This window comes from Pseudorca crassidens, chromosome 2 (assembly GCF_039906515.1).
Source record: "Pseudorca crassidens isolate mPseCra1 chromosome 2, mPseCra1.hap1, whole genome shotgun sequence".
NCBI lineage: Eukaryota > Metazoa > Chordata > Mammalia > Artiodactyla > Delphinidae > Pseudorca > Pseudorca crassidens.
In genome coordinates this window covers 179,591,278-180,520,905 of record NC_090297.1, presented here as the reverse complement: position 1 = coordinate 180,520,905, position 929,628 = coordinate 179,591,278, and the positions used below count along the sequence as shown (strand labels likewise).

The 929,628-nt window shown below is 36.5% G+C and overlaps 4 protein-coding genes, 1 non-coding gene and 4 pseudogenes across 34 annotated transcripts; 2 read left to right on the top strand and 7 right to left on the bottom strand.

Annotated features, from left to right (window-relative positions):
* The first annotated feature begins 4,438 nt into the window (after positions 1-4,438).
* On the top strand, positions 4,439-71,874 carry ASPM (assembly factor for spindle microtubules). Of its 3 annotated transcripts, none has more exons than XM_067729814.1 (28): positions 4,439-4,915; positions 15,315-15,458; positions 15,613-17,107; positions 25,899-26,003; positions 26,406-26,552; positions 28,260-28,505; positions 28,784-28,851; positions 31,166-31,307; positions 31,860-31,990; positions 32,503-32,678; positions 34,721-34,866; positions 34,956-35,041; positions 35,485-35,706; positions 36,752-36,959; positions 37,064-37,206; positions 37,326-37,454; positions 42,488-42,682; positions 50,690-53,017; positions 58,758-58,924; positions 60,395-60,491; positions 61,791-62,000; positions 63,306-63,458; positions 64,297-64,485; positions 65,120-65,312; positions 65,443-65,597; positions 67,442-67,618; positions 68,868-69,037; positions 71,617-71,874. In XM_067729814.1, the coding sequence occupies exons 1-28, from the start codon at positions 4,631-4,633 to the stop codon at positions 71,717-71,719; spliced, it is 8,010 nt and encodes a 2,669-aa protein (XP_067585915.1). In that variant the 5' UTR covers positions 4,439-4,630; the 3' UTR covers positions 71,720-71,874. The 3 variants fall into 3 exon arrangements, with proteins under 3 accessions (XP_067585915.1, XP_067585913.1, XP_067585914.1); XM_067729812.1 differs by having other exon boundaries at positions 50,690-55,399; XM_067729813.1 differs by lacking the exon at positions 25,899-26,003 and having other exon boundaries at positions 50,690-55,399.
* A 6,583-nt stretch (positions 71,875-78,457) lies between these two features.
* On the bottom strand, positions 78,458-119,516 carry F13B (coagulation factor XIII B chain). Of its 2 annotated transcripts, none has more exons than XM_067729809.1 (12): positions 117,970-119,516; positions 110,087-110,287; positions 101,537-101,722; positions 100,239-100,415; positions 99,693-99,869; positions 96,830-97,009; positions 96,552-96,737; positions 95,266-95,448; positions 91,574-91,774; positions 90,662-90,844; positions 79,850-80,060; positions 78,458-78,679 (listed from the first exon to the last, which is right to left on the bottom strand). In XM_067729809.1, exons 1-12 carry the CDS (start codon positions 118,031-118,033, stop codon positions 78,646-78,648), a joined length of 1,983 nt encoding a protein of 660 aa, XP_067585910.1. In that variant the 5' UTR covers positions 118,034-119,516; the 3' UTR covers positions 78,458-78,645. The 2 variants fall into 2 exon arrangements, with proteins under 2 accessions (XP_067585910.1, XP_067585911.1); XM_067729810.1 differs by lacking the exon at positions 117,970-119,516 and adding an exon at positions 111,671-112,059.
* A 1,669-nt stretch (positions 119,517-121,185) lies between these two features.
* Positions 121,186-131,248, bottom strand: LOC137220146 (abnormal spindle-like microcephaly-associated protein homolog; annotated as a pseudogene).
* LOC137220156 (abnormal spindle-like microcephaly-associated protein homolog) lies at positions 125,633-126,864 on the bottom strand (annotated as a pseudogene).
* Positions 131,249-146,143: 14,895 nt separating the features above from the next.
* On the bottom strand, positions 146,144-278,023 carry LOC137220140 (complement factor H-like). 3 transcript variants are annotated; one of them, XM_067729781.1, is made up of 25 exons: positions 277,869-278,016; positions 273,026-273,110; positions 247,552-247,645; positions 245,172-245,399; positions 237,302-237,487; positions 236,755-236,860; positions 233,136-233,212; positions 224,491-224,682; positions 222,088-222,258; positions 216,315-216,488; positions 212,616-212,795; positions 212,000-212,176; positions 182,298-182,480; positions 180,279-180,455; positions 176,165-176,341; positions 174,973-175,155; positions 174,686-174,865; positions 172,169-172,348; positions 167,325-167,507; positions 153,294-153,503; positions 152,396-152,569; positions 151,517-151,693; positions 150,289-150,462; positions 147,021-147,203; positions 146,144-146,561 (listed from the first exon to the last, which is right to left on the bottom strand). In XM_067729781.1, the coding sequence occupies exons 4-25, from the start codon at positions 245,227-245,229 to the stop codon at positions 146,353-146,355; spliced, it is 3,711 nt and encodes a 1,236-aa protein (XP_067585882.1). In that variant the 5' UTR covers positions 245,230-245,399; positions 247,552-247,645; positions 273,026-273,110; positions 277,869-278,016; the 3' UTR covers positions 146,144-146,352. The 3 variants fall into 3 exon arrangements, with proteins under 3 accessions (XP_067585882.1, XP_067585883.1, XP_067585884.1); XM_067729782.1 differs by lacking the exon at positions 277,869-278,016 and adding an exon at positions 276,834-276,873; XM_067729783.1 differs by lacking the exons at positions 146,144-146,561; positions 147,021-147,203; positions 150,289-150,462; ... (2 more) ...; positions 153,294-153,503; positions 167,325-167,507 and adding an exon at positions 169,101-169,213 and having other exon boundaries at positions 277,869-278,023.
* A 94-nt stretch (positions 278,024-278,117) lies between these two features.
* Positions 278,118-650,371, top strand: KCNT2 (potassium sodium-activated channel subfamily T member 2). Of its 25 annotated transcripts, XM_067729792.1 has the most exons (31): positions 278,118-278,739; positions 305,489-305,546; positions 308,274-308,341; positions 385,188-385,267; positions 387,476-387,575; positions 411,213-411,261; positions 413,647-413,706; positions 423,238-423,312; positions 424,541-424,624; positions 427,413-427,507; positions 468,089-468,269; positions 469,689-469,853; positions 471,614-471,750; positions 475,455-475,518; positions 495,763-495,871; positions 521,923-522,033; positions 540,546-540,714; positions 542,094-542,323; positions 549,534-549,747; positions 552,145-552,250; positions 556,144-556,316; positions 564,213-564,284; positions 567,785-567,919; positions 580,510-580,621; positions 595,053-595,154; positions 599,569-599,652; positions 600,550-600,678; positions 608,685-608,705; positions 624,271-624,571; positions 642,890-642,974; positions 647,582-650,371. In XM_067729792.1, exons 4-31 carry the CDS (start codon positions 385,207-385,209, stop codon positions 647,691-647,693), a joined length of 3,336 nt encoding a protein of 1,111 aa, XP_067585893.1. In that variant the 5' UTR covers positions 278,118-278,739; positions 305,489-305,546; positions 308,274-308,341; positions 385,188-385,206; the 3' UTR covers positions 647,694-650,371. The 25 variants fall into 25 exon arrangements, 24 of the variants coding, with proteins under 24 accessions (XP_067585893.1, XP_067585894.1, XP_067585895.1 ...); XM_067729793.1 differs by lacking the exons at positions 305,489-305,546; positions 308,274-308,341 and adding an exon at positions 311,154-311,238; XM_067729794.1 differs by lacking the exon at positions 305,489-305,546.
* Positions 296,391-297,027, bottom strand: LOC137212263 (large ribosomal subunit protein uL11m pseudogene; annotated as a pseudogene).
* LOC137220306 (U6 spliceosomal RNA) lies at positions 348,322-348,426 on the bottom strand. The gene has a single exon (XR_010941610.1). It is a non-coding gene; the product is annotated as a U6 spliceosomal RNA (small nuclear RNA).
* A 232,048-nt stretch (positions 650,372-882,419) lies between the features above and the next one.
* Positions 882,420-883,020, bottom strand: LOC137209797 (rRNA-processing protein FCF1 homolog pseudogene; annotated as a pseudogene).
* Between the last annotated feature and the right edge of the window lie 46,608 nt (positions 883,021-929,628).

Here is a 929,628-nt window from a genome sequence, read left to right as displayed (position 1 = left end):
ATCTGGCACCATAACTGAGCCTCCACAGGCAGCTGGTAGAAGACTAGTGAATTCCAAGCCTTCCTACTGGAGGCGGTGTTGTGTGGGACACCTAATTCTCTATTGCTGTGTAACACATTAGACCAAATGTAGTGGCTTGAAACAACAGACATTATCTCACAGGTCCTGTGGGTCAGGAATCGACTGGCTGAGCTAGGTGGCTCTGGCTCAGGGCCAGAGGTTGAAGTCAAACTTCATGGGACCTGCAGTCTCTAGAGGCCATCCTGGAGCAGACTTCACCTCCAAGCCCACTTCTGGCCATAGTTCCTCCCAACACAGCCTCTCTCTACAGGGCTGCCTGGTGATAGATACACAGCTGGCTGCCCCCAGCTGAAAAAATGAAATAGAACACAGGCAGGATTTAAGTTGCAGTCTTTTATAACCTAATCTAGGAAGTGATAGCACATCACATCTGCCACTGTGAGTCCCTAAGTCCACACCACTCAAGGGACACAAATTAAGATTCCCCTCTTGAAGGGAGAAGTGACCAAGAATTTTTAGACACATTTTGAAAACCTCCACAGATTCATTGGTTCTAGAGAAAGCATTCTGTACGTCTGTGCATGGATAGTGGGGGCAGGTACAGCAATCTATACTCAGAAAATGCATCTACTCCAGAGAGGAAAATACCACCTCTTCTGTGGTAGAAAGGGTTTAATGTAACCGACATGCCACAGGTAACTGGTTGGTCCCTGGGGAGTGGAGTCACACTGGGGGTTCTGCTTGGCCTCTGTTCACAGGTCAGGCTCTCAGCGGTGGCACATCCAATCAGCCTTGGAAGGACGGAGACTGTTTAAGCTCTTTCATAGCCCCCATATCTGCGGCTATGGCCATTGTATACATGGGTTCACCAAGGAGGAATGGGGTCTCTGAGGAAAGAGGTTCTAACACCTAAGCAGGACACGTTGTCTTGTTTGCCTGATTTTTGAGCTCTTCCTTTGCCTTGGATATTCTCTGATGGCATTTACTAGGGACACAAATTTCTTAACTTCCTGTCCCTATTTTTCTTTTAAATTAATTAATTTATTTTTGGCTGCATTGGGTCTTTGTTGTGGTGCACGGGCTTCTTACTGCGGTGGCTTCTCTTGTTGCATAGCACGGGCTCTAGGCGTGCAGGCTTCAGTAGTTGTGGCACATGGGCTCAGTACTTGTGGCTCACGGGCTCCAGAGCACAGGCTCAGCAGTTGTGGCGCACGGATTTAGTTGCTCCGCAGCATGTGGGATCTTCCCCGACTAGGGCTCAAACCCATGTCCCCTGCAATGGCAGGCGGATTTCTAACCATTGCGCCACCAGGGAAGTCCCCCTGTCCCTATTTTGAGATGTCCTTTTACAAACCTCTCCTCCCCAGACTTAACTTGTCACCAAGTTTTCATTTTGCTTTTTCCAAACCCTTGACCCGCTGCCCAACCTGTTGACTGTGCCCTTGAGTCAGCAGAGAGCAGAGATGTGTCTTCTCCCCTTTGAAGTGGACTAGATGTACCATCCAAACTTCTGCTCCCTGAGTGTTCTCATCTACCCTGAGGGGAGGCTATAGCGCAGCTCTGCTCACATCTGGCCTACCATACACATCCGTCCATAAACCAGGCTTTGTCTTCCTTTATGAAATGGTCAAGGAGATCCCCGATTTCCCCGAGGTACAGCCTGAGAGAGACAGTGTAGGAGGAGGAGATATTACAGGACCCGTGTCGTCTGTGCAGCTTGTGAACTTGGGGCCTGCTCAGCCCTGGGCTGGTGTTCACCACTTTGACTTGATAATGGAATGTTGCTTGTCACATCCAGTTGTTTGGTTCCTTGGATTAGATCCCAGGTCAGCAAACTTCTTTGTAAAGGGCCAGATACTAAGTAGTACAGGCTTTGCAGGCAATATGATTTCTCCTGGAACTATTCGACTCCACCTTTGTAGTGTGAAAGCGGCCATAGATAACATGTAAAGGAATGGGTGTCTCTGTGTTCCAGTACAGCTTCAGCGGGGTAAGTCTCAGACCCTCCCAGCTCCTGACAGCTGTTTCTTGCTCATCAGATTTAATTAGCAAATGTTATCAATATAAAGGACCGGTGGAGGGGCTGCCTCTGCTGGTGAGGGAGGTTTGTGGGAATAGGGAGAAATACAAGCTCTCAGCCTTTAAAATTTTGCCCAAATACCGTACTCCTTCCCAGGGTCCCCCTCCCTCCCTTTAGCTAGGAGGGCTGGTAGGGTCGAGCATTTCATCAGTGTTGCCACATTTACCAGCAGCCTCGGGATTAGTCCTCGGCCATGTGTTCCCTGAGACCACAGGAAGTGAGGGGCTTCTTCAGGCCTTCCGTCCACACATTCTTGTTCTCAAGATATGTTCTTAGTGGTACCCTTGGATGTTCAACAGAGTTTCATTTTCTTTTTCCCTATGTATGCTCTCCAGGGTGGTCAGGTGAAACCAGGTGACACTCTAAGCTTTATAATCATTTATAAAGTGTTGGCATAGCCACTGTGTGCCCCGGCCACCTGATCTTTGAATAAATTGCCCTTCATATGCACTTCATCTCATGCTGCCGCCACAGATAGATGATTTGAGGACTCAGGATGCTACCGCATCCCGTGGATTATCATGATGTTTCTCGCTAGCAGGAGTTTATCCCTGTGCTCCTCAGATAGGAGCAACTCAATTCAGAATTCGATCTTAAAAGGCAATTTCCTAAGGCCACTATTGCATCAGCCAGGGACACTAAGGAAATAGTTGGCCCTCTCCAATTTAGTGGAATTCAAGGAAGTTTAATAAAGGGACCATTTGCAAAGATGTGACAGGGATGCAGGGAAACAAGCAATAGTGCCATATCCTGGGACTAGTAACACCATGGTATCCCCACACCCAGATCCCCAGAGACCCATGAGGAGAGGGCATCTCTCCAGCTACTTGTGATTTTAATGTTGAGATGGAGCCAGCCCAAGAGGGGCAGGAATGGGGGAAGTACCCTTACCTCTCTCTTTGAGTAAAACAGCAGCTACAGAGTAAAAAAAACTATGGATGTAGCAAATACAGAACACAGGCCAGCATCCCACAGCAAAGAGCAGGCTGGAAAAGGGTGGAGGATGGAAGTGGAGGGCAAATAAAAAATAATCCATACAGTTCATTCTGGATTTTCTAAAATTGTGCGTCAACAGCTTTGCTTTATGAAGAGAAGCTGTGAGGGGAGAGCATAGATAAACAAGATGTGTTACTATCATGTTAAAAAGGGTTGAAACAAACATTTCAGTGACTTAAGCTTAAGGGCTTATATTTGTAATGTTAATTTGATGAACAACATTCACAGTATGAAATAATAAATATAAATTAAGTGTATATGAAGGTTATTGTTGTTCACATTAACATTTTGCTAAAAAATTATGGAGTAGTGGTCTCATTGTGCATCAATCCTAAATTAGGATTTTAAGAAACCTCCATGAACACTTTTGATTCAGTATCGTTAAGATAACCAGGTTCAACATCAGGTCAAAATGGGTGTCAGCGAATATAATTTCAGATCCCACCTTCCTCATTTTGGTTTTCCACCCAGGGAGATTTCTTTTGATATATTTCATGCACGCGTACACACATCCTCACGTTATTTTTTAAAGTCTTCTCCTGTCTTTAGAGGCAGTAGGTGCAGGGGTGAGAGCAAGACCAGCCGAGCTGCCTGTGTCCGTCTCCTGGCTTTGCCACTTCCTGGCTGGCTGGACGCCGGCCTCGCTCATCTGTGAAGCACGAATCATGGCACCTCCCTCACAGGGTTGAAGTGAAGGTTGAGATAAATATGTGCAGGGCTTAAAACAATGCCTGGCAAAGAGTAACATGTAAGCGATAACCATTATTATCGGATGTCTACAATTAAAATGAAAACCGGAAGTTATTTGTCAGGGGCAATGCCAGTCAAGACCATCACTTATGAATTTCTGGGAATCTCAGGTTTTGTTTGTTTACCTAGTTTTGCTCCCTGTATCACTGAGGCCCTGCTGGGGTCAGGCACTGACATCAGCACGTTCACACTAACTATACATTTAATTTTCCTCATTTTCTCCCATTTGGGCCCAGGAAGCCTCTGCGGGGAGCTCAGGGTTGTGACCCTGGGCGGGGATACTGGGGGAGGGAAATCACTGTCCCAGCAAGGCAATGACTGCTGCATTTACGGTGGAAGTGCTGTGACTCTCTTTCTTTCAAGCAGCCTGTTCACAAAACCGAAAGGCGAATTCCGAGTCTGAGCCCCGGGCCTCAGGGGCCACCGAGACCTCGAAGCCACTGTCGCCTCCGCGCGCAGAGCCAGGCGCCGCCGTCATCACGTTTAAATAAGGCGCCCTCTTCTCATTGGCCGGGACTGCTGCCCGATGATTGGCCCCGCGGGGAGGTGGGCGGGTCCGAGCGCCCCCATTGGTGGCGGCGGGAAGTTTAAACAGAGCAAAGAACCTGCGCTGTTTGCTCCTGTTTCCAGTTTGCGAGTCTGTGTGTCCGGCTTATTTACCGGGTCCCGGCGATCGCACGAGAAGGGGGGCGAATTCGCTCCAATTCTCCCAGCTTCCCGAGAGGACACGGTGGGCTTTCCTGCACGGCGGCTCGGAGCAGCCCGTTGGGCCCAGAGGCCGCCATGGCGACCAGGCGTCGGGGGCGCGACCGCTGGGAACGGAGCCCCCCGGAACCGAGGCCGCGGGGCTCCCGGGCCGAGGAGGAGGCGGCCTCCCCGCCGGTCCTGTCCCTCAGCCACTTCTGCAGGTCGCCCTTCCTCTGCTTCGGGGACGTGCGCCTGGGAGCCTCGCGGACGCTGCCCCTGGCCCTGGACAACCCCAACGAGGAGGCGACCGCCGTGAGGCTGTCCCGTGGCCCGGCCGCCGAGTGCGGCTTCACCGTCTGGCCGAGCGCCTTCGTGCTGCAGGTAGGAGGGGAGTGGGCCCTCCGCGGTCTCCCCGCCGCGCTCCGGGAGGGGCCTCGGAACAAGCAGCAGCGGACCTGAGGGCTGGAGATAAAGCCAGGTCCTTCCCTCTAACGCTGGGTGAGCCCTGGTCCCCGGGGCAGAGGAGCCTGGTCAGCGGGGACTTGGGCGGTGACATCGCGTCCACGCACCTGCGCGGAGCATCCTTAGAAGCCCTTTCCTAGTTTCCTGTTGCAGAGAAGCGTTTTTCATAGACTTCAGGCCTCGAGAAGACTTGCGGTTCCAGAGTAATGGATAGCACTTTTAAAATCAATATTCTTATCTTTCATCTGTCTCTCCATCCATCCATCCATCCATCTGTCTGTATTTAAAACTGCCAGGAGTACTTTGGTTAGAGCAGGGTTTTTTAATTGCTTTCCATCAGTCATCTTAAATATCCACTTCAGTTTCCATAGGGAAACTGATTCCACAGGGTCAGGGTAACTACTATTCCGGTGAGCTTTGTTTTGGCCAAACGTCTATAGCAACAAAACCAAAAACACTTCCTCAGTGTTGTTTTCAACCAGTATGAACACCTTATTATTTTAATCTTATTTTTGTTTGTTTGCTGTAGTGTAGTTTTAACGGTGATTCAAATTTAATTTTATGTTGTTTCAAGAACTTCGTGGGTAGCTTTTCTTCATTGCATTGGCCAGAGTAATGCTCCCATTCCTGTCACCAAAATCTAGAGAATTTACTTTCTTATTTTGATTTCTGTGGTCTTTCCATTGATTAGAATCTCTGAAAGGGTGAAAAGAAAACAAAAATTAGCTGAGGGAGTCTCACTCCTTATGTAAATAACCGCTTCCTAAGGCAGTGAGAAGAGGCTTTAATCTGAGGTCTGTTGACTTGTGCTAAGCAGTGGTTCAGCTACACTTAAGAACCTGCCCCTTCTCTCTAGTTTATAAATGTTTGCTTTTCTTTTCGTGAAAAGATATATACATTTTTCTATCTACATAATGCTTCTACTTGTTCTTTTTTGTTTTGTGGAACTAAAGTTTTTGGGTTTTGTTTTTTTAGAATTATACTTTTTATACTGTAAAAGTTAACTGTTCTTATATTTTAAACCATCTGTTTTATGATGTTTTATGGTTTCTGCTTTAAAACAAAACTTGTCTTTTATTAGCTGTTGATTTCCCTCAGCTTCAGGTCTGAGTGTGCTGATTCCACTTAACCCACCAAGCCACTAAGATAATACATACAAACATAATGTTCACCGTTTACAAATTCTTTTAAACTCTGTTGCCTTATTTAATCCTTACATCAAACTCATGGAGTCCTTATCCACATTTGTAGATAAGGCAACACTGTCAAAGGGTTTGTGTCCAGTGGATCAGGGTAGGCAGCTCAGTTCACTCTTCTGAGTCTTCCGTGTCTATTTTCTCATCCATTGGTTGGAAGTAATGCCAACTGCAGCTGTGCATGGTGCTCAAATGAGAGAAAGCTTCAAGCAAAAGTCTGGACTCTGTGTCCTGAATAAATGTTCTCTTCCTGATTTTTAATGAGGAAATATGCTCAGAGGGTGGAAATATTTATGCATGGTTTTATTCATAGCAATTGACAGAGCTGGGATTCCCATCCAGGTCTTATAATTTTAAATCCCATGCGCTTTCCCTTATATTGATTTATAGACGTGAGACATGGTTCCTTCCTAAAGACATGTTAGGAGGTTGAGGGAAAAATTCTAAGAACAAGAAGAAGCTACATCAAACAACTGTCAAGGAGATTGTTTTGAGGAGACCGGTGGTTCTCACATTTAAGAATGCATCAGAATCACCTGGAGGGCTGGTTAAAGTACTTTTGGGTCCCCACCTTCAGAGTTTCTGATTCCATATGTGTAGAATAGGACTAGAACTTGCATTTCTAAGAAGTTCCCAGGTGATGCCTCTGCTACTGGTCCAGGGACCACATTTTGGAAAGCACTGTAGTAGAAAATAAATATTAGAACATCCCTTAACTACAACACACCCCACACCTTCAGTGAATTAGCGTGTCACGGTATGACTAAGCAGCGTTTCTCTGAGATGCCTCAACCACGTGCGTCAGATTTGTCTGGATTGCTTGTTAAATGAGGGAGATTTCTACTCACCACTCCACACTCACTAATGTGAATTTCTGGGGGTAAATGCAGAAAACTCGATGTACGCAGATGGCATCTAACGAACCACTAGGTAAAGTGTTATACTTGCCAAATAGTGACAGAAATTCACAATTAGTATAAAAATAGGTCTACAGTACAATGTATCTAGGCCTAATAAGGAGTGAGGACCAGAAGACTGTCATTTGGGATATTTTTGTAGAGCAGATTTACTGGGGCCAATCCAAGGAAAACTTTTTTAAATGATCTTTTGGGTTTCTTTTAATCTCCTAGTCATTCTTTTTAAAACTTCAATAATACTGGTGTGTTAGAATCTGCATAGGACTGCTCTAATGTAGGGAATTTGTCATTTGGGTCTGAGTCTTCATAATGACATTCAGTTAAAATCACCAGCCATCCTACTGAATGGGATTAAGCTATGTGGTGTTTCCATCCTGACTGCACGTTACCTCAGTGGTGAGCTTTGAAAAAACCACCGGTGGTACCAGGACCCCACTACAGCATCACTCCTGGGGAGGACATAGAGGAGGGTCGGGGCATTTTTACTTTTTACAAACCCCTCAAATGATCTCTGTAACCAGGGTTATGAACAACTCAACTGGATGGTTTAACAGACTCATTGGTGCCAGTTCTGGAAATAGGAGCTTTTGCTCTGCAAACGAGTAGAGGCTAACATGAGGCAGCTCGCACTTCTTCAAGAAAATAAGCCACCCGTCTGTTGTGCAATGAGTTTGATGCTAATTTGATGTGACTGGGAGACTTGGATGAACTGACTGGCAGGGCAGCCCCAAACCTGACTCTTCCCTCCTCCTTCACAGCCAGGCTTCTCAGACAGTTATGGTCATTGCACTTATGGCCACAAGGGGGCGGGCCAGATCCATTTAATAACAAGGCAGCTTCAGTTGTCACTGGCTGCAACTACCATTTTCTGATTTGTCACTAATAAAAAGTTTGTAAACAAAGACCACAGAATCTTAGAACTAGATGGAATTATGAGAGATCATCTTGTTTATTGATTGACAACATTTTTTTAATCTTCTCCCAAAGGAGGGAGATGCAGTCCACTTTTTTTATTGTAATTCTGACTTTCTGCTGTCTTTCAGAATCTAGATAAAATAGTAAGATTCTTATCTCAGACACATGGCAATGCTTCTGTTCAAAAAATTAACAGTGATGCATATCCAAGAATGCCATTACTGAAGATAATAGAGGCATATTTAAAAGAAAGTAGTGTAACAGATCTGTTCCTTCATTTGTTTGAGTTACTGAAGAAATTTTTTTAAAGGGTGGAGTTGGGGGGCAGGGGAGACCAAATAAAGATTTACAAAAGGGAAAAAGTAAAATGATTTATGTTTTATTTCTGTTTTTACACCTCTGAGGGTATTTGTCTCCATAAAAGGTGAAGTTTTGTAGCTAGACTATCACTGCAGTCCAAAAAGCATGTATCAGTTATAAATCCCTTGACATATTTTTCAGAACTGAGTCGCTCTCACTGTCTCAGTCTATGGATTGTTACAGATTAACGAAGGGCTTCCTCATGGGAAGGTGGATGGAGGAGGGGGCATGGAAAAGGAAAAGGGGATGAGCGCTCTGAGCATCTTCTTCCCAATGTGCTCTCCTCCTGAGTTAGCTGATTAACCTTTCAGTTAAGGATAAAAAGACTAGCACTTCATTTTGGTATGCCTTAAAGAAAATAGGCAAACAAACAAAACAAAACAAAGCCTCTGCAGCCACAAAATGTACACCTAAGTAATGCTGTTTATAATGTTCAAATCTGTTAAAGAGATTACGTATATACCATAGTCCTCTGCTTCTCTCTCCAACCTCATGTATCGCAGGTCATTTGCCTTCCCGCTAACATGAAGCCACACTGGTCCTCTGTTTGTTTCTAGGGATACACTAAGCAATTTCTTGTTTCAGGGCTGTGTACATGCTGGCACGTTCTGCTGAATTGCTCATATACTTTGTCTTAGCTTAAAAATTAGTAGTATACTCTCTGATCACCCAGTTAGAGATTATAGGTCCCTTCACTCTGGCTCTCTCAAACCTTTTTTTTGTTTTATTGATAACAGTATTGGGGACTTGTATTTTTGTATTTATCTTTTCACTTAGATTTTGTAATTTCTTTTATTGAGAAGAATATAGTGTCCCTGAGGCCAGAGACCATGTCTACTTTTCATTCATTCAATAATTTTGTCAGTTAAATATTTAATGTATGCCTATCCTGTGTCAGGCACTATGTATGCCATTAGGCACTCAATAACTATTTGTTAAATAACAGTAACTCTTTAGAAGGGACACCCCCTTTTAAAATTTTCTATATATAAATTGAGAAGCAAGTAGTAAGAGTTCACACTCTTGAATTTATCCTAAACAGATAATTTCATTTGAATCTCAATAAGAACAAAATTTGATAGATATGCCCATTAAGTCAGTTGTACAGGCAGACCTTGGAGATATTGTGGGTTCAGTTTCAGACCACTGCAATAGAGTGAAAATCACAGTAAAGCGAGTCACAAGAATGTTTTGGTTTCCCAGTGCATATAAAAGTTATGTTTACACTATACTGTAATTATTAAGTGTACAATAGCATCATGTCTAAAAAGACAATATACATATCTTAAGTTAAAAAGACTACTACTAAAAGATGCGAACAATCTGAGCCTTCAGTAAACTGTAATCTTTTTGCTCATTGGAGGGTTTGCCTCGATGTTGATGCTGCTGACTGATCAGGGTGGTGGCTGCTGAAGGGTGGAGTTGCCGTGGCAATTTCTTCAAACAAGACAACAGTGAAGTTTGCTGCATTGATTGACTCTTCCTTTCATGAACAATTTCTCTGTAGCCTGCGGTGCTGTTTGATAGCATTTTAACCACAGTAGAACGTCTTTCAAAATTAAAGTCAATCCTCTCAAACCCTGCCTTTTTTTATCAACTAAGTTTATGTAATATTCTAAATCCTTTGTTGTCATTTCGGTAATCTTCACAGCATCTTCACCAGGAGTAGATTCCATCTCAAGAAACCATTCTCTTTGTTCATCCATAAGAAGCAACTTCTCATCCATTCAAGTTTTATCATGAAATTGCAGCAATTCAGTCACATCTGCAAGCACCACTTTTAAATCTGTTGTCCGAGTCCAAGCTCGTACTACTCACCACACAACGGGACAATAAATCTAGAGACAAGTCGTTAGGGCAAGGAATAGTGACTTTATTTGGAAAGCCAGCTGACCAAGAAGATGGCGGACTAGTGTTCCAAAGAACCATCTTACCTGAGTTAGAATTCAGGCTTCTTTTATATTAAAAGGGGAGGGTCTCTTGTTAGTTGTTGCAAACTTCTTGGTGTCAGAATCCTTTGCTCTCGCAGCTGTCCCTGTAGGTCAGGTCATGATGTTCCTATAAACCTCCAACAAGACAAATGTTATTCTCTGTTCTGCAGCTTTTGAATCTCTATATGAATGGAAAAGTGTTATGCCTTTAAAGGTCAGAGCCTTGAGAATGGGCTATCCTGTATATTTCAGGCTATAGGCAACATTCTTAACTTGTAGCAAAAGCAATAGAGTACAAAGTTTAAAGTAAAAGAAACAGATCTAATATGGAGTCAGATTTGTTCTTCCCTATTACAATTCTAGTTCTCTTGCTATTTCTACCATATCTTCAGTTACTTCCAGGAAGTAACTGAAACCCTCAAAGTCATTCATGAGGACTAGAATCAACTTCTTCCAGACTCCTGTTAATGTTGATATTTTGACCTCTTCCCATGAATCATGAATGTTCTTAATGGCATCCAGAATGCTGAATCCCTTTCAGAAGGTTTTCAATTTACTTTTCCCAGATCCATCCGAGGAATCACTATCTATGGCAACTATAGCCTTATGAAATGTATTTCTTAATAAGATTTGAAAGTCGAAATTACTCCTTGATCTATGGGCTGCAGAATAGATGTTGTTCTAGCAGGCATGAAAATAACATTAATCTCACTGCTACATCAGAGCTCTTGGGTGACCAGGTGCATTGTCAGTGAGCAATAATATTTTGAAAGGAATTTAGTCTTTTTTTCTGAGCAGTATGTCTCAACAGTGGGCTTGAAATATTGGTAAACCATGTTGTAAAGACATGTGCCATCATCCAGATTTAGTTGTTCCATTTACAGAACACAGGCAGAGTAGATTCAGCATAATTCTTAAGGGCCGTAGGACTTTCAGAATAGTAAGCGAGCATTAACTTCAACTTGAAGTCACCAGTTGCATTAGTCCCTAAGGAGAGAGTCAGCCTGTCATTTGAAGCTTTGAAGCCAGGCATTGACTTTTCCTCTCCAGCTATGAAAGTCCTAGATTGCATCTTCATCCTGTAGAAGGTTGTTTCCTCTACACTGAAAACCTCTTGTTTAGTGCAATCACCTTCATTAATTATCTTAGGAGATCTCCTGGATAACTTGCTGCAGCTTCTACATCAGCACTTAGTGCTTCACCTTGCACTTTTAATGTTGTGAAGATGACTTCTTTCCTTAAACCTCATGAACCAAGCTCTGCCAGCTTCAAACTCGTCTACAGTTTCTTTAATTCTCTCAGCCTTCATAGAATTGCAGAGAGTTAGGATCTTAACTCTGGATGAGGCTTTGGCTTAAGCGAATGTTGTGGCTGGTTTGGTCTTCTATCCGGACCGTTAATACTTTCTCCATGTCAGCAATAAGGCTGTTTTGCTTTCTTATCATTCTTGTGTTCACTGGAGTAGCACTTTTAATTTCCTTTGTTAACCAAGAATTCCAAGAACTGATTGAAATAAAGAGGTGTTTATTTGGGTTTGTTAGGACTCCAGCCCAGGAGACACAGATCCAAAAAGTACTTGAATTGTGTTCCATCAGACTACAAAATGAAGAAAGCTTATTAAGGCAAAAAACAGGAAGGTGACGTAAGTTGTTCATCAAGGATTAGGATTGGAGCTGGCAAGAAGTAAGGGTGCTTGTTAAGCCAGGATTTTTTGGGGTCCAAAAGGGTTGCAGAGTTACAAGGGGAGGCCTTGAGACCATAATGTTACAGCTGGCAGTTCTAGCAGATACTGTTTTGAGAACGGCTGGTAGTAGTGATTTCAGAGAGACAGAAGTGAGCCGTGGCTTGAAGCAAGATCTTAGTTCCCTGCCCAGGAATTGAACCTGGGTCACCTGGATGAAAACCAGGAATCCTAGCTGCCAGACCACCAGGGGCCAGAGACTAGAAGCAGAGTGGCCCTGGCTCTTACCCCCGTTTGAAAGCGAGAATGTTTCAAGGAGGCAAAAACTGTAAAAACAGGTACAAAGTTTATTATTAGAGACACAGCACAACAAGTGGGAGAGCACACAGAGAAGCAGTTTGTTTATTTAAGACTGAAGCAATACACACCTGGGGAGAAAGGGTGTGGGTGTCCTTCCTAACGAAGAGGAGTGCAGTGAAGAGGCGATTTAAACCCTTTATATAGGACAGTCCTTCCGGGTCTTTGTTCACCTTTGGCCAATTATCTCACTTCTTTTCCCACAAATGACCTGTTCTAGGACCCTCCCCAACATGTGCGTGCATCTTTTTTCCAAGATGGGTTCCATCACAGGGGCTGTGAGAGGCTTGGCATCACCTATTATGGGGTGGTGCCCCCTCCTTTTTGACCCCCAAGGAGTCAGGAGTGGTCATCTTATCTTGTTACTCCAGCAGAGCTCAGCTCCTGCCATTAACTTTGTCCTTGGAGTGTCCAGGGAGAACAGATTTTCCTCCGCTTACAAACACCAGCTGTCCAGCCCAAGGGCCCGTCTATCTCCTACCTCAGTATCCTTGAGTCTGATACCGTTCAGAAAATTCAGGTTCTTACTGATGCAGGAATGTGTCTAAAACCACATCCACGATGGCCACCAGGTTCCATTTTGGATGCCTGAACAACAGTTGCTCCATTTTGAGTTTTAAATGATCTTAAATAGGTTATCACCTTTAAGAACGTTTCCTTTTCCTTCACAGCTGGACGCAGGAGGCCCACCTTTCCTCCTGTCAACGCTTCCGACGTGCCTTCCTCTCTCAGCTTAATCATTTCTAGCTTTTGATTCAAAGTGAGAAACATGCGACTCTTTCTTTCACTGGAACACTTAGAGACCGTCGCAGGGTTGTTCATTGGCCTAATTTCAATGTTGTTGTGTCTCAGGGAACCAGGGAACAGGGAGGCCGAGGAAGAGGGAGAGACGCGGGGGAACAGCTGGTCAGTGGAGCAGTCAGAACACACACAGCATTTCTCAGTGATGGCTTCTGTCTTCTATGGGCTCAGTTCCTGGACCCCAAACGATTACAATACTAACATCAAAGATCACAGAGCACCAGAACAAATATTATAATGAAAAAGTTTGAAATATTGCAAGAATTACCAAAATGTGACACAGAGATACAAAGTGAGCAAATGCTGTGGGAAAAATGGCACCAGTAGACTTGCTCAATGAAGGGTTGCCACAAACCTTCAATTTATTAAAAAAAAAAAAAATGCAGTATCTATGAAGCGAAATAAAGAAAAATAAAACAAGGTATGTCTGTATATGACAAAAAAAGGAAGAACATTCACTGACCTAATGATTTCTATATGGGGAGCACACATCACAGAACCAGAAACATCCTAGCCTGGAACCAAAATGATCTAGCCTACCACAGATGTGCTGTTAAACATTAATTTAACAAAGTGATGAGTTGATATTTAGTGAAATGAGACAAAGCCCATTTAAGCTCTAAATTCGGGGGATCTTCCAACCCTAACCTTTGCTTATAATCCCCTTTCCTTTTATTAGAGTTGTGTGAGTCTGATCTGACCTAGGATAACAACAGGTGGGTTGAAGATGGTGTGTGTGGTCTCTGGGACTGAGATTTTTCCAGTTTATCCATCTACTGAGGCCTTCAGAGCTCTGAAAGTGAGTCTCGGACACTCACCTAATTATGGATAGTCAGTTGTTGAGAAGCTCAGGAATTCTGCAAGGCCAGCCAAGGGGGAGGCTAGCCTTCACCAGAGTTTTTCTTATGATTTTATTCTTGTTGTTTTTGCTGTAGCTGGTCACTTAACTGAGTTAGCATAATTCAACAAGAAAGATCCAAAGATATTCATTCAGTATCATGAAACTGGAGTATGCTTCTACTGGGCCCATGGCCAAGCATAGAGAAGGGAATAAAAGACAGATATCAAAGTAAGGACTTTTATTATATGGCAGGCAAGCTTGGTACTAAAAACAGGCACCTGTATAACTAAACTCTAGGAGTATGAGTTCTGAGAAGCCCAGGTACTATGAAGAGGACAGGAGAATTGCTTTTTCTATCCAGGGGAAAAGCTGTAAAGGTCTGACCTCCTCTGTGAGGCTGATACCAGTTCAGCTCCACTATTTCTTGTCTTTCGGGTTGTGTGATCGTGGGTCCTAATGTTGGTAGTTGGTCTACCATCTCTCCTCCCTTCCAGCATTACCATAATACAACTTCTGCAGTAAAACTTCTATTTTAATTTGTCTAAATACATGCATACATACATACAAACAAACAAAACTTGTCTTTTTTTCCCCCTGAAAAACAACAAAGACAGAGTTTGTTTTGTCATGTGAGGGTTTTGCATTTTGCAAATTCCTGCCAGGCTGTAGGGTGTAGATGTTAAGGTTTAAACTCTGGACTCAGGCTGCCTGGGTTCTAATTACTAGCGGTATGACTTTGGCAAAATACTTAAAGCATTCTGGACCTTGATTACTTCATCTGTAAAACGTGCATCATCACAGTATCTGCTTCCTAGGGATGTGAGGATTTGACTAGTTATATTAGATACCTGAAACTATGCCTGGAACAAAGTATTTAACAAATATCAATAATGATAATATGGACTTTAGAGAAGTGGAGAGCAAGGAATTTAGCTGATCATCTTTACATTGCTTTTTGAAAAATTCTTTCTAATGTAAGGTCATTATATTTGTACATTATATTGTACATTATATATGTACAGAGGTTCTGTACATATTCTAAAGAAGTGGAAATATGTGATTAAATTTTTAAAAACCACTGAGTGATTATTATAATTTTATTTTGTTGTGAAGCTTGTTATTGCTAGTAACTTTTTTCCTTATAATGAAATGAGATAGGGTAGGAAAATATATTTGATTTCTAAATGTTGTTAGGGTATAGAGTGTTGGTGAGTAACAATTATTAATCATCTACTGTATTCTAAGTTGCATATAATATATTTTGGTTATTATACATCACTACTGTTATAGTCATTTAAAATGTATTCTTTTGATTATAGCCTAAAGAAAAAATTGTTATTTCTATTACCTGGACACCGTTAAAAGGAGGCCGAGTAAGAGAGGTCGTGACATTTCTTGTAAATGATGTTCTGAAACACCAAGCTATATTACTAGGAAATGCAGAAGAGCCGAAAAAGAAAAAGGTACTAAGTTTTCATCATTCTGTAATTTACTCTAGGAAAATAATAATATGTAAAAATTATTTTGTTAACAGTCTTGAGGTAGCATACATAATTTTGCTTAAAGGTACTATTCAATAGTTATCAACTTAATCTGTATGTTTTCTTATTTTTGCAGAGGAGTCTTTGGGATACCATTAATAAAAAGAAAATATCAGCCTCTTCAGGTCATAACCAGAAGATTTCAAATATTCAAAATGTAAATAAAACATTTAATGTTTCCTCAAAATTTGACAGAGTTAGGAGCCCACTACAAGCATGTGAGAATCTGGCTACGAACGAAAGCTGTTCCCCAACAGAAAACAATTCTTTAATCCTTGAAGAAAATAAAATACCCATATCACCTATCAGTCCCACTTTCCAAGAGTGCCATGGGGAGACCTGCTTGCCAGTTTCTGTCCATCAGTCTACTACCTACACATCCCTTCCTGCATCTGAAAATGGGGAAGTATTAAAAGTAGAAGGTGCCAACATTGTAAACGATTTTCATTTTAATGAGACAGTCATAACTGAAACTTCCTTTGACTCCATAAATAATCTTAGTGGCCAAATTGAAGAGAACAGTAAACTTACTCTTACCCCAAACTATTCTTCAACGTTGAACATCACACAAAGCCAAGGAAATTTTCTAAGTCCGGAGTCCTTTGTGAATAACAGCCGTGCAGCTAATAATGAACGAGAATTAGTGATGTGTCTTTCACCAGGTATGTGTGTGAAAGGTAATTCAAGGCCTGTGATTTTGGAGTCAAAAGGTGTATGTGAAATTTATCGGACAATTTTAAGTCCAGATTCTTTCATAAATGATAATTATGGACTAAATCAGGATCTAGAATCAGAGTCAATTAATCCAATTCTATCCCCAAATCAATTTTTAAAAGATAATATGGCATACATATGTGTATCTCAGCAAACATGTAAATTGTCACCATTATCAAATGTAAATTCTCAGGCCTCACAACCTTCTCAGGATGAGAGAAAAAATGAAGTTTTACCTTGTATTCCTGAATGTCAGGGTTCAAAATCTCCAAAAGCTACTTTTGAAGAATCCAAAGCTTTAGAAATGAAGTCAAGTTGTTATACTTTTAAGAAACGGAACCAGCCTAAATTTTCTGCAGTTCAGGATATTTCTAGTCACAGCCACGATAAACCTCTTAAGAGACGCCCAATACTTTCTGCCACTGTTACTAAAAGAAAGCCCACCTGTGCCAGAGAAAACCAAACGGAGGCTGATAAACCGAAGGCAAAAAGATGTCTCAGTATTGTAGTGGGTGAGTGTGAAAAAGAAACAGATGATCACAAAGAGAAAGGTGATTTTCATTCTTTTCTTCCAGCTAGAGATTTAATACTGAGTAGACCTAAGAGTTGTAAAAATGTGATAACTCCTCCCTCAAAGGTAGCTTTAGTTGCTCGTAAAAGAAAGAGTGAGGGAAACACAGAAGATGCAAATTTGAAGGTTACAGTTACAGAATACGCAGAAGTACAAGAAATCAAAAGGATCCATTATTCTCCTGTGGAGTCCAAAACATCAACTGTTAAAAACACAAAGAAAGTGATAACCTCCACCTCGAAACGTATTAGCAACAGAGAGAAGTTAAAGCTGAAGAAGAAAACTGGTGAGTCTTGTTAATAAAATCTTTAATGAAAGTATAGCTATGCAGGGCATATTTTCTGTTTCTTTTGGTTTAGTAAATTACTATCGATAAGCTTGAATTTACTTGTACTTTTCATTTACCAATTTGCTTAGTGGAAGATGGAGCAAACGTAGCGCAGGGCTGAATTCTGCAGTCACTGTGATCTCGTTCTTTTTTAAACTTTTAACGTTTTGTTCATCGTGATTTTTCTGCATTAACTTTGATTTTTAAAAAATTTTGCATTAAAATACTTGATGACTGAGTTTTTTGGCCCCCGCCTCTAGTGTTGTACTTTACGTGCCTCACCTTAGTCCAGGCCCTGATGGGAGGACCCAGTGAATGCCTGGCCCCATCACACCACCTGGGGGGATGCAGAGGAGGCCTTTACACTCCCCGTGCTCCGGGGACATCATTCTGCTCAGCCTTTACTTGGCCGTTATTTAGGAATGAAGACGGGGCACCTGAGCGCCTCATTCCTTTGGGGAAAACTTCACCATTCCTTCCCTAGCGCTCACAGCCGTACTACCGCTGTCTGCCTTGAAAACTGTTAGGGCCAATCCCATCATGACCTTTTAATCCCAGTTCCCTCAGACGCCAATCAAGGTCCCCACAGGGAAACAAACCACACAGGTTATTTAACAGGTAATTTTAAAAGAGTTCTAGGACTCCTAGGAAATATCCCCCTCTGTATTTTATCTCATTTTTCTTTGCACACCGCCTAAATGGGACCATCTTCCACTCCTTCTCCGCAGCTCTTTACAGGGTCTGTGCCCTGTGGACTCACTGCCCTTCCTTAGCACCTGTCTTCTGGATACTCCTGTTCCCATGCTGAGCCTGGCCCTCCCCCGAGAACACTGCCCTCATGCAACCCTCTCCAGCACTGGCTGTCTTCTCTCCCGCTCCTCTGGCCTTGAGTATCTCGGTGGGACAATGGACCGCCCGCCGTCTCATATCTGCTTCCAGACTATTGCTTCTCCTTCCTTCCTTAAAAACAAACGAAAAGAAAGCAAACAGCAGCAAACAGCTTGAAGTTCGTTTTTCATACTATCCCACCCAGAGTTCTCCTTGTTACAGTGAGAGATAACTCGAGATTTTTACATTTGGCTCACGAGACCTTCTCCAAAACTACTACTTTACGATGATTCTTTATGATCCCAAGATTCTTGTAGGAGAGCCTTCCAATATCCTGGCGTGTTAGCTCCAGCGTACTTAGGCCACACTGTCCTAAAGGCGTCTCCCTCGCTATGATCTCAGCATTTTCTCTAGAACCCAACTAATCCAGCCCCATTTCCCCAGCCCTCACCTCATTATATCCTCACTTTCTTAGTTATTCAGCTTGGATTCCACAGTTCCTCATAATCCCTTTGTTCACCTCTCTTACGTTCATTGTGCTTGTCTGGCACATTCCAATCTCAGCCCAAGTCTGCCTGCTCTGTGCCTGGACCTTGCTGGTTGGTCTTCAAATTCCTGACCACTAACCGCAGTGAAGCCCGTAGCTCCTCTTGGCTCTATCCTCCTGGCTTATTGACTTTATCACTTTGCTGCAGCCTATCTCATCCCTCCCTTCTTCTCGAGCACCCCCTCCCTCCGCTCAGGATGGATAACAGCAGTGAACATTTACTGACTGCATTCTCCGCGGCCCTGGTTGTAAGTGCTTTGCTATTTCCTCCTCTCATACCTACCTACAGCAATCATACAGAGTAGATGTTGTCATGAATACATGTTGAAGATGAGGGAATGTACGCATCCAGACGCTGAGTAATTTGCCTAAGGTCACGGGTGGTAAGTGGTTGGGCTGGGGTACCACCTGGTCAGGAGGGCTCCGGAGCTGGCGCTCTGCTCCTTCCCCAACCTGCTTCCTGCCTCACTGAGGGAAACTTCTGCAGCATCCACCACCCCGCTGTGTTTTCATGCACGGCTCCCTTCCCTCCTATTACAGCCTGAAAGGTCTGCACGCCCAGTGAGGCCGGGCTCTACCGGCACCAAAAGCCCGACGCCCTCTACACGGACGTTGCTTTAGCAGCTGCCTTCTCTCTCCCACATCTCCAGTGTTTTACTCCCTACTGGGTCATTTCTGATTGACACACAGATGTGCCGTTCTTACCTCCAGCTCCTAAAGAAACAAAGACTTTTTGCTGATACCACTTACCCGTTCAGGCCCTGCTCCTTTCTTTTGATTTCTTTTAAGCAAAACTCTTCGAAAGAACCTAGGTATCCACTTTGTGATAGTTCACTGAGTTCTGTATACTTTTCCGGGTAAACATCGTGCTTGAATTAAAAGGTGCTTTCTAGTGTAAAAAAAAAATCACTTTGAAGGTTGCTTATGTTAGCTGTTTCCAATTCCTCACCTATTGGCTGAAACCGCTTCAACCAGATTTTGACGACTCTACTAAAACTTTTCCTGTCAAGGTCATGAACACATCCACACTTTGAGTCCAGTGGTTATTTCTCAGTCTTCATCTTGAACTCTTAGGCAGACTGATGCTTTGAATCTCCTTCCTCTCGAAATGCTTTATCCTGCCAGCCGCACTTCCTCCTGGTTCTTTTCCCGCGGCACTGGCTGCTTCTCAGGTTTCTCTTTGGAGCACTGTGTCTCTCCAGCCTCCCAACCTTGGAGTACACGAAGACTTAGTCACTGAACCTTGTTTATACTTTCACTCATTCCCTTAACGATCTCAGGCCATCTCACAGCTTTCAATACTATCTGTACATGGAGGCCTCACAATTTTATATCTTTGGGATGGACCGCTAATCTGTAGACTCATTTATCCAACATCTAATATTTCTACTTGACTGCCAAGTAAGCATCTTTAATTTGTCCAAAACCAGCCCTTTGCTATCCCCACTCCCGTGACACGTGTACCTGGTGTATCACTCCCGACACAGCACTTCTGTTATGACCTCCTCTCATTTCAGGCCCCAAAGCTTGGGATTGTCCCTAAGTGTGTTTCTCTCCTACCCTTTCTCTATAAATGCACACGGTCTGCCTGATTCCAAATTCAGTCCATTGACAAATCCTATCTTCTGTTCCTTCCAAGTATCAATACATTCAGGATTGGATCACTTCTCACCATTTCTGATGGCACCATCTGAGCCTGTCTGTGACTCTGCAAGCCCCCTAACAGATCTTGCTTTCACCCTTGCCTTCTCTGGAGTCTATTTTCCACGTAGCAACCAGGGCCATACTTTTCAAATATTTGTTAAGTGGATGCTAACATTGTCCGTTACTATGCCCCTGATGACCTTTCGTCTCACTGGAAACCAAGTTCTTACACTGATGATGCACAAGGCCCTGTAAGGTCTGTGTTGCCCCAATCTCCTCCCAACCTCCGTCGTTCCTCTCTGTCCTTCTTGCTTCTGTCACCCTGGCTTCCTTGTTATCCTTGACCCTTCAACATTCTCTTCCCTCAGGGTATTTGCTGTTAATTGTCCCCTCTGTATAGAATGACTTCCTTCTCTAAGTCCCTTATATCAGCCTCAAAAGGTCCAGTAACTTGCCCAAGGTCACAAAATCTCCTAAAATAGAGCCACGGTTTAAACTCAGGTCTCCCTGTCTACAACATACATGTTCTACCACATCTTTCTATCCTACTGTGATTTGAGAAAGAGAGAGAGCGGGTAGACATGAGGTTTTTATTTTGGGCACTGACCAAGGATGACAGTTTTGGAGATCCACCAACCTCAAACTTGTGATGTGCCAGTTAGCTCGAGGCACTTGGTGTCCAGGACGTGGCTTTACCTGCTTCCTGCCTCAGAACCTTCAGCGGCCCTCTGCTGTCACCAGATGATTTCCAAGCTCCTTATTCTGTCATTTAAGATTCTCTTCATGTGACCTCCCCTTATCCAGCCTGCTGTCTTATTATTCAACAACATTCTCGCCATGCTACTCTTGCCATTCTGTCCAGGTATCCTCTTTTGTTGTTGTTCTTAACATCTCTCAGCATACATAATTATAATAAAAAATTGTTTCTTATTATGTGGGAGCTTTTCAGATTTGCTCTCACGACAACTTTCAAATACACAGCGCAGTCTTGTCCAGCCGCCCCACTGGACATCACACCCCCAGGACTTACTTTATAACTGGAAGTTTGTAACTTTTGACCCCCTCACCCATTTCACCACCACCCCCAGCCCCATCTCTGGCAACCACCAATCTGTTCTCTGTATCTATTTGTTTTTTTTTAAAACAAGTTTATTTTCTGTTTTTTAAATTTTATTTATTTTTGGCTGTGTTGGGTCTTCGTTTCTGTGCGAGGGCTTTCTCTAGTTGCGGTGAGCGGGGGGCCACTCTTCATCGCCGTGCACGGGCCTCTCATTGTTGCGGCCTCTCTTGTTGCGGAGCACAGGCTCCAGACGCGCAGGCTCAGTAGTGTGGCTCACGGGCCTAGTCGCTCCGCGGCATGTGGGACCTTCCCAGACCAGGGCTCGAACCCGTGTCCCCTGCATTGGCAGGCAGATTCTCAACCATTGCGCCACCAGGGAAGCACTGTGAGTTTGTTTTTTGTTTTTGTGTTTCCATCAGATGCCACATGTAAGTGAGATCATGTGGTATTTGTCTTTCTCTGACTTATTTCAGTCAGCATAATGCCCTCAGGATCCATCCATGTTGTTGAAAATGGCAAGATTTCTTTTTTTCTTATGGCTAATTAATATTTCATGGCATATGTATACAACATCAGTGACCACTTAGGTTGTTTTCACCTTGGCTGTTGTAAATGATGCTGCTGTGAACATGTGTCTTTCCAAGGTAGTGTTTTCATTTCTTCAGAAAGTACCCAGGAGTGGAAGTACTGGATCATTTGGTAGTTCTGTTTTAAATTTTTTGATAAATCTCCATAATGTTTTCCATAGTGGCTGCACCAACAAGGGTTCCCTTTTCTCCACACCCTTCCAAACTTTTTATTTGTTGTCTTTTTAATAACAGCCGTCTGACAGGTGTGAGGTGATTTGCTCAATGTGCTTTTGATTTGCCTTTCCCTGATGGTTAGTGATGTAAGCATGGTTTCATGTATCTGTTAGCCATCTGTATGTTTTCTTTGGAAAAATGTGTATTCAGCTCTTCTGTCCATTTTTTAGTTAGATGGTTTGCTTTTTGCTGTTGAATTGTATGGGTTCTTTATATAGTTTGGATATTAACCCCTTATCAGATATATGATTTACAAATATTTTCTCCCATTCAGTAGGCTGCCATTTCATTTGGTTGGTGATGTCCTTTGCTGTGCAGAAGATTTTTATTTTGATGTAGTCCCACTTGTTTATTTTTACTGTTGTTGCCTTTGCTTTGGATGTGGGATCAAAAAAATCATTGCCAAGACTGATGTCAAGGAGCTTACCCCCTATGTTTTCTTCTAAGAGTTTTATGGCTTCAGGTCTTGCATTTAAGTCTTTAATCCATTTTGAGTTATTTTTTGTGTGTATGGTATAAGATAGTGGTCTAGTTTCATATTTTTGCATGTGGCTGTTCAATTTTCCCAACACCATTTATTGAAGAGACTCTTCTTTCCCCATTGTATATTCTTGGCTCCTTTGTCATTAATTAATTGGCTATATGTGCATGGGTTTTTTTCTGGGCTCTATGCTGTTCCACTGATCTGTGTGTCTGTTTTTATGCCAATATCATACTGTTTTGATCACTGTAGCTTTTGAGTCTAGTTTGAAATCAGGGAGCATGATGCCTCCAGCTTTGTTCTTTCTCAAGATTGCTCTGGCTATTTGAGGTCTTTCTTGATGGTTCCATACAAATTTTAGGATTGTTTGTTTTCATTCTGTGAAAAATGCCATTGGAATTTTGATAGGGATTGCATTGAATCTGTAGATTTCAGATAGTATAGTCATTTGAACAGTGTTAATTCTTCAAATCCATGAACATAGGAATATCTTTCCATTTATTTGTGTCTTCTTCAATTTCTTTCAACAATGTTTTATAGTTTTCAGTGTACAAGCCTCTCACCTCCTTGGTTAAATTTATTCCTAGGTATTTTAGTCTTTTTGATGTGGTAAGAATCTTTCCGATAGTTTGTTATTAGTGTACAGAAATGCAGCAGACTTTTGTACATTGATTTTATATCCTGCAACTTCATTGAATTTGTTTATTGTTCTAACAGTATTTTGGTGGTGTCTTTAGGGTTTTCCATATATATAGCATCATGTCATCTGCAAATAGTGACAGTTTTTACTTCTTACTTTCCAATTTAGATGGCTTTTCTTTCTTTTTCTTGCCTAATTGTTGTGGCTAAGATTTTCAAGATTATGTTGAATAAAAGTAATGAGAGTGGGCATCCTTAACTTGTTCCTGACCATGCATCCTCTTATTAACTTTCATATATGTTGTTTTCTCACTAACTCAAATCTTTCACTGATTTCTAGTACTTTATTCCCTGATGACTTTTTCCTCTATGTATATTCCCTTAGCAAATTTGAATGCAGCATACGAGACATCTCGTATCTACCTGTTAACTCCATTTCTTTGCTCGCATCATTTTATTTCCTATAGAAATATTCTGACCAGATAACAAATTCTTTGAATGTAAGGAACATATCTGTTTTGACCTCCTACAAGGTGTACACTAAATGATGAATGAATGACAGTAAATGAATGAATGAGCAAATAAACCACTGATGTGTTGACACTTGAACCTGCAGTTTGTTTGAGGTGGCTGCCTAGCTGAGCTGAACCTCTTTGCAAGGTTTAAAGAGAATTGCACACACTGGATATCTGATTTATGAGCATGGTAACTCACTAAGAGTGTCTGCCTTCTTTCTATTCTGACAAACCCAGGAGAGCAGAAAAAGAAGTCAGTTTTTCAAGACGCATTTATTCAACCTTGATAAGGTACCTACTATGTCCTATGCATTGTTCTAGGCTCTGTGGCTACAAGGAGAAAAGGTATCATTCCTGTCCTCAAGTTGTTCCCAGACCTTTGAGTTATGCACAGGGAATCATGAAAGCACAGAAGTGGGGGCACTTTACTTGGCTTTACGTGACTGACAAGAAGCTGTGAGACCTGTCCAAAGAAGGTTCCCACAGAATAAAATGGTTCTAGGTGGAGGGGCCAGCTTTTGCAAGCCTTCAGAATGAGGAACTTTTCCTCATATTTTTATTTTTAAATATGTTACAGTGCAAAGACCCTTATAACCTAATAACTATTATGTAACAATTTGGTCATACTCCTTATTTTGACAGTTGGAGTAGATTTGCAACTCTTCTAAATCAAAGCTGAGCAAACTTTTTCTCTAAAGGTCCAGATAGTAAATATTTAGGTTTTGCAGGACATACGATCTCTGTTACAGCTGCTGAGCTCTGCCATTGTGGAAGGGAAAACAGCCATGGACAATATGTAAATGAACAGGTGTGACTATTTCATATCATCTTCATGTGTCATGAAATATAATTGTTTGGAGGGTTTTTCTTTTTTTTCCAACTAGTATTTATAAATGTGAAAATTCTTCTTAGCTTGCAGACTGTACACAAACAGCCATGGGCTGGATTCTGCCCTGGGCCTTAGCTTTCCCTCCTCTGTCTTTATTGGCTTCTTGTTTGTATTGAGCAGCAGCGCGAGCTGGTGTGAAACCTGCCTTTGAGGGAGTGAACTGCGTTCGGACAGGTTACTTGTAGGGACCACCCACTGTCTCCCTCATCACCGGGGTGAGGCACGGGGACCCATCGGGGCTCTCATTCTCCATCACTTGCCTAGTCAGTTGACATTAAGCCTTGTTAGTTCTGCTGTGAAAACAACTCTTCTCTAATCTGTCTCCACTGCTTCCGTGTTCCTTTAAGTTCTCATCATAGCTAACTTAGGCCCCTGGGATAGCTTCCTTTTGGCTTCCATCTCTACGCTTGACTCCTTTCACTCCATTGTCCATTCTGTCTTCTGAAATATATATGATGGTGTTACTGCCTGGACTTTAATCCTTCACTGGCCCACCAGGTACTTCTAACTGAATAATAGTGCAGGCTCTGGAGCTATACTGTCCAGCTCTGCCACCTACTAGCATGCGTGACTTTGACCAAGTGGCTTAGTTGCTCTAAGCTCCAGTATCCTGATTCCATAAAATGTAGAGAATAAAAGCGCACTTCTCATAGGTTTCTGGTGATGACTGCATGAGGTAACCTAAATTACAAGACTCTGATAGTGCCTGGCACAAAGTATTCGACTGTTAGCTGTCACTGTTATTTTTCATAGTATTGAATTCTTTTCTACCTCTTCCAACCTCTTTTTTGTCTTGTTTTTCTTATCTGTGTTCTTGGCTCCGGGCACTTTGCAGTTCAGTGGAAGGCCCTGTTCCTGGTGTGTCACGTCCACTGCAGGGTCAGCTCAGGGTCACCCCTGCCAGGAGGCTGGCCTGCCGTTTAGGTGACTTAGCTCTCCCTCCCCTTGTCCCATGACTCCTCATGTGTACTTCTCCTTATGCAATGTATTGTGATTCTTTCTACACTTCTGTGCTAGACCGAGAGCTTCCTGAGGGCCGGGACCACATCTTTCCATTCTGCGTTCTCAGCACCTGGCACGGAGTCTGCTGTATACACACACACAGTGAACTGGTTGAATCTGAACCCTAGCTTCTGTAGACACAAAATATACTGTAGTTTCTGGTCTGTAACTTCAGACATAAGTTTTATTACCCGAGTTCATACCCTGGCACATAGTGTTTATTCAGCATTTTCTAAACGGATATGATTTTGGAGAGCCCAAACCTTAACTTGTCAGCAGTTCATTCACAGAATTTATTTCATTTTTTTAATGCTATTGTTCTGTTTTCTCATATATTTTAGAGTCTTTAGGACACAGAACTCCTAATTTTAAAAAAAACAAAAAGACAAAACCCATTGTTCCTGTGGCACAATCTAATTTGACCTTCATAAAACCACTAAAAACAGGCAAGTGTTTAATATCTTTAAAGTCTATGAAAAACTGACATGGAATGAAGCATTAATTGCATTTCAAATGGAAATGAATTGATACTTTTTTGTCAAATAAAGGCTTTGAAAAATTGTTAAAGTGTGTATTCAAATAACAGGATATTTTCTCAGAGTTCAATGAAATTGACCCACTTTACTTGGGATTTTTAAAAAACCAGGAGGTATGGCCATACCTTTTCTCTTTTACTTTGACTACATTTTATACTCAAAATGCTTTCAACTATTTCTAGGAAGTAGTGAAAAAGCAAACATTGTTCAGTGTTTTAAAGGTGGTTTTGCTGGTAAAAATGGTCTTTTGCTATAGATTGTATAATAATTTAAAGGAAAATTTCTTATGCCATAACCTAATTGTATTCTTAGGTATTCCTAGACACCCAATGCCGTTTGCTGCAAAAAACATGTTTTATGATGAACGCTGGAAGGAAAAGCAGGAACAGGGCTTTACTTGGTGGCTAAATTTTATATTAACTCCTGATGACTTCACTGTAAAAACAAATATTTCTGAAGGTAAACATTTAGTTAATGTTTAAATTAAATAATACTTTTGTTTTAACAGGTAGTTTTTAAAAATACTTATTTTTATTTTAATATATATTTTTTAATTTATTTATTTATTTTATATTTATTTTTGGCCGTGTTGGGTCTTTGTTGCCACATGTGGGCTTTCTCTAGTTGTGGCGAGCGGGGGCTACTCTTCATTGCAGTGCGTGGGCTTCTCATTGTGGTGGCTTTTCTTGTTGCGGAGCACTGGCTCTAGGCACGCAGGCTTCAGTAGTTGCAGCACGTGGGCTCAGTAGTTGTGGCTCGTGGGCTCTAGAGTACAGGCTCAGTAGTTGTGGCCCACGGGCTTAGTTGCTCTGCGGCATGTGGGATCTTCCCGGACCAGGGCTCGAACCCGTGTGCCCTGCATTGGCAGGTGGATTCTTAACCACCGCGCCACCAGGGAAGTCCCTTAACAGGTAGTTTTTTAACGTGATTCTTCATTCTTTAGTTATACATGTTTATTATATTGTAGTTAATGGCATGGCTCGCTAGATCATTAACACAAATACTCAAGATCGTGCGGGTGAGAATTTTGTGCTGAAAGTTCCGAACTTTACTTTTTCTTTTTGCTTTATCTTCCTGCTCCTCAGCCAGTTCAATTTCTAGCCTTTGCAGTGAATGGGTTTTACTTTAGTATAGATTCAATCTGCACTAACAGTGAGACATGGCTGCCTAGAAATCCAGTTCAGTCTTAGCTGCATTAATAAAGTGTAATGTCCTGGTGAATCAATTTAAGTCTTATGTGGCCTGATTAGGGATGTTGTCTCCACTGTACCTTAGTTTAAGAAGTTTGTAGACAAGTATATAATTATGAGGGCTCTGAAAACCAGTTGATATGGGGAATTTTAAAAATATTTCAGTGTTTGTTCTGGAAAAGAGAGAAACTCAAGTATAGAACAGGATGGAAACATGATATCCTTCAAATATTTAAAGAGTTTTCTCCTGAGAGAAGGAAGCTTCACTTGGGCTGCTCTCCCATGGAAGTTGGTATAGGGATCAGTTCTACTCAAGTTAAGGAAAAACCCTTTAAAATATTTAACTTGCCAAAGCAACACCCAGGCTGACTTTAGGGAGATGCTTTCTCCATTGCTGCAGTGTTCCAGCAGACACTGGTCTGTAAGTGTCAGAGAAGTGTGTATGGGAATTTTACATTAAAAGGCCCTTTGATTAGATGATCTCTGAGGTACTTTTCTTTATTTTCCAAAAGTAAACAAAGCATGATTTTTAGTTCTCTTTTTGAGAGAAAATGTGTTTTATAAAAATTCAAATTGCATTTCAAAATTTAACTGATTTTAACAAATCACATTCTTTAGCAGCTTAGCTTTCTAATTTATAAAGAGGGTGGAAGCAGCGAAACCAGTCAGGGAGGCTCTCCCATTAGTCTGGGTTAGAGGTGATCATGTTGGAACCTGGACAATAGTGGTTGTGAGAAATGGTTAGACTTGGGGTACAGTTTGAAGGCAAGAGCCAAGATGTTGCAATGATAGCATGGCCTAAGGTTCTGAGTGAATGGCGACACCTTTATTTTGAGGTGGGAAAGAGAAGAAGCAGGCTGGAAGGGGCGGGGAATAGGTTCTGTCTTGGCCATCTTCAATTGCATTTATTGCAGGGTTTTAAAATGTATATAAATATTGTTTAACCAAAAACATTCTTTCTTTCGTTTTTACCCAGTAAATGCTTCCACTCTTCTTTTGGGACTGGAGAGTCAACATAAAATAAGTGTCCCGAGAGCTCCTACCAAGGATGAAGTGTCTCTCAGAGCTTATACCGCTCGCTGCAGTTTGAATAGATTACGTCGTGCTGCGTGTCGCTTATTTACTTCTGAAAAAATGGTTAAAGCTATGAAAAAGCTTGAAATTGAAATTGAAGCTAGACGGTTAATTGTTCGAAAAGACAGACACCTCTGGAAAGATGTGGGTAAGAAGATTATAGAAATCTTGACATTAATTGTTTAAAAATACTCTAGAAATTTTTTATTTCAGAGTCAAATATATGTACATGGTTTCACTTTGTGGCCTAAACTTTCACAAACTTAAATGTGATCATGTACGTATATTAAAGAGTGGAAGTATACTTTAACTTATTTCATATATGTGATTTGCCATTTTGGCCACTGATTTCTCTCCATGAAATTTTATTTACTGTCTCTATTTGATTAGTGATCTGAGCTTACTTGCTTTTCACATGTATTCCAGGAGAACGACAGAAAGTCTTGAATTGGCTGTTGTCATATAATCCTTTGTGGCTACGAATCGGCCTAGAGGTAAGTACACCTTTCAGTTTTTGAAAAAAGGAACATCTTTTTATTATATACTTTTAATAGACTCTTTAATAAAATGATGGTTTCACTTATAAAGTCATTTGGTTAGCTTAATTGATCTTTCAGTATGAAATTTAAGGTCCCTTAATAAATGCTCATTAGGTTAATAGACCCCATCATTATATATTATTGTCATTTTGTTATACAGCAATTTTCCTGTTAGTTTCTTAAATATATACAATATATAATTTGGTACCAGATGTAATAACAAGTATAGTTAGCTCCTTTCTGAGCATTTACCAATGACAATGCCAGGGTGTTGTAAATACATTTCCATATTTAAATCTCTATAAAACCCAGTGAGGTATGTATTATTATTTCAACTTCACTGACAAAACAGAAGCTCAGATGTTAAGTGACTCGCTGAATGCCAATGACTGGTCGGGACTGGAATCTACACCAGTCTGATGCCTTTGGAACCATTTTGATGGAACACCTCTCATGGAAACGTCATCGGAATTTGAGTTTTTTACGTGGGGCATGGTTCAATAATATTTAGAATGTTAAAACTAACTGAATTAGAAAGGCACTAGGAGTTGACTCTTAAAAATATTCTTTTATTACAATCCTCAGTGTTTCCATTTCCTTCAGTCTTTTACTGGTGTACTCATATTTTGTTCAGGCTTTTTACTTTTGTCATGTGGGATATCTCATTCTTGCTTCAATTACTTCTAGGCTTTTGAATTAAAAAACTTTGGTACTGAAAGGAATCTTTACAATAATCTGGCTATTTATCAAGGAATTGAGGCAATGAATAAGAAGCCTACTCTGGTCACTCAGCTCGATAGTGTCCTTGCTAAGACTTCTTACTTTAATTCTTATTTCAATTGATTTGAAATTCAATTCAATTTCTTATTTCTTTCAGTGAAAGATTAATTAGAAAATTATATATCACCTGGCTGTGCTTTCACATGTCAAATAGTTCCAGAACCTCAATTAAAGTAGAACCTGTCTATTTGGGGCATAGCTTTTTTGTGGCAGAAGTAAAACATAGGAGAGTTCGGTGGAAACATGCAATGCCTTTGAAAACTTCTGCTTACATGTAGTGTGCATCACTACCAACCGTATTTCTGGCCAAAGTGCATTATCTGTCCAGACACAAATGAGGCAGAAATATTTGTTCTCTTGCAAGAGACACAGCAAGTCTATGCCATTTATTGGGAATAAGACCTTTTTTTTTTAATTTATTTATTTATTTTTGGCTATGTTGGGTCTTTGTTTCCGTGCCAGGGCTTTCTCTAGTTGCGGCGAGCGGGGGCCACTCTTCATCACGGTGCGCGGGCCTCTCACTATCGCGGCCTCTCTTGTTGCAGAGCACAGGCTCCAAACCCGCAGGCTCAGTAGTTGTGGCTCACGGGCCTAGTTGCTCCACGGCATGTGGGATCTTCCCAAACCAGGGCTCGAACCTGTGTCCCCTGCGTTGGCAGGCGGATTCTCAACCACTGCGCCACCAGGGAAGCTCGGGAATAAGACCTTTTAAAGGGAAGGAAGGGATGAATAATTGTGGACAAAACATTCTACTTTACACCACACCTTAGGGTTCTGCTAGTGGGTGTGACCTTTGAGGATCTTAAAAAAGCATCACAGGCCAAAAAAAAAAAAAAAAGTAAATAAAGATAAAATTTCTGTATTTTGGCAGATATTAATACTTTCCCATGCTTTTGTCTAGTTTTGTCAGTGTAAGATTATAAAATATAATTTGATATATTTTTAGTTTTTTCTAATTGCTTTAAAAATCGTTAATACTAATCATATTGATGTTAAATTAATGACATATTTTAGTCATTGATTATATACAGATCTGAGCGTCCCAGATAGTTTAGAACCATGGTTTACAGATGGTTTTCCATTTGTTAACTATTCGAAAGTTTAGAATTATTTACGTGTCTGTTGTACCTTCATGATATACTCTGTGGGACAGTTATAATTAAATTTGAGCAACAGGCCTACATTTGATAGTTCTTAAAGGAAAAAATTAAAATGTAAATATTACTTGTCACATGATTTTTAAGAATTTGTCTTAGTCATGAGCTTTCGTCTCTTTTTCATTGTGAAATATACTATATGCACTAAAAATTGCACAAAACTTATATGTTCAGTCCAAAGAGTTGTAGCAAATATTCCTATTATTCCCATGCTATCTAGGACGTAAAACAGCGCCAGTTCCTTAGACCGTCATTGTCTGTCTTTCCCCTTTTGCATCCCACTGCCCCTTAGAGCTGACACAGTCCCAACTCTAGCATGAATTTCTTTTTAGACAATATATGGAGAACTCATCCCTTTGGAAGACAACAGTGACGTCACAGGGTTGGCAATGTTTATTCTGAATCGCTTGCTTTGGAATCCTGATATTGCAGCCGAGTACCGGCACCCGACCGTTCCTCATCTATATGGAGATGGTAAGTGGTTCTGCCTCAACTGCAGATATATCTATATGTCTATATATTATGTACATACCACATCTTCTTTATCCATTCGTCTGTTGATGGACTCTTAGGTTGTTGCTTCCATCTCTTGGCTATTGTAAATGATGCTGCTATGAACATTGGGGTGCATGTATTTTTTTGAATTAGCATTTTTGTTTTCTTTGGATGTATACCCAGCAGTGGAGTTGCTGGATCACATGTAGTTCTAGTCTTAGTTTTTTGAGGCATCTCCATGCTGTTTTCCATAGTGGCTGCACCAATTTACGTTCCCCCTGCCAAAACAAAGCAACCAACCCAGCCAGAAAAAAAGGTAAATATAAGAAGTTTTATAATCTTATAAAGAATTCCAAGATAATTTGACTTTAAAATATAAAACACATCTCAAGAATCCTTAGTAGGGATATATAGACTAAAAGCACAACAGAATAAATAAATATAGAAAACTAGATTCAGAACCAAAAAAAAAAAAAAAAAAACAACTTGGGTACAGGTTAACTTGCTAGGCTTTTTTGTATTTTATTTCAGGTCATGAAGAAGCTTTGTCTAAGTTTACATTGAAAAAGCTATTGCTGCTGGTTTGTTTCCTTGATTATGCTAAAATCTCCAGACTTATTGATCACGATCCTTGTCTCTTCTGTAAAGATGCTGAGTTCAAGGTATAGTTTTCAGTTTATATTTGGTTTATATTTCACAGTTAAGACTTTTGCCTGTTTTTATTATATATTTCCTCCTTAGAAAAAGTGAGTTTCCCAAAGAACAGGACTCTGGAGTAGAATAAGAACGCCTACCCAGTAGTTCTAACCCTGCCTAACTTTTTATTGGTTGACATTTCACCAGCATATCACCCTGTTCTTAACTTTGATTTGAGAATGAATGTCACTATGCTTCTGAGGAATTAATTTGGGAGAAAATTTCTTTCCTAATTTAGTATGTTATCAAATTAATGCTAATTTTTAGAGTGTATTATTAATTATGAGCACTTTCTTTAAAGGTCTTAAATTGGAAATATATGAGTTTCGCATTGTTACTACGGGATATGAAACTGACCGTCTTTTTATACTACTATTAATTTTATTTCTATATGCACAGAATGATTTGAAGAATTTGTTTTCATTGTAAATAAAATTATAATTCTAGAATATAATAGCTGCCACTTGTTTTTCCATAGGCTAGTAAAGAAATTCTTCTGGCTTTTTCACGAAACTTCCTAGGTGGTGAAGGTGACCTTTCCCGTCACCTGAGCTTCCTGGGATTACCTGTGAACCATGTTCAGACACCTTTCGATGAATTTGATTTTGCTGTTACAAATCTTGCTGTAGACTTGCAGTGTGGGGTGCGTCTTGTGTAAGTATAAGAAATGGAATTATTTTGCTCACTAGAATAGACTAAAATTTTCTGGAAAACACTTTTTTCTGTACATACACAATCTTTCTTGCTCCTTTACGTAATGGGATAAATCTAGGGTTTAAAAAAGTTGGGATAAGTTTGGGAAAATGTTGTCAATTTTAGGCCCAGAAACCTTGTCTCCTATCCACATTTTTTTCTCCCTGCTGGCATGTGACAGTGTCTGAGTAGGAAGCACTGATACCCCAGAATAGGAGTTGGGGAAAGCATGGAACTAATTAAATTAGCAGACATTTAAATGATGCTTTACGTCTGCAGTGGGTTCATGAGTGCATCGTTTGAGACCAGTTTTAGTCGTGTTAACCTTGTTTTACACGTGAGGACATGTGAGATGAAGACATAAAGTGGCTTGCCCAGGTTTTATACAGTGGTGGTGGAAATCAGCTCCGGATGTCTGGCTTCAGATCCCACGCTGTTTCCTCAGTAACAAACTGGAATCCTCAACATTGGCTTTGGTGTGACAACAGTTACCAGGGCCTGCTCTGGAAGGAGTGGCCTTTACACTGTGCCTTGGTTGGCTTCTTTAGGACAGGTGGATTGAAGACATCCGTCTTGTTTCTAGGAAACTCTCTAATTTATATTACGTTTGACATTTGTGAGGAAGGGATCCCTATATCTCTGTGAATCCCCAGTTCTTCAAAAACAGCATGCATGTCCCTTGTTGCCTTCTAAATTAAGTCTCCATGAACTTTCTTTTCTTTTCTGATCATATATTCTCATGGCAAGGTAACAGTCTTTTGAACTTTACTGTAGCTTCCTCTCACTTGAGTAATTTCCATATAGGCCAGAGCGTTTGCTGATAATGTTTTCCATATTATTTTTATATTTAATTTTTCATTTCATAAATCCAAGCCACCACATCTGTTTTCTGGCCAGTAGGAATTCACGATTTTAGACTTTTTCCACTGTCCAGGAGGAGCAGTGATTGGCTTTATGTTCAGTGCTATTTTTGACAATGAAGGACATTTTTGTGCTTTTATAGGAGTTACTGAGGATTTCCCAGTGTTGGGTGTTGATGCTTTGTCATTGGTCAGGAACTCTTGCTAGTTAAGAGACTCGATCTTGCATACCAAGTTTCTGTTTTCTTCAGTGTCAGCAAAATGGCCATAGGTCTTCAAGGTCATTTGAGGATACTTGGGAACGGTTAATCCACTGATGCTGTAGGTGGCAGTCAGTCTAGTGTTGCAGAAACGCTTCAGACGTTGACTGAGTGGTTGGCCTACAATGATCGTACATTGCTTCCTAACCTTTAGAAATACGGTTCTGTAAACAATTCTGCGAAATTTTAACTATATATGGTAATCAGTTGGGGCTTGATTTTTCTGTGGAAACAGGGATCTTTGTCTAGTGTAAAACACTACATGATACTAAGAGTTTGATTTAAACTGTGGTATAAATGACTTCTTAAGGTAGGCACTCAAGCATTTTTATCTTATCTGGTATAGGTATAAGAGCATGGCTTTGGAAACTGTAAAACTGGGTTTTAGCTCTGATACAGCTAGTCCTGTCATTACTAGCTGTATGATCACAGGCAATTTACTTTACTTTTCTGGGCTTTGGTTTCTTCATCTGCCAAAAATGGGATAATAATGCCTGATTGTGGGATTTGCCATGGGGACTAAAATAAAAGAAAGCACTTACTTGATGTGTAGAATACAGTAGCCCCTCAATAAATGTCCATTTTCCTTTCCTTTCCCTATAGAACCTTGTTGTTCTGTTCCTGTGTGCATTTGTGTGTGTGCATCTTATTTTTCATTCTTACATTCTGTTCACAGACCTTAACCCCCCGACTTAAATGAGAAATAACTCTATTTGCTAACTGTGGAGCAACCAGAGTTTTGAGATAGTATTTTGGGGTCTTTCTAACCTAAAACCCTTTAAATCAGGAAGATTGATGTGGGTGATTACTTTATTTAAATGAAGTTCATTTTTCTTGTATGTTTTTATCTAACAATTTCATCTGAAAATTCCTCTATTGTTAGGCGAACCATGGAACTTCTCACACGAAACTGGAATCTCTCAAAGAAACTCAGGATTCCTGCAATAAGTCGTCTTCAAAAGATGCACAATGTTGACATTGTTCTTGAAGTTCTTAAATCACGAGGAATTCAGTTGAATGATGAGCATGGTAAAAATTGAGTAACTATAAAACTTTTCTTCTCACTAAAAATTGATGTGTACACATATTGTGCTAACGGACTATCTTTCCATTTGCAGGAAATACAATCCTCTCTAAGGATATTGTGGATAGGCACAAAGAAAAAACTCTGGCTTTGCTTTGGAAGATAGTATTGGCTTTTCAGGTATTGTACATTTGGTACATTTTGTACTTTTTATCAATTTTCAATATTGATTTATAAAAGCATTTTTCATCAAATAAAGACTAACAGTAGTAGTTATTACTAACTAGACTTTCTTCTGTCCCAGGAACTGTGGTAACTGCTTTAAGTATATTCCAGTCTAATCTTCTCAATGCCCCTATAAGGTAGCTAATTGTCATTACTTCATAGGGAAAGGAGGAGACTGGAGTTAGGGTTCAGCATTGAACAGAAGCAGAGAGGAGATTAGAACCCAGGCTTGCGTGGCCGCAGATCCCATGCACTTAACCACTTACACATTCCATCACTTCCACGTAGATTGTATTTGCCTTAAAAAAAAAATCATGATAATAGAAGACTTTAGCTTCTGTGGGTCAAAAATAATATATGAAAAATATAAAGATATGTATCCTCTTTTCGTATTTCAGGTGGATATTTCCCTTAATTTAGATCAGTTAAAGGAAGAAATTGACTTTTTAAAGCACACACAGAGTATGAAGAGAACAATGTCTGCACTGTCATGCCATTCTGATGCTGTTATCAGTAAGAAAAAAGACAAAAGGCATAGTGGTCACTTTGAACAATATAGTGAAAGCGTAAAGCTACTGATGGATTGGGTAAATGCTGTCTGTGACTTCTATAATAAAAAAGTAAGTTCTTTGTTTTAGCCCAGTTTCTTTAAGTAAATTTTGGTTAAAGTCAAACTTAGCATGTGAAATATTTTCTTTAATTTCTTAAATAATTTAGTTGATATGTATAAGCAAACTTTTCCTCTAATGAGTAAGCGTACTGTCACATACCTAGTGTCATCTAATCTGTCACCAATTGTATAATGCACGATTATTTTATGTATCACCAAGAAAAAAAAATGTCCTAGTTGGGAGTCTTAATAGGAGATGCTTGCATTGAACTGTGGGCCAAAGGATCACACCCTCATTACAAGAGGGAATGCAAATAAACCACAGAGGGACGTTAGAGAGGAGGAGATGAGTCTAAGCTGTGTCTTTTATAATCATTTGTTAGATCGATCCTGTATTTCTGTATGAAATGTACGTTTAAGTATAAATACATGAAAATAAATGGTCCTGACACACATGAATAAAATATCTGGTAAGGAATATAAAACAGAAAAACCATCAAATATATGGGTAATCGTCTATGTTTTAATTAAGCACTAGAGAGCCCTGAAGACCCTAGTGCTGAGGCTCTAGGGGAGAATGTGTCCCATGCCTTTCTCTTAACTTCCGGTCCTGCTGGCAACACTTGGCCTTCCTTGCTGTGTAGACACATCACTCCCATCACTGCCCATCTTCACACGGCATTTTCCCTGTGTGTCTGTCTCTGCGTCTCTCCTTTTCTTATAAAGACACCAGTCACGTCTGATTAAGAACTCGTCTTACTCCAGTGTGATCTCACCTTAACTAGTTAAACCTGCAGTGACCCTGTATCCAAATAAGGTCACATCCAGAGATTCTGGGAAGGACATGAATTTTTGATGAACACTGTCCAACCCAGAACAACAATATGACTGATATTTTATAGGTGAGGATTTGGCCGTGCATGTGGTATTATACTAGGCGCTACTAGAAATTAACGTGATAGTCAGCTATTCAAAGGAAATATGGACTACAAAACCATTAGAATCTATATTCCTATCTAAATACAGTTCATTCTTTTTCTGATATTTCCAATCAGGTGGAGAATTTTACAGTGTCTTTCTCAGATGGCCGGGTGTTATGTTACCTGATCCACCACTACCATCCTTGCTATGTGCCTTTTGCTGCCATATGTCAGCGTACCACCCAAACAGTAGAGTGTACGCAAACTGGTTCTGTGGTGTTAAACTCATCATCTGAATCTGATGAAAGTTCCCTGGATTTGTCTCTTAAAGCACTTGATCAGGGTTAGTCCCTTTTGGTTGATTAACTTTTCCAGTTTTTTCATTGGCCTGTCTGATTTCTGGCAAGAGCAGTCTAATCTGATCTCTCTCTTTTACTTGCATTGCAGAAAATACTTCGGAACTATACAAAGAACTCCTAGAAAATGAAAAGAAGAATTTTCAGTTGGTCAGGTCTGCAGCTAGAGACCTCGGTGGAATACCTGCTATGATCCATCACTCAGATATGTCAAATACAATTCCCGACGAGAAGGTAAGTAAAAGTTTCTTAACCAATGATACCTCTTAATAATCAGAGTCTCAGACGACAGGAAGTTTTATATTCTCTGTCTCATGGAAACTTCTGTTTTCATCTTTTATGTTATCTCTTAGGTGGTTATTACCTATTTGTCATTTCTTTGTGCGAGGCTTTTGGATCTTCGTAAAGAAACGAGAGCCGCTCGACTTATACAAACAACTTGGAGAAAATATAAGCTAAAAAAGGATCTAAAACGCCATCAGGTACTCCTCAAAAATGAAAAAACACTATAACCTAAACTGTAGTTCATAAGATGTCAGCTGATTGATTCTTGGTACTGTTCTTACGTTTTACCGAGGTAGGAAATTACTGAGGTAATTTTCATAATTGTGTGTGTTTCGAGTTGGGGATGAACATTTTCCCCTAACTCCTCATGTTTCCTTCATTCAATATTTCTTCCAGCCTCTGCCCCAAGGGACATGGAGTACCTTAACCACGTTGTAAATTGGTGAAAAGTTAACTGGGGAGGTCTGACTCAGCTCTTCCCTCCTTCCTCCTGGACTCTGACTTGCCTCCGGGAAACAGGAGTTTTCCTTTAATTTTTCATGCTGTGCTCTGGAAGGCTTGACCCCAACCAGTGCCATTCGGGCCTGGGTGTCGCCTGCCTGATTCTGCAGTTCAATTAGCCAGCTCATTTTGTCTGCCATGGAACTGTCTTCTAGGTTATCCTTTGTTAGTTTAAAAGCAGCATTTTGGTTTCCATCGTTTTATTTCTCAAAATGTTTAGGACCTGAGCACAGGGAGAAGGATGTTATTTACTGTTTTCCTTTGCAACCCCAGTAGTATGAATTTTGCATTAACATAAAATAAGAGTTTTCTTGAGTTCTGAGAAAAATATCATTTTTAACAATCTGAGAAATGGTCTCCTTGATCAAATTGAAAAAACTATTTTAATCCTTTTATCTCAGTACTCTTTCCACTAATGATGCTGTATTTATTTGGAGAAATCAAAGAAGCAGCCATGCTTAAGAAATTTTATCAGATCTGTTTCAGAAATACATTTCACCCAGGATTGCGCCTCGGTTTTGAATTACAATGCACTTACGATAAAGTTCTTAGTAGCTGTAAAGTAGCTAAATTTTGGCGAATCATAAACATACCATGTTTTCTCTCACACCATATCAGACCTGGAAATAACACTAATTGAAATAATCTGCTCTGGCCCCACTAAGTCTTGGTAGTAACTTTTGGGAAGTAGGCAGTGGCTTACACTCGCAAGGGGTGTTCTCTGCTGCCACGTATTCTCTGTGCCTTCTTTCACCCCTTATCTTCCCAGGGTCCGCCTCCTTGCCCACATATCCTTGGAGGATAACTTGCACTTCTGGAGGCTTATCGGAGAATTGTTTTAGCAAAGTTTTCAGGGAGGGCACCCTCCTGGCCAGTCCTCAAATTAGTTCATTAATTCTTTTTATATGGCAATAAATGAGACAGTTAAGATTTTAAGAAACAGGTATCAATTAGTTTTTAGTTTTTTTTTTTTTTTTTTTGGTAATGAAATCTTAGTTTTCTGCTCAAGGTAGTCTTGTATTAATCACACATATCAATTGCAGAAATTTCTTAGCTTTTTCCTCACAAGATTCCTTTTCTTGATTTATTTCCTTTGTCCAAGTATTGGAAATTTCCCTTTTTTTTTTTGAAAACCACTGCTTCTCTCCTTTCTCCAGGTGACAATACTCCTTTTCTTATACAATTACACTGAGATCCAAGTATACCTCTTCATTTGCTATTGGGAACATTAAGCAGCAGGTTCCCTTCATATTCCTGTAGAAATATCACAAGGTAGTAAGTACATAAACATTACCTTGAGGTAGCTATTTTCCAGGTTCTATATTTTCCTTTAGTCATTATTATAATTTAGATAAACTATTTATTGAGAATAGAATGGTTCAAGCTCTTGTTGTGATGGAGAAGCATTGGCTAAACAGCCCAAATTCCCTGACGAATGAAGCAGGGTTATCCAAGGGTCCCCGACACATTCTACCTCTTAGTTCTTCCTGAGTGAATAGGCACCAGTTCCAAAGCAAAGTAAATTCTTTACATATACAAAGCAAAATAAAAATAAACTGGTAACACGTTGGCTCAGCCACACGGTAGAATTAAAAATGATGACATGTGGTCAGTGACTGTGGGTATGGGAACTTTTGCCATTGGTTTATGTAAGTTTTCAAATAGTTGCTAGTTTTTGTAATATATTTGGCTCTTTGAACTTATCTACTTTCCTTCTGTAGCTTTTCTAATGTCACATACAATTGTTCCACATTAGTTTGCTTGAGATTGAGATGATCTACAAGCTGAATTCAGTTTCATTTTACATCAACTTATTGCATCCAAAAATGCCCCTGGTCCTTAGAGCTTTTGACTCAAAAGCTACTTTTGAACTGCATTGTATTCTTTATTAAGCTAATCAGTTGGGTGCTTTTTATTCCCCTGAAATATTTTTCTTTTAAACTGTGGTAAAGAACACATATCATAAAATATACCATCTTAACTGTGTTTTAGGTTATTCCTAGTTTTAAAGTTTACAGATCACTACCATTTGTAGTGTTAAGTATATTTGCATTGTTGTGAAACAGATCTCCAGAAGTTTTTCAATTTGGAGAACTGCAACTTTGTACTCATTAACCATTCCCCATTTCCTCCCCCACTTATCCCTGGTAACTACCTTTCTACTTCCTATTTTGACTACTTTAGACACCTAATATAAGTGGAATCATACAGTATATTCATCCCTGTGTGACTGGCTTCTTTCACTTAACATATGCCCTCAAGGTTCACCCATGTTGTAGCCTGCAGCAGAATTTCCTTCATTTTAAAGGCTGCATAGTATTCCATTGTGTGTATATACCACATTTTGTTTATCCATTCAATGGGCATTTGGGTTACTTCCACCTCTGGGCTATTGTGAATAATGCTGCTATGAACAGGAGTGTACAAATCCCTCTTTTCGACCCCGTTTTCAGTTCTTTTGGAGATCTACCTACAAGTGGTATTGCTGGATCATATGGTAATTCTATTTTTGAATTTTTTTGAAGAACCACTATACTGTTTTCCAATAGTAGTCACTGTGGGTTGCATTTTACAATCCCACCAATAGTGAACAAAGATTCCAGCTACTCCATGATCCCTGCCAGCAGTTGTTGTTTTCTGGTTGGTTGTTTGTAGTAGTTTAGAGATATCTCATTGTGATTTTGATATGCATTTCTCTGATGATTAGTGTTGTTGAGCATCTTTTCATATGCTTGTTGCCCATTTGTATGTCATCTTTGGTGAAATATCTTCGTTTGCCCATATTTTAATTGGGTTATTTGATTTTTTATTGTTGAGTTGTAACAATTCTTTATATACTCTAGATACAAGTTCCTTATTAGATATATGATTTGCAAAATTTTTTTTCAGTATGTAGGTTTCCTTTTCACTCTGTTGATTGTGTCCTTTGATGAACAAAATTTTTTGTTTGATGTAATCCCATTTTGTCTAATTTTTGCTTTTGTGCCTGTGCTTTTGGTGTCATATCTTATAAATCATTGCTAAATCCAATGTTATGAAATTTTACCCTATGTTTTCTACTAAGAGTTTTATACCTTTGGGTTGAATGTTTAGGACTTTCATCCAGTTTGTGTTAATAAATGCATAGGGTGTGAGATAAGGGTCCAGCTTCACTCTCTGATATGTTGGTATCCAAACACCAGTTTTCACAACACCATTCATTGAAGAGACTGTCCCTTTCCCATTGAGTGGTCTCGGCACCCTTGTTAAAGATCAATTACCCAGTTACATGGGGGTTTATTTCTGGGCAGTCTATTCTATTACATTGTTCTATATATCTGTCTTTATGCTGGTTCCACACTGTTTGATTATTGTAGCTTTGTGATATGTTTTGAAATTGTGGGTGTTGGTGAAGGGGGGTGTGCTTTTAACTTGGATCTTTATAGCCTTAAAGGCCACAGGCTTCACAGGGCACTGACAATGACGTTAGATGGCTTAATCCACTTGTTGGACATAATTCCTCAGCCTAATTTTAGAACTTTCTAGTCTTTCCTCACTCAAGGGTGTGATCCAATATATGGCCCCCGCCATTCCTTAGTATATGTTTCAGTCCATTAGTTCCCTTTTTCCTCTGTCAGAATAGCAGTTTGATCCCTTCCCTAGGAAACTGCTAATCTCTGTGTAGAGGCAAACTGCTAATCTCTGTGTAGAGCCCACTCTTGCGTAGTGCGTGGTCCCAGACAGCAATGCAAAGGGTTATCAGACGATCTCTAAGTTGTTCCTTTTCACTAGATGAATAATTTATATTCCAGTTTCTAATTCAGGTGAACTGAAGTGATAGATCTAGCCTTGAAGAGTATAGCAAAATGATTAAGAGCACGAACTCTGAAGCCAGACTACCTATGTCCAATCCTGGCCATCCTCCTGGTGGACTGACTATCTACCTGAGCGCTCAGCCCCAGTTTCCTCATGGCCATGAGAGTAGTGCCTGTTCATCTGTTCTTAATGGTTGTTGTGAGGTTGGGTGAATCATTCCTGCAGTGTTTAGAATGGTGCCTGACACCTGGTATTTAATCTTTTATTATTCATACTAATTCATGATTAGAAGTAAGAAGTAGAGATGTGCAGGGCACTGGCCTCTAGTGCTCCCGGGGCAGCCAGCTCCTCTCTGGCCACCGATGCTGCAGGGCAATGCTGGCATCAGTTATCACAACCCAGTACTCTGTTCTCTTCAGCCTGTATGGCTTAAAGCCACCATGTATTCTGGGGATAAAGGAGGGTATTTTGCCTTTCCTTTTTTGTGAATTCCTTTCTACAAATTGTAGCAGAACAGTACCACCTTATACTGTAAAGCATTTGTTTTAGAGTCTCTTTTTTTCTCCTACAGTCCATCCCTTTCTCAAATCAAACATGAATTCACTGCACCATAATGAGACACATACCACATTTAAATTGACTTTATATTGACTACCGATGATCTGTGATAAATCAAACATGTCTGTGATCATTATTTTAGGATGATATTTCCTAGGAATCTTTGTTTTATCATATAAATATATCTGCACGTCTATTCAATATGTTCAACAATATATCAGCTATTTCAACATGCCCAGAAGTGATGAGCATATTTTACAATAAGTCTGGGGGACATTTTATTTCCAGGATCGATTTGATTAATATTTAACAGGTGATTTTCTTACAAATAATGGTTTAGGGTCTTAAGTGAGTAAGTGCTTTTTTTTTTTTCTAGAAGAGAGACAAAGCTGCAAGAATTATTCAGTCAGCTGTAATCAATTTTCTAACTAAACGACAATTCAAAAAGGAGGTCAACGCAGCATTGGTCATTCAGAAATATTGGCGAAGACTCTTAGCGAAGAGAAAATTATTAATGTTAAAAAAGGAAAAACTAGAAAAAGTTCAAAATAAATCAGCATCTGTTATTCAGGTATAGTATTCTGAATTTTTGAATTTAAAAGGGTTTAATGACATTTTTAAGAAAGTAAAATATGATAAAGTTTTAAATTATTATATTTTAGGCTTCTATATTTTATGTAGTACTTAAGCTTAACAAATATTTGATACCTCCCTGCTACATGTAAAACTCTTGGCTGTGTTCAGCATAAAGGTCAAACAAATCGAAACACCTCCTTTGCTCTGAAGGAGGGAACAGTCTAATTCTGTACCCCGTGCTGTCTTCTTTGCTTTACATTAGAAGTTTGCAATCTTCCACTGTGGGTCATGCTGGCACACTGTATCCTTCTACCTTGTATATCCATAAACCCAGCCACACTCTCTTTTGCATCTTTACTATGAGTCCTGGAAATTTTTCTTTGGGGATAACAGTGTACATCTTCCTCTCCAACCCACTTAGTTGGCAAGTGCTGGAAATACTACTTATCATCAGTTTATAGAATGCCTATGTAATTTTTCTACTGAGTAAAAAAAAAAAAAAATTAACTTATCTACTTTACTTAATGGACATATTCCTTACATCCAAATGTTAGTCTTTGATATTATATTCTATTTTAATAACCTAAGAGAGGTGTACTATTTAAATTTACCCTATGTAAATGCCATTGAATTTTATCTATTTTATAAACTTGGAGATTTGTTTCTGGCTACTACTACTGAAAGTGAGAGATTCTGATTTAATAAATTCTCTTTCTCTGAACCTTTTTTTTAATGTGGAATATTACACATAAAAAATTGCACAAAACACAAATGTAGAGCCTAATGGTTTTTCACTAAGTGAATACTTACGTAACCACACCCTAGGTCAAGAAATAGAATATTGCTAGCCTCTCAGAAGGCATTTCTCAATCAGTTAATCCCCCAGCCCAGCCGAAGGTAACCATTATTCTAATGTATGCTAATCATGCCTTTTTCCTATACATCTTTCTTAAATGCTCTAATATTGTCTTGCCTGTTTTTTGAATTTTACATAGAGGGGTTCAGACAGTGTGAATTCTCTTATTGAACATGAAATTTGTGGAGATTTATCAGTGTTGTTGAGTGTAACTGTGATTTAACTTTCATTTTATAATATCCTGCAATTTATTTGTCTGTTCTGTTGTTGATGGACATCTGGCTTTCTGGTTTTGAGTTGTTATGACTAAAGCTTTTATGAACGTGCCTTTTGGTGTGAAATATATTCACTCTGTTTGGCATATACCTACGAGTACAACTGTTTGTCTTAGAGTATATATATTTCAGTTTTAGTACATACTGCCAAGGACTTTTCTAAGGTGGTCATAGCACCACCAGCTGTTTATAATACTTGGAAGTTATCTCTTTAATTTTAGCCATCCTGGTCACCATTCTGGTCGTTGTGTGGTGGTATCTTAGAATAGGTTTAATTTGCATTCCCTTGATAATGAATGACATTGAACACATTTTCATATTGAAAGTCTTCTTTCATGAAGTGTTTCTTCAAGGATCTTTTTTTCCGTTTCTTATTTTGATTGTTTGCTTTCTTGTGGATTTGTAAGAGATCTTTATCTATTCTGGTTATCAGACCTTTGTTGGATATGTGGGTTTTAAATGTCTTCTCCCAGACCGTGGTTTATAGTTTTATGTCTTCAGTGAAAGATCTTAATTTTCTTTTATGGTTAGTGGGTTTTGTTTTTTTTTTTTGAACCATTTAAGGAGTGTTTTTTCAACCTAAGGCCTTGAAGATATTCTCCTGTATTATATTCTGAATCCTTTAATGTGTTGTCTTTCACATTTAGATCTCTCTTGAAATTAATTTTTGCATATGATTTGTGTTAGGGACCATTTTTCTTTTTGTATATATGGATAGCCATTGTTTCAGTTACAATTTACTGAAATGACCACACTTGCCTCATTGCTGTGCTATCTTTAATTATTTTTTATTTTTTTTTTATTTTTGGCTGTGTTGGGTCTTCGTTGCTGCGTGCGAGCTTTCTCTTGTTGCAGTGATCGGGGGCTACTCTTTGTTGTGGTGCGCAGGCTTCTCATTGCGTTGGCTTCTCTTGTTGTGGAGCACAGGCTCTAGGCGCGTGGGCTCAGTAGTTGTGGCTCACAGGCTTAGTTGCTCCGCGGCATGTGGGATCTTCCCGGACCAGGACTCGAACCTGTGTCCCCTGCATTGGCAGGCGGATTCTTAACCACTGCCCCACCAGGGAAGCCCTGCTGTGCTATCTTTAGCATACATAAAATATTCTTATATGTGTGGTTCTGTTTCTAGAGTTTTTTCTATTTCATTGTTCTTTTTGTCTACCAGTGAGCCATGTACTCTAGTTTTACAAGAAATCTGGATGTCTGGTAGATAAAACTTTCTTTGTTTTCTTTAAGAAGTTTTTGGCTATTCTAAAGTCCTCTGCATTTTCACACGTTTTGAATCTGAAGTTTAAAAAATATTGGAATTTGATTGAGATTTAATTGAATAGGTCAGTTTAGTTAGAATTGATATCTTTAGCTACTAAACGTGGTATTTATTTCCTATTTATTTAGGCCGTCTTTAAAAGTCTCCTAAAATGGTTTTATGATCTGATGCAAGAGGTCTTAAATATCTTCATTTGTTCCTAGGTATATTATAAATTTTTTTAAATTTAAATTTAATAAATTTTAACTTTACGTTGATTAAAATTAAAATTTTTAAATTAACCCTCAGTAAAATGTGCTTTTCTTTTTTTGGTGTGTGGTTCCACAGATTTAAACACACATACACATGTGTTTAAACACAGTTGTGAAATCATCACCTCAATCAGGATACAGAACAGTTCCATCTCCCAGAAGAACTGTTGCATTCTATTTCTTTGCGGTCCTTTCTCCCTCCTCACCCAGCCCCAGGCACCCAAGCTCTGCTCTCTATTCCCATAGTTTTGCCTTTTTGAGAATGTCGCATAAGGGAGCCATACGGTAGGTAAGTTTTGAGACTGGTTTTTTTCCCTCTCTGCAGGATGCCTTTGAGTCTCATCCAAGTTGTTGCATGTATCAGTGGTTTATTCTCCTTCATTGCTGAATAGTGTTCCATTGTATGGATGTACCACAATTTGATTATACATTAATCTGTTGAGAGGTATTTGCATTGTTTCCAGTTTTAGGTGATTTCATTCCATTAGGGTAAACAGCTGGGAATGAGATTGCTGGGTCATTTGGTAAGTGTATGTTTAGCTCCATAAGATATCACCAAACTGTATCTAGAGTGGCTTAACCCACTTTGCTGCCCACCCCCAAAGTGTAAGGATGCTAATTGCTCCATATCCTTAGCAACACGGATTTCCATGTTTTTCAGTCGTTCTGATGGATGTGTAGTGGTGTCTTGGTTTTAGTTTCTATTTTCCTAACGGCTATGTATATGTCTTCAAATGCTTAATTGCCTTTCGATTATCTTCTTTATGAAGTGTCTCTTGAAATCTTTTGCCCATTTTTATAATTGAGAGCTTATCTTATTGAGTTTTGAGACTTTTTCTATATTCTGGGTACAAGTTGTTTGTCAGTGATTTGCAACTATTTTCTCTTAATAGGCCTTTTACAGACAGAGTTTGCTGGTCTTTGATCTTGGTGAATGTTCTGTGTACTTGAAAAGAATGTGTATTCTGTTGTTGGGTGGAGTGTTCTATAAATGTCAATTAGATCTACTTGGGTGACGATATTTAACAGTTCTTTTATATCCTAACTGGTGCTCTGTTTATTTAGTCTTATACCAAGAGAGCAGTATTTAAGTCTCTAACTATAATTGTGGATATATCTTTCTCCCTTTGGTTTTATCCACCTGTATTTTGAAGATGTTTTGTTAGGTGCATACACATTTGGAATTTTTATGTCCTCTTGGTGAGTTGAGTTTTGTTTTTTATCATCATTTTTTATCATTGGTGAGTTGAATTTTTTTAAATCATTTTTTATCATTGTGTAATGTTCCTTTTTTATCCTTCAAAATTTTCTTTGCTCTGAAGTCAACCTTGCATGCTCTTACTATAACCACTCCAGCTTTCACTTGATTATCATTCGCAGGGTATATTTTTTTCCTTTCTTTTACTTATTATTTGCTTACATCATTATATATGGCTTAAAGTTTTGACATATAGTTTTTATGTTTTGAAAATCTCTATCTTTTAATTGATGATTTATACGATTTATATTTCAGATATTTATCAATATGCTTGGATTTGGGTCTATCATTTTATTGTTTCGTTTTCTGAATGTTCACTTTCTTTCATTCTTCTCTTTCCCCTTTCCTGTCTTTTCAATTATTTGAATACATTTTAGTGTTACATTTTAGTTTATCATTTTTCTTTTTAGTTATTATTTTATCCCCTTGTACAGGGGTTTGGTTATTTGGGGTTTGTTTGTTTGTTTGGTTGGTTGGTTTTTTGCCTTTTTTTGGTTGCTATAGGCATTTCAGTATACAAAACTTTTAATCTATTTAGAATCAATATTTTATCCCTTTAAATGGAATGTAGAAAACTTACCACTATCTAGGTCCCTTTGCTCCCCCCACTTTTATGTTTTAGCGGTCTTATTTATTAAACCTACATACAAATAAAATCACATCAGGTAATGTTATAAGTTTTGCTTTCAATCATAATAAATATTTTAAAGAGTACATGAGAATAATATCCTGTTAATGCAGATACTTTTCATTTCTGTAGCTTTGCTTTCTTTTTTTATAGTACACTTTTTGCAATTTATGAACATTTTAATTAACTAAAGTCCTTAGTTTCCATAGGTTTCACTCTTTATGTGGTATAGTTGTGCTTTGACAAAAATCCTGCCCTAAAAATCCTTTCTGCTTTACGTATTCATCTCTTATCCCTCTGCAAAATCCTGGGCAGCCATTGATCTTTTTACTGTCTCTATACTTTTGCTTTTTCCAGGATGTCCTATAATTTGAACTCATCAATATGTAGCCTTTTCAGATAGGTTCTCTCACTTCACAATATGCATTTAAGTTTCTTTTATGTCTTTTCCTGCCTTGATAGTTTGTTTCTTTTTATTGCTGAATAACATTCTATCATATTGATGTACCACAGTCGTTTTTATCCTTTCACCTATTGAAGGACGTATTGGTTGCTTCTAATTTGGGGCCATTATGAATAAAGGTGCTATAAACACCTGTGTGCAGGTTTTTCTGTGGACTTGGTTTTCAACTTCTTTGGGTAGGTACCTAGGAATGGGATTGCTTGATCATATGACAAAATTATATTTAGGTTTGTGAGAAACTGCCAAACTGTCTTCCAAAGTGGCTGTACCATTTTGCATTCCCACCAGCAATGAGTGAGAGTTCCTGTTGCTCCACTTCCTGGCCAGCATTTGGTGTTGTCACTGTTTTAGACTTTACCATTAAAAATAGATGTGTATAGGCATCACATTGCTGTTTCAATTTGCAATTCCCTAGTGCATTTGATGTTAAGCATCTTTTCATATGCCATTTACAATCTGTATATCTTCTTTGGTGAAGCATTCAGATATTTTCCCCATTTTAAAATTCTTATTGCCCATTTTTGAATTCTTTATTGTTGAGTTTTAAGGGTTCTCTGTATAACTGGATACAAACCCTTTATCAGATTTATATTTTATAAATATTTCCTCCTAGTTTATGGCTTATCTTTTTGTTCTGTTAACAGAGTCTTTCACAGGGCAGATTTTTTTTTTTTGATTTTAATAAACTCTGACATCAATTTTTTTTCTTTCATGGATTATACTTTTGACATTATATCTAAAAAGCCATTGCCAAACCCAAAGTTACTTAGATATTCTATTGTTATCTCTCAGAAGTTCTATAGTTTTGCATTTTACATTCAGATCTATGATCTATTTGAGTTAATTTTTGTGAAAGGTTAAGAGTTAGTGCTTGACTCACTTTTCTTTCATATGGATGTCTACTTCTTCCAGTACCACTTGTTGACAAAACTACCTTTTTTTTTTTTTTTTTTAACAGTACATGGGCCTCTCACTGCTGTGGCCTCTCCCATTGCGGAGCACAGGCTCCGGACGCGCAGGCTCAGCGGCCATGGCTCACGGACCCAGCCGCTCCGCGGCCTGTGGGATCCTCCCGGACCGGGGCACGAACCCGTGTCCCCTGCATTGGCAGGCAGAATCTCAACCACTGCACCACCAGGGAAGCCCGACAAAACTATCTTTTATCCATTCAGTTGTGTTGTTTGTTTATCAAACATCAGTTGACTATGTTGCATGGGTCTATTTCTGGGCTCCTTATTCTGTTCCATTGATCTATTTTTCTATTATTTTGCCAGTATCACACTGTCTCAATTACTGTGGCTTTATAATAACTTTTGAAGTTGTATGATGTTAGTCCTCCAACTTTGTTTTTCTTCACTATTGTATTTGCTATTCTGGGTATTTTGCGTCACCTTATGTACTTTAGAAGCAGTCTGCCAGTGTTCACAAAGTAACTGGATGAGATTTTGATTGAGACGACATTGAATTGATAGATCCAGGTGGGAAGAACTGGCATCTTAACAAAATCCAGCCTTCCTATCTATGAATATGATATATCTCTATTTATTTAGATATTCTGTGTTATCTTTCAGCACAGTTTTGTAGCTCTGACAGATCTTGTGCATATTTTGTTAGAGATATTCTTAAGTATTTCTCTTTTTTTTGCTAGTAATGTTAATGTTTCCATATTCTACAAATTTGCTATAATTGCTTATTCCAGGAGGGTTTTTTTGTCATTTCTTTGAATTTTCTACATAAATGATCATGTCATCTATGAACAAAAAAAGGGTTTATTTCTTCTCTGTCTGCATAGCTTTTATGTCCTTTTCTTATTGCATTAGGCAGGACCTCTAGTAGATGCTAAATAGGCTTGGTGAGAGGATACATCCTTGTATTATTCCTGGTCTAAGAGGGAAAGCATTTAGTTTCTCACCGTTAAATCTGATGATAGCTGTAGGTTTGTGTAAATGTTCTTATTATACTGAGGAGGTTCCCCTCTACTCTTAGTTTGTTGAGACATTTCTTTCTCTTTTTTTCCCCAGTCATTTTTTTTCTTTCTTGTTCAGCCTAGAGAATTTGTATTGATCTCCAAGTTCATTGATTCTTCTGTCATCTCCATTCTGCTACTGAGCCATGCCAGTGAGGTTTTTTGTTGCTGTTGTCTTGGTTATTGTGTTTTCAGTTCTAATATTCCCATTTGGTTCTTAGTTGTATCTTTGATGGTTTTTTTTCTGAGACTTTTAATCCTTCCATTAGTCCCCGCCACATCTTAGCAATATTTGGAGTGTTTTGGACAAAGGAATGGTCTTATTGCGAGAAGAACGTCCAGAGCTTGATGACCAGTAGCCAGGATCCGCTTGAGACTTTGTAGCTCGCATGTTGCTGGGATAACTAAGGAGTTAGGGAATGTGGGGTGGTTGGGAAGGAAGCAAGAGGAAAAAGCTTTATTACTTCTCAAGTCTTTCCAGAATCCTACTTTTTAACCATGTATCTATAATTCCTAAATTTTATTCTTAATGAAAATACTGACTCAGAGAGTGCTGTGACTCAGTGATATTTCTCAAAATCCTGTGTTGATGTTACCAGGCCTGTAACACAGGGTCCCTCCTATAAACAGTTTTCAATCATTATAAGATAGCTTAGCAACCTTGATAAAAGGGGAAAATATAAGATCCAGAGATACATTCATAGGAAATTACTTAGTATCAATAGATAGCAGAATATTACTATAGTTTCATTTTAAATCTTCTAATATATTATTCTAATATAGCATAAACTTGTTTATATTTCTTATGTCTCCTGAATACAAATGCCATATAAATATCATTAGTTTGGATTGGCTACAGTTGTATCAACACAGAAACTAAACTATAAACAAAAGAGATAAGTATCTTCTTTAAAAATATATTGCTTTTAAAATTAATGTCTTTGTTTTTAAGCAAAATGTTAGAAACGTTAATACTTTCAAGGGTGTTAAGTATAGAAAGATGTGTCTATTTTACTTTGTGTCCTTTCTTACCTTTTTCAGAGATATTGGAGAAGATATTCCACTAGAAAACAGTTTCTGAAGCTGAAATATTATTCAATCATCCTGCAATCTAGGATAAGAATGATCATTGCTGTTGCTTCTTACAAACGATACCTTTGGGCTGCAGTTACAATTCAGAGGCATTGGCGTGCTTGTTTAAGAAGAAAGCAGGATCAACAGAGATATGAAATGCTAAGATCATCAGCCCTTATAATCCAGTCTGCGTTCAGAAGATGGAGGCAACGTAAAATGCAGCTACAAACAGAAGCTGCAATAACACTGCAAAGAGCTTTTAGAGAACGGTGTGTCAGGAAACAGGTTAAAGAAGAGAAAGCTGCCATGGTCATACAATCCTGGTACAGGATGCAGAGAGAATTACGGAAATACATTCATATTAGATCTTGTGTTGTCATCATTCAGACAAGATTTCGGTGCTTTCAAGCCCAAAAGTTATATAAAAGGAAAAAAGAGTCTATCCTCTCTCTCCAGAAGTACTACAAAGCATATCTGAAAGGAAAGGTTGAGCGCACCAGCTATTTGCAGAAACGGGCTGCAGCCATCCGACTACAGGCCGCTTTCAGGGGAATGAAAGCTCGTAATTTACGCAAACAGATCACCGCTGCTTGTGTCTTTCAGTCATACTGGAGAATGAGACAGGACAGACTTCGATTTCTAAACCTTAAGAAAAATATTATCAGATTGCAGGCACACATAAGGAAGCATCAACAACTACAGAAATATAAGAAGATGAAGAAAGCCGCCCTTGTAATTCAGATTCATTTTCGAGCTTACATTTCAGCCAAGAAAGTTCTAGCTTCTTACCAGAAGACACGATCTGCTGTCATTGTTCTGCAGTCTGCATTTAGAGGGATGCAGGCCAGGAAAAAGTTTATTCACATCCTCACATCTGTTATAAGGATTCAATCATATTACAGGGCTTATGTTTCCAGAAAAAAATTTCTGAGGCTAAAAAATGCTGCAGTGAAGTTACAATCCATCGTCAAGATGAAGCAAACTCGTAAACAATATTTACATTTAAGAGCAGCTGCACTAAAGAGAGAAGAACACATGCGGGCATCTTGCATCAAACTGCAAGCTTTTGTCAGAGGGTACCTGGTTCGAAAGCAAGTGAGGTTGCAGAGAAAAGCTGCTGTTTCACTACAGTCTCATTTCAGGATGAGAAAGATGCGCCTGTACTACCTGAAAATCTATAAAGCAACTGTTGTCATTCAGAGTTACTATCGTGCATACAAAGCGCAGGTCAATCAGAGGAAGAACTTCTTGCAAGTCAAAAGAGCAGTTATCTGCTTGCAGGCCACTTACAGAGGTTATAAGGTACGCCAGCTAATCAAACAACAATCTACAGCTGCTCTTAAAATCCAAACTGCTTTTAGAGGCTACAGTAAGAGGATGAAATATCAATCTGTGCTTCAGTCTACTCTCAAGATTCAGAGATGGTACAGGACACACAAGACTGCTTCTGACATAAGAACACATTTTTTAAAGACAAGGGCAGCTGTGATTTCTCTACAGTCCGCTTACCGTGGCTGGAAAGTTCGGAAGCAGATCAGAAGGGAACATCAAGCTGCAGTGAAGATTCAGTCTGCTTTCAGAATGGCCAAGGCCCAGAAAGAGTTCGGGTTGTTAAAAACGGCAGCATCCGTCATCCAGCAACATCTGAGAGCGCGGGCTGCAGGGAGGAGGGAACGGATGGAGTACACTGCGCTCCGCCTTGCAGCAGTGATGCTCCAGTCCACGTGGAGGGGCAGAGCAGCGAGAAGACAGGTTCAGAAGCAACACAAATGTGCTGTCCTCATACAGTCGTGCTACCGAATGTACGTGCAGCGAAAGAAGTGGAAAATCATGAAAAAAGCGGCTTGTCTGATTCAAATGTACTATCGGGCTTACAGTACTGGGAGAAAACAGCATCATTTGTATTTGAAAACCAAAGCAGCAGTAGTAATCCTACAGTCAGCTTACCGAGGTATGAGAGTGAGGAAAAAAATAAAGGAGCACCACAAGGCGGCAGCCGCTATACAATCTAGTTACAGAGCTTACCAAACCAAAAAGAAGTACGCCACCTACAGAGCGTCAGCTGTTATAATTCAGAGGTGGTATCGAGATACTAAAATTGCAGACCGTCAGCGTAAGGAATATCTTACGTTAAAGAAGGCGGCTGTGAAAATCCAAGCTGTTTATAGAGGTGTTACAGTAAGAAGACAGACTCAGCACCTGCACGCAGCAGCCACTCTTATTAAAGCCGTGTTTAAAATGCAGCAATCAAGGAGGCGATATCATCAAATGAGAACAGCAGCCGTCATAATTCAGGTAAGGTACAGAGCATATCATCAGGGTAGAACTCAACGTGCAAAGTACCTGACAACTTTGAAAGCTGTTACCATTCTCCAGGCCAGTTTCAGAGGAGGACGAGTTAGACAGACCCTGAGAAGGATGCAGACCGCAGCAACACTCATCCAGTCCCACTACAGAAGACACAGACAACAAGCTTATTTTAATAAGTTGAAGAAGGTGACAAGAATGGTGCAGCAAAAGTACCGGGCAGTGAGGGAAAGGAACATACAATTTCAAAGGTATAACAAACTGAGACATTCCGTAATCTGCATTCAGGCTGCTTTTAGGGGGATGGAAGCTAGAAGACACTTAAAAGTCATGCACTCAGCCGCGGCTATGATTCAGAGGAGATTTAGGACTCTGATGATGAGAAGGAGATTCCTGTCTCTCAGGAATACCGCTGTGTGGATTCAGAAAAAATATCGTGCAAATGTTTGCGCAAAGCATCGCTTACAACAGTTACTACGGTTACAAAAGGCAGCCCTCAAAATCCAGTCCTGGTACAGAGGGTGGGTGGTGAGGAAGAAGGTGCAAGAGATGCACCGGGCTGCTACCGTTCTCCAGGCGGCTTTCAGAAGGCACCGTGCACGTGTGAGATACCAGGCCTGGAGGCACGCCTCGCGGGTCATCCAGCAGCAATACCGGGCAAGCAGGGCCAAACTGCTGCAGAGGCAGCTCTACCTCCAGCAAAGACACTCTGCTGTGGTCCTCCAGGCTGCATTCAGGGGTATGCAAACCAGAAGACATTTGAAAAGGATGCATGCCTCTGCAACCCTGATTCAGAGCAGATTTAGATCTTTAGTGATGAGGAAAAGGTTCCTTTCCCTCAAGAAAGCAGCTATTTTTGTTCAGAGGAAATATCGAGCCACCATTTGTGCCAAACATCACTTGCACCAATTCTTGGAGTTACAGAAGGCAGTCATTACAATCCAGCCATCTTACCGAAGGCTGATGGCAAAGAAGAAGTTACAGGAGATGCACAGGGCCGCAGCCCTCATCCAGGCAACTTTCAGAATGCACAGAACACACCTTACCTTTCAGACCTGGAAACACGCCTCGATTCTCATTCAGCAACATTACCGAGCATACAGAGCTGCAAAATTGCAAAGAGAGCATTATGTCCAACGAAGGCATTCTGCAGTGGTCATTCAGGCTGCCTATAAGGGGATGAAAGCAAGACAGCTTTTAAGGGAAAAGCACAGAGCTGCTGTCATAATACAAAGCACATACAGAATGTACAGGCAGTATTTTTTCTACCAAAAGCTTCAGTGGGCTACAAAAGTAATACAAGAAAGATATAGAGCCAATAAAAAGAAAGCTCTTCAACACAATGCACTCAAGAAAGCAGCACCCTGTGTCCAAGCCGACTTTCAGGATATGATTATAAGGAGAGAGATTCAGGAAAAGCAGCATCAGGCTGCCATTACTCTTCAGAAGCATTTTAGAGCCTTTAAAACAAGGAGGCACCATCTCCACTTTAGAGCAAAGGTAGATTTTGTTCAAAGAAGGTACAGAACACTAGTTGCAGTGCAAACCCAGGCAGTCATTTGTATACAGTCTTACTACAGAGGCTTTAAGGCACGAAGGGGTATCCAACTCATGCACCTGGCTGCCACCCGAATTCAGTCATTCTACCGAATGTACAGGGCCAGAGTGGATTATCAGGCAAAGAGAATGGCAATTGTTGTTATACAGAATTATTACAGGTCATACGCCAGAGTAAAAATGGAAAGAAAAAAATGTTTAGCCATTCACAAATCTGTAAGACCTATTCAGGCCGCGCTTAGCGGGATGAGACTTAGACAGAAATTTAAAAACATGCCCGAAGAAGAAATGGCAGTCCCTGCTGCCCAAACTGCATTCTGCTGTCACGGAACTGAAACTCAGTATGAAGCTGGCCAAAGCCCAGCACTTACGGTTCAAAGGCGGTGTAAAGCTTCTCTGGTTGGTCCCTTACAGGAAGCAGAGTATCATTCTGAAAGAAAGGCTGCAGTAACAATTCAAAAAGCTTTTCGTAAAATGGTCACAAGAAGATTGGAAAAGCACAAGCGTGCTGCTGTGCGAATTCAGTCCTTCCTTCAGATGGCTGTGTATCGAAGAAGATTCATTCAGCAGAAAAGGGCGGCTATCACTTTACAGCGGTATTTCAGGAAAAGGCAAACCAGAAAACAGTTTTTATTGTATGGAGAAGCAGCAGTCGTTTTACAAAATCACCACAGAGCCTTTTTGTCTGCAAAACATCAAAGAGAAGTTTATTTACAAATAAGAAGCAGTGTTATCGTTATTCAGGCTAGAATGGAAGGATTTATACAGAAACGGAAGTTTCAGAAAATTAAAGATAGCACCATAAAAATCCAGGTATTTATATATTGAAATATAAAGCTTTCATTCTTTCTTTGGCCAGTATTTCTTAGAATTTATAAAATGAGCTTAAGCAGGTTGTAAAGATTAATACTTAGTTTACGTGGCCTTTTCATTTACCTTCCAAAATGGAACATTTTTGAGGTTGGGCAAAGGGTGCCAAAAATAATTCACCGCAGACGGCACAGAACTGGGATTGTTCTGAGTGTGACACCCTAAGCTTGTTGCAACTAGGGTTGCACAGTTAAAAGCAGAGACCTTGAGACCATCAGGTTGCAGCTGGCAGCTGTGAGCAGATATTGTTTTTGAGAACAGCTGGTGGTGTCCTTGAGTCTGATACAGTTCACGTTCTCAGTGATGTAGGAACATGTCTGAAACCACATCCACAATGGCCACCCGGCTCCACTGTGGATGCCTGAACCACAGTTAATCCATTTTGATTTTTAAATGCATTCTTTTCTTTAATGGTTAAAGCAGATACACAGTATATGTTTAATAGGCCACAAAAGAGGCTGTTCTAGTTAACATAAAGTTCAAATTAAATCCTGTATTAGCCAGAATGACTTGCCCATACCTCAGTGTATGGAAATTTCTTCATGATAATACAGAACGAGAAATGTATGTTGCTGGGAATGCAGAGAAGAGAAACCTAAGCTAGTCACAGTGATTTAAGTTGAGATGTTAAGCTGAAGGATGAACTGGAAACAGCCAAGTAAAATGTATGCAAGGAGTATTCCAGCTGTAGGAGGTAACACGGAGTTCAAAAATGAGAGAGAACAGGTGTGCAATAAAGGGTGACCGGCGACCAGGATGCGATCCAAGGAGTGAGATGTGGGCAGCTGTGTAAGAGAGAAAAAGTTTAGTCTTTATCCTCTGGACTAAAAGAAGTTCTAGAGGAGTTTAAGTAGGAGAAGAGCAGAATCATAGTTTATTTTTTTAAAAATTACTCAGATGGGATTTCCCTGGCAGTCCAGTGGTTAGGACTCAGCCCTTTCATTGCCATGGCCCGGTTTTAATCCCTGGTCACAGAACTAAGATGCCCCAAGCCATGTGGTGCAACCGAAAAAAAAAAAAAATTACTCAGGCAGGGATGTGGAAGATGGACTGAACTGAATGCTGGGCGGCTAGCCAGGAGACTGCAGGCAGTAGGTCAGGGAAAGTGAACCACCGTTTGACAGCAGGGTTGTCAGGGTCAGTGTGAGTGGAGGATGGGATTGGTCTTGTATAGAGCGTAAACAAGGAGCCAAGCCATCTTTATGGCTGAGGTGACTCAGTAGATTGTACCCTTCACTGACGTGGGAACAACGGGAGGAGCCGGTCTGGAGCCCGATGAGCTCGGCCTGGGGTACGTGAAGCTGACGTGACCACCACGCGTCCAGCGGGGCAGCTGCTATGTTTGTTGTAATTCGGACAGCAGTACGGATTTTGGAATTTGACTTCTACGTTGTTGGCATACACTGATAACTGAACTTGTGGGAGATAGGGGGTCACGTAGGGAGAATGCATGAAGTGGGCAAAAGAAGAGGGCCCAGGACTGGAGCCCTAAAGAGCATCAAAATTCAGGGGTGCTGAGAGGAGAAGCCAACATATGGTATTAAGAGGGAATGAAGAAAGCTAAAGATTGTGGTATGAAGAAACCAAGGGTTGAGGGAGGAAGAAAGGAGCGCCCAAGTTCCAGACGCTGCCAGGAGTCAAGGACTGGTGGGTGTCAAGCGCGTGTGTTAGTTGGGGTTATGTTAGAAAAGCCAAAATAACAATCTTAGGAAAATTCAACTGTTATTTCTTTCTTCTTTTTTTCTTTTTAGTAATTAGTTGTTGTTTTTTGGGGGTTTTTTAAAAATTATTTATTTTTGGCTACATTGGGTCTTTGTTGTTGCACAGGGGCTTTCTCTAGTTGCTGCGAGCAGGGGCCACTCTTCGTTGCGGTGCGCGGGCTTCTCATTGCGCTGGCTTCTCTTGTTGCAGAGCACAGGCTCTAGGCGTGCGGGCTTCAGTAACTGTGGCTCGCGGGCTCAGTAGTTGTGGCTTGTGGGCTCTAGAGCGCAGGCTCAGTAGCTGTGGCACACGGGCTTAGTTGCTCCGTGGCATGTGGGATCTTCCCGGACCAGGGCTCAAACCCATGTCCCCTGCATTGGCAGGCGGATTCTTAACCACTGCGCCACCAGGGAAGCCCTGTTTTTTCTTTTATATAACTAAATTATAAAAGTGCATGTTGCACATCTAGTTTTTAACACATACCAACCAGTGGTCTTAAACTTTAGCACACATTGGAATCACTTTGGAATCTTTAAAAGTACTGATACCTGGCTTCCACTATGAATACTACTATGTTGGTATTTGGTTTTGTTTACATAAAAACCATATAGAAATACTCTGAGTTAAGGACATCACAAGAGTTCAGTTTGACCATATATATCATTCTCGCCTGTCAACTGAATTTAGAGCCTGATCCCCATGTTAGGTGGAGCTATTGTATTTGCTGTAGGTGTTTTGAAGTCAGATAGACTCAGGTTCAAATCTTGACTCTATCACTTACTGGCTATGTGGTAACAAGTCTCTTGACGTTAATTTCTGTTTTGTATAGAGATCTTAATAATCATCTCACAAGATATTTATAAGGATTAAATAAGATATGTCTGTCACTTATTACCTGTGACATCAACAAGTAATTTTACTGGTGTCAGTTCCTCTGGGCCTTCATTGTTTTCATCTCTAAATTAGAGATAATAGTATTACCTACCTATGTTACTGTAAAGAATTATAGTGCTTAGTATAGCGCTAAGCACTTAAGAAGTTGTAGCTGTTACTTAAGCTTTTAGTCAGCCACAAGGTTGCCAAAGTCGGAAAATCTGGTGGTCCTCAGGTAGATGGATGCCCTCAGGATTCTGCAACAGGATGGACCCAGAACCCAGGATGTGTCTGCAGTGTGTGGGGAGGGCAGTGGGAAGAATTCCCATCCCTTCCCTGGAATTGGAGGCATCAGTGTGTTCATTTCCTTTCGTTCCTTCACATGGACTGAGAAGGTGAGGGCAGTGCACACACCTGGCTTCCCAGGCTTTGCGTGCAGCTTACAATTTAAATACTTTCCAGGGTTGTATTGGGCTTAGCCAGCAGCCAGCCGCAGGGTATGTGCTGAAGCAGGTAGTAGGAGGTCACAGGTCAGCCCGCTGTTCTCAGAGGGCTCACGTGTCCGGAGTGAGCGAGTCCCACAGTGGAGCTGGGGTGTGACTGCATTTCTGCAGTTGATCCTATCTGCTTGACCTTATATTAACTGTTATCAATACTGAGTCTTCCAATTTACAAAAAAATAATTAGACATCTCATTGCATATTTGTTATGTTTATATGTTTAATAGACTGCGTGGAGGAGACACAAAGCCAGGAAATATTTACGTGAAGTGAAAGCTGCCTGCAAGATTCAAGCCTGGTACAGGTGTTGGAAAGCACGTAAAGAGTATCTGGCTGTGTTAAGAGCTGTTAGAATCATTCAGGGTTGCTTCCGTACCAAACTGCAGAGAAGACGGTAAATGTGTCAGCTGCGTGGGCGAGAGCGTGGGGGGGGGGGGGGCGGGGTTGTGCATGCACGCGCGCATGTGCCGTAACCAAGTCTGTGTGTCAAGTAATACTGCTTGTTGGGTTTTCTTTTAAATAGTTGCTATGCTTAATTTGTATGGTTTGCTGGTGTTTCCTGCAATAATGTAACAAAATTATCTCTGAGACTGTCTTATTTTTTGAGATACAGCCTTGATGGTATAATCCAGGAGAAAATATTAAACTTGATTAACTCAGGTTCATAAGGATAAGGGACTGAGGGACTCAGTAGGGACTGAGGATGGGAAGTTAATAAAATGATCTAGTAAGTCTTGTTTTCCTTGTTAGTGCACGGGTCCATTTTGTCTGTTGATTTAGCTACTGGCAACGTTTGTTTTCTTATGCTTTTTTTTTTTTCTTTGTATTAACCCCTGTACTCTTTATCCTTAATGACGAAGACCTAATTACCAACTTATCTATGTTACTCGTATTTCCCTATTCCTAGTTCATTTCTTTTAAACACATTTTCAGAAGTCTATATTATTTTTTTATTTCATAGTGTAAGAATTTTTTCATCAGTTCCCAGAATTGATGAGTTATTATATCAGTGATGGTTTTAAAGATCGTTTTGGGAGAGCACACTAGTGTTACAGGCGTTTCTTGATCAATTCCATGGGCAGAGTCAGGGCTTAACAAATAAAAATATAATTGCTGCTCTCAGCTATTAAGGACCAGTGTCCAGTTTTTCCCATTGATATTCAGCCTTACTTTCTAGGAAAGGTGGCCACATGACATAGGTTAATCTCTCTCCCTTTTCCACAGGACCATGAACAGATGAAAGAGCCTGCCGATTCTCGATTGTTGTCACTGCTATGTTGACGCCTAAAGTTTAATCTCTAGCCCTCACATTTAAAATTTTTCTCCAGTTCTGTTTACAGAATATTCCTTTTTAAATCTTTTGATGATGCCATCTTTCCTTTCAAACAAGTGTTTGTTTCTCATTTGCCTGATGCCATTCCACCCTCCCAGGCTGTCTTCTCAGCCACACCTGTGTGCTCAAAGACTCACTCACAGTGTGGACTCAGACTTTATTCTCTACCATTTTTTCTACCACCTCCCCTTTATCTAGGCTTTGTCTAGATCTGGCTAATCCTACTTTCTTCTGATCCCGTTCAGAATTTTTTGTCATTCTAGAACTTAATATTTCTTGACCACTGAAATATTGCCAATTGTAAAACTTGTTTTGCATTGTGTTACCGTGTGTGTGTGTGTGTGTGTGTGTGTGTGTGTTTGTAAAGTTCTGATTGCTAGAACCTAAGTATGAATTATCCTTTTCTACTTTTTTTTATTCTCTCATTGCCTTTCTTATATTTTCTTTCTCCTCTAGTATTTATAGGGGGTGGGCAATGAATACTTACTAAATGAGTTAATTTGAAATTGCTTTCCAATAATCACTTTTTAGGTTTTTGAACGTGAGAGCATCAACAATCATCATTCAGAGAAAATGGAGAGCTGTACTTTCTGGAAGAACAGCTCATGAGCAATTCTTAACGACAAAAGTAGGTGTTAAAAAAACAGTTCATATGTAAAGAACTACTTTAAAAAACAGAAAACAAAAAATGATATAAAGATCTAGCTATACATTTGCTTTAAACACATCATTGCAGTCAATTAAAAATTATATTCACTCGGGCTTCCCTGGTGGCACAGTGGTTGAGAGTCCGCCTGCCGATGCAGGGGACATGGGTTCGTGCCCCGGTCCGGGAGGATCCCACATGCCGCGGAGCGGCTGGGCCCGTGAGCCATGGCCGCTGAGCCTGCGCGTCAGGAGCCTGTGCTCCACAATGGAAGAGGCCACAACAGTGAGAGGCCCGCATACCGCAAAAAAAAAAAATTTTATTCACTCATAAAAATACTATTTGTATTTTTGTTTGTGTATATGTTTTTATAACATATTCTCAAACCTAATTTGAAGTGATTTATTTGAAGAAAATCGTAATAGATGTAGCATATCCTGTCTGTATGAGTCAACACATACTCTTTAAGCCACATTTGGTAATCTATTTAAAATATTTAACATTGGTTCTAGAACAGTGGTGGTACCTATGGTCTTTTATTAAGGAAATCAAAATTAAAATTTTACTTGTAAATTTTGATGTTCATATTCACTATGTATGATTATATACACACTATTATTACACCTTCTATTATATATTTACTAACTAATCAGATCCTCATGATAACTCTGTGAGGCAGCTATTATCAGCATTCCCATTTTATGGATGAGTAAACTGAGGTCTGGAGAGATAATGGGGTTTGTTCAAAGTCACTCAGCTAGTAGGTGGGGGGGTCTATGTTGTAAAACAAACCTAGTTTTCATTTCAATCCAGATGCTTTATGTGTCTTGGAATTTGATTGTCAGGATGTTCTAGAATTGAGGAATCTAAGATGTGCTGGGAGTACACTGGTTCTTGAAGCAGCAGACAGCTTCCCTCACAGCTGCTTACAATGCCCATTCTGTTCTCTAGAGTGTAGCTAGCTTTTGTATTAAATGCATTTGTCCTGTAGTAATACTAGTCCTTTGCTCATTCACAATGAAAAGTATCAGGAGGAAGGGAGGGAAAAAACACCAGGTATCTATGGTCCATGGTTTGCACCTTCATAAAAGCTTCTTTTTTAGCTGTAGCCCTCTGTGGGTTTCAAAATCTGTGAAATATGACATTCTTAAACTAAAAATGTAAAAAAAAAAAAAAATCATAATTATACCATCTTATTTTTCATTGAGAAATTCCAGAACCTCCAGTGGGTTGAACTATTATTTCTATCTATTAGTGTCACTTGCAAATTTTTCCTTATAGAGATTTCAAGCTGCTTGTTTGATCCAAGCAAATTTCAGAGGATATAAAGGAAGGCAGGTCTTTCTCCAGCAGAAATCAGCTGCTTTGACCATACAAAGATACATACGAGTCAGGAAGACTGAGAAGTCTGAAAGGAGAAAATATGTTGAATTAAAAAAATCTACAGTTGTTCTACAAGCACTGGTGCGTGGTTGGTTAGTAAGAAAAAGGGTAAGTATTTTTAAGTAGGATATCTCAGTCTTATGAAGTGGAAATACCTGATGTTAAATTGTGTTAAGAAATTTGAGATTTTGGAGAATAATTTCAGAACTGATATAGCCATTAACTAGAATTTATTCAGCTTCTGAAGAGCCCCATGTAACAAGATCACTGGTTGCCATAGATTTTTGTTCTGTGATCCTATTTCCCATAGATGCTCACCAAAAATGCAAAATAACTTTTCTCGTGTAATAAATCTTAACAAAGGAACTGAAGTATGAGGAGGGCTCCACATGTGAAGGAGTTTTTTTTTTTTAAGTTTTTAACATCTTTATTGGAGTATAATTGCTTTACAATGGTGTGTTAGTTTCTGCTTTATAACAAAGTGAATCAGCTATACACATAAATACATCCCCATATCTCCTCCCTCTTGCGTCTCCCTCCCACCCTCCCTATCCCACCCCGCTAGGGGGTCACAAAGCACCCAGCTGATCTCCCTGTGCTGTGCTGCTTCTTCCCACTAGCTGTCTGTTTTACTTTTGGTCGTGTATATAAGTCCATGCCACTCTCTCACTTTGTCCCAGCTTCCCCTTCCCCCTCCCCACACGTGAAGGAGGTTGTTATTCAAGTCACCTTTTGCTACCACCAAGCAACTCTCTCAGGGGTTGTAGGACCATTCCGTTGATAACTTCCACACCTTCAGCAGGAGAGAATCCTCCCTAGGGAATTCTTGACGTTCTGAGCATCCAGTACATGAAGCAGTGGTAAACAGAAAATAATTAAATTAAAGGAGAAATCTTTTGTGTTTTGTTCACTGAGTATAAATTGAAATTCTGAAGGCCAAAGGCCCCTCCCTGGAGGGAGCTTCTGCTGCAGAAGCCTTGTGCTGGATGTGGCGAGACCACTACTGGAGAAGTCGGGTCAAATGTTTGCCCGATTTAACGTCACCATCTTCAACGGTTCTGCTTGGAGCTCTCTAACCCTTTCTCAGTTTACTATTCCTAGACTTCTCCCATTATAATTAGTACCTTCAAAGCCTTATCTAGCTGCCCTTGGGTAGTCTAATTAAATTCTGCAGTGAAGTGCCCAAATATAATTGTGCTTTCTATATCCTCAGTTAGGGGTTACACCATTGAAAGTGTTGTACAGTAAAGGAGTATAATTACTTCAGGTTACAATGTAGATAATTTTAATAGTTACAAGTTAGTTTACTGTTGCTAATTTATATAATTTGGTATTAAGGATATACAAAAATAAACATTGGTTGATTGTCTTAAGAGTCAACTATTTGGTTGTTAATCTTTTTTTCTCCTTTAGATTTTAGAACAGAGAGCCAAAATTAGGCTTCTTCACTTCACAGCAGCTGCCTTTTATCACCTGTCTGCTCTTAGAATTCAAAGAGCCTACAGACTTCACAGGGCTCTGAAGAATGCTGATGATAAACAGGTTAACTCAGCCATCCGTATTCAGGTTAGCTTTTCCTTTGCAGTAAAACTATGGCCTAATTTTTGTTTGAAACTTTTTAATATTTCGTAAACAATTTCCAAATACCTCTGCTAAAGTTATGTAGTATTTAGCTTTTGCCATGTGGCCATCAGGGTGGTTGGCCGGCTTAGAGGTGAGTTGCGTTTTATGGCTCAGGACTAAGGCTGTGGGTTATCCTCTGGCGCATTGTACGCATTCACCCCTCATGTAGCGACACCCAGGGCACCTGTCTCTCTCTCGACCTCCTTGCCAACCCGTGACATTACAAGACTTTGTGATTTTGTCATTTTGATGAATGGCAAATTACATCTCATGTTTGGTTTGGATTTCCTATGATTGCTAGCAATTCTAAAAAATCTTTCCTCTGTGTTGGTTATTCAAATTTTTATCTGTGTACGGTATGCTTTTTAAATTTTTTTTCCACATACTTTGCTCATTTTTCTTTTGAGTGTTTTATTTTTCTTAATGATTATAGGAGTTCTTTATTCTGGATAAGAATCCTGTTTGTACAGTATATGTTAATATACTTACATATAAAATATTGAGTAAAGAAACAAATTGAAGAATAATATACAGCTTGATAAGATTTATATCAATTATGAAATGAGGAACATGTTGTGCAGGGTTAAATTCTCAGACACACACACACACACACACACACACACACACACACACACTTAAACCCACTGTGGCCTGGAATTTTCTGCACCAACTAGAGTAGAGTGTAATGCCACTGGGGAGGGTTGAAAGATATTTCAATAAATGTTCTGTTTATTTCATTAAGAAACCTGAAGTAAAAAAACTATTCGTATGTTTTAAACAGAGATGGTTTCGAGCAAGATTACAGCATAAGAGGTTTCTTCAGAAACATCGCTTCATGAAAATTCAGAATGAAGCTCAAGAACGTATAAGCCAGCAAAATAGGGCTGCATCAGTAATACAGAAAGCCGTACGCCGTTTCCTCCTCCGTAAAAAGCAGGAAAAGCTTAATAATAGAGTCACTAAAATCCAGGTAACCGAAAATATTATGATTTTAGTTCAAGACTTTGGTTTGCAATTCATCTACACGATATATAACATTTTATTGAATTTTATTTTTATTTATGTATTTTATTTCTTGGCTGCGCCTCACTGCTTGCGGGATCTTAGTTCCCCAACCAGGGATTGAACCCGGGCCACGGCAGTGAAAGCGGCGAGTCCCAACCACTGGACCGCCAGGGAATCCCCAACATCTAACATTTTAAAAAGCACAGTCATACTCATTTTAAAAAGCTGTGATTGGCCAATAGAATAATTCATATGCACTATGCTACCATAATTTCATTGTTAAGCCCTTTATTTTCACATTCCAGAGAGGAAGTTGATGACTGAAAGATGCAAAAGCATTTTTGCCTTTTGAATCGATTTAGCCGTCTTTGGCCAGTGAATGATGCTTTAACTTATATACAGGAATATTATATGTATTTCTTCCTAGAAAAATTGCTTTTGCTATTTATTAGAACCTGAATTGAAGTTGTAGTTGCAAAGTTGCAAAGATCACATCATATAATTTTACTGAAAACATTTACTTTGTGGAAGTAGATGTAGATGTTAAGTCCACAACATCAGAGGTTGTAATCTTAAAGTTACTGGTTTGTCTCTTTAAGGCGTTATGGAGAGGATATTCTTGGAGGAAGAAAAATGATTGTTCAAAAATTAAAGCCATTCGACAGAGACTTCAGTGTGTTAACCGGGAGATTCGAGAAGAAAACAAGCTCTACCACAGAACCGCACTTGCCCTGCACTATCTCCTGACATACAAGTACCTTTCCGCTATTCTTGAGGCTCTAAAGCACCTGGGTTAGTTTGTTTTAACAATATCTTGTATAAGGTTAGAAATGCGTTTTTACCCTTGAGTCGTACAAAGAATATAATAATACGATACTGATTTTGTTGCTGTGAATGTATCTCTTTTTTTTCCCCCTTTCAGAGGTAGTTACTGGACTGTCTTCACTTTGCTGTGAGAATATGGCCCAGAGTGGAGCAATTTCTAAAATATTTGTCTTGATCCGAAGCTGTAACCGTAGTGTCCCTTGTATGGAGGTCATCGGATACGCTGTGCAGGTCTTGCTTAACGTCGCCAAGGTAGTTTCCGTCTTGATAATGAAGAGTTCCTTGGTCAAGAAACCTCCCCTAGCAAGTTGGGTTTATGCTTGCTCATCACTAGAACTCAGATCCCCGAGTTAAAGTTCATTTACTATGTGCCAGAGTCTTCGGGGGGGAATGTTTACTCTGTTAACATACCTGTACATAGAAACTATAATTTTTTATGATTTATTTCTCCTGTTTTTATAATATTAATAACAGCAAGTTAGTTAAGGCCTTGCTAACTATGTGCTAGTTCTTTTCATGCATCATTTAATTTAGTGCTCCCATTCATCCTCTAAGATGGTTCTTATGGTATTATCCTTCCCATTTTGTAGTGAAGGGATAATCGTCTTTACAGGAGGTAAGGTCCTCGCCCGAGGACCAGCCTGTGGTCAGTGGTGGAGGGTTCATGTCCATCTCCCTCCGGAGCTGACAGCCTGTACACTGCGCTGTATCAGAACAGCAGAACCTCTTCTGATCACGTCTGGCTTCCTTTTTGGTTGGTGTTTCTAAAGTACTGGGTTGGCCAAAATGTGCCTTTGGTTTTTAAGTGAAAATAAAGGACACATTTTTCATTTTCACCAAGAGCTTTATCGAACAACGTATTCACCCTTTTGTTCCACTACCTTCTGCCATTTTTCAGGCAACTTCATAATTCTGTCTTCCCAAAACTTTTTATCCTTTTGAGCAAAGGACTGTTCCGGGTGCCTTTTACAGTCTTCCAGGGAATTGAAATTTTTTCCATTAAGAGAATTTTGTAAAGACAGAAATAAATGGAAATCCGAAGGTGCGGTGTCTGGTGAATACAGTGGTTGAATCAGAACTTCCCAGCCAAGCTGTAACAGTTTTTGCCTGGTCACCAAAGAAACATGTGGTCTTGTGTTATCTTCATGGAAGATTATGTGTTTTCTGTTGACTAATTCTAGATGCTTTTCGTCAAGTGCTGCTTTCAGTTGGTCTAATTGGGAGCAGTACTTCTTGGAATTAATCGTTTGCTTTTCTGGAAGGAGCTTATAATAGAGGACTCCCTTCCAATCCCACCCTATACACAACATCGTCTTCTTTGGATGAAGACTGGCCTTTGGTGTGGTTGGTGGTGGTTCATTTCACTTGCCCCACGATCTCTCCCATTCCACATTATTGTACAGTATCCACTTTTCATCACCTGTCACAATTTGTTTTAAAAATGGAACGTTTTCATTACATTTAAGTAGAGAATTGCATGCGGAAATAGGGTCAAGAAGGTTTTCTTCGCTTAACTTAACGTAGACCTAAAGCGATGAACATAACCAAGCTGGTGCAAATGATTTTCAGTGCTTCATTTGGATATTTTGAGTATGTCAGCTATCTCCCACGTGTTATAACACTGATTGTTCTCAATTAATGTCTCGATTTGATCGCTATCAACTTCAACTGGCCTACCCAACCGTGGAGCATCATCCAGCAAGAAATCTCCAGCACGAAACTTCACAAACTACTTTTGACACGTTTGATCAGTCACAGCACCTTCTCCATGCACTGCACAAATCTTTTTTTTGCATTTCGGTTACATTTTTACCTTTCTTGAAATAATAAAGCAGAATATGCTGAAAATGTTGCTTTTTTTCTTCCATCTTCAATATTAAAATAACTACACAAAACTTCATCAATTTTGATTAGTCTTTTTTTAAATGCACGCTGATATGACAGCTGCCATATACAATCTAACAAAATTGTTTTGAATGAAGTTAAAGAAAACTGATACTACTAGATCCATCTTACGGAAAAAACCGAACGAACCTTTTGGCCAGCCCAGTATCTGTGTTTATTATAATTTGTAACTTGGTTCTGTTCTCTTCCAGTATGAGAAAACGACTTCAGCAGTTTACGATGTAGAAAACTGTGTAGATACACTGCTGGAGCTTCTGCAAATGTACCAAGAAAAGCCCGGTGACAAAGTTGCAGACAAGAGTAGAAGCATTTTCACAAAAACTTGTTGTTTGTTAGCTGTTTTACTGAAGAGGACAAATCGAGCTTCTGTAAGTATTCATCAGTTGTTTTCCTTTGAGGTTATCTCTACATGTTCTAAGTCCAAGACTTTTAAGCAGTTATCACAACTTAAATAGGGCTTTGCGTGTGTTCACACCTGCTCTTTGTGCTGATATGAGTTGTTTCTTATGTGTCAGAGAAGCTGAATTCTAGAAGTAGAATTTATCACAGCCCTAGGAGCAACCAGCTCCCATGTACTTGAGAGAAGCAACAGCTGTCCCAGCAAGGTAGAAATCCAGATGTGCACAACTCCTCACCCCCTGCTGTGACATAAAGACGTGACAAGCGTTTCTCCGGTGAGGCCTCTGAGCATCCTCTCCAGGAGTTACAGTCAGCAGGGGTGACTGCAGGCCATGATAGGACTGTGGCCTTTATCCTGAGAACAGTGGGAAACCACTGAAGGATTTTAAGCAAGGAGATATGTTCCAGTTTAATTTTTAACATCACTTTGGCTGCTGGTCGAAGAATGGATTTGGGAGATCGTGTGGGTATAGGGAGACCATTAAGGAAAGAGGCACGTGTAGACACACAGTGGTCTGGGCAAGAGACTGTACTTGACCTGGGGTCGCATCAGGCAGAGGTAAGTGGGTAACGCTGGAAACTTTAAGAAGGTAAAATTCGGGGCTTCCCTGGTGGCGCACTGGTTGAGAATCTGCCTGCCAATGCAGGGGACACGGGTTCGAGCCCTGGTCTGGGAGGGCCCCACATGCCACGGAGCAGCTAGGCCCGTGAACCACAACTCCTGAGCCTGCATGTCTGGAGCCTGTGCTCCACAACAAGAGAGGCCGCGATAGTGAGAGGCCCGCGCACCGCGATGAAGAGTGGCCCCCGCTTGCCACAACTAGAGAAAGCCCTCGCACAGAAACGAAGACCCAACACAGCCAAAAATAAATTAATTAATTAATAAACTCCTACCCCCAACATCTTCTTAAAAAAAAAAAAGAAGGTAAAATTCACAGGACTTGGTAACCATGTATAATAGGTATATTTACTTTAATGTTTGCTTTTTTATTTAGTATGGAGTTAAGTGTACAATTTTTGAATATTTGCCTTCTTCGTAATTGTCTTATAAATTCATAATTTAAACCAATCTAACTACTGAACTTGGAGAGCTCGGCTTTTTTATTGTTAAAAGCTCTTAATTTACTGCATAGTGTTTGTATACTGTGATTGATTTTGCTAGCATAGAAGGGATATAGAATTCTTATTAGTTTAATAAATGCACATTTTCTTTTGTAGGATGTTCGAAGTAGGTCCAAAGTTGTTGACCGTATTTATAGTCTCTATAAACTTACAGCTCATAAACATAAAGTGAATACTGAAAGAATCCTTTGTAAACAAAAGAAGAAATCTTCTATGAGCATTTCCTTTATTCCAGAAACACCTGTAAGAACCAGAATGGTTTCAAGGTGAGCAGTAAATGTACTCTATAGTTTTGTGTCACCATTCATTCATTCATTCATTCATCCACTTAGCAAACATTTATTGAGCACCTACTATGAGCAAGAGACTGTGCTTGACAATGGAGAAACAGCATGTGAACAAGAAGAAAATCTTTGGTAAATCTAAAGGAGACGATCTCAGCAGTTAATGAAGTAATAACACTGCAGCCAAGAATATTTAGTAGTTATTGGGTAAATTCCTGGTTCTAACAAGGTACGTGCTAAGGCTGATAATTAGCTCTGAATAAGCTTTGCCGTATCATTTTTTCCCTTCCATGTAGGACAAGCTGCACTACTGGGGAGGTGGCGAAGGTCTGGTGGCCAAAACGTCAACCTCCAACTCCTTGCATAATCACCCCGATGCCTGAAATTTCTCCTCCTAGAGAAGTTCTTTTTGACCTTGTATTAGTTACCTAGCACAAACTTAGTGGCCTTAAACACCAGTAACTTATTCTCTCACAGTTCTTGAAACTGAAAGTTTGAAATGCAGGTTGTCAGCAGGGCCTCACCTGGTCTGAGGCTCTGGGGTGTAATCCTTCCCTGGCTCGTCCAGTTTCTGGCGGCTAAGTGTCCTTGGCTTGTTGCTCGATAGCTCTGTCCTCCGCCTAAGTCTTCACAGGGCTTCTTCTCCCTCTCCCTCCTCTGTGTTTCTTGTAAGGACATTCGTTGTTGCTCTCTGGTTCTGGGCAGAAGAAACAGTCTAGAGATATAAATTAGGGAAATGGTCTAGAGATATAAATTAGATGCAGGAATCATTAGAACCCCTCCCTCTCTCTCCCTCTCTCTCCTTCCTTTCTATGACTGGACAATTGTCTACTAGGTATAAATCCTGCACCACTGACAATGCACTATTTCTTGACCTGGGTTATACAGCAGTTAGCTTTATAATTACTCATAATTATAAACTGTATAATAGTTGTAAATTGGTTTTACTCTTGCATGTTTTACAGTATAACATAAAAATAGTCTGCTTAAAATTTATTAATGGGAACTATTTCTACATACGGTTTTTATTTAAGGACTTGGCATATTATAATATGAATTACGTTGTAAAACTATTAACATATGAATGAGTAGATTCTTTTTTTTTTTTTCTCCCCTTTTGACACTGTCGGGGTTTTTTGAAGTAAAACTCCCAACAGTATAAATGTACCCTTTATTTAGGTATGCAATTCAATGAGTTTTGACAAACGTATACAGTTGTGAAACCACTACCACTGAAATAAAATATTTCTGTCACAACAAAGTTCCCTTGTGCCCCCTTGCAGTCAGTTCTCTCCCATTAACCCCTAAGTTCTGGAACCTGCTGATGGGAGTTCAGTACCTTTAGTTTTGCCTTTTCTGCTTTGTCCCATAAATGGAATCACACAGAGGTAGCTCCTTGTGACGGGACTCTTTTACTTAGCGTAATGCTCTTGAGGTTCATCCATGTCGATGCATGGCTTAGATTGCATCTCTTTCTTCACAGACTGCTGTTCCACGGTAGGGGGATATATACCCGCTCTGTTTGACCACCCCCCAATTCATAGATGTTCGGAATTTTCACTGGAAAGAACAGGAAGATGGAAGTGCATATAGTGGTAGGGATTCATGTGAGGAGGGTGGCTGTGATGCCGTTTCCTCAGTGAAGAAGGAGATCATAAACATTAGCTCAGAAGCAGATGGGGGACGGTGTGGAGGGGACATTTGGAAAGAAGAAAACAGTCATCTTGGGGAAAGAGAAAGGAAGCAATTTCTAGGTAATTTCAATCATTGGCATAAAATCAGCCAGCCTGGTTGTGCAGGTTTTCTTTAGCAACGTCCAGCTGTGCAGGAATGGAGAAGGCAGATACCTGGATTCAACTTGGAATCCACATAGAGCTTTCCAGTTGCATTCAATAGGGAAGAGCACCAATGGCGTTAACGGCATTTGCAATGGAGATTATACTGAGGGACCCAAGCTAGATGGGAGGGAAAGGAGACCAGCATTGTGCTGGGTGACAGGCACGTGCTGAGGTCCCCTGAAGTGGACACCACAGTGGGAGGAAGCTGTGAGCCGTGGAAGTATTAAGTCAAAGGGCGTGGATGAACCCCAAGAGGTGGTTCGGGCTGGAAGGCTCAGGCTGAGCAGTCGGTGGCCGGGCACTTTCTGAGGGTGACAGCGGCTGTCTTGTGATTGTGTGACGGGGGGTGTGCTGAGTGGACCCAAAGGAAAGGGGGCAGAAACGGAGAGGTGAGGGGTCGGCTCTTTAGCTACAAGGCTGCTGAAGTTCTGAGATGGGGCAGGAGTTGAGGGAAGACCAGGAACCAGGTTTACAGACAAAACGCTGGGGTTTGGTAGCTGAATAGCCTGAGCTTCAAAGGAGCCAGGATCATCCTTCAGGGAAGATGGAGAGAAATAGTCTAAAATCGTAAACGGCCATAACATGAAGCCTCCCACCTGCGTGAGGGTCTGTGAGGGAGGTGATGCGTCCAGGAGGGACCACATTTCAGTTAAGACAAAGCGATGGACGTGAGTCTTCTAAGAGAGGAACTGGGTTAATGCAAGGTTTCTATTCTTCTCACAGACTTAAACCGGATTGGGTGTTGAGAAGAGATAACTTGGAAGAAATCATGAATCCTCTGAAAGCTATTCAAATGGTGATGGACACACTTGGCATTCCTTATTAGCAAAGGCAAATGTCTCAGTATGTACAGGAAAAGAAATAGGAAAGCTGATCACATGTATGGAAAGTGCTTTTGGCTTGCTTTGTACAACTTTTAAAATCTGACTTTGTATTAAAGTTCAAAAAAGGTATGTAACAAATAAACTTTTTATATTCTTCGTTTCTTTTATTTAATAGCTTTATGCAGATAACAAACTAATGTCATGACATGATTCCAACACTGTTATCTATGTCTGTTGTCTTAAAATATTATATTAGTTTGAATATAATCATATTCCTAAAGGGAAAAGATTAGCTTATTATTCCTGTTTTATAGGTAAATTGAGGCATTTATCTAAAACAAATGTTGAAAATTTAAGATTCTGCCAACTCACATAGAAGTGAGGATAAAATAATCCCACAAATGCCATAGACAGCACCCCTGTTTCCTGACTGACGGGACCATCAAGATGGGCAAATGAGCCGCTCTGAGGAAATTAGACAAATTCAGCCTACCCCTTCATATATTAAAAACTCCTGACTTTGAACTGAGTGGGGCTGTAATTTGACCTGGGAAGAGCAAGGTATTGCTTGTAGTAGAAACTCATTGTCTAGTCACTGAGCACAGACCTGAAGATGATTCAGGTGTTGAAACATGACTTGTTATTTTCAGTAGCTTTGGGTCACTGTTACCAATACTGAGCCGGTGTGATTCCAGAGCCACAGAAGGCTAATTCCAGTGGCTGTCTGCAGTCTGATCTGGTCCCAAAGACTGTCTAGCTATGGGGGCCAGGACAGCTTTAAAGTGCTTGAAATAAATCATTAGTAGCTAGAAATGGAGAGACCATTTAACTACTTAACTTTATTATTTTGTTGGAATGAGGATTAAACCTAGTCAGAGACTGTTGAGATTTGGTTAGAATAAAGACCATATTGACATATTAAAGAATATATTGAAAGTAACTAGACATTTTTGGATTTTTTTTTTTCTTCCAATGAAGTGTTTGGAGTTTGGAGAACTCTTGTTACTTAGAATATGCCAAATACTATAGTTTTTGTTGACTCTCCCAAATGGTTCGTTTTTCTCTTTCATTTAACAGAATTTTAGTGTAAGCAATTTATTTACTTGGTAAATTATACCACTAGGATATAATCAACATAAAATGTTATTGGTGTTAATTTCCTCTAAGATGGTTATAACCAATTAGTATTTGCACAAGAAATATTTCTATGAAGTTATACGTGAAAGGTGAGTTCTAGATGTTCAGTTTTTCTATTGTTGGAACTCGGACTAAAAGTTTTTAAATTTTACATAATATTCTATTTTCATGTGAAGGATATTCCTCTTAAATGTATGTGATAAATCCATATCAGGATTCCAAGGCTTCCTGAAGGCTGGAAGGCTTGTGTGTATGTGTGTGTGTGTGTGTGTGGTTGGAAGGAATGGTTGAGGGGTAATTAAGCCTTTTTCTTTAGAAGTTGCTGTTTCCTACAGAGAGATTACATTGTATTAAAGAAGGAATATAAATACGTTAACTCCAATCTAGTTCTGTGTTAGGTGAGTTTATTACTGGTGAAGTTAGGTGAATTTTATTCACCTTCTTGTCTGTAATTAACCCAGATTTCCAGTAGATGTCATTATAACCATAGAGTGTCATTTTTAATTTAGTGGGGTTTTTTGGTTGTTTTGTTTTGGTTTTGGTTTTTTTGGCCGTGTTGCAAGCCACGTGGGATCTTAGTTCAGTTCCCAACCAGGGATCGAACCCGTGCCCCCTGCAGTGGAAGCACAGAGTCTTAACCACTGGACCGCCAGGAAAGTACCTAATTTAGTTTTAAATGTATACATATATAAAGTTACATAGTTATGATTTTCGCAAAAAAAAAAAAAAAAATCCATACTTTTACAACCTTGGAAAATTTTATCTATCCCTCATATAGCTTGTTACCCATACCATATTTTGGCTTCATGTTTGAGAGGAAGAAATTCACATTGTGCAATCTGTTACGCAAAACTGTTGAATTTTTCTCAATAGGTGATTTTTTCCAGGTTTTATTATCTTTATAACTTCTAATTTTTCATTGTAGCAATGAAAGCCTAGAACATTTAAAAATCTTTGCGGATTAAGAAAATACTGTCTTTTGGATTACTTTTTGCTAGTAGCTAAGCTTGCTAACAGGCTTGCTTTTAATTTTAATATTGTTCAGCTGCCACTGTTTCTTGGTATAAAGAAAGAGTGATAAACTATTGTAGTTCTGCTTTCAACAAAGGAAGAATTCCAGTGAAATTCTTACACAGGAGGTAAGAGTAATGCAGATGAATATTTACAATTTACATTTGAGGGCGTGTGTATTTGTGGGTGTGTGTAAAAATTTCCAACCTATGTAAAGGAAGAAGAAAATAGTCCAAAAACCTGCTTATTTCAATAAATGCTTATGGAGGGCTGCATAAAGCAGTGCTTCTGCATCTTGCATAAATTATGGACCCTTTTTTTCTCCAATTATACAGAAGCCTATTTCAGAAACCAGTCTTAGAGAGTAGAGTTTTATTCTATGAATAATATTCCATTATTACTGCAGATAACTTTTGTATTTGGAATAGTGATGGTTTATTTTGAATTATCTAAATGAGACCAAAATGAAACTTGATCTAAACTTTGCCCTTGCTTTGCCAAAGCATCATTAATTTTCATACCTGCTGAACATTGTTGGAGTATTAGAAACAGGCTCTTCCTGCCGTCAGTAATTGTGATGGATCTTTACTGAGGTACATTTGAAGAACAGTCCGGTGACATTTATATTCACCTTAACAACGTTATTAAAGACATAGGTTACTCAGTGTCTTCCTTCTACTGTTACTGTCTGTCTGAGGCTGTCTGGGTTCCATGGCCGCTTTCCTACAAGATCTTTCGATTCCATGTGTGTTCCTATCTGCTCTAAAATAAGTGCTGACCTACTGGACAGGTAGCAGTGATCTGCTTCCCTCACACCCAGTCAGCTTTCAAGTGAAAATCCATCCTGATTTGTAGCCTCGCTCTCAGCATGTAGGTGTTTGCTCTTCAACAGCCTCCGTGAGGTGTGTCTGGACCACATTCTTCTATTTGTATATCACATAATTTTGTCTTGTATCCTAGACATATTGAATGTTATATTGTGGAGGCTCTGGATTCTCTTCTAGTCCTCCAAAAAATAATGTTTTTAACAACTTGGTCGGCTCAAGCTGAACACTGATTTTGGGGTGGCAGCTCAAATCTTTTTTCAATTATTTTTTATTCTTATCTGAGTTACTTTGAATTTGCCCAATACATAGATATCCAAGAGTCATTTAGAGATTTATGTAGAATTTACACACGAAATTTGGGGCCCTCTCTTTGCTCTCACTAGTCTGATCTACCCGTCCGCCTCCTTTCTCAGTGGATGTGACTGCCCCACACCCACTTCACTGGTACCTCTGGCTAGAATGCTGTGGGCTTTTTCTTTTAGTCCAAGGTTTAACTCCATTGCAAACGTGTTGATTGCAGAGCTCTCTCAGGCAGTAACCTGTAAAAATGGGTTACTGCCTGAGAGAACTAGCTCCATTACCTTCTTTCAGCTGAATCCTCCCGTCCACAATCTGCTATTTTCCATTCTGCTGTGCATCCATGTATTTGGTTTTCTGTTTGGGGTTGGGGGTTAGTTTGGCTTTTGTTCAGAGCTTATAGTTGTTATCTCTTAGAATTTTACTTGTGCGTATTCATAGCAGAAGTTGAAGAGGTTGTTTATCATCTGTTGTATTCTCCTTCAAAAAATACAATTTTACTTTTAAAAAATTAATTGAGGACATTAAATGTGAAAACTCAGATACAATGCAAGGTTGTGAATGATGTCATCTTCTCCAGAGAGTTTATTGTGCTCCCAGCTGACAACTAGGCTAGAAACACCAGCTACCTCACATCACCTTTATCCAATTTAGGTTGAGACAGTTTCGAGATGGATTTCGGTCCCTAGGCAGGCTAGTCTATGTCTACTTCTCACCTACTCTTATTTTTCAAGGCCCTAGAGTTTCCTGTTCTCTTACAGACTCTGAAAACCACTGTTCGGTTTTCTAAACCCCAGGGTCTGTTGATAGCTCTGCTCATCTTACTCTTCTTTTTTTTTTTTTTACATCTTTATTGGAGCATAATTGCTTTACAGTGGTGTGTTGTTAGTTTCTGCTTTATAACAAAGAGAATCAGTTATACATACACATATATCCCCATATCTCCTCCCTCTTGCGTCTCCCTCCCACCCTCCATATCCCACCCCTCTAAGTGGTCACAAAGCACGAGCTGATCTCCCTGTGCTATGCAGCTGCTTCCCACTAGCTATCTATTTTACATTTGGTAGTGTATATATGTCCATGCCACTCTCTCACTTTGTCCCAGCTTTCCCTTCCCCCTCCCCGTGTCCTCAAGTCCATTCTGTACGTCTGCGTCTTTACTCCTGTCCTGCCCCTAGGTTTCTCAGAACCATTTTTTTTCTTTTTTTAAAAAAAAAAAAAAAACACTGTAAGCATCTCATTTCGGTCACTGACTTCCGGCATCTTTAATTTGGCGGACAAAGGCCTTCCCTCCTTTCCGCTCAATCCAGTATGCATTTTTATTAGCTTCTTGGAAACACCATGCTCTTTGCTGTTTTCTACGTGTTCTTTCCTCTACCTGAAATGCTTTCTTTTCTCCCTTCAAATAGCCTCCGTATTACCTCCTCAGAGGAGCCTTTCTTGGGCATCCAGGGCTAGGTTGTCCCTCCTGGTCCTTGCTGCCTAAGACAGGATCTTTCCTGACACACTGCATCTTGTAATGGTTTGTTTAATATCTTTTTTATCTACCTGGAGCACAAGCTCCTAACAGCAGAAATAACGTGTCCTATTCAGTGCTTTACCTCCAGTGTGGAGCCTCAGGCCTGGCACATAGCGTGTGCTCAGTATTTGATTCTGTGTGTGCCATTCCTTCCACTTGGAATGTCTTCCCTAGTCTTGTAAACTTAACTTTTTCCAGGAATCTTCCTACAGCCCAGTTAATACCAAAAAAGTTAATTACTGCTTCCTCAATGCCACTCCTTTTACATGCTCCATCGCTGCACTTTTCACACTTTTGTTGCTTTAGCATTTGGAGTTTACAAATTGGCTGCTAATGAGCCACGATGAGTCACAGATTTTTTATGCACCCCCTCCCCATATAAAAATCAGTAGATTTCACAATTAACAAACCAGAAGATACGGCAATGCTGGATACAACATTCCCACATGACAGTTATCCTCCCTGAGCGAAACTTCTGTTTCCTGGGATAAAGCAGGTACTCAACATCATTTATAAATGGATTCATTGATGAATTAATGGAAAAAGATTAATACCTTTTTTCAACTTACAAAACTTTACATACCATTGCTAAATTACTTTTAAAATGCAGAAACCCACATTTAAAAACTAAAATCAGGAAGCTAGCAAGCTACCCAGGTTAAAGAGAGCATGCCGTGAGCAGTTCCCCAGAAATACCACTAGACCTGCTTCACCCATCCACGTGTTGTGCCTGTCCCCAGGCATCAGAGTTTATGACCAATAATACAAGTTTAACTCTTTTCCTAAACTAAGTAGTTCATTATTGTGAGTTCCTTGAAATAATGAGCTGAATTTTATTCATCTCTGAATCCTGCATTACCTAACATGTTTCCTGGGACACCACACCTGATCAGTATCATTTCTTAATGGATTGGTCGAATTAATTGGAAAGGATTAATACTTTCCTATTGATATTTCAGTCAAATTTCAATTTTATGCGATCCACTGTGAAAAACTACTCTTGGAGATTAATTGAAATAATGCATATGAACTCAAGGAAGGACAGTTCTAAAACATACATGCTTGAACATTAAATGAATTCATGTTTAATCCACAGAGGTAAGTCCAGGTGTGGCTTCATTTCCAGAGAAACTCTCATAGCCCAGGAGCAGGAATTGTACGTTGGGGTTTGAAGAATGCCATCATACTGGGAAAATAAGGTCTTGAGTTAGAAGAACTGAAGACCTTCTAGGGAGGAAAAATGTGCTGTTCTGGGAACAACAACTGGTCCTAACAAGGGTACTAGAACCAGGTAGTGCTTATGAATGAGCCGTAATAACAACTGGGTGAGTAACTCTCTTTCACACTGAACGCAGTATTTCAGGCCTCTGACAGGCCCTAGTATTATTGACACACCCTTTTTTTTGGTGCTTGAAGGTCTCTCTGACTTCAGGTTTTATTTTTCAGAATCTGCATGATTCCATTAATTACCCAATCTAAGAAAAAAATTGACGGTGTATAATATAAAAATAGTAAGGGTTGTTCTTTTTTATAGCTGTGTTCTTTGGGCAACATTTAAACATGTGGAAGGTTCACTAATTCACAAACCATTTGATTATTAACAAATGGTAGCTAACAGTACAGTTAATTTTAAAAGTTCTTTACACTTAGAAAGTCTGAAGGGCAGTCTCGGCTCATTTAATAAAGTAAATCCTCTAACATGATGTATAGTTTCTCAGCTCTAGTGTGCTGGTTCTTTTGAATAAATATTGAACTCAAAGTAACAGAAAACCCTGATATTAACAAAGACGATTAAAGACATGTGTGAATTTTTGCACATATATTGAAGACAGTATAGTCCAGTGAACTGGCATTAGGAACCAGAAATATTTTGATGTGCAGATTGATGTTTTAATAGATGAAACATGCAGCAAAGATGAGGTCACATGTCAAGTCATCCAAACCAGAAGTGAAACAATAGCATGTGTAGCTTTTATTTATAAATAAAGAAAATGTCCAGCGTAAACAGTTTAGATTCAAATCTTCATGCAAGTAAAAAATCAGAGGTTTTTAATTCAACATTTTTCTTCTAACAATTATGTTTTATAAAGGATTTTATGATGTGTCAAAATGTTGTTCTTCTTTTTGCCATTCATTTTCATGTTCTTAAGCGTTCTTGATAAGACAACATCCTTGATAAGAAAAAAAGAGAGAGAAGGTGGGGGTTGAAATAAGCATCATTTCTGGTCAAGTATTTATTACAGTCTTAGCCCTTCAATATTTCATATAACTGGTCCTTGTTTTAATGAGGTACTGATAAAAGCAAGTAACCATCCCTGGTAAATTATACCACCAATTTCTTTTTAAAAACTCAATGTCGTTAACTACACTAACACCATTTTCTACATTTTTTTTTCTAAGTTACTTATTCCTTTTTCTCTTAGAAATAGGAAATGCAAGATATAATAAAAAATTTAAATAGCACATACATTTTTCTACTCTGATTTTTCACTGCAATTAAAAATAAAAAAGTTTTCCACTTGTGTGTCTTATGAATTTTTTTTCTAGAATGTTCCAAGTATCTAAAAAACTGTCCTTATGTAGTTCATACAGCTCATTCTTTATAACCATTAGAAGAGTACCACATGCACTTTTAAGTCATTTAAAAATGTTCTTAGTTGAACCTAGAGTATAATTCCCATTTTATAATGTATCTTCAAAGGGGGCAAAACTCTGACCCAATAAAATGAATTACATTATTTTATTGCATTCTTTTAACATTTCTCTAAGAAAAGAACAGGATTGTTTTCCATTGATCAAGTAGTAGAAAATATATGTTAAAAATTGCTATATGAGAAAACACTTCAGAAATAACTTCCAAATTCTTATATAGAACCGTGTTCCTGAAAACAAATACCATAATTTTAATCTTTGTTATTGACATGCTCTTCCCTCAGTATCAAGTTTGTAAAACTGTGTTTCCCATCATTATTACGAACCTCTAATGAGAAATGGGAGAAAATGTGATTTTCTCTTATCTCAGAACATGTAGGTTAATTTTTCCACATTTAAATATTGCTCAAATTGATTTATTTACCTGATTGCCAAAGAGTCACAAATATCCAATAGCAAACAGTGCTTTGACTTTAGACCACTCAGAAAGCTTGTTGAATTAGTTAATACGTCTAGGAGTTGTCTTGGTTTTAAAAAATAAAGACAACGTGATTTTTTTCCCTTTATAATGACCATAAAGTAGGACTGTTGTAGAACCTAATGTTTCTAAAATTTATAACATAATGAATCTCATGAATAACAACCTGAACAGAAAAAAAAAATAGTTGCAGGTACAAGCCTCTCCTTACCTTTCTCTTTGAATACATGTTGGATATTTTAACTGCCCTCTGTCACATTGCACTCTCAATTTCGATCCGATAATAGGAAACTCAATGTAAGTATCTCTCTTACAAAGAAACTCAATATACTCGCCGTGCAAAATATATGGCCTATTGTCAAAACTCCATTTCAGGAGCAAATTATTACTTTCCATTGTATCAAAAGATAATGTGCAAGGCTCTGAAAAAAATAAAAAACAAAGAAAACTATCTTGATACCTCTCAGTATTAACAGGAACCATTGTGTTGCTTTCTCATAATAACCTTAAAATTCCCAGGCATTAGAGCAGCAAGTAACTTAGAATTCATATTCAAGTCAGAAAATATGTTCAAAGCTCACAGAAAACAGCCTGCCATTTATCTCTGTTGCCCTGAATTTGGAAAAAGGGTATGTCCTGCCAGTTACTGAGCTTTTTGCCATTAAGATTTGCAAAGACAGAAGGCAAAAAAGGTGTTTTTTAAAAAACATTGATAGTTAATAATAGTCATTGAAATAGTGTTCTTTTTCTTTTTTCTTCTTCAGAAAGTGCAAATAAAACACCCATGAGACAAACCATTGATGGTTGGATAGATAATATTTTATGGAAATGTAGAAACAAGCTAGAGTTTCGACACTGACTCAGAATTTATGACCTGATGTATAAAGTATATCCAAAGTAATTAACAGTTTCTTCTCTTTTAAATTTCAGTTATTAAGGATTATTAAGATTGGATTGAGATGCTTTAAATTTTAAGCGTTGACAGTATTATTGTGTCCTTCTCCTTATGCATTAAAACAAAACAAAATAAAAACTTAAGATAAGAACTAGGATACCCAACAAACTTCTCTGGTTTCTTTTCCTTGATAAAAACATTGGTATTTTTAAGATACCAAATGTCAAATCATGTCAGAAAATGGGGCTGCTTGTGTTCATATTTGCCTCCTGGATGACTGAGCGCACCAAGCAGTTGCTTCTGAGATAAATAAAAAGGTCCAGAGTTGCTAACAGAGCAAATGAATCATACAACTGACACGCTAAAATACTTCTTTATTCAGTCGTTCTCAAGTGAAGGCCTGTGTGTCAGATGTCATCCTAGAAACGCTATAGATAGAAAACAAATGGCAGGAATGATTAGAAAGAGTCTAACAGGATCTTTATAGTCACTGAAAAATAGTTTTGAAAATGAGGTCAAATGGTACTGTTGTTTAGAATGTTCTACAAAACATGCAATTTAAATTAAAACAAGTTCAAAATTGTTTCACGGAACTTCTGCTCTCAACCATGACAGAGTAACCTATATCAGACCAGCACTTCTACTAAGAACTAGAAACTCTGAAAACAGACCCAAAGCAAGTATTTCAAGGGATCAGAGAATTTTCAAGGCAGGCAGTACTCCAGAGGCTAAGGGTCTGGTAAAAGCCCATTCAGATGAGTTCCACACTCTGTGCCATTTTTCTCTTGGGGCTTTGTTGATTTTCAGCGCAAGCTGAGAGACTAGATACAGATGGGCCAGCGACAAACACAGAGCCAGAAGAGCTGCTGGAAATCCCACGGGGTTGAGGATAGAAAAGTGGGTCAGCCAAGACAGCCAGGACTTGACGTGTCAGAGCCCAGAGAGATGGGAGGTAGGATGAAATGAGCTTGATACTCTGCCCTGGCTTTGCCAGGGGGGCATCTGCCTATTCTTGATTGTGCAGAGAGAGAATGAGGAGCTCAACTTGAAGTGAACGGAAAGCTACAGTGAGCAGTGGCCATCTCCCAGGAATATCAGAGCCAGGCAGGAAGGGGGACCTTGGTATATACACCAAACTCTAGTGAAGAACCCTGCAGGGTACATTCTATGAGCAGGAGCAAACAAAGTTCTGAAAATAAGCTTAGAGAAAGCTTTGTCTCTCACTGAATAGAGAATAAATTTCCCTACACTATCAGCCAGAAGATGGGATGAGTATTGTCTGGAATAAGATGGCATCATTGTCTCAAGATCCTAAAATTTCATCCACACATAAATATTTGATATTCAATCAACCATTAACAGAAATAGCAAGAAATGGATCTAGAAAATAGATATAGCTTACAGATGATCCAGATATTGGAATTTGCAGACAAGGAGTTAAAAATAAATAATTGCGACTAATATGGTCAAGAAATAGATGTTAAGATGAAGTCTTTCATCAGACAACTCAAATCTACAAAAAAATATGAAATGGATATTCTAGAAATGCAAAGATAATAGTTGAAATTGAGAACTCAGTATACAAGTTTAAAGCAGACTGTACACATCTAAAGAGAGGATTCATGAACTGGAAAATATATCAGCAGAGAATTACCAAACTGAAACAATGAGAAGATAAAAGGAAAGAAAATATTGATTTTAAGAGACAGGGGACACTGGAAAAAGATGTAACATGTGTTTTATGGAATCACAGAAAGAGTGAAAAGAGAAAATGTTAAAAATATTTGAAAAGACATTAACCAAACATTTCCAAAACCTATGAAAGATATCAAGTCACAGATTCAAGAAGTCCTACCAACTAGGAGAATAAAGTGCACAAAGAAACCAACATCTATGTCGAACCAAAATAACCTACTGAGAAGGCAAAGAGAATCTCAAAGGCAGCAGAGTAAAAGATGCTTACTTTCAAAAAAGTACTATTAAAATGATCTTTGACTATTTAACAAAAAGTACAAAAACAGAAAAGGATGAAATGACATCCTTAAAGCATTGAAAGAAAATAATGGACAAGCTAGAATTCTATATCAGGCAAAAATATTCCTCAAAGGAGAAAAAAAATAAAGAGATTTGCAGACAAACACAAACTGAGAAAATAATAAAGAACTAATTTTTTCAGGCATACAAAAAATGAGAAACAGAGAAAAACAAGAAAAGATGAGGTAGATAGCCTCATCCACCAGAGGGCAGACAGCAGAAGCAAGAAGAACTACAATCCTGCAGTCTGGAACAAAAACCACATTCACAGAAAGACAGACAAGATGAAAAGGCAGAGGGCTATGTACCAGATGAAGGAGCAAGATAAAACCCCAGAAAAACAACTAAATGAAGTGGAGATAGGCAACTTTCCAGAAAAAGAATTCAGAATAATGATAGTGAAGATGATCCAGGACGTCGGAAAAAGAATGGAGGCAAAGATCTAGAAGACGAAAGAAATGTTTAACAAAGATCTACAAGAATTAAAGAACAAATAAACAGAGATGAACAATACAATAACTGAAATGAAAACTACACTAGAAGGAATCAATAGCAGAATAACTGAGGCAGAAGAACGAATAAATGACCTGGAAGACAGAATGATGGAATTCACGGCTGTGGAACAGAATAAAGAAAAAAGAATGAAAAGAAATAAAGACAGCCTATGAGACCTCTGGGACAACATTAAACACAACAACATCCACATTACAGGGGTCCCAGAAGGAGAAGAGAAAGAGAAAAGACCCGAGAAAATATTTGAAGAGATTATAGTCGAAGACTTCCCTAACATGGGAAAGGAATAGTCAACCAAATCCAGGAAGCTCAGAGAGTCCCATACAGGATAAACCCAAGGAGAAACATGCCGAGACACATAGTAATCAAATTGGCAAAAATTTAAAAAGAAGAAAAATTATTGAAAGCAGCAAGGGAAAAACAACAAATAACATACAAGGGAACTCCCATAAGGTTAACAGCTGATTACTCAGCAGAAACTCTACAAGCCAGAAGGGAGTGACATGATATACTTAAAGTGATGAAAGGGAAGAACCTACAACCAAGATTACTCTACCCGGCAAGGATCTCACTCAGATTCGATGGAGAAATCAAAAGCTTTACAGACAAGCAAAAGCTAAGAGAACTCAGCACCAGCAAACCAGCTCTACAACAAATGCTAAAGGAACTTCTCTAAGTGGGAAACACAAGAGAAGAAAAGGACCTACAAAAACAAACCCCAAACAATTAAGAAAATGGTCATAGAAACATACATATCGATAATTACCTTAAACGTGAATGGATTAAATCCTCCAACCAAAAGACACAGGCTTGCTGAATGGATACAAATACAAGACTCATCTATATGCTGTCTACAAGAGACCCACTTCAGACCTAGGGACACGTTCAGACTAAAAGTGAGGGGATGGAAAAATATATTCCATGCAAATGGAAATCAAAAGAAAGCTGGAGTAGCAATACTCATATCAGATAAAATAGACTTTAAAATAAAGAATGTTACAAGAGACAAGGAAGGACACTACATAATGATCAAGGGATTAATCCAAGAAGAAGATATAACAATTATAAATATATATGCACCCAACATAGGAGCACCTCAATACATAAGGCAATGGCTAACAGCTATAAAAGAGGAAATCAACAGTAACAGAATAATAGTGGGGACTTTAACACCTCACTTACACAATGGAAAGATCATCCAAACAGAAAATTAACAAGGAAACACAAGCTTTAAATGACACAATAGACCAGGCAGATTTAATTGATATTTATAGGACATTCCACCCAAAAACAGCAGACTACACTTTCTTCTCAAGTGCACACGGAACATTCTCCAGGATAGATCACATCTTGGGTCACAAATCAAGCCTCAGTAAATTTAAGAAAATTAAAATCATATCAAGCATCTTTTCTGACCACAACACTATGAGGTTAGAAATCAATTACAGGGAAAAAAGCAAAAAAAACACAAACACATGGAGGCTAAGCAATATGTTACTAAATAACCAAGAGATCACTGAAGAAATCAAAGAGGAAAGCAAAAAATACCTAGAGACAAATAATAATGAAAACACGACAATCCAAAACCTATGGGATGCAGCAAAAGCAGTTCTAAGAGGGAAGTTTATAGCTATAAAAGCCTACCTCAAGAAACAAGAAAAATCTCAAATAAACAATCTAACCATTCACCTAAAGGAACTAGAGAAAGAAGAGCAAACAAATCCCAAAGTTAGCAGAAGGAAAGAAATCATAAAGATCAGAGCAGAAATAAATGAAATAGAAACAAAGAAAACAATAGCACAGATCAATAAAACTATAAGCTTGTTCTTTGAGAAGATCAACAAAATTGATAACCATTAACCAGACTCATCAAGAAAAAGAGAGCGAGGGCTCAAATCAATAAAATTAGAAATGAAAAAGGAGAAGTTACAACAGGCAGCGCAGAAATACAAAGCATCCTAAGAGACTACGAAAAGCAATTCTGTGCCAATAAAATGGACAACCTGGAAGAAATGGACAAATTATTAGAAAGGTATAACCTTCCAAGACTGAACTAGGAAGAAATAGAAAATATGAATAGACCAATCACAAGTAATGAAATTGAAACTGTGATTAAAAATCTTCCAACAAATAAAAGTCCAGGACCAGATGGTTTCACAGGTGAATCCTACCACTTACAGAAGAGCTAACACCCATCCTTCTCAAACTCTTCCGAAAATTTGCAGAGGAAGGAACACTCCCAAACACATTCTATGAGGCCACCATCACCCTGATACCAAAACCAGACAAAGATACTACGAAAAAAGAAAATTACAGCCCAATATCACTGATGAATATAGATTTAAAAATCCTCAACAAAATACTAGCAAACAGAATCCAACAACACATTAAAAGGATCATACACCATGATCAAGTGGGATTTATACCAGGGATGCAAGGATTCTTCAATATATGAAAATCAATCAGTGTGATACACGATATTAAAAAATTGAAGAAGAAAAACCATATGACCATCTCAATAGATGCAGAAAAAGGTTTTGACAAAACTCAACACCCATTTATGATAAAAACGCTCCAGAAAGTGGGCATAGAGCAAACCTACCTCAACATAATAAAGGCCATATACGATAAACCCACAGCAAACATCATTCTCAATGGTGAAAAACTGAAAGCATTTCCTCTAAGATCAGGAACAAGACAAGGATGTCCACTCTCGCCACTATTATTCAACATAGTTTTGGAAGTCCTAGCCACGGCAATCAGAGAAGAAAATGAGAAAAAGGAATACATATTGGAAAAGAAGTAAAACTGTCACTGTTTGCAGATTACATGATACTATACATAGAGAATCCTAAAGATGCCACCAGAAAACTACTAGAGCTAATCAATGAATCTGATAAAGTTGCAGGGTACAAAATTTGTGAACAGAAATCTCTTGCATTCCTAAACACTAATGATGAAAAATCTGAAAGAGAAATTAAGGAAACACTCCCATTTACCATTGCAACAAAAAGAATAAAATACCTAAGAATAAACCTACCTAGGGAGACAAAAGACCTGTATGCAGAAAACTATAAGACACTGTTGAAAGAAATTAAAGATGATACCAACAGATGGAGAGATATACCATGTTCTTGGATTGGAAGAATCAATATTGTGAAAATGACTATACTACCCAAAGCAATCTACAGATTCAATGTAATCCCTATCAAATTACCAATGGCATTTTTTACAGAACTAGAACAAAAAGTCTTAAAATTTGTATGGAGACACAAAAGACCCCAAATAGCCAAAGCACTCATGAGGGAAAAAATGGAGCTGGAGGAATCAGACTCCCTGACTTCAGACTATACTACAAAGCTACAGTAATCAAGACAATATGGTACTGGCACAAAAACAGAAATATAGATCAATGGAACAGGATAGAAAGTCCAGAGATGAACCCACGTACCTATGGTCAACTAATTTATGAGAAAGGAGGCAAGCATATACAATGGAGAAAAGACAGTCTCTTCAATAAGTGGTTCTGGGAAAACTGGACAACTACATGTAAAAGAATGAAATTAGAACAGTCCCTAACACTATACACAAAAATAAACTCAAAATGGATTAGAGACCTAAATGTAAGACCGGACACCATAAAACTCTTAGAGGGAAACATAGGAAGAACAGTCTTTGACATAAATCACAGCAAGATCTTTTTTGATCTACCTCCTAGAGTAATGGAAATAAAAACAAAAATAAACAAATGGGACCTAATGAAATTTAAAAGCTTTTGCAAAGCAAAGGAAACTAAAAACAAGATGAAAATACAACCCTCAGAATGGGAAAAAAATATTTGCAAATGAATCAACAGACAAAGGATTAATCTCCAAAATATATAAACAGCGTATGCAGCTCAATATTAAAAAAAACAAACAACCCATTCAAAAAATGGGCAGAAGACCTAAACAGACATTTCTCCAAAGAGGACATACAGATGGCCGAGAAGCACATAAAATGCTGCTCAACATCACTAATTATTAGAGAAATGCAAATCAAAACTATAAAGAGGTATCACCTCACACCATTTAGAATGGGCATCATCAGAAAATCTACAAACAACAAATGCTGGAGAGGGTGTGGAGAAAAGGGAACCGTCTTGCACCATTGGTAGGGATGTAAATTGATACAGCCACTATGGAGAATAATATGGAGGTTCCTTAAACAACTAAAAGTAGAATTACAATATGAGTCAGCAATCCCACTCCTGGGCATATACCTAGAGAAAACCATAATTGAAAAAGACACATGCACCCCCAATGTTCATTGCAGCACTACTTACAATAGCAAGGTCATGGAAGCAACCTAAATGCCCATCGACAGACGAATGGGTAAAGAAGATGTGGTACATATATACAATGGAATATTACTCATCCATAAAAAGGAAAATGGGTCACTTGTAGAGACGTGGATGAATCTAGAGACTGTCATACAGAGTGAAGTAAGTCAGAAAGAGAAAAACAAATACTGCATATTAATGCCTATATGTGGAACCTAGAAAAATGGTACAGATGAACCAGTTTGCAGGGCAGAAATTGAGACACAGATGTAGAGAACAAACGTATGGACACAAAGTGGGAAAAGCGGTTGGGGGGGGTAGTGATGGGATGAATTGGGAGATTGGGATTGACATGTATACACTAATGTGTATAAAATGGATGACTAATAAGAACCTGCTGTATCAAAAAATAAATTAAAAAAAAAGAAAAGATGAGGAACAAATTACTGATAAATATATGGGTAAATCTAAAAGAATATTGTTGGACAACATAATATTAATATATCTTTGGGACTTAAACTATATGTACAATGAAAATGCATGACATAATAATACAAAAAGTGGGAAGAGTAAATAAAGTGTTCTGTGTCCTAGAGAAATGGTAAAACTACGAATTTGTACTCAATTGTAATAAGGCCATTTTGCATTATGAAATCTCTATGATAACAGCTAAAAGAAGTCTGGAGGAACGTATAATCCACAAGCTATGAGAGAGTAAAATGGTATAACAAAAAATTTGATTTGCCCATGAGAAAACAATAAAAAAAAAAGAGAGAGAAAACAGAACATAGAACAGATAGGATATATATCTAGTATAGTAAGGTAGTAGCTATAAACCCAAACATATCAGTAATCACATTAGTATGTAAATGCACTAAATAATCCATTGTAAAGGAAATGATTGTCAGACTGAATAAGTATAATTTTACATACACTAACTATATATTGCTTGTAAGACATACACATTACAAGTAAGAATCCAGAAAGTTGAAAGTTAAAGGATGAAAAATTGTACACCTTGTAAATACTTGGCAAACGCCAGTTGGTACAGCTAAAGTAGATTTTACGGCAAAACCAAACAAAAACAAAGCATTACTATAGGTAAAGAAAGACTCAAATTATACAGATTCAACATGTTTCAATCTGTGTGCACCTAATAAAATAGCATCAAAATACATAACCAAAATTTGACAGAACTAAAATGATAAATATTTTTAAATGTACCATGTGAGAGAATTTAACACACTTCTTTTGATAATTGGTAGAAAAATAAACAAATAAACAAACAAACATAAATCTGGACAGATAAGAATGAACTTAGTAACATGAGAAACAAAATTCAATTCAATTGATATGTATGTAACAACAGTGAACCCAACAAGGACAAAATTAATTTATTTCCAGTAAAAAGGTTTACCTGAAACAAGTATATGCTTGTAATAGACTAAGTATCAGTGAATTTCAAAGAACAGATATAATTCAAAGTATGTCTCAATGGATTTAGACTAGAAATCAACAACCAAAAGAAAACTAGAAAATCCTCCAATGTTTAGAATTTAAAAAATAAACTTCTACATAACTCAGAGTGCATAGAAGATATCAAAATGGGTATTATAAATTTTTAGCTGAATGATAGTAAAAATCAAAAATATAAAAATGTGTGGGATGAAGCTGAAGTTATGCTCAGTGGGAAATTTATATCCTTAAATTCATTTTTAGGGAAAAACATAAAGGATGAAAATTAGTACTCTAAGTATACATCTAAACAAGCTAGGAAAAGTATAGTAAAATAAATCCAAGAAAGTAAAGAGAGGAAATAATAAAGACAAGAATATAAATTAATGAAATAGCAACATTTGATGAAAGGATCAAAAAATGCAGATACTGATTGCTTATAAGGACCAATAAAATTTACAGACCCTCAGCAAGATATATCAGAAAGACATACTTCTTCACAGTAGTATAACAAAAGACACATCACTAAAGGCATTAAAAAGACCATTAAGAGGATGTCATGAACGTTATGTCAACAAACTTGACAATTTAGATATAATGGACACATTCTTACAAACCACTTCCTACTGAAACGGAGAGAAGAGAATAATAACCTAATATCTATTAAACAAATTGAAGTTGTCATTAAAACCTTTCCTCAAAAAAAACCTCAAGGCCCAGGTGGCATCTCTGATGATTTCTTACAATTATTAAAGAAGAAATAGTACCAGTCTTAGACAAAATCTAGAGAATTGATAAAAAGGGAATACTTCCCAACCCATTGTATGAAGTTAGCAGAAACTTGATACAAAACCCAAAAGGAAAATAACAAACCAATCTCCCTCATGAAAATAGTTGCAAAAATCCTACGTAGAGTATTAGCAAATAAAATTCAACAATATATAAAAAGCATAATTCATCACAACCATGTGGGATTTATTACAGAAATACAATCCTGCTTTAACATTCAAAAAAGAAGCAATGTAATTCCAGGGAAAAAAAAATAAATGTAATAATCATATGATTGTTTCAACAGATATTGCTAAAATTAAACTCACTGCACTGAAGGTTTTTTTAAACTCTTAGCAAAATAGAAATAGGTGGTTTCTATATCTTTATTTTGATTTTTTTAACGTATTTGTAACACCATATTTAAAGATGAATTACTGAAAGATTTAGTTATGAGATCAGAACACAGATACCCAACACTTATACTCAGCATTATACTGAAGTCCAAGACAGTGAAATAAGATAAGAAAATAAATGAAAGCCAGATATAAACACAAAGAAATATTTTCTTTTTATTTAAAAATATGCTATTTTATGACTCCTGAGAATTTTGGGAGATAGTGTTACTTTTATTAGGATGCCTCATCAACAAGGCATTATCATCTTTCAGATTGAGGGGACGATTCCTATATCTGTTTCCCGCTGTCCTCGTGTTTTCTAGCACAGCACCAATAACACTGAATGACCACTGTTAGACTGGTTACCCACAGCACACAGCTTAACCATCATATAGGTCCTACCAACCCAGTACCTCATGTATGGTTTGTACTTAAAAAGTACTTGTTAGAATGAGCTGGATTCTAGTTATTCATGATCTAGAGGAAAGAGTAGAAACCAGTAATTCAACAAGCACACTAATAAAATAACAAAAATGCAAAATTTAAATTTTATATTAGAGCTATATCAACTCGAAGAGACGAGGAAGTGAAAAATATGGTTTTATTTTAATAAATAGAGACATATGTGGCAGTACTTACCCAAACACAATGGTGGTGTAGTCCACACTCCCTCTAAACAATAGGACTCCTTAGACCCTTGTAGGAAATGGTGCTCGAAACATCTGTATTCCACTGAGGAACCATTTTCATAGGTCCTGACTGTTGAACTCTTAATAACTCCATTTTTAATAAATGGGGGAGATGCACATGTTCTTTTAGATTCTGCAAAAATAATAAAGTCTGCAATGAATTGCTACAATAGGCAGCCAGTGTTTTTATAATCTCTACAGAAATAAAACAATATATTTCATGTAAAAGCATTTTTAAGACATCTCTCAAGTAATTTTTAAATATCAAAAGCATTTCTGCAATAACTTCATACATAAAATTTATGATTGCCATTAGAATATCATAATATTAAATACATGTTTAAAACTAGCAAAGTATTAATTATTGGGATTTTACTTTTCCCCTTTCTGTTTGCCAAAAGTGAAAGCATATAAGATCCGTCTTGAGGCCATGCTTTCTGTATGCATTCTCTTCCTGTTTCTTTATTAAAAGTGACAGTCCCATGCCCAAGGAGTACACAAAGTCTCTCACTCTACCTTAAGCCCTCTTCTGAGACAATGCTCCCCTGCAAACCCTGAGGAGAGCAATGCTTTACAGGGTTGTTGATTGCTCACAAGAGGGTGATCCATCCTCTGAAAGTCTGGTGATATGTACAAAATCTCATGATTTCTCTCTTTATAAAACTGACTTACAGAATTAAAAGATGTCAGCATAGATCCTATTTAAGGGTATGTGCTGATTGGAAATTGATCAGGTCATTCCCAATTTTATAGATTAGATGATGAGGGTGGTGGATTGCTTAGGGTCTTATCCTTTGAACTCATACTGATCACCTGTGATACTGGTCACCCAAGAAATTGTCAGGAAGCACTACTGTTTTACCTTTTCTAATACATGAAGGATATTTCACTTCACCTCTGTTGCACTGCACCGATAATTCAGAGGGTGCAGTTGATGGAGACAAGTCATACCCCTGTTTACATACAAAATCTATTAAATCTCCATGTAGGATCTTTCCTTCATAATTCCATTTCATCTCTAGGTTATTTCTGCTCATGTCATCCATGTTAACTGTACACGGCTCTGTAAAACAAAGGGTCTTTTCAATTCTTTACTCAGTTCACAAGTATGAAAGTGATATATTTTTACAAAAAAAATTATGACAGGCATCAAAAGCAGTATTTTATATTTACCATTTATCATTATTAAAGCTCTTCACACATATACATGATAAAGGATACACTTTATTGCTGTCAAATGAATTTATATATTTTGTATTATCTTCAATATATCATAAATTAAAACCACTTAATTTGAAACATTAAAAATATTGTTTAAGGCAACAACCACTTAGGTTCATCCTGATTTCCTTCCTATAAAATAAAATCTTCAAATAGAAAATGTATTAACTGTGTAATATTTGTGGGACACTTACCACTTGATATTCGTCGGTGAATAAAACAAAGATCCCTGCCCTCATGGAGATTACCTTCTAACTGGGAGACACACACACACAATCAACAATAAATGTAATAAATATATGGATCTTATAATTTGGGGCCATCCTTAAACTACATATAATAAGTGCGATAGGAAAATTAATGGTGGAGGCGTGGGGGAAGGGGGGCTGTGCTTCTAGGTAAGGTGGTTGGGACAGGCTTAAATAAGTAATCTTTGAACAGACTTGCAGAAGGCTAAGGAGTGAACCAAGTCATTTCCTCTCATTGTTGTGGCCTCTCCCTTTGCGGAGCACAGGCTCCGGACGTGCAGGCTCAGCGGTCATGGCTCACGGGCCCAGCCGCTCCGCGGCATGTGGGATCTTCCCGGGCCAGGGCACGAACCCATGTCCCCTGCATCGGCAGGCGGACTCTCAACCACTGCGCCACCAGGGAAGCCCCTGAACCAAGTCATTTTTTGAGGGAAGGGCATTCCAGGCACAGGGAACTACCTTGAGGTGAGAGCACACCTGGCTTACTTGGGGAGGAGTAATGAGACTAGACTGGCTGAAGTAGGATAAGGGCAGGGAAGACCAGCAGGGGGGAGGTTGAGAAGTTCATAACATCTGGAATAATTCACAGATGGGAATTATAGCACCATCTTTCCCATTCGTAGTGAGAGTATTTTCAGTCCCACAGGACAAGTAAGATGTACAAAGCTCTCTCCTCTTGCCCTGATGACAATAAATGATCTTCACTCAGTATTTGCTTTAGGCTGTGGGCACCAAGCCTAAATGTCATGAGGCAATTGCTCCAGACAGAAAATGATAGGTTTCCTTAAACCTTATTGTTCCCTATGGGATTGTTCCATTACTAGCTTTTCCTTTACAATTTCGGTCCAGTCTCTATCCTCAGAGATGACTGTACTTCCATTCAATGCAATATCAATCACATCATCAAAAGCTTAACATCAAAATCATTTATGAAAATATGAGAGCAATAGAAAAACTACAGGTGAAGATATATCTGAATGTGAATGTGAACAGCAAACTAAGAATGACTTGAAGGAGAGAAACCACAAAGGAGATGCTGAAAGAGCTGACTTAAAACTTAAATTTATGTATATTAAAAACACTATAAATAAAAGGAAGAGGAAAACAAAAAATAGCTGCAATATACATAACTGTCAAATGGATAATTAATTTATATAGATAAAGCTCTTATGGGTATGGAAAAATCGCTAAACTATGAACAATCAGTTCATTGAAAAACCACCTATGGCCATTAGAAATTGAAAAATGTCAACTGTTTAATACCCAAATAAATCCAATTAAAGTAAGTTTAATTGCTTAATTAACAATATGTAAAGATTAAGATATTCAAGTTCACAAAGATTAAGAAACTACTTCATTAATTCACTGATGCTAGGATCATAAATCAGAATAAACTTTATGAAGGGCAGTTTGGAAATTATCAGAAATTTAATTAAAATTCCAGATCTCTTTGATCCAGAAATTCCTCTTCAGATAATCTGAAAACAAAAACAAAACATGTGAAATAAATAGAATTAATTTTATTTTATTAAAAAATAAAGATTATTTACATGTACAAATATTTAGTACAAGATGTACTGTGTGGAATATAAAAATGTTGAAAACACACTAAATGTCCATCAAAAAATAATTAAATTATGGCATATCTGCATTAAGGAAAACTGTATAGCCATTAAAATATAATGTAGAAATATAGCAAACCATGTTCATAATATAGTTTAAGTGAAAGAAACAAGATTCATAGCCTCTTCATGATATCATAAAGTTTTGTGAATATGTATGTTGGAAGCTGGTGTAGAAAAAGGTGTAAAAGACCATTATCTAAGTCACTGACGTTTCCGGCAAGGTTACTGATATTTTCTGTTTTCTTCTAGTTTATTCTGTATGTTTATTAATTTTCTTGTAGATAACAATGATTTGCTTTTGTAGTTTAAAGGGCTAATATTTTTAACTAAACGTCTTTTTTAACTTATAGGGAGTTTATCATGCAATTTTCTATTTGTAGAAGTCACAATGTAAGAAGTTCTTTGCAACTGTAGTGACCAGGTACGTTACTTTTAAATGTAACTCTGACTAGCAAAGTTAAAAAATGAGGCAAATCTATAGGCTTGAAATGAGAGGTGAATATTGTTTTCCCAAAGTAATTTCAATTTAGGTAATTATTTAGATAGCTGCCTCAGTTTTCTACTTGAAAACATTAACATTAATTAATCCATGCCTTAATCCAAAATATAGAGTAACTACAAACATTTTTATCTGCTCAACAAGATAAAACAAAAGTGAGGAAGCAGTGGCAAAGAAAGCTATAAACGACATGCTCTTTCAAGGAAAGAATTGGATTGATTATTCTTCTGTCCAAATGACATTCTGAGGACAATAAGAGAGACAACGAGGAATATAAACAACCAGGGGAAATTCCAGTTAGGAGAAAGACAACACAAATGTAATCAGACACACAAATGTGATTATGTTTAATGCCACTGAAGTGGACACTTAAACATGGTTAAAATGGTAAAGTTTTGTTGTTCTTATGTTACCACATTAAAAAAAAAAAAAATGCAGTGGGGTAAGAACGAGTATAGCCTAAACCCTAAGATACTAGGGATGTTTTTCTGCTGACAGAAACGATAAGGTAAAACACTTGAAGAATGAAAGATATATACAAAATTCTCTTTTCCATGCTATAAAACATTATATGAAAATCACGTAAGAATACAAACATAAGGGTAAAACAAATTCAATGTGTCCTGCTATAAGCAGAATAAGTTCCAGGGACCTAATGTACAAAACAATATATAAAAAAATAAATAAGATAAAAGTAAAAAATTTTTAAAAAACCACCCCAATGTTGTGCACTTAAAAGTTGCTAAGAGTGGATCTTGAATGCTCTCATCATAACAACAACCCCCAAAATTACATGAGGTGAAGGATAAATAAACTAACCTTATTGTGGTAATAATTTCACAATGTATTTGTGTATCAAATCATCACATTATACACCTTAAACATACACAAGGTTATATGTCAATTGTATCTCAATAAGGCTGGGAAAAATTTTTTTAATTCAATGTGTTCTCTATCTTACCTAAGCAAACAGGTGGGGATGACCATTTTCCTTGTTCACAATGAGATATTTTTGCTCCTCTCAATAAGTAATATTCATTGCATCTATATTCCACTGAGGATCCTGTTGGGTAGCTTGCTAATAATCCACCAATAACAGCTCCATTTATTACATCAGGTGGAGAATTACAATTCTCAGTATTTCCTAAGAAAAGAAGTTATTTTTAAATTAATACAAACATAACAACATAATGATATAATACAGCTGCGCATACAATAGTACTTTAATATTTCACTATGTAATTTAGGACAATTGATCTCTCAGTGTACCAGAATCAGAGAAACTTTATTCAGCTAAGTATTGTTAAAATTTACTAAGCCAAACTAAAGAGCAAATGTTTTGCTGAAGGACAAGTATGCAGCGGATTTTTCACTTTTCTTGCTTCTGAAGGACTCTTGCTATAGATACTCTTAAAATGTACAGAAAGGTAAACAGTGTTCTTTAACCTAACGATTATGGTCCATTTAAAAACTGACCTTTGTTATTATCCACTTTTATTTTTTCCTTCTCATCTCTCTTCATCTCAGATCTCAATCAGCCCATGGATGAAAATTTCCATTTTTCTCTCTGTCTTCAGAGTCTTTCTCCTACTCGGCTAATTTCTCTAGCATCTTTAATAGCTTTTCTCTTACACAACAGATATCCTCGGTAAACATGTCTGTGGTCTCTCTAGGACCTGATCAAGAAATGAGGAGAGGGCTTCCCTGGTGGCGCAGTGGTTGAGAGTCCCCCTGCCGATGCAGGGGACGCGGGTTCGTGCCCCAGTCCGGGAAGATCCCACATGCCGCGGAGCGGCTGGGCCCATGAGCCATGGCCGCTGAGCCTGCGCTCCGCAACGGGAGAGGCCACAACACTGAGAGGCCCGCGTACCGCAAAAAAAAAAAAAAAAGAAAAAAAAGAAATGAGAAGGATGGCAGGATGGGTAGCACCAAGGAGTGGTACCCTGGTTGTGCCCTTCAGTGAGATAAAAGAGCAGGTATATGGCTCAGAGGGTGGAGGGCTCAGAATGGCCAGATGCAAAAGTACTATCATCAAGATGTTAAAAACTTGTTTGTTTCCCAATTCTTTATATCCAGTTAAATTCTACAGAGAGCTCCATATGCTCAGGAAAAATAGCAGAGTAAGTGCTCTATCTGTGTGTTTCAAACTCTTCTAAGCAATGGACCGTTGCTGTAAGTGTGTGAATTAAACAAAGGAAAATGTTACACACTAGGCTTAGCTCTGGATGTGAAACGCAGCACACATACCAACACACTCAGGGGGAAGGGTCCATTTTCCACGTTTACAAGTTATCTCTTCTGGTCCCCGGAGGTGATACCCTCTTTCACACACGTATGTCACTTTATCCCCATTATAATAGACCTTGGAGGATAGGTTTGCTGCAGCATTCTCAACCAAGGGCGGGTCCTCACAGCCCATCCTCTGCTTTTCTTCTGAAAAGGGAAAATTGAAACAGAAGAGACCATTTAGCTCCACATGCACGCAGGTTGCATTTTAGGGAAAGCTCATTTGAGGTGCTGCTAACCAATGCATTTGGGAGGTTCTGTCCATTTTCCATTTTCACAGCGTATCTCTTCTGATCCCTGCCTCTCAAAGTTAAGTCCACACTCTATACGCACTGTTTCTCCGTGACGATAAGTGGTGGAGTACCTTTGGATTCTGGAGGTCAGAGGCACAGGGGGAGGAGGACATCGATTTCTTCTTCCTTTTATGGAGAAACATCAGTATATTTAGTCATATAATTACCAAAAAATAATAGTTAAGATTTCATAAGCACATTCATTGTGCCAAGGACCCTAAGAAGTATGGCAGACAGACTGGGGCCACCCCCTGGATCCCCACATCCTGAGGCTGACTTCCTTGAGTCATGCCCCTCCCCAAGAACAGGAACTGGGACTTGCTTCTAAGCAATGAACACAGCCAAGATGATGGGATGCATGTGACCTGTTTAAACACAGCCACAAGGATGGATGTGATGACCATGCACACATACTCTCGCAGCACAGTATGGTAAGGCCGTTCTTGCCGAGCTCTTTCGCAGCTGATCTGGAAGAGAAGCAAGCTGCTTCATCGCGAGCTTCCGAATGGGGTGGGTCAGAGGGCAGGGGGCACAGGGCTGCCTGCAGGGGCATCCAGGAGGAGACTGAAGCCCTCTGCTCCGCAGCCTGCCAAGCTCCAAATGCTGCCACAAACCACAGTGAACTTGAAAGCAGGTTCTTCCCGAGCCCAGCCCCAGATGACACCGCAGTCCCACCTGACACCTTGACTGCAGCTTTGTTAGACACGGACACAGAGCCAGGTCAGCTCCACCCAGAATCCTGACCCACAGAAACTGTGAGACACAGGTGTGTGGTTTCAAGCTGTTAAGTTCGTGCCAATAGAAAACTAAAAGAGCCAGCACGTTACATTCATTATCTCCTTTAATCTTAAAATAACTTTCAGTGGGGACTATTACATCTCCCATATTACAGACAAAGAAACTAAAACTTATAAAGTAAGTAAATTATTAGTAAGTGGTGGATCTGTTCCTAAACCCGTGTCTATCTGAATTAAAATCTCCTGCTCTTAACTATTCTAAAATACTGACTATATTAATTTCCCATGGCTGCCGTGACCAATTACCACAATGGAGAGGCTTAAAAAATAGCACACCTTTATTCTCTTACATTTCTGGAAGCCAAAGTCCAGAATCGGTTTCACTGGGCTGAAATCAAGGTATCAGGAGAGCTGTGTTCCTTCTGGAGCCTTTAGGAGACAAGCAGCTTCTTTGCCTCTGCAAGCTTCTGGGGGCTGCGTGCCCTCCTTGGCTTATGACCCCTTCCTTTTTCACTCCAACCTTTGCTTCCATCGTCACATCTCATACTTGATCTTCTGTAGTCAAATCTCCCTCTGCCTCCCTCTTATATAATTATGATGCTTATGATTACATTTGGGGCCCACATGGATAATCCCAGATATTATTCCTCTCTCCAGATCCTTAATTTCATCACATCTGCAAAGTCCCTTTTGCCCTATAGAGTAACATTCACTGGTTCCAGGGACTTGAATATGAATATTTTCTTTTGGGAGGGAGGGAGGCATTACTCAGACGACTACACTGCCCATCCTACATCTAAGGACTGTTTGCTAGAAAACGATAGCAGGAATGTTGGCACCTGACTTAATTTGGTGGGAGTGGGGCGAACAGGTGATAAGTAGGTAGGGGTCTGCCATTTCATTTTGAAATAATATGCTACAGGTAATTTGCTAACAATCTTCCTCTCTGCTGTTAGAGCAAGGCTGTTGGGCACCACTGGAAAGTTTTAAAAAGAATATTTCTAACAAAAAAAATTAAAGTCATTGTTTAGAGAATTTAGAGGATGAGCATTTAGAGAATGATGGCAGCATTTAGAGAATGATGGCAGTTCTGGGAAACCCCACTGCATAACACTGGTGACCCCTCTTTCGTTCCTCCCAGCAACTGTTTCAAATCTTCACTACTCTCTTCCAAGTTTTCCTTTCCTGTCTTTCTCCTGCCTGTTAATAATGACACTATTTCCTACATTACAGAGACAATAGAGGCTATCAAGCCCTTTACCTCTCCCCATCCTTCCCAATCCTCCAAGTCCTATTTATCTTTTAAGGCCCAGTTCAGACATTATCCATCACCTCTGTAAACACTGTCCCACACCATATCAATCAGAACCTTCAGTGTTTGTTCAAACACCTTATGCCTGACTTTATTACACCAGTTGTCACATTGTACCAATGATTTGTATCTGTTTCCTCTGCTAGACCAGGACCTCCTTCATATAACACTGCAGGTGTGATTATATGACTATTGAATTGATGTCTCTTAACAGATAATCATACCACCTGCTTGAACACAGCCAGTGATATAAATGGAACCACAGACGTCCCATTTGACAGTGGCTCTTACTGGATGACCTCAGTTTTCATTTTCAATCTGGGTAACATTCTGCTGCTTTTCCTGCTCTTTACCCCACTGTTCTGAAGACTGTATTTTCACATCAGGGAATATGTGGCTAAGTAATAAGAAAGTACCTCCACAAAGCTGCCAACTTGGGACAACTGGATCTAGTTAATTCCCAACAACAACAATTATTCATTATAATGAGAGATTTACAATTTATAATAGATTTTTAAAAATATATTTAAAAGATATATCCACTCTACAAACTAATGTAAAAATTAAGATTTCTTCAGATTAAATGTATTAAAGACTGTTGAAAATAGCACTGATTTAAAAGACAATATTTATTTAAAAAAATAGCACTCTGGAGAAGAATTAGATATCATCAGAGACTTTTTTCCATAGAAATTAAAGAAATTAAAGCTGATTCAGACATGATATTTTATTTGTGTGAGTATGAAATTTTAAAAATTACCTTCACAGACAGGAGATTCTGGGTACCAACCAAAGTTATAGCACTGAATTAAATCAGATCCACTTAGATAATAATTTTTATGACAGAAAAACTGAACTACGTCTCCTTCTTCATAGGTTTGCTTCACAGGATGAAAATAACCATTTTCTATTGATCTTAAAGAAGAACATATTAATTCTAAAAATGAAAGAACAAATAAAAAACAAAGAAGTGTTATTTTTCCTGCTAGAACAAAATTCACCCACTACTTACCTGCCATATCTGAATTAGAAATCAGCAACTTTGCCAAATTTTGTTATTCCTAGTAAAAGCTTGCCAATTTATATATTTATTGAATATCATTAAACTTATTTTAATTTAAGTATCTGAGCTAAAAGGATTTTTCCCTCTTTGAGAGCTTGAAATGATGAAAGCCTACTGTCAACATCATTAAAACCAGAAGCAAAAAAATATGAAAAAAGGAACATAATTCGCATAACAACTTGTACCCATTTCTGAGAGGGAGTTTTCAAAGTGAAAGTAGTCGTCTTCAAAGTGAGAACCTACTGGCACATCGTGGGGTGAGGGCCCATCCGTACGGGTGACACTCCACCTCCTCTGTCCTCTTCCCGGAAGCTGTGTGGTATCCAGAGGCACACTCATATCGTATTTTGTCCTTCACTTTGAACATCTTCTGTGTTGTGGAATAATTTCCGTGATGTAATTCAGGGGCCAAACATGTTTCTAAAAAAAAAAGAAATTAAAGTCATTTGTTTTATGAACTCCATCCCTAAACCTAGAATATTAAAAGGAAATCTCAAAAAGTATTTTCTATGAATTTTAACAATATATGACAGAATCAGCTCTTGGCAAAATTGAAAAATAATCAAAGTTTGCCTTTGTCTCTGGATTCCCTTTCTTCATGCACCCTGAATCCTAACTCTACCTGTCTTCAGTCTTTAAAATTCTACTCTAGTGTATTTGGCCAAAGGTCACAATTCAATAGAAAACTTGTGCAGTAGCGATTTTTTGATGATGTCCCATCTGTGGATTTGTATAATTTAAATAGATAACACCACACTAACTATATATATACATATATATATATACAAATGAGTGGGTTATTTTTAAAATAAATTTATTATTTATTTATTTTTGGCTGCGTTGGGTCTTTGCTGCTGCACTTGGGCTTTCTCTAGTTGTGGTGAGCTGGGGCTACTCTTCGTTGCTGTGCACAGGCTTCTCATTGTGGTGACTTGTCTTGCTGCAGAGCATAGGCTCTAGGAGCGTGGGCTTCAGTAGCTGTGGCATGCGGGCTCAGTAGTTGTGGCTTGCAGGCTCTAGAGCGCAGGCTCAGTAGCTGTGGCGCACAGGCTTAGTTGCTCTGCAGCATGTGGAATCTTCCCGGACCAGGGCTCGAACCCATGTCCCCTGCATTGGCAGGTGGATTCGCAACCACTGCGCCACCAGGGAAGTCCCTGATTGGGTTATTTTTAAGTTTATCTGATATTGGTTTGAGGTATAAAATAATGTGCATTATTTCAAACTCTTCTCTAATGAAGGAAATACTAATTTATGTATGTTGTGACAGAAAGTTTCATTAAGGGTCTTTCCTTTTATTCCACTCCAATTCTTTGTTTACTAGTAAAAAATAGGAACTGCTGGAGTAGGTGTGTGGTAGAGGTTGGGAATCCTTGGATTAAGGAAACACCCAGCATTAGAGGGAAACAATATAATAACTTCCTGCATCGAGAGACATAATAAAATAACAATTATATTTAAACAAGAATGCCTACCCATATAAGAAAGCATTGAACTCACAAGCTCTTACCTTCAGATTTAGGAGATAATTCTTAAACACATACCATGTTCCTTCCTACAGGTTGGCTGAGAAGACCATCCAACAGGGAGGCATTGAACCACTCCTTCATCCTGCCCTGTTGTGGTTTTGTACCCTGATGCACAACGATAACGCATGTTCTCTTGAATTTTGTAAAATAATTTTGTGTCAAAGACGTAACCGTTCCTCAGGTCAGGCTTAGGGCATTTTTCTGTGGGGAAAAAATATTTCTGTTCTAAATTGATGAAATTAAGCTTGTTCTTTACTAAGCTGTAAAACTAACAATGCAAAAGTTTATTATTCTTGGAATTTTAAGGAGAAAGAAAAATGTTCACTCCACAATTCCTTGATTTAATTTAATTTTGGAACTATCCTGCTTGCTCTGCATCAAATTTCTTTAAAAGTTGATTCAATTTGACAATAAAATTCTTGGATGTACTAACTTCGGTTCTCACAGTCATCCCACCCCTACCTCATCTACGTTAGAAAATATATCCAGGGATCTTCTTCTAACTAATTGTCATTAATGGAAAATAGAAAGAATTTCTTTTGGGTTTACTTCCTAATACTTTTGAGGCCACTGCATTTGATAATTTTTAACATGATGTAACTAAAGCACATATACCTACTCTATGCATCCTTAAAGAATCATGCAGACAATTTAATGTGAAAACTGTGTTCATTTATTTTTTAAGCCTCTGATCACCTACCTGCACAGTAAGACTCCATAGTCAGTCCATGTAAACTGTGACTGAGTCACAGACAGGCTACTCAAAACCTTGGAGTTCACAGAGCTAATTTTTACTAAATACTTGGAACTGTGATGTGTTGGACAGTACATTTACCTTAGCATTGTATGGAGTTTAATCATTTTTTAAGCCTCATTAACGGACCCTCATAACAAACCAATTCAGAAAGGCGAAGAGACTTGTCCAAGGTTAATATTAGTTTAAATATATGTTGTACTTGCTGTGTGGCGAGCCCTTTATAAAGATGATCTCATCGAAGCTGTATGATTTGCATTTTATAGGTGAGAAAGTCCAGCTCGGAATGTTTAAGCCACTTTTCAGTGTTGGAGCAGTATTCACAGGCGGCAGTCTGGCCACAGAGGGTGTCTCAATCCTGACACTGCAATGCTAACCCTGCAACATCCTTTTCTGGGTCCTACTTCACTGCTCTCACATCATCTCATCTAAGATGTTTAATTTACTTTTATGCTCTAGTTATGAGTGAGATGTATTTATTACAGTTAATCTGTGGTCCATGTTAATACTAGAAGTGCAATGCTTAAATTGATGCTCCGTCCACAAGTCATGGAGTGGATAATTATCCCAAATAGATATATTCACTGGACATATCGACCACCATAAGCAACATACCCACTTCTTCTGAATGAAACTGACTCAACCAAAGCGCCTTACTCTGCAAAACAGAGCCTGGGGAATGTGTCAATCAAGAGAGGTAACCTGACTCCATGGAAGCCAGCTGATAGTTTGACTCTAGTGTAGCCTCACATGAAATATTGAGATGAGCCGATCAGATTTCCTTTTCACAAATTTGAACTCAAAAAAACACATTTTTCAATGGATATTATGTGAGAAAAAGTTGTCATACAAAGGAGTCTTTCAAATGATAAAATACTAGAGTAACAACCCTATATATGCTTCCTAAGGCCAATGTCAAGCATTTTTCGGTCTCCTGCAGAACTCTCTGTAAAAGCCCCTCATTCTTTTTTTTTTTAACATCTTTATTGGAGTATAATTGCTTTACAATGGTGTATTACTTTCTGCTTTATAACAAAGTGAATCAGTTATACACATACATATATCCCCAAATCTCTTCCCTCTTGCGTCTCCCTCCCTCCCACCCTCCCTATCCCACCCCTCTAGGTGGTCACAGAGCACGAGTTGATCTCCCTGTGCTATGCGGCTGCTTCCCACTAGCTATCTATTTTACATTTGGTAGTGTATATGTGTCCATGCCACTCTCTCACTTTGTCACAGCTTACGCTTCCCCCTCCCTGTATCCTCAAGTCCATTCCCTAGTAGGTCTGCGTCTTTATTCCCGTCTTGCCCCTATGTTCTTCATGACCTTTTTTTTTTTCTTTTAGATTCCATATATATGTGTTAGCATATGTTATTTTTCTCTTTCAGACTTACTTCACTCTGTATGACAGACTCTAGGTCCATCCACCTCACTACAAATAACTCAGTTTCATTTCTTTTTATGGCTGAGGAATATTCCATTTTACATATGTGCCACATCTTCTTTATCCATTCATCTGTTGCTGGACACTTAGGTTGTTTCCATGTCCTGGCTATTGTAAATAGAGCTGCAATGAATATTGTGGTACATGACTCTTTTGAATTATGGTTTTCTCAGGGTATATGCCCAGTAGTGGGATTGCTGGGTCATATGGTAGTTCTATGTGTAGTTTTTTAAGGAACCTCCATACTGTTCTCCATAGTGGCTGTATCCATTTACATTCCCACCAACAGTGCAAGAGGGTTCCCTTTTCTCCACACCCTCTCCAGCATTTATGGTTTGTAGATTTATTGATCATGGCCATTCTGACTGGTGTGAGATGATATCTCATTATAGTTTTGATTTGCATTTCTCTAATGATTAATGATGTTGAGCATCCTTTCATGTGTTTGTTGGCAATCTGTACATCTTCTTTGGAGAAATGTCTATTTAGTTCTTCTGCCCATTTTTGGATTGGGCTGTTTGTTCTTTTGATATTGAGCTGCACGAGCTGCTTGCAAATTTTAAGAGATTAATCCTTTGTCAGTTGCTTCATTTGCAAATCTCCCATTCGGAGGGTTGTCTTTTTGTCTTTTTTATGGTTTCCTTTGCTGTGCAAAAGCTTTGAAGTTTCATTAGGTCCCATTTGTTTTTGTTTTTAATTCCATTTCTCTAGGAGGTGAGTCAAAAAGAATCTTCCTGTGATTTATGTCATAGAGTGTTCTGCCTATATTTTCCTCTAAGAGTTTAATAGTGTCTGGCCTTACATTTAGGTCTTTAATCCATTTTGAGTTTATTTTTGTGTATGGTGTTAGGGACTGTAGTGATTTCATTCTTTTACATGTAGCTGTCCAGTTTTCCCAGCACCACTTACTGAAGAGGCTGTCTTTTCTCCACTGTATATTCTTGCCTCCTTTATCAAAGATAAGGTGACCATATGTGCGTGGGTTTATCTCTGGGCTTTCCATCCTGTTCCACTGATCTATATTTCTGTTTTTGTGCCACTACCACCCTGTTTTGATTACAGTAGCTTTGTAGTATAGTCTGAAGTCAGGGAGCCTGACTGCTCCAGCTCTGTTTTTCTTTCTCAAGACTGCTTTGGCTATTCGGGGTCTTTTGTGTTTCCATACAAATTGTGGAATTATTTTGTTCTAGTTCTGTGAAAAATGCCAGTGGTAGTTTGATAGGGATTGCATTGAATCTGTAGATTGCTTTGGGTAGTAGAGTCATTTTCACAATGTTGATTCTTCCAATCCAAGAACATGGTATATCTCTCCATCTATTTGTATCATCATTAATTTCTTTCAAGTGTCATATAATTTTCTGCATACAGGTCTTTTGTCTCCTTACGTAGGTTTATTCCTAGATATTTCTTTCTTTTTGTTGCAATGGTAATGGGAGTGTTTTCTTAATTTCACTTTCAGGTTTTTCATCTTTAGTGTATAGGAATGCAAGAGAGTTCTGTGCATTCATTTTCTATCCTGCTACTTTACCAAATTGATTGATTAGCTCTAGTAGTTTTCTGGTAGCATCTTTAGGATTCTGTATGTATAGTATCATGTCATCTGCAAACAGTGACAGCTTTACTTCTTCTTTTCTGATTTGGATTCCTTTTATTTCTTTTTCTTCTCTGATTGCTGTGGCTAAAACCTACAAAAGTATGTTGAATAACAGTGGTGAGGGTGGGCAACCTTGTCTTATTCCTGATCTTAGTGGAAATGGTTTCAGTTTTTCACCATTAAGGACGATGTTGGCTGTGGGTTTGTCATATATGGCCTTTATTATGTTGAGGTAAGTTCCCTCTATGCCTACTTTCTGGAGGGTTTTTTATCATAAATGGGTGTTGAATTTTGTCAAAAGCTTTCTCTGCATCTATGGAGATGATCATATGGTTTTTCTCATTCAATTTGTTAATATGGTGTATCACGTTGATTGGCTTGCGTATACTGAAGAATCCTTGCATTCCTGGGATAAACCCCCCTTGATCATGGTGTATGACCCTTTTAGTGTGCTGCTGGATTCTGTTTGTTGGTATTTTATTGAGGATTTTTGCATCTATGTTCATCAGTAATATTGGCCTGTAGTTTTCTTTGTGACATCTTTGTCTGGTTTTGGTATCAGGGTGATGGTGGCCGTGTGGAATGAGCTTGGGAGTTTTCCACCCTCTGCTATATTTTGGAAGTTTGAGAAGGGTAGGTATTAGCTCTTCTCTAAATGCTTGATAGAATTCTCCTGTGAAGCCATCTGGTCCTGGGCTTTTGTTTGTTGGAAGATTTTTAATCATAGTTTCAAATTCTTTGCTTGTGATTGGTCTGTTTATAGTTTCTATTTCTTCCTGGTTCAGTCTCGGAAGGTTGTGCATTTCTAAGAATTTGTCTATTTATTCCAGGTTGTCCATTTTATTGGCATATAGTTGCTTGTAGTAATCTCTCAAGATCCTTTGTATTTCTGCAGTGTCAGTTGTTACTTCTCCTTTTTCATTTCTAATTCTATTGATTTGAGTCTTCTCCCTTTTTCTCTTGATGAGTCTGCCTAATGGTTTATCAATTTCGTTTATCTTCTTAAAGAACCAGCTTTTAAATTTATTGATCTTTGCTATTGTTTCCTTCATTTCTTTTTCATTTATTTCTGATTTGATCTTTATGATTTCTTTCCTTCTGCTAACTTTGGGTTTTTTTTGTTCTTCTTTCTCTAATTGTTTTAGGTGTCAGGTTAGGTTTTACATTTCAGATGTTTCTTGTTTCTTAAGGCAGGATTGTATTGCTATAAACTTCCCTCTTAGAACTGCTTTTGCTGCATCCCACAGGTTTTGGGCCGTTGTGTTTTCATTGTCATTTGTTTCTAGGTATTTTTGATTTCCTCTTTGATATTTTCAGTGATCTCTTGGTTATTAAATAGTGTATTGTTTAGCCTCCATGTGTTTGTATTTTTTACAGATTTTTTCCTGTAATTGACATCTAATCTCATAACATTGTGGTCGGAAAAGATATTTGATACGACTTCAATTTTCTTAAATTTACCAAGGCTTGATTTGTTACCCAAGATACGATTTATCCTGGAGAACGTTCCATGAGCACTTGAGAAGAAAGTGTATTCTGTTGTCTTTGGATGGAATGTCCTATAAATGCCAATTAAGTCCATCTTATTTAATGTATCATTTAAAGCTTGTGTTTCCTTATTTATTTTCATTTTGGATGATCTGTCCATTGGTGAAAGTGGGGTGTTAAAGTCCCCTGCTATGATTGTGTTACTGTCAATTTCCCTTTTTATGGCTGTTAGTATTTGCCTTATATATTGAGGTGCTCCTATGTTGGGTGCATAAATATTTACAATTGTTATATCCTCTTCTTTGATTGATCCCTTGATCATTATGTAGTGTCCTTCCTTTTCTCTTGTAATAGTCTTTGTTTTAAGGTCTATATTTTGTGATATGAGAATTGCTACTTCAGCTTTCTTTTGATTTCCATTTGCATGGAATATCTTCTTCCATCCCCTCACTTTCAGTCTGTATGTGTCCCTAGGTCAGAAGTGGGCATCTTGTAGACAGCATATATATGGGTCTTGTTTTTGTATCCATTCATCCAGTCTCTATGTTTTGTTTGGAGCATTTAATCCATTTACACTTAAGGTAATTATCGATATGTATATTCCTATTACCATTTTCTTAACTGTTTGGGGTTTGTTATTGTAGGTCTTTTCCTTCTCTTGTGTTTCCTGCCTAGAGAAGTTCCTTTAGCATTTGTTGTAAAGCTCTTTTGGTTGTGCTAAATTCTCTTAGCTTTTGCTTGTCTGTAAATGTTTTAACTTATCCGTCAATTCTGAATGAGAACCTTGCTGGGTAGAGTAATCTTGGTTGTAGGTTTTTCCCTTTCATCACTTTAAATATATCCTGCCACTCCCTTCTGGCTTACAGAGTTTTTGCTGAACGATCAGCTGTTAACCTTATGGGGATTCCTTTGTATGTTATTTGTTGTTTTTCCCTTGCTGCTTTGAATATTTTTTCTTTGTATTTAATTTTTGACAGTTTGATTAATATGTGTCTTGCCATGGTTCTCCTTGCATTTATCTTGTATGGGACTCTCTGTGCTTCCTGGACTTGATTAACTATTTCCTTTCCCATATTAAGGAAGTTTTCAACTATAATCTCTTCAAATATTTTCTCAGTCCCTTTCCTTTTCTCTTCTTCTTTTGGGATCCCTATAATTAGAATGTTGGTGCCTTTAATGTTGTCCCAGAGGTGTCTGAGACTGTCCTCAGTTCTTTTCATTCTTTTTTCTTTATTCTGCCCTGCAGTAGTTAGTTCCCCTATTTTATCTTCCAGGTCACTTATCCGTTCCTCTGCCTCAGTTATTCTGCTATTGATTCCTTCTAGAGAATTTTTAATTTCATTTACTGTGTTATTCCTCATTGTTTGTTTACTCTTTAGTTCTTCTATGTCCTTGTTAAACGTTTCTTGTATTTTCTCCATTCTATTTCCCAGATTTTTGTTCATCTTTACTATCATTATTCTGAATTCTCTTTCAGGTAGACAGTCTACTTCCTCTTAATTTTTTAGGTCTGCTGGGTTTTTACCTTGCTCCTTCATCTGCTGTGTGTTTCTTTGTCCTCTCATTTTGCTTAACTTACTGTGTTCAGGGTCTCCTTTTTGCAGGCTGCTGGTTCATAGTTCCTGTTGTTTTTCGTGTCTGTCCCCAGTGGGTAAGGTTGGTTCAGTGCGTTGTGTAGCCTTCCTGGTGGAGGGGACTAGTGCCTGTGTACTAGTGGGTGAGGCTTGATCTTGTCTTTCTGGTGGGCAGGTCCACGTCTGGTGGTGTGGTTTGGGGTGTCTGTGACCTTATTATGCTTTTAGGCAGCCTCTCTGCTAATGGGTGGGGTTGTGTTCCTGTCTTGCTAGCTGTTTGGCATAGGGTATCCCGCACTGTAGGTTGCTGGTCGTTGAGTGGAGCTGGGTCTTAGCATTGAGATGGAGATCTCTGTGAGAGCTCTCACCGATTGATATTATGTGAGGCCAGGAGGTCTCTGGTGGTCCAATGTCCTGAACTTGGCTCTCCCACCTCAGAGGCACAGCCCTGATGCCTGGCTGGAGCACCAATAGCCTGTCATCCACACAGCTCAGAATAAAAGGGAGAAAATAAAGAAAGAAAGAAAGAAAGAAAGAAAGAAAGAAAGAAAGAACGAAAGAAGATAAAATAAAATAGTTATTAAAATAAAAAATAATTATTTAAAAAAGTTACTTAAAAGTAATAAAAAAAGAAAGAAAGAAGAGAGCAACCAATGCAAAAAACAAATCCACCAATGGTAACAAGCGCTAAAAACTATACTAAAAAACAAACAAACAAACAAACAAAAAAAGGACAGACAGAACCCTAGGACAAATGGTAAAAGCAAAACTATACAGAGAACATCTCACACAGAAGCATGACATACCCAGTCAGAAAAAGAGAAAAAAGGGAAAAAATATATATACATATCATTGCTCCCAAAGTCCACCTCCTCAATTTGGGATGATTCGTTGTATATTCAGGTATTCCACAGATGCAGGGTACATCAAGTTGATTGTGGAGATTTAATCCGCTGCTCCTGAGGCTGCTGGGAGAGATTTCCCTTTCTCTTATTTGTTCGCACAGTTCCTGGGGTTCAGCTTTGGAATTGGCCCCGCCTCTGCGTGTAGGTCGCCTGAGGGCGTCTTTTGTTCGCTCAGACAGGATGGGGTTAAAGAAGCCGCTGATTCGGGGGCTCTGGCTCACTCAGGCCGGGGGGTGGGAGGGGCATGGAGTGTGGGGCGAGCCTGCGGTGGCAGAGGCCAGCGTGACGTTGCAGCAGCCTGAGGCGCGCCGTGCGTTCTCCCGGGGAAGTTGTCCCTGGATCCTGGGACCCGGCGGTGGCGGGCTGCACAGGCTCCCGGGAGAGGAGGTGTGGATTGTGACCTGTGCTCACACACAGGCTTCTTGGAGGTCTCTTGCCTCTTCGGCAGCTCCAGACCTTTTCCCAGAATCCCTCCCAGCCAGCTGTGGCGCACTAGCCCCTTCAGGTTGTGTTCATGCAGTGGTGCCTCTCTTCTTTGCAATGTGATAATAACAATTTCAATAACTATCAGTATTCTCTTCACAGGGTAATATTACAAACACACAAAGAAGATAACATTTTAATGAAAGACGTGATTTACAGAATTACAGTATATGCTTTCATTTTGTAAAAAAGACAGTTGGCCAGCAATTTTGTTCTTATCTACCAAAAGGTTTAGACACCTGCCATATCTTAGGGGATGCTAGTTTTACAAGCTCATTTATTTCCGTGTTATCACGTGATGTTGACCCCACCACTGACTTACTGAAGCACCGTGGTTCTGGGGACCATCCTGCTGCCGTACACGTGGTCTGGGCCTCTTGTTTCCCAGTTTCAGTTGTATAACCAGCCAAGCACGAAAATGACAGATTTTGGTTTATGCTCATTGGAAAGTAATAACTTTCAAAAGTATAGTAATATTGGGCAATCCTTCCATTTTCCACACTTGGAAGACCACAGGGTTTCTCTGAAATGAGAAAATATCAAGCTGAACACTGAAAAATATATTTAAAACCATACAATTTGTGATGAAGTGACAATAGGTTTTTAAATTCAAAGTGTTTGCAGACACTTTGTACCCATAAGTACCCAGTACTTATTTTTATTACTTAACATTTTAGGGTATTTTTTGCCAATCCTTTTCAATCAGGAAGTAATCTGCTAGCAACCACAACACCCAAGAGTCAGAACAAATCTGGGCAGGCCAGTTCCTCAGAGAAGCCTTTCCTAACTTTGTCAAACAGTACGTTCTAATAGGAACACAAGCCATATATGTATATTTAAATTTCTAGCAGGCACATTAATAAAAGGAACAGTTGAAGTTAATTTTAATAACAGATTTTATTTAACCCAATATACTAAAAGCATATTATTTTTTTCCTACTAAGTCTGAACTCCAGTGTGTATCTACACTCATGGCACACCCCAATATGGACTAGTCTCATTTCAAAAGCCACATGCGATTACTGGCCACTGTATTATTGGATGGGAAAGTTCTAGATTAGATGAGGTTCTCCTTAAGATACGCAGTTACAAGTTTTCATATGAATGGCTTTTGTCTTGTTTTGTTTTTTAAGAAAAAGACAGACAACCAACTGAAAAAATAAAAGACTTGAGTGAGAACCTTACATTAAACGGTGAGAGGTCTAGCAAAGAGGACTCAGCTTCATCAGTCACCAGGGAAAGGCAAATTTAAATCACTGTGAGATAGAACCATACATCCAGAGGAATGACTGACCTGGAAGAGACTGACTACCCCAGTGGTTGGGGCGGACATGGAGAAAAGGGAGCTCAAGACCACTGCAAGTAAGAGTGTAAACAGGTACGACCTCTCCTGAGAAAACAGTACGACAGAATGTGTACAAACCACGTTGAAAGCACATCTCTGTGCAGCCACATGTGTAAGAGAGTGTTCCTGGCAAGTCTCTGCATGTGGTACCAACTGGAAGCAACCAAGTGCCCACTGACAGCAGAAAAGACAAACACACGCCTGACTATCCACACAAGGGATATTACACAGCAACATGAGTGTTGATGCTCATGGTGAACCTCACAGACCTATGATTGTCTCCGCCGTGCCACCTAATTTCCTACTGAGTCCCCTCCTTTTTCTTTCTGCCAACCTCACCACCTCCCACCTTCCCCACTTGTGCCACTCCTGGAAGAAGGAGCCCCTCCCCCACTCATTCAACCAAGCCCCCAGCCACTCCGCCTGGGCCCTTGTCACCTCACTGGAGAGCTCAGTCATGGACCTGCTCCAGGTCCAATGCCCATCTCTCATCAGATATGCAGGCTGCCTGTGGGTACACTTGCCTGGAACCCCTCCATCAGGTGCCAGCTGGGTTCTTACCCCTCAGGAGGACCAGTCCGTTCTGGAAGCTGCCACGGCTGTCAGGCAGAGAGAGCCAGGAGAAATGTAGTAAAATGGGAAGTGAAGAACTGGCCCCACTGCAACAAAAGGTTGAAGGCAGGGATCGGTGCCAGTGGCAGAATGTGAGGGATGGATGGTTGTTCTCAGGTTCTCAGACTGCATGGTGGGAGGTGCTGTTGCAGACACATCAAGCGACCCTACACCCAGACTTGAGGTCCTAGGGTGGTTGGCGCTTTATCTTCTCAAGAGTATCGTGTGGTGGCAGCTCAGAGGATGAGCCCAGCGTCCGCCTCCTGTCCCATCAGACCTCCGACCATCAGGGTGAGGGGCGAGGGTCAACCAGGAACTCAGCAGAGATGGCCGAGAAAAATCAGGCCCAGGCGTTCTGCCCTCAATCCCAACAGGCACTGATGAAACACAGACCTTTACCCAAAGCGGTGGTTGTAGCCAATGGCAGCCTGGCGTCCGTGGGTCCTGACCCAGGCCACTACCCCTAGGCTCAGAGATCCTGGTGGCATCAAGCTCGGACACGCAGGCCAGAGGCGCCTTCCCAGAGCAGAGGCCACTATCATCACAGGCACCACCTCCTCCCACCTGCCTTCCCGTCTTCTGAAAGGCGCCACCACCCAGCTGCCGTGGGTGAGATGCCGCGGGGACGGAGCACGTGGAGGACCTGAGACCCGTCGGCGGTGCCAGGTGTGTGGGGGCGGAAGGTTGACTCGTGGACATTCAGGAGAGCCAGTGCCTGGATGGTCGTGCTGCGCTCCTGCTTGGTGAGCACCCAGGTGCCCTGAGCATCCCTTCTTCGCACGAGGCCGGGTGGGTCCTCCGGCAGTGCTGGGCGGACTGCACCGCTCTTGCCTCGGCTCCACCAGCGGCCACAGGTGGGGGCCGTCTGCATCTCCATCAGTTTGCAGAGCTTGAATGGTAACTCGGTTTCTCAGGCCACCTGCCAACCTGAGAAAGGCCAGAGGACAGTCTTGGGGTCCAGAGAGCAGTGTGACCGTGAGGAGAAGAGCCTGCCCGGAGCTTCCAAAGACACAGCGCGCGAGGCGAGGAGGCCAGGCTGCGCACCCGGGTCCCTGGCTCATCGTGCAGGAGGTCAAGCCAGGCAGCCGAGGGCATCCGTGCAGGGAAAGGAACCTCTCCCACCAGGACTGGGCTTCACCCAGAGCCGGCCTCGCCGGGAGCCGTCAGACAAGGTGCACACACCCCGCTGTGAGACCCGGAGAGGGAGGCCTGGAGGCAGCCTCCGAGGTTGGTCCCTTGCTCCTGATCCCAGGGCCTCCCGTCTGGACAGCCCAGGGGGCCGTGATGGGAGAAGCAGTCCTGGGCCAGGAAGGATGGGTGCTCGCAGAGTGAGAAACGGTCTACACCGCAGGGCCTCCCTGTTCTTTCGTCTCCAGCCCTCGCTCCCACAAGGGGAGAGTCAGGCTTTGGGAGCAAGTGGCAGAGGTCAGAGGGAAAGAGCCAAAGATGACGGCCCTCAGCCGCAGGAGCAGTTCCGATGTCTGAAGGACTTTTTCTTTTTGTGGTGGGAAGGCAGGAGGCCCCCTGGATATAAGAGGGTCCCCCCAGATTCTTCTTTTGGGTGCTTGTCGCTTTGATGTGTGGTTCTGTCCCAGGGTCTATGGCTGGGCTGGGGGCAGTTCACCCCCATCCACCAGCCTCTGCTTGATCCTCTGCCTCAGCAGTTCTCACGCCCCTTCACCAAGCCTCCCACCAAATAACTAACGTTATTTACCTTTGGATGGCTTCTGGAGAGGGTGGGGCTGGCAACAGCCTGGGCTTCACATGCCCTCCTTGGACCTGAGGCAAGGACCAGAACTGAGGCCAAACCCAAAGAACTCTACAGTCTGGGACCATGTCAGTCGTTCAGGGGAGAGTGCCACCTCCGGAGATGCATGTTGGGAGGCCCAGGCCCTGGCTCTCATCTTCGGCAATGCTGTTGCCGCATGATTGGCAGCTTTCAACCTCTGCAGATGGTCCTCTCCTGCTTCCCTGTGGTGAGGATGGGAGGAGAGTGCCACGGGGGAGAGGACAATGGGAGGAGGGTGCCACGGGGGAGAGGAGGATGGGAGGAGGGTGCCACGGGGGAGAGGAGGACGGAGAGGAAGGTGCCATGGCAGAGAGGATGGGAGGAGGGTGCCACGGGGGAGAGGAGGATGGGAGGAGGGTGCCACGGGGGAGAGGAGGAGGGGAGGAGGGTGCCACGGGGGAGAGGAGGATGGGAGGAGGGTGCCACAGGGGAGAGGAGGATGGAGAGGAAGGTGCCACGGGGGAGAGGAGGATGGAGAGGAGGGTGCCACGGGGAAGAGGAGGATGGGAGGAGGGTGCCACGGGGGAGAGGAGGATGGGAGGAGGGTGCCACGGGGGAGAAGATGGAGAGGAAGGTGCCACAGGGAAGAGGATGGGAGGAGGGTGCCACAGGGGAGAGGAGGAGGAGAGGAAGGTGCCACGGGGGAGAGGAGGATGGGAGGAGGGTGCCACGGGGGAGAGGAGGATGGGAGGAGGGTGCCACGGGGGAGAGGAGGATGGGAGGAGGGTGCCACGGGGAAGAGGAGGATGGGAGGAGGGTGCCACGGGGGAGAGGAGGATGGAGAGGAAGGTGCCACGGGGAAGAGGAGGATGGGAGGAAGGTGCCACGGGGGAGAGGAGGATGGGAGGAGGGTGCCACGGGGAAGAGGAGGATGGGAGGAGGGTGCCACGGGGGAGAGGATGGAGAGGAAGGTGCCACGGGGAAGAGGAGGATGGGAGGAAGGTGCCACGGGGGAGAGGAGGATGGGAGGAAGGTGCCACGGGGGAGAGGAGGATGGAGAGGAAGGTGCCACGGGGAGAGGAGGATGGGAGGAGGGTGCCACGGGGAAGAGGATGGGAGGAGGGTGCCACGGGGGAGAGGAGGATGGAGAGGAAGGTGCCACGGGGAAGAGGAGGATGGGAGGAAGGTGCCACGGGGGAGAGGAGGATGGAGAGGAAGGTGCCACGGGGAGAGGAGGATGGGAGGAGGGTGCCACGGGGGAGAGGAGGATGGAGAGGAAGGTGCCACGGGGGAGAGGAGGATGGGAGGAGGGTGCCACGGGGGAGAGGAGGATGGGAGGAGGGTGCCACGGGGGAGAGGAGGATGGAGAGGAAGGTGCCACAGGGGAGAGGAGGATGGAGAGGAAGGTGCCACGGGGGAGAGGAGGATGGAGAGGAAGGTGCCACGGGGGAGAGGAGGATGGAGAGGAAGGTGCCACGGGGGAGAGAAGGATGGAGAAGAGGGTGCCACAGGGAAGCTGGTGGCCCAGGCCAGTCCCACAGCTCTACTGGGGCTCCTGTGCTTTTTCTGGGGATGTGTTCAAGCTCAGGGGGTGGGTGAAGGCTCCTCCTTTGTCTCTGGGGAGTTGGAGCTTGGCAGCACTGGCTCCTGTTCCAGGATGGCTCTGGAGAGCATCCCTTTGGAAGCCTCTTCCACCCACCTCTGGCACGTCACCCTCGTGCCAGATAAACCATGGTCAGAGAAGTCAGGATGGTTACCTGAGGTTTAGTCCTTTAAAAAGGGACATTTAGGGGGCTCCCCTGGTGGCGCAGTGGTTGAGAGTCCGCCTGCCGAGGCAGGGGACACGGGTTCGTGCCCCAGTCCGGGAAGATCCCACATGCCGCGGAGCAGCTGGGCCCGTGAGCCATGGCCGCTGAGCCTGCGCGTCCGGAGCCTGTGCTCCGCAATGGGAGAGGCCACAACAGTGAGAGGCCCGTGTACCACAAAAAAAAAGGGACATTTAGGAGGCTTCTGAGTGCCGATCAATGTTCTATTTGTTGATCCGGGTGCAGTAAAATTTAGTAAACATTTATAGAGGGGCATCCTATGATTTTTTGCATTTTTCTGCATACATTATACTCCAAAGAAAACATTTATTTTTAAAAATCTGTCCTTACGTTGGAGACTTTAAAATCATAAATACACTTAAAAGAAAGCAGTTATTGAGCAGCCCCTAGGGTTTGTGTTGGGAGGAAGTGGCAGGTGTGTAGAAGACCCGGGCGGATGGGATTATTTTTCCTTCAATGCCTTGGGGACGACAGTCAACCCTCTTGCTACCCTGAGACATAAAATAATAGCAGTGCCCTCCCAGGGCTGAGGGAAGTGGGCAAGGAATTATGAGTAAAAGAAACTTTCCAGAGTCTGATGGAAGGAAGGAGCAGATAAAAACATGCGCAGGGGAGGTCCCGTCCCCTGAGAATTCTCACAATTTTCCATACCCATACCACCAGGGATTTACAAAGAAGACTCTTTAGAACTAGCAGAAACTATAGGCAAAAGTTCATGAATCTGATTATATGAAAATTGAGAATGTCTTTCCATGAAAAGTACTGTTGACAAAACACACACATCACACTTTGGAAGAAGGAATTTGCAATGTCTAAAAGTGACAAGAAGTTAAAATGTATTGTCTGCAAAGAGCTCCCACAAATCAGCTCTTTAAAGGCAGAAAGCAGAGGGAAATGCTAATCTGTTATAAATCAGGAAACAAAGAAAAGGAATTGAGCCCATAGCCCTACATGGGGGATATATACAGGCAAGAGAAATCGTCACAGAGAAATAAGGTGATTACATGAAAGCACTCATTTCAGAGTTACTTGAGGTTAGGAGGAAACTATGTGTCCATCCTTAGGAGAGTGGATAAGTAAATATATGAAGATAGGTAGCACTAAAGGGCAACAAACTAGATTCAGCAACAAGGAAATACGTTTAAACAGTAGCAAGTAAAATGAAACAATAAGGAGATAAAATCTATGGCCAGCTTCCATTTATATGAATGTAAAACACACAAAACCAGACATAGTTTACAAAGATATTTGCATATTTAAGGATATATCAAACATTATAGTGCGTCCCAACGTTGGGTTTTCAACAGTTGGGTTGAAAGGGAAATGGAATTCAGGGTCAGGAATGAAGAGGGAAAATGTGTAAATAAAACAAAAGTGACACTTCTCATAGGCCAGTGATGGTCACATGAAATGAGGAGCATAGTTAACTTGATCTTGCCCCCAAGATTCCAGATGGGGGTGGGGGAAGCATGGGAATATGAGGTCATGGTCCCTGTCTTCAGGCAGCTGACATTTCTTTGTTTGTGTGAAAGAAGATTATAATTACACAATAATTAGAAAATTAGCTAGAATATTGCAGTGTTTTCATGGTATAGATAATAGACAATTATATCAGCTGTTTTTTCCCTATTTAGACAGAAAAATAAAAGGAAACTTCACGCAAAAATTATCTTATTGTAGAAATAAACGTGTAAGATGAATTCTATTAATTTCACTTTCATAATTTTAATTGCAGAGCCTCTTCTGGCAGAAAATTTGTAGTAAACTATTCAACTAAGGCAATTATATATAATCTGTCAGATATTTTATTTCAAGAAATTTCCTAAGGTGTTTTAAAAGAGGCTTATGGCTGTGGTTTCCTACTTTGTCTACTACTCTTGCTGATACTTAATGACTTGCCTGGCTTCTTATCCCTACAGCCCAAGAACATCGTTAACTCTTCCTAAATAACCCACACTTGCACACTCACATTCACCTCACACATGAGGCAGTCTGGGTAGAAAGATTTCTAACAGTTAGGGAGTCCACAGGTATTGCTTGTCTGGACAGTACTGATTTACCCCTGCTGTCCCATTTGAGTATTAATAAAACCTGCTTTCACCCTGAGGCATGTCCTCATTTACATAAAGAATCATATGGTCCTCCTACTAATCATTACTTACCGTCTTCAACCAAAGAATAAAAATTAGGATAAAAATCAAGGTGTCAACAGTCAAAGATCTTGCTGATGATTTATGGTTCTTTTTAAAATTTCCCACATGAAAGCTCTCTCTTTAAGAGCAAAGAATTAAAATTGTACAAGCTGTGCAGTGTTAGGAATGAATTCTGGTCTGAAATTAGAATTAAGGTTAACTTACAGCTTCAAATGGTGGTACCGTTAGCCTGTTAGCCTGAAAACACTTTGAAGTCTTTAGATCCTGGTTTCCTATACCCTCAAAACTAAAGATGTAAAAGGTTTTTTTTTTTTTTGTCTTGTTTCGGTTTTCTAAGCTATGTTACTCTAAGAATAGTTTAGTAGTTTTTCTCAAAGGAAAAAGTCTGTCTAAATATTATAACAAATTATATTTATAAGTATCTTTTTTATAAAATTGGTACATAAAAATGAAAGACTATATTAAAAGCTCAAGAGAAATAATGTTAGAATTTCCCTTTATAATTATTAAAGAATAAAGAATATTTAAAGTTAACTTTACCTTCTGCACTGAGTTCTCCTGAGATGATTAATATGATAATCAGAGCCAAGCCTTTCGACCTCATCTTCTATGGTGTGCTTAATAAAGGGTTTAACCATTCTAAAGTACTAGGGACTCCTCATTAAGTACACAATGCGTCTCCTGAAAAAAGTTAATTATTTACAACATCTAAGTCCCTTTGTAACAAGCCTTATATTTGATTTAAAACAGTTTAGAAAAACACTAAAAATACACAACTACATTAATTGACAGTACTTTTCACGCCACAGTCCAATAAGAACATGACCACCGATGAGGTCAACGATAACAGCAGCAAAATAATTAACTCAGGCTGCATAAAAAACAGGGTAAATTTTCAATGTTAATTTCCCAAAGTAAGTCCATGGAGTAAAGTTCATTGGTGGCCATTGATTTCTTTACCACTGTAGATCAAATGAAGGGATGAACTTAGGTACATGAATTAATGGATCCCTGATATGAAAACAGTGTTGTCTAGACTGCACTGCTAAAGGAAAAAGTGGCCTTAATTGTCTCGAGCAGTGATAGAATAATGTTATTGATTGTAAAGTCTAATGTTGAGAGAGGTTGTATGCTGTGGCAGGTGATTAGAGAAGCACTGTGCTGAATTATCATTCATGAAAAATGCTTCGACTATCTGGTTTATATCAGGACATGCTCTAGTCTTGGGTTTATGGCAGTGAAAAAATAGATTCCAGTGACTGTCCTCATGGAGTTTACATTCTAATGGGTTTTAGTTTAAACTACAAAATAATACTGTGAGGTGGGAACTATTATTATTTCAGTTCAGGAACTTTTTATTAAAATTCAACATATTAAGAGAAAAGTGCATGTACAATTAGTGCACAGATCAATGGATTCTCACTAACTGAACACATCTGTGAACCAGCACCCAGAACAAGAGGATACACTAGTTCCCAGAGTCCCCGCTCCGGGTCATTGGCAAGGTCTACTCCCAGTATAAATACAATCTTGGCTTCTGACAGCATAGGTCAATTTTGCCTGGTTTTATTCTACATAAATGAAATCCTAGAGTTTTTTGGGTTTTTTTTAAATATCTGGCTTCTTTTGTTTAACATTTTGCTTGTGAGATTCGTTCTGGTCTTGGGCTGTAGAAGGTAACTCCTTCCCTGCAGTTTTCCACTCTGCTAATATGGCGCGAATTACCCACACATTCTACTCTTCATGGACATTTGGGTGACTTCCAGTTAAGGAATATAAGGTGGCCTCTGCTTATTTTCAAAGATTATTTTTTAATTTGAAAATTTTCAAACATAACCTCTCCCTGGATTCTACCGTTCACATTTTATTATACTTTTTAAAATCATGTACTTATTCATCTATCCATCTGTCCTTTTTTGACGCATTTCAAAGTAAGCGGTAGGTATTTGTGTGTGCTCCTCTAAAAACTAAAGCAAATATATCCTTAACCCAGTAATTTTAAAGATTCTTTTGCCATGAAATTTACAAAGAAATGCAGAATTTTTAAGTGTACATTCTGAGCCTTGAGCAAGGCATACAACGGGATACTTCAAACCGCTGACGTAAACAGCATCTCTAAACGTGGAGCACAGAAGTTGCTGAAGAGCAAACACCTGCACGCTGACAGCAAGGCTACAAATCAGGATGGATTTTCACTCGAAAACTGCCTGGGTGTGATGGAAGCAGATCACTGCTACCTGTCCAGTAGGTCAGCACTTATTTTAGAGCAGATAGGAACACACATGGAATTGAAAGATCTTGTAGGAAAGCGGCCATGGAACCCAGACAGCCTCAGACAGACAGTAACAGTAGAAGGAAGACACTGAGTAACCTATGTTTTTAATAACGTTGTTAAGGTGAATATAAATGTCACCGGACTGTTCTTCAAATGTACCTCAATAAAGATCCATCACAATTACTGACGGCAGGAAGAGCCTGTTTCTAATACTCCAACAATGTTCAGCAGGTATGAAAATTAATGATGCTTTGGCAAAGCAAGGGCAAAGTTTAGATCAAGTTTCATTTTGGTCTCATTTAGATAATTCAAAATAAACCATCACTATTCCAAATACAAAAGTTATCTGCAGTAATAATGGAATATTATTCATAGAATAAAACTCTACTCTCTAAGACTGGTTTCTGAAATAGGCTTCTGTATAATTGGAGAAAAAAAGGGTCCATAATTTATGCAAGATGCAGAAGCACTGCTTTATGTAGACCCCCCTTAAGTATTCCTAGAAATAAGCAGGTTTTTGGACTATTTCCTTCTTCCTCTATATAGGTTGTAATTTTTTACACATACCAACAAATACACATGCCCTCAAATGAAAATTGTAAGTAAATATTTATCTGCATTATATTTACCTCTGATAAAGAAGCTATAAATATTTCCATCGGAATTCTCCTTTTTTTTTTTTTTTTTTTTGCGGTACGCGGGCCTTTCACTGTTGTGGCCTCTCCCGTTGCAGAGCACAGGCTCCGGACGCGCAGGCTCAGCGGCCATGGCTCATGGGCCCAGCCGCTCTGCGGCATGTGGGATCTTCCCGGACCGGGGCACGAACCCGTGTCCCCTGCATCGGCAGTCGGACTCTCAACCACTGCGCCACCAGGGAAGCCCGGAATTCTCTCTTTTTGGTGAAAGTAGAACTATAGTAGATTAATTATCACTCTTTCTGGACTGAGTGAACAATATAAAAATTAAAAGGAAGCCTGTTAGAAAGCCTATCTACTAGCAACAAGCAATCCAAAAGACAGTATTTTCTTAATCAGCAAAGATTTTTAAATGAATTTTAAAAAGAATTTTAAATTTTAGATAAAAGAAACGAAGAATAGAAAAAGTTTGTTTGTTACCTATACCTTTTTAACTTTAACACAAAGTCAGATTTTAAAAATTGTACAAGGAAAGCAAAAAGCACTTTCCATACATGTGATCAGCTTTCCTATTTCTTTTCCTGTACATACTGAGACATTTGCCTTTGCTAATAAGGAATGCCAAGTGTGTCCATCACCATTTGAATAGCTTTCAGAGGATTCACGATTTCTTCCAAGTTATCTCTTCTCAACACCCAATCCGGTTTAAGTCTGTGAGAAGAATAGAAACCTTGCATTAACCCAGTTCCTCTCTTAGAAGACTCACGTCCATCGCTTTGTCTTAACTGAAATGTGGTCCCTCCTAGACATATCACCTCCCTCACAGGCCCTCACACGGGTGGGAGGCTTCATGTTATGGCCGTTTATGACTTTAGACTATTTCTCTCCATCTTCCCTGAAGGATGATCCTGGCTCCTTTGAAGCTCAGGCTATTCAGCTACCAAACCCCAGCGTTTTGTCTGTAAACCTGGTTCCTGGTCTTCCCTCAACTCCTGCCCCATCTCAGAACTTCAGCAGCCTTGTAGCTAAAGAGCCGACCCCTCACCTCTCCGTTTCTGCCCCCTTTCCTTTGGGTCCACTCAGCACAGCCCCCGTCACACAATCACAAGACAGCCGCTGTCACCCTCAGAAAGTGCCCGGCCACCGACTGCTCAGCCTGAGCCTTCCAGCCCGAACCACCTCTTGGGGTTCATCCACGCCCTTTGACTTAATACTTCCACGGCTCACAGCTTCCTCCCACTGTGGTGTCCACTTCAGGGGACCTCAGCACGTGCCTGTCACCCAGCACAATGCTGGTCTCCTTTCCCTCCCATCTAGCTTGCGTCCCTCAGTATAATCTCCATTGCAAATGCCGTTAACGCCATTGGTGCTCTTCCCTATTGAATGCAACTGGAAAGCTCTATGTGGATTCCAAGTTGAATCCAGGTATCTGCCTTCTCCATTCCTGCACAGCTGGACGTTGCTAAAGAAAACCTGCACAACCAGGCTGGCTGATTTTATGCCAATGATTGAAATTACCTAGAAATTGCTTCCTTTCTCTTTCCCCAAGATGACTGTTTTCTTCTTTCCAAATGTCCCCTCCACACCGTCCCCCATCTGCTTCTGAGCTAATGTTTATGATCTCCTTCTTCACTGAGGAAACGGCATCACAGCCACCCTCCTCACATGAATCCCTACCACTATATGCACTTCCATCTTCCTGTTCTTTCCAGTGAAAATTCCGAACATCTATGAATTGGGGGGTGGTCAAACAGAGCGGGTATATATCCCCCTACCGTGGAACAGCAGTCTGTGAAGAAAGAGATGCAATCTAAGCCATGCATCGACATGGATGAACCTCAAGAGCATTACGCTAAGTAAAAGAGTCCCGTCACAAGGAGCTACCTCTGTGTGATTCCATTTATGGGACAAAGCAGAAAAGGCAAAACTAAAGGTACTGAACTCCCATCAGCAGGTTCCAGAACCTAGGGGTTAAATGGGAAAGAACTGACTGCAAGGGGGCACAAGGGAACTTTGTTGTGACAGAAATATTTTATCTCAGTGGTAGTGGTTTCACAACTGTATACGTTTGTCAAAACTCATTGAATTGCATACCTAAATAAAGGGTACATTTATACTGTTGGGAGTTTTACCTCAGAAAACTTGCTTATGTCAAAAGAAAAAAAAAAAAGAACCTATTCATTCATATGTTAATAGTTTTTACAAGATAATTAGTATTAAAATGTACCCGGTCCTTAAATAAAAATCATATGTAGTGATGGTTCCCACTAATAAATTTCATGCAAGTAGACTATTTTTACCTTATACTGTGAAACATGCAGGCACAAAACCAATTTACAACTATTACACATTGTATAATTATGAGTAATTATAAAGCTAACTGCTATATAACCCAGGCCAAGAAATAGGTCACTGTCAACACTGTTGGATTTGCACTAAGTAGAGAACTGATGAGTTGTAGAAAGGAAGTAGGGAAAGAGGGAGAGAGAGGGAGGGAGGGAGGGAGGGAGGGAGAGGGAAGGAAGAAAATTAACATCATGAGTTAATCTAGTTCATCAAAATCAATTAAATCTTTTTGTTAATAAGCTAAAATCAATTAATCATTTTTAAATAAAATTTAACTGCCTGAACAAAATGTAAAGTCACAGCTGAAGTTCAGTAATGGAGAATACACCAACAAACAAACCATACAAGTTAAGCATAGCAACTATTCAAAGGAAAAACCAACAAGCAGTATTCTTTGATATACAGACTTGACTACCACAGGTACACCCTGGGTTTTGTGCCCATCCTGCTGCAGAATCCTGAGGGCATGCATCTCTCTGAGGACCATCAGATTTTCTGACATGACAATGGTAAAAAAAAAAACTAAAGAAAATAGAAGAATGCACCAGTTAAAAACTAAAGGAAATGAAAACATTGAGGATTTTAATAAAAGATTAATTTTTTAAAACAGTCAACTCCTAGTGGTTTTCTTTTTTTTTTTTTTTTTTTTTTTGCTGTACGCGGGGCTCTCACTGCGGAGCACAGGCTCCAGACGCGCAGGCTCAGCCGCTTTGCAGCATGTGGGATCCTCCCGGACCGGGGCACGAACCCGTGTCCCCTGCATCGGCAGGCAGACTCCCAACCACTGTGCCACCAGGGAAGTCCCCGGTTTTCTTTTTTGAAATATATTTTTATTCATTTATTACTTATTTATTTTTGGCTGCTTTGGGTCTTAGTTGCGGCACGCGGGATCTCTTCATTGCGGTGCGCGGGCTTCTCTCTAGTTGTGGCGTGCGGGTTTTCTCTTCTCTAGTTGTGGTGCGCAGCCTCCAGGGCATGTGGGCTCTGTAGTTTGCAGCACGCAGGCTCTCTTGTTGAGGCGCGTGAGCTCAGTAGTTGTGGCACGCATGCTTAGTTGCCTTGTGGCATGTGGGATCTTAGTGGCCTGACCAGGGATGGAATCCATGTCCCCTGCATTGCAGGGAGGACTCCTTACCACTGAACCACCAGGGAAGTCCCCCGAGTGGTTTTCTAATTCAGTTCGTTTTAACATTCTAAATATTATTGAACCATGCACCATGTGAAAAACTCAAATTCCGATGAACTTTTTATGAGCAATGTTCCGTCAAAATGGTTCCAATGGCATCAGATTGCTGTAGATTCCAGTCCCAACCAGTCATTGTCATTCAGCGAGTCACTTAACATCTGAGCTTCTGTTTCGTCAGTGAAGTAGAAATAATAATACATACCTCACTGGGTTTTATAAAAATTTAAACTAGAAAATGTATTTAAAACATCCTAGTATTGTCATTTGTAAATGCTCAGAAAGGAGTTTATTATACTTGTTGTTACATCTAGTACCACATCTTATATATTTAAGAAACTAACAGGAAAATTGCTATATAACAAAATGGCAATAATATATAATGACAGGGTCTATTAACCTAATGAGCATTTATTAAAGGACTTTAAATTTCATACTGAGAGGTCAATTAAGCTAACCAAATGTCTTTATAAGTGAAACCATATTTTATTAAAGAATCTATTAAAAGTATATACTAAAAAAATTATCTTTTTTTTCAAAAATCAAATGGTGACTTACCTTTAGGCTGATTTGTAGCCACAAAGGATTATATGACAACAGCCAGTTCAGGACTTTCTGTCGTTCTCCTGAAATGCAAGTGAAAAGCAAGTAAGCTCAGATCACTAATCAAATAGAGACAGTAAATAAAATTTCATGGAGAATTCAGTGGCAAAAAAGGAAAGTCGCATACATGAAATAATTTAAATAAAGTATACTTCCACTCTTTAACATACATGACCACATTTAAGTTTGTGAGATTTTTAGACAGCAAAGCCAAACTGTGAAATACAACATTTCTAGAGTATATTTGAAGAATTTAAAGTTTAAAGAATTAATCTCAAGATTTCTGTAATGTTCTTACCCACATCTTTCTTCCAAGAATTAACCGCTTAACTTCAATGTCAATTTCAAGATTTTTCATAGCTTTAACCATTTTTTCAGAAGTAAATAAATGACACGCAGCACAACGTAATCTATTTAACTTGTAAGCTCTGAGAGACACTTCATCCTTGGTAGGAGCTCTCAGGACACTTACACCTGCAAACTGTATCCCAAGTCGAACCACTCCTCACAACCTCTATTGTCCAGGTTCCAACATGATCACCTCTAACCCAGACTAATGGGAGAGCCTCCTAACTGGTTTCTCTGCTTCCACCCCCTTTATAAATTAGAAAGCTAAGCCCTTAAAGAATTTGATTTGTTAAAATTAAATTCTGAAATGCAATTTGAATTTTTATAAAACATTTTCTTCCCTTAGGAAGTTCTCGGTCTAGCACAGAAGTGTAGAAAGAATCACAATACACTACATAAGGAGAAGTACACATGAGGAGTCATGGGACAAGGGGAGGGAGAGCTAAGTCACCTAAACGGCAGGACAGCCTCCTGGCAGGGGTGACCCTGAGCTGACCCTGCAGTGGACGTGACACACCAGGAACGGGGCCTTCCACTGAACTGCAAAGTGCCCGGAGCCAAGAATACAGATAAGAAAAACAAGACAAAAAATAGGTTGGAAGAGGTAGAAAAGAATTCAATACTATGAAAAATAACAGTGACAGCTAACAGTCGAATACTTTGTGCCAGGCACTATCAGAGTCTTGTAATTTAGGTTACCTCATGCAGTCATCACTTAAGTTGTTTATTATGGCTGTGATTAGAAATATCCTGAACTGCAGAAAATTTAGGCTGGTTATGGTTTCTTAAAAGTGTAATAATTTGACTTCATTTCTAAAGCTTGGATTTTTCAAAAATAGCTTTTGGAGATTTTGAACCCTGACATTCAGGAATCAAGGTAAAACTTCATTTCTTCTCTCATCTTGAGGAGGTTGTGAGAATTTTCATCTGATGATGGTGATAATTCACATATATGCTGAGATATATATGCCATGTTATCTTTTACACATTGACTTGGGGGTAGAATTGGACTAATTGACTCTGATTCTAGATCCTAATTTAGTCTGTAATTATCATTTATGAAAGAATCTGGACTTAAAATTGTGCAGAAAATCTCATGCACACGTTTTGATTCCAAATGCATAGGCTTTGAATAATCTTTACAAACATATCTGGTGAAAGACATTCCACTAATTCTGGTTCATTATTAGCTACACAGCTATTATTCACAAAAAAATCTGGACTTAGAAAATTTCCTTGGCTTTGTGTGATGTTCTAAGTTGAAAAACAGTTTGGGGGTAAGAATAAGTTTACTATTCTCTTCGCTTTGGCCATTAACATTATCTATGGGGTCAAAGGAAGTTTCAGTTATGACTTTCTCATTAAAATTATATCTTTCAAAATGTTGGGGATGGTTGTATATATGTAATTTATTTAGTAGATTTGAATTATAAACATTACTTAGGTGTATGTTTTGTGGCTGCAAAGGCTTTTGATTTTTAGTTTGTCTATTTTCTTTCTTAAGGCATAAGAAAGAAAGGCCTTCTTTCTTAAGGCCTTTCTTAAGGCATAACAAAATGAAGTGCTAGTCTTTTTATCCTTAATTGAAAGGTTAATCGGCTAATCCAGGAGGAGAGCACATGAGCAAAAAAGATGCTCAAAGTGTTCACTCCATCTTTCTTTTCTCTGCCTTCTCCGCTTCCATCCAACTTCCCATGAGGAAGCCCTTCCATCATTTGTAACAATCTATATAGATTAAGGCACAGAGAGCGAGTCAGTTCTGAGAGACACAAAGGGATTTACGACTAATACCTGCTTTTCAGACTGCAGTGATAGTCTAGCTATAAAACTTCAGCTTTTATGGAGACAAATACCCTCAGAGGTCTAAAAACAGAAATAAAACATAAAGCATTTTACCTTTTCCCTTTTGTAAATCTTTATTTGGTCTCCCCCACCCCCCAACTCCACCCTTTAAAAAAATTTCTTAGGTAACCAAACAAATGAGGGAACAGATCTGTTATACTACTTTCTTTTAAATATGCCTCTATTACCTTCAGTAATGGCATTCTTGGATATGCATCACTGTTAATTTTTTGAACAGAAGCATTGCCATGTGTCTGAGATAAGAATCTTACTATTTTATCTAGATTCTGAAAGACAGCAGAAAGTCAGAATTACAATTAAAAAAGTGGGCTGCATCTCCCTCCTTTGGGAAAAGATTAAAAAAATGTTGTCAATCAATAAACAAGATGATCTCTCATAATTCCATCTAGTTCTAAGATTCTGTGGTCTTTGTTTACAAACTTTTTATTAGTGACAAATCAGAAAATGGTAGTTGCAGCCAGTGACAACTGAAGCTGCCTTGTTATTAAATGGATCTGGCCCGCCCCCTTGTGGCCATAAGTGCAATGACCATGACTGTTTGAGAAGCCTGCCTGTGAAAGAAGGAAGAGTCAGGTTTGGGGCTGCCTTGCCAGTCAGTTCATCCAAGACTCCCAGTCACATCAAATTAGAATCAAACTCATTGCACAATAGACGGGTGGCTTATTTTCTTGAAGAAGTGCGAGCTGCCTCATGTTGGCCTCTACTCGTTTGCAGAGCAAAAGCTCCTATTTCCAGAACTGGCACCAATGAGTCTGTTAAACCATCCAGTTGAGTTGTTCATAACCCTGGATACAGAGATCATTTGAGGGGTTTGTAAAAACTAAAAACACCCCGACCTTCCTCTATGTCCTCCCCAGGAGTGATGCTGAAGCGGGGTCCTGGTACCGGTGGTTTTTTCAAAGCTCACCACTGAGGTACCGTGCAGTCAGGATGGAAACACCACGTAGCTTAATCCCATTCAGTAGGATGGCTGGTGATTTTAACTGAATGTTATTTTGAAGACCTAGACCCAAATGACAAACCCCCTACATTACAGCAGTCCTATGCAGATTCTAACACACCAGTATTATTGAAGTTTTAAAAAGAATGACTAGGAGATTAAAAGAAACCCAAAAGGTCATTTAAAAAAGTTTTCCTTGGATTGGCCCCAGTAAATCTGCTCTACAAAAATATCCCAAATGACAGTCTTCTGGTCCTCACTCCTTATTAGGCCTAGATACATTGTACTGTAGACCTATTTTTATACTAATTGTGAATTTCTGTCACTATTTGGCAAGTATAACACTTTACCTAGTGGTTCGTTAGATGCCATCTGCGTACATCGAGTTTTCTGCATTTACCCCCAGAAATTCACATTAGTGAGTGTGGAGTGGTGAGTAGAAATCTCCCTCATTTAACAAGCAATCCAGACAAATCTGACGCACGTGGTTGAGGCATCTCAGAGAAACGCTGCTTAGTCATACCGTGACACGCTAATTCACTGAAGGTGTGGGGTGTGTTGTAGTTAAGGGATGTTCTAATATTTATTTTCTACTACAGTGCTTTCCAAAATGTGGTCCCTGGACCAGTAGCAGAGGCATCACCTGGGAACTTCTTAGAAATGCAAGTTCTAGTCCTATTCTACACATATGGAATCAGAAACTCTGAAGGTGGGGACCCAAAAGTACTTTAACCAGCCCTCCAGGTGATTCTGATGCATTCTTAAATGTGAGAACCACCGGTCTCCTCAAAACATCGCAACCTCCTTGATAGCTGTTTGATGTAGCTTCTTCTTGTTCTTAGAATTTTTCCCTCAACCTCCTAACATATGTCTTTAGGGAGGAACCATGTCTCACGTCTGTAAATCAATATAAAGGAAAGCGCATGGGATTTAAAATTATAAGACCTGGATGGGAATCCCAGCTCTGTCAATTGCTATGAATAAAACCATGCGTAAATATTTCCACCCTCTGAGCATATTTCCTCATTAAAAATCAGGAAGAGAACATTTATTCAGGACACAGAGTCCAGACTTTTGCTTGAAGCTTTCTCTCATTTGAGCACCATGCACAGCTGCAGTTGGCATTACTTCCAACCAATGGATGAGAAAATAGACACGGAAGACTCAGAAGAGTGAACTGAGCTGCCTACCCTGATCCACTGGACACAAACCCTTTGACAGTGTTGCCTTATCTACAAATGTGGATAAGGACTCCATGAGTTTGATGTAAGGATTAAATAAGGCAACAGAGTTTAAAAGAATTTGTAAACGGTGAACATTATGTTTGTATGTATTATCTTAGTGGCTTGGTGGGTTAAGTGGAATCAGCACACTCAGACCTGAAGCTGAGGGAAATCAACAGCTAATAAAAGACAAGTTTTGTTTTAAAGCAGAAACCATAACACATCATAAACAATTGGTTTTTAAAAAGAACAGTGAGCTTTTACACTATAAAAGAGTAAATTCTAAAACAAAAGAACAAAACCAAAAAAAAATAACACAGCAAACCTTTAGTTCCACATAACAAAAAAGAATAAGTAAAAAAGTATTACGTAGATAGAAAAAATATATACCTTTCCATGTAAAGCAAGCATTTATAAACTAAAGGGGAAGGGCAGGTTCTTAAGTGTAGCTGAACCACTGCTTAGATACAAGCCCATGGACCTCAGATTAGAGCCTCTTCTCACTGCCTTAGGAAGCTGTTATTTAGACAAGGAGTAAGACTCCCTCAGCTTTTTTTTTTTTTTTTTTCTTTTCACACTTTCAGAGGTTCTAATCAATGGAAAGACCAGAGCAGTCAAAATAAGGATGTAAATTCTTTGGATTTTGGTGACAGGAATGGGAGCATTGCTCTGGTCAATGCAATGCAGAAAAGCTACCCAGGAAGTTCTGAAACAAAAGTCACAAAATTTGAATCGCCATTAAAATTACACTGCAGGGCTTCCCTGGTGGCGCAGTGGTTAAGAATCCGCCTGCCAGTGCATGGCACACTGGTTCAAGCCCTGGTCCAGGAAGATCCCACATGCCGCGGAGCAACTAAGCCCTTGCGCCAAAACTACGGAGCCTGCGCTCTAGAGCCTGCGAGCCACGACTACTGAGCCCAAGTGCCACAACTACTGAAGCCCGCAGGCCTAGAGCCCGTGCTCTGCCACAATAGAAGCCACTGCAATGAGAAGCCCGCGCACCACAACTAAGAGTAGGCCCCGCTCGCCGCAACTAGAGGAAGCCCGCACGCAGCAAAGAAGACCCCAATGCAGCCAAAAATTAAAAAATAAAAAGTACACTGCAGCATAAAGAACTCTTTAAAATAATTTTGATAGATACAATTAATGGATGTATTATTTAACTATTGCATTATTACAGATTACTATTATCACAAAAGCACTGCAATGAAAATTATTCTGTTGATACATATATCTTTATTTCCCCATCTCTTTAGAAAAAAAAAACAAAAACAAAAAACTACACTACAGCAAAGGAAACAAAAGAGTAAAACACTGAAGTGTTCATACTTGTTGAAAACAACCCTGAAGAGGTGTTTTTGGCTTTGTTGCTATAGACATTCAGCTAAAAAGGAGCTCACTCTTTCTCTATGATAAGTATTAGAGTTACCCTCACTCTGTGGAATCAGTTTCCCTACGGAAACTAAAGTGGATATTTAAGATGACTGATGAAAAGCAATTAAAAAACCCTGCTCTAACCAAAGTACTCCTGGCAGTTTTAAATACAGACAGATGGATGGATGGATAGATGGATGGATAGAGAGACAGATGAAAGAATATTAATTTTAAAAGTGCCATCCATTACTCTAGAACCGCAAGTCTTCTCGAGGGCCGAAGCCTATGAAAAACGCTTCTCTGTAACAGAAAGCTAGGAAAGTGCTCCTAAGGATGCTCCGCGCAGGCGCGTGGACGCGCTGTCACCGCCGAGTCCCCGCCGACCCGGCTCCTCTGCCCCGGGGACCAAGGCTCACCCAGAGTTAGAGGGAAGGACCTGGCTTTATCTCCAGGCCTCAGGTCCGCTGCTGCTCGTTCCGAGGCCCCTCCCGGAGCGCGGCGGGGAGACCGCGGAGGGCCCACTCCCCTCCTACCTGCAGCACGAAGGCGCTCGGCCAGACGGTGAAGCCGCACTCGGCGGCCGGGCCACGGGACAACCTCACGGCGGTCGCCTCCTCGTTGGGGTTGTCCAGGGCCAGGGGCAACGTCCGCGAGGCTCCCAGGAGCACTTCCCCGAAGCAGAGGAAGGACGACCTGCAGAAGTGGCTAAGGGACAGGACCGGCGGGGAGGCCGCCTCCTCCTCGGCCCGGGGGCCCCGCCGCCCCGCCCGCGGCCTCGGTTCCGGGGGCTCCGCTCACAGCAGTCGCGCCCCCGACGCCTGGTCGCCATGGCGGCCTCTGGGCCCAACAGGCTGCTCCGAGCCGCCCGTGGAGGAACGCCCAACGTGTCCTCTCGGGAAGCTGGGGGAATTGGAGCGAATTCGCCCCCCTTCTCGTGCAATCGCCGGGACCCGGCAAATAAGCGTAGCACAGACTCGCAAACTAGAAACAGGAGCAAACAGCGCAGATTCTTTGCTGTTTAAACTTCCCGCCTCCACTAATGGGATCCCCAGGCCCCGCCCGCCTCCACGCGGGGCCAATCACCTTTCCCGGCAGCAGCCCCGGCCAATGAGAAGAAGGCGCCTTATTTAAACGTATCGGCGGCGGCGCGTCGCTCTGCGCGCGGAGGCGGCAGTGGCGTCGGGGTCTCGGTGGGCCCCGAGGCCCGGGGCTCAGACTCGGAATTCGCCTTTCGGTTTTGTGAACAGGTTGCTTGAAAGAAAGAGGGTCACAGCACTTCCACCGTAAATGCAGCAGTCATTGCCTTGCTGGGACAGTGATTTCCCTCCCCCAGTATCCCCGCCCAGGGTCACAACCCTGAGCTCCCCGCAGAGGCTTCCTGGGCCCAAATGGGAGAAAATGAGGAAAATTAAATGTATAGTTGTAAGGCCAACTGGCCCGAGGCAGGGGAACACAATCAGATTCACAGGTTGCATCAGAACGAAATTCTCCGGACCACCCAGTTCCAGAAACTGTCCTGGAGACATTCCGGACCACCCAGTTCCAGGAACTGACCTGGGGACTTTGAAACCAGCCCAGCCTTCCCGCCTTTCGAGGGGCGGGACTAACGGTCCCCCAGGGTACCCGAAAAGACCACCAAATAAGGAATACCCTGCGCCCTCCCAGATTCACCACACCCCTTTCCCTTCTTCCCCTATAAAGTTTTGCCCAACCCTCGCCCGGGTGCGACTTCTCTGGCCCCTTTCTATCGGACCAGTGAACCTCGCCCGGGAGCGCTCCTTAATAAAGCTCACTTGAAGCTTTCCTCTGTTTCGTGGTGCCGTTTGTTAAGATCCGACCTTACAATAGTTAGTGTGAACGTGCTGATGTCAGTGCCTGACCCCAGCAGGGCCTCAGTGATACTGGGAGCAAAACTAGGTAAACAAACAAAACCTGAGATTCCCAGAAATTCATAAGCGATGGTCTTGACTGGCATTGCCCTTGACAAATAACTTCCGGTTTTCATTTTAATTGTAGACATCTGATAATAATGGTTATCGCTTACATGTTACTCTTTGCCAGGCATTGTTTTAAGCCCTGCACATATTTATCTTAACCTTCATTTCAACCCTGTGAGGGAGGTGCCATGATTCGTGCTTCACAGATGAGCGAGGCCGGCGTCCAGCCAGCCAGGAAGTGGCAAAGCCAAGAGACGGACACAGGCAGCTCGGCTGGTCTTGCTCTCACCCCTGCACCTACTGCCTCTAAAGACAGGAGAAGACTTTAAAAAATAAGGTGTGGATGTGTGTACGCGTGCATGAAATATATCAGGAGGAGACTTTAAAAAATAAATTGTAGATGTGTGTACGCGTGCATGAAATATATCAAAAGAAATCTCCCTGGGTGGAAAACCAAAATGAGGAAGGTGGGATCTGAAATTATATTCGCTGACACCCATTTTGACCTGATGTTGAACCCGGTTATCTTAACGATACTGAATCAAAAGTGTTCATGGAGGTTTCTTAAAATCCTAATTTAGGATTGATGCACAATGAGACCACTACTCCATAATTTTTTAGCAAAATGTTAATGTGAACAACAATAACCTTCATATACACTTAATTTATATTTATTATTTCATACTGTGAATGTTGTTCATCAAATTAACATTACAAATATAAGCCCTTAAGCTTAAGTCACTGAAATGTTTGTTTCAACCCTTTTTAACATGATAGTAACACATCTTGTTTATCTATGCTCTCCCCTCACAGCTTCTCTTCATAAAGCAAAGCTGTTGACGCACAATTTTAGAAAATCCAGAATGAACTGTATGGATTATTTTTTATTTGCCCTCCACTTCCATCCTCCACCCTTTTCCAGCCTGCTCTTTGCTGTGGGATGCTGGCCTGTGTTCTGTATTTGCTACATCCATAGTTTTTTTTACTCTGTAGCTGCTGTTTTACTCAAAGAGAGAGGTAAGGGTACTTCCCCCATTCCTGCCCCCCTTGGGCTGGCTCCATCTCAACATTAAAATCACAAGTAGCTGGAGAGATGCCCTCTCCTCATGGGTCTCTGGGGATCTGGGTGTGGGGATACCATGGTGTTACTAGTCCCAGGATATGGCACTATTGCTTGTTTCCCTGCATCCCTGTCACATCTTTGCAAATGGTCCCTTTATTAAACTTCCTTGAATTCCACTAAATTGGAGAGGGCCAACTATTTCCTTAGTGTCCCTGGCTGATGCAATAGTGGCCTTAGGAAATTGCCTCTTAAGATCGAATTCTGAATTGAGTTGCTCCTATCTGAGGAGCACAGGGATAAACTCCTGCTAGCGAGAAACATCATGATAATCCACAGGATGTGGTAGCATCCTGAGTCCTCAAATCATCTATCTGTGGCGGCAGCATGAGATGAAGTGCATACGAAGGGCAATTTATTCAAAGATCAGGTGGCCGGGGCACACAGTGGCTATGCCAACACTTTATAAATGATTATAAAGCTTAGAGTGTCACCTGGTTTCACCTGACCACCCTGGAGAGCATACATAGGGAAAAAGAAAATGAAACTCTGTTGAACATCCAAGGGTACCACTAAGAACATATCTTGAGAACAAGAATGTGTGGACGGAAGGCCTGAAGAAGCCCCTCACTTCCTGTGGTCTCAGGGAACACATGGCTGAGGACTAATCCCGAGGCTGCTGGTAAATGTGGCAGCACTGATGAAATGCTCGACCCTACCAGCCCTCCTAGCTAAGGGGAGGGAGGGGGACCCTGGGAAGGAGTACGGTATTTGGGCAAAATTTTAAAGGCTGAGAGCTTGTATTTCTCCCTATTCCCACAAACCTCCCTCACCAGCAGAGGCAGCCCCTCCACCGGTCCGTTATATTGATGACATTTGCTAATTAAATCTGATGAGCAAGAAACAGCTGTCAGGAGCTGGGAGGGTCTGAGACTTACCCCGCTGAAGCTTTACTGGAACACAGAGACACCCATTCCTTTACATGTTATCTATGGCCGCTTTCACACTACAAAGGTGAAGTCGAATAGTTCCAGGAGAAATCATATTGCCTGCAAAGCCTGTACTACTTAGTATCTGGCCCTTTACAAAGAAGTTTGCTGACCTGGGATCTAATCCAAGGAACCAAACAACTGGATGTGACAAGCAACATTCCATTATCAAGTCAAAGTGGTGAACACCAGCCCAGGGCTGAGCAGGCCCCAAGTTCACAAGCTGCACAGACGACACGGGTCCTGTAATATCTCCTCCTCCTACACTGTCTCTCTCAGTCTGTACCTCGGGGAAATCGGGGATCTCCTTGACCATTTCATAAAGGAAGACAAAGCCTGGTTTATGGACGGTTGTGTATGGTAGGCCAGATGTGAGCAGAGCTGCGCTATAGCCTCCCCTCAGGGTAGATGAGAACACTCAGGGAGCAGAAGTTTGGATGGTGCATCTAATCCACTTCCAAGGGGAGAAGACACGTCTCTGCTCTCTGCTGACTCAAGGGCACAGTCAACAGGTTGGGCAGCAGGTCAAGGGTTTGGAAAAAGCAAAATGAAAACTTGGTGACAAGTTAAGTCTGGGGAGGAGAGGTATGTAAAATGACATCTCAAGATAGGGACAGGGGGACTTCCCTGGTGGCACAATGGTTAGGAATCCGCCTGCCAAGGCAAGGGACATGGGTTTGAGCCCTAGTCGGGGAAGATCCCACATGCTGCGGAGCAACTAAGTCCGTGCGCCACAACTGCTGAGCCTGTGCTCTGGAGCCCGTGAGCCACAAGTACTGAGCCCATGTGCCACAACTACTGAAGCCTGCATGCCTAGAGCCCGTGCTATGCAACAAGAGAAGCCACCACAGTAAGGAGCCCGCGCACCACAACAAAGACCCAACGCAGCCAAAAATAAATTAATTAATTTAAAAGAAAAATAGGGATAGGAAATTAAGAAATTTGTGTCCCTAGTAAATGCCATCAGAGAATATCCAAGGCAAAGGAAGAGCTCAAAAATCAGGCAAACAAGACAACCTGTCCTGCTTAGGTGTCAGAACCTCTTTCCTCAGAGACCCCATTCTTATTTGGTGAACCCATGTATACACTGGCCATGGCCGCAGATATGCGGGCTATGAAAGAGCTTAAACAGTCTCCCTCTTTCCAAGGCTGATCGGATATCCCACCATTGAGAGCCTGACCTGCGAACAGAGGCCAAGCAGAACCCCCAATGTGACTCCACTCCCCAGGGACCAACCAGTTACCTGTGGCATGTGGGTTACATTAAACCCTTTCTACCACAGAAGAGGTGGTATTTTCCTCTCTGGAGTAGATGCATTTGCTGGGTATAGATTGCTGTACCTGCCCCCACTATCCATGCACAGACATACAGAATGCTTTCTCCAGAACCAATGAATCTGTGGAGGTTTTCAAAGTGTGTCTAAAAATTCTTGGTCACTTCTCCCTTCAAGAGGGGAATCTTAATTTGTGTCCCTTGAGTGGTGTGGACTTAGGGACTCGCAGTGGCAGACGTGATGTGATATCACTTCCTAGATTAGGTTATAAAATATTGCAGCTATGACAGGCTCTTGGTGCTCTGGCTGGTGTCAGGGCTGTGCCTATGAGGTGGGAGAGCCAAATTCAGGACATTGGTCCACCAGAGACCTCCCAGCTCCACGTAATATAAAATGGTGAAAATCTCCCAGAGATCTGCATCTCAACGCTAAGACCAAGCTTCACTAAATGACCAGCAAGCTACAGTGCTGGACACCCTATGCCAAACAACTAGCAAGACAGGAGCACAACCCCACCCATTAGCAGGGAGGCTGCCTAAAAGCATAAGGTCACAGACACCCCAAACACCACCAGACGCAGACCTGCCCACCAGAAAGAAAAAATCCAGCCTCATCCACCAGAACACAGGCACCAGTCCCCTCCACCAGGAAGCCTACACAACCCACTGAACCAACCTTACCCACTGGGAACAGACACCAAAAACAAAGGGAGCTACAAACCTGCAGCCTGCGAAAAGGAGACCCTGAACACAGTAAGTTAAGCAAAATGAGAAGACAGAGAAGCACACAACAGATGAAGGAGCAAGGTAAAAACCCACCAGACCTAACAAATGAAGAGGAAAAAGGGAGTCTACCTGAAAAAGAATTCAGAATAATGACAGTAAAGATGAACAAAAATCTGGGAAATACAAAGGAGAAAATACAAGAAACATTTAAGAAGGATCTAGAAGAACTAAAGAGCAAACAAAAAATGATGAACAACAAAATAAATGAAATTATAAATTCTCTAGAAGGAATCAATAGCACAATAACTGAGGCAGAAGAACGGATAAGTGTCCTGGAAGATAAAATAGTTGAAATAACAACTGCAGGGCAGAGTAAAGAAAAAAGAATGAAAAGAATTGAGGACAGTCTCAGAGACCTCTGGGACAACATTAAATGCACCAACATTCGAATTGTTGGGATCCCAGAAGATGAAGAGAAAAAGAAAGGGACTGAGAAAATATTTGAAGAGATTATAGTTGAAAACTTCCCTAATATGGGAAAGGAAATAGTTAATCAAGTCCAGGAAGCACAGAGTGTCCCATACAGGATAAATCCAAGGAGAAACATGCTAAGGCATATTACTAAAACTATCAAAAATTCAGTACAAAGAAAACATACTAAAAGCAGCAAGGGAAAAACAACAAATAACATAGAAGGGAATCCCCATAAAGTTAACAGCTAATCTTTCAGCAGACACTCTGCAAGACAGAAGGGAATGGCAGGATATATTTAAAGTGAGGAAAGGGGAAAAACCTACAACCAAGATTACTCTACCCAGCAAAGATCTCATTCAGAATTGACGGAGAAATTAAAACCTTTACAGACAAGCAAAAGCTAAGAGAATTCAGCACCACCAAACCAGCTTTACAACAAATGCTAAAGGAACTTCTCTAGGCAGGAAACACAAGAGAAGGAAAAAACCTACAATAACAAACCCAAACCAATTAAGAAAATGGTAATAGGAACATACATATCAATAATTACCTTAAACGTGAATGGATTAAATGATCCAAACAAAAGACACAGGCTTGCTGAATGGATACAAAAACAAGACCCATATATATACTGTCTACAAGAGACCCACTTCATACCTAGGGACACATATAGACTGAAAGTGAGGGGATGGAAAAAGATATTCCATGCAAATTGAAATCAAAAGAAAGCTGGAGTAGCAATTCTCATATCCGACAAAATAGACTTTAAAACAAAGACAATTACAAGAGACAAAGAAGGACACTACATAATGATCAAGGGATCAATCCAAGAAGAAGATACAGCAATTGTAAATATTTACACACCTAACATAGGAGCACCTCAATACATAAGGCAAATACTAACAGCCATAAAAGGGGAAATCGACAGTAACAGAATCATAGTAGGGTACTTTAACAACCCACTTTCACCAATGAACAGATCATCCAAAATGAAAATAAATAAGGAAACACAAGCTTTAAATGATACATTAAACAAGATGGACTTAATTGATATTTATAAGACATTCCATGCAAAAACAATACAATACACTTTCTTCTCAAGTGCTCATGGAACATTCTCCAGGATAGATCATATCCTTGGTCACATATCAAGCCTTGGTACATTTAAGAAAATTGAAATCATATCAAGTATCTTTTCCAACCAGAATGCTATGAGACTAGATATCAATTACAGGAAAAAATCTGTAAAAAATACAAACACATGGGGGCTAAACAATACACTATTTCATAACCAAGAGATCATTGAAGAAATCAAAGAGGAAATCAAAAAATACCTAGAAACAAATGACAATGAAAGCATGACGACCCAAAACCTATGTGATCCAGCAAGAGCAGTCCTAAGAGGGAAGGTTATGGCAATACGATCGTACCTTAAGAATCAAGAAACATCTCAAATAAACAACCTAACCTTACACCTATAGCAATTAGAGAAAGAAGAACAAAAAACCCCTAAGTTAGCAGAAGGAAAGAAATCATAAATATCAGAGTGGAAATAAATGAAAAAGAAATTAAGGAAGTGATAGCAAAGATTGATAAAACTAAAACCTGGTTCTGTGAGAAGATAAACAAAATTGATAAACCATTAACCAGACTCATCAAGAAAAAAAGGAAAACACAAATCAACAGAAGTAGAAATGAAAAAGGAGAAATAACAACTGACACTGCAGAAATACAAAGGATCCTGAGAGATTACTACAAGCAATCATATGCCAATAAAATGGACAACCTGGAAGAAATGCACAAATTCTTAGAAAAGCACAGCCTTCTGAGACTGAACCAGGAAGAAATAGAAAATACAAACAGACCAATCACAAGCAATGAAATTGAAACTGTGATTAAAAATCTTCCAACAAACAAAAGCCCAGGACCAGATGGCTTCAGAGGAGAATTCTATCCAACATTTAGAGAAGAGCTAACACCTACCCTTCTCAAACTTTTCTATAATATAGCAGAGGGAGGAACACTCCCAAACTCATTCTACGAGGCCACCATCACCCTGATACCAAAACCAGACAAAAATGTCACAAAGAAAGAAAACTACAGGCCAATATCACTGATGAACATAGATGCAAAAATCCTCAACAAAATACTAGCAAACAGAATGCAACAGCACATTAAAAGGATCACACACCATGATCAAGTGGGGTTTATCCGAGGAATGCAAGGATTCTTCAGTATACGCTAATCAATCAATGTGATACACCATATTAACAAATTGAAGGAGAAAAACCATATGATCATCACAATAGATGCAGAAAAAAGCTTTCGACAAAATTCAACAGACACTTATGATAAAAACCCTACAGAAAGTAGGCATAGAGGGAACTTACCTCAACAAAATAAAGGACATTATGACAAACCCACAGCCAATATCGTCCTCAATGTTGAAAAACTGAAACCATTTCAAATAAAATCAGGAACAACACAAGGTTGCCAACTCTCACCACTATTATTCAACATTGTTTTGGAAGTTTTAGCCACAGCAATCAGAGAAGGAAAAGAAATAAAAGGAATCCAAATCGGAAAAGAAGAAGTAAAACTGTCATGGTTTGCAAATGACATGGTACTATATATAGACAATCCTAAAGATGCCACCAAAAAGCTACCAGAGCTAATCAATGAATTTGGTAAGGTAGCAGGATACAAAATGAATGCGCAGAAATCTCTTTCATTCCTACACACTAATGATGAAAAATCTGAAAGTGAAATTAAGAAAGCACTCCAATTTACCATTGCAACAAAAAGAATAAAATACCTAGGAATAAACCTATCTAAGGAGACAAAAGACATATAGGCAGAAAACTATAAGACACTGATGAAAGAAATTAAAAATGATACAAACAGGTGGAGAGATAGACCATGTCCTTGGATTGGAAGAATCAACATTGTGAAAATGACTCTACTACCCAAAGCAATCTACAGATTCAATGCAATCCCTATCAAACTACCACTGGCAGGCTTCCCTGGTGGTGCAGTGGTTGAGAGTCCGCCTGCCGAGGCAGGGGACATGGGTTCATGCCCTGGTCCCGGAAGATCCCACATGCCGTGGAGAGGCTGAGCCTGTGAGCCATGGCCGCTGAGCCTGGGCATCCGGAGCCTGTGCTCCACAATGGGGAGGCCACAAGAGTGAGAGGCCCACATACCGCAAAAAACAAAACAAAACAAGAAACAAACAAACAAAAAAACTCCCACTGTTATTTTTCACAGAACTAGGACAAAAAATTTCACAATTTGTATGGAAACAGAAAAGACCCCGAATAGCCAAAGCAATCTTGAGAATGAAAAATGGAGCTGGAGGAATCAGGCTCACTGAGTTCAGATGATACTACAAAGCTACAGTAATCAAGACAGTATGGTACTGGCACAAAAACAGAAATATAGATCAATGGAACAGGATAGAAAGCCCAGAGATAAATCCACGCACATATGGTCACCTTAATTTTTTAAAGGAGGCAAGAATATACAATGGAGAAAAGACAGCCTCTTCAATAAGTGGTGCTGGGAAAACTGGAAAGCTACATGTAAAGGAATGAAATTAGAACACATCCTAACACCATACACAAAAATAAACTCAAAATGGATTAAAGACCTAAATGTAAGATCAGATACTATCAAACTCTTAGAGGAAAACATAGGAACACTCTTTGACATAAATCACAGCAAGATCTTTTTTACCCACCTCCCCGAGAAATGGAAATAAAAACAAAAATAAACAAATGGGACCTAATGAAACTTCAAAGCTTTTGCACAGCAAAGGAAACCGTAAAGAATATGAAAAGACAACACTCCAAATGGGAGAAAAAATTCGCAAATGAAGCAACTGACAAAGGATTAATCTCCAAAATTTACAAGCAGCACATGCAGCTCAATATCAATAAACAACCCAATCCAAAAATGAGCAGAAGACATAAATAGACATTTCTCCAAAGAAGATATACAGATTGCCAACAAACAAATGATAGGATGCTCAACATCATTAATCATTAGAGAAATGCAAATCAAAACTACAATGAGATATCATCTCACACCAGTCAGAATGGCCATCATCAAAAAATCTACAAACAATAAATGCTGGAGAGGGTGTGGAGAAAAGGGAACTCTCTTGCACTGTTGGTGGGAATGTAAATGGATACAGCCACTATGGAGAACGGTATGGAGGTTCCTTAAAAAACTAAAAATAGAACTACCATAAGACCCAGCAATCCCACTACTGGGTATATACCCTGAGAAAACCATAATTCAAAAAGAGTCATGTACCACAATGTTCATTGCAGCTCTATTTACAATAGCCAGGACATGGAAGCAACCTAAGTGTCCATCAACAGATGAATGGATAAGGAAGATGTGGCACATATATACAATGGAATATTCCTCAGCCATAAAAAGAAAAGAAATTGAATTATTTGTAGTGAGGTGGATGGATCTAGAGTCTGTCATACAGAGTGAAGTAAGTCAGAAGGAGAAAAATACTGTATGCTAACACATATATATGAAATCTAAAAAAAAAAAAGAAAAAAATGGTCATGAAGAACGTAGGGGCAAGACAGGAATAAAGGCGCAGACCTACTAGAGAATGGACTTGAGGACACGGGGAGGGGGAAGGGTAAGCTGGGACAAAGTGAGAGAGTGGCATGGACATTTATACACTGCCAAATGTAAAATAGATAGCTAGTGGGAAGCAGCCTCATAGCACAGGGAGATCAACTTGGTGCTTTGTGACCACCTAGAGAGGTGGGATAGGGAGGGTGGGAGGGAGGGAGACGCAAGAGGGAAGAGATTTCGGGATATATGTGTATGTATAGCTGATTCACTTTGTTATAAAGCATAAACTAACCCACCATTGTAAAGCAATTATACTCCAATAAAGATGTTAAAAAAAGAAAAGTGTAAGCTTCATTGTATGTAAATTATACCTGAGTAGTATCAGATTTGTTTTTTCAGATGTTGAATATATACTTCTTAGCGTTATGATTTCTATTTAAATTAAAATAATTATGTAACCCTTAAAGTAATCTATTTTTATTATAGAAAAACTACATATACCAAACCTCAAAATTTAAAAACCTGCACTTGGAGTTTCTTCTGTCAATCTGTGTACTACATTTTTTATACAAATTTTATATCAACCTCTTAAAATATGGTATTCTGAGTTTTGTTTTCTAATTTCATGTTTGTGAATTACTCAATTAAAATTTATTTTTAAGAGTGATTGTGAAACCATTTTATTTTTATTCTATAGGTTTTCATAATTAATAAATGACCTTATATTAATTTTAATATAGTTTGATCTAATAGTTTTAATATAGTTTGATTTAATAGTTTGATATCTCATAAAGCATTAGTATATATCTAAATTGATTTATAGCTGTTAGACTTGGGATATATCATTCATCATTCACATTTTTATATAAGGATAAGGCGACTTTTCCCCCAAGAGAATTGAATTTCTGTAGGATGTGTTCATTATCCAGTCTGAGGTTTGTTGAGAAAGATTGTCACATTTGCATGGAATGAGATTAATCTATACATTAGTCTAGTTTTTTTATAATATACCTTAGCAGAAAATGCTTTCTTTATTTTTAATTTTTAAAATTTTTGTATTTTTGTTTTGGCCACCCAACATGTAGGATATTAGTTCCCAGACCAGGGCTCCAACTGGCACCCCCTGCAGTGGAAGTGCTGAGTCTTAACCAGTGGACCACCAGGTAAGTCCCTAGTTAATATTCAGCTTAGAAAATTATGATCTTTCACTGAAACTTAAAAAAAAATACTTTGTGTTCTTATTGTTCTGGTTCCTTCCTTACATTCTTTCTTTACTCTTTGTTCCAGATTTGCCATCTTCCATGGAGTCATTTTTCCCGGGGTGTTTCACATTGCAGATTCACGAAATATAACTAGATTCTCCTCTCTCACTTATTTAACTTGCCAGATACACAGTCTATTCTCTAGTACCTCAACTAATAATATTTTCTTTTTATCGTTTTCATCTTCTAGAACTACATATCTATAGATACATATATTATTAAATATGTGTTTTCCAAAAGTGCTAGACATCTCAGTACAATTGGGAAAAGACTAAAGAAATTTTTAGTGACTTTTATTTGTAACTGTAAAGTCTCTAGTTAATATTTACCTTAGAAAATTATGACATTTCACTGAAATTAAAAAAAATACTTTGTGTTCTTATTGTTCTTGTTCTTTCTGAAATATTGGTGCAATTGTAAAACAATTCCACTTTTATACCTCCCACCCCTGCACACTAGATACATGGGAAACAAGTTATACTGCACAGCTCTTCTTCTACTTCTTTAGAAATACATCCTTCAAATAAGATTATTCAAAAGCCATCTCAGCTTGGAAATGAATACTCCTCCCTCAATGTAAACAGATGAATTAGATGAATGTGACCCAAAGTTAAATCTTCTCTTCCCTAGCTTACCTGCAATAGCCAGGATGACACTGAAAGAAAAACCCAGTATGATTGTTTTCTTATCTTTATACCCAACTAGGTTTACCCAAACCCACCACACTGCATATGTATATATGTGTATATATAGACACATATAAACACACACACACATTGGAACAAGTCAGCCATAAAAAAGTATAAAATTTTGCCATTTGCAACAACATGGATGGACTTGGGGGGGTACTATTCTGAGTGAAATTTGTCGTACAGAGAAAGACAAAGTATGATATCACTTATGTGTGGAATCTAAAAAATATAGCAAACTAGTGAATAGTAACATAGCAGAAAGAGATTCACAGGTATAGAGAACAAACAAGTGGTTACCAGCGGGGAGAGGGAAAGGGGGAGGGACAAGATAGGGGTAGGGGATCAAGAGGTACAAAGTATTATGTATAAAATATATTATGTATAAAATATATAAGTTAAGTATGTGTAAAATATATAAGCTAAGCTATTATGTATAAAATATATAAGCTACAAAATATATAAGCTACAAGGACATATCGTACAACACAGGGAGTATAGCCAATATTTTATGATAACTATAAATAGAGTACAGTTAAAAATTGTGAATCACTATGTTGTACACCTGAAACTACTGTAAATCAATTATACCTCAATCAAAAAATATTTAAAAATCCAACTATGGGAAAAAATTTCATTTCTGTTTCAAAGGTCTGACAACCAAGAGACCCTGGAAGAAAAGACATTTCAGCAGTATTGAAAACTCCCATCTAGCACGAGTAACACAATTCTTGGGTTCTTAAAACAACTCTTCAATAAAAAGAATCAGACGTTTTGGAAATATAGATGATTACTGGTGTTGGGCATGGGAGGTATATAGTGAGACTGGATTATCGGTGTTGGGCTAAAAAGAAGAGAAATGCTCAAAGACCAACGGGGCTAGATCAGGAGCAATCAGAACCAGTTTCAAGAGGCACTCACTAGCCAAAATTTGGATCATTTTATCTTCAAAGAATGAGTATAATTGATTGTGATAAATTGAATAAATAAAAATGTAGGAATCCATGCTGATACAAACAACAATTTTTTTTAAAGGCAAAAAGTCTTAAAGCCACCATGGAAGGTTACAATTACATCAAGTCCTTCCTCCAAAAATTGGAAATTAATGGGCAAAAATAAAGATTTCCAAAACTTTTTAGGTAAAAGTTGAATGTGAACAGAGTCTGTAAATTAACACTCATCTGTATACAGAATGACAATGAATGAATGCAGAAAAATGAGAAGATTTATCATTAAAATCACGATTTTCTTATCAACAGTGAAATAACCGATTGTAGCCATGTGTCATAAATAGATTCTACAACCATTAGGTGAAGATTTTGGAGAAATAGTATATACACAAATGTTAACATTAACAGCAAAGATAACTTTCCAATTGTAACAATTTAATTTAAGGATGAGAAAAGCAGCTGTCACCAGTGATTCAGATTTAGATCAATTAGCTCCAATGGTGACAGCCATGCTTCTTATTCTAAGAAGGCCACTTGATTTGACGCAACATGGAGTAACAAGATATCACCTTAAAATATTTTAGCTCAATTATTTATATCCCTATTTTCATGTGAAAATTTTCATGATTTTTAGAAATTTATAATGTTTCTAGTCAACTGATTTAAACTAACTATGCTGTTTGAAATGTATGAACCTAAAGATCACACTTCAGACTCTTGTGGTTGAAAGTTTCCAAAACTCTCTATACCAGCAAAATCATGAAAATGTTATTAGATCTGCAGATCTTTACCAAAGAGGTCTCTACAGTTCTCAACACTGTATGTACTATATGTTGTCTTACCTTGTATACATCTTTATTTTAAAATAACATGCTATGGTTCAAAGGTGATATACAATGAAAATTTTACAATAGTGGTAAGTAAAACGGACTTAAACACCACGTTTTACCCCTATTGTCTCTAAATTCAACTATAGTTATTCTAAATATTCTATTGTAGAATATTCTAAATATTCTAATATTCTATTGTACTTGTTGCCAATATTTGTTCTATAAAAATGTATTCAGTGTTCAAGGCATAGTGTGTTTATATGTGTATGTGTGTTTATACTTGATGTTGGATTTTTTAAATCACTTATATGTCATGTGATTGGTTGCATAACTATCATAACGATAGTTATGCAACCAATTTGATTCTAATTCATCTTTTTTTAATATATTATTATTTTATTGATTTTAGTGTAGTATCTTTAAATATATTTAGTTATTTATTATTTTTGGCTTTGTTTGGTCTTCGTTGCTGCGTGCGGGATTTCTCTAGTTGCGGCGAACGGGGGCTGCTCTTCGTCGTGGTGCACGGGCTTCTCATGGCAGTGGCTTTTCTTGTTGCGGAGCACGGGCTCTAGGCTTACGGGCTTCAGTAGTTGTGGCACGTGGGCTCAGTAGTTGTGGCTGGTGGGCTCTAGAGCGCAGGCTCACTAGTTGTGGCGCACGGGCTTAGTTGCTCCGCGGCATGTGGGATCTTCCTGGACCAGGTCATGAATCCATGTCCCCTGCATTGGCAGGCAGATTCTTAACCACTGTGCCACCAGGGTAGTCCTCTAATTCCTCTTTATGTGAATTATAATGTGTGCTAGATAGGCGTCTTGTAAAAGATCATGTATTTCATTATTGTTTGGTATATTTATCTATTGACGGATGAGCAAAAGTAAGAAATAACTACTTACATGTAATTACTAATATAGGTATTACATAGTTTGCATTTTACATGTTTGTAAAGTGATGTTATTTTGAAAATGGAGACAAGTATTTCTTCCCATTTCTTCTGAGACAGAATCTTAGGAAACCTCAGAAGTTATGGAGAAATCTTTAGAAAGTTAGGAAACTGATGGATGAAAGGAGGTACTGAAGTGATTGCATCTAATTTCTTGCCGTAGATGTTTTATCAACAGGACACGTAGCATTTTGGTTTGCCAAGTTTTAATGAGGTGCTTTTAAGAAGTGATTAGTTGGTCTCCAAGATTATAATTACATCATCCTTATAATGTTTAACATGAAGCTGATTTATGAATAGAGATGAGTTAAACAATACTTGATAAAAAGAAACTGAGAACTGGAATAATAATGAAAAATTCTGAATACATGTACATATTTCAGTTTTACAACTGCACTTTAACGACAGTTTCGGTGACAAGTAGGATATGCCAGTTTTCCCTCCCGACAGGTTGTTCGAAGTGCAGAGCTAGGTGCCTTTGTACAATATCCTCTTTTACACTTAAATTCAACAGTGTCATCTGCTTTAGAATAAAGTTTTTTATCTCTTCTCCATTTTAATTCTATGTTATGTTTTTCCATCATTTCTTCTGAAATTACACATGCATCTGAAGTTAAAAAAATAAACATAAACTGTTAAGTAGTATACAAATATTTTCCACAGAATTTCAGGCTTTCAAGTAGAATCTCTTGCTCTGGTCCAAAAATTCCTTCTCAAAACCTTTTACAAACCAATTCATTGAAAATCCAGTATGTAGTTTCCATCATTTTAAACAGTTAATGTTGTAAGAATGAGGTATTATTTTTAGTGTAATAATTAAATGTTATAATCAAAGATTCATAATGTCAGTTATCATATGAAGAGCTTTCATTAAGGAATCTTTTGTTGCTATTGTTGCTTGAACAGGAAAATTTCAAAATTTATTTCCACACATATTATTAGTTGGTAGTCAAGCATGCAACAGAATGGTTGGTAGTTAATCCATGAAAATTCTATTATAAACAGCTAAACATCATACTCAGTACACCGATTTTCCCAGGATCCACAAGAAGATTGAAATATTTACCTAAGCATTTTGGTGGTTCTGACCACTCTCCATTCTGACATACTATGTATCTGTTTCCCTGAAGTTCATAGTAGGACTGGCATTGGTACTCAACTGTCGATCCTGGAGGATATACTGGTGCCGGGAATGAGGTAATGTCTCCATTGTCTATTGGTGGGGGAGGCCCACATTTTCCTTGAGAGTCTAAAAAATATGTTTGATTTATTGAAAGAGAAAAAACAGAAAAGGAAACCCCACAGTTTAAAATAAAAATATAAAAATGTAGCCTAGTATGTAATAATCAGGCTTTTGATTTCTGATGACAGAAATGATTTATTGAAGAAATTTGAAACACTTAAACGAAAAGGCACATTTTTAAGTCCCTACTTTTACCCCACAAGAAAGTACACATAATACATTAACAAATATGTCTGCTTTGCAGTGTTCTGGTATTAAAACATGTTTTCTTAGTGAATATATGCTGGACAGATGGATAACTAAGATAAAAAAAATATCCTTGTATACAACATACAGCAGTGTCTATTGAATCTCTAGTCATATTTATTGATTTTCATTTTTATTACAAAATGAACATCAGCCCCAACAGCTGCTTTTATAAAAGTCAAAGAATTACAGATCTCAACAGTGGGAGAGGGAATGCTTTCTTCCTTTTCTGGACAAGATGAGGTAGAAATATTTCTGCTTATTGCATCTGCTCTGTATTATTTCTGCTAACTAAAAATCCTGAACATATTATAATAAACCAACTCAGGAGACTGTGAAAGATGTAGAGAAGATATCTGGTTAGAGACATTGGGATTCAAGGAATTACACTCCAGAGACTTGTTTGGGTTTTCCTTTTCCCTTCTTTGTATCCTGGATGGACCACTGAGACTGCAACCCAGAAATGATAGCAAGTTCAGAAAGAAAATTAAAAAAAAAAATAGTCCCAAGAAGCACTTGGTCTCTTTAAGCAAAGTCCCAGGAAAGGATCAGCATAGTAAGACAGAAACAGTTTTTACAATCCTGACTTTCTCTAGAAATACACCATAGAACCTAAGACCAACCCATCCCCACCTTGATCAGCAGGGGCCACGTGAGGAGTCCAGACTTCCACCCACATGGTGAGGGAAGAAGACACCTCTCCCCTTTCTCCAGGAGCCAGTGGAGGCCAGGTGGGAACCCTGGACTTGCACCCTGCATGGCAGTAAGGGAGGTCTGATAAATAAAAGATTTCAATAACGTCCTTAATCTCAATACATAATACCCAAAATGTCCAGAATACATTTGATCATCACTCATCATACCAAGGATGAGGAAAAACCTCAAAAGAGAAAAAACAATCAAAAGAAGACAACACTGAGATGACATACATATTGAAATTATTGGGCAATGGTTTTTAAAAATCCAGTCAAATTGATAGAACTGGAAAATAGAGTAATATAACTTTTTAAAAAAACACACTGGATGGGCTCAATAATACATTGCAGATGGCAGAAGGATAAATAAACTTGACTATAGACTAACTTTGAAAATAGACTGAAAAGAAAATGGACAGAGCTTCAGGAACCCATGGGAAAATAGAAAAAGATTGGAGACCCAGAAAATGAAAAGGAAGGGGATGAGATGAAAAAAAAATGTAAAAATAATGGCTGAAAATTTCTGAAATAGGGTATAAGGCACAAATCTACATAATAAAACAGCTAAGTGAATTCCAAACAGGATAAATCCAAAGAAATCAATGTCAAGATACATCAAAATCAAATTGCTGGAAATTAAAGAAAAAGAAAAAAATCTTAAAAGAGCTAGATAGATATTATGCAATACTTATATGGAAAAGGGATTCAAAAACTGGTAGGATTTTCATCCATGAACATAGAACCAGAAAGAAGTGACATCATTTTTTCAGTGCTGGAAGAAAAGAATTGTCAACCCCAAATTCTATATTGAGTGAAATATATTTTAGGATTAAAGGGAGAAAGAAAAATCTTTCCAGACAAAGGAAAACTGAGAGAACTTGTCTCTAGCAGATCTATACCTAAAGAATTGCTAAAGCAATTCTTCAAATATAAAGGAAACTAGAAAAGGGATTGAGACTTTAGGAAGGAAGAAAAAACAATGGAATTGATTTTTAAAAATAAGGGTAAATATAATAAGAATATCTTTTCCCTAATGATTTTGTTAAATTAGGTGTAAAATTATGTCATTTGAAATGTTGCTCAATGTATATAGAGAGAATACTAAAGACACTTATGTTGAAATGTGGGGAGATAAAAAGAATCTAAATGGAAGTAAGGTTTCCACATTTCACCTGAAGTGGTAAAATGTCAATACAAGCAGGGAGTGATAAGCCGCTTATGTGGATCTTAATACTTGGAGCAACCGCTAATAAAAACATGACAAGACATATACTCCAAAGCAATGCAGATGTATAAAAATTAAGTTATTTATAATGTTCAAAAACCCACAGGGAAGACAAGAAAAGGAAATGGGTATGAGAAACCGAGGAAACACACAGAAAACAAAGAATAAAATTGCTGACATTGTCCCTATTATGTTAATAGATATTTTCAATGTAAATAGCCTTAATATATCAGTGGAAAGACTGAAAATGGCAGGGTGGACACATAAACAAGATTCATCTTTATGCTGTCTACAAGAAAATCACTCTAAACATGAAAACATGTTCAAGTGGAAGACTGCAAAAAATACATACCAGGAAAAAGTTAACTTGAAAAACTAGAAGTGGCTAATATATTTCTTGGTTTGGATTCCCTTACTTCCTGAATTCTAAACACTGAAGTGTCCCAGGACCAAGTTCTCAGACTTACTTTTTTTATGTGTATACTAATTCCCTGAATGAGTTCAGCTAGTAACATACCTTTAAATATCACCCATATGCTGAAGATGCCCAAATTTAAGTCACATTCTGTGATCAGGCCCTGGCTGCCTATATTCCATGTCTCAAAGTGGAATTTCTTGGGCTGTCAAATGTACTTATGGTATCGTTAACACATTTATTCACCAGGAAGTAACTGAATGTCTTAATATTTAAGATAAGAAGTGTTCCAAGATTCCAACTGTTCAAATCTGGTCAACTCTTTCAAACAATAAGTATGTCAGATTACTTATTCAGTCCACAAAAGAACTGGATTTTAAGCACCTTCATTTTATTTGCATCAAAAAAGAATTCCATAAGAACTACTTCATTATACATTTATATCAACATATTTTGTCCCTAATATATTCTCTAAAATTGGGGGGGGGTTGGCGGTGTAAGATACTCTACCTTTGCACTGAGGTGCTTTTGTCCAAGTTCCATTTAAACATATCACATCTACCTCCCCAAAAGGGTAGTAAGGCCAGATGCATTCATAATATACTCTCTCACCATTTTGATATCTAGACTTCTCATTTTGTATAATAGCATTTTCCACTTGGGGTGGATTCACACAGGAAACATCTAGATAGAAAGAAAAATAGTATCTCTAATATAATGATCATTATGAACAGCAAGCTACCAAGTGGGATGTCACATATATTCCATATGGTCATTTAAAATCAAGAGTTAATCTGTCATGAAAGACTGCTAATTTTAATAAACTCACATGTAAGTTTGAGGATAAGGAGATAAAGCAATATTTTTTAGTACAAATTAAGCTTCTGTATCTTAAATCTCTCCCCCATCCTTCACTAGAAGGTTGATACACATTTTTTAGGCCAGTGAAAATGAAAGCTTTTCTGGACATCTCTTTCTGAGTTTAGTAAATTAAGTGTTATAAATTATATAAATTCAAAATGAATTTATGAACCATAAGAAAATCATAATAAAAGGTCATTTGACATCAGGATTCGGTTTATAGTCATCCTGTTTATGAACTGTAACTTTAGGCCCTTAGAAAAATAAACACGTTAGGTAATTCTTTAAAGACTTGATCAAGAGTTAGCATACTTTTAAGAATACCGTAGTTGAAAGAAGATGATTAATTAAAAGATCCAAACAAAGATCTGGAAAACTAACAGAAAAATAAATGTATGTATTTATTAAAATGCTCTTTAATAATATACTTTTGCAAATGCTTCAGTATACAACAATGAGTAATATGTAATTCATCAATGAGATTCAGGTGGATATAAAGTACAATACACTGTAGCTATGGTTCCTAAACTGAAATGTGCATAGAATCCCTTGGGAATCTTTAAAACAGTTTCAGGGTTCCATCTCCAGAGTTTTTGATACAACAGGTGTGAGTGAGCCTGTGAATCTGTGCTTGCATGTCTAATAATCTTCCAGAATATGCTAAGACTGCTGTGTCAGGGGCTGTGCTTTGAGAATTATTGGGCTACAAGACTGAGCACTGAGTACACAATTCCATCCCTTTTTATGTTCAGGCATAAACCTTCTTTGACTTGACCTGAAAATAATCTGTGTCCATTTTATGATGGTAGAGGCACTTTTCTGTATTATGTTACTTAAGATACTTTAATAAATAAAGTTTTAAAATTTACCAAAGTACCTCTGCATGCTGGCCTTCCTATCCATTTGCTCTTAATACACTGTATGGTATTGGCTCCTTCCAATTGATAAGATGGTAGACATTTAAAAACCACCTGTTCTCCTGACCTATACGATTTCTTCTTCTGGTCTATGAGTACAGCATCATCAAAGCTGGGTACGTTAAAACAATCTGTGTCTGAAAAAAAGAAAAAAAGTATTTCTTTAGTACATCTTTAAAAATAATAGTGGCCAATAATTATATTCTAGAAAAATAGATATACACATATCAAACCAATGAATACTGTACAATATTTCTCTTACAACTTAAAATGTTAGAAGTCTTGACTTAGTTACATTGATTGTGTCTGTATTCATCAAAACTATAACATGGGAATGGTGATACTCAAAGAGACAGGGATGCCTTTGATGTTTGAGACCACACTTCTCACATTTAAATTATTTTTCCCCATCACAGGTCACCTACATTATGGATATGTTTCTTTTTTTTGCTTCTGTCAAACTCTGTTCCCTTGAATTATGTCAAATATCTTAGAAAATTGTATATCATAAAGAAATAACTGATAAATTAACAGTAAACTGAGTGCTGATAAGACTGATGAGCAGGGGCCAGCTATGTTATAGGAACAGAGACCAGAAGTCTGAGAATGTGTATCAGAGGATGTCCAAAGTGTACACAAGATGATGTGATAGTGAGATAATTTAGTTCATGAATCAAACTTTTATTATTACTAGGGTTATTAATTCTCTACCAGAATCCAGAACTTTCCAAAGACACCTTGTTTAATTCTAGAATTACAGCTTAGTTTCATACTTGTGCCATTTATGTCCTGAATTAAAGATATTTATCAGCCTCAGAATAAAATAAAATATACTATACTTATGCATTCCGGTGGAAGGGACCATTTTCCTCCTAAACATCTTATAGATGCAGGTCCATCGATCCCAAAACCTTCAACACAGTCGTATGTAACTTCTTCTCCATCTTGGTAACTGCCTTTCTCATTAGATACAACACCATTCTGAATCAAAGGTGGAAGTCCACAAGGAAGTCCTAGGAATAAATGAAAGAACGATTTCATGTTTCACTAACTCTGAAATTTAATTTGATGTACTGCTTGCCATATTTGATAGTTTTACTTGAAAATAATAAATGATTTTACAGGAACTTCCATCACATTGCAGAGAAATGCACAAATGCACCCCAAAATCACCATTCTGGTGTGTTTCCAGCTGTCCACTTGAACAAGAACTTGAAACTAAAAATACCAATATATTTATGAATGAGACTGTCAGTGCATCTCTAAGCAATTAGGATTAATAAAAGAGAACACACTGAGACTTCATCACCTTAAGAAAAGTACTATATATTGTAAGACATTAAAAGAGACATTGTAGGAAGAACGTAAGTTTTTTTTGAAAAAACTTGGTGGCAACGCATACATTGCAACTTATATGAATAAATAGGAATATAAATAGGTTTAAGTATATGAATAGGTAGGTTTACTTTTTTTACACATACAGCGTTAATACAAAAGAAAGTACCAGATTTAAAAGTGATTCTATACTGAACTGATGAAATTAACAGAAAATGAATATACAAAAATCGATTAAATGTATAAAAATATAAATTATATATTAATACATAAATGACCTATAAATATATAAATAATTGATATATTTAGGAATCTAAAGGATTCTGTTCCATGACTTTGATGATAATTGATTAGTAAAGAATGGTACTGAAAATAGAATTTTGGTTTGCATGCTGTCCTCACCTACACAACAAGGTGGAGAACTCCACTTTCCCATGTGGCATGTTATCACATTTTCTTCAGATATACTGAAACCATCTTCACAGGTATAACTTAACTTGGTGCCATGTGCATAAAGCTTGGGCTCAAATGTTTCTCTCCTTTCTCTTGCAGAGCTAGATGAATTAATCGTTCCATGGTCTATTTGAGGTGGTTGAGAACATGGAAGTTTTTCTACATGAAGAACAGAGATCAAAGGGTAAAGTATAAGTGTAATGTTTAAATTAAAAATACATTAAAATAAGAATAATTTGTGGCTTCCCTGGTGGCGCAGTGGTTAAGAGTCTGCCTGCCGATGCAGGAGACGCGGGTTTGTGCCCCGGTCTGGGAAGATCCCACATGCCGTGGAGTGGCTGGGCCCGTGAGCCATGGCCGCTGAGCCTGCACATCCAGAGCCTGTGCTCCACAACGGGAGAGGCCACAGCAGTGAGAGGCCCGCGTACAGCAAGATAAATAAATAAATAAAAAATAAAAATAATCTGAACAAGTTAAAGAATTTTAAAGCTGAAAAATATTTGAAACTTGCAAGGTATTTGTCTCCATAAACACTATGCTGCTATCCACTTGTTCAGTATGCCCCTTCATCCTTTTTTTAAATTTATCTTTATTGAAATATATTTGATATATAATAGTATGTTAGGGAGAGGAGTCAATATGGTGGACTAGGAGGACGTGGAATTCATGTCTCCGCACAATTAGGGCACCTACCAGGCACCATTGGGGGACCACGGACACCTAAGGGGACAGGAGGAACCCCCAGCAACCAGGTAGGACGTGGGTCATGGGGGGAATGAGGGGGGAGGAGAAGTGGAGGTGGGATGGGACTGGCGCCCCTGAGGGGTGGCTGGGGGAGGGGAAGGGATCCCTTGCCCAAAGGGGGAAATTGGGGAACCATTGGGAGGGCAGAGGATCAAAAGAGAGCATGGCCAGGTTTCTCCTGCCCTCTTGGGCCTCCAGGAGGCTACTGAGATCCCGGGACTGATCCTCTGGCAACCTAGGCCCCCTCCAGCTGCGGAGGTCCTGAGCGAGTGGGAGGGTGGGAAGGGAGAGCAAAAGTAAAGCCTGGATCTCTGGGACTGGCACCCTTGAAGGGCGGCTGGGGGAGAGGAGGAGTTCCTACACCCAGCAAGACCCACCAACAGTCAGGGATCCAGCAGGAATGGGGGAGACCCTGGGGGAGATGTGGGGGAACACAGAGGAATGGAAGGGAATGCAGCCAGAACTTTCCCTGTCCACTTAGGCACTGAGGAGCCTGTTGGGCTCCTGGGCCTAATCCACTGCCCTTGGAGCCTCCCTCCTGTGGCTCAGAGCCCAAGCCCCACCCCTACACCCCATCAAGAGCCCTACCTCTATAATTGGAGACCCCCTCTGAGACCCACTCTAACCACGCTGGGCCTAAATCCCACCCACACACCCTCAACCAGGGCCTTACCTCCAAACTCTGGAACTCCACACTCCATAGGCAGTCCTTTAGACTTGCTGTCTCTCTGCTTCCACTTGAATGATGCCCCACCTAGGCCCCACCCCCAAGGCCTTTTCTGGCTGCGTGGGTCCTGGGCCTAGGCTCTGCCTCATGCTCAAACGTCAGCCTCCCTGCCTAGGTCCCACTCCACCTTAAACCCCGCCCCTGCCTAAGTTCCATCTCTGCCTAAATACCTACTCCCCATAGCCAAGGTTTTTTCTTTTTTTCTTCCTTTCTTTTTTTATCTTATTTTCTTTTTTCTTCTTTTAGATTGGGGTTCTGTTTTACCTTGTTGTTGATCCATTTATATTTTTATTTTTTCTAATAAATCTTTTACTTTTCTAATTTTATTTTATTCCTTATACTTTGTCATTGTTCTGCTCCTTCTGGCTTGTTCCCCCACCCCCTTTTCTTCTGTTGTGGTTTTGTTCTACTTTATTGCAGTTGTTTCAATTATATTTTTATTTTTCCTAATATAGTTTTTATCTTTCTAATTTTATTTTGTCTTTTAGTCTTTGTTATTGTACAGCTCCTTTCTTTTATCTTTTATTTTTTTTATTTTTTTTATTTTTTTTGCCTTACCATGTGGCTTGCAGGATCTTGGTTCCCAGGCCAGAGGTCGGGCCCAAGCTCCTGTGGTGGGAGCTCCGAGTCCAAAACTCTGGATAACAGAGAACCTCAGACCCCAGGGAATATTAATAGGAATGAAGCCTCCCAGAGGTCCTCATCTTGGCACCAAGACCTGGCTCTATCCAACTACCTGCAAACTCCAGTGCTGGATGCCTCAGGTCAAATAGCCAGTTAGACAGGAATACAGGCCCACCCATCAAAAAAAAAAAAAAAAAAAGAAACGACAAAAAGTTATGTTACAGATGAAGGAGAAGGTAAAAACCTACAAGACCAAATAAATGAAGACGAAAGAGGCAACCTACCTGAAAAAGAGTTCAGAGTAATGATAGTAAAGATGATCCAAAATCTCGGACACAGAATGGAGAAAATACAAGAAACATTTAACAAGGACCTAGAGGAACTAAAGAGCAAACAAACAGTGATGAACAACACAATAACTGAAATTAAAAATATTCTAGAAGGAAGCAATAGCAGAATAACTGAAGCAGAAGAACAGATAAGGGACCTGGAAAGATAAAATGGTGGAAATAACTACAGCAGAGCAGAATAAAGACAAAAGAAGGAAAAGAATTGTGGATAGTCTCAGAGATCTCTGGGGCAGCATTAAACACACCAATATTTGAATTATAGGGATCCCAGAAGAAGAAGAGAAAAAGAAAGGGTCCGAGAAAATATTTGAAGAGACTATAGTCAAAAAATTCCCTAACATGGAAAAGGGAATAGTCAATCAAGTCCAGGAAGCACAGAGAATCCCATACAGTATAAACCCAAAGAGAAACACACTGAGACACATATTAATCAAACTGTCAAAAATTAAATACAAAGAAAAAAACATTAAAAGCAGCAAGGGAAAAACAACAAATAACGTACAAGGGAATCCCCATAAGGTTAACAGCTGATCTTTCAGCAGAAACTCTTCAAGCCAGAAGGGAGTGGCAGGACATATTTAAAATGATGAAAGGGAAAAACCTACAACCAAGATTACCTGTCAGCGATCTCATTCAGATTCAATGGAGAAATAAAAAGCTTTACAGACAAGCAAACGCTAAGAGAATTCAGCACCACCAGCTTTACAACCAGCTTTACAACAAATGCTAAAGGAACTTCTTTAAGCAGGAAACACAAGTGAAGAAAAAGACCCACAGAAACAAACCCAAATCAATTAAGAAAATGGTAATAGGAACATATATATCAATAGTCATCTTGAATATAAATGGATTAAATGCTCCAACCAAAAAACACAGAATGGATACAAAAACAAGACCTGCATATATGCTGTCCACAAGAAACCCACTTCAGACCTAGAGACACATACAGAGTGAAAGTGAGGGGATGGAAAAAGATATTCCATGCAAATAGAAATCAAAAGAAAGCTGGAGTAGCAATATTCATAACAGATAAAATAGACTTTAAAATAAAGACTGTTGCAAGAGACATTAAAGGACACTGCCTAATGATCAAGGGATCAATCCAAGAAGAAAACATAACAATTATAAATATTTATGCACCCAACATAGGAGCACCTCAATACATAAGGCAAACACTAACAGCCATAAAAGGAGAAATTGACAGTAACACAATAATAGTGGGGGACTTAACACCCCACTTACACCAATGGACAGATCATCCAGACAGAAAATAAATAAGGAAACACAAGCTTTAAATGACACAATAGATCAGGCAGAATTAATACTTTTAGTACATTCCACCTGAAAGCAGAAGAATACACTTTCTTCTCAAGTGCATATGGAACATTCTCCAGAATAGTTCACATCTTGGGTCACAAATCAAGCCTTGGAAAATTTAAGAAAATTGAAATTATATCAAGCATCTTTTACGACCACAATGCCATGAGATTAGAAATCAATTACAGGAAAAAAAAAAACAGTAAAAAACACAAATACATGGAGGCTAAACAATGCACTGCTAAATAATCAAGAGATCACTGAAGAAATCAAAGAGGAAATCAAAAATTACCTAGAAACAAATGACAATGAAAACACGAGGATCCAAAACCTATGGGACTCAGCAAAAGCAGTTTTAAGAGGGAAGATCATAACAATTCAAGCTCACCTCAAGAAACAAGAAAAATCTCAAATGAAAAATCTAACCTTACACCTAAAGCAACTAGAAAAAGAAAAAAGAAAACCCAAAGATAGTAGAAGGAAAGAAATCATAAAGATCAGAGCAGAAATAAATGAAATAGAAACAAAGAAAATAATGGCAAAGATGAATAAAACTAAAAGCTGGTTCTTTGAGAAGATAAACAAAATTGATAAACCGTTAGCCAGACTTATCACGAAAAAAAGGGAGAGGACTCAAATCAATAAAATTAGAAATGAAAAAGGGGAAGTTACAACAGACACTGCAGAAATACAAAGTATCCTAAGAGACTACTACAAGCAACACTATGCCAATAAAATGAACAACCTGGAAGAAGTGGACAAATTCTTGGAAAAGTAAAAGCCTCCAAGACTGAACCCGAAAGAATTAGAAAATATAAACATACCAATCACAGGTAATGAAATTGAAACTGTAACTGATAATTTCCAACAAACAAAAGCCCAGGACCAGATGGTTTCACAGGCAAATTCCATCAAACATTTGGAGAAGAGTTAACACCTATCCTTCTCAAACTCTTCCAAAAAATGGTAGAGGGAGGAACAATCCCAAACTCGTTCTACAAGGCCAGCAGCACCCTGATACCAAAACCAGACAAAGATATCACACACACAAAAACTATAGACCAATATCACTGATGAACATGGATGCAAAAATCCTCAACAAAATACTAGCAAACAGAATCCAACAACACATTAAAAGGATCATACACCATGATCAACTGGGATTTATCCCAGGGATGCAAAGATTCTTCAATATATGCAAAACAATCAATGTGATACACCATATTAACAAGCTAAAGAATAAAAACCATATGATCATCTCAATAGATGCAGACAGAGTTTTGACAAAATACAACACCAATTTATGATAAAAACTGTACAGAGAGTGGACATAGAGGGAACCTACCTCAACATAGTGAAGGCCATGTAAGAAAACCTATAGCAAACATCACTCTCAATGGTGAAAAAATGAAAGCATTTCCTCTAAGATCAGGAACAAGACAAGGATGTCCACTCTTGCCACTATTATTCAACATAGTATTGGAAGTCCTAGCCACAGCAATCAGAGAAGAAAAAGAAATAAAAGGAATACAAATTGGAAAAGAAGAACTAAAACTGTCACTGTTTGCAGATGACAGGATACTGTACATAGAAAATACTAAAGATGCCACCAGAAAACAACTAGAACTAATCAATGAATTTGGTAAGGTTTCAGGATACGAAATTAATGTACAGAAATCTCTGACCTTCCTATACGCTATCAACGAAAGATCAGAAAGTGAAAGTAAGGAAACAATCCTATTTACCATTGCAACAAAAAGAATAATATATCTAGGAATAAACCTACCTAAGGAGTCAAAAGACCTGTACTCAGAAAACTATAAAACACTGATGAAATAAATCAAAGATAACATAAACAGATGGAGAGATATACCATGCTCCTGGATTGGAAGAATCAATATTGTGAAAACGACTATATTACTCAAAGCAATCTGCAGGTTCAGTGCAATCCCTATCAAATTACCAATGGCATTTTTCACAGAACTAAAGAAAGAAATTTGTACAGAAACACAAAAGACCCTGAGTGGCCAAAGCAGTCTTAGGAAAGAGAAACGGAGCTGGAGGAATCAGGCTCCCTGACTTCAGACTATACTACAAAGCTACAGTAATCAAGATGGTATGGTAGTGGCACAAAAACATAAATATAGATCAATGGAACAGGAGAGAAAGTCCAGAGATAAACCCATGCACATATGGTCACCTTATCTTTGACAAAGGAGACAAGAATAAACAATGGAGAAAAGATGGCCTCTTCAATAAGTGGTGCTGGGGAAAATGGACAGCTGCATGTAAAATAATTAAATTAGAACACATCCTAACACCATACACAAAAATAAACTCAAAATGTTTTAAGGACCTAAATGTAAAGCCAGACACTATAAAACTCTTAGAGGAAGACATAGGCAGAGCACTCTATGACATAAATCACAGCAAGGTCCTTTTTGAGCCACCTCCTAGAGTAAGGGAAATAAAAGCAAAAATAAACAAATGGGACCTAATGAAACTTAGAAACTTTTGCATGGCAAAGGAAACCATAAACAAGACAAGAAGACAACCCTCAGAATGGGAGAAGATATTTGCAAGTGAAGCAACTGACAAGGGATTGATCTCCAAAATATACAAGCAGCTCATGCAGCTCAGTATCACAAAAACAAACCACCCAGTCCAAAAATGGGCAGAAGACCTAAATAGACATTTCTCTATAGAAGACATGCAGATGGCCAACAAATACATGAAAAGATACTCAATATTACTAATTGTTGGAGAGATGCAAATCAAAACCATGGTGAGGTGTCACCTCACACCAGTCAGAATGACCATCATCAAAAACTCTAGAAACATAAGGGGCTTCCCTGGTGGCACAGTGGCTAGGAATCTGCCTGCCAATGCAGGGGACACAGGTTCAATCCCTGGTCCCGGAGGATCCCACATGCCGCGGAGCAACTAAGTCTGTGTGCCATAACTACTGAGCCTGTGCTCTAGAGCCCATGAGCCACACTACTGAAGTCCGCATGCCTAGAGCCCATGTTCCACAACAAGAGAAGCCACTGCAATGAGAAGCCTGCACACTGCAATGAAGAGTAGCCCCCACTCGCCGCAACTAGTGAAAGCCTGCACACAGCAACGAAGACCCAATGCAGCCAAAAATAAATAAATAAATTTAAAACAAAACAAAAAAACAATAAATGCTGGAGAGTGTGTGGAGAAAAGGGAACACTTCTGCACTGTTGGTGGGAATGTAAATTGATACAGCCACTATGGAAAAGAGTATGGAGGTTCCTTAGAAAACTAAAAATAGAACTACCATATGACCCACTACTGGGCATATATCCCGAGAAAACCATAATTCAAAGAGATACGTTTACTACGATGTTCACTGCAGCACTATTTACAAAAGCCAGGACACGGAACCAACCTAAATATCCATCAACAGATGAATGGAGAAAGATGTGACACAAATTGAGTTATTTGTAGTGAGGTGGATGGCCCTAGAATCTGTCATACAGAGTGAAGTAAGTCAGAAAGAGAAAAACAAATACCGTATGTTAATGTATATATATGGAATTTAAAGAAGCGGTACTGATGAACCTAGTGGCAGGGCAGGAACAAGGATGCACAAGTAGAGAATGGACTTGAGAGCATGGGGGTGGGGGGAGGTTGAGATGAAGTGAGAGAGTGGCATGGACATATATACACTACCAAATGTAAAATAGATAGCTAGTGGGAAGCAGCTGCATAGCACAGGGAGATCAGCTTGGTGTTTTGTGACAACCTAGAGGGGTGGGATAGGGAAGATGGGAGGAAGGCTTGGGAGGTAGGGGATATGGGGATGCGTGTATACATGTGGCTGGTTCACTTTGTTGTATGGCAGAAACTAGCACATTGTAAAGCATTTATACTCCAATAAAGGTGTGAAAAAAATAAATTAAAAAAAATATTGTGTTAGTTTCAGGTCTACTACATAATGATTCGACTTTTACATATATTATGAAATGACCAGCAGGATGTCTAATAGCAATCTGTTCCTATACAAAGTTATTATAATATCATTGACCATATTCCTTATGCTGAATACACATCCCCCTGGCTTCTTTAGAGTCTACGTATATGTGAGATCATGTGGCATTTGTCTTTTTCTATCTAACTTATTTTACTTAACCATAATACACCCTAGATCCATCCATGTTTTTGCAAATGGAAATGTGTAATTTTTATGGCTCAGTAATAGTTCATTTTGTGTGTATATATAAAACATCTTCTTAATCCACTCCTCTATCAATGGACACTTAGGTTGATTCCAAACCTTGGCTATTGTAAGTGATGCTGCAATGAACATTGGAGTGCATATATCTTTTCAAATGTTTCTGGTTCCTTTGAATAAATACCCAGCAGTGGAATTGCCAGATCATATGGCAGTTCTATTTTTAGTTTTTAAGGAAACTCCATACTCTTTTCCATAGTGGCTGCACCAATCTACAGTTGCACCAACAGTGCACAAAGATTTCCTTTTCTCCACATCCTCGCCAACACTGGATGTTGTCTTTTTGATGACAGCCATTAAGACAGGTGTGAAGGGACATTTCACTGTGGTTGTGACATGCATTTGCCTGCCTTTTAATGATGTTGAGCTTCTCTTCGTGTGTCTTTTGGCCATCTGTATGTCTTCTTTGGAAAAAATGTCTATTCAGGTCCTCTGCCTATTTTCTAGTTATTTGTTTTTCTGATGTTGGTTGCATTAATTCTTTGTATAGTTTGAATATTAACCCCTTAATGGATATATCCTTTGCAAATATCTTCCCACATTCAGTAGGCTACCTTTTTCATTTTATTGATCGTTTTCTTTGCTGTGGAAAAGCTTTCTCATTTTTGAGTCCCGTTTGCTTATTTTTGCTTTTGTTTCCCTTGCCTGAGGAGACATATCCAAAAAACCCCCCAAAACCCAAAATATTGCTAAAACTGATGTCAAAGAGCATACTGCCTTTGTTTTCTTCTATAAGTTTTATGGATTCAAGAGTTACAATTAAGTCTTTAATTCATTTTCATTTTATTTTTGTATATTGTGTGAGAAAGTAGTCCAGCTTGCTTCTTTTGCATGTAACTTTCCTGTTTCCCCAACACCGTTTACAGAGGCAATCATTTCCCCATGATGTTCTTGCCTCCTTTGTCATAGATTAATTGACCACATAAATGTGGGTATACTACTGGGCTCTCTAATCTCTTCCCTAGATCTATGTGTCTGTTTTTGTGCCAGTGCCATTCTATTTTGATTACTCTAGCTTTGTAGTATAGTCTGAAGTCAGGGAGCCTGATTCCTCCAGCTCCACTTTTCTTTCTCAAGATTGCTTTGGCTATTTGTGGTCTTTTGTGTTTCCTTAGAAATAAAAAAAAAATTGTTCTAATTCTGTGAAAAATGCCATTGGTAATTTAATAAGGATTGCATTGAATCTGTAGATTGCTTTCAGTAGCATGGTCATTTTAACAATATAAATTTTTCCAATTTGTGAACATGATATCTTTCCATTTGTTTTGTCATCTTCAATTTATTTCATCAATTTCTTATAGTTTTCAGAGTACAAGTCTTTTACCTCCTTGGTTAGATTTATTCCTAGCTATTTTATTCTTTTTGATGCAATTGTAAATGGGATTGCTTTCTTGATTTCTCCCTCTAAAACTTTGTTGTTCAGGCATAGAAATGCAACATATTTCTATATATTAATTTTATATCCTGCAACTTTAATGGATTCATTTATTAGTTCTAATAGTTTTTGGTGGTGTTTTTCTATGTATAGTATCATGTTATCTACAGATAGTGATAGCTTTACTTCTTCCTTTCCAATCTGAATTTCTTTTATTTCTTTTCTTGTTTGATTGCTGTGTCTAGGACTTCCAATACTATGTTGAGTAAAAGTGGAGAGAGTGGGCATCCTTGTCTTGTTCCTGGTTCAGAGGAAATGATTTCAGCTTTTCACCGTTGAGTATGACATTGGCTGGACGTTTGTCATATATGGCCTTTATTATGTTTAGGTATGTTTCCCCTCTACCCACTTCACTGAGAGATTTAACATAAATAGATATTGTTTTGTCAAGAGCTTTTTCTGCATCTATTGAGATAATCATATCATTTTTATTCTTCAATTTGTGGATGTATATCACATTGATTTGCAGATATTGAAACATACTTGAATCCTTCTGAAAAGTCCCACTTGATCATGATGTATGATCCTTTTAACGTATTGTTGAATTTGGTTTGCTAATAGTTGATTGAAGATTTTTACACCTAAGTTCATCAGTGATATTGGCCTGTAATTTTCTTTCTTTGCACCGTCTTTGTTTTTGGCCTCAGGGTGATGCTGAACTTGCAGAATAAGTTCAGAAGTGTTCTTCCTCTTCAATTTTTTTGGAATATTTTGAGAAGAATAGGTGTTAACTCTTTTGTAAATGGTAGAATTCACCTGTGAATCTGTCTGGTCCTGGATTTTTGTTTCTTGGGTTTTAAAATTACCGATTCAATTTTAATATTGGTAATCAGTCTGTTCATATTTTCTATATTTCTCCTGATTTATATTTGAGAAATTGTGCATTACATGGAATTTATCAATTTCTTCTTGGTTGTGCATTTTATTGGTGTGTAATTTTTCATAGTAATCTCTTATGGTTCTTTATATTTCTGCGGTATCAGTTGTAGCTTCTCCTCTTTCATTCCTGATTTTATTGAGTCAGACCCTCATCTCTTTTTCTTGATGAGTCTTTCTAAAGGTTTATCAATTATGCTTATCTTTTCAAATGACTAGCTCTTAGTCTCATTGATATTTTCTATTGTTTTTTTTAAGTCTCTATTCCATTCATTTCTCCTCTGTATTTATTATTTCTTTCCTTCTACTAACTTTGGGTTCTGTTTACTCTTCGTTTTCTAGTTTCTTTAGGTCTAAGGTTAGACTATTTACTTGGGATTTTTCTTCTTTCCTGAGGTAGGCCTGTATCACTATAAACTTCCCTCTTAGAATTGCTTTTGCTGAGTCCCATAGATGTTGGACCATTGTTTTTCCATTTTCATTTGTCTTCAAGTATTTTTCTTAATATCCTCTTTGATTTCTTCAGTGACCCCTTGGTTGTTTTGTAGCATATTGTTTAACCTCTAACTGTTTGCACTTTTGGCAGTTTTGGTTTTTTTTTTCCTGTAGTTGAAGTCTAGTCTCATACATTTGTGGTCAGAAAAGATGCTGGCTATGATTTCAATGTTCTCAACTTTCTTTTGTGGCCAAGACGTAATCTATCCTGGAGAATGTTCTATGTGCACTTGAAAAGAATGTGTATCTGATGATTTTGGATGGAATGTTCTATATATGTTTAGTAAGTCCATCTGACTTATAGTTTAAGTCCAATGTTTCTTCACTGGATTTAAACTTGATTTTCTGTCTGGATGACCTGTCCTTTAATGTAAGTGGGAAGTTAAAGTCCTCTACTATTGTTTTGTTACTGTCTATTTCTCTGTATGTGTTTGTTAGTATTTTCTTTATGTACTTAGGTGCTTCTAGTTTGGGTGCATATATATTTTAAATTGTTGCATAATCTTGTTGGATTGGTCCCTTTCTCACTATATAATGTCTTCTTTGTCTCTTGTTTCAGTCTCTGTTTTAAAGTTTATTTTGTCCGATATAAATTTTGCTACCCCAGATTTGTGTTTATTTCTATTTTCATGAAATGCTTTTTTCCATTCCCTCACTTTCAGTCTGAGTGTTTCTTTAGATCTGAAGTGAGTGATTATAGGCAGCATATATATGCATCTTTTTGGTTTTTTTTTTTTTTAAATCAATTCAGCCACTCTATGTCTTTTGATTGGAGCATTTTGGTTCATTTATATTTAAAGTAATTATAGATAGGTAAGTACCTTTTGCCATTTCGTTAATTGTTTTTTGGTTGTGTTTGTAATTCATTTTTGTTCCTTTTGTTCTCTCTTCCTTTGTGAGTTACTGACTATATTTAGTGTTATGTTTGGATTACTTTCTTTTGTGTGTGTGGATCTATTATAGATTTTTTGTTTTGTTGTTACTATTAGATTCATATATAACAACATATATTCATATGGGTTATAAGTTGATAGTCTCTTAAGTTCAAACACATTCTAACAACCCTGCATTTCTATTCCCCACCTCATATTTTACATCCTTTTGTTTTGTGTTTCTATATTAACTACTTATTGTGTATACAGAGGATTTTACTATTTTTGTCTTTTAACCTTCCTACTAGCACCTACTACCTTTACTGTATGTTTGCTTTTACCATTAAGATTTTTTTCTTTTGTAATTTTCTTATTTCTAGTTGTGGTCTTTAATTTTCTCTTAGAAAGTCCCTTTAGCATTTCTTGTAAAGTTATTTTATTGCTGCTGAACTCTTTTATCATCTGCTTATCTGTAAAGCTGTTGATCCATCCTTTGATAGCCTTGCTGGATACAGTCATCTTGGTTGTAAGTTTTTTCCTTTCATCACTTTGTATATGTTGTGCCACTCCCTTGTGGCACGCAAAGTTTCTGCAGAAAAATCTGCTAATAGTCTTAGAGGAGTCCTCTTGTATGTACCTAATGGCTTTTTCCTACTACTTTTAAGATTCTCTCTTTATTTTTAATTTTTGCCATTTAAATGATAATGTGTCTTGGTGTGGCCCTCTTTGGGTAAATGTTTGGGACTTTCTGATTTCCAGACCTGGAAATCTGTATATTTCTTGTTAGAATGTTTCAGCTATTATTTCTTCAAATACGTTCTCTGTTTCTCTCTGTCTCTCTTTATTTGGGATCCCTATAATGGGAATGTTACTATAGTTGATGTTGTTGCAGATGTCCCTTAGGCTATCCTCATTTTTTTTTTTAATTCTTTTTTTCTCTTTCCTGTGCTATTGGGTGGTTTCCACTACCCTGTCTTGCAGATCACTGATCCATTCTTCTGAATCCTCTAATCTGCTGTTGACTTCCTCTGGTGTAATTTTTCATTTCAGCTGCTGTATTCTTCAGTTCTGTTTAGTTCTTCCTTATATTTTCTACCTTTTTCTTAAAATTCTCCCTGTTTTCATACATTCTTCTCCAGAGTTCACTGAGCATTGTTATGGTCATTACCTTGAACTCTATTGGGCATACTGCTTATCTTCACTTTGTTTAGAGTTTTTTCTGAGATTTTGTCTTGCTCCTTCATTTGGAATGTATTTCTCTGTCTCCTCATTTTGCCTAATTCTCTGTGTTTATTAATATGTGTGAGGCATGTTCCTGATCTTGGAGGAGTGACCTTATGTAGGAAAAGTCTATGGGACCCAGCAGCATGCTCCCCTCTGTAGGATCTATACACCAGATCTTTATGCTATAAGGGTGCCCATCTGTTGTAGCAAGGCCAATTACTGTGGGTGCACTGGTAGGTGGGGCTGGCCCCCCACCTGGTTGGCTATCAGACTCTGCCTCATGCAGAGTCTGTCAGCCACTGGTGGGCAGGACCAAGTCCTGGGGCAGCTGGCTGCAGGGCCCAAGGGTACCTGCGCTGGTGCTGTCCCACCCAGGAACAGGGCCAGGTCCCATTGTAGGAGCTGTGGGGCCTGGTGGGGCCTGGGGTTGGTGCTGTCGTGGGTTGGTAAGCTTCTGGTGCTAATAAGCTATAGGGAGAACTCCAAAGTGGCACTTGTCTCTTATAATGGCTGGCACCAGTATCCATGTCCCCAGTTGCCTCCTGCCTCTCTGGGAGGTTCACAAAGATCAGCAAGTCAGTCTAACCCAGACTTCTTTCTAATTGCTGCCTCTGCACTGGGACATGGAGCAAGTGAGAATTTTTGTGTGCCTTTTAAGAACAGAATCTCTGTTTCCTACAGCCCTCTGGCTTTCCTGTACACAAGCTACACTGGACTTCTAAGTCAGACATGCTGGGGGAATTATCTTCCAAGTCTGTGACTCCCAGGCTGGGCAGCCCAACTGCCCCTTCATTCTTGTCCTTTTGATCATTAGAAATAAAATGTGCATAAACATAAATTTTATCTTGTATTTACATAGTAGGCCAAAGATTTTGTCTGTATTTACTTCTCACTAGAAATGAAAGAATGTTCATTAATTTATATACTTAATTGTGATTTACCGTTTCAAGATAAAGTAGAATAGAGAGATCTTGACCTTGCTGATCCATACAAAGCTTAGAGGAGTATTATTCTTATTTAAAAGAATCTTATAAAGCACGTTATGCACTACTGACCAATACAGCGTGGGATTGACTGCCATCTCCCATCCTTGCACACAAGTTCTTCTTCATCTTCAATTAGATAATTTTCTTGACAGAGAATAGATATTTTTTCTCCATCCTGATATGTCACTGTAGTTGTCATATTTCGAGAATTGGGAATCTGAGGTGGGGGTGGGCATGATTGTATTTGTGCTTCTGAAAATATTAAAATTAGATTTCTTGATTAAAAACCATAAGTTAAAAATATTAAAGGAATAATTTTCAATAAATAGAAAGCTCTAATAATATATCATAAATGATTAAACAATATTAGACTCAATTATACTCTTAAGCTTGTTAAGCACTTTAATATATCACACTTGGTTTACAGTGTCATGGTCTTCCTTGCAGGTTCTTCCTTCTGTTATTTCTGTGGTCAATCTTGCATAATTTACATAAAATCGATTTTAATTACTTCTAACCTTTAGAATGTTCTAAGTGAATTGCTCACTCAATTACAGGCACTAAGTAAAAACTGACATCAGGGTATTTTTTTTTACACATATTGGTGATCAGATGTATTGGAATCAGCTTAAAATCCCCACAAGATTTTCTCCCAGTGGAAGCAGATTAGCCAGAGGAAAAATTACACTTAGGTAATGATCGATTAATTTGATGCAGAGTCTTGGCCAAGGTAAGAATTAGATATGTTCACTGGGATTTATAGTATACTGTTTACAGTTCAGAACTCTTCTGGAGGTACAATTTACTAGCTTTCCTGTGCTGTTAAGAGATATACAGATTGATGAAATACACCTGGTTTAACGGATTAGACAACCTGGCTTTAGTTACGTGACCAGCAGGGTATAAAAGACCCCTCTGTAAACTGTGTCTGAGTCCCATAAAATTGAGATACCTCAGATATATATTGGCAGTTCATAATTTGAAGACAAAGCCTGTCCTGCTTAACTGAGGGAAGACTCTGCATGACTATACCTGGAAGATTTTGGACCTCTCCGTGACTTCTTGATTTTGTTTTCTCCTGCCATACTGCATTTTTATTTCATTAGAAGCCATATGCAAGTATATACTGGAAAGTCTTGTAAATCTTTTCAATTGTTCAATATTTTGTATTAAATTCAGGGAAATATTTGACTGAATACACTTCATTCATGCTAACTAATATCATCAGATTTTCTATTTTGCTCTACATCAACAGAAGTATTTTATATTTCATCCAAAATATTTTTCTTATTTCTGTTTTAACTATCTTGACATTTTTTTCAACGTATTTTCAAGAATTTATTTTCTTTTGTGTCTGATGTTTAACCACTTTTGTCCTAATAATATTAATCTGTACTTCTTAATAAGTCTTGCAGAAGTTGGTCTATCCACTACATTTCCCTATAAACTGAATTAATATTCTGTAAATCAGCAATTTATGATTTTTTAGTTTATTATAATAATTGATATTTTAATTTTAATTATTCTTTCCTTCTATGTTCTTTGGGTGTATGTTCTTTTCTAGATTCTAGATTGTACTTCCTATTACTTTAAGTTTGTTCCTTGTTTTGTAATGCATGCTTTAAACTACAAATATCTTTGTTTTTGCTGTATCCCATAGATTTCAAAGTATACTGTTTTCCTTTTCATTTTACTTAATTTAACGTATTTTCTGTTAGTAAACCACCAAAAATGGGGTTTTTTAGTTTAGGGATTTTTGACATGTGTGAATAAGATGTGTAGCTAGCTCTCTTTTAATTTTATATTTGCTTTTACTTTAGAGAGAATAACTTGAGGACATTGATTACTTGAAATTTGTTGGGAATTCCTTTATTGTATGAAAGTAATAAATTGTTTTAAATTAATTAACTATATTTAAATAAGCTAATATAGATTTCCAGGCAAGGTGTATTCAAGAGCTATAAAGAAACAGTTTATAATTATAAAAAAGTTAATTCACAAGGACTAAGCAATCATAAATGTATAATGTATCTAAAAATATATCAAATAAATGAAGCAAAGATGGACAGAGCTAAAAGAAGAAATAGACAAATCCATAATCCTAGTTAACAATACTGATAGCCTTCTTACTCTGACTGATAGAACAACTAGAAAAAAAACATTTTAAGACATAGATAAATTTTTAGAACACTAGGAACCACTTTAACCTGATCTAGCAACTAGATTATACATATGCTTTATATGAAAAAGGAAATACCACAATGATAGGCAATATGCTGTGCAATAAAGAAACAACAAATTTCAAAATACTGAAAAATTACACAGTGTGTTCTGTGACAATTGAATTAGATTAGAAATCAATAAGAATAAATTTTCTATGCAAACACCCATGATACTCATCAAACTGTATACATTAAATATATTCAGCTCTCTATATAAAAATTATACCACAATAAAGCTCTTAAATGGAGAATAAATTATTTAGAAAAACATAAATATTTGGGAATTAAACAACAAACTTCTAAACAATTGCCATGTCAAAGAAGAAGTCATTAGGAATATTAGAAAATATTCCACATAGAACTAAATGAAAGTAAATTGGATGTATTTATAATTTTTTGAGACACAGCTAAAGCAGCACTTAGAAGGGAAAAAGGTAGTTTTACAGGTGTACATTTAGAAAGTAGGATGGCTTAAATCAATGTTTTAATTTTCTATCTTAAGAAATGAGAGAGTAAAATTAAAATCAAGAAAGTATAAGGAAGGAGAATTAAGTCCACAAAAGAGAGAAAATTGAGAAAGATGAATAGAAAAGAGAAAACAGAGAAAATTAACAGAGCTAAAAATTAGAGAAGAGAGGAAATGGAGAAAATTAAGAGTGTTAAAATTGGTTATTTGAAAATAATAATATTGAAAAACAAAACTCTTGGGAGAAGATCAAAATAAAGGAGAGAAACAACTATCAATACCAAGAACGAAAGAAGTGATATCACCAAATATACTGTAGAGTTAAAAGAAAAATAGAATGTTAAGTGACTATTAGAAAGAATTTTACATCAATCAATTTCATAAATTGGGTAAAATGGAGACATTTCTTGAAAAATACAACTTTCACACCTTGACAAAAGACAATATCGAAAATGTGAATAGCACACTTCCTATTGAAATTGAATTCTTCATCAAGGGAAACTTCCAAAAAAGAAAACTACATATCAGATGACTTCACATGTAAATTCAAAATTTTTTAGAACTATAAGTGTTTTACACTTAAGACATTACTGGAAAAATAGAAGCATAAATAAATAAAGAGACATACCATGTTTATGATGTGAATATTCAATATGGTAAAGACGTCAATTCTCCCTAATTTATTTCTCATTATAAAGCCATCCCTTTCCATATACAAAAAAATATTTTATAACAATTAATAAGCTTTCCCTGAAATTTCTATGTTAATGTAAAGACCAGAATAACTAAAACAATTTTGAGTAGGAGGAACATACTTGGAGACTACATATCAGTCTTCACAGACTTCAAGTCTACTAAAAAGCTAGTTACAAAGGCAATTTGGCAGGAATAAAGACAGATAAATAGATAAATGTACTGAATAGCAAGTCCAGAAATAAATCAACACTTCCATAGTCAATTGATTTTCATTTCAAAGTCTTTTCCACACATATTGCTAAAACAATTGGCTATCCATATATAAAAAAATCAACTTCTATTTTATGCAATACTTAAATGTTAATATAAGATGGATAATATACTTAAATATACATACTAAAACTATAAAGCTTCTAGAAGAAAATGTAGAAGAACACATGTACTTCACTGCCTCTAAATATTATTTGTTTCCTTAAAGATGCAGTTGTGTAGCAAGTTCTCTTTTAATTTTATATTTGCTTTGAGGACATTGATTACTTGAAATTTGTTGGGCATTCCTTTATCATATAAAGTAATAAATTGTTTTAAATAAATTAACTATATTTAAATAAGCTAATATAGACTTGCAGACAAAGTGTGTTACAAAAACTATAAATAAATATTTTATAATTATAAAAGAGTTAATTCACAAGGACTAAGCAATCATAAATGTATCATGTATAATATACAGTACACATTGTATATTGCCATGGCAGTTGTTTAGAAGTTTGTTGTTTAATTCCCAATATTTATGTTTTTCTATATAATTTATTCTCCTTTAACAGCTTTAGTGTGGTATGATTTTTACATAGAGAACTTCATATAAGAAAGAACTACAAGATGTTGAACACTAGATAGTAGATTTGTTTTTATATTGGTTTGAAGCTACTTTCTGTATATTATAGGCTTGTAGAAATTGGTAAAAATATTGAGGATAGTGAGTCAAGGTGTCCTACAGTTAGAGAAGAGAGATAACAGATGTGAAAGTAAAAAACTGAAATGAGCCTATTCAATTGGAATTGGTGGTGTCAATATGATTCAAGACTTTTTAAGATAGCTATAGATACACAAACAGATAAATAGATGACTTGATAGATACATAAATATATATAAATAGATAGATACATAGATTGATACATAAATAGATACATGAATAAATACATAATAGTTCAGCATAGACATAAACACATTTATGTGTAATGTAAGAAATCAAAAGCAATGGTTTTCCCATGCTAATGAGCACACCTACTGCCCAGATGTTAATTTAAAGCCACCAAGGCTCTGGGTGTTGTGTCATATAGCTGACTAATGCACACGATACAATTAATATTTAGAAACAGTGTTTTGGTTTGTTTCTAAATTACCTTTCAGATTGAAAATTATTTGTAATGATAAATAACTAAATTTCCTTGAAAGACACAAAGATACTACTTTTACAAGTTAGAAAGAAATAGAATACAGTTTTGAAAACATTATAAAGAAGAGTTTACCTTCTTTGCAGGTTGCTTCAGGATCCCATCTTCCATTTATACAGATTGAGTGTTTGTATTCTGATTTTCCTCGACATCTGTAACTTATGTTGGTGTTATGGTCAAATTCAATCTTATTCGATGGATTTCCCTCAGATGCAAATACTTTTGACCATTTACACTTCTTAAGTTCCTCTGTCGCTATAAAATGAAAATATTCCCTTGAAAAGACTAATTCTAAGAACCAAATAACAAATACAATAAATAGCTATGAAGTCAGTAATATAATGAACTTACAATTTATGCCTACAAGTTCCACCAACAAAGTTATTACTGATCAAATTGCATGAAATGGACTATTATATATGAACCTGAGTCCTGCATCCAGTTTTTGAAATTTCAGAGAAAATATCCATCCTAAAGACATTCTGCATTTTGGATTGGAACATTTTTGCATGAATAGTCATTGCATGAATAATCTGGTCCCAAACTTGAAACATGTGCAAATGTTCATATTCATTTGTTTTTAGATCTCAAGCATCTCTGCATTGCTTTTAATTCACAATCTTAAAACACTAAAATAAAAACAATTATGTGTGGATATAGAATATCAAGTTGCTAGTTTATATATATTTTTTCAAGAAAAGTAATGAAACATAATAAGAAAAGTACATTTAAGGGTTTTTTAATAGAATCTTAATTTTTAAGATCTTTTGAATGATCACCAAAAAATAACAAATACTTGGAATAAGAAAGTGGGTACTTAAAGTTAAAACTTGTTTTCTGTATATACACGTAGAGTCTTTGAGAAGCTATATTATACACCAGGTCATTCTATGATCCAATATAATGCCATAATAACAATTTTTTTTCTGGCTCCAGAAAAAAAGTTAAATATGGACTAAAAAAGCTTTTTATATAGCTACCTATTTCAAAAATCAATGCAGGTGGAAGTTCTTTTTGAATATGACAAAATATCAGTATAGGTCTTTGGTAGTATTTGTTATGATTTGTTAGTGATAAGAGTCAAGTGAGGATAACAGAATAAATAAAAGTCAAGTAGTTGGCTATCGAAAAGTAATGATTTGAAAATGCAACCCTGAAAAAATAACATGAAATAAGGAGATGAATTCAAAACACACTAGAGGCTTGAGAATCAGCCCTATTTTTAGGATTTGTTCAGAGTGTTGAGGGAGACAAAGCCGATAGTATTCTTCAGGGAATGGTAACCGAAGGAAGATGTATACTCAAAAGGAGCAGTGGTGGCTGCTGTCATCATCCTATGATTGACTGGTTTCTGAAAGGAAAGCAAACTTATTTATTAGGAGAAAATAAATATAGTAAGAAGAATGAAAAGCTAGACTAGACAGCGTTACAAAATAAACACTGAGAGGAGAAAATTGGAATAAGGTCTATTATAGCTGAGAGGGATTATGTTAAACTGAATACAGGTAGAGGATTAACCTTTGCAAGGAAAGCTCTGAGATCAGGGGAGTAATAATTGAAGCACATGTTTTGGTGTAAGGTAGAATGAAAAGTTAATGAGGCGAGGTCATTTGTGGAGATGGAAGAGGATAAAGATGAGGTTTGGTGAAGAACTGGCAATACCTTGGACCGGACTGTGTTTAGTAAAAATGTAGGGAGTAATAAACAATGAAATTTACTGATTAACTTAATAAGCTCCTATTGAATATCTCCCATCTGTCAGCCAGTCTTTTGGTATTGGCAATATATCAGTGAACAAAACAGGTATGAATCCCTGCTCTCATGGAGCCTGAGCCTAAGCTCTACTTTCTTCTTGGAATAATTAATGACTAGAAATCTGATGAATAAATAAGACCGGGCATCCAGGGCTCTCTTTGAATGCAGGACCCAGGAAAACTCCAGGAAAGAAGTCATCTAAGGGAAAAGTGAAGGAAGATAGTCATCAGTCATCAAAGACTTGGTCATCCAAAGGTCAGGATGATTCACTTACAGTGAAATGCATCAGTCAGGGCAGGTTCCTGGCCCCAGCCCAAGGGCCTCCTGTGACTGAGTTACCTACTGACTGGGAGGGCCTGAGCCCACCTTCCCTCCAGCACATTAACTTCTTTTTGCTGCATTTGAAACTGACTGAGAAATCATCATTGTTAGAAGTTTTGCGAGAGGCAAGATTCCTAAAGGAATGCATGAAATGGGTATTTTCTTAGCTATATTTCCCTGTTTTAAAGGTCCTAAAAGAAAGAGTATCATATAAAAACAAAACTGGTATTTCTGCAGAGATAGTTGTATTTTCCTGGTAACTAGTACTCATATTTTAAACATGTGAATATCAGTAAGATTTAGCTTCACACTTGTAAAGATAAACAATGTTAATATCAGGACAGAAAGATTCATAAAATTCTCTTCTAGTTTATACTTTTCCTCTTCAGACATATATTGAATTATAAACAACAAATGTTGGGAATCATAATTTAAGCTGACATTTTCAAGGATAACTCTAAATTTCAACAATATGGCTGCAAATGTTAAATGTCAATTTGAGAAGTGCATTCTCACCAATGCACTGAGGAGGTTGGGTCCACTTTCCACTAATACATGTGACTGATCTGGGTCCAATCATTGTAAATGCTTCTCTACAACTGAACTCTACCAAGTCTCCATGGTGATAGAGAGGGGCAGAATGGTTGACATAGCCGTGATCAAGTTCCGGTATATCTCCACAGGTACGCTTCTCCTCTGGAAAATTTCACAAAAATATGTTCGTCTTTATCATTTAAGTTTGTATAAGAATACAAATAAAAGTGTTGACTTACCTTTAAATATTACTATTTTTAATACTTTACCAATACACATGGGCAAAGCTGTCCATTGTCCATCAACACACTGAATTTTATGAGAGCCCTTCATCAGAAATCCAGGATTGCAGACATATTCCACCACCTCACTGTGTCTATATTCTTCTCTCTGTGTGTCTTTAACTTTCCCACTGAGCAGTTGAGGAGGTGGAGCACACGATTTTACTTGCCCTACAGTAGACATGCTGTGTAAATAATGGTCACGTGGTCTATTTTACAGCTTAAAAATCCAGCTAATGCAGAGATTTTTTTGTTAGTTTATTATTTATTACATAATTTATTTTAGCATTCTTAAACAATGAAAAAACAATGGTGTTTACACCAGACTCTGTTTCCTAGTTCTATTGCTCATCCTGAGCTAACATACTGGAAGTCTATGTAAGCCCAGAAAACATGTTCAATAATCCAGATACCCTAAATAGGTATGCAAACCAATTAATAAATATGGGTGTGTAAATTATAACAATATTCTTATTCCATGGAAACATTGTATCAAAACTTTTGGAAAAAATATTATCCTTTGAAACAAGCATTTGAGCAACTTTTTTTTTTTTTTTTTTTTTTCGGTACGCTGGCCTCTCACGGTCGCGGCCTCTCCCGTTGCGGAGCACAGACTCCGGACGCGCAGGCTCAGCGGCCATGGCTCACGGGCCCAGCTGCTCCGCGGCATGCGGGATCTTCCCGGACTGGGGCACGAACCCGCGTCCCCTGCATCGGCAGGCGGGCCCTCAACCACTGCGCCACCAGGGAAGCCCCTTGATCAAGTTTTAAGTTTCATTCCAGCCATACATATGATTGAATTGACTATAAGCTACTTGAACATTGTTTAGACACACTTGATGACACTTAAGGTAAGTCCCACATTATATAAAATGTCCAATATTAATGGTGGAATTGTAGGCAAAAGGAAACCTAACAAGAAATCCTGCCAGTGTCAGGTTCCTTATACATATCTGTGGATACTTCCACCACACACTTCAAGAAGCAACTGGAGATTAATTTCTTAAATAAGGAAAACTGTTTTATCTACAACCCAACACTCGTCCATGGTGGGTACACCTCTGGCTTAATGCATTAGATTATAGATGCACTGGAAGCAGACAGAAAATTAAGAGAGGAAAGAAATGGTTGATGTCTAAGGTTTTAACTCTTGTTCAGCAGCTGTAAGATAAATATTTACCTTTACATGTTGGAAGATTAGGGGACCATCCAAAGTGGTAGCACTGAATTGAAACTGCTCCAACCATAATAAGTCCTTGTATGCAGGAGAATTTCAACACATCTCCACATCTATATCTGTCTTTCTTGGGATTAGCATCTAAATTGTTTTCCATTTGTGGAATACTGCATTCTCTTTCTATAGAAAGAGACAAATAATTTAGTGAGAATATACAACTAATCATTGCCAAATAAATATTATATGTGTCATGTAAAAATGAGGTGCTGGGTACTGCATGCATATACAGAGGGGCAGCACATAAATGCTCTTCCTTGAAAAACATTACATATTAGGTTTTATACACCCTCTCCATTCATATGGGGCTCTTTGAGAAATATTAAGGTATTGAACAGCAATGTATGTGTCCTGATAATTTATTTGTTAAGTCAGCTTGTTTGAACTGGATATGATTTTATCACTGACATTTATAAAATTTAATGTTACTTTTCTGTCTCAAAATGTAAAATGATTCTCTCATGTTAAAGAAAACGAATGCTACAATTTTTAAATTGCACACAAATGAAAAATGGTATTTTTAAAAATATAATTGGGAAACCAGAACACATAAGGGAGACATTTCTCATGTATCTGAGTTACAGGAACATTAAAAATCCCTTAATTTTACAAGTGTGGAAATCAAACTGAAACATGATCAAATTGAAACATGAAACAAAATGAGGAACATGTTCAAGGCCATAGAGATAGGCATATTCTAGGTGTCATGATTATGTATAGGATATACAAGTATCTATTCTTGTTGTACCTGTAAATGATCTTACTATTAATATATTTATAATTATTCTGACTCAATTTAGAAATGTGTAAAATTATACCCCCAAATTTATAAAATGTATGAAATTTGTGACATTGCTACAAATTATGAAAAATTGCATTTTTCTTATTTGGAGTCTTCCTATCTTGTTAATTAATTTATAAAATTCAAAACTGGAATTTGAAAATTAGAATTTCACCAAAATGAAAATTCATACCATCTGAAAGTCAAGTCTTAACACATAGTCATAAAGTTAGATGTAAGTTAACTATTTTTAAAAGTAATGTCACAAAAAATAACTCAAAAAATAGTTTTCGTTTCGTGTTAATATTGAGTTTTGTAGCTTAGTTGAGAAGGTCACGCTTGATGAGAACAACTGAGATTCCTTTCCGAAAATTCTACTCCAAATTTCCACATAGCAATACTTTTATTGGTATGTGTCTGTTTATATATGTTGTGCGTATATACAATTCCTATTTTATCATATTGTGAAAAATGCTGCATTAACGATAACATCGGTTGTAGGCTATTTTCCAACTGCTGTCTTCACATAAAGACAGTGACTTTAAGAATGCCATGATCGTGTTAAGAGCCTCCCCTTTTACTTAGAGTAAGCTCCAAACACTTTACAATCCATTCCTTGCCTACACTTCCAATGTCATCTATCTGCCCCTGGAGTTGGAGTCAATACAGAATTTTTAAAATAGGTCAATTTCTTTGCTGCCTCGGCTGTTGCACAGACCCTTATCTCTATGCTGAATGAATGGTTTCCAACTTTTCTTTGCATAGATGTCTTCCTGTAGGAACTAGAGCCTTCAGTCCCCTCCTATTTTCTAAGCGCTTGGATTCTTTTGTTCTTCGAATACAATTACTTGGAAAATATACTAGAAATATTTTACCTTCTTGTTCATTATTTACCTTAATTATTTGTTGTTTTTTCATAGTGGAATGAAAGCTCTTGAAAGGCAGGTCCCCTGTTTGTATCTTTCACCATTTTTCTCTTAGCCTACTTCTAGGACATATTAGGTGTTTGTTGACAGCCTGAAAAGTGAAATTTGTGCCCAGAACACTGTTGAACAAGCCTGTCTCTTTTCCGTTATAAATTCACTCTGTGTGTCTGTCTGAAATCTCTATTTTTAATCTTTTCTACTCTGCCTAGTGTTCTTTCTCCTCCTTCCCCTGTGCACCACTTAATCTCACATGACTCTGTCTCCTACCTCAAAGGAAAATAGAAACCATCAGCGACTGCTTCTTTTCAGCATTAGATTTACACATCCATTTTCCTTCCTTCCTCCTGATAGGAAGTTGGAAGTAGAGCTGTTGCCACCAAAGCCCAGGATTTTCTCAGCAGCGCGGGCTCCTTTCCCTTCTCCTTCACAGGGAACTTCCTGTGTTCAGCCTCTGCCTGCTCCCCTCTCTAGCATATCCTCTTCAGCGTTCAACACACTCTCATCTTTCCCATTAAAACAATTCTTTATTCAGTGCGTAATTTCCCTAGCAATATATCCTGAACCTCCTCTTCTCTGCCACAAGCAAATCTTTTGAAAGAATTATGTCCACATGCTGTGATAAGTTTCTTATTAATCATTTTTTCAGCAGGTTCTATGTAGGTTTTTCCCTGTCTACTCCATCCAAAACCATCTCTGTTGCAGTTTTTGTTGCCCTCTATGTAGCCAAATCCACCACATTCTTACAGTCTTCTAACGGGACATATCTACTGAATTAGAAATATTCACCACTCTAACAATCATAATAATGTAATTAGATGACAATTTCCTTGATTTTATTGTATGGCAGGCATTATGGCAAGAACTTTATATGAATAATTTAGTCCAAAATCCTTTGAAATATTAGAACATTTGTAATTACTAATCCATTTTCCAGATTAGGAAGTGTGAACAAAGCTTCAAATAGGCTTGGTTGTTGCCCTAAGATACATGCCTAGCAAACTGTAGAACTGGAATTAGAACCCATCCAGGCTGACTCCACAGGATTCACCATTAGTTGATCTATTATACTTGCTTTACCTTTACACATTTTCTTCTCCCCACATCTATGAAACATTCATTTCTAAGTTTTTCCCCTAAATTCTCTGGGTTCTCCTTTTTCCTATCTACTTTGCCATCTATTCCTCTTTGTCTGACACCTAAATGCTGGAATGCTTCAGGGCTCAGTCTTGATCTCTCTTCTGTTTTCATTCTACATTCTTTCCCAATGTGATATCATTATTTATAGGGTGATGATCTCACAGGTGTGTCTCCTGGTTAGATCCATGTATTCAACTCTGTAGTGGATATATCCAATTCTTATGGTCCATGGGCAGCCCAATCACAATGTGTTCAAGTCAAAAGTTGCCATGTTCTTCCCAAAGTGTTCTCTCTCCTGCCAGTAGCACCTGACAAAGTCATTTCCATTTACCTGCTTGCTTATGAAGCAATGGAGAGCAAGCACGCGAGTCCCTTGACTTTTTGCTCTTTTTGACATCCACCATTTAGTGACATTATCTGTGTTTTCTGCCAACGAAATATATCTCAAATCTACCCTCTGCTGTGCATCTCTTCAGCCATAACCTTATCTAATCCCCACTCTTTCTCACCCTACATGGCTTCCTGAAAAAAAAAAACTTTCAAGAATCCAAATAAAATTATATCATTCCTTTCCTTAAAATTCCTTATGACTTTTCATCAATCATAAAATTAATCCAAAAGTGAACATGCCCTGAAGTAACCTGGATAATCTTTCCTTTGCCTCCTATCCAGCCTCAGCTCATAAAATTCTCCCACACCTTGAGTAGAATCCATTAACCTTGGTATTTCCCAAATATTGTTTTGTTGCTAAAGCTTTGCATATACTGTTCCTTTGGCTTGGAACATTCAACATCCATTCAGTTGGCCAGAGATTGAAGCCCTGTTTCTAGCCCTGGAGAAAAGACCGCTGATTGGCAAACATAAAAGACATTCATGTCACTGTCCTCAGAACTTGTCACGGTGGGAAAATAAAGAGCTCCTCTCAGTACCTGCAGAAATTAATACTCAAGCTAGGAGGTATAGAGCAGAAACTCAAGAGCAAAACAGTTGAAGAGGTTGTAAGACACTGTCACTTTGATAATGAGTGAGTCTTTGGACTTCAAAATTTCCCCTCCACCCAGTTTACATTAAAGCAGAAGGAGACATCTTGATTTTAATCATCATGCCTTAATAATGACTCTAGATCAGTCAAATTTGGTAAAAATAAAACATTTTTGATGATTATTGTTAATTATGTTCATCTTGAAAAGAATAACAGCTGTAAAGGAGTTCTTACCATAACATGCAGGTCTATCAGACCAGCCATTTTCACCACACACTATGGAGCCTGTGGTGTGTCCATCTCGGCTCTCATGCCCATCAAGGCATTCGTAGTCCAGGCTGTCATTGAGCTTAAACCATGTGCCATCACTTCTGGCTCTGGCATTCTCAAATACTGGCATATCACAGGATTCTAAGGGATAATGGAATTAAAATATTTCATTTCTAATATTATTTAGTGGGCAATCTGATTAAGTTTCATCTCAAGGGGAAAGGGGGCTTTACCAATTAGTATGTGCTAATAAATTATGATGCAAAAATAATCCAAGAATACCAGTGATAGATCACTGTCCTGGAATAGTTACTCAAAATGAAAAAAGTATGTTTCTGTTATTGTTTTTTTTTTTGTCTGCAACACACGGCTTGCGGGATCTTAATTCCCTGACCAGGGATCGAAACTGTGCCCCCTGTAGTGGGAGTGCAGAGGCCTAACCACTGGATAGCCAGGGAATTCCTGAAAAAATATGTTTCTACACAACATTTTTCTCAACACTTAATGTCTCTGAAATATTTCTTTTATGAACATTTTTCTCAATTTAATTATACTTATGCATTTTTCCCAGGCTAGTAATAAAATAAGCCATTACAGATGTATTGTACTATTTTTGTAACAGCATTTTCTGAATTAATATGCTGAACTTATTAGCAGTTGTGACATATATGCCAGAGAAAAATCGATTAATTGAAAAAAAGAGTAATTTCCAACAAGGTAAGTAAATTTTTAAACATTCTATAGAATTCTACTTTAAAACACACTAATATTTAAAGTCACATGCTGATTTTGCTTTCCCAAATATATTTCTAATGGTTGTATATTCTTTTATATTTATCAAGGTTGAATGCAGAAGTAGTTCTATTATTTATAACAATTTACAAGAAAGTAAAATGTTTCTTTACAAGAAAGTAAAATTGAACAGTATCAATTTTCACTAACACTGTAATAGAGTGATGTTAATAAAGGTTTAAATAATTAATCTCAAATTTCATAATGTGTTATGTAGCCAGCCAGCTTAAAACTTTAAAAAATTAAAGCAAAACTATACTAGTAAAAACAAAAGTAATAGAGAAGTTTTCTCTTCCATGAAAAGAGTGTTAGAATGGAAAATTGGTCGCATATTAGTACGAAGTGAGTTTGATATGGGGGCAAGTTTTATCATTTTCTCTTTGGCTAGTGCCCATATTAAGCATAGACATTGGAAAGAAAAAGAAATAAAATGTAAACAGTAGAAAGCGGTATTTTAAATATCCACTTCACTTGAAGTGACTATGTAAAATATCACTTCAAAAATATCATTGTGCAGCTTTGGGGTGAATAAGATAAACTCAGCAAATTTTCCTTAGAAAATCGTCGTAAACATCTGTGTGGTGGGACGGAAAAACCTCTCAGCACAGCAGAATTTGGTCCTATCTAGAAGTGTTTCTGTGTCTCCACTTACTAGATGTTTATGAAGATTTCCTAACAGAGAGAATTTTTCTCAAGTGGATCTACCCTACAGTTTCAAACATATAAATTTTATAAGTTATATTATTTGAAGATTATGCACTATGGACTCATATCTTCACTTAAAAACATAACCTTTAGGCTTAGGAGGAAAGATTCTGACATAAAAGTCTCAAAAAATAAAATCAGATGCAATCGGCATAAAGGATTCAGGTTAAAATAAATGAGTTTATACCAGAATATAGGTATGTCTCCTAGCTAAATTAGTTTATAATCACGGGATGTGTTAAAGTGAAAAAACCTTGAAGTGAAGGATGCAATGATATTCTACCCTACTAGTAATTAATCATAAAAGGTAAAAAATGATACACATTTTAAAATTTATCTTTTCAAATACAGCCATGGGACCACATCAACACCTCATACCACCCCACCCCAGCAAAAAAAAAAAAAACGGGTAAAAAGAATGAAGTTAAAGAAAACTTCTCTAGAGTGATCATTAGGATAATGAATACAAAATAATCAATTACTTACTAATGCATACAGGTTGCATTGACCATCCACTTTGCAGACATGTAATTAATCCTGATGTATTACCATCTGTTGTTACATATCCTGATTTACACTTATACTTTGTTTGTTTATTTAAAGGATATGTAAAGGTAGCTTCAGAAAAAAATCCGTTCTTAATTTGTATATCTGATTTTGAACATGTTTCTAAAAGGGAGAAAGCATAAAGAAAAGATAAGCGTATATTTGATAAACATTTTATAAGGATGCAAATAATATAACTATAGAAAAATGGGGAGTCATTTATAAATGTAAACCTAGAAAAATTCTAATCATTTAAGTTCTTGTGTGAGAGAAAAAAAATCTACGAGTTTCCAAAGATATTAAATCAAGACACTTTATTCATGTTTTTAGAACAAAGCAAGATTTAAAGTACTCAGAATCCTTACTAGGAAATTATTAGAAATCTGTTTGTCTAATGGATCTGGAATCCTACAGCATGTCAGAACTCTATTAACAATGGGTTTCCTTTCCTGGGACTTGTTCAAAACATTGCTTAGTCTGGATCTCTTAAGCAACCCAGCACACAGTTAACAAATTGGGGTATCTCAGATCAGGTGATGATCTCGGAATCTTCCACCACAGTTACCATAGCCTTTGTATCTGAGAATTTGAAATGTTTGTCATCAAAACTGGGTGCTTAAAGCCATGTCAATATATGGAGTTCAATGCAGATGACAATGATCAACACATGTATTCAGTCTACAAAGGACTAAATGATGCTTCGTCAAACTATGTATAACTAAACTTGAAATAGTAAAGTACATTTCTGTCACTTACTAGGTCTCTTCACAGAGCTCAGCTTCATTTATTAAATAACTCATGGATAAAGAAGAAATCAAAAGAGAAAACTTTGAATATTTTGAATTGAATGAAAATAAAAACATGATAAGTAAAATTTTATGAGATTTATGAAATGACACGAAAGTGTGCTGAGAGGGGAATTTTAACATTAAATAGCAATAATAGAAAATAATAAAGATTGAAAATCTGTAATAGAAAACAATGATTGAAAATCAATAATTCTTTTTACTTAAAAACTATAAAAAGAAAAGCAAACAAACACAACATATATAAATTTGAAAGAATAGAGTGACATTAGTAAGATGGTGGAATAGGATGCCTCGACCTCTCCCCACAGACACACTGAATTAACAGCTATGCACGTATCAGCTCCCCTTATTCAAAACACTGGTTGAGAGGCTCCTGCATTCAAGGCAAGTGAGAAAATGCTAAAATCCTAACTGTTAGGAAAAACTGAGACACACTCTCACAATAAATCCCACCTAGGCACAGCACCATATAATTGGGAGGGAACCCTCAACTCCCAGCTTCTCCTGGAGGAGCAAAGAGTTTGAACCACAATCTAGGGCTCCAGTTTTCCAACTGCTAGTCCAGGGTCTGGCTTCTAACTCACCTGCCTCTGGGAGGGCCCAGCATTTCCAGTCTCCTGGGACTACTGAGGACAAAGTGGAATGGCTGTGCTAGCACTGCTCACAGGTCATCCCCTACCTTAGTGCAAAGGGAGCAGCTCCCAGTTTCTCCATGGAAGGAGTTAGACTACACATCTAGACCCTCATCCTTTTTTTTTTTTTTTTTTGTGGTATGCAGGCCTCTCACTGTTGTGGCCTCTCCCATTGCGGAGCACAGGCTCCGGATGCACAGGCTCAGCGGCCATGGCTCACGGGCCCAGCCGCTCCGCGGCATGTGGGATCCTCCCAGACCAGGGCACGAACCCGTGTCCCCTGCATCGGCAGGCAGACTCTCAACCACTGCGCCACCAGGGAAGCCCTAGACCCTCGTCTTTTCTGGCTGCTGCCTAAGGAACTGGCTCCTAACTAACCTCTCTCTGAGAGCTGATGAAGCCCAGAATTTGTTGATGCCTGGGGACTACAGAGAGCAAAAGAATGGTTTGGAAGAGCACAGGGTTTGAAGGAGCATGCAGGCATTTCCACAGCCCTTCTCCCCAGCTCAGTGCAGAGTGAGTGAGGGGATAAAGTCCAGCTCCAAGCTTCAGCAGCTTTTCTGGCTTCTAGGTCACCTGTCTCAGGACATAGATGGGAGTTGGCATACTCTAGATCCCTGGAAGATGCTAGGTACAAAGACAGCAGTTTGGATGAGCATAGAGGTTAGAGAGGCATCCAGAATCTCTGGCCAGGCTGACTGATGAAGGCTTTCTACTTATGAGTCCAGTCTGTGAAGACTAGGAGGTGTGGGTGTTTCATCTAATGCACAGATATCAACACAGAGATTCGAGAAAAATAATAATAGAGAAATACGTTCCAGTCAGAAGAACAAGATAAGTATCTATAAACCAACACTAACTAAATGTAAATCACCTGACAGGTGATTTACATTTACAGTGATTTCCCCAACAGAAATTCAAAATAGCAGTCAGAGAGCAAAAAATTTGACAAAAGAGTAAAGCAGAGGTGGTTTGGGCCTGACATATGTCCCAGGTGAGTGTCACGGGCAGCTCCCATGTCCAAGCCTAAGTACTCAGCTTCTTCCCTTGCTTCTGATGTTCGCCCTCTTGTAACTAAAGCTTGTGGGTTTATTACTAGGGAATATTTAGAAATAAAATACATTTTTCAGTGGCAAAAAACCCCCAAAACAAACAGAAACCCCAAAACCCACAAAATAGCCATCATAAATATGCTTACCAAGGACAGGAGAGCAATACATGTACAAAGTAAGAATTTCAACAGAGAGATAGAAAATATAAAAATTACCAAAAGAGAAATGGTAGAACTGGAAAATGTGATAAATAAACTGAAAAATTAAACAAAGGGGTTCAACAACGGACTAGAACAAGCAGAAAAAAGGATCAGTGGACGCAGAGGTCACTAAAAGTAATTGACTCAGAAAAGAAAAAAGAAAAAAACAGTAAAAAAGTGATCATAGGTTACGGCACTTATGGGACACTGCCAAAATGATCACTATATATGTTACAGAAGACTGAGAAGGACAATAGAGAGGGAAAGGGGCAGAAAACTGAATCAAACATATTAAAACAACTGAAAATGCACTAAATCTGGGAAAGGAAACAGACATTCAGATCCACTAAGCCCGAATGAAGTGAGATGAACTGCAAAAAAATACAACCCCCCACCCCGACTGATACACATAATCAGATTGTCTAGAGTCAAAGACAAAGTAAAATATTGAATCAGCAATAGGAAACATCACAAAGAAGGGAACTGTAAAACCACCAGGTGACTTTACAGCAGAAACGCTGAAGGCCAGAAGGGAGTGGGATGATACACTCAAAGTGCTAAAAGAAAAAACTGCTAAGAATACTATACCAGCAAATTGGACCATCACAAATAAAGGGGAGGTACAAATATGACCAGACACACAAATGCTTAGGGAGTTTATCGCCACTAGATGTGCATACCAAGAAATGTTAAAGGCAGTTCTTCAAGTCGAAAAAGAAGGGTGCTAAACACCAGCACAATAGCATAAGAAAGTATGACACTCACTGGTAATGGTAAATATAGAGACAAATATAGAATACAGTGATGGGTAAATAAGTTTTTTTAAAAATAGGTCTTTATTGGAGTATAATTGCTTCACAATACTGTGTTAGTTTCTGTTGTACAACAAAGTGAATCAGCCATATGCATACATATGACCCCATATCCCCTCCCTCCTGAGCCTCCCTCCCACCATCTCTATCCCACCCCTCTAGGTCACTGCAAAGCACCGAGCTGATCTCCCTGTGCTATGCTGCTGCTTCCCACTAGCTATTTTACATTTGGTAGTGTATATATGTCGATGCTACCCTTACTTTGGCCTAGCTCCCCCTCACACCCCGTGTCCTCAAAGTCCATTCTCTATGTCTACATCTTTATTCCTGCCCTGCAACTAGGTTCATCAGTACCCTTTTTTTTTAATATAGATTCCATATATATGTGTTAGCATACAGTATTTTTTTTTCTCTTTCTGACTTATTTCACTCTGTATGACAGACTCTTAGGTCCATCCATCTCACTAAAAATAACTCAATTTCGTTTCTTTTTATGGTTGAGTAATATTCCATTGTATATATGTGCCACATCTGCTTTATCCATTCATCTGTCGATGGACATTGAGGTTGCTTCCATCTCCTGGCTATTGTAAATAGTGTTGCAATGAACATTGTGTGGTACATGTCTCTTTTAGAATTATGGTTTTCTCAGGGTATATGCCTAGTAGTGGGATTTCTGGGTCATATGGTAGTTCTATTTTTAGTTTTTGAAGGAACCTCCTTACTATTTTCCATAGTGGTTGTATCAATTTACATTCCCACCAACAGTGCAAGAGGGTTCCCTTTTCACCACACCCTTTCCAGCATTTATTGTTTCTAGACTTTTTGATAATGGCCATTCTGACTGGTGTGAGGTGATACCTCATTGCAGTTTTGATTTGCATTTCTCTAATAATTAGTGATGTTGAGCATCTTTTCATGTGCCTCTTGGCCATCTGTATGTTTTCGTTGTTGAAATGTCTATTTAGGTCTTCTGCTCATTTTTTAACTGGATTTTTTGTTGTTTTGATATTGAGCTCCATGAGCTGTTTGTATATTTTGGAGATTAATCCTTTCTCTGTTGTTTCTTTGCAAATATTTTCTCCCATTCTGAGGGTTGTCTTTTTGTCTTATTTATGGTTTCCTTTGCTGTGCAAAAGCTTTTAAGTTTAATTATGTACCATTTGTTTATTTTTGTTTTTATTTCTGTTACTCTAATAGGTGGGTGAAAAAAGATCTTTTTGTGGTTTATATCAAAGAGTGTTTTTCCTCTAAGAGTTTATAGTGTCTGGTCTTACATTTAAGTCTTTAATCCATTTCGAGTTTATTTTTGTGTATGGTGCTAAGGTGTGTTCTAATTTCATTCTTTTACATGTAGCTGTACCGTTTTCCCAGCACCATTTATTAAAGAGGCTGTCTTTTCTCTATTGAATGTTCTTGCCTCCTTTGTCATAACTTAGTTGCCCATATGTGTGTGGGTTTATCTCTGGGCATTCTGTGCTGTGGCATTGATCTATATTTCTGTTTTTATGCCAGTACCATACTGTCTTGATTACTGTAGCTTTGTGGTATAGTTTGAAGTCGGGGAGCCTGATTCCTCCAACTCCGTTTTTCTTTCTCAAGATTGTTTTGGCTATTTGGGGTCTTTTGTGTTTCCCTACAAATTGTAAAATTTTTTGTTCTAATTCTGTGAAGAATGCCATTGGTAGTTTGATAGGGATTGCATTGAATCTGTAGATTGCTTTGGGTAATGTAGTCATTATCACAATATTGATTCTTCCAATCCAAGAACATGATATATTTCTCCATCTGTTTATGTCATCTTTGATTTCTTTCATTAGTGTTTTATAGTTTTCTGAGTACAAGTCTTTTGCCTCCTTAGGCAGGTTTATTCCTAGATATTTTATTCTTTTTGTTGCAATGGTAAATGGGAGTGTTTCCTTAACTTCTCTTTCAGATTTTTCATTGTTGGTGTATAGGAATGCCAGAGATTTCTGTGCATTAACTTTGTATCCTGCAAGTTTACCAAATTCCTTTATTAGTTCTAGTAGTTTTCTGGTGTCATCTTTAGGATTTTCTATGTATAGTATCATGTCATTTGTGAAAACTGACAGTTTTACTTCTTCTTTTCCAATGTATATTCCTTTTATTTCTTTTTCTTCTCTGATTGCCATGGCTAGGACTTCCAAAACTATGTTGAAGAAGAGTGGCAAGAGTGAACATCCTTGTCTTGCTCCTGATCTTAGTGGAAATGCTTTCAGTTTTTCATAATTATGATGCTTGCTGTGGGTTTGTCATATATGGCCTTTATTATATTGAAGTAAGTTCCTGCTATGCCCATTTTCTGGAGAGTTTTTATCATAAATTGCTGTTGAATTTTGTCAAAAGAGTTTTCTGCATCTATTGAGATGATCAAATGGTTTTTATTCCTTAATTTGTGAATGTGGTGTATCACACTGCTTGATCTGCGTATATTGAAGAATACTTTCATCCCTGGGATAAATCCCACTTGATCATGGTGTATGATCCTTTAAATGTGCTGTTGGATTCTGTTTGCTAGTATTCTGTTGAGGATTTTTGCATCTATGTTCATCAGTGATATTGGCCTGTAACTTTCTTTCTCTGTGATATCTTTGGCTGGTTTTGGTATCAGGGCGATGGTGACTTCACAGAATGAGCTTGGGTGTGTATCTTTCTCTTCAGTTTTTTGGGAGCATTTGAGAAGGATGGGTGTTAGCTCTTCCCTAAAAGTTTGATAGAATTTTCCCATGAAGCCAACTGCCCTGGACTTTTGTTTGTTGGAAGATTTTTAATTACAATTTCAATTCCATTACTTGTGATTGTTCTGTTTATATTTTCTATTTCTTCCTGGTTCAGTCTTGGAAGGTTGTATCTTTCTAAGAATTTGTCCATTTCTTTGTGTTTGTCCATTTTATCGGCATATAGTTGTTTGTAGTAGTCTCTTATAATCCTTTGTATTTCTGCAGTGTCAGTTTTGATTTCTTTTTCATTTCTAATTTTATTGATTTGAGTCTTCTCCCTTTTTTTCTTGATAAGTTTGGCTAAAGGTTTATCAATTTTGTTTATCTTCTCAAAGAACAAGCTTTTAGTTTTATTGATTTTTGCTATTGTTTTCTTTGTTTCTATTTCATTTATTTCTGCTCTGATCTTTATTTCTTTCCTTCTACTGAGTTTGGGTTTTCTTTGTTCTTCTTTCTCTAGTTGTTTTAAGTGTAGGGTTAGATTGTTTACTTGAGATTTTTCTTGTTTCTTGAGGTGAGATTGAATTGCTATAAACTTTCCTTCCTCTTAGATGGCTTTTGCTGTGTCCCATAGGTTTTGGGTCATCATGTTTTTGTTGTCATTTGTTTCTAGGTATTTTTTGATTTCTTCAGTGATCTCTTGGTTATTTAGTAGTGCACTGTTTAGCCTCCATGTATTTGTGTTTTTTACAGTTTTTTTCCTGTAATTGATTTCCAATCCTATAGTGTTGTGGTCAGAAAAGATGCTTGATACAATTTCAATTTTCTTAAATTTTCCAGGGCTTGATTTGTGACCCCAGATGTGATCTATCCTGGAGAATGTTCCGTGTGCACTTGAGAAGAAAGTGTATTCTGCCACTTTTGGGTGGAATGTTCTATAAATATCAATTAAATCTATCTGGCCTACTGTGTCATTTAAAGTTTGTGTTTCCTTATTTATTTTCTGTCTGTATGATCTGTCCATTGGTGTAAGTGCGGTGTTAAAGTCCCCTACTATTATTTTGTTACTGTCAATTTCTCTTTTTATGGTTGTTAACATTTGCCTTATGTATTGAAGTGCTCCTATGTTGAGTGCATAAACATTTATAATTGTTATATCTTCTTCTTGGATTGATCCTTTGATCATTATGCAGTGTCCCTCCTTATCTCTTATAAGGCTTTATTTTAAAGTCTATTTTATCTGATACAAGTAACGCTACTCCAGCTTTCTTCTGATTTCCATTTTCATGGAATATCTTTTTCCATCTGTTCACTTTCAATCTGTATGTGTCCCTAGGTCTGAAGTGGGTCTCTTGTAGACAGCATATATTTGAGTCTTGTTTTTGTATCCATTCAGCCTGTCTGTGTCTTTTGATTGGGGCACTTAACCCATTTACATTCAAGGTTATTATTGATGTGTATGCTCCTATTACCATTTTCTCAATTATTTTGGGTTTGTTTTTGTGGGTCTTTTTCTTCACTTGTGTTTCCCACCTAGAGAAGTTTCTTTAGCATTTGTTGTAAAGCTGGTTTGGTGGTGCTGAATTTTCTTAGCTTTTGCTTGTCAGAAAAAGCTTTTGATTTCTCCATCGAATCTGAATGAGATCTTTGCAGGTAGAGTAATCTTGGTTGTAGGTTTTTCTCTTTCATCACTTTAAGTATATCCTGCCAATCCCTTGTGGCCTGTAGAGTTTCTGCTGAAAAATCAGCTGATACCCTTATGGGGATTCCGTTGAACGTTATTTGTTGCTTTTCCCTTTCTGCTTTTAGTGTTTTTCTTTGAATTTAATTTTTGATACTTTGATTAATATATGTCTTAGTGTGTTTCTCCATGGGTTTATCCTGTATGGGACTCTCTGTGCTTCCTGGGATTGAGTGACTATTTTCTTTCCCATGTTAGGGAAGTTTTCCACTATAATCTCTTCAAATATTTTCTCAGACCCTTTCTTTTTCTATTCCTCTTCTGGGACTCCTATAATTTGAATGTGGTATGTTTAGCATTGTCCCAGAGGTCTCTGAGATTGTCTTCATTGTTTTCATTCTTTTTTCTTTATTCTGCTCCTCAGCAGTTATTTGCACCATTTTGTCTTTCAGCTCACTTATTTCTTCTTCTGCCTCATTTGTTTTGTTACTGATTCCTTCTTGTGTATTTTTCATTTCAGTTTTTGTGTTGTTCATCTCTTTTTGTTTGTTCTTTAGTTCTTCTAGATCTTTGTTAAACATTTCTTGTATCGTCTCAATCTGTGCCTCCATTCTATTCCCGAGATTCTAGATCATCTTTACTATCGTTACTCTGTATTATTTTTCAGGTAGATTGCCTATTTCCTCTTCATTTATTTGGTCTTGTACTTTTTTACCTTGCTCCTTCATCTGTGACATATTTTTTTGCTGTCTGTTTTTTTAATTTTTTTAATGAGTGGGACTGTGTTCCTATCTTACTGTTGTTTGGCCTGAGGCTTCCAATACTGGAGTTTATAGGATGTTGGGTAGACCTGGGTCTTGATGCTGAGATGAGGACCTCCCTGAGACCTCACTCTGATGAATATTCCCTGCGGTCTTAGGTTCTCTTTTAGTCCCATGGTTTGGACTTGGAGTTCCCACGGAAGAAGATTTGCCCAACCCCTGCCTCATGGGGCATCCAAGATCCCCCAAGCCACGTGGGGTGGTAAATAAAAAGAGAACATTAACAAAGTAAAAAATAAAAGTAGACTAGGAAACTAACAGATATATTAGAAAGAATATAAAAATAAAAATACAGATGAATCAACAACCGGGAGGTACCTCAGTACCACAATAGTACAAAAGCGGAGGAGGGAAAAGAAGAAAAAGAAAAGAGAGAGGAAAAAAAAAGGAGGAGGAAAGCCTTGGCTGTGGAGGGTGGGGCCTAAGCAAGGGCGAAGTTTGGGTGGTGGGCAGGGCCTATGCTTAGGACCCACAGGGCTAGAAAAGGCCCTGGGAGCTGTGGGGGGTGGTGCTTAGGCTCAAGGAACAGAAGGGGCACAGGCGTGCCCCCCATCCCTGGTCTCAGAGGGCAGGGGACCTCACCTGGGAGCCCAGCAGGCTTCCTGGGCTCGAGTGGGTGGGGTCATTGTCCTCTGCTCCTCTCCTGCTCCTCGCAAGTGTCCCTCCCACCTGCCTCTCCTGATCTCCCTGACCTCTGGAGTGCCAATCCTGTCTGGCCTCAACTTCTCCTCCCCCTTCCATCCCCCCACATCCTAAACGTTCACTTGGGGGTTCCTCCTGTCTCCTGGGGGGTCAGAGTCCCCCACCAGCAGCCAGCAGGCACCCTAGTGGTGGGGAGATGCTAACTCCACGTCTCCACACAACACCACCTTGACACTGCCCCCCACATCACTTTTAATGCTAGTATAAAAGTTAAAAGGCAAAAGTATTATGAATAAATATAAAAAATTATATAAATGGTTGCAAACAAAATTGGATGTAAATTCTGGTGTCAACAACTTAACATGGAAGGGGAGAGCGATAAAAGTTTACAACTGTAAAAATTAGATATTTTATGTAAGCTCCAACAAGAGTATACCTATACATTACATCAAGGAAAAGAGAAAGGAATCAAAGCCTACTTAAACTGACAAACAAACAAATAAGGAAACAAACCCAATGAAACAAAGGAAGATAGCAAGAAAGCAAAAGAGAGACAAAAGAACTACAAGACAAACAGAAAATAAGTAATAAAATGATAAAAGTAAAAAATTATTGGGCTTCCCTGGTGGCGCAGTGGTTGAGAGTCCGCCTGCCAATGCAGGGGACATGGGTTCGTGCCCCAGTCCGGGAAGATCCCACGTGCCGCGGAGCGGCTGGGCCCATGAATCATGGCTGCTGAGCCTGTGCTCCACAATGGGAGAGGCCACAACAGTGAGAGGCCCGCGTACCACAAAAAAAAAAAAAAAGAAAAAGAAAAAAATTATCAACAAAAATACTTTAAATGTAAATATATTAAATGCAACACTAAAAGACATAAACTGGATGCATGGATAAAAATACAAGATCCACCTTTATGTTTTCTATAAGAAACTAACTTTAACTTTAAGGAAAAACACAGGCTGAAAATATAAGGATGAAAAATGATATTCCATGAAAATGGTAACCAAAAGAAAGCAGCGTAAGTGATATTTGTGTTAGACAAAATAGACTTTAAACCCTTACCAGAAAACATGGGATCATGGTGGCACAAGACATTCATTGTTTTTGTTCCTGATCTGACAACAGAAATTTGACATCCATCCACAAACAAACCTGTCTTTGAGGGAGGTGTGGGACTCAACACAATATGCCAAGGGACCCAGGAGGTGTCTCACCCACATACGCATGAAATAAAAGGCAGAAAGATCTCTGTCCTGACTGTGGTGTCTGCAGTGGCCCATGAACCAGCTCTATCCTCTCTCAGCCTCAGTCCAGTAGTCACTGGAAACACTACCTTAAACAGTCACACATGGAGGAGAGTACTTATGTGAAAGTCCAGGTTTTCACAGGAGGAGCTGCAGCACACACTGGAGAAAAAAATATATAAGTTTGGATTCATTGGACTGGGTAAGAGGAACAGCTCAACTTTACCTTCATCACCCCTCCCCCAAAGGAGGCACAGATTAAGGCTAATAGAAAACTTCCTGGGCCCCTGATTTCTCCCACAGGGGAAAGGGGGAGTGTGTGTATGATTTTGCAGCTTCCTCATCTGTATGGGATCTGCCGAAAGGCTCATTTCTCTTTCATTCCGTCCAGAGTACTAATAATGAGCTATATGTCTGGGAGTCAGGAAGAGGCTATGAAAGCAGAAGACAGGACACTTACAGAGCATTAAAGGGAGGCTGATCCTACTAACTGCATTGCAAACTCCATCGAAGAACTCACTCAAAAGCTGCTGGGAATACCTCACCTTCTTATTCACTCAACTGGCCCACTGGCCCCTTCAGGGCTCTGTCTGCCTCACTCACACACCCTCCCATCTTGTGGCCAGCCCCTGTGGGCACAACTGACATTGGAGGTAAAAGCAAGCTTTGATAGACAGCTAGTGAGCACACACAGAAATTTGGCTCAAATCTGTGGGCCAGGGAGAGAATACAAGATTAAGATGTAGTGCCATCTTTGGGGAAACAAAAGACAGGCTGTCAGCACCCATCCTGGTGCATTGTAGGATCTAGACAAGGCACACAAGCACAGAAGTTCTGCCACTAGAGGGAGAAGAAGTGTGAGCTGGTGTTCCCATAGAAGATCTGAGATAGTCTAAAAGTCTGTAGCAGGGCTGATGGAAGTTTTCTCACCCCCAAAGGAGACTGGTACTTCCAAAGCAAACACAACAACACTAAACTTCAAGGAACGTGAAATCAAGTAATATGGCATCAACAAAGTATCACAACAATCTTCAGTATTCAAACTCAAAGATTGGAGATCTGTGATTTACCCAATGGAGAATTCAAAATAGCTGTTTTAAATAACTCAATGTGCTACCAGAAAATACAGGAAGACAACTGAAAAACATCAGGAAAACAATACATGAACAAAATGAGCAGTTTACCAAAAAGATAGAAATCCACAAAAAGAACCAAAGAGAAATTCTGGTGCTGAAAATTCCAATGATGAAATGAAAATGCAATAGAGTAGCATCAACAACAGAATGAAACAAGCAGAAGAAGGAATCTGTAAGATAGATGACAGATATAATGAAGTTATCCAGTCAGAGGAGAACAAAGAAAAAAGCATGAAAAAGAATTAAGAAAGGCTACATGATATATGGTATGTCATCAACAGAACCAATCTGTGAATTATTGAAGTTCCAGAGGAGAAAAGGTGGAGATGGGGGCAGAAAGCTTATTTAAAGAAATAATGGCTGAAAACTTCCCAAATCAAGGGTGAGATTTGAATATCTAAGTTCATGACATTTTTAGGTGACCAAATAAAATTCAACATAAAAAGGTCCTCTACAACACATGTTATAATAAAACAGAAAAAATCAAAGAAAAAAGAGAAGTCTTAAAGGTATCATGAGAAAGAGACCTTGGAACTTACAACAGAACCCTCATATGGCTCTAAGTAGATTTCCCAGCAGAAACCTAGTGGGCCAGGAGAAAGCCAAGTGCTGAAAGAGAAAATTGCCAACCAAGGATACTTTATTTGGAAAATGTCATTTGGAAATGAATGGAAGATAAAGACTTCCCCAGACCAACAAATACTGAGGGAATTGAACACCAGTAGTCCTGTCTTACTAGAAACACTGAAAGGAGTTATTCAAGGTAAAGTAAAACAATGCTAATTAATAACATGAAAATATACAATACACTGGTAAATTTATGTATACAGTCACATTCAGAATACTATAGTACTTTGATATGGAATGTTAAACACTTAACATATTAAAGTTAAAGGACAAGAATATAAAAATGATAGCAACAACTATTGGCTAATAAGTACCCACTATAAAAAGAGGCAAATCATGACATCAAAAATATAAAAGGGTGGGACTTCCCTGGTGGTCCAGTGGGTAAGGCTCCGTGCTCCCAATATAGGGGGCCCGGGTTCGATTCCTGGTCAGGGAACTGGATCCCACATGCAGGCCGCAAGAAGTCCGCACACTGAAACTTAAGATCCCACATGCCACCACTAAGAGCCGGTGCAGACAAATAAATAAATATATTTTAAATATATATATATATAAAAGGGTGGAGGGTAAAAGGAAAGAGTTTTTGTATGTGGTTGATGCTCATGTTTCATCAGTATAAAATAGACCGCTGACTCTGTAAGATGTTTTATTTCAGTCTCATGGTAAACACAAAGCAAGAAACCACACTAGGTTCACAAAAGGTAAAGAGAAGTTTATTAAAAGCATACCACTATAAAAATCATTAATTCACAAAGGAAGGCAGTCAGAGAGGAAGAAAGGAATTAGGAAACTACAAAAGAGTCTTAAAAAAAGAGATGGTATTAGTAAGTCATTACCTATCAATAATTACTCTAAATAAAAATGGATTACATTCTTCAATAAAATGGCATAGGATGGATAAGATGGAGGAGTAGGAGGACACAGAGTTCGTGTCTCCTCATAACTAGGGCACCTAGGAGGCGCTGGTGGGGAACTTTGGACACCTAAGGGGAAGGGAGGAACCCCTATGTGACAAGGTAGGACGTGGAGGGGGTGAGGAGGAGGAGAGGAAAAGTGGAGGCGGGATGGGACAGGCATGCCTGAGGGGCAGCTGGGGGAGGGGAGGCATTACCATGCTTGGAGGGGCCAACTCACAGTGAGGGAATCAGTGGGAATGGGGAGAGACCTTCAGGGGATCAGGAGATAAGAAGGGAACATGGCCAGTGTCTCCCCTGCCCACTCTGACCCGGCAAACCTGCTGGAGGCCTGGGCCTGAAACTCTGCACTCCTGGGCCCCCTCTGGCAGCACAGGCCCTGAGCCTAATCCCCGCCACCCCCCAAGGCCTTTTCTGGCCTTTTTTTCTTTTCTCTTTTTTTTTTTTTTTTGCCATGCTGCATGGCTTGTGGGGTCTTCATTCCCAGGCCAGGGATTGGGTCTGAGCTCCTGTGGTGAGAGTGACAAGTCCAAACCACTGGACTAACGGTGAATTTCAGGACCCAGGGAATATTAATCGGTATGAGATCTCGCAGAGGTCCTCATCTCGGCACCAAGATCTGGCTCCACCCAACTGCCTACAAACTCCAGTGCTGGACACAGCAGGCCAAACAACCAGCAAGACATGAACACAGCCCTACCCATCAAAATAAAAAATGAGATGACAAAAAATATGTCACAGATGAAGGAGCAAGGTAAAAACCTAAAAGACCAAATAAATGAAGAGGAAAAAAAGCAACCTACCTGAAAATCAATTCAGAGTAATGATAGTAAAGATGATCCAAAATCTCAGAAATAGAATGGAAGAATGGATTAAGAAAATACAAGAAATGTTTAATAAGGACCTAGAAGAACTAAAGAATAAACAAACAGTGGTGAAAAACAAAATAATGGAAAATGGAAAATACACTATAAGGAATCAATAGCAAAGTAACTGAGGCAAAAGAAAAAATAAGTGAGCTTGAAGATAGAATGGTGGAAATAACTGTCAAGGAGCAGAATAAAGAATGAAAAGAAATGAGGACAGTCTCAGAGACTTCTGGGACAACATTAAAGAAACCAACATTCAAACTGTAGGGGTCTCAGAAGAATAGGAGAAACAGAAAGGGTCTGAGAAAATATTTGAAGAGATCATAGGCAAAAACTATAAGTTTTAGTTTTAGTTTATAAAACTAAACTACACGTCCAGGAAGCACAGAGAGTCCCATACAGGATAAACCCATGGATAAACATGCCAAGACACACATTAATCAAACTAACAAAAATTAAATTCAAAGAAAAAAATACAAAAAGCAGCAAGGGAAAAGCAACAAATAATGTTCAAGGGAATCCCCATAAGGTTATCAGCTGATTTTTCATCAGAAACTCTGCAGGCCAGAAGGAATTGACAGGATATATTTAAAATGATGAAAGGGAAAAACCTACAACCAAGACTATAATACCAAGCAAGGATCTCATTCAGATTCAACACAGAAATCAAAAGCTTGTCAGACAAGCAAAAGCTAAGAGAATTCAGCACCACCAAACCAGCTTTACAACAAATGCTGAAGGAAATTCTCTAGGTGGGAAACACAAGAGAAGAAAAAGGCCCACAAAAACAAACACAAAAAATTAAGAAAATGGTAGTAGGAAAATACATATTGATAATAACGTTGAATGTAAATGAATTAAATGCCCACCAAAAGTCACAAACTGGCCGAATGGATACAAAAACAAGACCCATATATATGCTGCCTAAAAGACACCCACTTCAGATCTAGGGACACATACAGACTGAAAGTGAGGGGAGAGAAAAAGTTATTCCATGCAAATGAAAATCAAAAGAAACCTGGAGTAGCAATATTCATATCAGATAAAATAGACTTTAAAATAAAGACTGTTGCAAGAGACATTAAAGGACACTACCTAATGATCAGGGGGTCAATCCAAGAAGAAGATTTAACAATTATAAATATTTGTGCACCCAACATAGGAGCACTTCAATACATAAGGCAAATGCTAACAGCCATAAAAGGGGAAGTCGACAGTAACACAATAATAGTGGGGGGCTTAACACCCCACTTACACCAATGGACAGATCATCCAGACAGAAAATAAATAAGGAAACACAAGCTTTAAATGACACAATAGACCAAACAGACTTAACTGATATTTCTAAGACATTCCACCCAAAAGCAGCAGAATACACTTTGTTCTCAAGTGCACACAGAAAATTCCAGGATAGATCACATCTGGAGTCACAAATCAAGTCTCAGTAAATTCAAGAAAATTGAAATCCTTTCAAGCATCTTTTCCAAAAACAATGCTATGAAATTAGAAATCAATTACAGGAAAAAACTAAAAAATACAAACACATGGAGGCTAAACAATACACAACTAAATAACCAAGAAATCACTGAAGAAATAAAAGAGGAAATCAAAAAATTCATAGAAACAAATGACAACAAAAACATGACGACCCAAAACCTATCAGATGCAGCAAAAAACAGTTCTAGCAGGGAATTTTATAGCAATTCAATCCTACCTTGGGAAACAAGAAAAATTTCAAATAAACAATCTAACCTTACACCTAAAGCAACTAGAGAAAAAAGAACAAACAAAACCCAAAGTTAGTATGAAGAAAGAAATCAAAGCAGAAATAAATGATATAGAAATGAAGAAACCAATAGCAAAAATCAATGAAACTAAAAGCTAGTTCTTTGAGAAGATAAACAAAATTGATAAACCTTTAGCCATACTTATCAAGAAAAAAAGGGAGAAGACTCAAATCAATAAAATTAGAAATGAAAGAGGAGAAATCAAAACTGACACTGCAGAAATACAAAGGATTATAAGAGACTACTACAAACAACTATATGCCGATAAAATGGACAAACACGAAGAAATGGACAAATTCTTGGAAAGGTGCAACCTTCCAAGACTGAACCAGGAAGAAATAGAAAATATAAACAGAACAATCACAAGTAATGGAATTGAAATTGTAATTAAAAATCTTCCAACAAACAAAAGTCCAGGGCAGCTGGCTTCATGGGAAAATTCTATCAAACTTTTAGGGAAGAGCTAACACCCATCCTTCTCAAACGCTCCCAAAAAGTTGCAGAGAAAGGTACACACCCAAGCTCATTCTATGAAGCCACCATCGCCCTGATACCAAAACCAGACAAAGATATCACAGAAAAAGAAAGTTACAGGCCAATATCACTGATGAACATAGATGCAAAAATCCTCAACAGAATACTAGCAAACAGAATCCAACAGCACATTAAAAGGATCATACACCAAGATCAAGTGGGATTTATCCCAGGGATGCAAGGATTCTTCAATATATGAAAATCAATCAATGTGATACACGATATTAACAAATTGAAAAAGAAAAACCATTTGATCATCTCAATAGATGCAGGAAAAGCTTTTGACAAAATTCAACACCTATTTATGATAAAAAATCTCCAGAAAGTGGGCATAAAAGGATCGTGCTTCAACATAATAAAGACCATATACAACAAACCCACAGAAAACATCATTCTCAATGGTGAAAAACTGAAAGCATTTCCTCTAAGATCAGGAACAAGACAAGGATGTTCACTCTCACCACTATTATTCAACATAGTATTGGAAGTCCTAGCCATGGCAATCAGAGAAGAAAAAGAAATAAAAGGAATACACTTTTGAAAAGAAGTAAAACTGTCAGTGTTCACAGAAGACATGATACTATACACAGAAAATCCTAAGGATGCCACCAGAAAACTACTAGAACTAATCAATGAATATGGTGAATTTGCAGGATACAAAATTAAAGAACAGAAATCTGTGGCATTCCTATACACTAACAATGAAAGATCAGAAAGATAAATTAAGGAAGCAATCCCATTTACCACTGTAAGCAAAAGAATAAAATACCTAGGAATAAGCCTACCTAAGGAAACAAAAGACCTGTATGCAGAAAACTATAAGACACTGATGAAAGAAATCAAAGATGACAAAAAGAGATGGAGAGATATATGATGTTCTTGCATTGGAAGAATGAATATTGTGAAAATGACTATACTACCCAAAGCAATCTACAGATTCAATGCAATCCTTATCAAATTACCAATGGCATTTTTCACAGAATTAGAATAAAAAATTTTACAATTTGTATGGAAACACAAAAGACCATGCATAGCTAAAGCAATCTTGAGAAAGAAAAATGGAGCTGGAGGAATCAGGCTCCTGGACTTTAGAATATACTACAAAGCTACAGTAATCAAGACAGTATGGTACTGGCACAAAAACAGAAATATAGATCAATGGAACAGGATAAGAAGTCCAGAGAAAGAACCATGCACATATGTTCAACTAATCTATAACAAAGGAGGCAAGAATATACAATGGAGAAAAGACAGTCTCTTCAATAAGTGGTGCTGGGAAAACTGGATGGCTACATGTAAACTAATGAAATTAGAACACTCCCTAACACCTTACGGAAAAATAAACTCAAAATGGATAAAAGACTTAAATGTAAGACCAGATACTATAAAACTCTTGAAGAAAAACACAGGCAGAACATTCTCTCACATAAATCACAGCAATATCTTTTTTGACCCACCTCCTAGAGTAATGAAAATAAAAACAAAAATAAAGAAATGGGACCTAGTTAAACTTAAAAGCTTTTGCACAGCAAAGGAAACCATAAACAAAATGAAAAGACAACACACAGAATGGGAGAAAATATTTGCAAACAAAGTGACCGACAAGGGATTAAGCTCCAAAATATAGAACCAGCTCATGCAGCTTAATATCAAAAAAAAAAAAAAACCCAACCCAATAAAAAAAATCAGCAAGAGATCTAAATAGACATTTCTTCAAAGAAGACATACAGATGGCCAAGAGGCACATGAAAAGATGCTCAACATCACCAATTATTAGAGAAAAGCAAATCAAAACTGCAATGAGGTAACACATCACACCAGTCAAAATGGCCATCATCAAAAAATCTACAAAGTATAAATGCTGGAGAGGGTGCGGAGAAAAGGGTACCCTCCTACACTGTTGGTGTGAATGTAAACTGGTACAACCATTATGGACAACAGTATGGTGGTTCCTTAAAAAACTGAATATGAGCTACCATATGATGCAGCAATCCCACTCCAGGGCATATATCTGGAGAAAAGTATAATTCGAAAATATACATGCACCCCCAATGCTCATTAAAGCACTATTTACATCAGCCAAGACATGGAAGCAACCTAAATATCTGTTGACAGATGAATGGATAAAGATGTGGTATATATATATAATACATATATATTATATATATATATACACACACACCATATATATATATATACACACACCATATATATATAATGGTATTTTATATATATATATGAATATTACTCAGCTATAAAAAAGAACGAAATAATGCTATTTGCAGCAACATGGATGGACCTAGAGATTGTTATACTGAGTGAAGTAAGTCAGACAGAGAAAGAGAAATATTGTATGATATCACTTATATGCGGAATCTAAAAAAATGATACAAATGAACTTATTCACAAAACAGAAACTAACACAGCATTGTAAATCAGCTATACTCCAATAAAAATAAAAAAAAAAAAAAACAAAACAGAGAGTACTACAAAAACAATGAAAAAACATGTAAGAAAATGGCAATATGTACGTACCTAACAATAATCACTCTAAATGTCAATGTACTAAATGCTCCAATCAAAAGACATAGGGTGGCTGATTGGATAGAAAAACAAGACCCAATTATATGCTGCCTGCTAAAGATACACACAGACTAGGGCTTCCCTGGTGGCTCAGTGGTTGAGAGTTCGCCTGCCGATGCAGGGGACACGGGTTTGTGCCCTGGTCCGGGAAGATCCCACATGCCTCAGAGCAGCTGGGCCCGTGAGCCATGGCCGCTGAGCCTGTGTGTCCGGAGCCTGTGCTCCGCAACGGGAGAGGCCACAACAGTGAGAGGCCCGTGTACCGCAAAAAAAAAAGATACACACAGACTAAAACTGAGGTGATGAAAAAAGATATTTCCTGCAAATGGAAATGCCAAGAAAGGTGGGGTAGCCAGAGTCAAAGTCTATAACAAAAAGACAAAGAAGGGCATTATATAATGATAAAGGGACTTTACATATAATCTTTAATATATTTTGAGTCGATTTTTGTATGTGGTGTGAAATAAGGTCCCAGTTTTTTTCTTATGCCTGTGGATATCCAGTTTCAGTAAAACTATTTGAAGAGACTATCCTTTCCCAGTCGTGTATTCTAGGCACCCTTGTCATAGATAAGTTGATTGTGTCTCAATTATGTATTATTAATAAATGCATGGATTTATTTCTGGGCTTTGTATTCTCTTCCATTGGACTGTATATTTGTTTTTATGCCAGTAGCATACTATTTTGATTACAGTAATTTTTGTAATATATTTGAAATCTGGAAGCATGATGTCCTCAGCTTTTTTTTCTTGCTCAAGATTGCTTTGGCTATTCAGGCCTTTGGTGGTTCCATACAAATTTTATGATTTTTTTCCATTTCTATAAAGAACACCAGTGGGATTTTGGTAGGGACTGAATTGCATCTGTCCATCACTTTGGGTAGTAGGGATATTTTAACAACACTCAAGCTTCTGATGCGCTAGCACTGGATATGTTTCCATTTATCTATGTCTAATTTCTTTTATCATTGTACTACAATTTTTTGCATCTGTGTTCAGATAGTTTTCTCTGCTTATGGTATCTTTAGCTATAGTTTTCTCTGCTTATGGTATCTTTAGCTTTGCTATCAGACTGATGCTGGGCTCACAAAATGAGTTTGGAAGTATTCTCTTTTCTTTGATTTTTTTTTTTTAATCTATAGTTTTCTCTGCTTATAGTTTTCTATAAGCCTATAGTTTTCTCTGCTTATGGTATCTTTAGCTTTGCTATCAGACTGATGCTGAGCTCATAAAATGAGTTTGGAAGTATTCTCTTTTCTTTGATTTTTTTTTTGTTTTAATCTGGGACAGTCATAGTCTAACCAAGTTTATTTTTTTAACATCTTTATTGGAGTATAACTGCTTTACAATGGTGTGTTAGTTTCTCCTTTATAACAAAGTGAATCAGTTATACATATACATATGTTTCCATATCTCTTCCCTCTTGCATCTCCCTCCCTCCCACCCTCCCTATCCCACCCCTCTAGGTGGTCACAAAGCACTGAGCTGATCTCCCTGTGCTATGCGGCTGCTTCCCACTAGCTATCTACCTTACATTTGGTAGTGTATAATGTCCATGCCACTCTCTCACTTTGTCACAGCTTACCCTTCCCCCTCCCCATATCCTCAAGTCCATTCTCTAGTAGGTCTGTGTCTTTATTCCCATCTTACCCCTAGGTTCTTCATGACCTTTTTTTTTTTTTTTCTTAGATTCCATATATATGTTTTAGCATACGGTATTTGTTTTTCTCTTTCTGACTTAACTTCACTCTGTATGACAGACTCTAGGTCCATCCACCTCACTACAAATAACTCAATTTCGTTTCTTTTTAGGGCTGAGTAATATTCCATTGTAAAGTATGAGATTAGAACACTCCCTAACACCATACACAAAAATAAGCTCAAAATGGATTAAAGACCTAAATGTAAGGCCAGAAACTATCAAACTCTTAGAGGAAAACATAGGCAGAACACTCTATGACATAAATCACAGCAAGATCCTTTTTGACCCACCTCCTAGAGAAATGGAAATAAAAACAAAAATAAACAAATGGGACCTAATGAAACTGCAAAGCTTTTGCACAGCAAAGGAAACCATAAACAAGACCAAAAGACAACCCTCAGAATGGGGGGAAATATTTGCAAATGAAGCAACTGACAAAGGATTAATCTCCAAAATTTACAAGCGGCTCATGCAGCTCAATAACAAAAAAACAAACAACCCAATCCAAAAATGGGCAGAAGACCTAAATAGACATTTCTCCAAAGAAGATATACAGATTGCCAACAAACACATGAAAGAATGCTCAACATCATTAATCATTAGAGAAATACAAATCAAAACTACAATGAGATATCATCTCACACCAGTCAGAATGGCCATCATCAAAAAATCTACAAACAATAAATGCTGGAGAGGGTGTGGAGAAAAGGGAACACTGTTGGTGGGAATGTAAATTTTCTTTGATTTTTAAGGAGTTTTTAGTAGGATTGTTACCAATTCTTATTAAATGCTTCAAAGAATTCACCCATGAAGCCATCTGTTCCCAGTATTTTCTCTTTTGGGAGGTTTTTTTTTTGGTGGAGACTTGCTTCAATCTCCTTATTTGTTGTTGGACATTTTAGACTTTATATATATTTTTCTTGACTCAGTTTTGGTAGGTTATATGTATCTCAGAATTTGTCCATTTCTTCTAGGTTATAAAACTTGTTGGCATATTTTTGTTCATTAGTCCCTATGGTTATCTTTATTCTTGAGTCATCCTGTATAATGTCTCCTCTTTCATTTCTGATTTTACTTGTCATAAATTTGAGTGGTCTATCTTTTTTAGTCTAGCTAAGCTTTTATCAATTTTGTTTATTTTTTCAAAAATCCAACCTTTCATTTTGTTGATTTTTTTTATTATTCTTCATTTGATTTATTTCTGTTCTTATCTTCATTATTTCCTCCTTTCTCTAACTTTGGTCTTAGTTTGTTCTTTTTCTAGTGCTTTAAAGTATAAATTTAGGTTGTTTACATAAGATCTTTCTTTTGTTTTAATGTATGCATTTATAATAAAAACTTCCCTCAGTACTGCTTTTACAGTATCTCGTTATTGTTGGTATGTCCTATTTTGTTCTCATTTGTCTTAAGATTTTTAAAAAATTCCTTATGATTTCCTCTCTGATCAAACTGTTGTTCAAGAGTTTGTTGTTTAGTTTGCACATATCTGTAGATTTTCTCTTTTCTTCTTTTTTTCTGTTACTGTATTCTTGTTTTATTTCAATGTGGTTAAAAAAGATACTTGGCACGATTTCTCTCTTCTAAAATTTGTCAGGACTTGTTTTGTGACCAAACAGGTCATATCCTTCCAGAGATTATTCCATGTGGACTTGGGAAGAATGTGTATTCTTCTGTTGTTGAGTGGAAAGTTTTGTACATATCTATTAGGTTCATTTAGTTTACAGTGTTGTTCAAGTCTGCTTTTTCTTTATTAAAATTCTGTCTGGACATTCTATCCAATATTGAAAATGGAGTATTAAAATCTCCTACTATTATTGTATTGCTCTCAATTTCTTCTAATCAGACCTGTGAATATTGGGTTTATATATTTAGGAGTTCTAATGGTGGGTGTTTATATGTTTATAATCCATTTTCCTGTTGATTTGACACTTTTATTATTATATAACAACCTTCTTTGTTGCAAGAAACAGTTTAGACAAAAAGTCAATTTTTTCTGACAGCCCCTCCTGCTGTCTTTTGGCTTTTATTTGCATGAATATCATTTTCCGTATGTTCATGTTTAGCCCATCTGTGTCTTTAATTCTAAAATAAGCCTTATATAGACAGCAAATTATTAAGTCTTGTTTTTTTAACCATTCAGGTGTTCTATTCCTTTTGATAGGTGAGTGTAGTCCATTTAAATTTAAATTAATCATTATAAGTGAGCACTTACTATTGATATTTTGTTAAATAGCTTACTCTGCAATTGCTTTTTCAATGTCTTTCTACCTTTCATTGTTATTTGATTGTTTTGTAATTTTTTACTTTCTTTTTATCTTTTGTGTATGTTGTAGGTATCCCCCTAGCTTAATTGATGTATAGTTAACAATTAAAACTTTGTATGTATAGTGTATACAATGAGATGATTTGATATACATATACATTTATCACAATAGGGTTAATTAACACATCTATCACCTCACATATTACCTTTTCTTTGTATGTGTGCTTGGAATGCTGTAAATCTACTCTCTTAGCAAATTTCAAGCATACAGTATAGTATTATTAACTATATCACCAAGCTGTACATCCCCAGAATTATTCATATTATAAATGAAACCTTACACCTTTGGACCAGCATCTCCCCATTTCCCTCACCTTCATGTCCTTGTAACTACCATTCCACCCTTTCTTTCTTTTCTTTCTTTCTTTCTTTCTTTCTTTCTTTCTTTCTTTCTTTCTTTCTTTCTTTCTTTCTTTCTTTCTTTCTTTCCTTTCTTTCTTTTTCTTTCTTTCTTTCTTTCTTTCCTTTCTTTCATTTCTTTCTTTCTTTCTTTCTTCTTTCTCTTTCTCTCTTTCTTTCTTCTTTCTCTCTTTCTTTCTCCCTTCCTTCCTTCCTTCCTTTCTCCCTTCCTTTTCTTCCTTCCTTCTCTTTGTTTCTATGAATTCAATCTTTTCTTTCCCTTTCTTTCTCTCTCTCTCTCTTTCCCCCCTTCCTTCCTTCCTTCCTTCTTTCTTTCTTTCTTATTTCACTTAGCATAATGTCCTCTATGTTCGTCCATGTTGTATCAAATGGCAGGACTTCTTTTCTTTCTTGTGGCTGAGTAATATTCCATTTTACATATATAGATCACATCTTTATTTATTCTTTTATTTATTTATTTATTTGCTGACCCCTAAGTTGTTTCCAAAGCTTGGATACTGTGAATAATGCTAAAATGAACATGGGACTGCAGATATGTCTTTGAGATATTGATTTTATTTCTGTTGGATACATACCTAGGAATGAGATTGCTGGGTCATGTGAAAGTTCTATTAATTTTTTTGAGGAAATTCCACACTGATTTCCATAGAGTTGTAACAAATTAAATTCCAACCGAAGTGTACAAGGATTCCCTTTTCTCCACATCCTTGCCAACACTTATATATATATATATATACTTTTTTTTTTTTTTTTGCGGTACCTGGCCCTCTCAGTGTTGTGGCCTCTCCTGTCGCGGAGCACAGGCTCTGGACACGCAGGCTCAGCGGCCATGGCTCATGGGCCCAGCTGCTCTGAGGCATGTGGGATCTTCCTGGACTGGGGCACGAACTCGCGTCCCCTGCATCACCAGGCAGACTCTCAACCACTGCGCCACCAGGGAAGCCCAACACTTATATTTTTTGATAAAAGACATTCTAAAAGGTGTGAGGTAATAACTCATTGTGGTTTTGATTTGTATTTCCCTGAAGATTAGTAATTGTTTTACTATCTACTCATGTATTTGTTGGCCATTTGCGTGTATTCTTCAGAAAAATGTCCACTCAGATCCTTTGCTCATTTTTAAATCAGATTATTTGATTTTTCTGCTATTGAGTTGTAAAAGTCCTTTTTTTAAAATATTACCCTCTTATTAGATATATGGTTTTCAATTCCATAGTTTACCTTTTCATTTGTTGATTTGCTGAACAGAAATTTTAGTTTAATACAGTCCCACTTAAATTTTGTTTTTGTTACTTGTGCTTTTGGTGACATATCAAAAAATATCATTGCCCAAACCAATGTCAAGAAACTAGTTCCCCAAGTTTTCTTTTATGACATTTATGGTTTCAGGGCTTATATTTAAGTCTCTAATTCATTTAGAGTTAATTTTTGTTGGTGTTTTCATATAGGGGTCCATTTTCATTCTTATTTGTACATATCCAGTTTTCCCAGCACCATTTACTAAAGACACCATCATTTCCCCATTGTGTATTTTTTTGTTTGTTTGTTTTTTGTTTTTGTTTTTTACGGTACGCGGGCCTCTCACTGTTGTGGCCTCTCCCGTTGCTCCCATTGCGGAGCACAGGCTCCGGACGCGCAGGCTCAGTGGCCATGGCTCACAAGCCCAGCCGCTCCGCGGCATGTGGGATCTTCCCGGAATGGGGCACGAACCCGTGTCCCCTGCATCGGCAGGCGGACTCTCAACCACTGCGCCACCAGGGAAGCCCCCATTGTGTATTTTTGATTGCCTTGTTAAATATTAGGTGACACATGGGCTTATTTCTGGGTTTCAATTCTATTCCATTGGCTATGTGTCTATTATTTATGCCAGAATAATACTATTTTGATTACTATTGCTCTCAAACTATAGTTTGAAATCAGGAAGTGTAATGCCTCCAGCTTTGTTGTTCTTTCTCAAGAAAAGGGGGTATTTTGTGTTTCCATATGAATTTTAGGATTATTTATTTTACTTATGTAAAATATGCCATTGGGTTTTGTTGAATGGTTTGAGAAGGTTTGGCATTTATTTAAATCCTTGGTATAATTTACCAATAAGATCATCTGGTCCTGAGCTTTACTTCATTGGAAGATTTTAAATTTCTGATTCAATTTTATTTCTAATTTTATTCTGTTCAGATTTTCTATTGTTAAATGAGTTAGTATTGTTGAATTATAAGTTTCTAGGAACTTATCCATTTCTTCTAGGTTATCCAATTTGTTGGCATATGATAGTTCATAGTTGTCTTTTATGATCCTTGGCATTGCTGTGGCATCAATTGTAATGTCTCATCTTTCATTTCTGATTTAACTTATATGAGTTTTATCTCTTTTTTTCCCTTAATCTAGCTTTAGGTTTGTTCATTTTGTTTATCTTTTTGCAAAAGCAGGTATGTTGTGATCTTTTCTGTTGTATTTTCTGGCCTCTATTTCATATATTTCTGTTCTGATCTTTGTTATTTCCTTCTTTCTGCTAACTTCATGCTTAGTTTGTTCTTTTTCTTTGAGTATAAAATTGGCTTGTTTTTTGCAGATCTTCCTTTTTTCTTAATGTATGATTTTATCACTATAAATTCTCCTCATAGGACTGCTTTTGTTGTGCTTAAATTTTCATTTCCTTTAGAATTTATTTTCATTTCTCCCTGATATCTATTTTGACCCATTGTTGAGAAATGTTTTGTTTCCACATACTGTCAGTTTTCTACTTTTCTTCCTGTTACTGATTGTTTAGTTTCATACAATTGTGGTCCAAAAAATGTTTGGTATACTTTCAATCATCTTAAGGTTTTTAAGGCTTGTTTTGTGACCTAGCATGTTATCTCTCCTGGAGAATGTTCTTTGTATGCTTAGGATGAATATATATTCTGCTGTTGAATGGAATGTTCTGATATGTCTGTTAGGTACATTTGTTTAAGTTTGGTTCCAGTCGAATTGCTCTTTATTGATTTTCTGGGTGAACGATCTACCCATTTTTGAAAGTAGAGTATTGAACTCCCCTACTATTATTATACTGCTATTTCTCTGTTTAGATCTGTTAGAATTTGCTTAATGTACTTAGGTGCTCCCATGCTGGATACATATATATTTACAGTTGTTAAATCCTCTTGATTTGATCCCTCCTTGTCTCTTGTTTACAGTTTTGACTAAAAGTCTATTTTTCTGAAATAACTATTGCTATCCCTGCTCTTTTTTGATGTCCATTTGCATGGAATATTGTCTTTTCATTCACTTTAGCCTTTGGGTGTCCTAAATGCTGAAGTGAGTTTCAGTTTAGTTTTACCTCTAGGTAGTTTATAGTTGGATCTTCTGTTTGTTCTCCCTTTTTTTTTTTTAATGCACTCTCTATGCCTTTTGATTGGAGAATAGAATGCATTTACTTTTAATGTTATTATTGATAGGTAAGGACTTACTAATACAATCTCATTAACAGTTTTCTGGCCACTATATAGTAAATATTGTTCCTTGGTCTTTCTCTTGCACCCTTTCTTAGAGAATTCATGAGAATTCATGATTTTCTGTAGTGGTACACTTTGATTCCTTTATCTTTTGTGTATCTAAAATAGGTTTTGTTTTGTGGTTACCACAAGGCTTACACAAAATATCTTATAGGTTTAACAGTCTATTTGTAACTGACAACAAATTCACTTTGATTGCATACACACTTTACCCTTTCACTTTCCTCCCCACCTATTTTGTTTTTGATATCACAATTTACGTTATTTTGTATGTGTTGTATATTTTCATGGGTTCACATTACTAATTAATATCCTTTTCTTTCAGCTTGAAGAACTCCTTTCAGCATTTCTTGTAAGACAGATCTAGTACTAATGAATTCCTTCAGTTTTTATTCGTCTGGGAAAGTCTTTATATTCTGTTCATTGCTACAAGACTGCTTTTCCAGGCAAATAATTCTTCAGTTGCAGGTCTTTTTCTTTCAGTAATTTGAATATTTCATCCCTCTCTCTCCTGGTGTGCAGTGTTTCTGCAGTTTTATTAACCTGCTTATATCTTTATGGGGAATCCCTTTTGTTTGTGGAGGTTTTTCTCTCAGCTTCAAAAATTCTCTTTGCCTTTGATTTTAGACAGTTTTTTACAATGTGTCTTGTATATAGAATACCTCTTGTTTGAATCTGTTTGGGGACTTATGAAATGCATGATCTTGAATGTCCATGTCTTCCCAGCCATTATTTCTTTAGATAAACATTCTGCTCTTTCTCCCATTCTTCTCCTGGGACACCCATAATCTCTACAATGTTTCTCTTGATGGTCTCCAATCATTCCTGTAGGCTTTCTTCACTCTGACAGGATACTTTCAAATGAGTTTTTTTTTCTGCTTGATAGTTTGTGGTTGATGCTCTCCATTGTATTTATCACTTCATTCATTGTATTCTTCACTTTCAGAATTACTGTTTTGTTTTTTTATGTTTTCTATCTCGCTGTTAAACTTCTTGTTTTGTTCAATTATTGTTTATCTGACTTCTTTGAATTGCCTGTGTTTTCTTGCATCTCAGTGAAGTTCTTTAAAGTAACTATATTGAAGCATCTATCAGATAAATTGTACATATCCATTATTTGAGGTCAGTTAACAGAAAACTAATATGCTCCTTTGTCTGTATTGTAGTCCTTTGATTTTTTTGTTTCTTGAAGTCGCCTGTTGCTGTCTTCACACTTAAAGAAGCAATTGCTTCCTCCAGTCTTTACAGACTGACCGGGGAGGAAAATACATTCTGTCACACTGCTACAGGCTTTTCCAGACCTTTTTTAAGGACACACCAGTTCCACACATCTTGATCCCTGTGGGAGAGAATTTTGAAGATTGTATGCTTCCCTCTATCTGGCAAAGCCAGTCTGTGTGCTGACAGCTTCCTGGTTGCTTTCCCTGGGGCAATGACAAATGCTCATGTTTGTGTATTTTCTCACAATCCCACAGGGTCAGGCTGGCTTCTAGATGTCTCACTAGTCATCTGCAAAAGTTTGCATCGCCACCTTGGGGACATACACAGGGAGCTGGCCATGGGGCAGGGGGATGTGGATGTGTTGAGGGTGCCCATGGGTGAGAAGGATTCACAAACTAGGTGTCTGCAATGGTTAGAGGGTGGGCTTCCTTTTTTTTAAAATGCCCAGAAGTATCAATTTTATTTGTCAGTGCAGTAGGGGGCTAAGGCATGACATGTTGCTTCTAAGAGTTAGAGAGCCAGCAGTGGAGGGGAGAAGCAAGCCCTCTTGGGCTCTGGGCCCCGAGGCTGCCTTCTTGTCTGGGGGCTGGGCCTCAGACCTGAGCCCCAGAAGACCCAAAGCTTTGTTGAAGAGGTTGATGGGAGTGGAGCCATCGGTGATGAGGGTTGATTTTAGGCCCAGGCTCTGGAGCAGTTTTACCTGCATCTCCAGTCCTGCCACAGCGAGGTCCCTGATGATGCTGGGCCCCAGGCCCTCTGTCATCTTCTTGAACTTCTTCACCTCTACCTCAGCCAGCTGGTGGTGTCTACAAAATGGTCAGTAGGATCCTTGTCTCTTGATGAATTCTAGCCCTGGATGCTGTACTCCTGGCCTCTCCCCACCCCTCAGTCATGCAGATTACCCCATTATTCCGGACGGGGTGAAAGAGAAGTGGGCCTTTTGATCAGTATTGCAAGTTGAGGAAGCTGGCCCTTACTCACATGCTCTTGTTTTCCCCCACAGGTGAAATCCTGTGCTGAGGGGGTCTCTCTGGGCACTAAGCTGTGCTACTTTAGGGGAGAGGTGACACAGGTAAAGTGAAACTGTTCCTCTAACCTTCTTTGATGCATTCAGTCTTGAATCTCTGTTCTCCAACAGTGTGCTATAATTTCTCTGCTAGACTCCTAGAATCCCACAAAGATATTCTTATCGATTCATGATTGTCAAAGTTTGTATCAGGAGAGACAGTAAAACTCCTATTCGGCCACCTTGCTGACATCTCTCTGTTATTATAGGTTTCTTCTTTGTGTTTTTTTTTTTCCCCTGTATTCTTGACTGATGTCTATCAATAGGCACATTTATTTTGTTATATACTTATCAAGAAGTCTGTACATACACTCACACACACTTGTAAAAAATAAAACTAAATAAGTCCTTTGGCAAAACAAGAAAAAGTTGATAAAAACACTTTGCAGTGGATAATATAGCGGAGTCTTAGAAAATTATAAATATACTGGGATCTTGGACCAGTTTACTCACTGACACGGATGCATCTGGGAGGAGGAGACCAGCCATTCTCTGTACAGGTCATTGTGTTCTGGTTATTCTGAAGACTGTAGCCATCATAGCAGCGAACTCTCACAGTTTTACCTTGTAACACTTTTTCTTCGTAATATGGGTAATGTCCATTGGGCAAGTAATTGAAAATACATTGTCCTAAGGATCATAAAGACAAGAGAAAAGAAAAAAAATAACATATATTTGGTAAAATAGCACATTAAAAATTAACTTTATGGTATTTACCTGACAATGCATTAGTATTCAAAAAGAACAAATAACTTAATGAAAATGAAAGCTACTACCAAGTGTTTGTTAAAAAAGAAAAAAAAATCAATATACCATGTTATTTATCTTTAGTTTTTATAATTACAATATGTGTAAATGATGCAGATATTCTTATAAAGTCTCTATATTTCTCATGTGATTTCCATGGAGAGCTCCTCATAAAAAGAAGGCTTATTTGGGTCTTTTTGCTCACAGAACTTGACCCTTGGCCTTATTTTTGTCGTGTAAGACTTAATTGTACTCACTTATGTACTATTGTTTCTCCACTCTTTGGAAGATTTATACACATAAAATTAAGAGGTTTACTTACTGAGGCACGGTACTTCTGGAGACCATCCATTTCGTGTGCATGTAAGGTAAGGCCGGCGATCTTGTGGCACAAAATACTGATCACAGTCAAAGCGGATCCAATGACCTAAGCTTACTGGAAAGTATCCCCTATGTTCATAAATGCTTCCATGTTTTATTACTGGAAAATCGCAAGGTTTAACTTGGAATAAAAAAAAAACGGTATGAATAATGTTTTACCTTAGTAAGCAATCAAATTAGAGATCAGATGTTTCATCTATGAATTATATTCCTATTAGCTTAATTACCCTCATTGCATTAGAGTTTCTAGGAAAAGAAAAGTTATAGAAAACTCAGATGACTGAGGTATGTAAGGAGGTCCTTGCTAATGAAGATCAAGTTATGTCTTGTGGGTCATATTACATAAAATTTATATGTGAGCTCTCTTGGTAGAAAACTATACAGAGCTATTGATTTAATTATCCTTAAGTACATAAGTCCTAGCCTTGGTTGACTAAATTAGCATCTTAATCGAGAGATGAAAGTACAAATTTTATCATGCAGCTCATCTGTCTTCTTTTTCTTTCTCTTTCATTCTCATCAAAAATCAGGATCCTGGCTTTTATTCTCAGACCAAGTCAATGTAGGAAAACAGTTTTTGTTTTTAGATTAACACTCATTAGTTTACTTTTCTATTTATTGGAAATGTGTGATAAGTGTAGAGAAGCACAACAGTTGATCCATTGATCCATTGATCACATTACACAGAAAAAAAACATTCTTACTTAACTCTCAAACTAGACATTAAGGCATATTTTCCCTTCTTTATCTAATCAGAGAAATGAACAATGAATGAATAATTCTTAATATCCAAATGGTTACGATTAAGGGAAACACTTGAATGCTTATTTCTAATTTTAATTGGAGAATGATGTTTTTTCACTGTTTCTTATAAATATTTTAAATGAGGTATAATATAATTACATTTATTGTTATTCTTATATATTGAGTGATTTTCACATGTATTCTTAAGTGTTATGTTGTTTATAACAGTTTTATATATAATATTTTTCAGAAAAATGTACCCTTTTTATTGGATGGTTTGGAGATAATCTAATACTTTTAATACTACACTAGTATTTATTTTACATCATGAAATATGATATTAAAAGAACACATATGCAACACATTAAAGAAATGTACAACATGCACACACAATATTCATTACCATTTATATCTTCCTTAAGATCAATGATCCGTTTTCTTTTTTGTATGATTACAGAAATCTCTCAAGCTGTTTTTACAGACTTGCTATGTGAATTAAAAACTTTGAATCTTTGCATATCCTAATGTCTTTCTTTACAAAGACTTGTGAATAATACCTTCTCTTGGTATAGATTCTTGTCCTATAGTCTGTATCTCTCATCATTGATAGATTTCCCCCACTTTTGTGAAGCTTCCCACTCTTTTAAGATTGAAATGCTTATTTACTCTCATTCTTTTTAAGTAACAGACTAGTTTTTTTCACACTACTTTTTGGAGATTCAGAAGATTTTCCCCTCATCCATGGATTTTACAAATTCCATCATGTTATGTCAAGATATGTATATTTAACAATAATTCTACATTGGGCAAGCTTGGGTCTTTGTATTTGCAAGAACCAAATCTTAAAGAACTCAATTAACTTTGCCATTAAATTGTAGAGCAGAGATTTGAATCCTGATGATCTGATTTCAGAACTAGTATGTTTATCCACTTCATTATGTTTCTTCATACAATAGGAATACAGTTAAATAATCCATTGAGATTCGTTTCCAAAAGGTATACACAGAGGGCATAATTGAAAGTAAGTATTATTACTATCACTGGCCCGAGCCCTGTTCCTATTCTTGTCTTTCATTCGGTCACATGTGAATGTGTTTGTATCTCTCTAACCAGATCATTTCCTGAAGCACGTGTACTATTCCACTGTGCTCAGATCAGCACTAACATTGGCAGGACTTACAACAGCCTCACTACCCTCTCACACTTCTACCAACACGAGCTCTGGTCTCATGAGCAGCTTTGGCTGTGCCATCACAGTGTTGGCTCAGACTGATCTCAAAACTGATTAAAATATTCACTTTTTTAATATTAATTTAATTTAATATTTAATATTCACTTTTAATTTTTAAAAGTGTTTCTAGTCTTTCTGTACTTGTGCAGCTAACTCCTATGGCCCAAACCCAGGATCTTACAGTTATCACTGTTAAACTTCATGTTATTAGATCCAACCTCACACATGGGAGTCTTTCTGAGTGATGAATCTGTCCTAATGCAGATTCTCTTTCAGCACCCCTGTATCATTCCAGCGGTGAACTTGTACTGCATCTCCTCTACACCATTAAACTAGAGGAATGGAGCAGGCCTGAGAACACAGTCCTGAATCTGATAATCAGATAGGCTTATTTAATGAAATTATGAATATCTGATAAACCATCTAATTGGTCAATTTCCCCATCTTGTCCGCAAGAACTTCGGAAGTTCCCTTGTGGGATAAACTTGTTGAGGTACAGTCAGGCTCATCTGCCATATTCATAAACCAAACTTTAACATGATTAAATATTTCTCTTATATTTCTTATGCACATTGAAATCTGTTTCATACTGATAATAGCTTCCTTTTTAAGGGACTCATACTTTGAAAAATCATTTTGGACTTATGCCTGGAATTAATATTGAGGTCACTGATCTATTATTTGTATCATTACATTTTTCTTTCATGCAAGATCGAGTTTAACTGTAGTGCATCTTTACAATAAACTGTGATGTATAAAGAAAAAGAATATGATTGTAGAGACAGAAAACACTTGAAAAAAGGTAAAGGAAGCATCCCTAGAAATAAAATACTCTGTTCAGTTGAGTGACATTTTTCTAAATGTGATAGTTTTAGAAAATTCCACAATGTCTTGTACATTCTTCCCTCCCAAAATTAGAGCCTAATTCCCCACACTTGAATGTGCTGGACTTAGTGACTCACTTCTAAAGAATACATATGGCTGAAGTGACGGTGACAGTGTGTGACCAGGTCATAAATGGTATGGAAACTTCCTGCTCTCTCTGGGATCACTAGCTCTGGGGAAAGATAGCTTCCTCTCAAGCAATCTGTGGAGATGCCCATGTGGTAAGGTATTGAGGCTTCCCGCCCAAAGCCAGGTGAGAGAGCCTAGGAAGCAAATGAGCCATCAGGTGACTTGCAGCCCAGGCCAGCACCCCGACTGCAACCCAAGAAGTGTGATTCAGAGCTAGCCAACTAAGCCACTTCCTAATTCCTGACCCATAGGAGCTCTAAGAATATAAAGGTGTGTTGTTTTAAGCCCATATGTTTTGGGAGAATATTTTTACACAGCACTAGATAACTAATATACTAGGTGTTAGGTGATGTAAGTCTTACTCAATGTTTTAGTTCAGATATTAGAATTATATTCGAGAATTATATATTCATACACACAGACATATATTTAACTTTGAGTAGCAAAAAATTTAAAGAGTTTTTAGTTTACAAAAATGTTTTTATTCCTCCTTAGAACTGTCTACTTTGAAAAGCGAAGAATGCCTCTAAAACCTCTACTTTGCAAACAAAGTAGGGCAAATACTTGGATTTATTCTGTCCCCATTTTTGTGTGTTTAAGAGATAGAAACTTCAGAATTAAGAAGTAGGTCAAGATGTGAGTGAAACTTACAGGAACATCTTGGAGCAGGTGACCAGCCCTGGCTGGTGCATGTTGCAACATTTCCCTGGATCGCAGGAGCAAAGCCACTTTTACACTCATAAGTGATTTTATATTCACCTCTGTATTTGGCTAATTGAGGTGTGTAAATACCATTTGGAATATAAGGAGGATCACATGTTATTTCTGAAAAGAAAAAAGATATGTGTACAATATAGAAATAACTATCCATTAAGAATAATCAAGCATATAAAAATATAAAAGTGGATGTTATTTGTTCTTAGTACAGCACAAAATGTCATTAAAATGAGCACAGCCTCATACCCTTCCTGCTGTATCACTCATATTTCCCTCCATTGTATTTCTCATCTAATGTATTTGTGCCCCCTGGATTCTTGAATCCTCTTTCTCCAAAGCCAACACATGCTTCATGATATTCCATACCTGGCAATGGATTCTTGGTATATCACTTCAGCTATTCTTTCTACTTTCTGCAAGTTCCTCAGCTTCTGTCATTCTCACAAGTACTATTTACAAATATTCTGAGTCTCCTCCCTCCAGACGCTTGGTTGGCTAGTATACCCCTGCCCCTTTGAAGTAGACATAAACACATGGCTTGCATAGGACAACGAAATGAATATGGAAGTAATATGTTTTCCTTTAGGGAGGAACAGTCATTGTGACTGTAACAGTCATTGTGTGAATTTTTGTGTTCTCTTCCCCACAGCTGCAGTGATTAAAGGAAGAACATAGAGGGCTTCCCTGGTGGCGCAGTGGTTGAGAGTCCGCCTGCCGATGCAGGGGACACGGGTTCGTGCCCCGGTCCGGGCAGATCCCACATGCCGCGGAGCAGCTGGGCCCGTGAGCCATGGCCGCTGAGCCTGCGTGTCCGGAGCCTGTGCTCCCAACAGGAGAGGCCACAATAGTGAGAGGCCCGCGTACCACAAAAAAAAAAAAAAAAAAAAAAAAGTATGCCTTGGCAATCAAAAGTTTAATGTCGCAGACACTTACACTACACTAAGGTATTCTATTCCTCCTCCCATTTATTCTTCAACCTGTTTCCATCTGGCTTCTCACACCACCATTGTGCTGACATTGCTCTGACAGAAGTCACCAATATCCTCCAATTTCCAAATTCAAAAATCTTTGTATTCCACATATTACAGTGTCTGGTGTATATTATTAGCTAAACTCTGTAATATTTGACACTGCTGATCACCGACTTCTTGAAGTTCCCCAGTGCATTACCTTTGTATGTCCTACTTCTCCTTACCTTTGTCTGAACAACACGATTTAATTTTGTTTAGTTTACTTATAGTTACTCCTCTTCTTCCACCACTCCACTTAATTCTTAGGCCCAGCCTACTTTTCCAATCGCATCCCCTACCACTTTCCTACTTATTTTCTGTGCTACCACCACACTAGCCTTCGGTCTGGTTTTCACACATGCCAAGCTTATGCCTATCATTTGCACTTTCTGCTCCTTGTGTCTTGAACAATTCTCCTCTAAATCTTCATAGCGATGCTTATCACCACGCCAGAAACATCTTCCCTGAAGACCCTGTAAGTGTTGTATGAATGAAGAGAGATGCCTTGTACTTGGATCTACATGAGTATTTGTCCTTGATTTTGTTGTTTTCCTCATCATATTCTCTGTGTAATTCAAGACTTGTCCATGACAAAAAGCTTCCCTGTTATGCTAATAAATTCTTCAGTCTATATATCCAGTTGCAGCTCACATTGGACAGGTCCATATGTAAAACTCAAAAGCATACTCAGCTTATCATATATCAAACTAAATCATCATCCTTCTTTCAGTATATGCTTTTCTTCCTGTATATAACATTGGAATTTGTGACACAAGAACCTCATGACAGAAGCCTGGAAATTTACCCCTATATTCCTTCCTCCACATCACTTCAAAATTCAGTCAAACACCATATTCTATAAAGTTGGTATTATTGCTTATATATCTCCTCCCTTTCATAAGACACCTCCACTGTGTATGGTCAGCTCTTAGAGGTAGTACAGTAGTCTCCTAATTGGTCTTAAATTTATATTCCATTCTGCCAGATAAGCTTCAGTATGCCTCTGTTGCTAACATGATAATATATTTATTAGCAACAATTATATTAGAAATAATAGAAATTACATGTGATCACCTAAACACAAGTTTTATGTGAAACAGATCTTCACTAATTAACACTAACTTCAAATGAACCTTGAATGTGTTCATTTATTCTTTTCTGTTTTTTCTCTTTCACTTCATTCTGCTATATCTATCATATTTTCATATACGCAGTGAAGTCCAGTTTACATGTCTTAGTTTTGTTTGTTTTCTTTTTTTTGCGGTACGTGGGCCTCTCACTGTTGTGACCTCTCCTGTTGCGGAGCACAGGCTCCGGACGCGCAGGCTCAGTGGCCATGGCTCACGGGCCCAGCTGCTCCGCGGCATGTGGGATCCTCCCGGACCGGGGCACGAACCCGTGTCCCCTGCATCGGCAGGCAGACTCTCAACCACTGCGCCACCAGGGAAGCCCCATGTCTTAGTTTTTACTTCATGCTACAGCTGAACTTAGTACCAAAGTTTGAACTCAAAAGTCACAATACATAAATAAACGTGTTTCACTAAGATACCTACTAAATAATATTGGGAGATTTTGTTAAATTAATTAAGAGTAGAAGAACTTCTAGGGATCTCCATTAAAATAATCATGATCTCCATTAAAATAAATAATGTTATTAAAACATTGCCAGGGCAATGTTTAAGAGAAGTTAGCCTAGGTAGGTGCTTCTATTAAAATAATAATAATAATAATAATATTTGAGACTGTCTGAATATGTAAGGCCAAATTTTTTCTACTTTTAGAAGCAACCATTAAGCACTTGAAATAAGAATAATTAATTCAAGGTTAACACTCTGTTGTGAATCGTAAAAAATCCAGTCTGTACAGGGAACAGAGAAATTTGCATCAAAGGTGGCTTTTATTTAACAGGTCTTGGTACTTTTATTTATTCCTGTGAGTGACTTGTTGTCAGAGACTATCCCTTATTGGATACAGAGACCAAAGTTTGGACAAATCACCCTCAAATAAAACCCCTGACACGTACAAATCATAGACCAGATAGAAGACAATTTAAGTGTTTTATCCTAGACTATTTTATTTAAATTTACTTTTATGACTTAATTCCAAATTTCTTGTAGAGTTCTACAAAATAAGATATGTAGATCTGGAATTTATCATTATCAGCAGGTAGATCCTTCCAATGTACCATGAAAATAGGGAGAGGTATTTGTGTCATTAGCTGAGGTAAGAGAGTGGAGTTTCTTTTAATAAAAGACTTCTCTATATCTAGTTCATGTAAACTGCATTTTAATAAAATGAAGCATCTTTAAGAGACAGAGCATGCTTATCTAATTTGGGGTGAACCACTCTTTACTTTTATTGATCTTTAGCAAATTATCTTGTAAAAGAGAGAGTACCAATCCTAATCCTGGTATCTCTCTCGCTAAAGAAAGCAGGACCTTAAAGCATACAGTCTTGAATTTTTAGGTTATGACTTGTGACTGGGAAAATGAACTTTTAAAAGGAAAATGTCTTATAAATGTGGATTCTTTAATGTGTGTGTGTAAAGGAGTCTAGTTTTAAGAGAAGTAAGCCTAGAAATTGTAGTAACACTGTGGGAAAAAAAAGAGATTTCCCACTACTAAAACGGATCTGTTCTAAGGAGGAGTTTTAAGTAGGTAGGTAAGTGACCAAGAAAAAGGAATAATTCAATAACTTCTACATCATGTTATCCTGAGTCCTATGTCCAAGTAAAATTGAATTCCTGAAGCTTTACTTTGAATTCATCGGAACCTGGAATTCATTGAAACTTTATTCTAATGTTTATCCTCAATACAGGACAAGAGTCCTGATATAAAATAAGTGGTTTATAAGCTCTATTTTGGTGATTGGATGGATAGAAGAGGGGCTCTGGAAGTAGCATATATGGCAGAGTTTGACACCAGAGAACTTGTGCCTCCACCTTCTTTGCTCAGGAGCCACGAATGCCATGGAGATAAACAGCTGGACTCCACACAGCATCAGCCTCACACAGATCTCATATGGTTGTGTAACCGAGCAGGACCCTGTGGGGCCTTCCTGGGACAGACCCCTCCCCCATATCATCTGCTGTAGTTCCTCTCTGAACTTCCTAGATAATAGTATCTGATGCACATTTCCTGAGTTGTTTTCCACATTTGAAAACCCCACCAAATGGAAGATGTTAACTACTTGATGACCATGAGCATGTAGTCCCCATGCCTGGAGCCTGAGGACTGATGATGTTAACCCCTGTGACACTGCCCTGTTACCTCACCATCAACCAATCAGATAACTGATTGGTTATGATCAGCAATTCTCCTGATTGATCAGCAGGAGCTGATCACATACCCTGAGACACCTCTCCCTCACCCGGCCTTTAAAAATGCTTTGCTGAAACCCATCGGGGAAGCTGGGCTTTTTGAGCACTAGCTGCCCTGGACCCCTTGCTGGGTGCCTTACAATAAATGCTGCACTTCCCTTCACCACAGCCTGGTGTCAGTAGATTAGCTCTCCTGTGTGCAGGGGAGCAGACCCAAGTTTTGGTTCGGTAACAGTTATCGCTGTCTTGTGTTCATTAACTTCTTTCTAAATATTTTCTTAACAATGCTTGAAAGTGAAGGTCATTCAGGAGGATGTATTTTCCAAGGAGCTGCTTGTGGGCTCAACTAAATTTTTTTAAGAATAAAATCAGCTCAAAAGCTATCTGTAGTTTTTGTAAAAGAGGATCACCAAAGCAAGGTTTATATATGTTATTACGAATAGCATGATTTAAAGTTCAGAGGGCTATTAAGAGGTGAAGATCACAGTGTGGCAATACCTGTAAAAGTCACCCTCTTAGGAAGTCACTTGTCTCGGATGTCATGTGTGACGATACTGTTACTTGTTTTACTCGGTGAAGCAGCCCTCATCAAAAGCTAACTCCTTCCTTTTCACAAGTGTTTGCAAGTAACTCAACACTGTTATTACCATGCTATAGCTGTATCTGCCTGCTCTTCTTATGACTTCTTACATTCCTCAACTATTTATTGATATATTTTTCTCTTCTAAGCCATGATAGTTGAAACTATCCCTTTCTAAATGAGGTAGGCTAAGCAGAAAACAAAAAAGCAGACATAATTTCTGGTGGGCAAAGAGCACAGTTGAAATGAACTCTTTGAGTCTGGGTAACATCCTTCCCTTACGAAGCCTGAAAGAGGAGCTGTTTTCAGCGCCATCACCACAGTTGATTCATATGAAGCCTGTGCTTAATGAAATCTCCAGTTTCTTCTACTTAATTCCATTATCCATGGAGGATTACCTCATCTGGTATTAATAGAATTTACTTTTTAAAGTGAAATGTTGGGCTTTATGAGAGGACTCTAATTATTTGAGAGGTATATATACCTGGGGATTGGAAAACCTGTTACAGTCCTGGCTCTGCTCTAGATTTGCTTTGTGACCATAGACCAAAGATTGAATGAGCTATTGAACTTTTCTGGTCCTGTTTATGTGTATCTTCAGAGTGAGAGAATCACACCAATTGATCTCAAAACAGGCCTTGCACACATAAAATGTTATGTCTCTGTAATAGTTGATTCCTATAAACATTAACACTCCATTGTGAGAAAAAATAAACTGCTTAACCAGAAGGAGTATATGAATTAAAACAACTGGTAAAAATATACAGCAAAAGATATAGAAGAGAAACATAGCATTACCTTTACATGAAGGAACTGGGGTCCATCCAAATTCAGTGCATACGGCATCTCCTCTTTCCCCATATCCGAAACCTCTTGCACATTTATATTGAACTCGTTCATTTGTCTTATAAATTTCCTTCTGAGATATAGGATAACCATTTAAAATGGTTGGTTGTTTGCAGGAAATTTCTAAAGAAAAGGGATTAAATTCCAACAGGTTTGTTATATATTAAAGGACTGTGTCCCAAACATAATTATATAAAGATACAACTCTTGTTTCCATTAGGTAAATCAGACAACTAAACAAAAGTCCTGTTTTGACTTGAATGCTTGGTGAATAATTTATCGGTTGTTCTTAACATTCATTTTTGAAGTAAGTAAAAATTCTGATTTAAATCATGTTGCTAATTTATTTAGTTTGGGGACAAATTAGTCCTCTTGAAATAAATAGTGGCCAGTAACATTCATCAACTGTATATATAAAATTGAATACAGAAATAGGTTTAGGGCTTCCCTGGTGGCGCAGTGGTTGAGAGTCGGCCTTCCGATGCAGGGGACACGGGTGCGTGCCCCGGTCTGGGAAGATCCCACGTGCCGCGGAGCGGCTGGGCCCGTGGGCCATGGCTGCTGAGCCTGCGCATCCGGAGCCTGTGCTCCGCAATGGGAGAGACCACAGCAGTGAGAGGCCCGTGTACCGCAAAAAAAAAAAAAAAAAAGAAAAAATGAAATAGGTTTAATGTGATATGTATTTTCACTGAGTGACCTGTAAAAATTACATATTTTTTTAGTTATTGATAATAGAGTAATTATTGACAAAACAGTTTGTCAAAGAAATTAATATATCTCATTGTTATTACATCTCCAAAAAGCAACTGATCAGCTTGTGTGGTTTTGCTATCCATCCAAGTTTTCCATCCAAAAAAAAAAATAAAGAGCTGGCCATCATCTTTCACACTATCGTCACTCCAAAATTTTTCTCTGGGACTCCAGCAACAGTGATTAATTTCCCAGATCTTATTCTCCCTTCATCTTAATCTTTTTTTCCTGTTTGTAACTTAATGATCTTTTCTTCTTGTCACTTTATTGTTCCATTTAAAATGCTTCATTGATTCCCAATTCAGTCTGTATAAAAGCCTAATTCTTCAGCATGGTGTATGTAGCCCCGCAGAACCTTGGACTGCCAATCTTCACTCCATCACTAACTTCTTCCCTGCCTGCATTCTAAGTTAAGGCCCCTGAGAACAGTGGGAATAGGGGAGCTTCATGCTCAAAGAGGCCTCAAGGCCATTGTCCCTTCCTCTCCACTAACTACTTCTGACTGGTTTGCTTTTGCCCTCCTCAGCTTCATCTGAAAGATTCTCATTCTTCCTTTAAGACTTATCTTCTGCATCAGTCATTCCAGAAAGGTTTAACTAACCACAGAAATTTAATTGCAAGAAATAAGTCCCATCCATGAACCTCTAGAGTATACAGTAATTGCTACACTGAATATAAATACGTTTGCCATTATTAACTCGAAGAACTAGTTTTGTAAAAAAGACTTCCTAGGAAGAGGGACGCTTCTCTCTTCATCTCACTGTAGGAGAGACTAGACTAAGAAAGTGTAAATAATTTGGGGATTTTAGATAATGTTAAAAAACAAATATGGCAGAAATTTCTGCCAAAGAAATACTGGTCAAACGAAGTATGGTACTTTTAAATAAATTGACCAAAATATATTATTACAAAAGCCAGAATCATCATATTGGCCATCAGGCACAGGTCAGTAGTATTGAAACTAAAGAAATGCTAACTTCTAGCTAACTATGGAACTTTTTTTTAAAGACAAAGATTTATTTAGTGGATTCAATTCAGTTCAGCAATATTTATGTTAAACTCCCAGTGCAAGTATAAAACAGGGGCACTTCCTAGAAGTGTTATTCAAAAACACAATGTTATCATGACACATCAATAGAAATAAATAATGATAGTTTTTCAAATAAAAAAACGACCTATTCTGGAGTTTTAATATTAAACTTGTAGCAGAAATGCTTAAGATTTTATGTTAGTCATAAGAGTCAATTACAATTTAATTATAGTTAAGAGCATGGACTTTAGTGTCAGATAACCTACGTTTAAATCTTAACCTCTACCATATATGCCATGATAATTTTGTACATGTGATTTAATTTCTTTGCACCATGAATTCCTCAATTATAAAATAATGGTGAAAACAGTACATGAATCACATAGTCATTTGGAAGGTAAAATAGATGACACGTGTAAAGAACTTAGATCACTTACTGGGAAATAGTAAGTGCTGAATAAATGCTAGTGAGTTAGTATTTCTCAGATTCTGTAGGATGCACAGTGTTTTGAAAGGCATATTTTCATGAAAAAAACTAAACTCATTCAAATAATCAAACAGTAAGTGTATCTTACCTACACATTTCGGTTTTTCTCCACTCCAAATACCATCTGTTGAGCAATGTATTTGTTTAGGTCCATCAAGTACGTAGCCTGAATTACATTCAAACTGTATTGCTTGTCCAAAAACATATACTTGGTCTGGGTCCAGGGCACCACTGAAAAATTTCCCATTCTCTGGTTCTGTTACTGGTAAACACTTAACAACTGTAAAAATAAATATAAATTTTTTTAACAGAATTGGAAAATTTTATTATGAAAAATGAGTATATAGAAATATAACATATATATAACCAATAGCAAGATTGGAGAAAATTAAATTTTTTAAAGATGTATTTGATATACCTGTTAGCCAGAAATAAATTCTACTAAGTAAAAAAACCCCAAAAAACAAACAAAAGAAAACTGTAAGTTTATCTCTGATTCTTTTCTATGAGAGTGAACAAAGAAAATTACTACTTTGAATTTTTGAATGACAGTTTATATATTTTGTAGTAGCAAACAAGTGTTTCTTAAATAATTGAGAAATATAAAGTTTGGGATAATTAAATACAAAATTTCCATTTAAGTCCCACAATAATGTAAAACTGTATCCCTAAAAGGTGTAAAAGCAAACTTTCTGATTATGTTTATTTCAATAAATAAATAGTTTTTAATTTTCCTTTTTCCATATCAAAATAACTTGAGCACTTTTTTGATTTTCCTTAATATTTTCCAGTATCCCTTAGCTTATGATATTCAATCTTTATTTTACAATGATCACCCAGGTTGCTTGTTAAATGGAAATTCTATGGCTGCCCTATCACCCCAGGGATACTGATTCCATACATCTTTACTAACCAAAAACTTCAGTTTCTAAGAAGCACCCCAGGTGATTCCAATGTGGATGTTCCTTAGAACATTGATGTCCTTCCCCTCATTTCCGCAGATGAAAAATCCACTCTCTTTTTCAGACAACGGGATTTTTGAGTCATCATGTTTTTTCTCCTCCCCCTCCCCCCTCCCCTTCTCCCTCTTCCGCTTCCTCCTTGTTTTTCTCTCTCTTTCTCTGTCTCCCTTTCCTTCTCTCTTCTTCTCCCTCTCTCCTTACTCCTCACCATGGAACTTTGAAAAACAATTCTGATTGATCTCTTATTTTCATGATGACTAGAGACTGGAATTACTAGTTCAAATTTTGGGAACAGGATGTACATTTTCTCATTCTCATTGTTTGCTTTATGGATCAGTAAGAAAGGACAGAGGTCTTCCTTAGTTCCTGCCTCTTTTCAGTACAACTAAGACCAGAGGAAAACTCCCCTTGCCAGGCAAGAGGGAGGAGGTGGCTAAATCATGTTCTCCACTTCAGCCGCTACCAGAGATCCCTGCACTGGGGTCGTTATTTGGGCGAGTGCCTCTTCATGAATAAAGTTGAAATTCTCAGCTTCATTTTGATGTGATACTTGTGTTATTTCTAGTGGTTAGAATCCAAAAGGAAAAAAAAATAGATTTTTCTAATCTGTAATACATTAACCATTAGATCAGATGAGCCTGTATTTATATTTGGTTATTGAAACACATAATACTGTAGCAATAAAAGGACTAGATATCCACTCTGTACTACAGTAGCATCCACAAAAATAATTTGAGTAAGAAATATTTAATTATAGACTTCCGGGAAGATGGCGGAAGAGTAAGACGCGGAGATCACGTTCCTCCCCACAGATACACCAGAAATACATCTACGCGTGGAACAACTCCTACAGAGCATCTACTGAACGCTGGCAGAAGACCTCAGACCTCCCAAAAGGCAAGAAACCCCCCACGTACCTGGGTAGGGCAAAAGAAAAAACTAAACAGAGACAAAAGGATAGGGACGGGTCCTGCACCAGCGGGAGAGAGCTGTGAAGGAGAAAAAGTGTCCACACACTAGGAAGCCCCTTCGCGGGTGGAGACTTCGGGAGGCGGAGTGGGGGAGCTTGGGAGCCGCGGAGGAGAGCACAGCAACAGGGGAGCGGAGGGCAAAGCGGCCAGATTCCAGCGCAGAGGATCGGGCCGACCGGAACTCGCCAGCCGAGAGGCTTGTCTGCTCGCCCGCCGGGGCGGGCGGGACTGGGAGCTGAGGCTCCGGCTTTTGTCGGAGCGCCGGGAGAGGACTGAGGTTGGCGGCGTGAACACAGCCTGCAGGGCGTTAGTGCACCGCGGCTGGCCGAGAGAGAGTCCGGGGAGAAGTCTGGAACTGCCGAAGAGGCAAGAGACTTTTACGTCCCTCTTTGTTTCCTGGTGCACGAGGAGAGGGGATTAAGAACGCTGCTTGAGAGAGCTCCAGGGACGGGCGCGAGCCGCGGCTAAAAGTGCGGAGCCCAGAGACAGACATGAGACGCTAGGGCCGCTGCTGCCGCCACCGGGAGGCCTGTGTGCGAACACAGGTCACTAGCCACACGCCCTTCCGGGGAGCCTGTGCAGCCCGCCACTGCCAGGGTCCCGGGATCCAGGGACAACTCCCCCGGGAGAATGCACAGGCGCGCCTCAGGCTGCAACGTCTTGCCGGCCTCTGCCACCGCAGGCCCGCCCCACACTCCGTGCCCCTCCCTACCCCCGGGCCTGAGTGAGCCAGAGCCTCCGAATCAGCGGCTCCTTTAACCCCGTCCTGTCTGAGCAAAGAACAGACGCCCTCCGGCGACCTACACGCACAGGCGGGGCTAAATCCAAAGCTGAGCCCCTGGGAACTGTGAGAACAAAGAAGAGAAAGGGAAATCTCTCCCAGCAGCCTCAGAAGCAGCGGATTAAAGCTCCACAATCAATTTGATATACCCTGCATCTGTGGAATACCTGAATAGACAACGAATCATCCCAAATTAAGGAGCCCTGTGGATGAAAGGCTCTTGGTGCTGCAGCCAGGAGTCAGTGCTGTGCCTCTGAGGTGGGAGAGCCAACTTCAGGACACTGATCCACAAGAGACCTCCCAGCTGCACATAATATCAAACAGCAAAAATTTCCGAGAGATCTCCATCTCAACGCCAGCACCCAGCTTCACTCAACGACCAGCAAGCTACAGTGCTGGACATCCTATGCCAAACAACTAGCAAGACAGGAACACAACCCCACCCATTAGCAGAGAGGCGGCCCAAAATCATAATAAGTCTACAGACACCCCAAAACACACCACCAGACGTGGACCTGCCCACCAGAAAGACAAGATCTAGCCTCATCCACCAGAACACAGGCACTAGTACCCTCCACCAGGAAGCCTACACAACCCACTGAACCAACCTTAGCCACTGGGGACAGACACAAAAAACAACAGGAACTACGAACCTTCAGCCTGCAAAAAAGGAGACCCCAAACACAGTAAGATAAGCAAAATGAAAAGACAGAAAAACACACCGCAGATGAAGGAGCAAGATAAAAACCCATCAGACCTAACAAATGAAGAGGAAATAGGCAGTCTACCTGAAAAAGAATTCAGAATAATGATAGTAAGGTTGATCCGAAATCTTGGAGATAGAATGGACAATAGAATGGACAAAATGCAAGAATCAGTTAACAAGGACCTAGAAGAACTAAAGATGAAACAAGCAACGATGAACAACACAATAAATGAAATTAAAAGTACTCTAGATGGGATCAATAGCAGAATAACTGAGGCAGAAGAACGGATAAGTGACCTGGAAGATAAAATAGTGGAAATAACTACTGCAGAGCAGAATAAAGAAAAAAGAATGAAAAGAACTGAGGACAGTCTCAGAGACCTCTGGGACAACATTAAATCTACCAACATTCGAATTATAGGGGTTCCAGAAGAAGAAGAGAAAAAGAAAGGGACTGAGAAAATATTTGAAGAGATTATAGTTGAAAACTTCCCTAATATGGGAAAGGAAATAGTTAATCAAGTCCAGGAAGCACAGAGAGTCCCATACAGGATAAATCCAAGGAAAAATATGCCAAGACACATATTAATCAAACTGTCAAAAATTAAGTACAAAGAAAACATATTAAAAGCAGCAAGGGAAAAACAACAAATAACACACAAGGGAATCCCCATAAGGTTAACAGCTGATCTTTCAGCAGAAACTCTGCAAGCCAGAAGGGAGTGGCAGGACATATTGAAAGTGTTGAAGGAGAAAAACCTGCAACCAAGATTACTCTACCCAGCAAGGATCTCATTCAGATTTGATGGAGAAATTAAAACCTTTAGAGACAAGCAAAAGCTGAGAGAGTTCAGCACCACCAAACCAGCTCTACAACAACTGCTAAAGGAACTTCTCTAGGCAAGAAACACAAAAGAAGGAAAGGACCTACAATAACAAACCCAAAACAATTAAGAAAATGGGAATGGGAACACACATATCGATAATTACCTTAAATGTAAATGGACTAAATGCTCCCACCAAAAGACACAGATTGGCTGAATGGATACAAAAACAAGACGCATATATTTGCTGTCTACAAGAGACCCACTTCAGACCTAGAGACACATACAGACTGAAAGTAAGGGGATGGAAAAAGGTATTTCATGCAAATGGAAACCAAAAGAAAGCTGGAGTAGCAATTCTCATATCAGACAAAATAGACTTTAAAACAAAGACTATTAGAAGAGACAAAGAAGGACACTACATAATGATCAAGGGATCGATCCAAGAGGAAGATATAACAATTGTAAATATTTATGCACCCAACATAGGTGCACCTCAATACATAAGGCAAATACTGACAACCATAAAAGGGGAAATCGACAGTAACACATTCATAGTAGGGGACTTTAACACCCCACTTTCACCAATGGACAGATCATCCAAAATGAAAATAAATAAGGAAACACAAGCTTTAAATGATACATTAAATGAGATGGAGTTAATTGATATTTATAGGACATTCCATCCAAAAACAACAGAATACACATTTTTCTCAAGTGCTCATGGAACATTCTCCAGGATAGATCATATCTTGGGTCACAAATCAAGCCTTGGTAAATTTAAGAAAATTGAAATTGTATCAAGTATCTTTTCCGACCACAACGCTATGAGACTCGATATCAATCACAGGAGAAGATCTGTAAAAAATACAAACACATGGAGGCTAAACAATACACTACTTAATAACGAAGTGATCACTGAAGAAATCAAAGGGGAAATCAAAAAATACCTAGAAACAAATGACAATGGAGACACGATGACTCAAAATCTATGGGATGCAGCAAAAACAGTTCTAAGAGGGAAGTTTATAGCAATACAATCTTACCTTAAGAAACAGGAAACATCTCGAATAAACAACCTAACCTTGCACCTAAAGCAATTAGAGAAAGAAGAACAAAAAAACCCCAAAGTTAGCAGGAGGAAAGAAATCATAAAAATCAGATCAGAAATAAATGAAAAAGAAATGAAGGAAACGATAGCAAAGATCAATAAAACTAAAAGCTGGTTCTTTGAAAGGATAAACAAAATTGATAAACCATTAGCCAGACTCATCAAGAAAAAAAGGGAGAAGACTCAAATCAATAGAATTAGAAATGAAAAAGGAGAAGTAACGACTGACACTGCAGAAATACAAAAGATCATGAGAGATTACTACAAGCAACTCTATGCCAATAAAATGGACAACCTGGAAGAAATGGACAAATTCTTAGAAAGGCACAACCTGCCAAGACTGAATCAGGAAGAAATAGAAAATATGAACAGACCAATCACAAGCACTGAAATTGAAACTGTGATTAAAAATCTTCCAACAAGCAAAAACCCAGGACCAGATGGCTTCACAGGCGAATTCTATCAAACATTTAGAGAAGAGCTATCACCTATCCTTCTCAGACTCTTCCAAAATATAGCAGAGGGAGGAACACTCCCCAACTCATTCTACGAGGCCACCATCACCCTGATACCAAAACCAGACAAGGATGTCACAAAGAAAGAAAACTACAGGCCAATATCACTGATGAACATAGATGCAAAGATCCTCAACAAAATACTAGCAAACAGAATCCAACAGCACATTAAACGGATCATACACCATGATCAAGTGGGGTTTATTCCAGGAATGCAAGGATTCTTCAATATACACAAATCAATCAACGTGATACACCATATTAACAAATTGAAGGAGAAAAACCATATGATCATCTCAATAGATGCAGAGAAAGCTTTTGACAAAATTCAACACCCATTTATGATAAAAACCCTGCAGAAAGTAGGCATAGAGGGAACTTTCCTCAACATAATAAAGGCCATATATGACAAACCCACAGCCAACATCGTCCTCAATGGTGAAAAACTGAAAGCATTTCCATTAAGATCAGGAACAAGACAAGGTTGCCCACTCTCACCACTCTTATTCAACATAGGTTTGGAAGTTTTAGCCACAGCAATCAGAGAAGAAAAGGAAATAAAAGGAATCCAAATCGGAAAAGAAGAAGTAAAGCTGTCACTGTTTGCAGATGACATGATACTATACATACAGAATCCTAAAGATGCTACCAGAAAACTACTAGAGCTAATCAATGAATTTGGTAAAGTAGCAGGATACAAAATTAATGCACAGAAATCTCTGGCATTCCTATACACTAAGGATGAAAAATCTGAAAGTGAAATCAAGAAAACACTCCCATTTACCATTGCAACAAAAAGAATAAAATACCTAGGAATAAACCTACCTAAGGAGACAAAAGACCTGTATGCAGAAAATTATAAGACACTGATGAAAGAAATTAAAGATGATACAAATAGATGGAGAGATATACCATGTTCTTGGATTGGAAGAATCAACATTGTGAAAATGACTCTACTACCCAAAGCAATCTACAGATTCAATGCAATCCCTATGAAACTACCACTGACATTTTTCACAGAACTAGAACAAAAAAAATCTCACAATTTTTATGGAAACACAAAAGACCCCGAATAGCCAAAGCAACCTTGAGAACGAAAAATGGAGCTGGAGGAATCAGGCTTCCTGACTTCAGACTATACTACAAAGCTACAGTAATCAAGACAGTATGGTACTGGCACAAAAACAGAAATATAGATCAATGGAACAGGATAGAAAGCCCAGAGATAAACCCACGCACATATGGTCACCTTATCTTTGACAAAGGAGGCAGAACTGTACAGTGGAGAAAGGACAGCCTATTCAATAAGTGGTGCTGGGAAAACTGGACAGCTACATGTAAAAGTATGAGATTAGATCACTCCCTAACACCATACACAAAAATAAGCTCAAAATGGATTAAAGACCTAAATGTAAGGCCAGAAACTATCAAACTCTTAGAGGAAAACATCGGCAGAACACTCTATGACATAAATCACAGCAAGATCCTTTTTGACCCACCTCCTAGAGAAATGGAAATAAAAACAAAAGTAAACAAATGGGACCTAATGAAACTTAAAAGCTTTTGCGCAGCAAAGGAAACCATAAAGAAGACCAAAAGACAACCCTCAGAATGGGAGAAAATATTTGCAAATGAAGCAACTGACAAAGGATTAATCTCCAAAATTTATAAGCAGCTCATGCAGCTTAATAACAAAAGAACAAACAACCCAATCCAAAAATGGGCAGAAGACCTAAATAGACATTTCTCCAAAGAAGATATACAGAGTGCCAACAAACACATGAAAGAATGCTCAACATCACTAATCATTAGAGAAATGCAAATCAAAACTACAATGAGATATCATCTCACACCAGTCAGAATGGCCATCATCAAAAAATCTAGAAACAATAAATGCTGGAGAGGGTGTGGAGAAAAGGGAACCCTCTTACACTGTTGGTGGGAATGTAAATTGATACAGCCACTGTGGAGAACAGTATGGAGCTTCCTTAAAAAGCTACAAATAGAACTACCATATGACCCAGCAATCCCACTACTGGGCATATACCCTGAGAAAACCATAATTCAAAAAGAGTCATGTACCAAAATGTTCATTGCAGCTCTATTTACAATAGCCCAGAGATGGAAACAACCTAAGTGTCCATCATCGGATGAATGGATAAAGAAGATGTGGCACATATATACAATGGAATATTACTCAGCCATAAAAAGAGACGAAATTGAGCTATTTGTAATGAGGTGGATAGACCTAGAGTCTGTCATACAGAGTGAAGTAAGTCAGAAAGAGAGAGACAAATACCGTATGCTAACACATATATATGGAATTTAAGAAAAAAAAAATGTCATGAAAAACCTAGGGGTGAAACAGGAATAAAGACACAGACTTACTAGAGAATGGACTTGAGGCTATGGGGAGGGGGAAGGGTAAACGGTGACAAAGCAATAAAGAGGCATGGACATGTATACACTACCAAACGTAAGGTAGATAGCTAGTGGGAAGCAGCCGCATAGCACAGGGAGATCAGCTCGGTGCTTTGTGACCGCCTGGAGGGGTGGGATAGGGAGGGTGGGAGGGAGGGTGACGCAAGCGGGAAGAGATATGGGAACATATGTATATATATAACTGATTCATTTTGTTGTGAAGCTGAAACTAACATACCATTGTAAAGCAATTATGCTCCAATAAAGATGTTTAGAAAAAAAAAAAAAAAAAAGAACACACACAGAAATGTGACCTGAAAAAAAAAAAAAAAAAGAAATATTTAATTATAGACTTTATGAATATTTGATGTAAGACATTTCAAAAAATCCTAATATTTTAAGTATATGTTTTAATATACTTGTAAATCAGTTTTACATCTACCTTCACATATGGGAATATTATTGGTCCATCCATTTGATTCACATTCACGGAAATTCACCTCGCCCAGCATCTGATACCTGAAAACCAACAATAACGGAGTTGTGAGCTAATGCGTGTTTATGCCCAGTTTTAAGTTTGACACCATTTCATGGAAAATTAACAGCATATACTTCCCTCCTTCCTTTCTTAAGAAAGGCCCTCAAACCCTCAGGTGTATGGACTTGGAATAATCATAACCCTTGGTTCATGACACAAACTCATTACTGTTTCATGCACAATGCACTTTTATTCCTTCATTAATTTATTTTTTCACTAATGAGGTACATTTAACAATGTAATAAGCTCCACGAACAATCACCAAAAACAGAAGGTAAAAACATGATAGTAAACAGCAGGTCACTGTATGTTACCCCCGTCCACTCTTTTTCCATATTTCTATCCATACTCCTACTCTCCATGATTGTGATATTTTCTGGATGCTTTGGGCTTTTTACATGATCAAGGATAGTGCTAACAAAAATGTCTTAGTGTGGCTTATTTTCAGCACTGGTCTCCATCTCCCTATCTCCATCCCCGAGATCCGAGATGCTTTCCAGAGTGCAGTCACTGAGTCAAGTTGGCTTACAGAAGTCATTCAATGTCGAATTATAGTAACTCATCAAGTCTGATCTTAAAACCAAAGATGCTGTACTTTAACGCAAGGTCCTTGGGCAGGTGTACAGTGTCCAGTCATCCCCAGATGCTTCAGATGAAGGCAAAGCATCCTTCTCAATATTTATTACATTGGACGGTTGGAGGCAAAAAACAAAACAAACAAACAAAACCTTTTTCTCAAAAAATAAATAATGGAAGGCATTTTGATAACCACAAAAGAGAATTTTGAAAAATGGTCTTTCATGAACTTCTAAAGAATTCTACAAGAACAAATATTTCCTTTGTCTGCAAATAAGAGTTGTTCTGCAAATTACACAAGTAAAAGAAATTTTCTCCTTCAAAAAACACTGTGTCTTTCTTGGATTGGGATTGATTTGTTCCTAATTCTCTACAGGAAGAAAACATTTCAACAGAGTAAATGGGAGTCACAGAACTTGAAGTCAAACTTTTACTCTGTGCCTCTGTCACACGAAGGAACAAAATAATTGGTTATTAAAGGTTCTTCTCTGGTTCCTCTCTTGGCTCTACCTTATAATGGAAAAAGATGATTTCCTGGTGAATATTTTCCATCTACACCAGGGACTCATCCACTCGCCCAAATCTCTCTCAGGAGTTCTGCAAAATTCTACACAAAACCGCCTAGCGTCACCAGCAAAGCCCATTCACAATTCCTGGGGAATAAAACTAGAATCTGGGGAATAAATCTAACCTTTCTCCCTCCCCCACCCCCGCTGTGCTTAGTCTAGTTTCACTGGCTCACAGGGTCGCACCTGCAGAGGAATTGCACCTGGCTCTTCAAACTAGAGTTCCTCCTTCAAAATGGCTGCCCCTAAACGTCAGCTTAGGGCCATGTGCAGACCCTGCACACGACACTCCATCCAAGATGGCGGCATCAGGCCATGTGCAGAGATGCTGCACCCAGCACTGTGGTCTGGATCCTGAGCAGAGCGGCTGCCCTGCCCCCTCCCAGCTGACAAGACCCTATAAAGCAGCCCTGCTCACTTGCAACCTGTTGGGAGAATGAAGCATTCCTGTGCTATACAGTAGGTCCTTATTAATTATCTATTTTATATATAGTAGTGTGCATATGTCAATCCCAATCTCCCAATTTATCCCTCCCCACTCCCCTTTCCCCCCCCCCGCCCCGAGTAACCATAAGATTGTTTTCTACATCTGTGACTCTATTTCTGTTTTGTAAATAGGTTCATTGATACCCTTTTTTAAGATTCCATATAAAAACAATATCATATGATGTTTTTCCTTCTCTGTCTGACTTACTTCACTCAGTATGACAATCTGACCTATATGTGAATAGAATCTAAAAGAGGGGATATATGTATATGTATAACTGATTCACTTTGCTGTACAGCAGAAACTAACACAACATTGTAAATCAACTATACTCCAATAAAAAATAATTTTTTTAAAAATGAAGCTTTCCTTTGCTTCTGAACCCAACTAAGTCTCATTCTATTGGCTGAAAGAACACCGGGCAGAAGGACCCTTGTTAAGACGACTCGAAAAGGTCAGTAATGCTAGGGCCCATGTACATCGAGGGAGAGAGAAAGATAGAGAGATTGTCCAAATGTTGGTTTGGAGAAAAGTAAGGGCTTGTGTTTCTGCAACCCCAAGCTGGCAAAATACAAGAAACACTGTGCAGAGGGCCTCTTATAAGACTCCCTCCCTGTAGGAGGATCAAACTGGTCTTCCATATTGAGTATTCTGTTAAGTGGCTAGTATTCAGCTAAATGGGTACATAGCAGACAAAAGGGGGATGGGACAAGGGGACACACAGGGTGGGTTGGCTGGCAGAAACCGTGGATACAGTAAACCCACTCTATGTTCAGATTCCACTATTGGGTCAGAAGACTTATATCCCCTCTGATGCTGACCTTACAACAGTCCAAGGACTTTTATTTCACTGACAATTATCTAGTCCTGTTGAAAGCCCAAGCTGGGTGGTGGAAAGAGTTGCTCTTACAGGGTCTGTGACAGTTTATCCATAGTTAATACAAGACGGACGTGGCAAAGATGAGTTAAACAGAGCCAGAGTCAAAGCATGTATGTCACTAACCTCTTTATTATAGATATTATAATTATAAATATATTTATTACTGAGATTTTATAAATATTATTTATTACTGAGATTCAGGGAATCTAGTAGGAGAAGTTTATGAGTTTTGACCCCTTTTGCTAGGTCAAGGGTGGAACTTAAAGGGACAAGATTAGCCTGGATTGGAAAGGGATATTTCGGAGATTGGGGCAAAAACTCTTTGAAAAATCTCCCTCTGGTAGTGACCAAGGAGAGACTAAGTTATAAGAACTAATACTTATTGGGTGTTTACAATATCCCAGGAACTCTTCTAAGGGCCACAAGCATGTGTCGTATTTATTTCTCCCACCAATCCTGTGATGCACTTGATATGTTTCTGCTTTTATAAGTGAGGACATGGGAGTAAAGAGATATTTTAAAAATATACATATAGTTATTAAGTGGTAGAGTTTTGGAATATAGGCTTACTCCAAAGCCTAAGCTTTAAAATATTTTATTCTACTGCCTCAATTCAAGAAATAAATGGAAAGAGAATAATGATTCCATGTGTAATTTCTTGATCCCCCTGACATATCAAACTCCTATAATACTCTGCACATAATAGAATGTAGTGAGGGCTCACTGCAGTGAATTTTTATTTATATGCATGCTATTTTCCCACTCTCCTATAACTACACTCTCCCAGAGTAATCATAATTCATTTTAATTTTTCAGTGTTGAGGAGATGATAATTGTATCAATATATAATCATTTCCATGATAGTTTAAATTTTCAGGTTGCTTGTATGTTACTTATAAATATGTTCATAGAAAAATATAGTAACCTTAAACACATAAATTAGTACAGTTTCTATTTACTATTTCCATTATGAATTATCTGAATTAGAAGGCTCTTTTTCTATTGGCTACATACCCCTCATCACAGGTATAAACAATCTTTGCACCGTATTCAAACCGAGTTCCTACTGCAAGATGGAAAGAACCAAATGGAGTGTCTCCAGGGTGTCCGCAGGGCTTTTCTAAAATTAAAAAAAAAGGATGTAATGTTAGTATGCAGCACGGGGACTAACAATTTACATGAGTTCGAGGACAGGGATATTTGATATTGTATTAGAGGACAGAATTGAAAATATGGAAAAGTGAAAAATGGCAAAGTTATCTGTACCTTTTGGAAGATGACAACACCTTGTTAAGAATAATGACAATGAAGAATTTGAAAAAGAATAGATACTTGTGTATGTATAACTGAATCACTTTGCTGTACACCTGAAACTAACACAACATTGTGAATAAACTATACTCCAATATAAAATGAAAAGTTAAAAAGAAAATAATGAGGATGCATCATTTTGTATTTAAATGACAATAGTGATAGAATTCAGCCAGCGTTTCCATAGTAGCACCCAGCATTTTCACAACTAAAAGTTTTCACAGATTTCACAAATGTAGGAACGACTTACTCTGACATATCCTCGAAGGATGAAGAGATTGCCACTTTCCATCCTTGCATACCATTACAATACTCCCAAGAGTTCTGTATCCAGGGCGGCATTTATACGTAGCCTGAGTGCCCTCTGGATATGTTTGTTCAGTCCAAGAACCTGACAGAATTTCTGTTTCTCTTCTTGGAGGGGGTTCTTGACAATCTACAAAAAAATTAAAACACAATAGGTGTTTAAATAACTATTAAAAATGCAGTAGGTTTAGGTTATTTTTTATTAAAAAAGAAACTATACAGGTCCATCCAAATGTAAGTCTTTTCTTTTTTTTAATTTACTAGTTTACTAGTTTGTTATGAAAGGATACAACTCAGGAACAGCCAGATAGAAGAGATGCATAGGGCAAGACTTGGAAGAAGGGGTGTGGAGGGCCAGGTGTGTCACTCTCCCAGCACCTCCCTGTGTTCACCAACCTGGAAGCTTCCAAATGCCATTCTTTAGAGATTTTTATGGAGGCTTCATTACATAGCCACGATTGATCAAATCGCTGGCCCTTGGTGACTGACTAAACCTCCAGTTCTGCCTCCCTTCCCAGAACCCCTGAGACTGGGGACTGGGGGAGGGTGGGGAGGGTGGGGCTAAAAGTTCCAACCTTCTAATCAAGTGGTTGGTTCCTCCTGGCAACCAGCCCCCATCATTTGGTTCTCTAGGGCCTTTCCAAAAATCACCTCATTAACATAAACTTAGGTGTGGTTAAAAGAAGCTTGTTGTGAATAACAAAAGACACTACTTTCACGTCTGATCCTCTGGAGCTATTTCAGGACTGAGAACAAAAGACCAAAAATTATCAACCAAAGATACTTCCTTTGCTCTGTATTCATTAGGAAATTATAAGAGTTTTGGAGCTGTGTGCCAGGAACCATGGATTAAGGCCAAAATGTATATTTCTTATTATTAATCATAATATCACTGTTAGCCTTCATTTATCTGCAAATGTAAGTCTTAATATATATAAGATATATATTTTACTGTACAGAAATTAAATCTACATAGATTTGTAAGAATAACTTTCCAGATAAATAATTATACTTTACTATATTATTCTTAACTGCTGCACCACATTCTCTAATACTATTCTTTCTTAAATTCAGGAAATATTGGGCACTAATATAAGCTCTGAAGGAAAAAAAAATGGATAAAGAGAGAAAATATCTGCTCTCAAAGTGTTTTCACTCTAGTAAGGAGGTTAGTTATTAACTACAAATTCAAAGAGATAATGTGTCCGGGTTTCCGAAATCTTCATCAAGCTCTTGTACCGGCTGCTATACTCCTATTCTGTATTATCTCTTGAAGCTCAGTAACCTTGGAACTGGAGAGGTCAAGTGTATTGTGTAAATGTGATTGACAATCTCAAATTGAAACCCACTCTGGCAGGTTAGCAATTAGAAACCAGTGGAGGTGAAATGGAATAAAATTGAATCCTTACTTTTTTCAGAAAATTGTAGTTATGAACAGACATATATAATAGGTACGTGTATATAGACGGTTAAAAAGTATTAAAGAAGAGCAAAAATATAATTACCATAAATATTACGGTAATGTTTTCTTCTAGAAGAAAGGAAGGGGTATTAATCTAGAAGAAACGCAAGGGTATTTGCGGGATGCTGGGAATGCTCTACTTCTTGACATGGGTAATTATAACTATTTTAAAATACAGTACATTCATATTTTATTCACTCATATACTTCACAATAAAGATACTAAAGTAATAGAATCTGCATGTACCGTATGATTCTTTTTTTCCAAAAAAGTAATTCCTTAACAAAATGACATATAAAGAAGGGAATACATAAAATTAGTAATGAAGCTCATGCCTACTGATTATAATTGCTAATCTTTTTAATACTTCTTGCTGCTTAGTTTAGATACAACTACCCTTGATATTAGGGTGATTTCATTAGTTGACTTTTAACATATTACTTTTAAATTGGCAAATTCAGATACTTCTCACCATATATATATTTATTGATATAATTTTCATTGTTAAACTCCTTTTCTTACTTGGTTTTATAAGAATGGTTTAACATTCTATTCTAGAATTTCTTTTTGTAAAGGCAAGGGGAAAAAATAATCAACGGAGCTGGATCCCATTACAAACACATTCTACATTTCGTAGAACAGAAACTCCATATGAAACTTCATTTTTGTGTAATAAATAGCACTTGTGTGGGCTTTCATATGCACTAATTTTTCTCTGACTTTTTTGCAAATGTTTAGCACATTTGTTAGGAAACTTTGTAATCGATGATTCCACATTAGTTTTGATTTCTAAAATTTAAGTAAACATACTTTTACTCCACTAGATGGTGCTAACACCCTACCATAAAACAACACAAACCGCCTGTGCCTCTTCTTACCAGCAACTGTCTTTCCCCAAAAAAGCCCGAGTTTTTGGGTTTGTTTTTTCAACTTAAGGATCATGTTTTTACATGGAAATTTTGTGTTTAACTACAGGATAATATGTGTGTTTTCCACTTTCTAAATTCAGATCCATTTCATGGCGTTTAGGTTACTGGAAAAATTAATTAGTTAAATTTCAAATGTAGATGCCAACATTGTGAGTGGAGTTGAACCACTTTTCACTAATATATTAACATTTTGATAAACTTAATTCCTATCCTTTTATTAAGCTCATGCAAGGAAAAAAGTAATAAAATTTTCTTATCAATTAACTTATTCAATTTAAATGATTTTTATTAAAGCAATGCATTTACCCAAAGAGTAATCATGTGTGTTACTTGCTTTTAACACCCAGACATAAAAGACAAGGATACACCTCTTTCATACTGTCTTTCTACCAGATTCTCACAATATTTACTCTGTGTATACATATTTACTACATATAAAGAGCTCTCATATTCATTACATTTTTTACTTCAAATGATATTTTAAAACTCTGGTGCTTTTTCCACAAACTTTATTTATTTATTTATTTTGGTGTATTTTTCTTTATTTTTTTATTGGAGTAAAACTGCTTTACAATGTTGTGTTAGCTTCTGCTGTATAATGAAGCAATGGACAAAGGATTAATCTCCAAATATACAAACAGCTCACGGAGCTTTCAGCCACTTCCTCCAAGTGGTCCACTTACCTCTAGGCAAGGTAGGCAAGACACCCCACTACCCCATCTCTGTTATTTCCTCTCAGCACCTACTTTACTTCCTTCACAACATAATTCATGGTTCATAGTTATGTTTATGTACCTATCCTCGCATCAGAATGTAACTTCCCCAAGAATAAGGACCGTCACCACAATCCGTCAAAACCTACCCATGATGTCATCACAACCCTGATATATTTCTCTCTCTTCATTGTACCTCTTACAAACCAACTTCTTAGCACCACCCTACTCCATCCTTTCATTCCAATTTGAGCATCTTGCCTTCCCTAAGTGACCCTACAGTGTTTTCAGTTATCTCCATCAAAATACTTTATATGATAAAATACAATAATCGTCCCTTCTGTTTTGCCTCCTAAGTGACCTCCTGTCGGAAAGTGCTTGTCACGGTGCCTGGTACTTACTTAGCAGTCACTCGAAAGAAAAAAGATGATCATTGAATGAGCAAATAAATAGATGAATGAATGGATGAGTGAATGTGAAGCTATCCCGAAGACTTTCAATTTTATCTGTAGATTATGGGTAACCTGGGGAAAAGGCATTGTAGACGGCAACAAACATAAAAGATAAGATAAGGGAACAAATGTTTAGTGCACTTAAACCTCTGTTGCATGAACCCAAGAAATCTAACATCTGTAAAATTCCATTCTACCTCCTATGTGTCCTATGTTGGAATGTATGTTATATTTTTTGAAGTCAGGAATCATTTTAATTTAGCTCAAAAAACTTCGGGGAACCTTTGAAGGAGCATTTCTATAATCACTTTTCTATCTATTACAGTTCTGTTTAACAAGGGTTAGGAGAAACTTGGCTCTCTCGGTCAAAATGTCAAAACAAATAAAAGTGCTCTGTCACTTCTTTTTCTTTCCCTTTCTTTTTATTAGTTTTGTGATTTTTTTCTCTGTCCCATTACTTTACTCTCTCTGAACCATTTTTTATAGTGTTTCCTTATAACCTTAAGCTAGAACGTAACACTTTAGTTTTTCAGGGGCATAGCGTCCGTTTTGTACACTGTGTTCTGAGACTGGTTAAAGCTGTTAAGAAGTGGGCAAAGTGCACGTTAGTTAAGTGAGCACGGGGTAGGCTGGTTGGCAGACTCTCACAGGCAGGCAGGTGGGGATGGTGTGTGGGGTGAGGAGAAGGAAACAGAGCTGGGAAGAAGGAAACATGCCCAAGGCTGTGAAACCGTCAGGGATGGAGGGGATAAACAAGTGGGCCAACTCGGACCGAGGCTCCAGCCCTAGCACCCAAAGGCCCCAAATAAAGAATGCTCCCTAAACTGTGCTTCCACGTATATTTGAAAACTTACTTCTAGCTAAGAATACTGTTAGCAATACTTAAATAATTTAGTTCTAATTTGAAATTACGTGCAGGCAGAAGAGTAGCAAGTGCATCCCCAGGCTGTGCCTAAACTTAAAGTCAGCAAGGCTCTCGCTCTCGTGACATTCCTGGGGGTGTTTCCTCTACCCCTGGTCAAAGTACCCACGAGACTGCTTCCCCTATCAGATCTTCCTTCCTGAGAAAACCTCATCTTCCAGGACTGCTGGGTCCTGTTCTTACCTCATCCTCATTCATTTCTACCTCTGCCCATTAAAATTGTTGCAGAAAATTTATCAGACAGAAAACTTACTGTGGATAATAATTCACATAATTGTGGTGCATAATACTAAATTTAACTGTCCCAACTCTTACTCAGAGTATTGTCACTCCACATAAGTTTCAGACTGGTTGAGTTTATGGTATTATTAATAGGTAAAACATTTTAGGAGAAGGGAAGATGTTGAAGACAATTGGGCCATTGCTCCACTTTAGATCCCACCGTATAGGTAAATACCCACACTACTACCTCTGAAAATGTGGGATTTTTTTGGAGACGGGGAATTCTTATGTATCACACTGGAACTGAAACATAGAATTTAGGATTATAAACCGCTATCACAAGTTTTCTGGATTAGATGAATATACATAATATTCACATCTATCCTTAAAAAAGAGTAACTTTTATGAATTTATAATTAATTCTTATGATCATAATATAGATTTTTTTGTATTAGTTAATTCAAATTCAAAACCATCTTGTACTTGAAACAATATAGTAAAAAGAAATAAATTCTCCTCTCTCTGTTGGAATAGAAGCTCTCTGATATGTAACATATTTCAGGTCCTGAAAGAACATTTTTGCCCTTTAAACCTCCAGAATTAGGAAACACATCTCTCCAAACAACATAGCCAGCATGCACTTGGACATATTTCAATTGTGTTTTGATTTATTTACTTTAAGCAGCCTGGAATTTTGGGGCCGTGGCTAATTTCAAAGAGTATACGCTTTTTGGATCTTAAATCTAAAAGTTCTTGAAAAGCTTGGTCACAAGATATTCCAGAAGGCAGAAACGATGTGGTATAACTCAGGAACGGTTACTCTGAACTCTGTAAATCTGACCCGGCTCTTAGTAGCCTGGGGTGAACTACCCGGCACGCAGCTGACGTTCTTATACAGCTAGGGATGAAGACGCAGACCACCCATTGCGTTAAAAAGGTACTGCTTGGTCTCCAATATCCTTTTCTAAAAAGGGGGAAAAAAATAGAAAGTTGAGCTTATAAATTCTTGCTGTTGGTTACTACTCCTCTTTAGTAGTGATTAGTATTTTTGAGGAATGTTCACTCTTAACAGGATGGAGACCACTTAGGAAAGGCTGAAATGCAGTTTCTAGTTGAGTAAAGCAGATCGTGAGAGTATACACAACCGTCTTTTCTCACTTTCTCAACTTAGCATTCAGTATTCAGTTTAGGATTTCTCAGTTTCTCAATTTGTATTCCATCGTCATTTCTACGTGGGAGACAAAAACAGAGGCAAATGTTGAAGGAGATGTGGATAGTTTTAAGGATCAAGGCCACTCTGTTGAGTAAAACTTCTGTTAGGGCTAGACTGATGGAATTGGTTGTGCGTTGTGTGTGCTTTTGGGAAAGCCATGAGGCTAATGTAAGTGTTACTTTAAATACCAAATCTGTACTTTATCTGGGAAGTGGCCAGATTTACAGCCACTCTCACTGTAATGCGTGTAGTGCTAAAGCTCAATTCACCAGCAGAAACTGCTGTCACATTCCAACATACGTTCATGAGATATAAAATACAAGTGAAATGAATCAGCTGGAATCAATTAGGGACGCAGGGAGTTTTAAAATCACTATTATTTACTTTTTATCACTTACACTTTGTAGCACCCAATTTTAATAATGTGTCAAATTCCACTTTGTCATCACTGAAACAGTTTCATTAAATTTAGCATGGGTTCTTAGCTTTAAACCTGAGCTAGGAACCAAACAAGTCTTCCGTGCATGACAAATGCAATCTATGTAAAACCTCAGCAAACAATATGGAAATCGTGAAGCACTAAGAGTATTCCTATTAAAGAAAAGACAAAAACACTTGTGTAAAGAAAAAGATGTTTGCTATTGGTAACATTAACACTGCTCCAGAACTCTTTGCCAATATAGTCATATTTTGGTATATTGTGTTGTAATATTAGTTATTATTAGTTGTAATGTTCTTATGGACAGGGAAATGATTGTACACCTAGTTTAAAAAGTGGCTGGATATAAGGTTTACAAGCTAAAAATCAAGCAATAGCATATTAGTGTGTATAACTGAGAAAAAGACTATCTTTCAAAAACTCTTAAACACATTTGAGAAAAGCCTGAAAAAAATTACTAAAGGATACAACTTAAAAAAGACATCTGGCTTTATTTTCTAGATTGAAAGACCCTCAAGGACAGGCGTTTTGTTTTGTTTGCTAATATTCCTCACTGCCTAGAGGTTGACTTGAAATAAGCATTCAATTGAAATTTGTTGACCTAGTGAAGAATGTTGGGAATTTATGAATAACTTAAAAAAATGTCAGTCAAACATGTATCACATTATTGGTTACCTATCATGAACTAGGAAACCAAATTTGCTCCAAGAAGAAACTTTTTCATCTATCAAGGAAAAGTGATAGAAGTAAATTTAATTATCCATAAATTCTTACTGGTATCAGCAAAAAACTCCTGCACTCAGATTCACTACTCCTAAAGGCTTTCCTACTAGCATATCTTATATCAACCATAGGGGAAGAAAATCCTATTGAGTAACTTTTACAAAGGTTGCATATTCAATTTTTTTTCAAATTTATACATTTTCATTCAAACGATACAAGTGATGGCTGTCTCCAAGACTTTTAAAGCCATGGCAATATCAATTGTAAATGATAAATCAATTTTTCTTTAGCAAGAGTTCACATCTCTATCTGAAATAAGTCCAATCATTGCAGCTTGAAGGCTTTTATTGTCTAATTCATTTTCTTGTTCTATGTTCACCTACTTCTTAATACATTCACATAGGCATTTTGGTGAAAATTCTAGGCAAAAAAATTAAATGACATTTTATGATAATCACAAGGGAAATGATCATGACATGTCACATTTTTTGAAGATAATTATTAAAACATTTTCTGAACTTCTACATTAAATAAAATTATGATGAATAATTAGATGTGCCATTCAAATAAGCTGCTTATATTTTTCAAACTGAACAGTGTCAAAAGCATCTCACATACTAGGCTACAGCACAGTAATTAAACACATTTTCTAGACCAAATTTTCATTACCACCGTAAAAAGCATGTAAGCAAATGTTTTGCAATATAGAAAAAAAAAAGCCTTCCTTTTTTAATCTTACCTTTTGCGACACAAACAGTCCATAACATAAACCACACAACTGTTGCTGGAAATCTCATGTTGGGGACCCTTCAGGGGCACATCTAGTAGTTGACAGTGCTTAACACTGTGTCAGGCTCTCCTCTGTTAAAAACTATGGAAAGTGCAGGAAACTACTTGCTCCAAAAGGAAGTCCAAACCCAGCTTAGGGATTAAAGCCATTGCTAGATGTCCCGCCCATCAGAAACTTCTGCAAAGTAAAAGAAAACAATCAGCCAGGAGCCCCAGCAGTGCCAGAGTTTGAGCCTGCACTCCCACTGAAAGCTAATGTCCTGACCTGCCCTTGCTTTGTTTTTATAAAACCCAGGCATGTTCTTCACTGGAAACGTTCAGGTTCTTGGAATGTGCATAACTGGTGATATTCTCTGCATTTCATAAACCCTCCAATTATTTAGACCCCATTCAGATCTACCGTCGGTAGACCTCAGAAGATTTAAATAAATAAATAAATAAAAGCTCTTTCGGAAATCATTTACAGAACTTGAGGTTAAGCAATGCTTTCACAATCAAGACCCAGACAACAGAACTAAACTTTGGCAGGAAGGCAGTGCTGGTTGATTTGGGGAGACTGCTTCACCTGCAGTCCATGAAATTAGTCTTTTAAGGACTTGTTATAAATGTGTGTATAAAGCAACAGGCTCACTCTCCTTAGGTATGAATGAGTTTAATAATTCAAAAATCAAGAAACTGAAATGCTGAATTTTTTAAACTTTGTACTGAAATATAATATGCGTAAAGAGAATGTAAGCAAATGGTTTGCTGAATACGGAGAAAGTGAAGACACACGTGCTAAGAGCACAGAGGTGAAGAACAGCAGTCTCTGAGGAAAGGCCCAGCCCCCGCTTCAGTCCCCCCTCCCCCCTGCCCCATGACACACTCTCCTGATCTCTGTGAACAGGGGACAGATTTGCCTGGTTTTGTACTTTGTATACATCAGAGAATAAGACATTTATTCTTTTGTGCTTGGAGCCTTCCATTAAAAACTATGTTTAGATTATTCCAGCACACTGTTGGGTGTTGCTGTAGATTATTAACCCTTATTGCTGTATGATATTCAATTCTTCGAATATGCCACATTTTATTTATCTGTGTGTCTGTCAGTGGGCATCTGGGTAGCTTCTAGTTTGGAGACAATGCACATAGTTCTGCTGTGAACATCAAATTATGAGGTTTTGGGGAAACACGTGTTCTCATTTCTGATGAGTACATACCTAGGAGTGGAATATTAGGACATAATGTATGCATATCTCTAGGTGTGATAGGGACCATCAGACACTTTTCCAAAAGGTCTATATCGATTGACATTCCCATTAGCAAGTGTGTAAGTTGCTCCACACCCTCAACACACTGATGTCTTCCATCTTTGTAGTTTTAGACATTCTGGTGAGCAGGCAGCAGTAATTCTCTGAGGTTTTAATATGCGTTTACTGATAAGGAATGAAGTTGAGTGACTTTCATGCCACAATCGGTCATTTAGCTGAGCCGCAGGCCATTTAAGCAACTTCCTCAAAGTCAAAAGACATTGTGCTACAACCACAATGGAACCCAGCCATCAGATTCCCTGAATCTTACTTTTAACCCATACAGATCTGCCTTTCAAATGATTTGCTTCCCATACTATTAAATGCATATAAATTAAATTGTCAATAACTCCTTTATATAATTTAAAATGCTATAAATATTTGCAAATGTATTTTAGTAAATACCTTCACATTTATGTGTTTATTTTATAATTATGTAAACATATTACCATACAGGTTTTTAATGTATGTACACAAACACATATATGTTTACGGAGAATTTAAAGTATTTTCAGAAGTGATTTTACTTTACAGATTTTCACTTTATTTGCAGTTGTTGAACATTTAAGATGCCACTCCACTGTTCAAGTGAAAATAATGGCTTCAAATTAATTTCAACAATATCTATTAGATGTGTTATTTTTACTGTTTTTTCTCTTCTATTTGATTTCAAAGACTGATGGCCAAGTCATCAGTTGAGTGCTTTTGTTTCCTTTTTATTTTCATCAATATTTTTAAAACCAAGTATTTATTTCAAAGATATTTAGAAGAACATAAGAAAATTACCAACATGTTATTATTTCATAACACAAAGTTGTTATATGGTACAGTAAGTCCCCTAACGAGTTCCATTTCGAGAGTGCATTTGTAAGTCCAATTTGTTCATAAGTCCAACAAAGTTATTCTAGGTACCCAACACAATCAGCTATATAGTACTGTACTGTACTGTAATAGGTTTATAACACTTTTCACACAAATAATACATAAAAGACAAACAAACACAAAAATAAAGAAAACATTTTTAATCTTACAGTACAGTACCTTGAAAAGTATAGTAGTGCAGTACAACAGCTGGCATACAGGGGCCCGTTCGCATCTTTGAAAGTTCGCAACTTGAAGGTTCCTATGTAGGGGACTTAACCATATTAGATTACCATTAGCAAGAACAGACTGCAAATAGTTAACCGTTAGTACTAAATTTAAGCCCCAAACACTTGTATTTATTCTCAATATCCATGTTGCCACATTCTCAACAAATGTGTTCTATGTATTTATAGGGCAGAAAGTTAGGAAAAATTTATAAGACTTAAGAGACTTTAAAAATTCTCCTATTTTAAAATTATAAGTAAGTAATATCCATACTAAGTAACAAATGACTATTATGGTCAATATGTACCACAGGAGTTGAAGGAAAGAGAAATTTCTTCCAAAGACTTGATTTGGGAGGGTCTCAAGAATATTTACTTATTAAATTCTAATTTAGGGGAAGAGGACATCCAAGCAAAGACTCTGAGGTATGGAAAAGTGTAGAGAGTATTCTAGAATTAATGAGAATATCGACAGCAGAGCAGTGGTTTTGCACAAGGAAGCTGTGGAAGAAGTAAGAGGGGCTTTGAATGAGGAAAGGTTTGAATTCCAGATAAAACATTTGTAAATTATTTTATAAGCAATATGTAATCATTGATAGATCTAATTAAGGAAAAGGAATGTAGGAAATGCAGTTTAAGTAGCATTGCTTTGGCCGTTGTGTTAGGATGGATGGAGAGAAAAGGACATAGGAGAACAAATTAAGCAGATAACTGGATGAATTCAACATGCAACAATTATACAGAAGCTCAATGGATGGAAAAAGGGAAAAACTGATGAAAACAGTTAAGAGCTTGATTTCCTTTGAGGCTGGTGGAGTTTACACTTCAGAGCTTATCGTTTGAACAGACACCATCAAGGACCTGAGAGGGACCCTAGTGATGTTGTTTCAAGGTCGTATATTTTTGTAAAAATTGGAAAGATGTCTGAATTGCAAGAGAATAAACTACTGTCTTTTTCTACTCTAATTTCCCCCTTCATCATATTTCCACTGAGTTAGTTGGCATTACAGGCTTTGGAGGCCTCAACCAAGAAGTCAAGGAGAGAATACATGTAGTTGGAGATGAGTGAGGTATATTTTGCATTCACAATTGTATATAATTTGGTAATTGTTGTCTCACGTCTCCCTCTTTTGAGTATATATCAATGTCAGCCTATAGAAAATGTTGCCTTCTTTTTCATACAACCATTTTGAGAGCACCACTACTATTGCAAATACAAATTAGAGTTGCAAAAAATAGGAAAAGAAATTGTGAAGAGTTCATTATCCTTTCTCTAATTAATTTAAACCAGGAACAGCTTGTCATTTTCTATCACTGTTCCTGATCTGAGGTTAACTTTTCCTCCCCTTACCTACTCAGGTGTGTAATGATCTCCCTTAGGAAAGAGCTTAAAACATCCTGACACATTTCCTTGTCATCTTTCCTCCTTGATATCCTGAAAAACAATGTACAAGTTGCACTATACAAGCATGGCCTTAGATAAAGATCATCCTTCAGATTTATTTTAGAATATCTCCTCACTTGCATGGAGAAGCCCTAAACATTCCAGAGTTCCCTTTCCCACTCCTTAGGAGGCTAGTACCTTTACTTCTTCCTATGGGAACACCGCCAGCATAATCCAATTTAATAATTTGCATAGAAGTGAAGAACAGTGACTCTGGATTTGTTTAATTCTAGTTGTAAGGAAGTGAAAACACATATGGCCTCAATTCCTAATTATTGCATTTATTTTATTAGGTGCATTTCTAAAACTAGATTGCAAGCTCTTCCAAACGTTTCAACCCTTTAGAGGAAGAAGAAAAAACAAGTTGCTGTCTCCTTGGCAACTTATTCAAGCATATGGAGCACATGCAGAAAGCTCTAAAAGCCTTCAGAGAAAACTGGTTGTCCCTTCCCTAATGTCCTTTTTCCAGGCATTCACCATAGGGTACAACACACAACGTAGTTGCACATTTATGAGGCTTTTCTAGAAATCTGTGAGCAAAGTCACTTGATTGCCCCTGCACTAACACTGCTTCAACCTTCCAGACACTATTAATCTGTTAATAATTAATAATGATTAATTTTTGTGTGTATTTTGTGTGTACTGTATTACGTACTTTAACTCCCTCAGAAACCTTATGAGATAGTTCTATCATTCCCTTTTTACACATAGGGTGGCTGAATTTCAGAGAGGGTTAAGCAACTTATTTAATTATATTAGAACCCAAACTGTCTGATCCCACAGTTGAATATTTAAACACTAGACTCACCACCTTTTTGACTCCAAGTGTGTATTATTCCAAAAACTTCATCATCAATTTTTCCTCTGGACAGAGGAAACTCTTAGAATCGGTCTTTTTCCAGTCTCTAATGAGGACTCATAGAGATTCAACACAGTATTTTGTATAATGATATTAAGCTGCATTTTGGTAGACTGTAATTTTATTGAAAGTTATCCTAAAAATATCTAATAAGTTATGTACTTCAAGATGGAAATAATAATTTCTTGGGGAAAATAAAGTGAGTCTTGCCTATGATGTGTAGTTAACATAAATTATTTTTGGATTGACCACTTAAAAATTTTTGCAGTAGTGGTTTATGATCACGTAATTATTTTCTTTACCTGTCATACATTTCCCAGCTGTTCATAATTTTGGCTTTTGTCTTCCCTCAAAAACAATTATCTGGAACACTCCTAGTACTCTCTAATCATTTAGTCCCTTTCAAGGTATTGGTTTCCTGGGGCTACTATAATAAATGATCACAAACTGGGTAGTTTAAAACAATAGAAATTTATTTTCTCACAATTCTGGAGGTCAAAAGTCTGAAGTCAAGGTGTCAGCAGAGCCAGACCACCACCAGAGCCACTGGGGAAGAATCCTTCAGTGATTTTTTCTAGCTTCTGGTAGTTGCTGTCAATCCTTGTGATTCCCTGGTTTGCAGTGGTATCACCCCAATCTCTACTTCCATCACCATGTGGCTGTCTTCCCTGTGTGCTGTCTCTGTGTTTACGTGAATAAACCTTCCTCTTCTTTCTCTTATAACACAAAGCACTGGATTAGGGACGCTACTCTAGTTTAACCTAATCTTAACTTGATTACATCTGCAAAGTCCCTATTTCCAAATGAGGTTACATTCACTGGTATGGGGTTAGGACTTGATCGTACTATTTTGGGTGACATGGTTCAACCACAACACTCAATCTTAATAAAAATTCCCCATCTTCTCTTTGATGCATTTGAAACTACTGACCTTTTCTCTTGAAACTCCCCCTTCTTGTTTTCTGTGATACTGAGTTTTTCTGTTCTTAATCTTCTCTAACCTTGTTTGGCTCTGTCTTCTTGTTTTATCTTCTTGTTTCCTCTATTCCAGTAACTTTGGCTTTAGTTCTTTTTCTTCCATAATCTGAATCTCCATACATTTAATAAGCACATACCGGTAACTACACGTACTTATGTTTGCTGGACACTGGCTATGTAGAGAAAATTAATCATAGTCCCTGCTTGGGAACTTACAGTAAAACTGGGACATAGGTAGATATATCAATAAGTATAAAACTGAATAGAAAAGGGACATAAATAATACATTAAGAAAGCCTACAGAATTGAGAAGACACTGAAACTGAATTTTGAAAAAAATGAAAAAGTGTTTACCAGGCTAATTTTCATGAATTTCTATTACACTATTTCTTGATGGACAGGTTTTAATGATGTAGAATATTTCTTTAATAGATATAGGAATGTTCATATTACTATTTCTCTTTGTGTTAACTTTTTAATAACTTTTTATAGAATAGTTTTAAATTCATAGAAATATTGCAAAGACAGTGCCAAGAACCCCTGTATACTTCTATTGTTTCCCCCATTGTTAGCATCTTACATTACCATGGTACTTTTGTTACAACTAATGAACCAATATGGATACATTGTATTTAACTAACCTCCATGCTTTATTCGGATTTCCTTAGTTGTTACCTAATGTCCTCTTTCTTTTCCAGAATCCCATCCAAATTATATTAAATATAAATATCACATTATATTTAGTCATCATGTCTTTTTAGGCTCATCTGGACTGACAGATTTTTAGACGTATTTCCTTGACAATTTTGAGGGGGAACGATCAGCTGTTTTGAAGAATGTCCCACAGTTGGAGTTTGTCTGCTGTTTTTCTCATGACTGTTTTGAGGTTATGGGTTTGGGGAGGAAGATTAAAGAAAGGAAGTGTCATTCTCATTACATCATATCAAAGGTACATGCTATCATCATGACATCATTGATGATGCTAACTTCAATTAAGCTGAAGTGATGTTTGTAAGGTTTCCACACAAAGCTATTTTCCCCCCTTCCTATATTGTATTCATTGGAAACTAGTTACTAAGCACAGCTCATGTTCAAGAGGTGGGGAATGAAGCCCCACCTCTTGATGGGAGAGTCTTTACATAAATTATTTGGAATTCGTCCGTACTGAAAATTTGTTCTTCACTGCCCTTTATTTATTTATTCGATCATTTACATACATCAGCATGGATTTGTGGATGTTTAGTTTATTCTTTAGGTGATAATCCAATACTACATATTTATATATTTTCTCAAATTGTTCCAACTTTGGCCATCGAGAGTTCTTTTAGGTTGACTCCAGTGTACTTTTGGCATGCCACCATCATCTTGGTTTTTTAGCACTTCCTTACTTTCCAGTACTAAAAGATGATCCTGGACTCAGGATCATCTTGTAGATTTCTGCCCCAGCCCTAGAATCAGTGATTTCTCTGAGGAGCCCTGGTTCCTTTTATTGGAAAATAGTATTAGAAACAAAGATCTGGATACTAACTGTGCTTGTTTTACTGGAGTGTTATTTCTTCTAGGATCTTGCAGCCGGCAGAGCTAGGAAATATACGTGTGTATCCCAGTCTATGTTTATACATATACCTATAATAACTTCTAAATCTACCCATCTATGTATTAAGCCAAACATGAATTCAGGCTAATGGCTCTGACTATAACCCTGTTCTACAAGGTTTATTCTAGCCTTCCTTCTTGCTTATCTATAATCTCCCTTTCCAATGGTGAGAAGCCTGGTTCCCACATCTAACATCTGTTTAGTTTTATTTAATTCCAGTATACATGCATAGCATTTTCAGAATTATTAACCCACGTCCACATGAGAAATAATTTTACCAACTAGAGTAGAGCTTACACACAGTTCCTTTGCCTTTAGTCTTACAGGTCCAATAATTTCTAAAGTTACTTAGGTCAGCAGCTTTTCTTCCCTGCCACCCCCCCACAGTGAGGTTCGGTCACACATTTGTAATATACTTAATAACTTTTACATTCTGCATTTCATTCTGAGCTCCCTCAACCTTGTAATTTTTTTGAATTTGGATATATTAATGTTTACTCCTTGTGATATAAAGTTTTATGAGCTTTTGACAAATGCATGTCATCATCTACCACTATAGTACCATACATAATAGTTTCACTGCCCTAAAAAATCCCCTGTGTTTCACCTAATCAAATTGTGAATTTTTAACTCACTAATTTTTATTATCTGGCTCCCTTGTTCCCCAGTAAATCTCTTATTGTCTTGGCTAAAGTCTTAAATTGTCTCTCCTCTGAATTATTATAATGAAGGCTGGGAGAGAAGGGGAGTATAATATTGAAACATTCACTTTGCTAACATATAAGGAATTCCAGCTCTGAAAAACTACTTTCTTTTGAGTTATATTTCTTAATGCATCAATGGAGCTATTCAATGAAACAAATCTGGCTACAACAAGATTTAATGAATTTTTCACCATATCCATATTTTATACACATTATTTACCTTAATTTGTTTGCTAAAGCTTGTCATAATTGTGGCTATAGTGTCATATCCTGACATTAATATATATTCTTGCAGTGTTTCATCATTAAACATCAAATTTCCATCTATTCTTATTTAATTGTTTCATTAAAAAACCAAATAACTGAAGTTTGCCAAATATCTGTTATGATCTATGGCACTATCAGTGGTGTCTTGAATTTTGCTTTATTAATATAGTTATGTCAAGAGACTCCCTGAATTGAAGCATCAATGACTACTTAATAGACATCTTAAGCCTAACATGTATAAAACAAAGTTCTTGATTCACCAACTCCATCCCAAGAAAGTCTACTTTATCCTCAGCATGTCGATACAAAAACCTAGACTGAACTTCAAAAAAATTACAGAGATGGGATCAGGAATAAAGATTAGGTATATGATCTGGTCCCCCACTTGCCTCGCAGGTGGAAGACTTCAAACATTCTTGAACTTGCCAGAGACCAGATTTTATATGGCTTTTATTTTGTATTTTGTGTCTGGACTGTACTTGCAGTTCTTCGGCCATGCTACATAGCTGATCAATTAAAAATAAGAAAAACAGATCTGCAAGAGGGAAGACATATGGGAACATATGTTTATGTATGACTGATTCACGTTGTTATAAAGCAGAAACTAACACACCATTGTAAAGCAATTATACCCCAATAAAGATGTTAAAAAAAAAAAAAGAAAGAAAAACAGATCTTATCTCACCTTCATTTCTTTCTTCTCTGATGCTCTTCTTTGTTTATATAGACCCAAGCTTTTGGCCTATATTATTTTCCTCTGCCTAAGGAAAATCTTTTAACATTTCTCATAGGGCAGGTCTATCAATTATAAAATCCCTCAGCTTTTGTTTGTCTGACAATGTCTTTACTTCTTCGTTTTTGAAGGCTAAGTTTGCTGGGTATAAAATTCTAGGTTGGTAGATTGTTCTTTCAACACTTTAAATATTTCACTCCACTCTCTTCTTCTGTGTTTTCTGATGAGAAATCAGTTTTGTTTTTTTTTTCCCTAGACTCTAAAATTTTCTCTTTATTTTGTCTTTTTTTTTTTAAGTTTGAATGTGGTATGCTTAGGAGTAGTTTTTGGTATTTATTCTGCTTGCTATTGTCTAAGCTTCCTCTATCTGTGGTTTGGAGTTTGTCATTCATTTTTGAAAATTCTTGACCAGTGTTTCTTCAATTATCTTTTCTGCTCTCTTCTATGTTTCTTCTCCTTCTGGTATTCTAATTATACATACGTTATTCCTTTTTGTTTTGTCCCAGAGTTCTTAGTAGTTCTGTGGTTTTTTCAAATTATTCATTTTTTTATCTTCGAATTTTTGTTTGGAAAGTTTTTATTGACCAATCTACAAGCTCACCAATTCTTTCCTTGGCCTTATTCAATCTACTGATGAGCCCACCAAAGGCATTTTTAAATTTGTTACAGTGTTTTTGATTTCTAGCATTTCCTTCTGATTCTTTTTCAGAATTTCTATCTCTGTTTACATTACCCCTCTGTTTTTGCATGTCTATTTTATCCCATTAGAGCTCTTAGCATATTAATCACTGTTATTTAAGATATTCTGCCTGATAATACCAACATCTGAGTGTGGTTCTAATGTTTGCTTTGTCTTTTCAGACTGTTTTTGTTGTTGTTGCCTTTTGGTGCAGCTAGTAATTTTTTTGTTGAATTCTAGACATGTTATATCAGGTAATAAGAATTGAGGTAAACAGGCCTCTACCATGAGAATTTATGATCTTATCAGGATCTGAGCTTTGTTTCATATTTAATCAAGCTATAGGTGCCAGGGATTTCAAATTTCTCTAGCATCCTTGGTTTTGTCTCCCTTCTGGACTTCAGGCTTTCCTACATACCCGTCTACGGAAAGAATGTGTCTTATAGCAGTTTCATCTGTGATCAACAGGAACCCTGTTGGTGTGGTGGCAAAGTGTGTGTGTGTGGGGTGAATGTTCTGTAATTTTCCATTTAAGTCTCATTCTTATAGTGAGCCTTAATCTTTGGCTGGTGACTTTCACAAGTGATTTTTTTTTTTTTTCTTGTATAGCCTTTAGAAAAATCCCTCCTCTCAATGTAAGACAGGAAGGACAGAGGGGGCTGGAGTGAGAGGAATGTCCTTCCTATGATTCTGGGATAAGGCTCAGGTCAAGTTTTTCCTCTTGGAGGGAAGGGCTTTGTTATGGAGAAGGTCTGGGCATATTTTGCAAGGATTACTCTCCCTCTGTCCCTGCAGATTCAGGAGGGGAATAATTCTCAGATCTTCATTTTGAGAACCTGATGGGGTTCCGGGAAGTAAAGCCCACAAAAGTGTGGGGGTCTCCTACAAGGCTAAAGCCCCCAGGAGCTTCTCATCTTACTCTAGTCCATACTTAGTCTCCAACAATTGTCAACATTATCAATTAAATCTTACCAGTTCATGGTTCAAGTGACTTGTGCTCCAGATAAGCAGATCTTGGTTGTGATTCTCTGGATTTACCTCTCTTTCCAGATTTCAGGGTAGTGGTTTGTCTGCAAACTCAATTCTTTTTCGGGTTCAAGAAAAATTGTTGATTTTCAATTTATCCAGATTTTCTTCTTGTAAGGACAGCAGTGAAGACTTGCTGGAACTAAAAGTTCTCTATATTGTTTTTGGTTTTTGTTTGTTTTGGGTTTTTTTTGTTGTTGTTCTTTTTTGTTTTGTTTTGCTTTTGGCCCTGCCACACAGCTTGAGGGATCTTAGTTCCCCAACCAGGGATTGAACCCATGCCCCCTGCAATGGAAGCACAGATTCCTAACCACTGGACTGCCAGGGAATTTCCAAAAGGTTCTCTATATTGTTGATACAAATGTTCCAGCTGCTTAAATGCAAAAATATCTTGATTGGATATAGTTATTGGTGACCTCTGTCAGAGTAATGCATGACTGAGAATGGTCACTGGGATGCTTGTCTAGCTTGAACAATTGAGACAATGTCTCAGACTAGAAGAAACAGTATTTGGTCTTTTCACAGAGGGATTAGTGGAAGTGGAAACACTGTCTCAAGTTATATCTGATTTTAACAGCCCTGACCAGACAATGGAGCCACTCCACACCGTAGAGGCCTATAGTGGTTATCGTTTCCACACTGAAATAACAGTGACTCTGAAGAAAGAAACTAAGTCATGTGAATGACAAATCATTAATAAGTTGGACAAATAGTAAAACAATACTGACTCAGTGTATGTTCAGATTTTCTTATAATGATGATTTTTGAATGTAACAATTCTGAGAAAACTCCTTACATCACATCATGTGCCATCCTAGCACAAGTGACAAAATGGATCAACCTTGAATGAAGCCAAAGTCCACGGTACCACCAAGTTACCACCCTGGGAACTTTCTGGACTGTAATTTATAGTTATGTTATAGACTGAATTGTACCTCCCCAAATTCAGACCTCAAAACCCTTACCCAAAATGTGACTGTATTTGGAGATAGGGTCTTATAGAAAGTAATTAAGATTGAGTGAGGTCATAAGAGTGGATCCTAATCCGATAGGACTGGTGTCCTCGTAAGAAAAGGAAGAGGCAGCAGAGATCCTCTTCCCTCCACACATGCACAGAGGAAAGGCCACCATCTGCCAGCCAGGAGGAGGGGTGTCACTAGAAGCCAACCCTGGCACCTTGATGTTGGACTCCCAGCCTCCAGAACTGTGAGAAGATGATGCATGTTGTTTAAGTTACCCAGTTTATGTATCTTGCTATGGCAGCCCTAAGTGACTCATACAACTGGTAGAGATGAACTGTTGGTTCTTCAGCCAGCAGGTATAAAGAAGTTAGGTCCAACACCTGACCGACTTCTTTGGATGTTGCAGATAGCATATAGCACAAGCGGAAATTTTGCTGCGGCCTCTGCACCATGCCAACAGACAAAAAGCCTAATCTCTTGAGGTAGAGGCCTTGAAATGAATCCAAACATTAATACCTCAAGTGCTGTCCTTAAGCCCATACCTCCTTCAGAACCCACGATATTACACACATCTGTGTATGGCCTCACAGCTTTTTGATTGGAACCTTTGGCAATAGACCATCAGTACCCCTCAGCCTCCAGGATTCTGCATGAAAGGGCCTATATATAGCTTACCCAGTAGATTCAGAGATTGTCTCACTACAAGTCATGACTCTCTAATGGAACCTCCAAATAAGAGCCGAACAGGGCCTTGCATCCTTGGCCTCCCTAACAAATCCACCTTTAGACACAAAGAGGATGCATTTAGTGGACTAATGCAGCCTTCCAACATAATGATGGACCCCCCAATAGCCCACAGCAGTGAGGCTCTGCAAAGTGGGCTGAACGTCAAAAGTGTTCTAGACACAGAGCACATCATCTCAACACTAACTGAAATTCATCTTTACACAGACTCGTGGGCCAACACTAAAAGCCTAAAAATTGTCAGGTTATTGGATACGAACTTAGGGCTATAATACTAAAAATACATCTATATGAAACCAGATATAATAACTTGTTCATGAACTTAAATCTTGACATCACACACATGTATGTCCAAGTAAAGGGACTATGTTTCAGTCAAAGTATTTTCCGACAAAGCCCAATCAAGAACATAGAGCTATTACTTCTGGTGTAGCCCACATAGTACACTCAGAGGTACCAAGAAAATGCAACCAGATAAGAATGCCAGTGTTATTTTCAAAGCCTTTATTATTTGTGATTATACAAGCAAGGACAAATGATCTGATTGTCTTCAAATTCTTGTAAGTTTCACATGGCCATACCCCTTCTGCCTTGGCAGTACTCCTAGAAACCCATGAATCAGGGAGTGGAGAATGAAAAAATTTTGAGAAGAAACAGTACGTCTTCCTCCTTTTCATAGCAGTGTTGTTAAATATGTGTAACATCTACTGTGTGTGTGTGCGTGTGTGTGCTTTTTCTGATCTCTGAAGATACAAGGAAAAATTTTTAAATGCTTGCTTTAACCTCAGTAGGTGGAGGCAAAGATTGTATTGCTCAAACAAGGACACCTGAGCAGACATGACCTTGGACACTGAGTTTGCCTCAAGTGGTTTTATGGACCCCCTTCTCAGCCCCATAGATTGCTTATGAGAACCACATGATGGCTTTATGTCCTTACTCAATTCATTATTCTGGACACAGGACAATCAGTCTGTCTCATTCCCAAGAGGGCATTCAGACTTTAGCTGGTTGGATATAAAAATCCCTGACCCTGGGAGATGAGTAGGGGGAAGAAAGTAAATAAAATATTTCCTCTTTCTATTACAGACATATACAAACAGCCTGAAATATCTTTCTACAAAGCTTTTAGGCAATGCCTTATAAATCTGAATCCCTCCTAAGTGTGGCTATGCCACATCCCACTTGATCCAGCTGCATGGCTTCTCACTGATGCTCCACTCTCAGAAAATAGTGGGCAAACATCTCAACTCCCAGACACACCGTGAAACCCACTAGGAGCTTGTGTCAATCAGAACCAATAGAATGACTTACAATTACTGAGTCTCCCCAGGGTATGAGAGACACATCAGGATGGTTTGGAGGCTCATGTCCGTGCCCCTTTTGATAGCAAAGCAAAGATCTGACTAGCTTAAGTGGAACAAAACCATTGACTGATGACAGCATTCCTGGCGTTCAAGGTTTTCCCTATAGCACTTGGTTTGCAGATTTTGGTCTTAGAATGACCTCCCTGTACTGTTCTTTTGGGGATTTCTTGAAACATTTTTTGTTAATTAAGTTATGCATTCGCAAGCATCCCTTAAACTAATTCAAATATATGTGACATGAAGTGGAGACAGGGCTTATTCTCCCTTCTGGAGACTCTCATCTTGCCCAGGCTCCTGGCTGTGGTCCACAGAGTCCATGCATGCCTCGTCCATGCTGTGAAATAATGAGAATTCTCGGGACTGCTTACAGTCAGCACGTGAATTTCAAATGAAGACTGAATGTCTTTAATGGTTTTATGGCTGTTCAGATTTTCTCTTTCTTTTTAAATCAGTTTTTATCAACTTCTACTTAAATAATAATTCTAGGAACTCTAGGAATTTATTTCACGTATTTTCAAATATATTGGCATACTTTTGTTCATAATAGCCTCATTATTTGTTTAACCTCTGTAGCATTATTTATGTACAATACTTCATTCTTAATAGTGTTTAATTCTACCCATTCTCCTTTCAGTTCTGATTAATCATAATCTTATCAAAGGTTTATTTACTTTACTAGTCATTTCAAAGAAATTAATTTTTTTTTTGGGGGGTACGCGGGCCTCTCACTGCTGGGGCCTCTCCCGCTGGGGCGCACAGGCTCCAGACGCGCAGGCTCAGCGGCCATGGCTCACGGGCCCAGCCGCTCCGCAGCATGTGGGATCTTCCCAGACCGGGGCACGAACCCGTGTCCTCTGCATCGGCAGGTGGACTCCCAACCACCGCGCCACCAGGGAAGCCCAGAAACTAATTTTTGACTTTATTTGTCATCTGTTTTTCCAACTTCATTATGACCTGTTCTTATCTTTATTATTTTCCTTTTATTTGGTTGCATTTAGTCTGTTTTTTTATTTTTAATATCATAAGATAGATATTTAGCTGATTAATTTTTACACTTCTTTCCTAATGCAAGAATTTTAGTCTGTCCATTTACCCAACACTCCAAGTTATGATACCTAGTATTTCTCTATTTTAAATGTCTAAAAATTGCCTAAGTTCCATAGTGATTTCTTCTATAAACCACGAGTTGCATGTGTTAATTTTTATATTTCCAAATGTAGTTTTATTCTAGTCATCCTTTGTTATCATTATCTTCCTTAATTGCAACGTCATCAGACAAGTTCCAATATTAGCAAATATTTGAAAGTTTTAAAAACTACTTTTATGACATGGCACACCATCACTTTTCATAAATATTCTATATGTGCGTGAAAAAATGTATATTTTTCAAGTGTGAAGGTACAATATTCTGTATATATTATTAGTTCTAATTTGGCAATGGTGTGATCAGAGCCTTCAAATTGCTTATTTTTAAAATAGATATAATAAAGTAACATGAATGATGATACTTTTGTCAATTTTACTTGCTCTCTCTTCTCTCTCTCTCAATCTCTCTTCCTCTCTCTTTTTTCCCTCCCTTTCTTCCTCCCTCGTATGTTGTTAGATAAAATTTAAAAGTTTTTATAAATTGTTAAATACACATTTTGCCATTACGTGCTGATCCTCTTTACCTCTGCTAATGTTTTGCAGTGTAATGGAGTTTTTTCTGTTCAATTCAACAACTCTGGCTTTTCACTGCTGAGTTCAGCCCAATTAGTGTAATTGTGATTTTCAATTGTCTCTATTTTTTTCCCTGCCATCTTATAATAATTATTCCCTATTTCTATAATTTTCTATTTCTCTCATTTTCTGAATTTTTCAGTGTTCTTTTCTTTCTTTTTATAGGAAGCAAAAACTTTATTACCATAGTACAATAATTTAATATTAAATTTGGCACTGAGCTTCCTAACAACCAGGACACAAAGGGAAACACTGGTTCACATATTTCTCCTTAACAACTGCAAATTCAGTGTGAAAATAGATGAAAATGCCTTTTCTAAGAAATGAAAGTACATTGATTTTTTTTTTTTTTGAGAGAAAATTTATCCAAGTACTAAAGTCTAAGAAGAGTGTCTGGTGTGGAACTCAACTTATATAGGGCAGTACAACATGATGGTTGTCACTAACAACCGTTCACAGGAGAAGGGCAAGGGTGGCTGGAAACTACTTTTTTTTTTTTTAATTGAAATATAGTTGATGTATAATATTATGTGAGTTTCAGGTGTACTAAATAATGCTTTGACATTTGCATACATTATGAAATGATCACCATGACAAGTCTAGTAACCATCTGTCTCCATACAAAGTTATTACAATATTATTGACCATATTCCTTATGCTTATTTGTTATCTAACTGGAGGTTTGTACCTGTAAATCCTCTTCACCTATTTTGCTCACCCTTCTCTCCACCATCCCTTCTGGCAACCACCCATTTGTTTTTTGTATATATGAGTCTGTTTTCCTTTTGTTTTGTTTTTTAGATTCCACATATAAATGAGTTCATGAGGTATTTGTCTTTCTGTCTGGCTTATTTCACTTAGCATAATATTCTCTAGATCCATCCATGTTGTCGCAAATAGCAAGATTTCATTTTTCAGTTTCCTTTTCTTATTCAATTTTCTACCTCTATTTTTATTATTTAAATGATTACCTTTAAATTTTATAAAGTTAATCCATATTTTACTCACCTTTCAACAAGGGAACATTTTAATACTTAATATATCTGTTTATGCCTTTCCCAATTTACATGCTATTATTGTTCAATAATTGAACAACTTTCCTTCAACACTGCTATTTAAAAATTATATAAATTTAAAAAAGCAATATTTATTTAAATATATCTATAGATTTACCAACTTAATGGCACCTTAGACTATCCTTCTGTTGTTATTTTATAGAAACATTCATTGTTAATTATATTTATTTATTGACAGGGTCACAGGAACACAAATATTTAGCTAGACTTTATATCTGGGTGTGTCAGTGAAGGTGTTTCTGGGTGAGCTTATTACTTGAATTGGTTATTTTTAGTAAATTCTTAGTTTTTTATCTAAAAATAATTTTTTAATATTTTTTCTTCAAACATAGTATTTCTACGTTCTCAATTAGAGGCTGATTTTATTTACTCTTAGCTATATAAGGAGAGCATTCCACCACCTTAACAGTTTCCATCTTCGCTTAAAAGGCATCTTAAGTCTAGTCGTCTTCATTTTGCTGGTGATTTGTCATTTATCTTTGCCTGCTTTAAAATTTTCTCTTTGTCTTCGGTGTCCTTAAGTTTTATGAATATATGCCAAGGTGTAGATGTATATTTAGTCATTTACATGCCTTCTGTGTTCCTGGCTTCCTATCTTCATTTGTTCTGAAAAATTCTCAGCCATGATCTCTTCAAGAGCTCTCTCTTTTTCCTTTTATATATTCTTTCTCAGACTCAGATTAGAGATACATTATGCCTTCTCTTTATTTCCTCTATTTCTCTTTCACATGCATTTTGGGTTATTCACAGTTACACATTCTATATTCTTTGATTGATAATTTCAGTATCTAAAGTCCACGTGATTGTCAATCTTTTGGTTTCGGTTTTTGATCATTCTCACTCTTGAAGGCAAGAATCTGTGTATGTTTGATGATTTTTGATTGTCAACTAATATTTTCTTGATATGCAGGAATACTGAAGGCCTATTTTTCTGCTAGGTTCCAGAAGTCAGCACTGTGCCTTGGAACATTTTAGAGCCCCAAGCAGCTAGATAAAGTGGCAGCAATAGATAATCCTAGAATCTCAATGGCTGAAGATGATATTTCTATTTGTTTTTATATGTAAAAATGCAAACATATACAAAATACTGTAATTGTGCATACCATATACAAAGTGTAAAACATTTAAATGAATATTATGTTTTATAAACAAGTTTCTGTAACAATAGTTTACACTTGTTTGTATTACCTCTCATTCATGCTACTTGTTTTTAATGGGCAACCCATGGATTGACAGTACATGTTGTTCTAGCCCCAGGGTCCAGGCCATGTGGGACTACCAGTCACTAGGACAGAGGGAAAGAGATGCAAATTGCATACAATTTCTTAAAGTTTCTGCCTTGAGATCACACAAGTCACCTCAGTTCTCGTTTCATCATCCAAGTCAGGTTCCAGGCATGTTTTTAATATAAAAACTGTGTCAGTTCTGCTGTGTACCTCCAACACCCTCCTTTCATCACTTCCTGGTTGTCTGCGGTTTAACATGTATTCTGTGGTTCTAACATTTATGCTCAATTTCATAACTAATTTTTCTATTTTCTGCAAATCTTAGTTTTACATCTGAGTGTATTATTTTTTAATCACTGGTACTTTCCAACTGTGGCTTCTCTGTTATCGAGATCTTAATTTTGATATTTTTCCTTGAAGTTCATAATCAAATTTTAAAAACAGGCTTTTGGACTCTATTTCTTGATTTCTTGCATATTCATGAATTTATTTCTTTTATACTAAAATGTCAACTTGACTGAATATAAAAAGTCTTAAAAAAGTCTTGAATTGCACTTCTTTTTCATAAGGACTTCATAAACATTATTTCACTCATTTTAAACATATGACTATGTGCAAGACTTTACTATTATTCTTATTTTCTCATTTGCATGATTTGTCTCCAGGATGCCCATAGGATGCTTTTTATTTTTTAAATAACTTAAATGTAATTTTATTTACCTTTTTAAGTTACAAAATAAGATGTGGTATTTTAATCATTCATATAGCACAGAGACAGAGAAAATGTCAATAGTCTTTATATCCTCCATCAATCTCCTCTCCTAAGCTTGTTTTTCTAAAAATATAAATATTTATTAAATTATAACACAGATACAGAAAACGTGCAAATCATATATATATAAAGCAAATTAAGTTTATAAATGTGAATACACCAATGTGAGCAGCATATAGATAAGAAAACAGTACAGCACCAGCATTCTAGGAGCCCCCTCATGCTCCATTCCTTCCCCAAGTAGTAACCACTATTCTAACAGCTAAAATAGTTTTGCTTATTCTTTAAAGGACTGAAAACAAAGAAGTTCTTTGGTAAATGAAATTTCACATAGGAACAAAGACAGATGGAACGTGACACGAAGTTTATACTTTTTATTAATAAAAGCATTTGCTTACAAAGTGCCATATCAAATGAAAAGAGGCATGCATAGTTTGAATAATCATATCTGAACTACATTTTGTGAGCAGTTTGAAAGAAGACTAAATTTCCATACCTTCAGGTGTCAATGATTGTACTTATGTGGGAAGGATGGTAGAGTTTTGACTCATTGCCGTGTGTTTAATGATGCTTCTTAAAAAAATCTTAAGTTAGTGATTATAAGTCTATTTAGCAAGGTCTTTTTGATAAAATGTCTTATTGAAGAATTATATATAAATGATCATGGGTCATAACTGTACATGACACAAGATCGTTAAACAGAAAACCACCAACATTCTAGAAGTCCCTCTTCAATATCCTGACTTCTAAAACTAGTGTTTTTGTACATTATATAAACGGTATCATATACCATGCACTCTTTTGTAGCTTCTTTCCCTCAACTTTATGTTTGTGAGATTCCTTTTCCTTGTTCTGGGTAGTTTGTACTTTGTTCTTTCTCAGTGCTGTATCATATTCAATTGGTGACTAAACAACAATTTATTTATCCATTCAGCTGTTAATAGGCATTTGGGTATTTTTTGACCATTATAAATAGTGTTGCCTTGGGCATTTTTGTACATTTCCCATAAAAATATATACCTAGGAATGGAACGGTTAGATTGTGGGATATACATGTGTTCAGATTTAGTCAATTATGCCAAAGGGTTATCTAAAGTAGTTGCACCAATGTCCATTTCTGTCAGCAATAAATGAGAGTTCTGGTTTCTCTAAATCCTTCTCAATGTTGTGTGAATTTTTCATTTTAGTAATTTTCTGTGGGTTTGTAATGATAATGCACTGTTTAAGTTACTTTAAGGTAACTTATTTAACAGTTTTATACTACTCAACAGTTTTTTTTTCTATACTGCTATACAAAGATATGCAGATTTTCCCATTTCCCCCTAAAATTTGTATTCAACATTTAAAACATATGCATTGTTATTTATAACATATAATGAAGAATAACTATGAAAAAAACCTACCCTTGCTTAAGAAATAGAACATTATCTTTGTAAAATTCCTTATCCATCTTTGAAAATCAATATTTTCAAAAACATTGGTTTGTGCTTTTTTTTGCTATGTAATCATTACTTTAAGCTTATTATGTATTTTTTAAAATTGAAGTCCAGAAGCAGTGGAGACAGTCTTACTCTCTAGTCCAAAGTCACTTTACCTGCTCTCCAGAATTGCTATACCTGTCTCTCTTCCCAGACAGCACATGTAGTTCCCTGTATCCTCATATCTCACTATTGTTTTAATTTGCATTGCTCTAGTTATTAATGTGTGTAAACATCTCTTTCTATACTTCATATACTTATTAGCTTTTTTCCTTTCCCTTCCAACAAAATTCCTGTTCATATCCTTTTTATGTTTTTAATGAGAAATCATACATTTCATTGTAAATATGCAGAAATTTCTTGTATCATATATTTCTAATATATTCTAAAGTTACCCCTCATTGATTTTAGGTATTGTAAATGTCAGATTCCCATTCTGTCATTGGTCTATTAACTTTGACCAGGTGATTTTCATTTCCCTGATGATTAGTGATGTTGAGATCTTTTCATGTGCCTGTTGGCCATCTGTATGACTTCTTTGAAAAAATGCCTATTCAGGTCTTCTGCCCATTTTTAACTCAACTTGTTTTTCTTTGCTATTGTGCTGTATGAGTTCTTTGTATATTTTGGATATTAAACCTTTAACAGACATATCATTTGCAAATAGGTTCTTCCCACTCAATGGGTTGCCTTTTCACTTTGTTGATGGTTTTCTCGCCCTTCTTACATTGCTCTTTTCCTACATGTTTAATTTTTTTTACCTATGAGTATGTCATCCACGCTTATTTCTTTCTGACTTTTACTAAGTTTGAATGGGGCACATATATCTGGTTGAAGTATCTGCTGAAATATATTAAAGCTGAGAGGTATAAACTAAAGCAGTGGAAGCTTAGGACACATCTTCATCACCTCTGTTTTGTCGTCTCCTTCGTAAATGTTTCCACTCATTATTACCTTTCCTATGTCTGGTAAGCAGAAAATCTTGAGTTTTCACAGTAAAGCCCTATGTTTCAGGTGTCTATGATATATCTCACCATTATTAATTTATTTTCATGGACTTTGATTAGCTGTCACCACAATGACTGTGGTGTATTCTCTGTCTTCTTGTTTGCTTCCTGAAAAGATGATGTATGTATGAATTTTCTTATTTAGCCTTCCCTCACTTCTCAGGCTTGCTTTAGACACCTGTACTCTGCTCACACCTCCATTCCAGGTATCTTTGATCCTTTTAGAGCTGTTCTCCCTACTTTGAAGGACCTCTGAATTATTTAAAGTGTCTCTAGGAGTTTGCATTTGTTCTTGTCACCTTTTGCCATTTTGGTCCCAATAATATTTTTCTTTAATTTCTTTTTGGAGGTTGTGATTTGGACTGTGACTATCTCCTGTTCCCGTGGAAGATACAGCAGCCCCTATTTTTTACATTTGGTTGTTCTTTCAGTTGGCATTACAATATAAAATAGATAAAATTACAGAAGGGAACGATGTTTAATTCTCTGAAATTGGGTAAAACTTCGGTCAGTAAAAATATTTTCTAATTTGCTCATCTTTTAAAGTCTGTTATTATTATGCAATTTTACATTTCTCTGTAGGATCAGGTGGTCTGCTGCTTTGTGGTGGTTATGTGAATACTGCAGAATGTAAAATTTGGGACTCGCCTATGGAATGCTGGTCCATGCCAATGATGTGAAAATTAGCATCCAAACAGCAGTGAAATTTGCTGAGAAAGAAAATGTAAAGTTGTTGTACTACTTAGTTTTATTAGGAAATGATTCTGGTATGGGACCAAAAAAGGACTGGTAATTATTCATAGCACTATTGAGGAGATTGTCATATGTGACATAAGTTTATTTATTGGTTAGGACTTTTTTTTCAGGTGCAAATGATAGAAATTCAAACCATCTTAAGGAAAAAAGGAGAGCTTATTGATTCCTATGACTGAGTGTTCTAAGAATGATGTTTACTTTAGTCATGGCCAGCCCCAGAAGCTTAAAAAATATCTTGTATTGCTGCAAAAGTCCGGTCAGTTCCAAGTTATTTACAAGAAGGACACACATAACTTCTTAGAAACCCCAGCAGAAAGAGAATTGCTCACTCACAATACCCATACATGAAAGATTCCCCTTTCCCATAGTCCATACTCTTTGACCCAACCTGGATCATACAGCTATGTAAGAATGTGTGTTGAATTCCACTGTGATCAAATGAGAAGAGTAGAACTTTTATGTACAACAACAGGATGTTGGTAGAGCAAAACTTAAGTCTAATATAATTAGCTGGGCTGTACTCTTTCAATATCCTGATTGCGATATAATCTTGGGAAAGGATTCGCATTTCTGCTTTAAGTATGTGCAGAGTCCCTGAAGCCTCTTCTGTTTTGTTTTGAAGAGGACTGGAGGAAAGAACAAACCACAAGACTAGGCTATTTCAGTGATCTTTATTCTTTAGCTGCAGATTGGAAAACCAAACACCAGGATATTTACTCTGGCAGTTTCAAGTTTTGCTTGGAATCCTAGGTTTCAAGATGTTCTCTTGTTTCTGTCGGAAGTGAATGAACTAGTCCTCTGAATTTCTTCCAGCATCTTGAAATCATAGGAAGGAATATAGAAGGCAGGACAAGTAAATGCAGAGGAACTAAGTCTTCTGTGATACCATTAGGTCACCACATCAAGCTTTGGCTAAAGACGTTCTACTTCTCGATTTTTCCATATATTAGACAATACACTTCTTTAATGTTTTATGGTGTAGTAGATCAGGTATTCTGTTACTAATAATCAAAACATCCTAAGTGATACTCCAGCTTATTTTGGCCCTTAGCCTTGACTAAGTGTCAGAATCTCCTTTCATGAGAATTAATAATCTGCTAATCTGGATATGTCATATTCACCTTAATGTTCTCTGATGTCCCTCTTCCTATAACAACTCCTCTTGCTCTATCTAACTAGACCCAGTACCTAGAATATTTCCTCTGTATTGAGCATCCTCATTTCACTTTTGACTTGATCTACTGACTTGGATTTTCTTTAGAATCCAATTCAGCTTTTGCAGAATCTCTAACATGGTCTCTTTATTACTACTAAGTTACGATTTTGGCAACTTTATTTTCTTTCCTCTTTGATTCATTCCTACTCACTAGCTCTCACATGACTCTAGCATAAAAGACCTAGCTTCTAGTTTGCTCTTTCTAACAACTGAATTTCACCTAGGAATTTGGAATCGGTCTTCCATCTGTGATCAGGGAGCTGAGGCTTAGCAAAGCAAAAAAGCATTGAAAGAAAATGAGAAGGTGGGAAATTTCAAAACAAAGCTATCTGATTTATTATTTTTATAGTCTTGGTCCTATCTGAACCATGTTCTAGTATAATTAAACTGGATAAATTGTTTTGGAAAGACTATCTGAGTAAAACAGGTAAGTCACGGAGAAATCATGATCTTAGAGAATTTGGTAGTCAACTCCTAGGAAAATTATCTACTAATGTTTCAAGAAATTAGTTGAAAACTCACTTTGGCTGTCAGGTCATTAACGTATAATAGCATTCAGGTTTTCTGTACTACCCTGTGCAACATGGTGATTTTCTCAGGGCTTAAATCCAAGTGAGTGTATAGGCTTATAGGCAAAACAAAAAGAAATAGAAGTGCAAATTAAAGTTGTTTCTTTTTTTTTTTTTAATTTTTTTTTTTTGCGGTACGCGGGCCTCTCACTGCTGTGGCCTCTCCCGTTGCGGAGCACAGGCTCCGGATGTGCAGGCTCAGCGGCCATGGCTCACGGGCCTAGCCGCTCCGTGGCATGTGGGATCTTCCCGGAGCGGGGCACGAACCCGTGTCCCCTGCATCGGCAGGCGGACTCTCAACCACTGCGCCACCAGGGAAGCCCTAAAGTTGTTTCTTATTCATGTTTCCTAAATCTGGGTGAATGTCTTGTTAAAAATGTTCATTGTAATATTCTGAAATACATATTGCATTTCTTCACACTAATCAGTATTTCAATATATTTTGTATTGATATTTGAGTAGGAGGTGGTCACCTTTCCTCCTAATTATTGATTTGGGTGTGACATCTCCAGATTGCTTTTTGCCATATCCTTATTTTCTGCAACTGTAAAGTTTGCGTGAAGCCAGCGTAAAAACTGCATTTCTCATGGAGCTCTGTAGCACATGTACAGCTTATTGCATCTGAACTCAATATGGTGTGTATTTTTTTCTGCTTTGCATGTGAAAATAATTCAAGATGCTTGTTTTAATTTTAAAAGCCTCCATGATCTGGCTTCTAACTAGAGAATATTTAAGGTACTTTCTGATTATCCATATTTATTATTTCCATGGGAGTTCAGAAGAATCACTGAGCAGCCGGATATTTTTTTCTTTTTAATTTTAGTATATTTTTACATTGCTTCAATTGCTCTGAGGGTACATAGCTTATCTCTTAAAAGGTAATCAAAGCTGTTCAACCAGTTGTGTGAAATTGGAAACGCGTAATTAAATTCATTAGTTGCTAAACAGCAAAGACGAGTTTATATTAAGGAAAAGACTCCTAAAAATGTGGATGCCTACATTTTGAAAAACACTTGTAATAAGAATGGCATAGTATGTGGTGAACACCCTTCTAAAATATTTAGACGTGTTAATGTATTTGATCCTCAAAAAATAAGTGCTCTAATTATTCCATTTCATAGATGGGGAAACTGAAGCACAGTGGTTAAGTTGCCCAAGGTCAAGCAACTGATAAATGCCAGTGTCAGGGTGTAAATCCAAGCAGTCCAGACTCAGAAAATGTATACATGATCACCAAAGAATATTGCTTTTCAGGTAGTTGGGTGGATGGGCTGGTGGGCAATGGGACCAGGTACGCGGGGAGGTCAAGCGAAAGGGTAGATTTTGTGCCAAACTATGCCCACTTCTGCAATTCAGAGCCTAAATGATGGAACTGCAGGAAAGGATTTACTAAGATTTTATTTGTGTGTGTGTGTGTGTGTGTAAAAGATAGGACACAACTTTTGTACCCCTCGGGTTGGAGTGACCTAGGAGTAAAAAAGGTAGCATTTACATTGAAAATGAGATACATACTGACTCACTACTTTCAAATAATAGCTTTTCAGATACCTACCAAGTGTGAAATCACTAATAATGTATCACCTTTTAAACGGCAACCTCTTCAAAGATATGTCTAATTTTCTATAATTTTGTTCTTTTCCTGAAGACTGAAAATAGAAGGCTCAATTGAGGCTGAGAAGTTGCTGCTAATGGCCATGCCTAATGATTCCCTCTCTTTTCTCAATCCCTAGAACGAGTATTCAACATCTTGTCATTAGTATCAGTATTTGTAGCTTTGTTTCATTCTTATTTTTATGACAATAGAAAAATGTACAGTAAATACACATTTTATAATTTGTATACTCAAATGGTACAAATCAAGATGGCAATGGACGCAGAGCTACCATTTAATACCTTAAAGTGGAGAGCTATCTGAAAATAAGATCAAAATTTGGTGTATGAAAGCAATATAATTAATATTTACAACATAACTTTATAGCTAAAGAAAATACATGAGTGTCCAGAGTCTTATGTATTCGTAAACACCAGTAACCTCAATGTATCTAACACTATTATTTGTGAAAAAAAAGTGTGAGATTTTTCTAATTTCTTTGATTTCTTTATTATGTGCTGTGTTTACACCATCATGTTATTTGCAATGAAAATTACTACTATTAGCTCATAGCCTAGGAACACTGCATGATAATCAGGAAAATTGGACTTCCATATCATTTATAGTGAAATGGGTATTGAGTGATTTATTTTAGCTTTCCATTTCCTCTATCTAATCATCTTCAGAATGAGAAGAATATCTATTCTCTTAATATAAAATATTGTCAAATTATTATAAATTTTGAACAAATGAGTCTGGGGTCATTTTTAACACTGGAATGGACATGCAGTAACTGTGTAAGTTGTTAATATATTCTAGAAATAACACAGAAATCACCAAAAGTTTTCCTCCTTGTAAATTAAATTTCTAATAGGAGGAATCAATAAAAAAATTAATGACAATGTTTCAATACAAGTAAAACCATTTTAATTGCAAAAATCATACCCCATATACTTTTTCTTTCTTGCAAGCAAGCATTACTCTATTTCTCAAATCACACCCTCATGAGAGAGGCCCTATTACACCTAATAAAAGGCTGTGATGAAACACTTTTTAAATTGGCATGCCTTACTTAGTTAAGCATGGCACATGCACATGCATGTGTACACACACACAGAAAAATAATATCTATATGGGCAATGCAATTTTCCCATATTGGAATTGAAAAATCTAGGCAATTATTCAACAAGATTATTGAATCATTTTCTCTTCCTTTACTCCGCCTTACTTTCCTTTCTATCATTGAGCAAACTCTGTTCTGGGGTCCATACTATATACCAGGCACTGTTCTGCATGCTGACAAGATCAACAAGGCCCCTGCCCTCATAGAGCTTATATTGATCACAGTGGGAGTGAAGGACTAGGGAAACACAAACACACAGAGCATCTCCATGTTGGATGATTAAAAGAGTCTGCTCTGATGACGTGACAAGGAAGTTATGAGGCAGCCGTGGCAAGAAGGGGGAATTACAGTTCAGGGAAAACAAACAAGTGATGGGAAGTCCCTCAGGGGGAAAAGGAGGTAAATGATGGTGGATCAGTAGGACTTTGACTGGGCAATCATAATTTTAATTTAGATGACCAATCGGGAAACACAGATATCTACTAGTTATTGACCATAAACCTTCTTTCTCAGCTCTATTGGGAAGAACATGCACTTTGGAGTCAGAAAATCAAGGTTCTGAATCTTGGCCTAGCACCTTCTATCTGGGTAACATTATCTGAGCCTAAGTTTTCCTACCTTTCAAAACTGGACAAAATTATTTGGTTTTCATAATTGTTGTGAATCTCCTACATAATATCTGGCACATAACAGTTACACTGCAGCTATTAATTTTTTAGCATTTGTGTGTTATTATGCTTGAAGAATGACAAGGAAGGATACAACCTAATCCATTCACATATGTAGCTTCTCACCCACTCACTAGACAGTTGTTGATCACCCACTAATTGACAACCCTTGTGAAAAAGGCCAAGTCGTAGCTGCCATTACTTGTTTTAGAAGGTTTGGAGATGACAAGGGTGAAGGTGGAGGAACGAACATGAACAGGGTGCTTTGTCTGATCTACCCGTGAGCTGGATTTGGGACCCTAGCAACATAAGGATGGGTAGATCAAAGATGAGAACTGGAGTTTTCCAAACATGCTGGAGATTTTTTTCCCTGCAGAAAATATATTTGTTTTGTAGGTAGAAGACTCATGTGGGTGTGATTCCTGGATTACTGTCGGATAAAATGCTTCGAAGGTATTGAGTCACATTTGATACTAAATAATTCCCCCTTTGGCTCTGTGTTTTTCCTCCAAAAAATCAGTCAAAGGAAGAGAGTTTAGAAGCAGGTAAAGGGAGATGATGTGTGTTATCATTAAGAGTGATGCTGAATAAGATGTGTGTTGAGGGAGAGCTTTGAGAAAAGGGAAGGAAGCAAGGAGGAAGCTCACAGAGGACATTGCTCTTAATATATTCATAATAAAAGATTATATTAATATATTAAATTAATATAACTCCTGACAAGCTTCCACCGTAAAGCACACACACAGATTTGCCTCTCGGGCAAGTCTTAATTTTAGAATGACAAAAACCACTAGAAGTGTTGGGTAAATCATGTTACTTACCACAATATCTTCATAAATCTCCAGATGGCCTTCCTCTAAACTACTTACCTGTGCTTTTCAGGTGGAATTGGTGAATCAGTTGTGATGGTCTGCCTTTTCCTTTTCTCTCTACTGCTTCCTCTTTTCAGTGTTGCTGAAATAAAAATTATTCTGCTCATGTGGCTGGACATGCTTAGAATATAGGGCAGGGTTTGTTACATTTTTCTTCCTGCAGATAGAATCTATTTTAGCTTGAATCAAGGGTCACAGAATAAAACTAATTAAGAAAATAGAGAAATGCCCGTCTCTATGCTGCGGGTAGAAGCTGAATTCCCTTCTGTCATCCCTCCCACCTCTCCAGCCCATCCCCTTTCCCGGGAACCTTTACAGGCTCAGCGTCTGCCCTGCTGTGCTCTCCCAGTGCCTCGAGTCAGGTGCATTTACCCCTCTATATGATGCTTCCTGATTTTTTCTGTCTGGATAAGAATTTGCTTCTTATATTCAGACCCACAGATTCAAACCTTCTTGACTTCTCCCTTTTGCAGATGGCTCACAGTGAACTCATTTTCTCACTCAAACCTATTTCTATATTCCTATCTCACCCAACAGTAAACTCTTCACGTGCTTACTCATCCCAGAAGCCTAGAAAGTATCATCGATTCTTCACTCCCCATTAAATTTCATAGTCTCTCTCTCACTTATCCAGTCCTGCCAGTACCATCTTCCTAATTTCCTACAAATCTGTCCTCTCCTTTACATCTGCATTGTAACCACTGCCTCATTTCAGACAACTGGCATATCTCTCCTGACATACTGTATGGCTCATAAATGGTCCCCTTTCTTCCCTTCCTGTCCTCCCCACCAATCAATCATCTGCACTGCTAACCGTGGCGGTCTTTCCAAACATAAACTGGGCTTTGTCACTTACTTACTTAAAAATCCTCAAGAGATTCATCACTGTCTACAAGTTGAAACCCAAACTTGTTGGCATGACCTGCCTGGCCTCTCCAGATGATAAATGAAGGCAGCTCCTGGCTACTAACCTTCCTGCCAATTTTCCTCCCTCCTCTCTGCCCCCTCCCCATCTAAATACAGACCCTGAGCTCAAATTACCATTGCTTTCTTATATCCATTGTCTGTACCTATATACTTGCTGATTCTTCTCTTACTCACTCACTTTTTTCATCCCTCAGTATAGATGTGAGCTCCTCCACAAAGCCTTCCCTGATTTTCCAAAACCAGAATATGTCCCTCTGAGCTCCTCAGCAACAGGGCTGCCAGTGCTAATGAGTGTGATCTGCCACATTCTAGTGTAACTATTGTATGGTCTTCCTCTCCCCCATTAAGACTATGAGAGGTTCAATTCATAGTAACTACTAGACGAATCTTTGTTTAAAAAAATTAATTGAACACATCTCTCTCCATTACACTGAGATGTTGCTATGTAGCTTAATGATGCTGAATAGATGTGGATTATCCTGTCTTTTTCTGCCTACACAAATGAAGCATCTATGAAGTAGGTAGTCTAACACGTAGAAAGTTACTTTTTTCTATTTAAAATTTATTTTCAAATAGCTTTTACAGGTCTAGGTAGACATAATCATTGACAGTTTTGAAAATGTTGTCATAAAAATAATATGTAATATGCACATATTTTTTGGGTAAAAAAATCCATCATATTCTATACTCACAACTATGTTCATTATTCACAAGATAATTATCAAGAAACTGTTTTTTTGTAAGTAAAATCATTCTTCAATCATGGGAATGACTCATTTCTTTTTATATTTAAATATTAATGTAATCAATCAGTGTACTGGAAATCAAAAATTTAAAAAAACAATTTTTTTTCTTTTAAAGAAAAGGAAGAAATTAGAAGATATTCTCAAATGTGTTTTCTGGAAAGAAAAATTCTTAAACTAGGGGATGAATCTTCTCCCTAATTCTCATTCTTAACATGCTCTACTCCATCACCATTGTAATTCAGAAGATTTTTGGTGAGTACTCTCTTAGTAGTATGGGACCAAATTAGTCTATTGCTCTAATCTACACTAGATGTTGATTAGGGTGCTTAAGAACACCAGTGAGTAAGGTGCAAAATTGTAATGTACAGAACCAAGTTTAAAAATGTTTCTAAAAATCGAATTTCATGTTATAGTACGATGAAAGCTTTCACACACACACACAGAGAAAAAGATTCTATGAAATGGGACACTAAAAGAGCACAATGAAAAAAGGAAACCAAGATAAAAAGAGTGAAAGAGGAAAATATATTTTAACAGCAGGAACTGACATGACAAAAAAGAGAAAAAAGTATAGAAAGAAAGGTGGGAGAGCTAAAAGTCAAAATTAATGACAAAAAATGAAAAGTCTGCCTTCAGAAAACTGACAAAAAAATAGAATGGAGAGCAAAGGATCTTCCAATTCTAAATTTAAGTTTCAATGTCCAAATATTGCTATATTTTAAGAAGTCAGGATAGTATTTGTTAGATTGCATTATTCTTTTTATTTTCTTAAACTTAGAAAGATAAGATTCTTCACTGTGACAGTTTTAAGGCACATAGTGGTCTCCACCTGCTTTGACACAGTACGGTCCTTTGTACCCTTTGTATCCTTAACAGCTGGGCTATGACACTACTAGCTGAGCAAGTTTTTACTTATTCTATTTTTTTTCTTTCTTCCTGAGGTACTTGCTCCCTCTTAAAATGTTTTCTGGGCACTTGGAAGCCAAATAATTAAGACTGCCATAAAAGTGACACCAAAATAAGGTGTACAGCTTTCTTTTCTTTTTTAAATATATCTTTATTGGAGTAGAACTGCTTCACAATACTGCACTAGCGGCATATAGCCTGAGAAAACCCTAGTTCAAAAAGAGTCATGTACCCCAGTGTTCATTGCAGCACTATTTACAATAGCCAGGACATGGAAGCAACCTAAGTGTCCATCAACAGATGAATGGATAAAGATGTGGCACAGATATACAATGGAATATTACTCAGCCAGAAAAATAAATGAAATTGAGTTATTTGTAGTGAGGTGGATGGACCTAGAGTCTGTCATACAGAGTGAAGTAAGTCAGAAAGAGAAAAACAAATATTGTATGCTAACACATATATATAGAATCTAAAAAAAAAAAAGGTACTGATGAACTTAGGGGCAGGACAGGAATAATGAGGTAGACATAGAAAATGGACTTGAGGATGTGGGGGGAGGGGGAAGCTGGGGCAAAGTGTGAGTAGCATCGACATATATACACTACCGAATGTAAAATAGCTAGTGGGAAGCTGCTGCATAGCACAACTTTCTTTTAAGTCAAATGCTATTGCTTTACTCTCTAATCTCTAGCATTGCAGGAGTCTAACACTCAACAGCTATTTTTTTCCTGTTTTTAGCACCTTGCTTCTGAGTCTGTTACTGATACATAAATATTTCAGATTTCTGCCAAATATATAAAGGCAGACTATAATAATATAAATAAAAATATAAATATTAGCCTGGAACATTAAAAAAAAGTAAACTTCACAGAGCTATCTTTATAGCAGATGATAAGGTCCAAAATATAAAACAGATATTCTCTCTCTCTCTTCTGGCCCCATCTCCCCCCAACTAACAATGTAGTGATATAACTTTCTCATTTGGCAAAGGGATGACAAAAGTTTATGCAAAAAAACATAAATACACAACTTTGGAGCTAAAGCAAATGTGAAAAAAGATTAATTTACTATCTTTAAAAGCTTTTAATGCATCTCAACATTGTTAAGATTTTACTCATTTTGAATGCACTGTCCTAGAGAGAGAAGCCACAGGAAGGGGGATAAGATGTAGAAAAATGCACAGCAGGCCATAATATAATAAGCACTACAAGCAAAATACTCACAGAGGGTATGAAGGGTTCAAAGGAAGAAGGCATTTTAACCAGCTGGACGCATCAGGAAATCTAATAGAGGAGATGTCATTTGAGATGGGTCTGGAAGAATGGGTTGGATCTGGACGACAGAGACATCTATTTCCACTGATTCTTCAGATTTAGGTAGGTACTCATTCTATTTTATCTGTTATTACCTTTTTGCTGATTTCTTCTTGAATTTCTAACGTTCTGTATTAAGCCCTCCACTACATGACCTCACTGAGAATTTAATCATACCAGATTAATCACTGTCTCCCGAATAAACCAAACATTTAAAAATATCCCTTTGCTTCTACTCATAGGCTTCTCTTTCCTCACTCCATTGCTTTCTTCCCTTCCCTTGAGTAAGTTGCAAACTAGCATAGAAGTCTTAGTTCACTTTCTATGTCTTGACCCTTCCCTGCATGAAAAAGTGTGTTATCTCACAGGTATTTCCAAAACTCTTTATATGTTGCTTGATTACTGTGTCTCATATTGTATCACTTCATTTATAAGCTTGTTCCTGCAAGCAAACGATGAGATCCTGAGGGCACGGGCCGTGATACAGTCTTGTATCCTCAGGCCCGAGTCTCTCAGAGGGGGAAATATTTGGTGTCTGTACGTACCCTGATGGAATCGGTTCTTGGTGGAAAAACACTATAGGCAAATAGGACTAGGGCTTGTATACACAGCAGGTTCCCATAAGCTGCGGTCCATACTCAAAAACAGGCTGTGTGTTTCATCCTTCCTCTGACCGCGTGGGCCACTAACAAGAGCACACCTGGCAAGGTGAAGGCCACTTGGAAGCCCACAGCACCACGAGTAGCAGCAGCGCTCATTTCCTAGTATGTCATCCTCCTTGCATTAATCGTTTCTCTGCAGCGGCCTAAAGTGGCCCTTCATTCTCTTCCAGGATCAGGGAAACACCTCCCTTGCTTTCAGTCAGTGAGAAAAAAGACTAAGACTTTCCTGGGGCTGGGAGCGGGGATTCCCTCTCCCGGAACGTGCCATTTCTACCCCGCCTACCTGGCTGGAGACGGCCAAGGAGAAGGAGCTGGGGGACCTGGGGACACTCCACGCGCGCGTGTCCTCCTCCTCCTCCAGAGAGGGGGTTGGAGCCCTGGAAGCCGCTAATTAGGCTCGCCCCCATTGGTCTTCCCCAGGCACCGCCGTCACCGTCATGCTAATGAGGGGCGTCTCATTGGCGGGGCCTCCGCGGCGGCCCCGCCCACGGGGAGAGCCCGTCCGCCGCGCGGGGACTCCAACCCCGGGACCCCCGGCGCCTGCGCGGCCGTGCGGGGCGTCCGCCTGAGGAGACCTGCTACCCGGAGCTGGTCCTCTGAGGAGGCTCTCGCCGCCCGCCGTGAGGGAAAGTGCTTCACCCTAACGCTGAGCGCACGCCCACCCCTCTCCCCTCCTTCTAGGCACCGCGCGTTTTTTCTCTTTTTTCTTTCGGGCGAAGTAACTTTTGCATTCCCGCCTCCCCCGAGTCCTGGGGACCAGAGGCGGCGCCGATCCTGGGGGCGGTTCCTTGGCAGCGCTGGTTCTTGTCAGAGCCAGACTTTTGCTCTTGGGCTGGGTTTGCATCATCCCCATCACACCCTCAGGAGAGAGGAGCCGGCCCCTTTCAGCCTCAGCTTCCGGCTGGGAGCAGACCCCCCTCCCCCATCCCAGGCCCCTTCCCCTGCTCCAGCCCATCTCCCGCATTTCGTTAGTCCTCGCCCTCTACTCCGCAATATTTTCTTTCTCTTGTCCTCCTCGCCTCCATTCGTTGTTTTACGTTTCCCACTCTTTGAGAAAGGATGGTTGATTTGGAGAGCGAAGTACCCCCTCTGCCTCCCAGGTACAGGTTTCGGGATTTGCTGCTAGGGGACCAAGGATGGCAGAACGACGACAGGTGAGTGGTGTGCTGCAGTGTGGTTCCGTAGATGCAGCTGGAAAAGGGAGGGATGGGAAGGCTGGAAGGGGAAAAGGAGGGAGAGGAGGGAAAGGAGCCAGAGGCTGGGGGAGGGAGGAAAAGGGACTCTTTGACGTGTCTCTCCATTTTGACTCTCTAGAGCAATTGCTGTAGGCAAGGAACTCTTTGCCTTTTCACTTTCTGATCCCTGCAATGTATTTGTTGCATTTATTTGTGCTTATTCTTTTGTCTATCTGTGCTTTCTTAGGGTGTGTATGAGGCTGGCGTGAGAGGTACAATTACATCGAAATGGCACGCAATATCAGTGCCAGTCAATTTTCATTTTTTTTTCTTAGGTGTTGTTAACCAAATTCGAAAATGCATCCAAGTTGATTGAAAAAGCACGTTAGAAACTTAAAATCACCTGCACCCACCTGTTTACTTACTCCGTGTCAGTCTTGTCTTGATTAGGTGTCAAGACTCCTGCCACTGGGAATTTTATGCTTTTTAAACATTTGAAGACGCAGGTAGACAATTGGTTTAAATATGTAACAGGTAGTTAGTGAAAATGACAGCGTTGGCAGTGGAAAATACTCACTTTGAACGGGTAACTATGACTATTACTAATAATGGTGTTCGTATAGTATGATCCAACCTTTTCATAAATAACGTACTTAACCTAAATAGTGTATATGTCACAAAATTAAAACTAAGTCTCAAAACTAAAATATTATTATTAGCAAAATGTTGCTCATGTGTTTTATCTATAGCATCACTGTTTTGCCTAGTTAAACTTCTGGAATTCCTCTTGCTATGTCTTATTATTATTTAAAAAGCACAGTTTATGTTTCATTGAATTTAGTATTTTCCAGAATAATCATTTAGGTATCACATGCCACATTTCCTTGTTTAAAAATAATATGTGTATACTAAGTAGTCTTTCAACTCAACTGAAATGTTTCCTTAAAGTTCAGTTTGGTATTGATGTTCTATTTTAATTGCATAAAATATCCATTATTGGTCCCATTCAGAATCTCCTTGTTCAACCACTGGGAAATACCTTCCTTCTTTTCCTTCCCATCTCAGCTCTCAATGCCAACCCCTACCCTACACACAGGGGATTTTATCTTGAGCATCAATTGTGGACTTCTTCTTTGGTCTCATGTTAGTAATTTAAAGGGGTATGGATGTTTTGTAGAGGATAATATTTCAGTTCAATCTCTTCTTTTTAGGCAAAAACATATATATTGGTAAAAAAATTAAAGAACAAATACCAGTTTACGAGTATGCTTGGAATGTAAGGTGTTCTGGTTGACTGAAGATGAAGAAAAGAATATTTAAACAAATTTCAATGCTAATTGACATTTAGATAAACTATATTAACTTAGCTCAGTGGCTCATCAAGTACAGTGAAGTGTTCATAGTAATTGGATCTGTATTTGTTACTTCAGGAGGTCAGGATCATCGTGTAGAATAGAAATCCTAATTGGAAAAGTGTGAGTTGGGCTGAGCACATGAAGTACACATTTTGGACTTGGTGGTGGTAGCACTGTTTGTTTGTTTTTTTAGCATCGTATCCAATATGCTAATTGTCCATGTGGTTGCCTTCACTTTTCTAGGGGTGCTGAAGTTATATTTCAGGAATTAAGAATTTTGGTTAGTTGACTGCTTCCTAAATGAGTCGTTGCTATGTTAAAAAAAGTTTTGCACGTTTATTTAAAATACGTATTATAATGAAAGTTTATGCTAGACCAACTTTAGCTTTAAAATTAGGCCATACGTACTGTTAAAATGAGGTATTGTTACTGAACCAAACGTGGGTCCGCTTTAAAGGTAATTTTGTGGCTCCGTGAAAACTTTGTTTTGGTTCTATTAGTTGTCCATCTTCGAAGACAAGAGCCTTTGATTAATAGGGACCCAGGTTTCAATCCTATGCTTATTTCTTCACTACCTGAGTGGCCTTGGGCAAGTCATTCAGCCATTATGAAATTCAGTAATCTTATTTCTGTAAGATATTTCTGTAAAACTAACACTTAGTTGGTACTAAGTACTTGGCGAGTGCTATATGTTAACTATGCTATATGTTATATGCTTATATGTATGTGTGTGGGTAACATATCTATGTCTATATCTATCTATCTCTCTCTCTCTCTCTATATATATATATATAAACACATGTATATGTTAACTTATGATATGTGTTATCTCAGTCGATCCTCACATAGTCCCTGAATTGTAGGTAATTATTTTAAGGACTAGGAAACTCAGTTTCTGAGAAATTAAATACTTGTGTTGGTGATATATCTTACAACTGTAAAGATGACTTTGTGACTGAAATTACTCAAGAAGCTCCGAAGTTCCCTCCACTTAATTAAATTTGAACTTATAAGAATAATTTTATAGCATCTAGCATAGGTGAGGTGCTCTTAATGTTAGTTCCCTTCTTCACCTACGACTTGAAGTTTGCAACTTTTAAAATTTTCTTCAGAATCTTAAATTAATATGCAATAAGTAAAGTCATCTCTTTTGTCTTTAGTATTGTCACAAATTCCTCTTTGCGATTAAGACTGAATAGCAATTTTATTCTGCTCAGTTATCTTGTGGACTCAATTCCTGCAGAGTCGAGGAGGAAGCAGTCTTTCATACAGGAATAAGTAGACAGTTTCTAACAACAGATGCATCTAGCGCTCTGCCCATGTTCTCTGGATATTTTCTATGAACACTCTCTGCCTGTCTGAGGTTTTTTGTTTGTTTTCTCCTGGCCTCAGGTGCACACCAGGGTCTCTTGGAGAGCAAGGCCACTGAGTAAATACGGATTTGTTAGACAAATACCTTAGCCTCCTAGTTCCTTGGTTGGGACCATTCTGGAGCATGTTCTCTACACTGTGTCCAATGGGACTCAGCTCTAGTTGGCTCACGGTGATAACTGGCTCGGTATTGCGAGTTTATTGGCTTCCTTCCCCCTCTCCCTAACTGGTATTTTCTGTATCATTTCCCAAATACGCTATTTAGGCTTTGATCCTTAACTCAAGGTCTTCTTCTGGGGGAATCTGGATCAGGCTGGGTACCTTCCCCATCTAGAGTCACATCCTAGAAATGACGGGGGAATTAGATGATAGGAAAGTAGACACTTTCTACCCTGCCCTTCATTTTAAGAATTTTAAATTCAATCTTAGTAGGATATGTTGGACTGGCATGTGAAAATGAGTGAGGCATATCACTGATGTGTGAAGGGGTATTGTTACAGAGGGAATATTGGTGGGTCTATCAGGATACAGGAAGTGTGTACTCCACACCGTAGATTGTCTGTGAACTAGCCTTGGATAATTCACTTGCGTTTATGTTGTATCACCTTTTGGTAGGGAAACAGACACACACTTAAAATACATGCAATATGTATGTATATGTATAATGTATATGTGATAGATCTGTATTCTATGTGAAATATATGGAATGACTATGTAACGTATAGGTCAGTGCGTCCTTACATAATTACCTCTCCCTTATTTGCATTCTGGTATCCTGTTCTAAGTAGCACGGAAGGGAAAAGAGTTAGAGCAGTGAAGATAATTTAGCACAGGAATAACGTTAGTTCTGGGAGGCCATGAATAAGTTTGAGAGTTGCTAAATGACAACACTGCTTATGCCTTAGGGATGTCTGTTGTATATATAATGCGTGTTTACTTTTTTGGCCTCCTGAATAGAACACAAAAATCTAATTTAAATGGTTTGTATAATATTTCTTTAATGGTCATTTATCCAATCAGCTAATATTTGAATACATGCTACATCTGAGGGACTCACTAAGTTAGGCTTTGGGAAGAATATAAGAAAGAAAATGAAACAGGGCTTGATCAGGAGGTGTTCACAGATATAATTAGAGGTGAATTTTCCCCCAGAATGTTGAAAGTATTGCTTATGTTATGATGATATCCTTGCAGAATTTCTGTTTTAAGACTGTCAAGAAGAGCATCCAGCATTTGTAGATAGGATATTCAGTGTTGGCTTGAAAATACAGTAGCTAAAATCAATATATTAGAGATGGCTCAAAATCTTAATATACTTTGAATTTAATATTTAGAATACTTAATATCATCAAAGTTACTCTATGATTGAAACCAATATGAATAGAGACAGAATTTAACTGATCTTATATGGGAGCCATTCTGTAATATGTAAAATTGTTGTAGTGTTAAAATACTTTTTTTTTTCTATTTTAATGTTTCTAAGATTCATAAAGCAATAAAAATTTAGAATATTCTCTTACAGTTAAAGATTGGTAAATTTCAGGTTTTAAATGCCTTTAGGCAGTTAGGACAAGCCCTTCTCATCCTTCATCATGACTCAGTAATTTTAAAGTTTGGAACACAATGCACTTGATGTGGATAAATTATCACAGCTGTGGATAAATTACTGTTAATGGACAATTCTCAGTTGCAGTCATATCGGAGCAGGCCATTTATTTAATTAACATTATTCTAGTTTTCAGATATTTGGTCAGGTGTTGCAACTCCAGTAATTTTAAGTATATCTTTCATATTTTGTAGGTGGAATTTAAAAGTAATGCAAGCAAGTCACCTAGTGCATTGTAGTAATTGAAAACATAAAAGAGATTGAACAAAGGGTACAGTTCAATCGATTAATAGTTTAAGAAGTATTTATAAAATGGGGAGAATGTTGGATAGCTTTTGGAGTATGTGTAAGTTTAGATATCATACAATGAAAATATGTAATATGACTTTATATAATCAAATTGAATTGGGAAAATGGGTTTTGGATTGGCATCTGGCACATTTATGTGTTACCAATTTTATCTTTCTTATTAAATTATATATTATTTTGAAAAGTAGCCATTTAATATAAAGTTCTTATTCTAAGTTTTTATGTTCAGGTCAGTAAATATACTTTTAAAATATTTTAATTGTTATTAAAAAGAACGAAATGTTATTTTTACTGTTTAATTATATAGTGGAACCAACCATGCATATGCAATATCTATAAAAATGATTTAAGCACTTATTATCAGAAAACCCAGACTATTCGGTGTCTTTTAGCACTATTATATTAAGAGAAATCTCCTTGAATAAGGCAATAAAAAATTACCTACTGGTGAAGTAGGTAATGGTGCAAAAATTGACTTTACATACATATATATATATATATATATAATATATAAAATGCAGAGAAAAAGATAGTGTAATAATTATTATTTTTCAATAGTTACCAATAATTCAGACATTCATATTTTATATAAAAACATGGATTTTTTCTTTTTACCTACTCTTATTAATAAAATTGAAATACGGCGTTTCAAATTTATTGGAATTTAAAGTTTGATTCCATTTAACCACTCTTATATATCCACTTTTTGTATATGGTTACTTATTTGTAATACCTCTTCTGTGAGTATTACACTTTTCTCAAGATACCTCTATGTACAATAAATCTTGGGTGAAGGAAGTTGGAATGTAGCAATTTCATTTTCCACATAAGGTATGTGACATTTTAAGGAGATTAAACTTTCTACTAAACAGCTTCTCCACTGCAGCTTCAAGTTAGTCTAGAGGATGGGTAGAAAGACATAAATCCAGATGGATGACCAAGAAAATGATTTCAGCTAACTTATTGTTTTATCAGAATTAGCATACTTTTTTCCTTCTCTGTTAGTAATGTAACTCAACTTCTGCAAAAATAGATTTGAAAGGTAGTAAGAGAAGTAATACAAATGAAAGCTTATTTTGGTCTTCATTATTGGTACCAAATAAAAAGTAACAATATCTTTAGTCATCACGTGTACCTGTAGCTAGGTTAATAGTGAATGCGATACTTTTATTGGCTTTTTCAAATCGTGCTCTTGTAGAGATGTGGGTGGACCTAGAGACTGTCATACAAAGTGAAGTAAGTCAAAAAGAGAAAAACAAATATCGTATATTAACCCATATATGTGGAATCTAGAAAAATGGTACAGATGAACCGGTTTGCAAGGCAGAAATAGAGACACAGATGTAGAGAACAAACGTATGGACACCAAGGGGGGAAAGGGGGGGGGATGAATCGGGAGATTATACATATATGCACTAATATGTATAAAATAGGTAAGTAATGAGAACCTGCTGTATAACACAGGGAACTCTACTTCACTTTGCTGGACAGTAGAAACTAACACAACATTGTAAAAGAACTATACCCCCCCCAAAAAAAAAGCAAAAAAAATCATGCTCTTGTTTATCGTTTATATATCATTTTGTCATTGATGGCTCATCTGTTTTTATTAGTGTATTTATGTGTTGCCAATGTTGTCTTATGTGCCATGCTTGTCTAAGTTGCCTTTAGAAGATGAAACAAGAAGAAATACTTTTTACAGTGAAATTTAACCAGTAGCTTTGTATATTTATAGTTTGAAATTTAATAAGGGTGGCCTTTTCTGAGCTGTATTTAATACCTTCAATCAAGATGTCTTTAAACTAATGCTTCTCCTGAGTCTTAAGTTGCTAATTTAAAATTTCTCTGTAAAAGTAATCAAAACAATAGGTAATAATCCAGAAGGACAATTACTTTTACTCTTTGACAATTTTTGACTGGATATGGGATTTTTTTTTAATAGGTCATGATTTTTTTTTTCACAAGTATCTTAATAATTAGACAGCAATCAAGTTGCAATTTAAGAGAAAACTACTTGGAGAACAGAGTAAAAAGAAAAAGGTGCATCTGTAGCACTGAGAAAATCTCAGCCTCAGTACAAATTCAAACTGGCTTGTGGAGTAGTAAAAACTAGGATGTGAGAGAAGCGGGTGGTGGGCGGGAGTCCCCTTTCATACTGAGTGTACCGCCCAAGTAGAGTGGATAAAGTTAAGCTGAGCCAGAAACTTCTTTCTGGTAGTCATGGTGGTGGTATGTAAGGTTTTTAAAGCTGTAAGCAAATGACCAAACTTTATGAACAAATTATAAAGACTGAGCATAGATATTTTACCCTTGCAATTCAATAAAATATAGAACATTGTTAATCTGTCAAACGTTTAATATAATCCGTATTAAATATTTATACCTAATACACATTTATAATGATTATTGTACTTCGATTCTAATTAACGTAGAAATGAAGAAATTTGCCACATTTTAGTATATGTGCTGCGGAAGCGAGCACTAAATTTGCCACATTTTGCAATCATGAGCTTTACTTTGCCAGCCAAATCACATTATTAGTTTTCTTTCGCCTACAACAATCATTAATCTTGATAACTTTTCTAATATTCTGTATTATGTCACTGTTGTTTTGTTATACTCATGTGTTACAGAGCATAGGCTGTGGTTCCTTAGGTTCCTCCATCGCTCCAACCCAAATCTTTGTTCGTGTATGTTAGGCCTCATAATTTGTTACAGTGTCTGGGTATTGCATGACCCTGAGCCGCTGTGATATTTGATTGCATATCTCTCATGTGCAAGAGTGACCATGTACGTGCTTGCAGAAGATAAATAAAAACCCAGGTGTTGTGAAGGCAAGAAAGCACTGTAAGAATGGCATTGGGTCCTTCATATCTGATCATCTGGAAGCAGAAGAGTGAATTCAAAATATCTGACCTTGATTCCTCAATAGTCAGAACTAGATTCTCTTAAGGAGAATCTGAGATGTAGTATAATTTCAAGGGAAGGAAGAACCACTGCACATACTCAGAAGAGTAAATCATTTGTGTAAGCTGAGTGCTCCAGTGGTATTAGATTTACCTGTCCTCTTTGGCTGGGAAGTGGGGATGGGTTTGGAGTTGGGAAAGGGATTCGGTAGAGGCTGGAAAGTCCTAGTCACCTGAAAGGAGTAGGGGGGAAATACTCCTGCGGAAACTGAGAAGAGGATCCGCGGAAAAGGGTGACCGGGGGCAGTGAGATTTCTCTCCCCGATTTTGTCTTGGATTGATCATATTTATCTTTGTCTTTTTTTGACAAATAGAAGCAGTGAAGGGAAGTAGAAACAGAAACCCAGGCTGCCAAGCTTGGCTGGTCTGTAGGGCACTGTTGCCTGACAGCAAGTCTCAACTCTTGGACCCCTTTCCTGTTCAGACTCGTAACCGGGCCTCTCTTTGGACTGTGCTTTAGTCTTCTCAGCACTGCTGCCATTACGCCACGGCTTTAAAGAGTGAGAATCATTTCCCTCTGTGTGCGCCTTTCTTAAACTCAGAGTTGTATTATTTCTACTTTTCACACTATGTATGTGCAAGAAATGGACTTTGCACACAAAGCCAAAAACCAGTGAATCTAAGGACTAAAGGACAGCTTGTTCTTGGCTGTCTTGCAGTGGACCTTGCACAGAAACAGAATGATGAATTATTACGGGGGCACACTTAGCCCATCTTGTAAATCACTGTGTGAATAGGGATAAAAGTGGGTTAACACATTTCAACCTCATTTAACTCCCTGTGGGAAGACTTGCAGATTGTCCACATTTTGCAAACAACCAGTTATTAACAAGAGGGACCAGATGTGTGGTTTAATAATGGACAGCCTGCTGTGTCAGGTCTGTCAAAAATTGAAATACCACTCCATCCGCTAGGAATTGGATCTGGTGATTAGTAAGCTGCACAAGTTCCAGTCAGGAGTGATGGCAATGACTTTAGTCACGACCACACCATGGGATGATGACACTGGCAAATTGTAGATGGAAGCTTTTGTATGATGTTTCTATTTCTTGCCTATCTCTCCACAAGAGTTCCTGTGCTCTTCCACCTCTTTACTGAAAATACAGAAGATGAAGTGAAAATAGGTGATGATATTGAAGAAGGTATAGAACGCCACACATTGTTCTATGCATGTCCCATGTATTATTTCACTGAATCTTCACACCAGCTCTGAGGAATCTGGTATCCTCCCCTTCTTACAGGATGAATGTCCTGAGGTACAGAAATTCATGACTTGTTCCAAATTACATAATCCTGAGAGCTAGAACCATAATCTAATTATTATGCCTACCCCCTATGTTTACAACTAAACAGATGTGATTTAATGCTGTGAAATAACAGAAGGAACAAAACACAAAGAAATGTGAATGCTTTGGAAGGGTAAAAGAATCACATAGCATCTGCATCCCTTTAAGCTAGCATCACAATGAGTAACTCGAGAAAAGTTATGGAATTTTTGAAGTTGGTAATATTTTCTGGGAGAAAATAATTTTTCCTCTCTCCATATAGAGCATTGTTCTTTTGACAGTCTAAATAAAGTGGATTGAAATAGGAAATTAGTGAAACAAACAAAGCAGAGATTTTGTTTATTTAAATATTTATTTATTTATAGTAGAAATAGGCTAAAGGTAATCGATATCCCAGGAGTCACAACAATTCACAACAATTACCTTTCTTTTGATATGGCTAGGTTTTTTTTTTTTATGTTTCTCAGTAGAACTTTGGGATTTTCTACTTATACTTCTACTCCTTAAGGTATTTGTACCCACCTGAAATTCATTTTTCTCAGTAATTGTGCTGGTGATCATGAAAATCCTCTTGCAGAGATGTTATGACATCTAAATGTGGTAATGTCAAATTACTTGATGGAGGCCTTAACATTTAGGTGTACCTATTAGTATGTTTCACCTGTTCCAAAAAAGATTTGCAGTGGTTCACATAACTATGTGCAATAGCATAAATAGAAAAAAAACAGCTGAAGAAAAATATAATAAGGGGGTGAAAATGAATCAGGTGTAGAGTTGGTACACGATATGAATTCCATGAGTTCCTATGTAGTTACCAGAGATGGACCACAGAGTTAGAGCAAAGACATGATTGGTCACATAAGATGAGAAATAAACCAGCAGTTCAGGAGAAATACAGCTTTTCTTGGTGTTCAAATTGAAAGGACATTGGTCCCGTGGATCTTGGTTAGTGTACAATATCCTCACCCACTTTCCTGTCATAAAAGAAGAGCAAATTTCATAAGACTTTTGTGACATCTCACTGTCAGGTGCTGATATAACTAGAAAGAATTATTCACTTAAAGTAGATCTACAGGACACACATACATGTATTTCAGATACATATTTTAGGACAAAAAAAAAAAACTCCTGAGGTTACTGAGTCTGTCATGTAATCTTCCTTAAAAACGTTTTTTATATAGATGGTTTTGATTAATAATTAAGAATGCAAAGAGTTTAGGGTTATATTCTTCGTTGTGAACCGGAAGTATAAATGTACTCAGTAGTAGGTAGGATGACTCACTTCATGGAGAATCTACGAAGATTCTAACCAAAACACAAGACTGAATTGTAGTTATTCTCACCTCCTCACAAAGGTTAGATTAATTCATTTATTTTCCCACAAATACCTAAAGTACATATCATACAATTTAACATTATATAAAGACTTTGTAAATATCCTGAATTTAGTTATTTATATAGCCCTATATATCTTCATATACATAGAAATATATATTAAGCACATAGTTTTTATAGCAGACTTCTGGTTGCTAATTAATTGATACAAATAACCTCAAACTAGAATATTTTTTCAGTTTATCCACCATCACCAATATCATTATAATCCTCCAGAATTCTGCATTTCAAAACTCACCATAGTTTTGTATTATTTTTCAGCTTGCTTTTTAAATTAGTGCTTTTTTTTTTTTTTTAGTTAGTTCTTGATCTCCATCTATTCTTTATCGGTAACATTTCATTCCTTCTTATTTAAATTAATATAGCTCTTGCTAGCATGCTTCATTGTTCTAAGCCTGTTCTTTGCACCCCACCTCCAATAATCTCCATGGCCAGCTCAAGTCTCATTCAACTTAAGCATTTTCATCAGAATCTTCTTAACATAATTTTAACATAATATTCATGTCACTGATGCTTATTATGTAAAATTTAAAATGCTCAGCCCAGTATTCAATGTTCTTCATTAACTGACTCCTCCATTAATTTTTTTTTCCTGGAAACACATTTTCAATGTCTTCAAACTGCAGGCCCAGTTTTTTCTTTTAAATAAATCAATTTATTTAAACTAAAACAAACAATTCACCCATTTCTCCTACTCCCTCTCCCACCCTCTGCAACCACCAATCTATTCTTTGTATCTATGAGCTTTTTCTTTTTTAAAAAACTTATTATTTTTTTAGATTCCACATGAAAGAGAGATCATATTTTATTTGTCTTTCTCTGTCTGACTTATTTCATTTAGCAGAATGCCCTCAAGGTCCATCTGACACCATTTTGGTGTCAGATACAAAATGATCACCAAAGCCTATGTCAAGGACCTTACCGCCTATGTTTTCTTCTAGGAGTTTTATAGTTTTAGGTCTTATGTTTAAGTCTTTAATCCACTTTGAGTTAACTTTTTGCATGGTGTAATATCGTTGTCCATTTTCATTCTTTTCAGTGTGGCTCCCCAATTTTCCCAACACCATTTGTAACAAATGGCAAGATTTCATTTTTTTTTTTAGCTGAAATATATATGTATATATACACACACACACATATATATTTGTTGCACTTTCTTTATTCATTCATCCATCAGGGGACTCCTAGGTTGTTTCTATATCTTGGCTATTATAAATAATATTGCTATGAACATGGGGTTGCATATATCCTTTGAGTTAGTGTTTTCTTGTTTTCAGATAAATACCCACAAGTGGAAGTGCTGGATCATATCATAGTTCTATTTTTAATTTTTTGAAGAATTTTATAGTGTTTTCCATGGGACTGCACCAATTTACATTCCCATCAGCAGTGCACGAGGGTTCCCTTTTCTTCAAAACCTCTCCAACAGTTGTTATTTGTTATTTTGATAATAGCCATTCTGACAGGTGTGAAGTGATATCTCACTGTGGTTTGATTTTTTTTTTTGAATTTTATTTTATTTTATTTTTTATACAGCAGGTCCTTATTAGTTATCTATTTTATACATATTAGTATATACATGTCAATCCCATCTCCCAATTCATCCCACCACCACCACCACCACCCCACTCACTGTGGTTTTGTTTAACTTTTTCCTAATGATTAATGATGCTAAGCATTTTTCCTTGGCCTTTTGGCCGTCTGTATGTCTTTTTGAAAAAAATGTCTATTCAGGGCTTCCCTGGTGGCGCAGTGGTTGAGAGTCCGCCTGCCGTTGCAGGGGACATGGATTTGTGCCCTGGTCCGGGAAGATCCCACATGCTGCGGAGCGGCTGGGCCCATGAGCCATGGCCGCTGAGCCTGCGCATCCGGAGCCTGTGCTCTACAACGGGAGAGGCCACAACAGTGAGAGGCCCGCATACCGCAAAAAAAAAAAAAAAAGTCTATTCAGATTTTCTGCCCATTTTTAAAATCAGATTGCTTGCTTTTTTGCTATTGAGTTGTATGAATTCTTTATATATTTTGGATATCAGCCCCTTATCAGATTTATCAGTTGCAAATATTTTCTCCTATTTGGTAGGCAGCCTTTTTGTTGATGGTTTCCTTTCCTGTGTAGCTTTTTAGTTTGAAGTAGTCCCACTTGTTTAGTTTTGCTTTTGTTGCTTTTGCTTTTGGTGTCAGATTCAAAATGATCACCAAGGCCTATGTCAAGACCTTACTGCCTATGGTTTCTTCTAGGAGTTTCAGGTCTTATGTTTAAGTCTTTAATCCACTTTGAGTTAATTATTTGCGTGGTGTAATATCGTTGTCCAGTTTCATTCTTTTCAACGTGGCTGCCTAATTTTCCCAACACCATTTATTGAAGAGACTGTCCTTGCCCTAATTGTATATTCTTGCCTCCTTTGTTGTAAACTAATCGAACATATATGCATGGATTTATTTTTGGGTTCCCTATTCTGTTCCATCGATCTAGTGTCTGTTTTTATACTAATACCTTACTGCTTTGATTACTATAGCTTTGTAATATAGTTTGGCATCAGAGAGCATGTTGCCTCCAGCTTTGTTCTTATTTCTCAAGATTGCTTTGCCTATTTGGGGTCTTTTATGATTCCATATACATTTTAGGGTTGTTTGTTCTATTTCTGTGAAAAAAAACCATTGGAATCTTGATAGGGATTGCATTGAATCTCTAGATTACCTTGGGTAGTATGGACATTTTAACAATATTAATTCTTCCAGTCTATGAGCACATAATATCTTCATTAATTTTTCCTAAACTGCTTTTTGAAATTTAGTCATTGTAGTTACTCACAGAAATCACTCCCCTCCTCCCATGCTGATATCCACTTCATTGCCTTTGCTGGTATCACACCACGTTCTGAGGCTTCCTGGCATCTCTTCCTGTTCATGTCATCCCCCTGCTTCATGATTGGACCCAAAATCAAACACAGAGCCAGAGTTACTAATGAAATCTTTGAAATCACTCAGGCTATTCAATATATTTTACATATCATGATGTTGTTTTATAATTACTGACATGTTATTTCAGGTATAACATATAACTTTCTAGGGAAAAAGTCATGTCTTCAATTCATTTTGGATCTTCCTATATTATTTAACACACGTGGTTTACACAAAGGTTCCAAGAATTTTAATTCTGTAATATAAGGAAGATATTTTTAAAAGAAAAAAAAGTCACAGCTATGAATATATATGTGCACCACATACATACATATATACATTATTATAATAAAAGTACAAGATCATTTGAATTTGAGATGTTTTTCTCCATGGAAACAAAATAGTTTTTTAAAGCTCCTTCTAAACCCAGGTATGTAGTTTAAATCATTTGACTTGAAAATGCCGTTCCCACTTCTAGTTTAATATTCACAAGAAGCTTTCCTTTTGAAATGGCAAAGCAGAATGTGCTTCAGTCCATAATTCATACAGTGACAGTTCAAATGACTGTTAAAGTGAATTCTGAATTTTACATATAGGGCTGCTCAGTGAAAGCCATCAGTCTGCTTGACAGCCAGCAGTGCCTTTGTCCAAGAGACTTGTGGAGGTGTTGAAAAGATCAGATAGGTAGTGGTGGTAGTAATACTTATATAATTGGGATGAACAGAAGGAATTCTTTTGGTCTTAAATACTGTAAAAAACAGGGTTTTTTTTTTTATTGAGGAACGGTGCTTATAATAGTTGAGTATGTTAAATTTTGCAGTGTTAGTGTGAATAGAATGATTTTCTAGAGGAATAAAAACTATGTGAAATATATCAGTGACAGTTATCTAAACATGTTCCAAGTCTTTGAATAGAAGGAGGCGCATTCTTCCAAAACGTGTATATTCCAATTATTATTCTATTTACCGAGTCAGATCTTTACCTGCTGTTTTTGTCCAATGGAATGAACACTTTTGATTTCACTTCATTCTCCTCTTCAGTATCAGAAAGAAGCTTATAATACATCTCTTTACCACATGGCAGGTAGGAGAGAAACATACTCTAGTCACTTACAGAAATATATAATTAAATGTGTTTTTAGAAAAAAGACTAGTTAAAATGTTCATTATAAAGTTGCTCTGACTTGCTTATTCTGTAACTTCTACTACATATTCCAAGAAATATCTCCTTTTAGTAAACCCGTATAATAAAGTGAGGGGAAGTTCCTCTGTGCATCTCAAATTGTGTTCACATTAAACTTATGCCTGCTACCATATGAGTTAGGATGATGTATATGAGGTACTTGAATGATACAATCCCACGCTCATACCATCCTTGAGCTTATATTGTGTGGGAGATATAAGACATGCAAAATAACTCCCATAAAGTAGAACATGGTACAAGGGACAGTATTATGGGAGTATTAGAAAGAGCTTCTTGGAGAGTTTTAGAAAGTAAATTTTATATATTAGGATTCATGTATTAGACATAAAGTAGTAATGGCTAGCCCAAAGGTATGGTGGGTCTTCCATGGGGCATGTTCTAGGAAAAGATGCAGTAAGTAGACTAGATGGGACATAGTATAAGATACTTGTGGATCAATAATGGATATCAGTAGTTTGGGGGAAGACTGTAGGAGAACTTATATTGCCAAGTTGAAGAGTGTGATTTTTTTTTTTTTTTCTGTAGACTGTGGGGAATTGTTGAAAGGTTTTGAATAAGGAAGTTGTGTGATTAAAATTGTAGCTTTAGAAACTACTGGAAGAGTAGGAAATTCATTAAGCTAGTTTAATGGGATAAAAGAGGTAGAGCAGTGATAGTGAAAATGGCCAAAAAAAAAAAAATTCAATAAAATACTTTGGAAGTGTCATTAACAAATGTGAAAATGGATTGGGTGAAGAATATCAACATTGTGAAATGAGAGGAAATATGAAAAGAGGATCAATTTGGGTTAGTGTTTGTCATGTTTGTGCAATGCAACTTGATATTATTCACTGGGGTTATAAATTCTAGGTAGCAAAATCTCTAGTATCTAATTATGTCTTGCAGAACATCCAAGGAAGGTACTCTTTAACATATTCATTTTCATTATTGATAAAATTGAATTCAATTCAACAAGGGATAGTTAAGGCCTGACCGTGAATTGTGGTCTGTGCTAAGCCTCTGAAAACAAAGAATAAGGTGTTCCCACCTTCATATATCTTAGAAAGGAGAGAAGGACAAATAAACAAGCAATTATTATATATCATACTACATAAAAATAAGTATGAGCAAATTGTGGAGCTAGCACAGGGGAAAAAGAATTATGTGACAATATTATGTGCATTAATACATAACAGCTATTATATTGTATTTAATCCTTTTAAAATTTATTGGTTTTGTATTCTTCACAACATGTATGGAAAGGTAAACCAATCTCATGTTGCATTTTATAGGCAGAAACTCAACTAAAGATAATTTTTTTTTATTTTTTTCTTCTATTTTTTTATTGAAGTATATTTCATTTACTATATCATGTTAATTTCATGTGTACAGCATAGCAATTCAGTTATACATATGTATATATCTATTCTTCTTCAGATTCTCTTCCATTATAGGTTATTACAAGATATTAAGTAGAGTTCCCTGTGCTATAGTAGGTCCTTGTTGGTTACATATTTTATATATAGTAGTGTGTATATGTTAATCCCAACCTCTTAATTTACCCCTCCCCCACCCCACTCTCCCCTTTGGTAACCATAGGTTTGTTTTCTATGTCTGTGAGTCTGTTTCTTCAACTAAAGAGAATTTAAATGCCTGACACAATAGCAGAAAGTCTCTATTCTCTCTGTGGCAAATCCTAAAAATCCCAGCTAAGATACACTCAATAAAACAAGATGTCTGGAACTACTATAGTTTCAGGGTTGACTTTAGACTCCAGGATATATCTGTTTTCTCCATGGCTTCCATTGACATGTGTTACTCTTATCTCTGTGTCCTGGAGCTTGTCCCCTTGGTCCCTGAATGGCTCCTCTGGTTCCAGTGACAAAGTCAAGAGGTAGAGAAAAGAATTGTCCTTGTATTAAGCCCTTCTTTAAAGTGAGAAAAGCGTTGCCAGAGGCATCCTGACAGATATGCTCTCATGTGCTGTTGGCTGGAGTTGCTTTGTGCTGTGCCCAAACCAAACCATGGCCAGAGCAATGAGACCTCGGGGGCTGGAGGTGGACCCAGCCTCCTCTGAAGAACTTTGCCACTTCAAGGTGTGCAAAAATCAGGTTTGTTTATGGGGAAAAAAAAAATCTATGTGTGTGTTGGTGGGTGGGTGAGGAGGGATGGAGGTTAGGCAAGTGATATGGCTATTGGGGTAGGGAACCCATAATTCCAATTCTAAGTGTAATTCTAACTCTAATTCTTTTTTTTTTTTTTTTTTTGCGGTACGCGGGCCTCTCACTGTTGTGGCCTCTCCCGTTGCGGAGCACAGGCTCCAGACACGCAGGCTCAGCAGCCATGGCTCACAGGCCCAGCCGCTCTGCGGCATGTGGGACCTTCCCGGACCGGGGCACGAACCCGTGTCCCCTGCATCGTCAGGCAGACTCTCAACCACTGCGCCACCAGGGAAGCCCTAAGTGTAATTCTTTAACTGTTTGATTGTTTGCCTTCATTTCTGAGCAGTTCTCAGAGGAAATCGTAATCTCAGCAGGTATCCTAAGTCTTCTCTTAATAAACAGAAAGGTCCAATATGGGAAGGTTCTTAAATTCCCTTATGAAAATTATAACGTTATAAGCACTTCCCTGGCGGTCCAGGGTTAAGACTCTGCACTTCCACTACAGGGGGTACGGGTTCGATCCCTGGTCCCGAATTAAGATACTGCACGCTGCGCAGTGCGGCCAAAAGAACAAAACAAAACAAACAAAACAATTATAATGTTATAAACACTGCACTAACTTGTAACTGGACCCTTTGGAAAATTCCGAGCCACTGTAAATCATCCCTATGTTATGGTAGTTAACAGGTCTTGAGAGTGCAAAGCTTCTTTTCACAGAATCAACATTTAATCATATAGGTGTTGAGGAAGTTTTGGTATTTTTGGTGCTGATAGTAGATAATAAGGAAGGGCATACAGATATATGGATAGATAGATCTATATCTATATCTATAATATAGATAAATGAGGTGTAGCTGAGGTGAATGCTTCCTTACTGCCAGGTGTTATTACTCAAAATATCAATTTAGAAGCAGGAAGTTTGTTTTATCTAAAATTTTAATGTAGACCAGCCACACCAACCCCCCTCACTGAAAAGTCATTCTTTACCTGAAAAAGCACATCCTACATTATCTGGAAGAGCAGTGGAGAGACTGAAGGTCCTGCCAGGTTATGGGGAAACAGGTGGGCTGAACTCTGCCAGGGAGAGGTCAGGTTGATGTGACCTCCCTTCCTCCCCACTGGCCCCGCCTTCCCAACTGGCCCCCTTCAAAATCCTGGAGGGTGGGGGACAGGGGTCACTTCTTGACAGCTTCTGCCTGGGCTGCCAAATCTGCCTCTTTCTGAGCAGCCAGGAACAGGGCTCGCTCCTTCTGGAAAGCTGCCAGCTCTTCAGAACGGAGGTCCTTCACCACATAAATGCCCAGGGAACCGGCAGATCCAATGACGGAGTGGACAACAGAGGATGGGGCACGTCCTGCAGGGCAAAGGTGTTATCCTGAGCTTTGACACCGGCGATCTCCTACACGTGCTTCAGTGGCACCAGGCCTGCCACTTCTTTCTCTGTGTGTGGGGCCCCCTTCTCAATCCCAGAAGCTGCCTTCAGGAAGTAGGAAACAGTGGGTTGGCCAGTTTTGATTTCAAATGCCCTGTCAGGCTTCACAAAAATCTTGGTAGGCAGAGAAACGCCTTCTTTGATGTCCTTGGTCTTCTCGTTGAACTCCTTACAGAACTGGTTGACAGAAATGCCTTGCTGACCCAGGACGGGGCCTGGCGGGGGCCCGGGCCGATGGTCCGGATCATGCCGCTGACCTCGGGCTTCCTGAGGGCCTGAGTGGCCTGGCTTAGCCTTGACATGATGAGGAGTTCCCGGCCTTAGTTCATTTCAGGTCTACAGCAAGGAGATGGGGGGAGGAGGGGGACAGGGACATCTTCTAAAACCTGGCCTGCATCCCAGTGACTACAGCACTTTATCTCTTTCTTGTAACAAGTCATCTGACAATTATAATATGTTCTGCTCATTAATAAATCTGGGGTCTGGCAGTAGCAGGCATCTCTTGATCACGTATGACAGGTGTGGAATTTTTATATAGTTCCTTTTATAATTTTGCTGATCTGGCATATTTAAGATGAATTATGAGAAGGAGGGACCATAACTGATCAGGTAATGCTTGAAAAGTAGTAGTGCACTTAGCCTTATTCCTTTTAATATCTTCTTTAACATTTTGGTGATTTCCCAAAGTCTAGCGGGCCATGCTGTTTTTAAAACAACAGTGGCTACAAAAATGTTTTCTCTGGTATAGGAATGAGGAAAGCCAGAGGAAAGCCATTTCTTTTATTTAAAAAATGTCTTTTAGAAGGTTTGTAGGAGCACATCCTAGGTAATGCTTAGTAAAAATTGATTTAACTATTTATATGCCTAAAGCCTTCTTTTAATGAAATGACATGAATATGATACGCTATCGATTCAATAACTGACACAATGAATAAAAGGGAAAGTTAGATATTTTCAAAACACCCATAGAGATCCAAGAATATCAGGGATATGCAGTGATAGCGAAATATAATGTGTCAATGAATATAATAAATGTCACAAACATACCTATTCATACTTTTATAAGGGAGGGGCAACTTCTTAGATTGAGAAGATGTGGCTGTTTTCAGAGAGGTTGTCTTTGGATTGTGTAGACACCCCAGTGATAGCTAGTTTTAGTTTTAGAACAGAAAAATGAGGCAAACTATTATGTTTAAACTTATTAGAAAACTCAGTTGATAATAGATCATTCAAATAATTTTATTCTTTTATTTAAAAAATCAAACTTTGGTCTTTAGTCCCAGTAATTTCTGGACTACAAATACTATGCTAAATAGTATTTTTTATAACATTTTTTAATATAGTTGGTACATTTTAATGTGTAAAATTGTTCAAAGAATACATAAAATGACTATTTGCATATCTATGTATACATATTGTTTATTTTATTTGTAGTGACTTTAATGGATGTTGTTTACATGAATGGAGTTTTACCCCAGAAGATAGGTTTTTTTTTGTTTTTTTAATTTATTTTTTATACAGCAGGTTCTAATTAGTTATCCCTTTTATACGTATTAGTGTATATATGTCTATCCCAACCTCCCAATTCATCACACCACCACCCCTACCCCGCCACTTTCCCCCCTTGGTGTCCATACATTAGTTCTCTACATCTGTGTCTCTATTTCTGTCCTGCAAAGCGGTTCATCTATACCATTTTTCCAGGTTCCACATAGATGCGTTAATATATGATATTTGTTTTTCTCTTTCTGACTTACTTCACTCTGTATGACAGTCTCTAGATCCATCACATCTCTACAGTGACCCAATTTCGTTCCTTTTTATGGCTGAGTAATATTCCATTGTATATATGTACCACTTCTTTATCCATTCATCTGTTGATGGGCATTTAGGTTGCTTCCATGAACTGGCTGTTGTAAACAGTGCTGCAATGAACTTTGGGGTGCATGTGCCTTTATGAATTACGGTTTTCTCTGGGTATATGCCCAGTAGTGCGATTGCTGGGTCATATGGTAATTCTAGTTTTAGTTTTTTAAGGAACCTCCATATTGTTCTGCATAGTGGCTGTATCAGTTTACATTTACACCAACAGTGCAAGGAGGTTCCCTTTTCTCCACACCCTCTCCAGCATTTGTTGTTTGTAGATTTTCTGATGATGCCCATTCTAACTGGTGTAAGGTGATACCTCATTGTAGTTTTGATTTGCATTTCTTTAATAATTAATGATGCTGAGCGGCTTTTCATGTGCTTCTTGGCCATCTGTATATCTTCTTTGGAGAAATGTCTATTTAGGTCTTTGGACCATTTTTGGATTGGGTTGTTTGTTTTCTTGATATTGAGCTGCATGAGCTGTTTATGTATTTTGGAGATTAATTCTTTGTCCACTGATTCGTTTGCAAATATTTTCTCCCATTCTGAGGGTTGTCTTTTCGTCTTGTTTGTAGTTTCCTTTGCTTTGCAAAAGCTCTTAAGTTTCATTAGGTCCCATTTGTTTATTTTTGTTTTAATTTCCATCACTCTGGGAGGTGGATCAAAAAAGATCTTGCTGTGATTTATGTCAAAGAGTGTTCTTCCTATGTTTTCCTCTAAGAGTTTTATAGTGTTCAGTCTTACATTCAGGTCTCTAACCCATTTTGAGTTTATTTTTGTGTATGGTGTTAGGGAGTGTTCTAATTTCAATCTTTTTTTTTTTTTTAACATCTTTATTGGAGTATAATTGCTTTACAATGGCGTGTCAGTTTCTGCTTTATAACAAAGTGAATCGGTTATACATATACATATGTCCCCATATCTCTTCCCTCTTGCATCTCCCTCCCTCCCACCCTCCCTATCCCACACCTCTAGGTGGTCACAGAGCACCGAGCTGATCTCCCTGGGCAGGGTGTATGCCCAGTAGTGGGATTGCTGGGTCGTATGGTAGTTCTATTTTTAGTTTTTTAAGGAACTTCCATACTGTTCTCCATAGTGGCTGTATCAATTTACATTCCAACCAGCAGTGCAAGAGGGTTCCCTTTTCTCCACACCCTCTCCAGCATTTATTGTTTCTAGATTTTTTGATGATGGCCGTTCTGACCGGTGTGAGGTGATATCTCATTGTAGTTTTGATTTGCATTTCTCTAATGATTAGTGATGTTGAGCATTCTTTCACTTGGTTGTTGGCAGTCTGTATATCTTCTTTGGAGAAATGTCTATTTAGATCTTCTGCCCATTTTTGGATTCGGTTGTTTGTTTTTTTGATATTGAGCTGAATGAGCTGCTTGTAAATTTTGGAGATTAATCCTTTGTCAGTTGCTTCATTTGCAAATATTTTCTCACATTCTGAGGGTTGTCTTTTAGTCTTGTTTATGGTTTCCTTTGCTGTGCAAAAGCTTTGAAGTTTCATTAGGTCCCATTTGTTTATTTTTGTTTTATTTCCATTTCTCTAGGAGGTGGGTCAAAAAGGATCTTGCTGTGATTTATGTCATAAAGTGTTCTGCGTATGTTGTCCTCTAAGAGTTTGATAGTTTCTGGCCTTACATTTAGGTCTTTAACTCATTTTGAGTTTATTTTTGTGTATGGTGTTCTAATTTCATTCTTTTACATGTAGCTGTCCAGTTTTCCCAGCACCACTTATTGAATAGAGTGTCTTGTCTCCATTGTATATACTTGCCTCCTTTGTCATAGATTAGTTGACCATAGGTGCATGGGTTTATCTCTGGGCTTTCTATCCTGTTTCATTTATCTATATTTCTCTTTTTGTGCCAGTACCATATTGTCTTGATTACTGTAGCTTTATAGTATACTCTGAAGTCAGGGAGTCTGATTCATCCAGCTCTGTTTTTTTCCTTAAAACTGCTTCGGCTATCCAGGGTCTTTTGTGTCTCCATACAAATTTTAAGATTTTTTTGTTCTGGTTCTGTAAAAAATGCCACTGTTAATTTGATAGGGAGTGCATTGAATCTGTAGATTGCTTTGGGTACTATAGTCATTTTCACAATATTGATTCTTCCAGTCGAAGAACATGGTATGTCTCTCCATCTGTTGGTATCATCATTAATTTCTTTCATCAGTGTCTTATAGTTCTCTGCAGACAGGTCTTTTGTCTCCTTAGGAAGATTTATTCCTAGGTATTTTATTATTTTGTTGCAATGGTATATGGGAGCATTTCCTTAATTTCTCTCTCAGATTTTTCATCATTAGTATACAGGAATGCAAGGGATTTCTGTGCATTAATTTTGTATCCTGCAGCTTTACCAAATTCATTTATTAGCTCTAGTAGTTTTCTGGTAGCATCTTTAGGATGCTCTATGTATAGTATCATATCATTTGCAAAGAGTGACAGTTTTACTTCTTCTTTTCCAATTTATATTCCTTTTATTTCTTTTTCTTCTCTGATTGTCATGGCTAGGACTTCTAAAACTATTTTGAACAATAGTGGTGAGAGTGGAAATCCTTGTCTTGTTCCTGATCTTAGAGGAAATGCTTTCAGTTATTCACCATTGAGAATGATGTTTGCTGTGGGTTTGTTGTATATGGCCTTTATTATGTTGAAGAAGGTTCCCTCTATTCCACTTTCTGGAGAGTTTTCATCATAAATCGGTGTTGAATTTTGTCAAAAGCTTTTTCTGCATCTATTAAGATGACCATATGGTTTTTATTCTTTAATTTGTTAATACGGTGTATCACATTGTTTTGCGTATATTGAAGAATCCTTGCATCCCTGGGGTAAATCCCACTTGATCATGGTGTATGATCCTTTTGATGTGTTGTTGGATTCTGCTTGCTAGTCTTTTGTTGAGGAATTTCGCATCTATATTCATCAGTGATATTGGGCTGTAATTTTCTGTTTTTTGTAGTATCTTTGTCTGCTTTTGGTATCAGGGTGATGGTGGCCTCATAGAATGAGTTTGGGAGTTTTCCTTCCCCTGCAACATTTTGGAAGAGTTTGAGAAGGATGGGTGTTAGCTCTTCTTTAAATGTTTGGTAGAATTCACCTGTGAAGCCATCTGGTCCTGGACTTTTGTTTGTTGGAAGATTTTTAATCACAGTTTCAATTTCATTACTTGTGATTGGTCTGTTCATATTTTCTATTTCTTCCTGGTTCAGTCTTGGAAGGTTATACCTTTCTAAGAATTTGTCCATTTCTTCCAGGTTGTCCATTTTATTGGCATAGAGTTGCTTGTAGTAGTCTCTTAGGATGCTTTGTATTTCTGTGCTGTCTGATTTAACTTCTCCTTTTTCATTTCTAATTTTATTGATTTGAGTCCTCTCCCTCTTTTTCTTGATGAGTCCGGCTAATGGTTTATCAATTTTGTTTATCTTCTCAAAGAACCAGCTTTTAGTTTTATTGATCTGTGCTATTGTTTTCTTTGTTTCTATTTCATTTATTTCTGCTCTGATCTTTATGATTTCTTTCCTTCTGCTAACTTTGGGTTTTGTTTGTTCTTCTTTCTCTAGTTCCTTTAGGTGTAAGTTTAGGTTGTTTATTTGAGATTTTTCTTGTTTCTTGAGGTAGACTTGTATAGCTATAAACTTCCTTCTTAGAACTGCTTTTGCTGCATCCCATAGGTTTTGGATCATCGTGTTTCCATTGTCATTTGTCTCTAGGTATTCTTTGGTTTCCTCTTTGATTTCTTCAGTGTTCTCTTGGTTATTTCGTAACGTATTGTTTAGCCTCCATGTGTTTGTGTTTTTATGTTTTTTTTCCTGTAATTGATTTTTAATCTCATTGAGTTGTGATCAGAAAAGATGCTTGATATGATTTCAATTTTCTTAAATTCACTGAGGCTTGATTTGTGTCCCACGATGTGATCTATCCTGGAGAATGTTCCATGCGCACTTGAGAAGAAAGTGTAATCTGCTGTTTTTGGATGGAATGTCCTATAAATATCAATTAAATCTATCTAGTCTGTTGTGTCATTTAAAGCTTGTGTTTCCTTAGTAATTTTCTGTTTGGGTGATCTGTCCATTGGTGTAAGTGAGGTGTTAAATTCCCCCACTATTAGTGTGTTACTGTTGATTTCCACTTTTATAGCTGTTAGCAGTTGCCTTATGTATTGATGTGCTCCTATGTTGGGTGCATATATATTTATAATTGTTATATCTTCTTCTTGAATTGATTCATTTTCATTATGTAGTGTCCTTCCTTGTCTCTTGTAACATTCTTTATTTTAAAGTCTATTTTATCTGATATGAGTATTGCTACTCCAGCTTTCTTTTGATTTCCATTTACATGGAATATCTTTTTCCATCCCTTCACTTTCAGTCTGTATGTGTCCCTAGGTGTGAAGTGGGTCTCTTGTAGACAGCATATAGATGGGTCTTGTTTTTGTATCCATTCAGCAAGCCTGTGTCTTTTGCTTGGAGCATTTAATCCATTCATATTTAAGGTAATTATTGATACGTATGTTCCTATTACCATTTTCTTAATTGTTTTGGGTTTGTTTTTGTAGGTTCTTTTCTTCTCTTGTGTTTCCCACTTAGAGAAGTCCCTTTAGCATTTGTTGTAGAGTGGTTTGGTGGTGCTGAATTCTCTTAGCTTTTGCTTGTCTGTAGAGCGTTTGGTTTCTCCGTCAAATCTGAATGAGACCCTTGCTGGGTAGAGTAATATTGGTTGTAGGTTTTTCCCTTTCATCACTTTAAATATATCATGCCACTCCCTTCTGGCTTTAGAGTTTCTGCTGAGAAATCAGCTGTTAACCTTATGGGAGTTCCCTTCTATATTATTTGTTGTTTTTTCCTTGTTGCTTTCAGTAAGTTTTCTTTGTCCTTATTTTTTGTCAATTTGATTACTATGTGTCTTGGCGTGTTTCTCCTTGGGTTTATCCTGCCTGGGACTCTGCACTTCCTGGACTTGGGTGGCTATTTCCCTTCCCATGTTAGGGAAGTTTTCGACTATTATCTCTTCAAATATTTTCTTGGTTCCTTTCTCCCTCTCTTCTCCTTCTGTGACCCCTATAATGCAAATGTTGTTGCATTTAATGTTTTCCCAGAGGTCTCTTAGCCTGTCTTCTTTTCTTTTCATTCTTTTTTCTTTATTCTGTTCCGCAGCAGTGAATTCCACCATTCTGTCTTCCACATCACTTATCCGTTCTTCTGCCTCAGTTATTCTGCTATTGATTTTTCTAGTGTATTTTTCATTTCAGATATTGTATTGTTCATCTCTGTTTTTGTATTGTTCATCTCTGTTTGTTCTTTAATTCTTCTAGGTCTTTATTAAACATTTCTTGCATCTTTTCGATCTTTGCCTCCATTCTTTTTCTGAGGTCCTGGATCATCTTCACTATCATTATTCTGCATTCCTTTTCTTGAAGGTTGCCTACCTCCACTTCATTTAGTTTTTTTTTCTGGGGTTTTATCTTGTTCCTTCATCTGGTACATAGCCCCTGCCTTTTCATCTTGTCTGTCTTTCTGTGAATGTGGTTTTTGTTCCACAGGCTGCAGGATTGTAGTTCTTCTTACTTCTGCTGTCTGTCCTCTCAAAGAAACAGTTTTGTCAACTGCTATTTTCACTTAACATATTGTTAAGTAGATCTAATTAAATCTGTTAAGTGAAGTGTATCTTTAAGTAGATTCCTGAAATGAGATTATTTATGATTGTGTAATATTCCATGATATGAGTGAGCATATTTATCTAATTCATATTGTTATTAGGCTGTAGGTTGCTTTCATGCTATTTCACATTCTTGTCTCTAAATATTTGTAAGCATTTCTAAGGCCTTGCTGATGATTTTCCTAAAATAAATTCCTAAATGTGGTATTACCATGTCAATTTTAAAGCTTTTAACGTGTATTTCCATACTGTACTCTAGAAATATGTTTCAGTTTCTAGATACAGTTATTATTAATTGGTGCCCATAACTATGCAGATTTTAGATCATTGTAAAAAAGAAGTTTATAACATGGTTGCCTAGGGAGTGCTATATTAGTCTTTTCTACATTCCTTGGGTATCATCCTTGTCTCATCATATATATTTACTTTCCTTATGTATTTTCCTTATATCATTATACATGCATATCATTGGCAAAACAAAAGCAAAGAAGAAAAAGCAAGGAAATTGACATGTCAGTGCATGTTTTAGCAATAACAATAAAAGCTACTGCTTTTATGAAATTTCAAAATGCTTACAATAAGATAATGCTTTTGCTTGCTAGTAAAGTCTCTATTTTGCCCTGTGCTGGTAGCAACAAAAAGAAAGGAAAAAGATGAACAAATCACACATAGACCTTGACTGCTAGGAAAAGCTAATGAGGTAAATGAATAATAGTCAGGTTTTTATTATTTCAAGTAAATCATCACATTTATGGCATACTACTCCCAAGACAATAGGGCAGCAGCTTTTTGTTTTAAATGTTTTATTTTTTTTCCTGTTTTTTGTTTTCCTGCATATTTCATCCCCATTCAAATACTATTTAATTCACATTCACATTGAACTATAAAAGCTGAGATATTCAAAAGCCACTCACTCTTGGGAATTCCCTGGCGGTCCAGTGGTTAGGACTCCATGCTTCCACTGCCAGTGGCCCTGGTTCAATCCCTGGTTGGGGATCTAAGATCCCGCATGCCTCGTGGCATGGCCAAGAAAAGAACAAAAAAGCCACTCAGTCTTGAAATAGTACTTAGTAACTGTGTGGTCTTGGGCAATTATTTAATCTCTGTAGTCTTAGAGTCCTCAACTATAAAATGAGGGTAGTAATCTTACTGCCTTTGGGAGTGAGATAAAGTAGCTTTGAAAAAAGTTGAATCTTGATAGTGAAAGTTTATTGCTGTTTTTTGTTTCCTAGGTTTTGAGTCTATTTTAACAAAATATGGTGATTGTGCTTTGGAGAGTCAAGCTCCAAGGTGAGGAATTCTTTCTTTCATTAGTCACAGACGACGAGACTTTTGTTCTTCCCTGAGCACTTATTAAATACTGCAGTTAAGAGATCAAGGGAAGGACCTGTGAAAACTATATAGTTTGTTATGGTGAGATATAGTGGAAGAAATTGTAAACTCTACTACTTACTGGTTAAAAATTTTTTTTTCTCAATTTTTATTTTAGTAGCTGTCTTGACTATTTTCCTCTGGCTGTATATTTCTCTCCACTTGTCTTCCTAGAAACTTAAGCAGAATTCCATTATAGAATCTTGAAGCCAAGTAATTTCACCCTAAGTCCCAAGGTTCCTATTCTAGCAAAGCCTATCAATTTACTATTAACAAAAAATTCAGTTAGGGAAAAAAGGCAGGATTTTCCTTTTGACAACAATATTTCTAGTCACGGCAATGTTTGGTGATATCCTTTCCTGGGAATATGTTCATTCATCTGTATTCTCTTTGTCTTATCCCCACACTCTGCTGATTTAACTGTGCAGACACTGTCCTCTCTGCTAACCCTACTTTCTTTGGAATCTTCTGGAATTCCTGCACCATCATAAATACATTTTCTTACACACTCAGTACTTTTCAAAGAGAGTCCACTGCATCTGCTTATTTTATTTTATTTTTTAAAATTTTTATTGGAGTACAGTTGAGTTACAACGTTTTGTTAGTTTCCCATGTACAGCAAAGTGAATCAGTTATACGTATACATATATCCACTCTTTTTTAGATTTCCCAAATAGGCCATTACAGAGTATTGAGAAGAGTTTCCTGTGCTATACAGCAGCTTCTTATTAGTTATCCATTTTATATATAGTAGTGTGTATATGTCAATCCCAGTCTCCCAGTTTATCCCTCCCCCCTCTTATCCCCTGGTAACCATAAGTTTGTTTTCTACATCCATGACTCTACTTCTGTTTTGTAAGTAATTCATTTGTACCCTTTGTTTTAGATTCTACATATAATCGATATCATATGATATTTGTCTTTTTGTGTCTTACTTCACTCAATATCTAGGTCCATCCATGATGCTGCATCTGCTTATTTTAAATCTTTTTCTAAAAAAATAAATTTATTTATTTATTGGCTGCGTTGGGTCTTCGTTGTTGCATGCGGGCTTTCTCTAGTTGCAGCAAGTGGGGGCTGCTTCATTGCGGTGCGCAGGCTTCTCATTGCGATGGCTTCTCTTGTTGCAGAGCACGGGCTTTAGGCTCGCGGGCTTCAGTAGTTGTGGCACGTGGGCTCAGTAGTTGTGACTTGCGGGCTCTAGAGCACGGGCTCAGTAGCTGTGGTGTACAGGCTTACTTGCTTCCCGGCATGTGGGATCTTCCCAGACCAGGGCTCGAACCTGTGTCCCCTTGCATTGGCAGGCGGATTCTTAACCACTGTGCCACCAGGGAAGAGAGTTCACTGCATCTGCTTATTTTAATAGGAACCAAGCTGTAATGTGAACATCTTTTCCATGAAAACTGCCCATTTTCACGCTGTTCTCCACATACCACAGGTCTGGGGGTGTGTTGCTGACCTTATAAATTATAGACCGTTACATCTCCATATCTTTGAGGTGCATTTTTTTTATTATGACCTTTGTTTTTTCCTTGTCGCTGTGTTCTCCCAACTTTTTAGTGGTTCTTTCATAGTCATGGAGGGTATGGGTACAGCTTCCATATTTTCTTCTCATCCCAGATTCTGCTATTCCCCTTTTCAGGTTCCTTACCTTAGTGAACGACCCTTTCTGGATCTTGCCTCTATGGTTCCTTTATTTTGATGACTTTCACGTCCAGCTTTCTTCAGCATCCTCTTATAAGGCTGGACCCTCCTGTGACCAGAATTGCTTTACTTCTGAGAACATACCCTGCAACCTCCCACTGTATGACTTCTTGACCTTGCAGCCCCCATGTCTTCACTGGCACCAAACTGATTCACTTTCACCTGTCAGCAAGAGCTTCAGTCCCTTTCCACTTTACTTCCAGGATTCTCGCCATTCATTTCTAGCCTCTGGTTTTCTTTTCTGCCTCTTATTTACCCTCCACTTCCTGTACTTCTTGTTGTCTTACTGCTCCACTGACACTTCTGTTAGAGTTTCTGATCATCTTTATTATGCCAGATCCAATGAACAGTTTTCTCTGATTCTCCTCTTCTTCTTTCTTGATACCTCTTTCTCTCTCTCTCTCTCTCTTTTTTTTTTTAAATTTTTTTTGGGGGCAGCACCACGCCGCGACTTGTGGGATCTTAGTTCCCTGACCAGGGATTGAACCTGGGCCCTGGCAGTGAAAGCACAGTATCCTAACCACTGGACCGCCAGGGAATTCCCAAAACCTCCTTCTCTTGATTTCTACAACATCATTCTCCTTTAGTTTATGTCCTGTACGTTCCTTCTTAGTTCTCCTTTATAGGTTTTCCTTTCTTTTACTTACTCCTAAAAATTATGGTTTACCAAGGGCCCTTTCTTCGTGTTTTGCTCTCTTCACTTCTTACCTCTTTCTAGTCCATTTCACTCAAATTTTAGTAACTGTAATGATGTATTGATGATTTCCAAATCTCTATATTTGTCTTGCTCCTCTATGTAAATTTATATATACCTAAAATTATATTTACCTTTTCCCACTGAGCGTCTTTGCATAGCTGACGTTCAAGAGATGCCTCAGTGTAGAATGTACAAAATTAATTTTATCTCTTTACAACTATCTCTTCTCTGGTATTTTGTTTTAGGGGAATGGTAGCAACACACAACCAGTTGCCCAAACCAGGAGCATGAAATTCTAACTAAACCTTTTTTGGTAAGGCAGCTTGCACAATTTGCCCTCTGTCCTTCTACCTAATTCCCCAAATCCTCTCAAATCTCAGCTTCACTTTTGCAAATTCACTTTGCCTGTTTGCATAAAAAGGAAAGGAACTCTTTTTGTTTAATACCGAAGGTGCCCACATTAGCGATTGCATTTTTGTTGTTGTTGGTGGTTTTTATTAAAGTGAAGTATAGTTGATTTACAATTTTGTGCTAGTTTCAGGTGTACATTAAAGTGACTTAGTTATAATTTTCAGGTCATTACAAAATATTGAATGTAGCTCCCTGTACTATATTGTAGATCCTTGTTACTTACCTATTTTATGTTATAGTAGTGTCTGTTAATCCCATACTCCTAATGTGTCTCTGCCTCTCTCCCTCTCCCCTTTGGTAACCATAAATTTGTTTTCTATGTCTGTGAGTCTGTTTCTGTTTTGTAAGTAGATTCATTTGTATTCTTTTTTAGATTCCACATATAAGTGATATCATGTAATATTTGTCTCTCCTTGTCTGACTTACTTCACTCAGTATGGCAATCTCTAGGTCCATTCATGTAGCTGCAAATAGCATTATTTTGTTCCTTTTTATGACTCAATAATATTCCATTGTATATATGCCACATCTTCTTAAACCAGTTGTCTGTTGATGGTCACTTGGGTTGTTTCTGTCTTGGCTATTGTATATAGTGCTGCTATGAACATTGGGGTGTAAGACCTTGCATTTTTAACCCATGACAATAATTATACATTATCAGAAGTTATAATTTATTTCTTACCATATTGAGTCTAAAGAGAGAGCTTAAAATGTCAGATAGGGTGATGTGCCTTTTCCTTGCGTTTTCCCACCAGATTTCCTCCCTCACATTTTTAAAAGTTTAAGGTAACATACAAATTTAAAGTAATAAATAGATAAAAGAATGTAGTGCCTTTGTGAGCATATGGATTTGGGAAGTTACAAAAATGAAATACTTAGGAAAAATATCTCCTGCTTCCCACTCCCTAAATATGTAAAAACAATTTTTCTATTATATAAAAAAGTGAAGCACTGCAACCTAATCTATATTTTCTTGCCACAGATTAGCATTTATGTGATCTTTTTTTTTTTTTTCGGTACGCGGGCCTCTCACTGTTGTGGCCTCTCCCGTTGTGGAGCACAGGCTCCGGACGCGCAGGCTCAGCGGCCATGGCTCATGGGCCCAGCCGCTCCGCGGCATGTGGGATCTTCCTGGACCGGGGCACGAACCCGTGCCCCCTGCATCGTCAGGCAGACTCTCAACCACTGCGCCACCAGGGAAGCCCCATTTATGTGATCTTATACTAAGCCTTTGTGATATTAATAGCTAAAAGCTAAATGCTAAAAAGATTGTATTCCATATAGACTGATGTTTAAAGTTTAATTTGTTGTAAAATCTTGCTTGTTTTGTAAATAGCTGTAGTTGCTGTAATTCCTTGAGAATAAATGACCTGGTTTTGAAAAAGTGTTTTTATCAAAATACATGTACATTGTTCAAAAAGTCAGCAGTTATCCTAAGGCTTAGAATAAGAAAACAAGACCAACAGAAACAGTTGGCCCGGGACTTCCCTGGTGGCGCAGTGGTTAAGAATCCGCTTGCCAATGCAGGGCACACGGGTTCGAGTCCTGGTCCAGGAAGATCCCACATGCCACGGAGCAACTAAGCCCGTGCGCCACAGCTACTGAGCCTGCGTTCTAGAGCCCACGAGCCACAACTACTGAGCCTGCGCACCCAGAACCCATGCTCTGTCCGCAGCAAGAGACGCCACCACAATGAGAAGCCCGCGCGCCTAGAACCTGCGCACCACAATGAAGAGTAGCCCCCACTGGCCGCAACTAGAGAAAGCCCGCGGGAAGCAACAAAGGCCCAACGCAGCCATAAATAAATAAATAAATTTATTAAAACCAAACATTTGGCTCCTGCCAACATGTTATCAACATGTTAAAACAACATGGTTTACCTTTCAGACAGAAACACTTTTCAGTCTTTTACCTGTTTCTTCTATAGAGTTTTTAACTCACTGTAGTATATTTCTTAGTTTTTTAGTCTCTGGCAGTATTTGTTGACTTCCTTCTGTAGAAGATGAGGAGTTAGAAGTCCGATTACACCACCACCACACACACCTTCCGTTCCCCATCTCCCCACTATAGTCCTGCTTGCTTAGGGGATGCCAAGGATGTATATTTTACGACTACTGAAATATTGCTCAGAGCTGAGTAATGTAGTAATGTATTATGATTAACTTTTTCTTATTCAGATTTTTTGCTCTTTAGGAATTTAATCAGTTTCATTTTTTGGGTTTGTTGGTTTGTTTGCCTAGCTTTCCCGCAATACTCTAACAGAACTATATATAAAGGCTTTCTCAGTGTGGTCAGACACATCAGGGATTGTATCAGTCAGGATGGTTCAGGTTGTGCTAAGGTCAGAAACAGCCTCAAATCCTCACTTGTTCTCTGTGGAGCTACTCAGGTACCCCTTGCCCTCCCACTGAACCATCTTCATGCTTCATTCTGGACTCAACTCTTTCGGCTTCTTTTCTCTCTGTTGATCTGGGACCTCAGTTCATCATTACTCCATCATCTTGGGGATTGTCCTCATTTTCTCATATTGGAGTCTCCTATTTTCTAAGTTTGTTTACTCCTTTCTGTTGGTGGAATACATCTTCCAGAAGCTTCCTGAGAAAGGGTTTTTAAAAGGAAAGATTTTTGAGCTGGGACATGTCTAAAAATATTGCTATTCTACCATTACATGTGACTAAATACAAAATTTATTTTGGAAAATTATTTCCTTTTAGAATTTGGAAGGAACTGTTCCACTGTCTGTTATTTTCCTGTGCTGCTGCTGAGAACCCCATGATCATTTGAGTGACTCGCTTCTAGGTATTGAAAACTTTCATCTCCATTCTTCTGATAGTTCATGATGATGTACCTCGGTGCAGGTCTTTTTATTATTACATTTCATTAATTTAGTAGTGAATGACCAAAAATTAACTGGAAGCTCTATGAATGGATGGGATTTGTTGCCTGTGGACTTTACTGGGGATGATACGAAGAGGAGCTGACTGTTTCTTTGTCATTTTCCCCTTCCCCCGCCCCCACCCCCTGCCCCCATCTGTAGTTCTTACCTCTTGGGCTAGTTTGTCCAGATTTGAATCCCCTAAATCTTGGAAAAGAAGTCATTTATACATTAACTTACAATAGCAGCCTTTAGCATAAGCCCCCTGTCTTGGACAGTGCCACCTCCCTCCCCACTTTCTGTTCTCCCTGGTCTACCCTGGTCCACCCTGGTGTAACCTCTGTCATCGTCCGGTGTTCTGGGGGTCAGGGAATGATATTTGCCTAATTGTGTGTGATGGAACAGGGGATGTTGGTACTAATAGACCTTTTATCCACTCTGTTTTCTCACCAGCCCTTCCTCTACTCCCAAGGTTCCCACTTCCCAATAACTTGGTCTTTCCAGGTACAAAGGTGCTTCTTGTCCTTCTGTGTTATCTAACATCTGTGTCAATTCTGGAGCAGTTTCAGTTGACTCGTTTTTCTGCTAATGATGGAGTCTGTAATGACTACTCATTTCTAAATTTTGCTTACAAATGAAAACTTTTTCTAATATCAATCTCTGTGCCTTGAGCTCTGTTCTCTTCCATCAGTGATCTAGGACAGCAAATAAGTAATATATAGCATTAAGTAAAATCTTACAACATCCCGAAAGCAGTGCAGATTACATTTCTCATGGTTTGTTGTCCTTTTTTCCTAGTGAGAAAAGTATCCACAAACTGTAAAATAGCACATGTGAGAAGGAAACAAAGAACTTGAACTTCAAAGGATTGTATTTTCTGGTTTCTTTGCATTTTTTTTGCGGTACGCGGGCCTCTCACTGTTGTGGCCTCTCCCGTTGCGGAGCACAGGCTCTGGACGCGCAGGCTCAGCGGCCATGGCTCACGGGCCCAGCCGCTCCGCGGCATGTGGGATCCTCCCGGACCGGGGCACGAACCCATGTCCCCTGCATCGGCAGGCGGACTCTCAACCACTGCGCCACCAGGGAAGCCCTCCTAGTGATTTTGTATTGGATTCCAAACATTGTGAATTCTGTCCTTTGAGACAGATATTTTATATTTCTGTAAATATTCCGAGCTTTATTTTGGAATGTTGTTATTTGGAAACTGTTTGATCCTTTCAGGTCTTGCTTTTGAAATTTGTCAGGCAGCCCCAGAGCAGTGCTCAGACTAAGGTTTATTATTTCCCACTACTGAGGCAAGACCCTTTGAGTCCTCTAGCCCTGGGCATCCTGAGTTTCTGCAGGCTATTTGGTGTAAGCCTGGGTACAGTTCCTGAGCCTGTGTTCTTTGCCAGGCACTGTTACTGCTGGTTCTTTCCCAGCCTTAGTTTCCTGGCATGCATGTGATAATCAGCAGTCAGCTGAGTACTTGAGAATGTCTGCTTATCTCCAGAGTTTTTTTCCTGTGCAGCCCTCTCCTCTCTGGTACTGAATCCTGTGATTTCTCGCTGCCTTGGTTTTTCCAGACACTTAGCTCTGTCTTCTCAGTTCAGAGGCTGCCAGGCTCCATCTGGATCTTACTGTCTGTGAGCAACTTTCTCAAAGCAGTTACAGTAAATCGAAGCAACTGTAGGGCTCACCTCGTTTGTTTCTCATCTTTCCGGGAATACCATCCTCTGTTGCCTGAGGTTCATTGCCTTGAAATTGTGTGTGTGTGTGTGTGTGTGGTCAGTCTTTTTGTTGTTTCTGGGGTGTGTGTGTGTGGATCTGGTGTCTGTTACTATATCTAGGCCAGTAGAAGCTACAGGATAGATGTTGTTTTTTTTTTTTGTTTTTGGTTTTTTTTTTTTGCGGTTCGCGGGCCTCTCACTGTTGTGACCTCTCCCGTCGCGGAGCACAGGCTCCGGACGCGCAGGGTCAACGGCCATGGCTCACGGGCCCAGCCGCTCCGCAGCATGTGGGATCTTCCCGCACCGGGGCATGAACCTGCATCCCCTGCATCGGCAGGCGGACTCTCAACCACTGCACCACCAGGGAAGCCCTGCTGTATTTCATAAAATAAAAATTAGGTATTATTTTCTCTTTTCTCCAGATTAGATAACAAAACTATTAATAACTGATTCTCAGCAAAACTAAATGATTTTCTCAGGACCATGTAACTATGATAGAGCTGGGATTCAAACCCAGGCCCACTCTACCGTACTATTCTATCGCTACCCAATTTTGTGTACTTAGTCGAGTTTTCTTTATCTTAGAAATGTCAGTCTATTTCTTTCTCTCTTTATCTCAAGAAATTTCAAGTACCTGCCTGTCAGGTACTATTATAAAGGAAACCATGCTATAAAGGCATTTACAGTAGCTGGGAAAGTAAATAAGAGTTCCATGTAGCATGGTGTGATCAACTTGCAGGTGTCGTGAGAGCACAAGGAAAGGAAGGACCAGGGGAGGATCTGAAGTGGACCAGTTGCTTGAGTGAGTCCAGCAGGTCAGTGTGGTAGGAACCTGCAGAAGGAATAAAATGTGCAAAGGTGCAGAACCACGAGAGAGCATGGAGAACATAAGGAACTGGCGAGCCAGGGGCTGGAGAATGCCAGGAGATAACATTGTGAAGGTAGGGAGCTTTCTGATCATGAAAGCACTCCATGCCTCTCTCAAATTTTTAGAGTTTTTTGGCTGATGGAGGAGGGAGACTACTGAATAATTTTAAACCACGAAGTGACCTGCTGGGAATCCAGTTTTGGATCTTTCTCCTCTGCGTGTACTAAAGGTTAGCTTTGCTTTAGCGAAGATTTGGATGATTAAGTCTGGCTGCGACACAAGATATATGCAAAATGGATATAATTTCTGGTTCAAATTTCTGTTGGGAAAGTTCTTTACAGTCAACGAATTATATCTTAGAGATAAAGGCACATTGCCTAACTGTGTCATTACATTTTGAGATTTTAATGGGTAATTTTTTGCCCTGGTAAGAGTGTGTATGTAGGTGGATGTGTGTGCACATACACGTGTATTTATGTATATGATTTTATGCTGTATTATATATGTTATCATTAGAAGTATGATGTATGGCAAAACAAAGCAAAAGAGAGGAGCTTCCTAGGGGAGAGCATTCCTAGTTTGTGTTGAAGATTCAGACACCCCAGATCTTTAAAAATCTGACATAAGTACATATAGATATTCCCTCATTGATTAAAGAATGGTTTCACTCATTCAGTGAACATTGTTGAGTCTTCACGATGTGGCAGGCACTCAAGTCAGGACTGTGGATACAGTGATGAATGATATAGTCCCTAGCCCTCTCAAGTGGGATTAACATGTATTTCAGCAGCTGTAATTATGATAAATGTTGTGATAAATTTGTATATAAAGGAAGTTATTCAGACCGGGATAAGCTTGTCAAAGTATCAAATTGGTGTAGATAATAGAAATTACCAAAAGCACTGGCTTAATTATGTAATACTCAAACATGACACCTCCACCTTAGTGCCTCACAGAGGTGTCAGTGTCCTGTAAAAAATGAATTTGGAAATAGTGAGGTTCAAGAAACAGTTTACACGTTCATGGATCAGAAGACTCAATATAGTAAAGATGTCATTTCTCCCTAAATTTATCTGTTGGGTTAAGACAATTTCTATCATCATTTCAGCAAGGTTTTTTTGTAGACATAGATGAATTCCAAAATTTTTATGGAACGGTAAAGTCTCTAGAATAGCCAAAACAGTTTTGTGGGAGGAATAATAATGTGGAAATAATCGGTCTTCTCAATGTTAAGGCTTACTGTATAGGCACAGTATTCAAGACGCTGTGGTCCTAGAGGAAGGACGCACAGAGCTGGACAGAACTGGATAGAGAACCCAGAAGTGCACCCATACAAATACGTCCAATTAATTTTTAACAAAGGAGCACAAGCAGTTCAATGGAGGAAGAATAACCTTTTCAAAAAACACTGCTGGAGCAATTGGACCTCCGTAGCTAAAAAAATGAACCTGGACCTAAGTCTCACACTTAACACAAAACAACTCAAAATGGTTCATGGAATTACACGTAAAACATAAACTAACATTTCTAGGAGAAGACATAGGAGAAAATCTTTGGGACCAAGAATAGGCAAATGGTCCTCAGACCGACACTAAAAACAACCCCCTGCCCCCCTGCCCAAATTGTGCTTCATCAAAATTCAAAGCTTTTGTCGGGAGGATGAAGTGACAAATTACAAACTGGGAGAAGATATTTGCAATCCACATTTCAATAAAGGACGTGTTTCTGGAATATATGGAGAACTCTCAAAACTCAGCATTGAAAAAGAAGCAAAAACAATCCAGCTAGGAAATGAGCAAAAGATAAAGATACGCACAGACATTTCACCAAAGAATATATACAGATGGCAGATAAGTGTATAAAAAGATGTTCAATATTGTTAGCCATTAGAGAAATGCATATTAAGACCACAAGGAGCTATCATTACATACCTCTCAGAATGGGAAAAAAAAAAAGTGATCCTTGCCATCAAATGCTGGTATGGTTGTGGAAAAACTGGAGCACTCTTGCATTGCTGGTGGAAATGTAAAATGGTACAGCCTCACTGGAAAATAGTTTGGTAGTTCCTTTTAAAACTGAAAATAGATTTACCATATGATCCAGCAATTTCAATCTAAGGCAGTCTTAGATTTTCATACAGAAACTTGTACACAGATATTCACAGCAGCCAGTCCCTAGTTATATAAACAGTGGTACATCCATACGATGGAATACTAGTCAGCAGTAAAAAGGAAAACTGATTTATAAATTCGACAACTTGGATGAAACTCAAAGAAATTATGCTGAAGAAAAAAAAGCCAACCTCAAAAGAATATATATGACATGATTACATGTATTTAACATTCATGAAATAATGTGATTATAGGGATGGAGAGCAGATTAGTGGTAGTGAGGTATAAGTGATGCCGGTTGGTGGAGAGACTCTAAGCAGATGGCAGGAGGGAGTCTTGTGATGATACAATTAAATATCTTGATTGTGTGGTAGTTACAGGCAGCTACACGGGTGATAAAGCTTTGCAGGGCTACACATACAACACACACATACCAGTGAGTGCATTTACAACTGGTGAAATCTGAATAAGCTTTTTGAATTGCACCAATTTCAATTTTTCTGGTGTTACTATTGTGCTATAGTTATGTCATATGTTAACATCGAGGGAGCCTGGGTGAAGGGTGCACAGAACATCTCTGAACATCTTTGACCTTCTGTGAATTTATATCATCTCAAGATAAAAGACTTAAAAAAAAAAAAGCAAGTGATAAACATAAATAAAATAAATGCCTCCTGGGGGAGAACAGTTTTCATGTCTCCTCCATTAGCACTGAAAATTGTTAGAAATAAAATGACCAAATCTTATGAATATTTTAGCCAGTTTTCTATGTATTAGCACATTCAGACGCTCCTCCCTCCCTCTTCTTCTCCTCTCTGTGCCTCCCTCCCTTTTTTTCTTTTAGTCATCAGTTATTTAGTGCTCAAAACACCTTGAAGGATACTGCATAAACATGTAGAAGGAAATATGAATATCATGTATCAAATCTTCAGTCTGAGTTCTACAGAGTGACTCATCAACTTAAGATCATTTTCACCTGGTCTGATTAGAAAGCAAGACTGTCCCTGATCAGTAAAACTAAAAGCTGATTCTATGAGAAGATAAACAAAATTGATAAACCATTAGCCGGACTCATCAAGAAAAAAAAGGAGAATACTCAAATCAATAGAATTAGAAATGAAAAAGGAGAAATAACAACTGACACTGGAGAAATACAAAAGATCATGAGAGATTACTACAAGCAACTCTATGCGAATAAAATGGACAACCTGGAAGAAATGGACAAATTCTTAGAAATGCACAACCTGCCAAGACTGAATCAGGAAGAAATAGAAAATAAGAACAGACCAATCACAAGCACTGAAATTGAAACTGTGATGAAAAATCTTCCAACAAACAAAAACCCAGGACCAGATGGCTTCACAGGCGAATTCTGTAAAACATTTAGGGAACAGCTAACACCTATCCTTCTCAAACTCTTCCAAAATATAGCAGAGGGAAGAAGACTCCCAAACTCATTCTACGAGGCCACCATCACCCTGATACCAAAACCAGACAAGGATGTCACAAAGAAAGAAAACTACAGGCCAATATCACTGATGAACATAGATGCAAAAATCCTCAACAAAATACTAGCAAACAGAATCCAACAGCACATTAAAAGGATCATACACCATGATCAAGTGGGATTTACCCCAGGGATGCAAGGATTCTTCAATATACACAAATCAATCAATGTGATACACCATATTAACAAATTGAAAGAGAAAAACCGTATGGTCATCTCAATAGATGCAGAGAAAGCTTTCGACAAAATTCAACACCCATTTATGACAAAAACCCTGCAGAAAGTAGGCATAGAGGGAACTTTCCTCAACATAATAAAGGCCATATATGACAAACCCACAGCCAACATCGTCCTCAATGGTGAAAAACTGAAAGCATTTCCACTAAGATCAGGAAGAAGAAAAGGTTGCCCATTCTCACCACTCTTACTCAACATAGTTTTGGAAGTTTTAGCCACAGCAATCAGAGAAGAAAAGGAAATAAAAGGAATCCAAATCGGAAAAGAAGAAGTAAAGCTGTCACTGTTTGCAGATGACATGATACTATACATAGAGAATCCTAAAGGTGCTACCAGAAAACTACTAGAGCTAAGCAATGAATTTGGTAAAGTAGCAGGATACAAAATTAATGCACAGAAATCTCTGGCATTCCTATACACTAATGATGAAAAATCTGAAAGTGACATCAAGAAAACACTCCCATTTACCATTGCAACAAAAAGAATAAAATATCTAGGAATAAACCTACCTAAGGAGACAAAAGACCTGTATGCAGAAAATTATAAGACACTGATGAAAGAAATTAAAGATGATACAAATAGATGGAGAGATATACCATGTTCTTGGATTGGAAGAATCAACATTGTGAAAATGACTCTACTACCCAAAGCAATCTACAGATTCAATGCAATCCCTATCAAACTACCACTGGCATATTTCACAGAATTAGAACAAAAAATTTCACAATTTGTATGGAAATACCAAAGACCCCGAATAGCCAAAGCAATCTTGAGAATGAAAAATGGATCTGGAGGAATCAGGCTCCCTGACTTCAGACTATACTACAAAGCTACAGTAATTAAGACAGTATGGTACTGGCACAAAAACAGAAAGGTAGATCAATGGAACAGGATAGAAAGCCCAGAGATAAACCCATGCACATATGGTCACCTTATCTTTGATAAAGGAGGCAGGACTGTACAGTGGAGAAAGGACAGCCTCTTCAATAAGTGGTGCTGGGAAAACTGGACAGGTACATGTAAAAGTATGAGATTAGATCACTCCCTAACACCATACACAAAAATAAGCTCAAAATGGATTAAAGACCTAAATGTAAGGCCAGAAACTATCAAACTCTTAGAGGAAAACATAGGCAGAACACTCTATGACATAAATCACAGCAAGATCCTTTTTGACCCAACTCCTAGAGAAATGGAAATAAAAACAAAAATAAACAAATGGGACCTAATGAAACTGCAAAGCTTTTGCACAGCAAAGGAAACCATAAACAAGACCAAAAGACAACCCTCAGAATGGGAGAAAATATTTGCAAATGAAGCAACTGACGAAGGATTAATCTACAAAATTTACATGTAGCTCATGCAGCTCAATAACAAAAAAAACAAACAACCCAATCCAAAAATGGGCAGAAGACCTAAATAGACATTTCTCCAAAGAAGATATACAGAATGACAACAAAAACATGAAAGAATGCTCAACATCATTAATCATTAGGGAAATGCAAATCAAAACTACAATGAGATATCATCTCACACCAGTCAGAATGGCCATTATCAAAAAATCTAGAACAGTAAATGCTGGAGAGAGTGTGGAGAAAAGGGAACCCTCTTGCACTGCTTGTGGGAATGTGAATTGGTACAGCCACTATGGAGAACAGTATGGAGGTTCCTTAAAAAACTACAAATGGAGCTACCATATGACCCAGCAATCCCACTGCTGGGCATATACCCTGAGAAAACCATAATTCAAAGAGAGTCATGTACCAAAATGTCCATTGCAGCTCTATTTACGATAGCCAGGAGATGGAAACAACCTAATTGTCCATGATTTGATGAATAGATAAAGAAGATGTGGCACATATATACAATGGAATATTACTCAGCCATAAAAAGAAACGAAATTGAGCTATTTGTAATGAAGCGGATGGACCTAGAGTCTGTCATACAGAGTGAAGTAAGTCAGAAGGAGAAAGACAAATACCGTATGCTAACACATATATATGGAATTTAAGAAAAAAAATGTCATGAAGAATCTAAGGTAAGACAGGAATAAAGAGACAGACCTACTAAGAGAATGGGCTTGAGGATATATGGAGGGGGAAGGGTAAGCTGTGACAAAGCGAGAGAGTGGCATGGACATATATACACTACCAAACGTAAAATAGATAGCTAACAGGAAGTAGCCACGTAGCACAGGGAGATCAGCTCGGTGGTTTGTGACCACCTAGCGCTGTGGGATAGGGAGGGTGCGAGGAGGGAGACGCAAGAGGGAGGGGATATGGGAACATATGTATATATATAACTGATTCACTTTGTTATAAAGCAGAAAGCTAACACACCATTGTAAAGCAATTATACTCCAATAAAGATGTTAAAAAAAAAAGACTGTCCCTGAGTAACTTTTTAAAAAAGATAATTAAGCGATGAAATGTAATGCTGTATGTATAACCGAATCCAAAGCACTGTGTCTACTCATTCCAACCACAAAAAGTGCAATTGATTTTGGATCTGAGTAAGCCATGAAGTGATTAAACACACACATGTATGTTCAGGAATTATATTCTCTACGTTCATAGAATTTTAAATGTACCTCTCAGAATTCTCTCTCTCTTGCTCTCTCTCTCTCTCTCTGTCAGCTTTATTTTATTCTTAAAACTTTACATTAGTCATAACTCTCACATTTTCCATGAAGACAGTTAAGGTAATTCTTTGAAGTTAAATGCAGTGGACGAAGTCTTTGTGACAGTTGTTTCCTAATCTTCGAATTAGAAGATTTGGTCAAATATCCACTGTGTGCCTTGCGGAAGTTAAAAACCTACACTCAACTTTTTCAAAATTCTGAAAAGACAAGGCCTGCTGTGGTTAAAAAATCCTGGAGATTCTTTCCTTTCTGATGTACATGGGTTCTTTTATTTCATCCTAGCATCCATCTAAACGTGAGGCACTAGAGCCCCTTTCCATTTATAGCCCCATTTATATGGAGTAGAACTTATGCCTAACGTTTTCTGAGAAGCACTAAAGGGTCAGCATGCATCCAGAAACAACTGAAAATCATATGCCAGACCTTCTTACTCCTAAAGCCTTTGCAGCAACTCTTTTGTTGGTGGTTCCCACGTGTTACTTCATTTTACAAGGTGTCTGGCCTTCCAGCATCTCAGGAAATTTCTCTTTTCCTTTGTCATCAGCTTTTCTTGAAAGCCTACGTTCACCTATCCAAATGCATCATGGTGCTCAATAAAATAAAACAGCTTTTTAATGATAATAGCTACACTCATTAGAAAGCATCTGGATGTCGTAACGATGGTGCCTTACTGATGATCCCACCAAACGCGGTGATGGTGGCTCTGATTTGCTAACAAGGTGACGAAGCATATTTATTTTTGTCAGTTGGATACTTCTTCCTCAGCCTTCTCTAATTCACTTCATGGCACTCTCTCACTCTCTTTACTTCTAGAAGGCCAAGATTAATCCCCCTAAGATCCCTTTTGTTTGTTGATATCTAGATCTGCCTTCCTTTTTAGATGCTGGGAGACACCCTCATTCACTTGCCCAGTCACTAGGTCATCATACCAACTTCTACCACCCAAGCTTAGGCTTCTCTGGATCTGGAGGATCCTGTGTCAGGCAGAGTTTTCCCTGCATTGGGAGAAATCCCAAGCCCCTAGTGGATCTTTGTATCAGATCTAAAACTTCAATTTGCAGGGTTTAATTTTTGCAAGAGGGTGAGTAAACTCTCAAAATATGTCACTACCATATTCTCTTCTTTTACAGTCAAGATTTGTTGTCATTTGCTAGTCCACCAGAGAAAGAGATTAAAAGGTGAGCACTTTTTAAAGCTCATTAGCCCCTTTCTACAGGATCTGAGCCTTATGGAGTCAGTTGGATTGTTTCATTCATGGTGTTGGAATACATTACCTCTCAGGTCCTGCTTCTCAGTTTTAAAATCTCCTTTAGGCAAGTTTTAGCATCTGCATAATCACACAATCAGCGTCAGACTTTTAGCATGGATATACATTCCCCCAAATACACATTATATCCATTACTAAAACAAAAGAATTGATATCTCTGCTTTGTGACATCCCCAAAACACACTTCAGCCCTCATTCCAAGCTATTCCGGACCCTTTCCATGGAAAGAGATTTCTGCATCTCTGGGGCAATAATGAAATTTACTGCATGTCTGGAAATACGTGTCTCTGCCATCCTATGCCTTCTGGATTTGTACCCCTGGGACTCTTATTTGCTAGGTATCAGGGCCTGATTGACCTATTGATCATAAGTATCTTGTTTATAGACAAGAATTCTACGGTGGAGGCAAACTCATCAGCATGGTTAATAACGAGGAACTGGGATCTCTTTTGAGGACACTTTTGTCTTGTGTTGAAAAACTACCTTAACTCCAGTCCCTCGAGTACCAAAAATTCTACGTCAAGGGGCTTATTTTATTCATTTCTACATTTCTTTCAGCTCTCTGTCTGAACTGAGTCCCAGTGCTACTGTATTCTGGGATGTTCCTCCAAAATAGCCGTGTCATCTCTTGTTCTTTCTCCTCCAAAATCAATAGCTTGAGCAGGGGCGAGTCGGGGGAGTTTTTCGTGTCTTTTCCCATGTTGCCCAGGTTCTTCCAACAGATACTGTAAATGGATCTATATTGAACTTATTTGTACCTTTTCTGTTTAATAGCAACATCCTGTCCATCTCTGCAAAAATATCTAATCTTAAAGCATTTATTATTTCAACCAATATGTGTTGAGCATCTCCTAGGTAACAGTCATTATTCAAAGTATTGAGGTTGTGCAGGTGAATAAAATAGGCAAACATTTCTGCCCTCATGGGACAATGAAAGGGGAGGGGAAGACAAATTAATATAGGAGGTTGGTTGTATGGGACCAGATCAGAGCAGTGTGGCAGGAGTAGGCTAGGGGAGTGAGCTGTCTGCTCCTGTAACTGACTTTTGCCTTCCAGGCACTTCCTTTAGAGGAAAGGATGAATGCTTGATTTTTTGGCCGAATGGATGGGATGCAACCAGTTATTTATGGGGCACCTTCAAGATGAATTCTCTGATGTTTAATGGTTAGACATTTTGTCCTCACCAAGATCTAGAAGCAAGCCAGAATCTTGCTGTTTCTGAAAAAAGGACGGTAGTTACTCATTCAAGGAAGATTTATTTTTGCTTCAGAATCCTAGGCATCCCTGTTTGGTTCTTCCTGTGAGAGCTTGACACACATTCTTTATAGCACCCTAATCTGCCGCAGACAACTTGTGTACCATTGCATCTGCCGGCTTATAAGATGTGTAAAGTATGTTCTTGCCTTGAGAACACTACTGCAAGTGGTATTCTCTACTCAAAACTCAAAACTTTTCAGTTGGCTTGGTATTGAGGAAGAGTGTGACACCAGCATGGTATATGAAAGTGTTGAGAGGAGGTGCCCACAAATAGGAACTCTCCAAGTCAGCAAAGCTTCAGATTCCTTTCTTTATAGTGCAGAAAAGTTTATCTGATTGTTTTAAAGTCAGGTTTATTTAGGCCCCATCAAAATTATATAATACAAACACCTTGTAAAAATCTGCCAACACAAACACTTAATAGGCTTTTATCAATAAGAATTATCATATTCCAGCAGTTCCTCAAAATGAGACTCTTCCTTTCACAGTCACTAAATTTTACCCTAAGAACAGGTTCTCTCTCTCTTTTCTCTTTTTAGCAGAATGAGGTGTTGTTTTGTACTTCATAGCCTACCATTACACGAAATCCTTTTACTAAAAGGGCTTTTTCTATTCTGGCTCAGACTTCTTGGACCCTGGAGACTTGTTGGTCAGAACTTCTCCTGCATGAGCAGAAGACCCTGTAATCCTTGAGTGACTTTGGAGATGACCAAGTTGGCTATAGATTTCGTTCTACCTCTGCCCATCACCCCTCCCCCCAGATTGTCCATTGGCCCTGTAATCAAAACAAAAGCATGACTTTATTTTTAATAGAAATTTCTCACGGTGTAGTGAATAGCAGTCTTTTACTTTTCTCCCCAGTCTGGCCAATTTGGATGAACATGAACCTCAGTTGCTCAGATCTGAATAGGGATCTGTAGCCCCATGTCTGCTATTCTTTTCCTTCCCTGTGGGCAGCCAGTATTACTTCCCTGTTGTTATCCTTTTGAATTAAGAATTCAGGGGCTCTTTGGGTCTCTCCAGAAGTCTGAACTCCTTCATTCATGTTTCTCCATAAATAGCAGAGCAGTAAATTCTTCCAAACGATCCTGAAGAAAACTATAAAATTTAATTGGGATATATAAATAGAGACTTACAAATGTAAGGCTGTAGCTTTATCCTAAGGAGGTCACCAAATATCAGATACATTTATAGCTTTATTACAATTCCAATAAAAGTTTTAAAATATATCCTTTATTGAAAAATCAACATATCACCATCAAAATAATCTGAAAAATAAATGTTGAGAATACAAGAGGTCATTTTGAAAAAATAGAGACAGATACTACCGAATATTCATTCACAATAGTTGTAGAGATCAATGAAACAGTTTTGATAGTCCTGACATGATAGAAAGTCATCAATTAACTTTTAAAGAAAAAATTTGGGACTTCCCTGGTGGTGCAGTGGTTAAGAATCCACCTGCCAGTGCAGGGGACTCGGGTTCAATCCCTGGTCCGGGAGGATCCCACATACTGTGGAGCAATTAAGCCTGTGCGCTACAACTAGTGAGCCTGCGCTCTAGAGCCCGCGAGCCACAAATACTGAGCCCATGTGCCACAAATACTGAAGCCCGCGTGCCTAGAGCCCATGCTCCCCAACAAAAGAAGCCACCACAATGAGAAGCCCATGCACTGCAATGAGAAGCCCGCGCACCGCAACGAAGAGTAGCTCCCCACTCGCTGCACCTAGAGAAAAGCCCACGCGCAGCGCCCACGCGCAGCAACAAAGACCCAACGCAGCCAAAAATGGATTTAAAAAAATAAAAAAATTAAAGAAATTTAAAGATGTAGTTGCCTATAAAAATCAAACCAGTTTACAGATATTTCAGTAGATTAAGAAGCTAAGCATAAAACAAAAGTGCTAGACAAACTAAGAGAAAGTAGAAATTAATTTGAGGATTTAAATGAAGGCATGGAAACTTATTAGGAATAAAATTATAATAACACTGACTTACTCCTAATAAGTTTCCATCCTTTCATTGATATCCTCAAATTAATTTCTACATTAATGAAAGGACTTTTTTTTTTTTTTTTTTTTTGTGGTACGCGGGCCTCTCACCGCTGTGGCCTCTCCCGTTGCGGAGCACAGGCTCCGGACGCGCAGGCTCAGCGGCCATGGCTCACGGACCCAGCCGCTCCGCAGCCTGTGGGATCCTTCCGGACCGGGGCACGAACCCGCGTCCCCTGCATCAGCAGGCGGACCCTCAACCACTGCGGCACCAGGGAAGCTGGACTTTTGTTTTATACTTAGCTTCTTAATCTACTCAGTGAGTTCTGCCCCATCCTTGCCCTGGATTATCATTTCTTTAAATGGATAGAAAATTATCACAAGGGAACACATCCATAGATTTGACTCTACATGCTATGAGCTCTTTGAGCCCAGAACTCTGTCTTTACATTCCTAGCATAGGGTCTTTCTGGCCTGCATTCAACCAACATTTACTACTTGCTTCAGTTGTGTCAGACTCTGGAGAGGAAAGAAAAGAAGCCCGTCATGCTACAACATAAAGCAGGCATTTTAATTTGTGGTAAATGCAGATCGAAATTAGTCCTGGGTATTAAGAGAGAACAGAGAAGGACTTCTTAACCTAGTCTAAGGAGGGAGCAAGTTTCAAGGTGGTTGTTTTTGTTTTGAGAGGCGATGCCTTCAATGCTCGAATATCAGAACTGCTGAGGATTGTGAAGAAAACCATGATCCGATCAACTGGAACCCAAGGCTCAAGGCATCGAGTTTTCCTAAATGAGATCGAAGTTCTGGGGGGAGGAAGGCTCAAGTACTGGGGGAGAGTCGGAGATTTGTGCTGCCCTGCGGTTCCTGTGCTGTTCCCTGACGTCCCGTTCCCATGCAGGCTCAGTGAGATGCTCTCCACTCTGCTCAGGAGTGCTTCTTCACTACATTCCTCTTTTTCTTAAAGAGGGATAAGGTAGAAGCCATCACACAAGAGAGTTCCTCAGGTTCTTAGACCTGGCCCTGGTGAGTACACCTCATGACACAAGAAGACATATCTTTCCAGGGGTGTGCAGTCTACCTTCCCTGGACCCGTCTGCTCTCCCTTCCCGGTGAATCTCAAGCATCATCAATCCTCTTTGTAAAGATTGTAGAAAAACGTGGAAAGTCCTAGGTTTATGCCAGTAGCATTAAAGATTCGATCTCATCACGCAGAGACTTACAAACTATGTCATCACAAGATAAGATGTCGGGGGAGAGGGGACATTTGAGTTTTGCTTTTGACAGATAAGGGGATTTCCAGGAGGTTACACTGTCAAGAAGGCACAGGGAACTCTACTCAGTATTCTGTAATAACCTATATGGGAAAAGAACCTGAAAAAGTGTGGATATATGTATACGTATAACTAAATCACTTTGCTGTACACCTGAAACTGACACAGCGTTGTAAATCAACTATACTGCAGTATAAAATAAAAATTTAAAAAAGAAAATTAAAGAAAAGAAGGCATTCCAGGTGGATGGAAGAGGGCATGCAAAAGTGAGTTATGTTCCAGAAATGGTGCTTAGTCTAGAGTAGCTTAATTAAAACACTGATGTTCATGGAGAGGAGGAGTGAGAGATATGAATGAGTAGACTGAACTGTTTTATGATTGATTTACTCTAAATTGAGGAATTCATATTTAATTTTGCAGTTAATATTCAGCCAGTAAGTTTTTGCTTAAGTGTATTGATTAATCACTACCTTTCTTAATTAGATGTTATATGAACCCCAAGGCTATTTTTATGTACTACTTATTTATGTGTTTATTTATACATTTTAGTATGTATTTTTGCCTGTAGACCTTACGTATATTTATTCATGTTGCAAAGTATTGTCTCATACATTTTAAATATATATTCAAAACCTATAAAATTTTTCTCACTTTAAAATATATCTTTTAATAGAACAAAGTGCTAAATCTGATTATTTACGTACATCTTCTACTTTTCCTGTAAGAGGTACCCTACTAAGTTGACTTCTCTGTGTGGCATTCACCGACCACATTTAGCTATGGTAACGGTATAAGATTTACTGCTTATCTTTAAGGAAATGTCCTGTAGATAGCTATTTGTCCTTTGGGACTAGAAGAGGATGAAACCATAAAAATAGCTTATTCACTGTGAAACTGTAGGTGAGTTTCCATGTAGATTTTGTACAATTTTTCTTTTTTCCATTCCTACTTTCACCATGTTAACCTGCCTCTTTACGACTTCATATCTGGTCTTGAAATAAGCCTCTTAAGACATTGGTTTCCTGCTCCATCCCATTTGATTAATCTTGCACACTGTTGCCATACTCCTGTTCATAAAAATTTCTTGGATCGTGTCATGTCTCATCGAGACAACTTTTATTGTTCACCCCCATGACTTTTTTATAGTCCAAAGGACACAGTCTAAACTCTGCAATTTAACATTTAAAGGCCACCAATTTTGATACCAGATTACCTATGAAATCATTCAAGCTGCTCTATTCAGGTAAATGTGTCCTTTGCTATTTGATTAATTTTTTCTTTCTGGAAGGTCATTTCTTCCTTTGTTTGAACCCAATGAAATTGGACCCACAGGCAGCCGTCCCACTCCCCTTGGCGGTAAGGGTCTTTAGTGATCTCTTGACCCAAATTATCTTTTCCTTCACTGGCTGTGATTAGAAAAGGAATGGTGGGGGCCAGGTTGGGGGGCACTGGGAGGAAAATTATTCCCTCAGAAAGAATAATGCTAACAAAAAATGCTTTCTCTTTTCCTCATATTCCTAACGCCGCCTTAATTTCCTGGGCAATTGGGAGGCTGATGAATAGGATATAGGTTAAAGTCCTTAGATTCTTGGCAACTGTTGGGAAGGGCCCAACGCTTAAGGCAAAGAATAATCATGGTTTGAAGCCTAAGTCCTAGAGGTTGGAAAGCTCAAATACTGGGACGGTGTCTTAAAGAATCAAATGCCTACCCTTTTATATTAATTCTCTACACTGATGGTAGGTGGAGAGCATGAATGAGTTTGAAGCAAAGATTCTGCATTAGATTTGGGTGGTGGAGTCTAGTTAAATTGAAAGGAAGAATACCTGGTGTGAAGGAAATAATATTCTTCTTGGGTTCTCAGGTTCTTGGTTTTGTTTTATTTGTTTGCATTTGGCAAGAGAGGACTTTGTGCATGGGACCAAGCTAAAATAGAACTTGCCCTGGAGGTAATTAGCTATTCAGAAAAAAAGAAAAAAGGAATAAAAAGTAATTAGGACCTTACTTCACTCACTAAAATATAATTCAAAATAAATTATGCAATGGTTAACTTTCTATTTTCATTTGACATTTTTTTAGTCACCTCAAATTCAGTATTTCCCCAACCAAGGGAAATGGCCATGTATCTGTGGCCATATTTCTTGCACTATCTATATTGTTATAAAATAATTTCGGAGTTATCTTTACACCTCTAACCATTATATCATATTCATTATCAGATCCTATTGCTCTTGTATGTGAGATATCTGTGAATACATCCACTTCTCTCCTTTACCATCCCCATCTTATTCCTAGCTTCTCCCATTTCTCCTCCACAATGTTTATTATTTGGGTGAGACTTCCTTTCCTCTATCCCATTTTCTTCTTTACAGCCAAAGAGATCATTCTGAAATATAAAAACTAAGTGTATTTTCCCTCCCTTCATACTGTTGGGGGAAAATGATTAAAAACACAGTCTTCTTCCAGTCCAGAAAATTTCTCCATGAAGGGAGGACAGAAAGAAAACACTTTTATCATTGAGTAAGCCTGAGACTGGAACTTGAGACACATCACAGGCACCCCACTAGGTGACAGAAAAAAGAGAAACCTCATCCTCTGATATAGCCAAGCAGATACAACCCATCACTTACATGTTCTCAAGATAAACAATAACTCATCCTCAAGTAATAGGACTTGACAGCACCATTTGTCACACACAGTTCATCTTAACTTTACTTGGTAATTGGAGTGACCATCTGTGTTAACTAAATGGCTTTACCCAGAGGACAGCCAAACTAACTTCCCAGGTCTTTATTACAGGAAGTTGTTTTGCAACTTGAAGTCCTGAAGATAGACTGCTGTCCTACTACAGAAACTGAGAGACAGGGGCTATCTCCCTTGATGTTCACATCTCAGAGAGATTGCTCCCAGGTCCTTGAGAAAGAATGACAGTCCGAGGTCTGTAAAGCCCACAAGAGGCTGACCTAGTTTTCAAAAGGATTTCTATCACTTCAGAAGAGCAAAGTATTTACAAGTACAGATTTTTTTAAGGAAATGCTCAAAGGAAAAGGAGGTTGGGGAAATCTCTTTATTTTCAACAGGGAGAATTAAACCTCTTATTTTTAATTTGTATTTGTCTTTACAACACCAAAAATGTTTCCATTCTTTCCATTCTTCTTAGGATAAAGACCAGAAATCTTAACAGGCTTGTAATGCTGCCTTACCTCGCTCTCCAGCTTTATCTCTGACTCCATTCTCTCCTCACACGCATGTTCAGCTACATTGTTCTTATTTTATTGTATCAGAATTCACACCACATTGCTTTAGCATAAGATAATTTTTCTGCTTCACCATCCCCTCAACAAATTTAGCCATGGTCAGATCTTTTACATCTTCCTTCCTTTCAGTAATAGCTGCCTCTTGCGTGAGATTTTAAGCTGCATGAGCCCAGGGGCTGTATCAGATTTTGTTCAGTATTGCTTTATGCCAAGTTTAAACTGTGTTTTCTTTATGCATAGTAAGCACCTATTTTTATATATATATATATATTTTTTTATTTTTTATTTATTTATTTATTTATTTTTGTGGTATGCGGGCCTCTCACTGTCGTGGCCTCTCCCGTTGCACAGCACAGGCTCCAGACGCACAGGCCCAGCGGCCATGGTTCACGGGCCTAGCCGCTCCGCGGCATGTGGGATTTTCCCGGACCGGGGCACGAACCTGTGTCCCCTGAATCGGCAGGCGGACTCTCAACCACTGAGCCATCAGGGAAGTCCAGCACCTAATATTTTTAAAGGAATTAATAAAAAAGAGTAACATTAAAAAGTTAGTAAAAAAAGTAAAAGAGAAATTGATTAAATACTTAGCAAATATTTGAATGGAGGAAAGCTTCTTAATGGTTAAAAAAAGACGGTAGAACCGGTTTCTTTAAGAAAAAAAATGATAAATTTGATTTAAAGTGTCCCATGTGTAAACACACACACACACACACACACACACAAATCAAAAGGCAAATAATACACTGGAAAAATACAGCAATGAATTAAGTACTGTATTATAATTTTGGGGGGAGGATATTTTACAAAGAATTAGGTAATAAAATCCAGAAAAGATGATATCTAAATAAATACCAACCACAGAAAAAGATACATCACCAGTAAGCTGAGAAATGCACATTAACGTTAGATGTCATGTTTAGCAGTGCTTTTTACAATTATACTATTTAATATGGAAGAGGATATAGTAAAACTTTCTTACATTCCTAGTGGGAATGTAGATTTGTACAACTCTTTGCAAAATGACTTGGTAATATTTATGAAGAGCCTTGAAATGTTGATACTTTTTGAACAAGTAAATCCACTTCTGGGAATGTCCTCTGGAATGCAGCAAGAACCTAGCACATAAAGATGCTTATTATTCACAGTTTGTTTTAATAGTGTGATACTGGAAACAAGCTAACTATTCAAAATTGGAGGAATGGTTTACTAATTTATAGAATATGTATATTTATGGGATGAATTTCTGTGCAGGCACAAAATATGATGTTTTCAGGTAGTTTTTAACAGCATGGAAATATGTCCTTTTGTATTTATTGCCAAGTTTAACAAATATATATACACACACGCACACACATATATAATAATATTAAATAACAAAAACATTCCACTTATTTACTATGACCTATATTAAAATTAGATTTTATATGTAAATAAGAATTGTTGAAAAGACACTTCACCTTCAGGTGATCTTAAAAAGCTCTTCTTTAGGTGTGATCAATTTAAGGAGAATATTCAGTGAATTTTTTTCCCCAAGTAAAACAACTATTGTTTACATCTTTAGTTTTTATTTAGGCATGGCTTTTCTTTATGTGTATTTCAAATAAATGTCCCTCTGAAGATATTATTTGCATTAAGAAGAATAACCATGTATTATCACCTTTTCATAAAACTGTATATAAACCTGTGTGTTAGAATTAGAGATTTATAACTAAATTTTCTATGCATACTAAAAAGAAATTCAGAAGCTGGTACATTTGATTCAGTGAATATATTTCAGTTTTACTGTATTTTCACAAAATAATTAAAAATAAATTTCGACTCTGAAAGAAAACACATTTTGACTGTGTAAAAAGAGAAGCAAATAGAAAACCATGAGAAAAATACTTGAACAAAAGGCAAGGATAAGAGATTGGTTGTGAGCTTATTTAATTCAGCATTTTGTCTTCTTCCTCTTAGTTCATAGCCTATTTGTTTTCGTTCTATTTCCTGGAAAATCATTGACCAGGTCCCCAAAGACATTAGAGATTCTGGTAAGTACATATTACTTGGCTTGTTGCACTGGTTGTGGGAATAGAATTGCTCCCATTTTCCTGCAACAGCTGCAGGGCAAAACAAAAACCAAAAAAAAAAAAAAAAAAGGAAGGGAGAAGAAGGAGAAAAAAAGAAAGAAAAAAACCCCACACAAGTTAAGGCAAATTTAAAAATTATAAAATAATAATACAGATATAATATCCTTACTTTATGATCTTCCTTGTTAAATTGGAGGTCGATTTTTAATAGATTTCACCATTTGATTCAATTTGACCTTTATGCACATTTTCCTATGGTATATGAGAGTTGCATATATAATTTCTTTGGCAATGCATAGGAGACTACAGTTACTGAAGAAATGTCTTCGGTTTCATTGTATCATGTTATTTTCTAATTAGAAATAAAAGTTAATCACTCACTCTATTACAATATCAGCTTGCGGTTAAAGAGTGCTTTGTGGAAAGTATTAGACATCCCCCACTTTACCAGGATGCTAATTTGTAACATTTTGGTGAAAACAGTGAGGTAACATATTATAGAGCATTCCCTGTCAGAGTGTGCAATCTCTCACATCTCTCCAGGTAAGAATAATTAGATCTCATTGCTTTTTCTTAATAATTCTGAAAGGTATTCTTTTTTTTTTCATTTAATTTTATTTATTTTTTTATACAGCAGGTTCTTATTAGTCATCCATTTTATACACATCAATGTATACATGTCAATCACAATCTCCCAATTAATCACACCACCACTTCCCCCGACGATTTCCCCCCTTGGTGTCCATAGGTTTTTTCTCTACTTCAGTGTCTCAATTTCTACTCTGCAAACTGGTTCATCTGTACCATTTTCTAGGTTCCACATATATGCGTTAATATGCGATATTTGTTTTTCTCTTTCTGACTTACTTCACTCTGTATGACAGTCTCTAGATGCATCCACATCTCTACAAATGACCCAATTTTGTTCCTTTTTATGGCTGAGTAATAGTCCATTGTATATATGTACCATATCTTCTTTATCCATTCATCTGTTGATGGGCATTTAAGTTGCTTCCATGACCTGGCTATTGTAAATAGTGCTGCAGTGAACATTGGGGTGCATGTGTCTTTTTGAATTATGGTTTTCTCTGGCTATATGCCCAGCAGTGGGATTGCTGGGTCATATGGTAATTCTGTTTTTAGTTTTTTAAGGAACCTCCATACTGTTCTCCATAGTGGCTGTATCAATTTACATTCCTACCAACAGTGCAAGAGGGTTCCCTTTTTTACACTGGCCTCTTGCTGTTGTGGCCTCTCCTGTTGTGGAGCACAGGCTCCGGACGCACAGGCTCAGCGTCCATGGCTCACGGGCCTAGCCGCTCCATGGTATGTGGGATGCTCCTGGACCGGGGCACAAACCCATGTCCTCTGCATCGGCAGGCGGACTCTCAACCACTGTGCCACCAGGGAAGCCCTGTAGATTTCTTAATGATGCCCATTCTAACTGGTGTGAGGTGATACCTCATTGTAGTTTTGATTTGCATTTCTTTAGTAATCGTGATGTTGAGCAGCTTTTCATGTGCTTCTTGGCCATCTGTATGTCTTCTTTGGAGAATTGTCTATTTATGTCTTCTGCCCATTTTTGATTGGATTGTTTGTTTCTTTAACATTGAGCTGCATGAGCTGTTTATATATTTTGGAGATTAATTCTTTGTCTGATGATATGTTTGCAAATATTTTCTCCCATTCTGAAGGCTGTCTTTTCGTCTTGTTTTTGGTTTCCTTTTCTGTGCAAAAGCTTTGACGTTTCATTAGGTCCCATTTGTTTACTAGTGTATAGGAATGCAAGAGATTTCTGTGCATTAATTTTGTATCCTGCAACTTTACCAAATTCACTGATTAGCTCTAGTAGTTTTCTGGTGGCATCTTTAGGATTCTCTATGTATAGTATCATGTCATCTGCAAACAGTGACAGTTTTACTTCTTCTTTTCCAAATTGTATTCCTTTTTCTTCTCTGATTGCTGTGGCTAGGACTTCCAAAACTATGTTGAATAATAGTGGTGAGTGTGGACATCCTTGTCTTGTTCCTGATCTTAGAGGAAATGCTTTCAGTTTTTCACCATTGAGAATGGTGTTTGCTGTGGGTTTGTTGTATATGGCCTTTATTATGTTGAAGTAGGTTCCCTCTTTTCCCACTTTCTGGAGAGTTTTTATCATAAATCGGTGTTGAATTTTGTCAGAAGCCTTTTCTGCATCTATTGAGATGATCATATGGTTTTTATTCTTTAATTTGTTAATATGGTGTATCACATTGGTTAATTTGCGTATACTGAAGAATCCTTGCATCCCTGGGATAAATCCCACTGGATCATGGTGTATGATCCTTTTAATGTGTTGTTGAATTCTGTTTGCTAGTCTTTTGTTGAGGAATTTTGCATCTATATTCATCAGTGATACTGGGCTGTAATTTTCTTTTTTTTATAGTATCTTTGTCTGGTTTTGGTATCAGGTTGATGGTGGCCTCATAGAATGAGTTTGGGAGTTTTCCTTCCCCTGCAATTGTTTGGACGAGTTTGAGAAGGATGGGTGTTAGCTCTTCTTTAAATGTTTGATAGAATTCACCTGTGAAGCCATCTGGTCCTGGACTTTTGTTTGTTGGAAGATTTTCAGTCACAGTTTCAATTTCATTACTTGTGATTGGTCTGTTCATATTTTCTGTTTCTTCCTGGTTCAGTCATGGAAGGTTATACCTTTCTAAGAATTTGTCCATTTCTTCCAGGTTGTCCATTTTATTGCATAGAGTTGTGTGTAGTAGTCTCTTAGGATGCTTTATATTTCTGTGCTGTCTGTTGTAACTTCTCCTTTTTCATTTCTAATTTTATTGATTTGAGTCCTCTCCCTCTTTTTCTTGATGAGTCCGGCTAATGGTTTATCAATTTTGTTTATCTTCTCAAAGAACCAGCTTTTAGTTTTATTGATCTGTGCTATTGTTTTCTTTGTTTCTATTTCATTTATTTCTGCTCTGATCTTTATGATTTCTTTCCTTCTGCTAACTTTGGGTTTTGTTTGTTCTTCTTTCTCTAGTTCCTTTAGGTGTAAGTTTAGATTGTTTATTTGAGATTTTTCTTGTTTCTTGAGGTAGGCTTGTATAGCTATAAACTTCCTTCTTAGAACTGCTTTTGCTGCATCCCATAGGTTTTGGATCATCGTGTTTCCATTGTCATTTGTCTCTAGGTATTCTTTGATATGCTCTTTGATTTCTTCAGTGTTCTCTTGGTTATTTAGTAACATATTGTTTAGCCTCCATGTGTTTGTGTTTCTTATGTTTTTTTTTCCTGTAATTGATTTTTACTCTCATAGCATTGTGATAAGAAAAGATGCTTGATATGATTTCAATTTTCTTAAATTGACTGAGGCTTGTTTTGTGATCCAAGATGTGATGTATCCTGGAGAATATTCCACGCGCACTTGAGAAGAAAGTGTAATCTGCTGTTTTTGGATGGAATGTCCTATAAATATCTATCTGGTCTGTTGTGTCGTTTAAAGCTTGTGTTTCCTTATTAATTTTCTGTTTCGATGATCTGTTCATTGGTGTAAGTGAGGTGTTAAATTCCCCCACTATTAGTGTGTTACTGTCGATTTCCTCTTTTTGAGCTGTTAGCAGTTGCCTTATGTATTGAGGTGCTCCTATGTTGGTTGCATATATATTTATAATTGTTATGTCTTCTTCTTGGATTATGTAGTGTCCTTCCTTGTCTCTTGTAACATTCTTTATTTTAAAGTCTATTTTATCTGATATGAGTATTGCTACTCCAGCTTTCTTTTGATTTCCATTTGCATGGAATATCTTTTTCCATCCCTTCACTTTCAGTCTGTATGTGTCCCTAGGTGTGAAGTGGGTCTCTTGTAGACAGCATATAGATGGGTCTTGTTTTTGTATCCATTCAGCAAGCCTGTGTCTTTTGCTTGGAGCATTTACTCCATTCACATTTAAGGCAATTATCAATACGTGTGTTCCTATTACCGTTTTCTTAATTGTTTTGGGTTTGTTTTTGTAGGTCCTTTTCTTTTCTTGTGTTTCCCATTTAGAGAAGTTACTTTAGTATTTGTTGTAGAGCTGATTTGTTGGTGCTAAATTCTCTTAGCTTTTGCTTGTCTGTAAAGCTTTTTATTTCTCTGTCAAATCTGAATGAGATCCTTGCCTGGTAGAGTAATCTTGATTGTAGCTTCTAACCTTTCATCACTTTAAGTATATCATGCCATTCCCTTCTGGCTTGTAGTTTCTGCTGAGAAATCAGCTGTTAACCTTATGGGAGTTCCCTTGTATGTAATCTGTCGTTTTTCCCTTGCTGCTTTCAATAATTTTTATTTGTCTTTAATTTTTGCCAATTTGATTACTATGTGTCTTGGTGTGTTTCTCCTTGGGTTTATCCTGTATGAGACTCTCTGAGCTTCCTGGATTTGTGTGGCTATTTCCTTTCCCATGTTAGGGAAGTTTTCGACTATAATCTCATCAACTATTTTCTCGGGTCCTTTCTCTCTCTCTTCTCCTTCTGGGTCCCCTATTATACGAATGTTGTTGAGTTTAATATTGTTCCAGAGGTCTCTTAGGCTGTCTTCATTTCTTTTCATTCATTTTTCTTTATTCTGTTCCACAGCAGTGAATTCCACCATTCTGTCTTCCAGATCACTTATCCGTTCTTCTGGCTCAGTTATTCTGCTATTGATTCCTTCTAGTGTATTTTTCATTTCAGTTATTGTATTGTTCATCTCTGTTTGTTCTTTAAATCTTCTAGATCTTTGTTAAATATTTCTTGCATCTTCTTGATCTTTGCCTCCATTCTTTTTCCGACGTCCTGGATCATCTTCACTATTATTATTCTGAATTCTTTTTCTGGAAGGTTGCCTATCTCCATTTCATTTAGTTTTTTTTCTTGGGTTTTATCTTGTTCCTTCATCTGGTACATAGCTCTCTACCTTTTCATCTTGTCTGTCTTTCTGTGAATGTGGTTTTTGTTCCACAGGCTGCAGGATTGTAGTTCTTGCTTCTGCTGTCTGCCCTCTGGTGGATGAGGCTATCTAAGAGGTTTGTGGAAGTTTCCTGATCGGAGGGACTGGTGGTGTGTAGGGCTGGCTTTTGATCTGGTGGGCAGAGCTCAGTAAAACTTTAATACACTTGTCTACTGATGGGTGGGGCTGGGTTCCCTCCCTTTTGGTTGTTTGGCTTGAGGTGACCCAACACAGGAGCCTACCTGGGCTCTTTGGTGGGGCTAATGGTGGCCTCTGGGAGGGCTGACGCCAAGGAGTACTTCTCAGAACTTCTGCTGCCAGTGTCCTTGTTCTCACGGTGAGGCACAGCTGCCCCCCACCTCTGCTGGAAACCCTCTAACACTAGCAGGTAGGTCTGGTTCAGTCTCCTGTGGGGTCATTGCTCCTTCCTCTGGGTCCCAATGTGCACACTACTTTGTGTGTGCCCTCCAAGAGTGGAGTCTCTGTTTCCTTCAGTCCTGTCGAAGTCCTGCAATCAAATCCTGCTAACCTTCATAGTCTGATTCTCTAGGAATTCCTCCTCCCGTTGCCAGACCCCCAGGTTGAGAAGCCTGACCTGGGGCTCAGAACCTTCACTCCAGTGGGTGAACTTCTCCAGTTTGTGTGTCACCCACCCAGCAGTTATGGGATTTGATTTTATTGTGATTGTGCCCCTCCTACCATCTCATTGCAGCTTCTCCTTTGTCTTTGCATGTGGGGTATCTTTTTTGGTGAATTCCAGTGTCTTCCTATTGATGATTATTCAGCAGTTAGTTGTGATTCTGGTGTTCTCTAAAGAGGGAGTGAGAGCATGTCCTTCTACTCCACCATCTTGAACCAGTCCTGAAACGTATTCTTTGATAAAGAAGTTTGATTTCCTAGGGAACAAAAGATGTGCTTGAAAATAGTGAATGATGTATGTTTTCATTTAAAAGAAGGTAGATAACCAGAAAACTGATTTTCTTAAGTAAATTACCTGCTCTTGTTCACAAATAAGAACTTTTTTTTACCCACTCCTCACTTTTGAGTGATTTTATAATTTTTAAAAAGTTTTTTTTTCTTTTTGTGTATTTCTCATCACTTTGATGTGATTAGGTGGGGCTCTGCTAAGCAGAATGGAATAACTTTGCTTTTAATTAATACATTCCCTGTATGTACTGGGTCAGATTGTCATTTTTCTTATCAGCCTACCATTTTTTTTTTCTACACAGAGATAATGTTGAATCATAAACTTTGTAAGAGGAGAATATCCACAGGGACCATGAAAAATTACATCATGACTGTTAATTAACACCAAGCTGCCTGCTACAGGTGATAAAGTTTGGTGGGAATGTACACCGAGATCATTATATTCCGTAAGAAATGGTGTAGGGTGATATTTGCTATGTTTTGGTTAATTCATAATCAAAATTATGATGCAAATACTGTTAGAATTTTGTAGAAAAAAGATTTTTTATGTCATCTTTATTTGTCTTTCTAAAACAGTACTATGAAGTATTTATGATCTAATACAGAGACACCCAGAAAGTGAAAAAACTCATGATTTTAATGATAGAACAGTCAGTAATTCCTGTTTTTAGGAACAAATATAATGTAGGGGTGGGCACAGCTGTGGAGAGAATTGGGGAGTGTTGTTTTAGAATTAGTGTATGGTATCTTTGTTTCTCATTGGCATAAAAATATCTATCTTGCTTTCTCTTTTTTTTTTTAACCTATTTTATTCTGATTCTAGGGTGGGGTTGGAATTGGGTAGGCAAGTACTGTGGTGACTTGATAGACAAGGATAGGAAGAACAGAAGAATTGGCAAGAGTTTGAGGTTCATCGTGTTTATAAATACTTCTGAATCCCAAATCACATGACTTTTAATCTAGTAATAGTGCCTGGATTCCTACTGCATTATGGACTCCTCAAAATTCGTCTCACATGTTGTGGTTAGTTATAGGTGCACCAATTCACAAAGGATACCAACCAGGGCAGGTAGAAGGGTGACACTCTCTGAATTAAAATGCAAGGGTGGAGAGTGTGTATGAGATCTGTCTATGTTCAGATGCCTGGAGATATTTAAGCTTCTCAGGGAAGTGACCACCATGTTTATTTAACTTGATGTGGTAGCCTTTTTACCTAGCACTAAATGTAGCTTACAGTGGATGTTCTTTAAATGAATGTAATTGAAGAAGGAAACTTATTTCTGTTTTTGTTTTGTTTTTTTTTTTGCGGTGCGCGGGCCTCTCACTGTTGTGGCCTCTCCCATTGCGGAGCAACAGGCTCTGGACGCGCGGGCTTAGCGGCCATGGCTCACGGGCCCAGCCGCTCTGGGGCATGTGGGATCTTCCCGGACCAGGGCACGAACCCGTGTCCCCTGCATCGGCAGGCAGACTCTCAACCACTGCGCCACCAGAGAAGCCCAGGAAACTTTTTTTTTTTGGTCATGATTCAGGGCAACACTAAGAGAGTAAAAAGTTGCAGGAAAACACATAGAGGAAGAATTATCTCGTATTTAGGAATGGACTTCATCCTTATGAAGGAATTGGGTTCCCTAACACTAAGTCTGACTTCCAATGCTGGTGTTCATCTTTCATGGATGATTTAGAAGATATCTCTCTGGGGCATAGAAGAAAGTACCTTTTAAAGAACGCCTGCATTTTAATTTTACATGATTCTAACTGTCATGTCCTTAGCTTACAAAATACTGCAGTCACCACGATCTAACTGAAATAGCAAAGTAGTCAGAGTTCAATTCTGTAATTCTCTCTCTGCACTTCAGAATCCCTCTCCTTTTAAAATTGTTCTCCCATCTTCAAAATCTCCAAAGCCCCACGTGTACCTGTCATGTACCAGCTCTCCTGTTCCCTCTAGTTCCACTGTTTATGCAAACAATTGAACATCTGTTCTGTCCCTCAAATCCAAACAAAAACAGCCCTTATTGCTCAGTGCTTTTGTGTTACAATCTGGTGAAAATAATTCAACAGAAGTTATGGATTTAAAATAAATGGAATGATCTCAGAGGGTGTTTAAGCATGAGTACATCCCCATCAATATCTAAGTGTTCAGTCCTGGAAGAGGTAAGAACAGGGAACTTCTAAGCTCGACATGTCTCCTGGAGGCCCTGATGAGCCCACCCACTTTTTTCAGTGACTCCTGCCCCAAGGGACAGTGCTGTAAAAACACACACCTTGAACTGAGAGAGCATGGTCTGGCATAACTTCTGCAAGTATCTGAACTCACGAATGATAAATATGTGAATGTGAACAGTTGCTTGTATGTAGGAAAAAAAAATTTCATTAGGAACATAGTTGTCCCATGAGGTCAACTTGAATTTACTCTCAACAATCCCTCTTCTTCCTAACATGTTTTTTGGTTTTGGTTTTGGTTGTTTTTCCTTTTACTGTCCCCAAGCCTCTGGTTCTGAGAACAGAAGTACCTACCTGAAGCAAACAGAGGTTTCCATGATAACTAAGGAGAAAGGGAATAGAAGTGAGAAACAGAGCAGATCTGGTGTCTGCTGGCTGATTTATTTTAGAACTTGTACACGTGATCTTGTGTTTGTTTTTAAGCCTGTGTACTTGGATAAAATATAAATGTGGTCTACATTCAAAATCCTAAATGAGGTCCTATATGTTAACATAAGTGATGATGTCGAAAGACTACAAGGCTGAAGTTATTTCCTTGATTTTGAATCTTTTAGTATAATAGTATATCTAACAGAAATTATATATAATATAAAAATCCACATTTTTCTGACAGAGTGATCACAAAATGTGTGATGTTTAAAATAACCAATCTTCATTTTGTGTTTTTTCTTACACATGGTACTGGAAGCAAAACACTTAAGAGGAATCTAGACAATCCAAATGTTTGATTTTCCAAATGATTTTGCCAGAATCTTTGAGTTAAAATTTTTTTTCTCTCACTCCTGCTGAGAAAGTACATACATTTTGAAATTTAGTCTATTTGAGCAATGCTTTTATTCCCCTTTAAGATGATAATAAGCATATGGGAGTGGGATTGAATTTGAGACAAGCTGTTGATTTCTATTGAATACTCAAAAAATGTAAGGTATCAAAATTTTTTTATAACTATCCAGTGATAGGCTAAAATATATTAAAAGTTCAGTAAAAAATCATCCTGATGTGGAGCTTATAGGAAGAAACATATGGTTGGAGTATATTTCATAATTGGGGTTGTGATTATTTTGCTTAGTCCTTAGAGTTATAAAGTTATGGTTTTCAAGGAAGAGAATTAAGGAGCAGAGAGGGATACTGAAATTCACATAGCGGCAGCAAGAATATTATTATTATTATGCCTATCCTATCACCATTCTTTTGTTATCTCTTATTTTCGGAACCATGTATTTAGAAATAACATACATATATATAATATGTTCTATTATATAATTATAAAATAACATGTATGTTATATGATAGTATATATATGTCATAATATATATAACATATATAAACATATATTATATGACAGTATAATATATTATAATATATATATAGTCCTATACTCCTAAGAAAGATTTTGAACAGATAGAGAATATACCCTAGAGGCATTAACTGATTTTAAAGGATATACTTATAAATATATTTTCTCCTGTATCTATTGAGAAAATAGACTTCTGAGAAATCAAGTGGTATATCTTAGAGGTATAGCTAAAAGGAGATGGAGACCTGGGTTTTGTTTACATCTTTATGACACTAGATTAGCACAACCATTTAACTTTGTGGGTTCTCAGTCTCTTCATTTGTAAACCAGTGGGACGGAACGGAAGACCATTTCTAGCTCTAGTTTGTTTGACTAAAGAAAGAACCAGGCTAGTCTTAGAACATCTGTGAGAACATGAGGTCTGTCTTTGGGGCCTTCTCATCTATATTTCTTTGCCACTCTGTCCTCTTTCTGGCTCATCTGCTTTCTGCTAAGAATATTCAGGTGTCAGGGCCCACGAGGTTTCCTACTGAACTTCTTCCTTCTTGCAAAGGTTTATGATGACTATTTTTTTTTTTTTTTTTTTTGCGGTACGTGGGCCTCTCACTGTTGTGGCCTCTCCTGTTGCGGAGCACAGGCTCCGGACGCGCAGGCTTAGCGGCCATGGATCACAGACCCAGCCGCTCCGCGGCATGTGGGATCTTCCCGGACCGGGGCACGAACCCGTGTCCCCTGCATCGGCAGGCAGACTCTCAAACACTGCGCCACCAGGGAAGCCCTATGATGACTTTTATAACTTGCTGTTTAGCTTAACCTCTACCAGAATACCCAGGCCTTATCCAATTAAACTCTGCTTTCAGCTAGCAATAAAAAATAAATACTCGAATGAATCTAAGTAGTAGACTTACATGTTCATGTTCTCAGTTTTTAGTATGCATCACTTGTTGAAAGCCCATATTTGGCGCCTGGTGCCCCAGCCCCTGAATGTCCATTTTAAACAAATTCCCTAACAGATTTGGAGGCTATTTGGGAAACATAGGTCTAGGATTTTTGTATATTGCCAGAGATTTAGAAGGATTTATTTCAAATTATAGATAGAATATTTGGGGTTTGTGACATGATGCTTCAAGTCACATAATAAAATTGTGTATACTTTTTATAGGTTTTACTCCTTAGACAGTTCTCACTCTCTGGCATGGGGCCTATTTCCTGCAGAATAATTGTTTCTTTTCTCCAATGAATTTTCCCATATAGTATTTCACCTAGAGTTCATGTGTAAAAAAATGGAGTCACAATTGAGAAAAATGGAAGAAAATGAACTTTCAAAATTACAAATTAGTCATCTATTCTATATATAGTAGTAACAATTTATCCCTCCCCTCACCCACCCCCTGGCAACCACAATCTTGCCTTCTACATCCGTAACTCTGTTTCTGTTTTGTAGATAAGTTCATTTGTCCCCTTTTGTAGGTTCCACATAGCAGCGATATCATATGATATTTGTCTTTCTGTGTCCGACTTCACTCAGCATGACAATCTCCAGGTCCATCCATGTTGCTGCAAATGGCATTATTTTGTTCTTTTTTATGGGTAATATTCCATTGTATATATGTACCACATCTTCTTTATTCATTCATCTGTTGATGGACATTTAGGTTGCTTCCATGACCTGGCTATTGTAAATAGTGCCGCAATGAACATTGGGGTGCATGTATCCTTTAAAATTATGGTTTTCTCTGGGTATATGCCCAGGAGTGGAATTGCTGGATCATATGGTAGTTCTATTTCTAGGTTTTTAAGGAACCTCCATACTGTTCTCCATAGTGGCTGTACCAATTTACATTCCCACCAACAGTGCAAAAGGGTTCCCTTTCTCCACACCCTCTCCAGCATTTATTGTTTGTAGATTTTTTGATGATGGCTATTCTGACACGTGTGAGGTGGTACCTCACTGCAGTTTTGATTTGCATTTCATTAACAATTAGTGATGTTGAGCATCTTTTTATGTCCTTTTTAGCCATCTGTATGTCCTCTTTGGAGAAATGTCTATTTAGATCTTCTGCTCATTTGATTGGGTAAAATAATATTTTAAAAAACTATGAAAACAGATCTTCCTTAAGTGACTTACTGTAGAAGTTCAATGCCAAGAATAGGTTTTTAGTATTTTTATTTATTAGTTACTATTGTTTTCTCTAATTCCCCTCATATACTCATTTTCATGGCATATAAAAGTTCTGCTTATTTAATGAGCAACTCCATGAAATTCCTTAAAATCTATTGTTCAGTGGATGGCCTTGGGCCTTTACTAGAAATGCTAAAAATTTGGACCCAGTCCAGACCTACTGAATTAGAACCTGCATTTTATGAGATTCCTAGTTGATTTGTATCTGTTTTAAAATTTGAGAAGTGCTACCTTAAAATACTTTTCCTTGGGCTCTACCAGACTGGAGTTTACTTTTAATATGTTACATTATGAAATGACAAATTTTTAATAATAATGTTTTAAAAAAATAGCTGTATTGTTTTTGTGTAAATTATACATGTTTATTTAAGATATAAAGATAATACAGAGAAATGGAAATAAGGAAACTCACTCAACCACTCAGAAATAACATTATCATATGATAATTTTAGACATTTCTATATACAGATATAGATGTAGCTATAGGTAGAAAGATGGATGGATGGATGGATGGGGAAAGGACGAGAGAGAAAATTTTACTGAAGTGAAATCATGCTATCTATAAAACATTTTAAAATGAAAGATACTAAGTTATTTTTTTCTGAAATCAGAATTATTGAGAATTTATAAATACGAAGAAATTTAAGTGAAATTGAAGGTATTGCTGAACTTGAAGCAAACCTTTCTTTACAAGAAGAGGTATTAGATTTTAAATGTCTTCTAAAATGTAATAACATTGTGTTTCAAGTTTGCACATCTGTTGTCTGTCCAATGAAGGATGAGGAAATAAATATCATTGCACTGCTTTGCACTTTCACCTCCCGATTTTGTTTCTTCAAAACAATTTTTTTTGCAGTGTCAAGGTTTCTAATATTCACGTTCCATTCTACCATCATGATTTTAATAATTGTTTAAGCTTACTACTTTATTTAGGGGTACAATTATCTTATCAGTAGTACTTACAGCATCTCCCATCCTGAATTTTTATTTTGATTCATCTCTTAAATGCAAAGATTTCATTAAATATTACTATTCTCTTCCCAAGACAGTCCAACGAGTATTGTTTCCTTTAGCTTCTTGCATGCTTGAGAAGGCATGTTGTCCTTCTCCTGGAAGGCCAAAGTGCATGGATATATACTTTGTTATTCTTTGATGCTTAATACTGGTGATACTGCTGTGCTTTCAGAGATTATTTTCTGGAAGAAATCTCAGAACAGTTTAATACACCTATCTCCCCCTTCTTGTACTTAGGGAGTATATATACAACTCTTTTTCTATGAAGTTTAGTAACTTTACCAGAATATCTTAGCTTTACTATCAATATTTTTGTGGTGCACAGTGTGCCGTAAGTTGCCATAGATTTGAGTTTCCTTTACTTCAGTACAGTTTTCTTTGATAAAGTTTAAAATTTTTTTCTCCATTTTACTTGTTCCGTTTCTTGGGAACTCTATCTGTGTGTTCAGATTTGTTTGTTTTTCTTCTGTTTCAACATAGTAATAACCAGCTTTTTTACGAATGGGAGATTTCATCACTCACTCGACCCTGATGTGTAGAGTTTTCCTTCTGTACTATGTCATTACCCTTAGGAATTATCACCAATGTTCTATTTCAGAGACCGATGAATGTTCTGAACTGTGGCCACAGGGTACAAGCAGAGGTGACTTGGAAAACACTCAGAGTTATGGGAAGATGTCCATCTGTTGATAATATAAATGTCACATTGTTGGCTGCTATCACTGGAAGGCCCATATGGCCCAGAGATGGCAAGTAGCTCATTAGGCTCCCCTCTCAGAAGATATATAGTTTCCTCTATAATAACGACACATGGTATGATATCAGGAGTACAAGCGACAAAAGAAAAAAAAATAAATTTACCTTATCAAAATTAAATAATTGTGTGTTTCAAAGGTCATCATCAATAAAGTGAAAAGATAATCCATGTAATAGAAGAAAATATTCCCAAAACATATATCAGATATTCTAGATATTTATAATCTACAATATATGCACAACTTTTACAACTCAATAATCAAAGGACAAATAACCCAGTTTTTAAAAATGGGCAAAGGATCTGAATAGGCATTTCTGCAAAGAATGTATACAAATTGGCCAAGAAGCATAAGAAAAGATAGCATTACAGCCATCATGGGCATGGAAATCAAAACCACGGTGAGAACCTCCTTTCCACCTACATCAGTGCCCTCATATATTGCTGGTGGGCGTGTAAACTGGTGCAGCTGCATTGGAAAGCAGTCTGGCAATTTCTGAAAAGGTGAAACACAGATTTACCATATGACCCAGGAATCCTAGGTGTACACTCAAGAGAAATGGGAACATGCGTTCATGCAAAAACTTGTACGTGGGTGTTTATAGTAGCTTTATTCATAATAGCCCCCAAATAGAAACAAGCTATGTGCCCATTAATAGATGAATGGGTAAGTGCAATGTGATATATCTACCCAAAGAATACTGTTCAGCAATATGAAGGTATTAAGTACTTGTACAAGGTACAACATGGATGAACCTTGAAAATATTATGCTAAATGAAAGGAGCCAGTCACAAAAGATTGCATATTGTGTGGCCCATTCATATGAAATATTCAGAATAGGCAAATCTATAAAAACACAAAGTATCGATAGATTAGTCTTTGCCAGGGTCTGGGGTGGGTTGGGAGTGGGATGTAGAGACATTGCTCATGGTGGATGGGTATAGGGTTTCTTTGGGGGGCTGAAAATATTCTAAAATTAGGTTTGGTGATGATTGCACAACTCTGCTAATATACTAGAAACCACTGAATTGTATACTTTAAATAGGTAAATTTTGTGCTATGAGAATTATATCACAATACAATCACTAAAAGAAAAAAGCCAAGTGGAGTGCAGTCTTGCTCCCAGGTTTCTCTTTGGTCCCTCATGATATTAGCAGCTTCCCAGTCAGACTGTTTCCCCAAGGTCATGGCTCTGCTTATACTCTGGTACCATTTTTCTGTCCCTCTTCCCCTCAGTCCAGGTGGTTCCTCTCATGGTCCTGGTGAAGATTAGAGCTAACACATGGAGGTGGCTTTATTCTTCCCTTGCTTTCTTTTTAATATTACAGTCACTGCATCATTATACCCTGCTTGTCTCCCAAAGCCTTCTTTTTTGCTTTCCAAAAACCTCTGGTGAAAGTAAAAATCCAAACCTAGACAATTCTTTTAATGGTTGTTTTTGGGATTAGGGTTGTGGGAAATATCTCATAATTCACAGGAATTGTAATTCCTGCTAGTAACTTTTGGCATGTTTGGAGAAAACAGAAATATATTTGAACCAAATCATGTTTTCCAAGCCTGCTAGGCTTCTTTGAGAAGTCCACTGGGCTTTTTTTTTTTTAATCTTTTGCTAAGAATGAAATGAGGATTGATTTTTTTCTCTTCCTCTTGTCCAGGAAAACATTTCATAAATTTCAGAGTTAAACCCACTCTTCTTATTTTGTGGTCAGTTTTTATTCCAAAGTTTTTTCCTCAACTGCTCACATCCTGAGAAAAATTTCACTGTTTAATCTCACAGGAGACATTATTTGTATTACAAAACAAATTTGATCATGTATAATGAGACATAAAAGTGCCAGGCCTGCTGATGTGTTTTAACACTGCTTAGGGCATTCTTTTTCCAGTGAATTTTATGTCTGAAAACAAATTAGGAAGAAAAGACTACTCAGTGAGAATATGGAATCATATCAAAGAAAGTGTTCAAACCATCAGAGAGTTTCTGACATCCAGCAGTTCACTTCCAGACTAGAGATGTATTAGGCAAATTTATTTCCAAATAAATTTGGAAATCTAAAATTCTAAATCTAAAATTCCCCAAGATGCCCTTTTACGTTTATAATTGTAACCCCATTTATAATTAAAACACTTCTGTTAGTTTGGGAAGAGGGTTATTAGAACTTGAAATATATATGTATAAATATTTTTACATAATTAAAGTTGTATAATATATATTATATGTTATAATTAAAATTATATAATATATATTATATATAATTATAAAAATTTATATAATTTTTCAAAAATAATTTTTAATATGTAATACATTCACATGGTTTAACATTTTAAAACTGTGCAAACAGGCATAGAAGAAATAGAATGAAAATTCTCCCTCCTCCCCCCCACCCCCTCCCAGTTTGCATTTCCAAAGACAAGCAGTTTAGCTGGTCCTTTGTTTCTGGTATATGGTTCAAGAAACATACTACAAATTTGGAAGGATATATATATATATACATATTTCTTTTTTTCATCTTTATACAAATGCTAGTGATTATATAGTCTATTTTGTACATTTCTTTTTTTCACTTTATACGAAGTCTTGGAGATGTCCATTTTTCCACTATGGAATGGTTCCTTAAAGATTAAAAAAACAGGGCTTCCCTGGTGGCACAGTGGTTGAGAGTCTGCCTGCCGATGCAGGGGACACGGGTTCGTGCCCCGGTCCGGGAGGATCTCACATGCCATGGAGCGTCTGGGCCTGTGGGCCATGGCCGCTGGGCCTGCGCGTCCGGAGCCTGTGCTCCGCAGCGGGGGAAGCCACAACAGTGAGAGGCCCGCGTACCGCAAAAAAAAAAAGATGAAAAAAACGTAAGTTAAATGTACTTTACAGTTTTTAAAAATTAAGTTTCGTTTTTGTCTGGACTCCTTTTGTCTCGCAATATTTTCTTTTTCATTATATTCTTACTTTCACAGATTTACCTTTGAGAGTATTAAGATGGTAGTGTGATGTTTTAATTGCTATTCAATCTGACAAAATTTATCTTTCTGTGGTTATACCAGAAGAAACTTCTGATTGATAATCCCTTGTGAGATGTACACAAGACATTTTGCTGAGATTAAACTTTAGTCTTCTGATTTCAGAATCCTCACAATTGCAGTATGTTAAAATGTTAATTCTCTAAGATATTGCTGAGAGACAGATGGGATAATTATCTACATATCAAATATAATTGTTTGGAAGTTACAAATTAAATCATGAACCAAATTTCTTATGCATGAAGCTTAACTCTAGTGAATTCCCTTGAAGAATTGTAAGTCAATAGCTTTCAAGACCACTACCACTATATTTTAAATGAATGGTTTGCTTACATGTTAGCTAAATAGTTATATTATCAATTTATAACAATACAAAATATCTCACAGTATTTATTTCTGTTTTCACTTTGTTCCTTGGTGTTCTACCAGCTTTTTTCTTTCTGACCCTTCGGATCTCTATTCCTTGGTTATTTTCTCGGCTTTGTGGAACTCTGTCATCTTTGCACAGGGACCATGCTTATCTTCTCTGCATGGTTCCAGTTCTGGTAGATCTGATGCCTAAGTGAGCATTCTGAACTCTGGACCAGGTTAAATCCTCCTTCTATATGTTTCCTTAACTCTCCTCTTATAACACATATGCCAGCATCTTCAGTATCCATCATCCTTTTTCTTTTTTTTTTTTTTTTTTGCGGTACGCGGGCCTCTCACTGCTGTGGCCTCTCCCGTTGCGGAGCACAGGCTCCGGACGCGCCGGCCCGACAGCCATGGCTCACGGGCCCAGCCGCTCCGCGGCATGTGGGATCTTCCCGGACCAGGGCACGAACCCGTGTCCCCTGCATCGGCAGGCGGACTCTCAACCACTGCGCCACCAGGGAAGCCCAGTATCCATCATCCTTTAACAGAACCTCTTGTTCATTGTCTTCAGGAGGAGGACCATGTCTCTCTTGTTCATTGTTTTCTCTCCACTCTCAAGCTGGGTGCCTTACCCATCGTAGGCACTCAATAAATTTATGTATTTTCGTTGAATGGTTGAGGGAATGAAATAACGGACTTGAAAATACCTCCCAACTTCTAAGTTCCATGGACATGTTCATGATTCTTTCTCAACTAAGTTATTTGTTCCTAATTCCCATTTCTTTGAGGCTGAGCAGGTTGATAACTCAGAAGGAAGATTATGTAAGAAGGGAGAACCCTAGAAAGTTGCCTGGAATTTAGTCTCCTCCAACCACTTCCAGATATTCCAGACTTATGTTAGACCTCTGACTCCTGTATCCAGTATTCTATATGTTAGGCAGAGTTCTATGAAAATGCCTACATGTTTACTCCAAATCAATGATCTCTGAAGTTTTACATACATAAATCAGATGTTATGAAGTTTTATATACAAAATCAAATGGAAGTTGCTCCTTTTCCTTGTCTTGAAAAGACAATATCACTTTGTGGCTATGTCTTTGGAAGGGTAATGCATATTTGGTTCAATTCATAGACGGTAATTAAGAAATTCTAATTAGATTAAAAAGTGCACCTTAGAAACTATATTTTTTTAATAGAATACGTTAGGTAGATTTTAACTCAGTGTAAGTGAGTTAGTTATTTAAGCCTTTTAAATCTTGATTTTTAAAATTATAAATGTTATATTTCTTCCTTTTATAAAAACTATACACAATTTTTTCTTAATTTGACAGAGGAAATCATTGTGCTTAAAGGGTTTGATCATCTCCTCTCTTAAAAAATAAGCATATACTTTGAATAGGTAACATATTTACATATATTAATAATCAATGACTGTACAAGAATGTTGTGAAAAGTCTTTCTCCGGGCTTTGTCCTCTACCCAATTTTCATCCATATCTCCATTCAATGAGCATTTTTTTCTTTTTTTGCGGTACGCGGGCCTCTCACTGTTGCGGCCTCTCCTGTTGCGGAGCACAGGCTCCAGACGCGCAGGCTCAGCGGCCATGGCTCACAGACCCAGCCGCTCTGCGGCGTGTGGGATCCCCCTGGAACGGGGCACGAACCCGTGTCCCCTGCATCGGCAGGTGGACTCTCAACCATAGCGCCACCAGGGAAGCCCTCAATAATCATTTTTTTTTAGTGTCCTGACATCATCTCATCTCATAGGATATGGATTAGTTAAAAGTCCAGGGTGTATTATCAGATAATTAAAACAAATCCTCTATAATCAAAAAGTGAGTCTCTTAAAGGTCTTGCTAAAATGTAACAAAATAGGTTATGGCAGAAGATAGGATATTCTGCTTGCTAGAACAGGAATCAGCAAATTTTTCCTATGGAAAGGACCAGATATTACCGTAATTAGTCTAGGCCCTGTAGGCCGTAAGGACTCTTTTACAAGTAGTCAACTCTGCTGTTGTAACTTAAAGAGCATCTGTACACAATATGTAGATGAATGAACATGTTTGAGCTGAAATAAAACTTTATTTATGGACATTGAAATTTGAGTTTCATATGCCATGAAATATTCTTCTTCTTTGAATTTATTCCAGACATTTAAAAATATAAAAAACATGCTTTGTTCACAGGTTATAAAAAAAAACAGGCAGTGGGCGAGATTTGGCTTCTGAGCTATTGTTTGCTGACCCCTGAAGTACAGCAAAATATGTTGTTGGGTTCTGAACACAATTCATTTCATTTTTAACTGATGTTTTTTGCTTTAGTGTATTCAAAATACTGATTATTAAATATCTTAATTTTTTTTTGTCTTATATGTTCAATTCAATATATTACTTAGGGAAGAAGACATAACACTTTCGAGTGATGATTAGATGCTAGACACTTGGTACTTTATCTCACTTAATCCAGTTACCAACACTATGAAGTAGATATTATTTCTATTTTATAGACGAAGTAATGAAGAAGAGGATTAGCAACATTTCCCCTATGTACTAGCTAGGGGATGGACTGTAGTGTTTTGTTTTTTCTTTTGTGGCATGTGGGCCTCTCACTGCTGTGGCCTCTCCCGTCGCGGAGCACAGGCTCTGGACACGCAGGCCCAGCGGCCACGGCCCACAGGCCCAGCCGCTCCGCGGCATGTGGGATCCTCCCGGACCGGGGCACGAACCCACGTCCCCTGCGTCGGCAGGCGGACTCTCAACCACTGCGCCACCAGGGAATCCCTGGACTGTAATTTTTAACAGAGGTGATCATACTCCATGGTTATAGAACTGAACAACAACAACTACTATTCAGTCACATAAATATGCTGCTTCCACTTGGCACCATTCTATGCTCATGGAACTTAGGTGTTCAAAGTTTTGTTGCTGTCTGTTGGTAGGTTGATGTTCAGTGCTGCTATTTTCACAAACATATAAACAGGAAAATTGAATTCATAGTGACTTTCATTACGTAATTTTCACTTGAGTGATTTTACTTTATCTAGCTTCCCTTTTAAGGGGAATTGGATTGGAAAATTGGCAAATGGAGTTTAAAATAGAGGTTTTTTTTTTTTTTCCAAATATGGTCCCTGACTTGCAGTTATATGTATAATTTAATTTTTCTTTCTGCAATTTCAGTCTGTTTCCTCTTGCATCCTCAGATGTTCAGAACATTGGATGACACCCCGATATCAGGGGATTGTTTTTCGCAGTGGTTAGAGGGAGAATGAAGTGTTTTTCTGGAGGGATTATAACATTTGTTAAAGCATGCGCTCTTTCTCTGGGACTTAAGATAATTAAGAGTGTGATCCTTTCATCCCAACAACAGCATTGAATTATAGCTATAATGTTGAGAGTAAAATTCAGCTACCCTTAAAAAGGGACTTCAACATAGGAAATGCATTTTACTTTATTACTATTTAAATTTAAACAAACCTTTGTTGAATAGATACTGATTTATTGCATAGAGATTATTTCAGAGTATTTTACGAGTTTATTAAATTATTTAAACAGGATTGTTTCAGTAAAAGCAAAAACTAGTAGCACGCCATTATAATTAATATTATCACTTGTTTGGAAAAGGTTAAATTTTCATTTTGCGTTAGAATCTTGCACTAATAGCTTGAAATATGCTAACCAATTGGATGATTATGACCTTCAACAGTCATCTGCCATGCTGTTAAGACATTCTCTCTTTAGCCCTGGCAAATATACATTTTAAAATCCTTTTAGAGATTTGTGGGTTTATCTCCGGTGTACCAGAGCATTCTGTAATTAAATAATTAAATTATTGATTCCAAATCATAGGGCTTTAGAGATCAGACAATTTCTTTAATTTTAATGATCATTTAAAGGCTAATAATTAGAAGGTTCACTTACTGACCTGTAGATGTCAGAGAAAAAATTTATTTCATATCTGCTTCCACAATTTAAAGCAGAAACTACTACTAAGATCATGCCATTGCCTTTTATTCTATTGATAAGAGTTGCAGTCATTACTTAATGACTATAAAGGAGGAGGAAAATCCCCTCTTTGTAAGAAGAGTAGTTTATTTAAAATAAAAACTAAATATTGTGTGTGATGAAATTGAAAATATTTGTCAAGAATGTGGAATAATGCCGTTCTATGTAAGAGACACTAATACCCTTAAAAACATTAGCTGTTCTTATTTTTAAACTTTTTTACAGAGTGTAAGATATTAATATTTTGATATTTATTCACAGAAGTCAGAAATTTATAGTTAAAACATGATAAGCATGTTGAAAATTATTAAATATACCAATGATTATACTTTATGTATGCATAATAATGATTTCAGAAAGCCCTGTGAGGGAGGGCATAGTATTCTCAGCAGGCCATACAGTGCCCAGTACATATGGAGTACTCAAATGTTTATTGGATGAATGAATTAATGGCACTGATACTCTATCTACTTTGTTTTATCCCCCCCCAATCTTTTTTTCTCATATCCTTTTGTCAATCCTCAGTAAATAGTCCTATTATTTTTTTTAATAACTGAAGAAGCTCAGTGAGTTTATAATGGATAATTTCTTGAAATATATTAGTTATTTAAAATTATTCTTTGTATTCATTTCTCATTTCTGTCTTCAGGAAGTTATTTAACAACACTTTGCAGGAAATACATGAAATGCCCTCACTTCAACAAAATATAAAACTGTAACATAATAAAACATGAAGAGGGAGTTAAAGCCATTTATTTATTTTTCATTCAAATAGAGATACATTTCATGGAAGTGCATATTTCATTTCTGAAGCTCTAATCCTCTGAATACATTTTAAAGTTAATTTTTCAGCTGGGTGGTGCTAGGATAGTAAGCAGAAGTTAGAAAATTTTGAGACTAATGAATCAAGATAGTCAAATGGTATATTGAAAACAGAGTCTTACAATTTAGTAAAATCTCATTTTAATATGGCTTGACATTATATACAGTTGTAGATACTTCAGATTAGGGTTCCCTATGAACATAATTACCTATAACTTGTGTTACATATAATATCCTTCTCCTATCAGGTCATGATGCTACAAAACCAAGGTTATAAAAATGTACGAAGAAAATGAGCATGACTCAAAAACATTTTTTGGACTGTTTTTAAAGAGCCCAATTTTACTACATTTTCTGAAATACTTATTAGAGTTGTTTTCAGTTGTCTTTTTTCATTGGAGTTGTCATTAACTGATTCAGGTGGTTTGGATTTCCCACTTCCTATATGCTACTGATACTGCCTTTATTATTTTTTTTAATTGAAGTATAGTTGATTTACAATGTTGTGTTAGTGTCAGGTGTACAGCAAAGTGAGATATATATATACATATGTACATGTATATATATTTATACACACACACACACATTGTTTTTCAGATTCTTTTCCATTATAGATTATTACAAGATATTGAATATTGTTCCCTGTGCTATACAGTTGGTCCTTGTTGCTTATCTATTTTATATATAGTAGTGTGCATCTGTTAATCCCAAACTCCTAATTTATCCCTCCCCCCACCTTTTCCCTTTGGTAACAGTAAGTTTGTTCTCTAAGTCTGTGAGTCTGTTTCCATTTTGTAAATAAGTTCATGTGTATCATTTTTTGTTTTTAGATTACACATATTAGTATGATAATCTCTAGGTCCATTTATGTTGCTGCAAATGGCATTATTTCATTCTTTTCTATGGCTAAGATTTCTTTGTGTATATATACCACATCTTCTTTATCCATTCATCTGTCGATGGATACTTAGGTTGCTTCCATGCCTTGGCTATTGTGAATAGTGCTTCTATGAACATTGAGGTGCATGTATCTTTTCAAATTATAGTGTTCTCCAGATATATGCATAGAAGTGGGATTGCTAGACCATATGGCAACTCATTTTTAAGGAATCTCCATACTGTTCTCTGTAGTGGCTGTACCAATTTGCATTCTCACCAACAGTGTAGGAGGGTTTCCTTTTCTCCATAAGAAGAGCTCATCAACTTGATTATTTATCAAAGCATATTAATAGAGCGGGATATTATCCTATAAACATCCCTTTTTACATGCAAAAGTTCAAATAGAAAGCAGAGGTAATTGATTTTGGCTCAGCCGCAGGGAATCGTTAAATATATTGAAAAGTGTGTTCTGATAAATTATTGGAGGTTGCAATATAGTTACAATTTTTTGACTTTTTCTTTGTATTTCATTTAATAAATATTATGCACACAGAATCCTGCTAGGTATACTGAACATTCTAGTATGAAATAAGAAACATATGGTGGTCTCAAGGATTCTGTCTGTCTTCTCGTTTGTTTATCTCCACATTTTCCTTCCTTTCTGGTTAGTAAGACTCATGTTCCAAGTTTGAGCTCAGAAATGTTAAAGGGCTCCAGCATATGAAGTTTAAAAATGAACTTAGCTGTTGAATGGCTCTGTTGATTTAGTTCTGGAAACTCAAATGATGTCCAAATACATTACATGGAAATGGTACAAATCACCTACTTTTCCCTGCTTCTTGCTTGGCTACTGTTGGTGTTGATGATACTATTCAGAGTCAGAATGAGTTGTTCCTGGCAGCGTGCACTGTTAGCCCAAACTCTGATGTTTTGAAAAGATATTTCATGGACTAAAGGTTTAAGTCAGAATATTATTTCTGTTGATCCCCATTTGCAGTCACTGTGAAATAAATGAATGTGAGCATGTGATAAGGCATTTCTTTCCTAAGAGGGAGAAAAGACTAATGAAGGCTTTGTTTACTAAGAAAACCCACTTTACTGTAGTATTGAGCAAACGAAGCTAAATCACCAGTTTGAGGATTTTGATGGCTTATGCATGGGCAGAGCAAAAAAGTTAGTTCACAGATAAGCCTACCTAGGTACTCTCTGCCATCACTTTATAAAACTTATAAATGCTAGGAAATACTGCTTCAGCTGTGCTTCTGCACTTCCACCAGCAGCCATATGGTCTAATTACATTAAATTGCTGAAATAAAGGCATCTCTGATTACTTCATGGAGAGAGACTGTAGTACAGCCTGACTAGAGATCCTGCTATAATCATCTCGGAACCCTTGAGTTATTTTTGTTGTTTCAATAAACTTACCACAAATCTACATTTCTTAGTGATAATACTGGGACGCCTTACTAAAATGTCTATTTGCTGTGGGGTAAAATTTTATTAGCCTTGTGTGATAATGATGGTTATCTTAAGAATACCAGGCTAATAAGGATATGAGAAAGAAAATCGAGAGGCTACTATGTCAGTTTCTATATTAGGTATTGCACACGCATTCTCATTTCGTTCTCGTTAACATTAGGAAGTAAGAATTACTACCCCCATTTCACCACTTCGAGGAAACTGTGAGTCTCAGAACAGTTAGGTAACCTTGGTTTGTTCAAAGTCCTATGGGACTAGCCAGTCTATGCAAGTCCTGTGGCTCTGAATTTTGTCCATTTCCCTCAACATTATAATCCTCAGATGGTAACCTGTTCTCTAGGAAGTCTGCTTGGGGATTCTGCTCTGAGAACTGTGGGACTCCCTGATGAGACTGGTGGAAAAGTATGGGTCCAGCTCCGTTGAGTTGAAGAAAATGCCTCCTAAGCTCTGAACAGCAAAGCGCATACATTGTACTAGAAGGAATGACAGAAGCAACCTCCAGAGACTCTGCAGAAGGATATAAGTTATAGGATAACTTAATAAGGATATTAGGTAATAAGGATATTAATAAGGTAAATAAGGATATTAGGTAATACAGTGCTTGATCTATAGTGATAAGGTCAAGAACTTATGTTTTGTAAAATTGCTATCTACAGTAAATATTTGGCCTTTGATTTATTCTTCTAAACTTCTTTTCTGAGCTTAGCAAATAACCCTGGGAAGCTGGTAGGGCCTGAAGTCTAATTAGCTGAACTAACTAGTAAGTAGCATTTAGGATGAGGAGCTCTCAATTCTGACTCTGGATGTCATGTGATTTCCAGCATGACGTACTTTAAAATGACCTCATGTCACCAGAGAGCAATTATTTGGATCTTTGTAAATGACATCCAGAAAGTGATTTTGAAGGGATACACATTTTAGGAAGTAAAATCGTGGTCAAACTTTGTGATAGTGATGTCACTTGGTACAACTGGTTCATTTTCTTTAGTTAGTGCTTTATTTATTTATTAATTTATTTTAAAAAAATTTTTTGCGGTACGCGGGCCTTTCACTGCCGTGGCCTCTCCCGTTGCGGAGCACAGGCTCTGGACGTGCAGGCTTAGCGGCCATGGCTCACGGGCCCAGCCGCTCCGCGGCATGTGGGATCTTCTCGGACCGGGGCACGAACCGGTGTCCCCTGCATTGGCAGGCGGACTCTCAACCACTGCGCCACCAGGGAAGCCCAGTGCTTTATTTTTATTACATAAGTAGTACGTGGTCACTACGGGAAAGGTGGAAAATAATTGATTAACAACAACCACCAGAAACTTCAAAAAACCTACAAAAGCATAATTTCATCAATGCTAATAACTTGGTGTATAATAATCCAGATTTTTTTTTTTTCTATTTTGAAATGTATGGGCTTTATCTAAACAGAATCAAACGACAATGGTATTTGGTAACCTATTTTTGTTTGTTTATTTATTGGTTTTCCACTTAATAATATATTATGATTAGCTTTCCATCATTATTTGTGATGGCTTACTATTCCATATTATTGATGTACCAAAAATATTTTTATCTGATTTTCTATTATTGGGCAGTTACATTGCTTTGATTTTTCACAATCCAAGCAAGATTATAATGAGTGAGGCTACAAAAGAAAAAAGTTTATATACTTCTGTGCACCATTGTTATCATATAAATTGCTAATATCTTCCTAACATTATCACTGCCTTTTAATGAGACTTGTACATTTTATGTATGTCTGTATTTTTATTAATTCATACATATATATATATTTTTTTCTTTCATATACTCTGCCATTCCAGTTATGCCTAGAAGAACCTGCTCCTCATTTACTGTGTCCCTCAATATGTCAGCCATTTTAAAGGGCCATGCTAAACAATAATGTCCTCTTGGAATTTAACATTTAGTGTGTATATATTTTTTAGTTGCAGAAAGCCCTTGCTGTTTGAAATATGATCACTCATATTGTTCTGAGTTGTAAGGCTTGTGTGTTTGGTAGCATGGTCTCAGTACCATGGACTTTTCTGAAAATTAGCATCTGAATTTGTTTTGTTTTCAGCATGAAAAGTCTGAATTTATAACAAAGACCTTTTTCTTGAGGATAGTGTGATACTTTCTTTTTTTTTTTATTATTGAAGTATAGTTGATTTACAATGTTGTGTTCATTTCAGTTGTACAGCAAAGTGATTCAGTTATACATATACGTATCTATTCCTTTTCAGATTCTTTTCTTTTACAAATCTATTTTTTTGAAATTCTTCATAATTTACCAGAGAAAAGTTTATGTATTTTCTGAAAGAAGTGATATTTCTATATTTTGAACATCAAACATCCCAAGACTAAATACAGATAAATAGAAGATTCTTAGAAAGAAATAGAGAGGAATGTGTGACAACTTATTCACTATGCAGTGTTCTGTGGAATAATTATGTTAACGTACGCTGGTCTTCCTGCATCATTAACATTTCCTTAATCGTCTGTCAAGCAACGCAGAATTACAGATCGCATTAAAGAAATTAGAATTAGCTTCTGGAGCCGAAATGTTGACACCCTATCAAATCTTTCTAAAGTCATGGTAAAAACAGAAGTCTTAATTCCTTTGATCTTGCAACTGGATGAAAGGAGTTTGTGGCTGTAAACACATTTCTTTCTCTTGAACAAATATCTGAGCAGAAGATCATAATGTCTCCACAGCTAGTTCCTTGTGGCTCCACTTTTGTGCCTTTTCCACGACTTCAGCCATCAATATCTGACTCACGAGAAAGGTACTGTAGGGTAAGCTACAACATCAAGGGGCTAAAAAAATGAAAACAATGTTCAAGTGCTTTTGTTGACATGGATAGAGCTATCAGTATTTGTTCTTTACTAATTTACTAATATCCCAGAGTACTTTTAATAATTCGTGATTTCAGTGAACTTATATTGCATGTTTTAATACATTTATTTTAATGATCAAAAAGAGAGATACATTTAAGAAAATTCTTTTAGCATTTAGTAATATTTAATTTAGTAATTTATTTTTGAGATACCGTAGCATAATTGAGTATATAACATATGCTCCCACTTTAAATCATTATCAAATTGCTCTGATTCAACATAATATTCTGTTTCTAACATTTTTTTTTAAATGGAAGATATTTTGAATATGTTAAGCCCAACGTTTGTTCTAAAAAAAAATCATTCAATCACATTATTTATTTTAAGATACATATTCAAGAGTTAAATATTTATGTATAGCATAACTGTAAGTATGACAGGTATGGGGCAATCTAATGCATAGATACGTCTTGCCTGACTTTTCCTGCTTTTGACTGACTACAATAGCCTTCTCTCAAATGCCAACTCCTGCTTCTGCTCCTTTTATTGGCACATTTTAGGCCAGGCTGTCAGCCTTGCAGATGGGTTGCTTCAGATACACTGATGTCACCAGTCAAGGGAATAATTCTACCTAATGGGAAAGCGAAATTCTAACCAATTTTTAGTACTGACGAGCAGTCTGAGGCAGTAAAAAGGAAACTCCCATAAAAGATATATCTCTACTCCATTAATGATTATGTATTTTATGATCAACACTTAAAACTAAAATGCTTCTTCCTTAAATGGACTGTAGTCAAGTAAAAGTTTGGGCGATAACCCATAGTGAATAAAGATTTATTGCATTTATTATTGGCTCTTAGGTCAATAATACCTTCTTTGGCTTGGATATTATTAGAAAATTAGAAGTTAATATATGCCATTTCTGTTTGATCCTTGCTTGAACAAAAAGAGTCACTCTGAGAGAAGTGAGGAAAGGATCACACATAATTTGTTTTTGCAATTGAAATGGCAGCTTAAGAATTTCCTGTTGCGCTCAGAGGAAAACAAAGAATAATAAAATTAGTTGTATCTGAAGATATTTTTCAGCATTTGTAAATGCTTGGGGCCACCCAGGGTTGTAATATTGGGGGTAAAATGTTTGTTCAGAGTAATTCCACATCTTATTCACTTTCCAGAAGGTATTATCTTATGCAAAATCAAAAGGACTTGTTTTCAATGATCATGTGTTTACAATGATCACAGCACTGATGTACTAAAGAAATTAAAGCATTGTTTAAAAATGAGACAGGCTATTTTGACTGACAAAGCATAACCTTTTAATTTTTTACCTGCAAGTGGTCATTTTCCCATAGAGATGATTACCGAGAGTATAAGACTAGTGACAGGATGGCTGTCAATCCATTATTGATCATTATCGTGTTATTTTTTCTTTAAAAATGTTTATTAGAGGTAGTTAATCAAAATTGATTTGAAGCTGAGAAAGTTGGTAAGTTAAAAGTAGGGGAGATATGGCAGAAGAAATCTAATACATCAGCGAGAGCTGTGATCTGAGAATCAGACTTGTGTTCGGTTTTTGCTCTGACACTATGTGTGAAAGGGATGCACCTTAGTCACATTGCTTATCTATTCTGGGCTTCAGTTTCTAACTATAAGTCTAATTCCGAAGAACTTTTGTGCAGAAGGACTTATGGCCCTTTACATGTAGTGATTTTATGAGATAAACTGTAAGGAATATGGGGGTAAGTCTTCAAGATTCATTTTATTTTCATTGCAAAGTTGCACTTCTTTTAGATTCCAGCTTCATGACTTACTAGCAGTGTGACCTTGGGTAAATACTGAACTTCCTGAGCCCCATCTGCCTCATTTGTATAATGAGAATAATAATTCTTAGTTATTTTGTAATATTAGAAAAAAAATACCAAGTGTGTGGCTAAAATGGTGGAGCAGGAAGACCCTGAGCTCACCCCCTCCCAGAGACACACCAAAATTACAAGTATTTATAGCGCAAATATTGATGAGAAAGACCTGAAGACGAGCAGAAAACATTTTCCACAATTAAAGTTATAAAGAAGGAACCAACCATAATGAGACGTGCTATAGTTAACACCCACACCCCACAGTAGGCAACCCATGAGTGAGGGGATAATCACAATTGCAGAGGTTCAAGGAGCAAGGGATCTGAGCCTCACATTGGGCTCTCCAGCCTGGAAATCCTGCACTTAGGAGACAAGTCCCCAGAATGTCTGGCTTTGAGGCCAGCAGGGCTTACCTATGGGAGAGCCAGAGGGCTGTAGGAAACAGACTTTGCTCTTTGCATGCACAAAATCTCACATGCTCAGAGTTTCAGTGCACAGGCAGTATTTGAAAGAAGCCTGGGTCAGACTGCTTGCTCATCTTGGCAGTCCTCCCAGAGATGCAGGAAGCAACTTGAACTCCCCTTGGGGATGTAGATACTGGCAGCAGTCATTTTGTGGAGCTCATTCTACCACAAGGACACGGGCTGGCAAGCACCATTTTGGGAATTCTCCCTCTATCTTATTAGTGCTGGGGGCTTACCCCCTCACCAGCAGGTCAGCACCAGCCCCAGGCTCAACCTGGGCCCTACAGCCAGTGACCAGGACCCAACCCTGCTCATCGGTGGGCCAGCACCAGCCAGGGGGTCCCTGGCCCCCATAGCCAGCTGCCCTCAGACCTGGCCACACCAAATAATGGGCCAACACAGCCCCAAGATCTCCTGGGCCCCACAGCCAGCTGCACTAGGAACTGGTCCTGCCCACCAGCTGGCCTGTGACCACAGTAAAGGGCAGAACCTGGCAGCCAACCAGGCCAGGGGCCAGCCCTGCCTACTGTGCACCCAGAGAAGTTGGACCTGCTGCAATGGGTGGGCCCACACAGTCCACATAGGGGGCACCCCTAGATCTTACAGCTCTGGTGACCAGATGGGAGAGTGTTGCTGGGCCTCATAGGACATCTCCTACATAAGGCCATTTCTCCAAGATCAGGAAATGTAACCAACCTACCTAATGCATAGAAATAAATACAGATAATTTGGCAAAACAAAGAGATAGAGGAATATGTTCCAAATGAGGGGACAAAATTAAACTTCAGAAAAATAACTAAATGAGGTGGAGGAAAGCAATCTATCCAATAAAGAATTTAAAGTAATGATCATAAAGGTGCTCAATGAACTCTGCAGAAGAATAGATGAGCACAGTGAGAATTTTAACAAAGAGTTAGAGAATATAAAGAATAGCTAAACAGAGCTGAAAAATAAACAATTGAAATAAAAAATACATTAGAGGGGATCAATGGTAGATTAGATGATACAGAGGAATGGATCAGAGAATTAAAAGAGTAATGGAAATCACCTATGCTGAACAGAAAAAAGAAAATAGAATTTTTAAAAATGAGGATAATTTACGAGACCTCTGGGACCAAACATGAAGGGAGAAATTTACAGAGACACAATAATAGTAGGGAACTTTAACACCCTACTCACATCAGTGGACAGATTATCCAGACAGAATTAATAAGGAAACACTGGCAGTAAATGACATGTTAGACCAGTTGGACTTAATAGGTTTTTATAGAACATTCTATCCAAAAGCAGCAGAATACACACTCTTTTCAAGTACACATGGAACATTCTCCAGGATAGATCACATACTGGGACACAAAACAAGTATTGATAAAATTATTAAGATTGAAATCATATCAAATATCTTTGGCAACCACAATAGTCTAAGACTAGAAATCAACTACTAGAAAAACTGCAAAAAATACAAACACATAGAGGGTCAGCAATATGCTACTAAACAACCTGTGGTTCACTGAAGAAATCAAAGAGGAAATTTAAAAAATACCTGGAGACAAACAGAAATACACTGGTTCAAAATCTATGGCATGAAGCAAAAGCAGTTCTAAGAGGGAAGTTTATAGTGATACAAGCCTACCTCAGGAAACAAGAAAAATCTCAAATAAATAATCCAACCTTAAACAAACTGGAAATAGAAGAACAAACTAAACCCAGAGTTAGTAGAAAGGCAGAATAAAGATCAGAGCAGAAGTAAATGAAATAGAGAGTTAAAAAAAAAAAAAGTAGAAAACTTAGTCTTTGAAGAGATAAACTTGATAAACTTTTAGCCAGAGTCATCAAGAAAAAAGGAGACATGGTCCAAATCTATAAAATCATAAATGAAAGAAGACAAGTTATGACTGACACCACAGAAATACAGAGGATCCTAAGAAATTACTATGAACAATTATATACTAATAAAATGGACTATTTAGAAGAAATGGATAAATTCCTAGAAACATACAATCTTCCAAAACTGAGTCATGAACAGATAGAAAATTTGAACAGATATTACCAGGAATGGAATTGAGTCAGTAATTTAAAAACTCCCAACAGACATAAGTCCAGGACCAGATGGCTTCACAGGTGAATTCTACCAAACATTTAAACAAGAGTTAACACCTATCCTCAAACTGTTCCAAAAAATTGAAGTGGAAAGAGGGCTTCCAAGCTCATTGTACAAGGTCAGCTCCACCCTGATACCAAAACCAGAAAAGACACCACAAAAAGAGAAAATTATAGCCCAATGTCTCTGATAGACATAGATGCAAAAATCCTCAACCAATATTAGCAAACCAAATTCAACAATACATTAAAAGGATCATAAACTCTCACCACGTGAGATTTCCTCTCATGATGTAAGAATGTTTCAATATCTGCAAGTCAATCAACCTAATACACTACACTAACAAACTGAAGTATAAAAATTATATGATCATCTTCATAGATGAAGGAAAGCTTTTGATAACATTCAATGTCTATTTATGATAAAAATTCTCAACAAAGTATAGAGGGTACAGAGAGAATAGGCTTCAACATAATAAGGGCCATATATGACGAACCCACAGCTAACATCATACTTAATGGTGAAAAGCTGAAAGCATTTTCTCTAAGATCAGGAACAAGACATGGATGCCCACTCTCACCACTTTTACTCAATATAGTTTTAGAAGTCCTAACCACAGCAATCAGTCAAGAAAAAAAGAAATAAAAGGAATCCAAATTGGAACGGAAGAAGTAAAACTGTCTTTGCAGATGACTTGATTCTATATGTAGAAATTCCTAAAGAGCTAAAGACCATGCAAAATTATTAGAGCTCATTGATGAATTCAGTAAATTTGCAGGATACAAAGTTAGTATACAGAAATCTGTTGAGTTTCTATATGCTAATGAGAAACTATCAGAAAAAAATTAAGAAAATCCCATCTACAATTGCACCAGAAAGAATAAAATGCCTAGAACTAAATCTAACCAAGGAGGTAAAACATCTGTACTTGGAAAACTGTGAGATGCTGTTGAAAGACATTGAAGACAATACAAACGGATATACATACTCATGGATTGGAAGAATTAGTATTGTTAATATGACTATACTACCCAAGACATATTCAGTGCATTCCCTATCAAAATACCAACGGTGTTTTTCACAGAACTTGAACAAATAATTCTAAAGTTTGTATAGAAACACACAAGACCCTGAATATCCAAAACAATCTTGAGAGAAAAGAACAAAGCTGGAGGTATCACACTCCCTGATTTTAAACTGTACTACAAAGCTACAGTAATCAAAATAGTGTGGTGCTGTCACAAAAACAGACACATAAATCTGTGGAACAGAGTGGAGAGCCCAGAAATAAAACCACACTTATGTGTTCAATTGACCCATAACAAAGGAGGCAAGAATATACAATGAGAAAAAGAGAGCCTCTTCAGTAAATGGTGTTGAGAAAACTAGACAGCTACAGTGAAGAATCAAGCTGAACTATTGGGTTGGCCAAAAAGTTTGTTTGGGTTTTCCATAGGATGTTACAGAAAACCCGAACAAACTTTTTGGCCAACACAATACTTTCTCACACTCTAAAAAAATTAATTCAAAACCGATTAAAGACTTAAATGTAAGACTTGAAATCATAAAGCTTCTAGAAGAAAACACAGGCAGTGCACTCTGACCTCAGTCTTAGGAATATTTTTTTGGATCTGTCTCCTCAGGCAAAGGAAACAAAAATAAACAAATGAGACTACATCAAACTGAAAAGCTTTGGGACAGGGAAGGAAACTATCAACAAGACAGAAAGGCTGCCTGCTGAATAGAAGATATTTGCAAACCATATATCCAATAAAGGGGTTAATATCTAAAATATACAAAGAACTCATACAAAAATGCAAATAACCTGATTAAAAAGTGGGCAGAAGACCTAAATAGACATTTTTTCAAAGAAGACTTACAAATGGCCAACAGGTAACTGAAAAGATGCTCAACATCACTAATCGGGGAAATACAAATCAAAACCACAATGAGATACCACCTCACATCTGACAGAATGGCTATCGTCAAAAAGACTACCAATAACAAATGTTGATGAAAATGTGGAGAAAAGGGAACACTAGTGTACTATTGGTGAGCATGTGAATTTGTGAAGCCACTATGGAAAGAAGTACGGAGAGTCCTCAAAAAATTAAAAATAGAAATGCCCTATGATCCAGCACTTTCAATTCTGGGTATTTACCTGAAGAAAATAAAAAACTAATTCAAAAAGATGTATACACTCTAATGTTCATTGCAGCATTATTCACAATGGGCAAGATATGGAAGCAACCTAAGTGTCCATTGATAGATGAATGGATAAAGAAGAGGTGATATATAGTATGTGTGTGTATATATATATATGTGTGTGTGTGTGTGTGTGTGTGTATGTATATATATATACACATATATATATACACACACAATAAAATGTAACTCAGCCATAAAAAAGGAGAAATCTTTTTGTGACTAGGGTATTATGCTGAGTGAGATAAGTCAGACAGTGAAAGACAACACACAAACTCGCTTATATGTGGAATCTAAAAACCAAAAGGAATAAGCAAAACAAAGTGAAAACAGACTCATAGATGCAGAGAAGAAACCAGTGGGTGCCAGAATGGAGAGTGGTGGGCAAAATAGGTGAAGGGGTTAGAAGGTACAAACCTCCAGTTTTATAATAAGTAAGTCACAGGGATATAATATATAGCATAAGGAATATGGTCATATATTGTAATAACATTGTGCGGTGAAAGATGGTTCCTATACCTATCCTGGTGATCATTTCTTAATGTATGTAAATGTCAAATCATTATGTAGTACACCTGAACTAGCTTAATGTTGTACATTAGTTGTATACAACAATAAAAATAATAAAAAATACATTCTTAGCATATAGCAGACATATATTAAGATGGTATTTATGACTAATCTAATACAAGTACATTTTGGAGATGAAAATTTTTATTGGTGATGAAAATTTTTTCCTCTTATTAGTCATTTGGGATTGTTTTTTCCTTCTGTTTCCTTTTACCCATATTTGTCAACTTGCCTTGCACATACTTAGGACAAAGTGCTTGAGCTATGTAATTGTTGAAGATGCATAAGTGTAAAAACAGGTTTCTTGAATAGTTTCTTGACCTACAGATTGGATCTTTTCATGGCAACTGCTGAACTAAACAAATTAAAAAATCATTTGAACATCTGCAGATTACAGTGAGAAATGAATTCAACTTGAAGCTTCATGTATTTCTTTATATGAATTATGTTCCTTCATGTGCATCAGGAACTTTGTTTCACATTCAATTATTTAAAGTAATGGAAACTTTTCAAATTGCAACTTTATTTTTTTATTTAAATGAAAGATTCTGCGTTATTAAGCATATATCCTTCATATGCTAGAAATATATGCTGCTTTCAAAGGACACATGCTGATTTATAAGCGGAATAATGGTTTCCTATTAATATTCTTCCCTGTGAAAGAAATTCAAGCAGCTTTTAAAGTACTTGAAACTGTAAAGATAACGGCCTCATTTTGGGGAAATTTGTTAGATTATTAATACCATTGATTTTAGGTCACCCTCTTTTGCTAGTAAAGTGTCATTATGTGTGAATAATTCGGAACACATTTCAGTTAATTTTAACCAACTTTATTTTCGTGTGATAGATTTCTATGTGTGTACTTTCAGCCTTTGTGGTAGTAAAACCTTATACTTTGATAACAAAAGACAAATTACTGAAGCTAATAAATGGCTCATAAATGCTCTGAGGTCTACCTTTTCCATTCCCATTAAAATGAATAAAAGATAATTTGCCATTTCAAAAAACCCTTTGTTTCTTCAACAGGAAATTTTGAGGAGTATACTGTAGAACCAACACACTGTGGGGAATGTAAAAATGTATAAGGCTGTTAGTGCCTTTGTGTTGGTAACATTTAAAGAACAGACAAGAATACATTATACTATCCAAGTATAACTACAAGATAGGTCCTGATCAAGGATTAGTACAAGTGATAACTTCATATTATAACTATGTTTATATAATATATATACAGTTGACCCTTGAACAACACAGGATTGAACTGCGTGGGTCCACTTGTATGTGGATTTTTTTAAATGGTAAAAATTACAGTAGTACGTGGTCTGTGGTTGGTTAAGTTCAAGGATACAGAGGGCCGACTGTAAAGTTACCAGTGAATTTTTGACCGATCTCTAACCCCTGTATTGTTTAAGGGTTAACTGTATATATAATTTGTATACAGGTATGCATGTGTGAACATCTCGTTGTTCACATCTCATGAATCCACACATTTAGCCAGTTTTCCAACTTTTCCATAGCTTCATCATACACTATAGATCTCAATTAGACATTTTCCAGAGCAGGCTCACATACAGATCAGTGAACTTCCTTTTTCTGAAGGAACATTGAACTCACAGCCAATAACACTAATTTATTCCTGAATGAAGCTTATCTAACAAGCATATTTTCTCCATAAGGTACATCCCAGCCTGGCATCTAGGAACCCAGACAGTACTTCAGCATTGTGGCTTGAGGGTTATTTTGAACAGCGAAATCACCAACAAAAAGCACACAAAATGCAAAAAACATGACACTAAATAGACCATAGAAAAGGCACTTGTTCAAAGTATGAGAAGTTTTATATATATATATATATATATATATAAAAAATATATTAAAATATATATATATAAAAGAAGTTAGAGCATCTTGTTCAACCTCAGCTGAAAACTCGCCCTAAAGACTCATATTTTTTTGCTGCTTTGTGAAAATCCACAAATGACCGTGAAACTACTGAGAATGTTGATTTTGTCATTTTCTATCTCTTCACTAGCTATTCTCCAACAACTAAAAATCACTGAAATATCACTTTTCTGATATTTGATTTCCTGTTAAATGACACCCACATCTAATCAGATGCTTGAGCTAGAAATCTGGGAGTCAAATTTGACTTCTTTTCTCCACAGGGACCTTGATATACAACAAATCACCAAATTGTCTTATTTCTAGCCCTAAATAAGTGTTCGTTTTTAAATTTACTTAACATCACCTTTTTCCTGGACTACTGGAGTTTCCTCATATTTAACCTTGACCCTTTAAATGCAATGTCTATACTGATTAGAACTATCAAAAACCACAGACATAACAAATAATTCTCTATCTAAATGGCTCCCCGTTACCTTTAAAGTCCAATTTCAAACTCCTTAATGTGGCTTATGAAACCCTGACACCTTTCCATGATCACCTTCCTTTGCTTTCTCTACTCCAGTCATAAGAATATAAAATAGATGTAAAAACTGAAGATTATATAACAAAACACTCCCTGTATTTATAAAAGTTGAAACCTGGCATTTTATTTAACTTAATTTTCTCTAAGCTAGGGGACAGTTTAACACAAAATTATGTCTAATTTGATTTTCCTATTTGTAGCTAGAGATGTATGCAAAATGAAATTTTGATAGCTAGGAACTGCCGTAATAAGCTGACACCCCAAATATTAAATCAAGATAGAAATGTCCTAATGCACTTCTAATGTCATTTTTCAATATTATTTATGATAACGATATTTAAGATATAGGAACATGAAGATCTTGCTTAGCACTGAAAATAAATCTGATTATGTGTGATTTTAATGTGAACTGTATTGTTTTACATCGTATAATTTGCATCATATCATACATCGTATTGCCACTGGCATCCAGTTGCTCTTTTTTTTTTCTTTTTTGTGGTACGCGGGCCTCTCACTGTTGTGGCCTCTCCCGTTGCAGAGCACAGGCTCCGGACGCGCAGGCTTAGCGGCCATGGCCCACGGGCCCAGCCGCTCCGCGGCGTGTGGGATCCTCCCGGACCGGGGCACGAAGCTGTGTCCCCTGCATCGGCAGGCGGACTCTCAACCACTGCGCCATCAGGGAAGCCCCAGTTGCTCATTTTTTATCTTGATTCTTGATTTCTCTCTGGAAAACCACCTATTCCTCCATCTCAGTCCATGGGCTTTAGTGCCTTCCTCCCTCCACCCCACCCCTAATTAAGCTCCAGATTTGAGACCGAAGAATATGGCCAAGGCTAAGCCAATCAGAGAACTTCATCCCCTGAACTCAGTGTTTATTTTAGGGATGGATATATGGCACAATCAGATCCATTGACACCCTGTGGTCAATGAGATTCTGGTAAAGACTTGCTTCTTCTTCTCTGCACTTCACATGAACAGATGCAATTTCTGAAGCAGTTGTAGAGATCTAATTACCATAAAGGAAAATCCGTTTCAGGATAAAGTAAGGGAAATGAAGCCTGGGAGATGGAGAAAAATAAAGTCAGTGAAATTGATGAGCTCCTGCTTCAAGCCATTCCGTCAGTCAATCCCAGGCTGGCACTTTTCAATTATGAATGAGTTTAAATTCCTTTTTAATTTAAGATAGTTTGAATAGGTTTGTTTCTTCAATTGCAAGCTGAAGTCTTAAGTGATATAACACATATCAAATAATATAGTCAATTCAGGCATCTGCAAGTTTTTTTAGTCAAAGCATAAATATGTGAGATTTAGTAACTTCATTACTGCAGATTTTACTGACTCTTTGTATAAATTATAACATTCTTTTGGTATATGTAAATCTGTTCTTCATCAGAAACTGCTGGCATCTCTATTAATAATACTTTTTGCATATGTAGTATCTTTCAGCATTTGTATATAAGAGACCTATAACATTTATGGACAACAAAATTAATTTTTTCACTTTAATTTTAACTTTTGTTAACATGAATTAATACCAAGTACATTTACAAACAAGTTTAATAAGAAAAAAAGGGTAGAATTGTCGGATATGCATGGAGAAAGTGAAAGCTGGTTTGAAATGGAATTGCCAAGTAGAGATTCTTTCTGCATAAACATATTGTTAAATATAATTATAGAGATCTTTATATTCTTTGGTTGTTAGATAAAACTACACATATTCTTTTCATTTCCATTTTTTCTTTAAATGAGGGAAAATATGATTCCATCATTAAGAAGAAAAATTCCATTACAATTGAATCTCAGTTATTTTCACAAGATGTATCTATAATCAGGCTTTAATTTCACTTCAACTTTTTTCTAATTCTAAGGAACACCTTCCTTGCTAATGGCGAGCCAGTGCTTGCTCAACTTTTATAAATATAAAAATGAAATATTCATATTTTCATAAATACTAGAGTGGTAAGCAAGTTTGCATGGTATTAGTATTCTTGAGCTTATCATCTATTTTATAGTGTAGAATGACTATCTTTTAACAGAAAACTAAAAGCCTTGTATTGATATTTAGAGTTGGAAGCCTTCTTAATAGGGATTAGAATGTGAGGTGGCAGCTTTCTGAGTTCTGGTGACAAACCTCAGGATCCTTGAAAGGGTCATGCTGTAGTTATACCCATAGCTGTGGTTGCTAGTAAAATTGCTTTCATCTAAAAAATGCTACAAATGCTTTACAACCATCCTCATAGTTCCTTTCCATGAATATTGTCAATGATGGTGAGCCAGGACCCAGAATTTTCCCCAATTTTTTTTTTTTTTAGTACTTTAAAACATATTTTTCAATTTCCCTGGACCAGAGACTTGGGTTCTGACAAGAGGTTCAATCCATCCATCTGGGATGGATTCTGTCATCTATTGTGGCTTTGTTTCATTTGTTCTTTGAGATGAGCTCTATTCATTTTTGTTTCCCTCTTAAAAACTGATGATTGTAATTCAGACTTATTTGATCTGAGAGATATCTTACATGTTTCATTTCAGGGGCAAATAGTTTCACGATTCTAAAAGCCATGTTTTGGCAGAATTACCAAAGTGATACTTTTGGAATTTAATGATTTATTAATATGTAAAAGAAAAATATCCAACAGAAATGAATAAATGGAAATCGACTATCTTATATTTTTTTATATAAATATAGAGATGCCACTGATTAGTTAAATATGTAAATTACTATTCAAATACTGTACATGTACTTATTTAAATATTTAAGTAAATATATAAGTCAATATTCACATGGTACACATTTTTAGCCACATTTTATCAGTAATTTTTGTGAAGTGCAATAGTTATTCTGAAAGTATCAGAAAGAAAAATATATGTATTTTCAATAGTACTTCTCCCACAGAGAAGAAAATATTGAGGAGTGAAGGTTGAAGGAAATACTGGGTGGAAATTTCAAATATGCCTCCACATCAGAATGTGTAAAGGAAGGATGATGGAAAATTAGAAACATCTTCAGAAGAGATTTTAAATTGACAATATGATTTGGCAGATAAGAATGTAAATAATAATGAGCAAAAAGCAAACTTTTATAGCAAAATTCATTCAACACTCAGCAAATATATTGAGTACCTATTATGTATACCTGGCACTGTGTTAGCTTCTGAGAACACAATCAAAATGAGCAAAATAGACATAGTTCCTGCACTCACAATTTTAGAGCCAAGCAAAGCCATTACTAGCAGCTTTGGAGGGACACACAGCAAGAAACATGCCCTCAAATCAACTCTTGATGAGGCTTGATGTTATTAATGATGCATTCCATCTGGTACTTGGTAGCTTCCTGTCTATTTCAGTCTATTTTTGTTCTTTATTCTTGCAAAGCACTAAGCTAAGCGGTTTCTGCTTTGCTCAAGGAGGGTATACATTTTCAAAATGTAAATGGACCCAATTTCTAATTATGTAAATATTGTTTAAAAGTTAACTTTTTCCTTCTTTTACATTTCTGTGTTCTATGCCATAGAACTAGGTTTGTGCTCTGTAAGGTTTATTTGATGGATAGACACCTTTCAAAAGATCATTCTGATACATTATAATAAGCACTATGGTCAAAGGAATCGAGTGTGCTAAGCAAAAATACATGTGTGTCACTTAAAGACTTTGGTGAGGAAGGAGGTTGGGGTGGCATCTGAAATGAGACCTGAAGGAAGCAGAGCAAGGTGGAGAAGGAAGGCAAAAGAAAGCTTAATTAGTTTGAGCTGTTCATTTTTCTTAAGATCCAGCTGAATATTTTTTATTGAAAAGTAGTGGACCCACAAATTTAAAAGCCCAGTAACTCGTATGATAATTAAGTCTGGTTGAGAAAGTAAAGAGGGACTATGGCATGCTAGAGTATCCATATTATCCACAGCAAATCAGAAGCATGCATTTGCAAACTGACAAATGTGTTCTTCCTTTTGGAGCAAGGTAACTTGGGAGTTCTTGTTGCCCAGCATAGATGCCAGATGGCAGTAGCCACAGATTGCCAGCCACTGCATGCTGATAGTTGTCAACTTTGGATGCTAACGTGGTGTCAGCAGCAACTACTGCCAAATAATTTTTCACTCCATATATATTAGTGAACATCCACTCTATTCTAGGCCCTGGGCAAACAGTTATAAGCAAAACCTGATAAGTATCGCTCTAGTGGAGCTTGCGATTTAGTGAGGCTTTAAGAAACTGTGCGATGACAAATTTTATCCTCAAACCAATCCTGAATTTTTATAGAACTCTGATAGAATTGGAATTAATTGGGGGGAGCGAGGGGATAGCATAGGGAAAATTAGCAGGTAGATCAGAGTATCTCCTTTCTCAGACACAATAAGGTGATGGGAAGAAGAAAGTGGGTGGTTATTTCCTTTCCAATACTTCCCTCTGTCTCACTATACATCCCTAGGTATCTAATCTGGCAGTTTTTGCAGTGGTATCTAATTAAAGGTCATGGCTCAGGATAGAAGACTTTGCACATCACAGTTCTTTCAGTGATGTGAAATATTTTGCACCTATTTTTCTAGATTGATACATGGATGAAGTTTCCAGTTGGGTTCAATATTTATATTTATCACTTGAAGTTTTGTTTCACTTTGTTTTTCCATACCTTGCCTTGAAAATCAATTTTAACCTGCAGGCAGGTTTAAATATCTTTAGGTCATTCTTGCAAGCTGGTGTTGACCAAACATGTTGATTATAAGCATTTTTTAAAAAAAGTTTCTTCTTTCTTATTCTGCTAAAAGATTTGTACTGCTCGAAGAACTCTGGAGAATAATATTAATATATGCTCAAGTGAAAAGAGGATTCGGGTATAACTACATGACTTTTGTGTGTACCACCAGAAGCATGGATTTAACATCAGCTCAGATTGGGAGAAGATTCCAGGAGAAAAAATCAGAAATTTAGGTCTTGGTTATGCCAAGTTGGAGACATCCACTAGAGATCCTGGTAGAAAAGTTGAGTAGGCAGTTGAATTTGAATGTATGAGTTTAGGAGAGAGGAGGGGGTGGGATATATAAATTTGGCAAACTTGGGCATAGAGATTCATTACTCTTTGAGTATAGCTGCAAAAGGATGGATTTTAAGGACAGAAGGGAATGAATGAGCCAAGGATACCCAGGAGGAGTAAACTGTAAGGTGGAAGAAAACCAAGAGAATAGAGTGAAGAAAGGGATTCAAGGATGAGGAAGTGATCGACTATGCCCAATGCTGATAGAATAGGTTAGATGACCTGATTTCTGCATCGTGCCACGTAGAGGTCACCGGTGACCTTGATGATTGCAATTTGGTGGAGAAGTGGAATAGGCTTAAGAAAGAAGAAGAGGTGAGGAATTGAAGCCAATGATTTTAGGTTTATTGTTTGTAAATGTTATGGGCTGAATTGTGCCCTACAACATTCCTTATGTTGAAGCCCTAATCCTCAGTACTTCAGAACGTGACTGTATTTGGAGACAGGGCCTTTAAAGGGGTAATTAAGTTAAAATGAGGCCATCAGGATGGGCCCTAATCCAGTCTGACTGGTGTCCTTGTAAAAAGGGGAAATTTGCTCACACAGAGGCAGCACGGATGCTTGAACTCAGAGGGAAGATCCCGTGAGGACACAGTCAGAAGGTGCCCTCTGCCAGCCAAGGAGAAAGGCCTCAGGAGAAATCAACCTGCTGGCACCTTGATCTTAGACTTCCAGCCTCCAGAACTATGAGAAAATAAATTTCTGTTGTTTAAGTCACCCAAGTATTTTGTAATGGCAGCTCTAGAAAATGAATACAGCAAGTCTCAGTGTCTCTTTATTTCTTTCAGTACGGATCAATGCATGGCCAAGACGGCTAAGTGCATTCACATCCTCTTCTGCTATAAGAGATTTTCCTTAGTTCATGCACTGATGATGTACATTGCCTTTTCAATAACCCTGGTTCTTTCTAGGGGATTTCTGTGGGAGATTTCTTTGCCAGGTCTCCTGTCTGTCAGAATAGAAACTCCATATCATCAAAAATTGGCAGAAAGCACCAGGGTGAACAGCAGATTTAATGCTAACTTATATCTCTGGTTTCTTAATTTCTTGTCTTTTCTGGCTTCTAAGGATTTCCCTTACTTTCCTACTAACTAAGATATACACGTTAAAAAAGTGGTGTGGTGTGTGTGTGCGTGTGCATTTAATAATTTATTTAGCTTCTCAAGGTATTTCATTTGGGAAGAGTTTATGGAATATGTTTTACCATATTGTCAGAAGCAAAATCCTGAGTTACTTTGAAGTCTTTTTTTGTGATAAAGCAGTTTGCTGTTATCTATACGTTGCCAATGTAATCACAATCAGTTGCTTGCTTTTTGATCAAGTTGAGTTACCATTAAACTCATAGACAATCTATCTAAAGTAATTTCCAGTGTCTCTTATCGGATTCTCTGGAAGCAGAGAAGATAAGAGTTTGGTAAGAGTTTGATAAGAACAAACTCTTGATAAGAGTTTGGGTTGTGAAAGGTGTGATCTCAGGTAGGCTGGCTCATTGCAACCGAGGCAGAGCCTGTAGCAGCTTAGAGCTAGCAATTATCCAGCTATCATTGAAGGAGAGTGGTCTGGGTGCCAAAATTCCATGTCTACCAAATTCAGTTATATGGTACTTAATCATGGTACAGTCTTAGGAATAATATTTATTTACTAAACTAAAATAGTTGAAGGTGAAATTGTTAGGCAGTATTTCTTGTGTAAATAAAATTTAATCCAATAAATTCCAAAAATGTCTATCAGCTATGGTTGTATATTTTATAATCCGTTTTACTATATTTTGTAATCAGAAAAAAAAATACAATAACTTAAAAAATAAAAAGTAAATTTGGGGTGGAGATGGTCAAAGTACAGACCTCCAGCTATAAAATAAATGTCCTGGGCATGTAATGTACAACATGGTGACTGTAGTTTAAAATACTGTATAGCATATTTGAAAGTTGCTAAGATAGTAGATCTTAAAAAAAGTTGCTAAGATAGTAGATCTTAAAATTTCTCATCACAGTTTACTCCTCCTGGGTATCCTTAGCTCATTCATTCCCTTCTGTCCTTAAAAGCCATCCTTTATCTCAGTAAAAAATAGCAAAAAGAAAAGTAAATTTGATTTATATACCACGATGTTTCTTTCTTGGTTAAAGCTCATATATCATCAGGCTTAGGCGTATGGGAGTTAGACTGCCTGGTTGTGAATGCTAGGTCCACCATGTAGGATTTGTGTGATTTTGGGCAAATGCCTCTGTCTCCTAATCTGTAAAATGGAAATAGTAATAGTACCATTAAGGGTATGTCTTGAGAATTAAATGAGGTAATACATCTGTATGTTCAGTGGAGTGCTTGGGTATTTTCAATAAGTAGCTCCTCCATGGTACTGTCACTGTTTATTAACACATTTCTTGGCTTCTATTCAAGTTCTTTTAATTATCTGGCTTCTTCTCTACCTCTCTGCTTTCCCATATTGCTATTACCTGATACACTTCCTGTGCTCAAGCCATTTTAACTTCTTTTAATTCCATAAGTGTACTATACTTTTTCTCACATTTTTTTTCCCTTTGTACCTGCCATTTCTTCTACTTTTTTTTTTTTTTTTTTTTTGCGGTACACGGGCCTCTCACTGTTGTGGCCTCTCCCATTGCGGAGCACAGGCTCCGGACGCGCAGGCTCAGCGGCCATGGCTCACGGGTGCAGCCGCTCCGCGGCATGTGGGATCCTCCCGGACCAGGGCACGAACCCATGTCCCCTGCATCGGCAGGCGGACTCTCAACCACTGCACCACCAGGGGAGCCCTCACCATTATTTTTTAATAAGAGTTTAAAAGTTTCCTTAATCTATGTAAAGGTGATTTAATCCATATGGTGTGAGATAGGAGTCCAATTTCACTTTTTTTTCCTATTTGGATAACTGTTTAAAAAATCAATTTATTGAAAGTTCCTCTTTTTACTATTGACCTGTCATACTCTTTTTGTTACATAATAATATTCAATATATGCATGAGTCAATTTCTTGACTGTTTTATTCCACGAATCAATTTTTCTTTCTCGGTGTCATACTTATAATCTTTTAATTACTGTAGGATCATAAGTCTTGATATCAGGTAGGGAAAATATCTACTCTTTATTCTTCTTCACAAATGTCTTATTTAGTTTAATCTTTCACCCTCTATAGAATCAGCTTATCAAGTTCCACAACATTGCCCATGTGATTTTGATTGGAATTTTATAGAACCTTTGGTTTATTTTATAATATAAATACCAAATTGTTTTCCAAAGCATTTGGGACAACTTAAATTATGCTGGTAATTAATAAGAAGCCCTTATTAGAGGAGGAACTGTTAGAGTACAATTTTCAAAAGGTTAAAAGATCATGTCCCTCATCCAAATACGAAATGAAAACTTGTCAAAACTTATATTCAACTCATTGATTAAGGAGGGAAACAGTACTAATTTAAAACTGGTAGAGTATTGAAGAAGCTAGGTATTTCCAGGCAATGTCAAAATAAGGTGGTTGGGTTAGCAGCCCCACCTCCAGAAGTCCTACGGGTCCATGTGCATTAACCTTTGGAGCTTTCTCTTTTGTTGGGTGGAGATTCTTTGCATGTCTACTTGACACAACTTTGCTTACTAAGGTCTGTTCCTCCATGGTGGTAAAAATGCACAGAAAATACAAAGTCAGCATTTTATTAAAAGGACATCTAGTAATCTCTTTTGCTTACTTCCAACTTTTGGATAATTTTCCTGACAAAACTGACAGCAAATGTTTCTGTAGTGTAACAGTTTCATGTTTTAACTATCATTTTCTACCTTCTTGGACAGTTTGGGAAAAAAGTATTGGGAAAGTACTCTGAGAGAAACTTATTTGACTGTTAAAATAAGATGATAACCAGATTTTTAGATTACTGCTATGTTGTTTGTCATATACATAGGTTTAAATTGATTTGACATTTAGATTTTATGTTATTTAGTAAAAATATAGACAATATATTTATTATTTATTAGAAAAGTACATGATTTTTTTCTTATTTTTTCATAATAAACCAACAAAACCTAAAAATCCATTTATGTATGTAAGAGAATTGTGAAAAAATGGTGCACTGTTAACATAGAGGAATATATAGAAGAATACCATGCAGTGTTAAAAATGACAATCTAGGCCTGCATCTTCTATGATTGAGTAAAAATAATTACGTTATAAATCAGCAGATGTAGGATAATTTCCTTTATACTGTTGTTTAAATAATTGACATGTCACCAGATGCTTGTAAATGAAGCAAAACTAAGTTTATTTAAACTCCCTGAAGTTAGTGAGTAAGCATTAGCAATGCTTCAGAAGATGATGTTAGAAGTGAGATATTTATTAGGCTTTGGAATAAGGGCTCAAGTGGTGTAAGAGGGATCTTTCATGGTGAAAAAGGATAAGTCACTTAGCATTGGCGGACACAGCAAAGTGAGGGTTTTGAACTCTTAATGAGTAATAAGTAAAAAGACAATGCAAGTCTTAATGTCTTATAAATAAGTGATGTGTTTGCCTAGGTAAATGGACTGTTGTCCCCAATAAATTGATCTGTAGGAGTTTTCTGGGGTAAACTGAAGTTATTTATTGCCTTATATCCTCATTTTTCCTAAGCAAATATCTTGGAGGAATCAACTACATCAAATTGGCATCAGTGATCCACAGTTTTTGTTTTTCCCTTTATAAGTGTTTATTCTAGGAATATTTTTAAGCTACCAACATACCAGAAAAAAGTTATTTGCCATTGTCCAGTTGTTTGTCTCACGTAGAAAGTATCTTCTTTAATTTTCATAATCTGTTAATGGAAATAATATCCACATTTTACAGAGAATAAATGTTAGGAAATCTGATAATCAGATGCATATCATCTGATTCCAAAGTCTGTGCTCTTATCCCTCTTAGCTGTTATACTTCACTACAAAATAAACAAATAAATGAACATACCAACAAACTATTGTGGAAAAAAATTCAGTTTCTCTAGAAAACCCATTAGATTTATTGTAATATTTATTGAGTGAAATTCTATTTGTGACTGTTTCCCCCTCTTTCTCCAAATTGTGGGACCATGTCTTTAACTGTATTCAACCCAGTATGATTTATCTATTAAAATCATATATGTTACTTAAGTAAGAATATTAAGTAATAAAATAAATCCTAAAGAAATGTGTGTCCCCAGTGAGCTGTGCCTATTACTGATCTATGACTTTTGAGGTGCAGAATGGGAGAGGGCTTGCAGAACTGATTTAAAATCTTATGACATTGGTGCAAAGAATTCAATAAAACTAAAAGGTGCTTCTTTCATTGCATATGGAAGTCTTTGTGTAATTTCCAGTTTCATACTAACAACTAGCATCTGTTGATCATGCCCTGACTATTTGACACCCAATAGCTTCCTCCCCCAAAACACACACATTTCTTCCCAAACTGGGCTTTGCTATTTAATCATGCCGCCCATTCCTAGCAATCCTGGGCTGTGGGAGCATTGTTATATTTTTCCTTCAAGGCTTTAAAATGACTGGTGCAAGAGTCCAATCTGAGTTAGAAATTACATGGTGTCTTCTATCCTCTTCTTATCTTATATGCATACAGAAAAAGCAAAGAGGGTTTACATGTTGTAGTTGTTATGAGTTTTGATTGGGAGGCCGTTAGGCTTGTGGTGAGGCCATGCTACCTGTAGTCGTTATTATGTAAGTTTATCCGCCTTCCTGTGGCTAACAGCTTTATACTTTACGAACGTATGTTTACATTTATGCATGTTCATATATTTGTGTATATATATATATCTTTATACCCTGTATGAGTATGTATATATACCTACTTGATCCAGACCTGCCCGCCACCATGCAGTTGGGCCAAGGTATGAAGAAGCAAAACCTTTTTGCAATTTAAGGGTGAAAAAAGTGTATCTTTATACCTAAATAAAGCTAAATACTTATTCTAGCTTTCTTTATGTTTTGCTTCCTGTGCATAGGCTTAAGTTAAATTGGGATTGCTTAAATTTAATTATTTTTAGAAAAATGGGGAAGTACAGAGAGTAGGTCCTGAAAATGAACATTGACATGAGGACATGAGTTTTCAAACTGAAGAGAGACTTGAATAAAAAAGTACTCCTGGGTGGACTTGTAAATTGTTTTCCCATGGAAACCACAAATCTGTTATTTCCAGCTACCAGCAAGCTGTGATTACCAAGGAGTGACAAAAGCATAAATGCTATTATTGAGGGGTATCAGCATTATCCAGAATGAAAGAAAATTGATGAGTGATTAGCACCCCAGGTTCTTTCCTCATTACCATTACATCTATCTATCTATCTATTTATCTATCGTCACTATATAAAAATATATATCTATTTAAACATATATATATGTACATGTACTATATATAAACATATATCTATTTAAACACATATATATGTGTATATATATATATGTGTATATATATATACATATGCATATAATAATAGCTGGTTTCCCTTTCTGAAAATGACATTATTTAAAATTTTATTTTTAAGATGCAGAGAATGCTATTGAAAGTCTCCAGAATTAATCTCTGCCTCCTTATAAGATGTTACCAACTAAAAGAGGTGGGAAAGTTAGGCTTGCATAATTATGAAAAGAATAAGATGGGCAAAAAGATGTTGGGAAATGCTTTAGGAAGGACTCCAAAGTATTTAAAGTGAGGTTATTTTTTGTGTATGTAGTAAAGATTGGAAGCCAGGTAGAAGGCCTTTGGAAGCACTTGAGCATGAACTGGTGAAACTAATTTTTTTAAATGAGAAATTAATGGTAGGCTTATTTTTTAATTTATTGTTTTACAAGGTTCCACTTGAATGGTAGCTCTGTTAAATAATTTAGTTACCTGAAGTTAAGAGTGAATATTTGGAAATGGACAGGAACCTGGTTTAGAGTCAATAATCAAAGGGCAGTATTAAACAAACACTTCTCAGTGCCCCTGTGTGGGTTTGGTGTTTGCAGTCCTCTTTTGTAAGACTTTGCAGGTGACCTAGAACTCTCCTAATAATGAAGAACTAACTTGATGAGGAGGCAGGAAGCAAGAAGTAGTAACAGAAGGACCAGTGTCCCAATTCTGTCTCAGTACTAGCTATAAATTTGGGCAAGTCGCTAAAATTATTTGAATTGAAGTTTTTTCTCTATAAAATAAAGTTGATGGTGGCCTTACCCAAGTCATAGCAACACTGTAAAAATTAAATCAATCAACAGTAGTGGATTTTTTTCTAAATGTTCATTAAATCATGGGGAGATGGTGCAAATAAACAAACACATCCAAATTAATAAAACTGAAAAAAAAAAAAAAAAACGCTGCAGGGAATGATCATTAATCACAAGGTAGACCAAGTTGGAATAAGAGCTTACGAGGATTCAGCTCACCACAAACCCAAGTTTTGCATCCTCAAAATAGTTATAACCTAAGGAAAGGAAGATGACTTTATCTATTCCACTACACTATCGACTCAGAGTCCTTAAGGTTTGTACCAAAGAAAGAACTGGGGACCTTCATTCAGGCATTGAACAGGAATAGGTCCCTAATAGGTCTCAAGTAACTTAAGAGATACTTAAGACATAAACATGAACAATATGGTCCCAACCCTCATGGAGCTTACAATCTAATGGACTTACTTCATATGACTAAGAAGCGCTACCGTCACCATCACAGAGAATGATTGGAAGGGAAGAACAACAGTTAGACCAGAAAGTCCAGGTAGATATTGCCTTGTTTGAATGCGTGTAGTAATAGAAAAACTGGTACCTGGACTCCATGACCAATATCACAGGATCAGAGGAAAGCAGGAAGGGAAAAGCACCAAGTGGACACAGAGGAAGAATTTTCCTTTGGTAATGATCTGTATGTAGCATAATTTCCAAAAGAGAATATCTGCAAAACTTTGGCATCCTAAACAGAGTCCAAGGCATTATTAGAGCAAAAAAAAAAAAGTGTTTCTGAAAGAATGGTGCACTGACAACCTGGGTCAGAATTATTTTTGGTATTTTAAAGAAAGTAAACAAGAATTTTAAGACTGAAACAAGGAAATTGCCTTTTAACAAGATCCTGCGTAATTTTTATGCTAAATTCAAGTAACCAGAGCAATGGAAAATGGGAAAAAAATAAAACATTTAAATCAGTATTAAGGCAGTTGATATTGTTAAGACAAATTGATGATGGTTATACAAAAAAATCTCTATATACTTAAAATTGTTCCAGAGAATAAAATATCTGGAGAGTTTTTCAGTCTGTATTTGAAGATATTAGAATAATCTAAAGGTAATAGCACATCAATCTTAGTTATGAGCATAGAAGAAAATCTCCTAAAATATAGGAAAATGAATCCAGCAGTAAATTACATGAATAGTTCACTATTACAAAAACAACTTATTCCACAACTGAAAAAAATAATTGCCTAATAGAAAAACTATTAAAATAGTTTACCAAATCAATAAATCAAGAGAAAAACAAAAATGTACCATCAACTAATAGATTCAAGACAGGTTTTTTTTAACATCAACATTCATTCATTCCTGTTATGAGTTTTAGTAAAACATAAGTATTTATTGCAATCTCATAGTCAACAATATAATTACTGCTACAGCACTAGAAGCCTTCTAAGAATGCACACCATGGTTATTTGATTATTTTTTTTTCATCAAAAGGTTCTAGTCAACGTAATAAGACAAGAACAATAAAATGGGAATACAAATATTGGAGATTTCCAGATGACATGATTGCCTAGAAAACTCAGAAAATAAACCTGAAAAATATCACTGCCTATGAGAGAGTTCAACATGGTAGTCAGTTACAGTATCAAAAACAAAAGTTAAAGGTTGGAACAAAACACTTTTAGAATAGCAAGCAATATAATAGGATCTGCCCAAATAAAACATTGTTGACCAACATAAAAATAATGTTATTAACCAATGGTAACATATGTCAGTAAGAACAGATATGGCCTAATAAGGATTGCAACTCCACTTTATTTTTTATTAAATACACCCATTTCCACTATTATATTAGGATAAATGTGACAAAATGATCTTAATTTTATTTTGAGTATAAACATGTGGAAAAATCACATTTTAAGGATTGATGAGGGCAGATTTGCCCTGGTGTATTGTTCAAAACCATATAGTTTGAGTCCACTAAAATGACCTCCTGGATGGAGGTAAGTTCAGATAAAGTTAGATGGGAGGAGGCAGGCCATAAAAGAGGAAGGAAGGAAGGAAGAGAAGAAGGAAAGAGGGAGAGCAGAAGAGAGGAAGGAAGGAAGGAGGGAAGAAAAGGAGGAAGGAAGGAAGGAAAAGCACATTTAAATCTGGAAAGGGAAATACTAGGAGGATGTTGAAAATCAACTAAAATCATGAAAAAAATGGGGAAAGATAAAAAGTAAACTCTGTCCTAAATCTCTGAGTACTAGAGAACTTTATGGTGCTGGAGAGTTCCTGAAAGTGTACAGTACACTAAGTGGCGTTGATTCCCAAAGAGTTGCCGTTGGATCAAATAAAAGAAAAATCCACTCCATATTATAAATAGTAAACCCAAAGGACATTTTTTTGTACCTGTTAGAAGACATGGGTCAAAAAGCATTTTGTTTGTTTTTTGTTTGTTTTTTTTCATTTTAGCTTTGAAAAGCATTTGTATAAATTTATGCTTTAATATCATCCATGGTCCTCAGTGATATTGACTTGGAGAGATCGCTAGATTAATTAAGAGTTTTGGGCTTCCCTGGTGGCCCAGTGGTTAAGAATCCGCCTGCCAATACAGGGGACAAGGGTTCAAGCCCTAGTCCGGGAAGATCCCACATGCAGTGGGGCAACTAAGCCCGTGCACCACAACTACCGAACCTGTGCTCTAGAGACCGTAAGTCACAACTGCTGAGCCCATGTGCCACAACTACTGAGCCCACGTGCCTAGAGCCCGTGCTCCGCAAAAAGAGAAGCCGCCACAATGAGAAGCCCATGCACCACAATGAAGATTAGCCCCTGCTCGCCGCAAGTAGAGAAAGCCAGCATGCAGCAACAAAGATCCAACACAGCCAAAAATATAAAATAAAATAACATAAATTAATTAAAAAAAGAAAGAATTTTACTTCACACGATATTATACTTAAAATGGAATTTCGAAGTCATTTAATGAGAGACCTCACACCATGCAAAATTGTTTTTACCTCAGGAAAAAAATCCAGTCACTTGCAAGCTCTTATCTAGTCTTTGGCACATTTATATGGATTGGCGAGCTCTCCACTTTATAATGATGGCCATTTCAAAATCGGGTAATATCATTCATAATCTCATATTTTTCTATAATTAATCCTATACAATAGAGCATCATATTATGAATCATCTCATTTTAGTAGTGATGGTCACTTCAGTATTTAAAGACAGCCATTTTGTTAGTGCATATTCTTCATATTTAGGTTAAACACTTCCAGTTCCTTAAACTTGTCATCCAATGAAATACTTTCCAGATCCCTCATTTTTTGCTTCAGGCTTTAGATGATCTCATTTTAGTTGAAAAATGCACCTCTATTATATACCCAGTACTGCACTCCTGATATTAACTGAAGAATGGACTCATATTTTTATAAATTGGATAATTCTAGGAAGCAAATCTACATGGCCTTTGCTTTATTACTTGTGTATTAGCCATATGTCCTCTCAAATTTGCTTTTGTATCCATAGCAAATATGAACTAATTTAGATTGATATCAGTGTTACAGTTGCTTTATTTAAAATAAAGTCCTTTTCATTTGATAAACAAGGGAAATAGAGCCAATCATGGCTTTCCAAGATACTAGTGGAGTTGTGGGACTGCATGTGTGTACATGTACTTTTATAGCATGTGAGTGTGAAGGTTTGCATATATGTGAAGTGGTATGTGCGTGCACACAGGCATGCATATAGAGGTGTTCTGCTAGAAGATATTGTTTTTTCATGGCTTCTTGCTAAAGAAATTAACAAGTAAAGAGAATCATGATTTATGTGTTGATTTTTGTGATTTTACATATAAAGTAAAAAAGAGGACAGTAAGTGAAAAAATGATGCAAAGAAGAGAAAAAATGTTTATGGGTGAGGATATTTTCTTTAGGAATAAGAGAAAAAGAGCAATTCAAGTCTTCTGGAAGGTGTAACAGATAAAACTTGTTTTGCAATTGATAACAAAAGCCCTTTTGTTTTTATGGCCTAAGAGATATTGCTTTTAAAACATTCATAGATCTTCTTGCACATGCAGCTTAGAATTTAGGAGTGAAATATTTCTGTAGTACATGTCAATTATTTTTTCTCCAGTTTTATCTCTTTTGTGTACTCCTGCAAAACAAAAAACAAACAAAAAACTATCTCATTTATATAGATTACCTTATCAAAATTCTGTCACATAAGGAAAAATGAAATTATGTCTTTGTTGTTTGTGTAAGCATTAAAATATTTTCTTAATTTTTTTAGAATCCTAGCCTATAATAAATATGTTTGAGACTATTTAACTAAGAAAATTTCAGATGATGATTATTCACAAGTTACCATGCACTGAACACAATGTTTCTTTTCACTCAGTATTTTGAAAATATTATTTAAGCCCTATCACATAAGAGAAGTTTGCTAGAATTTAGGGAGAAAGCAAATGCATTTATTAGAACGCTATTATGTTTTAGAGTGTTGGTATCAGTTTATAGTAGATTAAATGTAGAATATTCAGTCCCTTAACTGATTTGTCTGGTTTGTAACTTCTCTATGGTGACTTTAACATGCCACTTGCACTACCACTCCTTTGTTGATCCATATATATTTTAATATGAGCTAGATAAATAAAAAGGTAAAGTGTTCCATACGTGGTGTCCCAAATAGTCTCAAATAGTCTCAAGATAAAGTGAAGACTTGCTAGAAATAGATTTTCAGGCCCAGTCCCTTAAGTTTCAGATACAGTAGATCTGGAGTGATTAGTTCAACCTGAATTTCTTAAGCATGCAGTTGATTCTGATGACAGGGAAAAGAATTAGGAAAACGCTCATGAAAAATTATTCCAAAAACACATATGAAAGACTTTTGCATTATTGCTGTTTGGAATCACCCATACCACTCATCATATCCACTGATACAAATAATGAAATCAACTACATATGATATTTGAACTGACTATATCTTTAAAATTGGAAAGTAACTGCTTCTCTCAAAAATAAAAAATTAGCATTTTACTCAATTCTCCTTTTCTGTGGTGGGGATTCACTCAAAGTATACAATGTATCACATCAAATAATTTATTTTTATTTTCTTATATATTAGTCTTTAGATTAATTATGTTTTTATTTTTTGTTTGCAGGGTGCAAGTTGAATTTTATATGAATGAAAACACATTTAAAGAGAGACTAAAGTTATTTTTTATCAAAAACCAGAGATCAAGTAAGTCTTTAATTTTATTCCCCTGTGTATATATTTGTATATATGTTTACCTTAAAAAATTCCAGCTTTGCAATCCTTTTGCAAAATATCTTTTATAGAGAGAAGTAAAATTGATAGTCTTATCTGCTGGGCATTAAAATTTAGAAAACAATAGATGTTACATCTGGTGGTGTCAAGTCAAGGTTTCTTGACTATTTTACTTCTTGAAATCCCACATCAGTAAGTAGACTTCTGAGTGGACCATTTGGATTGCTAGGAACATTGAGGAAAATCATTTAAGTGAGGGTTCCCCATATTTTAACTGTGAGGGATACCAAAACTTGTTTTGAGAAGACTCTGGTGATTCCAAGTGACCATAATGGGGAATAATTTTCTGGTTTAGTGATTTAGTAGGGAAGAGTTTCCCCATCACACCTAATAACAAGAAACATGTAGGCTGTTCCGAAAGGTACAGATTACTAGCATCCTCCCCTGGAGATTTAAAATCAGAAAGTATAGAGCTAAGCTCAGCATATAACATCTCAGTGATCCTTATCATCAAAAAACCTTGGGAAACATTGGAACTTCAAGGAGGCATGAAATCAGCATAGTCACTGACCTCCTAAGCCTGTTCAGGCTTGAAGTGCCAGTCATACTTGCCTCCCCCTAGTACCATGTACTTTGAAAAAGCCGTAAATAATGAACCAATATGCAGTTTTTTCATGTGATTGTTGCTTAAGATGTCAAGAAGCATTGAGAGGTCTACATTAGACTGGTGTAGACTTTGCTCTTTTTGAATTTTGACCTCCTGGGGTGGTCTAAAGTAAGTTGTGCTTCTTTAGAGTTCATAGAGAGAAACTTGAGTTATGAGCAGTTACCCAAATACTGACTACAGGGAATATTTCAGTCTGTAAGGCACACAGGTTAGAGAATCTTAATGGCTGGTTAGTTTTAGGATTAGGCTAATAATAACTAATGCTTCTCTAATCCAGTTGTTTTGAATTCCCAAGGTGGAATCCCACCAATAGATGTTACCTGGAGAGGCCACATCATTTGCATAGAAGGTTTCCTTTATTTTAAAAATTTTACTAAAAATTTTCTTTCTCCAGGCCAGAAGGAATAGATGTATTATTTGAATACTTTAACAACAGCCAGCTTTGACTAAGCTGTCATTTGAAGAGATCCGTTCTATAAAACCAGGGCAATTTCATTAACAGTTTAGAAGACTTTATAAAGAAGCTAAACCATAAGTACCTAGCATTTTAGTAGGAAAACCCAGGAAAAATTGCACAATTAATAAGCATTAACCTTTTACTGTTAAGAAATATTACCTCAGGTACACTCACTTATAGCAGAGTAAAAACAAAATGGCATTTTATTTCCAGATTTTATTGAGAATTAATTATAGGAAGACCTCAAAATTTTATTCACAGTCTGAATCAGTTACCACCTGATAATGGCAGGAAAGGTAATGCTTCTATTAATCAGACTTTAAACATGTTTTGCTTAATATTAATTACTCTTCTTCATCATCAAGTATTATAGGCTGCATAACTGTGAGCGACACAGTTTCAAAGATACATACATGGCAGTCTTAATTCCCACAAATTTTTTTTTAAGATTTCATTGGTATTTAAACCTAAAGTAAAAAGTTGGTGGAGTCTCAAAAATGTGTCTGCGTGTGTGTGTGTGTGTGTGTGCTTGTGTATTTCCCAGCATATGCTATTAGGATTTCTCTATAATTATATAATTACTAATTAAATGTATAATACATAATTATTTACATGATTATAATTTCTCTACAATCAAACCTACAAGGTGCTCAGAAGATACAAGATTTATAACTTACCCTGTGAATTTGTAAGCAGCTAGATTTTCTGGCTAGTTAAAATTTATTCCAAAATTCATGGATCTATAAAATGCTTAAACTTCTAAGCATATCTGAACCAATCTTGATCGGACATGATTTTTGTGGCTTCTGAATGCTCAAATGTAGATTTACTCTTAGTGTATAATATTCAGTCATTTGCGGTTCATACATTCTGTCATTCTCATTTTTTGTTTCAATATTTAGCCACCTAGAACTTCAGAGTGGGTAAGCAATTATGGTATTGTAGATTCTAAACACAATTTGAGTGCTGTACTTAAAGCTGATATTTTTGACAATTCTTTTTAATCTTTTGTGGACTGAGTTCAAATGAAAATCCAATTTTTGTTGTTTGTTTAAAGGTCTAAGAATACGTCTGTTCAATTTTTCTCTCAAATTATTAAGCTGCTTTTTGTACATAATCCGAGTGCTACTAGAAAACCCTTCACAAGGAAATGAATGGTAAGGTATCTCTGTCTGATTTTCTACAATATTCTTTTGATTAGTTTAAATTGTATTATAAGTTTTGAGGTAAAACTGGTAAAAATAACATTATATTAGTTTCAGGTGTACAACGTAATAATTTGATCTTTGTGTACACGAGAAAGCGATCACCACCATAAGTCTAGTTACCATACGTCACCATACAATCCATCCCCTTTACCCATTTTACCCCATTCTCTTCCTTTTCCTCTGATAACCAGCAATCAATGAGTTTTGTTTTGTTAGCATGTTTTGTTTTTTTTATGTTCTACATATAAGTGAAATCATATGGTATTTGTCTTTCTCTCTCTGACTTATTTTACTTAGCATAATGCCCTCTAGGTCCAACCATGTTGTCACAAATGTCAAGATTTCCTTCTTTTTATGGCTGAATAACACATTTCATTGTGGGTGTGTATATATACATACACACCACATCTTCTTTATTCATATATCCATCAATAAACACTTAGGTTGTTTCCATATCTTAGCTATTGTAAACACTACTGCAATGAACATAGGGGTGTGTGGTTATCTTTTTGAATTAGTGTTTTGGGGGATTTTTAGGGGATAAATACCCAGAAGTAGAATAGCTGGATTATATGGTAGTTTTATTTTTAATTTTTTGAGGAACCACCATACTGTTTTCCATAGTGGTTGCACCAACTTACATTCTCACCAATAGTGTAAGAGGATTTCCTTTTCTCTGAAACCTCTTCAACATTTTTTATTTCTTTTCTTTTTAATAATGGCCATTCTAACAGGTGGGAGGTGATATCTCATTGTGATTTTGATTTGCATTTTCCTAATAATTAGTAATGTTGAGAACATTTTCATGTACCAGTTGGACATCTGTATGTCTTCTTTGGAAAAATGTCTATCTGGATCCTATGACCATTTTTATTCCAATTTTTTTTTTTTTTTTTTTTTTTTTGCTGTTGAGTTGAATGAGTTCTTTAATATTTGGGGTATTAACTCCTTATCAGATATATGATTTGCAAATATTTTTCCCATTTTAGGTTGCCTTTTCATTTTATTGATGGTATCCTTTCCTGTGCAGAAGCTTTTTAGTTTGAAATAGTCCCACTTTTTAATTTTTGCTTTTGTTGCCTTTGCTTTTGGTGTCAGATTCAAAAAATCATCACCAAGGCCTAGGTCAAGGGACTTACCACCTATGTTTTCTGCTAGGAGTCTTAAGGTTTCAGGTCTTACATTCAAGTCTTTAATCCATTTTGGATTAATTTTTATGTATTGTGTAAGAGAGTGGTCTACTTTCATTTTTTATGTGTGTCCTGTTTCCTGAACACAGTTTATTGAAGAGATTGTCTTTTACCCATTGTATATTCATGGCTCCTTTGTCATTAATTAATTGACCATATATGTGTGCATTTATTTCTGGGCTCTATATTCTGTTTCATTGATCTGTGTATCTTTTTTATGCCAATACCATGCTATTTTGGTTACTATAGCTTTGTAGTATAGTTTGAAATCAAGGAGCATGATTCCTCCAGGTTTGTTCTTCTTTCTCAAGATGCTCGGCTATTCAGAGTCTTTTGTAGTTCCATAGAAATGTGTAAATTGGTTGTTTTAGTACTGTGAAAAATGTCATTGGAATTTTGATAGAGATTGAATTGAATCTGTAGATCACTTTGGGTAGTATGGACATTTAAACAATATTAATTCTTCCACTCCATGAGTACAGAATAGCTTTCCATTTCTTTGTGTCTTATTCAATACCTTTTATCAATGTCTTAGAGCTTTCAGTGTACAGGTCTTTCACTTCCTTGGCTAAATTTACTTCTAGGTATTTTACTCTTTCTGATGCAATTGTAAATGGGGTTGTTTTCTTAATTTCTCTTTTTGGTATTTCATTATAATTTATAGAAATGCACAGATTTCTGTACAGTCATTCTAGGTATCCAAAGGGAGTTGCTGCCAGGACCCCTGCACAGATACCAAAATCCATGGATGCTCAAGTCCCTTTTAGGAAATGGCATAGTATTTGCGTATAACCCATGAACATCCTTCCATATACTTTATATCATCTCTAAATTGCTTACAATACTGAATATAGTATAAATGCTATGTAAATAGCTGCCAGCATGTGGCAAATTCAAGTTTTGATTTTTGGAAATTTCTGGATTTTTTTCCAAATACTTTTTATTTATTTATTTATTTTTTTGCGGTATGTGGGCCTCTCACTGTTGTGGCCTCTCCCGTTGCGGAGCACAGGCTCCGGACGCACAGGCTCAGCAGCCATGGCTCACGGGCCCAGCTGCTCCACGGCATGTGGGATCTTCCCAGACCGGGGCATGAACCCGCGTCCCCTGCATCGGCAGGCGGACTCTCAACCACTGCACCACCAGGGAAGCCCCTCAAATACTTTTGATCCATGGTTGATTGAATCAACAGATGTAAAACCCATGGATAAGGAGGGTTGACTGTACATTGATTTTCTATCCTGCAACTTTGCTGAATTCATTTATTAGTTCTAATATTTTTTTTGTGTAGTTTTTAGGGTTTGCTATATGTAGTCTTATGTCATCTGCAAATAATTCCAGTTTTACTTCTTTCTTTCCAATTTGGATGATTTTGTTTCTTTTCCTTGCCTAACTGCTGTGCCTAGGACTTCCAATACTATGTTTATAAAAGAGGCAAGAGTAGGCATCCTTGTCTTGTTCCTGATCTTAGAGGGAAAGCTTTCAAATTTTCATTGAGTATGTTGTTAGCTGTAGGTTGGTGTATATGACCTTCATGATGTTGAGGTACATTCCTTCTATACCTACTTAGTTGAGAGTTTTTAATCATAAGTGGATGTTGAATCAAAATTAAACAATGCCTTTTTTGCATCTATTGAGATGATTATATAATTTTCATCTATTTTGTTAATGCGGTTAATGTTTTTTTTAAACATCTTTATTGAAGTGTAATTGCTTTACAATGGTGTGTTAGTTTCTGCTGTATAACAAAGTGAATCAGCTATACGTATACATATATCTCCAAATCCCCTCAACTTGCATCTCCCTCCCACCCTTCCTATCCCACCCCTCAAGGTGGATACAAAGCACCGAGCTGATCTCCCTCTGCGATGCAGCTGCTTCCCACTAGCTAGCTATTTTACATTTAGTAGTGTATATATGTCCATGCCACTCTCTCACTTCGTCCCAGCTTACCCTTCCCCCTCCCCGTGTCCTCAAGTCCATTCTCTACATCTGCATCTTTATTCCTGTCCTGCCCCTATGTTCTTCATAACGTTTTTTTTTTTTTTTTAGATTCCATATATACATGTGTTAGCTTAAGGTATTTGTTTTTTCTCTTTCCAACTTACTTCACTCTGTATGACAGACTCTAGGTTCATGCACCTCACTACAAATAACTCAATTTTGTTTCCTTTTATGGCTGAGTAATATTCCATTGTATATATGTGCCACATCTTCTTTATCCATTCATCTGTCAATGGATACTTAGGTTGCTTCCATGTCCTGGCTATTGCAAATAGAGCTGCAATGAACATTGAGGTACATGAGTCTTTTTGAATTATAGTTTTCTCAGGGTATATGCCCAGTAGTGGGATTACTGGGTCATATGGTAGTTCTATGTTTAGTTTTTTGAGGAACCTTCATACTGTTCTCCATAGTGGCTGTATCAGTTTACGTTCCCACGAACAGTGCAAGAGTGTTCCCTTTTCTTCACACCCTCTCCAGCATTTACTGTTTGTAGATTTTTTGATGATGGCCATTCTGACTGCTGTGAGGTGATACCTCATGGTAGTTTTGATTTGCATTTCTCTAATGTCAGTGATGTTGAGCATTCTTTCATGTGTTTGTTGGCAATCTGTATATCTTCTTTGGAGAAATATCTGTTTAGGTCTTCTGCCCATTTTTGGATTGTGTTGTTTGTTTTATTGACATTGAGATGCATGAGCTGCCGGTATATTTTGGAGATTAATCCTTTGTCAGTTGTTTCGTCTGCAAATATTATCTCCCATCCTGAGGGTTGCCTTTTCGTCTTCTTTATGGTTTCCTTTGCTGTGCAAAAGCTTTTAAGTTTCATTAGGTCCCATTTGTTTGTTTTTATTTCCAATTCTCTAGGAGGTGGGTCAAAAAGGAGCTTGCTGTGATTTATGTCATACAGTGTTCTTCCTATGTTTACCTCTAAGAGTTTTATAGTGTCTGGCCTTACAATTAGGTCGTTAATCCATTTTGAGTTTATTTTTGTGTATGGTGTTAGGGAGTGTTCTAATTTCATTCTTTACATGTAGCTGTCCAGTTTTCCCAGCACCACTTATTGAAGTGGCTGTCTTTTCTCCATTGTATATTATTGCCTCCTTTATCAAAAATAAGGTGACCATATGTGTGTGGGTTTATCTCTGGGCTTTGTATCCTGTTCCATTGATCTATATTTCTGTTTTTGTGCCAGTACCATACTGTCTTGATTGTTGTCGCTTTGTAGTATAGTCTGAAGTCAAGGAGCCCGATTCTTCCAGCTCCGTTTTTCTTTCTCAAGATTCCTTTGGTTATTCAGGGTCTTTTGTGTTTCCATACAAATTGTGATATTTTCTGTTCTCGTTCTGTGAAAAATGCCATTGGTAGTTTGATATGGATTGCATTGAATCTATAGATTACTTTGGGTAGTGTAGTCATTTACAAAATGTTGATTCTTCCAATCCAAGAACATGGTATATCTCTCCATCTGTTTGTATCATCTTTAATTTCTTTCATCAGTGTCCTATAGTTTTCTGCATACAGGTCTTTTGTCGCCTTAGTTAGTTTTATTCCTGGGTATTTTATTGTTTTTGTTGCAATGGTAAATGTGAGTGTTTCCTTTATTTCTCTTTCAGATTTTTCGTCATTAGTGTATAGGAATGCAAGAAATTTTGTGCATTAATTTTCTATCCTGCTACTTTACCAAATTCATTGATTAGTTCTAGTAGTTTTCTGGTAGCATCTTTAGGATTCTCTCTATATAGTATCATATTATCTGCAAACAGTGACTGCTTTCCTTTTTATTTTCCAATTTCGATTCCTTTTATTTCTTTTTCTGCTCTGATTGCTGTGGCTAATACTTCCAAATCTATGTTGAACAATAGTGGTGAGAGTGGACAACCTTGTCTTTTTCCTGATCTTAGAGGAAATGCTTTCAGTTTTTCACCATGGAGAATGATGTTGGTTATGGGTTTGTCATATATGGCCTTTGTTATGTTGAGGTAAGTTCCCTCTATGCCTACTTTCTTTAGGGTTTTTTTTTTTATCATAAATAGGTGTTGAATTTTGTCAAAAGATTTTTCTGCATCTATTGAGATGATCTTATGGTTTTTCTCCTTTAATTTGTTGCTATGGTTTATCACATTGATTGATTTGCATATATTGAAGAATCCTTGCATTCCTGGGGTAAACCCCACTTGATCATGGTGTATGATCCTTTTAATGTGCTGTTGGATTCTGTTTGTTAGTATTTTGTTGAGGATTTTTGCATCTATGTTCATCAGTGATATCGGCCTGTAGTTTTCTTTCTTTGTGACATCTTTGTCTGGTTTTGGTATTAGGGTAATGGTGGCCTCGTAGAATTAATTTTGGAGTGTTCCTCCTCTGCTATATTTTGGAAGAGTTTGAGAAGGATAGACGTTAGGTATTCTCTAAATATTTGATAGAAATCACCTGTGAAGCCATCTGATCCTGGGCTTTTGTTTGTTGGAAGAGTTTTAATTATAGTTTCAAATTCAGTGCTTGTGATTGGTCTGATTATATTTTCTATTTCTTCCTGATTCAGTCTTGGAAGGTTGTACTCTTCTAAGAATTTTTCCATTTCTTCCAGGTTGTCCATTTTATTGGCATGTAGTTGCTTGTATTAATCGCTCATGAGCCTTTGTATTTCTGCAGGGTCAGTTGTTACTTCTACTTTTTCATTTCTTATTCTGTGGATTTGAGTCTTCTCCCTTTTTTTCTTGGTGAGTCTGGGTAATGCTTTATCAATTTAGTTTATCTTCTCGTAGAACCAGCTTTTAGTTTTATTGATCTTTGCTATCATTTCCTTCATTTCTTTTTTGTTTATTTCTGATCTGATCTTTATGATTTCTTTCCTTCTGCTAACTTTGTGGTTTTTTTGTTCTTTCTCTAATTGCTTTAGGTGTAAGGTTAGGTTGTTTATTTGAGATATTTCTTGTTTCTTAAGGTAGGATTGTATTGCTATAAACTTCCCTATTAGAACTGCTTTTGCTGCATCCCATAGGTTTTGGGTCATTGTGTTTTTATTGTCATTTGTTTCTAGGTATTTTTTGATTTCCTCTGTGATTTCTTCAGTGATATCTTGGTTATTAAGTAGTGTATTGTTTAGCCTCCATGTGCTTGTATTTTTTACATATTTTTTCCTGTAATTTATATGCAGTCTCACAGCATTGTGGTCAGAAAAGATACTTGATATGATTTCAGTTTTCTTAAATTTACCAAGGCTTGATTTGTGACCCAAGATATGATCTATCCTGGAGAATGTTCCATGAGCACTTGAGAAGAATGTGTATTCTGTTGTTTTTGGATGGAATGTCCTATAAATGTCAATTAAGTCCTCTTGTTTAATGTATCATTTAAAGCTTGTTTTTCCTTATTTATTTTCATTTTGGATGATCTGTCCATTGGTGAAAGTGGGGTGTTAAAGTCCCCTACTATGACTGTGTTACTGTCGATTTCCCCTTTTATGGCTGTTAGTATTTGCCTTATGTATTGAGGTGCTGCTATGTTGGGTGCATAAATATTTAAAATTGTTATATCTTCTTGGAATAATCCCTTGATCATTATGTAGTGTCCTTATTTGTCTCTTGCAATAGCGTTTATTTTAAAGTCTATTTTGTCTAATATGACAATTGCTACTCCAGCTTTCTTTTGATTTCCATTTGCATTGAATATCATTTTCCATCCCCTCGCACTCAGTCTGTATGGGTCCGTAGGTCTGAAGTGGGTCTCTTGTAGACAGCATATATACGGGTCTTGTTTTTGTATCCATTCAGACAGTGTGTGTCTTTTGGTGGGAGCATTTAATCCTTTTACATTTAAGGTAATTATCGATATGTATGTTCCTATTCCCATTTTCTTAATTGTTTTGGGTTCGTTATTGTAGGTCTTTTCCTTCTCTTGTGTTTCTTGCCTAGAGAAGTTCCTTTAGCATTTGTTGTAAAGCTGGTTTGGTGGTGCTGAACTCTCTCAGATTTTGCTTGTCTGTGAAGGTTTTATTTTCTCCATCAAATCTGAATGAGATCCTTGCTGGGTAGAGTAATCTTGGTTGTAGGTTTTTCTCTTTCATCACTTTAAATATGTCCTGCCACTCCCTTCTGGCTTGCAGAGTTTCTGCTGAAAGATCAGCTGTTAACCTTATGGGGATTCTCTTGTATGTTATTTGTTGTTTTCACCTTGCTGCTTTTAATATGTTTTCTTTGTGTTTAATATTTGATAGTTGGATTAATATGTGTCTTGGTGTGTTTCTCCTTGGATTTATCCTGTATGGGAGTCTGTGGTTCGTGGACTTGATTGACTATTTCCTTTCTCATATTAGGGAAGTTTTCAACTATAATCCCTTCAAATATTTTCTCAGTTCCTGTCTTTTTCTCTTCTTCTGTGATGCCTATAATTCGAATGTTGGTACATTTAATGTTGTCCCAGAGGTCTTTGAGATTGTCCTCAATTCTTTTCATTCTTTTTTCTTTATTCTGCTCTGCAGTAGTTATTTCTACTATTTTATCTTCCAGGTCCCTTATCCATTCTTCTGCTGTTGACTTCTTCTAGAGAATTTTTAATTTCATTTATTGTGTTGTTCATCATTGTTTGTTTGCTCTTTAGTTCTTCTAGGTCCTTGTTAAACGTTTCTTGTATTTTCTCCATTCTATTTCCAAGACTTTGGATCATCTTTATTATCATAACTCTGAATTCTTTTTGAGGTAGACTGCCTATTTCCTCTTCATTTATTAGGTCTGGTGGGTTTTTAACCTTGCTCCTTCGTCTGCTGTGTGTTTCTGTTTTTTCTCATTTTGCTTAACTTACTGTGTTTGGGGTCTCCTTTTTGCAGGCTGCAGGTTCGTAGTTCCCCTTGTTTTTGGTGTGTGCCCCCAGTGGCTAAGGTTGGTTCATTGTGTTGTGTAGGCTTTCTGGTGGAGGGGACTAGTGCCTGTGTTCTGGTGGATGAGGCTGGATCTTGTCTTTCCTGTGGGCAGGACCACTTCCGCTAGAGTGTTTTGAGGTTTCTGTGACCTTATTATGATTTTAGGCAGCCTCTCTGCTAATGGGTGAGGTTGTGTTCCTTTACTGCTAATTGTTTGGCCTAGGGTGTCCAACACTGTAGATTGCTGGTGGTTGAGTGTTTCTTGGTCTTAGTGTTGAGATGGAGTTCTGTGGGAGAGCTTTTGCTGTTTGAGATTATGTGGAGGTCTCTGGTGGATCAATGTCCTGAACTCTGCTCTCCCACCTTCGAGGCACAGGCCTGACACCTGGCCGGAGCATCAGACCCTGTCAGCCACATGCCTCAGAAGAAAAGTGAGAAAATAATAAAGAAAGTAAAAAATAAAATAGAATAAAATAAAATAATGTTATTAAAATAAAAAAGCAAAAAAAATATTAAAAATAAAAAAATTAAAAAGTATTAAAAAAGGAAAAGAAAGAAAAAAGAATAGAGCCACGAAACTAAAAAACAAATTCACCAATGATAAGAACACTAAAAACTATAGTAAAACCAACCAACAAACAAAAAAATGGACAGATAGCACCCTAGGATAAATGGTAAAACAAAGCTATACAGGCACAATCACACAAAGAAGCATACACATACGCCCTCACCAAAAGAGAAAAAGGAAAAATATATATATACATATATATATATATAAACAAAAAAAGGAAGAGAGCAACCAAATTATTAAGCAAATCTACCAATGATAATAAACTCTAAAAACTAAACTAAGATAAACATAAAACCCGAAAGAAATTAGATGCAGAAGGCAAACCCCAAGTCTACAGTTGCTCCCAAATTCCACCGTCTCAATTTTGGAATGATTTGTTGTCTATTCAGGTATTCCAGAGATGCAGGGTACATCAAGTTGATTGTGGAAATTTAATCCACTGCTCCTGAGGCTGCTGGGAGAGATTTCCCTTTCTCTTCTTTGTTCGCACAGCTCGTGGGGTTCAGCTTTGGATTTGGCCCCGCCTCTGCATGTAGGTCACCGGAGGGCGTCTCTTCTTTGCTCAGACAGGATGGGGTTAAAGGAGCGGGTGATTTGGGGGCTCTGGCTCACTCAGGCTGGGGGAGGGAGGGGTACGGAATGCGGGGCAAGCCTGTGGCGACAGAGGCTGGCGTGACGTTGCAACAGCCTGAGGCACACTGTGTGTTCTCCAGGAGAATTTGTCCCTGGATCACGGGATCCTGGCAGTGGCGGGCTGCACAGGCTCCGGGGAGGGGAGGTGTGGATAGTGACCTGTGCTTGCACACAGGTTTTTTGGTGGCTGCAGCAGCAGCCTTAGCATCTCATGCCCATCTCTGGTGTCTGAGCTGATAGCCGCAGCTTGTGACTGTCTCTGGAACTCCTTTAGGCAGTGCTCTGAATCTCCTCTCCTCGCACAACCTGGAACAATGGTCTCTTGCCTCTTAGGCAGTTTCAGAATTTTTCCCGGACTCCCTCCCAGCTAGCTGTGGCACACTAGCCCCCTTCAGGCTGTGTTCACACCGCCAACCCCAGTCCTCTCCCTGGGATCCGACCTCCGAAGCCCGAGCCTCAGCTCCCAGCCCCTGCCCATCCCGGCGGGTGAGCAGACAAGCCTCTCAGGCTGGTGAGTGCTGGTCGGCACCGATCCTCTGTGTGGAAATCTCTCCCCCTTGCCCTTTGCACCCCTGTAGCTGTGCTCTCCTCCGTGGCTCCGAAGCTTCCCCTCTGCCACCCCTCGTCTCCGCCAGTGAAGGGGCTTCCTAGTGTGTGGAAACTTTTCCTCCTTCACATCTCCCTCCCAGAAGTGCAGGTCCTGTCCCTATTCTTTTGTCTGTGTTTTTTCTTTTTTCTTATGCCCTACCCAGGTACGTGGGGAGTTTCCTGCATTTTGGGAAGTCTGAGGTCTTCTGCCAGCGTTCAATAGGTATTCTGTAGGAGTTGTTCCACATGTAGATATATTTCTGATGTATTTGTGGGGAGGAAGGTGATCTCCACATCTTACTCCTCCGCCATCTTGAAGGTCTCTTCTGATGTGGTTAATGTTAATGAGATGTTGATCCGCTCTGCATCTCTGGAATAAATCCCACTTGATCATGATGTGTGATCCTTTTTAATGTATTGTCGTATTTCGTTTTCTAATATTTTGTTGAGGGTTTTTGCATCAATATTTATCAGGGTTATTGACCTGTAATTTTCTTTTTGTGTGGTTTTCTTGTCTGGTTTCATTATCCGGGTTTCAGGCCTCTAAAATTGAGTTTGGAAACATTCCCTCCTCTCAATTTTTGGAAGAATTTTAGGCAGCTAGGTTTCAAACCTTCTTTCAATATTTGGAAGAAGTCATCAGTATAGCCAGCTGGTGGTAGACTTTTGTTTGTTAGGAATTTTTAAATTACTAATTAGATCTCCTTACTAGTAGTCAGTCTATTCAGATTTTTTATTTCTATATGATTCAGTCTTAGAAGCTTGCATATTTCAAAGAATTTTTTCATTTCTTCTAAGTTGTCCAGTTTGGCACATAATTGTTCATAATAATCTCTTACGATCTTTTGTATTTCTGTGGTATCATTTGTAATACCTCTCTCATTTTAGGTTTTATTTATTTGAGCCTGCTCCCTTTTTTTCTTGGTAAGTCTAGTGAAAGGTTTGTCATTTTTTTTTATCTTTTCAAAGCACCAGCTGTTGGTTTTATTCATCTTTCCTAATGTTTTCTAAGTCTTTATTTCATTTATTTCTACTCTGATCTTTATCATTTCCCTTTTTTTTTTTTACTGTTTCCCTTCATTTGTTCTTTTTTTCTGGTTCTTTTAGGTATAAAGTTAGATTGTGTATTTGTATTTTTTCTTGTTCCTTGAGGTAGCCCTGTATCTGTATGAACTTCCCTCTTAGAACAGCTTTTGCTGCATTCCATAGGTTTTGGAATGCTGTGTTGACATTTTCGTCTCACAATAATTTTTTATTTCCTCTTTGATTTCTTTTTTGACCCATTGGTTATTTGGTAGCATGTTTTTTTATTTTGATGTATTCGTGATTTATCCAGTTTTCTTCCTAAAATTGATTTTTAGTTTCATACCATGCGGTCAGAAAAGGTACTTGGTATAGTTTCAGTCTTCTGATATGTTTTGTGATCTAACATGTGTCCTATCTTGGAGAATGTTCATGTGCACTTGAACATGTATGTTCTGCTGAATTTGGATGGAATGTCCTGTATGTGTGTATTAAATACATCTGATCTAATGTGTCATTTAAGACTAATGTTTCTTTATTTTCTCTCTGAATGATCAATCCATTGATGGAAGTATGGTGTTGCAGTCAATTTCTCCCTTTAGGTGTCTTGATATTTGCTTTATATATTTAGATGCTCCTAAGTTGGGTGTATATATATTTACAAATGTTATATCATCCTGCTGGGTTGACCTTTTTATCATTATCTAATACCCTTCTTTGTCTTTTACTACAGTCTTTGTTTTAAAGTCTATCTTGTTTGATATAAATATAGCTACACCAGCTTCCTTTTTATTTTAATTTTCATGGAATATCTTTTTCCACTCCTTTACTTTGTCTGTATGTGTCCTTACATCTGAAGTAAGTCTCTTGAGGCAACATATAGATGAGTTTTTTTAAAATCCATTCAACCACTGTATGTATTTTGATTAGAGAAGTTATTCTATTTACATTTAAAGTAATTATTGATAGGTGTGTACTTATTACCATTTCATTACTTATTTTCTGGCTATTTTTGTAGTTTGTCTCTGTTCCTTTCTTCTTCTCTTGCTCCTTTCCCTTGTGCTTTGATGACTTTCTTTTTTGTTATGTTTAGATTTCTTCTTTATTGTTTTTGTATACCTACTGAAGGTTTTTGCTTTGTGATTAACATGATGTTCACATATAACAGCATATACATATAGCAGTCTCTTTTAAATTGAGAGCAAGTTAGGTTTGAACATATTCTAAAAACTCTACATTTTTATCACTGCCATCCACGTTTTATGTTTTTGATAGCATATTTTTCATTTAAAAAATTTTATGTATGTCATAACTAATTATTGTAGTTACAGTTACTTTTACTACTTTTTTCTTTTAACCTTAATAATAGCTTAGTAAATGGTCAGTCCACTAGTTTTATTGTGTATTTACCTTTACCAGTGAAATTTTTACTTTCTTTTGTTTTCTTGTTACTTGTTAGTGCCTTTTCTTTTCAGCTTAAAGAAGTCCCTTTATTTTTCTTTTAAGGGTGGTTTAGGGATGATAAAATCCTTTAGCTTTTGCTTGTCTGGAAAATTCTTTATCTCCCCTTGGATTCTGAATGACAACCTTGCCAAGCAGAGTATTCTTGGTTGGAAGATTTTTCTTTTCAGCAATTTGAATCTATCATGCCACTCTCTTCTGCTCTGCAAAGCTTCCTCTTGAAAATAAGCTGGTAGTCTTCTGGAGGTTCCCTTGTACATAAAAAGTTGTTTTCCTCTTGCTGCTTTTAATATTCTCTCTTTAACTTTTGACATTTTTATTGTAATGTGTCTCTCTCTGGGTTTGTCTTATTTGTAACTCTCTTGTCTTCCTGGACCTAGATGTCTGTTTCCTTCCCTAGCTTAGGAAAAATTTCAGCCATTATTTCCTGGCATAAACTTTCTGCCCCTTTTCTTTCTCCCTTCCTTTTTTGTCATCCCTATCATGTGTATATTAGTCTGTTTGATGGTGTACTGTAAATCTCTTAAGCTGGCTTCACTCTTAGTCACTTTTTTTCTTTTTGCTGCTCTTACTGAATGAATTCCATTATCCTATCTTTGAGTTTGGTTTTTTTTTTTTCTTCTGCTTGATCTAGTGAACCCCTTTACTGCATTTTTTCAGTTCAGTTATTGTATTCTTCAGCTCTATGACTTTTGTTTTGGTACTTTCTTATATTTTCTATCTCTTTGTTGAAGTCCTCACTGTATTCATCTGTTCTTCTCTCAAGTTTGGTGAGCATTTTCATGACTATTATTTTGAACTCTGTATCAGGTAAATTACTTATCTCCATTTCATTAAGGATTTTTTTTTTTAATCTTGCTTTCTTTTGAAACATATTCCTTGGTTTCCTCATTTTGCTTGCCTCTCTGTGTTTCTATGTATTAGGCAAAAGAGGATACCTCACCCAGTCTCGAAGGAGTTCTATTGTGTAAGCAGTGAACATTATTGTTTGACCTTGCCCTAGCTCTTGGTGGTCTCTCAAATCTTTGCGATTGTTTAAGCAGTGTGGTTTATTCTTGATAAGTTCCAGATTTTGAGGTTGTGCTAAGCCCTATCAGTGTTCAAAGGTAGGGATCTCAGTCAGCCCCTAGTTTCAGACTGATTTGAAGCCAGACTCTCAGGCAGCAGCTTTAAAATATGCAAATATATATAGTCTGGTGGGGCCACTGTTGTTATCTTTACTGACCTTCAAACGAGGTAATTTGGAGGTGACAGTTGCAAAAGTCAGGGCTGTAGACGAGTGTATATGCTCTTTTCTGGGAGGTACTGGTGAGCTGTAGCAAGGCCTGGGAGGGTGCGAAGATGGCATTCCCCTAGCCTAGGTTCCCTGAGAGCTCCTCTGTAACCCCTAGATGTGTGGAAAGCCTGAAGCTACTCCTTGCACTGAGGCTCTAGGACAAGAAAATGGGCCTTTTTTAGTGGAAAACTGGGGGTGTGTTTCAGTCTGCTATGTCATTGGGGTGGTAGCTGTGATGCCTAATTATTTCAATCTCCTTAGGCCCAGAAATGCAGGCCTCCCTGGCCACCAGGGCCAGGTACTCAAGGGGCATCACCTGTATTGACGCTCTGCACCTGCGGGCTTCATTGGGGCCACAAGATAGTGTGGGTGATGCTAGCAAGGAGAGGAAACACAAAAATGGCACCCACCAGTGCCTCTGTTTCCTGATGATGTCCAAAGAGAGCCCTGTGCCCTTGGCAGTTGCTTTAAGATTGGCTAATGAATCTCCTACATATGTGGTCTAGGTGCTTTTTAAACTGCTGCCTTTTCTCTGAGTCTTAGGGTGAGTTAGTCTGCATGTGAGCCCTTTAAGAGCAGACTTCTAGTACCCCACAGCCTTTTGGGTCTCCTGAACCTAAATCCTACTGGTGTTCGAAGCTGGTGGTTTTCTGGGCTCATTTCTCCAGGTCCCAAGGGTTGGGCGTCTGTGTGGGGCACAGACTCCCCGTTTCTCAGGGAGAAGCGCTGTATTGTGAGATTCCTCCCATCCGTGGGTCACTGCGTCAGAGGTGGGGTTTTTGATGAGACTGCATCTCTGCCTCTCCTACGTGTCTCATTGTGGCCCTTTTATCCCTTGTTGTGGAGGAACACTTCTGCTAGTTTTCAGGTCTTTTTCAGAGGGAATTGATCCATATGTAGCAATAGATTTGGTGTGTCCGTGGGAGGAGATGTGTTCAGGATCTTTCTACACTGCCATTTTGAATCACCTCCTGAATTGTAGTATAATTTTAAAGAATGTTGTATAGAATTTATTTCTTCAAGGACATTTTAGGTGTTTGTCACAATTAAATTGATCTGGTTTTCAGTTAATACATCAATGTAGTATTTGTAGTTTCTTTGAAAACATCTCTTATTTCGTTTATCTATTTGTCTAATGCTAATACTTGACACCTACCCATACAATTTTTATTGCTAGTCAAAGTACTCTATTTAATTGTTTGAAATGAATCAGTCTCTTTAAAGACCCAAATACTTTTCTGTTCTTGATTCACATATACTCCAAAAAGGTTTACTCTACTGTATACCAGTTTTGTAAGTATTTTCAGTTATAGTCTAGACATTACTTTTTTTTAAGGTTCCTTGAGGGCATTATTCTAAGTGAAATAAGTCAGACAGAAAAAGATAAATACTGTATGATCTCACATGTGGAATCTTAAAACAAAACAAAACAAAACAAAAACAAAACTGGTTATTTATTCTTGAATAGAAACATATCAGCATTTATTGGGATGCCTGATTCAAGTCGCAGATTTAGCTTGTGTAGTTCTTTATCTAATTTGAGTTAAATGACATTGATTTATTTTAACTTATTTTTCCCTTCGTTATCATGTTGCTTTTATTAAATTGTATTTCTATTCATTTATGGGTTTTCCTTTTACTTTCTGTCTTTTGCTAGAAGCAGTAGGGAAGGGGACTGGGTGTGCAATGGCCTAAATAATTATTATCTCAAAGCTACTGTGGGTCTCTGTCCAGCCTACAAAATTGAAAATAATTTTCAAAGCAGAAAACGAATTTGATGACTAACTTCTGTACAATTATTTTTTCATGTGGAGGCTCGCCCTAAGAAAAGTAAAGAAAAAAAAAGATCAAAGTTAAGTGGAAAATGAAGTCATAATATGCATTTAAATGAATTGGTTACTCTTCAGCTTGTTTAGATAGTGAAAATGATTTCATATGTGTTAAAGGGTTTGGAGATAAAGATTAAAAAGTGAAATTTCATTGTGTAATAATTTACATGATAATCCTTTATGATATAATTTATTCAATGAATATAATTATGGATATTTCACTATATCTGTTTTGAATACTTAGTATGTATTCATATTGCTGTAAATGAAGACATAGTTACGAAAAGGAACATTAACTACCCTCAGGAAATTTTCAGCCCTTTAAAAGGTTTTATATTTTAGAGTTCTTGTATTTTCTGGCTCTGGGCTAGTTGTTTTATATATGTTATTTCCTTCAATACACACTTAATGTTATTATTCCTACCTTACATATAAAGAAGCAGAAGTTCTCTCCTATTTGACCTCCACTTTGAGAACCTCAGCAGTAATTTTTTTTATCCCTGATTAACTTGTTGTCTGCAGGAAGCCAGCACCTCCCTGCCACTCCCCAAATTCTAACTACACGTTCACCTTCTCTACTTGGAGGTCAAATAGGCATTGCAAACTTGCCATGTTCCAGTCGACTTTTGTGCTTTTCTACATCTCAGTGAATGGCAACCCCATCCTTCCCCAAACCCTGCTCAACCCACAGCCTCCTACATTTCGGTTGATAGCAACTTCATCCGAACAGCTGTTCAGGCCAAATGTTTTGGAGTCAGTAAGTCTTCACTTCTCTTTTTTCCTCACATTCTGCAGCATGTGCAAAATGCGCAGAAAGTTCCATCATTTCTACCTTCAAGATAGTTCAGCATACGATCACTTCTCAATGCTACCATCCTGGCCAAGCCATCTTCTCTCCTCTGGATCACTGCAGGACCCTTCCTAATTAGTCCTGCTAATTCTGCCTTTTCTCCCTTTTGGTTTATTCTTAGTGAAGCAGCCAGTATTCCTTTAAAGTATAAGTCAGATCTTGGCACAGCTGTGCTCTGAATGCCAAAGTACCTGCCATGGCTATAAGAACCCCCATTTTCCCTGCATCTCCCTCCTTGTTACTCAACCCCCCACCCACCCACTTTGCTCCAGTCACGTTGGCCTCTTCTCTGGTCCTGGGTCACACCAGACACCCTGCCAGCTCAGGGCCTTCATACCTGCTGTTCCCTCTGTCTGGAGTTGCATCAGGTAACTCTGGCACATTTCCTCAGATATTTACTCAAAATCAAATTTTTAGTGAAGCCTTACCCAAACATCCTTTTTAAAATTGTATTCACCTCACAAGACTCTCTTGAATACTCTTTTTTCCTTTCTTTTTACATTTTTCTCCATTGCCTTTATCTCTTTCACATAGGGTATGTCTGTTACTTGTTTATTTTGTTTTCTGTGTGTTCCATGTAGATTGCAATAGAAATTTCACAAGGGCACAGATTGTTGTCTGAATCCAAAGAGGCTGGCACCATATGGCACTAGTAGTTATTAAACAAGTGAGTACTGATTGAGTAATGGGTGAGCATGAATAAATGAAGATCCTTTGTTTACTTCACCTCACCAGCCTCTTAGTCTGGCCATGCTGACCTACTTGAAGCTACTTACCTATACTCTGCTGTCCACTGTCTCTGGGCCTTTGAACATTTGCTCCCAGTTCTTGGGCCCATGATTTCCACTCCTGTCCCTCCTCATTCACTCTTTTTCAACGTACCTCAGGATCTTTGGACCTTCAGGACCACAATTTATTGGATAAAACTTAATCTGACACTCTCACTTGACATCATGCCCTATAACCCAGTGCCACTCTGGGTTAGGAGTGGTTTCTGGGGATTCTGCGAGTGTCCCCCACATATTTCTGTCACCACAGTTAACATGTTGCCCTTGATTTCACCGTTTACTTCTCTTCTCTCTATACATTCACCGAGGTCAAGGACCATGTTGTATTTGCCTTTGTAGCTTTCATATTTAGCATAGGACTTGGTGGGTCAGTGAATGTTGCTGAATTAATGGAATTATGCTCAATGGTTTTACTGATAATGTTGCACAATCCAGATGATTGAAGATCACTGCCTAGAGATGTCAGTTAGTATTACATTTATTACATTTTCTGTCTATGTGTTATTAAAAATGGATCACATTTCAAACCCTTCCAGAAACCCTCCAGCATTGTTTTTAAAACTTGGTGATTTATAAATAAAATGTACTTTAGAGAGACCTGGGAATCATAAAATGAGGCATGATAGAATCCTTCTAAGAGTAAAAGGGCATTGGCAGGTGATAAAAAGTGAGATAATATTATTTGAAAACATTAAGAGGAACAAAGTTTCCCATAATTAACTTCTATGCCATATTAGCAAGAATATTCAACTGTAATTACAGAGGATATACACTTGAAAAATCAGATTACCGCAATGAAAAAATACAACAAAAAAACTCAGGGCTCTATTTTGAATACAATGTTCTGTTTGGTTCCCATTGTCAATGTAATATTGGTTAATGAAAAACAGCAGTGGCCCTTATGAGCACAGGCTCTATTTTAAAATAATCAGGCTAATTCAGCAAAGAGATTTATTTAATTAGAGCTTCTGACATAATAAAGCTGAAGATATTTTGTGCCGCTTTGCTTTATTTTTAAGTCCCAGGGGTCCAAACTGATATGAAAATGTTGCAGGTGTGGACAAACTGAAGGATATGAAAAGAATTTTACTCTTAATGTATGGAATTGTGCAAATGACAAGCTCTCATGTACACCCAGTTTGTAGTAAATGATTTAAAGGCATTAGCAAAGGAAACACATCTAGCATGTAGTTCATGAATTTCATTGAGAGCTGAATCATCAGCATTGACTCATTGCCTGCTGGTGCTTATGGTGGCTCTTCAATGGGTCAAAACTCACGCATCCTTTCCCACTTTAAAAGTTGTTGAAGTGATTATTAATTTTCAACATCAAATGATAAAGACAAAAGTAAGAAGCATGTAAATGTCTTATATTTTATGGTACTTGGACTTACATTTAAAATCAGTGCCTAATAGAGCAACAAGTGTGTTGAGATGACATTCCAATTTTAAAGGGTATTTCTTCTTTAGGGTAACAACTATTCAAAGAAGGAATATAATTTTCACAGTATTTTTAAATATCTGATGACCAATAAGATTGAATATCATAATGTAGACCTTTTCTTCTCTCATATACCTTGGTTATAGTATAGATTAAAGCATCTTCAAGTATTGTAACATGTAAACCCAAAAATTCAAAAGAATTTCTTTGTTTACTAGAGTCTAATGCTGGTGCTCTTAGTCAGTATACTTCTCCATATGGCGACACACACACTCACACACACACACACTATAACATGGTAAGTTCAATATTATATATGCAAGCCACTTTCATTCTGTGGCTATGTGCTGTCCTAAGACCCTAGAATCCTTCGCAGTCAGCTTTCAGAAAGATGAAGAGAGCATGGAGAAGACACATACAGTTGTTAAAATTATTGGCCGACAAATGAGGAGCGTCACTCTTACTTGTATTTCATACTCAGATCTCATTTGAGAATCGGTCACATGTCATACCTTGACACAAAGCCTGAGAAATGTGGCCTTTTGATGAAGAGTCGCTTTTTGCACCCAGCTCTGTACCGTGGAAGGGGAGAACGAATGTTGATAGACGGAAAGCCACTTCTGCCTCAGCCCGTGTGTGTCAGATGGAAAGGCTCTTAACTTCCATTCTCTCAAAGGCTCAACATTTAGTTCTCTCGTCCACACTCCGACAGTTAGTGTAAAGTATACCTGAGTTTTGAAAGGATTTGGCTATTGGAAAATGTTCCTAATATATTGTCAAGACTCTCCTATGCTTCAGTATCCTGGTCACATGCTAAATTTTGTCTGTTTTTCAAAACGTGGACCCAGAACCACAGGTAGTACTCATTGCTTAGTGTTTGTTATGGTTAGGCGAGTGTCATAATTTTCCTCCCTGGTTTTGGATCTTACACTTTCGTTAATACAATACTAGCTTGCCTTCTGTGTTTGGAGCTCTGGCAACCCCGAGTTCACCTTGAGCTGTGACCCACAAGTCTTTCATATGAATTCTGCCCCATGTGGTGACCCTGTTACTTTCGCATGTTTACCAGGTGCTTGATTCTTCCGGTTAACATATTCACCGCCTGACCTCCACCTCTGTGGCCAAAGCAGTTCTGACATTTTCAGCAGCTCTTTTCTTACCTTTAGGAGAGGTATTTATTCACCATAAATAAGCGCGCTGTGAAGAGTGGCTGGGGCTGCATATTATTAATTTTCCATATTTAACTTCATTATTTCCATTGTTTGATATGGTTCTTCCAGTTTTCATAATGATGCTTCAACATGATTTTATCTATAGGCCTACTTTATTTTATTTTTTTTATAGGCCTACTTTAATTTAGAATAACTGAGTGATATAAATTTCATTTTTATGTTTGCTTTTGTTATTTTATTGTTATAATTTTAAAAAGTGAAATTTATTTTTATGACTTTATAAATGGTTCATGATTATTGCCATATAAATACATAGGGCAAGGAAAAGGAAGTAAAAGTTACCTAAAATCTCAATACCTAGAAATAAGTATTTTTAGTATTTTGACCACCAATCTTTTGTAAATTCTATCTATACACGTATACGCGTAACACACTCACACGGATACAATTATGACAATATTATCTACATCATTTTTATCAGTGAGTTTTTTCTCAGGGATGGTATTTTTGCTGTTGTTAACGATGAGGAGCCTACTTACTACTATTCTCTTTTTGTTGGTCGGGTAGACTCCAGTTACTTTCCTGCTCTAAATAATATTGCAATAAATATTTCTGTACAGCATTTCTTTCCTCCAAGTGCTTTTTTGTCAATGGGATTGAAGCCTCGTTTGGAATTAGTCTGTCTGCTAGTTTCAGTTTCAACTCTTGTTTGTTTTGATGGTTCTCTAGGACTGTGCAGATCAGATCCCACATTCTTTTTTCTTGATAAATTTATTTTATGCAGGAGAGTTTGGGCACTAGCTTTTTATTAGAATGTGTACATTTTCCTTCTATGCATTTATTCAGTTTAGTCCCTGGTAAATGGATATAAAGATGACTTTCCATTGGAGATCTTACTTTTTATCAAACTTTACATATTACAGTCTTGTAGAAACTTTTTTTAAGGCTCATGAAACGTATTCCACATGGCACAGTCTTGTCCAAAAAAATCTTTTTTTCAAAGTCTTATTTAAATTTAAGTATCTGATCTTTCAAGACGTATTAAAACAATGTCAGATCAAAGAAAAGGCCATTAGTTTGATAACTAGCTTTTAGTAAATCTATGCTAATTACCAATCTCTTTTTGAAAATGTTCTCAAACATCTTATTTGCAATTTATTTTATGATTTTACAGAGATTGCTATCTCCTTAATTATTTCATAGTTTTTGTAGCATACCATTTCTATCTGCAAAAAAACATATGTATTATCCCTCTTTGCTCCTGCATACTGTATTTTGGCCTGATTTCTCAAATGTTACTGAGAACATATGTGAGATGTGTTCTGGAAATGACAGTGTTGCTGAGTTCATCACTCACAATTTGCTTTTACTGGCACCATCCATTTGTTTGTATTGAATGCCTAGCCTACTATAGGCATGTACTTGGGAAGACATTAGGACCATAATGGTGGGTGAAATAGACATACTACTTCATCCTGTGGAACTTGCAGTTTAGTGAGGCGCCAACTATTCAAGAAATACATTTACAAACAAATACAAGGTTACAACCTAGATGAGTGGCAAGGGAGGTATGGTGAGTGACATGGCTACACATGGAGATTCATTGGCTACATTGATCAAGGGGAAGCCTTCAGGAAGGTTTCCCTGAGAGAGGGTTGAGCTGAGAGCCCTCGGATAAGGGAAGAACATGTGAAAAGGGCTGTGATAGGAAGGACCATGTCACAGTTGACAAAGTCTCAGAATGCCAGGTCAAGGGTTTTGGTCCTTATCTTGACAAAAGTGAAGTGTCAGTACACAGTGGAGGGACTTCCCTGGTGGTCCAGTGGTTAAGAATCTGCCTTCCAATGCAGGGGATGTGGGTTCAATCCCGCATGCTGCAACTAAGACCCAAAGCAGCCAAAAACAAATACATAACTATTTTTTTAAAAAAGGAAATGCTTTAAAAAAATACACAGTGGAGTGATGTGATGATGTGCATTTAGAAAGAATCTCTGTAGTTGTAATTTGGAGAAAAACTGTAGAAGGCAAAAGGAGGTTTAGGGTTCCAGTTGCAGGCTTTTGCAAGAGTCCAGTTGCAAAAAATGATTAATTTAGGTTAAGGTGGCTGTGGTAGTGGAGATGAAGAGAGGTAGATACAGTCTACAGATATTTGGTGGGAAGAATTGAAAAGGTTTGGTGACTCATGTATTAAGTATTTACAAATAGAGGAGAGGAAAGCATCTAAGACGATGCCTAAGTCTTCGGCTAACCAAACACAATGGAATTTGGGTCCATTTACTGAGATGCGAAAACCTGAGAGGACCTGTTTTGGTGAGAAAGGTTACGGGTTTGTTTTGGAGCAACTGAAGATGTTAATCACCCAGGTAGATGTTACATTCTAGAATCACAAAGAGTACTTTAGTCTAATATGCTTGGTAATTTCTTTGAATAGTTTTCTAAAGTTTGCAATTCTCTTTAAAACAAGAATTTTAAAGAGTTTCTTGCCCTTTATTTTTGTTTAACATATTATGAAAAAGAAAATGATTCAAAGATTTAAAAATACACAGTCTTTTATGGGATTCCTCGAATACTTCCTAACTCTAGTGAGTAGGCTTTGTTCTGCTTTGTATGTTTTTTATTTGCATATTTTGGGCAGTGTAATACAGCTATTTCCATCTTTTCCTAAGTAGAGTGTATTGCTGTGAATGACTAGTATTTAAATCAACTGTACACCAAATGATGTAGGTAAGGGTGAGGTATAAACAGTGAGAAATTATAACTAGTAGGACATTAGAATGTATGGTGTTCTTTGCAGACTATAAACAATTTTTAACGTCAGAGATAATAGGATTTTTAAGAGACATTTAAGGACAATTACTCCTTGTCCTGCATAATGGTTTTTTTTTTTCGTTTTTTGTTTTTTTTTTTGCGGTACGCGGGCCTCTCACTGTTGTGGCCTCTCTCGTTGAGGAGCACAGGCTCCGGACGCGCAGGCTCAGCGGCCATGGCTCACAGGCCCAGCCGCTCCGCGGCATGTGGGACCTTCCCGGACCGGGGCACGAACCCGTGTCCCCTGCATCGGCAGGCGGACCCTCAACCACTGCGCCACCAGGGAAGCCCCTGCATAATGTTTTATGCTAACCTCAGTCACAGGTTTTTGGGTGATATATTAAATATTTTATAAAGATTCAAATCTGAATATAAATGTGCTCTGCAATCTGAGTCACTGACTTTCTTCTGATTATTTCAACTGTTGAATGTGTGTTGCCGATATATTGTGTTAAAAATAACAAAGTCCGGGGCTTCCCTGGTGGTGCAGTGGTTGAGAGTCCGCCTGCTGATGCAGGGGACACGGGTTCGTGCCCCGGTCCGGGAAGATCCCACATGCCGTGTGAGCGGCTGGGCCCGTTGAGTCATGGCCGCTGAGCCTGCGCATCCGGAGCCTGTGCTCCGCAACGGGAGAGGGCACAACAGTGAGAGGCCCATGTACCGCAAAAAATAAATAAATAAAAACTAAAATGGGATTGGTAAATATTAAAAAAAAAAAAATAATAACAAAGTCCTAGAGTTTATGGAAAAGTCTTAAGTGGCTTTTCAATAGAGAGTTGATTAGCAGGTGGTTTGAGTTTTTCTACCCTGGCCATCCTCACTCCTTAAATAAGGGCCCATTGTCTTTTCTTACATGATTAACATGAGACCGAAAACAAAATTAAAAAGGGTTTTTTTTTTTCCTGGAACAGAGACGAGTATTACCAAAAAGAAAATTGAAGCAATATAAGATCTTTTTTCTAATTTTAGTTATGGTATTTTATTGTTTTTTTATGGTAACAACATTTAAATATTTCCAACTTTAGTGAAAATGTAAAAATGAATGCTTTTTTCATTAAAAAAAAACTAATGTCTTATTATTCTTTTCATAGGTCTCATATCTTTTGGGTGAACAGAAGTCTACCTTTATGGGGCTTACAGGTTATGTACAATTTTGTTGTATTCCTATATTTCTGGATTTATTTATATTTTACTGAGCAATACTACTGGGGAGAAAAGTTTTGACATTAAAAATGAGTTTTCGTTTATTGTTTAATTAATCTTGATGCACATCTTAAAATTTTTATTCCTTTCTTCATGTCTACGTGAGCCCTCCATTCTACCTTTTGAGAATTTCCTCATGATCAGGTTTAGACTTCAGAAAGCTTTTGAGGATCTGAAGGAAACTAAAGTAAACCCAACCTTGTTTGAAGGCACAACAAGTTCCCCAAACTACTTTAGGCATTCCTAAAGTCTTAGGTTATATCATCTTTGAAAAATTAATCAAAAGCCCATAACCATGTTTGCATTTTTTACCTTTTGTGCTCAATGTTGGGAACATGGTAGAATCTCAATAAATAATTGTTAAATGAATAAACAAATGAACAAACAGTTCGCATTACCAATAGGAAGAGCTTGGTCCCTAAGCAGATAATTTTGTAAATGAAACAAAAAGTGTGCCCTGGCATAAAAGGAGTCTTGAAGAAGGAGTAAGGGAACCTGTGGAGCACAGTGTGTCTGACCTACATTGTTGGGGTGTTCCCTGGAGTCCTCTGGATCTATCTTTGTTCCTTTTTTTGTTGAATTTCATGCCAGGCAAACTTTTTACAACTTCCCATCTCCTCTACTCGTGTCTCTTTCCTGCAGATACTTTTTAGTTTCTATTGTTTTTCAAAAGCAAAAATCATTCAAAGAGTAGAGTCTCTAAGATTAAAAACAGTTGAGTCTGGAAGAAATGGAAGGACTCAAGTCTCACTGTGTATAAACAACCTTTGAAATACTTTAAAATCAAATGTTTGGTTTGTCTTTTAAAGTCAGGTTGATTGTGAGGTCTGTACATTTTATATGTGACAATGAATTATTTTAATTATGTATGCATTGTGATTATAACTATGAATCAAGTCTTTACTATGTCTGCATATTTTGTATTTTATTGAAGTCAAGTTGTGTTTTATGTTTTTTTTTTACTGACTTTCATTTCAGTGCCGTACACACTTGTAAAGTAAGTTAATATTTTTATGAATAGTTATATATGACCTTGAAATATATTTTGATCTGTTCAAATTGCTTTTTATCTGATAGTGATATTCTAAAATAATAAAAACACTCATTTTCACATAGGATTTTGGGCAATTCATGCTAAAAGTGGTCTCAAGATCATCTAACAATGTGTACCTCTAGAAAAAGTAAGAGATTATGATTTAGAGAATTTGTGGAGAAAATTGAAAAAGTGAAAAATTTCTATTTTACTATCTGTCTACTGTATGTACTTCTGGACTTATTTTACTTAGATTTTTTACTTAGATTGTCATGCATTCATATGTTTTAAAATTCTCCTTATATTTTACCTAAATCAAAGTTTTCATTCCAACAGGAGTCAGAATCTAAAACTCTATGGTATCTGCCCTTCCCATGCAGATTGACTGTACTCTCACAAATCTACGAACAAATATATTTGTTACCTCAGTTATTTCATGTTGATGCTTGCTTATTTTGATTATATTCCTGTCTCCTGAAGTGCTTAGGGTCTTTAACACAAAATAATTTGGATGTCTTTACTGGTTACTTTTTCTGTTGCAATCATAGCTCTTTGGTAGCTGAGCAGAGGAAACTGTATAAAGAGTAGAGAATAGAGAGAAAAGTGGAAGCTTGTCTAGGGGGCTGCAGGATGCCCATGTCCAGCGGCAGAAGGGGAATTGGCTGCGAAGTCCATTCAAATAAAATCTGAAAGTATCTTGAAGTGCTGACATGGACTATTTTGTTTAGTGTTTGAGGATGTTTCATTTTGTTTGAAGTGGGTGATAGGATGGAAAGTATCCTTTAACTCCAAGCTTGTATTCTTTTATTTTCTGAAGGGAACTGCCATTTTTGGTGGGTGTACTGAGATGGTGGTGGTGTGGCTGGGGGAGAGCATTATTTGTGATGGGACAGTTGTGTGTGATTGTGTGTATTAAGAATACACACACAAACAAAACCTATTCTTTACATATGGTGAAGATTCCAGCCATCTGACTGTTCCAATCCCACATTTACATTTGTGGTAATAAACTTAAAAAGATTTATTGAGGAGTATTAGAAATTATAAAAACTAAGCTGTAGTGCCTGGAACAGCCTGCTGCCTACCACCTGTATATAGAAATTAAAGTGCCACATAGCACCTCCTATATCATACATATATATATATATACATATCATATATATATATATATAAGTATATATGCATATACACACATATATGCACATATTTATAAAGTTAAAAGTATTGTAATCAGAATATATATTTTGATTTTGTTGGATTTTCTCATTAAGGTATAATTTATATTTTAGGTTTCAGTGGCATTGATAAGTCTCTTTGAAACAATACTACTTGGTTATCTCAGTTATAAGGTAAGTTATTTTAATTAGAAGTTTTCTGCTGGTAGAACACATTACTAGCATTGACCCAGTATTCCTCTATTTATAATTCATACTCTGGGGATAAAGCAAGCTCTTCTTAAACCCCTTTAACTATTTTGAACCTCTCCAGTATGTGATAAAAAGCTGTGGTAACATAGTAATGTTTTCCTTGGTGGCTTAAACATACTTCGCTAATTCCCATGGGCTAATTTACCCATTACGTGCATGCTCATATGAGACAAGCAGATGGAATGGTTTGGCTTTTTATTGTTCTCCATCTCTTCTCCTGACCTGTACAGGAAACACTGAGGGAGAAAAACATGTCTGTTAGGAATTATTTTAATGAATTCCCTTCATTTTTGGCGAAGGTTTGCTTGGCTAACCCAATTTAACAAATGTTTATTAAGTTCTTATTTGATGAAGAGCACCACACTGTGCATTGTTTTTTTCTCAGTGAATTTACAATCTAGAAAGGGGGGTGGGCAGGAGAAAATTATATAGACAATAATAATACAAGGCTGAATAATAGGTACTTCCTATGAGGTGCAAATAAAGTCCTGTGGGGCTTCATAGAGAGAGGTGAAAAGACTGATTTAAGCAGAATCCTTGAATCAGTAACTTCACTAAAGAAAGATGAAAAGGCAGAACATCAGGGATTTATAGAATCAGCAAAGGCATAAACGAAGGAATGTGCATATAAAATTGGAAGAATGAATAACTACTTAGGTTTGGGCAGAGTATGGCATATGTAGGAAAATATTGGTGGAAAAAGATGGGACAATATAGTGAGGGCCTTGTACGGCAACTTACAGTGGGAAGTTGATGCAGGATGTTGAACACGAGAGTTCTATAATTGTAACTAAGTTTTAGGAGTATTAGTTCAGAACATCTGTGCAGCACAGGTCAAAGAGACATGACACTGAAAACTACATGCTCAGTTAAGATGCATTTGCAGTATGAAAGGAAAACTTCGAGTGAAGCTTTGGCTGGGTGAAAGGAATACATTCAATGCAAGATAAGTCATGAAGGTAGAAACTAAAGAAATCATCAACTGATTAGTTGAAATAGATGAGGAGAAGAAAATGTCAAAAATCATTTTAAGATTTCCTAAATCCAAATGACTGGGAACAAGGCAGTAAAACCAAGAAAAGTTACATCAAGAAAAAAATCAGACTGGGGTCGAGATAGGTGGAATAATGGAAATGGTTTTGGAAATGATGAATCTGAGGTATTTTTGGACAAATAGCTGTGACATGCAGGCAATTGAAAAGGAGGATCTGGGACTTGCAGGAGAGATTTATTAAGAATTGACAGTCATTTCCATAGAGATGATGAAGGAAGCATGCAAGTCCATTAAGGATGGGATAGTAGCCAATGGAGAAGAGAAGGCCCACGTTAATGAAGATGCTTATAGTGTGTCCATAGGAAGAACCAAGCAATGAGGACAGACAGAGGAATAGGTGAGAAGCGTGGAAAGTCATCAGAATGGTTGTCATAGTCATCACGGATTTCCAGTTCGCAGTTTCTGCATGTACGACGTCAACAAGTGCACTCAAGGTTCTGTTTTGGGGGAATTCTTATCTACCATATAAATTTCTTTCTCACTTCATAACGTAAGGTTTTGAAGATAACATTCCCTAGACTACTTTTTAATCCAAAATTCAGGGCAAGAAGTCTTTACAAACTCTTTCACCTTTTCCGCTGGCTTCCTTTTTAAAACTCTCATTAACTCCGCCTAAAGAACATAAGGCCAGTGTCTAATAAGGTGAGATTGATGAATTAGAAAGTGTAGAAAGAAAAGAGTGAGTGCCTTCCAAAAATAATACAGATGGATTGATTTAATATTTATGAGAAAAATAGGATGTTAGAAATGTCTAGGGAAGGAAAGTGTTAAATGAAAGCATGGGAACCTTGGAAAGTTTAGTAAGAAGCTTGAGAAAGGCTTTTGGGTTTACAATTTGGGAGATCATTTGTTATTCATCCTTAAGAGCCCAATTTCAATGGAATACAGTTGAGAGTAAAATTGTCAAATGAAGAATGTTGATTGACTGGTACAGGAGCTCCCTAGAGGCAATATAATGAGGTGGAAGATTGCCTCACGATGATAAAAATATGCATCTTTTAAAGAGAGCAAGTAGAGGGGACAGGAAAAAATGATGGATGAAGCAAGGTTTATAAAAAGTAAGAATAAGCTAGAACAGGAAGTTGAGGACTACTAAGTAGCTTTGGATACATTCTGTTCTTTTCTGAGAGCACAGGAGATGGAAAATGGTGCCTGAAAGAATATTTTGAAGTTAGAGGACGAAGCTCAAAGATCTTGCACATAGCTGGTCACTTAATCCTAAATTACTTAGAAAATACTAGCGTAGTGATGGACACTATTGAATAAGATGTTGAGGAGGCATCTTTTAATGGCTTATTAGTATATCTTCTTGTCAGAATAGGTGCTCTATAAATATGTTCTGATTGACAAATCTGGATTTTGGATACCTAGAAGAATAAAATAAAAATCAAGTAAATTAACATCCAAGATGTTATCTTCTAAGGTCTTTAGTATTCAAGTATGTGATAAATGTTGAATATGATACGCAAAAAGTGACATACTAAAAAATTAGGCATGTGGGTGTTTTTTTGTAATTTAATGAAATCTCTTCCGCTAGTACAAGAGTATGTACAAATGCATAAACTGGCCAAAATATTAATCTGCATTGGTGAATGTATGTGCTCCAAATTCAAACTAAAAAGTAATATGAAATTAACTTTGGTGCTTTGCTAATAGTAGTCATTTAAAAAGCACGAAGAGATTCAAGGTGGAATTATAATTTTCCATTGTAATTATGTGGTGCTGACATTCGTAATCAATTAATTCCTGCCATTTATAAAATGAGAGCAAAGACCTAGCAGGTAGAGCTAGATGACATATAATATTTTCATTCTGACCTTCATAAACATTAATGTCTAGATGGAGGAGAGGTTCATGGTGAGAGTCCTGTGTGTTACAACACAAAAGATAAAAAGGAGTTATGTGACATTGGAAGGACAGGTTGCTGTTAATTACCTTCTTTCCTTTCATATATTCAGTCAAATTCATGAACTCTTCTGACCCTTTCAATAAACTGTTGGATACATTTTTTGGAATGAAAAAATTAAATAATTGATAACTATTTATGGCATATATATAATGCAAATCCATACAGCAGAACTTCAAATGAGGTCCTTCTCTCAAATTAGACTTTTAAGAAAAATTATAGATAGGTATGCAGAAATGGATATTGTATTAGTAATGAAATCCATTTCTAATATTGCTCTTTGATATTTCTAGTTCTGAAATATCAATAGCAAATCAACATACAATTTTCTCATATTTGTTTACATCTGCATATATATATACAGATAATGTATATATTTACATATACAACATATATGTATATATGTGATATTTTAAAATAAATTTAATACTTTATTTGTAAGTACTTTATAGTTCTTAAAATTAGACTTTCTAAAATAAGCATGACTTAATCCTTAACAATTAAAAAAGTTTTAACTATCATGGAGACTATAGTTTTTTTAAATCAAAAGACTAATGAGTAAAAGCAAAATGAGCAAAAACTCTTAAAAGTGTATGTTGAGGTTAGCAGATAATAACTTACAAATCCCTGACATCCACTTATTTTGTCCTCTGTCATACAGAATTGCAGGTCTGAAGTTAAATCATCATTCAATTCATGTTTATTTATCGCTGTTTGTCAAAATAGTCACAGGGATTGCCCAACAGGGAAGTTCTTATTCTTCTGTCAGATAGATACCCTCTATGTCTTTATCAGCTGCTTTCAAAATAGAACTCTATTTATACACATACATTCATTAACTCAAAAGGAAACAAAAACACACCCTGGCATAATTTCCAAATCTCTGAAAACAAAAGTTCAGCACACCTAGAAGGCTTTGGTTAAATCTACAATTCTTTTTTCTATACAGTAATCGCTTTATGAAAAAGCAACAGTTTTGAAATGTTAACATCATGATGGGCTTATTTCTGGAAAGAACAAAGGATTTGGACTAGGACGCCTAGATCCTGGTGATTCTGCTTACCATGCCATGGAAATGGTAAATCTAAATGTTGTTGAGTTTACATTCAGAAATACAAAAGACTGCCATAGGGTTACTCCATAATTTAAACTCACTGAAGGAAAGTAAGTTATTAGTCTTTTTGGTTAAATATTTTAAATATAGGTATTCTTAATATTATAGAAGAAAATGCTTTTTAAAAGTCCCATGTTCCATCCTGGGCTAACAACTAAATTACCATAAATCTTATAATTTTTAAAGTGCTTTTTAGAGTTACCTAGATAATAGTTCCAAACTTGCACTTTCTTTTATGATAAAAATAAAAGCCTGGTACATCTTAGAAAATCACCTGTTGTCCTGCATTTTTATTGGTTAAGGAAGGTTACATCCATACCAAATGTTGTAGAATGGTTAGATTAGGTTTTATTTATATTTTACTGAATTCTGTCAATAAGGAGAGGAACACAGAGAGCTCTACACGCTTAGAACAGAAAAACCTACTTTTTAGAAATTTTTTTTCTTTAGGTTACCATTTGGAAGGAGACTAATGCCTTTCATCTCGTTCAGGAAAATAAGATTAAGTGAAACAGGTATTTAACTTAATTTTGAAAGGCATGTGCCTGCCTTTTGGATCTTATTTCATGCTTCTCTATGTAGCCGCATTCTCCAGATTTAGGCTTTCTTTTTCCACCATAATTACTTTTATCATGTGGATTTATATGATGCAGGCCGATGGGGACTCTCTAATAGCCAATGCAACTTTTGGATAATTTTTCTATCTATTTTTCGTCAGCTTATCTTAGGGGAGATAATTTATGAATGTTCAGAAGACAACCTGAGATCTTAGAATTAAACCTAATGAATATAATCGAAAAGTTATTCGCTTATTTTTAGCAATGAGTACATTGCCTCCCTGTATAATTTTATATTGTGAAAATTAGTCCTCAGGGGGAAATTCCTTTTTTGCTACAACACACAAATACACACACATTAGCTATGAATCCACAGGAGCGTGTTTGACATAATGCAGTTCTAGTTTTTATTGAGGAGCTTCAGGCTGTCAAGGACTGTGCTAGGAACAGAGCAAAGAATCCCGAACTAAACAGATGCTCTCACCTGGACCTCATGGCATTAAAATCAAGTGTTGATTAGATATATAAAAACAAACAAAAAAAGGAATGAGAAGGATGTTGATGAAGATAGAAAAACCTAGTGTGGGAATCTGATCTTGTCTGGTGTGTGTGCAATGAGGGGGCAAGGAAAGCCTCAAAACACTCAAAAGATTTTGAGTTAAGAGCTGAAAGATGTGTGTGAATTAACTAGACAAAGGGAAATTGGAAAGGAAGGTGGAGATTTTCCAAGTCTCTTAAAAAGCACGTGCCAAGGCCCTGGCATATATAAGGAGTGGAAGGTCTTAGGAAAGAATGATCTTTAAAATTCGCGGGGAGAGGACAAGGAGAGCTAAACGATTTGTTGCCTTTTGTAGGTTGTAATAGAATCTGTGTTTCGCTGTGCAAGTGTCTGAATTGTTCAAGAGTTACAAAGTGAGTGGGGGTGGCGTGCGGTGAGGGGTAGGGATTGGCACATGAGATGTGCCTTAGAAACATATTCCTGGTAACATTGTGGGAGGTGGATGGGAATGGGGCAAGAAGGAAGGGGAGGAGACCGGTTAGGAGGCTGGAGTGGGATTAGCATTAGAATGAGAACCAGAGGACTCAAGGTCCATATATGAATCAGGAAGTCTTATTGTCAAATTATTCTTGTTTAGCATGTGAAAGGAAGGTGTAAAGAGTTTCTCCAGAACTTTTGGTTTCTGTTACTGGAGAACCAGTCAGGGCAAACATCATAAATTTTACTTTTAAGTAGTCTATTTTATTGGCATAGAGTTGCTTGTTAGTCTCTTATGATCCTTTGTATTTCTGTGGTGTCTGTTGTAACTTCTCTTTTTTCATTTCTAATTTTATTGATTTGAATCCTCTCCCTTTTTTTCTTGATGAGTCTGAGTCATCAAGATGAGTCGTCTCTATTTCATTTATTTCGATCTTTATGATTTCTTTCCTTCTACTATCTTTGGGTTTTGTTTGTTCTTCTTTCTCTGGTTGCTTTAGGTATAAGGATAGGTTGTTTTTTGAGATTTTTCTTGTTTCTTGAGGTAGGATTGTATTGCTATAAACTTCCCTCTTAGAAGTGCTTTTTCTGCATCCCATAGGTTTCGGATTGTCTTGTTTTCATTGTCGTTTAAATTTTACTTTTAGACATATTACCCACAGGGTGCCTTTGAGGCATCTGTGTGAAGCAGTGGATTAGGCAGTGGAGATCTGAAAGAGATTCTCAGATAGAATATTGATCTCAGCTAGAGATACAACATTGGAAGTCATTGGTTTATTATTGACGATATGTTGAAGTTGACACATAGATGAGATTACCTAAGATGGGTATATAGCCAAGTACTCTTGAAATGCTTTCTTCCAGAAAACCTGTTGAGCTTTGTGGCCATAAGTTTAACAACTTATTTATAATTGCACCAGGAAGGCTTTAAACAATAATATTCTTTCAGGGGTTTCCATTTGGATCCAATAGAAAGAAATATAAATGTTTAAGGTCAAAAATTAATTATACCAAGAAGGGAAGAATATGTATAAGATATTTGAAAGTTTCATCTATTCATTCACATGCTTATTGAGTCCAAATGTCATATAAACAAATAAGTTTTATAAAATGTTACAAAGATATATCCAGGTAGTTAGTGGTGAAGGTATGGGGACTGAGACATTCCAAGCAGAGGGAGAAGTATGTGAGCAAAGTTGTAAAAGTATGAAATAGCGTAGTGTGTTCAGAGAACTGCCTCAAAATCAGTTTTACATGTGATGTATCTGTAGCTGAATTCAAGGTGGGCTAGGAATGTAGTAGGTACAAACCAAACCAGTAGCCAGAGTCCAAGTTATGAAGCTTCATATGATGTAATGAGGAGTTTGGATGTTAATATGATGGCAATGGAAATTTGGCATTTTAGAAAGAATTCTCTGGCTTTAATATGGAAGGTAAATCGGAAGGGAACCCAACCAAGTCACATACCAGTCATGAGACTCTTTTACTGGTTTGAGAAAAAATCATAAAAATCAAATTGGTGTGTTATAAATGGAAATGAAGAGGGACATTAGAGATAGAAAGACTTTTGGTTTACTACGAGCTAAACTTTCCAGTGTGCCACAGCTAAGAAAACCAACTAATCTTGCTGTGTATTCGTAGAAAGATCCTGCCCTATGACCAGTGGTAACTGTACTCATACCCCTCCCCACTCCACCCTGCCGTCTTCTTCTGGTCACATCGGTCTCTTTTCCTGTGCAGAATCATTGACATCAAGGAACGATGTACAATGACAAGTAAAAACACAGTAGGGAAAGAGTAAGCCAAGTGTTAAACATTCTGGAAACTGAGTCATATAAAAAACTGATGAAAGAAATGGTAATGTTAACCTGCACAATAAAAAATAGGAGCTTCACATAATTAAAATCAATTATAAATGGTTTGTTGAATAGGTAGGCCTGACTCAGTGCAAGTAGGAAGAGGCTTTAGTCTTCCTGCATTTCTCCTTCAAATCCAGTCATTTTCCTTATGAGCCATGCTCATCAGATGAAGTCTTGGGCAGGTATCTTAGCTTTTTTAGACTTTTCAATCGCAATGCAAATCTCAGTTTAGTACTTAAGAAATTATGATCAGTATGTAAAAATTTAAAATTCTTATCCAGTTTTAACTTTTTCTTGGCCTGGAACCACATGGGGCAGGGGATCATCTTAGGGGCCATCTCCTCTTTTCCCCTCCTCCCTTATTTGACACCAGCTGATTTTGGTCCCTCAGGGCTGAGGAGGCATGGGGAGGAGTGAGGTCAGCTTCTGGGACAAAGTTGCCTTACTGGCACAAGAACAGTCTGCGGTTGGGTTGCTCTGATGGCAGGTCCAAACGGGGCTTTTGTAGTTCTCCTGAGGCCTTTGGCCAAAGCTCCTTGATGCCTCAAGCCTCAGGCTGGCCATTAGGGCTCTGACCCAGGCCCTGGGGTCCTGAGGGCCACCGTCTGTCACGGTTCCATGTCCCCTTAGGAACACAGCCCTCCTGAGTGTGAACTTAGAATGGCCATAAGTTTCATTCTTTAGGGTCTATATCTCATCCGCAGAAAATAAGTACCTCTTAGGATTGGCATAAGTATGGCCTGTTCTCATCTCAACTCTCTTTGTCTTTGCTCTGCTGTTTTTTGATGATGTTTTAAGCATTGGCCAAATGCAGCCCCCATGTCTGAGCACAGCTGTCTGGGTCGTTCACCCGAGCTCTCCTCACTGAGCTGGATGTGGTGAGGGAAGTAACACAGCACCCTTGTATCTCTACACAGAGGAGGTCTCATTGCTTCTGTTTCTTCCACCTGCTCCCTCCTCCACTCTTTATACAGCTTGCAGACGGGTGATGAACTAATGATAACAAAACCTCTTTAGCACACAGATGATTGCTGATCTAGAACTTGCCTTGTGAAGTGGAGGTGTTTTATATCATTGTAATGTTTTAAGGCTTTGGGACCTCAAGAAAAATAAAGAATCCCAATATTATAGCCAGTGTCACAAAATAATTAGACATTACAGGGAGTCAGATTTCAAATTGCCTTACTAATGGGTAGTTCTTGTTTTCATAGACGAATAAACTGCTTTAGGAAGTTCTGAGTTCTTTTTTGCTAGACACCGTTCAAGAAAGTTTCAGGAATGACCTGTTAGCCAGTGCAGTTGCCCAGAGCTGCACAATTAGAAGGGCCTGTGCTTGTTTTAATGCTCTGATGTCACCTTCTTGAAATTCTTCATAATTTGTTAATAAGAGGCCCTGCTAAGAGGCCCTGCATTTTCATTTTGCCCTTAGCCCCACAAATTAGGTAGCCAGGCCTGATTAATATTGTTGCACTATGTGGGTTGGAAAATTAGAATCCAGAAGATTGAGAAAATCCTCCCTTTAAATTTTATTAATCTAAAAACAATGTTAATTCCAAGGAACATTGTTATATGTTTGTGTTTGCGAACTATTTGATATGCTTTAAAGTTTGTGAATGTAATTATTATAGTAAAAAAATTAAGATTGAGTCGCTTTTTCATTGATTCTGTAAGGTTTTTTAATGTGTTTTATTTTTACTAGTAACTTTTCTTCCATGAAATATGTTATGATTAAAATGTGTTATATGCAATATTCAAGGATTACTACAAACATTTGTTTTACTTCTTACACTGACTACAAAATTGAGAGGGCACAATTACATTCAGCAAAATAATCTCTAAAAGTCATTGCTACATTTCTAAATAATAATTTGGTATTCTATTAATATAAACATCCTTATTGCTAGAGAAATTCTGATGCTGTCTTTTTCCCCCTTTAATGGGATTCAGTTATAATTGACTTTCATTTTTACTCATTCTTTCTTGGAAGGGAAACATCTGGGAACAGATTTTACGAATACCCTTCATCTTGGAAGTAATTAATGCGGTTCCCTTCATTATCTCAGTAAGTCCTAAAAGAATCTTTAAAAGAAATAAGTTTTTAATTAGACATAAAGTCTTTAAATCTAAATAGTAATAGATAACATATTAGCTCAGATGGATGAATTTAGACTTTGTTATTGTTTTAAATCATGATATTAAAAAATAAATAGTAAAATCAGTTGGGTAACTGGATTGTGAAATTAAGTGAAAATTAATGAGATTTAGTACAATTGCAAAATGAAATGCTTTTAGAAATATATGCTCTAGAGGTGCCATTTTAACAAGTGTCAATATTGTCTAAACAGACCAGGAATTAATCATTCCATTTCTTGTGTATATTGTGGAATTAAAAAAAAAAATAGAAACCAAGTAAAACCAAGTATTTATAAAGATTTCTCATGCTAAGAATATGTTTATCTCGAGCTTAACCATAGGATTTCCTAAGTCCAGTTCTCTTTTTACTAAGAAAGTTGCCGTCAGCCAGACAACTAGTAATTTGCTTCTTTATCAAAGTCTGTGGAGGACCAATTCCACAGTGATCCTGTTTTAACTACAAAGTATGTAACTAGCACTTTCCCATTGCAAAATTAGGTCTTAATCTCTATTTGATAAAGTTACAGTAATATCTGTTGGTAATATGCTTTCTAAACCTTATTTGTTTGAATTTTATTTGGCAAATTATGAAAAGAAGTCAATATGATCTGAGGCTGTTGCTCAGTTCTGACAATTATTTTAATTTGAGTGATTTATCTAGAGGAACAACTGGCCCCAGATTGAATGGCTAATTCAACATAATTCCAGTGGAGTACAGTTCCCCAAAGTCAGTAAGAATGTTTGCATCTGCAGAGACTAAGTGGTAATGCTATGAAAAACTAAAGCTCTGTCTCCTTACATCTACTTTTTACTTCCAGCTGCAGGAAAGAAAGAGGTAATGTCTATTATAAACTGTCACACTAAAAGATTTAGTGATCTAATTAGCACATTATAGCTGACATCCAGTGAGGGCTGATTATTTTCATTCTGCTTCTACAATAATTTTCCGAAGAATTTTTCCTTAAGTAAGACTTAGAGAATGAATGAAAAGATCCTGTCTGCTCCTTGCATTTCAATAGTCATATGAGTTTAAAGTATTTGCCACATGTTTTAGATCATTCTATTGTTTTTAATAACTTATTTCTGTTTCACATTTCTTCTCAATCATATCGATTTCTTGCTTTGAGATAAAAGTTTAGTTTTGATTTGTTTTCCAGATATTCTGGCCTTCCTTAAGAAATCTATTTGTCCCAGTCTTTCTAAACTGTTGGCTTGCCAAACATGCCTTGGAAAATATGATTGTAAGTATAAAAGACAAGTGTAAAGACAAAAATATTTTTCAACACTCCATTATTTCTTACCTCATTAAAGTGATGTGTTGCATAACTGTCTAAGCTAATAGATCCCAAGTCTGCTTATACCCTAATGAGAATGAAAAGTCATAAAATACCCATATTGCCAAGTCCCTTCCTTCATAAGGCCCTATGAGCTGGTAAACAAAAATAGTTCAGATATTCCAAATATCACCAAACCAAAGCTAACTGCTGTTCGGACTGGTCCAACTAGTTAGCCAATTTCCTGAAGACAAACAGCCTTCCCTTCTAAGGCAATCTCTTGATGTATAACGGGACCCCTGGTTTTAAGGCTTCAGGAGGTAACATTGTTAAACTGTTCTTAACTGTAGGTAGTCTCACAGTCCATAAAAATCTATAGGCTTTTGTAAGACCCTATATTGCAGCCAGAAGGCCCTCATGTAAAGTCACCTTTTTAGGCTGGGTTGGGTTGGGAGTAGGATATTAGGAGGGAGAAGGGGAAGCAGGAAAGAAGAGATGTGCCACAGTTGCATTTTGCCCAAGGCTGACCCTGTTCAGAAGGACTGATTTATAACTATGACCAAAATCTCTTTGCTATAATAGACTTGGACACTTATGAGTGAGCTTGCTGCTTGGTCATTTATTCTACAGGTGTTAATAGGAGTCCACTCTATGTTAAGTGCTCTGATAAGATAAGCAAATGATTCAACTTCTTTGCTAATGTCTTCATCTTCACAAGAGAATAAAAGTACCTACATACAGGCTTGCTGTGAGAATTAAATGAAATTATATATACATGCATATATATGTATGTGTAAAATCTTGTATCTGGCATAAACATAGTAAGGGCTCAATATTATTAATTTTATCACACAGAAATTAAATTTGTTTGGAGGCAAACTTGCTTTTCTCTTAAATAGCTTTTTTTTTTAACATCTTTATTAGAGTATAATTGCTTTACAATGTAAATAGCTTTTTAACAGAAATTATGACACCAGTTGTGGCCAAAAGGAATATCTGGATAACATTTGAATATTCACAACCAGATGAATATTTCTAAACATCTGTGTTAAGCAACCACTGGAGCCTCATGAAAGTTCATGACTAAGAAGGGGAGACTGTAGCCTGTGGATGGTTTGTGGAAACATCAGTCTGTCTTAACTGTCCAAAAAAATACTATTTCACTAAATATAGATTGCCTAAATTCCTAATGAAAAAAAAATACTACAGGAAAAAAAAATAAACGTCTTTGCTAATTTGCATTTATTAGCTGTTGGAAAAAGTAACCTAACCAAGAGAGGAATTATTAGTCAATCGTTGAGAGTAGAAGTAGTGCTTGCATTGTTAATTTAGGATTCATTTTCCATCATAGCTCTATATTTTACTTCTCCTCTTCCTGGTTGCTAAATTTTAATTTATTTTTCTGTTCATTAACACCTCTGTTAGAAGAAAGTAAGAGATGCGAGGTGAAATTCTAGTCAACTTAGTTTGTTTTTGTTACAGTTTTGGTTAAATGTGTGGTAGAGAAAGATAAACTATGACTCATTGAGACTTTGCTTGTATTGATGAAGTTATCTATCTCACGCAGTCCTGATATGCAGACTGTTAAAATGTTACTATAAAAAATTTATACAACAGGAAACCATAAAATAAAACATTATGCAAAACTACAAACCTTCCACACAGACTAAGCACTAGTAATAACTTATATTCTTCTAATATTTTCTATGAAAACACACACACACAAAATAGTATGTTTAATTTTATAATTTAATTTTTTTGTCATATAATAGTATGTGGTGGACAGGTTCCTATGTCATTAAATATTCCTGTTCAAACCATTTTTAATGGATGCATTAAATCTGCTATCTAGTTTTGATCAATTTATTTAACCATTTTTCTATTGCATTTTTAGTTACTTTAATAGTAATGGACATTCATTATTTCACGTAATAAATCTTATAATTTTGTAATAAAGATGAACATACATAAGTATTTGATTTCCATCTCATAATTTTCATGTGGTTAGCTTTTAGAAATTATGTTATGGGGTAAATACTAATTAAATTAATGAAACCATGAAGTAGAAAGGGCATACCTTTGTGAATTTTGACTTGTATTACCAAATTACTTTCAAGAAATTTATAACAAATTACATGAGCAGTATTATATATGAGTGCTTGTTTTTTGCATATTAAATAACAGTGGGTATTATTATTTTCAATGTTTTTCAATTGGAAAATAAAATTATATCTTGAATTCACATTTCTCTTAATATGAATGAAATTAATCTAAAAATGTTCATTGGCTATATAATTTTTTATTTTTATGATAAATCACCTGGCATAATTCATGTTATTTTTCCTGATTCAGAGAATGAGATATGGTTGTAGTTTGATCCATCTATTACTTTCCCCTTAATTGAACATATTATTTTCTGATCTTTTAAAATTAGAATTTTCCACAAGAGAGCATACTCACCGTGGAGGGCTTTTGGGGAGTCAGTGTAACAACTCTACAGATGTTTGTAAGGCGAGTAAACTAAAATTTGGTGCTTTGGTGGTCTCCCATAGTATTATCTTGGTAATATGAATGTTACAGTAAGGTTATATAGACCAAGGCAAAAACGAAAATATGCTGCTATATCCATTTAAAGTATGTGTGTTGAGTATGCACAAGATAGTTGAAATGTAATACATAGTAATAAATGTAACAAAACTCATGAATATGTAGTATCTATCAAAATTTAAAATATGCTTTTTCTGTATTATTTCAGAATGATCTACACAGAGCCATTCAGCGTACACAGTCTGCAATGTTTAATCAAGTTTTGATTTTAATATCTACATTACTATGCCTTATCTTCACCTGGTAAGATCATACATATCAGCATTTTTATTATGTTTTGTTTTAATTATAGTTCTACAAAAACATATAATAAACCACTTTAATTAAGATTTGGCTACAGTAAATGAATAGATAAATATTCACTATAAAAAGTAATGGTCACCTATAGAAATAGAAGTAAAATCCTTACTTCAGTCTTAAGGAAAAAAACAAGAAAGCACGTCAACCATTTGGTATTGATATTTACTGCAGCTCTGAGGTTTTCCTAAATGCTGTAAACAACCAGATCACAAGAATTTGTACTGCAGGCCACAGTTGTCAAACAATAATTTTTCCTTCAAACTGCTGGCATGGGGGTGCCCTCATCTTTCCATAATCTTCAAAGCAGAACTGCTGTTGAGAACACTGTCCCTGCCCGTCCCTGTCTGCCTGCCCCTCCTCCCCCGATGTTCTCTCAGGCATCCAGGCAGAAAGCGAGGGCAGACAGGACAGTGGGAGGCAACTGGTACGTTGCTTTATTATAGAAAACAGTTTTTTTTTTTTTATGAACTAGTTTTTTATTTTTTTTAGACATCTTTATTGGAGTATAATTGCTTTACAATGGTGTGTTAGTTTCTGCTGTATAACAAAGTGAATCAGCTATACATATACATATGTTCCCATATCTCCTCCCTCTCCCATCTCCCTCCCACCCTCCCTATCCTACCATTGTAGGTGGTCACAAAACACCGAGCTGATCTCCCTGTGCCATGCAGCTGCTTCCCACTAGCTAGCTATTTTACATTTGGTAGTGTATATATGTCCATGCCACTCTCTCACTTTGTCACAGCTTACCCTTCCCCCTCCCCGTGTCCTCAAGTCCATTCTCTACATCTGCGTCTTTATTCCTGTCCTGCCCCTGGGTTCTTCATAACCATTTTTTTTTTTTAGATACCATATATATGTGTTAGCATACGGTATTTGTTTTTCTCTTTCTGACTTCACTCTGTATGACAGACTCTAGGTCCATCCATCTCACTACAAGTAACTCAATTTCATTTCGTTTTATGGCTGAGTAATATTCCATTGTATATATGTGCCACATCTTCTTTATCCATTCCTCTGTCGATGAACACTTAGGTTGCTTCCATGTCCTGACTATTTTGTAAAAAGAGCTGCAATGAACATTGTGGTACATGACTCTTTTGGAATTATGGTTTTCTCAGGGTATATGCCCAGTAGTGGGATTGCTGGGTCATATGGTAGTTCTATTTTTAGTTTTTTAAGGAACCTCCATACTGTTCTCCATAGTGGCTGTATCAATTTACATTCCCACCAAGAGTGCAAGAGGGTTCCCTTTTCTCCACACCCTCTCCAGCGTTTATCGTTTGTAGATTTTTTGATGGTGGCCATTCTGACTGGTGTGAGGTGATACCTCATTGTAGTTTTGATTTGCATTTGTCTAATGATTAGTGATGTTGAGCAGTATTTCTTCTTTTGGAATGAGAAATGATGCACTGCCCATATGGATTCATGCAGAGCCTTACTAGAGAAAAAAAAAAAGTGAAAATCAAAAAATGATGTAGAATGATATGTCTGTTTTTCAACTTAATTATGTGTATTTGTGCTGTGACCTGGATTCGACCTACTGAGAAAGAGAAAAAGCTAATTAGGAAGTACTGCAATAGGAAGAATGCCTTCATCACTAGTACAATACTATTTTTAGATTAAAGTATAGCTATAGATATATGTATGTAAATATAGTTGTAGGTACAGCAATATAACAACTATTACACCTAAGTAGTATGCAATTAATACCTCTTTTAAATGGATTTGAAATATGTTTTATTCCATACTTTTATATTTAAAAAGCACACATTTTAGGATATTCCATGCCTTTAAACATAAAATACCCCTTTAAAATGGACACAATGCCATCTTATCATTTAATTTTTTTTTACTCTTCACAAATTGTTTTTATTATTTACCTAGTAAATATCTAACTGCATAAATTTGAAATACTAACAGTAATGCCTTCTCTTCTAATGTCACAAAAAGTTCTTAATTTTAAGATACATAATTTAGATAATTTAGGAATTTTCTCATTTTACTTAAGGAAAAGTATTATTTAAAATTAAAATTTTTATATACCTATGCACATGCTACTTTCTCAATTACTGGAAAATTACAAAAAGTAAAATAAATGAGTCTAAATAATATGGGAGTCTGTTAAAGTAAATTTGCTAAAGAGGTAATCGAAATTTTAATGCAAAAGTAAGGACAGATTATTTTTGTATGATAACACTTAGTCCAGTACTTTGGTTCTGGAGGCATCCTCATCACAGTGAACTACCCACAATGGGCTCTCTATTTGCTATTACTTTCTGCCTATACATCTATTTCTTGAGTAATTTTTATTTTCAAAGGAAACAACTACACAAATTTTGCCACTTTCTTATGCCACAGTGCTGTGCTAGATAAAGGGCTTTCATGATCTATATGTAATTTCTATTATGCAGTTTATTTGTCACTTTAATCATTTGTGTTTCACTTTTTGTTTTATTTGCAATTATAGTTACTTTGTTGTTGTTGTGTGTATGTATGTTTAAACTTTAGACATTTGAGTGGTAGTTTTGACAGATACTATCTAATGTTAAAACTGTCACCAATACGTGGATATGAGTCTACCTTTTAACGTGCAATTATAATATAGAGTTAGTTTAGGTACATAAAATGTTATTGTTTTTAATCACACGTACTCAATACATTTACATTAATATGTTTTAAAATTATAATATCAAGGATGGAAAAACTGAAGTTTGATTTCTTTGTGTATTCTTCTCTAGCATTACAAGCGAAATGTCTTCATAAATCATGATAATCATAGTAAGGTAGAATAAGTCTTATTCAAATTCACCATTGATGGTTGGGTTACCTACAAGAAAAATATGAACAATGATACATTACTTATGCTGTATCATCAGGCTATTTTACCAAAGAATTACACTACACATATTATAAAAGACAAATATACACAAAGATACAAGAACTTACACAAATAGAAACACATATAATTCCATTGTGGTGAAATTAGTCATAATTAATTGCTGTTAAGTTGTTTCATAGAGCAAGTCTATCATTGCTTTACCAAATCAGAACTTTTAATACATACATTAAATTTTAAGCCCCAAGATTGTTCAAGATTGTTCCAAGATTGTTCCATCAGCTTAATACTGTTGGAGACAAAGTTTGCTTATATCTTGTTTTCAGCCATTCTCAAAACAGGGTTTCTGTGGTTTAGTATGGCTGCTTTGCTCTTGCCATTACATCCTAACTCCATCCTTAGGAAAGAAGAATATAAGGCACAACCCAGAAATTGTGTGCATAACTTAGGCTAGATTTGGTCATATACCCACACAATAGCTGCAGGGAATCTGCAAAAAATGTAGTCTGTCGGGGCAACAAATACCCAGTTGAATATTATACTATCAAGAAAAAGAAAAATGCGATGCTGTGGAACAATAAGCAGTCTCTGGCAATGATAAGTCATGAACGTTTACATGTACACTGTTTGTTTAAAACTCAAGGCTATACTAATTTGGAGGCCTTGGGCAAATTACTTATTTATCTAGCCTTGTTTTCCACATCATTAAATGAGTACAATATTAATCACCCTATAAGATTTTTGTTGTTTGTGTTTTTTCAAATGAGGATTAAATTGGATATGTTTATAAAATGTCTATCTAGCAGAGGGCATGGCATATGGTGTGAACACTCCAAAAATTTTAATTTCAGAAGTCCTCTTTATACAAGATGATTGAATTATCACGTGAACCTGCAAAAAGAGATTTACTCTAAAATGTTTAAGCATAGTAATTTGTTAATAATACTATGAAACTGAATCAGGATGCCTAAAAATGATTCTAGGCAGCAGACAGGGGACTGACTACTTTTTTTTTTCCTTCCAGTTTTATTGGAGAATAATTGACCTACAGCATTATACAAATGTAAGGTGTATAGGATAATGATTTGCTTATATACATCATGAAATAATTGCCATGATAAGTTTAGTGACTATCATCTCATATAAATATAAAATAAAAGAAAAAATTTCCTTGTGATGGGAACTCAGGGTTTATTCTCTTAACAGTTTTCATATATAGCAGAGCAGTGTTAATTATATTGATATTAATCCTGATTTACATTACATCCGTGGTACTTATTCATCTTATAACTGCAAGTTTGTACCTTTTGACCGCCATCATCATCCTACAAAGATACTACATTATTATTGACTATATTCCCCATGCTGTACATTTCATTCCCATGACTCATTTATTTTGCAACTGTAAGTTTGTACCTCTTAATTCTCCTCATCTATTTCGTACAGTCCCCAGATCCCCTCCCCTCTGGCAACCACCTGTTTGTTTTCATATATTTGTTTTGTTTTTTTCGATTCCACATATAAGTGAAATCATACATTATTTGTCTTTCTCTGTCGCACTTAACTTAATACCCTCTGGGTTCAGCCATGTTGCCACAAATGGCAAGATTTCATTCTTTTTTATGACTGAGTGATATTCCATTATATATATATGTATATATATGTATGTATATATATGTGTGTGTATATATGTACATATTTTTATATGTATATTTGTAAATATGTGTATATATTTGTATCTATGTATGTATAATGGTATATATGTATATATACACACATATATATATATTCCATTGTGGTGAAATTAGTCATAATTAATTGCTGTTAAGTTGTTTCATAGAGCAAGTCTATCATTGCTTTACCAAATCAGAACTTTTAATACATACATTAAATTTTAAGCCCCAAATGATTCAGGAACTAATATTTGATGAAATGGCTCTGTTGTTCATGGATCTCACAATCTTAATATTACCTGTTTGGAAAGCTGTTGTATGGTTTTAAAATGTATCTTGTCTTCAACATTATGAACATTAAAAAGGACTGTCATTAAGCATTCGTCTATAAAAGACACCGTGCTCAGTGCCAAACTGAAATAAAAATGAGGCTACTGACCCCTTCCTGTAGGGAATGTGCTCAGAATTGCTTTTCCTGTCATTGTAATGGAATTGGACTAATCTTCCCACATGTCGGCTGTGTGCCCCTCCAGCTCAGTAGTGCACAGTTCCAAGACAGCTGGAAATTGTGATTCAGCCTGTGTCTCTGGAACAAAGCAGAGACAACTGGTCCATCTGGTAATTAAGTGCATGACTTTAGCTTAATTATCAGCATATTCTAACCAATAGTAAGTACTCTAATTTATAATGCATTTGGTGTTTCTAATTTTACACTAGTAGATTTTTTTTGCACCTACTTTGATTCAAATTTTTTATTTGAATATGTATTACGTATTTTCATATTATTTTGTAGAGTTGTAAAGCAAAGAGCTATATTAGGTTAGTGGATATTTTGTGTTTTAGTCCAGTGTAAAAAAATTTATTTTACCTCCTCAGTCTTATTTAAGGAGAAAATGAACCTATTTATTTATTGTTTAAAATATGATCTAGTTAAACATTATTAGCATGCTTAATTCAAAAGTACTTGGGATTTTCTTGTGCATCTTTGATTAATACTTATTGAATACTGGATGCTTAAGTTCTTGAACTCAATTTACTGAATTGACTCTTAAGGCAAAGAGCTACTTGGGAAGTGGACAGTGAGAAGCTAAGTACTGTAGTTTGGAGAAAGTATTATAACATATGGTCTAGCAGTATAGCACCATCATGATATTTGATTACTAGTTTTGTTTGGTCACATTTGTTTTGCTTATATTACAAATAAACGACAGAAAGTGCATTTGTCTAAAGATCTGGCAACTGACTAACAGTCCCCAGGCTTGTTTCACACTAGAACAAATAGAAAACTATTTGTCCCAACTCAATTTTGCATACGTGAGCAGCCAAGTTTTAGGCAGTTAATTAACCAAGTAAGCTGAATTCAAATTGAGGAAAAGCAGAATATGGTTATTGAATACATATAAATAATAATTATGTAATTATTATTAATATAAAAATCTAAGAAACATGGTTTTGAATTAAAATTCTGCAACAAATAAGCAATTTTTGAAATACGACAATAATGTACAGTTATTTTCAAACATCAAATACTGAGAATAATGGCTAACATTTCAAGGGTTTCCTATGTGTTAGGCACTTTTCTGAGCACATGTATTAACTAATTTAACCTTTAACAGCTTATAAGATAAGTTCTATTGTCCTTATTTTATAGATGAAGAAACTTTGAGGCACAAAGTAGTTAAGGAATTTGCAAAAAAAGTAAAACAGCTAAGTATATCTATCTTAAATATCCACTTATCTACTGTAAGCTGTGCTAAAACTTCAGGAAAAAATAAAGGCATTACCTACAAATGAATAAGAATCAATCTGATATCCATGTTCTCATCTGAGTTAAAAGTTTCTAAAACACCGTTCACAAGTTTCCAAGAAAAATTGATTTAGAACCTAAACTTTAATAGAATTTAAGCCCTCACTGAATTATGAGGATAATGTAGTTATTTTCAGATATACAAGAACTTAGAAAGTATGCTACCTATGTAGTATTAAACATGTATTACAAAAATAAGAAAAAAAAAGGTAAAGGAAAAAAAAATACGTTATGAGAAGCAGTGGTATATGCAACAGCTACTCATTGGATCTGGCTCTGGGAAACCCCATCTCACACTTCATTTTATCAGAAGTGTAGTTGAAGATTTATCTAAGCAGAGGCAGAGACCTCATTTTTATTGTTCGTGGTGAAGACACCTAGCCAAGGGAGGTTTCCACTTAGAAGCTGGGGTAAAGGTGTGAGAGAAAGCCAGTTGTCATACTGCACTAGTTGAGAATCAACGACTTCTGATGGTCTTTAGGAGAATAATAGTTCTGCAGGAAAGGCTCTGTGACATTGGTTTTATACCACTCAAGATGGTCAGTTATGTATGAAAGCCATCAACTGATAACCTCAAAAATGAATACACGTAGGGAGTGTGACACATGTGAGGTCTCCTTGAAAAAATTACCTTAGGACAAAATCTACAAAATTAAGAAATAAAATTAAGGAAAATAAAGAAGTCTTGATAAAAGATTTGAGGTAAGAGATAAATCAGTTTACTTGTGGCAGCAGACATGAATGATCTGTTCCCAAAGAGATCCTAAAATGTCATCATAATAGTAATTACAGTTAATACTTATTTAATGTTTACCTTCTTTGCCAGCCAATTTTTTTATTGCTTTATGTGTAATAAATTGTTTAATTTTACACAACAACCTTCTATGGTAGGTATTATTCTCATTTTACAGAGAATAAATATAACATTCTTTTAATGTTAAAAGAAACTGAGGCACAGAAAGGTTAGATGGAAAGATAAGCCTTAGTTTATCCAAAGTCTACGATTAGTAAGAAGCAGAGCTCAGATCTGGACCTAGGCAAATTGGTTGGTTCCAGAGCCCACATCCTTAACCTTTGTAATATTATTTGTATGAAGTTCTAGAAGTCATTAACCTAGATATATAAAAATTGTAATCAAACTAAAAACTCAAATAGAATTATGATAATTTGCTCATTTCTATTGTGAATTTTAAATTACTGTTTGAAGTAGGATAATAGTTTAATAAGACATTAAGATGACACTTCCTTCATTTGTAAAGATATTTTGGATTAACTATAGAAAAATATTTTAGCCATTACTTTCTCTTTTGTGTGAATGGTTACTTTAAATTTAGCATGTTTCTAATCTTTATTTTTTTAGTTTTATCAACAACAAATATGATACATTTAGATAAAATTACCACATATATACATGATTAAAATCTGTTCAGATTATTTCCACTTACCTGTTCATCTGTCTTTCTATACTTCTATGTTTCTATAGAGATATAGATAAGAATATATCAAGTGATTCTATAAGGATATAGGATTTTTCTTTTAACTTTCTTATACTTTCTGCTATGGTTTAAATTTTCAAAATGAATGTGTGTAAGTTTTTAAAACGAAAGTCACAAAAATTAAGGAATTTAAAAAGAGGCAAAAAAATTTAACACAAAATGCAAAATGTAAGGATCACATTCAATATGACTTGTATGATTAATTTCTTTACATTTGTAAAATGATTCTCATGTTAAGTTTTTTTTTAATCTAAATTCCTCACCTTTCTCTCCTGCTTATCCTTTGAGTCTCGACTTTTAGATTGAAGCTCTTTTATGACGTTTTCTTGAAGTTTATCTGAATTAATGGGAGATGCCCAAGCTTTATGTTTCTCAGTGATGGAAAAAATTATAAAATATATAATGCTTCTTTAATTATCAGTGTTTCCTGCCAAATTTTTATCGTATATAACAAAGTTTCAATTTTCCTTTCTTACCATTTTATGTCCAGTATCTCTTGTGGTTGGAAAATATAAGATGCTTAACAAATGTTTGCGATTGATAGAAAATAACATTCCGGGGTTAAAAATCCCAGGACAATATCCTTATCAACTGAAGATACTTAAATATATTGTAAGCTAAGCATATTCAAACCATATATTCTAAGAATGTTCTTTTAAATGCCTTCTTTTCATTTTTGGTGTCAGGTGATGGAAAGAATCTTTATAATTTAACCTTCTATGCCACTATGGTTTTATGAAGACATTCTAGTCCTGTTCACTTGTCAAAGAGATATAACTGGATAGTAAAACTTCTACAACTTTTTTAGTTAAAAAGAGATGCTCTCTGAAATAATTTTTATAAATTGCATACACATACCTCATAAATAGGAGCTTCCAGATAAGTCAAATTTTGGCTGTTAATTTTGTCTCCATATAACTTCAGAATTTACATCTTGAGAATTTTTCTTTTAATGTTAAAATTTGAGAGAGAAGAACAATGTAATAAAATTACTGAAATTATCACCTCCTATGTGATACTAGAGAGCATTGGGATACATGTACTATCATGCTTTTCTCTTCCCATCATCTCTTAGGATTTTTGTTTGTTTGTTTTTTCTTCTACTTCTTTCCTTGATTTCTTTGGTTCCTGAAATCTCACTTTTGTTTCTCCCATCTGATCTAAATCCCAATCCTTTCCTGAAAAGTCTGTTTATCTATTATTTTGAAATAAAGAAAATGCATGTTTGTGCATCAGGGCATAGGGTAGGGTGTGGTCACTTTTCACGAACTACTAAATTGCAGTGTATGTTGACTTCAGATCTGTGGCCTGTGGTATCAGTTACTAACCTTTTTTTGTATAGACATGAAGACAATGACCAGCAGAGTGAGAACTTGCTTTTAACAATAGAAAAATGAGATTTATTATTACTTCAAAAGCAACAATTCTCTCTAGAAAATGTAAAATCCTAACATCTCAAATGATCTTAAATCCAATGGGAATCTTAGGTTTTAGGCAGACATGCTACAGGAAATGAAAATGATTATTTGGAACAATTTAATTGGTATTCATTCAGTAAATACCAAATTGCAAGTTGTGGGTTGATCTGAATGCTAATGTCTGAATTACAAGCATGAAATCAAAGTGTTAGATGCTTTCAGCACAGAATGCCATTGATAATTAAATTTTTCCAGTTAACTCTGCACAGCAATGGGATTCATAGGGAGTGTGTTGATATTTATTTATTTCTGCTATGTGAATTTTTTTTCCCTCTGAAAACATTTCGTTGTACAAATTGACATTTACCAGGTGAAATTTGTGGTGAAAAAGTTTACAGTCTCAATATTTCCTTTCATTCAAATTAATGTTTTCCTTATAAACCTTGCCAAAGCTTAAAAAGCTTGTATAACTCAATGTATAGGTAACATATTAAAAGAAGCACATTTTAAAAAGCACCAATTACAAGTGATTAGAAATTAAGGTGCTTTTGTTATTATATTTATAACCTATTTAAGTAAGCAAATCAATTACGATTTTTCAGTCGTTTTAAAGAGGGTAGCATGAGAATCTGTATTTTAAATCCTAAATAAATGTTGTTCACATTTTGTTTTAGAATTGTATAACACTAAAATTATTTTGCATGGATCTGTGTCAAAGACAGCACATAAGAATGTTTTGTAAAGAAGCAAAGCTCACAGTAGACTCTTAAATCCAGCACTCTTCATGAATCATTTCAAAAATAAACATTTTTCTAAAAGGCAAATAATAATAAGCTAACATTGAAACTTAAAAAATGTATTTAATTCATGTGAATGTAAATGAAGTATAAGTTTTCAGTGCCTATACTATTTTTCAGTATTGTTTTTTTAATGAAGCAGCCACATATTAACAAAACTCTATATATGTCATTTTAATAAGGTAGGTTGACCTCCTTGCAGGTTGGGGCTGAGATACTTGGTAAGTCTGATGCTGCATCTCTGTAGCTCCAACCATATGTGCACTGGGAGCTTTGTCTTGAACTGCTGCATAAGCCTTCCAAGTGCCCAGGGCCCTGTCTTCTAATTCTAGTTCTTATCATTGTTAAGAGCCCAGGTCCATCACTGCTGTGAATGGTGCAATTTGAGGCCATGACTCACCTGTACTGTCTTACCTGTATTCTCAAACTGTGAGTGCATTCCCCTCAAGGTCAGGACAAGCCACATACTGATTTATGTTACCTGCTGGCTCCTCCGTAAGAATGGTGTGTGAGACCTTGGCCAAAATAGAGAGCGTTACAACAATTAAGAAATGCTCCATTCTGGTTCAATCTGTGCTGAAACTTTTTCATTTTCTGTGTGCCTTTCGCTCAGGTTGGTCTTAAACACAGTTATTTTCCGTCATTTATTAAGAACTTCTTTAATTTCTATCTTAATGACAGCTGTTGTCATACCAGAGTGACTACAGAGTTGCTTTTTTTCGGTGAGCTCTGAGATGTGCTTGCTCTTTGGTATAATCGTAAAAATCATAAATTGGAGCAATACAATCCTGGGTTCATGTTATGCCTTTTCCATTGATTAATTCCATGACTATACCTTTAGATCATTTATTGTACACTTATAGATTTGTTAAGAGGATAGATCTCATGTTAAGTGTTTTACTCCAATATTTAGAAGGGTTAAAAACTGAAATCCAACTGAGTAAATCTGAAGATCAAATTGGCTTTCTTCAACAGTTCATGAATCGGGCGCCAGCCCATCTAGCAAATAGAAAGGAGCTCTGAAGAGCTGTAGAAAAGGAAAGGTTTTCAAAGGCAGAAAGAGGGTGGGGAAAGGAAGTTTATTAGCAAAGAGTAGATTGTTTCAGGCAAGGTCACTTTCCCATGGGGGAAGGCAGGGGTCTATCCAGCAGATGACCTCACTAGTGCTGACCAGGTGATTCCAGACTGACTGGTTAAAGAGTACATTCTTGGGAGAGACTAAAATTGCAGTTAAGTTTTGGTTTGCTGATGTGGGGCTCAGCACAAGTGACTCCATTTGGAGCCCATGGTTTCTTTTTTTAACAGAAGTAACACAGTTTTGATGACAAATTGGACGTAAGGTGAGAGAGAAAGGAAAATTGAAGATGGCTTTGAGATTTACATTTTGGGAAACTGACTGAATGTCATGCCATATGTGAGGATAAGGAAATCTGGAAAGGAACATGAAGAGGAAGAAAAAGAGTCCATTCTAGTTGAGACACATTTTAGAAACCTAAGGTAAGGTGTCGAGTAGCCATGTGTCTGTAGGAGCTCAGAGTTTAGGAGAAGGGTGGGGACCAGGTGGTGAATTTGGTAACCGTCAACATATGGATCAGCATTAAAGGCAATGGATTAGAAAAGAGCACCTAGGTACCGAAAAAAAAAAAAAAAAGAGCACCTAGGGAAGAACACAGTAGAAATTCTGATTAAAAACAAAGCAAAACAAAAACCTTAACAGAGTAGGAAGAGAGGATAAATGGCACAATTTACAAGGAGACGGGATCTTCATTTACCTCTGTATCCAAAAGAGGTGGCAGTTAAATATATAAAGTAAAAACTAGTGAAAATGCTAGGAGAACTTGATAAAAATATAATAGCAGCAGACGACTTTAATAAAGAATCATACTCAAGTGGATCCCAGAATACTTCTTATTTTTCACTTCTCCAAACATAGCCCTCTCTATACCATCCAACCAGATGGCTGCCTATTTCAAACCATAGTCAATGTCAGAGCTTTTATAGTACATTTTCATTATAATAAAAGCATTTCTTACCATCAAGCAACAAAGCCTATGCAAAATTCATACATCTTTTTAAAACACCATAAAATCTTTTTTTTTCTCTTTCAAAGTTCCTCCTCATTTTTTCATCTTCTCTTTCCCTTCTCATTAATTCCTTTTCAGTTACTGAACTCCTTAAATTGCTTAGACACTTTTGTGTTTCAACTGACTTTTAGCAGGGTCATGTATCATTGCTGTTCTTCTCACAATTTCCTGTTAGTAAATTCTCTAAGTTATTTTATGTTACAAAATATATAATATTTTACATTTATATTTTACTTAAATAGATAGAGGGTATTGTAATTTACCCTCTTTCTGTGCTTTTGAGTATTTTGATTCAGTGTTGAGAGCCTCATTTCAGCACTGTCTCCTTTCTCTAGACCCATTGCTTATTCTGGTGGTATCTCCTGCCCCAAGGTTATAATAACTTTCACCAACATTTTGCTATGCAAATGGTATACAGAATATTTCTGATTATCCCTAATAATTCAGGCTGATTCAACTACTTAAAATTCTTTCTCATTCCTGTCTGTTAGCCCACTGAATTATATTTATTACAGGCCCTTGTTCTACCTTTATATTTAAGTTTCTGGTATTTATTTTTAGGCTTCTCATTTGCTAGCAAATTGATTTTAGGATGTTCTAAATACCTCATTTGAATTTCATATGAGCTTCTTCCCTCTAGTGTGCCAGCTGGGAAGGTGAAAAACCACTTTCAATCCCCTGCTTTATAATTAGCTTTTATATTGACAATTGAAGCACAGTCTTCTTTTCTTCAAGTCAAATATCCCCCAAGTGCTTTAATTTTTCTCTACAGGACTTTTTTGGTTTGTTCGTTTGCCTTTCACTAAATCTTCTCTATTTTCTAATTATAAAGTCAAGCAAGACCCAGTGCTGAATAAACACAAAGATCAAGATCATTTATATAAAAGCGTTTTGTAAAGTACATGTAAATGTAAAGTAGTAATTTTCATTGCCATAATTTAGGGGACAGATTTTTAGTTTAACAAAGAAATCGTTCTTCTTAGGCTTTATTTCTCACAGGGACATATGCAGCTCTCTGGAGGGGCTTTAGGTAAAAACAGAAATTCTTTGGATTTGAAGGTTTCTTGGTTGTGTCACTTTTTTGCTGTGACTTCAGTTAAATTATAGCTTCTCTGAGGCTTGATTTATTCATTTGTCAAATGGAGACAGAAAAACACTGTATAATCTTCAACAAAAGTTGGAGGCAGTTTTCAAAACAGACATGAAATTGGGTCATTATAACAGAAGTAGAAGAAACAACAAATCAACATAGTAGGGATGAAGTATAAACCTGATATTAAGTTTTAAGACAGCTGAGGTGGGGAGAGAAATGAATTATACTGAGCTCTCATTATCAGAAAAAAGAAAGCACACACATCCCTCAATGTAATTAATGTCCTCTTTCCCTGTTTCCTGCAGAACTCAGGAACTCATTCTGTAGGCAGAATGATACAGAGACAATATATAAGGGTAGATGCACAATGTATATTATTTTTACAAAAATTTACATAATGGAAAGATAGCATTGGTTTTCTGCTTATTGGCTTAGTGTTCTACTAAGCCCCCATGACAGCCTTATGACACTCTGAGGTATGCATTATATCCCTAGTTTGGAGAGGAGACCAGTAAGGGCAGAGGAAAGAGTTAAGGAGTTTTGGAAGTAAGTGGGGCTCCAGGAGTGAGCTCAGATTTGTTTGATCATGACCTGTCATCTTTTCTATGCATATGAGGCCTTAACAGGTGCGTGAAAGCAATTCTTTCAGGAGACAATGTGTGGTGGTACAAATTATGGTGCTTGGCAGGGTTCAACTTTATTCTAGGAGATCAATTAGAACACATAGAGAGTGGAAAGATCATTTGTACTTTCACCTAACTTTCTCCAACATAAATTTTTTTTTCCAGACGTTTGCTAAGAATTGGCAGAGAAAGTTATCAAGGCTTTTCTTGATTTCCACGACCTGGCTACTCTATCTGCCTAGGTGAGCTCATTGATGCCTATGGCTTCCAAAACCATCTGTAAGCGGACAGCTTCAGCAGCCCAAAACATTTTTAATTCTTCTCTGTTTCCAGGCAGTTTTCACCTATGTGTTCTCAATTATCCCACTGTTGATCCATCCCTTAAGAAAAGCAAAGTACCTGGAGTCATCTGGCCCGCTCCTTTTTTCTCAGGCAGAACATCCAATCTATCAGCAAGCCTACTGGCTTAAGGGCCAAGATCCCTCCAGGCACCATCCCCCTCTATCTGCACTGTCTCTACCCCTCAAACAGCCATTGTCTCTTGCTTGGATATCTGGTCTGTCTGCTGACACCCTTGCTTTCTTACAATCTATTTCCACAGAGCAGTAAGAATATTCTTACAAGTTTAAGAACCTCCATCTTCCCCTGCAATGCACTTGGATCAAAACACCAAAAATAATTATGGGGCTGTCCACGGTCTGGCCCATGCTTACCTCTTTGACCTCAACTTACATTGTATTTCCTCTGAACCACTGGGCTGCCACACGACTGGTTTCTTTCTGTTCCTTGATGATATTATGACGATTCCTGACTTGGGTTTTCTTTTCTTTCTTTTTTTTAACATCTTTATTGGAGTATAATTGCCTTACAATGCTGTGTTAGTTTCTGCTGTATAACAAAGTGAATGAGCTATACGTATGCATATATCCCCATATCCCCTCCCTCTTGCGTCACCCTCCCACACTCCCTAACCCACCCCTCTAGCTGGACACAAAGCACCGAGCTGATATCCCTGTGCGATGCAGCTGTTTCACACTAGCTAGCTATTTTACAGTTGTAGTGTATATATGTTCATGCCAAACTCTCACTTCGTCCCAGCTTACCCTTCCCCCTCCGCATATCCTCAAGTCCATTCTCTGTGTCCGCATCTTTACTCCTCCCCTGCTCCTAGGTTCTTCAGAACCAATTTTTTTTTTTAGATTCCATATATATGTGTTAGCATACAGTATTTGTTTTTCTCTTTCTGACTTACTTCACTCTGTATGACAGATTCTAGGTCCATCCACCTCAATACAAATAACTCAGTTTTGTTCCTTTTTATGGCTGAGTAATATTCCATTGTATGTATGTGCCACATCTTCTTTATCCATTCGTCTGTTGATGGACACTTAGGTTGCTTCCATGTCCTGGCTATTGTACATAGAGCTGCAATGAACAATGTGGTACATGACTCTTTTTGAATTATGGTTTTCTCAGGGTATATGCCCAGTAGTGGGATTGTTGGGTCATATGGTAGTTCGATTTCTAGTTTTCTAAGGAACCTCTATACAGTTCTCCATAGTGGCTGTATCAATTTACATTCCCAGCAACATTACAAGAGGGTTCACTTTTATCCACACCCTCTCCAGCATTTACTGTTTGTAGATATTTTGATGTTGGCCATTCTGACTGGTGTGAGGTGATACCTCATTGTAGTTTTGATTTGCATTTCTCTAATGATTAGTGATATTGAGCATCCTATCATGTGTTTGTTGGCAATCTGTATATCTTCTTTGGAGAAATGTCTATTTAGGTCTTCTGCCCATTTCTGGATTGGGCTGTTTGTTCTTTTGATATTGAGCTGCATGAGCTGCTTGTTTATTTTGGAGATTAATCCTTTGTCAGTAGCTTCGTTTGCAAATATTTTCTCCCATTCTGAGGGTTGTCTTTTCATCTTGTTTATAGTTTCCTTTGCTGTGCAAAAGCTTTTAAGTTTCATTAGGTCCCATTTGTTTATTTTTGTTTTTATTTCTATTTCTCTAGGAGGTGGGTCAAAAAGGATCTTGCTGTGATTTATGTCAAAGAGTGTTCTGCCTATGTTTTCCTCTAAGAGTTTTATACTGTCTGGCCTTACATTTAGGTCTTTAATCCGTTTTGAGTTTATCTTTGTGTATGGTGTTAGGGAGTGTTCTAATTCCATTCTTTTACATGTACCTGTCCAGTTTTCCCAGCACCAGTTATTGAAGAGGCTGTCTTTTCTCCATTGTATATTCTTGCCTCCTTTATCAAAGATCAGGTGACCATAGAAAGCCAATGGGCTTTCTATCCTGTTCCATTGATCTATATTTCTGTTTTTGTGCCAGTACCTTACTGTCTTGATTACTGTAGCTTTGTAGTACAGTCTGAAGTCAGGGAGCCTTATTCCTCGAGCTCCATTTTTCTTTCTCAAGATTGCTTTGGCTATTTGGGATCTTTTGTGTTTCCATACAAATTGTGAAATATTTTGTTCTAGTTCTGTAAAAAATACCATTGGTAGGTTGATAGGGATTGCATTGAATCTGTAGATGGCTTTGTATATTATAGTCATTTTCACAATGTTGATTCTTCCAATCCAAGAACATGGTCTATCTCTCCATCTATTTGTATCATCTTTAATTTCTTTCATCAGTGTCTTATCATTTTCTGCATACAGTTCTTTTGTCTCCTTAAGTAGGTTTATTCTTAGGTATTTTTTTCTTTTTGTTGAAGTGGTAAATGGGAGTGTTTCCTAAATTTCTCTTTCAGATTTTTAATCATTAGTGTGTAGGAATGCAAGAGATTTCTGTGCATTAATTTTGTATCCTGCTACTTTACCAAATCCATTGATTAGCTCTAGTAGTTTTCTGGTGGCATCTTTAGGATTGTCTATGATTAGTATCATGTTATCTGCAAACAGTGACAGTGTTACTTGTTTTCTGATTTGGATTCCTTTTATTTATTTTTCTTCCCTGATTTCTGTGGCTAAAACTTCCAAAACTATGTTGAATAATAGTGGTGAGAGTGGGCAACCTTGTCTTGTTCCTGATCTTAGTGGAAATGCTTTCAGTTTTTCACCATTGAGAATGATGTTGGCTGTGGGTTTGTCATATATGGCCCTTATTATGTTGAGGCAAATTCCCTCTGTGCCTACTTTCTGGAGGGTTTTTATCATAAATGTGTGTTGATTTTGTCGAAAGTTTTTTCTGCATCTATTGAGATGATCATGTGGTTTTTCTCCTTCAGTTTGTTAATATGGTTTATCACATTGATTGACTTGCATATATTGAAGAATCCTTGCATTCCTGGGGTAAACCCTACTTGATCATGGTGTATGAGACTTTTAATGCGCTGTTGCATTCTGTTTGCTAGTAATTTCTTGAGAATTTTTGCATCTATATTCATCAGAGTTATTGGCCTGTAGTTTTCTTTTTTTGTGACCTATTTGTCCGGTTTTGGTATCAGGGTGATGGTGGCCTCGTAGAATCAGTTTGGGAGTGTTCCTCCCTCTGCTATATTTTGCAAGAGTTTGAGAAGAATAAGTGTTAGCTGTTCTCTAAATGTTTGATAGAATTCGCCTGTGAAGCTATCTGGTCCTGGGCTTTTGTTTGTTGGAAGATTTTTAATCACAGTTTCAATTTCAGGGCTTGTGGTTGATCTGTTCATATTTTCGATTTCTTCCTGGTTCAGTCTCAGAAGGTTATGTTTTTCTAAGAATTTGTCCATTTCTTCCAGGTTGTCCATTTTATTGGCATATTTCTGCTTGTAGTAATCTCTCATCATCCTTTGTATTTGTGCAGTGCCAGTTGTTACTCCTCCTTTTTCATTTCTAATTCTGTTGATTTGAGTTTTCTCCTTTTTCTTGCTGAGTCAGGCTAATGGTTTATCAATTTTGTTTATCTTCTAAAGAAACAGGTTTTAGTTTTATTGATCTTTGCTATCATTTGCTTCATTTCTTTTTCATTTATTTCTGATCTGATCTTTATGATTTCTTTCCTTCTGCTATCTTTGGGGTTTTTTTGCTTTTCTTTTTCTAATTGCTTTAAATGTAACTTTAGTTTGTTCATTTGAGATGTTTCTTGTTTCTTGAGGTAGGATTGTATTGCTATAAACTTCCCTCTTAGAACTGCTTTTGCTGCATCCCATAGATTTTGGGTCATTGTGTTATCCTTGTCATTTGCTTGCAGGTATTTTTTGATTTCCTCTTTGATTTCTTCAGTGATCTCTTTGTTATTTAGTAGTGTATTGTTTAGTCTCCATGTGTTTGTATTTTTTACATATTTTTTCTTGTAATTGGTATCTAGTCTCATAGCATTGTGGTCAGAAAAGATACTTGATACAATTTCAATTTTCTTAAATTTACCAAGGCTTGATTTGTGACTTGTGAAATGATGTAGCCTGGGGAATGTTCCATGAGCACTTGAGAAGAAAGTGTATTCTGTTGTTTTTGGATGGAATGTCCTATAAATGTCAATTAAGTCCATCTTTTTTAATGTATCATTTAAAGCTTGTGTTTCCTTATTATTTTCATTTTGGATGATCTGTCCATTGGTGAAAGTGGGGTGTTAAAGTCCCCTACTATGATTGTGTTACTGTCAATTTCCCCTTTTATGGCTGTTAGTATTTGCCTTATGTATCAAGGTGCTCCTATGTTGGGTGCATAAATATTTACAATTGTTATATCTTCTTCTTGGATCGATCCCTTGATCATTATGCAGTGTCCTTCTTTGTCTCTTGTAATAGTCGTTATTTTATTTTATTTATTTATTTATTTATTTATTTATTTATTTATTTTTTGCGGTATTCGGGCCTCTCTCGTTGTGGAGCACAGGCTCCGGACGCGCAGGCTCAGCGGCCATGGCTCACGGGCCCAGCCTCTCCGTGGCATGTGGGCTCATCCCGGACCAGGGCACAAACCCGTGTCCCCTGCATCGGCAGGCGGACTCTCAACCACTGCGCCACCAGGGAAGCCCTAGTCGTTATTTTAAAGTCTATTTTGTCTGATATGAGAATTGCTACTGCAGCTTTCTTTTGATTTCCATTTGCATGGAATATCTTTTTCCATCCCCTCACTTTCAGTCTGTATGTGTCCCTAGGTCTGAAATGGGTCTCTTGTAGACAGCATATATATGGGTCTTGTTTTTGTATCCATTTGGCCAGTCTGTGTCTTTTGGTGGGAGCATTTAATTGATTTACATTTAAGGTAATTATCGATATGCATGTTCCTATTCCCATTTTCTTAATTGTTTTGGGTTTGTTATTGTAGGTCTTTTCCTTCTCTTGTGTGTCCTGCCTAGAGAAGTTCCTTTAGCATTTGTTGTAAAGCTGGTTTGGTGGTGCTGAACTCTCTCAGCTTTTGCTTGTCTGTGAAGATTTTATTTTCTCAATCATATCTGAATGAGATCCTTGCTGGGTAGAGTAATCTTGGTTGTAGGTTTTTCTCCTTCATCCCTTTAAATATGTCCTGCCACTCCCTTCTGGCTTGCAGAGTTTCTGCTGAAAGATCAGCTGTTAACCTTATGGGGATTCCCTTTGTGTTAGTTGTTGTTTTTCCCTTGGTGCTTTTAATATGTTTTCTTTGTATTTAATTTTTGATAGTTTGATTAATATGTGTCTTGGCGTGCTTCTCCTTGCATTTATCCTGTATGGGACTCTCTGTGCTTCCTGGACTTGATTAACTATTTCCTTTCCCATATTAGGGAAGTTTTCAACTATAATCTCTTCAAATATTTTCTCAGTCCCTTTCCTTTTCTCTTCTTCTTCTGGGACCCCTATAATTCGAATGTTGGTGCATTTAATATTGTCCCAGAGGTCTCTGAGAGTGTCCTCAGTTCTTTTCATTCTTTTCTCTTTATTCTGCTCTGCAGTAGTTATTTCCACTATTTTATCTTCCAGGTCATGTATCCGTTCTTCTGCCTCAGTTATTTTGTTATTGACCCCTTCTAGAGTATTTTTAATTTCTTTTATTGTGTTGTTCATCATTGTTTGTTTGCTCTTTAGTTCTTCTAGGTCCTTGTTAGACATTTCTTTTATTTTCTCCATTCTATTTCCAAGATTTTGGATCACCTTTACTATCATTACCCTGAATTCTTTTTCAGGTAGACTGCCTATTTCTTCTTCATTTGTTAGGTCTTGTGGGTTTTTACCTTGCTCCTTCATCTGCTGTATATTTCTCAGTCTTCCCATTTTGCTTAACTTACTGTGTTTGGGGTCTCCTTTTTCAGGCTGCAGGTTCATAGTTCCCAGTGTTTTTTGGTGTCTGCCCCCAGTAGCTAAGGTTGGTTCAATGGGCTGCATAGGCTTTCTCGTGGAGGGGACTGGCGCCTGTGTTCTGGTGGATTAGGCTGGATCTTGTCTTTCTGCTGGGCAGGACAATGTCTAGTGGTGTGTTTTGGGGTGTCTGTGAACTTATTATGAATTTAGGCAGCCTCTCTGATAATGGGTGGGGTTGTGTTCCTGTCTTGCTAGTTGTTTGGCATAAGATTTCCAGCACTGTAGCTTCATGGTCATTGAGTGGAACTGGGTCTTAGTGTTGACATGGAGATCTCTGGGAGAGCTCTCACCAATTGATATTACATGGAGCTGGGAGGTCTCTGTTGGACAAGTATCCTGAACTCAGCTCTTCCACCTCAGACGCTCATACCTGACACCCGGTCAGAGCACCAAGACCCTGTCAGCCACACGCCTCAGAAAAAAAGAGAAAAAAAATGAAATAAATAAAGAAAAAATATATAAAATAAAAATTTTTAATGAAATTATTAAAATAAAGCATTTAAGAAAATTATTCATAATAAAAAAATAAAAAGGTAATGAAAGAAAGAAGAGAGCAACCAAACCAAAAAACAAATCCACCAGTGATAACAAGTGCTAAAAACTATACTAAAAACAAAATAAACAAAACAAAAAACAGATAGAACCCTAGGACCAATGGTAAAAGCAAAGCTATACAGTCAGATCACACAAAGAATAATGCACATACACACTCACAAAAAGAGAAAAAGGAAAAATATATATGTATTATAAAAATCAAAATACAAAGGAAGAGAGCAACCAAATCAATAAAGAAATCTACCAATGATAATAAAACTAAGATAAACATAAAACCAGAAACAGATTCAGAAAGCAAACCCCAAGTCTACAGTTGCTCCCAAAGTTCACCGCCTCATTTTTGGGATGACTTGTTGTCTATTCAGGTATTCCACAGATGCAGGGTACATGAAGTTGATTGTGGAGATTTAATCCACTGCTCCTGAGGCTGCTGGGAGAGATTTCCCTTTCTCTTCTTTGTTCACACAGCTCCTGGGGTTCAGCTTTGGATTTGGCCCACCTCTGTGTGTAGGTCACCTGAGGGTGTCTGTTCTTAGCTCAGACAGGATGGGATTAAAGGAGCAGCTGATTCGGGGGCTCTGGGTCACTCAGGCGGGAAGAAGGAGGGGTACGGATGCAGGGTGCAGGGCGAGCCTGCGGTGGCAGAGGCCAGTGTGACGTTGCACCAACCTGAAGCACACCGTGTGTTCTCCCAGGGAAGTTGTCCCTGGATCACGGGACCCTGGCAGTGGTGGGCCGCACAGGCTCCCAGGAAGGGAGGTGTGGATAGTGACCTGTGCTCACACACAGGCTCCTTGGTGGCGGCAGCAGCAGCCTTAGCGTCTCATGCCCGTCTCTGGGGTCCGCGCTGTTAGCTGCAGCTCGCAACCATCTCTGGAGCTCCTTTAAGCAGCACTCTTAATCCCCTCTCCTCGCGCACCAGGAAACAAAGAGGCAAGCAAAAGTCTCTTGCCTCTTCGGCAGGTCCAGACCTTTTCCTGGACTCCCTCCCGGCCAGCCGTGGCACACTAGCCCCTTCAGGCTGTGTTCACGCAGCCAACCCCAGTCCTCTTCCCGGGATCCCACCGAAGCCCTAGCCTCAGCTCCCAGCCCCCGCCCACCCCGGCGGGTGAGCAGACAAGCCTCTCGGGCTGGTGAGTGCCGGTCGGCACCAATCCTCTGTGCAGGAATCTCTCCGCTTTGCCCTCCGCACCCCTGTTGCTGCGCTCTCCTCTGCGGATCCGAAGCTTTCCCCCTCGGCCACCCACAGTCTCCGCCCCCGAAGGGGCTTCCTAGTGTGTGGAAACCTTTCCTCCTTCACAGCTCCCTCCCACTGGTGCAGGTCCCGTCCCTATTCTTTTTTCCTTGTTTTTTCTTTTCTCTTTTGCCCTTCCCAGGTACGTGGGGAGTTTCTTGCCTTTCATGAAGTCTGAGGTCTTCTGCCAGCGTTCAGTAGACAGTTGTTTTGTAGGAGTTGTTCCACATATTGTTGTTGTTCCACATGTAGATGTATTTCTGATGTATTTGTGGGGAGGAAGGTGATCTCCATGTCTTACTTCTCCACCATCTTGAAGGTGCCTCCAGGTTTTCTTAACAGTGTTCTCTTTGCTTTGTATAATCTCCACTTAGTTTTTGTCGTCCTTAAGGTCTCAGCTCATATGTTAAAGCCTTAATGGAACCTTTCTTAACAACTCAGTCAAGGGTCCTGACAGCTCTGCTGTATCATCCACAAGCAGTGGTTCTGCAGTGCACTAGCCTTCTGTTATCTTAATCATCTGTCTTTATCAGAAATTAGACTTATTTTCTTTTTCTTATATAAAATAGATTATGGAATGATACTGAGTTTGTACTGTAAGTCTGGGATAAAATACTTGATTGAGGATGTAAAATATAAAACTGATTTTAAGTTCAGTCATATCTAAAGATGCTAATACTAAAGATTGCTTTATAGATTATTATTCCCTCTTATCCTAGCCCTGTTTTACACTTTGACACAAGTACTAAAACATGTATCAAAATGTTTTATAGGTTTACATTTCAGATGGTTAAAGACAGAATGTAGTAAAAGGATTGATGTTACATGAGTCTTTTCCTCTTCGCCTTACCTACGTGGAAGATATTGTACACAAATTTGTCACTCAGGAAAGACAACATAGCTCAGTCAAATTTCATCTTATTTGGGACATTCACCCGAGTTAATTAGTAACTAAATAAATCATTAGTCATTTTGGTACAGGAAGGATTTAGAACCTACAACTTAAATTAACAAATTGCTTTGAGGTAATTGGTTTCCTTTCTAATTATTCTCTCAAACAAAAACATGTCTAATTTCACAGTTTTATTAAAGAAAGGTTGTGTTATTTAATCTCTACACAGTTGTGGGTAGGGGAAAAGAAACTTTGTTATATTCCTGGTGTTCCCTCTTAAGAGTATAGATAGCCTTGGTCAAGTGTTGGACTCTTTTCTCCCTGAGATGCTGCCTCGGAAGAGAAAGGAGTTGGACTAGATCAGTTGTTCTCAATCCAGTGTGCTATAGTACCCTGGGTGTCCCAGAACTTTCCCAGCAGGGTTATTGAAGTTATATCATTCTATGACATTCATAATTGCTAAGAATGAGGATAAATTCTATTAGGATGATGTATGTTAAATGAAATTTTGAACTGAATGAGTCTCATGATGAGTAAAAAGTAAAGGAAATGCCATATTTATTGTATAGGTTTGACCCTAAAAATGCTATTGTTTTGCTTAGTGAATTTCTTTTGGATGCCAAAAAATAAAAAATCAAAGATTTTTTTGAATGGTAGTACCTTAATTGCAATATTAATCCCTAGCTTAATCTCTTTGAGTATATATAATCTGATATGGGAAAGCTGGTACAAATTTTTAAAAAATTGAAGCCATTGGAGCAAGATGTGCTTTAGGTAAATGTTAATGCAAACCACGTTTCCAGTAAATTTCTTTAGTTTAGAATGTGTGATTGACCTCCTGAAACTGCTCTTTGAACAGATATTATCTATCAGGAAAACAGTTGTAATTTCCAGTGAAAACGAAAAATAATTATTTACCTAGGAGACAATTCTACATAGATACTGATATATTTGGCATTAACTTAGAAGCAGTAAATACACCATCAATTAGTCGAATGCTCAAATGAGCCAGTCAGATACTTCTCACGAGTATTCTGACTCACATATAGAAATATTTTATATTACAGAGTTTTCTGAAATATTAGCTTTCATAGAGTCTATGAAATGGTTATAGGTTCACCTCACTGTCTGTTAGGGGAGAGTTTTCAATTGCTTTTAAGCAGAGATTAAGTGTTATGAATGTAAAAGTGTTATCAGTATGACAGAGCTTTTCTGTCAATGAACATGATAACAATATTACATTTTAAAAATTGGATTCAAGTAAATTATTACATAAAAGTAAGAGTCACTTTCTCTATGGGAGTAATTCCCACTCCTTACAATATAAAGTAACATGTGAGGGTCTATGTTTTCTTTTATTTCTAATGGCTAATTAAATTTGGATCATTTCAGGTAGAATAAAATAAGCCTTGTTTTGTGCCTTAGTTGATTTCCAGAAACTGTTGACTAGTGACTAAATATTTGGGATTGGTCTTGTTATGTGACAGTAACTAGCAAGACATTCCTGTGGGAACACGTTAAATGAGTATAAATCAGCCTAAATTAGCTGATATTTATTTGGCACTGTTACATATTTCATATGTACAGAAACATATGAATTAGTGTTTATCTTACTAGCTTCCTGATAGTAAAATAGAAATGCATTGTAAATCAAATATTTTCTGAAAAGATTCTGGATGTATACATATTTTTATAAACCTATCTTACATATATAATGGGAATTAATGGTGTGTAAAACTAATATTTTATTGGTTATATACTTCACTTTTGAGAACTGAATAAGATAATTTTTAAAAAATCAAGCAAAAAAAAAAAAGTATATTGCAGAGAGGCAAGAGCTCAAACCTAGAAGAAACTTTAGGACTGAATGTAGTAGCCATTATTTCCTCTGCTCACAGATGGAACTTCACTTGGGTGATTTGCATGGGCAGTGTCTTAAAGGTGATTTGTCAGCCTGGAGACTGAGAGTCTAGTGTAAATGTTACTGCTTGGAGCAGTAGTAACCACTCAGAGTATCAGCAGACTTTATTAATGAGCTCGACACTATTTGATTTGATCACATCATTCATTCTCTTGCTTAAAATTCTTCATTCGTGTCTTTGGAGTCTTCAGTATAGTATAAATTCTTTGGTGTTGTATAGAAAGCAATTTACAATTTTTCCTGTCTTACATCACCGGCTTTATCTTCCCTTATTTGTCTTAGTCTGAAGGCTATACTGTAGGCAATTGCACTATAGCAATGCTTTTCACAGTTGAGGTTTTTATGCAAGATTCCATTTTATCTTCTTTGCAACCAGTAGAAGTTACTTTGAACTGTTCGTGACTTGATTGTGAAGCTTTTCCTATCAAGAATACCTTTTATTTTCTCTTTTAAAGTAAACTTATGGTTAGAAATAAAAAGTGTAAATCAAGAGGAAAGAAGAATAGGTATCATACTTTTTGTTTGTTTTTGAAATTTAAGCCTTAAAAATGAGGAAAAAATGAAATATGATCCTTAGAGCTATTGACTTTATTCTGTTATTCTATTACTAGAAATGGAGCAAAAATATATTTGAAGGAATCTCTGATATCACAGTAGGACTCAGAAAGCCAGCGTAAGTCACTGACTTTAATATTTCCAATATTTTAATATTAAATATTATTTAATATTTCCCAGTATTAAAGTCAGAAAAATTTACATGAAGAATAATTTACATGTACATGGGGGTTATGAGAATGCATTGGGCATGTGAGACACACATACACACACCCCATATGTGCATTCACACTCTTTTTATGTCTTCATTCTCTTCTATAACATTTCATTAAATGATGTGTTTTCTCAGCAGTCAGTGCTCAGCCTTTTTATTTTTATTTTTCTTCTAGGAATGTATCATATATTTTAGTTATATTTTCTGTAATCCCGTAAATATCACATACATACCACAGGACAGCATGGTATACGTGTGTCCAGACAAGTTAAAATCTAGGGATGGTTAATAAGTGTGTGAAGGATTCTCATCAGGGACTCATTATCAGGTATCAACAGATTAAAGCATCAATATCTGTGTCAGAATTTTTACAAATTAACATAAAGGGAATTAAAAATAGTTTTCTAGACATATAGTTGTCAAGAAAGTGTGGTTTGGTTATTTCTGCCCCTGCATAACTGGACTATAAGAATTTGGTGAGCACAGCAGCCTAACCCTTCAAGGAAGTTGTGCCTTATGTCTAGAGACCCTTTCAAACCTGTTCCTACTTAGAGCATTTTGTCATCTGATCCCACAGACCATTAGCAGAAACTGCCCTCAGTACGTTTTCAGGTTTTCTTTGGTATGATCATTTCTTTCAATGTATTTGTTGTTATGCACAGAAAGACAAGAGAACAGGAAGCTCTTGGATCTTGCAGAACAGGGATTCGTGAGTGTTTTATGTGGCAGAATTCAGTCTATGACTTGCTCTCATCGTGTCATGATTGGCAGCAAGGTTGTTAGGGAGAGATTCTGACACCACAACTTTTCCTCTTTTCATTGGAGGTTACAAGTGTGCGACAGAAAGAACCTAATAATTGTGACCAAATTGTCTTGGGCCAGTTTCTATGGTTTTAATTATGTCCTTTATAGTTAGCCGTTTCTGTGCCATTTCCTCTTAGATTCCTCAAACAAAACATGTTCAAAAGCAAACTTATGCTATTTCTTCCCCCAAATTGTCCGTAACTCTGAAATAGCAGCTACTGTCCATTTTTGGACAATCCCAAAGAATGGAGTCATTCGTCACACCTCCTGTTCTGTTACACAGTACATGATAAAACAAATCCCATACACTTTACGTCCAATATATCCTGGAAATCTTCCCACTTCTGTCCCTCTCAGTCTCACCTCACTCATCTAAACTGTCATAACCTTTTTATGGCAACAGCCCTATAACTGGTTTTCCTGTTGTCCACTCTGGTTCCCTTCCAAACCATTCATCTCATGTCCACCGCAGTGAGCACTGGGAAATGTAAATACAATTGTGTCACCACTTGCTTAATGCTTGTTAAAGATTTTCCATGTGTTGTGGGATGAATACAAAACTCCTTAATAAGTTCTAAATTTCCTGCACCATCGGGATTTCCCCCCCATCTTTTCTTTCTCAAGCAGAAACTCTGCTTTTCTTTTTTTCCCCCTGATTCCTCTTTCAGATTAACCCCCCCTCCTTCCTAAAATGCTCTGTCTTCTCTGCAGACTAAGGTCAGACTCACCTTTTTATGTAAGCATCACTTTTTTATTGAATCCTGACTCTCCTGAGTAGGTTGGATTCCATTATTACAGGAAATCATAGCACTAGAGGGCTCTCCTTTGTTATTTGTATATATTTACATTAGTCATCATTTTCTCTCTCTTCCACTGCACTCTAACTCCCATTGAGGAAGTAGTCTTGCAAGTTTTTCTATACCATTTTCTCCCCCAGGACCTGGTACTGAGACAAACAGTAACACTCACTAAATAGGAGAACAAATAAATGTAAAAACTTTTCAAATGCTTATGATCTACAACACAGTGGAAATGAAATTACAAGCCCTTTATTCAAGCTTCAGGAGAGAAAAATCCTAAAAGTTTTCCAGAAAGCAAGGAGTAGTAAGTAAAAAATGCTTTCACTTATTACAAGAATATAAGATAAGTATCACGTCTTTATTTACTGTCTTATCCATGTTATTTTGTTTTAAAAATATGAACATAATTTTAATAGCTTTCTGCTAGTGATACAGTTCCCCATTTTTTCCAGTAAGGGCTTAATCTCTGAATTTTGGAGTCTCCTAAAGTGAGATTTTCAAGAACATCATCCTGATTTTACTTGATTCTTGCCTATACCATGCTATTTATTACCTTTAACCATGATGATTTTGTCTCCTTGTTTTCACCTAGTTTAATCTGTTTAATCATCTTTCTTATCCCACTGCCTTGTTTCTTTATTTGCCTACTTCCTTCACAGTTTATAGTAGAAAATACATTTTACATCGACACACAGTACCCATTCTTTTAATAAATAATTATGGATGAGTAATGAATACATGCTCAACATATAACCTGAGGAACATAGAAAAAAAACACTACATGATTATAAATTCCGTCTTTCCTACCATGAGCAAAAAATCCTACTTCCATCTGTGTGCAATACACTAGTAATGGCCTATAGGCTGATGAGCCTGTGAGTAATTTACATAGACTATTGAGTAGATGCTTTTATTTTGTTTAGGTCATTATTGATGAAAAGAGAGGAAATGTAATAAACTGAAATTTAATGTAATTTTGTGAAAATAAATGTATTCTGTAGGACTGGCAAGGGACAATGTGGAATCTCTTTAATTGAAATATTTAATATAAGAAAGAACACTTACCATTTTGTTATGGTTAGTGTAGCGTATAGCCTTACATAATTTCCTTCTTTCACTAAGTCAGTGAAAGAGAAACAAAGTAGATTTTAAAATATATAAATTAAGATGTTAGCGTTTCTAAATGGAGGAGTATTTAGTGAAAGTGAGACTTAAGAAATAAATACTTTACATTAGCCTTATTTTTTCCTAAATTTAACTAGAAATTAAATGTGTGGTATACTATATATCATCGCTTTATATATTTAGTGTAAAATGGAGCCTAATCCTTTTTTAATTAATGTGATTATGATTTTTGCATGTGTTTGAATACTTTTGAAAAAATTATCCTAAGATTTAACACTATTTCAGTAAACAAAAAAGGAGAATTTATAAATTTTTTAATGAGATAAAATTTGGAGTCTTCTTTTTCATATAACATGCTCAATTTGGCGATCCACATCTAAATAATTACAGTGCTTATGAAAAAATTTGTCCTATTCTCTTAGCTTCTTTGTGAGCAGGAAGAAAGAGAGGACTCTTCTATGTATATCCAGCACTCAGTACAGCTGCTGTGGGCCTGTATTTATAAACTGTCCTTTGTCATATGTGCTCAAAGTTCAGTTTTGTAGGAAGTCGGTAAAGACCAAGGAATTATGAGCGAGGCATATTGATTTTTGTGGATCTATGGAAGGAATGGTAGGTCATTCCAAAATGCATATTTATGGGTTTTTAAGTAGTATTAAATAAATTGAGATTAAGGGTAGAGATGGAACACCTTTAAAACGTTGCATTTAAAAATTATATCTTTTGATCTCAATTAAAAAGACAAAAAACAAAACAAAGCAAAAAACTCCAGGGACTGAATGTTTCATTGTTAAACTTCTTCAAGGAACAGTAAATCCAGGGTGGTGTAATTCAGGACATGGACAAAGGTACAAAGTTACCCAAATCATTTAATGATTAAGCTAAACAGTTATTCTAAAATACTCAGAGCACAAATTATGGGCTGATGTTCTCATATTTTAGTTCATAAAATGCTCCTACTTCAAGATACTCTATCAAAAGTAAGAACTTTGGCAGATATGTTTGGTTAATCCTATGAAAAGTATTCTATTCTCAGAGATTCATGATCAACATTAACTCATTAAAGGGATCTGAAAAATCCTTTGCTAAATAAAATATACTTAACTCAGAGTTGCCAGATGTATTTGACTGTAGACCCCTATGTCTGGTCAGCAAACTGGCTTTTCAGGGAACATGGGTTGGGATATAAAACTGTAACCCGAGATCACTTTAAAAAGATAGATATAAAAATCCTATAGTAATAAATTGCCAAACTCAAATCAAAAGTGCATTTACATTAAGGACAAAAGCAAACAAAACAAAATGCCAAACAAGCAAAAGGGTATATACTAAATATTATTACCTCATGGATAGAAAGAGGTGGAATGATATTAATTCTTATTTATATCTTTGTTATTTGTCTTGTAATAACAAGTGCATATTACTGTTTTTTGGAATTGAAAATATTAGAACTGTAAAAAAATTACCATCAGGTAAGATTTACCCAAGGAGTGTAGGTATGGCTTCTTATAGGTATATATTAATAAACTACTTTATTGCAATGAATTGGACATAATATTTTACAGGAATGATAAATTCAACATATCCCAAAATTAAATAATTTATATCCCTCTCCATCTGCAGAATTTTTCCTACTGTTTCTTTTCTTATGCTGATATTATCTGTTGCCTTTATTCCTTGATATCTATAGGTCATATTGAAAAACAACAAATATTGGTTGAAAACCAAGCAAAACATTGTATCGTTCATGAGCTGTGTTTGTTCATATGGTTCTAGTCATATAGTCAGTCTTTGTCCTTATTGATCGTGGAAGTATTGGATGATATGAAATCTCGAGGGCATTTCTCTGTTTTTGGTGCATGTTGGTGGTAATCAAGTTCTGAGTTGGTATTTAAAGACATATTTGACTAGTTGGCATTTCATCCTCCAATCTGCATAGTTTAAATGCATGTCCACTTGATTTAAAAAAAAAACAAAAAACTTTCCAAAGTGCTTGCTATAAAATTCCTCAATGTTTTTTTATTCTGTGACAATGATCTTTAAAATAGACATTGTCACAAGTGAGTATTCATATAAAACTAAATTGCATTTAGGCAGAAATGGCTATGTGAAAGATTTTTGAAATTCCAGTTTAAGCCCAGTATTGTGAATACTGACTACAATTATGAAAAAAATATAAATATGTGAATGGCAGGAATACTCTATGGCAGGAATACTCTGCTTCTCAAAATGCATAGAATTTCAAAAACTAGGTATATTTAATCTTCATAAGATAGAAAATTCATAAGTTATATAAAATTAAATACATATTTAAATGATACCCTTGAGTATGAGTTAATATGTTAAATAATATAAAAAGAGAAAATTGTACTGTTTTTTCCAAAATATTATGATTTTAACATTTAAATCTTAAAATATTACCATATAATGATATGCTTAGTAGCTACCTGTCAGTGAATTTTAAAAATAGATACATATATAATATACATATGTACAGTCTTTTATATAATCACAATAGGAATTCTTTCATTTAAGCAATCTCAGGGATAAGCAGTCCTTTTTTAAAAATAAGTATTCCTTTTTAGAACAAGTCACTAGCCTGATATTGACATTTTGGCCCAGAAATAACACCTAACTTTTTTTTTTTTTTCCCTTACTGCATTACCAAGAATTAGTTGTCCCTTTCTGTAAATGACGACAGTGAACCCTCCAAAGGTCAACTAATATCAGCATGACCATCTTTCTAAATAGTTAAAGATTATAGGTTTACCTTGCAAATTGCCTAACTCTTGTTTTTGTTTTTTTTTTTTGTTTTTTTTTGCGGTACGCGGGCCTCTCACTGTTGTGGCCTCTCCCGTTGCGGAGCACAGGCTCTGGACGCGCAGGCTCAGCGGCCATGGCTCACGGGCCCAGCCGCTCAGCGGCGTGTGGGATCCTCCCGGACCAGGGCACGAACCCATGTCCCCTGCATCGGCAGACGGACTCTCAACCACTGTGCCACCAGGGAAGCCCCTAACTTTTCTTTTTAGAGCCTTCCACACTTGCCCATGTTTCCACTTCCCCTAGCAGTTAAGAGTTACAGGGCGGAGAAAAGATTGGACACGATTACAGATATTCATTAATCCATGAGTGGTTTTCTGCTGCTAACAACTCTGTTAGCTAATCCACAGCAAAGAGAACAGACAGGCTATTTTCTCATTGCCAGTTTCTTCCTCCACAGTCCCTGACTCTCTTGCATTTAGCTTTTTGTCAAGTGGAGAGGGCTTTTTAACACTTATGTGGAGATATTGGATCCTTATATTTGACTCATTTTTGTGTTTCTTTTTCTTTTATGCTGGGGCTGTCATATAAATAACAAAATTACTAATGAATTCATTGAAGGTTCTTAGGTGTCAGGCATTTCACTGAGCATTAGGCCGCTTAATTCTCATAATAACCAAATGAAGAAGTTAACATGATTACGTTTACTTTTCAGTTGAGGACCATGATGTTTAAAAAGCTTAAGTAGTTTCCCTAAGTTAGTATTAATCAAGTTATGAATTAAATGTTTGATTATTAATTTATGGTGTTATTGCTAGTAGTAATTAGTGTTATAAAGTTGAGGTCAGAATCATTCACTTTAGATTTTAGAAACTGTTTTTGTGTAGACTAAGATGTCATGTATCTGCATCTCTAACATACAGTGCAGTGCCTGGCACTAGTAAGCCATCAATAAGTGTATTTGTATGAATAAACATGACTTACCTTTATGATACTAGTTCACCCTTTTTCCATTTTAAACATTTGATTAAAATATTATAGCACTTACTGGTTTTATAGAAATCGTTTTTAAATTTAAAATTGATAGGTATTTTTACAGTAGAGAAATTATAAGAAAAATATATTCATTTGCAACTTTTCATTTCAAAGTCACTCACTACAAATGAATCTGAGTAACTTGTATGCAAATTAAAGAAACAAAAAGGCAAATAGAACATGGTGTGATATTGGTCTATTTTTATATCTTAGATTGTAGTAAATTATTTAATTTCAAATGTTTAGGCAGGGGATACGTGATAATAAACAAAAATTTGGTTACAATTAGGTATCCGTTAAAATTAAGCATTTAAGTGAGCTTTTTTTCTTAAATATTATGGCCCAGTCACAAAACAACATTAAATTTGATTACTAGGAAATTTGAAGGTAACAGAGTGTTTACTAATATCCACCAGCTATGATTATTTATTTTTTAATTCTATATTATTAAATCCTACTGCTACTTTCATTTCAGGATATAACTTGAATAGTTTACCTTGGGCTTTGACTGACTGAACAGATGTATCTCTTTTATAAGAAGGCAAAATAGGATATTTTGATTATGAATGTGCTGTATTTGAGCACATTCTTGGATTTAGTTTATCAGAAAATCTGTGCCATCATTAAAATCACTTCTGGGTACAGAGACAAAATAATAATTAACTGAACTTCATCAATTATGATCAGGGAGAAGCGGCAGTTTTCATTTAATAATGGCTCGAAAGACATCTGTGAATGAAATAAGATAACAATCTATATTAAAATGGATTATAATCACTGAATAGCTTCAAATCCTTATGCAGCACATTGTAGCATTCACAGTGCTAGGAAAAATAGCTAACGTATAAATGAAATATTAATGTTTATGCATAGTAAAATAAAATGGTATTTCAATGCTAAAACTGTCTTAGCCTCAAGAATTATATAATAAAGTAACAGTAAACTATCTGTGTATCTATCTCTCCTGAAAGTGCACTTTTTACGTTCCTTCGTAAAAGTAGCTGAATTATTGTTTAGAAAGATAATTTATATGAACAATATTAAAGTATTTTTATTTGAATGATTGACATAGAAGAGTAATATAAGTTTTCATATTTCTTTAAAACATTCCTAGTTGTGTCACCTATAACCAAAATGGTATGTAATAAGTTGGCAGATATTCTTAACATTCTCCACGTGTTGCATGTAGATGCTCTATAACTAGTATCAGAAAGTGATGCTGTGTCCATATAATGTGATCAGAGTAGTCTGGTCTCTGCCTTTTTATTAAGCTTCCCCATGTGTTAGTATTTACTTTTGTAAAATAAAAACATGCAACAAGTAATTTTCAAAATACTTTTAAAATCTAATTTTTATAATTCTAGAGGAGGTTTGAAAGACTTTTTTGTTTAAATAATGTGAAGATCCTATCTTAGAATTTGATGTTAGTGCAAATTCTGCAGAATTCCCTTCTAAAGTGTTTCTACCCTTCGAATAATGTGATTCTTTACAAGAGAACATAAGGGAAATAGTTGCAGAAGTTCATGTGAAAGTGAATCCCAACAACGAAGTCAAGATCATAAAGTTATTGTAGGCAAATCTCTCTCTAATGTTGGAGAGTAATTTGTTTCTTCCATAAAACATAAGCTGGATACTTTTGTTATTATGATAGCTATGTAACTAACCTGATTGACTGAACTTAGTATTAATGTATGCAAGATTCACTCACTAACATGAACGGGATTTTGGGTAAAATTTTGATTAGTAAATCGTGAAATATAATCAGTTTAATTCAGTAATTCAAACTGTTTTAAAATATGTTAGTGACAAAGTTTAGAATGTTAACAAGACTAAATAAATACAAGTTTTATATTTGAATATTAAATTTGATTTTATAAAAAGACAAATTTTTAGTTATACAATTTGCTCGCCTATTACCCAAGCAGAATGGGTTTCAATAAGTAAGTCAATGCATTTTAAATTTCCAAATTTTGTATTTATCATATTAAGTAATGCTAACTAAACAAATGATGGGGTTACAAAAGCGAATTACTAAGGAAAATAAAACCTAATTTACTTGTTTATAAGTACTCGAATATTTCAAAAGGTGGTGGGAAAGTCATTTGCCTGTTTTGACAAAGAAGTATTTAGCCTTGCCTCTTAGTTGTATTAGATTCCACCATTAAGACAGTGGTGAGATAAACATTTTTGTGTGCTCTTTCTTTAATGAAATGTATTTAGTTTATATCTATCTAAACAGGCTAAATAGCTAGGTGATTTAAATGTGGGCAACAGAGATCTGTGTATTTTACATTCAGACCCTCATTCATTCAGGAAATATTAATGCACATCATTATGTTCTTGGCAGTAATATAGGTGCTCAGGCAACATAGATGAAGACACCATGTGACTCTGTCCTAATAGACTCCATTCTTATAGAGGTTTATGGATAATGGGCCTCAAATCCAGCAAATGACTAAAACTATTATATATTTTTTTAATTAAGCAGTATAAGAAAGACTTGGAGTATATATGATGGTCAGGATAGAAGTAAAGACTTGAAGGAGGTGAGGAGATAGCCATGACAATATCTCGGCAATAGGGTCCAGCCAGAGAGAGCAGTCCATGACAGGACCCTGAGTCCGGACCATGCCTGTCATGTTGGTCAGAAAGCAAGAATGCCAGTGTAGCTGGGGCAGAGCAAACCACAGGGAGGAAAGTAGAAAATTAGTCCAAAAGGCATAGGGAAGGGTCGGATAGAGGAGCACGCTGGAGACAAATGAAAGATTGTTAGCTTTTAGTCTAAGTGAAAGAGGGAGCCCTCTCAGGGCTTTAAGTAGAGGAATAGCATGGCTTGACTCATGTTGTCATAGGGCAGCTCTGGCTGACGGGTCGACTATAAGCTGTTGGAAAAAGGGTGGGGATGCTTACTGCAGTGGAGGGAAAAAAAACTGATGGCAGGGATCATTGTGGTGGCAGTATAAATGGTGAGTAGTGATTGTGGAGTCTGGTTATATTTTGAAGTTAGAAGCAGTGGAGTTTGCTAAAAGATTGGATATGGGTTGTTATAAAAAAAGAAAAAAAAAGTCCAGGATGATTCCAGGATTTTGGTTCAAGAAAGCTCTCTTTGCCACCATCCAATGATGAAGAGTTTGAGAGGAAGTTTAGGATTCCATTTGGACATGTTAACTTTGAGATGTCTATTGGAAATAAAGGGAAGGCATTGAGAGAAGCTGGTTGACGCTTGACTGCAGTGAGGCTGAGGGACTAGAGGACAGTGAATTCGGGGTGATCTCGGAAGATGAGTTCAGAGAAGAGCCAGGTGTTTGGGATTTTATTCTGAATGTGGCATTGAGAGTTAGAAACAGAGAGGGAACAAGATTTGACCTATAATTTAAAAGGATTATTGTGTTCTCAGGCTAAATATTTAAGTATCCTCTGCATCATTTTCTCTTGGGGAGAAGGAACAAAAGTCATTTATTTATTACAAAAATATTTATTGACTTAGAAGATCAATGTTTTAAAAACTGTAGGGACATTGTTACTCATGAACCTAAGCAGTGGCCCATTTAATGAGCCCCTAAGAGAAACCAGCAGACGAGCCTATTCAAAATCAGAGGAAAACTCTAAAAGTAATTCAGTGTATTCATCTTTATTAGTCTTTTTTTAAAAAGTTGATTTTGCTTTTGTATAATTATACCAAATATGCAACAACTGTTTCATTTTCTTATCATTTTAGGGGTCTTCATTTTCATATCAATTTAGAGAGCATTAAGGTATACCAAGTCCTTCAAGTGTAAGTGTAATATTAACAAATAAGTGAAAGGCTCACATGATTTTCCCAGGTCAAGTAAATGGAATGTTGCATAAGGATTATAAAAAAATGCTTGTAAGTATAGATTTAACTACAACCATATCAAGGAAATTAAATACCTTGCAATATGGTTTATTCAGCAAAATTTATTAAGATTTACATAGGTTGTGATAGGTATTATCATGTATACAGTTTGGTAGATTGAAAAGCATAGCCATAATATTTTGTGGCTCCTCTCATGAAGACATGGAGTCTGTTTCCACACTCCTTCAATCTGGGAGGATCTTGTGACTTTGGCAAATAGAATGGGCTGATCAAAGCTAGGTCTTCAGAGGGCTTGCAGCTGCCATGCCAAAAAGGAAACTGGTTGAGTTGATCGGAGGCTGAGAGGTCTCATGGAGAGAAACTAGGCGCCACAGCCAACAATGAAACCTGACCATAGACCCCAGTGGTGGGAGCATCCTGAGCCTTCCATTCAGCCAGACTTCTAGCTGAACACAGCTGCAGGTGTGAGCCCAAGAAAACCAGAGGAGCTTCCCACCGAACCATGTGAGATGATAAATTGTTACTTTTTTAAACCAATAAGTTTGGGGGAGTTTGTTTTGCAGTAATATAAAACTGAAACATGCATGAACTATTTTTTGGAGTTTGTATATATTATTTGAGCAGGGTTTAATTAAGTGTTATTTTGTTCATTTAGCAGTTAGCTACTGGATAGCTGCTATGCACTTTGTTCTAAGTGTTGTAGGAAAATTATAAAGTATAAATACTGTCATCGAGGTTGATAATAGTTGAGTAGGGTTGATAAATATTTAACACTAAATATATATATATATATACATATTTGTAAAAGTGTAGCTATCTAAGACATGAACTCATATATACTTTAGAAATTCATCAGAAACACTGTAGCTTGGGATACAAAGAAGTCTTCATGAGGGAGGTTATATCTGAGCTAGGGTTTCAAAAAATGGGAATTCTTGTAGGTATTGGAGAAAGAGGATTTTCAATTGAAAGAAACAGATTGGGCAAAAAGTATACATTGGGCCATGGGTTATATATATTATGATAAGCAAACAGTCCAAATAACATGTAAAAGGGAGATAAGTGAGACAAACGAAGAAAAAACAGGTTAGATCCAGGTTTTGGATTCTAGTTAATTCTTTTTTCTTACAAAGCTTTGCAAAGATTTATCAAATGATTATTAATTATCTGCTACTTTTTCACCTTATTTTCCACCTTATTTCTCTTTACTAGAGGCACCTTATTTTATTTCATTTTCATTTATTTTCTTTATTTATTTTTGGCTGGGTTGGCTCTTCGTTGCTGCGTGTGGGCTTTCTCTCATTGCGGTGAGCAGGGCCACTCTATGTTGCCGTGGGCGGGCTTCTCATTGCGGTGGCTTCTTTTGTTGCGGAGCATGGGCTCTAGGCGCGCGGGCTTCAGTAGTTGTGGCACGTGGGCTCAGAAGTTGTGGCTCGCGGGCTTAATTGCTCTGCGGCATGTGGGATCTTCCCAGACCAGGGCTTGAACCCATGTCCCCTGCATTGGCAGGCGGATTCTTAACCACTGCGCCACCAGGGAAGCCCTTGGATTCTAGTTAATTCTATATGCACCACGTATCTATTGCTGAATAACAAGCCACTGCCAAACCCCAAACTTTGTAGTTTCTCACAGTTGTGTGATGGGTGACTGGGGCAGTTCTTCTGCTGTTCTCACCTGTGATTACTCTTTTGGCTTCAGTCACGTGACGGCCTCACAGGTGCTGGTGAGTCTAAGACGGCATCTTTCTGCTGTGCAGCTGTTTGTGCTGGCTGGCAGCTGGGACATGCTGTTTTTTCTCCGCATGGCCCCTCATCCTCCAGTTGACTATATGGGGCTGCTGCACAGCACCATGAGTGAGAACAAGAACTTCAGTGTCTTCAGAACTTCCAAGACTTGGAAGTCTTGGTCTTAGACTTCCAAGAAAGTGAGAACAAGAACTTCAGTGTCCTCTAAGGTCTAGGTTTATGCAACTCACACAGCATCACTTCCACAATACTCTATTGGTCAAAACAAGTCAATAGGCCAGCTTAAATTCAAGGTCAAGGAGAGACACACTGTACACCTTAGTGGGAAGTACAGCAATATCATGTTGCAAAGGAGAATGAACATAAGAATTGATTTATTGGCAGCTATTATAATAGTACGTCACACCACAAATTAGAAAGTGTTCTCGGGCTTCCCTGGTGGCGCAGCGGTTGAGAGTCCGCCTGCCGATGGAGGGGACGCGGGTTCGTGCCCCGGTCCGGGAAGATCCCACATGCTGCGGAGCGGCTGGGCCCGTGAGCCATGGCCGCTGAGCCTGTGCGTCCGGAGCCTGTGCGTCTGGAGCCTGTGCTCCGCAACGGGAGAGGCCACAGCAGTGAGAGGCCCGCATACCGCAAAAAAACAAACAAACAAACAAAAAAAAGAAAGTGTTCTTCAACAGTGAGAATCTAGTTGCTTTTTTGAACCTGAGATTGATATATCCAAGCTGTGTTTAAAGAATATGAATATGGCCTTTATGAGTGGGTCGCATTAAAAGAAGGACAAACTGAAGACCAGGAAGCAGAGCAGGAGATTTTTTCTGGTAGTTCTGGTCACGGTAACACATGTCTCAATTAGGAAATGTACATTTTATCTATAAACAGAGATTTGCTTTTAATGTGTAGTGATGCAAAATATAGTAAGCCCTTCAGTAACATTTGAATTCTTAAAAATATATAAATTATATTTTTCCTCATTCTATTTCCTACTGAAGTATAAAAGTGATGCAAAGTTGTTTACCTTCTCAAATATAAATTATTTTAAATAAAGTAAAAAACATATTCCACAGAAAGGTCTATTGTTATCAAACAGCTGTTCTCTTTGGTTGTATGAAGGCTCCATCTGAATAGTCTTAGAATTAACTTGGCTGGTATATTGCATAGAGGCAGCTGAGAAAATAAACTGACATGAGTCAACTATTATGACCTGGCAGCTTACACAAAATTTCTGAACATAGAACCAGTGAAATTTTGCTGAAATGTTCTGGAGACCTGGAGTTAAGAAAACAGAAAAATAACAGAACAGTTCCTGCCTCAGAAGCAAAATGATGACACGAACCCTACTGTTTCTCTTCTGTCCCTTGGTTTATCTACCTGTGTGCCTACCCATCTTCCTAACTATCCAGTGGCTTATATACTCTGCCTTAAAAAGATTTAAGTTAATTGAATATTTATGATATGTAACTTAGACAAATACATAGATATCTTAAAAGGCTGGAAAAGGAATTTCTGTAGTTTAAACATTGAATAGCACATCTTCTTTTTCATCACCCCATTCCTACCATCAGTCCCAAGCAACCATTAATATGCTTTCTGTGTCTTTTCTGGACATTTCATATAAACAGAATCATACAATATGTAGTCCGTCCTTTACATCGGGCTTCTTTCACTCTTTTTTTGGCTTGTTCATATTTTAACATGCGTCAGTACTAGATTCCTTTTTATTGCTGATTTTTTATGTTGCAAGTCTCATTTCCCTCCAACATTGCACATATATGCATGTTTCATAGCCTTACTTTTTTTTTTTTTTTTAAGCTAGTAGCAGTGCTATTTCTAATGCTATTTTAGGAATTCTACTTTGGGAACATCTTATAACAATTTCTATGCTGTTCCCTGACTTTCATATCATCAATAGCTTTGTACAGATAATCGATCTACTTAGAGACTCATTTTTAGAGGCACCTTGCAATGGTTAACTCCTCAAGCCTTTCCTGTATACAGTTGTCCCTCTGTATCCACAAGTTCCACATTTGTGGATTCAACCAATCACAGATTGAAAATATTTGGGAAAAATTTCCAGAAAGTTCCAAAGAACAAAACTTGAATTTGCCGCACACAAGCAACTACTTACATAGACTTTGCAACTTATTTATAGCTATTTTTATAGCATTTACATTGTATTAGGTACTATAAGTAATCTAGAGATGATTTAAAGTATACAGAAGGATGTGTATAGGTTATATGCAAATATCAATACTATGCCATTTTATATAAGGGACTTGAGCATCTGTGGATTTTGGTATCTGTGGGGATCCTGGAACGAGACCCCAGGGGATACTGAAGGATGACTGTGTATGGAACACACACACACGGAATATATACACGTATATCTATACCACATGTATATACTGAAAAATGTCTCTCTGTTAAAAAAAAAAAAAGACTACTGACTATTGCTATTTTCTTTTGAATTTTATTTTATTTACTTTTTTTATACAGCAGGTTCTTATTAGTTATCTATTTTAAACATGTTAGTGTATATATGTCAATCCCAATCTCCCAATTCATCCCACCACCACCCCCTGACAATTGCTATTTTGATGGGGAAGAGATCTAGTGAATTCTGGTGTCTGTGTTTCCTCGACACGCATTCAAAATGTTTGTGTAGGTCACCCATGAAATTCAGTCTATTTATTTTACATGCTATTCAAATATACTTTGTGATACTTTGGCTACAATTTTTGGCTACTAATGAAAATAAGACTATATCTGTTTGATGTAGGAAAAAAAGCTTAAAAATTATATTTCCTCAACCAAAATACTGTTCCATGTAAGTTCCTAACTACTAAGTGGATTTATGAAATGCACTTTGGTTTTCAAGAGAGTCATGATGAGAAGCAGTGTGCCTAATTTGAAAGTTTTAATTGTAATACACATGTGTTTCTTTAGCATTTGTGGAATCCAACATCTGGAACGAATAGGAAAGAAGCTGAATCTCTTTGACTCCCTTTATTTCTGCATTGTGACGTTTTCTACTGTGGGCTTTGGGGATGTCACTCCAGAAACATGGTCGTCCAAGCTTTTCGTTGTTGCCATGATCTGTGTTGCTCTCGTGGTTCTCCCCATACAGGTAAACACAACCATGTTAAATTTTATAGGAACCTGCAAAGTCTTATGAAATCAAATCTTCCACATTTAATAAAAATTGCAGGGTGGCTTGTTAATCTAACAATAATATATTAACACCTGCTATTGTTCCATCCAGTCAATTAATTACAATTGTATCAGAAATGCCTTTTTGCATGGTATTAGAAACACTGAGTTTTTTTTCCCTCCAGTCACAATTGATAGCTCACATTTCATTTCAATTCTTCAAGGTGCTTTCTTTCAAATGTAGAGTACTTATGTTAATTTTAGGATTGTAGGATAGTATATTTTTAAATTATAGAATGATAGCTCAAGGAAATATACTTGTGAAGGGTTGATTTCTCTTGAGTCTTGAAAATACATGTAAAAGCCATATGTTGTAATGAATAAAAATTGTTTCCATATGATGGTCAACTAAAACAAAATCTGAAGATGATACATAGCTATCATGCAGCATTTTGGAGAATGGATAAGGAGATAGCAAAGGGACAGAGATATAAAATGAGACTAAAGGTACATAGAGGCAATCTTCAACTTTTTCCTGCAATGAACTCTGGGTGTCCATGGGTGGGCAGGTCAGAAACAGGATGTGGTCAATACAAATAAATCTTGCATGTTCCGTTACAGAACCATTGGACACAGTGTATTGAAATATACTTTACATAGGTATAAAAATGATCTTCGGGCTTCCCTGGTGGCGCAGTGGTTGAGAGTCCGCCTGCCGATGCAGGGGACACGGGTTCGTGCCCCGATCCGGGAAGATCCCACATGCCGGGGAGTGGCTGGTCCCGTGAGCCATGGCCGCTGAGCCTGCGCGTCCGAAGCCTGTGCTCCGCAACGGGAGAGGCCACAACAGTGAGAGGCCCGCGTACCGCAAAAAAAAAAAAAAAAGATCTTCCCGTTCCTATCCAATCATACATGTCATCCTTAATGACACCCCTCCCCTATACACTCCACAACCGTTAGATACCAGCTACTAAATAACTAGAATGTGGCCTTTTGTTGGTGGTAAGGGTATCTCCCCTTGCAGGAGATGTGGGCTGAAGTTGATATAAGAATGTGGGAGAAAAAAGTGAGGCTTTTCTCTTTGACTCAGTGCATGACATATATAGCTGCATACCCTACTGGACAGAGCAGAGGCATGGAACTCTTAGTGCCCTGCTATGATACAATAGGAAAATCATATTACTGTGTTTCCTGAAGACCTGAAGGCCCTGGGAGGCATTAGCAAGCTCTGCAGCCATCCTGTGAAGAGCCTCTTATTGAAGGGAACACTGATCATTTGAATCTCAAAGACTTTCATCTAAGAAATTGAGTATACTTAATAAACAACAGATGTATTGCATTTATTTTTATTTTTATGTCCCGTGTCTTTCATTCACATGTGGAAAATGCATTACAGTTTGAACAGCTGGCCTATTTGTGGATGGAGAGACAAAAGTCAGGTGGAAACTATAGTCGACACAGAGCTCAAACTGAAAAGCATGTTGTTCTGTGTGTCAGCTCACTGAAGATTGACTTACTCATGGACTTTTTGAATGAATTCTATGCTCATCCAAGACTCCAGGTACCTTTAAACAGATCATACCTACTAACATTGTCAAGGTCAGTTAATCATAGTACAGCCTGTGTTCTGGAGGATTTTTATTTATACACTCAAATTTAGAATGAGAAAATGAAGAACTACAAATATAACCAGGAACATAGAAAAAAATGCTGGAGGAATACACAGTATGTTAAGTTTCCTTCTGTATCTATACTGAAAGACAGATGGAATTATGTTACTGCTATAAAGAAAGGTTTCCTCTGATTAAAATGATTGCTTTTTTTCTCCCTTGGGTAATGCATAAATGATATTTTTATGAAACAGTGAAATTTAACATAAAATATAATAAAACAATGAAAGAATCATTGCAATATCATCTGCTCACTTGAATATTTCAGAATTTTATCAAGTGTTGCTGATAGAAATGTGGAAGTCTGGAAGTTCCATTTTTCCTTTTGTTTCCTGGAGTGAAACTAGGTCTTATTTATAGTAACAATAAGTGACCAAAATTTGGGAAATAACTTGCTGATTGAGATCATAAATTCAGAAAAATCTCTTCTTCTGTCTATGCAGACGAACTCCTCAGATACTTCTTCCACTTGCCATGGTTCTGGGTCATTGTAGACTTAGGTCATCTCCTTTGCTGCTCAAGGCACTTAATCTAGTCCAAACAGCAAAGAGCTACTTGAATTTCTTGTGTTTCCCCAATAAATTAGTGGCAAGAGTTTGGATAATCCTGAGGTCAAGACAGTGCTGAGTACATCAATTATCTCTCCCTTAAATAAAGAGCTTTTTTCTTGAATATTTTAGAGAACTTTTAAAATACTACTTTTTTGGATTCAAAAAAATCTAATTTAGAAGTGATACTTATATAATATATTCTTCTGTTTTTGCATAAATTATTTTTCCTTTTTTGCAGGAATTCCAAATTTAATGGTTAGGTTTTTTATTATTCATATTAAATAATTTCAGATGCTTATTATAACCCACAAAGAAAATCTATTTTGGGGAAAATTCGATCCTTCCAGATTTTGATCCCTAGTAATTTATTTTGTCTAATATCAATATGGAGAATTCTTAGAACTCCAAAAATTCCTACTAGATATATTATAAAGTGATAAAATGGTGAGTGTTTACCAGAGAATTTGAATTCTTATAGATAAATTATTTTAAATTCTTATAGATTTTAAATTCTTACAGATTGTTTTTTATTTTCTCCAAAAGACCATTATTTTGAAATATTTTGATCTCAAACTTTTAAATTTAAGTTACTTTGTCAGTATTATCAATATTTTTGTGAATCTTTTTCCATTCAGATATTCATCAGAATATTTTCAATATTATCAGTTCATAATAATATTGATACAAATCACCATCACAGTTTTTATCTAAAAGTAACAATTCGAAGTATGAATTGATCCTTAGGACTTCTGGCTGGTATGCAATTTATCTTTTAGAATCAGCCTGAAGTCGTAACTGAAAACTTCGTAGACTGGAAATGTGTGCTGAGTATAAGCACCGATTACCTTCCCTTCCTGGTACTAATAAAATTGAAAAAGATCAGGATGAATATATTGATTTATGAGATTTTTATATGTCTGTTATGTTTATTACTGAATCATTTTATTTAACGCTGGGTTTTAAATGCAAACTTTTATTTGTTATAAGAGTTAATTTCTACTTTATCATATTTTGAAATGTTCTTAGATATTCTATTTACCTACGTAGTATAAAACAAAGCATTATTGTCTCTAACCCATGGCCCCCTTTGTTTTGAGTAGGATTATTATGTGGTGATTTTGTGTCCTACTGAAATGGATGTGCAGGTCCGAAGGGTCCTACAGATTCCGATGTGGTCACAAAGAGTCATCTACCTTCAAGGTTCAGCCCTTAAAGATCAGGATCTGTTGCGAGCAAAGTGAGTATATCTCTTCAATATTTTCCATCTTGTACTGTTTTAATATCTTTTCTCTCCTCCAAATTTTAGCAGTTTTCAGTGTTGCAAGGTGTGTTTTTGAATACAGGCTTTTGCTTTCATCCCACTGCTGGTCAAATCGGAAGGTTAAAAATATAAAATCCGCGTATTTGCTCCTCTTTCTCAGGGCAGGGATGTTTGGCAGACGGTGTCCACACAGCACGGTGAGAAGTGTGGTGTCACGTAATTATCTCAGGCTTCTGGGAGGTGAGCTGAGTTATCCAGACTCAAGGAGAGTCATCTCCAAATCCCTGGATACTGTTTTTATTCCCAGATAAAAATCTTGGGCTAAACATTGTGTGAGATGCCAAAGCAGTTCGTGTCAGGGTTTAAATTTAAGGAGCTTGTATCATATACGGGTCGGGTAACACTTGTGTTGCCCGGTGGTGTCTGAGATGAAAGAGTCCTTGGGAACTGGAAGAATCAGAAAGGTGACAGGGGTCTTAGTTTCTCTCTTCTTGTTGTGTAGGTGCCAGCCCACCAAGCTTAAAGGTGACATAGTCTTACACATTTGTCACAGGTCATGAGGGTCATTTCATGGGGGCAGAGTGAGAGGACGGTTGGTTAGGCTGTAGACACTGGGGAATCTGGGCATCTGCAAAACAGCATCCTTAGTTTCAGAAGCCAGAAGAGATCCTTAGCACAAGTAGCTTTGCTCAATGTTTTCTCTTGTTTTACAAGTTTTAAACATATCTTCATGTTTATCCTTGAGTTGTCCTACAAACTCTTTTAGGTTTAAAAGTATCTTCCCTCAATTTCATAACATAACTGTTTTTTTCTTTGTTGTTGTTTTGGTTTTTTTCCAGATCGCTTGAGTATGTGTGTTAGTGTGTGTGTACTGGTGCATGTTCTCCATGTGTTTGTGTATGTTCTGTGTTTCTTTATGCATGTTCTCTGTGTGTTTGTGTGTGTATGGGGGAGGGGGTGTGTGGGTGATGGAAAAGAACAGAAGAAAATTTCCAAACTCATTTTTGCTGCTTACTCCTGCAAAAGATGACTAGATAGCTCATAACAGGAACTCTGACATTAGTTTTGATTTATATATAATAGGTCAGTTTAACTGAGATTTTTCCAAAGATTTAATAACTTCTGAAACAAAAAAGTCAGTAGAAACTGTCAGGATATAATGAATGGTACATAATTGTAAAACTAAGCTTCTTTGAGAATATATTGGATGAGCCAAAAAGTGTCTTCAGTTTTTTAAGTAAAAATAAAAGACACATTTTTCATTTTCACCAAGAACTTTATTGAACAACGTATTCACCTTTTTGTTCCACTACCTTCTGCCATTTTTCAGGCAACTTCGTAATTCCATCTTCCCAAAACTTTTTATCTTTTTGAGCAAAGAACTGTTCCAGGTGCCTTTTACAGTCTTCCAGGAAACTCAAATTTTTTCCATAAGAGAATTTTTAAAGACTGAAATAAATGGAAATCCGAAGGGGCAATGTCTGGAATACGGCGGATGAATCATAACTTCCCAGCCAACCTGTAACAGTTTTTGCCTGGTCATCAAAGAAAGATGAGGTCTTGTGTTATCCTGATGGAAGGTTATACCTTTTATATTAACTAATTCTGGACGCTTTTCATCGAGTGCTGCTTTCAGTTGGTCTAATTGGGAGCAGTACTTGTTGGAATTAATTGTTTGGTTTTCTGGAAGGAGCTCATCATAGAAGATTCCCTTCCAATCACACCATATACACAGCATCACCTTCTTTGGATGAAGACCAGCCTTTGGTGTGGTTGGTGGTGCTTCATTTCACTTACCCCATGATCTCTTCCATTCCACATTGTTGTACAGTATCCACTTTTCTTTGCCCATCACAATTTGTTTTAAAAATGGAACATTTTCATTACGTCTCAGTAGAGAATCGCACGTGGAAACATGGTCAAGAAGGTTTTTTTCGCTGAACTTATGTGGAACCCAAACATCAAAGCGATTCGCATAACTAAGCTGGTGCAGATGATTTTCAACGCTTGATTTGGTTATGTCGGCTATCTCCCGCGTGGTATAATGTTGATTGTTCTCAGTTATTGTTTCAATTTGATCCTTATCAACTTCAACTGGTCTACCCGACTGTGGAGCATCGTCCAGCAAGACATCTCCAGCACGAAACTTCGCAAACTTTTGACACGTTCAATCAGTCGCAGCACCTTCTCCATACTAGAGCCATCTTACCCAAAAGACTGAACGAAACTTTTGGCCCACCCAATATTAGTATTTGTTGTGGATTACATACTTCATATATGTTGTCACTATACATGACAGTTCTAGAATAAGTCAGATTCTCCCATTACCTCGAGTAAAACACAGGTGTTTGCTATTTGCTATCTATACTCATTATTTGGGAACCGTAAAGAAATAGTTGCTTAGACAGTAATATAACTTGGATCTTTATATTCATCTGCATAGGTAATCAATATGCTTAATTTATTATAATGAGTTAAGTTCTTCATATGGTAAGAATGAGTCATGCACATATTATGGTCAGTATGAATTTCTGTGATAAATGAAGTCTTTTGACTACCTAATAAATTAATCTAAGCCATTAGGATTGGCTGTTAGTATCTTAGCTCGATACTACCTAGGATTAACACACTCATTTAGTATTAGTAGTGTTAATAATGGTTTCTTAGCAAAATCAGTCACATTTGCAAGAAGCATTCCTCCATAAGAATAAAAAAGAAAAGTGTGGATGAGTGAGAGGTAGCAGGGTGGTAATTCTCAAAAAGCTGAATTAAGAAAGAAGGCACCATTTCTATGTTCATTTCTTATCCTATGTCACATGAAGATTTGGGATTTAATGTTAACTAATACATTCTTCAGTACAATTCCCCATGCAAGAAACAAGGAGTAGGATTCTCCAAACCAGTTCCAAAGGTCAGTTGTATGAGTTTTGAATTGCTCTGTTGAAGATGACATTTAGAAAATGTTATACAATGCTCATAGTGTCTTAATAACCACGACTACTTCACATTTTTCCAAAACTGTTTGGTTTGGTCTAATTCCATGGATTTTTCATAGAAAATATTTTGGAGAAAAATTCTTTTATCATAATGAACCAGAAAGATAAATAATTCCTTATTTTGAAAATACACAGTTTTATGTTTTTAGAACATTACTTATCAAGCACTGAAGCGTAATTACTGTTTATCACTACATTTAAGAAATATAGAACTTTAGCATGAAAGGAAAGGTTTTCGAACAGTTGATGATTCATCTCCAGGAAATATAAATGTACGGTAGAGTTTGGCTTACAAATACTAAGCAGCTTTGTTTCCTCTCTCTTAGTTTTGTTGACATACTGAAGCCAAAATGTAATCCATCTAAACTAAAGGCTAATACAACTCCCTCAATTTACACAAAGTATATATATGAAAAAAATATACAATGATAAAAGAGAAAATAAAAGTTGACTTTTTTTAACTTCTGTATTATAAGCTCTTGAGTTATATAGCCAATCTACAACAATTATTTTGTTTACAGTCAAATATAGTCACGATCCTAGAAATCCTACTTTCATTTAAACCTAAGGATGTCCGTAGTTTACACGTACTTTATATGCACTGGAATTCTATTTTGCAGATAATGCATAGATATACACAGATATGTCAGTGTGTGATTATCTTATTTTTCCATCTGCATTTAGGATGGATGATGCTGAGGCCTGTTTTATTCTGAGCAGCCGTTGTGAAGTAGATAGGACATCCTCTGTAAGTTTCTAAAATCTCTTTTTGTAAATTGTTCTTTTTTCCTTAGAAGATTTTTAATTTATTTATTTTTTAATCTGCCAACATTAAATACTGATGACCTTAAAAATTTTGCTACATGGAAGTGAATATCTCTAAACTATCTTGCCAAAATATAAGAATAGTTGCATCATTGACTGTATCAACGAAAGTATTCTTGAAGTAGTTATCACTAATCCTTGGGTTTTCAGTTGATCAAAATGAAATGAGTCATATATAAACAGAACTAGATCATTTTTAATTAAATATATCCTATGCGATGTGATTTTGTTCAAAAGATCTCAATTTCTTCAACTTAAAAACAAGGCAGATGGATCAGGCACTCTGCATAAAATCAGTTGGAGAGTTTCTAAAAAAATATGCATTTGTGAAAGTTCTATTCAGGATATGCAGGGTGGGAATTGGGAAGCTGTGTATTTTTAAAAGATCTCCAGGTGATTTTGAAGCACCTCCCAATTTGGAAATCTCTGGCTTATATGATCTCCATGATACATTTTTTAGGTCTAAAGTTCTATAAACTCACAATTAAATTAAATCTTACAATTTACCAAATTATAACTTCTATTTTTTAAATACATTTTAATTTTATTACTTTTAAAAAGTGCTTTATTATTCTATGTTGAGGATGTACTGTTAACTCCTGTGTTTCTAAGCCAGTAAGTTCATCGGTAGTCATACCTGTGGTACACAGACAGATGAGAACCTTGTTGGCTTCTGTAGTGATTGGGGAAAAGGCAAAATATGTCTGGGTCTTTTAGGGACATGATTTGCACTTTTCTGGAGCATCTAATAGGCGTGCTCTGGTACATTACTTTAGAATTGCAAGTCCTGAATGTGACAGGCTTTGTGTTGTTCTCACTCTAATTTAACTAAAATTTTTACTCATTTTTAAACCAACTTACTCATCCTTCATTTGAAGAGGACTATTATGTGTTGAATTGTGTCCCTCAAAAACTCATGTGTTCCAAACCTCCAGTACCTCATAATGTGAACTTACTTGGCGATAAGGTCTTAATAGAGATAATCAACTTATAATGAGTTTATTAGAGTGGGTCTTAGTCCCATATGAGCCGTGTCCTTGTAAAAAAGGGAAATGTGGTGACTGACAGATAACAGGGAGAATGCCACATGCACATTAAGACAGTCTTCTCTAAGCCAGGAGAGAAGCCTGGGACACATACTCCCCTCACAGCCCTCAGGAGGAGCCAACCTTACCAACACCTTGATTTTGGACTCTGGCCTCCAGGACGATGAGACAATAAATTTTCGTTAAGCCACCCAGTTTGTGGTATTTTGTTATTGCAGCCCTAGCAAACTAATGTAAGGCCATAGACCAAACAAATGATTGCAAAGTTTGTAAAATATTTCTTTTTAAAAAATATATATTTTAAAATTCACTTGCTCCCCTCCTTCTCCACAGTTACTGTCTTAATTCAGACCAGATTCTCCTCGGTCCACTTACGCACTATTGCAATGGTTTCTTAATTGTTTCCACACATTGGATGCTCCAAACATATTTATTGAATAAGTGAACTGGAATTGAACATCCTCTACCTTATGTTTCTATAATTATTTAACTTATGTAATTGTGAATCTTGGGCCTCTCCAGTGGCAGCTTAGTTTCAGAAGACTTCCAGTCTTCCAGTATCTATGTAATAAGGGGAGTAAACATTAGGAAATAATTACCTAATGTCTTTTAGAGTACCCTTTACAAGGTGAATTTGGAAGCTTTCCATTAAACAGATGCATTCCATTTCTTCCTGATGCTCTAGAAAATTTGTAAGAAATGCATAAAAAGACTTCACTCATCAAGACAAAGGAGATGGTAGATGAGGAGACATTAATACAAGTTTGGAAGCTAGAAAGCAGATGGCTGGGTGGTAACTGACTTAACAGACAGAAGGAAGGTAACATTTAAGTTGAGAGAGGAAACAAATCAGAAGCAGGCTCTTTTCTGCAATGGAGCCTCAAAAGTTGCAGGAAATAGAGGCACCAGATGCCTCTGCAAGTAGGGTCTTACGTGGTACTAAATATATGAACAGTGATTAAAAGTCTGGAGGAGAAGCAGTTAGATTCCCTGAACCCCTCCACACATCTATGGCTGGTCCCTCTCCCCATCCTTGGAAAATAGGTTTACTGTTTGGCGAATTTGGCCAAAATAAACACTTTCTGGCTGCCCAGGAAGAAAGAGTGGGAAATTAGCCTGTGGCAGAGACTCCTGACCCACTGATGCCCCCTGGGAATGAAGCATTGGAAGCGAAATCCTCTGATTCTGTGCAGTTTCAGAGAAGGTCAGTGTGAGTTACTGAAGCAGTTGGGGGACAGGAGATGCAGGAGACTGTTTCCTCTGCCTACTTATGGTGGAGACAGCTCAGGTTACTGCGTGATCCAGATGGTGGGGTGGGGACCCTCCAGGAACACCCAGAAGGGCTCCCTTTGTATTGGGCTGGTTGGTGCAGCAAGACTGATTGGTAGACGCACATTAGGACTGGAAGCTTTCTTAGCCAAGCGTGTGTGTGTGTGTGTGTGTACATAGGATGTGAAAATAAGCTTCCTGCATTCACTCAGGTCCCAAACAGCTTTTGAGTACTTCACTCCTACATATGTTCAAACAACAGTGATCACTAGACATTTAAGGAATTTCCTAACAAGAAAAAGAAGGAACCAAGTAACGGACATACAAAAAGCATATAGAAAAGAGGAATTAAGGGAAAACACAAATACCACCATAGAATTCTGGGAGAATAAATAAATTTCAAAATATGTAATAAATATCCTATTTTTAGTCATTTAGTAATTGAGAAGATGAGAAGAGTATACATATATAAAACAAGAATAGTAGGCTATAGAACAAGACAAATCAAAACAAAACAAGAACATTCAGTGAACCAAAAAGAGCTTCTGGAAATTAAATATAGGTAACAAATGAAAAATTAAATAAAATATTTAGAAGATAAATCTAAGGACATTGAAAGAATGAAGAGTAATAAAATGAACAATAAAACCAAATAATGGAAAAGGGGAGTCAAAACAAGAGAAAATGAAAGGAGTAGTCAGGAAGAAACAATATCCATATAGTAAGAATTTAAGGAACAAGGTCTAGAAAATGGGGGAAATTATTAGCAAAAATATAAAACAAAATAAAAAATTTAAAAAACCCCAGAAATTAAAACAAATTTCTCAGACTGAAGTTGTCAGATCGAAAGGGGCCACTTATTAGAGATTAATGACTAAAAAATGTTATGCTTGCCAGAGAAATTGAGATACGAGAAGGACCAAGAGGAAGAAAAGAATGAAAATGAAGAGAAGGTAAAGTAGAAGAAAACACTCAAAACCAAGGATGGAGAATTAGAATGTTTTCAGACTTAGCAGTAATACCAGAAGCCAGAAGACAGTGGGTCAAGGCTTTCAAAATTCTGAGGGAAAGTACTTTTCCACTTGGAATTCTGTATCCTGGCAAAACTTCAGTAATGTTGTGGTCCGAGCATGGGTTGGAAGAAGACTTTCCAGGCCGGAAGTATTTTAGAAAAGAGAGTTTATTGAGAAGAAAGAGCAGAGTTAGTGAGGGGCGCTGCAAATACAGTGGGCCAACTTCCTGATAGACCAGGGAGAGCCGACCTCCTTTATGGGCTAGTGGCCAACTTTTATAGCCTCAAGATAAAGAAAATTCCTGCTGGCAGGATGGCATTAGGTGATTGGTCAGGATGCTACAAGGTTACTACATGGTGATTATTTTACCTAATATGGAGTTGGGGGGCTGTCCAGTTTAGATTAGGAGAGCGCATGGCAACAGTTGCTATGGGGGCTTGGTTAATTCCAGAATTTTTGTCCTGTGTCCTTGATGTAGGGCTCCACAAGTAAGAAGATAGAAAGATATTTACAGATATTAAAAAGTTGCAAAAATGCACAGTTTTCAGGAGGCTGCTGGGAGATGTGTTTTACCAAAACTAGGGAGTGAGTGAAGACAGAATACAACTCAGGGGAGGGAATGGGAATTCCCAAGGTTACGGTCAAAGCAGATTCTGGGACAAAAGCAAGAAGGGAGTGCAAGAAGGGAGGTCTGCCTCTGGAAAAAGATGAAATCAACGTTCCCTGATGTGGTTGAATATATGGAGAGGAAGTTTCCGCTTCTGGGCAGAAAACAAATAAAGAAATAATGGCTGAAATTATTGCAACTATGACAAAAATTATAAAACCACGGATTCATAAAACAAATCTGAAGTATGATTACTTAAAAGACTGCACTGGAACTTGTAATAATCAAATTTCTGAAAATCAATAAGATAAACTTATGTAGCTATAAGATGCATTACATACAGAGGAAAAAACAATTTTAATCAGAAGACAATGGGACAACTGTTTTAGAGTGCTTTGAACAATTGTCAATATACTATTTCATTTCTTGTAAAAATATCTCACAAAAAGGAAGCCATGATAAAAACATTTTTATACAAACAAAACCTATGAGCATTTATTGCCAGCAGACTACATTTTTTAAAAAGTTAAAGTTCTTCAACAAAAAGAAATGATGTCTTCTGAGAACTTAGATTTATATGAAGAAATAAAGAGAGCAAAAATGGTAAATATGTAGGTAAATATAAATGACCTTAATTTTTAAAATATAAATTATTGTTTAAGGCAAAAAAAATAATAGTCGTGGAACTTGTAAGAAATGTAGAAGTGAAATTAATGGCAATAATATGACAAAGATTGGAAAGGGACGGTGGAAATATACTGTAATAAGATTCTTGCGCTTTACATATTATTTGAATGAAGAGTTTGATAGAGATTTATGTTATAAAACAGAATGACCATGATATCTAAGATAAAACAGAAGACAAAATGGTATACTAAAAATATTTACTTAATCTGAAAAAAGGCAGAAAAAGAACAAAAAACAAATAGGACAAGTAGAAAACAACAAGATAGTAAACTTAAACTTAAACCATATCAATGACTCTGTGAATTATATGAATTGACTAAATTCAGTATTGAATGGTAGGGGTCTTCATACTGGATAAGTAAAAGAAAGACCAAATGAAGTACTATCCACAGAAATTTCACTCAAAAGGAAAACGTACAATTAGGTTAAAAGTAAGAGGATGGAAAAAGATATACTGTGTGCACACTAGTCATACAAAAGCTGGAATGGCCATATGAAATAGATAAAGAAGACCTCAAAGGCAGGAACTTTTAACAGAGATAAAGAGAAATATTTTATATTTATTAAAGGATTAATTCATGAAGAAGACATAACTCTCCTAAGTGTGTATGCACCTTATAATAAAATCTCAAAATTTATGAAGTATGAAACAACAGAACAGAAAGGAAACATAAAAAGGTGCAATTATTGTTAGAAATTTCAGTATTTCTCAGTCAATAGAACAAATAGAAAGAAAATCATTCAGGTTATTAAAAACTTGAACTCATTTTCATCAATTAGATCAACTGACATATGGAACATTACACTCAACTGCAGAATACACGTTCTTTTCTAGTGCATATGGAACATTCACAAAGATGGACCATGTGCTGGGCCATAAAAGCAATGACAGAAAAGATAAAAGAATTAAAAAACATGCAGAGTATGTTCTCTGATCATAATAGAATTTAATAAGAAACCAATACTAAAACTATAGCAGGAAAATACCCACATATTAAAAAATTAGATTATACATTTTTAACCCGTGGGTAAAATATGAAATAACAAGGAGAATTAGAAATATTTGAATTGTGATGAAAAATGCAACATTTCAAAATTTGTAGGATGCAGCTCAAGTAGTGCCTAAAGAGGGATTCATAGTTTTAAATTCTTGTATTAGAAAAGAAGTTTAAAAATTGAATAGCAAAGAGGAAGTGGAGACAATTACAGTCTTTAGAAGTGCTTTCTGTAAGTGGGAGCAGAGAAATAAGGCAGCAACTGATGGGTAATATTTGCCCATTTGTTTAAGTGGGAAAATTTTTTTCCATTTCTTTTTTTTTTTAATTTATTTTTTATCGACGTATAGTTGAATTACAATGTTGTGTTCATTACTGCTGTACAGCAAAGTGATTCAGTTATACATATATATAGATTGTTTTTCATATTCTTTTCCATTATGGTTTATCACAGGATATTGAATACAGTTCCCTGTGCTCTACAATAGGACCTTGTGGTTTATCCATCCTATACATAATAGTTTGCATCTGCTAATCCCAAACTCCCAATCCTTCCCTCTCCCACCCCCTTCCCCTTGGCAACCACCAATCTATTCTCTACGTCCCTGATTCTGTTTCTGTTTCACAGACAGATTCATTTGTGTCATATTTTTTATTCCTAAGTAGGAAAATTTTTAGCAAGTCTTATATGCTAAAGGAAGTGACCTACCAGAGAGAGTAAAATGAATGATGCAGGAGAAGGAAAATTGGAAGATTTTCCTTTGATAAATAAATGAGTAAAATGCTCATGTATTTTGAAAACTGGGAAGACAAGCTATATAGATCCAGAGACAAGTATATGGTCAAATATGATATGAGAGAGCTATGGAAGTCCTTCTCTTACCGTTTCTATGTTGGTTATTATTATTATTTATTTATTTTGGCGGTATGCTGGCCTCTCACTGTTGTGGCCTCTCCCGTTGCGGAGCACAGGCTACGGACATGCAGGCTCAGCAGCCATGGCTCACGGGCCCAGTCGCTTCGCGGCATGTGGGATCTTCCCGGACCAGGGCATGAACCCGTGTCCCCTGCATCGGCAGGCAAACTCTCAACCACTGCGCCACCAGGGAAGCTCGGTTTTTATTATTATTATTATTTTTATAGCAGTTGAAATCGTCAGATGGTAGAGGTTTGAGGTGAGAGAAGAAGATATGAAATAGTTCTCTAAAACAGTGGGAGAGGGGATGGACTGGACAGATGTGGAATTCCTGGACAATACTCACCTCCTGGATGATATTATGGACTATGAATTTAAAGAAGGACCTATTTATCATCTATTTGTGTTTACGCCCAACCAACCGTTCTTTGTTCTTTGCAGTAGATGGATCGTTGGATTCATCAAGGTTGTAATTTTGCCTATAGAGTAGGCCTGGGTGAGGGAGGCAAGCAAACGGACTGTTTATACAAGGGTTTGGTTATTTTGGTGAAACGTTTAATGTAAGCTGATAAGAAGCAAAACGAAGATGAGGGTATAGAGGTAACAGGGAATGAAAATTGGTAGTGTCAATAGATTGAATTTGTTTATGATGTCAGACACTCATTGGAATCACCGTCCTAGACAGTGAGCTGGGAAGTAAGGGACAGTGAGAGGACGGAAGGAGGGTGTCTTATATTGTGATATGTTTTCCAAGGTTCAGACACTTTACTTTTGAACATCTTGTTCACTCAATCTATCAGTAGATGTGCTCAATTTAAAGATTTGTTCAAAGCTAAGTCTCTTCTCTGAGTCATTATAATGCAGGAAGCATAACTGATTTACCTTCTAAATAGCCTTTCTTTGCAGTGGTGAAAGAATTTGATTTTCTTAGCTGAACTAGGCATATGAATTTTTACTTAAAGTGATCTGGTTCTGAAAAAACCAATAGCGTCTGCTTTTCTCTTTTAGCTTTTTTGGCACTACTGATTTTTAGACTTCTTGCTTCTTGGGAATAAAAAGAGACAAGAGGGATTCCCTGGTGGCGCAGTGGTTGAGAGTCTGCCTGCCGATGCAGGGGACGTGGGTTCGTACCCCGGTCCGGGAAGATCCCACATGCCGCGGAGCGGCTGGACCCGTGAGCCATGGCCGCTGAGCCTGCGCGTCCAGAGCCTGTTCTCCACAACAGGAGAGGCCACAACAGTGAGAGGCCCGCATACCGCAAAAAAAAAAAAAAAAAAAAAGAGACAAGAAATACACAATAACACCCTCATTTATTAGCCATCACTAAATATCAGTTACAGGCTAGAGACTACTTATATATATTTATACATATTATGCATGTGATGTATTTCTCACGACAATCCTGCAAGGAAGTTCTTACTAGCTCCAATTGGTATATTAACAAACCAAGGCTCAGGTTAGCTATTTTATTTAATCTTCTAGGGATATAGGGTTAGTAGCTCACAGACCTTATATTTATACCCTACTCTGTGTCAAAGAAAAGCTGTACCAGACAGAGTTAAACAGGCAGGAAAGACTACTAAAGGCTGTTGCCTCGGGGAGAGAGATTGAACTCAACTCTTCTGAAGCAAAAGGCTGGAGGATTTTTACCCTCTGGGGTGAGCTAGTGGAAAAGTCCTGGGTTGGGGAGCTTGGTCAGTGTGATTAGGCCATCATTTGCTGACTGCTGTGTATGAAAGTCCAGCTGTCTTCTGGCCACAGAGACTGGAGATCAGGAAGATTTCACCTCTGAAGGTCACATTTCAAAGAGATGACCTCCAGGCCCTTGAGAAAGACTTTTCTCTCTTGTAAATCTGCTGAGAGGCTAGGAGAAGATTTACATCTCAAAGGCACAGAGAAAGAATTTATAATTGAAAGTTTTCTAAAGTAAATGCTCTAAGAAAAGGGAGGCAAGGGGCCTATAGTTTTGAAGAAACCTGTCAGAAAGTCAAGCCTGGGGAACTTTAAGGCCATCTTGGTCATCCAACTCCAAAGACTTGGTATTCTAAGTCTCAGAAAAAGTTGTATCTTAGACCATATGGTTAGCTTTCCCTTTTTTTTTAAATTAATTAATTTTATTAAAAATATTTTTTTTGCCGCGTTGGGTCTTCATTGCTGGGCGCGGGCTTTCTCTCGTTGCGGTGAGCAGGGGTTACCCTTCGCTGCGGTGCGCGGGCTTCTCATTGCGGTGGCTTCTCTTGTTGCGGAGCACGGGCTCTAGGCGCGCGGGCTTCAGTAGTTGTGGCTCACGGGCTCTAGAGTGCAGGCTCAGTAGTTGTGGCTCATGGGCTTAGTTGCTCCACAGCATGTGGGATCTTCCGGGACCAGGGCTTGAGCCCATGTCCCCTGCATTGGCAGGCGGATTCTTAACCACTGCGCCACCAGGGAAGCCCTAGCTTTCCTCTTAAATGTCAAAGATTTTTTTTTTCTGATTATTACATGCATTTTGGAATATATGGGATCTTAGAGTAGAATGCAAATAATCATTGAGCGCTCAGACAGTAATTTCCCTAGATGACCCTTTCAGAGAGCGCGAGAAAAGAACTGAAATAAAATGTGTGCAATTGCAGGGGAAGAAAAATAATCTTCCCTTAACATTCTCTCAGTACCTTCCGTGGCTGAGAACCCCTGTAATAGAAGACTGCTTAAGGAGAGAAAAACAAACCGAAGCTTAGTAAACTCACGTGTACCTGGGCGATACCTAGGAAGACTGAGTAAAACTCCCCCAAAGGGTCCAAGCCACCACCTCAAATACTATCTTCAACTAAAGACAAAAGAAAGGAGCTGGGAGAGGGGAGGCTAGCTATGGGAGGTTATCAGGAAAGGTACCGTAAGGTTGTCATGCAGATTTAAGTCTGGTGCCTTCCTTACTGATATAGAGTTTCTTGTGATTTATAGTCATCCTTCCTGGTACAAAGAGAGAGATATCCTTAAAAATGGAGATTTCCCTTTTGAATATAAATTGCCCTTACAAAAGGATAAATTCTACTCTTATTTAAGAACTCCTCCTGTGTCTGCTTTTTCTCAAAAATAATCAGCTCAAAATAATCCTTATGCTAAAGAGGCGTATTTTGGTTAGCATATTCTGCTACCGTTCACAATTTAAACTTTTTTTTTTTTTTAAGTTTGTTTTGTTTTAAGCAGATCCATTTGGGGCATTAAAACACTGTAATAGGGGCTTCCCTGGTGGCGCAGTGGTTGAGAGTCCACCTGCCATTGCAGGGGACACGGGTTCGTGCCCGGTCCGGGAAGATCCGACTATGCCGCGGAGCGGCTGGGGCCCGTGAGCCATGGCCGCTGAGCCTGTGCGTCTGGAGCCTGTGCTCCGCAACGGGAGGGGCCACAACAGTGAGAGGCCCGCGTACTGCAAAAAAACAAAACAAAACAACACTGTAGTACGTAATCATTCTATTATTTTATTCCCTAGTTAAACGTACCTTAAATTCTTTAGAGAGGTTTTGCAATTTTATTTTGCTTTTTATTCAATCTAATGGTTAACCTGTTCTCAAAAAGACCTTTCTTACCAATTCATAAAATCACAGAATTTTAAACTGTGGTTATTTGTGTTTTAATCTGTCCAGAAATACCTTTTGGTAAATTCTTGACAGATCATCACTGGACTTCAGTTACAGTCTGGAGTTGGATTTGGTGTTCAGGGTGGATTCCTCCAGAACCTGGGAGAGGATTTAAATAAGCCAGAGGCACTATGTAGGGCTTTGAATAAGTGGCTGGAACTCAGACCAACAAGCACTAGAAAACAGTATAGGATTTCAGCTCTGAGAAGCACAGTCCAAAATAGATTCTGTATAGGAAAGAGAAGGTAAACATGTGAACTGACTATAGTTGACTTGCTTCTCAGTCCCAAAATGTCCAGTAACATTCTAAGAATACGTTATATCTAGAAATTCAGACAGGCAGTCAGGTTTTTGCCAGTACATATCTGTGAGAATTAGTATACTCTCAGAAATCAAAGGTAGGATTACAATCCCTGAGAAGTCATTGTCAAGAGCAAGGGAGTACAAGTAATCTTAAAACTGGAATCCAAAATAATTTTTCAGTCTGTCAAAAAGCAAAATACAACCCAGTACATTTGAAGATCTAATTGGCTTTAATAGGTGATCCATGAATCAGGCAGCATCCCATCTAACAAGTAGAAGGGAGCTCTGAGGAGTGGTAGAAAATGGAAGGATTTTATAGAAAGGAGGATGGATCCAGGAAGTCATTACAAAAGAAAGAAAGGGATATTTGGGGCCAGGAGATCAGCAAGGGGTTTACCTTGCAGATTACCTCTTCTTCCTCTGGTGGGGTTGGAGAAGGGCCCACATGACATCTTACCTCACTGGTGCTGACCAGAAATTTCCAAACTGATTAAGATTACACTTCTGGTAAAGGTCAAAAATGCAGGTTAGGTATTAAATCTAAGGTTGGTATCATGGACTTTAGCACAAGTGATGCCATTTTGGGCCTGGGGTTTTTCTCTTTAGCAGGTCCCAGACATAATGTAAAAACTGTTCTGTTTAAACATGGCAGGGAGATAAAAGTATGCTAACAGCTCTATGAGTTTTGATACCAAGGTCCAGAATGCAAGACTAAAGCTTCTTTAATTATTCTTGCCTGTGGTGCAGATTATTTTTGAAGACCAAGTTACTGCTGAGCCTATAGGTGTTTGACTAAAACTAGATGGCCTGATCATTTGCTTTCTAATAGTTTCTTAGTCTAAAAGGCAGCAATGTATTTTAATGTTTTTGTATCTTAAGGGTTTTGGTTATATGTTTTGTTTTCAAGTATTTTATTTCAGAACATTCTGAATTACTTTTGTATTTATAATAAGTATATATCAAATTTGAAGCCTGCTTCTCCAAAGATATAAATTATAATTAACTACAATGAAATCTTGTAGTTTTTAAATTCAGTCATAAAGTTAGACCAACTAATTATAGATGATATATGTTATAGGTACTTTGTATCAGAATTGCATTTCATCCCTTACATTATAGATATCTATATATGTAATCTTACCTTATAATTTATGACAACCTAAATGTGAATAAAACAGATCTATATACTCAGGTGCTTTTGAGTCTAATCTAATGCAAACTCTTTACAAGCTTTTCTGTGTGTAAATTGTTCTCTGGGCAAGGATTATATTTAACCAGAATTTTTTATAAAACAACACATTTGAGTGTTTCTAGGAAAGATTTGTTATCCAGTCTGTGGCAAGACTTTTTACTCTCTCTTGTATAAATGTTTTGTCTTTGTTCAGTTGTCTATAAATATTTATTTTCAAATATTAAGTTTCATAATTCAGTTTTAATTTATAAATTAGTGTCATCTTACCAAAGTATCCAATAGATAAATTAGCAAAACATACTCAGAATGTAAAAAAATAAGTCTATCATTTCTAAGGGCTACAGATGTATTTTATAAATTGAAAATTGGGTTGAAAGTGACCTTTGACCTTTGACCAGACCAATGTCTTACCATTCTCTGGGTCACAGACTCTGTTTGAGACTGTAATGAAAATTACAAATTCTTATGGAGGAGAGGGAAACAATCCATGTATAAAATTTCACTTGAAATGTCTCAATTCCTTGATGGTCATTTGGAGTTCCATTAAAAAAAAATACCTGCAGTATATATAGTGATTTATTTTAGGTCCTTAACATGCCAACGATAATTTTTACATGCTTCAAATTATTAAAGTTGAATTTTATGAAGACATTTTAGTCAATTTGATTTTTAGGTGAACTGAATATAGGTGAAATGTTCTGTTTTCACAGTAGCAATGGACACTAGGGTGCCCTAAACATACCCTATGCTACCTTCCTTTATTATCATAGGTTGCTTATTCCAAAGTTGGTACAGTTGGCACTTTTACTTTTTGGTTAAAATTAAATAGAGTATCTTTTTTGAAGATTAGTTTGTCAGCAAGGAAAGTTAAAAAAATTAATATCGTCCTCTTCTTTTAGAAGAATGAATTAAAAATCTTGTTTCTGTTCCAATTTTATTACCTGTAGTAGGAAATATTTATTTTCTGTTCCTTATGTGAAATTTATGCCGTAGTGTACTGATCTTTTTCTCAATGCATCGCTCACAGGATCATAGATGTTGCTTATATCTTGGTAGGGCACTGTGCATGAATAAAATAAAGAAGGCTTCTGGGCCTTTACGATAGGTACTTCATCCCATCTATCTGCTGAACTGAAATATTTGCTAAATGCTTTCTATGTGTCTGCTGGTCTTTATATTATTTCACTGAATGCTCACAATATCCCTATGAAATAAATATTGTTTTTCTTATTCATCTGTGAAATACAAATGAAAGCTAGGTGCTAGGGTTGTGCTTAGGGTGAGTAAAATATAGACATGGCCCTTGACTTCATGGCACTCATAGTTTAGTGGGGATAAACTCGAAAAAAAATATGTGGGGTTAATGGTATGATCAGGCAGAGACAGAATACAGTGGGAACAAGTACCGTGGACTTCAGTCCGAAGAAAGGACTTCCTAGAGTGAATGACAAATGGTTCCAGGTAAATTGTTCCATGTGGGAAATCCTGGAGTCTCAGGAGGGGAGAATGCCTTCTCACTGGAATAAAGAGTCCAAAGGCTGGGGAAGTAGTTTGGGGACAGTTGAGTAAACGGTCTTGCACGTCTTGTTAAGAAGTTTGGACTTGATGCTGAGAGTAATGAAAGCCAATGTTTCAGGCATACAGCAAAGTGATTCAGTTATACATACATACATATGTATGCACATATATGTATATACACATATACATATATATATTCTTTTTCAGATTCTTTTTCATTGTAGGTTATTACAAGATAATGAATATAGTTCTCTGTGCTATGCAGTAGGTCCTTGCTGTTTATCTAGCTTATATATAATAGTGTGTATATGTTAATCCCAAACTCCTAATTTCTCTCTCCCCTCCCCCTGCTATGCCCTTTGTTAACCATAAGTTTGTTTCCTATGTCTGTGAGTCTATTTCTGTTTTGTAAATAAGTTCATTTGTATGATACTTTTAGATTGCACCTATAAGTGACGTCATATGATATTTGTCTTTCTCTGTCTGACTTACTTCACTTAGTCTGATAATATCTAGGTCCATCCATGTTGCTTCAAATGGCATTATTTCATTCATTTTTATGGCTGAGTAATACTGTATTGTGTATATATATACCACATCGTTTTTTATTGAGGTATTTATTGATTCACAATGTTGTGTTAATTTCTGCTGTACAGCAAAGTGATTCAGTTACACATATATATATATACATTCTTTTTTATATTCTTTTCCATTATGGTTTATCACAGGATATAGAATATAGTTCCCTGTGCTATATATTGCTTTGTTTATCCATTCTATATATAGTAGTTTGCATCTGCTAACCCCAAATTCCCACTATATATATATATATATATATATATATATATATATATATATATATATATATATACATATACAGACTTGATGACATAGAGAATAGACTTGTGGTTATATATAAAAAATGCCCTATCTTCCTTATACATTCATCTGTCAGTGGACATTTAGGTTGCTTCCACACCTTGGCTTTTGTAAATAGTGCTGCTGCGAACTACAGACTCTCTTCCAGAGTGCCTGTGCCATCTTGCATTCCCACCAGCAATGAATGAGACTTCTACTGCTCCACAGCCTCACCAGTATTTGGTGTTGTCACTGTTTTAGATTTTAGTCATTCTAGTAGGTGTGTTGTGGTATTTCATTGTTGTTTTAACTTGCAATTCCTAACAACATAATATGTTGAGCATCTTTCCATATGCTTGTGTGTCATCTGTGCATGCTTTTGATGAGATGTCTGTTCAGATCTTTTGCCCATTTTTAAATTGTGTCGTTTGTTTTCTTGTTATTATCTACTTCATTTATCCTATCAGTAACTTTATATTTAAAATGCATCTCTTCTTAATAGCTCATAGTTGGGTCTTACTTCTTTTGTCCTTTTGATATTCTTTATGTTTCAGTATGTTTAGTCCATTAACGTTTAATATAATCATTCTTGTGGTTGGTTGTAACTCTAAATTGTTTTCTATTTTTTCCCACTGATTTTTGTTCCCCTGTTTCCTCTTTTCTACTTTTTAAAAATTATTTGAATTTTTTTTGGAATTTGAGTTTAATATACTTATTGGCTTTTTAGAAATACCTTTTGAATATTTTTTAGTGACTGTTCTAGGGACTACAATACACTTCACTAACTTTTTATAGTCTAATTCATGTTAATATTATACCACTTTTTAAAATGAGATACTTTGCTTTTATTCCTCTTCTGCTCTCCTTTATGCTGTAATTGTCAGATGTCAGTTATCTTTATAAATTTGAAACCCCACAGACAATTCTATAAATTTTGCTTTAGACAGACATATATTTTTAAGAAATTAAGAGGAAAATAGTCTTTTCTCTTCATTCTAATGGTAACCATTTCTAATACTCTTCTTTGGTTTCTGAAGTTCTAACTTTCCCTGTTGAAGGAGTTTCTTACACTTTTCTTGTAGTATGATTTTGATGGCAGCACATTTTGTTAGATTTTATTATTGAAAAAGTCCTTTATTTCACCTCTTTGAAGGATTTTTCTCTATATATAAAATGCTGATTTCACAAGTTTTTGTTTTGTTTCCTCATCATTCTGAACTTCAGGCTATTGTTTCATTGTCACCCGGTTTCCATGATTTCGATGAGAGTCCTTGGTCTTATGACTGTTTTTCTTTGGCTGCTTTTGAGATAGTATCTTTATCTTCGGTTTTCAACAGTTTGACTACAATGTGCTTAGGTGTGGTTATCATTTTGTGTACATAAGTTGGGATTTGCTGAACTCCTTAAACTTGTAAATTTGTGTCTTTCATAAAACTGGGAGGTTTCTGACCATTATTTCTTCAGATAATTTTCTGCTTTAATTTATCTTTTGTTTCTTTCCTGGGAGTCCAATTACATTACTTAAGATGTTTTCACATTTGCTCCAAAAGTCCCTGAACTCTGTTCCTTTTTCCATTCCTATTTTCTTTGTTTTTCAAACTGGATAAATTCTATTGATCTGTGATCAAGTTCACTGACTCTTTCCTCTGTCATTTCCATTCTATCTCAAAGTCCATCCAGTGAATATTTTTCAGATATTTTAGTTTTCTATTTAATTTTTAAAGTATTTTCTAGTACTCTACTGATTTTTTTTTCTCTGTTTATTACAAGCATTATTTTCCTTTACCTCGCTGATCTTAGTTATAGGAGCTGCTTTAATCCTTGTCTGATAATTTTAACATCTAGATCATCTAGAGGCTAGCAGCTATTGGGTATTGTTTTATTTGTTTGTTTCCAATGAAAATAGGTCACATTTTTCTGCCACTTCATATATTCAGTAATTTTGCTTTGTTTTCTGTTTATAGTGCTTTGTGGCGAAGCCTTGGATTCTCTTGTATTCCTCCAAGAGTATTGATGTTCTTGTTTTAGAAAGCAGTTAATTTGATCCAACTCAGTATCACCCTTGCAGTTGGCAGTGATTCAAGTCTTAGTTCAGATTGCTTTTATTCAGCCCCATGCATGTACGGTTCAGGGGTCAGCCAATGTTGTGTAAATTTTTACACACAGTCTGTGGTTTCTCTTCTCTGCCTCTCCATATTCTGGTATTTCCCAGTCAGCCAGAGCAATGTTTAAGCAAATACCTGGGCGCCCTGTGACCTGGTCAAGTTGATACATAAAATTAACTATCACACCATATTAGGCTCGTTGTTATGTTTTGGAAGACACACACTGTTCACGTAAAGAATTCTGGTTTACTCTTCATTAACTTTCATGCAACTTAAAGTTACAAACCATTGACAACAGTTTCTTCTTTCTGCACTGTAGTCCCTCAGATCTACCTATATTTTTAATCCTCCTTTTCCTTAATAGTATTGTCAGATAAAACTTTCTGTGATGATGAAAATGCTCTATATTCTATATCTCCACTATCCAATACAGTTTTGAATTTGCTGCATGTTGCTTTGAACTCTTGACATGTAGCTAGTGTGATAAAGAATTGAATTCTTAATTTTAATTAATTTTATTAAATTTAAGTTTAAACAGTCACATTTGGCTAGTGGCTATTGCATGGACAGTGCTACAGTAGAACATATTTTTGCTTTCTTTGTTGAAATGTATTAGTTATCTGCATGTCCTCTTTGGAAAAATACCTATTCAGGTCTTCTGTCCATTTTTTATTCAGGTTGTTTGGTTTTTGATGTTGAGTGAACTGCTTATATATTTTGGATATTAACCCTTTTGGGTCATATCATTTGCAAATATTTTCTCCCTTTCTGTATATTGTCTTTTCGCTTTGCTGATGGTTTCCTTTGCTGTGCAAAATCTTTTAAGTTTAACTAGGTCCCATTTGTTTATCTTTGCTTTTATTTCCTTTGCTTTAGGAGATGGATCCAAAAAAATATTGCTACAATTTATGTCAAAGAGTACTCTGCCTATGTTTTCCTCTAGGAGTGTTATGGTTTCTGGTCTTACAGTTAGGTCTTTAATCCATTTTGAGCTTATTTTTGTGTATGGTGTTAGGAAGTGTTCTAATTTCATTCTTTTACATGTAACTGTCCAGTTTTCCCAGCACCACTTATTGAAGAGACTGTCTTTTATCCATTGTATATTCTTGTCTCCTCTGTTGTAGATTAATTGACCATACATATGTGAGTTTATTTCTGGGCTCTCTATTCTGTTCCATTGATCTATGTGTCTGTTTTTGTGCCAGTACCATACTGTTTTGATTAGCTTTGTAGTATAGTCTGAAGTCAGGGAGTGTGATTCCTCCAGTTCTATTCTTCTTTCTCAAGACAGTTTTGGACATTTGGGGTCATTTGTGTTTCCATACAAATATTAAGGTTATTTATTCTAGATATGTTAAAAATGCCATTGGTATTTTGATAAGGATTGCAGTGAATCTGTAGATTACTTTGGTGAGTATGGTCATTTTAACAATATTAATTCTTCCAGTCCAAGAACACAATATATCTTTCCATCCGTTTGTGTGGTCTTCAGTTTCTTTCATCAATGTCTTATAGTTTTCAGAGTACAGGTCTTTTACCTCCTCATCCCTAGATATTTTATTCCTTTTGATGCGATGGTAAATGGGATTATTTCCTTAATTTCTCTCCCTGAAATTTTGTTGTTAGTGTATAGAAAAGCAACAGATTTCTGTATATTAATTTTGTATCCTGCAATTTTACCAAATTCACCAATGAACGCTAGTAGTTTTCTGGTGGCATCTTTAGGATTTTCTATGTATAGTATCATGTTATCTGCAAACAGTGACAGTTTTACTTCTTCCTTTGCAATCTGGAGTTCTTTTATTTTGTTTTCTTGTCTGATTTTTGTGGCTAGAGGACATGCAGATAGCCATCAGGAACATGAAAATATGCTCAGTATCACTAATCATCAGGGAAATGCAAATCAAAACCACAATGAGATATCACCCACACCTGTCAGAATAGCTGTTATCAAAGAGAACAAAAATAATAAATGTTGGTGAGGATGTGGAAAAAAGGGAATGCTCGTATACTCTTGGTGGGAAAGTAAATTGGTGCAGCCACTGTGGAAAACAGTATGGAAGTTTCTCAAAAAACTAAAAATAGAACTACCGTATGACCCAGCAGTTCCACTCCTGCTTATGTATCTGAAAAAAAAACTAAAACACTAATTCAAAATGATACATGCACCCCACTGTTCATAGGAGCATTATTTACAATTGCAAAGATATAGAAGCAACCTAAGTGTCCATCAACAGATGAAAAGATAAAGAAGATGTGGTACATATATACGATGGAATATTACTCAGCCATAAAAAATAATGAAAATTTGCCATTTGCAGCAACATGGATGGACTTGGAGGGTATTATACTCAGTGAAATAAGTCAGACAAAGACAAATGCTGTATGGTATCATTATATGTGGAATCTAAATAATACAACAAACTAGTGAATATAACAAAAAAGAAACAGACTACCATTTATTGAGAACAAACCTAGTGGTTACCAGTGGGGAGAGGGGGAGAGGGAGGGCAATATTGGGGTAGGGGATTAAGAGGTACAAACTATTATGTACAGATAAGCTGTACAACACAGGGAATATAGCCAATGTTTTATAATAACTATAGATGGAGTATAACCTTTAAAAATTGTGAATCACTATATTGCACGCCTGTAACTTATATAATGTTGTATATCAACTATACTTTGATAAAAAAGTAAATAAATAAAATAAATGTAGCTGAGTAGCAAATTTCTCCAATACAGTTGTCCCTTTGTATCTGAGGGTTTTGCATCCTCAGATTCAACCAACTGTGGATCAAAAATATTTGAAAAAAAATGCCAGAAATTTTCAAACAGTAAAATTTGAATTTACTGCCTGCCAGCAACTATTAACATCATATTTACATTGTATTAAATATTATAATAATCTAGAGATGATTCAAAGTATATGGGAGGAGGTACATAGGTTATATGCAAATACTATGCCATTTTATTTTTTTAATAAATTTATTTATTGTATTTATTTATTTTTGGCTGCGTTGGGTCTGTTGCTGCCTGCGGGCTGTCTCTAGTTGCGGTGAGCAGGGGTTACTCTTCATTGCGGTGCGCAGGCTTCTCATTGTGGTGCCTTCTCTTGTTGCAGAGCACGGGCTCTAGGCAAATGGGCTTCAGTAGTTGTGGCACATGGGCTCAGTAGTTGTGGCTCGCAGGCTTAGTTGCTCCGCAGCCTGTGGGATCTTCCCAGAACAGGGATTGAACCTGTGTCCCCTGCATTGGCAGGCAGATTCTTAAGCACTGTGCCGTCAGGGAAGCCCCCAGTACTATGCCATTTTATATGAGGGACTTGAGCATCCTTGTATTTTATTGTCCACGGAGAGTCCGGGAAACTGAGGGACAGCTGTAATTTGCTTTGATTTATTCAGTTAATTAAGTAATAATTTATAGGGTGACACTATGTGTAAAATTTCATGGTAAGTATGATTTTCACTGTCGTTCTCAGTCTTAGCATCTTTTTTAAAAGATCTTTTTTCTGTTATTTTTTTAATATCTGAACGTTATTGGTCTTCCAACACACACACACAGTCAAAATCCTTTTATCTTTACTGTCATATAAAAAGTAAACTAATGTGTTCTCCTCACAAATAGTCACTGCAGTCATTCCCCTTTTACCAGTCTTTCTAATTATGTTAAAATTATTTTATGTCCATATTTTTTTTCCATGGAAACTGTTATTACAAACTAACAGTTGTGCTGCATTTCTGAAGGTTTCTGCCCCTCCAGTATTTTCTGGGAAAATTACTTTTAAGCTTGTCAAGAGACTTCCCTCTTAATCTCTGCTAATTTCCTAAGTGTTGATAATTACTGCTGATTGAATTAGGTATTGTTGATCTCTTTTATAGAAATAATAACTATCTTTAATAGTAAGACCTCACAAAGAATGATTTCATATGCTTAATTTTAAACTGTAGATATGACCATTTCACACACTGACTGATGATTTTTACTTAATATATTATAAAATTTTCAATTTATCTCATGATATTTTGATTTTTATCATTTCAGGACCACCAAACAATTTTGAGAGCATGGGCTGTAAAAGATTTTGCTCCAAATTGCCCTTTGTATGTCCAGATCTTAAAGCCTGAAAATAAATTCCATATCAAATTTGCTGGTAAGTTTGGCCTTGAATGAGATCCTTTGAATTGCCTCAAATTCCCATTTTGATTGTAAGAGTTATGTCTCTGAAGTTAGTGGTAACTTATTACATTCATGTTTCTGTAGAACAGAAGAATTTCCTTTTTATCATCTACTTGTTATGAGGATTTATTCACTTTAAAATGTGAATTTTTGTGGTGAATTTTTACTTTTTTATATAATTTGGTGATTTTAGTAACCGAACTTGCTGGATACATTAGTAAGCTTGAATAGATTAGCCGTGATTAGTTGAGTACATAATATAGACACAGGTTTCAAATGTTATACGTACTAATTTATACTTATGTTTACATATAGATAGACAATACTTTGCTATAGATCATTTTATAAATATATAAACTTACCACGGAATAGAATAATATAATATATTCAAGGATTTTAAATAGACTTAATTTGGGGGTGGATTTTGAAAACAATTCAAGAACAAGATACATGTGAATTTTTCATTCAGGCGCTGCTTTTAAAATAATTATCCACAAGACATTATACTTTAAACTGTTAGAAAATTGAACAGTAAAATGGTACTTTATTTTTTTCTTAAGTGCTTCTGTAGGAATTGATTTTGATCCAGGCAGTAATTTATATACTTTTTTTTCAAATATAAGAACCATTTTTATAAAATTTCACCTTAATGGTCTAAACCTTCAAAAATCGTTAAAATGTAAATCATTTTAAGTATGCATTTGCAAAATGTATGTCCTTCAGAAGATGTATTCACATACCTTAAAATGCTTACCTATTAGCATATGATATTTAAAAGAAACATTATAAACACTAAGAAATTTTAAAATAATGATGAGAATCATGAAATTATTGCTATTCAATTTTCTCTGACTCTTATCTTTTAACCTTGCTGCTAATGACATCACTTTTTTCTAAAAAAGTATAGGAAACAACTTAAAGCAATGACTCTCAACTTTGGCAGCATTTTACAATCTGTTTTGAAGATTTTTTTAAAGTACTAACCAAAGATTCTGAGAATTTAAATGGTCTCTGTGAATTTAAATGGTTTAGATGGTGCCAGGGTTTCTTTAAGCCTGTTTCCTAAACCGAAAATTAAAAGTAACAGTACCTCCTTTGTAGACAGTCTTTTGAAATTGAATGGAAAAATACATGTAAAGTATTCCATTCTTGGCCAGTTACATTTGTTATTAACATTCAAGAAGTGCCAATTATTTATCTAAAAAAAGTTTGTAACTAAGCTGCCTTATTTTTAATATTATTTAGGAAAAGGAATATTTTGCGAAATCTTCATACCTCATAATGACTTGCTATGATAAAATTTTTAGGAAGATAGTAATGGCACAGCACTAAAGTTCTTAAAAATATATTTAACTTTGAGTGCCAACATTTAAGATTTAGCTCAACATATTAGTATTTTTGCTCCTATATTTTTCTCTTGTTAAATGACCATAATAATATAATGTCTCTATTCCATTGTTTAGAATTAGCAGTAAGGATTAAATAAATAATATCTGAAACATATTAGGTCTTCAATAAATGAATATTGAATGTGGATCTTAAAACAATATGTCGTTTGGGAAAACAATTTTTACTTTTGAATGTGCTATAACTAAAATTCAGAGCAGATTTTAGTTTTTCTCCCTTTAGCAAGCCATTGATGTGCTCACAACAGACCAAACTCACTGGAATTGTCTATTTTACAAACAAATCATTTTACAAAATGATTTGAATTGATTCTTTCACATTCTTATTTTGCTGTTATTTCGATAAATCCATCAAAATGAACAGTTTTAAAATTCTATCCCAATAGTTTATCTCATTATTTCTCATTTATGGCATCTGCTGAAATTCGTTTTAATAATGTCTGTATTCTTTTATGGCTGAGATTAAAACATCTCAGAGGAACTCTTTTTATAATATGAAAAGATGAAAGCACCCTGGTTTCATTAAAATGTCATAAGAAACAGTTTGGGGTGATGTATGAGACTCTCAAACCAATATAATGTGCTTTATATCTCAGCATGAGGTTAAAAAGATTATGGACTTAACCTTTCAAAAGGCAGTATATCAAGCTGTCATTTCGTTGGTGTGGTAGGTTGTTAAAATAATGGCTTCCAATGAGCCATGCTCCCTGTGTCTGTGTCCTGTTGTGATTCCACGTTGCGGCTTCTTCCATGAGGAGGTGTAATCTATTTCTCCACCCTTTGAGTATGGGTTGTCCTGTCACTTGGCTTTGACCAATGCACTGTGACAAAAGCGGCATTGTGTGACTTTAGAAACTAAGCCTTAAAAGGCCATCCAGCCTTTGCTTGCCTTTCATAGGAACACCACCCAGAGACTGCTTGTGAAGAATCCCGATTTAGTCTTTCCAAGGATGAAAAATCACATGGAAAGTGAGGCTCATCCATCCCTGGCACCCCACCTCCCTAGCTCCCAACTCACCCATCAACCAACCCAAAAATCCATGCTGACCCACAGAATGTTGAGAAATGAAATGATTATTTTAAGCCACTAAATTTTGGAGTCATTTGTTATACAGCAATAGATAATGAATACTGTTTGTAATAAAATAATAATTGCTTTAATCTTAAATCATATTTACTTGGTAATATTATATTTTTGTCCTTGTAGTCTCATGAGTATTAAACAGCATGATTCCAATTATCACAAGATATAAAATATATTTTTATTTCCATTTATTTAATTACTTTCTTCACGTCCCCTAAATTATAGAACTCCTAGCATGACTATCATTGATGTATTTTTTTAAAGTAAATCCACATTTTTAAAATATGAAAGGGAGAACTTCAAAAGTCAACTGACATGTATGGAAAATATTAGAAAGCAAAAACATATGTAGCAACCTAGTAACTATTACTTTATGCAGATATACCATTTATATAATTTATGGATCATTTTCTCCTGAACAAAAAGACTGTAGGCATTCATTAAAGTAAATTATGGAATTGTTACACTATTATTTGAATGAATTATTATAGTATTAATTATAAAAACAATTATTATATGAATTTTTATAGTATTAATTATAAATACAATTATTTTCTACATTTTGATCAGATTCACAGAAGAAAAGTCCATATGGACATGATTTCAGCAATAGAAAAGATATGCTCTTACTCATGTCAACAAGAGAGAAAGTTAACATAGTGAGCCTAGAGTTAGAAAGAACAAAATCCTCAGGAAAATAATAGTTACAATAAAAGATTTCTGAATATGAGCCCAAGTATAAATTGTAATGATTCAAGTAAAATAAAAATACCCTTCACAGATAATTTGATTAATTTAATCACAACAATTTTCAAGAAGAAAATAAACACAAATTGGTTCATAGAAAAACAGTATTTATTTTCAGCAGTTTGCCCTTTTTTATAATAAATTTGTCAAAGTGAATAGATATATATTGCAAATTCTGGAATGAGGCTGACCTCAGTCAAATCTTTGTTCTATTATGTAATGACTGCATGATCTCAGGCTTCTTGATCTCTCAAGGTTGAGTTCTTCAATATGTACAGTGAGGGTAATAAGAGAAACTATCCCATAGGGTTGTTATGATTAAAAAAGTTACTCAAAAGAACATCAGCCACTAGTAATTAGTACCTATCAAATTGATGATTGTCATGAATCTTGAATACCTATGTCTCACCCTCCTAATAGTCTGTATTATCTTTGTCTCCAGGAAAAGTAACTGAGGGTTTCCCATGAAGCTTTACAAAGAGCTTATTATAGACATTCAAAGAGCACATAATTTTCAGTTTGCACATGTTTTCCAGAGAACAGAAAAAGAAAGATGTCTCCCTAACTCATTGTATGGGATTATGGCCTTGATACAAAACTCATTAAGCATAGTATGGGAAATGATAATTAGAGACCAATTTAGTTGATTAACATGGTTGAAAAATTATAGAAAATATATTAGCAAAGTAATGTATTTAAAAAATAATGTATCATCACCAAGTTGGAATTATTCTAGAAGTAGATCATCATTTCAAAGAAGAAAATATTATTATTATTTCAATGGATACAAAAAAGCATTTGAGAGAGAATTCAACATCCCTTCAAAATTTTAAAAACAGAAAAATATAAAATGCTAGGAAGCTACAAGTAAGGAACTTCTTAACCTAAGGCAGATTATCTACAAAATAACCTAGAGGAAAACAAATATTTAGTGGTCACATATTGAGAGTCTGTCTTTAAGATTATGTACAAACAAGGATGCCTACTAAAACCACTTTTACTCAGCATTGTCCTGGAAATCCTAAGGCATGCATTAAGACTACAAAAATAAATAAAAGGAATAAGTATTGGAAAAAGAGAAATAAAATTGCCATTATCCACATATCATAAGATATTCTACGAAGAAAATTCAAAAGAATTTTCTTTTTTTCCTAGAATACCTTTTCCTTATGGGAGCTCATCCATTTATTTGATTTCCAAAATTGAGTCTCTCCCTCAAATATCCACTATGAACTCCTGTCTTGTTCCTCTAAATAAATAGTCAGTGTCTCCTGTTAGGTTTCTAATAGCTGTCTCAAAATTAAGATATCTAGAGATAGTTACTGATTTTCCCTGACCTAAAATCTGTTTCACCCCCATTCTTCCCAGCAGCATCTATTAATACTTAGAACTCAAGCCCAAAACCCATGAGTCTTTCATTATTCCATTGTTTGTATCCAATCCATCAAGTGGTATATGGTTCCACTCCCTGAATATCTCAGTCTTATCCACAGACACAACCCTTGTCCATGCCATAATCAGGTTTTACTTAGGCTGTTTCAAAACACTCCCTTTCCTTTTTCTCCTGAGTATTTACAAATTGTATCTATAAACTTATTGCTGCTCTCATATTCCCATCATATTTTCAATAATGAATGTCATTTGTGTATTGTAGGAGACAGTTACATCTTCATACCATCGATGTCAGCCTAAACTCACTGTTTCCTCCTTTCAGTATATGGATGCCAGCATTCTTTCACAGCTTTGTTTTTATTTTTTTATATGTTTTTTTAAATTTATTTTTGGCTGTGTTGGGTCTTCGTTGCTGCGCGTGGGCTTTCTGTAGTTGCGGCGAGCGGGGGCTACTCTTTGTTGTGCTGCGTGGGCCTCTCATTGCGGTGGCTTCTCTTCTTGCGGAGCACGGGCTCTAGGCGCGTGGGCTCAGCAGTTGTGGCGCATGGGCTTAGTTGCCCCACAGCATGTGGGACCTTCCCGGACAAGGGCTCGAACCCGTGTCCCCTGCATTGGCAGGTGGATTCTTAACCACTGCTTCATCAGGGAAGTCCCAACATCATTATTTTTAAATGACTCTAGTGGATTATTTTTTGTCAACCTCTGTAGATGAAAAATTGAATGGTAATATAGCTTTGGTTATGTTAAATCTTTTTTCCTGTGAGAAATAATTTTGTCAATGCACTTCTTTTTTAAAAGTGGGAATTGGTACTGAACATAGGAAGAGGTAATGGCAGTGTTCCCTAGCTATGACTAATAGAAAAATGTGGTTTTATAACATCTTGTACTCTTTGTCAGCCTCTTGTGGGACTAGCAATTCCAGTAAAGCCTCTCCAGGTCAAATATTTGACCTGAAATTACCTGGAAAAAAGATTCGCCTCCACATTGCTGAACTGTTCATAAATTGTCTCTCCTTAGTGACAAAACTGTGATGAAAAAGGCAAAACATTATAGTAGTTCAGTTTTTAGATGTGTTTCTGTAGCCCACGTTTTAATCAGAATAAAACCAAACCCATATCTTTTTCTTCACTGTACATTCCGAAATTCTTTAAAAAAAATACACAAAACAAAACAAAACAAATGGACAAGAAAAATATGTACCTGACTAGGAAAAGAACTCCTTTACTGCAAAGCCTTGAATGAACTTAAAGAATGAACTGTACTCTCCAGTTTGTCACTTGAATGGAAAATCTTTGCTGTTTGTCTCCTAATCAGATGAAATTACTCAGAAAATCTGTGAGAGGGTGAACCCCTATTATCTGAGTAAATTAATTGCTAAATTTAGGTTCCCACTCTATACTCCCCCTGCCAAATAAAGTGTTAGGTCATCTGTGACTATTCAATTCCCTTTTCTTTATCGACTAATTTTCTTTCAACTACTGGGTTCTCTGGAAATTTCCCACTTCATTTTAACAAATATAGGAAGGCATAAAAATCAAATTGATAAATTTTCACCCACAAGTAGGAGTAAAGAATGTAAACATATGTCTGTAAATAAATTTGTAGGAGTGAGGAACATAAAATCAATTTGTAAGTGATTTGTGAATTTTCTATGAATTTTATTTCCCATGCTTCGATGATGATATTTCCTAAGTAACAGATTTGAATTAAAGTTCATGAATGAATGGAAGAATCAGACCACAATAGTAAAGTGCTGAATGAATAAAATTCTTTCTCCTTCACCACTAAAGTGTGCCGAGAAGAATGATTCATGATACTAGAACTATAGGAGTGAGTTCTGGCAACTTAAAAAAAGAAACAAAAAAAGATCTTAATTGCAAGAAAAGTTAAAATGGGCAAAAGGAAATACTTTCTAACAATATCATTGACAATACTCTATAAACATATGTTTTTCTTATAGTATATAGTCATGGATGGCTACCGTTATAAAAACAATATTGTTTAAAATCACACACACACACACACACACACACACACACATACGCACATATTGGAGAAATGATTTGACTAAAAGTTTAGCCATCGGTTTTTACTGGCGCACCAGACACTCCAATGCCTCAATTTTTCCTCCCCAAAAAGAGAGTGGAAAAATATTTCTAAGCAATATAAATATTGGAAATTATCTTAGCTGTTTCTAGATAACATATGTATGCACAAGGCTTGGCTTTTACCAAATGGTGATGTGTGAGTTCTTCATGCTGAATAATTTCTTCATTTCCCATATACACCCACATAGACACCATGTTAAACTTCATTCTTTCAACCTACTTAAAAACATAATGCTTTGAATTCTTATATTTTCAAAGATAAATTACCAAAACTTTGAAAATTCTCCATTTTTAGATGGAAATATTTTCTTTTTGATTTTTGTCTTATTGTGAAGATTATCAGAAACCACTTAACATAAGGCCATCTTTAGACCCAGCACAATTTGGAGTTTTTACTTTTTTTTCCCACTATTTTTCACTTTGCAAAAAAATCAAACATACAGTTTTAAAATTATACAATGAAAATGTGTATTACCCCCATTTACATTCAACAGTGAACATTTCCACATTTGTTTCATCTTCTGTGTATTACACACACACAGGCACACACACACACAAACACACACATTTTTACATAAGCATGTTTTTCCTAAGAATGACATTCTGCTACATAGCCAAGATAACATTTTCACCCCTAAGAGATGAAAATCAACATTTTATTTTTAATTGCATTTGCTTTTTAAGTTTTTTTGTAGAAGTAATTTTAGATCAACAGAAGAATGGTATATATAGAACAGAGTGCTTCTATGTAGCCTTTCACATAACACCCTTCCTGGAATGTTAACTTCTTATATAGCCATGGCCCATTTAATCAAAAATTTAAAAATTAACATTGCTGTGGATTATTTTTAAGTTAAATGCATTCCTGTATTTTGCTCCTCCTAATAAAATATCAATCTTGTATTTGTTTTTCCTTTCTGTGACTTTTACAAGTTTAAAATATGGGCCAAACCATATTTCCTGCCTTTTCTCTTTGACACTTGATTAATTGCTGCTGACCATTAGGTTTTTAAAGCCATTTTCTTGAGGACCGCTTATAATTTAATTAACTCAAAGCATCTTTATGTTTTTCTCCATTAATTTTCTTATGGTTGTATATTTCTCAAAGATTCATTTTCATGATTCTGGAAACCAGAGAAGCGTGTTTCTTCTTCTGTCTTAGGAAAGTGCCAGACATATTCTATCACAACCCAGGCCTATGATTTTCAGTCTGTAAAGTAGTTTCTTGATATGAATGTTTCATAAAGAAAACCGGTATATCCTCTTTTATTCCTGCTTACTCATTCAAGACATTTTTATTGAGTCCTACTGTGAGCAATAAATTGTTCTAGGCACTAGTGGTATAATGAAGATGAAGATGGAGTAGCTATCTATTCCAATGGCAGATTTTCTAATTTTCTTTACCTCTAACCCTTTAATAACCAGGGAGTGCACCTTTACATTCATCCCAAGAATAGCATTTCAACTGAGCTTTTTCTTTCTACAGAGAACTTCATTTGTAACCTTAGAATTCTCCTCCTCAACCCTTGCCACCCTCCTTATATATCAAAACTCATGATCCCAATTATGTTCTAATTTAGTAAAGTTTTCATGATTTGATATAATATCCCTGTTCCTGGAATAGTTACTTCTGTATTGAAAAGAGTCTCTTAAAACACAATTTTTAACCCCAAAAGAATGAGATCCTAATACTAGGACAGCCAACAAGTGGAGAGAGCAAATATTATAATGGGATGTTTATTTAATCTAACATTGCCTCAAATCATACTGCGTAAGGACATATTGTAAACATGCGCATGTGTGGGTGTTGTGTGTGTGTGCGATTGTGAATTAGGCTTTACTAAAGAATTGGAATGTTGTTGGAGAAGCAATGAGAGGCTAATGAAGGTTTTAGGTAAAGGTGTAAATTTTTAACTAGTTAACAGAGTGACTCCAGGGGAAATATGGAGCGCAGGGAAGAGGACAAAAAGGACCTCATGGGGTGATTATTTAGGAAGTTATTATATTTGTTCAGGTGAGCGATACTGAGAGATTGAAGCTAATGGTCGTTCAGGGTGAGAACGGATTCACGAATCATTTCAGATGTTCTCTAGACTTCATAATAAGTTGACTGTGAGAGCCACAGAAGAGTGAGAAATAATTTTATCTTTGCAACTTTCCATCTCTTGTTTGTGTATTCTCATATTTAATATGAATTATACTATAACAGTTAATGAATCTATTTGTAGTTGCTTAGATGTTCATTTAACTCATATGATTTAAAAACTTAAATGATCTGTTAAGAATGTTGAAAAGTAATACTGTAACTCAGGAGAATGCAAAAATGTATGAAATAGTGAAAAGGAAAATATGCAAAAATGTATGAAATAGTGAAAAGGAAAAAAAAAAAAGTACAGTTTTCCACCTGTGTCGGGGAAACCCCAGGTCTTTCCTCCTGTTTCTCTGCTGTGACCTTTACTTCTCACACCAAGCACTTCGCTTCTGACACTTCTGGTCACCAAATGTGTGGTTTTTTTTTTTTTCCCCACACCAAGCAATTCTGTGCAACACCAGCTGGGTGTCCTACAATTCAACTCAATTCTGACACTGTCTATTCAAAGATAGCATCAGATCCCACAGGTTAAGGGACCAGACCTGCAAAACTCCCCCAGATGATGAGGTAAATAGAGCAAGGCCTGGGAGGGTCCTGAGCACAGGAGCCTCTGTCCCTGTGGATTTGGGGTGCATCAGCCTCCCAGGGTAGATGTGTTCACCAACCTGGAAGCCCTCCAGACCCCTGACTACTGGTATTTTATGGAGATTTCCTCACATAAGCATGACCATTTATTAACTCCACTTCCAGCCCCTCTACCCTCTCTGGAAGATGGGGTTGGAACTGAAAATTCCAAGCTTCTAATCACAACTTGGTCTTTCTGGTGACCAGTCCCATCCTGGAGCCATCCAGAAGCCCACCCAGAGCCACCTCATTAGGACAAAACATGCTCCGAGTACTCTTATCACTTAGGAATTTACAACAGGTTTAAGAGCTCTGTGTCAGCGACTGGGTTGAAGCCAAATATAATAACAAGAGATGTTCTGAGTGCTCTTATCAACCAGGATATTACAATGGTTTCAGGAGTTCTGTGTCAGGAAAACTGGGGATAGAAATCAATATATATCCTTTCTATTATCTCACAAAAAGCTTTCAAATAAGTAAGTAATCTTCCACCATGATGTGGTAACAAGGAATTCTACAGGAGAAGGAGTGACACAGGAAAAGAACACCAGAAATCTAGGTACAGACCCCGTAACTTTTTCTGCATCATTCGTTTTTTCTAGCAGTGTCATTAAAATATGTGTCCGTAGAATGCTACTCTGGAAGTATTGGGAAATGCTTGGTATGAGAGTACTGTATAAAGTAGTAAAAGGATGCACGTGCAGAAATCCAAAAAGGATGGATACATCAGCTAGTATCGGTTTATACAATTATGTGAAGCTTTCATGAGGAAATAATATGACCTGCACACAACATTTAAATAAAAAGACATCCATTACAGTTTTTATTGTAAGAATAGACGTAGAAAGAAGTAAAGTGTCTCATATGAGAACACATACATAAGATATACAAGATGTGGTGTGTATATAAATTATGCACCTATAATTCATTGTTAGAAATTATATTAAAATGAAGAGTAGTACAGATGAAATAAGCAAGATAGGAAATTCCTTAAAGTAGGGTAACAATTTTATTAATACTATTTATGTACATTAAATTGTATTTTATATGGAAATGTAATACTAGCTAGAAGGTAAGTTTGTTGAAGATGGTTGTTTTTAATTTATTTATGGAGCTTATATTTTCACATTTTTCCCACGAGATCCAAATTATCAAGTGTAATTAATGCCATGAAAAAATTTGCAAATAGTTATATCTAAGCAGGGAAGATGTTAACTTAATTACAACAAGGGGTTATGTTTGTATAGGGTATAATATGTTTGTATAGACCTGAAATATCACTATTATGTGGGTAAAAGATAATGTATGTGAACTTAGATCTGTGCAATTAGCATATTGTTATATAACCCACAACCAACTCTCATTTAATATATTGATATAATGACAACTTTCATTGGTGCCCAGTTCTCATTTAAACCATCAAGCTATTCTGTGTAGTAAATCATAAGGACTAAATCTGATGAATTAGCCAATACCTAGTTCCTCCTTGAGAATGTTAAATTCACCTTCCAATAAGGAATGAAAAATAAGTCAATTTAAAAAGGGGTAGCTATTTTTAAAACCACCAAGGTGAATGTAATTAGCTGAGATAAGTTATTTCCAAAAAATTTTGGAAGTTTACATGTTTAAAAATAAGAAAAAGAAATCTGTAATATGTTGAAATTGTAAATTAGTAATTTTGACAAAATCAGTTTGTTTTTCGATTTGTTATTCATTATTAGGTTTTCAGCTTCTTAAGATTCAGTTTTGTCTGGAACTAAAAAAAGTAAAATAAAAGCTCGATTATCATAAAAGAGGTTTTTGTGAACTTGTGTTATAATAGCCTTAAGATGATTATCTAGTTTAATTCCTAGGTTAAATGGTATGTGTACTTTTATGGTTTTTAATACACAATACCAATTTGCTCTCCAGAAATGAATAACTTATCATTGCAGGAGTGAGCAATATTCCTTTTAACTTTTGCCCCTTGGCTGAATGAAAAATAATATAAGAACTATATTATTATTATTGTGACAGTTGACATTTATTTAATGCTTACTATATGCAATGACTACTTTTTATAGATTAACTCAATGAATTTTCCTTTTTTAATTAATTTTTTATTGGAGTATAGTGGATTTACAATGTTGTGTTAGTTTCTGCTGTACAGCAAAGGGAATCAGTTCTACACATACATATATCCATTCTTTTTTAGATTCTTTTCCCATATAGGTCATTACAGAGTATTGTAGCTCAATGAATTTTCATCACAACCTTGTTAAGATAGTAGATTAGTTATCTATTGCTGATACTGAGTTAATGACTTCACATCTTCACAGTATAACCAGTAAACACTCATTGTCTCACAGTTTCTGTGGGTCAGGAATTTGGGAGGAGTAATAATCAGGTTATGTGTGATGTTGCAGTAAAGATGTCAGTTGGGGCTACGTTATCTGAAGGCTTGACTTGGGCTGGAAGATCTGCATCCAGGGTGGTCCCCTTTTCACTGACATGGTTGGCAAGTTAGTGCTGGCTGTTGGCAGGAGGCCTCAGTTCCTTACCTCTTAGACTTTTCCTTAAGGCAGAAGCCAGAATGTCCTTGCCTTGGCCATCACACTCTGTCATTTCCACAGTATCTTACTGGTCACAAGATCAGTCCTATTCTGTGTAGGTGGGAATGACACAGGATCTAAAGCCTGTCATAGAGGCTGTCTGGAAGGCTAGCTGCCACAGGTAGATTCCAGTATTATTCCCCTTTTACGGATGAGAAAACTGAGACAGGAAGATGTTAAGTAAAATGCTGATGGTACCATAACTTAGTGGTACAGCTGGACCTTAAATGCACGTTTTCTGTCTCCAGAATGTGTGCTGTTAAGAGACATGTGGTGTTGCCACTAATAGTTTGTTTTAATTTTAAAGTTTTGATTACTAACAGTTGCACATTTCCATGTATCTATTGTACATTTAATTTGTGTGTGCATTTGTGTATAAAACATCGCTTTACCGTTATTTTCTACAGAGGTGACTATTTTTCTCTTAGTGAATTGTAGAGATTTTTTGTATTCTAAAATTACTAACATTTTGACTTTTTGAAAGTTGCATTTTTTTTTTTCAGTTTGCCAATTGTCTTTCGGTTGTGTTCATGGTGTTTTTAACTAACAGAATTTTTGTCTCCTTCTTGCACAATCATCAATGTTTTCTTTATGATTTTTGCCTCTGGATTATCCAAGGATCCATCATGTAATAGTTCAAATCAGTTTATTTTTCCAATAGTTACTTTTCTTAAGACAGAGTTTTTAGCAACCCCTAGAATTATCTCCTAAGATCAAAAAGAATGTGTGGATCATGAAGGACTGAAATGCCTAACTTACTTCATTTTTTTGGAATCTGTTGATGTGAACATCATGTTGAAAAATTGTAGGGGCTGGTTGGTGGAAGAATAGTCCATAGTAGGCAAGGACTCAGCAAGACAAGACACATGCCTCAATTATCCCATTAAGTCAACCTCACTTTGCATTAAGAAACTCCTTTTAAATTGAATATGCCTCCTGGTAAAATTGAAATTTCAATCATCTTTTGTACGTCTCTTTATTAAGATTGTTAGATGAATATCTAATTGATAGTAGCGTCTATCTACCTGTTTATTTCTGTAAGCATGGACATTTTGGAGGGAAAGGAAAAGATTTGATTATTATGGGAGACTGCTGAAAAACAGTATTTAGGATACACTCATTGGCAGTGGCCAATGAGTGTATCCTAAATACCCAATAGAAGAGATGAGGTGAGAGTTTCCTTTGCAGTTTTGTCCAGAGTAATGACATGGCTGAAAACAGCTGTCTCAGGTTATACATGACAACTATAAATATGGCTATAGGTTGTCGTTTGCGTGGGTAGATCAGGCAGATCGTAGCATCTTCTGTCTTTGGTAAGGAAAAGGTGTGTACTCACAGAAGTGCATATTTCCACTTATTGTCTATTTTTATGAAAGAAAAAACTTTACTTATCATGGGAGTTTGCTGTAGTTTGCTGTATGCTCTTCTGTGTTATTTCAATCTGAAGTTTACATTTGTGTAAGACAGAGATAAATAACTATACCAACTTGTCTAATATGATACTAGGCATAGTTGCTCAAAGCCTTAACGTGCTTAAAGACGTGGAATTCGAACTTATGCCTTGTGGCTCCAAATGTAATGATTCTTTCAGTCAAGTACAGGAGCACCTTTGCAACATTTTCCTACTTTATAATGTATTTCTACAAATGCTGGGATTATATTTTAGTCTTCATAGAATGTGTGGTTCAGAAAGTCTGTTTTCCAGTTTAATTGACAATGATTTCCAGAGATTTAGAGTGAAAAAGATATGTAGTGGAGTGTATACCTGTCCCCTGACGTCCTCCCAAGTGATTTCAGGCCTATTTACACTATTCAGACCTCACAATACCCAAACTCAATCTTCCGTTTTGCTAATTCAACCATCTAGTGCTATTTAAAGCCTTCCCCTCCACTTCATTGATGCAATGCTTTTCAATTAGCTTTTTTTATTTTTTTTGATGTGAGACCTATTTAATTTATTTTATTTTATTTTTTCACTTTGCTGTACAGCAGAGATTGGCCCAACATTGTAAATCAATTAGCTTTTAACGCAGTGCTACTCAAAGTGTGGGCCAAAAACCAGTTTCAGTCTACAGACTTTTACTAGGCTATAAAATAAATACCAAATTGACAGTGAGCATTTAGAAACTTTGATAGCAATCTGCCATTGCTGTGACACCCTAGTGCACCACAGTGTGTTGTCTCTTTGATAAGCGAGTAGACTGGTTTGGATCATATCATATTCATAGGTGAGTCACGTATGGCTTGAGTTCTATACAGGCATGCACGTTAGAACTGCATATGTGTCTGCAATGCATTGGAAATTAAAAAGAAAAGAAACATCTGTCCTTCATCACGAACAGCTGAGAAGCATAGCTCTGATGCCTTATCGGTCTAGAGTCTTCTGTGCCTCACCTTCCTTTTTTCTGTCCTGTCCTCTTTAAACCACCTGAACTCTGTGGTCTGTCATTCAGCCAACCTCATATCTGTATATACTGCTTTCCTTTGTTTTAACTTTTTATGCCTCCTGATTGACAATAACAAACATACAAACAAACAAAATTCTTATCAGATGGATTCTTTTTTCCTGCTCCTTGACTGAGCCTTGCTAGGAAAAAAAAAAAATCACACGGTGGATCAGACTTGTATCACTGTGAACTCATGTTCTGGCAGCTCACAGGCCCTTAACAGTGTGGATTTTTTTTTCCTTATCAAAACACGCTCTTACTCTTGCAGTTACCATTTCAATCTTTAGTTCACCTCTTAATTCTTAGGTAGGGGAAGGCAATGAGTGAAAATTTCCTCAGATTTTTGCTACCGAATTTTCCTAGTGTTACTTCCTTTTCACTTACCATTTCCTGCTTTTCTCCTGTTACAATAGGATTTCCTTATCTCCAGGCTGGACCCCATCACGTTGTACCTTGTCAGCAACCTTGTGATAGTTTTCTCTCCTTAATCTTCAAACCTCTTTCTTTGTTAATTTATCTCCATAAAAATTTAAATATCCTCCTGCCTCTCTGATTTACTTTTAAGAAAATCACCTCTGCATGCTTTCTTCACCTTTCAACTAACTACTGTTAATTATCCTTAAAAATCTTAGTTTAAACATCACTTCTTTGGGGATACTATTTCTGATTCCTGCAGAGCAGGAAAGGTATCCTTTTGTATCTTCTTAGAGCACTTGCATTTATGTCCTTTATAAAATTTATCGCAGTATATTTGCTACTAATAAATTTTCTAGAGATCTTTCAAAATCCCTTTGAATCAGTGACTCAAATCATTTTAGTCCAGCTATGATTTTGGGGTGTGTGTGATTGAAAAGCAATGGAATTGATTTCAAGGTCAGATTTGGCCACATTCCTTCCAAACTCCCTCATTAAGTGATGGGGTTTTGGGATACGTGGTGTTTGTATTTTTTCAGTTCAATTAAGAGGTTGTTTGAACCACTTGTCCGTCTGGTAGCAAGTAGTAAGCTTTAAAGTAAGTTCAGGGGAGAGAAAAACCACTAGAAGATTCACTTATTGTAATGTGCTTCCTTAATCAATTTTAGACTTGTATAGCTTTTGTAGAGTTCTTTATAGGCTGTGTGAATTTAAGTTAATAATGGATTTAGGCAAGTAACTTGACCTCTCTGAACATCTAATTGCTTATCTGAAAACTGTTTAACACAATATATATCATAAAACTTTTGTGAGGTTTAATAACACACATGCATACATACATATATATGTACCATTTAGCATAAAACTTGAAATCCTATTTGGGATTAGTATTATTATAATATGTTAAGGCAATTCAATAACTATATCCTTAACTCTCATGACATCAATTACTATCATGAGCTAGTGAGAAATGAATACTTTCGGTTAGTACCTAAATAAATGGAGTTTTGAGGTCAGCAATTTTTCAAAAAATATTAAGACTGCTGTTTCTGTGACATGTTTTAAAATAAAGGAGGTTATTAAAATTTAAACTGTTTTGCTCTAGGATACAGGAAATGATTCCCCTTTGAGCACTTAATTAGTATGATACATTAAAAAAATTACAGCATTAACATAAGGATTCAAGCAATTAGAAACACACAAAAATGTGTTTTATACTCAATATTACTGAAGTGAAATACGTCTGTTTATAGAACGTTGCCAGCGTCAAACTGGGTTGAATTCTGTATATTTAATAAGCATCTTGTATTTAGATCTTGTGAAACTAAATGACTTTTAAAGCTTTACTTAAACCTATTCTTAGCCATTGAATGGTTCACAGTCCTAGAATTGGCAGAAGTATGATGTCTGCTCATGTACACACACAAACACACACACTCCGACTGGTATTTTATTGATTAAAGCAACAGGATCAAAATAAAACTCGATTGTTAGAGATTACTCTCCTCGAAGAAAAAGAGGCAATTTTCATGGCAATCAATCCACTCATGCTTATAAACAGAGTCTAATAAGCGAAGGCTATGTGAGAGGTTTATAATGCAATTTGTTCAGTCGGTCTATGTAATAAACTCTTTCCCTATAAAATAAAAACAAATAACATTCAATTTTTAAAATTTACCCTGTTTCGTGTTTCTCTTTAAAAGCTCTTTCTCCAAAGGATATTTGATTTCTGTAAATCAAAATCTAGGACTAGATTGGTTTCATGCACTGTCCACTGTTGCTTACTGCTTTCTGAAGAGCTGTTACCTAGCAACTGCATGGAAGAAGCTTCCAGTACTTTAAATCATAGACAAGCTCAAAAAATACTGTGAGGCAGACTTTTAAAAAAATATTCTGACTTGTTAAAATGTAATTAACAAATTGATTTTCCATAAAGCAAAAGGGCCTTGAAAATAGATTTGATCGTATCTATCTATAAATTTGTAGCTTTAATTGCAATTGCTTATCTGAAGAGCTTTTAAATCAAAAATAATAAAAATAGCCATAAAACAGAAACCACAAATCTCACATAATCCTGCTATTTTAAAAGTCGTAGCCCTTGAAAACTGTTTCCCATTCCTTAAGAGAGTTACTATTAACATTTTGATTCCCATTCTTACAATTTTTCATGCTTATTCAGACATACGTATGCACACATGAACATATATGCAGAAGTCAGCTTTTTTATCAATGGAGTTATATTGTATCGTTTTGCTACTTAAATTTTAAAACTGTATTATTGATGTTCTTTCAAGATGGTTTATTGAAATCTATCTTTTTATTTTTAATAATGTAGGATTGTGGTGATAAATAGTACCTGTTTAGAATTCTGATGAGCATTTTATATTCATTATCTACTTTTCTCCACAGAAAACCCTATGAGGTAAATATTATTATGATTTACAGTTTTAAAGATAAGGCAAGTTAGGCTCTGAGGGATCAGGACCTTGCCGGTGACCTGGCACACTTGGGGGCGACACCATTTGCTCTCGTGTGCTTATGCTCTGATGGCAAGCAACCCAAGAGAAAGAGCTGAGTCAAAACAGCAACTTTACAGGGACGAGAAGAAAATACAAGATTTCGAAAGAGGAAATGCTTTCTTCAACAAGGGAAGGAAATTAGAAAGAAAACATGGACAGATTTGATCATTGCTAAGGAGTCATCTCTGCATAATCAAAACTGGACTTTTGCCACTTATGTGGTCTCACCAGCAAAGAGGGACAGTGTGTAGGGGAAGTGGATGTGTCTACAAAATATTAATCCAGAAGTTTACAAAACCTAGTCTAGTAACCATATTTAACTAAAAGAGGAGTTGAGACATGTCATTTCTCCCTGGACAGGCACGCACCCAGCTAAACCTTGGGGATGGGTGAGGGAAAATGAAGCCTCTTACTAAAAGGAAGAAGGAGAGAATGAATATGGGGTGAGAGTAGTTTCAGCCACAGTTCAAATCTTTTTGTCCACCCAAGTATCCATGTACAGTGTTTTTCCCTTATACATTAAGATACTCATTCATTATTACGAAAAATACCCCAAAGTTGCCTCAATTGCTGAATCCAACTCAAAGTGCAGGATATCTCGATAATACAAAGTCATTGCTAGCTGTGGATCCTGATAGTCTGGCAATGAACACACCAATAAGTGAGTTAGTTACCTCTCCCCCACCCCATATGCATATATAATAGCAGAGCAAGATAGCTGTGATAAAATAGTGGGTTTTGGAAAAAGAAAGGGAGACACACAGCAGACATTGTTCCATAGGAATGGTGAAATCCTGTGGGACATGAATTGCAGAGACCTTGCAGTAATTTTTTTGATTAGACACCCATCCTGCTCTTAGAAAATAACTCCTTTGTCTATTCATAAGCATAGATCCTTGGTCACTATCTTCTGTGGCTACAGAGAACGTTGAAATTAGAACAGATTTCCTCCAGTCCTTTCTATGTGTCAATAATTGTGCTCAAAATTCTTTTCTAAGAACTTTCTTGCACTTGCCATATTTACTGGCTTTTGTTGCCGTGTCTGTATCACCCTCTTGGTTGTCATGGCAACTACCTCGGCACCATCTGAAACAATAGGTTTATTGGGTGGGAAGGCAGCACAGCACCTTTATCTGATCCCCACATTAGGTCCAGCTTTATTGATCTAGCTGAAAAGTCTTAAAAGGAGGTCACTGATAAAGATTCTGAAAGACAGTGTCATCTCCCATGATTTAGGGTACAGTTCACTGTTTTGGTTCTGCAACTGTCCGGATTCCTGGACTCCTAGGTTTCTGGCTTCAAGCAATTTTCCCTTTTCTCTCCGCTTGCAGAGTGATCGATTTTTGCCCCAGATCATCTGTCACCTTACTAAAATCAGCAAGGTGCTGTCACCCACGTTAGTATTCTTGCCCTTTCTGATACCTCTCCCATACGTGTCTCCATCGACAGGTAGTTTCTGCATTCAGAAGGGAAAATGGGTAATAGGGAAAGATAGCAATTTCTGTCACAGATATAATTCTACATTATGCATCTCTATAGTACTTAAATTTTATATAACTTAATCTTCTTTTTAAAAAAATTTTATTGGAGTGTAGTTGATTTACAGGGTTGTTAGTTTCAGGTGTACAGCAAAGTGAATCAGTTATACATATATCCACTCTTGTTTTTTTTTTTTTTTTTTAGATTCTTTTCCCATATAGGTCACTACAGAGTATTGAGTAGAGTTCCCTGTGCTATACAGCAGGTTCTTATTAGTTATCTATTTTATATATAGTAGTGTGTATATGTCAATCCCAATCTCCCAGTTTATCCCCCCCTCCTTATCCTGTGGTAACTATAAGTTTGTTTTCTGCATCTGTGCCTCTACTTCTGTTTTGTAAATAAGTTCACTTGTACCCTTTTTTTTTTAGATTCCACATACAAGTGATATATGATATTTGTCTTTCTGTGTCTGACTTACTTCACTCAGTATGACAGTCTCTAGGTCCATCCATGTCTCTACAAATGACCCATTTTTGTTCTTTTTTTATGGCTGAGTAATATTCCATTGTATATATGTGCCACATCTTCTTTATCCATTCCTCCATCAATGGACATTTAAGTTGCTTCCATGACCTGGCTATTGTAAATAGTGCTGCAATGAACATTGGGTTGCATGTATCTTTTTGAATTACGGTTTGCTCCGGATATATGCCCAGGAGTGGGTTTGCTGGATCAATCATATGGTAGCTCTATTTTTAGTTTTTTAAGGAATCTCCATACTATTCTTCACAGTGGCTGCACCAATTTAAATTCCCATCAGTAGTGTAGGAAGGTTCCCTTTTCTCCACACTCTCTCCAGCATTTATTGTTTGTAGATTTTTTGATGATGGCCAGTTTTTAATTAGAAAATCACTTGATAAAAATTGGCAGTTTGTGGCTTGAAATGTCCCCAAAAGGAAATGTAAGTAGCTGATGAAAAAAAATGAGCTGAAAAACTGCCCAATCTCCTAACTCACTGTCCCTCTTTTCCACACTGCTTGGTCATAATAGTTAATGGTATGGATAGCCAGGAAAATGCTTCTTTCAGTGCCCTAGGCTTGTGTTTCGGTGATTTCCCTTCTTTCAGTGTTTTTGCCCACGTCTTATCTCTGCACCCACTTCCAGAGACATATTCCCTAGATCATGTAAATGTGAGCCTTCTATCATGGCTATTCCTAGCCCCCTCCTCTGTGACCACCACCCCCTATCTTTCTAGTTCATGTCCTCTAATACAGAACTCCAACAATCTTTTGACTACACTGGGACTTGCAATTTGTTGATTCGACCAAGTTTTCACCTGTTGGTCCTGTCTTCCCTTCTTAACCTGTTTGTACCCCATAGCACACCTTTAGAACCCATAATTTCAATTCAGCCTAGTTCGTTGACCTTCCATTAGTTAGACTTGTTTGTCAGAAACCAACTCTAGTGAACAACTCTCTGTCTTCTAGGTGTTTACTTCCATGCATTTGACTGTGGCCAGAGGAAACCAAACAAAAGACGACCTGCAGGCTATTCCTCCATTAAATTCATGATCACTAATTTTTCTGGGTCTAGAAGCTGCCAAACGATCATTCTGTCCCTCAATTCTGTTTCTTCTCCCACGCTCTTAAACAGTGATACCATATTTTCTCTCTCACCTCCAACCTCTTCCCCAATCATCATTTCCACCTATTTTACTAAGAAAGTAGAACAATTGGAAGAAGAACAAAATTTTCGTAAACGTCTGTCTACACATCTACCCACCAACCTGAAGGTAGAACGCCCATATATTCTACCTTTTTTCCTGTTATTATAGATGAACAATTTTAGTAGCAATATGGCTGGGAAGAGGCATGAAAAGAGTGATATGTTAGTAAGATTACCCAAATTCTGACAATCTAGGAATGACATTTTAAGGAATTCGAAATATAGTCTATAAGCTTTAGGATTTATGAAAGGTCATTAATCCATTTGGCAGATCAAACAGCACTCTCTAGTTATTGTTGATAATGGAAATGTTCTGTATTTGCCTTGTCTAATACCTAGCCAGTAGTCACAAGTATTATTGAGAACTTAATTGTTATTGAACTTTTATTTCTGTTTAATTTTAGTTTATTTAAATGTAAATAGCCACATGTAGCAGAGGCAACTGTATTGGCCAGCACAGTTTCATTTTTATTTTATGTAATTAATTAGTTAATTAATTATTTTATCGAAGTATAGTTGATTTGCAATGTGTTCATTTCAGGTGTACAGCAAAGTGATTCAGTTATTCATACGTATATATCTATTTTTTCTCAGATTCTTTTCTCTTATAGGTTATTGGAAAATATTGAGTAGAGTTCCCTGTGCTATACAGTGGGTCCTTGTTGGTTATCTGTTTTATATATAGTAGTGTGTATAGGTTAATCCCTAAACTCCTAATTTATCCCTCCCCCTGCTTTCCCCTTTGATTATCATGTTTGTTTTTTATGTCTGTGGGTCTACTTCAGTTTTGTATGTAAGTTCATTTGTGTCATTCTTATTAGTACGGTAATCTCTGGGTCTATCCATGTTGCTGTAAATGGCATTATTTCATTCCTTTCTATGGCTGAGACAACTGTATTGGCCAACACAGTTTTAGAAGGGTGATAGGTGGGATGCTGAAGAATTGGAGAACAGGAAGAGCAATTCAGAAGCTGTTTTGTTACCCCCGGTGAGAGATTATCAGAGTTTGAATAAAGGTCCAGCATCCCTTAGCTGTAATCCCCAATCCAGAAAATTCTGAAAAAAGAAAACATTTTAGTATTTGTGTTGGTGTTAAAATCTGACCTGACCTGAATTATTTGGTAGCAATCCCCGCACTGAACTTAATTTTTTTTTAAATTTTTATTGGGGTATAGTTGCTTTACAATATTGTGTTAGTTTATACTGTACAGCAAAGTGAATCAGCTGTATGTATACATATATCCCCTCTTTTTTGGATTTCCTTCTCATTTAGGTCACCACAGAGAACTGAATAGAGTTCCTTGTGCTATACAGTAGGTTCTCATTAGTTATCTATTATATACATAGTATCAATAGTGTATATATGTCAATCCCAATCTCACAATTCATCCCACTCCCCCCTTTCCCCCTTGGTATCCATACATTTGTTCTCTACGTCTGTGTCTCTATGTCTGCTTTGTAAACAAGATTGTCTATACCAATTTTTTCAGATTCCACATATATGCATTAATATACGATATTCATTTTTCTGTTTCTGACTTACTTACCTCTGTATGACAGCCTCTGGGTCCAGCCATGTCTCTACAAATGACCCAGTTTTGTTCCTTTTTATGGATGAGTAATATTCCATTGTATATATGTACCACATTTTCTTTTTTTTTTAATTTTAATTATTTATTTTTTAACATCTTTATTGGAGTATAATTGCTTTACAATGGTGTGTTAGTTTCTGCTTTATAACAAAGTGAATCAGCTATACATATACATATATCCCCATATCTCCTTCCTCTTGCATCTCCCTCCCATTCTCCCTATCCCACCCCTCTAGGTGGTCGCAAAGCACTGAGCTGACCTCCCTGTGCTATGAGGCTGCTTTCCACTAGCTATCTATTTTACATTTGGTAGTGTATATATGTCCATGCCACTCTCTCACTTCATCCCAGCTTACCCTTCCCCCTCCTCATGTCCTCAAGTCCATTCTCTATGTCTGCGTCTTTATTCCTGTCCTGACCCTAGGTTCTGCAGAACCTTTTTTTTTTTTTTTTTAGATTCCATATATATGTGTTAGCCTACAGTATTTTTTTCTCTTTCTGACTTACTTCACTCTGTATGACAGACTCTAGGTCCATCCATCTCACTACAAGTAACTCAATTTCGTTTCTTTTTATGGCTGAGTAATATTCCATTGTATATATGTGCCACATCTTCTTTATCCATTCATCTGTTGATGGGCACTTAGGTTGCTTCCATGTCCTGCTTATTGTAAACAGTGCTGCAGTGAACATTGAGGTGCATGTGTCTTTTTGAATTATGGTTTTCTCTGGGTATATGCCCAGTAGTGGGATTGCTGGGTCATATGGTAGTTCTATTTTAAGTTTTTTAAGGAATCTCCATAGTGGCTGTATCAATTTACATTCCCACCAAAAATTCATGAGGGTTCCCTTTTCTCAACACCCTCTCCAGAAATTATTTTTTGTAGATTTTTTGATGATGGCAATTCTGACCGGTGTGAGGTGATACCTTATTGTAGTTTTGATTTGCATTTCTCTAATAATTAGTGATGTTGAACATCTTTTCATGTGTTTGCTGGCCATCTGTATGTCTTCTTTGGAGAAATGTCTATTTAGGTCTTCCACCCATTTTTTGATTGGGTTGTTTATTTTTTTGATATTGAGCTGCCTGAGCTGTTTGTATATTTTGGAGATTATACAATCATCCTTATTGATTACATAGATGTTTTCTTTATAAAAAGAGTACTGATTTTTCTTATTATCTAACAAGGAATCCCAACATTATATACAATTAACTCATTAATCTAAGACGATTGTTTTCAACGTATCTGATCCAATACCTCTTTTTTATGATAAATATTTTGTAACACTTCCTTTACTATCCTGGAGTGAAATTCAGAGTAAATGTAAACATCTATATGAATACATTTTAAATAGTTAATATAATGTCCTAATTGTAATTTGAAGGAGAAAGAGAGGGAAATAATAGTAAGGAAGTGTATATTTCAATATGTAAATGCCCAGGTATGAATAACCAAAGAGGGACAACGCAAGAGAGACAATTGCTTGCACCCATTAGTACGTGCCCACTACTGACACTGACAGTAGTGGGCACGTACTTATTATTAATGATCATATCTTAAATTTGTATTAATGACTCACATACAATACTAAACAAAATAAACTTTCTCTTAATTCATACAGTGGTTGTCTTTCTAAATAATTCAGTATTTACTAAAATAGTGCAGAAACTACTTTGTATTTATGTGTAAAATAGCCTCCAGTAATATGTACAGTGCTGGATAGGCTAATAGACACTGTAAAAACTTTACTTACTTGTAGAAAAAAGCATATACAGAAATAAAAATTAGTACCTAAAACTTACCAATCTTTCCCTTCTTTCCACTTCCCACAGATTAGTATAGTTTTTGAAAAATTAGCGAGTGCAACATGATCTTCCATCAACCATTCCCAACCAAACACAGATGAACACATTAAGTGAGGAAAAGGAAAGGAAGGGGACCCAATTTTTTACTTTTTAACCACTGAAGGGAAATAAGATGGAATATTTTTCAGCTATCACAGAGCTATCACATTTTCTCATGGTCCCCTACTAGAAGAAATACGGTTTGTACATTAAACCAAGGGAAAGTTAATCATTGCATGTGGTTTTGCATATATGGTAAACTTACCTTCTAAATTTTCTGGTAGTCTATCTCATGTCATAATACGTGTAAACATTTTTCTTAAATCATATGTTCAATTTTTGGTTTAAGATTTATGGACCCCATATGTATGGCTATCATATGATTCTAAAGTAATAACACTCTTCATTTAGCAGTTTTGTTACTTTATTTTCATAGATAGGTCATACACACTCAAAAATTATTTTGAGAAATATCGAAATAGTGGTTTAAGTCACTGTTATTTTGCAAATATTTTTGTATACTTTTCCACATTCAAAATTGGATTTTGAATCTACCTGCCTTCCTGCAATATATTAAGTATCATGGTTATGTATTTTTGAGATTTTCCTTAAAAATTATCATTATAATATATTTGACAAGCAAAAAAAGAGGAAAGAGAAACAAAGAAAGAGACATTGTTAGCAGATTCTTGATTTTTTTAAGAGTAAATCCTGATATGTAACCATAGCATAGAATTTCTTCCATAAAAGGTGAAAGAAAAAAAATGAATAAAGAAATGAAGGAAAAAGAAAAAAATAATGGGCTCTTTCATATGCTAACTCATGTTATACAAATTGGAGTAATGTTATTATTTATCTGTCTGGAGCATTTGATGAACAATTTCCCAAGTAATCTTGTTTCTTCATAAATTGTATGGTATATGTATTCATTTTATAGATCCGACTCACCTATTCAACCTTCTATTTCTTAATTTAGCTAAAACTGCTATTTTCTGCCTAAGAATATTTATTTAATTAGAACTTTAAACCGTCTTTATTTCCAATACCAGCTATAATAGTTTACTTGTAAGGGAAGTTTTTTTCCCCAAAACAAACAGCTTTTTTCCCAAACAAACTTTAATTGCTTCTCTAAAATATGATTTCTGTGGAAAATTAAGTGTATGGCATCCGGGCCCTCATTCTTGCATGAAAATAATATACTTGGGCTGAGTAGCATCACCCCCCTTTAATATGACTGCGCCCCCTTACGTGCCATCTTTTGTAACACTCTTTATTGTTTTTATGTCATTGGATTTCTTTTTATGCCATTTATTATCTTTTCTGACTGGACTCTATCATCTTTTGAATTTTTGACCTAGGTCCTGAGGTTAAAGTATAATTTAAATTTATATTTATTTCAGGATTAATTTTTATTGATTGGCAATTATGGTTGTTTTGATTATAAAAATCTATTACTTGTATGTTGTGCAAATATTATCTGCCACATTTTTTAATAATCACTTTCTGAGTCTTTATGTTGACTATGAAGTTGATAAATCAATTATGCTATAAATCAGTACTATTGTATTTCATACCATAGAATTATCAGAAGTAAAGGAGACTTTATATAGTCTTTGGTTTATTTTCCAGACTGTACCTCTAACCTACCTACATGTTACCTCCTTGTACAGATGAGGCACAGGAAAAATAAGCATTTTGCCAAAGGCTGTCAATTTTAGTAAAGACAGGTCTGGGGCCAGATCCTCCATACCTCAATAACTTACCTCATAGTCTAGTACTCTCTCTTATGAATCATTTCTCCTGGGGATAAATTTGCACATGTAAAAACCTCTCTAAAACAAGTGTGTTTATATGGAAAGTTTTGTAATTTTATTCATTGTTTTATTTTTCATATTATTTTAAAATACTACTATCCCAAGGTAAATTATTCTAATTTACCTATTTTATTTCAAACAGATCATGTTGTTTGTGAAGAAGAGTTTAAATACGCCATGTTAGCTTTAAACTGTATATGCCCAGCAACATCTACACTTATTACACTACTGGTTCATACCTCTAGAGGGCAGTAAGTATATTTTTTCTTTAAGATAATGCATTTTAAATTATAAAACATATAAGTGCAGTTATGTGATTTAGAAATACAGTAGTAAGCCTAGGTATACAGCTAGATATGTACCTATACTTGTATTTGTGTGAGTTATCATCATCTGACAGATAGATAGGTAGAGAGACAGACAGACAGATACAAAACTGTTATAGGGTCCAAGCCATATAGGAAATTGACAGTGATTTGCTGTCTTTTCTAACTAATCTTGATATAGTTTGTTTCATCCTAAATTTTATGTCTTCATCACTTGTCAGGCCTAGCATTAGGGCATTGTTTCTATTTTCAAGATTAGTAATTCTCAAATAAAACTTGTAAAAACAGGATGACAGCAGTCATTACTGTATGGCCTTAAAGCTGGTTTTTTTCTGTTTCTGAGGTAAGTTTTTATCTGAAAGCTACATGTGCACAAATGAGCTCAAAATTAAAATTTTATAATTATTATGGAATGATAACAAAGTAGTTGATAAAATCAGCTAATGTAGTATAAAAGAAATAATGTTTAATATGAATTTCAGGGTATTGAGGGAAATTATATCATCAAAACATTTTTTCCTATTTGTTTATTTTGATAGAGTTTCATAAAATATAGAGGTTGTTTTTGACTTGCATAATCGAGTAAAATACAATCAGCGAACATAGTCACTGCCCTTATTTAAAGACAAATGTTGCACTGAATTTCGTACTTTTCATATTCCTTACTTGATATTTTAGACAAAATGTTGATTTTCTAAGTAAATTCCACCATGGTGCTTGTAGTTATGAAAATTTAAATTTAGTGAGTTAATTAATAGTTATTTAAGTGAAGTGCCAAATCAGATAAGTCAAGGAAAAGGAAAATTCTTTCCTGGGATTTAGTACTGGACGGAGGAAAGTGCTAATTGAAAAATAGTAAATGCCCTCTGGTATTTTAAGTGGATTTTACTCTCTTACCTCTAGTTATGTCTCTGTTCTATTGAGACAGAAAGATTTTCCCAGGAGCAATTTTCTCAAAGTTCTGAATATAAATGTTTCTATTCTATAAATTTATAAGCCTTTAAGATTTACAGTGGAAAGGATGTAACAGGATCATGGATGAAATTGATTTTCTTTGATGGACATACTTAGCATTTTGATGGAATTAAATAAAATACTGAAAGCTGTTTTGTCACCAACTAATTGAATGTTCATAGAACTTATCATATGGCTTCATTATTTTGTCATCCATCTTTGTCATAGAATCATACAGCTTTAGAGCTGAATATCTAGCCCAGTGTCTCTCTTGCACAAATGATAAAATGAGGCCCATCACCACTAACACACATTAGTATTTATAGATCGGTTAAATTACATTTTCCAACTCCTAGTAAATATTATTTATTGGCACAAAATATTGCCTGGTGAACAAATTGCACTTAACATAAATTTAAAAAGAATTTCAGCGACACTTAAAATAGGACTTTTCCTGATATACTCTAATGAATTTTGTCATATTAAAAATGAAAGTGATGTTGTTGAATACATTGTTACCACATAATTAAGGATTTCCCGTAAGTAAGATTGACCTGCAAAATTATTTTCCAGTTAAGTGATACAATAAATGCCTTAGTCTACCAAAATAACCCTCTTTATAGCAGCTTTATTGAGATATAGTTCACATACCATATAATTAACACATTAAAGTATACAATGTAATATTTTTAGTATATTCATAGAACTGTGCAACTATCGCTGCTAACTCCTAATATTTTCATCATCCCATAAAGAAATTCTTTACCTTTTTGCAACCGCCCACACTGTATCCAAACTCTTTCAACCATAGGCTAATCTTACCCTGTCTCTATAGATTTTCCTATTCTGGACAATGCATATTGCATATAAATGGAATCATACAATATGTGCTTTTTTGTTTTTTGGACTGGCTTCTTTCACTTGGCATAATGTTTTTAAAGTTCATCCATATTGTAATATGCATCACTACTTCATTCCTTTTTATAACTGAATAATTTTCCATTGTATGGGTGTATTTCATTTTACTTTCCTATTCATCAGCAGATGGATATTTGGGCTGTTTACGACATTGTGAATAAGGCAGGTCTTAATATTAATGTAAAGATTCTTGTGTGGACATGTGCTTTAATTTCTTTGGGTCTATATCTAGGAGTGGAATTGCCAGGTCATCGGGTAACTCGATTTAGCCTTTTTTAGGAACTGCCAGAATGTTTTCTGAAGGGATTATAGCATCTTACATTGACACCAGCAGTGTATCATGGTTCCAATTTCTTCATGTCCTCATCAATGCTTGTTATCATCTGCCTTTTGCATCATAACTGTCCTAGTGGATGTAAAGTGCTGTCTCGTGGTTTTGATTTGCATTTTGCTGATTACTAATAATGTTGAGCATTAGTTCATGTGTTTATTGACCACTTTCATATCACCTTTGAAGAAAAACCTATTCAGGTCTTTAAACAGATAAATACCATCACTTGAATATAAATAGTCATCCAAACAGATCACTTAATTTAAAATACCTATTATATTTTATTAAGAATATTGTATGACTAAAGTAATTTGTATTGTCTTCTGTATTATGAGTTAAATGAAGGTGTAGTGAAGATTCAGTTATTAACAGAATATGTTTGAAATTTTGCCTTTGAGCATCAGCAGAAATCAGAGAGCTCAAACATATTGATTTAATAATAAGAGAACAAACTCGGGAGCTGAATTAAGTAGTATAATGGGGAAAATGTTGAATAGTCTAGGAAATGCTTTATGCAAAGATTATCAAACCACTAGTTGAAAAAAAAGCTTACGATAATACTCAAATTTCCCCATTAAAAAAGGAGAGAGAATAATATTATTAGAAGTTCATCATATCATAAATGAACTTTTAATGGTGATTTTTGACTAAAAATAGTTGATATTGACAAGCTAAACACATTAAGACCCAACAAACACAGACATAAATATAATACAAAACCTAAAATAGTCTAACTTAAAAATATATTTTAAAATTAAGTGCTCTGTAGATTATGGGTATTTAAGGAAAATAATAAATATGAGTTCTGGAACAAATAAAATAGACAAAGGAAACAGGAGTTAGAGATAGAAAGGTCAGCTCTTTTAGTGACAGACCTGCCTTAGGTCTGAGAATGGAGTTCCTAATTCAGCCTTAGAATTAGATTTGCTCACTTAAAAAACACCTTCGTCCTTTTCTTAGTTCTCTTCCTCTAGCCCGTGATAATGGGGAGAAAGATGGAAATCATATATTAAGTACGAATTGCCTACCTCTGTACTTTTCTATGGGGAATATTAATTTTAAAAATATTTTGGAGTCTCTGGAGCAACTTAGCTGGGACCCTGAACAATATCTCCCGAGGCTCATTAATGCTGTCATGATCTTACATTTTCTTTTCCTAGATGTTAGTGGACTCATCTTGTTCTATTTGATCTGTGAGTCAACTAGATGATGCTAACTTTAGGTGACTTTGAATAACTGTGCTCCTTTTGTTCATTCAAGTTTACTCTGTATTTTAACCCTTCATAGTTTTCCCCTCTCACTCACTTCATTTACATTTGAGGACTCAGTGCTCTTGGCAGAGGTATTTCTTATTGTCAATTAAATTAACATTTTGAATTATTTGGCAAACGCATTAGAAAGAGGAACAGAAGTTTATTCTTTGGATCGATATCACTGTAGGCTGTCAAACAGGTGATGATTTTAGCAAGGAGATGCCAAATTATCAGAACAGTTAGTAGACCTTCAATTGGCCCATCTTGATGACATTTTGTCTCTATCAAAATTTAATTTTTTCTTTTCCTTTCCATTTACTTCCATGAAAATATTTATTTATTTCATTAATCCCATCCAAGAGGTAATATTTTTGCTCTTAGTGATCCTCAATGGGAAGGAAAGAGAGAATTGATAAGAAAAATATTGCAAAGTTAGAATTTACACAACTTGGCCACTGATGAGTTATGGATGTAGAAAAGAGAAAAAAATCCCTTTACACACTGAGGTTTGACAGTAGAGAACTATAAAATGTGTGGTTTGTGCAGGAGAAAGGAGTTTGGTATTGGATCTATTTGCTTTCTGATGCGGGTATCATTGCTCGTGGAAATTACTGCTACTCTTGGTTCCGGAGGAGAGATCAGGGTTATTCAGGGCCACAGAGGTGAAAGCAGAAATGGTGGGGATTTGGGGAAAATGACCACTTAAGGCTTTTCCTTAGGAAACAGATGGAAGAAAAGGACAGCAACTATAGTATAGCCTAACAGAACAAAAAGGAGCAAGGATTTCTAGAAAGAACTGGATGGTTGACAATACAGACAGATGGAGAAGACAAACAGAATTAGTAGGTCACTGGTCTCTGGGAAGTTCTGAGAAAACAATTTTGGACGATGGAGACTTTCTCATTTTGAGATAGTGTGAACAAATAAGGAGATGATAAGAAAGTGAAGCCTGGTCGAAGGCCGCCACTTCATTAAGTTTGTCCAGGAAGATAAGAAAGAAAAATAATGAAAGCTCTATTGCACAGCAGATAGTTCTGCTGGTTCCACAGAAAGCTGCTTCTTTGATCATGGCAATTAAGAAAGATTGTCTGTATATCCCTGGTGGTCCTGTCTCCATTTCTCCCATCACACACACACACACACACACACACACACACGCACACACGCACACACACACACACTTCAAGACTGGAGGTCTGAATGGGGTAATTGCAAGAAAGGGAAACGATATACCTCTGAAGGTTACTCATTTTTCTTTTATATACACTAACATGGACTGAAAATCTCCACAGAACTACATTTTATTAGGTGTATCCAAAATCTGTTTGATTACCCGAGAAATGTTTTTCCTAATCACGCCTATTAAAAGATTAACTAGAGGGCTTCCCTGGTGGCACAGTGGTTGAGAGTCCGCCTGCCGATGCAGGGGACACGGGTTCGTGCCCCGGTCTGGGAAGATCCCACATGCTGCGGAGCGGCTGGGCCCATGAGCCATGGCTGCTGAGCCTGCACATCCAGAGCCTGTGCTCCGCAACTGGAGAGGCCACAACGGTGAGAGGCCCGCGTACCGCAAAAAAAAAAAAAAAAAAAAAAGATTAACTAGAACATTATTCTATTAAACGTATCTTGAGAAATACAGGTCCTGCTCAGTCTGACAGTCCTCTGCTTGGAAAGGCTTTAATAGCTCATCTTTCATTATCAAATTAGATTTAAGTATATCCATTTTATTTATTTAAAGCCCTGTATGCTCTAGTACTAATTTATTTTTATATCCTTATTTCTCATGATACTCATATGTATCGTGTTCTCCAAATAACATGATCCTAAATATACTTTGCGGTTTCCGCCTTCTACATCTTTTTTTAACGTTGTTCCCTCTGCCTTGAATTTTTTCTGCCTTCCTAGAGGGTTTTGCTAGAATTCGAAAATTCTATCTCCTCAAGAATATTTTTAAACTCCCCAATTTAATGTGATCTTTCCCTTCTACAAACTCACATAGAATTTTATGACGTTCTGCAGAGCATGTGTTATGGTCCTTTTATTTTTTCCTACATAATAGGGTATAATTTCATTTAAGGTGGAGAACATGTCTTACTCATTCTTATACCTTCTATAGTGTTTCACAGCATGAATGCTCAAAAAACACTAGTTAAGTAAATGAAGTAAAGGATATACTAAAGATGATTCATTGAGGCCCCTGGTTCAAAGTAGTTTATGATCCACTGTCTTCATCTGCTCTTCCTCATCTGCTCCATTGAAATGATACCAAATAAATAAAAGTCATAAGCTTTTATCAGTGAAAAAGAAGAGATTTCAGTGAATTTCTAGAAGATGGAAAGTGGGTAAATAAACTTGATGAAACCTCCATCCCAGCATATGTTTAGAAGGTGATACAGCAGGACAAAATCCCAGCCCCCAGTGAGGCTCTGGGGTGCAAGATACCTAGAAAGAAGAGGACACATTTTGATTGAATTTCTGTATACAGAACAAGTTACCCCTGTTTCATCCACCACAGTACCATTTCTCTATAATTAAGTTTAGTCAGACATTTACCACTGGGAAAAATCAGATTTTTCCTGAATGAATTAGTCTGAGTTATAAGCCAGCATATAGTTTGGGGTTGGGGTTCAACCCTCTTAATCTGGCATTTAGAGACCCCAGACTAGATAGTTTGAGCCCTTCTTGCTTAATATAAGATGTAACCTGTGTAACATGAATTAACAAATCATATTCACAGACAAGGGAATCTATTTAATATCCCTATATATTATACTCAGAACTTTGAAATATGGCTCCTGTCATTTGCTGACAGCCAGCATGCAGGTTGAAATGAAGGGAACAAATCCAGCTAGAAGAGAACAATATCTGTATTCACACTGGAATTGTTTTGGTGTAATAGGGATGTTGGGTCTTCTACTCACTAGGAAACAATTTTTTCTAAGGTCAAAAAACTATAACATTTGAAAGGAGAGTCAAATGTTTGGAAGCAAGGAGAGTCACAGTAAATGAGAACAAAAATACATTAAAAAGAAATTCAAATGTATTTTTGAACAGTAGAGAAGTATAAATAATAGTTCACAAGAATACTGAAGGATTATGAAAGGGTGATAATGATTGTTCAAAGGAATAAAATGCTGAGGAATTTCTTTATTTGTAGAGTTTAAAATTTTCAGAATATTTAACTTAAATTTGTTGATTATGATTCTGGAGTATATGATTTTCTCTTCAATAATAATGGGAAAAGCCATAATACATAAATACACAAATCCAGAATAGCTAAAAATAATTGTAATTATTACTCCCAGGAAGATACGAAAAGGAGTTATAGTAGAGAAATAGAAAGTAAAGACCTTTTGAAATTAACAGAGTGATTATAAAAACCTTGAAAGATAACATCATAGAAATCTTGAGGATTTCAGATTTTAAAAAAAGAGAAAGAGATAGAATATGTAGGAAAAATAATTCACAGTACACGAAATCAATCTTAAAGAGGTAATATCTGATTTGGTGGGAATTCCAGAAAGGATGGAGAGAATAGAATGCAAGAAATTATAACAGAAGAAGGGAGATTTAAATCTTTAAATAGACCGGGTTTCTTGCTTGTGAATGACAATGAATGAAAGAGAACCACACCTAGAGACATAACACTGCCAAATTATAAAGCAGTAATGATGAAGAAGAATTCTCTTAAAGTTGTAGAAAGGAAGAGAAATCTCAATATTGACTAGGATTCTTAACTTTAGGCAAGGATATTCATTGAGCTAGTCTGATTATAAAGAGGTGTATGGAGGAATATAGATAACTCATAGAACAGGAAAGTTAGCCTTTATTTAGGCTCAACATGCACGAACAGTTCCCACTACCCCACCTCACAGCTAACCCAATAAGGAACTTTGACCTCTGAACATCCTGGGAGCCAGCTACCTCTGCAGCCAGACATCTCAACAATATAGATGCCCCCTCGCCTGCCTGTTTCCTCATTTAGCTCACTTCCAGAATAAACTCTCGCATTTGTGTCCAATTGGTAGAACCTAGGTCACATGTCTGTACCATAGCTAAAACCAAAGATTTCTAAAAGCTATGGTCAAGATAGGAAAAGCCAGACAAGTCTCAACAAGAGACTGGACTAGATTAAAAGCAACATATACAATGGGATGTGGCAAAGGAAGTTTCTGTTTTCTCTCCCAACTGGAAAAAGAAAAGGTGGTCATAAACTCCAAGAAAATGAAAAAGAAACTATAATAAATCAAATTAAAATGTGCCATAATACTGAACAATAGGTTGTCAGTAAGTAAGGAATTTTTTTTTTTTTTTGTATTCTCTCTTGAATTGCTCAGGGAATACAGAGAAGTTCATATAATTATAGCATTCCACTGAACTCTTAAATGAACTATGTTGCAATAATCCGAATAATGTAATCACTGAACTCAGGTTTTCTGTACTTTTTTTTTCCAGCTTTATTATAATTGACATGTAACGTATAAGTTTGAGATGTACAACGGGTTCTCCACTTTTATCTGAAGCCATTGACTTATTTATAGCCAGGGAACAAAATACAGATATTTGCATTTTCAACAATGTAAAAAGGTACAGCAAATGATATTTTAGAGAAAAGTAGGGAGGAGATGTAGAAGGGAGAGTAGCTAATATCCTCAGCCTACAAAATGGAAAATCAAGAGACCTGTATCTATAGTCACTGCTACTCTATACTTACAGCCCTGTGGGGAATCTGTTGTGAGATAATTATTTTCTCTCACACCTCAGAGATGGTGGTCAATAGAAAATGCCTACAATGACATAGTAATAAAATTTGATAACACATTTTTATTGAGATACCTCAAAACTCTTTAAATGAAGCCCAGAATCTGGAAGCATTTTTTTTTTTTTGGTCAATTTAAGTTATGAATGAAGTCCCATGCTAAAAATAGCACTGAATAGAGTTAAAATATTGTTATGGTTTGGTCATTCATTCATTCATCCCACGATAACAATCACATGCATTCATACAGTGTAAGGCACTGTGTTAGGAGTTCGGGAAATACAAAAATGAAAACGTTCCATTCTGGTCACAAAAACTAAAAAAACCACAAGGCAGAACACAATGTAAATATGGCTTATGTATGTTTGCAATGTGTTATAAGTTTCCCCTAGTAGATTTATTTTATTAATGTAGTTTCTTTTAGCTATGGTAAGATTAGTTTGCATACCTTGAGAATAAACCAAATGACAACATGGACAGCCAGTGAAGAAACTTGCCAGTTACACATAATTTTAAAAGAGCAAAAAACATACTCAAAATGATAAAATGTGAATAACAACAATAGGAGCTTATGAAACTCCTATATCCCTAAATATTAATATTTATAGAATACAACTTTCCCGAAGACTTCACTATGATGTTCTCAACTAAAGTGACAGATACAGCAGAGCAATGCAAATGCACAAGAGCACGGAGCACTCGACCATAAGCTAAGCGTATGGTACTTATTCATAAGCAAGCAGGCTGTGTTCTGAGAGAGAGAGGGGGAAGGTACACCTTCGCTATGGATTTTTATTAACGCTAAAGGAGAACAGTTTAAAATCAGTGGGATACGACTTATTTAATAATGGAATTAAAGAGCTGAGAATTCAGTGTCATTATGAGAGATGAATTTATTTTTCACCTGACAGTTTAAGAAGCAGGTGAAAAGTCTTCACAGAATTTTAGGATTTGTGTGTGTGATAATTAGGTGGCTTCTTGAGTTGAGTGAGTACTTCAGAAAACCACACTAGAATTTTTGAAGAACAAACTTTAAGGGTAGTGAGTTTGGGCCACTTTCATGTGCAATCAGCCTTTCAGATTTAACGGTGGAGCTTTATTTCATTTCTCTTTGAAGTCTCTTTCAAAAGGGTGTTCACTGTTTATGTTCACTATTAAGAATGCTTGAAAGTTGTATAGCATTTCTGTACTCTCCTCACTTTCACAGCAATTTTTCTTATCCTGAGAATGGCAAACAGCTTTCTGGTTCCATCTAGTGGCTGAAAATTGATTATCATCCTCCACATGGTTTTAATGTTAGGACTCAGGTTTTTATTTTGATGTCTGATACCATAAAAAGCTGGGGAAAGTTCAGCTTAATCTTGAGTTTTATTACTTAATCTTGAGTTTTATTACCTCCTCTACTTAGAGTTCTTGACTACTTTTCTTTCTAGGTAAGATAATCCAATTTGTGTGTCAGATCGATCCCCAGACCAGCAAGAATAAACATTCATCCAAAGTTCTGTGTTAGCTTTCTCTTTTGTAGCCTCACCTGTAGTGGAAGTTTCCGTCTACTCTAATATGCCTTTCCATTCCATAAATTACAATTATGTTTTCAATGACACAGGCTACAATTTGTCAAAATCATTTCTTTTACTTGCAGTGTTCACTGTAGATTCCTGACATTAATAGTAAAGGGAATTGGAATACCATTTAAATATCTTAATTTTTAAATAAAGTAAAAGCTTGGGACAATTGTGAATTAATGTAATTCATGTATGTTTTCAGAGAGGCTCCTGTAAAGAATATAAACAATTATCTGGAACCAAGCTGACATTAAATTGGTGAACTACTAGAGTATGGAATTAAATAAAATATGTTAATTTCAGTTATATTAAAACCTTTGGGTCACTTGTTTTAGACTTTTTACATCTACTTTCAATCTAGTATAATGAGGTAATAAATAGATTTTCTTATGTTTAAAATAAAACATCATAAGGAAATTTTATCTTATGTAACTCTGCAAGTATAAATTTAAATGACACCTTTTCCTAAGGCAAAGATTTCCTCCAGTTATATGTAAAGCCTTTTATTACATTTTGAAGAATGGATTTTATACCAAAGATACCTTGTGACAATATGTTCTTTATTCCCATTGATGTGAAAATAATTTAGTTTGGTAATAAAAATAAATATATAAAAGCAACTAATTTGGCAATCTGTGTCAATTTTGGTGAATGTGAAACTAACCATTTTTTGTATATTTAAATGCCTTATTTAGGATTGAAGAGAACAAAATGTACTAGCAAAACTAAATCCAATAATTACGATGCAGAGGTGTTTAAAATGACAGATATAATATTGTAGAAGAGATGGATTTGCACTAATAATTTCATTGTACAATCTTGAAGGCAGTAATGCCTGCCTACACTTCTTGAGTTTACCTTTAGTTTGGTGGCATCTTTAAATACACAAAGAAAATATGAAAGTAAAATTCAAATTTTACCTTCTAAAAGTTATTAGTTTGAGTTTTACAAAAACATACATCTTCATAAAAATAGGGCATTGTCCATCAAATAAGCTTGTATGCTGTTTTTAAAAAAATGCAAACCACATTACTGAGCAGGGTCATTCAGTACATTCCTGAAATAGGAACAGAGAGTGCAGTATAATAAGACTTCAAGGTATTGTATCTGGAACAGGAAATTCCAGTTAGATTCTTATTTTCTCCTTTTGGGAAAATTTGATGTGGGGGAATTTTTTTTTTTTTTTTTTTTTGCGGTACGCGGGCCTCTCACTGTTGTGGCCTCTCCCGTTGCGGAGCACAGGCTCCGGACGCGCAGGCTCAGCGGCCATGGCTCACGGGTCCAGCCGCTCCGCGGCATGTGGGATCTTCCTGGACCGGGGCACGAACCCGTGTCCCCTGCATCGGCAGGGGGACTATCAACCACAGCGCCACCAGGGAAGCCCTGATGTAGGGAAATTTTGAAAACCAAAACCATGTCAGATTCTTTTACTGCATTCAGAGGCCTGTATGAAGCACGTTTCTGCAAATTGCAGACCCAAGCACTTATTAGCTGACAGTCCTGTTCCAACTGGTTGGTCGTGTTGAAGCACAGGAGACTGTATGGGAGTTAATTTGCTCTCCGGCAATAAAAACCCATTTGCCTTGAAAGTGTAATCGTGGGTTAACAAGGGATGTTCAACTTGCATTTGAAAGAAAAATAAAATCAGTTGTCAAATTTAATTTATGCACCATTGAAAAGTTAACTGGAGCAAATGATATTTCTAACTTGGGAACAATAAACAGGATAGAACGAACATACCTTTTCTTAAATTTTTATTTTATTTTTATTTATTTATTTTTTTTAAAGTGAAAGCAAGTTTATTTAGAGACAGAATTCCATAGACAGAATGTGGTCCATCTCAGAGAGTGAAAGAGGCCCTGAAATATGGGGTGGTTGGTTCTTTATGGGCTGGGTAATTTCATAGGCTCATTAGTGGGAGAATTATTACAACTATTTTGGGGAAGGGGCAGAGATTTCCAGGAATTGGGTCACTGCCCACTGTTTGGCCTTTTATGGTCATGAGAGGGACTTTTCATGTTGTCCCAGGATTGGTGACCATAACCTAAAACCAAGGAGGAAAAAGAGTCAACTATCCCATTTTCTAATCTCCCCACCTTTCTGTAGAAAGAGAAGATCAGAGAGGGAACCAGTAGTGCAGCAGTGTTTTTGCACCTACCCCCAGCCTCATGAAGTGAAGTCCAAAAAATGACCTAATACTCGTGGAGTATCTGCAGGAAGTGGGAACTAGCAATTCGTTCCCTAGTTGGACATCTGCGTATGTAGTTTTCTGTGATTATTTGAACATGAAGAAAAAAGAATTAGAGAGAGAGAGGTGGCAGAACCTTCCCTCCCATGCTTGGGTTTCCAGCAGCACAGCTGATGGCTTAAAAAGATTTGCACTCTCTCTCTGTGGTACCCCATCTAAGGGTTCTGCCTACAAGGTGAGGAAACCCAAGCAGACATAGGGTGGATGGGATGTGTTGCTGGGTAGTAGGTGAGATAGAGTGAAAGAGAGTTTCTTGCTTCCCAGTGATGGTGCCCAGAGGCCCACCCCTCATACCCCACAAAGTATGTTCACATGTCTCTACAAGACACCTTCACAGAGGCCATTGCTGACCAGTTAGAGTCACTTCTAAGCATCAGCATTCCAGGGAGAATTAGCCTGACCTGGGAAGATTGGAGTTTCAAATCAGATGGGATTGGGTTTTTTAATAACTGAACATGATTTGAAAGAAGTGGAATCTGCCCAAGACATTATTATTATAGGACAGGGATGGAAATTTGACAGAGCATGGCTGAAGGCTACAAGGTCGTGAAGATTTTAACATGGAAGTTGTAATTTACTTCAACGGACATTTGTTTGTTTGTTTGTTTTCTCATAAACAATTCTCTATCACCTGTCCTTACACTTTCCTTTTTTTTTTTTCCAAATATTTTTCTCACTAAGACCTTTGTTAAGGGTTTAAAATGCAGACAAGAGCAGGCACAAGCTTCTTTTCCTTCTAAGCTGCCCACTGACATTTTTCTAAGGCTCTCATGACTATGGTATTGGATGCATGGATTTCACAGCATTACCCTTTATTCAGGGCAAATAGAGATCTAAAGAGATTCAAGTACTGAGCATACACGTTCATTCTGTACTTCCTTTACTTTCTTAGTAGAATATTTTCTTTTCATATTCCTCTTCTTCCTTCTTTCCTTTTCTACTAACACCTTTACAAACAGCTGGAGCAGCCATTATTTTGAAAATAAAGGTGTACCTAAACCTGCCTAGGAAGAATTGATTACTATTTAATTACCAGTCAATATGGTAGAGCAGCCTCGAAAGTGTATGAAATAGACTACGGGCTATCCTACTTTACAGGTTGGGGTTTACTTCGAGGTTAACAGGAATTAAATGCACAAGCCAACTATTTTCCCTAAATGTTCATTTGATTAGTGTAAACACATAGTAAGTCTTTTTAAAAGGGCTTTTCACGGAGCTTTCCATTCTTTGCTTTTTTAGCCTTAATATCTTTTGTGTTGTTTACTGCTGCTGAGGTTAAGTTCATTTCATATCCATTTATGATTACGAAACTCAGTGAAGGTCCTCCTCGCATTCTAACAGCAAATTCATCATGGGGAAAGTAATTGGTGAGACCTAAAACATGATTCTGGTGAAGGAGAAAGGAATTATATGATTAGAAAAGCAGAACATTTAGTAACTGAGCATGAAGAACATTGTTAGGTTATTCTTTGTTCACTTAACAAAACATTTATTAAGCAGTTACTCTGTGTCAGAACAGATGTCTTGTCTCAGAGATACAGTGGTAAACAGGACATGATCCCTTTCCTCATGGGGCCTATTTCACAGGGAAGCAAGACATTAAGGATTAGTTAATACAATTTAGTGTTATAATATCATGAAGGAAGTACACCACCGCACAGCTGAGAGAGTAATGCCTGAGCTGTGGGTCCAGGAACGAGGAAGGCGTAGGAGGAAGAAAGAACAGCATTGTGAGAAGACCAAGATAAGAGAGTCTCTTCTTCAGGGGAAATTAAAGACTGCTCATGGCTGGAGAACTCAAGAGAAACGACACAGGAATGATATTTGAAATTTGGAAGACAGGCATGGCATAGGTCAGGAGGGCTTTGTAATGATGGTAAGAAAGTTCACCTTTTTCAAATGGAAGGAGGAAGCCCTTTAACTATTTTCAGCAGGAGAGTGACATGAAGTGATTTGAGATTTTGAAATTCACTCCTAATGTAGCACCAATCAACACAGGAAGCAAGGAAGCTAGGAGATGGGTTAGCACAGTTTTTAGGAGTGTAAGAGTGGATGGTGGAGAAATAGGTAAGTGCTACTTACGAGCTACTTAAGTGGTAGAACTAAAGAATTCTCTTGTATAAAATATTTGGAAATATATTATTTATTTATATGATACATTTCCTCTCATTCAAAAATAATCTTGAATTAAGTCTCCCCAGATACGTAAAGTGGGAAAAGACAAAGGAAAATTCAGGTAGAATGGTAAGTTGAAGACAAATCAGAAGTTTTTTATTTTGTTTTTGTTTTTTTACAAATCTACAGGCTATAAAATGCCTTCTATTATTAATAAGGGTAAAAGGAAAATTTGGCTCTCACATTCTAGTATCCTGAAGAAAAGTAATAGAACAGCTACACATTCACACTAAATATTGGAGTTACTCAGAACTGAAACTTCGGAGTAAGGGGCAGTGTTTGTAGCCAGACTGCCTGGGTTGAATTCTTTGGTCTGTCCATGCTGGCAAGACCAAAGACTTGAAACCATTGAGCCTCAGTTTCTTTATCTGTGTGATGGGCATAATACTAGCATGCATCTCACAGATTGTCAGAAGAATTAAATGCTGTCATTAAACAAACATTTTTTGAATATTCACTGTATTCTAGAAGATGTTCTATTTACTGGAGATCCCACAGAGATCAGGATAGACAATGGACTGAGAAGTTCTGGTGCTTACATTCTGCTGCAGGATGAGTGAGAGATGGTGGAAGAAATAGACAAGTAATAAACATACAAATGAAGATTGTCAATATCACAAGGCTGTCAATTTCACCCAAATTTATTAATCATCCCAATAATCATATCAAAGGTATTCTTTTTGAAGTAAACCAGCTGATTTTAAGTTCGTATGGAAAAATGAAGAGACAAGAATAGCAAGAAAATTTTTGAAGGAGAATAATAACGAGAGGGATTATCCTGATGTATTTTGAAACAATTTTATAGCTACAATAGTCGACCTAGTTAGTGTTAGGTAATGGGTAGAGGCAAGTCAATTTGACCGACTAGAAAGTTGAGATCGAGGCCCGTAGGCAACAGGAATTTGGTGTTTGATAGGGGAGTTATTTTAAACCAGGGTGTGAAAAGATGGACTATTCAATAAATTGAAAAACTGGGTAGCTTTTTGGAAAAAAATTGTTGATACATTCCTCATAGTAAGAGGGGAAAATATTACTTTCTGCCTAAATAAAATGTTAGTCTCAAAATGTTGGTAAGCAGGGAGGCCTTGTATAGGGCAGCCTGTAATGCTGCCTTGAAAGGTAGCAGTGAAAAATATAACAACAAAAAGCTTAAAATCCTTACTACTAGCCCTGGTTTGTGTTTTCACTTTGGTGATGCATTTTAGTTTTTATTTGTTAGAAAATATTTCAGCTATTCAAAGGTATAAGAATATTATTATGAGCATCCATGAACCTAGCATTCCAAATTTAGAAAAAATAAACATTCCACATGTTTGTGAAGCCCACATATACTATCTCTGATTTATGTGTCTTCTTCCCTAGGACCTGGTTAACTAAATGAGCCACCTAGAGCTACTTAATCCTTTTAACATTTCATATTTGAGATTTCCCCATGGTGCTTTATAAGCATTAGTACTTACATTTTCACTTTTATCTGTATGGATATTTATTCATTTAATTTTCATATTTCTGATGGCCATGGGCACTTAAGGTGTTTATTTTTATTTTTCTCTTCTATCAGCAGATACTTTCAGGTCCACTTGCAGAACACACCCAGGATCTCACCTGGTCCAAGCCATCATCTTCTTGCTAAATCATTGCAATAAACTCCTCACTGCTCATTGCTGCTGCTTCAGTCTATTCTCAGGACAATGACCAGAGGGATTTTTGCAAAGTATAAGTCAGAATCTTTTGCAAATTTTCCCTATAAAGGTCAAAGTAGTAAGATTTTAGAAATCCCTTCATGACCTGTCTCCCTGCCAGTTACTTCTCTGGCCTCCTTTTCTCCTCCTTCCTCAACCTCAGCCAAACTGGCTTCCTTGCTTCTCCTCAGCCATACCAGGCATCCCCCTGCCTCAGGGAAGCACTTGCTGCTGCTTCTGCCAGAAACAGTCTTCTCCCCTGTGACTATCTCTAATCCACTAATCTCTCATCCATTTCAAGATTTTTACTTAAATGGCATTCTCTCAGCGAGGTCTTCCTCAGTCATACTATTTATACTCCAATCCACCCCTGAAAATGATTTCCCTCTCTGCTTTATTTTTCCCCCCACCACTTATCACTTCCAACACATAATTTGCTGTATTGTCAGTTTTCCTCCACTAAAGGATTCAAGAAAGAAAGTAGGTCTGCCCTTTTTGTCAACTGTCATCGCCTAGAAATCTAGAACTTTTCTTGCCGCCTCCCACGTGCTCAATAAATATTTCATTAGGAATTAATAAGTGAGACTTGGACATACCCATTAGTAGTAGATGGAGTTGCTCATTTCCAACATTTCTCAAGTAATTAACATGAAGTGAAAGCAAAAAGAATTATATATTTACAATTAGCTGAATTTAGAGATTCATTAAAGATGTTTGGTAAAAAGGTGCCAGTATAAAATAGCATGGAACCAGCAAGTGATTTAAGGAAATTCATCAGAGCTGTCCTTGTCTGACCCCGTCCTTCTCTGTTTCCTTCCAAGTTACCATATTGTATTTCCATTTCAGCTGCTGGAATTAGATTTGTGATTCTCTTGAATAGCTTTTAGTGCCCTTATGTGACAATTATTTGACCCCATGAGGCCTTTTGGATGACAAACAAACCCTGATGAATTACTGGCACCTTCTCTTACATTTTCAGCCCTTTAAACGAATTCTATCTTTGCCAAGTACTATCTTGCCAAGTAGCAAGATTTGTTACCTAGCAAAAATAGTTTTATTTCTGTTGGCCAAAGGAAGAGTTTTCTCCACCAAGAACAATCATTCTTAGGAAGTAGTAGTTAGGTGTAGCCATATATAGTCAATAGTCAAATGTGTTTTGTTTTATTTTCCTAGTTTCAAAAATATGTTAACATTACAGAAGAAAGGGTGAAGATTTTAAGAGCAATATTGTTCATATTGTGACTAGGAATGTTGAAAGTGGCTCCCGAATTCAGCAATGAGGAAGATATAACAGCAAAATAATAATGGATGCTAACATTTACTGAAGATTACTGTGTTCCCAACATCTGCTAAATGATTTACTTGATTTACTGCATTTTCTCCAACCCAGTGAGACTGATAATGTTTTTTACAGAAGTAAAGTATCACAGAGAAGTTAAATAACTCACCCAACATTGCAGAGTTAGGGTTCACATCAGGCAGTCAGACTCCAAGGCTCAGACTCTTAACCCTTAAACATCCTTAAGAAGGAATGAAGTGCAAGTGAAACATACCTGGAAAATATATGGGTTTTTAAAAATTTATTGACACTTTGAAAATGTTTATAAATGTTTTATAATGTTTTCAGACAAAACTCAGAGTTTAAAATATGATAAATATGACTTGTCTGCTTTAATCCATCCAGAAGCTACAGAGGTTATGATGAAATATTTTGATTTTTATAAATTCATCTCTTTTCTTCTAGAAGGTTCATTTGTTGTACTTACAGAGTTCATAAACTTTATTCACCAAAAGTAAATGGAATTTATTGTACAAAATGGGAAAAATCATTATTGTATATTCACAATAAATTTTGTCATAAGTTGAGTTTTTAATAAATTTCCAAACTCACTGCGTAGAATATTCTAGAATAAAAAGGAAACTGCACTTTCTGTGATAAACTTATATTCTTTTAAAAAATACTTCTGGTAATCTCTTTTGGAGATCCTTACTTTTATCACAAAGAAGTATCTTTTCTTAACTGATACACAATTGGAAGAAATCCATTGCTATGATATGGATAGAAATTAAGAGTATGCTTTCTATAAAATCAAACTGATAATTTGAGATGTATGTATTCATAATTTTAAATACAAAGCAAAGTCAGTTACATACAGGAGCCAAGCAGGTATCATAAAGGGGATGAAGTGGGCTGTATTACTGAGACTATAAGACAAGTATTATATATAGGTCATGCATGACATGATATACCTAAACAAAGACTAAAAATCAGATGCTATAGCTCACTGGTTCATGATCACAATAAATGCTTTTATTAACTGGATTGTGAAAACCTTCTACTTTTTAAAAATTTGCCATCTCTCAAGCTTCTATGTTGTGTTAGTTTCGAAATTTTTATAGCAACTCTTTGTAAATCGTGTCATCATTTTGAGCACCACACAGATAACTTCTTTGAACTGTGCTTGTCCATTCTTACAGTTGGAAAACTCCAGATTATGTATGACAAGGACTTTTTTGAACCACATTCACTGTTTGTCTCTCTCTGTGTGTATGTGTGTATGCTTTTGTTGCAGAGAAGGCCAGCAATCGCCAGAACAATGGCAGAAGATGTACGGCAGATGCTCTGGGAATGAAGTGTACCACATCGTTTTGGAAGAAAGTACATTTTTTGCTGAATATGAAGGAAAGAGCTTCACCTATGCTTCTTTCCATGCACACAAAAAGTATGTTTCTGCTTCCAGAGTGGAATTAAAATATTAATCAGTCATACCTTTAAACACAGTTTTCCATTATATAACCCATATTGGTGCTCATAAGTTGCAATTATTCTTGAATTTTTGACATAATTATTGAGACATTTGAATTCTGGCCTTTGGTATGGTCTCTACGAGTTAAGATTCTTGGGTGTATCATATAACTTAGTAAGAATATTGACTTTAGTATCTTTTAATTTAACTTTAAAAATATTTTAATCCTGTAAAAATTCACATGAAAATGAATCTCCTTTATAAATCTAAATTTTAAAGTGGTGATTAAAAATTTAAACAAAGTAAAAATAACATTTATAAAAGCTAGACATTTTTTTAAAACTTGCTTTGTCCAGAAAAATAAGTTAAAAAATAAATGATAGTACCTTCCAATTCAAACATAGATCATTATTATTTTTGTTCTTTTTGAGAGAAATTCTTTACTTAAGAAATAAAAAGTATGTCTAACATGAAAATAATATATTATTAGTATTATAAAATATTAATATAACATTTTTAAGATTTGTAATAATCTAGTATATTCCAGTAATCTAATATCTAAAGTATTCTACTTTAATTCCCAACATGATTCTGTTTATATACTTTTTTTATATTTAAAAAATATTTTTAAGTTTGATTTATTTGTAACACTATAAGACATATTGAGATAAAAATATTCAGAAGGTTTTGTGTTTGGAACATAACCTGAAAAAGTATATAAGAAATTTTAAGTAACACCTGTTACATTTAGTGGTTATTATTTCTCCTAATTAAGTTGTGTACCTATTCAATGCTATTTAATTTTTTTTTCTAAATTTTTTTCTAAAATTCAAGACAGAACAAAAATAAATTTAGGGACCCTAATTCTTTCTCTTGTGACCTTGAGTAAGTTTCTTCCTCTCCCCTAAGCCAATGGCTGTCAAACTTTTTTGACCAAAGTAAGAAATACTGTTTTATCTTTTTTGACCAAATTAAGGTATACATTTTATGGTAAGACCCAGTACACACACACAAAATTTACAATAAAACTCTTACCCTTACTAAATGATATGTAGATAATATTTCTATTATCTTTTATTCCATTCTTTTTTATTAAAAACCATATATAGTCTTAATTAACTAAATTGATTTCACAACACACTAAGGACATAGTTGTTTTTTTTTTTTTCCTTTAAAAACAAGAGCCTTGAACTTTTAGGATCTTTTCAAGCTTTCAAATGTTCTTATTTGAGGTTTTAATTTTTCTCTGCCTTATAATAGTTTAATTATTTTCTTACATATGTGAACTTTAAAAAAAAAAAAACTAATTGCTGAATTTAACCCTTAAACTCTTTTATTTTTTTTTTTAAATTAAGGTTTGGTGTCTGCTTGATTGGTATTAGGAGGGAGGATAATAAAAACATTTTGCTGAATCCAGGTCCTCGATATATTATGAGTGCTACAGATATATGTTTCTATATTAATATTACCAAAGAAGAGAATTCAGCATTTAAAAACCACGACCATCAGAAAAAAAGCAATGTATCAAGGTCATTTTATCATGGACCATCTAGATTACCTGTACATAGCATAATTGCCAGCATGGGTAAGTATAAATACATTTGGAAATATCATTAGTCTCTGTCTTTGAAAAGAATAATAAATATACTTTAATTTTTCTTAAAATTCCAAAGCCAAATTTAAAACATACTTGTGTGTATTACAAACTTGGTATAGCTAAGTATTACAGAACAAAATTTCAAATCTGTTAAATTGGTAAGAAATTAAGCTAATTCAAAACGTCTAACGATGATTTCATATATCTGATTAGTATATAAGCACCTGACACTTCTATATTTCTTTGTCAGTTCTCTATTCAGTTATCAGTAGTGGTTCTTTCAAATACTCTCCATTTTTCTCAAAACTCTCCTATCCATCTAATTCTCATCATAGAACTTGGCTTCTGTGACACAGAAATTAAAAAAAAAAAGATTCAGACAAATAAGAATTTCCTTTAAATTTTGCCACCAAACCACCTACACACCTATAAGCATTTAGTTTCTATCACAAGGAAAATGAGTTTCTTCTTTTAACTTCTAATATTTTAGTATAAATGCATTCACTTATGCCATGGACCCTTCTCCATTTCCCCCTTAGGAACTTCAGTCTTTTATTCATCCTCATTACCTAAATTTTTTTTTTTTTTTTCAAATTCCCTGGTTCATTCTCTCCTCCCTCCCTCTGTCTCTCTCTCTGACTTCACCTCTCTACACACACACACACACACAACACACTTCTGGACCTCATGTTACGACATCATTTTCACAGATAAATTCCTCTAAAGAGCTGTCTGCAGTTGACAGCTTGAAATCTTATTGTTCCCTCATGTCTCTACCAGTTTAGTCTGAAATCTGCAATCATTATATTACTGAAACTCCTCTGGCAAGGCCACCACTCTCCTCTTTGTCACTAAATCCAGTGGACATCTTCGCATCTTCCAGTGGACATCTTAAAATGCTCTAGTGCTTTTCCTCTGCATCCTGTACATTCATTTTCCCTAAATAGTCACATCTGATCTCAGAGATTCAACTGTCCTCCATAAATTGATGCTTCCCTTACCTAAATCATTACCTTAAACCTCTCTTCACAACAATATATTCAACTGTCCGTGGGTTATTTCTATCTGAGTGCCTACAGGAAAAACCGACGCGGCATATTCAAATTGAACTAATCTTCCCCCCTCATTCAAAACCATTTCCACCTCCTTTTTTTTTTTTGCTAAAAACAAATGGGACATCATCATCCTCTGATTGGTAATGCCACAAGTCTGACTTTTACGATTCCTCTCTTATACTTCGTAATTCACTGAATTCTACTAAATCTGACCATTAAGTAGCCCCTAATGTCATTCATTTCTGTGTCCATTCTCAGTGCTATCAGTGTGGTCAGTCTGAACCTCCCTCATCCTTTCTCTCCACTGCAGCATCATCCCCCCAATCTTTTCTGCACGCCTCCGGCCTTGCTGCCCTACACTGTCCTCCACCTTGCAACCAGAGTAATAATGTTTACATAATGTTATAGTCATTTTCCTGCGTTAATCTTTTTAATTGCTTCCTATGAGCCATTGGAAAAAAAGTCTAAATTTTATAACATGGCTTATAATTGGATGATCAAAACCTCTTTTTTACATGAGGTAATCCCAGTTTTCCCAGGACAGTACCGGTTTATATACATTTTCCTGGTGTCATTATTAACAGAACTCTACTTTAACTCTCAGGAATATCTTAATTTAGAAGATAAATTACACTGTCACTTTACTTAAAGTTTTTTTTTTAATGATTCTTTCTTATATTTTTAGTCCCACTTACCATCCCTTCAATTGCTTTCTTAAGTCCCAATCATACTAAATTTCTTTCAGTCTTCACTAATGGTTTTTCATCATCTCTTCAATTGCTCTCCTAAGCCCCCATCATATTAATTCATTTCAATCTTCCCTAATGGTTTTTTCACCAGTGAACCTTAATGCTTTGTTTCTTCGGACGGCATTTACTCCTCAGCCCCCAACTTTGCCTATGTAACTACTTCTAATCCTTTGCATCTCAGTCCCAATATCACCCCCTCTGAGGCATATTTCCTGGTCCTGCTTGGACTTTGTTAAGTAAATCTGATTGTCATTGATATAACATGATTATTTCTCTTCCATAGCAGTTCTATTCATTTCTTTCACATATTCAAGAATTACTTATTGAGTACCTAGTGTGTGCCAGGAACTCTTATAAGTATTTGTGATTAGAGAACAAGCAGACAGAGATCCCTAGCTCCCAGAGCTAACATTCTATCATGGGGAAGACTTGCAATAAATAACATATATAAAAAAATTAAAAGTAAATTATTTAGTAGGTTAGAAGGTGATGAGTAATAAGATAAAAGAGAGAAGAAAACAGAGCTAGTAAAAGTGCGTATGAATTTTGGGAGAACTGGATTTTTGAGTGGATTGTAGGCCTCATGGAAAAGGTGACATTTGAGAAAATACTTGAAGAAAAATGAGGGAATTATCCCTGTGGTTGTCTGAAAGAAGAACATTCCTTCAGGGATAATAGCCAGTACAAAGGCCCTAAAGTAGGAGTAGGAGCCTGACAGATGTGCTCCAGGAACAGTAAAGAGGCCCTCGTATACAATGGAATATTACTCAGCCATAAAATGGAACAAAATTGGGTCATATGTAGAGACGTGGATGGACCTAGAGAGTGTCATACAGAGTGAAGTAAGTCAGAAAGAGAAAAACAGATATCGTATATTATCGCATACATGTGGAATCTAGAAAAATGATGCAGATGATCTTATTTGCAAAGCAGAAACAGAGACACAGACGTAGAGAACAAACGTATGGATACCAAGGGGGAAGGGGGGGTGGTGGGAAGAATTGGGAGATTGGGATTGACATATATACACTATTGATACTATGTATAAAACAGATAACTAATGAGAACCTACTGTATAGCACAGGGAACTCTATTCAGTGCTCTGTAGTGACCTAAGTGGGAAGGAAGTCTAAAAAATAGGAGATATATGTATACGTACAGCTGATTCACTTTGCTGTACAGCAGAAACTAACACACATTGTAAAGCAACTATACACCAATAAAAATTAATTTGAAAACATAGAAGAGGGCTTCGTGACTCAAACATGATGATTTGATGGTAAGAGTACAGGAGATGAGAGGGAAAAGGTAAAAAGAGGTCAGATCATGTTGGGCTTTTTAAGTCAATGTAAGAGTTGTAGCTTCCACTCTGAGTGAAGTGGGAGTCACGATAAAGTTCTAAGCAGAGGAACAGCGTGATCTCACCTGTGCTGAACTCCGTTTTAACACAATCACTTTGGCTGCTGTTGAGAATAGATGCTTTAGGTCAAGGATCCAGTGTATTTTCAAGTGGCATTGGTAAAAAAGAAAAAAAAATTCTGTGTATACTGTGAAGGTAGAGGAACCAGGATTTGCTGCTGAATGGGAAGTGAACTGTAAGAAAAAGAGAAGTGTAAAGAACTCAAGGTTTTTCATATAAGCAGCAGGAAAAAGGGAATGGCCATCAATGAGGGTGGGGGAGTAAAGGTTTAGTGGGAGCCAGGGAAGATACAGAGTTCAGTTTGGGACACAGTGAATTTCAAATATCTGTTAGACATTGAGAGGAAGATGTCAAACAAGAGATTAGGGGCTTCCCTGGTGGCACAGTGGTTGAGAGTCCGCCTGCCGATGCAGAGGACACGGGCTCGTGCCCCGGTCCGGGAGGATCCCATGTGCCGCGGAACGGCTGGGCCCGTGAGCCATGGCCTCTGAGCCTGCGCATCCAGAGCCTGTGCTCCGCAACGGGAGAGGCCACAACAGTGACAGGCCCGCGTACCGCAAAAAAAAAAAAAAAAAAGAGGTAAGAGTCTAGAGTTCAGGAGAGAGGTGTATGCTGAAAAAGTAAATTTTGGATTCCTGAGCTTATGTATTATATTTAAAGCCATGAGACTGAACAAGATCATTGAGAAAACGATTGTGGGAAGAAAAGGGATAAAGACAAAGGACCAAATCCTGCAGCACGTCAATATTAATATCAGGATGATGGGAAGAAACCAGCAAAGGAGACAAAGAAGGAGCTACTACAAGGTAGCAGGGAAACCAGATGAGTGTCCTGTCCTGGGATCCAAATGAATCAAGTGTATGCAGAGGGTGGAGTTACCAGCCATGTCTGATGCTGCTAGTAGGTCAAATAACATGAGAACTGGCCATTGAATTTAGCAAAACAGTGTTCTTTGCCTTGATAACAGCCCTTTCAATGACGTGGTAGTGGAGAATGCCAGGTCAGAGGGGTTTATGACAGAATGGCAGAAGACAATGTAGAGAAACTAGGTCTAGACGACTCTGAAAAAGTTGTGCTGAAAAAGAGTGCAAAGAAAAGACTTGGTGGCAATGGTAGATGTGCAAGAAAGTGAGAAGGGCAAGTTAATCAGGAGTATAGGTAAGAGAATGAGTACAGTGATGGACCATGGAACTTAACTTAGGTAAGGAAGTGAAAAGACATCTGTTGGTTGAAGGAGACTGAAAAGCTAGTGAATTTAATAGATTATAGTTCCAGTGGGAATCAAAAAGGAGGGAGCTGGCAAGAGAAGAGGTGACAATAAGTATCAAAGAATGAGATGCCAGAAATAGAGCTTATGTGTCAATAGTAATCATAAATCATAAATCAATAGTAATTATAAAATCTAGGGTATGACCGTGAAAGTGAATGGCTAAGAAATGATGGGAGAAAAGGCCATTAGTGGAGTATAGTCTATAAAAAAGCATGGAATCACTATGTGTACACCTGAAACTAATATAAAACTAATATAATGTTGTTAGCAGTACTTCAATTAAAAAAAAAAAAACACTACATGGGATGACAGACACAGGAGTGAACAAAGAATATAGTGAAAGATACTGGGTACAGAGCTGCGGTATTATAGGTGATGAAAGGAAAATGGTCTGAAAGAGGCAGTGAGAACATTGAGGGTATCTCCCCACTTCCAAAACACAGACATCTCTTTAGGTGTTACAGCCTTCAGAACTGCAGGGAAAGATGTCAGAGAAGAGCCAGGTTTTGTTAGGGGAAGGAAGGATTCAAAGAAGAGCTTGTTTCTGTAACTGTGACTGCTTTCTAAAATTGTGTCTTCCCTCTGCTAAATTCTGACTTTCTCTTGGTCATATCCCCCAAGCCCAGCTTGGTGACAGATATCAGTGTTGGCAGAATTGTCAGGGAGAGACCACATTTCCTGTGTTGGTCAGGAAGATGGTGAAGAGGTAACTGGAGGTGATGTGGAGACATATTTGGGAGGGGGTGGAATTCAGAGAACATGGTTCCTTAGGAAGCAGGTGGGGACTTATCCCCACCGCAAGAGTAGGGCTTAGTTTTACATAAATGGAGGTATGTCTGTTTCATTCCAAATGTAAATGAGGGGAAAAAAAAATGTCTGGTGAAACTCTCATGTTCATTTGCTTGAAGAAGTTGAAGGATTTCTTCTGCCGTAACTTCTCTTTTCTCTTTGAATTAGACGACGTGGTCATCTGTAGGGGATAAACGTCATAAATATGGATTTGGATTAATAGTATTAAGATGCAAATCATATCATATGGCTTTATTTCGATAAATCAACCTTATAAAATTTCATGTTTGATCAGATCCAGTCACCTGATTAGTGGAAAAGTCAATCTCAGTTTTTCTAAGATCCCCATCTCACCTCTAAGATAGATTGAATTATAAATTAATCCTTATTTATGGTGCTAAAACAGTGGCCAAGTGTACAGCTTCTGATGCCAACCGCCTTTGTCTCTGCTCAGATACTGGAATTGCTGACTGCTGGTCATCACGTCCTTTCCTCAGTCACAGCAGCTCTAGACATATTCTTACAGGCCCCTCGCAGGAGTATTCCCTGTTGACTGTAGACACACCAGCCCACCCCTCCCTCTAATCTGAGTGTTGTGTATAGTATATGAAGAGGTACTAGCCTCTAAAACCTGACCTCCCACATTTCAATGTTGAGGAATACCCAGATATTCTCCCCAGTCTCTTGTTTCTATCAACTTTCACACTCAGAAACATTGAGATGCCAAAACCCATGAGGTTTTTTTCCCCCCCTTTACAAACTTAGGCTGTTATAGTGAAGAAGGTGGCAAGGTCAGACAGAAGTCTGAAGGAAGTGGAGAGTGTTTTAATAGTTGCTTCGAAGAATGAGACGAAATGAGGACTAAGGGCTTTCAGAAGGATGACCGGCTATCCATAAAAGCATACATGAAGTGAGTTATCGTAAAATATGGAGGCAGTTATCCGTTAGATTGGATTATTTCTACCAGAAGGGGAGAGACATCCACTTTCCATATACTGATGTTTAGACTAGTTTTTAAATGTTAATTTAAAATCTCAAAGGAAGTTGTTTCTTCCGCTTACTATTCCTTGAGTATCCCAAGAATTCAAAAGCCTTAAGCTATTTAGATTCGCTCTTCTTATTGCCCCAAGGTATTTCCGTGGCTCCTGTGCTCGTGATTTTCTTTTAGGTCAAAAAAATCAAATGTCATGATTTCAGAGTAGCCCTTGTCATCGCCTAGTGAAAAGCTCATCCCTCCTCCCGCTTCCCATCCCCACTATTCCGTATCACATAATTCTGTTTTATTTTCTGCATGGTATTTGGCGTTATCAGGAATTACTTTTTTCACTTCTCTGTCCACTTGATTATCTTAAAGATAAATCCGTATGTGTAGAAACCTTGTCTGCCTTGTTCCTTGCATACCTCAAGTGCCTAGACTAGTGCTTGCCACACAGAGTACTTAATAAATATTTGCTGAATAAACATAAACATTAATGGTTCTAATGTAAAAAAGCGGTTATAAATCAGTAAGAGAAAGATAAAAAAATGGGGGAAAAAGATATAATGAGAAACCCACAAAATGCAAATGGCAAATATTTTTCATTAATTTTAAATAAATATAAATGGAAACAAGGTATTTTTTTAACTGAAATTTCTAAGTATTTCAGGATTTCACAAATCTTATGTTTCATACTATAGAGCTGGTTGCAGCAAATACACTTTTGCACAAATACAGAAATTGTTTTTATCCATGCGGGCAAAAATACCCATATTAAAAAGAAATAAATAACCTTTGAGATTAAAGGATAAACAGTATATCATATATTTCCTGGTTATTCTGGCTGTATTTCATCTCACTTTGATCATTAAATGATTGACAGGTCCTATAGGTTAGGCGGCAAATGCTTTGATGGATTTTCATGTCTCATTGTTCCAGGAACTGTGGCCATAGACTTGCAAGACACAAGCTGTAGGTCAGCAAGTGGCCCTACCCTGTCTCTTCCTTCAGAAGGAAACAAAGAAGTCAGAAGACCCAGCATTGCTCCCGTTTTAGAGGTTGCAGATACGTCATCACTTCAAACATGCGATCTTCTAAGTGATCAATCAGAAGATGAAACTACACCAGATGAAGAAATGTCCTCAAATGTGGAGTATGTTTGTAAGATTTACTGGGATTTGTGCTTGCCAAGAAAAACTAATATCCTTCCCTTCTGGACATCCTAGAATCAATCCTACATGCTTCTACCAAAACACCCTTCCTATTAGCCAGTATCTCTCTTGATGATAAAGTAACCTAAGTCCTCAAATTTCTGGCTTCAACAGCTATTGACAGCCTCATTTTTCTCTATATTATCCTTTATCCTTAAAGAAAAAAATAGGTAAATCAGCATTTCCATGATATAACCTATATTATATTTTACATATTTTTCTTTAAGGATACAGTTTGTATTTTCATAATTACATGATTTTGTTGAATTATAATGTACCTTCTACCTCTAATTTATTTTTTCACTTCCATATTGAAGTTCAATCAATTATTCAATGACATGTAATGCAGCTTCTTCCATTAAGCTTCTCTTATTTCAGCATTCAGCAATCATTTTTAGTCAGGATACATCAATAATATTTTGAATGAATGAATAAAGGAAGTACTAGTTCTCTTTACTAAGATTCCATAACAGATAGTATCAATGTTTAAGCTATTAATCACATTTTAGCCTACAGTAGAGGTTGTTTACTTGTCGTATATTATGTTGGCATTTCTTTTTTTTTTTTTTTTTTTTTTGCGGTACACGGGTCTCTCACTGTTGTGGCCTCCCCCGTTGCGGAGCACAGGCTCCGGACGCGCAGGCTCAGCGGCCGTGGCTCACGGGTCCAGCCGCTCCGCGGCATGTGGGATCTTCCCGGACGGGGGCACGAACCCGTGTCCCCTGCATCGGCAGGTGGACTCTCAACCACTGCACTACCAGTGAAGCCCTGTTGGCATTTCATGAGGAAAGCACAGTGTTCAACAGTCTTGACAGTGGAGTCTGAAGGAATTTGTGTCCCATGGCAGTTCTACCTTATACTGGTTGTGTGCCAGTGACTTTGATTAAATCTTCTGACCCACGATGCTTTATCTGTAAATAGTGTTCATATGAAGATTAATTGAGGTAATAGAGTAATGTGCTTAGGACAATGGTTTGTGCAGAGTAAGCATTCAATGAGTATTAAATACTATTTGGTGTAGTATTGGTCGTAGTGGCAAAGGTAACATCATTCAAACACTTCTAATATTTTTCATATAATAGAAGTTCAATCAATGTTGAACTGAACTAAAATGAACTGAAATATAATTGAAACTTAGAAAAAGCCTTCTGTTATTCCTTCACACTTTTAAATATTTATTACAAGAAACTTACCCACAGAAGACAAGTCCACTCTCCAAGAAATTAATAATACTCAAATAGATTTATGAAATATTTGACAGGAAGAAGAAGAGATTTGACCACCAGTATATTTCTAGAAATGGTGTTGTGTGGTGTGATACAAATTCTTTCTTTACGTGTACTGAAAAAACTGAGGTGGAATTTTTTTTTATATCTAGAAAAATGAAAAAGATGTTGAAGTAATAGTGGGAGACTATCAACTTCTAAATTTGCAAAATGTTCTCCATTTTACCGTCCTAGCTAATGATGTCTGGAATAACTAGATTTGAAAGTTCTTGGTTTGAAAGATAAATTTTCTTTATCAAAAAAGAGCTTTCATATTGGATAAAATAACTTTCCCTCTACTAAATTTTCTTTTATTTCTTAATTTTCATTTGTGCTGCTACTTTTTGATAGTTTCATTTTGAAAATTTTACAACCATAATGTGACTATATTTATAAAGTCAGCAAATAAACTGAGCATCTTTGATAATATTTAAGCGTGATTCCAGCAAAAACTCTGGCTTTTGTGTGGGTCTAATGGAATAATTTACTCAATCTAAAATGATTTACTCTTTTTTGGTTATGCATCCATGACTGATGAATAGTGATAGAGTGAATCATAATAATGCATTTTGCTTTAATGTATTTTGTAAAGATTAACATTACTATTTTCTAAAATGTGTCTAAATCTTTTAAACTGAGGATTGGCAAACTTTTTCTGGAAAGAACCAGCTAGTAAATATTTCCAGCTTTATGGACCATGTGGTCTTTGCCCCAACTACTCAACTCTGTTTCTGAAGCATGAAAGCTTCATAAAATGAGTGAGCATGACAGTGTTCTGACAAAACTCACTTCTGGACACTGAAGTTTAAATTTCATATAATTTCACGAGCTGAAATATTATTCTTCTTTTGACTTGTTTTTCCAACCATTTAAAAATATTAAAACTACTTTAGTTCACAAAACCATGTGATGAGCCAGATTAGGTCCATGGGCCCTGTTCTAAACTATGTCCGTATCAAAATAAAGAATTACTGCATCTAACTTTATCAAAGTAGAGGAACATGGCTATAACTTGATTGTCTGACTTTGCCTGCCTTAATTCAAAGCAATTCAGTATTTCCTATTGTTTTACAGATATGCTAAAGGCTACCCACCTTACTCTCCATATATAGGAAGTTCACCCACTTTTTGTCATCTCCTTCATGAAAAAGTGCCATTTTGCTGCTTAAGACTAGACAAGGTAAGCACTTACTGCTGTTATTTTCTGTAAAACTAAAATGATGGCATTGTGTAATTACATGTATTTAAATAATTTTGTATAGTCATTTGACTGAAATATGTTAAAAGAATATTATCTTTCAAATGTAAATGTAATACATAAAGTGGTGAATTTTACTTTCTTAACTGCACTAAAGGTTATCCAAGTGCTTTACCCTCTACTAATGTAGCCAATGAGTTGGTCAGTCATTGTTTCAAAGAGAAAAACAAAGATGCCAGAGCCTCAAACCAGAGTCTCCCCAGATCATTTTGGCCAGATGCGCTCTATTTATTTTACTAGACATTTTTGCCTCAAATCTCAAAGTGGAATCGCTTGACATGGTGAAATTAGCTAGTCATAATTCATTATTGAATTATTAGACTGGAAGTGTCTTGCTTAATGTCCCCTTTCTTAAAGATTTTATAGTAGTTCTTGGTTCCTGCCTTGATATTCAGGAGAAACCATCCGAAACAGAAAGATTCCAAGAAAGCAGGAATCTTTCTCTTTCACAGTATGGCCATTGGACATGACCTGGGTAAGAATATGTTTTCATGATGAGTCAGAGAGCAGATAAAGAGAAGACTCTCAAACCCCCAATCTCTCAGAAATTAAAACGTGCCACTAATTCTAACCAGGAATTTCTTCTTTTATTCTATATTTTGGAGTTAGCTGGAGTTAAAATCCCAGCTCTCTGCTTCCAGGCTCAGCCAGTTGGGCAAATAACATTATCATTAAACTTCAGTTTCCATATCTCCAAAATGCTTGTAATTTTAATATGAACCTTATAGGGTTCTTGTGAAGATGATATAAATTCGTGCATGGAGAAAGCTTTTCACAGTGCCAGGAACGTAATAAATGTATAGGCACTTAATACATTTTGTTAATATTTTTACTACTATTAGTTTTTCCATGTGATAAACATTATGAATCTTGGCTGTAGCTGTCACTCTTGAGGAAGATTAGCAGATCATTAGAAAATTTCTGCCTCTATCTTCCTAAAGATTTTTTGTGAACCCTTACCCCTGCTCCCAGATGTTCATCTGGGTCCATTAAGGTGGACAGTTCCGTCTCTCGATGCCTTATTTTTTGTCAGTCCTTGTTTTGCTTTCCTGCTTCACAGCATTTCTAGCACTGGCTCGCTCTGCATCTTTGGTAACCTTGATGCATCTTAAGCTTCAGAGCCCTTCTCCTGTATTGGCCCCTTCCAAGAACCTGTGACTGGTTTTTTATGTATGACTTTTGTGTTTTTTTCCTTAAAGAGGATTTCCAAAATAATATCATGTTCTCTGAGCCTTTTATTTAAAATGCCACATCTGGTGGCATTTTACTTTTTAACACACAAAGATGAAAGTAATGTTGGGAAACCAAAGAGTCAAAATGATTCCACAGATTCCCAAGAAGGGAACCTGATACAGGAAAAGTTAAGCTTTCAGAGATGAGGCTTGCTGGAGGAGAAACAGTCTTTTAAAGCCAAAAGACAAGTTGTCTCTTCACCAAAGTAAAAAAGCGATGTTTCCGAGTATTGTTGATTGGCCGATAACATCCGGGGTTATCCATTCTTTAGGTGGCGTTAGTCTGGCTGGAGGTGGTGGTCTGCTCTGTAAATGAGTGCCCATTTTGCGATTAGCAGATGGGGTTATGCAGCCAATCCTACTGTGTCCATGAAGTCTGTGAGCAGGTATTTTGTTGCCCAGTCCGTTTTGCATTAGTATCAGCAGGCTCCTTTTGGTCAAGGTTTATCAATACTAAATTCCCTGTTTTGTCCTTGTTCTATTTCTTTTTTTTTCTTACTAGTTGAGCTACTTCTAAATCTTCTAAATTAGTTCTTTTACCTCATTTGATCTCATAAAAATGAAGTTCTTAATAATCTCAGCCTCAGCCTGTCATCCTCTCCTTCCACAATCTCTTTGTAAGTGACCTAATTTCATGTGGCTTCAGATCCTGTCTATAGTACTAATTCTCCAATCATACTTCCAGTGAAGACTGCCTGTCCTTCTCCTTTACCACTCCCCATTTCTCCATTCTTTCTTATGCCTTAATCCTTCCTGCTGGATTGATCTTCCTACTTCCATGATTAGAAATCTACTTTTAGAAATTCTACTAATGAGGTCCTGTTAGTGGTAAACTCTTTCAATTTCACTTTCCCTAGATGTGTCCTTATTTTGTCCTCCTTCTTGAAGAATAGTTTTGCTGGGTGTCCAATTCCAGGCTCTGAATTTTCTTTTTCTTTTAGCCTGTTAGGATTCTATTTACTACTTTCTGTGCTCCACACTGCTGATGAGAGGTCGGCCATCGTTCTAATTTGCGTTTCTGGTAGTTAAAGCTCTCTTTTCTCTCTGGCTGCTTTTAAGATCTTCTTCTTGTCTTGGCTGTTCTGCACTATGACAATGTGTATGACACTGGATTTCTCTTTATTTATTTGGATTAGGATTCATTGGGTTTCCAGAACCTGAGGATTTGGATATTTCATTAATTCTAGAAAATCCTCAGTCAATATTTATGTGAATAGTGCTTCTTGCTGATTCTTGCATCTCTTTTTCAGGTATTCTTTTTAAATGTGTATTAGACATTCTCACACTATCTTCCAAGTATCTTAATTTTTCCATACTACTTTCTCTTTTCTTTCTGTATTCTGAGTAATTACTTCAACTCAATCATGCAGTTGATCCCTTCAGATGCATCAAATGGGCAATTTAAATCATCTTTTGAGCTTCTGTTTTTAATTGTTATATTTTTAGTTCCAGAATAGAGTATATGCAATTTCTTTAAACATCTAAGTGAATATTTTAAATACCCTCTTGTTCTTTGCTCTTGCTTTGAATGTTCTCTTTTATTTCTTTAAACATAGTAAACACGCTCATTTTCTATTCTGAATCTTATAACAGTGAAATCTGTAATCTTTGTGATTCTAATTCTGGTGTTTATTGCTTCTGCTGACTCAAAGTACCTTGTTCCCAACAATGTTCTGTAACTTTTTATTAAAGGATAAAGGCAGAGAACATTCCAGAGTTGATGATGAATCCACAGAGAATCAACAAATCTCAACCCAAATAAAAAGAAACCCTCATAAAGACATATAAAGATTAAAAACCCAGAACACTAAAGCAATTATCCAGGCAGATAATTTTGTTTAAAAGCATCTTGATTTAATAATGCTAAGTCCAGTAAATTCTAGCTCCCTAGGAGGTAGCAAAATATCCTCAGGAAACACATTTTGGTAATTTGTTGTTATTATTGTTAACATTAGTATTTTACATTTCAGTATTTGCATCGTTATCTTGCCAGCTCAGGTATACATTTAGACAATTAGGGTTTTTTTTCTTTTAATTTTTGTTTTTTAACCAAAAAAAAAAATCCCTTTCGATATTGATATCCATCCTTTTGGTATTCCATACTTGGAATGTTCCAAGGTTATTTAATTTTAATATTACTCTATTTCTGGAAATAAAGTCAGAGGCAGATGATTTATTTTTTTCCAGCTTTATTGAGGTATGATTGAGAAATACAAATTGTCTATATTTGAGGTATATAACATGATGCTTTGATATACATACACCTTGTGACGATTCCTTAATATTGATACCCAGACGTCATCTGGCAGCAAGTTTCAGTTTGCAGTGGAACATGTGTACACTGTGTTGCTGCCTTTTCCTTCCCCAGATCAAGCTGCATACCTGCAATTCATTTGTCTCGTCCATGCACACCTTCAGGCTGGAGAACTTGGCATAGAAAAATGTAACTATTTTCAAATTTGTTAGAAAACAAAGGATTTACTAGGTTAGATTAATTTCACATTTCCAGATCTTCTAAATATTTTTACCCAATATTAGTGGAGTATAAAAATGGCCTTTCTTTGTATAATTTTTCTTCTCTAGAGTTGCCAGCATAACTACTATGAGGACGCAAAAGCCTATGGATTCAAAAATAAGCTAATTATAGTTGCAGCTGAAACAGCTGGAAATGGATTGTATAATTTTATTGTTCCTCTCAGGGCATATTATAGACCAAAGAAAGAACTTAATCCCGTAATACTGCTATTGGATAACCCGTAAGTATATTTTTAAATGCACAAACAAGACAAAAATTTGTTAATATTTTATCAAAAATAATTTAATTTACTTAGAATATTTTAAATCAGATACATTATGGCACATGATTCATTGAGAGATATATTCTGTGCTGTGGTAGAAAACAACCATTGTATATGATTGTGTTTCACAAGTACAACTTAAAACGTCACTGGAGTACTCTGAGCCTTTTATTTAAAACTATTTTTGCAAGTGGTCATTGCTCTCTACCAGTGGGAAACATGCCACTGAAATAATTATAGTTATTTTCATTAAATTAATCAACGAGCCTAGAAAATCTCTGCCAAAACTGGACAATTTCATTGTCTTTGTGAAGAACCATTAATTATCAGAGGAGCATATTAATGATCTATTTTATATCATACCATTACACATCATCATAAGTTCCTACGATTCTTCCACTGTTAAAACATATATTCTGTAACATAACATAAATAGTTTGTGCTTTACAATGTTCATTTCTTTTGAAAATGTTTGATTGATATACTCTTGTGAAATAAGACTACTTAAACATTTCAAAATCCTTATATGAATGTAAATATACATCACTAAATGCTGTGGTCAAATCCATTGTATACTAAAATTGCAATATTTCTCTCTCTGACTCAGATTAGTAGCAGATGGTCCTTAAATCAATACCATGTTTTAGAATCCTCCAACTCTCCTCTTAAACTCTAAAGTGATGCAGATTTCAGGGTAAACCAAATGAGGCCAAAATCTTCTGCCTTGTCTCTGCTTTTAAAATTTATCAAAAGAATTTTTTCAAAACAGAGGTATCTCCCCAATATATTGTAACTTCATGACATTATTTATTCTGAATATATGAATATCAAGATACTGATTGATGCATCTTGTTTTAGAGTCAGTATCTCAATGGTAATCAACTCTAAAACTTGAGCACACCTTCAGAGGTTTCAGTTGAAGAATTTTCAGGTCTGATGACTCAATGACTTCTTTGATACCACTTTAGCATCCAAGGAAAGGTGAGATAAATTTAGGGCAGGTGTAGGGGAACAAAAACTTGGACCCAATGTCAGAAGAAATAAAAGCTTAATAAAACAAACCTTAGGAGAATAAAAATTGAACTACTGGATGGCTAGGGTGATAGAGTATGGTGGCAAAGCACCTCCAAGGCCTTGGGATATATCTCTTATTCTGGAAGTTTTCTGGTAGGAGGCTCTAAGAAACTGGCGAAGATCTGGCACATAAGAGATGCTCATCAACTATGTGAATTCAGAAGTGTCCAATTTTGGCTCTTTTTGCTTATGGTGTAATGTGTCCACTGCCTTAAAGATAAATTTAAGACAGGGGTATTTACAAGTTGATTGACTTAGAGCATTTCCATCTCGGCTGGCTTGGATCAAAGTGGATCAACTCAGGCCCCAGAATACAGAGAAGCAGATAGGAAGAGGCTTAGAAAGAAAGAAGTGGCACTGTGCCTACAGCAGCCCTGTGATAAAGCAAAGGGGAAAAACTATCCTTTCACCTTATTTATATTATTTCAAGGTATAATTTCTTGTCCTGATGTGTAAATCTCCTAATTGGGTTCTTGGACCCGATTTCAATGTGTATGTGTGTGTCAGAGGGTTTCTCCACACCTCCAGCAAGCAATTGCAGGACACCAGCTCAGTTCTGGGGGAATTCAACTCACTTCTGACACCGTGTACCCAGAAATAGCATTGGATTCCACAGGTTGAAAGTTCAGTCTTACAAAACTGTCCTACTCCCACTTCAGAAGCCAATCACAAGCCAGGTTATCACCCCATAACTGATCAGCTATAGATTGGAAATTTCAGTGACCCCCTCCTTGGACTTCAGATGCCAGTTGCATGTCTAGATTGTTACCTGTACTTCTGACTGAATGGCTGTAGATCGGGGGTTCCCACAACCACCTACTCAAGGTCAAGTTATTTGCTAGAGCAGCTCACAGAATTCAGAGAAACATTTTACTTACGAGATTGCCACCTTATTATAAAAGCATATAACTTGGGAACAACTGGATGGAAGAGATGCACAGGGCAAGGTATGGGGAAAGAGCATGGAGCTTCCATGCCCTCTATGTGGCCACCACTATCACCAAATCTCTACCTGTTCACCAGCACAGAAGTTCTCCAGACTCCATCCTTTTGGGTTTTTAATAGAGACTTCATTACATAGGCACGATTGATTAAATCATTGGCCATTGGTGATTGAACTCAATCTCCTGCCCCTCCCCCTTCCTCAAAAATCACAGGGTGGGACTGAAGTTCCAACCTTCTATTCAGGTTGGAACTTCAGTTTCCCTGGCAAACAGCCTCATCCTTAGGTACTTTCCAAACGGCACCTCATTAATTTAAACCCAGTGTTCCTGGAAAGGGGCTTGTTATGAAGAACAAGACACCCATTTCACCTTTTTTGGCTCTGAAGTGATTTCAGGAACTAGGATTAGAGACCAAATATTATGACAAAAGATGCTCCCATTGCTGTTATCACTCAGGAAATTGCAAGGGTTTTGGGAGCTGTGAGCTAGAAAATGTGGTGAAGACCAAATATATGTGAGAAATCTGAATGTGAATACCAAATATACATTCCTTATAAAACACAATAAAAGATTCAGTCTTGCCAAATTTGGGAGTGGAGTTTACTCCATGAAGTGGAGATGGGCTCCACTCCTTTTCCATATCCAGTCTTGCTAAGTAATCTTATCTCAGAGTCACTAATCCCCCTTTCTCCCCCTTATTATTCCAATGAACAGGTGGCAGGAGCTAGGATTTCTTAACCTGTGTACCTGGTGTAGACTTTGGAATTACCATAACTAAATCAGCCTCTTTCTGTTTGGTTTTGAATTAACAGGTTACCAAACTGCCCAGTTACTGAATGATTGATTGATTGGTTTGTATATTAGAATTAAAAAAATCAAGTGGTTATTTCTAGAGTCTTAATTCCTGAATCTGATCTATCACAGAAAAATCTGAAGACTCTGTTTCTCTTAGTTACTGGCAAACTGGTCAGTATTTCAATATAAATATAGATGTAGCTTTTATCAGAGAATATTTTATCTGAATGATACCATAGTGACTATTTAATAAAATTAATATTCTTTGCCACCACCCTCTGCTTATTATAGTAATAATTGTTGAGCATTTACTACATGGCAATCATCATAGTAGATACCTAACCTTTATTTCACATTGTATTTCTATAAAAAATATATCCATGTCATATAGTGATGATTTATCCTCAGAAAGATGTACCAAGCAGCTTAAGATCTCAAAGCTTGCAAATTACAATGATAACATTTAAAGAATTCAGTCTGTGTGACTTGATTACACCACTGCCTCTTATTTCATAGAAAGGAAAAAACAGGCCAAAGAAGTTAAATGATTTTTTCCAAGGTCAATTCTAGAATTAGAACCTTCTCTGCAATTCATAGTTCATTGATCTTTCAACTATGTGACCTTACTTTACTTACAGGTTTTTGATATATGCAAAAATACATTGTTTGTCAATTGTTTTTAGAAACAAGAATATTTTAACTTTAGAATATTTTGCATTAAATTTTTTCTTTGCTTTCCTAAGGACTTACAGTTTGGAATCTAGCTATTCACATGATGTTGTTTGTTAAATGATTTTAATGGGGTTTGACTTTTTTTCAAAGCGTTGAGATGAAAGCTCGGGCTATAAAATTTATCAGCTTCCTGTGCATTTCCTGAAAGCAGTATCTAACATTTTTATTTGTTGTTCTCTGTTCTTTGATTGAGAATGAGGAAGCAAAAACTAAACACCAATAAATAACGTTCCAGGAAATTTTATGCAATCCTCCTCTTTTTTTTTTAAACAATGAAATACTTGTTTCTCTGCTGTGGCTAGTATTTTTCAGTCTATCCTATAGTATTACAAAGAAATATGATGTTTTCTTTAAAATATTTCTGGGTTATAAGAATTTGCACACTAATAATTGTACACACTTCTACAATTATTAGCTTAGTGGGGTTTGACTTTATTTTAAATGCACATGAGCATTGCTGAAAATAATATCAATACATGGCTACTTAGGAAATTTAGTTGAAGACCAATTTATTCAATATACCAGAAACAAATAACAGATGCCACAAATATGGGATTTAAAAATGTAAATTAAATTTATGATATTCACATACATAATATGTCAAAATAAGTCTTCACAATGTTTCCAAATAGAAAGGCTTCTCCATTTCATATGGTAACTACATAAAACCCGGGTACATTGGAAAACATCTTACACTTGGTACTGGTTCATTAGAGCTGGTCTCAGTTCTGATTGATTGGCCATCTGTTCTCTTTGGCCTGTTGTTGGGCCACACTGATTTTAAATATTTTGATTACCATCTCACCCTTAAAGATCATCTAGTCATCTCCTGATACCATTTCATATGAGACATGGAAAAGAGAGTCAAACACTTTGGAATACATTACCCAAAGCTACACAAGGTTAAAGTACAAGATCCAGGCTTATCTTCTTAATTTTTACAACATCTTGTTTAAACTATCCCTTTACTAAATCAATCTTCTTTCCACATAGAGCTAAAAGTAAGCTCCAGTTCAGCTTATTTCAAAAATAACGATAAACTATCTGATATGTCAGGGTCCTTATTAAAGACGTTCAGACCTTAGACTCACACGGATCTGAAATAAGATCTAAGTTTACCCTCTTGATAGGCCTGTTGCGTATTACGGAATTTCTGTAAGCCTCAATTTTCTCATTTATAAAATGAGTAGAACATTTATCTTAAGTTATTTTGCAAGTCTATAAAATAATGTATATGAAGGACTAGTACCATATCTGACTCATAAAAGGCAGTGAGGAAATGTCAGTTTCCCCCCTTCTACCAATCAAGAGAAGGACATTGTCACTATTTAAACTGATGGGAGAATTTCTGTGAAAACCCAATTAACAAAAAAAGGGAAATTTATTTCAAGTTATTGAAATTAAGCTACTACTGTATTTTTAAGGGAGAGATAAACTTCTTAAAAGTGGAATTATGAAATGCTAGCAAAATAAACTCTCACTGCATTCTTTTCTCGAATTTGAAACAAAAAAATTAAGTTCATTATAGTTATTACTTAAATGGGAAAAAATGATCTTCAACTTGCAAATCCATGCAATTTCCCAAAACTTTTAACTTCCTATCAATAGCTAGCTAATTCATATTTGCATATAATGAAAATTTTTATATAATAATGAAGCTATTTTAAATATAATGAAGATATTTAGACTCATAAATAGTCATGTTTCTTAATAGAATTACAGTTAGGACTCTGATGAATGATGTGCTCATTTTTTTTTTCCTAAGCAGTTTAGTGCCATCAAAACCTTTGCTGATTTACTTAAATGAGCCAACATAATCCATATGAACGTATAGTTGATATATTCTTTATATTTCAGGTTTCCTTTTAAACCGCCTTTATCAGTAAAAGTAGTGGATGGATCTGTTTGTTCTATAAGTTAAATTTTGCAGGGTATTAGATATGCTTCATCAGGATTATATGTCTACCAGGTTTCAGGTGACTTGTCCTGCCTTGTAACATAGCTGGATTCATGTAAGGATGAATTGTGCTACCACAATACAGATGTTAATTTCTAAGGATTTGAAAGATTGTTTGTGCATTGTAAATACATGTTTGTGGCAGAATTGCATGTCAGTGAGATTCATGAGTTTCAGGAATATATAAGGCAATAATTTTGATGTCTACGTACTTTGAATGATTTCTACTGGACAAAACAAAAAAATACAAAGGCCACATCTTCAGTTTTAGCCCTAACAGAAGAGTTGGCATAACGTAAGGACTAGTGACCCCGGTACTTCTTATCACATGGAAAATTTTTGGTATCTTTATTAAGTTGAATTATTCAATAACATTAACTACTGTTGCAAGACTTTGGAAGACAGATATGTTACAGTGGACAGATGGTCAGCGAAGATAGTGTAAATAATTGAAATAATCTGAATTTTTAAAAAATGAGGAGGTTATTCCAGACAGGGTATAGCTCTGCAATTAATAATGAGAAATTATGAACCCAACTCTGCTACACAAGTTATTGAGCTACTCACTTTATCTGACTGGAACTATGTTGGAGCAAAGAGAGATAAAACAAAATAATAACCCCCCAAATGACACAGTCAAAAGGATCTTGAAAGCACCACAGAATCTCAGTGCTGTCCCTGTCTTGTGCCACTTGTATCCTGACGTATTATTCTATAATCACGAGGTGGGTAAGAGACATGGAGGGTCTTGAGTCAGCAGTGAGAATACCCGCTCTGAGCAGTGCCCAGAAAGAGAAGAACTGGAAGGCACTAGCCATGACCACTACTGGCACTGTATATGATTATGTTTGTTGAAAACAACCTACAGCATGAGCTTTAAAAATATTTGTAACCTGTGATTCACTAATGTGAAAAGTTTTATGAATGTTTTGGGGTCAATGATAAAAACAAATGCTAGAAAAAGAGTCATCCAAAAATGTCCAGACGAGTAACATTTATAATAGCAGGATATTGGAAATAGCTTGAAACTCCAGTAATTAATAGCACAAAAGTGAAAATAACATAAATGAAATAATTGAGGATTTTTATAATGAATTGTGGTACATTTATAATATGTAGTAATATGGGGCCATTTAAAATGGTTAGGAAGTAATTTATTGATGGTAGGAATGTGATCAACAGGGATAGTCTTTGGAAGTTTTCTTTTAATGCTTCACTGCACTGAGCGTTATTTTTCTTTAGAGTGGAAAAAGATGAGTAAGATCAACAGGAAGAAAATAAATCAGGGAGGACAAGACTTCTTCAGGCTGGGAGAAGCACCTGGGATATTGCAGGGGCTGTACTTCCCTTTGCCTAGAGGTTCCCTTTGCTTCTCCTTTACTGAGCCAAATCCTACTCGTTCTTCAACATCCAAATTAAATATTTCCTCTGTGAAATGATCCTGAACTCTGTCTCCTGAGTGCAACCTATTCCTTATTTTTTCAGATTACAATGTGTTGTAATTTTGTGCTTTTACTTATGTGTTCCAAAAGCTCTATTTCTTACAGTACAAGTTAACAACATATTCTTTTTGCATACACCTGCATATACCAAAATGTCTGTTAGATAAAACTTTTTGGATACATATATGCTGAGGGAATAGATGCATGAAAGAATTAATAATTCAAAATGAATACAAATTCGAAGAATTACAAAATGAATAAGTAGATTAGGTAATTTCTAAGGAAGCTTCCAGGTTCATGATTCTTTCCCCAAATATGCATAAAGAGTAAAGATTTCAGTTGCAGTACACATTTGCTCAACAATATATATTGAGGAAATCAGTAATGTAAAAGGTGAATTACTTTAATTTTAATTTTATATAATATATATAGATGGGTACATATTTATTTATTGATATGTTGATATATTAAGGGACATGTTGTGATTCTATATATCCCTTAGAGAAAATTGCTCTTAATAGGCATGATAATTTAGTTCCTTATGTTTTAATAAAATCATCAGTTCCCCATTTTACAAGACTCTCTCATCATGAATAATTTTAAACTCACTGACAAGACTTTTTAGTTATAAGAGTATCAATTCAGTGTTTTTGTAGAATAATGCCATAATGTTTCTGATTTAGAAAACAGAAATACAACTTGTTTTTATCATTGTTGAGCGCATTGTATTATTCATAACAAGTGCAAATGACATTTTAAAATTAATGTTAAGAGAAAAGGCACTTAAAATTAATCTTGTCAACAATGTTTAGTTTTGGAAATGAAAACTAAGTCAACTTACTTCCTTTCCCTAGAAGTGCTGCCACTGTTGTGACATTGTGTTTCATTTTGTAACCCATCTGCTACTTAGGCCAGATATGCATTTTCTGGATGCAATCTGTTGGTTTCCAATGGTTTACTACATGGTGGGCTCTATTGACAAGTAGGTGACAAAATCTTTGGCACACTAACTAGTGTGGTGTCCTGTGGTTTGTCATGTGCTGCACCCCTGTGTTGCATGATGAGTGTAATCTGCCATTTCAGTGTTGAAAATATGTTTATTGCATGTGGAGCTTATGTTCTTGTGTTATACATCTTGCATTCAAACTTCCTAAGCAGTAATCTGTTGTTGAATTAAAACAAATCTTGTTGCATGTCAATTTTGTTCCCTTTCTAAAGCTATTCCAGTTTTGTGTCATCTATAGCAGTAACTTTATTACTGTTAACATCTTTGTAGAGAAAACCTAGAATTTCAACATTGTGATGCATTGGTATCATTATCATAACTTCTGGAAACCTTCAAAATAATTTGGAAATGCTCATTTTAAATCAGATTTATTAATTGGAGCATTTCCTTGACAGTCTATTCTGGTAACATATCAGAGTCTTCCAAAAATTTGTTAATTAAAGGTCAAATGTGTGCAATGCTTCAGTTTTAAAATACAAATTGTTATATGCATAAAGATGACATTATAACAAATACAAAAACTAAAAGATCAGAAAACTAGTATGCTTATAAAATGTGTTAATTTTCCATTCTAAAAAAAATCAGCCCAAAACATTCCAAATAAAATGCTAAAAGTTATCCACTGAGAACTTTCATGCTTACATTTCATCTTGTAGATGCTGAAAAACAAAGCTTTGTAACTTTGACAGTGTTTATTGGTTGTGGACACATTAAAGGCCAAACAGATTAACATATATTTAGCTTCCATTCTACGTTAATATAATTTATGTTATCAGTTGCATAATACTAACCAACTAACTAAAATGTAGCTGTACTAAAACTATTATTTAAATCCATGAAAATGAAATCAATCCATATTTTATCAATAGTAATGTTTCTTTGTTGTGAGAGTATTCTATTAAAATTCATTAGAACATTATATTTATAAGATATAAAATAAACCTCTCATCTGTCTTCTTTGATGTAAACTATATAATGAATTCTCCATCTATAAAAGTATTTACGGGGAGGAAAAGAAGAATGGAAAGGATCAAATCCCTGGGATTAGAGATGAAACAAGATTGACTACAAGTTGCTAATTATTGAAGCTGGGTGATTGGTACAGGAGGTTCAGTATATAGTATTCTCTTCTGCTTATGTTTGAAATTTTCCTTAAACATAAATAAGCAAAGAAAACTATGAATGAATTAGAACACACTCACAAACATTCACCTATATTCATTCCTTTACATTCTGGTTCTCTTTGAAAAGGAAGTCAGAGAAAGGTAGAAAGAGGGGCAATGTCAGTTAGATTATCTGTAACTGTTTTTCATCCATGTTGACTTTTTTCTTGGGCCACCGTCTGGTGACCAAACTGCGTAAAGCAATAGTGCTAAAGAAAAAATGGGCAGTGGCTTTGTAGATAAGATAGTGGGGAGAAATTATGGTAGACACAGAATTATAAGAATAAATCGGTCAAATAAAATAAGCCAAATAAAAAAAGGAAAGAAAGAATACAATACAATATTAAATGAATATAAATAATTTAAAGTTAAGACATGAAGAACAAAAAAGTTTCTACGTGGTTCAGAAATGCCATTCCAATTTTATATATTTTCTATAGATTCTATAGATTTCTTTAGATTTAAACTCATATTTAATAATAATTACTAAAATCATTTGCCAAAGTTATGTGTCAACTACAACGGCCAATATTTTGAGTATGGAATTAACTGATATATACAGGTTTAGGTAGTTAGTGACTATTTAGTAAAGGAATTCTCATAGCTAAGTTTTTTGTTAAGTCTCAACTTCATTGATTTATTGCTGATGAAATATTCATATTTTATTATCACTTCTATTTGTGTATCTTTTTTCAGTCAAGCTTACCTTCTACCACCTTATCTTTCCCTTTTCCTATATAGAAAATTATAATTTTTTAATCAGGGAAGTAAAGATTGTAAGAAATGAAATATGAGAAAGTGCATTACCACTAAAATAAGGTTGGTGAAGACATAAGATTTAGGCATCATTTTTATGGTACATAAGGGACCATATCACATTCATTTTCCACCTACTTTTTTCTTTTTAAAAAATGTATTTTAATAGATGTAAGAACAATTATGAATTTCCTAGCTAAAAGGAATACCCTAGTAAAGTGTTCCTAGAGATTTAAACTTGGTCATCATATTGATTGGATGTTATGGTCCTGGCCCCTCTCACCATAGGAAATTTATTTGGAATAACATTCTGTTTCCACAGTTTTAGCCATAAAATCCCTGCCACAGAACACTGTGCCTGATTCAAGCGAAATATTTTTTTCTGGACTACTCCTGGGGATCTTTGACTCAAAGCTTTGGTAATACTCGCTCGCCATAGAAAAGAGTAAGAAATCCTGCCTCTCGCCTTCCCATAAAAGGAAAATTCCTTCTAGTGAATTAGTGAGATGACTAATTCAAGTGATCATGCACTTGGAGAAGATCCTTGGGGAACTGACTCTTTCATTTAAGAAGCTAAAAAGAGCTACTGTTCTTTAAGTTTTACACTTCTCATTTTAAATCAAAAGATGTAGAAATCAATTAGCCCAATTCTTCTTATCTATCTTCAATCAGTTCTGAACCTAGAATACTCTAGCACTCATTCAAGTTTTGATACAATCTCCCTTATCCAGTTCAGTCCTATTTTTATAGTTTGTATGAAGCAAAGGCAATGAGATAATGGTTTTCTTAATTCAGCTTTTATGGTAACATTGTTTTTAAATTCAGTGTTAGGTAAAATTTTTATCAGTGATAGGGGAGAAGACTGACTCTGTGGTAACTCATAGGAACTTGTGTCCTAGTTTAGCAATTATTTCCTGCAACCAACAAAATTACTTCTTTCAATCACTTGCTCAAAAGTGGCTAGAAGGTAGGCTTGAATGCATCCAATATTTATATATTTTACGTGCTCTTGGCTGTGTAGAACCAATCTATAACACATAGCTTTACACAAATAAATAATAGACATTTAAAAATAAGTATTTTTAATAAATATATTTCTTTATTAGGCTTGACCATCTAAATTAATATGTGTTCATTTCTATTCTTACCAAAAGTGCCTCAGGGATAAAAAGTGTGAATGTCGTGTCTTTGAAATAATGTGCTAATTGTAAAAACAAGGTTCTAACATGTTCTAATTCTATTTGATTGTAAAATGGGTGTTCCCATGTTTTATTTACAAAATTAATAAGTATTATTAAATAAAGATCCTTAACGCATGCTTTGAAATGGTTGAGATCTAATGAAACATAAAGAAACCCCAAATACAATTTACTTCATATCAGTAGAGAATATTGTCTTATATTATTTCCCATAACATCTACCAGTGTCCACTCTGTGAAAGCCACGTATAAGGGCAACCTATACGCCTATAAGCACAGGGGTGTAAGCAAGTTTTAGCACCATCCTAGTACTGAGATTTATTGAAAGTTCATTTTTCTCTGTTGGTTTTTATCAAAGTCTAGACGATTTACTCAGGTGTGGAGTGACTTTCGCTGCCAACATGGTGGTTGTGGACAAAGAAAGCACCATGAGTGCCGAGGAAGACTACATGGCAGATGCCAAAACGATTGTAAACGTGCAGACCCTTTTCAGGTAAGTGTCTGGATAACCCAGCCCTTAAACATCTGTGAGATATATGACTCTGTGACTCTGTGTATAAAGAATGAACATGAGACATTTATACTGCAGTTATGTCTATTCCTTTCATCATAAAACAAATACTTATTTAGGACCTAATGTATGGCTGGTACTGTGTGAAGTTTAATTTTTAACATCAGGTCAGCAGTTCTTTTAAAAATAAAAAGAGGGCTTCCCTGGTGGCGCAGTGGTTGAGAGTCCACCTGCCGATGCAGGGGACACGGGTTCGTGCCCCGGTCCGGGAAGATCCCACATGCCGCGGAGCGGCTGGGCCCGTGGGCCATGGCCGCTGAGCCTGCGCGTCCGGAGCCTGCGCGTCCGGAGCCTGTGCTCCGCAACGGGAGAGGCCGCAGCATTGAGAGGCCCGCGTACCGCCAAAAAAAATAAAAAAAATAAAAAGAATAATGCATTTGTTTTTTCATATAGTTTAAGAAATCCTAAAAAGCTGTGTGCAGTAGCAGTCATGATTTTTGCCAAACCACGCATGTTTAATTTTGGTTTTATGCCCAGCAGTAGCCAAAGGTATGCATTTACATACTGAATAACCAGGAAGAAAAGATCGCAAGGCTAATATACCCATGTTAGGAGCCAAGTCACAATGTTATCCTCACTTCCTCATGAAAGACACTTCCTGTCTTTCAATAATTAAACCCATCCTGGTAGGAATTCCCGTTAGGGTCATCTTTGCGTAAGAATGAGCAATACTGACCAGAGAAAAGTTCATGCTGTGAGCAAAGTCAAAATTGCCAATAAATCAAGACATCGGTGTCACTTGGAATGATTCTTCCTAAAATCATCTTAAAATTTAAATAACTAAAAGATCATTATTTCAGTTTTATGAATTTTGCAGAAGTCTAAAGGAAATATCTGAGCTACCAAATTATGAAAGTGAATAAAGCAATCTGAACTCTATCTTTATCTCTCCTCACTTCATACCTTTGTATTGTAGTAAACCATATATTGAGGATAGTTATCTGTTTATAGTTTGAGGTCAGAATTCAGGAGAGAGAGCCAAGTTGTGTATCTCACTTAAGTTGACTATTTATTATATGATCTTAGGCAAATTACTTTCCTTCTCTAAACCTTGATGTCTTAATCACAAGGTTGTTGGAGATTTAAGAACATATAATGCCTTCGTACCTGCCTGGTCGTTTTCAATTTCTCAATAAATGTTAGCTACTATAATTATTAGCCATAGACTTATCACTTATGTGGGGCAGAGTGGAAAAGCTACAGACCTTGGAACAATATAGCAACAAACTTCATCTGAAATGATCTCTATCCCAGAGGTTCCCGCAGAAAATTACTGTGACTTTGAGTATGTTTCTTAACCTCATTGAAATTCAGTTTCCCTCATCTATAAAATGCATGTGGAGAATAATTAACCCTTCTTACAGTGTCAGTGTGAGGACAGGAAATCAGGTATGTAAAGAATCTGTCACAGCAATTGGAAAAATCTACCCTAACTTGCATTAGAATCTCCTCCTGTTCCAGGAGTAATACACCCTCTAAAGTTACTGTAATGGGCAGTTCATTTAGAATATAGCTAACTAGTCATTGAGCTATGTAAATAGTACATTTAAAGGTAGCATAGCACATGTTGAAAATATGACATATATATAAGCATTCTTTTTTCTCTAGAGAATGAAAAAGGAAACCACAGGGTGGAAAATGAATTCAGATAGATGAGATTTATAGCCAATGAATAAAGTGAAATCATACTTTTTGATTCCATGCTTGGCAAAAGCTAATTATAGTTTTAACAGGAGAGGATCCTGGTCTTTTTGATTAAACGTGCCATTTTAATTTTCAGCTTATTGTGAGTTTATTTCTCTTATGGTGACAGTTCTATTGGTTTGACATATTCTCTGAATGAATTATTTTTATTTCAAGAGAATAATAAACTCCCATCTTACTGAGAGGTGCAAAGGCTCTAATTAATCTTTTTCAATGAACTAGATGACCAGAATAACTAAGGGCAGCTGCACATGCGGTTGCTGGTGGTGGGAAGGCCGCCTTCCCTGAGTACCTGGTGGAGGAGGCATCACATATTGAAAGAATGACTGGATGAATGAATGAGTGATTTTGGATCTTTTCACTATTAAGGTTACCTATCTTCAGCAGAACATTTAGAAATTATGCAATTTGTATGGCTCATAAAAACATCTAGACTGAATAGTTTCAAGCAGAAATTTGAGAAGAACTATGAAATACCCAGATTTTGTTCTCTCTTTTCCTGTGTCTGTAAAGGCATTATCATTTTTCTAAGTATATAACAATATTTTTCAGGAAAAAAAAATTATGATAGACCCACAGACATAGAAAACAAACTTATGGTTACCAAAGGGGAAAAGGAGGGGAGGGATAAACTATGAGATTGGGATTAACATATACACACGACCATATATAAAATAGATAACCAACAAGGACTTACTGTATAGCACAGGGAACTCTACTCAATATTTTGTAATAACCTATAAGGGAAAAGAGTCTGAAAAAGAATATATATATATATATATATATGTATGTGTAACTGAATCACTGTGCTGTACACCTGAAACTAACACAACATTGTGAATCAACTATACTTCTATTTTTAAAAATATGGTAATATTTAAAATAAACTTTAAAAAATCTATGAAACTTTTTTATGGAGTAATTCATCAGCTGTTAATCTAGGCATGCTAAACTAGGCTAGTCTTACATAATAAAAGAGTCAGTCAGATACAAGTGGGTCCCTATGGTATATGGAATACCATTTATGTAGATAAATGACCCAAATCGTACAGACTTGGTAGTTTCCTTTTATCGGTGCAGTCAGTCAGATATCACCCTTGAGGTCACTCTGCCACATTCCTTGAAGGTTTCATTTCTTGATTCACTGTGACTCTTGCCAACCCTGCTTCTACCATAATTCTTGATGTTTTCAAAAATCCTACCCAGATGGTCCTTTCGATGTCTGACCGTAGCCACCTATTCTCGTGGTCATTAGAATACCAATAGTTCCTCCCCGCCATATTCTGAATTTCATTCAACTCTCTGAGCACCACTACTTATTTTCTACCTCATTGCTTCCCATATCCCCCACTCCGAACAGTCGTTTTCTGCTGGAATCTACTGTCCACTGATTCTACTGTCCTTAGTCACCTGAGGGCTCTCTTCCCTCTTTACCTGGATTAAACTCCAAGATCAGTCATGAGAAACAGTCCTGTGCTGAAACCCTAAACAGCCAATTACTGATTATCTACTATGGGCTAACACAGATCTCAACTCTGTTTCCTTTTTCTGTCTTCCTCCTACTCCCAGTTTTCTGTCCTTTCAGATTTTCTACCCACCAGCTTGCATGAAATTTCCTAGAGGCAGATGACAGCACTCCAGAGAGAGGATCCAGTTACTCTTATAAGTAAGCGTCAGGCACCCAGAAGTCCAGTCACAGTGGGTGGATAGCAGACTATTTATTCAGGAGAAAAGCCTAGGGCCCCATCTCCAAGGCAACTAGATTCTTACACATCGAGTATGCAAGAGTAAATAGTGTTAAACATGATTAAAGAACACAACTTAGGTAATACAAACAAACTTTAACACTTCATGAAGTGGACAGTCTGCATTCCCAAGGGTACAGAGAACTCCAAACTGGGGTGAGAGGCAGAAAGTTTTTATAGCTTAAAGAATAAGAAACAAGGAAGAGAAAAAAAATAGGAAATGAATAAGGAACAAGGATATAAGTACAGAGCCCAGAGTTGGCTTGGCATTTGGGGATTGGCTGACTTGACTATAATCTATATCTGGTCAAGTGGGACATTTACAGGAACAGGAAGGTTTAGGTTTTGGTTTGCTGATGTGGCACCCAGGGCAGGAGCCACTCCATCTTGGGCCTAGAAATTATTTCAACAATAGTAGGTCTAAAAGATCTCAGCCAATCCTTGCATCTTTATGACCATCATTCATTCCTCAAACGAGAGCCAATTTCTTACTGGCTAACTAGTAAGGCTGGGGTGTTGATAGAAGTCTGGCTAACAGAAGTCATTTCAATTCTGGTATGTGTACTCTTATTACAAAAACAAACTGTGCCACCCCGGGTGGTGAAATAGAATGCTTAGCTGCACCTGGAGTTTCTCTTAAACCAAACCTTGAACCTATCACACTGTTTATGCTGAAGCATTTTAACGTAAAGTGAGAACTATCTTAAGAGTCATGCAGCTGGTATTGATGGAGTTTAGGATTTAAATCAGAAGTGTCCCAAAGTCTAACATTAAGTTCATTTTAATCTATGCAGCCTGAATGTGCCCACACTGTTGCATCATCCTGCCAAGCAAGGTTGCTAAAAGGACTAAGTGAGATGATTTCTGAGAAGCACTCAGCAGCGCCAGGCACATAATAGGCAGATAATAATTGGCAGTGTCCTCAAGTTGCAGTTTCTAAAATATCGTGGTCATGAAAGTGTGTAAGCAGACATTATGGTTACTTTACTAGTTAGAAAATTGGGGCAAGAATTTAGATGCAATATTTTCTTTGGCTTATTTATTTCTAGGAGACAATCAAATCTTGTGATCTCCATAGTATCTGGATGGTACTAGGCAAATAAAGAGTACTGTATACTGTTACTTTATATGGGGTGATGCTACATTTTATGCTAGCATTTCTGACTGTTTAGCTGTTTGGGCCATGCCATTTTAACTTGATTATTTTGACATTCTGTTTGGACGTGGGGTTTTTTGACTTTTACATTTTTTGCTTCTAAAACTGTGAAGGAATGTGTTAGAAAAGTCTTCAATCTGTGCTTATATTAGAGCTCAGGAGACAAGAATGAGATGGAATTCAAGTATGAAATGAAAGTAAGAGTGCTCTAGTTCACAACCTATTGATGTAACTGGTATGACCAGTCTGAAATAAGGTTAAATTTGTTATTCAGAAGCTCAGATTGATCGTTTGAGCCCCTACCTGCCCAGCTTACTAGGACTCACAGCTTTACTCAACAGGGCTCTCTTCTCCCCGGATTGTTCAAGGACCTTAAAAGTTAGTCCCCAAAGACCAAAGGCAAACAGAAGCTCCTTAATTCACTGGCAGTGTTTATGTGCATGGGAGGTGGAAAGGGGAGGAGAAGTTAGGGGAGCCTTGGGGGCATGAGGAGAATTCTTTTCCGTCTGCAATTGCATCTGTGACATAGTTTTGTGATTGAAAGCTGGAAAACACAGTTTAATGTGTCTTCATCCACCTTGTGTGGCAATTACCTGTTTGCTGGTTTGGCCCCAGAGAACTACCCAGGAAGTGATTCATCTTTAACATCCAAAGCCTAGAGCATGGTGTCCAGAGTTTTAATGCTCATTTAGTGAGCACTCTGAAGTGTGTGCTAGGATGGCTGGACCAAGAGGAACCTCCAGCCGTGCTTTGTGCCAGCATGAGCTGCCTCTCCAGAAGGACCTAAGTGGGTCCTTACCCAGATGTGTTCTTTCTCGCAAGGTGAGTTTTCCTTTATGGGTTCTTAGTGGCCCCATAAAGCAGCAAACTTCCTCTGGGATGACCTCTAGCCCAGAGGTTCCAGACCCCCTGAGGAAGGGAATGCCTCCACTACTTTGCTCAGAAGAGACTGTGAATCCTTTGCAGCTGGCCCACCACCTCCCCCAGAGAGCATTTCAGAGCACAGAAGACATTGGCAGATAAGGTCTTTGTCAGGTTAGAGCCTGTTAAACTTTCTCTCCTACCTGTCTAAGCACCTTTCCTTACATTTCTAAGAGAAACACTCAAGTGAGTCTCCCTAGCACAAAGATCCCCTGTCTGATTTCCAAATTAAAAGAAAAGCAGGGGGCTTCCCTGGTGGCGCAGTGGTTGAGAGTCCACCTGCCGATGCAGGGGACACGGGTTCGTGCCCCGGTCCGGGAAGATCCCACATGCCGCGGAGCCGCTGGGCCCGTGAGCCATGGCCGCTGAGCCTGCACGTCCGGAGCCTGTGCTCCGCAACGGGAGAGGCCACAACAGTGAGAGGCCCGCGTACCGAAAAAAAAAAAAAAAATAATAAAATAAAATAAGAAAAGCAGATCCTCACTTTCAAATTTAAGTTTCTCTTGCTAAAGTTTTACCTAACAAGGCGCTCGATACATTCGGAAAATATTGAACGTTTTCACATTTTTATGAACGAGTATTAGTATCTAAATTAAATTTAAATAAGCACATCAAAATGTGCCTTGAATGAAAAGCAACCACTTCAAATGCCCAAGACATTTTGGGGTAGGAAGTTTTGCTGTACTATCCAAGGAAAGTATTAAGCAAGTCATTTAAGGACTTAGCTAGAGGATTATAAATTTGGCAACTACTGAAAGAAAATAGAAGAATATATGTGATCTAGTCCAGTGGGTGAAGGAATGCCTCTCCCTGAGGAACTGGTCTTTTACTAAAAAGATAAAGGCAGTAAGTGGGCTTAAAAGATGAACAGAGCATTCCACAGGGGGGCAGCAAATACCAAGGCGCTAGGTACTAAACATCCAAGGACTTGGAGCAGAGCCAGAGGAAGGTACGCCAAAGGCTGAGATGGAAACCAGAAGCCAGACTATTCATGGCTTTGAAGAACACTTTAGTAAGTTGCCCTTTATTTTAAGAATAACAGGAAATCATTGAAAGATAGGAAAGTTTAAAATATTTTAGCTACAGTGTGAAGAATGGTTTGGGGAAAAGTGAGAGTGGGTGAAAACCGACCAGTTAGAAGACTTTTGAATTGCAAGGACTATAAGAGCATAAATGTCAAGTTAAAAATAAAAAAGGAATATCATCTCTAGCTTGGCAAAATAGTCATAGTCTTACTGAAGAAATAACACACATAGGCACTTGGGAAATGATGTAATTCAAAACATTGGTACCGAATACATATCAATGCAAGAGTGATTTTTTTATACAGTGCAAAAATTTTAATATTTTGTTCGGTTTACATGGATTAAAATTTTAAATGCAGGAGATATCTGATATTTATTATACTGTCATTTATTACTACTACCCCAGACTCAGATCTAAAGTGTTTTAAAAACATTTGTGAAAAAATATATTCATGTTTGTTTTAGTGCCAATATTCAATCATAGTCTAAAACTGGGGGCTCATGCATCTAAGTGTGTTTCTATACCTTTCATAATAATAGACACGCTTTGTTATTCAGAAACATCATTCCCAGCCACCACTGATCAAAATTTATAGTGTAACACACTAGCTCACTAAGTAATATTTTTATTAAAATATTGTAAATAATTTTCAGATTTGTATGTTCTGATGTTTGTTTGTTTTGCTTTAATATATACAGGCAGCTAGTCTCAGAGTTCTCCCAGTCTCTGAAATGAAGTATATGGTATGGTTTTCATCTTTGTGTTGGTTAACGTACCTGGGCATGTCAAAATTATTTATTAAATGAATTAATTCAAGCAGATGACAATTCCATAGATATTTTACACAATTATACTTAGGTCACCGAGTAAATTGGCCCATCAAAATGTGTCTTGAAGAAAAAACAACCATTTCAACTGCCAAAGACATTTTGGGATAGCAAGTTTTACTCCAGTGTACAAGGAAAGTATTAAGTCATTTAAAACTTAAACTAGAGAAGTAATTGTAGAACAATTTAAAATAGAACAAACTACATTATTTTCAATTACTATATTGCTTTATGATGCTCCTAGTACCTAGGGAAAAGAGACTTATGAGGTCATTTAATTCTAAAATGTTATATATTCAAAATGTATTTAGGTCATATTAAGGCTCAGAAATGGATGTACAGTATTAGTATTTTAAAGATATATAATTAAATCTATTAGACAACCAAATTTGCAAATATAAAGTATTATAACTGAATACAAGTAATATTTTATAGATACGAAGGGCACTACAATAAAATGTTTCATTATTTAAGTATTATTTAGTTCTAGATTTTCACTAGGTGGCAGACTTAGTGCAGTTTCTCAGTTTAACATAAATGGTGTAGGTTCAATTATATAGAACAGAAATGGCACATCACATAAATTTTGTTGTCCTATCTAATTTCAACTCTAGAAGTCACGTAAATACAATGACTAGATCACTCAGTCATTTTATTACTGACTCTTACTAAGACCTCAAATACATCTGGCTACATATATATATATATTTCTGTTTGATGTAATGTGTTAGAAAAGGATTATAAACAAAAGATTTCAAGTGGTCACAAATTTGTCTAAAGTTAGAAAAATAATATATGTGAAAGATAAAAGCCATATTTCTCAAAGAAAATAAAAATTTCCAAAAGTTGAGATACATTTTTCATTTGTTTACTCTGCTTCCTCAGAAATTCCTTCTCTGGCCATATATCTCAGTACCTTCCAAGATGTTCCTCACAAGCTATCCATTCACTAGCATCTTAAAGCTATTTAATTTTGAACCACAGATTTCAGTCATCCACATTTATCATCCTTAGAAAAATATGTACAACCTTATAATTTATGAATTTCTTGCAGTTTCCTCTATTAGATCATAAGAGTCTAATATAAAGGCAGGAATTTCATGTTCCACTTCTTTTTTATCTCCTGGAGACCAGAGCTCTCCAACAGCAAACACTTGATATTTATTTGCTAAATTAGATACTAAATATTGTCCTCAGTAAATTGAAACAACTATAATGAAGTTATGATCTAACAGCTCCTATTTCCGGATAGATACAGAAGTAGAGATTACAAAAGTTTAAAATAGAGTTGACTTGTAATATCTGAAACTCCAACATGTTACTAGATATTCTTAATAACTTACTATTTTATTTGGGTCATTTGAGTTTCCTTTCCTACCTACCTATTTATTAAAATAGGGAGGGGGGCAGGTTCGTGTTCTAGACCCTGACTGTTTGTGTGTGACCCAGGCTCTGCTACCTACTAGAATGTTACCTTGAACGTTTTATTTGGTTTTTCTGGGCCTCAGTTTCTTCGACTGTAAACTAATAACTGTAAGTAAATCATAGAGTAGTTTTTGGAATTTGAAGAAATGGTAAGTGACTCTCTCGATTTCCTAAACAAGTTGGTAACTATCGAGACCCAAAGAAGTCAGGCAGTTGGGGATCCCATGCTAGGCAGAACTGTGTAGCGTTGGTACACTGGCAGTAGTGGAGAACCCTGATCAGGAGCCCTGCTAGACAACCACTGGGCCTGCCCTGTAGGGCTGCGCTCACTTCATGGCCTGGCTCAGACCAGCACACACCCAGAGATACTGAAAAGGCAGAGTCAGGAGTGAGCCATATGTCCCCAGCTCCTCCCAGGGAACAGGGGGTGCAGATGGAAGCCCAAAAGAAGGAGGTCCTTAACCTGATGTTCTGAAGATTACATGAATCAATACATGGAAAGCTCTAAGAATAATGCTCTGTAAATTTTAGATATTATCGGGTTTTGGACCTTTCTTTAACCTTCCAAAAGATTTAAAAAAAAAAAAAGTGAAAAGACAAAGAGAAAAACCTCAGGTCAGTTAATTTTCCTTTGTAGAAGCTCAGATCATGAATATGGCATTTATTCTCTAAATGAGACTACATGCTTTATCTTCATTCGTCCATGTTGCTCTTATTTATTCATTTTAGTTTCTGTTTTGACAGCCAATTGACACACCATATCATGGTAAATATCTTTAGAGACATCGTTCTTTTAAGATATTTCTTTTTTTTTTTTTTTTTTTTTTGTGGTATGCGGGCTTTTCACTGTTGTGGCCTCTCCCGCTGCGGAGCACAGGCTCTGGACGCGCAGGCTCAGCAGCCATGGCTTACGGACCCAGCCGCTCAGCGGCATGTGGGATCTTCCTGGACTGGGGCACGAACCCGTGTCCCCTGCATCGGCAGGCGGACTCTCAACCACTGTGCCACCAGGGAAGCCCTGAGATATTTCTTAAGTGAATACTTGTGAAACTTCCAGATGGTACGAGATTTGTCATTTCTTAGGCTTACCAGATGGAGTTGCACCAGCCCAAAAGTCAATTGATATTTTTTTCTATCAGGCCACTCTTCTAATTTTTCAAAAGTTTCTGAGAAAATGAACTTTTAATCAAATGTGCTACCATTGGGGACTTTTGAGTGAGAATAGAGCTTCTAAAAGAAAGTCCTGAGGAATACAGATTATATGGTGTTTCTCCATAAACTAATCTAGTTAAATCACACCCCTTCTTCACCAAGATTTAATCCACTAAACCAAAAATACACAAATCAGAACTGCGAGATGTGTTTATTGTAACAAAGAATTATCAATTAGAGGAATATAATGTGAACTACTAGGACACTAGGAGGGAAACTTTGCCTTCCTGGCTGCTGTGCTTTAGTAGGAGGGCTGAGGTGTGGATGAAACCAACCAGAGTTTAGTGCAAAATGCAATGTAATAAGCAGTATTACAAATAAACCAAATACCAGGAGCCACTGTGGATTCTGACTTTAAGCAATGGTACAGCTTCATCTCAATGAGATTTGATAAGAGCTTTAAATAATTGTTGAGATTCCAAATATAGGGGTGGAGGAGGAAAGTAAGGAAGGAGGAAACTACATTTCAAGCAGAAATAGCAACAGGAGAAAAAAGAAAAAAGTTAAGAAAATAGTAATACCGCCACAACTAAGGAACAGGACCTGTTATGTATCAGACACTGTGCTAAGTCTTTCACAAACTGTATCTCTAAGTTTCATACCACCTCTCCTGTACAGGATCTGAGGTTTAGTGTTTCCTCAATCAACTCAAGGTAACAGAACTATTGTAAACCGTGATGAACTGCACGAATAAAATTATACTTTGCGGTACGCGGGCCTCTCACTGTTGTGGCCTCTCCTGTTGCGGAGCACAGGCTCCGGACGCGCAGGCTCAGCGGCCATGGCTCACGGGCCCAGCCGCTCCGCAGCATGTGGGATCTTCCCGGACCGGGGCACGAACCCGTGTCCCCTGCATCGGCAGGCGGACTCTCAACCACTGCGCCACCAGGAAAGCCCAATAAAATTATACTTTTAACATTAAAAGTCAACAAAAGAAATTATGTTCTGATTGTTCTTTTGCTGATATTATTTCAATCCAACTTATTACAAGTTACCTGTTGTACTTAAAGTACAATAATATTTGCTCTCAAAATGGAGATGAGGCCGTGTGGCTATATTTATTCCTCCGAAGAGTGGATCTCATGAAACACCTGATGATACCGTAGTTTGCAAAGGCTTTGATTAGGTAAGTCTCGATACCGGTCCAGCAATGTAATCAAGAGGGCACATGTAGTTTTCACAGATAACTCTGAAATATAGCATTTTTAAGCATTTTTTAGGTCTTAACTGATAGGGTGACTAAGCCCCCTGGAAATTGACCTGAGGGCCCCTCAGGGAAGGCCCAGCAAGCCTGCAGGCAGACCCTCACTCCCTGGGAGGAGGGAGAGGGTCTAGCAAACCATCCATCAACTTTAGGGAGTTAGAGCCGAGGAAAGGGGTAATCGCATCCGTCATTCTGGAGTTCAGAGTCAGGGCTCCCAGCTTCCTCTCTAAGACACCAAGCCAAGCGCTCAGGCAGATGGAGTAACAGTGCCCTCACTCCTGGACCCCGCAGATAATGCGAGTCAGCTGGAGATGCTGATTTGTTTCTGAGCCACGAGTCAGATGTTTCTGGCCAGCATATTTCAGTCAGTTCTAGTGCCTGAGTTCAAGGCATGGGTTCAGCTACTGGTAGGAATTTGAAGTGGCCATAACTGGGTTTGAAGACATATTGTATGGAGAGCAAAGCTGATTATCCCATGATGTGGCCGCCACAGCGAATCTCAAAATATTTGAGCCAGGACAGCTACCAGTGATCACGGACATCAGATCATCAGATCAGAGATCAGATCATCAAGCACAGCGACAATAAGAAGGTGTTTGCTGTGGTTTTATTTTGCCCGGTTTTTTGGGGGGGGGAGAAATCATGCATGTGCATGGGTATGTGTGCACTTGCACACGTGTGTGTTTTTGAGGGAGAGGAGGTAAATGGAAAGAACGCTAATGCAAAACTCTGGGCAAGTGGGCAGTCTCAGGATCCTTCTAGAACAATGCCATCAATTGAGCCATGGCCTCAATTCATTACAATGAGTTGTTATTTCAGTTAAAATAGCTGCTCTTCTCAGAAGTTCATTGTAGCAGGATTTGGCATTTAAAGGCACATACTATGAGGACAGGGAACCATAGAAGATCAAAGAACTCAATTATGAACAATAAGCTCATCATAGGAAAATTTTGCCAATCCGGATATTCATCTTACAAATTTCTATTTCAATATTATCCATGAGATAACTTCTTCCATCAGCTTTATGAATGTGTGGCGAGAAAATGCCTAATAAAAGCCAAATTACTGAATTTATTTTTCTTATGGTGCTAAAATGTTGGTTAAAATATTCTTTGGGAAAGAGGGTTTCATTTTTCTTGCACTGCACAGAACAGGTGATGTGGCATGGCCTGCTCTTATAATGGCATGTAGTTTTATGCCTACAGCTAGGTATTACTCACTCATAAATATGTTGTTCTAAAAAATACCATATTGGATTGTTAGCGTAATGCAAATGTTTCTTTGAAATGCAGGTTGTTTTCCAGTCTCAGTATTATCACAGAGCTCACCCACCCAGCCAACATGAGATTCATGCAATTCAGAGCCAAAGACTGTTACTCCCTTGCTCTTTCCAAGCTCGAAAAGGTAAGAATTCACATCATGAAGTAAGTTGCATTTAACCTTTTGGGTTGAAAGACGAACTCTAAAATTTCTACATGTAGAGAGAAATGCCATGAAATAGTAAAAATAAAAATGCTGTTTTGAATTCCTATATGGGGGCTAAAATCTTAATTTATAATTTTTTAAAAGTATGGATTGATGGATCTGAACCATTTATATCACAAGTGAACATGATGGAGGTATCTCGTTCCATCATCGGTAATCATAAATTGAAAGCATGATATATGAAAGAGTTAAACTCAACAGGAGTATATATACTCACTTATAATGTCCATTATTGATAATATCACGAGTACTATGTCAAGACATCTACATTTACATAGGAATTTGCAGTTTTCATAAATCCTTAAAGTCCTAGAAAACTTGTAGGCTTTGTTGAAAGTCAGTTCCCAAAGGAGATCATATGAGACACAAGCTCACAATCTGAGACAAAGCCAAGTTTATTGCTTATGTAAGGGAGGCTGTCACCTCAAGAGAGCTTTTTTTTTTTTGGTTTATAAATATTTATTAAAATTGAAAGTTGTTTGCTCTTCTATCCCATGAGCATCCATCCACCTGCCTGTCACCTGTTAAGATGCATGACTGCTGTCATAAATGCCTTTGGAATCTTCAGGATAACAGAACATCTGCCTTTGCTTAAAACTCCTTGTTCCTTGCCTTCCTAGCCAACACCGCTCTTCACAACTTTATATAAAAGTCTTCAAAATTTGTACACCAAGTGAGCCATCCATGAATAAAAACATATACCTGGGATCCAAAAAAAGTTGGCCTGGACATGTCAAAGACTCAAGTCCACCTAAGAAATAAGAGTGGTTTTATAATAGCCAAAGATGAATTTTCTCCCCACAAATCTAAAACATGCCTGCAATCAGATAGAGCTAATTAAGACTCAAGAGAGCTTTGTCAATGTCTTGGAGTGGGGAAAGGAAGGTCAAAGTTTATCAAGAGTTGGGAATTGTATTTAATGAGGCTCTTTTCATGTGGGGACTTACTAGGATTAGGAAGAGATGAGAATAACGCTAAGGAAGACAGTGGCATTATTGCAAAGTCATGTTATGGGCACAGAAAGGTGTGGTTTTCTTCTCAGTATCCAGGCTGAGTGTGGGGATAAATGGATTTTGCATTCCAGGTGTACTTGGTACTAGTGTACTGGGAGAGTTCGATGTAAGAGAAAAAAATAAGATCCAATCTTATACGTGAGAAAATGTGTTAAATCTATGCCATCTTTATTGTTTGTAATAATATTTATAAAATAGAGATAAGAATGGCTTACATTTTTTTTTTGGTTAGTTTTTTTCTTTCACTTCATTTTATTTTGATTACCTGTTACTTCGGGCACTGTCCTGATTCCTGGGTGACGTACTGTTGAGTGAGGTCACTTCTTGTCTGTGAGGTACTCTTGTCTGTTGGTTTCCATCTTCAATGCTGGTCACATACATTGTGTTGGTAGAGCCTTGCCACTGCCCCTTTATAGGCATAGTTACCTTGTTGCTAGGCACTGCTTCCAGATGAGGAAACAGAGTTTAAGACAGATTAAATAACTGTTGTGCCCAACACACAGTGAGGCCAAATACACTGAAAGGTCAGAGTTTGGAGCAGAGAAAGGTTTATTGAAGGGCCAAGCAAGGAGAACGGGGCAACAGGTGCTCTAAAGACCTGAACTCTCTGATGGTTTCTGGGGAAGACATTTTATAGGCAAAATTTGGGGAGGGGGCTGCAGGGTGTGTTACCCTCCTCTGATTGGTTGGAGGTGGTATTCCAGGAATCTCAATCATCAACCTGATTGGTTGGAGGTGGTATTCCAGGAATCTCAATCATCAGCCTTCTCGTTCCAACCGGTCTGGGTCCACGAGTTTATGCTCTGTCTGACGTTACCATCCTCCACCAGGGTGGGAGCCTTAGTTCCCACAGAACTCAGAGATATGTATGTAAATATTTTGTACGTCCCCCAAGGAGGAACCATGACCAGGCCCCATTGCTGTACTATCCTTTTCTTTTCTTTCCTTGCCTTTTTTCTTTTCTTTTCCTTTCTTTATTGAAGTATACTTGATATACAATACAGTGATTCACAATTTTTAAAGGTTATACAAACTAGTGAATATAACAAAAAAAGCAGCAGACTCACAGATATAGAGAACAAGCTAGTGGTTGCCAGTGGGGAGAGGGAAGGAGGGAGGGGCTATATAGGGGTAGGAGATTAAGAGAAACTGTAGGTATAAAATAAGCTATAAGGATATATTGGATAACAGGGGGAATATAGCCAGTATTTTATAATAGCTATAAATGGAGCACAATTGCTTCTTTCTGCATTCCCTCACTCCCCTAATTACTAAGTGAATCTGCCCTTTGGAACTCAGGGAAGGTCTAGGAGACTGAAAAACAAAAGGCAGTATCCTGCTCAGTTTCATTCAGTGAGTGCAGTAAGAGAAACTTAAAACCATTCATGTTTAGAAAGCATCCCTTATGTCAAACTGCTTTAACAGCATGGAAACGGTGGGAATCACAGCTGAATGGCTCAGAATCCAAAGGCAAACCCACGGATGGGAATCCAGTGGAACCCATGCTGGCCTGGTGTAGTACAGTCTCCTCCATGACAAGTGAGGGAGGCTCAGCCCATGATGAAGAAAACAGGCTCTACTACTTTGTAGGATTGGAACCTGGATAAATCTATGACACGTTTGTAGCCTTGGGATTTGTCTCTGGAAAATAGTGGTAATAGCCAAATGATAGGGTCATTGCCAAGATCACACCACACAATCTAGTCACAATATTTAGCCCAGTTTTGGCATATAATCAGTACTCAAATAAATAGCCCTAAACTCATAATTATAAATTACTCTTGTCGACATCATCACTAATAAATATTCTATTGTGTGTATTCAGTTTTATTCCAGATCAGTTGATGTAGTAAGGTCATAATTGTGGAAGATATTTTCATATTGGTAAATGTGTGTGTCTATATTATTGTGTATCTACTGCATGAGGGAAAAAGAAGAACAAAATGAGATTTTGATCTCCTTTGGGGAATTAATTAAAAATAAAATCTTCATCCAACCTAGAAGTCCTCTTCAGAAATGTAGAAAAGTTTTGTTTGAATAAGCATTAAACCAGACTGTGATATGCATCTCAGCAATCCACTAAAGACATTGCGAAGACAGAAAGACATCTTATCCTTTTATATAGCCAGGCAGATACAGTCATTTACATACATGATAACTGTCTTGATCCCAAGGAAAAATAAAATGTCTTCTAACTTTGCAGCAAGCAAAAAGTTACAACTTGGAGCCAGGCACCTAGGCTAAGCTCCCAAAGAGAGAGACAGGATACATTACATTCACATTTCAAAAAGATAGTTCCAAGGCCCCCACCCCCGCGAGAAAGGCATTCCCGGGATACAAAGCTAGCTAGAAGTTATTCAGACTTTGTATCCATCTCAAAGAGACATGGAAAGGATTTACAATTCCAAGTTATTTTTAAGGAAACTCTCTAGGAAAAAGAAGTGGGAGAGGGGAGTTTTCTTTCTTTTTTGGCATCAGGGAAATTCATTTTTTTTAGATTTATATTTACCCTTGCATCTTCTAGATATTTCCCAAGAAGAATACAAAAAAATCAATACATTACCTAATTATTAGGAACAGAGGAGTTAGGGGAAGTGGAATTGAAACCAATGGTTTGAATGCTATAAAACCATGGAAAATCCTTTTTTAATTCACTTATTATCATTTTTATCCATTGAAATAGGATTGTCACATAGAAATGTTTTAGACTGTTGTGCTATTGTGGGTTGAATTATGTCCCTCCCCCCACCAAAAATGATGTGTTGGTGTCCTAACCTCCACTACTTCAGAAGGTGGCATTATTTGAAGATAGGGTTTTTACAGAGATAAGCAAGTTATAGAAGGCCATTGGGGTGGACCCTAATCCAAAAAGACTGGCATCCTTATAAAAAGGGTAAAGTTGGACACAGAGACAGACACATTTAAAGGGAAGACAGCCATCCACAAGCGAAGGAGAGAGGCCTGGAAGAGACCCTTCACTTACCGTCCTCAGAAGGAGCCAAAAAGTGCCAACACCTTGATTTCAGACTTTGAGCATGCAGAACTGAGAGGCAATAAATTTCTGTTGTTTAAGCCACTCAGTTTATGATACTTGCTTATGGCAGCCCTGGCAATCTCACACACATGCCATCAGTGATAATGGTAACTGTTCATTTCTAATCAGTGCTTCTTATCACTTATACGTATACAGTTAGTTTACTGTTTAAAGTAATTATCTTCCTATATTTGTATTCTAAGCACAGGGAGGTAGTTTTAGTATTAGGAAACTGATCTTTGTTTCCAATATTCAAATACATTCCCAATAATGTTTTCTAGAGTTACTGTTGGCTGAGGAAGTGGTGGATTTTTATTCTTCTGAACGCAATTATGAATATCGTTTTATTCTACCTATAATTAGATGCACCTGCACCTTCACGGATGGGGCCTTCACCTTTAGAAACACAATCAAGGTTTTGAATTTAAAACAGACACCAACTTGGCTGCTTAAGACACTTTTTTTTGTCATGAAGTGGTTGTCATTCAAATTGAAGAAGTGATAGGATTTGCAAGAATGAGTATGGAAGGTTAGCTTGCATTCATCCTGGTAGCTGATGTGTTCTTGGTAGACCTTGCATTCTCGTAGATATGTCGTTGCCATTACTAATAGAAGGAATACTCTTCAAGGTTTCTCTGGAAGCGACAACTCACTGAAGAATATCCACAATAATAACTTCCTAATGGACCAGACCATCATGCTTTAGTTTGTATTTTTTTCATCTGATCATTCTTTCATCGTTGCTGAGTCGTTTTATTTTCTATTACATTATCTTTCTTGTCTTGGATATTGACATTACCTTACTGCTACTGTTTACTCAAAAGTAGAGTCGTCCCTCGGTATCCATGGGGGATTGGTTTCAGGACCCCTCCCTTCTCACCCCCCCCCACCCCACCAGGGACCAAAATCTGAGGATGCTCAAGTCCCTTATATAAAAGGGTGGTGTGGTGTCTGCGTATCACTTACGCACATCCTCCTGTGTACTTTCAGTCATCTCTAGATTACTTATAATACCTAATACAATGTAAGTTCTATGTAAATAGTTGCCAGTAGGTGGCAAATTCAGGTTTTGCTTTTAGGAACTTTCTGGAATTTTTTTTCTCCAGTATTTTCAGTCTGTGGTTGGTGGAATTGGCAGGTGTGGAACCTGCAGATACAGAGGACCAACTGTACTTCCCATGTTCAGTCATTGGTCATTGGGTCATTGACACTCCTCCTAAAAATCTGATGTAGTGGGCAGCTGAAACGCAGTATGAGAGCTAAGCAGAGATGGGAAATGTGATGGGTAACAAGGAACCCGAAGAGAGGAAAACAACAATAGAAAAAAAAGAGAAATTTTTTGTCTCCTCTCCCTCTAAAGATTTATTTCATTTCTCTTATTTTGACGCATTTCATAAAAATGAATTTTATTCACGCTTATGCTACAATTTGCTTCAAGACTGCTTTTTAAAAATTGCTTTTGAACCTTCTCCTGTGATGATCATAATTACACTTTAGCAATCATATGGTAATCACACATTGATGTAAGAAGCAAGGTAATGAAAAAGTGAGATGAATAATACGGTATAATAAAAAATAATAATTGGTCTCTGTCTGTAGTTCCTGACACAGCACTTCAAAAACTCTTGGAATTTCCTAAGTGATAGGAGTATCTTCTGTTATTCATACCTTTCAACCATGCCTGATTTTATGTTAACAAGCCAACTCATGGAGGGGCCTTGAAGATTGAAACTTTCAGTACCTCCTCACCTCCCTGCTTCCAGGGAGGGGAAAGGGGCTGGAGATTGGGTTTAATCATGTGGTTAATGAGTTAATTAATCATGCCTACATCATGAAACTTTGATACAACTCTGAAGAATGAGGCTTGAGAGCTTCCTGATTGGTGAACATATTGATGTACCAGGAGGGTGGTGCCCTCAGACTCCATGGAGACAGAAGCTGCTGTGCTCAGGACCCTCCCAGACTTGCCCTGTGTGCCTTTCATCTGTTGTTCATTTGCATTCTTTATATTAAGATGATAATCATTAAGTATAGCACTTTCACACATTCTGTGACCATTCTGGAAAATTATTGAAACTGAGGTTGTTATGGGAAGTCCCAGATTTGTAGCTGGATGGATAAGAAGTGCTGTTGGTTTGGAGACACCAAGGACTTGGAGATGGTGGCTGAAATGAGAGCAGTCTTGGGGGTCTGAGCCAACTCTGAGTAGTGAGCGTCAGGATTGAATTGTAGGACACCCTGTTGGTGTTAGAGAATGAGTGTCAGAATAGAAACAGTCATGCCTATAAATCATATATTGCTATGTAGTCAGTGGTAGAGCAAAATAATACACATTGGAGATATATTCTGGGAGAAATAGGCAAGAATATCATTTACTTTTTAACATATTCACCGTCTTAAAGCCAGAAGGCAAAATTTTACATATTCTCAATTTAAATTCAAGCCACTAAATATTCTCTGAGCACCTACTGTGAGCCATATGCCTTCCTCAATGCTAGAAGTTATGAAATTGAATAAAACACATAGAATTTGTAATTTGACGGGAGACAGATATATCGGAACAAACAAAAACACATTGCCGTATTCTTTTTTTTTCTGTCCAAACAACTTGGACTACTTTTTATTCATAATCTAAGTGCTATCGTGGCTGAGGGAGGGTTTGGTGCTATCTTCCGGATTCATTAGGAAAATTTCTTATCCAATTTTTAAGAAAATATTTACCTTCCCCCATATGGGTCCAGGAAGAATTTGAGAATGCTAATTAGTTTCTATTGCTTTTAAATGTAGTAAAGCACAGCCTGATCTACTCTAGAGGAGTGATGATATGTAATTTATATATGGATAACTATTTTAATGTACAAATGTATCTATTAAGAATGTGCATAGTGAAGTCCAGTGGTTAGCACTCGGCGCTTTCACTGATGGGGCCTGGGTTCAGTACCTGGCCCAGGAAGTAAGATCCTGCAAGCTGCACAGCACAGCCAAAAAAAAAAAGAAAAAGAAAAAACGAAGAGTGTGCATAGTATTATGATTTCACACAATAGTTTCAAAGTTGTCACAGGCTGAATGTTTATGCCACCCACACACACCAAAATTCACATGTTTAATCCTTCAACATCCTTTCCACATGTCTTCCAGAAGCTTCCACTTTTCCAAATTTCTCAATTCTCAGGAGCATCAGGGCCTTCACGGGAGAACAGGGTGCAGGAAGCCATTTGTGTGTATTGTTTGTAAAACACATATTTCTAACATATAAATGGCGTGGTTGAAGTCCAGTTTTGCCCGTCACTCCTAGTGTATGGCTGTTGTCTCAGTATAATTACTAGGAGCTCCTGTCAAGATGTCCTGATTTGGATGATTAACTGCATAATCACCCTATTTATAAGGCAAGGACCACTTGTATTTTAGTGTAGGAGGATAATAACATTGCTTAGAAGACCCTGCATTCCTCTCTAAGATAAGGAAGAGGGTCCCGCACACCCCAGACTCCTTCAGCATGAACTTGCCTTGGGTTGACTCAAGGGTTTTTTGGGACATGGGTCTGAGTTAGCCTTGAGTCCTCATAAACAAGGTGGACTCCCTGAGTGTCCATCAAATGCACCCCCTCTAAGCTGCCACTTAGACTGGAACAGATGTGCGTGTGCGTGTGTGTGTGTGTGTTTGTGTTTGTGTATGTGCATGTGTGCATGGGTGTAGTGGGAACCTACTCTTTCCAGTAAGAAGAAAAGTGGACATGCAGAAAGAAATGCTCTTTATTACTAGAATCGCCTCCTCTTTCTGTTTGCAATATAAAGAGAGGAGAAATGAAAGAAAGAGAAAGAGAGATTGATTTAAAGCCACCGATGGCCCAGGGTCCTCTCTCTCCTCAGTTCCCAAGCACACACTCCAGTGAGAGGCTCTGATAGGAAACCTGTTCTGGAAGAGCCAGCGCATCTCAGAGCTGCTGTGCAGAGCCCCTGTGATGGGGTACCTTCTGTAGAGACGAGTCTCTTTCTGGGGAAGGCTCTGTAAACAGGATACATAAAACCCTAGCAACTCATTGAAGGCTTTGGTATTTTAATATAAGGATTTTCTGTATTTGCATTCAAAAGGCCACTCCCTGGGCAAGCAGTTTTATGAAAGGAAAGGCACAGTTAGTTTGCCCAGGACCTGAGAATTTGGAAATAGGATTTGAGGGTTGTTGGTGAACTAGGGTAGGGACAGGGAGAAAGAGGGAGGAAAAGAGGAAAAAAAAAAGAAGACGTTATGTCAAACAGTGTAAAGAAGGTCAAGTAGGATGAATGGTGAGAAAAGCCAATCGCTGAGAAAATACGGATAGAAACCATTAATTTATGCCAATAAAATTCTTGACTTTTTTTCACCTCCCACACCGTTCTGCTAAGTCCAACAATTTTATCATCTATTCCATATGGTACTGGATGGACACAGTTTAAAAAAAACACAGTTTCTGCCAGAAACAGATCCCTTCTTCCAACAAAAGCATATGTTCATGATAACAAACCAAATGAAAGAAATAGGTAAGACCAAGGGTATTAAAGTGTCTGAGATCTTTTAATACTGATTTGGATTTCTCAGATTTCTTTTAGGTATTTTTAGATAAGTGGTTGTTAGGAAAACACAAAATCATCATGGAAGCTTCAGTTGAATCTAGAATTCTACTAAGGAAGCAAATACGATATGTCTGATAAAAAGGTATTATATATTTATACTAGAAGCAATCATAGAAATATTTACTATTGTATTTTATAAAACACAATAGTCAAAAGAAATACTAAAGTCAGAGAAATTTATATAACACAAACATTGCAGTTTTTCCATCTTCAAACCTAAAGAACCAAAGTGAAAAGAAGGGGTATTGAGTAAACCGCAAAGGGTTTCCTTCCTCCCTCTTAATATAAATGTTATAAACTTTATGCAACAAACTTTCCCTAGATGTAGGCAACTACTATAAGTGGAAAGGATTTATTCATTTGTTCAATAAAATTTCATTGACTGTGTGCCAGGCATTGTGTTAGGCATTGTCCTGGGACTCACTGAGCTACCTCAGACCAACAGAAAACTAATAAAAAAATAAACAAGGAATTATAGATTTCAGAAGAGCTCTGAAAGTCATAACAGGGTTATATTCAAAAGTAACTGGGGAACGCCTACTTTAAATAAGGTGATAAAGTAAGGTCTCTTTGGGGAGGTGATATTTGAGCTATAATGATAACACCAGACTAGTCCAGTCAAAACTTGGAAGTATCAGTACAGGAAGAAAGCAAGCAATATCAAGTCCACAACGTGATGCATCACTTGATGTGTTTGAAGAATTACTAGTAATAGAAGACAGTAAGTGCTTACTATACATAATACTTTTAGATGTTTTATCTTGTTTATTTATTAGAATGACAATGCAATGTCATCACCAATATGAACCAATATGAACCCCATTTCACAGGTGATGAAACAGAGGAAGAAGGAGCTTAAGTAACTTGTACAAGACCGTCCAACCAGAAGTGGCAATATTTGACTGGTCACCTTGTCTGTCTGTAGAATCCAAGCTCCAAACCACTGTGTGTTATACTGTCTGTTGGATCCATATTTTTAGCAATTGGACTTCTCTACTAACCTTGAAACTCAAGTCCAAATTAACTTATAGTCTTCTCTTCTTCCACCTTTCCTTTTTTTACAGAAGGGCACACTTATCCACCCAGTTATCCAGAAAGTGGGATATCATCCTCATCTTCTCTCTACTACCCAATTCAGTCAAAAATTCCCTCAAATTTAATGTCTGATGTCTAAATATATTTGAAGAAGATCTGTTTCTGTAAACCTTCATTTCTCACTAGAATTGCTGCCTTAACACCCTCGTTTAACTTGCTTGGTCTCCCCGTGCCACCTCCCCATTTCCAGTCCATTTTCCATATTGTCACCAGAATGACCATTCTAGAAATGTGGCCATATCACTCCTCCTCTTAAAAAATATGTAAGTTGTTTCTCATTACACTTAAGATACAATTCAAAATTGTTAACATGATTTCAAAATGGGTTCATCGTATGTCCTGTTTTTCCTGGAGCTGTCCCAATTTTCACCCTTGTTTTTCAGCGTAATTCTTGATAACATCCTTTTTCCTCTCAAGTGTCCTGGAACTTTAACATCTAATTCCTGGCTTCTGTTCCAGTCTCACCTCTGACCTCTCCATCCAGCCCGTACACTCACACTCAATGCTGTATTCAAACAGAATTGCTTATAGCTCCTTAAGTCTTTTAAGCTTTATTCCTATCCAGCTTCTAGCATATGCTGAACCTTTTGTTTATGACTTTCTGCTTAACACCTGCCCTTCCCAAATTTACTGGCTAATTTCTACTCATATTTGTGTCTCCACTTAGACATCACTTCTAATTCAGTCTCTCGACTTTTCCACCAGAAGACTACGGTAGACGCCCTTCCTACGTGCTACCCAAGCATCTACCCCTGTTTTGTTGCATATTCTCACCCCGGTGTCTTCCCTGTTTGTTTTTGGTATCACTCACAGTTAGTGAGTTCTTGTAGGCAAGGAAGGTATCCATATTTGTTTACTAGTGCCTGGTCCATATTCAATGCATAATAATTCTATATTAACAGAATTTATGAGTTCTAACAGGAATTCTGTATGCCTAGCACTAAGGATAATGCCCTATGTAGAGTAGACTTGTCAACACTATTTGTTATTTGTTAACTGACTAATTTAGTAAATAAATGAATGAGTTAGTGTTTGATTGGAACCTTTAATAATGAATGATTTATAAAATGATACTTATCGATAGGATTCAGATGTGTGGAAAAAGGAAGTGAGTACCTTTCCTTCAGTGTAAGCCCTGAAGGTAAAAGAATATTTCTGTATTTGGAAAATACAGTGTATGAACTGGAAAATGTAACTGAACCAAACTTTTTTTTAATTAAATGTGCTACGTAATGTAATTTAACTGAAGCATCTATGTAAATGTAGGTATATAATAAAAGAGAACATTTGAAATGTTGGTTAAACCTTTATTAAAATTAGAGAACAACCCACTGGATTTAGGAAATGTATCTTCTCCGTCAGTAAATCATTGAGCAGGGATAATGTGAGTGAAAGAAACCGCTATATGCCAAAGATCACCCTGCCTCTGATCCACTGAGCTTACCATAGACTCAAGTTTTCGTCAGGAAATTCTTAGGACAAGCTCTTTTCATGAGGATATGTTGCTTTTTCACAGAAATCTTGCCTTTGAGCTGTCCAGGCATGTATTCCGCAAGAAAGTCTGGATCTTAGAGTAAACTGATTTTAGATTTATGAACAAAAATTTACATTATTGCAATTGTTTGGCAGCAAATGAATTGGCAGCATCGTGTTGGATGACTGGGTGTCACAAAAGACTAGAGGTTGGCAAATTAATAGTCGGTTTAAGGCCCAGCAAGTACTGTAGCAGTAGGATGCAAAGAGAGAATAATTCTAAGATAATTCTAAGGATAAATGCTGGAGTTTGGAAATTTAATGGATGGACTGGGGAGAGGGATGCAGAGATGGTGGTCAGAGATTCTCTGATTGACTAGTCAGTACCTTTGATTAACTAGTTAGGCGATTATTCAGCATGATGAGAAATTCATTTTAGTAAAGCATGAGATTATGTTTACAGAAAGATATTCATGATCAAAGTTCATATGGTATTGTATAGACATGCTTTGTAGTGAACTATAGTAGCAGTAATTTCTGTACATGACCAAGGGTTTATTGAAGCATTTCTTTTCCTGCTCTCTTTTTTTTAAGGGTAGTATTAACCAATGACAGGAGTAGAAAAGTCAACATACAGATGTTAGAAGGAGAACTTACAGGACACAGATTTGTGATGCTTTGAATGCAGCACTTTTGGATGTGATTCTAAAAGCTTTTACTGAGCTTTGTCAAATGTGTAAGCTTCACAGGGATGGACATCATATTTATAAATGCCCTTCTATAAGTGCTACCATAGATGTGAAATTCTTGACCTTAATATCGTCTTTGAAAATGTTAAATTGAGAATTCTGTTGACTTATGTTTTAAGAATTGGCGTATTGTATTACTGCAAGAGATTTGATTTTCAGCACAGTGCAACCTTCTTTCAAATGCATATGTCTTTTTTTCTAATTCCATTTTGTTTTAAAGCACATTTTAAATGTAGTTTTCTCATTTAGTAAAAGTTGTCTAATTGGAAAAAAAAAACTATTCAGGCTGATAGCTGTAACTGAACTTTGGGAAAGATGTGAACGCTAATGTATGGGTTTAGAAGTCCTAAGATGAGATATTTAAAGCCAAAAACTAGACGGTTTCACACTGAGAGCAGAGGAGAGGCCGGAGTTGGAATCATGTTCTAATCACTAAATTATGGCTTTTCTCAGTCTTCCTCCAACTTGATTTTTGAACAGTATTTGAGACCACATCTTCCTCTACAGCTGGAACGTGCTCAGTGTGTCCGGCTCCTCGGATCTCCGTCTGTGCAGCCACTGTGCACTCCCTGCCTCCCACCCACCCCAGCCCCACGTATGATCACCTTGGGAACATTCTCCTGTGCCTCTCCATCGCCACCACCCGACCACCACGACTCTCTGAGTCTAACCATGAACAATTTAATTCCCTATCTAGTTCTACTGCAGCTAAGTCTGCATCAAAGAAAAAAAAAAAAAAAAGAACAAAACTTGATTTAAAAATTTTAAGGGATGAGAAAACATGCAAAAGCATAAAATCGTACTTTGCCATGTGTCCCAAGCCCCTTGTTAGCTAGAGGAATGAACAATGAACAGAGATGATGGTCCTTGGCTTAGAAGATCCCAGGCAGGTAACAGAGATCTGTCACCAAGTTCTGGGAAAGAAGACCCTGAATGAGCCGTGTGCAGAGCCCAGCAGTCTTGCTGTTTCCCACCTGACCTCGTGACAGATGCTGGACTTCAGATTCTTAGGGTCTCGGCACTTTATTTTGGCTACTTGCTTTAACATGGGCTGAAGATCTGTGGTTTTGGCAGTACACCTTAAGAACCAGATGTGGCCCCCAATTCACAGGAAAGCCTGCCTATCCCTGCAAGAAGACAGCTCATTCCAGGCATCTCCTAACCACCGAGGCGGTTCAAATGAAGCATTTTTGACACCAAGCCTAGTAAATCAGAGACCGCGTTGTGATGTAATGGACACGGACACCAAGGGGCCACCACTTGCACATCCCTCCTTCTGTCTACATCTCAAGTGAGGATGTCCTTATAGTCTGGATGGGCCTAGATGTGGTGGAATAACTCCTGTTTCTCCCTGAAAGGTTTGATTCTGAGCACCAGCCTCATCTGTCTGTCCAGGGGAAGCCCAGGGGTCAAGTCTCTCTAGTACCATCATGACAGCAAGCAGCAGCAGTGGCCCCCGTCCTCTCCAAGACCCCTTCCTTCAGCAATGCTCCCTCCCCTCCATTCTTAAAAAGGGGGACCCAGAGACGTCCCATCCCTTGAGATCTCCCAAATTTGCTACATTAGAAACAGGGGCTTCCTCCCATTGCCTCTGAGAGCGAGGGGTGATTTTTTTATTGGCTTGGCTGTGTCTTGTATTTCTTGTTAAACGGAAGCTGGCAGCAAAAGAAATGAACATTTTTGGAGTTACCACTTAAGTACAAGGTTAAGAAAGTCCTTCCAATCTTACACAAACATCTGGTCATAGGCCTTCATTTATTAGCAGGCACTAATAGCAACAGAGTTTTTCAAAAAAAACCCTCATCCACCGTAATACACACGCAAACACACACACTTTTTTTGTCACTTACAGAAGCTTAGCTGCAGATTGGTATGGTTGGCACAACTTTAAAGGCAGATGGGTAAATTAAAACTCGAATGACAGAAAGCTAGGAACCACTGGTTGTGATCGCCCTTACTTGCCTATGTTTTTTGTCCTCACATATGAGAATATTCAAAAGCAGATATTCTAGATGTTAGGATACGTTATGTGGCTTTAGGTTTTTTTATATTTGATGAAATAATGTTATTATGTGTGTTCCTTTTATTAATGTCACTTCAAATCCTGTTCAGAAATAGGTACTAAGAGTAAATAAATGTTTAATGTATGAAAGGATTAAGCTTTCTTTACTACTGGGTATTTTAACCAGGAAAACTTGGTTATGAAAAGTAAAGGGACATTAAAAATACAATTATAAGTGAAGTCATGACACATTCATAGCTAAGAACCACGTGATAAAAATGGCTTTCTTCACATATGTTAGGAAAATTTAAGTAAGTAGAAAAGCATAAAATAGAGAATGCTCACAAATTTTTCTTTTTCAAATTTCTGAACAGAAAGAAAGAGAGCGAGGTTCTAATTTGGCCTTTATGTTCCGACTGCCTTTTGCTGCCGGGAGGGTGTTCAGTATCAGCATGTTGGACACGCTTCTTTACCAGGTATGCAGCGTTTCTTGTTTCTCTCTAAAATGTTTATTTTCTATTTTCTTTAGATTCTATCAAACGCATAATACAACTAGTGTTTCTCTTGGAGCCGTTAACTTAAAATTGGCTCTGGAAGTAATCCAATATTTTACTTCATGTATTTAATGACATAAATGTGCCTATGAAACACACTGTAAGAAAAAATTATTTCTCAGAATAATCTATGAAGTGATATCAGGCATTCTATGACACCAGTGTCCTACAATGTTTAATGTGACATTTTAATACATTTTGCATATTCCTCTAAGCACATTACTAGACAATAAAAGCTAAGAAAGAATTACTAGGTTAAAAAAAAGACAGCTTTCTTTCTAATACATATTTTTTTAGTAAGTAATAGCAAATGATGTCAATAAACTGATAAACCAAGGACATTTTAAACATCTGCTAATTATTGCCTACTTCAGAAAAACGTAAGGAAGATTTTACAACCACTAAGAACCATTCGGTTTGTTCCTGAATGCCAGTTTTACATTGTCATTTTATCATTCTTAACTTTAGCTAAGAAGTTCATAGAGATTTTATTTTACACTAATATATTTTAATCTTTTTTTTAACTCTGTCAGAAACTGAACAAAAGCAATATTTCGTATTCTCTGAATCAAGTAATCAGATACTTTTAAAATATATCCATTAAGAGAAAAAAGATATTCATAAGGCTTTAAGTTATTTGATAACTTTAATCTCAAATTAAGCATTCAAGCATTGTGTTGTCTTTTTTGATCATGTATTTTATGTACCCTCATCCTCCATGCTTGAAGGAATAAACTAATCCAAAGAGGGTTAAGGCTTTTCTACTGGCCTCTGGGCTAATTATGCCTATGACTATGTCTCTGGCCGTGTTTCAAACCATCTGCTTATGCCAGATGAGTGCGGGAACAACACAGCAAAGAACCATAAACACTCCTGTTCTCCCGAAAGTTTCCAGACACATTATCTGGGTACTCCGGAAGCCAGGCTTCTACCCCAGACCCCATTGCCAGGCACACGTAATTCTGATCTCTCAAAGAGGGGGTTCAAGGGAGGGATTGTTTGAAGAGCAGTGTTGCCTCTGAGGGGATTTATATCCATAGCAGTCAAATGCTTGCTGTCATTATGCACCAGTGGTTTTCAGATATTTTAGCCACAGTACCTTATGTTTAAACGAAATCTCATGAGAAAGTCTTTGATATATAAGCTAAGTAGAAGGAAAACCACTCTGTAGAATTGGAGTGCAGTAGTTATTACTTTCCTTTCATTTTTGTTTCACTTTTTTTGTTACACATAGAAATACAGGAAATTGTGTTTTTTCCAAAGCTAGCAGCTGCAGAAAGAATGAACTAGAACAATAATTTTCAAAGTAGTAATTGCCCATTTACCTTCTGATGTCAAATGAGATATTTTAATGGTAGGTTTTTCAGACAGGTAAAGAGTATTTATTTACAGGTTAAAAAGAGATTAGAAATTTAAAATATTTTATTCTCTAAAATTATATAACATGCATTCTTCTATTCTTAAAATATACAATCTAATTCTTTTGGTTAACGATTTAAACCCATCTTCTTAAAGATAAATGCTTATATATTCAAGAACTATTATAGATGACTACAATTTTATAGTGATTTACTATTAATGTAATTCTATTCTAGACCTCATTTTATTTGCTTCCCCAAGGAAAACTATAACATAAGCAGTATTATCAATCATAATATATGGATGAGACAAGGGCTCAGGAAGGTCAACTGTCCAGTGTTTAATGGGAATACTCATCTTCAAGCCATGCATACCTCATTAGATTAATCCCGACCCTTTTCCTGTGGTAAATGACTCTGCGTTTGTATAATGCTTGAGTTTGTTTGCTTGTTTCGTTGGTTTTTATTATATCCCACTTGAAACACAGATCGCTTTCATATTTTTAATCATTTTTATTAATTCTCATCTGTGTAGATCAGGAAAACCAATTATTAAAAAAGTTATTACCTAAAATAACATTAAATAGATATTAAAAAAATCTTCTATGAAAAATGTTCTATGATTGTATCACATAAGACATAATGCATGGATTTGGTGATATTAAATGGGGCTATCCACATTTTTGGCTCACATCTAACTCTAGTCTATGCCCTGATGAAGTTACAGGACAGATGACCTCTGGACAAAGAATGTGTTGATGAAGAATACAGTAAACATTAGCTATATTACCACATCTGGCTCTAAAATAATTTAAAATAGTCATTTGCCAAATCTTCAGTTTAATTTCTCTTCCATGAGTGCTTTCTGTTTTTTATTTTGGAAATAATAGTTTTAAGTGCCCAAGAATTTGTTTAAAATTTTTCTTTAGCACACACTGAGTTACAAATGAAATTGAATGATGCTAACAGGGGTGCGTGTCACAGCTCCTCTTGGTGGCCCCAATATGTTCATGTCCTAATTACTAGGAGGTTAATACGCCTTGAAAACCAAAGAGCCATTTAAATAAATGGCCTGAAAAAAATGGAATAGATGTGTTTCCTTATGTTCTTTTTTAGATGGGTTTATTTTTTTGAAACTAGCTCTTGGTAAAAGAAATTAGCAATCAACAAAGTAGTCTAGATGATTTGTTTAAAAGGTGTTATAGGGCTTCCCTGGTGGCACAGTGGTTGAGTCCGCCTGCCGATGCAGGGGACACGGGTTCGTCCTCCGGTCCGGGGGGATCCCACATGCCGCGGAGCGGCTGGGCCCGTGAGCCATGGCCGCTGAGCCTGCGCGTTCGGAGCCTGTACTCTGCAACGGGAGAGGCCACAGCGGTGGGAGGCCCGCGTGCCGCAAAAAAAAAAAAAAAGGTGTTATAACTTTTAAAGTCTTTGCTATACAAAATAACTAGATGATTTATTGTTATTATTTTTTTATTGAAGTATAGTTGATTTACAATGTTGGCCTAATGTCTGCTGTATAGCGAAGTGACTCAGTTATAAACATATATACATTCTTTTTTCTAATATTCTTTTCCATTATGGTTTATCCCAGGAGATTGGGTATAGTTCCCTGTGCTATACAGTAGGACCTTGTTGTTTATTCATTTTAAATGTAATAGTTTGCATCTACTAGCCCATCCCTCCCCCTTGGCAACCACAAGTCTGTTCTCTATGTCTAAGAGTCTGTTTCTGTTTTGTAGATAGGTTCATTTGTGCCATATTTTAGATTCCACATATAAGCAATGTCATATGGTGTTTGTCTTTCTCTTTCTGACTTACTTCACTTAGTATGATAATCTCTATATGAATGGATAAAGAAGATGTGGTACATATATACAATGGAATACTACTCAGCCATAAAAAAAACACAAAATAATGCCATTTGCAGCAACAAGGGTGCAAAATACCTAGATGATTATTTAAATGTTTCACTTGTTAACACCTGACGATCAAACTCAAGGCAGTAATTTCATACGATTTATGAAGTAATTGTTACATATCATGGTGAAATTTGCTTGTATGGGTTGAAAGTCTCTTTTCACTCAGACCAAAAAATAAACTGAAGAAACTAGAAGCATTTTTCAGTTAATATTTGAACTATTGAGTAGTGTTCTAACAACATGTCAAAATATATGTTAGCAAACAAAATAGTCTCATGATGGTATTTAATACTAACCTATTGGGCTTCCCTGGTGGCGCAGTGGTTGAGAATCTGCCTGCCAATGCAGGGGACACGGGTTCGAGCCCTGGTCTGGGAAGATGCCACATGCCGTGGAGCAACTGGGCCCGTGAGCCACAACTACTGAGCCTGTGCGTCTGGAGCCTGTGCTCCACAACAAGAGGCCACGATAGTGAGAGGCCTGCGCACCACGATGAAGAGTGGCCCCCGCTCGCCGCAACTAGAGAAAGCCCTCGCACAGAAACGAAGACCCTACACAGCCAAAAATAAATAAATTTATTTTTTAAAAAAATACTAACCTATTAATTCACTAATATTTAGATTTACTTAAATATTATATAGAAATGTATTCTACTAGCATCAAGTTTAATCCTAACAAAAAACCAAATACCGGTTGAAATATTTCATTGTAAATTTTAGTCATTTTAGATTTTTTAAAACATTCTCTATTATATTTCGGCTTATAGTTTTTGTTATTAAAAATCTAAAAATGTTTTCATCACATCCAATAACATCCATAAAATTTAAGCATATCCGGATATTCTAGAAAATAATCATTTCCCATATTTCTTTAAGGACAGCTTAACTGTACATGTGTATTGAGGACACTGGCAAGATAGATTTTTATTTCCTTTTTTATGGGGGCTTAATGATGTGTTACAAGAAATAACCTTTAAGATGTGATAAGATGTTCATGCTCTAAGCTATTCTATGTATTTCCTACACACAATAAATACGTATTTTGTTTATATTGCAGTCATTTGTGAAGGACTACATGATTTCTATCACCAGACTTCTGTTGGGATTGGACACTACACCAGGATCGGGGTTTCTTTGCTCTGTAAGTTACTAATCTCTGGTGTAGATTATTCTGACAGGCAATTCTGAAAGCCATCTATAATGTACTTTGGCTAACTCTTCTATGTCATTTATTTATTTTTTTCTAATATGTGCTCAAAGAATAGCATCCTAGTTTTTTTTAATCCCTTAAACAATGTTTAGGGAAAACATTATTTAAACTAATAATCCCGAAGATAGCCATTCTGTACAAAATTCAGAACAAAAATGATCCTGAAGGTAGCCGTTCTGTACAAAATTCTAGCAGGTATTTGAGACTGAGTTTCTGACACAGGATGCTACACTGCCAAGGTAAACAGCGATCATGACATTTAACCTCTCTGTTTTATAAATAAGTATACTATGCCTAAGTGTATTTAATGAAGTGTCTTGCTAACAAATTCAAATTCATGTTTAGCAAAGAGAGACTAGTACTTATGCCTCCTGTCTGTGAGTCCTGTGCTCCATACTTTTACACATCTTCCTCAGTATGGGTACTAGTAGAACTTTGGATGGACAATTCGTTTTTGTGCTGGAGTGTCCTTTGCACTTCAAGATTTGTAACATCAGCAGACCCTGTCCACTAAGGTTATTGCAACATTCAAACAAGCCTTTACAGGTTTTCCAACAATTCCCAATCAATTACCAGTGATATTCCAAGTATATGGGACTAATACAGTGCCATGCTGCCACAAATGGAGCAGTTGGTTTCTTAAGTTTGGGTGAACCCAGGGATAAGGCTGAGATGGAATGTAATAAAAAGCTTTAATACATGTATAAGCACTTATGAATGTCACTTTGAGATTTCAAAATATCAATAAAATCTACCTTTAAAGAGTGAAAAATTACCATTGGGTTATTTCTTAAAAACTTGATATGTAAATAATTCATATGATTGTAGATGAAAATCACTGAGGATGACTTATGGATCAGGACTTATGCCAGACTGTATCAGAAGTTATGTTCTTCTACTGGAGATGTTCCCATTGGAATCTACAGGACTGAATCTCAAAAACTTACTACATCTGAGGTTTGGAAATGTCAAAATATTCCTGTCTTAATGTTTAATCTTATTGAATACTGCCATTCCTAAGCCTATAAACTTATTTCTGAAATATGTCATTAAATTATGTAAATTATGTCAGGAATTTCATAAAATAATGTTGGCTAAAGGACTGTTTTAGAGTTTGTGGACTTTGGGCTCTGAATGTCTTTTGTAGGTTTTCAGGAAGGAAGTTAATTCTAAGTAACCTTTGGATACATAAGAAAAGTTCTCAGGGCAAGCAAACTAGTTTTCTAATATAATCTTCAACTCCACATATTAGCATTTGGAAAGAGGGAAAACAAAGATGAGTTAGGAAGCATGAAACTCACATTTTTCAAGCTCTAGGTTGAGGACTACTTTGAAGCTAAGAAAAAACTCTAGGATCAGTGCCAGACCCTCCCAGAGGAAAGCTCAGTAATTATAAAAACAAACTAGAGCCTATGAAAATGGAACAGAATTTCTGATGCCTGCGTGTGACCAAAAACATATTCACATTTTAATTTGGTCACACTATGTGGTTCCAACTTACGGTTTATATTCTTGAAAGATTTTTACTTCTTCAGGTACCTCAAAGTTATTCAAAATTTTGGTTAACCATTTCTTTCTTTGGTCTTATGCAAAATAGAACCTCAACTATGAGGCTCAGATTAATTACATGCATTTTAATAGTCATGTAATCATTATACCAGCTTGTGATTAAAATCAGTGTATCCATGTGTGGAAAAGAAGAGCTTTATAAGAAGCATAAGAGTAATGGAGTAGATTTTTATTTTCTTGATATAATTTATAGTTTGACATTTAAGTAAGTGATATTGAGGCCGGAAGAAAATAGTTCAGTTTTTCTGAGATGCTCTTTAGTGGTTTCACTGCAGCTTCAGAGGTGCTAAAAGAAGCTTTATTGCCAGCTCTGCTACTGAATCTGAGTTTGTCATTGGCTGTGGTCCCCGTGGTTCACACCACAAAGAGCAAGACAAAATCAGAGAAAATCAGGAATGATTGATGGGAGAAACATACCAGAAAGTTAAATGTGTAAGACAGCTTAGCCAGATATGCCTAAAATTTAAAGAACACTGCATCCAAAAAATTATTATTTGATGAAAGGTAAAGAGAAAAAAAGTGCTTTCACACCTAAGCAATTAACCATTTCTTATTTGAACTTGATAAGAACAAAGAATATTTTCACACAGCAGAATACTATCCTGTTTTTATCTTACAATATGTACTTTGTGAATTTGAACATGGTAAATTCTGCCCTTGGTCAAGTTCATATCCATGTTCAGTCATTATGTATTATTAAGGGATGTTGTTGTATGTTGTTTACAGTACAGATAGGGAAAGAGTAATTGAGTATTTGTACTGTCATCAAGGAGTATTTAATGTTACATTTTGGTCATTTCTTCCTATCACAAACCAGCAAAATGTTTATAAACCCCCAACCCTTTAGCTTATATTAAAAGCACACATCCTTGGAAAAATAAAAGGATACTGGGTTAAATGAGGATAATACCTGTTGTCTTCCTATACTGAATTCAGTTCATCTTCTGGAACACATATTTTTATTTAGATTTTATATTCTGCCTATTATAGAAAAAAAGGCAATTTAAATAATTAAAGATAAAAATAGGACCTTCAAGCACTTTTACAGCAAAATATATTAATAGGGGCAGAGAAATTAATGCTACTTTACATTTAAAATGAAGTGACTGCTACAGTTGAAAAGGAGTTCTACGTTTATTTTCCTGGCAAATAATCAAAAATAGAACTGTTGAGTTTTATAATAATTGTAGTTTGATACACAAAAGGATGTAAGTTCATCTAGAGAAAGATTTGTTTTTCCTGATCACTGTTAAAAGAATGAGTATATTATGTGCTTCCTTATTTAAGACATTGAATATTTAGAGATATTTAAGAGAGAGATAACATGATGAACATTATCTATCTTTAATTATAGTTTTGCAAGATGCAAAAGTACCAATAAGGTGAATATCCCTTAAGTCGATGTTCTATTTTTTTTTTTTTAAAGAGGGGAACATCAATTCAGTATTAACTCAGTAAAGACATCGGGTTTTGTGCAAAGGGGAAAACATTCTCTTTTTCCTGATTATATAAAAACACAGAATAAGAGCTTAGTGGATCTAAGGAAATGAAAGAGTGGCTCATACATTCCACCATCTCTCTCAGATTTCAAATGGTTCGAGAATACTCAAGTGTTAGAATTCAAATAATTTATCGTTGTCCAAAATGCCAATTTTTCTCTTACTTTAATTAAAGAAGGACACCAGGGCTTCCCTGGTGGCGCAGTGGTTGAGAGTCCGCCTGCCAATGCAGGGTACATGGGTTTAAGCCCTGGTCCGGGAAGTTCCCACATGCCGCGGAGCAACTAAGCCCGTGTGCCACAACTACTGAAGCCCGCGTGCCACAACCACTGAAGCCCGCGTGCCTAGAGCCCTTGCTCTGCAACACGAGAAGGCACCGCAATGAGAAGCCCGCGCACTGCAGAGAAGAGTAGCCCTCGCTCGCCGCAACTAGAAGAAGCCTGCGTGCAGTGGCGAAGACCCAACGCAGCCAAAAATAAATAAATAAAAAGAAAACAAATAAGAAAAGAAAAGAGGACACCAGATTTCAGGAGGTAGAAACTCCATTCAATAATTAGAATTGGGGGCTTCCCTGGTGGCGCAGTGGTTGAGAGTCCGCCTGCCGATGCAGGGACACGGGCCGGTCCGGGAAGATCCCACATGCCACGGAGCAGCTGGGACCATGAGCCATGGCCACTGAGCCTGTGCATCCGGAGCCTGTGCTCCGCAAGGGGAGAGGCCACAACAGTGAGAGGCCCACGTACAGCAAAAACAACAACAACAGCAACAACTTAGAATTGAAACATCTGGCATCTTCTTTCTTAGATAGTTCACAGGTCCTCATTCTCCCTAACAGCTCACAGAGCTGTGTTACTGTCCCTCACCCCGCAGGGGCAGTTTGAAAGGTGACTCTATGAAGAGGGTACACAGATGGTCTGTGGACTGGGAGACACGGCACGTTTGCAGGCAGTAGTACCACAGTGAATTCACAGAGCTAAGTGCAAAGGTACATTCTGTGTACTTTACCCTTCAACAGCAGATTGAAGAGTCTTCCCCAGGGAATCTGACCAAGCCACGTGAACGGCCTAATGATACAGACACGGGAGAGTCTCCAGGTCAATGATCTAGTCAGGGGACCCTGAAACTCACACTAAAAACACCCCACCCAGAGCTTTCAATCAATTTATTAGCCCTATACTCTTAATATAAGAAGACAACTCAGAATTCCCTATTTCAGGGAATAGAATGAAATAGAGATACCAAAATAAACAAACAGAAAGAAAAAACTGAACTTGTAAGAAAGATCACTGAGGGAAAAGAAAATATAAAACATAAAATATAATAAAGACTTCTACTCCTGTTTACCCAAGAGAAATGAAAATATATCCATACAAAGACTTGCACATGAATGTTCTCAGCAGCATTATTCATAATAGCCAAAAATTAGAAACAACCTAAAAGTCCTTCAGCTAGCGAACAGATAGTCAAAATGCGGTACAGCCATACAATGGAGTACCATTTAGCAATAAAAAGAAACAAAATGCTTATATGTGTTGTGACTTGGATAAACCTCAAAAACATTATGTCAAGTGAGAGAATAGACGCGAGACCACATATTGTATAATTCCAAGTATGTGAAATGTCAAAAAAGGTGAATGTATGCAGACAGATAGTAGGTTAGTGATTGCCTAAGACAGTGTGAGGTGGAGGGAATGGAGAGTAACAGTTAATGAACATGATGGGATTTACTGGGGTGATGGAAATATTCTAAAATCTTTTTATGGTGTTTGTTGTACAACTTGGTAAATTTACTAAAATACCCTTGAATTTTACACTTGAAGTGGGTGAATTATAGGATATGTCAAATATGTATTAGGGAAGTTCTATATTGAAAAGCTGTAATTAATATTATTAGAAAGATAAGATATTATAAGGATAAAAGATGAATAGGAAGCTGTATTTTTAAAGGAACATTTAGAATAAAAAAGAACTCTTGGGGATTGATAGTACGTGAGCAGAAGTGAAAAAGTTTGTACCATAAAGCTGAGGAAACCACCAAGAAACTAGAGCAAAAATTCAAACATGGAAAATAGTAAAGATAAGATAAAATTAGAGAACTAGTCCAGGGGGTCTAAGAGTCTAAGATCTGAATTTTAAGACTTCCCTAAAGAGGAAATGAAAGCAAATTGAAGAAATATCAGTTTAATAATTTAATAATAATCCTAGAACAGAACATGTTCCAAACGGGAAGGGTCACCAGAGGCCCACCACAGTGAATAAAATAGGCTCACACTAAGGCACATCATCATAAAATTTCAGAACACTGAAGGAAAAGAGAAGATCTTAAAAGAGATGGGAGAGAAAACCAAAGGGTAGGTCACATTCAAAGTATTTCTTTGGATTTCTCAACCAGCAACACTACAAGCCAAAAGACAATGGAGCAATGCCCTCGAGATTTTGAGGGAATATTATTTCCAAACTAGAATTCCATATTCAGACAAAACTACCAAACTTGTGTTAGGGTAGAATTAATCATATTTCAAAATTTTCTCCAAACATATGCTCCCATGCCTGCTTTCTAAGGAAATTACTTCCACCAAAATGAATGAGTAAACTGAAGAAGTAATGAGTAAACTGAGGAAGTAATGCAAAGAAACCAGACATTTTATGGAAACCTGGCAACAAGTATGAGGCCAAGGCAAAAGTCAAGAAGGTGATGAAAGGACCACCAGGCAAGAAGTGAAACCTGGAGCAGGTCAGAAAGCTTCAGAAAATTTTTCTTCTGGAAAATGGAAGCCGTAGGATACATGATGCATCTCACTGTCTTAAAGAAAGATTAGACAATTGCCAAAGAGTTCAGGGTGGATTACCAAGTACAAATCTAATGAAGCAATTAATAAAATTAATTAATTAACTCTAGGAATACAATATCACCACCACCAACATCAAAAAAGTATGCAGGCAATGAATAGTAACCACATTTCCCATGTATTTCACCTGTAAATTGTAGTCATAATATGACCTGAATTTTGATCTAACCAAAATTATACTTCAACCATTTTGAAATGACGGGATATGGCAATGGTGGGTGGAAAAGATAGTTACTCTCTCTTCTTCCAGAGTGAGAAGTCAATAGATAAAAGTAGAAACTGACAAAAAAATTAAGAAATGACAGTCAAGCATGTTATATAGAGACACAAAGATAAGGACCTACATGTCTAGCTAAAAGAGGTAAAAGTAGCTGGGTCCTACCAGAGGAAAATAGAAGAGATCATGGTGGGAGCTGCTACTTTTCAAAACAAACCGTAACATTTTCTGACTATTTAAACTATGTATGTATAACTAATAAAAACAACTAATACATTTCCAGCTGTAAACTTTCATTTTCAGACTCACTCATCGATCCTTTCTTCAATTTATGCTTTTAAATATCCAATTCTATTCAATTCAGTTCTATTCAAAATATATGAAATATTTTAAATTTAATGCCAACATTTCATATAAGAATGTAGGAAGGATAAGCTAACATAAAAAATCTAGGTCTTGCTTCCTTGTTTTTTCATGGAGTTGAAAAAAATACATTTTAAAGGCAGATGCAGGTTTTCATGCCACATCGTCTCCTAATCTGACTTCAATATCTTCCCATATTTGGTGTATAGAGAAAAAAGTTAAATTATGTCACTGCTTTGGCTGTGGGAGGAGGGGAAGCACTAAATCCCTTTGCAGATGTCTTTTCAAAGACACGTGATGATAAAAAAATACACATAGTTAAAATCATGAAATTTATAAAAGCCCTGGCACACTTACTCAGTTTTTTCCTTGTGGGCTATAAATTGGTGGAAGGAGGATTCATACAAACATACAGTGGGAGTGCGTACAGGGACTGGAAAATCAGTCCATGGAGAGTAGGGTACAGCTGGTTCAGCCCCTTTTCACCTAATTGTACAACACCAAGCTAGAATAGACCACTCTCTACATGTCTATTTCAGGGAAGTTTTACAAATACCATACTTTTCTGGTTCAAAAACTAAATAGAGAATCAACAAGGACTCATGCTTCTCTTGGGGACAAAGGAGAACAGTATTTCTGTCCACAGTATTTTCTCCATAATTCTCAAATTCAGAAAGCTTACTAAACTGATTTGGTGGCAAAACCTCACTTTAACTGTTCTGAGATTTTTCATAATACTTACTTATTCCCCTTAAAATGAATATTCATGTTTTTCATTACAGAAGTGTTTTTATTATAAAATGCTACCCAAGACCCTCTGAAGGTATTACCTACTATTCAGTATATAATACTTTCCAAAATCTGAAAACTTCTGAATTAATAAAAATATTTATTCTCATTTTTTGGTAAGAAAATGTGAAATTGTATTTGCCTTCAGTTTTCCAGTGTAGTGAAAATCACATTTTCTTGAAGTGAACCATAACCAGTGAAGATTTTACTAGAAATTAGAAAGAGGTCATTTTAAAGCATATTAAAATACCAACAGCTTTACAGTATAACCAATAAATTTGTGGAATATGTTACTCTGTTGTTCACCTTCATCATCAATAAATCCTATATTGTTAAAAAATGTGCATGGGTAATAGTTAACCATCTACCAACCATTAACTTTTTACAATTAAATTGGATGCACGTATCTTCGAATTATGGTTTTTTCCAGATGTATCCCCAGGAGTGGGATTGCTGGGTCATATGGTAGCTCTATTTTTAGTTTTTAAGGAATCTCCATACTGTTCTCCATAGTGGCTGCACCAATTTACATTCCCACCAACAGTAAGGGAGGGTTCCCTTAAATTGGAAAGTAATATTTTAAATATATTATTAAGATTAAAGTTTTCGGGCTTCCCTGGTGGCGCAGGGGTTGAGAGTGCGCCTGCCGATGCAGGGGACACGGGTTCGTGCCCCAGTCCGGGAAGATCCCACATGCCGCGGAGCGGCTGGGCCCGTGAGCCATGGCCGTTGAGCCTGCGCGTCCGGAGCCTGTGCGCCACAACGGGAGAAGCCACAACACTGAGAGGTCCGCATATCGCAAAAAAACCCCCAAAAAACAAAGTTTTCATTTTATAAAATTACATTAATACAATGATTTTAGTAAGGATTTATATAAAATAGTTTTGAAACTCGAGCTGCCCATTCTCTGCATTTATTCACTCACTCATTGGGCCAATTGTTAAGAATCTGCAGACAAATAATTTCAAGGAGCCTATATTCATATATTTATTATGCATTTTTTATATTTGTAACAATAGTGAGAATGCTAGATAATGGGTTAGACTTGAGTTGTATTACACCAAAGAATATAATTGAAAATTTCACTTCTACCTTGAGGAATGAAAATATTATTCCTAAGAAAAAGATAGCATGATTTGTATAACCCCTAAATGTTTAGGGTTTATATGTTGACTGGGCAGATCAATTTTTATCCTCTATAGCCTATGTGGTAACTAAATCTATTTCTATAGTTACTTAAATGTATACATAGAGGTGAAAGAACAATCTTATTATAAGGTCTAAAGTTTTTTACATAGTACAGCTATTAATACCAATAGTGATTATTGAATATCAATGATTATGTCAATATCCTCTCATGAATATAGTACTTTCATAAGCTCTTATCAATTGTTTTATTTTCTATTAGCACCGCATTAACTTTCTGTCAAATCTTAGACGATTTTAGAAAAAAAAATCTAACAAGAACAACTTTCTAGCAAATTTTTAAAATATTAGCTTATTATTTACCTAATTGTATTCAAAAGTGCTATGATAAATAATCAAACACATAATTAGATGATGTGTTCTGTGGTATCTGTCATATATTGTCCTGTTACTGATTGGTTTGTGTATGTATTGTTTAGTCATTGTTTAAACTGTATTTTGTGTGTTTCTTTTTCCCTCGCTTTGTGTCAGTGTCGAGAAATAGCATCACAAGTAAGTATTTTGGTTGTCTCCCTTTCCTCAAATTGTCTAATGTATTCAGTTATTAAATGAAAAGAATATTAAAGATTGAACTCAATATTTCAGATTTTAAAAGAAAACAAGTAAGGTGAAATGCTTTTAAATGCTCTATTTTCAAGTTAGTGTATTTATATTTCCCTAATATTCCAAATCTTACCTGTTTGTCTTCAAATTATGTTTATGTATTAATCCAATCACATATTTTACTGTGTGGTGTCATTACCAGCTAGTCACTTACTAGCTGTAGATTGTCCTCAAGGGAGATGCCACCTTCAATGCAATCAGCTGGTACTGAAAGGGAATGGGGGTCTTGATATAAAACATACCTTTAGTTTGCTTCTTATGTAGGCTGGACCCCCTAGAAATGGTTATGGGAACAATAGGACCTGTGATGGATTCCTCTGGGACACTTTTTAATGCTGAATTTTTTCTTTAATAGCTTTAATTTATTGTCATGAAGAAGCCATCACTTTAATGTTTGATAATATTAACCTGTAATAATCATTGATTTACTACAATAAAAAAATTCTTAATAACACATTATGTATGTTTACATACACTTCTTATATTCCTGAACCCTTGATGTTATCTTCATGTGATTTGCATTTTTTAATTTTATTTTCCATTTTCTTCATCTAAATCACGATAAATAATTGTCATTATGACCTTAGTACTTAACACAAACTCCCAAGCATTAAGTAGAATTAAAGAAACTATTACAGATATAAACATTTTCAACTTTAAAAATTGCATTTTGAATGTCAAAGCAGTGGTACCATTCAGCCCAATGGGAGAACACAGTCACAAGTGTAAAAGCTGTGTGCCAAAATTACCAACCAAAGGTATGAGTCTACTTTTGAGCTTGTTGAATTTTGGAGAGAAGTTCTATATTATCATAATACCCAACATTTTGATAGAGTGTTGTTTTCTCTACATCATAGATTTGAATCCATGTAATAAATGCAAATTCTGTTTATTATTTTGAGCATCCTAAATTATTTAAGGTTTAATAATCTCTAGCTTTATTATATTTTTAAATATTCTAATTTTGTTTTCCCATATATGTATTCCTTTGGAATTTACTAAATATTTACTAAGGAGGCTTCACTTTGGGATGTAAGAAAAATGTTTTAGATGCTTTCCGACCTTTTTCACATGATGGTACATAGAAAATAGGAACGTTTGTTTAGCATGAAGCTGCTCAGGGCTTCCAGCTACCACCACAGGTGGTGCAAATTAAAGTTCTAGTTCAATGCAGAACACAGCTCTGGCACATGCAAGGTTTGGGGAGCTCATCTTAGGGTTCTTACAGTTGCTTTATTAGAATATGTTTTGTAGTTCTTTGAGCTCAAATGAGATCAAACATATATTTCTAAAATTTTAAATTTATACCAGCATTTGACCTGACCTGATTCACAAATAAAATTTAATTTTATTTATAATGAACTGGCAGACATTATTTTAGGAAGTATTTTAGGAACATGTCACAAGCCAAGTTGCTTCACTTTGCCTCTACTGAAGGCTTTCTAGGGTGTGAGTCCAGATCTGCTTCACGGTGGTAGAAACACTAGTTAGTGGTCACACCATGTCCCAGTAAGAACAAAGTTTTCATCTGTGAAAAAACTTTATAGCTTCATGTTTGAAAGTAAAGTTAATTTTTAAATGTAGGTTTTGGCTCTATTGTAGTTTTCCATGTTGATTCAGAGTGTTGTTCTTCACTTTTTACTCAGATGTCAACCTTCACTATCTCCTCTTTTCTCTAACTTACCATTTCAGATGCAGAAAATCAAAGGTTTGCTCATTTCTGACTTTTCGTAGCCAATTACAAGTTGACTCATAACTTTTTTCCTCTGATTGCTTTCTTTCTCATAGTTACTATTCGAGGTCTCAAAATCCTCCAGTCAATTCCCTATATAAATAAAGTGTCTTCCCTTTAATTTGCTGGGAAGTTTGAGTCTTCCAATATCAGTATCCTTCTCACAATCCTTTTTATGAAGAAAAAGCTCTAATTGTACTTTAGATATTAAAATATGCTTATCCTTGTAATTCCAGTTTTTTCTTATACAATTTCCGTCCTTTCCACCTCTAGTTTTGTTTTGTTTTGGTTTTTTCTCTCTCCCTTCAAATATGTTCAGGTTTCCCCAAATCTCAAGAAATTTTTCTCCTTTTTTTCTGTTTTTTCTTATTTTACTCTTGCTGTTAAACTCTCAGAAGACTTCATACATGCTGTCCATTCTATTCCTTATCTCCCAGTTTTTCCCCCACTACTTTATCAGTACTGTTCTTCAATTATTAAAAATCTCTTTTAGCCAAAATCATTGGCCTTTTAAATTAGTTGTAATTTGTTTAAGCACTGTAGAACCTTCAACAGGGTTCATTATCTCTTACATCTTAAAATTCTCTTATCCTTAGTTTTCATATCATGAATTACTCCTATTTTCCCTGTTTGCACTGGTTTATTTCTTTTCCCCCTTTTTTGCTGTTCAGTTTCTGCCTATAACAGCTCATTTTAGATGCTGCTACTTTGATCTTCCATCTGAAGGTTCGTCTAATCTCCTGTCTCGGGATTGGCTCTAGAACGCAGGACCCCAAGGAGAGGCAGCGATCACCTTCACCTCCTCCCCTAGGATGGGGCTTCATCTTTAGATTCCAGAAAGTACTTCATTATCTACCTAAGGGTGGGCTAAAGTTCACTGCAGGTCATCTCTCCCAGAGCATTAATCTCGATCCCTGAACAATGCTAAGCGCTTTCTTGTTTTATTTAATCTGCCCAGCAGGGTAATACGGTGCATGATATTATTCCCACTTGTAAATGAGCAGAGACTTAGACACATTAACTTGATAAAATAAAAACTTAGGAAGTAGCAGACCTGGATTTGAACTTTATCAGTTTCTGACATCAGAGCCTGTTTTTCTTAATCACTAGGTTTCGCTGTAGGAGCTTCTACCAATTTCTGGCCACCTCTCTCTTTTCCACCATCTGCTTTGAGATCCCAAAGTGCTTTGTTTGGGAATCAATGGGGGAATTGCCACTTGAACCAAAACTGGGGATTTGGAAAAGACTTTTCCTCTTTTCAACACATAGCTTTGTAGCACTCAATGTATCTTGTGGTTTCAATGATTACTTCGGGGTTGAGGGATGGCAAATTTTTGTTCTCTGCCCTCCCTGTTCTAATTCCTAAACGTGAATAACAAACTCATTATCTGCCAGATACTTTCTGTCTTATAACCTTCCAGAATTACAGATATTTACTGAGCACCACCAAGGTCCAGATGTTCTCATCTAGGTGCTTGGAATGAGTCAGTAAACATACCAGAAAGTGGACATGAACATTTCATGCCTATTCTTGGATTTAATTACTTCTGGGTGGATTTACGATATCCAAATTCTCTCCCCTTCAGTGTCTTGTGTAATACACACAGATTAACAATGCCTAATCGTGGATGTTTGATGCCTGTCATACCAAGTCAATTGCTTGTGACCGAATTTTAAGTTCCTATATTCTAGCCATTCTTTATTCTCCTCTCTCCCTGTTCCTGGGAAGATTCATTTATTCAATTATTTTGTCTGACGGTAAAAGCACTAGACATGGAGCCAGATAATCTATGTTTAAAAGTTGGCTCCTACTTTTACTAGCTGTGTGTGAACTTGGGCAATTCTCAACACATAGCAGAGTGGAGGTTAAGTAGGGAGGTTTATTATTATCACTTCATCAGTTAGAAAAAAGGCAGAAATGTGTTAAGCAAATCGTTCATAGTTAATGGCAAACAATTCTGTGCCAACGTACATAGAGTAATATAGATCTCATCTCATCAGTTTTCACTGCTTCTTCGTTTTTGAGTGGATAACACTGCTTCAGAAAATGTCTGTGTCAATACACTTAAATTTATAAATGAAATAATAGGAAGTATTCCTGTGATTTGGATAAATACCTTGTAATATTATAAAAAGTAAATATATTCACAAACCTCAAGTGCATTCTAATTCGTACGCACACAGGCACACACACATACACACACACCATGGGTCTCAGCTCACCTGTAATTTTCTTTCACTTTTCTCTTATAAAAATTTGACTCGAATATTTTTAGTCCATTTTATTATTCTTTTTTATAATATTTCCTAGCTCTACTAATTCTTATCTTATTTTCAATGTCAGGAAAGCATTTCTTACTTGCATTATTTACGTACCTTAACTTAAGACTCTTACTGGCACGGGACTTCTCTGGCGGTCCAGAGGTTAAGACTCCGAGCTTGCACTGCAGGGGGTGGTGTGGGTTCCATCCCTGGTTGGGGAACTAAGATCCTGCATGCTGTGTGGCTTGGGGGAGGGAGAAAGAGAAAAAACAGTCTCACTGGCACACTTATTAGCAAGAAGCTATTTAAATGCATCCAATCTATTTGTTTTATTTTAACTACATAGTCATGGCTTTCTGTTCACTTAATATCTTAAACTGCACGACATCATTCTTTCACTTTACCCTGCCACAGGAAGTAAAGTAAGCCTTTAGTCACAACTTCTTGTTGCATGGGTGCTGGAGTCTACAAAATCAGAACTGAATAGAAAGTTATAAGGTTGATCTAAGCCATCTAGGTCTTAATAAGGGAGTGATGATCGCTCAGCAACAGTATACTTGGATCAATAATACTGTTTTATATAGATTCTTTACATAAGAATATAAATATTCATATCTACCAAGTCTTTGAATCTCTTCCTTAGTTAAGACATTACATATATCATAGAAATTTTCTTTCCACAGTCTCATTTATTCATAACTGTTATATGCTTTAGGGTGGTGGTTCTCAAATGCTGAAAAAGAGAAGAGGATTCTGTGTGTGTGTGTGCGTCTGTGTGTGTGTGTGTGTGTAAAATGTTTGGGTATGGTGGAATTGATGCTATACTCATATTGAACTGACTATAATAGTTTTTCATAACTTTATATGCTTAGGTGTTTTCTTCTGTACTGTAAGATTCTGGAGGTGATAGAATGATAGCCCCCTTCACCTACCCTACAGTAAGTAGGGTCTACACACACACATATACATGTGGTTGAAACCATTGCTTTAGGCTATGTATTCCTGTAATTCTAGAAAATTCTAGAAAATGATGAGTGAGAATTGTACTGTGAAGATGACAGAACTGGCAATGAAACTATGATTCTGATCATGTAAACTATCTGAGTGCCTTCCTTTCTTGCTGTGTTGAACCTGTGTGCTTAATAAGTACTCTTCCATTTATTGGTTTTTTGTTTATAAGTCAAATTTGGAGTTTAAAACTATTCGGGTGTATAAGAAAATTCTCTACACACACATATATAAGTATGTACAATACATAAAAACCAAATCATATGTGCCCCAAAAGGACATTTTATGTAGAAAGAAAATATGTTGGCGCATTTGGTTATTTCTAGATATAAAATGAATCATTTGGTTAAAGAAAACTGCTTTTTAGTTTCCTTAATGAACTAAAAGTTAATGAGGATGAAATTAGTCTAGATTTGAGCCAGACTTTGATTCTAACCTACCAGACACATATCAACATGAAATACAACAGTCAATATTAAATAACCATTAGAAGAGTGAAGAGATGCCTTGAGACCTACAAAAAACGTAGTTACAAAATGTAGAGTAATGATAATTTTGATGCTGATAATATTATTACTTCACCTTAAAAATACATTATTTTGAGGAGAAAATAAATGTTATAGCTTCAGAAAAGATAAAAACATTCCACTGTTGCACAGTGAAAGGTCACCTGAGTTCATAAGAAAAACAATGAAAGAAAGTAGTGCTGCCGCATTGATAGAGCTATATGATATAGAAACATGACATAATTAAGGCAATTTCACTGAACACTTAAAATGTATTTCTGAACACCACAACTCAGAAAAACATTATGTTAGACATATTAACTAGTAAATATTTCAACTTGCTATTTAGAAAATTCACTTCTCAAGATCACCAATAATTTCTGTAACACACTTATATGAGTGGAAGATGCCTAACCTTTATTAAAAGAAACAAACAAACAAACTTCCATCATAGGGCAATGCTATGGTCCTAGATAAAGTAATGACCTTTTATAACTTTTCTTCCTCTTCCTCATGTCTCTGTAATGATAGATATTATTTATGACATGTATGTTAGAGCAGCGGTCCCCAACCTTTTGGGCACCAGGGACCGGTTTCGTAGAAGACAATTTTTCCATGGACGGGTCGTGGTGGGGAGATGGGTCAGGCGGTAATGTGCGCAATGGGGGTGGCAGATGAAGCTTCAGGCTCACCCGCCGCTCACCTCCTGCTGTGCGGCCCGGTTCCTCAGACCGGTACCAGTCCACAGTGCGGGGCTTGGGGACCCCTGTGTTAGAGGGAAGAAAAGCTACAGGAGGAACTATTTGACAATATTCATCACCCCTTCCATTCCATGAAAAATACATCTTCCTGGACTCCAAGATAATCCATTTTTCTACCTTCTCTCATATTCTTAATTTCTCACTTCTCTTCTACGTCATACTCTCCAACTGAGGATATTGAGGTATAAAATTTGAAATTAGGGAATTATCGCTAAACCACATCTATCTTTTCGTTATTGTATCCCACGTGCCTTGGACGGTGCCTTGCACAAGTGTTCAGTGTACGTTTCTTGAAATCAGACACAGATCTCCTTCTCAACATGGAGTCATCCTTTCAAATCTACTCAAATTTATATAATTTTCTCTGTACCACATCTGTCATAAATTTTGGCCCTTAATTATCATATTACCCTTAATTTTATGTAAATATTTATGGATACATGCCTTGTAATTGCTGCTCTGATGGTGTGAGCATGAGACCAAGGAGGACAGTTTCTTGCACTGGAAGCCTCTGGACAACTTAGCTGTTGTGAGTGGTTCAGAGTCTCCAGGAGGTCCTAGAGGAGGCCTCTGCAGTGAAGAAATCTAGGGATAGAGGCAGAGGAGGGAAAGGTGAAACTAATGCAGTTGTCTGTTGTATTGCAATTTGGAGAGAATTTAGAGTCTTTTCTTGTAATGGACCTCATTCAGTGTAGGCCAATTTGTGAGTAGCAGCATAAATGAGCTTTAAAAAAATTGTAAATGAGAAATACGTTGTCTCCAGAACCCAAAGGCCTAAAAGTATTAGATTTGTCTTAATATTGTCGGTACTCACAGATCAATAATTATTTCTCGACAGTGACAGGGATAGAGAACCCCTTGACTGAGCAAATAATGTCTAGAAATATTCCTAAGTTGAGGGGACCTTGTACTTTGTGTGAGACAGTGGCCCATCCCTGTTCGTGAGCTCCTTTGTGAATGTTTCTGTGTCCTGAATGAGGGTGTCAAATGACTCTCCTTGAATGATAAGTCATCAATGTCATGACATACCTGTATTCCAGAGAAAGTTGGATGCAGTGTTGATCTTGCCTGCGAAGCCTGTGTGTGATTGCAGGGCTGTTGAGGTGCCCCATGTATAGTTAAGTGGAGTACTGTGTCCCTTCGAAGGTGAAGGGAAACTGGCTGAGTCCGTCAAAACAGGCACCAAACAAATCATATTAGTGAAATTTATGACTGCAAAGTATTTATCAGTTGCCAACTGAATAGATTCAGTAATTTCAACAATATTGGGCACGGTGCCTTAATATGTGGGAGTGGGGCACTAAGGTTGGGACCGTCTACTGTGGGGCACCATTCATTCTTCCCAGGTTTAAGAACAGGTTTAAGAACAGGTCAGTTTGACTGTTAAACGGAGAAGCAGCAGTGATTATCATCTGTTCTCTAAATAGTTCTTATAATGGGTTTCAATCCTTGAAAGCTCTGTACAATCCTTGGAGATTTTATTAACTATATTGGGCAGACAGAAGGTTCATAGGGTCCCATTTTGTCCAACTGATTGTAAGCACCAAAGGTTTTATTTCATTTAATTTTAATGTATTACTCATTGGAAGAGTGTTCATGTCTACTAGGGGATGTTTTGGGGCCATGGGTGTTATGACCATGGGAAATTTAGGCAAGGCGATAAATAGCTCTAATGGTTAAGATGAGGCATACCTCTTTGTCCTCTATTTTATATTTGATAACTCTGCTAAGAGTATAGAGAGTACCTTAATTTTAGAGCAATCTCCATATTTAGGGTCTTTGTTTAAAAGTAGTGAGATCTTCAGTCATAACTATAATTTGAGCTCCAACTCAAAGAGAAAAGAAGGCCATAAAGTTTACCAATCGGCACATCTCAGGAGATGTTAAAGTTAATTTGGGACCTATGTTGTAGAGGCACAAAGCCAATCAGCTCCCTTTTTATTGTATTTTTCTTGGTCTTAATAAACTCTGTTGGTGAATTAAGAATTTTCTAGTTGGACTAATTGTGGACTTCTGTTGCAGTTGTTTATTTCCTCCAGTTTTGTTGCTGCTGTTGTCTTTGGTTGGCAGACACTCTGGGAGCTCTTTTCTACCCGGTTCATATGTATAAGTCGCCTGCTCCAGAGAATCTGAAGTCAGTATCTTCAGAGTTATGGGTCTGTCATTGCTTTGTCAGATTTTAAGGACCTGAGGCTTAACTCAGTTTTGAATTCACCCCCGGGCAGTGCCACAGGGACCTGTGGGTACTTCTCCTTATTGCTATGGGGATCAGCAACTCTATTGTTCTAGAAGCATAGGCGGCAGCAGCAGAAGCATTTTGTAGGGTCCCAATGAGCTGTGTTCAGAATTGTGGGTCTCAGCATGGCAACTACTCTTCCTTCACACAAGCAACCACGTAATCCAGCTGTAGGATGCTCAAGGTATCAGCATTTTCCCTGAACGCTCTATGCAATGGGGATTGATGACTGCTTTAGACACACAAACGCTGGTCACAGGATAAGGATGATTCTCTGAGCTTAATGTCAGTCGTGCTCCTTACTGGAATCTAGGCACACAATTCAATATGAAACACTCAGATAAGTCTGAGACACAGGACCACTTTAACAAGAGCCCCAATTCCATACTCTTGTCCTTAAATGCCAATTATTGAAACTTCTAACTTAGGTTGGTTAAATCCAAACAGAAACGTGGGAGGACTGAATAAATGCAACATAAAACTGTGTAGCTGGCAGTCGTGGCCTAGATACCCTGCTTCCTGTACCAATTGTTACAACTTTAAGAACCCTTTCTGACTCCCCAGGCTGTAACGTTAAACACTTAGTGAGCCCAATAAATCCTGCCCGATCCAACTTTATGTTTCTTCCACCATTACCCCGTACCCTTAATATCCATTTCCAAACATGCTTCTCAGACTTTGGTCTGTAAAAATTTAAAAACTGAACTAGTTCTTTTGGAGTGTAGCTTCCTAAGCATGTGATAAAAAACAAAATGAGTAACATATATGCCAACTAACACCTACATATTTATAAACACTTTACAAGACTCCTAGTAAAAGAACACAAACAAACAACTAAAATTAGGTCAAAATTATTTCTCAGTTTTTTCTTATGAACCAAGATGAATTAGTTAAATTTTACGGGAAAACATCCACAATGTAGTTAGCAAGTTCATGATAATAGTATTCAAGATCCTAAACAAAGAAGAAAAAAGTAAGATTTTCTGGGCTTAAAGCACTAGGAAAGGCATTAGATAATTGAAACCCTTGTACATTAGTTGTTTCTGAATGACAGTTTTGAAGGCTCAAAGGAAAAAAATTAATGACCAATGTGAGAAATAATATCGAGATAATAAATTAGCCAAGTTTCAAATTTCACAGACAGCAAAGAAAGCAGAGATTTAATTAAACACACATACAACACACACACACACACACACACACACGGAAAACCAAAGATGTGTGAATATATAACTTAATTGTACATTTAGAACAAACAAATAATCAAAAATGAGATTTAACTCATAAATAGAAAAGTAACTGACTAGGTTTGATTTTCTCTTACAGATAACAACAGAAAGATAGGTCTTACATATGACAGAGGGAGAAAGAAAAGAAGGGGGGAGGGGAAGGAGGAGGAAAAGATGTGGTCTGACCATAGTGGAAAATAAGTAACATAAATTTGTAGATTATTCAACATTATCTTTAGAGAATCGGAAAATTTTTTTTCACTTGGACATAAAATTAAACATTGACTTTTGAAGTTATTGGATTGAAATGGTGAGTTAATAGTTAATGGAGATTCTACCTACTACTAGTAAACCTTATATTCATAGAATAACGATAAAATTGAAAGGTGCCTAAGAGAACATGTAGATGAATTATCTTATTTTTAGATATGGATGAAGCCAAGAGATTGGAATAATGTTAATTATTCTATCAAATTATTAGCTTTAGAAAATCGATTATTTGAGCCTGAATTCTTGAGAAATTATTTGGTTTTAGAATTTTGGTGAGATTTTTACTACTGTTTTCTTGTAAGTTTTGTTTATTTTTGCTATGAAAACCAGGATAAGTATTATGATCACTATTTTTCAAGAAGCTCAGTTGATTTGCTCAAAGTCATGAAGCATTTACCTGATGTGATTAAAAATACAACTTAGCATTTGATTCCAAATCCAGCATTTTTTAGACCATAATATTGTTTGTTCTTTAATTATCTCTGTGATTCTGAAAATACATCTAAATACAATGTAACTAGTTATTTTATATCTCTTCTTAGACCACAGACTAAATGAACTTATTAAACTGAGTCTTTATTGAAAATGGAGAAACGTCTTTCTGTGGATTTGTACTGATAAAAAGATATTTCCAGGGGACCCAGAGTTACTAGCCATGTTGCTTGTAGATTTAAATTTAGATGATCTTTCAAATATTATAATTTAACCTATTTTAATGGAAAACATTTTATAGGAATTCTTTCCTATAAGATTCAACTAACAAATCTCCATTGATTTCATTTTCATCTGTTTTCTTTAGCAACAGTCCAGAATGTCTTCAGACATAAATCAGCTAGCACAGTTTAAGTCTATTATTAAGGCTGTAAAACTATTCTTAAGGGAGCCACTAATCCAGATTACAAACACTTTCAAACTGCTGGGTGAATTGATTTATTTTAAAATACCACTTTGTTCCACAGATGCTCAATAACCTATGACATGAATAACTGTTCAATAAAAAATTGAGAGAAGTTGAATAGAGTCAGCTGTGTGTGTGTGTCTGTGTGCATGTGAAGTATGGAAAAGAATGTCTCATATATCTTATCAATCTGACACTTTCTACCTTTCTGAAAATTAAGGTTCTTAAGCTCTTTTAAGCATAAGATACATTTTCTTCTTTATAAAGTTTTCCAGTCTTACTATTATGAAGATACACTTTTAGCTTTTTTCAACCATATTGTTTGATAAATATTTGGAAAATAATATAACAAAAAAAGATGAAGTTTTAAATGTGTATGAAAATTGTTGTTGGAGTAGCCATATGAATTTTTCATTTCCTTACTGAACTATATAAATATGTTTCTAGAATCATTTCATGTACAATATGTGTCTTGGTCCATTTAGGCTGCTGTAACAAAACACCACAGGCTGGGTAATTTATAAACAACCAAAACCTATCTCTCATAGCAGTGGAAGCTAGAAGCCTAAGATCAGGGTAGCAGCACTGTCCAGTGAGGGTCCTGTTCTGGTCACACACTTCTCCTTGCATCCTCACATGGTAGAAGGGGCCAGGAAGCAGTGTGGGATCTCCTTTATAAGGGCACTAATCCCACTGATGAGGGCTCCACCCTCATGACCTAATCACTTCCCAAAGGCCCCACCTACAAATACCCTTGGGAATTAGGATTTCAACATATGAATTTTGAGGGGACACAAACATTCAGATCAGACCATGGCAATATGCAAATATATTTTTTCATTCTCACAAACATTAGCGTTAAACTTTGGTTTTTCAGGTTAATAATTATGTTAGGCTTCTGACAATAAAAGTACAAAAAGTCAAGCCAGAGTTCTCCCATTATTCATAGAAATAGTGAAAAATAATTCATAGAAGCAGTACAGAATAATAAATCTCCCCTTTGGCTTAAATACCTATTTTGTTTTTCAGATTTCACAAAACTTTAACCAAGGAAACTTCACCCCCAAGAATTTGATTATAGCACCTTGATTTCTTATGAAATATAGTCACTGGTAGAGGAACTGCACCAAAATATGAGTCATTCCTTTTTCATACTTATGCTTTACTTTTATATAGCACCTCATAATTATTTATTTTTCTTTTCTCCCTTTTATGGTATTTTCATATAAGATTATGAACCATAATATTTACTAATATTTACTTAGCACTTGCTGAGACAGTCACTATATTATGCACTCTTCATGAGTCATCTTTTAGATTTGCTTGGAAAAACACTTTGAGCAAAGTAATAATATAATTATCATTTTTCAGATAGGGAACTGGGGATAATCTTTTAAGTTACATAACCAGGAATACAGAACCGGTAAGTGGTAGAACTTGTATTTAAACTGAGCTCTATCTGATGCCAGAATACTTGCTTTTAACCACTCTATAACCCTGACTCTATGTTCAGGAAAAGGTCCTACGATGAAGGCACGTTCGTGTATCCTAGCACTACTCTATTTCCAGTAGGTCATGATGTCATGTTAGGAACACAGTAGAGTTACAACCAGGTGATGAAATGACACCAGGAAAATGTATTTATAAGTTGACCTTCTTTTAAAACCCAGAGGCACACACATGTGTGCCTACACAAGTTCAGTACCCAGCAATAGAATAACTCAGTTTGTTACCAAAGTAACTGATATTATGGATCATCATTCTTACTAGGATATATTAATATTATTATTATGTGTGGAAGGATACAGGTGACATGTTTTTTTAATATATTAATGTGTTATATGAATTTGCACATTTCTGTGAGGTAGAAGATGGGTGTCATTATTCTCATGTTACATAATGGTTACACAGTTTATTATAGGCACAGAGCTAGGAAATATCCAAAATATCAGTCAAGTTTGTGTATCTTAATGCAGAAAAATTCAAAGTACTTTTTATTATGTCATACTGGAAGGATGGGAGAAAGGCATACAAATTCCAAACATGTAGAGAACAATCTATGTATTGTCAGTTTAGATTTCTTAAAATTGATCCCCTAATCCTTCTAATTCTTTTCTCTTTAGTTAAACTGGTATATAAAAAGAGATGTTACTTTTATTGAAATAATGATAAAAATGCCTTGTGAGTCCTATGGATTTTTTGTATAAATCATGATATCATTTCCCTAGGGAATTCAAAACAATGGTGAATAAGGGATCCAGTATTATTTAGCTAATATATACTTGATATAATTCCTGGTACACACAACTAAGAGGAAGCATTCACAAAGACAAATATTGTTGTATCGTCTACCTGGAAGAGAAGCGAATCTCCAGTCTCTCCCTTAAAATATTTATTAACTTACGGTTCCATGACTTTAATTGTCAGTGACATTATATGGGCCTATCTTGAGTATTTGGTCTGGCAAGATTACTATTTCCACATATTTGTAGGAATCAAACTATTACAGAGACTTATGACTAGAAAGATTACTTCAAATAAACTTAATATTGTGATTCGTGAATCTCTACAAGCCAAGTATCTAAATATGAATGAACTAACATGTTTTCATTTTTGCCACAAAGTACACATAAACTGAAATTACTGAACAAAGATTGATATTCTTTAATGATGGTAGATATTACTCAAGGGTTTATGTATTTTACTTTCAGAGAAGAGGATTTTCAGTATATTATCAACCAGATAAAACTAGAATAAGTTAAGACTTATAAAGGTATCCATTACTGCAAAACCATTGTATTAAAATTTTTAATACTTCCAACCTAAATTTCTATAGCTAAAATGAGGTTTCTATATTTTGGGTGAAATGTTCTCTTATCCCAATGGGATTAACATATACCCACTACTATATATAAAATAGATAACCAACAAGGGCCTGCTGTACAGCACAGGGAACTATATTCAATATCTTATAATAACCTATAAGGGAAAAGAACCTGAAAAATTATATGTATAATATATATAATTTGTTAACCTGCATAGCTTCATGATAAGAGACTATTTCTCTCTTGTTTAGATTGAATTATTTCTTTTTTTAAAAAAAAATTAGAGTATAGTTAATTTACAATGTCGTGTTATCAATAGTTTCAGGTGTACAGCACAGTGATTTAGTTATATACATATATAAATAATTCAATCTAAACAAGAGAGAAATAGTCTCTTATCATGAAACTATGAAGGTTAAACAAATTGTTTTGATATCACTCTTCTACAGTACTGTTTTGGAACAAATGTGAATGAATATTTACATTTTTTATTGAATTTAAGTGTGAGATGATTGCATAGCTTGGCACTCAGAATTGTGTGTAAGGCATTGACTGCGCCTCCATAATTTATATTCACTTTTAAAGGATCTTGTTGGATCTGACTCCTGACCTTACTTAACTTGGTAATTTAAATTCTATTAGTTTGGAAGCCAGCGACACATGCATGTTGTAGCTGAAGCTCAAACTTCCATTCACAGACAGGAAACACAGCAGGATTCCTAAACATGGTTCTTATGCAGAATAAAATGCAGGAAGCTGTCCCTTTGCATGTGCATGCTTTAGAAAGTAAGGCTTTCTGCTTTGAACCGTGTTTCAGTTCATATGATTTCCTGGTATGAAAAGCAACAATTTTGAAACAGGAAACTTTTGGCTCCTAAGGACCTATAAAAAGGACCTAAGGAAAGCTTCTTACTTTAAAATCAGATTTAGTAGTAAAAGAGTAGATCAAAATAGACTTTATGAATATGTTCATTGTTTTTCCCTCCTATGGAGAATAGCCTGATTTAAGTTTTCTTTGTGATTCTAGAATACATTTGTGAAATACTAATATTTACAACACAGTTTCACTTAGAACACTGAGAACAGTTCCTGAAATATATTGTAATATTTCCATCAGAAAACATTTTATGTGGTGAATAATTAATGCATGAATTAAATAAAATGTACTTTTTGTTTTCCTCTGGGTCATATGAGCAAATAAAAAATTTCACATTTTATAAAGTTCAGGCCAATGCCTTCTTTAGAAAGAGCAGTAAATTTAAAACCTTAAAAAAGATTATTAATTCCAAAAATAAAACAACTTTTATAATCCTTATTTAAATTTCATGTGAAATACTAGGAGCAAATTGAGAAAAGTCCATTACATTGACTTTATTTGAATAAAGTTATAAAATATCTAGTTCTTTTGCTTGTGGTTTCAAACAACTCTATGCTAGTAGTCATTTGATAAGATAACTCTGATACATAAAAAATTAAATTATTTTTATAAAGAAACTTATATTGGAGGATGCAAGGATATTTTATCTGGTTCAAATATAAGTTCAAAAAACATATTTTCTAATTTTTTAGTAGCAGAAAGTTAGTATCAATGATTATGATTTTGCTCTTTCTGCAAAAACTCTCATGAGATATATAATTATATTAAGATATTAGCAAAAAATAAGAATATAACTCCAGGCTACATGATTCCTAAAATATCTAATTACCAATATGCATTTCTTTTAAAGTCTCAAATATCCATCAGTGTGGAAGAGTGGGAAGACACCAAAGATGCCAAAGAGCAAGGTCACCACCGAAGTAACCACCGCAACTCAACATCCAGTGACCAGTCCGACCATCCCCTGCTAAGGAGGAAGAGCATGCAGTGGGCCCGAAGACTGAGCAGAAAAGGTCCCAAACACTCCGGTAAAACAGCTGAGAAAATAACCCAGCAACGCCTGAACCTCTACAGGAGGTCAGAAAGACAAGAGCTTGCTGAACTTGTGAAAAATAGAATGAAACACTTGGGTCTTTCTACAGTGGGATATGGTATGCTCTTTACAAGTATTGTATGATGTGGACTTGTGATTTCTTGCAGTTAGTTGTAACAGAGTTGGCTCTAATTTAGTAACTTAAGAATCACATTTTTGTTTCACAGGTCAGTTTGAAGGGACTAGTAACACATGTCTAATCTCCTAGAGACAATTATAATGTTAAAAAGAGAGCGCTGAAATTTTTAAGTATTTGCTCAGGTCTCTAGACACTGTGTTGAACCCATTACAAGAATTAGCTTAATTTAATTTTCACAAAAAATCTTCCATTTTAGAGATAAGGAAACTAAGTCAAGTAACTTGCTAATTAGCTTGTTAATAGCCTGACTGAGATTTGTATCCAGTTCTGTCTGGCTCCAAAGTCTGTTTTACACACACACACACACACAAACACACACAACACATTTTATTTTAGGACCTGGGATAAAATAAATTTGTGGCATTGGCAAGTAACTAAATGGATGAGCCACAGATGAACCAAAATGTTTCTATAAAATTTGTTCAGTTTGTTGTGATCCAGAAACAAAGAATCTTCAAAAGCTTTCATCTGAAGCTCAAATAGTGCTTAACCTCATACAGTGCAGATATGTCCCAATGATTGTTATGCTCTTATGTTGATATATGATCGTAATATATATATATTGCATATAGCACAGCTTAAATAAATAATGCAAAGACAATTTTAAAATATGTCATTTATCACTATAAGAATTTTATTTAAAGGAAATTTAGTCAACATATGAGAAAATCAAATAATAAATAAGGTGTTTTAGTTTGTTATATATATATACATATATATGTATATATATACATAACTTGGGTAAATCAGGAGCTAAGATGTCAGTATCATGTAGGTTTTAAGGGTAACATAGAATAAATGCCGTATTTGCCCCCATCTCATCTTTATTATTAAATCTCAACTTGAAACAGTGTACATAGGGAGAAATTTTAATCATTGAACTGGATGGAGTTTAAAAGAAGTTATCTGTGTTTCTTTGAACAAGAAGACGAAGCATATTTACTGAGTACTTAATCTATGCCAGGAATTGTGTTAGGTGCTTTATGTATATTTTCTTATTACTCCTTATAAACACTGATTAGATGTGTGTCCCATTTTGCCCTTCAAGAAGTTGAAGTTCGAGAGGTAAAAGATCTTGCTCGAGGACATAAACTTGAAATATGTTGAAGTCAGGATTCCATAGGTACTTGAAATTCATAATTATATTTCACTTACTTAAAATGTAGTACAGACTCATTCATGACGAATAATTTTAATATAAGCACAAAAGGTCTTATATTGAGGCAAATTAAAAGAAAAAAATCTTAATTTAAAAATTATGTTAGGAGCTCTTTGCCAATTTAATGACATGAAGTATGATTGTACTTCTTAGTCCTATAATTACATGTACTTTTTCTAGTTATTATTCAGGTATTTTTTTTCTTTTTTTTTTTAAAGTTCTAGTACGTGATTATCCATCCAAGTTCCAGCTGTGTTTCATGAACATTATAACCCCAGGCTGGTCCTGAAGGCAGTGTGGCAAATAATAGTTTGACTCTGAGAGACACAAGATGCGTGAACTGACTGCATGGGAGACTCATCAGGAAAGCATATTATGTTATTGCTAATAAAACTTCTATCAGTTACCTTACATTTAGCCATTCTCTTTTTTTTATGTAAATTTATTAATTTAATTCTCATGCTAATTCTTACAGGAAGGAAGAACAGACACTGTCCACCGTTTTTTCTCTTTTCTTTCCTTCTTTCTCTCTCCATCCATTCTATCCATCTATCTACCCATAGATCCATCAATCCGTTCTAAGTCCTGTATTGGGACCCTCCAATAACATAGCGATTATGAAAACAGGATTTGGAATCTAATGCATCATGGGCCTCTGAACTTCTCCATTTATTCCTAACTCACAATAATTCATCCATTCAACAGATATTATTAGGTTGCCTTCTTAGTGTCAGGCACTGTTCCAGGTACTCGGAATAGACCAATGACCTATTCAGACAAGACCTCTGCATTTATGGAATTTATATTCTAGTGTCAGCTGGTAGATTTGTTGTATTATTTAACTTCTCAAGGCCATTTTCTGATTTCTGAAATAGAAATAATAATACCTATGTTGTAGGTTTTGTTGTGAAGGACAAATGGGATAATGAATAATAATGTGCTTAGCCCAGAACTGGCATTCAGCTAATCCCACAGATCTACCATGTATCTGTCTAAGTACTGTGTGTCTGTCTGTGCTTTATACATAAAAAAAGTAATTTTTTTTTGCCCACCTCAAAAAACAAACAAACACATTTTGCACCCTTGGGGGCAATGTTGTCTTCAAGCAGAATACATGCTATGAGACAATTATTGTTTTACATGTTTGCCTTTCTTTTTTCTTTTTTGGGGAAAAAGGAAATGTCTTACTCATTCTTTAATCTTTGTATCCCTAAACCAATTACACATTTCCTGACACATAGGAACCCAGTAGCTGCATGTTGATTGCATGAACAAATGGAGTGCTTACAGATGAGAAAACTGGGTCTCAAATATAAACGATTTACTTGGATCTCCCAACCTAGTATACACTCAAGTCAGTCCTTTAACTTGTGACTTTTGACTCCATATATTTTTGTGAATCCACTGGACCACTTATTTTTCCTACATTAGTGTCAATATTTTGTAGCGCTTTACAGATTTGAAATATTTTTAAGTGCTTTATACACAATGCATGATGATTGATTTAACCACGAGTCATAATCTGATTTTTCTTGAGTAGGTGTCGCCTGATTCAAGAGAATGAATAGATTTCTTTTGACCTATTGGATATGAGACAGAAAGGAGAGAAAAGGGAGTCAAAAGATGACTTTTGAGGGTTCTAGCTGGAGCAAGTAAGTGCATGGTGGTGACATTCACTGAGCTTAGAAGAAGAGGAATACTTTAGGGTGAAGATAATACATTTAATTTGAGTGCCTGGAAGACTTCAAATGGATAATGATCCATAAGAGGCTAGATTTCTGCTGTCCGGTGCTCAAGAAGAACAAATGAGATGTGTATATAGACTTGGGAGTCATCAGCGTATAGATTTTGAGTAAGGTCATAGAAGTAGATGGAATAACCCCAGGTGAAGGACTACAAGAGAACTCTAGAAAATACATTCCTGGAATGTTAAGGGAAGAATTATTTTCTTTATAAAACAAGAGGCTGAAGTGTCTAGAACTGAATTACCCAAAAGATGTGTCATCGTACAATAATATGCTATCAGTCGGTTACATGTTTTATTGTTACATTGATTCTTTATACCTTTCAAAGGCCAGGTGGGGCCTGGGTTGGTCAGAAGCTGGTCACTTCTAGTCATAAGCAGGTTTGCCTGCTACCCCAATGTAATATAAAGTTGTATGTCCTATGTGTTTTATGATATGAAAAAAATGTTGAAATTTTGCAGTAGAGAAATGGGAGGGAATGATTAATAGTGCAGAAAGTATAGTGATATGTCATTGCTGACCTTGGTGAGGATAGTATCAGTTGGATAGCATGTGTGAAAGCCAGATTTGAGTAGCGTTAGGATGAATTAAGATCTAGATATAGTGGATTTCATATATTAGGGACCTCAAGATATTGAAAATTTAGTCTTCTATCTTATTGCTCCATGATCTATTGTTTCCATTGCCAAAGTCATATCACGGTACAAGACGTATGTTGAAATTCCATCCAGGAGGAAGGAGGCAGAGACCAGAGAAGAAAGGGTTGTCTCCTCAATTAAAAGATATTACTAAGTAGTTGTGTACACCATTTCCACTATGTCCCATTGGCAAGCAAGTATGTTTCATTTTCAGTGGCCTGAATCTAATATTTAGGAAGACAAGGCAAATGTCTTTTGAAAGACAACTATTCTCTGACTCAGTGGATGTTTTTAAAGAAATGTCATGGTGAAGGAGAGGTGAGAAATCTGGAAGAATCTGGATGAGAAAGTAGAGAGGGAAGAGGGACTATTTTTCTTTTATTTTTTTTTTTAAGGTCAGAGAGGTAAGAGCATGTTTAAATAAGATTAAGCCACCAGTGGAGAAGTTGAAAGAAAATATAGGAAAGATATCACAGTTGGAGCCCTTGCTTAGATATTTGGAAGTGAGGAAAAGATGACTGTTTTAAAATGCATAAACAGGTAGGTATTTTGACAGGAAGTTGAGTAATATTTCACGTGATAGTTAAGAGGTATAATCGTCTGTTGAGAATGATGGCAAGAGTGGAAGGGTGAGTGTTTTAAAAATAAGTCAGAATGTTTGCAGCTTCAGAGGAAAAGGTGTCCTTTCTGCCCGAGACTAACCTTTCTGTCTTATTCTTGATTAAAAAAATTTTTAATATAGAAAATTTCAAGCACGAATAAATGTAGAAAGAAAAGTATAATGAACCCACGTATACTCATTTTACTGCTTCAACAATTATCAACTCATGGCCTATTTTCTTCCATGTATATACCCACCAATTTCCTTCATGTCTCATATTAATTTCAGGTAAATTTCAGACCTCATATATTTCAGTAGATACTGAAATATATAGATAGTAGATCTATCATTTAAGTACTAGTTTAAAAAATATAGCCACCTACCATTTTCACACTTAAAAATAATTTTAATATCATCAAGTGTTCACTTGTTCAAATTTCCAGTGACCTCACAAATGTCATAAATTTTTTAGACTTTATTTAAATTAGGATTAATGAAGGTCTGTGCATGGAGATGGGTGACAAGTTTGTTAAACCATTTTTAATTTCCCTCATTTTGTATTTTTCCTACTGCAATCTATTTCTTGAAGAAACTCACTCTCTGTCCTGCGGTTTCCTAGACTCTGAATTTCCACTCTAAGTTGGCCTATTCTATTCCCTGCCTTTTCTTTTTTTAACCGTTTTTTGTTATTACTATGAACTCCTAGATTTAAATGTATTTTATATGTTTTAATCCATATGTTATTAGATTATTCATCATGTTGTTCTAAATTTGGCCAGTGGGAGCTTCTTCAGATAGCCTCCTGGGTCCTTTTGTCATGACATCAACTGTCTGTGATCGACTTCCCTTGCTCTCTGTAGGACTAAATGCTCCCCACCTAAAATAAGCCATCCCTCCAAGGATCCTGTCTCTTTTAGTGGGAAATGGTATTTCAAGATTATAACCAAGTTTCAGAGATGTTCATTTTTACTGTGTTTGTCACTTTATCTGAGTTTTTCAGTCAAGAGCTAAAAGATTGGGTAGATAGATGATAGATAGATAGATAGATGATAGATAGATAGACAGTTGATAGATAGATAGATGATAGATAGGTAAACTATTTCACCAGTTCATATGGATACTTACAATTAAAATGCAGGCTATAGGGATTTTATTTAACTTTTCCTGTCCTATATCTATACTTTCTTTTTCCTACACCTAGATTACTGCTTGTCAATAACAATAGAAATGATTGAATTATAGAAAATCATATTGTATTTTTTCACAGTATATATAAAACAGTCTCAGAATATAATATAATGTGAATATTAACACTATAATTGCTAAAAATGCATTTTTATGCATTCTTTACTTTATAGACTAGCCCAATAGGGATGTTTAGTAAAACTATTCTAAGTCTTGGAAAAGTTCTTCTTGATGTGGTTATACTATCAATTGGATATAAAGTTAGACTCATTTCTGTTTTCAGTGTTTAAGAATTGCTTTTTCTAAAATTTAATTTTGTTTTTTAGTTATGTAAACTATGTACACAGTCCAAAGAGAAATATTTAATACAAGTTATATTCAAAGAAATTTAACATCTGTCCCTGTCACTGCCACACAATCTCCTTCTCCTCCGTGAGTAAACTTTTTTAACTTTATGGTTTATCCTTCCATTTTTAATTATAAATTTAAAAATATATATGGTAGCATGATATGTTCCTTTCTTTTTTTTCCCACATTACTTCTTTCACTTAACAGTACATCCTGGAGATCACTGATTTAGTAGAATATAGAAATAGTTCTTATTTCTTTTTACAGCTGCCTAATGCTCCATTGTATAAATGTATCTTAGTCTATTAAGCTAGTCCTTTCTGTTTTTTCTAATTACAAAGTCTTGCAATTAATAGGCATATGCCTACATCTTTCTGTGTTTTTTCTCAGTGTGTCTTTGGGATGGATATCTAAAAGTGAGATTACTGGATTAAAGATTAAATGTGTATATATATATAAAATTTTGCTATTGGAAAAATTTTCCTCCTTAAATATGTATGATTTTGCGTTTCTGCCAGAAAAGTATGAGAGACCATTTTCTCAAAACCTTGCCAACAGAATGTGTTGTTAGACTTTTGCATGTTTTGCCAATCTAATAGATTTTTTAAAGTGGTTTCTCAGCATGCCTTCTTATTCTGATGAGGTCAAGCATCCTTTCATGTGGTTAAGAGTCATTTTTAGTGAATTATTCATATCTAGCCAATTTTTATAGATTTATTTTTTGTTCTTAATATTTTTAGAGGTGCTTATGTATTAGGTAAATTAGAACTATGGATATTAATGGCAAATATTCCTTTCTCAGCTTAGTCTTTTTCCTTTACTTTTATTATTTTATATTTTAATCCAATTTTTAAATCATTTGCATGATTACTGATCAATTTTAAGTAATAGGAACATGTTTCTCTCTTCCAGTTTAGAGAGAAATTCTTCTATTTTTTTTTTCATTACTTATTTGGTTTCACATTTTGCATCTAAATATCCCATCTGTTTGGAATTTATCCTGGTATATATGGTGAGCAAGGGAACACAGTTTTGTATTATCTAAGATATTTTTTCATATTTAGTTATACAATACCACTTATTAAAATGCACACCCCATTCTATTGATTTTTAGATCCTGTTTTAGCAGATCCTAAATTTGTACTTGTTATTGGGTCTACTTCTATACTTTCTGTCATGTTACAATGGTCTGTCTGCCTCTTCTGACAAAAACACCTACTGTTTTAATTGGAGTCTTTGATATCTGGTAGGGCTAGGAGCACTGCACTCTTCTTTTTCAATATTTGCCTAGCTATATTTGGATGCTTCTTCTTCTGAATTAATTTTATAATTAACTTGTTTGCTTCAGATGAAAAGAAAGGATTCTTTTCCCATGCTTTTAATCCTACTTCTTCCTGGCTCCTTCAAATCCAGATGCTGTCATCTAATCCCACTAATCTTTCATGTTTCTCCCTTTCCTTTCTCTTAGTTCCTCTTCCAAGGAAATCAGGTCTCCTTCCCGTAATCCCAACAGAAACGCACATGCACACACACATGAATGCACACACACGTGCACACACACACACCCTTTAGTCTTCACCTTTTCTCTTGTGTTCTTTCTTTTATCTACTAATTACATTCCATGTCTGCGCATTATTACCTCACATTTACTCTCCACACATTTCTCCATCTCTACCCCTTTTCTGAGAACACTGTCACATACAAAGGATTCTTATTTTCCCTGCTCTATCTACGGCAGTATCCTTTCCTGGATCCTCTTTCTCTGTCCTCTTTCTGAATTTACCTTTCAACTAAGTGTTTGCATGAAAATCACTTCAAATGATCAAACTTGTAGAACAATGCTGCTTTATAAGTGATAGATTAGAAAAGTTATTTTTATACTATTTAAAGAAAAACTTAATTATATCTCAAATAGTAGGAAATCATAAAGAAACACTGAAAAAAATGCTTAAAATCTAAAAAGTCACTAACTTAATATTTGATAATTAACCATGCTTGCTGAAGGCATGGATTACCTCTCACTTGTTTTTTATAGTATTCAATTCCAAAAGAAAGGTAATTCTTAAAAACCAGGGGATAACATTTTTAATATTTCCTGACATGCCTATCTCTACAGGTTAGGTTGAAATACTATAAATGCTTGTGCATGTATTAACTAAGATAAACATATACCTATCCCCCAAAAGACATTAATGAGATAACAGGTATATAATCCCTCACTTGCAATTTTAAAATCCAAAATTTCTGAAGACTGAATTTTTAAGCAGGTTTGACACTAAAACTTGTATAAATGCTGAACCTTATCCAAACTTCTTGAAACTCTTTGTATCCTTTATCAGATTTATTGTGAATATTCATATGTTTGCTACAGAAATATGAAATTGTTGCTTCAGGCCCAACTGAGTGTATTACATGAACTACATTATGTGCCCAATATTACTTTCGAAATCTAAAATATTCAGTTCTGGTACACATCTGGCCCCAGGGGTTTGGGAGACAGAATTTGAGGACCTGCCTGTCTTGGGAAATTAAATAACATGAGAATCTACAAATTCTGCCTGCTTTTCATTGAAATTTGTTTGAAAACATCTTCGATATAACTTTAAAAACTTATTGACCTCAAAGATCATGGCATTATATACTAACTGGCCATGTGTCCTTGGGTAAGTCACTGTGTCCCTGAATTTCATGTTCTTCAACCATCAAATAAGGGTAATCAGGTCTTCCGAAGGGGTGAGATATGAAATAATAGAATGCATGTGACAAAAGATTTTTCAGTCTATAAACTGTGCTGCAAATATATAGTTATTATTTTCTTTCTGTTAATAACTGGCATTATTCTTCAACAATCTATTTGGCTTTCATAGTCACTAAGAACTATTCTTAAACACTGTTAACAGAGTCTTAATGATTAGCACTTAGAATGATGCATATTTTTAATATTCAATATTTATATTATAAGATTTTGTATTATATAAAATAGAATATATTTTCATATTATAAATCGGCAAGTAAGTGTTCCTGGTGTGACCGCTGCTACAGATTCTAGCTGATTTTGACATGGTTTATTTTACGTTTCATACTGTTAGTAAATGAGGGAATGCCAAGGGGGAAAAAATGAAATCCTTTTAAGTGATAAAGAGTAACTTCCAGTTAGACATGGCTTTCATTACATCCACCAGGAAGCCTTAGTTTCTTTGTTAAGTAAATTCATAATTTGCCTGAAATAACGGATGGGTTAACCAAGAGCTTTTTTTATAGTTAATATGGTGACTTAATTCTTAATCATCCTCTTTCTTATGGGATAGAAGCAAGCAAAAATAACAACAAAGGATTGTTATTCCCACCCAAATGTATGATATATATGGTGATGGCAGTAGTAGTAATAGTAGCAGTAATGGTAATAGTAAAACCATCAACTTCTATTTTTAGACTCTTTTATAAATCATTGACCATTTTCATATAGGCTTTTAGTAAAAAATTCCTCCAAATTCTAAACAATAGGTTAGGTACCTTTTTCTAGTAAAAGATTACTTACAAATTTATCCTAAAACAAATTACCAAAGAGGGAAAAGGCATCAAAGCTAGGTATTTTTCTAGCGTGTTTTACAACATTTAGTATTTAGGAGGAACAATATAAGTATCTGAGATCACTGTAATGACTTCAATAACAATTTATTATTTCAAAAGAAATTGACACTGGATTTTTATTGATTTTTGAAATATATCATTTTCCATCTCCCAATATAAATTAGTACAATAGTGTTGACATGTACAATCAGTATATACTGCCAGTATAGATTTCTAGAAAATGGACGATTTAATGTTTCCAGAACTGACCCATTCTCACAAGGTGGCAGGCAGACACAGAAGGATAAATCCATGGTTTTTATGTTAATCTCATTTTGTATATAGAATGTTAATAGAAAGAAACAAACTCAATGGTTTTCTTAATAGATAAAGTAATGAAGCTTTCAAAGGAGGTAATTGCTGAGCTGATAATGATTTATGGTAAATGAAATTATTTCTGCAATGAATTTTCCATATATCCCTAAAGTAAAAGTATAAAGTTTTGTTTCATGGAGTTGTATCATATCCTTCCCAGAACATTAATTTCTCAATGATATCAACATTTTTACATAATTTAACACGATGGTTAACTTAATTGAACTTAAATATACATATATTTTATTTTTACAACTGGAAATTCAAGTATTGTGCTTTGGCATAAATGTAAGAAAAATGTGGCCATTTGAATAAAATAAAATATTTTTTTTGTCATTGAGAAAAAAATTTAATTGGTTGAGTGAACTTTTTACTTCCAACATTTTATTATGAGTTGAGTATAAATAGTCAATGAGAGAAAAGAATGAGCTTTCTAAATACATTAAAACAGTAAGAAGAAATTTCCAATTATGATGACTGTTTATGCTCTCAATTTAAATAACTAGAAAAAATATAAATCAGTGTGTGCAGATATTGGAAAAAATTAGCATATAACTTTGTTACCCGAGAAAAGGTTAACAAATGAGTTAAGATTTTTACAGGCTGGAAGTCATGTAAGTGGACCCCAAATTAGAAAATATGACCTGTACCAGTAGAAAAAGATCAATCAACAGAAACAGACTCAAAAAACACAAATATTACATAGTTATTACAATACTATCTATATGTTTAAGGTGGTAGAGGGAAACAGGAGAATAAGGAGAGAAATTGAAGATATGAAACTCTTATTAGAGTTTAGAATTTGTAATGCAGTATTCAAAATAAAATGTGTACTGGATGGGATGTACATAAGAATAGCTACCACAGAAGAAAATATTAATGAACATAAATCCATAGCAATAGACTATCCAAAATGCAAAATAGAGAAGAAAATTAAAAAACCTTGAAAAAATAGTGTTAGTTACTTGTGGGACAGTATCAGATGATCATGTAATTGGTACTAGAAGGAGGAAGAGAATGGATATTTGAAGAAATAATGACTAACATTTTTTTTCCAAATTTGATGGGGACTCTATTCAAGATCTAAGAAGCTCGGTGAAACTCAAGCAATATAAATATAACAAATAAAATAATGCCAAGACACAATATAAAAAGTTGCCAAAAGCCAATGATAAAACGCCTCAAAAGAAGCTGGACAACACAGTATACTTACCTCTTATTGTGTTTCCATGTAGGCAGAAGAGCATTTTGGAAACAAAAACAACAACAACAACAAAAAAGAAGCTGGAGGAAGATGTCTTTTTTTTTTTTTTTTCTTGAATGAGAGACAAATAAAAGGACAATAGCGAACTTCTTGTCAGAAACTTCTCAAACCAAATCACAGTTGGGAAACTTCTTTAGAGTACTGGAAAAAATAGTCTACCTAATACTCGATAAAAATATCTTTCTAAACTAAAAGCAAGTAAGGACAGTTTTAGGGAAAAAAGCTGAGAAAATTTGTCAACAGCAGCTCTGCAGCCTAAAAAAAAATGTTCAAAGAAGTTCTTAAGGTAGAAGGAAAATGATGCCAGGTGGAAAGTTAGATCTAAACAAAATAAGTAAGTATGTGGGCACATGTAAAATATACATTTCTATTTTTAAAATTTTGTTCAAAGATAATTTACTGTTTATAACAAACATTGTAAGGTTTATAGCATATATAGAAGCAAAGAAGTATGGCAGTAATAACTCAGATAATAAGGAAGAAATAGAAGTATAATGTAGTAAGCTTGTTATATTACATGTGAAGTGGTGTATTATTTAAGAGTAGATACCGAAAAGTTAAAGCTGTATATTTTAGACCCTAGAGCAGGGGACAGCAAACTGCGGCACACCAGTTTTTGGAGAAAAGCAAACATTCTTACTAGTTTTTGTATTTTTTATGGCTGCTTTCACTTTACAGTTTAAAAAGTTTAATAAGTAAAACAGAGCTCGTATGGTCTGAAAAGTCTGAAATGTTCATTATTTCATTCTTTACAGAAAAAAAAAAAACATTTGCCAACCCATGATCTAGAGAAACTACAACACAACTAAATCAAAGAGATGTAACTAAAAACTAATAGTGCAAATAAAATGGAATGATCATATGAAGAGCTTTTTAAAAACTCATTAAATCCAAAGAAGGCAGGGAAAGAAGAAAAGGGGAGCAAAGAACATCTGGGACAAGTGAAACACAGCTAGCAAGATGGTAGATTTAAACTCAACTATATTTATATTAAATATAAATGGACTAGACATTTCAATTAAAAGGCAGAAGGCATCAGATGGGATTAAAAGAAGCAATATCCAGCTCTGTGTTGCCTAAAAGAAGCCCACTTAAAATGTGAACAAAGAAATAGATCAAAAGTAAAAGCATACAATTATATTTCATATAATCACAAATCCATAGAAAACTGGAGTGGCTATATTAATATTAAAGTAGGTCCATACAATAACTTGGATGCCTGACAAAAACATTACACAAAGGGAAAAAAAAGCCACACAGAAACACACTGTAAGATCTTAGCAGAGTAATTGTTCCTAGAAATCAGTGATTCTAGGGGTTGGAGGTGAAAGGTGGGAATTGACTGCAAAAGGGTAAGAGGGATCTTTTTGTCATTATAGAAATGTTCTATGTTGTAATTATGGTAGAGGTTGCACTATTCTATGCATATATCAAAACTCATTGAATGTGCATTTTGAATTAGTAAATTTCTTATTTTGTTTTACCAATAAGTCTGAGATAAACAGAACAATGATGATTATCCAAAGATAACTTAAATTATATGCTTAAAATCATATAGGAAGTTTACAGTTAACTTGTTAAAGGTAAACCTATAGACTTTGCCTATCTTGTTCATTGCTGTCCCCAGATTTAGAATTATTTGTGACTGTAATCATGCCCAATTAACATTATTAAATGACTAAATTGGAGAATAAAATAATGAATATCATGTGATAAATTATGATTATCAACTAATCATAAAAATGCCTCTGGTAAGACATACGGTGGTACTACAGGTTAGCTGCAAAACTGAAAAACATGCTATATACTTATTTTTAAATTGTTCAGATAATATGTTCAATACATTTTTCTTCAATCTCAGATACTATTTCAGGTGAAGTACCTTTAAGTTTAAAGTAGTGTATCCAACTACTAAAATGAAAATAAATAACGTCTTTCCAAAACCTTTTGGACTTTCTGTGTAGAAGTGTATTTATTTTAATTTTTCAGATTATCAGCGAGATCATAGTTTTAAATTTAGAAATATTCACCTGAAAATATATTGAACCTGTTATTTGCTAATGTAATTAATGTTCTATTTTTTAAAGTGTACCTGTGTTTGTTACTTTGCAGACAATCTGTACTGTTTCAGCCCACATCACTTAATGTAAAGTATTGTAATATTATTTTCAAAGAAACTAGCATTTATTGAGCAGTTTCCATTCACTAGGGACACATAATAGCTCTAAAGGTCAATACTTGTTTAGGGGAGGGTGGGCAGTGGAGAAAGCATTTTAAAAAAACAAAACTGAACCTGAACCATTGAAGAAATAGTATGTTTTTAGACACATTATTCACTTTTTTTGAATTCTCTATCACATTAAAAAATGGCAAGGGGGTTTTGGTCTTTTACCGTTTATACAAGGTAGTAATACAGATTTTTAAATGTTAAGAAATATCAAATACTCCATTTTAAAGGAAAATTGAGTCTAAAGTAACTAGTTTTGTGTATGAAGCTAGTAAGTGATGGGGAGGCTCATGACAGTTGAAAATGAATGATTTCTGAAGCTTTGCTTTATATCATTCTTCTTGTTTGGCTAATTGTTTCATCTCATCTTGATTTCTGGATGTTTATATGAAGGGAGGTTAAGAGAGTATATTTCTTGCTTTTATCTTGTGTATCATAAAGTAGTTCCAAATTATCGGAAGGTAATGAAAATCATTTTAAGTAGAGGTGGTTAAATATATTTGTTCTTTTATCCATACCTCTAGCCACCTTTTCTTCCCTGAAAATACACTGGTAAGTTCAGTAAAATGAACAAAATAGTTGTACTCATAAACACAGTTTGATACTAAACTGGAATACATGAGCCAGTTAAATCAGCACTAAAAAACTAACCCGTTTCATAGGTGGATAACACATAATGTAGATGGAAATTCAGGTGAGGGGAAAGGGAAATCATCTCTAGGTTGTGCTATTACCAGTTATTTGGACTGCACCCTGTTGGGGAGATAAGCACTGTGCAATGGAGAGTATTTTCTCTGGTATTTCTTGTGTCACTGAAGAAAAAATATGCTCTCATGCTGGTACAGACCAATTTCTTCCTTTTTAATTACTTGCCTTTTCCATCAGCATTCAGATGTGCTGTGGTGTCCATCCTAAAACATCTCCATCTCTTCTTCCCTCCCTTCCTCCCTCCTTCACTCTGCTCTCCCCTCCCCCCCTTCTCTCTGTACGGCTCTCTTGCTCTCTCAAGCTCTCCGTCTATCTTTCCCTCCCTCCTCCCAAATTTCCTGCATTTCCGTTGCTCCCAAGCCACCATCGTCTCTCCCCTGGGCTTCTGTACTATTCGCCTACTATCCCTAAGGGCAAATTTGAGCCCCCACAAAGTCCATTTCCCACAGAGCAGCCAAAGTGATATACTCAACACGAAATCAGATCATACCTCCAAACCTCCCATCCTTACAACTTTTCAATGGCTTCCCTGTGCCTTTAGACTAAAATTCAAACTTCTGATCAAGGTCTCTAAAGCTCTCCAGGGTCTGGACCCAGCTTGCCCTTTTGACATTGTCTCCAACTAACTCCTTCTTGTTTAGTCCATTCTCAAGGACCTGCTTTCTGCAACTTAAACTCAATCATTTCAGCCTTTCCCATTTGGGGTTCTTTGTAAACTTTTCTTCCCCTATCTTTGCATGCCAACACCTTCATATCACAATATAGGTACAATTATTATTTACAAGTTATGGATTGAATTTGCCTGCTCTGATAATAGGAAACCTTTATACAGCACTTGATATTCTGGATCAGAATTGATTCTAAGAACTGTATATTTATTCTGATATATTAATGTTAAATTATACTTATTATTCATTTATCATTTAATTCTAATAATAAGCTTTAAGACAAAACCTATTGCTACCCCATTTTACAGGTGAGGAAACTGAAAAGAGAAAGATTAAGAAATTAAGTAATGTGCCTAAGGTCTCGGCATAATTGGGAAACAAGGATTTCAATGCAAGCCCTCTGGTTTCAGGGTCTTTGTTCTTAACAGAGCTTTTCATTGATACCTTTGTATTCTTTGAAATGCTTCTCTGATAACAATACACAATGGATGTGTGTTTTTGGCAGTCTTATTTAACAAAACCTACACAAATACATGCAAGATTTAAATTTATTTTATCAAATTTTATTCTCCTCTTTTAAAACTGCTTTTAAAATACTTCAAAAGGGACGTTTTAGAAACTGAAACAAAACAAAAATATGAAACTCGTGTGTGGAATGGGACTCAATCAATTATTATGTAAGAACAATAGGAATATACATCTATATCCTTTCTGTTATGATCTATTTACCTGAAACACTCTATGCAGAGTATTTCCTATATGAAGATTTCGATTGAATAATTACATATGCTAATTAATACAACAAAAGAAGTTTCTTGGTAAACACTACTAGTAGTTGTTTAACTTGACTCAAATTTCTTTTAAAGTTTTCAGTATTCTACTTCATTTATTTCAACTTTTCAAAGAAGAATAGTTTTATTAAGATAAGTATGTCAATGATGAACAATAATTTCTATAAGACACTTTAAATGATCTAGTGCTTTTTATTTTACCAAGGTCAGAGATTGCTTATTAAGAACACATTGAATGTCCTCACAATTTCCTTAGTAGATATTTTTGCTGGGTAGGAGATAAAATCTCGACTCTGGTTCATGAGCCAAATTTTCCTAAGTACATTTATTTTCTTCGCTAAATATGTTATTATATTTGTGGTAAAGAGCCTTTTGATCTTCAGTTGGTTGAATCTGCAGCTATGGAGCCCACAGATATGGAGGGTCAATCTGCAATTTTTTTTTTTTTTTTGGCTGCCTGAACGGCATGTGGGATCTTAGTTCCCCGACCAGGGATCGAACCTGCGCCCCCTGCTTTGGAAGCGTGGAGTCTTAACCACTGGACTGCCAGGGAAGTCCCAAGAGATTTAATCCATTCATGTCTTTGCCACCACCAATGGTGATTACTATGATAGGGTCTTAAAAATACAGGAAACCTACCATATTTCCCCCTCCAGAATTCAGAAATAACTAAAAAATATGTAGGGAATAACTGGTAGAGACAAAAATACCAGACTTAGGGCTGATACAACTAGATTGTTGAATGTGATTTTGATAGATGACTACAATGGGCTTTTAAAAGCTCACTGTCTAATTCTTAAAGTCACAAAGTGAAAGAGAGTGAACTGTAGGACTTCCAGACAGAGCAGCACGACAGAGAACAAGCAGACAAGGTGAACCCTACAGCAAGGCAGGCATCAGAAGGAAAGAGAGAACAGCTTTGAGCTCAGCAATTTATTTTAATTCTGTTAATTTAACACTGAGGAGGTCAGTGAGGGGTGGGTGAGGAAAGACCAGGAGTGATGAGTTCTGACTGCGATGTTACCCGTGTTTCCATATAAACCTTATGGGATCATTGAATTGAGCACATCAGCAAAATGTTTGCTCCAATTCCTGGAGTCCATGGAAAAACAAAAATCTTCAGAAAGATAAAGTCCAACTATCTACTTGAACAGACACGATAGTTATACCTAGTTCTGTAAAGTTCTCAGTTATCTAGACAGTTTTTACATTTGTAACAGGCATACCAAGTCACCAATAAGATTTTGACCTCATCCCAGAACCAAAAATGAGTACAACATCATGTTAATAATCAAGGAGAAGGGTTGAATATCAATATTAACTGAGAAGGTATCTGTTAAAATTGTTTTCCCTCTAGTGCCACTGTTCAATAATGTTCACTGCTTTACATAAGAGACTTCAACAGTGCCATGGTTTACATGAGAAATTGAGTTATACGTAGCCAAATAGGTGGAGATTTTCTAATGACCTATCACATTTCAGGGCATCCTGCTTTAGTCTCCAGAATGCACAATTAACCTCTGTTCTTTTGTTTAGCTATTGTGGAAATTCACACAAGGGGGAAATTTCTCAGAAAGAATACATAAGTCAAAATTGCTTTTTATGTAGAAAGATGATTCTGGTAATCTTCTGCCAGTACAATATGCATTGAGTTGAAATTGCACCTTATTTGGAGTAAGCTCATCGCTATATATTCATTGGAATTCCAAGCTCCAGCTGATTGAATTAGCCGTCCACCCCCTCCCCCAGGTATGATTGGCAGATTTAGCAAGTAAAAATACAGGATTCCCAGTTAAATTTAAATTTCAGATAAACAACAAATGATTTTTAATATAAGCGTGTTACCTATAATAGTTGGTATATATATATATATATGCTAAAAAATTGTTAATTTTTAATTTGAAATTCAGATTTCACAGGGCATTCTCTATTTTGCCTGGCAATCTTATCCCCATGACAGGATACAATTCCTTGTGTCTGCCCCTGGGATATGCAACTGAATATATTCCTTTATTTGAGTATTAATTTGACAATCTTATGATTATAATAGCTTTACTGGCAAACTTATGGTGGGTTCGATTATACTGCAGTTTATCTGCCTTGTAAGATAAGGATGTTCATTTATAGACTTAAGAATAAGGCACATCTGGATATCAACTTGAAAGATCATAACCGAAATTACTGTCTTTCACAGTCAAGTGACAGGTTTCTAGTCAAACCTAGTGGTAGATGTTATTTTATAAAAATAATATATATTTTCCAGTGTAGGAAATTATCAGGATCAGCTATGTTGGCCTAAAAACGATCTTTAATTTTAGGCAGTTACTTGAGTATATATCTTGATATATACTTGATATATATTGATATATCTCTATTAGTATGAAATATATTCTTAGATTTTGGATCAAACTGCAAAATTTAGTACTACTTTTAGGAACCAAGCTTGTCTGCAACTGAAGTGGCTAGATGAGTACTATGGCTCTAGAGCAGGATTTGAAACAGTGCCCTCCCAGCCTAAAAACTTTACCCTTGGGAAGATTAATATTTATTGAGTTTGTGTCCACGTGGCTTTATATTTACACCTTCTCATAGCCTTAGCAGCTAAAAAATCTCAATCCTAAAGCTATTTTCATTTTCAGTGCCAGTTCAGTTCTCCATACTTGAAGTCTGATGATGTTTTCAGAGTGAATTGACAAACTTAAAGGGCACAGCTTTTTATATTTAAAATATGTATTGTTTTAGAGAAAAAACAAAGGATCCCGTGGTACACTTCCCTTAAAACTTACAATTAAATTCTGTTCCACAGGATTCTTTGCATTTGGCAAGAACATTACCATGTCTTATATCAGATATATCATGTAAGGAAGTCAAAAGTATTTAGGGCCTTCGTGCTTTTTAGGTACTTCCTGTAATTTTCTGTAAGTGGTATAACACACTTGGCATTTATTTATCTTCTAGATGAAATGAACGATCATCAAAGTACCCTCTCCTACATCCTGATAAACCCATCTCCAGATACCAGACTAGAGCTGAATGATGTTGTGTAAGTTGATCTCACATAAGCCATGTATTTTCAGAAAACCACTGATTTATTTACTTTTATATTTTTATTTCCACCATAATAGCCCCTTATCTTTCTTGTGATACAAATGCTTAGGAAATCAAAGTCTAATTTTTGTGTTCAATAAACAAATGCATTTTGTATATTGCTGTGTGTAATACTATATAAAAGCATTGTAGGATGGTAGAGCTAAAAAAGAAGGAAAAAGCAGCATGAATTTTGTATTTTGTGAGCAAATATACATTTGGACAAATAATAGAAAATATGTGGAACAAGAAGAGATCAGCTCAAAGGAAAACCTAAAATATCCCACACTAGCTAGTTTGAAATACCTGAGACTTTCTCAAAGCCAAGGTAAAATTGGTCAAAACCCTTATTAGGAAAGGATCTATGGTAGTAATTTGATTCATCAAAAACTATGTATTATGCATGTTCAGTTGTACTAGTGTTGCCTTAAAAATGTGCTCTATAGAAACAAATAAGGCATTTTCCCTGATTTCAAAGTGTTTACATTCTAATTAAAAAAACTACAATTTAAGCATAAACTTTTAATAGCAGTATATATATGAGTTTGTCACATGACTTAAGCATTGATTAAGTGAGATGGTGGTTTTCAAAATTCAGGAGAGAAGCCATTATTGTGAGCTACAGGGATTACGAAGGACGACGGACTTGAACTAGACACTCAGGGTAGATGGAATTTGTGCAGGTGGAGAGAAAGGAGGGGACAAATGCAGAACATTTGTTCCAGAACAGGGAGATGGCTTGAGAAAATGCACTGCCTGGGCATCGCATAATGTGTGCCAGCTGGCAATACTACAGAGCCTAGTTTGACCAGAGTAAAAGCTTTGTATTAACATCTCTGTTGTTAATTAGTTAAACATAATATTGGCAACATATTAAACCTGGCTTTGGAAGGACCTTACATGACAAAATAAGGAATTGATATTCAACCTTATAGACAATGGGCAGCACTTGGATATATGAGCGAGAAAGTAGAAGGATTTTAGCAAAGGCATTTTGACAGTTGTAAGTGTAAGCCTAGGTGAGAAATTCCTCATGAGTCTGAGCTTGAGGTTCATGGTCCTAAGGCTGAGCTGCACCAAGGCCTGCTTACACAGGATAGTTAACTCCAGGTTGTATTGGTGACATAAAACAAATGCCAAAGATTCAAAAGTCTTGGTGGGTGTTAGGTCCACAGGATGTGTTTGTATCTATAACCTGGAAATAATAAGGTCAGTGACTAAAAAGAGTGAGAACATTATGTGATGCAGAGCATGAAGTGGATCCATGCAAGTGATTTAGAACTAAAGCTAGTAATATGCCAGCAATTAGATGCTGTCAGTTTCATGGGAGATTTTGGCTGGGGTTGGAGGGTTCAATTTTCTTAAAAAAGAGCTCTGTAAAAAGCAATAGAACTGATTGGCAGGATGGAGATAAGAATCACTCATAACATCTGGATGATGGATTGTAAAGACAAGATCCTATGGAGGTAAATTTATGGAGACAAAGAGTGAGACTTGTTCATTGGTCTGGGAATTGGAAAATAAAGGCTCTCACATGGCTTTCAGATTTCAAATCTATGTGATTGCAAAAGAAATTACTGCTTCACTGAAACAAGTCAGTAGAGGGAGGCACTTTTTCAAGCAGGAAAGAGCAGTCGTTGGGTATGGAGAAAAGAGAGATGATGAGCTGGAGTTTAGGTACCTTGTTCAGTGTGCTAAGTGGAAATGTCTAGAAAGTATATAGAGATACAGTACCAAGCTTTGGAAAGAAGCTAGTTCTATATAGAAACTAGTTACTTTTCACCTTCTAAATGAATAAAACCGAAAAGAGAATGATTTTTTGAAAAAAAAGCGATACATAAAGAAGTAGAAGTAGAAGAATGAATATTGGCCTGCTGAGTACTGCTCAGTTTTAGGGCAAAAAGATGAATGTGCTTCAAAAGCTTCTTAGGAAAATACATCAGCAGGGGTAACTTTGACCCAAAATCGGTGTGAAAAGATTTTTGTTAGTCACCTAAGATACAACTAGCAAGTTTAATAATGCTTTATTTTGCCATCTGATGATACTGGTTAGAGTATAGGAACTTGGGGGAATCTGATGAATGGTGATTCCAGCTGCTAGAGTTCTTAAGGCGGCTGTCAAACTTTATATCCAGTGGGGATGCTGAATTTTTGGAGCACTTTAAGCTAGATGAAAATATCTTATTTGTGATGCACCTGGCTTTCAACTGCCCATTCTGGAGACTTTACTTAGCATATGACTGTAATACAACAAAACTGCTCCATTTTTCTTGTGTCCATATTTACACATGTCTTTCTTCCTTTAACCCATAAAATCAGGCAATTTTTAAAAAATCTGCCCTTGTAGTCCCAACTTTCATATGTCTCTTTTTCAAATTATCAACTATATATATTTTTTTAAAAAGTTGGGATTACCTTATTTTTATTTCATAACAAATTGTAAATTTCTTGAGCCTAATATAATTCTTTGCCATGATTATTTTTGATGGCATGGGAAGATAGTGTTTACCTTTTGAGTCTATGTATCAATACAAATCCTTCCATCAGATAGATTTTATAATTCAAAATAATTCCTGAAACTTTTAAAAACTGAAACATAAAAATAAAATATATGATGTTACAATATATACAGGTAAAATAACCATGGAATATTCTGCCTTTTGGATGCTATTATTTTTTATTAGTTTTAAGCTAAAACATCAACTTGACTGCTATAAAAAAAAAAAAGAACTCTTTTTTCCATGATCTGTTTTTTTGCATTGAGATAATTAAATTTTAGTATAACTGGAGCAAGAAAATATGCTACCATGACAAGCAGTACAAAAAATGCATTTAAGAAACTTATTTTGTTAGACTCATACTTTTAGTAGTGATTATAATAGGGAAAGGAAATTTTGCAGCTACATCAATGAATTTAGGGGATAATGGATTATACTCATACCTTTTATGTTTTTCTAAAATATCACTTTCAAAAGTTCACTTTAAATGAAGGTGCAACAATAATTTGATTTGAAGAACAATAAATCACTAGGTGATATGGGGTTAAAAAGCTTAATGTGCACTATTAGTTTTCTTCATTGATCTACTATGTTATTGATATTCAAAGTAATTATAAAGCAGGTGGTTGGATAACAAAATCTAGTTAATAAATAGATCCAAGGACGCTAATCTCAACTTTCATTTGATCCAAGAAAATAGACTGTAGTGCTTGAAATTGCTCTTTTAAGGGACATATTTTATGAATATTTTTCCTTTGGTTTTTAAGAGGAGAAGTACAAATCTTCATTAGAGTCCCCACTTTTAAAATAGTTTCTCCATTTATTTTGTAACTCCGAACATTATTATAAAACTATGAAATACTAATTGCATTTGCACCTGAACAAGACTTTTAGAATGCTGTATTACATATATTTACTTTCCTTCTCTCCCTTCCAAACCCTCAGTGGCTTCCAGTGGGAAGCCTTTGGAACAGAAATAGAACCTACTTATCCTGAAACTTAAAGTCCTTTATTAGCTGCTTTCTATGTTTCTTCCTGAATTTACCTACCATCATCTCCTGGTCTAACCGGTCCTCTAAAGTCAAACTCACTTTCTAAACGTGTTGGGAGCATCCTTTTCTGTGTCCCATTTCCTCTCCGTTTGTCTCCACTTAAGCCTGGAAAGCCATCAATCCAACCTCCTCAATAAACTATTCCCTCATTCACTGTTGTTCTTTTTGTCTTTCTGTGATGTTTGGAATTTCTTTTTAATCTTTCTATCTGTTTCATAAATTACGCTCTGTTAATCCTCTGCAGGGGTCAGAAGTGTATGGTTTTTTGTATTCCCAGGACCTAGCCCAGTAGTCCAGACACGCTCAAGAAATGGACGCTCATGTCACTTGACGGTCTGAAGTAAAACATCTCTCTTGAAACAAATTCTAACATTATTGAAATGTGTGAGTTTGGCAGGTGAACATTTTCCTATTTACTAGTAGAATGAATTGAGAATTATTTTCTTTGTCCAATTTCTTACTATAGCATAACCTGAATTTTAGGTTAATAAATTTCCCAATAATTAAAATATTATCTAGGTATAATATCCTCCAGAGCGTTTATGAAATCATTAATTTTATAGAATCATAGAATATTTAAATTAAAAAGCCTATAGAATAATGTAGATCAAATTTATTTATGAATGATAAAAATAACACTAAGAGCAGTTGATTAATATAATCATGGCTAGGATTCAGGTATCCTTTATAGAAAAATAGCCAAAGAAAAGAATAATAAATCAACAAAATACTAAAATAAAACATAAACTTTTGAAAAGATGGAGGTGGTGAAATGTATCCTAACTGAAAGATAATGATTCTTCATTCATCCACATTCATCTTGATAATTCTCTTAGGTGTAGAATTATTACAAGCCCTTGCGAAATAAACAGCAAGTCCTTCCACCAACGTTATATAGAGACAAGTTTCGATAACTTTAAACACTGAACAAATAAATTTAAAGTAACAATCTAAAGTGTCAATGTGAACTAGTTTTTTTGATTACAGTTATTTGCCTTGTTTTCTTTTCTTAGATACTTAATCCGACCCGATCCACTGGCCTACCTACCAAATGGTGAACCCAGTCGAAAAAACAGCATCTGCAACACCACAGGCCAAGATTCTCGGGAGGAAACTCAGCTTTGATAAAAAAGAAAATAAGAGACTTTTTTCTCCTACAAGGATCTTGCTTGAAACAACTCTAAATCTTAGAAAAACAAGAGTGTTGCTGGCATGAAATAAACTAGATTGAAGTATATCCAATTCTCTCATATTAAAAAAAAAATCTATTCTCCTAGAAGTTTAGATAATTTTGAAATTTAAAGTACTGCTTTGTTGGTACTCCTCCCATTAATATTTGAAAGATATCAATGGAATGATTTTGAACACCTAAATTGAAATGCAAAAATTTGTACCTGATGTTTCATTGTTTGACAATAATACAAACTGTATGAAGCCAATTTTTAAAAAGTATTAAGGTTTATGAAAGTAAACTAGAAGTCCAGTTATATCTGGTGCATCCCAATGGACATAGAAGATTGTTGCTCCACTTAAAATTAAATGTGTCCTATTATATTCTTTAAACTTGCCATTTTATAAAAATGAGCTCATCACAAGTGTCCGGCCTTCTCTACACAGATTAACAGACAAACTTGTGTGGCTGACTTTTGTGTAAGAATCAGAGTTTGCTTTAGAATATGAATCTTTAAGTCATTTTACCCTTTTTGTTGACTTTTCACATGATATATTCATTTTAGAATTTGAGCTGTTCATAGCATGTTTTATTACTCTGAAGAAACCAAAACAAACAAAAAGAAATATCAACTACATGAACTTTTCCCTAACTTTATGTTTAACACATGTTGTATGCCAAGAACAGTATGTGAAAGCAAATATTTATTGTTTTCCTAAAAGAATCCTAACATAGAGAATACTTAAAACACATTTGTTGACTTAAATCTAATCTAAGAATTGAAGCATTAATTGAAATATTCAGTAATGATTTTCATTAGACTCTTGAGCTTTAACATTTTTTATATATCTATACAGTATATTTCATTAGAAAGATAGTTTAAAATTAAAAGAAGCAAAATTATACTTTTTATAGAATACAAAGTAATTTCAAACATTAAAAGTCCTCCTTTATACCTTTAGTATTGAAATAATAATACACCAAAAATTGGTATATCAAAAATTTTGATCTAATTTTGGAAAGTTATCTATAGGAGCTATGTTTTAACATTGTGAGGAAAAAGCATAAAATAAAAATAAGTAGGTTTTGCTGTTTAAATGTAAGGTAAACCATACATAATTTGACAGTTATAAATAAAGAAACGCTGACCTTTGGCAACACCAGTGCTTTTACCTACATTGCATTATTCCCTTTCAGAAACAGGTTGAAAAGCACAGAGCACAGTTTGCCAGGTAATTGAAATGCACTGTCATTCCCATGAAAGAGACATTGACAAATTTAAAAAGATATTTTTCTTCCAATTTTGTATGTTTTTATTTCTGAATTTGACATTAAATTTTAATTCAACGGAAAATAGGACACATAAGACTAGAAAGAGACATGTTATCATTTCATTTCACAAAGAACCAGATAAATTGAAAGGAAAATAGAAGGATTCAAAATAATAAAGAGGGCTTCCCTGGTGGCACAGTGGTTGAAAGTCCGCCTGCCGATGCAGGGGACACGGGTTCGTGCCCCGGTCCGGGAAGATCCCACATGCCGCGGAGAGGCTGGGCCCGTGAGCCATGGCCATTGAGCCTGAGCGTCCGGAGCCTGTGCTCCGCAACGGGAGAGGCCACAACAGTGAGAGGCCCGTGTACCGCAAAAAAATAAAGAAAGAAAATAAAGAAAAATAAAGAAAGCCTAATATTTCCCCAATAATTCTATGGGTATAAAATATAAAACATAAAATGTGAAATTATAGATTATATAGCCATTGTATATTTGGCTTTGAGAATATGAAATGCCTATTTGTTTAGTATTTTACATTACTCTCATTTTAGAATGACAAGAACATCAAGAATTTCCCCTAAAATAGGGAGAGCCTGTATTTAATTTTCTTTAACTATACAGGGAAGTAGAATTTATAGCAGGTTACTTAAAATTGGAAACATATCTTAAAACAAAGATTTTATGCATATGTATGTGTATATGTTATAAACACAGCTGAAATATATCAGACAAATACATATTCACATGTAAAATTTCAAACTAAAGGTGGAATTGAACAAATACATGTAATGGAGCACAATAATAAATTTAATGAACTTGTTTTATATTTGCACATTGATATTTAAGTATGATGTTTCTTTGAGTTGCCTTTTCTTTACTCCATTACAGTTATGTTTAGGAATAAATGTAAGATTTTATGAATCTTCTATTTCCCCACAAGATCTCAAGTTGAGTATTTTTGCATTATGACAGTTGTCAAGACTAGGATTTTAAGCTAGGACCTGACTATATTTCCTATAACACTATAAAATTTGTTTCATAAATTTTACAATAATTATTTTTGATTATGAACATTAGTCCAAATTTAATATTTGACACAATTCATATTAGCTTGCTATAATAATGATAGTTTATCAGCCTTTCTGTTATTTAAAGAATAAAAACATACTTATAAAAGCCTTTTAACAAACAGTTGCCTTTTTAAATACTTACACTTGCATATGAAAATAAAAAATGAAGTCAACATTAGTCCTTGTAACCCTATGGGATTTGGTTCTGTTTATTGTCTATGTACCATTTTGCTACCAGTTACACTGAATTGCTTTAAAATAAATAATAAAATTATTTCTGATGATGAAAACCCTTGATTTTTTTTGCCAAAACTTGAGGTATTTAGACAAATTATATTTTGAATTGTCACAATTATATTTTCACTTGTCACTTTAATTTTTCAAAACCAATATAAACATGAAGGTGATCTCGTTGGAAAAGATAGCCATAAATAAACTCGTTGAATTACTTCTTAACATAATAGCTCCTGAATAACTATGTCACAGGAAAAGGGAAGGAAGGAAGGAAGGAAGGACAGGGAGGGTGGAACGAGAGAAGAGGAAGTGAACAAAGGGAGGGAGGGAAAAGGAAAGGGAAGAAGAGGGAAGAAAAAGAAGGCAAAATGAAAACAATGTAGGTGCCAGAAGAGAATTTTTTTTTTTTAACAAAATGGAAGATAATGTCTCAATACAGTCATTTAAAGGCCAGAAAAGCACTGGTTAGAGAAAATAAAAATAAGTTTAAATGCAAAACTAGACTTTTGATCTAAGGAAAATGGAATAGAAACTTTTCTCCCCATTCCTTCTCCTAAATACAGGTAAAAACCCTAGATATGAAACTGAGCAGGACCTTGTGGGGCCTTCCCAGGGACAGACACCTCCTGCACCGTGTCTCAGGAAAGCAGTGAAGCAAGACAAAATAATAATAGTTCAGCCATAAAACAGTCAAGGACCCTTAGTTCCTCAAGAGCTATAAATTCTGAGCCATATCCTGGAGCTGTTTTACAGATACTGAAACCCCTGCAAGAGGGAAGAAGCTGACTGTGTGCTGCCCACCAGCACATAGATCCCACACCAGGTGGAACCAGAAAATTGAAAATTGAGATTCCTGAAATAACATCCTGTTACCTCATCACCAACCAATCATAAGGATGTACATGAACTGATTACACAGGACCCTCTCCCTCACCTTGCCTTTAAAATCCCTTCCTCGAAAGCCACTGGAGAGTTTGGGTCTTTTGAGCAGTAGCTGACCGTTCTCCTTGCTTGGCACCCTGCAGTAAATGCTGTACTTTCCTTCACCACAACCAAGTGTCAGAAAATTGGCTTTGCTGCACGTTGGGCAAGAAGACCCAAGTTTGGTTGAGTAACAGATATTATACATCAATCCAGCATAAGAAGACTGAAAGGTAAAGAGAAGGAAGATGGAGTAGGAAACTGGAGCTTGAGGAGCAGCATGGTGGTGAGTTCTCTGGGTTTTCTTTTTGCGTTCTGTGGAGCTTGCTCTGGATATAGGGAAATACTAATGAACACAGACAAAATTACCAAGAAAAACATGCTCTGTACTTCCAGGGGGCTGACTTTACAGCATATGCAACTGTCATAGCACCAGCCTTCTGATGATCCTGCAGTGTGATTGGCTTGTTCAGAGAATGTCTCCTAAAATATATGGTGGTCAACACACCCAGTGGCTAGGAGCTTCCCTCAGCATCCCCTCGGTTGGTGGTGTAGTCAAGTGCCTCCAGTGAGACCCTTCCCCATGAAGACACTCCAGCGATTTACAACAAGGGAGAACCCCAGTGACTTTTCTGCAAGCCTTTGGGCCACAGCAGTGCCAGCAGAGTCTGAGTTTCAGCCCTGGGGTCTCTTCATGGGATGCTGTATCTCAGGTCTGAAGACAATGCATGCTCCTTGTATCTGCTATTGCTATATTATTTTCAAGTTCTTACTACTTGTTACTAACCAATCTGTCATTACTCCAAAGCTCTGCTACAGTTTATAATTATCTACCTTAAACTTTCTCTGTCCAAACCACTGTGTAGTTTATTTCTCCAGATTGAATGCTGGCTGAGACTGGATGCATAAATGAGTTCTCCATCTGAATAAATCTGAGATAATGGTGATATCAAATTCCAAGGACTGGAATCTGAAGGACAGATATTGGGAAAATTCAGCAAATTAAATAGTGTCTGCTGGGAAATTTTTAAGACAGACAATGCTTATTCCTGGGAGCATAAGACAACTTCTATTTCATTTTGATCTTCCCTGATTTTTTATAGGACTTCTCTCTAGTCTATATAATTTGGAGGGACAGGTCAGTTTTAACTATGGTAGATCAATCTAAGATTATAGCAACTGGTTCTAAAGAAGCAGTTACTTGGCTTATAATTGAAACTTATGCGCTATCATAGTATTCAACAGAATTTTATTCTATTGCTTATACCTAAAATGTTTCAATAGAGATAAAATAATAGTCTGTCTTCCTAAGTATAAGTCATAGCAGAAATATAAGAAACTGCACTATTATTTAGTCACACTCCAAAGAAATATATAGTTCTACACAGAGGTTTATGTTTTCCATCTATCACATACAAAATATGTTTCATTTCATGTGCTACCAGGCTAGATAACTTTGCACTTGAAAGTTAAATACAATTCCAAAAGGAAACATTCCTGAATTTACAGACTGTCTTTCCCCGATCTGTGTGTTATTAATATTTATATAGAATAAGAAAGCTTATGTAGGTCTTGGAATACTCTCAACTTACAAAAGATAGGACCTATGAGATACTCTTATTACTATGCCTGAGGTAAGTACTGAACTTGATGTTTGTAAACACAATTACTAGAATAATATAAATATTCAAATCATTGGAGTAGTATAAATATAATGGAAATATTTACTATCTTAGAATTCAAACTTAGATGAAAAATGTTGAGAAAACACTAACTACTTGAAAAATACTTCAATTTTAGATATTTTGGGCCAACTAAGCTGCAAATGATTTGATTTTGAAAAGAGACTATCTTATGATTGCCTTTTAATAAAAACTAATTGATTTTTAATGTTTATGGCAAAAAGCATGCTGTGAAATGACTATAAAATGACGAACATTTTCAGTGGAAAACGTTACTAAAAATAATTAAGTAGCTGTGCTTGATTTATTATCTCTAGCTAAAGGAGAAAAATCATTTATTTTGAAGTACTCAACGGCCTCCAAGTTAGTGTGGGCAATCCTCATTTTTCACTCGAGTGAAATTAAAATTTATCCTTCCACTAGGAAACAAATTGAAATCCAATTTGAAGCAAAATGGAGAGTAATCAGTTACTTCCAAGTCACTGTTACAAACTCAAGAACCTGTGTTAGCAGGAGTGAAGATGGTTCCTTGATCACTCTGGAATATAAATAATTCAGGGCACATTTAAAAAAATCTGTTGAAAAATTTCTATTTAACAACATGGCTGTGATATTTATTAGATGGTCCTATAAGTTAAAAATCACTTAATAAAATAATTTTATTTTGTCATTTTGGGGGCATGCTATCATTTTTTTTTTCTTATTTGCTGAAATATTGATATTGTGAAAGAATTTCATCTAAAATGGATCAGGGGATATAAAATGGAAAAATCTCACACATGTGCCTTCAGGAAGACAAAAACTTAAAGACTGAGAAACTGACTTCCTATAAATGCCTGATTTATAGAAAACTGATAGTATTAGAATTTCTTAAATGATAGGGGGTTGGTCTGGTGTTACCTCATATCAACCTGAGGAAATTTTTGCATGGTTTCTAGAGGGATGAACAAAAATTGATCCAAGTCAGGTTGGTCTCACAAAATAAACTGAATTGAGCTTTGTTTGTATGGCAATGCTGGTTTTGTCTGCATGGGGAATTTTCAAAGGTGGTCTCCGTTTTTTTTTTATTTTAAAAGACTCTAACTGAACTCTCCCCTCTTTACATTCCTGCCCATAAATACAACCGACCCCAAACCCTCAACAGACTTGCCTGTACTGTAGTTTACTACTGTTTGCACGTCCCAAATAGCAATTCCTCTGCTATTCCTGAATAAACTCATCTTTTTGACAATTTTGAGCTTGCCTCATTTTACATTTTCATTTGGATCAACAAAACTACATCCTGTAAATAAACTATTAAACGTGTATTATTAAGAATCTGCAAGGGGACCTCCCTGGTGGTCCAGTGGTTAAGACTCCACGCTTCCACTTCAGGGGGCTCGGGTTCGATCCCTGGTCCAGGAACTAAGATCCTTCATGCTCCGTAGTGCAGCCAAAAAAAAAAAGAATCTGCAAGAACAAAAGCTTAGCATTTCACAAGAGTTCCTGTAATATTTGTAAATGTTTTCTTAAATAGAAACTATTTTAAAATATTGACAAGATCTGTGCTGCCTCATAATTATTTGGACTTACAGAGCCATTTTTCTGTATTAAAAGAATCAGACTTCCCTGATATATTTCAATATTCCTCAACACCTTCCTTTTGTCTACCTTTTGATATAAAATAACTACCAAAGCAATTACTAAATTCATGTAACCTTGAAGTAACTTAGTGAAGTAACTTAATGTCTTTTTGTATCATGGATAGAAGACAATTTTCATCTGAGTCCAAAATCAATTGTTTCTTTGTAACTCTTCCAATATCTTCATATCTTCACAGGATAAACTACAGGATACAGGTGATGATCAAGGGTAAGTAATTTGTTTTGTGTATACAATATTGATCATGTCTCTGGACTTACCTGTGTTGCAATTGCCACATCTTGCATCCTGGTATGGTTTACCGCACCAACTTACAGAGGCAGCTACTTAGTGCTGGGTGTGCAGAAGCTCAATAGTGGGAAATTTTGGCTGTGTGGAAAGGTGCTTTGTCACCCAGTATCAACTCCCCAATATTGTAACATGGCTGTTGTTTCTATGATATTTCTTACCAACCTGGTAATCTCTGTCTGAGGCTCTGAGGAATGTAAACCACCGGCCTTGGTACCTGGGTGATGAAATTGGAAATGACTTTGGTAGGAAAAAATTGTACATGTGCAAAACCATAACAAATCATTTATTATTCATTATTGCATTCCCACAGAGTAACTCTTATGCTCTCTATAATCATTTAAAACTTCTTGATTTGAATTTACTGCATTTTCACCCAACTAATTCTCAAAGTTACACACATAATAAATATCAGTAGGGAATCAATAACTTCAGATAATCAAATCATCTTTAAATTTTTAGTTGTATGTTTTTCTTTTGATATTCAAATTATGATGGAGTCAAATTTGAATCTCATAATTGTGGTATAGCTTGAATTTCATAGAGCGAACACAAAAGGTCACAAAAGCCCAGATTGTGATAGAATCAATTCTTCTTTATTCAGAACAAGGAAGTTTACCTGTTTGAAAAAGTCTCCAGAGTATAATCATTTCAGTAGAAAAAAAATGATGTGCAATAATAAGGTTATTATAAAGACAGAAAGAAAACTTAAGTTTATATAAATTAAAGAACGATATTCTGGGTGGCAATTTTATCGAGAATCCTAAACTCTAAAAACCTAAACCTATGTGCACAACTTCTAAATGTTTATAGCTAATGCTGAAAGGTGCAGTGTAGATTTTTTGAGGCCAAAGATACTAAAAGCGCATATCCAGTTCCAGAAAGAAAATCTGAGTATTGTACTTGAAGATCAACACCCATTAGCATGTACCATCTTTTAGCAGAATCTCATATAAGCAAAATTCTTCTCATAGGAAGCCACTGAAATAAAGCTTTGATGGTGAAATTGTTGCTAATAGTTTTTGTATCAGGATCTCTCTTCTAACACACACGTCAGAGTCTGTTTTCATGAAAAAATGGACACTGGAGTCATAAATAGTAACCCATTTTATACCCATTAGAACTTTATGGGCCAAGTTTTCTTATGTATCCTAAAAGTTCTGTTGAATAATATCATGACCTTTTCTACTTTCTTTCCTTACATCTTCAGTGGAATTGTCTTTCCCAACACTTCGCTTAAATACGGGAACCACAGGATAACCCTGTACCACAGTTTCATTTCCCCAGGTTTTCCTGATACTGTCTCCATCTGACTTCTTATATGGTTAGGAATAGATTAAAAAATACCAAAAATGATGTTTAGTCTTTACACTTGTGTATTTCATTGACTAAAACAATTCATATGCCTATGAATACATGTTTTTCTCATTAGTTTTAAAAGTTCATCTATTGCCATTAAACTTTTTTTTTCATAGTGAACAGATTTCTGGTAGAAGCATTTCATTGTGAGGGTTTTTGTTGCTTTGATTTCCTTAAGGGATAAAGTTTCTGCTTTCAGAAAAATTTTGAAAATTAAAATCAGATTATCTTCCTGTTACAATTGGAGCTAAAAGAGTATTGGGTTTGGACACCAGAAGGTATGAAAAAGTAAGTAGCTCATTTGTAAGTAGATGGTACAGATTAAGAAAGGCAATTTTATGAAATGCAGAGAACAGATAATTGCTGTTTTTATGTGACTCATGTTTTGTAACTTTTTCAAGTGTCTTCGGGAGCTGATATATTGCAATAGAGAAAGTATATCCAGCTCTAAAGTGCTGATCTTCCCTATTTAGTAAATATGTGTCTTTCTTTTCTCATTTATCTTGATCCTTTGACATTATAGGTAAAATGAAGTGAAATTTGGATCTGAAAATAATGTTATACCTTTGGTTTCATATAGTTGATACAAATGATGCTGAAAATGTATAACAAGCAAAAAATATTTTAATGTTGTCAGCTCATTTTGATTTTGAACAAGAATATTCAGACCGCAGGAGCAGAAACAATACATAGCTGACAGCATAGTAGACACTAATATCATGTATATCAACAGAAAACCAAATGCTGAAATCCAAACCACATTTGGCAGAAAACCAAACCACATTTCCTTAAATGAGGATATAATAATGATTTCTGTGGTGAGTAATCTACTCTTTTCATCTTTCTACTTCATTTCAAGTAGTAGAAAATCTAATCTACTTTTCCAAAGTCCAGGACACTGTTTGGTCCATTTTTACTAATGACAGGAGTAGTTTGTTTAAGCTATCTTGCATATATGTACCCTTCTTTTTTTACTTTCTTGCATTCATAATTATGAAGTGATAACCTGATTTCAGTTCATCTTTCATCCATTCTCTGGTCAAGTAGTGAGATCTGAAATTTGAATATAGCCCTTAAACCTGACTATCTTACTCTCCTTAGATTGTCTCTTTCCATGTCTGTGGAGATAGAGAGAGACTGAGAACACTTTCACTCACCCTTACTGTGCATAGCTGGTCACATGGTCCAACCTATCTCAAGGGCTCAGAAGAGAGAGCTGGCAATATTTAGAGCATAACCAATGGCTGCCACATACACCTAGACACACCATGAGATTTAGGACATGAGTCATAAAAATAACAACCTGAAAGCTCCTAGAGAAACAAAGAAAAACAAACAGACACACAAATAAAACAAGCCATCTAGAAATAAATGAATTTCAGATCTGCAACAGATTTCTCTTTAACATGCTCTGTCTAGCACATAATGGAGCTACACTTTTAAAGTTTTAAGGAAATTGTTTTCCATTTTGATTCTGTACCAAATAAAATTATCAGTGTCTTCTGAGGGTAGAAAAAAAGTTATTTTTGAGATATGGAAGGACTCAGATAATCTATCTCCCATTCATCTTTTTTATTTCTTCATGAGGTTTTTTTGTCAATAGACACAAGCAAAAGGAAAGAACAATGAAGGATGGGATGCAGGATTAGAGGGAAACTATTTACCATATTGTAGAAAGTGGATGGGGAGCTCCATGGGCCCAATAAAATCAATCTTATGATAAATAAATAAACCAAGACGAAGCTACCCTGTATGGTTCTAAATCTAAAGGGGGTGACTTTCCTAATGTGCACATTGAAGATTTTTAGATTTCTGAGGACAATTTTCTCCAGATAGCAGTAAAATGCCTTGCACCTGGAAAATCCATATAACAAATGATTTTAAGTCAGATGGAATTAAATATCTTAAAGAAGAGGTACTTTGCCCAAAGTTGCCATTCAGGCTAGTGTCAGGGTTGGACTAAAATCAAAGGGAAATAGTTCAAGGAAAAATAAACCAAAAAGCCTCTAGATAAATAGGATATAAAAATAAAGAAAACGTAATGATTCTACTAGAAGCAAAGGACATCAATAAATAGTTCTGAGGGTTTTCATATCACCGAGTTATAATCCTCTTCACAACCTACATTCTTTCTCAAGGTAATTTAATTTACTTCTGCAATAAACTAATGAATATATGCAATCTTCACACGGATGACTCCCCAAACTTAAATATATCAGGTCACAGCATCAATGTCTATTATTCAGAATCTCCCAACCCACAATGCCTCCCACCCCTATTATACTTATTCACTGCATCATTTTTCAACGTTTGCCATTTGTGTTACATACTAGTTATGTTGTTATTATTTGCTTAATGTCTTTTTTCCATTAGATTAGACAGCAATTATTGTGTATTATAATGCACTGCCTAGAACATTATTGAAAATGTTTATGTGTGTATATCTATAAATACATATATAGCTGATTCACTTTGTTATAAAGCAGAAACTAACACACCATTGTAAAGCAATTATACTCCAATAAAGATGTTTTAAAAAAAGTACATCGTTTTGAAACCAATAAGAATTGTTCTGTTCTACCTGTCTTCAGTGGTTTTGGTTTATGGAATAGATTTGCAAACTGTATGTACTGTGTGCCAGTGGAAGAAAAATATACTTAGTTTATCATAGTTCGATTTTATGATCTTAAGTATGGTCAAGAATTTACTTTAACCTGAGAAGGAAGTGCTCTGTAGCTTTCACCACGGGTATGAAAACTTGGGATTCCCTACAGTAAGAATGATCAATAAAAGCTTTTCTACAAGTGTAGTTATAGTACTCGATTTTTCAGAATATAAAGTTATAAATGCATAATTTAGTCCAATCTGTGAAGAGAAATTGCCCAACATCAATGAATTTATATACACAATGAAGAGACATTAAAAAAAAAGCACTCTGTTTATAACTAAGGCTTATCTCAACAATGCTTTTGCTTGAATAAGGTAAATATACACAATGTATCTAAATAATTTGTGCTATTATTAATTAGTTATATATATGCTCATAGAGATTTTGGAATATACATAAAATATGAAAAAGACAATCATTATAATTTACAATACCAGCTCCCAAACATATTTTCTATTAATATATTTGTGTTTTTCTTCTTTCTACATAACTTTCTCAATGTAGTATGTATATCAAATATTATATTAGATGCATCTGCAGTATTATATCTTGATTTTTTAAAATTTTAATTTAATTTAATTTTGATTCTTTTCTCTATTTCTAAAAATTTATTTATTTATTTATTTTTGGCTGCATTGGGTCTTTGTTGCTGCATGCGGGCTTTCTCTAGTCGTGGCGAACAGGGGCTACACTTTGTTGCGGTGCTTGGGCTTCTCATCGTGGTGACTTCTCTTTGTTGCGGAGCACGGGCTCTAGGCGCCCAAGCTTCAGTAGTTGTGGTACGTGGGCTCAGTAGTTGTGGCTCAAGGACTCTAGAGCACAGGCTCAGTAGTTGTGGCATGTGGGCTTAGTTGCTCCACGGCATGTGGGATCGTCCCGGACAGGGGATTGAACCTGTGTCCCCTGCATTGGCAGGTGGATTCTTAACCACTGTGCCATCAGGGAAGCCCTATATCTTGATTTTTGAACTTAATATTCTACTGTGGGACTTTTCAACGTTTGAAGCATTCTTGAAAACATCTTTATGACTGTATACTGTCCCATCATTTATATACACCCAAATGTAACCATTTTCATATGGTTATTAAGCTATTGTCCCCAGCTCCAAACCCACCCTTTTTTTCTGCTTCATGACTCCTGACTGATACATTATATAATGGATATTTACATCATAATATTTATATAAATAAATATATATATTTAGGTCCTTTTTCTTATTTGACACATGGGTTCTATATGTTTGTACCTTGGATTATAGCCAAAGATTCATCTTCAGACACGTTAATGCTTTCCTAATTTATTCTTGATGTTTCCTGAAAGGTGGAGACAGTCATTAGAGCAGCATTCTAAGCCTCTTGGAATGATAAGTTAGTAACAAGAGCTAAGACCATTCAGAGCCCAGTCCCCTGTCCCCCTCCTCATTTGGGGCCCTATAAGCCGGCAGAGAGCCTGGTGGGCATTTGTGCCTAAGGGTTATCGATAAGGGCTCTGTCCTGGCAGGGGGCCTGCGGGTCTTCAGGGCAGCCTGAGATCACATGGGCAAGTCTTTGACTCTGGGCTTCAGTATTAGAAGCATCATGTTGCCACAAAACTAAGCCATGGTCTCTTAACCTCTATCAGCTGTTGAGTTCTTGGGCAGAGAAAAAGGTGGCTGTTTATAGGAATTCTCCATCAGAGTTTCTGAATAATGTCAGGGCTTTAGAATATATTGTCAAGCAAGGTAACGCCAGCTTTAAATCTGCGCAGCACCCTGACTAAACTAAATATTATTATTATTTTACTATGACACTTTGATGGGTGGAATTATAGATCATTTATTTAGTGTTTTAAAATCATCACTTAACTTATTACTATGGATATTGGGAAAAGAGCTTCTCTCATTTTGGCTTCTCTAGATGATGGTTTGCTTGATTTGATGTGTGCAAAGACTTTGGACTCTTGGTTGAATTTTTGCTCTATGTTCCCTACATACTCTTTGCCTTGGGAACTTGCAGTTCCTTCCCCCAAAGACAGGGTGGATTTCTATCCCCTGACTTCATGTTCTCCCACTTGACTTTGGCCAATGGCACGTAAGCATACACAATGCAAGCAGAATCTTGAGATGAGCTGGTGGGGTTGGACTTGCTCTTTTGTTCTTGTATCACCACAATAAGAAGAATGTGCCCTAATCAGCCCGCAGGTCTGGGGAAGATAAGAGGCATCAAGGCAGACTTGGACCAACCTGCAGCGTGGAGTCCAGCCCAGCCATGCTCACCCTGGCTCAGCTGACCCCCAGGTGGCCCACAGAAATTAATAATAAATGCTTTTAATTTCAGGCCGCTGTATTTTGAGACAATTTGTGACACAGCATTCTTGGCAGATGTAAACTGTCGAGTTCTATACTAGGCACTTTTGCATTGGTTCCATCAGTTTACATTCCTAAGGGTCAATCATATGAGGTAGGTTTTATTATCTGCCTTTCAAACTAAGAAACAGCCCTTGAGAAGTTACACAATCTGCAACATAGTGAAAAAGAACAGAAATCTAATTCCAGTGGAAAAGTTCAATTCTCCCATTGATAAAAGTATGTAATTTCTGTCAGGATTGTTCTCAGTAGCCAAGAATCAGCTCCAATGGAGCTGCAACTCTATGCAGGTGCCAGGAATGTATTTTGCTTTGATGTATTAAGATTGATTTTGTTTAGCGGGACCTAAGCTGGCATCGTGGCAAAGTGATTAAGAGTGTTGTCTCTGAAATCAGAGATGCTGGGTCAGTCTCCAGGCCCCCAATTCAGTATTTACAGACCATCAGACAAGTTACTTAACTTGGTGTTTCAGTTTCTTCAATATGGGTATTGTCATGGTAAGACATGGGTATAAGTCTCTGTACTTCATAAGGTTGTTATGGGATTTACATGTGCTAATATATTTAATAATCACTCAATAAATATTAATTATTGTTATTTTGTAGAAATGACCGATTTTTACACAGAGATATTGCAGGATCAGTTCCAGACCACTACAGTAAAGGGAATATCGCAATAAAGCAAGTCACACGAGTTTTTTAGTTTCCCAGTGCAAGTTATGTTTACACTGTACTGTAGTCTATTGCGTGCAAAAGCGTTATGTCTAAAAAATGTATAGACCTTAATTTTAAAAATACTTTATTGCTAAAAATTGCTAACCATCATCTGAGCCTTTGGCTAGTCATAATCTCTTTGCAATAGTCACATCGAAGATCACTGAGCATATATCACCATAACAAATATAATAATAATGAAAAAGTTTGAAATATTGGGAGAATTACCAAAATGGGACACAAAGACACGAAGTGAGCAAATGCTATTGGAAATGTTTGATACAGGGTTGCCACAAACTTTCAATTTGTAAAAAACACAAGCAAGCAAAGCACAATAAAATGAGGTACTCGGTTATAACGAAGGGGGGATCTAGCGTCGTTTGTGAGATCTTGTATACAGACGATCAGTTTCAACATCTATTATTCAATCGGGGTGTGAGAAAATCACTCAGTTAATGAAGGGCAGTTACCAAATATGTACACGCACAAAGTGCCAACGTGGTGCTAACTCTGAGATGGTCCAAGAAAGTTCCAAAAATCTATACCTACCATGCAGAGACTGTCTCATTTTTCAACTTTGGACCATTAGCTTCTGCAATTTCTAGTACAATTCATTCTCTGCTTCAACAAACCCTAAAATCACTATCCTCTGACACACTGAGGGTCTTCAGGACCTTCGATGTTACACTTAGGTTCTAGACAAGTTGCAGCATTACAGTCCTGAAATTTTTCTGAGCCTCATGAAGCAGTAATAATTAGTAACCGCACCCTTTGGACACAAGACCATCGAATGCAGTGTGAAGGATGTCAAATCATCTGGGAATGATTCTTTGTTAAGGTTTGCTCTCAATTTCTGTGTATCTTGGAGAAGTTTCTTAATTGTTTGTTTTCTCTGCTGGCTAGGCAAAACTTTCAACACATGGAGATCCAGATGGTGAGGAAAAAGAGGGACCACCTGGCCAACTTAACAAAAATATTCTTTCAGCCTGTTATTGAGTTTATTATTTTCCCAAGTGCTTGCTCTGTCATCGTTACGTTGACACTGGTCCAGGAGCAGGAAATCTCTTTTCTGTTAAATAACAAGAAACAAATAAACAACAATCATGAATACAAATAGAAGTATATTATTTCATATTTTTGAAATATTATATTGCTAACATTGCGTATAGATTTCAAAACAATAGACTTAGTTGATCTCTTTTGAGGCAATAGATATGAGGCACCAAAAAAAAAAAAAACAACCCAAAATGCAGACATGGAACAGATCAAGAAATACAAAATAAGTTGGGAGAAGACACTGGCTGACGAGAATTTTTATATTTAAAGACTTACCTTGGAAATAAGCACAAGTAAAGTACAAATACTTTGGAATATGATTTGGCTTCTTTGGAATTGTTTTGTGATAGCACCATCTCGTGGCCAAACTTAAAATAGTTTTCATTGCAAACTAATCAAGGCTGGGTTTATTTCAATATAAAGCTGCCTATGAATATTCTACGGTATTAAACTTATACAACACTGTCTTTTTTTTTTAGTGATTTTACTGTAATTTTAAGACCTGGTTTTGTGTTATCTAAGATTCAAAAAGGTTATCATCATGTAAATTATTGAGAAAGATCTTATTGTAATCTTTAAGGCGAATTTAATACTCCAAAAAGTATTTAATACTTTTTAAAACCAAGGTTATATTTGAACAAAGAAAAATCCTGTCTACCATACATTATATAGAGGAATTCATTTAAAATCAGAAATATTTCCAGTTATGAACTTACTTGTTAAACATTCTAGAAAAAAGTTGAAGAAATTCTATTATCATTAAGCTTTAAAATATTTTAGAATCTAAGGGCTCGACAAGATAAAGATAACAGTCTCTAATCCATAGGAAATGTGTCGTAAGTATGAAAAGTGTAATAGAGAAAAGGCCATCAAAATTTGTGTTATTCATATTAGGTGTTAATAGTGAGTGTAACCAAACGACTCCAGGTTTAGATTGCCTGCCTTCCACTCCTTATGCTGGAATGAGGGGCCATTTCAACCAATATCGTTTTTCTTGGGAACCATCTCACCGTGTTTTATTCCAAACCGTTGCCAACACTATAAATCTAATGTTAATTTTTCTTCATAATGCACAATTTCTAATTATCGACTGTAGCTCATTGTAAGGAGTATGGCCCCATTTCGGTCTTCTCCCCTAGGATGTATTTCCCGTGACCATTTAATTTAGATTGTGAGATTATTCCAGGAAGGATCATGTCCCATCTGTCTGCTTATAGGTGCAAAGTATTGATGACAAGAAAGAGAACGCAGAGTCTTTAATCTGAAGGGCAATGTAGGTGTCACAAGTGCAAACCCTTCTGTTTGCCAAGGAGGAAATTCATACCCCGAAAGTGAAACACTCCTTCCAAAGCACTTTTTCTTGTAGATAGCATAGGATCGGGTCTAGCTTTTAAATCCCAATTTAACAATCTCTCTCATTGAACTGATGTGTTTAAACCATTCACGTGGAAAGTGGCTGTTAATATGGTTTTATTAATCTAAGTCTGCTAGACGTTTTTTTCCACTTGTTTTTCTTTGCTTTTATTTTCCCCTCATTTCCTGCTTTCTCTGAGTTTGTGTCTTCTTTATGATTCTATTTTATCTCTTCTGCTGACATTATTTATGTCTCTTTTTACTAATTCAATAGTTTCATAAGCTTTGCAATATTCACTTTTAAGTAATCTGAGTCTATGTTCATAGAATAGTAAACCACTTCTTATGTAGCATGAGAACCTTATATAATATATAGCATATTCCCAATTTCTCCTTCCTATCCTTTGAGTCACTTTGTTGTACATTTCTCTATTACCTGTGCTACAAACACACAGTATATTATAACTAGTTTTCATTTAAACAGTTATCTTTTTAAAGATAAAAATATATTTTACTTTCAATTATTTGATTTCTGAAAATTTATTTTTTCTGTACATCCAGATTTCTGACCCATATCATGTTCTTTCTTACCAAAGACTTTCTTTAATACTTCTTATAAAGCAGGATTGCTAGCAAGAAATTCTTTCAGCTCCTGTTTTACTGAGAAAAATCTTAATTTTCCATTTCTTTTGTAGAATATTTTCTCTGTGTATAGAATTCTGGTAGTTTGTTTCTTTCTTTTGTCACTTTAAGGATGTTACTCCATTTCTTCTTGCTTGCATGGATTGTGACAAATCTGCTAAAATTCTTATTCTTTCCCTACTGTAGTTCACGTGTCTTTTTTCTTTGCCTTCAAGATATCCTCTTTTCTTTTTTATGTTTGTTTTACCAGTTTGAATATAATATGCTAAGGTTTTAAAAATTTATTATTCATACTGTTTGTAGTTCTCTGAGCTTTGGATCTGTAGTTTCTTGTCTATTTCTCCACCATTACTTATTCAGATATTTTTCTACCCCCTTCTCTCTGTCTTCTTCATCTGGAATTCCAATTATATATGAGACCACTGATGTTGTGCCATAGCTCTTGGATGCTCTGGTCATTTTGTTTTCTTTTACCCACCCCCCTCTCTCTTTTCATTTCAGTTTTTCATAGCTTTTATCAATCTATCTTGTGGGTCACCAATTTCCATTGGGTTTCTACAGTGTCTGTCTCTCTGACGAAAATACCTATCTGATCCTGGATAATATATAGTATATTCCCAATTTCTCCTTCCCATCCTTTGAGTCACTTTGTCTTTACATTTTCCTTTGGTACCTTTCACATACTAATCACTTTTCTGTGCCTCATATGTACGTGTGTGCGTGTATGACATGTCATATAAGACAGTTGATACTAAGGTAAATATCTTTTTTGCTTGGAGGTGAGTCCACCTTTCCTTCCTTCAGGCTTTAGAGTGGGGATTTGTGTCCATCTCTTCAGGAGCTGGACTGAGTTTATAGTTGTTTTGTGCTATGGTGGCTCTCACAGCACAGGAGGTGTCAAATTACTGACACCTTGTGTTTGTTGCGAGCTAATCACTGGTGTTTTTATCCTTGAATGTCTTTTCCCTGCTTGTCTCTGGGCCCCCCCTTTGTGCTGTGCCTCAAGAAAATCTGCCTAGGGCAGCTGTCCCCGTGTACCCACTTTTACTTTTATTTCGTGCCTGTCAGTGCCAGGGGCGGAGTGGAGAATGGGATCTTCTCTGGTGTTCTGATTTGGCCTTGATCTTAGGCACCACTGGGAACCCAGGTTTGGGGATGAGGCTTTCACGGGGCTTCCTGCCTCCCCTGTAGATATAACTTTGAGCCTAATACGCCTCCCTGCTCCTTCTCCAGGGATAGAGGTTTTCCTCTATTCTCATACCCCAAGAGCTGCATTTTCCCCTGCATGCCTTCAGGGGAAAATGTGTGTGGTCCTTTTCCGTACAGATGAAAGCTTCCCTTGGAGGAGATGGATTCGTGTAGCGTCCGTTCTGGCAGGCGGCGGCTATTTGCATTCCCCAGGTGGCAAAACAGGTAAACATTTTCCAGGACCCCCCCAAGCTTCCCCTCGGATGCCGGGCGATGGACATGGAGGAAAAGCCTACAAAAGAGAAGGAACCCCCCAGTGTCTGCAGCCCAGGGGGTCACACTCTCACGCGGCCCCAAACTGTCAATCAAACGTTCTAGCTCCACCTGCCAACCAACTTCCGCGTGACATTCTGGCATCTGTCCCAGGTAAACAAACGCTTGGGGGTCGTTTCTAGGTGCCTGTAGGTGCTGTCTCTCTCCAGAGAGATGGGGTTAGTTGCTTTTATCATTAAATGAGTGAATTTTCAAAAATCTGCTCCTTCCCTATTTAAAACGTTTTCCTTGCAAAATATGTAGTCTTCATCATATCTGGTCTCAGAGTTACTTGGGGTCTTCAGCAGCACATATAGCAAAAAGCAGTGCCCAGGAGGAGGCTCATAAGCGTCTTTTAAAGGGTGGGTACTAAGCAGCTGCATTGGACAGATGTCTAGTCCGAAAGGCCCGTGACTGATGCTGTAGGACCCCCTGACTCTGCCCCAGGCTCCGCTTGGCATGGGTCTCTGCATCCCCCTTTGCAACATCAGAGGACCAGGGTTCTCTCAAGGCCCCAGGGAAAAGGACTGGGCTTCAGTCATTTTGAATCTCTCAGTCAGGGCCTGCTGCGGCTCTTCTGTTTGTTTGAAAACACACTTTTGAATGTGCTCGCTGGCGTAGAGACCCCAAGTGTGCATCCCCAAGGAGGCTCTGATGCTTTCCGAATCCAGATAGTCAGACCTCTGGCAGGAAAGTGCACAACTATCTTGTCAACAGTTTGTTCAGACTGATGAAACGAGCAGCCTCAGACACACTTCAGTAAATCAAGCAAGGGGGACTGTTTAAGGGATATAGAAGGAAGTCGGTGCCCGTGGCGCTTAGGGCAGAGTGATTAGCAACGCTGTCAAATCACTCCGGATTGCAAGTTTTCGATCCCACAATTCTGCTCAGAGATTTCAAAGTTTCAGAGGATGCCACCTGAGTGGAGGGCCGTTTCAGAACTCCCCCAGTCCCGGTATTTTGTTACCAAAGCTTGGTTAGTTCGGCTGTCGTGTGACCACTCAGGTGAATCTCATTAATCTCCATTATTCACTATTCAGTGCGATTGCTAAGGTACAGGGTAGCACACACGCAGACATACAGATATTAAAAGAACATGGGGGCTTCCCTGGTGGCGCAGTGGTTGAGAGTCCGCCTGCCGATGCAGGGGACGCGGGTTCGTGCCCCGGTCCGGGAAGATCCCACATGCCGCGGAGTGGCTGGGCCCGTGAGCCATGGCCGCTGAGCCTGCGCGTCCGGAGCCTGTGCTCCGCAATGGGAGAGGCCACAGCAGCGAGAGGCCCGCGTACTGCAAAAAAAGAAAAAAGAGAAAAAAGAACATGAAATTCAGCCAATGTGTTCATAATCTGGCATTTGTTAGTTGATATTCAGGCCCTAAGCCTGATAATCAACTATCCCCAATCTTTTGATTCCAACACATTTACACAGATACACACACACACACACACACACACACACGCACACACATTTCATCTGAATGGAAACAGAATCACAGAATTTGGAATTCATTTAATTTGACTGAGTAATGTCCTCCTCATTGTTGTTGAAAATGGGAAAGCTTTACAAAATAGGCTAATTGTTTTTGTGAAAACCCCAAAGTTCTGTAATTTTAGAGGGCAGACTTAGTGCCAGTCTATCCTGATATCAGAGCCAGATGTTAGAGTTGGGTTTTCAGTCTGTGATGGGCTGCTTGCGTTTCCGGTGATGCCAACTTAAAGTCCTTCTGCATCTGGCTACACATATTTCACAGAACACAAAACCCAGACAATTTCAACAATACAGGCAAGTACACTCTTACGACTTGCCACTAAATGCTTCCACCTGAACTTGCTCTGAGTTTAGGCTTTAGGGAAATAGGGAAGGTTGACAATGTGAGCTTCTTTGCTTCCGGCCAATCTGGTTTAGAGGAGGAATTTCACTGGATCCAGCCTTTGGCTCAAACCACCATAGGAGCTGCCTAGCCACTCACCCCTCTTCCATGCATTTTTTTCAACCAACCCTTTCTCCTCATTAGATATAGAAAACCACTTGTAAAATGCAAATTGTACCATATAATTCCCTAGAGCAATAGGGAATTTAGACAAAGTTAAACAATTTAGACAAAGTTAAAAACCATAAAGGGCTTTACAAGGTCAGAGAGATTTCACCCTTGCCTCCCTCTGAAGGCTTATCCTATGCCCTCCCGCTTTCACTCTGTATGCTGGATTTCTGTAAATTCAAATTTCTCATGCTTTTTTTTTTTTTCACCTCCAGGACGTCAAATATGCTGCTCCTCTTTTTTCTTCTCTCCGTCTTCCTACCTCTTCTTTACCCTCCAAATCTCAGCCTAATTGCAAGCCCTTCTCAGCTCTCCACAATGAATTAGGTACCATTATCAGACACTCTCATATGCCTTGTTTGCAGCACTTGGCACTGGCCGAATTATTCAATTAATTGAGATTATGTGTCTGATTTGTATGTTTCCCACTAAACTATAAGTTCCAAGAGGGCAGGTACTGTGTTGATTGCTTATTTTGTTGCCCTAGCAATGAATACGGTGCTTAGAAATATATAAATACTTGGGGGCTGATTAACTCACTGGATTTCAGCTCTAGGAATGTGATACTAAAGTCCCCGTTAATGACAAAGTGTTATTTTCCTTGCTTCATTCTCTGTGCATAAACTTCCCTCAGGGGACCCTGAAGGAACTTGCAGGGCAGAACACATTTCTTCCCCAGCCAAATAGTTTCATAATTTAATGTCAAGTGTGCACTGTTCATCACCATTTCTTAAAATTCATGCTCATTTTTTCTTCTTCCTCTTTGTAAATTTTTTTTACCATAATTTAAGATCCATTTCACTAATGCCATATAGTCAGTGTTTTATAAAGAAATAAAATAGAGATGAGTAGAAAGAAATAGAGATTTTTCCTTAAGGCTTCCTCCTAAAACAGTTTTATAGAGATTCAAATTCGAAATGTGCACATCATGAACAGAATATTTTATCCTTTTCCAACGTGTTGTTTTTATTGTATTAAGCTTGAATCCACACATTAGTTTCTTTTTTAACATTTTATTTTTTTAATTTCATGTGTGTTTTATAAGCTGGATGGGAGATGAAACAAGATGCATTTTACATTGGCCTTCAATGAGCAACTAGAACATATTATTAGAAGCTACCCTTTGATTTCAGTCTATGTCCAAACTCAGGATAGACCACTGATTTTTTTTTTTTAATGAAAGCTTATTTATTTATTTATTTATTTATTTTTGGCTGTGTTTGGTCTTCGTTTTTATGCGAGGGCTTTCTCTAGTTGCGGCGAGCGGGGTCCACTCTTTATCACCGTGCGCGGGCCTCTCACTGTCGCAGCCTCTGGTCACGGAGCACAGGCTCCAGACGCGCAGGCTCAGTAGTTGTGGCTCACGGGCCTAGTTGCTCCGCGGCATGTGGGACCTTACCAGACCAGGGCTCGAACCCGTGTCCCCTGCTTTGGCAGGCAGATTCTCAACCACTGCGCCACCAGGGAAGCCCTAGACCACTGATTTAAACAACAAAGTTTGAAACAGAGACATACACACACACACAGATTTTGAAGGTAAGATGCTGAGAACTTAGTCTTAGTTTATTTTTACCACCCTAGTAGCTAATTTAGATAAATTGTAATCTATTAACAATAATATGACAGAAATTTTCATTTTCAACCCCACACATGGAACCAAAATGGAATTTCTAGTATTACCTCACCATATCCCTAAAGACATATTTTATTTATAATTAGAAAAGTGAAAAACATTTCTCTGACCTTAAAAACAGATCCTGCACTATACCAGGGCAATCAGTGCGTATTTTAAAACTGTACAATGAATTTATAGTTAACTTATACTATTATTTTCCACTGAATTTTGGAATAATCATAAAAGTTTCTGTCATGGGCATTTTTCTTTTTCTTTTTTTGTACTTTGAATCTGAATCTTGTCTCTGTATTTAGGGGATCTCACAACCTATATATCTGGGTGGAAGAAATTGTCCATCGATGCTGAAAATACTGGATCCTTGCTTTCCCAGCATCTCTTGATTATACACTATTTCTCCACCCCTTTGATTTGGGTTGGTCCTATGAGTGCTTTGATTAAATACAACCATAGGCCTTATTTGGTTGGGTGCTTCTTTCCATTCCTCTAGGAAGCCAGCTTTGAGAGAACCCTGGAAAGACCCAAGCAGATAGGAGCCACAGTTCCCAGCCGTCCACCCAGCTGAGCTCGCATTGGTACCAACTTGCTCAACATGTCTGTAAAAAAACCATTTTTCATCCTTCAACCCTGGTTGTTTGAGTTATCTCAGCTGAGGCCCCAGATAGCATGTGGCAGATGTTCATGGTGCCATGATTGGATGATACTTTGGGAATATCAGGATATCAGGTAGGGTGTCAGTACGTTTTGCATGTGAATCGTGGTGGCCAACGCTATCTCCCATCCCACATGCCACTCTACATTGTGATCCTGCCACTGCTCCATCAAGAGGTGAAGTCTTTTTCTTTCTACCTCCTTGATTCTGGTCCATGAGAGCTTGGACCAATGAAATAAAGTAGAAGAAGTCTACTGGACTGGCCGTCTCTGCTTGCTTTCTCTTGGAACCCACTCTATGCTGTGAGGAGAACTTGGATAAGACCACACGTAGAAAAAGTGATGTTGCTGGACCACCATGTGACTGATGGAGACATACTGAGTATTCCAGCCCAGCCGTTTGCTCTGTTCCAACAGAAGCTCCAAACATCCCTTCTAGGCTCTATTTGAATTGTTGAACTACAAAACTATGGGCTTGTCACTAACTTTTGGAATGTTATGCAGCAATAAATAGCCAGGACATTCCTATTATCTACCAGTAATTTTCTTGGTGTTGCATATACAACAGTAAATAAAATAAACATCATTCTGCCCACATTTGAGTTAGGAGAAACAGAAAAATTAAAAGCATAGTAGTAACGAGAAAATTTTAGTTTCATATCGTGATGAGTTCTATAAAATAATACACACATGCATACGTACGTAAACAAAGGTAATGTGTATCATAAGTTCATGTGATATTCAGTGCCTCAAGGGGAGGTGGTAATTTAAGGTAGGAAGATCGTGACAAAAATTTCTGAAAAAAATAACTGAGATATGAATGATGAAAGTAGCCAACCATGTAATATCTTGAAGGTTCTAGACAGAAGGAACAGTAAATACAAAGAAACTTAGATAGGAATTACCTCGACATATTTAAGGGGGTAGCATTTGAGATGGGAATAGAGACGTGGCCAGGGGTCTCGTGAACTATGCGGGGAGCTTAGGTTTCACTGTATGACAAGTAGAAAGACATTGAAGAATCAAAGGAAAGGGATAACATAATCTGATTTAATTTTGATGCCCGTTTTGGGGGCATAATTTTAGATTTACAGAAAAGTTGCAAAGATGCTACAGAAAGTCCCTGTGTGCCTCTCACCCGGTTTCTCTCATTGTTGATGTCGTATGTTACCATAGTACTTTGGAGAAACTAAGTAGCATCAGTACATTATTATTAACTAAACTCCAGACTTTATTTAGATTTTACCGAATTTTCCACTGCATTTAGCTGTCATGCTCCTTTGTCTCCTCTGTCTAATGGTCAGGTGTCTTTAGACTCCTCTGGTCTGTTACTTTCTTTGTTTTTCGTGACCTTGACAGTCTTGAGGAATGACTTATTGTTTTCATTCTGGTTAGTACCTGGAGAATGGATTATAGGAACAGAAAGGTGAAAGTGGGAAGAGCAGAGCAATGTGATTGGAAGTACAGGGATAGACAGTCTCCGCTTGTACTAAGTCTTCAAAACCTGGTGTGTATTTTGCAACACATCTCAATTCAAGAGCTCAACAGCCACACTGGACTGCATGGTTCTAGAATATGGGACTTGATATACTCTAGAAACACCACTTTCCCAGACAAACAATGAGCAATCACAAAAACCAAACTCTCTGTTAGAGTATGATAATCTAAAAATTTAGATCACTTCCGGCCTCATTAACAAGGTTAGGCACAGCTATTTTTACAACCAATTTTCTTCCAGAGACTCTATCAGTCCATCAGCATAAGACAATAAGCCTTCCCCTACGGACTTGTTAATTGACAGGAAGGAATTAGCATATGCCAGGATTCTTTCGAGTAACATGCTACAGAGTCCTTGTCAAAATTGTAGGGAAGAAGGAAGATGCAACATCTGAGCAGACAAGCAGACTTCATTGTCTAGAGCTCCTCTTGGTTGGAGGGACAGACTTTGAGATGGGATCCAAGGACATGCAAGGAGATGAGTGTTCCAGGATTCAGACTGGGTATTAGGGAAGAGTGCCTTCATATCCAGTGAAACTAAGAGGACACCATAGACCCTGTTCTGAGCAGTTGTCCTCCATGGAATTAACAAATGTAGATTGGAGCACTGGGTCTCTTCCAGTAAGACACAACTTTGCATACATCTGCTGTGGTTGAGCACATTCAAGCCCAAAGGGCAGTATTATGAATTAATACTCACAGGGAGCTATAGCGGGACATGTTACAGTAGAAAACAGTGGGGTAGTAAAGTGACTCAATTGGAATGAGAGTGACAGTGTATGATCCACCAGGAGAAGAAAATCTAGAGTAGCAGCTCCAAAGCCTTCCTCTCAGGGCCTCCTTACATTAGTGATAATTATTCAGGACCAACCCTGAGAAGTTTTTGTGTTTGCAGATTATCTCGATTACTTCAAATAGAAATTAATCTAATTAAATTTAATTAGAAATTAAAGCTGAGACATTTAAGAATATTAAATAATTTAGTTAAAATTAACACACCCACTAGGTTTTAACATAAATAATATATTTTATGGCAAATAACTGCATTTTTCAAAATCATAATGAGAATAGCCTTGCTTTACATTTTTGCAAATCTCTTGGATAAAGTCTTAACAGAAGACAGCCAGATTCTTATGTTTGCTTCTCCCTTTACTCTGTTGCAATAAAGGCATCACACAGCCTCTGGAAAACTCCAATGAACACTTGAAAGAGAATGAGAGAGAAAAAGGCAAGTACTGTCTCAGGGTTATTCTGAAAATATTTTTGACCTCACGGATCCTCTGTAAAGGACCTCCATGGTCCCCGAACCACACTTTGAGAGCCGCAAGGCTAAGGAATCAGATGTTTGGGATGGATGGTTGTAGCTTCTGCTGCTTCTCTTGCTGCTGGATGGCATGTTTCCAGAGGTAAATATGGCATCCCTCACTCTTTGGGCGAGGGCTTTCCCTGTTTGGATACCAATATCTTTAAACACTGAAAGAAGAGAAAACACATCGTACACCAAATGGGCCAACTTTGGTATTAGAGACTTTCATGTATTTCAGCTTATTTATTTCCTCTCAGCATTCTGAATTCTTCTTCCTAACAGAAATTTTCACAAAGGAGGATACTGAAGTTCAGAACTATAAATAACTTTACTTGTCCTGCACAACTACGTAATAGCAGAGGTTGTCTCCCAAGGCTATATGTTCTTCCCATAACATTCATTCTCTCCCCTTAACTGATAATTATAAAATACAGTGATAATTAGGGATCATGGGAAAATGAAGGTCAGTTGTGAACATAGTACAAATTAAAAAAAATAAAAGGACTTGAAAAAAGTTAGTTTGTGAGGAGTTTACAAACGAACAGATGTCATAGGCCAAACGTAAGGAAAACAGATTTTTGTTTAATCTGCATGACAATAATTATAACCAAAATGCTGGGATCTACTGAATAAAATTAAGGCTTATTATGGAGAGCATCTTCTGGGCTGGGTGGTTGCATTAGTAACAGAGAAATGGCAGACGTGGACGCAGTCTGTGGAATAAATAGGCTGTCTTGGGAGAATTGAGGGAAAGGAGAAACCCAGAGGTAATCAGCCTGAGGTATGACTCCTAGAAGACCTGAATTGTGCCGACATTTGGGGGAGCAGTGATTGGAGTCATTACAAGGAATTTCAGAGTCATCTCTTTAGCTGATCTTCCATGCATTTTCTATGAATTCTATTTCAGTAAACCTATAGATGTCTATAAATAGTTTTCATGACTTTTTTAATGTGAAACATAACATTTCAAGTGTGTAGCTTATCTCATTTCATTATTCTTGCTGCCAGCTTCACTTTATTTCTGCATAAAATGGTGACACCTTGGGTTATTGGGTTGGTTTTTTCTTTGTAAATAACTCCAGCCCTCTCTTCTGATAGGCAATTCAGATTATTACTTATGAGGGCCATCAAGCTGCAGTTGCATTTAGCTGCATCAAAAATAAAATACCATTGCCTTATGATTCATGATATGTCCAGAAAACTTAAATATTTTAGTGTGTATAATATATTTTGTCACTGTAAGTCACTTTCACAACTGACTGTGCAAGAAGTTATTAGCTGGTTGCCAATATTTTCTCAAATTTGAATCCACCTGTACGGCATTTGCCAGAAAATTTCTGAGCCTAAATCACGTAAGGAATTGCTATAATGTATATAAAAATGAAAATACATCTAATGTTATTTACAACTAAAATGAAATAGGCCCATAGTGCTGGGGCTTTTGTTATCATATTATAACCACACACGGCATGAAGATATAACTGTGTCACACTTACCTATCATCATAATGAAATTCATTTATTTTCCATCTTTTTTTTTGAGCGAAAAGGGAATTTATGTATTTCTTTATTTTGTGTGTGTCTATTCTTTTTCATTTCTTTTCCCAATTAAGTTGTTACAGAATATGGAGCAGAGTTCCCTGTGCTATCCAGTAGGTTCTTGTTGGTTATCCATTTTAAATATAGTATTTATTCTCCATCTTGAAGGTCAAAGGATGGGTTAATAGAAGGCAGAGGGAAGCTATCTCAGTGTTTATGTGGAAGTGAGATAGAAATTCAGCCCTCAGGACTAGGATATCTACTAGGGATTGTATCAGCCCCTTTACAGAGGTAGGGAGTGTTCCGTTTACAGTCCAAGGAAATAATCAGTTTAATTACCATGTCTGTTAGTTTCCTACTGGTGCTACAACACATTACCACAAGCTTATTGGCTTAAAGCAGCACAAATTTATTACCTGATAGTTCTGGAAGCCAGAGGTTCAAACAGAGTCTTCAGAGGCTAACATCACGGTGTGTGTCCCTTTGCTAGGCTCCGGAGGAGAATCCGTTCCCTTGCCTTTCCTAGTTGCGGGGAGCTGCCCGCACTTCTTTTTTTTTTTTTTTTTTTTTTTTTTTGCGGTACGCGGGCCTCTCACTGTTGTGGCCTCTCCCGTTGCGGAGCACAGGCTCCGGACGCGCAGGCTTGGCAGCCATGGCTCACGGGCCCAGCCGCTCTGCGGCATGTGGGACCTTCTCGGACCGGAGCACGAACCCGTGTCCCCTGCATCGGCAGACGGACTCTCAACCACTGCGCCACCAGGGAAGCCCTGCGCGCACTTCTTGACTCCTGGCATTTATCCTCCATTGTCAAGTGTATCATCCAACCTCTGCTCCCATGCCCCAGCACCTCTGCCTCCCTCTGGTGAGGACCCTCATGGTTACAGACGTTCCCCAACTTACGATGGTTCTGCTTAGAACTTCTCAGCTTTACGATGGTGCTGAAGCAATAGGCATGCGATAGAAACCATACTTTGAATTGTGAATTTAGATCTTTTCCTGAGCTAGGGATATGAATTAATATACTCCCTTGTGATGCTGGGCCGCAGCAATTAGCCACACGATCATGAGGGTGAACAACCCATTCTGTACCCACTCAACCATTCTGTTCTTCATGTTTTTTTTTTTTAATTAAAAAAATTTTTTCTTATTGGAGTATAGTTGCTTTACAATGTTGTGTTAGTTTCTGCTGTACAATGAAGTGAATCAGCTATATGTGTGCATATATCCCCTCCCTCTTGGACCCCACCCCCACCCCATCCCACCCATCTAGGTCTTCACAGAGTGCTGAACTGAGCTCCCTGTGCTATACAGCAGGTTCCCACTAGCTATCTATTCTACACATGTTAGTGTAATACGAATCAATCCTAATCTCCCAATTCTTCTCATTTTTGATACAGTAGTTAATGAATTCAATGAGATAGTCAACACTTCATTATAAAATAGGCTTTGTGTTAGATGATTTTGCCCAACTGTAGGTTAATGGAATTGTTCTTGGAACGTTTAGGTAGACGAGGCTAAGCTGAGATGTTCAATTGATTAGGTGTTTTACCTGCATTTTTTTTTTTTTTTTTTTTTTTGCGGCACACAGGCCTCTCACTGCTGTGGCCTCTCCCGTTGCGGAGCACAAGCCGCAGACGCGCAGGCTCAGCGGCCACGGCTCATGGACCCACTGCGCCACCAGGGAAGCCCCTTACCTGCATTTTTGACCTACAATATTTGCAACTTACAATGGGTGTATCAGGACATCACGCCATCATGAATCCAGGAAGATCTGTGTATGGAACCTTCCAGATAATTCAGGATAACCTCACTATCTCAAATTTAATCAAATGTGCAATGTCCCTTTTGCCATGTAAGGTAACATAATCACTAATTCTGGGGATTAGAATTTGTACATCTTTGGAGGCTATTACTCTGTCTGCCACAAGGGGCTTGATTATTGACTGTGTTATAGATATTTTCGTAGCCTACCAAAACATTTTTTGAATACTTACTTCCTACCAGCTACTGTGCCATGCGGTATGCACAGATTTTGCCCTCCGGTAGCTTAGAGTCAAGCCTGTTATGAAAAGTGTGATGGATAATCGTAATGCCACCTGGCAATTCTAAGATAGTCCCATCATCCAATTACTCTTCCACTCTTCTGGGCCAGAATTTCGCATCTCCAGCACTCTCCACAAATCCCCACCAACTCGTCCTTCATCAGCTAATAATTCTACCTTCTACCTCACTATGAAAATCAAAAGAACTGGAAAAGAACTTCTACCGTCTTCCCCCACATCTAGCCACTTACCATTCTTGTGCCCCAAAGTTTCAGGAATCATGATCTCTTCTTTGCCTTCTTTTACCATAGATAAACTGTTAGCACTTCCAAGTCTAATCTTCCCACGTATGCACCGATACCCAGGTTATTTTTTTTTTCATCTCCTAAAGGATATCATTTCAGTAATTCTGCTAAATTTTCTCCAGCACTGAACCATTCCCATTAGCAAACAAGCACAGTGTTATTTCTCTTCTCTTAAAAATAAAAGCTCTCTCTTGTTTTAATATTGCCCTCCAGCTATTAACTCATTTCTCCTCTGTCTTTAATGGTAATATTCCTCAAAAGAATACACATACTCCTTTCTCTCCTCCAAATCTCTCTTAAACGTATTCCAAGTACTGTTTTATCCTCTCTGCTCTAGTGAAACTGCTTATGTAAAAATATTGCTAATAACAGCTCACGCCAATATACTACTTACTACATTCCAAGTGCTTTATACGACTGTTTAGTTGTTTATCTAATCCTCAGAGCGGCCTGCGAGGTAGCTGGTAAGAAGTGGAGGTGGGATTAAAACCCAGGCAGACACCTCTGAGGTCCATCTATATTCTATCACTTCTCTCACTCACCAGTAACCTCCATATTCTAAATATAATTACCAAGTATTGGTCCTTGTCGTCTCTAATCTATCAGCAGCATTTAACAAGTTGATTATTTCTTCCTTTTCAAAAATCTGTCTTCCATTGGCTTTGGGACTCCGCATCCCCCTGATTTTCCTTCTACCTCATTGGTTACAGTTTTCAAGAGGAATAAGGCAGATAAACACATAAAACATGTCTGGTTCCTTGTCCTTAAGGCTGTGATATTTCGTTATGCAGGAGGTAAGCTGGTGAGCCAGTAATCTTTCTACAACATCCTAAGAGAGATAAATTCAAAGTTCTGTGGTGTTTAGAACCAGAAGTTACTAACTGTCCTGTGGAGCTGTGAGCATTTTCAAGGAGTGGTACTCAAGCTACATTAAAAAAAACTGAAGTATAGTTGATTTACAATGTTGTGTTAGTTTCTAGTGTACAGCACAATGATTCAGTTATATATATATATATAATTTTTCAGATTCTTTTCCATTATGGTTTATTACAGGATATTGAATATAGTTCCCTGTGCTATACCGTAGGACATTGTTGTCTACCCATTTTCTAGTTTGCATACCAGTTTGCATCTGTTAACCCCGAACTCCCGATCCATCCCTCTCCCAAACCCCTCCCCCTTGGCAAGCACAGATCTGTTCTCCATATCTGTGCTTAAACTACCTTTTGAAATATAAATAGGAGGCTGCCAGATTGAGAAGGTGCATAAGATTGTTCTAAGTTAACTGAAAGCATTTGTGAACATAGAAACCTATGGATGTTTGAGAAATAAGCTCAGTGTGGTTATTTTACATCACCCCTTTATTGGATTTTGAATTAGTACATCTGGAAATTAGGCTAAATTGCTAACAGAAACAGCAACATGCCGTGGGAGTACTTTTCAACCATTTTCAGCACATGCATCTTAGATCCATACAGAGAACTTCTAATAGATATTGCCGCCCAGCCTGCATTCACAGTGAATCTGGTTTAATTTTTCTGGGGTGGTAGGTACCTGGACATTGGCATTTTTGCTCCCCATTTTGATTCCAATGGGTAGCAAGAGTTGAGAACCATCGTGCTAGAACCTAAGCAAGGTTAGGGAGGATGAGCTTGATAACAAGTCTGGAGGCCACAGGTCAAGGCCAGAGTTAAAGAGCTTTCAGCCTGTACTGAGGAGTTGGGACTTTATCTTCCAAACCAGGTAAGGTGAAAGAAGGTTTTATGCAAGATCACAATGTGATCAAATCAGTGTTTTCAGAAAAAAAATAGAGAATGGTATGAAGCTGGGGAAAAAGAATATGGTTGTAATAGCATAGGCATCTCTTGATGATGTCTGGGCCTCTTGTCTTAATTCTCCCAGAAGCTGCCATAGTGTCTGGATCATTTGCCAAGAGGCTAAATAAGGGAGATATTTAGGAAGGTAAATATTTCGGATTGGCTGATTGGCTGGACTGTTGATGGAGAGGATTTAAGCTTTCTACTTCGTTTCAATATAAAGACTCAGGATGTGTTTTATTCTGTTTTGAATTTAAATTTGTAAATTCTTGAATATGACTAGCAAAAAGGGGGGGAACTAGACATAACATATCTGAGTTGTTTGAGACAATCAACTTGCCTTCGGAGTTGGAGGATTTCTTTTGTATTGAATATAAGCCTGCCCTTAGTTTTCTGCAAAACAATGAACAGTCACAGCTTGAAAAGTGGATTAAATCTTACTATGGCCTGATAACAGTATCTGAGGCTTTTGTTAAGAAAAGGAAGAGTGTGTGTCAATTATACTTCAATTTTAAAAAATGCATTACAACCATCAAAAAAAAAAAAAAAAAAAAGGAGAGGAAAAGAAAAAGTTATAGGAGGGTCTCGGCAAAACCCGGGGGGAACTAAGGTCATAGAGAAAGAGAGAGAGAGAAGGCAGAGAGAGATGGGCTGTATTTTATTTCAACAGCCAGTATGACACATTCCACACTGGCCCTTGGTTATTCATTACACCGTTTGTTTTTTGTGCTGGGAATATTTTCCATCCGTAGTTTGGCATAACTTTATCCCTCCCTTTATTCCAGAGTCCTGCTCACATATCACCCAATCAGAGACATACTTCATATATCAAACCACACCCCCCACCCGATCAGCCACTTCACCCCCTTTCTCAGCTTTTTTTCCCCCAACAACATCCATTATTACATCTAAGGAATGAATTATTTCTAGAAATAAGAGCACTGTGGGCACAGAATGAATTATTCATGGGAGGAAAGCATCTTAGTCGAAAAGTTTGTCTTATGAAAAATCTCTGCTTTGAAGTCCAAAAGGCCAGGCTGAAGTGTGGATGTTACCAACTCATTTCCCGGTAGAATAAAAATAGAGAATAAACAAGCAAGAGTAACTTGGAAGTATGTGAGCGTATTGGTGCTGTGATAAAAGGAAGAAAAGTAAAAATTTTGCAAGTTAAATTTTCAAAGCTTTTACTTCCTCAACCCCTAGATGGTTCTGATAACATCACAAGCACCTTCTCAATTTTTATTCTGTGAACATTTTATTCGTGAGAGGTGCTACCATTCGGGTCACCATGAGAGAGATTTTAAGAGAGAGGATAGAAAAAGTAAAGTTCTTTGAAGCCTGAAATCATAGCTATAGTGTTTAGTATAGGATTCTGGGGAGCTAGGATGATGTGAATTCAATAAATAATTGCTGAATTCACTTATTAAAGTGTTTTCTGAGAACCATCGATGTACCAGACACAGCATTAGACCCTGGTCGTGAGAGTGAACTAAACAGACAGGATTACTGCCCTCACTCAGCTTACAGTTTACCAGAGGCAGACAAATATTTAAAGAAATTATTACAAAGTTAGTGTGTCACACAGTGTTACATAGTTTATGCATTCAAAGTAATAGAGGTCAAGACAGTCCAAACTTTTGGATGTAAATGAATGGAAGTATTAAAAAATTCTTATATATTTAGTTTCTGAAGATAATAATCAAATGTATCAAATTAGCTCAATCTTAGCACTCTGGATTTAGTAGAAATAGACCTGGGACCAGAAGGAGATAAAAAAATAAGATTTATTTCCAGTAGAGCTGCATTGGGGGACATAGATTGAGACTGGACTTGGAATTCAGAATTTGGGATTCTCTGCTTTTTCCAAGTCCAGACCTTGGGATCTAACCAAGGGGGGAATGAGGTTTGCACTGACTCTCATGGTGCCAGGAAGTGTAGCTTGGAAATGCAAAGTCCCAGGGATGAAGCCTTCCTTAGTGACGCAACACAGGGAGTCAAAGCTGAAGCAGTGGAAGGGCTCTCCCTTACAAAAAAGACCTCAGACTTGGTGACGCACGTGTCCTTCAAACTTTAGACAATCTCTCCAATCAGACAATTGGACAACTCATTCCTGGTGAAGAGCGCGTGAGACAGAGAAGGGTAGAATCCACTTGTTTAATTCTTCCAAGAAGGCAGAAATTTCTATTTTCTAGCCTTCCAGAAAAGAATGAGATGAAAAGGATGACTCTCCTTACATTATGGGTCCTTTAATTGCCATTCTAGGTTTAAATTATATACAAGATTTTAAATTGTCAATTTCCCTTTTACCCCTCCTTGTGAAAAATAATCCTCCTGTCAATGAAAGAAGCAGCTTCATTTGGTGGATTACCTTATACTACTTACATATTATAGTCTTCTCAGTAAATACCTATTAATAGGGCTGATGTTCTTACCAGCATTCAATATTAGAATGATGTTGGATGATATTAGAATTTCAGTATAAAGACAGGCTAGTGAGTGAAATATACTAGAGTCAGGGGTCCTTTTAATGCCCTTTAAGACACAGCATGTAGGTAACGGGCTATGGCACTACCTCAGGACCATCCTGGGGAAATTCTTTCCATCCCGCGGAAATTCTGTGTCGTGTCGCAGCATCAGTTTTTAAATTTTATTTCCTACCTGCTTACACTTCATTACAATATAATGTATTTTACACTAGTTACATCTACAAAAACTCATTTTCTTTGGCAAATGGTGCAGACAAGTTTAAATTGCCACAGTTTACTCTAGTAAGGTTCCTAATCACACCATACGTCAAAACCCATAAATGCCATCATGTAATGGTATCACGTTTACATCTAGGCTTAACCTAGTTTTAGCCTTGGGACTAGCCTGTCAAGGTAATGTCTCAACTGGTTCATTTCTGTCTTTTACACATATATTTTCTGCATTTTTACTGCCATAGTTTTTACTACCCCTCTCTAATTCTGTCTTAGGATTATTTCATAACATTTCCAGTTCTGATGAAATTCTAGTTATATGTCTCCAGAAGAGATACTGCACTCCGAAACTTTATTCTTTCTTCAGAACATAACACTCTTTCACTTATTCCTTTAGGCTCTATTATTCAGAAATTAACCTGATCTATCTGTCTATCTATCTATCTATCTATCTATCTATCTATCTATCTATCTATCTATCTATCTTTTCCCCCTAAGGCAGTAGCATCTGCCTGGGTGGAGAAAATAAATATATGTTTGATTAGGCATTGCAGCACATTAAATTGTGAGAGCGTCTATTAGAATTTCAGGTGTAAAGATGAGGCTACTGACAGAAATATACTGGAGTCAGGGTCTTTTTAATGCCCTTTGAAATATGATGTGTAGATAACTGCCTACGTTACCCACCTCAGGACCATCCTGACACCAATCCCCTTCCTGTAGTAGAAGCTGTATTTCTCCTTTATGTGTAGCGGTGTTGATTCTCCAGAAGTATCTAATATCTCTTAGGACCAGCATTCTGTCTGCTTAAATTGCCTATTGAGTCTAGACTGAACCAAACTTTATGTGTCAATTTTGCATCTGGTTAAGATTTAATGCTCTCAAACCCCACAGGTATCAGTTTGAATCCTGGTACCACCAATCGCTTGTTAAATCATTCAGGCAAGTTTATCAAACTTTCTGCCATTCAAATTCCTTGTCTGTGAAATAGAAATAATAATAGTATCTACATGCTTAAATCATGCAGTGTCTGATATAGACGATGCACACAATACATGTTAGTTAGCTAATTTCTACTCATCCTTCTGGTATGAGCTTAAATTCTGCCTCCTGGAAAGGTTTTGCTGATCTCCAGAAAAGTTTAGATCCTTCTTTTTATAGAATTTCATAGCACACTCTACTTCCCTTCTTATAGCTCATCATATTACATTGAATGAGCAACATTTAATTTTTTTAAAACATTTTTTGTTTCCCTCTCTGTGTTTTCATAATCACTCCATGGGGTTTTCCCTTTGACACTTTGATGAATTTCAGGGTAAGTCCCGAGACTTTCTTCATCATTTTAATTTTTTTTTTAGTAAGAAATTTATTTTTTATATTTTTCATCATAATTTTTAAATTGAAGTGTAGTTGATTTAAAATATTATATTAGTTTTAGGTATACAGCATAGTAATTCAGTATGTTAACAGATTATGCTTCATTAAAAGTTATTACAACATAATGGCTGTAATTCCCCATGCTATAGAATATATCCTTGTTGCATATCTATTTTATACATAGCAATTTGTATCTCTTTAAAAAAATTTTTAATTTTATATTGGAGTATAGTTGATTTATAATTTGTGATAGTCTGAATCATCTTTAAATAGTAAAATCTCTTTGGTTACTTCTAGTCATAAAACTCTCAGTTTAGCAATTACTATATCTACTCTAGTTTAATGGTAATTTTAAAAAATCAAATTTCATTTAGAGCTAAGAATTTTCTCTGACCCTGTTTGGGTCCCTGGAGAAGGAGGGACCACAGTCAATTTCTCCTCTCTTTCCCATCTAGTGTTTTTGCCATTTCTCTCCTAACTTATTACCCAGAAGTTCTTTTCTCCTTCTAGGGACTGAGCTGCAGGATAGGAGAGGGGATAAAGGACTGGAAAAGTCCTAATCAATTGGTACCCTAGTGATCATTCAGCATCTGTCTTTTCTGGACAGAGCAGATTGTATTGCATCCTCCAAGGAAGTCATTCATGGCAGGGTCTCACCTTACTTTGACTGTGGCTTGCTTCATTTGTGTTGGTGCCTCGACTGAAAATGAGATAAAAATAGTTTCATTGCGCATCCTGCTATACCTGTAACTTTATTTGTTACCCACCTTTCCCATTAATATGTGTACTCATCTGGAGTAGACATATCTGTTTTCTTACCATATATACCATCTCAGTGCCTGCTGTGTATTAGGTACACAAAACACGGATGTGTGCGTGAACTGAAACAAAGTTGTAGAGGGAAACAGGTGTGTTTGGTGCCATCTCTGTGACTCCTAAGTGTCTATTTATGCTTCTCATCTGATTCTATATTAAAATGTAATACACATCCAATTTTATCAGTCTAATTTTGTAATTCTTTTTTTTTTTAACATCTTTATTGGAGTATAATTGCTTTACAATGGTGTGTTAGCTTCTGCTTTATAACGAAGTGAATCAGTTATACATATACATATGTTCCCATATCTCTTCCCTCTTGCGTTTCCCTCCCTCCCACCCTCCCTATCCCACCCCTCTAGGTGGTCACAAAGCACCGAGCTGATCTCCCTGTGCTATGCGGCTGCTTCCCACTAGCTATCTATTTTACATTTGGTAGTGTATATATGTCCATGCCACTCTCTCACTTTGTCACAGCTTACCCTTCCCCCTCCCCATATCCTCAAGTCCATTCTCTAGTAGGTCTGTGTCTTTATTCCCATCTTACCCCTAGGTTCTTCATGACATTTTTTTTTCTTAGATTCCATATATATGTGTTAGCATACGGTATTTGTCTTTCTCTTTCTGACTTACTTCACTCTGTATGACAGACTCTAGGTCCATCCACCTCACTACAAATAATTCAATTTCATTTCTTTTTATGGCTGAGTAATATTCCATTGTATATATGTGCCACATCTTCTTTATCCATTCATCCGATGATGGACACTTAGGTTGCTTTCATCTCCTGGCTATTGTAAATAGAGCTGCAATGAACATTTTGGTACATGACTTTTTTTTTTTTTTTTTTTGGTACATGACTTTTTTTGAATTATGGTTTTCTCAGAGTATATGCCCAGTAGTGGGATTGCTGGGTCATATGGTAGTTCTATTTGTAGTTTTTTAAGGAACTTCCATACTGTTCTCCATAGTGGCTGTACCAATTCGCATTCCCACCAGCAGTGCAAAAGTGTTCCTTTTCTCCATACCCTCTCCAGCATTTATTGTTTCTAGATTTTTTGATGATGGCCATTCTGACCGGTGTGAGATGATATCTCATTGTAGTTTTGATTTGCATTTCTCTAATGATTAATGATGTTGAGAATTCTTTCATGTGTTTGTTGGCAATCTGTATATCTTCTTTGGAGAAATGTCTATTTAGGTCTTCTGCCCATTTTTGGATTGGGTTGTTTGTTTTTTTGTTATTGAGCTGCATGAGCTGCTTGTAAATTCTTTATGAAATCTAGGTTCATACTAAACCTGGAGGGCTGGGGAAGTGTGAACTTAACGTAAGTCCAGCTTTGACATTAGTAAGGAGAACCCTGTTTTCTAAGAGGAGTCACATGTTGGCAAAATAAATGCTTCCTCTGATTCTGCTTTAGTCCGAATTCACATATATATTTTTATACCTGTGAACTGGGACACAGATTGGGATAGCATTTATAGAACACAGAAGTATTCTCCAAGTTGCCCTATTTCTCCAGGATGAAATTCCATCTTTTTCATTCCAGCCCAGTTCGTCATAACTGTTTTTAGCAGATAGTTTAAAGGGCTGTTAGAAGGGGTTCCCTCAAGACCCCAAGATGTAACATTTTAACCAAGACTTTGAAAACCAAACTCCGGATTGAAGGAGACTAAATTCAAAGTTTACAATGATATTCTTCTGCTAAATAACATGAGTTTTTTTTACTTTCCTCCACTGTTGTGAGGATATTCCTCGGTGTTTCACAGCCACAGACCCGGGATTCCCAGGATGTCAAAGCTGGCTGGCAGTCAGTGATAATTTGAGGTGCAGAGGGAATGCATAAGTTTCCTGATCACAGCAGAAATTAGTGACAAAGCAAACACTAAGGCCTGGGGCTCCTTTTTTCTTTTGACTATCCATGTTTATTTTATTTTAGAATATTCCAGCAGCAGGCTTCTTCTCCTTTATGTAATTTCTTGAAATTCATCAATGAATACAATTTTATATACCTACCCCACAATTAAAAAGGTGTCAATATTTTGCCGATTTTAATAAGTCAAATGCAGATTTAATTATTTCACTGGTCCTGTCCCATTTTCCCACTTATTCCTCCCTCCTCATAGAAATTTGGTTTATTTCATTTCTGTGCATATAGTATCTAACTATAGGTGCTTTGAATTTTTACGTAAATCTCTTACTCTGTGTATATGTTTTTTACGTAAATCTCTTATATGTTTTTACGTTTTTTACGTAAATCTCTTACTCTGTGTATATGTTTTCAACTTGCTTCTTTCCTTGGTTTGAGTTATGTGATTTATCTATGGTGCCACACTGAGATTTCACTCTCATATTAAGTATACTATTCTTTTGTATAAATTAACAGGTTTTATTTATTTACTTTTCCCATAATGAGGGACAGTTTAGTCGTTTCCAGCTCTGTCATTAGGAACCATGTTACAACAAACATCCTTGTGCAGAAGATAAAAATTTTTAGGGTAGACCTTTATAAATAGCATTTTGTGTGTTAGGGTGAATACATATTCTAATATAATGAAATTTGTCAAATTACCCTCTGTAATGGTTAAACCAATTTACCCTTCTAGCAGCAATGCACAAGCGTTCTTATTTTTTTACATCCTTGACAACGTTTAATATTAGTAGATTAATTATATTTTGTCAATCTTGGTGAAAAAGTAGTATTTTAATGTTTCAATGCATTACTGATTACTAATAAGTCTGCAAATCTTTCCATATATTTACTGGCACTTCAGATATGTTATTATTCCTTTGCAATTATTTTCTATTGGGTTATTATTATTTTTATATTTTGTTAATGTAGGAATGATTTATACATTCCAGAAATGAATCCTTTGCTAATAATATGCATTGCAAAGATCCTCTCCAATCTCCTATGTTTTTGTGTTGTGTTTGTACTCAAAGAATTTTAAAATACATGTTGATGTGGCCTATTTGTCTATCTTTTCATTTACAGTCCATGCGTTTTGTGACTAGTTTAAGAAGCCTTGTTTGATCCTGATGTCTTAAAGATAGACTCCATGCTTACTCTTATGGTTTGAGTTTTCACAACTGACATTTATCCATCTGCATTTTGATTTTGTGTATGATTTGAAGTAGGGATACAATTTCATTTTTTTTCATATGGATAACTGAAATATATATAATAATACATTTATATATGTCTATTTGACTAGCCTATCTCTTCCTTACTTATCTGTAATACCCTTCTGTCGTATATCAACATATCTTTTTTATCAGCTCTCTATTGTTTTGTATATTCCCACCGAATTTAGAAAGATATTCGGTAGGATGAATTCATCCCCCATACTCATTCTTCATACTTTTCTGCCAATTTTTGCCTTTTATTTTTCCATATGAAACTTTGCATCAACTTTTTGAGTTCTCTAAAAAAGTTGTATGACTTTTTTTTTAATTGGCATTACATTATTATTTTTCCTACAAACAGGGACAAAATAAACAGCCTAGGTTTCTGTATGCAATACAACCACATTACAGTTATTTTTTCTTTGAGATAATACTCAAGTCACCTTGATTTAAATTGCATGTTACCCCCAAATCTTCAGTCATTAGTGTAGACTCAGCCTTTAGGTTAGCTGCTCAAGTGATTAATCACACCCAGAGTCCATGATATTTTACCAGATTACCTCTCAAGGAAAGTTTCATTTTCAAATTTGTGTCAAGACCGTCCTTGAATCTTTAGATTTTATTCACATTGGCTATTGGAGCCAGAGTGATCTTGCTGCTACATCTTCTATCTTTAATGATTAACTATGACTCCTGTCATCATTTTGTGTCTATGCAATTACCCCTCTTTCCTTCAATATTCTGTGTGCGTGGGCCCTGTGGTTAAAAAGAAAGCTTTCCAAGTTCAGGCCCATTTGTCAATGTTTAATTACTGAACAGCCTTATAACAATCTCCAAGCTAGTCTTCAAAGACATAAGGAACTTTTATGACTGATTTAGAGTAATCTTAAGTAGAATTCTGAGTTTCTTCTCTCATGAGATTTCAGGTTAGCATTGAACATAAATTTATTAACTACCTATTGATGTCTAAAAAGTCACCCTAACAAAGAATTCAAGTTTAATATTAAACACATTTTTATTAGTTACCTACCGATGCCCAACAAATTTAAATATAGTGATTTAAAACAAGAGTAAACATTTATTATCTTATTCTGTAGACTGGGATTAGGATTCTAGGAGCAGTTTAGGTGGGTGGTCCAGGCTCTGTGTCTAATGAGATGGCAGTCAAGATACTGCTACTGTCAACTCCAGGCTTGACTGGGGCTGTGGGTACCACTTCCAAGATGGCTTCTTACGGGGCATTTGGTCGGAGGCCTTAGTTTCTTCCCAGCTATTGATGGAAGACCTCAGTTCCTACCACTTGGACCCCTCCATCAGTCTTCTCAAGTGTCATGACTTGGCAACCTGCTTCCACAGAGCAGTGATTTAAGAGCTTGCAAATGTGAAACACCCGGTCTTTTATGATCTACCCTCAGAAGTGACACCCATCATTTCTTCAATATCCTATTGCTTACACAGGTCAGACCTATTCAATAGGGGAAGGGATTACAGGAGGCCTGAGTGCCAAGACACAAGAATCATCGGGGGCCCTTTTGAGGGGTGGCTACCACACATATACAAGGGTTTAGAGTCCTTTAAAGATTCTCACTAAAATACTGGGGAAAAAATTTAAAGGATATATCTGTCCATCAATAATATTACAGTATGCCTGAATTACTTGGAGGAAAAGTAAGGCCAATTTATACTATTTGTGATATAACTGAAATTTGCCAAATTAAAAGGTTTGATTTTCCAACTTTAATTGGTTGTCTTTATTGTCGTGTTAGCACAGTCTCGCATTTCTCAAATTGTACTCGGAATAAACATTCTAAAAATGGTTATTATTAGACTTCAGTTTAGACAAATTAGTCTCTCTCCCCAACAACTCGGTCTTCTTTTCCAAGTGAAAAACCAAATTATCATCTTCTACTTTAAATAATACAGTAAGCACATTCTCTTACTGAGAATGAATATTATAATTGAATGATAATATTGAATGAATATTATCATTCAATATTATCATTTAAATTTGTGCTTCAAATACTTTGAATGCATGATCCTTCTATCACAGAACTAATCCTTATTCATATGATTTAAAATTTTCTATACAGCTTCACAGCCTTATTACGGGACTTGTTAAAGAATAATACAAACTATTTAGGTTATGAGAACATGAACCCCCAATCTTATAATACCCCCAATATTTTTAAAAAATAAAGTGATGTGAACTAATGCATGTTTGAGTTTCTGAAATGTTATGAGAAATATTCACTAAATATTTTAGTGAAACAATAAAATATGAAGTATGTGTATTTTAATTTTACCTTTTGTAGTTGATCAGTTTTCTCATAAAAAGACCTAATGAGTAATTTATGTTCTACAAGTGTTTTAGTTCATAAAAATATAAATTGAAAAAATATATTATTCTTTCTAATGATTTACTTATATTAAGGCATTTTTTGTTTTCTCCTTTCCTTGAGTAAACTTTTATGAGAATTCAAACAGTGTTTTACCTATAAAGGCTTAAGCTTCTGTGAAGTAATAGCGCTCAAATTATTTAAATGAATATTCATTTTCCTCTGGAACTCTACTCATGGCTTTATTGTATGCACATAAATATTTGTATTTTATTTCTATTTCAGTGAATGAAAATATAATTTAAACAAAAAACAGATGCTTATTTAGGCTTGATGACAAGTGCACAGTAGAAGACATTTTAAAAATCTGCATGATTTAAGGGAGTCAGACAAATGGATTTCCAAACTCTGGTGCCAGAGACGCCGAGCATAATACCACCATCCTGGAAAGCTATGTTTATGAGTATTAGCTCACAGGTCAAGTACCAGGGGAAAGAAGAGTCTGTACCAGGGAAACTGCTGACATTTGGCAGACCTGCATATTCCTTTCTCTCATAATGAAGCAGGAGCTGCAAGCCAGACACTAATGTATTTTTCACTTACTAAGGCCCATAAGATTTTATGGCTGCAATGGGTAATGTTTCTAGCTGCTGTAAGACAGCAGACAATTTACTCAAATATTAAATGAAATTACTAAAGGTAAAGAAACAGTTCAAGAAAAACAGAATGAAAATAAATTCACAGTACAACATTTAGAGAAAGTGCATGTCAAAACTAGTTAAAGGATGAAGGCTTTTCTTTCTTTATTGAAGTATAGTTGATTTACAATGTCGTGTTAATTTCTGCTATACAGCAAAGTGATTCCGTTTTATATATATATACATCCTTTTTTATATTCTTTTCCATTATGGTTTATCACAGGATATTGAATACAGTTCCCTACGCTATACTGTAAGACCTTGTTTACCCACTAAGAATGGAAACTTTTCAATTACACCCTGGGGGGAAGCTTTGTAGTAGATACATTTTACAAATATATATATATATATATAAAAATATAATCATCTATATACATATAAATGATATAAAGATATATACTAATAATATATATATTCAGGTGTATATTATATATACATTACACACCAAACACACATACACACGTGCATACACATATAATTAGAGGTAAGCACTTTTTCTGGGTCAGATATTCAGGTATAATTTATACACTGTGAGTCATGAATACGGTTGCTGAGTTTTCACTCTGGGCTCTGGGTCTAACTCCATCCTTCTACACTCGGCTTTGTGATACTGGGGCTGGAACTCGGCAAACCACGTTTCTGCTTTACCAGCTCTTTCCCTGATAAACTTCACCAAAAGAAGTTGCTAGAGGGAGACTGGGAGGCTCGGGATTCCTTCCTTCCACCTTCTTTCCTGGGGCTCAGGCTCCTGGGGGAATCCCCTCTTCAGAGCAGCGGCACCTGCAGCCACTGCATCAACAGCGCCCTCTCCTGGCAGCATCTAAGTCCAGCTTGCGGCTTTTCTAACACAGCAGGACCAATCTCAATGCAAGCTCTCTTCGTACATCCGCTCAGAGGTCTGAGTCCCCCTCCCCAGGTTTCCTTCCCCAAACTCAGAGATGCCAGCGGAGCCAAGCACCATGCCCTTCCCTGGGGTCTGCGTCTCAGCAGCCCACGGCCCTCTCCCCAGGCTTCTAGGCTCAGTAACTCCAGCCTCTACATCTTCTCGTCCAGACGTAGATGTCATAGCTGCTTCCTGCATTTGCTCCTTCCAAGATAATTTCATTTTCCTTTTTCAGTCGCCAAGTTAATAAGCTTACACCGAGCTAAAACATTAAAGAATATTTTCTCTCTGTTAAAATAAACCAATATCATTTCTCTCTCCTGACTGGACTCTGATACAGGTATTATGTGGAAAACTCAGAAATTTCATAGCATTATTACTTCAATCGAAGGTTGGAAAATGCAGTTCCGTTGGTGCATATACAGAAAATGAAACTTTCTGAAAGCTCAACCGTTGTCTGAGATGATCTAGCTATTTTATTAATAAAGATAGAAAAGGTATTATCAATGAAACAAAGGTTTCCAGGTGAGGGTGGTCTGCATTAATCCCCAAGCACTCCTTTAAAATGAACATACACAATTCCAGACTTCCTGATGGCATTGCCAAACCTCTAACCTCCAAATGAGTCCTCTACTGACACCTCCCTTGGCATTTTTTTTTTTTTAACAATTTGTAGAATGGGAGGATGTTTTTTAGATGTTGGGGGTAGGAGTTTATTAATTAATTTATTTATTTTTGCTGTGTTGCGTCTTCGTTTCTGTGCGAGGGCTTTCTCTAGTTGTGGCAAGCGGGGGCCACTCTTCATCGCGGAGCGCGGGCCTCTCACTATGGCGGCCTCTCTTGTTACGGAGCACAGGCTCCAGACGCGCAGGCTTAGTAGTTGTGGCTCACAGGCCTAGTTGCTCCGCGGCATGTGGGATCCTCCCAGACCAGGGCTCGAACCCGTGTCCCCTGCATTAGCAGGCAGGTTCTCAATCACTGTACCACCAGGGAAGCCCCTCCCTTGGCAATTTTGCCTCAAATTTTTTCTAAATGTTTGAGGCTAGTTCTACTTCCATCATTTACCTCCTTGTCCTCTTTGCTCTTATACTGTCCCCTTCAGGTCATCTATTACTTTGTTTCCCTTAATTCTCTTTCTTAAAATACTCTGTGATTCTTTTCCCAGGATCCAATCTCTCACTGTACACTACTCTCCATAATCTTTGGATTGTGACCTCTGCAAATTTCACTGTATGATAAGCAAAATATATCTTTAATCTGTTTACAAAATGCCCACTCTACCTTCTTGCCTTTAAAAAAAAATCAGTGCTATCCCTAACGATGCCACTTCATACAGATCTCTAAACTGGGGAGGGGTCGTCCGTGTTGAGATGCTTCCCTGTGTCCCCAGTTCTAGATTAGCTAACTTCCCATGCACTCCTATATACTGTTATACATAACTGCGTATCTTATGTACCTTCAAGTTCGGGACAGTTTTATATTTTCCTTGTTTCTAAAAGCTACTTCCAGACAACTCCAGACTTTCAAAATCATGCACTGCAGGTTAACCCTGTCTAGCTTGCAAGGTCTTCCAAAGACCTCTCATTGACTTCCCACATTGATTCTTGCACGATGTCTTTCCTGCATTATTTCTGCCACCGTTATCACTGCTCCAATTCATTCTTCAGTCTTTGCTGAGTTAATATTTTCTTCCTAAAGTGCGTGACTCTGTGTCACCTGGATGCTCACAATCCTTTAGGGGCTTTCAGTGTAAACTCCAGCCTCTAAACTTTCATTTATCTCTCCAGCCTCATATGTCACAAAACCTACCTTCACAATCGATGTGGAAATCTAGCTCCAAGATGACTTCAACTTCTGAAATTAAAAGAGTATTTTTGTTTCACATTAAAGGTGTGTTTTCTTGACTTTGAGGAACAAAAAATGTTCCTCCTACTTTAATGAATGCCCTCCCTCCATTATTTTACTAGTTATGTTTTATTTAACAGTCAGGATGGACCCTTAGTAAAACTTTCCTGTTTCCCCAATTCTGGATTAGGCAATTTCCCCATATTCCTATATATGGTTGGGTATAACTTTGTAGGATTTATCATTCTGTTTTAATTGTCTTTCCTCAAAACTATAATATAATATCTTTATTAGTAAGAGTCTTATTCAAATGTATACCTCCAGTGTCCAGGGGCCAATAAAAAGACTGATATATGTTAATAAAAACGCAAAAAATGAAGAATGATCAAATTAAGTATATAAATTAGGCTATTTTGAGCACATATGCAAGAATCAGGATGAACAACTTCATAGGAATTTCCAAACAGCTATGAAGACTACAAGCATTTGTATTTATAAAAATTCATATTCAGTCACTGGCACTAGCTAACAAAAAACCAAGGAATACCCAAAGGCTGTGAATGAAAGTACATAGTTCTTAAATACAGGAAGAGATGTTTACCCACATTTATTTATTTAAAGCACATTGAAACATTACTTTTTATTTATCATACGGAAAATGTTCAGAAAGTTAGATTAAATTTTGCGGAGCAAAAATATGGGTAACAAGTATGTTCACACATTTCTGCTGGGAGTATAAATTGGTACAACCTTTATGGTAACATTTTTGCAATATCTATAAAAACTACAAATGCACACGCTCTTTTTGCTAAGTTATTCAATTGCTAGAGACCTATTCTATAGATAAAGTCTTTCAGGTGTAAAATGACTAGTTTACTAATATGTAAGGCTACAGACAGTATTGTTTCTTTTTTCTTTTTTTTTTTTTTTTTTTTTTTTTGCGGTACGCGGGCCTGTCACTGTTGTGGCTTCTCCCGTTACGGAGCACAGGCTCTGGACGCGCAGGCTCAGCGGCCATGGCTCACGGGCCCAGCCGCTCCGCGGCATGTGGGATCTTCCCAGCCCGGGGCACGAACCCGTGTCCCCTGCATCGGCAGGCGGACTCTCAACCACTGCGCCACCAGGGAAGCCCCTGTCCCGTGTTTTTAACTTGGTATTTTTAATGCTATTTCATAAATTTGTGAGGGTTACGTGAGGAAACGTCTTGTGGATCCTGAGCAAGGGTGAAGCTGGGTGGGCAATGGTTGCAGAAGCCCTGGGCACTGGCCAGTGAGCTCTTGTCCTCTCTGCACTCTTACATCTGCTTTATTCTGTTTATTCTCACTCACCTGCTTTATTCTTTGTAGCTTTATTCTTTTTAAGCTTTCTCAATATAGCAAGAAAAATTTCTTCTGATAATCCCCTAGTAAAACTTTAAAGGACATCCAACACTGTGGAGAAAATTGTTTCTCTCCCTAACATGCTGATCTAAAGTTCTCAGTAAAAGAACCTATTTGTACAACCTGGATCCATGTCTACCCCTGGAACAATCAACTGTGGCCATGTGGCAGGTCCCATGCAATGATGCGGAGAGAAGAAATAATAGTATGATTCTAGAAATCCGATGCCCGTCAAACAACTCATTAGAGGTCTATTTTTCATTGTACAAAGTTATGTTTTTTTATTGTGATTTTAATTGAAAACTTTGCATGCATATATAAGAATGTAGTCAATTTCATGATACACGAGTAACGATGGATTATATTTATATAGTATAAAATAGTGATATTTAGACATTATTGAGCTCAAAATAAATATTTCAGCATATATTTAAACATGAGTATATGTGTGTAATATTTGGGCATTTGTTACAACATAAGTTATCTTTCTAGGTAATGAGAAACAGAATTGATACTTTCAACTGTTGTCCATTTTCTCACACTTTTCCGCTCTACAGGGGACATCCAGATATTTCATTTTTAAGAAAATACAAAATATATTAGTTTGTATGACACTATTAAGTATTAAGGAAATGATGGTAAAAGTTTGCTGTAAATAACCCTGAAGTTAACTGTGAATGATCAAAATGTACCTGAACTTGTTCTTTATAAACCAATCCACAATATGGACAAAATGTTCTATTCCCCTTTTAAAACTAAATTCAAGATATAATATGAACATTCAGAGACTATGAACCAGTTATAATATTTTCCATCTGCCGTGGCCGTTAGTCCTGGGTAATGAAAACAGTCAATGATTGTTTCATTAGTATTCTTGAGTGTGAGTCTGACTCAAATAATAATGTCTGGATTTATGAGAAAATGCAAACAAAACGCTCAACCTTTTTCCTTTAATGTATATGCATGTTGGCTAACAGTTGCTGAAGCTTCTATACTTTCCCCTCGGTTAAGGTCTATTGTTAGAGACGAAAGTCAACTTATATTTCACTTTCCTGACTGTCTTCGTAGACATTGATCATCACAGGAATTCTGCTGCTTATTGTTTCCCCCAAACTTTATACCATTGTTTAAAAGGCCTTAATGTGTGTGGGCTGCTCCCTCGATAGATTTTTCAGCTCACTGAGGCCAGATACTATGTCTAAATTGACATTCAAATACTTTGTTTGGAGTCTTTCTTATAAAAGGTAGTCAATTATTTCACAGCATATTATGAAGAATATGCATATTTCATCAGTTTTGATGATCTATAGGCTGGAGGTAGATTTAACCATGGAAAACCACCAGTAAAGGTATCAACATAGTTTCTCCAAGACACAGCTTTTGCTTCCTGTTATGAAGACAAAACATTAAATTGATCTTGACCTTTGCTTGTTTTAGGTTACTCTTTGCAGCAGAAAAGTTTTCTTAAGTTTCTTTATCATTTACAAATCTAAAACAGCTACACTGTGGTAAACTTTGCTGACTCATCCACCTGGGCATAGAAGCTATTGTTTATCGGTTTATTACACAAAGCCTCTTCAGCATCATGTGACATATTATCAGTACGTCAACTCATTATACTTTATGAGAGTGGAATCTATTCAACTTTTCCTACTACACCTTGACCTAGCATTTACTTCCATAAATGTCTTATAGATTTTCACCATCTGTGTAATTTTTCTTCTCGGGGCAATAACTTCTTCTTGAACCTTTTCACTAGCTGTTTTTTTTAAAGTCATACTCTGTTTTGAGATTTCAATACTTGTCTTAAATAATCAGCACCTTTACTTCTCAAATGCCTTGATATTTAGTGAAGCAGCTTTACAACTTGGCCAGAGCCATTGCAGCATATCTGACTCATTTGCCACAGACGATGCACAGTGCAATAGGACAGCTTGGACCAGCAGCCTGTGTAAGACCCAGGGATAAGTAGTTTTCCTTGCAACAAAGGATTTATTTTGTGTCCTCTGTTGCACTAGTGCAGTGGAGATTTTCATCCTTTATCACTACCGTTACCAATTTATTCATCATTGTAGACCCAGAATCCTTCTCTTCCATCCCATACATCATCTTCAAAAATAATCACATTAGACTATTGTAACCAAGCAGGACCCTACAAGGCCTTCCCAGAATAGACACCACCCATGTCCTCCACCTGCCTTTTGTCTGTAGAAAAACTTTAGCCAAAGAATAAATTTAATCAGAGAAGTGAGAAAATGCAGAAAGGAAAACAGTCAAGCAAGACAAAATAATAATACTTTAGCCAGTAAACAAAGTCAAGGACGTTTGGTTCCTCCTCGAGGACTATAGATAATATTCTGAGCCATGTCCTTTGAGCTGTTTTGCAGATACTGAGACTCCTACCAGTGGGAGAAGTTAACGGTCTGCTGCCCACAAGCACGGAGACCCCAGACTGGTTGGAACCAGAAGGTTGATGATGCCAACTCCTGTTGACCTCACCACCAACCAATCAGAAGAGTGTCCACGAGCTGATCACACCCTGCTCCTTGAATACTATAAAGACTCTCCACCACCCCCTCCAGGGCAGGACACACAGTCTTGAGGGCAGCAGCCCACTGTGGTCCCCTTTGCCTGGCAAACAATAAAGCTATTGATTTTTATTTCATCCAAAACTCTGTCTCCACCTTTCTGTTTGGCACCAGTGAACAGAGGCTGAGTTTCAGCAACACTATCAGACAAGTTTGCAAAAACTAATAAAAGATAAAGCGGAAGAGCTTAATAGATGAGTGACAAGATGAAAAACATATGAAAACTTCACACAACAATTTACTTCTAATCTGCATAATCCACATTTCATAGCCCTTAACATAATAGCAAGATGACTGGGGCAGCTGGGTCACAATAAATTCCTTCTTTAGGATGGAAATTCCCCTGTGATTTTTAATCCTAAGAGTAAAGCATGTTCTCACTATCAGGTATGTCAGCTCCAGCGAGGGGAGCTGGGAGGAGAGCCGACTGAAGAGTGAGAGAACGACATCATCAGCTTTAGGCCCCTCTAAGCCATTGGACACGCTCCAATTATCAATAGCCTCTGTCCCTGCACATCGGAAACGCAGACTGGACTCAGCCAAAGGGACCGTTCTTCTGTATGGTGCCAAGTGGGCCGGAACATCCCTCAGTGCAATTGGTAAAGGGGCTGCTCTCTGTCTATCTCTGGGAGCACTCGTGTCACGTGGCACGTAAAGTGGAAATAACTGCTCTTGTTTAACCACAGTTGCTCAGAGACCTTAGTGGCCTCTTGCCAAAAACTAGCATTCCACGGAACCCTGGTTGAGAAACCCTACTTGTTGATGTTTAAAGATGATTTCATAATGATTATAAAGGGAAAGAAACAGAACTTGATTTCTTTCATTTCCATTTTTCTATATGCGCACTTGCAGTTTATTTTGGTATGTGTTTAAAATTAAAAGATTGAAACAAAGTGAGATAAAGAGATATAGTGTTTTTGCTTAGTATGTGCATATTTAAATATGCACATGAGGACTTCCCTGGTGGCGCAGTGGTTAAGAATCCGCCTGCCAATGCAGGGGACATGGGTTCAAGCCCTGGTCCAGAAAGATCCCATATGCCATGGAGCAACTAAGCCTGCAAGCCACAGCTACTGAAGCCCGTGTGCCTAGAGCCCGTGCTCTGCAACAAAAGAAGCCACTGCAATGAGAAGCCCGTGCACTGCAACTAGAGAAAGTCTGCGTGCAGCAACGAAGACCCAATGCAGCAAAAATTTTTAAAAATAAATTAATAAATAATATTAAATAATATGCACATGAAATATTTTACTCATTTTGAATAACACATTTTTTGAAAATGATTTTGAATAATGCATTTAAATTTGATATTGATTGTTGACATTTTGTTTTAAAACAAATTGAGAAATGATTATTACTGATCATTGCATGATGATTATTGCAAATGATTTTGTTGTTGAGGCAGCGCTAATAAATAATTCACTCTGAATGTCAAACGTACTAAGTCAGTTGACATTATATTGTACTTTAACTTCAAAAAATGCACTTGAAAACATGCTAACTATAGCAAAACATTCTGTTAAGGTATCGTGCTGATTTAATGTTTAAAATTTATCTTTTTTCCAATGCTGTTACTGCAAATAGAAAAGCCAGTAAGATAACATACACATTACTGCATCCCTCTCTATTGAAGATTCCATAGCGCTCAGAATTTCTGTTTGAAATAGGTACCACATTTTAATTATTTGTTTCAACCATTATATTTTCAATATTGGGAAGTTCTGTTTGGTCCTTTTTAAAATATGCCTTATTATTTTAAGATAATTTCTTGTTCTTTGTTTATATTTCCAAAATTCTGTTTGAGTCTATCATAAACATTTAATAAATATACAATTTGATTACAATGTGTGGTGCCTTTGTGATTTGATTCAATTGTTCATGATTTTTGCCTTTGCCCATGTTGCCTTGTTTCCATGTTTTGGAGTGTAAAAGTATATATTTATGAGTTCATGTTCCTTGGGATTTTTTCCGTGAAGTCCTATGAGGTCCACCTGAGGCTGAGAAAGGTGGTCTCAATTCTGGGTGGCAATTTATGCCCAGGTAACAATTGATGAGATTACAATTGAAAGAAGGAGAGAATGGGTATTTACTCATTTATTCACTAGTGGGTATGTATTCACTCAATAATCCATTCAGTACCTGGTTTTTTAGTGCCTGGCTATGCCTGGCATTGTGTTAGGAGCTGGGCATGTTCCTTTTTGAAGTAGGAACTATAAGACAATGCTGTTTTTAATACCCTTCTACTTCCTACATGACAGTAATAAATACCCTTCTGAAAGGAATGTGGAGCAATTTTGGTATAATCACTTAATATTTCAAAGTACAGATTATTCGTGGAAAGTGAAGATAGGCTCATCTTTTCACTGTACTTTTCCATATTATGTGTTCTGTTAACTTTTTTTTTTTTTTTTTGCGGTGCGCGGACCTCTCACTGTTGTGGCCTCTCCCGTTGTGGAGCACAGGCTCCGGACGTGCAGGCTCAGCGGCCATGGCTCACGGTCCCAGCCGCTCCGCGGCATGTGGGATCTTCCCGGACCAGGGCACAAACCCGTGTGGACTCTCAACCACTGCGCCACCAGGGAAACCCTATTAACTTTTTAAAGATTCATTGAATTCAGTGTTACCTTTAGGAAGTCTTTTTTTTTTTTTTTTTTAACATTCATTGCATGTTGAGAACAGGTTAGTTTTTAAAGACGTTAGCTGACTAGCTTGAATATTACTCTGTGAGATAAAATTACTCTTCTCACTTGACATATGAGGAAACGGAATCCAAAAGAGGTTAAGTCATTTGCTGGAGTTCACACAGGCATGCCTGACACCAAAGTCCCCATTGTTTTCCAGCGCTTCCGTGTCACTAATGAGTGTCTACTATGTGACAGGAATGGGCTAACTGCCAAATTCGAAGAAAAGTATGAGCTAGTACCTGTCTTTTAAGACATTACAATGCAGAAAAGAGAGTGATTATTTATACTGAGATGTGATAGTCTCTACAAGAAGTATAAACAACTATGGAGTATAAAGAAAGGGATAATTCAGAGTTGAAGTTGAGGGGGAAAGATTATTCTAGGGATGAGAGAGTATAGGGTTTTCAGGAAGTAAAGTAGTTCTGGGGCAGAACTGCTGAGGACCCTTCCCCCACTGTGTTATTATATATACTACTCACAAGAATAATATTCATTTATGAATCATTTTTTTGATTAAGAAGTTCAAAGAAGGAATTATGTATTCCTATCTATAAGAAACAGATACACAAAAAGATACTAAATATTGCAATATGGCTTTGTCCCTGAAAGGATGAGAAATAGGATTCAACAAAATTTTATAGTGTTAACAGGTGAGTGGTGCTTGGAGTATATCTAACTTGAAATCTTCTGATTGTAACTTAATATCCATCCTCATATATTCATCAACATTAACAAAAACTTTCAAAGTGATATTTAGAAACTAAATGCAAACCACTCAGCATTCCATTTTCTGGGGTATAGTTTTGTAATTTATAATCTTACATAGCAATTGCTCTTATCTTGTTTGTTTGGTATAGTTCTCTCTTTTTAAAATGTGTGTAATTTCACTTGTCTTGGCTTCAGAAAATTCAAACGAGCAAAATAAGAATGAATGAGAATTTATAATCTTTCGTAACATTTTATTTTGAAAAATTTCAGACACTGAAAAGTTGCAAAAATAATACAAAGAATTCCCATATAATTGCTGAGATGACCCCAAAGTTAAGATGTCATCTGATTTGCTTCACTGTTGACCCATTGCTGCCCAAATGTCTCAGATGTACATGTACAATTGATTGTCAAGTCCTAGGCTAAGTCTGCAAGTTCCTTTAAATCTGTTTTCTATTTTTTTCTGCCTGACATTTATTTATTTATTATTGAAGTATAGTTGATTTACAATGTTGTGTTAATTTCTACTGTATGGCAAAGTGATTCAGTTATACATATATATACATTCTTTTTTAAAATATTCTTTTCCATTATAGTTTTTATCATAGGATATTGAATATAGTTCTCTGTGCCATACAGTAGGACCTTGCTGTTTATCCATTGTATATATGAAAGCTTACATCTGCTGACCTCAAACTCCCCCTACATCTCTCCCCCTCCCCCTTCCCCCTTGGAAACCCCCAGTCTGTTCTCTATGTCAGTGATTCTGTTCCTGTTTCATAGATAGGTTCATTTGTGTCATATTTTAGAGTCCACATGTAAGTGATATCATATGGCATTTGTCTTTCTCTGTCTGACTTAACTTCACTTAGTATGATAATCTCTAGGTCCATCCAAGTTGCTGCAAATGGCATTATTTCATTCTTTTTTATGGCTGAGTAGTATTTCACTGTATATATGTACCACATCTTCTTTATCCATTCATCTGTCAGTGGGCATTTAGGTTGTTTCCATGTCTTGGCTATTTGACAATAGTTCATAGTCCTGCTGTGAACATAGGGGTGCCTGTATCTTTTTGAATTATAGGTTTGTCTGGACATATGCCCCTGCCTGGTCATAACTTAAGGTCTCACATCTTTTGTAATGGAAATTTGTTGTGGCCTGTTGAATGCTCTCCCTAAGTTCTCTTTTCAAGCCACCAGAATCTTTCTAAAACACAGTTAAAATTGTCCACACCCTTCTATGAATCTCTGCTAAATACCAAATCAGATTCATTCAAGGGGAGGCACTTGGTGAAGTGTATAACATATGGGCTCCAGAACAGAACATGAAGTGACTCTCTATTCTGCTTTGAGCAAGTTTTTGAAACTCTGAAAGCCTCACTTCCTTTAACGATACTAAAACCTACAAGATGGCTATGAAGATAACATGAGTTAAATTACGTAACATACCCAGGATCCTTCCTGTTGCATTGCTGACACTCAAATCATGGTCCTTCTCTATGCCTTATAATATCCACATACCTGCCTGTTTTTTGTTTTTTTTTTAAAAAAAACTTCTAGTGTTTCTTTTATACACACTGTTCTTTCTTATTTCCTATAAAGATTCCAGAAGCTTTGCCCCATTTTCCTTCCTCTTCTTCTTTGTTTCCACAAATAGAATATTCACTAATTATATGTTGCTTCCCATTTCCTCATCTGTAAAAAAGCTTATCTTTCCTTCAAGGGCCACCTTGCACTCCAACTCTTGTGTGCATTATTGTTTCAATTTCTCCCCGCTAGAACGTCGATTATTTCCTTGGAAGTTCCACAGCACTCTGTTCTTTGCTTTGGCACCTTCTACCTTGTATTCTGTTATCTGAAGTTTTGTTGCCGAGCTCCACTCCTGATGGCTAGCCTATTCCAGGACTACGTACCCTAAAGCATCCAACAATTTCACATGCTGGAAATTCAATAAATGTTTATGTGACAGATTATGTTTTCCAAGGATATCTGCAGCACTAACTGCCACTACATGTGCTCTTTGCACCGTCACGTTGGCTATTCCTCATCCAAGAGTTGCAGTGCTTTTCTCTACCCTCTTGAATCTGGAAACAGTAGTTTCCTCTTATCTGTAGGGGATACTTTCCAAGACCCCCAGTGAATGCCTGAAACTGGGACACTTACCAATAATAGCGAATCCTGTTTATAGTATGTTTATTCCTATACTAACTGGTGGGTAGCATGTCCAGCATAGATGCTGGACAAAGATATGATTCCTGTTCTGGGCGGGAAAGAGCAGGAAGGTGAGAGATTTCATCACTTTGCGCAGAATGGTGCCCAGTTTAAAAATTATGAATCGTTTATTGCTGGAATTTTCTATTTAATATTTTCAGACTGCAATTGACTTTAGGTAACTGAAACCACTGAAAGCAAAATGCAGATAAGGGGTTTAATGTAATTCTATAACTTTGATATAATTTGATATAAATTACCAGTGAAACCATCTGGACCTTGAGTACTTTTTTAAAGTTTCTACAGACAAACTTAGTTTTTTAAAAACAGCTATGAGGGACTTCCCTGCGGGTGCAGTGGTTAAGAATCTGCCTGCCAATGCGGGGGCCACGGGTTCGAGCCCTTGTCCGGGAAGATCCCACATGCCGCAGAGCATCTAAGCCCATGCACCACAACTACTGAAGCCCGTGCGCCTAGAGCCCATGCTCCGCAACAAGAGAAGCCACCGCAATGAGAAGCCTGCGCACCGCAACGAAGAGTAGCTCCCACACGCAGCAACGAAGACCCAACACAGCCAAAAATAAATAAATTAATTAATTTTTAAAAAACAGCTATGAAACTATTCAGTTACCTTTTATGTTGGGGATAAAATTGGTAAATGTCAATTTGCTCAATTGGTGTTCAGATCTGGGTACTCGCTGCTGTTTCATATTTGTGTTTTGTTATGGCAGGCAGTTCGGCTACTGGAGAATTCTCTTGACTGATTCTGCAAGCCTTATTTTCATTTCTTTGTTAGGGCAAATCTATTTTAGTTTTATCTGCAGTAATAAGGAATGGACTTTGTTCTTTCAGGTTCACAAGAATCTCTCAACTCTGGCTGGACTGCAGCTCTAACCCATCCCTGTGTTGAGTGATCTCTGGTACCTGTTTGGCTTTCAAACGCACAGGTGGTCCTCACGGAGTCTTGCCTTGTACATTTTAGCCCAGCCCTTACCTAAGACGCCACAGAGGATCCCCATGCAAATATCGGATGCCCTTCCTCTGTGCTGCTCTGTCCCCACTTGTTTCTGAGAGTCCTGCCTCTTCTCCAGGCTTGACCTTTGCATCCTTGATGTAGTGAGACTGTTGGGTTTTGTTTGGGCTCAACCTCCCTCCACCGGGCAGTGAAAAGTGCCCTTAGGCAGGAATCCAGTCCGAACATGGGTCTACAATTCTGTGTTTTCCTTCTTTTAATGGTTACATTCTTTCACTGGAATTTTTGTTGCCTTGAAATTTTCCAGCTTCATAGTTTCCAGAAGGAGGCATGTCCTGTAGCCATCTCTCCATTCAGAAAGAGAAATTCCAGCAGAATCAACTCTGGTGATCCATGGTTAATAGATACCAAAGTTTGTTTCCCCTCATATTCATGTTTTGTAATATTTTTTAACATTGTATATAGTTCATGTAATATTAGTGTATGGATACAATGCAGGGCCATGGCTGCTAATTTTCTATGTATTCACCAGCCTATGATTAATATATTGATGGGAATCTCCCCATCTCACTTTTAGAAGAATAAAATTCAACACACAATGCTAATTCATCTTCCAGATGCTACTTCTTCAGTAGACACTTAACCACAGCAACTGCTTCAGTTAGTTATTAAAAAAGAAAAAAAAACAATAAAATGAGGACTACAACTTAGTGAAAACCTAGTCAGACCTTTCTTTTTCTGAAAATAACATGTGTCCTTCAGAAGTGTATTTTCACACAGTACCTTCCATAGGTCAGATCCGGTGGGAAATAAATGACGACTGGGGAGCAGCGCCTTCTCAAATTCACACACAATCTCCTCCTCTAGTAGCCTGAAAAAGCTGTTGAAAATAACAGAGCATGATTTTGATTTTCACTCTATACTTCCAAAAATCCAGAGTTAATAATGAACAAATTAAACCAAATAGGATATAAGGTAGCAAATATTAAATTATGGGAGCCTACTGGAACTCAGAGGTCTTAGAAAATGTTAATGCCAGTTTAAATGAAAAAGTATGTGGTATATTTGTACTAGTTGTTTTTGGAGTGTATATGCAATTGATTCAAAGAAATTGCCTTTTAAGTATTATACCGAGCAGAGATTAGAATAACATAATTTAAAACAGAGTATATTAAGAACTTTAACTACTAAATTAATACAATTTTCATTTTTTAAAGGATCTGTTTAAAATCATTTTCACTTTGATGGGAAAATTATTTATGCTTATTTAATTAGTCCAAATTTACACAGCATATCTTACTGATTTCGATTTGCTTCACTTGAAGGCCACATTTGAGTTTCACTGATTTGTTATGTGACTTCAGACTCCACAAGAAAATTAAGTGTGAGAGATTTTAAGTGGAAACTGTGGTTGCTAACACACGTCCTCCGTATTCTTAGGTGACTTAGAAACACACCTCAACTTGCCTTTAAATTCTTTAAGAAAAGTTGTTTAAAAGCCCTCTATATTACTATTATGTATCACCAATTATTACTCGTCACAATATAAACATATTTCATATGAATTCCGTGTAATATGTTTCGTAGTACATATCAAGAAGAATGAAAAACCCTAGAGTTTTCTCTGCTGCAGACATTTTGAAAATGTCATAGTTTATAAGGAAATAATGAAAACTCATATTACATGGCAAAACATTCTGACCTTTTGCTCAGAGACTGATATGAGTTCTTGGGCAAGCTCTGTAAAGAAACTCAGAGGTAAGATTCAGTTACTAATAAGTAATTGAAGATTTCAAAGGTCACAGCTCTGGCAACAATTTGGTCTACAAGATAGGGCATGGAATAAATTTATTTTTCAATTATCAATTTTCTTCCCTAATGTTGTTTTAGAAGCAACAGACTTGTGTAGAGTATATTTTCTTTAGGTGTTTCGGATATTGAATTTCAAGGTATTTTTTTCTTTCTTTAAAAAACAGCTTTATTGAGATGTGCTTGACATATAAAATATATCAAATTTAAAATCTGATTAGATTTGACATATGTATACACCTATGGAAACATCATCACAATCAAGATAATGAATGTAACCACCACACCTAAAAACTTCCTGTTGTAACTTTGTAATCCATTTCTCCTTTCCCCTATGTGCTTTACAAATAAATGAGACATATCCCTTTGCAAAAAACTCACTTTATTGGGTTATAATTGACACATGAAAAGCTATGGATATTTAATGCATACAACTGATGAATTTGGAGATAAGGATACATCCAGGAAACCGTCATTATGATGAGGCCATAAATGTATCGTTCATCTCCAGAAGTTTTCTCCCATTCCCCTTCTCTGCCTTTTTTATATTGTTTTTTCTTTTGTGGTAAGAACACTTAACATAAGTGTTAAGCAGATATCTAGAGTAGTATGTACATTACTGAAATTTTGCGTCCTTTGACCAATACCTCCCACCCACCCCTACCGCGACCCCTGGTAACCACTCTTCTACTTTTAGGTTCTATGTATCTGACTATTTTGGATTCCTTATAATGCAGGGGTCAAACCATGTCTGTCTTACTGTGTCTGGCTTATTTCATTTGGCATAAAAGCCTCCAAGTGCTTTCATTTTGTCAAAAATAACAATGATTCCTTTTTTTCTGAAGGCTGAATACTATTCTGCTATATGTATACACCACATTTTCTTTATACATTACTCCAGTGATGGACATTTTGGTTGTTTCTATACCTTGGCTATTGTGAACAGTACTACGGGGAATGTGGGAATACAGATATCTCTGCGAAATCCTGACTTTGATTCCTTCGGAATTGCTGGATCAAATGGTAATTCTATTTAAAACTTTTGAGGAACCTAAACACTGTTTTCATAGACTTGCATTTCCCCGATGAATAGCAATGTTGAACATCTTTTCACATACTCGTGGGCCATTCGTATATCTTTCTTTGGAAAAATATTCAGCTCCTTTGCCCGTTTTGAAATCAGATTATTTGTTCTTTTGGCTACTGAGTTATGGGAGTTCCTTATATATTTTTTATATTACCCCCTTATCAGATGTATGGTATATAAATATTTTCTCCCATTCCATAGGTTGATTTCATTGATTGTTTTCTTCACTGTGCAGAAACTTTTTAGTTTGATGTAGTCCCACTTGTTTATTTATCCCTATGTTTTCTTCTATGTATTCTATGGTTTCAGGTCTTAATGCTCAACTCTTTAATCTACTTTGAGTTGATTCTTTTCTATGGGGAGAGATAAGGGTCCACTTATATTCTTGTGCTTGTGGATATCTAGTTTTCCTACCACCATTTGTGGAAGAGGCCATATTTTCCCCATTGTGTATTCTTGACACCGTTGTTGAAGATTAGGAGACCATATATGGGTGAATTTATTTACAACCTCTCTATTTTGTTCCATTGGTCTATATGTCTGTTTTTATGTTAGTACAATACTATTTTGCTTATTGCAGCTTTGTAAAATATTTTGAAAGCAGGAAGTATGATATTTCCAGGTGTTTTGTTCTTTTGCTCAAAGTGTTTTTGGCTCTTTGGGGTCTTTTGTGGTTCCAAAGTAATTTTAGGATTGTTTTCTATTTCTATATAATATAGATAAATAGATCATAATGTGATAGTATTGCTCATATTATCATTTAATCAAAAATAAGTTTTATCTACAGATAATATACCACTACCCACTTGAGCCCTCTATCACTTATTCCTGGTTCCCATTGTCTACACTATGGAGTCCACACTTATGAGTAAGGCATTTAAATTTTTTATTATCAGAATCCAGTCTCCTTCCCCAGCATCATCTCCCACCACTATCTCTGTACAGCTTCTACTCATAAGAGAATATTTAATGTTTCCCTTACATGTACTACATTTCCATCTATTGTTTATGTTTTCTTTCAAATTGAAACTAACATTCTTCATGCTCTATCTGAAGAAGTAGTTGTCATTTTCTAGGGTGAGTTCAAATATTACTTTCTTTGTTGGACTTCCCTGGTGGTGCAGTGGTTAAGAATCCTCCTGCCAGTGCAGGGGACACAGGTTCGATCCCTGGTCAGGGAAGATCCCACATGCCGCAGAGCAACTAAGCCTATGCGCCACAACTACTGAGCCTGTGCCCTAGAGCCCGCAAGCCACAGCTACTGAAGCCTGCGTTCCTAGAGTCCATGCTCTGCAACGAGAAGCCACTGCAATGAGAAGCCCGTGCACCGCAACGAAGATTAGCCCTTGCTCTCAGCAACTAGAGAAAGCCCGTGCGCAGAAACAAAGACCCAACGCAGCCAATAAATAATTAATTAAAAAATACTACTTTCTTTGTAATTAAAATTAATACTTAGAAATTACTGGCTTTCTGTATGTGTCAGGCAGTATGCATACAATTCCACATCTGATACATTATTTCTGTAAAAAAGGCATTCTTGCCTTCATGAGTGCATGAAGTATATAAGAATGGGTGAATTAAACCCCAAGTCACAATGTCTTAGCCAGTTTACAGGTATTTCTGACACCATAGCCTATTCTTATTTCCTTAGAATGTTTGGGTTCCCAGCCAAACTTTTCCTCAATATTTCCCTCCGTAACAGCCTCATCTCACTTTCCATAAACAATACACTTTATTGCTTCTTCATCTCTGCTGAGAATGTTCTTCATAGTTCATAATGCTGAATTAATAGTTCCGATCTCTTGGATAATTGCTTATAGGAGTGTGTAATTCTTTTAATAGATGATGAAATCATGGAGGCCATTATGTTTTTGTTTTTGTTATACTCAGGGCCAAAAATCCCAAAAAGTCACAGAGAAATTCACAGGAAATATTTATGGAATCCTCAAATGTTATGATTCTTGTTTTAATAGATAATTTATGAAGATTTGAAATTTATTGTTATAATATAACAGTATTTATCTTTTTATCTAATTAAATTAAAAAATAATTCCACAGGGATCCATAAAATATTATTAGAGAGGGAGATATATATATATATATACATATATATAAACATCCAGCAGAAACCAGGCATTGCATTTTAGCTGCAGCTTTAAAAATGAGGGAAATTTCCTGGAAAGAAATCAAATTCACAAGGGTATATATGAATAATACAAAGCAGATGGCTAATATAATTTGTTTGGGATTCTACTGCAGTGTAAACATGTATTACTTGATTTCTCACGTATGAGCTCTGACAGATATGAAATTTATTTTAAATCGTTGAGATAGTTCAATTTTTCAGTCTTGTTTCTCTCCTAATCTTCAATAAAATATTATTTTAAAAACTCATCCTAGCAAAACATAGGATAATGGATATCATAAACCATTTATCTGAAAGGACACTTTCCTAATAATTATTCTTATACCATCTGAAATGCATCTTGCTGCAATTGATCCAGGATTAATCGATTTTAATGCTCAGGCAAAATGATGTTCATTAATTCGGTCAAAGGAAAAATGTGAGCCTCTGTCTGGTCACTGGAGGATTTTCCTTTCATAAATCTCCTATTTTTAAATTTGAATATGCATATCTACTTTCATTTAGGCTTCCTGAATATTAATAAACCTCAGTGTCTAAAGTATGCACAACAGGATTTTTAGCACATATGATGGAGTCAGAGAGAAATTCACCATTTCTTTTCCAGTTAAATCCCTTGCCTTCCGAATTTCTATCTTTTCCACTTTTTTCTTTACAAAAATATAGTTTTACATAAAATTGAAATTTCTGGCATAGTTCAAGCCACATATTAATTCTCAGAGAAAGAAAAATAAAGGTTATATGCTTTCTTTAAAAATGCAGTCTTCCATAAATCAGTGTTGCCAGTAAGTTTCATTATATATAATGCCTATGAGAATATTTGATATTGTGTGTATATTGTGATATGTACATAGACACACAAGTGTGTATGTATTGAAACAGTGGTGTTACATAAGATGGGACAAAGAGGTATTCTATTATCATTTAAATATATTCTCCATCGTACGGGTATATAAGAAATGAAAATAATCAGGGGAATTATGTGAATTTAAAAGGCAAAAATTTAGAACACTGGGGTTATTTTCATTTACTTTCATCAGTTTTCCCCTAAGCTTTTCATACAGATCTCAAATATCACCAAAAAAGTTACATAGCTCCAAATAACATAAACGTAAGACTTTACTCTTTTGTGTAATATATCTACTGTGCTAAAGTCTTTTGTTTTAAAAAATAAAACACATTTACATTCATCCTATGTCTTTAAAATTAGATTAAAAGATAAAGATTCAAGTAAAATTACCATCACATTGTCACGGTGTTAGGATAGAACTTCTCTTGTTTTTTTTGTTTTTTGTTTTTTAATGTACAGCAATTGGACCTGTAAGAAAAACATCATAGCTCATGAATACAGCACTCTCACATCAGTAGAATAACTAGTACAAATTGGCTCTGATGCAAAATCCAGCCTAGATCTCTTTGGACGTTACTTGCTTTCTTTTTCCTACAGGGGTCTTATTTTAAGCAAGGACGACGAGGGGGTGGATGATGGAATAGGAAGCAGTGAAAGTTTTTTTTTCCCTAGTTATTTGGAGTGCATTGAGTGGCCCCAGCTTACCTATTTCTTTTTGGCTCTTTCCTTGGTCAAAGAAATGCCACCTAGACAAACACCGTGGGAAGAACTCTCAGAGGTCTATTTCAAAAGAATCAGTGGCATCAGTTCAGTTCTGCTGCCTTTCCTCGTATGTTATCTCATTGTATGTTCATAGAACGGCAGGGCAGCTTTTATTCTTTCTATCTTACATATATAAGAAAACAGATGCTCAGGAGTTGTGTCATATGCAAGAATCAGATAGTTAATTGTTTTTGCCAGGACAAAAAACCAAATCATATTGTCCCAAGTCTAATTTTATTTCCACCATATTGCATTTGTTGTGTCATAGTTTGGAAGAGCACCAAGGGTGGCAGGTAATTTTAAACCATTATCTTCATCCTTAAAACAATTCTGAAGTTTAATTTTAGAATGTCTGTTTTTCAGATGCAAACCTGTAGCTGGGATAAGTTAAATGATTTACTCATGCAATTAGTGGTGGTCAGAAATCTGTATGTGTCTTGGGTTGCAGATGCTATATTGTACTAGTTTTCTGTCGTAGAGTGCTCATTAGAGAGTTAGAATCCTATAAAATTAGAAATTGCATAACCCTGTAAGCAAGTCTGGAATTTTTAAATTAAACCTGGTTTGTGAGCAGAGCCAGTCACATACTTGGGGGATGGATAGACATTTATAGGAACATATAAAATATTAATGTAATAATTACTAATTTGATATTAACAAGTTGAAACTTTGTTTATTACTTTATATGCACCATAAAATGTCATTAAAACATTAAGTAATCAATATTTAATAAGTAACCAAATGTATTACTCTAAGTATAATTCACTAATTTTTTCAGTAAAATGGATTTAAAAATATTTAGCCATGAATGCATTTTGGGGATTGCAAAGTTAATAACATTAACTTTAAACTACACAGCTAATTGATTAATAGATTATTTCTGAAAAGTGACAAAGAGAGGAAAATGAAAACAAACAAACCAAAAAGAAAAGAAAATATAACAAAGGCTACAATCTTTCTTGGCCACTAGTCAGGGCCATTGTTCCCTACTAAGACTGCAGAGCTTGTTTATGCCTTTTTAAAATTTTTCCTCCTAAGTTCTTGAATTATTCCCTTTGCTCTGTCATTCATATATAAGTGTGTATGCGTGTATTACTATCTATATGTGTGTATTGTGAGTGTGTGTGTGTCTAAACACCCTCCATTCTCCAACTGAGTGACTGTATCACACAGAGAAGGACAGAAAACTAATTTGTAATACTGTTAAACTGGCTTTTGAAATTTTTTTGTTGTTGAATCCATCATTATTTCCTTTGCCAGGTATCCATTTTCTGTTCCCCTAAACCTTCACCGAGTCAGCTCTTAGTTAAATATTCATCCTCAAATACTATAAACCATTTCAAAATCCACAGAAAAGGTCGCGTCTTTGTAATATGCCTCACCCCATCATGTCCCCGCCTTAATGTATTCATAACAATTAACTCTTTCCATTAATTTTGTGATAATTTGATTAATGCCTGGATCTCTGACGAATATAAAGTTCAGTGAAGATAGGGACAATATCAACTTTTGCCCACCTTTTATCTCCCAGTGCTCAATATACATAATGTCTGGAACATTGTTTATGTTAATAAATACCTGTTAAGTGAAAAAATTAGGACTATTTTCTAGTTTTATTGTGTATCTTTTCTTTCTTAAACTTTTTTTTTTTTTTTTTTTTTTTTTGCGGTACGCGGGCCTCTCACTGTTGTGGCCTCTCCCATTGCGGAGCACAGGCTCCGGACGTGCAGGCTCAGCGGCCATGACTCACGGGTCCAGCCGCTCCGCGGCATGTGGGATCTTCCTGGACCGGGGCACGAACCCATGTCCCCTGCATCAGCAGGCGGACTCTCAACCACTGCGCCACCAGGGAAGCCCTCTTAAACTTTTTAATAAACATTCTTATAGAGTTCAATATGTTATTTTCAATTTAAATTACATATATAAATATTATAATATTTAAATAATACTTATAATACAGAGCTTTTTTATTTGTCTATAACTCATTTTAGATAATATTTATGCCATATTTTAAATTTCATTCTGGCTTTACTTTTTCAAGAAAAGAAATTCTAGTTCTGTAGCCTGTCTGTTAGTCTGGAACTGACAGTTTATTTTATCATTCTAAGTTGAAATCTTTTTTATGTAATAAGCTTTATTTTTGTGTCAGCTATGAAAAAATGTTTAGAAAAATTAAGTGGTTCAGCATTATAACATATATATATATATACACACACACACACACAAAGGGCGTAAAATTACCAGTGTTTTCTATTTGCTTTAAACTGACTGAAATTTTATTTTAAGTTGTATTTAGTAATGTTGGAGTAATACCAATAGTATTATAGACACCAATCTACTTTGAGTATTAAGGATTTGTTTGTGGGCCACCTAACTTCTCTATGACAACTTCTCTAACATACTTCTCTTTGGGTACATTATAATGATAATTACAAATTAGTTTAGTATTTTATTTTCTGTCAATGAACAATACTAATTTGCATATTCAATAAATATTTAATGGTCTTCTACTATGCAGGGTGATGATAGTTCCCTAGAACTGCTCTCATGAAAGTTAAATTCTAGCAAGGAATGCAGACATCAACTGACTAAATACACAATTAGTTATTTGTTTACAGTTGTTGCAAAAGAGAAATATAGGTTCCTGTGAGATCATTAAATGGGGAAATTGTAGAGTCTCAGAGGTTAGGAAAGACCTCCTTGAACATGGGATTTTGAGATAAGGAACTAAGGTAAGGAATGAGTCAAAAGTGGTGTTGGGTGAATGAGAGCAGAGCCTTGTTCAAGCAAAGAGAATAGTAGTATTTGCTACATGAAGATTCGTATTGGAACTAAGTGTGGGCATTCTAACAACAAAAAGAGGGCTTTGAAGCTCTTGGTATAGAGACTGTAAGGATTTAAAGGATCCCGGTGGAAAAGCAAAGGGAAACTATTGTAGGTTTCAAGGAGGGGAGGAACTTGATCACATTTGGATTTTCAAATGACACCTATGGATGGAATATTGATTAGAGGAGATTTGTGGGAAGACCGATGATGTGGCTTCTTTGTTAGTCCAAGCAAAAGGTGATGCTAACCTGGATGAGGGTATTGGTAACAATGTGCCCACTGAGAGATGAGGGAGAATTGTTGTAAAAAATATTATTCAAAGTTCTATTGCTTCCTAAATTGTACCAGAGGAAAAGTATAGGCTTTAACCTCTAATGTAACCAAGTCACACTTTTTCTAGGCTATTGTCATGTGCATTACATCAAAACAAATGAAAAGCTGATTTGTTTCTGTTGTGATATAATCCAACTTTCATCTGAATTAAGAATCGCCAAATTTATTACACTTGAGAATAAAAATGGTGTTCAAATAATAATAATGATAATAATAATAAAATGAAGCCAGGTGGCATAATCACTAATCCTCTTCAACTTTGCAATAATATGGTTCTTGTTTGTGCAGTGCGTATGGAGAAGAGAAGCCCCTTGGTTTTCCAGACTTACTGAAACTCTTTGGAAATGCAACCAGCTGGATTAAGATTGTTGAAAGCTCCTGGTGTCTGGGGAGGTTGTCTGTTGTAGCGTGGAGGCTGCTTGTCAGATGTCTCAACTACAGTGAAAGGGAACGCAAGCGTGACAAAAATTGTGCTTGTTGATGTTTAGAATGCCCCCGGCACTCCATGTCTAACGCAACATGCCACACGATTCCCTCCCCACCTAATTTGTTTCTAACATCAATGCTTTTAGGCAACTAGGCAGTTTTTCAATGTGATTTTTCCTAAAGTTCTAATTAACCATACAATTTTTTTTTTTTTTTTTTTTTTTTTTTTTTTTTTTTTGCGGTACGCGGGCCTCTCTCTGTTGTGGCCTCTCCCGTTGCGGAGCACAGGCTCCGGACGTGCAGGCTCAGCAGCCATGGCTCACGGGCCCAGCCGCTCCGCGGCATGTGGGATCTTCCCGAACCGGGGCACGAACCCGTGTCCCCTGCATCAGCAGGCGGACCCTCAACCACTGCGCCACCATGCAAGCCCTCTGGCGTCTCTTTTACAAGGTCATTAATCCCATTCATGAGGACTCTACTCTCATGACCTAATCACCTCCCAAAGGTCTCATTTCTAATTACTGGGGACTAGGTTTCACACTGGGGACTAGGTTTCAACGTATGAATTTGGGTGGACACATTCAGTCTATGGCAGCCATGATGTGAAAAATTTTCAGAATCATTAAATAAGGGATTGATGTATTTAGAGCCATTTTCTTATTAATCATAACTCTCAGTGGCTTGAGAATGATGACAAGGCATCTCGGCAATTCATACAAGAAACACTTTCAATATTTTAAAACATATACTTTTAACAAAATGGAAGAGACCTCTGAGAAGACTAAATTGACAAAACGTTGCATCATGTATGTTTCATATGGTTAGTACTGCAATATACATTCTGCTTAGAAAAACATCCATTTATCATGTCTCCATACAGTAGCATCAAATCTATGAGATATTAAGGGATAAATCTGGAAAAAGACGTGCAAGACCTATACACTTAAAACTACAAGACATTGTTGAGAGAAATTAAAGAGATATAAATAATGGAGAGAGACCTGTGTTCATGGATTGTAAGACTCAATACTGTCAAGTGCTTATTTTCCATTATATAGCTAGTGGTGTTTTCTTGTTGCTTTGTAAAAGGTGGTAAGCTGATTCTAAAATTTATATGGAGATGTAAATTTGGAAGAGTTATATTACCTGAATACAAGACCTTTTATAAAGCTATAGTAATCAAGGCAGTGTGGTATTGGCCTTAAGATAGACAAATTCAGAAGAAAGAATATGGAAGACACATATATAGACACATATTGAGTCAAATGGTTTATGAGAAAGTTGCAAAGGCAATGTATTGGAGGATTATAGTCTTTTTAACAAATGGATCTGGAACAATTATTTATCCATCTGCAAACTAATGAACTTCGGTTCATACCATCCACTATATGCAAAAATTAAATTTCAAAAAGGATTGCAGACCTAAATATAAAACCTAAGGCAGTCAAATCTTCAGAAGAAAACAGGAGAAATTTGTTGTGGCTTTGGATTAGCCACTGACTTCTTAGACATGACAACAAAATAAAAATAACATAAATCCATAAAATAACACATTAACTAATTTGACTTTATCAGAGTCAGTGTTAAGAGGATGGAAAAGGAAGTCACAAACTGGGAAAAATTATTTGCTAGTGACGTCTCTGATGAAAGACATGGATTCAGGATATCTTATGAAATCTCAAAACTTAATAAGAGAACACACAATCTAGTTTAAGAAATAGGCAAAGTATTTGAAAAGCTACTTTAAGGAAGATATACTGATGGCAAATAAAAAACATGGAAAGATATTCAACATCAGTATTTATGGGGAAAATGTAAATTAAAATCACAAGATACCACTACAAACCTATTGGAAAAGCTAAGATTAAAAAGATTGACACGTGTTGACAAAAGTGTGGATTAACTGGAACTCCTGCACATGTTTGCTGGAAATGTAAAATGGTGTAATCACTTTAAAAGACAGCCTAGTAGTTTCTAAAAAAGGTAAACATTTACTTACTACATGATTCAGCTATTCTGCAACTAAGTTTTTACCCAAAGGAAACAAAAGCAAGACTTGCGCAAAAATGTTGATAACAACTTTAGTTGTAAATAGCCCCAAACTAGAAACAACCTAAAAGTCCAACAAGTGAATAAACAGACTGTGGTACATTCACACCATGTAATGCTACTCAGCGACATGAAGGAATGAATTATTAATGCAAACAACATGGATCAATCTCAAAATAATTGTGTCAAGTAACAGAAGCTTGGTTTAAAATAAAACATATTGTGGGGTTCATTCATATAAAATTCTTAATAATGCAAATTTACCTTTACTGACAGAGAACAGTTCATTGGTTCCTGGGAATGGAAGGGAATGATGAGGTTGGCAGGAAGGGTTTACAAAGGGACCCAGGGGAACTTTAGGGGTGATGTGTATTATCTTGATTGTGGTGACAAAACTTATGAATTTGTGTACTTTAAACATATGCAGTTTACTGTATGTCAATTATACCTCAATAAAGATCTTATAATAAAAGAAAATATAGCCACATGTCACTAGTGGCTACTGACTTACAGAGTGTAGTTCTAGAAGTTTGAGGTGCAGAAAGACTGACTTACCTTATGTTGCCCAGAAAATCAATGGTAAATGCCTTCTTGGAATCCAGGTGTCTGGCTTTTTGTTCAAGTTTTGTTTTTGATTGTGTGGTTTTTTTTTTTTTACTAAACCACATAGTTTCCATTACAGCTTCTTCTTGCCCTCCCACAATTCCTCTGCAAATCTGGCTCTTTCGTATCCACCCAGCATTATTGATCTTTGCTCTCAGGCATTCAGCTCTGTCATGTGTGTGTTGTAAATGTCATTGCCAACCATGGTTCTCACATGGTGTGGCAATCATATTTTGTGGACACCTGTTGCTTTTCTGTGTTGTGTCTCTTCTCCAAACTCCATGGTCTTTTCTCTCCATCTACTCAGTTTTTCATTCTGCAATTGTGTCTTACTGGAGGCCAATGCCAGATATTACTAGTCTCCCACAGTAATTTTTTCTTCCCTTCTTACCTAATGCTGGGATTGTAGTTAGGTACTTGGTTACCCCGCTGTACTTTGTCGACTAAAAAATTATTCACAACCTAAAAGTTAAGAGTTATGTTTTATTCAGTGGGAAGTTTTAGGACTTCAAGCCCGGGAGGCAGCATCTCAAGTAACCATGAGAGAGTTTTGCCACAAAGGATAGGTAGTAGGAACAAAAGATTACTGTTAATTCAAGAAAACTAGAAACCTCAAGTTAAGGAATATAACCTTTTTCTATGTATGGGAAGATGCAAGAGTCTGGGCTCACCGAAATCATTCCTTTGATATGCACCTCAGCTCGCTGGGGCCAGCATCCTGTGTTTTCTCCTCCTGAGTCTCTTCAGGGCTCATCGTGGGGAGTGGCTGCAGTCTGATGGCTGTTAGATGGCAGGTATTCTTTTCATTTCTAAGTTCCCTCAGAGCTCACCAGCTCAATCGCTGATGACTGTGACATCCTTTGTTAACTGATATGGCAGGAAATATTCCATTTATCAACTTGATTACCCAACCTCCTTTGTAGTTAGGTGTGACTACATGAGTAAGTCCTCACCCATGGACTTGGTGGAAATGTGCACGTCCCTTATGGTGCCTTTGGATGGTAATTATGCCTCACAAACACTTTTCCCTTCTCTCTATCTAGAATCTGCACGTATCAGCCTAGCTTTGGCCTTGACAATGATGAGGATACTCTAGGGAATGGCAAAGTAATCTGTAAAGTGCTCCTGTTCTTAAAAAACACATGAAACAGTGGTCTACCTGCTTAAAATAATCTGAGAGTAATAAGTTTCTTTTTTTCCCCATTATGCACTGCCTCATTGGCCATTTGTCCTACACTGTCTTACTTTCATTTAATTAATACAAGACCTGGAGTCCTTCACCATGTGGACTTGCCTCTGTTCTCTGTTAGAACCAGTCATTAAGAAGCCTGACAGTATACTAGTGGCCCCATTTTCTCCAGTGAGTGAAGCTGGAAATCAGACTTGCTGCCCTTAACTTGAGGAGGGTCCTTGACAAACACAGGTCAGTAAACTCAAGTGCCTACTAAGATTCCACCTTGTAGAACTATAGTGGGTTCAAGCTATTTGCATTGGAATTCCTGCCATTCTTCCTTCTAGCTGTGTGTTATCAGGCCAGTTACTTAATCTGCTTAGCGTATTGTCCTATAAAATAAAATAATGCTTGTGTAGACAGGTTGTGGGGATTTAATGGTATTCGTTTAGAAGGATGTTAAACTGACTTTTCCATTCTCTTCCAGAGTTTTAACTGGTGCCCCCATGTTGATGACAATGGGTGTGAAAGACCCACACATTCAAAAGAAAGATGCTGGACACATCCTGGCAGGACTCTCTAAAAAGTGGCCAAAAGTATCTTCTGGACTCCCCAACCCATCGCCTCCTTCCAGCCTCTGGATAGGAGAAACCTGGAGGGCCGTGAAGGAGTGTGATCGAAGTCTGGATTTCCTTGCAAACAGCTGTTTGTGTGGTGGGGAACACTTCTCTTCCCTTAGCCATAGGAGAGGGGAGAAGGATGTTAATGTCCACATGTCAAACCCAAGACCAGTGGAGGGTCAGTGCCATCATGGATCACCTGAGAATGAGAAACCTTAGAAGTATTGATGAGTATCCCTTAGAGTTTGAAAGGTAAAAATCTGGTGTCCAATGTGCATAAAGATGTCAAGATTAAAAAAATAACTGGGGTTGCCCTGATATCCTGGGTGGGAGTGAAAGCAAGTTGCTTTTCCATCCATATCAATGCATGGTCAGGGGGTACAGTGAACTCAAGCTGGGTGAGATTCATCTTGAAATGACCCTGCTCAAGGGCTTACCTGAAAGGGTTATGTGTGTACAAGATGCTTGTTTTCTGAATATGATGTTTCACTACATTTCTTTTCCTTTCTTTGATGGCTCTTTGTAGAGAAACTTTTGTTTCCCTTTTATAACAATGGAATGTAATATAAAAGAATCACTTTCAGTTTCCTGCACAATAGAGTTTAGGTTAACATTTAACTCCTACATTGAAATTACCGAATGAAATCAGATTGACACTTGATTTTTAAAACAAAACAAAACTTTGCCAAACCTCTTTTTGAAATGATATTGATCCTTAAATATAAAAAGGGAATTCATGTTTGATTCCCAGTGACCATCACAGAGTAGTTGACATCTTGTACCCAAAACAGACTTTGTTAATTTCAGTGAATATGTGTTTTATTTTTTCTTTAAAAATTAATCCATTAATCTTTCTTTTTCCATTCTTTTGTTTTTCATAAATGACAAAAATAAGCCAGTTTTTAGAAGATAAATAGTTACTTCAAGGAGAAAAAGCCCTCGGGCATCCCTGGTGGCACAATTGTTGAGAGTCCGCCTGCCGATGCAGGGGACACGGGTTCGTGCCCCGGTCCGAGATGATCCCACATGCCGCGGAGCGGCTGGGCCCGTGAGCCATGGCCGCTGAGCCTGCACGTCCGGAGCCTGTGCTCCGCAATGGGAGAGGCCACAACAGTGAGAGGCCCGCGTACCGCAAAAAAAAAAAAAAAAAGCCCTTGAAGTTAGAGATTGTTTTGTGATATGTCTCATATTATTTACAGTATAATCATGTAGGATAGTAATGAGGTTGTTGATTCAATGATTTGTGGACTTTCATCTGCCTTCAACCTCATATTGATGTTAATGTTAATGTCTTTCCAAGATGATTCGTATGAGAAGCCATGCGCATCATTTTAAGTCTCACATTTTAGTTGTGAGCCAAGTGATGAAACATTATGAATCCAATCTTATTGTTAGCATAATGGTAAATATTAGATATGAAATGAAAATTTTAATCTGATTAATTTTAGAGATCATGATGTGCACTATAAGATATTGCTTTAATTAATAAAACTGTATTTCAGAAAATGGGAGAACACTTTTGACTCCAAGTGCACAAAGATGATGGAGGAGAAAATGCCAGATGAAGTTCATGGTGCTCATTCCCACACTTTTTTTTTTCTTTTTTACTAAATATCATTTATTTTAAGGGCAAGAAGAGAACTAACATTTAAAGAGTTTCCAGTAGTTTTTATAAACACTTGTTTCCAGACTTTTTTATTTTCTCCATTTTAGATAAGAAATCTCTCATGGTTTAAATGGTTTTCCCAAATCAAAGTGGTAACAAATGATTGAACAAGATTAAACAGGTTTTTTTTAAGGCTTCAAAGAGTGTGTATGGTTTTTCCATCCTTATTATGCTTTCCTGAAGTTAAGGAGCTATAAATGAGAATAAAGTTATAATCATAAATTCAGGATTAATCAATATCTCTACAATGAAAAGAAAATGGAACTTGAGAAACTGTCCATTGGGATGTATGTATGGATCAAGGCTGTTGATGAAGAAAAGACGAAATGGTACGGATGCAACAGGGGTTCTGTAAAGAAGAAAATGGAGAGCAAAGGAGAATTTCTGAGAAAAGATTTGAAATCTATTTGTCGTCAGTTCATGGCAGGACTACAGTTTGATGGTAAATAGTTCAGCATCATCACCTACTCTTCCATCCTTGCAATAGCTCTGACCATGTGTTACCAACATCTGAAACAGGTGCTAAATTCATTTTTACTCACCAGTTTCCTATATATCCCATGACATATTGCCCAACAGAAGCAGGTGGATTATCATGTGCTGTTTTTATTTTAATACATGGAGACCATAATCTCATTGCTGACAGCAGTTTGATATGAAGCACAGGGAATAACTGACCTTTGGATGTCTATTTATTTTTAATACTGTAAGTCCCCAACATACGAACATTTTGAAAGTTGCGAACTTTCAAAGATGCGAATGCGCATGCCATCTGGGTCAGGTGAGAGTGAAACAGCAGCTTGCCCTCTGTCTCCTATTGCTGTCGATCCTTCAGCTCTACCATCTCCCACCTCCTCTCCCTCCTCCAGTCAGTAACTCTTCTTGCCTGTTCACCTGATGCCAGCCCCTGTGTGCCAGCTGTTGTGCTGTACTACTGTACTTTTCAAGGTACTACACTATAAGATTGAAAATATTTTCTTTATTTGTTGTGTTTGTTTTTTATGTATAATTTGTGTGAAAATATTATAAAACTATTACAGTACAGTAATATATAGTTACTTGTGTTAGTTGGGCACCTAGGCTAACTTTGTTGGACTTAACGAACAGTTGGACTTATGAACTCACTCTCGGAATGGAACTCATTTGTATGTAGGGGACTTACTGTATACAATTTGCTATCTACCCTCATGCAATGCTTTGTATGGCTTTACACACTTCCAGGTAACTCTTGCCCTCTCAATTTGTATTTTAGATTATTATTTTTTCCATAGATATATGGTGGTACATATCACTCCCTGAGTAGAATCTCATTTTATTATTTTTTAGCCTGTTTTTCAGTTCTCTACCTTGTTGGTAACAAGCATTTGAAATGCACAATAGTCAGTAATTGAACTCGTGTGTGCCAGAAAATTAAGGATCAGAACAATTACATTAATACCTTAAACTCTAAATTCTGATAATTGGCAATTAAGCATTAAAGTTACAAATTTAGGATAAGACCCCTACAAATGTGGCTGTTTCTATATAAGGTACTCTATCTGGCCCAGAAGAAGTAATCAATACATGGTGTTTTTGTTTGTTTTTTGGGGTTTTTTTTTGATGTTGGGGGGTAGGAGTTTATTTATTTATTTATTTATTTTTGCTGTGTTGAGTCTTCGTTTCTGTGCGAGGGCTTTCTCTAGTTGTGGTAAGTGGGGGCCACTCTTCATTGCAGTGCGCGGGCCTCTCACTATGGCGGCCTCTCTTGTTGCGGAGCACAGGCTCCGGACGCGCAGGCTCAGTAGTTGTGGCTCACAGGCCTAGTTGCTCCGCGGCATGTGGGATCCTGCCAGTCCAGGGCTCGAACCCGTGTCCCCTGCATTAACAGGCAGATTCTCAACCACTGCACCACGAGGGAAGCCCAATACATGTTTTAATTCATTTATTTCCTCTCACCAAATATGCATTGGCTCACTGCATGTGCCAGGAAGTGAACTTAGTGTTTAGAATTCAATAAGCTTAGAGTCAACTGTGGGACACATATGGATGAAAAATATATTCACTTGAATACATGTTACTGGGATGAGTTGTACAGAGAGAGATATGTGTTTCTGTGAAAACACATGGTAGAAAGCGGTGCGGGGCTTATGTATCTTTTTCAAGAGAAGGTTCCCTGAAAAATCGTTAGCTATCTGAGATTTGAAACAAGAGTAGGAATTTGAAAAAAGGCTAGTGTAGGGGGAGTGTACAGTAGGACTTGGAATTGGGCTGGGAAGGTGGTGTGGATGAAGAATTCATAGTTGGGGGGCGGTCAAAGTTTCTTCCTGAGTCTTTTGAGCCCTGATTTTTTTTCATCTGGAAATAATCCCCATGCCAAAGAAACATTTCAGGGTGACAAGGTTTGCTCCCCTACACTTCCATTCCTGCCCCCATCTCAGGGAGTGGTAGAAACCTGCCCCACAGAGGGATCCAGCAGTCCCCTCCTGTGAGATTCTAGACAATCTCCCCTTTACCACATTAACTGTAGTTTGCGCTCCAAAAAATAAACAACACTGGCTGGCTCTCTGGGATCCTGGTGCCCAAATCTCACATCCCAGGAAGACCTCATGCTTTATGAGATCCTGCTCTCCCCTGACCTGGCTTCAGGAAGTGCTGGCTTCCTGGGAGGACTAAATAAAGGGGTCATTACACAGCTAACTGTTAAAATTGGCCCAGGTTTGCTGAAAGATGCTTCTGTCCCGGTTGTTCCTCACCGCATCCCTCTGCCCCAGGCTGTCTTTTTTCTCATTATTGGAAGGTATGTCCTCTGTCAGCAGGTTACTCACAGAACAAGCCTGAGCTTTTATGCTGCTGCTGAGGGCTGCCCAGTGGGAACCAGGAAACACTCCCCTACTGATGTGCGTGGTGACATGCCACAGTGCCCCAAGGCAAAGCACTGAAGGGTTGCAGTGTCTTCGCTTAAAGAAGGGGTACTAATTCCTACTAGTTCACCTTTCAGTTCCCAGGCATGGTCTGTGCTTAAAGCCAGCTGCTAATGCCTAGAGGCTAAGTAGAGACTATAGAGAATTAAGCAAGGCTGTTCCCTCTACCAGCTATAGCTACCTTCACAGGTGACATTCGCAATAACATGGGTAAATGGTTTGGCGTCTTAGACGTGGCTAACATCTAAGTTCTGAGGTTAACTTACCAAGAGCTATGACTATGTACTGTAGGCACCTGATTCAGCAATTATTGGAGAGCCGGCTGTCATGGAGTGTTATATAAAATTTGCCTTTTTTGTATACATATTATTTTGTATACTTTGTCTCCCTTGTTTTAGTGCCTAGTAGCTGAGGAGGAGACCTGTGTTAAGGTGCCCTTAGCCACTGGGCTAGTGCAATTTCTTTCCACACCGATAAATGGGGCTGGTACGGGAGGGGGAGAGAGATTATTACAATTAATAGGAAGAGAAGCCAGTAGTTGTAGGGGCGTACATTGTTGGCAGGGGTTACATTTATCATCACCCCAGGGTAAGATGAGGATTATAGTAAGAGCTGTAAGTTTATCTCTGTAATGCTGTAGAATCTGACAGCATTGCCTATGGGTTACAGCAGCTTTAGTTTGATTGCACCGATCACGAGCATTCTGGTAGTAACAGTGGCTGAATACAATCTCTAGGCATTACAGAAATGAGACTTCGTAGGTGGTGGCCCCGTTGCTCTGTTTGCCTGAGGGCACCAGTTAAGTGTGTGTTTTGTTTTGCTGATATGTGGACAATAATAGGCTGAACCCATAACCAATTTAACTGACCCATGTGCTGAATGCAAGACAGATGACATGCAAGCTTACTTCATGATACCTTTCTATGCTCCTATTAACACCAGCTGGAATGGTGTTAATGCAAACTTGAAGTTTGTTAATGCAAACTTATTTCATAGAACACAGAGAATACAGGTAGCAGAGGGAGCCTCGTGGACCAGTGAGGGAATCAAACAGCTTCCCCTAAGCTTCTTCTCATCCAACCCTGGCCAATATTTCCCTGCACGTGGGTTTGGCTCAAAATTCCAGTAGATTTTTACTCAGTAGATGAACATCCTCCCCCATGAAAGTTCTTGTTCCTACAAACTACACTGCTGCAACTCTCCAACACCGCAAACGAACTTTGAGAAGAGTCCACCTGGAACTCATCACCCTCAGGTCGCTAATTTTGGAGGCAGTAGGGACTTCACATGTACAGGACAGCACACAACATAGAGAGCCATATCTAAGGAGTCATTCACACAAATTAAACAAATGGCCCGAGGGCTGGAGCTCTCGGCCGTGTCTCACCGAGCTTTACCGGTCATGGTGGTAGATAATCACATGATCCTAGATTATTTATTGGCTGCTGAAGGAGGGGTCTGTACACCTGATGAGCATCTTGCTGCTTGTGGGTAGATGACACTGGCCAAGTTTGCTTTACAGGTAGCCAGGGACACACTGCCAAGGGGCCATAATATCACTTTACTAACTAAACAGATTGACCAAGTCAGAATCTCCTTTCTCATCCATTCCCCAGGGTTTTCCTCCACTATGTGGTCAGATTAGCTGCAAAAGGACTTTGAAATCCAAGATTATGACCCTTAAGGATTCTGAGTCTTGAAGATGCTTTATCCCTTTCTTCAGATTCAAGTGTTATAATGTGCAACTTCGATTGTAAAGCACCATGGGGCCAAGGGATGGATTGTTATATAAATGAGCTAAAGGTGGCCTCTGTATAGTGAGCCTATGTTGTTTACTTCTTCATAGAAAGCTGGGGCCCATTAACTCAAAAGCCCACTGGCACCAAACTCAAAATTTTTGCACATCCAATTGTCTTAAAATATAAGCAGATTTTTAGCCATTTAGGGGCTTTCTGTACCCTGCAAATCTGCACCTTGTGCTAGCCATAGATAAAATAAGCCCTGCGGCTACAAACAGAGCCCGAGCTGCCACAGCCCTGGGTGTTTTCTGACCCAGAGGTCCCTGGCTATGCTCACCTGGACATGTACACCCCTCTCTAGCCCCCTCTTTCCCTGCCCCTCCTCTCCTTCCATGTCATAGCCTCTAGACGGTCTTATGCCATGACAGTAACAAATAATACAAAATACAGGGACAGATCTGACAGAAGTACAGAAGTCTCATACTGAAAACTCCAAATGATGACTAGAAATAATTGAAGAAACTTAAATACATAGAGAGATATACCACATGCATGGATCAGAAGACATAGTATTGGGAATTCCCTAGTGGTCCTGTGGTTAGGACTCTGAGCTTCCCATGCCGGGGAACCTGGGTTCGATGCCTGGTCAGGGAACTAAGGTCCCACAAGCTGCGTGACATGGCCAAAAAATTAAAAAGAAAGAAAGAAAGAAAGAAAGATACTATATTATTAAAACATCAGTTCTCCCCAAATTTATCTATGGATTCAACATAGCCAAATCCAAACCCCAGGAGGGGGGCTTCCCTGGTGGCGCAGTGGTTGAGAGTCCGCCTGCCGATGCAGGGGACACGGGTTCGTGCCCTGGTCCGGGAAGATCCCACATGCTGCGGAGCGGCTGGGCCCGTGAGCCATGGCCACTGAGCCTGCGCGTCCAGAGCCTGTGCTCCGCAATGGGAGAGGCCACAACAGTGAGAGGCCCGCATATCGCAAAAAACAAAACAAAACAAAACAAAAAACCCAGGAGGATTTTTAGTAAAGACTGACAAACTGATTCTAAAAATACACGTGGAAATGCAAAAGACATAGAACAATGAAAATAACTTTGTAAAAGAAGAGAGTTGGAGGATTAATACTATCTTTGAAAGACAGCCTAAGGCCAGTAAACTGGAGTGCGTGATATTAGTGTCCTGAGAAAAAATATATCCATTTATTGTATGCCAAATAAACCCGTAAATAAAAAATACCAGAGAACATTGATTGGGTCATGTTAGGAAGAACAACTTTAAGAAAATACGTGGAGTCCTATGATACTGAATGAGAAGTGAATTTAAAATTCTCATCAAGGAATATAATGTCGAACATACACTGATACCAAAAAAAATATTTTAAACTGCATGTTGTATTTTTTTTTCTGGGTCATATGGTAAGAGTGTGGTTTTTTAAAATTTTTATTTTTTTTTATTGGAGTTTGGTTGCTTTACAATGTTGTGTTAGTTTCTGTTGTACAACGAAGTGAATCAGCTATATGTATACATATATCCTCTCCCTCTTGGACCTCCCTCCCCCCCATCCCACCCATGTAGGTCATCACAGGGCTCTGAGCTTAGCTCCCTATGCTGTACAGCAGGTTCCCAATAGCTATCCGTTTTACACATGGTAGTATATATATGTGCTTGGCATTATATGCTCTTACATCAAATCTTGGCCCTAATATTTAAGACATTTTTATCTAATGTTTCTGAGCCCTTCATATTAATAAATAATCAATATTAATATCTTTGTGGGGTAGTTGTTTGTGAATCAGCAGTTGAGCTAATAATATGTATCAGAGGCAATCTGGTGCATATTAGATGTACAATAAATGTCAGATTTCTCAATTTTTTCTGAAAGCTAAAGGATAGGGTTTGTGCTTGCTTCATATTTGTATCCTTTAAAACTAAGATTTTTGGGGGCAGAATTTCAATAAATGTCACCTGAATTCAACTGTGAATCAAAATAATCAGGGTTTGAAATACTTGCTGGAAAAACAACCCAAAAATGTGTAGGAAGAACACACAGAATACAGAAGAATACCAGCAAGAGATGTCAGGTATTTTAGGGCAAAGACCATTTACAAAAAGCAAGCTGTACACTTTCAGGTTGGCTAATCAGAAGATTAGAAACTAAATTTTCATTGAAAATGGGCTTTTTGTTAAAATGTGATCTATATTTAATTTTTAGAAGTATAAAGCTTTAATATCAAAAAAGAATACAAGTCGGAAATAAAAATAATGCTGCTGGAGCCTAAAGACAAAGTTTATGCTCTAAATTCAAGTAATAAATTAGAGCTAAAATTAAACAACAAGTGTGAAAAATTCAACGTCACAGGATTGAATAGTCCTATACTAGTATCCTTCAAGATTTCTTTTTTTTTTTCCTGTGGGAGGAAATAGAAAACATCATAGCAGGAGATAATATGATTTTTAATTTCCTTATTTCTATGTGTTTCTGCTTAAGACAGTGAATATATTTAACATGAGGTTTAAACCTGACTTCAGACTTTGTGTCTGCAGGACACTAACAATTTGTTGTGTGATAGAGAGAATATAATAAAGAACTGTGTCTTCAGGGAAAGGAATTCTAACAGAGTCCCTAGGACAGAACCTGCTGTCTAAATGACACTCACAATATTTCTGAAATTGATCTGTTCATTTGCAATCTTAGATGTGCTGTTTTGACTAACAGAATAGGAAAAACACTGAAAAAATTCCCAGCTATATATCTGAATTGAATAAATGTACCAGTTGAGAGAAAAAGGAATGACCTATATTTTGCCTTTGTTATAGCTAACACTCAACTGCATAAAAAAAGCAGCTGTTCAATTTGGTTAACAAATATTTTACACATATTTTTGGCTATGAATAAAGTGGAAAACTTGTATGTCTATCTATGCAAAAAATAATGGAGAGGCAATCCCACTTTTTAAAGCAAATATATAAATTAGTGATGCATTTTGGTATGGGGGCCTGTAATATTACAGCTGTCTCTATTCCCCAAGTCCTGTCTAATAATGACCTTTATTTTAAAGATAATAAAATATATGCAATTACATTAATGTGAACATGATACTTTGGGACTTGTGGGAAATTTATATTTGCTAGTAGGAAGATCATGTTGATATAAAATTCATAAGAATACATATATACCAATTTCTGTTATAACTATCATACTCATTATGTGTTTGAAACATCTAGATATGGATATGGTTTGGATATAAATATACATGTAGTTAAAAAGACTGATTTAGGGCTTCCCTGGTGGCGCAGTGGTTGAGAGTCCGCCTGCCGATGCAGGGGACACGGGTTTGTGCTCCGGTCTGGGAAGGTCCCACATGCCGCGGAGCAGCTGGGCCCGTGAGCCATGGCCTCTGAGCCTGTGCGTCCGGAGCCTGTGCTCCGCAGCGGGAGAGGCCACAACAATGAGAGGCCCGCGTACCGCAAAAAAAAAAAAAAAAAAAGACTGATTTATTCACTCACAGATTATACTGATGCTTCTCACTTTTTAACACAATGATAAAAGCCCTACCACCAAGGGCAAGGTTGATTATGCAGAGGAATTGAGGGCAGAGGTAATGGAAAGATATGTCATAGTGTCAACTAAAGGATAGTTACCTTGGACTTCACAGTTTGGTGAATAATAATGACATTCTCCACATAATACTTTCTTGATAATTGCAATTTAGTAATTTACCTGGTATTGAAGTTAATCTATTAACATTCTTCCTCTTCTCTGATTTTCCCCTCATAACTTCCTTAGGAACTGAAACCACATTTAGAGTAAAATTTGTCTGGTAGCTAACACTTTTAGGTAATGAATCTGAACAAGAAATCATTATTGAAAACAGACTGAAATATGTAAACCCTAACCAAAAATGGTTTATTTAAGAGGATATGTAACCTATATGCTCAAATTGCCTTTCACTGATGTTTCTAATTCCAGTGGTAAAGATTTAGTTTCCACTAGCAAGTCAAAAGAAAGAGAACAACAAAATCTTTAGTGACAGGCATTGTATTAATTTCCAGTGCTCCAAGGATAAAGCTTTGCTCCCTGTTCTCAAGGAGCCAATGCCTAAAGAGGGAGATGGAAAATCCATTATGATAGAATTTTGTAAATAATGCTACGTTGTCACAACCTGGGGACATTTTCTTGAGGTCATGGGAAAAATGTCTCAGAGGAGTTGCTACTTGGAATGCATCTTGAGACCCAGATTGTTAGCCATGAGCAAAATAAAATACATCTCATTTTCAGAAAATCAATTCATTCAGAATGGTTAGAACCTAGAGTGAGGGTATAGACTTCGTGGAAGAAGAATTTGGTAAAGAAAGTGCTATGTATATATCCAGAACATGAAGGATAGATATAGAGAGAAGATATCCCACATAGAGGAGGTTGGATTTTCATTCTGAAGATAATAGGAACCAGTAAAGAATTTTAAATAAGAGTATTACAGCACTGGAATTGTATTTTTGAAAATTCACTTTTGATGCATTGTGAAATATGGATAATTCTCAGTTAGAAATTATTACACAAAGAAAATGATAGAGTATAACCTGTTGCAGTGGAGATGGCCAAAAGGGGAAAATAAATTCTATTTTAATGTGGAAAAGTTATACATGAGCAAGAAGGAAGAGCTATCTTTTATACCTCCCAGGCTTTTCACCTAAGGAATTAGGTAATTGTTGCTGACTTGTATGGGCAGAGAATACAGGACACACTCATTATGGGGGGAAGTAAGTTTATTTTTATTCATGATGCATACTGGGCATTCACGTATAAATAGAAGTTGAGTGTGTGAGACAAAGAAAATAAGAGCCCTGAGCATAAGATATGGATTGATTTGAAATAAATTAGCATATTACAAGTGGAAACTGAGTGTTGGATGTTGAATAAATTTCCCAAAGAAAGGGGATAGAGTGAAATAAGATGAGTAAGGATAAAATTCTGGGTTTCACCCGTCTTTAAGGACCAGAGGAATGAGGAACAAAAGAATTAGCACAGAGTTTAGCAAATACCCTGAAGATGATGTCTTTTCTTGGCTATGAGGAGAAACTGAGATTTATCCATTCAGTGTATCTTTCTTTTCTTTTCTTTTCTTTTTTTTTTGCGGTACGCGGGCCTCTCACTGTTGTGGCCTCTCCCGTTGCGGAGCACAGGCTCCGGTCGCACAGGCTCAGTGGCCATGGCTCACGGGCCCAGCCGCTCCGCAGCATGTGGGATCTTCCCGGACAGGGGCATGAACCCGCGTCCCCTGCATCGGAAGGCGGACTCTCAACCACTACGCCACCAGGGAAGCCCATTCAGTGTATCTTTATTGAGTATCAACCACACACATCCATTCCAGCAGATATTCTAGATACCCATAAAACAAGGATCATTAGTAGAGGTAAGAAAAGAGGCTGGGAACTTAAGGAACAAAACTATTGACCATCTTCTCTTCTTCAACTCTTTTCTGTTTACATCCCCAAAGGATAATTTTGGAGGGATTATTCGTGGTAGACTGAGGATTAAATTGGATCTTATTCTCTTTCAATTTAAGTGAAGGTGAGAAGGAGATCTCCAAACAGGAGGGTTAAAATACTGGATCTGCTACTTACTAACTACATGAAAATGGTAATATTACCTAACTTCTCTAAACTTCAGTTTTATTATTAAAAAAAATGGTAACAATTTTAGTATTTATTTCAGAGCATTGTTGTCATTATTGAAAAACAATTATTGATCATGACTCTGTTAAACACTATTCTTTGTGTTCATTAGCCCAGGGTGTTATTATGTTTTTATTATTTCTGAGACTGGAGGGAAAGGTGAGGGCATTTCTCTGTGGGTATAAAAAGTTGAGGAAATTTATGAATTAGGAATAATCATTTGAAAATTACCCAGGGGATGATTACCAGATGGGGATTTGAGGTAAAGTTTCAATGAGCAGTTGAGGAGACAGACTAGGTAGCAGAGTCAAATGTCCTGAGGAGAAATTAAGACATTAAATTATCGAAGTATAGATATGCAGGGTGTGTAATTTTCCCTGGCATTGCTGGGCGCCTTAGATGTAGGATAAGAGACATGATCTTTTGTTGGTTTGCATGTTTTGTTTAGGGCCTTTTTGTGGTTGCTTTTTTGTTTGTTTGTTTTGGTCATCAAGGAATATCTCATGACGCAATTGCCCTTAATTACCAACTAGAAAGTTATCCATGATCTTATTAGGTAATTTGCAATATAGAATGCTGTTGAAGAATATGTGTGAAGAGAACATTTTGTAAGTATTTTGAGGGAGATTCATGGCATTGATGATTCCCAGGACAAGCCACTGATGGGCCGCTGCAGCTTCAAAGACATCCCAGAGATACTGCCGTAGCTCTGAGTCCCTTAGTAGGAATTGGGGAAGGATGCACCAAGGTGGGGATAAAAGCTACTAAGAGGGGGGGAAGGATGCCAGAGGTAAAGGTAACTGGTAAATGCTCTCCTTTGTCTTCTCCTCTTCTCCCTCCTCCTCTTCCTGACCTAAATCCTCCTTGTCTTTATTTTATTTATTTATTTATTTTTTGCGGTACGCGGCCCTCTCACTGTTGTGGCCTCTCCCGTTGCGGAGCACAGGCTCCGGACGCGCGGGCTCAGCGGCCATGGCTCACGGGCCCAGCCGCTCCGCGGCATGTGGGATCTTCCCGGACCGGGGCACAAACCCGTGTCCCCTGCATCGGCAGGCGGACTCTCAACCACTGTGTCACCAGGGAAGCCCATCCTTCTCTTTCTTTATTTCCATTTTTTTTTGTCTCAACTAGGATTTACTTGTTTGCTTAACATAGAACTTTGAACACAGTGTTTTCAAGAAATGCACTGATTTGAGTACAACATGAGTGACTCAAGTAAGCAGTCCCTTTGTCCACTTAAACTTAAATTCATTTATTCACTTAACAAATATTCGTTAAGTTCCTTACTATGTGATTGGCACTATTTTGTGTACTGTATATATATATATATATATATATATATATATATATATATATATATATATATATATATACACACACAAGGAGAAGCTTGTATTCCAATATTTAGTAAGCTGGTTATCTTTTATTATATGATTATAACTTATTTTAATCATAATATTAAATTAGAAAATACTATAATTTTATTATAATTTATAGTGTGCCATACTCTGTTATGCATTTTGATAACATGTTAGCATTAAAATTATTTCCCAGAAGTATCCAGCTCCAATTTTATATAAAATTAAATAGAAAACTAAATGAAATGTAAAATAATTTACCTAAAGGGTAACTCTCGAAGATTTCATCAACCAGTAAAATTTTATCTTAGACTGTGAAATGATTTAGAGAACATATCAACAAGCCATCATTTCTTTCCAAAGAAGCTTGATACCCAGATGTATCAATCCATAATTATGGATAATAATATTTTCCTTTCCAGGGTTATAAACAAAAATTGAAAATATCATGGACACATAGTTTTTCCAAGAATACGTGCTCTAAATCTTCTCTCAATTAAGTACAATCATAATTTTTAAAAATGTAACTCTCTAAATCATTCTGATGCAATATCCTTTCTCTCCTTCTGAATGGTTCTTATAAATAAACTTACCTTCTAATAGTGTAATCCCTGAGTCCTGCTCAAAATTTTAAAGCTCATAAGATTAAACAACTCAAAGTATGAAAATATATGCAAGAGCCAATTGTAGCACTAAAGAAATGTCATTCATACCCTCTGCCTCATTGTAAGTTATGTGTAAGCACAGTTCATTGTGAGTAGTCAGTCTGAGAATTATTTGCAGAGTAAATGAACAGATATCAGGTCTATCTCATCGTTTTCTACTAAAATGTTTTATAAACATTAATTTTAAAACTTTGACACTCTAATTTTGATAAGCTGATTTACACTTTTTATTTTCATAATGATGTATAGACATTAATGATACATAGAACTAAAGTAATAAAACACATTGGCTAATCCAAATGTAGAGGTTACATTGTGAAATAGGTTTGGTTTTTTTTGTTTTTTAAATTGTCTGCATTTTGCTTCTGCTGTCCCAACTTTTTCTTCCAACCATTTTCTGTTCCCAGAGGTCTATGTCTTTCCTTTCTGGTTCCTTACTTGCTTGGAGACTGTATTTGCCTAGAGATGAGCAAAACTCTGCACTTTGCAGCATCCTCGACGCTCTCTACACAATGAAGTTACTTTAACCCAGGTTACAGTTTCTCTCAGTCAATGGTGATGTTGGAATAGTGATGTTCAATAAATGGACCCTATAGAGGATACACCTGATCATGACTGGGGAATCTATGTAGAGGAATTTGCATCTTAACAGAAAGAGCAGGATGACTTAACCAAAAATATTAAATGTTTAGTTGTTTAAACAATATTTGGAGAAATGGTGAAGACATTTAGAAAGTGAAGAAAGATATGTGTATCTACTATGTATGAAAGATTATCTCAGTATATAGATGTGGCTGTATCTTGATCAATTATAATAATCCTAAATACGAAAAAGTAAATCTCAGTGTGCTTTAACAAAATTCAGAATTTTATGTAGTCATTCTAAAATGAATAATTAAGATAATGGGAGAATAAAAATACAAGACTGGGTATTTTAGAATAGAATTCTGATGGGAAAAATGTTAATTTAAAAATTTTATATGCAGGGGTGAGATTTCTGTTAGGAATTTATACCAACTGAGAGTCTACTTTGTATATATATTAAGATAAAAAATAATAATGGCTGACCTTTGTCAATATAGAAAACATTTAGTTGTTTTCTCTTGTGTTTTTCCCTTTACTTCTGTTCCACCAGGATGATGACAGTACTTTTTTTTTTTTTTTTTTGCAGTACGCGGGCCTCTCACTGTTGTGGCCTCTCCCGTTGCGGAGCACAGGCTCCGGATGCGCAGGCTCAGCGGCCATGGCTCACGGGCCCAGCCGCTCCTCTGCATGTGGGATCTTCCCGGACCGGGGCACGAGCCTGCATCACCTGCATCGGCAGGCGGACTCTCAACCACTGCGCCACCAGGGAAGCCCGTCAGTACTTTTGATTGATGACATTTTTAATTGGTCTCCTTGGTGACATGCTCCATATGTTTATTATTTCACCTTAGTGAAACTTCTGTCTGAATTTAATACAGTACATGAATGTTAATTTTTCTACTTTTTAAATCTTTAATACGTGGCTTCTCTTTTACAAAGACATAGCTAGTAAAAATAATCTCTTTTTATCATTTTCAGAAAATCCTGTCCTTATTTTTCACACTTTTTTGCATAATTGTCTGGAAAGATTTCTCAAATAACAAATAAGTGAAACATCACTGGGAAAGAAAAGTGACTCATTTAGTTGTTCTCAAGCATTTGAAACCATTTTAAGAATGTTCTCTAAATAAAACATCTAAATACTTCCCTGAATGTAACTTTTCAAGATTCAATTTAGTTTTGTGTCAAACTTAGTTTTGTGTCAAAACTAACACAACTTAGTGTCAAATATCAATTCAACTTAGTTTTGTGTCAAACATCAGTTCATGTATTCTATTTTTATTGTATTGCAGTCTTTCTGAGCAAATTAATTAAAACACATCTTTAGAAATATTGTATCTTTATAGTAGTTTGATGTCTTGCTTCTGATTATCTGGATATATAGAGAAGTATTAGTTTGTATTATCTGTAGCTAAAAACTAGTAAGGGCGTCCAAGCATAAATGTAAACAAAGAACCAGTACTGATACCACTGTGATATTTTAGATAAATGCCTGAGCCTTTGTCACTTAAAATTAGGGGTAGGCTTTTTCGTTTTAGACACTTAGTTTATACTTCAAGTTGGTAGTTGGTGTCCTGGTTGGAAGGTATACAGGATGGTGTGTATATGAAAATGTTTAAAATTAAAACTTCTTTGTAAAACTCAAACACCGTCATGTCCTAAGCTAATCATACTTGGGGATCGTTATTGCTACACTGACCCAATGTTGAAGAGATGTGTTACACCTTTTTGAGTTCAAACACTAAGCAGGTTTGGATTTGCCTTATAAAAAGGTTTTAATGCCCACAGTCTTCAATGCTAATCTCCCTCCATCTTCAGAGCCTCTAAAGCTCAGACAGGTGGGAAGCCCTACACATTCCCAGCTGGCATCCAGCCAGGTACATTGGACGGAGGCAAAGCTATTTCTTAAACACACAATGCTTAGTATAAAAGATTATGCTTTAAACAAGGGCAAAATCAATAGACTAGCAGACTTGGTTTAAAAGAAGCAACTGTATTTTTAGATCACGTTGAATCGGGCAAAAACTATAAAGGGCACACTGTGTAAGATCCAGACCAAACCAGAATTATTATTTCAGGCACATGGGTGAAGAGTTTCACCATATCCTCGGTGAGCAGGAAAAGGAGATTGGTAACTCATTGTGTGGTCAGGCTCTCATTTCAGAGTGTGAGTTCAGTTATCAAGAAAGTATTTTATCATCTGTACAAAATTTTAAATAAAAGAATCTGTGTAGATATTTTTACACGTGAACATTTTGAACGGTGAACACTACATGGCCCTTTACTGTCAAATTATCTGCAGTACAAAGCACACAAATCCAGGAAGGTCATCCCTGTTCAGAGTCTGGATGAGGTCAGCTGCATTAGCTTTACACTTTGCTCACGATCTATATGGAAAAACGAACAAATATCAGGTGGAACTTTCCAATTTTAAAGCTGTCCAGCAATACAATGAACTCCCCAATAAAGTAGTGAATTTCCCAATGCTATAATTGTTCAAGCAAAGACTATTAATCTTTTTTTCTGGTTATTACACAGGAGCTTTCTGCATTAAGGGAAAGGACTCTTTCTCATATTAAGAATTTAGGTTTCTATTATTCAACTTTCTTCTCCGTAAGTTGGCTGGCTTTTAGGTTGTTATACTGTGCTTTTTCTTTTCCTTAAAGACTTTATTTTATTCTTTAACCTGAATACATATGGCGTTAAGTGCTGTGGTGAGAAAAGGGGAAGAGAGATATAATTGTCTCAAAGTGACCATCCTTATTAATGAGAAAGAAGATTTTAATAGTGTTTGACTTTCAAAATTGTCAGAATTCTCTGATAATGTTGAGAGTATATGGAAGGGTGTAGGTAGATGGCCCAAGACTCTATAATAAATTTGTGAAATGGAAGATAGGGTGAGAGATCGAAAAGAAGATATGAATAGAAGAAAACTTATTCATAGCCGAACTGGGCATGTTTTGGAGGATTAGGGGACTAGACTGAGGAGTTTAGCTGAAATAGACTTGACAAAATGATGACTATACTCTTTAGAGGATCAGACCTATGGCACAGATTATGATTCTGATGAATGAATTTTTTTAAATTTATAATTAATGTTTTTCTTAGTATTTTGTTGGTGGATTGTATGATGTTTTGCTATGAAAAATTCTGTGTGCCACATTTCTGGTTAAGTATTTTAGGAATGCTGACTTTGAAAGATGATATGACTTGAATTGCCTGCTGAATTTGAAAGATGATATGACTTCAATAAAGATTAATATTTATAATTATTTAGGTTGTCGCTATGTGACTACCATTGGTCCAGTGAAAGATTTTTTATGGCTTTATTAAGAGATAGAAAATAGCTTTCTCAGGTGTTCTGAACTTGTTAGTATGTCCTACAAACTTGTTTATATGACAAGGTGTTTACTAAACAAAAAAATCACATGCCTTATATACAGCTATCCTTCATTCAGTAAGAAAGATAACTTTGTTGATATCTCTCATGCAATGGTGAAACAAATTAAAATTGAGTGAGCCCCTGAATTCATAGTTAACTCTCAAAATGAGCTTCTTAAGAACTAACTTGAGTGTAAGTTATCCCAGAAATAATACAGAGAAAATGTTTAGAAATACCACAGTTACATGAAGTAAAACCCTAATATTAAATTATTAAACTATTTAAACATTGGATGTTAACTCCAGGGCCACCTCCAAAACTATGGCTCCACAGAATCTCCTAATGTGTCCTAAAACAAAATCTAAGTTGAAGTCTTCCACTTCATATTAAAAATATGTAAACCACAGTGAATGATCTTGAATATGGGTCTAATGAAAAAAAAAAATCCAGAAGAAAATTCTTATTGAGTCCTACTGTTCAAAATGGCCAACTAACCCATAAATATAATTATGCAGTATTCTGATGAATTAATGTGCCATATTGGTTCAAATTGAGATGAATGTTAAAAAATTATGTAACACAGCAAAAAAATATAAAATTCTATGTGATCAGCTGGGCACTTTGCTACATTGGTTCCTCCACTCTCATCTGTCAATAAAAATTCCAAAATTACAGATCACATTTAAAAAATACTCCATCTCTCAAGCTTATAATTTCTTTAGATTCTTTCCCATAAATTAATAACTATTTAAAATATGTGGGATCTAAAAAAATGGTACAAATGAACCTATTTTCAAAACAGAAAGAGTCACAGATGTAGAAAACAAACTTATGGATACCAAAGGGGAAATGGGGGAGGGATAAATTGGGAGACTGGGATTGACATTACACACTACTATATATAAAATAGATAACTAATATGAACATACTGTATAGCACAGGAAACTCAATACTCTGTAATGACCTATATGGGAAAAGAATCTTAAAAAGAGTGGATATATGTATATGTATAACTGATTCACTTTGCTGTACAGCAGAAACTAAAGCAACGTTGTAAATCAACTATACTCCAATAAAAATTAATTTAAATAAATAAATAAAATATGTTGGGTTCTCCCTATATTTCCATTTCCATTGGTTTTAGTGTATAATAAAATACAAAGTAAATTAAAAGAACTTACTGATATTTGCAAATAACAAAGGTATTATATACATACGACATAATCATGCAATTATATTTTTATCTTTTTCCTTTAATTATTCTCTTGTATATCACATCATATAGCTAAATAAATATAATAGTACAATATGTATTTAATATGTATAAATGTATACCTTATATTTAAATATGATATTAACTTAAGTTTTACTGGGTATTTAATTGTCAAGGCCAGAAGATAAATATATTGCAGTAACCCAGATAGAGAAGTTGCTAGACCTAGAGAACTTTAGACACTACGTCAAGACCCTTGTTATCAAGTGAGTTAGGCATATGTTCACAAAGAATTCTCTCAGAGTTAAGCTGCCATTTATTTGTGTCAACCATTGTGTAATATATTTTATTGACGTCTGGACAGAATCATACACCTCAGACTACCTTCATTTATTCAAAACAACATATTTATGTGGATTTTAAATGAGTTTCCAACAAATGAATGCAACTAGTAAATTGAATTAAGTGAAACATGCTATTTTTCCACCCAATTATAGTTCTTAAAGATCTACAAGAGAAACATCTGTTTGAACCAGTGATCTACCTGGTTGCTGACTGAGAACAGCAGGAGAGTCTGCATTTAATCCTCTGCTCTCCTGCAAGGAGCCCGGCTCACCAACCTGAGTTACTAAGGAGGGCTTCCTGAAGGGTAATACACCATGCCGTCTCCACGGAAAACACAGGTAAGCTGGGACGAAGTGAGAGAGTGGCATGGACATATATACACTACCAAATGTAAAATAGATAGCTAGTGGGAAGCAGCCGCATAGCACAGGGAGATCAGCTCGGTGCTTTGTGACCACCTAGAGGGGTGGGATAGGGAGGGTGGGAGGGAGGGAGACACAAGAGCGAAGGGGTATAGGGATATATGTATATGTATAACTGATTCACTTTGTTATAAAGCAGAAACTAACACACCATTGTAAAGCAATTATACTCCAATAAAGATGTTAAAAAAAAAAAAAGTCACAGCAGAAGAAATGGGAACTGGCACTTCAACAAAAGATGGAAGGGTTTATTGACAGTTACCTTGGTAGCTCCGTGTTTGCATCAGCACCTCTTTTGAAAACATGGACTAAAACCTGCCGTACAGTAAGGTATTAGTCTTAAATATAGCAAATCAGTGAATTACTCTATCTCAATAAGATATTGAATAAACAGCATATTGAATAAACCTGTTTAATCTGTGTACATGCAGCGCGGAAGGAAGCCAAACAAATGATCCAAGTTGGAAGCAGATGTAGGCAAACAAGAAGTGGGGCCGAGCGCGTATTTCTGTAGTAGATGCCATCTGTTTACTCAAAATTCAGGCTTCACCTTTCTATTAAATATTAGGGTTGAGTATAAATGTTTATAATTTCTAGATTGTAAACATGAGTTAGAAAAATGAACTAGAGGAAGTCTAAACACATCTCTCTCTTGTGTCATTTTTGGTTCTATGTAGTACACTTCCAGTGCGGAGAACCTATACTTTTCCCCCTTCCTTTTTCCCTTCCTTCCTTCCTGCCTTCCTTCCTCCTTCCCATACTTCCTTTCTATTTCTTTTTTTTTCTTTTAAATTCACTTTAGAAGAAATTTTACATCTTCTTCAAAACATAGTTCCTTTAGCTTTCTCTTTTATAGGCTAAATCGTCAACATTCAATTTTCTTCATCATTTATATTTGCCAATATAATGCTAATTTTTATGGATTCTCATTTATAGCTCTTTGTGTTCTACCTTAATATCTCACCTCTAGAAAACAGCATGAACTGAGTTTACTGAAACTAATGAGCTACTACATCAATATTTCCAGCATTTGAACCAAAGAAATTATCACATAAATGGAATCATAGGCACACATTACCCCATGGACCACAAATGGACACATTGATTGAAATACACTTTATTTTTGATTGGGAAACAATCAAATCTTTAAATAGTGACAGATGGACATTTTGAAATTCCCCGATTATGTATCTTTATAAATGTCTCCAAATCCGATTTGAACTTCTGTTTATGGTTTGGGAATCAGAGTATACTTATATGATGTTAAATTTGAATGTCTCCAAGAAATTGTTTCGATTACTCCACAGACTTTAGGAATTAATGGAATTTCATATTTTGGTGTGCTACTCCAAGCCATTTACCAAATGAGTAAAAAACGACAGTTTTGAGTCAGGCGTGGAATAAAAGGAGCCTTTGCCACAGGTTCAAGCTGCTGTATAACAGTCTGCTCTGACCCCTGGGCCACATGGCTCAGCACATTTGATGGTGATGCTGTTGAAGGCTTGGGAAGCCTGTCATAGGTAAATCACTACACAGACTATTAGGATTTTGGAGCAAAGCCCTGTGGATGACTACACTCTTTTCGAGAAACAGCTTTTGGCTTGCTACTGGGCTTAAGTAGAGACTGAAAACTTGACCATGGACCACCAAGTTACCATGCAACAGGGAACTGCCCATCATGAACTGGGTGTGTCTGACCCACCAAGTCATAAAACGGGGCAGTCACAGCAGCGCTCCACCATCAGATGGCAGTGGTATATATGAGATGGGGCTGGGCTGGCCCTGAAGACACAAGTGAGTTGCTCAAGGAGATGGTCCCACTGCCCGTGGACTCCTGCTATATAGACATCTCTCTCCCAGTCCACGTCTATGGTGTCATGGAAAGCTCCCTACAATCAATTGAATGAGGGGAAGAAAAACCTTCAGGTCTGTTATCTGTGGTCTTGCACAATATTTAGGTACCTCTCAAAGAGGACAGTGGCAGCTCTCCAGCTCCACTATAGGATAGCCCTGAAGGACAGTGATGAAAAGAAACATTCCCAATGGGCAGAATGGGAAAAGTGCACCCTGTTGTTCATTTTGCTTAGAATGAGAAATAACCAGAGGTTCAGGTCTATAGTGATACCATATGGTCTATGGCCAGCTGTTTGCTTGGATGGTCAACTGGTGACAAAAATCCTCCAAATAGACACACAGTTTGAACATATTTGTGTCCCAAGTGAAGGTTTACTGGCTACAGGCACTGCCAAGTGCCCAATCTGCCCACAAGACTACCTTATGTATGTACAGAATGCCTTATTCATCATCATGCTCTTCCCCAATGCGCCGAATGTGCCATCATTGACCAAAGGATTTATTTCACAGCAAATGAAATGTGGCAATGGGTCCATTCTCATGGAATTAATTAGTCCAACCACGGTTTTCCTTACAGAACCACAGATGTAATGGTGGAATGGTCTAAGGGAGACTCAGTTACGGTGCCAGCTAGATGGCAATACCTTTCAGGGCTGAGGTAATATGTCCAGGGTGTTCTGTATGATCACCATTCCTTCACATATAGTGCTATATCTCCCATAGTCAGAGTTCCTGGGTCAGGGAATCAAGGGAGGAAAATGGAAGAGGCTCCTCCACTATCACTGCAAGTGAGCCACTAGCAAAATATTTGCTTCTCATCTCCATGACGTTAAGTCCTGTGAGATCTTAGTACCAAAGAAAATAATGCTTCTGCCAGGGAACCTGACAATAATTTCATTGAAGTAGAAGTTGAGAGTTTGACCTAGCCAGATGGGACTTCTGAATTAACAGGCAAAGAATGGGGTTTCTGCACTAGTTGGAGAGATTCTTCTATCAAGGTGAAATTGGATTGCTACCAAATAATGTGGGTAAAGGAGGGTCTGTATGGAATGCAGGAGATCCTCCAGGGTGCCTTTTAATACTTTCATTTCCTATGATTAAAGTCAGTGGAAAACTATCATAACTCAATTCAAGTTGGGCTGCTATGGTCCAGTTTCTTCAGGAATAAAGGTTTGGGTAAGTTTAGCAGGCAAGAATCTATAACCAACAGGAGTGCTTGCTGAGGGTATAGGGTGTACAGGATGGTAGTGGAGGAAGCTTGTTATACATACCAGCTATGATCATGTGATCAGCCGGAGAAACACAGGCTGTAATAGTCATGAGTACTTCTTCCTTATTTTGATATGAATATGTTTGTGTGTCTGTGTGTGTGATAAATCTCCCCACCCCCACATACACACATCACATCACAGAATTTTTTTCTTTTTGTTCTCCTCTTTCTCATACTCTAATCATGTAAAATAAGATACATTAATAATATCTAACTGTATATCTCCATATTTAAGCTGCAGGATATCAATGAGAGAGTATGAATGAACTAATAGAAAATGACTATCACGCAAAGACAAAAAAGGGACTTTGTATCCCTTCCGAGGAAGGGATTCATCTGTTTTCAGTTGGACCTGGGATAGTTGTACCATGTTAGGTGGAAGCATGACTTGGCTGTTTTCAATATTTGGAGATCAATACAGTTTAAGGAGATTTGCATGGGTTGACAAGGGGTGAGCTATGGTGGCCTTGTGATGTGGCCACTTGGCTAGGCCTTACCACACTTTCCAGTATTTCTTTTCTGTATGTTTCTGGTTAGGGTGGGGTATAGCAGAGCTTCTTACAGGGCACTGGAGGGGAAATGAAGCAGCAGTCATTTTATGTCCTCACTGATCTGCTGGCTCATCTCGTTGGTGAGAGACAGTGGCCAGGTCTGCCATTGCCCACCTTTCACTGGGCCTTCCTTCAGATTCTTCTACTCTGGGACCAGTGTGGGTATTTAGTTCCATGAGGAAGGGGCTTTACTTCTTCAGGAAAACTACACAGTCAAGGTCAGAGGCAATAAGGGCTCACATAGGTTTCATTCTGTTTTCGTGGCCTCTAGCTATTTTTTTTGGTATATGGGTTCCGGATTGTTGCTACTTTACTTTACATCCATATTCTCTCCCTCGCAGCCTACTTTGTGACCCCCAAGCTCCAGCATCAGACACAGTCCTAAGAATTCGACCTTACACAGTTGTCTAGGTCAGACTGTTGCCTTGTGTCTGATACTGGAGCTTGGAGTCCACAGGACGTGAAGTCAGGGAGAGAAGATGGACAGATGGGCATCATTTCTTAGTAGTTCTGCTTCTTTTGTGGAATGTATACTGAAATATTCCCTTTGTATTCTGGAAATGAATATTAATACATTCTTTCTTAGAAATATAGAGGAAAGAAATATGATGTCATTAACTTATCCTTAACTTTCCCAAAGATCCGGAATTACACTGTGCCTTTTTCTTTGAAAGTCAGGAGTAACATAACACCCTAAACATTACTTATTTGCTAGCAATACTTAACAGAAAAAAAAGAGGGAAAACTTTGCAGTCAGGAGAAAGACAAATGGCTTGGAAAAGACACAAAATAATTGTTAGCTCCTGAAAAAGTCTTTTTTAAAAACGTTTTTCTCTTTTTAAAACAGTAACAACTTCCCACCACAGAGAGGTGCTCTCACGCTTACTTCTCCAACATTTGCAAAGCATTCAAGTCCTAAAATGTGCCAACATTTTTCAAACACAGGATTAAAAATAGAGTATTTTTGTTTAAAAATAATTATATGCCATAACATGGAAACAAATAATTCTGTAGTCTTTGGAAAACAATGGTTTGCCTGTGGATAAAGTCACCCTCTCCCTCTACCCTCAGCCATCATGTCAAAGGAACAATAACCTCCTAATGTGTTAAGTTCTCCATGCATTGTGTTTTAAAACAATGCTTTATGAGCACATCATTAGTGAGCTTTCGGCATTATCTCAGTATATGGTACATCTACAGAAATTTTTTATTTATACTTGTCCTTTTTTTTTTTCCCTAAGGTACTTGAATCATTCTGCTTTGTAGTAATTTTTACATATTTATGTTAAATAATATCACCTTTTGTAAGCCACTGGTGATTTTGCCTGAAAGGCTGACTGTTTATAAGAAACATTCTTCTCCTTTTATTTGGCTGAGTATTTTGTAACAGAGGAAACATGGCACTGTGGTCAGGCATCAGGCTTCAGAGATAACTACTAACTTCAAAGTCTAGCTCTGCTCCCAGCCTGCTCTGCATCCAACAGCATGCCTTAACCTCTCTGTGCCTTATTTCTTTTCATTGGAAAAACTAAGATGATAACAAAGTATCTACTTCCAAGATTTGTTCTGTAGATTAAATAAGCTAGTTCATGTAAAGTCCTTCACATAGCACCTGGCAAATGGTAAGTGCTCAATAGATATTATCCATAATAATATTGTCTTCTGTGCTTGCTAATGAACTATGAAACTATATGGATCTAAAGGACAAGGCTTATAATTAACCAAAAAAAAAAAAAAAAAAAGGAGTAAAGACCTTAGTTAATAAAAGTAAAATAATGTATCTTTTAAATATAGAGATATTGCTTCTACACAGAAATATTGCTAAAATAATAAATGTCAGACCAATAGATGCACATAACTGTTTTATAACTAGCAGTTGGATCCTTAACTCTCTATAACTTTGAAATGGAGCTGCAAAGTACAGTGCATTTCCCTCAGTAGTTTCTCCAGATTCCCTTTGAATTTGTGCAGGGTCAATAGATACATACAAACACTATTTGATAAAACACTATTTTTCAAAAAGTGAGAACAGCACATAATTACCTCTACATGATATTTCTTTGGTAATTGCAGATAAATTAATAAAAATATTTCAACTAGGCAAGCAGACTATTGACTGCAACTTACTAGGCTGTAAGAAAAAGTGATTTTTCTCTCAAGTTTTAATATAAGCACTTACTTGTTTTATTTACAACAAATACCAACCTTCTCATTTCAGCAGCTCAAAGTCTTCATGGAAAAATCACTTGAGGATTACTAATCCTCAAGATTGACTCTCTGTATTTTTTGCAAGTTTTCACCTACTTATTATGTTCCTGCTGGGCAGTTCCTAAAAATTACATTTCCTATAACTGGGAGTATTACTAGTTCTTTCTATCAATATATATTTAAAGTGCAGAACCTTCAGAACTTTCTGAATATATTCTTTTTAGAAAGGAAAACAGGGAGGTCACAGATTCTTCTTTTTCCTTTAATATTTCTCAACCACACGCTCACACACACATTCCCTTCATATCTTACAAATTCACGAGAAAGCTCATTCTGTTTGCAATTTTAATTTTTGCTTTTGTTGACATGCAGTCTTCCTTAAGGAAACTTGATTATTCTTTTATACTGAAGGTAGGCTATGTGCTATATTCATTTTAATTGAGGATGTACTGTTTGGAGACTATATCGTCTGGTTATTTACATTTTTCATTTCTTCCTTGAGTTGATCTCAAAGGAAACAGGTGTGCATTTATAGTTCATGTATTACTGACAGCTATCCTGAGTATAACAGCATTTATACTCAGCTCTAGTTATAACTTGTTTTACCCAACCAAAACCACACTTTTCTACTGATTATAAGGTTTTAAATTCATCACAGATATCAAAGTGAGAGAGTACGGTGAGACTCAGTTAGCTTATGGAGGGGAGCTGGGGGTTTTATACTTAACTGAGGGAAACTTGATCATTGATGACACTGGTTTATGATAACGTCAGGATGGCATTCGGCAGCTCTGACGTGATAACTCTAGGGCACAATTCTTCAGCTATTGGGAGGTAGTGTGAACATCTGAGAAACATAGCCAATCAACTGTGTCTCCCTACAGCCATCATTCTTCCTCTAAAATCTAATGATGCTCTTAGTTCCATGGCAGAATCAGGTCACTCTAGGTAGTTCTATGTTATGTGAACAAAACAATCACTGAGGATGGTAAAAACTAATTTTAATTTATCAAGGATCATACGTTAAGTATAATATTTTATAAATCATTTATTTTACTCTAAAATTAGTTGACAATTTTTTTCCATAATTTCATTGGCACATTTGATAATTTGCACAGAAATGTACATGATAAGTGAACATAATTATGCACAGAAATGTACATGATAAGTGAACATAATTATGTTAAATAGAAATTATACTTTTTCTGGAATATAGTCTTTTAAGCCAAAAGCACTTAGAATGGTCATTTTAGAGATTATTAGAGAGGAATTATAGCCCAGAGAAAACCTATATGTAATAGGTAGCTAGGGTCAGGCTTATTGAATGACATTATTTAGCCAACAAGTTGATACATCATCTTAAATCTGAAATTTTGAACAACTGCAGATAAAATGTCCTAAAACATATGAAGCAGGATGGTGTCTTCAGTTTCCCTCACTTACTTTATCTTTCTTTCCTTTTCTCACTCTTACAGGAAGAGAATCTCCCTTTAACTCATTATAGTTATGCTATAAAAGACTGAGTGATAAAAAAAAATAAGTTTATTTCAAAGCTGCCTCACTCTGAATCATCTGAATGACGTGAATCACTATACTGAAGAATGGGACCCACTGAGAGCATATATAAAGGAGCCTTATTTTTATCCTCCACTGTCCATTCCACCTGTGCTGTGAGACTTGTTTTGCCTTTGCTTCCTTGGGTGAAAAGCAGTGCACATCCCGTACCTACCATGGTCACTTTCAGATAACAAGAATCCACCAGTAACTTCCAGTTCCACATACAGTCTCAGTTCAATAATTATTTTGTTCAATCCACTGTATTAATTTCAACATTATGAATTTCATTTAAAGTTGAAATTCCACCCACCCCCCATCAAGGGAGAAGTTTTCGATCCACACTAGTTGTTGGAGTGTGGCATGAAAGCTCTTACTAGATTAATAATGTTGTGTGTGCCCGGTAGATGCTTAAAGCTGACACTTTCTCTCATGGTGTGTGGGTTCTTCGGAGCCCACTGCCCCATCATTGGGAATCTCTCACACGTGGTTCCCTTTAGGGTTACCAAGAGCAACTCTATTCTGGATGGTTAGTTTTAGCCATTGCCTATATCTTTTTTTTTTTTTTTTTCTGTACGCGGGCCTCTAACTGCTGTGGCCTCTCCCGTTGCGAAGCACAGGATCCGGACGCGCAGGCTCAGTGGCCATGGCTCACGGGCCCAGCCGCTCCGTAGCATGTGGGATCCTCCCGGACCGGGGCACGAACCTGCATTGGCAGGCGGACCCTCAACCACTGCACCACCAGGGAAGCCCAGCTATTGCCTATATCTTGTCCTATGCAAACAACCTACCCAATCCATTGCCAGGAAACCCTATAGAACTTTAGGTCTTATATTGTCAGTAATTTATTTAAAAATAACTCATCATCACATGTGTGACATGTATGGAATATGTATTTGTATTATACCCTCTAGGTATTTGGTTGACACTTGAAATACTTTAATCAGGAATATTCACCCTAGGGGTAGTGAGTCAGCATTTGAAAATTAGGAACTTTCGATTTCTACTGAGAGAAATAAGGAACGCCTGGAAAAATCATAAAGAGGTAGATTTCAACTAAAAACGATTGAACTATCATTATCTCAATCTGCAATAGAGGATTTGTTAATCAGCCTAAGGGAATTTACAAATATGTATGTATTTGCTAAACGGGTAGTGGTTGAGATATGTTTATTGACTAGCAAATTTTTACAGATACTTGGCCTTTGGACAAGTTCTAGAGAACTCAAGGTGTAACATTTTCCCAAGTGGGGGTTTTGGCCCAGGTGTTTATTCCTTCGGTTCCACCGTGATATGGAAGAATCTGTCATCGTACTAGAGGAAAAGGTACTAAATGTAGAACTGAATACCGATGAACTTATGGGATATAGGACTGAATATGGCTGCAACAGTACAACTCAGGACTGTCTGGGATCTGTTTGTCAATTCATTTTTCTATGAGTGATAGAATTTGGTCTAAGCCTTGCTTTCACTGTAACATCTCACCTGGCTGTGGGATTTTGAGAGAGGATATTTACAGCGTTCATGTTCCTCTCATCATTGGAAGCCTCTAGCCTCCCGAGTGGCCGCCTGAAGAAACTGTCAGAAGGCTGATTTCAACTCAGACGCCTCTGTCCTTGATCTGACCTAATACCACCTAGCTATCCAGTCTTTTGCTCCTTAGGAGGATATGAGTCAGATGAGACACTGTGTGCCTCAAGCTGAAGGGGGGGGGGCCATAGTAAGCTATCTGAGTGGTCTTCTTAAACTTGTTATTTTTTCACATGATATGAAGAGGGAAGTACCTTCCACTTTGTTTCCTTCGGGACTGCGATTGGGACTCACAGCACTTCAAGAACTCTCCCTTAAAATCTTCTCTTAATCTCTAAATCCTGACACTTTTGTTGTCTCTACGTAGTTGAGAAGCTTTAAATTAAAAAAAAAAAAAAGCAAGCTTGCTTTTTACTGCATTTCAAATTGTCGAATCACAATTCAACTTGGGATGTGGGAACAGTTGGCATTTATTGTGCTACGTCTCAGTCTGAGAAGGAAATGGTTCAATTTTGTTATCCTACTATGCATAATAAAATGTAACTTCTAGAAAAATATTTTCAGGTAAGCTTTTTTTGATATTTCATCACATAATCTGTAGTGAACCAATAATTTTCAGGCTACCACTGGGCTATTTGCTATGGTAAAACAGTGATTTAATCTAGTAAACCGATTGATTATATGAAAGTATAACTTAAAAATTATCTTATACAAATAAAAATGTAACTAAAATTATTTCATTATTGAGAAGGGGCAGAGAGATAGTAAAGCTGGTTCAAAGAACATTTTAAGGCATTTATAAATAGTAGAATAAGAAATAATAAAAATAATACCATGAAAGACATGACACTAATTAAAATTCTCTGGGGCAATAAAATCATAAATTTGGGTTTATGTTGTTCTTTTTCTTTTCTTTTTTACTGGTGAGAAACCTGTAAACTAAGATGTGACTTTACAGTGGTGTCTGGGCACTAATCAAATAGTAAAAAGCCAAATCTAACTCAGGTACATTTTCCTGGAGAATTACATAATCTTTGGGTGATTCTTTTAAGCAATGCCCCTGCATGACATTGAAAGGACATACCACCTTCCCTTTGTCTTACTTGCAAATTTTGGATAATTTTTCCTAATAAATGACAATATATGCCTCCTGATGTGATTATGTAGAGCACTTTGACTGTTTTAGATAATTAAATGAGAAAATAATGATGGATGCTATGTATAACATGGTATAAAATACATATTTCATATTCCTCAATTTCTTTGGATCTCAGTTTCATATACTAACAATAATAAATTTGGAATAACTGGTTTTTAAGGTCATATCTGACACCAAGAGCCGTTCGTTTATTTTTCTAACTGCTTGAACTGTTAGCAGCTTTCAACACCCTGGCCTTTCTTTTCAAACTCTTCTTGGTTTCACTGACAGCTCTTCATTCTGCTTTCTATTCTAAGTATCTGGTTATGTTTATCTTTGTACTCTTCTTAGCACTATTTATAGTGTTTTCTCATATTCTTCTTTGCTGGGGATCTACCTCTTCTTTTCTAAAATCCTACCTCTTCTCCTGAGCTGTTAAATGTCGAAGCAATTAAGACCTGGTCTGAGACCCCATTTTTTTCACTCTGCATTCTCTCTCCTGGTAATCTGATCCATGTTTATTGCTGTAAATGTCATCTCTAGAAAATAGGCTCAAATTAGTAGCTCTAGTGAGAATCAGACATCACCAAAAGTTGCTTAATCAGTATCTACATAGGGATAAATAAAAGTCAACTCAAAGTCAGCCAGTCCTAAACCAAACTCATCTCTCTCTTTTGCTGTTTTTTTTCCTCACTATTTTCATTTTAATGAACAACCCCCTAGTAAATCCAGTTGAATAAGACAGTAACATAGGCATTGTCCTTAATGCTTGTCCTTAATCCTCTCTTCTGTATATAATTCACATTGAGATTTTTCAAGTTTACTTTCTAAATCTGTCTCAAAGTCATTCATATTTTTCAACATCAGTACCACTTTCACTCTAAGCCAAATACCACCATTTCTCGCTTAGACTAATACTGATTCGATCTAATTAGTTTCGCTAGCCTGTACCTTTTGCTCTCCATCCAGTTCTCCACACTACAAAAAGAAGAGCCATTTTAGAAATCACATATGTTCAGGTTATCCTTTAAAACCCTTCAGTGGATTCTTACTTCGCTTAGGAGGAAGAGAAAAAGAAATCCTTCATTTGCCACACAAGTCTTGCACGATCTTTCATGCAGCTGTGTGAGCGGGTTTAGTGTAGTTGTTATAGACAAGAGTTGTGGAGCTACACTGCCTGGGTTCAAACCTAAACACCTTCACACTTTAACTGGATGAACTATACAAGATGTTTCCTTCTCTGAGCCTCAGTTCTCAGAAAAGTTATTACTTGTACCTACTTCATATAATCATTTAAAAACTCAAATAAGCTAACACAGGTAAAGTACTTTGAGCAGTGGCTTTCACTCAATTAGACATGAATTTACCATAGTATTAGTATTACCTTTCTTTCTCATTTCATGATTATCTCACTCTCAATCTCTGTAGTTTTTTAATTTTAGTGCTGAAAACCCATGCTCAGTGCCCCCTCCCCCCTTCATTTGTACCTGCTACCTCCTCTACTTGGAATGTTCTTTTCTCCCCCTTACCTCTGGGGGCCTTGACATTTATGGTGATTCCCCTTAACCCTGGCCCCGCTTCTCCAAGTCATACCTTCATTACATTATCCTCTTTGAACCAAGGGAGTTGAATTCTCTTTCCTGCCAGAAGCCTGACTGACGCAGAAGCTCTGCCCGTTGTAGACACTTAGGATCTAGGCTGATGGAGACTCATCTTCACACACATGCATCTAAGATCCTTATGGCACAGGGAGAGGGTATAAATATTAATTCACTAGGTCTTACATCTCCCTCCTGCAATTGACTTCTGCTCATGTTTAACTGGTCAAGCTATATCGTATGTCCACATCACTCTTCAAATGGAGCAGAAAAGTACACTGCTACCATTTTCTTGGAAAAGAAGGGGAACTAGAACACATATCACCCTGTTATGACTACAAAACAAAGCATAAGTAAGGGCATTAGAATGTGAAAGTACACAGACTGTTGGAGGTTGTTGATCTAGTGTGAGGTGAGCTTGACACATATTCTAGGATTCGATGGAAACACCTGTGAGGTCAGCTCAGCGGGGACTCTATGTGTCATGCAAAATTTGTGTGGTGTCCTTTTCTTAGAACTGAAAAGGAGGCATAGGAAAAGAAATCTGGGAAGGAGAAGACAGGAGCATCTCTATATTTTGGAATATCATAATTTAATCATTCTATCCTGCTCGTAGCTTCTTTAACTAAGGGAGATTATATAAACTGTTTTCAAATAAATTTGAAATATCCTGGGCTCATTATTTCAGCATCTGGAATGTAGTCAACCAAGATAACAAATTGTATGATTTTCTCTATTTGGCAGAGGTTCTACAGCATAAATCAAGGAAATTAGACGGATCAAGTTACTAGTTTATTCAATTAGCACTGACATTATCACAGTCTCAGAGAAAAAAAACCCACAAGATTGTTTGCAATTGAAAATGTTTTGTAAAATAGCCCTTTATCAGAATAATCATTTGGAAATATTCTAGCAAAAATGTATATGTAAAGCAGCACTGCACCTCAGACTTGAAATTTTCCAAATAATTAATAGCAAGTAAAAATTTTATATAAATCCATGGAAATAAAATCGGAGTGGCCAAAACATTACTGAAGAATTCTGAGATAAGGACAGTAAATTCATGATGCACAAATAAAATGACATAAATACCTCTATGCTCTGAATGTAATTTAATTATTGACTCTCACATACATAGCTAGAGTATCATCAATCACCATAGATAATATTTTTTCTAAGTCATCAAATCTAATTATAGTCAGAAATCTCTACTCACTGAGACTAAACATTACGCTACATTAAAAATCAATCTATTATATGGTGTCAGGAAGTTCTGTTGAGTGTAGTGATTTTTTTATGAGCCTCAAAATTCTATGTTAATTACCTGAATATTTTACATAGATGTGTCAAATAGTCCTTGTAAGTAATAAAAACTGTGGTGATTTGTATTTCACCATTGCTAAGATAATTTTCAAATTAGAATATTGACAGAGGGGAATAAACTGAAATACAATAGGAAAATGCAGGAAAAAGGCAGAAGTAGAACTAAATGAACCGTCTTTTCACTGAGGGCTTCTTCACTTTTCCCTAAAATACGTCCCACTGATTCTAAGATTGTGTCTACACTATGCTAAAAGATATTTTAAGGTTCCAATAATTGACTCTTCCCAAGTACTTGTATGAATCAATTCAAATCTGATACTTCATGTTCAAAGAATTTTAGAGACAAAAATCCTCAGGAGCTTGGAGATTATCTAATTCATTATAAACACAGAGGTGGAAAATAGGGTAAGTAGAAAGGTTTCACCGTGAGCAGCATAGTTAGAACCTGTGAACTAGTTAAGAGAAATATTTTTACCGAATCACAAATAAACATTGAATGCTTACAATTATATTTATAACTAAAATAATTTTTCTCCACTTAAAACAGTAGTGTATCTTTTCAACAAATGATGTTGCAGCAACTGGACATTCTCATGCAAGAAAATGAATATAGACACAAAACTTACACCCTTCACAAAACAACCCAAAGTAGATCATAGACCTAAATATGAAATGCAAAACCATTAAACTTCTAGAATATGAATAGGAGAAAACTTAGATGACCTTGGGTATGGCGATGACCTTTTAGATATAGCACCAAAGGCACAATGCATGGACTTCATTAAAATTAAAACTTTTGCAAAATTGTTTTTTCTGACAACACTAAACATATTCTTACCATTAAATCCTGCAATTGCACTACTTGGTATTTATCCAAAGGAGATGAAAATGTATGTCCACACAAAAACCTGCACACAGATGTTTATAGTAACTTTCTTCATAATAGCTAAAATTTGAAAGCAGCCAAGATGTCCTTCAGTATGTGACTAGATAAATAAACTGTGGTATATCTAAACAATGGAATATTGTTCAGTACTAAAGGGAAATAAGCTATCAAGCCATAAAAAGACATGCATTTTAAGACATTTAAAAAAATTAAAATAACTACTGGGTATACAGAAAAATACCTAAAATGAAAAAGGGTCTTTTATTTTCATACAGTAATAATGAAATAAGAATTTTAGTTTAAGATCATTTATACATTTAAAAGCCTTTACATTTTCCCAAAGAAATTAATGTATTACTATGGAACATTTTGTTAAAAATGCCACAGACAAGACTATGAGACTCTCTAAGTACTACTTCTATCATCTTACTAACATCAGTAAAAATAAGTTAGTGTTAACACATTTCAGCTTCCTCTCTCTAGAAATAGAATGAGAAAAAGAGCAATAATAATAAGAGACAGTAGCTTCAAATCTTTTTAAAAAAGTTATTCCCAATTGCACATCCATTATCAGCCATAGAAAATGCAGGGCTGCGGTAGAAGTCATGGTGTCCAGCACTCTGAAAAGCGCATTATTTTAGAGATGGATCAATATAAAAGAAGAAAAGTACTCAAATCATCTGAAGATGATGTAGTATTAAAAAGCTTTGGGGGAAAATGAGGCTGCAATTTGAACAAAACTATCCACTTACAAAGAAAGGAGGACATTAGTTATTGTCTAAGAGTTATCATAAAGACACTAAAAAGAAAAAATATACACACACACACACATAATCCTTATATAACTAGTAACTTAAAATTAAAAAATAATATGTCTTCAATTTACTTGTGATGAATAAACCTCACTTGAATTAACAGAGGAAAGCATTTAAACATAAGAAACAGAAAAAGAGTTTCAACAGTTTTAAAATATACCTAGTTTATATTGTAAAGAAACGCTATTGACAACAAAATGCTCCTAAGAGGAACTTTGGTGACAGAGTCCAGTTGAAAACCACTGTCTATTTACAAGGTAGACTTGGGGTGCTGCACTGAACAGTGTGCCCCCAAAATTCATGTCCGTGCAGGATCTGTGAATGTGACCTTGTTTGGAAGGGTCTTCGCAGATGTGATTAGTTAAGATGAGGTCATACTGAATTAGCATGGGCCCTAAGTCTAATGGCTGGTGTCTTTATAAGAAGAGGGAAATTTGAACCCAGAGATACAGACACAAACAGAGGCAAATAGGCCATGTGATGTCAGAGGCAGTGACTGGAGCGATACAGATAGAAATGCCAAGAATTGTCAGCAACAACCAGAAGCTGGGAGAGCGGCATAGAACAGATTGTCCCTAGAGCCTTCAGAAGAAGCATGGCCCTGTTGACACCTTGATTTCAGACTTCTAGGCTCCAGACCATGAGGGAATAAAATTTCTGTCATTTGTGGCATTTTGTTACAGCCACCCTAGAAATTAATATACTTGGTAAAAATTCAACCCAACAGTCATTTTTATTTTGATATAAATCACGAAACTAAACCCTAACTAATGCGTTTCCCGTTTTGCCTCCATCTCTGATTTTTTTTAAGCTAGCAAGTATTTGTTTCTTGCTTATACCTTCAAAATAAAAGTTATGATTTTGATGACATGATAGTTAAAATCTTTACTCATTATTCTGGTCCATACACAGTTACTCATGACATCAAAATTCATTTACTGAGCATCTAATATATATTTTATTCTAAATCTCATCTTTGATTTCTCTAGTAGTCCAAACCTTCTCATTTGTGATAGAGTTTCAAAAATCACTTGGCTAAATGGATAATTTATTGAGTGTCCAAAGTATTTTCTTGAGTTAATAATTTTTAAAAATTATATTACTCCATTTCAGAAGAGAATGACAGGGCTTTTTCAAGAAGTTATCATTTATTATATAGGAAAGATTCCAAGTATTCTTCTGGATCATCTGCCGGTTCAGTTTCTAGTTGCACAAAGGCACCACATGACATGCTTAGCCACAGTCTTGGACGATTGCTGTTGGCAGCAGAAAATTTCTGCTCAATAGGACCTATGGACCTGTGATCATTGCTACTACTTATCAACACCATCCTCTTAGAAAATTATCATCTTAGAAATATTTCGACTATCATGAATACTACTGTACAAGTACTAATTCTGCGAGTATTGATTGCTGTAAAAATGTAGCATATGATCTGGAAATGATCTACCAGTCACAATCTGGACAATCACAAATCTAATTACAAACTGCAACATTGAAAATGTACTACAGGAAAGGTATGGAACCCTGCAGAACACACTACTAACATGTATAACTTTGTTGTAGGAGACGGGGATGCTATTTGTATTTTACATATATATATAGCCTACATTTTCAGACTTATTACAATGAACATGTGGTTCCTTTGTCATTTAAAACATAGATTTAAGAAATTGTAAAAGTTCTTTTTTAAAGAGAAGTTGTTCTTTTTAATCCTATGATTGCTTCTCTGTGATCACCTTTGATTTCTGACCCCTGACTCAAAGTTTTTGAAATATTTAAAAGGGAAACAATAAATAATTGTTCAGGGCGTGAACCTTCCTTAAGCTTACTGGGCTCAAGTTGTTCAGCCACCTGGAATTGGAAAACTGGTCACTTAGGACACAGGTGAAACTGGCTCTTCATTAGTGGGGAGAGGAATGACCTGAAATACAGAAACACTCACCATGAAGATCAAGAAATAATCTCTCCAGGAAGAAGATCTGTAGGGAGAAAATGGAAATTTTAGGAAGCTAAAATGGCTAAACTTATTTTTTAATTGAAATATAGTTGATTTACAATGTTGTGTTAGTTTCAGGTCTACAGCAAAATGATTCAGTTATACATATATATTATTTTTCAGACTTTTTTCCCTTATAGGTTATTACAAAATACTTTGTTAAACAGTAGGTCCTAGTTGTTTATCTATTTTATATATAGTAGTGTGTATATGTTACCCAAACTCCTAATTTATCCCTCCCCCCCTTGCCCCTTTGGTAACCATAAGTTTGTTTTCTATGTCTGTGGGTTGGTGGGAATATAAATTGGTGCAGCCACTATGGAGGCACCTTAGAAAACTAAAAATAGAGCTACCATATGATCCTACAATCCTACTCCTGGGCCTATATCTGGAGAAAACCATAATTCAGAAAGATACATGCACCCCAATGTTCATAGCAGCACTATTTACAATAGTCAAGACATGGAAGCAACCTAAATGCCCATCAGCAGATGAATGGATAAAGAAGATGTGGTATATGTACATACAATGGAATATTAGCCATAAACAAATGAAATAATGCCATTTGTAGCAACATGGATGGACCTAGAGATTATCATACTACGTGAAGTAAGCCAGACAGACAAAGACAAATATCTATGTAACTGTTAACTTCTTTATTATTTCTACTGCTTGTGATTACACAGCTTGAGAACAAAGTGTGTTCTCTTTGTTAATCAATGTTAAAAAAAATATACCAGCCTAGAAACGGTTATTCTAGCAAAAGTAGAAACAACAAACAAAAACTGAATGTTCCTCTCTGTACCATGTATTGGTTAATTTTTATAAAGACCAGATAGGTAGATACACTAGGACAAGTGATATGGGGCCAAGATCAAACAGCTATCAAAGGGCACTGCTGAGTCTTGAAACTCGGTTCTGGTCTGTATCCTATATTGTTTTTATAATGATCAAAAATACATATTTTATTTTAGGAAAATATTGTAACTTAGTAGTACAGTATAAGTGAAACAATTCAATTGTCTATTTTCTTTAATAAATAAAAGATGTCAGATTGATCTTTAAAGAACATGACAAAAAAGAATTTAGACCCCTCTTTTTAATTCTTTTCTCTGTCTATGACACAGGGATAGAATTCAATAATCACAACTGTTACAACACTAAGATTGTCAATTTTCAGCAATCTGAGTACACATGGTAATTGGAAATGGATTCTTAAAGAAGCAAATGCTAAAGTTACTCCACACAGATTATTGCTAATGTTAAACATAGATTCTTATCTGCTTGAACTCAGTGTTAAAATAACTAAGAAACATGTTCTTTCTATTTCTAAAGTGAAGCTAGAAAACCATATTGTATCACCATTATTAAATACAAATTCCAAAATGTATAAGAAACTTTTTTTTTTTTTAAAATAGCACATCTTCCTTTCTGGCAATTAACACCCAGATGAGACCGTCATATTCAGTAAGGTACCGCCATGATAAAGGTTTTTGTTTACCTGTTTGTTTTTCTTTGTTTGGTTTGGTTTTTAAAACCTGCCTCTGATTACAATGTATTTGGAGTGACTTTAGAAGTCTGGGGAAGTACATATTGAAAGCAAATAAACATATGAAAGAATAACAAGTAGTTTATGGTCATTAATTAAAAATTACCATTATTTGTTTCTTCACTTAAATTGGCTAAATTTAACAGGAAGCTATTGCACAAATAATCTAAGGCTGAACTAGAAGTAACAGAAGGCTAGTTAGTTACACATATTTATGTTTCCCCAAATGTGTGTCTCTAATGGACATTATAAAGTGGCTAAGCACATACATGCTAGGTCTAAATTTTATGGGTTCATCTTTCCACCTATGTCATTTTCTATCTTTGTGACCTTTAGCAAACTGCTCAAACTCTCTGTATCTTGATTTTTGCCTATACAATGCACGATGCAGATGTGTACCTCATAAGGTTCTCATATCTCTGAGTTCATAACGTATTTAGACCAGTGCTTGACACACAGTAAACACTCTTATCATTAGAGTATATTTTCTTCTTTATTTTGTGCATTCGACACAGAGTTTCCTTTGATTTACAGAATAAAACACTTTGATGTCACTCCTTTCTCCTCTATTCTTAATAAGTCTATAGTAGCTTCAGATCCCTTTCAAAGAATAAAATGTTACAGCTATTTTAAGTATATTTTCAAATGAATAAAGTAAACAGAAAAGAGAAAGGAGTCACCTATCTGGTAGGCTTTACTTGGTAGAATGACATGGTCCAATGAATTGATTACAAATTGATTTATTCAACAATTAATATGTGCTTAGAATAGCAAAAGAGTCTGGGGACGCAAAGAAAAATACAATGTTGGCTTTGCCCTTGGGAAAATTACAGTGGTGAGCTAGACAATAAATCCATGATTATTGTGTGATAAATGGTATTGTAATGGTGCACAAAGGATGGTCTAAGGGCAGAAACTTCTTAGTCCAGTTTTTGCAGGAATGGAGGATGGAGGAGCAAAAGCAGATGATGGGTGGCTGAGTTCTGAAGGACAGTAACCAGGTATTGAACAGGGCAAAATGTACCAAGGCCAAGTATGCAGACAGAAGATGAGAAAGAGATACAGAAAATTCAACAGGACCAGAGTGCTGTGCTAGGTGATTCAAGAGATGAAGCTGAATATGGAAGGTGGCCACAGAGCATCTGGTATTCAGTTTACACTTTAACTGAAGGTTATGTGTAGATATATTAGTCAGAATTCTCCAGAGAAACAGAAAAAAAATATATAGATCCACATATATATTATATATACATAAATAGAAATACATATACACACACACACACACACACACACACACACACACACACACACACACACACATATATAAAGAGAGAAAGCTCGACCCTCAGGCAGGCAAGTTTTCTATATTAAAGTCTTGAGAATTGCATTTTTTCAGGAAATCTGTCTTTGCCTTCAACTGATGGGATGAATCCCACACAGGCTGTGGAGGATAAACTGCTTTACTCAAAGTCTCCTGATTTGGATGTTAACCACACCTTTAAGAAGGCTTTCACAGCAAGATCTAGATTATTGTTTGACTAAAGAGTTGAGCACTATAGCCTAGAAGGCTCACATATAAAATTAACCGTGATGTTGAATTTCTAATCAGGAGAGTGGCAAGATGAGTCCTGTGTTTCAGAAGATAACTTTGGGGAATGGAAGGACATCGGGAAGAGAGCACGGATGAAGGTGGACATGTCACTAGGAGGATGATGCATGAATAAAGATCAGAGATGATAGAGATAAACTGGGTTGTTCTTGTTTTGATGGAGAGGATTATGTGGGTGGTTTTCGAAGCAGTGAGATTAACAAGGGTTGGTAAATGATTGTATATTGGATGTAGGGGGAAAAAAGGAAGATGTAAAACTCTACCATCCTCCCATAATTAATTGGATTTTAAAATAGAAGCATTAATATTCTTTCACTTTAAAGCAAAGACAACCTACTGCTAATTCCCACTTATAATTATCTCCCAGAACTCTTAATCTGCAGTATTCATCCTCTTGTGAATAGCATTCTTCTGAAGTCTATTTTAGTTAACTTATTTCTCTTGGTTGTTATTTTTTTATAACCAGGCTTCAGTTACTTGTGAGGTAAAATTTAAAATTGGCAGTGAGTTCCAGACCATTTATACAGGGCTTTGTAGCTCTGAAAGCCTTTTCACATATATAAAACAGTAAAATTATTCCTTTGTTACGAGGATATGATCCAGTTAAGTTTTACAAGTGATGCTTAGTGTAAGAAAAGTATAATACTCCAACATATTCCAAACAGGACAGGTAACTTTGGTAACATAGACAATGTAATAACTTGACAAGAAATAAGGGAAAAGTGACGAAAAGGACAGCTCGCTTTTTGCAAATAATTTTTTTCTCTAAAGAAAAATTAAAAGAATACTTTTGACATGTCATTTTCTTGTTCTTTTTACCTATCTCTTTAATAATTACTAAAAGAGAATTTTCATTCCCTGTCAGGCAAAATATAATTTAGCATCATAATGATTCCACCTCCTCAGCAACATTAGGCTACTTGATAGAGGATGTGATTAATGCCTGTGTAGAATCATTAATTGCAGGAAGTCTATTCCAAACAGGAGGAACAGAATCCTGTTCACTCGTAGATAGAACTGTGGTAATGTGCTTTTCGTCTAGAAGTGGTGTGTGGATACTTAGAAATATGATTTCACTTGATCTAGAATAATATGGGATAACTCTCTGAGTTCAAAATGCTATTAGGTCAGCTAATACTGCAACCTGTAGTCACCTTATAGGAAATATATATTTGTCAAATAATATTACTTGTTAAAACAATTATGATGAATGAAGCAAAATTTTTAAAAATATATATATAAAGCTAACTTCTTGAATGTAACTATGGTCATGTTAAAGAAGTGTTTTCACAATTTATTCATGTTTCCAGATCAGAGAATTATAGTTTTGCTTTAAAAACTGTAACCATGCTAAAATTGTAGGAATAATACATCTTACATCTATTTAATATTAAACAGAGGTAAAGATATCTCTAAGAATGTTAAAAATGAAGATTTAACCTATTCATAAAGACATATCAGGAAGTGAACAATTCAGTTCAGATAGTCGGTTCTTTTCTTTTACAAATATTCTAAGAATTGACATGAAACTTCTTTAGAGATCTAAATAATTTATTTAAGAACATTTCCTATTTGGTGTTCAGTATGGTGAAAAGACTGCAATTTTAAAACTGTAAGGTAAATGAACCCTGTGAGTTGAATCCTGATAAACTAGTGTGGTTCTCCATCGTTCACTCCTATATAGGACAGCACAATATTTAAGCCTTAGGATTATTACCCAGGTTTAAATGAGCAATTGATGTCCACTTGGTAGTCAAAGTCATTTAAAATCAAATAACACAATGGCAAATAAGAGTCTGTTGTAGGCAAAAATTGTTATTGTACAAAAACATTTGACATATACATTTAATATTACTCACAGTGAGCTTGTGGAATGGCTAGTTTAATTCCCATTTTATGATGGAGTAAAATTTGACAGGTAAGGCACCCTAATTAATGTTACACAGCTCATTGTGAAGACAAAGAAAACCTAAATCCAGGGTATTTTTTTTCCAAATTTCATTTACTTCATATTAAAAGGAAATTTCAGTAAAGTTGACTTTACATCAACAAATACTCAAGGCATTTTTAGACCAAATTGTACTTGCAGGAGAAGAGATAGGACAGAGTCAGTGGCTTCCAACTGGGGAGACAGAGAGTTCAGTGAAAAATAAAACATAAAAGTTACCATTAACAGGGAAAAAAGAAAAAATGTGAGAACTAGCTATAGAAATACTCTGATTGCTTGTGACTTTTGAAGTTAGACTTTAATTCAATAATTACAGGCTCATTTGAATAATTCTAATCTTTAATATCCTATTTTAAATAAAATTTGTGATATTAAATAAACTCCGCTCTTTGATAAGCATCTGAAATTACTCTATAGGGACTGATTTGCTAATATGGATGTTAGTATCAGAGTTTGATGTATTTTGGGTTTCACCATCTTGTCCTTTCTGTTTTCCAGAATTTCCACTCTTCACTAGAATGGCTATGGTTACTGTAAAGTATTTTCAGGCAATTTTTTAAAATCTTGTGAAGAGTTTTTAGGTGTTATATTTGGAGAAATGATTTTCACATAGTCATAATGGTAGTAAAATCCCTGTTCGTTGAACTGGTTCTACAGAAATTCTTTGATATTACTTTTCTAAAACTGTCACAATTTGGGGAGAAAATTGGGGAGTTGCTGTTACATCTGATTATTTGGAGACTAGATGTTGCTGTTAATACTGTGTTGCCAGAGTGAAATATCTATTCTATCTCTGCATAATTAGCTCTAAAAATGTTAGATATTTGGATATAATATCTAGGGCAGGGCATCTGATAAGGTGAGCCTAAGTTTGGTGCAACTGTCTACCTCCAGGTGGGTGTTAAGAAATTAAGTATCTGAAATATTTGTCTCTCAACAAGCCCTGGATAGTGGGACATTTTCATGCATCTAAGTAGTAGTTTATATGCTGGGTGTCTACAAAATTATCAATTTTCTCCTGCTACACAGGAATAATAAGGTTTTGTTCACTTAAATGCCCAATTAAAAATTATACAAGGTAGGACAAAACTCTGTTCCAAAACAAGAATTTGTGTTTTTTTTATTATAAGATAAATATGTTGATTATAGAAAGTTTGAGAAATATAGAAAATTATTTAAAAATGCAGAAATAAAAGGTACCAGATATCCAGGTTGATGTAATCTAATCACATGGGCTCTTTAAAAGCAAGGAGTTTCCTTTGGCTGGTAACAGAAGGAGAAATCAAAGAGATTGGAAGTGTGAGAAAATTTTGGCATGAGAGGATATTCCATTGTAGGCTTTTAAGATGGAAGAGGCAAGATGGGAAGGACCTGAGAGCTGGTCCTATGAGCATAGAGGAACCCTCAGCCAACAGCCTGCAACAGAATGAGGACCTTAAGGAATTGGATTTTGTTAAAAACCCAACTGAATTTGGAATCAGATACCTGCCCCCAACCCCCAGATCCTCCACATAAGATGCCGGCCTGGTTAACACCTTCATTTTGGCCTTTTGAATCCCATAGAAAAGAAAACAGTTAAGTCCACCTAGACTTCTGACCTGTGGAGCATCAGATATTGAATAGGTGTTGTTATAAGCTGTTAAATTGGTGGTAATTTGTTATAGAGAAATAAATAGGAAATTAGCACAGGAGACTTCCTCTATTCAATGGTTCTCAAACTTTAACATCTCAGAATCACCTGCCTAGCTTGTTAAAAAACAGATTGCTGGGTTCTGTATCCTGAGTCTCTAATTCCATAGGTTTGAGGCAGGACCTGAGAAATTCCCTTTCCATTCAGTTCCCAGTGATGTTGATGCTACTGATCTGGGGACCACATTTCGAGAACTATTGCTTTACTGTAATACTCTTTGCCTCAGTTCACACCTCTTGGAAATTCCTTCCTAAAGAAAGAAAAATAACTTACCTGGTTACGGAAATTGGTAGAAGGAATTGGCCTTTCTAAGGCCCTTCTCTGCTCTCATTCCTGTGGCTCTGCCAGCCTGCAGACTGGGAACATTCTGGTCTGCTCATGGCCTTGAAGTCAGCTGTTTGCCTCTGTGAGAAGTGGTCAGTGATTTCCCAGGACTGCCAGTGACTCCGTGAGGAAGTCTGCTAATTCTGAGAGAAGGATGCAGAAGCCCATTGGGACGCCTTATCTTCACCACATCCTCCAATCCTGTTTTTGCGTAATAACACTAACATTTAGTTTACTATTGTGTTTATCTCAGTGGGTTTGGGCTTCGGTAAGTCTATATGATATTATTTTTTGGCCCCATGAAATCTCAACAAACTATAGAATAATTGGAACTCATTTTAGCAGCCTGCAGCTCACTTCAGGTGCTAAGAACTACTCTTTCCCTAGTCAGAAGAGAGAGAACTTTTCGGCCAGTGGCCAGTTTGGAAGACATGCAACTTTGTGAGGCGAACTCGGTAAAGCTGTGGATTTTATCAACTGCTACTAAACAGGCCAAGCTAATTCACTGCTTTATATCACAACCAATCAACCACACTTATTCAAAGGTCAAACCAACCTTACATATTCATAGCAAAATTAAGGCCCTAGAATCTTCTATGGTAAATCTGATAACCATCTGAAGGAAAACTCATTATATGGGGTATAAAAGACCCAACATTTATTTCCCCAGCCTTTTGTCCAGCAACACCATCTTTCCTCCTAGAGAGATGGAAACATAGTGAAACTTTCATTTACTGAATATTCACAGTATATAAGACTCTGGTGTTTATTATCAGGACATTTATTTCTATCTCCATTTTACAATGAGGATCAGAAAATGTAATAAGTTTCCTAACATCATACATCCTGAAGTGGGGTGACCTGGGGCTCAAACATATGGTCTGTTTGATTCCAAAGCTCATGCTATTTCTACTCTGCCATTTTACCGATAAAGAATGCCATTTTAAAGCAATGTAAGTTATTGTGGTGGGAAAAAATGGACTTCCTAGATATACTCCTCTAGCTGAGGCCAAGTTAAAAGAAAAAGGACAATTTTACATAAAATGCTTACCAGATGTTTTTGAAAAAACATATTTCAAGTATTTTAATGATGCACATTTATCAATCACACTGTAAGTCTCATATCCTCTGTCTTTAAATAGATTCCTCTATGAATAATTACTAAGAATGATTTATCATATCATACATTATTTAATGACAGTCAGTTCACATTATTTTTTGATTACAAAGAAATTAAAAATGTGGAAATAAAAAACGATGGAAAAGGTAATATAAATCCACTATTAATATCATATGGGCAAAAATAATGATATTTATTGTAACCTAACACTTCCTAACTGCCAAGCTGATTTTCCAGTTCTTTTGGCTATTTCCATCATAGATTTCCTGTGTCAAGTTTGAGAAAATTAATATAATAGTATAATAGGGTTCATAAGGTCTGTTTCTGGCTCCAGAAACACACTGCATACATTTTCTAGCTGTCTGACTCCAGGAAAGTAATCCATTTTATATTTCTTTGCTCAGTATGAAGTGGAAAATAGTACTTGCCCACATGAAGAGTTTGTTGTGAGAATCAAATTTACTGATTGAATAGTATATCAGTCGGATGATTACTTAATTAAAAAAATTATTTGATGTCAACCATGGGCCAGGCATTGTGCTGGACACAGGCGTTACAAAGAGAGATATAATCATCATTCTTGAGTGAGACACAAATACGCACAGATACACAAGTCTTACTTTGGGATATGCACAGACTATTATGAGAGTCAATAAAGGCCATCTCACCCCGCCTGGGGAGGTTAAGTAAAGTTTTCTGGAGTAACTCTTGAATCAAATTTTGATTATTGAATAAAATTAAAGGAGGGAAAAATCCAAAGAAAAAACATAGCAAGACATATGGGAAACTTATAAGCCTTTTACTGTTGTATCATGAAATGTGAGAAAGGAAACAGTGTTCAGTGCGGCACAAACAATAGGAACAACTTGAAATTATTCTTACAATACCTACCAAAGCCTTTAAAGTTACACTTTTAACCCAATATATTATCTTAGACAAAACTAGGAAATAATCAGAACTGTGGACAAAGGTAGGTACAAAGGTTTTTATATAAAAATTGTAATAAAATTTGGACAGATGCACTTAGAGTACAGGACACTAGTATTATGGTGACAATGAAATCTTTTCAAAGAATGTTTAGTGATATTGGAAAGTGCTCACAATCATTATATTATATATACTATATATTATAATAACATTATATATATTAATTATATTATTATGTTAATACTAAGATGTAGACATCAGATTATCTACATGTAAGAGGATGCCAATTTTTAATTTTATATATATATGCTTATTTATGGGTAGTGAAAGTCTTATAAAGGGATGCATCTAAATGTTTACTGTTTTGCCTGGCAGAATAAATTTTTATGAGTAAGCAAAATACTGACATGTGCTGGGCATCTATACATATGTGTTTTATGTCTAGTATGTGAGATTGCAGATATTTAAATTTTCTTCTGGTTTTCTGTCAAAACTTCTATATTTATAAGAAAATTTCAGAGTTAAAAATCAAGAATGAAAATATCATTAAAGAAAAATTAGATTAATGGATATAAAGTGAAAGACAGCCTGAATATAAGCTATGAGTACAAATAAGAAATAGCTGATTAGTTTTGGGGACTTAATTTAAGTATAATGAGTTTAAAAACTTCTAGATTATTAGGTTAATACTATGGCAACACAAAAGTGATGTAAACGGGCTTCCCTGGTGGCGCAGTGGTTGAGAATCTGCATGCTAATGCAGGGGACATGGGTTCGAGCCCTGGTCTGGGAGGATCCCACATGCCGTGGAGCAACTAGGCCCGTGAGCCACAACTACTGAGCCTGCGTGTCTGGAGCCTGTGCTCTGCAACGAGAGGCCGCGATAGTGAGAGGCCCACGCACCGCGATGAAGAGTGGCCCCCGCTTGCCACAACTAGAGAAAGCCCTCACACAGAAACAAAGACCCAACACAGCAAAAATAAATAAATTAATTAATAAACTCCTACCCCCAACAACTTCTTTAAAAAAAAAAAGTGATGTAAACTAGGAGTGCCTATCATGTATTGTAATAAACCCTTACTTAATGCAACCCTAAATATTTAAGCATTTCATATAAAAATAAGAAATTGCTATTCTAAACTTTGCACATATTAAAATACTAAATTTAGGGTAGAGATAAATGAGTGAAATAAAATTCTTTTCAGGCCATTACTCAAAGACACAGTGACTGGTAAAATCACTCAAAGCATGTTTATTCAATGAAAAAATGAATGAATAAATGAATGAATGATTGACTTGGGGAACATAGTCTTTTGCTAACGATGACAGTGGTATAATAATTTAGGACTTGATTTAAAAGTTATTTGTGTTTACCAATTATTGTCTTCTTGTAATTAGTTAATATCCATGATCAATCAGCTTGGCTAAATTTAGCTCATGGCAAGCATAAAATCATTTGCAGTTGTCAATATCAAGTCCATTCCAGTTTATCTATTAGCTTCAAAGCCATGATACCCATCACAAACAAAACAAAACAAACAAATTTTGAGATGGAAAGAAAAAGCAAAAACAAAAAAAATCAAAACTGAAGGAAAAAAAGAAATACTAAACTAATGTAACACTGTTATCCAATTAGCTAACTCTATATTTTAATACTTACAGCATATAGCATCAATTATAGAAAATATATAAGGTATAGGACAGTAACTGATAGTTAAACTTTAGTGTTTTAAACAGTAGGGAAATTGCTGTGAATGGTGTAAAGTTTGTGCACTAGTGGACTAAATAAAAAATTATTCAGGAAGAGCCAAGCTTAGGACCCTATTGAATTGAACAGATCTGGGATTTGCTACAATTTTCAAACTATAATATTCCCTTCCATAAAAGAAAAGCTGTTTTCACATGGAAATCAGGAGAGGCTCCAAGGAAAAGTCGTGTCTATCACAGACAGTTTTTGATAAATATTGGCTCTTCTCTCCTGTCATCCCTATCACCATGTCCACAGGTTTACAGTCAAAAATATAATTTCAGGCAAAGAAAGAAAACATGGCTATGCTAATCCTCTAGAAGTACAACTTCTCAAACTATTTTGAGACTGCTTCCTACACAGTCTGGAAAAGTCACAGTGAGAGAGTGAGACAACCATAAAAGTCAGAGGAGGGAAGCAAACATGATGTAAATCACTTTAGAAAACCCTGAGACCAACGGTGACAAACTCTGACCAACATGATCTTAAAAACAGAAGCTGATGATAATACACTGGGACGTGTTGCTAATGCAGTCAAGAACAAAACCAAAGAGAATGAATGAGAGGATTTCAAGAGCCAGGAATTTTTACTTCCCTTTTCTACTCTCAAGTGGGGAATAGTAGGTCTATTTGCAAAATGTGTGATGCCCATAAATTTCAAAAGAACTACTTTTGACCCATTTTCAATACCTAGAAAAGCACTGTTATTTTTTTATGACACTTCTAGAAAAACAGGAAACATTGAGATTTGTTGTTTTGTTTTAAATTCTGCTTAAAATAAACTTTAAGCAGTTTGCTATTACATAGTAATTTAGTTAATTTCGTTATTTTGCTATTTTCCTTTCACTAGTTGAATTTCTATAATCTCTGGATTTTCTTTTCCCTACTAATAACTCAACTTGCAATCATTAACTGGCTATGTATTTTCTTTTCTTTTTCTTTTTAATTTTTTTTAACATCTTTATTGGAGTATAATTGCTTTACAATGGTGAGTTAGTTTCTGCTTTATAACAAAGTGAATCAGTTATACATATACACATATCCCCATATCTCTTCCCTCTGGCATCTCCCTCCCTCCTACCCTCCCTATCCCACCCCTCTAGGTGGTCACAAAGCACCGAGCTGATCTCCCTGTGCTATGCGGCTGCTTCCCACTAGCTATCTATTTTACATTTGGTAGTGTATATATGTCCATGCCACTCTCTCACTTTGTCCCAGCTTACCCTTCCCCCTCCCCGTATCCTCAAGTCTATTTTCTAGTAGGTCTGCGTCTTTATTCCTGTCTTGCCCCAGGTTCTTCATGACCAGTTTTTTTTTGTTTGTTTTTTAGATTCCATATATATGTGTTAGCATACAGTATTTGTTTTTCTCTTTCTGACTTACTTCACTCTGTATGACAGACTCTAGGTCCATCCACCTCACTACAAATAACTCAATTTCATTTCTTTTTATGGCTGAGTAATATTGTATATATGTGCCACATCTTCTTTATCCATTCATCTGTTGATGGACACTTAGGTTGTATTTTCTTTTTTAAAAAAATCATGAAAATCTGTGATACCTGGAGATGGCAGTGGTCAAAATCCATGGGTAATAATTGTTTTTTTTTTTTTTTTTTTTTTTTTTTTTTGCGGTTCGCGGGCCTTTCACTGTTGTGGCCTCTCCCGTTGCAGAGCACAGGCTCTGGACGCGCAGGCTCAGCGGCCATGGCTCACGGTCCCAGCCACTCCACGGCATGTGGGATCTTCCCGGACCGGGGCACGAACCCGTGTCCCCTGCATCGGCAGGCGGACTCTCAACCACTGCGCCACCAGGGAAGCCCAATAATTCTGTTTTTATTGTTTGGATTCTACAGTAACTGGTCTATTTAAATTATTACAATTTATTAAAAAAGTGTGGTTTCATCAAAAGCTATGTAGAAACATTCTGGTATATTTTTATAATTTACCTTACATGGGCTTTAATTCAAGGAGGGTCATGATTTATTAAAGACAGGTCAACAACACAGTACTACATCTTCAGGGCTACAGAATTATGAATCTGAGAACTGCTGTGTGTATCATTAAAAATTATTTTAGAGAGAGTTCTAAGAGGTTAATGATGTTTCTCCCTTTCTATCCTCACTTCTGAATAGATTCTGTTGATCTTAAATTTTATACTAGTTGCAAACATGGGATGTTTTAAAAGCTCAAAGGATGAGGTATGTAATTCTACAGTGAGCTGTAAAAATGTAGGAGAGAAGGATTTGGCAGTGAAGAAGTTTAAATTTGTCTTGAGACGAGTCTTGAGAATAAGGAGGGATTCTCTGGAGGGACATTCATTTTTTGCTACAACTATTAGACATTTAGCGAACATAGAGCCCTACAAAGGAGAGGACAATGCTGGTGCATTTGTAGCTTACAGTCTATAGTAAAGACAGGCATTCCTGGCCGAGGGAAGAGCATAATTAAAGGCACAAGTTGTGAAATAACTTGGGCTGTTCAGAGTAAAGCATTATTTATAAGACTGGAATACAGTATATGTGGGTGAGGGAAGCAAAAGGAAGGAATAGAAGCATATCAGAACTGCATTATGTGATCATTCTACACATATAGTGAAACCATCTTTAAAAATTCTAAATTACTATGGAATTTATGAGTACCTAAGGGTAGATAGTAACCATATGCAGTTTTGCTATGTGACACGTCTTGTACGCTATCTTGCCTTAGTATTTATATTTCCTATGGGTATGAAACATTCAGAAAATATTTGACAAAAGAATATTATTTATGGCTTTCTGAATTACCTCCCTGATCACTGAGGAGATGAGTCAATCATAAGCAAGATTTTCCTAAATGCAAATGATTACATAACTGAGTGTTTAACAATTGAAAATCTCCTAAGTTTACTATTTAGTTTTTTTCCAGTAATTTTCTATGTTCAAAATAATTGATAGCATTTATCAAGTCTTTCTATGTGAGAAAGCACTGAGCAAGGGACTTTACATCTAACGTGAATGCCTACAGCAATATTACAAGGTAGTATTCTCAATACTATTTTAGAGAGGAAAAAGCTGTGTCCCAAGGAAATTAAATAATTTTCCTAGTGCCACATAAATAAGTACAGAAACTAAAAATCAAACTCTAAAGATCAAATTTCAGTCTGAAATTCACACCCCTCCCCACCCCACCGACTCTCTCACATTTGTTTTATTATATCACACTGCCTTTTACTCTTACTTAGATGACCTATATTTTTTGAAAGTTAAATGATTTAGAGTACCTTATTTTTCTTGAAGTGACTTTAGCAATTATAATGTTTTGGGCTTTGGGCAAATTATTTATAAGTATATAAAGCTTTATATCCTTGTCAGTAGTATCATAAAGAAAGGTAATTATTTTATTTCTCTCTGAATCTCTCTCATCCAAGCTTCTGAACTATATTTGTACAGGAAACATGTGAAGCATTCATGCTGATTCTTATAGTTCCTAACTAACTGGTTAATTCATTTGGAATTATTCAGAACTTTGTATCTGAGCTTGAAAACAGACCAAAAAAACTTGCCTATTGCAATTTGACCAATTATGCTTCAAAGTTATTCTCTAATATACACTAAAAACTTTTGATTTATTGATCAAAACATTCTTTTTATGACCTTTTTATACCGCTTTTAGTTGTTTGGGATTTCAGTTTTATTCTAATTATATTCTCTAATTCTGAAATCTGAAATGAAGTGGTATGCTTAAAATTTTTTATAAAAAATATTCTTTAACTTCTTTGTTATTTCCTTTCCCACACACCTTTTTCAAAACTACTTTAACCACCATGCATATCAAAAGTCTTCTGTCCCAGGGCTCTCCCAACACAATCCTAAATAATCCTTGAATTATGAGTGACAAAGGGGTCTCTGTCTGAAACTGATCATGACATATACAAAATGTTTCATGGATACTGTAGTTAGGAGTCAGTACTATGTATAGGTTAGATCCCAAGTCACGCCTCATGACCTGTTCAGTATTTTCATTCTTCTGAATCTATTCACTATTGAGTATCAAGGAGCCTTACTTACCTTTCTTTTTGTTAGAATACTAAGGACCGTAAAAATTTGTTTATCTTTTATCTACGATATTTTCTTGAGTAAGATAATATGATTTCAAACAAAATGAAATATCTTTAGATTTTTGTATCAATATTTTTCCTTTACCTCTGAGCATAAAAGAAAATGTGAAATTTATTCCAAAGTAATGAGTATAAGAGCACACATTTTATGGAAATTTATATTTTACTATACAAATCTATAGCAAGCTATATCAATTGATATTTATCAGTATCAATTATCAATTTCATATAAACTATGTATAATATATATGGATATATTTGCATTTCAGATATATATATGCATATAAGGATTATTTATTATAACATAATATTTCACGTATTTTCTCTATTTATATGCCATATAGTAAAATAACCCACAGTTAATTATAGTTAAACTCCCCAAAAGCATCCTATTTGTGCACGTATCCATACTCAACTAATCTGCAATAGGGCGATTAGTATAAGTCTATCAAGACAATTCAACTCTGTGATTCCCTGCATATTTAAAGGTAGTGAAGTATAAAGAATGAATGAAACTTGAATAAACAATATCATCATTTAAGTCTGTGCTGAAAGTTAGGTAGGACTCAAAGGGATAGTCCTCTGTCAAAAATCTTTATGAATACTTACACAAAATATACTTACAGTTCCAATCCTGTAGCTGACAGAAGCTAATTAAACGTGTATTTATTTTAAATTTCAGTAAAATACTAAACAAACTCTTTTAATCCTAGTCATTTTGAAATGCATCAATCACCTAAAAGCAAAGTTTCATGATACATCTACATTATAATCAGGGGTAATCAGAGACACAAAACATGCTTATCAGTGTCTCTGTACCCCATGTATAGCCGTAGGCTTTAAAGAAGAGAACTCCTAAGTCACTGCCATAGAGGAGAGAATACTGAAATCGGAGGATGCACATAAAGGTTTCTTATAAATCTCTTGGCCTCAGTTTTATTATATTTAAAATGGACCTATTAAAACATCTGCTGTTGATATAACAAGGTGCTTTTAAGATAAAATGAGTTTCTACATATAAAAACTGTTTAAAAATATAGAGAGTTGAAGCAGATTTATCCCAGGACTAAAATCAGTTATCATACTTCAAATTAAAATGGAGAAATCCCCGTGGAAGAATATTTCACGAATTAATCTTTAAGAGACATAAAGTACATTTTATTAAGGACAGTTATAGCATTCTATTAAAATTGATAAGTAGCTGACATTTAATAAACCTTAATTGTCCAAGTGTTCTCTCTTTCTAATTTTATGTTATATGCAATATGTATTATATGTATAACACATAATATATACTCAGATTTACAGGGAAGTAGCAAAGACAATATGTACAGTGTTCCTATTTACACGTTACCAAATTTCCCTAAATGCTATTTTTTTCCCTAACCATGGTACCATTGTCTAAACTCAAGTGGGAACATTGGCCTATTACTCTAAACTACACTGTACACTTTCTTTGGATTTCAGCAGTTTTTCCGCTAAAGCCCTTTTTCTGTTCTAGTATCAGATCCAGGATATCACATGGCATTTAGTCACCATGTCTTCTCAGGCTCCTCGGTGATGATTTCTAAGTCTTTTCTTGCTTTCCACGACCTTGATGAAGTACCTTTGGGAGCATACTAGTCAAGTGTTTGACTGTCTTTTCTTTGATCAGCACTCCAACCCTGTACTCAGATGGGGCAGCTACTCAGCAGGGCAACCCATAGCATGGCAGCTGACTTCCTTCAGAGCAAGGAAGAGAGTAAGAGAGATCACCCAAGGCAGAAGCTACAGTCTTTTTTTTTTTTTTTTAACCATCTTTATTGGAGTATAATTGCTTTACAATGGTGTGTTAGTTTCTGCTTCATAACAAAATGAATCAGCTATACGTACACATATATCCCCATATCTCCTCCCTCTTGCGTCTCCCTACCACCCTCCCTTCCCTATCCCACCCCTCTAGGTGGACACAAAGCACCGAGCTGATCTCCCTGTTCTATGTGGCTTCTTCCCACTAGCTATTTTACATTTGGTAGTGTGTATATGTCCATGCCACTCTCTCACTTCATCCCAGATTACCCTTCCCCCTCCCTGTGTCCTCAAGTCCGCTCTCTATGGCTGTGTCTTTATTCCTGCCCTGCCACTAGGTTCTTCATAACCATTTTTTCTTTTTTTTTAGATTCCATATATATGTGTTAGCATATGGTATTTGTTTTTCTCTTTCTGACTTACTTCACTCTGTATGACAGTCTCTAGGTCAATCCACCTCACTACAAATAACTCAATTTCATTTCTTTTTATGGCTGAGTAATATTCCATTGTATATATGTGCCACATCTTTATCCATTCATCTGTCGATCCTGCCAACACTTTTACTTTACTCAATTGAGACCAATGTCAGACTTGTAAGGTAATAAATTTACGTTGTTTTGAGTCACTAAATTTGGGATAATTTGTATGAAAGCAATAAAAAAAAATACAGAGGTCCTACAAGAGCCAGGCTATATATATATACTTAAGTATTTCTGAAATGAATTTAACCTTGTGATTGACAGCAGCAGCAGCAGCAGCTTCCAAGGGATCCCACCACACACCTGAGGCAAAAGCAGCCTAATACAAAGCAGTGACAGCAGCAGGTCACTGCCCCACACTTGGGGTAGAGGGGGACTTGATCTACTGTAGCAGCAGCATAGCCTGAATGGGAACCCATCCTCCTGTGGCACTAGTCCCATCAACATTAGTCTAATCTGCTAGCATCTGCTGTGCCAACAGGCCCAACATATACAAACCCTCCAACTCAGTAGCATTAAGTGAGCCAGGCTCAGTGTTTCCTGAAACTCATATCCAAAGGCACTGTAAAGCCCAGATATCACCTACTGTTATGAAAACATAAAAAAACAATAACAGAAGACTGGGAACTTCAGAAAGAAAAGGGGAACAATGGAATGGGTGAAAACAAATGGGGTAAATATAAGAGACTATCATTAGCCTCGTGAGTTTCTTAAATTCTATATGATGGTCAAAGCAAAAATGATGACACCATCTGATGGGGTTCTCAATGTAGAGAAAGGAAATACTACAGAAAATCATACTTTAAAACGGGGGAATATTAAGAGACCTAAATGGGAGTAAAATTTTGAAACTACACTTGAAGTAATAAAACACTGATTCCAGTAGGCTATGATAAGTTACATATGTATACTGTAATGCCAAAAGCAACCACTAAGAAAACTATACAAACAGTATACACAAATGATTATAAATGAATTAAATTAAAATGGACTTATTAAAAAATGTTTAAGTAACCCACAAGAAGGTAAAATAAGAGAAACACAGGATTGAGAAACTACAGTCTTTTTGTAACATAATCTCAGAAGTGACACCCCGTCGCTTGCACCATATTCTATTCTTTTCTGTTCTTTAGAAGCAAGTCAATACAACCAACCCATACCATACCAGGTGCCTGGGATCATCAGGGATCAACTTAGAGGCTGCCTGCCACATAAATATGTACATTAAGTTAAACACATTCAAAAGAAAACTGATGACTGCTTAAGTAATATACACTTAATAAAATATAAGAATGTCTACTAGGTCAAAGAGAGTATGAATTCTGGGACATCATGGATGAAAGAAAACATTTTTTTTTAAAGGCTTCTATAAGTCTAGGTAAATTGGGATATTATGTTCTTAATACCATCAGAGTTTAAATACAACATTGCAATGAATCATTTTGTTATTGCATATGTAAATTTATATATAGTTCCTAAAATTTTTAATTGCTTGTTACTGCAATATGAAAAAAAAAATCTTGAAAGTTTTTTTTTATCTTACTTGATGTATCTCTTGTTACCTTTATTTTGTGTTAAATATTATTTAATTCACAATGCCGATTCTTGGGAGCCTGATCATTACGTGATGGCTGTAGTGAAGTGAATTCTTCCTTTTAAACATCTTGATATTTTCAGATAGTCTTGCAACTGTTAAATTTCTGAAAATTTGCCATGTCTTGCAATGGTAAAAATCATGAAGAAAACACTTTTGTTATCATTATTAGTGATCATCGTCACAAAGTGAAGCTATTTTGTAGTGTTTTGTTCTTTTCAAGATACTTTCCACACTGAAGAAATTCATTTGGCTTCTCAGAATTTTATGAAGTTACATTATTCTCACTCTTTTCCACATTCAGTTTTGATTTAGAATCCAAGTGAACCAAGAGTTAACTCATAAGCCAAAGTTTTTTCCATCTCAAAGGGCTAATTTGAGGGCTAAGCCCATAATTTGACAAAAGTGTTTTCTAAAAAATTCTTTGGACACTGCACTTTGCAATATATATGGTACCCTGCTGAGAAGAATGATCTCTTCCTGATACAGAAAATCTGACAACGTTGTAGAAGGTCAAAAACTGTTTTCACTTTAGAATGTGTATTTCTTAAAGTTATTGTTACTTAGGTTTCACTGAATTTTTAAAACAATGCAGAATCTTCTTTTCTTCAGTATGTACAAAGCATGAATCTCACTCTACTCAATACTCTGTAATGACCTATATGGGAATAGACTAAAAGAGTGGATATATGTATATGTATAACTGATTCACTTTGCTGTACAGTAGAAACACAACATTGTAAATCAACTATACGCCAGTAAAAATTAATTTAAAAAAAGAATCTCACTTGGAACATTTGCTTCCAAAAGAAGAACATGTAGCTACAAATATTCTTCTTTTGATGAACACAGAATATACCCTGAGACAGTTATTAATCTTGATATTATGACTCCTCTGTTTTGAGATATCAGGAGATCATAATTTTATAAATAAATAAGTTCTCATCATAAGAAAAAAAATTTTTGTAACTATATGGGGTGATGAATGCTACTAAAGTGTTGAGTCACTGATTCTGCCTTCCTGGGTTCTAAGTTTTGAAAATCAGGCATTCTTAAATTTATTCACAAGGTGCTTAAAAGTTAAAGCACTGGCTAGTGGTACAAAGGTACACTTGTGTTCTGTGTTTATATATTCATCAAATTGCCTTGTTTAACTTGCCACTGTGAACTGGCAGCTTATTTTGGATCCAAACTGGGGACCAGCAGTTGTAATGGCAGGTAGAGAAAGGAAGTAGGAAAAAGGACATTTTTTTCTCTTTCTACTATGACTAAACCTATTTAAACTGGAAAATATATTGGGTATCTTACTCACAATTTGAGTTCTACTTGTTTGAATTTCACTGCTTTATATTTTAAATGCCAAATTACCAAAAAGAGATTTTTTAAAATATTTATTTATTTATTTGGCTGCATCAGGTATTAGTTGCGGCACGTGGGCTCTTCGTTGCGGTGCGCAGACTTCTTTCTAGTTGTGGTGCATGGGCTCAGTAGTTGCGCCGTGCAAGCTTAATTGCCCCGCGGCATGTGGGATCTTAGTTCCCAGACCAGGGATTGAACCCGAGTGCCCTGCATTGGAAGGCGGATTCTTAACAACTGGACCACCAGGGAAGTCCCCCAAAAGAGATATTTTAATAAACTTAATCCATTCCAGGAAATTATTCATCTCTTGGTTCAAGTACTTCTACACAGTGGGAGAAATCGACCCAATTTACAGTTGACTAGTGACTAAATTAATGATCCAAGGGGGTAATATGCTATTATTTCTTATTATTAGTCTGGTTCAAATGCACTAGAGCAATGCTCTTTATGACCTAAATATCCCATAGGTTACTTAAGAAAACAACCTTTTCCAATAAGATATCTCCCACAGGGAATCACTGCTCATTTAAAAAGCAACCATAAGGATTGCTTGTTCTTTTTTGTTTGTTGCTTTTGTAAATACTTCTGCCTATTTCCCACTGATAACAATCTAAAAATTAGCAATTTTTGAAATATTTCTAAATCATTTAGTGCATGCCTCCTTGTTTTCTCAAATAAAATGTAGAAGTGGCACCCTTTTGATAAATGAGGCTATCGTTTTGACCTGACGTTGTTATACTGAAAAACTGTACTTGCCCATTTCCATCCTTGTAGTTTTCTCTGATTTTACAAAACATCCTATTTAAATTTGTTTTTTGTGTTTTCTGCCTTACAAGAAAGCAGTTATTCATGCTTTATAAGTAAAAAGGAAATAAATACTGAATAACCACCATGGGGAATCCTCCTTAGAGTCAAGTGTTTAGATTCCGATGCTGAATTTTAAGCAAGTTTCCTCACTCTGTTAGCTGCACTTTAAAATGGTGTTGGAAATTACTGTTGTTTCTGCAAAAAGGGAAAATGCCAGAAAATATGAGAAACTTATGCTAGGCTACTTTATGTTGGTGGTGGCATCCTTACTTTATCTTGGCATCAGAAGACTAGATGGGTTAGTCAAATCCAGTTTGATAAACTCCTCTGAATCATACTTGTTTGTAATTTTTATATTTACAAGTTTTTCAACAGAGAGTGGTGAATAGGGGGAAAAGTTGTCATCCTTAAATAGGTCCTCTTGGTACCATTTCTCCCCTGAATGGAAATCTGAAAATTATTTGCTAAATCCTGAGTGAACTTTAGAATTCTTTAGAACTTTAGAATTCTTGAAGTCTGTGAATTGACATGTTAAAAGCAAGCTCTCAGTGGTGGCTGCCAAGGCTTTAATCAGAGAAAAGTGACTCAGTTTGAAGTAGTTTGAGTTCAAATAAAAGATGTGCTAAGATTTCAGATATGGTACTTAATTTTGAAACTGTTGCAGCAGATTTAATCTGAAAATCAGTTTAACGACTTGTGAGCATTACCTATGGAGCTGTATGAGGAATGGTTTCAGATTTTATGTTGAATATTATCTACTCTGAGATTACATTTTGTGACAGATAGCGTAAAACATAGAGTTTACAGTTTTTAAAATATTTGAATGATTTGTGCTATATCTGAAAATTTATAAGAAATAATGAAAATACTAACATTCTATAATATTCATGTAGAAACCAGTATTACATTTTTTCCCTGCTTGTTCAAGTTATAGTTTATTACCCATCCGTAGATTTAAAAGAAAAAAACACTTATTCCATTCATGTGATTTTCTGCTTTTATGAGACTTTTCTGCTCCTCTCTTAAGAGGAAGAGATTGTCACATTTTACAAGCAGCTGCTCTATTCTTCAGAAGCTGAACATGCCTTGCAGAACAGTGCCTGAAATGTAATTACTGTTTATGCCAGTTTGCTTTTCATCAATTTGTAGCAGAATGAAATAGACTGCTTTGGATTCATTCCCTGATTTTATATATGTCAAAAAATTATTTTTTTCTACATTAGGTTTTAAATGCCTATCTCTATGTATCTACTTTGGAATAAGGGAATATGCTAATTGAGATCTTTAAGAATTTCAGAAGTTAGTTAACTAACCACCATTCTTTGAAGCTGGATTTTTATTCAGAATACAATTTAGAACAAATTGCTGGAAGAAATACATAATCATTAAGACATTCATTGTTAGTAATAGGATATATACCATAAGGAAATTTATATTGATTAGGATATTAGGATATTATTTTATCATATTTTAAGGCATTTTATTTATTTTTATTTATTTATTTATTTATTTTTGCGGTACGCGGGCCTCTCACTGTTGTGGCCTCTCCCGTTGCAGAGCACAGGCTCCGGACGCGCAGGCTCAGCGGCCATGGCTCATGGGCCCAGCCGCTCCGCGGCATGTGGGATCTTCCCGAACTGGGGCACGAACCCATGTCCCCTGCATCGGCAGGCGGACTCTCAACCACTGCGCCACCAGGGAAGCCCCATTTTATTTACTTAGTGCAAAAATTATAAACTATATTTTTACAAGAATGTTGATCCAATATTTTTCAAAGTCTTTAGGAATCTTAACTTACTCATGTCTTAATAGTCCCTAATATTAAAAAAAATATTCATTGGGGCACTATGGATTGTTATGTCCTATAAACCATGTGTGGGTACTGGATGTACTCTACAGATCAAGCCAAAAATGTTTCTGTCTTCATGGAACTTAGTTCTTATCATCAGTGCATTTAACTCATGCAATAACATTGAAATTTAAGTGAAAGGTGTTAAATAGAACATAGAACATGTATAAGTTATTCAAAATTTTTAAGATACACTTTGTTACTTTTAAAATACTGAAACTAAAAAGTGTCAGATATACAAAATGTTTGGTGGGTGATATATGGAAAAGTCACTTTCTCTAGGTGCCATGTTATCAGGAATGTTCCTAGCCAACTGGGTAATCTCCGCTGCTCTGTCATCCTCCCTGTCTGTGTCTTACTCTGGTAAATACGATGATTTCCATTAGCAGTGAAAACTGGAGGACCGCGGGCCTAAGGAAACGTGTAGTCTAAATATTTCTTTTTTTCTTTTAAGTTGCTTCAGTCCCCTTAAAATGATTTAGAAGACTAATAGGTATACCATTCCTTAATTATACCTGAAGATCCCTTTAACCCTTACTCTTTTCTCTATATTCTCAAAGTAAAGGCACAGTATTATCTTAACCATAATCTATACGGTTTAATATTGCCAATGATATACCAATAGCCAGGAAAAAAATAAAAGGAAAACACTAAGCTTTAAAATAAGCTTAAATGCTATAAAGGCAGTAGCATTCATCAATAATAGTCTTGTAGAAAATGAAAATGCCAATCAGACCGATGTCATTTTTAATAAATATGCAGATAATCAAATACTAGCAAATTAATACAAATTTACTTTAAAATTCCTTTTTCCCTTTGTTTCTTGTTTTATTTCTTGCTTTTGCTGCATTACTTTTTATATTTTACCTGAGAATGCCCAGTTTTTTTATATTTATAAGTTAAATAGGTTTTTATAGGTTCTTTGGGATTTTTACCATAGGGGAAGCCTACATGATGGAGATAATGTTAAGGGCTGTTAGACAGAGAGGTTAAAGTAAAGGATGGTTCTTTTCCTTGAGAAGACCATGGTTTAGCAGCATAGAGAATGAATCAGGATTTATTGATTCACCTTAATAGTAGAAATGCATCATAATTTTAGAGATATGGAATATGCCCCGTGCTAGTGCTAACTTTGTATGTTTGACGTATTCTTTGATTAAAAATTATTGTATTCTGCTGAGACATTTTAAAGCATGGGTTTCCTTAACATTCTCTTAGTGAGATTTGTTTTTGTGCAGTATTGGAAAGGCCCCAGAAGAACTGGGAAAACTGCACTGCCACCCCACCATCTTAGAAAGGAACTAGGGAAGATCTTGGTCTTACAAAAAATGCTCAAGGACTCCTTCGGATTTCAAAGGCACGTAAGTCCAGGGACGGTTAAATCACAGTACACCAGCCTGTGAAAATGGCATCTCCTGTATTAGGGTCTGGTTTAGAAAGAGACCCACTATACCAAATGTTGCTTTGTCTACAGTGATATAGATTTTTAAAAAAATTAATTTCTAAATCATTTTGTATGTTGAATTATATATATTCACATGCTTATTTATCTTCAAAGAGTGTCATCTCTCTAGACATATAGTGCCTGGCACAGTATCTTTCTTATAGTAATGTATTTGTTTGAAAGTAATAAAAATCTTAAATTTAAATTCTAGAAATAGAACTGAATTAAGATTCTAGTTCTGGAGGTTGAATTCCAGGTTTTTGTTTTAAATCTGTACAACGTATATATGAAATAAAATACTGAAATTGTTTTATACTAAGGTCACAAAATTATTGAGCTAAACTTTTGTTGATGTCTGTCAATATTTTTACTTTGTACTAAAAATTATTTAAGGATACCGTGTATATCTTGCCTTTGTTATTTACAAATGCAGAGACTACTGGAACCAAATAGCATGTGAAAATGTTTAACAGACATGCTTCTTTCTGGATTTCTTTATATACTTACTATCCCTTGATTTACAAAGTCAGTAGCAAATGTTGCCTCAGGGGAAACACATATAGCATAGGAAAAAAATGTCACAGATCAGTTTTGAATTTCAAATGAGACTTTTCCAGGCCCACTGGGAAAAGTTAGTCTTGAGAGCTACTGCTTTATGCAGAAGTCTGCCTTTTGGAAAATAAAAATATTTGTTAAGCTCAAAGTTGACAACTCAGAGGACTCAGACTACAAATGGTAGAGTAGACCCAAAGGTTCTTTGTCACACAATCCATCTCAGATTGCAAATGGCAGGTGGAAGGCTTGGTGCATTTAGTAGGACTTGTGTGTAGTCGTGGCTGGGTGCTCAGATGATTCCTGTCTGCATCTTGCCCTCTCCTGGGGTCAAAACCCTTCTTAGAGAGAGATAAAGCCCCTTAGATTTGTCTGGGATTTCCAGAGCAGTGATGCCTGTGCTGAACTTCTGGTTGGGACTCTCGCCAATGTCAACCTGGAAGCAGTCCTAGTGGCTATGAAATGGAAATAACACACCATGTATTTAGGCAGAGAGGGATCTGAGAGTCTCCTACTTGCCTGGTTTTCCTGATCTCAGTCAGCTTCCACTACATCTGCTAAGTTTTCCCTTCTCTTCTGGGAGGAAGGAAAACCAAGGGGAACCTCTTTTCTTCCCTCACTGTTGTTCTATGTCTTTGCCTTTTATCTTTGGGGCCTGGAAAGTGTTTCTAGATAGCCTGCAACAATATGTAAGTGTGGACAGTTTTGGAATCCGTTTGAGACTGTTATTCCTTTAGTAAGATAGACTTGGGTTTAATTTATAAGAATCATAGAGTCGAAGTGCAAAAATTTGTCCACATAGTCTATTTTGCTCTGTCATTGAAACATAGGTGCTCAGCAAATTATATTTTCTTAATAAGGACTAGAATTATTTTTTAAAAAGAGCAAATAATATCATATAATTAAACCTGACATTTCTAAGCATTGGATATGTGACTGTAGGGTCCTAAATTTGATAAAATTTAAAGATGATAAAAGTATATTCTATCACTTTTTTTTTTTTTTTTTTTTTTTTGCGGTACGCGGGCCTCTCACTGTTGTGGCCTCTCCCGCTGCGGAGCACAGGCTCCGGACGCGCAGGCTCAGCGGCCATGGCTCACAGGCCCAGCCGCTCCGCGGCATGTGGGATCTTCCCGAACCGGGGCACGAACCCGCGTCCCGTGCATCGGCAGGCGGACTCTCAACCACTGTGCCACCAGGGAAGCCCTCTATCACTTTTTATAGCACATTTTACCATCTTGATCATCTTCATAGCCATTTTATCCACTCTTCCTTTGAGAGTGGATGAAACTGATCACACAATCATTATTGGCTACAGTCTTTTCTGGCTTTCTTTTCCTATATAAAATAACTTCTATAGCTTTCATTGTACATAGTTCCACAAAAGTAGTTTTAAAATAACCATCTTTTGGGTATAAAGCATCTGCAAATTTTGTAAATAAAGGTTACTAAAAAAAATAGAAACTGTTTGCAAAGTGAAAAAGAGTCATTTTTTTGTCCTGGTGTGAACTCCCACATTAAAGAGGAACTTAGGGATTAAAAGTGTGGGTTTGGAAGTTGTGCAGCCTGGGATTCAGTTCAGCTTTGCTGGTTTTTATCTGTGATCTTGATCAAGCTAGGAGCTCCTAGAAGCCGCAATTCCTCTTCTCTGGAAAGAGGATCAAATGAGATAATGCATAGAAAGTGCTAGCATAGTTCCTGGCTTATAACACACATGGAATAAGTGCTAAGACAAATGTTCCTGAGGGCAGAACTCAATTCTCATCATTTCTGTCTCCTCGATGCCTAGTATGTGCTTCACATATAGTTGACACAATAAATGTTTGTCAGAGAAATTAGTTTCAATATAATTATTATTATGAGGTTCAAAGTAGACTAGAAACCTGTATAAACAAATACAGGCATAATTGAATACAACAATTGTGTTAGACCAGAGAATGGGCAGAAAGAAGACTTTAATAAAACATTTTAAAATTGAGATATAATTGACATATAACATTATATATTTGTGTCAAGCATACAACATAATGGTTAGCTCTTTGTATATATCGTAAAATGGTCACCACAATGAGTCTAGTTGACATCCATCATCATACATAGTTACAATTTCTTTCCTTATGATGAGAACATTTCGAATCTACTCTCTTAGCAGCTTTCAAATATTCAGTAGCGTATTATTAACTATAGTCACCATGTTGTATGTTGCATCCCCTTGACTTATTTATTATATAACTGGAAGTTTGTGCCTCTTGACCCCCTTCACCCATTTCACCCCCTGTCAACCTGCCTCTGGCAACCACCAATCTGTTCTCTGCATCTATGAGACCAGTTTTTTTTGGGGGGTGGTATTTTATTTTGTTTTTATAGACTTCACATATAAGTGAGATTATAGAGTATTTGTCTTTTTCTGTCTGATTTACTTCACTTGGCCTAATGCCCTCAAAGTCCATCCATGCTGTTACAAATGGCAAGATATCCTCTTCTTATGGCTGAATTATAGTCCGTTGTATATATATATATATGTATATATATATATATATATATATATATATATATATATGCCAACACAGTTTTATAGTGAAGGAAAACATTTTCATTAACAGAAGAAATTCATTGCAGTCAATAATTATAATTATTATAACATCAGTAAGAAAATGTTGATTTGACAAGTAACATACATTTTTGTATTTGTAAAAATTTTAACAAATTAATTTTTACTTTTATGTAAGTGCAAACCGATAATGCCTATGTACATTACAAAAATATTCAGTTTATTATAGTAAATAAATATGAACTATAGCTTTGGCAAACATTCTGCAAAAGCTATTATATTTTTAATTTAATTTTTTATTGAAACTAAGTTGAAAAAAATGAATAAAAAGAGAGAGAGATCAAATTCACAAAGAAGCACTTAAAAATACTTTTAAAAAATGAAAAAATACACCTTGATGACATGTATTTGCATTAGTAATGCTTTCTAAAGAGGGCCACAAACATAATAATGACTAGAATAGCATGCTGTTTTCAGTCTGGTAAGAATTTGTAAATTATTGTTAGAGTCTTCATAAGTACTATTTATTTAATTGAAAGTATATAAAAAATAACATTTCTTCCATGTTTATGGCTAAATATTTCTAGACTACTAGACCAACCCTGAAATTCTATAATAAAGTCATAATCACAGTCCTTTGATTTGACATTTGATTCTTAATCCACAGGTAATTGAATCGGGAATCAGCATCTTAGACAAAGGTAGTTTTGGACTGGACTTAAGACCATGCCTTTTTTGGGGGGATGGGGAGAATAATCTGATTTATTTATTTATTTAACTTTTTACTGGAGTTTAGTTGATTTACAATGTTGTGCTAGTTTCAGGTGTACAGCAAAGCAAACCAGTTATACATATAGATATATCCATTCTTTTTTAGATTTTTTTTCCCATGTAGGCCATTACAGAGCACTGAGTAGAGTTTCCTGTGCTATACAGTAGGTCCTTATTAGTTATCTATTTTATATATATTAGTGTGATAATTTCAATCCCAATCTTGCTTTGTTAAACAAACAAACAAAAAAAAACGCAAAACACAAGAGCTCAAACACACACTTACCTGATAGGGATGATCTCAATTTGATAGTGACGAAACAGTGTAACCACATCCTTTCTGATCGGGAGTTTTAAATATAATGCCCAGAGAGAAAGCCCAGAAGCAGGGCAGTAGAATCGGTACTGAGCCTAGGAAGAGGGGAGAGAGACAGACAGAGGAGAGAGCTGGGTTGGTAAGATGCGGGTGTCACCAGGACAGGAGCCCCAATTTGATACCTGAACTGAAGTTGTTGGTAAAGCCTGCATCTGTAATTTCTGAAAAATACTTTTGTTTTCTTATTTCTTTGTGCTCTCTCTCTCTGAAATAAACTCATTATGAGGGAGAACTTGGAAATGACTCTACTGCTTTAACTTGAAATAACATAATTTGTTTGTACCTTCAGAAATATTGTAAGAATTTAAGCCACTGGGTTCATCTTGAAATCATAATAATTCAAAGGCCTTTTCCGCCAAAAAAAAGAGGCACAGATGAAATAAAATACAGCCATTCCACAGTCTGATGCTAGTTGGAGGCGTCTTATAAAATTCCAAGCAACTTAAAGTTTTCAATAACAATTTTGTTTAGAATAAATATTAGCTATAGTTGGGAGGAGTCTCAGTGTTAACAGACAATTTTGGTTTTCTCTTTCATAGTGTATGCAGCTTTGTAGTAATTATGATAACTGAATTGCATGAAATTTAGAGAAATATTTTCAACATATTTTAGTCTCTGCTTTGTTAATAAGCCCGAGCTAAACCTTAATCTTCACTCTCATACACATATTTTCAACCAAGTGTTAGAGTTAATGTTAACAATATTTGATTTAAGATATCAAAATGTAGTAGCTATTTAAAAAAAATAAAGCTCTGGGGACTTCTCTGGTGGTCCAGTGGTTAGGACTCTGCACTTCCACTGCAGGGGGCATGGGTTTGATCCCTGGTGGGGGAAGTAAGATCCCGCAAGATGCACGGTGCAGCCAAAAAATATTTAAAAATAAAATTAAAATTAAAATAAAGTTCTGTTTCCAGGTCTTCTCAGTTATTTTGTCATAATGATATAAGGGAGCAACTGGAGAGAGGCACTGTTTCTCTGTAAAGAGCAGACCAGAGCAAGGCCCACCCTTTCCTTACACAGAGTTAATTGCTGAATGGCCTTTTTTTTATAGCTGTGCAAATGTAAAGCAAGTAACCACTCATTTCCCTGTAGAACAAACTAACAATACATTTGTAGGCTAGTGAAGGCGCTAGTCTCTCTAAATACTCTTGGATTGGCAGTGCTGAACACTAAATTATAGGCACCTTTGCCAACATGCTCAAGGAGTTTTTTAGGAAGAAAACAATTAGGGTCAGGACCTCTTTTCCCTCAATATTTTTGGAACCTCCATAATGGGATGGAAAGCTTCTAATTCATGTCCTCTGGAAAGATAATTCTCCAGATTCTTAAGAGGAAAGCATCTTGAGGGAAGTGGAGGCCTTTGTGGCATCCATGGATAAACACAATGGTCTGACTGTTTATGTAGGGGGTTGGCACTGAGGTTACAGCTGAGGTTTTAAGTCCCTGAGTGCAACCACTCTGGCACTATATCATTCTTTACAAACTATACCTTAGCATGAGAGAGTGATCTGAATGAGCTCCAATCCCGATCTCAGAGCAGCTTCTAGAAACATAATCATCAAGTATCACTGGACTTGCGTGGTTAGTTTTGATTATTTGTAGGGGTAGAGTTATATGCATCTCTGACTTTTTAGTATTTTATTATTTTTTAATACATCAAATTTTTAAAAGAAACACATGCAGTGTTTGCAATCATATTTTTTAAAAAACATGAAAGTTTAGGTACCGCTTTATAAAAATATTGAGAAGAGTCAAAATAACTGCATAGGTAAATTTAAAGCCAAATCATAAAAATCTTAATTGCTTTCAACACTATATCTAATAATATGATAACATCATTAATTTTAATGTCTCCTACTTATTTGCTTCAATAATTTTTAAGTAAAGCATAAGAGGGCATGAAAATAGCTGATGTCTCTCTCATCTAAATATTAATCTTTCTAATTGAAGGCTAAATACAATTTGGGTTGAAATGATCATTTAAATCACCTTGATACTCTACATAAAATTCCTTTGACTTGTATACACAATGTTTGGGATGATGGTACACTGGAGAATAATATTATGAATGAAAACAACTCTGTTACCTTCTGGATAAGCAATGGTTTATTCCATTTGCAAAAATATATTCAGTCCCTACTACATGTTGGTACAGTTCTAGGCATCTTGTATACAATAGTGAGTAAAACAAAGTCTTTGGCTTTGTAGAGCTTAAATGTATTTATTTGGGAGAGAGTCAGAAAACAAAATTAGATAACATCAGATGGTGATAAGTATCCCAAAGAAAGATGAGTGCAAGGGACAGGGCATGTGGAAATTGTTGCTGTTTGACATAAGCTGGTCAGGGAGGGACTCTCTCAAAAGGTGACCCATTTGAACAAGCACCTGAAGAAATTGAGGATAGGAATAGCAAGGCCCTGGGGCAGAAGTGTGTTCTGTGTCATCCAGGGAAAGCAAGAAGGTCACTGTGGATATTTTGGAGCAATGTTGGATGTTATTATAGGAAATGAGATCAGAGAGTTAGTCCAGGTCAGAGCTTGTGTTGCCATGTCTAAAACTGTTTTTTACTTTGGCTTTTACTCTATATGAGATTGGAAAGCCATTGGAGAATCTTGAGCAGAAGAGAAACATCTATATTCAGCAAACAAAAAACACATGATGCCCAGTTAAATTTGAACTTCAGATAAACAATGAATGAATGTGAAATAAAACATGTCCCAAATATTACATGGGACACAGTTTATTCATTTTCTAAAATTAAAAGAACAGGGTATCCTGTATTTTAAAGAAATTCTCTCACTGCTGTGTGGTAAATAAACATTTTGGTAGGGAGGAAGTAAAAGCTGGTTGAATCTACTTCAGTAGATTCAAATACTTTCACTCTTCTTTAATCTGAAGCTGCTCTAAAAACTAGTTTATAACTTGATGAGATGTGCTTATGGGACGGTAGGAGAATTTGCCTTATTTTAATAAATATCTACTTTATTCAACTTTCTTTGGATAGCAATAAGATGTTTTTAAAGTAGATACTATAAAGTATATTCTTGCACTATAAATTTTATTTATCATTAGAAAAATAAAATAATTATTTTATACAAAAATAGATAACTTTAAAGAGCAGAAAGTGGACAAAATTAGGTCAGTAACTCTAGACTCTATATTATTTTTTAAGCATAATAGTGCATTTATAAGCACTGTAAGCATTGCATTTACAAATATATTAGACCCAAAAGCAAATCACAAAACTTTTCAGAAGTGAAATTAAGATATTTTTAAAATAAAATGCAATTATATTACAAATCAATGGCAAACTACAAGTAAAATACCCCTCACCTCACATTTTTAGATATTAAGAAATACACAAGTGTATTAAGAAAAGATTCTAATTGATAACAAAATAATGCATATCAAATCTTGTCTGAAAAAGTAAAACAGCATTTTTAAGGAATTTGTAATTTTAAATGTATACCTTAGAAATAAAGTATCATCTGAAAAAGTTGCAAAATGAAAAGCAACCTGGGTCCAAAAAGTGAACAGAAGAAAACATTTTTGAGAAAAATAATTAAATAGAAAGTGTACATGCAGCAAAGTTCAACAAAGCTCCAAAAAATGTTTCTTCTAAAAGAATAATACAATCAACAAAACAGTGGCTACTTAATGGAGAGAGAGAAAAAGAGAAAGAGAAAGCATAAATATATGAATATCAGTTATGACAGAGAATGGGTGACTATAGCTGGAGAAGACATTAAACAGGTAATAAAAGGGCATTATGAACAATCTAACAGCAATAGATTTGAAAATAGATGTGAAGAGTAACTTGCTAAATTTCCCATGGAAAAAAATTAATTAGTATTATATATTTTAAAGAAATGGAATGTTACCAATATTTTTTCCACAAATAAAACTCAAGGTCATGATGGCTTATCTTTTATTCTACCATACAAATGAGGAAGAAATGTTTCCAATCTTATAGAAGCTCTTCTAGAGAATAGATAAACACTCATTTCATGAGGCTGGGAAACCTTAACACCAAAATCTGACAAGGATAGTAAGAAAAAGGAAAATGACTAGTCAATTTCACATAGGAACATGGGTGTAATAAATTCTTAAAAAAAATTCAAAACAAATTCAGAAATATGTAAATATATAAATACATCTTGAAGAAATCTGATCTAGGGGAATGTAAGTTTTATTATTAGAAATTAACAAAAGTAAATCAATATCTTAACTGAATAAAGAGTAAAACAATGGGTTCACTGTAGTAAAAGTAGCATATTTATAAAACTTCAGCATTCATTTATCATAAAAAGAATAACAATCTCACGATTTTTTTTGGCAAAGTAGGTATAGAAGAGAACTTCTTTAACTTGCAAAGGTTATCTAAAAACATAACAAAAAAATACAGATTATTTTATTTTTTCTTCAAAAATGGAAACAATAAAAAAGAGAAAATATTCTGAAATCTCCTAAACATACCTACTCGCCTACCAGCATCTCAATCTTATGTCAATACTATACCTTTTCTTGTATAGTGATGCTCTTATCTAATACACAGGTTCTCACACTTGTCTACAAGGACATGGCTTGAGAAACTCTCCATACTTTTTGATCAAAAATTCTCTTCTTTTTACTGAATCATTGTCATCAGCATAAACGCTTTATTTATCTTATTTTAAAAATTGTCTAATAACGTCTGTAAACACAATTCTCTTTTTAATAGAGCCAACCATCTCTTGCTGAATAATAAAGTGTGGAAGGGTAGATGAAGCAAGATTAAGTCATCCATGAACTGTTATTTTTCCACTTTAGGTACGAGTCTTTCCTTACTTTTAACACTTATGAGAAGAGTGAGGTTTGTGAAAGAGTCCCATATGTCTTCAAGTTCATTGTCTTGTGCTCTACTGATTATTGCTTCATCTACCTCATTTATTCTACTTCATCTTGAACAATCTCTTTTCTATGAGTCTAAATCATAGAAAATATAATTGTTGAATGGTAGAACTTTTTTTCAGCATTATGGAGCTGGGTTTTTAAAAGGTCATTTTATACTTCCCTTACATTACCCCCATCTTTATATGTCTTATGTTTACAATTAAGGGAAACTTGGATAGGTCTTTTAGCATTGTCACAACTAATTTAGGAACATATTATTTTTATCCATCTTTATATTTATATAATAATAAGTCAGGGAGAATCATAAAATTTAAAAGAGAAGTCTTGAACATCTGAAATAAAATTTGTGTGTGTGTCATGAAAAAATTATTGGTTTCATATTTGGACATTGGTTAAAACTCAACAGAGTGAGCAAAGTGCAGTGAAAATGCAGTTATTTGTGGTACATGTTTATTAAGATGGTACCCTATGTACTATTGGAATTTGAGGTCTATTTGTATTTAAATTTGCCATAAACTTATTAGCAAGAAAGAAAGTCATAATTTACAAAATGTAAGAGATTATTCCAAATTTTGTTGATAGTATTTTATTATTCTGTATTTGCATCTCAATCCCACCCCCACTTCTTCCGTTCTTGGCCCTTTTCTCTCCTGTGCTGTGAGCCCAGGCAGACTGGCTGCTATGAAGGTCACTGCCTGGGCTTTCCTACTGGCTGATTTTGTGTTGGTTTAGCTAATGAGAGTGTCTTAGACTGAATTTCTTGAAAACAGACTTTGAGATGGAGCGTTCTTTAGAGATTAATGGTGATTCTCCCTAAACATACATTTGCAAGGAAGTATTGGCACAAGGAGAAGCCGAGCTGCACTGTGATGACATCTGAAGCTTCACTCACCCTTGGGCGAGCTCTAGATCTGCAATGACCCTTCACAACCGTTCCCATTTCAGGCAAGGGTCAGACCTTTGTAGCCCCACCTCTGCACATCACTTATTGTGCCTTGTTCCCCGGGAGACAAGATTCCTTTGGTGAGGCAGTTCCCTGAAGCCAAGGATATGTCCCAGAGAAGCCTGTCACTATGAGCCATCAGCAGTTAAAGATTCCTAGGAGCAGGGGGATAGGTGCCTAAGTTTTTAAGTGGTGATTTAGGTAAAGCACCGTAAATCAACCAATGAGAGAAATCACAGGATCAGTGGGTGATAGGAGCTCAAAATCCTTACAAATCATCACATCTTTTTTTTTCATATAAGGTGATATTCATAGGTTGTGGGAATTAGGTCCTGGTTTCCTGGGGACATTCTTTAGCCTCCCATAAACATGGGCCCCATTTGGATCTCTCTCAGTTTGGTAAGTGCCATACTAATAGTTCTATTATGTGGTTGGCTCACAACTTACCTATCTTTAAATTGAATTGACAAGGGCTGTCTTTCCACGTGAAACAACTTGGTCAGCACCGCTTTGTGCTTAAAATTAAATACTTCAAAGCAAGTAGCAGAAGAGTTTAGGGAGAAAATAAAGCATTACTAAGATAGTGATGTCATATACCCTATGTCTGTTAAATTATTTTCCACTATGCCTTTATGAAATAAATATTGTTATCTCCATGGAGTATGGGAGTAAAGATGCTTAGAAGGGTTAAGAGATTTTCCTAATATCTCTAAGGTCAGGTTTAGGCTTATATCCACATTTTTCTAAGTCAGTGAAGTCATAGTGCCTTAAAGATAAATACTAAGGATAAAAGAAAATACTCCACAGGATGACTTACATAATAGCATAAATTTCAATATGAAGTTTTCCTTGATCATTAAAATATCAGACCTGGTTTAAGATGAAAAAGCTGGCAGTTTCCTTTTCTTCCATTTGTTAATGACAAATGTGAACAGTGCCAATCTAGCAATAAATGGTATAAGCTTTCCGGTTTGTTTTGCTGATGCTTTATATAAATGAGCACTTAGGAGAAGAGTTTTGTTGATTCCTTTATTTATCACAGCTTACATGTTGTGAAACATTGTGAGCTATGCAATCCTAATGCCAACAAAAAATGAATAATTACCTAGTACTGGGGTTCTAAACAAGACCCATACCAACAAACAGATGTCAGTAGGATTTTGGCTCCAGGTTTTTGCCTGCAGGAAGTCATTAAAAGATAAGTGGAGAATCAAGTCTGTTCCCCTGGTAGCAGAATTTCTACCCTTTGGAGCCATACAGAGGGGCTTATTTTTGGACAGAAGCGATAGCTCCCACATTAGATGGCAATCACTCTTGTATTTATAGACTTCGTGTAAATCAATCCCAGACAGGCAATAACACGATCCTCTCTGTATTTATTTTTAGGCTATTTAAGAAAAGGAGTTCTGAACAAAGCAAACGTGTTTTAAACAATCCTATCCCTCAGTAAATTTCATAGTTCAATCTTCCAAAATCATATTGTGGTCTATTTATATGCCCTTAATGACTTTCCACTATCTGGAAAGTAGCATTGTATTCCAGCTGTGCAAGCACTGAAATCTGTATTCCAACAGGGTCGATGCTTCCACAGAAAGTCGTGATTGAAAGCAGGTGCAGATCATTATACTCAATACTCAGGGCTTTTCTTTCTCTCTTTTTTCCATCTTAGCATCCTAATGATTCTACAAGTTACTGTTTGCAACTCACAAGTTTGCAATGACCTAAAAGGCTTATTTGCTTTTTTTCTCAGATTAAATAAGTTAAATTTCAGACAGTCTTCATAACATCTTTTCATTAACACATATTCTAAGTAATGGCAATGAACCATTAAAAGAGTGTAGGGCAATGACTATGGAGTGATTTTTCTGAAGCAGCAAGTAGCATAAGACAATAAAGAAAAATATATTTTGCTTCAGAAAAGATCAAGAACTATGTAAGAATTAGGGGATCAAGGATTTCTAAAGCTATGATGCCACACACTTGCCATTAATAAATTAAAACAATGTAGTTATGTTTTCCCTGGTTTTGTTCATAGATAATGAGTCAATTATTCCTCTAAAGTCATGAAATGTCAGGCTTATTTTAATATACTCTTGAGGTACCCAAAAGTTTAAAAATAAAAATACAAGAATAAAATGTCTTATTTTTATGTTATTTTATGTATGCCACTTAATGCTCAGCCTAAATTGTGATATCACATGCCAATCATGTTGGTAATATATATTAAAAATCATATGGGTAAATAATATGTGCAAGAGGAGAGCGTTTATAGACAGTATTTTCCATTTTAAACAGAAGAATAAAGTTTAAAGGAATTACTTTGTTAACATCCAAATGGAATGTTTATCCTCTTAGCTGTTACATCCTGCCTTTTTAGATGTTACAAATGAGAAAGTTTAGGTAAAAGCCTACTTAAATTTCAGTTGTTTCCTACTTTCAGTTTTGTGGAAGAACAGGTGGGAAGTCCTAACCAACTACACAATACAGTAAAATCACTGCAGCATGAATCCCAAATTCAAATTAATGTTTCAGCGGCTTCAATATTTAAGTCACTAAAAGCTTCCTAAGGCAGACTTGCATTGTGCTGTTTTCCACAGCGCTCATGCTGACAGATGTTTTTTTCTTACTGGGAAGTTGTGGTTGGGTATAAAGTTGTGATAGATACATCTTATTCCAGTTTTCTTTTTCTTGTTATTAATATGATATGAGTAAAAGGTATCGGTATGGTTGTGACTTGTTTGGTTGTTATTACTGAGTCCCATAGGTCAAAAATCTACAAACATTGTTAAAATAGAAATTGTTTATGTGGTCAGGGATGAAGTTAGATGGATTGCCTCATATCACACAGATATGAGGCAGACCTAGGATATAAAATCAGGCAGTCTAGCTACAGAACCTACTCTTTTAAGCCCCCAAATCATAATGTCTTCGTACCTGGTCATATCGGTTAACTTCTCCTGTGTAACAAATGACCTTGTGGTGGATGGACTCCAGGTATTCGTGACCTTGTATAATCTCCTGCCCTGAGTGTAGGTAGAATCTGTGACTTGCTAACCAACAGAATATGGCAAGGGTGATGTTGTGTCACTTCCCTGAGGATGTTATTTATTTATTCATTCATTCATTTATTTATTTATTTATGGCTGTGTTGGGTCTTCATTGCTGCGCACGGGCTTTCTCTAGTTGCAGCGAGTGGGGGCTACTCTTCGTTGCGGTGTGTGGGTTTCTCCTTGCGGTGGCTTCTCTTGTTGTGGAGCAGAGGCTCTAGGCATCCAGGCTTCAGTAGTTGTGGCATGTGGGCTTCAGCAGTTGTGACTCATGGGCTCTAGATCGCAGGGCTTAGCTGCTCCATGGCATGTGGCATCTTCCTGGACCAGGGCTCTAACTCGTGTCCCCTGCATTGGCAGGAGGATTCTTAACCACTGCACCACCAGGGAAGTCCCAGTCATTGGAAATTCTGATTCAGAGAAAAAAGGATATTATTTAAGGAAGTCTTGGTCTTGCTGGCAGATTCGCTCCAGAGATGCTCTTTTCTGGCTGAGTAAGGAAACAGCCATGTTGGCAAAGCCCATATGGCAAGGAACTGTGGGCAACCTCTGGTGATGGAGGGCAGCCTCCAGCCAAAAGCAGGCAAGAAGATGAATCCTCTGTCCTGCCACCGCGAGGAAATAAATTCTGCCAACAACCTGAGTGTGTTTCAAAGTACATTCTTCTCCAGTCAAACTTCTAGATAAAAGCAGCCTTATTGATACAATTTCGACCTTGAGAGACCCCTAGCAGAGGACCCAGCTAAACCATGCCCTGACTCCTGAACAGTGAAAACTGAAATAAGAAATGTATGGTGACTTAAGTTACTAGGTTACTAAGTTTGTTGCACTTTGTTACATAAGAGGTAACTAATACAATCTCCAGATAACTGTGGTTTAAAACAACAACTAGTCATTTATCTCACAATTCTGCAGTTTGGCAATTGGTTTTGACCCTACTGGAGAATTCTGGTCTGTGCTGATTGGTTCATGTGTCTGCCAGCTGGCAGGTCAGCCACCGTGGATGTTTCATAAAGGAGTTGGTTGGAATGGCTATCAATTTGGTCCTCTCTCCATGTGTACAGGGTATTCTGGAATTGTTCTCAGGATGGCAGGAGAGTTCTAAGTTCTTAAGCGAGCAAACTAAAATTCACAAGTACTTTTCAGGTCTCTGTGGTGTGACGTTAGCTAATGTTCCATTGGCCACAAGTCACAGGGTCAAACGAGACTTAAGGACTGGGTGATAGAGTCCACCTCTTGAGGGGAGAAATGGAAAAGGGTGGCTGTGTTTACAATCATCACACCGGTATTCTCCATCTCTAAGTGATACTGCAAGTCACCCAGTTGATGAAGTCTGAAAGCTAGGAGATATCATTGATTCTTCTCATTTTCTCACTCCCCACTTCACTCCTCTATCTGTGTAACCTAAACATAATTGGCTCATTTCTTTCCATGATTATTGTATTTTAGTAGAAATACAAATGACTGGGTTGTATGTCTCAATGAAAATGGGTACTTTGTGCAGGAATAAAACACAATGCTTGCAACTTAGGAAATCTTATGGCTGTTTGTCAGATGTCTATCAACAAGCATTGAATGTAACCTAGTGTATGGGTTTTAGTGTATGTTCCTAAAATAACTAAAAAGTAGGAGTCTCTTGAAGGTCACTTGGAAAATGTGATGTACTTGTTGGGATTCTCTAAGGCTGCAGTAAAGAGTCCTATAGCATACAGAACCACTCAGTTTTTACTTACAGGCTAAACCCAATTCACTCTTATCAGGGGTCAAAAAGTATGATCTGCAGACCAAATCTGGACCACTGCCTAATTTTGTAAGACAAATGAGTTAAGAAACCTGTTCAGATTCAATGGGAGAAGAATTAGAATCCCCTTTTCAATAGAAAGAGTCTCAAAGACCTTGTGGCCATCTTTATTTTACCACAGGAATTTTGTTGAATATAATTTAATAGATTCATGGTTGCTGAGAAGTTGCACCGCATCTGCTTAGAAATGATGAACGTGGCCTTGGGCAGTCAAGTAGTCAGTGTGAAAATCCCAGTTGTTTCCATGTTTAGCTCTGTGATGGAGGAAGACACTTGTCTCCTCTTCAACTTCCTCATCATGGGGCTCATATGCCTGCCACAGACATTTGAATTTTGTTTGTGATACTGATATCCTCAGCGTAATCTCTTGCCAAGTAAAAGTGGTACAGAGGAGGCTTCTGCACCTAACCAGATTATTCTGCTACTTGATATCCTTTTGATTTATCAGGTTTCAGATCTAGCCAGAAAAATACAAGACCAGTTCGACTTCAATATTTGGAATCTTCAAATGATAGATTGCCTATTTTCTCCCAACACTGACTTACTTAATTTAGAGGATTTTAAATGTTGTCAAGTAATATTAAGTAACACTTGTATTTTAATGACATATTGTGCTTTAAAGTTCACGAAGTGATTTTATACACATAATATCATCAACCCTTACAATGACAATGAGTGGTTACTATTTTGTTTTTTTAACTTATAAAGAAACCAAACATCAAGAGAGATTAACTTACTTTCTGAAGTTCACATTGCTAGGGCAGGTTCAGGCCTCAAACTCAGGTTGTAAATTTGAGTCACAAGGAAGAAGACAATATTTTTGATATGTCATTTACTGAGAAAGTTAAACATGTGTGTAAAGGAGAGAAGAGACCCTAATGTGTTATTAAACTTCTAAGTAACATAAATACTGAAAACTGTTACATTTATAAAAAATTAATAAACATCATGTGAGACTATATTAATATTACCTAATTATCACTGAGCTTTAGGTTACATTCAACCCATTGACAGTTTGTTAAGCACCTTCAGTGTGTTTACTTCTGCATGCGCAGCATCTAAAAAAGAATCTAAGGAACACTCTACCATATGAAAAAAATAATTTGGAAATTCAGAAGTGATTTAAGTCTCATTATCATTCTGCTGGTGCAGAGTGCTAAGAATAGTGTTGAGAAGCATTACTTTTACGTTAGCATAATTTTTGTCTTGATGCCACCATTATGGTTTACGTGACAAAGGACTGCAGCCCACTGCCACACCTGCTTCCTTTTCCATGACAGCAAAGAGTATTATGCTATTCAGCTTTCAGAAAGGTTAATTTCTATTTTCTGCAATTATGAATGACATGGTTAGAGGAGGTTATAGGGAGCTGAATTACTGTGATTACTGTTTGCTAGAAATTATGCAAATGTATATAAAAACAAGTTTGTGAAAAATGAAATTAGGCTAGACTTGATTTAACCTAGTGTTATTAATGTTACAACTCAAAGTGTAAATAAAACACCAACATAATAAAATTCAAATCTCAATGTAAATATTATTTTATTATGAAGCACAAATAGGATGCCTGTTAACATAACATTTCTACCATAGCATTGCTGTATTTGGTATCATTGCTGAGGTATTCTGAAGCACATTAAAACCCAATCTTGCATGATGTATAACTTGAAAATGATGCTATTTTATTTTTTTCCCCTAGGAGCACTGCATACAAATATGTTAACCTCATCTTAGAGGCCAAATATTTTATTTGAGTTATGATTTAGAAAATAATCACTTGGTTCCACTAAGCATAAGTTTATGCAATTTAATTTATATTATAGTAATATTAGTAATAGCTCAATTATTCTGTATATTTGAATATTTAAATCTTTGTTTCGAGGTTATTTTTTCTAATTTACTAAATTTCATCACTAAACCATACTTCCACTCATTCTTATCTTTGGTACTTTTTCTAGTTTTTTCTCAGTTTGACAATAGGAGTGAAGGACCCAAAGTACTTTGAAAAGGAATCATTTTCCGTGTTACTTAAAGAAATGAATTCATGTTAATGGTTAAAACTTTGTAAAACTGTACATGGACAGGTGTGAATATATTATCATCAGCTTGTTGATTGATATTATGTAAAAATAAAATAAAATCTCAAAATTATATTTTATTCTGAATTATACTACCCTTTAAAATTTACTTCCAAAAATTACAACACTGAGCAAAAATAATCAAGCATAAAAACTAATATTTTATATGTCCTGCTGTAGTTACATATATGGCATTTTGAAGAATATACCAAATGTATATGTACATGTTTTATACCCTCACATATGAGAAAATAAATGTTTAAATGTATGAAAGAGGCAATCATTCTATGTTAGTTTTTAAAACTATGCAATTATGAAGAAAAATTTAAGCATTTTCATACAAGAAAAGTAATGCATAGGCTGTTTCAAAATGCTGCTGAAGCCTTAGGGCCTGTGACTGATGCCTCCACCCCCCGGGCTCGGTGGGGGAGCGACTCATGGAGTGGCCGTAAGGGATCCCACATGCTGCAGAGCAACTAAGCCCATGCACCACAACTACTGAGCCTGCGCTCTAGAGCCCCCGAGCCACAACTACTGAGCCTGCGTGCCACAACTACTGAAGCCCGCACACCTAGAGCCTGTGCTCTGCACCAAAGAGAAGCCACCGCAATGAGAAGCCCGCATACCACAACGAAGAGTAGTGCTTGCTTGCTGCAACCAAAGGCTGCACACAGCAGCGAAGACCCAACGCAGCCAAAAATAAATAATTTATTTTTTAAAAAATGTAATGCATAAGTATGTATAAGTATATAACTCATAAATATAAGTTGATATTGCTTCAAACATTATTCAGAATTTCATGTTAAAAATGGAAGCTTTACTCTTTTTTAACACTATTGATGTGTGTGTTTGCAGGATGTTGTTTTTAAAAACAAAGAACTCCCCCCCAAATTTACATTATGTGTTTATAAATATGGTTACTAGATATGAATATTCATGATCGACTATGAAATCATCAGTGGCTATGAGAGAGACCAATTCAACCTGCCTGTTATTTTTTCCTAGACATACAGTTAAACCAGTTTACTATGAAGTAAGGTCACGTGACTAAGTGCTATCCATTGGGAAGCAAAGGGCAGAACACTTGCCTGTCTCAGGCCCATCGCATAAAGACCTTCTACATGTGCCCTTCCATTCTGTTTGCCTTTTGCCAGCCTGCTGCTGAAAGGCATAGTGACCCTAGAAGCCAAGCATTCAGTATGGCAGAGCTTAAGGTTGAACACTGAGGTATTATATCACTAATCAGGAGAGCTATGACTACTGGCAATAAACAGCAGTTTTAATTTTGTAAGGAAACAAAGTAAATGCCTCTCATATTTAGAAACATTTATATTTTAGGGTTTTGTGTGTGTGTCTGCTCGTGCACATGTGTGCTTGAGATATATGCGAGAGTAGTTAGTGTGATCTTAACTTATATGTAGACTTAGAAGACATATGGAGTGAAAAAAACTAAACAGAATTTTACAAGTGATAAGAAATGAGATTTTTTCTGGTTGTCCTTTGTATATCTTCTTATTTAATTTTTTTCCTTTCTTTGATTGTACTGTCCATTATCACAACTGTTCAAATAGGGGTAGATTTTGACTCATGTCTCTATTTTAGAATAATTTTTTTCACTAAATCTTTGACACAATTTGGCTAAGATTGAGGGTTTACCTCAGGAATGCAAGTCTGGTTCAACATGGAAAAATCAATTAGTGTAAGTCACCAAATCAATAAAGCAAAGAAGAAAAATTATATCATCTCAATAGATACAGGAACCATATTTGACAAAATTCAATAAACTTCATTATAAATACCAACAACAAGCTAGGGACAGAAGAAAACTTCCTTAACCTGATAAATAGTATCTATAAAAATACAGATAATTTAATTAATGTTGAAAGATAGAATGTTTTTTCCAAAGATCAGGAACAAAGTAAGGATGTCCTCTATCAGCACTCCTATAAAACATTATACTGAAATTTATAACCAGAAAAATATCACAAGAAAAAATAAAATAAAAGGTATATAGGAAATAAAGGAAGAAACAAAACTGAATATTTACAGTTGACATGATTATTCACATAGAAAATACAAAGGACTCTAAAGATAATTCCTAGAACTAATAAGTAAATCAGTAAAGTTGCAAAGTATAACATCCAATCATATCTATATACCAGCAGCGAACATTTGTAATTTGACATTAAAGAAGGAGTATCACTTATTATAGCACAAAAAAATGAAGTAAACAGGTAAAGAGCAATCAAATATGTACAAGACTTGTACACTGAAAACTACAAAACATTGATGAAAGAAACCAAAGAACTCTATTTAATAGAGAGATGTGCTGTGTTCATAATTGAATGACTCTATGTTTATAAGACGTCAATTTTCTCTAAATAAATCTATAGATTCAATGCAATTCTAATAAAATATAGCAGAACTTTTTGTAGACCACAACAAGCTAATACTGAAATGTATATGGAAATACAAAGAAATAAGACTAACTAAAATAATTTATTCAAGGGACTTCCCTGGTGGTCCAGTAAAGTAAAGAATCTGCCTTCCAATGCAGGCGAGGTGGGTTTGATCCCCAGTCGGGGAACTAAGATCCCACATGCTGAGGGACAACTAAGTCTGTGCGCCACAACTACTGAGCTTGCGTGTCTCAACAAGAGAGCCCGCATGCTGCAAACTACAGAGCCCATGTGCTCAGGAGCCCGTGTGCCACAACTAGAGAGAGAAAACCCGCACGCCACAACTAGAGAGAAGCCTGCGCACGGCAACAAAGAGACCTTGTGCCAGAAGGAAAAGATCCTGCATGCCTCAGTGAAGATCCCACATGCCACAACTGAGACCCGACACAGCCAAAAAAAATAAAATAAAATAAAAATAAATTTAGAAAAGATAATTTATTCAAAAAGAAAAGAAGATTCACACTACCTGATTTATGAGCTATGATGAAGCTGCAGTAATCAAACAGTCAAGACAGTGGGAGATTGTCAAGGAAAATATACATATATGATTGGAACAGAGTAGAGGGTCCAGAAATAGACCCACAGAAATATAATCAGCTGATTTTTGACAAAGGTATAAAGACAAGTCAATAGGATAAGAAGTGTCTTTTTTTTTTTTAAAAAAAAAAAAAAGGGCTGTAAAATGGAATCTCTGCATGGAAAAAAAATAAATAAACCTTGAATTTATTCAAAAATTGAAATTGGATCACAAACCTAACTATGAACATAAATTTATAAAACGTCTGGTAGAAAACATAGGAGAAAAATTTTTGTGACTTTGGGATAAGTAAAAAGGTTTTAGATATATCAGTTAAACCTATCCACGGAAGAAAAAAATGATAAATTTGGCTTTATCAGAACGAAAATTTTGGCTCTGTGAAGTGTACTGCTAAACGTATTAAAAAAAAAAAAAGCAGCAGACTGGGAGAAGATATTTGTAAATGACATATTTAAGAAAAGACTTGTAAAAAGTATCCAGAATACTTAATTCTCAAAACTCAACAATAAGAAAGCAAACAACCTAATTAAAAAGCAGACAAAGTATTTGAATAGAAACTCCACCAAAGAATATATATGAACAGTAAATAAGGACCTGAAAAGATGCTCAACTTCCATGTCATTAGTCATTAGAGAAATGCAAATTATAACCCAGGGTCATCACTGCATATGCGTTACAATGGCTAAAAAATAACAAACATAGCAATACTACATATGTCAAAACACACATCTGACTACCCCAAGAGTGAAATTTACTGCACATAATTTTAAAAATTAATTGCACAAATTTCTAATCAGCAGTGGTCACTTCCCAATAATGCACATTTCCCTTCTCTACAGCTTTGCATGTTGGGAGATTTCTCTTTTGCAGAGATGAAAACTACCTCCCTGAAATGTTGTCCATTGATCCATTTCTGTTTCAGGCAGTCACAAAAATGGCATTCAATCTCAGGTAACTTGTCAGCCTGCCTTCAACTCTGAGATAGTTGCATGTGAGTGTGAGTGTGTGTGTGTGTGTGTGTGTGTGTGTGTGTGTGTGTGTGTGTGTTGGGATTATTTCCTACCTCAGCACAATGTAGGGATATGATACTTCCTGCTGAATTATATGTTTTTATGTTCATTTGAAAATGTCTAGAAAGATTATTCAAATAAATATTTAGACTGGATATAAAAATAATTAAAGCAGAAGAGTTGGCAGGGCTACTTTGTTTTCATCCTCTTTTTTGTCTCATTGCTCATAAACTCACAAACCATCAAAAAAGACACATACGTACCCAAATTGCACTCCTTTGGGCAAATCTAATTCTATCACCATTCTGGATGTGGCCTCAAGCAGCTAAGAACTCTCCTACACTATCCCAAAAATCAACAGCAAATTTTTAATTAAAAAATAACTAACTAATTAATCCCTAAGTAATTTTGGAAAAATTTACCTTCTAAGATAAAAACCAAATGAACTCACTAAGCCCTTTCCAAGAGGCAGGAGGTTGTTGACAATATATCAACCAGGCTAATTAAAAAACAAATAATCAAACAGAAAAGTTGGCTCAATTCAGTGATTGCTTGGAGAGTAAACATCCTTGGCATATGACATATTCAGGCTTTGATGAGAATTTATTGTTAGGCCCAAATTTGTATAAGTAATATATGCAAGAAAGAAAATATAAACTACTATTGAAAATTCATTTCAAACATCACTGCAGGTATTCATTTTTAAAAACAAGGAGCCTATTTTTTAATTCAAAAATAAAATATACATGATAAACCTCTGTGAAAGAAGATATGTAAACCACTTTGACATATAACTTTCCTAATCTAAGGAATCAGATGTAGTTATTATTTTCATTCACTCAGGAAATATCTTGTTCCAAGGAATTACAAAAGGATTACAAAGATAAATAAGATACAACATCTGCTCTTATTTCCATCATGGAAAGGAACTGTGGATATTCTCAGAAACATAGTTTCCTTGAATAAAACATAGAGGCTTTACCATATTGTTATTATTGAAAAGCAATTTTGTATTGCTTGTATGATTAAAACCTAGTAATATACTTGTCAAAGCAAAATTAGTGAGTCAAGGTGTTATATAAATATTTTAAGCATTTTGATGCATAATGCCACAATATCTTCTACAATAGTTTTATAATTTCACATTACTGCTTATAAAATTGTATCCCCCATACACTCACTAAAACTCACTAACATGATGTATTATAATTTTTTTAAAAACTAAAAAGAATTAAAAATAAAGGATAGAGCCCATTATTGTTTTAATGTGCTTATATCTGATGGCCAAAGTTAAATCCTCAACCTTTTGACATCTTAAAATCTGCAATTCTAACCAAGCATTTAACCTTCAGTGTCATCTAGGGGAAGTTTACCAGAATACATATGACTTGTCACATCACTAACTTCTAATTCCGTAGTCCTTATGTGGACTACCTACACATCTATACTTTGAAAAAGGAGCTGGGCTGATTTAGAGATGGACTTTTATTTATGCTACCCCCCGAGTTCTGATCTTACATTTACAGGCAAAATTGATAGGGACAGAGTAAAGGGACAAAGGAGGTGATTAAATAGTTAATCCCATAGGGGGTTCTAGTTAAAGAAAAAAGTATGGGAGACCCCTGTAAGCTAATGATCACTCTAGAAAGTAAGCTTGCTTGGCAACAAAACCATGCAACAGAAGCATGAGATGTGCCCCAAAACAATAAAACAATGGTGGCATGAGACCCACATCCTGCCCAGTGAGCTCAGTAAGTTAATGACCCCTAGAACATGTTCTCTGCACACATAAAAAATAATAATTTATGGAAAGGTGACATTTCAAAGTGAAAGACCCTCATTGTACTGAGACCTGAAATAATTTTTCCATTGCGCCTTGACTGTCCCTGCTTGACCTTGTAGGGACAAGAAAACTCCCCTGCCTGACCTAGAGGAGGAGCTGATGATGGAAGCATGATGTCTACTCAAGAATAAGGAAGAAGGTGGTCTTTTCCCCCTCCCCACTTTTCCTTTGATTATAAAACTGTAGCCCACTAAGTTCTTGGGGCACAGCACCCTCTCACCCACCTGCCTATAAGCCTCACAAGTGTCCTATTCTAATAAATCACTTCTTATCTATCACTTTACCTCTCACTGAATTCTTTGTGCACTGAGACATAAAGGACCGGAGCTCCTTGGAGCCCCCCAAAATGCCACCTAACAGTTTCAAAACCTCTGCAGGAGCACATATAGGTGAACTGTCAAGGACTCACATGAATCACAAGTCCTACCCAATGCCAAGCTTTACTTATGATCAGCAAAACATGAAAACAAGAAACCACTGCCACTGGCTGCTGAGGGAGCTTGAGGAATCCTTTCACCCCCTCAAGGCTGGGTTTCCTTATCCGCACACAGATAACACGTATACACAGAGCACACAAGCCGGGACATATTTTGATGCCAATAAAGTAAACACAGCCACCTCCGCCCTCCTGCTCCCTCCCCATGAAGCTTGGAGAAGGTTCCTGAACTAGCATTAGTATCTGGGGTTCCCGATTCGTCAGATGCAGTTTCCTGAGAAATTCTCTTTTTGGGGGCTGGGGTGCATTTTGGAAGCATGAGCGATCTGCCCTAAGACACCCCTTGACAGCCACTTAAGGTTGGAGTCTTTAAGTTTTTAGACCCCATTCTTTTATACCCCACGTAAGAATCTATGTGGCTTATTTTCATTCTAAGGCTTCTGTGGCTCAGATCCAGAAATTGCCAGTTTATTGATGATAAGAAATCTAGATATATGAGGGATATACTGCTCAAACTCTTCGTAGATAGCAACTTGGTACCTAGCAAACCCAAACAGCCCCTGGGATAGCTTCTCCCCAGGTGCATCACAACAATATTTTAAAAGGACATCTGGTCAAGACCAGAACTTCCTCAGGCATGGAAGATGGAGCAATGACATTCATGCTTCATACCCAACACTTAAGGTTAGAGGGAAGAAAAAACTCACTTGAAACTTTCAGAGTTTAGTAGACATTGCGTATCTTTGATGACTCGGGTTATCTCTTAAAAGGTCATGAGAATTTTGACTTTTAATCCATAAAACAACTATGCTCCTTAAAACAATTTAAAAGGTAGTGATTCTTCTCCAAAATCTGAGTTAGTATAAAATTTCCCTTAAGCGGTTTCATGTTCATCATCCTATGACAATGAATATACATGCACTTGCATACCACCTGTAGGTGTTTTCTTTTGCTGCAGAGTGAATTACTGTAAATTGAGTGACTTAAAACAACACCCATTTATTACCTTACAGTCTCCATAGGTCAGAGGTCTGGGCACAGCTCAACTGGATTCTCTGCTCAGATTCTCAGGAAACTGTACTGAGGTATCACCTGGTGCTGCAGATTCATCTGAGTCCAGGGTCCTTTTCTAAATCATGCGGTTCTTTTGCAGAATTTATTTCCTTGAAGTTGTAGAACCCATGGCAGCTTGCTTCTTCAGAACTGTAAGGAAAGAAAGATTCTACTGCTTTGAGTCTGTTGCCTCTAGACTCTCATCTGAAGGGCTCACCTCATTAGGTCAGCTCTACCCAAGATAATCTCCCTTTAGATTAACCTAGAGTCAAATGATTAGGGATGTAAATTACATCTGCAAAATCCCTTTGCCACAGTTTCCTTGCTATAGGGAAATTGTTAGTCCTACCCACACTAACGGGCAGGAATGACACAAAGCCATTGAAACATAGAATCGCAGGGACATCTTAGGATTCTTCCTGTCATGGTACAGATTTCTGTTTGAGAAGCACAGCTCTAGGATCACTTTCTGGCATTTTAATAGAGATAGTGAAATAGTAATTGAAATATCTACAACTACTTTATTCTTTTTGTATTATATTACATATTTAAGATAGTTTTTCAAATGAATTATTTTCCTAAGGGGAAACAAAAACACTTCTGTTTGATTGTCAAAAACATTTCTGTCATTTTTGCCCCTTGTACTTAAATTAACTTCTATTTAGTATTCTGTTCTTGTACAAAATAATAAATTGATGGATGCATCCTTAGTTTAGCTATTTAATAAATTAAATAATGCACCCATTATATATATATATATATATATATATATATATATATATATAGAAAGGGTTTTACTGTTTTCAATAACTGGATGAATTTAAGAGCATGATTAATTCAAATAATGTTGATGGCAAAAATACCAGTCTTTATATTGATTCAAAGTAGTGCATTTCACATACCAAAATGGACACTAAGCATTTCTTTTGGTGACCAATCTTTAAATAAAATAGTCATTTATAACAAATGATCTGATTGACCAAATGTGATAAACTAGTTCAAAATATTTTTGCCAAGAAGTTACATTTTTCTGTAGAATGAGTCGAATTTCTCAGAAATCTCAATAATGAAGTTGGAGTTGTGTTCAGAGAGCAGGTGAAAAAGAAAGAGACAAAGGTAGTGTGTGCTAACTTGCTATTAGTTGTAGTTTGTTTTCAGACGGATTGTGAAAGCTAGAGCCTGTGTCTTCCTCTCACTAGTTTGGAATCCAAACTCATCTAGTTCCATGGTGATAGATCCTATTTTCAAGACAAATGAAGGCTCCTCAAATGTGAACTGTGACAGAATGTCTCAGGTTACCTGGGCTTGCTTTGAGATGTTTCCTGTGACATGTCCTCTCCGCAGATCTAACGGTGGTTCCATTGTCTATGAAGGTGAATATGTCAGGGAATTGAGTAGTTAGAGAAAACCTTCCCCCAAATGAAACCGAGCAGGACCCCACAGGGCTACTGGGCCCGGAAGCCTTTCTGTGTCCCCTGTTTCTTGTTTGTAGGGAATAGGCTTCATTCAGCCTCCTTGACCTTCTATGAGTTCCAAAGGGCAGGTTCAAACAGTTGCTAATCAGGGAAGGGAGGGGACACGAGACAAGGGAGGAGCAGAGTCAAGAAATAATAGTGCAGCTTTGGTGCAGGGTCCTGGTTCTGCCTCAAGGCATACACATAACAATATCTTTGAGCTCTTCTGTAGGACTAAAACCTCCAACAAATGGAAGATACTAACTACTTGATGAAGCATTCTTCATTCCAGAGAGAAGGTCACTGTGTGATAACCTTGAGAACCACAGAAGCTCACCTAGAGACCAGCTGAGGCCAGATTAAAGGAGCGCAGACCCCTCTCACACCCTGATCCTTATCAGCAACCCTGCCCTTGAACCATTGCTATAAAACTCCTCACCAAATCCTCCAGGGGTTGGGACATACAGTTTTGAGGGCATTATCCCGCTGTGTCCCCCTTTGCCTGACAAAGAAATACAGCTATTCTTTTCTACTTCACCCAAAACTCTTTCTCAGAGATTTGATTCAGCACCGGTGCACAGAGGCTGAGTTTCAGCATCACAAACACCAAAGCAAACAATCCAGAGAGTGTCTATATTGAGAATCCTCCAATCAAGGGCAGTGTATGTTTTAGACTCTCCTTCTCCCTGCCCTGACATTTCTAGGGCACTGGTTCCAGGATGGCTTGTATGATCTCTGTTACTGTGAACTAAAGTCAGGGCCTCTGTCTTCATAAATTGACCATATTCCTAAATTCAGAGTGGTCTTCTGTTAGCTCTATATCTAAATTTAGCAAGTCCTACCACTGGTGGATCCTGCTGGCACCTTCACAAAGACAGAAGGGTTGCTTGAGCTCTGTTTTGCTCCAAGCTGTGCTGCCACTATGGATATCCTGTAATCTTCCTCTTGTTCAGCACTTTATGTACAGCAATACTTGTGCCTGGAGCAAAGCACTATTCTATTCAAGAGATTACTCACTCCTACTTCATGTTAATTTGCTTTTATTTATCCTTGGTGATGAGATGCTGAAGCATCTTAATGAAGGTTTTAAATAGCTTCTTCATGGTGATAAAAGTTTATTCCAGGAGACAATATATGAACTGGGAACTAGAGGGCCTATTAAGATTTTAACTTTTGCTTGAGGCATTTCCCCATCTCAGAGCTAGAGATGATTCACCATCCCAGCATTTCCTTTTCTGACTAATAAGACTTTATCTTTGTTTTAATTTGAGGTGTGGTTAGGGAAAGCAAACTCAAGTGTTGTGTACAACAATTCTAGCTCGGTCACTAAGTGATCCTGTGCTGCAGCCATCTGTCCAAGACTCACTCATATGCCAGCTCTGACATTTACTAAATGCATAACTTTGAGCAATTTTTTTGTTTTGCTTTGTTTGTTTTGTTTTTAGTGTAACTGAACCTCAATCTCCTCATTTGTAAAAGGGTCTTAATTTTAATACTTCTCTGACACCTGATTCACAGATACTTCACACAATTCTTGGAAATATACATATTAATTTCATCAACCTGATTAAAACTCTTAAAATAGATTACCATTAATTTTTGATAAGATGCAAGATCCTTAATAGTACTTGTAAGACTGAGTATTTTGATCTTCTTCTCACCTCACATTAAATTACTCCTTATTATTTTGCCTTCTTCTTTCTTTGCACCTGTCTCAGTGTAAATAACCACTGTAAGGCATCAGTAAGCTTTCCAAAATCCTCATTTACTTTTCCTAAAGTCCTTCTTCTTGGTAAACACCATGGAAGATTTTATTTTCCATGGATTGCCAAGGCAATATCTCCCATCTCACACTCTGCTCTGCAATGTGATGTTGCCCCTCCTCCATCATAAGATAGAGTCTATTTCTCCTTGGTTTAAAAAAAAAAAAAAAAAGAACAAACTATTAGGAGGGTCCTGTGATTGCCTTGACCAATAGAACACAGTGGGAAAGGATGCTTTGCTTATTTCAGGTGTATCCTTAGCTTGTTTGGCAGCTTCTGCATCCTGTCTTGGGACGTTTGTACATGGGATGCTTTTATGCTGAAGCCAGCCATCATGCTGTGAGAAACCCCAGGCACATGGAGAGGCTCTCTGGATGCTCTGATTGACAGCTGATCTTCGAGTCTCCTAGCCAAGTGAGTACTCCGCATTGGATGAACAGACCAGGTAAGCCTTCAGCTGACTCTAACCTGCCCCTATTATATGGCAACTGCAGCAAGAACTCGAAGCAAGAGCTGTCCATCGGAGCCCTATTAATTCACACAGCAATGTGAAAGCCAGTATTAAATTACGTTAGTCAAGGAAGTTTCAGAGTGTTTTTCTCTGTGGTATTAATAATCAGAGCAGATTTTGGTGAAATTTTAGGTTTTTAGCTTATTGATATGATTTAGTAGAGGAATTTCTAGAGCCATACTTGTAAGCTTCCTTTGGGACACAATTCCTAATTTTGTTTTTGTCTTTGGATTCTTTCCTCACATATGCAGTTCACATTCTGTGTACAATTTCAGGAAGTCCATAGACCCCTTATATTTCATTCATTAAATCTTTCTAGACAATCATGAACCTTACCTTAAAAGACTTCTTTCAGAATATTTAACTTGCTTTGTAATGTCCTCCTCTCCTTGATATTCTCAACCAAGTTTTTCTAATAACACTGCAACTTAGTACAGAATAGGAAAGAGACAGATTGAGGTATAACAGTTATAGACTGAAGCTAATACCTGGGATATATCTTAACCCAGTACATAAAGAAGTCAGGCTCAAAACAAACAGAGTTATTCTTAATTTTAATTTTATAAAGGTATTCATTTTTAATTTTATCCATATATTTATTCACTATTTTCTCACTCATCATTTAGTAAACATGGATGGAGCTCCTATTAAGTTCTGGGCCTTGTGCACAGCAATGCAGACATAGAGATAAATGAAGAAACTTTTTTTTTTTTCCTCAAGAAATGCACAGGCTAGTTGGAAAGACAGACGGGCAAACAAACAGTGGAATTTCTTTAATACAACGGTAAAAGCAGCAGAGAACATCTTCTTTAGTCATGTATGACCTGTATTTTGAAGATGAATGGGACTTTTCCAGGAAGCAAATAAAAGGTAATGACTATTAGGAAAGGGTAGGTGATAGTAGTGGGCAGTTAGAAAAGAGTAGAACTATTGAATAATTCATTGTGAATGTAAAGTATAGCTGGAGATAATCTTGGTGATGTAACCAGGGCCAGGTTATAGCATGCTAAGTTGTTTATTTATTTTTTAAATTGAAATCTATTTGATGTATAATATTGTGCAAATTTAGCTGTACGACACATTAATGTGATACACATATATTGTAATACGATTGCCATTGTAGCAATAATTAGCTTCTTTATCATGTCATAAAATTTCCATTTATTTTTGGTGGCTGGAATAATTAAGATCTAGGCAGATAGAGAAAGACAAATAATGTATGTTACCACTTATATGTGGAATCGAAAAATGCCAACCTAGTAAAAATAGAGAATAAAATGGTGGTTACCAGGGGATGAGGGTGGGGGATAGGACAGATGTTGTTTAAGGATGCAAATTTGCAATAAGTAGTAAATAGGCCCTAGAAATCTAATGCACAGCATAGTGAACATAGACAGCACTATTGTATTATAATCATCAAACTTGCTAAGAAACACGCTAGGTTGTTTACACTTTTTCTGGAAGGGAACAGGGAGCTATTAAGGGGATTTAATTAAGAGAAAAAAATAATCAGGCTTTGGGGACTTCCCTGGTGGTCCAGTGGTTGGGAGTCCACCTTCCATTGAAGGGGACAAGGGTTTGATCCCTGGTCGGGGAACTAGGATCTCACATACCGCTGGGCAACTAAGCCCCCATACTACAACTAGAGAGTCCATGCACTGCAACTACTGAGCCCACGTGCCACAACTACAGAGCACGTGCATGGCAACGAAGGACCCCATGTGCTGTAGCGAAGATCCCGCATGCCACAACTAAGACCCAACACAGCCAAATAAATAAATTAATTAATTAAGAAAATAATAATCAGGTTTTCTTTCTTCCAAACTATCCCTTTTGAAGCAATCTGAAGGATGGTTAAAGAATAAATGTCAGAAAGAACACTGTGAGGGGGGTCTTTCCAAAGGTGAACTATGTTAGAAAAGATCTAAATTAATAGACAGCAGGAATGAACAGAAGAGAGAGGATCAGAGATATAATTAGAAAGCAGAATTTGCTGATCCTAAACATATTTTTTTAATTTTTATTTTATATTGGAGTATAGTTGATTTACAATGTTGTGTTAGTTTCAGGTGTACAGCAAAGTGATTCAGTTTTACATATACATATATCTATTCTTTTTCAGAGTCTTTTCCCATATAGGTTATTACAGAGTATTGAGTAGAGTTCCCTGTGCTATATAGTGGGTGCTTGTTAGTTATCTATTAATTTAATGTGAGGACATGAGGAAATAAAGTCTTGCCTATGATCCCAATTCTTAATGCAAGAAACTATGCAGATTATGGTACAAATAAAAGCATAGAAGTTAGGATGAAATACTGTTTGAATATGAAGACCAAAGCATATTTCCTAGCAAAATCTTTTAAAATGATTAGGTAAATGAGTAGTTATGATTCATTATTAGATATTTGAAGTTTGATATGGGTATGAGATTATCAGGGGAACACATAATAAAATGTTGGATACATACATTTTGACTCTCAAGAGAAATGTCTGGGATGACTGTATTGATTTGGGAGTTATTGGCAAACAGGTGATTTTTGAAACCATATTATTAGATAAATTAAGATGAGGTTAGTAGAAGTTGAATGAGAAGAAATCTGAAGACAGAACTGTGTGGAATCATAAGATGTAAGTGTCTAAAGGAAGACATTCCAGTCTTCCTTACAAGACTGGGAAACAATGGTAACTGATACTGGATAGAATTAAGGAAAATAGTCAAAGGTTTGAAATTCAGGAAAGATACAAAGAGTAAGAACTAAATGTCCAGAAGTCATTGGTTACATTTTACTGGAAAGTGTTACCCAATAGTGGGAACAAAAGTCAAACAACTTGAACCATGAATGGGCAGGGAGGAAATGGAGAGAATGAGTACAAACCACTTTTCAATGAAATCAAGTTGAAAGGAAATATTCTTGGAAATGAATTCAAGGTCAAATGTGTATATGTATTTATTGTGTATAATATTGAACCTAAGGTTATCATTGTTTGAATCTAAGTCACCAGTATCTTATGTGTTAATAAAAAAGAAAAAATACCTTGCCAATGAAACTATCTATATAATCTTACAACACAGTGTTATTAAATATTTATATTTATAGCCAAAGCAGTCTTGAGGGGAAAAAAAATGGAGCTGGAGGAATCAGACTCCCTGACTTCAGACTATACTACAAAGCTACAGTAATTAAGACAATATGGTACTGGCACAAAAACAGAAATATAGATCAATAGAACAGGATAGAAAGCCCAGAGATAAACCCATACACCCACCATTGACTAATCTATGACAAAGGAGGCAAGGATATACAATGGAGAAAAGACAGTCTCTTCAATAAGTGGTGCTGGGAAAACTGGACAGCTACATGTAAAAGAATGAAATTAGAACACTCCTTAATATCATACACAAAAGTAAACTCAAAATGGATTAAAGACCTAAATGTAAGGCCAGACACTATCAAACTCTTAGAGGAAAACATAGGCAGAACACTCTATGACATAAATCACAGCAAGATCCTTTGTGATCCACCTACCAGAGTAATGGAAATAAAAACAAAAATGAACAAATGGGACCTAATAAAACTTAAAAGCTTTTGCAAAGCAATGGAAACTACAAACAAGATGAAAAGACAACCCTCAGAATGGGAGACAATATTTGCAAACGAATCAACGGACAAAGGATTAATCTCCAAAATATATAAACAGCTCATGCAGCTCAGTATTAAAAAAACAAACAACCCAATCAAAAAAATGGGCCAAAGACCTAAATAGACATTTCTCCAAAGAAGACATACAGATGGCCAAGAAGCACAGGAAAAGCTGCTCAACATCACTAATTATTAGAGAAATGCAAATCAAAACTACAATGAGGTATCACCTCACATGGGTCAGATTGGCCATCATCAAAAAAATCTACACACTATAAACGCTGGAGAGGGTGTGGCGAAAAGGGAACCCTCTTGCACTGTTGCTGGGAATGTAAATTGATACAGCCACTATGGAGAACAGTATGGAGGTTCCTTAAAAAACTAAAAATAGAATTACCATATGACCCAGCAATCCCACTACTGGGTATATACCCAGAGAAAACCATAATTCAAAAAGACACATGCACCCCAATGTTCATTGCAGCACTATTTACAATAGCCAGGTCATGGAAGCAACCTAAATGCCCATCAAGAGATGAATGGATAAAGAAGATGTGGTTCATATATACAACGGAATATTACTCAGCCATAAAAAGGAACGAAATTGGGTCATTTGTAGAGACGTGGATGGACCTAGAGACTGTCATACAGAGTGAATTAAGTCAGAAAGAGAAAAACAAATATCGTATATTAACGCATATATGTGGAACCTAGAAAAATGGTACAGATGAACCGCTTTACAGGGCAGAAATAGAGACACAGATGTAGAGAGCAAACATATGGACACCAAGGGGGGAAGTGGTGGTGAGGGGTGGTGGTGGTGGTGTGATGAATTGGGAGACTGCTATTGACATATATACACTAAAATGTATAAAATGGATAACTAATAAGAACCTGCTGTATAAAAAATAAATAAAATAAAATTCAAAAAGACACTTATATTTAATACATACTTTGGTGTGTATGTATGCAAGGTGGAAAATATAAGCCAAATGTCAGGCAATGACAAATATATTATTCTTACTGCCTACCCATCTGCCTGCAAATGTAAGACTCCACTGATGATAAGAAGCATTAAAATATCAGAAAGGAGAGAATGTGGGAAGTTATGTCTCTTAGGGTCAATAAAAATGATATAATACATACAATGTATAAATGAGTGTGTGTGTGTGTGTGTATGTGTGTGTGTAGGATGTACATTCTCAGAAGCTAAATGGGAGGGTTAAAGTAAATATTAACAACTGGCATATTCCTATGAGTGTAAGCAGAAGTATATCTTAATTATTTATTAGCTAATTCTCTTTATTGTGCCCAACAGTCAGTATTTAGTGTTAATATACCTCTACCTTTAGTGAGCCTTTAGACATGGAAAAAGAGAGCTGAGGTTTTCATTTGACTTTGGAAACATGAAGTACATTTTGAAAAGAAGAATAACTTTATAAGCAATACTTTTAAAGGTGATAACATATTTCAAGGAGGACTTTTGGAATTTCTATCATCTCAGATGAGAGATTAATAAGAGCTTTAATATTAGCTTTTTTGTAAAACTCAGATTGTACCAGGTTTTCAAGCCTGCTGTTATGAATTGAGTTTCTTTAATAAGAAGAGTTTTAGGTTACCCTTTTTGCATCAAAAAAGGAGGTTCCTTAAAAAACTAAAAATAGAACTACCATATGACCCAGCATTCCCGGGCATATACCCTGAGAAAACCATAATTCAAAAAGAGACATGTACCACAATGTTCATTGCAGCTCTATTTATAATAGCCAGGACATGGAAGCAACCTAAGTGTCCATCGACAGATGAATGGATAAAGAAGATATGGCACATATATACAATGGAATATTACTCAGCCATAAAAGGAAACAAAATTGAGTTATTTGTAGTGAGGTGGATGAGCCTAGAGTCTGTCATATGGAATGAAGTAAGTCAGAAAGAGAAAAACAAATACCGTATCCTAACACATATATATGGAATCTAAGGAAAAAAAAAAAAAGGTCATGAAGAACCTAGGGGCAAGATGGGAATAAAGACACAGACTTACTAGAGAATGGACTTGAGGATATGGGGAAGGGGAAGGGGAAGCTGTGACAAAGTGAGAGAGTGGCATGGACATATATACACTACCAAACGTAAAATAGATAGCTAGAGGGAAGCAGCTGCATAGCACAGGGAGATCAGCTCGGTGCTTTGTGACCACCTAGAGGGGTGGGATAGGGAGGGTGGGACGGAGATGCAAGAGGGAGGGGATACGGGAATATATGTATATGTATAGCTGATTCATTTTGTGATAAAGCAGAAACTAACACACCATTGTAAAGCAATTATACAAACAAACAAACAAACAAACATCCATTAGTGTTACAAACTTTTTCTCCTATATCATTTCTTGGTTTTCAAAGTTAACATGAAAGAAGTTACTAGAAAAATATTCAAATTTTAGTTATTTGGTATGAATCACCAAAATTTAGCAGTCAGTTTGATTCCTGCTAATGAGTTAAATAATTACACCTCTCAGGGAATGAAAAATGATTTCTTAAAGTTTTCTTTCTCAACCAAAAATAATATGTAAAAGTACTGAATGACTCATCAAATTGATAATGAGTTCCTTTATTTTTTCTTGATTGCTAAGTTCAAAACTATAATTTGGTTTAAAATGGAGGTTACCATATCTAGATTAGTGCATTTTTATCACATAATTATTGATTTTGACTGAAATGACTGAGCACACAGATACTGAGAAAAATTTTTCATGTGATATTAAGCACAAAAGGTGAAAAAAGTGATAAAAACGTAAAGATTCTTAAACAGTGGGTAAAGAGGAGAGGTTCTACGTATATGTCACTTTTATTTAATATTATTACAGACAATCAAGATACAGGTTAGTGTGCTTACAGTTAAGTATAGTTGTGAAAAATGAGAGTGAGAAAAATGAAGTAATTTAAACAAGATTAAAGCAGCAGAAAACCTGGAATCATTATTTAAAGTCTAAACCTATGCTGTACCAAATTGAAATAATTATAACAACAACAAACGCAGTAACAATAGTTATTGTGTGATATATAGACTATATATACATTATACATATATACATATATAGTATATATACACATATATAGTATATATACATATATATTAGAGTTTATATAACTCGATATACTAGAATTATATAGATATATAGATATAGATATATTTGAAATTGGGGACCTGAAAGACTGATCAGAATTTGTAAAAATAACAATCTAAATAGCATTATTCAAATCCCAGTTTATGGAATAGAATAGGAACTGATTTTAGGACCAAAAAAATCCAGTTCCATAAATAAATAAGTAAGAATATACTTAGCTTGATTAGCTCAAGGTAGTCATTTACTTAGGGTCAAAATGGATATTCATTTAAGCAGAAGTAACTAAGTTTTCTAATAGCATATTTGTTATAAAGCCATTGTCTTTGTTAAATAGACTCACATGCTCTTTCCAGAATCTAAACAACATCCCTCATGAATTCCTTGCTCCTTTCTCTCCATGTTATGTTACCTTATCTTAAAAAATAAACAAACAAAAACCCAAAAACTCCCCCAACCATATTATTTCATCTAGTTCTGGCCCCATTAAGTTCTTCCTCTTTATTATGAAACTTCTCAAAATAGTTGTTCTTTTTTTTTCTATCTCCAATCTGCACCAAATGCTTTATTTTTCTTTATAGTGGCTTAATTAAGACATAATTCACATAACATACAGTTCACCTACTTAAAGGATATAACTCACTGTTTTATTATACGCAGACATATGCAACTATCATCATTGTCAATTTTAGAATTTTCATCACAGCAAAAAGAAACCATGAACCCTATAGCTATTACCATCTTATACTCCCATTAACCCCTCAACTCAAACCTAAGTAACCCCTAATTTGCTTTCTGTCTCTATAGATTTACCTATTCTGGACAATTCACATACTATGTGGTCTTTTGTGACTAGCTTCTTTCACTTAGCATCATGTTTTCAAGATTAACCCATATTGTAGCATGTATCACTACTTCGTTCCTTTTTATGGCTAAATAATTTTGCATTGTATGGATATACTGAGTTTTGTTTATCCATTTGTCAGGTGATGGAATTCAGGTTGTTTCTATCTTTTGACTATTATGAATAAGGCTGCTATAAATATTCTCCTACTAATTTTTGTGTGGACATATATTTTAGTTTCTCTTAGGTATATACAAAGGTGTGGAATTTCTGGGTAATATGGTAACATATGATAATGTTTCACAAACCACCAGATTGTTTTCAAATATGGCTACACTATTTTATATTCCCACCAGCAGTCTATGAGAAGTTTGAAACTTCTCATCCTTGCTAACACTTATTACCTGACTTTTTGGTTATAGCCATACTAGTGAGTACAAAGCGATAACTTATTGTGGTTTTAGTTTGCATTTCCCTGATGGCTAATGATGTTGAGCATCTTTTCATATGTTTATTAGCCATTCACATAACTTCTTTATAGAAATATCTATTCAGATCCTTCACCCATTTTTTAATTGGGTTGTCTTCTTATTATTGAACTGTAATGGTTCCAAATATTCTAGATAAAAGTATCTTATCATATACATAATTTTCAAATACTTTCATTCTACAGGTTACCTTTTCACTTTTGTTGATAGTTTCTGTGAAACAGAAACGATTTTATTTTTTGATGAAGTCCAATTAAAAATTGTTTTTCTTTGGTTGCTTATACTTTTGGTGTCATATCTAAGAATGTTTTGCCAAATCTGAGATCACAGAAACTTATCCCTATATTTTCTTCTAAAAGTTTTATAGTTTCAGTTTTTATACTTAGCTGTTGAATCCATTTTCAGATAAATTTTGTACTTAGCATGAGGTGGAAGTCCAATTTTATTACTTTGCATGTGGCTATCAGTTGTCCCAGCATCATTTGTTGAAAAGATTATTCTTTCTCAGTTGAATGGTGTTGACACTTCTGTTGAAAATCAATTGACCATAGATACAAAGTTTTATTTCTGGACTCTCAATTCTGTCCCATTGGTCTATGTATCTATCTTTATGCCAGTACCACACTGCTTTGATTACTATGGTTTGTAATAAGATCTGAAACTGGGACCTGTGAGTCTAACAACTTTTATTTGTTAAGATTGTTTTGGCTTTTGTGCGTCCCCTGCCATGCTATATGAATTTTAGAGTGTGCTTGTCAATTTCTGCAGCAGAGCCAGCTGGGATTCTGATAGGGATTATGTTGAATCTTTAGACAAATTTGGTGAGTATTGCAATCTTACCTATAGTAATTTATGAGTTCTGTGAACAATTTCCATTTATTTGAATCATTTTTAGTTTCTTTCAACACTGTTCCGTAGTCTTCAAAGTATATGTTCTGCAGTTTCTTGGTTAAATTTATTGTTAATTATATTTTTCATTTTGATGCTATTGTAAATGGAATTGCTTTCTTAATTCCATTTTGGATTTTTCATTGCAAGTGTGTAGAAATACAATTGATTTTTGTATATTGATCATGTACGTGAAAAATTGCTCAACTTGCTTATTAGTGCCAGAAGTCTTTTAGCACATTCCTTAGGTTTGTCTATATACAAGATTATGCTGTCTATGAATAGAGATCTTTTTCAGTCTTCCTTTCCAATCTGGATGCCTTTAATTCCTTTTCTAACTGCTCTGGGTAGAATTTCTAGTGGACATCCTTGTCTTGCTCCTGATCTTTAGTTGGTTAATTTCTTGTTAAATTGGTGACTCGTTAATTGATTTTTCAATTTTGAATGCATTCCTGGAAACAGACCCTCTCCTCTGGAGTGCCTTGACATCATCCTCTTTGCCTAAGCGGGAGGAAGGTGTGGGTCCCACAGCACCCCAGACCCACTTCTTCCTCATTTGGGTACTACTTGGGCTCCCACCAGTTTGTCCACCTGTGATGAGTTCCCCATCACTGAAAAACATTCTAGACCATCCTCACAGAGACTATGGTGCCCCTGCAAGCCACCCCTGGTTATCTCTTGGTTCTACAATGAGGGAGTGGGCACAGCAGGTGATGAGATTATTAGGCTAGTCAGATTCCCCTATTTGTTCATGCAGATCCTGCTGGCTATCAAGCCCAATTAAATTCCTTATAGGGTCAGTTCTATCTGTCTAGGACACAACCCAGATCTTAACTGACAAACTCGGACATGGAAAAGGCAGCTACAGGCAAAATAGCAAAATTGACCAACAGAGAAAAACAGGTAAAAATGGTAATTACACACCCTCCCCTAGACGATGTGGGCAAGGATCTTCCCAAAGCGATCTCTGGGTCTGGTTTTTCAAACATGAGGTCTCAGTGGAGGAGATGGATGGACTCCCCAGGCCAGGTACAAGCCATGGAGAGTGCCATGGGTGACCCTGCTAGGGTCCTCATGGTGGTCCCCATGACTAATATGAGTGCTATGCCCTCTGACCCTTCCCATGAATCTGGAGATGAATTGGAGTGCCCCAGCAACTTTGACCCAGATCTTTTGAGCTTTCAAAAAACAACAAAACAAAATACAAAAAGACAAGACAGTACCAGAGGTTAAGCCAAGGTCCATCTACCCCCAGGAGAACAGGAAGCTCTATGCCAAGGTTACAGTCCAATAGGGAGGTAGGGAAGAATCACGGCTTCTGATATGGGGGCTGAGGCCACCACCTCTGGGACCATTGCCCAAGCTGACTATAGGTGGATCCTTTAGTGCCTGTACAAACCCCCATTGCTGCACCTCCTGCTACTGAATGAATAGGTCTATTATCCATGTGCCATCTTGCTCACTTTCGCCCCCAGTCCCTGCCAGAAAGTACTGCAATCAGGGCCATCCTCGCACGGCATACGGAAGACCACGCACCTACCCTACCACCCTCACCTAGTGCTGTTATTCCTCAAAAACAATACTGGCTGCCTGAGGGAGAAAAATAAACAGCTGTCCTCATTGCTGAGCTCCAGGAAGTCAAAGCCCTCTCTGAGATTATTTCTCTATTCAGTAGCCCCATCTTGCCTGTGTGGAAGGCTGCAGGTACCTGGAGAGTCACCATGTGTAATAAATGGCTCAACACTGTAGTTCAGCACTTGGGGCCTGCAGTGCTTCCCTGACATTGTGATTGCTACAGGCTATGGCCCAAACTGAGGGTGCTTGGTAATTGACATTGCAAAGGCACTTTTAAGCATACCTTTCCACCAGGACGATCAGGATAGCTTGCCTTCACATGGAATGCGTTACACCTTTAATGTCCTTCCACAAGCCTGCCCAAATTCCTGGGGTCTTTGCCATCAATGTGTTGGCCATGACTTGGAACAAGTCCCAGTCTTGGAGGGAACATTTTCCATCATATAGATGACATCCTTCCGGTGGGCCTAGACCAGGACACCATCTTATTCTGAACTCCTGAATTTTCCATAAATAACCATTTTCCATAATAACCTCACCTAACCCTAATTACTTCCCCTAAGTCCCATATCCAAGTACCATTACACTGGGGGTTAGGGATTCAACGTATAGATTTGGGGGGAACACATTCAGTCCATAACACGTATCTCCATATCTTCTATTCATCTTCCCCTGATTACCTCTTTTCACCCTATTGAAATTGTTTTTCACTGGACTCACTTCTGCCCCATGGCCTTTCATCTGCCTGGAAATATATTGCAAATATCGTCCCACATTCCACTCCCTCAGCTTCAATAATTGGCTCACCTCAGTAAATAATTTTCCTAATTCTACTCTTGAGTATTATAACACTCTTATTCTCCTACCTAGTTTATTTTCTTTCATAGCACTAATCACCTAGTAATATTCTACATAACATAACATTTTAGGATCTGTCTCCCATGAAAATTTAAACTCTATTAGAGCAGAGATTTATTTTTTTTTAATTTATTGTTATATCCCCAACTTCTACAGTCATGTATGACACACAACTGAAAATGTGTACTTTTAATGGAATCAAATGACAATGCAGTAATTTGAGTCACCTAAGGAAATACGTAACTGAAATTATTAAAATTATGATTGAATATCAGTAACAAAAATTGTTGTTTAATATCTGTTTTTCCATTATTAGATTGTGAGCTCTATGGAGTAATGACTTTTCTGCATTATTCAGTACTGAAATATTAGCAGTTTGGACACTGCCTTGCTTATCATTGGAGCTCAGTGAGTACTGCTGAGTATATGACTATATCTCTATCATCTATCTATCTTATATAATGATACCTTGTTGCCAGTTGGACTCCCGTTGCTGGATTTTCTGCTTTGAACTATAAAACTCTTACCTAAATTACTATGCATTGTTCTGTATTATCTATGTGTCATCTCTGTGTTACAGCAATAGAAAATCCAAGAAACTCAATTAAGTGTAGGAAGAACCCTTCCTTTTAAACTTAAAAGATAGATTTTAGAGCAATTTTCAATTATTTTACAGAGAACTTTTTTTTTTTAATTCAGCTACCTTAATAAACCTAGTTTGTCAAAATAAATGCCACCTGCAGCCTTATGTATTGTGTTCATTGAAATGATTCATTTGTGGACAAATCAGTTGCTGTGTAATGTTTTCCATGAAGTCTGGCACAGCTGGTTTTTAATTTGTCTGTAAAGCAAAACCATTCCCTTTGGAGTAAATGTTTTCATTTGGATACTTCAATTTGTCATGTTTGCAAACAGTATTTTTCTCACTTTATGGGCAAAGAAAAGTGTAATAAGGGAGTAAATCTGAACACATACAAATACACCTTAAGTAACTTCTTTCCCCATTAGCTGGCTTCTTATTCTAGATAAATAGATAATATTCAAAAATAAATTAATGGCCAGAATATTCAATAAAAAGGAACATGTGGGGCTTCCCTGGTGGCACAGTGGTTGAGAGTCCACCTGCCGATGCAGGGGACACGGGTTCGTGCCCCGGTCCGGGAAGATCCCACATGCCGTGGAGTGGCTGGGCCCGTGAGCCATGGCCGCTGAGCCTGCACGTCTGGAGCCTGTGCTCCGCAACGGGCGAGGCCACAACAGTGAGAGGCCCGCGTACCGCAAAAAAAACAAAACAAAACAAAAAAAGGGAGCATGTGCACATTTGGCTTAACCTATTTAAATTCTGACACAGTTATCCAAATAAACACATTTGCTTAGAACTTTACAAGACATTTCCACCTACTTAATATACTTAATACAATCTTGGCGACTTCCCTGCCAGTCCAGTGGTTAAGACTTCACCTTCTAAAGCAGGGGTGCTGGTTTGATCCTTGGTCGGGGAGCTAAGATCCCACATGCCTCAGGGCCAAAACACCAAAAAGCATAAAGTAGAAGCAATATTGTAACAAACTCAGTAAAATGGTCCACATCAAAATAAATCTTTAAAAACAGACAAACAAACTTAATGAGTTTGTGACAAGGAGCATTGCTGCTGTTTGGTAAATGCAGGGGAGAAAACCAAACATTATGAATTGACTTGTCCCTTAATTCCAGAGTCAAGAATAATGCCCTGATTCATTTTGTTCTAGTTCAATATTTTTTTCTATTCCGTATGTTAGTCTACACCAATTATCAGTAGGTCATGAACTTGGCTTTGTCTTCGCTGACATGAAAATATGTTTACACTTGGCTTTCAAACTTCCTTAAAATCCATACTGCTTTAAAGCAAACAAAGGTGACCAAGGAGTGAAACGAAGATAACTACATTCAAATATTAAGCCATGATTTTAATGTCATTATCATACCTGGTGTATATTTTTTTTAATTTTAAATTTTATTTATTTATTTTTTTGGTTATACCACACAGCCTGTGGGATTTTAGTTCCCCCAGTAGGGATTGAACCTCAATCCCTACCTCAGCAGTAGGAGCACAGAGTCCTAACCACTGGACCACCAGGGAATTCCCCCTGGTGAAATTTATCTAGGCTGAAAAGGTAGAACAGTTGAGGGAAAGGCCAGGTGTGCTACTTTGGAGGATAGCGTGTTTCAATAACAGTGCACAGGCCCTATTTCATCAAAGAGTAGTTGACAAGTAGCATGTTTGGCATCACAACCGTATGCTAAGGTTTAGCTTTATAATTCTTTCATGCCTCATTTCTTATGCATAAATCTATTTCAATAATTATGATAAAATAACGCTATCTTTGCATCTATTGTTTCAACTTGGGGGTTTACATCTATGTTTAACAGAAATCTAGGTTTTAACAGGCCCTACAGGTGATGCTGATGCAATCTAAGTCATGAGCATCACTAAGTTAGGGTGTAGGAACAAAGAGCTCCCATAACAGTGGCTCAAAGATAATAGATATTTGATTTTCCTTCAAATAGGAATCTAGATACAGGAGGGCAATTCTTGTTAGTCCATGGTGCCATTGTCATAGGTGACTTTGTTACAGGGACCCAGTTGCTGTCATTCTAAGTGTACAGTTTAGCCTGAGAAAGTGGGAAAGACAAGGTATGGAACTATTGGTGAAGGAGATGCTTACCGCTCCAAAGATAAACCCCTAGTTCTCGGTGGATTTACCACTTGAAGTGTATTTATTAATCACATGAAGTCCCAAACAGGTTGTCCTGTCCACTGGGTAGATTTCTTCTAAGAGGATCTTCAAGGACCCAGAACAATTTAGCAGTTTCTGCCACAACTTTTCACACATGAAGTCCTCAAATATATTTGTTTAATGAAAGTTGAATATGTATCTTGGGGATAGCATTAACATACAGATAATTTTCATTTAGCAAAGTTTTCTGAAGAAATAAAGTTACAATGTAAACATTTTTGCTTTTCCTTTTCATCTAGTGTTAGATGTTTCATCTCTCAACTTAACATTAGCCAGGAGGGCTCTATGGAGTCTTACTTTGTATTCCACAAGCTGTTATTAATTTAGTAAAAGCCTTCTGATTTAGTACTGTAGAATGTTAAAGAAAGCATTTACTAAAACATCGCATAGATTTAGGTAAGTGCTTTGCTTTTATTGGGAATATGGCAGATGCCAGTCTAAATAAATTTCTGTATAATTGATTAGCAGCTGTCTCTCTGTAATGTCTAAGAAGCAACATAACACTTACCTAAGAATTCATCCTTTATTAGGTGAATAGTATGCTCTCAAAGGTAACTATGTCTCCAGGAAAAAGAAAAAATACGTAATATTTGACTAGAATTAAACCACTGTTTGTCAGGAACACTGCTAAATATTTCCCCATATAGTAGCTAATTTAACAATGTCATTGGCAGTAAAGCTGTTTCTCTAAGAAAGGGTTGGATAAAGGAGCAATTAAAGAGGAGATAGGGTAGGATGTAAAATTAGGGAGAAGGGGAGGATAAAACGTGGAGGATATGAGTTCAGGAAGACAGGCCACCGAGTTAAGGAGAATCCTCGGCAAAAATCACAGAGCTGAGGAGAAAATTACGGTAAAATCACAGGTAACTCCAACAGGCCCTCAACCACGCCCAGTAATCCTACTTTGTTTTTCCAGTTAGCTCTTTTAAGCTTGTTTTCCTATCTTCAGCGAGGGGTCTTACACACATTTTCTAATGTGCCTGGATTTCTAATTCCACCCCTACTTCCTTCCAACTCATAGTCTCAGTTTATATTTTGTTGTGATTATACTATTAGGTATAGGAGCTTCATATTTCTGATGTGACTGAAACCATCCTCTTACTCCTATTTAGGAGGAAGCATCTCTTCCAGCACATGCCAATGCCTCCATATTTTCTCTCATCTCAGACCCTCCTATTCTCAGAAACTTCACTCCATAAGCGTGCACCCCTTTCTCATATACCGTCAAAGTAATTCTCTCTAAAAGGTAATCTCATCAGAACACAATGACTCTCAGGGTCCCCAGACCCTGCCCAGCCTTCATCACTGAGGGAGCCAGGTGCCCAGGACCCTGCGGGCCCTCAGGCTTTTCCTTTAAACTGGAGAGAATCATTTGTAGCAAATACCAGTCGGGTGAATTCCCAGCTGCCAACAATTGCCCATCTTCGAGAACAGCCCAACCACAGAGGCGGACCTGAAGTAATGCTGTGCAAAGTCCTTGCAGCTGAACCCTGACCTCTGGCCACCTCCTGGGGTGGACAACTTATCAAAGCTGGACCAAGTTTTGAAACTTCATTAGAGTCTGAAGCCGGCTGAAGCTCTTACCTGGATGACAGTGTCCGTGTACTCCAGGTGCTGAGGCCTCTGTGCACCACGACCCATGGGGACCAATGCTGCCATTAGGTCGCCGAGGCAGGGACTTGGGGGAGGTTCACGACTTCTTCGAGGCCTGGGCCTGGCGGGTGGGCCGCCGTGCCGAGGGCTCTGGAGCTCCGCGGGACACGGCCCTCAGCCTGTCGCCGGCCCCCAACTCACCCGCCCGCCTCCGGGCCAGAGGAACTGGAGGGCCCTAGGAGAAGGCCGAGCTCCGCCTCTCACTGCACTCTGCCAATGAGGACCACGGCCAGGCTGGCTGCTGAAGGAGCTGTACCTTTAAGGGCAGCGCTAAAGGAGCTGGACCTTTAAGCGCAGTCTCCGCATAAGGGCTGCGCGCCAGCCCCTCCGTGATTACATATTCATTTCCCAGAAGCCTGCAGCAGCTGCACAGTTGCCAGACCCTCATCCTCAAGTGTTGCTGGCACTGGCTCCACACCCTTTCACTCTTCATCTCATACCAACACGGCTTCGTGTTTCTCCATCTGCTGAACCCATCCTTTCCACTATCACGAATGAACTCTGTGTTGGCCACTCCACAGGTACATACTTTTTATCTCCTCACTGTATTCAATAGTCGAGAGACATTGAATCCAATGGTTGATTCTCCCTTTGTCAAATGAGCTACTATCGTTTAGATTCCTTCATAAGAGTCACTCCTGGATTTCCTCATTCATCTCTGTTTCTTCTTTTCTGGACCATTTTTTTTTCTAGACCTGTCCTTTCTACATAATTCCTAAATACGGTGCTTTGAATAACCTCCCTCTTCCTCATTGGATTTCAAATGAATTAAGAAATAAAAGAAGTAGGTTAAGCATATGGGAGCAAAATATAGTATTTGTAAATGATGACGTCAACGTTTAAGACTGTGGCTTATATATGTGGGCTAAGAGTCTTCCTAATAACAGACCCCGGATATAGACAGAGTCACTCAGACAATCACAGTTTAGAACCATCCTACTTACACACACTTTGTCAAAGTTGGCTCCCTAGAAAAAGAGGAGAAGAAAAAACAGAGCTAAGCTTAAGCAGGATCATTATGCAACTGAATATATGCCATTATGAGAGGATGGGAGAGGAATGAAGAGAACCCAGCAGTGCTATGTTTCTTCTCTGTGGAAGGAAACATCATAGATGGGTGTGAATGGGCACAGGCAATCCCCATAACAGCTGGAACTCTGGAGGTAGTATAAAGAAATAAAAGCCATAAACACTACGTGACAAGTAAGTGACAAGTCTATAAACAGATGAGAGAAGACAACAGAATGAGAAAGGCCTTCCTAGGCTACCCAATACAAATTAGCATCCTGACCCACTTACCCAATGCTTGCTTTCCTCTTAATACCACTTACAGGCTGACACAAATACTCATTTATGATTTACCTAAATTACAAAAAAAAAAAAAAATCCTTGAGTACACGATCCAAGATGTCTCCTCAGTATCTATAACAGTAACCTGAATGAAGCAGGCATTGTTGAGTGAATGAATAAATGAATTCAAAAACAAGGCAAATATATAAAGTGTCATATCACTTCCTTGATGGAAGAGATTGCTGCTCTCTAGGCTTCAAGGAGATACAATTTGAGCTGGACTATAAAGAATACAATTGTTCTAAGTAAGATCATGACCAGAAGCAAAGCTGAAAAAAATCACGAGACATTTTTTGGTCTGTGATATTTATTAGCATTGACACTACATGAACTTCTTTTTATTGCTGTAGTGTAAAGAAACATCATAAAATATGTGGGAGATTAAAATCACACATTTAATTTTTAAATTTATTTTCCCAGCAAAATGATTAGAAGTGACTGACTTTAATGTGTAACTTTATAAACTTCTTTGTTCTGGAGAAGAATACGTGGTGGTGTGTGTGTGTGTGTGTGTGTGTGTGTGTCTACACACACATGCACACGCAAGTGTATATGTATAACTGTCCCTACAAAGAAATAATATTTAAACAGTACATGTTTATTAAAATACATATAAATCATATTTTAAAAATCTTTTTTCTTATCTACTTACTTCCAAAAATTACAAATGAATTATTGCCTAAATTTTCCCAAAACTGACATACTGGCAAAGGCATTTTCCCTCCAATTACTATAGTCTATATATTCTGTTTTTCTTACTTCAAAGTTTTTTAACAGAGTGAGTTTTTTTTTTTTATTTAATTTCCTGGGTTCAGACACGTCCTATAAGTAATCACATGCTATTTTATTTTCTGTGGGTTCTGTTAATTGCAGTAAGAAGTAATGTAGCCTGAAAAATAATATGTAAAAAGAGTCTATGCTTATTAGCTGTAAGTTGGTTCACTGAAAAACTAATGTGAGATTGGAAAATATTCTAGTATTCTTTTTCTTCAAGATCAAAATTTCAAAAGACTATGGAGCAATCAAGAATAGCACAGATAAGATTCCTGCTGTTTCTCACTAGGGGGTTCAATAATCTTCTGATTCTTTTCCTATAATATCACACAAAATGGCTTGTATTAGGCAATAACTGGTATCAAAAGAACACGATTATGAGTGAGATAGCTTTCTATGATCTATAGACTATATCAGATTTTTAATTTTGCATTTTATCCATATTGATTGGATAAATGTGAATAGTACCTATTAGATTGAATAGCTTAGCTTACAAATGAAATTTTAATTGTTTTGAGTTTGCCTACACATTTTCACGCTTTTAACTGCAAGTTAAGACCTGAATTGTATGTGGCTTTTTACTCAGAACTTAGCCAAAAGACCTAGAAAGGTCGATTTCATCGCTCTTCTATCTGAAAGATATTTTAGTCAATCTAAAGAACTGAGTGCATTTATAACCATCATATTTCAGCTGAGAATACTTTTTAAAAGTCCACACCATTTGTGGCCCTCTGAAGATTTTGTCTGCCCTAGACAAGTAGCAAGGTCCAACAGTGGGGCCAGTAGGCCAAGCATATTTTATCATTGCCCATTGTGAAACTTTGGGCAAGAAGAATGTTTTAGAACTCTGATCTTTAAAAAATAGTGGGTAACTGTATTTCTACTAGTTTTCAGGCATGCATGATGATTTAGAGAACATTCATTATTTATGAAGCTTTTCTAATAAAGGGCACATATACTTTTCCTACCACACATGGATGTATTAAGCATACCTTTTTTTGAGGTGAAGATAAAAATCTCTCTTGAAAATATTATTTCCATTCAGTAACTGAAGAAAGAATATCTACAAAAGTCAACACACATTCAGAAGTGACAATACTATCTTTGAAAAGAAATTTATTTACATATGTTCTATATAATTTCAATTTGGCATTTTGTACTTTGGTTTTTATAAAGTTACAATAACATAATTGCATAGTTATTATTTTAATATCATTTGCCTTATTGATTTTGCTCTGATTTTTTATTGTTTGTGTTTTCCAAAATTATAAATAATAGCACAATTAAAAATTGGTGATTTAATTTTTGGGGGGAATCTTTAGAAACACTGTTATCTTCTTGGTGTATAATAAATGACAGAGAATAAAAGAGCAAATATGGAAAAAAGGAAGTTAATGCCAGCATTAACTTGAGTCTTTTTCATGTTCCTATCTATGGTTTTGTTTTATATAATTCATGATTAGTTTTTTTCTATGTAAAATATATGTCTACATAATTACTTCTCTTAGAAGTATTAACTAACATTAGGTAAGCAGATAAATAAATTATTAATTATTCAAATATAATAATTTTTCTATTTCTTTTAATATTTTAATCTTTTCATTCATTAAGGAGATGTTTCTTAATACACCAAATGGTAATTGAGGGTTTATTAGGTGCTGAGTTTAGTTCTCATTCTCAAGGAGCTTAAATTATATTAGGAATCTTCACCTGGCAAATGCTACTATGCTTCAGTATCCAAGAGAACAAACAATGATATGATACTGCATTTCTATCAGATTAGCACCTCTTGCAATTTCTTTGTTACCTTGCAACTGTTTATTGAACATGCAGGATGACAAGGGCACTTCTAGGCAATGGGGATACATTGGAAGCCAAAACTGTCAAAAATTTTCCTTTTTTGAGTTTATTTTTCTAATGCCAAGCTCACTATCAAAGCAGAGCTCTGTGTGCCTGAGTCCAGCTCAGATCACCCAGCAGAAATACCCCACTGATTCGGCGGCTTGAGCGATTGTTGGTTTAACCCACTGAGATTTTGAGTGGTTTGTTTTATAGCAACAAGTAATTGATATAGGCCAAGACACAAGAAGCGTAATATACAAATGAATAATAAAATATTAGAAGAGTTTTTCTCAAATATTTTGGAGTCAGGATTTCTGTGTTCTCTTAAAAATGGTTGCAGATCACAAAAAGCTTCTATGTTGATATCTGTTGATATTTACCATATTAGATATTAAAATAAACTTTTAGAATAAATATATTTGTTAAAAGTGACAATAATTAACCTATTACAGGTTAACATACTTTTATAAAAAACCTATACTTTTCAAATCCAAAATATAAAAATAGAAGAGTGGCATTGTTTTATATTTTTGCAAATCTATTTTTTTGCATATCTTACTAATTAGATAATAACTGGATTTATGTATTGGGTACTTCATTCAGTCTATTGAGATATGTTGTTTTCCTTGAAGAAAATGAAGACAAGCTCACCTCATACAGTTATGTAGTTGGAAGAGAAGGGTATTTTACCAGGCTTTTCAGATGATGGTGGATATATTTCTCTGATATGACATCAACACTAAATATTAATTTCTTAGAGTTTTCTTGCAAAGTGAAATCTGTAACTATGGCAATGAATTCTTCATTTTCTCTTACATTAAAATCCACTGGTGATCCTTTCACTTAGAATGGGTCTCTCACATATGCATGATTTTGTAACTTCATATATTGGCCATTAAGAAAATGGTGATTATGTCTTATGTTGACATATTTCATTATACAATATAAAAAGTCACTACCAGTTTCATCAGAAAAGCCATTAATACTGGGACACTGATACAAGTTTCCCAAAATGCTAATTTTTGCTTAAAAATTGAATTGTATTATTGGCAATGTAGTGCCTAGCATTAACCTTTTGTAATGTAAATGCCTAACATTAAGCTTTTGATTACCAAGGCATCCATTTTAAAGGCATTTATCTTGAATAAACATATTGCCAGCTGTGTGACACAGCTACTGTCAAAATAACTACATAAGGAACCAGACTGCTCTACCCAAGAAAGTCGCCTTATAGAAAGCCCTGGACCTAGAGATTGTCATACTGAGTGAAGTAAGTCAGACAAAGACAAATACCATATGATATAACTTATACGTGGAATCTAAAAAAACAAATGGTACAAATGGACTTATTTACAAAATAGAAATAGAGTAACAGATGAAGACAAGCTTATGGTTACCATGGGGGAAATACTCTGTAATGACCTATATGGGAAAAGAATCTGAAAAAGAGTGGATATATGTATATATATAACTGGTTCACTATGCTGTACTCATGAAACTAACACAACATTGCAAGTCAACTATACTCCAATAACAATTAAAAAAAGAAAAAAGAAAGCAATCCCTGAGTGACCTAGATAACCGACAGCTTTTCCCTACCCTCACCCTAATTCCCACTCCTTATGCTTATGCACCAGTAAAGAGTGAGCCACAAAACTCTAGGCACCCCACCTAAAAGAGACAGAGTCCAAGTCCACGCTCCCTCTCTTTCTCTCTACCCATGACCCTTGCTGTGTGGGCCTCAGGTGTACCAGGTACCTTCCAGGACTTGTGAGTAATAAATTGTCTTATTCGAAGCTTCCTGATGGTTTTGCTGAGGTATGTCCTGTAATCCTAATAAGAACTGGGAAGTCTGTCCAGCCACAACAAGGGCTCTGGTGGTGGTGAGAGGGGACGTCTGTTGGCACCAGACCAGGTGAGTCCCTCAGGCATCCCTAGCAGAGAACATCACCATCAGTAGGCTGAGACCCACACAAGAGGCAAGGAATTCTGTCAGGGGTTTTCCTTCAAGTGAGAGGCTCACTTGGTTCATTTTCAAGAAATATCTGGAAATACCCAAGTCTGAACAACCATAGTTTGTCTGTCACTTCTTCTTTCAAGTAAAAATAAATGTTTTTTTAAAAAAGCAGCTGGCTTGGCTTGCATCTCAAATAATTGCACAAGTGTGTTTCCTCGAGATGACCTTTGTGTAATAGAAGTACTTATACACACGTCCCATTTCATCTACAGAAGATTAAAATGAGGTCCACTTGAAGATCCAGATATATGAAAATGAGTAATTGCTATCGATTTATCAAGAGATTTCTTCAATAGGATTGCCTTTAAAAATGTGTAGGTACATGACAAAGAAGAATAAAGTGACCATTCATGCATGTAGTATACTAGTCGACCACTGCAGTTCGGTGCCATCCCTGGATTTGTGCCAGAAGGCCAGCAGCTTTACCCACCATTGCTCTTGTGTCATCAATGCAAATGGCAACACAGTGGAGAAGCAAACAAATAATGCCATCACATTATTATGAAAAGAGTCTGTGTGTTCCGGATAAGCTATAAAGGCCTTGAGGATTCATTGAATGCTGCAGACCACATTTTAAGAATCTTTATAACATAAATACATGAAAGTAAATGAGTGTCATAAAGGGCATTAGGAGAATTGGAAAAGGGGATGATGCGTGATTTTGAAAAGAGTGACCTGTTTTGATGGTACTGAGAAGGCGATCTTTGAGCAAAGATGTAGAGGATGAGAGTATGAGTCACAAACATATTTGGGGGAAGAACGGACAAGGTAAAAAGCATAATTGAGGGGCTTCCCTGGTGACGCAGTGGTTGAGAGTCCGCCTGCCGATGCAGGGGACACGGGTTCATGCCCCGGTCCGGGAAGATCCCACATGCCGCGGAGCAGCTAAGCCCGTGAGCCATGGCCGCTGAGCCTGCGCGTCCAGAGCCTGTGTTCTGCAACAGCAGAGGATTCCACGGTGAGAGGTCCACGCACAGCAAAAAAAGAAAAAAAAAAGCATAATTGAAACAGAGCAAGACCCTGTGGGGCTTTCTGTGTCCCCCACTTCTTGATTACAGGAACTAGGCTTCTTTCAGCCTCCATGACCTTCTCTGAGTTCCAAGGAGCATGGGCATGTTCAAACATTTGCTAATTAGTGAAGGGAGGGGATGCAGAGACAAAGGAGGGACAGTCAAGAAACAATAGTGCAGCCTTAGGGCAGGGTCCTGCTCGCACCACCCCCACCCCCCACCCCTGCACAAGGGATACACATAACAATATCTTTGAGCTGATCAATGACTGAAAAGGAAGAGATGAAATTAGGGAAGTAACAAGGTGACCAGATTGTATAAGGCTTTGTAGACCATCATAAGGATGTTTTCTCTTACCTTTTATGAAATACAGACATATTACAGCGTTTTGAGGAGAGGAAACTTGATTTGGATTTTGAAAGAATCAGTCTAGTGGTAGAACTTAAGATATACATCAGTGAATTATGAGACTATTCTAGTAATCCAGATGAGATATCACGATGGCTTGGGATATAATGGTAGCAGATGGGTTGATAGGATAAAGCGATTAAATTCTGGATATGTTCAGAAGATAGAGCTCTTAGGAGTTTCTAATGGATTGAATGGATGTTGTGAGAAAACAACTAGTCTAGAAAGACTCTAAAGTTCTTGGCCTGAACTTATGAAATGACAATATTGCCATTAATCATAATGGTTGCCACTTTAAGTGGGTAAGTTTGAGCAAGACCAATTTAGTTTTACACACTACATCTGAGATATCTTTTAGATATATAACAACAGACATTAAGTACATAGTTGGATGGAATATGTCAGACTGGATTGCGGGGTGAGTTCCTGCTAGAGATAAAAATTAGTTGGCTGGTGGGAAGCAGCACCATAGCACAGGGAGATCGGCTCTGTGCTTTGCGACGACCTAGAGGGGTGGGATGGGGAAGGTGGGAGGGAGGCTCCAGAGGGAGGGGATATGGGGACCTGTGTATGGATATGGCTGATTCGTTTTGTTGTACAACAGAAGCTAACACAGTATTGTGAAGCAATTATACTCCAATAAAGATCTATTAAAAATATTTTAAAAATTAAAAAAAATTAGAAGATTTCTTTATCATTAGACTGGGAGTGTGTGTAGGTTGAGAAAAGAAAAAGATAAGCACTTAACCCTGAACCCTGCCCATGTTAGGAAGACAGGCAGAGGAGGAAGAAGTAAAGAGACCAGAAGAAGTAAACAGGGAAGCAGGGCTTAATTCAAGAAAGTATGAGTTTTTTTTAGGTTGAGTGAAAAATAGTAGGGCTGATTTCCTATATCAAATTCTGTTGACAGTAAGATGAGAATGGATCATTGAATTTAATAACATGGAAGCCAATGGTGGCCTTGATAAAAAGTTCCCTTGGGGTAGTGTGGGCAAATCCTGATTAAATTGGTCCAAGAGAGAATAGGATCTTTAACATTAGGCTGAAATGCTTAGAACAGAGAGAACACTTTGAAGAAAAACACAATAGAGTCTTTTTAAAAAATCTATCCTTCAACATCATATTTAGTTTTGTTATATAAATCAAGGCAAATAGAACAAAATCAGACCAGTAGTAACCTAAGGATTATATGTTCTCTTTAAAATTCTAAAAATAGGAAACTCAGGGAAAAAAATTATAGTATGTTTAAATAGGCACTTAACTCTAATAATATTATAGAAACTATAGTTTATCAAGACATTTAAGGACATGGTAGAAAACTATGTTATCATTGCCAAAAACGATATTAGTTTTTCAGCATTTTTAACTTTCCTCTGTGTCAGGGGAAATTCTTTATATAACATCATAAAAGAAGCAGAGGGGACACATACAATCAACTTTCTTCAGATAATTAATTTTTTCTTAATCTATATAATAAATGTAGAGAAACAAGTAGAGTCCAACTAATTATATTTCTATTTGCGTTAATCACATGAAGTATACTTTAAAAAAATTAAGCAGTTCATATGGAGATATCACAGCTGATATGTGCTTTCCTCCTTCATATGTAGAGACTACCAAAACTCCAACATTTTTCAGTATTTTTAAAAGTTTCAATTTACTTATTAAATCTTTTTTTTTTTTTTTTTTTTAGCTCTTACTATCTACCAGGCACTTTTCCAGGAACTGGATGAAAATCAGTGAACAAAACTGCTAAAAATTTGTGCTTGCTATGTATGTTGGTTTGCAACTTAAAAAAAAAAAAGAGGTCATGGAAGACTGCAATAAAATGGCAAACATTTAGTAAAACTTGAATGCTAAATAGAAAACATTTGGCAAGTTCTTCTCTGTGCTGTACCCAGGACACATGATCAATCATATCATTTTTTTTTCAAATTGGCTTAAACTCTTTTTGAGTAAAACATATCAAATATTTAATACCAGCTGTAACATCTGTAGTCCCCACCTCTGTTCCTGATGTACTGTGACCATCCCAGAATTATAAAACTAAACTTCTGCCTTAGCTATACTTTTGCATCACAACCAAAGAGAAATGAAATGACATGGAAATGCGTATTGCTGTCTTATATCTTAGACATGGAGCTAATAGAATAAATACAAAAGAGGTAGAAAAAATAAGAAATAAATATGATGGATAAAACATAAATTAAGATAGTAGATATAAGTCTAAGAATCAGTAAATATAGTAAATCTGTATATGTTAAATTTCCTTTGTGAAAGGCAAATAGGTTTAAAAAGGAATCCAACCATATGCATTTTGCAAATGATTCACCTAAGTTATAGTTATACAGAAAAGTTGAAAATGAAGGGTTGCAAAAGATTCCAGGCTAATTGCTAACAAAAAGCAAGCAGATATATTAATGTTGTCAGACAAAAGAGAATTAGAGAAAAAACTTTAATATAATAGAGAAGGATATTTCAGATTATTGTTATGAACTAAATGCTTGTATTCTCCTCAAATTCAGATGTAGAAGCCCCCATCCCCAAAGTGATGGTATGTGGAGATGGGATTATTGGGAGGTAATTAGGGTAGATGAGGTCATGTGGGTGGAGCCCTCATAGGATGGGATTAGTTCCCTTATAAGAAGAACCCCAGAGAGTTTGGTCTCTGTCCTTACACTCATACACAAAGGAGGGGTCATGTTACCACATTACAAGATAGCAGCTGCTTCCAAGCTAAGAGAAGAAGCCTCAGAATGAACCCTACCTTGATGGCGTTTGGATCTTGGACTTGCCAGCCTCCAGAATTGTGAGACGTAAATTTCTAATGTTTAAGCTTCTCAGTCCATGGTGTTTTGTTATGGTAGGCCAAGCAGACGAAGACAATTGTTTTGAGATCATATACTAAGAATTCATAATATTCATGGGCCTTCAGGCATGTAACTAGATATGCAATATAGCAATAAAAAAATCACTATAAAATTGAAGAAATTGAACATACTTCTTTCAGGAAAGGTAGAGTAAACAACAGCAAAAAAAGAAGAGGATAAAGAGAATTTGATTGACACAATTGAAAATCTTGATCTAATAAATGTATATGGAACCATATACCCACAAGCCCAGCATTTGCATTCTTCTGAAACATGTATAGAAACATTAATAGACAGTTTCCATGTACTAGATCTTAAAAGAAATGTCAAGTAATTTTAAAAGAAAAAGACTAATTTTACTCTATACTTTTTCAAAATGCAGAAAGTTAGCCAAAATTATATTTCACCATTAAATAAAATAAAATACACTATTCTAAATAATTCTTGAACAAGAAGAAAATTAAAATTATTATTTTTAACAATAGAAATATTATGTATGATATGATTAGCATAACAGGAAAATATGTAAATTTTAAAAAGAAAACTTGTAAAATTACTATTTGACTAATTCTAAAACAAGATTTATTTTGTGAAAATCTATTCTATAAAATAAACTCAAGGCAGAGAAAACCCTAAAAGACAAAAAATAATAATTTTAAATAGAATAGAAAACTTTACTATTGTTCAGTCAAACCCAATGCTAGTCTTTTGGGGAAAAAATAAACAAAAGAACTACTGGCAAATTTGATCACTTATAGGTACACATAAACTTAGAAATCAAAAAGAGGAAAATAAAGTCAGACAAAATTTTTAGAGTCTATTATATATAACTTTATGTCAATAAATTAAAAATTTTAGATGAAATAAATGCTTTTCTAGAGAAAATATTTCATAGAGTAATTCTTAGAAGTAATTGACAATTGACAATTACTTAATTGACAATTGACAATTCAGAGATATTTAGATTTAGATTTTTTTTCTCGAATAACATACAACAATTCAGAGATATTTAGATTTAGATTTTTTTTCTCGAATAACATACAACAATTCAGAGATATTTAGATTTAGATTTTTTTTCTCGAATAACATACAACTCTTTGATGATATTACTGGTGAGTGTTATCAAACATTTCTGAAAAGGAATATGGATAATGTTAGAATCCTCTCCACTCTAAGTTATATAGTTAGAATGGGTCAACAATTAACACAAAAGGAAAGTTACAGGGGTTTTTTGTTTTTGTCTTTGTTGTTTTGTTTTTGTTTTTAATTCCTTTCTGACGGTATCATCAGCTGAGTCATCTCAAATAAAACCAGTCATGCTCTAACAGGCAGTGGTTCTAAAGTGGTTAATGTCTGGTTCAATGCTTTTAGGAGGAGGCGTTTTGGATCTGTGGAAAGGAGTCAGCATCTACCATTTTTATATGCTCTTGCAGTAATTCTGTATGTCTCCATACAGAATCAGTACCCTAATTTGAATATGATGCTAATAAAAGCCAATGGGACTTATGGTGTCTTGATCCACCTCTATGCCAGGCAGTCATGACCTTAAATTAAAAACATGACCAATGAGAACCTCAGTCTAATTCCCAACAAGGTGTGATTTCTACTATGTTGTTCAGAATGCTTTATGAAAGTATGCAAATATCTACATTAATATTTTAATTTTTGAAGTAAACTATTCTTGTAAACACTTAAAATTACTTTAATAGTAAACAATGATAAATCTGATCTATCAGACTGGTGTTGCTTCATGAGTGGAGAGTTCTCTTGAGGACTGTCTCTCTTGAGGGAGAGGAAGAAACACAGCAGGGAGATTGTCTGATCCTCTGAGGGGGCACATCATAAAATTGTGGGCTGGACCTCACCCATAAATTGCTAGAATAAAAGCTGGTCCTTTCCCATGAATGTTGAAACTGTCCCTGGGAACCCTAGATGTTTTTTGTGTGTTTGTTTTTTAAATCACTGCTAGAAGGACCCAGTTATGCACTGGAAACTTCAAAACTACACAAGCTGGAGAAGACTAATTTTCAAAGGGCAGTAAACATAATCCTAGGTTTAGTTATGGAGATGATGAATGTAAGGCAGGGTTTCTAAACTAAAAAACACTTTAAAAAATGTTTCCTCTGTCTCTTCATATCAGACCAAAATTGACTTTCTAAGAAAGCTGAAATACAACGGAAAAAAGCAATTCAGAGATATTTAGATATTTCAGACACGTTATGTTGAATGGTTCCTGTTGACATGTTTTACACAAGATAGTCAAAATAGCTTCATATGCTGCCATAAAATTTTCCAGTATTCCTATTTAGTATTTTTTACATGATGATTCTTATTTTCTTGATGCCACTATGTAATTACTTTTCAAAAGCAAGAACAGTGGGCCCGTTTTCTTATTTCTATTGAGTTAGTATTCATTTTGGCAGTTACTATAATTGCATAGTGCTGAATTCAGGAACACTGGCCAGAAAAATAAAATGGGAACGGGTGCAGCGCTCTTACGATTCACATACTAGTTTCCCTAAAAATGATTTCACAAGTGCAACACTTCTCTCTCTCCAAAGGCTTCCAAAACACTACAAAAGGAATATGATCAAAAGCATTTTTTTCCAACTCTAGGCAAAACAAGTGGAGGAAAACTAAAACATAAAAGGAACAAAGCACTCTCTATAATTACAGTTGCAAAAATGTTTCATTTCCCCTAAATATCGCATATGTTTTCAATAGTACTTATTCTGCATGTTTAATGTTATTCATAGTTACTGGAAAATACTACTCTTGAGAATCAAATCCTCTTATGTAGGAGAAGCCTTATTCTGTTAAACTAGTATGAATAAATGACAAAAACAACTTTCTATAATATATTAGTTATTATGATTATATTTTTTAAATAGATGATCTATTTCAAGAAAAGTTCTTCTGAGATAGAGGAGCTTCATCTCAAAAGTGATGGGAGAAAGATCTACAAAATCAAAGAATCTAGAAATGTAAATAGTTGATACAGACAACAAAGGGAAAAGAATAACATTCCCAAATAGTTATAAAGTTTCCATTAAGATTTTACTAGTAGCTGGGGCCATTTGATTCTTCTTATTAAAGGAATAAGAAGACAATTTGTTATAAAATATTTATTATGTTGCTACTTTGTATTAAGTTAATATGAAAAATTCAAGCATAAAAATGCAATATCATTTACAATGAGGCCATAAAGTTACAAGCTATACCTTATGAGTGACCAGAGTCTGATCCTTCTTTATGATCTTGTTTACATATAGTAGTTCAGGTTTCATTTGGCCTCTATGATAGTTACTTATAGTGAAATTTTAGGGCTACTCCTCCCAGTACCCCATTTTGCTAATTTCCCTGCCATAATTTTCATATATAGCTATTTCATCATTCCAAAAAGCAATCCAAGCAATGGTTATCCAATAAGGACTTAGTGAGCTTTCAACTAAGTGAGCTTTCAGTCATTGAAGAAAGACTGAATAAATGAGTCTATTTCAGACTTAACTTTTGAATAAATATTTTATTCATCCATGGATAAAAGAATACTTAAGAAATTTTAAAGTATATCTTATTTTCTGCATAATGTTTGGGTTTTATAATTATCTAAGCTGATGAATTTGTTATATTTCAGATTACATCATTTTAGCAGGCTTTTGTACTATGTAAAAAGGCTACCTCATAAGAAGAAACATTGTTTTACATTTGAGAAATTTTTCAATTTTGTATTTTGAAATAATTATGTAATCATGGCAAGTTCCAAAAGTACTACATCGATTACATTGTAACATTTACCAAACTTCAGCTAGTGATAAACACTTATAAAACTATAGTACAATGTCCATAACTAAAAAATTGATATTAGTACTGTTGAAGAGGACACATTTTTCCTCTATTCTTGTAGGTTCTTTCACCTTGTCTAATAATTAAGTTGACATAAGACATTAACAGGAGAAAAAAATGAAATTTTGTGTATATGGAGCCTCACATAGGATTGAGAAGATCCAAGACAGGCAGTTAAGGCTTGTGTGCCATCCTGAGCTAAGGAGAAGAGGTAGGGGTCTGGGATTCCAAAGGGGAGGAAGACAATTTATAGGGAGATGGGAAGAACAAATGCTTGGTAAACAAATGTTTGTCATGCCACATAGAGATAATGGGACAAGAGGAATTTCTTTAGAAATAAGAGCAATGGTAGCGTTTTTGTGATAATATTTAGTCTTTCGTCCTCAATTCCTAAAAAACTCTTCAGAGCCATAAAGGTGAAATGGGCGTCTTGTTATTCATAACAAGCTCTTTTGTGCCACAACTGGGTTTATGTTAACACAACTGGGTGACTTTTGGAAGCACCTAAGGATGGGGGCTGGTTGTCAGGAGAATCAACATTGTGGTTAGAGGGTTGGAGCATTCAGTCCCACCCCAGGACATCTAGAGAAGGGAGAGGGGCTAGAAATTGAAGTCACAAATGGCCAATGAGTTATTCAATCTTGCCTAAGTCATGAAGCCTCCATGAACAACCAAAAGGACTGGGTGTGGGAGAGCTTCTGGGTTGGTGAACACGTGAAGGTTTGGGGAGAATGGTGCTCTCAGAGTGAAGGGAAGCTCCCACCCTTTCCCCATGCCTTGCCCTACATATCTGGCAGTTCCTGAGTTATATCTTTTTATTAAAAAACTGGTAATCTGGTGAATAAATGTGTCTCCTGAGTTCTGTGAACCACTCTAGCAAATAATAGAACCCAAGGAGGTGGTTGTGGGAAACTCTGATCTGCAGTCAGTCAGAAGCACAGGTGACACCTGGGCTTGTGCCTGGTGTCTCAGGTATGTGGGGTGGGGCAGTCTGGTAGGGCTGAACTCTTAACTTATGGAATCTGATGCTGTCTCTGGGTAGATCAGGTAAATGGTGTATGAATTGAGTTGAACTGAATTGAATTGTAGAATGCTCAGCTAGTGTCTGGGGAATTGCTTGGTGGTATGGGGGAAGCTCCCCTCCCCATGGTAAAATTGGGTGCAGAACCCAAAATAGTGGCTCTTAAATTTTACAGGTACCTGAAAAATCATTTAACTGCCTCCTAATTGTTTTCAAATCAGAGTGTAAACAAAGAGAAATTGTAATTTGTATAATCACAGTGAAATTACTAGTAACACTAAGGCTGCCTTCTGAATGCTACAAGAATCATAGCGGCCAAACTATATATATGGCAAGAGATCCTGCCACTGGAATAGACAAGAAACAAACAAACAAACAAAAAACACCAAGCAAGAACAACAACAAAATCTAGACTTCACTCATAATTTGAATACATAACATTGAAAACTGCAGTGGTATTTATTTAGACTTTCATATCTCTAGTGGTCGTTCTCTCCACTGCATATACGATAGTCCTTGGGTCCAAATTCAGGAGACCTGGTATCAAGTCCAAACTCTAGTAATCATTGGCTGCATGATTTCAGATGATTTTCTCAATATTTCTTCCAAATTTTTCATTAGTAAAAGGAGGGTGAAATCAATGACCATCAGACAAAGTCATTTTGAATGTCAAATAAGACTGCTTAAGAAGATCTCTTAACTCTAAAGTGATATGCTGAAATTAGTAATCATTATTCTTTCATCTTCAATACTATGTAGCTCAGCTCAAAACTGAATCTATAAACATAATCCATCTTTCATTCTGACACTAGCTTTATATTCTTCTAATGATCTACCTATTTGCAATGGAAGAGTGCAATAAAAATGCCAAAATAAAAATAGGTTTTGGAATATGATTTCTAAATATATGAAACATTGAACTTTTGTAACGTTTTCATTCTTTTAAACAATGCATCATTATTTTTCTTTCTTTCTTATAGTGACCTCATAGCATTTCCTTTCTGTCAGGCTAGCATTTCTTTTTCTACACAACACTGAATGTGGAATGCCGCCTGCCTGTGACATCCTATGTTTTGCTAGTCTGATTTTTAAGTTATTACTCGCAAGTTTTGAAGCAAAGTGAATACTTAAAATTACCCATCCAGAGTGATCTTTGTAGTTTTACTTGGAAGTAGCACGTTCATTGGCTCTTTAACTTAGAAATTATCTAAATACACTAAATTCACATGTAAAGCATTCTCAGGAGCAAAGCAAATAAAATATTACCTTTTTCTACGTCATTCACCTGAATTTAAAGAAATTTAAGTTATTTCTGCATCTACACTTAATAAACAACAATCAACAACATGTAGTTCCACATAAAAATCCTCATTAAGTCAAAGGAATATTTTAATGTATTTTCCTATCTCATACTGCCATGCCAGAAACATTGTATTTCTGGCTCATTTTAGAGTTAAGATCAGCAGGTAACATTATTAAAACATTCTCTTAATTGATTTGTTTAGATTAAGCATTAGCAATCATGAAACAAATTAAAAGGAGAATAAGAAAATAGACATTTTATTGAAAATTGAGTTGGTACAATGTTTGGTTTATTTATGGCAGTGGCTTACGTTTGTAATCAACTTTTTCTCAGGATAATAAAAATTTATTTCAGAACTTGTCAGCAAATTCTTTGACAAAAAGCAATTAAAGGAATGTCAGAGGAGGTTCAAAATGGTGCTAGGTTGGAGAGGAAAATCTGCATGGAATTAAAATAGTGCCAAAATGATCCACGAAGTAGACCATCTACAGCTAACCATTAGATCCAGTGGATGCCTCTAAATATTGGTATTGCTGCACTTTGTGACAGAAAGGAAATTATACAGAAGACAAAGAAAATCCCTTTAATGCTTATAATTTAAGAATCAATTTGAATCCTGGTGTTTGATGATGGAATTTATTTATATAGTTTGAATATCTCTGTAACTCACGTAAGTAGTATTTATACTAAGGTAATAGACATACAACTAGGGTGAAAGACAAGAAGAAACCCATCATGCCCAGAGACTGGGGAATAACATCCCAGCTACAAGAGCCCTGATGTGGAAACTGTTATCATACTAGCATTCATTCAATAGTGTGACACTTATGCAATAAGGTAAATATTCATCCTTTGTCTATATAATGTTATGGTGTTCCTAATTATGTATAAAAGTAACACATATATTTCTATATGTGCATTTTGTGCTAGTTATTGGTGGAAGTTTCAAATATTAGGAATCAGTCATCGGAATGAATTATTTTCACATTTTTTTCATGTGCTATCTGTGGAGCTCATTTTCATTTTTCTAGTTCAATTAATACTTTGGTTTCATTTGTATTTGTGCTCTGTAGACTAAATGACTAAAATACATAGTCATTTAGAAAATATTACTAAATAGGAAATGCTTGATCTTTAATCAATAAAACTGTCAACTTGGATTAAAATGTGATGTCTTCTCTTGTTCTTTATTTATTCTCTTTACAATACAGTAGTGAACCAGAAACCAGTACTTTTCAGTATAGTAGTAGATATTATTGCTTCTGGCTAACCACACTTTGATTGATGCAGATGTTAACTCTAATGTAATCTAAATTCTCTGTGGCTATTAGTAATTAACACACTAACTATTGCCGGGGTTGTGTTAACTTTTTATGTTGGAAAAATGATTTTTCATAACTATAGGGTTAAAATTTTATTTCCTCAAAATAAGAACAACAGACATAATCTGAGAGTAAATTTCAGGTACATAGAGTCTAAGGGAATACAATTTACAGCCAAGCTACTCCACTAGAATCTTCAACTATCTTAATATACAAAACTTTCTGCAAAAATGCAGTAAAAATCCAATGACTCTGCAGTACCTGCTGCACTTCTCTGCTCATATACCTGTGCCTTTTCTGTGCACTTCATTGGTTTTAAATTGTTAGTTTCTGAATCTCTGTGCTTTGCTCCCCAGTGCTACTTCTAGAACCTCCTTATTCTATTCTTCCTTAAAACATTCAGGTCTGCATCTTCTGTCATCAGAATAAGCCATCCTGTATCTCTTCATATTGCAGACGCTTGCAGATACCCAAGCTGGCTTCTCATTCTACGACTGTAATTCTTGATCAGATGTCTAATTCTCATAATTTCTACTTTTATAACTCTTAGTGATTTCAATATCCAGGAAGATGAAAAGTTTCAAAAACTCACAGCTTCTTGGTTATCCCATTTCACTTTCAATATGTCAAATGCCAGTTATATGAAAATAACTCTCAAATTTATGTCTTAAGCTCTTCCCTTTTACATCTGTGAAAGTATCAGCACAATCAAGAGTCTGAATAAATCATCACCTCCAAGAGTTTCCTCATACCCTTTTGAAGTTTATTTCTCCCTTCCTGGGCCCCTTCTCCCCTCAGACAACTACTTATTCACTTTCTAGCACTATCAACTAGTTAAACCTGTTCTCTGTTCATCCATATGGGCTGGAAGTGGAAGCTGACTCAGGTAGTGTTATAATTTAGCATAACCCTTACTTATTCTGATCTGTCCATCTTATTCTACTATTTTTTTTGCCCAAATTGGTTTTGGAAAGAGTAGAAAACATAAAAAGAAGTAAAAAAAAATACCAGGTAATACATGTAATATTAAGATTAAAAAAAGTAATGACTTGATTTACTGATCTATTTTAAAACTCTGATTTGATCTCCATTCCACAATACCAGACTTTTGCCTTAATATCAAAAAGTGTCTCTAGCTTAAGGTCTGCTCCATACTTTTAAATCTGATTGTTTTTTTCGAGATGAACAAGTATATCTATTGCTTAGTAGTTATGATCATGACCTTTAGAATTTTAATCCTGGCTTGAGATATTATGCAAGGTATTTCATCTTTCCACACTCTCTTTCCTCCACAGTAATACAGTGTTATACATTGTGCTTACTTCCTAGGGTTGTGTGAAGCTCAGGTGATTAAATCGCAATTTACTCAACATCGCAATGTTTTCGAAAACAGAAAAAAAAATCAGCATTACTCATAAAATCATTTTAAAATGATTTCTATGACATTTAGAGACAACTGTATTCATATGATTTTTCAGATATGTTTGTTTTCTAAAACTATGTAAGAGTAAGTGCACTAAACAAATTATCTAGTCGGTCTAAAGCTCCATCTATGCTAGTGGCATCAGAGCTCATTTTTGCAAATGCCATTCATAATAATTGCCCTGTATGAGGCAATGTCCTTCGTGACAGCAAACTTCACTTCACCCCCTTCCAAAGGATATTTCTGGCCAATTTTCTTCAGTTCCTGTGACTGTAGGGGGCTGATCACAGCAGGCTTGCAGATGAGAAACAAGATTTCTCTCTTCTTGGTCCATTACATGTAAAATTGTGATGTTAAAATGCTTTTGTAGAATTCACTTGGATTAGCCCAAATGATGATGGCTTGAAGTTTTCCTGGAATTTTTCATACATCATCTGCTCTAAAATGAAATAATGATTCATAATGTAGTCCTCACTCAAGGCACAAACAAAACACATTACTAATGAGCATTTTCCTTAATGGAGTGGGTTCTATTATAGTGAAAGAAGACTCATTATTCCTTGGCAAATATACCTTAGTACATACTGTTGTGGACTTATTAAGAATAATAATGATTTAAGCAATGCAGAAACACATGCAATTAAATTTCTCACCACAGACAGGGAGCACACGCAAAACTCAGCATATCAGTGGATCTTCAACTGTGTATAAATCTTCAGTTGATGTGTATAATTAATCAGGTCAAATCATTTTTAATAAAAATATTGAGGAGCACTATTTGAGGTTGATAATGGTGATTGTTTGAAGTTTTATAGTTACGTTTTTAGGGCAGATCAGTTGGAAATCTTGTGAATAAGTTCAAATAGTAAGAAATAAATACTATCATAGGGAGTTGAGAAATCTAATAATGTGTTGCAAATAGAGTATCAACAGTTGTTATTTCTGAAATAGGAGAGTTTCTAAAGGTATCTAAAACATGCAGAAAGACAGAGAGAGAGAGAGGAGAGAGAGAGAGAGAGAGAGAGAGAGAGAGAAAGAGAATAGATTCTATCAAATGTTTATATTTTATGTAGGTATGTAGATAGCTGATAGATGAATCATAGATAGAAAAACAGCTGTGTGTACATGTATATATATTCTACATTCCCTGTCTGCAATAAAAATAGCAAGCTGGATGGGACCTGGGGCCTGCCAGAAACTCAGACAAAATACGTAATGTATATGAGCACATAGCAAGCGTCAATCAAATGACTTAAAACCCCACACTTAACTTTCACAACAACCCTACGCAAGAATGCTCAGATCAAGACCCCATACTTACTATTCCTAAATAAAAAGTAAAAATGGCAAAAACTAAGTTTGTTTGTAGTATTTGTAAATTCCTTTGGTAGCAAATCATGCTTTAAACTGTGACGCTATTATGTTATTTGTAGTCTTTTTTCATCCAACCAAGTGAGAATATCCACTTGCTTCCCTGCAGAAATATTAATAGGTTTGTTTGTGAAGTGTAACATAGCACGTAATTTATATATTGTACTACTTACCAAAATTTTAAAAAATAGATTAAAAAATATGTCGGGTCCCAAGGGTTTGGGGTCATGGAATTGTGGGCTGTACCTGCATCCTTCCCATGTCAAGGTCACTATAGTTCATTTAGAGAGAGTATGATTGTAGGTCAACATATCAGTGGCTTATTCTTTCTGTTTAAACAATATCGTGGAGACAATAGCTAATCACCATCATCACCAGCAGCAGCAGCAGAGGTAATTTTCATTTGAATGCAAATAAATGAGTCGAGATCTTTGGGATTTTCTCTTGATGAACCGGAGAATAATTCATCTCTTTTCAGTTGTATATTTACGACAATAGTGTTTTTAAGAAAGCTGGTTACACTTTTCTCTTCCGTTTCGTCTCCCTTCCTACTGAAGAGAACTAAATTTGCCCGACAAGTGATAAGGAGTCTGAGACAGCACAGAAAAGTCTAGCAGGTGACATGTCAAGTTTAGCTGGCTTTCCCTGCAGCAGCTGGTTTGCTTTCTCTAGCAGATGCTCTAAATTATGTAACTGAACTTGGTTTTCATTAGGCATACCTGTTTTTGAGGATGCTTAGGGTAAATTATGTGTCCAAATACAACAAATGTATATAACATCTTCTGACAGATTTTTGGAAGTAAAATGGACTAATGTTTCACTTTATTTTCCCTAATAATTTTTCCTTTTTAATCATTTCCCAAGTTTAATATATTTTTGCTGTGTTTAATAATATGAGATTTTGTAAGCTAGCTTAAGTTTTTTGGAACAAAATAGGAAATATTAAACAGTACTTCAATGTAATTTGTGTCATGCTTTTTCATCTAGCATTGTAACAAAAATCTCCGGTTTTTGGAGCTCTTCATAAATATTGTTTTATTTCAATGACTACAAGAGATTGCATTCCTCCATGATATACTTTATTGTTTACTACTAGTTCATTGAACTTATTTCCAGTTCACTATGATTGAAATCATTATGTGATTAACATCATTATATGCAAAGCTTAGAACACAGATTAGGCAGATTTGTATTAGAAAAACAAAGTAGGAGGTATTGAAAAGCAAGAAAGAGGAAAGTTTAGTATTAGACCAACGTATATATTTTCAAAATTAATGTACATGCGAAAGACAAAATATTAGATTAAAATAAACAAAATCTCTGGGAGCACATGCCTGTTGTGGAGGCAGATGCAGTAGGACTAAAGGAATAGTTCAACAAGCTCAGGCATGAAACTAACCCAGGAAGAGACAAAATCACATTGTTCCTTTCATAGGGGAGAAAATTGCTGAATTAAAACAAGTCTGTAATTAATTTTAGAAGAAATTTTAAATGTCTCATTTTAAATATCGCTGTTAGACAATATATCTAATATTGCTGTTAGACAATATCGCTGGGTCCTGCTTGGTATCACCATCTTCAGTCATTCACATCAGTTTCATTTTCTTGATGACATTTATCACTCTCTGAACATGGATCATCTATTCATTTGTTTACTCATCTATCCTCTCTCTCCTTCGCACAAATGTTAAGTTCTGTTAAAACAGATATTCTTATCTCTAGTTCCTTTTATATTCCTACTTAATAGATTACCGTTACTGGCACAAAGTAGGTATTCACTAAACATGTTTTACTGAAGGAGTAAATATAGTGAAATTCATATTTCCTTCCAGGAGGTTTTCCATTAATTGTTATTCTTGGTTAACATATAAAAAAGATAAAATAGTTAATACTGTATAATATGATAATTACTTATGCATTTTCCTTGCATTTTCTCTAGCATATTTACAATTTTGCTCACCTGCATTCATTATACTGATTAACGTATTTGTAGTAAAATAAGTCTCTATGGATGAATAAATTTGAAACCAGTTATCATATTTGGGAACTATAATTGGATCGTAAAAATTATCATTTATGCAGGGAGATATATTTGGACAACATACCCTTAAACCAAAGTAATAATAAGAAAACTGGGGAAGTAAAAAAAATAAAATAAATGTGTCATTTGTGTGGAACATGTATTATTTGCACAGAATAAAACATGTTATTGGAGTAACCAGAGACAAAAAAGAGGATTTCTGATTATAACTCAAGGATCAAACACATAACCATATTTTAATCTATTAGTTAATAAAAATGTAGGAACATTTCAAAAACATTTATTATAGATCTTTAATCAAGCCACATAGATTTTTACCTGTTTGTGACAGTGCCATAGAGAAAGAAAGCAACTATTCTAAAGCATGTTTATCAAACATCTTGGAGTTCAATATTATTCCTTTTTTTTTTTTTTTTTTGATAGGCTACATGGTCTCAAGGCAACACAACTGGTAAGTGACACACTGACCTCAGGCCCATCCCCTTGCTTTCCTGCTGCTTCTAATACAAGGCCTATGGCATTATTCAGTGACCAGGTAATTATTACCTACATTTCATATTGCATCCAGAGTTATATGATAATGACTGCTTTAACATTTAACAAGAACTTTAAGTATCCTAACGTTAAATCTGATCTTTCTTTTTGAAGGGCAATTTCCTGGCTCAATTCCTATTTTGCTGTTTTTTTCAGTGATATTTAGAATTTATTTCACATCCTTAGAAGATGTTTTACAAAACAGTTTGCTAAGATGGAAGATGCTGTATCAGCAGGCATGATAGCACAGAAAATATTTTTTAAATTTGTAAGTAAATTATTACATCCTGATCTGTTACTCACCAGTAGTTTTGGTGTTCTAGCAACTTATATATAGTTTTATAGGAGTAATAACTTACAACTTAATGTGATATTTGAAACCACATTCTGGGATAGATTAATGGATGCAGTCAGTCAGGTATTCATTGGGAAACCATTTCTGTTATCTATTTGAGCTATTCTGTATCCTTCCCAAAATATAAAATATGATTGTGTCATGTGAGATGCCTATAGGGCTAGCCACCCGGTGGTATTTCACAAATAAAATGATGTTCTACACTTCTTATTCACTTATAGTGCACGTAGTAATTTCTAATGAACTATCCATAAAATGTAAAACTGTGATAATTCTCATGTTCCAGGATGCAAAACAATTTAAGAGGCTAGAAAAAATTGTCTTTTTAAAAAAATTGGACTTTCATACAATTGCTCTCTGAAAATTTAAGATATATTATTAAAACCATCTACCTAGACAGCATTTGTAATTTTCAAATATATCATTGAAATATCATTTACATAAAGAAAAAGTGCATGAATCATGAATATACAGTTAAATAAACTTTTACACACTGAGCATAACCATGTAAGCACCACCAGGTCAAGAAATAGAATATTCCAGAAACTTAAAATCAAATCTCATGCCCCTGTTAACTTGTGAGCTTTTCACTTATTCCCCAAAGTAAACATTGCTCTGACTTTTAACCCACCATAATATATCTGACTATTTTTGAAATTTATATAATTCAAATAATAAAATATGCATTTTTTGTGCCTGTTTTTGCTCCAATTTATGTTTTTGAAGTCTATTTTCTTGTGCATGGCTGTAGTATTTTATTAATAATCCCATTCATTTATTCACATTAGTGTTGATGGACATTTGTTTTGTTTGCTACTTTGGGCTATTAAAAATAATATAAAGTAATATGAAAATAATGTAAAATGAATATATATATTATATAATACATGTATACTGTATAATTTGTTGTTTTTTACATATACACTTCTATTTTGCATAAATCTAAGAGTGAATTGCTGGATCACAGATGTGTATGTTTAAATTAATTGGATAACTGCATAGTCTTCTAAAGTGGTTTTGTAAATATATACTCTCAGTAGCAATGCATAAGGTTTCTGACTGTCCCACATCTCAGGAATATCTTGCATTGTTCTTTTTAATTTAACCTTTCTGGTGAACTTATAGGAGTAGCTCACCATTGTATTAATTTGCATTTCCCTGATGACTAACTAGTGAAGTTTAGCATTTTCATATATTTATTAGGCATTTGGATAGCTTGCTAAAGAAATCTGTTTGATTTTCATGTCCTTTCTTTTCTATCAAGGCATCTGCCTTTTCCTTATTATTTTTAGACTAATTCTTTATATAGTCCAAATAAAAGTCTTCTGTCAGCTAAATTTGCTGCAAATATCTCCTTCCATTTTGTGGCTTGCATTTTCAGTCTTTAATTTTTTTATTAAACATGCATTCTTAATTTTAACTTAGTAATCAATCAATAATTTCTTTACCGTTAATTCAATTGTTTCCTTTTAAAGAACGCTTTCGCTAGCCCAAGGCCATGAAAATGTTTCCTTACATTGTCTAATAGAAGGTTTATTATTACACCTCTACATTCTGATCTATATTCCTCTGGGATTGATTTTTGTATATGGTATGAGATAGAGGTTATGTGCATTTTCCCATATGTTTATCCAAAGTGTTAACTTCAGTGTTGATCCAGAATTGCAAATTAAATCATCTCTTTACCAGATTAGTGAATATTAATGAATGATATGAAATACTGATGGTGATATAAAAATTGGAGTAACCCATACATTTCTTGGTTGATATAAATTTATGTGACCATTTTTTTTTTACATCTTTATTGGAGTATAATTGCTTTACATGTTTTATTAGTTTCTGCTGTACAATGAAGTGAATCAGCTATATGAATACCTGTATCCCCTCCCTCTTAGACCTCCTTCTCACCCTCCCCATCCCACCCATCTAGGTTGTCACAGAGCACCTAGCTGAATCTCCCAATTCATCCCACTCTCCCCTTCCCCCCACATGTCCACATGTCCATTCTCTATATCTATGTCTCTATTCCTGCCCTGCAAATAGGTTCCTCTGTACTATTTTTCTAGATTCCACATATATGCATTAATACACGATATTTGTTTTTCTATTTCTGGCTTACTTCACTCTGTATTACAGACTCTAGGTCCATCCACATCTCTACAAATGACCTAATTTTGTTCCTTTTTATGGCTGAGTAATATTCCATTGTATAAATGTGCCACATCTTCTTTATCCATTCATCTGTCGTTGGACATTTAGGTTGTTTCCATGTTCTGGCTGTTGTAAATAGAGCTGCAATGAATGTTGGGGTATACATTTTTCTCTTAGAATAGTTTTAAATTTACATAAAAATTGTAAAGATATTACAGAGATTTCCTGAAAACTCCACACCCAGTTTTTCCATTAACATCTTACATTAGTATGGTACATTCATCTCAGTCAATGAGCCAATATTGATACAGTGTTATTAATTAAAATCCGTACTTTAGTCAGATTTCCTTACTTTCTATCAAATGTCATTTTTCTGTTCCAGGATCCATCCAGGATACCACATTTTATTTAGCAGTCTTGTATTCTTAGCCTCCTCTTGTTTGTGATAGTTTCTCAGAATTTTCTTGTTCTGTGAGGCCCTGCCAGTTTGAAGAGTACTGGTCCAGTAATATTTTGTAGAATGTTCCTCAGTTAGGATTTGTCTGATGTTTTTCTCATGATTAGACTGAGGTTACATATCTTATACTGAATCATGAGCTTGGATCTAATCCACCTGTGCTGGTTCCCACCTGGGCCTGACTGGCTGGGGACACAGCATGACGGCTAGGACACTCCACGGCCAGCTCAGCCATGGAGTGCGTTAGCCTCTGGGTAATATTTACCTGGGTCAAACTAAGAACTTCTGTGGGAAGGCTGTTGAAAGAAAAGAGAATGTCAAAGTTGGGAAAAGCTGTTTTCACACCAGGTAAGATACACTGTTTGAAAGGCATTAATGATTCAAGACTTTAAACGGGACCTAAACACTAGGTCTCAGACCAACACTGAAAGATATACCAAAATCCAAACATCACAGAGCACGTTCTCGTAAGGGAGACCCACCAGAATCTCTGCACGGCATGCACATGTTAGCAGAGGACGTGGTGTGATGAGAGAAAGAGGTTGCAGGCATGCCGAGGAGGTCTGAGAGCCGTTCTCACTGTCAGCTCCCCGGGGTTTGCGCCTGTCTTTGGCTTGAACCTCAGTGCAGGGTATCTTGGCTTTGAGAATGCTCCCTGGAAAAAGCTCTCAGTAGCCATTTCAATAATCAGGCTGGGCTCTTCAAACTGCTTAGGACATTTGCAAACTGTTAGTAAAGAAACTAAGCCTGGTGGTCACTATGGTAGATTACAAACTCAAAACAGCACATACATTCCACCACCCTTATTTTGTCCAAGATTTTAAAATCAGGCATCTAGGTGCCCCAGAGACAAAGAGAGAACATTCCCAGTCCAACTGTAAATCAACTCTCTCCAAACTTCAAAATACAATGTTGCTACACTGTTTTTGAAGAGTTGAATGAACATTAATAATCATGCAAGATTGTGTGTCAAATAGGTAAACTTCACACCACCTGGGTGTCCAGCAATAAAATTCCTGGAGGAAGGAACAAGGTTCCCTTTGCACAATGACCACTTTGATCACTGCCTGGACCTCACCTGGATCCACCACCTTCTTGTTAGCCTTCCTGTATGCTCCATTCTCATTGTGTTACAGGACATGGACTAGATTCTCTAGCAAGAAAAAATTGGCGCACTTTATCCTTCAGACCATCCTTATGAGATCTCATTTGAATCTGCCTGAAGGCAGAGAGGTTTTTATGAGGAAGGTAATATGAGAATTTGCCTAGAAAGCTTCAATCAATACCATAGAAACTATTACCTGAAAATAATGTTTTAAATATAATAAACCTTTTAAAATAATATATTTTTACAATATGTTCAAGAGCATGTTCTTTCTTGTATCCCACGCCTGCTGATGTGTTGATTAAGTTTACTGCTTATAAACCAGTTGAGTGAAGAATGAAAAGTGAAGCTGGTTAACTCACTGCTTCTGGAACTGTGAGAATGGTACTTCTCTATGCTTTGCATTTGATATTAGCTATCAGGTAAGTTCTAAAAAGTATTGGAGACAAAAGTTTAAATATATGTGTATGTATATAAATGTGCGTATTTTTACCAAGAATTTAAGACTTCTCAAACAACTCAGAGATCCACCCAAGCATACTCATGAGAAATTAATTTACTCTATGTTTTATTAACATTGATATAGATGTTACTTTTACAAACTAATTTCAATCTTTAAAAAATACGTTTAGGTTCTGTGCCACAAATTTCAGTTGCTGTCTTTTCAAAAGAACACTAAAGATCTAAAACTGCCAATACCATTTTGAAAATACTAACTTGATCAAATGATCAATGCTCATAGCTAACCCAGAAAATGATGCTGATCATATAATATCCATACACATCTCAGGACAGAAACCAATGGCAGCTATTATACAGAAAAATTTGCTTAAGATAGGGTATTAGGAGTCCAAGAATACTTCCTAGAAAAAAATTAAGTATTATGTTTTAGTTTTGTGTAAAAATACTCATTGATATTTCAGCAATAATTTCAGGAGGATTAACGATAACGTGGTCATATAACACAGCCATAACATATCATAACATAGTCATCAACATGCAAGAAGACAGACAGTGTAAAATAAGATGGAAAAGATAGGTAATCTCTACAAAATACCAATGAAAACTATAGCCTAAGAAATGAATTTCTTTAATAGAGCCCTTTAGCCCAAATCTTATTTTGTGCTACTTCCATGAAGCCTTTTAACGTTTTTTATTTTACTTTTTTATTATGCTTACAGTATCTACATTTTTATAATAGTGTATGAACGTGCTCTGTATAAACAATGAGTTAACAAACACAGTATCTCTTTTCTATAACTATGTAGTTCCCAAACTAGCAATGTTCTTTTTCTCTTTGAGTCTTGTAACTCAGTCCTAAGGAACAACTTACACTAAGGCAAGATGAATGAAATATGAGGGAAATAACAGGTGAAACTAGAAATCAAAAATGATATTTGTTATAGCTTACCTAAGCAAGGAGTAGAGGTGTTCAGTTTGAATTGAGGTAGAGTGCTTCGTGTTATATTGAGGCTTTTGCTGAAACACAACAAACAAGATTAAATCTCCTTGGAAGAACCTTGCAGTAGTTCAGAAAACAAAATCGCCTGGATTGGGTCACTACGAAAGAATAATGTCATAACGTTGTTTTCACAGTTAGATGCATGCATTCAAATTAGCCATGGTTAGAGCTTTAAAGTTAAAAACTCTTAAATAAAAAACCTCAAATGCCTACTGAATTACCATACAGCAGTTTGCAAATTGGTAACCGGATGATGTCCAAATGTTTTGAGATGGAGCCAGAGCTATGACCTTGTAAAACATAAACGTATAACTTAGTGTTTATTTATAATCCCCAGAGATGACCAAGTTTTAATGGAACTAATTTAGACAATGAAATAAGTAAACGATAGTTGCAATGATGAGTTTGACGATTTTTGCATTTATTTTCTCAATTTTAATTAGAACTGTATGGTTTTTGAATGCCTAATTATAAAACAAAATGAAATGTGACTTGACTTTCCATTGTGAGCCTTTTGGGGCCCTTTAAATCATCTTTATCTAACAAAAGAAAGTCTCGAGCAACAATAATATAAAACAAAACCCCACAATGTTATCAGTGGTGCAGGAGTCACTGGGTAAATCAAAGGAAATTAGCTTTGCTCTCAGAAGCATGGTGTTAAGATACCCTTCAGTTGAAGCATTCTGTTCTGGTAATAGGAAAGTCTTTAGTCTCCTTTAGTAATGATTTTCTTTGCAGTTAATTCATAGCAACATAATTTACATTGACCTAATCAGAGATAAAATGAGATGGGCTCTTTGAGGTGATAAAGGACCTGGTTTGGGTAAATTCTCATAGGACCATTGTTTCTCGTCTTCCCTCACAATCTGTTCTTGATCTCCAAAGGAATTTTTACCTGTGTGATCACAGGTAAATGATGATTTTGCTTGAGACATTCCTCTACTTTAAGTGGCCCATACGTTTACTGATTCAGAACTTGATCACAGCTATGTCTGTTGTTGATCACTTCTTCGATGGCCTCATTGGCCTGATAGATTATGGGAGGTTGAAAATAAGGCTGATATTTTCGTTTCAACAGGACCTTTGACCACAGCTTCCTGTGAATTAAAATGGTGAAACATGCATTGGATGATACTCTGAAGACTTTTCTGGTTCGTCTAGAAAAATATATGAAGCATGCTGGTTAAAGGTTAAAGGATAAACCAGCAAATCATCATTATATTGATGAAAACTTTTCTGTTGCCAACTAGAGGAACCAAATCCTGCTAATTTAAGGATACTGTGCATCCAGCGTGTCAAAAGACAGCTACTCTTTTGGGCTTGAGACACTCATGAATGGGAGGTAATGTATATACTTTCTCCTTCTATCTATAATTAAATATTGATAGCAATTATTGAGGGGAAATTACAGTGAAACACATTTATGTCAGCATAAGAGAATTTTCCAACAAATCAAACTGTACAATAATTTATCAGGAGCTGGATAAAATGGAATTCCCATGCCATATTTGAAGAGCTGGATAGAAATTCATTTGTCAGAGATGTAGCTAAATAAACTTTGACTTTATACAGGTTGGTTCCTTCCATTGGTAAATGATATGTTTTAGATATTCAATTAAAATTTCTAGATATTAATAAAAATTGCTCTCATTCCAAATGCAGGGACCCTGAAAAATAAAGACAACAAATACTTCTATAATGTGTACTGTGTGTTGGACATCTTATACATGCTTTATATATATTAATATATGTAATACTTTGAAAATCCCTAAGGGATAGTTACTATGATTATCTCTATTTTCCAGGTGGGAAAGCAGAAGCTCATGGAATATAGAATAACCTGAATACGGTTACACCACCCGTTAGAGGAAGAATTAGGATTCTGTTATATTCAGGCTGCCTCCAAATTCCATTTACTTTACCTTTGTATTGTCTTTCAGAATATATTGAGAGCTGATGCTATTTCTTCAGGAAAAATTAGAATTTAGAGTTAAAAGGAAAAGAAATACCTCATATTAATTTGATTTTTCATACCAAAGTTTAGAATTTCTTGCAAAAAAGAGTAGTTGCTTTGCTAGAAAGACAAAGTTATGCCCTCTGTATATCACTAAAATCCACAGAAATCTAATCAAGGATTTAAGTAAACAAAATCTGACTAAAGATGACTACAGCTGTTTAAGGCATGTGTGCAGGATTCACAAAGCCGGGTATGAAAGCAATGAAGTGATATGTCGAATCTAAAGCCCAGCAGGGAAAAGCTTACCATTATTCTAGATGAAGCACTTTCTGTCTTGAGCAGGCATATGAACTCACATGGGAAAGATTTGGAGGATGCTATCTTATTACTGGGTAGGCATGAAGCGACGTCCAGACTTGGCAAAGCAACTCAGGTGAGGTCACTGTGATAGATTATGGCAAGCCTGAATCTAGTCTTAAACTGGGCAAAGTCATGAGACTCATAAGCAGCCTGGTCAGCACAGTTCTCAGCAACAGGTCCACAGTATACAGGGTGAAATGTCAGACAGGACTTAATAAGCAATGTTCCAGGATGTCTAGAGAGTGCAGCAGAGTCTCTCTATATAATCAGGGTTTCAAACAAACCATGTGCCAGCTCTGCTGAAAGCAGTGAAACTTTCCAGTTCGTATAAAGCCTTAGTCATCTGAGCTTGAAAGAAGAGCGCAGTGCCACAGTGCCTGGAACAATGTTTGGTGTATGTACAATAATAAGTTAAAACTAAATTTTAAAATAAATGTGTTGGGTTGTTTCTACATTTTGGCTATTGTGAACAGTGTGGCTATAAACATGAGTATACAAATATCTGTTTGAGTACCTCCTTTCAGTTCTTTTGGGTATATCCCCAGAAGTGAAGTTGCTGGATTATATGATAATTCAATTTTTAATTTCCTTATAAACTTCATCTTAAGGTCTGAATCAACAGTGCGTTTACATAGAGTTAAATGCTGATATTTTGTTAAAATGAAGATCTTTTATAACAAATATAAACATATTCAGTTTTTGTAAACTAATACAATTCTATATGCTATAAATAAAGTCTAGTTAATTTAAAAATGAAAAAATAAATAAATACATGCAGTATCAAGAGAAGTCTGTCTTCTAATAGGCTCTGCTGAATTGGTTTATAGCAATCTTGTTCTATTGAAAAAAATCACACCATAATAATTATAAGGACACAAACTATAAAATTCAATGACTCTATATACAATGGAATATTACTCAGCCATAAAAAGAATGAAATAATGCCATTTGCAGCAACATGGATGGACCTAGAGATTGTCATACTGAGTGAAGTAAGTCAGACAGAGAGAGACAAATACCATATGATATCGCTTATATGTGGATTCTTAAAAAAGGGTGCAAATGAACTTATCTACAAAACGGAAATAGAGTCACAGATGTAGAAAACAAACTTATGGTTACTAGGGGGTAAGTGAGGAGGGATAAATTGGGAGATTGGGATTGACATATACACGCTACTATATATAAAATAGGTGACTAATAAGGACCTACTGTATAGCATAGGGAACTCTACTCAATACTCTGTAACATCCTATATGAGGAAAGAATCTAAAAGAGTAGATGTATGTATATGTATAACTGATTCACTTTGCTGTACACCTGAAATGAACACAACATTGTAAATCAACTATACTCCAATAAAAATTTTAAAAAATTCAATGACTCAAGACTTCTTTGTGTTGTATCAGTCAGTCAGGCATCTATATTCAACAAATACTTACTTTGAGTCAAATCCTGGGGAAACACGAGATGAATGTCACGTTGGTGTGAGGACAATACTATTGCTGATTTGTAATAGGTAATGGTGTAATGACTTAAGACTGACTCAACATTGGAATATTTTATATGAGGAAATCCATCAGCAGATGTATGTATGTAGGTATGTGTATACGCAACATGTATGTATTCAACCTAAAGATTCCATAAATAGGTAACAATTGAGTACATGTGTTTATCTCCATGATTTTTTCCTAAATTTTCAGAAAAAATGAAAGTAAAAAAGTTGAAAAAGAATCCAATCTTATGGAGGCAAAGAGAAATGGAGAGAAGGCAACAGTGGAGGAGAAATGCTAAAAAAAAAAAAAAGAAAAAAATTGGTTAAATGAACGCTTGATGGATACTTATCAGAATAGTGAAAACTAAAACCTAGGTCCCTGAAGATTAACAAATTGACAAAAAGCAAGTTAATTCATATTGTAGAAATCTGGAACGGTCAGGGATTCCAGAAGTTAGGAGTGGGACTGAGAATTTGGTGCTTAAACACATTTAGGGTCAGTTAGACCTCACTCCCCTACCTCTCCCTTGTATTTTCAGTAGGGAGACAGAAGGATAATTCTATGCAAAAATTGATGGAGGGGCTCCAGGATATTGAGCACAGTTGAGAATAGAGCTTAGAAGTTATACTGAAAACAGGAAGGGAATAAGAAAGTCTGCACATAGAATGGCAAGAGTTATGACCTCTGTCCTGTACGCAAGTCTCAGGACTCTGGGAGCCAGGCTTCTGCCCTTCCTACCACTGCGTTTGACGCCTGCACAGGTGAATGAGGCATCATTTACTACAGGGGTTAACAATGCAATTAATTGGCCCTTGCTAGATCATTTTACTCTCAAGCCCAAGGTCTCTGTTTCCTGCCCATAAACACAGAACATCTACTCATCTTTTCTCTATTCTAAAATATCTAATAAGAGCCAGAGATCTTCATATTTTGTTAAAACAGAGTCTTCAACACGAAAGAGGATCCTGAAACAAACAAAGAGAAAGAAAAGCAATTTAAAGGGAAAAAGTCATGAAGGGAGCAGGAGAATCAAGGTAAAATTAATATCTTTCAGAGACAAGAGAAAATGCTACCTCCGTAAACAGGGACAGGAAACTATGAAAAGAAACAACCAGAGAACATGCTATTTCAGAAGAGTTTCCAGAGAGAAAAAGCTAGTCATATACTAGTGGTCAGAAATCAGAATGGCTTTGAAGCCACTACATTAGATTGTAGGACACAAGAACTGCCTTTGGAATCTTGAGGAAAAACACTTGGCAACTTTGAGTGATAAACTCAGAAAAGTTTTTAACTAATGTGAATATACAGTAAAGACATCTTTGGACATGTAAGTTATCAATAAGTAAGTTTTATTCATTCTTTCTCAAAAAGTTCCTGGAAAGTGAGCTCCAAACAAGAGATAATATCAAGAGGTAGTCAACACTTGAGAAAGATGGGGGAATGTCTCCGGTGATGGTGGAGCAGATGGTACCAGGGCAAAAGTCCAGGGGGCATAGGTCTCTGAAAGCCACAAATGAAAATTGGAGAGATTACCAGAAGTATGTGATAATATTGAAAGAGGTTTTATATAACTGTTGGTTTGGGAAGAAATAGTAATGGATACATTAACAAATAATCAAATCTTAATATTTAATAAATTATCCTTTGTAACAAATGATAATACAGTGAATAATGCAATTTTAGTATAGAGTTTATCTCTGTCATTGTAATATAAATAGTGACAACATTGTGATATAACCATACCAAGGAAATAAGGGAAGAAAATGTTTTTGTGAATATGTATGTTTGTGTGTGAGTGTGTTTTGTTTACATGTGAATGTTCGTGGCCAAGTGAGTGCTGTAAAGAGTGTTGAATTTTCAACTTCTGTGGAGAAAAAGCAATAGTGTCTGAAGCTGAATAATCACGACAGAGCAGGATAAAAGTAATGTTGAGAATTTATAGGTAAGTAAGTGAAGAAATGGCTAAAATATTTAAGGTGATTGGTTTTGCAGAGTGCTACTTGGATTTGGGGTAGAGTTTTCATTATACATCTGGTGATAATTCATGACTTTAAAATTATGTAGATGTGTTAAGTTGACAAAAGCAATGTTTTTTTAAAACAGCATAAAATACATTGAAATTTGTTGGAATAAAAGAAACGTCTTCATTGCCAAGCATTTATTGAGACTCTGACACACCAAAGTTTCATTTTAATGAATGTGATTATACATTAGAAAGAGTCAAATGATGACTGGTTTCCTTGGGGAAGAATTTAAGGTTAGAAGTTACGGCTCTGACATAAATGTAATTTTCTCTAGGATAACAGCCCTGAACCCACAAGGGTTGGTTCGGTGTGCATCTTATATGGTTCTTATAACATTTGAAACATTCTCCTCATAGTCAATACACACACTATTGTGACTAGTCTGCTGTCTGCCTGCCACTAGGCTGAATGTCAGGGAGAGTGGGAAGGTTGAAGAGACAGAAAACTATGAATTCAATCATTGGGTCTTAGAATTACATCACTGACTTTTGCTCACCATTTAATCTTCTGGGTTGCAAACTATTTTACAGTCTAAATATATTTTGAAATGTGGTCTTATTAGAGTCTCTTGGCACATTTTAGGCACATTTACAAATCCATAGCCATTTGTGAATTTGCATTGCAGTCCTAATTTCATTAGTTTTTTGTTAGGAGGCATGGACTTTGGGAAAAAATGTAATAACATTGGTTTAAAAAGAGCAAAAAAGCCTTCATTACTCTTTGATTAAATTTCTAATCAGTATTCATTTCCAGTTTCTTCCAAGTTACACTAGAACATAGCAAATAAAAAACAAATCACCAAGTCTGGCAATATTTAAAATATGAATGTCACTTTCTAAATTCATTATTTTCTTTTCCTCAAGGCAATAGACAGCTTAGCTTTCATGGCAAGAAAAATAGTTCCTCTGTGGTCATTTCTATGCATTAAAAGATTTTAAATTTTCTAAGACATTATTCCAGTTTGATCTAACAAATGCTGAAGGCAAACACAGGCTGTTTACATTATGCTTTTTCTCCAAGTGAATGACGTTTACTATAATATTTCAGTACCTGTCAGTGCTTCTGATAATGGGAGAGTCTGTCCACTTTTAAATGTTGTTTATTTCATTAATGTAATATATGACATGGACCTTCATTTTTGAAAACTGCGTCAGTATCTTCCCCTGAAGGAAGGTGAACTGAAGTGAAATGAGAAAAAGGAGCAATCTCTATTCCTTTCCTTTTCCTAAGACCCTTGTTAGAGTCACACTGAGAGGTTTGTCCTAATAAATGAATCTGAATGCAGTTTAATGCAGCAATTTTCTGCAGCATTGTTAGATACTACTGTACTGTCTCTAATTCATTTAAATCTATTAAAAAGTGATCTCTAAAATCATAGTATTTTTAGTTTTAAAAAGTGTATGTCAAATTTGGGCTTTCCTGGTGGTGCAGTGGTTAAGAATCCGCCTGCCAATGCAGGGGAAACGGGTTCGAGCCCTGGTCCGGGAAGATCCCACGTGCTGCGGAGCAACTAAGCCCGTGAGCCACAACTACTGAGCCCGTGTGCCACAACTACTGAAGCCCACGCGCCTAGAGCCCGCGCTCCACAACAAGAGAAGCCACCGCAATGAAAAGCCTGCTCGCTGCAACTAGAGAAAGCCCATGTGCAGCAATGAAGACCCAACACAGCCAAAAATAAATAAATAAATAAATTTATTAAAAAAATAAAATGTATGTCAAATTTCAAGACTAGAGTAGGAAAAAAGAGGCATTTATCGAATTTTTTATACTTATTTATCTGAATCTTTAAATTTCTGGTGATTTTTTCCTAGCGCTTGGTTTGAATCTAGACCTATATTTTTAGTTGTTTTTATTTTATTACCCTGCTTTTATTCTGGAACAGTTATCGTAAACTTCTTATACACTTTGCTGGGTTATAAATATACTATAATTGTTCTCCCTACCTAGTTTTGACTTCAAAGCACTGTCCTTGAACTCTCCTTTGTTATTTTTAAAATAATATTTTATGCATTTCCATATAGCTGTGACAATATTAACAAAATTCAGGTCTGACTTTCAACAAACTGAGCTTCTATGATTTACAAATGTAACTTTGCTCAACTTTAAATAGATTCACTCAATTTATTCTCATAATGAGCCTGTGGTGTATGGGTTTTATTATTTTTCCGATTTTACTGAATTTTTTGAAGGTTCAGGTGTTTCTCTGAGGCCACACAGCTATCAAGTAGAAAGTTAAGACTCTAGTCCAACAAGTTTGGCTCCAGTGTTCTGAGGACTTAACCTTTCTGCTATTTGGTGTAAAACGTTAACCTCTGTATAATGTTTATCTGTAAAGTGTATACTAATTATTTCTTACGGGCTTTGAAATGTCTTTGCCTCCAAAAAAATTACAAAATAAAGTAGTTAAATTTCACACCTCTTTTTAATTTAGTAACTATCTAATGTATTCCCCATCCATATATTTTCAGATCTTCTGGGAGATGATGTTATTAAAGAACACTGCTACCCAATATCTGTGCTCAAGTTGGCATTTGACTAAAATGTAATAATTAAGTGATCCTGCAAAAGTTCACCTTTTAGCGATGTTCAATTAAAGGGCAGATGCTGACCCTTGGGGACATCTAGATACATTTGAAGGGATCACCAACTTTGAAATCACCAACTTATGAAAAACTTTGCTTTATGTGACTACAAAAACCTGTTTTTATTTTGCCGTGAGGTGTTTCCAATCTGATTAAGGAAACAAGGCGTTCATCCATTAATTGAACAGAGATAAGTTAAATCAACATGCACCCATGTGAATAATTCAGTGGAGTTATAAAAATGGAAAGATTTAAAAAATCTTTCTGAATTAAATTAGCTTTTAGTAATATGTGAATGCAATATGTATGCTTATATATAACGGTTCTGGAAAAAATTATGGTTGCACAACATTGCGAATATACTAAATGCCACTGAGCCAATATGTATGCTTTAAAATGGTTAATTTTAAGTTATGTGAATTTTACCTCGATAAATAATCTTCATATATGGTTTATTATATGCATAAATAATATATGTATTATTTATTTATTTATTAGATGTTGAATGAATAGAAAGTCAATCATTACTTTCAGATAGGTCTTAGGGCATAGAGAAATTATTTTCACTGAATTCAACAATGAGCAGTCTCTGTAGCCAAATATAATCAAAGCCAGCCTTTTAGTGACACACTCAATACAGCAACCTGAAGTGTTTATTTTTTATGGACAAATATATTAAGTAAATTAAAGTTATACAAATGCATAAGCAGAAGTTATACAGAGGGAAAGCTTCAAAAATAGCACAATGTCTTAAGAATCTATATATTTAAAATCCATTTACTTAATACACTCAGGGTCATCTATAGATCAGTAAATCAGCAATTTATTTTCCCATTTTTCATACAGGTAACTCACTAGCAATACAAGCTGAACCAATTATATTTAAAAGTTATTCTGAATTTGGACTAAAAAAATTTAGATTGTAATCCACACATTAAAATGAATTTTACAAATAAAACTGTAAATGAAAAAGATTTTAGCTACCTTCTCAGTAAAGTGGATCGATACAAGTTTAGTCTCTAAAAGTATCTTTTAAAAAATTATTCTTCTTTGTTATTCTTAACCTGTTTACATAAACTCTGTCAATGGACATTTATGATTTAATTGAAATCAACTTTTTTCAGCATATTTATATAAAACATATTTTTTCAACTGCTTCAACTGCATCTTGGAAACAAAAAATACAAAATATTTGTTAAATAATAATTTAACATCACTAAAATCTAATAAGAGACTGCCTGGATGTTTTCAAATGATAATAAGTCATTTGCACTTAATTGATTTTTCCATCATGGATTATGATTTCTTATATATACCACATTCAGAGATATAACACAGATACTTTGAAATATTGAGTTTCAAATTAGGAACTCTCAATACTTTCCTTAAAATATAATTTAATGTGAAATAAATGTTTTAAAATTAAAAAGTTATTAAATCATTAAAAGTTATGGTTTTTCCAAGTGTCTCTGTCCTCAAAAAGGCCCTCCAATTATTTGTAGTTCTGTGATTGATGAAAGAAACAATGGGAAAGCAAGGTGAAAACTTTATAAGTTCTCTAAACGAAGTCATTATTCAACCATGAGGAATATTAAATCTTGGTAAAGAGATCAATTACAAGTAGCTCTGTATGTTCACACAGAATTGTATGTTTCCAGTAATGAACTCATATCACCATTAGAAAGGTTGGATATAAATCACTGAGATTTGATAAAATAAAATCCAAGGAACAAATTATTATTATTATTTGCTTTAGGTGTGCAAATAATGATTTCAATTTGTTTGAAGACACAATCATGAGTTTAAAGGAAGTTACTTTTTCACTCATTTTTACCTTTAAACTTGGAGGCTTTTCTAGAAACAGTAGACAATACAGTCCCATACAAATGGCATTATATTTTCTGACCAGTGAATCTAAATGTCTATCAATGTTTATTTTCATCAGGATGAAAGTACCCACCTTTCACAAAGAAGCCATCTAATATTTTAATCAAATTATTCTGTTTTATTCAATTATATGAAGATAAAACACTATGTGCTAAAGAAATATATTCAATCTGACGTTTCTGCAAGTTAATTTCCCCCACCAAGGTTAGTGAATCGCCTCGCATTGACTTTTAATAACCTATACTCAGGCAATCTCCCACAGAAATCTTAAGTCACAAGCCTTGGATTCATGGAGTCAAGTAATGTGAAAATGATTGAGGGCATTGTGATTGGAGCCTTATAGAATACTGCTTTCCTTCAAAAAATAAGCAATCTACTTTTTTCTTTTTCTTTCTTTTTTTACTTCAATCCAAAATATCTTTTTATAGGAAAGTTTAGAATATTTTCAGGGGATTGCATGATACAATAGCTTGGCAGTGAGAAAGCAGCTTAGAGAACAGGACTTAAGAGTGTGATATTTTTTATCTAGTGACCAATTGGGGAATTGATGGGGAACAGTGCAGTGAGTAGATATCCATATAGTATGTTCACAATACTTTTTGTTGGATGTACAGTGTATAGCTAAGTACTGCTCTGCTTATATACATTTATAATATGGTCATATACTTATTTTTAAACCTACTGGATTTGGGTTTAGCCACTGCATAAATATTGGGCAATGCAAGCCATAGTTTATTCAAATTACTTATTAAAAAGGAAAATGAAAGGGATAAAATATTACATGTTCTAACAATGATCCACAAAGCTTTTGTTATCTTCTTAAATATTTAAAGTAGCCTACTATGAGAATCTATACTGAATTTTTCTCGGTTATGTTAAAATCTTATAAATTCAGATATATTAGTCATGTTAATGTATAAAATTCATCCCCCTCTCAAATTAGCATATTACAGTGACTCAAGGTATACTTCTTATGGAGCGATGGTCTTCTTATAGTGATCCTTGAAATGGATTTTTGCTGTAATCTATTTATCTTAAAAGTGAAAGAAAAACTAAAAACATTCTCATTTTTTCTGTTTTTCTTTTGCAAGTTATTGGGAATAATAAAAAAGTCTTTCTGTATACATGTTTGATATCTGATAGTAGGTACAGCTGGTGGAAAAGGCTCATTGAATTACTGTATGTGGTGCAATGAAAATGATGTTGGAACCGTGTCACAAGAAAGGTCCCTAAACACTGTTTTTCAACTTTACAGGGGCTGTTCAATTTGCTCTCACTTGTAGCTCTTATTTCCATGCCTCCCTGGGTTTACCCAGTTGACGAATATGGGAACAGTGGGTTAAATATGGCTATAATTTGGAGAATTTATGAATTACAATATAAAAGCCTATCAGTATATTTTATTATTTTGCAAATATCTGTAGCCTGTTCTTGGTTTGAACTGGTTCCATTTCTTTTATTCCTATCCTTAGTAGTGAATGCTGCTATGTTATGTACTACTGCAGAATTAAAGTTTAAAAAAGAATCAACTTATTTGTCATAGAGTCTGTGAGTCATGGTCAGGATATGACATAGGGAGGATGGCTCTTTTTTGCTCCACAGTATCTGGGTGCTTGGCTGGAAAGACTTCTAAGATAGCTTCTTTACTCACAAGTCTTTGGGCTGGGCTGATGGACTGGCTCAGTTGAGTGTATTGATATAAATATCTGCCTCTGATCTCTCCATGTAGCTTGGGTTTCTCTGAACATGTCATCTGGGTTCTAAGTAGGAGTGTACAAATTGGGGGGTGGGAGGTTCCAAAGAGCAAATTTTCTAGGAGAACCATGTGGAAGATGTGTGGCTTTTATGATCTAGCTTTGCAAGGCACATAGCTTTCTTTCCTCTGTACGCTCTAGGTTGAAGCTCTTCCCAGTCTTCTCAGGATCAAAGCGATGCGTACAGACCCTACCTTTGAATGGGAGGGTTGTCAATGAATTTGAAGTCTTCTTTGTAATATTGCTCAGCGATATTATGAGATAATGTAAGTACGGTATTTGTCTTCTAGTGTTTCCATACACATATTTTTAATAAGGTTCCTTTATATTTAAATGTTAAGCAGTATTTTTATAGTATACTTGATTTTTTAAAGAGAAAAGTCCTTGAGAGGATGAATATAAACAAATGACTGAACAAACAATAAATAGAAGAGACAGTGGCATTTACCATTTTTATAATTAATGAAAAGAAGCAATGAATCACTTAAAGTTTCTTATATAAATATAAGAAGGATGGTCAGTTTCGTGACTCTCCATGTCCTAGAAATATTATATTTATTTATTTTCTTAAATCAAATTCAACGTATCTTGAATTTGTTTCAAGGTCAATGAAAAATTTAGTATCACTAATTTGGGCTGCTTCCCCCATCAGCCTCCTCCCTTCCCTTCACTTCTCACAGGAAAAAGATAATAATTCCTCTTTTGGTTTTATGTAACATTTTCATAGTAGGCCCTTGGTGATGAATTTCTCACTAACTGTTTATCATTGCAGTTTATCAAACTCTTTCTTCCAATAATACAGTGCTTTTTCTAAGAGGAGTTCTGGTGAATAAAACATACTCTCTGTCTTGACATAAATACACATATAAATTATTTTCTCTACAAACATTATCGCCCCACATAAATGTCATGCTGTCTTGCTTAATATTTCTTAATATGATACAGAATAGCTTTCAATTTTATTTATAATTAATAAGCGTGTCTTGCCATTTTGCTTGGATTCGTTTCTTTTTTGTATCTAATATTTTCAGCTTATTTCAACAGATAAAGGCAACTTTGTGAGAATAATTGCTCTGAAGAGAGAAATAAAGAGTGATAGTTTTACTGTTATATTAATAACTCATAACTTGACATATGGCACATGAGCTTTGGCAACAGATCACATTAAAACATATTTAATGTTAATAATAGGTTTGCAACTGGTATTCCTAAATGACTTTATAAATTGTATTTAAGACATATATTTAAATATGTAGATAATATCTCCAGAGAAGTAGAACTGCCAAAAGGATCTAAGGATGGGAACAATGGAATAAATATAGCTATAATTTGGATAATCTGTGAACTGCAATATAAAGGCCTACTCAATATATTTTATAATTTTGCAAATATTTGTAGACTGCTCTTGGTTTAAACTCATTCAGTTTCTCTTATGCTTATCATTAAAATGCTAATTTTCATTTTTACTTCCTACATACTTTATTAGTTGGGGTCAAAACTGTGATGTGTTGGGAGAATCAGTTTATTTAATTAGTGAATGATTTATTTAACTAATTCTCATTTTTATGCAGTGACATAAATAGAAAATTAACTATTACACCTAAAATTATGTTTAAAAAATGAAAATATACACACACAGGAAAAATGTAAAAATATAAAAACTACCAACATACAGAGAAAATGTATCTGTATCTAGAATGATACATATAGTCAAGGTTATTCCTTAATTAAAATGTGAAGTATGAAGCTTGATTTTTGGTGATTTTCCTCATTTTCTGAGATTTCCTCTGTACCGTATTACATGAGACTTTAACTTCCTCAATCATGAGACTTTTTCCTCTTTTTCTCCTTCCCTCTTTTTTTTCCTCCTTCCCTCCTTTCTTTCGTCCTGGTATTCTTTTTTTCTGCCATTAAATACTTCCTTGTAACCCATTGGGCTCTAAAGAGGGTTGGAGGTGGCTAATAGGAAGATTGCATTTACTAAAGTTCCTCTTTTTAGAAAAATACATTAAGTAATTAAATAATTATGGTGGATAACAATCTATTGGGGGGTTAAGTATGAGCGCAAACCTATGAAAATCCTTAGTAACTTTTTAATGCTTATCAAATATACCCATGAAATCACATATCAAATAAAGGGATAATTAGTTGTGTTTATGGCTTATGAATTAGAGTTCGTGGAAATATACCATTATTTTTCATTTGTCATAGTTTAATTTTTGTGTGTGTGTGTGTGGTACGCGGGCCTCTCTCTGTTGTGGCCTCTCCCGTTGCGGAGCACAGGCTCCGGACGCGCAGGCTTAGCGGCCATGGCTCATGGGCCCAGCCGCTCCACGGCATGTGGGATCTTCCTGGACCGGGGCACGAACCCGCGTCCCCTGCATCGGCAGGAGGACTCTCAACCACTGCGCCACCAGGGAAGCCCATTTTCTAGGGTCTTTTAATTCTGAATTAATTTTTAATGTTGAAGTTTTAAAAATATTTTTTTCAGAATCACTCTTAGAAGGATTCAGAATAAGTAGCAACCAATAGGTTCTTGATTAGAAACGCTTTCATTTGTGAAAATATATACATGGGCAAATGCATGTGTATTGCAATTTCTCATTAGGGAAATTTGAGGCTGAGGAAGGATTCCTCTGTTATATAGCTTTTCATTGCTGTAACCTGAAGTCTTCTTAGTATATTTCCTTTAAGCAACACAGCAGGCTATGGATCTTCGTCTTACGACTTATGGCTTTTTGGCTTAATGTGATTAAAAAAATCCCAGTTGATTTAATCTGCATTACACAGTAATGCTCAGCCAGAGGCCATGGTTTTTCTTAGCACATGAGGTGAAACATGCATGGTCTTCAGATTGGACTAGCAGAAGAAACTCTGCAACGCTCATTTATGGGACAATACTGTTTCATGATCTTTGTTGACTTTTAAATCTCATTATCTAATTGCACTCTTTATTTTTTCACTAGGACCATCTATCCAGCTACTCTTCCAAAAGCTGTAGAATGTGATGGGTGTGAGCCTGATAATGTCTCAACTTAATGTCAATTTTTAATGAGGCATAAATATTATTTAAATAAGACATCTCCTAAATAGTATTTTAAAAATTCATGTTTAAAAACTTAACTCCAATGTCATTAGAGGATATCATTTGTTCTGGAAGCATTTACTGTCTATCAGATGAAGTGCAGCCTCTGACTCTTCAGACTGCATCTGACTTCTTATAGACTTCAACATTATTATTTCTTTATTTGCCTGAGATATAGAAATAAAACTAACTAAAATGATGGGAATCTGTCTTCTTTTGGCGAAGAAAGCAACATCCAAATATAAATTAGGCACCCATTTTACAGTAAGCATGGTTATGTGAAAAAAATCCTATGCCAGAAACAGGTATGTGAGTAAATATGTTCTAGATAGATTCAAGGCCTTTTATAAACCTCCCACAAGCTCTTTAAAAAAATTGCATACTTTGGCCCATCTGGAATTAGATTGTGGCTGCATATTACGATACGAGGGCAGTGCAATTTTGAGTTGACAGAAACATTCATCTGTAGGCTAGCTCGTTTTATTGTGCTTGATTTACTGTGCTTTGCAGATACTGCATTTTTTTACAAATTGAAATTTCATGGCAACCCTGCATCAGGAAAGTCCACTGGCCCCACTTTTCCAACAGCATCTGCTTATTTCATGTCTCTGTGTCATATTTTGGTAATTCTTGTAATATTTCAGATTTTTCATTATTATTATATTTGTTATGATGATCTGTGTTCAGTGACCTTTGAAGCTACTGCTGTAATTGTTGTGGGGTGCCACAAAGTACCACAGGCATGTCAGATGGTGAACACAATCAAAAGGTGTTCTGTGTGTTTTGATTGCTCTGCTGACCACTCATTCCCGTCTCTCTCCCTCTCTTTGGGCCTTCCTATTCCCTGAGACACAAGAATATTGAAATTAGACCAATTAATAACCCTACAATGACTTATAAGTGTTCAAGTAAAAAGAAGATTCACATGTCTCTCACTTTAAATCAAAAACTAGAAGTGATTAAGCTTAGTGAGGAAGGCATGTCGGAAGCTGAAATAGGCCAAAACGTAGGCCTCTTGCACCGAACAGTTAGCCAGGTTGTGATTACAAAAGAAAAATTCTTGAAGGAAAGGGATGATAACAAAGTGAAACAGCTTTATTATTGATATGGAGAAGGTCTTAGAGGTCTGTATAGAACCTCAGAGCAGCTACAACATTCCCTTAAGTCAAAATTTCATCCAGAGTAAGGCCCTACCTCTCTTTAATTCTATGAAGGCTGATAGAGGTGAGGAAAGCGCAGAAGAAGAGTTTGAAGCCAGCAGAGGTTGGTCATGAGGTTTAAGGAAAGAAGCTCTCTCCACAACATAAAAGTGCAAGGTGAAACAGCAAGGGCTGATGTAGAAGCTGCAAAGTTTTATCCAGAGGATCTAGCTAAGATAATTAATGAAGGTGGCTGCACTGAACAACATTTTTCATTGTAGTCAAAACAGCCTTATATTGAAAGAAGATGCCAGAGCATTCACAGCTAAAAAGGAGAAGTCAATGCCTGGCTTCAAAGCTTTCAAGGACAGGCCAACTCTCTCCTTAGGGGCTAATGCAGTTGGTGACTTTAAGTTGAAGCCAGTTCTCATTTATCATTCTGGAAATCCTAGGGCCCTTGAGAATTATGCTAAGTCTACTCTGCCTGTGCTCTATAAATGGAAGAGCAAAAGCCTGGATGACAGCACATCTGTTTATAACATCGTTTACTATTCTAAGTCCATTGCTGAGACTTACTGCTCAGAAAAAAGATTCCTTTCAAAATATTACTGCTCATGGACAATGTACCTGGTCACATCCTGTCCATGGAGAGGGACAGTGAGATTCATGTTATTTTCATTTCTGCAAACACTACATCTATTCTGCAGTCCATGGATCAAGGATTAATTTTAATTTTGACTTTCAGGTCTTATCATTTAAGAACTACATTTCATAAGGCCATAGCTGCCATAGATAGTGATTCCTCTGATGGATCTGGGCAAAGTCAATTGGAAAGCTTCTGAAAAAGATTCACTATTCTGTATGCCATTAAGAACAATAAGAATATCTGTTGTTCATAGGAAGTGGTCAAAATATTAATAAGAGTTTGGAAGAAGTTGATTCCAGCCCTCATGGATGTCTTTGAAGGGTTCAAGACTTCAGTGAAGGAAGGAACTGCAGGTGTGGTAGAAATAGCAAGAGACCTAGACTTGGAAGTGGAGCCTGAAGATGTGACTGGATTGCTGCCGTCTCATGATAAAACTTGAAGGGTGAGGAGTTGCTTCTTATAACGAGCAAAGTAAGTGGTTTCTTGAGATGGAATCTACTGTGAAAATGAAAATGCTATAAAGATTGTTGAAATAACAACAAAGGATTTAGAATATTACATATACTTTGTTGATAAAGCAGCAGCAGGATTTGAGAGGAGTGATTCCAATTTTGAAAGAAGTACTACTGTGGATAAAATGCTATCAAAGAGCACAGCCGACTACAGAGAAATTGTTCGCAAAACAAAGAGTTAATCGATATGGGAAACCTCATTGTAGTCTTATTTTAAGAAACTGCCACGGCCAACCCAGTCTTCAGCAGTCACCTCCCTGACCTGTCAGCAGCCATCAACATGGAAGCAAACCTTCCACCAGCAAAAAGATTACTACTCACTGAAGACTACAGTGATAGTTAGTGTTTTTAGCAATAGAGTATTTTAAAATTAAGGCATGCACATTTTATTTTTTTAGACATAATGCTGTTGCACACTTAATAGACTACAGTATGGGGTAAACATAATTTTTATATGCACTGTGAAAACAACAAAAAAAATGTGACTCACTTTATTTTGATATTTGCTGAATTGTGGTGATCTGGAACCAAATCTGCAATATCTCTGAGGTATGCCTGTCTGTATTGTACTAATCCTCACTGATGAAACCCATTTGTATGCAACCCTAAAGAAACATCGAATGTAAATCTCTTATTTAATTCTCTAAAACAGCTCAAGGATAATTGTACTGAAAGTAATAGTTATTCTGAAGTATGAATCATTACTTGATTTTACTTTCTTCATTGTCTTGGATACAAATTATACATTGACTTCATATTCCTTTCCTTGTCATTTACTTCACATACTTTTTTGGTAGATGATGATTTAAGAAAAATGAGCTTTAAAGTACTTGCATATGATTTGTGTTAAAAAAAAAAACAATGATATTAAAGGTGTACCTCTTGAAAGCAAATTGCTATGTTTAAAATTACCTTTTCAAGTATAAAATTTTCCTTGCATCTCATGTGTCTACCTAGATTCCCACTGTGTATAGAATTTTGAAATTGTGTATTATTTATTAACTGTGACTGTAGTAGAGTATCATAATTATTATTTCTATTTCTTAGGGTCACTTGAAGATTTCTTCAGAACTCTGAAATATTAGAAATGCAAGTTTTTACCACCAAATTACTTACTAAGAACATAGTATTATTTCATATCACTTATAAGCATGAAATTCCATGGCAACTCTGGCCTGCATTACTTGGTAGATCGGCAAATGACACGGTGTGGTTATTGGTCACGTCATTCACCTGTGTGGTTGTCAAGTGGTTTCGAAGCATTTTAACAATGATATTTAGACTAGAGAATTTACTGGACACTTGAGTCTGTGATTAAAAAGAATTATGCAAAAGTAAAGTGGTGATTCTATTTGATTCATTGTTTCGCCTACCAACAGAGTAGAGATCCATTTTATCATCTAGTATTAGAACAACAATCATTTTAGCTGCTGAGACTGACTTGTAGGGACTACATAGATCACGTCTGAGACAATATCTGGGCTCAGTGGGGAAAGAGAGAGGTGGGTCCAGGAGGGGAGATGGTGGGTTAGGTTACATGGATGAACTTTGAAAGCCGCCCCATCTGGTCACTGGGAGAAGAAAGACCATCAGCAGATGCTGGCCACCAATATATTGTACATTCCCAAGTAGTGCACTCCTGGAAATTTTCCAGTCCTGGAAACCAAGACAATCTAATATTAGTTTTATTTCTTGACTCTTCTTTAATCTAATTGTTTCTCAAGGTGTGTCCACCTTGATAACATTTATCAGAGTCACCTGTAATTTTTGTCCAAAATGATATTTCCTGGAGCCTACTCCAAATGTAGTGAATTAGAGCTCTGGAAAGTGGAGCCAGGAATCTGAATTTTAAACACTCTGGTGGTACTTATGCATAATAAAAATTAAAAAAAACAACTGCTCCAATAATTTGGTCCAGATATCGCCTGCCTATCAAAATATAGAGACTAGTGATAGACCTAAGTTGTGGAAATGTAAGAAGTCCATGGCTAATGACTATTTTTATATATCATTAGAATAATCCTTGGGCACTCTTTGACCAAGGTGGAAAATTCAACATTATTCCTCTGACCGGGTCTATATCTTATATCCAAATTCTTTCAAGTGGGTCCTTGATTTACTCCCCAGTAACCAAGCCCCTGGCTTATTGTTTTTATTCTTTCTTGGGAGTAGTGGCAATCCCTAATCTTATGACTGTAGTTCAATATAACTCATTGTTTTTTCTAACTAGTGATCTATTCTAATATTCTTTATTAGCTGAATTCAAACCCTTATGTATTCATTATTTCAAGCCCCTTCATCACTGTATTTCACAGGTCTGATAGGATATGTCACTGTAATTCCTTAGTGAATTTCACTACCACACATTGCCTGGTGTGCAACCTATTACCTGCTCCTGTATTCTGAGGGTATTATGTCCCACATCTCAAAACTGGTCTTCTCTGAACTGCAGCTGGGTCTTCCCTCTTCCGTGTCCATATTTTACCCTGAGAGATATGGATTTTGTTTAAGATTCACCTACCACCCTGCATTCCAAACATACTAATCCTGTATCACATGCAGTACTTGGAACCAAAATGGACCCTGCTCAGACATACTTCATTATATGATAGGGTTGGTGATCCTTCCTTTAATACTTCTATTGGATTCATTGCTTCTACATACAACTTTGTGTTCTCTTCACTGCCTTCCTGGATTACTGCAATAATTTCTTCTGAACCCTATTTCCACCTGTGCTTTTCTTTCCATAGTTTGATTCCTATGCCTGGAATGATGCCTTTTTGCAGAACACTCATCCTTGTGGGACAGGATTATTTTTTAACGTAAAGGAAGTTTCAAAAAACTTTTGAGAATTAGCAAAATCAATCACGACTATATAAAACAGCTAAGACCAAAACAATGTGTCAACATGATCTTCTTAATTTGAATTTTATTCTGATGTTAGTCAATCCATGTACCCTTTTTCTACAAAACGCTGAGCAGCTTAGGACAGGGATTGTTTTCACTCATGTTTATATTTATGGATCCTCACTCAATGACTGCACCCCTGAATGAATGCAGTTTGGCATATGGTACTAAATAAAACTCTTACCATCCTTTAGTTTTAAAAACAAATGCATAAAATCCATCAGATTTATTAACATTTTATCTGAATTATTATTTTTCTTTCCTACCCAAATTCTAGATTGTACCAATGATCTGGTAATTATGCTTTGTAGAATTAATATTCTGTACAATTATACTTAAAATAATTTGCTTCAAATAGACATTTCTCCCATGATCATGCCACATGCCACCTTGCCATTTCTTTAATCTTTAGGGTTATATTAGTTAGATATCGTATTATCTATTGTGGACTTGTCTCCAAGTTTCTTTTATTTCTGGTTGTTTATTTAAATTTCTTAAATTAGTTGGAACTAAAGTCTTTTCACATTTTAAATCTTTTTCCCCCCCTCTTTTACTACCAGTTTTCTGTGGTTTATTACTTCTGGGATTCTGTGATCTATAACATTCCCTGAGAGTACATTTATTAATCATTAAATTCTGCATATGTAAGTTAAAACACACCTTTCGGAAATAGAATTGTGTGATGTTTCTCACGTCTTCTTAAAAGAATATTCAAAACCTGTTAACAACGTTAATTCTAATTTGAATAAATACATCTCCTTTTAAAAAAAGTAGAACACAAATTCCCTTTATTCCTACTCATTGTTGAAATGCATATCTAAAGCACACAAGGGAAAAATGTGTCACAGATTACAAAACCAAAGCACTTTGGAATCAGATGTAAAGATTAGTTTTCAATAACACTGGAAAAGGCAATCAAGGAAGTATGGATATTAGCTAATGGCATTGAAAGTTGCCTGTTGTCTGGCCTCAGTATTCAAATGGTTGGGACGTTCTCTCTCACTAGCATGTTCCCTGGGTTGCTTGTCTAGCACTTGACAATCACTGAAGTTCTGTAGCCTCAGCATCCTGCACTGATTCTTGCTTTTCTGAAGATTGCTATTGCTTATCCACTCTACTTCACTTTAGAGCATGGGCCTTCCCAGGCTCACTCTGAACCTCTTTAGTAAAGCTTCACATTTTGTAACATAGTGCAAATTGTTTTTTATCTAAAGTGATTTACTCTTTCAGACAAATATCATGATATCACTTATATGTGGAATCTAAAAAATAATACAAATCAACTTATTTACAAAAAAAAGCAGACTCACAGACATAGAAAACAGACTTGTGATTGACAAGGGGGAGGGGGTTGGGGGAGGGATGGATTGGGAGTTTGGGGTTAGCAGACGCAAACTAGTATATATAGAATGGATAAACAACAAGGTCCTACTGTATAGCACAGGGAACTATATTCAGTATCCTGTGATAAACCATAATGGAAAAGAATATGAAAAAAATGCATATATATGTATAACTGAATCACTTTGCTATACAGCAGAAATTAACACAACATTGTAAACCAACTATACTTCAAAAAATAAATTTTAAAAAATGTGAAGTGGTTTACTCTTTCACTATTTCAGCCTCTCTGCCTAAGGAAATAGGAAATTCCTCTCTGTATGTATAGCTGATTCACTTTGTTATAAAGCAGAAACTAACACACCATTGTAAAGTAATTATACTCCAATAAAGATGTTAAAAAAATAGATAAGGGAAGATCTTAAATAAGTAGTCTGCAAAAGAAATTTGCCTCTCTCCACGTGTTATCCAGTTTATTTGGAAAATGTTCAAACATTTCTTAAATTTCTTTACATCCATTCAATATGAGTTTCTGCCTCTTTAGGGAATTACCTGACAGGCTCTGCAGTAGTTTTAAGATCAACTTTGATGCAGAAACTCAGTCCCTGGCAATTCTGCCCCTACCCAAGGGAATAGATTTTTGTGGAGACTCATTGAGAACTTATGTAAATAGAAATCTATTATCCTGCCTGATAAACAGAAGAATATAGCAGCATATCTATAAATTATTGCCAATTCTGTGGTCCTATAAATGAAGTTTGAGCCTTTAGCTAGCATAGAACAGATATTAAAATAATAAAAGCACAAGGAGTTTTGACCTGTCACCTTGAACTGAAAGTTACAATTCATTTTCATATGATTTAGGATCTCAGCTCATTGTGATATTCTTTTAAATGTTTTTCCTCAATTATTCATTCAAGACAAATATTACTGGGTGCCTGTTATGTACGCTATAGTTTTCCATGCATTGGGAATACATTAGTGAACCAAAGAGAGAAAAATCTTATACCTTATGAAGCTTACATTCTAGAGGAAACAGAAAGAAGATATAAAATAAACATAGCAATTAAGTAAATCGCTTAACACTTCAGAGATTGAAATTGCATTAAAATAAAATGGATACAATTACTGGGTAGGGAAGAAGGCTGCAATGTTGAACAGAGTAGTTCGAAAGTAGATCCAGTGAGAAGGCATATTTGAGCTGAGATTTGAAGAAAGTGAGAGAGTTCATCCTTATCATGTCTGAGTAAAAGCATTGCAGTCAGAGGAAACAACCATTGCACAAACCTGAAATACTCCTGCATGCTAAGGCATCCAGTATGGATGCAGCAGAGTAATCAGGGAAAAGACTAGTATGATTTCAGGAGAAAAGAGATGTAAGGATTGGAGACACTGTGTAAAAGATTTAGCATGGTACTAATCATGCCAAAGGTATTTAAATGATATCCCATATTATGAAAGAGAACCCTGGATTATAGAAAGAGAAAGTGACCTGGAGTATATTGGTTTCCCATGGCTGCTATAACAAATTACAACAAATTACATAACTTGTCGTTATAACAAATTACAACAAAAATTGGCGGCTTAAAGCAACAGAAATATATACTCTCACTGTCCCCCAGACCACGTGTCTGAATCAATATTGTTGGGCTCAGGGTTTCCCTGGTGGCGCAGTGGTTGAGAGTCTGCCTGCCGATGCAGGGGACACGGGTTCGTGCCCCGGTCCGGGAAGATCCCACATGCCGTGGAACGGCTGGGCCCGTGAGCCATGGACGTTCAGCCTGCGCGTCCGGAGCCTGTGCTCCGCAAGGGAGAGGCCACAACAGTGAGAGGCCCGCGTTCGCAAAAAAAAAAAAAAAAAAAAAAATATATATATATATAGTTGGGCTCAAATCAAGGTGTTGGCCTCTCCCAGCTACTGGTGGCTCTGCCATTTCTTGGCTTTTGCCCAAAGAACTCCAGTGTTCAAGGTCAGCATCTTCAGATCTTTCAGGCCAGCATCTTCAGATCTCTCTCTTCTCTGTCTTCACATGGCCTTCTCTTTTGTGTATGTCAACTGCCTCCCTCTTATAAGGACACTTGTGATTGCCTTTAGGACCTACCCAGATAATTCAGGATAATCTCCCCCTTTCAAGCTCATTAAATTAATCACATCTTGAAACCACTTTTTCCACACAAGGTAACATTTACAGGTCTCAGAGATTAGGACCTAATATGTTTAGGGGCCATTATTTAGCTGACCACAAAGAGTTAGGGAATTACAGTATCATTGCAATTTTTGAAGGAATAAAATTAGTTCTAAATTTTACCTATACAATTGATTGGGACCACACTGTTGCAACTAACCTGAACCCTTACCTGCATTAAGATAGATACTTCAGTCTACAATCTTTCTAGCAATCTTATGTTTGACTGCCCACGTGGCATTGCTGCCTCCTAGGGCAGGTAAACAGTGCTTTAGAGCCCAATTCATGGAGAGAGGAGCTTTTGCTTTCTAAGATCCCAAATTCCCATTATTTCTAATCAGTTTCTCACCAGTTCTCTCCTTCCCATCACAAAATGCATATGAAGTGCAAGATTATCTTGGGAACCTTTTCAACAGAGACAGCCTGTAGCTATGAATTTAATCTATTTTGTTCTTGTAAACGCCTACAATTTTATCTTCTTCATCCAAGCATACCCTCTGAAGGATGTAAGATTTTACTAGATTTTGCTGGCCTTGAGTTGAAGGCTTACATCCTAGAGTTTACACCCTATGCACTATACATCCTTCCTGATGGGCCCTAGGACTGGATGCATGTGCTGTTGTTCTGTTTATTGATTTTTAACAAAAAATATTCTAACTCAAACAAAGCACAGTATTATATAGAAGAATGGGTTAAGTGAACCCATTCTGCTTTGAAGTACTCTATGAAATGAGTGAACAAAGGAATGAAGTTGGAATGTACTGCTAATTCTATTTTTATAATAGAATTTCATGATTCCTCTCTTGTCAAGAGAGCTTTAATCAAGGAGGGAATCCAGGATGTAAAAGTTATCACCAGAAGAGATTAATGTTTTGTACTTTGATAGGAGCATCAGTCTTGTTTCTTGATGTGGCATCTGATCTATTAATATTTAAGGGGTGTAAGGGGCAGGGTAATGTATTCATCCAATTCTGCCTGGGACCCTGAAGCCAGCGGTGGGCCTGAATGGTGTCTCCTGCAGACGCACCTCCTTGGCCCAAGTTCCTGGCTCTGGAGCTATTTATTCCTTTACACGCTACAACCCTGCTCTGGGAGCACAGCTCTCCCTTCCCTGCTCTACTTTCTAGAAACTTCACAATGTCACTAGTGGGACACATGAGGAAGCTTTGTCTCTGCACTTTAAAAATACTGAATCCTATTTAAATGCAGTACATCATACTCTTCTCCAATTACTGTGTTATTTTGGTTGTCCACAAAACTCTAAATGTTACTTCCTCTATAAAATCATATCTGAATTAAAAGGTGATGGGTGCTAAATCCTCCTTACTATACCTATTATGAAATATGTTTCAGTGTCTCCTTTATCAGGAAGTTACATCACTGCTTGCGTTTCTTTAATCATTTCAGCACGGTTTTTTTGGGGGGATGGGGTCTAATTGTTCTTACATTTCTGCAGTCTCGACAATTGTTGCTGAGTCTTGTGTGAGGAGAGTGTAGACGTATTTCTTTTACATCACGTAGTTCCTAGCACAAAGGGGCACTTTAAAAAAATTGCTTCTTGATGACAGTGATTTTGTAAAGTGGCAGTCATTTGATTTAAGCACATGTAAATTCCACTTCAGTTAGCAGAACTAGAGATTTAAATGTGATCACTTTAAACGAACAAAAATTCTTGGAAAATTCAGAACAGCACTATCACACTGGAAAATTGTGTGGTATCACATTGATGCTTAAGGCAACTTTCATAATAGAATATTGTGTAGTCAGTAGATGGCACTCTTTGTTTTATTAATAACCACTGACCACTCTCTTTACTTTTATGAAAGGTATCAATGATAGTTTATTTTTAACTATTTTAACAAAATTCCAAAATTGCTTTTTGCCTAGCTTACTAAATCAATCATTCTGATTGTTTATGATGGTGACTTTCTGGCTTCAATTTCATAGGACAGTTTTGAATGAAGATCCAAACATTTTTTTACTCAAAGTTGTCACTTTTAGCTGGAAATGAGTTTTCAACCTGACAGAGACTAAGAAGAGGTTATTACAAACATATTTCTTTTACTAAAAAGATTATTATTTTTACTACTTATAAGAGACTGTAAAATGGAAATCTGAGGTAGATTACCCAATGTGGTCCGATTTGACAGAATTCATTTCAACTTCCAAATCTGGACAAGCATTCACACAAATTCTATATTGATTAAAACACAAAACAAAACACAAGCAAAAATGTGGGTAAATGAAAGGATGGTACATTTCATCCAAAGGGAACTGCATGGAGGAATTGGAACAAATGGTTTTATAAAAAGTAGAATAGTACAAGAAACCGGAGGAGTATTACTATCATAGGCAACTGGGATATTTTATATGAATGTAACAGTAACTAGTGTACTTTGTGTGTCATGTTGGCTAGGCTATGGTCCCAGTTATTTGGTCAAACGTTTGTCTAGATGCTGCTATGAAGGTACTTTGTAGATGTGATTAACATTTACAATCAGCTGATTTTAAGTAAAAAGATGTCCCTCAAAAATAGACATGGGGAAAAAACAGGGATGAGACTGTGACATAGAAATCCTGTCTGAGTATCCAGGTACCATCCTGTCACATAGATTTCATATTTGCTTGCTCCCACAGTTGAGTGAGCCAATTTCTTAATATTCCTCTCTCTCTCTCTCCCTTTTTCTTTATTTCTTTAATTAGCTTTTCCTACTGTTTCCGTTCCTCTGAAGAACCCTGAGTGATATACAATATAAATAGAAATTTACATTAATTCCATTATAACATTTCAGAGGACATTGTGCTTACGGAATAAGCTCTGGTAGCAATGAAAAGGGAAAGACCACATACTGGCAAACAATCGCTGAATTTAAGACAATAATAAAGGAATAAAAACCCTGAGTTATTAATAGGACCGAAAATCAACTTAAGGGAGAAGGACAAGCATAACAAACCTTCCCTCAAAACTCATTAGAAATGGAAATGCAGGCTATAAAATTATTAGAAAAGATGAAACATGGAGAACGTAGGAGTTCCAATGTATGGATGGTAAGATTTCCAAAAGGAGACAATTTGCAGTAAAGGGATCATCAGTGATAACATGAATCATGGGTTTTTCAGACTCATTGACTATCAGGGACAACTAATATTAATGAAACAAGATCAAAACATGCATTATATTCAATAAAAGAGAAAAGCTTGTTTACCTACTGTGGAACAAACACCAGGCAACCTTAGACATCTCAGTAACGTGTAGTATGAAATGGTAATGACCAAACCTGCAGAATATTAAGGGGAAAAAAGAACGTAAGTCAAGAATTCTATACCTGAACGAAATGTCATTTATGTTCAAGGGCAAAATAAAGACAGTGTCACCTATGCAAAGCATAGGACAGGGACTCTCCCTTGATTCTTCTTCTGTCACACCTGTTCTCTCCGGTCGTGCTGACCTCCTCCCACTTCCTCAAATGAGCCTCAATCTTCCCCATCTGTCCCATGAATCTGAGCTTACGGCTGCCTCTGTCTGGAACACTCTTCTTTCTTCCTCCTCTTTGACTGGTTCAGCCTTGCTCTTCCTTCAGATCTCACTCAAAAAAAATAAATAAATACAAAATAAAAATGCTTTGATGTCTCCTCAGAGAAGAGCCTTCTCTGAACCTCCAAAACTAAATTAGCTACTTCTTTTCTGTACTCCTATATATTTTTTCCCTTTTCCATCTCTTTATGTACCAAATTTAAATTTACATACAATCAGATACATTCATTTTGTGTATCCCTCAATGAGTCTTGAAAAATCAATATGTTTAAGTAACTAATCAACATAGAGAACATTTTCATCACTCACCCAAATTGCCTTGTGGCTGTAACCACACCCACCTCATTCCTGCCCAGGAGATCATTGACCTACTTTCTATCACATAGATTAAATTTGTCTTTTCTGGAGTTTCATACAAATGGAATCATACAGTATGTATTCTTTTGTTTCTGGCTTTTTTGGTCGGCTTAATGGCTTGTTTCCAGTTTTTGTCTATTATGAATAAAGTTAATAAACACTTTCGTGTTTGTGTTGTCTTTTTTGTGCACATATGTTTTCATTTCTCTTGAATGGAATTGTTGGGTCTTATGGTAAGTGTAGTTTTCCCTTCTCTTTATTCCCAACTGTTCTATGTCATTCTGTTTTAAGTGTGTCTTGTAAATGCCATAGAACCACATGATTTTTAAAATATCAACTACGAGCATTTGTGTTTTAATAACAAAATTTAACTTAGTCATATTCATCAAGAATTTAAATGTATTCTTACCATCTTATTTTATGTTTTTTATGTACCGTTATTTCTTCTATCCCCCTTTCTGCATTTCTGTTTATTTTAATTTATGCTAAGTGAACATATGGTGAAATATACAGATCTCCAAGATCTCTGGTGATGTTATTTAATGTATTTTGACAAATTCCACTCTTTAAAACAACTTAGATTTCTCTTTTTCCACTTCTCCTCCTTGTTGGTTATGAAGACAAATATCCTATATCAGTAAGGATTAGGCTTGGCTGTACAATTAAAGTCAAAAAAGCCAGAAAAGGGAGGAAAGGGAAGGCACCATTTTCAAACCTTCTTCTATCCATTTATATGTACATATTCCTATATAAACGAGGTTATAGTTTTGTGGCTTAAAGCAGATCTCACGCAGTACCTGTTTTACAATTTTTATTTCTCTTAACAATATGTCACAGAGTTATTCTCATGCAAATAATCTAGCTCTATCTCATTCTATTAAAATGTTCATGATATTCCATAATTTAGACATAGTATAGTTAACACCGCTTTAATGGACATTTAGGTAGTTTTAAATTTTTTTCTATTACAAACAGAAGCACAGTAAACATCCTTCTATGTGCTTCCTTGAGCATAGCTGTGAATGCTTCTTTACACATGTATATCACGCTGTTTATGTTGAGGTATTTTAAAGTAAGTTACCTGTATGGTGCCTATAAATATCCAAAAAATAGAAATGGGTTCACAGAACCCATCTGTCATTTTTATGTTAACAAATCCTGCCATACTGCTGTCTAAAATGATTACACCTATTTGCACTCTTGTGAGCGCAACATGAATACCTATCTCCCCACACCCTTGAGGCCACTTGTTATGGGTAATGGAAAATCTACTGGTCAGTCATTTGTCTTCATTTTGAGCAGGGGATGTCTTGCACAGAAACCCATAACTGGAGTATTTTCAAACTTACACTTTTTTATTTGAGAGTTTTTGCCTACTTATTTAAGAGACTTTCTCTATCCAAAAGTTAAAAAACCCATTTCTATGTTTTTTTCTGTTACTTCCATAATTTAAAAAAATGTTTAGGTTTTTGATCCACTTGAAATATATTCTCATGAATAGCGTGAACTATGAATCTAAATATTTTTACATGGATAGCTAAGTTGCCATTTAGTGATATAATAATCACTAATATCGATGGAACAACCTTTAATTGTGCCAGGTAGTTTTTAATTTAACCCTACTTTTTGGGGGTTGGTTTGAGGATTAAACAAAACATTTTAAAGAAGGGACAAGTAAGACACCAAATGATTATTGGTTTTGTCCAATTCATACACATGTTAATTGGTAGAACCAGGATTCTAACCCTGGCAGAATGACCCTACACTATTCACCCTTCTAATACAATTTTCTTTTCCCACAGATTTAAAGTACCATCTTTGTAATATACCAAACTCTCATAAACACATACATTTGTTTATGGACTTTCTATTCTGTTTCAAATATATAAGAATATATATATATATATATATATATATATATATATATATATATCCTTACACTATACATTTAAAAAAATCTAATCTGATCATGTGATCCACTCTGCTTATTATTTTAATAACTGCATATGGACCTCAGGATCAAGTCCAGACCCTTTAGCAACCCTCTTGCCTCCTTCCTCTGGAATCTCAGATATGGGTACAGACTCCTTCCCCAGTTATTTCTTTACTTGAATTACAAAAACCTTCTGGTGCTTATCCAAACAGAGCAAATACGTTTATTTCATGAAAAATTCCTGTCTCCATGCCTTTGTTCACACTGCTTCTTATGCCTCATCTTTTATGCCTCATTTGCTGGGCAAGCAAATGTATTCATTTTTAAAGATGAACATAAACATCACCGCCTTTAGCCTTTCCTCTCTCTCCATCCTAAGCAAGTTAGAATAAACAATTCTTTCCTCCTTTATGTGTCTACATCCTTCCCCTAAGAACCGTATTTACTCAATGACATATTTCTCTCCTCCATGTAATGTAAGTGTCTTAAGGGCAGGACCATATCTTATTAAATATGTAGTATGGATTGAATACATATTTGTTGAGCAAATTAATATAAATAAAGAACATCAAATTATGAGAGCAGTCATGCAGGTATCTAATTTATGAAATGATGCAATACGTTTTTAAACAAGACAAACTATCTTTTTCAAAACAGCATCAAGAAGTGAGTGTACTTAACCATACTTGATTAGTTCATAACAGAACAAATGAGTGACTGGAAAGATAATTCATGCTGAAGCCTGTTTAATGAACTACTAAAAGAGAAACCAGGCAAAGGAAGCCATAGAACTTGAGAGAATTAGATCTGAGGGGCTTCATAATCATCTGGCATTTGCTTGATGTTGTACCTACCTTTAGACAGGCAGCTGGTAGGGATTCCCGGGATAGTACAGCTTCTTCACTTAAGGTCCTGGTCCTGTGGTTGTGATAGAACACTTGTGCTGAGTTACCCGCTGTAACTAAGCAGTCAGCTGCATAAGTTCCTTTGTGTGTGCATGGTAATCATTTAAATCTTGAATCTGTGACAACCCTTAGAGGCATTCAGGACGTGTGCCCCATTTCCTCAATTTCAGGCATGAAACAGGTACACAGGTGGTACACTTAGCAAGCAGACAGTCCATTATTGACAGTACTCATCCAGTTAGATTTTAACAGAAAAGTTGATAAAGTTGATATCAACCAGGAAAGGAAAGCATGGGCTCATTGGAAGAGTGATGCATTGGAAGAGTGCATTGTGAGATGAGCAGGGAGATTGGTGGGGGACTTCTCTTTCACTGAGATCTTTCTCTTTTTTTCCTCCTTTTAGGTTTTACTCTAACTTTCCTTTAAGCCTCTGACTGCTGAGACTAAGCATTTTGCTTCATGATCTTGTATTTCTTTGCTATCTTTTGCTTCCCCATGTTCATGCCACACTCCTGAGTTTCTTCCAGGCTCATCACATTTCAAATTGCCCAGTATGGTAGCAGTTAGAAGGGTAGAGAGTAATTGACTTTTTTTCTACTTCCTTAAGCTAGAATAACTTCATATATCCATAGAATAACTTTTTATATGCCCCCGAATGAGTAAAATGAGCACCCTTCAACTGGTTCCTTTTCTGAATTAGTTTAATTACTTTATGAGTTACTGAATGCATGGAAGGAAATATGCTCACACTGATTAATATTAGAATACAAGTAAAGTCCTAACAATTGTGGATGTAATGTTACTAAAAATTGGTAAAGAAGAGGACATAGGTATAGGCAAATATAAATATTATTATGTTCACATCTATTTTATAGTTCATAGATGGAAGGCCATGATGTAGTGTATACACACTTAAGGCCAAACCCAGCCACTTTTGTGTTTTGTTCCCCCATCTTCTATAGTTTTCTGAAAAGGGTTTTTAAGAGCTATATAGTCTCAAGATCACTGATTAGCCTCCTAGGAGATTCCTGGTCTTGCCAGCATTATATGCTTGGTGATTCACTTATTCTCTTCTGGAGGCCAAAGGCCATGACTAGACATGGGTGACAGTAGGGTAAAGTGTGTGATTTCCTTGTCTCATAAGTCAGTCAACTCAAAGAGTAGTCCTGAAAGGAAACAAGCAAACAAACAAACAAACAAAAAGAAAGAGCTACGAACCCTTGAGGTACAGAAAAAAAGAAGAGGTAAAAACAACTATTTTCTTTTCATAAAGGATTAAAGGCAAATCTTAAAACCCTGTCTCTACAGGTAAGAGCAAAGACAACCTAGTTTGCTGCTATGAACAGTTATTAAAACAACTGACAAATTTGATCTTACTATGTACTTGGTACTATGAACTATTTTATCATTACAGTAAATTCTATAAGTACTGATAGTATTCTCAGTTGATATGTGAGAAAACTGAGGACACACAACCGTTAAACCAAGAGCACATGAGAAGTGCGAGCGAGCTGGCGTTCATTTCTAGGTATTTTCACCCCAAAGCCCACAGTAATAATAACTGTACAATATGGCTCTCCAAAAATTAGGGTATATCATATAACATCCGTGTTAACAAATATAGAAATGTACTAAAAATCACATTACTAATTCATTAGACAAATTACAAGAATTTATAATTTTTCTTAAAAATTAGGAAATGCCTAATTGTTTAAAAAAGGTAGAAAAACAGAATAACAAGACTAGAAAATAAAATAAAAGGGCTGTCAGTTTTATGTTTAAAAATTCTCTAAGTAGGTATAATTTTAGCAGAAGTCTCTTTAAAATGTTTGGGGTTTGAACATTCAAGGTATAATTAATTCAAATGTAATTGAAGCTCTATCGGAACAAATAAGATGAGTGAGAACTTCTCACTGATTTTCAGAAAGTCAGCAAATGTGTCAGTGATAGAGCGTAATAAAAGAAAAATAACAAATAACATTTCACGTGGAGTGAGATGGTGACATAGCTTTAAGAAGTAATTTTTAAAAACTAAAAGCTAAATCCAGTTTACTCGATTAAAGCTCTCTCTCCTTTACTCCTTCAAGGTCTCTCTCTTACTCATTGTTACCTCTTTCCAGCATTATTCCTCACATAACTGGGAGGGTTTCAACATCTGTGCTTATCTGTCAGGAATTAATATGTCCTCCTAGTCTCTTATTTTGGTAAGTCCAATAATTGCATACCTGCCAAGGAAAATGCAAGATTGGAAGGGGAAAGAAGCAGGAACCATCACTGCTCTATTGGCAACAATGACTAGATCCTTGGCTTTTAGAAAATAGAAGAAAGAAATTTGCTTCTGTGCGTCCTCCTGTGAGTCACTGGCTTCATGCCCGCAGCAGCGGACATTGTTGATGAAATTTCCCTGTGATTCGAGCACTTTCAGGCTTCTTCTTCTTCTTTTTTTTTTTGTTTGTTTGTTTGTTTGTTTGTTTTTTGGCGGTACGAGGGCCTCTCACTGTTGTGGCCTCTCCCGCTGCGGAGCACAGGCTCCGGACGCGCAGGCTCAGCGGCCATGGCTCACGGGCCCAGCCGCTCCGCGGCATGCGGGATCTTCCCGGACCGGGGCACGAACCCGTGTCCCCTGCATCGGCAGGCGGACTCTTAACCACTGCGCCACCAGGGAAGCCCTTTTTTTCTTTTTTTTTTAAATTAATTTTTATTGGAGTATAACTGCTTTACAGTGTTGTGCTAGTTTCTACTGTACAGCAAAATGAATCAGCCATACATATACATGTATCCCCTCCCTTTTGGCCTTCCTTCCCATTCAGGTCACCACAGTGCATTAAGTAGAGTTCCCTGTGCTATACAGTGTGTTCTCATTAGTTATCTATTTTATACATAGTATCAATAGTGTATATGTGTCAATCCCAATCTCCCAATTCCTCTCACCCCCCTTTACCCCTTGCTATCCATACATTTGTTCTCTATGTCTGTGTCTCTATTTCTGCTTTGCAAATAAGATCATCTTGAAGGCTGTAGCTCTTCCAATAGTTTTGTATGCCCCCAATTCTCTGTGTTAAATCCCTTCCAGCCTGAAATATCGAGAGTGACTGATTTTTTTTTTTGGCTGGACTCTTGACTGTTATTTGTACTCGAAGCGGTCCTTGCAAAAAGATTTTACAATGTAATCTGAGAAGGATACCTGACCTCTTTATATTTGAAGGTAAGAATGATCTCATCATCAGTTCAGGAATGTATATTAATAATCTGTGACATGTTATGGAAAAATAATTCATTAACTGATTGCCTGGAATAAAGTGTCTATTAAAGGCAAGGATTCGGGAAAGCAGTAGCTCCTGCCATATAATATTATTGTGGAAATGACTACAGGAACTTGGGGGTGGGCTAACACTTCTCATTTACACGAAGACAACAGCAAGCTCATGCTTTTCAGTTCTTAGGTCAAGACATGGTTAGAAAACTAGAGGAATTCCATAATTGCTATGAGACATTTTGCTACCTTTTTTAGTCAAAGGGTTGATGTAATCCAGATCTATAGTTTGATTTTCAGAATATAAAATTATCATACACATTGAATTCATAATATCTTCATGGCTTTTGTATGAAAGTTAGGGTGCTTATTGGCAAATATTGGGACTTTGGTAATAGGAACGAGTATGCGTTAGTGGATTGCAATGAATTCCTGTACCTTTTACTCATTGAGTTAGCTTTTTTTTTCCTTCCACTAATTAGCCAGTTGTACTGAAGCAGTTCTCTTTCACCAGCACTTGCAGTGATACACAGCAGTGTCTTATCTCAGTGCTTTGACAACCTGAGTCCTTTGTTATAATCTAGTCCAAGGAACTTTGATTGTATCACCACCCTGTGGTACATTATGCTGATCTGCGTTATCGAACTACTCCATTGATTGAATCATGCTGATTGGGACTGTTGATCAAGAAATGCAATTTTGAAAGCTGCTTTTGAAAGAAATGTACCTGACCATGAAAATTGAGGGACCTTATCATTGGTAAACACTTTAGGAGTTCTGATGTTGGTGACATAGTAAGATACTCTTTCAAAATAAAAAGCAAGTTTATATATTTTTGTTTTTCACAAAGGAAAAGGAGGTGCAATGATAGTTAAATCTCTTTGGATTTAGGAAACAACATACATCAAATTAGAGTGAACTACTGTGGTGGATACAATAATGTCCTTGCCATAAAGATGTCCACATTCTAAGCCTGAGAACCTGTGACTATGTTACCTTACATGACAAAAGGGACTTTGCAGATGTAGTTAAGTTAAGGCTCTGGAGAAGGAGGGACTAATGTAATCCTAGGGTCATTAGTAGAGGTTGAGGGATGTGCTTTGAAAATGGAGGAGGGGCTGTAAGCTGAGGGGAAGGGGCTAAGTCAGGGAATGCAGGCAGCCCTTGAAGCTAGAAAAGTCCAGGGAACTGAAAGCCTCCAGAAGGAGCACAGCTTTCCTAGCACCTCGATTTAGACTTCTGAACTCAAGAGCTAAAAAGAAAATTCATTTGTGTTGTTCTAACCCACTAAATTCATGATAATTTGCTAGAACAGCAAAAGGAAACCAGCACAGCTAAGATAACAAATTTACTGTGTAGACTGTAAAGCATCCAGTTTCAAGAACCAGAACCAGATCTAGCTCTGCAGAGTACTGTGACCCGGAGAATGCCTGGTTTGTTCTTTTTGTACCTGTGTCCCATGGAGCCTCTAATAGGTCTCAGAAGAATCACAAAACAGACTCATCATATGTGGGCACACACATCATGCAATATATGTTTATATATACACATATGCAATATATAAAATATGTATTTATAAAATATGTTATATAACACATTTATATTTATTGATAAATATACACTTTATCAAAAATGATATATATATATACATTTATCAAACATATGCTCTTTCCTGTAACTAACTATTCATATTTTGGAAAATATATCCAGATTTTACTTTGGGCCCTGGTAGATATTGAAAGCCTGTTGGTGGAATCCCAAGTAACCGTATGACCTGAGCTGATAGTTATTTATTATGAAGTCAGCATTATCTGATCTACCAAGCCATAAAGGTGGGCACTTTCGGCAGTATCCTATCAGTAGGTAGACATGTTTTAGAAGAAATCAGTCTCAACCTTGTCCTAAAAACACAAGAAAATATGTTCCCTGGATCTGATTGTACCTGCTTCAGTTCATTGTATCTGCTTCAGTTCATTGCTACCTCTTCCTCGGTTCACATCAGTGTCGTGTCCTCATGGGGCATGCCTTAAGAGCAGTCGACTGAAGAAGACAGAAATTGGACATGGTTTAAGAGTAGAGCAGCAACAAGGGTACTACTGTTGCAGTCCAAGCAAACAGGAAGGGTAAATAACTCCAATAGGCGTGAAGTCCAAGAATTTCTTCTAGTTTTCCAAGTTTCCTAGAAGGATTAATGGGTAGTGATATAACAACATCATATCTAATGACTTTGCAAGATTGTCCAGGATTTGGAAGGGAAAGTCTGATGGATTGGTAAAAATAACGCAAGCAGTGTGGGATGGACATTTTAGAATATGGAAAGAGGGTAAGGTTATTTTTGTTCCCTGTGACTTCTCATTAAAAACACCCACAGCAAAAGTTGAGTGGAAAAAAATCTTTCATGGAGATGAATCACCCTAGGTTTGACCATTGGACTTGTGAATATATTCACCACACAGGTAGGAAAGGAAGTTATGCCCAAGGTAAAAAAAATGTGGATTCCATCCCTCCACTGACTTCCGAGTATGCTTATGTGCTTCCCAACACTGCTGAGTGCTTAACTTACCACCACTGAGACCAGTAATAAGGACCAGATATGCATCGTTTCACAAGAGGATTAGCAAGCCACAGGAGGGCTGGTTAACCATGTTGAATAGCTTTTATCATCTCATTTTTATCACATCACTTTTTCCACTATGATAGACACTTACTCTGAATATGGATTTGCCTTTCTTGCTACCAGTGTTTCTTCCAGTCCCATTATCTGTGTATGTACCACTTTATTCTCAGTGACCTTGTTCCACAAAATATTGCTTCTGACAAAGGACACATTATGCAGGAAAAATAGATGGGTAGGTGAGTAGATAGGCGGACACACAGACAGATGGATAGACAGATAGATAATAGAAAGATAGATAGATAGATAATAGATATAGTCTCATAAAAATAAGACAATTGATTCATGACCATGAGAGTCTCTGATACAAATGCATATTCCGTTTTCTGTAATCAGCTGACATTAAAGAATTGTGGGATGGCATAATAAAGACGGAGTCACAATAGATGTTAGCAAACAACACCCTTTGTGGTTGCATTGCTGTGATAGAATAAAAAATAAATATTTAGTCTGATTTGTACACAACTGCCTATTTTTTTTTTCTTTTCTCCTAGCATAACTGGTTCATATAAAGGATATTGCTTGTGGACAATTATACAGCTAAGTCTTACATTATACAATGTTAAAAAAAAAAGTAAGTGTGCCTGAAGAAAAGAATAATCATAACTCAGGTGGATACAGTTACTAATGGGAATTTTCGTCTTCTTTTTATTCTACATGAAGGGATTCCTTTGAGCAAATCTAGTTGCATCACAGTCTGTGGAAGCATGATGCCGCAGTTTGGGTTTAGTTTAGTATTACAGAGTGTAATATTTATTAGAAAATGCTCTTTGGATAATACCTGTGGAAGAGAAAGAACTAAGATGAGTTAGCGGGAAAAGTTGAGTTGCTATGGTCAGAGGTCAGCTCCCAGTGTGAGCTATGGATGTGCATGGCTTATCAGACGTGTCACAGGTTGGCTCCTAATTACCTGGACTTTCTACCTCCGTGATAAACCAGTGGGAGTGCCCTGCCCTTGGATGGACAGAATACTCTGGGAGGCAACCCCTGATAGGACTCCCAGCGTCTGGGGCAACAAGTTTTGCCTTAAAGTGGAGGCGATGCAAGTAGGCTATCTCTACTCCATGGATAGTACACAGGCTGATGTTGCTGGGGTTGTTTAAGTGTAAATATGGGTTCAAGAGTATGAGATCAGTCTTCACTTACTAAGTGAAGTAAGTCAGACAGAGAAAGACAAATATCATATGATATCACTTATATGTGGAATCTAAAAATATGATACAAATGAACTTATTTACAAAACAGAAACAGACTCACAGACATAGAAAACAAACTTATGGTTAACAAAGGGGAAAGGCGGGGAGGGATAAATTAGGAGTTTGGGATTAACAGATACATACTACTATATGTAAGACAGATAACTACAAGGACCTACTGTATAGCACAGGAAACTCTACTCAATACTCTGTAATGACCTGTATGGGAAAAGAATCTGAAAAAAGGATGGATATATGTGTATGGATTACTGATTCACTTTGCTGGACACCTGAAACTAACACAACACTGTAAATCAACCACACTCCAACATAAAATAAAAATTAAATTAAAAGCAAGCAATATGATATCAGCATAGCCAAAGGGGTAAACTGTACCTACTTTCTGGTGGTAATTTAACACGTTTTATTCTTTATACTTTCTCATCTGTCACAGGAGCTGGAAGCTTAAGAACAGCATTCTGCCAAACTAAGGGAATCATGTGAGAATTTGAAGGTGAAAGAGAAGCAGAAGCAATCAGAGCTTCTGTGGCTGCAGCAGACAGATGGTTGGCCTTCGGAAGATGGAAGGTTTTGCCAGCAGCTCCCAGCTATTTCCCTGAAAATCACTCAGCTTCGCCCTCCAGATGACTGAGAATACTGGTGAGAATTGTCTACGATTCCTGACTTTTTGATTTCCCCATGCTTGCTTCCCCAACTCCACCTGTAAGGATGGACGTCTCTATTTCTCTGTATTAAACTACCTAAAGTTTGAAATACCAGCGAGGTTTGCGCCCCCCTGCCTCCTGTTCTCTTGGTTTGTGAAACTATCACAGTGACTCACTTCTGTGTCAGGCCTGTCCCCTTGTCACCATCAACTGCAAAGCCCTCAATCATATCATTGTGAAGCTACCCAGTTTCTGACCACAAAGTCCTGAATTTCCAGCTGTATTCTTCTTCCAATGAATCCAACTCAAAATTAAAGTAACCAAACGGTCCGCCGGTCTTATCACGACTCACTTATGCCCTCACTTTTTGCTTAACCAGTTAAGAAGCCACGGTTTGTTGTTATAATCACTCACTTAACATTTAGCCTTGGCCCTCCGACTCCTCTCTCACATAAAAGCCCCAAGCCTCATTGAATCTACCTCTCCTGGAGGAAAGCCACATTAAATTGGATCAAACCCCCGACCAATAGCCTCAAACATCATCTTAATATGACTGGGAAATCCTGCCACGTTTCCCAATTTACTCTCCCAATCTCCTGGATTATTATTTTGTCATTTCTGCTTTCTTTGAATCTGACAGTTGCTCATCTAGCCTCATTCTCAGCAGAAAGTGTAGGCAATCCAAAAAGAATTTCTCCAAGCTCTTTCCAACATCTCCGTCACACTATGACCTGGGCCCCTACCTGCTTCTCCTCTTCCTGTTACTGTGTATGAACTGCTTACATTTTGATCAAAGGCAAAACTTTTCACCTGTGCTCCAGATGCCAGCTCTCATGCTCGCTCATAAACGTGGCTCTGGCAGCTTTCTGTCTCTGTTCTGTATCATCAAGTTTTTCTCTCTAGTAAGAATGATCCATAAGGATCGTGCACAACAGCAAGAAACGTGACATAATTTCTCCCATCTTATAAACCCTACTGTGTTTCCCCAGCATCAATCACCCAGGTACTGCCCCACTGCTTTGCGCCTATACCTTCTGCCTTCAGTCTCTAATTTTTCCTCATTTCTTGTCTCCATTCTTTCTTAAATTCTTTTTAAATAGATCTTTGGCTCCACCACGCCAAGAAAAAAACAAACAAAAAAACACGGTCATAAGCAACTCCCAAGTTGTTCAATCTGACGGTCGTTTCCCAGTCCTGATTTTATTTGTCCCATCTGCTACAATTGCCACCATTGATTCATTCATTCACCCCTGTTCATTGAAATGCTGCCTATAGTTGCGCTCTAGAAAACACTCTTCTCCCTCCTCTAGACTCTTTAAACATTCACAATTCTTTTCTATCCCCACTCCCATCCATGTTGTCTTCAGACTTAAAACCCGTCTATTGTAATGACTGTCATATTTATATCTCCTGCTCAGACATCTTCCCGAAGTGAATGGTCCAGCAGCCTCCAGCACATCTCCACTTAGATGAGAAGCTTCCTGAACTTACCTGTCCAGAACCAAACTCCTGAGACCCCATCTCTGCCAAACTTGCATTTTCCTCTTTCTTTTTTCCAGTGTGGTATATGCAAACAATATCTTCTCCAGTTGCTCATGCCAAAAACATCAGAATTTTCTTCAACTTCCTCTTTCTTTTTCCCTTTGCAGCACCACATGCAATTTCTAGGCAAATTCTGTCAGTTCTATTTACAAAAAAATATTTCCATCCTAACCACCGTTCAGCATCTCTACACTCTATAGCAAGTGTCCACTGTGTCTCCATATAATAGTTTCCTAATGGTTTCCCTGCTTTTGCATTTACTTCCCTACTATCTTTTCCAGGGTGATCTTTTAAAATTATAATTCAAATAATGTTGCCTTTTAATCAAAACCTGAACAATAGTTCCGAGTCCATTCAGCTTCCTAATGGGCCATACTCAATAAGCCTCTCCTTTTTAATTACTTTTTAAATTTTACCTTTCACACCAGTATTTAACTAAATACAAATAATCAAATAATCCTGGGATACTAAATAAATAATGTTATTAACTTTGTAATAATTTACCTAGAAAAACCGAAATTGGGAAATAAATTATTATTGAATAACAGCAAGATACAGAAATAGAATTTAAACCAAGGCGTTATGCTTTTAAAGATCAGACTTGTAACCACTACACAGTATTTCCTTGTCCTTGAAAAATTTGCAAGCAAGCTTAATATTCAGTGATAAGACCTTAATTAAATAAAATAGTTAACAGTTTTGGTAAATAATATGATAATATTAAAATCATATATTCAAAGGGTAGGATATATAAGAAAATAGCTTGGAAAACACAATGCTCAGCAAGACCTAACTGTTATAAAAGAAAGTAGTTGTTTGAGACTTCAATGAAATACATACAACACTAACAGCCCTATTCTTTGTTGGTGAACTTGTTAACTTTTGTAATTTTTTCTTCAACAGTTTAGGATTTAAAAACTTTTGAAAGTAAACAGTCATTATTTTTAATTGCAGATATAAAAGCAGTACATTTTATTAACCAAATTTAGCTAAAAATGCTTTCTTTTTTTCCTAATGTATCAGAAAACTCAGAGAAAAATCAATGACCTAATTTAGCAATCGCTTCATGTCTAGTGGCCGGTATCATTCCTTAGTTTTGTTTCTGTTTGAGCAATAAATATAAATTTTTCCTATATGCTTTCAGATGTAAGTTGCTCTACGTTCTCTTAAATATGGTTAAGGGAAGATAAATATACCTGATAGTAATAAAAATAACATTCTTGCTAAGCCTTCAATCGCATCAGCAGATTTATGTAGATGTTGCGCCAATTTTGTGTTAAGGACACAGGTTTTCTGCTCTGTGTATTACCTATTTGACAGGTTACTGCTAACTGTACTGCACCTTTCAGGACATGTTCCCTTATCACCTAGATAGTGTGAACACAGAGAATACAAACTCATCTTAACATGCACTGAAGCAAACTATTACCAGGAAGGTGAAGCTACTCAAATATATAGCATCTAAATTGTTTGCAAGCATCGTGACTTTATGATTATCAGGCATCCTGAATGTTCCACGCTACCACTCCTCCCCATTAGGATAGATAAGCGAGAGATGAGCATCATGTTGGTAGAAAAAAAAGAACTTATTTTTTCTTCCATCTCATCCAATCAATTTTTCTGTTTACTTCAAGGTATTCAGAGAGGGAAAAAATACCTACTTTTTTGAATACATTCAACCACTTGATCATGATTATGCCCTAACTTGTATAAGAGTGCTTTTAAAGCACCCAGCAATTTCCTATAATTACTTCTTTAATATATATTTTCCCCCATGAGATTATAGAATCCACAAAGCAAAAGATTTACCTGCTTTGTATGCTGAGATCTCCGAGCAGATGTCACGGTGCTTGGCACAAAACGTGCACAATATAAATACTTGTTAAACGGATAAACACATATCCATCAGACTGAATTGTCATATTGCCACATAAACAGGTGTGAATGAGATAAACTCTGATTATACTGCCAAACATATTGCTAAGATTTTATGCCACAATGAATCAAGGGAAATGAATGAGCAGGGCATAACTTCTTATTTTAAGGACTTCCTTTAAAGAGCAAATTTGTTTCCTGATTTAGTTCATATGTTCAAAAAATAAAGTATTACCCTATTAAATTATAATTTTATTATATTCTACTGGATTCAAAATTGTCCAATTTTATATAATATTTACATATTTAAATTACCTAAACTTAATTTTGCTCCATAATATGAACTGAAGATAAAAATTGTTTTAGTTCCAAGTTCTTTGCAAGTTGTCTCATTGCTGTTGGTTAAGCCAATTTCATCTGTGAGATTTTTTGCATAGATTTTCTTTCTCAAAGTCATATCATGTATTTCAAAATCTGCGCTTATAACTCCAATAGTCTGTGATGGTCTACTATTATTTCCCTATCAGTTACATTTGTATTATCTTTGCTTTTTTCTACTATGCCAGTTATCTTCTTCTTATATGTCAGATTTCACTATTTGCAATATTAATTTTTTGAGATTATGTGTTTTGTGCAATGATATCATTTTCCTCCAGCAATTTTTAAAAATTTATTTCCATTGGGGAACTAGCAATCCAGGGTAACATCAACCATATCTAAGAATTCGAGATTACTTGAATTTGAATTACAGTCACTGGGTTGCTCTTAACTTCTTAAAAAAAAAGAAAAAAAGCTTTATTGAGGTATAATTGATCTACAAAAACTGCGCATATCTAATGTATACAACCAATGCGTTTGGACATACGCAAACACTCGTGAAACCATCATCACGATCACTCCCCCCAAATTTCCTTGTGTCCCTTTTGTGGCAGAAGAGCGGAAAGTAAGAACATTTAACATGAGATCTACCCTCTTAACTCATTTTTAAGTGCAAGATACAGTATTGTGAACTATAGGTGCTATGCTGTACAGCAGATTTCTGCATTCTGAAACATAACTGAATCATTATACAATTGACTGTATAGAGGGTGACTTCCTGTATAGAGGGTGACTTCCTTCAGATTCGCACCACAAATAAAGTTTCCACCAGCCCTGGCTATCCACTCCCAACCCCCGCCGTTCAGCAGGCCCTGGATTCCAAAGCCTCCTCCCTAGAGCAGCCAGATGATTCACAGCACAGCTCAGACTCCTAGACTCCACCACCTGGCCCGGAATCCGCAAAGTCCCAGATGAGATGCAGTTCTCTGTGCTGGGCTCACATCCCTGGGACTCCTTCCTTCAGATTCTGTCCAAGTTGCCATCAGTTATGGGGTTTTACAAAATGTTTTATCCAGGACTTCCATGGTGGTGCAGTGGTTGAGAGTCCGCCTGTCGACGTAAGGGACACGGGTTCGTGCCCCGATCTGGGAAGATTCCACATGCCGCGGAGCGGCTGGGCCCGTGAGCCATAGCCGCTGAGCCTGCGCGTCCGGAGCCTGTGCTCCGCAACGGGAGAGGCCACAACAGTAAGAGGCCCGAAAAAACGTTTTATCCAGTTTCTCTCATTGTCTTCAGCAGGAAGATGGCTCTGAATGGTACAGTCTCTCATTATAAGATGCTAAAATAAATTACTATTTCTTAATACATTTTCTAATAAACATCTGGGTTGTCCACCCATTTTCTTTACTTCATGAGAGTTTTAAAAAATTAATAATTTAAATTTAATTAAATTTATAAGATAATTTACTTAAATTAAAATTAAGATGTATTTTGCAGAAGAAAACAAAAATTTCATTTGAAGAGATGCATGCACCCCAAAGTTCACAGCAGCATTATTTACAGTTGCCAAGATATGAAAGCAACCCAAGTGTCCATCAACAGAGGAATGGATAAAGAAGATGTGGTGTATATATACACTGGAATATTAAGCATAAAAAAGAATGAAATAATGCCATTTGAAATAACATAGATGGACCTAAAGTGTATTATACTCAGTGAAATAAATCAGAGAAAGGTAAAATACTCTATGTTATCACTTAAGTGTAGAATCTGAAAAAATAAAACAAACAAATGTATATAACAACACAGAAACAGACTCTCATTTATAGAGAACAAACTAGTGGTTACCAGTGGGGAGAGGGCAGGGGGGTTGGACAGGATAGGGGTATGGGATTAAGAGATATAAACTACTCTGGATAAAATAAATAAGCAACAAGGATATATTACAGCACATAGAAATACGTACAAATTATAATCTATAAAAATATTGAACAACTATGTTGTACACCTGTATACACCTGTATAATATAATATTATATTATGTTTAACAAAAATACATACATACATACATAAAAATAAAAAATAGGATGCATTAATTTTGCATGTAGATTTGACATAGTGGACACATACTAAATTTTCAATTACGTTTCAATGGCCTTTTAATATTAACTTGAAGAAAGAAAATTAAAATGTAAGAGCATTTTTTCAGATACCATGATTTTCAAGATCAGCATTTTCTTAGAGTTACCAGGCTCTTATTTAATTCACCATTTTTCTCCCATTATAACATCTCTTCTTGTAAATTCTTTAACATACTTATAAAAGTTAGTTTATAGTCCTAGTTTTCCATCCATTATGTCAGTTATATGTGGGTCTGCGTCTATTTACTGTTCTTTTTTTTCAATCTTGTGTTACATTTTCCTGCTCCTTATCCTGCTGCACAATTTATTGTCATCAAGACATTGCCTATGAAAGTACAGTGAACAAGAACATATAATATGCTTGATTTTTTTTTTGGTCCAGAAAGTGCCAATATTTTCTTCTTTATTACTGTGACAGCCTTGGCCTGATCACTAAGATTCCTTTAATAATCTAAAGAAGCTGAGACAGTGCAACAGTTCCATTCAATTTAGTCCACCTTTGGTTTGTCATCAAAGTGCTGAGATCTTTGATCTTGTAAATACTTCAGCTGAGAAGAGGTTAAACTCCAGTTTGAAGTTCAACCTGAAGATTCAGTCCTTTCAGGACTCCAGAAGCCAAGCATCACAAGAATGTATGAGGTGGGACTTCCCTGGTGGCACAGTGGTTAAGAATCCACCTGCTAATGCAGGGAACACGGGATCCAGCCCTCGTCTGGGAAGATCCCACATGCCGTGGAGCAACTAAGCCCGTGTGCCACAACTACTGAGGCTGCACTCTACAGCCTGTGCTCCGCAACAAGAGAAGCCACCGCAATGAGAAGCCCACGCACTGCAACAAAGAGTAGCCTCTGCTCGACGCAACTAGAGAAAGCCCACGTGCAGCAACGAAGACCCAACACAGCCAAAAATAGGTAAATAAATTTATATATAAAGAAAAAAAGAATGTATGAGGCTGTACAACTTTCCTCTCTTAATACCATATAAATGATCATCTTAATCCTATTTTTAATAATATGTTTCCTTGTTACTCTGGGAGTAAAGGTTTATCATGTCCTTCTAAATGCTGATTGAAAAACAAATTTTCTACTGTCTAATGTGAATATTTTTTAATGATAACACTCTCATGTATATTAAGTTTTCTTTTTCTCTTTGTATTACCTCTAAATTTTCAGGGCAGTATTTATTTAAATTTATTTATAATGCTTAATTGCTTACCATAGACTAATGGGCATTGAATATGTTAATGGTTTTTTAGTATTAATTCAGAATTGCACTGTTAAAGAAGCATATTGTATCAAGTACTTTAAAAAGAATGAGTTTTTTCAATTCTTGTATGAAACAAAATAGGGATGTGAATTTGTGTGCAACTTATGTAATCATCAAGTTTATAGGTTTAAAAAAAATTGTAATGGCTACCATAATCAGGTTCACTGAACAAAAATATTAGTCATGATCAGGGACACATTTGAAAAAGTGGCTGCTTTAGAGTTAATTTTACAATAATAGTAACTTCTTTTTCCCTTGCATTTTTCTTCTTTTACTAAGCTTGTACGCTTTTATACTACCCCCTTCTGCACATCCACACACAGAACGCACACTCCATAGGTCATAATGTGCTTTGCAGATTTGTTCAGGAAATTTATGTGTTTTTTCTGAAAAAAAAGTCTTTTGGACTACATCTTAATAATTGCTGCTCTGAGTAGAATAGAGAACATATTAAAAATGCTTTCTACTGATACTATTGTTCTCTGTGGAGATATTTTTCCTACTTCTTTAAAGACGATAATGTGGGATGCATACCACAGTTTTATAATACAAATAATAAGTATCCTAAAACTACAAACCATTTATCCCCCAAATAAAATGAAACATCATTTCCTTCAAAGATACTACATGAATTAATATGTTTCATTTGCCTAGCACTGAGTCTTATACACCACTTTCCTTGGATAAAAGTAAATTTAAACCCTGATACCACTGGATTAGGCAAATGGAAAGAAAAAAATTTTGAGGTGGGAAAGATGTATAGTTGTGTGATTGCATCCTCTTCCAATCCCTAATTTCCATCTTCCAATCATAGAAAACTTCCCAGTTGAGTCTCATGTTCAATTTTCGATGCATCTGTTTAGGCTTTAAACCTTGTTTAACACTCATTTTGAGTAACAAGTTTTTTACTTGCCTATTTCAATTTTAAATGAGACCACTACTCTGAGGGTGATAAGGAGTATGGCATCAGTAGATAATTCTATTCTTCCTTCCCAATTTCTGTACTTTGGTGGCAACGAAGTGCACATTCTAATCAGGAGAAAGATTTCAAATGGGGTGGTAACTGTTAGAGAATTCACTTTTCCAAACCTTCAACTGTAGGTTACTTCCGTTGCTGAATGAGTGACCCTAGAGTAGTATAAGTATCAAACCCAGTTTATAGTCTCCCAAGGCTCCGAGTAAGAGGCCAGATGTAATTCACTTACCAGCTGGGTTCCAGCATGTGTCCCTAGAGAATTTTATCCACAGACACTTTCACAGGATTTATTTCCCATTGTCAATGGGTGCAATTCTTTGTGACATTGGTCATTTAGTCAGTACAAGGGGAAATGTTACTTTACAGTCCTTTGATGCATGGCCTGAACACCCAAATGCCTGCTCCTCTTGTAAATTTAGGAAGCTGGCTATATAGAGAAGGATTTAAATCCCCACGGAGCTAGCAAGTTTGTGGCAGTTTCTCTCTTTTTCTTCTCCTCCTTCTTATTTTTCTTCCCTTTTGGTGGACATTTACATGGTCCACTTTAATACGTCTTCTAAGTTCCCCCAAATATGTTCATAACAGAATCTTCCATACAGTGTTGATTTTTTAACCATAATTGAGTGTTCTGAGCAGGAATATTTTTTACTGTAACAGAGAGATCAATTTGGGGGTATTCTTTATTGTCCAATCACGTATAGCTGATTTACATAATGTACAACAAAGCTATTGGCTACAGATCAAGAATGTGAATATCCAAATATTTCCTAAAGGGTGGGACCTCCAATTCCACTGGTAAATATTCAGTTGTGATCTCTTGCCTTACCTTTTCCTTTAAGATTTAACTGTACTGAAAGCATATGTTTGCTGGTTTCCAATGAGCAATGCAGCCCTCCTTCCAGGAACTCCCATCAGTAAACCAGACAACCTACTTTGCCTTGACTGGGAGAGATTCAGTGCTTTAGGCCACACAGCTAATTGTGGAGGGAGGTCTTATAAGGCCTCTATATTTTATACTGTGGACAGATAAGTAAAGGCTCCTAAACTTCTTCCCTGGGGAGTATTATTGAATACATATCACTTCCACTTTATGACTAAACTTTGTTATGAGGTTCTCTACCTATTTGATAGTCTCTCTGACATCACTTAAAACAGGGTCAGAATTCCAAGCCTAAAAATTATCTCATGTCCTTCAGGATCAGTGATGATTTGGATAAAAGTCCGGTAGGAGCAAGAAAGACATTACCTTTAAGTAGATCATAATAAACAGCTGCTTCAGGCAGATTTCCTGTCCAAAACCCCCAAACACTTAGACCAAAAAGACCTACCGATCTCTACCAAAGGTCCTCATCTATAGGTTCTGTTATATCTAGTATCAGTAAGAAGTTAGATCCTAAGACCTAGTATAGTAGCCTTTGTTACTGTTCACTGTGTAAGTGTTAACCAGATCTGTAAGGCTGTACCCGTTCACCTTGGCATGTTGCTCATCCTATAAATCTTTACCATATAGATACAACTAAAACACTTGGAGAAACCAACTGGTTTCGTGCTGAATAGTCTACTGTTAACCTCTAGGAACAAATATTTCCTAGATGATGGGAAACCATACTTACTGGCCGGAAAGAGCATTTTAAAAGTTAATTAGTGGGAATTAAACTTCTGGCCTCAACCATTTCTTTAATTAGAACAAGGGTCCTTGTTACCTTCCTGGAATTCTGAATTGCTTTAATGTTAACTATCAAAGAGAGATTAGGCAGTTCTAACTTTCACATTTAGCAAGGCAAATCTAAATCTGGCATGGCATGAGTGAAGGGGGTGTTGGTCAATATTCCTATGGAAAGAGTGAGGGTGACTCTCTCCATTCATATGTAATATCTGTCTCAATTATGCACTCAGGTAAAGGCATTGCAACCACTGAAATATTTCCAATATTTAGTTATTTCTAAATAACTCACATTTTGATGAGATTTTGTAACTTTAACCTACTCAAGGATTTTTCTCCACAATTCTCCCTTCTCTTCCCTGGAATCATTTTTCTCTCTTTCCTGGAATTTTATCATCAATTGTTTATCTTCTCATATAAAAAGAATTCTCAAGTACATATTTTCTTCCATTTGCCACCTGACTTTCTGATCCCTTTATAGTTAAATTCCCCTATAGAGTTTTTCCTAATTCCTATTGTCAGATTCTGTTTCCCTCATTTCTCAAAACGCCCTGTAATCAGGCCTTAGTCATCACCAATACATCACCTGCTTAAACTGTAAATGATACCTCAAACCAGCCACTTCTTCCCATCTACCCTGTTACCACTAGTCTGGATTCTTTCTGGAATAAAGCAATGTTTTTCTAACTGGTCATTTATGTCTGCTTTCCTCAGTGCACTCTCCAAATGGCTACCAGAGTTAAAATGTAAATCTGCTAAAAAAAACAATCAACAGCTTATCTTTCTCAGAGTAAAGCTAAAGGTTCTTATAAAGTTCTATGAAATTCAGTGTGCCCTATCTTTCTCAGAGTAAAGCTAAAGGTTCTTATAAAGTTCTATGAAATTCAGTGTGCCCCATATGTTATTCTTACACAGATGCATAAGAATCAATACAACAATGTTCTCACCAGTGTTATCTGTAATACTAGATACTGAAGGGAGAAAATAATACTTTAGTGTCATGAAGTCAATAAATTATGACACACACACACACACACACACACACACACACACACACATATATATATGTCCTGTGGAATATTATAAAAAGTTACGGATTACAAGACACACCAATGGGTTAGATTTCAGAATATAATATTAACTGGAAACAAACTTGGTGAACACCACATCCAGTATGGTAATATTTATATGATGCTAAAAAATACAAAGTAAATAATGCATTTATTGGGGATATAGGTAATAAAACTATCTGCTAAAGGTATGAGGGAATAAACATAAAATTTCTCATCTAGGGAAAGAAAAGTAATGAGATAAGAAAATGTATAAACGTATAAATGTAGATGTGATGGTATGAGTAATATAGTTTATAAGATAGGCAGTGATTCACAGGTGTTCATTTTATGATTGTCCTGCATAATTTCTCATAACTTGTATATGTATATATTAGTATATATTCATATACTACATATTTGTACATAGCTTTAGAAAAGCTATTTTATTACATATATGATGGGTTGTCTTGTTAACCTTCTTAGATTTTCCCATAAACCTAGCACATATTAAGAACACTATGTTTAGAAAAACTTTCTGTTCTCATCTCTTGGATCTGTATCTGACTTTCACCCTGGAAGCTGTCATAATAAGGATAAAAAAATGAATAAGAGGAGGGTTAGAGATTCCTCCCAAAATAACCAATATAATAACATAAGACTGTTCAAATATATTTCAAAAGATTGCATCAAAAACAGTATTCGAAGTACGAATAATTAATAGCTACACTTTACTTACAAAATAATTATTTTAGAAACTGTGCAAATTATGTTTTTCATTTGAAAGACATATTATGCCATTATTGGAAGAGAGAGACAATGCTTAGCACTTGATGCAAGATCTGGGGAATATGCTAGGTCAAGGTCATCTGGGCAAAGAGGATGGTCTTTAGAAATCTACAGGACTATCTCTTTTTGCATCAGAACTGAAGATGTTATTTATTTATTTAATTTTGTCAACTTGGAAAGGTATTGATCATTATTTAATCCAACCCACTATTGGGGGTGAATTAATTAAAGAGTAAAATCTCTGAGCTGTTGCATCCAGTGTTAATATTTCACTGAGGGGAGAATCTCTTTGAACCTCAGTTGAGCCTGGTTTACTCTTCCCATAGCAGCAGCAGCAAAAAACGGGTCATATAATCATGTTCATCATCATCATCACAGGTAGTATACCAGTGCAGGAAAACAGAGTTCACTGAAAGAAACAGATTCAACAGAGTTTCCAGCTCGCTCATAGTGTAATATTAAAAGTATGTTTCCCTCCCTTTCTATCAATCTATCGATCTAAGTTTGATACAGTAGATGTGCAGTGCTTTTTTTTAAAGAAAAGAAAACCGTATCTGAGCCTCATCTTATACAAAATGCCAGAATTGAATCAGAGTATTTCTAAGCTGTATGTATTGCGGCTTAATTTGTTAGAAAAAATGTAATATTTTGACTCAACAGACCTAAATTTGAATCTGAGGTCTGAAGCGTATTAGTCATGTTATCTATTTTCTCTGAACCTTTAAGGCCTCATTTGTAAATTAATCTACATCACATTGATCTACATTGAAGGATTAGGGGCGGTTAATGCCTGGCAAACAATGAGTACCCAACAAATGGTAACTAGTACAAATATTTAGAAATATGAAAAAAATACTCTTTCACACAAAAGATACCATGCTTTGCTTTTTTACTTTTTCCCTTTAACCTGTACTATTTACAGACCCAGTGGACACTATTTAATATGATCCGCTATGTTAGTGCATTGAATTTTGGGCACCATATGTGATGTTTTTATTTTCCCACCATTATATTGCCTACGATGTTAACATACTTCTTTGTTTTGTTTTAGTGGTCATGGTATAATGAAATAAAAAACAAATGCATTAACATCTGATACATTGTAAGTGCTCAATTAATGTTAGCTATTATTACTATTATTATTACTATTAGTATATCTGTATCTACATGGTTTATTTGTAAGGCATGATACAAAGATATCCAAACAAATCCTGAACTTGCAATTATAAAATATACAACAATTATAAAATGGAGTATTCATCTGTCTCTGTCATATAACACAATCAAAGCAAATGTTATTTTCCAGAGTTATATTTAAACAAGTTATCGACATTTTATTTATTTATTTATTTATTTATTTTTTTTGCGGTACGTGGACCTCTCACTGTTGTGGCCTCTCCCGTTGCGGAGCGCAGGCTCAGCGGCCATGGCTTACAGGCCCAGCCGCTCCGCGGCATGTGGGATCTTCCCGGACCGGGGCACGAACCCACGTCCCCTGCATTGGCAGGCGGACTCTCAACCACTGCACCACCAGGGAAGCCCAACATTTTATTTTTAAGATGAATCTTAGCTATATGAAAATTGGGAACATGAAACAATGTTATTGAAAAATAATTGATTACCATTGGGAATTTCACATAAGAATTTATTCTAATCATTAAATGACAACTGTTTGATCTACTTTGAGTTCACTTCCAGTATTTTTAAATAAAATTATCCCTTTTAATATCTCAAAATAAACCTAAAGGATAGTGTTATAGATTGCATTACACATGCTTTTTAAACCATACAAAAGATGTAAATCATATACATTTATGTATGTAGTATTTATATAATATATGGTAGGCATGTATATACAGTTATATATAAATTTTAGATATGTATAAGAATCACATTATATACACTCACACATACATGGCTTTTAGAAAATTTCTTGGCATATGTTATACATTCAAAATATAGTTCTAATTTTGGATGTGGTGAAATAATAACTCAAAGAAATATATTTCATGCTTATATACATAATGCTTATATATACTCATGCTTATGTATTTAAAATTAATTAGAAAACAAGGATATACATGGATTTCTTTCTTTCAGTTATTCCAGTAAAACCATTGCTAGTATTTCAGAGAACAAGTTCTTTTTTCTTATTTATAGAACATTTTATCAAAGCTTAAAAATATGTGTTATTTATATAGTTTTAGAATAAATGATGGTAAATTTCATACACCATTTAGAAATGGTTCCAACCACCTGCATTCTGAGTGTATTCATGAAACACATACAGTTCCTGCACTGTATTTGCCCCTTCTTTCTTCTCCATAAGGGCAAAAGGACTACAAATTTACCATCTGCTCTAAGACTTTCTGGCCATAAAGACTGCGGTTAAAACTATGTTAATGGCTCAGTTCAGACAAGAATGATTCTTTAATTTTCATTACTTATAGGGTAAGTTAATTAAATCCATTAAGGCCATTTTATCACTTCATAAGGCTACTCAGGTTCTTGTTTGCTTCCATTTAAGAATTCCAGACTAAATTTAACACAGCTGCATAATTTCATTCCTACAAAGCCTATTTTGTGTAGCATCCTGACTCACATATTTAACAGTTAAAATAAGTCTTAAATAGTTTATTTTATATAGGTATGTTGTTAAAAAAGATATTGAATTAAAAATATCTTCATTGAGGAAAAGAAATCACCTAGGAGTCTGTTCATGTCCTGTACCATGGTGAAAGCATATACATAAAGAAGTATAATACATAGGACCCCGAAGATGAAAAATATGATTCTGGAGCTGCTTCATCTTCATTGGGAGAAAACCCATAAAATGCACAGAAATGCAATATCACAAGCACATTATAGGGCACAGTTATAAATTTCTACAGTGAAAAGGTGGTCAGGTTTTTGTCCTGAGTTTCTAGCTTAGTGTTGAGTACAGAGTAAGATGTTTATGGATTCAGTTTTGAACAAAGTGTTTTGGAGAAGTAGGCATGGAACAAAATATATTTTGGAGCACTGGGAAGGTTTATTGGAGGAGTCTAATGATTAATAAAATTTGTCAGGTTTAGAAATAAAGGGAGGCAGATATGTCAAAGGAAACAACAGGTTATTCATGTGGTGATTTCCTAAACTCATGAGTGACTCAAAAGTTAATGAATAATTCCGTAGGATATTCTAACATTTTCAGCCAAAAGTGCATTCATGTGTTCAGTTGACAAATATTTATTGATCGCTGACTGTTTGCCTGGGGATACAGAGGTATTCAAGACACACTGAGCTTATTATGCAGTGAGAAAAAATAAAAAGAGGGTGTAGTGTGTGATGAGGGCTAGGACAAGGTAAGGATAGGGTGGTATGGGAACACATAAAGGGGCATCCAATCACACCTTGACATTTAGGAAAAGCTCTCAGTAAAACAGGAATTTTAAATCAAGGTCTGTTACAATTTTTGTTTAGTGAGTATTTAGATTCATAGGCAAAGAGGCTACATGTATCTCCTTCCCAAAAAGTCATATTATTTTCCTTTGAAACTCTTGCACTCACCAGCTAAAGGAACTGACTTAATTAAAGTCTGCAAACTATTATATGGTTTTAACTTTAATATTGTGATAATTCCCAACCAAAGTACGTTGACAACTTAAACTGTGGTTGGTGCATTTCTTTCAAAAACAAAGAAACGTAATTCCTAAACAGACTTTTTTTCCTAGAGTCTATGACCGCTTCTTATTAATTAAATAAGTAACTTTTGGCAGGAAGTGTGTTTGAGATATTTTCTCCCTAATTTTCTACCCAAAATATTTTATCAAAAACTCCAAAACGTTTTTTCAGTATTTTAAAGCACTGTGCTCCATTTTCTGAACAAATGTAGAGATAGTCATGTTTTTATGTTGAAGATCACTTTGATTAGCACAGCAGGGGATATATGTATACATATAGCTGATTCATTTCATTGTACGGCAGAAACTAACACAACATTGTAAAGCAGCTATACCCCAAGGGAAAAAAAAACAGTTGATGCTGTACTTCATATACATCATATACATCATAATGCTGTATTTCATCTGAATAATATATATACCCTTTTCTTATAAAAGCAACTATTGTCTGCATCACAACTCATTTCTTTTCATAAACAATTGCACATTAAAAATTATAAAACCAGAATTGTACAATGCACTTATCATTGTATTATATTATTTATATTATTATTATATTTATATTTGGGTATAGTATTATATTTTAAGTATAGTACATTTTAAGTAAGTAAGGCACATGTTATAAAATTTGAAATTTATAAAACTCAGTAGAGTATGACTTTAAATTTGTATTGCTCTGGAAGATATAGATTACTTCTTATTTCTGAGACAGAAGAAAATTTCCGAATAAAGAATGATTGGAAAATAGAAATCACTGAACTTTTGATCAGCCTCACTTCCATCAAGACAAAATTCTGTTTGTTCCACAAGTATTTTTAGCACCTATATTTGAGCACCAGGCACTCTCCCAGATAATGAAGTTTCAGATATGAATAAAACTGATGAGCTAGAAATGTCAGAATCCTGGAAGTCACTGGGAATTCTCTCTCTTCTGATCTACATACACATTCATACACTTGTTTATGTATCACATTTAGAAAAAAGTATTTTTCCTATTTGACAGCCACAGTACTAGGTACTAGGAATTCAACAGTGAAGAAAGTAAACTTAGATTTCTCTCTTAAAACTTAAAGTCCAGTGCAAGAGAAAGAATTTACACAAATCATCACAAAAATAAATATTGAAAGACATTCTTTTTAATACAATACAGGAAAATTAAATGAAAACATGAGTGACTGCAAGGTCGGAGAAGGCTTTCTCTAAATAATCTAGGTAATCTAAAAAAAGGAAGCTGTCTAGAAAGCAGTAATATTAATTTTAGGGAAAGAGAATTCCAGGCAGAGAGTACCACCTGTTTAAAAGCTTTAAAGCAGAAAGGAATGTGGCACATTCAAGGACCTCAGAAAAAATATCCATGGAGTCTGGAGTGTGAGTATCAAGGGGAACAGACATGATATGAAGTAAGTAGAGCAGGCTGTGGGGACATCATAAGCTACGCTGAGTGTTCTCATTTAAAGAAATTAAAGCAACTACAAAAAAAAAAAACACTAAAAAGTGCATGGAAAAAACTGGTAAAGCTTAACTTTCCAGGCAGTAGTATTATATGTGAATAATCATCTGAAAGGAAGATCTTTTTGAAGTATGGATAATGCCCAAGTCACTTGGTAACAGTAAACCTAAGTCAGGCCATCTTTCTTGTTTATAAAAGAGTGCTTTCACAAATTTGCTAAATTTAACAGATAAAAAGGAGTATATCCATGCCCTTATATTTTAACATTCTAAGGAAACAGAAACACAATGTTTAAAAAGGGGATTTACTTGAATATAAAATTATTTTAGTATTTATTTTAATGAGCAATCTTAATGTAAAATTTTCTATGATAAAAGCACTGGAGATTTTCACTAAAGATTAAGTACTGCTACCATGGAGATAGCAGACTCCCTTTCAAGCTGTATAAAGAATAGTGTGAAGTTCTACAGAATGGGATAGGAAAATTAGGTTTTATGTCAATGTTAGTGTTACTAGTAGCTTTATAATTATATTCCTTGTGCCAACTTTTGGTAGAACTTTGTAGCATGGAGAGAAAATAAAATCCACTGATGGAATGTGGATCTGTTTAATCTTACTTTAAAATTGCAGGATTCATGAGCAATCATCTCACTTTCACAGATTGATATAAAAAAAAGGCATAAGCCTAAACTCAGAAAGAGCCCACATTTTGCTCCTGGAGAAAATAAATAATATCAAATTCAAATACTGGCAAATAGACTCTACTTCTTAATGGGAAGGGTTGCAAAGTCACATGACCAGGAACAATCACTGGAGCCTTTTCCATGAATCTATCTACTACCGTGTATGTCTCCCAGGAGGCGACGCCTAGTGATTATGAGTGTTTAACAGAGTTGGCGATCCCACCAGCAGCCTATGCAAGTCCCAGTGGCTCCTCATATTCACTAGTGTTTGATATTTTCATCTTTATTCTCCCCCATTCTAGTGTGCTCTCGCAGTGGTAGCAAATTGTGGTGAATTCGATATTCAGAAGGGGCTTTCCACAAAACATAATATCCTGTATAAAGAATAGTAAATCTCATTGTTAAAGTCTGACAACGTCAAGTGTCTGTCAGTACATGAAACTCTTGCCCTTTCACTACTGACTGAGGAGTCCTTGAATACATCTGTAAAACTACTTTGGAAAATAACGTGGCCACATCTGGTTAATTTCAAGTCATGGATAACCAAGGATCCTTCAATTCCACACCTATGTATAGATGCTACAGCAATGCATGCTTGTGAGTACTAGGATAATGAAAAAGGATGCTCTCTGTAACACTATTTATTGTAGCTCCATACGGAAAGCAAATCAAATATTGACTGGCTGTAAAAGGGATCAATGAACTGGTTCTCTTTCCACAATGGAACATGACACAGAGATAAAAATGAACTTAGGACAACTGCTCACACATCAAGGATGAATTTTAGAATATATTGAGAAAGAAAGAGTAAGCCTGAAAGGCAAAAAATACACAAGGCTTTCTTAAGGGAACCACTGACCAAAACCATCTGCCCTGACCAGGCACAATAGTAGCCACTTGCATGAATTATCCTACAACAGGAGGTTCTGGTAAGGAACACGGCACTAACAAGTTACCAGCAACTCGAAGAATTTGGGAAACATCGAAAGCAGAGAGGAAACACCAGTCTATACCAACCTCCCAGAATCCTTCTCGCTGGAATCCATCTTGGCTGAGCAATGTAGGCACCTCCAGGAAGGACCCTGGATCAGAGTGATTGGCCAGAGACAACCCGGAAACTAACTTCATTACCATAAAACCAGTGACTGCGAGCCACGTGGCAGAGCAGGTCTCCTGGGTTCTTTTACCCTGCTGCTTTTTCCCCAGGCGCCGCTTCCCAATAAAATCTCTTGCTTTGTCAGCACGTGTGTTTCCTCCGAAAATTCATTTCCAAGTGTTAGACAACAGCCCACTCTCAGGCCCTGGAAGGGGTCCCCTTTCCTGCAACAGTTTGATTCTATTTGCATAAAGTTCAAAAGAGATGAAACAAACTATTTTTTAGGGATGCATGTATATGTCATAAAATTATAAAAAAAAGCAAGCAAGGAAATTACCACAAAATTCAGGATACAGATTCTCTGTAAACTTGAGGGAGAGGTCCGTGACTGAATAGGAAACACAGGGCAAGGATGGGGATGGAGGCTTTGAGACTGTTGGGAATATTCTAGTTCTTGACTTAAATAGTGTTACACAGGTTTTGATTACTAGTAATTGATGAAACTTCATGTTTATTTTGTATGACTTTTATGTATGTTTTAAAAATCATTCAATAAAAATTTTAAAAACAGAATACATAGGAGGCAGAAGATAAACTGGTAGAAACAAATTGAAGTCCAAATATATTAGTAATTCCAAATTAATGGTATTAAACTTTCTACATTAAAAAATCAACTATATATTTTTTCTTCAAGAGATACTTCAATACAAATAAACATGAAACGTTTGAAATTATAATGTTGGAAAAATACAAAAATTGCAAATTATAATAAAAAGTTGGAAAATATATTTACATCATATAAAATAGACTTTCAAAACCAAAGTATTATTAGTGACAAAGTTTATTACTACACCAGAAAGTAACACAATCTCAAGATGGTGTGAACACAAAAGAAAACCAAACATAAAAGAGACGAAAACAGACATTTCCACTAAAAAATAAATAGAAAATGACAACAATATAGTAAGAGGTTTCTATAAATTTCTTTCAACCCTTGACATTATAAGGGCAAATACAAATTAAAAGGAAGAGACTTAATTCTCCCTTTTGAAAATAAGGGAAGAGTCTGCTCCCTCCCTTATCTTAGAGCTTTCACTTTAGAAAAGAAAATGTAAGTTCTTTTTCTTTCTCTTTGAAATGTATGCAAATCTTTTTAAAGCTGCATAAGCCTCTTTTCAGCTTTAAGATTCAGGAATGTCTTTCTCAAGGACCTGGGAACTATTTCTTTGAAATGTAATCACTAGAGAAGAAAGGGCCCTTACTAGACCCCTCACTCCCAAACTACCTCCTGTCATGAAGAAGAGAAGTTTGTTTTTCCTTTGGTTAAAATCAGTTAGCTAATGCAGGTGGTCTCACAGTTACCAAGCAAATCTAGGATGACTCTGTGTGACACCTGGTCCTGTCAAGTCCTCTTACTTGGGGACTAGTTATTGTTTACCTTGAGAACACATATATAATGGGTTGTGCCTGCTTGGTTTGTAAAAGGGTCAGATTTTTTGTGTCTTTGCATATTCTCCGTGACCCCTGTGACGCACATCACTCTTACTTCAATACATATCTAATAATAGAACTGTCTTCTTTCTCTTCTACCTTTGTGGAGGGATCTTCTGGGTGGATAGGAGATTTTGTTTTTAATTATATTTTCCCAATTATTTGTAAAATGTCACAAATCAGTAAAGGTAGAGAAGACTGGAACAAGATAAGTAATAAACTTGATTTGATGAATACACATAAATAACTACACCCAACATCAGAGAACACATATTTTCCCCAAGCCAACATATTATGCTCACAAAATATCTTTGCAAATAAAAAGAAACAATTACCATAAAGGTGAGATTTTCTGGCTGTAGTGGAATTAACTAAGAAAGAAATACCAAAAACTGGATTAAAAATGCCTACAGATTTAGAAATTTATGTTACACGCTTATAAATAACACATACACCAAAGAAGAAATTATAGTAAAAATAATATAGTTAGAGCTGAATTTTAGTGAAAACACTTCCTATCAAAATGTGAGGTTCAGTGAAAGTGATTTTTAAAGGGAAATGTATAGCTTGTGGAAGTAAATGAAGCAAACCACATGAGGACAAGCACAGATTATTTATCCAGAGTTTGCTGTAGCAATGAAGTCAGCTACTGTCACCTGCATTTTGGTAGAGACTCAAACACAGGAGAAAAGTGGGACAGATTTACAGTGACCCTATAATCTTTGCCTACTGGCAAAATGAATCCAAGGGAAAACAATAGTAATATATCATAATGACATTAAATTTATGACAGAAATGCAAGTCAGTCGACAATTAGATAATATGTAAATAAAATTAGATGCGAAAAAACAATATGATCAACTCAGATAATTATGGAAAGAGCAATTGGAAAAAAAAAAGAAAACCCTCATTAATGATATAAACTATTCAACAACTGAGACAGTAGGGACTTTCCTTACCTACTATAAATCTCCAGGGAACATTGTGCTTTTCACGTTAAATCACTAATAACTTTTCTTTAGTATCAATAATAAGACTAAGAGGCTCACATTTACTATATAATATGGCATTGGAGATATAAGGATTAAAAGTATAAAAACCAAACTCATATGTATAGGAGACATAATATAAAAACAATTAGAATATACATAAGGATGCTCAGAAAAAATAAAGGATTTAATAGGGTAGGTTTATATTAGGAGCAATATATAAAAGTAATTGCTTATCTATTCACTGACTACAAATATTCAAAAACATGACTTAAAAAAATAAAGAAAAATAAATAAAGAACAAGGATATATTGTACAGCACAGGAAAATAGAGCCATTATTTTATTATATTGTAACTTTAAATGGAGTATAATTCATAAAAGTATCAAACAGCTATGTTGTATAACCTGAAACTAATATAACGCAAATCGAATTTACATCAGTTAAAGAACAAATAAAAAAGTAATTAGAGAAAACTAATTAAACACTGTGTGTAGATTTTCCCTAATCAGCATGGCCCAGAATTAAGAGATTCTTCATACTATGGGTTAGCAATACACTTTCAGAGTCTCAATTATTGACAGTAAAGTTTACTACAAGGTTTCTTGATGCCAATTAAGCAGTATCAGTAAAAATTAATGATACACATACTTTAAGACCCAGCCATTTCACATATAAAGATTTATTATATAGAATTCTTTCTACAAATACATAGTAATATGTGTACAGATATATTTATTTCAGTATTATTTACAATGGATAAATAATAATATTATAACAACAGAGTAAGTTTCAACATTCAGGATATCTGACTAGAATTTGGCACATCTAACAACAGAATACCATTCAACAATTACATACACTCACACCTGTTAGAATGGCTTTTATCAAAAAGACAACAAATAACAAGTATTAGTTGAGGAAGTGTACAAAAGGGAACCCTCATGCACTGATGGTGGGAATGAATATTAGTGCAGCCACTGTGGACAACAGTATGGAGATTCCTCAAAAAAATTAAAAATAGAACTATCATATGCTTCAGAAATTCTACTGCTGGGTATTTATATGAAGAAATTGAAAGCATTAATTTAAAAAGATATATGCACCCCTTGTGTTTATCAAAGCATTATTTACAATAGACAAGATATGAAAGCAATCTAAGTGCCTATCAGTAGATTGATGGATAAAGAAGATGTGAGATTTATATATATATATATATATATATGTGTGTGTGTATATATGTATATATACACATATATATATAATATATACATATACAAAAGAGTATTACTCAGCCATAAAAAAGAGTGAAATCTTACCATCTGTGACATCATAGGTGGACATAGAGTATATTATGCTAAGCTAAGTAAGGCAGACCGAGACTGTATGATTTCACTTATATGTGGAATCTAAGAAACAAAACAAATGAACAAACAACAAAACTGAAATAGAATTATAGATACAGAGAACAAATGGTTGGTTGTTGGATGTGGAGGGGGTTAGGGGGAAGAAAAAAATAGGTGAGGGAGATTAAGAGGTACAAACTTCCCACTGGAAAATAAATGAGGTGTATGAAATGTACAGTGTGAGGAATACAGTCAACAGCTCTGGGAGATCTTTATTTGGTGACATATAGTAATTAGAATTATCCTGGTGATCGTTTTGATATGTATAGAACTATTGAATCACTATGTTGTGTAACAGGAACTAACATAATGTTGTAGGTCCATTACCTACAGACAAAAACTCACAGAAAAAGAAATCAAATTTGTGGTTGACACAGGTGGAGGGTGGAGGAGGGAGGGATTGGATGAAGGTGACTAAAAGGTACAAACTTTCAGTTATAAGATAAATCAGTACTAGGGATGTAATATATCACATGATGAATATAATTAACACTGCTATATGTTACATGCAAGTTGTTAAGGAGGCAAATCCTAACATTTCTCATCAAAAGATTTTTTTCTATTTCTTTAATTTTGTATCTATAGGAGATAATGGATGTTCGCTAAATGTATTGTGAACATGATGCATGTAAGTCAAATCATTATGTTCTACACTTTAAACTCGTACAGTTCTGTATGTCAATTATATCTCAATAAAACTGGAAGAAAAAATACAAAAAAAAAACCCTCCAATACATCTATCCTCCCCCTTAAAAATAGAGGATTAGGTACATTTCCATCATTAACAACTCTACTGTGTCTTAAGTTTCATCATTTACTGAAAAAAAAAAATCCTGTGTTAGGAGAACCTGTCAATATTTTTAATGCCACTGATAATGTGAAACTATTGACGATTTATACCTCAGCTCAGCTTAAGCTTCTGTTTCCCTGGATTTTGTAGGATGACAAAAATTAAAAAAATCATCTGGCAAAAAACCCTCAAATATGTACATGATTTTTGTATGGCAAAATATCAAATTTTAGAGCATTTATTGAATATGACGATATAAATTATATGTATGTACCCATTATATGTATATATATTATTTTCACAAAAGGTCATAATAAAGTGTATATCATTCTAATATTTATGCTTTGCTAGTTAAACACAGCAAAGCATCTGGAAAACTACCCTTATATTCTTATCAGAGGTCAGCTTTAGAAAGCAGGATTAATCATGGAGATATTTATGTTGTACCATTGTGTTTTGGAAAAAACATTGATATTACAATTTAAATTATATGAGGAAGAGAGAAAAATATAATTTTAATAGTAAATTATTATGTACATGATTTCATAAGGGAATTCAAGTGTCAAAAAGAGCTCTTGAGAAATATTCCTGTTGTAAAGGGGATCAAGAATAGAAAATATGCAGAAGCACTAGATAATATCATGCACACAAAAATCATGAGATAGGGAAAATATGAAGATATAAGAAGGGTGATTTCCTAATTTTCCTAAGTGTAATTTGCTTTTGGATGTTGATAATTAAATAAATGTTTTAAATAAACAAGGCACAATCAGAACAAATGTCATTGATTATTACCACAAAGGTAATGCATCTGCAAAATTTTAAGGATAAAGTTTTAAAATTTTATATTACAGAACAATTTATTTCAATTAGATTGATTGTTTTCTTCTGAAATTTAGTTTATATTTCAAAATATTGAATTTTATTTCACAAAACCTGCTGAACATCTGACAGAGAGAGAGAGTGTGTGTGTTTTGAGCCCTACTAGAGGGAGATAAAAATTCTAGATAATATTTAACTAATTTCATCATACTTTTTACTAAAATAATAATAAAACATTGCCAATTATGGCTTATTATAAAAACTAAACATGATTTAATATGAGGTTTTATCTATGCATATATCACATTTCAAATGTCCTCAAATGAACACTTTTCTTAAACTATCAGTATCAATAAAATCATGATGCAGTTAGTAAGAGCAACATAAAACTGCTACTGTCAATTTTGTGATGATAATAATGTTAATGTTAGTGTTATGACTGTCTAACAAAAACATTCAATATTCTAACAAGCAATCTGTTTAAGAGCCATTTGAAAAAGAAGTGTATGTTTTGGCTGTTGTTCAAAAGCCATCTTTCAACACCTTCCGGTAGAATTGAATGTTTATTGACTTAGAAGAGAACGCTAGGAGCAAAGGGCTCTCTCTTTTAAGACAGGCTACATATTTATCTCTCTTAGTGCCATAGAAGAGAAAATTATGTGGACAAATGGACAATTCTGAGATAAAAATGTTTCAGAAAAGGTAAACTCTGAGGACATTTTAGAAACATTTATCCAATTTATTTATCCTTATTGTCCTCCTAATATATGCATGTAAGTTAATATAGTTAAATGTAAAGTTAAAATAAGTTTATATATAAGTTAAATGTCATGCAAATTAAAATAATCTATTTCTATATGACAGTGCTCTCTCAAATTTTCAAGTAAATTTTGTAAGGGCTAAGAAAAACAGTGTTACATATCTAAAAAATAAATAATCTTCCAGTAAATATAAACTAAAAATGTGAAGTGTGACCTTTTAGTGGTAGTGGTACATAAAAGTGGATATTACAAAAATTATGTTTTTAAATCAAAAAGTCATATGGTAATTAAACTTCAGAGAAACCTCAAAAGAAAAATAGTGATCATATGAACAGGTGCTCCAAATATAGTACAATGAGTTATATACTATCCAGGAATATATATTTAGGGATGAATAATGTCTATTTGCATTGTAGACTTAAAATCAATACGGGAAAACAGGCTGAAATGACAAAGGTCTATACAGGGAAGGAGCCAGAAATCACTGGAGTGAGATAAAAAGATGAAAAAGTAGGATTTCAGAGTTTGAGACAGCAAAATGAATCAGTTTTCCATATTTCTAAAATGACTTACAAAATAAAAAATATAGAGAAAATAGGGAAAGGTACACATTCTATCATGATAGAGAACACTTTCCTAGACATTAAGAATGATTGTTAATTTTGAAAAATTATACTAAGTCCTGAGCAAGATAAATAAAACAAATCTGTATCGAATGAACATAATAAAAGGGGAGGACCTCAAAGAGCAAAGAAACATACCAACTAATACAGTTGGAAACTAAATACTTCACCCCTAAATAAATAGTGAACTAAAGAGGAAGTCACAATGAAAATGCACACAAAACGATACCAGAATACTACAAAACCTGTGCAATTCCACATGTAAAAAAAAGAGAGAAGAAAATACACTGAATGTACATTAGTTAAGGACTCAACTTCATAGCTGAGATCTTTAGAGTATATTTAAAGGAAGCAAAGATTAATAAGATATGAGGTGAAATAACAATGCCTGAAACGTTTGTGTGTTTTAGTTACCTCATTTTATTTCCATGTCCTTGTTCGGGAAGTTTCTGGGATACAAAGTTTAAGTTTATAGCACAACATAAATGGCAACATAAACAAATTTCTTCACTTTAAATTATAACATTACCTAAAAGAGCAACAAAAGATATCATACATAGTCATGGTTTGAAGTTTCACTACCTTTGTTTCGTGTATTTGGCACCAGAGATAATTTTAGTGAAATATTCTATTTACAAAGAAAGAAGTAAAATGATTATAATATATACTCCTGAACAAAATAAATGCCTAATATAATACTTCAAATAGTTCACATCTTAAGTATGGTATTTCAAAATGAACAAAATCACCAAATGTTACATTATTAGTACAAATATTGCAGTTGGAAATGTCACAATTCTGGCATTAGAGTTTGTCCCAAAGATAAGAATACTAGTTTACTTTGTATTTATGTGTATACGTATTTTATGTGTTTTCTTTTCCTGTGTTTTTTTTTTTAGTTGAGATATCGACACATAACATTGTGCAAATTTAAGGCATACAATTTGCTGATTTGTTACATTTATACACTGCAATATATGATTACCACCACAGCTTTAGCCAAATCCTCTATCACATCGCATCATTATCATTTCTTTTTCTGTGGTAAGAACAATTCAGTTCTAGTCTCTTAGCAACTTTAAAAATAATAGTTTTAATTTGGCCTGATTCAATCCATTGACCTAAACTTCATGCTTTGTGTGTGTGTCACACACACAAGGGTATGATGATTCAATAAAAAAAATATTCCAATGTTACAGATAAAGCTTAGTGTCTCTAAATTTAAACTTCTTAAAAGCTCAATTTCAACTCCTCCTTCCTTGAATAAAGAATAAGAAGTGATTAAACTGTTCAAGTACACAATCAACTGACAAACAACAATCTACATGGCACATTCAGGAAAGTGATAAATCTCAACATAACACAGATACTAAAATTAGCCTACTTGTGAGTAATTGTTTAACATCTTGTAAATACAAACGCAGTTACTAATTTTGCCTGCCCTTTCTGATTATGGGCTTTGAATAAAGACATTTCAACCTTCTATTAGAGAAAAATACTTTACATTTTGGATTATGAGGGACATTTAAAAATTATAATGTTAGAATTTTTAAACAAATGATAAATGCTTATTTTAAAAATAAACTCACATGATAGAGAAGAATGCAAAGACTGAAGTATCACTTTAAATGTCACCATCAAGAACATCTGTCAACATTTGCCAAATATTTCATAAATCTAAATAAAATAAATATATTTCATAAATTGGTATGAGTTACAAAAAGAGATATGAGTGAATTGAAAAGAAGAACACAATTAAATTTTAGCAAATTAAAAATCAACAGAATGAAAAGACAGCCTATGAAATGGGAGAAAATATTTGCAAAGCATTGATCTGATAAGGGGTGACTGTCCAAAATATGTAAGAAACTCATAGAGGTCAATAGCAATAAAGCAATAACTAAAAAATGGACAGAGTACTCGCATAAACAAATTTTCAAAGACATATAAATGGCCAACAAATACGTGAAGAGATTCTCAACATCAATAATAACATCAGCAGTTGTCAGAAAAGTGCAAATCCAACCACAGAGCGATATCACTTCACACCTGTTAGAAATGTAAAGTTACACCTGTTAGAATGGCTATCATCAAAAAGACAAGAGATAAGAGGTGCTGGTAAGGATGTGGAGAAAAAGGAACTCTGATGCACTGCAGGTAAGAATGTGAGATGGTCCAGCCACTATGGAAAACACTATGGAGGTTCATCATAAAGTTAAGAATAGAACTACTGTATGATCCAGTAATCCAACTTCTGGGTGTATATCCAAAGGAAATGAAACCAGGATCTTGGACAGACAGCTGCACTCACATGTTTGTTGCAGCATTATTCACAATAGCCAACATATGAAAACAAAAGGTCTCTCTACAGATGAATAGATACAGATGTTTTACACACACAATGGAATATTATTCAGCCATGAGCAAAAAGGAAATCTTGCCATTTGTGACTACATGGATGGACCTTGAGGGCAATATGCTAAGTGTCATACGTCAGAGAGAAAAAGACAAATATTGTATGGCATCACTTTAATAATCCAAACTGATAGTCTATCCTCATAGAAGCAGAGGATAAAATGTTGGTAGCCAGGGGCTGAGGGGTGGAGGAAATGGGAGATGTTAGTCAAAGGACACTAATTTCTGGTTATAAGTTGAGTAAGTTCTGGGGATCTAATGTGCAGCCTGGTGACTGTAATTAACAATACTATTATATAATTGAAAGTTTCTAAGAGATTAGATCTTAAATGTTCTCACCACACAAACACACACACACAATGGTAGATACACAAGGTGATGGAAGTGTTAACTAACCTTATTGTGGTAATCATTTCACAATATATAAGTATCAAACCCTCATATTGTACACCTTAAACTTATACAATATAATATGTCAGTTGTATCTTGATAAAGCTGGGAAAATATTTTAAATAAAAATATCAACTAAAAATAAAATAAGCTCCAATCGACACAAATTATCGAATCAATAAACAAATGAGGGAAACAAAGGACGAATCTTCCTTGTGGAAGAATTCAAAGTAACATGTATAGATACCATTCCCTTCAGGAGAAGGTGCTAAATTACCAGGCCCTCCTACTTCTCCGCCCCCAGCCCTGGGTGAGGTAGACTCAGTGACTTGCTTCCCAAGAATAGGGTATGCAAAGAAAAATATACTAACTTTCGAGTTCAGAAATCTGGCAAAGGCTACTTTAAGCACATGGAATGTGGAATCCTGAAACGGATTCTGAAACAGAAAGAGGACACTAATAGAAAAGTGAAATCCAAATAATATCTAGAGTTTAGTTAATACTAATGTGTTAATGTCAGCTTCTTCATTTTGAGAAATGCACCATGGTAATATAAGATATTAACAATGGGAAGAACTGATGTTCTACTATCTTTTGCAACTACTGCTATCTTTGCAAATTTTCTATAAGTCGAAACTTATTAAAATATATTTTAAAGTGTGTTTAAATATTTTTGCTTTCATACTATTCTATTTGCTGTGTATTTTAGGATTCATTAATCAATTGAATTATTTGTTCTAGGCTAAATCCAAACTTCTCTTGAAGCAATGAATACAACTTGCTTGATGGGGAGAAGGCCCAGGGGAGACAAGAAAAATATACAAAATAAAAATTATTTTAAGTCTTCAGACTTATTAAAGCACAACATTTATTTTAAGCATGACTGCATGTTTAATATGAAACTTTCTTAAAACTGAGTAATCACTTAGGATATTGGATGTCAGGAATGAGACATTCAATATGGCTGATGTGAATATGGAAGACATATGAAAATTATCATTTTCCTTGTAAAGTCTTGTATTCTAATGTCCTCTGGCCATGTGACTTTATTAGCATGAACCATTCTCTAAGTGTCTATTCATTTGTGAATCCTGTGGTGAAATTCAGTTTCTGGAAAGTTAAAACTGACAATTAGACCCTGAAATGGTGTGGTTCCACGTAGGAACTGCAACACTGTGCAGGGTCCTTCTCTGTCACATATGGTTCTAAGTACCATGTTCCAATATTTATAACATATTAATTTATTTAAAACCTGTTGCCACATTGAATCAGAATAAAATTAGTGATCCTTAAGTTAGATAATACTGTTAAGACCTTGGTTATACTCCTACTTCCACTTCTCTGTATTTATTTTGGATTGGAATAGACAATCATAACTGATTATAAAATGATTGGTGTGAAAAATGATACATCTGAAATAATTTGACAACATTTATATTGTATTGTTTTATAATGATATTTAATTTTAATTTTTGTGGCATAGAACAAAAAATAATTTGATAAGAAAAGAGCTCCCGCCTTTTTTCCCCCATGTGTTATGGATATTCACACCATGCTTATGTGTATATTTTTCTGTTAGTGAAATTTTGAGTTATAGGGGTATTATATTCATCTTGGTAAATGCTTTGTCTGGAAAGTAGTCATTGGCTATCTCTAATTTAGAGATTAAAAAGTTTATATCCTGACTTCAGTAGATTAAATGTATAATTCTGCTTTTATATCAGAGAAAGCACCACAGGCCAAAATGTAAAAATATTCAGAAACTTCCTATTTTTTTCAAACCATAAAGCCTTAATTTACCTTAAATAATAACAGATTTTACAGTGTCACACCAAATAAGTTTTGCTCATATTATGTTTTCTAAAATGCTTTCTTCTCCTGAGTTTAACATTATTTAAAATATTTACTGTGACAAAGAAAATACCGTATAAGAGAATAATATGACTATTTTAATGTCATCATTAATTGAGTTGATATTCACATTTTATAACATAATTTCCTTATGAGTCACTAATTTAAATATATATATATTTTATATAATATTTACTATGTTCCAGTCACGGCCCTATGTGCAGTGACTATAAAAACAATTATGACTCTAAAGAGGAATAGGATTTGTGATTTACCCTCAAGAAATTCAACAATGGGGGCAATTGCAATGTGAAGAAAGAAATACAAGACTATATAATACATGCTAAAGACAATGTGGAATATAAATGTACTGGAAAGAATATAAACACTGCTACCTAGTTTAATCATACAGCAGGCATTTCTGTCTTCCAGAAGTTACATGTATGTCTCAAATTTTAAAATAAAGTATGTAGTTTGCCTCACTACTGATGGGTTGAATGAGAAAGGCCCTGGGGCCAGTGCACCATCACCAGCATCCTAATGCTTCCCATAGCCACGCAGCTGCTAAGAGCTGGTTACAGAAGAAATGCTAACCACTTGAGAAGGCTTTCTTAGTCTCACATCAAAGAGGGTCATCTATGCCTTCTGCACTGCTGTTTACAAACATCTTTAGCCTGCTTCTACTGCTAACGATTTTATCCAACCACTGGAAGAGACACTATATGAGTAAAACAGATCACTTCTTTCCTCCTCAACATTTAACAAGGACATAGATTAGCTGGGCATGAGATCAGTATTGAAAGTTTAAATAGAGAGTAAAATGGTTTAAATTACCAGCTGAGCACCAAATATTCTCTATGAAAAATATATGCATGTATTTTTAAATTCTAATTTGATTTTTTTCATTCTCATACTTATTTTTAAAAATACATTTCCCATTCAGTCCCAGGTCTTTTATTCAAATGCAAACGGAAATGCTAATGGTCTTATAGTAAAATATCATGTAGTACAAAGCCAATTATGTGATAAAAAAAAAATATATAAATTAAATTTGAGGATGGTTTCCTGAGAGTGAAATCACATTTTAAAGATAAGGCTACTCAGTTGTTCCTTTTATAAAAATAAATACTATCCTTCCTTACTTGCTTATCTAATCTCAGTTGAAACTTTGCCTCATTACTGCATCCTTTAATAACTAGAGGACTTTACATGAAGGAGAGACGTTCTAGGAAATTTATTTCACAATTCTTTCTATTTATAAGACACGATGTGAAGATGGTAATAAAATATTATACTTGGTCAGAATATCTTATAGGACAGTTTGTTAAATGTGCAGAGGTGGAAATTGGTATAGATCAATACCAACATGAGAATTGTATTTTTGGCCTATTTTTTTCCTTCTGTTTGTAAAATAAATGTTCATTAGTATATAGAGGAGCACTTTATAAATTAAAAAACTTATTGTTTGTAAGTAAGTACATTTGCTACTGTACTGATAGGATTTATTTTTCAACTCTTTAGCTCAACCATGCAAGTTGACATGTTCCTGTATGGCCAGGGCCTGAAGCCACATAGAAAGAAAATATTGATGGATTTTAATGTTTCTTTTCTCTCCTTGGAATACTCCTAGAATAACAGCAATATGAGCTGAAGAATTTTCATATGGTGATTGATCAATTCAGTAAAATTTACAGGATAAATTGAAATTGTAAGAATGCGAACTGGACATGAAAGTTCAGTAAGAAACCCATTAGTTCAGACAAAAAAACAGGGAGTTATATCAATATTTGGCTCTGTAGCATTTGTTCCCACAATAGTAAGTGTCAATTTATGCTCAGTGCATTGGCCAAACTAAGTCCCACAATAAATGTCTAAAATAAGCCAATGTCTACGGTAAAACTAAATATATTCCCACTCCATGGATAGTTTTCTTATCAAAACAAGCTTAAATTAACTTCTATAGATTTTTTTGAACTTATTAAGTATATTTTGAATTTTATACTCATTTTCTTTCTGCTCATTTGAACATTGGCTTTGTTCTCAAATTTGAAGGAATAGGCTTAAAAGTTTGGCTACTAAGAATTTTAAACGAACAATACAAGCACTTTATTTTTTATAATAACATACAGATCTTATAGAGGATATCACATATGTCCCATTTAATTTAAGTATGACCACTTGAAAACATTGCAGAACTATTTATACATTTTGCCTCTTAAAGTCAACATTGATGCAAGTCATGAAAAAGAAGAAAACTGTCTTTCAACATTAACAATTTACTGGTAGAATGACCATAGCTAATCATATTCATCTTGGGCATCCCATTAAAAATTAATAAAGAAATGACTTTGGGAACTAAAACTAGTGACTAAAGCACTTTCTGAGCCAGCTGTATAAAGGTGTTTAAAAATAATGAGGAGATTTTGGGAAGATGGGGATTGTAGCACAGTTTTCTAAGTCCTGACAAAAAAACCCCAGGAGAGTAATTATATATCCATAATATAAAACCTATGAATACTATTTGCAGTGAAATTGGGAGATGAGGTGTCTCTGTGAACCTCAAAGACTAAATAAAGGCAAACAAACACAAGAAGTTCATGTCAATATTATATTTGCTGAGAAAAAACAGTGGAACTCAATACAGCATGTCAATGTCCTGGTTCCCCATGGCTGGATCGGTACCACCACAATGAACTCTCAAAACTGATAAGCTAACACTATCTTTTAGGATAAGGTAACACACTGAAAAGAAACTACTTGAAGTGGCATCAAAATAAGCAATTTAGAGACAACAAAGGGACAAAAGACAGGAAAGCTACAGATAATAGTGGAGGAAAGCTGGACCAGGAAATTTCAGAAAGCAAAAGAGCCGTATTTTTGAACACTAGAGTAAAAACAAAACAACAGAAGCTGGAGTTCTGTGTCATTAGAAAATGTATCCTGATGCATACTTACTTCAGCTTAAGGAACAGTTCACATAAAAATCAGTTAAGAATTGCGTTTTAATTCCGTATAAAGTTACTATAAGGGGGAACAATGAATAACAACCAGAACAACATACTTTCAGAAAGTGAAAGCAATGCAAAAAGACATGCTCCGAGGATTTATCAAAATTGTAGCTTTTTAAATTTCATGCATGTTTGCACAAGATTTGAACATAAATGTTCATAATAACTTTCTGTAAGACACACAAATGTCTGTTAACTCATGAATGGATAAACACATTTTGGGATAGCCAAACAACAGAATACTCTGCAGTAATAAAAAGGGATGAATTAGCTATATGAACAACAACGTGGGGGAATTTCAAAAGCACTATGCAAAGTGCAAGAAGTCAGGATTCATGATACATCTTTCCACATGATTCTGTTTATGTGAAATTCTATAACAATCAAATCTAGTTACAGCATATCAGTGATTGTCAGTAGTTAACCTGTGGGGAAGGGGTTGACTGCAAAGGGGTATAAGGGAACAGTGTGCCTTTGGGTGATGGAAAGATTCAATATCCAAACCATGTGGAAAGTACACAGGTATAAACACTTGTGAAAACTTGTTGGACTGTACAATTGAAATGCGTGCATTTCACTAAATATGAGTTACAATTTAAACACAACATAAAAAGAGATAGATATATGGACTCAATTATTTGGCATCTGAAAGTCAATTAGAGAGTATTCTAATTTCCTGTTTCATTAGTGTTAAGAGCTTAGATTTGGATTTAATAATAAAATATCACTAATTTTATGTTCTTCATATTCTGCAAAATTGTACATGTTTACAATTATTATTTCCCACCTAATTTTCTATTGTAATATAGGCCTAATTAATTTTTTAAAAAGGCCAGAATATGAGCTATAAAATATTTTTCTGAGTCTAAATCAAGCACTCTTTCACTCTGACCTGATCAATTTCTTTATTAGAAACTAAAATTTGAATATCATATTTTAACTAATTATATAAAAAGATACATTTTGCTTTTTTTTTTAAAAACATCTTTATTGGAGTATAATTGCTCCACAATGGTGTGTTAGTTTCCGCTTTATAACAAAATGAATCAGTTACACACATACACATGTTCCCATATCTCTTCCCTCTTGCGTCTCCCTCCCTCCCACCCCTGTAGGTGGTCACAAAGCATCGAGCTGATCTCCCTGTGCTACGCGGCTGCTTCCCACTAGCTATCTATTTTATGTTTGGTAGTGTATATATGTCCATGCCACTCTCTCACCTTGTCACAGCTTACCCTTCCCCCTCCCCATATCCTCAAGTTCATTCTCTAGTAAGTCTGTGTCTTTATTCCTGTCTTGCCCCGAGGTTCTTCATGACCTTTTTTTTTTCTTAGATTCCATATATATGTGTTAGGATATGGTATTTGTTTTTCTCTTTCTGACTTACTTCACTCTGTATGACAGACTCTAGGTCCATCCACCTCACTACAAATAACTCAATTTCATTTCTTTTTAGGGCTGAGTAATATTCCATTGTATATATATATATAACACATCTTCTTTATCCATTCATCTGATGATGGACACTTAGGTTGTTTCCATCTTCTGGCTATTGTAAATAGAGCTGCAATGAATATTTTGGTACATGACTCTTTTTGAATTATGGTTTTCTCAGGGTATATGCCCAGTAGTGGGATTGCTGGGTCATATGGTAGTTCTATTTTTAGTTTTTTAAGGAAAGTCCACACTGTTCTCCATAGTGGCTATATCAATTTACATTCCCACCATCAGGGCAAGAGTGTTCCCTTTTCTCCACACCCTCTCCAGCATTTATTGTTTGTAGATTTTTTGATGATGGCCATTCTGACCAGTATGATGATATCTCATTGTAGTTTTGATTTGCATTTCTCTAATGATTAATGATGTTGAGCATTTCTGTTTGTTGGCAATCTGTATAACTTCTTTGGAGAAATGTCTATTTAGGTCAGATGAATGGATAAAGAGGATATGGCACATATATACAATGGAATATTACTCAGCCCTAAAAAGAAACGAAATTGAGTTATTTGTAGTGAGGTGGATGGACCTAGAGTTTGTCATACAGAGTGAAGTAAGTCAGAAAGAGAAAAACAAATACCGTATGCTAACACATATATATGGAATCGAAAAAGAAAAAAAATGGTCATGAAGAACCTAGGGGCATGACAGGAATAAAGACACAGACCTACTAGAGAATGGACTTGAGGATATGGGGAGGCGGAAGGGTAAGCTGGGCTAAAGTGAGAGAGTGGCATGGACATATATACACTACCAAATGTAAAACAGATAGCTAGTGGGAAGCAGTCGCATAGCACAGGGAGATCAGCTTGGTGCTTTGTGACCACTTAGAGGGGTGGGATAGGGAGAGTGGGAGGGAGGGAGATGCAAGAGGGAAGAGATATGGGGACATAGGTGTATGTATAACTGATTCACTTTGTTGTAAAGCAGAAACTAACACACCACTGTAAAGCAACTATACTCCCATAAAGATGTTAAAAAAAAAAAAGTTTCCAGCAATGTTCAGAGAGTGGGTGAGTCCTAAGAACAAAAACAATTCAGGAAAATTGTGAAAAGCCTGAACATGAGTGAAGAACAAGCTTTTTTGATAAGTCGCTGAGATATGAGTTGTTTTTACTAAAGCGTAAACTAGATCATCCAAACTGGTACAGTAATATGATATTATCATCTCATTTTATGAGCAAAGAAACCTTAGGCAAATAAGATTTTGTCACTGACCACCAGAGGAGACTGCTTCCTTTAATCCAGTGGCTTTCAATCTTGGTTGGCAAAGCTCCAGAGTTCTCTAGGGACTAAACAGGATAGCAGTGAGTGGGAGAGTTTGTGGGCTGGAGGAAAAGGGAACCTCAAGTCCACTTCAACCACTTCAGTTCCACTTTGATCAGCTACGCTGCCCGCTCTCCATACAGCGAGATTCTATGTAAGATCTGAATTAACCAAACTTCGTTCTTCTCAATTTATTATAATATACCCCGTCTAAAAGAAGGCTGTGTGAACAGAAAGGGAATAGTAACCAGATTATCTTTAAAAAGGACTCAAAGGAGTAAGGATGTTTTATTGTGTCTTCAGCCGTGTCCATTAGGACAGCCCTGCTCAGCAGATGGAGTCACCTCTGGTCCTAAGTGATAATTATTGTCATGATCCAACTATAATTTTTTGTGCTTTTCATGAGGATTTTTCTGCTTGGAGTATCTGTCCTGAGAAAGGGAAATGAATGTTATACTTTCCTTGAGAGTTACACTTTTCTTTATACATCAATGATTTGTCATGTTACATTGCTCTTTATACATTAGTGATTTGTCATTTCACATTCCTCTTTATACATTAATGGTTTGTCATTTTGTCAGTAGGTTAGTCTCTTGTGAATTTGGCTAATGTGAGCCATTTCCATTAAGGTCACACTCCTTCAAGCACATGCAAATATTACAAACAGATTGTGGAATTTATAACCACATTTGAGTTTGCAGCCTGAGGCCCTGTCTGGACAGGGAGCCAGGCCCTTCATATGACAGGTATCATCTCTCCCTCACTGATCTGTATCTTTAACATCAGGCAGCCTCGCTTATCATTTACTTGTTAATACTTTCTCTACTTTTAGCACAGTAAAAAGAATTGAGAAGCTTACTAGCTCTGCTCTCACTAAAGTATAAATTTCATTAGGAGAATAAGTATTGGACTTGGCAAATACATGCTTTTTTTTCAGAGTACTAAGTCACACTTTAGGAGAGATTTATGGTATTTTTGTGTCCTGAACAACTACTTGCACTTCTAAATGTTCCTAACCTTTCAAGAAAGCAAATTTAGCATCAGGAACACGAGTTGCCTACTTCCAAAATTTCAACCTTGCTAGGACTTTTTATTAAAATTAATATTTGAAATACTAAAAGTGATGTTATGATTTCCTTCAGTGCTATACCTAAATAAACCATAATTTTAACATTTAATGATTCAGAACTAGAAAACAAGCCATAAAAGAAGATAAATAAAAACCAGTACACATTATGAGATGGGAATTTTTCACTGCAAAATTCATCACGGAGCTGTTATGCAAAAAACATAATTATGTGACTACTGTTTCCCTGTCTCTTTCAGTTGAGTTTTCTAAAGAGGAGTTGAAATCAAAACTTAAGTGTCTCTGACCTAAAACTGCAACCAAATCCTAAATTCAGCTTTTTCTAAATTAAAATACAAGCCATCATTTGAAAGACTTTGGAGAGAGCCAACTGAACAAATGGCATTTGAAGTACATAAAAATGAAAAAGACAAAAATATAAATATCCTAATTTTTTTTGCCAATAAGCCATTATTACCATTCATTTAAACTGAATTTGAGACTAAGGAATTTCTCACAGCAATGTCTAGGAAGGAAAAACTCCCTTAGGTAAATTTGTATTCAAATAGATATGTGTTTTGTTTTATTTTTTGTATCTTTATTTGCCAATTAGTTATCTCTTTTTCTCAAAAACCCCAAAGTTGGAGGGACCTTCAAAATGATACTGTTTTAACTATTTCTCCAACAGAGCATGTTTTGTTACTGTTACTCCTACCCTTAACTGATAGATAAGTAGCATTGGATTTTATCTGAAAAATCAAGACAACAAACAATAATGAAATCACTTGTCCAGGCTTTCCCTGAACTTCTGACTTTTTAATACTTTTATCTCCTATTTTTCCCATTCTCTGTTACATGATGAAAAAGGTTTTAATTGGCCCAGATAGTCAGTTGGGATGCTTTGGTCAAATTTTCCAAATTTATTCCTCTTCTTTAATGTTGGTTGTAACCTATAAATTCACTATAATCTTTTATCACTAAATCTATTTCATTTTTAAGACCTGTCATAATCAAACGAGTTGAAATATATGCCATAAAATTAGAAAACACACACATGAATACATATACATTCACAGCTCTGACATATCCTGCCTATGAGGTAGTACTTTAAGGAATATAGAAAACAGCAATACATTTAAGTCTTTCTTCAAAACCTGAAAATAATTCCATTTTTCCATTGTTTGGAATTCACACGTATCTCTATTTTAAGTCATTTGACTTTTTGTATTTGACTCTTGGACCCAGATTTTCTCCTTTTTCTGATATGGACTTTTCCATTGACTTTACTTATATTACTTATGCCTTAGTGAGAAAGGTAGATTCTTCTTTTTTGATTGAAGGTTAGAATAAACTTTATATACAAAATAGGACATTTTTCAATAGTCCTCTTCCAGATATGAATTAGAAATGGAACTAGCTCTTCGCACAACTGATGAGAATTGCAGTCTGTAACGCAATGCACTATATTCCTCTGTGCTCAAAAGAGAACAAGAATGATTGCATTTGCAAGTCAATGAAGAGAATGACATAGGAAAGTCTTTGTTATTAATGTTCTGCTAGATAGCCATTTACCTTAAAGAAGAAAATTTTTAGGAAAATTGAAACAGTAAAAATGCTATGCTGAAGAATGACTATTTCATCCAAAAGTGGCTCAGGAATGTATTTATTAGTAGAGCCCAGGGATACATTTAAAAATTTACACTCCTTCTAATACAGAAAAACTCAAATACTCTAAACCATGTGCAAAAATGTATGTTTCCTTCTCTATATAATAACCTTTTGGTTTCACCAGGCTGTCTTTGATAGCTTTAATGTTTAGACTTAGTTACCCACATTTCACTAGTATGAGTAAACATGTACTGGCCACAGAAGTCCCCCTAGTTCTTTTATAAGTATCAGTGCAACAACTGATTCCAGAATCTCTAGTTCAGAAGAATTACAGGCTTGGGGAACACCGTGCACTTGGGTGGCAGGCAGAGGGAGAAGATAGATGTTTGCTTCCACTTCACACATTTCAAAAGCTTTATATAAGATGTCTACAAAATTTTATATTTGTGGTCTTAGACATTGGGTCACCATATAAATTTTAGCAGATTAAAATTCTGAAAGATTTTATAATATTTCAAGTTTGGAGCCTTTAAGTTTCTCAGTGAAGCTTCTTGGAGTCTTGGGGAAAGACTCACATTTAATGTAAATACATTTGGTATATTTCAACAGAAAATATAAACAATCCTTTTTAAAAGATTCATTTTTTTTTACTTTTTACACAGAGCCGATATTCCTAAAATTTTTATTCTTGCAAGCACAAAATGGTTAAAAAGCTGTTTTGAACAGCTGTCATTTCCACAGTGGTAAACTGTGTATTGAGTCCTTCCTACTTGCAAGGCTGTTTAGTTGGACGGACCTTTGGCTTAGGGTAATCTGTGCATGCA

Bases quoted from the DNA above. Each gene is read 5' to 3' on its own strand.
- LOC137220140 (XM_067729781.1), bottom strand. From the start codon at position 245,229: ATGAGATTTCCAGCAACAGTTGTGTGGTTTATGTTATGGACTGTTTGT. The intron at 180,456-182,297 runs GTAAGTAATTGA...ATTATCCCTTAG, and splicing joins AATGCAACCTGTATGCATTA to AATCCTGTGATATGCCAGTA. The intron at 146,562-147,020 runs GTAAATATTTCA...TTTTAACTTCAG, and splicing joins AGAACCACCAAAATGCTTAG to ATGCATGTGTAATTTCAGAA.
- ASPM (XM_067729812.1), top strand. From the start codon at position 4,631: ATGGCGACCAGGCGTCGGGGGCGCGACCGCTGGGAACGGAGCCCCCCG. The intron at 55,400-58,757 runs GTATTTATATAT...TATGTTTAATAG, and splicing joins ATAGCACCATAAAAATCCAG to ACTGCGTGGAGGAGACACAA. The intron at 63,459-64,296 runs GTTAGCTTTTCC...TGTTTTAAACAG, and splicing joins ACTCAGCCATCCGTATTCAG to AGATGGTTTCGAGCAAGATT.
- KCNT2 (XM_067729784.1), top strand. From the start codon at position 278,645: ATGGTTGATTTGGAGAGCGAAGTACCCCCTCTGCCTCCCAGGTACAGG. The intron at 475,519-495,762 runs GTAAGTTTCTAA...TTATCATTTCAG, and splicing joins AAGTAGATAGGACATCCTCT to GACCACCAAACAATTTTGAG. The intron at 552,251-556,143 runs GTAAGCACTTAC...TTTCTTCTCTAG, and splicing joins GCTGCTTAAGACTAGACAAG to AGTTGCCAGCATAACTACTA.
- F13B (XM_067729809.1), bottom strand. From the start codon at position 118,033: ATGAGGTCGAAAGGCTTGGCTCTGATTATCATATTAATCATCTCAGGA. The intron at 90,845-91,573 runs GTAAAACAGTAG...TTATTTTTGCAG, and splicing joins TCCTTCATGTATTAGAAAAG to AATCTAAAAGAACATGTGCA. The intron at 80,061-90,661 runs GTAAGTACTGCC...TATTTTTTTCAG, and splicing joins TACACCACCATTGTGTTTGG to AGCCTTGCACATTATCTTTT.